Source organism: Lissotriton vulgaris, chromosome 2_1 (assembly GCF_964263255.1).
Source record: "Lissotriton vulgaris chromosome 2_1, aLisVul1.2, whole genome shotgun sequence".
In the NCBI taxonomy this organism is placed as follows: domain Eukaryota; kingdom Metazoa; phylum Chordata; class Amphibia; order Caudata; family Salamandridae; genus Lissotriton; species Lissotriton vulgaris.
The window spans coordinates 309,316,768-310,192,976 of NC_141687.1; the positions used below are offsets into that span (position 1 = coordinate 309,316,768).

An 876,209-nucleotide genomic window follows, 5' to 3' on the forward strand; every position below is an offset into this window, starting at 1 on the left:
ATGTAGGACGGTCCTGCATATGCCTGCTTCTCTTCTATCTTGTAATCCTGCTATCTTGTAGTGGGACCTGTCACGAAGTAGATTAGTACTATTGGCTTTGACATGGCCTCATGTCATCTTGTTTTCTGACTTTGCCTTGCTTCTGTGTGCACAGCAGTGCTTGCAAGTTGTTTGAGTTATGAGAATTATAAGTGCTTACTATTGGCTTTAAGATGGCCTCATGTCATCTTGTTTTCTGGCTTTGTCTTGCTGCTCGCACGTAGCTTCAAAGTGGGAAAGGCAGGTTTCTGCTCTTCACTTGTTTTTTCGCTCCTCAGTGACCAGAGTGAACTGAATATTATCTTTGGAATGTGCAACTCTGCCTCGAAGTCAAAATACGGGAGCTTGGCCAGCCTCCGTCTTGGCCTTGACGTAGACTGGTACAGTCAGCTCGGTTCTCTCTCATGAGAAGGGGGCGAGATTTTCTAGAAGCTTTGCCTCACATTGAGTAATGGTATTAAAGCTGGGAGCCTTCGGGGGCCAGATGAAAGTTCACCACAGAATAGACGTTTTGCTGTGGAGGTGACTGAACTTAAGTCTTGATTGAACCCCTTACTGGGCTGTTGAAGGGCTTCCCCAGCTTGAGTTGGTATGAATGATGCAAATTCAATTGGTGAGGTGTTCCTAACCATTTTATATATATATTTTCTAGTCTTTGCTATTTGTATATACTGCATTTTATTTCAATTGTCCATTTAATTGTTCACTTGATATTTGGGAGTCTGCATTTACTGATATATTTGGCCTACCGTTTTAAACATTGCGTTAATAAACTTGTGTGTGTTGTTTTAAATGCACCAGAATTTGTTTTCTTGCCTCGCCTAAAGGGAGTGCTGTGATTTTTCTATGTCTGTAGGGGGTGATGCTCAAAGTGTATTATTTAAAGGTGCAGTGGTAACTTTGCCTTCCAGGTGGGAGTGCAGGGTTTGGGTGTGTCCTTTTAGTGAAAAGCCTATTCATTATATCTTGGCATCATTCTCACAGGATTTGAACTTTGAATTAAAAGGGGAAAAACATGTTTTCTAGGAAATTAAAAGCAGATTCCCAGATACCAATTGATATACCTGGATGGGAGGTAGTCCAATATAGCGCATTAGCTCATGAGTGGGCTAATTGTGCTGGGCTGAGTGAGAATTGGAGTGTGTGTTTAGCTGATGCTGAGCCAGCACAATTGGGTGCGTGTTTGCAAAAATTGTCTGTGAAGGAAGGAGAGTAGCTTGCTACGTTAGGAAGAAGGGGCTGGATCCTCTTAAGTGCTTATCGTAAAATGCATGAAAAATATGTTCAGCTGCAGTGTGGATTTGAAAAATTAGAGAAACAGTTTGTTGGAGCCAAAAATGCCTCTACGATGTAAACCTGTCAGAATAAGTTATTGAAAGATAAGTTGATAACCTACCAGACTGTGGCAGAAAGGGCTGCAGTTTGTATAGTGCAATACAAGTATAGGAAAAGGGGAGGAAGGGTTAAAAAGAGAAAGGTACGTTTAGGTATTGCAAAGTTGGAGTTGACTGGGACCCTGAAACGTGGGATGGAAATATTTGGGATTCCTCTGAGTTTTCAGACTCTGGAGGAGAGTGTGATAAGACTGGCGTGCACGATCAGGCTGGCAGACAGGGTGAGTCAATGGAACACAAGTGATTCAGGTGCAACCCATATATCGTCAGAAGATACAGGGTGGTCCAAATTACCCACAGGGGGTTTCGATGGACTGTATGGAGGATTTTACTCAGTAGGAGATTAATGACATTTCAGACAGATTCTGACAGAGACCCGGAGAATCTCTGCTTACGTGGATGGTGCAGTTGTTTGATCTAGGCGCTGCTGGAGTAATTTTAGATCATGGAGATGCAGTGAAATTCTGTACACTTAGTTCTGATTCTACAGTGCGGGAGCAGTTTCGGAATTACATTGACAGTAATCAAATCAGCTTATTGCAGTTGGCTGTGATTGGATGTAGTCATAAATACCCCACAGAGTCAGACTGGCCAGTGAATGACAAACCTTGGTATACATTGAGAGAGGCTATACAGAGGCTTAAGGAGGAGGTGATGAAAACTGCATTTTTTCTGGATAGTGCTCATAGGTTGATGGCTGGGCTGTTGATTGCGTCTGTGTGAAATAGAATAATTCGTACAGCTCCCCCGCATACAAACATGTGATAATAACTTTGCTAATCAATCAGACTGGTAATACCTTGGCACAGGTGGTTGAGGCAGTCCGTGAGTTAGGAGAGTTGGGAGACTGGATAAAGACTGAAAGAGCTGACAGGTCTGAGACTCGTACAGATAACAGGCTAGAAGAGACATTTCTATGGCTTTGTTGAATGATCGAGTGAGAAAGGAGACGATAGATGGAATAGAGACTAAAAGTCTGAGGGAGAAGTACCGGAAAAGAGGTTTGGATAAGAAGGAAGGAAGCAGGAGAGTGAATAAACATAATTAAACGCAAAGACAGTCAGACGAGAGCGAGGATCAGGAAAAGGAGGGGGAGAAACCTGTCCGCTCGAGCAGGCAGGAAGGGAGAGATTTAGAAAGCTACTGGCTCACTGAGAACCCGAGTGAGGACAATTTTCTCCCTTGAGGATATGAAAAATTGTACCCGGATTTGACTTGGGAAAAGGTTCACAGATACAAAGCAGATTAGGAAACAGGTCAAGCTCCGGTACAGAGATGGACTTGAAAAGACAATAGACCTTATGTTGACATAGAAATTAATTGGAAACATCTTAATGTTCAGAAGGCTCGAGCCCTAGTAGATACCGGAGCGGAGGCCACTTTGATATACGGAAATACCAGAAAGTTTAAAGGACAGTATTTCTCAATTACAAGCTTAGGTGGTAAAGAGAAACGAGCAGTGCAGGCCAAGGTCCAAATGAAAATAGGGAGAATACCAAAAAGAGAATACACTGTATTGATTGTGCCCCTCTCTGAATATATTATTGGAATGTATAGTTTGAAGGGAATGACTCTGTATTTGGGGGATGGGTACTATCAGTTTGGATCAAAGAAGTACATTTCAGTTGGTGCTGTAAGGGTGGGTCACATGAAGATTCCCCCAGTGAAGGTGCCCCAGGTTACAAAGGTATTTTGTTTGAAACAATATAGAATTCTGGGAGGGCGTGAAGAGATCAGTGCAACCATATAGGACTTGATAGAGGCAAGGGTGGTGACCCCAATCACTACTGCTTGGAATAGCCCTGTGCGGCCTGTGCGCAAAAGTGACAATACTTGGTGCATGACTGTTGATTATCGTGAATTGAACAAGCATACACCTCCTTTGACTGCTGCTGTCCCAGACACTGTTACTTTAATTGAGAAAATACAGAAGCACCCTGGGACTTGGTATGTGCCTGTTGACATTGCCAATGCTTTCTTTTCGATTAACCCTGGGCATAGTGCGCGTAGTCGCGCTACACAAAGCTACGTGAAGATGTTCTTGCACTACGCGAGTTACGCGTAGCTCTGCGAGCGTGCATAGCTGCTTGTCGCGCCCATTCGCGATGCGTTTTTCTTGTTTGGGAGCGCGTGGTGCGTGTTTGGGGCGTTGTTTGCGTGTTCATGGGATAGTATCTCATGAACTTACCCATGCAGTCACCTATGGGTGCGGCCATCTTGTTTTTCAACTGTCCCACCCACTCGCAATGCCTTATTTCCTGTTCCGGGTCGCCTATAGCGTGTTCGCGATGTGCATGTCATGTTCGGGAACGCGATTTACTTGTATGCTCACTAGAAATATCAGGTGAACTTACCCACGCAGTCGCGACGGGCGCGGCCAACTTGTTTTTCACTCTATGCTATGGTTCTGGGCCTAGTTTTTAATCCTCCCTCAATCCTTGCAATTCTTACTTTTTTACACTGTTTTTCTGACTTTTTTTTATTTATCATCTATCTCTCTCTGTGCCTAAGTCTATATTTTGCATTTTATTTCTACTTTTACAGTGTTTTTTTTACTTTCCTACTGTTTTATATTACTTCTTTCTTTAAGCTCCTACTTCTTCCTCCTAACTTTATTTTTTCCTTCTAACTTTTCATTTTCGCCTCCACATCCCAGAACTATGGCCATGGGCAGCAGTACTGGCTCCAATGGCAAGGCGCCAGCGCCCAAGAGCTGGCTGCCTTGCGGCAGAATGCGCCCTGCAGGGGTGCAGGCCCGGCAGTTTTTCGTCAGGCCAAGGTGGCCGCCCTTGTTTTTTTTATCCACCGCCACCTCCCCTTGACCTTGGGAGCAGGCGTCAGGCCAGGCTCCAGGTATCCTACCCAGGAGCGTCACCGCCGGTGTACGAAGGTGCGCTGGGCAGTGTTTCTCTGCTCAGAGATACGGGGCACCCACAACCAGCTGACCCACCGGTGGTCAGACATCCTGGACCGGGAGCAGGACCTGTTGGACCTGCTAGGTGTTGAGGTTATGGGGCTTGGTGAGTAGCTAATATATAGTAGTATAAGTATTGTGTATAATTTTTTGAAGAATAACACGATTTCTGGTGCTTACATTGCAGGTAAATTACCTTTCAAAATCTTCTGTGATTGTAGGACACAGGTGCTCTGCGCTACTCTTACTTGTTTGCAACTTTGCGCTTGCTTGGGCTGATTAATGTAAGAGTTTACTTAAGAGAACTAAAGTTAGGTAAAGCTATTGCTAGAGAGGGTCTAGTCCTTCCATTGTCTTCCTGTGAAATAGTGGTAGATGGATACTAGGTTTAGTTAGTATTAGTTCATATTTTTTTTACTGTCTGCATGACGCCTCCTCTGTCACTGAGTGCTGCTTACCCCAGTCCTCCGTAGAACCTTTTGTAGTTTGTTTAGTGAGTGGTAGGCTTAGCAGTGTCAGTCAGTTGCAGAACAACATCAGACGTAACCAACCAACAATTTGTTGTATGCACAAATTTATGCATGTGTCCTCCATCTCATCTATGCATTTTTTAAGGCAAAAATAAAGTTGAAATTCTGACTTACTGAACAATTGGCCCATCTGGAATAGGTGGTCTAGGTCAGGTGGTACTTAGGCTTCATTAGTATTCTGGAATCAGAATGATTATGGAACATTTGATTAGTGTTCATAAATAAGTAGACCGTCCGTGAATCCTGCAAGCCAGTAGTCGATCTGATTAGATAGGTAAATTTTATTGCAATTGTTGTTTCCTAAAATGTTTTTGGATTGTTTTTTTAAATCATTTATTTGTTTCACAGTACTCATTAATGTGTGTCTCTTTCTTTATTATATCTTACATGATCAGCACCACCCAGGGGCAAGAAGACTGGGTCTGAGTCGGCGGGAGAACCACCAGCGGACCGCTCCTTTACCAAGGGCCCTGCTGCTGGCCCCAGTAAGTCCTCCAGTGGTTAATATTGACAATTATATTTCCCTAACTTTTACTGCATCTTATTTTTCCGGAACTATTAATTAAGGTTCCACTTCCTAATTACATTTTTTACAAAAGCTTCTTTGACCTTGACTATTTGTTTCCAAATTCTGGTTATCCCTGCTTCTAAGTTCCTTCTAACTGCCTCTGCTATGACTCTCTTTACTACTACTATTACTCTGTCTGTATCTAAGCTTGCCCAGTTGGCCACTCTTTATTTAAGGTTCTCTTTTGAATAAAACTCAGATTGACAATAGCTCTAGCCACTGGGTCCATTCCTTTGGGTTGTCCTCTTTAATCTTGAGGCTTTGACAATTCCTACCAACAAAATGCCCAACCAGATATTTGACTAGTATTTTTGTTAGGAAAGTAGTACAAACTACTACTGTTGTGGGACTCTGCACATCAACATACAGAACTTTGCACAAGAAAATAGGATGTCGGTGATGGGAGGTTTGACCTTACTCACACCTCAGTCAGAACCCACAATCCCCTGACCGACTGTCTATAGTGTCTAATTAGGTCCCAAACCCCACACGAAGATACCCAATGATTACACAACCCAGAACATAACACCCTTTCGCTCACTCACTCGTGTAAGTCCACAACCCCAAACCAAATACCACAGAGTCTATGTGTAAGTTCAAAAGGTTTCTTTATTTTCAAATAACAAGCTTTGTACATTGTTCTATGAAATTACTACAGCCAGCTCCAACAGCAAAATGCATAAGATCAAAACAGTAAACATTTGTTACAAGTGCATGATAGAAGACAAAAGATGTGTGAATTCTGGCAGACCCCTCACTGTAGAAAGCAGAAATACTGGTTACATGCATTGTAAGCTCTGCAAATCTCTGGTTTGTAGAAGGGAATCTTCTGCCTATTATGAGAAAAATGGTGAACGTTAGACAGTATAATGCAATTATGCAAGTATTTTGCAGTCATGCCAAAAAGTGTAACATTATGGCTAAGCAATAGGGACTAACTGAACTCGATAAAAAAAAGTGGCTTGTTTTTCGACCTCTTTACTTGTAAGCAAAACACTAATGTGGCCTGAAAGGCGTCTTACTGCACAACAAGCTTCGAGGTAACATGTGCAAAAGAGTAGACATGAATCTAAAATGGTTACATGGCTCAGGCTAACTTTCCAAAGAATAGAGTAGGAGTAGAGATGACCCCAGGGACCATAATACTACTAATGTCTGTCGACTGACTCTATGCTAGTACTCAATTTGGACTAGTGATGATGTATGTTGAACACGTTGTACTATTAGCTGTTTTTTCAATCTTCTTAGTGAAAACAAATAAAATAGGGGGAGGTGTACAGGCATCTAAAAATGTGTAATTTTTTTTCTAGGCTTACTACCAGTACTAACCACCAGTGCTGGCGGGGCCAGCGGCGATGGCGATGGCAATGCTGCCATTCCAGAGGGGGCAGGAGATGTGACACCTGAAGGAGCTCCAGGGGGGGAGCAGCAGTAGTGGTGGGCGGTGGTAGGTTATATTCATTACTCACTGTACTGTGAGACTTATTAGGTATGAACTTGAAGTTTTAGTGAACAATATACAACAGTTGAAGAAGACACCTTTACTTAGCATTACCAATACGTTAGCAATAGCATTACCAGCGTGAGTTGAGTAACTAATGGCCTCTTCTATCTGACTTCAACTCAGCTGTGAAAGTTGTATGGAGAAGACTAAAAGTCAGATCAGATGACCTTGATGGATGTGTTGAACAAAAAGGGAAAGAAGGGTGGAAGGAGGAAGGACGGGCGAGATGTAATACGACTAGCAGAGAAGGATACTTTGGAAGCAGCATGCAGGTAGCGGGGAACATCCTTTTCAACGCGGATGTTACCCCGCAGTGCTTTTACGACGCGTCCTTTACGACGCAAGTCGTAACCACGACTTGCGCTGGAGGGCGCTAAAGGATAAAGAATAGTATATTTACTATTCCAACACCTTCCCTACTATCCACGGGGACTGGTGTTAGAATAGTAAATTATACCATTTACTATCCGCGCCCAACAACGCAAGTCATTGTACCGACTTGCGTTGTTAAAGACGCGTTGTAAAGGCACGCATTGAAACAGTACGCGTTGTACCGACATACATCCGCAGGTAGCTGATAGGAATCAGATGCATGGGTTGTTGAAGGATGGGTGGAAGGTGAAAGATGATGCCTGCCTGGGTGGACGTCACAGTATGGGTGGATACTGGATAGCAAGATTCATCAGCGGTGTTTGGGTGAAACTCAAAGCCAAGGCAAGGAAGGAAGGAGTGGATGCATGGGTGGTTGTTGGTGAAACCAGCTAAGGTTTGTTAAGTGATATATAAATAAGAATGATAGACATTTATTTTAATGGATGGATGCCTGTATGTATTCATCATAGACAGCATAGGTGGAGACTGTCACTGGATGCAGAGTCTTACTTTGAAGAGAATGTAAAAGAAACGGTGCCAGAGTAGCATAGTGGAGGGGAATATATAAGTAGTATTTTCAGAATACAGTTGACTCAGTAGTTTGCAATCACATCATATATATATTATCAAGCGCCTTCCTCTGAGTCCGAGGACCACTCCCTACCTATGTTAATTTATTTTCAATTGTGTCAGCCAGCCTGCAAAGGGTGGCCTATCTGTTGGTTACAAAATCAATGAACAAAGTACCTTATGCAGTAGCGGTCGGTGGTGGGAGTGCTGGCGGGCTGTGATGTGGGGAGGGAGAGGGGCAGGGTGGGGGGTAGTAAACTATGGATTATTAATGGAGTGCGCGCAACAACATTTGTTTTATTTATTTATTTGTGTACCTACCAGTAATTGTCCACAATCCATAGTTTACTACCCCCCACCCTGTCCCTCCCCCTCCCCACGTCACCGCCCGTGAGCACTCCCACCACTGACCGCATAAATGAATAAATAAATACTGTACTGACCTTATGTCGTTGTTCCATATATAAGCAATGATCATTGGATCAGATATATAATATTAAGCAGAGTGAAAGTGAAATTGAGCAATTGCCCTTCATCTAATAGAGAGAGTATGGCCAGTGCCACCCGTAATAGAAAAATACGAGCTTTCCCACCAGCAGACAGTAGTAAATAAAAGTAACGGGAGTCTGCATCATGACTCGTATGTTTGTCTTGGGTGCAAGCTTAGCTGACTGAGCTGGCATGCCGGCTACAACAAGGTTATGTAATTTAGCTAAACTAGAGATAAGAAAAAGACTGGTGTTCTGTGGAATGGAGTCCATAGTAGTAGGGCACGTATAATGGCTGAAAAAAACTCCAACAAATGTTAGAGGCCGAGGAAGTGGGAGGATAGATACTTACCACAAATGTTATGTGCTGCGCTTGCTAGTGCTACTGTGCATGTGTTGAATTAATTCCGGAGCCGGAAACTGGAGGCCATCTGCCAAGAGTACCGTCGGCTGGTGGCTTAGGCAGAGGTGGAGGAGGCAGAGGCGACAGCAGCTGCAGCCTCCTCCAATGTCCTGGGCCCCTGCCAGGCCCCGCCTCCAGTGGTACGGTGCCGCGGTCAGGCAGCCACCCACTGCTGCACATTTGCAAGCACTGCTGGCCCCCATCCCTGATGCAAGTGCAAATTTCGCCGAAAAATTCTTCTCCGGGTGGCACAGCTAGAGGACCAGCTAGAGGAGCGAGTAAAGATCATGTTGGACAAACACCTAAACGCCCGCCGAATCTAGAAGGACCCTGTTGCATTGCCCCTTTTTATTACTTTTGTTGGTGGGTGATAATTGGGTGTTGTAGTTTATGGACATTGTTTGGACTTTTTTTCGTTTTGGACATTGGTTGGGGTTAGGGAGAGGGGTGGGTCAGGTGTGGGATAGTTTCTTTTTGTTAAGGAAATACATTTTATTTATTTATACTTACACATACAATGTTAATGTTTTGTGGAAGGGGTTACTGTTTTACAAATTTATTTACGTCACATGGTTTCCTTGCTGCTGCAGGGGAGCAGCCAGTGTTGGATTTAAATAATCTGCCAATTTTGTAACACACAAACAGATAGATGCAGTACCCCTCACTGAGTTATATTTGTCCTACTAGTACTGTCAGTCGCACCTCCTAGTCATTATACCTCCCAGGAAACTAATCTTACCTGTGATTGATGATGATTAAGTTTCCCAAGAGAATGGAGAAGATGCCATGGTTGTGGTGGTAGCAGTAGACACTGGCACTAGCATTTGCAAAGAAAAAAAAGAGACAGTCACTTGCTTGAGAGAGACTGTGGGAGGAGTAGGAGAACGAAGTAAAGTACAGTACAGAATAAGACTGCCAAACAAACAATATTACAACTGCTAAAGTAAAATAAAACATAATGGTGGCGGGGACAGCCTAGTACAAAAATGTAAGAAGTTATAATAAACTGTAATTGTGTCGAGTGAGTGACTTAACACAATCGTAATTTGTAAACTTTACTGCTGTGTGGTAGGATGTGGAATTTGAATGTGAATCCAAATCAATGCCGGCAATTATTTATGATGTCTTAGGTGGGTCCCTTTGGAAAAAAAATTGGCTTGTACATAGACTGAGCATGGGTGGGCAAGCAGAAGAAGATCCTCGCCTTGCCTTGAAATTGAATTAGTGTTGCTTTTACCACATCTGCACCAGCAAGCGTGTGATCAATTGTTAGTGTACATTTAATGTAGTCACATCACACCTCAATATAAATCACACAACAAGGGGGAAGAGGGTTAGGGTTTGATGAATGGATGGGAAGGGTGGTTTGGAGAAAGGTTTGACAAAGAAAAACAGTAAGCATGGACACAACAAAAGTAAAACACAATCTTTGAAGACGACCATGATCCACTATCCAATAAATCTATAAAGGGAGAAAAAGGAAATGCATGCATGATGAAGATAACTTGGTGGTTAATGAGTAGTACTTACTAACTAGAACTACATAATTAGACAGTACAGGGCAGCAGCATTATATGAAATTTGCTTGCCTGTATGCCCTCAGAGAGACCCAAATTAAATCCTGTACCGGGCTTATCTTTAAAGCTAGCAAAGAAATTTAAAAAATAGTTGGAGGGATCAATTAGCAAACAAACAACAACACAACAATACACTGTCATAATGATTGAGGAGAAAAAGGAATCAAATTATTTAAAAGATGAATTATGAATATGATACTAAAGTTACTGTATTATCCAGGTCCAATTTTGGAGTTGCATCTCGTCATTCATCTTGGTCCTCCCTTCCATGGACACTCTGCACATCATTCTTGGGTGCCACTGCCTGCCTGATGCGGATTGGTAAGGTAAGTGTGAGTTGTTGCTCCCAGTATAATAGCACTGGATAAAGGCTGGTCTGTAAGTGTAGATGGAAAAACAAAAGGGGTATTGAAAAATAAATGAATTAAAAAAAGCATCAATTACGGTGTAGTGCAAGAAGACAAGACTCTTGAGAGAGAACACTTTCAGACTGAGGTGGCTTGAATACATCATATCTACTCTATTTACACAGCATTAAGCTACAACAACAATAGGACAGGAGCTAGCACATAACAGGCTCACGGCACCGGGCCGTGACCCAGCCTGCATTTACCTTACATTTTGACAGAGTCAGACAAAAGGCATATACAGCAACCTAGCATCTTCCAAATCAAGTGACTAAATCAATGCACCACTGCAAGTCATAACACTATTCGACTTCACCACTACACGGACATGTAGCCTAGGTATGCTGTGGTTCTTGTTGAATTGTTGCGTTTAACTTTTATGCCAGTTCATGAAACGCAGTTATTCTATCAATCATCTCTGATCCAACTGACTGACTGCGTGCAAAAATAGTATGGTAATCATCATCATGGTGTGGTACGTGTACGTGTTGTCCAACACCAACTCAGTCTGTAGTGAGTCACTCCGATTAAGTCCAGACTGCACCTGCAGTAGTAGGAGTACAATGTGGTTATTAACCAACAAGGAAACTTTGACTGTCACTTGAGTCACTTTTAATTTGTAGATTAACTAGTATAGTACGACTTTATGCACATTCGCTCAGAGTCAGCAAACATCTAATGCAATGCATGGCATCATTCATTAATCATACCTGTCTTGCTCTTCTCTTTGGCTGTCAGATCAGATGCCTAGCCTTCTGACAGTGATGAGTTTACTTTTGGATGCCTGCTCAAGTTCTGACAGTGAAGAGTTGTGGATGCCTGCAGACAGAGGCAGTAGCCTTAGGACAGTGATGAGTTTCGGCTCGGAAACAAAAGAGAAGATAGCTATAGCCACGTATGTTTCACTTCTTATGGAGGGACTGTTAGAGGCAACATTTACTGTACTATTCTCCATCTCCATCCAATGTCTGGTTGATGGAAATGTATTTAGGGTGAGTCAGGAAGATGGAGCAGGACTCTGAGGAGTGGAGTGGACAGTTAAATGCACAGACGTGCAACTCCAATAGAGGAAATAAAAAAAAGGAGATGGTGGTGATGGATTTGTTGGGATTTGATTTGAACCAGAAAGACAGATACACACACAAATAAAGGAAGGAAGAAAGTAACAATTTGAAAGCCTAGTTGTCAGGGAAGAGGAGCTCGTCCTCAAACTCTGGTGATTCAGACAGAAGTAGGTCATGTAACCCATTACTTATGTTTTCGAAGTCGCTCTCCTCTTCCTGCTGTGATTCACGTATTTTGTACTCCGGTGATATGAAGTGCTGATTCATTTTGATCATGGTTAACTCTCCACGGTTTTGGGTGAGAGACTGGTTCTTTTCACAGTTACAATTGCACGAGCAGCACTAAAAACACTCTCAGAAGAGACACTTGGGACAGGGCAAGCCAGATACTTTATCGCCAGCCTGCTGAGCACTGGCCATTGGCTTCTTTTCCCATACCAATACACCAATGGGCTTTTCTCCATGAAGACCTCTGTTGTGTCATCCAGATAGGCCTGACGCTCCGCTCAATGTTCAGGGGTTCTCAGGTATCCTTGGCCTCTTTTGACTTTGCATCAGCAATGGACTTACCAAACCCTTTCCGTAGAAACCAATCAGTTACCATTTTATTTGATGTGGCTGATGATCCTGTTGGTGCTGTTGGTGATGTTACTAATAGTGTTGGTGACTGCTGAAAGGCAAACACACTGCTCTCAGGCTCTGAAGTAGAACTTGACTCTGGATGCCCTGTAGTACTTGCTCTGTCCTGGGGTAGCAGGCCTCTAATTAAGAGCTGTTCATTTTTTAAATTAGTGGCTTCCTCAGCTATCAAAGTTTTGAACTTGGCAACATCCACTTCTGAAAAAGGAATTACTGCATTACTGTTCAGAAATAATTTGTACTGTGGATCCAGAATCGTGGCAGTAATGTAATGTCGATGTGACACAATGTTATTATGAATCCTTGTATTTTCAGATAAGCGAACGGCTAAGGCGTCCGCCAAATAATATGCGTCTACTTTGTCATCCACACCTACGTACGTTTCAGACACTTCCTTCAGCTGTTGCTTTAGCATGTACAACAATGGCATAGGTTGGCCCATAGTACAGTCCTCCCTTCTGACTTGTGTGAAGACCTCAAAAGGAAGTAGCATCTCTGTCAGGCATTTAACGAGGTCCGACTGGCCCATCTCAACTGTCATGGCTTTCATTAGGATCCCCTAATCTTCTTTTCATGACATAAGCATTAAGTGGTATGTGCTGCTTAAACAGACGATCAAGCATGTAATAAGTTGAGTTCCAACGTGTTGGCACCTCCTGGATGAGTGCTTTGACTGGCATTTTATGCTCACATTGAATGACCCTAAGCTGCTTCATGACTTTAAAAGAATGGTTGAAATGTGTGCATATTCTTCTGCAGGTGGTCAGTAAGTTGCTGACTTTGCTTTTATTTTTCAGAAAGTCTTGAACAACAATGTTAATGCAGTGTGCCAAACACGGGACCCTGAAAAAGCCACCATCTTTCATGGCCTTAACTACATTACTGCCATTGTCCGTGGAAACAAAACCAATGTTAAGCCCTCTTGGTCCCAGCCACTGAAAGACCTTGCTGTTAAACTCCTCCAAAATGTTTGCAGCAGTATGAGATTTCTCCATAGCAAACATGGCTACAGTTGCATGTTTGCAAGTGCCATTAAAAATCTCAGCAGTGTCAACAACTGCAGATATCTTTTCTAAGGATGGGCGGAAAATCTGTTCCGCTCGCGGATTTTGTGGATTTTCGGTAAATTCGCAATCCGCGAGATTCGCGAATTTCCCGCAAAATCCGCGAGCGGAACGGATTGGGTCAAAAGTTCAAGCTGACTTTTTGTAACTCTTTTAGAATGGCGCCGGCAAGCTGCCAGAGCCATTCTAAAATAGTTACAAAAGTCAGCTTCAACAGGAAGCTCTAATAGATAAAGGAAAGCAGGTGCTGCTCAAATTCAGTTACACAATCATTAATCACCCCAAACTTGGGGTGATTAATGATTGTGTAACTTAATTTGACCTTCAACTCGAGCACCTGCTTTACTTTATCTATTAGTGCTTCCTGTTGAAGCTATTTGTTGCTATTTTAGAATGGCGCTGGCAGCTTGCCGGCGCCATTCTAAGTGGGGCTGAGGGCAGAAGGGCACAAAAGATGTGACAGAGGGCAGAAGGGAACAAAAATGAGTGGGGCAGAGGGCAGAAGGGCACAGAAACGAGTGGTACAGAGGGCAGATGGGCATAAAAAACGAGAGGGTGGCTGTGATTAACCAGGCAAAAAAATAACCAGCGAAAACGCAAAGCGCCTTGCGAACACCCGTGAATACGCAAAGTGCCCCGCGAACTCGCAAAAATAAAAAAATCCGCAAATTCGCACGAATTCGTGAATTTTGCGGATTGCGAATTCGCAAATTTGCAGATTGCAAATTCGCAAAATTCGCCCATGCTTAATCTTTTCTCTAACACCAGAAAAAGAGATCCAGTGTGCAGTGATGCACATGTAATCAGTGGCTTGGCAACTGGTCCACATGTCTGTTGTCAGGTGGATACTCTGAACAGCACTCTATTTTAGGGCTTTTCCAAGCAATTCCAGCACGTTGTGATGTAGTGCTAGATCAGGGAGAAGGTCCAGTGCTAACATTTTAGCCAGCTTCGGATTGTACAAACGTGCTATTGGGTGGTTGCGTTCTTACTATCCCTCCTGCCTAGTAAACATGCTAAGAATGGTCGGCTGAGTGGTATTCCTTTCTGTTTGGCTCGACGCAGCACTTTTTTGCATTGCAGTACTCCTTGCTGTCTCAGGCTGACTCTTACTCTTTTTTCACTGAGATGTTGCTGATGCTGAGGATGTGGGCGGTAAAACTGCAGTGCTGGGGACAGGGCAACTTTGTGTACCACTACCAGAGAGAATGTCTCCCTCTTCTTCTTCCTGTTCCACCGTGAGCGGATCTTCTACTCGTTTATCCCGACCAACAGCAATGGTTCCAGTTTTTATGCGACAAAGGTGGTCCTCCCAGTTGATTGCGTGGTGTTTTTTCAGATGGGTCATTTGGCTTCCGGTACCATAGTTTGTACCAAGCTTACCACGACTAACATAGGTATGACAAATAGAGCATATAGCAATGTTCTCCTCCTTTTCGCTAACCGTAAAGAAGTCCCACACTGGGGAGCTTAACTTTTGTCTCCTACTGGAGGTGCCACTTCCAATGCCGGATGAACTGGAGGGTGTGTGTTGAATTTGACTTTGTGGCTGTAAAGCACCACTACCTACTTTTGCTGAGGTGGTGTTTGTGCTGGATGTAGGACGCTGCCAAGGCTTTGCTAATGTAAATATGGAAGCTGGAGGTCGTATTGGTATTACCTGTGTTGGAGGTATGTGTGCTACATCCCTAGTCGCAGCCATTCTGGATAGGGTAATAATGTTGGTCTCCATGTCCTAGGGCCAGGAGTGATGTTTGTGATGACTGGGTCATCATCATCATTATCCTGCTGTTCTACATCGACCTCCATAAGTCTAAGGCTTTCTGGAACCTTCCTTTTCCCTAGCCTGGTCTTGGGATGTGTCTCCCTCTCATGCTCAGGTTGTTGTGGCTCCCAAGTGAGATCTAGATCATCACAAGGGATGCTTGGTGAAGAACTCAATGGACTAACCCTCCTTTTCCTTGCTTGGGATTTGGAAGACAATGGATCACCTGATTGAGTGGCTTCCTTTTCTTCTTCCTCTGCATGAGGCTCAATTTCCTGAACTGCCCCTACTTCGGGAGGAACAACAACTACTATTGCATGCGGTGGTTGCGGCTGTTGTTGTTGACCACTTATCTGCTGTGTTCCCTCCTGCATTGATTGTGTACTACTTAGAGATAGGTCAGGCTCAGCATCACTGCTTTCCACCATGAGGCTGGCTACCTCTGCCACACTCATCTGCTTGGGCCTGGGTTGGTGGGTTGGGCCCACTGATGCAGAGGTGCTGCCCCCAGCTTGCCCCTCCGGACACCGCTGCTGCAGGTGTAATTTTTAGTTTCCCCCAAAAGGTATTGGGGGAACACCAGACTTAAGTGTCACTTTCTTCTTCTGTTCTTCCTTCTTCTCAGCAACTTTCTTGGTCTTGGAGGACCTGGTACCTGCTTTCTTTGGGCCCATCTTCTTCAGATGTCAGCAGCACTCAGTTGCACAAGTTGCAGAGATGTCTGATCAGGTCACACTACACGTCACGTCACTTACAACAGCAGGACGTCTGTCTGGCAGTCAACGGGCGATGATGACAGACACATCCTACTCAGTCTTTTGTGCACCTAAAAGCAAAAAAGCCAGAAGAACATCAGTCAAATGTGGAATTTGTTGTGCTTTAATTTAAATTACTACTGGTGTTCTGTGTACACTCAGGAAGAGTAGGAATAGCAAAGAACAAAAATGCAAATGTAGTGGAACCTGTTAGGCCTTAATTTGTGGATCATGTGGGATGGATGCAGCATCAGGGACCTGCAGCTGGCAATGGGGATGGAAGCAATAAGCCAAGAGGAACAATGGAAAGACACACAGAGCTATGTGGCAAAAACAACACACCTCTACTAACACCACAAAATGTCCCCCAGCCACATGGTCACTCATTACAGGCACAAGGGCAAGGCCCGGAAAACAATGAACTTAAGCAGGCCTATATCCCTATATGGCCAGACAAAGAATGCCTGTTACACAACACAGCTTTAATGCAAAAAAGAAAATCCGCATGGCTAAAAAGGTTGGAAAGTTACATAACAACACATACACATGCAACAAAGGCATTTATATAACACACATCCAAAAAGTTAACTACACCCCAAAAAACACATTTTGGAATTCAATCGAATGCCATCCATGCCCTAAAAATGATGTTTAAATTCAACAGACAACATAGAAACAGTTGCTTCAAGCACCCCTGATGAGTACCTCTGGGAGTCTGGGCTTACTGGCAGACTAGGCCACAAGTTTAGAGGCCTATGGCAAAAGCACAGTGGATGGTCCCACAAAATGGCCGCCACCACAAGGCCTGGCCACCCACAACAATATGAAAAGAAAGAGATGACAGACAATGCAGGCCTATGGCAAAAGCACAATGCTTGGCTTCACAAAATGGCCACCACCCACATGGTCAGCCCACCCACATTAACAAGAAAATACATACAAAGGACAAGAACAGGAAGTTGGAGTCTCTGGTTCACTTCCTTCCTCTTTTAAAAAAATTAAATAAAACAAAAATGACTCCATGCTCCAAAAACTACAACCAAATGACAACCTGAGGTGTTTTTTTTAGCAAAATGAACAAAATCATAATTTTTTAGAAGGTTTTATTCAGCTCGAGAGATAATGGTTGCCATATTGCAAATTCGACGTGTACGGCATCGCCAACTGTACAAAAAGTCGTTATCGCGTATGCGAACACGTAGATTGAGCGTGCGAAGAAGACACAAACTGTAAGTCTGCATTGTCGCGCTGTGCAGAGTTACCAAAACTACGCAAGCTTAACTCCTAGGGTTACCTACTGGCTGAAAAGCCCTATTTATTTAACACACATCCAAAAACTGAAATTCCACCCCAAAAACCACATTTTGCAATTCAATCCAAAGCCATCCATGCCATACATGATGTTAAAAATTCAACAGACAACACAAAAACAGTTGTTTAACTTTCATGCACCCATGATGACTGATGATGAGTAGTACCTCTGGGCCTACTGGCAGAGTAGGCCACAAGCTTGGAGGCCTACGCCAAAAGCACAGTGGCTGGTCCCACAAAATGACCGCCACCACATGTCCAGGCCACTCACAAAAAAAAGAAAAGGAATAAAATACAGACAATGCAGGCCTATGGGAAAAGCACAATGCCTGGCTTCACAAAATGGTCATCACCCACATGGTCAGCCCACCAAGAATAACAAGAAAGTACATACAATGAACTCAAGCAAGCCTTTATCCCTATATGGCCAGGCAAAGGATGCCTGTTACACAACACAGCTTTAATGCAAAAAATAAAATCTGCATGGCTAAAAAGGTTGGAAAGTTACACAACAACACATACACATGCAACAAAGGCATTTATTCAACACACATCTAAAAAGTTAACTACACCCCAAAAACCACATTTTGGAATTAAATCCAATGCCATCCATGCCCTAAATGACGTTTAAATTCAACAGACAACATAGAAATAGTTGCTTCAAGCACCCCTGATGAGTACCTCTGGGAGTCTGGGCTTACTGGCAGACTAGGTCACAAGTTTGGAGGCCTATGGCAAAAGCACAGTGGATGGTCCCACAAAATGGCCGCCACCACATGGCCTGGCCACCCACAACAACATGAAAAGAAAGAGAAGACAGACAATGCAGGCCTATGGCAAAAGCACAATGCTTGTCTTCACAAAATGGCCACTACCCACATGGTCAGCTCACCCACAATAACAAGAAAATACATACAAAGGACTGGAACAGGAAGTTGGAGTCTCTGGCGAACTTCCTTCCTCTTTTAAAAAAAAATCAATAAAAGAAAAATGACTCCATGCTCCAAAAACTACAACCAAATGACAACCTGAGGAGTTTTTTTAGCAAAATGAACAAAATCATAATTTTTTAGAATGTTTTATGGAGCTCGAGAGATATTGGTTGCCAGATTGCAAATTCGATGTGTTCGGCATTGCCAACTGAGCAAAAAGTCGTTATCGCGTACTTGAACACGCAGATTGAGTGCGCGAAGAAGACAAAAACTGTAAGTACGCGTTGTCGCGCTGTGCAGAGTTACCAAAACTACGCAAGCTTAACTCCTAGGGCTACCTACTGGCTGAAAAGCCCTTTTTGTTTACCATACATCCAAAAACTCAAATTCCACCCCAAAAAACACATTTTGCAATTCAAACCAAAGCCATCCATTCCATACATGATGTTAAAAATTCAACAGACAACACAAAAACAGCTGTTTAACTTTCATGCACCCATGATGACTGATGATGAGTAGTACCTCTGGGCCTACTGGCAGAGTAGGCCACAAGCTTGGAGGCCGACGGCAAAAGCACAGTGGCTGGTCCCACAAAATGACCGCCACCACATGGCCAGGCCACTCACCAAAAAAAGAAAAGGAATAAAATACAGACAATGCAGGCCTATGGGAAAAGCACAATGCCTGGCTTCACAAAATGGCCATCACCCACATGGTCAGCCCACCAAGAATAACAAGAAAGTACATACAATGAACTCAAGCAGGCCTATATCCCTATATGGCCAGACAAAGGATGCCTGTTACACAACACAGCTTTAATGCAAAAAAGAAAATCTGCATGTCTAAAAAGGTTGGAAAGTTACACAACAACACATACACAAGCAACAAAGGCATTTATTAACACACATCCAAAAAGTTAACTACACCCCAAAAAACACATTTTGGAATTCAATCCAATGCCATCCATGCCCTAAATGATGTTTAAATTCATCAGACAACATAGAAACAGTTGCTTCAAGCACCCCTGATGAGTACCTCTGGGAGTGTGGGCCTACTGGCAGACTAGGCCACAAGTTTGGAGGCCTATGACAAAAGCACTGTGGATGGTCTCATAAAATGGCCGGCACCACATGGCCTGGCCACCCACAACAACATGAAAAGAAAACGAAGACAGACAATGCAGGCCTATGGCTAAAGCACAATGCTTGGCTTCACAAAATGGCAGCCACCCCTGTGGTCAGCCCACTCACAATAACAAGAAAGTACATACAAAGGACAGGAACAGGAAGTTGGAGTCTCTGGGGAACTTTCTTCTCCAAAAACTACAACCAAATGACAACCTGAGTATTTTTATTAGCAAAATGAACAAAATCATAATTTTCGAGAAGATGTTATGCAGCTCGAGAGATATTGGAGGGTGAGGAATACTCCACTTCCTGCCTACTCAGCGCTCGGGTTAGCGCTCTAGTCTCTACAAGGCTGATTTGATTTAGGGAGGAACGGGAGAGCCCTCGCTGTGGGTGCGAACGCTGTCAGTGGCAGTGACAGTTACCTCCACTCGATCCTCAAAGACAACCACGGTGTGGGGGGTGTAGGGGAGGTTCACGCGGTGAACTGGACTTGCATTTTTAACGAATGACAACCTCGTTTTTAAAAACAATGCTGCTATAACCTGTTGAGTTATTTTAAAATTGTTATTCATTGCTTATTTAGCTTCTCACTTATCTGTGTATTTCTTCTTGGTCCCGCCCCGGTCCGCTACATCCATTGTGGCTGTTTGCGCGGAGGGTGAGGAATACTCCACTTCCTGCCTATTCAGCGCTTGAGTTAGCACTCTAGTCTTTCCTTTCTGGACCCCTTATAATGACGTCAGGTCCACGACCGCGCAGCGGACGTGCGCAGCGGGCGCGCCGAGTGCGCGCCAAAGGCGCGCACATTGCAAACCCATCTGCGCCCATCCGCGACCGAACGCGGCCAGGGGCCAGGAATCCTGTTACCATCTCTGGGAAAACGGTAAATAACATAAAGTAGACGGGTGACCAACTGATGCGTCTCCGCCCTATTGTTAATGCTGTCTGTATGCACAGCATTTTACCGGAAAATGGGGCGCAGATGTGCAGGGTGTGTCATATTAATCCTGCCCTAGCCCTGATGAACACCAATAGTGGGGACCAACTAATGGGGTTCTTAGTCAACTGCCGCTCACTTAAAAAACATAGCTTATACATCTATGATGTCCTCATCGACTACCAGGTAGATTTGATGTTTTTAACAGAGACGTGGTTAGATGAATCATCGGCACCTGAGATTTTGGAGGCCCTTCCACCAGCATACAGTCTGCTGAGAATCGACAGAGGGGTCCAAAGAGGGGGAGGTATTGCAATGGTGTACAATACTAAGTTTGAGTGCTCATTGGAGCAAGTAAAAATTAGTAATTGTGAAGCTGGCCTTTTTTCCATCAAAATCTCCCCTGAGTGTACTATCATGGGCTATCTCATATATCGCCCCCCTGGGGGCTCTACACAGTTTGCCGATAGCCTACTAGAATTGGCGACCCAACCGGCCTTACGCTACAATAAATTCTTCATATTAGGTGATCTCAACCTACATTTAGAGGATGCGAAATGTGTAGAGGCCCAATCTATGATTTCCTCTTTGAAATCCCTGATGCTCACTCTTTCGGGTAAGATGCCTACGCATCAGGCGGGTCATCTTCTGGATCCCATATTCTCTAACTGGAACGGAATTGGGGTGCCTCCCCCCATCAGGATTCCGTGGTCTGACCATCATCTTATTCCATTTACAATAACAGGCAGATCCCGAAGGGATATTTTTAAGCGACCTATCTTACCTAAACGCAGGAAGTAGAACAATTTTAGTCAGGAGACATTTGAATCCATGCTTATGCAGGGGAAACCTCCTCTCAGTAAAACCTTTAAGGAAGCACGGAAGGAGTATGATGATTGGGTTTCAAAGGCTTTAGATAAGGTGGCCCCATGGACCCTTAAAGCCCCATTACGCAGGACTAGGTCCGCCCCTTGGTACAATGAAGAACTGTGTGCAGCTAAATCCAGATGTAAAAAACTGGAACACCTGTGGCGCAAAGACTATGATGATGTTCTGAAAGAGCTATATAAGAATAGTCTAAAGGAGTACCATGGGTGGATTAATAAGGCGAAAAGACTATTTTTCAAAGAGATGATTGAAACTGCTGAAAACTCCTCTAAGGAGCTCTTTTCCATCTATAAGGAGCTCACGGCACTCACTAGGATAGAGACCAAAGACCTTGTCTCCACTGAAATATGCGAATCTATCGCTGATCACTTTGTCAACAAAGTGGAGCGGATATACGTGTCTTTTCAGCAGGGGACAGCTGAAGAAGTATCGGCTAGGGACTTTGGTCAAGGACCTCCTATGAAGGCATGCCTTAAAGAATTCATGGTGCCTCCGAGGGAGGAATTGATAAAGATAATCATGAGCATTCAGTCAGGTTCCCCTACGGATGTTGCTCCCCCTAAAATCCTTAGGAACCATGTCCACCTCCTATGGAACTATATAGGCAATCTGGCTTTTCTTTCCTTCCAAGATAGACATGTGCCGGAGGAATGGAAACTTGCACAGGCACTTCCCCATTAAAAAGAAGGCTAACCTGAGTATTTCTCAGTTGGACAATCTTAGGCCCATTTCTCTCCTACCGTTCTGTGCCAAAGTGGTGGAAAAACTGGTCACTAATCAGTTGGTTAAATTTGTGGAAGATAACCAGCTTCTACACCTCTCCCAATCAGGTTTTAGGGCGAAGCATTCGACTGAAACTGCCCTTCTTTTCTCCACTGAATTGCTTAGCCAGAAAGTGGATGAAGGACAGACTGCCGCCCTGATATTGCTGGACTTAAGTGCGGCATTTGATACCGTCTCGCACTCTAGACTGCTTGCCCGCCTGAGCGAGATGGGAGTTGTCGGTCCAGTGCATGAATGGATGGTCTCCTTCCCGGCGGGTAGAAAATTTCAAATACACCGTCCTCCCTTTAGATCTATGCCTCGAACTTTACATCAAGGGGTCCCGCAGGGTTCCATTCTCATCCCTGTGCTGTTTAACCTATATATAGAACCCCTGGCCAGGATGGTGGAATCTTATGGGGTGGATATTGTTTCATATGCGGATGATACGCAACTGGTGGTTACTCTATCCCACAACCCTGTTGAGTTGGCAGATAATTTTTCTGAATGTCTTGTGGCACTGGCAAATTGGATGAAGTGTAACTGCCTTCGCCTCAATGGTAACAAGTCTGAACTTCTTGTGGTTGGCTCCTCTCCTTCTATCTGGTCAGCAGCCTGGTGGCCTACTGACTTGGGTCCTACACCGACCCCCTCGGATACTGTGAAGAACTTGGGGGTTCTTTTGGACTCCAATCTCACATACTCCCAACAAGTAGGCAAGATGGCGGGGAAATGTTATGGCATATTAAAGGTCCTGCGTAAAATCTTGGATCTTCTACCTATTAGAGATAGGAAAACCTTGGTCCATGCACTGGTTACGTCCCATCTTGATTATGGGAATGCCTTGTTCTGTGGCCTCAGTAAAAGGGGATTGAACCAGTTGCAATGTGCCCAAAATGCCGCGGCCAGGCTTGTTCTAAAGCTGCCGAGGAGGTCTTCAGGAAAACGTGCACTACAGATCCTGCACTGGCTCCCTATGCGGGAACGCATTCGGTTCAAGACCATGTGCATTAGTCACCGCATTGCACATGGCAGGGGCCCGGCCTACCTTCACAAGATGCTAACTATTTACCGTCCTAGGCGTCTTTTGAGATCCATGGGCAGTATGCAGTCTTCGATACCCCGCATTTATAAAGCACGGATGGCAGGGAGATCATTCAGGTTCCTGGCCAGCAAACAATGGAATGAACTTCCTGTGGAGCTGCGGATGGAGTCATCAGAAACCAGGTTCCGGCAGAAACTGAAGACTTATCTATTTCCTGAGGATTAGTATATACTTAGGGTCTCACTTACCCTGCCTCCTCTCCTCTCCGTGGATTGACTTTGATTTTTAGCTGTGTTGGAACGCATCCTAGCGCGGAGATGCACTGTCTTTAGTGTATTCAGGCGCTTAATAAATGTTTTTATTATTATTATTATTAATATTGTTCGCCAGATTGCAAATTTGGTGTGTTCGGCATCGCACACTGTATAAAAAGTCGTTATCAGGTGCGCGAACGCGCAGATTGAGTGCTCGAAGAAGACAAAAACTGTAAGTCTGCGTTGTCGTGCTGTGCAGAGTTATCAAAACTACGCAACCTTAACTCCTAGGGTTACCTACTGGCTGAAAAGCCCTATTTATTTAACACACATCCAAAATCTGAAATTCCACCCCAAGAACCACATTTTGCAATTCAATCCAAAGCCATCCATGCCATACATGATGTTAAAATTCAACAGACAACACAAAAGACATGTGTTTAACTTTCATGCACCCATGATGACTGATGATGAGTAGTACCCCTGGGCCTACTAGCAAAGTAGAAGCTTGGAGACCTATGGCAAAAGCACAGTGGCTGGTCCCACAAAATGTCCACCACCACATGGCCATGCCGTCCACAATAAGAAGAAAGTACATACAATGAACTCAAGCAGGCCTATATCACTATATGAACTCCTAGGGTTACCTTTTGGCTGAGAGCCCTGTCTAATTAACAGACACCCAAAAACTGAAATTCCACTCCAAAAACCACATTTTGCAATTCAATCCAATACCATTGATGATGTTAAAAACCTGAAATTCAACACACACCACAGAAACATGGTTGGACCCATGGGTACCTCTGGGCCTACCGGCTGAAAATTTCAAAGAAATACAACTTAGCCCCCACTGAAAGTACAGGCCACCCACAACAAAAAAAATTTTAAACGATGTAAAGCCCAGAAAACTGTAGGTAAAAAAAAGCCCCAATCAAACAAACATGCACACCAATTCTCCAACTTACTTGTAAAATAAAATCTCAAATCCCAAACTCCTCAAATAAATCTAATCCAATGGTATGGTGTAGCAGACTTACACAAAACGTGATCCTTCCAGCTCCAAATCCAAATGAAAGTGAACAGCACATGGACAGATCACTGAGAGGAGCCTGCTGGACAGGAACAGGAAGTTGGAGACTCAGGCGCACTTCCTTCCTCTTGAAAAAAAGAGTAGAAAAAAGGACTCCTTGTACAAAAGACTACAGCCAAATCATAATCTGAGGAGTTTTTCTGAGCAAAATGAACATTTTTTAGAAGGTTTTTTCTGAAATCTTAGCTTTTTCATCTGTGAGAGAATTAAACCAGAGGTCGAAGGAGCAATGAGCATTTACATGATACACATGAAGTTCATTTATTATCTAAATCTGAACATATTAGTTTAGCTGCTTCAATAGTGGGAATTCCAGGCCTAATCATTTATAATTTCAGGGCTATTAGTAAATTGCCATGTTTAATGGTGAAAAATATTAATCATAGATCAATTGCTTTAGCAGAATTATTACTAGATGTACGGGGGCTAGAAGAACTGTATTGCAGAACAGAGCCACTATCGATTATTTGCTCCTGAAGCATGATCATGGATGCTCAAACTTTGAGGGAATGTGTTGCTTTAATCTTTTCAGATCATTCTAAGTAAATTCAATCCCACATTGATGCTTTACAGAAGTTAGCTAAAGATGTCAAGCAGGATGTAGAAAAGGGATGGTGGGATTGGTTGTTTGGGTGTTTTCCAGATGTTGGTAAACTTCGCTCTGTTCTAGGTGGGATAGCATTTACAATATGTATCCTGGTATCTTTATGTTGTTGCATTCAGTGTGCGACTAATCTCTTGTCAATGCTTCGTCCCCAAGTAATTGATTTTAGACCGATATGTTATAGGAGTCATTGACCAAGGAAGGAAATGTTATAAGTGAAGGAAAGATGTATTGACCAGTAACTCCGTTTTACATAACTGACTCCATTTTGAGCTATTTCTACATGCTTTGAAATGAGTATTACATGCTTTTATGATTTCACAGTATTATACTTGTGCTTTCAGGTCAGTTTTGATATATGTAAAGGGTGATAGTTGAGGGTCATGGGGTGGAATGCAGTGAAAGAGCCAGTCTTCTGGTTTGGCACCATATGATGACCTGCGACTACCACCATTTTAATGGATTTTAGTGTGTTATTTTATCCTAGCCTTAATGTAGGACGGTCCTTCATATGCCTGCTTCTGGTCTGTCTTGTAATCTTTCTGTCTTTTAGTGGGAGCTGTCACAGAGTAGAACAGTACTATTGTCTTTGACATGGCCTCATGCCATCTTCTTTTCTGACTTTGCCTTGCTTCTCTGTGCACAGCAGTGCTTGCAAGTTGTTTGGGTTATGAGGATTATAAGTGTTTACTATTGGCTTTGACATGGCCTCATGTCATATTGTTTCCTGGCTTTGCCTTGCTGCTCGCACGTAGCTGCAAAGTGGAGAGGGCAGGTTTCTACTCTTCACTTGTTTTTTGCTCCTCACTGACCAGAGTGAACTGAATATTATCTGTGGAATGTGCAACTCTCCCTCGAAGTCAAAATACAGGAGCTTGGCCAACCTCCGTCTTGGCCTTGACACAGACTAGTACAGCCAGCTCGGTTCTTTCTCATGAGAAGGAGCGAGGTTTTCTAAAAGTTTCGCCTCACGTTGAGTAATGGTATTAAAGCTGGGAGCCTTCGGCGTCTTCAGCCCGGCTTGCTTTTAACCAGTGGTGTGGAGTGCATGGGACTCACGTCTGAGCATACCCATCCCACTCGGGTGACAAATGCAAAAACCACAGTTGATGGACAGAATGCAGAACAATGTCATACATTCACCCCAGTACAGAGATCTGGGCCTAAATCTATCGTGTTTTTGCACTCCACAACACCCCAGTTCAGACATGGCCATATGCAAATCAGTCTGACCCTGTGCCTCATGGGAACAGTCCAGGCCGAACTGCCAAGCCATGCCTTCCCTGGACCGGAAACAAGCTTCCGAGGACTGGTTTCTGGCATTCCAGCCGTCTTCAGTCCGACTTGCTTGAATCCAGTGGTGTGGAGTGCATGGGACTCACGTCTGAGCATACCCGTCCCACTCGGGGTGACAAATGCAAAAACCACAGTTAATGGACAGAATGCAGTACAATGTCATACATTCACCCCAGTACAGAGAGCTGGGCCTAAATCCATCATTTTTTTGCACTCCATACCACCCCAGTTCAGACATGGCCATATGCAAATCAGTCTGACCCTGTGCCTCATGGGAACAGTCCAGCCCGAACTGCCAAGCCATGCCTTCCCTGGACCGGAAACAAGCTTCCGATGACCAGTTTCTGGCATTCCAGCCGTCTTCAGCCCGGCTTGCTGGAATCCAGAGGTGTGGAGTGCATGGGACTCACGTCTGAGCATACCCATCCCACTCAGGGTGACAAATGCAAAAACCACAGTTGATGGACAGAATGCAGAACAATGTCATACATTCACCCCAGTACAGAGATCTGGGCCTAAATCCATCGTTTTTTGCACTCCACACCACCCCAGTTCAGACATGGCCATATGCAAATCAGTCTGACCCTGTGCTTCATATGAACAGTCCAGCCCGAACTGCCAAGCCATGCCTTCCCTGGACTGGAAACAAGCTTCCGAGGACCAGTTTCTGGCATTCTAGCCGTCTTCAGCCAGGCTTGCTTGAATCCAGTGGTGTGGAGTGCATGGGACTCACGTCTGAGCATACCCATCAAACTCGGGGTGACAAATGCAAAAACCACAGTTGATGGACAGAATGCAGAACAATGTCATACATTCACCCCAGTACAGAGATCTGGGCCTAAATCCATTGTTTTTTTGCACTCCACACCACCCCAGTTCAGACATGGCCATATGCAAATCCGTCTGACCCTGTGCCTCATGGGAACAGTCCAGCCTGAACTGCCAAGCCATGCCTTCCCTGGACCGTAAACAAGCTTCCGAGGACCGTTTTCTGGCATTCTAGCCATCTTCAGCCCGGCTTGCTTGTATCCAGTGGTGTGGAGTGCATGGGACTCACGTCTGAGCATACCCATCCCACTCGGGGTGACAAATGAAAAAACCACAGTTGATGGACAGAATGGAGAACAATGTCATACATTCACCCCAGTACAGAGATCTGGGCCTAAATCCATTGTTTTTTTGCACTCCACACCACCCCAGTTCAGACATGGCCATATGCAAATCAGTCTGACCCTGTGCCTCATGGGAACAGTCCAGCCCGAACTGCCCAGCCATGCCTTTCCTGTGACCGGAAACAAGCTTCCGAGGACCAGTTTCTGGCATTTCAGCCGTCTTCAGCCCGGCTTGCTTGAATCCAGTGGTGTGGAGTGCATGGGACTCACGTCTGAGCATACCCATCCCACTCGGGGTGACAAATGCAACAAGCTTTTACAATGCAATGGTCTCGGCATTATTAAAGGTAGAGCTATTGGCATTGCTCATGATTTTTTAAAAAAAATCATAAATAAATGGCATTGTCATTTACATTGCCAATAGCTTACTCGTTAAATAAATGGCACTGTCATTTACATTGCCAATAGCTTAATCGTTAAATAAATGGCATTGTCATTTACAATGCCAATAGGTTAATCGCTCGCAAATGCCTGACCTATTGCATTTACACCCACACAGAGCCACACACACAAAGCCACCCACACGCACATACAGAGCCACCCATCAGAGCCACCCACACAGAGTCATTCACATAGAGCCACCTACACAGAGCCACCCTCACAAAGACAGAGCCACCCGCACATAGAGCCACCTACAAAAAAAGCTATCCACACAGAGCCACACACACACAGCCACACATATCATATATTATATATCTCATTGATGTCAGTGCTCAAGATATTTCTGGATTCATTAGTAGCATTTGACATTGCCCATCATGAGATTATTCTGATTACGTTCCAAGCTATTGGCATTGTAAATGACACATTTTTTATGTATGTATTGGTTTTGAAAACAGATAAATGGCATTGTCATTTACAATGCCAATAGCTTAATCTCTCGCAAATGTGAGACCTATTGCAGTGTTTGTGCAATGGTATTGTCCTTGGTGCATCACTGGTTCACTATTCTAAGCTGGCTGAGATATTGCTTCTAAACGAGTCGCCATGTTGGAACCTTAAAACAATGATAAACTATACACTATACCATTCCAAGATGGCCACCCACAGTTATGTTTACCTTATTCTTTAATGCAAAGCATTTTTTAAAACCTTTTTCTGCTTTTGTATAAATGTATCTTGCATATGTTTACTTACATTGAGTGTGTGTTTTACTAATCATGAGTGCAATAATGAATTCGGGTGAGTGGGTGAATGCAATAACGAGTCAGAGAATGGAAGGATGCATGTGTGGAAGAAAGAGCTGCTGGGCACATGTGTGATGAGTTAGTGAATGAGTGCATAAACTCACCAGAGATTGAACAAACAGAGGGGAGGTCCTTGGTTGTTGGTCTAGATGCCAGCCGGCATATATGGTGACACACACAGTGAATGTGTACTGGCACTACCTTAGTTTGCAGAGTGTTGACACAATGTACCAGGTCACTAACAGGACGATTACTGTGCCCGGCCAAGATCTGGATCATGAGTAGCTGTTTGATTCAGAATCTAACTGAATACCACTTTATTTTAGCAATGCGATCACCACATAACTGTGAACTACCCTCATTGCGCCTCATGGAGGTACACTTCAGAGAGTGTGGAACCTCAACTTCATGTATGTAATGATGCATTTTAAGTTAGGTTTATGCATATTCAAATGCTCTTCCACCTAGCCTCCACCCTGACCCACTTCCCGCTTACACCATGGCAATTGCAAATTTCTTACCTGGTCCAGGTCATTGCGCAGAGCGATATTGCTGGTGACCAGTTCATGAGCCAGGTCGTCCTTCTCCTGCTCGAGACGCATGCTGGCCTCCTGCAGTCGCTGCTAATGACATGGATCTGCGACCCCGAACAGCAATTTGATTCTAGTGTGTGGGAAGGAGGGGGGGGGGAGAATAGTCCTCTCTCTATTGTAATATATAACAAAAACACCACTAAAATGAAACACGCAGACACTTCATTACAAGTTAATGCGTCACTCTGCGTGTCTCCCAGTGCATTGTCACTGCGCAGGAAATGCATTTCTGTCAGAAAGAAACACATGATGCATTGTGTCAAGTTTTAAACATGGCATTTTTTTTAAGAGTTGCACATTTACAAATAAGACCGCATGCACGTGCAAATTAGCTGAAATGCAACTACTTATGGGACGAGAGACAGCATTTGAGGCTTTGTTGCGCAGGTATATGCTATTTTTCACCAGGATATCAGATATAATTGAACCATTACTGCATATTTACAGGGCGAGCAGTGGTCATCAGTGCAGCGGGTGCAGTGGCACTGGAGCACAGTGGTGAGAGGGGCCCACTGCACCATAACTATGGATGTATTTTAGTACCAAACAGGTTAACGGGGGTGGTACCTTATTTGCATTAGAAACCATGACACCCTTCAACGTCACGCATTGTTTACAATTCAAACGTTTTTAATAAAAAAATGTTTCATCTTTTGCTCCACCAAAGTAGGGCTAGGTCCAAGTTTTAAAGCCGGGCCACCGCATTAAAAGATCCGAATGCAGAAAAGCATTGTAGGGAGAAAGTATTGTGGGCTGTCAAAACCTCAGCGATACAAAACGCATGCCAGCTTTTCTATGTGGTCAGCTGTCGCACTGTGGGTGCAGAGACAGGTGCGGGCACGAAAGCGTGATCTGGCACAGAGTGGCCATGAGGACACGTGGGGCGCCAGGGTAGGGGTTACTCACACGTGTCCGCAGCGGGTCCTCATGGGTCGGCACAGCACCTCCAGGCACACGGAGCAGTAGAAGGCGGAGAGCTCGGGCTCCCTGGAGTCCCCCAGCGACGGGTAGGAGAGGACCGGGGGCTCGGCCTCCTCTTTCCCCCGGGCCACGCTGCCGATCATGGAGCCCATCACTCGGCGGGCGCGGGTCGGCCTCTGCCCTCCTTCCGGTGACTTTGCACGGCGCAGACCTGAACGGCGCTCACCTGCGCAATTTTTGCCTCGTAGCAGCTCAACTGCCGATCAGAGCCCAGCCAGAGGATTAGGAGGGAGCAGCGCGAGGCGGCTGGAGTGCGGCGCCGACAGGGGGCGTGGGGGGAGGAGCGCTCTGCGCATCTCGGACTCAAGCGCTGTTTGCAACAGCCGGGGTAGGTAGGAAAACGGCTCACCTTCACTGTGGTGCTGCCTTCAGGCTCGTGGGCGACGCGAGGAGGAGGCTCTCTGCTCTTCAATCTCGGCGGTGGACAGGCAACAATGGCGGCGAACAGCTCCTGCAAATTTTCGGATTGGGGGCGTGGTTTTGCTGTCCTGAGTGACGGACAACGTCACTGTCTAAAGAACAGCAAAATCTCCGCCCCCAAATCCGAAAAAGACGGAGCTTGTTTGGAGTGACGCATCTCTCCTCCAATGGCTGGCCTCTGTTTAGGAAGCCAGCCAATGGAGGAGAGACGGGGCAGGCAGGCGGGACCTACAGCGCTACTAAGACTCATTAAATCTCACGCCTAAGACTGCGCAAGCGCAGCCTTTTAGGCCTTCGACCTAAAAACCACAGTTGATGGACAGAACTGAGAACAATGTCATACATTCACCCCAGTACAGAGATCTGGGCCTAAATCCATCGTTTTTTTGCACTCCACACCACCCCAGTTCAGACATGGCCATCTGCAAATCAGTCTGACCCTGTGCCTCATGGGAACAGTCCAGCCCGAACTGCCAAGCCATGCCTTTCCTGTGACCGGAAACAAGCTTCCGAGGACCGGTTTCTGGCATTCCAGCAGTCTTCAGCCTGGCTTGCTGGAATCCAGTGGTGTGGAGTGCATGGGACTCACGTCTGAGCATACCCATCCCACTCGGGGGGACAAATGCAAAAACCACAGTTGATGGACAGAATGCAGAACAATCTCATACATTCACCCCAGTACAGAGACCTGGGCCTAAATCCTTCGTTTTTTTGCACTCCACACCACCCCACTTCAGACATGGCCATATGCAAATCAGTCTGACCCTGTGCCTCATGGGAACAGTCCAGCCCGAACTGCCAAGCCATGCCTTCCCTGGACCGGAAACAAGATTCCGAGGATCGGTTTCTGTCATTCCAGCCGTCTTCAGCCCGGCTTGCTTGAATCCAGTGGTGTGGAGTGCATGGGACTCACATCTGAGCATACCCATCCTACTCGGGGTGACAAATGCAAAAACCACAGTTGATGGACCGAATGCAGCACAATGTCATACATTCACCCCAGTACAGAGATCTGGGCCTAAATCCATCGTTTTTTGCACTCCACACCACCCAAATTTAGACATGGCCATGTGCAAATCAGTCTGACCCTGTGCCTCATGGGAACATTCCGGCCCGAACTGCCAAGCCATGCCTTCCCTGGACCGCAAACAAGCTTCCGAGGACCGGTTTCTGGCATTCTAGCCGTCTTCAGCCCGCCTTGCTTGAATCCAGTGGTGTGGAGTGCATGGGACTCACGTCTGAGCATACCCATCCCACTCGGGGTGACAAATGCAAAAACCACAGTTGATGGAGAGCATGCAGAACAATGTCATACATTCACCCCTGTACATAGATCTGGGCCTAAATCCATCGTTTTTTTGCACTCCACACCACCCCAGTTCAGACATGGCCATATGCAAATCAGTCTGACCCTGTGCTTCATGGGAACAGTCCAGCCCGAACTGCCAAGCCATGCCTTCCCTGGACCGGAAACAAGCTTCCGAGGACTGGTTTCTGGCATTCCAGCCGTCTTCAGCTCGGCTTGCTTGAATCCAGTGGTGTGGAGTGCATGGGACTCACGTCTGAGCATACCCATCCCACTCGGGCTGACAAATGCAAAAACCACAGTTGATGGACAGAATGCAGAACAATGTCATACATTCACCCCGGTACAGAGATCTGGGCCTAAATCCATCGTTTTTTTGCACTCCACACCACCCCAGTTCAGACTTGGCCATATGCAAATCAGTCTGACCCTGTGTCTCATGGGAACAGTCCAGCCCGAACTGCCAAGCCATGCCTTCCCTGGACCGGAAAGAAGCTTCCGAGGACCGGTTTCTGGCATTCCAGCCGTCTTCAGCCCGGCTTGCTTGAATCCAGTGGTGAGGAGTGCATGGGACTCACGTATGAGCATACCCATCCCACTCGGTGTGACAAATGCAAAAACCACAGTTGATGGACAGAATGCACAACAATGTCATACATTCACCCCGGTACAGAGATCTGGGCCTAAATCCATCGTTTTTTTGCACTCCACACCACCCCAGTTCAGACCTGGCCATATGCAAATCAGTCTGACCCTGTGCCTCAAGGGAACAGTCCAGCCTGAACTGCCAAGCCATGCCTTCCCTGGACCGGAAACAAGCTTCCGAGGACCGGTTTCTGGCATTCCAGCCGTCTTCAGCCCGGCTTGCTTGAATCCAGTGGTGTGGAGTGCATGGGACTCACGTCTGAGCATACCCATCAAACTCGGGGTGACAAATGCAAAAACCACAGTTGATGGACAGAATGCAGAAAAATGTCATACATTCACCCCAGTACAGAGATCTGGGCCTAAATCCATCGTTTTTTTGCACTCCACACCACCCCAGTTCAGACATGGCCATATGCAAATCAGTCTGACCCTGTGCCTCATGGGAACAGTCCAGCCTGAACTGCCAAGCCATGCCTTCCCTGGACCGGAAACAAGCTTCCAAGGACTAGTTTCTGGCATTCCAGCCGTCTTCAGCCCGGCTTGCTTGTAACCAGTGGTGTGGAGTGCATGGGACTCACGTCTGAGCATACCCATCCCACTCGGGGTGACAAATGCAAAAACCACAGTTGATGGACAGAATGCCGGAACAATGTCATACATTCACCCCAGTACAGAGATCTGGGCCTAAATCCATTGTTTTTTTGCACTCCACACCACCCCAGTTCAGACATGGCCATATGCAAATCAGTCTGACCCTGTGCCTCTTGGGAACAGTCCAGCCCGAACTGCCAAGCCATGCCTTCCCTGGACCGGAAACAAGCTTCCGAGGACCGGTTTCTGGCATTCCAGCCGTCTTCAGCCCGGCTTGCTCGAATCCAGTGGTGTGGAGTGCATGGGACTCACGTCTGAGCATACCCATCCCACTCGGCGTGACAAATGCAAAAAACACAGTTGTTTTTGCTCTTGCTATGTAACAGCAGAAGCAGTGTCTGGATTGGCTTACTGGAGACTGGTTAGGTTACTCGGGGCCTCTGGTGCAGTGTGTACATGCCATGTGAGGCAGTGCAGGGTTGGGAGGAGGCTGTCTATTCTCGCTCTCCCCTTCCGGCATGTTGAGAGACAGGCATTTAGCATTCGTAAGGCAAGCATTTGAAACATGCTGAGTTTCAGCCTTCCACTGGTAAGTTAAAGTTTAGAAGTGAGTTTGAGTTGGTGTTAATTATCGTTATTACCATTTGCATTGAAAAGACTCACTCCTGAGGCGGAAGCCGGGAGCAGTAGCTATCGCGCTTTATTTTTAAAATTGAATTGTCACTTGATTTTCTGTCTTTTTAAAACAACTCACACCATTCAAAGCACTTTTGGGGCAGAAGCCCGAACTTCACTCACCCGCACAGCCGATATAAACGCTGTTGCGACTTGAAGGAAAACAAACCCGAGCTGCCGCCATCGCAGGCGTGCACCCTGGCCACGCCCCTTCGAGGCCACGCCCCCTCCCGCCCAGTTAAAAGGCTGCTGACAACGAGCGCCTAATCGGAAAAGACTCACTCCTGAGGCGGAAGCCGGGAGCAGTAGCTATTGCGCTTTATTTTTAAAATTGAATTGTCACTTGATTTTCTGTCTTTTTAAAACAACTCACACCATTCAAAGCACTTTTGGGGCAGAAGCCCGAACTTCACTCACCCGCACAGCCGATATAAACGGTGTTGCGACTTGAAGGAAAACAAACCCGAGCTGCCGCCATCGCAGGCGTGCACCCTGGCCACGCCCCTTCAAGGCCACGCCCCTCCCCTTTGCAATAAAATGTGCATCTACCGGAAGCGCAGCGGACGAGCGCAGCAAGAGCGCCTAAGGCAAGCCCGTCTGCGCCCGTCCGCATCCGGCCGGGGACAGGGGCCACCCCCGCTGATCCTCCTCACAGGACGCAATATAACTCTGCCACCCTTCTCACATTGAGACCCCCCCTGAAGGATAATTGCCTCCACCAATATCACCCCATTAACCTTCCCACCTTCTGCCAACATTGCAACGCGGACCTAAAAACGACTCATCCCAAGCAGTCACAGAAAAACTTCACCTTGTTGCTTTTAAATTGCAGGTCTATGCCGAAACACAAAACAGAAATCTCACTCCTTTTAGACGAACTACCCCCTGATGTCCTCTTTCTAACCAAAACCTGGTTAACCCCAGACTGTGACTCAGATATAATTCAAACCTTGCCATCGGACTATCACATCGAACGCCGGGACCGCCCATGCGGCAAAGGAGGAGGCCTCGCCATAATCTATAAGTCCATCTATCAATGCCATTGCACCAGCGACCCTATCCCGGACTGTGAAAGCCTATCCTTCTGCCTCAAGCTCACTCCTAACGATTCCCTAACAGGTGCGTTAATTTACCGCCCTCCAGGCTCGTTGCACAATTTTCCCTCCTCCTTACCTTCGCTCGCTGCAGAAACCGCCGTGTCCTCCTCGAACTACACGCTGTTGGGCGACCTCAATATTCATTTTGATGTCAGCACAGACTGCACCGCCAGCGAGCTCACCTCCAGTTTAGCTGCAATCCAATTACTACAATTGGTAAAGGCGCCCACCCACGACAAAGGTCACCTACTCGACCCAGTCTTTACCAACTGCCCCACACTATCAGTCGGCTCCATTACTCCCCTACCCTGGACGGATCACCATCTAATCCAACTAAACTGGTCTATAGAAAATGCCACCCGCCCCCCCCTCCCATAACTCGGAAGATGAGAAATTGGTCGAAACTTCCGCTAGAGGCTTGGTCTGGCCTTCTCTCAAACTCCAAACCTATCCTCTCCAATAACCCGGAATAAAATAGCATAACTTTTAATAAATGGCTAGAGGACTCCATCGACACCATCCTCCCCGCAAGAAAAACCAAACTAAAAAGAACCCGAGAAACCGCCCCTTGGTACACGGACAAACTCAGGGAGTTAAAACGACAGTGCAGAAAAATGGAGAGGAAGTGGCGCCTGGGATACGCCCTACCCGACAAAGACAGGTATAGAGAAAATATTAGAGCCTACAAAATGGAAATAAACGCAGCTCTATCTACTACAATGAGAAAATCATGGCAGCCAGGTCAAAACCCAAAGAAATGTATCAGGTAGTTAAAACCCTTTCCAAAATTCCCCCTCCTACAATCACAACCCTTGATCCCATCTCCCGCTGCAATGAATTAGCCGAATTCTTCTTTCAAAAAATAAATAAAACATACTCCTCATTTACTAACCCCAACCCAGAAACTGTTTCACCACAATCTATATGCGCGATTGAACACCCTGCGCAAATCCACCTGAATGATTTCCCATTATTAGACCTGGAATCACTCAAATCACTGACACTTCAGGTAAAATCTGTCTCCCCCCTCGACCCCGCACCCCCTAAGATGATGAATATGGTCAACCCAATCATTCTTCCTGCTCTCCTGGATCTACTCAACAGTTCAATCTCTTCAGGGGTGGTCCCCCCCGCCAGGAAACAAGCAATGGTGAAAGCACTACTAAAAAAGCCTAATCTCAACCCAGCAGATCCTAATAACTACCGCCCAATCTCCCTGCTACCATGGGCAAGCAAAATCCTGGAGAAGCATGTCAACCTCCATCTCACTAACTACCTCGAGGAGAACCTCCTACTGGACACCTCCCAAACAGGGTTCCGCCCCAGACACGGCACTGAGACGGCGCTGTTAGCCGTCACAGAAGAAGCTAGGAAGATCTTGGATGGAGGAGGGACAGTGGCAGTGGTCCTCCTCGATCTAAGCGCAGCATTCGACACGGTATGCCACAAAACTCTACTAGCTCGACTCTCTGATCTCGGCATATCAGGAATCGCCCTAGACTGGCTGAGTTCGTTTCTCAGCAACAGAACCTTCCAGGTCTTTGACGGTGACTCCTACTCTAAAAACCGACCCTTGGACTGCAGTGTGCCTCAGGGTTCCTCACTGAGCCCCATGCTGTTTAACGTGTACATGAGGCCACTGGCGGGTGTCGTCCAAAAATACGGTATCAAACACCCAGCTGGTGGTCTCCCTGACACAGAAAGGCAGCGTGTCCCCCCAACCCAATCTGGCAGCATGCATGGAGGAAGTCAAAAGATGGATAACAATGTCATCCTTAAAACTCAACGGTGATAAGACCGAGATTATGATCCTCGGTCCTCCCCCCCCCACCACCTATCACCAGCTGTGGCCCTCAAGCTTGGGACCAATGCCAACTCCCAAGGAAAATATCAAAAGCCTAGGAGTTTGGCTAGATAACAAACTCACATTAAACACTCAAGCAACAAAAACAGCTGCAACCTGCTTCGGAATTATCCGAATGTTGAAAAAAATCCTTCCACTACTACCTTTCGAAGCCAGGCAAGTGGTCATTTAGGGCCTTGTACAATCTAGGCTGGACTTCAATAATGCTCTATACCTAGGAGACCCAGAGTATGTGTTGGAAAAACTGCAAAGAACACAGAATTGTGCCGCCCGCACTCTCTTACAGATTCCTCGCAGAGAGTCAGTCAAGGCAGGGATCAGAGCTCTTCACTGGCTCCCAGTCAGAGAGAGAATAAAATTCAAGGCGCTCTGCATATCGCATCAAGCATTTCACAGAGCAAGCCCGGAAATCAACCATTCACTTCTCTCCCCCTACTGCCCTGGAAAAATCCTGCGCTCCACGAATGCACTTCTCGCCGTAGTCCCTAGAATCAAAAAAGCTAGAGCAGGAGGCAGGTCCTTTTCTCTGAACGCTGCCAACTCTGGAACTCGCTCCCCTTCCCACTTAGAGCCAACCCTACCCTTCTACACTTCTGCAAAGAACTCAAAACACTCTTATTTAGAAACTAATCCCCCCTGCTCCCTCCCACCTTCAGAATTTTTTTCTTTACCATTTTTAGCGCTTGGACGCCTTCGGGCAGCAGTCGTGATCTACAAAACCCCTTCGCTTCACTTCACCTTGAATAATATTTTTAAGCACCTATTTGCATTACCAGTTCACCGGCCTTCTCTCTCCATTGGAGGATCATGCTAGCAGCCTCACTGCTCAATTGCTTATTGTAATGTAAACACATTTTCAAAATGGACTCTGGGTGTCGTCAATTTCCTTAGTCCACCAACAATAGTTTAGCCCATCTGACATTCAGGAAAGGACATGTGGTGTTCAACAATAGAGTGTATGAGCATTGATTGCAAATCATTTTTATTTAAGCACCCAATTGCAGCACCAAGTCAGGTGGCTCTTTCTCTCCGTGAATATTATGAGAACATGGACGACTTAGTGACCCCTCATCACGCTCTTCAGGAAGGGGGGGGGTATTATTTTGAATTACACCACTACTGCCAGCTTAAGAGGTAAGGGGAAATGATTTGTTTACAGTGCAACTTTGGGGAGAGGATGTGGCAATAACGGCCTAAGCTGCCGACTTCGGAGCTTGTGGGAACCAGGTTCAAGTCTCAGCATCAACATCCTGTGATTCTGGGCAAATCACCTAGGGGCATATTATCAAGCCTGTGCGCTAAAATTATCGCCGCTTTATCGGCCGAAAACGGCCGATAAAGCGGCGATAATGGGCTTGATAAATGCTCTGTGGAATTCCAATCGAAGCCCATGTTAGATGTCTTCACATCTAACATGTGCTTCGATTGGAATTCCATAGAGCATATTATCAAGCCCATTATCGCCGCTTTATCGGCCGTTTTCGGCCGATAAAGCGGCGATAATTTTAGCGCACAGGCTTGATAATATGCCCCTTAATCTCCCTGTGCCTACAATTCAGTGCCTTGAGATCCTCATGGGTGATCTGCAGCACTTTACAAATCTTGGATTTGAACTTATTTATTTAATTACATTGAAATGTTATTTAAGTACAGGTATTACAATTTGAAAGCTGCCACGTAGCCCCATTTCATGTGCCTATGTTTGGTTTTTGCTTATGTGCAGCTCACACATTGCATAATTTAATTGATCCTTGGCACTGCTGCTCTTCCGCAGACATCATGGTGCAAGACGTAGGTTGGTGGTTTCAATGGCCCCAAATTTTAACATTGTTTTTAACTTTTGAAACTAATATTCTTAGATCAGACAGCTGTTCTGCAATTATACGAGGCCATTTGGGGTTGCTTTGTTTCAGTCTTGCAGAGGTTCCATAGAGGGTGGGGGATTAATTAAGAACAGTGGTTCCAGGAATAAGATGGCGAAACAGTGCTTGCATATCATTTTTATTTAAGCACCCAATTGCAGCAACGGGTTATGCAACTCTCTCTCTGTGGGACGATAATGACAGCAGGCTCGCTTCTCACTTACATGATGTAATGGGAAACACGGATATATGATGTTACAACGCGGACTTTTACTCCGCATACCGTTACAACGCGGATTTTACAACGCGGATACTGTAACAACGCATGTATTTACAACGCATTTTTTTACAACGCAGGTACCTTTACAACGCATACCATTACAACGTAAGTATTGGTAAGTATATATTAAAATTAATATTATAATCGTAAATTAAATTTAAAAAATATAATTTAAGGTAATGTTATTTAATTTAATTTCCGTTAATTAATTTAATTTAAAAATAATAATAGATTATTTTTACACTGTACCCCTGTACCCCAGAAACTCAAAACTGACCCTCAACACCCAAAATAAATTTAAGTAAATTAATTTAAATTAATTTAAATTAATTATTGTAATTTTTTTAAAAAAGTAATTTATTTTTACCCTGTACCCCTGTACCCCAAAAACTCAAAACTGACCCTAAACCCCAAAAATAATGTAATGTAATTTAAATTAATTTATTTACTATTAAATAATTTAATTAAAAATTAATTTTAATTTACCCTGTACCCCAAAAACTGAAAACTGACCCTGAACCCTAAAAATACCCCTTTACCCAAAAACTAAAAACTGACCCTGAACCCTAAAAATACCCCTTTACCCAAAAACTGAAAACTGACCCTGAACTAGGCGTGGGCGGAAAATCCGTTCCGCTCGCGGATTTTGCGGATTTTCGGGAAATCCGCAATCCGCGAGATTTGCGAATTTCCCGCAAAATCCGCAAATCCGCGAGCAGCGGATTTTGCTCGCACTGCTCGCACTGTTAGCGTGAGTTCGCGCCCCGCGAATAAGTGCGAAATTGCAGAAATACGATCTTGGCAAAACTGAAAGTAACTACTTACCAGGTTCAAAAGTTCAGGCACATCATTAGTAGCCATTTCCTGTAGGGCTTCCTGAGGGGCCCCTCCAGAGTTCAGTTGCCAGTTGAAACTATTATGTGACCCTGCTCTGAACCTCAGAATAGTTACACATATGCCACAAAGGTCCTGAATTACAGCTAAGGGAGACAAGCAGGAGCCAGGCTGGAAGTTAAAATCCATTAATCAGCCCCTAATTCATTATTGTCAGTTGGGGCAGGGCAGGTGTTGTAACTAATTTTGCAACAATGAAAGCACTTAGCAAGTGCAAAAGATCACTAATCAGGGCGCACTAAGGAAGCAGGTGCCAGCTAAAAAAATATTCTGTGACACATTAATCAGCCCCAAATTAATTCAGGTCACTTGAGGCAGGGAAGGTGTGCTTTGCTTTGCCGAAAATAATGTACACTGGACAACCAGAGGGTGTAGTGATGAAACAGAGGGTGGCATGGGTGGGCCAGAGGGTGGCATGAGTAGTCAGAGAGTGGCAGTGGTGACAGAGAGTGGCAGTGATGAAGAAGAGTGTCCCAAACAGGCTGGACACGTAGAAACAACAAGTTCGCAAAACTTGCGACCCGACAGGTAAGTTCGCAAATTGCGAAATTGTAAAAACCCTCGCGAACTGGCAGAAACACGGGCGAACACAAAAAAAAAAAAAATCCGCAAATTCGCGGGAATTCGCGGATTTTGCGGATTGCGAATCCGCAAATCCGCAAAATTCGCGGATTGCCAATCCGCAAAATCCGCTCATGCCTGCCCTGAACCCTAAAAATACCCCTTTACCCAAAAACTAAAAACTGACCCTGAACCCTAAAAATACCCCTTTACCCAAAAACTAAAAACTGACCCTGAACCCTAAAAATACCCCTTTACCCAAAAACTGAAAACTGACCCTGAACCCTAAAAATACCCCTTTACCCAAAAACTGAAAACTGACCCTGAACCCTAAAAATACCCCTTTACCCAAAAACTAAAAACTGACCCTGAACCCTAAAAATACCCCTTTACCCAAAAACTGAAAACTGACACTGAACCCTAAAAATACCCCTTTACCCAAAAACTGAAAACTGACCCTGAACCCTAAAAATACCCCTTTACCCAAAAACTAAAAACTGACCCTGAACCCTAAAAATACCCCTTTACCCAAAAACTGAAAACTGACCCTGAACCCTAAAAATACCCCTTTACCCAAAAACTGAAAACTGACCCTGAACCCTAAAAATACCCCTTTACCCAAAAACTGAAAACTGACCCTGAACCCTAAAAATACCCCTTTACCCTAAAACTGAAAACTGACCCTGAACCCTAAAAATACCCCTTTACCCCAAAACCCAAAACTGACCCTAACCCCTAAAAATACCCCTTTACCCCAAAAATATAACATTTAAAAAATAATTATATACTTACCAATACTTACGTTGTAATGGTATGCGTTGTAAAGGTACCTGCGTTGTAAAAAAATGCGTTGTAAAAACATGAGTTGTAACAGTACCTGCGTTGTAATAGATGCGTTGTAACGGTAGTGCGTTGTAAAAAATGCGTTGTAACAGGTGCACACCGGGAAACACATTTTGAAAATGAACGCAGGCTGCTGCTGATTTTCTTAGTTCTCAAACAACAGTTTGCCCATCTGACTACTGAGCCCTCGGATATTTGTGTGTCTTTATGGAATAGTGACAAATGGCTTGCAGTCAACTTATGTACGGGAATGGCGTGATACCCTACCCCAACTGGGACAGGACATGTGGTATTTGTTTATGCAGTTTAGTGCACGCAGTCACTGTGTTGATTACCCCCTCAGAGTCCGGCTTGTGTGTAGACTGTTATTCTAATTGTGTTTATTTAAGTTTACCTATGTTAAGTTATGTGTGCACATAATAAATACATAGGGCATTTTTTCACTAGTCTATTTTGGGATAATGCTGCCCTTATACGTGAGATGCAAATGAGATATCATGTTAATGAGCATTAATTGTGCCAGGATTTTGCAACTTTTGATCTTTACACCCAGCAATAACTAGAAAATGAGCGTCCTGCATCTGCATCAGACTTCCTAGTACATACGGGTCCCAATGCTTTCTCTTACTGCATAACTTGGTGACTCTGTTAAATAGACTTTTATTTAAGTATAATTACATGTATTTACCAATTCTTACTTACTTTGTGTAGCATTTCTTGTGGAAATTTGAGAAAGAGAAATAGTATGTACTAGCACCGAGTTGGTACATGAGGGCATTCAGCTGCCCTTCCCATGAGCTATGTAATCACAAAAGGAGCATTATATATGAACTGTATTCAGCCACAAAAAGAGCAGTCTGCGTAGAGACAGGAAGACCAGCAACTGCATAAGCTGCATGTAAATACAAAAAGTCCAGTACAGTCGGGACTCTGGAAGTCTTTTTTTCCAGTCCCTGTGCCCTATGTCTAGAGGGAAAAGTGCAATTTGTATGTGCTGTCTGCTGTGACAAAAATGTCATCTTCTTAATTATTGGGAGACACAGATGCAAGCCAAGTACACTGTGTATTGTCAACAAGTGCACTCCATATGCACAGCCTGTTGAGAGTACTGAAGTTCAGCGACATCCTAGGTGTAGTGTATGTAATGACAGCAACTGCTATTGTTTGAAGTGACAGGAAGTCTTTCAGCTGCACTCCATGTGCACTATATGTATTTAGAAAAAAAGTGCACTGCATGGTAATGTTGATGGTTATAATTAAAAACCGAAGTTTGAGTTGCATTAGCCGCTCTAGAAGATATCCTTATTTTATTCAAAATGTTATTCCTAAAAGGAGTGGAAAAAGTCGTTTGCAAATCGAGTTCCCAAAGGTGCTCCACCTCTGTTTTATCTCTATCTTCAGGAATAAGTGTTAGATGCTTATATAATTGGGATGCAGACAGCAATACTTCTAATAACTTATGAATATGAGGAGGTGAGGAAAAAGATACATAATGAAGAGAGATTTTTTTATAAGAGCATTGAGTTACTGAGGCGAGTAACCAGTATTTGTCCTCATATGAATCTGGGAAGGAAAAAAGCGACTGTACTACTGAAAAAGGCAGGCAAATACTGCTTAGACAAAACTGATGAATCCATTTAAAACATCCAGAGTACCAATCCTTCCAAAAAATTACTCTAATATATATTTTAATAGAAGTGTTGTACCAAACTGATGAGTGTAAAAATTGATCCTTAGGAGTTTTATAAGAAATAAAAATGGGTGAAAGAATCTTGCATGTGTTCCTAAAAATTGGAAGGGACACGGATGAGGGTCTAGAAGTAAAAGACAAACATTCCATCAGAGAAAAAGGGTGCAAAAAGGATTTCTCCCCCGTTGTGGGACTCCCAGCGGTTTGGGGATCTGTGGAAATCGAAGGGGTTTGACAAGTGGGAGCTCATAGGGATTTCTCGTATCCAAGACCTCTGGGATAAGAACAACATAAAATCGTTTGCCACACTACAGCACCAATATGAACTAGCGGACTCGGAACGCTTTCAGTACATACAGGTGCGTCACGCGCATAGACCGCTCCTTCCTGCAGGGTCCTCCCCTCCTGACGCGCCTCCCTTAGAGGACAGAATACTCAACAGACATTTGCCAGAGAAGACCATCTCGCTAATATATAAAAAATAATAAATATTATGGAGGACCCCCTCCGCACATTACGAGAAAAATGGGTGAATGAACATATGATAATTGACGATGAGGAGTGGTAGGAGGTGGTGTCCTCCCCTAGAATAGTCGCAATCTCTGCGCGCCTGCGGGTGATACAGCTCAAAATTCTCCACAGAGCCTACTTGATGGGGCCGCAACTACTAAACATGGGGGTGGCCGGGGTAGGGGACTGTAAGAGGGGTTGCACTCAAGCAGGTACATTCATTCCTATTATATGGGACTGCACTCACATACAAACCTACTGGGAAAAACTACATGAGGTAATCAGCGAGGTAATCGTAGTTCCTCTCCGCCCAGAAGCCTTTTCAACATTTGGGAACCCACAGATTTAAACAGCCATCAAACCCTCTGGGTCACTCTGGCGCTCACAATAGCAAAAAGGAAAATAGCACAGCTTTGGGGGGCGGCTCACGCACCCACGCTTTCAGACTGGAAGACAGACCTCAAGTGGTGCATGTTTAGGGAGAAGATAGTCTATATCACTCGGGGCAGCCCCCGTAAATGGTCCAAAATCTGGGCCCATGGAACACCTACAGGGGAAATGTGTGTAGCCAACCCCTTGGAACTGACCTTGATACTGTCCCTTCCCCATAGATTCTGATAAGTAATACTGTTACTCCAATGAATGCTGTATGTCACTACTGTTAGCGTAATTGCCTAATCCTTCGTACTGTATGTAAATGTCAATGACTGTTAATAAAACGATCTATAAATAAAAGAATTTCACACTTATCTGCATTTAAATTATAGCCTGAGACAGACGCAAAGTTATCTACTTCTAATAAAAAAGCTTGTTAAAGATGTCTGTGGATGAGAGATAAAAAGCAAAATATCGTCAGCATAAACAAAAATTTTAAGCTGAGTGACCCCATATGAAAAACCTGTAATTTGTGGATTAGCTCGAATCTTTATTAAAAAAGATTCCAAAGCAAGTATAAAAATAAAGGAGAGAGTAGACAACCTTGTTGAACGCCTCTATAAAGAGGGAAAAAAGAGGGCCATTAACTAAAATAGAGGACTTGGGAGAAGAGTATAACAGAGAAACATAGTTAATACATTTAGAACCACAACCAAATCAGCAAACCGCAGAGAAAATAAAATACCAACGAACTCTGTCAAATACTTTTTCTGCGTACAAAGAAACAGCTGCCAAAGAAGAATTATAAGATTTGGATTTGCTAATAACATTAAAAAATAATGTAATATTATCTGAAAGATGCCTATCTTTAATAAACCCACATTGTTCTCTCCCAATTAAATTGGGTAGTAATGTATCCAAACAGAGAGCTAACATTTCTGTTAATTAGAGAAATTAGGCGATAATTCTAACACAATCTCTGATCCCCATAATATTTTGCACTGGATTTGCGGAGATAATAGTTGCCATTTTCTGTAGAAAGTGTATTAAATCAAAATGTAGCAGTCACCAGATCATTTAAAATGTGTTTAGAGTGAGAAAGTGTTCTAGATGTTTGATACATGAGTTAAGTACTTTTAATTTATTAGAGGCCAATTTCCGCTTCTGGGAAACAAAATTGATAATTACATCTCTGGAAGCAGCCTTGAAAGCATCCCAAATAATCTGAGGAGACATATCAGGAGATTAATTGTCTTTAAAAATATGTTAGCAAATTGTTCAAAAGTGCGTGTAAACTGCAGATCTAACAGAAGAGAATTAGTAAATCTCCACCGTCTAGTTCCTCGAATAGGTGGAAGGAGCTCTTAATCCAAGGTGACTTGTGCGTGATCAGAAAGAGTGAGAGCATTAGAAATAAACACATAAGCTATCAAAGTTTGGGAAAAATTAATAGGGTAAAAGAAAGTGTACTCTTGAAGTGCAGGATTGCACATTCTCCATACATCAACAAGAGAGCGTTGAAATATTATCGATTTAAACGGGGAATGTATTTGTGAAGGTATAAATCTAGTTTTGGAGTGCCTATCTATAATGGGATCAAATAACATGTTACACTCACCACCAACAATCAAATAATCCTAAGTATAAGTCATCAATTTAGATAATACTGCTGGCCAAAAGGAACGATCCGGTTAGTAGGTGCATAAAGATTTACAATAGTTAAAGGAATGTTATCAACGAGTAAAGAAACTGAAACCCATCTGCTTTCACAATCAACATCTTGGGCAAGTGTTTGTATAGTAAGATGTTTATAACATAAAATAGCTACCCTATTACGTTTTCTTGAGCCCGGAGAAGCAAAAACATGAGCAACCCTTTGTCTTTTAGTTTAGACACTTCTTTGTCTGAAAGATGTATTTCCTGCAGTAAAACAATATAACCCTTTAAGTTGGAAATATGGGACAAAACCCTTTGACGCTTTATCGGAGATTCTAAACCTTCAACATTCCATGAGATAAGTCTCAAAGTTATTTAATAATGTAAAACATAACCCTGAAAGTGTAGTAACATATCAAAATAGATTGCATTTAAAGCAAAAATTTAAGTCAGAGAATAAGAAAGAGAGGAAGAGAGACTAGAAGACAAAGAGACAGAAATAGAAGAGTTGAAAAACAGAAGGAGGGTGGAGAGTATGAAGAAAGAGAGATAAGTACCTGATAAAAACCTTCCACAGAGAGAAAATAGAAGGAGAAGAAATAAAGAAACAAGGCAAAAAAGAAAGAAAAAAACAAAAACCATATACAAAATACAAAAAATGACATGCCAGAAAAAGCACACAAAATTTGAGGGTGCTGCAGCCACATAAGTGAAACAGTACAACAACTGGAGCTGTTGGAACGGACACGGGAGGAAGGAGGTACACCATCAGACGTACAGAGAATCACATGCACGACTTATGAACAGGGCAGTACATAATAAAAGAAGGAAAACAAGTTATACAGATGTTAACAAAGTCAATGCATGAAACACATAACCAGGACTGTATTAAACACTGACAAGAGTTACTAAAATACGTTAAACAGCAGATCTAATAATTTCCATATCTTCCAGTCTACAATTGCCCAAAGATTGCTGAAGAAGATAAAGATCCTCATGAAAAGTGGTCTTATTTTTATTTAAGTAACCTTAAAAAAGGCAGGGCTTACCGCTGTTGCCTTAGCACAGTCTTGGCAAAAGAAAAGAGTAGAGTCATGCCAAGAGATTCTACCTTTGACGTTGACTGCTTGTAAGACTTTTAACAGATCTGTGTATTAAAAAAAATACAAAATAACTCCTCTGGGTTTACTCGATGTAGACACAGATTGTGAAACGTGACCTAAGCGATGAGCCCTCTGAATGTTCAGTGGTGGAGTTTCAGGAAGATCCAGAAAATTTGGAAGAAAGGATTAAAAAAGGAGAGAGGATTAGGGCCCTCAAGTACCTCTACTGAACCATAAATGTCTACATTATTGTGCCTGTTACTATTTTCAAGGTGTTCAACATGCTTTTGGAGATGTGAGATCTGAGTCTGCATAGAGGAAACCTGACTGGCGACAGAATGAAAAGACTCCACTTTATTCTCTAATTAAACAACCCTGCCCGGCATGTGTGAGCATTTGTCATCCAACTGTTGAAGATGAATATTAGTCTCTTCTATGTATGGCTTCAGTGCTCGAAATTCCTCAAGAATTAGTTCCATGGTAATTGGAGTAGGAGATAAAGTTGGTAAAGGCGGGTCTTTTTTTATTCTTTTCCCAGATGAAAGCACTGATGTGCCTGATAGCTTGGACGCAATTTTGGAGATAGCAAGTGGTATACTTGAAGCTGGGACACCTGTTATTATAACTTCCTCCAATCCACCATGCTATCTTGAAGAATGCAAAAAGGATTCAAGTCAACCACAGATGGAGAGGAGGTTTTGACAGAACGACGAGCAGGCGTTGTTCTCCCCATACACAGATAGCACAAAAGCAGCACACAGCCAGAATAAGAAGAGAAACTCAACTCACAGGGGGAACAGCAATGCAGCTTAAATGATAGTATTCACTTTGTGTTCAAGAAATTTCAGTCACAAGGAAGACTGAGTAAGGCATTATCTGAAAGTGCAAGGAGGACCCCAGAAATATTATAAGATACCTCGAGACCACTGAGGAGGTGTAGAACTTGCAAATTCTAGTGTAAGAGTTGCACTTATCCACTAAAACATACAGGAACACAACAAAACATTAGTGCCTCGTGATAAAAGAGGTAATAAACAAAATGGCAGATGAGAGCCCTGAGGAAATCGCAATGGCTTAAAGAAATGTAAATTACGGTTTCCCGCTTACAGCGAAAGATGCTTTAACCGAGGAAAACTAATGCCGACAGTTTCATCTTCCATGCAGTTCCTTTCCGCACAATATGAAAAGGTCCTTCCGTAGGAGGAGGTTAAAACCTCCCATGCCGCCTCACAGCTCACAGACAAGCGACCATTCCTGCCGGCCTCCTTGCCACGCCCCCTCCAGCCCGTCTGACTCCCTCAGCCTTGTGTGCTCTGACCTGTCTTTATGACCTGATAAATGGCTTGCAGCCTACATAAACTGGTTTGTTGCAGGTGCTTTCAGGAATGCAACCAATACAAATGCTATCCCTTGCTGTCTCACTGTGTCCAGTCCGACAAATCACTATGAGGTGTATTTCCCCATTAGGTTTCGCTGGTAAAGATATACCAATAAATAAATTATCTGTGGGGCACTCAGCATTGTTATCTCAAAGTCTATAAGGAAGGTCTGGGGTTATACTGTATCTGCAGCTACCTACGTCAATATTATATGAAATGTATTTACTGATGTCATAACGACATGTTCATAATTGCTTTATTAACCTCCTTTCTTTCTCAAATTTGCTAGAAAATGCACCATTTCCTACTCTTTTATCAAAATGTTCTTGGGGGGAGAACATCCCCTGGGTCACCCTTATCGCTGTCAGACTCGCTCGCTAGCCGCGCTCGCCACCGGGCACTCATCCAGAACTTTTACCCTCACAACTTTCAAATGTCACCAGCCGCCACTGTGGATGACAAGTTTGAATAGTAGTGCTTCTTTTTTGTCTCACTTTAAGAGGTATTTGTTCAACCTAATCTTAAATATTCTACTGAAGAAGCGTTGTATGATCTTTGTAGGGTCCAATGGGCACCCGTGGCGCATATCACTCAATTCAAGTTGTTGGCTAGAGACATTCGATGTCAGAACTCTCCCAGCACTTTCTTGTACGCTTCATTGAACAATGATATTTCAGCATGTGTATCTGGATAAAAAAGCTGAAGAAAAACAATAGATCTAAAATCAGCCTTTACATTCTTACATTTATTCACTGAACACCTGCTACTGAAATTCAGCAAATATCATCTTAAAACATGAAACTTCAGCTCCTCAAAGTGATAAAACGCTCTCAAGTTTATTAAAGCGTTCAATCTCTGTCACTTTTTTTCAGATCTAACAGCCCTTCTCTTCCAACTTTTAGTCAATACTTAAAAAAACAGTTAAAGTTGTCTGCTTTGATAGTAGAGACTAATTCTGATTGTACCGTTAACTCTTCATTCTCCTCCATTTGCCTCTACATGGGCCTAGCTCACAACAGACGAAATTAGAGATATGTGATGAAGATAACTTCCTCTTTATCAAAGTACAGAGACCTGCACATTTGACCTAATTCATAGTTGATGTTTAAAAAAACATGTAACTCATTTAACAGCTGAACTTTAACGAACATGTAAATAACTTTTTCTCCGGTTTGCCTTTGGCATGCACAACAAGTCAGAGTCACTCTTTGCTGACACGAGGACGGGTCCTGTCATGCACACTTTAGACTCGCCTGTGACCAGTAGGAAATCAGTTTTGGACATTTCTGACGCCAGAAAGGTAAGGCCATGTTTGATTCAGGGGTGGACCTCACCTCCCCTCAAAGCCACGTCACTGACAGGCAACTGATTTTTCCCCATCTTTCCTTTCAGTAGTTCTGATGTCTCTATTGCGAAGTTCGCGTCCGTTCAGTAGCTCGCAAGTTCTCAGTCTGACGGTGCTATTTCCCTTACGTTGTAATACTTGCAATTGCAGATTTGTTATGGAAAAAAATAAATTAAAAGTATCAGAATTCAAAGAAAAAACTGAATTGTCTAAGCTGCACATATTTGAGAGTAACAGAAAGGTTCTGAAAAGGCAGAATTTATAATTGGTGACTGATATTCACTGTGTTGCAGGTTCCAGTCCCCTTTGGTCAGACCTCGAGGTAACTTTCTACAGGAAGAGGGTATTTTGGTCGATGTCCAAGAAAGACTTCACCCAAAGAACCTCACAATGGCGCCAGCTGATGGTGTGGGGAAAGAGGATAACCCAGTCAGGTGCAGTAACACCCTACCTACCCTGCAAGGACCGTCTTCCTCCTATTGGGGAAAATACTTTTGGAAATATTATCAACTTGTTCCAGCGAACTTCTCAGAAGAAGCTAAGCAGCTGGTAATCTTGGGAGCACCAATGGTAAGGATGAAATATTCAAAAGTTATTTTATGGGCAGGTACTGACGGCATGTGATAACAACTTTACAGGCCTAGTTTAGAGTTTGGCGCGAACATAAATTTCTAAAGCAGTCCTGCATGCACATTTTGTTTGCCTTAAGGAGAATAAGTTACTATGGCATTGTGCTTGGCAACCAAATTATACTTGTACTTGTATATCGGCCTGTGAGCTGGAAGGATGGGATAAGAGATTGGTCACTTGAGCATCTGTTAAGAATTAGGTATGTGAGTAGTTTTAGGGGACGGGGTTTTAGGGGTCCTATGCCAGAGATTTCCTAATGTCGGGGTAGCGCAGTGAACAGCGCATCGTGTTGCAGTAGCAGCGCTGGGGGGCGGGGGATATGGGTGGGGGAGACATAGACTGTGCCACAGCTCTTTTTGACCTGGACCCCACCTCCGCAGCTGTGAAATGTGTTAAATGTGTTAACAGGCAACACAGAAAAAAGCACACATTGCACCTTGCCTGGCACAATATACAAACACGTGCACACCACACACTCTTTACACTTGTCCTTTACAGGTGGCTCCACCAGTTTTATCTGTGGCTCAGTGTGTGCCCCTCCTAGAAATTACTTCTAGAAACACTACTGGTTTGTTTGGGTAATAGAAAGCAATGGGAGGTTCCCCCATCAAGGCTGCTGGCCAAGAATGTGGCCTGGCTCATGTGGGAACCCGTGTAAGTAACAGTTAACTGGGTTGTTAAGGCTGTCCACCCAATATGTTACCCAAAGAAAGGAGGAAGGTACTCAACTACTTAACACTACTATGCTCATATACATTGTGTATGAAGTCAGAACAGGTCTCGAGTACCCCAGATCATACACTGTGGGGAAGAAGGACCAATGGGGATTTTGTTCATGTTCTGAAGTTTTGGAAACATAATGCATTTGAAAACAAATTGATGCAATACCTCTGGTTAGAACCTGGTAGGATTAAAATCCTACTTTACTGGAATCAATGCATGCAATAAGCAAACATATAATGCAATGTAATGAAAATTAGTTGTGCATAATCAGGGTATTTCTACGTCATCCTGCTTCATCCTCATAGTCCAAAAAAGTAGAGCAACACCATTTTACCGCAAGGCTGACTTCGGCGGCCCATGTTGTGACCCATTACACGGATCAATGTGTTGGACTTGGCACTTTTAGCAGGTTCACCCCTAAACCTTTTGCTTTTACATGTGACCTGGTGTTAGTTGTTTTTGGCTTCTGTGCACTTTAACACTGTGTCCCAGTGTAAAGTGCGTGGTCAGTCTGAGTGTGTGTGGTGAGATTGGCCTGCCCTCCCATAGGAATGCATGGGGGATATGTGTGTCCATGGTAGTTCCTGATGTGAGAGGAGTGCAGGGGCGAGTTTGGTATGTGCAAACTTGTGAGATTAAATGCTGCGCGATGGTGTGCGCAGATTTAATGTGACTAGTGTTGAAGTGCCACTTCTAGAAGTTGGCATGTCAGTGTGCAGTGAATGTGGATTGCCTGTCTGGCTTGTGAGTGACAGGAGCTGGCTGGTGTGCTTGGCTCCAGGAGTCAGGATGGGTCTGCCCGGGGGTGAATGCGGAGATCTGCATGTAGATGGGAGGGAGGAGTTGCACCTGGGACCTGAATAGGGGTGTGCCTTCCCTTCACAATGCTGGCTACACCCCCTGTGGTACGTCTGATGTCCCTAGCCTGTCCTGTGAATAGGGAGAGGGGCTGAGCAAAACAAAGTGCTCAAGAACCAGTTGTAACCGGTTCTCCCCCTGCCCTACAGCCTTAGACAAAGGAAATGTATGTAGAAAAAGGGGCTGTGACCCCATGCAAATTGTTCTCTCTGTTCCTGACTTAAGGTGGGACTGCTGCTGCTGCTGGGCACCAGGAGGACCACTACTGGGGACTGCCTCCCTGCTGAAGGGCCCTATGAGCTGGCCCCTGGACCCAGCCTTTGCCCCCCACATTCTACAAGACTTTCCCTGAACTTTGCCATACTGCGCTCCCTTCTTCTCCCTGGATTTGGGGACGCCTGGGAAGTGCTTCATTTTAATTCCTAAAGAAGTGCTGCATTCTAATTTCCCCCAGGAAGAAGAGCTGGAGCTGTGCAGCATCGCTCTGTGAGGGAGATAGAGGGAATCCCTAGATTAGGCATTCCCTCGTGATGCCAGCCGCACGGGTGCCCACTCCGCTTATTTTAATATTTACAAGCAGGTGCCCACTCTGCATTCTGGCCTCTGAGTTAATTATTTCGATGCGTAGGTGCCCCGGTGAGTGGGGCAGGGCTGGGGGGCGCTGCAAGTTCAAGTGTTGTGCCTGATCGAGGCACCAGTCAATTTGCCCCTCAGAGCGACCCGTCTTGCAGCGGGCTGCTCCAACGGTGGGCAGAGTTAGTTCCTGGGTGCCAGTCCGCTCCCCCGTTCTGGGCATCGTTGTTTCTAGAGCCTGAGGTCTACAACAAAGCCCCATTTTTTTTCAGAGCCTGGACGGCTCCCAGGGGCACATTATTTATTTCAGAGCCCTCGTGTGGCTCCACCAGGGGCACATTGTAGTAACAGTACCAGAGGGGCTTCGGGGCACAGTGGTGCCTGAGTTTGAATTGTTTTGGGGGCCATTTGCTTGACAGTCCCAGAGTGAAGGCTCAGAGGCACGGTAGTGTCAGTGCTTGTTTGTGGCCCTAATTCCCCCAGCTGTCCCGCGTGACAGAGGGCAGCTGCAACGTTACGCAGTTCTTCTAAAGGGCGCATTTAGAGCCCGTGCCCATCATTTGGATCCTACAGCTGCCCAGTAAGTAGTGGGCAGCTGCCATGTTTAGGCCCTAAACTCTTGCACACTCTTCTTTTGCTGCCTGCGCAGCCTGCCCTGACACTGTTGGACAAAGCGCTTTTGGGCCCCACGGAAGGCCAGTTGGCCTGGGGTCAGTATCTAATGTGCTTCTTGCGCAAGGTGATTGCCTACTGTGTTTATGATGATAAGTGCCTAATGTGATTTTGTGTGTAATGTGCAATGTCTTTATGCCTGTGATACCTATAACTGTGTTTTCATGCTTAGGAGGTTGTTTTGCCTAGTATGGTCTATGCTAGCGAGTTTATGTTTACCTGCATGATCTATGCCTAAGGTGATTAGTATTGCGTAGTGTTTTCCTACCTTTTATCAGTGGTTACTGGTTGTGTTCTACAATTATTATTTTGTGCTAAAGTGCTATTTCTACTAAGTGCTGATTCTGACAGTGGCCCAAGTGGCCCTGTCATGTGTATATAATCCCCTGTAAATACTGCCCACTGCCAGTTGGCACAGTGTAATGGTGTGATTATGATCTAATGTGTTTATGGTAATACAAAGGCTATTTTTATATATAACCTTGTGTGGAGTTCCTTTTTGTGGTGTGCCTAGTGTGTTGCTGCTGTGTGTGTGTTGCGCAAACGCTTTACCAAACTGGGACTAGTTCCCAATGATGGATGAGCCCAAGGGAAACATAGAACTACCCAAGGTGAGTTGCCAGGGCCCCAAGGCGCCTGGGTGTAGAGTGCTTTCAACGGGTGTAACGTCCATATGATAATACAGGGTAAGTTGCGGTTGGAATTTTACAGTTCTACCACCCTGCCCAAAAGACCCAGAAGGAACCACTTGGTTCAAGGAAGGTTGGAGAGCCACCCCACCAGTAGATACCCCAGGAACCAGGATACCAATACCAGCGAGTCTGATGCCAGTTGAGTGCAGGAAGGACAGTGGTCGGCAGGGCCACCATCAAGCCTTGGCAATTGCAAACAATGGTTAGCGGGAGAAGACGCTGTGTTGCAGAGCCGCAAGGTCTGTGGGGCTTACCCAGAAAGGATAAGTGAGGACCGGCTCTCAGCGTGCAGAACAGCCAGCAGGAATCGATGGAGCTCCCTTGAGGACTCTCTGGCAGCAGGCGCCTAGAGTTGCTGGGAAGCTTCAAGAGCACACAGGTAATGACGCTGCCCGTGATGCAGAGGTTGCAGGAAGGATGCCATTCTTGGAGCTGTGCAATGCTGGAGGCGGGGGTTCCTTGGAGCTTGAATATCTTTCATGAGGAGAGCCAACCAGCCTTTGTAACAACAAAGAGATGCGGTGCACAGATAAGAGGTTCATGTCAACTGGAGAGGGATTACACTCACCCAAGTGGTATGGAAGACTGGTCAGGCCACCACCTGTGTTGCAGAGCCAGGCGATTTCAATGGGACAACAGGATTAGCAAACTGGTCGTCGACGTAGAGGTGCCTAGGAATGCAGGGAAGTTACTCCTTCACTTTAAGGGACTTCTGACTAGGATGCAAGCTGAGTATTTGGTGACTGAGAGAATGCATGGCCATGGAGTATGCAGAACTTGGAGAAGCACAGGGATGAAGATGCAGAAGGAATCTTCCCACCGGAGAAGTCTTCTCTTTGGTCCTGGCTCGAAGAACAGAAGAATCTTTGGACAGTCTTTAGACAACAGGCAATTGGATTCAGAAGTTGTTGTTGGGATGAATCTAAGGACCCACCGTCAGGAAGGACCTCTTCTCTGGTGACCAGACCTATCAGAGGGTGCCAGGGACGCTACTCCTAGCCAGTCAGATACTCCTAGGGGCCAAGATTCAACCTTGCAGAATCAAGTGGCCACCTGGAGGAGCTCTGGGAACCCCCTGACCTTTTTTGTGGTTTTACTCCAGAACAAGAACTGGGCAAAACTGGATTATGCATGTAGGGCACCAAATAATCCTTTTAAAGCAGTCTGTTGGTGCTCAGAAGCACCCCCACCCTACCTAATGCTAAAGAAGAGGTGGTCACACCACTCCTTCGCAAAACGCAGAAAATCCTTTGTTCAGCTTCTCCTGCCCGGCTTAAGCTCATCAGCAGGAGGGTCAGAACAATGTCTAGGGTGGCAGCTACACGGGCTGGCAGTCAGACCCTGTAAGGCTACACAGATAGGCATTGGGGAGTCCACTAAAGAGCCCCCAGTACATGGTATCATGCAACTAACACTGGAACTGGTGTAGTTGCATGATTCCAACATGTTTGATATAAAACATGACCAGGGTCAAGGCAGCCATTATGTAGGTGGACATTTCGACTTGCCAGTGTCCACTACATACCTTATAATGGCTGTCCTGCACTTACAAAGCCCAGAAAATGGAGACTGGGGTTTTCTAGGGGTACCTTTGATCATGCAGAAATACCCATACACTTAGAACAATGCACTCAGCCCTTGGACGTAAGAGCCTACCTTAGAGGTGACTTATAGGTTAAAAGTGCAGTAACATTTCACATAGACTGCAATGGTCAGTTCTGCAGACACAGGGCTACTATGGGTGGCATAATACATGCTGAAGTCCATCGGAAACCCCTGGTGTACCAATGCCCTGGGTATCTCAGTACCATATACTAGGAACATATAATGGTACCCTAGTATGCCAATTTTGGGGTGTAAAAAGTATTTACCAGCACATTTAGATCAAAGAGCACTGCCACTGGGGTCCTGATTAGTAGGATCTCAGTGAACTACAGTCAAAACACACTGATACCAGGCAAAAAGTGGGGTATCTATGCCAGAAAGTTCCTACTTTCCTATGACGCAGTAATCATGTTTTCAGCTAGACAGCAGTCACTTTAACCGGCAGCTCCTGTCTCTCCATTGAGATTATCCTCTCCTGTGTGTGCTCATATTTTTATGACATGACTCCCTATTCCAGTACCAGCTATGGGGCCTTTCTTCACTGTGTACCCGGATGGGTCCTATGTGAGCATTCCCTTCCTTTTCACTTATTTTTTGTACATGTCACCAGATTTGGCATTCGTTTTCCATTGTTTCATCATGCATCCCTCATTCCTATTGTCCTGATCAGACCCCCTATTGTTTTAAGGGGTCATAAAGTTGTGGACTTTAATTCATAACAGACCATTCATTTGCCTACCTAATTGAAGGAGGAATTTGAAGTGTCTATGGTCGTTGTCATCTGCTAAGGAAGGAACCTAATTTTATGTAAGGATTTGTCACTTTTGTTTGTTGGTTCTTTTTTACTTGGGACACTGAGCACAGTCCGCATGATTTTCAATAAAGACATTATTTTTGCATTTTATATCAGTGTTTAATTTGCCATTGCGCCTGCAAAAGTATTATTTATTATTCATTGTCCACAAGAACCTTTGTTTTCCTAATATATTGTATGCTCTAGTCCCATGTAAATAGCGGTGCCCTTATTTTCTGGATATAATCCTCAAATACTCAGGCATATATGATGGGGGCAATGGGATGATGTCAGGGGTAAGCGTAGTTAATGTAAATGTAAATGTAAATGTATTGGCATTTATATAGCGCACTACTTACCCGTAGGGTCCCAAGGCGCTTCGACCGCTGCGAAACCCTTCCTGGCTTCCCTGAGAGATGGTCCCTTAATGGGTATCTCCAGGGTGAGACCAGGCATCCCCGGCGGTCTGGTGGGGCCGTTAGTGAAGATGAGGCAAGCTAATGCCCAGAGTTGCCGAGTGTGATCGCTGATCAGAGTGGGCACCGAGGCGAGAGAATTATCGAGTCTGCTGACCCTGGTCCAGAAACCTGCCGCGCCGGGAATCGAACCCTGGTCCCGGGCCGTCCTCTGCTCTCGGGTCTGCCGCCTCTAACCAGTGAGCCACACTACACAGGAAGTTAAAGCACTGCAGCCCTGTGTTTGGATGGCAGCAAGAACTAGCTTTACAGCACTCTGAGGAGGTGTGCTACATGGCAAGTCATTACATTCACAGTTACCCACTACAGGGTGTGAGAAGTTGGGCTGGTATATAATGCTCACTAATTCTAGTGATCACTTTGTACCATGCCAAGCAACCCTTATGATGATTGGTTGTAATTCAACCTTGTAGACCAGTTATCCTAGTGGTAACGTGGACAAAGCAGTCATAGGCTAAACTCTGAAAGGCATGTGAAGCCAGCTGTATTACCATACACAACCCCCTTGAATACCAAATGAAAGGGACACCACACAGATATATATTGAAAATATATATTGATTTATTAACTATAAAATCCCCTGGACTCTTTATGAGCACAGAAGCACAAGCGTTAAATCACAAGACAGTTTAAAATACACAAAAGTTGCACAATATGGATGAGCCCTAGGGGCCACCTAAACCATATACTAAGAAAGTGGTATAAGAGATACCAATCAGGAAGGGAACAGGCCTAGGGCCTTGGGAATCGCTGGAGCTATTCGAGACTAGCAGTGACTAAGTCGGGAAAGGCCCGCGGGACTCGGGTGCAGTGTTCAAAGTGCACGCACTTTCCAATGTAAAGTCTATGGTGCGTAAAAAGTACAAAGTTAGATAGTTAGGAACCTTCCGAGTGACCTAGAACGTTGAAACTTAAGACACAGGCCCTTGAGATGTGTACCAGTGTAGGAACACTGGCGGAGCTGAGTTACCTCACCCACAGGAAGCGGGTGCACAGGGTCGAAGTAGTGTCGGGTTTCGTCACGCTGGTCGATGTTGCTTGGAGCTGAAGATGCTGCAGGCGGCTCGATGTGAAGAGTTCCGGTGGATCCAAGGGTGGATCTGAAGTTCTGAAGACCTGAAAGCAGAGGGGACAATGTTCAAAGTGACTAGCCAGTGACTACCGTGGAACCAGATTGGAACCAGGCGATGTCGGGTGCAAACAGGCGTTGTCGTGTAGCTTCTCTCTGCAGCCACGTGGACACCGGGGGTCGAGGACGTCCAGGAGTCGGTCACGAGCTGTCCCACACTGGTTTCTCGCTGTTGGCGGTGTCGGCGACCTGATCGGAGCAAACAGGCCTTGGCTAATGCAAGCCACGCAGGAATCGAAAGATGCTTAACACTCAGACCAGCAAGGTCAGAGCAAGTGCTCCTTTTCACAGGAGCTTGGGCAAGTCTGGAGCAACCAGACCCGCTGTGTAGTTCGTCGGTTTCGTCGCCAAGATGGCCGCTGACCACGTGGCTAGTGGCCGGGATGGCGCGTCGAGTGGCACAATGCAAAAGGGCCCCACGCAGATCGTGGAGATGCTGGGGGGCTGATCTTCGGTGCAAGGGCTGCTCGGTGGTGGGGGTTCTCAGTCCCCAAAGCACAACATTGAGGATGCCTCAGATGCTGCGCAGTCAGCTTTTTGAGTGTCTTCCAAGAGGTCCGGTCCCATGTCACTCGGTGCCTCCACGGGTCCCTTCTTTGCAGGGACTGTGGATCGGGCTGTGAGAGGTCTAGGAGTCTGGTTCTTGTTGGGCTCTGGGCTCAGACGTCGAGTTGCTGGTTGGTGCCTGTGTTCACAGGGTGGCCACTCCTAGGCCACAAGGGAGATTCTCTTCAGTCTTCTGAGCAGCAGAATGTCGAAGTCCAGTCTTCTTCTTTGTTTAAAGTTGATTCAGGATGATCTGCTGTGCAATGGCACTGCTCCCACTCTTATTCCCAATCTGAGGGGTGGATAACCTACTAGGTCCCTCCTCTGGGAGGAACCAGGAAGGGGGGTGGTTACACCCCCTTTCCTTTGTCCAGCTCCTCGCCAGGCCTGGGTCTGGAAAGTCCCAGGACCGGTTTGGACTGGCTTATGCACGGGGACACCGTGTGTGCCCCGGGCATGTCTGATTCTATTCAGCCCTGTCCTACCCAATACACAAAACCCTGTCTGGGGTGGTGCTCGCACCTCCCAAGGCATGAAACCCTTTGTCCAGGCCACCATCTGCCGAGTTTCGGTCAGCAGCAGGAGGCCAGACTCGTGTCTGTGGTGGCAGCATCCATTTTGTGATGCTGAGGCTCTGGTTAACTTTAACCGGGGTTAAGGCTACACACATGTCGTGTCCCTCTAGAAGGGTGGAATGCTATCCCCGTCGACAGAACTGTCGAGGGGATAGTATTCCAATTCGTATGACACCTTACTCGACATGTTTTGATAAAGCCAAACCAAAGATAGCATTTAACCGCGAGGATTATAATGCACTTAAGAGTATATGGTATGGCAATATCCCGGAACAGCTTAGGGAGTGGTTCCCGACAGCTGCAGACAGGCTCAGCTCATGCTAGAGCACCATCTCACATATTTCCAAGCACTCTGCCTCCAGGATTGATGAGGCCTTCCATAGGAGTGGCTGATAGGAACATATGTGTCCAGTTTAGGGTTAGGCACAGGCATACTGTACCTAAGTAAGAGGCGATTACACCAACTTACCCCAGCTGAGTGATCAGCCAGTTGTGTCAAATATGGAGGCCAGGCCAGGGGTGGCACAATACATGCTGCAGCCCCTGGTAGGCCTTGGAAACACCTATGCCCTGGGTACCTAGGGTACACTGTTACAGGGCCCAATAAGGTGAACCAGTTCCAATTCGTAATGCACCTAAAGTGCATTGGCAGTAATTTAGAGAGAGAACAGCAGGCTGTGGGTCTGATTAGCAGGCCCACAGTCACATTAAGTCATAAACCAGTGAAGCAAAAAGCAAAAATTTGGGGTGACCATAGGATAGCAGACCCTACTCTCCTACATAACCCCCCCCCAAACGCAGGGACATTAGACTAACCTTGACCAGTTGTGTCTTCATGTTCTAAGTGGAAGTACCTGGAGAGACCATCTGCGTTGCCATGGTCAGTCCCTGGGCGGTGCTCCACTGTAAAGTCCATCTCCTGTAGGGAAATGGACCACCTGAGTAGTTTGGGGTTTTCACCCTTCATCTGATTAAGCCATAAGAGGGGCTTATGGTCGGTCTGAATCTTGAAGTGAGTGCCAAATAAGTATGGTCTCAACTTCTTCAGGGCCCATGCCACAGCAAAGGCCTCCCTCTCAATAGCTGACCAACGTTTCTCTCTGGGGGTCAGCCTTCTGCTAATAAAAGCAATGGGCTGGTCCTGGCCATCTACATTAAGCTGCGACAGCACTGCTCCCACTCCCAACTCAGAAGCATCTGTTTGGACAATGAACTCTCTTGAGTAGTCAGGACTCTTCAGGATAGGTGCAGAGCACATGGCCTTCTTCAGGTCATCAAATGCCTTTTGACAGTTTTCTGTCCACTGAACCTTTTTGGGCATCTTCTTGGATGTCAGATCATTAAGAGGAGTCACAATGGACCCATAGTTCTTAACAAACTTCCTGTAGTACCCAGTCAGGCCCAAGAAAGCTCTGACCTGAGTCTGGGTAGTTGGAGGGGACCAGTCCTTGATGGTCTGGATCTTACTCTCCAGTGGTTGAACTTGGCCTCCACCTACAAGGTGGCCCAGGTATACAACCTTGCTCTGCCCTATCTGGCACTTTGTTGCCTTGATAGTGAGGCCTGCCTTTTGCAGAGCCTCAAGCACTTCCTTCAGGTGGACCAGGTGATCCTCCCAGGTGGAGCTAAAGACAGCAATATCATCTAGATAAGCTGCACAAAAGTCATCCAACCCAGTGAGGACTTGATTCACCAACCTTTGGAAGGTGGCAGGTGCATTTTTCAGACCAAAGGGCATCACCACAAATTGATAATGCCCACTAGGGGTAGAAAATGCTGTCTTGGCTTTAGACTCCTCAGCTAACCTGATTTGCCAGTAGCCAGCTGTTAAGTCAAATGTGCTCAAATATTTGGCAGAAGCCAACTTGTCAATGAGCTCATCTGCCCTTGGAATAGGGTGTGCATCTGTCCTGGTGACAGCATTGAGTCCTCTGTAATCCACACAGAACCTCATCTCTCTCTTGCCGTCTTTGGTGTGAGGTTTGGGGACCAGAACCCCTGGGCTAGCCCAGGGGCTCTCTGAAGGCTCAATAACACCTAATTCCAGCATCTTTTGCACCTCAGTCTTTATACAGTCCCTGACGTGGTCAGGTTGCCTGTAAATCTTGCTCTTTACAGGAAGACTGTCACCAGTGTCCACCACATGGGTACACCAGTTAGTCTGACTGGGTGTCAATGAGAACATATGCCTGTATGCCTGCAGAACTTGTCTACAGTCATTTTGCTGATGTTCAGTGAGGCTGCCATCTAAGGCCACACCATCGACTGAGCCATCCTCAGGGTTCTGAGTGAGCAGGTCTTGGAGAGGGTCACTCTCTTCCTCCTGTCCCTCATCTGTAGCCATGAGCAAGCCCATGTCTTCCCTGCTGACATATGCCTTCAATCTGTTGACATGGAGCACCCTGTGGGGGCTCCTGGGAGTTCCTAGGTCCACCAAGTAGGTAACCTCTCCCTTCTTTTCCAGAATTGTATGGGGTCCAGACCATTTGTCTTGGAGTGCTGCTGGGGCCACTGGCTCCAACACCCATACCTTCTGTCCAGGCTGAAACTCAACAAGGACAGCCTTTTGGTCATGCCAAGCTTTCTGTAATTCTTGGCTAGCCTCAAGGTTTTTGGATGCCTTTTCCATGTACTCTGCCATCCTGGAGCGGAGACCAAGTACATAGTCCACTATGTCTTGCTTAGGCTTTTTGAGAGGTAACTCCCATCCTTCCTTCACCAGACACAGGGGTCCTCTTACAGGGTGCCCAAACAACAATTCAAAGGGGCTGAAGCCAACCCCCTTTTCAGGGACCTCTCTGTAAGCAAACAAAAGGCAGGGCAGTAGGATGTCCCATCTTCGCCTGAGCTTTTCAGGTAATCCTTTGATCATGCCCTTTAGGGTCTTGTTAAATCTCTGAAATATCCTGACATGAAGTTGGCACCTCTATCAGATATTACCTCCTTAGGAAACCCCACTCTGGAGAAAACTCCAAGTAAGGCCCTGGCCACAACAGGAACTGTTGTGGTCCTAAGTGGAATTGCCTCTGGGTACCTGGTGGCATGGTCCACCACCACCAGTATGAATCTGTGCCCAGATGCTGTAGGGGGATCCATTGGACCTACAATATCAATCCCCACTCTTTCAAAGGGAACCCCCACCACAGGTAGTGGTATCAGGGGGGCCTTTGTTGTTCCACCTGCTTTACCACTGGCTTGGCAGGTTTCACAGGAGCGACAAAACTCCTTGGTGTCTTCAGACATGTGAGGCCAGTGAAATTGAGGGACAAGCCTGTCCTAGGTCTTATTCTGGCCTAAGTGTCCTGCTAAAGGAATATCATGGGCTAAGGTGAGAAGGAAACCCCTAAATTGCAGAGGTATAACCAACCTCCTGGTTGCACCAGGCTTGGGGTCTCTACCCTCTGTGTAAAGGAGTCCTTCACCCCAATAAACTTTATGGGCACCTTGAGCATTCCCAGCAGCCTCAGCAGCAGCCTGCTGTCTGAGGGGTTCAAGAGAAGGACAGGTTAACTGAGCCTGCCCCAAGTCTGCCCTAGAAGGTCCCCCTGTCCCCAGAAACTCAACCTGATCAGGTTCAAGTTCTTCAGAGACAGTTCCCTCAGGGGTCCCAAGACCAGCTTCCTGTGAAGCTGGATCCTCACTTGCAGGCAGTTGGGAAGGCACAGCCTTAACCCTCCTGTTCTTCTTCTTGGAAGGTGCTTGGTCCATTGTTCCAGGATCCAACACCTGAGGTTCAGAGAGGCACTTGTTGGCCTGTGACCTGGTCACAGCAAGGACATGTAATGATATCCCTAACATCTCTGCATGAGTCCTGTACTCAACTTCTGACCATAGAGAGTTCTCCAGGTCATTGCCCAACAAACATTCAACTGGGAGGTCAGCACTAACCACAACTCTTTTTAGGCCAGTTACCCCTCCCCAGGAAAAGTTAACAAGTGCCACACTATGGGTAGTAGTGACATTGCTGGCATTGGTCACCAGGTAATTATCACCTGGCATGTATTGTCCAGGGTCCACAAAGTTAGGTGTCACCATTGTGACACTGGCACATGTGTCCCTGTAAGCTTGAGCCACTTTGTTATTAATCAAAGGCGTCTGTCTGTATTTGCCCATGTTACTGGGACTTATGTCAGGGGTCAAATCTATGTCCCCTTCACAAATCAGAACAGCCTGTGTAAGGGTTCTGACTAGGTCAGAATCTCCTTCAGTTCCCAAGGTGATACCCACTACCCCCTTGGTTTGTAGACCAGCACTGCTAGCTGTACTAGTGGGTGCAGTTGCCTTAGGGGCTGCAGTGCTGGGGGCTCCACCCTTTTTACACTCACTTGTCCAGTGAGAGGTGTTTTTACAAGTTTTACACCAGGGTTTCTTCTGACCTTCTTTCTTCTTCTTCTTGGAAGTTTGGGACCCACTCTCTGTATCATTTTGGGGCCCTGTTGAAGACTTCTGGTCTTTAGCTTTCTGCTCCCCACCCTTCTGGTCTGTTTTCTTCTGGTCACCACCCTGGTTCTGGTTCTGGTTCTTTTGCTTAACTCTGGTTCTTACCCATTTATCTGCCCTCTTTCCCAATTCTTGGGAGAGGTCAAATCTGAGTCAACCAAATGTTGATGTAACTGCTGGTTCTGACAATTATTTAAAATGTGTTCTCTCATCAGCAAATTATACAATCCTTCATAGTCTGTAACCTTGCTTCCCAGCAACCATCCCTCCAGAGCCTTAGTGGCACACTCAACAAATTCAGACCAGTCCTGAGTCTGTGTCTTCTGGGTATCTCTGAACATTAACCTGTACTGTTCAGTGGTTAAGCCTAACCCATCAATCAGAGCACTCTTCAGGACCAGGTACTTTCTAGAATCCCCATCACTAACTGCGAGGAGTCTGTCTCGGCCTCTACCTTCAAAGGAGAGCCACAAGATTGCTGCCCACTGCTCCTGAGGGATCTGCTGTACTCTGCAGGCTCTCTCCATTGCAGTTATCCATTTATGGATGTCATCCCCAGCTTTGTAGGGGGGCACAATCTTACTCAGGTTTCTGTTATCAAAAGACCTGTCTTTATCCTTGTGGATATTGCTGCCACCAGTGGGTTCTATTACCCCACTCTCTCTAGGCTGTCTTGCTCTAGCAAGTTTCTCTTGGGCCAGGGCAACTTCTAATTCTTGTCTCTGGATCCTAAGCTCAGCCTCTCTCATCTTGGCCTCATGTTCCCGTCTCTGAGGGCTAGTCATCTCCCTTCTGGAGTGACCATGAGAACCTCTAGAAGCATGGGAGTTGTTAGAGTCACCTGAGTGAGTCCTTCTCCTCCTAGGCTTCTGGTTAAGTCCACCTGGGGGTCTGAGTGGGTTGTTACCAGATTCAGTCCCACATAGGCTTAAGGTAGCCTGGTTCAGTCTACTGACCAGCACCTGACTATTTCTGTCATCATCTGACTCACTGCTCCCCCCCTCTTCTGTCTCTTCTTCCTCTTCCTCTTCCTCATCTACCTGAGGAGCTCCAGTGATGAGGGCTTCCTCATCTACCAGGATGATAGGGACAGGGGTGTCTACAGTGTCATCCTCAGAAGGATGGCCTCCTTCAGCATCCCCTGTGGGGTTTGCCTTAGAGGGCTTTAGAGTCTCAGACTGGTCTAAGAGCTCTCTTAGGTGGTCTGTAGTAGGGGAAGGCCCTGTCTTCAGACCCCTTAAGACACAAAGCTGTCTTAATTCCTTAAAGGAAAAAATAGCAAATTTGGATGGTGCCCTTGGAGGGTCACTCTCAACAGGGACATTCCCAGTGGAACCCTCTGCTCCAGACATTGCTCTAGTGTGGGTGGATGTGTTGCAATCTACCTACACTGGTGTTTACCTACTAAACCTATCTAGTAGTTGTAGTCAGGGTGTGCTACTCCCTTTGCTCTACAACAACTAAGTTCAGTAGAACTTAAGTATACTAGTCTTGTTTTATATGTACCTAGCAGGTACCTGTATGATCTTTCAAATGATAATCTCAAAGATTGTAATGGTAAAACAACAGCAAGCTCAGATCCCAATCCGCTGCCCACCAATGTGAGAAGTTGGCCTGGTATATAATGCTCACTAATTCTAGTGATCACTTTGTACCATGCCAAGCAACCCTTATGATGATTGGTTGTAATTCAACCTTGTAGACCAGTTATCCTAGTGGTAACGTGGACAAAGCAGTCTTAGGCTAAACTCTGAAAGGCATGTGAAGCCAGCTGTATTACCATACACAACCCCCTTGAATACCAAATGAAAGGGACACCACACAGATATATATTGAAAATATATATTGATTTATTAACTATAAAATACCCTGGACTCTTTATGAGCACAGAAGCACACGCGTTAAATCACAAGACTGTTTAAAATACACAAAAGTTGCACAATATGGATGAGCCCTAGGGGCCACCTAAACCATATACTAAGAAAGTGGTATAAGAGATACCAATCAGGAAGGGAACAGGCCTAGGGCCATGGGAATCGCTGGAGCTATTCGAGACTAGCAGTGACTAAGTCGGGAAAGGCCCGCGGGACTCGGGTGCAGTGTTCAAAGTGCACGCACTTTCCAATGTAAAGTCTATGGTGCGTAAAAAGTACAAAGTTAGTTAGTTAGGAACCTTCCGAGTGACCTAGAACGTTGAAACTTAAGACACAGGCCCTTGAGATGTGTACCAGTGTAGGAACACCGGCGGAGCTGAGTTACCTCACCCACAGGAAGCGGGTGCACAGGGTCCAAGTAGTGTCGGGTTTCGTCACGCTGGTCGATGGTGCTTGGAGCTGAAGATGCTGCAGGCGGCTCGATGTGAAGAGTTCCGGTGGATCCAAGGGTGGATCTGAAGTTGTGAAGACCTGAAAGCAGAGGGGACAATGTTCAAAGTCACTAGCCAGTGACTACCGTGGAACCAGATTGGAACCAGGCGATGTTGGGTGCAAACAGGCGTTGTCGTATAGCTTCTCTCTGCAGCCACGTGGACACCGGGGGTTGAGGATGTTCAGGAGTCGGTCACGAGCTGTCCCATGCAGGCTTCTCGCTGTTGGTGGTGTCGGCGACCTGATCGGAGCAAACAGGCCTTGGCTAATGCAAGCCACGCAGGAATAGAAAGATGCTTAACACTCAGACCAGCAAGGTCAGAGCGAGTGATCCTTTTCACAGGAGCTTGGGCAAGTCTGGAGCAACCAGACCCGCTGTGTAGTTCGTCGGTTTCGTCGCCAAGATGGCCGCTGACCACGTGGCTAGTGGTCGGGATGGCGTGTCGAGTGGCACAATGCAAAAGGGCCCCACGCAGATCGTGGAGATGCTGCGGGGCTGATCTTCGGTGCAAGGCCTGCTTGGTGGTGGGGGTTCTTAGTCCCCAAAGCACAACGTCGAGGATGCCTCAGATGCTGCGCAGTCAGCTTTTTGAGTGTCTTCCAAGAGGTCCGGTCCCACGTCACTCGGTGCCTCCACGGGTCCCTTCTTTGCAGGGACTGTGGATCGAGCTGTGAGAGGTCTGGGAGTCTGGTTCTTGTCGGGCTCTGGGCTCGGGCTCCGGCGGGAGGCGGCGGCAAAGCAGACGTCGAGTTGCTGGTTGGTGCCTGTGTTCACAGGGTGGCCACTCCTAGGCCACAAGGGAGATTCTCTTCAGTCTTCTGAGCAGCAGAATGTCGAAGTCCAGTCTTCTTCTTTGTTTAAAGTTGATTCAGGATGATCTGCTGTGCAATGGCACTGCTCCCACTCTTATTCCCAATCTGAGGGGTGGATCACCTACTAGGTCCCTCCTCTGGGAGGAACCAGGAAGGGGGGCGGTTACACCCCCTTTCCTTTGTCCAGCTCCTCGCCAGGCCTGGGTCTGGAAAGTCCCAGGACCGGTTTGGACTGGCTTATGCACGGGGACACCTCGTGTGCCCCGGACATGTCTGATTCTATTCAGCCCTGTCCTACCCAATACACAAAACCCTGTCTGGGGTGGTGCTCGCACCTCCCAAGGCAGGAAACCCTTTGTCCAGGCCACCATATGCCGAGTTTCGGTCAGCAGCAGGAGGCCAGACTGGTGTCTGTGGTGGCAGCATCCATTTTGTGATGCTGAGGCTCTGGTTAACTTTAACCGGGGTTAAGGCTACACACATGTCGTGTCCCTCTAGAAGGGTGGAATGCTATCCCCGTCGACAGAACTGTTGAGGGGATAGTATTCCAATTCGTATGACACCTTACTCGACATGTTTTGATAAAGCCAAACCAAAGATAGCATTTAACCGCGAGGATTATAATGCACTTAAGAGTATATGGTATGGCAATATCCCGGAACAGCTTAGGGAGTGGTTCCCGACAGCTGCAGACAGGCTCAGCTCATGCTAGAGCACCATCTCACATATTTCCAAGCACTCTGCCTCCAGGATTGATGAGGCCTTCCATAGGAGTGGCTGATAGGAACATATGTGTCCAGTTTAGGGTTAGGCACAGGCATACTGTACCTAAGTAAGAGGTGATTACACCAACTTACCCCAGCTGAGTGATCAGCCAGTTGTGTCAAATATGGAGGCCAGGCCAGGGGTGGCACAATACATGCTGCAGCCCCTGGTAGGCCTTGGAAACACCTATGCCCTGGGTACCTAGGGTACACTGTTACAGGGCCCAATAAGGTGAACCAGTTCCAATTCGTAATGCACCTAAAGTGCATTGGCAGTAATTTAGAGAGAGAACAGCAGGCTGTGGGTCTGATTAGCAGGCCCACAGTCACATTAAGTCATAAACCAGTGAAGCAAAAAGCAAAAATTTGGGGTGACCATAGGATAGCAGACCCTACTCTCCTACACAGGGTTGCTGCTGCTTGCAACGAGATGCTTCCTTTACCATTACACACTTGCCGTAGTACTTGAATTCTGTCTCCACCCACAGCGAGGGCTGGGAGAGGGCACTGTAGGGGATGTTGTACATCACTACTGAGATTCATAATTGAGATTACAACTGTCGAATTCATTTCTATTTGAACTGTGGAGTATTTAAATTTGCTATGAAAATAACATGCTCTCGTTTTACAAGGATAAGCACAGGTCTGAGCAATACTCAGAGAGTTGTGCCTAAAAAATAGGGCAGATGTATAATACATATCAAATAAATAAAGAATATAATTGGAAATAGGTTTTCTTTATAATCTTGTAAACTGGATTTGCCCAAGACATTTGTGTTAGTAATTATAGTAATAATAATCACAATAAAAGATAAATATCTTTAAAAGTGTTGCTCCCTGACAGCTAACGACACATGTCACTGCTGGATGTTGAGGCCATGCACTTTGTGTCGCGCCAGCTGGAAGATCTAGAAGAATGGGCAGCAACAACCAATATGCTGCCTTTCAATCAAACTGGCTTCAGAATAATGTGTGGCACTGTTGATAACCTCGTGGCCCTAAGGATGCTTGCAGCAAAACAAATAAAGGAGAAGGAACAGCTTTACTGCTGTTTTATAGATTACAGTAAGGCCTTCGACCATGTTAATTGCCACCTACTGTGGTCCAAGCTTATTGCCTGGCAAATTCCGGAACTGCTGCTACAAGGCATTCTGCTGCTTTATTCTAACACATGAGCCAGAGTAAAACTGGGATGCCATACAGCAGAATTTGATTTAAAAAAAACGGGTATGCCATACAGCAGGCTCTGATAAAATAAGCATTGAACAAGACTTCAAACAGGGGTGCGTATTAGCACCAGCACTTTTTAATTTGTTTAGAAACTACCTGGTACCCACATTAAATCTAGTAATCAGTCATGCTTCAAAATTAGCCGATTAACATCTCACTTCGCTCCTCTACGCAGACGATGTTGTTCTCTTAAGCCAAACCCCGATTGGTCTTCAAAGACTGCTAGATGTCCTATATAATCACTGTTGTTCAAACGGTATTACAATTAACTATGAAAAAACAAACATTGTGATCTTTGGTCGAAAAAGATGAAGGGGTATATTCACTAGAACGTGTGATAACTACCGCAAGAGTAGCGTAATGCAGCTTTCAGCATCGCAGCCCATCGCAGGAAAAAAAACGTGTGACAATGTGGAATTCACAACACGGCGATAGCATGCGATAATTTGCCAACACCGCGGACAATGTCCATGAAACAACCACCGCTACGGAGATAAAAACACAATTCCCAACGCGACAAAACCTGTGATGGTCAAAAGCGCGATAAGAAAACTGTGACAACCAGCGTGAGGGCAGCAATACTCACACGCAATGCAGGAAAATAGTACAAGACCAGCACACGCAAAATGCCACTGAACAAAAATTATCAACAGCTGAGTACGACGAATGCACCCTGGCCAACTGCAGAGGACAATAAGTACACTACAACAACCAAGCAACATGGATGAACAGAACCCACATGCACACCACACCAAAGAGACCAGTGGCAGACAGAGCTGAGCTGCAGGAGCGACACACCCACTGTGCAGCATACGCACACAATTAGGAGTGCACCCCGACAGTGACAACATCCTGGCTCAAGCAGCACCCCCACCACAACTGAACACAGGACACAACTAGTTCAGCAAATGTGCACAACCTACCAAATCACATCTGGAACACATGGAAACGTCACATCAAAATGTACAAGTACAAGCTGAGACCTGCAAAAATGTTTTATTCACACATGCAGTGCGTTTGGACATTTTCTACTGTTGCTTGATTGCCATGGAAGGTCACAATATGACGTGCTCATGAGAAGTAAGTGTCAATGATGGTATCCCTACGGGCCATTTCTGCCGCTGCTGCAGTGGGATGTGGGCCACCTGCCCCATCACCACCATCATCGGCCGGTACCTCTGGAACTGGGATCCATGGGGTCCAGGTGCGAACACAGATGTTGTGCAACACACAACATGCAATGATCAGCTTGCACACGATGTCCAGGCTGTACAGGAGCTTCCCACCTGTGCCGTCCAGGCACATGAAACGTGACTTCAACACCCCAAATGTGCGTTCAATGATGCCCCTGGTACGTATGTGGGCCGCATTGTACTGCCTCTGGGTGGGTGTGTTCGGGTCTCTGAGCGGTGTCATCATTCAAGGGCAGTGTGTGGGGTGAGGGTTCACCAGCCCGCAGGGATTAGCTGATGCTGGCAACTACACCACCAGTCTGTATAGGGTGCAGGTGTAGGCCAGGATGACCATGGAGTGTTGTGGTCATGTCTGGTAGGTGTACGTGCAGTTTGACATGTTGAATACGGTTTGGTTACATGTGCATCCCCACAGTTGTGCATTGTGCTGTTGAGGCATTGGGATGTGTGGTGTGTTGACTTGGAACTTACCAATGAGCAGTCCCGTTCCATATGTGCCATCCTGGAAGGGCTGGTTGATGATGGACTGTCGGAAGATGAAGGAATCATGCACACTGCCTGGGTAGTTGGCGACGACATTGGTGAAGAGTCCCTGGTGGTCCACTATTGCCTGCACATTGATGGAATGCATGTGCTTTATGTTGCGGTAGTGGTGTGCAGTATCTTCAGGGGGAAGAAATGGTACATGTGTGCAGTCGATTACCCCCAACACGGACGGGAATCCGGCTATGGCGTTGAAGCCTTGCTTGGTCTCGAACTGTTCCTGCGCAGGGTTGGGAAAGTGAAGGTACTGGGGTATGAAGCTGAGGATGGCATCCAGGACAGGTGTGATGAACTTTGATAGAGCTGGTTGTGAGACCCCTCCGACTCTGGCTGTTGTTGTTGGTATGTACCAGAGGCCAACAGCCGGAACCCTGCCAGCAGCTTTGTCTGCAGAGGGATGTTGGTTCTGTGTTGGGACTGTCAGCCTGCGGGTGATGTGGATCAGGGTGCGATGAATGGTTGTCCTTTTGAGCCTGTAGTGGACAATGACTTCCTCGGGCGTAAGGTCTGTGAGAGTTTTGCGTTTTTGGTAGGTCCACTTTCTTACACTGCGCTGCCTCTGGGGTGGGGAGGGGGGCGGGTCCGGGTCCTGGGGGTGGTGGTGGTGGGTGTTATGGCCCTGTTGGGGTGCCGAGTTGCATGATGAGTAGCACTATGGTGTCATTCTGGTGTGACTGTGTGCGGGGCTCCATTGCCTACTGCATGTAGTCGTCCAGATTTATACCTGCTAGAGGCAGGTGTTAAATACCTGCAGCTAACGCGGCTTATCGCGTGTTTTCGGTTCTCTTCGTGGATCTGTCAGTTCGCTGTGAAAGTGGTATTGCGTTTTTTTTTTTTTTAAAATTTTTGAAACCTTTATTGCACATGAAAAGCAGAACAAATACGGGCCTACAACCATCCGGCCGGCCACGACAGTTATAAGGCAAGGTAGCAAGCAATACGATAACTTGATAGCGTCTGCATACAGGATATCAAGCCGCCAAGGTACACTGGGTATATACACACTACCGAGAAAAAGGAGGAGTGAAGGTTAATTTTAAATTTTAATATGTCCGAAATATAAGCCATAAAAGGATCAGTGTTCCAACAATCCACCCATGACCTAAGAGGGCAACGTAATCAGGTGAAATCCAAGCAACAAAAAACGTAGTCAGGCTAGCGGCATGAAGAATATGCCAGGATAGTGAACTCAAACATGTTGCATGCCAGTCGCCGCACCCCTCGCACCGAGCCACCCCACTGACCCAAGAAAGAAAGAGAAAAGAAAAAGAAACCAAAAGTAAGAAAAAGAAGGCCCCTAGGAACTAAAACGGACAAAAGAAAAACCCCACCCCCCAACCCCCAGGACGGCTCACCAGCCATAGCTTAAAACCCCCGTCCTCAGGCCGCTGCTCCGCCAGGTCAATCCGCGCCGGAACGCCACCAGGCTCTCTCACCCCCAATTCCTCTGAACACATCTGGGTAGGCTCCCCACTGTAGTCGGGGACAGGATGTGGCGTAGTGTCCTGCAGTCGGGCGCTACCATGTCCCATCGAAGGCACATAGGGAGAAGTAGCATCCAGGCGATCTTTTAAGTCCCGGGCATTATCTTGCATTTCAGATCTTAAGGCGCTCAATGCACGCAGGATGTCTCCAACTTTCAGTGGTGCAGCAGAAGTGTATGGGGCAGCGGGTCTCTGCACGCAGGGCTCGCAATAGGGTTGCAATCCTCGAGGCTGGTCGCCATTCTCTCTCCCACCTAGATGGGCGTCCAGTCCGGGTACCGCAGGATATGTGTTAGCGGGGAGCACAGAAGCAACACAAGCCATACTGACACCATGCACGGCGCTGATGCAGCAGAGACAATCGGACCTCTCACTGGCAGCAGCCCGGAGGAAGCGCAGGAGCAGGGAGCACAGCCAGCAATATGGCTTCCACCGCTTCGCCGGCGGAGACAAGCGAGCCAGCAGCGCCGAGCACGGACCAGGGCGCAGATACAATGTTGCACTGCCAGACTCAGTAGTCCCGTAGCGTGAGGATGATCAAGGCTGAGCTGAGCCCCGCAGCGATAAACACATCGCAGCGACTGTTCCCCGCCGGTCAGATCTTCTCCGCTTCAGGATCCGGGAAGAGTACAAACATGGCCGGCCATGCCGAGGACAAAGAACCGTCCCGCTGCAGCCAGCGCCGAGGAGGAGACAAGGGCGTCCAGGCACTTCCACTTCAGGGATCGTTCAGGGAAGCACACCGCTGGATGCAGGATCGTCTCCCGGTCCCGAGGATGTAGTGCAAAATCAGGATTGGCAGTAGGAGAAGTCGCGGACCGGGAGAAAAGCGGAAGGATCGGCGGAGCCGAGGGATCAGGCGGCCATCTCGGATGTAGGCTAGGCTCCTCCGGTATTGCGGTTTTTTGATGTGTTTCTGCACGGGAACGCCTACTCTGCATCTCATTAGCGTTGGTTGGTGGTGTCCGCTGTGGTGTTAGGTCTTGGGGCTGTTATCGCGGGAATTCTGGCGATGTCCACTGTTTGCACTAGCTTGTGAATGGGGTGTTAGTTCTATCTCCACTTTTGATTCGTTAAGGTGGTGATAAATCGGAGGTAACTTCTTCTGAATATGCCCCAAAATGAAGCCATTGGTACCTCAATACCAACATCTGAATATTTTGAATAAATACAAATAACTAGGTTGCTAGCTAAACTCACTAAAACCAAACCTGCCGTCATTACAATTTGCCTTCCCAACAATCTTCAAAAGTACAAAACTGTACTTTTTTGAAACACTGCCATACTGATTCCAACACTTGCATATGGGCTGCAAAGTGATTGGCTATGTCTTGGGGGTCTGTTATGGGAGACATGCCAGTGTCTCTAAGTTCTGGAACGAGCCTGCTGGCATGCTCCTTTTTACCCAGCCAGGCAAATATTTTGCCAGCCTTGTTTCCCCAGTCATATATCCGGCCCAGCCTGTCTTGACCCATTATTTTGGCACGGTTGGTAACCAGTGCTCGGTATTCGTCCTGGTGTAAACGGAGTGAGTGAAGGGCTTCAGGGGTGGCATCAGAGTTCATGTCTTGTTCAAGATGGTAAATCTCTTGTTCTATGTCAGAGATGTCTTTTATCCTGTATGTTTTTGATCCAGCTATTAGGGAAAGGGCTTGGCAAGTCCGGCCCGCAGATTTCAGACAGCAGGCCGGAACACGGGACTGTAGCGGCACAGTGCTTGGGGCGCTATTTAGTGGCAGTGTGCTTCACTTCTGTGTTTTTCAGCCTCCCTGGGGTTGGGGGGGGGGGGAGCCGCAGCTCACTCTGCGATTAGAGGCGCTCCCACGCAAGGCCCCGGCTTCTTCTCTAAGAAGGCCACAAGCGCCGGTGGGTGGAAAGACATTGTGAAATGCCCAATGCGCAGACAGTCAACAGTAACATTTTGTGGAATTCCCAGTGTTGTTGAATGCTAAATGCCAGACAGGCAACAGTAACACTTTGGTTGCTAAATGAAATGTCACCTAGGCTCCGGTGACCATGAACACGGTGGCTGCTAAGTGAGAGCTCGCCTCCATTCAGTTCCCACATAGTAACACCGAAATATCACCACGTCGGGTAATATATATCTCTCCTTTGTCCACAGTATCAGCAGAGAGGCCAAGACCTGACGGAGCATGGTACCATAACTCACCCCCCCCCTCCCCTTCTGGGGTAGTGGTCATTGCACTGGCAGGAGTGCAAAGGTAGCTTTCGCCTCTTTTGAGGAATTAATTCTCTAGTGAATGGTAGGCGCTGTACAGAAGATTAATTTACCTGTTCATATAAAAATAAAAGCCATTTCTTTTTAACGTCAGCTGGGCCTCTCTGAGGTGTCATGCGGTGTAAAAAAGCCCCTGTGCCAAGCCACCTGCCAGCACTGTACACCACATGAAAAGGAAAAGATTTCTAAAATTGTGCCACTGCCGAACCTGGAAATGCGAGTATGATTTAACCGGGGGCAGGAGTCTCATGCTGAGGTGTATAAATTGTCTCTCCGGCGAGGAAGTGTAATCTTTAGCGCAGCATTAAGGACAAATCCTCTCGCCTTGGCCTAAGCCACTCTGTCTCCCGGCATGCACCGCTCTGACTCCCCTCTCGCTGCCGCGCGCGAGGCCGACTATTTCCTTGACCGAGGTGATAGCCTGCTCCTTGCTGAAAGACATTAATCTGGGGCTGTAATTTCTTTCCTAATCCTCCTGATACTGGTGCCATTGAGCTGCACCCCATCACTCCACCCTCTCCTCCCGTACTGCTTAGGTGCCGGTGGAAGGGCTGTGGGGGCGGAAAGCAGGCCATAGCTAGGTTTGGGGAGGCCGTGCAGTGAGGCTTTCACTCAATGCCTCCGTCCCTGCACATGAGATGCGCTTCCATCTCTTGCATTCTGCCGAGGAGTTTGAATGATTTGTTTTTCAGGTCTGGCGTTAGCCAATACCTTTTGATCTTGCTAACACTATAGTTACATAAACCTTTAGGAGCATAGAGCAGTCCTCTTTATCAATTGGTCTGTTGTTGGATGGCTCACATTTTTCTTCCGCCCACTACAGTGTTGGACCGTGGGTCAGCCCACTATAATCACTGGCCAACTTCACTGCGAGTGAGGACATTCTGCCCTATCACAAGGAGGGAACACACATACACTCACTCACTCACTTCCTCCCTCCCACACTCACTCACTTCCAAACTCCCTTAAGAGCTAGTCACTATTATGGTAATACGTGCTTTCTGAGTCCCCAAAATATTTTCTGATTTTAGCCAATTTCTTTTAGATTGGCTTCCCAATTATCACAAACCATGACACAGCAAACATTACCAAAACCAAAAGGCTGGCGGACAATGCCAGACCTATTGTGTTTGCCAATGCCTGTTATTGTTTTTGAGGCTGGCAACCTTCTTCACTTCAGTGGCCTCCAGCGTCTCCCTCCCTAGACTGCATGGTCTGAATGAAGTGGAATAGCTATACAGACTCCTCATTGGCCTGCCATCCTTCTTCTTCACTGCCCGTTTGTAGGAAAGTAGTATCAGCTTCTTATGGTTACCCCCACTTTTTAGGTCTTGCTGAGTCAACGTGCATGCCCTGGCCGGAGAGACTTTAGTAGGTGAGTTTTCAAAGTGCTGCTAGCTGGCGACAAGCTTGCGTTCGCGCGAGCATGCACGCGCGAACCGCCAGCCTTCAGAGCCATCTGTCTTTCCTCTTGCTTGCTCCCTGCCTCCACCCCTCCCCCGCCTTCGCGCTCACAAGTGATTGGTATTCTCCCAGTGGGTGCATCTCTGTCAGGCAATATCACGCCCACCTTAAATTTCTCTTCCATCGCTGCCTCAACGTGCTTTCTCTTTCCACAAACTCGACGTTTGTGTTCATTTATTTTGAGATGCTTTTAGTATTACTGTTTTGTGACTTATTTCTGATTGCAGCTCCTGCTTCATGTCCGTTGCACCATTCAGGGAGTCCTTTGTTGGCGCTTTCATGAGGACATGATGAGGAAGCTGGAAACTTATGGCACATTCTCTTTAAAAGCACAGCATGTTGGCGACTGGTTAGTCGATTATACCTTTGTAGCATATTAGATCTTAAAGCGCTATGGTGGGTGCAGCAGTTATAACTCATGAAACATGGGGTGCAACTCACAAGGAGGGGGCAGGTTTAAGTGCACATTGTTTGCAATCAAACTTTTAAGATGATGGGCTGTGTATCCATTATCAGCACTCAGTCTTCGCTATGTGATCTTGTTTTGTTGTTGTGTCAATGCTTTGCTGCGCCCGTTTGACTTACAATGTTCTTTCTCTTTCTCCAAACTCAATGTTTGTGTTTCTTTATTTTGAGATGCTTTTAGTATTACTGTCACACACACAACCACAACCACACACAGAACCACAACCACACACACAACCACACACACACATCCACTCACATGCAATCACACACACAACCCCACACACACACACACAACCACACCCACAACCATACACACACACAATCACAACCACACACAACCACAACCAGACACACAACCACACAGACAACCACACAGACAACCACACACACAACCACACACACAGCCGCACACACAACCACACACACAACCACAGCCACACACACAACCACAACCACACACACAACTAGAAACACAACCACACAGACAACCACACACAACCAAACACACAGCTGCAAACACAACCACACACACAACCACAACCACACACACACAACCACACACAAAACTACGCACAACCACACAACCACACACACACCACACCCACAACCACACATACAACCACACACACAACCGCACACACACAACTGCAAACACACAACCACACACACAAACACACACAACCACAACCACACACACACACAACTACACACACACACAGAACCACACACACACACACACGCACAACCACACACAACCACAAACACAACCTCACACACAAAACACACACACAACTACACACACAACCACACACACAACCACGCACACACACCCACAACCACACACAACCACAGCCACACCCACAACCACACATACAACCACACACACACAACCACACACAAACAACCACATACACAACCACACAAACACACACAACCACACACACACAACCACAACCACACACAACCACACACACACAACCAAACACACAACCACGCACACAGATACAACCACGCACCCACAACCCAAAAAACACACACAACCACAACCACATACAACAACACACACAACCACACACGCAACCACACAACCACACAAACAACCACACACACAACCACACACACAACCACACACAACCACACCCACAACCACACCCACAACAACAACCACACACAACCTCACATACAACCTCACATACACACACAACCACACACACACTCACACACAACCACACATGCAAACACACACAACCACACACACAACCACACACCCTTCATCCACCTGACCTGGCACTCAACCTTCACCTCCGTGGCACTCACCCTTGACCCTCCTGGCACTAGCCCGGTTTCCCTCAAGAACAAAAAATAGCAAGCATTGGCATAGCCAATAGGTCTCGCCTGAGGGACCTTATAAGAGTTTAGCAACGGAATAGTTGATATTGTTGCACCAAGGATATTGTGCTGCATAACTAAATACTTAGAAGGTCCCAAAAGCGAGACATATTGGCTATGCCAATGCTTGTTAATATCAGTTAAAAGACGTTTGGTAGTGGAAATGGCATTTATCTTTTGCAGGATACTGTCCAGATACCAATTTTAATGAGCAGAGATATATTGTTGGACTGTGCACCAAATACAACATCATGGTTTTCCAGTACAGAGTCAACAAGCAGTTGCAAAGATTGTTGGAAAATGTAGCCTTCCTTTTTAGGTCGAGCATTCGAGACCTATTGTAACTTATCTTGTGGGGTAAAAACCATGCCTCTGCTTGCCATTTGTTTGCTTCAGTGTCATTTAAAAATTCTCTCTTAGTAGTGGTCAATCCTTCTCTTTGTCCCTCCTGTTTGTCTTTCTGTTCCTCCCACACAGCAGGGACCTGGGGCCATATGTATCATCAAGCTGATTTGCGATTCTGAAATAGCGATTTTTTAGAAATCGCTATTTCAGAATCGCAAATGGGGATGTATGTACAAATTCGCATTTTTTTTGCGAATTCTTAGTATTCCTTAATTCCGATTAGTAAATTGTGAATCGCAATTAAGGAATACTTTCCCATTCATTTCTATGGGCCAGGAGTCCCATAGGAATGAATGTGAAGCAATTCCTCAATTTGCGATTCGCCATTTGAGAATCGCAAATTGAGAATAATTTCAAGGGTGTAGGGGTGTCCAAAGGACACCCTGTTGCACCCCTGAAAAAAGCATGGATTCACATGTGGCGCACATACATGCCCTAAGGGCATGTATGTCACATGGCACTTTTAAAAATGCAAAAATTTGCATTTTTCAAGGAATTCGCAACTTACCACCAACTTGAATTTGGAGGTAATTTGCGATTCCTTAAGGACAATTTGCAATTGTTTTTTTTTGCTTTATACATTGCATTTAAGGAATCGCAAAATTTGCGATTCCATAAATGCAATTGCAAAATAAGGAACCGCTAATTTTGAGATTTCTTGTTTTGCACCAGATTTTTCTTCATACATACCATTTAGCAAATTCGCATTCGCAAAGGCCGAAAATCAGCGAATTTCGGCCTTTGCGAATGCGAATTTGCTTGATACTTATGGCCCTAAGTACTGTATTATTACGCTTTAGTTGTTTATTTGTAGTTTGGGAATTTTTTTTCTTTCCTTTATTGCTCCTGTTAGTGTTTGCCTGTGTTCAGCTCGGCACCCGTAACTGCTCACATTTTAATGGGGCTGTCCTCCCTTTCATGTGGCTGCATGCCCGTGCCACTCCCCCTTGTCTGTTTCACAGTTAGTTCGCTTGTTTAAATTAACATACTAAATAATGAAACCACCCCTCCCACCTCCAAACCGCATCCATCAGTGATCGCCACAGACTGATATTTATTTGTTTAGTACGTCGCCCAAGTGCTTGCCACAAAGAACACCCCTTCCTCCTCCAAAACATCATCCAGCAGGGATGCTATGTAAGCATGGGCGAATTTTGCAAATTCGCGATTCGCGAATTTGCGGATTTGCAAATTCGCAATTCTCAAAATTCGCAAATTTGCGCGAATTTGCAGATTTTTCTATTTTTGCGAGTTCGGGGGGCGCTTGGCGTGTTCGCGGGGCGCTTTGCGCGTTCGCGGGGCGCTTTGCGTGTTCGCAGGTTTTTTTTGTGCAAGCCCGCAATGCACCCTCTGGTTCATTACTGCCACCCTCTCTTTTTTTGTGCCCTTCTGCCCTTTGCCCCACTCATTTTTTGTGCCCTTCTACCCTCTGCCCCACTCGTTGTTGTGACCTTGTGCCCCTTGCCCCACTCGTTTTTTGTGCCCTTCTGCCCTCTGCCCCACTCGTTGCTGTGCCCTTATGCCCTCTGCCCCACTCTGTGACCTTCTGCCCTCTGCCCCACTCCTGTTTTATTTTAGAATGGCGCCGGCAAGCTGCCAGCGCCATCCTAAAATAGTTACTAAATTAGCTTCAACAGGAAGCACTAATAGATAAAATAAAGCAGGTGCTCGAGTACCTGCTTTATTTTATCTATTAGTGCTTCCTGTTATCCTAAAATAGTTGCAACAACTTCAAGCTTGAAGGCTTGAACTTTTGCCCCCCGGATCCGCCGCTCGCGAATTTGCGGATTTTCGGTAAATTCGCGGGAGTTCGCGGATCGCGAATTTACCGAAAATTCGCAAAATCCGCGAGTGGAACGGATTTTGTGCTCATGCTTAATGCCATGGTCTTTTGTTTATTTATTTAGTACGGCGCCAATGTGCTTGCTGCAAAGAACACGCCTCCCTCCTCCCAAACCTCATCCAACAGTGATGCGGTGGCCTTTCATTTATTTATTTATTTAACAAGGCGCTTGTATGCTTTTTTTTCTTGTTTTTTTTTATATTGCATCCTGTGAAGATACCTGTGCCTTTTTCTATGGTACAGTGAGATTTGTTGTGTGGTTCCTATATAACGGCAGCATTTTCCTTTTAAATCTTGTGAATAATATGGTCCAATTTTGTCGGCAAGCTTTTGTCAGCTACACTCCATGGCGCTGCTGGCAGGGGTGCTTCAAGGGCAATTTGGGGGGCATCCTTGTTTGAGCGCAGAAAATGCATCAACCATTCTTGACACGCCCAACTCCAATAATACTGCGACTCCGAGAAACTGCTGCAACCACAACTTAATCTCCTGCAAAGATTAACTTTCTCACCCAGCTTCATGTATATCAGGGGTCTCCAACCTTTTCTGTATTGAGAGCTAATTCTGCTCAAGGAAAGTCCTGCCGAGCTACTAGCCTATTTTATCACTGTAAAATGCTGATGATATGTATTAACATTACACTATGACCACCCTAAGAACGATTTATCAGTAGTCACCACCCACACATTCCAGATGAAGTTATCAGCAGAATGACAGGAAAACGTTTTTCAATATTAAATGCTTGTAATCAAGTACAATTCAAATCATCACATGCTGTGTGCCACAAAGGGTACTACCACAGCAGTAAGTCTCCCCAACTCAAATTGAATTATCATTCAGCTAACAACTTTAAATGTGTTATAGAATTGTAATATTTTGTCTTCATTAGCATATTAGTTTTTAAAAATACATATATTTTTATATAAATCACTTTCCAATTTGAGCAATCAAACTCAATTTTCGAAAAGAAAAACCTTTTCAGAAAAAGCAGTTTTTTTTCTTTAAAAATCAATTACGTTTTCATTGTTAGAAAATACAGTCCCTAAACATCAGCTTTTCGTTTTCAGCCAGTACTGCCATGTAAAAATGCCTCTGATGTACAAATTCCGCTTCAAATACCCAGGAATTGGAATCATAGGCCATGCTTGCTTACCATAACACTATTAATGCATCTGTTATGCTAATAATACCCACCATTAAACGGGGGCTACCGCTGTGCCACAGCTGGATGCACAACATATATCAGTGATGGACATTATTATGGGAGAATCGGTTGCCACTTTGTCAGGAATGGCTAAAAGCAAGCCAGTCATGCTCTAAATATGTCAGTGATGGCAGAAAGTATGTAATTACTGGACTTGTATGCCCAAAATAGTCAAGGATGAAAATATTATGGCAATGGCACAATTAAACCACGAACTGACACCATTGCATCAGAGATAATACTCTTATGAGGGGGACCAGCATACATATTTGGCAGCCCTTGAAACTATGAGTAGCTTTAAGGAACCAACAGTATTTATTAGGGAAGGACACAATGTCACACACCCACACAAAAATGAATGTGATGCTTCTAATTTTCTCTGCCCTGGATGCATAATCTCTTCCCTCAGCTCTTTGGTTGATCATGATCCCAACCAACACATTTTCACTCTAGTTCTTGCAGTCACACACAGCCCTGGTTACTGCTGCCACTATTCTTTGACGTCATACACAGTGTGAATGATAGATCAGGGCATATAACATGGCCAATCTCCTTCTTAGGTAGATTTAAAGTGGATAAGGATGGTTCATGTGACAAACCCATAGGCCAACACCGTAGCCTCCACATGCTGCAACACCTTCTGCATACTTCGCAAGACCTTTAAATGGATCCCCCTCGAATCCAGAAAGACCGTCACCCATGCACTCACTACAAGAATGCCCTCTATGCTGGAATCAACAAATCTCTGCTCCACAAACTCCAGACCGTCCAGAACGCTGCAGCCAGACTCATCCACAGCATCCCACGACAAGACCACATCACATCACATCACCCAGAACCAACAAGACCTCCAGTGGCTCCCCTTCAAAAAAAGATGACCTTCAAGCTGGTCACACACACTTACAAAGCCCTCCACAACACCGGACCCCAATACCTCAATGAAAGAATCTTCTTCTACACCTCCAAGAGAAACCTCCGCTCTGCTGACCAGGCCTTGGCCGAAATCATCTGCATCCACAGAGCCAGAACAGGAGGCAGATCCTTCTCCTACATCGGAGTCAAGACCTGGAACAAACTCCCCCACAGCATCAGACTTAGCCCCACACAGAAAGCATTCAGCAAGAGCCACAAGACCTGGCTATTCGAATGACCGGAGCTGCCCAAATGCCCCCCCTCCAGCACTTTGAGACCCTCATGGGTGAGTAGTGCTCTCTATAAATCCCTGATTGATTGATAGGCTAACAGAGTGTGCGTTTGAGTGTTATCAAGAGGACCTGCCATTGGTTTGGCTGTCTGTAACTCTTACGGGTAATGAAACGGGCAGTGCTGCCTTCTTTAATATACACAGAATCCCTGAGATCAGATTGGTTTGGCTTCACCTCTGAGAGCTACTTTGAGGGTGCTGGTGAGCTACCAGTAGCTCCCGAGCTACTGGTTGGAGACAACTGATGTATATCATGTTGTTCTCTGTGGGTAACCGGCATGCCATCTTTCACAAGTCGTAACAAAACGTGAACATTCAAGACTTTTCAAACCGAATGGCGTTTCAGGAGTTATACTGGACAGTTTCCCAAAACAACTGTTTTTCAACAAGATAATGCAATTGAAAATTCCCTCGCAAAATCCCTGCTAGTGCCTGGATAAGTGCAAGTTCCTTAAAAACAAGAGCTACGGAAAAATCTGAGAAAAACCTGAGATGACTTGATGTTGCTAATTGCCAGTCATTTTACACAAATGAACACCCATTCAAGACTAATTTACAAACGCTAGCATAGCCATTCCATTATGGTTTACATATGTAATTGAAAAAAGCCCAGTCTGGGGCAACATTCCAAGATTGCCTTCACACTGCAATAAGTGAAATGGTGGCGGCGTGTAGTGAATGACGCTATTCTCTCCCTATAATGCTTCCACCTGTTTATTATCATGCACGTTGCCCTAGCAGGGAGCAAACGTCACCCAGAAGCCCCCCAGACCAGAAATATTAATTTTGAATAAACCCATCTGAGAGCTGTCCAAAGGAATCTGCACCCGGAGCAGAGAACCTCTGATAGCGGTGCAAAAACAGATGCGTTTCTTTGGAAGACAAGTCCAGCACGTCACCCTAGGGCAAAGATAACTCTTTAAACGCATGTCTGCGACAGAGTAGCCCGTGAGGCCGTACCTCGGGCACCAGAGCCATACAAAGATGTGTCAGAGAAAGTGGAAGTACGGAATGAAAAGAAGAAGAAAGCAAGTCACTACCATAGCAGTCAGATATTTGATTTTTACTATACTATAGTACAACCTTAAGTGTACAAGAGCGTCTGGGTTCTAAGAATAAGCACCGCCTTTCATCAGTGTGCTTGTTCTCTTTTATTTGCGGCACCATGCGTTAATAGCAGGAGTGGATTGGTCCCCGTGATGTATCCCATGGCAATACAATGTAGCGCCTCGACCCAGCCAGCATGGTCCATCTCGGCGTCGATTTAATTTTCACAGTATTTGCATCGCATGACCATTTGGTGGCTAGTTAGGGAAAAATCAATAGGCAAAATATGGAAGTTCATTCGAATTTGTAAAAGCTGCAATGGAAATAGACAAAATACATGCAAATATAGCGTGCCGATATATAATTAAATCATGTGCAGAGATCACAAGTTGGCCCTTGTGAAGTGCAATAGTGTATTTAGTTTTACTTTTTCCTTCTCATTTTAGGACTTGTGTTCCTCCATGTGTAACATTAAATACAATACTTCAATTACCAGAATGAAAAACAATTTTTACTGAGGCGCTCTTCTCTGGACTCTTGAGAAGTTTTGAATGTGTGAGAACATTCCCTGTTTGTTCCATTTGCAGGGCACATCTTTGGGTTCTCGCTCTAAACCAGCAAAACCAAAGCAATTTGCCCTGCGTGCAAGATCCAGCCAAAGCGTTGGGAACACAAACAAGCATTTGCAATGCATTAGGTCTCGCATTTGCCAGAGGTGGAGCTATTCGCAATGTAAATGAAAATGCCTTTTAGCTATGTGTTTTGAGAACCTGCAAGCAGTGCGTAAACACAAACTTTTACTGCCAGCCTTGCTTCTCGTAAGCAAGTGCTATAAGTGCAAAGAGGCGCAGTTTATGCCAGCTTTGCTTCTTGTAAGCAACAGCTATAATTACAAAGTGCGTGTTTAAGCACCGCTTGCAGGTTTCAAAACACATAAAAAATAGTGCCATTGTTATTTACAATGGCAATAGCTTAAACTCTCGCAAATGCAAGACCTATTGCATTGAAAATGCTTGTTCTTCATAGATTTGCATTGGCCATGTGCAAATAGATTACCTTCAGCAGAGTAGCCTTTATTATGATAACTGATCTACCAAACACTCCTCTGAAGGAAAAATGTTTCTGTTATCTTCCTGATCCAGGCTTTTCCAGCAGCAGCAAATTTTAAGAATGCTTTATTGGCAGCAAAGTTCACAGGCCAGATTATCTATCAGCATACAAAGATGTAAACACCTGTGACACCCTTTGCTTTTAAAGCCACAAATCTGACTCTGACACATTTCAGACCATTTCTAATGGTTACTATGCAAGCCCTTCACAGAACACCAACTCCCTTATTTGGAACCTTTAAAATTGTTTCATCAATTAATTTACACTTTAGCTGTTAAACTGTTGAAGGAGAAATGGAGATAATTAATTGCACTTCTGTTTGAACAAAATCACACCTAAGTGTGTTTACATAATCCCAAACACCAAGGGCAAAGTTCAGCTCAAATCTATGTGCTGCTCAAGTTCGAAGTTCAATTGCAGTCACCAGTCATGCAAACAAGATTCTATGATAACCGGAATATACATCACAAGGCTGTCATTACCCAGTTAATAGGGAAAATATAGCCAAGCTCCTAAAAAGCTTGGCACATTCAACTAGTTTTTATAGTCAATCCATTGTGTTTCTTCCACCTGCAGTACTCAAATAAATGAACCAACATTAATAACTAGGTCTACATCTGAACAAGCCCACTTCATGTAGAAGGAAAAAGAAGCATTTAGGAACTGGGACATAAAACGAACAAGATTTCCAACTGAAGCTTACCCAGCACTGCTTTGTGATGCGCCCATGTCAAAGAGTTTGAATAGTCGCTGATCGAATGTGACATTTTTAATACTTAGATTTTAATTTATTTATTTAAAGAGTTTTGTATAGCGCAAACATGACCCTTGGGTATCAGAGAGCTTCACATTACATGAGGTAAGTTAGAGATACATCTTGTATAGTAGAACGTTTCACAATGATATGAGGTAGGTAAGCATACAGCCATAAGTATTAACGTAAATATATACAGATATTTGAGTTAAATTTAGGATACAACTTGATATCAGGGAGTACTGGAACTTCCGCTACTAAATAGTTCTGGAATGTATTTTCCCTGTGCAATCTCCCTTCCTGAGTCAGGCGTTGTATAGTACTGTCAGAAGTTATCCCCAGTATCGCTGGTGACATTCTCTTTGCTTACATTGCTGTTCTGTCTGGTAACATCTATGTCATGGTGCTAGTGATGAACTGTCTTGTCTATAGTAGGAACTTACTCATTAGGAAGATCTTAGCTTCCCTCTTAAATGTTGCTGTGTTTGTTTGGAATTTTCCTAATGTTTTGTGGGAGTGAGTTCCAGATCCTAGGGGCTGCTGCTGAGAAAGCTCTATCATATGTTTTCTTCTTCTGGAAGATGGGTGGTCTCAGCAGCAGCTCCATGGCACACTCCTGGCGGGTCTGCTTCTTCCTGATAACTCAATTTTCTGGGTCAGAAATCTTGGTGTATTGTAGTGGAGCGTTTTGTGGGTAATACATGCAATTTTTAGTTGAATCCTGGCTTCGTGAGGTAGCCATTTGAACGCTTTCAGGTGGGGGAGATATGGTTGAATTTCCTCGATCGGGAGATGAGTCTTGCAGCTGCATTGAGGCATACTTTTAGTGGTGCTGTGGAACATTTTGGTAGACTTGCTATGGTTGTACATCCATATTCAATCCTGGAGATAACCAAGGATTGGACTGCCAGTTTGAGATCTGCCGTAGAAATGAATGGTTTCACTTTTCTAATGTAGTTCAAATAAAAACGGGCACTTTTAGCCATTAGTTTGACGTGGACTTTCATGCCAAGGTTCTCATCCAGCGTGATTCCTAGTGATTTTGCTGAGTCCACTAGAGTAGGGGTGCAATTTAATGCTGTGATCAGTTTGGTCCATTCCTTCACTTCTGTGTGGTTCTTTGGTGGGGAGATTAATAGGAATTCCGTTTTTTTTGCATTTAGCTTCAGATGATTGCTAGTTAACCATTGTAATGACATTTTTAATGCCTCATTCATTAACTTGATGTCTTCCAGAGACGCAATTCTGATGTATATCTGCGTGTCGTCCAGGTAGATGTGATAGGAAATCTTTGAGTTTCGGAGAATTTCTCTAAAAGGTTCGACATACAAGTTGAAAAGTGATGGAGATAGTGTAGATCCTTGGGTGACTCCAATTGAGTTAGGGCATGACGGTGAAAGTGTCTGGTTGACCAGGAATCTTTGCGTTCTATTCTGAAGAAAGGATTCAAACCATTTCAGCACATTTCCAGACATTTCCAGCCTGTCATGTAGCCTGGTTAGAAGTTTTTCATAGTTTACCGTGTCAAAGTCAAAAAGTCTTTTATTCGATTAAGCATTTTGTTAATCATAAAAAGTACATCATAATTTTTAAAACATAACCTCATAAAAAACACATTATTATTATTACAATGTTACAGTACGATTAAGAAGCATAAAAAACGGGGAAATACACTTTACATCATCTACATAGTTAATACAGATTTTCAAGGATTTAGGTCTTCATTTCTTATTACTTTACGAATTGTTAAACATGATTTCAAAAACATGGCTAAATTCTTTGCCACGTATTGTGATTCAAGCTGTTGCAATGCTAGAAACGCCGGTCGACAGGTCCTCAGCCCCATCTGACGCAGCACTGGAAGGACCCAGCGTTTGCGTGTTATGGCATAGAAATGGCAGAAGAAGACTACATGCATGGTTGTTTGGGACGAGACCTTGTCACATGGGCATTTCTCCAAGTCATGAGACCAATTTAATGGGTTTGGAAAAGTCACCAATCGAAAAAACAAATTAAAACGAAACCTGGTTAATAGGTATTTTTCGTGGTTGGATAAATGGTACGTGAGATAAGGCTGTATACCTGGTGACACTTGGACCATCAAGATGTGAGCATTAGTTTGCTTGGGTACTTCGCCGCACAAACGAAGTTCCCTAAGATGATTAAGACAGTGACACTTAAGGGTTTTTCTGCTTAACTCACTGATTAGTGATGGCTCTATGACATATTGGTTAAGATCCAGATCTTTCAAAAAGTTGACAACATATGCCAACCATGGAATATTTTTCCAGGATGTCAACCCTAAGCAATCTAAGATCAAGGCACGAGTGAGATGGCATTCTGGCTTAGACCAGATACGGTGCCATAGGAGCATTGGTTGACATTTGATGTAATCAGCTAGGTAGTCAATCCCAAGCTCAATATGGCAACCGTATGTGGGGGCGCTCTGTGGGAGGGCCAACAGATATTTGGCAAAGCCATTTTGGATTTTTTGGAGTTCAGTCGTGTTTACGTAGCCCCATACACCGGCTCCGTAAGTAGCAATGCTCTGACATTTGGCTTGGTGGATTTTAAGTAATACGGGGGGGGTTGGTTTACCCATTTTTCTGGAAAATGAAACAAGGGCAAAGGTGGCACGTTGCTAAAGCAATTTTCTGGTTACCAGTGCCCTTTTCCATGTTAGCTGTTCGTCTATTAAGATACCCAAATAGGGGTATTCCCTAACACGTTCCAGTTTGGAATGCTCGATGCAGAGATGTTTAGAGCTTTTCACCTTGGGCCCTGTTTGCATGACAAAGGTCTTGGTCTTGTTCACCTTTAACCCAAGTGAGAGCATATAGTTACAGTATTTATCCAACTGTTTCTGTAGCTGTACTAGGGACCTGGCGAAGATTACAGAATCATCAGCATAGAGTAATGCTGGGATAGGGTGATGATTAATAGTAGGTAAATCCTGACTCCCTTCAAGCATGGCTGCTTCCAAACCATTGGTGTATAGATTAAACAGAAAGGGAGCCAGGACACAGCCCTGTCTAACTCCGCGAGTTATTGGGAAAGAAGATGTTAATTCGCCACCCGTTCCAAATCTTACGCAAGCAGAAGCTTCAGAATAAAGCTCGCGCAAAAATTTGATGAGCGGCGGATCGACTCCCAAGTCCTCCAGAATAGACCACAGCTTAGCGTGGATTACACAGTCAAACGCCGCGCTAAGATCGACGTAGACCATGAATAGGTTGCCCCGTTTAACTCCCACATACTTTCCTATTAGAAGTGTCAAGTTTAAAGCCTGTTCAACAGTACCCAGTCCCTCCCGGAATCCATACTGGAGGTCGGTAAGGATGTTCTTTTCTGCCGCCCAATCCTGTAAACGATCAAGAATTAGGCGGCCCGCGACTTTACCCAGTGAATCCAGGAGGGAGATGGGCCTGTAGCAGGCAGGGTTATTTCTATCCCCTTTTTTAAAAATTGGGAGAAGTATGGAGGAGGACCACGAGTCCAAAAGGCCAGTGCTTAGCACTGCCGCCATTAGCTGGGTAATGATTGGGGACCATAAATCGATGTTAGAGACAAATATGTCGAGTGGGACACCATCCTGGCCGGGAGCTTTTCCAGTTTTTGAGGAGGATAGTGCACTTATAACCTCCCCCAGGGTGAAAGATAAATCAATTGGATACACCCCTTTTCTTGGACACACAGTTGCTTGGTTGTGTAGCGCCGCGCTAACCAGGGGGAGATCACTAAAGATCTTAGAAAAGTGTATCACCCACTCGTCTGCAGTCACTGCTACATCTAGGTGTTGATGCGTGTTGGCCTCAAGCATAAATGGAGATTTAACTACCTGCCAGAACTGAGAGCTGTCCTTTGTATGGCAGCTCTCGTGTAGTTGGGCCCACAGTTTTTTCTTGTGCTCTTTTTTACATCTGGTTTGGGCCTGCTTGTATTCAGATCTCAATTTGGCTACTTTGTCCTTGTCTCTAATTGGGTTATGGAGTTCTTTCTTTAGGGCGGTTAGTGATTTCCGACATGCTGTGTCGAACCATCCTGGATTAGGGTGAGTCCCTGGTTTATGGGTTCGAACCAACTCATTCTGAATGGTTTTAAGGATTTCCCCAAAACTGGAAATAATTTGCTCGGGGTAGAATCCTCTTTAAGGCAGGTGTTTATCCAAGGAAATGCCTTAATTATGATCTTACTTGATGTTACTAGTGGATCTACCCGTGACCATTTCACAGAATAACCATTGGTTCTATCCATACTTAATGCTTTTTGGGTCAGTAAGCTCTTCCTTGAAAAATGAGGAACATTCATGGATAGCTTTAGTACAATGCTGTTAGGGAAGTGATCGCCTGATACTTCTGTTCCTGTAGTAAACTGATAAAGTGTACCCTTTAAAGAATAAGAACACAAAATAAAATCTATGGTGCTAAAAGAACCCCTACCGTGAAAAGTAGGTTTGAAGTCCACGGGAGGGTCTACAAGTTCGTTGGCATACAACATTTCTAGAGACATTAAGCTATCATTAAGGGAGTCTCCTACCGGGAAGTGGGTAAAATGCGTCAACGGGCAGTCATTTTCGTCTAAAAGGCCACAATCAGTTTTCTTATAGTTTGGACACACTTGTACATTAAAATCACCTCCCCATATTACATTACACAATGTAGGTGAATGTTTAGCACGTTGTTCATTTATAGACATGGTGATTGCAGACACAGTTTTCATACATTCTGCCTGGGATAAACTGTTGTAAAAATTAATAATACTATATGACGTACCATTTTTAAAAGTAACCAAAAGAATTTGGTAATTCAGGGTAGTACATAATATGGAGATTTTTCTTACTGCAAGGTTGTTTGAGAAGTATATGACGAGGCCCCCCATTGGTCTGCCGTGTATTGATGGGCGGGCCGGAGAGTGAAATGTTAAGTAGCCTTGTATGTGCAATGGGTCAATTGTCCAGGTCTCTTGCAAGCAGATTATCTGATGTGTGGTAACAAAGTCCAACCAGGATGTCAGTAGAATCTTGGTTCGAAGACCTGCCACATTCCAAAACAATATTGATACTAAGTGGAACAACGAGGTTTCATTAATAGGTACAGATCTTCCTTTTTGTGCTGGAGTTTTTGGGGATGCACAGGGATCAGTATTAAGAGGGGAAGGCAGAGTTACACATTGATGGGAATTAGTAGCAATAGGGCAAGACAGGGTGAGATCACATAGATAAGAATCTTCAACCTCTGTGTCAATTGTAACTGTTGTAGTTGATGGAGACATCACTTTGGCCTGTGGACTTGAGAGTTGAGAGAAGCTTGATGGCATTGAAGGTGATAAGCCAGGTAGGGGTGAGATCCCGTTATCCAGTCCCAGGACTGATGATGGTCAATCCACCATCTCCAGGCAGTCAAACCTGTTGTAGGTGGAAACACCCCTCCAATCCGGAAATGGCATGGTTTCTCTGCCACCTTGTCCTGACCAAGTTGACCAATTCATTTTACTGTTCCAGTTGCCCACCTGGGTCCAGTTCCATTCAGGGCCTGGTGGTAGGGATTTAGCTGGGGGGTAGAAAAAGGCTAATCTTTTTGTAGAGATTCCTTCAGGAGAAGTTTGAGGCCCCCATGAGGAAATGAGTTCCACAGTTTGGGGATCTTCAAAGTTTATTATTATACAGTCCCCTGGGATCAGTTTTGGCTCCTTCCCTACCCAGGGAACTCTGCGAACTGAAACGACTCTGTTGTTAGCATAAGGCGGAAGTGGCCGGTTCATTGACAGCCAGTGTAGTACCTTGTTTTTTAGAGACCATCCAGGCTCATCAGAGTTAATGTGCAGCTCTGGAACCCCAGTCATAATGATGACATATGGTGTAGCTTCTGGGGGGAGGTGAGCAGGGCGCGCTCCATTGCGTCTCGTGTTATAGGCTGCGTTTTTAAGGGCTGGTGTCTTTTTAGGAGCTGAAGTCTTTTTTGGAGCTGGTGTCTTTGCTGTAGTTGGAGTAGCTGGTAAATTAGTGGATTGACCCACTGATACAGGTGGAACGGGAAGGGAAGGAGTAGCAGACTTTTTTGCAGCAATATTAGCTGCTGTATGCTGCGCGGTTGTGGAAGTTGTATTAGCTGGTTTTTGTTGGGCCGCCACTGCGGTAGTCACCACTTTGGGGGCTTTAATTGTTTGTGGAGGATTTATTCCCCCTGGGTTTTTTTGTTTTGGGTTATGTATTTGGGCCACAGAAAGTAAGGGCGTAGGGATCAAGCTTTTCTTAGCTTTTAAATCAGATGTTAGTATAGATAGAGATTTTTCGATTTTTAATAATGATACCTCTAAAGGTTGGAGATGATGTTTTATTAAAGCCTCTATGGAGGCCAGTATGTGAGTATCATGTATATTTGGATCCCGCCCATTACATGTATTGCCACTCAAAATAAGATTATGCGTGTCAGATGAAAGGTTTATTATTTCTGACGTTGTGGTAGTGGTCGGCTGTTGGAACTTAGCCGATTGAGTTGAAGATTGGGCTAAAGAAGGAGAATTTTCAACAAGTTGTGACGAGAAATCCTGTCGAATGTTAGTATTATTTTGTAAAGATTTCTTGTTTCCTTTTTTGCCCTTCCTCTTTTTCGGGATGGCACCTTCTCTCTTGCCCCTCATGGTGGGAGAGGAAAGGTCCTCATCAGGAGGGTTTATAAAGAGAATCGGAGTTCTCTCGATTGATGGGGGAGATGAGATACAGAGGATTGGGATATTTGTGTTGTAGAGAGATCAATAGACACCGACAAATCTACAGTCCCAGGAACCATTGGGGTGTCTTGTTGTGTACCAGGGACTAAGATGCGTTGCGGTGTTACAGCGGAGGCCAATAGTCCCAAGGAGGAATGCCTGGCTGCAGCTAGGTCCTGCAAGACCCTCCTTTCTAGTAAGAGGACACCTTGATTGATAGCATCATTCGCCTTGGCGATAAATTGATCTATTGGCCCTATGACCTGGGCAGTGTGTGTAAGTTTGCTGTTTCTGGTAATTCTGGGTGACATGGTAACAGAATCTAGGGACTCAATACCAGAGTACAGAGCAACAAAACCCGGATATTAAATTACGATAGGAACACAATAAAAGAAATGTCAGTGGGGTGGCCAGTCCAGTCTTACCCGGGCTTGAACGGGATTAAACGGGCCCGCCCTTGGCCCGGGCTTCGCCCGGCGTCCCGCTCGCGTCCCGCGAGACGGGGGTGACTGGTAATTTATGCGCCTCCTGGCGCGCAATTGACGCGGGTTGCGTCCCGAAGGCTCTTGGGAGTTGTAGTTTGAGCCACCCCGCACTCCGCTCAGCGGCCTCACCCCGAGGTGGAACAGGGCTCGGGCGGCGGGAGGCGGGTGGACAAGAAGCACAGCAGGTTGCAGAGTCAAAGACAGGCTTTAAGTTCAGCCTAAGGGTCCAGGCAGCAGCGGATCGCCTCACAATAAGTCCCCCACTCGACCGGGGTGACTGGTAATTTATGCGCCTCCTGGCGCGCAATTGACGCGGGTTGCGTCCCAAAGGCTCTTGGGAGTTGTAGTTTTAGCCACCCCGCACTCTGCTCGGCGGCCTCACCCCGAGGTGGAACAGAGGTCGGGCGGCGGGAGGCGGGTGGACAAGAAGCACAGCAGGTTGCAGAGTCAAAGACAGGCTTTAAGTTCAGCCTAAGGGTCCAGGCAGCAGCGGATCGCCTCACCCCACCTGTCATGTAGCCTGGTTAGATGTTTTTCATAGTTTACCGTGTCAAATGCAGGAGACAGGTCAAGAAGGACTAGTAGACATGTTCGATTATGGTCTAGGGCCTGAACCAACCTAAGACTGTAAATGTAAATGTAAATGTATTGGCATTTATATAGCGCACTACTTACCCGTAGGGTCCCAAGGCACTTCGACCGCTGCGAAACCCTTCCTGGCTTCCCTGAGAGATGGTCCCTTAATGGGTATCTCCAGGGTGAGACCAGGCATCCCCGGCAGTCTGGTGGGGCTGTTAGTGAAGATGAGGCAAGCTAATGCCCAGAGTTGCCGAGTGTGATCGCTGATCAGAGTGGGCACCGAGGCGAGAGAATTATCGAGTCCGCTGACCCTGGTCCAGAAACCTGCCACGCCGGGAATCGAACCCTGGTCCCGGGCCGTCCTCTGCTCTCGGGTCTGCCGCCTCTAACCAGTGAGCCACAGACTCAAGTATTAAGGCTGCAAGACCCACCAGGGAAGCCTTCCAGGTTTTTCAGTATCGCTGCAGGGAATCAGATTGGTCTTGGTTGGCAGCAGCATTAGTCCTAAATAGAAAACTGACTATTCGGCAAGTACTCAGGTAGCCCCACCAATGGCCTGTAAGGTCTGCTTGTGGAACGTAAGAGGCCTGAGTAATGCGGTTGAAGATACAGAAGTGGTATCATGCTGGAAACAATATAACATAATTATACTGCAGGAAACATGGACTACGGCATCAACACCACTGATTGAGCACTTGGAATTTCCAACTGCAGCACTACAAAAGAAGTTTGACCCAAAGGCGTTTTAGCGTTTCATATTTCCTCTGACTTGGTGGTTAAAGCAGAGGAAGTCGTAATACAAGAACCCTGGATCATGGATGTGTCAATAGCAAATTGGGATTGCGATCTTAATGTTCTGATTAAAGTAATGAATATCTACATCCATCCTTGTCACCATACAACATGACATCATATCTAAACTGGTATTAATAATAACAGACCTAAAAAAAAAGTATGCTGGGGCATCCATGAGCTTAAAGGGGGCTTTAATTAGAAACTTTATTCCAGTGGTCCAGTACAGAACCTGGTGCTATTGCATGATGAACTCTGGAATATACTCCCTCAATGACACCTCTAACAAAAAGGGGTGACCCTCTTAGTAGCATTGAAAGTAGTTTCCGTGAAGCGATGGTAACTTCAAGAATAGGTTTATTGCAGTAACAGAAGGCATGCAAAGCATGCAATACACATGTATCACTCTTGAATAGCAGATAATGGTCATATGCACTTATGCCTGTCTCAGGCTAGTTAATGGAAGAGCAAGAGCAGACCAGCCCCAGCTCCTATGTTCACCTTATCAAAATCGTCCTCTTCTTTAGACTATACCTTTTAGAGTTTTCGTCTGTTCAGATATTTGAACTCATTCAAGATAGGAATTCTCACAGAAAGTGATCATAACCAGCAGGTTTTTGGGTTATACAATAACTTTCAGCTTGTGTGGCTCACCGGTTAGAGGAGGCAGTCCCTGATGCAGAGGTCAGACCCGGGACCAGGGTTCAATCCCCGATGTGGCAGGGACTTGAGCTCAAAATGTCCACAGACTTGATAATTCTCGCCTCGGTGCCTACTCGAATCGTGGGTTCACACTCTGCAACTCTGGGCACTAGCTTGCTTAATCTCCACTACGGCCCCACTGCGATATGATGCCTGGTCTTCACCTTGGGGATGCCCAGTAGGGGTAATCTTGCAGGGAAAGGCCAGGATGGGTTCCCAAAGCAAGCGCCTTGAGACCTTAAGGTGAAAAGGTGCTATATAAGAACGTATGATTTACGATTTATTTATTTATTGGTCTAAAGTCATGACACAGGCTTGGTACTACCATCACCCAGCCTAAAGAGACTTAACTGAAAAGGAGTCCTCGAGAAGGGCGTGGAGATGTGTTGGTGCCTGATAACATAATCTCCATCCAAAAATGCCTGATCAAGTCTTGACAAGAGGGAATCAAGAACCTGCTTGTATGTGGCCCTTCAAACATATGGAAAGCCCATGCCTTGATGGAACACAGAGGATTATGTTCCAAGTTTCTACCACATATAAGGACCACCTAAAAGGTGCTCCCCTAACAATTTGGAATCCACAAATGTAACCCATTTGAGGCTGACCTAGGGCAGAAGATCACAGGCTTCCTTATGGTTTACAAAAAGGAATTATGGGCCTTCAGAAGAAACAGATATGACAACTTCTGGCCAACTTTTTTACTTGCTTGCAAGTCAAAAAATATAAAACAATTATTGGGCGTTGTTAATAAATGTGACCCAGGTTGTCCTGCTGCAATTAATGTGCACCAATGGGAAGATCATATCATTACAGTTAAACATGGTAATACAACCGCACAACCAATACCTAAAGCTGAGTCTGAAAGGGATGCAGGAATTTCCATGTTGAAATTGTCACTCGACACATTGATTCTAAGCCAATGCACTTCGGAATTACTCACACATCCAGTACGGAGATTGCCAGGTTCACCAGCAGGCAGGATCTCAAAATAATAAACTATGGAAGAAAAGATGGGGCTTCGGCCCCAAATGGCCTTCCTCAACAACTTTTTAAACCCAATCCCGAATATTAGGCAACGGTTTTAACCTCATTATTCTCTAACTGAGTCTTCAACAAACAGATCTCGGGTACTCGGAGAGGTGAAATAATTCACCTGCTATAAAAAGGTGGAAAATCATGAATTCGGGATATTACTGACAAATGTCCTTACTTGATGACCAGGCCACATTCTATGCTAGCTTTCTGCTTGGGTACCCTGAGGCCTTGGCAAATGATCATAGCAATGTACCCCCTCCTCAAGCAAGGTTAAGAGAAGGGATTGGCACCAGTACACATTTGCTGGCCATTCCTGCGAGATAGAAATTTGGACAGGATTAAAACAACGCTGCATACTAACTCCATCACTTTTTGACAACTTTTTGGCTGACCACTTGACAAAACTAGGTAACATGATAGCTTGGAGGGAAACCAATTAGCTGCCTTCCCTACGCCGATGATGACTTTTGGATATATGGTATTTTGATACAAAGTGCCAGGTTTCCATTACCCTTGAAAACACAGAATAATGATTATGGGAAGAAAGATGAAGAAGCCAGAACGGTGGTATCTGAATAGTTTTGAAATCAAAACTGCAGAGGAATATACTTATCAGGGAGTGAACTTGGACAGCTGGGGAACCTTCCTTCACCACAAGTACATAAAATTAAAAGCAGGTTCTTTACTACATGGGTTCTTCAAGCTCTCAAAAAATCGTTTAGGCCCCTCCCTCAAACCGCTACCAAAAGTGATCTGTTCCAAATGGTGCCTACTATAGCCTAGGGAACAGAGGCCAAGACCGGAAGAGCTTCTAACCAACTCGAGACTGTGGATTGAAATAACAACAAATACAGACAGTACGTCCAGAGCTTAGACTTTCAACACGGAAGTTTAGGACGTCGCTCTGGGCAGCAACTGTCCCCTTCTCAACTTTCGAAAAAGATAATCAATAAAGTAGTTCACACGACCTCGCAACAAGCAGACAAACAAAAGTTAGCCTTTCGTATGCACGATTGTAAACAATTAAGACAAATTGGGTCCACAATCAATTTTAAGAGTTTGTGTATCAAAGCAAGGTAAACAATAACTCATCCAATATAGGTTGGGGGGCTGCCAAAACTGGACTGAAGACTGCATTTCCGTCAGGATAAGGAAAAGCAGGACACACTTTGCAGGCTGTGTCATTCGTATAGAGAAACAATTATTCATACAGTCTGAATCTGCCCAGTGTTGTTGCCAGCACAACGAGTACTCTCAAAACCACACCTCTCTGTACGCTCTTGTATGCAAGCTATAATTGGCTGCTATAAAGCAGAGGGCCCCATACTGGCTACGAAATTTGTGGATTGTATACAGCCTGTTGAGAAACTTCTGAGCACCGCAACTTCTTGTGGATGAGTGCAAACTCCAGAGGTTTTTAATCACGTCTTATCTTTCCTGTTATTTTGCTATGATTTACGATGGAACTTACCCAATCGACCATCCTACCAGCCAGCACTATTCACTTTACGTCTTCTTAACACTATCTACGTTGCAGGACAATAAATTGCAGGACTACTGTATCGTTTGCATGGCGTTACTTAAAAATTAGTAAGGAATCCTATTCCTTTTGAATGTAGAACTGGAGAAATATTTTTTGCCCGATTTTGAAGTTTTGAGATAACTATTTATACTTTTTAAATATTTTTTTTTAATGAATTGCATTTGAAGAATGTCTGATCATTTTGCATGAATGAGTGGAATTAACTATGACCTGAATACATATGACCTTTAACCACTGCTAACCGTTCTTCAGTTATAATTAAACAGTAACTCTATTAATCAGTAACTAGCAGAGTCAGGCTGGCACAGAATATAGGCCCGGGCACCAAAGTAAGAGTGGCCCTATTAGCGAATTAGAAAGCTATACAAAGTGGGCCATGTTTACAAATTGGTGCAGTTTGGAACTTGTAAAGATGCGCTGGTAAGGGTTGTGCAAGGTATGGGAGACTACATGCATTTAGACCTGCTGCAGGCAATGTGCAATTGGCAAAGTAAAAACTGGCCCAGCAGACCATAAAACAGGCATAAGCAGCTAAAGTACCAGCCCATACAATGACCTAGGAGCCCAGTCCGTCATGCACTGCCTGATTGCCCTGTACTCTGACCCTTGGTAACTAGTCATGTTAGATATCAAGGAGTCGTAATAACTCCAACACACCAGACCGAGGCACTAAAAATGGGATCATGTGTATGCATTTAGCATAGAGCATTTAACAGCCAACAACGATTGCAGCCATACTATCTATGTGAACCCTGAGGGGGTGGGGCATGGCCAGCAAGATGGCCGACTAGCAGTGTTTTCCACAAGCTCTCTCACCTCCATCACAATCCTTGACAAATCCTGTCTTCCACCTGCCACCCAACTCAGAGACTGGCCTCCATGACTTCAAGTGGTCCTAGGGAAGGCTTTGTAATCCTGTACTTACTCCTCCAGGGGTGCATGAAGCCTCCATAAGAGTGGCAACGACGACATTGGCATGAAATAAATGGCAACGGCCGAGGAGCGATAATGAGCGCCGGCCGCACCAGAGATCCCATGGGACGACTGCGGCTGCCGAGGTACCTGCTGGCTTAGACTGGTGCCACGCTGTGCTCCCCTTTCTGTTACTCCAGCCGCTCCCGTTGTCTGTTGTGTTGCCCAAAGACTGGGGCACAGCTCTGGGTGAGCATGGCGAGGTGTCGGCTGTGTTGGCCGGGGCCCTGACTGAGGCCCCGCAAGTGAGCAGTGCCTCAGGGTAGCCGGCCTATGCAAGCTAGAGGGCACTGCCTGATTGCCTTGTAGTCTGATAATGGTAACTAGTCATCTCAGACATCAAGGAGTAGTAATAACTCCAACACACCAGACCGAGGGCAGTAAAAATGGTGTCAAGTGTATGAATTTATCATAAAGCATTTACCTGCCAACCACGGTTACAGCCATACCAACTTTGTGAACTCAGCTGGGAGGGGGAGGCATGGACAGCAAGATGGCCGACTGGCAGTATTTTCTGCGAGCTCTGTCACCTCCATCACAACACTGGACAAATCCTGTCTTCCACCTGCCACCCAGCTCAGAGACTGGCCTCCATGACTTCAAGGGGCCCTAGGGAAGGCATTGTAATTCTGTACTTACCCTCCAGAGGTGCATGAAACCTCCATAAGAGTGGCAACGACGTCATCGCATAAAATTAAATGGCAGCGGCCGAGGGGCGATAATGAGTGCCGGCTGCACCAGAGTTCAGATGGGATGACTGCGGCTGCCAAGGTACCCGCTGGCTTACACTGGTGCCACCCTGTGCTTCCCTTCTGTTGCTCCCGCCACCAGCTGTGTTACCCAAGGAGTGGGGCATGGTTGGGGCTGAGCAGGGAGAGGTGTCGGCTGTGTAGGCCAGGCAATGACTGAGGCTACACGAGTGAGCGCTGTCTCAGGGCAGCCGACCTATTAGAGATGAGGTGCATGTTAGTACACCTGTGTTAGTGGTTTATCCACCCACACACGCAAGATTGGCGGAGCTGGCAGCAACAGTGTGGGCCTTATTTTCCCTCCTGTGCTTGCCCCAGAAGTGAAGTGAAACCGTGAAACGTTGCCCTGGACATGGCCCACGAGTTGCAGAGGAGGCAAAGAAGCAGCCCTGGTGTCCACTCATCTCTGGAATCATCTGGTTTAGGCGGACTGTCGACTTGTGGGCTTCACTGCCGTATCTAAGTTCTTCCAAGTGTACCATAGAATGTTATTTTAAATCTTTCCTGGAGATATTATTCGACTTAGCTGGGTTATTAAAAAATTCAGGTTGTCCTAAAATCTTTGATGCACTTCAGCCATCTAATGTCTAGGGCTTGCTCTAATTTAAGGGAATCTCTTATGACTCTTTGTTTAAATGTTGTTTTTGTTGAGGTCCAAATACGATGCTACAACAAAACTGTCTGGACCCTTACTTTATCCGTTATATATTGAAGTCCCAGCTCTGAGTGACAAACAAAGGTTGAGGTAGATCAAGGAACCGCTAATATGTAGCAGATAAAAGCGTTTTCTACTTTCTGTATCTCTGATACATTACAGTATCCCCAATTCCCAAATTTCCCAAATTCTCCCCCAGTCAAAAGATCTGGGTTAAATCCATTGTTCTTTTACCCACTACATCACCCCAGTTTGGACCTAGCCATATGCAAATCAGTCTTGACCCTGTGCCTCATCGGAACAGTCCCGACCGAAGTGCCAGGCCAGGTCCTCCTGGACCGGAAGCAATCAATCAATCAATCACAAGCTTTGTGTGCGTGGGTGAGGAGTCTGAACGTGATCCTCTTGTTGACGGGGATCCAATGAAGGTCTTTCAGGTGGGCAGAGATGTGGCTGCGGCGAGGGATGTCCAGGATGAGTTGTACTGAGGCGTTCTGAATGTGCTGGAGTCTTTTCTGGAGTTTGGCTGTGGTTTCAGCGTAGAGGGTGTTCTCGTAGTCCAGACGGCTGGTGACGAGGGCCTGGGTGACCGTCTTCCTGGTATTGGTGGGGATCCATCGGAAGATCTTTCGGAGCATGCGCAGGGTGTTTAAACAGGAAGATGAGACGGCGTTCACTTGCTTGGTCAAAGTGAGGGAGGAGTCCAGGATGAAGCCCAGGTTGCATGCGTGGTCCGTTGGTTTGGGTGCGCTGCCCAGGGCAGGGGGCCACCAGGAGTCATCCCAGGCAGAGGGAGAAGGTCCGAGGATGAGGACTTCCGTCTTGTCTGAGTTCAGTTTGAGACGGCTGATCTTCATCCATTGTGCGACGTATCTCATTCCTTCCTGGAGGTTGGCTTTGGCGGTGGTGGGGTTGTTGGTGAAGGAGAGGATCAGCTGGGTGTCGTCGGCGTAAGAGATGATGTTGAGGTTGTGTTGGCAGGCGATGGCTGCGAGAGGGCTCATGTAGATGTTGAAGAGGGTGGGGGTGAGTGAGGATCCTTGCGGAACGCCGCAGATGAATTCAGTGGCCGGGGATCGGAACGAGGGGAGGCGGACTCTCTGGGTTCTTCCGGCGAGGAACGAGATGATCCACTCCAGGGCCGCTCCTTGGTTTCCGGTGTTGCTGAGGCGTTGTATTAGGGTGCGGTGGCATACGGTGTCGAAGGCTGCTGAGAGTGCCAGGAGGATGAGGGCAGCCGTTTCCCCAGGGACCTGATTCATTGGTGGCTGCGATGAGGGTAGTCTCGGTGCTGTGGTTTGCTCGGAAGCCGGACTGTGAGCGGTCGAGGGAGCTGTTGGTTTCGAGGAAGGCAGAGAGTTGTCTGGTGACGGTCTTCTCGATAAACTTTGGCTGGAAAGGGGAGGAGCGAGATGGGACGGAAGTTCTTGAGGTCCGTGGGGTCCGCGGTGGGTTTCTTCAGGAGGGCGCTCAGCTCGGCATGTTTCCAGCTCTCCGGGAAGGTGGCGGATGCGAAGGAGTTGTTGAGGATGTTCCGGAGTTGGGGTGCAATGACGGCGTCGGCTTTGTTGAAGATGTGGTGTGGGCAGGGGTCCGTAGGGGAGCCGGAGTGGATGGTGTTCATCATGCGGGTGGTGTCTTCGGTGCTGACAGGGGTCCAGGTGCGGAGGGTGGTAGTGGGGGGCGCTGGTTCGGTGGTTGGGTGCGTGGTTGGTGCGCCAAAGCTGTTGTGTATGTCGGCGATCTTGCGGTGGTAGAACGAGGCGAGAGAGTCGTAGAGGTCTTGCGAGGGGGTGGTGTCGGTGTTGCAGGCGCTGGGGTTGGAGAGCTCTTTGACGATGCTGAAAAGCTCCTTGCTGTTGTGGGTGTTGTTGTCCAGTCATTCTTTGAATGCTGTCTTCTTGGTGGTGCGAATCAGCTGGTGGTGTGTGCGGGTGGCGTTCTTGAGGGCGGTCATGCGTTCTGCTGTCTGGTCGTGGCGGCAGGCTTTCTCGAGGGTGCGGCAGGTTTTCTTGGAGTTTTTGAGGTCGTTGGTAAACCACGAGGCTTTCTTGCTGCCGGGTCTGTTGGGAGGGTTCTTCAGTGGTGCGAGTTCGTCAGCGCATTCGGTGAGCCACTGTGTGAGGTTGCGGGCTGCTTCGTCGGGGTCTGTTGTGTTGGTGGGTGGGTTCTGGCTGAGGGAGGTGGTGAGCTGGTAGGCGGTGATCCTGCTCCAGCTTCTGCGGGGAATCTGTTGCGGGTGGTGGTGGGTTGTGGTTCTCCTGAAGGTGAAGTGGACGCAGCTGTGGTCTGTCCAGTGTAGTCCGGTGGAGTGGCTGAAGGAGATGTGCTTGCTGGAGGAGAAGACGGGGTCAAGCGTGTGGCCGGCGTAGTGTGTGCGAGTGTTTACCAGTTGCTTGAGTCCGAGGTTAGCGAGGCTGTCCAGAAGGGTGGCGGTGTTGCGGTCCTTGTTGTTCTCCAGGTGAAAGTTGAGGTCTCCTAGGAGGATGTAGTTTGTGGAGGTGAGGGCGTGTGGACTGACTAAGTCTGCGATGGCTTCGCTGAATTGTGTGCGCGGTCCCGGGGGTCTGTAGATGAGGGTGCCTCTGAGGGTGGTCCTTGGGGTCGGTGTGTATCTGGAAGTGAAGGTGTTCGGCGGCGGTAAGGGTGTCGTCGGAGTTGGTCGTGATGCTGATGGTCTTCTTGTGGACGATGGCGATGCCTCCACCGGTTTGGTTGATGCGGTCTCTCCGGCTGATCTTGTAGCCATCGGGGAGGGCTATGGCGATGTCGGGGGCCGAGGAGGCGTTCATCCAGGTTTCTGTGAGGAAGGCGACGTCTGGTGATGTTGATTCGAGGAAGTTCCAGAGTTCGACGGCGTGCCTGTGAATGGAGCGGGTGTTAAACAGGTTGCACTTGAGGTGGTTGTTGCTGGGGCTTGGCTTGGCGGGTGCGGTGCAAGTTCGGAGGCAGGTAAATCGGCAGTCTTGGCAGGTGAAGGGTCCGTGGGTGCGTCTTGGGGTGGCTCGGCAGCAGGCGGGGTTCCGGCCGGCATTGAGTGAGTGGAGGGTTGCGGCGTCGTACGTTCGACGGGTGCGCTGGCAACGGCGTGGACCAGGGGTTCTGGCACTGGGCGTGGGCCAGGCACGGACGGGCGCAGACAGGCTTGCCTTTGGCACGCCTTCGGCGCACAATTGGCACCCCGCTGCACGTACACCGTGTGGCCTCCATATGAGGAGCTGAGGGAGGGAGGAGCAGCTGGGAGGCGGGAGCGGGGTGGCGAATGGGAGCGGCGGGGGCGGGGCCACAGGGAGCAGCGGCGGGAATACGAGGGCGAGGCAGGAAGGCACAGAGGCAAGCAGGAGCGAGGGGAAAAACCAAAAAACAATAGACAATTAAAACGAAACACAAATGGGTAACAGAAGGCAAAAGGGGAACGAGGGGAACCTAATGAAAAAAACAGAGGGGTAAACACGAAGAAAAGCACAGCGGGGTAAACGGCGAACTCACAGGCACAGGAAACCAGCGGGCAGAGTGCAGCACACAGCACGAGGAGGACCATGCGGTGGCTAGGTGGGCGACCTACCTGGTGACAGGGTCAACGGTCGCTCCCTCTACCACCGTGCGGCCTCCATATGAGGGGCTGAGGGAGGGAGGAGCAGCTGGGAGGCGGGAGCGGGGTGGCGAATGGGAGCGGCGGGGGCGGGGCCACAGGAAGCAGCGGCGGGAATACGAGGGCGAGGCGGGAGGGCACAGAGGCAAGCAGGAGCGAGGGGAAAAACCAAAAAACAATAGACAATTAAAACGAAACACAAATGGGTAACAGAAGGCAAAAGGGGAACGAGGGGAACCTAATGAACAAAACAGAGGGGTAAAAATGGCAAACTCACAGCGGGGTAAACGACGAACTCACAGGCACAGAAAACTAGCGGGCAGAGCGCAGCACACAGCACGAGGGACCCACGCGGTGGCTAGGGGTGCGACCTACCTGGTGACAGGGTCAACGGTCGCTCGCAAGCATCCTGGGACCGGTTTCAGGGTATGTCACCCTTCTTCAGTCAGGCTAGCTTGAATCCAGTGGCACAGTGAGCAAGGGAACTAGGCATACTTGTTTCCAGTCCAGTCCAGGGAGGACGTGGTCAGGCAGTTCGGGCTGGACTGTTCCCATTGGGCTCAGGGTAAAGACTGATTTGCATATGGCTGGGTCCAAACTGGAATGGCATGGTGAGCAAAAAAACAATAGATTTAGGCCCAGATCTCTGTACCGGGTTGAATGTATGACATTGTTCTGCATTCTGTCCATCAATTGTTTTTGCAACACAGGACAAGGGCATGTCTAGATGCACTGACAACAGGGGCTGTTCCCCCAATCATGCAAAATAAGAGGCAAACAGGGCAGTTTGGCAGGATCCTTGGAGACCGCATGCTTCTATCCGTACCAGCTCTAACAATGGAGCCTCAAAAAGAGGCTTAGCAGCGGTCTATTAACATTGCTTGGGATACCCCTGCACCCGATGACCTTGAGCTGCAGCCTAAAGGCTATAAAGGCCTGGGGAAGCTACCGAAGAGTCCCCAGAATGCCACACCACACAAAAGTGCAGAGAATGTGAACTGTGTATGAACATGCCTATTGATAAAACCATAAGTGGCTTGGGGAAAAGTGGGTGCCCAGTTGGGTTTCCTTTCCAATAGCACAGCTAAAGATAATGTGAAAAAGATACTGATGGTGTGGGGCTTGCGAACAGCTGGTTAGGAGTCATACGAGCCACAGATGGAGAAATCAGCATGTATGTGATCTCACATGGGACACTGAAGCAGTGGCAGAGCAGAAACCTGCCCTTGAGATGGTGGCACATGCCTGGAGGAACCCATTTTACCCTGCTTCCCCTCTCTTTTAGGTGTATATGGTGCCTAAGGCATGGCTAAGGACAAAGACCCCAAACCCCCAGAAAAGGGGAAAATGGACTGCTACACGAAGGTGTTGACCTATCAGCCGGAGGGGGTGACAAGCGCTCCGAGTATGCCGGACAACGCAGCTCTTCTAATGGCATTCCATTCTCCTGGAAGGGAGGATCAGGGAAGAACCTTCCGATAGCTCCCTGAGACATGGGGAATGTATTTGAGAGGGTCACAATAGCAGAGAACAGAATCTCGGGTGGAGTTTACATGACAAGGGCTTCGAAAAGAAGTGACAGAGCTCAGCGCCACACTGAAAGAGATGGTCTGGCGAGTGGAGGATGCAGATAGCCACGCAAGTAAAAATACTTTACATTTGGTGGGCTTTCGAGAGGGGCTCGAAGGGTGCCTTTCTGGACAAATGGCTGAGACCCTCCCTCCCACCAGAAACATTTTCACTGTGTTTTGTCATAGAATGGGCCCACAAGGCGCTAAGTGCAAAAACCCTCTGGGAACACCTGCACGGACTGTGATTGCATGTTTCTTGAATTTCGAGGACAGGGATATGATACTGAGAGAAGTTCGCCAAATGGGTGAGATCTGTCATGAAAACTCCAAAATGATGGGGTTTCCAGACAACACCCGCGAGGTTCAGAGACACCAACGCACTTTTGATTCTCAAAATTAAGGTATGGGCCCTCCAAGTACAATTCATGTTGTTATTTCTGGCATGAAAGTAAGGCACTCTTCTTTCAGTCGCTTGAGGAGGCCAGGACCTGGCTGGAGGAGCGCCCACCTCAGAGGATGGATGGAGGGACACATGCGGGCCCGAGTGCCTCATATGTGGAAGGGATGAGGCACAAGACCCAAAGATCCAGGAAGAGTAGATGGTGCACAGGGACCCCACTTCCAGCCCTGAGATAGGGATGAAGACTTGAGGCTCCTCTGACACCAAGGGTGAGTTAAATCTGGTACCTAAAAAGACAAAGCACGACCAAATGCAGAGGAACGCAACGCTGGACAGTTCAGAGAGTGACCTTCTGTCAGACTCTGACGGGACCCACCCACTGGACATAGAAATTGCCAACCTGTAACACATCTGTCTGGGCAGGGTCTCCGCTGAGAAAGGTTTGAACTTCAGGACGGACCTGGCAGCTGAATCTCGATATTCAGCCTAAGACTTAAGTTGAGAATCGCGATATTCAATGTAAAACGGAGTTGCAGGAAATAACCTAATTTTCATCACCCCCCGGAGACTCTCAGAGACAACTGGTAGTGTGTTTCTTTCTTTCAAATTTTTGTCATTATTTGGTTATTCTCGCTATTTGGGGTTTGTGAGTTAAGGAGGGTGACGGGCTACAGATCTCTCATACTCTCTTCATGCATGGTTTTGATCCGGTAATGTGGTTCGTTACTGTGGGAAGACACTGGGGTGTGAGGTAATTGGGACAGTTGCAGTTGTAGGGCAAATTGTGTTTTATAATTGCCTATGTTATTGATTATGAAGGTACATGGACACAATTTCAGTCTGAATGCCATATACATAGACAGACTCTCAGAAACACAATTACCACATCTTATAGGATGGCTCAGTCCAGTCAGCTAGACAATCCACCTCTTACGATACTAATTTGGAATGGCAAAAGTCTTGGTAATGAAATCAAGCGAGGCTTTGCTGCGGAATACATCAAAAGGTTACAGCCCGATATCGTTCCCTGCGAAGAGACAAACCTACAGGTGGTCTACTGCAGATTCCTAGGAAAAGGGAAGTGGGACCCACAGGATTCACCAATGGGGCACAAGGGGTTGATATATTGGTGAGGAAAAGTCCCCCCTTTTGGGTAACTAAAAGCTGGATAGATCCCAATGATATGTGGGTGTACAGGGCCATCGGGGACAAACCCTGATTACCCATTTGAGCATATATAACCCTACCCGACTACAAGCACCAACTTTGGCCAAAGTAACATATATCTTTCTACCTTCAAATTAAATTTTGTAGGTGGGGACTTTGGCGATTAATCAATCATAGGTTTGTTAAGCGCAACCCGAAAGGGTCTCAAGGCGCTTGGTGGGAGGGAAGGGGAAGCGCAGATCTTGGAAGTTCATGGCGTCCCATCAGAGAGCCAGATCTTAAGGTCCTATGTGAACTTGGAGAGTGTTGGTGCTGTCTGAGGTGGCGTAAGAGGGTGTTCCATGCCTTGGCCGCAAGGAAAGTGAAGGAGCGACCTCCTGTTCTGATACTCTTTTTTGGGGGGGGGAAATCTTTTTATTAACTTTGCTCAATGACTCAAAGAATACATAGCAGTGTTCAATTAGCATGAAGTAAATTAGCAATTCATTGAACATTCAAGGGCATACAATATCGGAATACCAAAACCAATGTCACTCCTTTCCTGCACCCCTCCCATTACTCAGTACTTCCACCAGGGACCCCAGATCCTTCTCCATTTCTTCATACACCCCCTGGCCTTGTAGATCATTTCCTCCGCCCTCTGGAACCACTCTAAATCCCGCTGCCACTGGGTCCATTGTGGGGCCTCCTGTGCCCCCCAACCCCTGGCTATATATTTCTTTTGGCCAACTTGGCTGCCAAGGCCAGACAGATCTAATCGTGCCTTGACCAGTCTTTTGGTCCTTTGATCATTATAGAAGCCACTGGGACTGGCGACCCCACTACGGTCTCCATAGTGCGGGCAAAACCTGGTCCAGAAAGGTACCATGTTCAGACAATCCCTCCTCTTGGCAACCCCTCGCACACAAGTGAGACTGGCTCCTACCCCACGGAAACAAATGAGTTTGCGTGTAACACACCCCATGCAAGATTTTAAATTCAACCAAACGGAACCGGATCTGTACCGCGATTTTGCTGGCGCTCTGCAGGGCATCCTGCCAATCATCATCTTCTAGGCTGCCGATATCTTCTTCCCATTTTGCCCACAGAGACAGCAGGGTGTTAGGCATATTGTTTATAAGTTTGCGATAGATAGTGGCCGTAGGCTTCTCTAAAATGGGGTAAAGCAGCAGCCTGTCCTCCATTGGCGAGTACTCAGGGACTGAAGTATCTATGTGGATATGGGTGCGTAGGGCGTGTGTTAGACGCAAGTAGTGGTAGTGTTGGGAGTCGTGCATTTGATACTCTTTTTTGAGGTAGCCGAAGGACCTAGGGGTGCCCCCCCTTCCAAACATCACCCAGGTATTCAATCCCAATCAGCTTCCCGCCCCTGAAGCCGGTTAGCCTCTTCACCTCCATCAACTGATCTCCAAACCAGAGCAGGGTCCTACCTGTTATAGTGCTTGCCCACCCCAGGAATTTATTGGCCTCTCTCCAGCACTGCAGTACCACTCCTGTGTGCAAAGGAAAGTCCCTCTGATTCTTCCGCGAGTATAAAAGAGGTTCACAATTGCCTCCCGGCATGGAGTATCTATCCACCCTACAAGCCGGTTCCGACCCCGCCACGTACACCCATTCGTTGATCACCTGTAGCTGAGGCGCCCAATAGTACAACTGGACGTCCGGTAGGGCCAGCCCTCTGTCATACACCCCCCTCGTGAGTTTACGCAGCAAGATCCTCGGGCTACCCCCATCCCAGAGCAGCATTCGCAGAGCCTGGGATATGCGCTGGAACACCCAGTCTGGGACCGGATATGGCGTATTCTGTAGGAGGCGCTGCAACGCTAACATTTTGAAGAGTGTGGCCCGTCCCATCAGGGTGAGAGGCAAGGACCGCTAGTGAGCGACATCTGACGCTAGCCGCGCCAAGTGAGGCTCTTGGTTTTTGGTAAAAAACTCTGCCCTGTCCCTTGTGACATATAACCGAGGTACTTGAATTCCTCAGTGGCTATCAAGGCTGGACATTATGAAGGGACCCGCGGGTGGCCCCCGGGAGTGGATAAATCAAGGATTGGCTCAATTAATCTGGTAGCAGGAGTAACTACCAAATAATCCTGCACCATGGAGTGGTAGGGTCTGGCCATGTACAGAACAATATTGTCAGCGTATAAAGATATACGCTCTTCCCACTCTTTCATGAGAGTCAGGCCCCAGAAAGACTGGTCTCTTCGAATTCAGTGGGCTAACATCTCTAGGGCCAGGGTGCAGAGGAGAGAGAAAAAGGGGCACCACTGCCTTGTACCCCGCCGCAGGGAAAACTCACGAGACATAACTCCGTTCCCCCTCACCCTTGCCACCGGCTTCTCACACGACAGACGCACTAGCTACAGAAGATCGGCCCAAAGCCCAAACGTTGCAGGACCATGTATAAGTACGGCCATTCAATGCTATCAAAGGCCATTGAGGTGTCCAGCGCCATCAATGCCGTTTGGGTGTTGCCCACATCCTTAGTCATATACAGCACCCCAGAAAGCCATCATAAATTATGCTGCGTACTCCTGCGGGGCATGAATCCTGACCGGTCTACATGTATCAAATCAGGCAGGACTGCGAGCAGACACGTCGCCAAGGCTTTAGCCAAGACCTTGGCTTCCATGCTGATGAGTGAGATGGGTCGATAAGATGAACATTGGTCTGCCGGTTTAGCCGCCTTCTGGATGACCACAATCGTGGGCTCACGTTGGTCAGGCGGGAGTCTCCCCACTTGTCTCGCTTCAAGGAACATTCGCCTCAGGGGTTCAGTCACAACATTGGCCTGCCTCTTATAAATTTTAAGTGGGAGCCCGCTGGGTCCCTGTGCTTTCCCGGCCTGAAGAGCGTTAAAGGCTTCACCCAGTTCCAGGACCGTGAGGTCCGCCTCTAGGCTATCAGTCTGCTCTTGAGACAGCATGGGGAGGGGGAAATCCTCTATGAACTGCTCACAATCAGATTACGATCTAGTGCACACCGGGGTGTACACCTTCTCAAAATAAGACGCGAAGGCCTCCGCTACGTCGACCCCCACCGATACCAAGGATCCCGACTTGTTTCTCACTTCCACGACCCAGGAACGGTCCCGGTCCCTATGCTTGAGCCATGTTAAGAGCTTCATGCTTTTATCCCCGGCATTATAAATCCGATGTTGCAAGGCAAGGGAATAGGCACGCGCCTCACCCTCCGCCAATGAGCGGAGTTCTTGTTGTTTGAGGGCAAGCTCGTGACTGTGCTCTGCCGATGGGGCCCCATTCCCCCCCCCGTTCCAGCACCTCTACTTCCCGCTCCAACTGCGTAATCTGAAGTGTTTCCTCCTTCTTTTGCATGCCAATAAGCGCCTGGAACTGCTCCCTCAAGACGGCCTTAAATGCTTCCCACAAGGTTAACTGGGAGTCACCCGAGCCCTGGTTTTCACCGAAGTACAGTTTGGAGCCCTCTCGCAGCTTATCAACTATAGAATAGTCTTTGAGGCACCATGGGTCTATCCGCGGGAAGGTTGCCCTTGCCGTTACCGCCCCTTTCAGAGTGACACCCACTGGTGAGAGGTCTGAGATTCTCTGGGCCATAATGCAGGAGTCCACGAAGTCGCCTAATTGGTCCACCCTGGCCAAGATGTGATCTATTCTGGAAAAGGACCCATGCCGAGCAGAGTAAAAAGTGTAGTGTCTGTGTGTGGGGTGATGTACGCGCCATATATCGCTGAGGCCCATTGCTGTAGTAAGGCTTCGTAAGCCAGCTTCCCCCCTATTGACCTGCGTCTCCCCCGAGCGATCCAGGTCCGCGTCCATGGCCGCGTTAGTGTTCCCTCCCAGTACCAGAGTATGAATGAATGAATGAATGAATAACTTTATTTGTGTGGTTACTCAAAACAACAAAGTAGAAAAAGAACACTCCATTTTAAAAGTTGAACAATTTAAAACAATAAACATTGTGATAAAATCTAAGGGTCTAAAATTCAATGATCATTAAGTCCAAGAAAGCTTTTTTAAACTCGGCCAACAGGTGTACATGCTCCCATTAAGCTAAGCAGATAGCTAAAGATGGTATATGGCCTCAGAGCAGGTGCTTGCCTGATTACTTAGCTGGGAGAGTCCATCAGCTTCATACAAGTCTGTTGTACAAATTTACCAAACATAGCCATATGCGTCACTGTGTCCACTGTGAACAGTTGATGGACTGCCTACTTTGCAGTTTTAGTCCCCCGTTGTATCAAGATGGGCCTAAGGTTAAGTCTGCGGTCTAGGTGCAAGGCCGGGCAGCAAAGTAGGATATGGGCCAAGGACTCACGTTTGTATTGCAGAGCCGAAACTCCCTGATCGCCAATTTTATTGACCTGGAGGGGTATCATTCTTTAAGGGGGAGAGGATGTAATCTAAACGCTACGATCCCATGTAGAGCTTGTCTCCCCACAGCCTGCGTGAGATGAAGTTTGAGGTTGTACTCTGTATGTGGGAGGCTTTGGGACTCATAAAAGCCTCTTGATTCCTATGATTCCGTGTCTGAGGTGCAAGAGCAAATAATAATAATAATAATAGGGGGTTTTGTAGAGCGCATGGTGACGCCAGACGGCGTGTCCCCGCGCTGTGATGCGAGCGCTAGCAGAAGAGGTGCTAAGGTGGAACCACTACTGGGCGTAAAGAAATGTTTTTAGCTTAGCTCTAAAAATGGTCTCTGAGGATTCCAGGCGTAACGCCACAGGGAGTTTATTCCAGCTAGATGCCGCCAGATACCTGAAGGACCTACCGCCCATCCTTGCTTTGGACACCTTAGGAATGGACAGGCGTCCTGTGCCAGATGATCTAAGGGAACGCGAAGGCTTGTATTGTGTCAAGAGATCTTGTAGGGGGAGAGGTGCCCTGCCATTGATGATCCGGTGACACGTGCAGAGTGCTTTAAATTCCACCCTGCTTCTCACCGGAAAGGCAAACTTGTTTTTTTATTGTACTTTTGATAGCAGAATACTTGATTATCTTGGGGTCCCAGTTCTCTATTGCAAGTTTCAAAACGTCTTTGGCTGCGGAAAGGCTGGCTAACCAGGGATTGCTGGATTCCAGAAAAATACTTTTTATGGTAGACTTCATTGTGTTCTCTGGTACCGTCATGGTAAGATAGAAGTATTTGCTCAGGGAGGCCATCTCTTTCAGCTTTTGTTGGTTCAGGTTAAATTCTAATGGCACTAGATTATTCCTGGTGCATGTGGGTAGGTGAAATAACTTTTTATAGGCTGAGCAGTGGATTTTTTCTAAGTCTCTCTCTAGTTTCCCTGGGAATGCCTGTTGTGCGTAATTAAGTGATGGTATTAATTTCACCCTCAAGACTCTTTGAATAGCCGTTGGTGTGGGGCTATGTAGAGTGGCATATAGCTTGCAGAGGGCGTAAATGATACTTTTCCCTTTCATACGCATTTTATGGAGATGGACTCCTGGGCAAAATGTTTCGCTGAACCAAACCCCCAAGTAGTTGTAGTGTTGTGTGCAATCCAGATTCAGCTGACCTAGCCTCCATTTTGCAATTTTTTTCTTAGGGTATTGCCCAAAAATTATTGTGTTTGATTTGGATGGGTTGGCAACCAGCTTGTTTTTGGCATTGTAGGTTGCCAGGGCCATAAGTGCTTTTTGTAGGCCTATTTTAGTATGGTCTAGCAGTACCAGGCCATCGGCGTATTGCATTAGTTGGATTTTAGTGTGCCCAATCCTAGGTGTTGCTTATGTGGCTCCAATCAAGGCTTGACCCATATCTGCAGTGTATAAATTAAAAAGCATTGGAGCTAATACGTACCCTTGCTTTAAGCCGCGATCCGTGTCGATTTTCTCTGTAGCAGATACCCTCCAAAGTTTGATTCTTACCCAGGTTCAGGACCAGAGTACCCCACGGAAGATTGCCAGGTGGGACCCAAGCTTTATATATGTCGGGGCATGCAATCCGGGTGGAATATAGGAGGAGCTAAACACTAGCGTGCGACCCTCCCATTTGGCCGCAACCGCCACCAAACAACCAGAGTCCTCCTCCCACTTGCCTGTAACAATCAATGGAAGAGCTTTGTGGACGAGAATCCCCCCCCCCCTGGAACCAGACGTGAACCCGAATGGGCCACCATCTTGTAGCCAAACCGGTCCAGTGCCCTGAAAGTATTGCCTCGTAGATGAGTATCCTGTAGGAGAACTATGTCCGGGGCTTGGCGTTTCACATGCTGCAGGACCAACGTACGCTTTATTTTATTGCCCAAGCCATTAACGTTCCACGACCAGACCCTTAACAGTGACTGGTCAGCCATTGAAGTACAACAACCTAGAATGTTTCGGAGCTCCCACATGCCACTGCTTGTTGCTGTAAGCAAATCTACGTACATTTGAGTTTGAGATGCCAAGAGCCAAACATAAACCTTCCCACAACAACCTGCCCCTAACCCACGCACCCCTCCCTGCTAAGTGGGCCCCCTACCACCCACCACTTGAACACGCAGAGTGCCTGTAGCCCTGTCAACCCCATACCAACCGAATGAGGGAACATAAACCTGCATCCGGAATGTGGGCCCAAACCTTCCAGCTGGTAAAGAGTTCACAGCCCCGGAGTCTCTCATCGCCCACCTGCAATAAACCAAGACCCAGGAGGCACACCGTCTCTCTCACTTCCCTTAACCACCTTGCCCCGTGTCCACATTACCAAGACAGTCACTTGATCGATGCCTGCTCCATCTGTTGGGGCTCTCGAGATTGGCTGACGCTGATCTGGGTCCCCTGACCAGCACGACTGTGTGGGCAGCGTTGCAACCCGTTTTGGCGGCCCACAGTACGCCAGCCCTCCATCCAGTTGCTTGCCTCCATCGGTGAGTCAAAGAAGAATGCTTTTTCACCGTCCAGGATCTTGAGACGTGCAGGGTATAGCATCATGTACTTTATACCTTGCTCCCTGGGCTCTCTTGACCCCTTCAAATGATCGCGCTGGCGCTGTACATTAAGCGTAAAATGTGGGGGAAAAAACACCCTTGATGCCTGCAGGAGGGCATCCCGGTCTCTATAGTTCAGGATACAGGTGATAATGGTGCACGGAGGGACCCCAGGCTCGGGCCTTTCCCCCAGCGCACAGTGAGCTCTTTCCACTGAGAAACAGTTGGATAGGCGTTTTGGCTTGAGGTGCTTGAGTATAGGATCCTCCACAGACCAGTCCATGGATGGGCCCTCCATGCCCTCCGGCACGCCCACAATACGGATATTATAGCGCAGCGCCCGGCCTTCCTGATCCTCCAGGTGGGTGGCCATGTCAGCTTAGTTCTTCGTGAGCGTGGCTACATGCTCCTCGAGCCTCTTTGTTTTAGACTGCAAACTGCTGATGCCACTTTCAGCCTCCGCAACCTTATCCGACATCTTCCCCAACTCTGCGCATAGCAAATTGACTTCTTCAGTCACAGAGTCAAGCTTGGGTCCATGGTGCCCGGCATCTCCTTTATGGCGCCCGCATCTCATAATACTCAACATAATGTCCTTTAATGAAGGGTCAGGCCCGTCGTTCTTCACCTCGCTGCGCTGGCTCCCTCCAGAGATGCCAGGGGGAAACTCTTATGTTCAGCAGTAAGGCCTCCCTTCGTCCCAGGGATCAGCCGCCAAATGCCAAATGGAATGCGAGCCAGTGCCTTTCCTAACATGTCGCAATCTCTCCAGCCGCCACACTTAGGGACCCGTGGGCGCTCTTGCGCCACCCTGTTGCGGCGGCCTCCACCTCTTCACCCGCAGGGGGTCAAATAATGCTAGCCTGTCCGCACGGTCCAAATCACACCGCCAGCTCAGCTACATTCAGGCCTTGACAGACCCTCCTAACACCATGGACCGCACTGCGGCAGTCTACAGTTCTGAGTTAGGCCTGCCCCCTACTCCACGGCCCCTACCTAGGCCGCATTGCTGCTCCCCGTGCTCCTCAGGCATGTCCGTCCCCAGGCCCACCAGGCCTCACACTGACCTTCGCTCTCTTGGGTGCAGCTGTTCTCTCCACAGGCACGGCAGACCGCTGCCGCCAAATTCTTCACCTGGGTCCAGCCGCGGCGCTCCCGGCCCAACCCTTCACAATGCTTCTCTATGGCTTCGATGTCTCCCACCTCACAGATCGGGACAGGCCGCCCGGCTGGCAACTGCGGTTTTTGGCCTGCCGCCATCAGGGCCGCACTACCAGGCAGGGCGGAGCGCCCAACAGGGTAAGTCCCACGCGATGCACACAGCGCCCGCCACCGCCGCCCACCAGCGGCCTCACCAGGTCCCCTTCAGTCAGAGAGCTTCAATGACAGCACCCGGAAGCGGTGGGTGCCATTTTATCACGGCCCAACTCACAGCCTGGGCTCTGGATCAGAAGTCTGGGGGAATTGCCGCGTGCCGCCTGGCAGGGCCAGGAAGCCGTCCCCAGAGTGTCCGCGAGCCGTAGGTGCCGCTCGGATGCTCAGATGATGTCCGAAGGTTTAATGACAGGTCTCAGCGGCGGTGGGCGCCATTTTCTTCCTGCCCGACTCACAGCCCGGGTCCCGGATCAGCAGCCTGGGAATACCACAATACATATCTTGGCAGGGTCAAAAAGCCGTCCGCAGTCTCCCCGCAGTGTCCGCAGGCGGTAGGTGCCGCTCGATGCTCGGATGGTGCCGGATGATGGGTGTAATTGATGTTTCTGCTAGTGCAGCTCTCTAATGTGCAGCCATCTTCTTTGGCTGCAGGCCACGCCTCGCTGTTCTGGTACTCTTGATGCAGAGCACATTAGTGTGGGAGAGCTGAGCTGATCGGAGGGATCTTTGAGGTGTATGGAACGAGAGGCGGTGGTTCAAGTAGGTGGGTCCGGTGTTGTACAGGGCTTTGTGGGCGTGTATGGAAGCCTGAAGGTGATTATTGCCTCGATGGGGAGCCAATGAAGTGTACCCAGGTGTTGTGGCAGTGCCATGGTAGGTTGAGGGCTAGTCTGGCGGAGGCATTCTGGACGTTCTGGACATTCTGGAGTTTATGTGTAAGGTTCTTGTTGACTTCGGCATAGAGAGCGTTGCCGTAGTCGAATCTGCTGCTGATGAGGACGTGGGTGATGGTTTTCCTGTGTTTAAGCGAGAACGAATTGAAGGTCTTTCTATGTAGTTGGAGGGTGTGGAAGCAGGAGAATGAGACAGCGTTGATATGGTGGCCCATTTTGAGATCGGAGTCCAGGATGATTCTGAGGTTGCGTGCGTAGTCAGTGGGGGAGGGCGTCTTCCCGAGGGCGGGGGCCACCAGGTGTCATTCCAGGCGTCGGGGTGTGGGTCCATGATGAGTACTTGTTTTGCCTGTGTTGAATTGTAAGCAGCTATTTTTCATCCACCTGACTCCATAACAACATCATGGCTATGGACCTCAATCATTGTGGGACCCAGATAGCACCCCTTCAGGCAACGACACTGGTGCAGTTCGCTGATAGAGAGGGCCTGATTGACCTATGGTGAAGTTTGCATCCTTTTGACAAGAATTACTCTTACTTCTAGTGAGCCGACTGGATCTATTTGAGGTTTGATTACGTCTTTGTGCCCATGGGAGAAGGAGAAGCGGTAGCCAAAGCAGACTATAAAGCAAGGGGTTTTTCGGACCACTGGCCCTTATTAGTCCATGACTCAGGAGGAGGAGGGCCTGTAGGAATCGGAAGGTAGCACGGAGTCTATGGATAAACACTAAACTATACTTTACCAAAAATGAAGGGTCAGTGGCTTCTAAGATTGTGCTGTGGAAGGTGTTTAAGACCATGCCTTATGATAGGGCCCAGAATTTAATTGCACAGAAAAAGAGAAAGGAAGCGGCTGAGCTCAAGGAGCTGATAAACCAGACACTACAATGGGAAGGGTCACCGGGATCGGTGTCTGAACCCCTTGTTCTTATACAGATTGCAACGCTGCAAACGCAGGAGTAGGATTTAGCACAAGAAGGCAGTGGTGGCTGGTACAGAACGGTGGCGGGGGGCAGGGTAAGAAAACTTACCTTCAGGTCACCGTTGCCACCGCTGCCTCTCCTCCGATGCAGGAACCAGGAAGCACCCAGGCTTCCAGACTACCCTGACCAATCCTGCAACTGCCTTACAGCAGCGTTGTGATTGCTCTGCGCTCAGAGAGGTACTGGGAGCCTGTGTATGTTCCCCACCATGCTGTACAATACAGCTGGTGGAAAACATACAAAGTGCGCATGAGAGTTTGGTAGGCCTAAGACCGTCATGTGCACCTAAGGTGCAGCAACCACTCCTCCTCCTTCTATGTCACAGGAAGCTAGCCCGTCAGCCCTAACCTAACTTGACTAAACTGCAATACTAAAAATAAAATGAGGATATCACCATTTTATTTTACCTTTACTCTGCCTTAAATCATTGGGATGACACTCATCCGCCTTAGCGGAGGAGCCGCTGCTGCAAGAAGGGGCCAGATAGTAGATAATGGGCACACTGCACCATTTATGCAAAACAGGGGACAAGGCCGGAAGACTCCTGGCGTGACTGAGTTGATGGGAACAGGAAGCTCGCTGGGGGCATCATATTATCAAGTAGGGGTCAACAGCAAAACTGACGCCTTAATTGTGGATGAGTTTGCTCATTATTATGAACAGTTCTATAGGGCCAGACCGCGCCATGACTCAGACACCACAGTGCAATACTTAGCCTTGGTTCCTATTCTGATGCTTGAGTGGGAAGCTGTTGGAGGATTATCTAACGCTGATTGAGTTACAGGCCACCATAGCCAAACTGAAGCCAGGGAAAACTCCCGGGCCCAACAGCAGTCCTGCCAAGTTTTACAAGCGCTATGCAAACCTGCTGCGACCCCACCTGTTGAACTTCATCTGAGAAGTTCGGGAAGTGGGGGAACACCCCCCAGATCTTCAGAAGGCTACCATTATGGTACTCCCCAAATTAGGGAAACCCAGAGACCGGTGCGACTCTTATCGTCAGATATCATTGCCTAATATTGAGACAAAGCTACTGGCTATTCTTTTGGCCATGTGGCTCCTGCAGATTATTACACCTGTTATGCACCGCAACCAGTCAGGATTTATGCCAGTCAGGTGAACTCACCTCAACCTGAGACACATGCATAATTGACTGACAACAATTAAGGGCCGTCGGTGCCCCCTGTTTTCCTCTCCCTAGACACTGGACAACAGTTTGATGCTGATCATTTTCCTTTTCTCAAGCAGAAGCTGCTGAAATTTGGCTTTGGCCCTCAATTTAGAAAATGGGTGGTGGTGCTGTACAGAAACCATATTGCAATGGTAAGGGTGAACTGAAAGATGTCCACTGAATTACGGATAGGAAGAGAAACCAGTTAGGGATGCCCACTCTTCCCACTTTTGTTTGCCCTCATGGTAGAATCTCCTACCTGCATGGTGAGGTTACACCCGGGAGTGGGATGGTTAAGAATCAAGCCGGCTAGCGCAGCAGAGGTGGGTGAGCCACTGAAAGCTTGACCCAGTATTGAGCCTGAAGCCTGGCTCTGGCTCATATCAAGGTCCTATTGGAACCTTGAGCCCATAACGAGCTGAGCTTTCATGTGGCTTCTAGCTGCCTCCTTTCAGCAGGATGTGGTAATACACCAGTCCTGTCGACTTAAGAACTGGGTAACCAGGTTTGAGTCTTGGTGTCAGCTTAACATCCTGTCATTCTGGGCACATAACTCATGCCTAAAAGCAATGAATGTGACTTTGTGTACCTGGTGCTCATGTAATGTGCTTCACTGCCTTGGGCTCGAGTTTACATGATGTAAAAACTGCAGACAAATGCACAGAGTAAAAACAAAGCCTTAACATAAGCAAAGACAGATAGATACTCATTTCCTGGTGGATTTGTACAAAGCAAAACCAGAAAACATAGATAAATCGCAGCTTACCCTCTTACATTGCGTGTTCTTAGGCAAATATTGTATTTCACCAAAACTCCTTTTCTTCATTATCATGTATGAAATTACTTTCAAGTATGTGTGTTCAGAATACCATGTGCACAAAAACCTATTGTGCTCAATTAATTTATTAGACTATAATGTTGCTCTTTAATAATCTGGGCCACATAGAAAGTTTACATGGCCATTGTCTTGCTTCTTAGTTGTTGAACGTAAACCATTAGTGCATTTTTAGTTTTAATAAGTGCATTAAGGTAGCATTTTGATTTCCAGGCGTTCGGCTCGTGCACGGGTCCGATATTCGAGCCAGACACTTGGCTTGGCTCTGGCTCAGCTCTTGCTGTAAATTTGTTGGCTCGCCCAACTCTATAGCCCAGTTGCCATTTCATATTTCCCCTTAACATAACATAATATCAAAAAGAACAGTTACTTAAATAAATAGAAGTATTCTAAACCATAATTATAAAATAAAATATATTTTGTTAAAATATAAATAGTGAACAATTTTTCAAGATTATAAACCGTTGAGGAGGTCTGACTGTTGTGGAGGAGTTTTGGATTCTCCGCAATAAGAATTTTCATTGCCGATATTCAGCCCACGTGTGGAGACTCTCCTATGACTGTGGGGCCTCCATCATGAGTGTGGAGGCTCTTTGTGGACTCAGCCCAATTTATTTAAGTACACTATAAACAAAGATATTAAATTAAGATTCCCCAAATTACATTTTCCAGTCCTACTCAATACAGAAGGATATGACTTCACATAGGTAAAAGGTTTCTTTTCCCCCTCCAGTCTTACCAAATGTAGAGAAGCTATTGACTTTGGAGGAGTTATATATACTGTTCCTACTCCATTCTAAATAACAGTTGGGAAGGTGTTGGAATTCTGAGGGCTTAGATTCACTATTTCCATTCAAGTATAAGCAAAAGAAGGGAAGGTGTTGGACTCGGAGGGTTTACATTTTCTATTTTTACTCCAGTCTAAGAAAAAGTAGGGACAGTTTTGGACTTTGAAGGATCTAGATTTACTATTTCCACTTCAGTCTAAACAGCTGTAAGGAAAGTGTTTGACTTTGGAGGGGTAATACTGTTCCCACTCTAGTTTAAGCAACAGTAAGGAAGTGTTGGACTTTGAAGGGTCTACATTTACAGTAGACAAATTGTTGCACTTCGTAAGCAACAATAGGGCAGGTGTTGGACTATAGAGGAGTGAGATTTACAATTCCAAATCCAACAGTTGGAAAAGTATAGAGCACCAGTCCATTTACATCAAGCCAACCCATAATTATTATTTATTTACAGAAATAAATACAAAACAGTAAAAATATATATATATTTAAAAACTAAAATGGAAATAGTTTAAAAGTTAAAAAATAAAAAGCTAGATAAGGAAATAAAAGTCAAACACATAGAAATAATGCATAACTTTCAATACAAACAACTTCGCTCCATCATACCCAAAAAAATATGAAATAAAGAAAACACAATAAAATATATTAACATGAAATTGATACTTAAATAAAACAATATCTAAGAAAACAATAATACTTTCAAATATTTCTGGCTGGCTCAGAAGCGGTCGCTCCCCTGGCATTGGTATCGTAGAGGTGACTCTGCTTGTGCTCTAAATTGGTGACTGTACTCGGCTTAGATCGTAGCGCTTCACTGCTCCAGGCTGCCCACTCTGCATACTGTGATTAAATTGCTCACAGCGCTGACTCTGCTTGTAATTTAAATTTGGTGACTGTACTCGGCTAAGATCGTAGCGCTTCACTGCTCCAGGCTGCCCACTCTGCATACTGTGATTAAATTGCTCACAGCGCTGACTCTGCTTGTAATTTAAATTTGGTGACTGTACTCGGCTAAGATCGTAGCGCTTCACTGCTCCAGGCTGCCCACTCTGCATATTGCGATCTGGAATCAAATCGCTCGTAGCGCTGACTGCTAAGCTAGCATTGTGTACATTAGTATAGCCCTGCTTGTGTTGTTTTTGTCCTCGCTTCCTGCTGCCACCATTTTGTTGTTCTGCCTCACAGCCCCTCTCTCCACCCCGCTCCCGCCTCCCAGCTGACCCCACCTCGTCCCTCCCCCTCCACTATCCACATATGACAGATGCATTTGCGGGCAGCGGATGCGCCCGATACGTGCCGAAGGTGCGCCAAAGGTAAGCCCGTCTACGCCCGTCCGTGCCTGGACCGCGCCCAGCGCCAGACCCCCTGGCCCCCGCCGTACCCAGGCCACTAGATTCACATATGATGCCGCAACTCTCCTCGCCCTCAACCCCGGACGCACACCACAATGCTGAGAAGCCACTCCAGGACGTACCCACGGCCCATTCGCCTGCCACTCCTGCAAGTTCACCTGCTTCAGGACCCACGCCAAATCCACTTCCTCCAAACACAGCTCCGACTCTAACCACCTGAAGTGCACCCTGCTGAACACCCGCTCGGTCCACAGACACGCAACTGAACTCTGGGACCTACTCGACACTGCGTCACCGGACATCGCCTTCCTTACAGAAACATGGATGAACACATCATCAGCACCCGACATCGCCATAGCCATACCGGACGCCTACAAGATAATCCGAAAAGACCGCACCAATCAAACAGGAGGAGGCATCGCCATCATCCATAGGAACACCATCAAAATCACGACCAGCTCCGACGATAATCTTGCAACCGCCGAACATCTCCACTTCCAGATCCACACCGACCCTAGGACCACACTTAGAGGCACCCTCATCTACAGGCCTCCAGGAACCCGCACTCATTTCAGCGATGACATCACTGACTTCGTCAGCCCACATGCCCTCGCCTCCGAGAACTACATTCTTTTAGGAGACCTCAACTTCCACCTTGAAAACAAACACGACAGCAACACCAACTCCCTTCTGGACAACCTGGCCAATCTCAGACTCAAACAACTTGTTGACACCCCCACCCATGTAGCCGGACACACGCTCGACCCTATCTTCACCTCCAGCAAGCACATTTCCTTCGATCGCACCACAGCTCTCCATTAAACGGACCACAGCCGTGTTCACTTCAGCTACAAAACCACCTTGACCCACAACCGCCCACAACCTATTCCTCGGAGAAACTGGAACAAAATCACCTCCGAGCAACTCCTCACATCACTCAACCAAAACCCTCCCACCCTCTCATTGAACCCAAACCAAGCGGCCACCAAACTCAAGCAATGGATCACCCACAGTGCTGACGAATTAGCACCCCTGAAAAAGCACCAGATCAAATGAGGCAGCAAAAAGGCTCCCTGGTTCAATGATGACCTTAAAAAATCCAAGAAGCTATGCCGCACCATAGAGAAAACATGGAGAAAAAACCCATCCACCGACAACATGGCCACCCTCAAGGCAGCCACCCGCAAACACCACCAACTGATTCGATCCACCAAGAAATCAGCATTTAAGGATCGTCTCGACAACAACGCCCACAACAGCAAGGAACTTTTCAACATCTTCAAAGAACTCACCAACCCCACCGCAGCATCTAACGACATCACTCCCTCCCAAGACCTCTGCGATGCGTTATCCTCCTTCTTCTACAACAAAATTGCCGACATTCACAACAGCTTCGAGAACACTCCCAGCGAACAACCCTCCCCACCCCCCTCAGATCTTACACCGCCAACTAACAACCTCAGCGCCTTGAACCCATTCACCACTGAAGACACCATCCGCCTAATGAACTCAACCCACTCTGGCTCGCCAACCGACCCCTGCCCCCACCACATCTTCAACAAAGCCGACTCCATCATCGTACCCCATCTCCGTGATGTCATCAACTGCTCGTTCAACTCTGCCACCTTCCCAGAAAGCTGGAAACACGCTGAACTCAGCGCCCTCTTGAAGAAACCCACAGCAGACCCCTCTGAACTTAAAAACTACCGACCCATATCCCTCCTCCCTTTCCCAGTCATTGAGAAAGCCGTCAACAGCCAGCTCGCCGCCTTCCTTGAATCCAACAACTCCCTCGATCCCTCTCAATCCGGATTTCGAGCAAAACACAGCACCGAAACCGCCCTCATTGCAGCGAAAGACGACATCCGAACACTACTGGATAAAGGAGAAACAGCGGCCCTCATTCTACTCGACCTCTCTGCCGCTTTTGACACAGTCTGCCACAGCACCCTTATACAACGCCTCAGCAACATCGACATACAAGGAAAAGCCTTGGACTGGATCATCTCATTCCTCGCCGGGAGAACTCAAAGAGTCTGACTTCCCCCATTCAACTCAGAGACCACTGAAGTCATCTGTGGTGTACCACAAGGATCATCACTCAGTCCCACCCTCTTCAACGTTTACATGAGCCCACTTGCATCCATCGCGCGCCAACACAACCTTAACATCATGTCTTATGCCGACGACACCCAGTTAATCCTTTCCCTCACCAAAGACCCTAACACCGCCAAAACCAATCTTCACGAAGTCATGAAAGAAGTAGCCGAATGGATGAAACATAGCCGCCTAAAACTCAACTCAGACAAAACGGAGGTGCTCATCCTAGGATCTTCCCCCTCTGCCTGGGATGACTCTTGGTGGCCTTCCGCTCTGGGCACAGCACCCACACCCACAGACCACGCACGTAACCTCGGCTTCATCCTAGACTCCTCTCTCTCGATGTCCAGACAAGTCAACGCAGTCTCATCCTCCTGCTTCAACGTACTTCGTATTCTCAAAAAGATCTTCCGCTGGATCCCCCTCGAGACAAGAAAGACTGTCACCCACGCACTGGTCACGAGTCGACTGGATTATGGTAACACACTATACGCTGGAATCACAGCAAAATTACAGAAAAAACTCCAATGCATCCAAAACGCATCAGCGAGACTCATATTGGACATCCCTCGCCAAGATCACATCACCGGACACCTAAAAGACCTCCACTGGCTTCCCGTCAACAAGAGAATTACCTTCCGTCTTCTCACCCACGCACACAAAGCCCTCTACAATCTAGGACCCGAATGCCTCAACACTCGACTGTCCTTCTACACACCCACCTGCCAACTAAGATCGTCCAATCAAGCCCTCGCCGCAGTCCCGCGCATCTGAAAATCCACCATGGGGGCAGATCCTTCTCCTTCCTGGCGGCCAAGACCTGGAACTCACTCCCCACTCACCTCCGCCTTACTCAAAACCACATCTCCTTCAGAAAAGAACTTAAAACCTGGCTATTCGACAAAAAATGAACCCCCTTCCCCAAGCGCCTTGAGACCCTCTAGGTGAGTAGTGCGCTATATAAATCCCCGAACTTGAACTTGAACTTATGAATGTTTTTTTCACCCTATTCACCTACAAACCAATCACCCATAATTAAAATCTTAAAAAAGAAAAAAGTAAAGTATACTTAATTAATTTGATTGTAATACACTCAGTTAATAAATGAACATATTTATTAACCAAATAAATAAATAAACGACATTAACAAAACGATGAAGAATACAAAAACATATTCCCATTGATTTAACTACCCACCCCATTCCCCTAATGACCCAGGAACCTGCTACTAATATTTGAATTACTAATTAAGCTTCCACAAAACCCCAAAATTATACCTAAATTAAAAAAAAAGTAATGAGTTAATACATCTACATAATTAAACACCATTGAAACATTTAAATTCAAATAAAAAAATGACTTTGATGAAAAAAACCAACAATTGGCAAATAGTTTATTAATTTAAATTCAAAAAGTACAATTATGGACACTTAAACCGTTTGCGGATATTGCAAACGTCATGGCCATCTGAAAATGGAGTGAGAGTGGTTGTGATGTCTTGGGTGACTTATACCTAGGTGGAAAATTTATTACGAGTGATGATGCAGTGGATTCCTTTGGGTCATTGCCAATTCCTAGTACAATAAAATCTTATCCACAGCACGGGAGATATGGCCCGGCTTCTCAGATGAACTCACCCCCTCCGAGATACTGAACAGGTTATTGGATATGGTCTGTGGCTGGCAGCTCACAACACACCTATACAAGGCTCTCTAAGAAGACTCCATGGAGGTCACACTGAGAGCAAACTCCAGATGAGAGGAGGGGCTGGGGAAAGAACTCAAAGCGCGAAAATGGTGTGGATCCACACAGAGACACATGCAGTGAGTTCAAACACTTGTATTAAACGTATTCAATATAACTTTGTACTCGAGTTGTATGTCATCCTGCATGTCATTTACCCTGCCCAATCGGATAGATGCCCGCGGTGTTCAGTGTCCAAGGCAGACTTCAATCATGTGGTGTGGAAATGTTCGCTTGTAGAGCCCTTCTGGAGGGAGGTGATACAAACGTTGTGGGTTGCCACTGGTTGGGACATCAAACTTACCCCCCGACAGTACTGCTGGGCCTACTCCCCTCTCCTGCACAAATGCAACGAAGCTGTACGTTTCTGGTATTGGGTCTGGTACTGGCTAGAAGGCGGTTAGCCATTAAATGGTTGAATACCCAACCACCCATACATAAAGGCTGCCTGCTTGACATGTCAGTTTTGGCAGTGGCTGAAAAGGTCCGAATGAAGCATGTGAGACCCGATGAACGATTGGAGGATAATTTGGCTGAGTGGAGGCATATTCTCTTTAATCTACGTGGAGATGAGTCTCAAACAGTTTTGTCACTGGGAGATTCATAAGAGGTGGTGCACTAATACGCTTGTCATCTTGAACAGTCTATAAGTGTGTGGCCCTATGAATGAACATGACAATGGCGCCTTACGGACTTCGCATGGCCTATTCCTCAGATTCGATGTAACCCTACCACAACTGCATTACTGTTTACTGTTACGTCAAATACTGTGCATCTGTATGCTACCTGAGGTACCTGGGGGCGGGGGTATCTTGGATTATTTACATTGTACATTGTTATCCTATCTAGGTGCATCTCTTGTGAGGTGTTGTGCAATTAATCACTGTAAATTGCACTATATTGGAAATCTAATGAGAATGTTTTTGGAAAAAAAGTTCAATTATACACTATTCATTTTTTTGGGTCAAATAAAATAATAATTCTAACACCTAAAATAAAAAATAATAGCTAATATATAATAACTTAATAAGAAAATATGTACACCACTATCTTAAAGTAAACAATATTTAGTGAAACAATATTCTGTAAAGTGATATTAAATACAAATAAAATGATATTCTTAAATATGATACTCTACTGCCCAAAGTTTTTGTATTCACAATATTCTTTACACATTATTCATGTCACGTGATATTTAGGGAACAATAATGATGTCATATATCTGTTACACAGATTCAGGTGTAAACTTCAGGCTTTTATGGCAACAGTCCCAAGAATCAAAAGGACAAGGTCGGGTGGAAGGATATTTGCCTACAATGCCGCCAAGATCTGGAACTCCCTCCCTCCTCACCTGAGATCCAACCCTAACCTCTCCTCCTTCCGCAAACAACTAAAAACACCTGTTCAATTCTTTTCAATAAAACTCAGTTCTCCTTCCTTTTTTCTTGGTCTGCAACCTCACTCATCCTAACCAACAGGTTCCTCTAGCGCTTGGACGCCTCAGGGCAGCAATTCGCGCTGTTATAAATCCACTTTCATTCATTCATTCATTCAACTATAAGTTGCACTCACCATCTATTGGGAGGGAACTACTTGTCCTGCACTTGTCTAAACAGCTAAAATTATAAATAAAATATCTGAAAAGAGAGCTGGGAGAAAGACAAACTCATCCCAACTCAATAATGGCAAGCAGGCAGGAGGGAGCAAACCAAAGGTACTCCAAGCAATAGACTATAAAAAAGTTCACAAGGAGGACAGGCCAGATGATAACTCATCCAAAAAGCAGCCATTAAAACAAACACTTCCCAGACACCATTCTGCCAGTTCAGCCTATGTTATTGCTATTGCTGGTGACCTAGAAATGATGCTTCTAATGTCTAAGCTATTTGAGGGTCAAGAGTGTGGTGCCATGACCTTGGGTGGGAAAGAAGACTATCAACTCTAACCCGGAGACATCAATGCTGACATGACACCCACCAGAGCCAGCATTGTGATGATCACCGTCCGGTCCTTCCAGATAGCTGCCCAGGACCCTGACTGTAACATAAGCCAACTGTACACAGTGTGGGTTTTGGGGGAGTTAAGTTGGCTTGTTGGCTTGTACTTGCTGCTGCACCTGACGGTGCTTAACATGATGTGATCTGATGTGAGTACATCGACACCTGTACCACAAGCTTCACCTGCTACATGTCATCAAATAACAAACCTGTTTGCATGTAGGTCAGTAGCCTAAGACAGCCAGCCAGAGGCATAACAACTTTTTCCACAATGTCAGCATTGTTGTTTGTCAATTTTCTTGAGGAATAGCAACTTTATTATCACTCTGTTTGGTATTTCTGAAGAAAAGGTAGTCAGGAGATAACCTCGTCAACTGAGTCTGAACATGGGTGCAGAATGGGAGTAGGTATTCACTTGACCAAGAGTCTACTCTCATGCCATTACTGTGAAGGAAGTGCCCCGTTTATGGTCACCCGTGTCACTGACGACCACCTAACCTCTCAGCCATCCATACCAAATGAAGAGTCGGTCAGACAGTAGAGAATACAAACCAATATGTGTTTATTCAAATACACTCAAGCAGAGCCTGGTCTGTCCAGCCTCTTAGGAGTGCTGCAGAGAGGGGCTGACATCAGCAAACATGGAAATACATTATGCGCAATTCACAACCAATGAAGGCACACCCATAATGGAATATTCCGAACAGACGCAGATAAAACAAAGAAGAACAGAAGGATTGGTTTCAATTGTGAGGCCGGGCACACACTATCTCCAATCCAAGGCCACTCTGTCCGTGCCTGCCACTAGACTAGCGGGAGAAGGAGTCTATCTAGTGGGAAAGGTATGCGCTAATAAGAACAGTGTTCATTGGCAAAGCAAGGCCAAACCTTGGAGAAATGTGACTTTTCACAACCCGTTTTCTCTAAAAGACAAGAAGCAGTTTCGAGCTTGGTTCAAGATGGCGACTAAATATAAAATAGTGCCACGAATGCTAACTTACATAGAACAATGTACAGGCCAAATAACGAAAACATTTTCATTCCAACACATGCCCATGTCAAGGTGTTTGCTGCACTTCACTTCCTGGCACTGGTTGATTCCAGAGGACTAGAGGGACCATTTCTGCAATCTCATAGGCAAACCAATACTGGTGCATGCCTCAGGTATTGATATTTATTAACATTTGAGTGCAGCAGTACATCACAGGCCAGTCACAGCTGGAAGTCAATACGTGACATGCCCTTTCCTCCACATGCTTGGAGCATGTGACTACAACCCTGTCCCTTCAAACACCCCAAATGGGCACACCACTATTGCATTTGATACGACTGGAAAATAAAGCAAAGTCCAAGCTGCCTTCCTTGCCAGTTGCTGCTTCATATCTATGTGCGTTGCCTTTACTTTCGTGATACAATACAAGATAGTTTCATTGTCCATGAGTCTAGTCCATAGATTTTGTTTCTTAAGATTTATGTTAAAAGGTGGCTGCTATGTGAGTGCATCAAACACACTCAGTGACTGCATTTTCGTTGGAGGTGGAACATAACAGTGGGTGCTACATCACACAGCACTCTCCTCTACGTGACCCACAATGGTAGTTTGTTAATGAATACATTAGTGAAATGTGAATAAATGTGACTGGAGAGCAATTGTAATACACATATCCATGACTTTCTGTACAGCTAATGGTGCACATGAACTCCATCCCTATCCACTCAAATCCTTCAGATGTCCATCCACTGTGCATTAACAGACCATTGGAGTCATATATAATACATACAGCATCCTCAAGTTCCAGTGCAGAGCTTTTGCTTGCATGGGGGTGGGGTGGGTGCTACTATACTTCCCTGTGAAGTAGTGTGCAAGCTCATCCTTGCCTGTTGCACAAGACCATCTGACATACACCTACACAGTCCCCAGAACTCCAGTTTTATCCATGTCTGTACGCTTTTACAATGCCTAAAGGCCAAGGCCAACCAACGTGTGGATTCAAAGTTGAGCTGCTTGTGTGGTTGTTGCATCACAGTGATAGTACAATGTTATGTCAAGGATTAAATGTGGTTTCTTTCTCTGTCCATACATAACATTCTGAGATACCACTGTTGAATGCACTCTGATGCAGTAGCTACACATGGCCGTGAACACCCACAACTAATACTTGCATGTGACACAGTATAACATGCTTCATGTTGTACCTAGATACGTGTCATGAATACCAGTAAAATGCTTTTTCATCCACATTTGTTGAGTGCGGAACAATTCATCTATTGCATATATAGATACACTTATTTGCATTTAAATTTGTGCTAGGCAAACATGTAAAACAAGTGGCAGATGCAGACAATTCCTCTGTATGGCAGTCATTGGGACCCCTCAATGAATTGTGGGCCATCCTATCACTCTGTCCAATTCTGGCACAGCTATCTACCCTTTTCATATCCTACCCTGCATATGCATACATGGCATTTGTGAAATAATCAGGCAGTACCCAGAAGTAAGTGAAGCAGATATGCAAAAATCAACATTTTTTGAGTCAATCACCAAACTTAACAACATCCATCTCCATCCTTCTGGTAAATCTTCAGTCACTGCCCAAAAAGGCTGAAGAGAGGCCCTCAACTTTGTCCAGCAGGAAGTTGACATTGTTGGGGAGAGAGAGTGCTCGAAAGATTCCCCTAATAAGTGGGGTGCAGAGAGTGGAGCTAGCCTGAATACATCGAGGTGATCTTGCAAGACATAGCTGGGAATTCCACTGCAGTGGGGATGGAATAAGAACAGCCAGGTACACACAGATGCTCTGGGAGGATCTCTATGGCTGGTCCAGGATCAAGACCCTGGACATCCTGGTAAGGTCACCTTGACACTAAACAAAATCCCAAATCCTGGATCAGCCCACTTCAGCACCGGATCCTGTAAAGGCCTGGCAGAACCACCATAGCCAGCTGAATCCACCTTAGTAGCATCGTGGCACTGAGAACATTTCTTCCATTAAAGAGTATACCAATTTACATGTCATAAATTGTAATGCCCATCCGATCCCCCTTCCACTTCCAAATAGGTGATTCCTCTCTCGTCTCAGGCAGACATTTTGAGAGATTCTTAAAGAATATACGTTTTTGTACTTACCATGTACCATCTTCACCTCAAAGCCCCAAATTCCATGCCCACACTCCTACCACCTCTTGATTTTTTTATACAACTTCCTTGCCCTGTGCAGTGCTGTGTGCTACTGTGATGACAGTCAGCAAAAAAGTGGGTTCCCTTCCTGAATTGCATATTTACCTCTTCTTGTGGATGGAGCATTATCCTTTAGATCTTTTCCCCCCTGAGCTGTGAATGAGAAGGAGCGAGACACTCACTGATCCTTTGATTTGGGGTAGGGGGAGAATGTGAACAAAATCATACTAACGTACACATTGTGGTATGACATTAGTGAAGAGACAGTGACTACATTTCCAACTTCAATCTGATGAGAAAGACACCAATGACCTTCAGGGAAGATACAAGAAATGTAAATTTCTAGATGCTGAGCTGACAACGTTGGAATTCTTAATTAGAGCTAACAGTCATGAAAGTGAAGTTAAAAATGTCTAAAGAGCATGCCCTTGACAGAGCGCTATGTTATCCTGAAATTTGTAGGGGTGCATCATAATCACCGTTAGTCCGCACCCATATGTATCCTGTTTTGAACTAAGCATTTAATCATTAGAAAATGTGGATTTAATAATGAATAATGTATGCGTATGTTAGAAAATTAGTTTGAAAATTAGTTTGTTAGTAGAAGAGTGTTAACGACATTTAAATATAACTGCTTATTGCGAGTGTTCCATGACTCATTCTGTATAATGTAATAAATTAGATTTAAACGTGCGCTATAAAGTCTGCTCGTGTAGACATAATTGTGCTTTAAAGTTAAGAAATGTAGCAGTAATAATTGCAACATTATTAATTGTGTAGGTTTGTTAGGTAAAGGCCTGAAATGAGAATTCACGTTTGTCATGGAAGGCCTGTGCGTGGTTTCTTATGTTAGCAGAATCGAGAAGGCCTGAAATATATTTTCCTTGAGACATGTTACAAAGTTGCAGCGGAATTTGATAATTGGAAGCTCGCTGGAGAACCAAGGACCCTAGGACAACTCAAGCGTTCTTGGACGAAGAGCAAGTTGTGGAAAATCACCTGCCGAAGATGTCCATCCAGAGGAGGTGTTTCGGGCCGTGTTTTGAGTTGTTCGTTTTGTATTAGGGGCAGTGCCCCGGAGAGAGAGAGGCAGACAAGGCAGATAGGGCTGATGAGAGCAGAGAGCTGTTAGGATGGTAAGAGAAGGGATCAATTCTTAGGCTGAAGACTTACTTAGTCTCTTACTCTTTCCAAAGTGAATGTACTTCTTAGGAAGTCTTCACAAGCTGACACCTATTTCTCGAATTTGTCTGAAGGATGCTATGTAGGGATGTCACCTTATCGCTAGAGTAAGGGCAGAATTAACCTATTCATTTTCCTTTTTCTGTAAACTGATGAAGACCAATTCGGATATTGGAGCAGTTGTTGCTTGTTTAATCTTTTTGGAGTTGATTATCCTTTTCACGTTTCACCGAATTAGATTGGTCCGTAGAATGAATTTTGTTTTAATGCCCATGTACTTTTCAATCTCATTATGAGGTGCTTGTATGTTCAATCATTTTTGGCTTTGTAATAATACCCTTAAATTGTACGTTGGAGTTCAGTGATCTTTCCCGAGACTAAATTGACAAGTCTTATAGATGAAGGTGATTGTATTGGTTTTCTCCCATTTACACTTCTTAGCAGATAAAAAGGTCCAGTTGACTGAAGATCCTTATAAATGGTAAGATCTGATAAAATGAGATAAGGATCTGACATAATCACCCTGTACGACAATGGTTAACATGGACAAAATAAATTATGTCAGCTCTCACAGAAATGTGAAAAGTGCATGTGCGCAGTCACTCATGGTCTCGGATGAGTAAAGGAGAAGACTATCAACTTGTGCATTTGTTGCCTTTGTGTGGACATGTATTCACTGTAAATGTTTTCTACTAAGGGTGTTTGATTAGGCCCTGTGTCTTGTGACAGGCTCTATGCTGTTGCCATTGTACATTTTACAAGGAGTGTGATGTGTTGCCAGCAGTGAATATTTGCCTTTTCTAACTGGGCTGACAATGGTGGTCTCTACAGCTTGTATGCTAAGCAGCTAAGAATACATGTTGGAGAGGATATGTTGGTCCAGAGGTTGAGACAAAACCATGATTCGTGTTCCCCACGAGATATAGGATGCTTCCTCTGATCCCACCATTTTTTAGCTTGTAATGGATATCGCCCCAGATAATTTCACCATATAGGTGATGTCTTGCCACAACGCCTGCTTCACCACTACCCTCAGGATATGTGGAGGCACATCATCAAGGTTGTAATAGTGGTCAGCTACAAAGCTTCACCACAAGCTCTGCCTCTGTCTCAGTGAAGTTCCTCTTCCTTTTGAGTGGGATGGGCAGCATCAGTTCTTGTTCACACAGCACTCTGGCTCTAATGCGATGCGCAGCAGAAAAGGAAGAGGGTATGGCTTTGAGTGTTAAATATATTTAAGTGCTACTGTTTGCAATTGTTTTTTGATGTGCATTTGAATGTGGCCAGGTGTGTCTGGTTACCTATTTTCACCCATTTAGAATGATACACAGCATTAATGTATGCTGTATATGGCTCCCCCTATGCATATTTAGCAGGGACATGGATGTATAGGTTTTATTTTTAGTTGTACGTCTATACTACCTCTTGTGTGTATCAAGCAATGAGACAGAGGGGTGATAGGTATTCTAGACTTTTTTAGAAGCACAGGGTTCGTTCGTTTTTTAGACCCACTGGCTACAAGGACTCAGTGAATGAGCCAGCCTGAATCAGGAGGAAAGTTAAACTTCAATAACCCCAAATCTACTTTAGCATACTTGAGCGAGATGTTTTTCAGTTAATGATCAATCAATAAGACACACAAGTTTTGTTAGTGGAACCATAAGACCTCTTTCTTTAAAGAATTACACACTAAAGATCACTAGAACATGAGGGATACATTTTAAATAATTATTTAAAATCAGAATCCTGTCTAGTACACACAGAATGATTTGTAACCACAATAAAGACAAAGACAATGGTAGCTGTAACGTTTACTAAAAGGAACCACTCCAACAACTATGCTTTGATAAATTTATAGCAATCCTACCCTAAATTTTGCTAATTGAAGTGCTAATCTAATTTTAGCCAGGCGAGTGAAAGCTAAGTGCCTTCCATCATGATAGCCTTCGGTGAGAACCGGAGATATGATTATTTACGGCCTGCTACAGTGTCATCTGGTGTGAAGATTTCTCTCTAGCCTGCACTCTCTGTGCTCAGTTTTTATAACCTTATTTCATTGTTGTTAAAAACTCTTACTGTAAACAATCAACAGAAAGTGGTCTTAAGTGCTTGTCAGGACAAGTCTGGGTTCTTTTGAATACCTACAATTGACAAGAAGCATAGTTGACATCCTTCTGGAAAATCTTCGAAATCAATAAAAAGCTAATGCAATACACAGCAGTCAGCAATTAGATTAAATGCTGCAACTATATTCTCCTAAGCATGGTTATAACATTGTAGAACATAATAATATAAAGTCAATATGCGTCATAATAATCACACATATTCCTTTTTGATTAATTGACTAGCACATGCAACTCAAGCAAGGAAACACCCACAATAGAAAAGATGTAATATTCATAACAAAGGCTTAAGACTACTGATGTTGGGTGATCAATTGAAAGACTTCGGGTACTTAAAGCATGTGTCTGGAACTGTTGCAAATGTCTCCAATGTAATCCTGTTCCCCACAATGTTTAAGAGGCGCACTGGTTTCCTGGGGATACCACTCTGCCTAATTTGTAACCAGGCCATAGATGGAGTGTGACTTGATACTGACCTTCACATACCCTTGAACTTCCAGGAGTAAGTTTCATCTGGGCATAGAAGGACATTTTATAAAGCAGGCCTCAGTCTGATACCGTAGCCAGGCATATAAGGCAGGTGTAAAAAAAAAACTTTTTCTTTCAAACGCTGACAATTCTTGGCTGGAGGGCAGTATTTAGGGAAGGATTCTAAAAATGATGAGTCCTCAGAACCAAGGCAAAGACCATGAAACCGATTTCCATGGTCTGGAAGCTAATCCTAATGGTTGAATGTAAAAATAATATGTATTTTATCTTTATATTTTTCTAACTTTCTTCATGGTGTTTCATTTTCTATCTTGACAGATCGTTTCTGTTTTATTGACATACACAATCGGCATTGTCAGTAGCATATTCTGTGGTCATCTTGGAAAAGTGGAGCTGGATGCCGTCACGCTTGCCAATGCTGTACGTATAATGTACATGGTTTTATCAATAAATACATCAATACTAATAATCCTGAGAATATTACCATTAAATGTTAGTGTTATTTTTGAATTATTTAGCATACTAAATCCGAATAAAAGATGCAGCTCTTTTCTGAACTGCCGCCCATTGTATTGTTTTCTAAATATAAGGGGGTATTTTGCTTTTATTTCATAGGGCCTGCAGATGCGCAGCCCGTGTGACTTCAATGTATGGTGTACAGGGTTCTGTGGGGCTTCACTTTACTGTGTACCCTCTGATGGCTGTGAGGTCTTTTGAGGATGTCTCTAAAGGCATTTCTAGCTTCTTATGGGTGTACATTTTTCAATGTGCGTGCAGTATTTAGTAGTGTGTGTGATAAAGTTATTTCTCTTTTACAAGAAAAAGAAGGGACGTGACATCAATTTATTAAGTGTTGCCTTTTGCATTCCTAAGGACTTCCCAGGAATTCCTATCTTTCGGAATCCTCACTATAACTACAGAGTGGCGGATACTGCTGCTCTGTAATTATCCATACTAATATAATAAAGAGAGAGCCCAAACCTTTGAGGCGGGTAATCTCAGGAACCACAGCACCAATTACAACACCCAATACAGCGTTGGAAAGGGCAGTTGCAGCAGAAGACATAGTCTATGCAGACGCCCACCATATACATTTAAAAGGTAAAAGAACCGTGCCAGCAAAGTAGTCCCTTGTGGGCGTGCCTGCGTTGTGCTGTGGGTGTGTGTTGTGGGCGTGACAAACACTGGGGGCGTGTGGTACATTCCGCCCTTCATGCCATATCTCATATCGCGTGCTAAGCCCACCCTGCTCCCTTTAAATACCCCTGCACTCCATTATCATAACCCACCCTTACTCCTTAAAATGCCCAAACACCCTTAGACACTAACCCATCTTAACCCTATAAATATACCCTGTACCCCAAAACCCAAACCTATCACTAAACCCTAAAAATACCCCTGTACTCCAAAACCCAAACCTAGCCCTGAACCCTATAAATACCCCTGTACCCCAAAACCCAAACCTAGCCCTGAACCCTTAAAATACCCCTGTACCCCAAAACCCATACCTATCCCTAAGCCCTAAAACTACCCCTGTACCCCATAACCCAAAACTATTTCCGAACCCTTAAAATACCCAAACACCCCAAAACATAGACCTCAGTACCCCAAAACATATACCCATACTTACCTTATCCAATTATTTTAAAATAAAACATGCTTTTACCATTCATGCATTTACAACGAATTTTGTTGTAAATGTTTGTGTGGTAAAAGCATATAAAATGTAATGCCATGCGTTATAATGGCATTGCGGAGTCATGGTTCTTTCGTAATGAAAGTATGGGAAGTGATGGTATGCGGAAAGAAAGTTGCGGAATAATAGTTGTTTACCCCTCCCCGGTAAGTACATTGGTGGCACGGGGGCCCACATCTCCAGCAACATACTCATATTTTTTCACCACCCATTTGAAAAATGATCAGGTCTCTCTCATTGATGGCCAGCACCGACATAAGCTTTTAGACACACCTCCCGCCACAAGTTCTAGAATTGCGAACTTTAGAGCTGGGGAGCTATGTTTGAATCTTGGCTTCAGCTCAACATCCTGTGATTCCAGCCAAATCGCTTTGTCTCCCTGTGCCTACCACAAATGAATGTGTTCTTCTGTAAGGTAAATCGTGCTCATGCCATGTTGTCGAGTTCGCGTTATTTAATATTGCAAGGAAAAATAAAGTAGGGAAACTCGAGTTCACACCCTACTGAACGTGCACTCTTAAGTGCATCAGCAGTGCACTTGGATTCGGAGCATTTCACAGGCCTGTCACAGATAAGAAATGCTATCCAAACGAAATCCTACAAAACAATATACTACTGGCCGGCAGCAATTCATACCCGGACAATGTCGGGACGGGCTGCTAGTATATATATATATATATATATATATATATATTTATATATATTGCACTCGAACTTTTCACGGCTCAGAGAAAAGATACAGCACTCAAGGAGGGTTGTGAGTCATGGAAGGGTTTATTGTGGGGGGAAAACGCACAGATGCGTTTCGGCGTAAGCCTTCGTCAGTGTATCAATCGTGACTCAGAGACAGCATGTTAATAAACTTTCTTAACAATCATTGACAACAACATAGGACTGAACCCTCAGACATCAATATGGACGCCATCTTGGAATGATGTTGTTTCTCACATTCATCTATATACGAATAGCGGTTTAACATGTGCTAAGATTGTTCGTATGTATGTAGAGAGGGTATACTAAGTATATTGGTGTTCATAATGAATTTGATAGAAATAAAGCCGTGGACCGGCTAATGTCCTATGTACAAGTTGTATCATCATGATTAAAGTGTTTTGTATATACTGAAAAGATAATAAATAAACACTGCAGTTCATCAAAGAATGATAACATCATCACAATTCATCGAGATCAATCGACTTAAATCAAAATACGGAATGTACGGAAATATATTATTGTTAAATTTGGTAACATCCATAAAATCTATGCATTCTTTCTGTACAGTTAGAAAAGTCCTATTTCCTCGATTTCCTCAATAAGGGTTGTTTTCAAGTTATTGTACACCAAGTTCAATTCAAATCACAGCAACCAGGTTTTTCAATGGTGTACTTCTAGCCCTACCTTAACTGCATAGATGGTGGATGAATGTAGGGTAGATTGCAATGAAAACCAAAAATACAGAACAACAGGGCTGAATGAAGTTCATAAAGGGCAGCAGAATGAAGGATTATTAAATTAAAACAGAGAGTCAAGAGAGAAAATCACTATCTCTATTCTATCTGTATGTTTATATATGACCGTGGAGATTCCCATCCTATTCCTTTCCCAAGTATGACTCTCAGACTACAGATGATACAAGTCAAAGAATGGCATGCTGATGGAGGTCCCCCTGTTCTAACTCTAAAGGAGGCTAATTCCACAGGGTATACTAATAGTATGGTGTTACTTCCCTAGATGGAATGCCATTTCTTCTCCACTATTGAGTCCTCCTGGATGTTTGGTGGAAAGCTCAATAATGTACCATGATTCTAACCTGCGCAGTCTCCTCAAGCGTTCACCTCCTCTAGCATTGGGTGGGACAATATCCAACCCAAAGAATTGGAGTTTATTGCAATCTTTCCCATGTTCTTCATCCAAATGCCGTGCAACCGGGTATGCGGGATCCGCTTTTTCGATTGCATGTAGATGTTCCAATATTCTCAGTTTGAGTTCCTTGATTGTACTGCCAATGTAGCGGAAGCCACACGGGCAGAGCAGACAGTACACTACAAACTGAGAAGTGCAGGTTATGAATTTCTTGATGGGAAGTGTTCTCGCTGTGTCGGGTATGGTATACGAAAGCACTCTTCTGCTGCCGACACAGGCTTTACACCGCCCGCAAGGGAAGAAACCTTTCATCTGTTTTTAGGTGTTGGTTTTAGGTATGGGTTTCTCTAAGTGACTGGAGACCAGTATATCGCCCAATGATCTTGCTCTACTAAAAGTTAGTAAAGGATGGGCAGGTAAATCCTCCTTATGTATGCTGTCCGTTTGTAATATATGCCAGTTCTTGTTAAGCATTGCTCTCACCTGATGAATAGGGGGTGATCAATCGGAACTTCCCTTCGTTGGCAGCACCATTTTTGACTCGACCAACACCTTGATTTCTAGTGGTCAATAGTGTTGCCCTCTGAATCCCTCTAACCTTCTTCAATGTTTTGTTGAGGAGTTTCTCACCATAGCCTCTGACAGAAAAGCGCACTAAACATTCCGAGGCAGCCGCCTCAAAATCTGAATCCCTGGAGCAATTTCTTCAGAGCCTTAGGAATTCTCCGTGAGGAATGCTCTTTATAAGCTGGGGAGGATGGCTACTGCTGGCAAAGAGTGTAGAATTGCCAGCAGTTTCTTTTCTATAGGGGGCAGTATGCAGCTGGTCCCCCTCGACAAACATCTTCAGATCCAAGTAGTCCGCTGCCACCAGACTAATTGAGCCTGAGAAATGGAGATTTAGGTCATTGGTGTTAAGTACCTTGAGGTATTCTTCAGCTGTGTCTGTCTCACCATTCCAGACGATGAATAGAATGTCGATGTAACGATGCCAGCATACTACCTCCCCTGTATCTTGTCCAACTGTGCAGCTCCTGGGCACCTGCTCCTCCCACCTGCCTACGAACAAGTTTGCGTAGCTGGGAGCGAAGCAGGTGCCCATCACCGTACCAGACCTTTGGATATATAGCTGGTCCTCAAAAAGAAAGATATTGTGTGTTAGACAAAATTCTGTGAATTCAACAATCATTTCATTGTGTTTAGCAAATCTCATCTGGCGCTGTTCTAAAGAATGTCTGATTGCCTCCAGGCCATGCCCATGTTCTATGCAAGTGTATAAGCTGGTAATGTCCAGCACCATCAACAGATATCGTGGGCTCCATTCTAGTTCCTGTATTTTGAATAAAAAGTCTTTGGTGTCCTGTATATACGATTCCAGTTTTACCACCAGAGGGAACAGAATATTGTCCATGAAACGTGACATGTTCTCCGTCAAGCTGCCAATGGATGAGATTATAGGGCGGCCTGGGGGACAGTCAATATTTTTATGTAGCTTAGGGAGGTGATAGAAGGTGGGTATCATCGGGTTATTGCTCCTTAGGAAGAGATGCTCGTCTTTCCCCAGCATCTGAAGACTGTACCACTTCTGGATTAGTGTCTCATATTCTGTGATACTTTGTTGGTATATAGCAGTTTACATTTCTTGTAAAAATTTTCATCTGCAAGTTGCCTCTGTGCTTCTTTTTTATATTGCTACCCATTATGACCACATTCCCCCCTTTGTCGGAGGGCTTGATCACAAGGGTTTTATCGTTCGTCAGGTTTGTCAACGCCAATCGCTGGCGATCAGTGATATTGTGCTTTGCAGCTGAGTGGTCCGCTTTCCTGTATTGCATGAGATCGTTCTTCATGGCTTCAGTAAAAACATCCACAGCGTCCGGGGTAATTGTGGCACAAAAGTTGAGGTAGGTTTAAACGCGCTCTCGTCCCTCTCTTGTCCAATTCCTTGTAGGATTGTTCGTTGTGCTATATTCAGATGACTGATGTCATGATCCTGTTCTGATTGCAAATCCTCAAGGGCCTCAATTGCTGGCAGATCTCTGCTGCTGAGGGTGTCTGTTGCCGTCACCCCATGCCCTTATTGTTATGTTCTTTCAAGTGAGGACGTAGTTTGAAGTGTTTGTGGAGTTTAAGCTTCCTGGTAAAGCGGAACAGGTCTGTTCTAGTTTGCGTGTACTCCAGATCGTTGGTGGGGCAGAATGTGAGGCCCAGGCTTAGTACTTCCGTTTCCGCATCGGTCAATTCCCTTTCAGTCAAATTAATCACTGTTAAATTGGCCGAGGGTTTAGGGTCATCATCGCCGCTCATTATTGTTTTTTGTCCGTATTGCGGTTGGACCAGCGGGAGGTTCTTGCACTTCCTCTGCCTCCTCTTCCCGCCGCCTGCCCGCCTCGTCCTCCTTGTCCTCCTGATCCCCCTGTGGTTGCATCTGCATCCAGCGGTTTGTTCTTCCCGTCGCGCAGCCAGGACTTTCTGATGACCTCGAATTCCTCCTGAAAAGGGGTTCTTTTGGGTCGAGCATGTTGAGTAATGTGGGCAGCGTTTTGTTTTTCTGAGCCACCTGGTGTAGGTTGTTCGTCCCCGGATTCGTTTTCGGTGACATCAGACTCCGAGGTAATAGTCTCTGTCTCTGGTGTAATGCTGGTACCATAGCTAGCCCCGGTTCCCTTTTGAAGAGCCTTGCGTGGAGCATCATACTTTTTAGCGCAGGTAAGTACCCAGCCCGTCAAGTAGTCATTGGCATCACGCTCGTATTTTTCTTGTTTGCGCAGACATATCTTCTGCTCATATTTAGTGATCCTTGCCTTCATTTGATCCCTCATCTGGGATATCAATGCTTTTTGACCCTGGTCCATCTCCTTCTCCAGCTCTTCATCTACTTGCTTGATTTCACCCATCGCCTTCTCCCTGTCACTCCAGGCGTATTTGACTAAAATCTTGAGGGTGCCTTCACAGTACGATGCTGGGTGCTCGAACCAATCTGTCAGGAGTTGAGGATCTGGGTGTTAATAAGATGGTACAGTGTGGACCCTTAAGCCTCTTGGAACTCTCTACTCCTCCACATAGTTTGTTAAACTCGTAGCTTCCCACCACTTGCGCACTTCACGTTCATGGAGCCTCACCAGCTTTGTGAACATTTCCTTCAGCTTGTTGTTCTGTGGTGTTATTGTTGGTGTAGTTACTGTTTCAGAGGGCGTAGTACGCCGTTTGAACATATCCTTGGCTGCAGTGTTTCGTTCAGTGTCCGAAAACATGCTGTTCCTTTAAAAGTGTTGCACTGTTATCCCTTCGACTCACAGTGCGGTTCCCCTGCTTCCGAGTACTCGTCCCCCTCCTTTGCCGGCCTATCGCTATCGCCCGCTGTCTTTTACATAAATGTGTAAACATGGAGGCTCATCGGATAAGACGTCTCCCGTCAGGGGCCCCAGATAACTCCAGCGCTCTCCTTGCAGTGTAGTCCTAATCCGGAAGAGTTGGATCTCTGCCTCAGCGGTCGCGATGGTGCACAGCGTGGCTCCTGTCGGAAAATGCTCGTCTCCCACGTAAAGCTGCTCACTCTCGAACGGGTGCTGCTAACGGCTCGTGGGACGCCGTATTACATTGCGCTCGAACTTTTCACGGCTCAGAGAAAAGATACAACACTCAAGGAGGGTAATGAGTCATGGAAGGGTTTATTGTGAGGGAAAAACGCACAGACGCGTTTCGGCGTAAGCCTTCGTCAGTGTATCAATCGTGACTCAGAGACAGCATGTTAATAAAGTTTCTTAACAATCATTGACAACAGCATAGGACTGAACCCTCAGACATCAATATGGACGCCATCTTGGAATGATGTTGTTTCTCACAATCATCTATATACGAATAGCGGTTTAACATGTGCTAAGATTGTTCGTATGTATGCAGAGAGGGTATACTAAGTATATTGGTGTTTATAATGAATTTGACAGATAATATATATATATCCACTCCACTTCCCAAGTGCTTCGCTGCACAAACCAGGGTCACAGACACGAAAATAGTTGTAACTGAGGATGTGTCCTTGCTCACTGACAAACAAACAGGCAGTAAGGCATATATTTAAAAACTCACATTTGGCGCCAAAACAGTTACGTCACTGTTGTGCATAGACACTGAAAACATACTGCATGTCAAATTTCAAACATAATGTTTTGTCCCTTTCCTTTCCATTATAATACCTCTACACATCTTCATTTTAATAATGCTTCATTTGAAACCACAAGCAGGCCATAGTTTCGTATTTGTACATGTACACATACATTTATAATATATTTTTAATGTGCGTACTGCGGAATCATATTTAAAGCGTGGCGCTGTAAAAGTCGTGTATCGGAAAAAAAATGCAAATCACTAATTCATAATAGGTACCTATTCAACCATGTCACATTACAGACAGCCTACCGTCTAGATACCTTAAATTCAATCGATGTCATCAATCAATGTCAGTGTGGTTATGCAGTATTATTAGCACTACGTATAGATGTAAGCTTATGGTTAGCCGTGATTGTAAAAAAAGAGAAGAGGTTGTGCAACTGATTACATATGCTTAGTGTGGTGTAGAAAAGGGATATTGGGAATGCACACAATGCAGTGTTGACATGACAATATATATATATATATATATATATATATATATATATATATATATATATATATATATATATATATATATATACATATATATATATATACATATATATATATATATATATAATATTATATATTTGTAAGTACTTCCGGAAGTTAGGAAGGAAGTTGTCAAGTAAGTGAACCAAATCCAAATGTAACTTGAGACTCAAGCGAAAGGTGTGTACAATATGGTGTTGTAAACGTGATTGTATTATTTTCTGAGTTTGGACAAAGGATGCTTTTCTACTCACTGGAACAGGAGTTTGTGTGTGTGAGAGATCGAACTGTGACTGACATGTATTGCAATGTAAACCTAATCCATATTGCGTTGACTGAATATTTGCAGGTTGTTTCTGTGACTGGTGTTTCTGTGGGAACTGGATTTTCTTCTGCTTGTGACACGCTGATTTCACAGGTAATTAATGGAATACCCCAGGCATTACCTCCTCTTTTTTCACTGCACTCTTCTAAGTCTCAGGTTGTCTGTGAGGGTTGTCAATATATTCTGCAAACAATTTCATAACTTCTTCCTCATCCGCAACTTACGTTTATACTAATACAGCACATCTCAGACAGCAAGTTGCATGAAGAGAGAGCATAAAATATTTTTCAGCAAGGCCGGGCTTCGACCCCAAAACAATGATTCGTAATAGCCCCAGATTGTTGGATCTGCAGAAGCTTCCTAATTAGAACAGAATTTGATATAAGGTCTTAGATCTAATTTATTCATCCATACATAAATCTGGACTGTGCAGCATGCAGAAGCTGTTTAAGATCTTTTCCCTCCTTAAGTCGTTGGGATCTTCTAATTCTTACCTTTTACTCCCCTCTAAACCTCATCTAACTCGTAGAGTAGGAGGACAATCTGCCATAGTTCTGGGAGCGAAGCTTATGGAACTACTTCCATTTGTACTGCGAGCCTCATCAGATTATTTGGGATTTTTGAAAGATCTTAAAACCTGGTTCCTTTCAGCTCCTTAATGATTTGTAATCTCTGTGTTACTACTGAGAGCCGCTTAGCTCCTACAATTCATTCTGTGAGCATTAGTGCTCTTTTTAAACCCATTACATTATATTACAGAGCGAATTATGGTAGGGAGGGAGAGTAATCCTCTGAATTTCACAACATACCTTTCCAGATATAATGGGAAAAGTCTCATAGTAAGTTCTTAAGCTGGATGTAAAGATTTATTCCAATACTTACATCTTCCACAGTATACAGAGGCTCTCAAGCAGTACAATGGGTGTATGCCACTAAGCTGTCAGCTAATATAACTCCTTTACCAACATTGTTCCCTGGGTCTGCACCATAAAAGTGATGCAAATCATCTCATGGTATAGAATTGAATATCAGGAAGACAATGTATATATTTTCAGAATTCATAAGCCAATGTTTTTAGAAAAATGACAACATTTCCAAAATATATTTAAAGCTGATATATGAGTGACAACTCATGCTTCATTAGGGAGACTTATTACTTATAGTTTGACCTGATTGCCAGGGATTGCAGCTGTGACTGTTATGTTTTATGTACAGAGAAGCTTTCCACATTGACAAAGCATTTTTAGGTCGAGCTAGATAGCGCATCTGTCTCTTCGATACCTGCTGTAATCAGTCTGTGTGCATCAAGTCCATCCCCTATTTTGCAATTGCTTTTTATTAATCTATGTCAGTGTTCTTTAAAAATCCTTGCTTGCTAGTGGTCAGTCCTGCCTCTTTGTCGCTCCTTTCTCTCTTCTGTTTCTCCCACAGAGCAGGAGCTTAGTAGTGTCTCATTCCACTATGGTTCTTTATCTGTTCTCTAGGGGACTCTTTTTTTTTTGGGTTTCCTGCTCTGTTACTGTTTGTCTGTGTTCAGCTTCAGTACCCTAACTTCTTCTATTTAAATATAGCATTGTTACTCCCACCCATCTTAAAACCGCAGTTGTGTTACTGCTGCCTCCCCTCCCCAGCCTTTCCTGGGTTGTTTGTTAATAATTGTCAACTTTATCTATCAGCACTGCGCCCCTTTCAGGAGCTGGTTACGTTTTTATTGTGTATTTCCTGGCTCCTCAGTCTCACTTTCTTTGCCCCTCCTCCCTCCTCCCAATCAGTCAGCAGGCTCCAGCCTGACCTGCCGCACAGCAGAGCATGGGAGCCCGACAAATTGTCAGAGCAGGGAGCACTGCTCTATGTGCCTGCCCCTCAAAGCTATCCAGGCCTGCACTTGCTAACATGCATTCTTTTTTTTTTAAGTTCAAGAAAATTTTATTAATCATGAAATAAGGTAACAGTACATAATAAAGCAAGAGAAATGAAGGAGAGAAGGGGGGGATGGGGAACAAAGAAAGAAACTGTATCATGGGCAATAAGAATAAAAATTAAGAAGTACAATAATTATGCATCAAAAACAGGAGCAAATAAGGACAAAGCAGATAATAATGCAGAGAAATACAGGAAATGAAGAGGGTATCAGGGGGGTTTAGGAACCTACTGCTGAGCAAGCCACGGACAAAAAGAACGGGTTACACAATTACCCAAATACATAGTAACAGGGAGCCACAGGTCTGCACGCTTGGTTGCCAATTGGGCAGGAAAAACAAAAGCAGTATCAAGTCTATGGTTATGGCAAACATTATACCACCATGCTTTAAAAGAAATGGCAGAGAAGTTCTTCCAATTGATAGTAATCTGTTGGACTGCAACAGCCAGGAGCAAATCAACAATACGAACATGTAATTCAGTCTTCTCCCAACAGGGAGAGAGGCTCCCTAGAAATATATGTGTGTGAGAAAAGGGAATATACGTATGGAAAATCACGCTAATTTGTGCCCAAACCTGCAACCAAAAATCATGCACATGTTTACAAAGAAAGAGCATATGAAACAGAGTAGCGTGAGTGGAGGAGCAGGACCAGCAAACGTCAGAGACAGTGGAGAACCTTTTGTTAAGGGTGAAAGGCGTATGGAGCAACCTGTTGTAGATGAAAAATAAGGATTGCGTCAAGGACGCTGCTCTAGACGTTTTACGAACCTTTGTCCATATCTTGTCCCACAAGGATATTGGCCAAGATTCAGCAAGGTCCTGTTCCCACTGCTCCTCAACTTTAGACTTAGGTCTAACAGATGCGTGAGCATGAAGATGCTTGTAAATAATGGAAGCTTTAGGAGTGGTATGCAAGAGAGAATGAAGTCGGAGGGCATGGTCAGGGGAAGTAGAAGAAGGCGATGCCTGTATGAGCCGTGTGTAGACCTCCATTACAGCTGTTTTAAGAAGAAGGTATTTGGGGGCAAAGGAGGAGGGCAAATCAAAGGAGGAACAAAGAGTGTGGAAAGGTAGAAAGGTAGAATGTGAGAACAACTGCGAAATCCAGAGCAACCCTCTGGCCCTCCAGGATTTCCAGTAAAAGGGTTTGTCATGGATTAAAAGATATTTGTTATGCCAAATAGTGGATGAGAGGAATCCAGCTACAGTCATAGGGGAAGGAGGGTTGGAGGATAAAAGGAGCTTGACAGTGAACTTATGAATAGTAGTAGGAATCAAGGAGGGCTTACGTGAGAAGGAAATATATTCAGCAAAGGAGAATGGGGAAAGGAGAAGACGATCAAGTTTAATCCACAAAGGGCAGGGTAAGGCGGGATCTTGGAGCCAGAAGGAAGCTTGACGTAGCAAAAATGCTTTTTGATACGCTAAAAAGTCCGGAAAATTGACTCCACCTTCAAGAGCGAGGCGTATTAGTCTGACAAGGGACATTCTTGGTTTCTTATTATGCCATAAGAAAGAGGAAAGGATCGAATTAATCTTTTTAAAGAATTTGGCTGGGATAGAAACAGGGATATTGGAAATTGTGTAAAGAATTATAGGAGATAACATCATCTTGATGGTGTCAAGGCGACCCCACCAAGACAAATATAGGGGATGCCATCTAGCTGTAAGGTTGGATATTTTCTGAGAGCACAACATGCATTCTTTTATTGTGGCTTGAGGAAATGGGACTTGGTCATTGCGTTGCTCTATTACCACTCTCTGTGGCACAAACCAATGCACACTGGGGCTTATCGCAATACATGGCGATGGAGGCCTGTGAACGCAGCACATACTTTACAAAGACAGAATCATCAAAGACGCCTATTTTACTGCTGTGTCCTCTACAGTGACTCCGGCACCCAGGGCTTAATTTTTATTATTTCCAGTGTCTTGTGAGTGATTTCACTTTGGCAGTGGTGGCCATGCCCCGTTTTTTCTACATGGCTCGGCTCGCTATATTCAACGTTTGAATTCAGTAGTTTGTAATTACTTTGTGTGCTGGTGGTTTACCTTCCTAGTGCAGGTATCTGCTTAGGTTTCACCCTCGGCCTCCTGCTTCCGGTACCGAACGCTCAACTTCTGTTATGCATCTGCAACTTTTGCCAGCTCCGCAGGCATTGCTTGATCCGAGTCCTCTGGGACTCAAGAGCTACCCCTCCCAACCTGTCTGGACTTGGGAACACGCTGCAGCAATAGTGTTATCATTGCAATGCTCATCTACCTATGAACCCTGCACCGAAAAGGGGCTACCAGCGGCAATGGCACCCATATGCCTATTGAGCACATTATTTTTGTTTATCACTAACATGTCTTGCCATGAATTCACTTTAACAATGCGCCCTGTATTCCCTTTAACAATGCGCCCTGAATTCATTTCAGGCCGTGTGCCTAGTCGGATAATTTTTTCCCCTTAGACAAAGGATCAGCGGGCCACGCCCCAGTTCCTTTCGGCCTCTCATCACAGCAGGTTGCACTTTAATTAATCTCCCCGGCTTGTCACAATACTTCCCACCCCAGACTCTCTATCTAGATAGGTGTGTTTACAATTATGCAGCCCGAGTTGGCCCCAGCAGGGAATTAGTTTGGCCAATTCTGTTTAAAATAAAACAAATGCAGCAGCCATGCGAGCAGAGCAGGAGATGTAATCTGGTGAGTGTTTATTTACTCTCTATGTGGCATTCAATCCCCTGCAGTTTAGGAGTAAAAGTGTGTGTCCGAGAAGGGCGTGGAAGGGAGGAATGGATCTACTCCACTGCTCACTGTACAAATTATTGTATGTTACATACTACATGGCAGTAGAATTGGTATTTGTGTCTGCAGATTGCTCACAGTATATTTTTTTTCATTTTGTGGAAACTGACTCCATACCACATATCTGTTTTAAATAGAATGCAAATAAGCATTGACATCAATGTTCAAAGTGGGCGGGATCAGCAGGGCTCGTTGTGCGCCTACTTCTTTAATTTAATGAAAACCATCCTTCTACTGTTTTATTTTTAAACATGCATCCCAGGGTTACAGAAATAGACAGGGCCCATGGATAAGGCTCGGAGGGCGGGTAGGGTAGAAAAGGAAAATTACCTGGTCTCCTCCTTCTTGCCTGGCCAGACAAGACAAGGACAGTGTCTACTTCTCCTGCTCTGCCTCTGTCAGCCTCCCCCTCTCATTTTCCTTCTTCCATCTTCCTCTGTCCTGCTCCTCCTCACTTGCTGAAAACCATGACTTCGAGACACGGTTCTTACCCCCCCTCTTTCCTCACCTTTCCTTCATTTGTTCCCCTGTGAAATGGAACTAAATTAAAAACTCTTTTGCTGGAAATATATTTTTTCTGACATTTTTCTATTCCAAAGTGCAACCTCGGGACAGAGAGAAATAAAAGGTTAAAAATATGAAAATAAATAAAGCAAGACTGAGTGGTTGAAAAGTGGTATGGTTGTTTTTTTTCACCCCCAAACACATTACTGCCACTTTATAGTTTTGCCAGTGAAGTGCTACTTTTGATTTCTCTTCTTTCTTTGAACAGCATTGTTTTCCCTGGGTGGGAAAGTACACCATCCTGGAGGTACTGCAATACCTCCTTGATGAGTGGATTGGAAAACAAAATGTAATGGTTGGATTGGAAAACAAAATGTGTACTGAGGCTCTGTTCCTGACTGTGGTCTTCTTAAACCATACTAGTTATGTTTTGTAAGGAAATAAGCAATAGACATTAAAACTGGCCCCTTCCAGGTCCTATAGTCATGTCCCTAACGTGTCAGACAAAAGCACTCACTGATTTCTGAATAATGAGTGTTAAAGTGTTAAGATAACTATGTTGTTACTGCTTACATTTCACATGCTTTACTTAATCTTGCATTCACAATGATTTTTTTTGCTTTTCCAAGATGTTTTTGCTATTTTCTTTCAGGCAGCATATTGCTCTTTTGTAGTAAATAATTTTGAATTAAATCACATCCATGTGTGTATAGTGGGGTACAATCGGGTTGTAGCTGAAGGCAGTTGTAGTATGATCCAAGAATAAATATCCAAAGTACAAACATATAGGAGTCGAGTTGAAGATTAACTGTAGAAGATTCATTCTCAGCGAAGACGCACAACTGTTCACATACTGACACACTCTAGAATACATCTGTGTCATCAGGAACTTCGAAGATTTAACATTCCTTAAAGATGCAATACAAACAAATATAAAAGGGAACCAACTTGCATACTATACATCCCTTTTTTTTACAGGAGAAAAGAAAACTAATCTAAGAAGCATAAATATAAATCATTAGAATTAAATAAATGCAATGCATATTAAAATAAGATAGGAAAAAATACAAATCAATACATTAGTTCATTACATAGTCTCGAAAATGTAGTGGTACAGATCTTACTCTCCCACTTCCATTTATTCTACTACTATCCCCCTCTCCTTCATGAGAAGTTAAAGGAATAGAAGTAGAATGAGCAACAATCTTTGTTGAATCCCCTTCACCAAAAGATTAAGTGGACCCTGATGAAAAATCAGAGCAGCAATTTGGAAACAGGCTATTTGTTATACCAATATCGTCACACACACCAAACCAATCTGAATTGGAATCATTAATTACATTTGAATCACGTTTATCATCATAAATGATATAGCTTGTTTGGAGGTTATTTTAATGAGGGCATTTTTATTCCACCAACCTCTGTCCTGGAGAAATACTGCCATACATGAAACCTTCAAGACTTGAAGAGGAGCTGAGAGCTTAGATTGACCTTTAGAAATGTTCATGTTTTTTTTTAATAATATTCCAAACACCAGGAAATAAAGGTTTGTCAGTGACATGCATACGTTTATCATAATTCTGTTTGTAACACTCTTGTTTTCTTTTAACATAATCACAAACTCTACCTAAATCAACAGAAGTGTGAGATGAGTTCTTAATAACCATGCAGGATTAAGTTTTGAAGTTGGTGTGCGACCTCTGAGTAAAATAAAAGGTGACACACCTGTGGTGCTATGAGCTGTACAATTATAGTTCCAAACTTTGTGAAATAAAAATGTAGGAATGTTCAAACCATTAGCGCAAGCTGTTTGTACAGCATCTTTTAACAAACGATTTGCACACTCAACTAGACCATTAGAAGATGGACTATAAAGAGGAACCAAAATATGTTTGACATCTGATTTGTTTAAAAACACATCTACATCTTTAGCAGTGAAATGTGATCCGTTATCGGTTACAATTTCCTGTGGTATACCTTCAGTGTCAACCAATCTTTGTAGGAATAGAATAACGGTATTGGCATCTGGACTCTTTACAAAGGCAAAATAGATCCACTTTGAAAAATAATCAATAGCAACAATTAGATATTTCATTTCTGAATTGAAAACAAAAAAAGTACCAGAGAAATCCAAGCCAATTTTTTTTCAAGCACCACTTGGCCAAAGTGGTGAGTTAGATGACTTCCAATGTTTGTCTGAACAAAGACATTGGGAACACTGATTGATATAAGTTTTAACTTTATTTTCTGTACCAGGCCACCAATAGGTTTGTTTAATTTAACTCACAGTAGCTGTGGTACCTGGGTGACTTTCATGTGCCAAAAAAAGTATGCAATCCTTGATACTCCTAGGTGGAACAAACTTATCTTGCTGTAGTAAAATATCATTAGAAAATGAGAGTTCAGAGGCTAGTTGAGTTTATTTTTTTTTTTTCCATTGATAGACTTCTATCCATAGGCCATCCAGCAACCAAATATTTTTAAAGATTTTGTAAACATTCATATTGTTCAAAGTTTTGCAACCAATCCTCTTTTCTAATTTTAAAGTTTTGTATCACACCTTCAATTGAGTACACACATTCAACATCTGAACTGACAAATTCTTGAATGGGAAGGGGAATATGTGAAAGGCAATCTGCCCTAATGTTTTTCCCAGCAGGAAGATACTTAATCTCAAAATTGAATTCTTGGAGTCTAGCTAACGAGAAGATGCTTTATTAGAAGAACTCTCACCAAACATGCACATTAAAGGTTTATGATCAGTATATAACTGAAACCTTCTCCCCCAAATGTACATCCGAAACTTTTCAACAGGCCAAGTGCAAGCCAAAGCTTCGTGCTCAATGGTGCTATAGTTGAGTTTGGCAGATGTCAATGTGCGTGAAGCAAATGCAATTGTGCATTCTTGCCCATTGACCATCTGGCTAAGGACATCACCTAGACCTTTAGCACTAGCATCAACCGTTATTATGCTTTGAATTCCATGTGTGAAAGGTTAAATTGCTGGAGCAATCATGTTTTTTATAGCATTGAAAGCATCTTGTGTTTCAAGAGCCCATTCAAATTTAGCATGTTTTTTAAAAAGATTCCAGAGAGGTTGAACCACTAAAGCATAACCTTTAACAAAACAAGCATAATATTTGCTCAAGCCAAGAAACGCTCTTAAAGAATCTATGTCTAATGGACAAGGAGCATTTTTAATGGCATCGAGTAATGACGTTTTTGGTTTAATACCAACGCTCGATAAGTTGTGACCCAAATAGTCCACATCTTGAACTGGAAAATAGCATTTTTTAATGTTGACTATCAGACCATGAGTTTGCAAGATACTTAAAACTTTCTCAACTAAAACATAATGCTGTTCTAAAGATTACGAGTGAACAAGAATGTCATCCTGGAAAGCTTGGATACCAGGACAATTATCAAACATTTTGTCCATCAACCTTTGAAAAATACTGGCAACCGAAGCTAAGCCAAAAGGAAGTCTTTTGTACATGTACACTCCAAATGGTGTTACAAAAGTAGTGAAAAGTTGTGATTTCTCAGCCAAAGGGATTCGGTGATAGGCCGATCGTAAGTCAATGGTAGAAAAAACATTTGCTACAACCTATATTAGCCAACATCTCGTGAATTTTGAGCAGAGGATGTGCATCTATTATTATATTACGATTTAAAACTCGTAAATCTGCACACAAACGAATCTCGCCTGATTGTTTGCGTGCAACTACTGAATTCAGATAATTCCACTGGACAAATTATATCTTGAGCACACAATTGGTCAATGTCTTTCTTGAGATCCTCCTTGACAGAAAGGGGTACAGGACGGACTTTTTGAACTCCAGGAAATACTTTCTCTTTTAATTTTATAGTGTGTTCAACATTTTTGACCAAACCAATATCCTCACTAAGAACAGATTTGTATTTGTCAAATAATTTACATAAAGTTGAGTCTTGTGTTATGTTATCATTAATAGCAATCACCAAGAACAACAGGTTCAGGATGACCAGATTTCAGAACTATGCCTAAACGAGCTTGATCACGCCAACCTAGGATATCTCTTCTATTAAGTGCTACATAAATCTTGGTGTGAATGACTCTGCCTTTAAAATCAATTGTATCTGTAAAATATCCACGCATAATTATGTTGTATTCCCCAAAAGCTTTGGGGTTAACATCTGTGGAAGTAATTTTTTGTTGTGCCACAAATTATAGAAGGTTTTCTCATCCAGAATAGTGATTGGCGAACCAGAGTCTGCCATATTATCCATATCAATTATGCCAATCAAAATTTTACAATTGGGCCCTATTGTTATCAAGAATATATGGGCTCCATTAGGATGACGAGCGGACTTTGCCCGCCCGTCTTCCCATCGTAAATCAGGACCGCCCGCCATAAGGGCGGGGGTCCCGGGGGTGCCATTAGGATGTGCCCGCCACACTGGCGGGCACATTCTGTATTTTCAGCAATGTGGCGGGCGGTGCTCTCTGCACCGCCCGCCACAATGCTGAATATGCACTTTAACATTGTCATATGCAAAGCGGCAGGCACCGTGCGGTGCCTGCTGCTTTGCAAATGACAATGAAGGGGGGTACCCCTCCACATGCACCCCCCACCTGTACTTCACTCTGGGGGCCCGCAGGGGGCCCCCAGAGGAAAGACCTCATGCCTTTCCATGGTGGCATCGCCGCCGCGGAAAGGCACTGCACACCACTCATCATAATATGTCTGGCGGTGACTATTAGACACCGCCACCATATTATTACTTTTCCGCCCAGGCCGTAAGGTGACCGGGGCAGAAAAGTGGCGGGCGTTGTTTCCCTCCATTGCGGTCCCCCCCGCCATTGTAATGTGGCGGGGGGGAAAGGGTGGCGGGCATTTCTGTCGGGCGGATCGCCACCATGGCAGTGGCGATCCGCCCGACATCGTAATGGAACCCTTAATGTGTATAGACAAGGACGCAACATTGAGAGCATCACAAATCTCATCTTCAGTGTAAATTAGATTAACCTTACTCTTTTATTTTGGTATTCTACACATAGAAAATAAATGGCCAATTCTTTTACAATTATTACATCTTTTACCTTGTGCTGGACAATTTGGACTGTTACCAACATGGAACCTGGAGCCACACCTGTAACAAAGAATTTTAGGTTTTCGTTCAAACGTTTTTTCATCTTTAGTACATGAAGAAACTGCATTAACATTACATTCATCACTATTATCTTGAGAAATATTCATAAAAATAGAATTTGGATTAGTAGTGATAACATTTCGATGAAGTAACTGAGCACTCAATGCTTTTCGCTATTACCATAACTTCATCTAAAGTAGGATTTTTACAAGTCAAAATTCGTTCTTGAATCTTTTTGCTAAAGCAATCAAACACCAATTGATTGCGAAGAGCAGTGTCAAGATAAGATCCAAATTCACACTTTGAAGCAAGAACACGTAAAGTTGGCAAGTAATTTTTAATATACTCTTCTTGTAATTGTTTTCTTTTTAAAAAAACATGACTTTCGACCATTATGGAAGGTTCATCTTTGTACTGTTTGCCTAGACGAGCCAAATCTTCTGTATTAACATTTCAAGAGTCATAAGATGTAGTGTTTTGCACATCTGGTAAACTATCAAAAAGTTGTAGTCCCGCATCACCCAAGTGAATAAACAAAATTGCCTTTTTCCTGGAAGGTGAGTACTCTAGAGCATCAAACGCTTCTTAATAATTAATAAAAACCCTTAACCAATTGTGCCATGAAGTTGGTGGTTTACCAGGAATCTTCAAGAATGAAGGAGGAGATACAATGATGTTGTTTGAATTAGCCATGTTGAACTGAACTTATAACTGAACTTATAAATATATCGAAAGAGAAATGAAAAGTATAATGTAATTCTTACTTAGTTCTCCGTTGTTTTAAATACCATAAAATTTTATCCAGGATGATAAACTTTAATATACTCTTGCTGGAAATATGAAGAAAATGCTGTGAAATTTGAATAAATGACTCCGTGTTTGAAGTGATGAGGCAATTTGATAAATCTGTGTTGTTAAAACTCCATAACTCCAATGCAAACCAATGTAAGTCTTACCAACCACCTTAAATGGCCACTAAACGTGATGACGTAATAACGTGTTTGACGCTACTTCTTTTTAAAAAAAAAAGATTTTTTTATTAAAAAGTTTTTTTTGTGATACAGCACAGCAGAAAGAATATTAACAAAGAGAATGAACACAAACAATCAATCCCTTGCGGGCAATCCCCTCACCCATCCGGCACAACATAAGTAATTCAAGATTGATACCCAAAGAAACCACATATACGTTCAATCCATTCACTAACCCTCCATTCACAGACCCTCCTTCCACCTCTGTATAGGTTCCCAGATTCTTCTCTCAAGCAATCTACCCCGTTATCCTTTCCTAGTGTATATTCCCTTTTCCAGATTATAGACAGCCAATAGACTTGCGAGCCATTGCTGTAGCGTAGGGGGTGCTTTGTCTAACCATCACCTATCTATACAGAGTCAGAGAACCGCCATGGCTATTAATAAAAACTCCTCATGAGATCCATCAGACTCTGGATTAACCCCAAGTAATATCAAAACTGGTGAAAGAATAGTTGTAATCCCTAAAGATCTATCAATAAATGATTAAATAGCTCTATTAAGTGTATAGAGCTGCGGACAAGTAACAAATATGTGGATTACATCCACCTCAAAAGAGTCACAGCGTGGGCAGGTAATACCAGAAGTGCCCCCACCCCCCATAGCTATTCTTGCAGGCGTGAAGTATAAGGAATATATTGTCTTATAATGCTGGGCCTGGAGCGCAGCTGAGCAAAGGATCGTCCGGCCAAGTTCCAATGAGTCCTGAATCCAATTCTGCTTGATACCCAATTTCTCAGACCATTTAGTTCCATACTTCTCTAAGTCGTCAGACTTAGTTGCTACTAATTCTGCATAAAATCTACGAATTGTAAAATCCCCTCCATTTTCAATATTATCCATGATTCTGATATTTCCGTACTCTGCGGACCCCCATGTTTGTTACAAATAAAGCTCCGTACCTGCACGTATTTGAAGAAACTCTTCCTATCAATGCCGAATACAGCCTGTAGTTCCATAAACTGCAATACCTCACCAGGGCCAGTAATGTCTCCTATTTTTAGAATTCCCTTTTTCGCCCATTCAGCCATGACAGCGTCCGTAAATATCTCCCCTGGAAGGGATATATTTCTAAACATGCGAGTTAAATCTATCTGTTCAATCTTCCCAGACCAATTTTTTTTTAAAAGGCTGCCCAAATATATATTATAAGCCGCGTCTACTGTCTTGAACCTCGTTCTTTTGTAATACCTAACATCTGTACAATTAAGAAAACAGTTCCCTGCATCTGCCCCCAGCCCCATTGCATAAACCTTGGTAGAGGTAGAAATGACTTTGGGATCCCTCCCCCCCCTAATAACCCTTGCATGTACTGTAGAGCCGCCGCCCAATAATACATTCTGAAGTCCGGGGCGCCCCATTACACTCTGTCCCTAGGGAGAGTAATGTATCGATATGCCCTTCTTGTTTTGCCGTGTGCCCATATAAATCTATTCAAAATTAGTTTTAGTGCAGAAAACCATTTAGCCTAAAAGAAAAGCGGTATTGCCCTAAAATAATAAAGAAATCTGGGCAAAATTATCATTTTAATAATGTTAGTGTGTCCCACTAATGATAGCTGAAGATTAAGCATCCTCTCGAGATCCGATTTTACTTTAGTAATCAAAAGCTCGATATTCCGTTCTACAGTGCCGTCCAGATCTGCTGAAATGTTGATCCCTAAGTAAACAGCAAAGCTGACTACGCGAGAATCATCGCAATCTGTGCTAGCATTTTTAACTATCTTGGTTTTAACCTTGTTAAGTCTGTACCCTGAAACCTGACCAAATAGCTGGGCTTCCACTTCAACCTCTTTAATAGCGAGAACGGGGTCTGGGGTGACGATTGCCACTTTGTTAGCATAAGCCAGCATCTTAAACTCCTGGCCGTTTTTTATTACTGAGGGAATCCTCAAATTGCAGTCTAATCTGCTTATAGTGGGGCCATGTACAGCGCAAACAAGAGCATTGAGGAAGTCCCTCTCTTGATCTGCAGTGAGGCAGAATACCCTTTGTTCATTCTGAGCCGAGCTGTAGGGTCTCAATAGAGAGCCTGTATGGCTTTAATATATCCCTCAACTATACCACTCCACCTCACGACCATCCACAGGTAGTCCCAAAAGACCCTGTCAAACGCCTTTTCTGTGTCGAGTAGCAGGACAGCCATAGGGTTCCCTGGGACTTCTGCAGCATCAAATAGAGTAAAAACTTGCCTTATATGTTGTGTTGTGCCCTTCCCTGGTATAAAGCTGTGCTGCTTAGTACTAACAATACCCTCGATCACTCTAGATAACCTCATTGCAAGAATTTTAGAGAAAATCTTTGCATCAGCGTTCATCAGCGTTCATCAAAGTTATAGGCCTGTAAGATCCTGGTTCTGTTGGTGGCTTACCCTTTTTCAAAATTACTACGATGTCACCCCCCCCCCCCACCCCACAGGAAGTTGGAATAGAGTCTCCCTGTTGTGCCTGCAGTATTGAATCATGCATATCCTTATTAAGAACCATTTGGAAAACCTTATAAAACTCAGCAGGTATCCGGTCCGAGCCAGCCGCCTTGACCGAAGGAAGATTCTCCAATGCCGAGGCAACCTAATCAAGTTTTAGAGGGGAATCTAAAACTAACTTCTCTTCCTCAGGAAGAATTAAGGTAGTATATCCTTTAGGTATCCCTGTATAGCTGCAGCATCACTTTCATGTTCTTGCCCATATAATTCAGCATTAAATCATCTGAAAATCTCCCTTATAGCCCCAGAATCTGATATAACATCTTTATCATATGAAGGCTCCTTTATTTCTGTCTAGTATGAATTGCTAGTATGTGCCCACCCTTTCGCTAAGCTCATAGCACCTTTCTTTCTTAACCATGTAGCTAGCTGCTGCTTTGCTTGCAATGCCCTCTATTGCTTTGCTTTATCAGCAATGATTTTAAGAAGGAATGGTTCCAAGGGTACTTTCTGCTGAATTACTACATTTAAATCTCCCTCTGCCTCAGCTAATTCTTTAACAAGGTTATCAACTCTATCCTTCTCCTGTTTTTGCTTATGAAGCGTGTAGCTCAGCGTCTCCCCTCGGACTCCAGCCTTAAATGCATCCCATGCTATTCCCGAAGAAGTACTTCCTTTATTAATCTCCCAGAATACTCTAATCCATTCATTCATATGTTTAACATATTCCTCATCCTTAAGTAATGCCCTCTCAAAGGTCCAATTATTTTCCCTGCTGCCAACCCTCCTAAATTTTATAGTAACTACCAGAGGGTTATGGTCAGAAATTATCCGTGGGTGTTTTTCTATCTAGGATCTAATAATAAGGGAATTTGACACCAAAAAGTAAACCAATCTCACTGATATCTTATGTGGTGCTGAGCAAAATGTGCTGCCAATATCCTGAGGATACAACTTTGCCCAGAGGTCCGTTAATGAGTTGTGATGTGCATAGCAGCTATTGCGCGAGACGTCTTTTTTTTTTAGTATAGCTGACCCGCCTGAGTCCTCAAACCAGAGAGCCCATCAATATTCAAGTCCCCACAGCAGATGATGGGTTCAGGCCAGAGGGCTAATTCTAGGTCCAAAAACTCAAAAATGTCTGGGTCGTCGTCTGTAGACCCATATACTGACACTATAGTGAACGTTTCACCCCTAGTGGTTATTTCTAGAAGAACCCATCTATCCCACTGATCCTCCTTCTTTCTATTAACTACTATATCCCTTACTTTAGCTAAAACGGCCACACCTCGGGTCTTGGAGCCTTGCCTTGTGTGTGTTAGCAACAAAAAAACAAGCTTTTCCTAGAGATACCCCTTTGTCCCCTCTATATGTGTCTCCTGTAAGCAAACAAGATCTAGCCGCATTGACCTCAGAGGTGCGGCCACCCGCTGCCTTTTTGTGCCATCATTGAGCCCACAAACGTTAATTGAGGCGATCCGAGACTCATTAAAACACATCGAAAAGCTGTCCTGCCTTACCTGTCAATACATTAAGAAAAACCAAAAAAGCTATGCTGTGCTGTGCGTGCCCCCTTCCCCCCTCCCCGACCAGTGTCCCTCCCCCAGAGCCCCCCTTACAGACAAATAGGTCAAACATGACCTATGTGTGGTCGCTTAGGTCGCAGCTATTGCATCCTTCTCCCTCCCCTATATTTACCAAGGCCCCCCTCGTTGTGCAGGACCCCAATTCCCAGACCGCCCTCTTTTTTTCATTTTCAACATGCTTTGACGTGCGACTTCAGCCTACCTCTTCATACCTAGAAGCCCCAACCCGTTCCTTATCAGTGCCTTATCAAGTATATCTCACCCCCCCTTCTGCTTCCGTAATTCCTCCATATATTCACATGCTTTTACTTCTGAGAAAAACATTTTATTCTGCCCTCTAGTAACCACTTTAAGTTTGGCGGGATAAAGAAGGTATGCCTCTGAGCCCAGGGCTTGGATAGGAGCTATTAGCTGTCTCAGCCTCCACCTTCTCTCGACAGTGGCATGGCAGAAGTAGGGTCTGGCAAAGAAAGTAACGTTATTGAATGAGCGCTTAGACTCTGGCTTCACTTTGTCCAGGATTTCCTGCCTAAGCCAATAATTGCCCACAAAAATCAAGATTGCCCTGGGCCTGTCCTCCTGCCTCTCACCCTGCCCTTTCCTTAGTGTAAGCGGAAACTGAGGCACCCTCTGTATTTCATTCTCCCACTGCCAAAAAGGTGACTCGGGGAAGGGACCCTTTAGTAAATTCACTGCAAATAGTCTCGAGTCCTCCCCTTCAAGCCCCTCCGCCACCCCTAGCAGTCTTATGTTATTTCGCCACTGCCGATTTTCGAAGTCCTCGAGCTTCCACTGGACATCCTCGGCCATCATCCTCCAGCTTCCCTGTCCTTTCTTCCACATGGGCCACTCTATCCGCCACCTCTTCGTAGAGTTAATTCATTTTTCTCAGTGAGTTTTGTATCTTTTTTGTAGCCTGTCTAGCCCTGCGACTCTCAGCCCTTGCTTCACTCTGCATACGTTTTAAAGTGCTAAACAGTAAATCCAATGAGGTAGACTGAAGCTGTGGGGAGGTGTGTGAAGCCAGTTCCCCTTCTTGCATAACTGGGTTACATCCATCCTGGTATATCTGAGACGTGGTAAACAGACAAAATATCGACTACAAAATATCGAATGGACGGAATATAGACATCAAAAATACTGTTTTGAAGGTAAGTAATGTAATATCGAATTTTAAAATATAGATAGTCAAAATATCGAAGTACATAATATAGGGTAGTAAAAATATCGAACATTTAATAATATCGAATTTTTTATAGTGTATTTTATATGTTAAAAGTGTTTATTTATGTTATAATGTAATTTCATTATTGAATTTAATGTTATTTAAATTTTGCGTAATTTAATTCTGTAGCAGGTTGTGGGTTTATAGGGGAATAGGGTGGGAAGTAATTTAATTATAATTAATTAAATATGTACATTTATTTATTGGTATTTGTTTATAATTAATTGTTAATTAATTTTTATTTTGTAATTAATTATATTTTAATTGCCAATTCATTTTATTTAATTGATTAATTGATAATTATGTTAATTTAACTAATTTAATTTCCGTAGCAGGTTGTGGATTTATAGGGGAATAGAGTGGGAAGTAATTTAATTATAATTAATTAAATATGTTAATTTATGCAGTGTTATTTTATTTATAATTAATTGTTAAATAATTGTTATTTGGTAATTAATTAAATTTTAATTGAGAATTAATTTTATTAAATTGATTAATTGATAATTATGTTAATTTTACTCATTTATTTTCTGTTGTGGGTTGAGGGTTTATAGGGGAATAGGGTGGAAAGTAATTCAATTATAATTAATTAAATATGTAAATGTATTTATTGGTATTTGTTCATAAATAATTGTTAATTCATTTTTATTTTGTAATTAATAAAATTGCATTTGCCAATTAATTTTATTTAATTGATTAATTGATAATTATGTTAATTTAACTAATTTAATTTCTGTAGCGGGTTGTGGGTTTATAGGGGAGTAGTGTGGGAAGTAATTTAATTATAATTAAATAAATATGTTAATTTATGTAGTGTTATTTATTTATAATTAATTACATATGTTAATTTTTTGGGGTATTTATTAGATTTTAATTGTTAAGTAACTTTTTAATTACTACTTAATTAATTGTTAATTTGTAATTAATTAGTATTAATAGATAACTAATTGTAATGATTAAATTAAATTAGTATTTGTAATTAATTCATTATTATATTATATTGAATTGGTAATTACTTTTGATGATTTTTTTTATAGATATTAATATATATATATATATTTTTAAATAATATATGAAGTATCTACTTTCCCTAGTGTTGCACTCACTGGAGTGGGAATAGTAATTTTTACCCCTACGCTATCCAACACTTTCCCTACTGTTGCACTCTCTGGAGTGGGAATAGTAATTTTTACCCCTACGCTATCCAACGCTTTCCCTACTGTTGCACTCTCTGGAGTGGGAATAGTAATTTTTACCCCTACGCTATCCAACCCTTTCCCTACTGTTGCACTCTCTGGAGTGGGAATAGTAATTTTTACCTCTACGCTATCCAACGCTTTCCCTACTGTTGCTCTCTTTGGAGTGGGAATAGTAATTTTTACCCCTACGCTATCCAACGCTTTCCCTACTGTTTCACTCTCCGGAGTGGGAATAGTAATTTTTACCCCTCCGCTATCCAACGCTTTCCCTACTGTTGCACTCTCTGGAGTTGGAATAGTAATCTTTAACCCTACGCTATCCAATGGTTTCCTTACTGTTGCACTCTCTGGAGTGGGAATAGTAATTTTTACCCCTACGCTATCCAACGCTTTCAGTACTGTTGCACTCTCTGGAGTGGGAAGAGTAATTGTTACCCCTGCGCTATCCAACGCTTTCCCTACTGTTGCACTCTCTGGAGTGGGAATAGTAATTTTTACCCCTACGCTATTAAACCCTTTCTCTACTGTTGCACTCTCTGGAGTGGGAATAGTGATTTTTACCCCTATGCTATCAAACCCTTTCTCTACTGTTGACCTCTCTGGAGTGGGAATATTAATTTGTACCCCTACGCTATCCAATGGTTTCCTTACTGTTGCACTCTCTGGAGTGGGAATAGTAATTTTTACCCCTACGCTATCCAACCCTTTCCCTACTATTGCACTCTCTGGAGTGGGAATAGTAATTTTTACCCCTACGCTATCCAACCCTTTCTCTACTGTTGCACTCTCTGGAGTGGAATAGTAATTTATACCCCTACGCTATCCAACCCTTTCTCTACTGCTGCACTCTCTGGAGTGGGAAAATTAATTTGTACCCCTATGCTATCCAAAGCTTTCCCTACTGTTGCACTCTCTGGAGTGGGAATAGTAATTTTTACCTCTACGCTATCCAATGCCTTATCTACTGTTGCACTCTCTGGAGTGGGAATAATAATTTTTACACTTCTGCTATCCTACGGTAATAATATTGGATATGTTTTAATTATAATATGTTACTATATATATATGTTTCAACAAATATGATTGTACATTTTTTTATAACTTTAATTAATTATTTAATTATTATAAGGTAATTTAAGTATTTTTAAGTATATTTTAGTAATTAATTTTTAATATTAATTTAATTTAACATTGTTTTTAATAAAGTCGATATTTTTACAAACTATATTTTTGTAAACGATATTTTTTACTCAATATTTTTGTACTTACCTGTTTGTAGATACAAAGTCGATATTCTCTCTGTCGATATTTTTTCGGCCATACTTTTGCTTGTCGATATTATGTCCCTCGATATTATGTCACTGATTCCGGAGACGTAGCTGAGTAACCCAAGGTCAGTTTTTTGGTGGGATCTGAGGGGCTCCCAGATGGGTTGGCTTTCCTTTTAGACCTATGTTTCTTCTGCGTGCTTTTCTGTGGCATAGAACTGCTCCCAGAGTCAGTATCTTCTTCTGAGCTTGCTTTGTTCGTTATCATTGACTCTGAATCCTCATTCACAGAGAAGAAGCGATCCCCCTCTGGTGAGCCAATCCCCCCTCTCCCCTGGGCCCCTAACTGCTGAATATCATTAGTGTTATTATGGTATGCCAAGAGAGGGTCACTCGCCCAGGTGCTCAAAGCTCTGCCTGCATCGTGTAAGTTTTTCTTTTTGATTGCCTCCGTCCGATCCAGCAGTAGCACTCTCAGTCCCTGGGGTCCTGCCCATCTGCTCTCAACCCGGAGGAGCTTAGGCCTCGATCTCACGGCGTTGCTTAGCGACCGGAGTTTCAGCGTCCTCGAGGACCGCGTTGCTCCCACTTTCCCCCCTCATCGCGCTGGCGTCTGATGGCTCTGGAACTTTGACAGAAAAAGCTTTTGATAAGGTGGGTTGCCGCATTACTGAATCCTTGTTCTTGCCCTTCTCTTTTAGGGATTTCTGTGCAGACATATTCCGAGTGTCCACCGGTGCAGGGACCTTGCTTGTGTTTCCGTGTTGCTCCCCGGGTTCCTTTAGTTGAGTCCTTCTCGTCACGCTAGCGGAGCGTTGCGCTGTGCTCGGGCTTTCACATCCTTGCCCTCATCTTTCTTTCTTGGTGCCGCCGAATCCTTTTGGTTCTTGACCTGCTTTGTGGAGCGCGGAGGCATTCTGCGCACACCTCTGAGAAGCAGAGCTGCGATCCTCACAAGCCCACTTTGCACCCTTGTCAGAATGCTCGCTATTGGGTTCCTTGTTGATCGCAGAGCCGTGAGATCCCTTGGGCCTGTGATGATTAGATATCCCAGGTCAGACCATCATACTATGTCGAGGAGGGAGGAGGAATAGTGCAACTTAGCACTACGAACTGACCGCGGCCATCTTGCCCCCTGACGCTACTTCCTTAGCGAGCAAAACACAACGTCATGCTTCGTAGCGGACAATCGTAGCTGGGAAGCTGAGATGGAATGCGCAAGGAAGGGAGGCAGATGTTAAACGTAAGCTTTCACAACTAACGGTGAGTGCGACCGTTATATATGCAATGATGACCCTAAGTAACCTCAAATACAAACACACGGATAAAAATAACTTACAGATGCAGGAACACTTGGTTACAAAGTCTGACTCTTTTAAATAAGCTTAAATTCCAGTTTTAAGGGTAGGTGGGTCAATTCTTCAAAATCGCTTCGGAATTAAGTTCGCCGAGTAGTCCATCCAACACTAAATATCGTTGCCAAATAATGTAGTATGATCCAAGAGTAAATATCCAAAGTGCAAACATATAGGATTCGAGTTCAAGATTAAATGTAGAAGATTTATTCTTAGCGAAGACCCATGACTGTTCACATTGAAGTCCTATGACAATCTGAGGATCCCGACACACTCCAGAATACATCTGTGTCATCAGGAACTTCTAAGGTTTAACATTCCTTAAAGATACAATACAAACAAATATAAAAGGGAACCAACTTCCATACTACAGCAGTGCTATCTTCTCTCAGCAGGGCATTATGATGTTCAGTGGGGGAGAGGACGTGGTGCTATGGTCAGAGCTGCCTTCATGACCAGTCCACCACACCACTTTCCTTAGGGAGCACATTCCGAAGCTACACCTAAGAAGGCCTGTTAGACCTTTGAAGCCCTGGTGTCTTAGCACCAGCAGGTGGACCATAGCGATGGCAAGTCTGGGTTAATATTGAAGTCCTGTCCACCACTAACCATACTGTAGTTCACCTCCACTCTTGCAGGCAGGCCTACAAAGCAGCACACCGTAGAGCTACAGTGACTTTATCTCTGAGGTCACAGAACCCTTGAGCCCAGTCTGACTCACCCATTGATACCATCATGGGCCTTGTTCCAGCAGTAGTAGCCGCAACTCACCTGGGATCGCCAATGCAGGATTTGCACACACACCAAACTAAGTTCACAAACTTCACAGTCTCTCTGTTTCAAGCACAAGCACTTTTAACATGTGCTGCTTGATTTGGAGCCACTGGAAATATGCCACAATGGAGGACAAAATTATGATGCAGTGTTGACTAAATTATACAGAAAAAAAGGCTGCATCATAATACAGTATAATTTCTGATGCGTTAATATTTTGAAATTTTTACACATACTAACAGTTTCTCCAAAGAATTTGCCTTATTAGTACCAGTGTAACATACAAATGCAGCAGTGAGAAAGATGACCAGTCAACCTTTGCAAAGGGCCATCACTTTGCAGCAACACATGTCACATTTTTTAGCAAATTTTAATCCATTTAACCAGCAAACAATGTATTAGTTAATCATCAGATTAAGCAGCAGACGATGTATTATGTGGCAAATATGGCGGAGCCATAATTATGCGGAAAACATTTGCAAACTAGGATATTTTTCATTCATGTTTGTACTGCTTTTGTGGGATGAGAAGTTCTAATGACAGAAACTGCATGGCTCAGAGACAAATGGCTTGTGATTCCACTTTTAAGCGTATTTGGCACATTCTGTGATTGGAAACATATCCCACTTTGTGAATGTATTTTAATGTCAATAACTCATATTAAACCTTAAATAAACATGTGTATTAATTGATTTCATTAAATCATGTAATAAACTGTAACTGGTCGAATGTTTTGCTCTTTCTTGCCACACCAATGACTCTGCCCACTGACCCAATCCTCTGGTTATTCCCTCTCTCTGATTCTCCCCCCACAGTTCCCCTACCCCCCCCCCCCCCACACTTCGATCACTGATTGACGCCCATATTCTTTATGTACCAACACTTACTTCACGTGTATACATTTGGTGAATCCCCTATAGTTGCACCAGCAAACCTGTGTTAATTCTTTGTATCAGTCTGTATTCTTTTCATTTTTTCACACACTTTTAGTGTAAAATGTCGTGCCCAATATACTTGTTTTCAGTCGGAGGGCATGCAGTGCTTCACAAATAATTCAAGCAGGTTAGCACCTCCTGAGAGGGTTGAAGACACACCATTCTTAAGAGAAGGGAGGCTTAATGAGATGTTTAAAACCTCATGTTTTAAATTTACGAATTACATTTGACAACTTTTAAACCTGTCACATTCCTGCCCTCCAGGCATCCCTCACGTCGGTGCACAATGATACCTACGTGGAGCCCTAAAAAAATTGCTTCCTCTCACAGATTTTCTTTTTGTTTTTAAACATAACTCCAAGGAATTAAGAGATTGTTTTTTGTCAAAATTATCAATTGTTTTCTTCATCAACTATCTGCCATTAGGAGTGAGTAAAGGGGACTGTTTACCTTTCATAAATGGGTTTACCTTTCATAAATGGTTCAGATATTAATAGCAGGTCTTTATTATGCATTAATTAATCTATAGTTTGAGAGGTAAGGTAGGCCCACCCGAAAGAATAAACAACATTACAATTTTGTGTTTGCATGTATCTTCGGAAGTGAAATCTGCATATTTCGGTATACATGTATATAAAACTTTTCAGAACTTTGTACTTACACCTTTGATCTCATTTACCTTTACTCAGTACACAATTTGACCATGTTCACAAACCATTTTGTATGCAATGAAGTATATAATCGTGAAGAATAGGAATAAGGTAAGGGAGGAGCAAGAGAAGAACAAGCATTTGCAATGCAATAGGTCTCGCATTGGAGAGTGTTTGAGCAATTAGCATTGTAAATGGCAGTACCTTTTATTTATGTGTGTTGAAAATATGCAAGCGATGCATAAACATGCACTTTGTACTTATACTTGTTGCTTACGAGAAGCACGGCTGGCAGTAACTTTGTCTCTTTTACTGACAGCCATGCATCTCATAAGCATGGACTATAAGTACAAAGTGCGTGTTTACGCACCACTTGTAGGTTTTAAAAACACATAAATAAAAGGCTTTGTAATTACATGCCACTAGCTCAAACTTTCGCAAATGCGAGACCTATTGCATTGCAAATGCTTGTTTACATTAGTGTTGACAACTATGCCTGATGAGCTGAGGTGATCACTGCTGGTACTGTTGCATATGGTACCTACTAATTTAATTTGTCTGATGTGGTCGCTTTTACAACATTAATAATATTAGTAACTCAGGATGATTTTCATTGAATGAAGTAACTCCTATTAAAGAAATGTTTGGATACACCAGCTCTAAAGTAACACAAAGTAACACTGTTTGCTCCTTCTCATTTAGAGGTGTACCGAATTTGTGGAATTTAAATGCGGCAAAATTATGAGAAAAATATACGGAATTACTTTTAATATATTCCATCATTTAGTAGTACAATTTAGTCTTAAATTTGTCGTCATGTCAATGTTGAAGCTCGAATGGATTTTGCACTAAAATATAGTATGAAAAAAGCACTGTAGACAATAGCCGCACCCGTTCTGTTGTTTGTGTGCATTTGCAATAAATATTATCATGTATGGTATATTTGTTGTACATTTTTACAATGAATGGCGCATAATTACACAAAGTGGTTTCGTGGTGTAATTTCTGGAATTTTGGGTGAAATTTTAAAGCAAAGTTCCTAAAATTACATAAATAATGCCTGCTTGCTTTATGTTTTCTGGTTGTTGCAATACAGTCACCCATATATTTTGATGGAAAGCCCTGTCGACCAAAAACAATCACTGGCAAATGCAACAGGTTTCGACTATGTGATTACTAATACTTTTTGTTGTTATTTTAAGTTTTAGCTTTGAGGGCAATTGTGCAATATAAGTTATTGAAACTCCGTAAAAGTGTTATGACTTATTTATTGAGAAAGGTAATATATTGTGCAGTTACTGGTGGTAATAAAAAGCGGGAGATTAGGTAAAGGTCGGGGGATAATGAAAAAAACATGCAGCTGTAAAGCACTTTTATTTTCTTTACTTTCATCCATGTTGAAAGTAAGTAAAACAAAAGGGCAGAGAGGCGGCCTAAGCACTTTTTGTTGTGGCGGGCGAAGAGGAAGACAGAAACGGGGTGGTGGGGTTGCATAAGCAAAGACTGGGAGGGCTGTGGGGTACGGTTAAAGGTACAATGGAGGAAGCACATTAAGGATGAACAGCTGAATTAGCCTCCAACACCATCAAGAACCTGCCGTATCTCACTGAAATAGATGCAATTACAGTATGGCTTATGGGAGCATGTGGAAAGTCCAAATGAAAGAAGCAACCTTTTGGTGAGAGTTTTTTGGTACCCTCGTGGACACTCGATGCATGCCTTCGTCCCCCCTTCCAACCCTCTCAGAGTGGGACTAGAGTTAATGTTTTAAGCCACGCTTTGAGACAAAATGGCCTTTAAATTTTTTTTTTTAATTAGTGGAATGCATCTCAGGGTAATGCACTCCTTTCAGCGATATTAGTGATATAAACACTCAGGCGAACAGACACACACAATGTACACTCACACACAGATATTTATGTGTGGACACACATGTACAGAGATACACAGATGAATGAACAGACATACATATTTGAAAAATAATTTGAAAATACTTCACAATGGGAGGTGTTTTGTATTATATAAGCCTGGGCGGAATTTGTGAATTCGCAAAACGCAAATTCGCGCAAATTCGCGCAAATTCGTAATTGTGATTCGCAAAAATCCGCCAAATTCCGCAAGCTTTTGAAATTTTTTTTTGCGAGTACGCAAGATTTTTTTACCAGTTCAGGAATGAGAACTTGCGCATGCTAATGCAACGGTCGCGAACATGTTGTTTCCACTTAACCAGCCTTCTTGCGATGCCTTTTTCCTGTTTCGGGTCGCAATGACGTGTTTGCGTTTGCAATTTCCTGTTTTGGGTCGCAGTGACGTGTTTGCATTCGTAATTTCCTGTTTCGGGTCGCAATGACGTGTTCGCGATCGAGGCGTCGCTCGGCCAGCTACCAAAATCACGCAGCACACGAGAACAGGGAGGAAAATTCATCAGCGAATGCAGAATCATGGTAAGTCAATGCAGAGCGCCCAAAATAGTATTTTTGAAGCGCGAACAAGAAAAATAAATCCGCCAACTTGCGAATTGCAGAGTTTTGGGCAATTTCGCGCGATTCGCGGATAGCGAAATTGCCAAAAATTCGCAAATTTGGCGAGCAGAACGAATTTTCCACCCATACTTTGAAAAAGTAAAAGTGCTGTTGACATCTGTGGGAATGTGCAGGCCACTGGTACCCATCAGATGAAATAGCTCACTGGGGTGAAGAGAATGCATTTTTTGTGGAGATGCATGCAGGCTACAAATCCATCTCAACAAAATAGCTCAATGAGCTTAATGCTTAAATATAACCTGCATTCACCTATATGTACCTTGTACTCCAATCACAGAAGGGTTAATAAGAGAACTAGAGCATCTTCTGCAGCAATAAAAATTTATGATACTGAGGTGAAATCTTTCCATGTGTTAAAGTAACACATTTTAAATGGTTACCTTTACTTTTTTCACATGTTTGTTGCACGATATACATACCAAGACATTTATGAACTGCTGCTAAAATATTAAGAGGTGTCAAAATAATAAATGACAGCAGGCTATTTATGTTTAGTGATTACGGGGAGAGATGAGGTCTAGTAGTTTCACAGCCAACCTTGAAACATGGGACAGCAGGTTCGGCCTTGCCTCAGCATCCTAAGACTTTGAGCTGTAATGCCCCTCTGCCAGAATCACGGTACACAAACGTTGTGTATTTTTTCAGAGACACCACAGGCCAAGAGTGGACCTATAGGGGTAGAATAGAATCAAGAAGGTGATAGGACGTTCCTGATTAGTAACATGGAGGGCTCTAAACCCCACAGATCAGTGTCAATTGTGCGATATTTTAGAGCATTTACATTTTCTATGTGTCATTTTCATAAACAACACTCAGGTGCAACAGAATACTGAGGTGGAAGTCATGTGGATATGCGAATAACTGGGTGTTGAAATAGAGAGACTAAAAGAGAGAAGACTGATTAATAAGGAAAAAGGCACACGTAAGAGAGACAGATGTGAAGAGAGAAAGAAAGAGAGGAGAGAGACGCAGCGAAAGAGGGAGAGACAGAACTAGTGAATTGGAGAGAAAAGCAGACAAAATAGGAGAAAGTAACACGTGCATAGAGTTGAAAGGCGGGCACGGACTCAGGCATGCCATCAGAATGGCGGTCGCGCCTGTCCCCCGCTTCCGTGGGAGGCAGGGCGCACCGTGCCGAATGATGACGTGGCGCCCCCGGCCTCACCTAGCCCCAGCATGATTGGTGGTTGGCCCGCCTAAACCAGAAGCAATTATAGTGCTTCCGGTTTCCGCGTACGGCCATCACAGACCAAGCCGGTCCAAATTGGTTCGCCCGAGATTGAGGTTTAAAAGGCTGGGGAGCGGAGCAGATGATCTCTCTTTTCGTCACTCCCCAGCCCCTGTAGGCTAGACGACGGGTTGGGGCCCACAGCGGATGGGGCAGATACGCCGGCCACGAAGGCCTTCATGACCTCCCTCTTCTCTGCAGTTACGGAGGATCTTCAGCAACTCAAGGACCAGCTGGTAGAGGATCTCCGTGAGGTCCGCAGTGATGTCTCAGTGATAGGAGACCGAGGTGCGACACTGGAGGAGCATGAACATGGGCGTGACAAAGAACTCGAAATGATGTAGTAGGAAATCCTCCTTCTCAAGGAACAACATGTTGAACCTCAGGGGCAGGCGGAGGTCTTAGAGAACCGCTCCTGCCGCAACAACGTGCGTATCCGAGGAGTGAAACAGGGAGCGGAGGAAGGTGATATAGGTGAATTTGTCCAAGCCCTTTTTTGACATATTCTAGGCGAGGAACACACAACTGAGATCCAAATCGATAGAGTACACTGGGTAGGCTTGCCCCGTCGGAATAATGCGCCTCCACCGGATATCCTATCGTGCGTTCACAATTTTCGACTGAAAGAACTTATCCTACGCAAAGCCAGAGACTCACACCCTCAAAAATTCCATGGATGTACTCCAACACTTTACCAAAACCTCTCTACGGTCACACTGTTCAAACAACGGAAATTACGCCCATTACTCAACACCTGAGGGAAAAAGGGATCCCCTATGCCTGCTGGGGCCATCCCTTCCACATCACCTTTATATTTGATGGGAAGCTACGTCAACTGAGATCATTGCAATAAGCCTCCGACCCTCTGGGTCTCCCGCCTCCAGTTCAGTTGCGCCACCAGAAGGCGTTTGCGCTGCCAACCCCAGACCAGACCACTGACACACTGTGGGCAAGCCCTCCTTGCCGTCCCTTGGCCCGGATACAGCGGCTCAAGCAAAAGAGAGGGAAAGTGTCCTAGCCTCACTAGCCAGTAGCCCTGCCAATTCAGCCCCAGCCTAATCCTCTTCTCTAGCCCGCACCTGGAATCCTCCACTCGAGCGGGCCGGAGGGCCGACGACTTTATCCTGTCGTGGACTTGATTTGTCACCTCAATCCTGAACTATGTTTCTATGATGGACTTGTGTCATTCCCGCACTGCTGCGGATTTTCCTTTTTTGATATAGTGACAGGTCGGCACAGGATCGGTCTAATAACGCCTCTGCTATTCATGTTGTTTTGTATTGGGGGCTGTTTTTTCACGTTCTCCTCAGTGAGTCCTTTTGTCAGCTACGTATTCAGTGATTGCATACACTTAGGCACTCTCCTCCATCATGTCCTTTCTCCCATTTCTCCACTTTGGGGTAGCGCACCCTCTCAAAGAGCCCACTTAATTCCTCCCTTCCCACCTGGACCTTAAAATAGTCAGTCTCAACACCCGAGGTCTTAACAATCGTTAAGCGGAGGGCGGTGTCATCACTGTTGGAAAACTCGGGGAGAGATGTATATCTCATCCAAGAAACCCACTTACTACTAATTGATACCCATAGATTGTGCCACAGTCATTTCCCTCATCAGTATTGGTCCTCTACAAACAGCAAGCGAGGAGGGGTGGCCATTCTAGTGGCTAAACACTTTAGGGGTACAGTAATCGGGACCGTCTCCGAGATTAAAGGACGTCTTCTAGCCCTGCGCCTCGAACTAGGTTCCTCCTCCTGCACTATTGCTTCCATCTATTCCCCTAATGAACGCCCAGAGAAATTCCTGCTAGAGGCCTGCGCTGAGGTGTTGCATTCTCCTGACCCCGTGTTGGTGGTCGGGGGCAACCTCAATCTTGTGATGAACGGGGAGCTGGATCAGTCTGGGTTTCGCACCGGGGGCGTGGGCGCCCTCTCAGCAAAAGGTGGGGATTGGCAGCGTGATGTGGGGATTAGGGATGACTGACGATGTCTGCACCCGAACAAAAAGGATTTTTTATGTTATTAGTTTGCACACAAGACATATGCTCGTCTTCACCATTTCCGAGTCACTCCAGCTGCTTGGACCTTGGTTACAGGGTCTACTATTGAGGCTCGGGCCCTCTCTGATCACGCACACATTACCCTGTCCTTACGCTTCCCCCCTGAGCATTTTGCTTCTGCTTTGCGATGGCGCCTGTGGGACTCCCTGCTTAGGTCCCCAGAGGTAGTTGTGGATATCAGGCACTGCATCACTGATTATGTAGCAGCTAATGATGGGAGGGACACCACTCTCCTTGGTAAGGGAGGCTCTTAAGATGGTTGGCTAGGTGCTCTCATAGCTAAGGCTGCCTATGACAACAAGACCACGGACGAAACGTGCGGATGTGGAGGCTACAGTTAAAGGATTAGAGGCCATACATAAGCGCACGAGCGCTCCCTGAATATGGCGGCAACTGGAGAAAGAGCACCTTCAGCTATGCCAAATCGATCTAGACTGCGCGGATCACGCAGTGCTTTGTCTGAAACATAAGTACTTTGTTGGCTCCAACAGAGGAGGCCGTATGTTAGCGCATTGCTTACACAGCCAACAGGAGGCCCACGATGAGTCTGGTAATCCCTCTCTGGCGATGCTCACATAGTGTCGGCCTTTGGTTTATTTTATAGCTCACTTTATGCGGTGGATATCTCCCTGTGCCCTGATCCCTCTTACTACCTCGGAGAGGCCGCGGTGACAACCTTGCCTGCAGGGGAAGCAGACGCTTTGGAGGCGCCTATCCACATAGAAGAAGTGATTGCGATTGCACGGCTGAAGTTGCAGAAGGCCACAGACCCGACTGCTTCAGTGCCCTTTTTTATAAAATGTATATCGGTGAACGCGCCCCCTTGCAAAACCGTTTGTTTAACTCCTTTGCAGACACCGGGTCCCCCAGTACCACCATGCTGCTGCCTTTATTTCGGTTATCCTCAAACTGGGTAAAGATCCAGAGCTTTGCCGTTCCTACCGACCGATCTCTTTACTGAATATACACACCAAACTATCCTCTAGTATACTTGCACACAGAATAAACCCCTATATGCTGGGTCTTGTTGACCTGGATCAGTCTGGTTTCATCCCAGGAAGGCAATGTGTGGACAATACCAAACGCAAATTTCATTGACAAGGTGCACCGGTCAAAGGAGGAAGCCCTTCTAGTAGCGATTGACGCGGAGAAGGCATTTGACCGTGTGCATTGGCCGTACCTCTTTGCGACTCTCGAGCGCTTTGGCCTGGGACCATGGTTCTGACGCTGGATTGCGAGCATTTACAGCGTGCCTCAGGTGGCTGTTCCGGTCAATAACGTCTCTCTGATTATTTTGCAGTAGGTCGAGGAACACGGCAGGGCTACACCCTTTCTCCCTTGCTTTTCGCCCTACATATGGAGCCACTGGCCCAGCGACTCCGAGACAACACCCTAACGCATGGTATCCCATTTGGCTTAGATCAGCACCTTATTAGTTTGTATGCGGACAACCTTATTTTTTCGGTGGCACACCCTCTGTCCTCTCTGCTGGCTTTTGTGGACGACCGCCATATGTTTAGTCAGTTTCCTGGCTTCAAAATTAACATGCAGAAGTCACAAGTACTCAATCTCACCGCTAATCATTTGATGGTGGAGACGCTCCAAAATCGCGTTGCCTTTGACTGGGTGTTGGAAGGAATTACATACCTTGAGCTGGTACTCCACATAAGCCTCGCGCAAACTGCAGCGGTTAACTACTCGACCATACTAAAACAGATCCGCGCAGAAATGCACTGGAGGCGTCGCCTTCCTCTGACTTGGTTTGGGAGCTTGTCCGCGGTTAAAATGAAGGTACTGCCGCATGCACTATATTTATTCCAGACGCTACCACTAGAACCCCCACCACACACGCTGCAACAGAAAGAATCAGCGATTGAAGGGTTTGTCCAGGGCACGACTGCACCGCGGTTACGGAATACACAGCTTCAACGACCTAAGAAATTTGGGGGTCTAGCTTTCCCTAATGTCACTCGATACTTCCATGCCTCCCATCTATGTTATTTGGTGGAGTGGAATCGCCCCATGCCTGGGAAATACTGGGTATTCATGGACCAGACTGTGGCGGGCCATCACATTTGGCGCGATGCCTGGATGCCGTGACTGGCTCGAGCTTGGGGCCTATTTTCCTCTCCTGTCACGCGTCCCACAATGCTTGCATGGGGTAGGGTCTCCCGGAGAGCCAAGCTAACCACTTTTCCCTCTCCCATGAACCCACTTTTCATGAACCCTTTCAGCCAGGAATGAATAATGGGGCAGCAACACTCTGAATTGAAGGTGGTTGTAAACGCTTAGGGCATCTATTCGATCTTTGGGGGCTGATCCCTTTTAAAGATCTCCAATCGGACTATAATCTGTCTCCGACCAATTTTTATTTGCACTCCCAGATAATGCACTGGGTATCTGGGTCCGAAACGCGATCCCTTGCATTCCGCCAGATGTTGCCATTTGAGAAATGGATCATTAGCAAAAAAGACGACAAACGCCTTATTTCAGAAATGTACTCCTTCCTTACTGTGGCCCTCCCTAAGGTACGTACTGCTGGACAGAAGCGTTGGGAGACAGAACTAGGGCGCACACTATCCGGCATGGAGTGGGAGGATGTTTTTTATCGGGCAGACCATACTATGTACTCCTCGAGCCACACTGAAACGGCCTTTAAGATCGCAACATATTCATACTATACTCCTGATAGGGTCTCCAAATGGCAAACCCAGTACGACTGCCTATGTTGGAAGGGATGTGGTAGTCCTGGAACTCTTCTCCACCTACTCTGGCACTGCCCCAAAATAACCCTTTACTGGGTACAGATACTAGACGACATTGATAGGGCCTTTCCTCTGCGCTCGCTATGGAGAAGGCAAATGACGCTTGCATTGAACGCTGCACTCAGGGTTATATTGGCAAGTGGGAAATCAGACAGAATACCGGAGCATATACATTGGATACATCATCTATGGAACCTTTCAGGGATGGAGAAACTCTCTATGGCGGCAGTGGGGAAGAATGCAGACTATGCCAAAACCTGGGCTCCTTTCTTAGCTATTCTCTCCACAGAATTTTGAGAACTGACCTGCCCCCAATACCTTTGCATCCTCAAATTGGTCCCTGACGATGCCTCTGTTATCCCATAAGTATACATATTACTAGTCCCCTTTCACTTCCTGCTGTGGTGGTTTTGCTGTAGCATACGGGGTACCTGGATTGATATCCTCCTTTTTTCATGTTTTTTGAGTGGCTCACTGAGTATAAGGGGTGGTGGAGGGTTAGGGTTTTGCTTTGATTTCGTTATTGTTTCACTTCATTCTGGTTCCGTTCAGTGTTTAAATTTGAATACTACACAGGGACTACCTGCTCCATGGGTCGCCATGCGGCCCCGTGGCCTCTTGCTTCTCAATTAACTTGGGCATAAGTCCACAGCACTGTCTATCGATTATCATCTTTCTTAAGATGCCGCCAGCCCTGTTGGGTTGTAGGTGACTTGCTGTGTTTAACATTGGCTATTATCATTGCCTTGCTTGCACCGCTGGATTTTAACTTGCCAGGCCGTTGGGTTGTAGGCGACTCTGTTCTCTGCTCTGTAATCTGTCAATAAAACAGATGTAATACTAAAAATCACAGGGATGGTGGCCTGCTGGGGTCAGCAGACTACAATGTCCGTGATTGCTATTAAATAAAGCAATCTTTTTTTTTTGTAAAGCAGACCGTTTTCCTTAAAGGAAAAGTGGATGCTTTACAAAAGAGAAAATTAAAACTTTTCCTTTCATTTCCAGACATTCAGAAAGGGGAAGGGGTCCCTTGCGGACCCCTTCCCATTTGCAAATTGGTTACCTACTACTTGAAGTAGATGGTAAAATGCAAATGTTTTGCGACTGCATTCACCGTCACAAAACATTCATGCATACCGATGCCATTCGGTATTAGGAAAGAACGCCCTAAACACGCCCTTTCCTAATAGCGAATTGCAAAGCCATTTTTCGATTCGGTAACAATTTACCGAATCACAAAATAGGGTTTGCTGCAGCAGAAGAGCATTTTTTTGCGTTCGGAAATGGTCTATTCTGCGAATTGGCCATTTGCAAAGGCAAAAAATGCTTGATGCATCTGGCCCAAAATTCTCTATCTATTAAAAGGTAATTTACCACTTAAATAAAGTAGTGAACTTCAATAAAACCTAGTACTTACTTTATTTATATCTAAGACTCTAACCCAGAACGCAGCAAAAAGCAAACCTCAGAACACAGCAACAGTGTGATAAAAACTACATGGCTGCCTTTTACCTTCTGTAAATGCAGCCATTAGCCAATCACATACTGACTTCTCATCTCCATGTACCAGTATACCATGGCACAATATATACCGACGTTTAAAAAAATGATAACTTTAATACAACTTGTACTAGTTACAAATACTGCCCAAAATTTACATTTACACTTCAGAATGTATGTCCTTCCAACATTTCATTTACATCTGATCACACGCTTTCATGCTACGTTTGTTTAAATAAGCACACTCCACCCTATGACACTCCACTCAATGCCACTCAACATTACGCCACTCCACTCTACCCTATTTCACTCTGTGCCACTCCACTTTACATTACTCAACTATATGCACCTACACTCTACGCTAATCGACTGTACACCACTTTCTTCAACTCCAATACACTCTATGCCACTCCACTCTTCACATTCTACTCTACAATACTGTTCGCAACTCTATTCTAGGACACTTCAGTCTATGCCACTTCACTGTTTGCCCTTCCACTGTATGCTACTCCACTGTACAGAACTTCACTCTACAACACTACAATATATGCTATTCTACTCTATTGCAGTCCACTCTGCGTGACTTCAGAGTACACCACTGCACTATACGCTATTCCACTGTATGCCCTTGCACTCTATGCCACTCAACTGGAGTCTTCACCACTCTCCTGTACCACAATCCAATATATGGTATTACACTGTACAAAACTACATTCTAAGCCACTCCACTACACAAAAATCCACTCTACCTCACTACACTCTATGCTTCTACACTCTATGATATTCCACCACCCGACACTGTACTGTATACTACTGTACACCACTCCACTTTATGACACTCCCCTATATGTTACTAGACTGAACTCGACTAAACTCAATGCTATTCTACTCATCACTAGTCCTCTGTACCCTACTCAAGTACACGCCACTCCATGTATGCTACTCTACTGTATGCCACTACACTCTACGCTAGTTCACTCTACATCACTCCACTTTACACCACTCCATTCTACCAGACTCCAATCTATGCAAGTTCACTTGCTATTCAACTTAACCACACTGCACTGTACCTCACATCACTCTACTCCACACTACTCCGATATATACCACTCCTATGTATGCCACTCCACTCTATACTATTCTACTGTTCGCCACTCCACTCATTCCACTCTATGCCACTCCATTCTATGCCACTCCAGTCCACGCCACTCTCGTTGAACTCTGCAGACCTCTCGTTCCTAGATAATTTTGAAATTTCTGCCACATCTAAGGGGCGTTCTGCTATACATAAAAGTGCAGATAATAATGAAGTGTAGCATCATTCGTTAAATACAATGAATGCAATAACAACAGCATTACATTTCCATTCAATAAAGCTTGATATTCAGGTGGAACTTCTAAACACTTTAGCAGTTTATGTGGGGGGCATTGACACAAAATTACAAAACTTGACTCAGACTGAGGTCAATAATCAATTAATTAGATGCACGTGTTCACACATTTTAGATAAGGTATCGACCTCCCAACAATAGTAGGATCACTTGTTGATGAAGTTAAAAAAACAGTTGGGAAATCGTATCCGGAATGATCCCCTGGTTGTCATAACAAATTGGGAGTTGGTGTACCTAGTGTGAGCATGAAGCAGCAACAACCATGGGAAGATGTGACCCCAAGTAATACTGTGGCGCCAGAGGAGTCTGTTGGGGAGCCAGAGGTCTGTCTGGGTTTAGGCAACCGAATCAATGAATGTCAAGGAAATGAGAAAACCGAGATAGACCAGGTTGTTAACTCCCTATTTTCAACCTCAGGACTTAACTTCAGTGATGTTCCTCCACTATTTAAAAGGATTAGGAAAAGGCTGCGGAACGTTTGGTATATATTCCAAGAAGTCAGTCGCTCCAGTAGCCTCGGAAGTGAAATCTATGGGCTGTTATCCTATTTTAACCTAGTTAATCGGAAATGCCAAGACAAGGACTGCTCTCAAGAGTGTACAGAATCTCCTTCCAAGTTATTGAGGCACCTGAACCCCGAATTGAGGAGTGAGATTCAGGCCTCTGTAAATGGAAGTAAAAAAGAAGTCCTTGCCACCTCAGGTACAATGATGCCTGATACAGTCAGCATTAATAATGGAGAAGTGATTAGGTGTGACTGCAAGCCCCAGTTTTTGAGTAAGAGCAGACTCAAGGATCTGCATGTAAAATTATAAACTGTCATCCTCCATGGGAAACTAAATTACAAGTATATAAAGAGACTATGCCCCGTCTCAAGATCAAACAGTCCACATACAGCAAAGGTTAATCCCAGTATCCCTCAGAGTCTAAGGCCCATAAAATAATCAAAAAATATCAAGCCAGGGAGAGCATACTAGGCCCATCAAGATCTCTATGAACAATACAGGATAATAATTCCCATAATAGGGGAAAATTAGTACTGCAGCCCTTAAATGAATCTCAGTGTAAATGTAAATGTAGGTGTACTTATATAGCGCAACCTGTCACCCAAAGGGCATCCTGGCGCTTGCTTAGGGAACCCGTCCTGGTATTCCCCTGTGAGAGGCCCCGGCCGGGTCCACAAGGTGAAAGCCAGGCATCCCGCCGCGAGGGGCTGTTGTGGAGATTAAGCAAGCTATTGCCCAGAGTTGCCGCCTCTAACCACTGAGCCACACAACTCACGACAGTCTTAATCGGAGTTTAATCTTGAAAATAATCTCAACCATTCCAGATTTTTTTTCAATGAAACCACTGATCTGTTGTCTGTGCAGTTCAAACAACTACAACCAAACTCTCTTTTAATGAGTCCACTGTAACAACTTGGATGTCAGGGCTAGGGTGGCTTGTGGTCTAGGGCCCGCCCCACTCAGCATTCGGGGTTACCCATGTGGCAAAGTGCATCGATCTTCCTTGGGAGGGCGTTGGTGGTTGATGTGCTTTAAACCTGCTTGTGCCTCTCATTTGCATCCATGTTAGTAGGTCTGCGCAGTTCGCCACCCCTTTAGCTGCTGTCTGCTGTTGTTCCGCCTAATGCGTGAGGTTTGGCATGCTCACGCCTAATGCGTGAGGTTCGGCATGCTCACGCCTAATGCGTGAGGATTAGTAGACTAGTCGCATGCGTAAGCGCCGGAAGCACGCTGACTTACGCGACCGCGCCCTGTCTCCTGTGCTCACTATTCTGGACGATTCCTAGGGTGTGGCTGTGGTTTCTTCCTGCTCCCTTTCCTGTTTCCCACAGCTCCAGTGTTTTGGATCAGGATTTCATCGGAGGCTTTCGGTGTTCGTTGCAGGGGGCGTGGCAGGTTCCAGCTTGCTCCATTTTCAGCTATCCTGTACAGAAGAATCGAGTTGCAGCATTTCAAGGGGATGTTTAATTCATCAAAGTGGTAGAGTAGGTCGTACTCTACAGGTAGGGAATAGGAATTCCTACTTCATGGCAAAAATGCTTGAGATTGCTTTCTTCTTTTAAAAGGTGATAAGTAAAGCTGTTAATTCATTTTTGATGATTTCTTCAACACAGACAGTTCGTATCTTTCATGTTTTATTCCTCAAGTAGTGAATTGCAATCCATTGCTGGCAAGGGTTGTTTAAAGTATTTCTGGGGACCGCAAAGCTTGTTTTGAATGCGCGTAAATTCTGTTTCAATTGCAAATTGTCTAGGCGCATTTCTTTCCTTAGAATTCAGACGAAGTGGCCATATTCTTTGCTGATGATGTTTATGTGATATTCATTTAGTTATTCCTTCAAGACTTCGGTAAAGGAGTTTATTTGCTGAAGGGTGGTTTTTATTCTTTGATGGAGAATCTGTCGCTATTCACAAGTGATTGAAAATTCGCAATTCACAAGTATTGAAATTATCTCTTTGCAAGTGATTGAAAATTAACAACATAATTAATAAAGAGTTTGGTTCTTTAATACAACTGTGCAGGAAGCTTTTCAGAATTTTAGAGAGGTTGTTTTAAAGGCTTGTGTTTTAGTATATTATCAATCTAGGAACAAGATCATAGTCATTTTGCAGAATATTTTGTTACTAACTTTTCCTTTTCAGATCTCCTTCCCCGCAGTTCCCTTCCTAATTCCCTTTTCCCCTCGCTTGATCACTCCAAGATTCTGTGTAGTAATTACATTCGGAATTGGAGGTATCGAGAGGTGGGCCCTTATTACTTCACGACAGACCCTGAGGAAGACGTCGCCTGACAGAATAGTGAGCCCACGAATTATTTTCCTCCTGGTCTGTACGTGAAGTCATAATGACCACCATCAACGACATAATGTCGGCAATCATGCGTATGCAAGCTGATTTAAAGGAAACCATGAGTGCAACTGCTTTGTTAGCAGCTAAGGTAGATAATATTCAATTGCAGAGTACTCCTCTACCTGATGAGATTCATGAAACTGGGGCTAGTAGGGGATCTACGAATATAGCTGTTACAGTGCCACCCCAGATTCCTTTGGCAGCTCCTGAACGTTTTTCTGGGGACTCCTCCAAGGTGCAGATCTTTTTGACCCAGATTGAACTGCATTTCGCTTGTAGACCAGCGGCCTTTCCAACCCCACAGTCTAAAATTGCATTTCTAATTTCTTATTTGACTGGAGATGCCGCGAACTGGGCTGTTCCTTTGGTCAGACAAGATGACACTCTGTTATATAATTGGAAAAGGTTTGTGGAAGAATTTGAAAAGGTTTTCGATCGACGTACTGTGACTTTATCTGCAGATCGAGAACTACTTCAGTTAAAACAAGGTAGTAGGGATCTGGTTTCATATCTGTCTCACTTTAATAGATTGATCGCCGAAACTTCTTGGCCAGAGGAAAAAAGAGCAGCTCTCTTTTACCAAGGATTAAAAGATGATCTAAAGGATGTTTTGGCGCAAATTGATCCTCAACCAACTATTTGTTCTGAACTTATTAATCTAACTCTGCGTTTAGATCACAGGCTCTCAGAACGAAGATCTGATAAAAAGAGGACAGACAAACCTAATTGGAGATCAGAAGTCAAACCAAGAACTCAATTCGGAAACTCAGAGACTAGTTCAGAACCAATGGAAATTGGAACTTTAAGACAACCTTTGTCAAAAGAAGAAAAAGACAATCGTAGAAAGAATGGACAATGCCTTTATTGTGGTCGGAAAGGTCATTTTGTGAAAGACTGTTTGACTAAGCCTAAAGGGAGGTTTCCTAATCCTAGTAAGTCAGCGGCTTTGGAAAAAACAGATCAAAAGTCGGAAAACTAACTGGCCCAAGATGTTTGAAGGGAGATCTCTTGGGAACCATTGCCTTCCCTTCTGTGAACTCATGTGTCTCTAACTACAAAGCACATTTCAGATTAGCAGTACAAATCAGGTTAATTCAGGAAATATGCCAGATGGAGGTTTTAGTTGATTCTGGAGCTACAGGTAATTTTGTAGACTTAGAAACTGCCCAACGCCTTGGAATTATCTGTGAACAAAAAGAAACTCCAGAAATTGTCCAAGCAGTGGACGGCAAAGTACTAGCTGGAGGACCAGTAACCATGCAAACTTCCAAGGTTGTTATGTTCTGTGAAGATGCTAAGCAACAAACTCATAAGGAAGAGCTTCAATTTGATGTGATCCAAGCACCACAATATGGTTTTATTCTGGGAATGCCTTGGCTGTGTTTACATAACCCAACCATAGATTGGCGGAAGAGAGAATTGGTTTTCCTGTCTGACTTTTGCCATACTTCATGTTTAAACACTTCTAAACCAACTCCAAGTCAAGTAGCCACAGCAGAAGAAAAGGAAACACTTTTGCCTGAAAAGTACAAGGATTACACAGAGGTCTTTAGTGAGGTCAAGGCAGCTCTCCTTCCCCCTCATCGTAGCTATGACTGTCAAATTGATCTCGTACCAGGTTCTAGTGTCCCAAATTGCCGCATCTACGCTCTGTCTGAAAAAGAAAACCAACATTTAAGACAATATCTTGATCAATATTTAGAGAATGGATTCATCCGCCCCTCCAAGTCACCAGCAGCTTCTCCATTGTTTTTCATTCCAAAAGCTAATGGGGAACTAAGGACTTGCATCGACTATAGGGCCTTGAATAAAATCACTGTCAAAAATAAATATCCATTGCCACTCATCCCTGTTCTATTGGACCAAGTCAAAAAGGCAGAAATCTACACTAAATTGGATCTTAGAGGGGCCTACCATTTGGTTCGTATTAGGCAAGGTGATGAATGGAAGACTGCTTTCAAAACTAGATATGGACTATTTGAGTATTTGGTCATGCCATTCGGGCTGTGCAACGCACCAGCAGCTTTCCAGTTTTTTCTGAATGATGCCTTGAAGGAATTTTTGGATCTTTTCGTCATTGTTTACATAGACGATATTTTGATATATTCCAATTCCGAAGTTGAACATGAAGGCCACGTCAAAAAGGTTTTGAGTACTCTTCAGTCTCATAACTTGTACTGTAAACTATCTAAGTGTGATTTTCATGTCCGAGAAGTTGAATTTTTGGGAGTTCTCCTTACTCCAACTGGAATGAAAATGACCGACAGAAAGATTAAAGCTGTTGCTGATTGGCCCACTCCAACATCAGTTCGAGATATTCAATGTTTTTTGGGCTTTGCGAATTTCTACCGTCGCTTCATTGATCACTTCTCTGCTGTGGTAGCTCCCATCACACGATTGTTGAGAAAGAAGGTAAAATTTGAATGGTCCTCAGAAGCTGAAAACGCATTCCAGAAATTAAAAAAGGCCTTTACTGAAGCACCTGTTCTCATGCATCCCAATGTAGAAAAACCTTTCATCATAGAAGCTGATGCCTCAGATGTAGCCATTGCAGCCATTCTTTCTCAAAGGCATCACACTACTGGTCAAATGCATCCGGTGGCCTACATGTCTCGAAAACTAAATCCTGCGGAGCAAAACTATGTTATAGCTGAAAAAGAACTACTTGCTATACTAGAAGCTTTCAAAGAATGGAGACATTACATTATGGGAGCAAAATTTACAGTGACCGTTTACACTGATCATAGAAATCTACAGTTCATGAGTTCAGCCAGAATGTTAACCCCGCGACAACTCAGATGGATGATGTTCTTTGCTGAGTATGATTTCATAATAACTTTTCGTCCAGGTCAAGACAATAAGAAAGCTGATGCTTTGTCCAGAAAAGACTCTTCTTTGACTCGCTTTGAAGGAACTCCTCAACCTATTATCGATCCTGGCAAAGTAATCAGTGTACTCTCGGCGGATCAATTCCTGGAGAATATTCATGAAAGTTTTCCTCTTTCTCAGTGGAAATCATGGCTGAAAACCAACGTTGACCAAACAATCAAAGAAGGGATACCTTTCCACGGAAAACAAGTTTATCTGCCCTCTTTGCAATTACAGGAAACTGTGTTCAACTGGTTACACTCGCATCCTATGGCTGGACATCCAGGCCCTAGAAAAACTGTGGAGAAAATTCAAAAAATGTTTTGGTGGCCAACGCTACAAAAAGACGTAACAAAGATGGCTAATGATTGCGAAGTCTGCGCAAGATGTAAATCCGATCACACTAAACCAAAAGGTTTGCTTCAGGTTCTTCCAACTCCAACTGAACCCTGGAAACACATCTCATTGGATTTCATTACTGACTTGCCATCAATCAATCAGCATACTGTGATTCTAGTAGTTGTGGACAGTTTAACCAAATATGCACATTTCATTGCGTGTAAGCAATTACCTTCTGCTAGTCAATTAGCACAATTATTCTTGCAACATGTGGTTCGCTTACATGGACTGCCTTCGATTTTACTTTCAGATCGTGGTTCTCAGTTCTCCTCCAAGTTCTGGCAACAATGGTGTAAAAATCTAATGATCACTTCCAATATGTCCACCAGTTATCACCCTCAAACTGATGGGCAAACTGAAAGACTGAATCAAACTTTGAAACAATACTTAAGATGTTATGTTACAGACTCTAGGAAATCTTGGTTGGATTTACTTTGGATTGCTGAATTTGCGTACAATACTTCACCTCATTCCTCAACCGGATCATCTCCCTTTGAGGCACTTTATGGTTATGTACCGAACACCATTCCACTGACTCTGCCCAGTGATGGGGATGGTGTGCCGGCAGTTAGGGACTCTGTACAACTTATGCAAACTATTCATCGTCGTATTCAAGATCGTTTGTTACAAAGCAAAAAGAAATATAAGGAGCAGTATGATAAAAGACATCGTTCAGGTCCAGGGTATGCCCCTGGGGACAAAGTTTGGTTGTCAACAAAAAACTTGAACTTTAAGCACAAGAGTATGTTTCACCCTAAGTTCATTGGTCCTTACCCAGTTCTACGCCAGGTGAACCCTGTGACATTCAAACTTTTGCTGCCCAGGTCTCTACGCATCCATCCGGTGTTTCATACTTCCCTTCTTAAACCTGCTAATCAGAACCTGGCCCCCCGTCCAGCACCGATTTTGGTTCATGGTAGTTGGGAATATGAAGTGCAGAACATTTTGGATTCTAAGCGACGAGGCTCCAAGTTGTGGTACCTTGTTTCCTGGAAGGGGTACGGTGCTGAGAATGACTCCTGGGAGCCGGCTGACAATGTCCATGCCCCGCGCTTGTTGCGCCGCTTCCACCTCCTTCACCCTCTGAAGCCGGGCCCTAGACCACTCTTGGGAGGGGGGAGTACTGTCAGGGCTAGGGTGGCTTGTGGTCTAGGGCCCGCCCCACTCAGCATTCGGGGTTACCCATGTGGCAAAGTGCATCGATCTTCCTTGGGAGGGCGTTGGTGGTTGATGTGCTTTAAACCTGCTTGTGCCTCTCATTTGCATCCATGTTAGTAGGTCTGCGCAGTTCGCCACCCCTTTAGCTGCTGTCTGCTGTTGTTCCGCCTAATGCGTGAGGTTTGGCATGCTCACGCCTAATGCGTGAGGTTCGGCATGCTCACGCCTAATGCGTGAGGATTAGTAGACTAGTCGCATGCGTAAGCGCCGGAAGCACGCTGACTTACGCGACCGCACCCTGTCTCCTGTGCTCACTATTCTGGACGATTCCTAGGGTGTGGCTGTGGTTTCTTCCTGCTCCCTTTCCTGTTTCCCACAGCTCCAGTGTTTTGGATCAGGATTTCATCGGAGGCTTTCGGTGTTCGTTGCAGGGGGCGTGGCAGGTTCCAGCTTGCTCCATTTTCAGCTATCCTGTACAGAAGAATCGAGTTGCAGCATTTCAAGGGGATGTTTAATTCATCAAAGTGGTAGAGTAGGTCGTACTCTACAGGTAGGGAATAGGAATTCCTACTTCATGGCAAAAATGCTTGAGATTGCTTTCTTCTTTTAAAAGGTGATAAGTAAAGCTGTTAATTCATTTTTGATGATTTCTTCAACACAGACAGTTCGTATCTTTCATGTTTTATTCCTCAAGTAGTGAATTGCAATCCATTGCTGGCAAGGGTTGTTTAAAGTATTTCTGGGGACCGCAAAGCTTGTTTTGAATGCGCGTAAATTCTGTTTCAATTGCAAATTGTCTAGGCGCATTTCTTTCCTTAGAATTCAGACGAAGTGGCCATATTCTTTGCTGATGATGTTTATGTGATATTCATTTAGTTATTCCTTCAAGACTTCGGTAAAGGAGTTTATTTGCTGAAGGGTGGTTTTTATTCTTTGATGGAGAATCTGTCGCTATTCACAAGTGATTGAAAATTCGCAATTCACAAGTATTGAAATTATCTCTTTGCAAGTGATTGAAAATTAACAACATAATTAATAAAGAGTTTGGTTCTTTAATACAACTGTGCAGGAAGCTTTTCAGAATTTTAGAGAGGTTGTTTTAAAGGCTTGTGTTTTAGTATATTATCAATCTAGGAACAAGATCATAGTCATTTTGCAGAATATTTTGTTACTAACTTTTCCTTTTCAGATCTCCTTCCCCGCAGTTCCCTTCCTAATTCCCTTTTCCCCTCGCTTGATCACTCCAAGATTCTGTGTAGTAATTACATTCGGAATTGGAGGTATCGAGAGGTGGGCCCTTATTACTTCACGACAGACCCTGAGGAAGACGTCGCCTGACATTGGATCACTAATGAAATTGTGACCAAAATCTTAGATGCAAGTGTATACTTTATGGAATGTGGTATTGAAGTGGAGATTTGAGCAACTTTAAAATACCCCGCAATCTTAGAGGTACTGGCCCTAAGGTGGAAAAAGAAAGAATAAAGGTCGGAAGAAATAAGTTAAATCCAGTATTTAGAGGTGCAACTGGCCTAACAGATAAACAATCTTGCAGTTCAGGCCTGCTGATTACGAATACTCAAACAGGTGGGCTTATCTGCGAATGGTTACCTAAAAAAAAGCATGCGTGTGGAGGATTTGTCTTGGCTCCCAGATACTCTTGCAAATGTGCATTGAGTAGATGAGAACTGAATGCCATTAGCTTCAGATGATAAAGATGTGTAATTAAAATTATGCTCATGGAATGTGCATGGGCTGTCCAATTTTCTGTCTGACCCAGATATAATTTCATTTTTAAATTCTTTTACAATTTTATTATTTCAAGAAACATGGAAAGCACAAGCATCACCCCTTCTTGAGTTTAACCTCTTGGCTGCTAATGACAAGGGTAACTTGTCATGGACTTTCCATTGATTTCAATGGAAATTATATGGAAATAAGAATAATGCCTTAGCAGTAAAGGGGTTAATGAGTATAATTGTGATTCTCCTATTAGCATGACCAGAGAATCTGAATTTCATAAAAGACGCGGATGCTAACATTATGCATTAATCTTTTAATGCAGTCACAAGCAACCGCACTACATCATAAAGAAAACAACTCTAGAATGCAGTGAACACATGGCATAAAAAGCATAAGGAGCAAGTAGACTGCCTCTTTTAAATGAATCGAAGCAACAAAAGTTCCACAAAGGTGAGATCCAACTTGATCTTGAGAGCGAAGAAAACAGGAGTTCGAAGGTAGGAAACGAAGTGAGTAGGAGTTGAAGATGATGAGAGTAATCCATCAGGAGGAGTTATCTGGAAAGAAGGAGGAAGAAGTTAAAAGGGTCATAAACTTGAGCGGTAAAGGCAGTATAATCAAATGCATACAATAATCAAAACAGCAATAAATATACCGTCCAAGGGAGGGATGGGTGCGATAATGTTAGCCTCCGTGTCTTTAATGAAATTCAGATTCACTGGTCATGCTAATCGGAGAATCGCAATTTTAATACAAGACAGGAGGCTACATTATGCATGTTGGGAGGTGCTAGAACCTCCCATAGTGCTTCCAGAAAGAGGCTCAGAGTGTTTTGACTTTTCGGTGCTCTTGCCATGAGTCACACATTGAGGATCACAAGAAGGGGGGTCATAAGGGAGATTGTCGTGATCAAAGGCGAGGGGTCTTTTAGAGGACATCACCTCTTGAAGGGTGTCTAGCATGCAAGACCTCATTTCTATTTGTAGGGAGTTTTTAAAAGATTCATAGCATGATTAGGGGAGCTAGCGGTGGCATTGTAAGAGTCAAGGTCAGACATAATATTGCTTTGTTTTGGCAGTAGTATAGGTTTATGAAGTGCCTTTTTGCTTGTTTTGGCAACAGTATGGATTGAAAATATGCCTTTCCCTTTTGGTGAAGGTAAGGGTTAATAGTCTGCCCTTTCCCTTCAATTGGCAATAGTAGGTGTATAGTTCTGCCTTTCCCCCTTTTTTTAAAATGGGATATAAGATAAAATGTATCAAGTTTGTAGGCACGATCAAAGAGTGTCCGGCAGCAGCTGAGGAGAGAGATGTAACTGACACACAATCGCTTGAGCCCAGCCACTGCTGGAGGAATGAATTAGAGGAAAGAGCCTAGGCAACGGGGCACGCAACGCCACCGTTGCCAAGGTGCAGTCCTCAGTTGTAAGACGCGCTCGCGAAAATGGAGCGAGCGCATAGAGGAGCAAACAATTTAAAACGAAGTTATGCGCATAGTTGAATTATGGAAAAATCAACTCCCCTATGGACAGGAACAAAGATAGAAGAAAGTGAGAGGGCGTTTCGCGAAGGCGAGGCGCCCCTAGAGATGCGAGTGCGAGTCAGCCAAAACAAAGCACTTCGGTGAGGAAGGGGAGGGGAAGGGCATGCAAAACTCGACAACCATAGGTTGGAAGTCGAGGGGGGGAGAGGCAAAGGGGAAACCCAGGTAGAAGCGCAAACTTGAAGGTTCAAGTTGAGGAAACAAAGAGTACAGTGAATAAATAGTATATGAACAGCACAGAGTATAAGTAGTACAGTCAATAATATTAAGTCAAAAAAGGCGTAATACATGAAAAAGCAAAAGCATAAGAGAGAATAACAAAATGTAATGAACTTATCTCAAAAGTGATCATAATCCTCAGATAGTAATATTGAATTCTTGAGTGAAGTGTAATCCTAGATTTAACGAGCTTCTCAACATGTCCCACTCTTCATATAATCTGAAGAGGTAAGTCTGGCATATGGGCAAACAAGAGGAGGTAATATCAGCTGCTAAATCATTAATAAAGGATGATGACAAGGGTTTTCAACATGATTAATAAATGGACCTACATAACATCATCTCTTGTGGGGAAATTTGCAGTTCAACAGCATACAACATCAAATAATTCTTTAAGATCTAAAAATAAATGGTTTATTTCTAAGATGTTTAAGCTAAAGAAAGTCACTGAATAGAGCTGTATGGGTTGCTTACTCCCACATATCCCATCAGGGGAACGTTGTTTACGACGCAGCTTTTAGCACGCAGTGCTATTACAACGCGGTTTTTAAATCGCATTCAATTACAACGCATGACTCTGGGGGGTGCTCAAGGATAGGGAATACTTTTAATTTACTTTCCAACACCTTCCCTAGTGTCAACGGGGACTGGTGTTGGAATAGTAAATTAAAATATTCACTATCCAACACCCCTTTCTGTTATGCGTTGTAAAAGAATGCGGTATAAAAACTGCGTTGTTACAGCATGCGTGCTAAAAGCATGCGTTGTAACAACATACATCCATCCCATCAATCCTATTCTGTTTCTAAGAATAACATGAAGGCCCTTAGAAACATTTATAAACAAGACGTTTGGAAGGCTAAATCTAACTATCAAAAAGGGCTTTAGAACAGCTTATTATCTGCCTCCAAACAAAACAATGCAAAAAGGTTGTGGGCAGTAATTAAGGAGCTCAAAAGGGGAGGCAGCAGGGAATTTTGTGTAAACATATCGGAAAATGGTTGGGTACATTTTATTACTAATCTGTATGGCATGGTGGATAAACCAGGTATGTATTTTTGTGATGGGAAAAATAATGCACCAAATACTGATGTGGAGAGCAGTATGTGCCAGGTAATGAATAATATTGTGAAAGTTAGTGATGCCAGTTTTAAGCTGAGTATTAACTTAGAATGCATAAGTTGTAATGGTGTGGTCTTCGTACAAATGGTGCTCCCAGTCCCAATGGTTGGCCTAATGCCTTGTTCTGTGCCAATATTGACATGTGGGCTGAAATTTTAACCGAATTGTTTAACGAAGTAGTGACATTGGACACTGTGCCAGCATCATGGCAAGGTAGTATACTCCAGCCTATTTACAAAAGCGGTCCAAGTGATAATCCAGCTAACTATCTGTTAATTTTGTTAACTGATGTTGATGCTAAGGTGTTTGCCTCAAGTTTGTTGGGAGAATTGGAAAAATGGGCATCGTAGCAAGGCATAATTTCACTCAATCAAACTGGTTTTCGGAAGGACCAATCTACAACTACCAACATGTTGGCACTTACTTTGCTTGCGGAGCTGGTTGTCTTGAAAAAACAAAATTTAGATATTGCCTCTATAGATTTAAATGCATCTTTTGATTCAGTGCCTTAAAATTTATTATGGGAAAAACTGGTTGGCTGGGATATTCCAAGGAAACTGTTAAAGGCTATAATTCTTTTGTATACGAATACCTGGGATCAAGTCAGGCTGGGTGATGGTGGTTCTTTATCAAAGAAAATGAGAACATATTATTCTTATCAGATCTTTTGCAGCACTTGGACTCTGTTAACATCCACCCTACAAGGCTGGGTGAGGTGCAGATTAGCTATCTTCAGTATGGTAATAATACTATCCTTCTGAGGCAAACCCCTATTGGCCTACAAATACTCGTATATGCTGTTGATGATTATATTCAACTAAATGGCCTGGAACTGAATGTCAAAAAAACAGAAATTATGAAAATTGGACGAGTAAAACGGAAGTTTAATTCATGGGGGGCCAGCTGCGGGGCCAGCTGGGCCAATTGAAATTGTTAAATCATACAGATATTTAGAAGGGGCCTCTTTTAGGTATCATTTTAAAAAAAACTACTTTAAATCACTCCTTTAAGTGTTTGCAAAAATCATTGAAAACAAAGCTACAACCAACCCTTTTATATGGCTCACCCATTACCAGAGGGAAAGCTACTGGGTTTATTAGTAGTTAAGGCTTATAAAGCAACTTTTGGGATTCCGAGGTCAGAGGGTCAAGCTGAACTAAGACTGGAGTTTGGTCTCCAAAGACAGTGCCGGGTGTCACAAGGAGCTTTTCTGAAATATATGTATTCTATTTTTCCGCTGCTCCTGCTTCTCTAGTGAACAAATGCTGGCTAGAAATAACAAAATCATTATATGCTGCTAATTGGAGATCTCATATTTCAACCTGCCTAAAGGATATTGGCCTGCAAATTGGGCTTCACGAATTAATAATGCCCAATTACAAAATAATCCTAAGAAAACAAATTAAAACATATTCATATTTCAAAACCTTTATTTCGGTAAAAGTTTACCATAAAAGACAATCGTATAAAACAGTACATTTAAATGATTTGTACAATAAAATGTAAAATACATAAAAACAATACTAGAGAGGAATCCTCATATAGTAAAAACAGATCCGTACTTAGTCTATGTTTTGAGGCATTTCCTTCTGATGGACCAAAGGGCGCCCAGGTACTTGGCCATAGTGAACACAATATGGTCTGACAAGTCAGTTTTTAGGACTCTGTAAGCGGGCAGACACTTCTTAAATCCCAGATTTCTGCATAGAGGGAGAATCCAGTGCCTACGGATCCCATGATAAACTGGACAGAAAAAAAGGATGTGGAGCTCACTTTCATCCGAGTTTCTACAAGCAGGACATGTACTGCTAGGATCATGGCTCCATTTGGTTGTAAAAGTTTTGATGGGGAGAGAGCCATGTCTCCACTGGAGATATAATTTTCTCAGTACAGTGGGATAAATTTTGTCTAGAGTAGGTTCCATGTTGTAGTTCACCTTGTGAGAGAAAAAGGACGCTGTCAGGGTCCCGGGGTGTTGGTGGTTGAGAATCAGGGAAAGTTTGGATTCTCGGTATGACCTGGCTAGATCCTTTTTAGAGAGGATATGGCACACGTTCTGTGGGTCAGACCACATATTTGAGAGGCCTGCAACCTCCAGTTCAAGCTTAATAGAGTAGAGCCATTTGATTTTTCCGGCACCAGGAGTGGCAAGGATCTCACGGAGTCCTTCCCTGTAACTGGCCAATTCTGGGGTTGTCCATATTCTACGCCAGAAGGCCAGTGGGCGTAGAGCCAGGTCCTCATCAAGCGGGCATAAGCCAAGGTCCATCCTCAAAGGGACAAGGGGGGTACTCGGTGGTAGCCCTACAAGATTGCGAATAAATTTATTTTCCACCTTCAACAGTTTAGATGTATTTTCGTGGCCCCAGAGTTCTGATCCATAGATGACAGCCCCCTTGGCCTGGGATTTATAGATCTGTAATGGGGGGCCAATCGGCCTGACCGAGGATTTGTTGTTTGCCAAGAGCTTCATTATGCCTCCCGACTGCTGGGTCAATTTCAGTGCAGCTTTTTCCAAGTGAGAGCTCCAGGTAAATTTATCATTCAAAACAATTCCCAGGTATTCGAAGGTATGTACCCTTTCCAGCTTGGTGTGTGAAATGCTTGGAAAGAAGTGGAATTTCTGTGGAGGGTTGAGGACCATGAATTTAGTCTTGGTGGCATTGATTTCTAATCCATGGGCCTCACAGAAGTCCACAAAGCCATCAAGGGTACGCTGGATACCTTTTGCCGACTTGGATAAAAGCAGTGTGTCGTCGGCGAACATGATGGCTGATACCCTTTCTGCGGCCAGTTTCGGGGCGTCAGAGTTGGATACGCCCGCTAGGTGGGAGATTACCCCGTTGACATAGAGGCAAAACAGGGTTGGTGCGAGCACACAACCCTGCCTTACCCCCCTGCCAACTGGGAACTTCTCAGACAATTCTCCCATCCTGCCGCATCTAACCTGGGCGTAATTACTAGTGTGGAGGCGTATTATCATATTCAAGAGACCTTCAGGGACCCCCAGATTATCAAGGACCTCCCACAGCTTATTCCTCGGGACCAGGTCGAACGCTGCCCTCAGGTCCACAAATACGGTGTAGAGGCTGCCACCCTCCAGTTGTACTGTTTTCCAGTGTATCATGGCAAGACGAAAGACCTGGTCCACTGTGGAGACCTTCTCCCTAAAGCCTGCTTGAAAAGGGCTCAGGATGTTGTAGTCCCTAATCCACTCATGTAGGCGATTTAGCAAGAGTTTCTGGGAAACATCGATTAGGCTTATAGGCCTGTAGTTTACGGGAAGGAGGGGAGACCCCTTTTTGAAAATTGGCACAATTTCGGCCCCTGGCCAGGTGGGAGGGATTGGCAAACCTTTCAGAATAGAATTGAATAGTACCCCTAAATAGGGAGCCCAGACGTTGGGTTCATGCTTGTAAAGGTCGCCTGGGAGCCTGTCTAGGCCCGGCACCTTACCAGCAGACAAGGAGGAAATTGCCGGGGTGACTTCTTCTATGGTAAAGCCCTCGATGTCAGTTAGCCTGTTTTTGATGTTGGGGTACACTCCACCATGTTCACTTCTTCCATTATCGCTGCTATGTGGAAGGTATAAGTTTTTAAAGTGTTCCTCCCAAACAGATGGTGCTATACAGGCCTCGACTGCTGCAAGTGGTTCAGCCGAGCCGTGCCTGACAATTTGCCAAAAGGTCCGTGAATCTTGGCAAGCGAGGGTGGCTATTATTTTTGTCCAATTCTCCTCATCCCATTCTATTTTTGCAGTGTGTAGGGCAGCTTTATAGGCTACTCGTCTCTCCCTGATTGTGATTGGGGTATCTCGGGCTTTCAATGATTCCAACAGAAGGGTTTTTGCTTCCCTGCAAGAGGCGTTAAACCAGGTCGCTCTTCTCTTTTTGGACTTGCGAGTCCTGGCAGCTGGGTTCAGTATTTCTGCAAGATTGGTACATAGCTCCGAGTGACTGAGTGTGAGGGACATTATCTGAATAGCGAGGGGGGAACATGCCTTGGTCACTGGATCTGTCAAGGTAGGAATGTCCCATAGGTCATCCTCCTCGGCAGATATACCTTCCATGTAGGCAGGGAGTGGTTCGTATTGTTGGTTAAAGTCACCACCTATGATTAAAGGGGAAGAAAAATTATGTGTATCAAGAAAGTGTGCTAAATCTTCCACTGGGCCCGATGTTGCAGCAACCCCGACTGGCCTTGAATAAAAGTTAATCACAACGAGCTTCCCTCCACATGGCCATTCTAGAGAGACACACTGGAAGTCACAAGAATTAGTTTCCATAGGTGTGGCCCTGCAGGCCAGGTGGGACCCAACCCAGGTCGAAAGGCCTCCTGAAGGACGGCCCTTTCCCCCCCATTTCGCTTCAGTGCTAAAGATCGCGAATCCCTGGCGGCTAGGTTGTTCTCTAGCCCATGTCTCTTGTAAGAGACAAATGTCATAGCCCTCTACTAAATCTGTCCAGTCAGGGGTATCTACTTTGTTAGCTAACCCTGCCACATTCCAGGATAAAATGGAAATTATGCCATGAGCCTCTGATGTGCTTCTGGTGTCTAATGTTCCGAGGCGCCCTAGAGCTGCAGATTTCCCACGCTGATTGGGTGGGGGGGTGTCCATTGGAGCACAATTTGATATGAGGCTCTGTGGAGTGAGGAGATTGTGTTTTAGCCTCTGGTCAGGATCAGTAATTGCACCCTTGGGTGAGCATGTGGTTTGTCTATCTGCCCCTGCACTAGGATCATTTGGCACTGTGAGGGCTGGTATTGCTGGGAGAGATGTACCAACCGTATGTGTGTTTGGAATACTGGTTATTGGTGCGATGCCCGTAAACTGAGTGCGGGCACAAATTGGGGTGGGTGAGGGGGGTACAGTGTTTATTGAGTGTGGAAGTCAGTCCACTTCCTCGAGACATCCATATCTATTGGAAGTCGGGACCCCGTTCCATCCTCCGGGTGTGTCCGCCCACCAGTTACTTTGTACTCTCCAGGTGTGTTTCCTCGCCTGCATCCTACTCCAGTTCCCCCCCTGAGCTGGGGGGGCACGTGGTGGGTAGAAAAAGGAGAGTGGTCTTGCTATTATTGTTGCAGTTGAGCTATGGTTGGTCCATGAGTAAATGGCGTGAGCAGTGTTAGAATCCTCAAAGGAGATTATCACACAGTCTCCACAGGTAGACTTTTGTGTGGTCCCTACCCAAGGTACCCTCCGTACCATAAGGATTTTGCTCCTTAAGTGGTTGGGTATTGGTTTATTAGCGTCCAACCAGTGGATCACCTTATTCTTAAGAGAGGCAAAGTTTTCATGCTGATCATATATCAGTTCGGTTACCCCAGTCAGCACCACTACATAGGGGCTAACCTCAGGGGGAAGATCTACAAATCCCCTTGTTCGTATAAAACTGGTGCTGGCTCTCTGCGATGTTGGAGGATTTGAGTTCTGGCCATTAGGCCTCATGTTGGGAATTTCAGTCGGGACAGGTGATCTTTGGGCGGGTATAGCTAGGGGGGGTGGCAGAAGAGATGCAACCCCCAGTTGCATGGCGTTAGGCATTACCCCACTAGGAGGATTATGGATATCTACCTTGGTTCGGGGTTTGGCTGTTGGTTTGACCTTGGGTGTGACATTGGAAGTAGTGAGGGAAGAGGGTGCAGCAGGTGGAAGTGTGTTAGTAGTTCCTGGTTTCTTGGCCTTAGGAGGGGGCCGCGAGTTCGCTGCTGCTTGGATGGTAGGATCCGGGAGTGCTACTGGGGGCAAGGGTCCATTTGTGCATGTATGTTTGGGGTTCTGCATAGTGATGGTTGCCAGGTTTAGTATACTTTTTTCTATTTCTAGTAACTGAGTCTCTATATGTGAGAATCTCTTTTCTATTGGGGAAAGTAGTTTTTTTAGTGTCTCCCAAACAATGGTGAGTAATTCAACATCCTTCCCTTTAATTGAGCCTAGAGGGGTTCCTGCAGTGTCACTTTCTATAGTAAGATCGTTGTTTTCTTGAATGACTACTGTGTGAGGGGGGATGTTTTCTGTGCATGTTACTAGGGTAGAAAGTTTCGGTGTTGGCAAGTTGTCAAGGGGAGGTGCCTTTGTTGGTAGCTGTGCCTTCGCCACTTTGGCCTTTTTTCTTGAGTATGCCGAGGTAGGGTTACGCTTCCTTTTGTTGTGTGGGTGCTTTTGTGCTGTAGGTAGGCTACCACCTTTTTCTTGTAAAGCAGGGGTGGGTTCAGCTGTAGAGAATAAGCCCTCGTCGCAACCCTTTTTTTGGTCTACATTCGCACCCAGATGGGAATTTGGGGGGGGAATGGAATTTTGTAAAAGTTTCCCCTGTGGGGAGGGTAAACTAACTACTTGTGTAGCGTGAATATCGGCGTTTGTAAAAATCAGGCTGGGTGTGGAGCCTAACGGCCGTTCTGGAGTTTTCGCCCAGGCAATAGGACCAAGAGAGGATTTTTTGGCGGCAGTTAACTCGACTGACAGTCTTCTGGCAGCTTCGAGTTCTAGTGAAACCCTGTGTTGCATCTTGGTTATTTCGTTATCAATGGCAGTGTGGGTCCTGGTGATGAAATCGTCCAGGGTGCCATTTTTTAGTTTGGATTTAGCTGCTCTATCTCTAAACTCACGGGTTGCCATACTCGGTTCAAGTTGAGATGTGTAGTTGAACTTCAAATAGAGTGGCCCAGCCCAGTCTCTAACTGCCTCTAACGGCCTCAAACGGCCCGCTCTTAGCCCGGTCTTCGCCCCGTGCTGCGTCCCGCGCTGCGGGAGTGTAGTGCTTTGATATAGTGGGCGTGATAGGCGGGGGGGCGGGCCGGCGGGGAGAGCGGACCGGATGGTATGTCCGTGGTCTCGCAGGGACTCCTGGTTGTTGGAGTCCCTGCACACTCGCAGCCCACGCCTAGCCTCACGCCCTTACCTCCGCCTAAGCTGCCCAGGTGCCGGTTGTTGGAAGATAACGCACTCCCGTGCGAAGCGGCACCGGCGAAGCGGGTGCGGCGAGCTGTGAGGCTGGTTCTGCCCTTGAAGTCCTCGACGGGTGTCTGGTGTGCCTCTATCTCAAGGATTGATTGTCCCAACAGGTAATGCGAGGAGGCGCCTTTTTCTGCCACAGGCGGGCGGGGGGGCGGGCCGGCGGGGAGAGCGGACCGGATGGTATGTCCGTGGTCTCGCAGGGACTCCTGGTTGTTGGAGTCCCTGCACACTCGCAGCCCACGCATAGCCTCACGCCCTTACCTCCGCCTAAGCTGCCCAGGTGCCGGTTGTTGGAAGATAACGCACTCCCGTGCGAAGCGGCACCCGCGAAGCGAGTGCGGCGAGATGTGAGGCTGGTTCTGCCCTTGAAGTCCTCGACGGGTGTCTGGTGTGCCTCTATCTCAAGGATTGATTGTCCCAACAGGTAATGCGAGGAGGCGCCTTTTTCTGCCACAGGCGGGCGGGGGGGCGGGCCGGCGGGGAGAGTGGACCGGATGGTATGTCCGTGGTCTCGCAGGGACTCCTGGTTGTTGGAGTCCCTGCACACTCGCAGCCCACGCCTAGCCTCACGCCCTTACCTCCGCCTAAGCTGCCCAGGTGCCGGTTGTTGGAAGATAACGCACTCCCGTGCGAAGCGGCACCCGCGAAGCGGCTGCGGCGAGCTGTGAGGCTGGTTCTGCCCTTGAAGTCCTCGACGGGTGTCTGGTGTGCCTCTATCTCAAGGATTGATTGTCCCAACAGGTAATGCGAGGAGGCGCCTTTTTCTGCCACAGGCGGGCGGGGGGGCGGGCCGGCGGGGAGAGCGGACCGGATGGTATGTCCGTGGTCTCGCAGGGACTCCTGGTTGTTGGAGTCCCTGCACACTCGCAGCCCACGCCTAGCCTCACGCCCTTACCTCCGCCTAAGCTGCCCAGGTGCCGGTTGTTGGAAGATAACGCACTCCCGTGCGAAGCGGCACCCGCGAAGCGGGTGCGGCGAGCTGTGAGGCTGGTTCTGCCCTTGAAGTCCTCGACGGGTGTCTGGTGTGCCTCTATCTCAAGGATTGATTGTCCCAACAGGTAATGCGAGGAGGCGCCTTTTTCTGCCACAGGCGGGCGGGGGGGCGGGCCGGCGGGGAGAGCGGACCGGATGGTATGTCTGTGGTCTCGCAGGGACTCCTGGTTGTTGGAGTCCCTGCACACTCGCAGCCCACGCCTAGCCTCACACCCTTACCTCCGCCTAAGCTGCCCAGGTGCCGGTTGTTGGAAAATAACGCACTCCCTTGCGAAGCGGCACCCGCGAAGCGGGTGCGGCGAGCTGTGAGGCTGGTTCTGCCCTTGAAGTCCTCGACGGGTGTCTGGTGTGCCTCTATCCCAAGGATTGAAACAAAATCCTTTCATGAGGATAAAAATGTGTTTGTAGTAAAAAATCATGCATGGTATGTGAATAATTTACACCAGTCTTTACGCATTCAGCCATACCTGACTGCTCATTTTTAGGCAAAAATAAAAAATACATTTTTAAACTTACAAATGGGAATGAATCCAACAAAGGAGGGCACACCGCCTTGGATTCAGCAGTGGCCTGATACCAATGGCAGACTTTGTGGATGGCCACATAAACCTTTATTGCATATAGTGTGTGTGTGTCCCAAATAGCCTAAAATTCAGCGTATTTTCTTGAATCCCCTAATTTTGAAGATTGGGGTTAGATCAGCTTGCCAGGCCCTTATTATTTCCCGATTGGGCAAGTCGATTCTGTTGCTATGCTAATTGAAACATTTTTTAGTTGCTACTGAAAAATGTTTGGTATTGAATTTCTAAGATGTATTATAATTATATCCCTTGGCTTCAAGAGTAATCTTAAATGTATTTTTATCCTGCTAATTTATACTGTACTGTGTTTTGTAGGATTTAGTGTTCATGCTGCTAGTGAAAACATTAGTACTGTAACAACTGTTATAGTAATTATTGTTACACTTTCAAAATAGGTTTGCACAATGGAACTGCTGTTTACTGTCTGCTTGCACTACAATATGCAATGATCTAGCCCATGTCTGAAAGATTGTAAAATTTCTATTTATGATGCTTGATCAATTTTGATCGGCTCTATTGTTTAATTATGAATATAGGTATACATTAATAATAATATTTGTGGTACCGTTTTAGAAACAAAAAAGCTAGCAATCAATGTTAGTATTGGCGGCTTTTTACATGTGTCCATTTTTTTATATATTGTCCAATGGTTAAGATGTTTCAACTGGAATGAATTGTTTTAATCAAGCGATGAAGACATTATTATTATTATCAACTTAATTCAGTTGTGTTCCATGTCGAGGCAACCAGGCCACGGCTTGCCCATGAAGGCTTTCTAGCAGGGACGCTTTAAGGGGTGTGTAATTGCCCAGGACACCCTCCTTACAAAGAAACCCCTTGGTAGGACACCTCTGTCAATTTCCAGACTGCAGCCTCGCTTTTCTCTGCCTCTGAGTCTTTCTTGCTTTTCTCAGTGGCATCCTAAGGACTTTTGCGGGTTCCGGAAATATATATATTTCAACAGTTTTTCTGTGCACCTCATTTCTGAAAGTTTATTTGCCATCAAGCAGGTTTCAATCAGCAAAAAATAGGAAGCAAATTTATTAATGGGTGCCCCAAACTATGTCTTATTCGTGGCCCTAAATATACTTAACACTACACTACTTTCTAGCTCTCTTCGTCTTTTCAACATGGCGCACAAGTCAACAATCTTTTCCATCATCTTAGTCGATGGTTCAGATTTGACTAATAGAAACTAAGGCTTCTTCCAGGCGTGTGTATCTTCATAGGCACTAGCCTATCTGGGGCAGCCTTCTTGCAATAGTTTCCTACTCTGGAAAGTGGGACTATCTGCCTATTCCTTTCTGTGGTAACTCTTGCAATACCTTCTCTCCTCTTGTAAGTGACACCTTTTGCCTCTGTTGCTACTCCATCCTGCCCATAAACATGACGACAAGGAGCCCCACAAATGCTCCAGTTAGGTGTCCTGACATCAGTCTTTTTTTTGTTTTTTGTCATCAAAAAGGCAAAGTTATCCACACAGTTCCATGCCCCACAACTCAACTCCACACAATTCCAATCCTCATCACATAATTCAACACAAAACCACATAGTTCAACTCAACAACACAATTACACAACACACCACATACATCCAATCCACACCACATAATTCCACATCATGACACAAAATTCGACACACCACATAATTAAAAGCCCCTACATACCAAGCCACAATAAAAATACTATTCCACATAATTACACTCTATGACACACAATCCCACTCCACATAATTTCCAGTGCACTCAGTATCACATAATTACTAGCCTCATATTTTCACTGAACACAATTCCACAACTAACATTCCAATCCAAATCACATATTTCCACTCCACACCACATACATCCACTCCACTCCAAACAAAAACACTGGGTAAAAGACATTGTCTTTTACAAAGCCAATAGCTCAAACTCCCACAAATGCAAGACCTATTGCATTGCTAGAGCACCCTGGAAGATGGTTGAATCCACCCTGACCTTTCAGAGTCAGGGTGAACTTGATGATGAAGCATGACACTACAAGAGTGTGTCAGGGTTATTCAAAGGAAAGGAATTATTTCCTTTCTCGCATCTAGTTACGTGGAGTCAGTTAGGGCTAGCACTAACCATCACACCACGTTGCTGTGACATTAGATGGGATACCTGTGAGTTTGAAGATTTTTATTAACCATTTATAAAAAGCTGGGGTTTTTACAGTGCAGGCCAACCTTTTATTTTGTTTGCATAGTAGCAGATGCTACAGAGTATTCTGTGGAGGGAGCCTTTCGTAATTTTGTACCTTTTTCATATTTAACATTTTTATGATTCTGCTTCTACCTTCTACTTTTCTACTGTTATTTTTGTTGTTCTTTTAAGGTTATCTTTTAAATACCTGAATAAAGATATTTTAATTGAATGTGCATACACTCCATATGACTGTTCACAATGAACTATGGCACTCTAAATATTTTTTTCTGAGGACTGCACCATGTGCACAGACACTTTTTTTGTAACATGAATTTCACAGGCCAATAATGATACATTCTTTATTGAGTCTAAATATGAGAGGGTCAATTGATCCCAAGGAGGCTAATTTTTTCTATGGACATTACTTATCCCAGTTTCCGGTGGGTTTTGCAGGTTGCCATATATCTCTCAAAAGTGAAATAAGAGCTGCAAGTGCAGTGAGGCCTGCAGTAAGTACAAAAAATCCTTGGAGAGCAGCAGGCCGTACAGTGTTTTGAGGAGAAGTGGGGCCCTCATGGCACCAGCATGCTTACTGAGGGCAGAATAGGAAAATCGCTGCATGGATCCGATACCTATGCAACTTCTGTATGGGTCAGAAATTGAGATGGGGCGGACCGAATATCTGTTGAGCTAATGGGCTTCTGCACACACTTTGGTGACCTACAATGGACTTTACTTGTACCGCATTAATGTGGCCTACACGCTTGGAGAGAGCGTCTTAATGAGAGGATGTTATTGGTGAGGTGACCGATCAGAGGTGGTGGGTGGCTGCTTATGCTTTGGCTGCTCTCTCACAGCACCTTCAGTGAATCCCGAACTGGACAGTGCGATAGGTACCAGTGAAAGATATAGCATCCTGAGGGGGTTGGGTGAAATTAAACTTATGGAATACTCTATAGAGTGAGTAGGCCTGCACAAGTGGAGTTGACAGAGGCAGCTGGAATTGGGCCACAGCTTCACAAGGCCCCAGTGTGACACACGTGCAGTGCTTAAAATTGGCAGTTACTGTCCAGTACTGAGTACCTGCACTTCTTTAATTTGAAAGGGAGGGTACCAGCACTTCTCACCACTGCTACCATACATTTAATGGGAGAGTGCCAGCACTTCTCAGGAGCACACATGTAAATTAAGAACCTGCACTTCTATATTTCCATTAAAGTATTGCGCACAGGGACTGAAGAATGCAGAATCAAGCTCCTCAAAAGGCTACTCTAAGCTGAACAGATCTTAATGCTCATATAAAAATAACAGTAGATAATATGTTGGATGCACCAACTTTGCCCATTAATAAGTACTGCACAGTGACCCCATTTTTCAGTTGCTATCTACATGAGCTATGTCTCCGACTGAAGGGCTTCTGCACGCACTTTAGTGACCTACAATTGACTTTACTCATACCGCATTAAGGTGGCCCACACGCCTGGAGAGAGCATCTTAATGAGAGGTTGTTATTGATGAGGTGACCGATCAGAGGTGGTGGGTGGTTGCTTATGCTTTGGCTGCTGTCCATCCACCTTCCTTGGTTTGGGCCCCACGTCTTATGTGGAAGAACCGAAAACGGGTCAACACTGTGAAAGACACCACCCTGAAGTAGTAAGGTGGGTTTGACCTTTTATACCTTCAATGGTCTTCCCATCTTGTACTAAATGCAGGTATCGTGAAAGCACAGCAGAGTTTTATCACCACAGCTGGTGAGACCTCACACAAAACAGAACTCAGTTGGGAAAGTCAGAAACAAGAATGTAGGTCCCAACCCCAAATGTCAAGCAGAGGCAACAATCAAATTAGACATGATCCTGAAAGACCAGCAACTTCCTTGAAACCAGGATTATGCAGTTGCTGTGGACCTGGGCTTTCTGTGGTAGAACTAGCATAAGCTGGCAGAGCCAGTAATCCGTATTGAAAACACTCCATAAGCTTAGCCGCCTAGCTGTAGACATGTATTGTAAACACACTCCAAATCCTTACCTCCCAAGCTGCAGACATGATACAGACAATTAAGGACCTCATGGAAAGGGTGTGGGTTCTGGAGGGGGGCAGAAGAAGTGGAAGGTTGTACCAGACAGAGCAATATCTACATAGATGGCTTCCCTGAAGGAGTGGCAAACAACATGCTGTTCTTCCTAGATATATGCCTCTCCACTGAGTTTTTCTCCCAAGGCTTGTCAACAGTCTTCAAACTGGAGATGGCACATAGGATTGCAGTGCAACGGCCATCCCCTGGAGAGGCCCCAAGACCCATTGAGGCTTAGCTTCTACACTATTGTGACCATGATGGCAATCTGCAGGCAGTAAGGAAAGCAAGCCACTATGTAATAAATGACAGGGAAGTGTTTAATTTCCCTGACTTTACTCTTGCGGTCCAAAGCCAAAGAGCTTCCTTTATATAGATGAAGAGGAGGTTAAGGGAGATGGGCAGAATTATTCACTGGTTTTCCTGGCTAAGTTTAAAATTAACAAAGATCAGAAGTCCTTCTTCTTCACAGAACCTCAGGTGGCTTGGATTTGGAAAGAGCAACAGGCTTCCACAGAACATACAAGACCCCAGACTGAATTGGAGCACCTGCGGTGAAGCAGAAACAGCAAGGAGCAAAAGACTAGATACATTGGTGAATGAATGCGTGAACTGGTGCCTATGGAACAGCTGGCACAGGAGACTCACCACGCAGCCTTCATGATGGCAGCATCACTAAGAATGTCAGAGTCAGAGACAGCATTGGAGTCAGGAGATTCAAGTAGAGACAACTCATCAATGCCCTACTCCATGAGATCCTATGCTGGTGGCATACTGGTTGTGACCTGATATAGTGGATGCAGCAATGTCACACATGTTCAGCCTGGTAACTCTCAAATGGAATGGGTGGGGAAACTCAGGTGTTTAAGGCATAAAGAGAGATACAGTGGGCCTCATTTATGAGAAGTGATGCATCGCTGCGTGAAAGCAGTGATGCGTCATTTCTCAGTGCACCTTCCTTGTGACATGATTGATGCATCATATTTACTGTATGACGCATCTTGTCGCAAGGAGTTACAGATACGTCAGTATTTGTGACGTATCTGTATGGCGCAAAAGTGACACATTGCTGGAGTGTGTCACAAAAATGACGCAACTCCAGCAATGTGTCCTTTCACATGGGGCTTGCCCCATGTGAAAGGGCTTGCATCAGTCTCTTACACCTACTGTGAGCCAGGCATAAGATATTAACGCATTTGCACTCTAGAAGTGGCGCAGTGAAATCTCGTAGATTTCACTGTGTCACTTCTGCGAGGCTTACTTACGCGGGAGCGCCCACCGTGCATACATTATACCTAACGCAGGTATAATGGAGCGCAGGGGGTTACAAAGTGACACATCTGCTTAGATGCATCACTTTGAAAATAGAGTGTAACAGGAGGCATGTTTCTTGCCGCCGATGAGTCACAAAAACTGTTGTAAGTCCTCATAAATAGGGCCCAGTGTTGGATGTTCTTGTTACAGGCAACAAGCGGCAGATGAGGAGATTTTTGATAATCAATTTTATTGATTTTCAATGAATACATATTAATCAATGGAAACATAACCAGCTTTTCACTCAGTAAACAGTACACAATAGTGACAAATAAAACAGAGGGGAAGAAGCCAGTCAGCCAGAAGTAATTTAGTGTTCTACCACCCCAACCCATTTACCCCAAACTCTTCGGAATTTTTTGGAAAACCGCAGGCAGCATACATGGAACGTTCCTGCGCTGCACACCAATCTACCCCTGTGCACAACCGGGTCATGGAAGGGGCCCCCGGATTGAACCAAAGGGCTGCAATATCGCGTTTAGCCACCATCAGGGCCGTGGTGAGACAAAGCTTCTCAGCCCTGTTTCCACCCAGACCACCAGTCACCCCCAAGAGTATGTTCATTGGGTTCAACGGGACCTCCCAGCCCAGGATCGCCGTAAGATCAGTGGTCACTAACTCCCAGTAATGCATAATATGGGAAACATCCTTTACAACGGAAGTCCGCTGGAGCCCCGCTGGAAAGCGCCGAAGACCGTCCTTCTTACTACGAGGACCGCAGTGAAGGTGGAGGGCAGAAAGGGGTGGGTCCACACGAGTCATATTAAACAATGCAACGAACTGAAACCAGACCCTGACTCGTCCACCCCCACCAAAGACTGTATTAAACCTAGTGACTTTAAAGTACCCGAACGAGAGAAAACTCCCCAAGAGGAGTATAAACAGAAACTTCGATCTAGCAAGTCAGACAGTTTAATTGTTTAAGTCCTCCCCTAGGTGAATCGGTTAAATAGTTTCTGACATGTATCCCCTAGATCAAGATAGAGAGAGAGAGAGACAATTCAAGAAACGTACCTATTGCAAATCACTGCGTAGTCACTGTATAGTGACATTATTAATTATGTTTTTTCTAAGTCTTCTGATTATTGTTGCAAGTATACTGCTTCCTATCTATTACCCTATTTTCAAGCGTGAACAATCTGCTTACAATGTTTCTGCTGAACATTCTTTTAGTACATTACCCCCTCACGAATTATCTTACAGACTTGTGCTGCGCAACAACACATTCATTAGCATGTTACATCACTCCCATCAGACAAGCAATGCTACAAACTGTTGGATATGTGGCCGACTCCCTCCCCACCAGAAATACAAGGGAGTTCTGCCCCTCTTTCCGTATCCGTTCACTCACAATGGCTCCTGTGGTGCATGGAGTAGATTGATTAATTCTTTAGATTCTGATATTGCTGTTACCCGCGAAGGGGGCTGGGTTTGGGGAAACCTGAATTCAGTTCTGTTCGACGTCTGTTACCCTGATAAAAGTGGACGATCCGTTAGAATAGGAACTGATCTAGAAAACGAAGTATATGGATTAGGAAATTACACAGTTAACCTTATGATCCTTACTATTGAGTCCGAAGCTGCACCCATTCTTCCCGGTATGTCAGTATTACCAGTCACAGGTCATCTTTGTGTTAGAAAGAAAGGTTCAGTACACTTAGGTCATAGTAAATGTACTACTGTGGTCGAATTCACTGATGAGGGTAGGTCCTCATTTCGAGCTACACGTCATTCCTACTTTGTTTGTGGCCATACCGCATACATACGTTTACCTCCAGATTGGGATGGTACCTGTTACATTGCTTTTCTCCTGCCCCCTGTTTTCCTAGCTCCTCCTGATTATCATAGAAATACAAATCTAGTAAAAGATAGATTCCGAAGAGATCTCCCGATTGTCGACTATACTGAAACGGCATGGGAGCAATACACAGATTTTAATAAAGGATTCTTTTTCTTCACAGGTCCCGTCCAAAACAGTAAATTAATACGTAGACTAACTAGAACCCTTGAAGCAGTAGTACATGAAACTGCCTCCGCCCTAGGTAACTTAACAGAGGAGCAGTCTGCTATGCGGATTGTTGTCCTTCAAAATCGTCTCGTTATTGACGTCATCTTGGCAGATAGAGGTGGAGCTTCTAAGGTCATCGGGTCAAGTTGCTGTGTTTTCATTCCAGAAAACGCGCCATCTGTATACAAAGCTATTACACGTCTTCACAAAATTGCAAGTTTAATACATCAGAATCCAGGCACCTGGACTTGGTCCGGTTGGTTCTGGACAACGTTGTCCGCTTGGGGATGAAAGATCCTATCCTTCCTAGGCATTGGCCTTGTCATAGTATTCAGTTGCTGCCTGTGCCTACAGTGTGGGCCGGCGATATGTGGACTGTGCGCCACATCGTGCATTGAACATTCCAGTTTTCTCTCAAACCGACAACGGAAGAGAGACGAGCAAATTATGTTACAAGAACAGACTGATCAATTCATGATGATCGAGATATCATGAAGGGTCCGTAGGGAACAAGGAGGGAATGAGGAAATATAAATTTTTGGTCAAGTTATGTTCCATATCGTGTACCCCACCGTCTCCATGTACGAGTTTAAAGTGCATGTAACTTCCCTCCTGTGCCAGCTATGAAGACGCAAATACATTTGCGTCCAACGTTAACATGTCCTCTTTCCGACCCACCCTGAATGGGTTGAATAGTCCATTCCTAAGTATGCCATGCCAACGTCTTTTTGTGGTGTACTTTACACGTTTCTCAGCTCTGGCAAAGTAGGCCCTGAATTTCTGCCATCGAGCTTTTTCTGCCTTCTGACTCTGAAAGCCTCTGCCCAGGCTGCCCCCGTACCTGTGAACTCTGCCTTACTTCCAGCGCGGCCCACCGCGCTTAGCTCAGCCTGCTGCCTGCCAAGAATGAATTCAACCTTCGAGTTATCTGTTTCCTCTCCGAAGATGCATTCCTGCCTACTAGTTTAAGTAAACATTCCCCCAGCTGTAGAGCAAAAGGGCCTGGCCTTACTGTCTCTGTGCAAGTAATTCATAGCCTCTGTTACCACGCTACCATGGAAGGCCCATGCCCCCACGCTTCTCATGCAGACACTTAGGCGCTTATACACGCACTCACAGTCAGTATAGAATAGCTTCTGCCCCAGAGACCTTTCCGCCCAGATAGCTCAGTTCCTAAACATCAGATATCAGATATGATAGAAGCACAAGTTGATCTGACATGCCAGACTCCTGTCTCTTTCCGCTAGTTGAAATGTCAAGTCCCCTGCACCCTTCAGCTTCACGTCAGTTACACGTCATGCAGCTGCGCGCGCATCCAGGCCTCAGATTTCTGCTGACATTGCAAGATTCTGCTTATTGTTGCCACCCACTTATGGCACCTACCTGTGACGTTTCTAGCACACACTTCTATGTTCACGCCTAGTTCACGCCTCCTAATTACGTATCATGACCACGTGTGTGTTTTATCTTGTTTCTCTCAGCTGTTACGCCTTCTGCATTGACTTCTATTATGTATATTAAGTATAAAAGTAATGTAATGTCAATAAAGTATGCTCTATCCCTTCTTACACCCCTGTGGTGGTAAGAATCCGATATCCGGTCATGACCATTCCTTTTTAAGGAATAAAACCCCTAAGAACTCTAACACCACGGACTCTGTTTCTTTCTTTCCGATTGAGTTATTATTGATTAGGTACTTACCTGCATAGAAATTAAGACGGTAAATTAAATATTTACGACATTTTGGCGCCCGAATAGGGACCCCTCCCCCACCTCACGCGCCGGTTGGTGCGTTGCAAACTCTGTCCCCTGCCATCAGTTAGACGGAACCTACGCATACCGGCAGGATTTCCTGTATCTCCCTCTGGCCCACGGAGGTGACGAAGACTGCAATTAGCACCCAGACGAGGCGGTGAGGAGCGCGGAGGATCCCGACCAGAGCCTAGCCGAAAGAAGCAAGGTCCGAGGTGTCAAGAGGCCCACCAGTTTTCCGAAGTATCCACGTGCCGAGTCGAGTCGAGTCCGGTCCTGTCCAGTCGAGTTTTCCGAGGTCTTCTGTTTCCGTGCTTCCCGGTGAGTACCATTGCTGGGACGTATCTAGACGGGTTTGGGTACACAAGTCCGGTCTGCACTGTTTTAGACAGTGTATCTGTACTGTTTAGCAGTATATCCGATGATTCAAGTTCTTGCACTGTTCTCAGCAGTGTATCTGTGCTGTTTAGCAGTACATCCGGTATAGGGGGTAGTAATAAGTGTTTTTAAATGTCTTTCTTCATGTGATCAATGTCGTTGTACGAGTGACTGTTTTTAATGTGCATTATTGTGTTCTTGTGTAACTAGCTGTGTCTAGATTTAAGTAGCAAGGATTGAGCATTCAGTGCTAAGTAAACAAGATGCCGTTTTTCAACAAGTTAAAGCAAATAGGAACTAGGAAAGGGATGTTAGAGGAAGAAATTCCTATCCCCCCTAGGGACACTCCTGGAAATTTCATGTACCAGAAACATGGCATAGATGCCATATTGTATCTAGAATTATGGGCCGATTATACTAAGCATCTAGACGAAAGACACAGATGGCCCGTTACCGGAACATGGGATGCTGAGTGCATCATGAAGGTAGAAGAAGCATTATGGAAAAAGAAAGCCAGACAATCTCAGAAAGACGCCATAGAATTCTGGCGTAAGGAATCACATAAGCGTACAGAAAAAGCACTCCGTAGAGAAGACAGACTTAAAGAATCAGATAAAGCTCAAGAAAACGAATTAGTTACTGAAGGGATCCGAGTAAAATCAGAGCAAATAGACCGCGCACGAAACAATCTTGTAAATGGTATGTATCTTGTGGCCGAAGGTTCGCCTGAAGCCACTTCAGAAATACCGAAAAATCTGCCGCCACCATTAGTTCCAACTAAAGTAACTCACAGGACCACTAAAGACATATTCCTGAATTCCTATCTAGAGGATGTAGCTCCCGCTTACACCAATCTGCCTGTCCGGGCCCTGCCTAACGACGGGGACGGGGGTGGTAACCCGCCCCAAGATCATATTCCGCCAGTACCACAACAAGGTTCCCCCGCCCGACAGATTCCCCCTGTCCCACCACCTCCGCCACTTCCCGCACCTAAAATTAATCTACCGAAACAGCTTCTACCTGATCCTACTAAAAGACAAATTCAAGTGCCGATACAGACTCCACAAAGAGATAACGCTCAAGCTTCAGCCTCAGGAGGCGCGTCCGGGGGTCCCCAGACCCCGCCGCCAACACATAGATTACACCTTAAGGATATGAAGAATCCTTTTATACTCCAATCACCCCGTCTCGACTTACTCAAAGAACCGCTTCAAGTTTGCAGATACGACCCAGTACCCGGTAAAGATAATAGGATGTTTTTAGCATCACTACGCTTATGACAAGCTACCGATTACCTACTGTACTTCCCAGGAATGAAAGAGTACCTAGATAGAATATACAATTTTGTCCGGACTGGGGAAGACCCTGACAGTATTAAGGAAGCCATGGCATATCAGAAAGTCGACACCCAAGCGTCTCTACTACGTTTTTTCATAAATTGCTTAATAAGAGAACGAGACAGGCCTGAGACAGATCAGGATGAATTAGATGGACTCAACAAGTGGGGTCAAAATATATCTGAAGGAAAACATGATAAAGGGGGTTGCATAGCCAGTATGTACAAGAAAATAAGAAAAGAAGTAATAGAGATTCACAAAAAAGAAAAAGAAAAAGAGAATGCCTCCTCCGGGGAGGAGGAAGAACCTGAAGAACCAGAAAAAACTACAGATACGATAGCGTATGTAGGTAAGGGAGCTTACCTTAGGAAAGGCATCCGTCCAGAAAGCAAGAGAGTTTTTCTCTCTGGCTTAACAAATCCGAATTCTACTGAACATCAGTTCCAGGAGACTGATAAAAGGCTTCGAGACCGAATGGGGTACCATGTACTCAATTCTATGGATGAACAAGAACTAGCTCGGTCAGCAGTATTATGGGCTAATAATCCGGATATATATAATGATGACACAGTAGCGCAGACATTCCTGAACCTTTCCCCAGACGAACAGAAATTAGCAGGTGTTTACATGATTCAGCACCTCCTCACGTTATACAGAAAGCAACATTCTGATCCAGGTCCCTTACACGATACATTAGAAGAACTACTCATGGATAGATGGAGGGGTTTAAGCACCAAATTAATTCAAATAATTCTAGAACAACGCCACAGATATAACACTTTCATAAGCTCCGAATATGTTCCCGCTCCACCCCCAGAAAGAAAAATGTACCATATGGAACGTCTGCATGGCATTGAAAGTCAGAACCCCTTACGAGAAGTGCATCCAGTTATGGGTGAGGATCATAACTTGAAACGTGTGTATGTACACACGCCTCTGACTAAGTTAGAACTGTTAGAAATGAAGAAACTAGTACCGTGTCATGATAAAGACCCTGCAGGTTTTCATAGAGAACTTAAAGACATGTTATTGATGGGGGATTACACATATGAAGATATCATGAAAATGTTAAAGGTACTGCTGCCCACGGGCATCTACGAGAAACTCAAGGAAAAAGAATGGGAGGTGGGAGAGAAAAAGATTGTATGGGCAGAAATAGAAGACGAAGAGAACAAACGTGTCCCAGGGGTAGGCCTTGGGGAGAAAACTAAAGCTTTACCAGGTTTGATAGTACAGGTTCTGCCAAGATTATTGACAACTAGAAAGGAAGATTGGGACGCCATCTCGTCCTGTAAACAGAAACACGATGAAGATACTAGTGACTTCTATTCAAGATTCGAGAAATGTTTCATTATTAATAGTGGCCTTAAACCAAGTAGCGAGTCATATACGCATCTTTTTGTATCAAAATTAGTCGAGAATTCCCTGCCATTAGTTAAGAACCGCGTGTATAAAGTTGAAAGTACTTGGCAGGCAAATACGCCATCCCAGATGTTACAGATGTTACAATACCATCAGAACAGAATTAGAGAAGAACAAGATCAGGAACAGAAACGCATGAAAGACACGAAAATGAAAATGTTAGTGGCCCAATCGGTTCCAGCCGACGGTCAGAGAAAGGGTGCGACCCAGACAGGTCATTCCGCAGCTCCCGTTAAAGGGACATGCAACTATTGCAAGCAGCCAGGTCACTACGTACACGAATGCCCAGTTCTGAAACATAACATAGCGACAGGTAAAACTAAAGAAAGACCGCATCCGCCTAGACAAGACCATAACCAGCATCAGTCTTCACAGAATATACAGCCCATGCAGAATACACAGCCTATGCATGCTTCATCACATACAGCACAGACAGTAGCGGTATCACAGCCACAGCCCATTGCCGCGACCCAGCAAGTTTCACAACAAATGTACCAGTATGCCCAGTCCGCTTACCCCGATTATCCACGATATACATGAAACAGCCTAGAGAGGGAGGGTGGCTTGCCTCTTATTGAGATTCCTGTAGATCAAGAGGGTCCTTATGTACATAGTCAAGTATTGGGAAAAGACAGAAAGTTTTTAATTGACACAGGGGCAAGTCGTACCACAATCAGTCATGATGAAGTTCCAGGGGCACCCCTCTCAGGCTCACAGAATGTTTCCCTTGGTTTTTCAGGACAGCCTATTGTAAATGAGGTATCGAAACCAGTTCCCCTGGCTGTGGGTCCATTATCACGTGTTACAGACCTGTTACTCACGAAATCATGTCCAGAAAATCTGTTAGGAATAAAAACATTGAAGGCTCTAGGAGCCGTGATCTGCTGTTCCCCAGAGGGAGTTAGACTCTTTCTGCGGGATTTCAAGGGTCATTATGTGTTACGTGAGTTTGATGTCAGATTGAAAAATGTACCAGATCACTTGTGGGCAAAAGGCCCAACTGATGTAGGTTGTATGCACATTACACCATACCGTGTTACACTCAAACAAGGTGTAGTTTTACCCAGAATCAGACAATACAAGCTACCACCCGATGCTGTAGTGGCTTTACTGGAAATCATTGAAGAGCTCATTGCCCAAGGAGTGGTCGTAGAAACCGACTCCAATATCTGTAATTCACCCATCATTCCGATTCTTAAACGTACTGATCCCAATGCACCGCCAGTATATCGGCTGGTGATTGATTTAAGAGAACTGAATAAATGCATTATTCCACAGTACCCTGTGGTTCCCGACATCTCATCCTTATTAACTGCTATTGATTCAGAAGCAGCGTTCTTTACTGTAATTGACCTCAAGAACGCCTTCTTCAGTGTACCTATTGATCCAGAGAGCCAATATCTCTTCGGATTCAGTTTAAATGGACGAAGTTTCAAATTTTCACGCGCACCTCAAGGATTCACAGAAAGCCCCAGCATCTATAGCCAAGCACTGAAAAGACAACTTGATTGTATCACAATGCCAGTTAACACCGCTTTACTGCAATACGTCGATGATCTGCTGATCACCGCACGAAGTGAGCCCGAATGTGAACAAGCATCACTGACAGTTTTACATTTTTTGGCTGACAAGGGACACAAGGTGTCTCCTTCGAAGCTACAATTCTGTGTTCAGCAAGTTGTGTACTTGGGTCACTTGCTGTCCAAAGTGGGGAGACAGCTCACTCCCGATCGCATTCAGTTAATTGTAAATATGCCACAACCCCAGACACAAAAGGAAGTGCGGGCCTTTATAGGCCTCACCTCGTACTGCAGACAATGGATTCCCCAGTATGCATTTCTAGCCAAACCACTCATTCAGTTAACAACACAGGAGGCAGCAACTTCGACTGTCCTCCCTTGGACTTAGGAACATACACAGGCTTTTGAAGAATTAAAGAAAGCTTTATGCCAAGCACCAGTTCTAGCGACACCATGTTACAGCAAACCTTTTACACTTTTTGTTACAGAACGTGAGGGTACAGCATTGTCTGTCCTCACTCAAGATCAAGCAGGTTCACATAAGCCTTGCGCTTATTTTTCAAGTACACTGGATTCAGTAGCTCAGGCACTCCCTGCGTGCTTGAAGTCAGTAGCAGCAACAGCATTAGCAATCAGACAGAGTGACTCAATTGTTTTAGGACATCCATTAACAGTTCAAGTTCCACATTCTGTAGAGGTTCTTTTAAACAGAACCCAGACTCAACACTTGACTATAGCACGACTGACAGGTTATGAATTGACACTATTCCAGCCACACATAGAAATCAGACGCTGTAGCATTCTGAACCCCGCAACATTGTTACCTACAATTATGACAGATCCAACCCCGCATGATTGCATAGAAATAATTAATACAGTAACAAAACCTCGACGAGACCTAACAGATGTTCCATTGACAAATCCAGACCTGACACTTTATGTGGACGGTTCATGCATGAGAACAAGTACAGGAGAATTAGTGGCCGCGTATGCAGTGACCACTGACACTGAAGTTAAAGAAACACACCGTATTGACACACTGTCTGCTCAAGCGGCGGAGCTCATCGCTCTGACCCGAGCTTGTATTCTAGCCAAGAACAGAAATGTTAATATATACACTGATTCCCGCTATGCGTTCGGAGTCGTACACAACTTCGGAATGTTATGGCAAGAAAGAGGTTTCTTGACCTCTCATGGTGCCAAGATCCAACACGGTCCCCTCATTCAAGCACTATTAGAAGCAATACATTTGCCCTCGGGCATATCAGTCATGAAGTGTAAAGCACATACTAAGGTTACAGATTCTGTTTCCCAGGGTAACGACCTGGCAGACCAGACAGCAAAACATACAGCATTGACTCACACCCAGACTACTGATGTGACAAAGACAATAGTACCAACTCAGTGTATGTCAGTCAGGGATCCCACCCTAGACGTAATCGATATTCAGACACATGCCACTCCAGATGAAATAAAGAAATGGACTGAACTAGGAGGGATCCAGACAGATCAAGGATGGGTCACAAAGGGAAAATCTACATGGTTCCTCCCCGACTCAATGGTCCAAATCATGATAAACACAGCACATAGTCCTGCACATCTAGGAGAAAAAGCTATGTTAGACAGTTTACAGAATCTCTGGTACAACAAACACTTACGAGCAGCAGCAAAACAGAAAGTGCGTACTTGCATGATCTGTTGTCAGTTCAATCCAGGTAAAAGCGTTCCTGTAGAGCAAGGTGGATTTCATCCTCCCGATCACCCTTTTGAAGTCCTCCAGATGGATTATATCCAGATGGACCGTTGTCGAGGATTCAAATATGTCCTCGTAGTTGTTTGTGCACTTTCTCGTTGGACCGAAGCATACCCAGTCTCAGATTACACTGCCCCGGCCACTGCCAAGCAGCTGGTTCGAGAATTCTTCCCACGATACGGCTTGCCTCGTGTCGTGTACTCAGATAACGGACAGCCGTTCTCATCCGAACTCATGAAGCATGTCTCCCTTTTGCTAGGATATCAGTGGAGATTCCATTGTGTCCGACATCCAGAAGCCGCAGGCCTTGTAGAGAGGCATAACCAGACACTTAAGACCCGCCTTGCCAAAATATGCCAGGAGAAAGGGGTCGACTGGATAGTCGCCCTGCCAGTTGCACTGTTCTATATGAGAATGGTTGCCCATTCGAGATCAGGACTATCCCCGTACGAAGTGGTCTTTGGCAGACCACCGAATATGTGGGGGACGCCCATTCCTAAGAAAATTACTGATGTTGATTGTAACATGTTGACAGATTACCTTGCCTCCTTGATGTCTGCACTCCAATCATGTCGTTCACAGGTTGCCGCAGCCTTTCCTGACAACACTGATGTAAAGCCGCATGATGTCCGTCCTGGCGATCTGGTCTTAATTAGGAACTTCGACAGGAAAAGTCCGCTGGAGCCCCGCTGGAAAGCGCCGAAGACCGTCCTTCTTACTACGAGGACCGCAGTGAAGGTGGAGGGCAGAAAGGGGTGGGTCCACACGAGTCATATTAAACAATGCAACGAACTGAAACCAGACCCTGACTCGTCCACCCCCACCAAAGACTGTATTAAACCTAGTGACTTTAAAGTACCCGAACGAGAGAAAACTTCCCAAGAGGAGTATAAACAGAAACTTCGATCTAGCAAGTCAGACAGTTTAATTGTTTAAGTCCTCCCCTAGGTGAATCGGTTAAATAGTTTCTGACATGTATCCCCTAGATCGAGATAGAGAGAGAGAGAGACAATTCAAGAAACGTACCTATTGCAAATCACTGCGTAGTCACTGTATAGTGACATTATTAATTATGTTTTTTCTAAGTCTTCTGATTATTGTTGCAAGTATACTGCTTCCTATCTATTACCCTATTTTCAAGCGTGAACAATCTGCTTACAATGTTTCTGCTGAACATTCTTTTAGTACATTACCCCCTCACAAATTATCTTACAGACTTGCGCTGCGCAACAACACATTCATTAGCATGTTACATCACTCCCATCAGACAAGCAATGCTACAAACTGTTGGATATGTGGCCGACTCCCTCCCCACCAGAAATACAAGGGAGTTCTGCCCCTCTTTCCGTATCCGTTCACTCACAATGGCTCCTGTGGTGCATGGAGTAGATTGATTAATTCTTTAGATTCTGATATTGCTGTTACCCGCGAAGGGGGCTGGGTTTGGGGAAACCTGAATTCAGTTCTGTTCGACGTCTGTTACCCTGATAAAAGTGGACGATCCGTTAGAATAGGAACTGATCTAGAAAACGAAGTATATGGATTAGGAAATTACACAGTTAACCTTATGATCCTTACTATTGAGTCCGAAGCTGCACCCATTCTTCCCGCTATGTCAGTATTACCAGTCACAGGTCATCTTTGTGTTAGAAAGAAAGGTTCAGTACACTTAGGTCATAGTAAATGTACTACTGTGGTCGAATTCACTGATGAGGGTAGGTCCTCATTTCGAGCTACACGTCATTCCTACTTTGTTTGTGGCCATACCGCATACATACGTTTACCTCCAGATTGGGATGGTACCTGTTACATTGCTTTTCTCCTGCCCCCTGTTTTCCTAGCTCCTCCTGATTATCATAGAAATACAAATCTAGTAAAAGATAGATTCCGAAGAGATCTCCCGATTGTCGACTATACTGAAACGGCATGGGAGCAATACACAGATTTTAATAAAGGATTCTTTTTCTTCACAGGTCCCGTCCAAAACAGTAAATTAATACGTAGACTAACTAGAACCCTTGAAGCAGTAGTACATGAAACTGCCTCCGCCCTAGGTAACTTAACAGAGGAGCAGTCTGCTATGCGGATTGTTGTCCTTCAAAATCGTCTCGTTATTGACGTCATCTTGGCAGATAGAGGTGGAGCTTGTAAGGTCATCGGGTCAAGTTGCTGTGTTTTCATTCCAGAAAACGCGCCATCTGTATACAAAGCTATTACACGTCTTCACAAAATTGCAAGTTTAATACATCAGAATCCAGGCACCTGGACTTGGTCCGGTTGGTTCTGGACAACGTTGTCCGCTTGGGGATGGAAGATCCTATCCTTCCTAGGCATTGGCCTTGTCATAGTATTCAGTTGCTGCCTGTGCCTACAGTGTGGGCCGGCGATATGTGGACTGTGCGCCACATCGTGCATTGAACATTCCAGTTTTCTCTCAAACCGACAACGGAAGAGAGACGAGCAAATTATGTTACAAGAACAGACTGATCAATTCATGATGATCGAGATATCATGAAGGGTCCGTAGGGTACAAGGAGGGAATGAGGAAATATAAATTTTTGGTCAAGTTATGTTCCCTATCGTGTACCCCACCGTCTCCATGTACGAGTTTAAAGTGCATGTAACTTCCCTCCTGTGCCAGCTATGAAGACGCAAATACATTTGCGTCCAACGTTAACATGTCCTCTTTCCGACCCACCCTGAATGGGTTGAATAGTCCGTTCCTAAGTATGCCATGCCAACGTCTTTTTGTGGTGTACTTTACACGTTTCTCAGCTCTGGCAAAGTAGGCCCTGAATTTCTGCCATCGAGCTTTTTCTGCCTTCTGACTCTGAAAGCCTCTGCCCAGGCTGCCCCCGTACCTGTGAACTCTGCCTTACTTCCAGCGCGGCCCACCGCGCTTAGCTCAGCCTGCTGCCTGCCAAGAATGAATTCAACCTTCGAGTTATCTGTTTCCTCTCCGAAGATGCATTCCTGCCTACTAGTTTAAGTAAACATTCCCCCAGCTGTAGAGCAAAAGGGCCTGGCCTTACTGTCTCTGTGCAAGTAATTCATAGCCTCTGTTACCACGCTACCATGGAAGGCCCATGCCCCCACGCTTCTCATGCAGACACTTAGGCGCTTATACACGCACTCACAGTCAGTATAGAATAGCTTCTGCCCCAGAGACCTTTCCGCCCAGATAGCTCAGTTCCTAAACATCAGATATCAGATATGATAGAAGCACAAGTTGATCTGACATGCCAGACTCCTGTCTCTTTCCGCTAGTTGAAATGTCAAGTCCCCTGCACCCTTCAGCTTCACGTCAGTTACACGTCATGCAGCTGCGCGCGCATCCAGGCCTCAGATTTCTGCTGACATTGCAAGATTCTGCTTATTGTTGCCACCCACTTATGGCACCTACCTGTGACGTTTCTAGCACACACTTCTATGTTCACGCCTAGTTCACGCCTCCTAATTACGTATCATGACCACGTGTGTGTTTTATCTTGTTTCTCTCAGCTGTTACGCCTTCTGCATTGACTTCTATTATGTATATTAAGTATAAAAGTAATGTAATGTCAATAAAGTATGCTCTATCCCTTCTTACACCCCTGTGGTGGTAAGAATCCGATATCCGGTCATGACCATTCCTTTTTAAGGAATAAAACCCCTAAGAACTCTAACACCACGGACTCTGTTTCTTTCTTTCCGATTGAGTTATTATTGATTAAGTACTTACCTGCATAGAAATTAAGACGGTAAATTAAATATTTACGACATTTTGGCGCCCGAATAGGGACCCCTCCCCCACCTCACGCGCCGGTTGGTGCGTTGCAAACTCTGTCCCCTGCCATCAGTTAGACGGAACCTACGCGTACCGGCAGGATTTCCTGTATCTCCCTCTGGCCCACGGAGGTGACGAAGACTGCAATTAGCACCCAGACGAGGCGGTGAGGAGCGCGGAGGATCCCGACCAGAGCCTAGCCGAAAGAAGCAAGGTCCGAGGTGTCAAGAGGCCCACCAGTTTTCCGAAGTATCCACGTGCCGAGTCGAGTCGAGTCCGGTCCTGTCCAGTCGAGTTTTCCGAGGTCTTCTGTTTCCGTGCTTCCCGGTGAGTACCATTGCTGGGACGTATCTAGACGGGTTTGGGTACACAAGTCCGGTCTGCACTGTTTTAGACAGTGTATCTGTACTGTTTAGCAGTATATCCGATGATTCAAGTTCTTGCACTGTTCTCAGCAGTGTATCTGTGCTGTTTAGCAGTACATCCGGTATAGGGGGTAGTAATAAGTGTTTTTAAATGTCTTTCTTCATGTGATCAATGTCGTTGTACGAGTGACTGTTTTTAATGTGCATTATTGTGTTCTTGTGTAACTAGCTGTGTCTAGATTTAAGTAGCAAGGATTGAGCATTCAGTGCTAAGTAAACAAGATGCCGTTTTTCAACAAGTTAAAGCAAATAGGAACTAGGAAAGGGATGTTAGAGGAAGAAATTCCTATCCCCCCTAGGGACACTCCTGGAAATTTCATGTACCAGAAACATGGCATAGATGCCATATTGTATCTAGAATTATGGGCCGATTATACTAAGCATCTAGACGAAAGACACAGATGGCCCGTTACCGGAACATGGGATGCTGAGTGCATCATGAAGGTAGAAGAAGCATTATGGAAAAAGAAAGCCAGACAATCTCAGAAAGACGCCATAGAATTCTGGCGTAAGGAATCACATAAGCGTACAGAAAAAGCACTCCGTAGAGAAGACAGACTTAAAGAATCAGATAAAGCTCAAGAAAACGAATTAGTTACTGAAGGGATCCGAGTAAAATCAGAGCAAATAGACCGCGCACGAAACAATCTTGTAAATGGTATGTATCTTGTGGCCGAAGGTTCGCCTGAAGCCACTTCAGAAATACCGAAAAATCTGCCGCCACCATTAGTTCCAACTAAAGTAACTCACAGGACCACTAAAGACATATTCCTGAATTCCTATCTAGAGGATGTAGCTCCCGCTTACACCAATCTGCCTGGCCGCGCCCTGCCTAACGACGGGGACGGGGGTGGTAACCCGCCCCAAGATCATATTCCGCCAGTACCACAACAAGGTTCCCCCGCCCGACAGATTCCCCCTGTCCCACCACCTCCGCCACTTCCCGCACCTAAAATTAATCTACCGAAACAGCTTCTACCTGATCCTACTAAAAGACAAATTCAAGTGCCGATACAGACTCCACAAAGAGATAACGCTCAAGCTTCAGCCTCAGGAGGCGCGTCCGGGGGTCCCCAGACCCCGCCGCCAACACATAGATTACACCTTAAGGATATGAAGAATCCTTTTATACTCCAATCACCCCGTCTCGACTTACTCAAAGAACCGCTTCAAGTTTGCAGATACGACCCAGTACCCGGTAAAGATAATAGGATGTTTTTAGCATCACTACGCTTACGACAAGCTACCGATTACCTACTGTACTTCCCAGGAATGAAAGAGTACCTAGATAGAATATACAATTTTGTCCGGACTGGGGAAGACCCTGACAGTATTAAGGAAGCCATGGCATATCAGAAAGTCGACACCCAAGCGTCTCTACTACGTTTTTTCATAAATTGCTTAATAAGAGAACGAGACAGGCCTGAGACAGATCAGGATGAATTAGATGGACTCAACAAGTGGGGTCAAAATATATCTGAAGGAAAACATGATAAAGGGGGTTGCATAGCCAGTATGTACAAGAAAATAAGAAAAGAAGTAATAGAGATTCACAAAAAAGAAAAAGAAAAAGAGAATGCCTCCTCCGGGGAGGAGGAAGAACCTGAAGAACCAGAAAAGACTACAGATACGATAGCGTATGTAGGTAAGGGAGCTTACCTTAGGAAAGGCATCCGTCCAGAAAGCAAGAGAGTTTTTCTCTCTGGCTTAACAAATCCGAATTCTACTGAACATCAGTTCCAGGAGACTGATAAAAGGCTTCGAGACCGAATGGGGTACCATGTACTCAATTCTATGGATGAACAAGAACTAGCTCGGTCAGCAGTATTATGGGCTAATAACCCGGATATATATAATGATGACACAGTAGCGCAGACATTCCTGAACCTTTCCCCAGACGAACAGAAATTAGCAGGTGTTTACATGATTCAGCACCTCCTCACGTTATACAGAAAGCAACATTCTGATCCAGGTCCCTTACACGATACATTAGAAGAACTACTCATGGATAGATGGAGGGGTTTAAGCACCAAATTAATTCAAATAATTCTAGAACAACGCCACAGATATAACACTTTCATAAGCTCCGAATATGTTCCCGCTCCACCCCCAGAAAGAAAAATGTACCATATGGAACGTCTGCATGGCATTGAAAGTCAGAACCCCTTACGAGAAGTGCATCCAGTTATGGGTGAGGATCATAACTTGAAACGTGTGTATGTACACACGCCTCTGACTAAGTTAGAACTGTTAGAAATGAAGAAACTAGTACCGTGTCATGATAAAGACCCTGCAGGTTTTCATAGAGAACTTAAAGACATGTTATTGATGGGGGATTACACATATGAAGATATCATGAAAATGTTAAAGGTACTGCTGCCCACGGGCATCTACGAGAAACTCAAGGAAAAAGAATGGGAGGTGGGAGAGAAAAAGATTGTATGGGCAGAAATAGAAGACGAAGAGAACAAACGTGTCCCAGGGGTAGGCCCTGGGGAGAAAACTAAAGCTTTACCAGGTTTGATAGTACAGGTTCTGCCAAGATTATTGACAACTAGAAAGGAAGATTGGGACGCCATCTCGTCCTGTAAACAGAAACACGATGAAGATACTAGTGACTTCTATTCAAGATTCGAGAAATGTTTCATTATTAATAGTGGCCTTAAACCAAGTAGCGAGTCATATACGCATCTTTTTGTATCAAAATTAGTCGAGAATTCCCTGCCATTAGTTAAGAACCGCGTGTATAAAGTTGAAAGTACTTGGCAGGCAAATACGCCATCCCAGATGTTACAGATGTTACAATACCATCAGAACAGAATTAGAGAAGAACAAGATCAGGAACAGAAACGCATGAAAGACACGAAAATGAAAATGTTAGTGGCCCAATCGGTTCCAGCCGACGGTCAGAGAAAGGGTGCGACCCAGACAGGTCATTCCGCAGCTCCCGTTAAAGGGACATGCAACTATTGCAAGCAGCCAGGTCACTACGTACACGAATGCCCAGTTCTGAAACATAACATAGCGACAGGTAAAACTAAAGAAAGACCGCATCCGCCTAGACAAGACCATAACCAGCATCAGTCTTCACAGAATATACAGCCCATGCAGAATACACAGCCTATGCATGCTTCATCACATACAGCACAGACAGTAGCGGTATCACAGCCACAGCCCATTGCCGCGACCCAGCAAGTTTCACAACAAATGTACCAGTATGCCCAGTCCGCTTACCCCGATTATCCACGATATACATGAAACAGCCTAGAGAGGGAGGGTGGCTTGCCTCTTATTGAGATTCCTGTAGATCAAGAGGGTCCTTATGTACATAGTCAAGTATTGGGAAAAGACAGAAAGTTTTTAATTGACACAGGGGCAAGTCGTACCACAATCAGTCATGATGAAGTTCCAGGGGCACCCCTCTCAGGCTCACAGAATGTTTCCCTTGGTTTTTCAGGACAGCCTATTGTAAATGAGGTATCGAAACCAGTTCCCCTGGCTGTGGGTCCATTATCACGTGTTACAGACCTGTTACTCACGAAATCATGTCCAGAAAATCTGTTAGGAATAAAAACATTGAAGGCTCTAGGAGCCGTGATCTGCTGTTCCCCGGAGGGAGTTAGACTCTTTCTGCGGGATTTCAAGGGTCATTATGTGTTACGTGAGTTTGATGTCAGATTGAAAAATGTACCAGATCACTTGTGGGCAAAAGGCCCAACTGATGTAGGTTGTATGCACATTACACCATACCGTGTTACACTCAAACAAGGTGTAGTTTTACCCAGAATCAGACAATACAAGCTACCACCCGATGCTGTAGTGGCTTTACTGGAAATCATTGAAGAGCTCATTGCCCAAGGAGTGGTCGTAGAAACCGACTCCAATATCTGTAATTCACCCATCATTCCGATTCTTAAACGTACTGATCCCAATGCACCGCAAGTATATCGGCTGGTGATTGATTTAAGAGAACTGAATAAATGCATTATTCCACAGTACCCTGTGGTTCCCGACATCTCATCCTTATTAACTGCTATTGATTCAGAAGCAGCGTTCTTTACTGTAATTGACCTCAAGAACGCCTTCTTCAGTGTACCTATTGATCCAGAGAGCCAATATCTCTTCGGATTCCGTTTAAATGGACGAAGTTTCAAATTTTCACGCGCACCTCAAGGATTCACAGAAAGCCCCAGCATCTATAGCCAAGCACTGAAAAGACAACTTGATTGTATCACAATGCCAGTTAACACCGCTTTACTGCAATACGTCGATGATCTGCTGATCACCGCACGAAGTGAGCCCGAATGTGAACAAGCATCACTGACAGTTTTACATTTTTTGGCTGACAAGGGACACAAGGTGTCTCCTTCGAAGCTACAATTCTGTGTTCAGCAAGTTGTGTACTTGGGTCACTTGCTGTCCAAAGTGGGGAGACAGCTCACTCCCGATCGCATTCAGTTAATTGTAAATATGCCACAACCCCAGACACAAAAGGAAGTGCGGGCCTTTATAGGCCTCACCTCGTACTGCAGACAATGGATTCCCCAGTATGCATTTCTAGCCAAACCACTCATTCAGTTAACAACACAGGAGGCAGCAACTTCGACTGTCCTCCCTTGGACTCAGGAACATACACAGGCTTTTGAAGAATTAAAGAAAGCTTTATGCCAAGCACCAGTTCTAGCGACACCATGTTACAGCAAACCTTTTACACTTTTTGTTACAGAACGTGAGGGTACAGCATTGTCTGTCCTCACTCAAGATCAAGCAGGTTCACATAAGCCTTGCGCTTATTTTTCAAGTACACTGGATTCAGTAGCTCAGGCACTCCCTGCGTGCTTGAAGTCAGTAGCAGCAACAGCATTAGCAATCAGACAGAGTGACTCAATTGTTTTAGGACATCCATTAACAGTTCAAGTTCCACATTCTGTAGAGGTTCTTTTAAACAGAACCCAGACTCAACACTTGACTATAGCACGACTGACAGGTTATGAATTGACACTATTCCAGCCACACATAGAAATCAGACGCTGTAGCATTCTGAACCCCGCAACATTGTTACCTACAATTATGACAGATCCAACCCCGCATGATTGCATAGAAATAATTAATACAGTAACAAAACCTCGACGAGACCTAACAGATGTTCCATTGACAAATCCAGACCTGACACTTTATGTGGACGGTTCATGCATGAGAACAAGTACAGGAGAATTAGTGGCCGCGTATGCAGTGACCACTGACACTGAAGTTAAAGAAACACACCGTATTGACACACTGTCTGCTCAAGCGGCGGAGCTCATCGCTCTGACCCGAGCTTGTATTCTAGCCAAGAACAGAAATGTTAATATATACACTGATTCCCGCTATGCGTTCGGAGTCGTACACGACTTCGGAATGTTATGGCAAGAAAGAGGTTTCTTGACCTCTCATGGTGCCAAGATCCAACACGGTCCCCTCATTCAAGCACTATTAGAAGCAATACATTTGCCCTCGGGCATATCAGTCATGAAGTGTAAAGCACATACTAAGGTTACAGATTCTGTTTCCCAGGGTAACGACCTGGCAGACCAGACAGCAAAACATACAGCATTGACTCACACCCAGACTACTGATGTGACAAAGACAATAGTACCAACTCAGTGTATGTCAGTCAGGGATCCCACCCTAGACGTAATCGATATTCAGACACATGCCACTCCAGATGAAATAAAGAAATGGACTGAACTAGGAGGGATCCAGACAGATCAAGGATGGGTCACAAAGGGAAAATCTACATGGTTCCTCCCCGACTCAATGGTCCAAATCATGATAAACACAGCACATAGTCCTGCACATCTAGGAGAAAAAGCTATGTTAGACAGTTTACAGAATCTCTGGTACAACAAACACTTACGAGCAGCAGCAAAACAGAAAGTGCGTACTTGCATGATCTGTTGTCAGTTCAATCCAGGTAAAAGCGTTCCTGTAGAGCAAGGTGGATTTCATCCTCCCGATCACCCTTTTGAAGTCCTCCAGATGGATTATATCCAGATGGACCGTTGTCGAGGATTCAAATATGTCCTCGTAGTTGTTTGTGCACTTTCTCGTTGGACCGAAGCATACCCAGTCTCAGATTACACTGCCCCGACCACTGCCAAGCAGCTGGTTCGAGAATTCTTCCCACGATACGGCTTGCCTCGTGTCGTGTACTCAGATAACGGACAGCCGTTCTCATCCGAACTCATGAAGCATGTCTCCCTTTTGCTAGGATATCAGTGGAGATTCCATTGTGTCCGACATCCAGAAGCCGCAGGGCTTGTAGAGAGGCATAACCAGACACTTAAGACCCGCCTTGCCAAAATATGCCAGGAGAAAGGGGTCGACTGGATAGTCGCCCTGCCAGTTGCACTGTTCTATATGAGAATGGTTGCCCATTCGAGATCAGGACTATCCCCGTACGAAGTGGTCTTTGGCAGACCACCGAATATGTGGGGGACGCCCATTCCTAAGAAAATTACTGATGTTGATTGTAACATGTTGACAGATTACCTTGCCTCCTTGATGTCTGCACTCCAATCATGTTGTTCACAGGTTGCCGCAGCCTTTCCTGACAACACTGATGTAAAGCCGCATGATGTCCGTCCTGGCGATCTGGTCTTAATTAGGAACTTCGACAGGAAAAGTCTGCTGGAGCCCCGCTGGAAAGCGCCGAAGACCGTCCTTCTTACTACGAGGACCGCAGTGAAGGTGGAGGGCAGAAAGGGGTGGGTCCACACGAGTCATATTAAACAATGCAACAAACTGAAACCAGACCCTGACTCGTCCACCCCCACCAAAGACTGTATTAAACCTAGTGACTTTAAAGTACCCGAACGAGAGAAAACTCCCCAAGAGGAGTATAAACAGAAACTTCGATCTAGCAAGTCAGACAGTTTAATTGTTTAAGTCCTCCCCTAGGTGAATCGGTTAAATAGTTTCTGACATGTATCCCCTAGATCGAGATAGAGAGAGAGACAATTCAAGAAACGTACCTATTGCAAATCACTGCGTAGTCACTGTATAGTGACATTATTAATTATGTTTTTTCTAAGTCTTCTGATTATTGTTGCAAGTATACTGCTTCCTATCTATTACCCTATTTTCAAGCGTGAACAATCCGCTTACAATGTTTCTGCTGAACATTCTTTTAGTACATTACCCCCTCACGAATTATCTTACAGACTTGCGCTGCGCAACAACACATTCATTAGCATGTTACATCACTCCCATCAGACAAGCAATGCTACAAACTGTTGGATATGTGGCCGACTCCCTCCCCACCAGAAATACAAGGGAGTTCTGCCCCTCTTTCCGTATCCGTTCACTCACAATGGCTCCTGTGGTGCATGGAGTAGATTGATTAATTCTTTAGATTCTGATATTGCTGTTACCCGCGAAGGGGGCTGGGTTTGGGGAAACCTGAATTCAGTTCTGTTCGACGTCTGTTACCCTGATAAAAGTGGACGATCCGTTAGAATAGGAACTGATCTAGAAAACGAAGTATATGGATTAGGAAATTACACAGTTAACCTTATGATCCTTACTATTGAGTCCGAAGCTGCACCCATTCTTCCCGCTATGTCAGTATTACCAGTCACAGGTCATCTTTGTGTTAGAAAGAAAGGTTCAGTACACTTAGGTCATAGTAAATGTACTACTGTGGTCGAATTCACTGATGAGGGTAGGTCCTCATTTCGAGCTACACGTCATTCCTACTTTGTTTGTGGCCATACCGCATACATACGTTTACCTCCAGATTGGGATGGTACCTGTTACATTGCTTTTCTCCTGCCCCCTGTTTTCCTAGCTCCTCCTGATTATCATAGAAATACAAATCTAGTAAAAGATAGATTCCGAAGAGATCTCCCGATTGTCGACTATACTGAAACGGCATGGGAGCAATACACAGATTTTAATAAAGGATTCTTTTTCTTCACAGGTCCCGTCCAAAACAGTAAATTAATACGTAGACTAACTAGAACCCTTGAAGCAGTAGTACATGAAACTGCCTCCGCCCTAGGTAACTTAACAGAGGAGCAGTCTGCTATGCGGATTGTTGTCCTTCAAAATCGTCTCGTTATTGACGTCATCTTGGCAGATAGAGGTGGAGCTTGTAAGGTCATCGGGTCAAGTTGCTGTGTTTTCATTCCAGAAAACGCGCCATCTGTATACAAAGCTATTGCACCTCTTCACAAAATTGCAAGTTTAATACATCAGAATCCAGGCACCTGGACTTGGTCCTGTTGGTTCTGGACAACGTTGTCCGCTTGGGGATGGAAGATCCTATCCTTCCTAGGCATTGGCCTTGTCATAGTATTCAGTTGCTGCCTGTGCCTACAGTGTGGGCCGGCGATATGTGGACTGTGCGCCACATCGTGCATTGAACATTCCAGTTTTCTCTCAAACCGACAACGGAAGAGAGACGAGCAAATTATGTTACAAGAACAGACTGATCAATTCATGATGATCGAGATATCATGAAGGGTCCGTAGGGAACAAGGAGGGAATGAGGAAATATAAATTTTTGGTCAAGTTATGTTCCCTATCGTGTACCCCATCGTCTCCATGTACGAGTTTAAAGTGCATGTAACTTCCCTCCTGTGCCAGCTATGAAGACGCAAATACATTTGCGTCCAACGTTAACATGTCCTCTTTCCGACCCACCCTGAATGGGTTGAATAGTCCGTTCCTAAGTATGCCATGCCAACGTCTTTTTGTGGTGTACTTTACACGTTTCTCAGCTCTGGCAAAGTAGGCCCTGAATTTCTGCCATCAAGCTTTTTCTGCCTTCTGACTCTGAAAGCCTCTGCCCAGGCTGCCCCCGTACCTGTGAACTCTGCCTTACTTCCAGCGCGGCCCACCGCGCTTAGCTCAGCCTGCTGCCTGCCAAGAATGAATTCAACCTTCGAGTTATCTGTTTCCTCTCCGAAGATGCATTCCTGCCTACTAGTTTAAGTAAACATTCCCCCAGCTGTAGAGCAAAAGGGCCTGGCCTTACTGTCTCTGTGCAAGTAATTCATAGCCTCTGTTACCACGCTACCATGGAAGGCCCATGCCCCCACGCTTCTCATGCAGACACTTAGGCGCTTATACACGCACTCACAGTCAGTATAGAATAGCTTCTGCCCCAGAGACCTTTCCGCCCAGATAGCTCAGTTCCTAAACATCAGATATCAGATATGATAGAAGCACAAGTTGATCTGACATGCCAGACTCCTGTCTCTTTCCGCTAGTTGAAATGTCAAGTCCCCTGCACCCTTCAGCTTCACGTCAGTTACACGTCATGCAGCTGCGCGCGCATCCAGGCCTCAGATTTCTGCTGACATTGCAAGATTCTGCTTATTGTTGCCACCCACTTATGGCACCTACCTGTGACGTTTCTAGCACACACTTCTATGTTCACGCCTAGTTCACGCCTCCTAATTACGTATCATGACCACGTGTGTGTTTTATCTTGTTTCTCTCAGCTGTTACGCCTTCTGCATTGACTTCTATTATGTATATTAAGTATAAAAGTAATGTAATGTCAATAAAGTATGCTCTATCCCTTTTTACACCCCTGTGGTGGTAAGAATCCGATATCCGGTCATGACCATTCCTTTTTAAGGAATAAAACCCCTAAGAACTCTAACACCACGGACTCTGTTTCTTTCTTTCCGATTGAGTTATTATTGATTAAGTACTTACCTGCATAGAAATTAAGACGGTAAATTAAATATTTACGACAATGTAATAAATGACAGGGAAGTGTTTAATTTCCCTGACTTTACTCTTGCGGTCCAAAGCCAAAGAGCTTCCTTTATATAGATGAAGAGGAGGTTAAGGGAGATGGGCAGAATTATTCACTGGTTTTCCTGGCTAAGTTTAAAATTAACAAAGATCAGAAGTCCTTCTTCTTCACAGAACCTCAGGTGGCTTGGATTTGGAAAGAGCAACAGGCTTCCACAGAACATACAAGACCCCAGACTGAATTGGAGCACCTGCGGTGAAGCAGAAACAGCAAGAAGCAAAAGACTAGATACATTGGTGAATGAATGCGTGAACTGGTGCCTATGGAACAGCTGGCACAGGAGACTCACCACGCAGCCTTCATGATGGCAGCATCACTAAGAATGTCAGAGTCAGAGACAGCATTGGAGTCAGGAGATTCAAGTAGAGACAACTCATCAATGCCCTACTCCATGAGATCCTATGCTGGTGGCATACTGGTTGTGACCTGATATAGTGGATGCAGCAATGTCACACATGTTCAGCCTGGTAACTCTCAAATGGAATGGGTGGGGAAACTCAGGTGTTTAAGGCATAAAGAGAGATACAGTGGGCCTCATTTATGAGAAGTGATGCATCGCTGCGTGAAAGCAGTGATGCATCATTTCTCAGTGCACCTTCCTTGTGACATGATTGATGCATCATATTTACTGTACGGAGTTACAGATACGTCAGTATTTGTGACGTATCTGTATGGCGCAAAAGTGACACATTGCTGGAGTGTGTCACAAAAATGACGCAACTCCAGCAATGTGTCCTTTCACATGGGGCTTGCCCCATGTGAAAGGGCTTGCATCAGTCTCTTACACCTACTGTGAGCCAGGCATAAGATATTGACGCATTTGCACTCTAGAAGTGGCGCAGTGAAATCTCGTAGATTTCACTGTGTCACTTCTGCGAGGCTTACTTACGCGGGAGCGCCCACCGTGCATACATTATACCTAACGCAGGTATAATGGAGCGCAGGGGGTTACAAAGTGACACATCTGCTTAGATGCATCACTTTGAAAATAGAGTGTAACAGGAGGCATGTTTCTTGCCGCCGATGAGTCACAAAAACTGTTGTAAGTCCTCATAAATAGGGCCCAGTGTTGGATGTTCTTGTTACAGGCAACAAGCGGCAGATGAGGAGATTTTTGATAATCAATTTTATTGATTTTCAATGAATACATATTAATCAATGGAAACATAACCAGCTTTTCACTCAGTAAACAGTACACAATAGTGACAAATAAAACAGAGGGGAAGAAGCCAGTCAGCCAGAAGTAATTTAGTGTTCTACCACCCCAACCCATTTACCCCAAACTCTTCGGAATTTTTTGGAAAACCGCAGGCAGCATACATGGGACGTTCCTGCGCTGCACACCAATCTACCCCTGTGCACAACCGCGTCATGGAAGGGGCCCCCGGATTGAACCAAAGGGCTGCAATATCGCGTTTAGCCACCATCAGGGCCGTGGTGAGACAAAGCTTCTCAGCCCTGTTTCCACCCAGACCACCAGTCACCCCCAAGAGTATGTTCATTGGGTTCAACGGGACCTCCCAGCCCAGGATCGCCGTAAGATCAGTGGTCACTAACTCCCAGTAATGCATAATATGGGGAACATCCTTTACAACGGAACGTTTACAACGCGGTACCGTTACCACGCAGGTTTTACAGCGAAAGTCGTAACAACGACTTGCGCTGGAGGGCCCTGTAGAATAGGCAATAATGTAATTTACTATCCAAAACCTTCCCTACTATCCACGGGGACTGGAGTTGGAATAGTAAATTAAACTATTCCACTATCCAGCGCCCCCCAACGCAAGTCGTTGTAACGACTTGCGTTGTAAAACCTGCGTGGTAATGGTACGCGTGGTAATACCACGCGTTGTACCGTCATACATCCCATAATATCGGGACAGAGCCATACCATGTGATAAAAATCTGCTTGAGTGCACCTGAAGCGGGGATATGAAGCATCAGGCCGGAGCCCGAAGCGATGAAGGCGCAATGGCGCGAGATGGGCTCTGACAAATAGTATATTTGAACCAACTGGAGCCGCGCAGAAGCTGTAACTATTTTAGGGGCCATCAGCGCATCCCTCCAATCAGCATCATCTAATGGACCAATCCAACCCTCTCATTTGTCCAGGAGAGAGGAAAGGGAATTGGGGGTGTTATTTATGAGGGTATGGTAAATGCGAGAAATCCCCCCTTCCCCAAATTACCAGTCATAACCTGTGCTTCAGGCGGGCTATAATCGGGCAAGGAGCTCCCCTCCAAGACGTGCAAGTGGAGTCATGGTGTAACTGAAGATAGAGGTAAAACTGAGAGGTGTGGAGGGAAAACCGGGTCTGTAGATCTGAGAATTTGCTACTGTGGCTACCGCTTCAAACATCCCCCAGCTGAGAAATCCCAATGAGGTCCTAGGTTCTAAAGCCGGAGGGTGGCAACTTCCTTGAGCTGTGTTCCGCACCACAAAGGGGTGTATTGGGTTAACCTACCCGACCAGCAGTTGTGGCGCAGGGCAGCTCACCAGGCCAGAAACACCCCACAAGTAACTTCCGGCAAAGTGTGGGGGATAGATGAAGAGTTTAACATGGAGCGGACGCCATAGCTATGTCATTGGGTTTTGGGGCTGGTTGGAAGACTGGTATGCTCGCAGCTGATTGCTGTTACCGTGACTCTGCTTGGCTTTTCGTGCATATCGTACTTTGAGGAAAGGAGAAATCTACCGCCAGGTTCGAGTGAGGCTGTCCACACAGGGGCCGGGACTGCGAGACCCAGGGTTCCGCGCAGGATCTTTGAAGCGCACCTGGAGTCTCTTCCCGCCCCCTGCTCCTCCCTGATTGCCTGCCTGATAAAACAGCTCGCGGCCCCCGCTTCGTGGGAGCCGCTCGCATCTGATTGCTGTTACCGTGACTCTGCATGGATTTTCGTGCATATCGTACTTTGAGGAAAGGAGAAATCTACCGCCTGGTTCGAGTGAGGCTGTCCACACAGGGGCCGGGACTGCAAGACCCAGGGTTCCGCGCAGGATCATCGAATCGCACCTGGAGGCTCTTCCCGCCCCCTGCTCCTCCCTGATTGCCTGCCTGATAAAACAGCTCGCGGCCCCCGCTTCGCGGGAGCCGCTTGCAGCTGATTGCTGTTACCGTGACTCTGCTTGGCTTTTCGTGCATATCGTACTTTGAGGAAAGGAGAAATCTACCGCCAGGTTCGAGTGAGGCTGTCCACACAGGGGCCGGGACTGCGAGACACAGGGTTCCGCGCAGGATCATCGAAGCGCACCTGGAGTCTCTTCCCGCCCCCTGCTCCTCCCTGATTGCCTGCCTGATAAAACAGCTTGCGGCCCCCGCTTTGCGGGAGCCGCTCGCAGCTGATTGCTGTTACCGTGACTCTGCTTGGCTTTTCGTGCATATCGTACTTTGAGGAAAGGAGAAATCTACCGCCAGGTTCGAGTAAGGCTGTCCACACAGAGGCCGGGACTGCGAGACCCAGGGTTCCGCGCAGGATCATCGAAGCGCACCTGGAGTCTCTTCCCGCCCCCTGCTCCTCCCTGATTGCCTGCCTGATAAAACAGCTCGCGACCCCGGCTTCGCGGGAGCGGCTCGCAGCTGATTGCTGTTACTGTGACTCTGCTTGGCTTTTCGTGCATATCGTACTTTGAGGAAAGGAGAAATCTACCGCCAGGTTGAGTGAGGCTGTCCACACAGGGGCCGGGACTGCGAGACCCAGGGTTCCGCGCAGGATCATCGAAGCGCACCTGGAGTCTCTTCCCGCCCCCTGCTCCTCCTTCTAGAAAGACACTCCCCCGACGCTAAGCGGGACGTGTGCGGGACGCCGGACTAAGCCCGGACAAAGGGCGGACAGTCTTAGACAGTCCGAGACAGGCCGTGACTGGACTGGGCACGTTATGCTGTCCTTGCTGAACAAGACTCATCTGGCTGCAGTAAGACTATTTGTTCTTGAATATACTCTTTTTGTGACTTACTTGTACAGCACTTCTGATATATATATTGCCAAACCCACCTACACGAAAAAACTCAAGCATTGCTACTAACATTATTGAGGATGCCAAAAAAGATTCCAGTCGCTGTGGGAAATACCATGGACAATTATATGGTACATGTAGTATCCAAGATTAATAATGAAAGGAGACAGTCATTAGGCTTAAGTCAATCCCCTAATCTTTCCCCCCTGAGCCCACCACCAAACTCACCGTGGGTAGATATACCATCTCAGGATGTGGGAAATGAAATCCCAGACAAAGAGACACATGATAGTGGGCCACCTAACCAGAGTGTACTCATAGAATCCGACCAGGATTTAGCCCATGAAAATGATACCGAGTCCCAGATAGATGATACAGAACAAGATCCCCCTGTGCAGGAGGGTGCACAGGTGAACACTGTAGATGAAGACCCCCCTGTTCTTGTACCGGCTACACGGGCGTTTAGAAAGTGCTGAAAACCACAAATACATCGGGGTGGGTCTCATTTAGGGAGGAAGAGGGTTGCGTCGCCACCAAAAATTAAGGATAAAAATAGGGGGAAAGGAGATGAAACTGTGAAACAAAATGTGGATGAAGAGTTTCTAACTAGGATAGCTGACATGATTGATTGTAAATTTAAGGCACTCATTAAACCTGTAGTGGCTAAACTAGATAAGCTCTCTTCTGATGTAAAGAAATTAGGTGCGGTCCAGAAAAAGATAGCAGAAGAGGTGACAAATATATCAACCATAGTTACAAATCTAGCCATTACTACAAAAGAGCTTACCGCGAGAGGAATGGAGGGAGGTACAAATGAATTACATGCCAACCCCACTGGTCAGGCTCCAGTAACAGTGCATAATCAATCAATGATAAGAGAGGATCAGCCCCCAATACCATCTGTATCGACCACATCAGGTACAGAAGAAGACTCACTACAATTCATAGAAGATGCATCACCCCTAGTGTTGGTACTGGCAAATGTCCCCCCATTGGCTACAGGTCAACTAGAATCCCCCACAGCACTGACAAGTAAGGCCCTGCATTGGCTGTCTGGTAATATGCAGTTGGCCCCCTGGGGGAAACAACAGCTAGCAGGTGACCTTAAATCAGCCAGAAGGGTACCCTGGATAGGGCAAAATCCCAACAAATTCAAAGGTGACTATAGTTTAAAACTTTACAAACTCCGCTGTATTACCAAATATTCTATCAAACATTCTCCCTCCGCAGCGCAGGAGAGGCACCATTGTTCTACTTAGCTTAGAATTTTTCGGTAAAAAACAGCGAAGGATGACATACCCCAAGTCAACTTATACCTACACTAGGCCAGTGTGGCCTGGAACAACAAATGGCTGGGGCCAAGGTGCCCCAACTAATAATTGGGGGTAAAGTTCAGATAGATGGGATGGTCCGCAACAGATACACAAACAAGAATATCAATACCCTATCCATTTTAATAACCAGTACAACATTCCCATTTCTAATAGGTTTGATGCCTTCTATGGCCAGGGAGGGTTGGAAGGGGTGGAATGACTACTTGATATACCATTCACTCCTGCCCATAATGATCGTACACAACGAGATGTAGGACTAGGAAAAGAGGACCATGTACCTGTGTCGCATGGACTTAAAATTGAGGTGATGGGTCCATCGGCTCAGATAAATGGACCAACAAGTTTACCTAATGTAACAAATCCTGTCTCTATCCTAGTTTCCACTATATATAATTCTTAGAAGTACGGGTAGGCAGTAGTACAGGCCTAATGCCCCCTATCCCAGATGAAAAGGAAAATGTAGATACATCTCTGTGTTCATCACTAACATGTAATGAAAGTTTAATATCTTGGTACATAGCCGGGCTCTATGACAAATCCAGTGATAAAGGTTGGCTGTCTTTTGTCAAGGAACATGCGGTAATATGTCTCCAAGAAACATGGTTGGTGGATAAAAACGTACACATTGAGGGTTATCAAAGTTTCTTTATTCCAGCAGTTCCCTCAGCTAGTGGTAGAGCTAAAGGGGGTTGGCAATATATGTCAATCTGGCTCTTACATGTCTCAAAGTTGAACATTACACTGGAAACAGAAATATCCAGGTTTTAGAGCTAAAGAGGGGAAAAACTAAGCTCATACTGATTAATTTTTATAATGCAGTGAATCAGACTGGCGATTGTAACATACAGCCTTTATGTGAATTCTTAAGGGAAAATGTTGGATATTTGCCTCGCCAAATAATAATTGCAGGTGATTTTAACACACATCCATGTGGGAACCCAGGAGAGACCACTGTTGGCCAACTAGGTTGTAATAGCCTGGAAGGTTTTCATTTTGACCACTCGCGGCGTGGAACAGAACTAAACGCGCTAATGAATGAAAACAACCTTATCACAGCAATGTCCACAGTGGCGGACCAAGCTCTCTTCCCTATTCCCACATTTAAAGGCCATGCAACAGGATCATATATAGACCATATTTTATTGTCTGCTGACCTTGTTAACGTTGTTCTGGACTACTGCATTCAAATGAGCATTTATAGTGATCATAACCCTATATGCATTAAAATGGGTGGGAACATTTTTGAAAAACGAAATCCACGTGTGGATCGTGGATCCACAAAATATATAAATGGAAAGCGTCGCTTAAAATGGTCATTGGTGGACTGTGAAAACTTTTACACTTCTATTAATAATATGTGTAGCCCTGAACTTTCAGTATGTATTTCACCTGTATCCGCACCGCAACAAATTCTAGCATCATTTGAGGATGTTGCCTTAAAAGTAGAATCACTGTTAACGGTGCCAGTCAAAGGGAATGTAAATAGTAATCCAAAGTGGTTTGATAAAGACTGCTCCAAGGCTAGCCGCGAGCTCAAGATAGCACTGAAAACAAAACCTAGAGATCCGGTGCTTATCAAGGATATGCGGGTTAGGTATAAAAAGTCCCTCGCTAATCGCAAGAGAGAGGTAAAGAAAAGCGTTTGAGAGTCCCTGCTAGATCCCAAAACATTGAAAAACAGCTCTAAGTTTTGGGATATTATAAACAAACCCCTATTTGATCAACCTAGAAATTCCACTGTGGGTACTAATATCCCAGAGGAAATGTGGGTCAATCATTTTAGTTCTATTTTTAAAAATAATGAGTTGCAGGCTGAACACATTCCGGTTAAATCTAAAGAAAATGTTTTGCTCTTCTCAACTAACGAGGTTGCAAAGGGAATCGAAGGGCTGTCAAATAACAAGGCCCCAGGACCGGATGGTCTTCCACTGGACCTTTTTAAATCCTGTATAGCACTCTGGGCACCAGTTCTCACAGCCGTACTCAATGCGGCTGTGACTTGTGGTTGCCCAAAGTCATGGGGGGTATCTACCATCGTGCCCGTGTTAAAAAAAGGTGACCGTAATAGCCCCCTCTGCTATAGACCAATATCGTTAATTAACTCTGTTGCCAAAGTAGTGGGGGGAGTAATTTTAAATAGACTGGTCACATGGTCAGATGAAAATAACATAATATCCCCAATCCAATATGGATTTAGGCCCGGTCATTCTACGATTACCCAATGCCTAAATTTATACCTAATCATAGGGAAGTATACCAAGGCCCGACAAGTCAAGTCAAAAAATGTATATAGCGCGCTACATACCCAGAGGGTCTCAAGGCGCTTGAAGAAGGATGGGGGATTACTTGTCAAATAACCACGTTTTAAGTTGCTTTCTGAATGCTAGGTGGTTCTGAGTCAGGCGAAGGTGAGTGGGAAGTGAGTTCCAGGTTTTGGCTGCCAGGAAGGAGAAGGATCTACCACCCATGGTGGTTTTGTTGATGCGAGGTACAGTGGCAAGGGCTTGGTTGGAGGATCGTAGCTGGCGGGGGGGATTAGAAGGATAGTCGTGTGTTGAGGCATTCTGGTCCGATTTCGTAGAGTGCTTTGTGTGCGTGGGTGAGGAGCCGGAAAGTAATCCTCTTATTTACGGGGAGCCAGTGGAGGTTTTTCAGGTGACCAGAGATGTGTTCTTTGCGCGGGATGTCTAATATGAGCCTGGCTGAGGCGTTGGAGTTTTTTCTGGAGTTTTGCGGTGGTACCGGCGTAGAGGGTGTTTCCGTAGTCCAGTCGGCTCGTGACCAGAGCGTGGGTGACTGTTTTTCTGGTTTCGGTGGGGATCCAGTGAAATGTTTTTTTGAGCATGCGAAGAATGTCGAAGCAAGATGACGAAACGGCGTTGACTTGTCTGTTCATCGAGAGTGAGGAATCCAGGATGACGCCCAGGTTCCGTGCGTGGTCCGTCGGGATGGGTGCTTTTCCAAGGGCCTCTGGCCACCAGGAGTCATCCCAGGCGGAGGGGGAGGTGCCTAGGATGAGGACTTCTGTTTTGTCTGAGTTCAGTTTCAGACGGCTGTGCTTCATCCATTCTGCTACTTCTTTCATTCCTTCATGTAGGTTGGTTTTGGCAGTGTTAGGGTCTCTGGTGAGTGATAGGATCAGTTGAGTGTCGTCGGCGTAGGAGATGATGTTGAGGTTGTGTTGGCGTGCGATGGTCGTGAGGGGGCTCATGTATACGTTGAAGAGGGTGGGGCTGAGTGAAGATCCTTGTGGGACGCCGCAGATGACCTCAGTGGCCTCTGACTTGAATGGTGGAAGGCGGACTCTCTGGGTTCTTCCGGTGAGGAACGAGGTGATCCATTCCAGTGCTTTTCCTTGGATTCCGACGTTTCTGAGGCGTTGTAAAAGAGTGCTATGGCACACCGTGTCGAAGGCAGCGGAGAGGTCGAGGAGGATGAGGGCGACAGTGTCTCCATTGTCCATTAGAGTTCGAATGTCGTCTGTTGCTGCGATGAGGGCGGTTTCAGTGCTGTGCTTGGCTCGAAAGCCGGATTGTGAGGAGTCGAGGGATTTGTTGGTTTCGAGGAATGCAGCGAGCTGGTTGTTGACCGCTTTCTCGATGACTTTGGCCGGGAAAGGAAGGAGTGAGATAGGGCGGTAGTTTTTGAGTTCGGTGGGGTCAGCTGTGGGTTTTTTCAGGAGGGCGCTGAGTTCGGCATGTTTACAGCTTTCCGGGAAGGTTGCGGAGTTGAGGGAGCAGTTGATGACGTCTCGGAGGTGCGGTGCTATGATGGAGTCTGCTTTGTTAAAGATGTGGTGAGGGCATGGGTCTGTTGGGGATCCTGAGTGGATGGAGTTCATCAGACGGATGGTGTCCTCGGTGGAGATTGGCTTCCAGTTATTGAGGATGTTCAGGGGGGGAGTTGGTCCTGCGGGGGGTTGGGTGGGTTGGTCTTTGGGTCGGTTGTCGAAGCTGTTGTGGATGTCTGCAATTTTGTTGTGGAAGAATGAGGCTAGGGAGTCGCAGAGGGCTTGAGAGGGGGTGATGTCGTTGGAGTTGGCTGAGGGGTTGGTAGGAACAATTCACATGGCGTTCATGGATCTTTTGTCGGCTTTCGACTGTGTAAGCCGTAGAAAGCTCTGGGACGCCATGGCAAAAATGGGCGTGGAGCAGAATTTAATTAATCTGTTAGAAGATATGCACTCCGATACGAAAGCAAATGTCAGGAACACACAAGATTTAAACGTGAAAAAAGATTTTGGAGTGTACCGGGGAGTCCGTCAAGGATGCATTCTGGCCCCGTTCCTTTTTAATTTATATATAAATGAATTGGAGGAGCACCTTTTAAGTACAAACGCAGACTATCCGTACAGTGGACGAAAGGGACTGCCGGTTCTGCTTTATGCGGATGACGCAGTCCTTTTATCCAGAACTGCTAATGGTCTTCAAACTTTACTAAACTCTTTCTTCACTTTTATGAAATCCAGAGACCTGAGTATAAACAACTCTAAATCCTTCGTAATGAAGGTTGGCCAGGGAAACAAAAAGCCAAATCGTTTAAATGTTAATGGAGTACCAATCCCTGTAACAAATACATTCTCCTACCTTGGAGTCCTGTTCGACCATCGATTGAACTGGGGACCCGTAATACAAAAAAAAAAGGGAGAGGTAATCAGGGCAAATGCGTCAATATTTGATTTCTCAAGAAAAATGGGAAATAGTCCAGTTGCTGCATTACTCCAACTTTACCAGGCCAAGAGTGTTACTACTGCATGTTATGGTAGTGAGATATGGGGATACGTCCCACTAGGAGCCCTAGAGATAGTTGAAAACAACTTCCTCAAGCAGTTACTAAGAGTCCCCAGGGGAACTGCAAATTTTTCTGTACATGAAGAACTGGGTATCCCTTTTTTATGCGACAAAATGGCAGTAAATCCCCTAGTATGTTGGCTAAACTGTTGGTTAAATGACAACATACCACTTACTCAGCTCATACTGAGAGAAGCGCAAACATGGGAAAATAGGCTGAAGGTTCCTTGGATAAAGTATCTGAGTAATTGCTTTACTGATATAGGGCGACCTGAACTTTTCTTAGCTCCTGAATCCATTACCAAACTAGATGTTATTTTTGTGACGAAGGCTTTTATTTCTTCCAAATACCTAGACAGGGAGACTGGTGAAATGAGGAAAGACAGTGTACGAAATCATGTATTAATAAAAACAACCCTGTTCATGGAACCGTACCTAACATGGCCAATGTCTAGTTATGACCGCTTTTTATTGTAAAGGTTCAGGCTGGATTTATTTCATTTACTTCTGGCTGTGCCCAAAGGATCTCATCGTGGACAAGTGTTGCCGGCTTGCGGCTGCGACGAAAAGTCTCCGCAAGATCTGGCACACTTTTTATTTTTTTGTCCTTTTTACAATATACCAAGGAGGTTATATTTAAAACCCTGCCTAAAAAAACTGAACTTTTCTCAATTCAGACCAGCACTTTATTATCTTCAGCTGCTAAGTTGTGACTGTACCCTGTATGTATGCAGTTTTTTAAAACAGGCAATGAAATTTAGGAAAAGTATGGAAGGATAATAGTATTGTTAATTGAAAAGATCTATTTTATGTCCTCTGAACACGTTTATTTATCAATCTGAATGTTTAATATGCCTGCAACTTTTTGTGAGAATCTCTTTCTTGTTAAGTCATTCTTTTAACTGTTTTTTTAATGCTAATATGAGCTAATATGTGTATAATGTAAAATGCTTTTATGGTTGTCATCTTAAACAACCGAATAAAGTTTTCTTGACTTGACTTGACTTGACTTGGTCTGCTACTAAGACCATTGCCAGAGCATTCCCCACAGAATTCGAACTAGATGAGGTTTTTGGGTACAGGAGTTCAGTTTGGGGATGTTTTTGGTGCATGCATGTTCATCTAGGCAGATATACCGATTTGTTGCACACTCAGCCCAATATGTGCTTACAGTTCTCAACACCAGGGTTTCCTTGCAAGCTAGAAGTGCATATCTTTAACCCAGAATCAAGGTATGTACATGCAGGAGGTAGATCAGATGGAAAGGTGCTCCGCCTGGTGGGAGTTTAGTTCCCGGATTCCAAGCAGGGAATGTTCTTGGAGAGCCTCACTAAAGTCCCTTACAAACCTCTCTTCATAGCAGGAGACTTTAATTAGGTCTTCGATGTGACTCTGGACAGATATCATCCCCTGCTACCAGGTTCACTTGTGTGCACTCAGGCTGAGAAGTTGCATGCCTGTTCAGCAAAATTGGACCTAACAAACATAAGTAGGGCTACACACCCAAGGAACAGGGAATACTCCCACTACTCATCCATTCATGCCTGGCATACCAGAATTGACCTAGGTTTTGGGTCTGCACACCTTCTGGAATACCCACATGGCAGTTAGACCAGCGACCTTGGAGGATGAGGCATAAAGAGCAATGACAGAGGATGAAATACAGCAATTGTTTTAGGTTAATGCCAGTTTTAGCAGAGATACTTTGAGTGAGTGGAAACTCGTCATGGTTTCTATTCAGGGCATGTGCATCAAGAACACAGTAGAGATACAGAAAACATGAACATCTGCCAGGCTCAAAGGCGTATGTTGGAAACCTGAGACCAAAGGGAAGAACTGCCAATGATAAACTGGTAAAAAAGAGGAGATGCCACCTCAGGCAAATACTAACGTCTCATATTTAGAAGGAATATATGGCCTTGTCACATTCAGAAGGGAACAAACCAGGTCACCAATTACACACCTGGTCAAAGCAGAAACTTCACACAATGTGATCACAACTATTCATCAGCAATTGGGCCTTTTAGCGTGCACAAAAATGCACATAATTGACATATTCACCACATACTGCTCACACCTGTGCAATATCAGTACAACAGAAGGCACACCTACCAAAAAGCATGGATCAGGAAGGCAGGTACAACTTGTCTTACAAGGGACCGGACTGGGGATCTAGATGTACCATTATCACTGGCCACAATTAGCTTAACCACTCATCAGCTGCTGTCTGGGAAGGTCCCAGAGAGTGTCAGTCTCCCCCTAGTGTTCTAAAAAAAATTCAAAGATCGCTTGGCATCTTGTTTGTTGAGTATTTATGGGGCAGCAGGAGAATGGGGCATGCTGTCTCCCTCATGCCCACAGACGTTGACCACCATGCTACCAAAAGCTAGATAGAAACTTTTGTTATACTGCTTGTCTTTCCATCCTTTATCATTACTACGCCTAAACAGTAGGATTTTGGGTAAGGTACTCCCCAACCTGATCCCAGCATTTGTTCCCTTTCTGGCACATCCAGAACAGAGTGTGTGAAAAGAAGATGCAGATTCGTGTTTATTCAGGTAGGAGCACCAGCATTTGCAGGCTGTCATGGATGGAGACACTAAGGACGACAAACATGCAGCAGTGGTTTCCAGGGACATGAAAAAAGTGTTTGACACAAATAGCTGAGATTACTTTAAGACACTCGAGGCTGTGATATTGGCTAAAATGATCCTAACATGTAACTGTGTGCTTCATGGAGGCTCTACGGTATGGGTCAAGGTAGGATGGGTGGTGTTTACCCCCTTCCAGATAAATAGAGTTACAAGACAGGGCTGCCCCTTTTCTATGCTCTTATTTGCATTAGCAATAGAACCCTTTGCTCAAAATGTAAGGCATTTGAGAGAGAAGCATGGGATTGAGCTGCAGGATTATATCCACATACTATCAATGTACACAGATTGTGTGCCATTATATACCAGTAAAGTTTTGAGGAGCCTGTATGTGTTTCTTTCTGAAGTTGAGGAGTAAACTAGAGTCTCTGGGCATCAGATTGAAAGACCAGAATCCTGTAGTTACCCAGTGGGCCACAAAGGCAATCTCTTTATTTATTTCAGCCTAGGGCTAGAGGTATCTAGGAGTGATCATTTACAGGCACAAACACATGGTCTGAAAGGGGAACTGGCAGAAAGCCTTAATGGCCGCCAGTGGTGCAATGCACTTCTGAAAAAAATCTGTTGTGCTTACCAACATTCCGATCTTTTTCACTCCCCCTTTTTCAAGGAACCAAACTCATTCCTCACAGAGTTAACTTGTGGGTCGGGAAGGTGTAGGGTGATATTGTTCAATCTTTATCTCCCAAACGAAGAATGGGGACTTGGCGCCCCAGGCCTGAAGTAAATCTGTTTTGCTGCACGGTTTCAATGGGTCATCCCGTGGCTGGATTCCAATGCTACCAGGAGGCCCAAATTTTACAGGAGGCTCTGAGTGGTGTCAACATTGCTGAGCATCTGTTACATAAGGTAAACCTCATTTGCTCGCAGACACTGAAAAATAGTGCTGGTGCAGATACTTATGAACAAATGCACAGTAGAGGTCGTATGCACTGGAAATTACACTGTGGTCTTTGCCTCTGTCTAGGAGGGTAAGAAGCATGGCAAGCCATTTACAATGGTGGACGGTAGGTATCACACAGGTAGGGCATATATTTGCCTCAGGCCTTCTAACAACATTCACAGATATGAGAGAAGAGTATGGGCTCCCTCACATACAAGTGACAGAGCTCTAGAAATGCTCAAGTCAAACTGCTACAATTTAATTTTCTTCACTAGATTGATCCGGCATCAACTAGGCTGTACTCCATGTTCCTGATGGTAGACCATAAATGCCCCAGATGTGCAGCAGTGGATGCAACATTTTATCATTTCACATGCTCATGGCTTCTGTTGCAGCCTTTCTGGTGGAATTTCTGCATGTCACAAGATGTCTTCTTGGCTTACTAAAAAGGCCTAAGGTAGATAGAGACACCTGTTGGCTCATTTATTAACATTAGCTGTGGCCACGAGAGACATTGCTATTCATTGGAAGTGAAACCTTGCTCCCTGGTCCTCAAATATTGCAGAGAATTAGGGGTCCGGGTTGAAGCAGAAGATTTGGTGAGGCAAAAGCTAAACTATAGATACGGAGAGGGGCAAGAGTATCATGGTGGGACATTGTCGTATTAGAACTAACTTTAAAATCTTTTTTTAAATTATGTTTTTATTCATTTTTTAAATTACAGTGTAGAACAGTGAACACTGGAGCCCTTCCCAGGTTTGGCACATAGATTAATGTAGCATATTTCATGTTAGGCGTTGTAAGTCACAGTGTGTACATATTAAATCAACAAGACACATTATGAGCATTACAAGGATAGCCAACGCATTTTGCAAATTGTAAAAATTGCAGTAGGATAAAGCAAGTGGACTCCCACTGTTCAGGGAACAAGGAAAGAGAGGAGGCAATAAGGGCAAGTTCAGAAAGTGAGAGTGGGAAAAAAACAACAATCCAACAAGATGAGAGCTCTTCAGTCCATATCATATTATTTTTAGCATGTTAAGGCCGTTCATGTACAAAACATCTTCATATCGTTAAACAGTGCCACAAAACAATACAAGGGTGTGTCCTTACCAGTTGGGGACAGACATGCAGCCCCATTGGATCTCAGATACGCTGCAGAGCGAAAACTATCAGGCGATGAGAGTAAACCGGTAGGAGTGTTCACGTGCGAGCATGTGCGGGGAGGAAGGAGGTCCAGGGAAGGATGTATGCTTAGTAAGTCTATGAACGGCTAGCGGTAAGTATAGTGATAATCACTGTAGTATTGCTTATTAGTGCAGCTAGAGTGCCTGCTTTTGATATTCAGTACTTTCAGGGTGGGCGTTCATCAGTTTTGGCTTCAACCACAATTAAGTATGTTTCCCATTTCTCACCATCCGGGCGAGAGTCACACTTCATGCGTAGTGTTCTTTGGGGCAGATTTATGAGGCCCTTGCGCCACGTTTACGCCGCTGTTGCGTCACGCAAGGCGGCGTAAACGTGGCGCATCCCTACGAACGATTTACAACGTGACGCATCTAGGCAGATGCGTCACGTTGTAAAGCCCTGCGCCGCTTGTGGGCGTTCCGGCGCAGGGTGGGCGTTCCGGGGCAGGTGCGCCTCGCAAAAGTGGCTGAGTGAAATCTATGAGATTTCACTCAGTCACTTTTAAGCCAATGCTGCGTCAAAAGCCTGCGCCTGCTTGAAGCAGGCGTAGGTCTTGACGCAGCATTGTTAAAATGGGGCACCCCCGAGCCTTGCTGGAGCTGCGTCGCGTTGCGACGCAACTCCAGCAATGCGCCACATTTCCGGCACAGATGCGTCACGCATCTGTGCCGTTTTTGCACCATGGTGCGCCGCATTAAAAATGCGGCGCACCATGGCTGGCGGAGCTGTGGCGCACTGTGGCGCATGTTAACTGGCGCATCCCTGGGGATGCGCCAGTTAACATAAATCTGCCCCTGAGAGTTTTTGTTTCCGCTCTAGTCCAGAACGAACTTTGCAATCTGATGCAAAATTTCTTTGAGCCCCTCAATCTCTTAACATCAAAAGGAACAGACTGATGTGTGTTTCACTTATAACTTTGAAATTGTACGTTTTTTAACTTATGGGTATTGTGTCTATAAACTACGTTTTTTGTATCAGTGTTAGCCGTATAGTCCCAATGTAATGTACATTATTTCTCCCACAGTCCAAGTTTTTTTTTATTGATATGTCCAATTTTTGTATATTTATTAAACAAAACAATAAAATATATATTTAAGAAAAAAAAAGAATAATGTAGAATGCAAAATGTGCCCCCCTACCAAATAACCAGCCAGAAATAAAAAAAATGTATAGGCCACAGCAAATCAGATCAGAGGTACCATAAAATTCTGAGCTAATGACTGAAGTAATTAAATCAGGAGATATTAGAATATTGTGTATGCTGGTTAATCGTAACAGTAGCGAGACCCCTTCACTGGCTCGCACAGTTCAAAAAGATTGCATTAAAGAGCAACCATGTTCCCAGAAGTATATAATAAACACCTCCATCCTCAGTATTCAAAATATATAGCATGCAATTTTTAGGTCTGACTTTAGCCAAGACCTTTTGATTTTTTTCTAAAATTATATGTCTAATATACTTACTTAAAGGACTTTCAGACACTTCTCTTCATCCATTGGTCTGTTGTTTTGTCATTCTCAAAAGGTAGTTCCCTTTAGTGCCAGTGCTTTTGTTTTTACTTTCTATTTATTTAATGTTGCCTTTCTGTTTAGCAGGTAGCAGGACCCTTTTGATGTACAGGGTACATTACAGTTTTTTAAGTCCTTACTCCTGCCAATGCTGTTGTAATTCCTTTTGGTGTGACATTTATTTATTTGACTGCTGTTATTTCACAAGTCTCAAAAAGTTGTGGAGAACAAATCATTTTGAAAGACAACAGTAACACAAACAGCAACTCAACAGACCTCTGAATATAAACGCATGAGTTTGCTGTATCTTTGCAAATTAGTTTGTCTGTTGTTTTTTCTTTCTTTCTTTCTTTCCTCATTCTTTTCTTTCGTTCCTTTTTGCTTACTTTCTTTCTTGCTTTTTGCTTTCCTTCTTTCCTTCTATTTTCTTTCTTTCTTTCTTTCTTTCATCCATTCTTTCATTCTTTTTTCCTTCCTTCCCTCGTGTTTCCCTTCTTTCTTTCTCTCCTTGCCTTCTTTCCGTGCATCTTTCTTGCCTTCACTCTTACTTTCCTTTTTCCTTCCTTCTTTCTAACGTCATGTCTCCCTTTTATGCCTACTATCTTCCTTTTCTTGACTTGTTCTTGCATTTTCTTCTTTCCTTCCTATTTTCTTCCTTGTTTCGTTTTTCATTTTCTTCCCTTCCTTGCATTTTTTTTCCTTTTTCTTTCTTTCTTTCTTTACCTTTTTTCTTTCCTTTCTTCACTATTTTCGTCCATTCTTACTCTTTTTCTTTAAATACTTCTTACTTACTCTTATTCTTTCTTAAAGGTTAGCGGCAATGCCAGACTAATTGGCTTTTTAGGTGTGTGTTGGCTAAGACCATTTGAGTTTACTAAAATTATGTCTATAACACAGTTCCTTATAGGGAGGTTCCAGACAGACTTCATCCATTAGTCTGTGGTTGTATTATTAACATTTTTATTTCAGCACACTTCAGCCATTAGTTGACTTCACCATGAGTTACATCATGCTGCCCTTTCCCATGTTGAAAGAGGCTTGTAAATCTGCCCCTGAGTTATTGAAAAGTTGAGTAGTGGAAACCCACAGAGCTGTGAAAGGGCATTTTTGTTCGCCTTCCACGAAAACCTTTTAAATGTAATTCCTGCCTCCAAGAGACATTTCGAAAATGTCTCTTGGAGGCAGGAATTAGATTTAAAATAATTGGCGTTAGCGCTTGCTTCTGTAGGTTGGAAAAACGCATCGCACTTGCCACCCAATTTTTCACATGTTCGAGAAAGATTTGACTTGTGACAGATTTTATTTAAAATTCCAGTATTTTGGTGCCCAAGCAAGGTTTACCGTAATTACTTGTTTTATTAATTTTTTTTCTGTTCATTTTGGGAGTCTATTCCTTCATGAAGTTCTAAATGTATAACCCTTTTTGTGCCTTTATTAAAGTACCTCTCTTGGAACCCTAGGTAAGGGAGCAGCTAATATCCGTTTGCCATGTTTGTTAAGGAGGACATTTCGTTCAGTCGGATAATTAATCAGTTACCATAAATCCCTGCCATGTGAGCAGCAGATTAAAACCTCAGCCTTAGGACACCTCACCCTGGAGGAAGTGATTTTCAATACTTTGAGTTTCTCATAACTCTGGCTATTATAATAGCTGATATTTCACGGAGGTTGTTTGCCGGGTTCCCATATGTATTTACGGCCAGATTCATGAAAGACCCGTTTTGCGAGTCTGAAATAGCGATTCATAAGGAATTGCTATTACAGACTCGCAAAACGGGATTCATGTAGGAATCGCAAAATTAAATGCGATTCCTACAGATTCCTTATTTGCGATTAGGAAATTGCTAATCGCAAATAAGGAATAACTCCCCATTCATTCCTATGGGCCAAAAGGCCCATAGGAATGAATGGGGAGTATTCCTTATTTGCGATTGGCAATTTGCTAATCGCAAATAAGATAGCGATTTGAAGGGTGCCAGGGGTGTCCAAAGGACACCCTGTAGCACCGCTTAAATGCACATTTCAACAGGTGTTGCGCACACACATGTCCAAAGGACATGTGTGTGTGTAACATGCAACTTAGAAAAATGCTTTTAAAAGCATTTTTCTAAGTTTTCGCTATTTACCACAAGGTTTGACCTCGCGGTAAATAGCGGCCGAAAATTGCGAATTCGCAATTTTAAAATGTTTCAAGAATAGCATTTAAGGAATCTCTAATAGAGATTCCTTAAATGCTATTCCTCGCAAATTTGCGAGTTTCTAAATAGCGAATTTTGCATTTGGGATGATGAATCCCAAATGCAAAAAATGCACTCGCAAAGGGCCAGATTCTCAGAATCTGGCCCTTTGCGAGCGCAAATATGATTGATGAATCAGGCTGATGGTGCTGGATAGATGGTGTATTCTGCGATTTTCTGTGCGTGAATTTGGGTTACCAGACTGACTCTATTGCACGTCTCTGTTTATGTCTTCAAGATCTATGGAAGCAGTAACCTGAAGCGTGTTGGTGTCATACTGCAGAGGGGAATCCTCCTCCTGCTGCTCATCTGCTTCCCCTGCTGGGCTCTCTTCATCAACACCGAGAACATTTTGTTACTGGTGCGACAGGACCCAGAAGTAGCGAGGTCAGCCATGATTATAATTAACAGATTCTCTTGTGAAGTTATGTATGAGTCTGAAAGATGCTGCTACAAAGCTCTCTGTTTACCAATAACTTCCCGTAATAATCAGGCATAAGTTATCTTCCTAAAACAGCATTTTCAGTTCCAAGTGGTGGGTCATGGTGAGGCTTTGCCTCACTTTCAGTTAGTGGCTAAAAAGGCAATTTCCGTTTGGCTTCTAAATTAAATAGACTACATACTATACAATCAGATGCCGACTGCAATGATGAGCATATCCCGGGCATTCCGCCCTTGATTCATGAGAAGTACGACACGACAACCAGACCAAATGGGACAACAGCCTGTCCTGATCCAAAATAACCACGCCCTGAGAACGACCCAGGCCGGATGGCCATGTAAAGGGAGCGAAACACGTGTTGGCTGTCACTATTCTCTATTTACCTGAGAAAAAGTCTCAGACAAAAGCCACCGCATAAAAATATCACAAATGAGCAACTGCATATTGGAATTCTCTGTGTGCTGAACTACGATATTACTTTGTCCTGACACTTTCCTGATACTATACAATCAGGTCTGATTTTGCGCTTGCTAATGATGGGAAAGGATGCAGCATGCAGTTGCTTTTTAAAAATATTTTTTATTAGGAAGGGGAGGCAATGTGGGCTATGGGCTAGTAGAGTTGCTGACTTTGGAACTAAGGAACCAGGAACCAGGAACCATATTTACAACGAAGTGACGAAGTGTGACGTTAGCCTTCCTGGCTTAACTCCGCACTCAGCCACTTCAGAAACTCACGGCTGCACTATACTTACAGCAATGTCATGCAGCCCTGCATTTCGCCCTGTGCTGGTGCTAAACTTAGCAGCTTAGCGCCAACAAAAGCACCCTTCCACCATAATGCAACGGTGTTTGTGTTCAGGGGAACGATGTTTTGTACCTTTATGCTTAATGCAGCGCAGCACACATAGAAGTTGCAAAACACAATTTGTTTCATTATTTAAGTGCACATAAACAACCTATGGCACTTTGCTATTTCTGTTTGTGCTGCACAATACAGCACACATGGAACAGCTACAACCAGGAGAATTAAAGCATTTCTCTTTTCTCGCCTGTTTAAGACCAGGGGGTATATTCACAAGCCCCTATCGTCACCACAATGTCACTTTCAGTGACGTTATGATGGCTATGGCGCCTCACATTATTTACAAAGCAGCGTTAAGCCACTTAACGTGGCTTAACTTTGCCTTGTAAATAAGGCCCCCTTTCACGCTATGCTTAGCATGAAAGGGAAGGGTAATGGATGTTGCTGTCAGGGTTCCACTGCAGCACCCATTGATTTTGACTTTGCCTCCTACTTACAAAGGAGGCGTAAATAGGAAGCAATGTCAGAATTAAGACCAGGAAAAACCTGGTCTTACCCTTTTCATGTGTGCTGCGTTATGCAGCACACATAAAACCAGCAAAAGACCAATGATTGTTTATGTACAGGTAGGTCCCCCTTCCTGCACACAAACAATATATTTTTAAAATGCCGTTTTGCAACTTCTGTGCGTGCTGCTGTTGTATAATGTTTTAGGACCGTAGTGTAATTTTCCCGATTCATGCCCTTATATAGGTATAAATCACCTTGTCCTTATATAGGCATAGAAATCATAACCATATGTAGACATAGCCCATGCAGTCCAAATACGGCATGGCTACTTCCACTAGTTCTGAAAAGCCACAACGATTTCTTGGAAAACTCGGTTTCAGCGGTTAGGGACTTCCCCTTGCTTGAATATGGATTTGTCCAAGAACTCATGGAGCTTTTAAAGAACTACGATTCTTTGATGACGTTATTATGTCAAACTCTGCACCTTCAATGTATAAATATGCCCACACTTGCCCTAGCAAAGACACAGTGGTTTAGAGCAGTTCGACTTTCTACTTGCCCGACGCATCTCGCTACAGCAAGTGCCGAAGGAAGCCGACCCTCCAGCTGACGCACTGAGAGAGACGCTGTCTTTTCTCTTGCCAAGAAATCCAGCTCCAGTGTTTCCAAGCTCCCCCGTTTTTTCGTTTTTTTTTGCAGAGTTTTATATAGCGCGAACTTGACCCGAACCGAATCGGGTATCAGAGCGCTTTACATAGCACCAGTTACATTACATGAGGTGTTACGGGGTGTTGGGAAATTGAGTCCCGAGACAGAGAGATACCAGACCTCCTTTACTCTAAACCAAGATACGGAGCTGATTAAACCCTAAGGGAAATCTTGGATAGATTCTTGGCAAAAGAATACTAAACTTATGCTACACCACACTTACTTCTTCCCTCATACTAGACTTAGGTTAGGTACATCGGGGTAGGCGTATTTTGGAATTGGAAGCACCAGTTGAGTACTTTTAGTCTTTATTTATTTATATATGTATTTTATTGCTTAGAAACCATACCATGCTTTTACAGTATTATTTTATAAAATTTTTCTTGCTGTACGCATTATACTTTACAGCCAGTATTACGATTGTGGCAGTTCATTTCTTCTGCAAGAGAAAGAAGACTGTTCAATAAATACTTTTATTGAAAATGCCCATCTCTATATTTAGCGCCAGGAAGCTTCGGCGACAGTGCGCTTTACAAATGGCACCTAAGATAAGATAAGATATATTTCTCTGTACCTCTGGTGAAACGAAGCATGCACAAATGACTGAGTGAAATATCTATCTATTGTTTCCACGACTCTGAAGATACGTTTTTATCTTGGGGAAACAAAGTTGTCATGTTTATGCGGTTGTCAGAAACTAATCCCTTCTTGTGAATTCGAGAACGTTTCTAGTGACCTCTGAGCTAGCTGGCACTCATAATTAAGTTTAATATATTCGATAGCGACCTAGTAGACATAAGTCCTACGTCACATCTATAGGATATATTATTCAAATGCCCAGAGCCTATTGGGAATATAGGAACTACAATACACTGCATTAAGCAGCACACATAGAAGTTACAAAGCAGCATTTAAAGATTGTTTATGAGCAGAAAGGAGGACATTGATGGAATTTTTTATTTGACCAGTTGGTTGAGCGGTTTCTGTAAACCAGACCCCCAAGTATTTGTGTTATGGGGCTGAAATGATGGTCATAGCGCCTGTATGGCAAGTGATTTGCTTTTCGTGTTTTTGTCTTCCAAGTACCAGAATCTTTGTTTTTTCCGAATTAATGATTAAGTGGTTAGAGATACAATACATATGCAGGCTGGTCAGTGCACTTTGCAGTCCTACTTTGGTGTGATCCATGATGGCAATGTCATCCGCTTATTGAAGTACATGTAAGGAGTGGTGGCCTAGTCGAGGAGGGACAAGACAGCTGTTGCAGAGAGCTTTGCCCTGATCCAATGTATAGAGATTAAAAAGTAAAGGGGTGAGGACACAACCTTGCTTCAGACCACCGGACTTGCGGATTTTAGCCGACAGAGATAGGGCGCCTGTTTTCACGTGTACTCATGTGTCCGAGTACAGAGATACTATAGCCGTTAGGAGTGTGGATGGAATGCCCTAGTTTGCCAATTTCCTCCAAAGGGTATGTCTATACACTTTGTCGAAAGCTGCTGTTAGGTCAAGAAAACAGCAAAAGAGAGGAGGTTGGGTAGTCTGTGTGGCTTGGTGGCTAAGAGCTGATAGGGCTCTTATATTGTCAGAGGTAGCTGCTCCTCTCCGGAGGCCTGTTTGAAAAAAAGGTACCCGCTCGTTTTCTTCTGCTCAGGTTTCCAGTTTTTCCAATAAAATTCGAGCATATGCTTTTGCCTCCAGGTCTAACATGGCAATTAAACAATAATTATTTGGATTCAGGAGGTTACCTTTTTTGTGGATTGGGCATAATATTGAACCTCTCCAGGATTCAGGTGTCTGCCCAGGGTGTATGCAATATTAAATAACTGGGTTAGAAGCTCGGCCCACCTATCTATGGCGGATTGGCAAATCCCAGCAGGGAGCCCATTTGGGCCAGGTGCTCTGCTAGCCTTCATAGATTTAATACATTTTACTATTTCCGTAGAAGAATTTGGGGCTTGGTGTTCTTCTGCTTATGGCCTGGCGGGTTCCAGGGCAGGCGCGGCTGGTGACATTTGAAAGTGGCGGGGCGTAAAAGTTGTGGATGGCGCACTGTGGCGAGCAAGCTGAAGGAGTCCAAAATTTCAGAATGTAACGTCTCTAGAAGCAACCCGAACAACAATATATTGTTCATCAGACATCATCTAAAGAGATATCCGCCGCTAACTAAACGAATATACTTTGTATTCGATTCGTCGTCAGACAACACTTCCTGTTTTAATGTGTGCTATCAGGCCAGCTATACGAACATCCCAAACCCTAAACAATAAGCATTGGTTTCTAGGCGCGGTTCTCCTCGACCTCGACTCAAAGACAAGAGTTTAGAGAAATTTGACCAATGGGAGCCTCTCGGTTTAAGGGCCCGGTGGGGAGCAAGCGTTTAGCGTAGAAAATGCTCTGTGTCCATAGGGAATCTGGCTCTTTCAAGGCTAGGACTGTATGAAATGTTTGTAAACCCGCAAAGTTGTTCAGTGTTCCTGATTTTCACCCTCAGCAAAGTTTACAATTCCTAACAGGAACAGAAGCTCACACCGGCTGCAGACTTCGCAATCAGGGGCGTTACGTAGGCATAGTCCTTTCAAAGGCAGGGGTAAAGTCAATAAACTTAACTTACCTTCCTTCCCGCCTTCAAGTTCCGACTCCAGACTCCCGAGTTCCGACTCCCGCCGCCATCCTGTTCTTGAATTTCCCATGGTGCTCGTCGTCACGCTCTCGCAGGCACCCTCCCTCCCCATCACCACCACACACAGCACAGCGCTGTGATTGGTTCGGCCGGCTGCCCCAACCACGTCATTTCTCTCTGTATGCTGCAGCATACAGAGAGCAGGGAGAGTAGGAGGGGTTACTCGAGGGCAGGGGGGAGCGGCTTGCCCACTGTTCTTAATACAGTTAATACTGTCTGTTTGGACAGCCTCTCAGGCTGCCCAAACAGACAGTATTAACAACAGTGGGAAAGCCACTCCCCCTGCCCTCGAGTAACGTCGCCCACTCTCCCAACCAGGAACTTCTGCTTTCTCGCCGTGCGAGAAGGCAGAAACAAATGGTAGTTATCTATAATTTGTTTCTGCCTTCTCGCACGGCGAGAAAGCAGTGGGCGGCGCCCAAACGCCCCCATGGAGGATCCGCCACTGTTCCAGGGTAGCTGAAGGATTGTGAGCTAGAAACTGACACCTCACATGGTTCCCCCACACTATTGCTGATATTGCGTTTACCCTTGGTGGCCCAGGAGATTTTAGCCTATTGACATACTGCTAAAACCGGTCTAGGGATCCTTCCTTAAGCATTACAAATATATTTTTCCATTCCTCCTTCTGGTTTGCATGTTTTAAGGCCAAGATTTTTGTGTGTGCTTTCTTTCGCTCCTTTGCTGCTGCTAAGTTTCCAGATGTTAAATTGGATTTAGGCAAACAGGTTCTCTGCCTCAAGTTCTTTCACTTGTGGTTAATGCTCCATTGCTGTTGAGAGTTGTTGTACTGGCTAGGATGTTGCTGATTTTGCTTTTGAGGTCCTTTATGTACCTGGAGAAATACGACCAGTGTTCTAAACTTAAGATCCCAAGGTAATAGGATTTGGACCCCTGTTTGGTCCTTCGCCCAAAGTGTCCTATCCTCGAGCCATTTTGCCACCTGGGGCAATTGCTGAGGAAGCCACTTGATTTTCCTGACTAAGTTGTTTAGTTCATCTCCTGTTGAAAGACCTAGCACCTGACCAGTATCAGTTTTCTGGAGGTTTAGGTTCGGACTTATGACCAGAGGATTGTGGTCACTTTCTCCATGAGTTACTATGTGGAAACTGTGGAGATTGCTTATTTAGCAGCTTGACATGAAAATGTAATCAATTGTAGAATGTTTTTTAAACGTATGGCGGGTCTCATTCCCCGTCTTCGGCTGTGTCTGGTCTGATGATGTTAGCCTGAATATGGATAGCGGGCCGTTAAATTGAATTTGTTCTTTTGACTTTTGCGCAGCGTGATTATGATGACCCAGGTATTTGGTTTTGAAGTCCACTGCTAATGCGATTTCATGGGTTGGATAGTTTTCAATAATTTCTTTTATACTCGTGCACAGGGACCCCAAACAAACTTTGCACCAAGTCCTCAAACCACACACATAACCCAGAATTCCACAAATAGGTCAAACTACATCCACCTCACTTTGATACACGGTCACCATAGAGCATCCAGAAGTCTGAGTAAAATTTGAACTCTTCAAAGTCTTGCTAGAAAAATTTGGCACTATGGAAATTATACAAATGGAGTAGCTACTTACTCAACCACGTAATGCTCATAATATCTCCAATGACTCAACACAGCTGCAATGATCTGTATTTTTCATCTCTGTTTATGCCACCTTGCACTTCGTCCTTGTTCAGGTGTGAACTGGCAGCCCTATTCCAGAGGAGATCCAGCTCTATGGAGCATGAAGCTGAATATTCTCATCCTGCTTTCTAGTCCCTCTCAAAGCACAGCTTTTTAGATTATTGGACCAGCTTGTATCCACTGCGTTGCTGTGTAATGCTCCTCTGTTTCTACTGGCTGGACTCCAAAGAGCTTATACCCTGGTTGCCCAAACCCAGTGCATTCCTGCGAAGAAACTAATTGCCAAAATAACTAGGTAGGGCATATAACTAAAAAACTCTCTTCATTGATTCGTTCAAGCTTTCATCTGCCTACTGATTCACTCTGGTATTCACCAACTCGTACATCTATAATATCACACAAACTTACCAATAAATTAAGAGGCACTTTCAGTTCTAAGCCATGCGTATTTGCTTTGAAATGCTTGTTTTCCATCAGATTAGCACTAAGGGCCTTATTATGAGTTTGATGATCTTCATCTGGGACCCCACCTCAGCAGTCCCAGGAAGACACCAACGTTATGGTCCACCCTCCCGCCGGATTCCTAGTTGAATCCAAGGGTGGGCAGTGCAGCTGTAGTGTCATGGCAGCAGTCTTTTAGGTTTATAGGAGAGCCTAACAAGCAGGCTGCGCCCCCAAAAAGCCTACTTCACATTCCTGCATGAAGTCATGCATGCCACACCATGCACGAATGAAGGTGCAATTCCAGGGTGGCACAACATGTGCCCCTTCACACACACCCCCATGGACAGATGCGCCCGGTACCTGCATTTCCACCAATCTTATCATGTCTGGCTCCCCACCACCAAATGGGTGGTGGAAAAGCAGGTCATAATATGCTCTCTGGTGCCAGCATTGGCACCACCAGCATGTACTGCCCTACTGGGTTTTGTGAATTGTCATTTTTAAATGTATTATTTCTATATTTTCCGATCTCAATGAACTAAAATGTATGCTTTGCCTGTTTTTTATCTTTCTGTGCCAGCTTTAAGTGTAATGCTTTCTTTGTGAATGTTGGTAGACTAGCTCAAACAATTTCTGCAACCAATGCCATGCTCCTCCTCTTTTGACTCTTTGCAAGAAAGTGTTTTTTCAATACATTGTTTTCCTTTTACAGACTGGCACAGACCTACGTCTTGATTTTCATCCCTGCTCTACCTGTGAGTTTATGTCAGAGGTATTCTTTTATTGTGAATCATTATGCAATGCTGTGCTACAGAATGTCCTGCGTTCATCCTTCTTTCTTTTTATTCTGCTTTCCTTCATTTTACTTTCCTCTCCTTCCTTTACTTGTTTTGGCTTACATTCCTTTTTGTGTCCCTACCTCCTTCCCTGCTTCTGACCTCCCTCCTTCCATTGTTCCTTTCATACAACCCCCAAAGCAACCTCTCCTCCCTCACTCCCTCACTCCCTTCTTCTGTTCCTTCTTCTCTTTAATTCTGCTTTAGTTCCATTATGCCCTCTTAAGCGCTAAATCATGGTACCTCAAGAAGCGCTCTTAAATTGGTGATTTTGCTGCGACGGATAGAAGGAGAGGGAGGCTTCACTTCCTCTTAGAAGTGCGGCCATGGATCTAAGTTAGTCAGGATTGTGTGACAGCGATAGTGACTATCCGAAATCTCAGGTTAAATATCTGTACTACACTTTGCTCCATCAGAAAAATAACCCAGTTTACCATATTGCCAGTTTCTTTAAAGTGCCTCCAACTGGGTGATTCTCTAACATTTTGTGCTGGGGTAACATCACAAAAGTGATGCTTACCAGCACAAAATGTTTGCTTTCTAGTCACTTTCCAGAGCAAAACTTGTTTTTGCACAGGAAAGTATCCAAAAGTAACGCAAAGCGTGGTGGTGGAAGTGGGCGATTACCCTCACTAGACTCTAGGGATTGCATTCAGGCAATTTTCTTTGAGCGGAGCGCCCATCCCCGACCCCGCTTGTGCATGGTCCTGAGTGGGCCCAATAGAGTTTCTGTGACTCTTGGAGGGTGAATAAGGTATTTACCCCCAATCTACCTTCCTGGGTAGCAGAGGCCCACTAGACACCAGAGATTTAAAAAAAAAAGAAATATAGGGGTGGGGGCTGCCCACCATGGACATGGCTGTGTGCGTCGGCAGGGGATGGTTAACCCCAATCTGTCCAAGGGGGGCAGAGAGCCCACTAGTCACCAGGGCATTTTCTTTATTAAATATAGGGTCGGCAATGGTGTAACATAGGCACCCGCAGCCTCCGAGCTCCAGGGGGCCTCCTCAGCTCAGAACTTTGGCCCGGGAGCTCCTGACTGACTCTGGACTTTGCCCAGGGGGCACTCAACTTTCATTATGCCACTGTGGGACGGGGCTGCCCACAATGGCCTTGGCCATGCCCCAAATAAATGTGCCAATAGTCTTTCTGCCACCCCTGGGGAGGACTGATAGGGTGATTATCACCAATCTACCCCCTGGGGGCAGAAAGTCCAATAGACATCAGATATTTCAAAATAACACCAATGCAAACAAAAGAATGGGGGGCCTACCCTAGCATCAAGCCATACTCTGCCCCAGTGGTGTTAATAGTTTCTTTCAACCCCCTTAAGGGAAGATAGAAAGCCGGTCTTAAATGTGGCGGTTGCCCCAAACCTGCCCCCGGGGGGGGGTACAAAATCAACCTAACACCAGGGATTTTGCCAATGGGGCAAAACAAAGTGTTGTGAAAGTTGCACTGTGGCATTGGGGCAGAAACTATATAGCAGAAATATATATTTTTTAATAAATTAATGTGGTGGGTCTGGTCTAGTGATGGACCCCTTGCAATGGCTCTCCTTGGCCTTGGTTTGATCCATTCCTATTTTGGGCACTTGGCCCATCCACTAATGTTGTGCAGTGTTTTTATTGGCATAAGTGGGGTAACACTGGCTCATAGGATGTTTGTGAATTTCTGCTAATTCCCAAGCTTTCATCACAAAAATATAAGGAAAAGGCGAAAGGATTTTAGGCAACGTTTGAGGTTTGCAGGGCATTGTGGGTAAGAAGACCTCATAGGATCCATGCAAGGCACACCACCCTGAAATCCTCTGGCTGTCTAGCTTTCAAAAATATCTGTAGTTTGTAGGTTTGCTTGGTTGGTGCCATATCGCAGCTACCACCCCAATTGCTTATCTATCAAAGTAGCTTGGAATAAATCCTTTTTTTTGTTTTAGATATGGATGTTCCTGAAAGCTGGCAGGATGGTGACTTTAGGCCAGCAAGCCATTTTTAGGTGAAAAAAATAGACACTTTTATACTGAGCACTTTTTTCCTATTTTTCCCCCAAAAACTAAAAATATAGCTATATTTTGCCAATTTTCTCAAGAAACCCTGGGCACCTTTAGAATCCCAAGGATGTTGGAAGAAACGGGTGCAAATTTTGTGTGGACACCTTTAGTGGAAAATGTTATGGGAGCAGTAACTACCCCAAACAAATAGCCCAATAATGGCTCAGCACTGAGGGGGAAAGGCCCAACTGTTAAGGGGCTACGTTATTGAGTGTTTACATAACATACAAGTTCTATGTGTAGTTTACCTTTGGTGTAAACAATTTGCATAACTGTAGTAGTACTTTATAGTATTTAAAAAACTGCTCTAGTAGGTATACAATAGGGGTCTATCTGGAATTTGAAAGTATTGCTTGCATTTCATTCTGCGGGTTAGTGGTGATGTTGTAAAGCTGTAATTACAGGTACTAGGATGTTCTTCAATGTTGCACTGCTTGACAGTTGCTCGCAAAGGGGTCTCAACAAGCAATGGGCTTGCTTTTTGCACTCGAAGAAGTATCTGCCATGTCTTTAAAAGTGTCTCTAGAAAGACTGTTAAAAGCCACATTCCTTTAGAGCTGTGTTTATGATTGTTTATTTTTCACAGGGTACATACAGATATATCATGCTATCGGAAAAAATGGCCACCTGCTATATTCCTTAAAACCTTGCATGAAAAATTGACCATTAATTAAACTTTAACTTTTTTCCTCCCTTATTTATTTTGAATGCACCTCTGCTTCCCTTCTATATGCCTCTTCTGTGTGTAAACTACTCTAACTGCTTCTCACATAGTCCCCTCCGATGATCATACCAAAGTCACTAACATACCACAAAGGACCTTTGAGTAGATGCATGGAATGGTTTCCTTTACATTCTAGGATAACAAAAATTACCACTGGACTGATCACTAAATCTCAGCTTCTGGCTAGCATGCTACTCGCCGCAAAGCATTTCAACATCTTGTCTGGCTCAGTACGTGCGATCTAATTTCAATTTCAATATGGTTACATGTTTCTCCACTAACGTTTCTACAAGAATAATTGACCTTGTCTCAAGTATCATTGTGGCAGGGATTCTGCAGATACACAGAACTATGTGCAGGATTATGGGTCCTCTGTGTATAGGGGCTAAGCCTTCCCACCACCTTAGTGCCCACGAGCCCATGACTGACTAGCTATAGTGTCTCACTCACTCTCCTACACACTCATGAAGAAGCAAATGATTAGACACCACACGACACAGCACTCCTGGATCTCTCAGGAATCGTGGTAACAAGACACACCTTTTTGCTCACACTCTCGTACCTGTCCACAATAAGATCTGACCGAGACACAAATGTAGTTTAAAATTTGTATTTGAACTATTGTGCTATAGCATGCAGTATACAGGCCATAACACATAAATTCATAAAAGTAATATAGTTAGCATTGCAGCTAGTCCATACATCATAAAGGGAGATTTCATCATATAAAGACAATGGAGAAAGACTATAGCTTCTAACCTTCCTCCCCTTGGTAAGAAGAAGTATTATTATATAATAGAAGGTCTCTGGGCTTTGTCAGTGGACCCCATACCTTAGACTATAGATGGTGTTTCTACATCATAGGTGTGTGTTGCTCTTCTCCCTGGAAAGTTGGAAAGGTCCCTCTTCAAGTGTGTGTCACTTAAACATGTATCCCCATAATATCAAGGTACGAGTCACCAGCAGCAGTTGCATTAGTATGTTTTGTCGAGGTGCTAGGCCCTGACCAGAACAGAGAACAAGGCATGTTGTTTATCAACCTTGCTCATAATGTTCAGACTAAACTCCAGGAACAAGCAAAGCTGAGTACAGCAGACAGTTCTCATGTGAAAGGCATAAATAGAGTAGTGCAAAAATAAAGCCATGTATTAACGTGCGCAAAAGCTGCATCATGGCTGCAGGGCTCATGCTAACTTAGCGAAGTCGATCATGTCCCTATCTGTCACATGCACCCTCCCCTTCGGGGAGAAACAGAATGCAACTGTAAGCAGAGTCAAAAATGTGTGCAAAAAAAGGCCGAATTTTAATCATACAAAAATTATAGTTTAAAACGATTTTAAGGCAAGTCCGCAAAATTCACCACAGTATGTGTACCGGGGAATACAAGCTGTTCCAAAAGGTAAACCCTGTGTTCCTAGCAAAGAGGGACACTATCCAGTTTAGCAAATCAAAAGAACATCCATGCTCCTCATAAACCAGTGTCTCTAGGAGCATACCCAGGCAACTTGTGTGATATTCGATGAAACTCCGTTGCAAGAGGCGCTGTGCAGCCTTACAGGTATTCCAGCCTGCCAACACTCCAAGTGCAGCCGCACACATCAGAAGGCCGCCCCAGAACAGGCCTGGTCATGGGCCAGTAATGGACCCATTAACAGATCATAATCCAGGTCAGCACAGTATGTATTAGAGAGGCAGATATCCAAGGCCCAACTGAAAGGGCACCGTCTGCAATAAAACACAGGTTCGATGCAGGTGAAATAGGGGAAGAAAAAGGTAAGTCCATAACTCACACCAAGCGTTGCCAATGGCAAGCATCCAAAAAGCTGTTGCATACGTTCACGGTACAGCCGCAGGCCATGTCTGTTGATTACCACATGATGCAAAAACAACAGTTGATGTACTGAATGCAGAACAATGTCATACATTCACCCCAGTACAGAGATCTGTGCCTAAATCCATCGTTTTTTTGCTCACCACACTAACCCAGTTCAGACATGGCCATATGCAAATCAGCTTTGACCCTGTGCCTCATGGGTACAGTCCAGCCCAAACTGCCAAGCCATGTCTTCCCTGGACCGGAATCAAGCATCCTAAAACCGGTTTCTGGCTATCATCCGTCATCAGCCAGAATAACTTGACTCCAGTGGCGTAGTGAGCACGGGACCCATGACTGGGCATACCCTTCCCACATAGGGTGAACAGCAAAACACACAAGATGATGGACGGAATGTTGCACAATGGCAAAACATTCACCCCCAGTTACAGATATGGAAATTGAGGAGGAGAACCTGAACTGTAAGATCTTAAGTTGAAATGTAGCAGGACTTAGAACAAAAAGTGCGGAACCCAGATGGATTAATTTTCTTAAAACTCATGATATAGTGGGACAACAAGAGACGTGGGATAGAGAAAATAATTTTGGGTTGGATGGTTCTACACCATATTTTGAGCCAGCATGGCCCTCGGCCTCAGGGAGAGCAAAGGGGTGTCTTTTAATTTTAATATCACTAAAGTTGACTGGAAATCATTGCTCTGTGAATACAGGCTCCACTAATGGTTTAGCTGTAGAAATTAACAATGTCAATTCTATGAAACTGTTGATTTTAAATTTCCATAATTCACCTGAGATCAGATCTCTAAATGAGCATTTGTGCATTTTAAAAGGATTTTTAAATTATTACAGACTCAAGCAAACCACTTCTTATTACTGGTATTATTATTTTGGGAGATTTTAATGTTCCTTTGTTATGAAGGATTACCATGTTGTAGATTATCTTGGCCCAGAGGAATCCCTTACCTGTCATTTTGAGCACAGCCCGCAAGGAGAATCCCTGGAGGATCTCCTGGCTGTATTGATTTATGTCAGCCTAACACAAACATTGTGGAGAGGAGGATCCCTACTTTCAAGGCAAGAGGTCAGGATTCTATAATTGATTATATATTTTTTTCCCCGGTATTACTTCCTCAAGTAATCTATTTTGGTGCCCTATGGTCCGATTATAGCGACCATAATCGTGTTACACTTGAGTTAAGTAGGGCAACTGGCCTTAAAGAGAGTCAGGGACAACCCCCAACTTGTAAAGACCACAGACCAGGGACATAGGCAGTGTAATTTCTGAGCTTTCCTTTCAAGATTTGATGTATAAAGTGGAAGAGAGTTTTAATATATGTCTTAGTCCTGCAAGTGTGGGCGCACAGGTCTTATTGGCATTTGAAGAGATTTGTGTGCAGGTGGCATCTGGTTTCACATTGCCTAGTGGAAGTCATACTAATCTGGGTGAGAAATGGTTTGATAAGGATTGCTCGAAAGCGGACCCAAGAGATCGTGCTCTTATAGACCAATTGAGGGAGTCCTATAAGCGTACGATTAATTACCGTAAACAAGAAATCAAAGATGAGGCCTGGAAAGACCTGCTTTTGGTCGAGGTTCATAGGAATAGTGCTAGATTTTGGCCTATAGGTAATAAACCCTTCTTTACAGGACTAAATAATATGCCGTTACAATGTAATATTAGGGAGTATCAGTGGTACTCCAATTTTAATACTATTTATGGAGAATCCCAGTTCGGGAGGGGCTCTCCAGTTCTTACTGACAGAAATTGGGGCAAATCACCATTACATTTTAGAGAAATTGAAGTGGATACAGCTATCACTCAAATGACTAGTAACAAAGCCCCCGGCTCTGATTGTGTTACGGCTGATCCATACAAACAAACTCTGATCTGGGCAAACATTATAACAAACTTTTTAAATGAGGCTAGTAAGTATGGCTATCCACCATCCTGGTCTCTCTCTACCATCATTCCAGTTTTTTAAAAGGGGCAGAGAGGTGATCCAGTTTGTTATAGACCTATATCCCTGATTGATTCCGTGGTTAAGGTTTTAGGTAGAGTTATTTTAAATAAACTTTCTGAATGATTTGACGAAACTGGAATTTTAACAGACTGTCAATACGGTTTTAGAAAAGGTAGAACCACTATAGATCAGTGTCTAAATTTGCACCTTTTGGGCGAGAAATATACTGTGTCAAAACAAGGTATGTTGCAGGTGTCTCTCATGGACTTATCCTCGGCCTTTGATCTAGTAAATAGATCAGGGTTATGGACAATATTGATAGGTATAGGGATGGACCTCTGCTTAGTATATTTTCTAGTAGATATTCACAAGGATCTTTATGCCAGGGTTAGAGTCAGCCAAGATGGCAAATGCACTAAGCACTTTAAAATTGACAAAGGGATATGACAGGGCTGTATTTTAGACACTTTGCTTTTTACACTTATATAAATAATTTAAACACCTCCTTTAGCACTGCCACTTTAGATATCCCTCATATAGGAGACAGGGGTTTTCCTGCACCCCTATACGCTGATGATGCGGTTCTTATGGCCACACTGCAGTTGGCCTGCAGAGACTTTTGGATTCTTTTGGGTCCTTTATGCAATCTTTGGACCTTATTGTTAATAAAACCAAATCACACAGAATGACAATGGGGCTGAAGCCATAAAAATTCAAATTCTTTTATTGGGAAGGGGTTGAGTTGTCAAGGGTTTCCTCTTTCTCCTCTGGACTACCCAGTTAAGGGCAAGCAAACTTCCAATGTCTAGGTCCATAGCTGCTATACAAGGTTTTGTATCCCGACTAGGAGCGAATCCCCTTGAAGCTTTGCTCAAAATTTATAGATTTAAAAGTGTTGCTATAGCAAGGTATGGGTCTGCGATTTGGGGATACAAAGCTGTACTAGAACTTCAGCAAGTTGAAAATACATTTATGAGATATCTCCTGGCAGTTCCCCAATCTACCCCTACCTATGCTATTCATCAAGAGTTTGGTAGTGGTTTTGTTGAGGACCAAATTGGGCTGGGTCCTGTGGTATGTTGGCTAAAGACATGGATTAATACAGAACTGGCACTGAATAGAGAAATTGTCAGGGACTGTATAGCGCTGGACATTGTAAGAAAAATCAAATGGATACAATATGTCAAGTCAATGCTAGGTAAATTGGGACGACTTGTACTTTTTGCCACCCCAGAAAAGATAGTGAAAGAGGACCTGGCAAGGGTTAAAGTACAGTTTTTAAACATGTTGTCTGCAGAGAGAGAGGCATTGGAGATTGTGAAACCTAAGGTAAAAGCCCATTTCCTGTTAAAGACAGTACCACGGATAGAACGGTATCTGACATTTGTCATAAAACCTTTTCACTGATTTCTTCTAACCAGGTTCTGTTTCAATCTCATTCATTGTCTTTCAGCAGATGTACAGGGGTGGAGTAGGGTAAATGATTTAGGCCCCTGTACATGTGATAATTTTTCAACATAGGATACCATACATTTTATAATGTTTTGTGAGCATTTTAGCTCCATGAGGAGAAGGTTTTTAAGTCCTATTTTAACGGGGAGGAGTTTTGTGCAAGTTAGACCTGCCTTCCTATATTTGCAGTTGTTAAATAACCCTTGTGAGATTTTTTATGTTGCAAATGTTTTGGTTGGCAGCAGTTAGACATAGGAAGAAAGGGTGCTAGAAATTTTAAATTGTTGATTGATTTATATATTGATATAACTGTTTTAATTCCCTGATTAATGAATTACAATTCACCTATTTTTACTAGTATTCTTTTATTGTCTGTATGTGGCATATTTTATTGAATTCAATGTATTAATATGCTTTTATGTACTCTTTTTATGAAACTTGTTGTCTGTGGTGTACTTTTATGGCTTATGTTAGCCGAATAAAGTGGTTTGACTTTGACTTTGAATAAATCAATTTAGTATGCGTCAATATGAATTTAGATTGAGATGGCAATTTTAACTTATAGAAATAGGATTCTGCATTGGAAATATTATAATCAGAAAAGTAGGTGAACTTACTCCTTTGAGTATTAGAACTCCCCTGTAAAGGAGTTAGATAATGTTCTCACTGTTCGTTTTGTGCAAGAAATGATGGCCATAATGTTGATAACAGAATAAATCTGCATAATTGGTCAAATTCAAATATAAATCCTCAGCATCAAATGCAGCATAATATTTTAAATCAGAAAACAATGAATGAACTGCCTGAACATAGAATTCTGAAGGCTTTTAATCAGTTGCGCTATGGGTGCACTGCCTGTTTATACGCACACCAGTAAGGAATAGTATTTTGGACAGGTGCAAAACGGCAAGTGGAGAAACCTTGAACCACTCAATAGAGTAGACAGAACTACCCCTACATGAACAAACTCGGCTGCCGATGCACTCAAGACGGTGTATACACTGTTAAGTAACAATATACAGAAAAGGAAGATAGTGAACAAAATGACAGAAGTATCATAACAAAGGCTCTCATGAAGAGTAAATCTTGGAGTCTTTAATGTAGCAAACAGCCAGCCGACACATGTTTCATCGCACTCGCGATTCCTCAGGGCTAGATGGCTGTGTTCCAATCAGGAAGGTAATTGCTGATTGGTTTTCAAAGTTTCAGGCTGGAGATCAACAGTGTGGTATTTTCCAATTATTGCCCACGGCGAACAAGGTATTCTATTTGCTGCCGAAATCTTACTGACGCCGTGTATGGCTCAGAAGTAAATGGTACTTCAATCTTGATACAGCATAGACGCGGCGTGTAGCGCGTCCGGACCCCAGGCAGTGTTCCTGTTTGGACCTAACAGGAACACAGCCATCTAGCCCTGAGGAATCGCGAGTGCGATGAAACACGTGTCGGCTGGCTGTTTGCTACATTAAAGACTCCAAGAAATGCCTGAACATCCCAGTTGTCTGAGTTGTCTGAGTGTATATCCGGTGATACCACATCTCCTAATGAAACACAGAACACATAAGGAATGTTCAGGACCTCAGTCGGACCATGAATATCGAACGCAGCTTTATCCCAAATGATGCCATTAGCAACAGGGAAGGCCGAAATGTTCACGGGGGCTTGATCTCTTTTCCTTATAATGGGATAATGCATGGGTAGTGAGAACTTCTTCAACAAATTTAACAGCATCGAATTCCATTACAACTAATCCTACTCTCCTCAATATACATCCAACTAGCTTTAACAGTTTCAATCCTTTAACCAATGACCACGTAAGAACCATTGTCACCACAATTAAATCAGGATCGGCATTGGATCCTTGCCTTCTCTCGGCGCTTCGTCCGGTGATGGATGCCATAATACCCATCATCACTCATGTATGCAACTCCATCCTGAGTTCAGGCATATATCCCACTGTTTTAAAAAAGACACTACTGAAACCTCTCTTAAATAAGCCAGGTCTTGATAAAAGCGAACTAAAAAACTATAGGCCCATAGCCAGTCTCCCTTTTATAGCAAAAGTGATCGAGAAGGCTATGAACTTACAACTGTCGGAGTATATCGAGAACCACAGTTTGCTGGATGACACACAATTCGGATTCCGAAAATACCATGGGACCGAAACAGCCTTAATTAAAGCGGCACACGATGTGCGAGCAATCCGAGACCAGGGTGGGACAGCAGTCTTGGTGTTGCTGGATCTGTCTGCGGCTTTCGACACGGTCGACCATAAGATCTTGGTCGACCGTGTCGGTAAAATGGGTGTTGGACAAACAGCAATAAAACTGTTGGCTTCGTTTCTCAAGGACAGAACCCAGGCTGTCGCCTTGGGGACATACCAATCTGCCCAGTTGTCTCTGCCATGTGGAGTACCTCAAGGCTCATCCCTAAGTCCGACACTATTTAACATCTATGTGTCGGACCTTGCTAGTGTCATCAAAAGCCACGGGATGAGCCTAACTTCGTATGCAGATGACACGCAATTGGTACTGGCCATTAAAGGCGACGGTCTGGAGGTTGCCCAACGCTTTCAGAAGGGAATGCTGGACATAGGAGAGTGGATGGCAATAAACTGCTCAAAACTCAACTTGGAAAAAACTGAGGTGGTCATTTTTGGACCACTTCTAAAATGTAAATCCGTATTTGTAAAGCGCAAACTACTCACCCTTACGGGTCTCAAGGCGCTGGGGGCCGTTGTGGAAATTAAGGGGGTCATTAGGATCGCGGACGGACTTGCGTCCGTCCGCGACCCCAGAGCAGGAGGGAACCTCTGCATGGCATGCGGAGTTCCCTCCTGTGCAATTAGGATGTGACCGCAAGGGTTGCGGTCACATCCTCTATTTTTAACATTGCGGCGGGTGGAGCTTCAAGCTGCACCCGCCGCAATGTTAAAAATGCACGCATTGCATTTGCATGCAGTAAGAGGCAGGCACCGCGTGGTGCCTGCCGCTTTCTGCATGCAAATGCAGGGGGCTACCATAGGTACCCCCCATGTGCACCCTCCACTCCCCCTTCACCCGCAACGGGCCCCGCAGTGAAGTTCCGTATGCTTTTCCACGGCGGAAAACCCGCCGCGGAAAAGCATAATTTACAGGCCATCCTAATATGGTGGACGGTGTCTGGAAGACACCGTCACCATATTAGAGCTTTTCCGCCGCGGTTGTAAGCCGACCGCGGCGGAAAAGCTGCGGACGGAAACCCGGACCCACCAGCCATCCTAATGTGGCGGTGGGTCTTTGGTCAGTCCGTTGAAGTTTTTCCGCATCCTCTGAGTCGGCGGTGCCTTCCGCCGGCCCCGAGGATGCGGAAAATCTGCAATCATAATGACCCCCTAAGTGAGCTATTGCCCAGAGTCACATGGTGCTGAGCTGAGCTGCCGCTGGAGTCGGGGATCGAACCGTGAACCCTGTGCTCCGAAGACATCTGCCCTGGCCGCTGCACCACACCTTCTACCACCTTGGTCGTTAGTCTGGTGGCCTTCTACATTTGGTGCACCTCCTACACCAGTGGCCAAGGTCAGAAACCTAGGAGTCACCTTTGATGAGGGCCTCACTTTTATGGACCATGCGAATAAAGTGGCATCAACAGCTCACTACAAATTGCGCATTATCAGAAAAATAAGTCTGTTCCTACCAGCAGCTGCCACTAAAACGCTGGTTAGTTCCATGGTACTCTCGGCACTTGATTACTGTAATGGTTTATTTCTAAACACCCAGGTCAGGGTTTTAAAAAAGTTGCAGTCGATTCAAAATGCGGCAGCACGTCTACTCTCAGGAATTCCAAAATTAGCAGCCATATCTGGAACAATAAAACAACTACAATTTCTAAAGGACCAGATGGTTCGATATCTCCCACCTAGACAGCTGCGGTCATCTAACCTTAACCAGCTAGTGATCCCCCGGTCCAAAACAGTATCTTGGGGCGATCGTCGCTTCTTAACCGCAGCACCCAAACTATGGAACACTCTGCCGCAGGACATTAGGCTAAGCCCATCTCTCCTGCAGTTTCGTAAGAAACTAAAAACCTGGTTGTTTAACCAATAGTTTCCGTCCTGAATGTTCCTGAACGCTGTTAGCCGCAATGAGCAACACTTATGCAAATTTTCATTAGCGCCGAGACGCCCGCGGGTATTTGTCGCGCTTTACAAATGGCAATAAATAAATAAACAGCAGAGGGTTCAGACAAATAGTGACCATTGATGAGCAAGCAGAACAGTGTCACAAACCCAATCCATGTGAAAAGGAAAATAAGTGTACCATGCAGATGTATGTCCAGGGTGGGACCTGGTAAGTCTTTTTAAACCAGGCAATCAAAAGACGGGTACGTATCAGAGGGGATGCCACAGATGAGGACGAAGAAGATGAGTCTGATGAAAAACTTGTATGATCCATATAATAACTACTGGCTCCCAAACTAAACAATGGAGGCTGTGCAGCATCAGATGGAGTATGGTACTGTCAGGAATGTCAATGACAACCTCAACTGGAGAAAAATCATACCCAATGTCTGCATTAGTGGAAGTAGAAGGTACAAAAGGCAAGAAATCAATAGAAGTTTCTAACTCCCCCTCCATTACACGGGGAGTAGTTGAAGAAGCTGAAGCCATCGGATTCAGTGAAAGGTCTTGGCTTAGAATACTGGAAGTCATACTATTCAGTATTGGCCTTATGGTGTAGCTTGACATTGTCAATAGAAATAAATCTGTTTTCCATGCGGCCAGGCAAAGGAGGCAAAATCACTGTAAAGTACCCTTCAATCCAAGAAGGGTACGAGTACCCTTCAATCCAAGAACTGGGACAGGTGGACGATAAGAAGGACCAAATTCTTTTTTGTTTTCCAGTTTTTCTCTTACCAGATTACCAACTTTAGGAAGCCAGCCAGTTACAGGAATCAGCACTGCTGCATCTGTGGGCGAGGGCAAATGATCCTTTGCAAGAACATCTTGAATCTGTCTTTTGTAGATTCTGCAACATAGCATAATGGTTATCTATGTCAAAAGTTGAGGCAGCCGCCACAATGTCTAGACCATCAAGGTCTGGCTCAAACATTTTAATGCCAAAGAGCATTTCTTATGGGGTCCACCCCCCAGGGATGTTCTTGGGAGATTTTTAAGTGCACTTTGAACCCCATAGAAATGAGTCAGTCAACCCCTGTCTGTACCTAAGACACTAGCTGTCAAAGATTGATTTAAGTCACAGTTCATTTGTTCCACTATAGAATTTCCCTCAGGCCTGTATGGAGACGGAAACTGCACCAGCACCCCCAGAGACTTCATTGCATCCTTGTAAACCTTAGAGGCAAATGCAGGACCTTGGTCAGAATGGAAGGTGCCACAGGCAAAGGTCCTGATAAAGACATGCAAATCTCTAATGACATTTCAAGCGTAAGCACTGCGTTGAGGCCAAACACAAAGAAATCGACTACACAAATCCACTGCAACTAAAATATATTTATATGCAGTCTCAGATGTCAAAGGACTGCAGTGATCAAGGTAAATACAACTAAACGGTTGATTGCTGTGAATGTGGTTTACGTGCAACCGTAGAGGGTTTAATCTGTTGGCAAATGTCACATGAGAGTACATAATTACAGGTTTGCTTATATAAATTTGCCACCAATAACGTTCCTGTAAAATAGAAACATTTGCAGAAATACCGGCATGTGCAGACGCCATGCCTTCATGTGCAGCTATGATCAAAGGAAGTCTACGGTCCTCGTTGGGAATCAGCTGATCCTCAACAGATGGTATTGAAGCAAATTGGACTTGCTCAGGTGATAAATCATAAGAATACTTCAAAGGGAAACCTTGTGGGAACTCCCTCCCACCCTCCGTAGCAGCTATAGCCACAAGAATATCATTATCAATTTTACTCATGGACCTAGTAACTGCTGGGTTTTCAATACTTCCCTGGAGTTGGACGTGTGACGCCTTTCGATTTCTTTGAGGTTTACTGTATCGGGAAACCGTGAGAAGGAATAAATACGCTTAATATAACACTTGGCATATTGATGACGGTATACAGCTTTAAATGTCCGAACCTAGACGGATGAATAACACGTCACAACTATACATCATGTTGCAGATTTACACTAATAAGGACCATTGCACTACAATAGCGGGGGTGCGAACCACCATCATTGATACCCGTAGTTTGAAGAAACAGAGACCCACATCAGTGGAGCACTGATCTTGAATAATCAGGCCGAAATAGTTTTTAATAAATACAGCAATTGAAGATATCTGCAAGTGAAGTTTAAGAAGCTAATGATGTACCATACCGGATAACAGATAAATGAATCGATGATTGGAAAATATCTTTTTTAATGTGCAAAAAGAAAAGAGACATTCAACTATTGTGGTCTTGATAAAGGTGGTGCATAGCAAGCAATTCACCGAAACGCGTCAACGCTTCTGTTACATTAAATTCAAGGGATTATATGTTTAGGACAGCGATTATATTAACCCAAAAGTGATTATAGTTCATAATGAATTAACAATTTAGGATGTTTTCGCATTGAATCACCGATTATTGTCTCGTTTGTGTTTTTTAAAATTGTTTTTATGAAATTTTGGGGATTGTTAAGATGATTTATGCCTTTGATCAAGTTTTTATATTTTATTTTTTTGTTTTTTTTGTCAAAATTGTTTTATTTGCATTTTGGTGTTATTGGTTACATATTACATCAGAAGCAACATCAAATCAAGCTTAGTTACAAAGGCACATCAGGCATATAAGTATGAGCACATCAACATGGCGTGCAATATTTACGGCATTCAAACTGTGCAACTAATACTACATGCAATGATTGCCCCAAATTGTCGGAACCCTGATGCTTCTGCCCGGGTACAAGCTCCGGGGTTGTCCATGAGAACCAGCACTCTGGACTAACTCCCATACAGACAGTTCAGGGTGGGCCCTCGGTTTGGACTTACAAACAGATGATGTATTGGAGAACAAAAAGGGAAACCCTGAACTGCAGCGGCAAAACCACATTCGTACTTCAACCCTCATCCTACCCCCCTCCAAGGCTCCCCCCGGACCTTCCCACCCTGCCCCAAAGAACGCCCACACCCCTGGCCACGACTGCATTTGCTCGGTCGCCTTCACGTCCGGTGACAACAGGGACCAAATATAAATGACCATCACGGCAGAAGAACGGCCTGTGGTATGCTCCCATCCTCATGCATGACCCTGGATTCCTCCACACCACCCGTGTAACCTTCCCCGTCTAATTGGTGCAGCGTAGTAAGCATTAGCTCCCAGCGGTCCGCTATGGGTTCCTTCCGGAGCCCCAATGTTTCCTTCCTGTGGATGGCCGTCCGCTCTGCCCGGGCCCGCGCCAGGACGGAGGAAGTCCACGCCCGCACGCATGGCGGGTCACTCGCTTTCCATCTCCTCATGAGGAGGCGCTTCGCCACTACCAGCCCCAGGCCCAGGAAGCGGGACGTCACCTTTGGGGGTCTCCTAAAACGTGTAAAATCTACTCGGGAGATTCAAAGACTATGCTACGGCCTGTGCATTTACTTAACAGCTCACTAATTGCAGCCCAGTAAGTGACGATACCGGGACAGCTCCACAGCACATGCAAGAATCCCGCCCCCAACTCCTTGCATCTAGGGCAGAACGCATCAGTGTGGCAGAAATATCTGTTGATCAGCTCAGGCGTGAGGTAGGCCCTGTGAACAATGAAGAGTTGAATCTGTCAGAATCGCATGTTCCTAGGGATGCGCCTCAGACTTTTAAGGACCCTTTCCCACTCCTTGTCTGTTAGAGGCCGTCCCAGGTCGAGCTCCCACTTGCCTCTAAGGGGGGCCTAAACTGGTTGCTGCATGGGCCCGTAGCGATGCCGCAAACCACTGAATCCGGTGTTTGCCCCTTCCCATGACATGAAGGTACTGTATAGTTAGATGCTGCTCAGGTACTGTCTCTACATCCCCCCCATCTGGCGGGCAGGTTTGCTATCAGTGAGCGGTGCATTAAAAAAACCCAAGGGGGGAGCCCCTCCTCCGCTACCAACGTCTCGTACGCCACTAGTACCCCATCCCTATAGAGATTGCCCAATGTCTGGATGTCAGCCTCCCGCCACTCCGTGAGCATGGAGGATGTGAGCACCCCCTTGCCGCCAGGGGAACCCTCCAATTGTATAGCCGGCGCGTAGGGGATCATACTGCGTGTGAGGTGCAAGGCCCTGCTGTAGCACTTATATGCCACTGCCAGCAGGAGCGGGGCAGGGCGCTCAATCGCTGCTATCGGGTGGAACAGCTTAGTAATACGTTCCAAGGAGTATGGTGGTGCTACCGTGGCTGTATCCTCCCTGCCTCTGTCCGCCAACCAGCGGGCGACCCACTGTAGCTGTGCAGCTAGATAGTATTGCTCAAAACAGGGGGCAGCCAGTCCCCCCCTGTCTGCCGGCAAGAATAGTCAGCCAATGCCAGCCTGTGCCTAGAGGCTCCCCAGATAAAGTCCCGCAGTATCTTCTTGAGCATGGAGAAGAAGGAAGCCGGTATGAACAGAAGCAGGTTGGCGAAGTAATACAGGAGGCAGGGGAGCATGACCATTTTAGCAAGAGCCACCTTGTCTGTGATTGTCAGTGGGAGCGTGGTCCAAAAGCGGATCTGGGATCTGAGCGCTGCAACCACCCTCCCAAGGTTCCCGTCAAATAGATAAACCGGGCGACGGTATATCTGGATCCCCATATACCGAAAGGTGTCTGTTTTCTACTGGACTGGCGTGCCCTCAAGATGGTATCCCGGGTCGGCAGACCCTTCCCTAAATGTGTAGAGACAGGATTTGCCCGCATTTACTCAAAGACCCGAAAAATCCATGAACATATGCAGTAGCGGGGCCAGCTGTTCCGGAATGCACTCCACATCCCTCACAAACACTAAGAGATCGTCCGCATAGAGTGATACCTGATGGACTGCCTCTCTCATCGGAATACCATCCCCAAGAGTCTGCCGTATTTCCCGCTGCATGTACACCATCTCTCCCCATGCCGTCCGAAGACCTCCTAACGGAGCCCCGCGCTCCTCGCGCTGTACCAGCCAGGCCAATAGCCGCCCGCTCTACCCGCTCCAGCGTGGTTTCTGGCCGTGTGTGCTGCATAATTAGAACATCTTAACCGCTCCAGAAGCACTGCATGTCTGGCACGAAGGTCTCCTAGCCTACCCGAATGCACACCCACACCCTCGCCCTCCTGCTCATATTGTAGAAGCTCAGGTTCCGGGCGCGCCAAGGAGGAGGAAAGCTCCTTGCGTATATTCCACATGACCCCCAGGCAGTGCCCCCGGATAGCCACCTTATGGGCGTCCCACTCCACCATGTTATTGTTCGCAGTTCCTTCATTGGCATCGAAGTATGTGAGGATGGCCGTGCCCAGTGAGGAGCGGAACTCCGCATCCTCCAGCGCAGCAGGCTGTAGCCTTCACGTAGGTACAGGTGGGCGGTCAGCCTCCCAGCTAACCTAGATCCACAGGGGATTATGATCGGAGTGTGTTCTACCCAAATATTCAGATTTTACAATGAGGGGGAGCAGGGACCGGGTGCCCACCATCCTATCTAGCAGGACATGAAGATCATGGACTGCTGAATAATAGGAATAAACCTTATCTGATGGGTGCGGTACGCGCCATAGGTCGTGATCTCCCTGTAAGATAGCCAATTCTGGAATGCTTGCGATTTGGACGCTACCACTGCAGCACAGAGGGGGGAAAGGACCGGTGCACGTCCAGCACCATATTGAAATCCCCGCCAAGCAGCCAAGGTAGGCCAGCATACGGATGGAGGACCTGAGTCAGCTGCGCCAGGAAGGAATGTTGGTCTGCGTTTGGGGCATAAAGTGAACCCATGAGGACCTCCTGACCGTTCAGCCTCCCCTGCACTAGGGAATACCTGCCTGCCGGATCCCCCCTCGTTTCATTGCAAATGAAGGGGATGCCCGCCCGTACCCAGATCAGGGTGCCGCGCGCATGTGCAGAGAAGACCGTGCCATAGAATTGCCCCCTCCAGCGCCTACGGAGTTTATCCAGTTCCACCTGGGTCATGTGGGTCTCTTGCAGGAGGGCAATCCTAACCACGTGCCGCCACAGGTAGGAGAAGATAGAGTAGCGCTTCAATGGTGTGTGCATACCACGGATGTTCCAAGTCACTATACTGGTGTGCGTCATGAGTCCATCCGCGTTGCGCCAGCGCGGGGCAGAGGGGTCTGCCCGAGGAGGGGTCCCAAGGCATCATTCTGGGGGGAGTATCAGTGTGCCGCATCTGAAACATAACAACAACCATAAACAGTGCAACAAATGGGGCGAATCCCCAACGAGGCATGCGTCCAAACCTTAAAATAAACCACTAATGGTGAAGGGTCAATCCAGCGTGGTAGCTAGTGGGGTGCGTGTAACGTCAGTAACTAAACTGCATTGCGCCCCTATCTTAAGCCTCCCATGTGTCCCAGAGATGTGTAGTGGAGCACAGGCCGGACTATCATGTAGATTCAGTGTGGACCATAACCACTGGAGCCCCTGAGTGCAGCATCTTCGCAACGCATCCCGGTCTTTGGCCAGCAAGACAAGGCACAGCAGTTCACAAGCGCTACATCAGATAACAACCAACGCACGTAGCGCATAACACATTTCAAAATCGTGCCCGCAAGCCTGCCAGAGAGGGGTAAGTACTTAACAGCAGAAGCCCTGAGGGGGCGCAACACTGCACCAGTGAGTCACATGAGCTGATCAGCCATTTGAGGCGTCACTTCTGGCATGTTCAGGTCCTCGGAAAACACAGAGGATGGGGACGACAAGCCACTTGTCCCCAGGTCACTGTGCACCTGGGCTTCAGACCGGGCAGTATTGTTCACTGCACCTAGGGTCGCCAGGGCTTCAAGAGCCTCCTGCCTTTCCATTCTCATCTTCTCTGGGCTGGGTGCAACCGGGCCAAGACCGGTGCCTCGGCGAGCCCCCCTTCGCCTGCGTTTTCTCGACCTCCTCCCCTGCCAGCCGCCGTTTTCCGGGCTCGTGGGCCTTGTTCCGTTCCACTGCCCCGTCTCCTCCAGCCAGTCCCAGATATCCGATGCGGCATCGAAAAAGCAGGTACCCTCCTTTGAGATCACGCGGAGGCGAGAGGGGAACAGGAGGGAGTACGGCAGCCCTAGCTCCCGTAGTTGCCTTTTCACCGCTAAGTAGGTGCTCTGTCATCTCTGGACCACTGCTGTATAGTCCGGGAAGAACATCACTCGACTATTCCCCACCGTGAGGTCACTCAGGTTCCTGGTTTCACGGAGCACCACGTCTCGGTCCCGGTAGCTAAGTAGTTTGAAGAGGAATGGGCGAGGCCGGGCCACCGGTCGGGGCCTCTGCGCTGGCACTCTGTGCGCCCGTTCCACAGCAAAATGCGGAGATAGCGCCCACCGGGGAAGGAGCTCACGCAACCAGTTCTCAATGTACTGCTCTGGGTTTTTGCCTTCCTCTCCCTTCGGAAGGCGTACTACCCGGATAATATTGCGTCGGGAGCACCCTTCCGCATCCTCTATGCGATCCTCAAGCACGTGCACCTTGTCGCTAAAGTCTTGGAGCACTATGGTGTGGTTTTGCATTGCGGGATGGACCTCTTGGAGCGTCTGATTCTGGGTGGCAACCGAGTCCGCTAACTTACGATGGTCGGCGTGCAGGAGAGTGAAGTCTGACATGACCTTTTCGATCTGGGCCTCCAGCGACACCTCCAGGGTGGGGCCGATCCGCTCCACCGCCGCCAGCACAGAGTCCATCTTGGCAGCAAGAGCCAATGCCTGGGGCTCCATGTTGCCGCTCTGGTGTCCTGAGAGAGCACCAGGGCTATCGGTCTTCTGCTGCCTGTTTTGCGATTTGTCCCTGAGCCGGCCCATCACTAGCCGCTGCGCCGTAGGCATCCGCAGAATTACTCGAGGCAGGCGCGCATTGTCAGCCACCAGCCATCTAGTACCAGGCCTCCTCCTGAGAACTAGAGGGGAAGTCGCTTCACCAGTCCAGTGGTGGCACCTGCAGCAATGTGGGAAGCTTCCTATCCATGTTGGGCGCCGTCACTGCCAGGGGTTATGCCAATAGGTGGGCGATGTCAACTCTGGGGGTGTGCTTAGGTGACTGCCCGTCTGCACCGCGCAGCTCAGGGGGGTTTTCACAGTCTTCACCTTCTCCAGGGGCCCCTTACTGATGCCTCCTCATAAGCAACCTACACCTACTCCTCACCAGTGCCCCAAGCAGCAGGGGCCTCAATGTCACAGGGGGATGAGTCCAACTTGTCCAGCACAGTCCCGAACTCCTGGTGCCTCCTCTATACGTGGCACAGATCTCGCACTAGGAGTGGGTCGCTCGAACTACAATAGCATCCAAAATGGCGCCGACTCTGAAATGGCACCCAGGTCCCAAAGTGCCAGGCCTTAACCACTCAGCCCACGCCAATGAGTCTTGCCTCTAAGCAGTGGCTACACAGTACAGTCTCAGATGCTGTCATTAACAGACTGCCCCCTCAGTTGCCACACCCGACACAATACAACGGGCCGCTGTCTTGGAAACCATGAGGCCCCCGAGTCGTGTCCAGGTTGTAAGGGCAGCCACCTCAGATTGTCTCAGCCACCTGTTTAGCTGCTCCCCGCAGTCCCCGCCATGTCAGCCCCCATTGCCAGCAACACTCACCGGTCACCACTCCGCTGTAATGTAGTCCAGAGTCTGGGCCCCAGGCCCGGGCTTCTCTCCAGCCGGCCAGTGCAGGGACAGCAGCCAAGCCTCACGACCTCCAACTCACTGCTGCTGCCCAACGCTGATTGCACTCCAGGCCTCAGCAGCACATCCTCTGGCCCACCCCACAAGGCCTCTGGGCTCTGCCGCAACTGCTCCAGGTGCCGGGAGGCAATGGTCGGGGCACCACCCCTGTATGGCAGCGCCTCCGTGGGTCTTTCTCTGTCCGCCCTGGGTCCCACTCCTCACCGTACAAGGGCCGTGTTGTATAATTACTCTTATGTATTTAATTGTGTGGCATTCATGCATCCCCAGCAGGCTGGCAGCGCCGTAGGCGGGCGGGTCCGCGGGTCTCCACAGGCCCCAGGCCCCGACTTCGTTAGATCTCGGGGGCCGCCGCGCCCTCCACCAGCACTGTCTCGCACTCAGGCACTCAGGCGCAGGTCCTCCGGTCTCCGCCACTCCAAGCGCAGCAGTTCGCCCAGGCCACAGGCTCCGGCCTCGTCCGGGGAGCTCAGCTGCCGCCCACTGTCCGCCAGCTTCTCCGGGCCTCACTCCGACTCTCACCGCCCAGCAGCGACCAACCAGCAGCACGGGACCCCAGAGCCTACCAATCCTCCGGGGGGTACCGCTCAGCTAAGTCCACACGGCGCCCAGGCCCAAAGCAATGCATGGCGCCTCTCAACAGCGCTTCAGCAGCAGCGCGGGGCTCATCAGCGGCCGCCTGATCCCGAGGTACTTTTTGCGCCTTTCCCCTGCAGGGCTGCGCTACTTCAGTCAGTCTGTGATCTTCGCCACCGCGGCTCTAATCTGAAATCTGCCTAGCCCCACGGGCTCCTCGCCATGTCCCCACACCTACTCCACGCAACGTGGACATGGAAGACACCTCTGGAGAACTTACAGGAGAAATAGGGGTCTAAGGACGGACCTCTAACAGATCACGTCCGCCATGTTGGCTGGCTGGCCACGCCCCCCATGTTTTTATATTTGTTTGATAAGAATTTACATAAATAAATCAATATATTTTCTTATATTTGGGAATTTTGGTTTTTGTGCTTATATCCACAGCTGACAGAGGGACGATATTTTGACATTGTGCTGTATGTATGGTGAGAATGGTAGTATGAGTGAAATTTAACCCAAGGGAAAGTTTTGATATTACAACCTAGTTACTGCTGCTACAGAACATGTGTCTACTGCAGATTTGGCTGCTTCATCAGCCAAAGAATTACCAACTGCATGTGCTCCCACATGCTGATGGCCAAGAGTATGGATAACATGTATGAGTAGCAAACCATCCTTAAGTTCGGCCACTCGGACCCAAAGTGTTTTGTCCTTTATTGTGCAACCTTTAGAGTCTTGATAATCATTCTGAGACCCAAAAAAAAATTCTCATTGAAAGCTTGCACACAGTAGTAGGAATCGCACACTGTAAGAGTGTTCACATCAGGGTAAGCGAATTCTAGAGCTATAATCAAAGCATGCAGCTCCACTAATTGAGCACTACAGTGCCCAAGCATCTGTGTATGAACTATGGAAGACTTAAATTCACCATTCACAACGGAGCCTGCCACTATAGCACGAGCTGCTGGATAAGCATGCTTTGACCCTAAGGCTGGCTGATCAGAACCGTTGGTATAGATGATACATTTGTATTGATCTAGAGTAAGAAAAGATAACAGTGGAGATGAACATGTTCATATTGTAAAAACTCCTGTGTCTGCAAAGAGGGACCAAAGATAAAAGTGACATCAGCCATTGCCAATGAACTCACCCATTGAATCCAATGCGGATGTAAAGCTTTAGAATTCGGAACACTTGCCTTTGTCACTGCTTCTAAACAGGAACCGGCAAGACCATAAGAATGCATTTCTCTGCACCAGAGTGATTTCTTACAGACTCACCATCTGGACATCTGTCAACATTTTCTCAACTGTGGAACAGCGTATTTCTGCTGATGTGTACAAATGCAATTTATAAGTTATAGGTACCGTTTCCCTGAATGGCAAAAAAGTGAACGTACAGTCCCTGGCACAATTATTTTAACCAAGTTTGTAGAATTGTCATATGCTAGCAAGAAGTTGGTCTCAAGCAGATCAGACTGCACAGACTGAAGCATCGTGGTATGTTCCGGAAGCCAGCTCGAAGACAAAAAAGAGGGTTGTATCAACGCGTAAAGAGGTATGATACGCTGGGCATAATCGCAGCACCATTACAACGCAAGTCATTATAACAACTTGCTGTAGGGGGCGCTCTGGACCAATTTACTATTCTAACTCCAGTGTGTGCAACAGTAGGGAAGGTGTTGAAATAGTAAATTATACTATTCCCTAATTTAGAGCGCCCCCCTACAGCAAGTCGTTGTATCGACTTGCATTGTAATGGTACTGTGATGTAACAACGTGGTTGTTGTAACAAATTCATTGTAATTACATGCGTTGTAACGCATGCAATGTGATTGCTGTTTCCTGACACGTGCAGCAAATGCCCCTGGACTGTTCTTATAGCCCATAGGCAACAGCATTAAACATTTCTGATTGCTGACCGCGGTACATGCGGTCAAGTCACGGCTATTAGGAGCCATATTGTGACAATAAAAATTCATTGGAAATATCCAGTGTCGTTTTATTTTTTTTGCAAACAATGTTAGTCACCAACGCAAAGCTGTGTGTGCAAATGTACGTACATGACTGTTTAAATGTCTATAACCTAAAACTGTATGTTCGGTTTCAATATCGGAAAAAGAGGATTATTCATAGATGAAATACAGGGTTCAATGACACCCTGATATTCCAATTGGGTGAAAATATCACTAGCTGATGATTTTTCCTCACGCTTGATCGGATATAGTGCTTGAGGCTGTGGCCTAGATCTTAAAGGAATTTCAAGTATGGGTGAATCTTTATCCCAGCCCACCTGATTACGATACACAGATGGCGCTAGGGCTAATGGCCATTCCGATGCGTAAACTTGTTTAGCTTCTTCAGGGGCGTAACAGGAAAAACTCAGAGTTTCACGTCCTCCCTCTGAAAGAAGCCAAAACAAATGGAGGAGGCCAATCTGCCTCCGACAACAGAATGTCTTAAGAGGAGGAAAGGTTGTCCCAAAAGACTGCCTTAATCGTCCGTTTTATATCACCATCAATTTGTAGGACTATGCTATAAAGCCTATCAGGGGGTGCAACTCGTGTATCTCCTGTTTCCACTCTGATGAAATTATCAGTTGCTCTTGCTCTAGACAAGGACGGAGTGCCTCCTGCACTACGGTAACTTCCGCCGTGCTGTCGAGGAGTGTAACCGCACATCTCCAATCGAGGAGCAGGGTTCTCACTGTCTGAGGCATATTTTACTGTTAAAGCAGCAACTTTCTTCTTCTGAAACAGGGCAGGATACGGAGGTGGTCCCTCCGGTTCGGCTTTTATGTCAAACTGTTGTGGCGGGTCACATCATTGTTGAGTCATCTCGCCTTGTCTGCGATCCTGTCGCTCTCCGCCACTGAACTGTGGATTCGATGTTTCTATAAAGGAATGAGTAGAGCTTGGATCAGGAACCTGAAAATTCTCTGGTGTCTTAATTTTTGAGCGGTCACGAAAATCATATCTTCGTTTAGAAGCATCAGGTGTTGGTGAACCCACACGCAAATCTTGCTTCTGCTGTTGCTGCCGCTGATTTCTATTTCAAGCCTTTGTAGTTTGCTTTCGGGCCTTTGGATATACCCTTAAAGGATAAAAACAGCTGGACTCTGAAAAGGGATTATAAAGGAATTAACAATGAGACCTTTAGCTCCTTTTTTGTAAACTTCATGTCCTCTTCCAAACTTAATACGGACACTGCCGCTCAGGAGCTTGTTGATATCATCTCGGAGGCAGTTGATACTCTCGCCCCTGCCAAACCCCACTACTGTGCTAGGAAACGTCCGTCAGCCCCATGGTTCTCTGACGCTCTTAGACTACGCAGGCAGGAATGCAGGAGGCAGGAAAGACTCTGGAGAGCTCATCTTGAACCTGATGAAAGGACCAAACATAAGAACCTTATCATAGGATATAAGGCCGCAATTCTAGCTGCCAAACAGTTATACTTCACCAGTCTGACTACCTCCCTTCGCTCTCCCAGAGATCTTTTTAATATTGTGGATTCCTTGTCTGTTATTCCATCTCCTGACCCCGTTGTTGCATCACAAAAACTTTGTGATGAGATCTCCTTGTTTTTTCATACTAAAATTGGAGACATCTACTCCGATTTAGAAGCCCTTAATTCCACTCAGGACTCCCTTTTATCATCCGACCTTTCCTCAGGACCCAGCATGTCCTTGACCCCGCGAGTTCATTTGTCCGATTTCCCCCTACTGTCCCATGAAGAACTTAATGGCCTGCTTGACAACCTTAAATCGGGATCTCCCCTAGACCCATGTCCTCTAAAAGTTTTGAAAAACTGTAGAGAGGTCCTACTTCCCCCTTATCTTCATGTTATGAACTTGGCTATCTCGAAGGGCGTCTTCCCTGCAGCCTGGAAGTTGGCCATTGTCAAACCTCTATTAAAGAAACCCACCTTGGATCCTGGGACTCTAAAAAATTTCCGTCCCATATCCCTCCTCCCAGCTCCTGCAAAGATGCTTGAGGCCCACCTGAATCACCACCTCAATGCCTTCCTGGATGCAGCCAGCCTGCTAGATCCCTCTCATTATGGCTTCAGGAAGGCTCACAGCACCGAGTCGGCCCTGACAGTGGTAGTCAACAACATCCGTGCTAAGGTCGACAGAGGTCAATTTACCATTCTGATCCTGCTCAACCTTACAGCCTCATTTGACACTCTGTCCCCCTCCATCCTGGCCACGCGACTTGGTGAGATGGGAGTGGAAGGATCAGCTCTGGGTCTCCTGACATCTTTCCTTAACCACCGTGCCCAAAAGGTCAAACTGGGTGACTTCCTTTCTCCGGCCAAGTCCTTGAGCCCCACGCTTTTCAACATATATGTGGCCCCACTTGCAAGACTGGTTAGATCTTATGGCTTGGAAGTCCTGTCGTATGCCGACAACACCCAGATAATGGTCTCCTTATCCCATTCTGTGGAGTCCACGGCCTTAAATTTTAAGAACTGCATGGTAGCCGTGGCAGGCTGGATGACCTCGAATTTCCTCAAACTCAACGGGGAAAAAACTGAGGTCCTTGTCTTTGGGGGAAAACCGGATCTTTGGTCAGAGCAATGGTGGCCTCCTGCTCTTGGTACCCGCCCCAAGCCTTTCCTCTTTGCTCGAAACTTGGGGGTAACCATTGACACCTCTCTTGCTTTTGACAAGCAAGTAGGCAGGACCGTCTCCACATGTGGGGTTTTAAGGAACCTCAGGAAACTCGCTCATTACCTCTCCCCAGATGCTCAGAAACAGATCTCAGTGGCCCTCATATCCCCTCGCCTGGACTACTGTAATGCCCTCTACCTTGGCATAAGCACAAAATTGATTCATTGCCTCCAAACTGTCCAAAATGCAGCAGCCAGGTTTGTTGTGGAAGCCCCCAGACGGGTTTCCGTCTCGGAGATTAAAAAAGATCTCCACTGGCTGCCAGTGCAGGCAAGGATCAATTTCAAGGTTCTTGTCCTCACTTACCGTGCCCTTCACGGTCTGGGTGCTGAGGACATTGGATCCCTTGTATCCTTTTACACTCCCGGCAGGGACCTGCGGTCAGCTCACAAAAATCTTTTGACTACACCTCGAATCTCCAAGGCAAGATGGGGAGGGAGAGCTTTTTTCTCCCTTGCCCCCAAATTGTGGAACACGCTTCCCGCCAATCTTAAGGCCCAGCCGTCTCTTGTTCTTTTTCAAAAAAATCTTAAGACCTGGCTTTTCTCAGAATCTTACCTGTAAGCTGTTTCTCTTTTGGGTTGCGTTTTTGACCTTTCAGCTTGTTTCCACCATCTGCGCCTTGATGCCCCCGGGTTAACCACCACCATGCTCTGGTGGCTGAGCGGCACCACCTGGAGCCGCGATAATATTTCGAGGCAAATATTGAATGACACTCCTGTGTATGTGAATTAACGATGTGTGTAAAATGCATAGCTCTGCGTGTAAAACACCAAGATCATTTGGATGTTGTGTAAATCCCGCCAAAACGGGCCATGTGGCCCCGTCGACCGATAAGGGCCGAGACGATCCACTGAAACAGAGTGAGGAAGGGCGCCATTAAACCATATGGTATGCTCCCAAGCTTACAATGGAACTTCAAGTAAACGATATTCATGAAAGAAGTTATCCTTTCCATCAACAGCAGGAAACCTAACCCAGGAGTAAAAAACTTTGAAGCAGAAAGCTGCATCCCCCTCTGCCACAAATATAAAATCTGCTCCCGCAACTGGGACTCCGGCGGTTAAGAACACCAATATCATTTGCCATTACAGAAACAATAGCGCAACACTGGGTCAAATATGAAACAAAACTAAACCTTTTAAAATTCAAGCTTGAAAAATCTATTAAAATTCTAATATAGGAGGTGAACTCCACGCACCACGGATGTCTCTGAAACTGGTGAGGTGGATTGTGGACAAGCACAAGCACTACTCAGGGTTCTCGCAAATAAGTGCCAGACCAAACATTAATGGTGCATTGTTGAAGGGATTCTGCACATACAAAGAACTATGCGCAGGAATATGGGACCTCGGTGTATAGGGGCTAAGCCTTCCCACCAACTTAGTGCCCATGAGCCCACTGTTGTGTCGCGATTTAGATTCTGTATGCATTTTCCCGATTCATGGCCTTATATAGGTACAATTCACATTGCCCTTATATAGGCATAGAAATCAAGCCCTTATTTAAGCATAGCCTATGCTACCCAAATACAGGCATGGCTACTTCCATCCGTTAATCTACATCACAAGGATTTCTTGGAAAACCAGACTCTTAAGAGGAAGGGACTACCCCTAGCCTGGATATTGATTTCTCCAAGAAACTAATTATTATGCATGAAAAACTATTCCTTAAGGGTTCATCCATTATGTTCATATGCCCGACTTTAAGTCACAGCTGGCATTCCTAAACACCTTCAAGGTATAAATATGCCATCACTTTATATAGCAAAGCACGGTGTGGTTCGGTGCAGTTCGACTACCTACTTGCACGACGCAGCTCGCTACAGCAAGTGCCGAAGGAAGCCAACTCTCCAGCTGACACACTGATCAGAGGCTGTCATCCTCTGCCGAGAAATCCAGCTCTAGTGTTTCTGATTCCCCTTGTGGGGTGTTGGGAAATTGAGTTAGTGAAAGAGATACCAACCTCTCTCCTTCTAAGGTATGGAGCTGATTAGAACCTAGAGAAACCTTTGGCAATTCTTGGCAAAAACTAAACCTATGCTAAAGACCACACTTACTCCTTCTCTCGTACTAGACCTAGGTTAGGTATGCGGATTTTAGAAGCACCAGTTGAGTATTTTAGCCTCTAGTATTGATGGAGCAGGTATTCGCACATTACGCAACCTGTTTGTACTCATGAACCTCGAATAACGTTAACGTCATAACCAACATGTTAGTCCTATTAATATTTCACTTTTACACTACACGGGGGTGTCCTAGTGATGCTTGCCTATGTGTCTATTAATCATAATGAAGCTTGCTTATAACATGGTTGCTGCTTTGCGGGATTCTAGTCTGTGCATGCGTTGGTCATTTATGTAGTTATGTTTACATGTCATAGCAACAGACCATGCTATTACAGTATTATTTTATATTATGGTTTACGCTGTACACATTATACTTTCCGTTCTGTCTAACAATTAGGACAGCTCACCTCTTTTGCATGAGAAAGAAGACTGTTCAATAAACCCCTTTTATTGAAACGCCTGTCTCTCTATTTTCTCTGCAACTCTGTAGAAAGGAAGCATGCACAATTGACTGAGTAAAATAGTTATCTATTGTTTGCACGACTCTGAAGATACGTTTTATTCTTGGGAAACAAAGATTTCATGTTTCTGCGGTTGTCAGAAACTAATTCCCTTCTTGTGTATTCAAGAAAGTTTCTAGTGACCTCTGAGCTAGCTGGCATTCACAATTAAGTTTAGTATACTCAATAGAGACATACTGACCTCAGTCCTATGTCATATCTATAAGGTATATTATTCCAATGCGCTGAGCCTATTGGGAATATAGGAACTACAGTACATGGCGCCCAACGTTTGATAAGGCACTAATTTAACGCTAGATACAAAAGTAACTCAGTCGTGCTTTTCAGAGACCCCTTTTTTCCGTAAATACTCCAATAGACGTCTGGAGTGGGTAAAAAGGATAATATCCACCATAGCTGAGTAGGACGAAAAATCCTATGTATTAGCATTTTGGTTTGTTCAACGTTGAAGGATACCTTGTTCCAAAATATTGTGCACCTTATCTTTGTTTCCTTGAAACTTGCTATGCAATTTTCATTAAACAATGTTGAATAACAACAACAACACAGAGAACGGTAGAGCTGCGACTGATCCAACAGTTTTTAAGTTCACATGTTTTCAAGAAACTGACGAGGATGTTATAAGCATTCCTGTAAATTTAAGGAAAGCCATCACTATAAAACTTAGAAAAAATGGCCTAACATGGAGAGGTGGTAGGATAGTTTTTGGGATAGAGGCAGATAAATATCACCAAACAGAGGTATTCTATTCTTGGATAGTCATCCCTGAAGCAAATCTAGTAACACATGTATTTCACTTCTACAAAGAAGATGATCCACCAGAGGAATACATTCCTTTCGAGGATATAGAAATTCCACTAACATACCAGGAGCATGAGCTCTGGTTTAAAGGCACCCTAAAACATTTAAATCACATTACCAGGATCGGTCCACTAGGTAGACCAGGAGCAACATGGCCGGTTTTAGCCAGCTATACACCAGATCCTGAAATTGATGAAATGTCAGATGTGAACTTACTAGCTCAACTCAAAGAGTTAATCAAAATCTATAGCCAATTGGTTCAATATGTCATGCAGACTATCACAGTACAACCTGCAATAATGATTCCACAACATACCCCTTACCAGGGGAATACACAAAAAATTACACCGCAGACTTTACCCTCAGTCATTGGTAAGTTACTTGCAAAGCGGGAACAAATTCCATTCGGGATAGCTAAATAAATTACTCAAATCAAAGCAGTATTTCCCAATACTAGCCCTCATGAGAAACACAGAATTTTAACAATCAGTTTACCAATGGGAATCACACCACATCTGGAAGACTACACCACCTGGGGTACAGTCTTTGCTGTAATCTACACCAAAACACACAGTGTTCCGTCCATGGCAGTATTACCTGATGTCCTGAAACAGATTCAAAATGAATATGGGGCAGAGCCTGCTTTAAATTTGTGTGTGCAACAACTGAAAGATTTCAAACATGTCTCAACAATAATATTAGCTAATATTAAAGGTGAAGCAGCATCCGTGGCAATCCGGAAAAAATGAAGGGAATTTGATGTAACTGAGCAACCACAAGAATTAGCCTGAATAATTGTAAAATCCTATAAAGAATTAGTCAGAGAAGGCCTGGGTGGGAAACCAGTGAAACCCCAACTGTCTAAAAGTCCTGAAAAGGTCTTTACTAAAAACACTACTACTCCTTCTAAAAAGAAGTGGGAAACACTTAACAAATTTTTGAAGAGAAGTGTTCTCATTACAGATGTAGGTCTCCTCAAAAGGAGCCATCTGAAAGGAAGTATAACCTCAGGAATAGGAATAATTTGAGAAAACCTGATAGATATCAAGATACTGATACACGTTCCTCTCGTACCTTTCAGACTTTGTCACAGAAATCCAGAAGAAGAGGACGGTCAAAACACAAGGAAGAAGTCCAAAGACGATCAACACAATCAGAAAAACAAGAAACCTCAATTCACCAAAGAGAAGGTAGCAGGTCTGAAAAGCAGACATGCCGAGGATCTTGAGGACGCAACTCAAGAACGGAGAATGGGCTCAGACAATCTTGGACAGCGCAGCAGAAGTCACCATAGCTCGCCAGAACCTGAAGGGTCTTCTGGAGACAGTGGACTTGAATGAATTCATTCAAGTTGAAACTGCAGATACCAGGGTTAGTTCTCCACATAGGTTATATGAAATAGCACTCCTGATGGAGGGAGACATACTAATAAAAGTGAGAGCACTCTTTTGGGAACGACTTTCTAAGGGTTATGACATTCTTCTAGCTGAACAAGACTGGCCACCAGAATTTGTCAGGAAGTGCCCACATGGCAAGGACATCATTATGCCAGCATCGTCAATGAACAATCCTTTGTTTCCTGTCTCCAAACCATACATATTGTCTAGTATTAGATTACAGACATCTAAACTCTTGTTGCAAAACATTTGCAGTGCAAAACGCACACAGTACAGCATTAGTGAATAACATTGTGCGTAAAAATTATATAACAACATTAGTTATTTCTAATGGTTTCTTCTGTCAAAACATTGCACCAGCAAGTAGGTATTTGACCGCCTGCTCAATTATGGGGACACAGCGTCACTTCTGTCGTCTCCCTCAGGGATTCAAGGATAGTCCTGGGTTATTCTCAGCGAGGGTAACAGAGTTACTACAAACGTATGATGACAAAGCATTGTCGATGACATTTATCTAACAGATGATGACTTGGATAGGCACTTGAACAGGGTGAATACCATTATACTTAATTTGCCTCTGAAGGGCATAAATTCAACTTAAAAAAATCTAGCATTGCCCATCTCAACATCCTTTTTCTAGGATATGAACTTTCAAGTGAAGGCAAAAGGCTGGCAGCAAACTTTCTATAGAAATGTGCTCCAACCTCCAAAAACGCTGAAAAACTTACAGTCGATTCTAGGTTTCCTAAATTTCTGAAGAACTTACATTCTAAATTACACTGAAAGGGTTAAACCTCTCTGCGAATTAATCAGACCTGATTTTAAATCAGTAAATTGGACACAAAACACACAGAAAATTTGTGTTAATTGCAAACAGATATGTTAGCAACAATACATTTGAAAACACGTGTAAACGTATGCAACTTAGTGATCCGAATCATTCCAGGGCAAAGCGGATTCACGTACTCAACTTTTAACGAAGGTGAAAAAGTACCAGTAGCTTACAAATCACACTTGTACACACAAGCAGAAATGAAATTCACTTCTACAGAAAAAATTCTGAAAGCTGTTCAAACTGCGGTAGCAAAAGAGAGAGCCCTCGCACAGGGTAAGCGCATTATGGTCATTACACCTGCACCAGCCTTAGAGGCAGTGACAAAAGCGAGCATTCCAAATGCTAAAGCTTTACATTTGAGATGGATACAAGGGGTAATTCTCTTGCTGCAACAGACGTAGAATACGTTTTTGATCCTTGTTTGAAAACACAAGCATTTCTACAATACGAACAAGAATTTCCTCTGCCTACTGAAATTCTGCCTCTAGAGCAGTATGAATGTATTATTTATACTGACGAATTAGCTCAACCCACTACGGGGGGTAAACGACCCTATAGTGCGGCGTGCGCGATTGTTAATGGTTGTTTGCGTGATGGCAAATTCCGACCAATGGTCACTAAAACGCAATCTCTAGGAGATAGTACAGCTCAGCGAGCTGAACTACAAGCATTCAAGATAGCACTAGAGAATACGGACCGTGAATTCACCACACTCAGTGTGCGATTCGTATTATTGTGTTCAATCTTACAATGAATACTTGCAAAACTGGCTTCAAAGCGGTTACAAAGATGCAAAAGGTGGCACAATCAAGCATAAACTGCTTTGGGAACAAATAGTTCAGTAACGACAAGGACTACAAAACACGCATGTGATACATACGCACAGTCATCAACGTGATAACGTTCACGTTGCAGGGAATTCATTGGCTGATGAAGCCACGAAGGCAGCTGTGCAAATGGCTTCCGTAGCTGCAATCACTCGTTCAAAAACGAAAATAGACAGTGAAATATTGCTAGCTGTCAATGCTTCAAGCAAAGATAGTGGTAAAACATTACCTAAAGGGTTTCCACTTAAATACTCATACACAACTGATGCAAATATTGTTCAGTTTGCTTGAATACATGGAGTGGGGAGTAGAGTAATTCCAAACATGGAACATAGATTAGGACTAATCTTAGCAGCACATGAAGGACTTGCCTCTACACATGCAAGTGTTTCTGCCACAGTATCATTATTAAAACAGAGTTACTGGTGACCGTGCATGAGGAAACAAACCAGAAACTATGTTTTGGAATGTGAAATATAGAAAAAGATGAAGGTCTCTACAGTGAAACATCCTGCGCAGACGCCCCTATTAATTTCAGATAAACCATTTGCTTGCGTTTACCTGGACCACTGCTCTCCCTCACAGAGGGATGGTAACTATAAATATATCATGGTCGCAGTGGACTTGTGTTCAAGGTTCATTTGGATGTGGCCTCAGCGCTCAGCTGACGCTCGAACTGTTATAAAAGATTTGCAAGTCTTTATCGGTAAATACGCAGTCGGCACGCTACATTCTTACCAGGGTCCTGCATTTAGCTCTCGAGCTTACAAAGAGGCCATGGCCAATTTGGGCGTTGCATTGCGGTACTCTAGTCCATTCCATCCTGAGGGAAATTCTGTAGTGAAGAGAAAAAAACTGGACATATAGCAATCTATATCAGCTAGGGTATTAGGTTTGGTGCGAGTGGGTAAAACATCTTATAAGTGTCCAACATAGTCTTAACCACTTGCCAAGAAGTTCTCAAGGGGTATCACTCCATATGAGGTCCTTTTTGGAACTAGAATGCTGGTTGCGGACCTTGATTGTCAGACATCAGTGGTGGACCAAAAAGATTTTGATATCAAAGATTGTTTGGCTGTTTTACAAGACTTAAAAGAAATAAGAACAAAGTAACGTGATCCTGAAATCCACCACCACTGAGGAAAAATAGACTGTCCCAGCAAGGCCTGTCTGGATCCCTAAAAAGGATCATGGACAAGAAGGAATTTGGGCCTTCTTACAGACAACCAGTACCTGTCCTAGCAATCCACGGATCAAGAATAGTATTACTGCCGCCCCTTGCTGGTAAAAAAGTGAACAGGTTTGTGTCCATCGACCTGGTGAAACCACATCATGTGGTCGATAATAAGTAGTAGGTCAAGTGGACTCCTCCAATGTAGCAGACGCACTAATCTGGCTACAATCCAATAGGTTCAAACTGAGGGACTCATCACCTTTGAAGAATCTGCAGTGCGAAATGAAGGACTAAGTAACAAAGCTATGGAACTTATACCTCTTGAGACCCAAATAACAGTACGTCAACAAACGCCTGTCTACAATGAAGTAGCATCTGACTACACAAATGTAACAAGTGATCAAGTGGTTCCAGTGATTTCAACGAATCCTGATGCAATCCCAACAATTGACAGAAATGCCTCTGGCTATTTCATTAAATTTGATACGTTTTCTGAGGATCCCAGCGAACCTGAAACAACACCAGTAAAAAGAACTTTGAAAGAACAAGCTACAGACCTTTTTCATCTCCTGGAAAAGACGTATATGGTTTCACCATGGATTGAACTTTGGATTGTGTTGGGTGTACTTTTTCTTCTACTATGGTTGACTTTGCTATTAACTTTTGAAATGCTGATAAATGGAAGATATATAAAAATGGACAGAGCAAGTAAGAACATCAACTTACTCCTCAAGCCATCGTGAACAGAGAGACTTGTCATCAGTGAACATCACAGCCGTTCCTATACCTGGTGGTATAGCTTGGGACAAAAATGATTATGAAATTTTTGGCCTGTCGGAGCTGTTGAAGATTCCACACTTATTCAAGATCTCATTAAGTGACTTTGTTTCATCTAGTACCTTTTCTGATGATTGGGACTTTGAGACTGTTAATAATATGATGTCAGACCTAGAAATGACTGCAGTGTTCACTAATCATGAATACTTAGAATACTTAGAATGGTCATCAGACTATGAACAAATGTATTGTTATAATCACTATGGTCATCATTTCTTGCACATATCTGCAAATCCTAGAAATGCATTAATGTATAACTAATGAGAACATTGTCCTACGCCACCAAAGGGTAGCTCAAAAACATTTTCAATGAAATTTCCGAACTTTTCAGAGTTCAATGTATCAAATGCTGAATCATTTTACTTTAAAAATGTAAACAAATCAGGCATGAAAAGTATGTTGACAAATACCAAACAAATTTATTCTGCAGCCTTTTATGCTCAAATGTCTATACTAGGTTTCGACATTTGGAAAGACAACATTGAGACGAAAACTGTCTGGGGCACAAAAGATTGGCAGGTCCAAAGTGTAGAAGCTATGTTTAGAGCCTGTATCATCCCTGAGCAAATTATGTTTTTGAATGACACTGTCCAACAGACATCTTGTCTTGGGTTAGTCAAGATAAAATAACTGAACAATCTGTTCATACCTGCACCTACACCTGATAGCAGTAACACTTCAGAGGGAGAGGTCAACGTACATACTATTTTGCATCACAACAGAAGAGATCCAGATTGGAATAAATGGTTAATCTGGCCCACAGACACAAACAACTGTCAAGATAAGTTCCTGAACAAAACACACGGTTTCACATTCACTAGGCCAGACCCAGGATATGTTCAAAGACAGTATCCAGGAATAGTAACAACATACAGTGTAGGGATGGTCTGCCTCAATTGGCTACATAGATCAACACTTAAGGATGTAAAGCAATAATTATCTTTACTTAAAGATGGCGCTGATCTTAGGGAATTCTTGCTAGGACCAAGAACACTGTGTCATAAACGTTTTATATATGCCGGTATCTATGCTGCTTATAATGAAGCATGGAAGATTATGCAAGCACAGACTGCAGAAAGAATACGAGAAATTGATCATATTCATTTAGAGAAAACTCTCTCTGTGGTTGACAATGGGTTAACGACTCTGTTGTCTAGGATATATTCATTGGACAGCATAGTGTCTTCTGCCATAGACATCATGGATCAGGACTTGGTCATGTTGCAACATGGTCAGTCGCAATAAGGTTCTATCATACTATTAGGCTGGACGTTGCAAAACCTTCGTTCAGGCTATGTGCCAAGTTTTATCAATACTACGTCACTGTTTTCAGAATTCAATCTCACTGATAAACAGATCAAATTGGCACAAAGGGGAGCAGACTATATGGTGCTGAGCATTGAAAAACAGGAAAGATTGGCATTTTCAAAAGCAGAATAAACAGTTAATAAATGGATAATACATGGAACAACCACTCTGCCTGTTTTCCATTTTCAATATTGCCTAAAACATATACCAGCTGGCACATATGAAAGGTTGGGTGAAGAATACATCAAGACATCCTGGGAATTACCGTACACACCTAGATATTGGGTTGTTGGACAGGAAGTGTTTCTTAGCAGGAAAAACTGTGAAAATGTACTAAGCAGAACGGGGAAAAGACCGATAGGATCCCGGTGAACAGGGGTGTCCGACAGGGTTGCGTATTAGCTCCCACACTATTTTCCCTGTACGTGAATGGTGTGGTAGAGCACCTGCTTGAAGAACCAGCAGACGCCCCCTCCTTGGGGGGGGGGCGTGAGGATCCCAACCCTATTGTTTGCGTGAGGTAATATAAATTTTATGGTCAAGTTGTGTTCCCTAGCGAGTACCCCACCGACTCCATGTACGAGTTAAAGTGCATGTAACTTCCCTCCTGTGTCAGCTATGAAGACGCAAATACATTTGCGTCCACCGTTAACATGTCCTCTTTCAGACCCACCATGAATGGGTTGAATGATCCGTTCCTAAATATGCTATGCCAACGTCTTTTTGTAGTGTACTCCTACGTTTTTCAGCCCTGGCTGAAGTAGGCCCTGAATCCCTGCCACCGAGCCTCTCTTCTGGCTTCTGACTCCGAGGAATCTCTGCCCAGGCAGCCCCCGTACCCGTGAACTCTGACTTACTTCTAGCGCGGCCCTCCGTGCTCAGCTCAGCCTGCTGCCTGCCAAGATTGACTATAACCTTCGAGTTATCTGTTTCCCTCCCCGAAAATACATTCCAGCCTGCTAGCTTCAGTAAACATCCTTCCTCAGCTACGAGGCTAAAGGGCCGACCTGTCTCTATGCAAGTAATTCATAGCTTCTGTTGCCATGCTTTCCATGGAAGGCCCCATGCCCCACGCTTCTCATACAGACACTCAGGCGCTTATACACACACTCACAGTAAGTATAGAATAGCTTCTGCCCTAGAGACCTTTCTGCCCCGATAGCTTAGTTCCTAAACATCAGATATCAGATATGATAGAAGCACAAGTTGATCTGACATGCCAGACTTCTGTCTCTTTCCGTCAGTGTAAATGTCAAGTCCCCTGCACCCCTCCAGTTACACGTCATCCAGCTGCGCACGCATCCAAGCTTTCGATTTCTGCTGACATTGCCACATTTTCTGTTAGTGCCACCCCTTTGTGACACCTATCAGTGACGTTTCCAGAACACACCTCTAGTTCACGCCTCTTGATTACGTACATGTACCACGTGTAATACTGTTATCTTGTCTTCTCTCAGCTGTTACGCCTCTTGCACTGTTACTTATGGAATGAAATAAGTATATAAGCTATGTACTGTTAATAAAGGGTAGCGCTCTATCCCTTCTGACACCCTGTGTGGTGGTCAGAACATGATATCTTGGCCATGACCATTCCTTGTTAAGGAATAAAACCCCTTAGAACTCTCACACCACGGACTCTGTCTTTTTTCATCCGATCTGAGTTATTATTGATTAAGTACTTACCTGCATAGAAATTCAGAGAGTAAATTAATTATTTACGTCATTTTGGCGCCCGAACAGGGACCCCTCCCCCACCTCACGCGCCTGTTGGCGCATTGCAAGCTCTGTCCCCTGCCATCAGTTAGAAGGAACATACGCGTACCGGCAGGATTTCCTGCATCTCCCTCTGACCCACGGAGGTGACGAAGACTGCGATCAGTGCCCAGACGAGGCGGTGAGGAGTGCGGAGGATCCCGACCAGAGCCTAGCCGAAAGAAGCAAGGTCCGAGGTGTCAAGAGGCCCACCAGGTTTCCGAAGTTTCTTGAAAATTCCCGAAGTTTTCCGAAGTTTTCCGAAGTATCGAGTCGAGTCCAGTCGAGTTTTTTCCGAGGCCTTCTGTTTCCGTGCTTCCCGGTGAGTACCATTGCTGGGTCGTATCTAGACGGGTTTGGGTACGCAAGTCCGGTCTGCACTGTTTTTAGGCAGTGTATCTGTACTGTTTAGCAGTATATCTAGTATTCCGAATTTCTGAATCTTTGCACTGTTACAACAATGTATCTGTACTGTTTAGCAGTACATCTAGTATAGTGGGGTAATCATCTATGTTTTCAATGTCTCTGTGATTAATGTCGTGGTATGAATGTGATTGTTTTCCTTGTGCATTATTGTGTTTTTTTGTATAAATAGTTACATTCAGAATTAAGTATCAAGGATCGAGCATTTCAGTATCAAGTAGGCACAATGCCGTTTTTCAGCAAGTTAAAGCAGATAGGAACTAGGAAAGGGATGTTAGGGGAAGAAATTCCAATCCCCCCTAGGGACACTCCAGGTAATTTCATGTATAACAAACATGGCATAGACGCCATATTGTATCTAGAGTTATGGACCGATTATACCAAGCACCTAGAGGAAAGATACCGATGGCCAGTTAACGGAACATGGGATGCCGAGTGCATCATAAAGGTAGAAGAAGCATTACGGAAAAAGAAAGCCAGACAATCTCAGAAAGACGCCATAGAATTTTGGCGTAAGGAATCACATAAACGTGCTGAAAGGGCACTCCGTAGAGAAGACAGACTTAAAGAATCAGAAAAGGCCCAAGAAAACGAATTAGTTATTGAAGGAATTCGAGTAAAATCAGAACAAATAGATCGCATCCGAAATAACCAAGTGAACAACATGTATCTTTTGGCCGAGGGTACACCTGACGCCATTTCAGAAATACCGAAAAATCTGCCGTCACCATTAGTTCCAACTAAAGTAATGCACAAGACTACTAAAGACATATTCCTAAATTCATACTTAGACGATGTAGCACCAGCTTACACCAATCTGCCTGTTCGTGCCCTGCCTATTGACAGGGACGGGGGTGGCACTCCACCCCCAGGTCACGTTCCGCCGGTACCGCAACAAACCTCCCCCGTTATGCCAGCCCCGCCACTTCCCGTACTCAAAACAGACCTGCCGAAACCACGTTTGCCTGATCCACCTAAGCGACAAGTTCAAGCTCAGATACAGACTCCACAGGGAGGTAATGTACAAGCGTCCGCTTCAGGAGGTGCGACCGCGGGTCCTCAGACCCCGCCACCAACTCACAGATTCAATCTCAGAGATATGCAGAGTCCTCTCACGTACAGGTCTCCCCACTCCTCTAATTCATCCCGCCTAGACGCATTAAAAGAAAACATGTCAGTTTGCAGATATGATCCAGTACCCGGAAAAGACGATTTAATGATATTGGCATCATTACGGTTAAGATCCGCTACTGATAGCTTGTTATGCTATGCAGGAATGAAGGATCGTCTAGTCAGAATATATGAGTTCGTTCAGACAGGAAAGGACTCTGACAGTATTAAGGATGCCATGGAGAAACAGAAAGTTGGCATGCAAGCACTGATACTACGATTTTTCATAAATTGTCTAATAAGAGAACGAGACAGGCCCGGAACAGATCAGAGTGAATTAGACGCATTGAACAAGTGGGGTCAAAATATAGCTGATGGAAGACATGACAGACAGAATTGCATAGACTCTATGTACAAGAAGATTAAGAAAGCAGTGATAGCAGTACACCAGAAAGAGAAAGAAAAGGCTTCCTCCGAGGAGGAAGAAGTACAGGAAGAATCCGAAAGAAATGTAGGAACAATAGCATATGTAGGTAAGGGAACTTACCTTAAGAAGGGTATCCGTCCGGAGAGCAAGAGAGTTTTCTTCTCTGCCTTAACAAATCCGAATTCTTCTGAGCATCAGTTCCAGGAAACTGATAAAAGGCTTCGAGATCGAGTTGGGTACCATGTACTCAATTCTATGGATGAACAAGAACTCGCCCGATCAGCTGTATCATGGGCCGAAAATGCAGACATATATAATGATGACACAGTAGCGCAGACATTTCTGAACCTCTCCCCCGACGAACAGAAATTAGCAGGTGTATACATGATTCAGCACCTTCTCATTAAATACAGAAAACATTATTCCGATCCAGGTCCCTTACACGAGACACTAGAAGCACTACTGATGGATAGATGGAGAGGTCTAAGCACTAAATTAATTCAAATAATTCTAGAACAACGACACAGATATGATACCTTTGTAAGCTCTGAATATGTTCCCGCCCCACCTCCAGAAAGGAAAATGTACCACATGCAATGCGGGGGTGGTCTTGAAAGTCAGAACCCCTTACGAGAAGTGCACCCCGTTATGGGTGAGGATAAAACTCTGAAACGCGTGTATGTTCACACGCCTCTGACTAAATTAGAACTGTTAGAAATGAAGAAACTAGTACCATGCCATGATAAAGACCCTGCAGGTTTCCATAGAGAGCTTAAAGACATGTTATTAATGGGGGACTACACGTATGATGATATCATGAAAATGTTGAAAGTATTATTGCCTACGGGTATATTCGAGAAATTAAAGGAAAAGGAATGGGAGGTGGGAGACACAAAGATTGCCTGGGCAGAAATAGAGGAAGAAGAAAAGAAACGGGTCCCAGGGTTAGGCCTTGGGGACAAAACTAAAGCATTACCAGGTTTGATAGTACAGGTCCTGCCCAGATTATTGACAACTAGAAAAGAGGATTGGGATGCAATCTCGTCCTGTAAACAGAAACATGATGAAGATACTAGTGACTTCTATTCAAGATTCGAGAAATGTTTTATTATTAATAGTGGCCTCCAGCCAAGTAGCGAGTCGTACCCACATCTTTTTGTATCAAAGTTAGTCGAGAATTCCCTACCGTTAGTTAAAGATCGAGTGTACAAGGTCGAGAGTGCATGGCAAGCAAATACGCCATCCCAGATGTTACAAATGTTACAATATCATCAGAACAGAATTAGAGAAGAACAAGATCAGGAACAAAAACGCATGAAAGACACAAAGATGAAAATGTTAGTAGCTCAGACGATTCCATCCGACGGTCACAGAAAAGGTACGACCCAGACAAGTCACACTGCAGCTCCCGTTAAAGGGACATGCAATTATTGCAAGCAGCCAGGTCACTACGTACATGAATGCCCAGTTCTGAAACATAACATAGCGACAGGTAAAACTAAAGAAAGACCGCATCCGCCTAGACAAGACCATAACCAGCATCAGTCTACACAGAATACACAGCCTATGCATGCTTCCTCGACTCCAGCACAGACCGTAGCAGTACCACAGCCACAGCCCATTGCCGCAACGCAGCAAGTTTCACAGCAGATGTATCAGTATGCCCAGTCCGCTTACCCCGAATATTCCCGATATACATGAAACAGCCTAGAGAGGGAAGGTGGCTTGCCTCTTATTGAGATTCCTGTAGATCAAGAAGGTCCTTATGTACACAGTCAAGTATTGGGAAAAGACAGAAAGTTTTTAATTGACACAGGGGCAAGTCGCACTACAATAAGTCATGATGAAGTTCCAGGGGCACCCCTCTCAGGCTCACAGAATGTTTCCCTGGGTTTTTCAGGACAGCCTATTGTAAATGAAGTATCCGAACCAGTCCCCCTGGCTGTGGGTCCATTATCACGCGTTACAGACCTGTTACTCACGAAATCATGTCCAGAAAATCTGTTAGGAATTAAAACATTGAAGGCTCTAGGAGCTATAATCTGCTGTTCCCCGGAGGGAGTTAGACTCTTTCTGCGGGATTTCAAGGGTCATTATGTTCTGCGTGAGTTTGATGTCAGATTGAAAAATGTACCTGATTACTTGTGGGCAAAAGGCCCAACTGATGTAGGATGTATGCACATTACACCATACCGCGTTACACTCAAGGCAGGTGTTGTATTACCCAGAATCAGACAATATAAGTTACCACCCGATGCTGTAGTGGCTTTACTGAAAATCATTGAAGAGCTCATTGCCCAAGGAGTGGTCGTCGAGACCGACTCCAATATCTGTAATTCACCCATCATTCCGATTCTTAAACGTACTGATCCCAATGCACCGCCAGTATATCGGCTGGTGATTGATCTTCGAGAATTAAATAAATGCATTATTCCACAGTATCCTGTGGTCCCCGATATCTCCTCTCTATTGACTGCTATTGATTCAGAAGCAACGTTCTTTACTGTAATTGATCTCAAGAACGCCTTCTTCAGCGTGCCTATTGATCCGGAGAGCCAATATCTCTTCGGATTCAGTTTAAATGGACGCAGTTTCAAATTTTCGCGCGCACCTCAAGGATTCACAGAAAGCCCCAGCATCTATAGTCAAGCACTGAAAAAACAACTAGATTGTATTCAAATGCCAATTAACACCACTTTACTGCAATACGTCGATGATCTGCTGATCACCGCACGAAGTGAGCCCGAATGTGAAAAAGCATCACTGACAGTTCTACACTTTCTGGCCGACAAGGGACACAAGGTGTCTCCTTCGAAGCTACAATTCTGTGTTCAGCAAGTTGTGTACTTGGGTCACTTGCTGTCCAAAGTGGGGAGACAGCTCACTCCCGATCGCATTCAGTTAATTGCAAATATGCCACAACCCCAGACACAAAAGGAAGTGCGGGCCTTCATAGGCCTCACCTCGTACTGCAGACAATGGATTCCCCAGTATGCATTTCTAGCAAAGCCACTCATCCAGTTAACGACACAGGAGGCAGCGACTTCGACTGCCCTCCCTTGGACTCAGGAACACACACAAGCTTTTGAAGACTTAAAGAAAGCCTTATGTCAAGCACCAGTTTTAGCAACACCATGTTACAGCAAACCGTTTACACTTTTTGTTACAGAACGTGACGGTACAGCGTTGTCTGTCCTCACTCAAGATCAAGCAGGTTCACATAAGCCTTGTGCTTATTTTTCTAGTACATTGGATTCAGTAGCCCAAGCACTCCCTGCGTGCTTAAAGTCAGTAGCAGCAACAGCACTAGCAATAAGACAAAGTGACTCAATTGTTTTAGGTCATCAGTTAACAGTTCAAGTACCACATTCTGTAGAGGTTTTGTTAAACAGAACCCAGACTCAACACTTGACTATAGCACGACTGACAGGTTATGAATTAACACTATTCCAGCCACACATAGAAATCAGACGCTGCAGTATCCTGAACCCCGCAACACTATTACCAACAGTTATGACAGATCCAGCCCCACATGATTGTATAGAGATCATTAATGCAGTAACAAAGCCTAGACAGGATTTAACAGATGTTCCATTGACAAATCCAGACCTGACACTTTATGTGGACGGTTCATGCATGAGAACAAGTACAGGAGAATTAGTGGCCGCGTATGCCGTGACCACTGAAACTGAAGTTAAAGAAACACATCGTATTGACACGCTGTCTGCTCAAGCAGCAGAGCTCATCGCTCTGACCCGAGCTTGTATTCTAGCCAAAAACAGAAATGTTAACATATACACTGATTCCCGTTATGCCTTCGGAGTTGTACACGACTTCGGAGTCCTCTGGCAAGAACGAGGTTTCCTGACCTCTCATGGGGCCAAGATTCAACACGGTCCCCTCATTCAAGCACTGTTAGAAGCAATACATTTGCCCTCGGGCATATCAGTCATGAAGTGTAAGGCACATACTAAAGTTACAGATTCTGTTTCCCAGGGTAACGACCTGGCAGACCAAACAGCAAAACATACAGCACTGACTCACATCCAGATTACTGATGTGACAAAGACAATAGTACCGACAAAGTGTATGACAGTTAGAGACCCCGCCCTAGACGTAATTGACATTCAGACACATGCTACGCCAGATGAAATAAAGAAATGGACTGAACTAGGAGGGATTCAGACAGATCAAGGTTGGGTAACGAAGGGAAAATCTATATGGTTTCTCCCTGACTCAATGGTTCAAGTCATGATAAATACAGCACATAGCCCGGCACATCTAGGAGAGAAGGCGATGTTAGACAGTTTACAGAATCTCTGGTACAACAAACACTTACGAGCAGCAGCAAAACAGAAAGTGCGTACTTGCATGATCTGTTGTCAGTTCAATCCAGGTAAAAGCGTCCCTGTAGAGCAAGGAGGATTTCATCCTCCCGATCACCCTTTTGAAGTCCTCCAGATGGATTATATCCAGATGAACAGTTGTCGAGGTTTTAAATATGTCCTTGTAATTGTTTGTGCTCTGTCCCGCTGGACCGAAGCATACCCAGTCCCAGACTACACTGCTCCGACCACTGCCAGACAGTTGGTTCGTGAATTCTTCCCACGGTACGGTTTGCCCCGTGTCGTGTATTCAGATAACGGACAGCCGTTCTCGTCCGAGTTAATGAAACAGGTTTCCCTTTTGCTAGGATATCAGTGGAGGTTCCACTGTGTCCGACACCCCGAAGCAGCAGGCCTTGTAGAAAGGCATAATCAGACACTAAAAATCCGCCTTGCAAAGATCTGTCAGGAAAAGGGGGTCGACTGGATAGTCGCCCTGCCCGTGGCACTATTCTACATGAGAATGGTCGCCCATTCAAGATCAGGGCTATCCCCGTACGAAGTGGTCTTTGGCAGACCACCGAATATGTGGGGGACGCCCATTCCGAAGAAAATAACTGATGTTGATTGCAATATGTTGACAGATTACCTTGCCTCCTTGATGTCTGCACTCCAATCATGTCGTTCACAGGTTGCCGCAGCCTTCCCTGACAACACCGATGTAAAGGCGCATGAGGTCCGTCCTGGGGACCTGGTACTCGTCCGGAATTTCGACCGGAAAAGTCCGCTGGAACCCCGTTGGAAGTCTCCGAAGACCGTCCTCCTTACAACCAGGACCGCCGTGAAGATAGAGGGGAGAAAGGGGTGGGTCCATACGAGTCACATCAAACTTTGCAATGAACTAAAAAACGGACTAAAACAGGACTCTGACTCGTCCACCCCCACCAAAGACTGTGTTGAGGAAAAAGACTTTACCGTTACCGAACGAGAAAAGACTCCCCAAGAACTGTACCGTATGAAGCTCCGATCTAGCAAGTCAGACAGTTTAATTGTTTAAGTCCTCCCCTAGGTGAATCGGTTAAATAGTTTCTGACATGTATCCCCTAGATCGAGATAGAGAGAGAGAGAGAGAAGCAAAGAAACGTACATACTGCAAATCACTGCGTAGTCACTGTATAGTGACGTTGTTAATAATGTTTTTTCTAAGTATTCTAATTATTATTGCCAGCATTCTGCTACCTATATATTGGCCTATTTTCAGGCGTGAACAATCTGTTTACAATGTCTCTGCTGAACACACTTTTAGTGAACTTCCTGCACATGAACTCTCTTACAGACTTGCGCTGCGCAACAATACATTCATTAGTATGTTACACCACTCCCATCAGACAAATAATGCTACAGACTGCTGGATATGTGGCCGACTCCCTCCCTACCAGAATTACAAGGGAGCTCTGCCCCTCTTTCCGTACCCGTTCACTCACAATGGCTCCTGTGGGGCATGGTTTAAAATAATTAATTCCTTAGATCCTGATATTGCTGTTTTCGATGGGGGCTGGGTTTGGGGAAACTTGAACTTAGTCCTGCTCAACGTCTGTTATCCTGATAAAGAGGGACTTCCCACTCGAATAGGAACTGATCTAGAAAATGAAGTATATGGATTAGGTAATTACACAATTAGCCTTATGATCCTTACTGTTGAATCCGAGACTGCTCCAGTTCTGCCCCATATGTTAGTATTACCAGTCACAGGTGAACTATGTGTTAGCAAGAAAGGTTCAGTACACGTAGGTCATAGTAAATGCACTACTGTGGTCGAGTTCAGTGACCATGGTAAATCGTCCTTTAAAGCTACCAGTCACTCCTATTTTGTTTGTGGTCATACCGCATACATACGTTTGCCTCCAGATTGGGATGGTACCTGTTATATTGCATTCCTTCTGCCACCTGTTTTTCTAGCTCCCCCAGATTACCATAGAAATACGAATCTAGTACAGAATAGACCCAAAAGAGATATTCCACTTGTCGACTACACAGAAACGGCATGGGAACAGTACACTGATTTCAATAAAGGATTCTTCTTCTTTCTAGGACCTGTCCAAAACAGTAAATTAATACGCAGATTAACCAGAACACTCGAAGCTGTAGTACATGAAACTGCCTCCGCCTTAGGTAACTTAACAGAGGAGCAATCTGCTATACGGGTTGTTGTCCTTCAAAATCGTCTTGTAATTGACGTCATCTTGGCAGATAGAGGTGGAGCCTGTAAGGTCATCGGGTCAAGTTGCTGCGTTTTCATCCCACAAAATGCACCATCTGTCTATCAAGCTATTACCCGTCTGCATAAAATTGCAAATCAGATACATCAGAATCCAGGCACCTGGACTTGGTCCGGTTGGTTCTGGACTACGTTAACAGCTTGGGGATGGAAGATCTTATCATTCCTAGGCATTGGCCTGGTTATAGTATTCAGCTGCTGCCTGTGCCTACAGTGTGGGCCAGCGATATGTGGACTGTGTGCCACATCGTGCATTGAACATTCCAGTTGTCTCTCGAACAGTCAAAGAAAGAAAGATGAACATATAATGTTACAAGAACAAACCGATCGATTTATGAGGATCGATATATCATGAAGGGTCCGTAGGGAACAAGGAGGGAATGAGGTAATATAAATTTTATGGTCAAGTTGTGTTCCCTAGCGAGTACCCCACCGACTCCATGTACGAGTTAAAGTGCATGTAACTTCCCTCCTGTGTCAGCTATGAAGACGCAAATACATTTGCGTCCACCGTTAACATGTCCTCTTTCAGACCCACCATGAATGGGTTGAATGATCCGTTCCTAAATATGCTATGCCAACGTCTTTTTGTAGTGTACTCCTACGTTTTTCAGCCCTGGCTGAAGTAGGCCCTGAATCCCTGCCACCGAGCCTCTCTTCTGGCTTCTGACTCCGAGGAATCTCTGCCCAGGCAGCCCCCGTACCCGTGAACTCTGACTTACTTCTAGCGCGGCCCTCCGTGCTCAGCTCAGCCTGCTGCCTGCCAAGATTGACTATAACCTTCGAGTTATCTGTTTCCCTCCCCGAAAATACATTCCAGCCTGCTAGCTTCAGTAAACATCCTTCCTCAGCTACGAGGCTAAAGGGCCGACCTGTCTCTATGCAAGTAATTCATAGCTTCTGTTGCCATGCTTTCCATGGAAGGCCCCATGCCCCACGCTTCTCATACAGACACTCAGGCGCTTATACACACACTCACAGTAAGTATAGAATAGCTTCTGCCCTAGAGACCTTTCTGCCCCGATAGCTTAGTTCCTAAACATCAGATATCAGATATGATAGAAGCACAAGTTGATCTGACATGCCAGACTTCTGTCTCTTTCCGTCAGTGTAAATGTCAAGTCCCCTGCACCCCTCCAGTTACACGTCATCCAGCTGCGCACGCATCCAAGCTTTCGATTTCTGCTGACATTGCCACATTTTCTGTTAGTGCCACCCCTTTGTGACACCTATCAGTGACGTTTCCAGAACACACCTCTAGTTCACGCCTCTTGATTACGTACATGTACCACGTGTAATACTGTTATCTTGTCTTCTCTCAGCTGTTACGCCTCTTGCACTGTTACTTATGGAATGAAATAAGTATATAAGCTATGTACTGTTAATAAAGGGTAGCGCTCTATCCCTTCTGACACCCTGTGTGGTGGTCAGAACATGATATCTTGGCCATGACCATTCCTTGTTAAGGAATAAAACCCCTTAGAACTCTCACACCACGGACTCTGTCTTTTTTCATCCGATCTGAGTTATTATTGATTAAGTACTTACCTGCATAGAAATTCAGAGAGTAAATTAATTATTTACGTCATGCGGACAACACCTTCCTCATCTCAAAGACTCCCCAGGGCCTTCAGAAGCTTTTGAACCGCTTTCAAGACTTTTGCTCAAAAAGAGGGCTGGTCATTAACGTGGACAAAACTAAATACTTGATCATGCACCCTCCACGCAATCTTGGTTGTCCTCCAGTACTGAATTCTGTTCCACTTAAGAGAGTCTCAGAATTTGATTAATTAGGGATTCGATGAGTGATGTCATGAGCTGGTCACCCCACATCAACAAAATGACCCTTAGCCACAAAAGGGTGGGGGGAGCATTGTTGAGTGAGTACCGTAACTCGTCGAAACAATGTGTAGCTCCAGTAATTGACATTTACAAAGCCAGAGCTGTCACAGCATCTCTTTACGGGGCTGAGTTATGGGGCCATGGCAATTCGGAGGCTCTATCCAAGGCTGAGAATAAATTTCTGAAGGACCTTCTGGCCATCCCGCTGACAACTCCAACAGTCAGTTCCGGTGCTTTTGGATGTGGGTTGTAAATCAATTAAGGACCAGGTTCGCCTCGGGCCGCTTCTTTTATGGGCTCGTCTGTGGAGAGTCCCCGAATTGAAAACATATGCGGACGGGCTGTCAGAGGTGTTGGGAATGGGTGGCTGGCATAAGATCAAGTGGCTCAGGACATCAAAAATCTCCTGGGAAACCTAGGTCTGGGGTCTTGTTGGACTACACAATCTGCCCCGCCGAAGGCGACCCTGAAAAAATTATATTGGGAGTGGGTCTCTGCACAGCTCATCAGCAACCCACGTCACTGCAACTCCACCGCAGCCTACCTGAAAATAAAAGACGTTGTTGACTTTGAGCCTTACTTGGACCTAATTACAATTTCTGCTGACCGGGCACTCTACATTAAATTTAGAGTAGGCACCTTACCTTTAGGATACCTGCTCTCAAGATGGAATATGCCTGCGCAGGCATCACCACACTGCGCACTATGCACTACTAGGCCTGAAACTGTGGCTCATTTCTTTTTTGAGTGTCCTGATTACACCCGCCCAAGAAGTCATTGGCTCAAACCTCTCTGTAGACAATTGGGAACTCGCCAGTACATGGTGGCTTTACGGATTTTATTAACTGACACATCCTCCCCCATAGTTTGTGGCGTGTCTAAATTTTTATAATGGGCATGGTTGATCCGCTTAAAAAGACTGTCTAGATCAATTTAATTCCTTTTTAAATAATTTATTTGTTGTACAATTAGAAATCTTTTATTCGACTTGGTTTTTAACTTGTACAGTTTTTTACGATGTGCTATTTTATATACCTTTTTGTAATGCTTTTATGATATTTGCATATCGAAATAAAGCTATCAACCAACCAACCAACCAACTAAACGGTTCTCTCCTTTGTCAGGGTATAAATTTACTCTGGGCCTGTGATGGTTCCTCTAACAATTTATCCTGCCACCTGCAAGGTTCACCAGCTGCAGTGATTTATCCAATTTTTGGACAGCTCTCGAATGGGAGTTACCTCATGTTGAATGATCACAGCGGCTGCCAGGCATACCATATCTAGTAACTGTGTCAGCCAGGGTCACTTGCTGTATGCAAGTATTGTTTCCTAAAACCAAGACAGACAGGTAGTCGCCTTTATGGCCTCCACTGAACATCTCTTCTATACAAATTGATACTTTAAGCAGGATGAAAGCCATTCTTTTGCAAAAAACTGTGTAACTGACCTCGGCCAAAGAGACCTATGATCTACAAGTCGCAAGGACTTCTGCCGAGATACATGCCCTCTTAACTACAAACTGCCCTGTACATTTTCTCCGAAATATTAAGTCGTATCTTAAACATGTCTGATACAAGCGGTATTGTACATGTATTTAAGACCGTATTTTCTGGACTGTTTGCACCTTTTGAAGCAGTCCTAGGAATATTTCCAAACTTCGTACATTCTGAGTTTGGCGGACTGCCTCTCATTTTGGGACTCACTGCAGGGATACTATTTTTGATCCTACTGCTGCGATATGGCAAGGCAATTCACCAGCGACACCCAGTTCTCCATAGAGACAACTCTACAGGCGATGAAGTGTTGTGAGAGCATTGTCCAAATTTTGGAACTACCTCATCTACGAGAATTAAATACCACATGGTTTCTGTCATTCAGACCAATCTGGCAAGATTGCATCTTACCTGTCCTATGCTGCTGCTATGCGGAGATGAATGCATGTTATACACATGTCTCACACTCCCATCAGTCATGCCAACGGATGTTGACACTTTACTTGAACCAGTAACGACCCATGCACTGTGTTGTCCCCAGCGGCTACCAATACTGATGACGCCATTCATTGAGATCTCACAGACGCAAAATGCTGATGCTGAGGAACGAGAGGAAATAGGCGCGCCGGTACCATCCATTACGAACATTGCTAACGAGACCAATGCTGACGGTGATGCTCCGCATCTATGTGCGGTTAATCTTCTAAACTAGGTAATCCAACATTCACCTAAAATGGTAGACTACTTTTTTACAGACTTAGAGGATTTGATGTTTTTCCAAACCCTAACACTGACTTTTGATTTTGGCACACAGTGTTCTGAGAGTCTTTCAATTCAACCTTCATTTTTTTCAAAGCAAAGTTCTAACTTTGGTGCTCTTTTATTCTATGATGGATTTTTTTTTTCCAAATTAGTTTTTTCATTTTTTGGCACAAGTAATCTGCCTATAGTAGAACTATTCATAGAGAATAAGAATTCTTTGAAAACACTTCCAGAGACAATATTTGACCATGTCCACATACAAACAGTTTTATGAAATGGTTTCGGCCTTTTTTCTTCTGTATTTATGAGCCATTTCATAAATGTATATTTTCATGATTCATTCAGACAGCATTTTCAAATGCCAACTATATGCTTAGAATGAAACATTGCTTTAAATGCGTACAGCATCAATGCTCTTTTGTGTACAACCAGTACCTTTGCATTTTTATGTATTTTGGTTGGGTTTTAACACTTCATGTTTAGATATGTTTAATGTGTTTATAACTTAGTAATGTCATACATTAGAAAGTGGAGTGGGTGTTGTGTGGTGATTTAGATTCCGTATGCATTGTCCTTATTTATTCCTTTATATAGGTAAAATTCACGTTGCCCTTATATAGGCATAGAAATCAAGCCCTTATTTAGGCATAGCCCATGCTACCCAAATACAGGCATGGCTACTTCCATCCGTTCATCTACGTCACAACGATTTCTTGGAAAACCAAACTCTTAAGCTGAAGAGACTTCCCCTAGCCTGGATATTGAATTCCCCTAGAAACTCAATATTATGCATGAACAACTATTCCTTAGTGGTTCATCCATAACGTTCATATGCCCGACGTCACATCAAAGCTGGCATTCCTAAACACCTTCAAGGTATAAATATATCTTCACTTGCTATGGCAAAGCACAGTGTGGTTTGGTGCTGTTCCACTACCTACTTGCACAACACAGCTCGCTACAGCAAGTGCCAGTTGGAAGCCAACTCTCCAGCTGACGCACTGATCAGAAGCTGTCATTCTCTGCTGAGAAATCCAACTCCAGTGTTTCTGACTCTCCTTGCGGGGTGTTAGGAAATCGAGTCTGTGAAAGAGATACCAACCTCTCTCATTCTTAGGTATGGAGCTGATTAGAACCTAGAGAAACCATTCGCAATTCTTGGCAAAAACGAAACCTATGCTAAAGACCACACTTACTTCTTCCCTCATACTAGACCTAGGTTAGGTGGGTAGGCGTATTTTAATAGCACCAGTTGAGTATTTTAGCCTGTGATATTTATGTATGTATTTTTACATGCCATAGCAACAGACCATGCTATTACATTATATTACTGTTTACGCTGTACGCATTACACTTTGCATTCTGTATAACAATTGTAGCAGTTCACCTCTCTTGCATGAGAAAGAAGACTGTTCAATAAACCACTTTTATTGAAACGCCAGTGTCTCTATTTTCTCTGCAACTCTGTAGAAACGAAGCATGCACGATTGAGTAAAATCGTTATCTATTATTTCCACGACTCTGAAGATATGTTTTATTCTTGAGAAACAAAGTTGTCATGTTTATGCGGTTGTCAGAAACTAATCTCTTCTTGTGTATTCGAGAAAGTTTCTAGTGACCTCTGAGCTAACTGGCACTCACAATTAAGTTTAGTATACTCGATAAAGACATACTGACCTCAGTCCTATGTCATATCTATAGGGTATATTATTCAAATGCGCAGAGCCTACTGGGAATATAGGAACTGCACTACATGGCACAGGACCGACTAGCTGTAGTGTCTCACTCGCTCTCCTGCACACTCATGAAGAAGCAAATTATTAGAAACCCCTGAATACAGCACTCCCGGATCTCTCAGGAAATGCAGTTAAAAGACACACCTTTTTGCTCACACTCTCGTACCTGTCCACAATAAGATCTGACCGAGACACAAATAAAGTTTAAAATGTTTATTTTAACTATCGTGCTCTAACATGCAGTACACAGAGCACTACAAGCAGAAAAATGCATAAAACTCACTTAGTTAGCATTGCAGCTAAGCCATACATCATAAAGGGAGATGTCATCATATAAAGACAATGGAGAAAGGACTATAGTGCCTAACCTCCCTCCCCTTGGTAAGAAGAAGTATTATTATATAACTGGTATTTCTACATCATAGGTGTGTGTTGCTCTTCTCCCTGGAAAGGTCCCTCTCCAAGTGTGTGTCACCTAAACATGTATCCCCATAATATCTAAGTAGGAGTCTCCAGCAGCAGCTGCATCAATATGTTTTGTCTAGGTGCTGTGGCCTGACCGGAACCGAATAGCAAGGGGCATTGTTTATCGAACCTGCTCATAATGTTCAGACTGAACTCCAGGAACAAGCAGAGAACGAGCACAGCAGACAGTTCTCATGTGAAAGGCATAAACAGAGTCGTACAAAAATAAAGCCATGTAGTAACGTGTGCAAAAGCTGCATCATGGCTGCAGAGCTCATACTAACTTAGTAAAGCCGATCATGTCCCTATCGGCCCGTGACATCATACTTCCTCTCAGGCATGACTTATTTCTATATTACTCCTAAGAACAATCACGTAGTAATGCAGGTATAGCATTCATCATCTCAGGTATCATACCTCCTCTCAGGCATGATCTAGTACACATAAAAACAAGGGAGGCAGTGCTTTATAAAAGCATATTTTGTGCATTTACTACTTATCACCTCTCTGCACTGTCTTCCAACTTCACACAGCGATATGAGTTAAATTGATCTTACTACGGGATGTTTTTACTACATGTCAATTTGTCTTTTATTTCTCGTTCATTCCTTTGTTTTCTAGCAGTGACCCGCAGTAATTTATTTCGGGCTCCCCACAAGCAGTTTATATATCGAAGCAGAAGCAGTGGGCAATATCCCCTCGGCTACCCCAAGCGTCCTGCTGCATGCCTACCCACTGTGACTCCTCTGGGTGGGTCTGCACAGTGGCAGGTGCTTTAAGACACGAGCCAGCAATACAATCCAGTAAGAAATGCCCTTTAGACTCTTGGGCTTCCAAAACCAACAAAGCTCCTCAAATCAGGAGTCAAACTACTGAGAGATCGCCTCTCTGCCAGCACCAGACCATCCGCCAATCTCTAGTGTCTGACCAGGGTCTTATCTGGGCCCCGCCAAAGAGTGCAGGTGGCTGAAGCCCCAACGTTCAACAAACAGAGAGGAGGAACTGCCAAACAAGATTACATGTGGAGCACACATTTGTAAATTGGTGAAGAAAGGCAACGTGCACATGTGCACCATCATCACCACAGCAACAAGTCAACAAGCGAGTGTATGGGACCCGGGCACAGATTCCTTCCGTGAGTTCATAAGTTATTGTGAGCTGCCGCAGATTCTAATGTTGAAGTTGTGATGGTGTGAGGGCTCAAGCATGAGGAACAGAGCAACAGCAGAGAGGGTTGTGTTGATAAAGCAATTTAGCAGAAATTGCTCTTGCCATAGGAACCTCTGAGAGCAATCTATCACTGTTCTGCTACCATGAGACAAGCACACCTTTAACACTATCTCCTTCTGTTTGCATGAACATAACACAGACCCATCACTCTCCCTCCTCACAAGTAGAATATCCTTGTGCAGATACAGAATCCCCAGAACACTTTTTATAGTCTATTTTTCCATATGAAAAAATATTGAAAACCATGAATTGATGCCTAAAAGAGGCAACATTTCTAACCATATCTTCTTTACTGTAACTAGATAGGCGTAACCCCCACTCCTGTACACAAAATAACATTTTAAGAATTCTAAAAGGGCCTAATTTACAAGGAATTAATGCAGTGCTGTGCCGCAAGCCATTTGGCTGCACCGGGCTGCATTAATTACGAAGCACAGGGATGCAGTGGCGTAACAAAACTTGAGGGGGCCCCCCTGCAAAGCACAATGAGGGGGCCCCCCCATTGGCCCGGCCCACCACCTACCACTTTGCCCCACCGACAAAATAAGCAGCCACTTAAAGCTGTATTCTCAGCACTTATCTGTGTATACTTCGAACAGGAAATACAAATAGAATGCACTTTAATTGTGTTCTAGGGCTGCCTGAATGATGAGATCCATGACTGATAATTAAAGGGAACAAAGACAGAAAAGTCACATTACAAGTGAATACATACTTTTTTATTTATAACCCAATTTATTGCCAAGACGAGGTCTTTCCAAGCTCTTTAAACACATGGCTGGCATTTTTCATTTGGCAACCCTACTTTATATTCCTTTTCATGAAATGCATTCTCACACTATAGCAGTAAATGTAAATTTCAAATGCAAGAAATAGGCAGAGTGGGGGCCCAAGGGGTACTAGAACCAGAAAAAAACTAAGCTTCCGTAACCAGTTTACAAAGGTATGTTGACTGTGCACCTCCGATAGAGCGTACAGCTGACTGTTGTGGTGCACTGTAGCACCCAACAACACTTTTAAATAATGTACATCACACGCCGACATGTAATAGCGCTCACTGGGTAGAGCATATATAGCACATAGCTGAGAAATACCATATAGATGGATGGCATGCAGCTCCCAAGAGCATTGTAAGTAGCTTAAAACACACGCAAGCATCGAACAGAATACTCTGGACAGACTTTTCATACACCCCACATAGCGTAGACACACTATACAGCTGGCTGCAATGTGGCCCCGAAGAGCACTTTTCAATAGCATGGAACACACACAAACTTCCAACACAACACATTGAATAGCCCATTTTGCTTACATCTAATTAAGCACAGACATGGTATTTGGGCAGTGGGCCATATTTTCCATAGAATGCATTATATAAACATAAATAACGTACCATAACATGTTATTGCTGCCCCTATAGTTGTGTAGCTCTATCTATAACTTGGTCATCAGAATGTGCTACAACAGAGACGATTATGCTGGGCTGGTAAACAGGAGTGAGGGCCAACCAATCTTCACTATTAAGAGGCTCAGAAGCGCATCATTTAATTTATGAGGCAGGCCGCTTGGCCGCAGTACTGAAATAAGGCAACTGGTGCACCCATGCTGCAGCTGCGAGCTACAACTACTGCGCTGATGGCCCAAACTCTATGCCACTCTACTCTATGCCACTGCACTTTTGGGTAGAGGTGCAGTACTGGGCTAGAAGTGCCAGCTGCAGTTCAGAAATGATTGGGCACATATGCAACTCTGAGTGGATCTCTGTTCTGGAATTGCAGAAGGGGGCAATCCTACAGGCTAGACACATGCTGGGAGAGTGGCCAACTAGACGGTGAGCACAGGGGTCATACCCAGAGTGTAAGTGCCACGGCCCACTCTAAACATATACTAGAGTGCTGTGCAAAGCTGAGACTCCCCCACCATACCCTGGGTGCTTGCCCTCTGCTGGCCCCATGTTTGCGACAGGGGTCAGGCACACTAGGGCTCCTCTACAACACAAGACCCAAGGGAATGCTGGAAATTAACCCAAACTAACAAAAACGCCTGTGGAAATCTTCCTGCTCAGTCGGAGGCTCTGTACATATTTCACAACATCCATTTACAGGCCTCAAAGCAGGCCGAGCAAACAACTGGCAGGCTCAATTTACAGCCTCGGAGGAACCTGTGCACACATCCAACTACATCCACTTACAAGCCTCAAAGCAAGCTGCATAAACAGCTGGCAGGATCCATTTACAGTCTTAGAGGAGGCTGTGCACACATCTGGCAGAATCCATTTACAAGCCTCAAATGAGGCTGCTTAAACACCTGGCAGGATCCATTTACTCCCTTAGAGGAGGCTGTGCACACATCTGGCAGCATTCATGTAAAGGCCTTAAAGGATGCTGCGTACGCAGCTAGTAGGGCCCATTAGGAACTCAGAGGAGGCTGTGCACACAGCCATCAGCATCCATTTACTGGTCTCAGAAGAGGCTAACTACAGCTAGCAGGATCAATTTACATGCTTCATACAAGACTGTGCACAGCTACCTTGCAGGACCCACTATGACCTCTGAACAGCCGGTGCACACAGCTGGCAGGATCCATTTGCAGCCCTCAGATGACACTATGTACAGCTGGCAAGGCCTGTTAAATCCTTAGAGGAGGCTGTGAACACATCTAGCAGGGACCACTCCAGGCCTCAGAGGATGCTGTGAGCAGAGCATTGCAGAATCCAAGTTCATGCCTCAGTGGAGGCTGTGCACAGCTGGTTGGACCTCTTTACAGGCTACAGGGGAGGCGCCGTTTTGGCACCCGTATAAGTGACCATAAAACAACACACTGTCTGTTGTAGGTATTTAGCATGGGGTGTGATTAAGATTTTGAAACAGACCAAAAAGGGGTCCATTCACAAACTGCATTTTGTAGTACATAAAGTAGTATTAGGTTGTACTTCTCACGTACTATAAAATGCTATTCACAAGCCTACAAGCAGAGCCCTCCATACCTCCTATCTTTTCTATGTCGAGCTTTCTGTAAAAGTATCAGAGGTCTCCACACACATAAACCTACTATTTAGCTGTAAATGTCAGAGGGACTATTAAAAGCTGCTGGGAAATGAGCAATTGGTGCCACTAAATAGGAAGGGTTCGAGGAGCAGTAGAGAGAAGCTTATGGGCGTAAAGATGGGCTAAGGGTGGGGTTTATTAACACATACACACCCATTGCTATTCACAAACTACACTTCTAAAGTTACTATAACTCAAAAGGTCACAAATCACTAATAAATGCACTCCAGCCCAGTTTTGTAGTGAGTATAGCACCACACATGGCCACTCACTGGTACAGACACCCACTCCCAAGGAAAGTAATGGATGAGGGACTTAACACTTGATAGGGAATCATGTTAAATAAATTAAATTATTTTGACTTTAAAATTAAATATACATAAACATAGTTTGGTGTAAAAGTTATATTAAATTCAACATAAAATATTTAATAATTTTTAAAATGAATAATTAACCAATTAAAAAAAGTAATTCAATTAAACTTGTAAGCTTTTCATACAAAACGTCTAATGATTTTAAATAATAAAAAAAAAACTTTTGATCAGATTGAGTAATTAATTATCAAATATTAAAATGCTAGCTGCAGTTGTGTTATGTTAGAGGCTGCAAATAGGCTGAGAGGCTAACTTTGAAACTGCCCCAAAAAACGATTTCAAGGTTTTATCACAGAAGCGTGTGCTGTATGTGCCATGCCTAGAGGTGGATTCAAAAATTAGTGGAGGGAAGGTGGACGGGACCTCAAGACGGTGTAGCAAGTGGTGGAGCATTGACTTTTGAAACTGCCAGTAATAATTTAATTCAGAAAAGATTCCTCTGTTAAACACTGCATGGATGGTCGGGCTATGACGGTCACGTGTCCCAGCCCATGCTGATGGCAGTGGAGGAAATGGGTTCCATTGAAGATATGGAGATTGAAAATGATGCTGTGTGAGACTATCAACTTTTCAAACTTGAGAATGTGTAGGCGACAGACTGTCTCACCTGAGGCCTGGCCTGCAGCTTCAGTGGCAGGCGAGAGCGGGCGGCAGAAGACCGGGCAAGGTTAGCATTGGCAATAATTAAAATAAGACCGCACCAGTCTGTCCTGTGCCACACAGTCCATCTCAGGCGCCTCGCCTCATGTGCACTTTAAATTGTGCAAAGTGGCATGCGCATGAGAATGACCAGCCCAACCATAGTATGCTCCACCCTGAGGGGGAAGGCCGCACACCATTTAATTTATTATGTGGTGGCCGCGCTTGCAACTGCGGCGAGCGGTAACGTAAGTTACGTAACTCCCAGCATCTGAGAAGGTTCAGATGTGTGGAGTGCTAAATGGTTGCTGGCTGCGCCGCAGAGTGGGGCCCTGGAGTGCGGGGGCTGCAGGGGCCTGTGTAACGCCCCCTACGGGCAGTGGAACAGGAGAGCAGTGCAGATTGTTAGGGATAATCAAAGCACAATATGTTGCACAGTAAAAAAAATTTAAGAACTTCAAAACAGAGAGGAGAGAGAGAGTGTGCGTGTATTTTTTGTCTGTGTGCCATAGTAAAAAATCCTAGGTGAAATTCGACAGACACCTCACCATACCCAACTGAAAGTACCTGTACCCAAATATTTAATATAGAATACATTTATTGGGGCGTAACACCCCCCACCCCGAAGCTGCGCCCTGGTGGGTTATGCGTGCGCCTGTAGCCAATACTGGGTTGTAGCGTTTAAGAGGCATGTTTTATTTGAATTCTAGCAGGATCAACTCGGCTGTTTAACATTCGAAGTGAATGTGATGGGTAACAATGTCACCTAATATTGAAGCAACATGATACGGTTTGTGTGATACGCTGCATAATCGTTCAATATTTCCATTAATAGTGACAATGGACAGTCCTTACCCATGGTGTCGAAAGCCACAACCTGTGAGCTCCACAAACTCCCTTCTCTCAGTTTATGACCGACCGCCAAAGCAGCTCCGGCAGTGCCAATAGGTATCTTCCTTCTGCGGGCCGCTTCCTGGTTGCGGACCTTCTGCTACAAAGTTTTCAAATACTGAGGCTTTAAGTGGAAGGAGGGTGAGGAGCAGGCGGGCACGCCAGTCATGACATGATGATGGGACAGGCCCGCCTGGGGAAAACAGTTGAGGCGGAATTCCTGGAGCGTAGGTACGCCAGGGGCGCCCAGAGCGGGGAGAGGGAAGTGGCAGTCACGGGCCAGGGTCAGAACGTCACCAAACTTCGATCTGGCTGAGCCCAACCGTAGTATGCTACACCCTAAGGGTGAAGGCCGCACACCATTTAATTTATGATGAGGCTGCTGCGCTTGCAACTATGGCGAGCGTAACGTAAGTTACGTAACTCCCAGCATCCGAGAAGGTTTGTATATGTTCGCTTTCGTACAAATCTCTTTGGCTGCCTGTCTTTCTGCTTTCAGAATTGGAAACCCATAAAGTTTCCCACTAGTATCTTACTTCAAGTATTGGCTTCCAATTCTAATTTGTCATGGGATGTAGTCACTGCTTGCCAAATTGCATGCGTGGAAGAATTAGATGTGCAATAAAGTGAAATGACATCCCATACTTGAGACACGTGCTGTGAGTTAAGTGAAGCTAGGCCCCCACACCCCTGCTCGCTGTTACCTGGCTCCCGGGTAGTTGGAGATGCCGGTGTCCAGGGGTACCCCGATGAAAGCAGCGTCCAAGCCCTTCGGGGACTCCTGAATGGCCATCTTCAGCATTGTGCAGATCCCTGCAGGGCGGGCCACGGTCTTAGCATTTGGGCACATTGAGGGGAGTGCCCGAAGCGGTGCGATAGGGGGCAAGAGGCCGGAGCCCCCTTGGGCTCAGGAGGCCCAGTCTGTCAGAAGAGGAGAGTGCAGTCTGAGGAACGGGGTCCCCTGCAGCACGTGCTGGTCCTCTGCCATGACACATAGCTGCCAAGGTTTCAGATTGCTTATGTGTGACATTTGTATAATTTCAGTGTAATTATGAGTGACATTCAATGCCTATGAGTGACACTTTCTCGTGAGCTAAATCAAGCAATAAAGAGCCAAAAATGGCCTCTGCACTCGCCTCTCTCAACCATGCACACCTCTGTCTCAGACCTTGCAAGGCTCCCATTTTTACCTGCGTCAGACTTGCAATGTACATATTCTAGTGGTTTGAGTCGCAGATAGGACATGGGAACAGTAGAATACAGAGGTCACTATCCACCACTGCGCCAAAAAGGTCAACATTTAGAGATTGTATTAATCAATCAAAAATGTTATGAGATTAATGTCAAAGAATGCTTATCTGATTTATTTTGCTTGAGCTGTGTGTTCTTTGGCCAGGCTGGGATGAAAGGTCACGGGCTGCAGAAGCAAGCAGAAATTGAAAGATGTGTCTTTACCGCCCCATATCCCTGATAGATTCTGCGGTTAAGGTCATAGGGAGAGTGGTCCTCAGTAAACTCACCGAATGGTTAGAGGAGACTAATACCCTTTCCCCTATCCAGTATGGTTTTAGAAAAGGAAGGAGCACCATTGATCAGAGCTTAAACCTACAATTGCTGATCGGAAAATATACTAAAGCAAAGCCTGGATCCCTATTCATTGCTTTTATGGATCTGTCCTCGGCTTTTGACCGAGTGAACAGGTCCAAGTTGTGGGGCCAGCTCCTCAGCATAGGGATCGACCCAAACATCGTGTACTTCCTAGCAGACCTTCATAAGGACCTTACCGCTACTGTTCGTTATGACAGAAAAGGGAACTGCACAGGGAAAATTCATATTACTAATGGTGTCAGGCAGGGCTGCATTCTCGCTCCCCTGTTGTTCACCTTATACATTAATAACCTGGGTGGAGCACTGGGCTTAGCCTGTAAAGATATACCTAGAGCAGGGAAATATACATTGCCCGCATTACTGTACGCAGACGATGCGGCTCTCATAGCTAGAACCGCTGTGGGTTTGCAAAGTCTGCTGAATTCTTTTTATAATTTTATGATAAATCTGGACCTCAGTATCAACTTTGGTAAATCCCATGTAATGGTGGTTGGGCCCCATGTTAAGGCCAAAAAGCGTGCTTTGTCTCTACACTGCAATGGCCACAAATTATCTAGAGTCTCTAGATTCCCTTATCTGGGTGTAATGTTTGATGATCGCTCTACTTGGCTTCCCCAAATGTTGGAGAAAAAAAAGGTCTTGGCACGCTCCACATCCGCAGTCCTTGGTTTCTCACGCAAAATTGGAGTGAAGCCTATAGAGGCTGTCCTAAAAGTGTACACCGCCAAATGCATAGCCATTGCCATGTATGGCGCGGACCTGTGGGGTTTCATGTCTGCAAAATCTCTTCAAGTGATTGAAGATAACTTTTTGAAGTCCATTCTCTCTTTACCAAAATCCACAGCAAACTTCATTGTACATCAGGAATGCGGGGTGGATTTTCTGGAGGATCGAGTTGCCATGGCTCCCCTCCTGAAATGGATATCTGTGTGGCTCAACCCAGAGCTTGATGTTAATCATGAAATCTTGAAGGATTGCCTTAAACTAGATCATTGGAACAAGATCCCCTGGCTAAAATATGTTGAACAATCTTGTGTTAAGCTGGGCAGGCCTGAGTTGTTTCACAATCCTTCTGCCCTTGTTAAGGCTGATCTGAAGTGGGCAAAGAATACCTTTTTGCTACATAGTGGAATGGACAGAGAAAGCAAGGAGTTGATAAAACCTTCTGTCAGGTCGCATCAACTGATTGTTTCCTCAGATCACGAACCGGAACTTTACTTGAAAGCTGTAAATAACCCAAGCCACAGGTACCTTCTTACCAAGTTCCGCTTGAACAAGGTTCACTTGCTAATTTGTGGTCGCCCTGGCTGGACCAGGGACTCGGAACTGAGTATATGCAATTGTGATGGTTATTCAATTAAGGACACTGCCCATTTCCTGTTTTTTTGTACCCATTTTAAAACCGTTAGGGAAAAATTCATTATTCCCCTGTTGAAGGGGAAAGGATTCAGACAGGTTAAACCAGCGGTATTATATCTCCAGATGCTAACCAATATCTGGGAAATCTATAATGTGGCCAAGTTTTTAACTATTGCACTGAGAATGGGCAAAAAGATCAATTGGGGGTAGCACATGTACCAACCACTTTGTGATCTGTAAAACTGAACCTGGTTTGTTATTCTGTAACGTTTTTTAACATTGCTGTATTACTAATCGTAACTTTTTTCTTAAATGATGTATTTTGATCTTTGGACCATTTTTTATATATGTCTGTACTTTTATGGTTTTGAAAATTCGAACCGAATAAAGTATTTCTTGATGATGATGAAAGATGTGTCTGAGCCAAGGTCGGAATGGCCTACAGGGGTAGTTAGGCAGTGCTGAAGGGCTGATCTGCCAGGTCAGTGTTGATGCTGGTTTTTTGTCTGTTTGTGGCCTGTTTTGTGGTCTGCTGTCCCGGTTTCACTGTTGATTTGCCTTTTATTAAAACAAACATAGCAATGCTCAAATTCATTACATTTTCTATTCTTGCAAAACACTTGTGTGACGTGTATGAGTGAAACCCTGGCACAATTTGGAAGCATGGGTCTGGTCACTTAGTGGGGCACTTTTCTTTGTGCCTGGGCCTAATGTCTGTCCCAGTCTGACTCTGGTAGAAATGGACAGAGAACCACTGGCAGTGTTATCTCTCCTCGCTGGTTAGTGTGAATTTGTATTAATTATCTGGTTTCTGCAGGCCTAGACAGACAGTAATAAAATAGTGACATTCGCAAGCCTACTTGTGCCCCCTCCAAAAAACACCTATCCACAGCAGCACGACCTTTTGAATAGCGGAAGAAGCAAGACGCCTTTTAATCCGACCCCTAATAGGAGAAGCTCCACAGTAGCACATTCTTGAAAATGCAGGAGGCCTGAGCCTGCAATGGGAGGGGGTTATTGTTAAACAAATAGGCATGTTCATTAAAAAATAATCATATCTACCAACTACATGGGGTACAATGAGGTCAGCACACATGCTGCCGGTAGCCCTGTGAGTTGAGATGGGGAGGGGGCAGACTCACCCAGCTCGTCCTCATAGCTGCCAAGGTTTGAGATTGCCATGCATGACATTTTCATAATTTCAGTGTAATTATGAGTGACATTTCAATGACTATGAGTGACACTTTCTTGCGGGCAAAATTAAGCAATGAAGACGATCAACACATGTAAATATCAGAAATAACACCACAAAGAGCGTTTCAATCTAAACACGTCAGTCTTTTGAAAAAACCTTTGAATGAACTACTACGGCAACTATGTCTCACAATGCAAGCTTTCCTCTGTGTGTGACCACGACGCTCTCTCTATACCTCTCCTCTCTATCCTTTTATCCCTCTCCCCTCTCTGTCTCTTTTTATCCCTCTCCTCTCTCACGTGCTTGCTCTCTATCCCTCTCCTCTGTCAATATACCTTTCCCCCTCTCACAAGCTCTCTCTATCCCTCTCCTCTCTATTATTTTATCCCTCTCCTCTCTATCCTTTTATCCCTCTCCTGTCTCTGTCTCTTTTTATCCCTCTCCCACGCGCTCACTCTAGCCCTCTCCTCTCTATCCTTTTATCCCTGTCTCCTTTTATCCCTCTCCTCTCTATCCTTTTATCCCTCTATCTCTCTATCCCTCTCCTCTCTATTCTTTTATCTCTCATGTCTCTGTCTCATTTTATCCCTCTCCTCTCTAACGCGCTCTCTCTCTAGCCCTCTCCTCTCTGTCTTTATCCCTCTCCCCCCTCTCGCACGCTCTCTCTCTATCCCTCTCCTCTCTATCCTTTTATCCCTCACCCTCTGTCTCTTTTTATCCCTCTCCTCTCTCACACGCTTGCTCTCTAGCCCTCTCCTCTCTGTCTTTATCCCTCCCCCTCTTGTCTATCATTCCTTTTATCCCTCTCCTGTCTCTTTTTATCCCTCTCCCCTCTGTCTCTTTTTATCCTTCTCCTCTCTCTCATGCGCTCGCTCCTTATACCTCTCCTCTGTCATTATCCCTCTCTCCACTCTCGCACGCTCTCTCTCTATCCCTCTCCTCTCTACCCTCTCTATCCTTTTATCCCTCTCCTCTCTATCCTTTTATCCCTCTCCCCTCTCTGTCTCTTTTTATACCTCTCCTCTCTCACGGGCTCAATCTCTAGCCCTCTCCTCTCTGTCATTATCCCTCTCCCCCTCTTGCACCAGGCTGCACTGTTTGTTTTCATATGAAAACATTAATTTTGAGTCATGTGTTCTCGATAAAGGCCATATCCGTCATGAAAAATGAAAATCTTTTGGCAAACAGCTACTCATCTGCTCTCACTCAGCCTTACCTTGCGCAGTCTTAGTTGCTGCTCCAAAAATCCCAGCAACACCCTGTACTAGCCGCTTCTCTTGGGCCTACCTTCCTTCCACAGAGGCACCTGCTCCGGTCTTTTTTTTACTGGTCACGACTTACTGCGCACTTTTAATTGTTGCGCTGCAAATGCGCATGACTGACATTAGTGGTCCTGCTCTTTGCTTCTCTGAGGGAGTTGTCTCGACTTTACTCCATTTTTTTTAAGGCTCATCTGTATACATGACAGAAAATAGGGCCCATTATTACTGCAGAGACCTGTACAGCTGCGATGAGAAGCAGCCTCACTCTGCCTGTACCTCCCGCTCTCGTCACAGTCAGACACAGGCTCCAGCACTCCCCCTCGACCGGCCCTCCACCTCGGAAACAATTATTTACTGGCAGGGGCAGCCATAGATATTTTTGCCCCACTGCAACAGGCGGCCCGGCATAAGGTGCGATCCGATCTGTAGTGCTGCCAGCCAGCCGAGCACTATGATTCCGGTGGCACTGATGCCCGCAAACCAGTGAGTTCTGCAGCCAGCCTCTACCTCCCAGTTGGTTCCCTACAAAATGTAACTCTCCGGGCCCTGGCAGCAGGATGTGACCTTACGTCCCCACTCCCCCCTTCCGGCGCCATGGCCAAGTTGTAACACGCAGCTCCTCCCCATGCCGTGCCTCCCCTCCCCAGTACCGAACTTCATGGCACTTTGTCTCTCCTTATAGTGCCTGTGGGTGTCCCTAGGTTTTGCTCAGCCATTAACCCCCTTTTAAACTTTCGGCCTTTCTAGCTGCTCCACGGCCGCGGAGGGGCCCTCTGGAGCGCGGGGCCCCCCCGCACTGCGTGGACTGCGGGGGCCTGTGTTATGCCCCTGCAGGGATGCGTCATATCAACAAAGGAATGATGGATCCTTTTGCTCTCCAATGGAGCACAATTTGCTTCCATCCGCCGATGCAAGCACCCTTGCACCACAGTGCAAGGGTGCCTGCATTGAGGGGAATGATTTTTTGGGCCTCATTCATGAAAACTGTCCCATCTCTGCGATAAAACAGCAATGCAACAGTTTTCACAGTGCCCTCTTTGCGACACGATGAATGCAATGTATTTATTGTATTGCTCTCCATGTCACAAGGAATGACAGATACATCAGGAATTCTGACGTTTCTGTCAGTGGAAACATCACGCATTGCTCAAGTTGTGTCACAAGCATGATGCAACTCCAGCAATGCATGTGGTAGGCCTGTGCCTATGGTTTTGACAAGTGGCGTCCTGGAAGTGTTACAGTGAATTCTCATAGATTTCACTACAACTTCTACGAGGCTTTCTTGCAGGGGAACACCCACCCTGCATACATTATGCCCGACGCAGGTATAATGTAGCGCAGGGCTTTACAAAGTGATGCATCTGCTTAGATGTATCACTTTGTAAATAGAGTGCAACATAGCACATTGTTTAAGTCATCACTGCGTCACGAAAAGTCACGCAACCTTCATAAATAAGGGCCTTTATGTGCAGGAAGTTGTCCCTTCCTGCACATAAAGAATAATACAATGTCCTTGTAAATATGGGGCAGCAGGTTGCACTGCCAGTGTGTCACTTTAAGTGACGCACCAGTGACGCAAGGGACTTGTAAATAAGCCCCTCAGTTTTTATGAGTTTGGCAAGATGCTGCAGGGTTGAGCATGGTTCTCAGGGGATCCTTTCTTTTCACTCTCTTTTCCCTGGCTAATTAACTGATGATTGATGTGTAAGATGCCAACATAGAAGACACTGCCACATAGTTCCTTGAATGGATTATTTATAGACCTGCTCTACCCACTTGGTTATGTGTGCCCTTACCTGGATCTTTATTGAATGCTTGGAATCCACCTTGGCTCTATGATTTGTTCAAGGACGCTGTGCGCTGTATTCTTTGCCCAGTTGATGGGATAACAGGTTCACTGGAAGATGTACAATCACTGTAGGTCATCCCAAGTAGTGCTAGTCCTAGCGCGTAGCCTGCTCGTACTGTCAAATTCTTTGAGGAAGACTGATCATGCAGCAAAAAATTGGAGTCAGATCCCATGCAAGAGCCAAAGCTACAGAAAACATTCTCCTCTAACTTGGCTGATTTAATGGGCTACCAGGGTTAAACACAGATGATTCTGGAACCTTAGGAAACTCTGGAGGCCCAATCACTGTACTACAGAGCCAGTTTTACTAGGATTTGAAGACTAAAATATTAGACCTAACCACTCCAAGGTGCATAAAAACAGTACTAATGGCGGAATTGGCAACAAAGCCACTGGACACCCACTGTTACTCCAGAGAAAAGTTCAAGGTGGTCAGGCAGAACTTTCAGTCAGAGATATTAGCTGGTTTCTCTCAGTAACCCTACTCAAGATGGCACCTGGCAGAACTGAGAGAAAGATGAGAAGATTGGCACTTTAGTTCCTAACCCACTCTCTGTGCTGGTTCTTGCTGCTGTCATTAAGGGCCTGATTTAGAGTTTGGCACACTCTGTCAAAAATGCAAGCCTCATTTAGAGACAGGTGGATCCTAATTATTCTGACAGAGCCCCACTTGAGTCCATTGACAGAATAATTCGTCAAACCGAGTAGGGGTTGTTGGAATAAGGATGTTACACTTATGCAGTGATATAAATGTTTGCTACTGGGCTAGCTGCAAGTGCTGGAAAAGGTATTTGAATGGAAACATCGCAAAAGAGGAAGAAAAAGCAGCTAGATAGGCATGTACTGTTAGACCTGGCATGATTGGCGTGGGTTTTGCTGGCCTCAAGATTGTGCACACTTTACCGCTGCTGACCAGTGCTGAAATGCTTGCGCTCTTTCCCTAGAACGTGGTAACATTAGCTTATCCAGAATTGGTATATTTAATTTACTTATAAGTCCCTTGTACAGTGCACTACATGTGGCCACGGCCTATAAATTGAATAATATGAGTAGGCCTTCAGCACTGGTTGTGCCACCCATTTAACCCCTTCGCTGCTGATGACGAGCTCAGCTCGTCATCAGCCACGGTGGTCGTGTGCGGATGACGAGCTGAGCTCGTCATGTAACGCAGCTTTTTTAAATTTGCCGCACACAGCAGGAAAAGCCGCTGCAGCGATGCGGTTAAGTAACCTTTTAAATATCTCTCAGAATGGCCACTGCAGAGGCTGAGTGTGTCGTTTACTCTGCCGTGTTGACCAGGCAAGTTAAACCTTTCGGGGTCCACCAGCTCTAGCTTGACAAGGAAATCTTTACCCTCTTCATCTTCGCTTGTGTGACCAAGTTGTATCTATTTATTTATTTATAAAATGTTATTTTCCCTTTAAGGCTCTGGTTATCCCTCAGTGTTACCAGTGATTTTAAAGGGTTCAGTTTGGAGGCATTCCACTTCTGGGCAATTAAATTTGAGTGATTCAACATCAAGGGTTGCTGAGACCGCTCCCTTGATATAGAGGTACTTTGTCGGTCGAGTATTCAAGACTTCTTGTATATACTTTAGTATATACTTATATGTGTGTGTACTTTGTGGGCTCTGGAGATCAGCCCTAGGACTTGTCTGCTTCCGCTTAGGGACTTTTGTTTCTATACAACTGCCTCTATTTAACTGTCTTGATAGACAACTACCAGTAGAGGTCAGTAAAATACCAAATTTGCTTTCTGCTGAGGGACTTTCTTTTTAAAAATAAATTCTGGCAGCTGCCTCTATTTAACTTTCTTGATAGAAAATGACCAGCAGAGGCCGGTAAAATAACAAAATCACTTTAGCATTCTCTAGATTCCAGTCCATAGAAATTGTCTTTTACCAGCACCCATAGACAAGAATATTTTCAGTGATATGACCACCGAAGACCCTGGTTTTATATTAAAAACAGAGATTTGGACTATACCGTATCCCACTGAAAGTCAATATTTCTCTCCATGTGTTCCCATACCTGGCATGTCACGCATTTTGGTGCTTCCTTTCCCACCATGTTAAAGAACAGTAGATGTTTCAGCACTCAGGCAAATGTTCTGCATAGATAAATAAATATAAGGTCCCAAAGGCGAGACTGATTGCATTGCAAATGGTTGTTTCTATGTAGTCATTCTCAACATTCAGGTGCTGAGGTTAGACGGTCTCACCCAGACATTAAATGAAAATTTAAGGTCATTGAGGTGCATTGTGAGTATAACTTTTTCATAGCAAAATGAAACCTTTATTGCTGCTCATCCCTGTTGTGAAGGATAACTCTGAGCAATCTCCTGGTAATGCTCAGCTACAATGGAAGTAACATTACCTGCCTGCAATACGTAATCTCCAGGTCACAGAAACAATCCATGTACCCACTCTTACAGTCATGGGGATAGCCCTGATGCTCTCGCCACCTCCTTTTGAAACTACACAACCATGATGAATTTCATAAACAATTAGGGATACTTCAAATGCAGAGCCCTGGTAAGAGAAATTGAGGATCTGTCATGGGTTCTTAGTGAGACATATCTCTATTCGCAGTACAGCACCCAGTACTTCACCCAGGCTCAGCAGGCATCTCTTAGATGACCACGAGAGTGGGCTAAATGGCAAAATTCTGGAAGACACGTTCTAATTGTGTGGCTCTCTTCAGATTGACATATTCTCTACAGAAAGAAACACATAATGCCAAGTATTATCCTCCATATTCCAAGAACCCTGGTTTGGATAGGGACTGGTTGAGAACATTCACTTATGCTTCAGGCTGCCAGAGACAATGGTGATATGCACACTTGCTCCATTTGTCCTTGCAACAACACAGGATTCTCCCGTACTGGCAGACTCCAAGCACTTTGAGCATGAGCAATTGAGTAGACAGATGATTGCATGACTATCATGAAGGAGTCCAAGCTTCCCTCTACTTGTTCATCATATGCTTTCAAGTGGAAGTTCAACTGGTGTCTTTATAAACATGTGTACCGGAGAATATGTCAGTGTAAGAAACTGGGGGGCATATTACCAAGCAATAGCGATAATTATCGCTATTGCTTGGTTAGAGACAAAAATTTACCGCAGCGCTGCGGCGATTTGTACCGCAAATAAACCTTGGTATTACCAAGGTTTAACGCAAATGCGGTAAAAATCGCCGCAAAGCATGAATATCGCTGAAAAGTCAGCGATATTCATGCATTAGCGAGCTAATGCTCTTAGCCATGTTATCCACCTCCCATTGGATAACATGGCTAAGAACTGCTCAGGGCAGGTGTTAGCTTTTGGAGATATTCCCGCTTAGCGCGAATATCTCCAAAAGTTGATAATAGGAGATAGCGATGTTAGCGACTGTTTTCAGTCGCTAACATCTTGGCACGCCCACTTTGCATCTCATTAGTGATAAATATCACTGACATGCAAAGTGGGGCCCAAGATGGTCGCTATCTCCTACTAGCTGTTGCTAACTGGTGTTAGCGGCAGCTAGGTAATAGGGAGATAATTTTATCTCCGCTTTCTTGGCTTTTAAAGCCAAAAAAGCGGAGATAAACCCCCTTGATAATATGCCCCTGGGTTATTTGTTGAGAGGGGTGAAACTCCAATCAAGCGGGAACCACAATCCTTGTCCGGGTGAAGTCACAAGCACCTGTGCTCAATCCTTGGGTAGCTTGGCACAGATATGTCAGGCTTAACTCAGAGGCAATGTGTAAATTATTTGTGCAACACTTCCATCAGTAAAACAGTGAAAACACACCAAAAACAGATTGCACTCAATAGAGCATTTTTTAATGAATACAACGAGACCAAAATGACAAAAATCCAATCAGTAGAACCAGAGATGTTAAAGATTTCAGTAAAAATAGCACTCAAAGGCATACAGCCCCTGCTGTGGATATTTGGTTGCAACAGACAGGGACAAAGTCACAAGTTCAGGCGGGCAGTGATGGAGCGTAGACCTGCTACAGGGTCCCAGTTAGACCTGTTAAACAAAGTACTTTAAATCCTGGTTTGTGGAGCGCTGTGAGGTTCCATGTAAAAGATGCATTGCGCAGCTGAAGCAATGCATCAATTCTGACATACGGTGAGGCTGCGGTGCGAGATCTTGTGTCGCCATCGAGGCTCCTGTTGATGACGGCTTGCAATGCGAAGTCTGGTATCTAGGATGTGTCGCATAGTCAGGGCATTGTGTCACTTTCCAAGGAGATGCAAGGCTGTGATGCAGAGTCTAGTGGCTGTTGTTGATGAGGGATGTTAGGGCCTGCACCAAGGATGCATCATGCAGCGGCGAATCCAATGAGACAACGGGCTGCGAGTTGATGCGGAGTCCTTTGCGTATGGAGAACCCTTACAGCAGAGGCGATGTGCCAGTACTGCTTGGGATTGTGCTGCAGAGCAGGGGAGATGCGTCGGTTCTGCTGGATCCACAAGTGGGCTGGTAGAGCGCCTTAGGCCTGCTTCTAAGGATCCAGGACTAGTGCCGCACCACTTGGCAGTGTAGACTTACAGATGGCAAATTCCAGGGGCTAGGTTCAAGGTTGTTGGAGCCTTCTGTCCCTTAGGCTCAAGTCAGGAGACCAACTAACTAGCCCTTGGAGTCAATTTGGGGTCCTTGGTTCAGTCCTTCTCCCCCGGGTAAGAGGGCAGCAGGGCAACACTTCCTTCAGATCAGGAGTCCAGCAAAGTGGCAGTCCATTCAGCAGCACAGCGGTCCTTCTTGCTGGCAGAGTATCCACTAGTCCAGAAGTGTACTAAAGAGGTGCTGTCTGAGGTTCAATATTTATTCCAGATATCTTTCCTCTGGAAGGTGGGAAAAGCGTCTAGAAATTTCCCCTTGATATGACCTGGAATCTTGCCTTCCCGGTCCTAGCGCAAGACTAACTACAGGTGATATGTAGCCCTTTGTGTGGAGGCAAGACACAGACAGGCACACCTAAACATCCGATTGTGCATGAATGTCTAGAGGGCTACACAAAGCCCAAACCTAACCTACACCCAATCATGGGCACAGGTACAGGCTACAGGCACTAAATGGCTAAGGCAGGAAAAATCTGACTTAATAAAAGTGGCGTTTTCAAATTTGTAATTTAAAATCCAGCTTTACAATAAAAGAGGATTTTTCATTATAATTTCAAAGACACCAACATGAACTGGTCACCAGCAGCCATTTGGAAATGGAAGCATATTAAATGTAATAAAGTAACTGCAATAATGTCCTATGGGAGAGATAGGCCCTGAAGTAGTGAAAAAAGAATGTAAAGGATATGTAAAACTGTCAAGGGCTTACTCCAGGGGTGACTTAGATGTATAGAAAAGAAAGGTTTGGAGATGATAAATGGTTTATTTGGCATGTCGAAATGGCGGTTTAAAACTGCACACACAGGCTGCAATGGAAGGCCTGAGGCATGTTTAAAGGACTACTTTAGTGTGTGGCACAATAAGTGCTGCAGGCCCACTAGTACCTTTTAATTTACAGGCCCTGGGCACACACAAGGGACTTATAAATAAACTGAATATGCCTATAGGGGATAAGAAAATGTTACCATGTTTTAAAGAGTGAGCACATGCACTTCAGTACTGGTTAACAGAGGTAAAGTGCACAGAGTCTTAAGGCCAGCAAAAATGATATCAGCTAAAATGAAAGAGAAAGGCAAAAAGTTTGGGGGAAGGCCACCCTAAGGCTGACAGGTCTAACATGTATTCCTCTGCTGAAAGTGGGGATAACTACCCAACCTGTTGGAGTGCTTATCACTAAGGCAGAAGAACTTGGATAGACCATCAGCACTGGCATGGTCTGACACAGGACAGTGTTCCACCGTACAGTACCTTCCCTGTAGAAGATAGACAGCCTCAACAGTTTAGGATTTTCACCCCTCATTTGCATGAGCCACTTGAGAGACTCGTGGTTTGTCTGATCCCGGAAGTGAGTACCAAACAAGTATTGTCTTAGCTTCCTCAGTGCAGAGACCACAGCAAAGGCCCTCCTTTCAATTGCACACCACCTCTGTTCCTAGGGAAGTAACCTCCTGATAATGAAGTATATTAGTTGGTCTAGACCCTGATTATTCAACTGTGCTAAGGTAGCTCCTATGTCATGCGCTGAAGCATCTGTCTGCATTATAAACTCCTTAGAGAAGTTGAGAGCTTTGGGTACAGGTGCTGTACACGTGGCCTCCTTGAGGTTATCTAAGGCATTCTGTCTCTCTCTCCAGATCACCTTTCTGGACTGCTTCTTTGAAGTCAGCTCTGTTAAGGGGATGACAATGGTGCCTTTGCCTTTAGCAAACCTCATATAATATCCTTAGAAGCTCAAGAAGGCCCTCACCTCAGACTGTGTTTCAATCTTGGCCTGGACGAAATTGCACTTTGCCCTCGCCCACCATGTGGCCCAGATATACTCCTGAACCATGCCTTATCTGGCACTTACTGTCCTTGTTAGTCAGGCCCACCTTCTACAAGGTCTGAAGCACCTCTTGGAGGTGGAACAGGTGTTCCTCCCAGCTGGAGCTGGAGACAGCTATGTCATCCAGGTAGGTGCACAGAATGCCTCCTTCTCAGTTAGGACCTTGTTGACTAACCTTGATATCTTTACAGAAGCATCGGGGGCACAGCAAGGGTGCAGCAAGCCTGGGACCCGAGCCTGGGACCCGGACGGAACTCGGACGGAAGCAGGAGGAGCGGTCAGTGCGAGCTGGGGTTGTTGGGCAGGAGCTGCGGTCGGTGCCACGGTCAGTGAACCAGCAGCCTGCCCCTCCTCCCCCTCTGATCACCACGGGAGTACGGCGGCAGCGGGGGGCAGTATCAGAGTCCAGAGCGCTCGCTTTCAGAGGTACTGCCAGCGTTGTCCTGCTTGACCTGCCATTCGCTACTGGAGTAGCAGACTTTCCATCAAGTTTACTGTGCCACAGAAGAAGGAGTTTAATCACCGCGAGGCCGCAGAGGAGGTGAGAGGCGCGGCCCCGGGACTGCGAGGTACAGCGCTCCTAACATCAGCTGTTTCCTCTTCCCGAGGGTGCCGCGCCCCCTCCCAGTGCCCCGCCCCCTAAGGCGTACATAACCTCTCGCGGCCCCCGCTTCGCGGGAGCCGCTCGCTTTCAGAGGTACTGCCAGCGTTGTCCTGCTTGACCTGCCATTCGCTACTGGAGTAGCAGACTTTCCATCAAGTTTACTGTGCCACAGAAGAAGGAGTTTAATCACCGCGAGGCCGCAGAGGAGGTGAGAGGCACGGCCCCGGGACTGCGAGGTACAGCGCTCCTAACATCAGCTGTTTCCTCTTCCCGAGGGTGCCGCGCCCCCTCCCAGTGCCCCGCCCCCTAAGGCGTACATAACCTCTCGCGGCCCCCGCTTCACGGGTGCCGCTCGCTTTCAGAGGTACTGCCAGCGTTGTCCTGCTTGACCTGCCATTCGCTACTGGAGTAGCAGACTTTCCATCAAGTTTACTGTGCCACAGAAGAAGGAGTTTAATCACCGCGAGGCCGCAGAGGAGGTGAGAGGCGCGGCCCCGGGACTGCGAGGTACAGCGCTCCTAACATCAGCTGTTTCCTCTTCCCGAGGGTGCCGCGCCCCCTCCCAGTGCCCCGCCCTCACCTCGCACACTAATAAGCAAGGGCTATAACGCGCATCGCGGGACGCGCGCGGGTCGCAGCCAGGAGCGAAGCCCGGGCCAAGGGCGGGCCCGTTAGTGCCCGGTAGAGACCGGACCGGGCCACCCCCCTTACTTCTTATACCTTTTGCAAACTACAAATATGCCTCCGAAAACCAGGAGCACTACCAAAAGCAAATCAAAAAATGCTCAGGAGGTAGCACAAATAACCGGCCCCATTGACCTGTTTATCACCCGTACCCACGAGGTAATAAACCAGAGCATCTCCCTTCTCGAAAAGAGAGTGTCACTGGACCTTATGAACGCAAAGCGATCATCCTTAGGAACTATAGCAACTGCTACGTCCCCGATTCATCTCACCTCCCAAAATTGTTCCTTACCTGTGACTTTGTCAGCCTCTGAAACTATTACAGTACCATCTATAGTTGACCTTTCAGTCACGCAGACAGACTCAGATCTTTCACTAACCTTGGACAATCTCGAGGCAACTCCCGACCTAGCGGCCTGCCAAACCCAATCCCAGATAGAATCCCAGTGTAACCTTAACTCACTTTCCCAAGGAGAAAGGGAAGGAGCCATCTCAAAAAAAGGCAGTACAAAACCTACTGATAATGCACCAGAAATAGTTCCTATTCCAGCTCATGCCACAGATTTCCCAAATTTTGAATTACAATCCCTCCAACAAAGCATACCACTACTTCCGGCAGTCACCACTCCCCACCAAACAACCTTGAAAGAGGCAACTCCAAACCTCTGCAGAACATGCAATGTCACCTCACAAGTCCTGACAACGGTAAAAGATTTACTGTATCAGTACTTAAAACCCATCCAACTTAGCATCAGAAATCTGGAAGCCCAGATGACCATTCTCTCGGCATCACTACTCGATACAAATACACGTATAGAAATAAAAGGTCAGCGGAAAGCCCCCCAGTCCTCTAAAAATCATCCGCATCCACAACCAGCCAAAGCTATAAAACGACCTAACCTGACAATTCCACCCCCAAAAAACCACACACAAAGTACCACAAATCACAATTCACATACTGTAGAGCTCCAAACACATCAGAGTAAAATCGCTGTGGTACCAGATCAGCCAACGTCTAGCACAAGTCTAACAAACCAAGACACCCCAGGACCGGTGACTACTAAATCCTGCAAACCCCACTCAACAAAAAAGCCAGTACCCCTTCAGCCAAACTCAGTGGTCCCCCAGCCTTCTCCCAAAAACAATCCTAACAAAACACCAGCTGCCAGACGACCAGTCCATCTGCCCCCAGAAGCCACTCCATATACGCTAGTACTTACCGGTGTACCAGAGCTAACCGATGATACACCTGAAACTGCATGGTCTCTTAAAAACAAAGTCATGCAGTGGTTAAGCATCAACAGGCCCTTAGAACCCCATCATTCGGGAGGAATATCTACAGTCCACAGGGTAGTATGGGTAGGCAAAACAACAAAAACGACCCGCGGAGACTGCATAATAGTAACCTGCAGAGACCCCTCCGTAGTGGATCACATTTGTGCCTGGCCCGCACTGGAAAAAAAGGGGGGTATTGACGCACGTCGCCTTTCCTTTTTTTACCCTCCTGCGCGACAACACCGACAACACCGCTATACTCCATCCTGGAACTGGCACCAGACTCCTAGGAATTCCTGGCGCCAGCCCCCAAGAGAGCCTTGGTTCCAGCCGGAGTACACTTATGATCAGGGAGGTAGAAACCCTCCGAGAGAATGGCCAAGGCAACACTGGCAAGATAGGCCCTTACAATTTTATGAAGGCTGGCAGGGCTTCCCTACGCAAAACCGCTTTGACTGTCTGGAGATGGTCGATTGACCACCCAGGGCTGATCCCAGGAACACAAACACCTCCATCTTACCACAACAAACAAACCTCATCCAGCATCAAGTCCCCCTGGCGCCAGACTTTTGTAATACTGGGAACTTAGTTCCAGAAACATCAACCGCTCCTTCCAGCTACTCCATTATTGTCACTTCTGACAACTCATCCCTGGAAACTACAACTGTTTCTACAAGTAACCTCAATAAAGCTATCGATAAAACCTCCGCAGTCTTAGTTAGAAACAACACTGGCTCACATTATCATCGTATCACAGCTCCAAGAGTTCCTGCAAACTCCCCGCAGATTGATCATTGCCTACTTCAGGACACTTTAACCGTAAATATCTTGCCAGACTCACCCCATGTCCCCGTAGACTCCACTAACCTGACTTTTTCCATTGCGTATTGGAACATCGCAGGCTTGCTATCAAAAATAACACTAGAGCCATGGCTAGAAACAGCTAGAGAACATCAGATATTGTGCCTGCAAGAAACTTGGTGCACAATTCCACTCCACCTTGCGGGCTACAAAACCTTTTTCACCACAGCAGTGCAGGGAAATATGGGCAGATCTAAAGGGGGGCTCACGACATACGTAGCAAATACTCTCGCCCTTAGAATGAAACCAATAAAGGAGTCACCAACAGTTCAAATCTTTGAATTTACTCAGTCGACAGCTTCAAGAGAGAACCATAAATATATACTCATAAACTATTACAACAATCTAGGTACCTTGGATAGCTGGTCTAACCTAGAGGAGATCGCCTTAGCCTTAACAGCGCTTCAAACTGTCAATACTAAGACTACAAATCACTTCATTTGGGGTGGTGACTTCAACCTCCCTTTGTGTCCAAATCATAAGAACGGAAATTGCGGCCTCCAAAACGAACTTGGGAACCCCACACCTCACTTCGCACATTCACTATGCGGTAATAAACTCAATGAAATCCTATTCTCCCTAGACTTCGATTACGCGAACGAACTGGTCAACCCACAGCAGGATTTTCAGCCCACTTTCCATGGGCGAGGCCACTGTACAATCATAGACTATATAATAGCCTCAACTTCTCTTAAAGGGCAATTAGCGAACTTTGAAACTGGGTCAAACCCAACAAGTGATCATTACCCGCTCAGTATAAAAATCAACATCAAACAGAAAGAGTCCATACCACAAAATTGAGTTCCCTTACACAACAAACTCTTGCCATGAACAAACTGAACGGGTATACAGTAAAATGGGCTAAGATCGACCCTGAGGAGGTGACACAGAGGGTCCTTGAAAAAGCAGGCCAGTGGATATCTAAATGCACGTCTCTGAACGCATCGCCGCAGACGATTGTCAGCAGTTTCCGAAACATTCAGGAAACAATAAGGGATGAGTTATTTGTCAAAACAAAAAACAAGATCAAACACCCTACTGCGAGATGGTTCGACACCGCATGCCGAAAGGCCCTCTCATCACTCAAAGACGCCCTGCATAAACCTACAAGGGATCCTAAGGAAATCTCCCATTTGAGGAAGATCTACAACTCAGCAAGGCAAGATCGTAGAAAACAAATTAAAAAAGATCTCTGGCTGCGCCTGCACGACAGTGCCCAAAGAAAAGACAGTACTGCATTTTGGCAAATCATTAGATCGCCCTTCCTGGCCAACAACGCAGATATTGAACACCTTGATGTGGCTATTTCAGAGGAAAACTGGGTCTCCCACTTCGCCAAAATTTTTGGAACAGCCCCAGTCCCTGCAACAGAAAACACAACATACGAGGTTCAGCCAAGGAGAAGTAACATCTACCCAATTAAGATTCATTTTCATCTAAATGAAATCATAAAGGCAATCAGGGCTTCCAAACCCGGCAAAGCCCCAGGCCCTGACGGAGTTCCAATGGACCTGTTTCTCCATGACGTGGATTTCTGGTCGCAGCTAATCACCCGGGTCATGTCAGCAGTAACTAAGATCGGCCTGTACCACTCGTGGTCTACTTCCATTCTTCTGCCCATTTTCAAAAAAGGTGACCGCAATGACCCCGCTTGTTACAGACCAATCTCCCTTCTGGACTCAATGGGCAAGATTGCAGGTCGGGTACTCCTGGACCGTTTACAATCCTGGGCCCGGGAGAATAACATCTTAACCGATCTGCAATATGGTTTCCAGAAGGGACTTGGGACTGTGGAGCAGGCCCTGAATCTCGTCTTACTGGCTGGTAAATATGTACACGCCAAAGGAGGTAACATCTTCCTCGTCTATGTCGACCTAAGTGCGGCATTTGACTGCGTCCAGCACGCGAAACTCTGGCAGATACTAAGCCACCTGGGCGTGGATCCCCCGATAACAACATTCCTGCGAGAACTCTATTCAAATGCTGAAGGCAGAGTTCGATATGGCATTAGAGGCGAGCTGTCACGTTCATTTCAGATAACGAAGGGAGTAAGACAGGGCTGTGTCCTGGCTCCCTTCCTGTTCAATCTTTACACGAACGGACTCGAACAGGCTATGCTGGAAGGGGCCCAGGATCTCCCCCAGATAAATCATCGCCCGATACCTACGCTGTTGTATGCTGATGACTCAGTGATCCTAGCACGGACCCTAAACCAACTCCAGATCCAAACCAACAAGTACACAGCATTTATGGAGTCACTTGGCCTCAAAGTAAACATTAAGAAAACCTTTACAATGCACCTCGGTCCCAGGACCAAAACCACAAAACCAATAGTGGTAGATAACATCAAATTGGAAAAAACCCAGGTCTATCCATACCTGGGTATCCTAGTGGACGATGCATTGAATTGGCGGAAGGCAATTGAGGCCAGGAATCTTCACTTTCGTCGAGCTACATCAGCCTTAACATCTTTTTCACGGAAACTGGGGAAACCAGCCCCATCTGAACTTTTGACTATATACTACGCAAAATGTCATAGCGTGGCTACTTATGGTGCTGGAATCTGGGGCTACGGACGTATTGACCAATTACAGGTCACCGAAAACTCCTTTGTAAAGTACATCCTGTCCCTCCCTCAAAGCTCGCCGACATTAGCCTCACATCGGGAGCTTGGCATGGAGTATATTGTTGACACCATTCGATGTCAGCCCATTCTCTTGTGGCATCGAATATGGTGCAAGCCTGAATGTCATTTAACCCGCTCCCTCATCGCTGACTGCCTAGCTCTGGCAAACTGGCGTAAAATCCCATGGTTAACCTACGTATTCAACTTCTTTAAAGACTTGGACCGCGTTTCCTACTTTGAAGAACCACCCTCAGTAGAAGATATCTCCAGGAAGCAGTTAAAGGTAATGTGTCTGGACCACCTAAGGGAATTACGGAACCAGACAGAGATTATCAAACCATTAAACGAAAAAATCGGCGCCCAACAAACTGGAAAATGCAAACAGCCTTATTTGACGTATTTTTTATCTAATTATGAAAGGTATCTATTAACAAGACTTCGATTTAACATTTTCTTTCGTCTAGTTACATTCCCTGAAACAAATAACTGGTCGCCAAAGTTGCTGAACTGTCCCTGTGACGGAATTTCTAAACAAACTACGATCCATGTAGTCCTCTTCTGCAAATATTATAAAACATCAAGGAAAAAATGGATTATTCCGATTCTCCGAATCAGTGGTTACAGACAAACGCATGCAGCATATCTTTATTTGCAATCTTTAAAGTCAATGCATGAAGCCAAATTTATAGCGACCTTCCTTAAAGAAGTCTTAACATTACGTCGCAGCATTTCTAGTTAAATGAGAACTGAACAGTATTTTAAACCCTAGTTCTTTATTTCCACTCAAAAATGTTATTAATACTGTGTTTTCTATATCATGTGTTAAAATTCTTCTCTTTTTAAACTATGTACTTTTTATGATTATTGAAATGATAATCGAATAAAAGTCAATGAAACTGAAACTGACTAACCTCGGAAAGGTGGCAGGGGCATTGTTTAAGTCAAAGGGCATCATTCTAAATTGGAAGTGGCCCTCTGGGGTTCAGAATGCAGATCTCTGTTTTGCCACCTCAGCCAGAACAATCTGCCACTACCCTGATGTAAGATCAAAGGTACTGAAGAACTTGGCAGTGCCCAGCCTGTCGATGATTTAATCAGCTCGGGGGATAGCATGTGCATCATTCCTTATAGTCCCCTGTACTCCACATGACACCTAAGTTCTAGAGTGATGCCCAGTGGAGTTATCCTTCTTGATACTGGCCCTTACATTGTCTGACAGCCTGTAAAATGTATTTTAAACAGGCTGATTGTCTCCAGTGTCAATGTCATGGGTACACAAATGTGTGAGCCCAGGGGGAGGGAGAACAGGGGGGAAAACTATCCCGGAACTGGCAATAGCCACTCTACTTCTGTGTGGTCAGGGGAGATGTTGACACCCTACAGTGACCCATCGGGGTCAGGGAGAGGGCTACTTTCCTTTTCCATCATTTCATTGGTCACCTGGAGCATGTTGACCTCTAACCTCTCAAAATGTGGTTGGGGTGGTTCATGTGGAGTACCCTTTAAGGATTTCTGGGAGTCTTCAGAACCACCAGGTAGGGGGCTCTCCCATCCACTCCTTCACCTCATATGGGCTTGTCCAGTGATCCTGGAGAGCTCTGGGCTCTACAAGCTCCATAATCTACGCCTACTGGCCAGGTTGAAACTCTACCAGAGTATCATGACTTCTTCACTTAAGATTGCTTTTGACATTTTTCCAGAAGTGATGAAACTTCTTTGCAGAGTGCCAGCATGTAGCTAACGACATCCTGAGGGGGGTTCCTGAGGCTTGCTCCTACCCCTCGCTGTCAGGGCTGAGAGGTCCGCTAACAGGGTAGCCAAATAGAAGTTTGCAGGGGCTAATCCCAACCCATTCTGGGGTACCTCCCTACAGACAAACAGAATGTATGGTATGAGGATGCCCCACTTGTGCATCATGGGCTCAGGTAGGCCCATTATCATTCCTTTGAATCTCTCCACAAGCCCATTTGTTTGAGTGTGTTATGGTGTGGAGAACCTATAAGTCACACCACACTCATACCACATGCACTTCATGTATGCTGACATGAATCTAGTGCCTCTGTCATACACTACCTTTTGGGGAACCCCACAGGAGTAGAAATACTCATCAGGGCCCTGCCCACTTCAGGTGCAGTCACCGACCTCAGAGGAATGTCAGTGTAATACTGGGGAAACAGCCGCACATGGCTGCTCCTAGTCCATGAGCCTTAGGCTCACTGTCTAGGATGCCACTCTCCCAGTAGATAAGTTGATCACCTGCTGCCTGGGCCTCAGCTTGCCACCCCAAGCCATCTAGAGCAGAGTACTCCTCCTGCGCCTTGCTGAATCCTCTCTGTTGGTCCCACCCTCAACTTGCCATCCTGCAAGCTCAGGCAGGTCACCCAGGGTGACAATGTCCTCACTGGTAGGATGAATGAATGAATATACAACTTTTAAAGCGCTAACTCTTCCCATGGGCATCAAGGCGCTAAATACAGAACAATATGCAGACGGACAAAGTCGCACTCAAACCAGCATCTCGGGGAACAGCCAGGTCTTTAAAGTCTTTGGAAAGAGTGTCTGTGATCGTTGCCCTTAAATTTCGTCAGGGAGAGAATTCCAGAGGTTTGCAGCTGCAGTTGAAAAGGCTCTCCCGCTCCATCTTATCCTTTTAAACCTAGGATCAATGAGGAGATTTTTGCTTGCTGACCTGAGATTCCTCGTGAGAGCATAATGTTGAAATAAAGCCTCAATGCCCACCGGGCCCAGGCCACAGTAGGCTTTGTGAGTGAGACAGAGGGTTTTAAATATAATTCTGCAATCCATGGGAAGCCAGTGCAGTGAGAGAAGAGAAGCCGAGACTGGGTGGTGTTTAGGAAGGTCCATCACCAGCCTTGTCGCGGCGTTCTGCACCAGCTACAGGCGTAGCAGCTGTCCTTTTTTTATGCTCAGATAAAGGGCATTACAATAGTCCAATCTGGACAATATTAGTGCAACAACAACTTTCTTTCGTGCAGCAAATGAAAGGAACTGTGAAATTTTCCTTATGAGTCTAATTATCCCAAAGCAAGGAGCCACTGTCCTGGAAACCTGCAGATTCAGACAAAGGTAGTTGTTTACTACAACTCCCAAGTTTTTGCCATGGGAGACGGGTATTGGGCAAGTGCCCAGGGAGTCGGGCCACCACTCCCCTGACCAGGTATCTAGCTTGTCTCGAAAAATCAGAAGCAGTTTTTAAGGTTTCGAGTGGATCAGGAGGTTACTCCTCAGGTGCCCCTAAACCTGACCTGTGGGAACTTAAGGGACTGGTTTCCCATGCTCTTTGTCTTTACTCTTTTTGGCAGATGCCTGGGCCATTGTTCCAGGTTCCAGACACCCTTGACTCCCTTTTTGGGCAAGCATGGACCTTGGGGTCATAGTGACCCATTCAGGCAATCCCAACATCTCCAAGTGTTACCTTAGCTGTACATCCCTCCAGATAATGTGCTCCAGGTTGTTGCCTAAAATACAATCTACAGGCATGGCATGACACGGCTCACAGCTACTTTTAGAGAACCTGACATGTACCCCCCACCAAGAGCACCAGTGGATGACTCTCACGGCTGTCTGCAGCTATGACTTGGTGGAATATGTTAGGTAGGACCTGCTCTTAGGACACTAGCTGACATCTTAACGTCGTCATACAGGCTCTGGTGTACCTCAGAGCCTCCACCCAATGCCCATTGATAGTGACCCACTCCATATACTAAAGGTATTTGCAGGCATATGAGCTTTTGGTACCATCTCCTTATCCTCCAAAGCCACTAGGGTCACCTATGTCTGTTCCCCAAATCTACAGGGCATCATCTCCTCCCCAAGTGCTACACCCAGATGTTTGCCCACCAGGGGGGTGCTGTGCCCTCTTGGTACCATTGGTGTCTCCCTTGGAGTGCACATATTTATAACACTGTGCATTGGGGCACAAATCTTCCTGTCTATTTATTAGAGAATTTATTAGAGAATCCCTTCTTCTTTGGTTCCGATTGGGACTGGTTGCCATTCTTCCCTCGGGAATTATTTTGGGGGCCTTTTGAGAACTTCTGACCTTTAAGTTTTTCTCCCCCTTCTTTCTTCTGGTGAGACTTGTGAACAACCTTTTGGGAGTTCCCCCAGATGCCTATATGAACACTCTAGTGCTGACCCAGTGGTCCGCCTCCTCATAAAGCTTCCTTGGGGTCAGTCAGCTTGCTGTCCAATAGTTCCTGGCACAGTTCCATAAAGAAGGCATTGTGAATGTGCTCCCTGACAATCAAGTTGAACATTTCATTGTAATCATAACTTTGCTACCCCTCACCAAGTCATTGAGTGCATTGTTAGAACAGCCCAGGAAATCTATCCAAGACTGATTGGGGAGTTTTACTTTTCAGGGGTCAGCCCAAATTTAGCGAGAAGGATGACTTTCATGGGGGTGTTTCTGATTTGGGCCTCTACTTCTAGGGTCAGAATCTTGTATCTTGTCCCTACCCACTGGAGGCATATGCTTCTACAGATCACTCCCCCAAGTGCTCCTCTGGTGTCTTATGCACTCTCAGGTTCACCTCATAAGCTGAAAACCGGTTATCAATGTCATATCCCACCACTAAGTTGGGCACCAGATCTTTGTGTGCGTGTCCCTTCTTGTCCCCTTCAGGCACTGAGTGTATGCTGCCACTGTTGCTGCTAGCATCTGCCTGCTTGACTTTGAGTTCCAACTGATTAAGGCTCCTCTCATGGAGAAGTGTGGCTCACTGGTTAGAGGAGGCAGACCTGGAAGCAGAGGTCAGCCTGGGACCAGGGTTCAATTCCCGGCTCGGCGGGGTCTTGAGTCCTAAAAAAAATGTCCATGGACTCGACAATTCTCGCTCCGGTGCCTACTCGATTCACGGTTCACACTCTGCGACTCTGGGCAATAGCTTGCTTAATCTCCACAACGGCCCCTCGCGGCGGGATGCCTGGCTTTCACCTTGCGGATACCCTGCCGGGGTTATTTCACAGGGGAATACCAGGACGGGTTCCCTAAGCAAGCGCTTAGAAACCGCTCGGTGATTTGCGCCATATAAATTCCTGTACATTTACATCAGTGTAAGGAATTGGGTGACTGGTTGAGGGGGCAAACCCCTTCTCAAGAAGCAACCACAATTCTTCTCAGGGTGAAGTCACAAGCAACCCTAAATTAACATGTGCTCAACCTTCGGGTAACTTGGTTCGATTTTAGCAGGTGAGACAATTTAGGGAATAATATGCAGATTTTGGTGCATAACAGACTAAGGGCCATATGTATCAAGCACTAATGCATTCGCAAACGCCGAAATTCGCCAAATTTCGGCATTTGCGAACGCATTAGTGCTAAATGGTATGTATCAAGGAAATCTGCGTGCTAAATAGAGAATCACAAAATTTGCGATTTCTTATTTTGCGATTGCATTTAAGGATTCGCAAATTTTGCGATTCCTTAAATGCAATGCAAGAAGCATAAAAAAAGGCAAATTGGCCTTTGGAATCGCAAATTGCTGGTGGTAATTTGCGAATTCCTTGAAAAATTCACTTTTTCGCATTTTTCAAAGTGCAACGTGAAGCACATACATGTCCTTAGGGCATGTATGTGCGCCACATGTGCACCGATGATTATTTTAGGGGTGCAACAGGATGTCCTTTGGACACCCCTGCACCCTTGAAATTATTCTCAATTTGTGATTCTCAAACTGCGAATCACAAATTGAGAATAACTTCCCATTCATTCCTATGAGCCTCCTGGCCCATAGAAATGAATGGGAAAGTATTCCTTAATTGCGATACACAATTTGCTAATCACAATTAAGGAATACTAAGAAATCGCTAAAAAAATGCGATTTTGTACATACACCCCTATTTGCGATTCTCAAATAGCGATTTCTAAAAAATCGCTATTTGAGAATCGCATCCTAGTAAATACTGTATACTTTTCGCCTTTTAAATTTAGGCATGCTTGGATTGCCAAACTTTCACAAAGGGTGAGGACTTATCATAACTGGTAATTTCAGGGTGCAGTAGATTCCACACCACTCGGAATTCTGACCCCTCTGCACTGGGGTCAGGAAACTCTGACCCAACCATAAACAGGCCCTTAGTCTCAAAATGCAATTGGATACAGATTATGTTTTTCAATCATACTTATTACTAAAGGCACATTGTTTTAAATGATCAAATATGAATTGCTTACCTTTTTGTAGAGTGTCTGGGTGTATTCTGAAGATGTCCAACACTTAATGATTCAAAATAGCTCCTCCTTGGGATCACTCTAAATATGGAGAAAACACCATGATTACATGACATTACAAGATGTTTGAAACAGGACTGCGTAATATTTAAGTGATTATTGCCACTTTGCACTTAAATACCAGGCATCATTATTCCCCAAGTCAATGGTCAACATGTTGTTAACTGCAAGCGAGTAGGTGCTGCCAGAATCCAAAACTGCCTTGAGGCTATCCACACACCTCATTCTCTACTTCGGGTGAACTACCGAATAAACTAATGTAAGAAATTGGGCAACTAGTTTGGGGGGGGGGGGGGGGGGGGGGGGTAGAAACCCTTCTCAAGCAGCAACCACAGTTCTTCTCAGGGTGAAGTCACAACCAACCCTAAATCAACATGTGCTCAATCCTCAGACAGCTTGGCACACAGCAGAGAGGCTTACCTCAGAGGCAAAGTGTGAAGTGTTTGTACAACATTTCAAATAGTAACACAGTGAAAACATATCACCAAAGGATCCCAAACTAGTTTAGAAAAACAGAGTAATGTTTAATAAATAAACCAAGACCAAAAAGGCAAAAATCCAATCAGTAGAACTGGATATATGTAGGTTTGGTTGACATATTTTAATGACAATAACGCCAAAAAGCAAAAGCGTGAACTGGGGAATATGTGGTCATGCCGGACTGGGAGAAAGTCAAAAGTTAAGGTCAGCCACGATGGAGGGCAGACTGGCTACAGGGTCCCAGTTAGGCCTGCTGAACAAGTATACCTTAAATTCTGATTTGCTGAGTATTGGGAGGCCCCCGCTCCGAGGATACTTTGCTCAGCCAAGGCAATGTGTCGGTTCTGAGGAGCAGTGAAGCTGTGCTGCGAGATGCTGCATTGTTGTTGAGCGAGCTGTGAGGGCCTGCCTCGGGTAAGCTTCATGCAAGCGGCATTTCCAATGCTCGCTGTGAGGTTGATGCGGAGTCCTTTATGTCAGGAGAACACTCGCTGCAGAGGTGATGTATCGGTTCTGCTCTGGATTGCACTGCGGAGCAGGAGAGATATATTGGTTCTGCTGGATCCACAGATGGGCTTGCGGAACAACTTCCGTCCACTTCCAAGGGTCCAGGACTGGGGTGGCACCACTTGCAGGGTAGCGATTGTAGGTGGGAGAGCCCAGGTGCTGGGTTGAAGGTCGTTTGAGTCTTCTGTCCCTGAGCCTCCAGTTCGGAGGCCAGCCAACTATCCCTTGGAGTCACATTGGAGTTCTGGGTCTAACAGATGCAGGCCCAGTCCTTCTCACTCAGGCAAGAGGACAGCAGGCAGCAGGTCAACAGTTCCTTCAGATCAGCAGCACAGCAGTCCTTCTTCCTGGCAGAGTATCCACAGGTCTAGAAATGTTCTGATGAGGTGGTGTCTGGGGTCCAGTATTTATACTTGATGTCCTTCCTCTGGAAGGTGGGAGTAGCTTCTAGAAGTTTTCCTTGAAAGTCCGCAGGCATCATGCCTTCCCTGTACTGGCCCTGTGTTAACTACAGGAGATATGCTGCCCTTTGTATGGCGACAGTACACAGCCTATTAAAGTGTAAGTCAGACTGAGTCCAGTTCTGCTCTCCCATCCTTCCAGTGGTGGCTCATCCAGACACACGTAAACTCTATTGTGTGTGGCTTCCTAGAAGAAATACACAAAGCCCAACTGTCAGCTACATTCATTCTTGTGACCCAGGGACCGGCTACAGGTAGTAAATGGCTAAGGCATGAAAATGGCAAATTTCTGAAAATGGCACAATCTGACTTTACCATGAATGAGGATTGTTCATTACAATTCCAAAGACACCAAATATGAACTGGATACCTACTTCCATTTGGAAATTATAGCTTATTAATAAGGTACCTCCTATGTTATTCTAAGGGAGAGGCATGCCTTGCATTAGTGAAAAACTAAGTTAAGAGTTTTCCACTACCAAGACATGTAAAATTTAAAACTACATGTCCTCCTTTTTAAATACACTGTTCCCTGCGATCTGGGCTGTCCAGGGCCCACCCTAGGGGAGGCTTATGTGTATTAAAAAGGAAGGTTTGGACCTGGCAAAATGGTTTTTTTGTCAGGTCGAAATGGTAGTGTAAAACTGCATATACAGGCTTCAATGGCAGGCCTGAGACATGCTTAAAGGGCTACTTTAGTGGGTGGCACAATAAGTGCTTCAGGCCCACTAATAGCATTCAATGCTCTTAAGATATTGAGATGAACTCTGGCATGGTACTATCAACCTAGAAAAAAGCTATTCTCTCCCCTATTTTGAAAAAATCCTATCTGGACCCGTAGGTTCTTAGCAAATACAGGTCTATTTCACTCTTGCTCTTCTCAATAAAAATACTGGAATGCCATGTTAGTAAAAATTAACTTTTATGATACCCTCCTTGAGAAGGAGCAATATGGTTTCAGTCCTGACCTTGGTACAGAATCTGGTCTACTTACTGCCATGGATGAGCTCCAGATGGTAGTCGATACCAGCCAGTCGGCGATAGTGATCCTACTCAATCCTTCTGCCACTTTCGACACAGTAAATCATAAAAATCTCCTGCACAGACTCTCTGCGGCCGGAGTAAGTGGCACAGCACTGAACTCGGTGCCCTCCTATATACTGCAGCATTGCCAAACCATTGCTCTCCCTCCGTTTCACTCTGCTTTCAAAGAAATTAAAGATGGAGTCCTCCAAGGGTCAGCTCTCAGTCCAGTTTTGTTTAATCTATACATGAGGCCTTTACTGACTCTCTTTAAGTCTCATAATCTTAGATTAGTACTTTATGATCATGACACTCAGCTTATTTTGTCACTGGATAGTGACCATCACATAGTGGTAAATGTCTTTCATAAATGCATAAATTGCATTGTTGCTTGGTTGAATATCAGTTTCCTCAAATTAAATGGAGACAACATTGATCTTTTCTGTTGTTCAGCTAATAAAATAACATTTCTGGTCACTGTCAGCTAAGGATGAGTTACTTCCCTCGGACTCCCTTCGTAACTTCGAGGTTACATTCAACAACAAATTGTCTCTTGAAGGTCATGTTAATAAAATAGCGGAACCTGTTTTTCCCATCTTCAGGTCTTATGACAACATCTTCCCATGCTACTGGCAAATGCTAAAACCCTGAATGTCTGCAGTGTGATTTTGAATAGGCTAGATTATTGCAATGGCCTCCTACTCGGAGCCCCAGAATTTTTGATAAATTGACTATACAAAGTTTAAACTGCAGCAGCTGGCTCGGGATAAGCCTAGAAGGTAGTCTGCATCAGATGCAATAAAGGAGCTTCAGTGGTTGCCAGTAAAACAGAGAATAGCTTTTAAATCTCTATGTATTGTTTCTAATGCTCTGTAACGTCATGGACCCTAGGCCCACATACCACAGAAATAACAGACACAGTGGTCATGCTTATTAACTGGCAACGAGTACTCTGGCCCTTTTCTTAACAGGCCCACGTCACTTGGGATGCCTGTGGTGGATGGGTTTGGGGTGTGTGTGTGGGGCCAGCCCTTAAAGGAGTGGCTGGTAAAACAAGGACCTGTTGAGACACTAAAACTTGTCCAGCAGGACACTACAATGCTCTTCATGTTCTGGGCCCTATCGCCCTCCAAAATCGGTTTCAAAGACGTTTCCTGGGGAGATGCCTTTATTCTTCTTCTGCTAATCTCATCTGTATCACCAAATATATGAAGATAATACTGGGTAGATGCACCTTTACTGTAAGAGTAGCCCACCTTTGGAACCAGCTTCCTCCTTTTCTTAGGGCCTTATTATGAGTTAGGCGGTGCTGGACAGCTCCCATCCCATACTGCCAAACCCATGCTTGAACCACCCGTGACATTAGTAGGTTTTCCCTGTCTCGCTGGCTGTTCTTTGGCGTTCCCAAGGCAGTGCCTATGAAATAGTCACCGCAATGGGAATGTCAAAATCAGTAAAGGCTCGGCATGGGCTGCTGCAGTCCATGCTGTGCAGCTACTGGTGCGCATGCACACACAGGGGCAAATGTTGTGTCCCCCTGTGTGCATCCATATGGGGTGAGGCACCAGTGGGCCCTGTAAGGCCCTTCATTTCCTCACCACCACACTTTTCATGGCGTATGTACCACAATGAAAAGTGTGGCGGTGAGGAAACTCGTAATATACTTGGTGTGGTCACAGCAGCACGCCAAGCATATTGCGGTCTCAACACCGCTGCGTCACCGCCAGGGATCTCTGATGGTTGTGGTGGGTCATATTAACACGTTTGGAAGACATCCACAGCAAGGGCCCGGAGAGTCTGGGGGTCCCTGGCCCGCCAGACTCGTAATAACCCCCTTAGAGTCTCACCCAATCTCTTGCACTTTAGAAGAGCTCTAAAAACCGGGGGGCATATTACCAAGCAATAGCGATAATTATCGCTATTGCTTGGTTAGAGACAAAAATTTACCGCTGAGCTGCGGCGATTTTTACCGCAAATAAACCTTGGTATTACCAAGGTTTAACGCAAATGCGATTAAAATCGCCGCAAAGCATGAATATCGCTGAAAAGTCAGCGATATTCATGCATTACCGAGCTAATGCTCTTAGCCATGTTATCCACCTCCCGTTGGATAACATGGCTAAGAACTATCTCCAAAAGTTGGTAATAGGAGATAGCGATGTTAGCGACTGTTTTCAGTCGCTAACATCTTGGCACGCCCACTTTGCATGTCATTAGTGATAAATATCACTGACATGCAAAGTGGGGCCCAAGATGGTCGCTATCTCCTACTAGCTGTCGCTAACTGGTGTTAGCGACAGCTAGGTAATAGGGAGATAATTTTATCTCTGCTTTTTTGGCTTTTAAAGCCAAAAAGCGGAGATAAACCCCCTTGATAATATGCCCCCTGGCTTTTCTCTTGTTAATTTTTGGTATTTACTTCTTTCTCGCACAGCTTTTTCCCCAGTTTGAGGCTATTAGCACCTTGATGCCAAATTTTGGTAATGATGTGTTTTATAATTATTTTAAATAAATAAATGAATTTACAGACCCTGGGTACATGTAGTACCACTTTACCAGTGACATAAGTAAATTAAATATGCCAGCTGGAGATAAGCCAATATTACCATGTTTTAAGGCATGAGCACATGCTCTTTAGCACCTTTTAGCAGTGGTAACGAGAACAGAGTCCCAACGCCAGCAAAAATTGAGGAGAAAGGCTGGGGGAAGACTACGCTAAGGCCGGCAGGTCTAATGGCTAACTACTTCTGTCCTTTGTAATACCCGCCGGTTGACTTTTTTGTCAAATTCAGCTTCACACAATTTTACTAAATATTAGTTAGTAAACATGTATAGACTTAAATCGTGAATGCAATCACCTGTAGAAGTGCTTGAACAATTCATTAGTATGTAATTAAGAAACCTGCTCGAAAACCTTACAGTATTAATCATTCTATGGCATTACATTTTCTAATTGTCGGAAGCCACATCTGGGCGCCTCCTTTGCAGAGCTTGAAACCAAACAAGTTAACATTTGCACTCTTTTCTTTCTACAGGCAAACTTTTTGTTCGCGCTGCAAACAAAGTATTTACAAAATCAGGTATGTTTAAAAATCTTTGTGACGCTCCAAGTGACCAAAATGTGATATTTTGCAAAACATAAGCCTCATAGACGGCAGACTGTCCTCATTTGCAGTAGGCACATTGGAGGGAGGGAGACGAGCAGAGGTGTATTTATGGCCCTTTTGCTATGTACAGTATGGAACAGTGAAGTTGGGGGTGGGGTGCTGGAACATTGTGTGGAACCCTTACCACATATGCTCAGTGTGACTAAAAATGAAGAACTCGGAAAAAAATAGTTAATTCAACCTACCCCCAAATGAGGTCTCAGGTAGCCCTTGGAAGATATAGTGAACCCACACAGCAGCACATCTTAGCGATGTCTTTTAATTTTAGAACTTTTGCATGGGACTATCAGACTGAGTAAACAGTGTATGAATGGTATGAAAGAGTTAAATACACATAAGAAAAAATCCATAATATCACACGTTTTGTATGTGTGGATGAGGGAGTTTGAATGTGACAAGTTAATAGTTTGATGAATGAATGAAAAAGAGCGTATGGATGCGTGAATCGGTAGGTGGATGTGGAAAAGAAGAAGTCTCCAGACGGTAAGTCGTTAATAATGAAATGTGATTGGTAGTAAGCATAAGCGGCACCCGAGACATCAACCTTCATCGCTCTACCCAACCGTCTACTCCCGAATCCCACCCTCAACATTTTACCCACACGATTCCACATGCCTCACGTGACACACATCGAATAACCCAATACCACAGTAGACAAGTGATTAGATGGTTGGGTGAGTGAGTCAGTGCAGAAAGGGATAACTGAAAAAGTAATACCTTCCCTTTGGAGCTTCTTGTCATTGTTAGATAATTGAGATGGTCATATGGCAGTATATCATCAAAACGTTATGCTCCATAAATTGCAGTAGTACATAATCAGTCAGTGGCTGATTGCTACAGTGTAAACCGGGCCCATAGGATCTGAAAGGACAATTGTAGAGTGAACCATCAATGGGATTTATGCTTTAATATTGATGCACCAATTCTCAGGTCATCGCTGGGGCTAGCAGCGTCATTGTGGTGACACCCATTGGCATAGGACCGGAGTTGTGCCGCACTGCGCAGCACCGACTCTGCCATAATGGTGGCATTGGATTTTGGAGATTTGCAGGAGGAAGAGGGGTCTGAAATCTTGGCTTCACCATGGGAGGTTGCTGTGTGATTGCGCTTTCGTCTAGTGCACCTCAAAATACTGCATTGGGTCTAGATGTCCTGTACCACACTGGTAAAAATGGTTAAAAGGTTGGATGCAGTGCGTCTTAGACAATGTCGGCAAGTGTGTATGTTTGTTCAAATCATGTGGGGAAGCCCAAATGTCCAAACCTATTGGGAAGCAGTGGTTTTGTGTCTGAGTGAGGTCACAGGGGTGACCATGTCCATATCGACCGAATGGTGCCTCCTTAATTTCTGGGAAGCCACTGATCTGTCCTGAGCTGAGCAAACATGGGTCACATTAGGCATGATAGTAGCTAAGTGCAATAACACACAACTGTGGGGGGCAGAACCCGCCCGTCTCTTTGAGACTGGAAGAGAGACATGAATAGATCCATGGTGTAGTGATGGGTGCACACACATGGGGCACTAGGACCTGCCCGAGGGAGGACGAGGGCGGGCGGATAGGGAGGAGCCAATGACGGCAGTTAGCCAATGTACCAGGACGATGAAGGAGGTACAATAAAGAAGCTCCAACCTACACTGTGTGTCCGTGTCTCTATATGCCAGGCAGGACATTACATCTGGCAACGAAGGTGCAAGGAACCTGTGCGTGAGGAGGACGGCTAACTCGGTGCACGTCCCTGGAAGTGGGGAGGCATCTAGCATTGTGGGGCCGGTGACCGCGTGGCGGCCGAGTCACGGCGCGAGCGTCCTCGTGCGCTGGGAGCCCACCCCAGCCATCCGGCGGTGTGTTCACCTGCCCGGAGTTCGCCCCGCCGCACCGCGTGTGCGTGTGGCACGTCCTGTGGGCTAGAGCCTGCTGCCTTCCTGCTGGACGGGAGCCCACCCCGGCGGTGAAATCACGAAGAAAAGCTGCCTCACCTGGTGCTCCTGCGAAGAGAGTGCTGGCTGACACCGACGATCGGTGAGTGAGAGAGAGCGGCAATAAATGCATTCGTGTCTCCAGTAGAAGACCTAATCTCGTTGTACACGAGATTCTTGCTGTGGCCATTTTGAAGTCAGGCGGTTTTGTCCAATCCCCTGTCAGGGATCTTCGGCGGCCATCTTGAAGTCAGGTAGAGAGCCTGAAAGCCATCAAGCACTGATAAATGCACGGTGCTCAAGAATAAACAAGCACTGGTAAGTGCAATGAACAAGCAAACAAGCACTGGCGAGTGCAAGAAGTAAAGTAAACAAGCACTGGCGAGTGCAACGAAACAAATAAACAAGCACTGGTGAGTGCAAGGAGCAAAGTAAACAAGCACTGGCGAGTGCAATGAACAAGCAAACAAGCACTTGCGAGTGCAAGAAGCAAAGTAAACAAGCACTGGCGAGTGCAAGAAACAAATAAACAAGCACTGGCGAGTGCAAGAAACATAATAAACAAGCACTAGAGAGTGCAATGAACAAGTAAACAAGCACTGGCGAGTGCAAGCAGTAACAAATACAATCAAAGAATTGACAGAAATGATTTTGTCAGCACGTTTCGATATAACGGGATCACGCGATGGCTGACCCCGTCCCCATGGGTGTGTTGGGAGTCTCATTCCTGCGCCCTCCAGAGCCCCTCACTCTTGAATCTGGCGGGGGTATGGGCTTGCGGTGGCAAGAATAGCTAGAAGTTTTCACGGACTTCATGAAAGGGTCACAGGTAACTGATGTTGGACAGCAATTGATTGCGCTCAAGAATCTTGTAGGCAAAGTAGTTGGACAGATCATAAAAGAGTTGCCTGCTGAGTCCGCTGGTTCATATGATAAAGTCTGTGAAGCACTCAACCGCAAGTTCCTGCACAAAAAGAATGTCGATTATGAGCGATATACATTCAACCTGGCCTCACAAGAGAAACATGAGCAAATGGGTGTATTGGTCACACGTCTGAGATGCTTAGCAAGATACTGTGACTTTGATCATTTCTCCACCGAGGATGCCCTCCGATTGAGAATTATAGAAGGCTGTCTTTCAGAGCCCTTGAGATGCAAACTGCTCAAGAAAAGTTACCCGCTAGAGGAGATTGAGGAAATGACAAGAGTCGATGAGCAAGCCGATGAGCATGCAAAGAAGATGGAAGCCGGGAGAAGCGAGAAACGTGAACAGGCATTCAGGATGCAGCCTCAACAAGCGCACGGACGATCCCCACCTCAAGCGCGCTTCTCTGGATCTAAGAAGCAATACCACCCTTCAAGTCGTCGACGCAGAAGCGCAAGTCGCACCAAGAAAAGATCAGAAAGACAACTGAAGTGCTACAGATGCGGCTACGATTTCCCACATGCAGATGCATGCCCAGCACTAGGCCAACAATGTCGGAAGTGTGGTTGAGACAACCATTTCGAAAGCATGTGTGGGACGTCGCACAAGAAGGATCAACGAGAACATGCCCGGCAATATCGTCCCTCAAGCAGTCGTCACCATGTCAGAGCAGTACAGGATAGACAAGACTCATCCACAGGGTCGTCACAATCCAGCTGTCACTCCTGCCGAACATATCGATCTCGACGAACGTCATCAAGATAGTCAAGATCCCTATCAACCATCTCATAAGACCGTGACGAATATATATGTTTTGTAGCGGATCCTGATCGTCTAAAAGAGTATCCATGGCTAGACATCAGAATTGGTTCTCATCACACCAAGTTTGTGCTGGACAGTGGGGCGTCACTAAACTACCTACCTGTGGCGGAATATCAAAGAATGAGGCCACCTCCCAAATTTGTCAACGCCCACGTGCGAGTATATACGTGGATGTCAAAGAAACCACTCCCCTGTCTTGGGAAGTTCACGACCGATCTATCATATCAAGATCGCACGATACAAGCCTACATTCACGTCATCAATGGGCCTGAGGCAGACTGCTTACTAAGCCTGCCCACCGCAGAACGACTAAAGTGGGTGGACATACTGTACAAATTGGATAACAAACCAGACATCACTCAGAAGTTCCCTAAGCTCTCCCAAGGTCTCGGGAAGATGAGAAACTGCCAAATCAGACTGCACATCAACGAGCAAATCACACCAGTTGCACAACATCACTGAAAAATCCTGTTTCATCTGCAGGAAGCCGTGGAGAAGGAGCTCCAAGACTTACTCGAGGCTGACATCATGGAGAGAACTGATGGACCAAACCATGGGTCTCCCCGGTCGTAGTGGTTCCAAAGAAAGGAGAGACAGACCGAGTCCGTCTATGCGTGGACATGAGAGCACCCAACACACGATAGAGAGGGAGAGGCACCCAGGCCTCCACATCAGTGACATGATCACGTCACTCAATGGAGCAAAATATTTTCAAAATTGGACCTTAACAAAGGATATCACCAACTGGAGTTGCATGAGCGGTCCCAATATATCACGACATTCTCAACACATCTAGGGCTGTTCAGGTACAAAAGACTCAGTTTTGGGGTGTCCTCAGCAGCGGAAATCTTTCAAGAAGCAATCAGGAGAACAATTTATCATGTTCCCCATGAACTGAACTATAGTGATGACATCCTGGTATATGGAGCAACTACTCAAGAACATGACACAGCGCTAGATCGGGTCTGTCATGCACTGACCGAAGCCAACCTCATGCTCAATCAGGACAAGTGTGAATTTCATAAGCCAAAGCTGAAATTCTTCGGCCACGTCTTCTCTGGAAATGGCATGAAACCGGACCCCGAAAAGGTAGCAGCGCTAAATGACACACCAAGCCCAGGTGATGTTGGTGACGTGCGCTCGTTACTGGGCATGGCCAGCTACTGCTCCAGATACATACAAGACTACGCCACAATAAGTCACCCCTTGAGAGCGCTCACCAAACAGGGGCAGCCGTTTCAGTGGTCCACTCAATGTGAACGGGCGTTCAGAGAGATCAAGGAAGCTGTGGAGTCTGCTGAAAACATGGCTTACTTCAATCCAAAAAAGAAGACAGAAATAACAGTGGATGCCAGCCCCGTAGGGCTAGGGGCCATTTTAGCACAGTATGACAGAGATGAAGATCAACGGCACATTGTAGCATATGCCAGTAGGAGTCTAACAGACACGGAGAGTGCATACTCCCAGCCAGAAAAGGAAAGTTTCGCCGTCGTATGGGCCTGTGAACATTTCCACATCTTCATCTTCGGAAAGCATTTCACCTTGGTCACTGATCATCAAGCTCTGATCACAATTTTCGGAAACCCTTGAGCCAAAATGCTGCCACGAATAGAGAGATGGGGCCTCAGGCTACAAGAATACACGTACACCATTATACACAAGCCAGGGAAAGCTGCAAACCCTGTCGACTACATGTCCAGACAGCCCACCAGGACCAGCAAATCCGAACAGTCGATTGCGGACGAATACATCCACTTCGTGGTAGATCAAGCAAGACCTCCTGCTGTTCCGCTGGAAGCAATCTGTGAGGCGACACAGTCAGACGTCACCCTACAAGAAGTGAAACTCCGGATACAGGCCAATAGCTGGCGACATTCAGAAACCAAGGGACAAGACGACCAAGAGATGTTAGCGTTCAAACACGTCCCTGATGAACTGTCAATAGCCACAAATGGTCTCGTCCTAAGAAACACTCGAATTGTGATCCCACAACAGCTAAGACAAGGGGTCATAAATCTAGCACATGAAGAACACTGGGGCATAGTAGCCACGAAAAGAGCACTCCGTGAGAGAGTCTGGTTTCCAACACTGGATCTAATGGTGGAAACAACACTGAAAGATTGCCCACAATGTCAGCTAGTGAGCCGTCCAGATCCCCCTGCACCACTGCAAATGTCTCCACTGCCGGAGGGTGTCTGGAAACATATTGCCATTGATTTCTTTGGGCCATTCAAGTCGGGCAAATTTGTCCTGGTCATCATGGACGAATTTTCCAGATTCCCCATTGCACAACTGTGCACATCCACAAAAGCCTCCAGCGCCATACCAATTCTGGATGAAGTCTTTGCTGCGTGGGGCATTCCTCAAGTGGTAAAATCTGACAATGGGCTCCCATTCAATAGCCACGACTTCGCCGAGTTTGCTCAACACCTAAACTTTAAACACCGGAAAATCACACCACTATGGCCGCAGGTGAACGGAATGGTTGAACGCTTCATGGCTACGGTCAAGAAAGCCATTCAGCAGGCATAGCTCACTCGAAAGAGCATCCAGACAGCGCTAAATGAAGTACTACGGGCCTAGCGAAAGACGCCCCACTCCACCACAAGCAAATGTCCGGCCACCGTCATGCTAGGCTGATCAGTGCGCACCAGATTACCAATGATGAGTGTCTCAGTGAGTGAACAGTATCCCGATTATGACCATGAGGAGATTGCGGCCGTGGACAAGCTGAAGAAAGAAAAAATGAAGGGCTATGTGGATGAACGTCGACATGCCTCTCATGCTGATATTCGGGAAGGAGACTGGGTGTTGGCACGGCAAGAGCAACACCGAAAGACTGACTGCAAATATCATGAGACTCCACTGAAAGTGATGCAACAGAAAGGAACTATGATCACCGCGGAAACCGACAGAAGACGAGTCACCAGGAATGTGGCGCACTTTAAGAAGTGCAGCCCTAATGTCAAAGAACTACTGACTGAACCGCGAGTTGAGAAAAGGGAACCAGAGACACTGCTCAGCCGCAGTCAGGCATTGATGGAGACTACCGATGAGCACAAGCGAGACATCCCTGATCCTCAGTCGCTCCCCAGACGGACCATTAGAAAACCGTCTCGCCTCATTGAAGAACTTTAAGCGGCGATCTTCAGCGACGTGAAAGCAAAGGGTGTAGATAGATTGCTGTGTTTTTCTGTTTGTTTACAGAGGGGGGAGATGTAATGTTGGGTGACACTAGGACCTGCCCGAGGGAGGGTGAGGGCGGGCGGATAGGGAGGAGCCAGGGACCAGGGACAGCAGTTAGTCGATGTACCAGGACGACAAAGGAGGTACAATAAAGAAGCTCCCACCTACACAGTGTGTCCGTGTCTCTATATGCCAGGCAGGACATTACACATGGTAGCAGAGAAGACAGTATATGAGAGCAGGCGCTGCCCCCGAAAGTGGGAAACGATTTGCGGAAAATGTAATATATATAGGGGAAGCCCATGTGTCGCCCTGAGAACTAATGCTCATCCTTCCCTGTCGCTTCAGGACACGACACGATTCAGGTTTTGGGTATAGAAAGTGCTGTATCACCCGCTGTATCTTTTTATGGAATATGAATCTTGTTGGTTCTCTGAGCCATGCCTACCAACTGTATGATAGTGTGGTAAATGTAATGTGGTGTACAACTTTTTGTTAATAAATGGGAGAGAGGGGTGAGCTTCTCTATCTCTAGTACTCCATCATCCTCAATCACGCATATGAGCAGGGCCGCTGAAATTATATGATTGTGTGACCGCAGAGTTTTTGGCATGGCTATGGATTTGTTGCATTTACCACATAATGTGTGTAAGAAAAGGAGGTATCCCCGACTAAAGTTCCTAAATCGGGAAAAACAGGGATTTAGGAACATGGATTTCAAATGGAGACAAATTGACAACAAGGAATATTGACTGTGGATTGACAATACACATTAGAGCATATAGTAAAAAAGATGCTTTATTTAATATTATTATTATTGAGGATCTGACTTTTTAACATTCATTGGTTTAGATCCAACAATGATTCTCATGTTGTGCACTTTATACTTTTTATGCGTCACAATACATTTCAATATAAATATGCAATTCATAAATAGATCCAAAAGGTACAAGAAATATATACAGGAATACTTAGTATCAATCAGAAAACATGGCTAGAAATAATTTATAATTGCTACGCGCGTTTAGGCTATGAGCCTTCATCAGGAAGCCATGGTATATGTTCCAAGTGTACCTATACAAAATACATGAAAAATCCATATCAGTGTCAGTGTAAAGTCCCAATACTAAAGTTACATGAGCATTCAGTACATTTGATCTATTATTTACAAAGCTATGGTTAAAAACAGTGGGGAAAAGGAATCTTAATATATACATATATACATTGTTACATACACTATCTTAAACACATCATGCATTTGATGACCATTCAAGAGCTTTACCCTTATCTCTGATTTTGCGTAAAATGAAGTGTTCTTATACCATGAAACAGTGGTTAGCGGGAGGTCCATGGTAACTGCTGGTAGATGACTATATATGTGCTCTAGCTTAATTGATATCTAAACTATCTAGAGGGAAAGTACAGAGGGGGAACAAGAACAGAGGGTGGGAGCTGAGAGGGAAGGACAAGGAAGAAGAAGAGGATGAAGACAAGAGAGAGGGAGAAAGAAGAGGAGATGGACAAATGGTTGGTGTACCCTGCTTAGATCAGTTAGAATAGTAGCAGGGTGTGGAAAGAGGAAGGAAAGAAGGAAAGAAGGGGTATTATGTTTGAAAAAGGGGGGTAGAAAGTAGTGAATACTACTTGCATGCTTGGATCTTGCCTTACCATTATAATATTGCAGCCGCAATATGAAGGGGTGGACTCTAGATGCACATTTAGAGTTGCACTAAGGCCAAGGTATGGCACAGTTTGGGGTGCAGAGGTTGACTCTTCACTGTGGAAAAAACAGAACGTTGGTATATGTCAGGTGGCAATGATGGTAATAAAGTAAGTTGGAGCCATCACAAAAGGAGTTGGTTACCTGCTGGTAAGGTGTGTTGAATGTGTATACACGATGCTACCCTGTGGTCTTGTGTGTTCATGGAGCTGTAAGGGAGCCACAGGGAAACAGGAAGGTATTTAAAGATTGACTGTTGGCAGTGAAGGGGTGGTGCTTCTCTTAGTTATAAGGGGTACGGCATTAAGGGGTAGGTAATAATAATCAAGGCTAGACAAGGCTAATGATGTTGGCCTAATAGGTAAAGCTGGGTGTGAATGATGAAAAAAGTCTGTGTTACCTGAGCAATGTGGCGACATGGCGTAACGTGGAATAATCCGGGAGGTATCACGAGGAGCGGGACATCTTGGTTCAAACTACGCGGGGGCGGGGGAAAAAAGGGGAGAAAAAAGGATAAAAAACAAGTAAGGGGTTTGGTTCGATGAGCCCTTGGGGATAACGGAATCTAGTTGCCCCTACAGAGCCCTTACCAGGTTAGATTACCTTGTTTTGTGTCGGTTCACAATTTTATAGTTCCTCGCTCCGGGTGAAGAAAGGAAACAAGGCGTTTCTGCAGGGAATAATCGAAAATACGAAACGCTTATAAAGAGCGGTTCAAGGAAATGTTTATCGTAGTGCTCGGTAGGATCTGTATAGTCTGACGAGGGTAGATATTTACCTTGAATTGAAGTTGATACCATCCTCCAATGGTGGGGGTCTGGCTCTCTGGCGTCTCGACCACAGTCGGAAGCTGGAGGCACCAATGGGGGGGATCCTATTTATAAATCGGACTCGCGCGCGTTTTTCCGTATCGATGGACCGGACGTGGAAACGCTGAACCCGGAAGCCTCTCTGTATCCGCGAAGGCTCACTGAGTAATACAGGCTTGTTTGGCGGCCATATTTGAATGATACATGGGTATGGAATTGCAAGGGGATCTTACCTTTTCCTAGCGTGAGAAGCACCAGTTACGTTTTTGGATGGGTCCTACCTGAGGTTCTGTGATGTGCCTTAGATTATAAGTTAACATGTAGGAATCTAACCTTTTCCTTGTGCAGTTACCTATTTATAGTGGTCCTACTTGAAATGCAATAGTATGTCTGTAAGGAGGATAAATGATGTGGATGTCTAAACTACGGAGGGGGATATAAGAGTATCTCAATTTTCAGCATAGAATCTCGTTGCGATATTAGATTAATCAGTTAATGAAAACGTATATATTGATTAGCCATAGTTGTATTTTAGGACCTGCTCCCAAGGCAATTCATTATTCATTCCTGTGGCATAGGTGTTGAGAGTGAAAATCCAGTAGACCTCTCTACATTTACGTATTTGGCTGCTTAGTGTGCCTGATGATTTTCAGATTTTTTCAAGGATGAGCCAGCGAATCTCATTGGCATTATGCTTTGCTTCCAAATAATGTCTGACTAATGGTGCTTGGGCTTTACCCGTTCGGATAGTAGACCTATGTTCAGACAGTCGAGTGGACATCATCCGTGCGGTTTCGCCTACATACCCAAGGTTGCATGGGCATAGTAATAGGTATACCACATTGGTGGTTTTGCAATTCATCAGAGTTTTCGGTTGTATGGGTATATTATTGAAGGACCAATTTTTAGTCTCCATGGCAAATTCACATGCAGCACAGGAAAGGCATTTGTAATTGCCTATAACAGGTGTGTTTCCAGTTAAGGATGTTTGTATTGAGTCAGTATTTTTAGTTTGCATTCTGGACCGCACTATTAGGTCTTTGAGATTTTTATTCTTCCTGTAGGCAAAGACAGGTTTGGATAGATGTTGTTCTTTAGGTCTCGTAGCATTCAAAATATGCCAATTGGCATTAACTATTTGTTGTAGTTTGGCATTCATGGTGGAGTGTCTTATTACGAATACCATTTTAGAATTTGACTCTTTTACTTGGGGTGTGAGCAGATGTTGTCTATCAAAGAATCTGGCTCTTTTATAAGATTCACGAACCAAACATTTTGGATAGCCCGAGTTATGAATTTAGTTTTCATGTCTTTTGCTCTTTTGTCGAAGTCTGCTACCGTGGAGCAGTTCCTTCGAACTCGTAAGAACTGGCCAAAAGGAATGCTAGATGTTTGTGTCTTCGGGTGGTAACTTGTATAATGTAGAAGTGTATTGCGAGCTGTGGGTTTAACATACAGATCTACATTTAGACTGTGGTCCTTGCTTAATATGCTGATATCTAGGAATTCAACTTTGGTTTGGCTTGATGTTGCAGTAAAGAAGATGTTTTTGTCACATAAGTTTAACCCTGATACAAAGGTGGAAAGGGCTTCTGTTTCTGACCTCCATATAAAGAATATGTCGTCTATGAAGCGAGACCATGATGAAATGGACTCACGAAAAGGGGCGATGTCATTGTAGATGTACTTGGACTCATATTCAGTCATGTAAATATTAGCCACAGTTGAGGCACAGGAAGCCCCCATGCTTACACCTTTGGTCTGTTGATACGGTGAGCCATTGAAGTCAAAGGTGTTTTCAGATAACACTATTCTTAGACAATCCAATATGAAAGTTTTTGAGCAGTCTATATCAAAGGTTTCAATGAACTACAATACTGCTGTTATAGCTCCGATTGGGGTATATTAGAGTACAACGCCTCTATATCCATAGTTACCATCCATTGAGACTCGGGGTTGAAGGTTAAAGTTTCAACTACATTGATGATATCTCTGGTGTCTTTGATGTGCGAAGGAATTTTAGGTATGTGTGGCCTTAAGATCGTGTCAATGTACTTGAACAGAGGTTCTGTTATGGACCCAATCGTGGTAACTATGGGTCTGTAGGGAGGATCCTTGCTGTTTTTATGGATCTTGGGGACTCCATATATAGCTGCCATTTTGGGTTGGTGGACATTGAGGTATTGCCACTCTTTCTCACAGATGGTATTGTCATTAAGTGCCTTTGTAGTAAGAGCTAAAATGGTAGACTGTACTCTTTTGGTGGGATCTTTTTTGATTGGAATGTAGTGGGTTTCATCATGGAGCAGTTTTTCCATATTCTGTACATATTGTTTAGTATCTAAGACCACAATGCCACCACCTTTGTCGCAACACTTGATGGTTATATCATTGTTGCTCTTTAGGGCTTGCAATGCCTGGTGTTCGTCATGAGTGATGTTAAAATTGGGAGATGGAATTTATTTTGTTGCGGCTGTTAATTTATTAAACACCACATGCTCAAATATGGCTATCTCAGGAGAGACTTGTTCTAATGAGGGTAAAAAGGTGGACATGGGTTTTAATCCTGATCGATTGGTGGCTTGCTCTGGCTCTTGGTCAGTACCTGCAAAGAAATTCTGAAGCCTAATCTTTCCAAAAAAACTCATTAGATCTTTGAAGAGCTCAAATTTATTGATGGTACAATGCGGGAACCCATCATCTGCTGCATAATCTGTAGATTTTGCCCAAGAATTGTTTTTAGCTCAAAAGGGCCAAAAGTTGAAATAAATGCAGCATGTTGCCATACAGTTGAAGACCCTTGGCAAAAATTAACTGGACACCTATCTGTTGCATATTGCTATATTTGTTTGTTAAACTGGTGCTGCTGAGATGCACTCTATGCCCAGGCAGTGTTAACAAGTGTAAAAATGTCAAAATAATGAAGTAATACTATTACAAAATGTGCCATATTATGCCACATAATTTGCCTTTTCCTGCTGCATAATTTTGTCACCCCTTAAACACAATTTGGTCCTCTCCTGCCACATAATTCCATTGGCCCTGCATATGAGTCACGAGTAACAGCCACTTTTGGGCGCCTAGACTCACTACAGACTTAAAATAAATAATTCAATGATTTCCGTGTTGTATTTGAACCTCATTCCCTAGGTCAAAATATGTGCTAAAAAATGAGTGACTAAAATGAACAGCGGCAAACACCTGCATGTATTAAGCACTGCTCAACGCTTCCGTTCATAAGCTTCCTCGCTCCCCTTACCAATGTTACCACAATTAAAATCAAATAACCATCCAATGAGATCACGTAGACGAATAATACTTAACGTGTATTTTGGGGAAAGACGTAAAGGTGCCAGCCAACATTCAGGTTTTTAATTTGTTAGGCTCTTGTAAATAGTCCACTGTGCTCTTTTCCTGCATGGGGAACGTATATGTGCTTTGAGTGTTCCTAAATGTCTCCAGTGCAGCTTTCTTTCAGTTTTTGTCTTGGCTTTATACGCAGCCTTTGCCAGAAGTTATTCAATTTGCACAACTCATTAAATTAATATGTCTGTAAGCAGATGCTTTAAATGTGAACTAGTCTGACAATAGAGAGAACAAGCATTTGCAATGCAATAGGTCTTGCAGTGACATTGTTTAGAGCTATTAGCATTGTAAATGACATTGTTTTTTATATTGTTTTTCTTTTCTAAAAAGTATACAGTATATATTATCAATCATGCACCATCAGACTGGATATGAACACTGTGACCCCTAATTTATGGGTTCCTAGGGTCATTTTTTTCCATTTGCCGCACTGATATAAATGCTTTACAAAATAACAAACCTTTGTTCTCTACGAATGAATGGGATCTGAACACTTACTGAACAAACCTAATTTCACCTCATCTCATACATGGAAAATTGCATTAAGTACAGCTTTGATACATGTGTGTCAACAGCCGGCCGTGGGCTAACAGACAAGGAGGTCTTTAAAGATAAATAAAGCGAGTACCGACTGAGAGCTGACACCAGAGTGAAGGCAGTCACCTGTCCCAGACGCCTGCAGTTCAATGCTTCTGGTTAACGCAAGTCTCCACATCCAGAGGCGAACAGGCACCGGCCTCTGGGTGGACTATGAAAGGTTATACATGGGCAGCAAGTCAAACCAGTCTGATGGGTCTTAAGGCCAGGGACCAAGGCATATATTGTAAGTGACCTCACACAATGGATCACTCACAGCGCAGACGAATTAGCACCCTTGAAAAACCATCTAACCAAGCAAGGTAGCAAAAAAGCCCCCTGGTTCAATGAGGACCTTAAGAAATCCAAAAAGATCTGCCACACCCTCGAGAAAGCCTGGCGAAAAAACCCAACCACTGACAACATGATCACCTTCAAGAACGCCACCTGCAAACACCACCAGCTGATCCGATCCACCAAGAAATCAGCATTTAAGGATCGACTCGACAACAACGCCCACAACAGCAAGGAACTATTCAACATCGTCAAAGATTTTACCAACCCCAACCACACCGCCGACACCAACGACATCACTCCCTCTCAAGACCTCTGCGACTCTCTAGCCTCGTTCTTCCACAATAACAGCTTTGGCGACTAGTCCACCCCCCTCACCTCCGAACCAAAGCCCCCCTCCGACATCCTTTGCGCCTGGAACCCAATCAGCACTGAAGACACCATCTGCTTGATGAACTCCATCCACTCCGGATCGCCAACCGACCCATGTCCCCACCACATCTTCAACAAAGCAGACTCCATCATCGCACCCCATCTCCGAGATGTCATCAACTGCTCCCTCAACACTGCTACCTTCCCGGAAAGCTGGAAACATGCCAAACTCAGCGCTCTCCTGAAGAAACCCACAGCAGACCCCACGGAACTTAAGAACTACCGTCCCATTTCTCTCCTCCCATTCCCTGCCAAGTCATTGAGAAAACCATCAACAGTCAGCTCGCCGCCTTCCTCGAATCTAACGGCTCCCTCGACCCATCATAGTCCGGCTTCCGAGCCAAACACAGCACCGAGACCGCCCTCATCACAGCCACAGACGACATTCGAACACTACTTGACAACGGAGAAACAGCTGCCCTCATCCTACTGGACCTCTCCGCAGCCTTCGACACAGTCTGCCATAGCACCCTGATACAACGCCTCAGCAACGTTGGGATACAAGAAAAAGCACTGGACTGGATCATCTCGTTCCTCGCAGGAAGAACCCAGAAAGTCTGCCTCCCCTCTTTCAGATCGGAGGCCACTGAAGTCATCTGCGGCGTACCACAAGGATCTTCACTCAGTCCCACCCTCTTCAACGTATATATGAGTCCCCTCGCATCCATCGCGCGCCAACACAACCTCAACATCATCTCCTACGCAGACGACACCCAGCTGATCCTCTCCCTCACCAAAGACCCAAACACCGCCAAAACCAACCTACACGAAGGGATGCAAGAAGTAGCCGAGTGGATGAAGAACAGAACAGCTGTTTAAAACGGAATTCAGACAAAACGGAAGTCCTCATCCCCTCCGCTTGGGACGACTCATGGGGGCCACCGGCCCTGGGCATCGCACCCAAACCAACGAACCATGCACGTAACCTGGGCTTCATCGTGGACTCCTCCCTCTCGATGACCAGACAAGTCAACGCCATCTCATCATCATGCTTTAACATCCTACGTATGCTCAAAAAAATCTTCCGCTGGATCCCCACCGAAACAAGAAAGACGGTCACCCAAGCACTTGTCACAAGCCGACTGGACTACGGAAATACCCTCTACGCCGGAACAACAGCCAAATTACAGAAAAAACTCCAATGCATTCAGAACGCCTCAGCCAGACTTATCCTAGACATCCCCCGCCAAGCTCACATATCCGGTCACCTGAGAGACCTCCACTGGCTCCCTGTCAACAAGAGAATAACATTCCGTCTACTCACCCACGCACACAAAGCCCTCTACGACTTAGGACCCAAATACCTCAACACGCGCCTGACCTTCTACACCCCCACCCGCCAACTACGATCGTCCAATCAAGCACTCGCCGCGATTCCACGCATCCAAAGATCCACCATGGGAGAAAGATCCTTCTCCTACTTAGTGGCCAAGACCTGGAACTCTCTCCCCACCCACCTCCGCCTTACACAGAACCACCTCTCCTTCAGAAAACAACTCAAAACTTGGATATTTGATAAGTAACGTTACCCCCCTCCCTCAAGCGCCTTGAGACCCTCTGGGTGAGTAGTGCGCTATACAAATTCTAACTTGACTTGACTAACTTGAGTGAAGAGAGGGACTCGGGAAATAAAATGACGTCTCTTGTTATTTTTTATTTGATGAGAAATATTTTAACATTTGAAACGTTCAACTCTGTTAAACGTTTCAGAAATACTGGTGGAGAGGTTAAACTAACACCAGCCATTTTTGTCACATTGCCCTCTGGATATCCCCTCAGGTGCTCCAGTTTGAAGCAAACTGCCCTAACACTTAGTGGTTTACAAACCCACCCTCATACACAGCTTTTTTCCTAGACCCATAGAGCCCCACCCCCACATCCAAGTTGCACTCAGGTACTACTCATCTATGATCACAAAACTCATGACAGTGTCCGCCTGACGGATGACGGGTGGGATGGGTGCTGAGGCTGGTCAGCACTGGGTGGGAGACCCCCTGCGGCCCCTTGTTGTCGTCCTTGCTGGCCATGGCATGGTCCAGGTCCAGTATGAAGAGGGGGCGGAGGACGGAAGCTTGGACCCAGCCCCGGGTCGAGGCCTCCCAGGTAGGCCCAATATGGAGAGGATCTCTTGCTGCATCTTGCGTCGCCCACGCCCACTTATGCGCCCCTGGATGAAGCTCAAGTGGATGTGGTTCTTCCAGAAGCTTCCAGCAGCAGCGTCCCACCAGAAGACCTGGAGCCAGGCCCAGAGCAGGCAGCCAGAGCCACGCGGCCTGCCCATGATAAAAGGTCTCTAAAACTGCTTGGCTGCACACCTCCAGTTTAACGGAAGGCCCCAAAATTAGGCCGGGCACTGCCCATCGCACCCGCAAACCAAAAGCTTGGACTTTTCCTGCCACCAGTCATCTATGTATGCCAAACAACCACAAAATCGGCAAACTGCTTGGAAATCAATATTGAGCAGATTTAAGTGTTTGATCAAAAAATAAACTCAGGTCTAAAGACTTGAGAGAAGTCTTTTATTGGGAAAATGGCAACGTGTTTGTGGGTGAAAAGGACTGGGGCAGTGGGCAGTCACCATGGGAGCACTTCCAGGAAATGCCCAGCTGGCAAAAGCTGCATATCCCACTTATTGCAAAATCCAGTTGTTAAATTCCACCCAAAAACTCAGCACACTTTTCACCCAGTGTTGACCCAGGCCTTGATATTTAGTGGTAATAGTGATAGCTGAAGTGTGAAAAAAACACCGCCGGTTAGTTCTGCATTTAGATATTCCAGCCTTCAAATTCCGGGGAAGTTTGGTAACATCTGCATCACCCCAAAATGCAATAAATCTTGGGCAGGACAGGGGCCGAACCGGACCGTCACCAAGTACCAGCTGTGGCAGGACTGTGAGCAGAGGAAATTCACACGGGAATCACACGGGTGAATTATGGGGTATTGGTAGGGGCTAGTTGGGGGCAGAGTAAAGGGCCGAGGGCCGATGGCAGGTCTGTGGCCAGAGAGTGGGCAAGAGAGAGGAAAGGCATAAAGGCAGGAGAGTGTTCGGGGCAGCGTAAAGGGCTGTCCAGGACTGTGGTCAGAGCCAAGGGCGGGCCAGGATGAAAGGGAGGGGCAGCTTGCTTGGGGGCAGAGTAAAGTGCTGACGTTGGAGGGGAGATCTGGGGCAGCACTGTGGGCAGACAGACTGCGAAAAGGTGAATGATGGGAAAGGGTGAATGAGTATGAGGACAGAGCAAGGCTAGGGAAGAGGCGAGGGAAGACACCGGGGGCAGTGTGGGGGAAGTGGGGCAGATCCCAGGTAGGGGGTAGAGTGGAGGATGGGATGCTTTCTGCTCTATCTTGGTTTCACAGCACCAGGAGACTCGTGCCTTGCACTTCAGCTGAAGCATTTTAACTGGGACAGTCGTGCCTTTCAGATTCCCCACACCAATTCAACCATTGGATCACACAACGTGACAACAAGAGAGAGGCACGATGCACGCACGGCACACAGAAGCAGAAACACACAGGCATACAGCTGTGGGTAGACAGAGCAATCAAATGCGCTCATAAGGTTCACGTACTCTCAGCCCACGCACACACTCTGCATATAGTTTGAAAGCACATCTCTTTGAACTCTGAGCATTGCAGTGACTTAAATGTGTTTCACAAGAGTGACAAGACTCACCCTCAAAAGGTTTACAGCCATTTGCTGCAATGACAATCCTACAGGAAACAAAGGGCCTCTGAAGCCTTTGGACCAATAAGGAAATACTTTGGAATTTCAGCAGATGGTTCACCTCTCTGGTTCACATACAGTTTTGAACGTGCTTTTAAATGGGCATAACAACCAATAGCAATGACGTTGATTTTAATTTACCGCAGAGATGCCGAAGTCTAATGTACACTGTATTTTTTAATTAACAAGAGAACAGTAATATAAAATAAGCATTTACAATGCAACGGTATCGCCTTTACAAAAGTTAGAGCTATTGGCATTGTAAATGAAAACATTTTTATTTATGTGTTGGTTTTGAAAACAGATAAATAAATGGCATTGTCATTTACATTGCCAACAGCTTAATCTCTTGCAAATGTAAGACCTATTGTACCCTACTGGATTTCACTGAAGAAATTCAGAGTCCGGTCTGCAGGTGTTACGTGACAGACGGCCAATTGACTGTTGAGGGGGTGAAACCGTGCTGGGGTGGCACATTAAGGCGACGCTTGCTGAAAGCACTACACTACCCTACTGGAGTGTCAGTCTTTTTGGACATGGTCCACTCACTCATCTTGTAACAGGAAGCTCGCCACCAGTTCCACAAAAAATACCGTCATTAAATCTTTCCTTTTTAAGGGTTGGACATTTCAGTTGGCGTCTGCCCTCAGTCACGCTCGTCTTGCCGCCCATTGTCAAACATAATAGTGTTATTAAAAAAGGACAAATCCCCCTTGGAGCCAGGATCATACAGGCCAATAACACTTCTCAACGCGGATACTAAAATATACTCAAAATCTTTAGCACAAAGGCTGAGTAAGGTTATCGAGGGGTTAGTCATTACACCACAGCATGGATTTATTCCAGGGAAAGGTACAACCCAGCACACAAGGCAAATGATAACCATTTTAGATGGTAAACATCGTTTACAACAATGTTTTCACAACGGGGTACCTTTACACCGCGGCTGTGACAACGCAAGTCGTTACCACGACTTGCGCTGGAGGGCGCTCAAGGTCTAAAAATAGATAATTTACTATCCTAACACCTTCCCTAGGGTCCACGGGGACTGGTGTTTGAATAGTAAATTAAACTATTCGAAATCCGCGCCCCCCCAACGCAAGTCGTGGTAACGACTTGCGTTGTCACGCCGCGTTGTAAAGGTATGCGTTGTGACGGTACGCGTTGTACCGTCATATATCCATTTTAGATGCCGCGGAAGTTGCAGGAGACCCAGTCGCAGCTATCTTCCTGGACGCTGAAAAGGCGTTTGACAGGGTCTCCTGGGACTATCTCTGGAGGGCCCTGGAATGGTCAGGGTTAGGCATGGGGTTTATAAAAGCAATACAGGCTCTATTTAAACAGCCGACAGCAAGGATAAGAATTAATAAAACTTATACAAAGACAGTGCAGATTAAACGAGGGATCCAGGCAGGCTGTCCAGCCTCGCCACTGTTATTTGCCTTATATTTGAACCCGCTGCTGAAGAAACTTGCTAGTAATCGCAATATTCCCCCAGTTAGGCTGCACGATGAGGAATATAAATTGTTTGCTTATGCGGACGATGTGGCCATTATAACTCCGGAGCCAGGGATAGCAATAGGTGAAATAGAGCAAGAAGCAAGGAACTTCGGTTTAATATCAGGATATCTTATAAATCAGGGGAAAACTCAGATAGTGCAGAACAGATTTACAACATTTCAGGAAGTCAGGGTGGTTCAGGAAGCGGTATACTTGGGTATTAGAGTCACCGCGGATTTGGAGAGACTAGTAGGGATAAATATGGAACCCTTGTTAGGGAAAGTAAAAACTAATACTGAGAGGATTAATAACTTACACTTGACTCTAGTGGGGCGTATTAACGTGATCAAAATGGTTACATTCCCTAAATTTTTGTATTTCTTTAGAGCTATACCTTTATTTTTTGATTGTATGTGGTTTAATAGATTAGAAGCAATATTAAATAGATTGATATGGGCGCAAGGAAAAACAAGGAGAGCCTATTGTTTTATGACACTCACTAGGGACAAGGGGGCCTGGGGGGCACCTGATTTTAGATTTTATTATTGGGCGACGGCACTGCAATACTCACAGGGGCTGATTGGAGGGGGAAGTGCCAGGCTAAGAGGGGACAGACCTGGTTTTGTGAATGTGTATAAAGCTGTGGTGGGCAAAGAGGCGGAGAATACAATACTAAATACGGTAGATTATACTTACTTCAAACACACTAGGTTCAAGACCTTAAGAGCAATATTTAAAATTTGGAAGACCGTTGCGAAAAAATTGGGAATAGGTAGATATAACAGATATATAAGACTGTACACAAATCACTCACTCACATGGGAGATCTTCAGGGATGCAGTTATGAAAGAATGGGATAATAAGGGGATTAAGAAATTAGGTGATATCATGGATTCGGATGGAGGGATTCTACAATTCCAGAAGATCCAAAGTAAATTTGAGATATTGGGAAGTAATTTTTTTAAGTACCTGCAAGTAAGGAGTTATTTTCATAATAAAAAAGGGGGCACCTTAGGGTTTTGTCACTGCAGGATAATGGACTATATAGAACGCAGCAGATATTGTACAATAAGACAACTATATGCAGAACTTTGTGCACTAAAAGGGGATGACAGGGACAAATATGCTAGGAAATGGATGGATCAAGTGGCTTCGCATCCGGAGAGCTTACAGGCTTCTTTAGATTTAGGTCGGACAGTTTTGTGCTCTGCGACACTACAAGCATAGCACTACAAAACAGTATTTTCATTATACCATACCCCAGCCAGAATCGCACAGTGGGGGGGGGGACTACTGGAATAACCTGTGCCCGTTGTGATTCGAGTAATGCAGATATTGTACATATGTTCGCGCAATGTCCACAACTATTTACATTGAAGGTGACAATTGAGGAATTTTTGGAAGGGTCATTGGGGATTAAGATCAAATTGTCTGATGAATTGATAATGCTTGGGGTGAGTGTAGGTGTAGAAGGCCTTCCCACAGAATTTGTATTCATGGCAATGGCAGTATATAGGATTGGCATAGCAAGAACATGGCTTGCCAGGATACCCCGCACGTTTCAGATGTGGGTAGCAAGACTGTTATCTATATACAATATGGAGAAAGCTATATATGAGAGGAAGGGTAGTAGGGCAAGAGCACTGGGTGAGAGAATATGGTTGCCCATAGAGAGCTGGAAGACTAGGGCAGGTTAGCTCTACCTTATTGAAATTTAGATTTTATTCAATATAAAAGTAGAAAGAGTGGATAAAATAGGATCATTTGTTTTTTCTGCCAACTTTGTTAGATTTACTTTGGATTTTTTTGTTTGTATACTAATGTGTATTTTGTAATATGTGTACTGTAACATGTATTGGAATTCTTGGAAAAATTTAAAAAAATGCAATAAATAAAAAAAAAAAAAAAAAGAAATTCAGAGTCCGGTCTGCAGGTGTCACGTGACAGACGGCCAATTGACAGCTGAGGGGGTGAAACCGTGCTGGGGTGGCACATTAAGGCGACGCTTGCTGAAAGCACTACACTACCCTACTGGAGTGTCAGTCTTTTTGGACATGGTCCACTCACTCATCTTGTAACAGGAAGCTCGCCACCAGTTCCACAAAAAATACCGTCATTAAGTCTTTCCTTTTTAAGGGTTGGACATTTCAGTTGGCGTCTGCCCTCAGTCACGCTCGTCTTGCCGCCCATTGTCAATCACGCGCGTCTTTGTGCCTGGCTGTCAAGTGCCGGCGCCATCCGAGTGTGCATCTTCAGTCAGCCACGGCGTGCTAGCCAACCGAACTGCATTATGGGACTGGTATAATGATTCATGGGAGGGGAGGCTGGTAAATAATTTGCATGAGTAAAACAATGCACACGTTCCCTGGTAACACATGTTTTGCTACTTTCTGTATTAACCAACTGTGACTGCCAACCCATTCAAAGCCAAATCGTAGGATGTCACCAATATTTTGTGTACAACTACATGTGTCAGTTTCATTAGGGGTGGTACGTGCTATATAAATGCAATTACAATACATGAGATATGCACATGTCACAACACAGAAACACCATGCATATGCAGAATGTTATCTTGGCAGACATGCTACGGCCAGTAGCTGTCATGCTTACTGTGTCCTCGCTGCTGTAGGAAACCATGTGCTTCACTTTGATCTCAGGCATCTTGTCTTTACTCCAGTTGTGCCCTCAAGGGCTCCTCCAATCACAGTAGTTTTTACAGCTGGTCAGGGGCCTCTCCCAATCACTGCGTACACCTCCTGTCACGAGCAGAGCCCATTAAAAGTCTCACTGCCCCAAGGGCTCCTCTTTTGTGTTCCTTAACAACAGCACCTGTGTCTGCAGGCACCTAATGAGCCCCTGCAAGCACCACTGGAGTATCCCTCGGGGACCTCCGATGCTTAGCCGGAAGCAACGGTACCCCCAAAATACACCAGGGTGGGCCCCAAAACAGTCCTTTCAAGGACACCCCCTCTTCGATAAACCCAATCCCCACAGCCCTTATGTTGTGTCCCTCCGACTCCCTTGTCCCTCAATGACCCCTTCAATGTGTGCTTCTGAGGTGCCCCAGGCCCCCTCCACAGCCTCGTTCATAGACCCCGGCTTTTGAGGCCCCTCCCTCCGTGCCCTCCCCTCTAAGACCGCCTGGGTTTCCCTCTGAGCACAGAGCCTCTGCCTTTAGCACCCAAACAACGCGCTCCGGAAGCACAGACCATAGAGTGCAAGACCAGACAGACCGCCCCGGACCATAGAGAGCAACGCGCACGAGCAGAGAGGACGAGAGCGGCCAATCAGAAGAGGGAGGGTGGTACGTTCTCCGAACTCGGAAGTCAAGCTACGTTTGCCAAGCCCAAGATGGGCGCCCGTGCTGCTGCAAAGTGAATGCGCGAAGTCTGGTTAATGTAGTTTATTAGCCTTACGTTTCCCAGCCTCTACCGTCGCTATAGCAGCCCTGCCAAATACCACGGCTCAGGGGTTAGAGTCGTTAGACTAACGCATGAAAGTGCTTGTAGCCGCATCACAGCAATATAATGCATTAATCCCGCATACTTACAGCTCCCCTATACTTCAGTGAGCCATAAGACGCTACAAGTAAACAAAAGCATCCAGCCTGTTATCCGCTGCTATGCTGCCTTCCCCTGAGTGCTCCTTTCTATGGTTACACACAGACATAGTGTGGCTCACACTGATATTTCGTAGTTGATTGTTTTTCTTTCCCGATGGGTGCAGTGCGGCTTCTTTAAGAAACAAGCTAAGGACGTCAAACACCGAGGCTTACAGTAAGCAGCACCCATACCAGCAACAAAGATGCTGCTGTCCTGTCACACATTTTAACAAGGGCTGCCAATAAATAACAAGCACTCGATTCTGCCCCACAACGGCGAAGGCACGGACAACGGGAGGGAGGGCGGGGGATAAAGAAGGCACAACAACGGCACAATAACTCCTTGTGGGCGTGTTTTTTGCCCTCTCCCCTTCCCATTGGCTGGAAGGTAAAATTCCAGCCAATGGGAAGAGGAGAGGGAGGGACTTAAAAAAAGACAGAGAAACGCCCGAATCGCGTTCCGACAGGGAAAGAATGATTAACAGCCACTCTCTTCCAATGGCTAGCCTCCATTTATGGAGCTAGCCAATGGAAGAAGGGGCGGATTCAAGTCCCCCATACTGTAAACAAAAGTTTTCGCCTGGGCGGAGCACTGCTTCGCAGTGCTACGGCCAGGCGAAACCTAAAAACAGATTGGATTTTTCATATTTTTATTGTGCGACCAGCAATCCTATCATTCACATATGAACAGTGATTAGCGTTTGTTTTATATTTTATCCATTCTACTTATGCAAATGCAGTGTCAAACTAGCTTGCTCCTTGTGTTGCCATTTAAAAGAAATCTGATTTGGAGCAAATATAATGTGTGGCCATTTCTATTAGTCATGGCGTGTGTACTTCTAGAAACTCAAACTCGTATACCAAATTCAAATTATACTTACAATCCTGCATCCACAGAAACCTGTACACCAAATAAATTCAAAGGTGTATGCACCGTGCCAGCCCGAAACTCATACACTTAAAAACACATCGCTGACAACCCGGCTGAAGGCTGCATGCAAATGAAATAAAATGCTATTAGTCAGTGTTTTTTAAATTAAAATTTGAATGTATATGCACATAAAAGGTGCTTAATCTGCCATTATAATACGACTCACACTTCAGTAATTTATAATTGTATGAGAGCTACAAAGGTTCTTTGTGAATACAATCACAATCCTAGAAATCATTCAAACGCGCTGGCGTCATTTAACAGAGCTATGCTGTTATTGTGATTTTAACGGTCAGACACTTTTATATGAAGGATCCCTTGCCATTATCACCACAGGGTAGTCACGTGTTTCTGTCACTGGTTGAAGTGCATGCAGCACAGGTTTCCGCGTGCGGCCGGTGACTGGCAGACTTTTCAATATGATGTTATGTCTGCGCGTGATTCAGGATGAACCAACTCTGTGCGCATATCGGAATCAAACATTAATGTTATTACAGTGCAGAATCAATGATTTATTGATCGGGAAAGCGGCTCCCGTGAAACACCTCGTCACGCTGCGCAAGCCCCCTCTGAAAACAAATCTAGATCCCGAGTTCCGAAGCTGCCAGAGGTGAACGTTAAATGCCATCAAATAACGCAGGCCTACAATCTAAGTGGCCTGTTGATCCTATCTAAAGGAGAAGCGACGGCTGCTTTGTACATCTCGGACTGAGGCAATTGGCACTGCAGACATCTTGGCGAATCATCCTTGATTAATGAACCCAGAAGGCGCTATGTTCTCCACACCGAAGCCTAGGTGAAGGACTCAAGGTGCACTGTGCAATAATGAAATGTGCGAGCGGCAGAAGTTGTCTCACAGTCACTAATACACCAGCTGCTCTGTCCGTGGATAGAGCAATAAAGCTAAAAAAAGCCTACTGCGTCCCAAGTGCTCGTGGTCCTGTCCGAGTGTAAGCGGAGGCACCAGGCAACAACAAAGTAGTCCCTACAATTGAAAGACACTGGCCTGCAGCGTCAGGGAACTGTAGTTGGTCGATGCTGCTTCCTCTGAAAACAGAAGAAAACGGAAGTGACGCATTGCCCCACCAGCCAATAATGAGAGAGTTCAAAAGAGCAATGCCAGATTTTAACCAATTGCAAGGGACAAAACAAAAAAAATGCAATGGGTGGAGTTTCACCCTTAATACTAATTACTTCATGCCTCGTAGAGGCAGCACATGCGCTGCCCTATACGAGACCTAAAAAGGAAAAATTACTTTGATGGTGCAGGCCCCCTACAATATAGAGATACTTCCTGCCAACTTCTCAGTATCTGTTCAGTTTCAGGGGAAGTTTCAAAGCCTGCACGGAGGGGAGACAAAATAGACTGATGGACGTTCTAAGGAAAGACTCGCTCTTCAATTTCATTCGTCATTTGAGTGACCTTCAGTTTGGAACACTCCCAAGGGGCCTTCTGCATTGATTAACGGAGTAACTATAAGTGTCTGCCAATGAGACAATGGTGATATGAACTTGTTGGTCGATACAGAGCAAAGTGCACAGCAGTGTGACGATCTTCTGCTGGTCATAAGGGCATATTATGTGGCTTACTGTAGCTGAAGTAGGTCATAGTGGCAACATCCATCCCAGAAAAGAGTTTAAAGGTAGGTGCTGCACCTGTTTTGCTTTAATTCCAGAGGGCACCAAAGAGATAAAGGTGCAGCAAAATCTAGTATTTTCCTGGTTTCTGCTGAAAAGCTAATGTTTCCTTAGGTGGTGTTTTATTGGTTTGAATAAGTTTTAATTGAAGACCAGAAACCGATATATGAATCATAATGACTTTTATCAAAACATTTCTCTATCATTTTTTTTGATTCAGGGAATTATCCTGCCTCAGATCTTCACAGCATTAGCAGCGAACATTGTCAACATTGTCATAAACTACATTTTTCTGTTTAACCTACACCTAGGAGTTATGTAAGTAGAACATATTTATTCTGGTTGGGTTATCAAATGTCCTTACCTGGAAACTTCTGCGTTTGACTGGCGTTCACAATGGTTTGTGAACTATGCATCCCCTCCATTGAAACTGGAGGAACCTGCATTCTCAATTGGATTTTTTGTCTCTATGCTTTATGGGATTTGTTTTAACTTTAAAAGTGTATCTCTTTCTTTCCTACCTATTATTGTGTTTGAACTTAATTAGAATTTTGAGAAAATAGAGGCTTTTAACCCCGACATATGAAAATATTGTGGAAGCTTCCATCTTGAATTCTATGTCAGGACTGGAGGCGAGGATTACGCCTTCTCTCTTTGCTTTATTTAAATAACAGCTTATTTAAAAGATTAACAAAGACCACATTTCCCATGAACAATAGGGAAAGGTAGCATAGAAAAACACATGGTCACAGCCAATCATGTTAGGGTAACAATGTCCAATCAGGGGCTTCCTAGCCCAACATAGTCCTCTGTTAGTGTCCCCCAGTATTTGGCCTGAATGCCTGTTGGGGACATTACTTGGGTCAGTTCCCTTGTCATAAGGTTGATTTCCCTCTTATTTATAACTTGGTAGTCAAAATATCAATTCCCATGGGGCTAGAACCCCCTTAAATTGAGGTGCATCTGCCCCTATTTCAGGCTGCCACCCAGCCCTCACAGACTTTGGTCCTTGACTGACAGCCTGGTGGATTACCACCCTGTCATTTTCTTTAGACTCCATTTTTTCTACCTAGTGTTATTCAGTATTATGACGATTACCAGGAAGAGGATGACCCTCTAGCTGATTTGCCTTGGGGGATGCATTCTATGAGGCGGTTGACACCTCAATTTACCGGGCGGTTGTCGAGGGCATAACTCCTTTAGAGGAGAGGCTGTCCCGCCAGATCGTGTAAGCATTTGAGAGGCTTGCACCCAATCTACAGCTGTTAAGGATACAGTCTGACTACTAATTGACATTACAGTTGTTATCCAAATATTCCTTGTGGTATTGTATCTCTTGAAATACCCTGGTAAAAGAACTCAAAAAACACCCTACTGTGTTAGTATTAAAGTATTCATAACATAAAATACTTTTGTAATGCCCTTTAAAACTTGCAGCTATCAATGTTTATTTGTTCACTCCCAAGCCCATAACTGTTAAAGGCATGAACGTGGTCCCGGGCTCAGACTTGAAGCGCTCACATGTGGCTTTGACACATCAACCGAAACCAAAGGAAAACGTGTGTAGCGTTAGGCTTAATTGAAGGCTCTCACCCTGCTGCCTATATAAACCCCACATAGCTGCTTGGCGGTGCTTCGCTTCTTCGCGTGCACCACAAGAAGTCCCAAACCCGTTTAGAGAACCCGACTCACTGCCTTGGAAGGACAGCCTGCAGTGCGCTCCTGTTTTCATTTGTTTCCTGGCTGCGTCATGAGACTCCACTGCTCCTGGACCTCCCGGATGTTCCTTGAACTCCTTCCTGGTTGTCGCCCCTCCCGACAGCTTTCATCTAAAACCTGCAAGAGAAGAAAACAACACTCGATTAGTAAACGCTGCAATCAGTAACACAATTTAAAGCTGATTCTTGTCAAAGAAAATACCGGTAAGAGTTTTGAATCATTCTGAAGCACATTTGTGTGTGAAATATTATCGCATAAAGAAACCAAAGATCAAGAGACATCTACAAACTCATGTTATAGAAAGACAATAATTCAGAGCTCTAAAAAAATATTTAAAGGACAATAAGAGAATTATATCAAGACTATATATATATTGTTCTGCATTGTCTTCTGTTCTTTTTTTTATTCTAATTTCAGAACCCCTTTTTGAAAAGTTGTCCCTGAGAAATAAGGTATGACTTAGGAAATCATTAACCCTGAAATACCACTACTAACCAAATTAATCTCAAGAAAGCAGTAATATTTATGTTGACTAATGTTTTCACTATTTGCTTTGTAGCACATGTAGAGTCATTGTAAAAGGGACGTAAACGATTTCAATCCTTTGAAGTGTGCGCATGAGTTCTCTGAAAATAGGTAGGCTTACATCTGAAACTCTAATTACTTATTTACATAATTTGCATATGCATTGTAGTGATATTAATGTTCCCTTTTACAGATTAAAAATTAAAAGAAAGAGAATTCAGAGTCGCTTCCTGTTGAGAGAACATCGCCCAAGAAGACATGGTCCAGTGTTTGCCTTGTTTTCTCATTCCACTTCCACTTCCACTTTCCCCCAGGGACCATTCACACTGACAGGAATTATAACAATTTTGTTGGTTTGGTTGGTTCATAGGGGAATTGGGAACTTGCAGCACCAAGAAGGAAACTATCGGAGATTCAGGAGATTCTGGTGAGTGACATCGTGACAGAAAGCGAAGCCACAAATTCTACCTTGTTTCCTTTTTTTGGTCCTGCACCTGAAATAATGGATAAAGAACAATTAGCGCAGTTAATTCACAAATTAAATGAGTAAATGCAGTAATTACGGGTAGAGAATCAGAGCTTACGACAGGAATTAGATAGAACTAGAGCAGGTTTTACTAACTGGAGAGATCCATTAGGTAAGACTGAAAAGCCTATTCTCTCTCCCCCAACGTTTGGCACAGCAGCCTTTTCTTCTAGAAATGCTTTGGGCCAAAACATGGAACAACAATTGCAGGTTAATGACATTGCCCCCAGTCCGGTCCCTCTCACCAACCCTGAAGATTTACTCGTGACAGCAGCCACTATTCAACTTTCATGAGCCAGTGCCATTTACATTTTATGTGTAAACCTCAGGTGTTTACTACAGACACATCTAAAGTAGCCTTTATAATTTCATACTTAGGAGGTGTTACAGCCAATTGGGCTGTACCCCTGGTTGATTCTAATAATCCCCTATTGCATAATTTAGTCAACATTAAGGCAACCATGTCCAGTCTATTTTCTAAGCATGTGTTTATTCAAGCATCTGACAATTAACTTCTTAATCTTCGTCAAGGAACCAAGGATTTGCTTACTTATGTAACAACCTTTAATAGGTTGTTAGCCGAGACTCATTGGCCAGAAGAAAAACGAATATCATTATTTTATAGAGGCCTTAGAGAGGATCTGGATTCTTTAGCACATATAGTTAATTTGCATGAAGAGTATGGTGAGTGTTTAGACTTGATAGTTAAACTAGATCACAGACTGGGAGAACAGAAGACGGAAAAACCCAGAGGAGACATTAGACACTTGAGTTTTAAGTCATATAAGAAGGAAATCGAGGAGAAGGAAAATAATTCTAATGTTGAACCTATGCAATTAGGTGGACTATGAGGGCCATTATCCTTAGAAGAAAAGGAACGAAGATGTAAAGGAAATCTTTGCTTATACTGCGGAAAATCAGGTCATTTTGCAAGAGAGTGCCCGATAAGATCTGCTAAAAAGAAAATATTTGCCATAGACAGTGACTCTTCTGAAAAAGAGGAAAACTAACTTTCTCGAGGAAAGTAGAGATCATCTCCTCGAGAGATAACAACTCAAAGATCTCCAATTATGCAACCAATGTGATTAACCGTGCCCCCAGACACTTTACTGTATGACTAACTTTAATTCTAACTGATCACCAAAGACACAGTATACCTGTTCTTCTAGATTCAGGAGCTACCGGTAACTTTTTTGACTTAGAATTTGCCAAACGCTTGCATATCACTCTGGTTCCTACAAAAGAACTGGAGCCAGTTCGGGCTGTTGATGGGTCAGACACACGGTGAATGTTGTATTTGATCTCTTTGACATTGCAACTTTTGGGGTAATCCTAGGGGTTCCATGGTTGGAGTTACATAATCCAAAAATTGACTGGATTAAGCATACAGTGACTTTGGATTCATTTTATTGTCGAGTTCACTGTTATCAAGAGACCAAAGACCCAGTGATGCTTCTCTATTGTGCCACTTTAAATCAAAAACCCTCCTGTATTTCCGAAGAATACCAGGAATATTCTGATGTTTTCGATCCAGTTAAGGCAACAAGTTTACCACCACACAGGGTCTACGATTGTAGAATAGACTTAATTCCTGGAGCTACTTTACCCTGTAGCAGGATTTATGCTCTTACTGAGCCAGACAATCAGTATTTAAGATCCTACCTGGATGAATGACTGGAAATAGGGTTCATTCGTCATTTAATCTCACCAGTTTCCACGCCACTTTTCTTCGTGGCGAAGAAGACTGGCGATTTGAGAGTGTGTATCGATTATCGTGCTGTGAACAAAGCTACTATTAAAAATAGTTATCCTCTACCTTTGATTTCGGTTTTATTAAACCAAGTGAAAGGTTCAAGTGTCTATACAAAATTGGACTTATGGGGGGCTTATCACCTTGTCGGAATAAAGGAAGGTGATGAATGGAAAACAGCCTTCCTTACAAAATATGGCCTATTCGAGTATACTGTGATGCCCTTTGGTCTTTGCAATGCTCCAGCAGCATTTCAGAATTTCATCAATGAAGTCTTGCATGACCTATTGGACATCTGCGTCATAGTATACATTGATGATATCCTGATATACTCTAAAAACCCTGAAGAACATGCACAACATGTTCGTTCAGTTTTGAAAAGTTTGCAAGACAATTCCCTATTTGTAAAATTAGAGAAATGTGTTTTCAACACTTCAAAGGTAGAGTTCCTAGGCTATTGGCTTTCTCCCGATGGGATAACCATGGATCCAAAAAAGGTGGAGGCAATGCTGAACTGGCCAACCCCGGAGTCAGTAAAAGACACACAGAGAGTTCTTAGTTTTGCGAACTTCTATAGGCAATTTATCTCAAACTTTTCTGAGACAGTGACACCAATTACACAATTACTAAAGAAGGGGAAAAAGTTGCAATGGAACCCAGAAGCTGCTCAAGCTTTTGATTAACTAAAAAAGGCATTTACATCAGCTCCTATCTTAATCCACCCAGATAGCCGTTCTTTGTAGAGGCAGATGCCTCTCAAACCGCTTTGGGTGGTGTTTTAATGCAAAAAGATGCAAAATCAGGACATTCACACCCAATCGCTGTTTTTTCACGGAAATTATTGTCAGCAGAACAAAATTACACCATAGCTGAACGCGAGTTGCATGCTATTAAGGTCGTTTTTCAAGAAAGGAGACACCCCTTATTGGGTGCGAAACACACCATCACTATATTCTCTGATCACAAGAATTTACAGTTCTTTTCCACAGTTAAAGCTCTTACCCCAAGATAGATGCAATGGTTACAGTTTTTTAGTGAATTTGATTTTCTGATGACGTACCGCCCTGGTCCTAAACAACTTGTATCTGATATTCTGTCTCGTTTGGTTTGTAATAAACAGAATGATCAAGACATAAAGACACAAAGTATTATCCCACTGATAAAATTATCACAGTCACTCATTCAAATAAATTCTTTGAAGACACAAAAAAGGTATTAGAAACAATGGATAGAAATCAATGGCTATCGGAGAAACAGAATTCCATACAAGAGGGTTTTTTCTTTCACAAGATGAAGCTGTTTGTCCCAAATAAAGAGCTTTGTTTACAAGTATTGGAATGGAATCCTGATTTTGGTATTGCTAGTCATCCAGGAATTAACAAGACCCTTGAGTTATGCCAAAGAAAGTTCTGGTGGAATGGTATGAAGTCTGATGTTCAGGATTATATAAGAAGTTGTCCAGTATGTGAATGACAAAAATCCCTTCATTCATTACCAGCAGGGCTTTTACAACCAAAGACTATTCCCCCTCAACCTTGGCATACAATTAGCCTAGATTTCATCACAGACATACCAGACTCTCATGGATTGACCACTATCTTAGTAGAGGTCGATCTATTATCAAAAATGGGACATTTTATTCCATTAAAGAAAATACCATCAGCATCAGAATTCAGTTCTATATTTTTGAAAAATATAGTCAAACTCCATGGCCTTCCAAACAAAATTATTTCAGACAGGGGCGTTAAATTCATTTCAAGGTTTTGGAAAAGATTGAGTCATCAATTAGGGAACGAGTTAGCATTTTCATCAGCTTTCCATCCTCAGACAGATGGCCAGACTGAAAAGTTAAACCAATTCTTAGAACAGAGTTTGAGTTTGTCTACCTACTACTCTAGCAACACAATGGGATGAAGTGTTACCTTTAGCTGAATTCTCCTACAATAATACTGTTCATTCAGCATTAGGTTGTTCATCATTATGTTTTCTAACTGGTCTACATCCACGATCTTTACCAATCACGTTTCCAGCTTCTGAGCAATCCATGCCTATCAGTCCACCTTCTGGTTGTCTCGCCCTACTGAAATCTGGCTGTCTAGGCAATACTGCCAGAAACTCGCTTCTAGGTCCGAGAGGTCCTTGGATCTGGTGCCCCCAGATGGTTCACAAATCGGACCGCTGAAGTGTTGTCCATCTTGAGAAGGACACATGACTGCAATGAGTCTCGTTCAGCAGCGGACGGCAAAGGACCCCACCAGAAGTTCCAGGCAATTGATATGCAACTTCTATTCTTCAGGTGACCCCAATCTTCCTGTAGAGAGGTCTCCGCACCTGGCACCCAAGCCGAGCCTGTTGGCGTCTGATTCTACAACAAGGTCCGGAGTGGAACCGAAAATTGCGCGCCTGTTTCAGGCTTCCATATGATCCAGCCACCACTGAATCTCCCCCCGGGCTTTGCTTGACAAGGAAACCTTGTGGGAGTAAGGGAAACCCTTGTGGCGGAAATACGCCTTGAGGTGCTCTAGAGCTCTGTAGTGAAGCGGGCCTGGGATAATGGCCTGGATGGATGCAGACAAGAGGCCCACCACCTGGGCCAATTGACGGAGGGATACCTGTTGTCTGGAAAGGACACGCCTCAGTTTGTGATGGATCTTGGTCACCTTCCTAGAGGGAAGACTGAGAGTAGATGCAGTGGAGTCTGTTACGAACCCCAAAAAGATCATGGACTGAGCAGGTTAAAACAGAGATTTCTGTTTCGTTGACTACAAAGCCTAAGCTTTGAAGCAGGTCCACTGCCATATGAAGATGGGCGGCTAGTTGAGGGGGGCAAGAGCCCATGAGAAGGAGATCGTCCAGATACACGATACCTAGGGCCCTCAGGAATTCCACCACCAGTTTCAGCACCTTGCTGGAGCACCAAGATGCTGAGGAGAACTCAAAAGGAAGAGCTGTGAACTCGTAGGTTTGATGTCTCCAGACAAACTGTAGGAAGCGCCTGTAGGGAGGAAAGATCGGATTTGTGAACCATCTGGGGGCACCAGATCCAAAGCCCTCTCGGACGTAGAAGCGAGTTTCTGACAGTATTGCCTAGACAGCCAGATTTCAGTCATGGCAGAGTGAGACAACCAGAAGGCGGATTTCTAATCCCACCACTTCAGGGATTCCAGCCTTTGGATTCTCAACCAGAGTTTTTTTGCTATGTTGAATGACCACTGGGGCCCCTTCTCCGTGGATCTGTTCACGCCCAGGTTGGATCATCAAACTCCTTGGTTTTTCCGCTGGAGACCGGACCCCTTAGCGGTGACCACAGATGCATTTCTCCAGACTCGAGCTTGGAGAAGGGGTACGCATTTCCCCCCTTCGCGATGATCACAAGGCAACGGCGCAAGTCGTCAGGCAGTCAGCGGACCTGATCATAGTCACCCCCTTTGGAGGTAGCAAGTTTAGTTTCCAGTTCTACTGGAATTTTCCTGGGATTTTCCAATCCTACTCCCCCAATTTTTGACTCTTCTCCTGAGTCCCGACAGAACACCACATCCTCTGGTGCTGACAAATTTGCTATGGCTCATGGCGTCGCGGAATTCCGCGACCAATGGGAAGCCCCAGGACTTTTGCAGGAAGCTGAAACATTCATCTCAAGGCTTGGGCGGACATTACCATCTAGAGGTACAGATCTGAGTGGGGCAGACGGTCCGGTTGGTATTTGCAACAGGGTTTTGATCCACTGGTCACGGACGTAGCACATGTCGTGATTTTCTTTGCGCAATTAACTTCCAGCGGTATGGTATACAGGTACATCAACACTTTCTGCTCTGCCATCTCATCTGGCCATGTACCAGTTAATGGCATGGCAATGGGTGAACACCAACTGGTCTGCAGGTTGTTGTGTGTCATTCGGCTCTCGTTACCCCCGGAGCCTTGTTACTCAGCCCTTTGGGATGTCAACCAGGTTCTCAACCTGTTCCTGTCCTGGCAGCCAAATCGTTTTCTCTCCAGGAAAGGTCTTTCTGCCAAATCGGCCATGCTCCTCTGCCTGATTACTTGCAGACGCTTTTATAATGTTAGAGTCTGGACATCCCCAGCTGGATGTTTTTCTCCCGATGGGGTAACGTTCACTCTGCTCAGATGAATGAAATGCCATACCAGGGTAATTTCTTACCCAGATCTTTTGACTAGGTGTGAGTGTTTGATTGATTCAGATGCTCCGTCCATCACCACCCCCTTTTGTACCGCTTTTGGCTGCCATAAGTGTGGCCGGGTATGCTCAGAAGTGAGTCCCTTGCTCACTTTGCCACTGGATTCAGGCAGGCCGGGCTGGGGAAGGCTGGAATGCCAGAAACCAGTCCTTGGAAGCTTGTTTCTGGTCCAGAGAAGACATGGCTTGGCAGTTCGGGCTGGACTGTTCCCATGAGGCACAGGGTCAGACTGATTTGCATATAGCCATGTCTGAACTGGGGTGGCAGAGTGGGCTAAAGAACGGTGATGGATTAAACTCGGATCTTTTGACTGGGTGTGAGTGTTTGATTGATTCAGATGCTCCGTCCATCACCACCCCCTTTTGTACCGCTTTTGGCTGCCATAAGTGTGGCAGGGTATGCTCAGACGTGAGTCCCTTGCTCACTTTGCCACTGGATTCAGGCAGGCCGGGCAGGGGAAGGCTGGAATGCCAGACACCGGTCCTCGGAATCTTGTTTCCGGTCCAGGGAAGACATGGCTTGGCAGTTCGGGCTGGACTGTTCCCATGAGGCACAGGGTCAGACTGATTTGCATATAGCCATGTCTGAACTGGGGTGGCAGAGTGGGCTAAAGAACGGTAATGGATTAAACCCAGATCCTTTGACTGGATGTGAGTGTTTGATTGATTCAGATGCTCCGTCCATCACCACCCCCTTTTGTACCGCTTTTGGCTGCCATAAGTGTGGCAGGGTATGCTCAGACGTGAGTCCCTTGCTCACTTTGCCACTGGATTCAGGCAGGCCGGGCTGGGGAAGGCTGGAATGCCAGAAACCGGTCCTCGGAAGCTTGTTTCCGGTCCAGGGAAGACATGGCTTGGCAGTTCGGGCTGGACTGTTCCCATGAGGCACAGGGTCAGACTGATTTGCATATAGCCATGTCTGAACTGGGGTGGCAGAGTGTTTGATTGATTCAGATGCTCCGTCCATCACCACCCCCTTTTGTACCGATTTCCATAAACTGGCTGTAATACAGGCTCTTATAGAGAAATGGGTGTGTTTAAAATCCTGCACCCCATGGTGCCTGCCACATAGTGCAGGGTTTTACAGGGAGGTACCTCCTCGACCACAGACTGCAGACCACAAAGGCAAGGGGCCCAGCGAGGGCCCCCCAAAGTCCCTTTCCAATAGCCTGTCCATGTCGGAAAGGCCAGCACGGAAAGGCTGTGAGAAACCAACATCGTAATCCCATCCATAGGGGATTACGGTGCCATTGCGGCCGACAAGAAGACTCCGACAGCCGATCGGAATTGAGTTGGAATGACCAACTGGTTTACATTCCAACTGCCAACTGAGTCAGTCAGACCGAGTTGGTTGGAAAGCCTCTGACTGCGGTCAGAAAGCTCCAGACTAGCGGTCGGAGGCTTTCCGACCGACACTGTAATCGGCCTCTATATGTTAACAGTGCTTGGTCTAGAGAAACACAGACTCAGAATTTAAAATGTAACACAGTGGTTGGGATTGTCTATACTAATAATAATGTATTACTACCCAAAGGAACCCTTTGTTAGCAACCTTAGAATAACAAAAGATTGAGATTAAAAAAAAACTTCTAAACCTGTGCCTTACAGTTTGCATGCAGCGCGTTGATGGATTGTAACTTATGAACTGCAAGTGACAAAAGGATTTCTGTGGCAAACGTAGTAATCTGTTGAGTTATCCAAATTAAATATAAACCTGTTATCTTCATGTTATAAGTTGTGCTTTACAGTAGGCACATTAAGCCTCTGCAGTACTTTATCATAAGGCAAAACTGTGACTAGATAAAACACAAATCTCTCCAGAAAATACTTCAGCCAGCACAGGAATCTTGCTGTTATTCTTATCCCCTAAACATTGGGGCGACACAAAAATATCTGCCAGCTGCTCTTGTCTCCTTTTTTCATGCCTGTCTGCTCTCTACTTCCTCATGGCAGAGCACAAAAAGTACCTCAGCCCTATATCTGAGCGTTGGCGTCCAGTGTGGCTGCCACTGATTGCATGTAAAGCCAACAATTACACCATATGATCCAAGTACACAGACAAGCCCTGAAAGCTCAGTGGATGTGGAACCACACACTTTGCCATCAGATATTTTGCTACAAATTCCAGATGATAAAGCAAGGGATGTTGTGGATGGGTTTCTGTACACTCCAGATTTGGTGGCATTAAGGATGGTAGAAGATATCCAGTCTGATATGGTCAACTGTGTAAAAAGGCTGACTTTAGACAGGTAGGGTGGAAGGTAGCAGGGTGAACATAACACCTCTGAACCCATCCAAGAAGAAAAGAAAAAAAAAACATTTTTGGGAAAAAGGCACATAGACAGATATTCATATACAGTATAGATGCAGTATACTTATGCTCCAGTGCCTGTGGCACGCTCATCCTTTACTCTGGAGGATCTGGTAGCATCGAGTTGAACATTTTTGGCTTCAGTTTTGCAGAATGATCAGATCCACTCTACGGTACTGCCTGAGATCCCTGCCCATTGATTGCTGCTCCAGTAAGATATCACAGTGAGATATCTTGGCCGGCAGTGTCCCAGGCTGCAGAGATGCTCATGAATGACACTGCAGAGTGGTCTCCTTCGTCCAGCTCGATGAAGGCAACTCGTCTACAATTTGCTAGAGCAGTTTCCGTAATGATGCATAATTTCAGTCGAGGATCGTTCATCTACTCCTGGGGCTGTCTCTTGTTTCTACCTTGCTCATAGGAGTGGGAGGTATGCGAGGCGAGGAGACTAAAAAAGACAGGTTCCCATTTCGTGTAGTCTAAAGAGAGAGACGTTCGTCTCTGAAGGTTGTTTTTAGAAGGGGTTCTATGGTGAGCCAAAACACGTATTAAAGCTGTTCAGAGGTCAACAAATTTACAGTCAATTAAAACTTCATTTAGTACACAACATTTTGCCTCTCTTAGATTACACATAAATTAATAAGGATGTAAACACTATTATTTATTAAAAGCAATTCTTTATTGTTCTCTATTCATACCACAGTATTTAGAATAATATCAAAAATTAAAAAGTTTTTTAAAAACAGTTACTGTTGCATTATTATGTTCCAACGACATGAAAACAATTTTCACAGTTAAAAAATAGTAATCCTTTTCAAGAAACACATTTATCAAATAAAACAAACACTTTATCAAATTTATTACAAAACACAAAATGTGGACGCGGCGTTTCGGTGATTCTATGTCTTCACCTTCTTCAGGACAGTGTGTAAGTTAAAAATTCTAAAAAGTTAAAACACAGAGAAAAACAATTACTGTACTTGGTCTGTGGTAGAACAGAGTTTACCTTTAAACTATACAGGCTTTACATCATATCTCCTATGTTTACACCAACAGTTAAAATTCAAGCATTTTAAGCGGTCTAAATGCCACCCTTTCTATAGTAAATGATTAACAAAAAGAACAGGCCTCAATGTTATTTGTAGATCCCACAACTTTAGTTTGGTCACACCTTATAGTTTACATCCCTATACTATGTGTTTTAACTTTTTAGAATTTTTAACTTACACACTGTCCTGAAGAAGGTGAAGACATAGAATCACCGAAACGCTGCGTCGACATTTTGTGTTTTGTAATAAATTTGATAAAGTGTTTGTTTTATTTGATAAATGTGTTTCTTGAAAAGGATTACTATTTTTTAACTGTGAAAATTGTTTTCATGTCGTTGGAACATAATAATGCAACAGTAACTGTTTTTAAAAAACTTTTTAATTTTTGATATTATTCTAAATAATGTGGTATGAATAGAGAACAATAAAGAATTGCTTTCAATAAATAATAGTGTTTACATCCTTATTAATTTATGTTATAATCTAAGAGAGGCAAAATGTTGTGTACTAAATGAAGTTTTAATTGACTGTAAATTTGTTGACCTCTGAACAGCTTTAATACGTGTTTTGGCTCACCATAGAACCCCTTCTAAAAACAACCTTCAGAGACGAACGTCTCTCTCTCTAGACTACACGAAAAGGGAACCTGTCTTTTTTTGTCTGTTCTAAGAAAACCCCTTCCCTTTTCGATAAAGGGTTTCTCCTTCTAAGATTTGATGCGAGGCGAGGAGTCCTCTGTATTTTATATTTGAAATGTTTACATCATTTTACCTAGTTTGATGATAAAATGCTCAAATTGAAATGAATGATGAATTGTTTATTGAATGGCATGTATACACTTTGGAGTTTTATCTAATTGTATAGTATTGTTATCATGTTTGTATAGTGCTTCTTACCGCTGATGAACTGTAGTGTGGGAAGCCTGACAGTCCGCCCTGTTTGCCATCATGGGTCCCGGTAAGGAGGGGAATCGGGAGCCTCTTTGAGGAAGCGTGAAAGACTGCAGCTGTCGCAGGGTGGACCCGGCAAGCAACTGGCAACACAAAAAGAGAAGTGCTGGTGTGAAAGCAGGCCACACCGCCCAAGAGACTCCAGCCGGCACAGTGAACAAAGTGTGCTTGTGTCGCATGTAAGATTTTACCAGCTGGGGTGGATTGGCAATGCGGGCATTCAGGCATTGGCCGAAGGGCCGGTGTCTCTGTGCCCTCTGTGGGCCTTTTTGTTTCTCCCCTTTCCCTGCCGCACAGTGAAGCTGCATTAATTTCTCTGTCTCTGTCTCCGTGCCCTCTGTGGACTAGGAAAGGGGAGGAAAAGTAAACGGCCCACAAAGGGCACGGAGACAGAGACAGAGGAATTAATGCAACTGCACTGTGCGGCCGCAGTGATTATCCGCTGTGGCCTCTCCTTCGCCCCCTGCCCTGCAAAGCAATCACACTGAGAGTGGCTGGGGAGGGGGTGATTGTTTGAAAAAATCGGCCTCCCTGGGGGCCAAGTGTTGCGCAGGCCTTTGAGCCATTTTCACCTCGGCCCCCCTGGGGCCCACGCAGCACATAAGCAGTGCTAGTTTTAACAACTCACCCACAGCCCTTCACATTCAGGGCATAGTGGGCGAGGAAAAATGGGTCTCGCTGTGGGGGCCAGGCGATTCTTGCAACTTGCACCATCTTCACCTCAGCCTCCCCCTGGCTACCATGGATGACCCAGCAGCTGTGTTTTGTGCTCCCCTGCCAGGACATTGGCCTGAGGCCTGGAGGGCTGGGGAGGGCTGATTAATTTACTAATTGCAGGGGCCTTACTGCTATTCATGTGCTCCTGAGATGAAGGTCCGGGGAGGGCTGAGTAGGTTAGTAATAGCAGGGGCTTCGCTGCTTATTAGGTGCTCCTTCCCTGGAGGGATCGAATAATTTTGTGACAGAAAGGGGCCTTGCTGTTTTTTTAGTTGCTCAGCATGGCGCCATTGTCACCTTGGCCCTATGTCCTGTGCAAAAACAGTATCCTCTCACTTTCATTCCTTGTCTGTGCCAAACAACTTAAGGATTTTGGGGGCCCTGGGCCAAACATATTTTTGGGCCCCTGTTTGGAACAGATTTGAATTTATAATCCAATTTCTCCTCTTTGATGCCCTCTTTCAGCGGGTCACTGGACAGTGCACTATCATACTTGTCCAAATTCTTAATGTATTTACATCTAATATTCAAGGACATTGACGTGTACCTGGGTCGAGGCCCAAACCATAGAGAAAATTCCCTTGAAGCCTCCACTTGGGTCGCCCATGTAAAATCACTTTATACTAATGATGGCCCGGCTCACATGCGAAATGAAACATCTATTGCTGGAGACAACCTAGATCCATTCATCGAGAAGATGGCGCCACCAGGAAAATTGCTTGTTGCCAACATCATAAAAAACATCAGACAAAACGCCGCTCCAGGTCCTAATGGTCTCCTATTCAAGGCAAACATCGACTTTTGGTCCAAAAATCTGACCCACCTGTACTCTGAATGCTGGCTCCAGGGGGACGTACCAGATTCATGGAGAGGCTCGCTTTTACAGCCTATCCATAAAAAAGGTCCAAAAACTGAACCTTCCAACTACCGCATGATTGCCTTGTTGGATATTGAGGAAAAAGCTTACGCTAGTGCCATCTTGAGGGACCTCGCAGACTGGTCGAGTGCTGAAGGCATCCTTCCACTCTGCCAAACCAGATTTAGACCTGGGTCTGCCACATCGCTCTCTCTTTCTTGGCGCACGGCGCACCGACACGCAAAAGTCTTCCCCTCTTCGCCTGCTTTATTGACTATTCGGCGGTGTTTGATGGGGTAGACAGCGCAATTCTGTGGCAAAAGTTGGCCCAATGGAACATCAATCCGGTTCTGTTAAGAGTGATACAGTCCCTTTACCAAAAAACATGGGTGCAAATTAAACTTTCTAGGGACCAGCATCTGCCATGATCAATACAGACAGAGGTCTAAAACAAAGGTGTGTGCTAGCCCCATTATTATTCAACCTATACACAGCGGATATGGAGAAGGCCTTGACTGGGGCTGCCTTGCCTACTCCAAAGATTGGTGGGTTCAAAATTCACTTTATGCAATATGCTGATGACTTGGTCCTTTTGGACCACACGAGAATGGGGCTACAAAAGGCGTTGACGGCACTCGCCGTATACAACGATAAAAACAGGCTCGTAGAAAACCCAACCAAGTCTAAAGTAATTTTTTGGGACATTAGCCAAGGAAAACATCTCTAAAATGGAGGCTAGGCAATCTCCCGCTGGAAAGCAGGCAGCGGTACACCTATTTGGGCATTTGTTTTCAGGAATCAGGGCGCGCAAGCGCCCATCTTAAGTCAATCCAGGCTAAAGGCAAATCCATCACCTATGCCATTTGCAAGCTGCAAGCCTCTTTATACAGCCCGTCCACCATGGCCATCAACAGAGTACTTAAAGCCAAGCTAATGCCGGCACTCAACTATGCTCTACAGGCATTTCCGGGCAAACTGACTAATGAATTAGAAACACTTTTCCATCTTCCAAGGTGGACCAGAAACACCCTCGTTCGCCTGGAGTTCTCACTAAACCGGCAAAGCCTGGAAGAGCTGGACGCCTTAAGTAAATATTACTTTTTAACAACGGCGGCACAGGAGAACACATTAAAGACAGTCTTGAAAGGTATCTTCAGAGAGCCAGGGAACCCCTGGTCGGCCATCCTCGAAGTGGCTAAGGTCCAACTCAATCTTGCCATGGATTCATGGAACCCTGACTACGTCAAATACTCCGCCATTAAAAATGCGATTAATAAACAAGTGCGTGCGAGGTCACGGGAACTGGATCTGGAGTCGCTGGAAAGAAAAGACTTGCATGAGACCCTGTGTTTTCCGCATACCCTGCATACCTCTAAATATCATCTCACGCAGGCCGTGGGCCGTGCTGCCCTCCACAAGATCTTGGCTTATAGACTACACCCATTGCCCCTCAAAGAACTATATCCTTGCGATCAGGACAGCTCTGGAGCACGGGAATGCAGGCTTTGCCTGTATAAACGCGAGTCTTTGGCCCACCTCCTCTTCTGCTGCCCAGCCCTGCGTTTGGCCCGCAGTCTTTATCTTAGGCCATTACTAAGACAATCGGGGTTCTGTACTGCAAAGGAGGGGATTACCCATCTTTATACCCTGTCCACGGTAAAGCATATGGCGGCCTTTGGAATGTTCATTTTTCAAGCACGGGCAATGCTGATGACTTCTACTGGTCTGATTACAGAGGCTCCTGCCGGCCCATGATCCTTTTCCGATGTATCACCAGGGCCCATGGAGCAATTAGATAAACTGAACCTTTGTAATTTTTTTGATTTTAACCTTTGTAATGTTGTTATTTTTGTATTTTGGTTTTATGTAATGGTTTTCAGTAACCAAACAATAAATATCATTCATTCATTCATTCATTCCGACATTCACGTGTGTAACCAAATGGTGTTTCATGAAAGGGCACACCCCTTGAACGTGGGCCAAGTTCCTTAATTGTGGGCCACGCCGCTTGAATGTGGGCCACTTTTTTCGTCAGTGCCCGGGCCAAATTGTGATCCCAATCCGACCCTGCTTACCAGAGTAAAAGTGACAAGCATAAGCCTTTGTCCCCAAATAGGCCGATAGGCCTCATTAAAGCAGCCTCAACACTCACATGAGTAACTCCTCGCACCGGCCTCCTCGTATCCCTTGGTGCCCGAAGGAAGGTAGCTGCTGAAACCTTGCAAGCACTGCAGTGCCACCTGGTGGGGGTTCAAAGCACTGCGCATAGCCACTGAGCAGCTCCTAAACACTGTAGTCCAACCGCGCGACATTCAAAAGCCCTGCTGCCCAGCGTGGAGCTCACAGTGCTCGCACATGCCTCTGCTAAAAGCCCACAGCCAATGAGCTCCAATCTTGCACATGAAAGCTGCAGGCCTGTGGCCTCACAAAGCTGTTGGGGCCTGTGAATGGTAGATGCAGCGCCACCTGCTGGTGGTTCACTACACAGAGCCCGGTATTTCCAGCCACCGCCTGAAGCATTCCCTATACCACAGAGAAAGCATACGAGGCACCACAGACATTACCTGGAAAAAAGGCCACTAGACTCCTGCCTGCAAAAGGGTATGTGGTGAATGAAGGAAGGGGAGGTCTTTTCCCATGGGAGACACACATCTAAAAGCTAGGTGTGCCAACAAGGAAAGGCAGCACTCCCGGCAGGACCTCTGATCTGCCTGATGAAGATGTCAGCTGCACGAGACCTGCACCCACTGAAATAGAATAAAGTGCAACAGAACTGGGGGCACAGAAAAGATTGCCTGAAGCACACAGATGACGCCCAGCCAGATAAACACCTAACAGCAGCAGTTCAAAGCAGCAGTGCATACAAAGGATCTAAAGCCACAGGAATTAACTGCTCAAGATAGTGCTACGTGGCCCCATGGACTGCATGTCAGTTTGACATAGAGAGACTGTTCACTCTACAGAAAGCCTGAAAAAGAAAGGGGGTTGCAGTGGTAGTCAGCCACCAGCACTCCACCACAGAAGCAAGCCTAGGTAGAGGTATAGCACTGCATGCATGCTGGCCAGAGAGAAGAGGCCGCAGGTGGACAAGCGACATTCTTGGAAAAGAAGACAGCGCAGCACGTCCCCATTATGCAAACGTCCACCACTACTAGAGGCAAGTCTAGAAGGGTGAGACTGTTAAACCCCAAAAGGAGCCTCAGGAAAGACTGATGGAAAGTGCAACCTCAGCGCCTTTCTTACGCCTCAACTAGTGCGAATGGTGCACCACATGCCCCTGGCAGTGGACGACCATCACCGCAAGGAGAAAGAGCAGGCATGACCGGTGCCAGAAGAGGCCGCCCTAGCAAAGAAGAACGCGCAGTCCGAGGTGCGTGCCGCCTGCACCCAGAAGGGCGCCAGCGCAGAGATGAATGCCCAGAAGGGAAAACAGACCTCTCCAAAGGAAAGAAGCACTGCTGGAACCAGCAGTAAGATCTCATACATCTCCACAGCAGCAACGGAGCCCGGAAGGGGCCAAACGCAGCACAGTGTCCTCCCACACACTGCCTCAAGCAGGAGTCGTCAGAGACCCAAGGCTGACGAGAGGAGTCGTACACCACCAGTGGCCAACCACCAACACAGCTCACCACTGCCCATGGAAGCCATTCCCTGGAGAGGGAACACCCGGAGTACGAGCGTTGAGAAGCTGCCTGAAGAAGGAGCACCCGAGATGAGTGGCTGCCCGCCATGCAGCCGAGAAGAGCGACTGAAGGTTCGCCTGAATGGTCCAGAGACCATTGAAGTTAATAGGCCCGTTGGCCTTGTTAGAACATGGTGCATGTCACTGCACCGGAAGAAGAAGAGTGTAAATCGTGTCACAAAGAAGAGCTGGAAACACGCAGGTGCGTCAAAGACAACGAGAGGAGAAGCACAAGGACTCGTAGCAACACAAGCCAAGAACACCTCCAAAGACACCTGGTAGCCACCAAGGCGGACCGAAGGCCCTGGTGACAGCACCAAGGGAGAACCACACGTAAGCCGCAGCAAGCGCAAACTGCTTTGCTTCCATCGCTTCACAGTGAGATCGTCCAGCCCCAAGTGTCGGCAGTTGGAGTCGAACGGTATCCCTGCCCCTGACCGCAAATGCAGAGGTGCAAGAGAAGATTCTGAAGAGGCAGTCAAGTGGCTACGACGTTCATCCAGAAACCTCCTCTCCTAGTTCATCATTGAAACCCGATGTCCAGGCCCAATGGCAGCTAAGTCACCAGTGCCATGTGCATGACACCGCACTCAGCAAGAAACGTGGAAGTGTAACCGGGGCTCTACACCAAGAATCGGATAACAAGCTGAGGTCAGAAGGGGAAGTCGTGAGTGGCAGGGCCGGACAATGAAGGAAACCCAAGCTACAACAGGAGTGAGTCCTGACACAGCAATAGCAAAGGAAGAGGGGGATAACCCGGGAAGGAACTGGCAACCGCACAGCGGGAGTCCGAGAGTAAGCTGCACAGCCTGCGTGAACTGAGTCTCCAGTCGTACGTTCCTCAGCGCGTTCATCACTCCTCTGTCATCAAAGTCCCAACAGCCCAAGAAGTCCATGTACACGAATGAAAGTACCTCCCCAGAGAACATGGAATTACCTGGCCAATCCCTGCCTAAGGTGATCGACTCCAGACTAGGCGCCTACACCCATTAAGGCAAGTCGTCACTCACAGTCGTCCCGATTCACCACATGGCTGGCAATGCTACCACGCCAGTCCTCATCAAGTGCATCTACTGACACCATCTCGAATACCCATAGGTTGGAGTCCCACGCTATTGCCACGTTAGCCAACAAGAAGACTCAGAGGCCACCTGCTAACCTGATCTGCACCTGAACTGCGGCAGCAAGAGCATGTCCTGTGCAAAACCCATACATCCTTGAGGCTTGTGCGAGAGACTGGCTACTGGCTCCTCAGTGGTTTGCAGCTAAGCTGGCACATACGCAGCCCCAATCGCAGCCTTTCAGCAGTCCTGTGGCAAGCGCGACAAAGGGCCTCCCCAGAGGGGAGAGCTGGAAGAGACATTGCCCCACGAGAAGTCACCGGACACAGCAAGACAGCCTAATAGAGACTTCAGGCAATCCAGAAAAACCCAGTGAACCTTCACTATGGACTCCCACCATGATCTTGACGCACCCAATTAATGAACTGTTAATCACCACATACCATCCACAATGTCAGCGAAAGGAAGCCACCTGGGACCAAAGGGCATGCTTCCACCGGCATGTTACTAGAGTGGAGTGGACATCTCCAAGCAAGCGTTCGTGTCTTGAATCACACAGGTTAAATGATGAGGGGCCCGCCGAGATCGTCCTGCTACTGTCGTAGTCACCAGTCCTGATCTGCTATCTTCTGGATGCCTGACCCGAGAAGCTGATGGACCCTGTGTTGTACATTTCATTGTAATTTCTCCCTACAGGTTGGACTAGAGACCAAAATATGGGAGGAATGTTGTGTCCTGCGAGACATGTACTAGTGTCTCGACAGGCACAGAGTTAGTAGCCACTTCCCATGGGAGTGGGCACACTTGCACCCCCACACGCATCCCTCACAGGTGTCACGAGTTTCGTGAGCCTATTAATAAAAGGGCCCAGGTGCACGTGCTCATGGCTAGTTTCAGTAACTTACTTTGGCATCCGTGTGGTCATTCAGTCCAGCATGTGGGCCTAGGGCCCAGAACATTATTTAGTGCAGTGGCGAAAAGAAGGGTGATTGATAGTGCAGTTGTGGTATATATTAATCGGTTGTCGTGCAACCGTTCTCCAGATCTTTATTGAATGGGTATATGCAGAGGAAAAAAACTTTCTCATTGAATAGAAGTTAAATTGATTTCTGTTTTTCCCTTTCAGGGGGTCTGCTTTGGCCAACACCATTTCCCAGATCTCTTTGTCGACTTTCCTTTTTCTATACATCCGCACACGAAAACTCCATGTCCTGACCTGGGGAGGTATGTTGCCTTTTGTTCTTAATATCTCATCTCTCAACACTCTTCATATTCTGGGAGCAGCAAGACTGTTTACAAACAAGGTGCACTCACAAGCTCATTGAAAGTCCTACAGTTGAGGTAGAAATGTGTCATAAGCGAAATAATATAAACGTCTTCCATTTCTGGGGTACAGGGCCGGATTTAGAGGAGGGCATTAAAACAGAATCCACCATGAAACTAACAGATACACCTTTTGTGCCTCTGTCGATATATCTGCTCTATTTAGTGTTAAATGGAAGGCAGATATTCCACCGGCGTCCACTCCTTCAGCTCCAAATTATTTTACTTTAATGCTCAAAGGTAATTCTGCCACTTATGCTAAATCACAAATGGCCTCCCTGCCCCTATTTCAAGTGGAGTTACCTCTGTGAAAGAGTGCATCGTAAAGAGCGACAGACTATCAGGGAATGGTGATTTGGGGGTCCATAACTTGTGTGTTAAGGAGGCCAAATATATGGACAACCTCAATTGACCTCTTTCAGTTGCCCACTGATCCTAGTTGAAATTCAGCCAGTAGTGATGGGCATTGGTAGATTTTATGCTGCAGTGTTTCTCCATATGACTCTTTTGATGGCCAAAGTTGTCTCTTTGGTGGATAAACCTTTGCTTATCTAGTGGATGACTGATTTCCGTCTGCCGCATTGGAAAGCGATACAAATCTGGCAACATGGAGTTATGTGGGCACCTCGGAAATACTGCGATTGATATTCACCGCCAAAGGCTTCTGATAACACACCACATGACAATGCAGTAAAACACTCTGTCCCACATGGTTTACCACATTTTTTCTTTTAAACATGTTTTTATTTATTGAGGATTCAAACCTTCTGGCTCTACAGAAACCGCAATCCCTCACTTCAGATCAATCGTATAAAATAACAATAAATGTACTACAAACATTTTTGACATGTAGCCAAGATTGGAACGGAAAAAATATACAAGAAGGAATAATACCTCTTAAACTAGGAATGCATACTAATCGTAAGCATCTGCATCTCCATTCTGTACAATGCATATAGCCAGTTTAGATTTCTCAATAAACAAATCCCAAAAAACAAAATATCTTAAACAATCCCCCGGGCACACATATAAAGAATCTCTGGTCATGCCATAGGTCACTTCACCCCATCGCTCTATACAACTGAGTGATTACTCTACGTTTATTACGGGAGCATCCGTATGTTGCTCCTCTGAGCCATCCTCGGTGTGGACTACCTGTATGCCCTCTGATCGCTGCGTATCAGAGGCAATCTCCAAGGGGACCTCCAACATCAAAGCATACCAGGTCCTAGCATCCTCTTCCAGCTTATCATCCCCCCTGCAGTCACCTTCCTGGATGGGGCATAGGGGGCCCTGCAGGCCCCTTTGTTTCCCCACTGCCTGCTTTTACATGCCATGTAAGGCTGGCAATCTGGAAACTCAAAATATACACGGCAGAGCTACAGCAGCAGCACCAGCATATTCTGAGTCCCTAACCGTCACGCCACCACCAGGGAACATGACTCCCTAGCATTTGCGACAGTCAAATGGTGGTCTGACCACCAAACGTATAATACAGTGCTCGGACCGCCTGTGTGGCGGTGGCTGGACATCCATCACCATGCCCCCGGGAGTCTGGCAGTCCATGGACATAATAAGGCCCTTAAACGAATTGGCAAAGCTAGTAGCTTTCGGCTTTGCCAATGCTTACCTTCGAGTTTATATATTATTTATAAATTAACATTTGATGGGTATGCATGTCCTGCATCTTCTCTCTCCTTTTGTTTCCTTTCTCCTTCTCCCTGCTGTCAATTATCTTTCCTTCTCCCCCCCCTGTCTCTCCCTCACTCCATCCTCACTCCTCCTCTGTCCCTCCACTGGCTTTGTAATACTGTTGAAAGGTGGTTTATTAGTAAGGACATGTAGGTACCAGCACTTAGTAATAACACCACAATCATAAATAAGGCCCAGTCAGTTCTCAAAAAATAATCCTTGTTCAACCCTTGGTAGCTTGGCTGTGAGCAGACAAGCTTAACTTACGAGACAGGTGTGTAAAGCATTTAAAAATACCAATACAGTAAATAAGTAAGACACAACACACAGTAAAACACCAATTTATAAAACTATGAAATATTTGTGTTAATAAAAAGACACCAAAATGACAAGCATCAAATGTAGGGAACTGGAGATATGAATTTTTAAAGATTAAAGGTAAAACTAGCGCTTAGGAGCAAATAGCGCTCAAAGGGTTAAAAAAGGTCACGTTGGAATGGGACAAAGTGAAGGGTTCGGACTGTTGCAATGTAACACTTTTACTCATACTTTCAGAAGCATTTCTTGATGCAGAAAAGTGGTCCACAGCACAAGTCAAGTGTTCAGAAGCTCTTGTTTGCATCTTGGGGTCTGGGACTACAACTCCCACACCGCACCTGGTCAATCCAAGTAAAATCCAGGTGGAGCTTGACAGCTGGATTTGTCCTTATTGTTGATGTTGCAAGTAGCGCTTCCAGCACTTTTCTACCTGTTGCTGATCAGGGAGTCCACTCCTTATCCTTTAAGACAGGCAAAATTATCTATCATTGTGTTTTGAAGCCTTGTGAGCATAGCAGGTGCTGTCCTTATGAGTCCAGTCCCCTTTCGTGCAGTCCAAGGGTACAGCAGGGCTGTCCGTCTTCTACAGAAGTTTCTTTTGTGTCTTTGTGGGTCCACAACAACAGCCAATGGTCCAGAAGCTCTGATTTTCCTCTTGGAGGTTTGGGACTAGAATTCTCACAATGTAGCTGGTCAAATCCTTTAAACTCCAGTTGAAGCTGGCCAGGTGGGCTTATCTTGATGTAGCTGATGCAGGTGACTTCTTAAAGATATTCTGTACCTGTTAGTTTCATGGAGTCAACTCCTTAAACTTTTGAAGCAAGGCAAAGTGCTCTTTTGTGAAGCCCAAAGTGTGCAGCAGGTGGGTCCTTATAGGTGCAGTTCTCTTGTAGTGCAGACCAGGGATTCAGTAGGACAGTCCTTCTTCTCTTGATATTACCAGGCAGGAATATGAGTTGCTGGGCAACTCCCCATATTTATCCAAGTTTCTGGGCTGGCGAGCAGGGGGACACCCATGACCAATGGGGTAAAGAGTATATTCTTGTCCTAGAAAGCACTGTTCCACAAAATTCAAAATGGAGAAAATCTGTCCTGGACGTTCAGGTTTGACTAACCCAACCCACAGGTGTGGCAAACTTTTCCCTACACTTCTCTTCCAGACCCTCATCTAATTGAATTACAAGGGCTCCCATGTGGTTGGGGGTGCAGGAAGCAGGGGTGGGCCTAGTTCCTGTCCCAACTGTCAATCTTCTTTTCAAGTCAAGTTTGCCTACACAGGCCCCTTCCTGTCCAGGACTGGGAGGCACAGGGTCAAAACTGATTTGCATATGGCTGGGTCTAAAATGGGGTGGCATGGTGAGTAAAAGAACAATGGATTTAACCCAGATCTCATGACTGGGGGTAAATGTTTGATTTACTCTGCATTCCATCCATCATCTGTGTATTTTGCTTTCTCACCCTAAGTTCGACGGGTATGCCCAGATATGGGCTCACTGTGCCACTGGATTCAAGCTAGCCTGGCTGATGAGGGGTGAAACCCAGAAACCGGTCCTAGGATGCTTGTTTCCAGTCCAGGGAGGACCTGGCTTGGCAGTTCGGGCTGGACTGTTCCCATGAGACACAGGGGCAAGACTGATTTGCATATGGCTGGGTCTAAACTGGGGTGGTATGGTGAGCAAAAGAACACTGGATTTAGGCCCAGATCTCTGTACTGGGGTGAACATATGACATTGTTCTGCATTCTGGCCATCAATTGTTCTTCTTGCATTTGTCACTTCGAGTGGGATGGGCATATCCAGATGTGGGTCACATGCTCTCCATGTCAATGAAATCAAGCTAGCCTGGCTGATGAGAGGTGAAACCCCGAAACCAGTCCTAGGATGCTTGTTTCCAGTCCAAGGAGGACCTGGCCTGGCAGTTTGGGCTGGACTGTTCCCATAGGGAGCAGGGTCAAGACTGATTTGCATATGGCTAGGTTCAAACTGGAATGGCATGGGGAGCAAAAAAACAATGGATTTAGCCCAGATCTCTGTACTCGGGTGAATGTATGACATTGTTCTGCATTCTTTCCATCGCTTGTTCTTTTTGGAAATTATTTCTTTCACTCGTTCTTTTTGGAAATTATTTCTTTAGCGGCAGTTACTTTTTATGGATATAAGAAAAAGTTTGTATTTTGCTTATCCGTCATCCTTATTCTGAGCTTTTTTCTGCTAAATTCATTCTAAGACAGAACCCAGGGTTTGTCCTCAAGATACAGTACGCTTTCAAATGATTACATTTTTCTGCTTGTTTTAACTTTCAATACATGGTCTATGCTTTTTCCCATCTTCAATGATCTATACTTTGAAGAGTAAGTAAGGATGTTTGATGGTCTATGCTTGATCCTGGGCAAAGTCCCTGAGGATTTCTAGCATGTGACATATCGGGGCTCATGCTTGATAGAAGGTGCTGTACAGTAATTAATAGCGTGGTATAGTGGTGGCAACTACAGCGCAGCCACTTCAAAGGAGAAAAATTGTAGTTAATGCTATAAAACCAGCAAAGAGACCTTCGCCTTATCATTCTTAACCTGTACTAATAGTTTGCATCATGTTTTGTCACTGCAGGCTGGTCTTGGGAGTGCCTCCAGGAGTGGGGTCCCTTTACATCGTTGGCTGTACCTAGCATGTTGATTCTGTGTTTCGAATGGTGGATCTATGAAATTGGGAGCTTAATTGCAGGTGCTTATAAAATATTTCCATTGCATTAATTCGATTACAATTTTTTCCCTTAATATTCCATTTTAAAATGCACTCATGTTTTTTTTTTTCCAGGTCTTATCAGTGTGACAGAGCTTGGGGCACAATCTGTAATGTACCAAATTTGTACTGTTGCGTACATGGTAAGAGGTTTGGGACCGACAACTGGTAAAGAAGAGTGTCATGACAGCTGCCTTCACAATGCTGTTGCTTAACGTTTTCTTTAGCTCTGGCTACAGTCAGATTTTTCTGCTGGTTGAAAGTGTCACCACACAACACACAAACTACAAATAGACAAACATAAGGTGCCAAAAGTGGCTTTGGGCCTGCTCTCTTCGGCCACTGGCTTTTTTTTTGGGCGGGCCCCCTACAGATGTTGTCTGATTTCATTGTTCTTCACGTTTTGGGACCAGCACACGTTATTTTTCGGATGTACATTTTCCATTCACAGTCTCTATAGGTGAGCACTAATGGAAGTAATGTATGCCGGTTGTAACAGTTCCTTGCGTTTCATGCTGTCTTTGCATTACTACAAAGACAATGATAATAATCACTGGTTCTGTTCCTCATAGGCTCATTCTTGTTGTAGCTCTTGGGGATAATGACTGATATTGGTGTCTGTATGTGCTGTCACTCTTTGTTGCTGCATCAGCATCACCGACACAGCACGAAGGCAGGAGCAGCTCTGAGTTCAGTTGGTTGCAGCTAGTGTCTTTCTTATTGCCTTTAGAAACAACCCCGCTCATCATCTATCTGGAGGTGCATCTCAACCACCAGCATTGGAGCACTGACTCCTGCTGCCCTCGTTTACCCCAGAAACCGGAGGCGAGGCCCCATCCGCACAGAGTATGCTTCGGAGGTGCATGCCTGCAGGACAGCCATGTGCTGCACCCCCAGGCAACCCTGGTGTCTTTCATTTACAAATGTATGTAGAATGCATTCCAGGATCATTTAACACCATTTGGCACGCAGAAAGAGTGCTGTCAGCTCATAGTTCTGAGTCCAATTCAGCTTTGGATCAAGGGTCATTATTTCAAACTCAGAAATGGTTTAAATTAGGCTAAATGTATTTCAGGGGCTATTGGTCCATGGGTGCATGTGGCGCACTGCCCCGCCTGACTTGAAGGAGGGAGGAGAGTGACAGATTGGGCTGTTTCTTTTCCCCATGGCATAGTGTAGCAGCACGACAGAAGCAGGATTGTACATATAAAATCCATCTAAGCAAGGGACAGCAGTTTCAATGTCGCTTGAATCTTGAATGCCCACAGTTTGTCTCAGAGGCCACAATGTGGCAGGCAGGAAATGACGAAAACATCAATTGATGTCATTTCTCATACAAAAGCGGCAGAGTCCAAGGACATAACATTGTGTTAATAGATGTCACTGAGAGGATATGTTTATTAACAACAAAAGAGAGCCTACTCTTGTGAATTTCTAAACGACAATATGCCTTAGTGAGGAAAAACACAGTGATTAAACTAAATTGTGTGGTCAAAAAACAAAGAAGAAGAAGAAGAAAAAACTATTTTCTAAAAGAACCCTCACTCACCCTAGTGGTGACATGCTTCATCATGGGGTTCATTCACAGGAGGGGCCGACTATCCCCTCCTGTGTGCTTCAACGCCTGTAAATGCAGCGGAGCGGGTATGTGTGATGAAACGTGATGTGTGTGATCTGTGACTAAAGGATAGTGTAATAAAAGATCACAACTGTGCCCCAACAGACTTTATTAAAGGGCCAGTTGTTCACAATAAAAACAGTGAAGTCACTTAGAGATTTATATTAGAACTCTAGTGGCCTGGTGTGGGTGGTCACTGAGAGGATATGTAACACAAATGGAGGTTAAAACTGAAATCCCAAAAGGAAACAATCCTTTTACTTCAACCAAACTTAAAATAGAAAAAAAGTGAAATGGAAGCAATAAGATAGTGTATTGTCTTCTCTTCCCTGCTCTTTTTTCCCTTTAAAAAATGAACCCCATCCTATTTGAGGGATTATAAAAGAGCATGTTCAACTAGTAATGTACTATTGCGCTTGTCTCTGCTTGGAGCCCAGTTCTGTACAGGAATTAAGGAGCTCTCCATGGAATTAAGGGTATAAATTCAAGCTAAGAGCCAGATTAACTATAGTACTGGTTGCAACATTTTTTTTGTTGCAAATTGTTGCAAATTAAAGAACAACTTTTTCCCTCCTGAAATTTCTTTGCATGCAAACCTATGTACTAATACTTGCACTGTTGGTTCGCAAAAGAAGAAATTCGAGGAGGTCGCAGAATGGCCAGTCTAATTAATATTTGGTTGAAACACGGCCTACTCCCCCTGAAGCTGGCACCGCTATTCCCAAAGGGAAGGGCTCCAAAGAGACCCCTTCCCCTTTCCGAATTAATCACCTCTTTATATGACCGGAATCTCGTTCACAAACAATTGATACATAGTTTCTGATTTGCTATCTGGAGAGGATGCCCAGAACATGACACTTTAAAATAGCAAATGAGTAATCATTTCCAAGTGGTTTTAGTACATTCGTAAAAGAGTTTTACTAGTTTATGGCCAGATAAAACACTTTGTACATTTAGCTCTAAATCTGTAAAGTGTGATCACCCTGTATTCACTAAAAGTGACTTTTTATTTATATTTAGTAGCACTAAGTAGTGGTAGTAATGCTTCTTTTGGAAGTTTCATTCTAAAATACGGAGTAATTAAACATTTCTGTTAAAGCAATCATTTGAGCAAATATAAAGACATTTAAAATCTGGCAGCAATGTAAGAAATCATGATGTACGAAGTAACAACAGATAAAGCATCATACATAAGTAAACTGTGGCAACCCTTCAGAGAGAATTATGCTAAATAATGTACAATTGTTCAATAGTACAATTACTATAGAATATCCATGCTTAGGGATTAATCATGCATCCTAAAAATCAAGTAAAAAGATTAAGATACTACATACAGAGTGCTGAAAAATAAGATGTGCAAAGTTGTACAATTCTTTCGATGAACTAGCCAGCAGAAAGGAGCTGATGTGTTTAGGATAAACTGAGATACTAACCATTCAACCAACTTGTCTGAGGTCACGCTACTATGTTGATATGCAGGTTAAAAACTTTCTAAATTAGATTGAAAGGAAAGCATGGTTTCCTCTTTCCTGGGGAATATTCACAACTAATATGTAAGGACTGTAACAAGAAAGAGTAGGACCTGACATACTGAAAGCTACAGCAATCAATCCCGGCATTTTTTTAGGTCGTGCCTTGGCAGTGCCCATGCGCTGTCTGCAAGACCTGCTGTAATCACTTTACAAAGGGGAAATTCCGTATGCTGCTGACCATTGGTTGATCCTGCATCGGTCTTCTTTGGTGGCTCCTCATTGGTTGTCATTGCTATTCAGGAGCACCAGTGAACTACAGTTTTCTAACGCTGTACCTGCTTAATTGTTCCATTGTGGACTACTTCAGTAAAGCAGAAGCTTCCAAACAGCACTGCTGGAAGATGCAGGCTGTCTATACTCCCCTTCCCTGCGCTGCCTGACAGCAGCTGTGCTGGCGACGCTACCTTATACAACTCCCTCACCCCCACCGCTTTTCCATTGTCACCCCATATCATTTGATTTAACTTTTCACAGCACGTGATGCCATGCTTTTACTTTTATACAGACGGCACGCGCCTTGCCTTATAATCCAGTAAGAATGGGCAGTCAATGCAGACGTGCTGAACAATAGGGCTACCCTGCATGTCTGATTATTAATAATAGTTGCAGTCTTTTTATTTTTCCCCTTCATCGAAGACATACTGTTTATGAAGTTCACTTAGCAAACAAAGTGGACATCTTGTAGTGTGCATTACCAAATAGAACTTCGTAGAGGAGTTTAGGGGGAAAATTCAATATAAAAACATTCATAGTAACCATATTTCAATACGAAAAATCAATTAGAGTATGTGTGCTATTACTTTTATCAAAATGACATTATTAATAAATATATAACATTAAAGATATTTTAAGAAGTGTACTGACTATGATTTACAAAACACTATGTAGGAAGATATGGTCTTGCTAACTAACACCCAAATCACATGCAAATAACCTATTGAGAAATGTTTCGGTACGCAAATATTTTGAATATGTCAGGTGAGGAGGACTGTCCCTTTTCTCAGTATACAAATATTGGAACTGGGCTCGGCTACGCATTACTTTCGCTTCTGCGCAGTGTGTCTTCGTATTCTTGCTCGTCTCCGTGGTTACGGATAGTCAGCATGCTACTGCGCGAGGATAAACCCAAGCGGTTTTTGCAGCACTATTTTCCCACCAAGTCAGTGCCATTCCAGTGATTCCAGCAGCTTCACGTTACACTCTTGTATGTTTGAGTGCAATAACCTGGACAGCTTGCATTTTGGAATTATGTTAATGGCCAGGATAACTTTACCCATAAATGGATCTAGTACATGAGCATTATCTTAGGTTCTGGGGAGGTAAAAAAGAAGGCAGCTTTCTCTATATACGCTAATAGGAACGGGTCAGACACAAATCGCTGAGCTAGCTACAGACTGTTGACCTTACAGAGGACCTTGTAAATTGCTCACTGACATCAAAAACGAGTCTGTATTTGGAAGTAATGGAGCACTTACGCTTCATCTTAATGCCCTGGTGGTATAGGGTTCAAATCAACATTTATGTTGGTGAAACATCATCATTTTGTACAGATTGTATATCAGCAGGTAATCATTTGCCCTCGGTTAGGCGGTGAGGGCCGAGCATCTCTCTTACTTTGCATATTGTGCTTCAGAGCGTGCTTCTGTTGTGGTGTTATGCTTTCAAGATAGTACATGGAGGTGTTGCTTCCTTACAGGGTGAAGGGGCACTGTGTATAGCAATACCTTATTATTTAAAAACATAGAGATCAGAGCTTTGTCTCGTGGCAGTTTTAAGTAGTGCAGAGGGTTAATATTCCTGCTGCAAAGAACAGATCTTAATTTTATGCGGATAGCTAAGTGGATTAGTAAAGCTAGCCTTTAACAGCGCTTTAAAAACATGGAATGTATTTGAGAGAGGGGCTATAGAGCAGCGCAGGATTGGCAGAGTGGGTAATCGGCCGTTGCCCCAGGGGTGTGAGGCCAAAGCCAGCTGGTTGGCCGTTGTTTAGGTCGAGCCTTGACAGAGCAACACTCCACTTTACTACATTCCACGCCACAACACAAAATACAAACCACATAATTACACTTCATGGCACACAATCCCATTCTACATAATTTCAGTACTATACATACCACATAATTACCATCCACATATTTCCACAACACACTTCACCACATAATTCCACTACACGAATCAACACCACACCCCACTAGCCTACAACAAACAATTCCACAATTAACAATTTCAATCCAACCCACCTATTTCCACTGCACAACACATATATCCACTCTTTAAACATAAGTAGAATACATTGTGATTTACATCGCAATGGCTCTAACTTTCACCAATGTGAGACTTATTACATTGCAAATGCTTGCCTATTTAAGAGTCTGGCACCAGCAATGTATGCTTATGGAATAACCTGCTATCCAACCCACTCTGTCTCAATCACAGTCAAGGGATCTAGGTTGCATATAACCATACCATTTCAAGTCTTTAGAGCCGAGACGAGTTAAGGGATGCCATGATCGTAATGAATTTTGGGCCCTAGCCATTAATATTGCACAGCAAGAGCTCTGCGCCTCACAAGGGGCTACCATTACCCCCCCTCAACCTTCCTCTAAGAGACCCAGGATTAATGTTGTGTTCTCCCACCCTCTTATTCTCCTCTTCTTGGCTTCCATCCCAATTAGGACTCTTCTTCACAATAGAAATAAGTCCGACCCCAATGGTTCCAACTCCTTCATCATTAATTCCCCACCTGACATCTCCAAGAATGCGGCAAAGAAATACAAACATTGCATACTCAAAGCTAGATCAGAAACCCTAATCTCAGACCACTACTTCTGCACCAGCAAAGGTTCTCTGGTAAATGACCTCATCGTCTATACTAGAAAACGGGCTTGCTGGCGAACTGTGCTCTACGAAATGCTTCGTATAACCGGATCTAAGAACTCCACACATGGCCTCAAACTAACAAGGTCTCCCTCGTCCACTCTCAAAGTCACCACCACTATCACCCTCTACAATAATGGTATGATCCTAATCCAAGCCTCTAACATCAACCTAGCTAGAATGGCCAATATTTACCCAACTCTCAGAAAAGCGGTTAACAGCAAAGCCACTGACCCCAATTCAACCAGTACTCCCCCTAAACCCCACACCTCCTCTTGCTGATCCCATAGCCACCTTATCCCGATTCGGATTATGTCAACTCACTAGAACACCTTCTCAGCTGGTTGACGGTTCTATGGGATCAATCTCCTCACCGACTGTGAGTCCGATACAGGATGACTCTAGAATGGAGAGGCTCCCTCAAGTCCTACAGTCTTCCCTTTTAACAGATGACGTCCCCTTCCCCATTCCTATAACTTTGCCACATACCAGACTAGAGTCTGGGCATCGATCCCCCTCACAGGGCCCAACAGGCTTACACCGAGGCCCCCTGATGCCGCTCGCTTCTCCCCCTCCCCTTCCTCTTCCTGCCCTCGCCCAACACTCAAACTTGGCTGCACGCCTTGATGATATATATCTACAATTACACCTTCTCACCTCTGAGCTACATGAACTGAAAGCCCTCTCAAATGATCTTTTCCCCATGATCACCTCTCTCCTCACCTCTGCGATTTGACCTAGAGCGTCCACTAGGGATACCGACCACATGGATCATCCTCTAGCTCATTTTACCCCGAAATCCATTCCACTACCCAACGCCCCCGCCAGCCACAGAGGATCTGAGTCCCACCCTGCGACCATTGATCCACATGACTTTCTCAACTCTGGCTCTACTTTGTTCAAATCTACCATCTACCCCTGAGATAAATACTTTACATCCTTTCTAACCCGAACAGAGAACCTCCTCGCAATCTTAGATGCAGCAATACTGACAACCTCATCCATGTGAACGTCACCCAGACTCCTCCACCCAATTCCACCTCAAATTAAATGTGTACTACTTAATTGCAGATCAACCAGTAAACACGCCTCCGATATCTTCGACCTCATCCAACAAAATGATTTAGACATTATCATCCTCACTGAAACTTGGCTAAATTCGGCGTCCACTCCTATCTTAGACCTCCTAGTAGAACCCACTCATGACATAATTAGATTAGACAGAGCTCTGAAGTAGGGTGGTGGCCTAGCCTGTATTAACAGGAACTCACTCTCCATTTCTCACTTAGATTCTGCGACACCCTTCTCCTGTGAACACCTCTGTCTCCTCATATCAAGTATGAACCTACCGGTTTGCAAACTTTACACCTTTTACCACCCCCCGGGAGCCAATCTCCCTTTCATTAAGCAGCTTATGGAAATCATCTCTAGTAATGTTGACTCAACGGTGTCCCAAATCTTCCTTGGTGATTTCAACCTTCATTGGTCTAACCCCAATGACCCCGCTGTATCTTGCATTCAATCTTTTTTTTATGATCAAGAACAGATTCAGCACTGTGACCTACCAACTCATATTAAAGGAGAAACCTTAGACCTCATCATCTCTAAAGGGCAGACTATCACCATTGATTCCATTACTCCATGTGACTGGTTCGATCACCACAGTATCCTCTTTAATATTAACAGGAAAGTGTTGATGAGGAAGGCACAATCTTTGAAATCAAAGATATGGAAAAGGGACCTAAGAGTAATAAACTCTGACGAACTAGCTGTCCACTGTAAATCAGCCCTCTCCTCCCAAGTTGACATGGTTGAGGAGCAATCCCTCACCGACGCATACAATTCGACTGTCTCCAACATCATGGATAATATTCCTCCACTCCAACAATAAAATGCTTTATCAAAAATATCCAAACCATGGTATAACGCCGCAACAGGCAGTTGAACGTTCCTGGTAAGCCAATCCCTCCTCGGACCAACTAAAACTCCTTAGAGATTCCAGGAGCCTCTACAACAAACAAATCAAGAGTGCTAAGGTGGCTTACGTCAGACACCAACTGGATTAAATGGCAAACCGCACCAAGAAACTCTTCAAATTGGTTAAACATCAATCAGTCTCTGCTCATAACCACTCTGATCCTGGCGGCAACCCTCCCTCTTGCGATGAACTTTCCTCTTTCTTCACTGAGAAATCACAACTCATCTCCATTGACCTCGCTTCTAAGCAGGCTCTACAATCTTCTTCCAGTGTTACCTCCCCCATTGACTCCTCTGAAAAGCGTAAATTGACATCCATGAACTCCAAGAACAATGCATCTTGGGGCACCTTTACCCCATTTAGTGAAAATAACATCATCAAGATTCTTCAGAACATCAACCCTTCCAACCACTTCAGTGACCCGTTGCCCCCCTCCATCTTCAAAGAAATCAAGAATTCACTCATCCCCACCTGGACAAGGATTGTTAACGCTTCTCTATCATAAGGCACAATCCCAGACTGCCTAAAAGCAGCCCAGGTAACACCTATACTAAAAAAACCTAACACTAACAAATCTGATATCAATAACTTTCGCCCCATTTCCAACATCCCCCCGTTAGACAAACTCCTAGAAAAATATGTGCAATCCCAACTTTGTGCTCATGTAGAGAATTACCAACTCCTGGACCAGCATCAATCCGGCTTTAGGAAGGGGCACATCACCGAATCGGCTCTCACTCACGTTATGGATGACATTTTAAAAATTCTTGACCAAAACGAATCCTGCCTCCTGATCCTCCTTGACCTTTCCTCCACATTCAACACAGTTAATCATGACAACCTCCTATCCATCCAGCATAACAGAATGGATTTTTCTGATCAGGTGTTACAATGGTTTTCATCCTTCCTACATAACAGAACACAAAGAATCAAGGCAAATCACTCTCTCTCCCAGCCCTCTCATGTTCTCATGGGGGTCCCGCAAGGGTACGCTCTATCTCCTATCCTCTACAACCTTTTCTCTGAACCTCTTTCAAGCTCTCTAAATTCCTTGGACATTCTTTTCCACATGTATGCGGACGACACGCAACTATACCTGAAAATGTCATCCCCGTAAAACATTATCTTACTCAATACTACCCTAATGTTTACTCAAAACTCGTTAACAGAGAACCTGCTCATCTCCCCTCCGAACCTCATCCCCAAGCTAGACCTCTGGCTGAGTCACCTCACTGCCTTCAACTGCACTCCTCTCATCGTAGACTCAGCCAAGTCTCTCGGAATCACAATGGACAAGCACCTGAACATGAAAAACCATATTAGCAATGTATGTAAAGGAGCAAACCACCTGATGAGGTCACTCAGAAATATCAAACCTTTCCTTCCTCTAAATGATTTCAAGCAGGCTACCTTCTGTGGCCTTCTCAAATACGCCCTGACTCTACTAAGGCTTCACTGAATGCTGCAGCTAGACTGGTTACAGACACCAAACGAAAATAACTTGTATCTCCAGTCCTAAAATCCCTCAAATTGCTGCCCTACGAAGCAAGAATTCATTTAAAGATTGTTGTTCTTACGCACAAAGCCCTTCACTTCAACACTCCTACATACCTTGCGCAAAGCTCAAACTATCCTGTGGTGCTAGAGCCTCAAGAAGCGCCTCCACCTTCCTCCTGAAATCACTCATCCTTCACAAAAAGAGAAGTTGTCACTGAGCCTTCTCCGGCGTTGCCCCTAATATATGGAACTCTCTTCCACCAGAAGTACATAGAATCTCCTCATCAATGGCGTTCAAAGCGGAAGCCAAGAGATTCCTAATGAACACATTCTTACCCTAATAGGGATAGACTCACATGCCCGTTGACATTGCCCCTATTACCATTGTACTTTCATCTGTTACGGCTCCCCCTTACTGCATATTGTGACTCCCCCTTGCTGCCCGCACACATTTGTGCATTGCATTACCCTCCTGGGTGTAACTGTACTGTATTATGCGACCATTCCTGTTTTTTTCCCGTTTTTATTCTCCCTCCTACTTGAAATGGTTATTGCTTTTTCTCTTTCCTCCCATCATATTGTAAAGCGCTCTGATATCCCTCAGGATCTAGTTTGCGCTATATAAAACTTTATAAATAAATAAATAAAATAAAATACCATGTACCAAAGGTGGCCTTGAGACTAGCACAGCTCATGAAGAATCCTAGAACAGGAATGCAAAGAAAAACTTGTCCAAGTGGAGTAGTAATACCTTTTCTTTCACACTTCTTCATCTTGGTGTGTTCGAACTGCTCTGGGACACTTGGCACCCACTGTTTTCAGTTTCCCTCTCTTCAAAATGTTCTTTTCTGAATCTCGCGTATATCTGCGTTTTCTTTTTCCTAATTTGTTTAATTTAATTTCTTCCTGATTTTGTCACATCTAGATGATGGGCTACTCATCTCTTTCTGTCTGTGTTTCTCAGTATCGATAATTCTGAGGGACAGGTAATTCCCAGCCAAATTAATTCTTGTTTAAAAAACTCAACACCTCGCATGCTCATGTCTTGTATTGGTCTTCATAATTTCAGACTAACAGTGTTTTGTATTTTTGTTTTCCAGCTTCCATATGGCTTTAGTGTAGCTGCCAGTGTCCGAGTTGGGAATGCCTTGGGGGCTGGAAATGAAGAGCAGGCAAAACGCTCTGCGTTGGTGGCTCTATACTGTACTGGTGTGTATAATGAAAAATCATCATAGTGTCACATGATGTTTAGGTTGGTCCACGTTCTCGCCTTTGAGCATTAAAAAAGCAATCATTAGTAAATGCAACCCGCCTGGTTTGCATTCTTCATGAATGTCTTTAATGTAAACATTATGTATCATGGTGGTGTTATTAATCAATGTATCCCAAATTATAGACACAGCTTTATGTCACAGCAAAAACAAATGTGGATTCAATAGCACAGTTGGTAAACTTGTAACTATCCTTGATATGTCAGTGCCCAGTGCGGTGATCAGTGACTGTGTCTGTAGCCTGATGCTAAAAACAATTTGAATGGTGGATATGTTTGGCTAGAATGAACTATAAGCTCTTGACGAATGTCTATATGCGATATCTAAGTATAATTTCCACCTCTATCTTATTGGGTTGTTTAAATAGCGCCATGCTAAACCGAAGAAGCAGCAATGTAGCAGCAATGTGCTTTACAAGGAAATAGGGATATTTTCTGATGTATCCAGCTTACACAAACACAGACTAATGTTTACAAAGATTTAAGGAAGGTACCGTGAGTGAAGGTGAAAACTAATACAGTTACAAACGTGGTAGATAACCAGTAGTGTACAGAGAAGGTGGTCACAGGAAAAAAGGAGGTATTTAATTATTTCTTGAAGGCCAGAACTGATTGGCAGTATAAGGTTGTGGGAACATTTGATGAAGAAGCTAGGGCAGAGGAGGAGAAGGCTTGTTTTCTTTGTGATGTAATTATTTTAGTCTCATAGGCATTGGTGACCAATAACCTATGCCCATTTAACATACCATTGACATTTATAGAAAGGCATTTTGTTTGGAGAGGTACTTGTAGTCCATCAAATAAGGACGTGAACAGCATCTCCTTGCTTGAAGCCGTGGAAGGATGCCAGAGGGCAAGTGCCTCTACTGTGGAGGGAAATGTGTACATTGAAAGGAAGCATTATCTCTTGCTCAGGAACCTTAGGTGATATCAGGACCCCTGGTCTTTCTTTTTCATATGTTTTTAATGAGAGTCAGGGATAATTGTAGAAGCCCCAAGGAGAGGGCGGGGGAGAAATATTCAAGGCGCATATTGTCGATCCAGTCTACGATAAAGGTCTGAGCTTGGGGTACTAATGATAAGAGTGGACTTTGTTTTGATGGTGTTGATTGTGGGAAAAACTGTGATTGTATGATGTGTAGTTAATACCTTAAGTGGAATATCTCAGGGGTGATACTTTGAGATATAGCTGTGTGTCATTGGCATGATAGTGAAGGATGCTTGCTCAGTCAGTAGATCACCTCCAGATTTTCCTTTTGAGGTTGAAAATATTAAGAACAAGAATAACATATTGGGGACCCAATACTTGATTAGAAAATAAATAAATTATTCATCTAGTTTTGAGAGAAGGTGGGAGGTGCCAATCATGAGTGTGGTGTTGATTATGCCTACAATCAAAATACGAAATTTAATAAAGGATAATAGAAGTATGCCATTGACATACAAGGGTGTTTTGAGGGATTCTTTTGATAAGGTCATTTACTGGGAGGAGCCCGAAGTTGTGCCATGTAGGAATGCGATTTCGATAGGATGATGCCAGGGATCTGAGGAGCTAAGGAGCTGAGGAGGTGTTTCGAAAGGTTGGCCTTCTGTTGCTATTGATTTGCCAATGAAGTAGTAGCGGATGTGTTTGGATATGTTTACGTAACGTGCGGCGATGAAGACTGGAAGTGAGTTTGCATAATAATTGACTGCACTAAACAGAATTGTCTGTGTCAGTGATAGTCTTGATATAGTAAATGGATTTGTAGATGACACTGTGAGTTCTCAATGTTAGAAATAAATTGCTAGTTGTCAGGTTTTCTTGTTAAGCACTTGCTGGTGTTCTTATTTTATGGTTAATGCACTTACAAAGGCAAACACAAGGAGATGATGGACTTAGCACTGACACTTTTCAGTCACTCACCCCCAGTCACAGATCTGGGTTAAATCCATCATCATTCTTGCAATGACTGTAAGGCCAATGGAGTGCGGGGCATGAGAACTGTGTCGTCAGCGTAGAGGAGGGCCGGGACAGGGCACATACCTATTTTTGGAAGATCTTTAGAAGCTGCCACAAGATCCTCCTCTACACTGCTTATGTACAATGAAAACAGGAAGGGGGCCAGAACGCACCCCTGTCTCACCCCTCTCTCTAAGCCGAAAACTTCAGGGCACTCTCCACCAGCACCGTATTTAACCTTGGCTCTACACCCCGAATATAAGTCTCACAGAAATCTAATGATTGGCAACTCCACTCCCATATTTTTCAGTTTTGACCAAAGTATGCCATGTATTACACAGTCAAAAGTTAATGAAAGATCGACAAAGCGAGGTAGAGCTTCCCCTTTTTAATCTTAACATATTTCCCGATTAACACATTTAGATTGAGGCTCTGTTCTATCATCCCAATCCCAAGACGGAATCCGTATTGCAGGTCTCACAGTTTGCCAAGTGATTCAGCCCAATACTGTAATCTTTCCAAGATTATGCATCCCACTATCTATACTTGTGAGTCAATCAAGGAGATTGGCCTGTAACACCCTGGATTTTAGCAATCTCCTTTTTTATGTATGGGTACAATGATTGATTCTCCCCACAATGTCAGAAAACCTTCTACACAACTGGCCCTCAGTACTTGAGTCAGCAAAGGTCCCCACAAGTCGATGTTATCCTTAAACAAGTCAGCTGGGACAGCATCTGGTCCTGGGGCTTTGCTGTTTTTACATGCTTGGATCGTGTTGCTAACTTCCTCCAAAGAAAAAGGAGGAATGGAGGAAGTTTGAAAAGCGATTAAACTCTCATATTTAGTTTGTCTCTGCATAAAGCGTCAAACCACCCATTTCCCCCCTTTTTACCTTCCCTCTACTGACAAAGAAGCTCTACTTTACACCCTCTGAAATAGCCAGAAAGGCCGCAATGATTTCATTGTGGAGAGTGGTGTCCTTAAAAGATAGAGCAAACTCTTCTTTATCCTTGTATATTAACTGTTTAAGAAAATCTTCCGGGATGATCTGTGTCCAACGCAAGGTGTAACCATTGCACAGGGCCAGTTCAATGCCCTCTGCCTAGGGAATGATTTTATCTTGCCCTTGTTTAAAAAAAAAGGCATGGACTATATTTGCAGGCTCAGTGGAAATTGGTCACTTAATGAGATTGAGTGTGTACAAAAGTATAACGTAAAACCAGCCCAACGGTTTGAGAGTAGGACATGGCCGATAATACTGTAGTTAGTTCCTCCATTAAAGGTTTCCTTACCAATAGCATAAGGTGTAGAAATTTAATTTACAAATGTCAAATTTAATTTATGCATCAATTCATTATTCTTATCACCATATATGCTATGTATGAAATGAGCCTGTTCTTCATCCTCTAGTCTGTATATATCATTCTGCACATTTTACCAGACTGAGCATTACACTGATGCTTATTAAAATCATCCCCCCATAATATCATTGTGTGTTTTATGTTGCCAGCTAAATCACTATTTATTTCCTGTACAACCTTAGTAATTACTCTCATGGTAGCATTATTATAGAAGTTGATTATTACTAAACTGACAGAGCCTGTTGAGTTACATACCATTAATTGATAGTGTGGGTTGTCTGTAACATAGACAATGTTATTAAATTGTAAAGTATTCAATACATAGGTGCACTGGCCCCCCTTTGCCCTCCTGTGCCGTGATGGAATAGCTGAACCTGTACCCGTTTATATGAATAGCCTCTGACATGTCTCTTGTAGACGAATAGTTTGATAGTTGCCTATGAAATCTAGCCATTTTGTGGCATGGATCTTGCTGCGTAAGCCTGCCACATTCCAAAACAGGCAACCAAGAAGTTCAGTTTTGTGTGTGGGTACATATCGGCGGGACAGGCATGTTACTATTAGCTAGTTAGGGGACTCTTTCTTGTCTCCGAGAGGTCACTTCATGTGTTGTCGTGGAATAATGCCGTCAGGAGGGCTTTCAGTGACAAGACTTTTTTGAGCGTTCTCCTCTCCACTTAAGGAAGCCCCACCCCTTGAGTCAATCCAATCCATCCAGCGAGGATAGACATTGAAACCTATTATGAATTGGGATTGTAAAATTTGGAAACCTCTATCTGTGCTCAAAGCTGGATTGTGGAGCGTAAACTATTTCTTGGGTATCTGGGGTGGTAAAGGTAACCCAGAGGGCGGGAGGATATTCCACTCCTGTAAATATTAGTCGACCCTGTCCTATTCAGGACTGCCTTTACCAACTGGGGTGCTCTAAAGGTCAATACCACACAGTCGCCACTCTGGTTTTTATTCCCTCTCCCTACCCATTTGACTCTCCTTACCATCTTGAAGTCATTAAATAGATGGTCAATTAAACCTGTTCTGGCGCCCAGCCAATTTAAAGACTTATTTCTCAGGCAATGCATTTCTCCTTACTATTTATAGGCAAAGGGGGAGCATTGGTCAAACTACCATGTATGTTGCTGTTGCTTGAGGGAGGTCAAAGCGGTCAGATATGTGTTCTGCTGCTCTTCAACTTCAACTTGATTGCTAATGACTAGAGTGGCTGCTACCATTCTGGTGTCACTTTTATTCCAGACACTGTTTCCTATATTTACCCTCTCCCCCCGACCCTCTCTTATTTCTGGTACCTGCATTACTAGGGGGGCATATGGTGGATTCTATTGATGCAGCGTTATTAGTTTATGCTCTCGATTGGAGTTTCAGTTGGGGCTTCAGATACAGGGAAGGGATCTGTGTTATGTGGAGCATTAGCCTTTTGCCCTGTAGAGAAAATAGTCAAAGATTCCAGGCAAGAATTTGTTCTTATTTCTACTTTCCTTAATCTGGATTGTATTGTCCCTATAATGCTATTCACAGATCAAGAGTGTTAAATGCCTCTGCAAAGGCATCTAATTTTCCAAGAATTATGTTATAATTGGGGTCTGGGTGAGTTTTTTTTGCCTATTTCTGTTTTGGCTGATCCCTGTATTTGAGTATTTTCTTTTTTATTCCATGTTAAATCTCTGCTGGAAAGCGTACACAGTGGGGCCAAGGTTTTTTAACCCATTTAGGTGGCGGTGAATTGGATTTAAATGAGGACACACAGTCAGATTGATATTGTGTGCAACCAATTACCTTATTAGCCCTTCCACTTTGATCTCCCTCCTAGAGTTCTGCACTGTGCCTCCAAAAGTATCAGAGTCATTGACATGTATACCACCATTTGCCTTGTTATACCCTTCAATCTCCCTTCTAGGATCCTTCCCTAATGTTGTACCTCCAAGGGTATTGGAGACGTTAACAAGGACGTGGGCTGTTGTTACCGCTGCCGTTTCACTTTCCCCATTTATTAACAAAGATTCCTCAACTGTTAAAATCGGTTTCTCAATGGCTCCCATCGCTCCCGTGATATACTTTAATAGTGACGTTTGCAACTTATCTGGGGAAGGTATTTTCCCAACTGTGGCTCAACACTTTGTTTTACCCATATTTAAAAACAACTTTAAAGAAATATGGCTAATGTACAGTTATTTCAAGAATAAGTTCAGGATAATACACTCAATAATGGTTAAGACGTATGGGGGGTAAAATACAATTTTAATATAATCACAATATTGCTCAGATGTTAAACCACCTGCCTGTCCACCTGTAGGATATTCACCCAGGCATTGCTGCCCTTATCTCCCCTTCACTTCACATACAGTATCTGGATGAACAATAGCTATCTGCTGTGAGACTGTATTAAATATTGGCTATTGAGATAGCACAACGTGCCTCCCATACGTGTTACTTCCACCAAAAAGAAAAAACACTTTGTTTAAAGTGAAAGTCAATCAAAGTACCTTGATGCTAAAAGGGTCCAATGTCGTAGGTTACTTATATGTCCATACAAAACTTACTTTACTTCTTTCAGTTTGATTGCACCAACTGGCGCTCATCCCCTCAGCCGATTAGGAGCTGTCGGGGAACTCAGGTAGGAACGCTTGGCTCATTCCTCGAGCCTAAGCTGCTCCCTGCTATGCTAGAAGGCCATGCAGCCTGCAGAATATGCAGGTTTCACTGTACTCCAGGCATGGTTCGGTCAAGGGAACCTCTAAATGACCTAATCCAAGTCTATAACAGCCCTAATTATATTTTATGTAATGCCCGATCTCTAGCGAAACATCCTATTGAGATCTGGGACATGATCTCTTCCTACTCCCCAGATCTGTGTTTCATGACTGAAACCTGACTTACCACCACTAATCACCCTTTGATCAATCTAGCAAAACCTGAGGACTATAAATGTAACCATCTAGACAGTGCAGGGAAGATAGAAGGAGGCATTGGGATCGCCTTTAAGAGTCATCTTAAAGTACAATGGATGTCCAGTATCTGTAACGACACCATGGAACTGGGAATCTTTAAAATCACCATGTCCCCCTCGGAGCCATGGAACGGAGCCTTACTCTATCGGCCACCCGGACCTAAAACAAATTTTGTCAACCATCTGACGGAATTTATCACTATGCAGGCTTTGGCTTCCAGTACATTTATTTTACTGGGAGACTTTAACTTTTATGGAGAGGACCCGCTGAATCCGGAAGTAATGAAGCTTACCTTCAGTCTGAAGGACATTGGTTTATCACAAAGGGTGCTCGGTCCCACCCACAGTACTGGCCATATGTTAGATCTCATTATTACAAACATGGAGCAGGTAAAGATCCATCCCCCGCTTTCCCTTACATGGACAGATCACTGTATGATTTTATTTACTCTCTCACCCCAAATCGGCTCAACTCACATGAATCACCTAAAGCCAACAAAGAGAGAACGGCGTAGACCTTGGCAGAAATTCACCCTGGAAGCCAGTAATGAGACATTTTCCCTTCATAAAAAGGATCTGGTCAAAAAAATCAGGGCACATCTGATTTGCTGGTCAGTTTTAATTCAGTCTTGGTAAAGACATTAGATGTAGTCATTAGATGCAGTCATTCCGTAATGTAAGAAGAACCCAGTTACCCGGCGGCATTCTACCCCCTGGTACTCAGGTGATTTGAAAATTAAAAAATCACTGTGCAAAACATTGGAGAGACGATGGAGAAGCAAAAAAAACTCTGCTGATAAGCAAAGTTATAAACTAGCTTTATCCCACTACCACCAAAATATTAAAAGTGCTAGACGTTCGTACATTCTGAATCAAATAGAACAATCCAGCAACTCCTCCAAAGCTTTGTTTAACATTTTTAGGGACTTTGCATCACCTCAAGTATGCAAACAGGCGCCACCAGAATTTAAGGAACTCTGAGACTCAATAGCGAATTTTTTCCAAGACAAAATCTCTTTGATCTATGCCAACTTTCCTACCAAGATCACAAAAAACATCGGTTCCACTAAGGAATTGGACGTTCCTATGACATCTCCTGCTCAACATCTTAATCAGTTTGAGACTATTTCGCTGGAGGAAACAATCATTTTAATATCGTCCGCTAAATCTGGCTCACCTGGCGACACATGTTCCCCCCAAAATTATGGCTCTTCTTTCCCCTGTGTGTGCTCCGGAATTACGATTTTTTTTAATTCCTCTATTTTATCTGGTTCAATTCCTGTTGTATTGAAAGAAGCCTATGTCCGGCCTATCCTTAAGAAACCGACGGCCGACCCTCAAGTTCTCAGCAATTACAGACCTAAATCCCTGCTGCCCTTGCTGGGTAAAACACTGTAAACTGTAATAAATAAGCAACTTAGCCATTATTTAGAATCAAATGGCATCCTTGACCCTTCACAGTCGGGATTTCAACCGGCTTTTAGTACAGAGACGGCCATTTTGGCTGCCACCGACTCACTAAGACGAACTCTTGATGCCGGATGATCCACGATACTGATCCTCTTGGATCTCTCCGCAGCTTTCAATACCATTTCTCATCGACTGCTTGTGGAGAGACTATATGAGGGCGGTATTAGGGTCCTAGCCTTGGAATGGCTTAAGAACTTTCTATCACATAGATGGCAAACCATAACTCTGGGTCTGTTTATGTCCCGAAAATTCTTGCTGGATAAGGGAGTACCTCAGGGCTCATGTCTTAGCCCCACACTTTTCAACGTGTATATATCTCCCCTGGCCAAGATTGTCAAACCATACGGGTTCGAGATAGTATCGTATGCTGACGATACTCAGCTGATATTTCCAACTGGCTCCACCGAAGAGAAACTCAATTTCTCGGAAGGAAAGCTTGCCATCTCAAAGTGGATGACCGAATGCTGCCTCTAACTCAATCCCGGAAAAACCGAGATCATGCTCCTTGGCAAAGCCTATAACATCTGGACGGCTGACTGGTGGTCATCTCAGCTGGGAGAGGCCCCCAGTCCCTCCAACTCAGTAAAAAGCCTGGTAATACAACTGGATCACAAGCTTACCATGAAGGACAATATCAAGAACATTACAGGTTCTTGTTATTTTAGCCTTCGCCTTCTTCATAGGATACTCCCCTACCTGCCATTAGAACATTGCAGAATGGTGGTCCTGGTGATGGTTATGAGTCGCCTCGACTACGGAAACGGGCTACTGGCAGAAGTGGGTGAGACCCTACTAGCTAAACTCCAAGTGATCCAGAACACCGCGGAGAGTATGGTCTTAAACTGCCCTCCGGGGTCTCCATCTGCTTCATTGCTTAGAGAGCTACACTGGCTTCCAGTGAAAAAAAGATTTTTTTCAAGATCTGTTGCCACACTTTTAAAGCAATGAACGGAACGGGTCCCTGTTACCTGCAAAAAAAGCTTTGTAAGCTGCTATCTGGGCACAATCTAAGGTCAAATTCATTAGCCCTTCTAAAGACCCCCCGTATCCATCTCACCCGTATGGGAGGCAGAGCTTTTTCATACATTGCTCCCAAATATTGGAACTTCTTATCTGATCTTTAGAAAACAACTCAAAGCCTTTTTGTATTAATTCCCTCTCCTCTTCAAGTCAGTTTCTATCCGGTTCTCATTGTTATCTTCTTGGTAAGTGCTGAGATGCCCCCGGGTGAGTCGTGCGCTATACAAGAGCTCCTTAACCTCTTCGAGGCTCATGACGAGCTGAGCTCGTCATGAGCCACGGCGCTCCGGTTCTCATGATGAGCCGTGGAACGCTCGCATGCGGGGATAATTCCCCTGCTGTGCTGAGCATTCCACGGGAATGGGTGTGGCCGTGACGAGCTGAGCTCATCATGAGCACAGGAGCGCCGTGCCTCATGACGAGCTCAGCTCGTCATGAGCATGGGGCGCTGTGCGCGCCCCTCCCCCCCAGCACAGCGGGGGATTAACCCCCGCAGCGAAGGGGTTAACAATAACAATAACAATAACAATAACATACCTGGGCTCCGCAACTTGAGCAGAGCAAACAACTCCCAGCTACTGTTATATTCGAATATTGCTACTAAAGAGTAACTACAAAACCTCTTTTACTCACTTGGAGACAGGGAAACAGAAAGGGTGGGCAGTTCTTGATGGTGACGTTAGTTTTCAGGAAATCAAGGGGGGTGGCCTGCTCCGCCTCCTCCTGTCACAGACGGGAGCAGGCCGGGCCTGCCCTTGGCCCGGGCTACTCGCAGGCGTGGCCCGCGTGTGTCCCATGCTGTGGGCGCCCCAAATTTGCTTTATGCACCTCCTGGTGCTCTCTGAACTTCCTCATTGGTGGCGTAGGCCGCAAGGCTTGCTGGGGACTGTGGTACTAGTCCCTCCTCTGACACAGGCACAGAGTTTGGAGGTAACGGGCTCCTGCACTGTGGACGCCCAAGGTTAGCTTTATACGCCTCCTGGCACTCTCTGCACTTCCTCGTTGGCGGCGTAGGCTACAAGGCTGGCTGGGGACTGTAGAGTTAGTCCCTCCTCCGACACAGGCACAGAGGTTGGCAGTAACTGGCTCCCGTTCCGTGAGTTCCCCAAGTTAGCTTTTTGTGCCTCCTGGCTCTCTCCGCACTTCCTCGTTGGCGGTGTAGGCAGCAATGCTTGCTAGGGACTGTGGTCCTAGTCCCTCAACTGTCACAGGCATAGAGTTTGGCAGTAACAGGCTCCCATATGTAAATCAGTCTTGACCCTGTCCCTCATGAGAACCATCTAGCCCGAACTGCCAAGCCAGTTCTGAACGGCGGCGGTGAAGTGACCTAAAGAACGATGATTGATTCATGATTGTGCAGGAAGGGGCACGTTCCTGCACAAAAAACATGGAAAGAGGAAAAACCGAGGAGAAATAAGCTTATTTCTCCTCGTTGCACTTCCCCTGGGAGGCATATGATTTTGGTGAAGCCCCAATTGTACATGGTTTTGTAAATCTATGGAAGCGTCAAAATTTATGGGTGTTGCATGGGAACACCCACCACAATGCTTATGGAATGCCTCCCTAGCACAGAGTAAGGCAATGCAGCGATTTGTGCTGCCTTACTTTACTCCATATCTATGAAGTCATTCATAGTCATGCAAAGTGGCTTTGCATGACCTCATAAATATGATCTTGTAGTTTGTGTTGCCAGAGCATCACAAAAAGTGATGTTCCGGCGGCGCAAGAGGGTCATAAATATGCCATCAAGTATTTATTGTGATTTATAGAGATATTTACACGTTTTTCTTCCTATTGAGGTTTGTGGGATAGTTGGGTGAATGTAGGTAGCTGTAGTGTATGCAGAAAGATGTCATATACATAGGGTTACTCTGCCTATCTGCAATTCCATTGTATTCCCTATAATGCACAATATCTACATTCAGACCATCTGTCAGGATTCCTGCATAAGATGTGTTACAGATGCAACACACATCCAGGGAAGCCCAGAGGCAGGCTGATACAGCCAGTCTACAGTGTATATGACAGCCAGCTTACAGATTTACTGGTTGAATATGATAGTTATGGTGTAAGACCAATATGGCACCTGTCACTATCGGCAGACATTTATTTGCACACTTAACTAGGTACTTACCCCCATGTAATGTGGTGGGACAGACCCATCTGCAGTCAGGGGTATATGTGTGAAACACTGTGTGTTATGCATGCACAATACAACATGCAATTGTGTTTTTCAAACCTGTTTGCCTGTTGTTTGAGCTTAACAAGGCCAGCTTGAGTAGGGAAGACAAGTGTCATTATTCACGAGTGCCACAATATATTGAAATTCGCTGCATTGACTTACTCTGCACAAGAGAGAGGTCCCTTGACCTTTGAATGTCAGTAGTCAGATGGTAATACATGCATTTACAAACAGATGATACTAGGCAGACCTGCATGTATGGTGCAGTACGCAAGTCATCTCTTTTCCCTCCAACCCTTTCATCTAGGTTGGGTGAGCACCAAGATACTCCCTGGAGTGAAAGAAGCGCTATAGAAGTGTACTTTACATTACATTACATTACATTACAAATGCGTCAGTAAGTAGTACCTTCTCAGGAGTGACATTACATGGAGTTAGACCTTAACATCTCCTTGTTACTTCATTTTTCTTTGTGTCATGTGTACATAAGCCCACGTAGATGGAGCACTATAGCTCACAACATATATTGTTAGCAGTAATATACATCTTCATGTTAACATACATTCCTACATGTAATAGTTGCATCCTTGCCCCACGGTGCAAGGGTGCCTGCGTTGGGCCTAGGCAGCCAATACTGCACTAGCACTGTGGAAAAGGCAAGATTTTAAAGTGTTTTGTTAGATAAGTGCCCATTATATGCCCCTCTGTTTACAGTCACAGGACATTATAGGGACTATACTGTGATCCACATATGTAACACAGAAACAAAAATCAGTCATCACACACTGTTTGGAAATACACTCTCTTGGACTGTGCTAGAGGGTCTGAAGGTGAACATACGTTAGCATAACACACAGTCTCAGCGGGAGACATTGTTTACATTGAATGCGATACAACGCATTCCATTACAACTCGGTCATTACAACAGCTGCGTTGGTACATCACAAGCCATTACAATGCAAGTCGTTAAAACAATTTGCTGTAGGTTGCAGAAAATATTGGATTTAAAAGCCAACACCTTGCCTACTATTGCACAGACTGGAGTTGGAATAGTAAATTATACTATTCCAACATCCAGCGCCCCTACAGCAAGTCGTTGTAACAACTTGCGTTGTACTGGTATGCGATGGAACAACGCAGTCATTGTAACAACCACGTTGTAATGGCATGCAATGTATCGCATGCATTGTAACATCCCATATTAATTTCTTTTGTGTAGGTCTCACACAGGCACGTGCATTCTGCACATGTTGTTAACATGCACAAATGTTTAAAATAGACATGATGTTGGGCTGGGGTGAGTTTGACACATAACATACCTTTGAAATAGGTGAGTGAGCCATTAGGCCTCACTGCAGTGAACCAGGGACACTTGGTCAGGTACCTCACTGTTGTTCAATGTACATAATTCTGTCAATCACACTTGATGTCTGTATAACTCCTGCCATATACATTTCCAGCACATCTACTCTGAGGGCTAGTCTTTGTGTGGGCCTCCTGGACCAAGCAGACAGAATTCCCTGCCACAGGCCTATGTAATAGCACACACTCAAATGCCATTTCCTGATTAGGATGAAAAAAGATTAATGAACTCCCCAACTATGCACTTGTACACTCAGGGCAGTTTAAACTGTTTGTGTGTGTGTTAACACATGATTTTCCCTGATGTTTCACATGGACATATCACACTCTTGACAAATCTGTATTCTTCAGGTGTTGTGTTGCTTGCAAAACACATCTCCGTCATACACCTCTGGGTAATTACTAGCAATGCAAAGTAATCTGCTCATATTGTTGTGGTACAGGACTTTGAGTCTTGTCACATGACTGTGCAAGGCCTGTGAGTCGTGTATACCGAGAACTGTGGCCTTAAGAGTTATGTATGACAAATAGGCCATAACATGAGTCACATCTGTAGTGTTTTGAGGTTCCCCAGACATGCATGTATGCATCCTGTAACAAGAAGATGTTATTTGGTACACATCATACTTTGCCTTTTCCCATGACTTCTGCCAATCATGATCTCTGTAGGTATGGTGTACTACATTTGCTCCTATAAAAGTGCTGTCATTGTGCATGGTACCACATTGTTGGGAAACACTACACTGAGTTGATTATCTCAGGTATAGACATGTTTGGTGGTTTGTTTTTCAACACTCACTGAGTGCCATCGAAACACACTTTGCTGCAGCAGAATACAGCACGACTGCTAGCTGTGCAGCACTGCACTGCGCAAGTACATGTGGATTTGGGATGTGGATAAGTGGCATGCCGGGCCTGTTACCTAAATTCAGTGCACTGCATCACCATGCTTTTCTGTATAGTTTATGTTTTCTGTTTAGTTTTCTGTATAGTTTTTCTGTATAGTTTATGTATAGTGTATTCAGTCTATCCGTCAGCGCCAGGACACCTCCGGGTATTAGAGCGCTCTATAAATTTGCAAAATAAAATAAAAATAAATAAATGAGTTGAATAATGGGAGACGGGCCCCATGTTGCTGAGAGGATTTTGTTATGTATTATTTTAGAACCCTATTGTAAGTTTCCCAATTCATGCCCTCATATAGGTATAAATCACCATATCCTTATATAGGCATAGAAATCATAACCATATTTAGGCATAGCTCATGCAGTTCAAATACGGCAGGGCTACTTCCACTAGTTCCGAAAAATTCACAACGATTTCTTGGAAAAACCCACCTTCAGCAGTCAGGGACTTCCCCTTGCTTGAGTATTGATTTATTCAAGAACTCATGGAGTTTTCAAAGAACTGAGACTCTTTGATGACATTATTATGTCCAACCATACGTCAAACCCGTCACCTTCAAGGTATAAATATGCCCACATTTGCCCAAGCAAACACACGGTGGTTTGGAGAAGTTCGACTATCTACTTGCCCGACGCGCCCTGCTACAGCAAGTGCCGAAGGAAGCCGACCCTCCAGCAGACGCACTGAGAGAGACACTGTCTTTTCTCCTGCAGAGAAATCCAGCTCCAGTGTTTCCAAGCTACCCTTGCGGGTTGTTGGGAAATCGAGTCCCGAGACGGACCTTCTTCATTCTAAACTAAGGTACAGAGCTGATTAGACCCTTAGAGAAATCTTGAACAGATTCTTGGCAAAAGAATACTACATTTATGCTACACTTACTCCCTCCCTTGTACTAAGCTTAGGTTAGGTACACCGGGGTAGGCGTATTTTAGAAGCACCAGTTGAGTACTTTTTGCCTCTTTTATTTATGTATGTATTTATCTATGGTTTAAGAACCTTACAATGCTCTTACAGTATTATTTTATTCTACTATTTGTACTGTATGCATTATATTTTACAAACAGTGTTACGATTGTAGCAGTTCATTTCTTATGCTTGAGAAAGAAGACTGTTCAATAAATCCTTTTATTGAAAGCACCCGTCTTTCTGCTTTCTCTGCACCTCTGGTGAAACGAAGCATGCATGATTGACGGATTGAAATATCTATCTATTGCTTCCACGACTCTGATGATACGTTTTATCTTGGGGAAACAAAGTTGTCATGTTTATGCAGTTGTCAGATACTAATCTCTTCTTGTGAATTTGGGAAAGTTTCTAGTAACCTCTGAGCCAGCTGGCACACACAATTAAGTTTAGTATATTCGATAGAGACCTAGTCGACCTCAGTCCTACGTCTAAGCTATAGGATATACTATTCCAATGCACAGAGCCTATTGGGAATATAGGAACTACACTACAGTCTGACAACATGATTGTTACATTTTGAGGCCTAATTCAAGTTGAGGAAATGTGAGGGAGCTGATGTTTACAGTGACTGTGACATATAACATCCAACACATAGGAAGTGTACAAACATTTATTTACATTTTTGCACAATTAATTTCATAACCAAAATTTTGTCCATCCAATAAATGGAAATTTACAGAAAGAAATCGGCATACTTTTGTTGCATCGTCTCCTGCCAGCCATTTGTCCGTACACATATGTTGTGTAGGATGGCATATACAAGGATGATCTTGCATACCATTGGGGGTGAGTACAGGAGTCTCCCCAGACGTATTCAGACATTGGAAGCAGGCCATCACCACACCAAATGCACATTCCACAATGTTCCTGGTCTTGGCCAGTGCCTGGTTGTACTGCTGTTCTGGCTCAGTCTGGGGATGTGCAATTAGAGTCATGATCCCTGGCTGCTGACCATATCCTTGATCAGCTGACATGAGAAAATATTAATATTGTCAATGATAATGCTGATTTTAACAGCCACATTCTTGTCCATGTCTGGTATGTGTAATGAATGACTTGTACACATTTCTTACAGTATTTGACATGATATGTTACATATACATTTGGCCATTGTATTACACGTCTCTTCCTGTTGTCTGTGTCTTAACAAAAGGTGAGCAGGCCCTGATACTTTGGGCACTTCTACATGCAGACATTCATGTCTAGCCAGTAGCTTACTGTTATAGCTCTTTTGAGAGGTTCCTTACCACTCTGTATTATGTGCACTCGCTGCATGTGCAAAGTGATAGAATATTGAACCGAAGTTTGGACTTTCAGTTATCCCTTGGTAGGCTGTGACAGAGCCAACATGTTTGTCACTCACACATACATATGTCGCTGTGGAACCACTAATGTTGTTTCTGCCCGACCTGACAATGGCGCAGCCTTTCAATTGCTCACTGCCTTTGCCATCTGAATTTGGTGTATACATGTGGTGCGTTTCAAACATGTTACATAGATAGTTGTACAATTTATTGAAAGCCTACAGCTGTTGCTTTTCATCAGACTATTTGACATGGTGCACTTGGATTGACACATAGGTTATTGTGACATGGGGCATCTCTATTTAAGACACACTCATGCTCTTACTAGTATTTGTCTGCCACAAACCTGGACACAATACTTTGATTTCCACATATATGTGTATGACTGTAACTTGTAGGGGACTGTGTCCTTCTACGCCTTGATTCTTTCCTCATGAATTTTGGGATTTGTATCCTGAGTACACTGTACCGCCTTGTCTAGGTTTTATTTTACTCTGTGTTGATGACCGATGGTTGGCATCTTTGCCAGCATTGTGTTAGACTTTGTGGGTTTCACATTGCTGTATTCAAATGCTTTTCATTTGGGCAACTTACAACATAGAATAGGTGAACCATCAGATTGGTTACATCTCTCAGTACGGCTGTAAACCTATGTGTATGCGTGTACATAGACTGTCAGTATAGCTGAGGCATATGTGTGTTTTGTACTGTTGGTGTCATTATGTTATCCAGTATTGACATTTACACATATCCAGGACCTACACTGCCATAGCATGCCACACATGGCCTACCCAAATACTTATTTTTGTCTTGCTCTTGAAACTTTGGTTTACATACATGTATAACGCCATGGGTGACACACTTACTTGTTTCCACAGTACTTGTTCTCACACGTTGACCTTTGACTGATACCTAGAGTAGGTTCGCCATTGAGGAGACACTCATCTGACACTTATCTCTTATGTTGTCTGGGTATGCCTATTGGCTTGTCTTGTATACCACATGGTTTTAATCGTGAATCTTTACCCAGAGCAGATGATGTGGTTCCCTTCATTCACACAGAGAGAAATGACACATTACTAATCACAGACGTTGACATATTAGTGACAGATTAGTGAGGTCATAGCAATGTGGGAAATAATTTGCTACATGTTGCAGTGCATTTTTCTCACTATGTGCACATGACAAAAGGGCCCACATATTTCGGAACGTGGGACTGTACAGTGCAGCAAGTAACCTATCTGCACTGCACTGCACTGCGTTGTGGGGGCAAGCGTTTTGAGGGGCGAGATTCCAAACCTTCGTCGAGACCACTCCTTCGGGCATCTGAGTCGCCTATGAGCCCACGTAAGGGGCGTCAATTTGTGGGGGGCGAGACTTTTCAGGGGCCCACGGGTGCAGGGGTTCGCCCTTCTTTGCGCATTGGTCCTTTAGACTAACAAAATAGAGATTGGCATTGAAGCTGTAATATTACAGAGATAGTTTATTTGGACTCATGAGTGGAGCTAAATCGATACATAACCCTCAGGCAATGTATGAGGCAGCACATGGAGTGCAGAAACCATGGGCTTTATATACTGTGATAGTTGCAGTGTAAGCATGGAAGTTCAAAAAGAGGCAGTACAAGTGTACACACAAATAGCTAGTTACATTTAAGGATACATGAGAATCACTTAGTCCACAGAGTGGGAGGAGTTACAGAACTGCTGACATCAGTTAAATTAGCCTCACAGTTAAATCTGTAACAGGTTCATTTTAGCAGCTACAGGCCTTTCTGAGCAAGTGCAGTGCTCCGGCTCAGTGCTGAAGGAGTTAACTATAGAAGATGACTCAGACAAAGTAGAGAAGTAGGCAATAGCAAAGACAGGGAAGCACATGGCAAACACATAGCTAACTAAAATGGATGCCACAAAAAAAATGGCTTCAGCTCATGCTAACAGTGATCTCTGTCAAGTTTACACAGATGACCCTTTTAGCATCAGCTGAACACATCTATGATTTAGAAGGAACAAAGAAAACATCTTGCACAATAATTTGCATCATCTCATTAACTTCTTGGTCTAATGCATATTGGGCCTTTACATTCTTAACGTTGCGTTTGGTAAGTATACAAGCAACGATACAAAGGGAGCAAAGCATTGGACCACATTGGAGACATAAGCAACATAATAGTAGGATCGCAAGGAATATATATAGTACTGTCAACAGTTTTCAGCCCCAAGTAACAAATAGTTTCCACAGACAACCGGCTAAAGTCCATGTTCCAGTATCAGGGTGAATCTCAGCATCGATTTTAAGCAGTTTAGAGATTGCATCAAAAACTGAAGGGGCATGATCAGGGATGTAAACACTGCAACTGCTCCCAATGATGCAATATGCACCACCTCAATCAGCCAACACGACGTTGAGGACCATTCGATTTTGGAGCGCCACTATCCTCGCAATTTGCAGTTCTTCTGTGATGTTTCCAAGTGCCATAGCTGTCTCGTTGGTCACAACCTCTACAACTCGTGTCAAGCGTCTGATTTTCCAACTGTTTAAGGTGGCACCAACAAAGAAGAACAATCCCCAATTAAAGTCGACATATTGCTGCAGTGCAGTGTCAGTCTGATCCACTTCATCATAATTTATTGTCCTCTTATATCGGTTCTTGGAAATGTCATTATACAGTTTATAGTCTTTATGGTAGGATGCAGGAGCCAAAAACATAGGTGGCAACAAAAAGGACACATAGCAAGTTCCTGACCAACCAATGGGTAGATGGTAGTATTCTTTATTTCCACATATGAAGAAGGAATTGTGGGATGACATAAAACTGCTGTTATTCACCCCAGTAATATTTAACACCAAAGTACAGTCACTCTTGCCCACGGGAATACTTCCAATACTGTTCTCACATAAGTCTGCTATTGCTCTAGTAACAGCTATAATAGGAGGTCCATTTCCTTTGGTTGTTCGAGTATTTGGGAAAGCATAGCTCATAGAGAAGTTTCCTTGGAGACACTCTTCCATTTCCCATACAGTTCCTTTAGCCTGTGGATCTCCTGCCTCATCAGGATAGCACACTTTATTAAGATAAAAATTCAGTCTCCCTACACAAACATCAGTGATATTAGCAACCTCAGACGCCCACAGCAATGCGAACCAGGCTTGACAAGAACCATTGTGTGAAAACGTCAAAGGAATGAAAGGTGTTCCTCCCTTTTTCTGATGAGCTGGCATCATTCCACACACCCAACAGTTGGTGATGTTCGTTGCATTATGGGTGTGGTGCAACATCTGAATGAGCGTAGTATTGAGGTAGGATATTCTGTGCTACTGCTCATGATAGGGAAGGGAGAAATAATGGTGCTCTATGGGGGCTGGAGTAGTGGCATTCAGCGTTTGTCGAGCAGGAACCACTTCCTCTACAACACAGGTTATTATTGCTATAATAATCACAATGAATGTAAACCCAGCAATAAACATAGTATTCTTGTCGCAGATTCTAGCAGCGGTCGATGTCTTTTGCATAGAAATGTTTATCTTGACGTTGAAATACCAAAGCAGATGGAGCTCTAAAGTCCTGGACAGCCGTTGGTTTCTTCACTGAGAGTTAAGACGGGTGTCACTGAGAAAAAGATCCCCCCCTCGTTGGCTCAGTCTCTCACTAACTCAGGATGGTTGCTCAACCGGTCTTTTTCAGCAATGCAGTTTCTCTCCAGGGTCGCAGCTGATATCGAAATGCACCAGGGTTCGTGTAGTCTGCGAAGTCTTCCTCAGGTTCTTCAGGTGATATGGCTTGGCCTCGCTCTGTGTCCAGGATTTCTCGATGGTCGGCAAGTGCTGCGGACTCCACCAGGGCATATGGCAATTTCTTAAAGTGCGTGGAGTGAACCCAGGCCATCCTACTAGTCACTCGGACTGCAGTTCTGGTCGCCAGAAGCACCCACTCCGGGCTGCGCCACCTCGGTTCCAGGCTATTCGACCTCTGGAAGACTTTGACCAATCTGTTGATGAATAGAAAGCAAGTTCCCAGTCAACTGTGACAGGTAGTCACTCATCAAAACACAAGGTACATCATGTATAGGATGTGGCTTAGGAATCCCCCAAATATTCATGGGCCTTCCAAATACCACCTCATGCGGTGTGAGGCCAGATCGTGTACGTGGCACCGATCTAATGGATAGCAATGCCAAGGGTAGTGCATCAGGCCGTTTCAGAGATGTGGAAGCCTGGATTTTTGCCAACTTAAGTTTGAGGGTGGAATTGTATCATTCCACTAGCCCCGCTGATTGTGGATGGAAGGCAGCATGAAACTTCTGCTTGATTCCCAATCCTTTCAAGACATACTCAACAACTTGCCCAATGAAATGGGGTCCGTTGTCACTCCACAAAAGTCAGCAAATGCCGAATCTAGGAAAAAACTCCTTTAGAAGCACATTTGCTGTAGTAAGAGCTGTATTATCTTTTGTAGGGTACATTTCTGTCCACTTACTGAAGGCACATACCACTACTAGGACATACTTTAAGTTATTACAGCATTCAAGCTGGATGTAATCCATTTGCAGAACCTCAAAAGGTGCAGTTGGTATGGCAAAACCTCCTTTTGGAGTTTGTGTTCCCTTTCCAGGATCATACTTGAGACAAATCAGACAAGACTGGACTATCTTTTTAGCTGTGCCAGCAACTTCAGGATGATCCCAAACTTGCGTAAGTAACTTCTCTATTGAGGATGCTCCAACATGTGCCGACCCATGTGCCATGTGAATCATAGGGTGTAAATAGGCTGCGGGCGATCTCCATTTGGTCATCTCTTTATTTCTCCAACAGCCCTCATCATCCAATGTTTCCTCCTTACACCATTGCTCTAATTCTTCAGCAGGGGCAGATTGTTGTATGTCCTGCACTACTTGCCTAGCATCATGCCAACGTTCAGCTTGTGACTTAACTACGTACATAGATGTTGTGCATCTTTGTACTGCAGTCTCACAGGCCATGTGATCTACGCAGGCATTGCCCTGTCCTATTTTATCAGTTACTTTCTCGTGTGCACTGCATTTAATTATCGCTATTTTCTTAGGATATGTCAAAGCAGTAAGGAGATTATGCACTAATTCTCCATGCACTATTTTGTGTCTCATGTGATGTAAGAAAACCTCTTTCCTTCCAAAGTAGCCCAAAATTGTGAGCCACTCCAAAGGCATATCGGCTATCGGTGTAGATGTTAACAGACAAGTCATTGCTAAGCTCACAGGCCCTTGTTAATGCTATCAACTCAGCTGCCTGAGCTGACTTCTGTGTAATGCGAGCTGTCTCAACTACCGTCTGAAGTTTTGTAATTGCATATGCGGCTGATGTCGTGCCATCCGGCAGTTTTAAACAGGATCTATCAACCCATAATTCCCCATCAACATTTGAAAGGGGCGTATCTTGCAGGTCAACGCAAACCTTTGTCTGTTCCTCAGTAAGGAACATACAGTCATGGGACTTCTGGGACTGAGTAGCTGGGAATGGCAATAGAGTAGCCGGATTAAGAGTCGAACATCTTTTCAAGGTGATATGAGGGTCAAAAAGTGTCAATTCATATCCTGTCAAATGGGCACTAGTTAAGTGATGCGTTTTGGTTTGGTTCAAAAGGGCATCAACTGCATGGGGTACTAACACAAGCAATCTATGTGACAAAACTATTCCCTCACTCTGACATATGGACACAGCTGCAGGTGCCACAGAGCGAGAACACACAGGTAACGCACGAGCAACTGGATCAAGGACAGCTGAAAAATATGCACAGTGGTGTTGCTTATCACCATATGTCTGTACTAAAACCGTGAGAGCACAACCATCCCTCTCGTGTACATAGAATGTGAAGGCCTTGGTGTAGTCTGGAGTGCCTAATACTGGTGCAGAACATAAAGCTTAACGCAACTGTTGGAAAGCACTCTGTCATTCAGTAGTCCATGGGAGGGGCATTGGAGTGTCTTTAGTCAAAAGGGCCAACAAAGGTTTAACAATATGTGAAAAGCTAGGAATCCAATGCCTACAGAAAGAAGTAAGGCCAATCAACGCACAAACCTCCTTCTGAGTGCAGGGCAGAGGCGTGTCTGAAATAGCTTGAATGCGATCTGGTGAGAGTGCACGTCCCTCCTTTGACAGGAGGTGACCCAAATAGGTAACCTGCTGTCTACAATATTGCAGTTTCTTTCGGAAAACCTTGTGATGGTGAGATGCAAGAAAGGAAAGCAAGGACAGGAAAGCAAGGACAGTGTTCCTTCTTCGCACTCTTCAGGGTTATCGGCTGTCAACAAGATGCCATCAACATATTGTATAAGAGCAACCCCTTTTGGCACAGAGAAAGAATCAAGCTGTCTTTGTAATGCCTGGCTATAAATGCTCGGACATTATGTATACCCCTGTGGAGCTCTACAAAATCTGAATGATTGATTAATCAAAGTGAAGCTGAACAAATAACAGCTGTCAGGATGAATAGGTATTGAGAAGAAAGCGTTCTTCAAGTCGATCACACTGAATGTAGTTGCAGTCGGAGGAACCATAGTAAGAAGTGTCGTAATGTCGGAGCCTAATGGATATTGGGGCACTATGATCTTATTAACCTCTTGCAAATCAATGATAAACCTGTATATTCTAGTATCAGTATCTTTCTTCAAAATGGGAAGGATATGACTATTACAAACTTTGTAAGGGACTTCTTCCACAACTCCTATTGCAATAAAATCTTGAACAATACATATCAGTGCCTCCTCGCCTTCTTAAGATATTTTATATTGAGGCAGTCGAGGCAATGAAGCGCCCTCCTTTACTTGAATATGAACTGTGGAAATAACCATTTTCCCCACGTCAGTATGTGATGTAGCCCGCAAAGTACTAGGTAGTGAAGCCAAAGCAGTATCTTCTTTAAGAAGACAAGATCTCTCAGCCATAGGACAATTGTCATTTAAAATAACACGCACACCTTCTGGGCAACAGCGTATCGAGGCAGGAAAATGTTTGAGCATATCGTGACCCACAATATTATCCGGTGTATTAGGAGAAAGCAAAAATGGACATGCAGCAAAAACTTATCAACATGAAATGCAAGTGGTTGCGACAGTGGGCTAAGGGAAGGTGTCCCATCGATTCCTATAGATGTTATTGTTAAGCCAGACAGGGGAGCCCTAGGAACCAACTGTTTAGACAGGGCACTACGAGTAGCTCCTGTGTCAACCAAAAACCAGTAGAACCTAAAACTTTTGCATTAACATAGGGACTCTTCTGATCTACTGGGATTTCAACTGATTCCTTACCCCATCCCAGGCATTCTTACGCATAATTAGAATCCTTCAAATCATGGGCAAACAATCAGACATCTGATACTGATTTCATTTGTCAAAAGTATTAGAAGAATTTTGAGTATGTTCTACTGCCTCAAACCTAGTGCGATTATCCATACCTCCCCTATTTCCTAAGGTCCCCGGGCAGCTTAGCTTCTCATTTGTCCTCTACCACGCTGATACTGCTGACCTCGCAAAAGTGGGCAGTCAAAGCACCACTGTCCCATCTCCTTACAATAAGCACATTGATCAGAAGACAAAGCAGCTCGAGGGAAAGAGGGTGCACCAGGACCAAGTATCGCATGTCCACCTTTTCAACCCCCTCTATAAGATGGACCATAAACCCGAGCGAACATCACCTTTGTTTTTAAATCCTTAGCCTTTTTATCCTCCTTGCCTTTTTCTTCCAATTCCTGAAGTTCATAATACTGGTCCATAGTCAAAAGGGGAACTGGGAAAGATGTAGTCCATGAACTCTCGCTGGCTGTTAGGTGACTAGCTATTCCTGGCAACATGTTTGCGACAAATTTGTCGACAAACAGATGCTTGCCCGTGTCATCTGTCAATGACTGCCCATTAAAGTCATGGAATGTCTCCTCAAAACGTGTAAAGAAATCAGAAACTGACTCATCCGCCTTTTGCTTACAGGATGCTAACATAGTCCAATCTATCTTTTTAGGAGGTATAAGGGTTTTCAATTCAGTTATGATAGCCTTTGGAAGGTCTAATATTTCTTGTAGCGGTTTCTGCGCAGGCTCTCTTTCTGCATCTTTTCTCTCTATTTCCGAACAAATATCTCCAAAAGCGGTATGATCGTCTATTCTACGGATAGATCTCCACACATCAGGGGGTATGATAAGCCTAAAAAACATGTCAATATCAGTTAAAGTCATATTGCAAGAACTAATAGTTCCTTCAACTTCTTCATAAAAAGCAGCCAGATTTTTCCACTGGTCAGGCAAAGCAGCTTTAAGCGCCATAACATCCACTCTACTCCAAGGATTATAAACCCAATTGTAAACAAAATTTTCCTTTGCATTAGTGGAATCTTTACTATCATCCGTTCCCGCACCTATAGTGGGGACATATAAAGGCGCAGCTTCACGCATTGGTTTTCCATGAACCACATTATCCTTATCTGTGCCTGGGTCTGCCTCCTGCGACACGGGGGTCTGAATTGTTTGTTCAGGCGTAGCAGTTGCCTTTTTCTCCACTCGCAAATGTAACACATCAGTTCGTAGTTTAACCACACGTCTAAATAAATTGGTCACTCAATTGTTTATGATCACGTTTTATATCAGCAGGCTCTAATTTGTCAGAATGTTTCCTAAAACTCCCAATTATTTCTCCAGTAAATGACTCTGTGAAATAATACTTCTCTGACTCTGCCCATTGCTGAACCTCTACTATAATGTCTGGAGCAGAAGCGTCACCACAAGCTGCTTTACGAGCAGCAGATCTAAGAGCTACTGCACGCTCAGCAGACAAAATTGACCAAGGGTCTAATTCTGTCTCTTTCTGACCTGGGGAAGATTTGTCATCATCAGAATCATCCTTGGGGGCAGAGGGAGAAGTATATGGTGGCAGTGATCGATCTAATAGGATTGAATCATCCTGAGGTTGATTAAGTAGAGGATAAAGGGGGTGCCTGACAGGGATTTGGCCATTTGCCTGTAGATGGCACTCCCTATCCTCTTTCTCCTTTATTTCCTTCATTTCTTCATTTTTCATCTCTAGCGCTTTCACATGAATACTTCTGTGCTGTTCTTTTCTGATAGTGCTTGTTCTCTCTTCACTCTCTCATGCGCTTCTTTCTCCCACATTCGTACACAGACAAACATATCTTGTCTACTTTTGCGCTTAAACACACACTGTTCCACATACTGAATTTTTTTAATATTGAATGACCCATGTATTGGCCATCGTAAATCCTAGTATATTTATTCCATAGTGCACTATACATTATGGATGAAATACCGTGTTTAATGTACATATCTCTATTTGGTGTTCCCTCTGGAGGAGCCAGCTGATTTTGTTCTAAATCCATATTGGTACCTCCAAGAAAGCAACACATCTATTGGAGCGTGCTTAAAACAGGTATGCCAAAATTAATATAGTATATATAATATTATAGCAAAGTAGTACTTAACGGAAATATTGTACCGTTCAAGAATTAAAAAAAATTGAGAAAAATCTCCTCATTGCCTGCCTATATAAACTGCAATTTATATATACCCAAATCAAACCAGAATCTTTGGCCAAACAAATCAGAAATGTCGCATCCAACAACCTTACTAAACAAAAGTCTCTAGCCTCCAACTGCCAAGTTCTGATTCGACCAAATGGCCACTGGAAGATGAAAGCCAAAAGGGATCTCAGTCAGAGAAAGGCACCACCTGGAGGGTGAAATCGGGAAAATCGGAAAAGCACTGCGGCCTGCAAAGACAAGGGCCTCCTCATGCAGTGTACATCCTTAGCGAGATTCCAAACCTTCATCGAGACCCCTCCTTCGGGCATCTGAGTCACCGATGAGCCCACATAAGGGGCGTCAATTTGTGGGGGTGAGACTTTTCAGGGGCCCATCGGTGCAGGGGTTCGCCCTTCTTTGCACACTGGTCCTTTAGACTGCCAAAATAGAGATTGGCATGGAAGCTGTAATATTACAGAGATAGTTTATTAAGACTCATGAGTGGAGCTACATCAATACATAACTCTCAGGCAATGTATGAGGCAGCACATGGAGTACAGAAACCATGGTCCTTATATACTGTCATAGTTGCAGTGTAAGCATGGAAGTTCAAAAAGAGGCAGTACACGTGTACACACAAATAGCTAGTTACATATAGGGATACAGGAGAATCACTTAGTCAACAGAGTAGGAGGAGTTACAGAACTGCTGACATCAGTTAAAATAGCCTGACAGATAAATCTGTAACAGGTGCATTCTAGCAGCTACAGGCGTTTCTGAGCATGTGCAGTGCTCTGGCTCAGTGCTAAAGGAGTTAACTATAGATGATGACTCAAACAAAATAGAGAAGCAGGCAACAGTGAAGACAGGGAAGCACATGGCACACACACGGATAACTAAAATGGATGCCACAAACAAAATGGCTTCAGCTAATGCTAACAGTGATCTCTGCCAAGTGTCCACAGTGTCACTGAGAGAGAGTAGTAATGCACATTATTTAGGCCATACAGCACATTCCTGTCTTTTCACCCTGCACTGGCACACCATGGTGCTAGGGTGCCTGCTTTGCATGCCGGATTGCGCTTGTGCAGGAAGGGGTATCTCCCTGCACATAATGAACCCTTAAAGGCCTGATTGTCTACGTATATGTGCAACAGTATGCAGCACACATAGGAAGCAGGAGTGACTTTGATGACTTAAGTTATTTATCCTTGTTACACCTCGCCTGGGGAGACCAAATGATTTAACACTTTTACAAGTTTACATGGTGTTGTATAAATGACATGCCTCATGAACCATGGGAGTTGCATTGAGACACCCACACAATACCCATGGAATCCCTCCCTTGCACACAGTAATGGAACACTGCATTTTGTACAGCATTACATTGCTCTGGATCTTTAGGTCATTCAAAGGCCCCCAAAGTGGATATGCATGTCTTAACATGTCTTACTTAGGGGTCTGCATTACACATGTAACATGATGCATGGTGCAAGTATGAGACATATCCCTCTTATTTATGGCCCTAGCTCTGTTGACAAAATCAATGATGCTATTATGGCAGACATATCTTAATTTTAGTAGGTGTGTTACGTACTTCAGCTTTACCTACGAACAAGTAGGCCATTCCCATATCACCCACTTTGGAAGCGATCATTGATGATGCTGTGCCTGAAGATATAGGCATCGTGCCCACTCAACAGGAATTTTGTTAGCAAATTGGTGAACATCACCAGATGGCCCAAGCTGGCCCGGACGTTGATGGAGTAGGTGTGCTTCTGGTTTCAGTGAAGGTCTGATGTTTCTCTAGGGGAAACCAGTTGCCCATGTGTACGATCCATGGCACCCAGCACATAGGGAAATCCCACAATGGCATATAAACGGTGATTGGACTTCAGCTGCTGATGTTTGGTGTTGGGTAAGAGGAGGTACTGGGGTGTGAGGCATATGATGGCATCCAGGACAGAGAGTAGGAAGGCATAAAATGATGGTTGTGATACTCTGACTGTTGTGATCGGGTAGGAACCAGATGCCTTCCTATGGAGGACTGCCATGAACTTGACTGGTGGAGGGATGTTAGTGGGCCTGGCATTTGTTGGCTGGATCATCAGTGCTATCTTGTTTAGCAGTTCTATGATAGAGCCCCCCTGAGTCTATAATATTTGATGACCTCATCCTACCTGAAGCCAATAAGGGTAATATGCTGGAGAAAAACATGCTCCCTTCTCCTGCGCTGCCTATGTGGTGGTGGTCTTCTTGCAACTCCCACCTGCAGAATGAGAACCTCCATGGCGTAGTTGAACTTGCCAAATATATTTTGTGTGGCTTGTCTTTATGTACCACAGCCACTAGGTCATTTCCTACACCTGGGTTACCGATGCACAGAAATGTTGACACATTTCAGGCTTTGCGTGCTGCTTGCCAATGATGTGCAACATATTGTAAAAACCATAAATATCACTGCATGAGTTTTATGTTAGAATTTATAGATGAACTCCTACCTTGCATATTTTACTCTGTGTGTGGTGCAGCCAGTTTTGGTGCAGGTATTTGTCTATGCAGGCCTTCAAATACTGATGCATTTGACCACAAGCCTTGACTTGTAAATGTGGCATACTGGCTGTGCTGCCGTTGTGTCAAAATTAGTGACGCAACAGTGGTGCAAGCCTCTTACAAATATGCCCCTAGGTTCACAGAGAGGCCAGCTAGTTAACCTCAGTAAAATCTCTGTTGTTTTCACTTTCAGTTTTAGAAAGTTTCCTCCAGCAGTTAGCACAGAGCCCAGGTTGGAGTTAGGCTCCCTTCCTGGTTCCTAAGGTTGATAACATATTCGTTTGCGTCTGAATACATGGAAATTACACTAGTATTTCTGTTGCTTGATGGCAAGTGGCCTCCGATAATATATGAATATTACAGTGAAAGTGTCGGGCTCAGTGGTTTTGATGATGTATCAAAGATAGTTAGGGCCACAGCGTGTTGCTGACCAGAAAGTAAAGAGTCAACCCAGGTTAGGATGGAGCCTGGAATCCCCACTTCCAACAGCCAGGAGAGCAAAAGGGGATGGTCAATGATATGAAGGGTGACTGATAGTTTTACGAGAATCAAGGCTTAACACTGATGCTATTCACTTCCATTCCCAAGGCAGCCTTCTCTCAGAGTGAAACACTTTAGTGCACCTACTCAGCCTGACGTTAGCCGAAAAGTGCAGAGCAAGTCATACCTTTCCTCATATAGGTCGAGGTGTTCCTATCATTAATGGAGTGGATGTCAACAGAATCGTTGTGGACCTCTTTATGTGCATCATCACCACTAAGTTGTAATAAGCAGATGGGTACTCTCAGAACCCAATGTGATATTGAACTACCTTCTAGAGCCCAAAGATAAAAACAATGTGGTAGGACATGGGATAGTTTTGATTGGAGCTTTCAAACTCTGCTTCATAGAGAAATCAGAAACGAAGGCCAGGACAGCAGTAGGACATGCAGCAGAATGAATGAATGTATGAGGGCATTTGTAGAGCGCAGCTTTCAATACAAAGGAGCATCTTGGAGCTAAGTGGCAGGTAGACGAAGTGTAAAGGAGAATGGTCTCACTTTCTACCATAATCATATGAGGGATGGAGCTAGGCTATATGGGACTGCAAAGATCCAAGTTTTCAGTCTTTTCTTAAAGATGGCTCCTGACTACGTGAATCTCTGAAGACTGGGCAAGTAGTTCCATGCTTTTGTTCCCAGGACCGCCATTGACTTTCCTCCTCTGGACGTCAGGCAGAACTGGGGAGGTACTAACACATTTTTCTTGGAGGATCTTAAGGAACGTTGCGGTACATAAGGTTTAATTCATGACCTGGGATATTTGGGTCCAGTTTGCTTAACTGATCTAAAGATTATAACAAGGATCTTAAAAACTACCCTTTTGTGTATAGACAACCAGTGAAGGGTGTGGAGGGCTGCCGAAGTTGAGGCCCCCCCGGCAGTTTCAGTACAAGTCAGGATGCTGTATTTTTCACAGTCTGTAACTTTTTCAGAATGGTCTTATTTATTCCTGCGTAAAGACTGTTGCAGTAGTCCAAGTGCGATAAGATGAATGCTACTGCCACAGTCTTTCGCTGTATTCTCCGAAATTGCTCCGACTCTATGCCCACTCATCACCAAACTATTCAATCAGTCCCTCACCTCCGCGTCCTTCCCAAATTGCTGGAAGCACGCATCTGTAACCCCCCTCTTGAAGAAAGCTGGTTCCGATATTCTCAATCCTGAGAATTATAGGCCTATTTCACAACTCCCCTATCTCTCCAAAGCACTGGAAAAAATGGTTAACTCACAGTTATCCAAATATTTGGAGGACAACGCACTTTTGGACCCCACCCAGACCGGATTCAGATCCAACAACAGCACCGAGGCTACGCTGCTGGCAGTGTCGGACAGTGTCAGATGCATCACCGACCAAGGGGGCTCGGTGGCTCTGATACTGCTAGACCTGTCGGCAGCGTTCGACACGGTGTCGCACAAATGCCTACTGAACATTCTCCGGAGCAAAGGAATACAAGACACTGCGTTGCAATGGATTGAATCCTTCTTGAGCAACCGCACCCAAGCAGTGCACATGGGCCAATTCCATTCTAAACCCCGTCCCATTGGCTGTGGAGTCCCACAGGGGGCCTCCCTAAGCCCCACTCTCTTTAATGCCTACGTATCATCTCTGGCCAACATCGGAAGAAAGTGGGGCATCGGCATCTGCTCATATGCCGGCGATACGCAGCTGATGGTGACCATGGATGAAAGAGCTGAAAAATCTGAAACAACCAAAAATAAACTCCACAGCTGCCTCTCTGAAATGGCGGATTGGATGCGTAACCACTGCCTCAAGCTCAACGCCGGAAAATCAGAAATCTTGCTGTTCGGAGGAGCCAAACTATCGTGGAACACTTCATGGTGGCCACCGTCACTGGGAACAGCCCCGACCCCGAAACAATACGCCAGAAACCTAGGCATTATGATGGATGACGCACTATCCATGAAAGATCATGTGCGCATACTGTGGGGCAAGGGATTTGCAATCCTGAAACTCCTCGCTAAGATTTTCACCTGGATCCCACTCGACTGTCGTCGTACGATTACCCAGGCCCTCCTAGTCAGCCGCCTGGACTATGGCAATGCTCTATTCGAGGGAATGAACGAGCAGCTATTCTCCCGCCTACAAGTTCTGCAAAACCAGGCTGCCAAACTGGTATGCAACAAAGGCAAACGTGACTCGGCATCAGCATGCCTAAAACAACTCCATTGGCTGCCGATGCGTCAGCGGGCCACGTTCAAACTGCTCTGTCATGCGCACAAAGCCCTTCACAAAACAGGCCCCACAATCCTACAGGGGAAAATTGAATTTTATGCCCCAAACAGGAACTTGCGATCCACTAACTCAGCCCTGGCAAAACCTAAGCGCATCTACAAAACAAGGACAGGAGGACGGGCCTTCTCCCACCTGGCGGCCAAACGATGGAATGAATTACCGATTGACCTGAGACATACCGTAAACCTTCTTTCATTCCGGAAAAAACTTAAAACGCACCTCTTCCCCAAAGACTAACCCCTCCTGAATAAACCTCAGCAGCCTTCTCTTTTTTCAGCGCCTTGATATCCCTTGGGATGAATGTTGCGCTCTAAAAATACCAGAAATAAAATAAATAAGGAGATCAAAGATTTTTTAAAATGTTTTGATCCAATGAAAGATGTTGACTGGGTACGAGTGTTCTGTTTAATTCAGATACTCTGTCCATCACCACCCCCCTTTTATGTATCGTTTTGTCCACCACAAGCGTGGAAGGGTATGCTCAGATGTGAGTCCCTTGCTCACTGCACCATCAGGATTCAAGCAAGCCGGGCCGGAGATGGCTGTAATGCCAGAAACCGGCCCCCGGAAGCTTGTTTCCTTTCCAGTAAAAGAATTGGCTTGGTAGTTTGGTCTGCCCTGTTCCCATGATGCACTGGGCCAGGGAAAGACTAATTTGCATGTAGCCAGGTTCTGAGCTGGGATGGTGCAGTGAGCTAAAAAACGGCGATGGATCAAGCCCTGATCTGTTGACTGGGTACGAGTGTTCTGTTTAATTCAGATACTCTGTCCATCACACCCCCCTTTTCTGAACCAATGAAAGAAGGAGACTGCCACCGACAGCGCCTGCTGATGAAAGGACAGTGAAGTGTTGAATCTAATCCCTAGATTCATGACGGTGTCCGCTGTATTTGGGGGAAGGGTTGTGTCAGTTGGCCACCACCATTTGGGGGTAAAGATGTTTTGTTTTCCTAGCGTCTTTTGGCTGTTGCACTTAAGGTGATTGGATTTCATCCAATCAAAGAAAGCTGTGAGGCAGTGTTGGAAATGTTCTTCTACTGCCGTGGACTCTTTATCCAAAGTTAAAATAAGCTGTGTATCACTATAGTCTCAATGCCAAAAGATGAAACCAGGTCTAATAGGGGCACCATATATATGTTAAAGAATGTTGGGCTCAATGCTGAGCCCTGGGGGACCCCTCATGGAAGTTGTTTCACTTAAGATGTGTAGTTACCTAGGGATACTGTTTGTCTCCTGTTCTCAAGAAATGGTAACAGCCAGGCCAGGCCTTTATGCAAGATACCAGTTCTTCTTAACTGTTCTCCCAGGATGGTATGGGAGAGCATATCGAAAGCGGCTAAATAGGAATAAAATCTTCAACTTCAGAATCGCATAAATGAAATGATATACAAAAATAACAGTAGTCCCTACTTCTATAGTAGTATTCTTGCTGATTGCTCTAATTAGGTCCTTTGAGCAAAGAACATGAGCACAGAGTAGAGCCTATTTGTGTTGGCTTTAACCAATTATCTGTTTGCCCTGAACTGGTTCTGGTAGATGGTAGAATCAATATAAGTAATATGTCTGGTGCCAGTCCAATTCACTTTCCTGGGTGTTTTGACACAATATCGGAAAAAAAAAAATTGTGATACAAAAATATTGTGTCAAGAATGTCAGGATATCAAAAATATCGTTGATAGGAATTTCAAAGGTAAATTTTCATTTTTAGTGTTATTTGTACATTTTTATAAAGATAGATGTAGAAAATATGGTTGTATGTAATATCGTTTTTAAGTGTTAATTAGTATATCATTTATTCTAGTGTGTTTAATGTATATGTTTATTATTTTATATTTATTTGTTTTTAATAATATATCTTCTAGCTATGAAATTGTTGACATTTTAATTTTCATTGCATTGATGCATATAAATAATTGTTTAATATTTTTTTTAGTAGAAAGAAATTAGGTGTTTTTAGTGGATAAGGGTGGGGAGATATTTAAAAAATATATATTTTAAAATACATTTTAAGTTGATAATTTTAAAGATATGAATATTATAATTTGGAAGTTTCAAATGTATTTTTATATATAGATATTTATAATACATTTTAATTTCACAATAGTGAAAAAATATATTAATGACATTAAATAAATGTAAAAAAATAGCATAAAATGTGAAAATATATAGCTAAACTATTAAAGCTAAATATTTATAAAAAAGTATGCAAAATGTTTAGATTCAAAATACTGTGTCACAATTAACAAAAAATAGAAACATTTTTAATGTTTTTGCTTTTAAAATGTAAGAATCTTAGTTTTAAAGTATTTAAAAAAAATTGAAATTCTAAAATGTATTTAAATATTTTTTCTTTTATGATTCTTAATTTTGTAATATGAATGTATTTGTCATTTTATGGCTTAAACTGTGTGAGAGTATGGAGTATTGATTGTGTATTTTAAACATTTAATTAGTTTTATCTTGTGTAAAATGTTATATTTTGAAGTCGATATTGTAAATTTCATTCCAACATCTTCCCCAAATATGGTTTACCATGTAGTAGAAAGGTTGTATAATAGAGGCACGCATGGCTAAACCACACATGCCTCTACCACACAGCTAGAACCACAAATACGTCTTACCCATGCATTCCTTTACCATGCATGTCTTTACCATACAATTTCATGGTAAAGGCATGAATGGTTAAGGGGTATGTTTGGCTAAGGTTGCCTCTACTCTGACCCTCCTCCCCCTGCCCTAAGATACAAACCCCCTATCTGTCGCCCCAAAACTGAGGCCCAAAACCTGCAAACTACCCATTCTCCTCCCCCTGCCGTAGGGCCTTAAACCCTGCCCCTTAGCATACAATGCCCTGACCTCCACCCATCCCCCACTCAGTCCCTAACCCTTGACATACACATTACCCTGACCCCCTCCCACCGCGCGCTATCCCTAAACCTACCCCATCCTCTTCTACTGTCCTTAGGCCTAAAATCCTAGCCCCTAATTAAAAAAAACTACCCCTACCCCTCAGAACCCTTAGAAACAACTCTGCCATCTCCTAAACCCTAAAAACGACCTCAACTACCCATTCCCATCCCCTGCCCAGAGGCCTAAAAACCTGCCCCTTAACATACTCTACCTCACCCTCCTCCCATCCCCGCACTGTCCCTAAAACTACCCCAATGCCTTCAATTGCAATTACCTCACCACGTCCTCTGGTTCTCTTCCCGGTGAGGTCTTCCTGCTTCCGCCCAGCAGCAGCCAGCAGCTAGACTGCGCACTAACTTAATCACGCATATGCATGGTTAAGGCATATATACGTGGTTATGGCAAGCGTGGTTAGGCCTGCGATGTTGTAGCACCCGTGGCTGAGGTCGCGGTGTTCCGACTGTTTCCAGAGTAGAAATAGTAAATGTCATCTCTTTAGTGCCCAACACCTTCCCCATATAGACTTTGGTTGGCATGGGAATAGTAAATGTCACCCCATCAGTGTCCATTACCTTCCTCAAATTGGTTTAGATTGGAGTGGGAATAGTAAATGTCAACCCTTTCCCCAAATGATTATGATTGGATTGGAATTAGCAAATTTCACCTCTTCAGTATCCAACATATTCCCAAAATTTATTTAGATTGCAGTGCAAATGGTAAATGTCACCCCTTTAGTGTCCGAAACCTTCTCCAAATTAGTTTAGATTGGGTTGGGAATAGTAAATGTAAACCCTTTAATATACAATGCCTTCCCCTAATTGGTTTATATTGGCTTGCAAAGAGGAAATGTCATTCCTTTGGTGTACAAAATCTTCCTTAAATTGGTTTCAATTGCAGTGGGAATAGTAAATGTCATCGATTTAGGGTCCAACAGCTACTTCAAGTTTGTGTAGATTGGAGTGGAAATAATACATTTTAATCCTTTAGTGTCCAATGCCTTCCCCAAATTGGTTTAGATTGGAGTGGAAATAGTAAGTGTCAATCCTTTAGTGTCCAACACCTTCCTCAAATTGGTTTAGATTGGAGTGGGAATGGTAAATGTTAACCCTTCAGTATCCAACCCTAAATTTGTTTAGATTGGAGTGGAGACTTTCCTGACAGCTTTAAAGTTAGGACTCCTAACTTTAGGACTCCTAAATGCCTTCTTTGAATACCCAAAGTCTTAAAATTAGGACTTTTCTCAGTTTAGGAGTCCTAAAGTTAGGAGTTCTAACTTTACTACTATTAAATTAAGAAAAATCCCAATTTTAAGACTTTCGGTATTCACAGAGGGCATTTAGGAGTCCTAAAGTTAGGAGTCCTAACTTTACTACTACTAAATTGAGAAAAATCCCAATTTTAAGACTTTCGGTATTCACAGAAGGCATTTAGGCGTCCTAAAGTTAGGAGTCCTAACTTTACTACCACTAAATTGAGAAAAATCCGAATTTTAAGACTTTCGGTATTCACAGAAGGCATTTAGGAGTTCTAAAGTTAGGAGTCCTAACTTCTGTGAATACCGAAATGAGTAAGTGTCTTCTGTGAATACCAAAATGAGTAAGTGCCTTCTGTGAATACGAAAATGGTAGTAAATTTAGGATTTTGTCTTAAGTTAGTTCTGTGAATTGGGCCCTATGTACACAACAGGTGAGGTACTCGAGAAGCTGCGAAAATACAAACTAGCAGGAAACCAGTCCGGCAGAGGATTTTATTTTCTGTGTTTATCGATTTATCACTAGAGACAAAATTGATGTTCCTTATCAAGGCATGTATACATTCATGAATAATAAATAATCCTGCCCACGTGCGCGATCCCAGGACATTTACCACAGAGAATATAATGATCATTTTAGAGCAGCAGTCGTTTGCGAAAGAGTTTACACCAGTAAAATCGATGAAAATAGCAGCACAACATGCCAACAAAAGTGACTTGAGCTCAGTTGGCAGCTATGCATTTAATTTATTCTTTCAGTCCTTTGGAAACAGTACTTCAATTCATTTCTCAAATCTTGTAGTTTTGAAATGCCTAATACTTTGTTTTTCAGTTTTTTTCATCGTAGTGGATATCATCGCATTGGCAGGATTGAGAAACATTGTGGCCCGTCTATTCACAAATGACGAGTAGGTAATCACGTCTTATCATTTTTGTAGCATACGGAAGCACCTGCTGTTCAGAGCAATACACCTTCCACTGATAGACTGTATTATCTCACTGTTTTGACTGTTGTTTAAGTAGTTGATTAAGAGTTAGAAATTGCTAATTTTTCTTTCTCCCAGGGACTGATCGCACAAGCAAAGCCAATATGTCTGGCCTGACAAGCTTGAAACTGTTATTTACTTCTTTCTAACTCCTGGGTAATGGGGGCCATCTTGAGGAACTTTTTGGTTCAGCCAGGAAATGAGTTCTGTCAGAGAAGAGTGGTATCTCAAGAGTAAAGACTACATCCAGAAAGACGGATGAGGTAATGGTCCTGGACAGAGCCAGAGAAGGGCCTTTGAATTCGAAGCTATCCGTTTCGGTGATATGGATTCAAGCAGAGAGGGGACAGAGAGGGAACTAGGATGAAGAGAGAAGAAAAAAGTCCCTCCACAATTGCAATAAAAGTCTGATGATAGCAGTGGAAGGATACATGAAACAATGAAAACAATCTGTGACCGACAAATGCAAGAATAGGAAGGAAAGTAAGTCATTGATTCAGGAGCAGGGAAGTGATAGGCAAAAAAGCTATCCAGTTAGCGAGCATGGGGCTGCTCTAAATCCTACTCTAAATATAAGTAATTAATTGGGAACACTAGGTCTGCCTAGAAATAGCTAAAGCTGTGCATAGGTGAAACCTAACAAGCTTGGAACAGTTGCAAGCTTCTAATCCTGACAGGATTGCAGTTGTTGATATTAACTTCTTTTTCTTTGCAACATATACAATAGGCATTACAAATGAAAAGGTAATAAAGTAAACATGCTGCCAAATATACTATCCTGCATGTTGTAAAATAAGTAAGCAAAAAAATGGAGGCAGACGCATTAGGAGCTTGACTGACATTCAAACAATAGGGCTGCATAACTATACCAGAGGACTGCATGCCTATACCTGGCATCACAAATGCAGCTTGGCAGATGTAGTTCGTAGTTCCTAGCAATCTGTTATCTGGAACATTTTGCAGTATTACTTACCAATTCAAGAACAGATTGTGCTGCACACCTCCCGACACATATACATGTCCATCATAAGAGAGCAGTTTTAGATCAGGGGCACGCATTGTCATCTTACATTCCTATGGTCAAAGACTCAACGTGTAGGTGCTTAACATTGGCCCGGATAATCACTACCAGCTTCTCCTATCAATTGCTTTGCATTTTGTTCTGTTTACTCTCCATTCATTGTAAATAAATGTTTCCTTTATCTATGACTACATACAAGTAGGTCGTATTGTTTTGATAGCACAACAAATAGTTCAGATCGGTGGTTTGATTTATGCACATATTAAGTTAACAGTAGGGTGCAAGGCAGTTCATTTGCTAATTTGTGCATTTTAAATCACAAATCACTCGGTCTTTTTAATGTGAACGTTTATTACAATCAACGCACATCCATTTCATTGAATGGGACATCTTCAAATTTCTAGGGAGAGAAGGGCTCATGATGTGGTAACAAATCAGCACTGAAGGCCGTAGCCAACTGCTTTAGTCTTATCTGGTCTCTTGCAGTACAGAATACCATAACAGAGCTACAACATGAACTTGTATAGGAAGACAAGTACAGTAGAACACTAGACTGGAAAACATTCTTGTAAGAATGAGTGTCAGTAGCCATTGGAGAAACTCAAATAGGAGCTTTTGGTGCTAAACTGGTTCAGCTCTTCTAGAGCCTAGAAAGAGATGGATGCCCACATCAATTTATTAAATCCCAAACTATCTAACACCCTGCCATTCTTTTTAACATACTGATGTATTGCCTATTTTATCATGACGTGTCTGCTTATTCTGGTTACAACATGTATTCACATATTCTGCACTAGGGTAGGGCATTCATTATCATTAAAGCCTTTGAAATATACAGTGTGGCTCTCTTGGGTGTCTACATCCATGGGGATTAGAGTTCTTGAACTTACTAATACAGCAATCCTCCAGTTTCACGAGACTTATCATTGCCCCACATCCATTATCCTAAAGCAGGTGGTTGGGCCTGATTCACAGGCTCATAGCTGAAGGATTCGTGAAGCCTGTGTCTTTCACAGGGTAAAGGATTTCTAAACACTAGCCCCACTTTGCTGTTGGATCAGCAAAAACGTAGCATGACCTCCAACTATTGGGCTTGAGTTTTGAATACCTCGGGTGAACATACACAATACCCTAAGATTTATTACTAATGCTGAAAAATCCTTTCTAATATTGGTTACCTCCTTCTCCTTACGAGCTCCCTATTAATTGGAGGATGAGGGTACCCTTAGATGGGGGTTTGAGAATAGCAATTCTTGTAGTCTAAGGAAACACAGCATGCCACTTTGAAATATTTTGCCAATGGGTGCATTTTGATCCTGTACATCTAGAAGATCCTGCAACACCATAATGACCGACCTACAGAGGTGTTGCAATTACAGAAAGTTCTGACCCCATTTTTTATCTGGTTTTAATGGGGGGTTTGGTGCAAAAAAGACGGCATTGCGAATCCTTCATGAGATTCGGAAACAATATACAACCACATCTCAATGAACCGCAAAGCAGTAGCATGCAAGCTAGGCAATGAATTGAGACAGCCACAAATACATTTTGATGATGAGTAGGAAGTAAAAGAACACTATGCAGCTACGTGTGTATGTGTCTACTTGACTAACTTGAATGCTACCCCTGAACAAGTGGGGGGAAATGACAATTCAGACCCAAAGGTATGCAAGATCTACCAAGAACAATTGTGTAAGACCAGGGTGAGGTTCCTTCTGTTGTGTGGTTGTCAGTACGACCTGAACTAGGGTTTGGGCCAGCAGGTACAGAAGGTGGCCCGGGAGGTTGAGCGACAACAGATATGGAAAATTGAGGGTGCTACTGAGCACACACACAAATACCTAATTGAATTAACTGGTTTTAACCTAGTGCCACCTGGGTTTGAGGGGGAAGATGAGAGGAGCGTAAGGGAGAGAGAGGGTAGGTATTTGTATTGCTGTAGGCCTTATCGGGATCACTGGGGTAAATCGTTGTTTCGAGTATTCAAGGAGGGTGTCCCAAACAGCGGAAACCGGTTGCTTACGAAGGGGCAGAAACTTCTTCATAGCACAGGGCTTCTTTCCTCTACCCTCCCCCATTTCCACAGTAACCTATGACAGGTAGCCACCGTTGTTTGTGCAATTACTCTCCTAAATCCTGAAACACTAATAAGGGTTATGATTCAGTCCACAGGTCTTGCAGTATCAGCATTTTATTAATTATTCAATTAATTCAATCACTGGTTAATTGTTCTCAATTGTATTATGTACTCTTCAATTTCTTTTCACAGTTACACACCTTGTAGCTAACTCAGCGCTGACAGCTGTTTGTCTTCTCTCGAACAGAGCAATACGTGACTTGACTGCGCGAGCTTTGTCAGTATATATCGTCTTTCACCTCTTTGAGTCCATGGCTGTAAGTATTGCAATTTACTCTAATTTAGTGAATAATTTTTCGGGAACGATTGACACCTAAGTGACACCCAGGTGACATGCATACGTAGAATTATATACAAGAATGCTTGCTATTGATGCATAGATTGAATTAGTGCTCCTAATTTCAGCATCTGTTGAATCAATACACTTGAATCTTTGAGTTCCAGATTGTAGTAGACAAGCTTATTTATTTTTCTTATATATGTATCTCCAGGACATAACCATTACTTTTATTTAAAAAGATTTCACAGTTACTATTTGTTTTAAATCTCAACTTTTTAATAGCGTTTACCAAACCACCAGTGCTATGTAGTGATCAGATCTTGCATCATCAGCACCAACCACATCCTTTACCCATCACTTATCACAACTACCATTCCCTGCTCCTCACTGCTGATCACTCTCATCTCAAAACTAACATCCAGTGGCAAATTTACCAAAGGGTTGTGTCGCCCTTGTGCCATGTCCACAGGTCTTGCAGTATCAGCAAGAGTAAGGCAACTCTTAAGTCAGATTTATGAATTCATGCTTAAAGCAGTAAAATCCCAGTTTATAAACAGGTTGGATGTAAAGAGGGAAGAGGAGGAATTGGCTAAACCTTCGGTTAGAAAATGTATTATGTTAAGTGCAGGGAGAGATGTCCAGCCATACCTGACATACATAAATAAGCCATTCCACCTGTTTTTACTTGTAAGGTTCAAACATGGTATCCTCCCTTGGCTGCTATCTTTTCCCGGGGTGGTTGTTAAATGTGGGACGCTGGGGCCGTGTCCATGTGATAATAAATCGGAGCAAAATGTCATCCACATGATTTTCTTTTGTAAATTTTATGTACCACAGCAAAAGAAATGAATTCTCCTACTATTAAGAGGTTGTAATTTTGAACAGGTTAGACCAGCCCTGGTTTATTTACAAATGTTAGGATCCGCTGTGATATGTTTTGGGGTGGCGAGCTACATTACAGGGGCAGTGAGATGCCGAAAGAAAATGCTGCTACCTTAATCGCTGCCTTTTTGTGCCCGTACTATCTTGATAGTTTTAAATGTAAAGAAATATTGTATATTATGGAAATTGGAATTTTTAGAAACTATTAACTTTCAATTTGGTGACAAACTTTTTATTGTGTCTCGGCATTCACCAAACTATTTTATTTCTGCACATTGTAATTTGTTTAGTTTTGTAATCATGATCCAAAAATGTGATTAATTATGAAAGAAATTTACTGTGTGTGCTTTGATGGTTTTAAATTTTTTAACCGAATAAAGCTATTGTGAAACTGAATTCATGCATAGTCACCTTGCGTGGTCCGAGTGGCTTGATACATCTAGAGTAATGAAATGATGTGCAAATTGCTGTGTTGCGTTACTCTACCTCAGGAAGGTGATCCATGGGTGGAACATGAGCATTCCCACGCACCACCCATGAATTTTTCCACAATTCCAAACTTACCATACTAGTAGACCTGGGGATGTGGCAAAATGCTACACATTTCCAGAGGAGGAGTAACACCTAATTTGTTCCTCTTTCTATGTTTGCTGCACTCCGCAGCAGACATAGAAAGAGGAAAACGTCTCAGGGGATTTGTTGTAGTGCAGGAAGGTGTCCTTTCCTGCACAAAGACAATCCTGCTTACAATGCAGGCACCCTTGCACCACTATGCAAGGGTGCCTACATTGGTGCTAGGCATCACAGTTTGCAGCAGTACTGGGAAAGAACAGGAATGCTCTGTGTATTGCTAAGTGTGGTGTCTTTTCTCTATCACGCTGCAAAGTGGCTTGTGGCACTGCACTGTGTGATTTTTCAATACATTTGCTCCCCAGTTCATATCCCACCTACAGGCTACTTCACACTTCCACCTTTCCCAAGACCAGAAACTCCATTTACTTTGAAGGCATTTTGGGCACCCGGAATCATGCATGTGCATCTTTTTCCACATGGTTCTTCTCGACCACCATACCAACAGTTCTGTTTTTATCTGCTTCTCAATAAGGAGGGCATAAAACTTTTGTATCTGTTCCAAGTTGGACGGCGTCTACACATAGGGGTAGATATACCAAAGTTTTACTTGAGGGTTGTGTTATTTTTGTGGTGCAACCCGATGCAAAACCCTTGTTGGCATTTACTAAGCCATGCAAAGCCACTTTGTGTGGTATAGTAAATACAAAGTAAAGTGAGGCAGCACTGCAATGGAAAGGTGTTCCATGATGGGCCAGAGGAGTTGCCTTGCATCCACACATGGATTTTGGCACATTCCAATATTTACTAAAGCTAGTAAACCTGGGAATATGTAAAAATGTTTTGCCTTCCTCAGTGAAGCATAGCACGGAGAAATATGTTTATTTTTTCCTGTTACATTGAAGTACTATAAAAATGACATGCAAGGCTATACCTACCAATAGCCCCAATCCCATTACCAAATAATTAGTCAGTTGGCAGTGAAGAAAGTTCTATCATTTATTAAGCAAAATACTCTATAGAGGAGCCTCTTCAACCCTCACCCATCAGGTCCGCGGAGAAGACTGTTGGCTCGTATTCAAACATGTGGTTATATACTTTTCGGTACAACACATATAATCACTGTAAAAGGAAAAACACCAGTTGGCCCTCGAGCTCCAGGGAAGGACAATATATGGCACACATGATTAGTTCAAAGCTTAACTATTTATTACTGGCAAGGTCAGGAGCGGTGACTCCCTTTCGCCTTGGTGCCTGGAAGTGTAGGTACGGTGCCTCCAGGAATGCGCTTATCACACCCAAAGCCAGATGCGACCTTGAGTCTCAGGACAGTAGAGAAGGCAGGCTACGTTCAGCTGCTCCCAGTAACTCAGATGAACTGGGGCTTGAAAACTGCCAGAGATTAACACGTGATCACAGCCCCTGTTCGAGCATAAGTTCGAAAATGGCGTCTGTATGGTTCTCGGCCTACTGTGTTAGCAGTGGATACGCAAGGAGTGAATAAATGTTGTCCTCCTTGCAAAAGCATATATATATATATATATATATATATATATATATATATATATATATATATAAAACATAGGATCTGTGCACACGTCAGCTATCTCACTGTACAGTATTGACAGGCAAATCATGCACAATATAGCACAGAGTCAATGAAGTTGATATGATCTTGATGGGTGTTAGACTTCAGTTCAGAGTTTATTTGCAACGCCCAGCCAACACGTGTTTCGTCAGGGTGGTACACCCAGGACTTCGTCAGGGCTCTAAAATGTACAATGGCCGCAGGGTTTTATAAATAAGTATGACCTAAAGTACAATGGTAAAGGGTTTAGCACAGCTGTGCTTCTTACCCAATGGGCAGTGGTATCTCAGCTTTTGTTGCGAAATCTCAACGCTGTAGGGGATGTCAATAAATTGGCTAAATCAGTGTTCAATCTATGCATATCTTATTGTACATGGCGCTATAATTATGCCTGAGTGCCTATGGAGGAAGGGCAGACAGAGGAGGACGTGAAGACTTCACGGGGAAGGGCAGACAGAGGAGCTGTTTATTGAGCGCTAAGTACAGGATTTTACAGGATGAGAGTTTGCCGATTTTGGGCTTGACGGGACACTTGGCATACCGATGTCCTCATGGTAGCGCATTGAGGAATTGGGCTAGGCTATGGCTGAATTGTTGCACTAGATTGAATAAGTTGGGACAGAGCAGTCTTTCACTTTTTATTGACCTTGGCCATGATACAAGTTTGGAGTTCAAACAAGAATGGCGGCCAATAGACATTTGTGTAAATATCGTTAGAGTAGCATATGTGTTAACCTAATTTTACTATATAAAAAGAGGCTTATACAGATTAGCTGTGTCGAAGGGATAACGCTAATGTATGGTACCTGGTTTTGACGTGTTTAAAAGCATGACAAAAGCTTGATAGTAGCTAACAGGGACATATAAGCTTAATATAGGAAGTACGTTAGAAGTGTTTTAAGTGATTTTTATTGGTTTTATCAATTGCCATAATTAGGCAAAAGGATAACAGTGGTCACGTCCTTCTCCTTTCCCCAATGTTCCACAACAGAAGGACACCATACTGAGCACAAGCTGCTGATTACACGCAGTGTCGAATTTTACTCTGTTTTAACCTGGCAGCCGGGACGGAAGTACAACCAGCGGAGAGGTGAGGTACTCTCCATAGGCACTTGGGCATAATTATAGTGCCATGCACAATAAGATATGCATAGATTGAATACTGATTTAGCCAATTTATTGACATGAGATTTCGCAACATAAGCTGAGATACCACTGCCCATTGGGTAAGAAGCACAGCTGTGTTAAGCCCTTTACCATTGTACTTTACGTCATACTTATTTATATTTTACTTTCCTTTCTACTTGGTTTCGCCGTTTTTCTTCTTACTCGGGTGTCCATGGGGTCACGGACGAGCCTGGGTGACCGTTTAAAGTGCACATTTGTTCAATCACTAGGAAGAATTATAATGACTAAAATGGAAAGTGCATGTTTGCGACACTAAGATATAGTGGGCGCACATAACTCACAGTGATAATAACAGGCCTGTCTAGGGGCCGGGTCTATCTCTTGTAATACCCCTTTCTTCAAGTCTGATTTGTAAACTCACACTAACCCTTAAGCACCTTAATGTGATACAAAGGAGTTTATGAAGTATGTGGTGCAAGCACATGTATGTAACATGCGGCCATTGTACATTTTAGAGCCCTGACGAAGTCCTGGGTGTACCACCCTGACGAAACACGTGTTGGCTGCGCTTTGCAAATAAACTCTGAACTGCGCACCGGGGAGCGCACCGGGGAGCGAAGCATGGGGAAAATCCAGGGCCTTATTTATGAAGGCCTTGCGACAGTTTTGCGCCGCCTGTGCGTCATTTTTGTGATGCACCAGCGGTGTAAAAAATGCGCCTTGTTGCGCTATATTTGAAAAGTGACGCATCTAGGTAGATGGGTCACTTTTTAAAACCCTGCGCCACATTATACCTGCGTCAGGTATAATGTATGCAGAGGGGGCGTTCCCCCGCAAAAAGCCTCGTAATAGTGACGCAGTGAAATCTATGAGATTTCACTGCGTCACTTTTAGGACGCTGTTGCGTCAAAATCTGCCTCACAGCAGGCGTAAGACTGACGCAAGACCTTTCACATGGGGCTTTCCCCATGTGAAAGGACGCATTACTGGAGTTGCGTCACTTTTGTGACACACTCCAGCAATGCGTCACTTTTGCGCTTAAAGATACGTCAGATATACTGACGTATCTGTAACTCCTTGCGACATGATTCGTCATACATTAAATATGACACATCAGGAATGTCGTAAGGAGTGCGCACAGAAAAGTGACGCATCGCTGTTTTCACGCAGCGATGCGTCACTTTTCAGAAATGAGGCCCCCAGTTTATTCACTGTGTCACCTCTACGACCCTTTCTTGCGTCAATACGTCCCTTTTGCATACATTACACCTGACGTAGGAATAATGTGGCGCAGGGTCTTACAAAGTGACGTAACTACCTAGATGCGTCACTTCGTAAATATGACTGATTAAGGTGCATTTTTTACAGCACCGGTGCGTCACAAAAAGTGACGCTCCGGTGACGTTAAAGTGACGCATGGCCTCATAAATGAGTCCTTCGGTCTTCTACTCATGCGTCATATTAAATTTATGACGTATTATGTTGGAAGTTCTTTTAGATACGTTAGTATTTCAGACGTATCTGTAAGCGCAAAAGTGAAGCATTGCTGGAGAGTGTCACAAAAATGACGCTACTCCAGCAATGCATCCTTTCACATGGGGCCAAGCCCCATGTGAAAGGGCCTGCACGCCTGCTGCGAAACAGGCGTAATATTTGGAAGCAACAGCGTCATAAAAGTGACGCGGTGATATGTCATAGATTTCACTGCGTCACTTCTACGACCCTTTCTTGCGTCAATACGTCCCTTTTGCATACATTACACCTGACGTAGGAATAATGTGGCGCAGGGGCTTACAAAGTGACGCAACTACCTAGATGCGTCACTTTGTAAATATGACTGAATAAGGTGCATTTTTTACAGCACTGGTGCGTCACAAAAAGTGACGCTCTGGTGGTGTTAAAGTGACGCATGGCCTCATAAATGAGTCCTTCAGTCTTCTACTCATGCGTCATATTAATTTTATGACGTATTATGTTGGAAGTTCTTACAAATACGTCAGTATTTTAGACGTATCTGTTAGCGCAAAAGTGATGCATTACTGGAGTGTGTCTCAAAAATGAAGCAACTCCAGCAATGTATCCTTTCACATGGGGCCAAGCCACATGTGAAAGGGCCTGCACGCCTGCTGTGAAACAGGCGTAAGATTTGGACGCAACAGCGTCATAAAAGTGACGCAGTGATATCTCATAGATTTCACTGCGTCACCTCTACGACCATTTCTTGCGTCAATACGTCCCTTTTGCATGCATTACACCTGACGTAGGAATAATGTGGCGCAGGGGTTTACAAAGTGACGCATCTACTAGATGCGTCACTTTGTAAATATGACTAAATAAGGTGCATTTTTTACTGGACTGATGCGTCACAAAAAGTGACGCTCTGGTGGCGTTAAAGTGACGCATGGCTTCATAAATGAGGCCTTCAGCCTTCAACTCCAGCAATGAATCTTTACTTACCCTTCCACACCCCCGTTCCTTTTCAACACTTTCTTTGAATATCAACATTCCCCATATTCACTCTTCTTCTCCTTACTTTCCTTCCCAACACTCACCTTCTTTCAGTCCCCCTACTTCACTTCCTTTCTCCTCTCATACCTTTCTGTTCTTTCTTACTCATTTTCCCTTCCATTATCAATGCACTCCATTTCACTTACTCTTTTTCATTTTTTTAAGAATATAGCTCTTTGATGAGAATTGGAGGTAGTTCTGAAAAGAACTTTTTGTTTTCTTCTTTTTTCAAAACAGGAACAAAAACAGGGAATGGAAACTGCTCAACAGGAGCAAAAAAAACAAAATAATTAGGGGTGGGAAGGGCAGTGATGGTTCTCCAATGCTCGAACCATGAGCTGGACACTTTGCTCCCCATAGGTAAGGAGTTGATTGCAGTATCTGCATCTCAGGACACCATTGTTAAAAGCAGGTTGAATATTTGGCACGAGCTCCTGCGATTGCCCCCTCGCAGAAGTAGTTGCTCCTCCTGTGGATGTAGAGGCCCCATCACTGGGAACCTCTTGTGCCAGAGCCCTGACACTTTCCCGGGCAAAATTCTGGGGGTGCCTCCTCTCCACATGCCGGATCATCGTAAAGTTCCCAAATGAGTATTTTTTTTTGGGGTCACCCCGTGACAGGACTTGTTTGCAGATCCTGCACTCCACTTTTGGAGCATTCACCTTTTTCTGGTTAGGTGGTTTTTAAAAAAAATTCCAAATAAAATGCTCCTTCACCTTTGGCTGAGGAGGCTCTTCATTGATGAATTCAGGGTCTTCATCACTGCTGGATTCTCTGGCAGCCATGGTAAACCAAGAAAGATCCAGGAGCAAAAAACAGGTCTTTCAGTTACAAAAGTGAAAGAAGAAGTGAAGGAAATGGGTGGGGATTTCATTCTTTGTAAAAAAAAACTGTTAGCAACCAATGAAAAGTGTTATTTTCAGGTCACATGACTTGACGCGCTGACGCTGCGCACACCGGAGCGCTTCCGGGTGCACACACGCGGCGCGAACGTAGGCGCTTCCGGGGCGCACACGCGGCGCGAACGTAGGCGCTTCCGGGTGCGCACACGCGGCGCGAACGTAGGCGCTTCCGGGGCGCACACGCGGCGCGAACGTAGGTGCTTCCGGGGGCGCTTAAGCTGCGCGCCGAAGTGACGTCTTCATAGTTTTACGAAAATGCAAAATCATTTTCATTTCCTTATTAAAAAAACTGCTTTTATTTGTATGGTACGAAATGTTTTGCGTTATTATTAACTTTTTATTCATATTTTTTTCACAAACGAAAGTAGCGCTCTGGGTGCTCTTTCCGGAGAGCTTACCGGAGCGCGCACCCAGAGCCCCCCAGGAAAAAATGATAAAAAAAAAAAAACTTACAAATTAATACTTACACAAAACAGCAAATTGTAAAAAAAACATAGGTTAGAAACTCGATATAGAAAGGAATTAGCATTTAAAAAACCAATGAAATTCACTGAAAAAACCATAGGTTTCACACCAGTTATAGTTAGCTGGAAATTTTACTGACATAAAACCATTGAAATTCCCACGTTATAGTTAGTTGGACTCACTATAACTTGCGCGTGTAATGCACTGCTGATGACATCACATATTACATCACTCATGACATGGTCAGTGACATCACTCATGACATTAATATTATTATAATATATAAACAAAAAAAAGGTAAATATAGATGCATCATGCTAACATAATACAGGTCCGATACTCCTTATGTATATGTATGGGAAATCTATTTTTGATCCCTCAGAACAGCGCTTTTAGCATGATGTAGGTAACTAAAACAGCTCAATCTTCAAATATTCCCTCATCAATCTGCATTAAATCTTTGAGCTCCTGCTGAACTAACTGAGCCTTTACTGCTGTTGGGGATGGACCGGTCACAGAGGAGGTGAGTTTAGTTGCGCAATAAGAGCAACATGCAGGTTCTCATTGTACACAAAGGCAACACGTGAATATGATACCGGCTATACCTGTCAGCACTATCAGAATTTTCCATCCCCAAGTAGACAGCAAACCCCAGAACCAACCAGGGAGGGACCAGGTACCAGTCTCTACATGTATTTCGGAAGCCAAACGATGTGGCTTCTGGATAGCCAAATGAACGAAGGGGGCGTAGTCAGGAATATAAACACAGCAAGAACTGCCGATCACACGGCATGCTCCTCCTGGATCTGCCAAGATAACGTCTAAAACCATACGATTTTGAAGCGAAACGAGTCTGTTCGCTTGTAGCTCTACGGTTATATTAGTCAATATTCCTGCAGTAGTGTTAATTACCCCTTCAACTACTCTGGACAAACTGCGTACTTCTTTGCTGGTTATTATGGGCCCCATGATGGTAAAAACACTCCTTTTACAATGTCGGTAAAATGCTACAGTGAAGTATCTGTCTGATCTATATAGGTAGTATCTATCTCTCTTTTATTTCTCTTAACAGGCATACTTTGTTTATCTAGGCTATGATCCTTGTGATAATTAGAAGGGGCAATATAGACTGGAGGATACTGGAAGGACAGGTAGCAACGTCCAGCCCAACCTCGTGGAAGCCAAGTATAGGCATTTTCTCCACAAACAAAATATACATTAGGAGGGTTTAACAATGGAGGGCTGCTAAAAGTACGCAACTGATAAGTGTAATTACATTGGCTTTCTCCTACTGATATGTACCCTACTCCCTCAACACAGAACGCAGAGATACTATTTAGTATAGGCACTGGAATAGCCCTATCTTCAGTATCATTACGGTCTTGAAAATGTCGAAAATACTGAGTGAAATTAAACTCAACAAATTGGGTGGGCCGCGGCCATTATGACGAGCTCAGCTCGTCATGAGCACAGCTCCACTGTGACTCATGACGAGCTGAGATTGTCAGGGAAGGGGTTAAACCATGCCTCACAACTCCCCAGATGAGACAAGGGTAGGGATATGAATAAGTCGTGCCTGTGCATAACAGATGGTGTAGTGTAGTTCCTATTTTCCCTATAGGCCCTGCGCATTGGAATAACATAAACAGCAGTGTAGACGTAGAAGTGCGATCTTCCAGGTCTCTACTGACTATGCTAAACTTAATTGGGTTTGTTACCAACTAGCTCAGAGGTCACTGGAAACTTTCTTGACTGAATAGGAAGTGATTAGCTTTCCTGGCTCAGACAAGAAGGGATTCAGTTTTCCAACAACCGCATAAACATGACAACTTTGCTCCTTAGAATAAGAGTCAATCTCTAGAGTCGTGTGAAACAATAGACAGTTATTTTACTCAGTCAGTTGTGCAGATTACTTTCACGAAGATGCAGAGAATAGAGAGACAGGCGTTTTCAATAAAAGGTATTATTTATTGAACAGTCTTTCTTCTCATGCAAGAGAAATGAATTGCCACAATTGCAAAACTTGTTATTATAAAAAGAGCGTACAGTAAAAGGAGGATTGCAAAATAATACTGTAAAAGCATTGATATGGTTTCTTAGCCATACAATGGTTAAAATGAATAAAATATATACATTCATATATACATTTAGCTAACGTACTCAACTGGTGCTTCTAACTACGCCTACCCCAGTGTACCTGACCTAAGCCTAATACTTGGGAGGGAGTAAGTAAGTAGCAGTTTAAGTTAAGTTGGTTTTGCCAAGGTTTGCTTCAGGAATTCTCTCCAAGGGTTTAGTCAACACCATACCTCTGGAATAGAATGTTGGAGGTCTTGTATCTCCTTTCAGGACTCGATATCCCAGTCACTCGCAAGAGTAGGCTGGAAACGCCGGAGCTGGATTTTCTCGGCAGGAGAAAAGACAGCGTCTCTCTCAGCGCGTCAAGGAGGAGGAGTCCGTGGGCTGCTTGCATCTGCTGGGCTCTGCAAGGGACAGCTGTTCTGCTCCTGTGTTCACCACACCATCGCTATCATCAATGTCATCGCATTTGCTTAAGGCAACGTTGGTAATATTTATACCTGAAAGGTGCCTGGTTTGACGTAAGTTTTTGGACATAAGACGTCAATAAAGATGTCACTAGGAAGTGATCGTCCTTTCAGTGCTCATTAGAGTTCTATTACTAACCAAAACATAGCAAGCGGGGCTTTCCCAGGTTGCTGGGTTTTATCTTGTTGAAGAACTCGGAGTGTAATCTAGGAATCTAGATAGTGGCTTCTGCTGTGTCATCTACTGTAATGAGCTGCAGAGGCGAGTTTCAGAAATGTGGCTGAAATATGGCTCTGATCGTTTATGCCATTATAGGGGTATGAATGGATTATAGCCGTATAGGAGCATAAGGTCACAGTATAGATCGGGGTCCTAGATTAGAACACGACACCCACTCCACAAATTTATGTCCATCAAATTACCAAAAACGAAAGCAATAAGATGCATGTGTAACATTACCCACCCCAAAATACATATTGCATTTGAAATGGCGTATTTGAAAAATACATGGAAATATAGGTAATGTACGTCTTTAAGCATAGAAATCATTCAAAATTATAGCATATGTAATCAGTTGAACGATTTTGCGAAAAAAATTACACATGAAATATCTCTGTATACAGAAAAGAAGGGCGAGATTATTTCATCACATATAAATGCATTTGCTGTAACATGTGCTAGAGGCTGATGTAAAGTCATTATGTCTCTAGATCTACCTAAAAATAGAAGTTCTGTTCTTTATGAATAGTTCTACTTTAAGCAAAGAATTTGTGCCATAAAAAAGGTAAATATTTTGAAAAATTGTTTAATCCAAAAAAAAAACTGTTCATGGTGAATGGGGGAATAGAGTTCCAACGCTTTTCAGTAGTTTTGTTGATCAAAACTGAAGGCCGAATTCAGAGTTCATGGGAACGCTGTGTGTCGGAATGCTTTTCAAAAATTATTGTTTCTGTTCAGGGGAGAACATCATATCAGACAGGCTCTCAAATTATTGGTCTACAAAATCAGGTGACAGTTCGACCAAATTTGATAGTGCTGTAACTTGGCAGGTGTGAGAATGATTGCTATCATCAAAGTCTGGATCAGCAATGCTCACAGAAGGTCGTACCTGGGTGATGTTGCTTTTATTTCTCGCTCCACTGTCACCACCTAGTCGTAGCACAGGAGTCTCAACGAATGCCGTCATCAGGATTGGTAGCCGCTGGGGACAACACAATGCGTGAGCCGTTACAGGACTTAGCAAAGTATCGATGTCCATTGGTATTGCTGATGGAAGTGCAAGACAGGTGTCCAGCACGCATTCATCTCCGCATAGCATACATCGACACACAGGTAAGATGCAGGTCTGCCATATAGGTCTGAATGAAAGAAACCAGGTCATGTTCAGATCTCTCAGCCTGGCCAATCCAAGGACTCTAGTTATTCGGTCCCGGTAGCGTATTGATACGATCGTTTCTTCCATCCCTGCCGGAGTCATGTCTGTGTTTTGGCTTGCCATATCAGAGCAGGAGGGTCAAAAATAAAATACCTGCTACAAGTCCCAAAATCAGGGGTATGCCGCCAAAGACTGAATGGACAAAATTGGGAATGATTCCCAGAATTGCTTTGAATGGTATTAACAGTCCCGAAAAAATGGTCTTAAATACGCCTGGGATGCCTATGGCATGACATATTTAGAATTTGGCTAAGCATTTCTTGAAATGCACGGGGCAATTTGTTGATAAAAGGTCATGAATCTCCGATGCTGTCCTTGCAACTTGGAGATCATACATCTCTTTTGATGACGTGATGGGCACTGTTGTCTGCAAAAGCACAGACTTCATTCTTCTTAAAGAATCAATTTGTATAGAAGAGACATTCAAACGAGGCCATATGGGAGTCTCGGAGTCTCCAGGGCCGTTTGGAAACAATGCTTGCATACAGCATTTGACCATGGATGTTACGCTTACGAGATAGGCTTTCCCTGGCCAAGGGCCACACAGCTGTGATCCGTTATTAGAATGTATCTCCCGTTCGAGAGCTGCTTAAAGAAAGGCTCTATCTGCGTTGCAGGTGTGACATGTTGGTGGCATGAAAGGTTGTTCGAATTTCCTTCACAGGCCCTTTGTAAATTAATACCCTGGCACAAAAGTATACCGCTTAGTGAATGTTTGCAGTTATCACCACTAAGAAGTACATTTTTGTTGCTGTCACTATAGCATGTGTGTGTGTATAGTAATTTCCATGCTGACTTAATGTACCCATTACCCAATAGTCCATACTGGCCAGTCGGTATGTATTCAAGGCAATTTTTAAATTGGAAAGTTGTTATCGGAATTGTGATAATCCCGTGTATTATCCATTCAATGACAGGACTTTCTGACATTGTCAATGGTAATCTCTCAAGTTTTTCGATGCTCAGGATTGTATAGTCTGCTCCTTTCTGTGCCAAGCTGATTTGTTTATCAGTAAGGTTAAAGATGGAAAACAATGACGTTGTGTTGATTAAACACCATGGCACGTAGCCTGAACGAACATTTTGCAGCGTCCAGCCTAACTGTACAATAGAACGCAATTGTGACTGGCCATGCTGTAACATTAGCAAGTCTTTGTCTATTATATCTATGGCAGATGATACAATACTGTCCAGTGAATATATTCTGGAAGACAGAGTCATTAACTCATTGTCCACAACAGAAAGTGATTTTTCCAAATTAATACGATCAATTTCTCGTATTTTTTCAGCTGTTTCAATTTGTGTTACTTTCCAAGCCTCATTGTAAGCCGCATATATACTGGTCGCTATGAAACGTTTTTGACGCTGTTTGCGAGGTCCCAAAATGAAATCGCGCAAATCAGCACCATCTTTAAGTAAAGATAAATGTTGCTTAATTTCTGCCAGTGTGGATGATTCTAGCCATTCAAGGCACAGCTTCCCTACACTGTATGTTGTTACTATCCCTGGATGTTGTCTCTGGGAGTATCTAGGGCCTGGTCTGGACATTGTTAACCCCTGTGTTTTGTTCAGGAATCTATCTTGACAGTTATTCGTGTCAGTAGGCCAGATTAACCACTTTTTCCAATCAGGATGTGTTCTGTTTAGATGTAAAATGTTAGATACGTCTATCTCAATATCTGTAGGTGCATTATCAGGTATTGGCTTTGGAATAGACGGTTTGTTAAGGTCTTTAATCTTAGCTAGGCCAAGACAGGATGTTTGGTGAATTGTGTCATTTAAGAACATTATTTGTTCTGGGATCATGCAGGCTCGAAATAATGCTTCTAGGCCTTGTACCTGCCAATCTTTTGTACCCCAGATGGTTTTTGTTTCAATGTTATTTTTCCAAAAATCAAAACCAAATGTCTTCATTTTTTCATAAAATGCTTCTGAATATATCAATTTAGTATTTGTCAGCATTGTTTTCAATCCTGTTTTATCCAACAGTTTATAATAAAACGTTTCTGCATTACTTGTGTTAAACCCTGAGAAGTACTGGAACTTCTCATAGAATGTTTTCGAACTGCTTTTAGATGGAGTAGCACAATGTTACCATAGGTTATATTTAAAAACATTTCTAGGTTGTGCAGATTTATGCAAGTAATGGTCACCGTAATGTGAGAAGCAATACATCTGTTCATAATTAGACGAACCTTGTAAATAATCATGTTCTGTAAATCTTGCTGACAACACTAAATCAGACATCATATTATTATTACTTTCAAAATCCCAATCATCAGAAAATGTACTTGGTTTTACAAAGTCACTTAAGGAAACCTTGAACTGGTGAGAATATTTCAGGATTTCGACCGGACCATATATTTCATAGTCAGTTTTGTCCCATACTACCCCCCCCCCCCCCGGGTATTGGAATGGCTGTGACATTTACTGTTGATAGTTCTCTTTTCTTCACGTGGGATGATCTGTGTGGTTTGAGGACTAAGTTGATGTTCTGACTTGCTGTGTCCATTGAACTGTAATAAACTTTCCTAAAATTAAAACTAAAATTAGGCATAGTAGGAATATAAGTACCCCTGAGATTATCCAATGCTCAATCAATGGTGCATCCAGATATACTTCTTTGATTTGATGAAAGAGTTCAGTTGCTTTTTCTTTAAAAGTCTTTGTTTCTGGCGTCACTTCAGAGTCGTTTTGATCTTCAGAAAAGTTATCGAAGTTGATGAAGTAGCCAGAGGCAGTTCTGTCAATTGTTGGAATTGTTCTTTCAATTTCTCTTTCGGTAGCACATTGTGATGCCACATCATTGTAGACTGGTGTTTCTTGACGAACTGATTCAATCTGTGTTTCAAGTGGCACGAGTTCCATGGCATTATTGCATAGTCCCTCTCTGTGCACTGTAGGCTTATCGAATGTGATTAGTCTTTCAGTTTGAACCTCTTGGATTGTTGCAAATTTGGGTATTCTGTTGTTTCTCGGGAGTCCACTGGGCCTACTGTTGATTATAGGCCACATGCTTGTGGTTTTACCAGGTCGATTGATACAACTCTGTTCTCCTTTTTACCAGCAAGGGGCGGTAGTACTACTGATCTTGTTCCGTTGATTGCCAAGACAGGTACTGCTTTTCTGAAAGAAGGCCCAAATTCCTTCTTCACCGCTATTTTTTCTCTGACTAGATCCCCAATCTTTGGAATCCAGACAGCCTTGCTGGGGCTGGTGGTGCCTCTTCAGTGGTAGTTGTCTGTTGCTTTAACTTTATGTTGCTTAAGGATTTTCTTGTTTCATTCAAGTCCTGTAAAACAGCCAAACGATCTTTGATGTCAAAGTCTTTATTCTTATCTTCTACCACTGATACCTGACTATCTAAGTCCTGAATGTGCATTCTAGTTCCGAACAATAGTTCGTATGGGCTGAAACCTTTTAGAGAATTTCTTGGCAAATTGTCAAGACTGAGCTGGACACTTATTAAATGTTTGACCCACCCATCACCCGAACCTAATACCTTCGCTGTTATAGATTGCTTTATGTCCCGGTTTTTTCTTTCCGCTACACTGTTCCCTTCGGGGTGTGATGGATAAGAGTATCGCAACCCAACGCCCATACTGGCCATGGCCTCCCTATAAGCTCGAGAGCTGAAAGCAGGACCCTGGTCAGAATGGAACATGGCAATTGCGTATGTGCCGATAAAGACTCGCAGATCTTTTATAACAGTTTTGGCGTCAGCCGAGCGCTGGGGCCACATCCATATGAATCTCGTACAGGAATCCACTGCGACCATGATATATTTATAGTTGCCGTCCCTTTCTAGGGGACCACAGTGGTCCAGGTAAACACATGCTAATGGTTTATCTGAGATGAGAAGGGGAGTCTGCGCTGGTCGTTTTACTGTTGATACTTTCATTCTTTGGCATATTTCGCATTCTAATACATATTTCTTAGTTTGTATTCTCATGCGAGGCCACCAATATCTCTGTTTTAATAGTGATACTGTTGCGGAAACGCCAGCGTGTGCAGAAGCAAGCCCTTCGTGTGCCGCTGTAATTAGTCCTAACCTGTGTTCCATGTTTGGAATTACTCTATCCCCCACTCCAGGGATTCGAGCAAAAGGAACACTATTCGTATCAGTTAAATATAAGTACTTTTCTGGAAAGCCTTTTGGAAGTGTTTTTCTATCATCTTTTACTGACGCACTGACAGCTTGTAGTATGTCGCTGTCTATTTTTGTTTTTGACCGGGTGATAGCAGCTACGGAAGCCGTTTGCACAGCTGCCTTCGCGGCTTCATCAGCCAATGAATTCCCTGCAACGTGAACACCATCACGTTGATGACTCAGAGTGTGTATCACGTGAGTCTTTTGTAGTTCCTTCTGTAAAAGAACTTCTTGTTCCCAAAGCATTTTATGCTTGATTGTGCCACCTTTTGCATCTTTGAAACCATTTTCCACCCAATTCTGCAAGTATTCATTATAAGATTGTATGCAATAGTATGAATCGCACACTATGAGTGTGGGGAATTCGCGATCAGTATTTTCTAGCGCCATCTTAAATGCTAGTAATTCAGCTCGCTGAGCTGTACAATCTCCTAGAGATTGCGTCTTAGTGACCAGTGGTCTAAATTTTCCTTTGTGCCAACAACCTTTAACAATCGTGCACGCAGCACTGTAGGCTTGTTTACCCCCAACTGTGGGTTGTGCTGATCCGTCTGTATATATGATACTTCCGTATTCTTCCAGAGGCAGGATTTCAATTGGCAGAGGACATTCATATTCATATTGTAAAAATTCCTGTGTCTTTAGGTTAGGATCAAATTCATACACTACGTCTGTTGCAGCAAGAGAATTAACCCATTGGTAAGCATGGGCGGAAAATCCGTTTCGCTCGCGGATTTTGCGGATTTTTGGTAAATTCGCAATCCGCGAGATTCGCGAATCTCCCGCAAAATCCGCAAATCCGCGAGCAGCGGATTTTGCTCGCACTGTTCGCACTGTTCGCGTGAGTTCGCGGCTTCCCAGTACAACTTCGCGCCCCGCGAATAAGTGCAAAATTGCAGAAATACGATCTTAGCAAAACTGAAACTACTTACCAGGTTCAAAAGTTCAGGCTCATCATTAGTAGCCATTTCCTTTAGTGCTTCCTGAGGGGCCCCTCCAGAGTTCAGTTGCCAGTTGCAACTATTATGTGACCCTGCTCTGAACCTCAGAATAGTTACACATATGCCACAAAGGTCCTGAATTACAGCTAAGGGAGACAAGCAGGAGCCAGGCTGGAAGTTCAAATCCATTAATCAGCCCCTAATTCATTATTGTCAGTTGGGGCAGGGCAGGTGTTGTAACTAATTTTGCAACAATGAAAGCACTTAGCAAGTGCAAAAGATCACTAATCAGGAAGCACTAAGGAAGCAGGTGCCAGCTAAAAAAATATTCTGTGACACATTAATCAGCCCCAAATTAATTCAGGTCACTTGAGGCAGGGAAGGTGTGCTTGCGTTGCCACAATAATGTACACTGACTGGACAACCAAAGGGTGCTGTGATGAAACAGAGGGTGGCATGGGTGGGCCAGAGGGTGGCATGAGTAGTCAGAGAGTGGCAGTGGTGACAGAGAGTGGCAGTGATGAAGAAGAGTGTCCCAAACAGGCTGGACACGTAGAAACAACAAGTTCGCGAAACTTGCGACCCGACAGGTAAGTTCGCAATTTGCGACATTGTACAAAACCCTCGCGAACTGGCAGAAACCCGCGCAAACACAAAAAAAAAAAATCCGCAAATTCGCGAGAATTCGCGGATTTTGCGGATTGCGAGTTCGCAAATCCGCAAAATTCGCGAACGCGAGATTCGCAAAATTCGCCCATGCTTACCCATTGGATCCATCTTGGATGCAGAGCTTTAGCATTTGGAATGCTCGCTTTAGTTACCGCTTCTAAAGCAGGTATAGTATTATTATTATTATTATTATTATTTATTTTTATAAAGCGCATAGTCACCCGGAAGTATCCCAGCGCTGAGGAACCTAAGAGACATGACTGAGGACTGAGTTAACGGGAGGAGCATAAGGGCTAGGGGAAAAGATGTGTTTTTAATCGTTTCCTGAAACGGAGGTAGTGGGGTTCCAGACGAAGATCTCGTGGGAGGGAGTTCCAAAGACGGGCCGCATGAACCGCGAACCGTCTTCCTCCTGATCGTGCTTTCCTAAACCTTGGGGCATTGATAAGGTTTTCTGCATTAGAGCGAAGGGTTCTTGTGGCTATGTAAGGGGTAATGAAGTTTCGGAGAATTGGAGGGCCTTGGTTATTCAGGGTTTTGTGCACCAAACACAGGGCTTTAAATTTAATTCTCTCCCTTATGGGGAGCCAATGCAGGAGTTTGAGGGCAGGCTTGGCCGAAGATCTGGCCGGGGTGTTGGTAATGATCCGAGCAGCGGTGTTCTGGATCCTCTGCAATTTAGTCAATGTTGCTTCCGGTGCACCCAAATAGATCGCATTACTATAGTCCAGTCTAGATATAATAAGACCCTGGACTAAAAGTTTTTGCGATTTCGGAGGAAGAAGGGGCAGGACTTTCCTCAAGGATTTAAGCAGACCGAAACAGGTCCCTACGACCTTTTTTGCTTGTGGGGCGAAAGAGAGCTCCGAGTCGATCCAGACACCCAAGCTTTTTACCTCTGTCTTTGGGTCTGGGGGGGGACCTAGACATGTTGGCCACATGTCCAACGGAAATGAGGTTCCTTTTGGGCCGAGTACAAGGACCTCGGTTTTTGCCCCGTTTGATTTTAGCGCTGATGTATTCATCCAGTGATGGACCTGCGTGAGGCAGTTAAGGAGATCGGCTTTCTGTTGTTGAGGGTGGGACAACGACACCACTAATTGGGTGTCATCAGCGTAGTTGATGACACTCACTCCGAAAGGGGTAATGACTTCCTCCAATGTGGACATATATATGTTAAATAATGTAGGGCTCAGGGAGGAGCCCTGAGGCACACCACATTGGAGGGGCATTTCGGAGGAGCGGGCGTCTTTCTCCCAGATCTGATAGGATCGTTGTGTCAAGAAGGATGAGAGCCAGGATATGGCTGTGCCTTCTAGACCAACTTTTGCCAGCCTTTCGATGAGGAGCTGGTGGTCCACGGTGTCGAACGCTGCACTAAGGTCGAGGAGGATCACTGCCACTGATCCTCCACCATCTAGCAGCGTTCTGGCTTCCTCTACCGCCGCCAGGAGGGCGATGTCCGTGCCCTGTCCTGGTCGAAAGCCCGTCTGGGAGTTTTTTAGCTTGTTGTTGGCTTCTAAATACTCTGAGAGTTTCTTATTGATGAGTTTTTCCGCAATTTTGCTTACTCCTGGGAGTAAGGAAATGGGCCGATAATTTGCCAGGTTATCAGGGTCCAGAGTGGGTTTCTTTAATAAGGCCTTTACCACTGCCTTCTTCCAACTCTGGGGCACAACTCCCTGTTGAAGTGACGTATTGATCAACTGGGTGAGGGCGGGGATGATGGAAGGGGCTACCTCTTTAAGCATCCGAAGAGGAGCAGGGTCTCTAGGGGAGCCACTTTTCATAGAGTTAAGCGTTGTTTGCACTTCATCTGAGGTGACCTGGCCCCATGTGGATAGGCCGGTGAGAGAAGTCGAATGAGGAGAAACGGTTTCTTCCCTCGGGTGCAAGGGGGGAATTGAATCCAGGATTAATTGTATTTTGTCCTGAAAAAAGTTAGCCAGTTGTTGGCATCTCTCTTGATCGGCTATAGGGTCAGAGGGGGGTCCATGATCTTGTACTGGTGGTTTTGAAAGTTCTTTCAGGATAGCGAATGATTCCTTCCCGGAGCCACCTGCTCTCTCTATTCTCTCCTGGAAGAACACGCTTTTGGTAATCCGGATAGCGGTTTTATAATTGAGAAGAGAAATGGAGTAGATTTTTTTATTCGCTCCTGTTTTCTCACGTCTCCATGAACGTTCGGTCTTTTTACATTCTTGCCGTAAGATTTTAAGTTCCGGAGTGTACCACGGAGCAGGGGATATCTTTTTTGGTTGCTTGAAAGTGGTGATTTTTGGAAGCAGAGTGTCCAGAGACGACGTAATCCAGTCACTGAATTGTTTATCTGCCAAATTTGGGTCCGAGGAAAGCTTAGGAGTGGACTCGGTCAGAGAACGGGCCCAAATATCCAGTGGCAATTTATGCCATTGGCGATCAGTAACCTGGGTTTTAGGCATAGAGTAATTAGACCTGGGGGTTTCCCAGAAAAAGGGGACGAGGAAATGGTCAGTCCATGGAAGGGTCACCGGAGGCTCGGTGGTCATCGTTGGAATATTGGAGAAGATAGGATCCAATAAATGGCCCTTCTCGTGGGTGGGCTCGTTGTTCATCAGACCTACCTCTAAGGCTGTGAGGTCATGTCTAATGTCCGCGGCCACACGATCCGTTGGGTCAAGGAAGTGGAAATTGAGATCACCTAATAACAGGAAGTTGGAAGTGGAGGAGGCTAGTTGAGAGATGGCTTCAACTAAGGAGTTGGGGAAATTGCCTGGGGCCCCCGGGGGGCGATAGGTCAAAAGTCCCGCTACAGTGAGGGCTGGAGTGATTTGAATGGAAAACTGGCCGCACTCACAATCTTCAATGTCAGCGTTCGTCATCCTGCAAACGTATCGTTGCCTGTGGATTATGGCTATCCCGCCTCCCCTCCCTTTAGGTCTATTTAACGTTTGGCAGAGATAGCCTGTGGGGAGAGCTGCGACAACATCCGGATCAGTGCAATCCGAGAGCCATGTCTCTGTGAGGAACATTAGGTCGTAGTCGTGGTCCTGGATTAGGAGGTTTATTTCGGTGGCGTGTTTCGGGAGGGAACGGCAGTTGAGGAGCCCGGCTTTCAGGGCCGGTGTAATGCTTTTGGGGGGAGGGACCGGATTGCAGTATGGACAGGTCAGAAAGATTTTACCTTCTGTAACCGTGTGGTGGCAGGGCAGGGTGGTTTTAGGACGCAGGGCTCGTAATGTGTCAGCTGTATACACCACTCGCTCCTGAAGGATGCCTGGCAGAGTAACGGGGCCAAGGGCCGTCCGGGTCCGGACGGGCCCAGACGGGCTTGCCTTTGGCGCGCCTTCGGCGCGCTGACGGCGCGCCCGCTGCGCCCGTCCGCTGCGCGTCCGGTGATTGCACATTGTTTTAAAGGGTTAAGGAGGGGGGTGGGCGTGGCCTCAGGTGGGCGTGGCCTTGCTTCCTCGCCGTAAATGGCGGCGGGAAATTGTTTGTCAGGGGTTTGCTCGTTGCAGCGAAGGAGTCGCTGTTTCAGCGTGTCTCTAGCCCGCTAAGCCTGTTTGCCGGGTGAGTGCGCTTTTTAAAAGGTACAATTTTAACGTGACACAGAAAATACAAAGGTGATTGTTTTTAAAATCAAGTTTTTCAGCGTGCTCCCGGCTTCCGCCTCAGGAGTGTTTCAGGTTATGGTCAGTATAGGTGTAACGATTATTATTCGTTTACCTTGTGCTAGGGCCCTTTCTTTTGCTACAGCAGTCTGAACCGCAGTTAGAATTTTTTCCGTCGAACTGAATTTTATTTCAGCTTTTGTGTATAAATGAGATTTGTAAGCTATTGGTACCGTTTCTCCCTCATTAGAGGTCAGGTACGTGAATTCGCATCTTCCTGGAAAGACTCGGATTACAAGGTTGCGTGTATTGTCACGTGTATCTAATTTTGTTTTTGCTAACATGTCTGTTTGCAGTGATCTCAAAATTTCTATGTGTTTTTGAGTCCAGTTGATTGGTTTAAAATCAGGTTTAATTAGTTCGTAGAGAGGTTTAACCCTCTCAGCATAATTTAGAATGTAAGTTCTTCCGAAATTCAGGAAACCTAGAATCGATTGTAAGTTCTTCAGCGTTTTAGGTGCTTGGAGTACAGCGCACTTCTCTAAGAAGTTGTCCGCTAGGCTTTTTCCTTCACTTGATAATTCGTATCCTAAAAATATTACTGTCAGATGGGCAATTCTTGACTTTTTAAAGTTGAATTTGTAACCCTCTGCAGCGAACCCAAGTATTATGGTGTTCACTCTTTTCAAGTGAGTATCCAAGTCGTCATCTGTGAGATAGATATCATCTACATAAGATAATGCCTCATCATCATACATTTGTAGTAACTCTGTTACTCTAGCTGAGAATAGTCCTGGGCTGTTCTTGAATCCCTGTGGGAGCCTACAGAAATTTTTCTGAGACCCCATTACTGAGAAAGCGGTCAAGTATCTGCTTTCTGGTGCAATGTTTTGACAAAAGAATCCATTAGATATGTCTAATGTCGTTTTATATTTTTTCCGAACTATGTTATTCATTAGTGCAGCACTATGCGAATTTTGTACAGCAAATGTTTTGCAACATGAGTTAAGGTGTCTGTAGTCTAAGACTAGATGATAGGAATCGTCCGGTTTGGAGACAGGAAACAAAGGATTGTTCATTTGAGAGGTGCATGTTTCAATCACCCCCTGGTATTCAAGTTGATCTAAAATCTCCCTGACTTGTTTTTTAGCTTCTTGCTTAATTGGATACTGCCTTTGTGCAGTCGGTTGACTTTTTAACTGGATTTTGTGAGGAGGAGAGTCCTCATCCCATCCTACATGATTCTTGTATGATGCTGGTGCCTGGGCTACTGCCCATTTCCTTGCATATATATATTTAGTGTGAATCGGAATGTGATTCGTGAAGGCAGGCATAATCATTTCTTCGCCATGAGGGCACTCCCTGACAAACTCTGGGGGCCAATCTTTTTCAGCTAACAGGATGTCAGAGCCTTTTGAGAGTTTATCCCAAAATAGACCCCTTATTTTCCTAGTCTTATCACCCTCTATACGCAATGTTATTACGTATATCTTATGAGGTTCGCTAACTCTGGTGTCGGCAGTTTCCACTTGAATGTATTCATTCGTGTCCACTGTCTCCAGATGACTCATCAGGATCTTGCGAGCTATGCTGATTTCTGCTGCACTGTCTAGCATTGTCTGTGCCCACTCCCCGTTTTTCAACTGTGTCCTCAGTATTCTCTGCATGGTTGATTACTCTAATACTGGCTACCTTCTTTCTTGGAAATTGTGATTTTTTACTTTGAGCAGGTTCCTTGTCTTTGGACTTGGTGTGCTCTCCTGGGTCTGACCGTCCTCTTCTTTCCGATTTCTGCGAAAAAGATCGAGAGGGACGTGTATCAATACTTTGATATCTATCAGGCTTCTTTAAATTATCCCTATTTCTAAGGTTATATCTTTTCTCAGAGGGCTCCCTCTGGGGAGACTGGTGTTCTCGAGTTGGAGTTCTTTCCCTCCGTCGAGGAGACCTTCCTCTGGACTGGAAAACTTTTTCTTTGGGAGTGGATTGTTTATTTCCATCCCAGCTCTTTTTAGGAGTGTTTGAATTATTTTTAATAAATAATTTTTCAGGATTTTCGAGTAGTTGGGGTTTTACAGGTTTCCCACCCAAGCTGTCTCTACCTAATTCTTCATAACATTTTTCTATAATTCTGGCAAGCTCAATTGGTTGATCTGTTATATCTGTTTCCTTCAACTTTTGGTGGATCGCCACAGATGCTGCTTCTCCTTTTATATTGGCTAGCAATATAGCTGAGACCTGTTTGAAGTCTTTCAGTAATTTCATACCAAGAGTTAAAGCAGGTTCTGGACCGTATTCATTCTGAATCTGTTTTAGGACGTCTGGTATTACCGTCATTGACGGAACACCATGCGTTTTTGTGTAAATGGAAGCAAAGACTGTACCCCAAGTGTCACAGTCCTCCACGTGTGGTGCGACCCCCATTGGAAGGCAGATGGTCAGGATTCTGTGTTTCTCAATAGGGGTAGTATTCGGAAATACTGCCTCTATTTGAGTAATTTTCTGCACTAACCAGAAAGGAATTTGTTCCCGTTTTATAGGTGTTTTACCAAGACATGCTTGTATGTTCTGTGGTGTAATTTTATTCGTGTTCCCCTGATGAGGGGTCAGCTGTGGAACATTATTAGCTGTTTGGACTGTTGCAGTCCGCATTACATATTGGACTAATTGTCTATGTATTTTAATTAATGTTTTTAGCTGTACTAACAGCTCTTCTTTTGACATTTTTGCAATGTCCGGATGTGGTGTGTAGCTGGCTAGAACCGGCCACGTTGCTCCTGGTCTACCTAGTGGACCGAGCCTGGTAATATGATCATTATGTTTTAGGGCGCCTTTAAACCAGAGCAGATGCTCTTGGTATTTTAATGGGATTTCAATCTCCTCGAAAGGAGCGTACTCTTCTGGTGGTTCGCCTATTTTGTAATAGTGGAACTTGTTTGTTGCAGCGTTTGCCGCTGGAAATTTCATCCATGAGTAGAATACCTCTGTCTGCCGATATTCGTGTGCCTCTATCACGAAGACGACTGTGCCACCTTGTGTGGTCAGTCCATTTTCTATAAGTTTTAACGTTATAGTTTCTCTTATGTTGACCGGGATGATTATCACACCCGGTTCATTAAATCCATCGGGACCCTGCTGAGTCGCATTTACTGCGGCATCAACTGTTCCGTTTTCAGTGTCTGCCATTTTATTGTCAGAAATGTTTTGCAGAGCAGGTCTCCAAGGAGACAAAGATTAGGTGCACAATATTTTGGAACACTGTATCCTTCAACGTTGAATAAACCAGAGCTTTACATAGGAATCTCTTCCTACTGGGTTCGGGCGGATTTTAACCTTTTACCCACTCCAGGCGTCTATTGGAGTATTTACGGGAGAAAGGGTCTGTGTGAAAAATGCACGACTGAGTTACTCTAACGTCTTGCGTTAGTTTTATCGCCTTACCAAACGTTGGGCGCCATGTAGTGCAGTTCCTATTTTCCCTATAGGCCCTGCGCATTGGAATAACATAAACAGCAGTGTAGACGTAGAAGTGCGGTCTTCCAGGTCTCTACTAACTATGCTAAACTTAATTGGGTTTGTTACCAACTAGCTCAGAGGTCACTGGAAACTTTCTTGACTGAATAGGAAGTGATCAGCTTCCCTGGCTCAGACAAGAAGGGATTCAGTTTTCCAACAACCGCATAAACATGACAATTTTGCTCCTTAGAATAAGAGTCAATCTCTAGAGTCGTGTGAAACAATAGACAGTTATTTTACTCAGTCAGTTGTGCAGATTACTTTTACCAAGATGCAGAGAATAGAGAGACGGGCGTTTTCAATAAAAGGTATTATTTATTGAACAGTCTTTCTTCTCATGCAAGAGAAATGAATTGCCACAATTGCAAGACTTGTTATTATAAAAAGAGCGTACAGTAAAAGGAGGATTGCGAAATAATACTGTAAAAGCATTGATATGGTTTCTTAGCCATACAATGGTTAAAATGAATAAAATATATACATTCATATATACATTTAGCTAACGTTCTCAACTGGTGCTTCTAACTACGCCTACCCCAGTGTACCTGACCTAAGCCTAATACTTGGGAGGGAGTAAGTAAGTAGCAGTTTAAGTTAAGTTGGTTTTGCCAAGGTTTGCTTCAAGAATTCTCTCTAGGGGTTTAGTCAACACCATACCTCTGGAATAGAATGTTGGAGGTCTTGTATCTCCTTTCAGGACTCGATATCCCAGTCACTCGCAAGAGTAGGCTGGAAACGCCGGAGCTGGATTTTCTCGGCAAGAGAAAAGACAGGGTCTCCCCCAGCGCGTCAAGGAGGAGGAGGGGCAGCGTCCGTGGGCTGCTTGCATCTGCTGGGCTCTGCAAGGGACAGCTGTTCTGCTCCTGTGTTCACCACACCATCGCTATCATCGATGTCATTGCATTTGCTTAAGGCAACGTTGTTAATATTTATACCTGAAAGGTGCCTGGTTTGACGTAAGTTTTTGGACATAAGACGTCAATAAAGATGTCACTAGTAAGGGATCGTCCTTTCAGTGCTCATTAAGGTTCTATTACTAATCAAAACATAGCAAGCGGGGCTTTCCCAGGTTGCTGGGTTTTATCTTGTTGAAGAACTCGGAGTGTAATCTAGGAATCTAGATAGTGGCTTCTGCTGTGTCATCTACTGTAATGAGCTGCAGAGGCGAGTTTCAGAAATGTGGCTGAAATATGGCTCTGATCGTTTATGCCATTATAGGGGTATGAATGGATTATAGCCGTATAGGGGCATAAGGTCACAGTATAGATCGGGGTCCTAGATTAGAACACGACAATGGTAAAAGACCACAAACCCAACAATTTGTAGTATTGGGGGCACTGTGTGCTTGATTAAGCATTTCAACAAATACATTTTTCACATCAGTCTGACGATGCCTTTCCTTATGTGGGGCTAATGTATGAAACACATGTTCTGGAGGTGGGGCAGTTGTTCCTAAAACAGTATGCATAGGATGGCGAAATTCTGAATAGATGAATACTCCCATTAATGTGATTAGCAATATTGCTATAATAACTATAAATGCAATTTTAACTCGTTGAATCCAACTAGGAAAGACAGGCATATATGCAGGGAAATAAGGCGGTACAAAAGGATGTTCCTCTACAGGAACGAAACGAGCAAAGGGATACATACTAACTAAAAGTCCAAAAATAGACTTGGACGATGCAGTCCAACCTGCCAGAGGGTGCTTCTTTCTTGTGTCCGTTTAGAGCCTCATTTGCAGGCCCCTATCGTTCATCACAAATAATACAAAAGCAAGCTTCTCACGTTGGAGTTATGTTCTCACACAACCCTTGAAGAAAACACAACCTGGGCCTCTTTAAACAAATAATTCAGTCTTTCTTTCTGAACAGAGCAAGCAAATGTTCAAGGCTCTCAGCGCGTTCAGTCCAGTGTCTCGCTCAGTACCCCAGAAGCGCATCTAACAGACATTCGTGGAACAGGTCTGTACCCTATCACTCAAGTCTCTCCCTATCTCCTACCATATTCACCTGGGGTACCGCGTTGTTTTCTGGGCCACAGGTTGTATCGAGCATGGCCAGGTACTTCATGATCAGAGAACAAAACAGAAGATGATGAATCCGGTGAAACAGGGGTACTGCGAGCCTCTCGTTCAACTGTAGTGGCAACAGAATCTGGGGCAATCACTTGTGCTGATGACAGAGCCCCTTACGAGCCTCGAACACCTTCTCCTTGCCCTTCTCCAATTAACTGGGCATCAGAAAGAGGGACAAAACGAGGAACTCACTCACTTTCCTGGGATCCAGTGTTGTTTGCTGTTCACCTTTACCGCCATCCGCGTGGCCAACAAGACTTGAAACGGTTCAGACCAATAGGGATCCAAGCTGGATTTTTGCTGATAATTACGGACCACAACCCACTGTCCTGGCTCCAAGAGATGTCTGGGACCCTCCGGCAGGGGCTGCAGAACTGCTGAGACCTGTTGATGAATGGAACGAAGATCTTTAGTCAAAGCATACAGATAGCCTGTAAACATAGGATACTCTATCACGAAAAGTTCTGGGTCTCGGGACGCCCCAAACATTAGCAGGGCGCCCAAAAATGACCTCATATGGAGATAAGCCAGAACGAGAATGTGGATAACCCGTATTGACATTAATGCCAGCGGTAGAGCATCTGGCCACTTCAATCCAGTACTTTCTTGAATTTTTGCTAATTTGAGCTTCAGTATCCCATTATACTTCTCGACCAACCCAGCGGACTGAGGGTGTCGAGCCGCATGGAATTTCTGTTTAATTTGTAGTCCATTACAAATGTGACTGAGGAATTCTGCATTAAAATGTCCCCCCTTATCACTCCAGATCACCCGAGGCAATCCGTAGCGTGGGAAGTATTCCTTTACCAACCCTTTTGCCGTTGCCAAAGCAGTATTTTCTTTGGTCGGATAGGCTTCCACCCATTTACTGAAAGCGCACATCACGACCAAGACATACTTCAAATTATTTACGTGCTCCAGCTGGATATAATCCATTTGGAGCACCTCAAAAGGTAAAGATGGTTGTGCAAAGTTTCCACTCAGAACAGGCTCCCTGCCCCCAGGACTATGTTGTAAGCAAACCATGCATTATTGCACCAAAGGAGCAGCGGTCCTTGGAATATTGGGATTGTACCATACAGGATCTAATAATGCACAAATACCCTTTGCCCCAATATGAGCTGAACCATGTGCCATTGTCACCACTGCATTCACTAATGCATTGGGCAACAACCACCGCTGTTTTTCTGTCAAATCAATCCAACAATCGTCTGCATCTCATTTCCCAACTTTCACTTTCCAATGAGCCAGCTCAATAGGGGTAGCTTCTTTCTGTATTTCTTGGACACTCTCCATGATGGTATTAAACATCTCTGTTTAAGTCACTTACCTAGCAGAGCTAGTCACAAACATTGAGGTCAATTTGGATTTTGAAGTTTCCTTAGCTACTTGATCAGCAAAGGCATTACCTTCACCCACTTTATCAACCACTGCCTTGTGTGCACTGCCATTTAACTAAGCATGTGCGCAAAATCCGTTCCGCTCGCGGATTTCGTGGATTTTCGGTAAATCCGCGATTCGCGAACTCCCGCGAATTTACTGAAAATCCGCAAAATCCACGAGCGGCGGATTTGGGGGGCAAAAGTTCAAGCCTGTTGAACTTGTAACTATTTTAGGATGGCGCCGGCAAGCTGCCAGCGCCATCCTAAAATAGTTACTAAGTTAGCTTCAACAGGAAGCACTAATAGATAAAATAAAGCAGGTGCTCGAGCACCTGCTTTATTTTATCTATTAGTGCTTACTGATGAAGCTAATTTAGTAACTATTTTAGGATGGCGCGGACAGCTTGCCGGCGCCATCCTAAAATAGTTACAGCCCAAAAATGTCAGTTTTGTCGAGGCTGGGCAGGTGTGCGTTCTCCCCATATCTATCGTCGAAAATTAGCTATGATGCTTCATGGAGGCCTTTGCATTATTGACTTTCACAAGCTCAATCCCTGTGCAGTTCCTGTGACCACGAGCTTCTCTGATCCGTGCCTGTCCTTTTATGCACGCAAGAGGTATGTGAACTCGCATATAAGGCACGCCCGTTTGGCCCTGCCCCTCACACTAGCGATGTGCACCGTTTTCCAGCCCTTTACCCACTATGAAGGACAGCTCACTCGAGGGACCCCGGTGCTCTTCGGTGTGATGGCAAAGTTATTCAGCCCCCCCAAAAATGTGAGTTTTTTCGAGGCTGGGCAGGTGTGCGTTCTCCCCATATCTATCGTCAAAAATTAGCTATGATGCTTGATGGAGGCCTTTGCATTATTGACTTTCACGAGCTCAATCCTTGTGCAGTTCCTGTGACCACGAGCTTCTCTGATCCGTGCCTGTCCTTTTATGCACACAAGAGGCATGTGAACTCGCATATAAGCCTCGCCCGTTTGGCCCTGCCCCTCACACTAGCGATGTGCACCGTTTTCCCGCCCGGCCTTTACCCACACAATCCGCAAAATCCACGAATCCGCAAATTCGCGGATTTTGCGGATTGCGAATTCGCAAATTCGCAAATTGCGAATTCGCAAAATTAGCCCATGCTTACATTTAACTACAGCCACCATCTCTGGTAACGTCAATGCGGTCAGCTATCGCAAAATCATGGGGCCATGCTGTATTCGCTGACCATGGGAAGTGAGAAAATCTCTTTCGCCCCAAAGTCAGCCAAAACTATGAGTCAGTACTGGCTGTCGGTGTAAATATTTACTCTGAATCCTTCACTTAACTCACAAGCCCGAAGCAATGCCACTAACTCAGCTGCCTATGCTGATTGATAGGGTACTCGAGAAGCCTCAACTATAGTGTGAAGAGTAGTTATCGCATATGCAGCAGTTGTCGTGCCATCTGGTAATTTGAAACAAGAGCCATCGACATACAACTCCCTTGAGGGTCATATAGAGGATTGTCTGTCAGGTCTACCCGTCCATTCGTCTCTTCCTCCGTCCGAAATATACAATCATGAACATCATTGTTCTTTTCGTTCGAAGGGAGGGGTAGTAACGTAACAGGGTTCAGAGGGGCACATTGTTTAATCGTAATGTGGGGAGCAAACAAAGTCAATTCGTAACCTGTAAGACGCGCACTCGTAAGGTGCTGGGTCTTCGTTTTGTTCAATAATGTATCCACAGCGTGTGGTACCATCACTGTGAGATCAGTGGTCAGAACGAGCCCTTCCGACTGTCGTATAGCCACTGCGACTGCAGCAGTAGTTCTTAAACATCTAGGGAGTGCTCTGGCGACGTTATCCAACACCGCAGAGAAATAGGCACAAGGTCTCTGGTTACCACCAAATCCTTGTGTTAACACAGAAAGCGAGCAACTGTCCACCTCATGTACATAAAGCACAACATTTTTTTGGTAGTCAGGGGTACCCAGAACGGGTAGATGACCTAGGTAGGTCACCTCCTGTCGACAATATTGGAATTTAAAAAGAGATACTTTATTGCCATTAGCCGCAAAATGAGACAATAATTGTACAGTGGCATCCTTAAAACCCTCCTCAGTATCAGAGGCCACTAACAGATCATCAACATATTGCAAAAGCACATTACCAGGGGGCAGGACCAAATCATCCAACAATGTTTTCAAAGCTTGACTATAAATACTAGGACTCTCTGTGTACCCCTGGGGGGCGCGACAAAACCGGAAGCTGCAACCAGATATTGAGAAGCCAAAAATTTGACGGCTATCGGGATGGATCAGAATGCTAAAGAAAGCATTTTCTAAATCGATCACGTAGAAATATTTAGCAGTGGGAGGAATCATAGTGAGAATAGTAGTGATGTCAGAAACCACAGGGTATTGGGGCACCACTATTTTATTAATTTCACACAAATCAATCACAAAACTATAAGTATCTACATAGTCAGGATCACTTCCAACAGGGGCCTTTTTCAAGATCAGTAAAATGGGGCTGTTACATATATTAGCAGCTGTCTCCTCCACCACACCCTTTTTTATTAAATCCTGTATGATGGAGAGCAAAGCTTTCTCGCCTGCCAGAGACATTTTGTACTGAGGTATATGTGGAAGCTGAGCATTCTGCTTTAAAGTATTGGAAATGGGTGGAATCCTTAATAATCCTACATCTGTGTCTCCAGTGGCCAACAGCGTCGCTGGTATAGCAGCAAACTCAGGAGGGAGGAGTTCATTTTTGGTGAAACACTGTAAAGTATGCTTGCCAAGGGGATTGATAGTCAAATAAACACCATCAGGTGAACAATGAATTTTTGCATGTAATTTCTTCAACAAATCCAAGCCCAATATATTTCCACCACAATGGGAAGTCAAAAGAAACGGGGAGTCTATCGTAACTGGACCAATTTTAAATGGAATAGGTTTGGAAATGGGGCTCACCACCGGAATTCCCGAGAATCCCACCAAACCATTATTTTGCCCGGACAGAGCAGCCCCTGGGACCAGAGAATGAGAAATAGAACTATTGATTGCACCCGTATCAACTAAAAACTTTTCAGATGTCCCCATCAAATGCGCCTTTACATAAGGACCTTGCTGATCAACGGGTACTGAGACCTGGCCCCCACTCTGTCCTTGGCTGTCCTATGTATAGGCATACCCTTTGGTTGCATCCATCGCACAGTCCTCATTATAATACTACGTACCACTCGGATTATCGAAATAATTATTTTCTGATCCGACGTGCGTCGCCTCCTCTCGTCGCATATCACTGCGATCCACACCCCCTCGACCTCTTCCTCCTCCTCTCATTGCCCCATTCCGAGCCAGCAATTGATACACTCTGGGGACTGCCAAGACTCACTGGACATGTCAGATGTGGTAACTGTTCCATGTGTGAAAGCACTATAGAAGGCAAAGAGTTCATGTACAAAGATATTAAATATGAACGTAGAGAATTCACTAATTGTAACAGCTCAAATGCGATCTATGCAATTTTTTGTCCTTGCTCTATGATTTATATAGGACAAACAATACAAAAGGCACGAACAAGGATGTGCCAACATCGGAGCAGGATACGTTGCAGAACTGCGAATGCTCCCCTTGTACAGCATTTCACTGAACAGGCCCACACAGAAATGGATTTCAAATGGACTATCATCTGCCTTGTCAAACTCCCTAGTCGTGGTGGCAACCTGCAACAACTTCTGAATAAGGAGGAACTACGATGGATTTTGAAGACAAATAGTCTTCACACTGGGCTCAATCGGACTGAGGATTGGACCTCTTTGATCTAATGAACTGACTCTATGGTCTCAAACTGATTCCTTCTACTGATTTTAACTGGCCCCTACAAACACAATTCTATTCCCTTTTTGGTATATATGCAAATAATTCAAAATGTTATTTCCAAAAATCGTGAACATGTGTTATAAATTTATTATTCATGCTGGCATTCTGTGACTGTATGCCTAGAGTGAGTTGCACGTACCGGCATGCATTCCCCGTCCTTCACTCGGTTAAAAATCAATGCACTATAAGTTCGTCTCATTGTTTATAGTATCACAGCCCGTTCTATGGGTTTGTTCCCATTCCAAAATGGCCGACGGCCCTTGCCGTATGCCGATTGGTTCACATCCCCCACGTGACTCCCCTGCTCACCATATCGCGCCCTGCCTTTCAGTGCGCGCCGCGCAGATTCCCGTGCCAGCAAGAACCCCCATCGTGGACTTGCACACTGTATTATCAGGTGAGACCCGTCTTGGCTCTCTGTTTACCTCTAATTCATATGGCCAAAGAGTTAACCGGCACTCACGCCGCCCGCTTGTCTGTTCATCTTATTCCTCCAGACCCGGATACCAAGAGCGACCCGCTTCGGGTAAGCCGTTTTTCTTTGCAAACGTCACCTTTAACGCTATCACTTTGTCGTTACCCAAATCCTAAATTCGTCCTCTCAATTCACAGATCCGACTTTTCGAGGGCACTCTCAAAGGTAATATTCGTTCTAACAGACCTGCAACCTTGGCAGCAGTCCCAGTCAATTCATGGTTTCCCCTTTCCCTTTTCTTCCCCCAATTAGATCGATTACTTTTTTGCCTTGGAGCAAAACAAATGTACCAAATATAACAAGTTATCCCGATCTGAGTGCTACACAATTGGTAAGCCACTCGTCCTTGAGCCCACACCACACCCCACCCCCTTTCATCCCAGTGTTTGCACTCACCAGCACTCCTGGTTTCTGACGAATCGCTTCGTAATCTACTTTATTCACCATTGCACCCCCGCTCTCACCAACCAGAGTCACCTCGAGCACTGTGGTTACGTTGCGCCACTAGCCTTGCTCCTTTCGTTGTTTACACTGCCTGCACCTACCATGTACCACACCCCGCTGCCGTCAGCACTTTGGCATGGTATGAGTCATGCAATTTATGCCTGCAGTTTTAACAAGGTTTTAATGACATGTCTTTATCTTTTTATGTCTCCCTTCTCTTCCCATGGTACGGCATACTTATATTTACATTAGTGATATCTTTACAAATGTGTATTCCTAAGGCAATTACCCTCTGTCCTGAGGATGAACCTTTATTGATTGTGGTTTGAAACGTCGTCGACACCATTACACTAAATGCATAAATTGTTTTATACTTTTCTTTGCATATGTGTATGTTACAGATTATCTGGTTTATGATTTATCCTAATCAGATGTCCTGTTATTGCCTGCTATTTTTTCATGTTGTATGTTTTCTTAGTGTGTTAGTCCGACACCGGCTGGTGTCCCGCTTCTATCACACTCAGTGTTCTATTGCTGCATAATTATTCGTGTATCAGGGTAATAAACTGTCCGGCTGGACTTCCCCCAAAAAATATAGTTCCATTTGGTCTATGTTAATTATTTTTTTGTATAGTTTATTTTACTAAGGACCCCTGTTCTTTATAATATAGTACCTACCCATGGTCCTTAGCCTACTGCACCTTGGGTTCCCTTGTCTTGTTCAAATTGTAAGTAATAATATGGCCATGTAACGCCAATAGTTCGGGTTTTGGTTTATCACCAGGCTTACGTTCCTTATCCCATGTTCTGCCTAACTCCTGAACATGGTCCTGATCATGCTCTTGATGCCATACATCAACAGGGACTAACAACGCAAAAAATAGCTCTATGTCAGCTAGGGTCATAACGGCTGAGGAAGCCGCTTCTGTGAGTTCTTTATAATAAGCCGTGGGATTCTTACGGGGATCAGGTAGTTGTGATTTTAGCGAGAGGACTTCACTCCTCTTCCAGGGGGTGTAAACCCATTGTTCCAGCACTCATGCCTCTACACGAGGTCTAGTCACCTCATCCTGATCATTTTTTAACTTCGTTATTTCAGGATGAAAGATAGGATGGACTTCTCGCATAGGGTGCCTGTGTTTCCAATGAGGAACATTTTTGGTGCATCCGCCCACGATAACTTAATAAAACCTCAACATTTTTGTGCACTTCCTCTGGTCTAAGTTCAGACTTATGAGCCCTGTCCCGAATATCATACATCACTTGGGGGACCATCCCTCCTGCAAAACACTGTTCCCATAAAGTAAGAAGACATGTGGCCATGTGTTTCAGGGCATGTTGCTGCATAACAGGCTCAAAGTCTCGAAGCGTGCTCCATATATCAGTTATAGTATAAATAGGCTGTTGCATCCACTGGGATGACTGATTTTCAATCATCTGTTTCTCATTTAGTCCTACAGTCAAACAAGTAAACACCTTTCGTGTGTCGAAATCCCCCGGAGCACGAGGTGGAGTTCAAACAGCTAGGGATGGGGTTGTGCTCGCGGAATGGGAAGCCCACGCTAGGGTAGGGTGAGACAAAATAACTGTCGACATAACAGAAGATGGCAATGTAACAGGCCATAAAGTAGCCATCTCAGACATAGAGGTGATACAACAGCGGACGTTCCCGGAGAGACAGGGGAAGAGGAAACAACAGGGGCAGAGGCTTAAGGGACCTGTACTGGAGTCGGGGTAACAACGGGATATATATGTTGTGGAGCGTAAGGTTGAGGTGGATGAGTATCCAATAATTCCTCCATCTCATCCTCTGCTTCAGTCCTAGCCACATAGGTCTTTCCACTTGCAAGCTAAATTGCCTATCTGCACAATCAATTCCCTGTTCGGTTTGAGCTTTATCATAAGTAATGGCTATTTGCGTAATCGTCTGACTCCCTTCATTCTGCATACTTTCTCCTCCCGTATACGTCTACGCTTTGCCTCCTTCTGCCATAGGTTTAGGGAATCAAACATTGACTGTTGACTACGTTTAGAAAACAACCGATCCTGCAGAAAATGTATCTTTTTCTCATCAAAAGACCTGGTTAAGGGCCATTGCAACTCTACATTATCCTTAGTATATTTATGCCATAGCGTCTTAAACAAAAGAGGTGTAATACCACGCTTTACATACATATCATAACTCGGGCTGCCCTCAGGTGGGGCAGGTTGACTTTCAGCCAAGCGCGTATTATTAGGGCGGCAACAACATCCAAAACAACTCAATTTGCTAACACACGGCATAGTGATTGTTGTCACGTATTCCTCATTCAATCATAAAAACATACTTCCAAACATGGCCATGTTCAAACATTCACAACATATTCAACCTCACTCTTATTCAAACATACACAGAGCAATAATATATGTAGATACAAAGATTTTCAAAACGACATGTCTCTTTTTTTTTCTTTCCAAACAAAGAACAGAGCCCGTTGACTCCTGTTCATGGAGAATCAATCAATTCAGATTCCAGACCAACAGATACCAAAATCAAGCAGTCCAAAGACTACCAAGAGACCGTCGGACAGGTATAACCACAGACTGTCCTGCAGTCTTCCTGGTTCACCCCTGGGACTATTCTGATTAAGCCCGCTTCCTTAGCACCGCTTCAGATATGTCCCCAAGGCTACCCAGGTACAACCACAGGCCTTTCCGAGACCAGTCCGGCCGGGTGCGCACCACACGAGCCACACCTGGGCTTCCGATCGGCGTCTCCATTGTTCACAAAACAAGTCAGTGGAGCATCTACCCGTGCAGCCACAACGCTGCCTCATCAGACCCCCAAGATTCTCCGTGGTACACCGACCACCAAATCCTACACAGTTAACTGCTTCAAAAGTACTGCTCAACTGCGCGTTCCAAAAGACACCAAAACAATCCACTCACCTGGTGCATTCAGGTACAATTGTGTATTCTCCAATGCCAACTCCTGAAGACCAACACGGTCAGCTCCTGGGTTACGCCTGTAGGACTCCGGCGGAGGGTCACTAGCAGCTGGGGCACTCTGATCGTGAGAGCGGAGTAAGTCAAAAAATTTTGGTCCGTCCACCCGCTTGGCCAGAGCTCCCTTTCTTTGTCCTTTCTACCCGGTTACGGGGAGGATGACCCTATCACGCAGTCCCACCAGAGTCGCCAACTGAAGTACTATAAAAATAACATAAAAGGCTATACCCACCAATATCCCCAATCCCATTACCAAATAATCAGTCAGTTGGCAGTGATGAAAGTTCAATCATTTATTAAGCAAAATACTCTATAGAGGAGCCTCTCCAACCCTCTCCCATCAGGTGCGCGGAGAAGGCTGTTGGCTCGTATTCAAACATGTGGCTATATACTTTTCGGTTCAACACATAATCACTGTAAAAGGAAAAACACCAGTTGGCCCTCGAGCTCCAGGGAAGGACCATATATGGCACACATGATTAGTTCAAAGCTTAACTATTTATTACTGGCAAGGTCAGGAGAGGTGACTCCCTATCGTCTTAGTGCCCGGGAGTGTAGGCACAGCGCCTCCAGGAATGCGCTTATCGCACCCAAAGCCAGATGCGACCTTGAGTCTCAGGAGAGTCGTGTAGACAGCCTACGTTCAGCTGCTCCCAGTAACTCAGATGAACTGGGGCTTGAAAACTGCCGGATATTAAACCGAGTGACCTGGTCAGGGCCGGTCGCTCCACGCACCGCACGAATCCCCGCAGGTGTACCCCGCCTTTCACCGCTACTGCCGCGAGTTCGCCACTGCCGCGAGTTCGCCACTGCCCCCTGCTGATAAGTATGCCAGTGCTTAACTGTATTTGTGCCCTGTAATTTTTATCCTGTGCCCGCTATTTCTGACTGTGTTTTTATTCTGTGCCACTGCTTATTGACTGTGTTTTTGTCCTTCGCCGCTCGTCCTCGGGACCGTTTTTCCTGCTCTTCGCTCCCCCCGCCTCCCGCTCCCTGCCGTTGCTCCCCTGCGGCCCGCCCCTTTTCTCTTCTGTACCCTCTCCCCTTCCCACTTGCTGCCCCGCTCCCGCCTCCCAGCTGCTCCTCCCTCCCTCTTGGATACTTAGTGAGTGACCGCGTGGTGGTGAGCAGTGACCTCTGACCCTGGTCAGGGCAGGTCTCTCCACGCACCGCACGGCTCCCCGCAGGTGTGCCCAGTCTTTCATCGCTGCTGCCGCGAGTTTGCCACTACCCCCTGCTGATAAGTATTCCAGTGCTTAACTGTATTTGTGCCCTGTAATTTTTATCCTGTGCCTGCTATTTCTGACTGTTTTTATTCTGTGCCACTGCTTATTGACTGTGTTTTTGTCCATCGCCGCCCGTCTTCTGGACCGTTTTTCCCGCTCTTCGCTCCCCCCTGCTCCCCACTCCTCGCCGCTGCTCCCCTGCAGCCCGCCCCTTTTCTCTTCTGTACCCTCTCCACTTCCCACTTGCCGCCCCGCTCGTGTCTCCCAGCTGCTCCTCCCTCCCTCTTGGATACTTAGTGAGTGACCGCGCGGTGGTGAGCAGTGACCTCTGACCCTGGTCAGGGCCGGTCGCTCCACGAACCGCACAGCTCCCCACAGGTGTGCTCAGCCTTTCACCGCTGCTGCCGCGAGTTCGCCACTGCCCCCTGCTGATAAGTATTCCAGTGCTTAACTGTGTTTGTGCCCTGTAATTGTTATCCTGTGCCTACTATTTCGGACTGTTTTTATTCTGTGCCACTGCTTATTGACTGTGTTTTTGTCATTCGCCGCCAGTCCTCGGGACCGTTTTTCCCGCTCTTCGCTCCCCCCGTTCCCCGACGGTGCTCCCCTGCGGCCCGCCCCTTTTCTCTTCTGTACCCTCTCCCCTTCCCACTTGCCACCCCGCTCCCGCCTCCCAGCTGCTCCTCCCTCCCTCTTCGCCATTTATGACGGAGTCCACAAGAACGCGCAGTGATCACGCACAGCGATCACGCACAGCGATCGCGCGCAGCGGGCGCGCCGATTGCACGCCGGAGGCAAGCCCGTCCATGCCTGGACCGCGTCCAGAGCCAGAATCCCTGGACCTCGCCGGACCCAGACCAACCGACTGAGATACGACACTGCCACCCTCACCGCTCTCAACACCGGACAACCGCCCGCCTGCTATCAAGCGCACCCACGGACCCTTCACCTGTCAAGCCTGCAGATTCACCTGCCTCCATAACCTCTCTTCGCCCACCAAACCAAGCAGCAAAAACCACTTCAAGTGCATCCTCCTCAACACCCGCTCCGTGCACAAGTACGCCATCCACCTCTGGGACCACCTCGACACAACGACAACTGACGTCGCCTTCCTCATGGAAACCTGGATGAACACCTCCTCAGCCCCCGACATCGCGATAGCTATCCCGGACGGCTACAAAATCACCCGGAGGGATCGCATCAACAAAACAGGAGGAGGAATCGCCATCATCTACAAGAACACCATCAACGTCACGACCAACACCGAAGACACCATACCCACCGCCGAACACCTACACTTCCAGATCCACACCGACCCCCAGACCACCCTCAGAGGAACACTCATCTACAGTCCCCCGGGCCCACGCGCACAATTCAGCAAAACCATCACCGACCTCATCAGCCCGCACGCCCTAACCTCACCAGACTACATCCTCCTCGGAGACCTGAACTTTCACCTAGTAAACAACAACAACAACACCACCACCACACTGCTCGACAACCTCGCCAGCCTCGGACTCAAGCAACTAGTGGACTCCCCCCACTCACCTCGCCGGCCACACCCTTGACGCCATCTTCTCAGCCAGCAATCTCATTGCTTTCGACCACGCCACAGGACTGCACTGGACCGACCACAGCTGCGTACATTTCACATTCAAGAGAACCACATGTCACCACCACACACATCGGATCTCCCACAGACGATGGAGCAAAATCACCACGGAGCAGCTTACCACATCACTGAGCCAGATCACACCCGCCGCCACCAACACACCCGACGCCAACATCGCAGCACTCAACCTCGCACACTGGATCACCAACTGCGCCGACGACCACTAAAAAACATCCACGTCAAGACCACCACCAGAAAACTTTAAATGGTTCACAGACGCCCTCAAAGCCGCAAAGAAATCCTGCCGCACCCTCGAAAAGACCTGGCGCAAGGAACGGACATCGGAGAACATGACAGCCATCAAAACCGCCACCCGCGAATACCACCAGCAGATCCGGAACACCAAGAGGAACTCGCTCAAGGAACGACTAGACAACAACACCCACAACAGCAAGGAACTCTTCAACATCATCAAAGAGTTTTCGAACCCTGACGCCAGCAACAACGACATCACCCCTTCACAAGACCTCTGAAACTCCCTCACCACGTTCTTCCACCGCAAGATCACAGACATACATGACAGCTTCGGACCCCAATCTCCACCCCCGGACACCAGCCCAACGACCCCCACCACCACCATCAACTCCTGGACCCCCATCAGCAGTGAAGACACCATCCACATCATGAACACCATCCACTCCGGCTCCCCCGCAGACCTGTGCCCTCATCACATCTTCAACAAGGCTGACACCACCATCGCACCGCACCTACGGAACATCATTAACAGCTACTTCATGTCAGCCACCTTCCCAAAAAGCTGGAAGCACGCTGAGTTCAACGCCCTTCTGAAAAAACCCACCGCAGACCCCGGGGACCTCAAGAACTTCCGACCCATCTCGCTTCTCCCCTTCCCGGCCAAAGTCATCGAGAAGACCGTCAACAAACAACTGACCGCCTTCCTCTAGGACAACAACTTGCTCGGCCCCTCCCAGTCCGGATTCCGAGCAAATCACAGCACCGAGACCGCCCTCATCGCAGCCACTGAAGAAATCAGAACCTTGATGGACAACGGAGAAACAGCCACCCTCATCCTCCTGGACCTCTCTGCAGCCTTCGATACCGTATGCCACCGCACCCTAGTACACCGCCTCAACAACTAGGGCATCTAGGGGAAGGCTCTGGAATGGATCACCTCGTTCCTCACCGGCAGAACCCAGAGAGTCTGCCTCCCCCCTTCCGATCCTCGGCAACCGAAATCATTTGCAGCGTACCCCAAGGATCCTCTCTCAGCCCAACACTCTTCAACATCTACATGAGCCCCCTCCCCACCATCGCAAGAAAACACAACATCAACATCATCTCCTACGCCGACGACACCCAGCTGATACTCTCCCTTACCAAGGACCCAACCATCACCAAATCTAAATTCCAGGAAGGAATGAAGGAGGTAGCTGACTGGATGAAGCAGAGCCGCCTCAAACTCAACTCGGACAAGACTGAGGTCCTCATCCTCCGACAAAACCCCCCTCAGCATGGGACAACTCCTGGTGGCCCTCGGCACTGGGTACCGCACAGACACCCACAGACCATGCACGCAACCTGGGTTTCATCCTGGACTCGTCGCTCACAAACAAGTCAACGCCGTCTCTTCCTCATACTTCAACACCCTGAGCATGCTCCGGAAGATCTTCCGATGGATCCCCACCGAAACCAGAAGAACAGTCACCCAGGCCCTCGTCACCAGCCGACTGGACTAGGGGAACGCCCTCTATGCTGGAATAACCACCAAACTCCAGAACCGTCTCCAGCGAATACAAAACGCCTCCGCACGACTCATCCTTAACATCCCCTGCCACAGCCACATCTCAACCCACCTGAGAGATCTCCACTGGCTCCCAGTCAGCAAAAGGATCATGTTCAGACTGCTCACTCACGCACACAAAGCACTCCACAACCTCGACCCGGAATACCTCAACAGCTGACTCACGTTCTACACCTCCGCCCGCCAGCTCCGCTCAGCCAACCTCGCTCTCGCCACCATCCCACGGATACGCAGAACCACCACCGGAGAAAGATCGTTCTCCTACCTGGCAGCAAAAACTGGAATTCCCTCCCCACCCACCTACGACTGACCCAGGACCACCTCAGCTTCAGGAGGCGCCTCAAGACCTGGCTCTTCAAGCAGTAGCAGCACTCCGCACCCCCAGCGCCTTGAGACCCTAACGGGTGAGTAGCGCGCTTTACAAATTTTATGATTGATTGATTGATTGATTGATTGATTGATTGATTGATTGATCACAGCCCCTATTCGAGCATAAGTTTGAAAATGGCATCTGTATGCTCCTTGGCCTACTCTGTTAGCAGTGGATACACAAGGAGTGCATAAATGCTGTCCTCCCTGCAAAAGAATATATATATATATATTAAACAAAAAAAGGAACATATAGATGCATCATGCTAACATAATATAGGTCCGATACTCCTTATGCATGGGAAATCTGTTTTTTATCCCTCAACATCCTCTATCTCTGTGTGCTATATTACGTAGCATACATAGAAAGAGAAATATGCATATCAGGATTGTTTTTGTGCAGGAAAGTAACCCCTACTGCATAAAGCAATCCAGCCCGTAACACAGGCACCCTTGCATACAGAAGAGTTTGAAATGTATATAACAATGTTTGATGGAGTTTCTTCTTGCTCGCTGTGATCCACTCAAACCTATGTAATAAATGAGGAGGTTGTCAGGACTCTCATGTAGTTTAACCATCTCTTAAGAGAGTGGCAAGACAAAAATTGTCCTGGAGAAAAAGTTCGACTCAGTGGCCCTGGATCTTGGACTCTTTTGAACGGCCCATAAGAAACTTGCAGAGAGAGTGGATGAGACGGAGCGAGTCATGGGGGATCTGGGGCCCCAGGTGAAAGGGGGTGACAAATAAATCCATGCTCTCTCACAATCGGTAACCCAACTGTGGGAAAAGGAATGGAATTGTTCCTGAACGACTGGCTCATTAAGGAAGTATTTAAGGGCAAGACGTCAAAGTTGTTCATGATTGAACGCGCACATGGAATAGGGTCAGACCGCAACCACCGCCTCTCCTTACACAATCCCACCAGACATCTCCGCTCCACCCACTGGAGGAAGATCCTTCTCCCACCTTGATGCAAAGACCTGGAACTCCCTGCCTCTGCACCTCAAGCAATCAACATCACTGCCTCAAATCAGAAAGGACCTTAAGACTTGGCTCTTTGACTGAACCACAGAACCCCACTTCCCAGCGCCTTGAGACCTTTACGGGTGAGTAGTCACGCTGTACAAGAACACTGATTGATTGAGACCCACCAGCCCCTTTACCATTTTGGACACTGCTTCCCGAGCAGAGACTTGTAAGTGAAATATGCAAGGTTGTTATTGTAGATGTTGTGGAGGCAGCTAAAGACACCTCAAGCATTGGAGGGGTGGGTAGTTTTGAATCTGCCCACCCCTCCAACCACCCCTCATCCTGAGGAGGTTGGGTGGGGGAGTTAGAAGGTCCAGAGAACTGTTAGAGGCCCAATGAGGCACCTCAAAGACAAACAGATATGAGTCCAAACTGGACAATGGCCACACATCACCTAGCAAACCCTGGCCTCACCCATAAGGTATTAACCTTGAACATGAATGGCCTTGGATGCAAACTGATGAGGGGGTAATGTGGAAGTACCTGGCATGACAGAACCCAGATAATATTCTCCTTCAGGAGACCCATCTAGCCGGGTGTACTTGTAGAATAGTGCACCACAGTAGGTACAGTACCTGCGGGCTACTCGCTGGGTTCAAGATAGCTGGACATACTGGCTAGCTGCTTGCTCCCCCTAAGGATGACCCACACATGGGTGGACAAGATGAGTTGTCAGGCCATGGTAAGTGGTCAGTGGAATGGGCTGAACCTGATTCTTCCCACTAGGTACTCTATCACACAGCCTACAGATGATGGGGTTAGACAAAATGGGAGAGTGGCTAGCGGAAGTGCCAGAATCACTCCTGCTGATCAGGGGGATCTCAGTCTGACACATCATCATGACAGAGACAGAATGACGAAATTGGGGGAAAGACTGATGCAGGATTTACGCCTAGCTTCCTTTCTGGACACAATTGGACTAGTCGACATCTGGCAAGAGTAACACTCGGGAATCCAACAGTGCACTGCTGACAGTACACCTACAGACAGATATTCAGGGGTCAAGGTAGGAGCGGAAGTTAGACCCCTGGGATCCAATGTCCTGAGAAACTAGAAAACTGGTGGTAGACGGTAGAGGCCATGAACAAATATTTTCAGGAACACTCAGGAACTATAGACTTGGAAGTCAAACTATTGGAAGCCTACAAGACTGTCATGAGGCGTTGCCTTATTACATTTATCTATGGTAAATGTAAATGGACGCATATAGAGAGGGCAGTGCTTGAGTCGCAGTTGGCTTGGTGGGAGGCCAATTATGTGAACAATCCCACCCCAGATATAGCAGGCCAGATTGTGATGGGGAGGGAAGAACACTGACACCTGCTCCATTAGGAAGCAAGGGAGATTATAGCTGAGTTTTAAAAATATTGAAATTTGTCACCATTGTTTTCATCTGTGTCACGCTGCTCCCTGGGCACTTCCCCCCCTGCATACCTACTGAAACATCCTCGCGCAGCTCCTGATCATGCTGCCGCGGGTGGGAAAAAGATACAGCCGCCATCAGCCTCGCTAACTAGGCCGCGCCCACTGCCGAGAGGCCACGCCCCCTCTCTATAAGACGCACTGATTCGACGAGCGCGCTACAGAGAATAGACTCCTGAGGCGGAAGCCGGGAGATTGTAGCTGAGTTTTAAAAATATTGAAATTTGTCACCATTGTTTTCATCTGTGTCACGCTGTTCCCTGGGCACTTCCCCCCCTGCATACCTGCTGAAACATCCTCACGCAGCTCCTGATCACGCTGCCGCGGAAGGGAAAAAGATACAGCCGCCATCAGCCTTGCTAACTAGGCCACGCCCACTGCCGGGAGGCCACGCCCTCCTCCTCACTACAAAGATGTGCATTTGTAGAACGCGCAGCGGGCGCGCCGTCAGCGCGCCGAAGGCGTGCCAAAGGTAAGCCCGTCTGCGCCCGTCCGCGCCAAGGTAGCACCATGGGCCAGTCACGCTGCCTGCCCTGGCCCTTATCCTGATCGGCTTCCCTTTGGGGGCTCCTACTCCAGGTAGGCGCTCATCCGAATAGGCGAGCTCCATGCGGATAAAGGAACTCTCTCCCTGTCACTAACATCGCACCCACAAGCCGATTTTCTGTGTGACGATCTTTTAAAGTGTGGGCTTCTTAATGTTAGGTCCCTGCCTAAACATAGTATTGAGATCCAACTCTTAATTGAGACTCATGAATTGGACATTCTTTTTATGACGGAAACTTGGACCCGTCCTGACTGTTTGGTTGACCCTGGATTTGCGTGTCCTCCTGAGTTTAAATTCCTTCACACCCCCAGGCCTACTGGTAGAGGCGGGGGAGTGGGAGTTATTTTTAGAGCATCTTGTTGCATCAAGACCCTTACTTCAGACCTTACTCTGGGCACTGAGCTGCTAGGACTATTAATACAGACCCACGCCGGGACTAATGTCACGGCGATAGTTTGCTATCGCCCGCCAGGGTCATTTAGCGTTCAGCAGCAACAAGCATTACTAACTACCCTAACTAATATCGCTTTCTCCCATCATAAGCTTCTCATCCTTGGTGATTTCAATCTCTGGTGCAACGGGACCCTTGATTCGGGTCTCGGGAACCTAGCCCAAGCCTGTGATAGTTTTGGTCTTTCTCTACTTGTCACTAAAGCCACCCATACAGCTGGTCATCTCTTAGATTTGGTCTTCGCGGCTCGACCTGGTGGCGATGGGGGAAACCTTACCTATGGATTGGACTGACCACTCACTCGTTAAATTCTTTATTCATACGAGCAGCGGTCCTTACAAAGCCCCCGTGTTGTCTAAGGAAATTAAGTGCAGAGACTGGAGGGCCCTCATACGGCGGCACCTTACCGGTGAGGTGTTCCATCTGGAACAGCCCTTCGATGAGAAGTTGAACATAGATGAAAATTACATCTCTCTCTGCACCAGAATTACTACGGTCCTCGATGCCCTTGCCCCGGTAAAAACACGTAGCTGCAAGGGCAAAGACTCTGCCCCCTGGTTCAATGTCGAACTAAAAAATTTAAAGCAAGGATGTAAACAAGCAGAGAGAAGGTGGAGACGCGATTATAATAACACCTCGAAAGAGCTCTGGAAAACTAAGGTCTCTACCTATAAGAATCTGATTAAAAAATCTAAAGCTGAATACTATTCCTCGCTGATCTGCAACACCACCAACAACTCCAGGAGTATTTTTAACATACTAAACAGCGTCACTAACCCGGAGTGTTCCAAGAATACGATTGTCCCGTCCCAAGACCTTTGCGACAACCTTGCCACATTCTTTAAAGAAAAAATCGAACTCATCCTTAAAGACCTGGACATGCCTCCGGAGTCTGTCCCCCCATCTGTCCTGAGCCCTGTTTCTCTGGTAGAACGATCGTCTGGCCTTGCCTTAGCTACGAGTGAAATGCTACTCGAGTTCCCTCCACTTACCTATGAGGCTTTCACTAAATTAGCTAGAGGGATCGTCTCCGGCTCTCCTTTGGATCCGGTGCCTCCCAAAATTTGGAAGGAATTTGAGGATGAACTATTCCCCCCTCTTCACCAAATCTGTAACCAATCTCTGGTGACTGGCACTGTTCCAGCTCATTGGAAACGGGCGTTAGTTTCTCCTCTGTTAAAGAAGTCCTCCTTAGACCCTGACTGTTCTAAGAACTATCGGCCCATCTCCCTGCTGCCTTTCCCCGCCAAGATAGTTGAGCGTTTGGTCAGTAACACTCTTTCCAACTATCTCGAACGCCATCTATTATTAGATGGGGACCAAATCGGTTTTCGGCCTGCTCATGGGACCGAAACAGCCCTCATCACCGCTATGGACGAGCTTCAAAGGCGTGCAGACAGAAGACAGGCAGCGTTCTTGATCCTGCTCGACATGTCTGCCGCCTTTGATACGGTGAACCATAAGATCCTAATGCGGCGGCTGTGGGAGGCGGGAGTGAGAGACACCACGCTGCATTGGTTCCATTCATTTTTGCTGGATAGGCAGCAGGCAGTATCCATGCCACCTTTCCAGTCAGCCTTTTCCCTGGTAACACATGGAGTCCCTCAGGGCTCGGCAATCAGCCCAATTCTCTTTAATATATACCTTAGACCTCTGATCTCTCTCATTAAAAGCTTCGGCATCAGGATTGTGAACTACGCTGACGACACGCAGATGATTCTCTCCCTGGAAGGTGAGGACTCCACTTCCGTGGAGGTTCTACACAATTGTCTGCGTGAAACGTCTAGTTGGCTGAAGGATAACTCCCTTCAGTTTAACGCAGGAAAGACGGAGGTGCTCTTCAGTGCAGGTACTAGGATTCCCCAACCTTTCCCAATTAATTTTTGGCCCTCGGAAACTAGGTCCAATGTACGGCCGGTGGAATCTGTCCGCAACCTTGGGGTCATGTTGGATCAGAGGCTCAGCATGGAGACGCATGTTCAAAAAACGTGTGCCTGTTGTTTTGCCATCCTTCACTCCTTAAGGAAAGTCTTGCCCCTCTTACCTACCTATGCCCGCGCCCAAGTGGTCAGATGTACCATCCTTAGCAGGTTGGACTATTGTAATGCCCTCCTGCTCGGGGCCCCTGGGTTCCTGCTGGACAGGCTCCAGAGGGTCCAATCAGCTGCTGCTAAACTGGCTTTGGGGCTGCCGAGAAGTTCTCATGGAGCGTCCGCATTGGCAAAACTGCATTGGCTTCCCATAAGGCAGAGAATTCATTTTAAGGCCCTCTGTGTAGTTTTTAGGGCTCTCCATGGAGCTGGCCCAGCTCCCCTGCAATCTAAATTTGCCTGGTGTAACCCATCCAGACAGCTTCGATCCTTTGATGCTAAACTGGTAATTGTTCCTAGATTCAGGAAGGTCAGAGCCGGTGGCAGATCCTTCGAAGTGACTGCCGCCAGACTGTGGAATACTCTCCCTATCGAGATTAGGCACATCAGTGAACTTCTCCCGTTCAGAAGGAAGATGAAATATTCTCCCTTGCTAGCCCGCTCTCATTCCTGTCTCTTTTTTCTCTCAGCGCCAGGATGCCTGCAATGGTGATAGTCGCGCTTTACAAATGTCTAAAATAAATAAATAAATAAATAAGGGCATCCACAGGGAATGCAAGGTAAGCTGTATACAGTAGGGAAGAAGTCTGGCAGGCTACTACTGTGGCTTGCCAGAAAGGAAGAAGGCCAACAATTCATAGCAGAAATCATGGGGTAATCAAGGACCACAGTAGTGACCCCAGGGAAATAGCACAAGGCTTTGTGGCACATCTGGAGAACTTATACTGGGTTAGAGGGTGGGGTAACCTACCGGCTCATTAAGACTTTGTGACTGTGATGCAGGTGCCCATGATTCAGGGACCACACTTGGAAAGATGTTGTGTATTTATACTCGGACGGCATACTCCTTTATCTTGCTGACCCAGATCAATCAGTCCAAAGGGTATTAGAATTCCTGGATGTTTTTGGTTCCTTCTCAGGGCTATGAACCAACTGGAATAAATCTAGCGTGTTCCCGCAATCAGAGACACTGACAGACACAGTCTGGCAATGTTCTCTGATGTGGCAACCTTGGGGGTTTAAGTTCCTGGTTATATTTATAACAAAAGATCGAGACCTATTCTTGGTGGAAAACCTGGGGAGAACCGTGTACAGATATAAAAGCTAGACAAGCCTTTGAAAGAAGCTACCCCTCTTACTTATGGGAAGAGCTTACGAGGATACTGTTCAATAGAGGGGCAGATTATTGTTAGAAAACCCCCCTATGGGCCTCTGACCGGATGCAGGGGTTATATGCTATGGACGGCCATGCAAAATGGGACATGATAGGGATATCCTAGGTAGGGTACATTTGGAGGGGGCAATAGATGATACCATACCCAGAGCTTCAAGATCAAAACATATTCTCCTGGGAGCAACAACTGCGGTATGATCACCTACGTCACATTCTCCAACCACATATAGAGTCCCTGAGGGAGGGCCCGAATTAATCACCCCTGAAGTACAGAGTGCTGGGGTCCCCTTGCCCAGCCACGCCGTGTATTGAATGTTCTCGGCCCTTCTACAGAATAGCAATCCCCCCACTAGATTGCCTTCAGAAGAAATGGGAGTGAGAGCTTGGTAAGTTGAAAGATAGTGATTTGAGGGAGTAGGTACCTCCGAGAGGCAGCTATTTGGGCCGGATTTCCTTGACACAACTGAAACTCCTCATTAGGGACTACTATACCTGATCAAGACTGCACCAAATGGGCAAGACAAACTCAGACAGATGCTTGCAAGACTGATGAGAAAGGGACACCCTACTCAACACCATATGGGAAAGCCTCCTCCTCCGAAGGTATTGGTGGGGAATAGGAAAGCGACTTTTGGGGGTACTAGACTGTGCAATCGAACTGACCCGCCAAATGAAAGCTGTGGGCAAATGGAGCGACGAGTCCCTAGACAGATATGCCCTACTCTACATAATACGGCATTGATGATGGCCAAGTGGGATGTCATCAGAATGTGGGTGAATAGTGAGGTCCCAAAGCAGAGGCGCTGGAAGCTCAATGTACACTGGTGCATGCACTTTGAAAAAGGGTGTACAAGGCACATGGCTGTCCAAAGAAATTTGATAAAGTATGGGGCCCTTGGCGACCAGACAGGGAGGGCATGTACCAAGGGAGAGGTGTGGTCAGTGGCATCCAAGATATATAGTGAATACCATATGCAGGGGGTCTCTGGGAAGTCTGTTCCTATGCACTGAACTTTGCACAGTAAGATTGGTACGTCGGTCGGGTGATTCTGCATTATGTTATGTTTTATTGCCACAAATTCTTTGGGCTTGTTTGTGGCAGGTTGGTTGCTCGCCACCCATTTGAAAAATGAAAATCAATAAAGAGATTTTTTTTAAAAGAGAGAGCGGCAAGATTTCCTATCACAAAAAATGTGAGGTTTGAGGAAAGAAGGATATACAAGGAGTGTATGCTTTCTGTGGTCCACTTGACGGGATCATGGACTTTAGTTAGGGGGCTAAATGATTGACCACTCACCAGGATTAAGCCCTGTGATTGGTTAAAATTTATCTGGATCCTCACGTTTTCCTATTATTTTTCTAAGACTCAAACAAGATTGTTTCAGCTCTTCTAGAGACAATAAGTTATCATCTGCAAATACCCTAAGTTTGTAGGTATCAATGATCAACAATGGTGAGAAAGGACTCCCATGACAGGTTCCTTGGTGTATGCTAGTGAGGTTTCAGTCCCATCCTTTTACACTGAACCTAGCTTGGGAGTGTCATAATTGGTTGATGTACACTCAAAAAGTGATCCCCAACTTCAATGATCTCATAGTGTCCCTTATATAGACCCAGTACTCTCTATCAAACATTTACCCAGCATACAGGGTCGGTAATACGGCATCTTTTCCATCACCTAGCTATGCATATCAGGTGGATGGCTGTCTCGTCTAGTTGGATCATGTAGGGCATTATTTCTTGATAGTCAGCTAGCTAAGATTGTTGTACAAATGTTAACATCAGTATTCCATAATGATATTGGGAGATAGGTAGCAGACTGCTGGTTATCAGCAATATTGTTGCTTCTGTTATTGAGTGAGTAACCTTTAAGAACGTATTGAAGACATTAAAGGCGTCCATCTTTACTGGTAGTAGCTGGGGTATGAATGTTTCATAAAAGTGGGGAGAATCCATCTGGTTCTGGAACATTGGATAGTTCCAGGCTGATGATTGCCCTTAATACTTCCTCTTTTGTTATTGGCTCATCCTGGTGCTCCACTTCCTGTTCAAGAAACTGTCAACACCAGCTAGGGTGTTATTAGAATTGTGTATCTACAGCTCCATGTGGAAGGCATGAAACTTCTGCTCTTGTGATGTCTGTCTAATTCCTGGATGTGTCCACCATACCAACAGGCCTGCCGTACTCAAGTATGTTCAACAGAAGTGTGGCAACCACTCATTGATGTGCGCCTTTGTCTAAATAACTCACAGTTGGTCCTGCCATTCTTTTAGGGGCATGTCTGTTCTCTCACCACAGTAAATATTCTCCAGCGTGTCTTGAAGGGATTGGATTTATATTTCCCTTCCAATTCTCTGAGTGCTTGTATTAGTTATTCAAGTCCCAGATACCTCATACACTTAAGTTGTAATAGGTGTCTGTAGCAAGAGGTAGTCTATTATCGCATATGTCTGGTGTGCAGCTGAATGAGAAAAATCTATAGCAATTGGGTGATGATGCTACTAAAAGTTCACCAGCCCCAGCGCTTTGATCAAAGCCTTACGCACTATTAAACTTCAAGATCCCCATCTATTCGCTACTGAGACCTAACCGATGTGGAGATCATCACCCGGTAAATCCTCCCACATCAGGATGGGGCTCAATAAGAACTGTGTGTGATTTATTTTATGGTTTGCTTCTGAAACCTCTCCTGTTCCCTGATTTATATTGGGGCCAGCCATCTACTACCACCCAATGCCTCCCATGTCAGCTTTGGTAGAAAGTTCCACAAATGGTTGCCACACGTTCATAAGGATACCCACTCCAGCTGTTTTGGGGGTGCAGAGTCATGGTACCGTCTGAATTAGAACTGGGATCCCTTTCCGTGCTCGCTTTCCTAGAGGAGATGCATCTCCTGAAGGAAACATTCACCTCCTTGTTGTGCAGCTTTCAAAGAAGTATGCTTATAATCTTGGTTGGATTGTTTAGACAGCAAATATTGTGGCAGTGATTAGGAGGGTGGCGGGGGGGAGCAAGAGGTGCAAAAAAAGATGAAAGAAAAACTTACCACCTTGCTGCTTCTCTCCTCTGTTGTAGCTGTGTCTCTCTGTCTTCTTGCCGCGTCTCTGCCAGCCAGAGACGGGAAGCACATCTAGGCTACCTTGACCAATCACAATGCAGCAATGCAGCGTGGTGATTGGTCTGAGTGCCGTATTTGGTGCTCAGCTAGGGAATGGCAGCCTGGGCATGTTCGCCACCCAAGCTGTAATGCGGCCTGGGTGGAGAATATGCAAAGTATGCATGAATGTTTGGCAGACCCGAGAGGTCCAGCTAATCAGTCATTGCACACTCACAGAGTGCCCGCCACTCCTCCCCCGCTCTAAGAGCAGAACAACCCCCCAACAAGCCCCACAAAGACGCTGCAGCAGGAACAAATTAAATTATAATGAGTTATTATCATTCTATTTTGTCTTTATTTCCACTTCTGAAAGCAGTGGCGTGACTTTCCTCTGCAATGTGGGCTATATTTATCATTGGATTACATTGTCCTTGCAGTACGCATTGTGTTGCAAGGGCAACACAATGCCCAAATTTATCTAGCAAAGCAAGGCCACCGTGCATGGACCGGCATTGCTTGGTAAATCTGGAGTAACGCATGGTTGCACAAGTCGCAGGCCTTGCCTTACTCTGCCCTGGGAAGGCGTTCCTTTGTGGAACGTTGGGTGTTCCCACACATCCAGCCATGGATTTTGGACCATTCCCAGATATACCAAAACTGGTAAACCTGGGAAAGGCGTCATAATGCTTCTCCTTTCCAGAGGAGGTGAAATGAGGAGGAATATCTATATTTCTCCTCATTGTTTCCTCTGCCTAAGTTTTGTAGCATACTTATAAAGAGGAAAAAGCCACTAAGAATTTTTCTGTGCAGGAAGGTGTCCTTCCCTTCCCAAAAACAATCCTACCTGGAAAACAGGCACCTTTTTAGCATGGTGGAAGGGTTTCTGCGCTGGCACTAGGCATCACATAGTGCACCAGCGCAAGGAGAGAGCACAAATGTGCCATATTATGGTAAGTATGGCACATTCAGCCCTCTCCATTTTACGCAGCACAGCAAGTTGTCTTGCTGCATTTCAATGTGTTGCAATGCATCAAAGTATGATAAATCTGGCCCTGTATGTAGTAGCCCTCATTTGGAATCTCAGGTGTCATGTAAAGATGAGTGTGTTCTGTTTTAGCCAGGACTATCGCTAGTGCCTTTATAGGAGACAATTGGATGTGTCATCTAAATCATGTTTTCATCTCTCCTTCCCAAAATCCTAAATATGTATAATCAGAACAAAAGTCAAATGTCAACTCAATTAGTGGGCTGTTAATCAATGGTAAAATATCCTAAGCCCTACAACTCAATTACCCAATCTCCCAATTTCTTCCTGATCTGCTGGATCAACCTGCAGTAGACCAAATGAAGTTTAGGGGAAACGATCCTGTTGACTCCAATCAACACACCTCTCATCTGAATCCCAGCAGACCTCAGCCCACCAGCTTGTCCATAAAGTTATTATGAACCCTGCGTGGAAATTTTGCAATATGAAATGAAATGAAATTTGATTTATAAAGCGCATGGCTGCCTGGGAGCGTCCCAGCGCTATAGAACAGAGGACAACTGAGAAAGGGCCTAGGTCTTACACATCCTGAGGAAAGAGAAACGTTTTAAGGAGCTTGTTATCTCTCTCGGTTAGTCGGGTTGGCCTCTTTGGAGTCCTGAATGACCCTGCAAAGGTGCTGGATCACTTTTTCTTTGCTAGCTACAGTTTCTGCTGCGTTGGGGCAATTTATCTTGTTGCACCGCTAGATTCTCTGCCTTCACAGTGCCGGACTAAGTGTAGTGAGCATCAGGCATTTTCTGAGGAGGCTTGAAGGGTGGGGGTTGGTTTGACAAAAGTGGGGGATGGTTTTTTGTTATTGGGGGCCGATTTGCAGCATATCTAGCAGCCGCGTTGAGGCAGGCTTTTAATAGAGCCAGGGAGATCTTGGGTAAACCCGAAAGGTTAGAGCATCCATATTCCAGTCTACAGATGGCTAGTGCCAGGACTGCCATTTTTAGGTTGGAGTGTCAAGAAAGGGTTTCAGTTTTCTTAGGTAGCCCAGGTGAAATCTGGCTGATTTGGCCATCGAGTTGATGTGGTCACGTATGTTCAAGCTGCAGTCTAGGGTTATTCCAAGGGATTTAGTGAAGTCCACTATGGTCGGTGGGCAGTTTAAAGCTGTGATCGCCTTAATCCATTCCTGAATGTCAGGGTTGGTGTTTGGTGGAGAGATTGAGAGAATGTTATTTTTTTTTGCGTTGAGTTTGAGCTGGTTAGCGGTGAACCATTGCACAATCAACTTCAAGGCCTCATTCAGGGAAAGAATCTCCTGAGGAGCAGATATTTTGAGGTAGATCTGAGTGTCCTTGGCATACATGTGGTAGGAGATATTTGCATTGCATAGTACTTCGGCTTGTTGTTCAAGGTAAAGATTTAAGAGGGAGACAGGTTTTGCCTTGGTCAAGGGCTTGGTGGGTATCATCCACGATGTGGAGAAGGGTGGTTTCAGTGCTATGCCCAGGTCTGAATTCCGATTGGAAGTCATCTAGTAGGTTGAAGTTGGTGATGTGTTGGCTCAACTGCTTTTGCACACATTTTTGTAGAACATTGGCTAGGAGTGGGATATTAGATATAGGTCTAAAGATGTCAGGGGAAGCAGGATCCAGTGTAGGTTTTTTTAAGGTGGGGAGGACTTGGTAGGCTTTCAGAGAGTTGGGTATTGACCTGTGTAGAAGGGAGGCATTGATTATTGCAGCCCAACTAGGATTGATAGATTGAGAGGTGGCGTCTAAGCAGTTAGAGGGGAGTGAGTCATTAAAGTGGTTGTTCGGGTTTAGGGAAGAAAGAATTTTCAAGACTGAATGCTCATCATAAACTTTGAAATTTGTCCACTGCGCTTGGTTTTTGGGTGATATCTGGGGGGGCAGCACGGAGAGCAGAGGCAGATCCGGAAGGTGTTGGTAGCAGGTGGCGGATCTAAGTTCATTTCCTAGGGCAGTAATTTTGTTGGAGAAAAAGGAGGAGCATTCCTTGTATGATATTAGGGATTTCTTTAGAAGTTTTAGCCAGTTTGTAGGATTGGTGTTTGACCATTTCGAAAAGCTTGCGAGGTCTGTTCTTGGCGTTCCCCAGTTCGGGTCTGAAGATTTTTTTTCCTGTTATAGGCATTTCTGGTCTGGCAGAGAAGTTTTAAATGTGCGGCTGAGGGGTGCTGTCTTCAAATTCTTTCTGCCTGCCAGAGGGAGCTCTTCTGGACCTATTGAACCAGGTTATTTTGTCTTTGATTTGGGTTCTTTTTATTTTCAGAGGAGCAAGATCATTAAGAATGTTAGATAGAATCGCTAAGTAATATTCATTGAGGTCATTGATCGTTGTGATATGAGAGGGGGAGGTCATACTTGCAGCAAGCAGCAAGTTCCCCATGATCAAGGTTCTTGGTGTATCTGACCCAACGTTTCTGAATCACAGGTTGCGGTGCCCAAACCCATGTCTTGTGGATGCCAGGTAGTAAGAAAGTGATAGCGTGGTGGTCAGACCGTTAACATGGGTCTATAGAGATAAGCTCAATCGTTGACTCCTTAGCGATGATCTAGCCTAGAGCAGCGCCTTTCGAGTGTGTTGAGGGTGAGCGGACTTGGGGTAAGAGCTTTGTCGGCCAGGAGGCCTTTGATGGCGTTGACCTGAGGGTCCTTGAGGTCGTTCCAGTGCAGATTGAAATCACCAAGGAAAATGTCTTTGGCATTGGGGAAAACTTGGCTGTGATGATTTCCATGAGGTGGTCAGTGAGGGTGTCATTCTGAACCAAAAGTTGGGAAGATTTGCTACACCTCTCATCATGGAAGGAGAGTTACTCCAGTACTTGGCTGGAATATGACTATTTTGAGGGTAGGAAAGGGTCATATCTGAATTTCGGAACTCCCAAAAACATATGTGTTTGTGAGCATTCCTAAACTCCACAGCAAACTAGGTTTAGAACACACATTTCACACCCATTGAGTGATTTACAAACTCAGGTATCTCTTCACTCGAGGCAGAGATGTCCAAGCCAAATGATAGTCTTTTGGGAATCTCTTTTTGGATTTCCGGCAGATATAGAAAAGGTAAATTTGGTCATTAACTTACATTCATGACCAAGTTTACTGTTGTCAATCGTGCCTATTGTGTACAGTATCATATTTGCACACAGGCCTTAAACATTGCAACCCCAAGTCTACGGATCTCTGATAATATTGATTGCACAAATATCCCCATACACCAGTATCGAAACATAAATATCAATGTCAAAAATATATACATCCTATCTTTATAATGAAAAGATCAAAAATATAAAAAAAAATACTTTTTAATATATATAGAAAATAATGTTAAATACATTAATTAATAAAATAAACTTCAAACAAATTATTTAGATGTAATATACAGTTCAACAAATATAATAAATAAATGTAATTACATTTTTTTAACATACATATGTAAAATGTAATATATATGTATATTTACTTTAAAACAATGAATAACCTTATAATTTATAACAATTTACTAATATATATATATACTGCCGAGACACGGAGAGAAACGGCTTCTGAAGAAGCTATTCTAGCGAAACGCGTCAGGCTGCTACTTTTGCGCTGTGGAGTCTATGAGGCATTACTGACCCCTGTGTGCACCTTCGCCAGCTGGGCGAACTTTGGAGCTTGAATATTTACGTGGCAGGCCCTGCCACAGAAGGTGCACCACCGCGAGACAAGAGCGGGTCGTGAGCTGGGAATCAAGCCCGGCTGGGCTCGAGGGTGTCAGTACCGGAATGAAGACCCCCCCAGTGTATTGGGCCCATCCAGGGCAGGCATTGGTGGACATCTGCTATCGGCACCCATCCAGGGAGGATAGCGTAGCACTACATATCCCACAATACCGTGGGGAACTGCATTAAAGGCTCCTTCGAGCACAGCCTATCAGGAGGCGGCAAAAAACTGTATATGTGGAGCTGCGCACACTGCCGAGACACAGAGAGAAACAGCCTCTGAAGAAGCTATTCTAGCGAAACGCGCCAGGCTGCTACTTTTGTGCTGTGGAGTCTATGAGGCATTACTGACCCCTGTGTGCACCTTCGCCAGCTGGGCGAACTTTGGAGCTTGAATATATATATATATATATATATATATATATATATATATATATATATATATATATATATATATATATATATATATATTACCTACTGGCGGTCGCCAGTAGGTAGTTATAGTTAGGATCTACTTTCCATAGGAAATCCGCAACATTCTATTGGGAATAACTTTGGCGCCGGTGGACGAATCTTCGCAAATTTCTCAAAGTAGGTGGCCCGCTCCGCTCCTTCCCTGAAAATGTGGGGGGGATTTGTCAAGCGGGGGGCCGAGATAAAAGGGGTGTCCCAAAATGTGTTTTCCCCATGTTAATTTCCATAGGGCGGTCAAACTCACTTTTAGCCCGAACGGCTGAATGGATTTCCACCAAACTTGGCAAAATTGTAGGGACTGGTAGCCCGATGTGCCTTTGCTATGTCTCAAGATATGTGCTCCAGTGGTTTTTGAGTAATTTAGGTTAAAAAAAATATATATATCTATGGCAGCGCCCCGGTACGCGCACCGGGGAGCGAACCGGGCGCGCCACGCGACTTGCGCACGGAAAGCTGATTAGCTATCGGGTGTCTGTAAACATTCGAAACAGTCCGGAGCGGCCGCCATCTTGTGTCTCGGTAGAATCGAGACACAAGAGGTGGGAAAAACAAAGGGGGAAATGACCATAAGGGGGAAGAGAAGACCCCCCGTGACCCCCTAGGCTTGATGTGGGGTCTATAAAAGGGCCCCGTGGGTGATAAAAAAAAAAAATTGATTGGCGCGGGGGGAGCGCCCGGTACGCGCACCCGGGAGCGCACCGGGGAGCGTCCCATGGGGAAAAAAGAATGATAGAGTTTTTAAAAAATGTAGCCATTTTTTTTAGAAATTGGAGGTAGTTCTAAAAAGAACTGTATTTTTTCTTCTTTTTGATGTTTTATATTTTTTTAATGTTTTTTGAACATTTTGTAATTTTTTGGGCTTTTATGAACTATTTTGTATTTTTTTTGGTATTTTTTTATGGGGATAAACAAAAAACAGGGAATTCAAAATGGCTAAACAGGAGCAAAAAAAAATCGAAAAAAATTAGGGTTTTTTGGGACAATTGTGGTTGTTACCAGAAAGGAGGATCAGCTTAATGCTCTGTTCACCATATGAGATGGTCTTTCCACAAAAATACAGGTCACCCTAAATTCTCCAAACCGTGGTTGAATGCAAGGGATCGTCTCCCTTGTTTCTGGTCCCGATGGAGTGGGTTGTTTTTGTTTGGAGGTGCTGGGTGTAGATTGGGGAAGGTTGCTGGCCAGTTCTCTCATTTTTGTGGCAGAATAGTTGATAGGATGCTTGCGCTGCATGTGTCTTATCATGGTATTGTTCCCAAATGAATATTTTTTATTTCGGTTACCCCTTGAGAGTTCCATGCCACAGATAAGGCAAGTCACCTTTGCTGCATTGACTTTATTTTTTCCCTCAGGGATGGAAAAAAACCTCCCATACAATATGTGGCTTGGGTTGGTATGGGGTATTGGTTTCTGGCAGTCACCTCCTCCTCCTCCTCCCATCCTCTTCTTCCTCCTCCTCCTCCTCTTCTTCATTTCCACCACTGTAGTGTTGTGGTGGGCCTCTTGGTGGTGGTGGTGGCTGAGATGCTCCTGCTGCTGCTGCTACTGAAGCCATTTTATATTTCAAAAAGGTACAGAGAGGTACAAACAGCTCTTCCTCAGTCAAAGGACACAGTCAGAATAAGGAAAAAAGGTGGGGGCTTTCATCATTTGGAAAAAAAAACTGTCCTGAACCCATGAAATGTGTTATTTTCACGTCACAAGACCAGGGGCTACATCATTATGAAACCAAAACTGTTATGAACCAATGAAAAGTGTTATTTTCAGGTCACATGACCCGACGCGCTTACGCTACGCGCCCCAGGGCGCATCCCAGGGCACGCCCAGGGGCGCGTCGTGTAAGCGCGCCGGATGCTTAGGTAGCGCGATCGTATGCGCTCGAGTGCTTCCGGGTGCGTTTACACAGTGCGTATCACGCGGACGCAGCTACGCGGTACGTCACAAGATGTTTTCGGCCGCGGCATTGGCGCTAACGGGACGCTCCCCGGTATGCGCACCGGGGCGCTTCAAAAGACTGCGCTTTCCGGGGCGCTAACTGGGGCGCGCACCGGGAGCGCTCCGGGGCAAAAAATAAATAAAATAAAAAAACAATAAACATAAAAAAAATTGTTTAACATAAATATATAATATAGGATTCATTTTTAAAAATATTACATTTCATAGCTATAGAAATTTGCTATGAAAAAACCTTTGAAATTCACTTAAAAAACCATAGGTTTCACACCAGTTATAGTTAGGAATTAGCATTTAAAAAACCTATTAAATTCACAGAAAAAACCATAGGTTTCACACCAGTTATAGTTAGCTGGAAATTTTACTGACATAAAACCATTGAAATTCCAACGTTATAGTTAGTTGGACTCACTATAACTTGCACGCCTGCAATGCACTGCTGATGACGTCACATATTACATCACTCATAACATGGTCAGTGACATCACTCATGACATCACTGATGACACCATCCTTGTGACAGAGTGACAGACCTCCTTTCAGTGTAATGTAACCCTTGAAACACATATTAAAAAATAGAAACTAACATTTTCAAAAAAATTGAGATACCCATACCAGTTACAACAACCAATTCAGTAATTCCACCATCTATATATACATCCACTCATTCACCAACACTTCTATATAGTCACTCATACATATACTCACTCATCATATGTAGTGATACACCTATACATCCTGTTACACACCGACAGTCATCCAAAAGTTACTCACACACATAGTCACACATGCAAAAAAACGAATGAACATCCATTTATTTGCATATACAGCTATAGACACACTACCACCTTACTTCTGAGGAAATTTATACATACTTACTCTCTTAAACAATCACTTATAGAAAACATACGTATTTAAACAAGAACTCTTTCAATCTCTCACTCTCACATATACTCACTTATATACATCAATACTCACATATACTAGTTTAAAACGTATGTCGTTACTGATAAAGACACTAGTGAGACAGTCATTCACTCACTAACACACACATATACACACTCTTCCACCCATACAGTCCTGCACATCTGCTGTCTTCAAAACACATACAAACAGTGAGTTAGTCATTGATGCATCTATGTGCTAAGTAACACCCCCACCAAACCATACAGACACTCATAGTGATACTAAAAAAAACATCTAATAACACATATACACACACATGTAGCTACTCACCAACCCATGCAGTCACTTATACACAAAGTGAAACACTGTTACAAACATTTAAATATTTAAACAATACTCGTTAATATATGTATTCACTAAGATACACTTAATAAGCCAGTTAACCAATCAATTTTTTTTTTAAAAAAAACATCCATTAAGACACTTATTTAAACATTTATTTTTCCATCGACCTTTACATATACATATATAAAACATATTTATTTTTCATAAAGACACACATTCACTGGATCGTGTCATCAGTGATGTCATGAGTGATGTCACTGACCACGTCATGAGTGATGTAATATGTGACGTCATCAGCAGTGCATTGCAGGCGCGCAAGTTATAGTGAGTCCAACTAACTATAACGTTGGAATTTCAATGGTTTTATGTCAGTAAAATTTCCAGCTAACTATAACTGGTGTGAAACCTATGGTTTTTTCTGTGAATATATATATATATATATATATATATATATATATTCACAAACTGCTTGAAAATTTCATTTGCCACTGCGGATGACGCAAAGCAGGCACAGACCACGGTTCTGCGCTTCAGATAGTTTTATTTTTCAAGGCCATGACGCGTTTCGGTCCCTCCTAGACCTTGATCACATGACAGCGCTCATAGGCGTATTTTCCCTTATTAAAGTGCTAGTGCTTAGTGCAAAGCTCCGGTGACCCCACCATATACAGGGAAGACATACTTTTGGTTATGAACATTGAAACGCTAATACGGTCACTGTTTGTGTATGTTTGATTGTCTGATCTTACAATGGATCATATTGTACCTCATTTTGACTAATGTACGCCGATATATTAAATTCGATATTGTATTAGCATTGATACAAATAAATACGCATATAAATATAGTCACAATAAATAGAAAATCATAAGTTGTTCATACACATATAATCTGTGGAATAGATGCATGAAGGTACAATTATAATAACAAACTGGTTAAAAACAATCCTGGGTTCAATCCAATTACATAAAAAACGGAATGTAAAATCTGCTAAAATTGTGTAAAATCCCATTTCTGAGTTAATAGGCTAAAAATGCTGTTTTGTTTTGATGTTCCTGCGCACAATGTTGGCAAAAAATGTGGTCTTTCTTGTCCTTAATTCTACACCCAACATTAAAAAAGACCTAGGAGCCCATTAGGCTGTAGGGCGGATCGCCACCGCCCGCATGGCGGTGGTTATCCGCCCTACACCCTAGCCCATCCCCCACCTATTTTCCCCCGACACATTAGTATAGCGGGAGGGACCGCAGCGGACGGGAAGACCGTCCGCCGCTTTTCCTCCCGGTCAATGAGTTGACCGGGCAGCAAAGGGTTTCATATGGTGGCTGTGTTTGCTAGACACCGCCATCCATTTCAGGATGCAGGAGGGAGGGTTCCTTTCCGTGCATTGCTGCCACAGAAAGGCATGCAGTGTTTGTGTGTGTGGGGCCTGTTGCGGGCCCCCAGGATGTTGGGGGGTGGAGGGTGGCACATGGGGGGTACCTATGGTACCCCCCAGCAGTTCCATGCACAACATGGCAGGCACCGCGCGGTGTCTGCCATGTTGTGCATGGAAGTGCACAACATGCCTTCCTGGCATTGTGGGGGGCGGTGCTGAGTGCACCGCCCGCCACAATGCCAGGAAAGCAGGATGCGCCCGCCAATGACGTGAGTCCCTCCCTCATTGCACCATCAGGATTCAAGCGTTTCAAAGCTTTATTCGACTTTTAGTCATAAAAGCAACCTCCTAAACATCATACAATAAATACTTAAAATACTACATTAAAAAACATATTAAACAGCAAAAATCGAAAAGCTAGTAATACTATAAAATGTATACATACAATTTTATAAAATTCCATATAAAAATGTTAAAAATAAACAAGGAAGGTTAAACCAGCAGTTAATAAATCATATTATTCAATAGGCCGTGAAGCACGAGATCTTATTACCCACGCCCATGCAAGGAATTTTGCTACGCCTATTACCAGTGGTATTGAGGTGTCAGACATTAAAATTCTTAGGGCCTGTGAGCAACAACGAGTACCAAATTCCTACAGGTTGGTTTTAACCACTTTTGGCGCGGGGTCACATAGAGGGGGCAGATGAAAAACAAGTGTGCAATGTCCTCTATTTCATTTTTACAATGGTTGCAATAAGCGTCCTTTAGTGGAGACCATTTTTGTGTAAAAGCGTTCACTGGGAGAGTTCCCACCCGAAATTGGAAATATAGTTTCCTATCCAATGGACGTTCAACTACATCCCAGTATTTTTCGTATGATGGAATTAGTTTTGTATCCAAAAAGCGTAAGGTCAGGGAAGATTGCAAACCTTTGCAGTACAGTGTTGCATATACTGACTTCCAGTAAATATCCTTGAGTTGTTTTTTTGAAGGAAATAGGGCAACATCCTTATTACCCCACAAATGGTCCAGACCCAATTTCACCAGTGTGCTCCGCAGTTCATTTAGCCATACAATGAAATGAAAGCAATCAAACTTCACAACATCAAAAAAAGCAGATGCATAGTGACTTAACTCTGGGGTTACCATTAACCGCCTCCAGTATAGCAAGGGACGTAGGCGGGCAATTCAGGATTCAAGCAAGCCGGGCCGACGATGGCTGAAATGCCAGAAACCGGTCCCCGGAAGCTTGTTTCCTTCCCAGTATAAGAATTGGCCTGGTAGTTTGGTTTGCCCTGTTCCCATCATGCACTGGGACAGGAACAGACTAATTTGCATATAGCCAGGTTCTGAGCTGGGATGGTGCAGTGAGCTAAAAAACGGTGATGGATCATGCCCTGATCTCTTGACCGGGTAAGAGTATTCTGCATCATTCAGAAACTCTGTCCATCACCACCCCCTTTTCCAAAATCTGTTTGTCCACACTATGTGTGGGAGGGTATACTCAGACGTGAGTCCCTTGCTCATTGCACCATCAGGATTCAAGCAAGCCGGACCGACGACGGCTGAAATGCCAGAAACCGGTCCCCTGAAGCTTGTTTCCTTCTCAGTATAAGAATTGGCTTGGTAGTTTGGTTTGCCCTGTTCCCATCATGCACTGGGACAGGAACAGACTAATTTGCATATAGCCAGGTTCTGAGCTGGGATGGTGCAGTGAGCTAAAAAACGGTGATCGATCATGCCCTGATCTCTTGACCGGGTAAGAGTATTCTGCATCATTCAGAAACTCTGTCCATCACCACCCCCTTTTCCAAAATCTGTTTGTCCACACTATGTGTGGGAGGGTATACTCAGACGTGAGTCCCTTGCTCATTGCACCATCAGGATTCAAGCAAGCCAGGCCGACGACGGCTGAAATGCCAGAAACCGGTCCCCGGAAGCTTGTTTCCTTCCCAGTATAAGAATTGGCTTGGTAGTTTGGTTTGCCCTGTTCCCATCATGCACTGGGACAGGAACAGACTAATTTGCATATATCCAGGTTCTGAGCTGGGATGGTGCAGTGAGCTAAAAAACGGTGATGGATCATGCCCTGATCTCTTGACCGGGTAAGAGTATTCTGCATCATTCAGAAACTCTGTCCATCACCACCCCCTTTTCCAAAATCTGCGCCCGCCAATGTGGCAGGCGCATCCTAAATGCCCACACGGGACCCCCGCCCCTATGTCGGGCGGTCCCAGTCCCCGAAAGGACATCCTAATGACCCCCCTAATGTGTAAAGTGCAAGTGCTAAATATATTCCACTTCGTTAACATTATGAAAATGGACCTTACGAGTGGCCCATGAATGTTAAATGAATAAATATCCCTAAATGTGCAAATTACTAATGTTAAAAAACCTATATTCTTTAGGTTGAGGTCAGGGGGCAGCCTATTCTTGTATTATCAAATTCTTAAACTATCTTGTCCTGTTCCTATCCTTATACAACCTCACTGGCTTATGGCTCAATTAGCCTTGTATATATCTCTTTGATAGAGTAGAGCCCATGTCAACACTTCCCATTCAGAGATGGATTTTGGTTATTCGTGGGCGGAGCTTCTATTGTACGACGCACTTGTGTATGAGTTGGGCTGTATCTAAATACATGTATAGAGATCTTCGGTAGTATTTAGGCCTCCGGGAGATTTGCCGTCGAGATTAAGAATATATCTTGTTGGGGGAGGAGCTTCACGGGCAACTAAGATGGCCGCGTGAGCTCGGAGCTCCGAAGACCCTCCGATCCTCCTCATTAATCCGGTCGTCTATCCTAATCCACGATAGTGGAAAATAGTGGGTGAACTGCTGCTGGTGCGGGACTCGTCCGACTGAAATTTCGACGTCCCTAGGTGAAGTTACACCGTGTGCAAGTTTGGAGACGACGACGTGACCAGCGCCCGTGCCTGAGCCGGCGAGGGCGACATAGCCGTACGGAGGTGGCATGAAAAGAGATTGATTGCTCCGCCTCAAAGCGGAGCTTGCGGAGTTCCGGAGTGTGTTGGTGCTGAACGGACGGCAGGGACAGCTGCGACCGCTTGTCCCGTTGGTGAGCCGGCGAGGCCCCGGGGTACACTCGATTGTGGTGGTTGTTCACTTGTCATGGCGGGCAAAGGTGAACCCGACAGAGGGAAGCCCCGAGCCAGTAGAAAATCAACCTACTCCCAATCCAACATCATGGAACGATACGCCCACTCTAAGAGCTCGCCTGGTGCCGCCGCGAGACCTAAGGACATGCATCGAGAGGAGTCGCCAGACGACTCGGCCTCAACCCTCCGGTACGTTATGGGCGCCATTGCGGGCATAAAAGCCAAGATGCACAAACAGCACGAGGTCCTGGCACACAAGGTCGACACATTGGCCATTGAAGTCAACGTGATCAGAGCCAACTTGGGCAAGACCAATGATCGAGTCAAGTCACTTGATATAAAAACCTCGAGCCTGACCACAGACGTCTCGGACCTGCAATCAGATGTTCGAGACCTGAAGTCTGCGAACTCGCTCTTTGCCCGTAGGCTTGAGGACTTTGAAGGACGTGCTAGGCGACAGAATGTTCGAATAGCCGGTGTTCCGGAGGGGGCCGAGGATGCTGCCACCGACCTCTTTGTCGAGGACTTGATCCAGAATCATCTAGCCCCTGGGGGCCTCAGCAAGTTTTTCTTGTTTGAACGGGCTCATCGACTGCCCGGAGGCCGCCCGAAGTTGGGGGCCCTTCCACGTCCCATCATTGCCCGTGTGTTCAACTTTAGGGATCGGGACGCTATCTTACAGGCATCGAGGAGAGGTGGGCCGGTGAAATACCAAAATGCGGATATTAACTTTTTCCTGGACTTCACCCAATCGGTTCAGAAACGGAGGCAAAGCTTCACGGGCGTGAAACGGAGACTACGTGAGCTGGGGATGAAGTACTCTATGCTGTTCCCCGCGAAACTGCGTATCGAGCATGATGGCCGTGCATTGTTCTTCGACTTGCCTGAAGTTGCGGGGGACTGGCTGGACACTTTGCCACAGCGGCGTGAGGAACCTGAGGAACAGTCGGAAGGAGCAGAGGGTGGCCCTGAACGTCAGGAGTAGAAAGATCCTTCGGACCTTTTTCGGACAGTGGGACTGCCCAGGCAGTCGGTATCACAGTACTGTACTTTTCGTTACTATCCTCGATTTTTGAACGGGGGAAGCGGGGGGGATAGGATAGACTCCTTCCTCCTCAAGGGGCTTTTCGTAGAGTAGTTTTCTAGGGGCGACAGGCACACTGCTAGTTGGGGGGGCTCTTTAGTCTAATGCAGGGGTGCAGGGTGGGGGGTGGATGGGTTGTTTGTTCTTTACTTGTTCCTTTTTTCCATTTTTCTATTTCACGGCAAGGTAAATGTTGTGTTACTGATTGTGTTGTAGCGACGCCACCCGACAGGGCTGGCATGGGCCTGCATTTTGATGATGGGGGGTAAGAAATTAAATGTTCTGTGTTGGAATGTTAATGGGCTGGGGGATCGGATTAAGAGAGGTGTAGTACTGCAAATGTTCAAGAGATGTATGCCTGATATCATTCTGTTGCAGGAAATCCATTTGGTAGGAAACACGTGTCACGCGCTTAATAGAAAGGGTTTCAAGATGGTGGCACATTCGGGGTTCTCTTCGGGGTACCGCGGGGCGGGGATCATGGTGCGGGTGTCACTCCCATTCGAGATAGAATCCAGCGTAACTGATGAGAGGGGGCGCTACGTCGCCGTCACGGGCAGATGGGAGGGGTGTACCCTAGTTTTGGTTTCTGTTTATGTCCCTCCTGGTTTGCAAACGACCACGTTTCAGGATCTCGGGGGCGCCATCTTGGGTTTGCCTGAAGGCCTGCTTATTGTGGGTGGTGACTTCAATGCGGTTGGTTCGGGGACCTTAGACAGGCATCCATCCAGAGATCTTCGAGGTGCGCAGTCCTGGCTTCCCGACTTCTTGGATCTGGAGCTTATTGACTGCTGGAGGCTTCTCCATCCCACCCAGCGTCAATACTCATTTCACTCTGGGGCGCATGGCAGCCTCTCCAGAATTGATTACGTCCTGGCTCTAGCGGCCCACGCGTCGGCGGTCTCTGAGGCCCGACTGATGGCTAGGGGTATCTCGGACCACTCCCCGGTCTGGGTGTCCTTTGACTTTGACATCGCTGTGACCAAGAGGGTGGCGCTGGTTAACTCGTGGTACTTTCGTAACCCTAAGACGCGTGGACTCCTGGCCAAGGCCATTGAGCTTTACTTTTCTGAAAACACGGGCTCGGTCACATCAGCTGTCTCCCTATGGGAGGCCTTTAAGACTGTTTTGAGAGGAGAGGCCTTCTCCTTAATAGCCGAGGTGCGGAGACGTAGAGACGCGGACGTGGTGCGGATTGAATCAGAGATCGAGGTTCTTGACTCCCAATTGGAGAATGCTCCGACACCGGCCCTGCTTCACGCTCTCTCGCTTAAGCAATCAGAATACCGGGCCACTGTTACTGACGCTGCCAAGGCTATGGGCAGAGAACAGCAGGGGAGGATCTATGATGTCGGGGACAAGGCCGGGACAAGGCCGGCAAGCTTATTGCGTGGCTTGATAAAAAGGAAATGGCCTCCCGGGTGGTCCCGGAGGTGCTGGGGGAGGACGGCTTGGCTGTTACCGATCCCAGCGCTATAGTCATGGTCTTCGCCGAATATTTCGAGTCAGTTTACACCTCGGTCTCTGAGATGACTGAGGCGGACTCCAATGCCCTACTGAGAGAGGTGGACCTTCCGTGCCTGTCGGATACTGAACGCGACGACATGGATAGGAGAATAACTGCTGACGAGATCGCGCTTGCGATACGCTCCCTGAGGTCCGGCAAGGCGCCCGGCCCCAACGGTATCCCGGTGGAGCTTTATAAGATAAAGCCTGACGCAGTCGCCCCGCCCTTACGGGACATGTTCCTGGAGGCGCGGGTGGTGGGCGCGCTCCCCCCGGACCAGAGACTGGCCACCATCGTGGTCATTCATAAGGAAGGGAAGCCCAGAGACCGTGTAGATCGTACCGCCCCATTTCTTTGCTGAATGCCGAGCCTAAGATCTTGGCTAAATTGCTGGCCAACCGACTGGTTGGCGCGATTAGCGACTTGGTCCATCCGGATCAGTCGGGCTTTATTCCTCATTGCAACACCGCCCTTAACCTTAGGAGACTCCACGGGGCTCTGGCGAGGATCCGTACGCTCCGGGAGCCGGCCTTTTTGGCTTCCTTGGATGCCACGATGGCCTTTGACTCCCTTGAGTGGAACTACCTGTGGGCGGTGCTGATGAAGTTCGGGTTTGGTCCGGAATTTATAGGATGAGTCAAACTTCTGTATGCCAGTCCACTTGCCAACGTTACGGTCAACGGCCGCGTATCTGCATCCTTCGCTCTCCGCAGGGGCACCAGGCAGGGTTGCCCCCTGTCCCCCTTGTTGTTTGCGTTGGCACTTGAGCCTTTGGCTGCGTGGCTTCGATTTCATCCGGACATCAACGGGATACGGTGGTCTCCCGGATTTGAGGACCGTGTGTCTTTATACGCGGATGACAACTTGCTTTACCTCACCTCTCCCTACAAGTCCCTTATCGTGGTGTGCGACGTGCTACACTCCTTAGGTAGGTACTCAGGCCTGGTCATCAACTGGTCGAAATCACATTTATATGTTTTGAGAGGTGAGGTTCCGCGGCTCCCGAGGGGTTGCAACATACAGATCGCGAGGCAGGGGTTCAAATACTTGGGCATCTATATTTCAGCCGATGCCAGGACACGTTACGCGAACAACTTGTTTCCCCCTCTTGCACGCCTACGTCGGGATGTAGAGGGGTGGCGAAAGCTGCCGCTTTCCCTGCTTGGACGTGCGGCGTTGTTCAAAATGATGTCCCTGCCCAGATTCCTGTATGCGCTTCAGAATACCCAGGACCCGGTCCCAACCGGATATTTTAGAGAGGTTGAGGGATTGCAGCGGGCCCTTCTCTGGGATGGCAGACCGCGCATTGCTATCACTAAACTCACGCTTCCATGGTACGACGGGGTATTGCATTGCCTGACATCCGGAGGTATTATTGGGCTTCCCAACTAGCCGCCCTCAATCATGGTCTCTACGGTCCAGCTGAAAGTCCGGGGTACGCCATGGATCGGTGGCTCCTTGACGATGGTAAATACTACAGGGCGCTGTACTCGAGATCTCTGGATGGCAGAATGACAGGTCCGACTAGGACGGCGGTACACATATGGAGGGCTGTCACAAAGGCACAGGGATGAAAAGGAAGACTCACGATGGCCACCCCACTCTATGACTCGGACCTACTGGGCAAATTGTGGCATACCAAGGGGTTTGATCGATGGGACCTGATTGGTATTTCCAAAGTTGAAGACATGATGGTAAAGGGTGAAATAAAATCTTTCGCTGCCCTGCGAACAGAGTTTCAGTTGGGAGCGACAGAATTCTTTAGGTACGCCCAATTGCGACACGCCCTTTTGGCAGTGATGCCTGAGGGTGAGAAGGTCCCTGAGTCATCCCCGTTGGAAGATAGGGTGCTGGACGGCCATATGCCGGATAGTGCCATTTCGTTGGTCTATAAAAAACTGATCAATGTCCGCACAGACCTCCTTCTGAGTGTGAGAGAGCAATGGGTCCGGGATGGTATTGAGCTTGATGACGAAGATTGGCAGTATGCGGTGTCATCCCCTAAGGAGGTAGCGATCCCGGCCAGACTACGCCTGGTCCAGCTGAAAATCTTACATAGGGTGTATGTGACCGGTCCTCGGCTGATACATATGGGCCACTCGGTCGACGGACTCTGTAGGCGTGGTTGTGGCGCACTGGCCACCTTCATGCACATCATTTGGGAGTGTCATGCGGTCGCTTCCTATTGGAGGCGTATCCACGAGGTGATGAGTGAGGTGACTGGAGTTGACTTGCCGGCTGAGGCTCGGCGCTGCCTATTGAATGTGTGGGGCCCCATGGACTACAACAGTGCGCAAACCCAATAGGTCACCTTGGGAAACATGGTGGCAAAGCGGGACATCGCTCAGAAGTGGGGCACGACGTCGCCTCCCTCTGTGGAATTGTGGAAGACCAATATGGATTGGTGTATGGTTCGCGAGAAAACTGTGTATGTGGCCCGGGGTAAACCCAAGAAGTGGCATAAGGTCTGGGGGGCCTGGTATGAATATACGGGCGATATCTGTCTCCCGCCCGACACTGCCCCCTTGGAGGAACGACTATCCCCGTAGCCTGTAGTTCCAACCTAAATGCTAATACATTGCACATCCTGCACTCTTTCCCTCCCGATATCGTCCAGTCTGCACTGTTCATACATGTACTTTTCGGGTTCCTTGGCCCAGCCTTCCCCTGACCTGGGTATTGTCGCAACTATATTCTTTTGCCTTGCCATTTAGCACTGGTTTTGGTGCTCTTTTATTGTGTTCTATTTCATGTTTTCCTTTTTTTTTATAACATAAAATTAAACCTGGTACGATGTACTGTGTGCACCGGCCATCCTACCTTTACTATGCTGCCTAACCTCTGGGATGTAAGGCTAAATAGCTGTGTACTTTGATTTATAAATAAAGGTTTTTCCCCCCCAAAAAATAAAATAAAATATATCTTGTTTCTAGCCTTCGCAGGGCCCCCTCTCTGTCTCCTCCCCTTCTATTCCTTGGCACAGAATCTATGAGGTAATATGATAGATGTTTCAAATCATTATTGTGAACCTCCTGAAAATGTCTGGCCACGGGGTAGGTAGGGTCTCTATTTGATATAGAGGTGTTGTAGAATTTGTTTACTCGCTGGGAGCTTGGTGCTCCCGACATATCTCAGATTGCATGAGCATTCCAAGATGTAAATGGCAAAATCGGTTTGGCAATGCAAAGCCTGGGTGATTTCCCGCTCTCGTTCACAGAATGGTGTTTTATATGTTTTCTTGCTGACAAGTTTTGCAATTGGTACATTTGATGAATCCTTTTCTTTGCGTAAGCCAATTTGATTGTTCTACAACCTCCGGGCTGCTCTTGACTAAACTCCCACTCATGGACGGGGCCTTTCTATATACGATACCGAGGATTTTGGTAGGGTATTGCCTAAAATTTGGTCATTGAGTACTATTGACCTATTGCGTTGAACAATATTTTTGATAGTGTTGTTCTGCCTGCTGTACGTTGTAATAAGTCACAATTGGAATAGTTCCTGATCTTTGTCTGCTTCTGTTGATTTAGGTTTGAGTAACACATCCCTCTCTAAGCTCTTGGTTTTATTTATAGCTGCATTTATGATAGCATTGCTGTATCCCCTAGCTAGAAATCTGTTTTTACTTTCTTGCTGCAATCTTTGCAGGTCTGTGGGGTTGCTGCAGATTCTTTTAATTCTCAGCATTTCCCCATAGGGAATACTGTTAATCAGGTGTCGTGGGTGGAAACTCGTAGAATGTAGAACTGAGTTCCCAGCCGTTTCCTTTCAGAATAGCCTTGTTTCCAGTTTGTTGTGCTCTATAAGCACTTCTACGTCCAGGAAATTAATGCTCTGATCGCTAATGGTCGATGTAAAGCTTCGGTTGATGTCATTGTCATTTATGTTATTTACAAATTCATTTGCTTCTGTTGTAGACCCATCCCAAACAATAAAAATGTCACTGATGTAAAGAGGCATAGCTGGGGGAGAAGCTGGCCCCCATCGCCACTCTGTGCATCTGCTGATAGATAGTTTTATCGAATAAAAATACATTGTTATTCAAACAGAATTGTGTCAAATTGCTTAGCATGTTACAATGTGCTGTCAGTCTTGTGTTTCCTTGTCCCAGAAAATTTTCTAGTGCTCTTATACCGTCGCAATGTCTGATGCTGGTATATAGGGACAATACGTCCAGAGAGATCAATTGATAGCCCTCCTTCAATTCAAAATTCTGCACTTTTGCTAACAAATCACTTCTCTGATAAACGTAGGGAGCGATTGAACCAGTTGTTGTAAAACATAGTCTATATATTGGCTCACATTTTCAAGTAGACTGTTTTGCACAGCAATAATAGGACTTCCAGGTGGATTTTTGGCGTCCTTGTGTATCTTTGGGATAAAGTATATGTTGGGAATGGTCAGATTTTCCTTCCTGATAAATTTGTATTCATCCAAGGTTATGAATCCAGCGCTTTTCCATGCTACGGGTTTCCCATAGAAATCATCTTGGATTGCTTTCAGTGCCCACACATTGCTGATTTTATAGCATGACCTATCATTGAGCTGCAAAGCTGCTTTGTCCATATAATGCTTCCTATCCCACAAGACAATGTTGCCTTCCTTGTCTGAGTTTCTCACAACAATGTTTTTATTGCTTTGTATTTTAGCGATAAGTTGTTTATATTACCTATCTTTTGGATTCCATTTTTGTTTGGTGTTTTGGATTTTATGATTACGTTTCTTTATTTCGTTGACCACCTGCTCATTGAAAATGTCTATGCTATCTCTAGGCATTATTGGATTGAATGTTGATTTGTTTTTGAATGGTGTAGCTCTTCTTGTGGGCGAATATGCAACTGTTGGTGAAATGCAGCTTGTGTACATTCCGCGATACTTTGAAAATTCCCTTCCAAACTGGTATTGTTGATCAATGGCGAGGTAGATTCCATTCTCAGTTCCATTAGTGTTTCATTTGTGGCTCTATTTTCTCCTGCCGGTTTATATCTTTTTCTTGGTATTTTTCTTTGTTCAGCGCATGATGTTTTTTGAGCTTTAGTTTCCTCACAAAGCGATAAACATCCATTCTGGTGTTTGCATAGTTAAAGTTGGATTCTGGGCAGAAGGAGAGTCCCAGTGCCAAGATTTGTTGTTCTGATTTCGTAAGCGTTACATCAGTGAGGTTAATTATGGTTTTGGTTTCAGTCTCACCTGTTTTTACTTGCGATTCCACCAGCCTCTCCCTCTCGTCTTTCTGTTGTATGGCTGTTCTGTTTGCCCATCTCCTCTGCCTCAGCTTATGGTTGCACCTCTTCCTTTGGCATTCTGTTGTGTCCTCGGGTGGAGTGTCGCCCTCCTTTCCTCTACTAAAAAATTAATTTCTTCTGCTGGGGAGAGTTTAGTTAATGTCGCCCTTATAGCTGCTTGCTGTCCATCCAATTCTGCTTCACTTTCTAAGTTAGAGCTCAAATCTGAGTTTGAAGTGTACGCGGATTTATCTTTGCTTGTGGATGCCTGGGTTCCTGGATCATTTTGCCTTTTCATTTTGTTTGATTTCATTGCATCATATTTTTTTGAAAAAGTAAAGATGCCCCTGGTTTCACAGTCCACCTTATCTCTATGAAACTTGAACGCCTTGCGTTCCTTGATTATCTTCTTCTTATTTTAGGCGCGCCAGCATTTCTTCTCTCAGTTTGTGCTCTTCCTCTCCTTTATTAAGTGAGGTGATTTCTTCATTTAATTTGTCAATTTTTGCCTGGAGTGCCACCCGTTCTATTTCGGCATATTTGACCAAAATTTTGACACGTCTTTTTGAATATTCTAGATTGCTTTGCGCCCAATCGCGCATCATGTTGGGATTCGGTTGGTCATAACTTGGGGCTATTAATATCCTTAAACCCCTTGGAATTCTCCCTACATCTAAATAGCGCTGCAGTTATTTATGCTCCCTCCATTTGCCTTGTTATGTTATGTTATGTTAAGTATATTTCTATAGCACAGGACTCACCCGGGGGCATCTCAGCACTTACCTAGTGAAGAGAGGAAGAAACCAAAACCATTTGGTGAATTTATTAAAACAGAAAGGTTTTTAGTTGTTTCCTAAAAACAATGTATGAAGTGCATTTTCGCAGGGCCAAGGGGAGCTGATTCCAGTACTGCGGGTCAAGGTATGCGAAGGCTCTATCCCCTGTGCGGCTTAGACGTATTCGGGGAACCTTTAGAAGAGCTAACAAGTTAGATCTGAGGTTGGAGTGGGAGCTGTTCCCAGCTGACCAGGCCACCAATCTTCTGTCCAAATAGTTGAAGCTTTGCCCATAAGCATGATCTTGGTTTTGCTGGGATTCAGCTGGAGGCAGTTCTCCATCATCCATTTAGAGATGGCGAGCTTACCTGCCGAAAATTGGATTTTCTCCTTTTCTGGATTAGAACCGATTGGGAACAACAGCTGACTATAGTCAGCATAAGAGATTATGTCGAACCCAAACGGTACGACAATTCTTGCCAGAGGGACCATGTCAACATTAAATAATGCAGGACTTAGGCAAGAGCCCTGAGGTACCCCTTTGTCCAGACAAGATTTCTGGGAAAGATATGGTCCTAAAATTATCATTTGCCATCTGTCTGCCAAAACATTTTCCAGCCATTTCAGGGCTGTGCCTCGGATGCCACATGAATATAGTGTCTCCACGAGCAATAGGTGTGAGGTGGTATCAAATGCCGTGGAGAGATCTAGGAGGATCAGGACCACTGATCCCTCGGCATCCATTACCTGCCTCACGGAGTCAGTTACTGCCAAGATAGCGGTCTCAGTACTGAAACTTTTACAAAATCCAGATTGTTAGGGGTCTAAGATTTTAGTGGACTTGAGATATGAGCTTAGTTGCTGATTTATAATGATTTCCAATTGCTTTCCCAACAGGGGTAGCAAAGATATTGGTCGGTAGTTACTAAGCACCTTAGGGTCGGCTGTAGGTTTTTTCAGGATAGGTCATACATATGCTTCTTTCCAAAGGGAAGGAATAATACCTGACTGGATCAAACAGTTAAAAATTTGGAGAATTTCTGGGGCACAACTGGAAGCTAGAAGGGCCATAGTTTTAGGAGGACATAGATCGCTAGGTGAACCAGATTTAGCCGACAAAAATAAGTTAGAGATCTTGTCGAATGTGGTTGTTTCAAACTGGTCAAGAGCACTAGCTGATGGTATCTCCAGTTCATCTAGTCCAGTTGAAATTGCCAGCTTCTGAGATTTAATAGTTGGGAAATTAGCATAAATCTGCGTGATTTTTTCCTGAAAATAGCTTGCTAATGAATCACAGAGGTCTTGACAGGCTGGAGGTGATACAAAGCCTTTAACTATATTGAATAGGGCTTTGGATGAGTTGCTAGACTGATCAATTTGATTCATAATGTAAGTTTGCCTGGCTGTTTTTTTTGTTCAGACTTCATAAATATTTCAAGTGCTTGTATTTTGTCTTTTAAGTTGCCCTCAGTGTTTACTGGATTGCCTCCCACTTCCGATGTCATGAGGTTGATAGGTAGTGTGTTACTAAACATTTCAGAGGCTGCCGCCTCACGGTCCCTGAGCGTGTCCGCCGGCATTGAAAATATTGTTCAGTAATAACTGCAGGCAAGAAATGGGTAAACTTGAAATCAATCCCGCCGCTTCTGCCGCATGCACACCACTCTGCCCACAATGTTTTGTGCCTTCTACCTTCTGCGAAAACCTCGTCCGACGCGGCCTCCGACACGGCTCCAGAGGAATCCCGTTTCAGCGGTTGCCTTTCTTTGAATGCGGGGGGGGGGGGGCAACGACTCGTATCCTTGCAGGGAAACAACTCCAATTACTTCCGGCAGGTTGCTCAGTAGTATTCAGCTTCCTGTAGTCATCTCCCATATATATATATATATATACATACACCTATAACATAAATTCTAATAAAAAAAATTATATTATAAATTAAAACATTACAATATAGAATAATTTTTAAACTTACATTTTGCACCCTAAATACTACAACAGTAGGGAACGTGTTGGATAGCGGAGGTATACAAATTACTATTCCCACTCCAATGAGTGCAACAGTAGGGAAAGTGTTGGATAGCAGAGGGGTGAAAACTACTATTCCCATTCCAATGACTGCAACAGTAGGGAAAGTGTTGGATAGCGGAAGAGTAAAAATTACGATTCCCACTCCAGTGAGTGCAACAGTAGGGAAAGTGTTGGATAGCAAAGAGGTAAACCTTACTATTCCCACTCCAGTCGTGCAACATTAGGGAATGTGTTGGATAGAGGAGGGGTAAAGATTATTATACCCACTCCAGTGAGTGTAGCAGTAGAGAAAGTGTTGAATAGCGGAGAGATAAAAATTTATATTCCCACTCAAATCACTGCAACAGTAGGGAAAGTGTTGGATAGCGGAGGGGTAAAAATTACTATTCCTACTCCAATGAGTGCAACAGTAGGGAAAGTGTTGGATAGCGGCAGGGTAAAAATTACTATACCCACTCCAGTGAGTGCAACAGTAGGGACAGTGTTGGATAGCGGAGAGATAAGAAATTAATATTCCCACTCCAATCACTGCAACAGTAGGGAGTGTTTTGGATAGCGGAGGGGTAACAATTACTGTTCCCACTCCAATTGCTACAACAGTAGGGAAAGTGTTGGATAGCAGAGGGGTAAAAATTACTATTCCCACTCCAATTACTGCAACAGTAGGGAAAGGTTCGGAAAGTGGAGGGGTAAAAAATGACTATTCTCACTCCAGTGAGTGCAACAGTAGGGAAAGTGTTGGTTAGAGGAGGGGAAAAAATTACGATTCCCACTCCAGTGAGTGCAACATTAGGGAAAGTGTTGGATAGCGGAGGGGTACAAATTACTATTCACACTGAAGTCAATTCAAAATTAAAAACAAGCAAAATATCAACTTCAATCAATCAATCAGGTCATTTGTAGAGCGCGCTACTCACCCGAGAGGGTCTCAAGGCGCTGGAGGAGGGGGGGGGCTACTGCTGCTCGAAGAGCCAGGTCTTGAGGCGTTTCCTGAAGGCGAGATGTTCCTGGGTAGTTCTGAGGCGTGTGGGGAGGGAGTTCCACTTCAATACAAAAGATGTTCAAAAATCAAAAAAGAAACATATATAAAAATATTTAAAATGACAAAAGATAGAAACATATTGTAATGTAAAAAAATAAATACCTATCAACAATACTTTAGAAAAATTAAAAAAAAGAACTATATTTAATAGAAATTAATTATAAACAAAAACAATAATTGTTACATAAATTTAGTATTTTTATTTAACATCACACAATTCACAACACACTTCTAAAATTCTAAAATATTGTACCTCTATAAATAACTTAATTAATTATCAAATAAACAAATATTATTGATTAAAAAACAAATTAAAACTAGTAAAGATTAATTTACTCACCAAACGTTACCCTTATAAATCCAAAATCCACATTCAAACTAAGAATAAACAATTACCATAAATATTGATCAATTAATGAATGAATATTAATGAGCAACTAATTATTAAATAATGAAACCTAAAATACTTTCAACCCTCTACCCCAATGAACACTGCAACACACAACTAAAAATCATTACATTATTTCCATAACTCATTTTACATTATTCAATTAATATCAATTAACAACGTATTAATTAATTTAAAAAAATCTACTTCCCAACCTTTACCACTATAAACCCTACAACTCACATCTCAATTAATTACACAATTGCCATATCTAATTTTTAATTAATTGCCATTAATTAACAATTAATTATAAATACATTTCTTCCCACCCTATTCCCCTATAAACCCGCATTCTACTCCGACAAAAATGACACAATTAACATAATTACCAATTAATAATGATAAACCAATGAATGAATATTTAATTAAAAAAAAATTCCCACAATTAACATGATAACATATACATATTAATACATAAAAAATATTAATAATTTGATTATAATTAACTTACTTCCCACCCTATTCCCCTGTAGACCCACAATGTGCTCCTAAAAAAAACCAATTAACATAATTATCAATTAATTAATTAATACAATTAACAACCAATTAATAATTAACTAATAATAAATGTATTGCCACACTTGACACTATAAAATCGAAATTGAATAAATAGTAATAAATAAAATATATTAATTCATTTTGTGTAATTAAATTACTTCTCACCCTATCCCTCTATAACCCCACAACCCGCTCCCAAAAAATAAAATAACACAATTAATATAATTACCAATTAATTAATAAAAAATAACAACCAATGAATAATTACCTAATAATAAATGTATTTCCACAATTAACACTATAAAATCTAAATTAAATAAATACTAATACAGACAAAATATTAATGAAAGTATTCTAATTAAATTACTTCCCACCCTATTCCCCGATAAACCCACAACCCACTACAGAACTAAAAAACACAAAATTTAATTAACATAAAATTATTAACTACTAAAACTGTAACACATATTAAAAGAAAATCAATACTTATACAAATTAATAAATCACAAACTTTTAAAATACATAATAAAATACATAACACTATCGATATTTAAACAACTATATTCTTGCAAATGATATTACTAACTTCGACATTTTGTAAAATTATATTTCTTACCTTAAAGTCGATATTCTTCACCCTGATATTCTTGCTGTCGATTTTTCTGTATCACGATATTTCCAACTCGATATTTGGGTATGTTTTTATTTAAAAGTCGATATTCAGTCTATACACCCAAGTCTACAAAAGATGGGTTAATTAGCATGATATGGATGTCAATGTCATGAATAAGTATCCCTATTCTTCAGGATCATTCCATTGGCAAGTAGCCACCGGTAATTTCTCATTTACATAATCATAAGGTATAAAGGACCAATAAAGGACCTGATGTATGAAATTTCCCAAAGTGGTTCAAATTGTCAAACAAATTCTTGTGAAGAGAAAGGAATTGTGCAAGCTGACCTTTGTATCAATAGGTCAGTTCAAAAAGAATTGCAGTGAACTGCAATCTGACCTATCTCATCAATATTCATGAGCTAGATTGTAAATTGCGACTTAACACAATTGGGTTCAGTAGACCACCATTTCTTTGTTTATATGTATATATATATATTACTGCTCCATTTCTTTCCTATTACAAAGAATTGCCGCACTCATAAAGGAGAAATCAGGCTGGCAGCAAGAAAGACCGTTTATTTGTGCGCAAACGGGCAAACAAACGTTTCAGGACAAGGCTTTCCTCTGTGTTTACACAGCATCACACAGAGCATGTTTATAAAGCATTATCAGTTCAAAAAACAGGAGCACACGTTTTTCTGGCATTGAGATCGAGAAAGGACACCTAGACTCCCAGCAACCATGAGCGCCATCTTGGAGTGTCGAACCCTACGTATTTACTATAGATATTCAACATCATACTTCAAGGTGCAATAAACGGCTGGTGATATTTATAAATGTGTCTCAATTCACACGAATGTTCCAATATTTTACATCTGCATGTACAGATACATTTACTACTTGATATCGCAATTGTTATGTTTCTAAAACCACCATGACTTCTATTTGTTGTCTCGCCGTGGATCGGCAAAAGTCCCTTCATAAATCCCATACATAATCCCACCTTCGTGTGACTCGCTTTCATTGAGTTTACATTAAAAAATCTTTCCTCGCTAGTACAACTTAGGCATATTATTTCATTTATCTATGTGAGTTCATTCTTACATTGGCTACATATTTACTCCCCCCTGCATCTTAATATCCTTTTGGATAGTTTTGTGGAATATAAAACATGAAAACATGATTTCCACCGTCTAATCTACAGCTCCCAATTAATTTACTACCTTTCCAGGATTCACATCATCACAAGCTTGGGTTCTAAACCTATTTATTTACCAAAATGTACCCCTAGTTCTTCACCGCAGTTCAGGCCTCTTGGGGACTTTCTAAGGAGATTTATGATATATCTTGATTCTAAGCGTCTAAGACTTCGCAGTCTATTGCCTCCCCGTGGACGTAACAGTATCTAGGCCATAGTACCGTATTTTATTCCTGTCGTGGCAAAATGACGGGCGACAGGATACGCTTGATCAGCTTTGTCTATGGCTCTAAGATGTTCCAGGATTCGTATTTTCAATTGATGGATAGTACTCCCTATATATTGTAACCCGCAAGGGCAAACCAAACAGTATACTGCGTATGTAATACTGCAGGTTAAACATTTCTTAATCTCCTTTACCTCGCCTGTATCCAGTAATGTGTAGGTGAGAACCCTTTTACTTTTTATGCAAGCTTTGCATTTGCTGCAAGGAAAAAATACTCTCATATCTTTTAGCGTGTTAAATCATGGTTGCACCTTGTCTAGATGGCTCTTGACCAGCATGTTTCTCAGAGATCTCGCTTTGCTGAATGTAACCAGGGGCTGATTCGGAATGTCGTCCTTAATGATATTATCTGTTTTAAGGATATACCAGTTTTTTCTGAACAATTTCTTTAGATAATTTGCTTCAGAAGAATATGGAGTGATCTTCTGAATTTTCCTTTGTTTCCATTCTGTTCCCTGGTTCTCATGTTATCCTCAAGCAAGAGAGAATCTCTTGGAATATGCCTTAACTTGCATAAGGCTTTATCGAGTGTGGTGTGGTCATACCCTCTGACACTAAACCTCGCCTTACTCTCTGAGGCAGCCACCTCGAAGTCTTGGTCTTTAGTGCAGTTACGCTTTAGCTTCAGGAACTCCCCATAGGGGATACTCTGTATGAGGGTTTTAGGGTGGTTGCTACTGGCAAATAGGCATAGAAGGCATGGTGGTTTTAGAAACATAACAATTGTGATATCAAGTAGTAAATGTATCTGTACATGCAGATGTAAAATATTGGAACATCTGTGTGAATTGAGACACATTTATACATATTAAAAGCCATTTATTGTACCTTGAAGTATGATGTTGAATATCTATAGTAAATACGTAGGGTTCGACACTTCAAGATGGTGATGAGTACAGGCCTCAGCAAGGCCTGCGAGTGCGAAAGGGTCCCCCCTTCTGTACACAGAGTCCTCAGACTACACAAGAAGTTGGCACGGAGACTGGAAATACAAAGACATAGTTTAATAAACCTTTAAAGGTGGTACTACAGCCCACACAACACTCTTCAGTATTGTACGAGGTAGCACCCCGAACTCGGACATGTGGTCCCCTTTTATACACAAAGAAGGGGCTCATAAGTAGGCGGTTACAGCTCAAAACATGATTTACGACCATATATGGATATTTCTTGAACATGATCGATACATGGGTGGAGTTAACGGTTCTTGAGACCCGCCGAAATGCACATTCCAATCTTCGCTAATCAGAAACAGATGTGACTCCTACTGAGCATGCGCTAGATACACAAAGAACCATTTATAGCCTGTTGCTGGGCAAACTCCAGAGGTGACAATCAGTGAGGTAGGACTCGCCTTGTGGCGAGCACATGGTAATGTATAGCGTACAAGATGGACGCCAGAAAACAAAATGGAGTCTGGCCGTATTTAGAATACGAGCGGGAAAACTAGAATAAAGACATGATAGCATGTCTTCAACGAATGCTTAACACTATCGCTGTTTTATTTACAACAGACGACCCTTTCAGCATTTGCTGAGGACATTCGGTTTCCTTGGATAATCTAAATACTCATCGTTTATGTCGATGTTCATCATCTCAGCTACCTCTCTAGTTATGGTTTTCTTATGGGTAGCTTCTGCAATAGATTGTTTATTAGGCACACAAAATGAAACGCATAAAGAACATATCATTGGACTACATTGGATACATACACAACACGTGAATAATATGGCAAAAATTATGCATAGCCCAGTAAGAACCTTCCAACCCCATGTAGAAATCAAGGTCCAAAACCACCCAGAAAAGGTCCAGGATCCATTCTCAACATGTATATCAGCTGCAATCTTATGTAATTTGTTAATAGCTTTATACACAGAAGGAGTATGATCGGGGATGAAGACACAACAGCTGCTTCCAATAATTCTACAAGCTTCGCCTCTATCTGCTAACACCACATCGAGAACCATTCGGTTCTGTAAAGCAACAATCCTAGTAATTTGTAACTCTTCAGTAAGATTCCCAAGAGCCTCAGCAGTTTGATTGGTAACAGCTTCCACCACTCGCGTTAATCGTCGTATCTTTCTACTATTCAGAGCAGCTCCCACAAAGAAAAACAATCCTAAGTTGAAATCTATATATTGTTGCAGACTAGTATCAGTCTGGTCAACGTCATCTACAGTTAAAGTTCGTTTGAATCTATTTACAGTCACATTATCCAATAATTTCAAATCTTTGTGGTATGATGCAGGTGCCAGAAATACAGGTGGCAATAAAAACGATACATAACACACTCCAGACCATCCGGCTGGTAATCGATAATAACCTCTTTTCCCGCATACAAAATAGGTGTTATGAGAGGCAAGGAAAGTACTATTATTAAGGCCATAAATATTCAATACAACAATACAATCACTAACACCCACAGGAATATGGCCTAAACTCTGTACACACAAATCAGCTTGTGCTTGAGCCACTGAAATCACAAACTTCTCTTGTCCAACAATGTCTCTAGTGTTCGTGAAAATATAAGGTGTCGATTCATTGTCCGGTCGATACTCTTCCCACTCCCATATAGTTCCACTGGCTTGTGGATAACCTTCTTTATTTTGATGACATTCTTTATTCAGTTTGAAAAGCAATCTTCCAACTGTAGGCTTTCTCGTAGCAAAAAGCAAAGTGTACCATGCTCTACAAGAGCCATTATGAGAGAAAGAAAGAGGTATGAACGGCGTTCCCCCTTTCTTTTTGTTGCGCTGGCATCATCCCACATATCCAACAGTCTGTAGCATTTGTAGCAACGTGGGTATGATGCAACATCTGAATGAAAGTGTTATTCAGATATGACTGTCGATGTTTCAACTCTTGATATGGAAGAGTATAGAAAAAGTGCTCATCAGGGACTGGAGTGGACACAACATATAGCTCACGGGCAGGAGCTTTATCCTCCACAAACCACATGACTGTAGCAACGACGGACGGCTAAGATGATAATGAACCCTACAGAACCAAAAATCTTCTTCTTATCCATTTAAACAAATGTACACAGTATCTTCCTGAAACTAAAGTGTTGTCAGAACTCTTACCCCGTAGGTAGCCCTTGTTTTCTTCACCAGCAGGCCAAGACGGGTATCACTACTCTAATGCATGGCTGATCCCCCCCCTTGCCTCATTGGCTCTCCGTTTCACTGACCTAGGGACCGTTCTGACAACTTCTCACACAATTGCAGATTCTTTTCTTGGTCGTAGATTGTATCTTCTTGATGCAGAGATTGTCTGGTCCGGGAAGAACTCCTCAGATTCGTCAGGTACCACAGCACGGCCTCTTTCCGTAGTCAGGATATCTCGATGGTCGGTCAATACCGCAGGCTCCACCAGGTCAGGTTATACTTTTCGGCAGTGAATAGAATGGATCCAATTTCTGCGATTGGTCACCCGCACTGCTGTTCTAGTAGCCAGGAGGACCTGCTCAGGACTGCACCACCTCGGCTCCAGACTACTCGACCTCTCGAAGGACTTTACCAGAACGAAATCGCGAGGTCGGAGGTGATGGCCTTCTCCTGTGGACCGGTCAGGGAGTGCTTCTCGAACCTGCTGATTAATAGAAACCAAGCTATCAGTTAATTGTGCCAAATAGTCATTCATTAAAACACAAGGTACATCGTACACTGAGCTCGGTTTGGGCACTCCCCATATGTTCATGGGGCGCCCGAATACAACTCATAGGGCGTCAGGCCCATCCGAGAATGCGGTACTGATCTAATTGACAATAATGCCTAAGGCAAAGCATCTGGCCAAGTCAGAGAGGTAGAAGCCTGTATTTTCGCGATCCTTAACTTAAGAGTGCCATTGTACTTTTCCACCAATCCTGCTGACTGAGGGTGGAACACTGCATGACATTTTTGTACAATACCTAATCCCTTCAGGACATATTTAATAACGTCCGCCACAAAATGGGGCCCTTTGTCACTCCACAACAATCTGCAAACACAGAATCGAGGGAAGAATTCCTTCAACAACACCTTAGCAGTAGTCATTGCAGTATTGTCCTTCGTAGGATATGCTTCAATCCATTTGCTAAATGCACAAACCACAACCAGGACATACTTCAGATTATTACAGCGTTCCAGCTGAATATAATCCATTTGCAATACTTCAAAAGGTGCAGTGGGTGTTGCAAATCCTCCTGCTGGAGTTCGTGTCCCTTTACCTGGATTGTATTTAAGGCAAATCATGCAGGTCTGTACTACTCTCTTAGCCGTGCTAGCAATTTCTGGATGCTCCCAAACTTGCGTAATCAATTTCACAATTGCCGAAGCTCCAACATGTGCTAGCCCATGTGCCATCTGAACCATAGGTTGTACGAAAGCTGTAGGTAACTTCCACCTATCCATCTGCTTATTCCTCCAATAGCCTTTGTCATCCAATTCTCCATCTTTGGACCATTGCTCTCATTCTTTCTCAGTAGCAGTCTTTTGTATCTCTAGTACCTTTTCTCTAGGATCGTGCCACCGCTCGGCTTGTGACTTCACAACATACATTGGAGTGGAGCCAGGCTGCATCGCAGTTTACCGTGCTACTCGATCTACAAAAGCATTTCCTTGTCCCACTTTGTCTGTCACTTTCTTGTGCGCACTGCATTTCACTATAGCTATCCTCTTAGGATAGGTCAATGCAGTCAGGAGATTTTGTACTAATTCTCCATTCATTATCTGCGCTCCATGTGATGTCAAAAAGCCCCTTTCCTTCCATAGCAGGCCGAAATCATGCTCTACTCCGAAAGCATAGCGGCTGTCGGTGTAGACATTCACACATAATCCTGCTGTAAGCTCGCAAGCTCGTGTCAATGCTATTAGTTCTGCTGCTTGAGCTGATTTCTGCGGTATGCGTGCTGTCTCCACTATTGTGTGTAACGTAGTGATTGCATATGCTGCGGAGGTGGTCCCATCTTGTAGCTTTAAACAAGACACATCCACCCACAGCTCTCCATCCACATCTGTAAAGGGCGTATCTTGCAAATCGATACGACCCTTTGTCTGTTCCTCAGTCACAAAGACACAGTCATGTGTCTCTTGCGCCTCCGGCTGAGTCGCTGGGAAGGGCAACAACATGGCTGGATTCAGTGTTGCACATCTCTTCAAAGTAATGTGAGGAGCCAACAGCGTTAGCTTGTATCCTGTCAGACAAGCACTAGTTAGATGCTGTGTCTTTGTCTGATTCAAAAGGGCATCAATGGCATGGGGGGCCAATACTAACTACTTATGAGATAACACAATCCCTTCACTCTGGCGTATTGACACAGCTGTTGCTGCAACTGAACGAAGACAACCAGGCAGTGCTCGAGCGACAGGATCAAGCATTGCCGAGAAGTATGCACAAGGGCGCTGTTTATCGCCGTGCATCTGCACTAACACTGATAACGCACATCCATCTCTCTCATGCACATACAATGTAAAGAGCTTCGTGTAATCAGGGGTGCCTAACACTGTTGCTGAACAGAGGGCCTGACGTAATTGCTGAAAAGCATTCTCACATTCATCTGCCCATGGAAGGGGAACTGGAGTATCCTTTGTCAAAAGGGCTAACAGTGGTTGAACTATGTATGAAAACCCTAATATCCATTGTCTACAAAAGGAGGTAAGACCCAGAAAAGCTCGAACATCTTTCTGCGTGGAGGGTGCTGGTGTGTCTAAAATGGCTTGAATACGATCTGGTGTAAGTGCACGCCCCTCCTTAGACAAAAGGTGACCTAAGTAGGTTACCATTGGTCTACAATATTGCAGTTTCTTTTTCGATACTTTGTGATTATGGGATGCCAAAAAGGTAAGAAAAGACAACGTACACTCCTCACATTGTTGAGGGGTACCGGCTGCCAACAAGATGTCATCGACATATTGTATAAGCGCCACACCTTCAGGTAGTATGAAAGAATCCAATTGTCTTTTCAACGCTTGACTATAAATGCTAGGGCTCTCAGTATAGCCTTGGGGAACTCTACAAAATCTGTATGATCTATTCTGCAACGTAAATCCGAAAAGATATCGGCTGTCAGGATGAATAGGGATCAAAAAGAAAGCGTTCTTCAAATCTATAACAGAGAACTTTGTTGCAGTTGGCGGGACCATTGTAAGAAGTGTCGTAATATCAGAAACCACTGGGCATTGAGGTATCACTATCTTGTTGACCTCCCTCAAATCGATAATAAATCGATAAATCCTAGTGTCAGTGTCTTTCTTCAAAATCGGTAGTATAGGACTGTTACACACATTGTATGGAACTTCTTCAACCACCCCTACTTGAATCAGATTCTGTATCATGTGTACAAGCGCCTCTTCCCCCTCCTGTGAGATCCGATACTGAGGTAGGCGTGGCAATACAGCTCCTTCCTTTACACGAATGTGCACTGGAGGAACGATCATCTGTCCCACATCAGTATCTGAGGTGGCCCATAAAGTATGAGGTAAAGAGGCCAGTGCAGCAGCTTCCTTAATCATACACACCCTCTCCATTGTTGGATAATTGTCATTCAGGATAACACGTACCCCCTCAGGGGAGCACCGGATCATAGCCCGAAAATGCTTGAGCATATCCAGGCCCACAATGTTATCAGGCGTGTTCGGGGAAAGCAAAAATGGACATGGTGCAACAAACTGATCTACATAAAGTGCAAGAGGTTGTGATAGTGGGCTAACAGAAGGCGTTTCATCGAACCCTATTGACGTAATCATTGAGCCAGACAGGGGAGCCCTCGGAACCAATTTTTTAGACAAAGCGCTACGAGTAGCTCCTGTATCAACCAGGAACTGATCAGTAGAACCCAAAACACGTGCTGCAACATAAGGACCCCTCTGATCTACTGGCACTTCAACTGATTCCTTACCCCATCCTACGCAATCCTATGCATACTGTGAATCATGCTGTTCAGGAGGTGCATAATCAGACATCTGATATTGGTTTTGTCGATCAAAAACATTAGACCCATCTCGTGGTCGCATATTTGATTCAAACCTAGCTCGATCATTCGCATTTCCCTTAGGGTCTGAAAAACCTCCTCTACCCCTCATAAATCCCTGCCCACGCTCTTGCCTCTGTGCACGCAACAATGGACATTCATTCGCCCAATGGCCTTTCTGCCTACAATACGCACATTGATCCCGGGCCAAATCAGTACGGCCCGAGATGGAACTAGAAAAATTCCGACCGCCCCTTTCATTAGCTCTACGAGGCGGCCCATACACTTGCGCTAACATAACCTTCGTTTTGAGATCTTTAGATTTCTTTTCCTCACTACCCTTAACTTCTAATTCCTGACGCACATAATGCTGAGCCATCGTCAGGAGGGATGCTGGCGTCGAAGTCGTCCAGGAGCTTTCACTCGCTTTCAATCGAGCTGCTACTCCCGCTAATAAATTCGAAACATATTTATCTACAAAAAGATGTCGGCCCGTGTCGTCCGTAAGCAACTGGCCGCTAAAATCATGAAAGGTTTCCTCAAATCGTGTAAAGAAATCTGAGACTGATTCATCTGTTTTCTGTTTACATGACCCTAACATGGTCCAATCAATCTTTTTAGGGGGGATAAGCGTTTTTAATTTGGTCAAAATAGCAGCGGGCAAATCTAAAATGGACTGGGGCGGTTTCTGTGCAGGTTTCCTCTCCCTATCCTCATCCTCAAGATCCGCCCACTTAAATTTGAATGTCTGAAAGGCATCTACCTTTCGTATAGATCTCCACATATCTGGGGGTAATATAAGTCTGAAAAAAAATCAATATCGGCCAAGGTCATAGTACAGGAATTCAAAGCCCCTTCTACTTCCTCATAGAAGGCTGCGGGATTCTTTCGTGGATCAGGTAATGCCGCCTTCAATGCCATAACATCTGCTCTATTCCACGGAGTGTAAACCCAGTTATAAATGGAATACCCTTGAGCATCAGGTGACCCTCTATTCGAACTAGTACCCGCTCCTTTAGGGGGAACATACAAAGGCGCCGCCTCCTGCATCGGTTTAACATGCACTGCATCAATCTTATCTGAATAAAAGATGGATGAATGCTTCCCCCCACCACTCGGATTATATTTCTGCTCGTCAGCTTTCCTTCTCCACGCTCCATCCCGTAACCGAAGCATCTCATCCCGCAACGCAAATAACCGTCGAATCGCATCAGGCACCTTAGAAGGACGAAAAAGACCTTTACGCAATTCCTTTGAATCAGCTATCACATCATCTGGTTCAAGAACCTCTGAATATTTCCGAAAAGCTGTTATTACTTCATTGGAAACAAATTCAGTAAAATATAGTTTCTCCCTATCCCCCCACGCCTCAAGCTCGGCCAATAAATCTGTCAGGGAGACAGCATCTTTGTTAACCCGGTAGGCAATCTTACGGAGATCAGCCATACGCTCGGTCAACAACATAGACCGCGTATCCACTTTCGGTCCGGGCGGTCTAGAATCTTGATCTCCTCCTCTCGGGGCAGACGGGCCGGCTTAAGGGGGCGGAGAGCGATCTAATAACAAAAAATCATCATCTGATTTATTAAGGACAGGATAAAGAGGCTGTCGAACAGGATACTGGCCAGATATTTGCAACCGACGTTCTTTCTCCTGTTTGTCTTCTAATTCCTTTGCTTCACTTTTTTTGCCTCATGCGCTTTCTCACGCTCACTCTTTCGCTGCTCTTTCTCAATCAGTGTTTGCTCACGCTTCTCACGCTCCCGCACCTCTTTCAACCACATACGTAGACACTCAAACATATCTTGTCTCACTCGCCGCTTACACATACACTGCTTCACATACTCAATTTTCCTCAAATCAAATGACCCGTACATAGGCCATCGCAATTCAGGATCCTTTTTGGTATATTTCCGCCACAACGTGCTGTACATTATGTGGAAAGCCCAAATTTTATGTACATGTCCCTATTCGGCGCCCCCTCCGGGGGGGCCGGCTGTGATTCTTCAAGCATCAACTGGTCATTTCCAAAACAGCAGCACCACTTACGAAGTGCGCTAAAACAGGCATGTCTAAATTTACTGCAAACTATGCAATATTATAATTAAAATGGCACTTAAAACGTTGCGCCGCTCAAATCCAAAGATCAGGAGAAATATCTCCACATTGCCTGCCTATATGAGTTGCAACACATATATGAATATCACCAAACAAACAATATGACTAGTCACCTCAAACAAACAAACAAAATAGTCGGGGCAAGCGTATTCTAAAACTGCCTTGCCAGTCAAGACTACCAAAGGCTCGCAGAAAGTACCGTACAACGATTCTTACCAATCAAGAGCGGCCAGATTCCAACTGCAAAGTTTTAAATTCGCCCAAATGGCCACTATACGGCAAACCAACAGAAGAGGTCTCAGTCGATGACCGGCGCCACCCAGATGGTCAGATCAGAAGGGAAGGAAGAATACCTTGGGATGCCAGGACTAAAGGCACCGCTGACAGTGATCACGTCCCCGGCAAGGTTCCAATCCTTCGTCACGACTAATCCTTCGAGCATCCGAGTCGTCGATGAGCCCCACACGTTGGGCGCCAATCTGATGAGTACAGGCCTCAGCAAGGCCTGCGAGTGGGAAAGGGTCCGCCCTTCTGTACACAGAGTCCTCAGACTACACAAGAAGTTGGCACGGAGACTGGAAATACAAAGACATAGTTTAATAAACCTTTAAAGGTGGTACTACAGCCCACACAACACTCTTCAGTATTGTATGAGGTAGCACCCCGAACTCGGACATGTGGTCCCCTTTTATACACAAAGAAGGGGCTCATAAGTAGGCGGTTACAGCTCAAAACAAGATTTACGACCATATATGGACATTTCTTGAACATGATCGATACATGGGTGGAGTTAACGGTTCTTGAGACCCGCCGAAATGCACATTCCAATCTTCGCTAATCAGAAACAGATGTGACTCCTACAGAGCATGCGCTAGATGCACAAAGAACTATTTATAGCCTGTTGCTGGGCAAACTCCAGGGGTGACAATCAGTGAGGTAGGACTCGCCTCGTGGCGAGCACATGGTAATGTATAGCCTACAAGATGGACAACAAAATGGAGTCTGGCCGTATTTAGAATACGAGCGGGAAAACTAGAATAAAGACATGATAGCATGTCTTCAGAGAATGCTTAACACTATCGCTGTTTTATTTACAACAATGGGGCTCATGGTTGCTGGGAGACTAGGGATCCTTTCTCGATCTCAATGCCCGAAAAACGTGTGCTCCTGTTTTTTGTACTGATAATGCTTCATAAACATGCTCTGTGTGATGCTGTGTAAACACTGAGGAAAGCCTTGTGCTGAAACGTTTGTTTGCCCGTTTGCACACAAATAAACAGTCTTTCTTGCTGCCAGCCTGATTTCTCCTTTATGAGTGCGGCAATTCTTTGTAATAGGAAAGAAATGGAGCAGTAATTGAAGCGGTTTGCCACAACCGCAACCGGCACCCGCCTGCGAGTGCACTGTAAGTGTTACGTGGCACAGAGAGCGTGGATATATATATATATAAATATATATATCTTCAACAACACGTGCAACTTCTGTCACGTAATCCAGGCCACACCAGCAATACCGTAAGAAAAGTTCTTTATTAAAAAGGTTTTCTGGGCATGACGCGTTTCGAGTCCAAGACTCTTTATCAAATGCCACTTGCTACATAAAGGTGGGTTCGTTAGATTTAAATAACGGAACTGTTTAGACATTGAAAAGGGACCAAGTCCATTACTTCCCAGATTTTAAAGGAGCAGTTAATTTTCAAGTTTTTCTTTCTTTCATGGCAACTTGTTTTTTCAAACCTAATGGCAAAGTCTTTAGTACCAATTCTTAATGAATTCTTTAGTCCCATAGTGGTTGACTTACTGGTTACCTTGCCACTTAGTTCAGGTTCATGTTCGATTTTCAATGCTGGGACTTCAATACCCACAATGCTCCACCACTGCTCCAAATTCTTTGCTGGTTTCCAATGTTGATCGCGGTGAAACCTCACTTAGTGCATCTTGATCTGGGTGCAATTCATGCTTTTAAAAGGAATTTTCCGTATCCCAGTCATGGTGCGCCGGTAATTATTTCACTACCACCTGGGCAGCTTAAAATCTTGCAAGGCTCCTGCCTTCAGTACGCCGTGCTTTGGTCAATCCCTCTGCACATCCTGGCTGCTGGAAAAAGTTCAGTCATTTCGTTTTCGAGGCGGGCCATCCGTAGTAGCCTCTTCCATCATGCACTCCATTTCTGTGCCTTTCGCAGCCGGGGGGCTCCCCTTCACAAGCTTCTCGCTTCCGTCCCTTGTACCTGACAAGGGGGTGCCTCTCCCAAGTGGATCGGGGCCGGGTCTCGAAGTGTGTCAGACACTTCAGTTAAATTTTCAACAACACGTGCAACTTCTGTCACGTAATCCAGGCCACACCAGCAATACCGTAAGAAAAGTTCTTTATTAAAAAGGTTTTCTGGGCATGACGCGTTTCGAGTCCAAGACTCTTTATCAAATGCCACTTGCTACACAAAGGTGGGTTCGTTAGATTTAAATAACGGAACTGTTTAGACATTGAAAAGGGACCAAGTCCATTACTTCCCAGATTTTAAAGGAGCAGTTAATTTTCAAGTTTTTCTTTCTTTCATGGCAACTTGTTTTTTCAAACCTAATGGCAAAGTCTTTAGTACCAATTCTTAATGAATTCTTTAGTCCCATAGTGGTTGACTTACTGGTTACCTTGCCACTTAGTTCAGGTTCATTTTCGATTTTCAATGCTGGGACTTCAATACCCACAATGCTCCACAACTGCTCCAAATTCTTTGCTGGTTTCCAATGTTGATTGCGGTGAAACCTCACTTAGTGCATCTTGATCTGGGTGCAATTCATGCTTTTAAAAGGAATTTTCCGTATCCCAGTCATGGTGCGCCGGTAATTATTTCACTACCACCTGGGCAGCTTAAAATCTTGCAAGGCTCCTGCCGTCAGTACGCCGTGCTTCGGTCAATCCCTCTGCACATCCTGGCTGCTGGAAAAAGTTCAGTCATTTCGTTTTCGAGGCGGGCCATCCGTAGTAGCCTCTTCCATCTTGCACTCCATTTCTGTGCCTTTCGCAGCTGGGGGGCTCCCCTTCACAAGCTTCTCGCTTCCGTCCCATGTACCTGACAAGGGGGTGCCTCTCCCAAGTGGATCGGGGCCGGGTCTCGAAGTGTGTCAGACACTTCAGTTAAATCTTCAACAACACGTGCAACTTCTGTCACGTTATCCAGGCCACACCAGCAATACCGTAAGAAAAGTTCTTTATTAAAAAGGTTTTCTGGGCATGACGCGTTTCGAGTCCAAGACTCTTTATCAAATGCCACTTGCTACACAAAGGTGGGTTCGTTAGATTTAAATAACGGAACTGTTTAGACATTGAAAAGGGACCAAGTCCATTACTTCCCAGATTTTAAAGGAGCAGTTAATTTTCAAGTTTTTCTTTCTTTCATGGCAACTTGTTTTTTCAAACCTAATGGCAAAGTCTTTAGTACCAATTCTTAATGAATTCTTTAGTCCCATAGTGGTTGACTTACTGGTTACCTTGCCACTTAGTTCAGGTTCATGTTCGATTTTCAATGCTGGGACTTCAATACCCACAATGCTCCACCACTGCTCCAAATTCTTTGCTGGTTTCCAATGTTGATCGCGGTGAAACCTCACTTAGTGCATCTTGATCTGGGTGCAATTCATGCTTTTAAAAGGAATTTTCCGTATCCCAGTCATGGTGCGCCGGTAATTATTTCACTACCACCTGGGCAGCTTAAAATCTTGCAAGGCTCCTGCCTTCAGTACGCCGTGCTTTGGTCAATCCCTCTGCACATCCTGGCTGCTGGAAAAAGTTCAGTCATTTCGTTTTCGAGGCGGGCCATCCGTAGTAGCCTCTTCCATCATGCACTCCATTTCTGTGCCTTTCGCAGCCGGGGGGCTCCCCTTCACAAGCTTCTCGCTTCCGTCCCTTGTACCTGACAAGGGGGTGCCTCTCCCAAGTGGATCGGGGCCGGGTCTCGAAGTGTGTCAGACACTTCAGTTAAATCTTCAACAACACGTGCAACTTCTGTCACGTAATCCAGGCCACACCAGCAATACCGTAAGAAAAGTTCTTTATTAAAAAGGTTTTCTGGGCATGACGCGTTTCGAGTCCAAGACTCTTTATCAAATGCCACTTGCTACACAAAGGTGGGTTCGTTAGATTTAAATAACGGAACTGTTTAGACATTGAAAAGGGACCAAGTCCATTACTTCCCAGATTTTAAAGGAGCAGTTAATTTTCAAGTTTTTCATTCTTTCATGGCAACTTGTTTTTTCAAACCTAATGGCAAAGTCTTTAGTACCAATTCTTAATGAATTCTTTAGTCCCATAGTGGTTGACTTACTGGTTACCTTGCCACTTAGTTCAGGTTAATGTTCGATTTTCAATGCTGGGACTTCAATACCCACAATGCTCCACAACTGCTCCAAATTCTTTGCTGGTTTCCAATGTTGATCGCGGTGAAACCTCACTTAGTGCATCTTGATCTGGGTGCAATTCATGCTTTTAAAAGGAATTTTCCGTATCCCAGTCATGGTGCGCCGGTAATTATTTCACTACCACCTGGGCAGCTTAAAATCTTGCAAGGCTCCTGCCTTCAGTACGCCGTGCTTCGGTCAATCCCTCTGCACATCCTGGCTGCTGGAAAAAGTTCAGTCATTTCGTTTTCGAGGCGGGCCATCCGTAGTAGCCTCTTCCATCATGCACTCCATTTCTGTGCCTTTCGCAGCTGGGGGGCTCCCCTTCACAAGCTTCTCGCTTACGTCCCATGTACCTGACAAGGGGGTGCCTCTCCCAAGTGGATCGGGGCCGGGTCTCGAAGTGTGTCAGACACTTCAGTTAAATCTTCAACAACACGTGCAACTTCTGTCACGTAATCCAGGCCACACCAGCAATACCGTAAGAAAAGTTCTTTATTAAAAAGGTTTTCTGGGCATGACGCGTTTCGAGTCCAAGACTCTTTATCAAATGCCACTTGCTACACAAAGGTGGGTTCGTTAGATTTAAATAACGGAACTGTTTAGACATTGAAAAGGGACCAAGTCCATTACTTCCCAGATTTTAAAGGAGCAGTTAATTTTCAAGTTTTTCTTTCTTTCATGGCAACTTGTTTTTTCAAACCTAATGGCAAAGTCTTTAGTACCAATTCTTAATGAATTCTTTAGTCCCATAGTGGTTGACTTACTGGTTACCTTGCCACTTAGTTCAGGTTAATGTTCGATTTTCAATGCTGGGACTTCAATACCCACAATGCTCCACAACTGCTCCAAATTCTTTGCTGGTTTCCAATGTTGATCGCGGTGAAACCTCACTTAGTGCATCTTGATCTGGGTGCAATTCATGCTTTTAAAAGGAATTTTCCGTATCCCAGTCATGGTGCGCCGGTAATTATTTCACTACCACCTGGGCAGCTTAAAATCTTGCAAGGCTCCTGCCTTCAGTACGCCGTGCTTCGGTCAATCCCTCTGCCAATCCTGGCTGCTGGAAAAAGTTCAGTCATTTCGTTTTTGAGGCGGGCCATCCGTAGTAGCCTCTTCCATCATGCACTCCATTTCTGTGCCTTTCGCAGACGGGGGGCTCCCCTTCACAAGCTTCTCGCTTCCGTCCCATGTACCTGACAAGGGGGTGCCTCTCCCAAGTGGATCGGGGCCGGGTCTCGAAGTGTGTCAGACACTTCAGTTAAATCTTCAACAACACGTGCAACTTCTGTCACGTAATCCAGGCCACACAAGCAATACCGTAAGAAAAGTTCTTTATTAAAAAGGTTTTCTGGGCATGACGCGTTTCGAGTCCAAGACTCTTTATCAAATGCCACTTGCTACACAAAGGTGGGTTCGCTAGATTTAAATAACGGAACTGTTTAGACATTGAAAAGGGACCAAGTTTGTTTTTGTTTCATTTGAAGCCCATTTTCTTTACAAGAAAGAGGGTTACATTCAAAAAGAAAAGTTTTTTTTGTGTGTGTTTTTGTTTGTTTGTGAGTTAGAACTGGTCCCGAGGACCACTAACTGCTCCCCGCCAAATTTTATTTTAACATTCACAAAAGGGAAAGGGTACCAAAGGCGCCTATTTCTCATTTGCCAAATGGTTCACATCTCCGTTGAGGTTTCAGTAAGATTTAAAATTTTTGTGACCAGATTTTGCGATTTGGAAGAAACACCCTAAATATGCCCCATTCAAATTGCAATTCGCAATGTTTTTCTAAATCTATTATGCGATTTGGTAACATGTTACCCAATCTGAAAATGACCTTAGTACATAACAAAAAGCTATTTTGCAATCATAAACCCTGTTATTTTGTGAATTGCTGACTTTGCGACTGCAAAATGGCTTTGTACGTCAACCCTAAAGTGATCAGAATATTATTCAAGTTTCAATTGAGTCTTCAAGGTACTCTTTTCTTTCGTCACTGATAAAATGAACACTCAGTATAATATTTTCCAATAACAAATTTAATGTTATCAATATAAACCAGGTTTAATTGTAACTTTCTTTTTTGTTAACACGGATGTTAACTGTTTTAACCAATGTCTACAAAACACACATTGGTCGTTTAATAGTCTTTCAATATTTTCAGCCTAACCATTTTTAAATCATCTGTCAAAGTCAGAAATATAGGAAATTCATGCTGGGCATCAATGAGCACAGTAAGAAACGTAGTAATGTGGATATTTAATGCTGGGCATTGCTAGTTCATGAACGCATTATAAAGTACATAATGTATGCCAGATCAAATATACACAATTCATGCTGACCATACTCTTGTATCTCCGAATATGAACCGCAAACATGTTGTGAAGAAAATGTTATATAGGTAAGTGAAGGTTTTACTATTCTCACATCCATAGCTGTGTTGCTTGAGATACACAAAGGGGCAAAGCAATATATGTGAAGTTAAATTGTTGTCAATATTCTTGCCACTGTGTTTTTGTAGCAACACATTTGGAGTCGCTATACTAAACATACCTCAACATACCTAATGAGGAACATAAAGAATGGTGGCAAAAGTATTGTCTTTGAGGGAAAAAGGAAGAAGAAGTGGAGGGGCATTTAAGAGCAGTTTTCCTAATTGAGGTTTTCTTTCCAAATCGTACTCCTCCTGTAGGGTCCGTAGGAAGTACCACTTTGTTCAGAAGATGACCAAGCAGTGACTTCTCATCTCCTCCTCTGCAGTACCGACATTCTTCTAGGGGCATAAAGTCAAGCGAGGAAGGAATTCTGAGCTTTCGCTATCTTCTCTTCTAGATGTAGGCCCCCTTGTTTATCCTGCCTACAGCGGAGCCTTCATGATGTGCCCGTATAATTTTTTACATTCATTAATCAGAGTGCTGCCCTCGTAATATGCCCATATTATAGGGCTCTTGAATTTCTCACATCATTTCTTTCAATAATATTCCAAATTATTGTCTTCTGAATTACAATGTGTTTCCATCTTAAACTGCTTATGTTAATGTCCTCTTCAGTTTTACACAGTGCCTGCTATGCCACTACCCATTGGGTCCTAGTCGGACTCTGCAGACTCCCTCCTATTCTTATTCATTCATTGTACAGGAGCTGAGCTGGAATCTCTAAATACATCATTGCACTTATTAGAAATGTGACTTACTGATTGTGTTGCATGTTTGCTACAGTGTGCAGCCAATGGAGTGCTCAGAGGGTCTGGAAAACAACTCATGGGTGCTGTGGTGTTTGCAGTGGGATATTATCTCATTGGGCTACCAATAGGAGCTGCTCTCATGTTCTCCGCAAAGCTGGGCATAGTAGGTAAGATTTCTCATTTGAATACAATCTGCTGACTTATTTTCGCACTGCAGTAAGGCAACCTGCGGATTAGATGATGAAAACTAGACATATTGTTTAACTTGCTTTTAACTTTGTCCATTCCTTAAAAGTGTTGTTTCGCTAGGCCTGGAGTCTCAGCCAGCAGCACTAAGGATGCTGAGACTGCCAAGCTCAAACCTTAACATACAACTCCAAGTTGTAATATACACAATGGCCCTGAAGTATTGTAAACTATAACTTTTGCAAAAAAAATTACAAAACAAAACACGAATTGCCAAGAGACAAGCAGCCAATGCCATACCTATTATTTGCTTTGCTAATGCTTGTTGATTTCATTTGGGTATTTGCACCCATAAAATGGTTAAGTCACAACAATTGTTCATGTGAGTAAATCTACTCGTGGGTCAAACGATAGATGTTGCAGTGCTGGCTGTCCTATGAACTTGTGCACACCCACAAACTTTAATATTCAGAAAATCCTCTCTGACGCCTTCCAAACCAGGAAAAGATCAGAAATGTACTTCTGACAATGGCAGGTGTACATCGTTTTTCAGAGTGGGAAGAGTATTGGAAAATTCCCAGAATTAGTTCAAGTGAAGGGAATGAGAGATGTCCAATGAAAGTTACCTGTATAAATATTAATCAAGAGATGAAGCTGAATGACATAAGAAACATGGGAAAACTCAGGACAGAGGATGCCGCGGATGGGCAGTCACAAAGACTGCATTATGTAAGGAGTTGCTAGTCTTACAGGTATCATATAGGTGGTATAATAAGGTAATAACTTGAAAGGCACTGTAAATTATTGAACTACAGAGTTTCATTTGACATATTTCGATTTTAGGTAGAGGGAGAGTAAATGCTTTATCCAAAATCACATGATTCTCACTGAAGTGCCAAAGCCGGGATTCTGTCCAAGGTTTCCAAGTTTGCAATCAGCAGCTTTGCCACTAGACCAGATCTACTCAATTGAGAAGCATCACTCACCTCTGCCTTTTTTATGCGTGGGGTTGCATGTTGGATTTTTTTCTTGCAGATGTTTTAGCGCAGTGACTTTAGCTTACGAGTTTTTTTTATTTAATTAGCAGTTCTATATAGTTCCTACAATCCCTCCAGAGCGCCAGAGTGTTTTAGGGAGAACAGAAACATCGTAGAAGACAGGCATTTCTAATCAAACAAATACACAATCTAAGCAGGAGAAAATAAGCATGAATCCATATCGACTAACATTATGAAAGTGGAATTAAGCATAGGGGAAAATATTTGCAAAACTTTAGCGCAGCAAAACAGAGCAACCAAGTTACGGTGCTGTGGCGCTTTGGGAGCGAAAGCAGTGCAAAGCCATATTTACTAACAAGCATTGAAAAGCCAATAGGCCTTGCCTACGAGAGTTGTTTACTTTGACAATGATTTGCAATCATATTGTACAGCAGTGTGGTTGTACCCTGACAACGTAGGGTGGTGGGAAAAGTTAATGGGGAAGGAACCCAGAGGGGAAAGAAGTACACAAGATAGACAGCTGGAAAACACACATACACTGTAGAATTGCTTAAACCAACAAAACATAGTGCCTTAAAAAGTAAGCAGTGGAAGGACACAGTAATGCGCCCATGCTCCAAGTGAGGGATAAACACAAAAAGAGGAAGGAAAGCCCTTGAAAGCTGCCAAATAAGAAGTAAGCAAATGAGAGTGACAATGAAGCCAACCAATTGTAATGGCCTCTAAGCTCACTGTAAAATTACAAAAGGTAATTCAAGAGACAGCCAAGTGCTGTCTCAGAGGGGACCTAAAATAACTGCTGTTGCTTTCTTTCCCTGTTCTGGCACTACACGAATTTTAATTTATGATTATTAACAAACTTTGAAATCAACCATAAAAATATAAAACAAACAACTTAGGGGTCTATTAGGATGGGGGTCGCCACCCTATCGGTGCTGGGACCGGCCGCCAGTGGTGCAGCGGTCCCGCACGGCCAATTAGGATGCCACTGCCATGGTGGCGGTGGCATCCCGCATATATCACATTGTGGTGGGTGTGCTGTAAGCAGCACCCCCCACAATTCAATATATGCATGTTGCACAACGTGACAGGCACAGTGCCAATGTTGGGGTGGTACCATGGGTCCCCCGAAGTGCTGCCTCCTACCTCCACCTCTCTGGGGGCCCGCAATGGTCCCCCAAAGGAAACTCTACATGCCTTTCCATGGAGGAGTCTTCGCCATGGAAAGGCATTAAAAATGCCACTTCATATTATGGATGGTGGTGCTTGCAAGACACCGCCACCATGTTATTGGCCTTTTCCGCCCCCGATTGCCTACTGGCAGAAAAGCGGCAGACGGTCTTTCCGTCCACCGCGGTACCCCCCTTGCCATGCTAATGTGTCGGGGGTAAAAGGCCGTCCGGCGGGGTGATTTGGTGAGCGGATCGCCACTGCAGGTAGGGCGGTGGCGATCCGCCTGCAATCCTGAGAGACCCCTTAATGCCGCCTTAAGTGAAAAAACAGACTCATAATAAAATCCTATGAAATGTCTATGTGCTAATATATATAAAACGGTATAAAAATATATGTTTAAATAAAAAAGGCATATATTAAAACCCGTGGCGGCTGGTGAAGTTTGAGAGTGGTGAGGCTGGGCTGGGTTGGGGTGGGGCATTATTGGGAGTTAGTTAGGGGGGAATAGAGGGTTGCATCGGGGGTTCATTTTAGCGGGGCACATTGTTTTTTGTGGGGTCAGTCGTCATTTCCTCACCTCATTCTATTGCAAAGCCACATTGCTGGCCTGGACTTACAATGCCTGAAAAATCACGTCTCTAGCTAAGGATGCACATACTTTCATTGCCTCCGTCTTTGTGAGGCCTCTCTCAGCCATGCCAAAAGATTCTGTTTCATTGCACTTTAATGTTACTCCCACCCAGAATGCCAACCCACCCAGGCTGAAGACAGGCTGGAGCCCGCAAGCACACCTCAATTAGTCACATTTCAGCATCTCGAACAGAAACATAACTTGCATTAATATGAAGATAGTCCCTTTTGCTCCTCGTTATTGTGTTTTTGCAGTTGCTACAGAACAGGGTTACCCAACGTAGATGCACGATGGCTAAATAAAATATATATGTCAGATTTTTAGGATAATCACTAGTGATATGGATAAGCTTCATTTATATTAATTGTATGCACATTTATTTAATGAGGCTATCCTAAAATGCTGGCAGGGGTGTGGCCCACCATGGCCTCTGCTGGACGTGCCTGATCAAGGACAAGTATTGCAGGGAGACAGTGAATACCTAATTAGCTAATTGTGGATCAGTACTGTGAAGGCTACTCACACTATCTTTTCTTCATTCCTTCACCCTCTTTGAGGCTGAGACACAGATGCCCTAAACTGCTCCCAACAGTTCAGCCTTGCCTTCAAGTCCACCAAAACGGACCCGGTCCCAAGCCTAGTGTGTCCGTCTAAGTAGTGCTTACAAACCTTTGCTCCTCAGTTTGTGTTTATAGTTAACAATAATGGCCATTCCAGGGAATCGTACACTTTAGTAGCGTCGAGGAAGGCAGCGATTTCCTGGCAGTTGAGGGTCAATCTAGTGAACATCAGCAAAGAAGGTGCAGAAATTATGGGCTGTGGATCTGCCAGGGATAAATTCGGATTGGTCTGGTCAGGATATAAACGGTAGGAGCTGCTGTAATCTGTTGGTGATTAACTTGACTAGGATTTTGACATCTATATTAATTCATCTATCTCTACATCAGACCACCATTCCCAGGCCAACAGCAGATGATTACAAATTTGTCTCACTGGTAGTGAATCAGTCAACAAGCATGTACCTTGTCTATAGCCTACTTTAGTTTTTGAATGGTAATGAACAACTGATTAGTGCTTCGGTGCTCCCCCCGGCACTTGATTCAGAACCACACTCCCTTTTGGGTGCTGCTGTAAAATGAGTAAAAAATGAAAGCAGTGAATGCATTAATTAGTATCAGATGCAGTGCACGTATTTTACATTCATTAAGTCATTCAATAATTGCATTTCCTCCTACAGGCTTCTGGACTGGCATGGCTGTATGTGGAGTGTTTCTAGCTGTCACCCTTGTAGCTTACGTTTCAAGACTCAATTGGAAACAAATTTCGCTGGAGGTATTGTTTGCTTTCTCTCTGTCACATTAGACAGCACACTCATGTTATTTGCAAAGGAAGCCACTTATGCTATTCTGTCATATGAACTGCAAATCAGAATAACCGTTAATTGTGGCAAGAGTCAAAAGCCCTAAGACATATTTTGCATGGCAGTTAATTTCAAGTGACACCTACAGACTCATCTGAAAGAAAATTGATGTAGTTTGTAGTTGGATTAGGGTTTGCACACAGAAACCAAAATATGTTCTATAGTTGGGGTGGGTGGGTGGAAGAGGGGAAGGGTTAGACTAGAATAAATATATCACCAGGCTTATTGTTATATAAAACATTTACATTCTTTAACTTGCAATCCATTGGGAACATTTGAAATCATTTTTACATAATCAACTTTTTTCCATAATATAGTTTAAATAAAAACATAGCCTCTCCCATAATGTAATTGAAATCCAGAGTTTATTTACCCCTTAACTACTTAACCCCTTAACTGGGGCTTTTCTACGCCGAATGCTAAGTCCTTTTCTGCTATTTGGGCTGCATTGTGATGACACGCTCATACACTATTTTTCCGCTTGAGGTATCCATGTCAGGTTTACATCCTTATTTCTAACAACTTGGGGATTCTAAAGATACCCAGGATTTGTAGATTATCCTAAAGGAAACCGAGAACATAGCTAAAATATGTTTTTTTCGAAAAATTACATGAAGAAAAGTTTTCATGTGCTAAGATCCCCATCTTATCGACTTTCAGAAACAAGCTGATATGTACCATTGTATACTTTTCCTAATTGTTGTGGTTTCAACCTACTTGCAGTTGTTGGTGGAAACAGGTGTGAAAGCCATGGGTGATCCCACAAAGCTAAACATTTCTGGGGAGTAGATAAAATTATGAAATCAGCGAGGAGTCATTTATGTAGATCCCTTGAGATTTTTCCTAAGAAGCTAACTGTTTAAATAAAAAATAATGAACAGTAAGCAAGTCACACAATCCTAGGCTTCCCTTGGTGTCTAATTTTCAGAAATTTCTGATCTGGTAGATGTCTCTGGGTGACAGCCGAGCACAGGCCCAAAATCCACAGCTGCCCCCATTGAAAATGTCTCCACTTACGTTTTGGGACCGGTTGTGTCATGGCTGAACGACAAAAGTAGGACATAATTTTTGTGAGTAAAAGTGTGGAAACATTGAGTTGTACAAATTGTGTGGATACCCATAAATATAAGTCGTTTCTGTCACAGAAAGGTGAGTTAAATGATTGATTCTAGCCATTTTGGCAAAGCTTGAACTTTTCAGGGCATAGGGAATAGGATCACCTCCGATTGTTCAGTTTTGAAAAATGTGAGGGGCTCTGATTGTTCCTTTGGAGTTCAGCCACTGTTGAAGTACACACTTATACTAGTTGGTATTTGCATTACAAGTAGTAATAGAGCCAAAAAGTAAATGCTAATAACTTTATCAGTAGATTGAACTCATCACTTAGTGGTAGGGAGCCGTAAAGCCACATAAAGGTACCAACCACTTTATGGTGCATTCAAGCACCTTTCATGGAAGCCACACAAAGCCATTCACATAGCTGGCAATGGACCCAACACACACAACAACCACAACAACAAACCACCACTGTTGGACCTAACCCTGTCTGTTGGGTCACCCCGAAATTTTTGCCTGTTTCCCTTAATTGTTGTTGAAATTAGGTTTTGTTGGCCTTGGGATTCTGTACATTTTACCATAAATAACTAGTGCTGACGTACCTGTGCTTACTCCCCTAAACATGTCCAAATTGGTTTACAAATGATTGGCACATTTAATTTACTTGTAAGCCCCTTGTAGAGGGGTAAACTATATACCCGGGGCCTGTAAAATAAATGTTGCCAGAGTGCCTGCAGATCACTTACTGTGTCACCCACTTAAGTAGCCCTATGTCCCAGGTATGCTATTGTAGCCTGAATGCATTTTTAAACTGCAAATGTGACCCTCTTCATAAGCCTTAAACTCCCTTTCTATTGCATATAAGTCAGCCCGAAGGTAGGCCCTAGATAGCCCATAGGGCAGTATGCATTGTAATTAAATGTCTGGGCATGTATTTTTAGATTTAACATGCCCTGGTAATGAAAAACTCCTAAATAAATAATTCCGCTAATGTGAGGCCTACTTGTCCCATAGAATAACATAGGGCTGCCTCATTGCATATAATAAGTGCTAACTTTTGATTGGGGACAGATATGCATTTCATGTTTGATATAGGAGTTGGCGGAGCTTGCAGAGTTTCACTCCACGGAATTCCGTATAGTGATAAAAAAACTCCTTAGAATGTCACAGGGTTCCGCAGGTGGGAGGATTTGACATGTAGGACCATCCCTGTGGCTTCATGAATAAGGGTGAGCATTCAGGCCTCTTTCTCAACACTAAGCGTGCCATGACTGCATTGCAAACATTTCAGGCATGCAGCTCAACACAGATGTTCATACTACCTTCCCTGCTGGCACTGTCTATTGCTTAGGGATGAGCGCAGTGCTGCAAGTCGTAACTTGTCCTTGTGACTACTGTGCCTCTGCAGTGCTCTACCATGTGAGCCTCTTATATGGGGCAGTAAGGGAAACTCTAGCTGAAGTGAGCACATTATCCCACTATGCTGTCTCTGTGACTACAGTGCCTCTGCAGAGCTCTACTTTTTTGAGGGGGCAGTGAGAGATGTTCTGGCTGCAATGAGCGCATTATCCCACTGTGCTCTCTTGTGAAAATAGCGCCTTTCCAAAGGTCTATATTTTGGTGGTCTCGTTTGGGGCAGTAGCAGATACTCTGTGCAGGAGCTGAGATGGAAGCTGCAGTATCTGCTGGTCCACCTTCCATGCTGTCCACCCTCCGTTATGGTCCATCTTCCCTACCGGGCCATCCTCCCTGCTGGTCGACCCTTGCCTGCAGGTCCACCCTCCGTGATGGTCCACCTTTCCTGGTGGTCCATCCTCTGTGCTGGTCCACCCTCCCAGTCGATTCTCCCTCCCTTTGGACCAGGCTCTCTGCTGGGCCAAAGCAGACAGACCCTCCCTGCTGAGCATTTTTTCAGGAGGGGGCTGGTGTCTGAAGGGGGAGCATGTTCCAGCCCAGGTTGGCCCCTTTGGAAATAAGAAAGCTCAGGAGACGGAGCTCTGCTCCTGGTCAGGTTAGGTGATGCCAGCCAGATGAGGTTAATGGTTAGCTCAGTGGGCTTGTACTGAATATCTAGCAGAAGTGCAGGGTTGGCTCTGGCTGGCCAGGTGAAGCTTGTGGCTGCTTCAGCTGGACTGCAGTTGAGCAAAGGGAGAGAGCCAGGACCCAGACTAGGAGGCTTTCAGCCCGAGAGTTCCTGGTGAATGTAGAGTATCGTGCTTTCATTCCTCAGCCACAGTATCTATGTGGAGCGGGGCACCTCCTCTGGGTAGGCTCTGTGGCACTGGACTTCTCAGGAGCAGAGAGCTAGTGAATCTCCACCAGTCTGTCTTGGCCCCAACTGCACAGGGCCCTAGGGCATTACACCTGTCTATGGTTGAGAGCGTGCAGACAGGGCACAGAGCATCGTACCACTGCAGGGCTGGGGACATGTGCACTATTCCCAGTTGCACAAGCACCACACTGCATAAGTGACCAAGGTACTGCATTATTCAGGGGTGATTACTTGAACAAAGGAGCCAGGCTGTAGCAAATGTTGCAAGTGGACACTCATGCACCAGAGCCACGGTGCTGTACAGCTCTGGAGTAGGCACACGAGCACTGATTCATGTTGCTGCACTGTCCTTATGGTTAAACTAGTGTACAAGAGTCAGAGTGTTCCACCAATCTCGAGTAGACGCCGGTGGGCCGGTGCCAGGGTGAAAAAATGTCTGAGGTGGACATTACTGCACTTAAGCCACATGCAGCATTACTTTGGGGTGCACACTAGCGCACAGAGTGAGGGTGCTGCACTGCTCTGAAGTTGACATTAGTGCACTAAACCAGGGTGCCAGACTGTTTTGGGGTTGATACTTGTGTACGGGGGCTAGGGTACTAAATCTGATTCATATCTGGTAGGAATCAGTGCACAGGAGGCAGGTTCTGAAGATCCTTGTGGTTGACACTAGTGCACCAGAGCCAGGGTGCTTAACTGCTTTGAATTTGACAGCTGTGCACTGAAGCCATGGTGCTATACTGCTTTGGGGTGGACAGTTGTACACGGGGAGCAGCCTGGTATGGGTGAGCACGTAAATTCCGCTGTGCCAGCTGTCAGCAGAGTTTTTTTAAAGAACTCCACACTCTAAGCTTAACGCTGAGTGCCAAAAACTCTATGAACTCCACTGGTGAAGTGGAGTTTACCACCCACCCCAGGTTTGATACAGATGAAACCGTAAATAAAAAAAAGTCAGATTTTAAATTGCCACACTTAGAAAGTAGATATTTTTCTGCCATTAGCAATTTGGTGCCTGCTGCCTGTCATGGGTCACATGTCTGAGTGTAGTTGGCATTTGAGACTTTGTGAATTCCTCCCAAACATTCACACAATAGAGGGATTAGGTGTGCTTGAATGGGCCAGCTGCTGGCAAGATGGGAGTGGCAGAACTAGATGCAACCCCACTTGCAACTGAACAGGCTGTGCACTGCCTTTGCACACAGGGCTTGTCATTGCTGCATTGCCTCTGCAGCCAACTTGGAGCCAGGGTAGGGAAGTCAGGAAATTTTAAGTACTTCAAAGAGAAACCTCTAGAAAGTTCACTTACTTTCAGGACCTGCATATGGACTCTCAAAGGCCTGCCCTGCTTCATCACTTTAACCCAGGACTACCAGAGTGACTCCAAGGGCTACTTTGCTGGCATCCTGTTCAGAGCCACAGGGACATAACAGGCTGCCACCATCTTGAACCATGACTCAGCCTGAGTGAGTCCTACCCCCTCCCCCAAGTGGTGCCCCTTCAGTCCTGGACCCTTGGTTGTGGTGCTAAATATGCCCAGATAGCCAAAATCCATAACTTGGGACATAGAACTGTTTTGGCTAAAAACTTGTCTTCAACCCGAGAGAAGACTCGGACCAACCTGCTCCTCTATACGCCTGAGGTGCATCTCTGAATAGCCTGCTTCTGCTACTTTTTTATCCGCAGCAGCAAATCCTGTTGAGCGGTGCTGTGCGAAAGGGGTATCCGGCCTCCTGGAACTCCCATTGGCTACAGTGACCTGCTTCGTCCTGCTGGAGATTTTCGACTTCCATAAAAGTGACTGAGTCCAAACATATCATTGAGACTTTGGTCAGCAGCTCCCCGATGATGACTCTCCTTCCTCTTACACAATCTGCAGTCTTGTCCTGCTGAACTTTACCTTCTCAGAAAAATTTTCTTGAAAATTCTTCTAAGTGAGAAGGTAAGCACTGACAGGGCCCAATCCACTTTTTGTATCCGACCCACACTTCATTGCAGTTGACCATATTTTTCAACTTTTACTGGTTTGATGTGACTAGATGTCAGCGATTGGCTCTTTTAGGCACTAGTTTTTAGTAAAATCTTTAAAAATGAATAGCTCTGGCTATAGATTGGATTTTTGTTGTTTGGGTATGATGTTATTTAATAAAGTATGCTCTATTTTTTAAATTGTGCATGATTTTTCTTGTGTTCTGTTTTTCTTTGTCGCTGTTTGTGTGCTGCATAAATACTTTACACAGTGCCTATAAGTTAAGCCTGGCTGCTTTTGTGCACAGTTACCCAGGGTTAAGCACAATTTAATTTAGTGACTTTTTATGGTTCACCCTCTATGGATTGTGGCTGTTGATCGAATAGGGGTCAAATACCTTCAACAAACAACCCAATTTATCACAGCCTTCATTCAATGGAGCAACACATTCGTATGCCCACATGCCCAAAACACCAACCACACTGCCAATGAACCGGTCACCAGCTAACTTAGTATACAAACACACCTCTAAACAACCAATACACACCTTTTACCATCCAAATGACACACATACTGCTATGAACAGCCACATTTACTGCCACCGTTCTACCAGTCAACAGCCACACACTCTACCCGACAACATGCGTACATTCCCCCAGCCAACATCCACACATAGTGGCAGCCAAGAGCCACACCATTGCCCCAGCACACATACTACCAGCCACTGTTTAGAGTTAGTGCCTTGACCAGAGTTTCACGTCGATCTTGATCACCTTCCTTCTATCTACTTGATTTCCCTACGAAAACAAAGCTTTGGCTAAGGCTTTGGCCACCCATTCATGTCTGTCTCACCCGGATTTCTAATACCACAGGGGGTGGCAGGTGCACATTTACTAATGCCTCACCATGGCAGTATGATTAGGCTCAGAAATACTTTTCTTTCAGGGACCTTGAGAGATCTCACTGCACTAAATTCGACTTCTTTCAGTGTGTGGAAATATGTAGGGTGTGACTGAGGATGCACTTGTAAGCATTGGAGGTTCTCCCATATACACACACATGTAGCTACTCACCAACCCATGCAGCCACTTATACACAAAGTGAAACACTGATACAAACATTTAAATATTTAAACAATACTCGCTAATATATGTATTCACTAAAATACACTTAATAAGCCAGTTAACCAATCAACTTTTTTTTAAAAAAAACATCCATTTAGACACTTATTTAAACATTTATTCTTCCATCGACCTTTACATATACATATATAAAACATATTTATTTTTCAGAAAGACACACATTCACTGGATGGTGTCATCAGTGATGTCATGAGTGATGTCACTGACCATGTCATGAGTGATGTAATATGTGACGTCATCAGCAGTGCATTGCAGGCGCACAAGTTATAGTGAATCCAACTAACTATAACGTTGGAAGTTCAATGGTTTTATGCGAGTAAAATTTCCAGCTAACTATAACTGGTGTGAAACCTATGGTTTTTTCAGTGAATCTCATAGGTTTTTTAAATGCTAATTCCTAACTATAACTGGTGTAAAACCTATGTTTTTTTCAGTGAATTTCATAGGTTTTTTAATAGCAAATCTCTATAGGTATGAAATGTAATATTTTTTATGATGAATTTTATATTTTATAATTATCTAATACTACTTTTTTATGTTTTTTAAAAATTTTTATTTGTTTGCCCAGGAGCGCTCCCGGTGCGCGTACCGATGCGCTCACCGGTGAGCGCATTTCTGCGGCGTGCCCGGTGTGCGTACCGGGGAGCGTCCCGTTAGCGCTAATGCCGCGAACTAAAACATCATCGTGACGTTTCGCGTAGCCGCATCCGCGTGATACGCGCGGTGTAAGCGCACCCAGAAGCATCCACGTGCATACGAACGCGCTACATAAGTGCTACTGGGCGCGCCCCGGTGCGCGCCCCCGGGCGCGCACCGGGGCGCGTAGCGTAAGCGCGTCGGGTCATGTGACCTGAAAATAACACTTTTCATTGGTTCAAAACAGTTTTGGTTTCCAAATGATGAAAGCCCGGCTCATGTGACCTGAAAATAACACTTTTCATTGGTTCACAACAGTTTTGTTTTCCAAATGATGAAAGCCCCCTCCTTTTTTCCTCATTCTCACTTTATTCTTTGAGTGAGGAAGACCTGCTTTTTTCTTACAGATATGGCTACAGTACTATCAGCAGCTGGAGCATCTGCCCCACCACCACCACCACAAGGACCACTAGAAGATCACATTGGTGGTCAAGAAGAAGAGGAGGAGGAGGAGGAAGAGCAGGAAGGGACAGGGCAGTTCCTGCACGAAGACAATCCCCCATACAAACCAAGAGAGCACTTCATGTGGGAGTTTTTCAAAGTCCCAAGGGGTTTCAAAAAAGTAAACGCTGCAAAGGTGACTTGTCTCATCTGTAAAGCTGTGCTATCCAGGGGGAACCATGCTAAAAAATATTCCTTTGGGAATCATACTATGATATGACACATGCAGCGTTTACACCCTATTAACTATTCTGCAGCAGAGGTGAGGGAAATCTGCAGTAACCTACCCCAATCATCATCCAGAACCTCTACAACTAAAGAACCCACTCCATCGGGTCCAGAGGCAAGTGAGGTGATTCCAAATATACAAACAAAGTTTGGGGAATACAAAATTGTTTGTATTTGTTGTAAGAAAAACCATTAGTTATGGTGAAAAAAGCATTACACTAATCACTGTTGGTATGGATCACCACAAATGCCCGAGGAAACCATACTTTTTCCTGTTTTTTTTGTGCTCCAGTTGAGCGATTTTCAATGCCCTTTTTTGTTTCTCCCCATAAAAAATACAAAAAATATAAAACTGTTCAGAAAAGCCAAAAGAAGAAACAAATGTTCAAAAAAACAATAAAAAAATATACAACAAAAAGAATAAAAAAACAGTTCTTTTTAGAACTACCTCCAATTTATAAAAAAAGGCTTCATTTTTAAAAAACTCTGTCATTCTTTTTTCCTCATGGTACGCTCCCCGGTGCGCGTACCGGGCGCTCCCCCCGCAAAAATCAAAAAAAAAATTTCAAAAATGTTTTGCCCCGCGGGGCCCTTTTATAGCCTCCACATCAAACCTATGGGGTCAGGGGGGGGTCTACTCTTCCCCCTTATGGTCAATTCCCCCTTTGTTTTTGCCACCTCTTGTGTCTCGATCCTACCGAGACACAAGATGGCGGCCGCTCCGGACTGTTTGGAATGTTTACAGACACCCGAGAGCCAATCAACTGTCTGCGCGCAAGTCACGTAGCGCACCCAGAGCGCTCCCCAGTGCGCGTACCGGGGCGCGGCCATAGATATATATATTTTTTTGAACCTAAATTACTCAAAATCCACTGGAGCACATATCTTGAGACATAGCAAAGGCACATCGGGCTACCAGTCCCTACAATTTTGCCAAGTTTGGTGGAAATCCATTCAGCCGTTCGGGCTAAAAGTGAGGTCGACCGCCCTATGGAAATTAACATGGGGAAAACACGTTTTGGGACCCCCCTTTTATCTCGCCCCCGCTTGACGAGTCCCCCCCAAATTTTCAGGGAAGGACCGGTGCGCCGCGAGGCAAATTTGAGGGAATTTCCAGGCAGATTCATCAACCGGTGCCAAAGTTATTCACAATAGAATGTTGAGATTTTGCATTGAAAATAATCCTAACTATAACTACCTACTGGCGACCACCAGTAGGTAATATGTGTATATATATATATATATATATATATATATATATATATATATATATATATATATATATATATATATATATATATATATACATATATATATATATATATATATATATATATATACATATATATATATATATATATATATATATATATATATATATATATATATATATATATATATATATATATATATATACATATATATATATATATATATATATATATATATATATATATATATATATATATATATATATATATATATATATATATATATATGAGACAGAACTCGTTCTGGCACAAGCCTGTGCCGCCAATTATATCCGACAATCAGCCAAAAAAGAACGAAGAGTTGAACCCAATTTTTGTGCAATTACAGGGTGTTTATTCAAGTGTCTTGCTGAGCCTGTCCGCCATAACGCGTTTCGACTGTTCCTACAGTCTTGATCACATATATATATACAGTTCCACAATGCTCCAAGCTTTAGGATGCACTCCCCATCTGCAAACCTCCAGTATATTGGGCTGCAACAAAGACCAACATTGCATGAGTTCAAATATTATGCCTTACGCGTTTCAGACAATCATTCTGTCCTTGGTCACAGGCTGAGTGGCAGCAAATAAATGGCAGAGACTAAGCATCACATCACCAGTTTCTTTTATTGCCCACAGCTGGGAGGCTCACATGATCAAAAAGTTGCCTTCTGGGATACGAGTCTCTATAGCACCAGAGTTCGTAATAAGGACTCACGCTGTCATCTCAAAATTACAAAAAACAATATCGCCATTAGTGGGCTTCTCATGTGTTGAAGCCTCCGTTGTACAAAGTAAACGCCCAGCAGAAAGGCCGATGTCAAGGGTCCTCATTTAGGGCCCACCGGGCCGCTGTAACTCCATGCGGTGGTGCAATCCCCCCGGCAGAGCAGCCGGGTTTTTAATAAAGTCCCACAATGCTCCAAGCTTTAGGATGCACTCCCCATCTGCAATATGGGCTGCAACAAAGACCAACATTGCATGAGTTCAAATATTATACCTTATGTGTTTCAGACAATCATTCTGTCCTTGGTCACAGGCTGAGTGGCAGCAAATAAATGGCAGACGTTAGTGGGCTTATCATGTGTTGAAGCCTCCGTTGCACAAAGTAAACGCCCAGCACTCTGGTGCTATAGAGACTACGTATCCCAGAAGGCAACTTTTTGATCATGTGAGCCCCCCAGCTGTGGGGGACTCACATGAATGCTCAAGCGGCAGGTTTTTTATTGCTAGCTCAAGTCTCTTTCCATACCCTAACTATGACCTCACTGTAACCCTTGTGTGTAGTTATAGTTAGCTCACAGTTTTGATTTCGCTAATAATTTTGGTGCCGTTTGATTAATTTCCATGAAACTTTCTAAAACAAGAAGATCTATCTTGGCTCCTTCATAAATAGCTTTTCTCTAATCTGTTGAGCGTGGGCAAAGAAAAAAGAAGAGTCCCTAAATGTTGATTTCTCAGATGAATTGCTATAGAAAACGTTGCTCTCTGATCCAGAAAAGCTACTTGAATGAAATTATACTAAATATACCAAAAGGTTAGAACTTTGTTCAGAAATCCTACATTTTCTGATGCAGTGTAAATCTGTCAAGCAGTTTTTAAGGAGGTATTGTTCAAGGAGGGCTTTAGGGTGAGTTTGATGGGGTTAAAAAGTTAGGTATATCTGGAAGGTTGGTCCTTGTGAGTCTCATGGAAGTCCTGCATTACTGGAAATGATAAAAAAACGGGCCATCTGATTGGCTGAGGAAGCTTTTTCTCCCATCAGTCATTTGGATACCACAGGTCCGGTCTAGCTCTTTAAATACTGAGTTATCTGATTGGTAGGACACAACTCTGAAGAAAATATTGTGGCTATCATTACAGCACTTGTAGATTGTGGGGCATATTATCTAGATGTATAACGCACATCGCACATTTCCATATCGCCGGCTATCGCCGGATTTTTTCGCCATGTTAGCGCGTAATTATCAATGCGCAACACATAGGCGAAATTAAATCCGGCGATAGTCGGTGATATGGAACATTAGCGCATGAAAACAGACGTTTTCACGCGCTAATGTGTGCCTTGATAATATGGGGGGGGGTGGATTCAGCGTTATGATCCACACCCCTATGTTATCAATGCCTTAACACCTGGTCAGAGCAGGCGTTGGGAGACCTGCGATAAACGAGTTTATCGCAGGTCTTCTTCTCCCAACCCCTGCCTTGGTAATAGGGTGTTCCCACCTCCAACCACATTTTACATGTGGTTGGATGTGGGTACGCCCACTTTGCATGTCATTAGCAATGTTTCTCGCTGACATGCAAAGTGGGCTTGAGGCAGGGGTTAGCATGCCCTTGTTAACATGGCGCTGGAAGTATCGCCGTAAGTCCCCGTATTCTGAAAAAGAGCATAAAAGGACAGGGAAGGGACATCCTAATTCCCAGGCTCCTGTGGGTGTGAACTCAGAGGGACCACCCCATATATATAAAAAAATATTCAGGCAATAGAAAGACTTTCACAATACTGTGGTACCATGTGGTGGAAACTTGCTTGAAGGGTACTGTAGGAGTAGACTAGTACTTGAATTTTTTCTTTTAAAGGAGAAGATAATGTAGGTTGATTGCCCATGGGGGGTGGTTGGCTGACTGTAGCGGGGTTGCATGTCCTCCAGCTAGGCCCTTAGCCAACTCCCCACTCTAAAATGAGCATTGCGGGGTTGAATGACTTGGCTGGATTCCCTGCACAGACACCCAACTAACTTTGTTGTCCTTTTATTAATTTTATCACGCCAGCCACAGTCATTCAACCCGGCAATGTTCATTTTACAGTGGGGGTTTGGCTACACGCCATAAGTGATGAAATATGTGAGGTCATAAGAGGTTCATGACAGGGCTCAGGTTATAGTTTTTGTGAAATCTGTAACTGGTGTATATCATTATTTTTTGGGTTTTCTAACTTGAGCTAATTTCTAATTTTAACACCCAGCTATGTCATGTTAACCTTTTGTTTTCTTTTAGTAAACTACTTAATGTAAAAATGTGGAGGCCCCACTCCAATAATAAACACAATCCTTGATAGAGTAAACTACAAATGTCACTAAACAAAGCAGTCAGGCTTAACTTAGAATGTGTAAATTATTCATGCAGCGCTAAAAAATTTATTAAAGTCAAAACACACCACACAAGAAAAATGCCAAACCAATTTAGAAAAAAGAGTTTAAAAAGTTGAATAAATTAAATTACAGCAATACAATCAGTAGTGCCAGAAGAATTAATTTTTAAAGCTTCTAGCCATTGTCGGAGTGAGGAGCCATTGTTTGGTGCGAAGAGTCAGTTGTCTCTGGAGCTTTATGTTGGTGGTTGACACGGTTTGTCACTGTTGGCATGGGTTCTCGGAGCAGATGCAACAAGCTGATTGTCGCTGGAGATTTATATGATCAGGCGCCTTGGATGGTCATTGGGTGATGCAAGGGGTCCGTTCGCAGTTGCAAAGAGTCCAAAATATTCTTGATCTTCACCTGGAGCTCAGGACTTGTGGGTTTGGGACAGGAGTACCTGCTGATGCCAGCCAAGTATCCAGGACCTGGAGGGGCCTCTCTTGGGTATCAGGATTCTCTCCAGCAGCAAGGTTCAGGCAAGTCCAATTGTTGCCGGTCTGATGGGCAGGTACAGGAGAGGCCTCTGAAAGCTTGTTGTGTTCCTGCCGCCAGTTCAAACAGGAGGTCAGCCAACGGACCCATGGAGTTACTTGGACCTGAATCGAGGCAAGCAGGTCCTCGCTTTCCTCAGACAGCAAGTCAGTCCTTCTTCTAAATCTTACACAGAAGAGGTTCTGAAAGTACTATTCTTATACCTTGTGCCAGCCTGTGACTGCCCACTTTGTCTATTGCATCCCCCTTCCTGAGTTTGTCTGCAAACTGTCTAGAGTAACAAATGGCAGGCAGGCTGTTCTATATGAAGTCCACAGTCGGCCAAAAGTAGTAGTTCCAGCAAGTAACTTTATTCAAGTTGTAGTTACAAAGATGATAGGTTAGGTAGCCAAGATAGTAGGTAGGCCAGTAAGTAAGTTGGTAAGAAGGCCCCACCAGCAGCAGCTTACTTCTGCTCAGCCTGAAGTCTACAGACTAACATGAGTCACTCCACATTCTGTGACATCATACAACATTCTAAATATGCTCAGGCTGAACAAAGAGGAAAGATAGCATGAATAGGGGGAAGACAAGAAATGACCTTACAACATATCCTCTTTCTTTACATGGAAAAGGAAAAGAAGAAGTTGTAAGATCAGAATACAAGATAAAAAGAGGTACTATGTTAAACGTAATAATACCTATCATGTTGCATGTAGAAATGCAATGGTGAAAGAACATTACACAAAGAAATATGCGACAACAGAGCAATAATGCAATATCATAAAAATGGAATAGGATGACATGACAGGACAAAATGTAAAATGACATGGAGGAAAACAAGTGTTGCATAAGGACAAAGCAAAACAATAAAATTTAGAGAACCACACCATCCCCTATTCTCACAAGGCGAGAAAAGAGAAGTAAAGCATATGCCACCGAAAAGACATATGACGCAAATCCTGCAAATCACAAGAAACAGTAAGAACACAGGATCACAATGAAAATAAGTAGTGTAAATAAGAAAAATATGCACAAGACCAGAACGCCTGACGTCACGGCAACCTTACGTTTTTGTGAAAAGGGGGAAACAGCGAACCTGGCTGCAAACAGAGAAATACCAGAACACAAAACGTATGAAAGAAAATGTAAGTGCATGTAAAGTAGCAAGTAGGCAACCCTCAAGAACATTGTAAAAGTGAAATTGAACGCCTACACACACCTCGAAATATAGGGTAAGAAATAAAATGTAGAACCTGCGCAGTAAGTCTGTAAGGACTGAAATAAGTTGAAGAAGTAGGCCTAAAACAGTAAATTGTAAAACATTATACACCAAGAAAGAACATACTTATGAATTCATGGAAGTAAAACCCATATAAACAGAAGCTAAAGAAAGATAGCTGGGAACACATAAAAGAATAGGAGATTAAAGTAATATGAATCTTTGAACAGGTAAAACTTTGCGTAACCTCCCACTAAGAATTGTATAAATATTAACACCAGAGTATAAATCCAATAGAACAGCAGAATAAAACAGACCTCTCAAAATTGAGAAGAAAAGTTTGGCAATGTAAATGTATGCAGGTGATGCTACTCATATAAAAATACAGGAAATATTATTTTAAATAAATCACATTTCAAATCCAGCAAGAATTGATAACACCTGTACTCGACCTAGTACCCGGCATTCTAAATATGCTCAGGCTGAACAAAGAGGAAATACAGGGTGAAAAGGAGGAAGACAAGAAATGACTTTACAACACAGGCCTAAGTGTGAGCTATATTTGTCAGAGGGAGGGCAGGCAGCCCTGAGAAGGCAGAAAAGAGGTGGACATTGCCCTGAGGTTATACCTTGAAGTTTAAGAAGTCTGAGTACAACCCACCAGGACATCTTGCTCAGGAGAGGAAAAGTCTGCTCCACACCCAATGCAGTTTTGCCCCTGTGTCTGGAATGAATACACAAATCACTGAAGCAGAGCGATTCACCGTCATGTGACCTTAACACTGGCAAATTGGCACATTTGGTTTAGGTTTCTAAAAGTGACATTTTTAGAGTAGTGACTTAAAATCTGACTTTACCATTACGGAGGGTTTAAAATCACAATTCAAATGCGCAGAAGAAGCATTTCTGTACCTGTTCCTAAGCTGAAGTTATCACCTATGAAGTGTAATAAGTAACCCAGTCTTTTGGAGAAATAGCCTTGCAACAGTGAAAAACGACTTTAGGAGTTTTCCACTGCAAGGTCATGTAAAACCTAAGTACACATTTCCTACTTTTTGAATACCATGCACCCTGCTCTATGAGCTAGCAGGGCCTACCTTAGGGTGATTTATCGGTATTGAAATGTAAGGATTAGACCTCGCAGAAGGATTATTTTGTCAGGTCAAAATGATAGTTTAAAACTGCACAACAGGCTGCAGTGCAAAGCCTGAAACAGGCTTTGGTGTGCGACTTTAGTGGGTGGCACAATGAGTGCTACTGCCCACTAGTAGCATTTAATTTACAGGCTCTGGTTATCTGTAGTACCATTTATTAGGGGCTTTTAAGTAAATGAAATGGGCCAATTTTACCATGCTTAAGGGAGACAGTACAAACACTTGATCGGTGCTTAGCAGGGGTAATGTGCACAGAGTTCCAATGCAAACAAAAATGACTTCAGCAAAAACAAGTGAGTGAAGGCAAGAAGTCTGGGGGAATACCATGCCCGGAATGTTGGGCATAATACTTACCTGCCTGTAACATCATTTTAATTTTTTTTTTACTGAATTTCTTTTCTATATCATGTTTTAAATTGGACCAACAGCCAACTGTTTGTATGCAGTGAACCAATACTCCACATGTTTAAAGGCTGTGTGGGTGGGGATTGGCTGCAGGGCATGGCCTTAGGCATACCCTTCGCGCCCAAGCTTCGGCACCCAAACCCATGTGCTTAAACCCCTGCTAAAGGTCAAATGCCTCTGCCCCCAAAGCCTTGTGCCCAGCTCCCTACCAAAGGTCATGTGCAACGGGCTGGCCGTAGGGCATGGCCTTTGGCCAAAAGCTCCACCCATCCCCCATGTGCAGCCAATTCTAATGCGAATGGCCAAAATCTCTGCACAGCAGGGATTGGCTGCAGGCCCTGGACTTCAGTGATGCACTGCACTCAACTCCTTGGGTGTAGCCAGCCCACATTGTCTTTTACAATATTTGTTTTAGAAACACAGTATTCTAGCTCTACCTGTCTAGTACCTTTCCACCTCATAGTACAGAGGCACTGTGCAAGTCTCCCACAGTAGGTCTGCACTAGTTCCCTTGAGAATTTTTCTACCTTAGCCCCCACTTTCTGGAACTCCCTCCCCGACCACCTTCGTGCGGCTACACATTATGTATCCTTCCGCAAGGAACTAAAAACGTTTCTTTTTAAACAGGCCTTCCCTGTGTAACCTCCCTTCCCGGCTCTACCTCAGGTTCTTACTTTGTCTCTGTTGCCAATACCCTCCACTAGCACCAAGAAACCGTTCGGTGCACGTTGCGCTTTATAAATGTTTTAAATTAGAAATTAAATTAGAAATTAGTACTGGGGTACCCGCTTCCTGAATTTGTTTTTTAATTTTAACCAATCCCTCTAGGTGCTCTTGACAAGTGCCATAGCATCAGGGTGTCCATACCCTGCCCTGTTATGCCTTTTTCAAAAAATATTTTAGGACACAGGGACATAGTCCCTAAGTCCTGTAATGGCCACCACACCATGTTCTTGAGCGGTTGAAGCTGGTCAATCCGATTGTGTGGGATTGAGGTAGCTTCCGGGTACCACAGTACCCCATTGGCTGTCGGGAGGAAAGGCTCCCTCAGCCAATAGGATTCAAGTAGTTTTTTAATTTTCAGTACCACAGGAGTCCAGCGGGAGATAACATTCCAGATATCACAGACTTTACCAGGAGAGTAACCCCTTCATGACCACACTGAGCACGTCTTTCAACAAAACTACTGAATGTAGTTATACCAAAAGCACCCTTTCTGAGTACAGTTCTAACTTTCTGACAAAAATTGGTGTAATTCTGTTCAGCCATCTTTTCTGTATCGCAGAGCAACGATTCTCGTATGAATTAAAATGGGAACCCTGCCTTTTACTTGGCCCCCACTTGGTGTATCAGCAAAAATAAATCCATTAAGTAGTCAAAGTGAGTAAACATTTTTGGGGAAAGTTTTGTGCAGATTCGTCGAACAGCGGCATCATTATTGAAGAAATACAAAATGCCTTTCCCAAGGAAAGTCAAACCTCATTCTAACTACACTGGTGCCGGGTGCCGGTCTAGCCAGTGTTGTGTCTGTTCATTTTTTTTAATACATGAGGGTGGCAAGATAGCTTAAGCTGTCTCTATGCCATATCTAAAAATGCCTCAGAGAGCCCGCTCCTTTGTTATAATAGCCTTCTTCATAGACCCAGATATTAAGGGTTGCAAGAGAAGTGGTGGTGCAAGACTAGCCAGAGGTACGCGCGCCTGCCCTTTTCTACCTCTAATTGACATCCATTGTCAAGTCTACTTGGGTCAGGGTCAGAAGCTCAATGAAAACACTTGGTATATACCTAGAAAGGGATTTGATGTAGGCTAAGGAAGTACAGAAGTCGGTCATAGCTATAAAGATTGTGAGCATTGATCTGGGCACTGGTGTTGGCAACACATTTGATCATAAACCTGGGAAACACTTGAGGGTTCAAATAATACAGCATTATGATCTTGATATGTAGGATGAGTGAGTTGGATAAAGTACATGCTTCATGACAAAAATAATGCAGATCTCATGCTGGCTGTCAGTACTCAAATTACAAGGATAGTAGGTTGCAGGCAACAACAGAATTAATGAATGTTTTATACACTTCACACTGAATCCAAAGTGCAATGCATTATTCTAATGATGAGGTGTCATGTGACTAGTACATTTTCCAGTATTCTTTTCATGTTTATTGAAACTTTATCCACGCATTAGGAAATATGACAGTATTCTAGAAATGATGGGAGGTATATTATTTGTTGATTAATTATCTTTAACTCTGCAACTTTTTGGTGGCAGACGCATATTTTAACCTTCGGGCTATATTTGACCATGAGGTTTATAAGGCCTTAATACAATTATTGGTTGTTCAACTTTTAAGTCTGTTTCAGTTAAAGTGTTGTATAGTGGTATCACTATTGAAAGCATTACGAGGAGGTAAATACAGACAATTTATAAAGGCAACTCATAAGTAAAATGTATGGAAATATTAAAGAATGGGAAAATTAAAGCAAGGATTTGATGAAAGCCTCAAATAAACAATCACCTTGCTCATCTCAGTGCCTCCAAGACCACATGGTCACAAGACTGGACAAAACCAACAAACCCGGAGTAGGATTTGCCATCATCTACATTGATACACTCGGCTGCTCCATTATTTCACAAGCTACTGCCTAGTACGCATGCCTTCAAACTATGTGCAACAAACAGGAGTAGAAACCCGTCAACCTGGTTAGGATTGGGGTAATAAGCTATATAAAGGAAACAATATCCCAACTGGTATAATTGAATGACAAATAATAAGGATATGAAAACATTATCCAAAAGGGCACAAGGAGACTCTATTTACTCATGATATGTGCTAAAAGCATCAATTTTAATCAACATATAAATAGTAGGGCAAAGAAATGATTCACAATTAATAACAGCACTGCAATTGTAAATACTCAAAATTCATTGAGACCCAAGTGTGTACTATGTAGGTAGCGCCTAAATATTGGCAGGGAAGTCGACGGCGTTTCGATCCGTACAATTTAGGATCATCTTCAGGACTAGCTGGGTGAAGTGCAGTGCCGGGTTATAAATCAACCGGTAGTGATGGTCGGGCTCCTGCGAGTGTGCCCAGGAGTAAATCTCTGGTCGTCAGCTAGAGCGAGTGAGTGGGGCAGCAACGCCGGCACCGCGATTCACTCGCTCTACCTGACGACCAGAGATTTACTCCTGGGCATCGTGATCAACCCTTGATCAGCTCCCGTACCTGCCGCCCCTTTCCCAGCGGCTTGATCCCAAGGTCTTCGGTGACCGTAATCCTCCTGAGACGCCTCATGGATGTACGAATGATTCCACGCCTAAGTTGAAACCTTTCCTCCATAATCCAGGATTGCCCCGTGTGGCTTTGAGCGTACTCTAGCACACTCGCAGGAGCCCGACCATCACTACCGGTTGATTTAGAACCCGGCACTGCACTTCACCCAGCTAGTCCTGAAGATGATCCTAAATTGTACAGATCGAAACACCGTCGACTTTCCATCCAATATTTAGGCACTTCCTACATAGTGGTTCTCTGTATAAATAACAACCAAGTTAATTATGGAATGTGCTTTGAAACCTCTATGTTTATAGTCACTGTAAATATCCTTGCACAGAACACTTTGCGCCGTTTACGCTGTTTCTTTTGTCACTTGCGTCGACGTAGTGTCACTCACTTGTCACTCGTGCACCTTGTACACACTTGGGTCTCAATGAATTTTGAGTATTTACAATTGCAGTGCTGTTATTAATTGTGAATCATTTATTTGCCCTACTATTTATATGTTGATTAACATTGATGCTTTTAGCACATATCATGAGTAAATAGAGTCTCCTTGTGCCCTTTTGGATAATGTTTTCATATCCTTATTATTTGTCATTCAATTATACCAGTTGGGATATTGTTTCCTTTATATATGCCTTCAAATTAAGCACCTTGAGCACCACCACCCAGTGAGGGGCACTTACCTATCCGAATGCCAGAATCAACGTTCAACGTCTGCACCACTCTCATGGACCTCATTACCCTGCTAGCACTTGCCTCCATCTCTTCATTTTTCTCAGTGACCTCAATTTTCATCTTGAGGATTAAACCAACCTCAAAACCATCAACCGCTCCAAAGACCTGAGCATATTAGGACTCACCCAACAAGTGATGTACCTCACACACGTAGCTGGGCACGCCCTTGCCCATGTTTTCTCCAACTTCTATGACACCATGGTGGACAAAAACCAACCTCAGGCCTAGAGTTACCATTCCCTGGTATGATTCAGCATGCACCTTCCCAACCATTAGAGAGCTAAACTTACCAAGACCTTTGGGTGAAATTGGAGCAAGATACCCAAAGATATCTGGACCACAGAACTTCAATCTTGACACACTCCCAACTACCATCTATCATTTGCCATCATGTACTTCAACACATGGATCACATCCCGCACACGCTCCCTGGTGCCACTAAAAACACCTTATCATTGAAGAGTGAGACATAGGCAAGCTGGTACTTGTAAAACCTCAGTCTCACCAAGCTCACCTGCAAACAGCTGGATACCCGATGGAACACCGATAGCGCCACATCCATAACAACAACGACAGCGACATCTACAAATCGGCCCTCTGGATCTATCACCAGAGACTCAGTGCCACCAAGCATTCAGTACTCAAAGAACCAATTAAAACCAGCTCTTACTCCTCAAAGTAAAATTTCACCACAATAAAGGAATTCACGTACCCTGCTACCAGCTCTACAATTGTGATCCCCTTGCAGAAACTCTGCACCCAGCCTTTCCACTACTTCCCCCAAAAAATTAGCTCCATCTACAACAACTTTGCACCTAACCAGACCTAATTTTCCTCCAATCTGATGCCAGGATTATCCAGGAAACTGTCCAGTCCTGTTGGCCAGCTATCACCCCTCTGGATACTGCCAACACAATGTGCTCTGTGCACTCAGAAGTCCCCTTGGATCCATGCTACTCAAAATGCATTTTTGAAATAGTAAAATAATTCATGTCACCTGTTGACAGTTCATGACCATCACCCAATTAGAGGAACTGTGCACCCAGCTCTGTCAGTACTTACCCAACAAAATCAACAGCATCTAGATGAACTGAGCACACCAACAAGACCTGAGTTCCCTCCCTTTCGTCCATCCTGATAAAAGAAACTTCCCTGTCCTGCTGGCCAGCCATTACTTCTCTGAATACCGCCAACATGGTTTCCATATACTCGAGAGCCCCTCAGAACCATGCTCTCACCACATCATCAATCAATCAATCAACCAATCAATCAATCAATCAATCAATCATATCCTTTGTAAAGCGCACTACTCACCCGTGAGGGTGTCAAGGCACTGGGGTGGGGAATGCTGCTACTGCTCGAAAAGCAAGGTCTTGAGGAGTTTTCTGAAGGTCAGCAGGTCTTGGGTCTGCTGTAGGTGGATAGGGAGGGTGTTTCAGGTCTTGGCGGCGAGGTAGGAGAATGATCTGCCGCTGAAGGTCGCTCTTCGGAAGCGGGGGACTGTGGCGAGGGCGAAGTCGGCGGAGCGGAGCTGGCGGGTGGGGGTGTAGAAACTGAGTCGTCTGTTGAGGTACGTAGGTCCGGTGTTGTGGAGTGCCTTGTATACGTAGGTGAGGAGCTTGAAGGTTATCCTCTTGTTGACCAGAAGCCAGTGCAGGTCTCTCAGGTGGGGTGTGATGTGGCTGCGGTGAGGGATGTCGAGGATGAGGCGTGCAGAGGCGTCCTGAATGCATTAGAACCGTCTCAGGAGTTTGGATGAGGCTCCTGCATAGAGGGCGTTTCCATAGTCCAACCTGCTGCTGACGAGGACCTGGGTGACCGTTCTTCTCGTTTCAGTGGGGATCCACTTGTAGATCCTGCGGAGCATGCAAAGGGTATTGAAGCAGGAGGAGGAGACAGCGTTGACCTGTTTAGTCATGGAGAGGGTGGAGCCGATGATGACCCCCTAGGTTGCTTGTGTGGTCGGTGGGTGTTGGGGCGGTTCCCAGTGTGGTCGGCCACCAGGAGTCGTCCCAGGCCGAAGGGGTAGATCTGACGATGAGGACCTTCGTCTTGTCCGAGTTGAGCTTCAGTCGGCTGTTCCTCATCCATTCAGCAACGGCCTTCATTCCTTGGTGAAGGTTGGTTTTAGCGGTGTGGGGGTCCTTGGTGAGGGAGAAGATCAGCTGGGTGTCATCGGCATAGGAGATTATGTTAAGCTCGTGCCAACTGGCGACGTGGGCGAGCGGTGCCATGTAGATGTTAAACAGAGTTGGGCTGAGTGATGAGCCCTGGGGTACGCCGCAGATGATCTCAGTTGTTTCGGAGCGGAAGGGGGGAAGGCGTGCGCTCTGTGTTCTGCCGGAGAGGAAGGAGATGGTCCCCTCCAGGGCCTTCTTTTGGATCCCGGCGTTGTGGAGGCGTGTTCGTAGTGTGTGGTGGCAGACCGCGTCGAAGGCGGCTGACAGGTCCAGGAGGATGAGGGCCGCCGTTTCTCCATTGTCCAGCAGGGACTTGATGTCATCAGTGGCGGCGATGAGGGCAGTCTCGGTGCTGTGGTTGCTGCGGAACCCGGACTGGGAAGGGTCCAGGATGTTGTTCTCCTCAAGGTAGCTGGTCAGTTGTTCGTTGACGGTCTTCTCGATGACCTGTGCCGGGAACGGGAGCAGGGAGATGGGCCGGAAGTTCTTGAGGTCCTTGGGGTCTGCCTTGGGTTTCTTGAGTAATGCGTTGATCTCTGCATGCTTCCAGCTCTCCGGGAAGGTTGCTGTCTTGAAGGAGGTGTTTATGACTTTCCGGAGATGGGGTGCGAAGGCTGTGCTGGCTTTGTTGAAGATGTGGTGTGGGCATGGGTCTGACAGAGATCTGGAGTGGATGGTGTTCATGATCTTGATGGTGTTGTCGTTGTTGATGTTGGTCCAGGAGAGCAGGCGGTTGGTGCTGAAGGTGGTCATGGGGGCGGAGGTCTCAGTCGTTGTCGGGGCAGTTGTGGCATTGAAGCTGTTGTGGATGTCAGCGATCTTGCGATGGAAGAAGGTGGCCAGCGAGTCACACAGGTCTTGCGAGGGTGGGACGTTGTTGGTGTAGGAGCTGGGATTGGAAAGTTCCTTCATGATGTTGAAGAGCTCTTTGCTGTTGTGCGCGTTGTTGTCTAGGCGGTCTATAAAGGAGGCCCTTTTGGCAGATCTGATGAGGTGATGGTGTCTGCGGGTGGCGTTCTTATGGGCTGCGTGGCTGTCCGGTGTAAGTTCACGGAGTCAGACCTTCTCCAGCTTTCGGCAGGTTTGCTTGGAGGCCGGGAGTTCTTCAGTAAACAAGCTGGCTTTCTTGTTGGTGTGACTGTTGGAGGGTTTCTTGATCGGGCGAGGGTGTTGGCATAGTCATTGATCCACTGTCTGAGGTTGCGGGCGGTGGTGTCGTGGTCGGTGGGGTCAGTGGGTGGGCTCTGGGTGAGGCTGGTGGTTAGCTGGTCTTCAGTGACTTTGCTGCGGCGAGGCATCTGGTGGGTGCGGTGGTGCATGGTAGGTTTCTTGAAGGTGAAGTGGATGCAGCGATGGTCGGTCAGTGGAGTTCGGTGGTGCGGTTAATGGACGTGAGGGCTTGCGGAAAAGATGGGGTCAAGCCTGTGACCGGAGGAGTGGGTGGGTGTTGTGACAAGTTGTCTGAGTCCAAGGTTGGCTAGGTTGTCAATCAGGTTGGTGGAGTTGGTGTCGTTGTTGTTCTCAAGGTGGAAGTTCAGGTCCCGAGGAGGATGTAATATGTGGAGGCGAGGGCATGTGTGCTGACGAGGTCGGCGATGGAGTCGCTGAACTGTGGTCAGGGTCCGGGGGGTCTGTAGATGAGGGTTCCTCTGAGGGTGGTGTTAGGGTTGGTGTGGATCTGAAAGTGCAGGTGTTCAGCGGTGCTGAGGGTGTCGTCGGTGTTGGTCGAGACTCTGAGAGTGTTCCTGTGGACGATGGCGATTCCTCCTCCTGCTCCGTTGGTGCGGTCGCTGTGGGTGATATTGTAGCCTTCTGGGACGGCTATGGCTATGTTGGGTGCCGAGGCAGGGTTCAGTCAGGTCTCGGTCAGGAAGGCGATGTCTGGGGAGGTTGAGTCGAGTAGGTCTCAGAGTTCAACGGCGTGTTTGTGGGCGGAGCGGGTGTTGAGAAGGATGCATCTGAAGTGCAGTTCCGGCAGGTGAAAGCTCAGTGGGTGCGCTTCGGACGGCCAGGAAGCAGGTGTGTGATCGACCGGTGTTGAGTGCATGGAGGGTTCTGGCATCGTAGGGGTGTCAGACGTTGTGGCGTTCGCGGGTCATTGGGCGCGGTCCAGGCGCGGACAGGTGTAGACGGGCTTGCCATAGGCGCGCCTTTGGAGCGCCAGCGGCGTGCCACCTGCGCGACCTTTATATGAGGGGATGTGGGAGGAAGGAGCAGCTGGGCGGCGAGGCGGCGAACGGGATTGCAGGGGGGCTGGGCTGCTGGGACGCAGCTGCGGAAATAATGGGCAGGGGCCGCAGGAGAACTTAGCACAGGAAGGAAAAACAAGTTTAGGCAAGAAAACAAGTACAGGCACAGAGGAATAAAAACAAGTCTGGGCAAGAAAGCAAGTACAGGCGCAGAGGAATAAAAACAACTCTGGGCAAGAAAGCAAGTACAGGCACAAAGGAATAAAAACAAGTCTGGGCAAGAAAACAAGTACAGGCACAGAGGAATAAAAACAAGTCTGGGCAAGAAAGCAAGTACAGGCACAGAGGAATAAAAACAAGTCTGGGCAAGAAAGCAGGTTATGCACAGGAGAAAAATAAATTATTAGGCAAAAACAATGCAGGCAGAGCCGTGCAGCAGTGTGGGGAGCGACCTGCCTGCGAGCAGAGGACTACACAACATATTCGAGCCATCACGCCTATCATCAATGACTCTCTCACCACCGTCACCTTCTCAGACCCCTGTAAATGTGCAACCATCCTACCTCTTCTGAGGAAACCCTTGATGGACCCAAAGACTCTAGCTAACTACAGACCCATCTTGCTCCTCTCCTACCATGCCAAAGTATTTTAAAAGCTTGTCAACAACTGCCCGATTACTTTAATGCCAACCACCTCCTTAAACCCCAGTCAAACAGGATTCAGACCAAGCAACAGCACAGACTCCGCCCTCATCACTGCCACCTACGACATCCACCTAATAATGTATAGGAGGGACACAGTAGCACTCATCCTTTTCGACCTCTCGGTCAATATCAACGCACGCCCCCACCCCATCCTCATCCAACATCTCCACGAGACTGGGATCTGTGGACAAGCATTCAGATGGACAACCTCCTCCCTCTCAGGGTGCACCCAGTCAGCTTCGCCCTGGATTTTTCTACTGCCTTCTACCTGAACTGTGGAGTCACTCAAGCCTGCCCACTTAGCCCTACACGTTTCAACATCTACATGATTCCACTCACCAACATCAGTTACACGCACTGAATCAGCACCAGCTACTAAATGGATGATAGCCAGACCATCCTCTCCCTCTCTGAAGACACTTCAAAAACCCAAGGGAACTTCATCAGCTGCGTGTCGAAGGTTGAAAACTGGATAAAAACAACTGCCTGAAACTCAATACTGACAAAAACAGAAGTGGCACTACTTGGAAAAGACTCCTCACAATGGTCCGTGGCCTGGTAGTCTCCTAGAGCTAGGCCCAAAACGTAGGCCGTCCATCTCCGACAGGAATCTAGGTATTGTGATTGACAATCAAATCTCAAAGTCCAATCAGATTGGCACGATCCTCTCTAACTGTTTACTCACCCTCAACCTTCTTAAAAAAGTGGTTGTATGGCTCATGCTGAACACTAGCAGATTGGTCACACAAGCTTTTATCACTAACAGACTGGACTATGATAACATCCGTAGGTCCTCCTCACCTCTCAACTCACCAAAAGACTCAAAATCATACAGAATGCAACAGCTAGACTTACCCACGAAACTCCCACTCTGCACAGAAACTTCAAGGAACTCTATTGGCTCCAATCCACAAGCTCTTCACACAAATCTGCAAGGCACTGCACAAGCCAAGCCCTACCTACATCAACAGCTGCATCCAGCTCCACACACCTCCCAGGCTCTTCTGCTCATTAAATCTTCTCCTCACGGGTTCCCCACATTTGGTGAGACATAGCATTTTCCTACCTATCACCGAAAGCCTAGAACGACCTCTACTTCTACATCCAAGCCGCCAGCTTCATCACTAATTCCACAAGGAGCTGAAAACCTGGCTCTTCCAATAAGCTCCAGGCTCTTTCATTAGGCCCCTCTTTGCATACACCAGGATACCCAACCGGGTGATATGCGTGTCATACAAATAGATATAACATATTAGTAATATTAAGAATAGATTAGTGCATTAGTGTGTGAATTCATTAGCATCTGCGTGTACCATTTAAAAGAATATCAGTACTTGCATCTCATCAGGGTATTGACGCAAACAATTTAAGTGTGTACTAATAGGGGATACAATTTATTGTTTTAACTTGCAACATACTATTTTCTGGTAAATTAAAGGCATTTAGTTAATAAAAAAGGAATGTCTTAAAAATAGTCCCATGGCTTTATTTTAGTTATAATAGGCTAACATATTAAGTTATATATATTGAAATGTAGAATGTTATTTTTTTATTAAATAAATAACATATTTAAAGAAAAGAATAATGAAGTAAGAACAAATGTAAAGCAATTGTGACCTTAACTGAAACATTATTTACAAAGTGAGTAACTACAGTAGTAACCCACAACTGTATTTTAAAATTTTCATTCTGTAATAAATCACAAAATAATAATATAATAATTTGTACCGATTTTTTTATGTACATTATTCTACCCAATATTAATAATCATAAATGTCCGACTAAAAGTCTCGAATACAGTTCACAGATCATCCATAAATATAAAATTACACATCATTGAATTCAACGTTTTAACCGATGAATTACGTTTTATTACATTATTTATTACATTATTACAATAATTTATTAAGATATCAACAGGTAAAAAAATTATATTACTTAACATATATTTCAAATAAAAACATTTCCCACCCAATTCCACAAAAAAACCACAACTCAAGATTCTCCAACATTATAAAAATGTTTTCATTAATAATTTTAATATTTTATAAATTAAATAAAACAGTTCAACTTTTATAATACACTTGCTAACATTGTATAGAATAATGTATAAATGTGCAATAAAAACACTACCTACCCAATCTCCCAGTCAACTACACAAAAAAATAATAAAAAACATTAACATCAAATATTTAAAATATAGTAATTTACACAATTATAACTAATAAGAAATAAAACACACAAAAATTAAAGCAATATTATAAACAATGAAATATATTTCAATGTTCACAGTTGATTTGATTGATCGAACGCACGATTTCATCATCAAACATCACAAAATACATACCAATTAAAAACACTTCCAAAATTTGATAATTTAAACTTCAGAATACACATATACTTATAGATAGTACAATAAAAGCTTAAATTCCTTTAATTTAAATTGCATTTAAAGTGCATGGCATATTGTTCATTAAGACTGGGTTACCTGTTTTTGACTAATAAACCAAGCTGCGTACAAAAACTTAAATACCACAACCGCTACTATTGTTCATGGATCGCCTTTCCAGATTCTAAATACATATTTTCCCTCAGACTCAGGCAGTGGCAAAGAGGAGCCACCTACATCTAGATTTAGCATAGAACGAGAATAAAAAAAACAACGGATGCTCCTCTGATTTGTCAACAGAAGCAGAGAAAGGGTATCTCTGTGCCCGGACCTGGCATTATCCCATGATGCTATATAAGCTGCAATTGTGAGAGTCACATATCTAAACTGTAAAAACAGTAAATGGGCATGTTGTGGACAAATTAAATTTTTTAATTCCTTTGGCTGAATGGTAGATTTATACAATAGAAAACATCTTTTAAGGCTGCCCATAGAATTTTGCCGCTCATCATGGGCAGCAACATTTACTAGGAATCGCTGTTTCACCATTGGAGCAGTATTGGCGTGTAATGAAAAAGGATCTTTCCGAAAATTGGCAAACCTGAAACCAAAGCCCCCTTTTGTCTTCATTTTTCAGCTATTTGATTTTAGCTGATGATTGCAACTTTAAAGTCTCCACAAGCCCCTCTCTGTAACGATGAGGGTCGCTAGTAGCTCAGATGCAGACCCAGTATAGTAATGGTCTCAAAGAAGCTAATTCTGTTATTTGGGTGATACCCAGACCCATGCATAATGGTACAAAAGGTATGCCCCTTACCAAACCAGTAAGGGTTCTAATAAAATTAGTTACAGTGACACGCACCCGGCTGGTATTACAATGTACCCATACCTTGGCACCATACAGCTGCGCCCCTAACTTGAGTCTTGTAGATCCCCAGGGCAAGGAGGCTTGGGTGACAAGAGGCCCTTTTGGCGAATCTACAATGTTTGTAAGTAAACTGTGAGTTTCAAAAACATTTTTATAATGTAAACATTGATACCATTAACAAACATAAAAAATGATATGATATTCTTGCTTGTAGTATTATGCCCATTGAGATTTTAGCACTCTCAACATTTTGACCACAATGTTATAGTCAACCGATATTTTAGAGTCGATATTCAGATCTCACACCAAGAAAATCACAAACCCAACTCTCTTTGAAAAAGACCACTGATTTAGTTTCAAAGGTAGTACTTTTCCTGCAGATGTCAAGGACTGGACAGTGAGGTCTGCAGAATTGCCTATTTGATTGCCAGAAGAAAGGACAACTCCTGCCAGTATTCGCGTTGCTGTCCTGACCTTAATAGCACTTGTGAACAGTTGCAAGTGTCTCTTTAAGAGGCTCCCAAATAAGTTGAAAAACCACAAGAGGTAAAGAAAACCTCCTTAGCAATCTTGTAGTTGTTCAATGTAGAGGAGGACTTTAGCGGATATTAATAGCAAGGCACCAAGCTCTCGCTGATAGCAGGTAGGTCGAAGAACCCAGGAAAGAATAATCTAGAAAAAATCCAGCAGAGTCCCCAGCTCTGAAGGATCAACAATGACAGCCATTGATAGCATGAAAATGACAATGAATGCATTGAGAAAGTAAACAAATGCTTTTCAACGCATCCATCATTTGTAGATGCAGCTTTATGTAATATTTACAAATGCTCTGACATCACAAGAAAATCAGTACTTCAATCTTGTATTTGGAATCTCAGATAGGTTTCAAGATACACCACTGTCTTGGAAATGGCGATTCTAAGGCTTTTCTACCTCTCCCTCCTGGAACTCATGGTGTCAGACATACAGAGAAGAAGTCAAAGTTTGACATCCTGCTTTCCACTTTGTATTCGACTTCTACATTTTATAGCCTACATTTGATAAAACATGTGAAACTCCCCTCCATATGACTGTGAATTCGAAAATGGCAGTGTGGTTTGCACAGCAGGCGTGCCTGAATGTGTGCTGAGTGCAGCATTTAACTAAGTTTCGCCCACCCATGCATGTAGCATGAAGCATACAGACCTATAATATCTGATAAGCTGTTAACGCTTTCTGAATTCATGTTACATTAGTATGTGTTAGAAATTGGGTTGTTGGTTGACTAGGGTATGAACACAAGTCAGGCAGCAACCACAATCCTAGTTAGGGTAAGTGTAAGACATTAATCTTTTCCCACCCCTTTGTAGCTTTGCACAGAGCAGTCAGGCTTAAACAGGCAATGCGTAATGCATTTGTGCAACACATGAACAGTAAAACAGTGACAACACCACAAAATAATTAAGAACAGTTTATTAAAATAGAACTCAATTTAATAACTAAATCAAGACCAAAACTACAAAAATCCAATAAGTGGAACTTAAGATATGAATTTTTAAAGAATAAACTGTAAAATATTACTCAGAAACAATAAGCGATTTTTGGGGACAGCTTGTCGCGCCAGGTGGGACAAAGTCAAAAGTTCCGGTCAACCGCAATGGAGTGTCGGCTGGATACAGCTACCCAGTCAGGCACAGTGAATAAAAGTATCTTGATTCACGCTGCATCAACTTCGAAGAAGATGCGGAGAAATTCCGAAGCAATGCTTCGGTGGCGCTCCTCGCCAAGACGATGATGTGCTGGTCCTGGACTGTGAAACAGCGGTGAGGCGTTGGCTCTGGTGGGTGATGCAGAGTACTTGTTGTCATCAAGGCTGTCATAAATAGAGTTGTGAAGACCTGAAGTACAGAGTCTCACAGTGCTGGTTTTAAAGGCAATGTGTTGGGTCGATTCACACAGCAGAGGCGATGCGCCAATTCTGGTCATGCAACAAGGGTGATGACCAGTTCCAATCCATGCAACTGCACTATTGCGCCGGTTCTTGAGAGTGTGCAAGGGTTTCATTCTTTTTTTTAAAGAGTTTTATATAGCTCAAACTTGACCTGAAGATATCAGGTATCAGAGTGCTTTTCATGAACACTGTTGTAATGAAGGTTCCCCGGGATCAGGTACCAAGTTTATTTAATCCATCCCCACAGGGAGTACGCTTCAGTTAGGATCAGGAGAAAATCAGGACAGTTGGGAACAGGGGCAGAGGAGAGTAGACATTGGAATGTTGGGAGAGCCAATGGGAGGGGGGATGCCAATGGGAGGGGGGATACACAAAGGAAGCTCTCGCGCAGGAGAGTAAAGGCAGTTACTGTCACGCGCTGGTAGAAGCGCTTGACATGAATACAAGTTAATTACAACACATCTTCCTTTCTTGTATGTTTAACATTTATTCACAAACAAAGTCATCTAAACGTTTGGGTCTGTTGATAATCCTACCAAGCCTTCCTATGGGACAGTGGTGATCTGATGCGACCTCAGTGTCTGAATGGGGATCGCTATTGGTCCTACAAAACCTGCCCCTAAGGTGCTGACGGTCACATGCAACATCGGAGTCAGAATGTGAATCACCCTCGCCACTCCGATCAAGCTCAGGAGCGCGCAAGTTGATATCCTCAAACTGATCCGATGAGCGACACTCTGTGGAGTCAGTGGTAAATGGTGGAGTGTGATTTGGTACATCTTCACTAGTGGAACAGCCTATATTGCTACTTGGCATGTAACTATGGGCGTCAACATTATCACCGTAATCCACCCACTGATCTTTACCTGTACTGTTGGATTGGCTCACGCCTGAATCATCTCTGGTGGTTCTGAAGGACTGATAATGGTTGAGCTCACTCCTAGTAGAATGACATTTAGCTAATCTGTTCAAGTGTCAGACTTTCCCATCGCTGAGTCTGGCAGCGTTGTTGTATAATTTGCTGATGTGCAGGGGGGAAGTGAATCTACTTTCTCCCTTCCTAGTTTTCCTTTTCAGTCGAACTTTGACAAGGTCACTGTAACAAGCTGGACATTAACGACCAAGATACCGAGTAGAAGTCCAAACGATAGTTTAATACAAGTAAAAGTGGATGCAAATACAAGCGACCCCAGCCACAGCGGGTGGCAAATTCGTTCTTCACAGGCGCTCGACTTAGAACGCAGGCCACGGTGACATTCAGAATGACGTCACCACGAGCCGCTCTAATGTCAGCTGAGCTGCCGGGGGTGCGCGTTGTGTGGAAGATACCACACATCCCCCTCCCCTGCGGAAAGAAACAACAGAGAAGAAAGTAACACAAACGGGAAAACATTTGGGGTGGATTATATCCTAACGTACTGCTCAAAATGTCTGGGTGGCCTGGTCATCCTCTGACTAACCCTACCACCAGGTTGGGGGTTCGACCACTGTTTTTTGAGAAGGGGACCCTGGTTATACTCGGAGTCGTCCTCCCTCACACTGCCTCTATTAGAATCATGACCGGGTGGGCAAAACTTCACTACTCTTCCCAGGTTCCAAATCTTTCCCTCCTGGGTCTTTACAGCATTCCTGAATAATTTGGTGATCTTGGTGGGCCTACTGTATCCTGACCAACTTGCCCTGCCAGTGGGTGTCCTGATCTTTATGTCATCCCCCACTTTGAAACCAGCCTCCCGTGTGGAGTTAAGCCTGTCAAATCTTTCTTTCCTCTCCCCCATAGCTTTTTCCTGCCTCACTAACCCTTTCGCTTCTTTGGAGTGGTCTGACCAACCCTTACGCCACCCCATCCATCCTGGAGACAGTATGGTGTTGGGAATCCTTCCTCTTAGCATTTCGAATGAGGTGACCCCCGTCGTCTTGTGTGGGGTAAACCTGTATGCTTCTATGCGCCTCCATACCTCTTCCTTCCAATTCGTGCCACCGGCCTTGGCTAACTGGATGCTCTCTTTGAGGGTCTTATTAAAACGCTCTACCATGCCGTTCGTCTCTGGGTGGTACAGGGCACAACACTTGTGTGTGATTCCTCTCTCCCCAAGGAACTCCTCCATTTCCTTCGAGCACAATTGCACTCCGTTGTCTGTGAGTAGACTGCTGGGTAGTCCTTCCTTTTCGAACAGCCCTTGAAGGAACTCGATGACGATCTTGGTCGTGATTTCACTCACCAACTTCACTTCTGGCCATCTGGAGTACAGATCCATGAGCACCAGAATGTACGGAGTGCGCACCTCTCCTGTCAACGGACCAACGATATCCAATGCCAACTCCTCCCAGGGCCCTGATGGTGGTGGTCTGCACACCATTGGAGGTGTCAGTTGCTTCAGCACTTTGTCGCTGATGCTGCATGGGATGCAGTCCCTCACTTTCCTTTCAATCGCCAGGTCCATGCTCGGCCACCAATAGTCTTCTCTCAGCCTTTGTTTGGTCTTGGTGATGCCCAGGTGGCCATCGTGAGCCATGTCAATAAGACTCTCTCTCACTGTCACGGGAGGTACCAACCTCGTTCCTCTGAACAGACAATCGTCAACTATCGACAACTCGTCCTTTATGATCCAGTATGGCCGAAGAGCCTCAACACGTTTATCTTCGTGTTTCCATCTGCCCATTACTCTCTTGCAAACCTCATCTAAGACTCCGTCCTCTTTTAGAGCACACTTCCATGTCTCCTCGCCTATAGCTTTCTGGATGGTACAAACATTTTCCCTTTGGAGATCATCCAGATCTTCCTCTGTCCAGTCTTGTGTCTCCTTCTCATCACTTTCTTTCACCAGCCTAGATAGGCAGTCTGCCACCAGATTCCGGGCACCAGGGACGTATTCGACCTTGAAGGTCTACGCCTGGAGGCCAACCACCCAACGCCTGATCCTACTAGAGACTAAGGGTGGGCGTAAAATCCGTTTCGCGGGCGAATTTGCGGATTTTCCGCGATTTCGCGATCCGCGAATCTCGCGAAATCGGGGTAAAATCCGCGATTCAGCGGGGACGAATTTTCAGCCAAGCAAGAGTTACAGCAGCAGGTGCAAAAGTTGAACCTAATTTCTTTGTAACCTTTTACAAAAGGGTTACAAACAAATTAACTTCAACTTGGACACCTGCTGCTAATTGCATCCTGGCGCCTCGTTGCCTACTTGCAACTATTCTCTGACCCTGCTCTGACCCTTGAAGCAGGGTCAGAGAATAGTTACAAGTAGGCAACGAGGCACCTGTCCAAGGAATTAAACCTCATCAGGAAGCACTTACAGATATAAATAACAGGAAGAAGGGAGAGGATGGCAAATACACCCATTTTGAGTTGTCAGGAGGGGTTAAACTAAAAGAGACTTTTACAGCACAATTTTCATATGCATTTTGCTAAAAATAAACAGCTGTATGTTCTGTAGGGGCAACTCAGGAATCTGGCCCTTCAGAGATCCGGCCTCTCTTTCTTACTCTCGTTCTTTCTCTCCCTCTCTCTTTCCCTCTCTTTCTCTCTCTTTCTATCTATCTATCTATCTCTCTCTCCCTCTCCCATAAACGACTGCATGGGTAACTTCGCTATGCAAGCAGCTCGAGAAGACGCAAAAAGCCCTGCGAACACGCAAAAAACCCCGCGAACACGCAAAAAAACAAAAATCCCCAAATTTGCTCAAATTCGCGAATTTTGCGGATCGCGAATTCGAAAATCCGCAAATTCGCGGATCGCGAATTTGCAAAATTCGCCCATGCTTACTAGAGACCGCATCCAGCCCCTTCTTACTGAAGACCTCCACCAAAGGCTTGTGGTCTGTACGAAGGACGAAAGTTGTGCCCCACAGAAAGTCTCTGAATTTGCTCAATGCCCAGAATACCGCTAAGGCTTCTTTTTCGATCACGGAGTAGTTGTCTTCTGACTTTTGCAGGGATCTTGAGGCGAAGGCTATCGTCTCTTCTCCGTCTTCACTTGTTTGCGTGAGCACCGCCCCTAGCCCTTTGGCGCTTGCGTCTGTAGTGACTACTGTTTCGCGATTAGGCATGTAAGACTTCAGACTGGGAGCTTCAGCAAGAGCATTCTTCACGTCCTTGAACTCCCTTTGACACTCTTGACTCCAATCAAACGCAGCCTCCTTCTTCAACAAAAGTCTGATGGCATGCGTTCTCCCTGCGAGGTTCCGTATGAATTTTCCGTAGAACTCTAACATTCCCATGAAAGACCTGATCTCTTCCTTGCTCTTCGGGGCTGCTAGATTTACAATGGTGTTCTGGAGTTCTGCCTTGGGACGGATTCCTTCTGCCGTTACTTTGTGCCCCAAGAAGTCAAGTTCCGCGCATCTGAACACGTATTTCTCCCTCTTCACAGTAAGTCCTTGTGACCGGAATCTTGATAGTACCTGTCTCAGTCTCTTATCATGCTCCTCATTATCTCTGGCAAATACTAGGACGTCGTCCTGATAGCATACAACCCCCGGGATCTCCTTCAGGATGTTTCCCATCAGCCTCTGGAAGACGGCTGCCGCAGAGACCAACCCGAACGGCATCCTTTTGAACTTGTATGCCCCCATGGGTGTTACAAACGTTAGAACTGGCTATTTCTGGTAGGCTAAGGCGGACGCCGAAGCCAGGCAGAAACCACCAATCTAGTCAGGGCAAGGAAGTCACACGCCAAGATAACCCCTGCTCACCCCCTTGGTAGCTTGGCACGAGCAGTCTAGGCTAAACTCGGAGGCAATGTGTAAAACATTTGCGTCAGCGCACAACAGCAACAACATACTAGGCACACCACAAAAGAGACTCCACACAAAAGAGACTCCTAATAAATCCTCGCTAGTACCTTTGATGTCCACGAGGCTCCACAGCTCTAACTCCCCCACTTTTCCTCACCAGCAAGCTATGAGCATTGCCTGCCTGAATAGAAAGTGAAATGGTCCTGCTCTGAGCCCAAAGTAACAACAACAGACCAATATTTCCATCTCCCCCATCGGTTCGGCCATCTTAGCTTGTCTATCTGGGGGAGACCATCATGGCCTAGTCATTTCTACCATCGACCTTAAAGACCTAAGACCTCTTAGACTTTCAGACTACTTCTTATTAGCGGTTGCACAATTTACACAGCTGGACATTTTTCACGGCGGATTTAGATAGTTTGCTTCTTCACAGTGATATGTATTATTTTATTCCTGATTGTATCCAGCACACTTCACTTTTTTCTGCACCAATTGCAATTGCTACCCATATATTAATGCCTCGTACAGTAGCATTATATTCTATATATTCCTAACTGTATCTTGCACGTCCCACTTTATAGTCACCGGTAATGCACCGTTTGCTACCTCATATATTCTTCTTCTTCTTTTGCTGCTCGCTAATGCCACTTGCTGTGCCATTTAATCTGTGTCTTAATCTATGTGTGCAACTGTATTCCATCACTGTACCTTACATATTTGTGACTACTCACTATTGGCACCTTTGATCTAGATACTTGTGTGGTCTGCACAGTTATTTTATTTTATCTTATTCAAGTTTTTCTTTCTCAGGGCTATATTCCATATGTTATACCTCATATATATTTCATATGTTATACCTCATATATTTTTCGTGGCCGTTCACTAATGTCACTTGTTGATTCATATAAGTTATGTGTGCAATGGTATTCTGTCACAGACTCCGTATCCTACCTATTTACATAGATATTATTACGGCTTGCTCAGGGTTTATTCCAGTATTTGTCAGTATTATACTGTTACTTGTTCAGCACTTGTTTATAACCTACATCGAACTCACCCCTATTCCTAATTGTACTGTCGGTTTTCTCTCACATAGTCTTGTCACTGATGTAACTTGCAACCACATTGTCCCTTCCCATATACGCTGATTACTATCGCATATATGTTAACTGCTCACTTTATTCTGCTCCCTCATATCCTTAGTGCGCACCCTATACTTGTGCAACTCGCACCCATATCAAGTGTTAATCTCGTATGCACCGAGTACTACCTCAATTACCATGGCAACTCACTAGTGTCAGTTGTTCTTGCACGCACCATCTACTACCTCTCCCAATTATCTCACTATTTTCGTCGGCTGTACTCTGCACATAGCATTACTGTGAATGCACTTGTATCACTTTAGGCCCTTGCAACTGTCTAGGACAGTGCACCCTCCCTACTACACCCTCCTTCCTACACTCCCCCTACACCTATCTAGACTGTTCTCCCATTATGGAACCCGTCGGCAAACACACATATAAAATCAACTACCCACCAGCACTCACTAAAAAAGCCGCTAAACGCTTTAAACACAACTTCCTGAGGTCCCACCCTGAAACTCCGTGTGCAGACACCTACTTCTCACCAGTCAATGGTTCACTGAACATTGATATTATCTTCCACACCACACGCAGAGCCCAATGGAGAAACACGTTCTGCACTCTACTCTCCGTCTCCACCTCCAGGAATTTCGCGCATGGCCTAAAACTTACCATCACTCCATCACAACTCTTCCCTGGCAGAACAACCATCACTATATACAATAACGGGATTATCCTAATTCAATCCACAGACAAGAACCTGGAACTACTAGACAATCTGTTCCCCACGTTCAAACAGCACCTCACCAGTCATCGGACACCCACTCATAGCATCCGCAGGCCCATCACTCCTGAACTCACAGCCCCCAACCACAACCCTCCTAACCTAGCTCAAACAGACATAGATCCCTCACCCACACATTCCAGCGATACCCCCTCCCCCCCCTACAACCTCACCCTGTCACCCTCCCATACCACACCCATTCCCGTCACCCCTGACACCACAGCCTCAAACCACACCCATTCTAATCCACCCCAACCCCTAAACTACATGCACCTCTCCTTTACTCCCGACACCCCAGTCACTCATCCACCTACCATACCTACCTCACTCCCGTCGAGCACAGACATAGAGTACTTACCCTCTTACACCAACCTCACCCCTTCCCCCCCACACACCAGCCCTCATCCACTTACCCACCCCTGATACCACAGCTCCCACCCAAAAAGACATGCACCACCCCTCTACTCCCGGCACCTTAGTCATTCCCCCACCTACCATAGCTATCCCACATCCCTCAAGCACAGACATAGATCTCTCTCCCTCTTACAACAACAACCCCACTCCTTCCACCTACACACCAGCCCTCATCCCCGTTCCTCTCACCCCTGATACCACAGCTCCCACCCGCATCCCGACTATCCTAGATCAACATCAGACCGACACACACAAAGGCAAACCCCACCCTTTATCCCCACCCATTCTCAGCCCCCACTTCCTCCCACTAACTAATCACACAGAACACTCCACCTCCATCAGCTCAACTCGACCCTCTCTAAATAGAACCATCTACAATCCCACTACCCCCCCAGTCTTACCCCCATCACCCAACCTCCACCCACTTCACCACTAATAAACGACCATCCTCCACCATGCACTCTACGCTCTCTACCATGCACTCTACGCCCACAACCAATACTCTCATCCACACCACCAACCTCCCCCCTATGTCATCCACGCCTGACCCTCCCACCCCCACCTCCAATACATGTCCCTCAGTGGACCACATTACGGCCTCCCTCCTCCAACTCAAAGAAGACATGTACAGCATCAAACAACAACTACTCTGTCTATCACACTCCAGCCACCCCCCACCCAACACTCTTCAACAGATCAAACAAGACATTCACATCATCAAACATTTACTCAGCACACACCCCAGACACCACTCACGCGTCTCCACCATCACCTCCCCTCCCAACTGGTCCTCCACCCGGGCGGCGAACTCATGCACTCGACTTCCACCACACTGGACCTCAATCCTCAATCCCTGTTCACAATCGTGAAAACCGCCCCCTTCGCTCCTGCAACCCTCTTTCGGACCTAGACACAATCACCCTCCTCCGCTCCTATGACCCAGCTCCCCTTAGCAACACACCCGACACACTCACTGCCATACCTACGATTCACTCCAATCCCCTTAGACCCCCCACACTGAACAACAGAGTCGCTATCCATAGTAACCTGAGTAAAGTCCCCCTCGCCCTAGAGCACCCTTCCACCCTCGACACACCCCGTCTCAAATGCACTCTCCTAAACTGCAGATCAGCCGCTAGACACTCCGCCGCTATCGCCGATCTCATCCAAAAATTGGATCTGGACTTAATCATCATGACTGAAACATGGCTAACAGAGTCTTCTACACCTATAATGGACATTCTAGTTCCCCCCAACTACCTCATCACTAGACTTGACAGGTCTGGCAATAAAAAAGGTGGCGGAATCGCATGTATATACAGGAGCAACCTCTCTGTACTGAAAGTATCTTCACCTTCCCCGCCCTCCCCATCGTCCTGTGAATACATCAGCCTAGATATTATCAGTGAGGGCAAACCGATCTGCACTCTTCACGGCGTTTACCACCCACCCGGTGACAACCTCACCTTCTCCCAACAAATCATGGACATGATCTCAACCAACGCCGGGCGGCAACTCACACAAATATACCTTGGGGATTTCAACCTCCACTGGAATGATCATAATGATGCTGTGGTAAAGGGTCTGAAGAATTTCCTCAACGCCCTTGACCTTACACAAATTTGCAACAGTCCAACACACAAGAAAGGCTCTATCCTCGACCTCATCATCTCCAAAGAGGCCGCTATCCAACTCGAATCTATCCAACCCTGTGACTGGTCGGACCATCATATCATCACGTTCTTCATCAATGAAAAAGTTAAATTTAACCCTATCCAATCCGCCAGGCCCAAAGTCTGGAAAAGAGACATGAAAAAACTAAACTCAAACTCTCTGCCCTCCAACAGCTACAACTTACTACTTCCTCCGGCTGGCGTGAACGACGTCCAATCCTTGACTGATCACTATCTTAACAATATGACCGCAATAATTAATGAAGTCGCGCCCTTGCAACTAAAAAAAGACACCACAAAAATCTCCAATCCCTGGTATGACGGGAGTCTCAATGACGATAGACGTGCCATGAGATTGGCAGAGCGCTCCTGGAGATCAGCCCCCTCTGCACTGAACCTAAAAAACCTGAAGAAAAAGAGAAATGCCTACTTCAGGAAAATAAAACGATCTAAATCAGACTTCTTCAGCCGTCAGCTAGACCAAGCCAAAAACCGTCCGAGAAAGCTGTTTGAGCTTATCCGATCACAAACCAAAGAACAACCCCAACCTCTCAACACTATGTGCAATGCCCCTTCCTGCGAAGACTTCGCCTCTTTCTTTAACCTAAAAACGGATAACATAAAGAATGATCTCCTCATGGACGCAAGCCTCTATCCCAAACCACACTGCATAACACCCACTAAACCAAAAAACAATGCAACCTGGTCAACCTTTGTCACCTACACGGAAGAAGAAATTGGCAAACTGCTCAGCACTCTGAAACCATCCAATCACCTCACGGACCCCCTTCCTGCTAACGCTGTAAAAGCCCTTACCCCGTCGCTCCTTCCACTCTGGACCAAAATCATTAACAGCTCACTTCAACAAGGAATCTTTCCCGACTCCCTCAAAGTTGGACAAGTAACACCTTTGCTAAAGAAACCTACAGCCGACCCTTCTGACCTAAACAACTACCGTCCCATTACCAACACTCCGACTCTTGCCAAACTGCTGGAAAAATGCGCACAAATACAATTGACTAAACATATTAATCAATTTGATCTCCTCAACTCTCACCAATCAGGCTTCCGAGCCAATCACAGTACGGAAACTGCCATGATTCACATAATCGATGACGCCCTCCAAATCCTAGATCATAACAATACCTGCCTCCTCATCCTCCTTGATCTCTCCTCCGCATTTGACACCGTCAAACATGAGAACCTACTCGAACTATTAAACACAAGAATGGGCCTATCTGGAACTGTGCTCAAATGGTTCACTTCTTTTCTGCATAACAGGTCGCAGAAATTCAAGAGCAACAACTTGATGTCCGCACCAAGACCTGTATCGCTAGGCGTACCACAAGGATCCTCCTTATCCCCAACTTTGTTCAACCTAGTTATGGAACTTCTCACCACCTTGCTGCAAGAATCCAATGTACATTTCCACATGTATGCTGATGACACCCAACTCTATCTCAAACTACAATCACCCAAAGACATCACGCTTTTGAACTCAACAATCAGAAGCACCCAATCTTGGTTGGCCGCTAATCTTCTCAAACTCAATGCCCTTAAAACAGAGTTCCTCCTGATCGCACCTCCCGCGAAGATCACTACCGCGCAAATGTGGCTTAAAGACCTAACGGCACTCAATGTCCAACCCACCATCGTGGACTCAGCGAAATCCTTGGGCATAACACTTGACACCAATCTCAGCATGCAGGAACACATCAACAAAGCAACTAAGGGAGCAAACTACCAAATCAACACCCTGAGGAAACTTAAACCTTTCCTTCCAGCCAAAGACTTCCAAACTGCGGTACAATCACTAGTCATACCTCGAATAGAATATGGCAGCACCGCCCTCTGCGGTCTCCCCCTAGCTACTACGGCACCCATAAGAGCCTCTCTAAATGCCGCAGCGAGACTTATCACTGGATCAAAAAAACACTCTCACATTTCCCCTGACTTCAAATCCCTGAACTGGCTGCCGTTTGAAGCCAGAATACACCTGAAAATCGCTTGTTTGACCCACAAGGCTGTACACCTGAGCTCACCTAGATACCTCGCTCAGAAGCTGACGATTTCTGGAGGCTCCAGGAACACTAGAGGCACAAACAATCTTTTGCTAAAGCCTAAAAGATTCCGCAAGGAAAAAACCTATAAACGCTCTTTCTCAGGAATGGCCCCCAGGATTTGGAACTCTCTCCCCCCTGAAACAAGGCTCATCACCTCTACCATACTGTTCAAGAGAGAAGTAAAAGCAATCCTCATGGCTAAATACACTTGAACGACTATTGGGGAAAAACTACAAAGACTCGATACTCATCTGTACTACTTGTTCGAACCCTTGTATCTTATGTATCTTATATCCAACATATCTTATGTTGACTCTGAAATTGATTTACTTGATTGTGTTATGATATCACTTCGATGTACTTCTAACATGATTGATGTATCTGCGTATACATGCTCCCCTCCTCTGTAAAGCGCTCTGATATCTGCGAAGATCTTGTTCGCGCTATATAAAACTTTCAAAATAAATAAAACAAAGGCCGTGAGTTCTTGCGACTCTTCATGAAGTTTGATTTGAAAGTAGGCTGAGGTAAGGTCAAGCGTGGAGAATACCCTTGCGCCCTCTAGCATGCTCATCATCTGGGTAATATTGGGCAGCGGGAACCGGTCGACTACAACCTCCTTGTTCAAAGCTCTAAGGTCGATGCACAGCCGAACTGATCCATCCTTTTTCTGTGCGGCCACGATGGGTGCCAACCACTCTGAGCTTCCACCGGTTCTATGACCCCTGCCTTGCACAATTTCCCGAGTTCTGTCTTCACTGCTTCTTGGATGGCAATGGGTAGTTTCCTGACTTTGGCTACTACCGGCTTTGCATTCTCCTTCAATTTGATCTTGTGGCAGTAGTTCTTCAGACACCCCAGCTCCTCTTTGAACACTTCTTTGAACTCCGTCACTAGCCTCTCTTCCTGTTCTTGTACCTCTTGTATCAAAATTTGGGGGTTGTTGTTGGGGTTTAGGTATACCCCCAACTCCTTCTGTGCTTGCCAGCCCAAGATGTTGTCACCGACAGTGGACACGTATACCTTGGACATAGTTGTTCTGTCTTTGTATTCGATTATGTCCCGAAAGTATCCTTTCATAGAGATCGGACGGCCTGCATATCCTCCGGGTCTCAGATCCATTTTCTTTAAGATTATCTTCCCCTTGGATACGTGTGAAAACTCTTTTGCATTAATAATAGTTATCCTTGAACATGAATCGAACAGTGCTTCCAACTCGGTGCCTTTTACTTTCATAGTGTCTTTAGGGCTGCAGACCTGACCTTCCTCCACTTGCACAACAATTTCATCACAGACTGTGTTTGTCCTGTCCTTGCTCTGTCTACTGAATCCCTGTCCGCTTTTGCAGTACTGCCTAAAATGGCCTCTCTTCCCGCACTTGTTGCATGTGAACTTGAGGGCAAGGCACTCCTTGTCATTGGCCATGTGTCCTTGCTTCCCGCACCTGTAGCAGGCACCCTTGAATGACCATCCCGATTTGTCTTCATTCTGGGCCATATGTAGGTGGCAAAATACCGATCGGTAACGGCCGATTTCGGCCGTTACCGACTGGTATTCGTAATTCCAGATGTAGGGGGCCTGAAAATTACCGATTCAGTATATTTACCGAATCGGTAATTTTACAGAATCGGTAAAGTACCGATTCGGTAAATGTACAGAATCGGAAATTTGGGATGTAGGTGGCACTGGAAACAGTGCCACAGGCCCTTAGAAATTCGTTATTTACCATGAAATACAATGGCATGGTAAATAACGAATTTCTGTGTACATGCACATCTGTGCATGTACACCTGTGCCATGTGGCACACATACATGCCCTAAGGGCATGTATGTGTGTCACATTGCACACAAGCCAAAATCAGGGGTGCAACAGGGTGTCAAAGTGACACCCTGTCCCCCTTGACAAATCGGTAAAATTACCGAATCGGTATTTACCGATTCGGTAATTGCCATTGATTCCTATGGGCCTCAAGGCCCATAGGAATCAATGGCAATTACCGAATCGGTAAATACCGATTCGGTAATTACCGCATATTACCGATTCGGTAATATTTACAGAATAATTACCTACATGGCATTTACCGAATTGTAAATACCGAATCGGTAAAATTCGGTATTTATGATTCGGTAAATGCCATTTACCTACATATGGCCCTCTGTCCTTTATTCGCCATCTTCTGTCCCTTGATCGCAGACACCACCTCTGACTCAGTTGCCACCTCGTTTACTTTAGGTTTGTCTTCGTTTCTCTTCTCCCCACTATCCTGTTTTATTTCACTGACACACTGTAACATGTGTTCTACCTGCTTGGCTATTATTAGGACCTCTCTTAGGGGTGGGTCATCCTTAAGCCACAATTCTTCTCGTACCCGTTCCATCCTGCATGCTAATACGAACTGATCCCTGATCCTTTCCTCACTTGCTCCCCCAAATTTGCATGTCGCAGCTAGTTTCCTAAGGTCTGAGACAAAGTCTTCTATAGATTCCCCTTCTTTCTGTACTCTTTTCCCAAAATGATATCGCTCCATTATGGTGCTAGTCTTTGGGAGATAGTGCAGATCTAGTTTCTTAAGACTTACCTCTAGCTCATTTAGCCCCCTCGCTTCTTGCGCCCCTAGGTCAGGGAGGTGATCAAGGACCTCTTCCCCCTCTGCTCCCAGGTAGTACGCTAATAGTGCCACCTTCCTCTCCAACCCCAGATTTGGGCCACACACGGTGGCGTAATTTAAAAACACTTGGCACATAAAGCCCTGCACGCCTCCGGAGCGAAATACCTACAAAAAAGGCTGACCTTTTACCATCCAGCCAGGTCGCTGAGGTCAGAAGCCTTGTTTCTTGCCATAGTGCCCCGTGTTAAGAGGGCACGCATTGGAGGCCGCTCCTTTAGACGGTTGGCGCCCCAGTTGTGGAATAAGCTACCAGTGACCCTGCGCAGCACTTCTAACTTGTTGGCTTTTAGGAAGGGGCTCAAAACCTGGCTTTTTACTTCTTAGTTTCCCGGGCTCTGTTGGTTCCTTTTCTGTCTTTTTCTGTTTTTTTCTTGTTATGTTATAAGTTTGGTGTGCAAATCAAAGCGTCGGGACACTCTCTGAGTAGCCGTACGCTATACAAAATATAGTATAACATAACATAACATAACATTTTTTCCACTTTTTCCACTGAATAGCGGATTCCCCTGGGTTGGTCAAGAAGAAGGGTGGAGGTGTCACACTCTGCATGTTTACAGTTCCAAATTGTAAATGGGAACAAACTATTGCACAAGCGGTGAATAGCTACCATACATCAGCATAGGCGAGTAAAGGACCAGAATGTTCCACAGAACAGGATAAACTACCATACATCAGCATAGGCGAGTAAAGGATAAGAATGTTCCACTGAACAGGATAAATTTGCTGCCCTTGCACAAATTATTTAATAGATCCCAAAGTTAACCACGGGGTGGCACTGTGGTTCGACAGAGAGTTCTCCTCTTGGTGAAAAAGACCTTGAAGATAATCCCCAGTCGTCGTTCAAAACCCGGATGTTCCCAGTCTGAGAAGAATACCCGGCTGATAACCTCCTCACACCCCAGGAGCAACAGGCGAGGATCACACAATGGGACAAAGGTCAGTCAAGCGCTGTGCAGTGGGCAGGATCTTCTCGCTGGCGCTAGGATAAACTCTTACTTCAATGGGGGAGAACGGAGAAACAGGGGAGCTGGCAATACTCGACAGCCGATGAACACTGAGGGCTGATGTTCGTGCGCTGTGCAGGGCTGCTGGCGTGCTCACCGGAGGGTCATGCAAGATCTAGGGAAAACTATTCAACCTCCGGAGAGTTCTTAGGCTGCTTCCCACCTCACGCAGCCAGCACTCACGATGCCGGCAGGACGAGACGCTCAGACAGGTGCTTCAGGCGCACAAGCCCAGCTCCCTCTTTCGACGCGCATGCCCTTATTGATGAGACGGGACACCAGCGCTGTCCCCTTGTAACCCAGTCGTCTCTGCGGGGTCCGCCACCTGGACATACGATCTCCCCCTTCAGGCACTAGCGACGACCTGATTCCCACTCGAGCAGTCGGCTCGACTCACAGTGCGAGTGTTCACTGTACAGGTGTTCAAGACGTGGCGACACTCGTAGCCTCAGTAAACTCTGTCGCCCGTCCCTCTGCGACTCGCAGCCCTTCTGTCTGCTTACTTCATCTCGCGGAATTAATTCGATACCCACACCTATTCTTTCATGCGTGTTGGGGTCCCTGGTAAGGAAGCCCTTGTCGCCAGTGTAACAAGCTGGACATTAACTACCAAGATTCAGAGTAGAAGTCCAAACGATAGTTTAATACAAGTAAAAGTGGATGCAAATACAAGCGACCCCAGCCACAGCGGGTGGCAAATTCGTTCTTCTAAGGCGCTCGACTTAGAACGCGGGTCGCGGTGACATTCGTAATGACGTCACCACGAGCCGCTCTAATGTCAGCTGAGCTGCCGGGGGTGTGCGTTGTGTGGAAGATACCACAGTGAATGTTCTTTGACAACATGTCCGGAGTCATACCAGTCTTTGTAGCTCATCTGTGCTTTTTCTATGCTATTCCTGATGGTTTCAGGTGAGGTGGCCATTCGATTTGTTTGGAGGCTGGCATCCAGCCTAAATCTTTGCTCAAGAGTTGTCTGCTTCTCATCAGGACAAAGGGTGCCAAGTTGGTGCTGGCACATGGGAAAATTCTAAATGCCCATATGAGTTTGAAGATTTCTTCTTCCCAGTTGAGATTTGCATTCCGGGATAGTTGTATATGTCCTTTAATGACTCGGATGAAACTTTCAACAAGGCCATTACCTTCAGGATGATAGAGTGAAGTGGTAAGGTGGGTAATACAATTTCTTTCTAAGAACGATTTAAATGTTTCAGATGAGAACTGAGAGCCGTTATCAGTGAGCAAGAATTTGGGTAATCCCTCACTCTGAAATAGCTTGTCCAGAAATGAAATGACTGAGGAACTGTTGGTACAAGATACACTTATGATTACAGGCCATTTTGAAAAATGATCCATGACAACCAGGATATACTTGATAACTCCATCATGACCTTCAACGGGTCTGGTGATGTCCAAGCCAATCCTTTCCCATGGCATTGTTGGTGGCTTGATGGGAGACAGAGACACTCTTGAGGTTTTCAGACTCTTGTCTGAGTCATTGCAATCCACACAATCTCTGATTAGGATTTCTTCCTGATTATCGATTCCAGGCCACCAATAGTTGCATCTGACTCTTTGTTAGGTCTTTGAGATACCTAAATGACCTGAGTATTTTGTTTCTGAGTGTGAATGGGGCTATAGCTTTACCAACTCTGTACAACCCCCCACTTTCCAGACTAAGTTCATTCCTTATTTCCCAATAGGCTTTGGTATTTTCATCCTGACGCTTTTTCTCAGGCCAGGAAATCTTGATATATTCGCACACTGTAAGTAGAGTGGGGTCTCTTGACATGTGTCCTTTCCAATCTTCTGACAATATTCCATCAAGATCTGAGTCGAATAGCAAGGGGTAGGGGTAACCTGCTTAGGAAATCAGCTACCTTGTTCCTGACCACAAGCCAGTAGACCGTATAGTTGAAGTCCAGTAGTTTGACTAACATTTTGCTGAGTCTGGGGGAGGCATTCTGCAGCCCGGATGCCGAGAGGATCTTGATCAATGGTTTATGGTCAGAACCCAGACGTATGTTGAACCCCCAAATGTACGCTCTGAAATAATTTAGAGCCCAGGAACAGGCAAGCATCTCGCGTTTAATCACCGGGTACCTTTCTTCAAGTGAGGTGAGTGATCTTGACGCGAATACTACAACCAATTCCTTGTACGCAGCGTCCTTTTGAGCTAGTACAGCTCCTTGTCCCTTGTAGCTGGCATTGGTTGTTATGATAATTCCTGCTTTGGAGTCAAAACCTTTGAGAAAAAGTGCATTACTTATTTCCTTTTTAATGGAACAGAAGGTGTTCTGACAATCATGAGACCATTCAAATTTACTTTTGTTCTTGAGTAGTTGCCTTAAATTGAACGTCTTCTCAGAGAAGTTACGAATGAATTTGGAATAGCATTCGATTAGACCCAGAAAGGCCCTAAAATCCTCTTTGCTAGAGGGGCATGGAGCTTTGAGAATGGCATCAACTAAACCTTGGTTCAGTTTGATACCCTCTTGACTAATCGTGTGACCCAGGTACACAACTTTATTTTGAGAAATTTTGCATTTGTCTAATTCAACTGTTAAACCATACATTTTCAGGTTTTCTAGAATTTGCTTGAGTCGTGTGCCATGTTCCATTTAGCTGCTGCCTATGACCCAGATATCATCTTGGAAGAGCCTTACCCCAGCAATTCCCTCAAAGATGGATGCCATAACTCTTTGGAAAAGTGCTGCGGCTGAGGCCAGTGCAAATGGTACTTTTGTGAAGCGATAACAGCCGAATAGGGTAATGAAAGTGGTGTACTTTCTGCTATCTTTGTGTAAAGGTACATGGTGGTACGCTGATTTTAAGTCAATTATGGAAAATACATGCATGTTTTTAGTGTCATTAAACATTTTACAAATACGAGGCAAAGGGTACTGATCAACAATTATATTCTTTAAAAAAAAACAATTATATTCTTATTTAAATTCAAAATTTGCTGCACTGTACATAAGTGCCTATTTGGAAATGGCCCCAAATACCTAGCCAAACTACTCCAGCCATACAAACCAGAACGAGAATTACGGTCAAGTAACCTACTCCTGCTCAAACCACCTTTCATTAAAAAAGCCAGACAAGGCGGCCGAGCCCTGTCATCAGTGGGGCCGGCCTTGTGGAACAAACTGCCCCTTAGCCTAAGACAGATCCCCAATCACCTCACTTTTAGGAAAATGCTAAAAACGAATCTGTTTATGGAGAAATAATTTTAGGACTGCTGCCTATACAGTACCTTCGTAACCTGTTGTTGTCAAAGCGCGGAGATAACCCTTTCGGGCTCGATTCTGGCGCTATAAAAGCATATAAATAAATAAAATAAATAAGTCTCGGAGATCAATACAGAGTCAAATTTTTCCGTTGGGGTGTTTTACGACCACCAAGGGAGTAACCCACTCTGCAGATTCTACCTTTTCAATAATGCCTTCGCTGACCAGTCTGTTAAGCTCAATTTGTACATCGTTTCTGACAGAAACCGGAATATGTCTGACTTTGCGTATGCAAGGCTTAGGAGAGTCTTTTAGCTTTTATGTTGGAAACTGTTGAGAAAACCAACTTTGCCAAGGCAGACTTCAGGGTAGACTTTATGAAGAGAACTTTTGCATGGACATAATGGGGTCATCACTATTGGGATTGAGGATGATCCCTAGGTCAGCCTGATCACACCAACCCAGGACAGAAGGACCTTTTTTAGCCACAAAGAGTTTGCAGTACGATGTCCTGTTCTTCAATTCGAAATCTAGTTTGCGAGTTCCTAAAAATTATATGTTATCACCTGTGTAACTCCTAGCAATTACATTGGACTTCTCAAGTGAAGCACCAACTGCTTCTTCCATACACTTTCGTTGACAATGGTGAACGGAGAGCCAGAGTCGGCCATTATGTTCAAAGGCACCCCACCTAATCTTATCTCGCACATGGGTTTTTTGATTTTGGTGGGAACTAGTTCTAGAATGTCATATTCAATGGAGAGCACGTAATTGATGTCATCAGATTTAGAAGTGTCAGAGTCTTCCGATTTGGAGTCATCTTCTTCTTGGATGTGTTTTACAGGTTTGCTCCGTCGCAAGGATTTTTCTGTTGCCTACTTTGGCGAAATGCCCTATGAATCCACAAGACGTGCACCTCTGAGATTTGCCCGGGCACTTTTTGAAATCTGAAAAATGGGAGGAAGACCCACATCAATAGCATCTATGGTCAGTGTTCTCACTGTGCTTTTTGACCTGTTCAAATTTCTTCTTGTTGGTTTCACTTTTCTTGTGAAATCATTAGTATTCTGTCTGGAACTTTCCTTGGATCTCAATTTGTTAGCATTGGATGTATTGACAAACTTCACAACATTTAGTTTGTCAAGAACAGCTTTGGGACATCTGCCAGTCAGTTCCGCCTTTTTTACTAAGGCAACCACTTATTTCAGAGGAGATTCGCCATTTACCCTCAGTTTTCTTGGATGTTGGGGTTGCTAGCGTGCATAATTATTTGGTCACATATGAATTCTTCTTCTAATTGCCCAAATCTGCATGTTAAGGCTAAGTTGTTCAAGGTGGAAAGATATTCATCAATGCTTTCCTCTTTGCCCTGTTTCCTTCTTGAAAATTTATAGCGGTTGACAGCAACAAGGGACTCAGAGCTGTACTAACTGTACTGTACTTACACTTTAGTCTTGAAGTCTGTACTTCGCACTGCAGCCTATGTATATTTTTTACTTTGACACAGAGTAGTGTTATTTTATTTAACGAACACCACACAGCTCAACTCAATTGCGAGATGCACAACAAAGTATACTGACAATAGAATTCCTCTTGGCAAGATGGCGCTGAGCGTGTGCGTCTGTGTGACGTTACGCACTATTGTGAGGAGATTTTATTTGTTTGATGCCGGTAAGAGGCTCTGACAGGAATGTCAGGAGCACGAAATCAGATGGAGGCAGCAGCTCTTAAGCATTCAGCGCTCTCCGGAAACAGCAGATGGAGAGCTCAGCACACCAAGGACTCTCCACGTACAACAAACTGTACATCTCACTGTGATGCAGGTGATGACTCCGCACAGCAGAAAAGCGCCAATCTCAACGCATACATTGAAGCACCATCTGAGTACCCAGCCGCTCGGGAAACAGTAATGCGCAGGACCAGGTGAATCTGCTTTCAAAGGGCACTCCACAGGATCCACGGCCAAGATCGCTGAACTGCAGCCGGCATTGTCAGACCTCATAGGTGGTTGAGCCAAGGAATACATCACAGTGGGGCTGTGGAAGAGAACTCCGCTCGTCGCCACTTGTTGTAATGAAGGTACGCAGTGATCAGGTTCCAAGTTTATTTGATACCGCCCCACAGGAAAATGGAGAAAATCAGGACAGTTGGGAACACGGGCAAAGGAGAGGAGGCATTGGAATGTTGAGGGAGCCAATGGGAGGGGTGATACACAAAGGATGCTCCCACGCAGGAGAGTAAAGGCAGTTACTGTCACGCGCTGGCAGAAGCGCTTGACATGAATACAAGTTAATTACAACAAGCACCAGTTACGTTACAGAGTTACACATTCATTTTTTGTTAGGCATGGGGAGATTAAGTGATGTTCCCAAAATCACAGGATGTTGAGTGTCATTGCTGGGACTCATACCTGATTTCGAAGTCAACCGCTCTTGCCATAAGGCTACATCCTCTCCCCAAACTCAGCTTCATTGAAGCAAGCACCTTAGGCCTCACTTTCAAGGGTTCACGACTGGGGTGGCACTCACAAATGGTGATGGTCCAGGAGCAGTTCAGAAGAGTTGGAAGTGTTTTTATGTCTCTGAGACTTCAGATCAGGAGGCAAGCCAGCAAGCCTCTGGAGTCACTCTGGGTTCCAGTGATGCTGGTCCAGTCCTTCTTTCCCAGGCAGGTCAGCAGCAGGCAGGAGGGCAGCCCAGCAAGGCAGGAGACTAATATACTGCAGACCTAGCACGATGGCAGAGGGATAACGGCTTGAATAATGAGATACTATTCAGGATTATTTACAATGAGTCAAAATGGTTGTTTGTGGTGCTTCTTATTTTGCAGTGGTGTTGTGTTCTCTCTACAGGTGAGTTGTCGGATCTGGTCAAAAATAAAAAGGATTTGGAAAGTTTGCCTTCTTTTTCATCTACATTGCTTTATTGTTTCTATTCTGATAATGTTCTTGCTTCTTATGTTTACCTTTCTCATTCTGTTAGTGGGGGTTCCATTTCTGATGGCAGTGTAGGTCATGCATTTGGTTCTGGAAAAAGTCCACCTGGAGGCATTTTATGCTGTTTTTTTGAGTAGTGCCATATGTTCAGACCACCAGATTTTATATGGGTTGTGCTGCAGAATCTAGGTTTTCAGATGAGCGAAAGTAGTGCCATGGAGACCATATAGCTGGGTGTTGCTTCTGTTCAGATGTGAGAGGGCAAAGGCTTGGACTGGTATTCTGAATCTGGATTCAGGTAGGAAAGGTTTCACTTTCTTCAGAAGGGAGCAGTTGATACCATGCTCTGTTAATTTGCTTAGCAATGTATTCTGTGAAAGAGAAACCCGCATTAAGGGTGAATCCAACTTATGTTGCTTTGCTTATTTGCTAAGAGGTGAAGATATCCAGGTTAGTTTTGGAAAACATGACTTGAATTCATAATTGTTGTTGTTGGAAAAAAAGATTTCTGTCTCGTTGAGATAGAGGCTAGTTTTGATTCACTGAATGCCATGTGCCATAAAGATTTCCAGGTAGATCTGCATGCCAAAGGTGCATTGATCAATTGTGATTCTGCTGTTGGTGAGAATGGACCCAGTAAATTACATGAAGAAATTGAAAATGATAGAGGCCAGTAAGAATCCACAGGGTACTCTGCTAGAGAAGGTTTTTTTTGGAATAAGGGCATTCCCCGTTGGAGGAACTGGTGGTTGTTAGTGAGGTAGAAGGTCAGTTACTGCAGTATGCTGTCAGGAAAGTTTATACATTTTCTCAGTATGTGGATCACTGCTTGGGGTTGTCTGTGTCAATGAATGCAGAGAGGTTGAGTTGTATCAGGAAGCAGGGTTTATTCCTGTCAGGGATCAGTAACGCATCATTGACAATAAGGGTAGTATCAGTGCTGCTGTGTGCTCTGGTGCTAAAATGGTTGCCTTTGGAGTAGGTAGTGTAGCGTCCTCCCTAGCCTGAGCACCTGTCAATGACTACCCCACACACAGAGCTTGGTATTACACGTCTTTATTCGTCTGCATGTAACCGCAAACTCAACATTCTAAACCTGCATTTACTTCACTATTCTTTGACACTCATGTCACAGTTCTACGCAGTCCATCAGGAGCCAGAAAAGCTCTGTTATTGCAAACTCAAACAATACTACAGGTAGTAGAGTGATATGTTGCTTGATGCCCAGTGGCGCAGCTAGAGCTTTTGCCACCCGGGGGGATCCCTGAGTTTGCAGCCCAGTGCAGGTAAGAGCGGGTGTGCTGGCGACAGTCGACGACAGAGGGGGGAAATAGACGGATGACAATGAGAGAGAATACAATAAGAAAAAAGAAAATTTACCTTGCGCTTGCAGCCGCCCCCAAAAAAAGTGCCGCCTGGGCCAGACCGCCCCTCCAACTCCCATTGCTACACTACTGTTGATGCCCAGACTGTTTACTGAATGCTTGACAATGGGGGAGGTTAAATTATCCAAGAATTGTGGTGTGGGTATGTTTAATGGAGGTAGTGGTGATGAAATTGACAATTTTATGTTAAACACTTTTTGGGTCCAAGTGGTCTGTCTATCAAGTTGAAGGGATTGTATGGGGTGAAGAGCATGAGAAGTGTCATTGTAGGAGGTTAAATACCTCGAGTTTTGCTTGGTCGCCCTTTCATTCTCCACCCAACAAGATAATATATGACCACCAAAGAACAGGTACATCCTGCTAACTTAGCAACCTATCATTTTGTTGTTATTGTTGTTAACTTCGGTTTATATAGCGCCAACTCACCTACAGGTCTCTAGGCGCTCAAGACCGATGACAGACAGCAATGATTCAAAGCGTAAGAGAGGCAGAGAGAGACCTACAATGCAACTATTTAAATGGGCCAAACGCCTCCCCAAATAGAAACGTTTTTAGCAGCTTCCTAAAACGCAGGAGATTTACTTCTCTCCAAGGCGGTTCTGGTAGTTTGTTCCATATCTGTGGAGCCAAAACCGAAAAGGATCTCCCTCCCTTGGTTGCTAACTTATATCGAGGGCAGACCAACAACTGGGAATCAGAAGGCCTAAGAATTCGTTTGGGGTTATAGACCTCCGAGCGTTGCCCATCAATTGCCTTGTGGGCCGTGCATAAGCTCTTGAACTCCACCCTCTGCTCAATAGGGAGCCAATGTAGCTTAAGCAGTAGAGGAGAGGCATGGGTTCTTCTAGGTAGCCTAAAAATTAGTCGTGCCGCATCATTTAGGACAACCTGCAATCTATTGGTCAAAATTTTAGGCAGACCTAGATAGAGAGTGTTCCCATAATCCACCATCGAAATGATTGTAGCAGAGACAACCATGCTGAGCTTGGAAAAAGAAAGAAGGGGAGCTAACTTACGCAGCTGTCTGATCAAGCCAGTACACATCCCTACAACGGAAGAAATCTGACTGGCCATTGACAACTCATTGTCAATCTTGATACCAAGACTTTTTACTTTATCACACGGTATAGGGGCGGGACCTAATTCCTGGGGCCAATTTAGGTCACTCCAGGGTGAGGCTACGGTCGAAACCACCAAAACCTCAGTTTTTTCCGGGTTTATTTTCAGCAGGTTTGCAGTCATCCAGCCAACCGTTTGTCTAAGGATGTTTTGGGCATTGGTCTGCGCCAAAGCTGTGTTATCAATACTCAGTAGCAACTGGGTGTCATTGGTGTTATTAAACACACGACAACCCATGTTCACTAGAGAGTCAATCAACGGTTGCAGATAGAGGTTAAACAATAGTGGGGATAATGCAGAGCCCTGAGGGACTCCGCACTCCAGGGTACCTACATCAGAGATGCAATCCCCCAGTTGAATCCTCTGCATCCTGCCCCTCAAAAAGGATTGAAGCCATTGATGGACCAAGCCCCTTATCCCAAAAGTGGCCAGTCTGTCCAGTAGCAGGGAATGGCTGACAGTATCGAATGCCGCCGATAGGTCTAAAAGTATCAGGGCGCTCGGTTTCTTACTGTCAGCCATACCTCTAAGCTCATCCAGCACTAAGAGCATCATCAACTCGGTGATGTGATGTGCACGAAACCCTGCCTGACGCTCCTGGAGTAGATGGTGTGACTCCAGGAATAAGGAAAGGGACTTCAGCACATGTTGCTCCAGAACCTTGGACAAAAAAGGCAGTTGGGATATCGGCCTATAGTTTTTTAAAATAGCTGGTTCGGCTTCTGGCTTCTTTATCAAAGGCTTAACTCGTGCCTCCTTGAAACTCAATGGTAAATGGCCAGTCTCCATTGAGCTATTAAGAAGGGAGATAATATGATCTTCTAGAATAGGACGCGCCAGACGAAAAACCCTGGGGGGACACGGGTCCGCCGGGGAACCTGACTTGGTTCTACTCATGAGCTGCTCAAGATTTAGAGAGTCTATCTCAGGGAACCTTGAAATAGAGGCTTCCAAGGAAATTTGGACTTTCTGTGACGGAAGAGGGCCATTCAACGTACTATTCTTAATCTCAGAAAGAATAGTCTCCACCTTCTCAAGAAAAAAACGTTGAAAGGTATTAACGTTTATTATTGTTTCAGTCGTTTCTGGTTTTTTACTCAACTCTGTTAAGATTTTTAACGTTTCTTTCTGAATATTCTCAGCCTGATTTATGCGGGTTTCGTAAAATTCTGCTTTTGTTGCCAAAATCAGCTTTTTATATGAGTTGAGTGAGATTTTATACTGTTCCCGGTCTATAGCGCCTTTTGTTCTCCTCCAACTCCTTTCTAGATGGCGGAGCTTCTTTTTGTGATCCCTCTGAAGCCAGGTGAACCATGGAGCCCCTTTTCCTACTCCTTTTGCTTTTTGTAGTTTCTCGGTTGCTATCTGGTCAATCGCCTGACTCAAATTCCGCATTATGTCCCAATAGTCCTGATCTAAATCCCCACTAGAGGCCAATGATTGGACATGATCAGGAAGAATATTGGTCAAAGATTGTGAATCAACTTTTATCCACTGACAAACTTTTTTCAATTTTGGAGGTTTTTGTGCCAGATAACCATCAGTGGGGATCTCACAATTCACCAAATTATGATCCGACCAAATACAAGGTAAAATGTCCACAAGGTTTACCATTGGGTCTGAGGTCCAAATAAGATCAAGGGTATGCCCCTTAATATGTGTGGGGGCATCTACAAGCTGTTTAATGCCAAGTGAGGACATAATATTCTCCAAATGTTGAGTTGCCGGGTCTTTATGGGCTTTATCCCAATGCATGTTAAAGTCCCCGGTTACCACAATTTTTTGGTATCTTGTGCAAAAGTCAGACATAATAGGGGCAAATAAATCGTTAAAGGCTGGGGTGGAATTTGGAGGACGGTAAACTGTAAGAATCACAAGGCATGAATTATTCAGAGTAATCTTCACTCCAAGTATGTCAGCTAGATCTACGGTCTCAGCCGCTATTTTAACAACCTGTAGATATTTTTTAATCAGAATTGCAGCTATAATGTCAGGCAAAGAATTGTCACCAACCTTGTCTCAGTAAGAGTTAAAACATCGATGTCCTCATCCTGAAGAAAAGTGAAGATTTCAAGATGATGCTTATGAAGCGACCTTGTGTTCAGGCTGGTTAGCTTCAGAGAAGGCGGGTCAGTCCCAAACCTCCCGCTGAGAGGTCGTAGGATATTCCTATCCTCTAGCTTAGTCATGATAGTGGGATCTAGCATCTGCCTTCCGATATCTAAATAATGTAGCTCTCTAGAAGAGAATACCTGTCGCTGACCAGGAGTCCAAGCCCCTGAGCCCGGCCAAGCGCGGACGGGCGCAGACGGGCTGAACTCAGCCGTAACTCCGGCGGAAATCCGGCGAGCCCGCTGCACGTACCCGCTGCGCGTCAGCATGACCGTTTTAAATAGAGGTCCAGCGTCCTTCTGACGACTAGAGTGTCAACAAAGATGGCGCCGCCAGGCGTCCTTCTCTCCCCCCAATATGTCCGCCGTAGTAGTCTAGATGGAAAAGGGACCTGCAAAAGAAGCATGGAGTGTTCCAATATTATAGTGCAAGTAAGAGGGCCAGCAATTAAAACCAGGGGAACAAGAAAGGAAATAAAATGAAATGCCAAAAATGGGAATTGTTAAAAATACAAGCCGACTGTGGCCTCTCAGCTAGCTCTCCAGCCTCTCTTTTCAGAAGAAATTTGAGTGTGACGCTATGCTAACACTGTACCCATCTATCTCTAAAAACCTGGAAAAGGGAGACAGTCTTCTGTACTGAGTAACAGGACTACTCTTCCAAATCCCTCCTCCTACTGCCCGCACAGCGTCATCAGAATAAAGTAAATAACAATAAACAGGGCAGCCCTCTGTTGATGACTGATGGATAGGCATGTTCAGCCACAACAAAATAGAAGGTTGAGGGGGGTAAAATAAAAGGACATTCGGTCAATCAATCAATCAATCATTATATTTGTGAAGCGTGCTACATACCCATGAGGGTCTCAAGGCGCTAGGGGGCGGTAGGGGGGCTGCTACTGATCGAAGAACCAGGTCTTGAGAAGTTTTCTGAAGGCCAGCAGGTCCTGGGTCTGTTGTAGGTCATTGTAGAGGGTGTTCCAGGTATTGGCGGCGAGGTAGGAAAAGGATCTGCTGCCGGCGGTGGTTTTCCGGATGCGTGGAACTGTGGCTAGGTTGGCAGAACGGAGGCTGCAGGTGGGGGTGTAGAAGCTGAGAGGGCCATTGAGGTATGCTGGTCCAGTGTTGTGTAGGGCTTTGTGTGCAAGGATGAGGAGTTTGAAGGTGATCCTCTTGTTGACGGGGAGCCAATGCAGGCTTCTAAGGTGGGGTGTGATGTGGCTGCGTCGGGGGATGTCGAGGATCAGGCGTGCCGAGGCATTCTGGATGCGTTGCAGCCATCTTAGGAGCTTGGTTGTTGTTCCTGCGTAGAGGGCGTTCCCGTAGTCCAGTCTGCTGGAGACGAGGGCCTGACTGACGGTTTTTCCAGTGTCGGAAGGGATTCATTTGAAGATCCTGCGGAGCATACGGTGGGTGTTGAAGCAGGACGCGGAGACGACGTTGACTTGCTTGGTCATGGAAAGAGCGTGGTCGAGGATGACCCCCAGGTTGCGTGCGTGGTCGGTGGGTTCTGGGGCTGTTCCTAGTGATGTTGGCCACCAGGAGTCGTCCCAGGCTGATGGGGTGGGGCCGAGGATAAGGACCTCCATCTTGTCTGAGTTCAGCTTCAGCCTGCTGTCCTTCATCCATTCGGCGACGGCTCTCATTCCTCTGTGGAGGTTGGCTTTGGCGGTGTGGGGGTTTTCGGTGAGGGAGATGATCAGCTGGGTGTCGTCGGCATAGGAGATGATGTTGAGGTTATGTTGTCGTGCGACGTGGGCGAGTGGTGCCATGTAGATATTGAACCGTGTCGGGTTGAGGGAAGATCCCTGTGGAACACCGCAGATGATCTCGGTGGTCTTGGAGCGGAAGGGTGGGAGGTGGACGCTCTGGGTTCTGCCGAAGAGGAAGGATGTGGTCCAGGCCAGGGTCTTCTCTTGGATTCCGGCGTCATGGAGGCGTGCTGATAAGTCCAGGAGGATGAGGGCGGCTGTTTCTCCTTTGTCCATAAGGATCCTGAGGTCGTCGGTGGCGGCGTTGAGGGTGGTCTCGGTGCTGTGGTTGCTGCGGAAGCCGGACTGAGATGGGTCCAGGATGTTGTTGTCTTCGAGGTAGCGGGTCAGCTGTCTGTTGACGATCTTCTCCGTGACTTTCGCGGGGAAAGGGAGCAAGGAGATAGTCCCAAAGTTCTTGAGGTCCTTGGGGTCCGCCTTGGGTTTCTTCAGTAGGGCGTTGATCTCGGCGTGAAATCTTTGGAAAGGTTGATGTCTCGAAGGAGACGTTGATTGTTTTCCGGAGATGGGGTACGATGGCTGTGCTGGCTTTGTTGAAAACGTGGTGAGGGTAGGGGTCAAATGGGGATCCGGAGTGGATGGTGTTTATGCTCTTGATGGTGTCTTCGTCGCTGACCTTGGACCAGGCGGTCAGGCGACTGGTGTGGCTGGAGGTTGTAGGGGTGGTTGTCTCGGCGGTGAATGTGGGGGTGTCGGTGTTGAAGCTGTTGTGGATGTCGGTGATCTTGTGGTGGAAGAAGGTGGCCAGTGAGTCGCACAGGTCTTGTGATGGTGGAGTGTCGTTGGTGTTGGACTCGGAGCTGGGGTTGGAGAGTTCTTTCACGATGTTGAAGAGCTCTTTGCTGTTGTGTGCATTGTTGTCTAGGCGAACCTTGAAGGCGGTCCTCTTGGCGGTCCTTATGAGTTGGGGGGACTGACCATTTAATCTGCTGATACTTGCACACCCCTGGGAGCATTTTGAGACTGCCTGCTCATCCCAGCTCATCCCGTACTGCCGCATACGGTCTCCTCCTGCGGCCGCAGCCTAACTACATCTGAGCGCGGCCGCAGTGGGGAGGAGACCGAGGGGGGACCACAAGCACCACAAGCCTCCGCGGCCGGAAGCCGCCAGAACACGCGCCAGGAGGCGCTTAAAGCATCGGACAGCCCCGGTGGAGCGGGGGACTGACCATTTAATCTGCTGATACTTTCACACCCCTGGGAGCATTTTGAGACTGCCTGCTCATCCCAGCTCATCCCGTACTGCTGCATACGGTCTCCTCCTGCCACCGCAGCCGAACTACATCTGAGCGCAGCCGCAGTGGGGGGGGGGGGGACTGAGGGGGGACCACAAGCACCACAAGCCTCCGCGGCCGGAAGCCGCCAGAACACGCGCCAGGAGGCGCTTAAAGCATCGGACAGCCCCGGTGGAGCGGGGGACTGACCATTTAATCTGCTGATACTTGCACACCCCTGGGAGCATTTTGAGACTGCCTGCTCATCCCAGCTCATCCCATACCGCCGCATACGGTCTCCTCCTGCCGCCGCAGCCTAACTACATCAGTGGGGGGGAAGACCGAGGGGGGACCACACGCACCACAAGCCTCTGCGGCCGGAAGCCGCCAGAACACGCGCCAGGAGGCGCTTAAAGCATCGGACAGCCTCCGCATCGTGGGACCGCGCGCGGGCCAAGCCGGGCTAAGCCCGGGCAAAGGGCGGGCCATTTTGTGGCCGTTCGGGGGCCAAAGGAGGCCAGGCTCGGCCACCCCTCATGGCCCTCGACTGTTTCTTCTTTGCTGGACCTCACCACAATATAAAGTAAGAACTGACCACATTGTTTTGCGGGTTTACTGTCTCTCAATAATCCTATGCCAGCCATCATGCCTCCCTCTAAAACAGTTAAACCACCCAAAACCAACATACAAACCCTGACAGCCATAGATCGCATGTTACAAAGGACTATTGGAGTAGTGACAACCGCTATCGAGCATACCGAAAGACGCTTGTCGCTACCCTTAGGCTCATTGCCTCCACTCTCTATAATTAATCTGTCGGATGCCACTAACATGTCCCAGGATTCTTATTTACTACCATCATTTGTATCCCTTCCACAAGCACAACTCCTCCAAAAGGATACCAGTATCATGGTACTCCCTTCCCTGCACTCCACGGTGTCTTCTCCATCACTGGATAATGCTATCAGTTTTACTGCAGGGGTAGACAACAAGGTTACATCTCCCCCACGCCAACCTGTTATCCAAGATGAGGAGGGAGATATCAGCATGCCCCTCCAGTTACGTGAACAGATTGCATTACCCAATCCTATTATAGATCTATTAGAAAACGAGGCTCCACTAGAAGGCGTCTCGCCATTATTGTCACAACAACTTACTCTTTCACCTATATTGACTAAGAACCATTCTGCCCCCAGAAAGAGGAAACGAGGGGTGGAACCATTCCAAGGTAGAAGTGCCAAGTCCAGGAAGAAAATAGATACCAAATACGGAAATCCTAAGAATATCCAAAAAAATTCCATTTCAAATGAGACAAACACCTTAAATAAACCCAAAGTACAACCCCCTGTAATTAAAGAACTGGTAGGGAACATCGAGCACATGTTTAAATCTTTAATTCTACCGATAGTACATAGGTTAAAAATCGTCTCCGAAAAGCTAGGTGAACTGGAGAGTACAACTCAAACTAATGTAGAACTCACTAGAGAATTCATCAAACAGACATCCAAGAACATAGTATCTAGGAACCTACTGTCCCTCCAGCTCCCCAGGTTAAAGCTATTAGACCAGAGAGTAAAACAACGAAAGGACAAAATAACCCTAAATCTACCTGTGACAAATTTTTTATGACACAACCCTCACAGTCAGGCCTGGCCCAAAAAAATCTTACACCTGTATCTCAAATCCAACAACGCTTAAGAAACACAGGAGATAAAAGCACTAGGGTAGATGCCGCATACAAACACCCTAAAAAAAATAAAACACACGCTAATGGGGTCAAAAATAACCCTGATCCCACAACAGGTAAAAACAATTCTATGGCCCAAAACAGGCCTGAAACCAGAATTTGGCGCGAGATTCAAATCACCCTCCCTCCTGAATCAGTTCCATTTGTCGCTGTGCTGACAGGGGTCCCCGAGTTACTCCAAACCCAATGCGAAGACTACGGGAGCCTCAAAAACAAAACAATATTCTGGCTAAAAAGAAATAGACCCCTTCCCCCAAATATCAATGGAGAGATTTTACATGTAAAAAGGGCCAAATGGCTGGGTGTCAGACCACAGGACATCAGTGGAGATGTTATAATCATCAATTTCAGAGATTATAGAGTAATGAACCATCTAAATGAGTGGTACCAGGAAAGGGAGAACTTGGGTATACAGCTACAGCAATTAAACTACTTCTACCCCAGGACACTGAGACTTCCCAAACATCAACAGGAGTCACAACATCAGAGACACCATGAGGTCTATCACTATTCACCCACCTTAACAAATAGATATCATGCTCTCCTGGGCTTAGAAGGTGTAGATTGACGTACCCAAGGACTCTCTCCTAAGGTAACCTGCCACTCCCAATTACATTGTCTAGGTGACCAACCAACAGTTCACCCTAAATTGGGAGTCTCCAAGAGAAATGTAATTGAGCCACTCAGTCAAACCACCAATACTGACCTACCTCAAATCCTCCCAAACAGCTTGACATTCCCGCCAAAGACAGAGACCCCGGGCTCTGTCATTACATGGAATGTGGCGGGTCTAGCTCGTAAAATTGAAGATACCCACTGGCAGTCAATAACAACAACCTATTCTATCATTGCTGTCCAGGAAACATGGGCAATTGAAGCACTCCATCTATTGGGTTACAAAACATTTTCCACGCCAGCTATACCTAGCAGGAGAGGCAGACCGAAGGCAGGATTATCCCTATACATATCAATCATTACTGGTCCAACTATCATAAAAAGCTACCTGGATAATAATTATTATCAAATTTTAATCTCTACTTGGGGTCTTCAAAAAAACTTAATCATAATAAACTATTATAACAACTTCCCACCACCAGAAGTAGAAAAGGTAATTAAAAAATTGTCTAATACTCTTAACTCTATCGAGGAATCCCTAACTGGGGACATGACAATTATTAGGGTAGGCGATTTCAATTGCTCCATATGCCCCATGAGTTTAAAGGGGGTGTGTGGCATAGAGGGAGAAGACCATGGGGCAACACACCATCACTTCTGCCATACAAAGATTAGTGACTTAATGAATTATATAATGGGAGATTACTCCCTGGCTTTCATTATTGAGCTCTGTAACCCGCCGAAAACATTCACCACAACCTTCAATGGCAGAGGAGCAAAATCAATCATAGATTTTGCACTATTTTCAACCCGGTATGCTGCCCAGGTAACCAATTGGCTGACCCTTAATACAGCTATGAGTGACCATTATCCTATTTCGGTGACCTACAACTTTGACCTTAATAGTCGTCCTCAATCTCTTTGCACACACTATGACCTTAATCCGATCTTTGGGCAAAACAATGGATTTACAATCAAATGGGAGAAAGTAATCCCAGAAAATTTTATAAAAAGACTGGTGAGTTCTACCCTTAAGGATATCAATGTTTGCCTATCTTTTGAGGAAGATCCAACCTCTGTTCTTGGATCCTTTGGTAACATTTGCTCTAGTATTAAAAAACTTTTAACAAGGACCCCTCGTAATACCATCAAGGGCTCTCCGGGCTGGTTTGATAGAAATTGCACAAGGGCACTTTCTGCACTTAAAAACATCCTGCACGCCAGTTCGGCCACTAGAGCACAGATTAGAACTGCTAGACGGAGTTATCGCTATGCTTTAACTTCCAGGAAAAAAGATCTTAAACTTAAAGCCTGGGCCACTTTGCATGCGGCGAGTGAAAAAAAGGACAACGTTGCCTTCTGGAATGCCGTAAACGCACCATTTTATCAAGAGCGTCTGGGCCCTTCCATAGACAATGCAATTTCAGCAGAGGAATGGGTGCAACATTTTCAGGCACTTTATAGCATTTTTGCTCCCCTAGAAGATTCCATTCATTTAGGACCTACAACTGAAAATCCGGGAAGCATATTTCCGATAGACATTCATTTTGAATTAGAAGAGGTTCAAAAAGCTTTAAAGGAAAGTTCAGCGGCTAAAGCCCCTGGACCTGATAGTGTGCTAATTGATGTTTTTAAACATCTTCCTGACCTATGGGCCCCAATACTTACAAATGTACTTAATCCCTCTAATAAAATTGGTTTTATTAAGACCTGGCAAGAGGATGTCCTGGTCCCGATATACAAAAAGGGCAATAGAAATTATCCTGCCTGCTACCGCCCTATCTCGCTTTTAGATGGCTTAATGAAAACGGCAGGCAGGATCATTCTTACCCGGATACAGGAATGGCTCGACGATAATGATATCCTATCCCCATTACAATATGGATTCAGGCAAGGGAAGGGAACAATAGAACAAGGTCTAAATCTTACCCTTATTACTTCAAAATATATACATGCTAAAAAAAACAATTTATATGTAACCTACGTAGACCTTAGTTCTGCGTTTGATTGCGTTAGGCATGATATTTTGTGGCAAATTTTAGGGGATATTGGACTAGTCTAGGATTCTTAATTTTATTATAGAACTTTATTTTGGGGCAGGTGCCCGTTTGAGATACGGTAAAAAAGGAGAATGTTCAGATTTCTTCCCTATTCATGGAGGAGTAAGACAGGGGTGCATTCTTGCACCCCTGCTTTTTAATTTGTATATAAATGATGTGGGTTCTTTCCTAGTACAACACTATAATAACTACCCAGTAATTAAGGGAATACCGATACCCATACTCCTCTATGCCGATGATGCGGCAATTTTATCACAGACTAAGAGGGGATTACAAAATGCTGTAGATACATTCTCACACTACATGAGTAAAAAGGGGCTTCACATAAACGTTTCCAAGACCTTTACTATGTCTTGTGGTCCAAGGAAAGTAAGAGCACCTTGTAACATAATTTTAGAAAATAGACGTGTTGACTTAGCAGACACTTTTTGTTATTTAGGTGTACATTTTGACAGACGAGGCACCTGGAAACCTGCAGTTAAAGCGAGAGCCCTAGCATTCACTAAAGCAACAGGAGCACTTTTAAACTTTGCAAAAAAGATAGGATCAAGGCCACCTAGGGAGCTCCTTCAAATTTATAAATCAAAATGCGTCTCCATAGGCTCTTATGGAGCAGGTCTATGGGGGTTGCATCCTCTGGAAACAATCCAACGAATAGAGAACAAATTCCTACGATATCTGCTGGCAATGCCCAATAGCACATCTACCTACATGCTCCATGCTGAGCTTGCTATACAACATATCTCGGATATCATAAGGGTGGCACCAATCTTACTTTGGCATAACATCTGGACCAGCCCTTCCACAACACTAAACAGAACTGTAATAGAGGATTGCTTGTTGTGTGATGGGGTAAAAAACATTACAAGGTTCACCTATATTAAGAAGACTGTATCCGAAATCGGTCACCCGGAATACTTCTCAAACCCAACTACAATGGATTTTGTTTCCCGATCCAGTCTAAAAAAAACTTTTATGGATCACCTTGAAATGAGTAGATGGAACAAAGAGAGGTCCAAGATATCAGTTATTAATCATGATGATGTCACACTGCACAGAAACATCCAGCTGTATCTTGTTGTAGACCAACCCTTTTTTTTATCGTAGGTTATTAACATGTTTTCGACTTGAAACCTTTTTTAGATTATTAACGCTCCCAAGGTGTAACGATTGGTCCAAAGATAAAATTATCTGTCCCTGTGATGAGATATCAACCCAATCTAATATCCATTGTACTCTTTACTGCACTTTATATTCATACCCAAGGCGACAAATATTAAGACCTCTTTTGTTATCATGGGGAATAAGAAAATCACGAGAGGCTTATAACAAATTAAGGACTTTGGAAGATCATTACACTATTAATACTGTAATGATGTATCTAAGAGCTATAATGAGACTAAGACGAACCATCACATTTGAATAATCGTTGTTTTCTTGATGAACTGATCCTATCAATTGCTGTTTTTAATTTATGTGCCCCTACTGAAATCCTATGTTAATTTTTAAGACACTAGTTAATATGGCTTTTATTATCGGTCCTGTGTTTTTAATCTATAATTGTAATCATAATGAATTTTAATGACTGTGATTGTTGTGTATGCTTTTATGAACTGTTTTTACACTTCGAAAAAAGCTTTTTGAACTTGAACTTGAACTTGAGTTGGTGGTGTCTGCGGGTGGCGTTCTTGTGGGCTGTGTAGCTGTCTGGTGTTTGTCCCGGAGACAGTTCTTCTCCAGCTTCCGACAGGTGCGTTTGGAGGTCCGGAGGTCTTCAGTGAACCATGCAGCTTTCTTGTTGGTGTGATTGGTTGCGGTGGTCTTGAGTGGGGGGAGGGTGTTGGCACAGTCGTTTATCCATTGTTTGAGGTTGATGGCGGTGGTGTCGGGGTCGGTGGGGTCCCAGGGCGAGGGTGGTAGTCAGTTGGTCTTTGGTGAACTTGCCCCAACAGCGGCGTGGCAATTGTTGGGTGCGGTGGTGAGTGGTGGGTTTCCTGAAGGTGAAGTGGACGCATCTGTGGTCAGTCCAGTTGGGTTTGTGGTGTGGTTGAAGGAGACGTGGGGACTTGAGGAGTAGATGGGGTCCAGTGTGTGTCCAGCGGCATGGGTGGGCATCGTCACGAGCTGTTTGAGTCTGAGGTTGGCGATCAGGGTGGTGGAGTTTGCGTTGTTGTTGTTCGCGAGGTGGCAGTTCAGGTCCCCTAGGAGGATGTAGTCCGCGGAGGCGAGGGCGTGGGTGCTGATGAGGTTGGCGATGGTGTCGCTGAACAGTGGTCGGGGTCCGGGTGGTCTATAGACAAGTGTTCCTCTGACGGTGGTGTTGGGGTCGGTGTGGATCTGGAAGTGCATGTGCTCGGCGGCAGTGAGGGTGTCGTTGGTGTTGGTTGAGACTCTAAGGGTGTCCTTGTGGATGATGGCGATTCCCCCTCCCACTCCGTTGGTGCGGTCTCTGCGGGAGGTCTTGTAGCCCTCAGGGATGGCTATGGCGATGTCTGGTGCCGAGGTGGCCTTCAGCCAGGTCTCCGTCAGGAAGGCAACGTCGGGGGTAGTTGAATCTAGGAGGTCCCAGAGTTCGATGATGGGCTTGCGAGCGGAGCACGTGTTGAGGAGGATGCATCGGAGGTGGTTGGGTTCTCTGATTGATAGTTTGGCAGGCCGGATGCTGGTGAAGCTGCAGTTCCGGCAGGTGAAGGGCCCTTCGGTGCGCTTCGGAATGGCCCGGTAGCAGGAGTGATCTCGTCCGGGGTTGAGTGTGTGTAGGGTGCTGGAGTCGTAGTGCAGTCTGGTGTTGTGGCGGCTTCGGGGTCCAGGGATTCTGGCGCTGGGCGCGGTTCAGGCACGGATGGGCGCAGACGGGCTTGCCTATGGTGCGCCTTCGGCGTGCAATCGGCGCGTCCTGGTGGTGGTCGCCATTTGAGGCGGAGAGGGAGGGTGGAGCAGCTGGGAGGCAGGAGCTGGGCGGCGATGGGGCGTGGCCACAGGGAGCAGCGGCGGAAACAACCGGGGATACAGAAGGCAAAAAAGGGGGGTGGGGTCAGATGTACAACATATTTTTGCACGCACATACGGGTCTGCGACCTGTTTGCGCATGTAAAAATACCTAAGGGCCATGTATAAACCCGAATAAGCAAGTAGCAATTTATTAGTGACTCGCTAATCAAGATTTGCGACTCGCTATTAGGAAGGGGCGTTTCAAGGAGGTCCCTTCCTAATAGTGAGTCTGAGCCCTACGTGTGACTGTTTTGTGACCACAATTGAGGAAGCAAAACAGTTGTAATTTACCACCTACTTCAAGTAGGTGGCAAAGCATTCGCAAACGGGCAGAGGTCCCCAGGGGACCTCTTCCCCTTTGGGAATGCATTGGAAAATATTTTTTTAGGGAAGGCAGTGGTCCCAAGGACCACTGCCTGCCCTTGAAAAATGAAACAAAAACGTTTATTTTTTTTAATGCATCCTGTATTTTTTTAAGAAATACGGGATGCATTTTTTTTTAAAAACCTGCTTTTTTGAAAAGCAGTCCCAGGCATGAAGGTCTGCTGATCCCAGCATGCCACCATACCTGGGAGGGCCTGCGATTCCTAATGGGGTCGTAAATTGCAACTTGCGACCCCATTAGGAATCGCTATCATTGTCTCAGACACTACTGTACATTTGCATTAGGGACTCGCAAATTGCGACTCGCAATTGTTCGCAATTTGCGATTCGCTAATGCAAATGGTTGTTCATCTGGCCCATTATCTCTTAATAGCCCCCATCCCTGAAAGAAGACAATTTGCCAGAAGCCCAATATCAGACTTGATAGCTGAGTTTACTAAACCAGAAGGGGCTTTTCTAATATGAAAGCTCACCCAATATTAGTAAAGGCTGGTGCAAGGAAGTGGAAGAGTAGGTAAAAGAGATTTGTATTAGTAAAACATTTCATTATGCATACATATTGGTAATAAACAACTCTTCTCGAAAGGTGAATGGGTACTGAATGTTTGTTTATTTTCAAGTACACAACTGAACACATTTCATTTTAGGCTCAAGAACGCACTGGTGTGAAACATATGACAACCAAACCTCATTTGGACGCAGAATGGTCCCTGAATGTTGGAGGTAAGTTATGAAACTCCATTTTGTATGCACTGTCAATAATAATATGTTCTCTATTTATATATCCTTAAAATAATGTTTTTCTACAGAATCACAGTTCCAGTTTAGATAAACCATGAATGTATTTGGCCAGAAAGAGCCCATGCAGTATAAGCCCTGTTGTTGCAAGTAAAGCTCTGGTCATTAATGGTGGCCAGTTCTAAATCTGAGCCAGTCTTTGTTGGTGGTGAACACCAGCTCTCATTTTAGAGGACTGGGTCCTTGGCACATTAATTACTTGCAGGTTGCATGTAGGACGGCATTTCAGACTCAGTCTAAAGATTTAGTAAAACACAAACAAACACAAGCTTCTCTTGAGAGACAGTGGGTGGACCGCTTGAAAGATCCTAGGGACAGAGAATCTCCAGCATGTCTCAGACGACCTATGCTGGCCTTGCCTGAGCTTCTCTAAGGCTCCTGGCATTTTCCATCTGTGATCTCAGCAATTATGCCAGAGTGGTGAATATTTTCCTGTGTAGTGACTTGAGACCCTCAGAACCGTGCCCTGAAGTTGAGAGGGGCACCCTTTAGAGTGCTGATACATACTGACTTTTCTACCGAAGCTTTATGTAATTCGCGATGGACCAAAACATGAGGGTAGGCCACTTCCAATATTTTAATGTGTATGGATGAAAAACTCAGGGCGGAAGCTCCAGCACAATCTAGCCAGCTACCCAACTCTCAACTGTTCCTCACAGATAGGTCTTCTGAGGTGATAGAGATACATTTCAGGTTACCTGCTTACTAAGTGGTTGGTGAACAGGGCAAGCAAGGGTCTGAAGCTGGATAGCTCTAACCCAACTGGAGAACAGTGCCTAGCAGCGTGACCAGAAAGCTGATGAAAGGGGACGAGGCAATTCCCATGACTTCCTGCAAGAAGAGAATCTCAAGGGGAATAGGTCCTCTCTGGAGGGCCAGAGCCCAGACATGGGCAAGGATGCCAAGCATAAGTCAGCATATGACTATTTATCTTGTGGTTTGCCCGGCCACACGAGGAGAAATTATCCAGAGTTAAACACCGCACTATCCACAGTCATGTTCCACATGGAAGAGAAGCCCACTGAGGCTCATTTATATCCAGTTGAAAGTGGAGCTCCGCAGATCCACTGAACAGCCGACCATTCCAAAAAACTGCATTTTGAGCAACCACTGCTTGACAACAGAGGCAAGGGAGCCAACGATACAATGGTTGTCCTGCAGTTCGTGGCTCCTGAGAACTATCTTAAAGTTGTCACAGTCCTTGCATACCATAGCTTGGGTGAACTTGCAGAAAGGGGGAAAGTGGTGAAGGTTTTGGTGGGATTTCAAAGGGTCTTCTCATAGAGTGCCTTGTGTTGTGACTACTTTCGTTCTGTGATGTCACCATCATAGACCAGTCTTAGTAATGACTCATTAAGTTCCATGCTTGCCAGTTGGTCATTGCCAGGCTGCACGATATGCTCCAATAAACTCCTCTGCTGTACAGAAGACATGAGATTGGTGATCAGTTATATCAGTCTGGGGACGAGCATCCACTTATAAAGTCACAGAGGTACAGTGGAGTGATTGCATTGGCCATGGAAGAGGGAGCCAAGGAGTGGTACGATGATGCTAATCAGGAGTGTTTCCAAAGGGAAACCCTTAGAAGAGAGGCTCAGAAGGTGCACGTAATTGTGCAATTTGGCATGATAGCGTAATTTTTGTAATATCTCCTAGCAAGCATAATGCAAAAGTACGGAAATTATACAAAATTATGACGGCATAACTGAATTCTTTTCAGGGCCTACCTCAGAGGTAGACCCCCGAGAGGTATGAGATGTGATCTGATGTTAATGAACTGGAGCTGCCTGGTCAGGATTCCATTCCAATGTTCACTGGGTGGCCAGGGCCTCGGGCGAGTCTTCAGGTTAATCACCTTGGGACACAGAATCCCCATTGGAGTGATGGATCTCTAGAGTTACCTCAACGCCTTCACTAAAATTTCTCATTCATGTCCTTTAAGTCACAGGACCCCAGGAGAGATGTGAAGTAGGTCTTCAAGGGTGGACCCTTCTGAAAAGAACATCCCACTGGGAGAGGCTAGCAATTTCTCCAATGGGATAACAAAGAAACAGGACACTATTTGATCTAAGGTGAACCAATGCCTTTTGGGCCACGGTGGAGGGCAGCAATGTCGAATGTAATTCCCTGGTGGAGGCATTTTTAAGGGCAACCAGGGAAAGAGCTGTCATTGGGTTCAGACATGGCTTGGAGGGTCCCCCAACCCTCTGGAATTATGTGTTCTTAGAATTCAGGAAGGCCATAGACTTCATCACGCACCACAGTTTGAGAGGACAGTGTTGTGACTGACTGTGAGAAGTTGGCCTGGTATATAATGCTCACTAGTTCTAGTGATCACTTTGTACCATGCCAAGCAACCCTTATGATGATGGTTGTAATTCAACCTTGTAGACCAGTTATCCTAGTGGTAACGTGGACAAAGCAGTCTTAGGCTAAACTCTGAAAGGCATGTGAAGCCAGCTGTTATACCATACACAACCCCCTTGAATACCAAATGAAAGGGACACCACACAGATATATATTGAAAATATATATTGATTTATTAACTATAAAATCCCCTGGACTCTTTATGAGCACAGAAGCACAAGCGTTAAATCACAAGACAGTTTAAAATACACAAAAGTTGCACAATATGGATGAGCCCTAGGGGCCACCTAAACCATATACTAAATAAGTGGTATAAGGGATACCAGGAGGAAAGTGAAGAGGCCTAGGGCCTTGGGAATCGCTGGAGCTATTCAAGACTGGAGTTAGCTAAGTCGGGAAAGGCCCACGGGACTCGGGTGCAGTGTCCAAAGTGCACGCACTTCTCAATACAAAGTCTATGGTGCGTAAAAAGCACAAAGTTAGAAAGTTAGGAACCTTCCGAGTGACCTACGGAGCTGAAACTTAAAACACAGGCCCTTGGGATGTGTACCAGTGCAGGAGCACCGGCGGAGCTGAGTTACCTCACCCACAGGAAGCGGGTGCACAGGGTCGAAGATGTGTCGGGTTTCGTCACGCTGGTCGATGGTGCTTGGAGCAGGAGATGCTGCAGGCGGCTCGATGAGAAGAGTTCCGGTGGATCCAAGGGTGGATCTGTAGATGTGAAGACCTGAAAGCAGAGGGGACAGTGTTCAAAGTCACTAGCCAGTGACTGCCGTGGAACCAGAGTGGAACCAGGCGATGTCGGGTGCAAACAGGCGTTGTCAGGTAGCTTCTTTCTGCAGCCACGTGGATACCCGGGGTCGAGGACGTCCAGGAGTCGGTCACGAACTGTCCCACGTAGGCTTCTCGCTGTTGGCGGTGTCGGCGACCTGATCGGAGCAAACAGGCCTTGGCAAATGCAAGCCACGCAGAAGTTGAAAGATGCTGTTCACTCGGACCAGCAAGGTCAGAGCGGGTGCTCCTTTTCACAGGAGCTAGGGCAGGAGCAACCAGACCCACAGTGTAAATTGTAGGTTTCGTCGCCAAGATGGCCGCTGACCACGTGACAAGCGGCCGGGATGGCGAGTCGAGTGGCAAAAAGCAAAAGGGCCCCACGCAGATCGTGGAGATGCTGGAGGGCTGATCTTTGGTGCAAATGCTGCTCGGTTGTGGGGCTTCTCAAACCCCAAAGCACAGAGTCGAGGGAGCCTCGGGTGCTGCGCAGTCAGCGTCTCGGGGGTCTTTCAAGATGGCCGCTCCCACGTCTCTCGGTGCCTCCACGGGTCCCTTCTTTGCAGGGACTGTGGATTGGGCTGGGAGAAGTCTGGGAAGCTGTGTCTTGTCAGGCTCTGCACTCGGGCTCCGGCGGGAGGCGGCGGCAAAGCAGACGTCGAGGTGCTGGGTGATGCCTGTGTTCACAGGGTGGCCCCTCCTAGGCCACTAGGGAGATTCTCTTCAGTCTTCTGTGCAGCAGAATGTCGAAGTCCAGTCTTCTTCTTGTTTAAAGTTGATTTCAGGATGATCTGCTGTGCAATGGCACTGCTCCCTCTCTTATTCCAATCTGAGGGGTGGATCTCCTGCTAGGTCCCTCCCCTATGGGTGGGACCAGGAAGGGGGGTGGTTACACCCCCTCTCCTTTGTCCAGCTCCTCGCCAGGACTGGGGCTGGAAAGCCCCAGAACCGGTTTGGGCTGGCTTATGCACAGGGACACCTTGTGTGCCCCAGGCATGTCTCAATCTATTCAGCCCTGTCCTACCCAATACACAAAACCCTGTCTGGGGTGGTGCTCGCACCTCCCCAGGCAGGAAACCCTTTGTCCAGGCCACCATCTGCCGAGTTTCGGTCAGCAGCAGGAGGCCAGACTTGTGTCTGTGGTGGCAGCATCCATTTTGTGATGCTGAGGCTCTGGTTAACTTTAACCGGGGTTAAGGCTACACACATGTCGTGTCCCTCTAGAAGGGTGGAATGCTATCCCCATCGCCAGAACTGGCGAGGGGATAGTATTCCAATTCGTATGACACCTTACTCGACATGTTTTGATAAAGCCAAACCAAAGATAGCATATAACCGCGAGGATTATAATGCACTTAAGAGTATATGGTATTGCAATATCCCAGAACAGCTTAGGGATTGGTTCCCGACAGCTGCAGACAGGCTCAGCTCATGCTAGAGCACCATCTCACATGTAACCATGCACTCTGCCCCCAGGATTGCAGGGGCCTTCCATAGGAATGGCTTACAGGTTAACATGTGTCCAGTTTAAGGTTAGATATAGGGATACTATATCTAAGTAAGAGGTGATTACACCAACTTACCCCAGCTGAGTGATCAGCCAGTTGTGTCAAATCTGGAGGCCAGGCCAGGGGTGGCACAAGACGTGCTGCAGCCCCTGGTAGGCCTTGGATGCACCTATGCCCTGGGTACCTAGGGTACACTGTTACAGGGGCCTATAAGGTGAACCAGTTCCAATTATGTTATGCACCTAGGGTACATGGAGTCCATTTTAAGGAGAGAGCAATCAGCCTGGGGCCCTGAATAGCAGGATCCCAGGCCAACTAAGTCAAAAACCAGCTAAACACCAGGCAAAAAGTTTGGGGGTAACCATAGTCAGATATCCACCTTCCTACATAACCCCCCCCAAACGAAAGGAGATAAGGCTATCCTTGACCAGGTAAGCCTATATTGCCTAAGTGGCCATATAAGGAAGTACCAGCTCTGGCTTGGTAACCCCCTGTTTCATGGTCCACTAAGCAATCCCTCACCCTAAGGGTATCTGAGGGTCTCCACCATAGGGAATCTCTACCTGTGGTGTGTCTTTGCAAAGTCAAAGGTTGGTGTTGGGATGGAGTACTGAAGTGAGTTTCCTCTGTAGGGCTCAGCTTCCTCCAATCACTCTCCACCATGTGTGCCTTTCTTTCTTTGACTGAGTTGCACTGTGCTCTCAGGGTCAACCTCTGGCTACCTAAAGCTGGAGGCTGAGTCCCTCTGTTTGGCTTACTGGAGGGACAGTTCAGGTTTGGGCCCTTAGGGTCCCAGGTTTGGCTGTGCCCAACAATATCCATCTGGGGGAGGTCCCTAACTACTTTTAAGGGGGATCCCTCAGGAGTTTTTAAAGTTTGCACCTCACTAGGGCTACTAGTTTCGGTGCCCCTAATCTGTTGATGGGGGTGCTTTATTTGACAGGGGGCCCTTTGGGTCTCACTGTCCTTCTTGTCCTCTGCAGCCCCGGGCTGAGTAAGGCAAGGTAGAGAGGGGCAGGTTACCTGCTTCAGACTGGGTCCCACCTGAGAAGGGTCCACTGCCATCAGAGGCTCTGTTAGGCCAGGCCTAACAACCTCTGGGACAGTTCCTTCATCAGGGGTAAGATCAGTTCCCTGAGGAGGCTGATCCTTTCCTAAAGTCTGGTGGGAGGGAGATTTCTCTTCCTCCTCAATGCTCTCTGTTTGGGTGGAGTGATCCATCATTTCAGGCTTCACTACCCATGTATCAGTTTGAGTTTGGGCTGTGGCCATCACAGCCCCACCAACCTTTTCAGGAGGAGACTCAGTTTGGGTATGGGCTGTTACTAGTACAGCCCTGCTACTCTTTCCAGGAGGGAAGTTATCTAAAGATGGGGCTGAGGTTTGCTCAGCCCTCCCAACCTTTTCAGGAAGGACATCTTGAATTGGGGCTGTAGCCATTACAGCCCCACTAACCTTTCCATGGAGATTTACCATTCTAGAATGGGTTTGCTGTTCAACCTCAGCCCAGGCTGAGATTTCCAAATCATTACCCAGTAGGCAATCTACAGGCAAGTTTGCTGACACTGCCACTCTCTTTGGGCCAGTGACACCTCCCCAGCTAAGATTGACTACTGCCATGGGATGATTGGTTTCTATGCCATCAATGTTTGTCACCTGATATCTGGCATCAGGTAAAAGTTGCCTTGAGGGGACTAGACATTCAGCCACCATGGTGATGCTAGCCCCTGTGTCTCTGAAGGCCTCAACTTTCAAGCCATTGATGAGGGGCTCCTGTCTATACTTGCTCAAAGTGTTTGGGCAAGCAGTGAAATTGGCAAACCCCATGCCAGTCTCATAGACAAGAGTATCTGAGTTAGGGGACCTGGATAGGCCAGAGTCCACCTGTCCTCCAAAAGTAAACCCACCCAAATTCTTGGGGGTGCTCCCACCACCTGGGGGACCACTGCTAACAGTGACAGGAGGTGTTGGAGCCTTACCTGGAGGTATATTCTCCTTATTGCCATTCTTGGGACAACAGCTATCTGTTTTGTAATGCCCCACCTGTTTACAGGTATGACAATAAGGCTTTTTCTGGGTTGTAGAAGTGTCTTGGGACCCACCCCCATCCCTGGAGTTTTGGGGCCCTGGGGAAGTCTTTTCCTTACTTTTATCCCCACCCTTCTCTTGAGGCTTGGTAGTCTCTTTCTTTTGGTCACCACCCTGGTTCTTAGGTCTGATCCTGGTTCTGACCCATTTGTCTGCCCTCCTACCCAATTCTTGTGGGGAGGTCAGATCAGAGTCAACCAGGTGCTGATGTAGAAGCTGATTTTGACAATTACTTAAGATTTGCTCTCTCATAATTAAATTATACAATCCTGTATAGTCAGTAACCTTACTTCCCAGCAACCAGCCCTCCAGAGCCTTAGTGGCACATTCAACAAATTCAGACCAGTCCTGAGTCTGTGTCTTCTGGGTATCTCTGAACATTAACCTGTACTGTTCAGTGGTTAAGCCTAACCCATCAATCAGAGCACTCTTCAGGACCATGTAGTTTCTAGAATCCCCATCACTAACTGTGAGGAGTCTGTCTCTGCCTCTACCTTCAAAGGAGAGCCACAAGATTGCTGCCCACTGCTCCTGAGGGATCTGCTGTACTCTGCAGGCTCTCTCCATTGCAGTAATCCATTTATGGATATCATCCCCAGCTTTGTAGGGGGGCACAATCTTACTCAGGTTTCTTGTATCAAAGGACCTGTCTTTATCCTTCTGGATATTGCTGCCACCAGTGGATCCTAATCCACTCTCTCTAGGCTGTCTTGCTCTAGCAAGTTTCTCTTGGGCCAGGGCAATTTCTAACTCTTGTCTCTGGACTCTCAATTCAGCCTCTCTAATTTGAGATTCTCTCAATTTGGCCTCATGTTCCCTTCTCTGAGGGCTAGTCATCCTCTTTCTAGAGTGACCATGAGAACCTCTAGAAGCATGGGAGTTGTCAGAGTCACCTGAGTGAGTCCTTCTCCTCCTAGGCTTCTGGTTAAGTCCACCTGGGGGTCTGAATGGGTTGTTACCTGATTCATTCCCAAGTAAGCTTAAGTTAGCCTGGTTCAGTCTACTGACCAGCACCTGACTATTTCTGTCATCATCTGACTCACTGCTTTCCACCTCCTCCTCTTCCTCTTCCTCTTCCTCTACATCTACCTGAGGAGCTCCAGTGGTGGAGGCATCCTCATCTACCAGGATGATAGGGGCAGGGGTGTCTACAGTATCATCCTCTGAAGGATGGCCTCCTTCAGCATCCCCTGTGGGGTTTGCTTTAGAGGTCTTTAGAGCCTCAGACTGATCCAAGAGCTCTCTTAGGTGGTCTGTAGTAGGGGAAGGCCCTGTCTTCAGACCCCTTAAGACACAAAGCTGTCTTAATTCCTTAAAGGGAAAAATAGCAAACTGGGATGGTGCCCTTGGAGGGTCACTCTCAACAGGAGTAAGTCCACTGGACCCCTCTGTTCCAGACATTGCTCTAGTGTGGGTGGATGTGTTGCAATCTACCTACACTGGTGTTTACCTACTAAACCTATCTAGTAGTTGTAGCTAGGGTGTGCTACTCCCTTTGCTCTACAACAACTAAGTTCAGTAGAACTTAAGTATACTAGTCTTGTTTTATATGTACCTAGCAGGTACCTGTATGATCTTTCAAATGATAATCTCAAAGATTGTAATGGTAAAACAACAGCAAGCTCAGATCCCAATCCGCTGCTCACCAATGTGAGAAGTTGGCCTGGTATATAATGCTCACTAGTTCTAGTGATCACTTTGTACCATGCCAAGCAACCCTTATGATGATGGTTGTAATTCAACCTTGTAGACCAGTTATCCTAGTGGTAACGTGGACAAAGCAGTCTTAGGCTAAACTCTGAAAGGCATGTGAAGCCAGCTGTTATACCATACACAACCCCCTTGAATACCAAATGAAAGGGACACCACACAGATATATATTGAAAATATATATTGATTTATTAACTATAAAATCCCCTGGACTCTTTATGAGCACAGAAGCACAAGCGTTAAATCACAAGACAGTTTAAAATACACAAAAGTTGCACAATATGGATGAGCCCTAGGGGCCACCTAAACCATATACTAAATAAGTGGTATAAGGGATACCAGGAGGAAAGTGAAGAGGCCTAGGGCCTTGGGAATCGCTGGAGCTATTCGAGACTGGAGTTAGCTAAGTCGGGAAAGGCCCACGGGACTCGGGTGCAGTGTCCAAAGTGCACGCACTTCTCAATACAAAGTCTATGGTGCGTAAAAAGCACAAAGTTAGAAAGTTAGGAACCTTCCGAGTGACCTACGGAGCTGAAACTTAAAACACAGGCCCTTGGGATGTGTACCAGTGCAGGAGCACCGGCGGAGCTGAGTTACCTCACCCACAGGAAGCGGGTGCACAGGGTCGAAGATGTGTCGGGTTTCGTCACGCTGGTCGATGGTGCTTGGAGCAGGAGATGCTGCAGGCGGCTCGATGAGAAGAGTTCCGGTGGATCCAAGGGTGGATCTGTAGATGTGAAGACCTGAAAGCAGAGGGGACAGTGTTCAAAGTCACTAGCCAGTGACTGCCGTGGAACCAGAGTGGAACCAGGCGATGTCGGGTGCAAACAGGCGTTGTCAGGTAGCTTCTTTCTGCAGCCACGTGGATACCCGGGGTCGAGGACGTCCAGGAGTCGGTCACGAACTGTCCCACGTAGGCTTCTCGCTGTTGGCGGTGTCGGCGACCTGATCGGAGCAAACAGGCCTTGGCAAATGCAAGCCACGCAGAAGTTGAAAGATGCTGTTCACTCGGACCAGCAAGGTCAGAGCGGGTGCTCCTTTTCACAGGAGCTAGGGCAGGTCTGGAGCAACCAGACCCACAGTGTAAATTGTAGGTTTCGTCGCCAAGATGGCCGCTGACCACGTGACAAGCGGCCGGGATGGCGAGTCGAGTGGCAAAAAGCAAAAGGGCCCCACGCAGATCGTGGAGATGCTGGAGGGCTGATCTTTGGTGCAAATGCTGCTCGGTTGTGGGGCTTCTCAAACCCCAAAGCACAGAGTCGAGGGAGCCTCGGGTGCTGCGCAGTCAGCGTCTCGGGGGTCTTTCAAGATGGCCGCTCCCACGTCTCTCGGTGCCTCCACGGGTCCCTTCTTTGCAGGGACTGTGGATTGGGCTGGGAGAAGTCTGGGAAACTGTGTCTTGTCAGGCTCTGCACTCGGGCTCCGGCGGGAGGCGGCGGCAAAGCAGACGTCGAGGTGCTGGGTGATGCCTGTGTTCACAGGGTGGCCCCTCCTAGGCCACTAGGGAGATTCTCTTCAGTCTTCTGTGCAGCAGAATGTCGAAGTCCAGTCTTCTTCTTGTTTAAAGTTGATTTCAGGATGATCTGCTGTGCAATGGCACTGCTCCCTCTCTTATTCCAATCTGAGGGGTGGATCTCCTGCTAGGTCCCTCCCCTATGGGTGGGACCAGGAAGGGGGGTGGTTACACCCCCTCTCCTTTGTCCAGCTCCTCGCCAGGACTGGGGCTGGAAAGCCCCAGAACCGGTTTGGGCTGGCTTATGCACAGGGACACCTTGTGTGCCCCAGGCATGTCTCAATCTATTCAGCCCTGTCCTACCCAATACACAAAACCCTGTCTGGGGTGGTGCTCGCACCTCCCCAGGCAGGAAACCCTTTGTCCAGGCCACCATCTGCCGAGTTTCGGTCAGCAGCAGGAGGCCAGACTTGTGTCTGTGGTGGCAGCATCCATTTTGTGATGCTGAGGCTCTGGTTAACTTTAACCGGGGTTAAGGCTACACACATGTCGTGTCCCTCTAGAAGGGTGGAATGCTATCCCCATCGCCAGAACTGGCGAGGGGATAGTATTCCAATTCGTATGACACCTTACTCGACATGTTTTGATAAAGCCAAACCAAAGATAGCATATAACCGCGAGGATTATAATGCACTTAAGAGTATATGGTATTGCAATATCCCAGAACAGCTTAGGGATTGGTTCCCGACAGCTGCAGACAGGCTCAGCTCATGCTAGAGCACCATCTCACATGTAACCATGCACTCTGCCCCCAGGATTGCAGGGGCCTTCCATAGGAATGGCTTACAGGTTAACATGTGTCCAGTTTAAGGTTAGATATAGGGATACTATATCTAAGTAAGAGGTGATTACACCAACTTACCCCAGCTGAGTGATCAGCCAGTTGTGTCAAATCTGGAGGCCAGGCCAGGGGTGGCACAAGACGTGCTGCAGCCCCTGGTAGGCCTTGGATGCACCTATGCCCTGGGTACCTAGGGTACACTGTTACAGGGGCCTATAAGGTGAACCAGTTCCAATTATGTTATGCACCTAGGGTACATGGAGTCCATTTTAAGGAGAGAGCAATCAGCCTGGGGCCCTGAATAGCAGGATCCCAGGCCAACTAAGTCAAAAACCAGCTAAACACCAGGCAAAAAGTTTGGGGGTAACCATAGTCAGATATCCACCTTCCTACACTGACTATTTTGTGAGTAAGAAAACTAGGGTATTTTCTGAAGGGCTGAGTGATTTGGCCAGTGGGGCTGCTCCTAATGGAGTTTGGCTGTCTTGTTCCAGGGCTCTACGCCCTCACCTAGGTAAGCTCATCGATGATCTCCGAGACAATGTCCTGCCTGTAGTACCTTCAGTGCTGTGCCTTAAAGTAGGATGCAGCCAGCATCCTAACAGACCCAACACATTAGCAAGACAAACATTGCACAACATCTCCTATGCTTCACCTAGACATGAAGCGGTGGTAATCAGTGGGCAGTGAGCTGTGACCGACAAGCACAGTGAAGGTAGCATATTTACCTACACTTTTTGACAAAAAAAGATTGTTTTTAGGTTTGACAACCACTAATTAAAAATTAGCACCAGAAATTACAGCAAACCGTCGTTGGCCAGATGATGATATCAGAGGAAATAAAACCACAGGGAACTCAGATCAGACGACATTCTATGTAGCTATTGACCCAGATGATATAATGAAAAGTAATTGATCCGAGCAGGGTTTTGATCGTTTTGGCCAAATGAGATAATGTAAAGATTTAGGGCGTGATGCAAGAGTTTGGCAGGCAGAGTCATCCCCCACAAACGTGGACGAAGACCCTGTTTGCCAAGCTGATCGTCTTTTCGCTCTATATTCATTCGATTGAACTGTCATGTTTCCAGTGGCAATGCCTGTGCTGGCCCAGCTGTTGGAAACCCTAAATCGACAGAGCAGCGGAGTTAGGGGCATCTGTGTAGGCGCATCAGTTTATTTTAGAGTGGACGGTGTGATGTATTTTTTTTCTATTTGGGACTGCCAGTACAACCCTTTTGGCGGAAAAGTAGAGGATGTCCTGTCCGCCTTACATATGGTGCATACACATCAAACACTCTGAAAATGGTGGAAGTAGTACTCTGGACGCAGCGGCTTGTTCAAATCTTCCTTTAGTCCACCAGCAAGTGCGGCACAGCCCTGTTGGCTCCTCACACTCCAACAGCCAGTCTCCAAGTCCCTACCATTCTAACCTGTTACCATGGCAGCACCAGACATCAAGCAAAACACTTGAGCTGCTGTGGTCCCACCAGCAGTGACCAAGTTACAGCACCTCTCCTCGATTATTTGTTGTTGTGTGAAATAATTGCACACGAATAGATCCTCTAAGCTAAAAGTGAAAGCACAAATCAATCCCTCACACAACAGCCTTTGAAGTTCCTTCAAACCACATACCTTACGGGCAGGGGTGGTTTAGTATTGGGGCACTGGGCAGTGCCCTTGCTGGCAGTGGGTGGTGCCAGTAGTAGTGGGTAGTGGCGCTGCAATAAAAAAAAATGTTTAGCTCCAGCAAGCAATTTTTTATGCATAAGTTAAGGACAGATTATTGAAGCCTTTGGCACTGCCATGGTTTGTGCGTTTTGAACTGAGCCCTCTCCGGTTTCAGTATGAAGGCAATTCTGCGATTGCAAAGCAGCAGTGTCATGTATGACACAAAAGTAACCCTCGCAAGATAAGGAATCGCAAATTTTGCGATTTCCTATTTTGCGATTGCATTTAAGGAATCACAAATTGCGAGTCCTTAAATGGAATGTCAGAAGCACAGAAAAAGTACAATTTGGACTTAAGGAATCTCAAATTACCACCAACTTCAAGTTGGCGGTAATTTGCGATTTCCTTGTAAAATGCATGTAATTGCATTTTTCAAGGTGCCATGTGACTCACATACATGCCCTTAGGGCATGTATGTGCGCCACATCTGCACCCATGCTCATTTCAGGGGTGTAACAGGGTGTCTTTTTGACACCCTGGCACCCTTGAAATTGCATTTGCAATTTGTGATTCTCTAATTAGGAATCGCTAATTGAGAAGGTGTTTCCATTTATTCCTATAGGCGAATAAATGGGGAGGTATTCCTTAATTGCGATTCACAATTTGCGATTCACAATTAAGGAATATGTAGGATTAGCAAAATTATTTGCAAACCCTACATACATAGGGTTTTGCGATTCTCAATTAGCGATTCGCAAAAAATCTCTTTTTGAGAATCGCAAATGGTACTTTTCATACAAAAGGCCCCAAACCTTCACAATTTTTTTGCGTCATCAACCGTTACTCAGTAGAGGTAGATATTATCGCGTAACTTACTCTTTGGCGAGGAGGGAAGCTGCAGGCTTGTATTGTGAACTTTTCAAAAGGCTTACTTTAGCTAGTCACCAGCACTGACCCAGCACCCGCACATCTGCACATCTACCCACGAGCAGCCTCTCAATTACAGGCTTAGAGTGCATATCAACCTAGGCACTTGCCTTTGAAGAGTGCAGGTTTTAAAGAAGCTAAACACTGATCAATACAAGTTATTTGATTGGGAATTGCAGTGTGTGTTAATGTAAGAATTAACAGTACGTCACTTTGTTCATGTTTTGCAGTGGAACCAGAGTTGCAGAATGGTATAGCCATGGCTGACATCCACCAAGCCAAGACACAAGCAGACCAGCCAGGGCCCCTAGGTGATCATCCAGCTGGGTCGCGGCCCACACCAGAGCTGTTCTTCCGTCGTGGACTTGCCCTTGTTGCAGCTGTTGTTTCTTTATTAATCGGAATCTTGATTAAGCTTTGGCTTGCCTGAGACGTGACCTCGGCTTGTCTGGGACGTGACTAATTGCACCTCAGAGGGACACAAATCAAATGTAATGTCGAAGAAGAAGCAGCGTGTGAGTGGACCCACCAGGCACAGGGCTGTGAGTTGTGACTCCTGTCAGTGATAGCAGCCCTTCTATTTTCATTACTTCTTGGAAGAAAAAATGACAACTAGACTTTTCCAAAGATCTTCCATGATCGATGTCAGCATGACTATGAAAGATGAGTTGTGAATTATGGAAATAGTAATGCGAGACTGGAGACCCTTCGGAAACGGAGCTGATCTCAGGAAGATATAGACTTTAAAAAAGATCTGGATTTATTTACATGTGTGATTTTCTGTGCTTTTTTCAAGCTATACATTCAAACACATACATGTGCATTTTAACAGTGCTTCACTTCAGGGATGTTGTAGGTTAGGATAATTATAGTATTAACAGTATTACACAAATATTTCCCTTTTGGGTCAACTGAATACCGCACCAATCTCATCAATATTATTCAATCATGCAGCCACTTATCTCACTTTCGTACTACATGCATTCATAATCCCAAGCTTGAGTAAGTAAAGTACCACAAAATTATACACAATAGCAACAAATTTTAATAAACACATCTCATCACATTACATCATAAATGCTCCATCGGCATTAAAGCCTAAGTTATCTTTTGTTTAAATATGAGTGCATATTTCATACATAAGAATAAAATTGACTGAATATGTTAATAAAAAGCAACAGAGAGAGCACAACAGACAATACACTCTGTCTTCATTACATGCTAATTTATGGAAATGAGCAACAAGGACACATGGTTATAAAAGTCAACATCTACTCTATCCATATGTGGCACAGATTCAGCAATATATATGACATCAACGCGTTTCGGTGGTATAATGCTGGTTTTGACCACCTTCTTCAAGACAAAAAAATATCTTTCACATATGCAAAACCATGATTAAAACCTGTATATAATTCACATAAATATTACTTTTATTATCAACATCTATGATATTCACATCTTCATTTGTTATAATTGTCTGACAGTACATAATGATCATTTTTAAAACCAAAGAGATCAGGTACTTATCAATGGGAACAGAATATTACAGTTTTGTATAACATCAGAATTTTAAATATGGCATCACCACAAAGGGACTTGCCAATTTATAGCACTAGCCCACTCAGTAGGCCGGGGGTTCACCAAAATGCAAACTTGGGTAACTCTTCAATTGTTCTTACCACCCACTCAGGCACATTGTCTTTCATACTGATGCTTAATACTTTCTCACTCTTTTCCACTCATATCTTTCAATCACAGACTGCAAGCTTAACAACATTTACATATCTCTAACTGGACTCATCACATCAAAGCAAACGCTTTTCAAGTAGAAATGATTAGACTGCTTTCAAAATCCAATCCAAAGATTAATTGTCCAAAGGTCACAATTGTTTTGCATGGACTCTTTCGTCATCCACTTAGCCAATCTCTATAAAAATAAAATAAAAGCGTGATTTTAACCCATCCTTCTTAACCTCTTGTCATAAAGGTAGGGTAAATTACGCTTTTGATTACCATGTACGAAACCTTTGCCTTCCTACCTTTTGTTTTTTGAATGGATACTTCTGCACTGTCAAGGTCAGATCCCCAATATTATAGCTGGCCACCAATGTTTATGGGTCAGTTATTGCACAGCAGGGGGCTAGCACTTCATTGATCGAACCTCCTACTGCCTAGAAGTAGATATCGATATAACCTTCCGTCGTTATTCCTATGGCATAATCTTTTTATCATACAGAAGTGACACAACTTTGCCTTCTTCTATCCCTCTGTATCGAGCACCCCTCCCTGGCGGACCCTTTCACATGCAACGCGTCTCGGTCCTCTCTAAGCCCTTTTGCAGCCTAGTGCCAGTGCAGGCATGGTGCAAGGGTGCCTGTGCTGTCGTTAGGATTGTTTCTGTGCAGGAAGGGGTCCCTTCCTACACCAAAGCAATCCTATTAGGCGTTTTTCTCTTTCTATGTGTGCTGCATTATGCAGAACACATGGAACGAGGAGTAAACGAGGAGAAATAAAGGAATTCCTCTTGTTACGCCTCACCTCAAGAAGCGTAAGGTGTTGGTGCTTCTCCAGGTTTACATGCTCTTCTTGTACATCACGGAAGCATAAAAATCCATGGGATTGCGTGGGAACACCTACTGCAAAGCCCATTAAACACCTCCGAGCAGAGAGTATGCCGACACACTGATTTGCGCTCCCTTGCCTTACTCCACATCTATGAGGCCATTCAAAGCCATGCAGTGGTTTTGTGTGGCCTCACAGATATGATTTCAAAGTTTGTGTCATTAAAAGTGACGCTCTGGTGGCGACAGCAGCTCATAAATATGCCCCGTAATGTGCAGGTTACAAACATCCATTGTTTAGCAGAAGGAACAATCTGTATAGGCGATGTGCAGGCAGTGGAAGGCATTTTGTAACATTAGATGGAGAACACGAGTACTTCCGAAACTTTTTAGAACCACAACCCAACTTTTGCAAACCACCCACCTTAACAGACATGAGGCGATGAGGATTTTTAAGTGTAACTAAGCATAATGCAGTAGCGCATTTCTCATTTACAGACAGCACATTTTCCGTTTAAATAGGCACTAAATTTCCACAAACATTTTACTAATAATGTTATATAGCTCTCAAATGAAAATGTGCAAAAATCAGGTTTCTGTCAATATTTATAATTTTTTAATCCCAAAATAAAGTGTCCTGTTTTATTTTGATCCTATTAAAATCTCTGTTTTCTGCTCACTTCAGAATTACAAAAAATGTGCTTCATTTTTGCTTTCCTAACTGCTGAATACATACACTTCAGGGCATCTTTACCAGTTGTGCGGTGCAGGGCAGCACAGCAAGTCACCGTGATGCACTGCCCTGTGTCACAGGAAAAGAGCAGTACAGTTTATCCAATACAGCACATTCCTGCTGCTCTGGCAAGGTTTTGGCAGCCTAGCACCAACTCAGGCACATTTGCATCATGGCGCAAGGGTGTCTGTGTTGTAGGTGGGGTTGTTTTACTGAGAGGCATTTTCCTCTTCCTATGTGTGCTGCAGAATGCCTGTCTTGGGGAGCATTATCTTTGTGGCTCATTCCCAGGTTTTCAAGTTCTTGTAAATCTGGGAATGTACCAAAACATGGGAGCTGCTTGGGAACACCCACTGCAGCGCCCATGGAATACCTCTCTTGCACACAGTTAGATAAGGCAGGGATTTGTACTGCTTTGCCTTACTCCAGATGTTTTAAGTCATTCAGAGCCATGCAAAGTAGCTTTGTGTAGCTACTTAAATCTGACGCAGAGGTTTGAGTCATGCATGACACAAAGCACTCATAAATATGCCCCTTCATTTCCAGGTATTTACATTTTGTTGTGTGATGCTAAATAATGACATGCTAGAGCCTTTCATTTCACACTGCTTGTACTCAGCATGATTGTCACATAATTAATAAATGAAAAGAAAGAAAAATAAACACCAATCCATATGTTAATAGATTATGTTAAAATGTGTCAGAAGTCATAGCCTGACAATTGACCACTGTCTTTGAAGCACCTGCAAATGTGCCAAGATAAACACAAAATTCAAAGGCATCTTTAGCTATTGTTCAGACTTTCTAACCCACCGATAACTGGTTTACAACCCCAGTGGTGGCTGCTACGTTTTAAAAGTGGTGACACACATACAAATTACATTAAACATTAAAATAAATGTACCTTGCTTGATGATCTTCTACAGCACACGTATACCCGAAGTTCCTCCTGCCTTGGGCAACTTGCCGGACAATAGCCTCCGAGGCAATTCAAGTTCTGCTCTGTTGCTGCTTACAATGCTAATCAGCATAACAGCAGCGCTAGGATTGGCTGGAGGAGGCAAACACAGTGCTCCATCAGACATCTATCGCGCTGTGCCTCTGTTTCTCAGCTGGCATTTAGCTGTTGTTTGCAGAAGCCTGAACTGAGCATGTCAGGTGGCCACAGTGAAAACACGAGCTAGTCTGACATGCGCAGTTCAGTTCACACAGCCTCAGGACCTTTCTCTGAATTGCTGTGATGTAGTGGGGAGGTCAGGGGATCAACGCATCCACGTCCCTGTGGACAAGCGGTTCTTGTACAACCCACCAATGGGTCGTGACCTACAGTTTGGGAAATTATGTTGAATGTATACTGAGCTTGTTCGGACCACATAACTAAACCTCCAAAGACGTTAACGGAGGGTATAGTAGCAGTCTCTTCAAAGGTGAACATACTGCTCAGCAAATAAGAAACTTCAGATATAACCTACACATCTCCTTCAGCACACACAACTCGTGTAACAGAATAGACATAAGACATGATAAGTACAAAAAATATGGAGACCTCAAAAGGAACGAAGTAGATCACCTACCTGACTGTAGGCATCATTACAAATATTGTAAACATAGACGTTCTGTCAATGCTCTCCACACGGAAACACGTTAGTATGTCTTATGTCTCCAGTCACACATTGGTTTTTCCATAGTTCCAAGTTTACTGAAATCTTCCTGCTAATATTAAATTTTAGATTTACATGTCGAATTTTACTTTTTTAAGATAACACCACACAGACTCATCTTAGTAGAAGATTGCTATTAAGGGGAATACTTTCAAAATACCTTCATTTGAGCCTTTGAAGCAGCATCAGGAGAGAATCTAGCCTTAGATTAAAATCAAAGGTTAAGATCTCCCTTCACACCATTTTAGAAATACAAATACATTCTGAGTGAAAATGACTGACACTGAAACTGATAAATTCTGGCAAAAAATGCACAACCAAAGCAAGGTTTGAAGCAGAAATCATAACGCTCACAAACAGAATTTGTAGCGGAACGTCCACTGAAGAACGTATGCTCTGAAAAAACCTCTAACACAACATAGTAGTGGCACTGCTGTAGTAGCCTTGCTTCATGTATGTTACCTGTATATTCACAGATCATCACAAACTGTTGATCTCCAGTACGACTCGTCCATCTCCTCAAGGGCAAAGTGTCTCTCTCAACATTCCATGGAACATATCAAGAAGATAAGTGCATAATAGAAGACAACATAAAGTCTCTCCACTGCCATTGTTTCCCACAGTTTGTTATACCACGTCCTCAGTGTAGGTTTCTGTTACATTCTCCACTACTGTGCACATGCTTTCTCTTTCTCACCTTTTCCTTTACCTCTATGACATCATCCTGCCCCATGCTTCCCTTGGCATGCGACCTGTTTACCTTCATCAGGGATTCTGCATTAGGTTCTCTACTGTTGCTCAGTTGCCTCTGGAGCTTGGCTTGAATGGACCTATTTTGCAGTGCTGAAATAAATCTGCTTTTAATTCATTATTGGAGACTGGACAATTTTAATACTGGCGACGAGCTGAAGAATCACTCCTGATACTACTACTATTATAAGGAGAGAACACAAACCTTTGAGCCAGGTAAACTACAAAAGTAATGCACCAATCACTACACCCAATCCACCATTTGAAAGGGGAGATGTGGCAGAAGGACATAGGCTATAGATATGTACACCATAAATATTAAAAAGCAAAAGCGCCAAAAGTGGTAAAGTAGTCCCTTGGGGGCGTGGTCGTGGCCGTGGGCGTCTCATACAACAAATGTGGGCGTTTACAGGGCCGTGCCAAGTGCAAATAACAAACATAGGCCAAGCGACTTCATAACACACTTACATATGCACACATAGAGCGGAAATGCGCTTTCACTGAATTTAGAACGCACAATATGCAGACATAGAGCGGAAATGCGCTTTCAATGAATTTCTAACAAACATTTGCAAATCCCAACACATACAGCGGAAATGCGCTTTCAATAAATTTAAATTCACACATACAGCGTGGTAAAACCAATAAACAAAAACAGCAGAGGTGCGCGCTATGAGAAATATACACACATTTGTTGCAGTTACCCAGACAACATTGACGCCTTCGCATTAATAACCGGGCGGGCCTTCCATCGACGAGGATTGTCAAATGAAGCCACACAGGGGATAGGATGAATCACATACTACACCAATCACAGCGCACCGTAGAAAACACACACACAACTTCAGCTTACCAAAATAAAAAGTCTTTAACCATTGGCCATTGACCAACGACGTCACAGGGGGGTAAACACAAACAAAAAAAGCTGACGTTTCTTAACGGAGAAACTCAATCGACTGCGCATTCACAAGACTTTCCTCACATCTTGCGGACAAGATAAAACGCTTACAATAAGACATACGAATAACGAAAATAACACAACTGCCCATAATCACTCGAGCACTGCCAGGACTTCACCACACAATTGACAAAACGAAAGGGAAACTTCTTTGAAGGGATACAAAAACGAACACACGGAAAGAGCCTTCGAAAGAAAAAAAAACATTAAACAGGTGACACAGCACTTTCCTCACATCTTGCGGACAACATAAAACGCGGAAAACAATACATACGAATTAAAAAAATAACACAGGTGGGCCAAAGCAGTTGAACAGGGCCAGGACTTGCACAGACAACTCTTCTGCGGGGCGGGCGGGGGCCCTGAAGCAGCCTTTTGCTCCCGGACAACGTCGGGACGGGTCGTCCATCTCCTCAAGGGCAAAGTGTCTCTTTCAACATTCTATGAAGCGGCCTTTTGCTCCCGGACAACGTCGGGACGTCTCGTCCATCTCCTCAAGGGCAAAGTGTCTCTCTCAACATTCTATGGAACATATCAATAAGATAAGTGCATAATAAAAGACAACATACAGTCTCTCCACTGCCATTGTTTCCCACATTTTGTTATACCACGTCCTCAATGTAGGTTTCTGTTACATTCTCCCCTACTGTGCACATGCTTTCTCTTTCTCACCTTTTCCTTTACCTCTATGATGATGATATATATATATATATATATACTATCAAACACACTCCAGAACCCAACATTGGACAGGCCACTCAGAAGCTGCATACCAAACACCATCTTTATTGCAGCATGCTAGTGAAACTGCGATCAGGGAGACACCTCCAGTATTCCATAAATGCCAAACGCGTTTCGAGAGTCAGCAGGCTCTCTTCTTCAGTGGCTGTGTGAGTTAAAATGAAGCAGCAGCATAATGCGTATTTTATTGATTAGCACCTGCCCTCCTTGGGCGTGGCCGCACTCGGCCTTCTGGGCGCTGTAGTTTCCAAGTTGCTTTATCCATGTGGATGCGCTGTTCATTAAAATTGTACAAGTTAGTATCCCAAGTGGGTGAAAGCGAAACATCCAGACCTCGTCTCACTCTGCTTTGTTGTTGCAACAATGTGCGGGAACGCACGCACGCCTGGATAGCGTGAGCCCCCCTTCTGCCTTTAAACGCTGTAATCTTGATGGGAAACAGCGAGGTTGAAAAGTTCTCAAAGGGCCGAGTCCGCGACCTGGGAGGCCGCTTAATATCAAACACAGTCCAGAACCCAACATTGGACAGGCCACTCAGAAGCTTTATACCAAACACCATCTTTATTGCAGCATGCTAGTGAAACTGCGATCAGGGAGACACCTCCAGTATTCCATAAATGCCAAACGCGTTTCGAGAGTCAGCAGGCTCTCTTCTTCAGTGGCTGTTTGAGTTAAAATGAAGCAGCAGCATAATGCGTATTTTATTGATTAGCACCTGCCCTCCTTGGGCATGGCCGCACTCGGCCTTCTGGGCGCAGTAGTTTCCCAGTTGCTTTATCCATGTGGATGCGCTGTTCATTAAAATTGTACAAGTTAGTATCCCAAGTGGGTGAAAGCGAAACATCCAGACCTTGTCTCACTCTGCTTTGTTGTTGCAACAAGGTGCGGGAACGCACGCACGCCTGGATAGCGTGAGCCCCCCTTCTGCCTTTAAATGCTGTAATCTTGATGGGAAACAGCGAGGTTGAAAAGTTCTCAAAGGGCTGAGTCCGCGACCTGGGAGGCCGCTTAATATCAAACACAGTCCAGAACCCAACATTGGACAGGCCACTCAGAAGCTGTATACCAAACACCATCTTTATTGCAGCATGCTAGTGAAACTGCGATCAGGGAGACACCTCCAGTATTCCATAAATGCCAAACGCGTTTCGAGAGTCAGCAGGCTCTCTTCTTCAGTGGCTGTGTGAGTTAAAACGAAGCAGCAGCATAATGCGTATTTTATTGATTAGCACCTGCCCTCCTTGGACGTGGCCGCACTCGGCCTTCTGGGCGCTGTAGTTTCCAAGTTGCTTTATCCATGTGGATGCGCTGTTCATTAAAATTTTACAAATTAGTATCCCAAGTGGGTGAAAGCGAAACATCCAGACCTCGTCTCACTCTGCTTTGTTGTTGCAACAAGGTGCGGGAACGCACGCACGCCTGGATAGCGTGAGCCCCCCTTCTGCCTTTAAACGCTGTAATCTTGATGGGAAACAGCGAGGTTGAAAAGTTCTCAAAGGGCCGAGTCCGCGACCTGGGAGGCCGCTTAATATCAAACACAGTCCAGAACCCAACATTGGACAGGCCACTCAGAAGCTGTATACCAAACACCATCTTTATTGCAGCATGCCAGTGAAACTGCGATCAGGGAGACACCTCCAGTATTCCATAAATGCCAAACGCGTTTTGAGAGTCAGCAGGCTCTCTTCTTCAGTGGCTGTGTGAGTTAAAATGAAGCAGCAGCATAATGCGTATTTTATTGATTAGCACCTGCCCTCCTTGGGCGTGGCCGCACTCGGCCTTCTGGGCGCTGTAGTTTCCAAGTTGCTTTATCCATGTGGATGCGCTGTTCATTAAAATTGTACAAGTTAGTATCCCAAGTGGGTGAAAGTGGCCTCTGAATGTTTCGCTTTTCTATTGGGAATCTGCGTGTAATTTTCCTTAAATTTGCTCATCTACACTCCGCTCCTTCCCTGAAAGTTTCGGGGGGATTCATCAAGTGGGGGCCGAGAAAAAAGGGAGGTCCCAAAACGTGTTTTTCCCATGTTAATTAGCATAGGGACCTTTAGACACGGCTACAGCCCGAACGGCTGAATGGAACTATACCAAACTTGGCAAAATGGTAGGGACAGGTATGCAGTAGTGTCTTTTCTATATTTGGTGAAAATCCTTCCAGTAGTTGTTGAGAGCAAATTATATTTCTATATGCTCTCACCGTACGCGCACCGTACGTGTACCGTACGCGTACGTGCGCGTACCCTTACGTGCGCGAGCGAGTTTCTGATTGGCTACCAGTCGACTGTCAACATTCCAAACTGTCCAAACCAGGAAGTGTTGGCCACCATCTTATTTTTCAGGAGAACTGAGGCACAAGAGTGCCCAAAACAAGAGTGGAAAGCACGAAAAGGGGGCAGGGTAGAGACCCCCACAACCCTCTAGCCCTTCTCAGGGGTTCCCGGAAGGACCCCCAAGGGCAAAAAAATAAATAAATAAATTTGAAAACATCGAGGGGTACGCACACCGTACGCGTAGGGTACGCGTACCGTGCGCGTACCGCCGCGATTTAAAAAAAAGTTTTAAAAAATGTGCACTTGGTGGTACTTCTGGGACCCCCTGAGAAGGGCTAGGGGGTCAGGGGGTCTCTACCCTGCCCCTTTTTCGCATTTTCCACTCTTGTTTTGTGCTCTCTTGTGCCTCACTTCTCCTGAGAAACAAGATGGCTGCTCAGGTGGTCCCAGAAGGATAATAACATATATAAACGTTATCTGCTAATAGAATTAGCATTTAAAAAACCTTGCAAATTCACTTAAAAAACCATAGGTTTCAGGCCTTATATAGTTAGGAATTAGCATTTTAAAAACCTTGAAAATTCACTTAAAAAACCATAGGTTTCAGGCCTTATATAGTTAGGAATTAGCATTTAAAAAACCATTGAAATTGCTCCTATATAGTTAGTTGTACTAACTATATTTCGCGCACCCGCAATCCACTGCTGATGATGTCACATATTACATCATTCATGTCATCGTCAGTGACATCACTGATGACATCACTGATGACATCTCAAATGGCATCACTAATGACATCACTGATGACATCACTGATGACATCACTGATTACATCATCCAGTGACTGTGTGTTTCTGTAAAGTTTAAATATGTTTTACATATTGAAGAATGAGTGGATGTATAAGTGTCTGGATGAAGGATTTAGTAGGTGCGTGACTGACGGTATGAGTGAGTGATTAATATCCTAATATCCTTATCTTTACACTGTAACTTTGGCGCAATGACAGATGAGATAATATGTGATCAAATAATTGTACATGTTAAAAGTAAAAAAATGGAAGTAAAACTATGGGTCATGGGAGATCTCAATGTGGTCGAAGGTATAACAACAGCTAAGGCTTTGGAACAATCCGAGAAGTGGATGGAGACTGTGAGACAGAACTCTTGTAAAACTGTTACGGAGGAAGATATGTAGTATGAAACCTAAAAATTAGCTCAAAAATGAACTTTCACAACAACAAGGAAGATACAATGTTAACAAATGCAATCCCACGTATCCTCACACAAGAAAGGATTCTTTTACTAACCATAATACATTTTATAGATGTTGTAATAGATCTCATGTTGCTTCCTTTCCAGGTTGTCCAGCCATAAATAGAGAATGCAAAAATTGTGGTAGGATAGGACATTTTAATGTTGTTTGTAGATATATCAAGGGTCACCCCAACCAGGCGTGGGGTGCAGTGTCTTGTTTGTTTGATGGGAACTCAACTACACAATCCAGAAAAGTGCAAAGAATTAACAAGGGTTTTGTGGTGTTCATCATTAATGGTGAACCCGATAGCCAGATGAGATCTCCAGAATGTTCTTTTCAAATCCTAGGAGTCAAATTAATGCTCATGGTAGATTCTGGTTCACCGTGGACAATCATCACTCATCAATACTATAAAGAAAAATTAATTCAAGCTATTCAATATGACAACCTACAAGTTTCTGACATAGTTGCAGAGAGCTTTGACGGTTGAAAATTGAAATTAAAGGGTTCTATCAAGTAGGATTGCATTTCAAAAGTAGGTGCTGCGGAAGTGAAATTATACATCACTAAAATGGGAGTTAATGTTCTAGGCTGGCGAGACAAGTGGAAGTTGGGAATGGTTTTGAATCCATGGTCTATTGAGCCAGTATCATTGTGTGATGAACGTTTGATAAAAAAAATGCAGTTGTTAATGCAGACGTCACATTAAGTTGTAGAGAAACAAAATTAATTAACACATATGACAAGGCTTTCTGTGATGAGTTAGGAAAATTGAGTAATTTTTGTCACAAAATAGTTTTAAAAGAAAACGCTTCACCTATCAAACAGAAATTGAGGGGTGTGCCTATCAACATTAGGGAAGAATTGAAGGAAATGATAAAAGAGTTATCGGATGAGGGCATTATTGAAGCCATTGAATCCTCCGAGTGGGTTTCATCCATTGTTCATAACTGAGAGTCTGGGTGGACTTGAGGGCGTTAAATTCCAACATAGTAGTTGGCTGTCACCCTTTACCAAATATAAATGAAGTAGTTTCTGTGTTAGAGAGTACACAAGTTTTTTCCACGCTAGACTTGTGGATAGAAATAACGGAAGAATCTAAAAAATACATTGCATTCATTACCCCACAAGGTCTTTATCAATATACAAGGATGCCTATTGGAATGGCGTCAGCCACGTCAGTCTTCTAAAGAGTTATTTTCCAAATCTTTGGGAACATAGATAACTATGTCAAGTGCTTCAAAGATGATATTCAAATTTTTTCAAGAAATTAGTCTGAGCATGAAGCACACTTAAATGAAGTCTGAAAAAGATTAGGGAGCCATGGGGTCACACTTAAGTCGCACAAATGTAGACTATTTAAACACTCCGTAGAGTACCTAGGACACACTTTGTCAGGGGAAGGGGTAGTCCCCAAAAACGTCAATGTTAATGCAATCCTTAAAGCTCCTTCACCGAGTAACAAGGAGCCACTGTTGTCCTTCACAGGAATGTGTATTATAGTAAAATTGTGGAAAATTTCGCAACCAAAATGGAACCATTAAGGAAGCTGTTAAAACAGAATGTTAAGTATGAATGGACAGAGGAACAGCAAAAAGATTCTGAAGCCATAAAAAATTGATTGTCAATGCTCCCACATCGAAGCCTTTCCACATGAAGAAGGAATGCATCATCACTGTGGATGCAAGTCTGTATGGTCTTGGGGGAGTTCTTTCGCAAAGAGAAGGTAATGAGGAAGGGAATGTCTCGTACCTTAAACGAATGTGAGCGTAAGTATGCTGTGATAGAAAAATAACTCCTTGCGTGCGTCTGGGCTGTTGAGTATCACAGACTATATGTGTGGGGCAGTAAATTTACCCTTACAACGGATCACAAGCCGTTAGTGAACATTTTATCCACTGGAGGGGGTTGGAACTCCACAGCCAGAATTGCGAGGCTGGCATCTAAATTGCAAGAATATAATTTTAAAACAGAATATGTGCCAGGTAAGAGGAACGTTACAGCGGATTTCCTTTCTCATTTACCATGTGACCAAGGCAGTGTGAGTGGTACACAAGATTGTGATTTTGTGGTGACAATTAAGGATGTTGTCCCATTACAATTTCAAGACATCACAGAAGAATTTTGGCATGAGTGTAAACAAGTTGATGACAGGTGGAGTGACTTTAAGAAATTTGTGCTAAGATGTTGGCCCAAAAAGAGTTTGGTGAGACCAGATCCGCTACGTTTCTTTAATGTTTCAGGAGAATTAGATATGGAAGGAGATTTAATTTTCAAATCAGGAAAGAGTATTCCTCCCAAAGGTATGCAGGAAGTCATCCTTACCATTGCCCACAAAACTCACCCTGGAATCTCCTCTTTGAAACGCCTTGTTAGGAGATTTTTTCTGGTGGCAGGTATGGATAATTTCATAGATTGCATTCTTGTGAGAAAATGTTAAAGGTACACCCTCACCCATTAAAAGTTGTCAAGTGGCCTGAGGAACATGGCAAAAGGTTGCCTTTGATATCTCGGGTCCCTTCAACATTTTACCTAAATCTTCATGATTTGCTTTAATCATTATAGATTATCATTCCAAATGGCCAGAGGTAAAGTTTGTCCCTTAAGCCACTATGAGTGCTGTCATCAACATCTTTAAAGAAGTATTTGCTCTTGTGGGTTGTCCCTCCACTTTGGTTTCTGATAACGGAGTGCAGTTAACATCAGTGGAGATGGAGAATTTCCTTAAGACCTGTGGAATTAAACATAGGTTCACCTCACTCTATGAACCACTCGAAAATGGTCAAGTGGAACGCTTCAATAGGGTTCTCAAATGCTTTGTCACAGACTCTTTGAAGTTAGGCGGTGGTTAGTTAAGTGCTCTAAGAGAACGTTTGTGGGTGTATCGCATCACACCACATTCTACCACTGAGGTCAGCCCTTTTAAATTACTCAAGGGGAGAGACCCCGCCTCCAGTGTGTGTCCATGGTGGTTTAGGGATAAATGTCAAGTTATATTCCATAACAAAGAGTGTGTACATGACACAGCCAAGAGGGTAGAATTGAAACAAAACAAAACTACAAAATGGTACAATGATAAATGGAGGACAAGGGCACATATGTTTCATATTGGTATCCAAATTAAGAAAGTTTTCAGCAACAGTGTCATTACCCAGGACGGGAAAGTCTGGAATGTTAAAAGATTTGTGAAATGACCTCCTAAGGCTATTCCCCAGACCAAGGTTGGTTATGGAATAAACCAGTTCACAGCAAATTATCATTGTGGGGAAAACTATGAGACTGTTGTTTACAGAGTCAAAATTTCAGACCGCCTGAGACAAGCTCCTAAAAAATGTGATGACTTTGTATAGTCAGCTATTTTCCCTCACCTATGTTCTGTTTAATTAATGAGGGGGATGTGTTACATTATCCACTTCTGTGCACATGCTTTCTCTTTCTCACCTTTTCCTTTACCTCTATTACATCAGCCTGCCACATGCTTCACTTGGCATGCCACCTGTTTACTTTCATCAGGCATTCTGCATGGTTGCTGACTGTTAGGTTCTCTATTGTTGCCCAGTTGCATCTGGAGCTTGACTTGGATGGACCTATTTTGCAGTGCTGACATAAATCTTCATTATTGGAGTCTGGACAATTGTAATAGTTCTGTTGTCTTTTTCGAGTTCCTGGCTATTACGACCTTTAGTATGACCACGTTTTGGATTATCAGTTTCCAGTGTAGTTTATGTGATTGTACCCATGCCCCCATTGTAAGAGCAGTATTATTATCTTTGTATCACCAGGTAATAGGAAGTTTACCGTTCCACTGATGGCAACCAGTATGTCTTTCATCCTGCCCAACCACCAGGGGCAGCCCCCCCCCGACAGGAAGTGGTGACTCTTCCCCATGCCCCTTCCAACAATAGGCTTATATGTTAGGGAACAGGCTTAGTTTACTATGGGTGATGCATTAACGCATCATAGCTTATGTAGATGCTGTTCAACACAGATTTGTTATGTGATACAATGTTCCACCACAACCCTTCCCACTCCTTTCTTGTAATTTATCTGCCAAAATATTTTCCAATTTCTCTATGTATTTCCACTTCACTATAACCTTCCCTGGTGTCCCCAATGGGAATCTCAATTTTTCCAAAGCTTGTTAGATCTCTGGTCCATGGTAATCAAAGGACTTGTTGTGTTGTCCAATGACAGAGCTGTTGTTATCTGAATGTCTGTGCCTCAAAGAGCCTAAAACCATTGAAACATTCTTCAAAAGGTTTTACCTGCCCTCTTTTACATAGATCCTTGTGTATTTTATAATTTCCATCCTTCCATCCACCAAATGTTATGCTTTCACTGGCTGGAGTGAAAGCCTTGTGTATGAGTATGGACATGAGCACGGTTAATATATAGTGAAATTTCAAAAGCTGACCTTGTATCTGAAAGACTAGATAGAGTTCTTCAAAAATTCAACTAAGGATGGCATGTGGTTTTTTGGGTCTGCTTCATGACACTAAAATGTCATCTATGATAAGTGACATTTTGTGAGTCACCCCTCCAAATTCAAGACCTTCTATTTTTAAAACCTGCTTCGTGGCTGTTGCTAATTTTACTCCATTGTAGTGGTGGTAAGAATATGTGACATGGAGCAACCCAGTATCATTTATTTCTGTTTTGCAAAGGTACTAAATATCATTATCCAATACCTTAGGTTTTCAACTAACACATGTGGCCATGATCATTTTTCTCTTAACTCAAATTCCTGCATTACTTGGCTCAGAAAGGTCCAGGCCAGACAGTGAAAGGGCTTATTTGCTTTTTTTTGGCAAGGTGGACTGTCTTTCTTTTGTTATTAAATAGCTGGTCGCCTTTAATGAAGCCTGATTGATCTTCAAGAATTGTATCCTGCAAAAATGTGCGAATAGCATAATTGCTACTATCTTCATTTATATTTTACTATCTATATTGAACAATGAAAATAAGTCTGTATAAAGCACATTTCTGTTTGTCATTTTCTGGCATGGAGAGAATGATTAAATCTACCCCAAACAAAGGAGCATATTCATGAGAGGCTTTTGTGCTGTTGTGCCACTAATTAAATCGCGGTGGCGCAAGCAGTACATGTCTTCAAGCTGATGCTTGTGGCCAAATGTGTCAGTTTTGAAACTTCTGACTCTCTAAATGGCTGCCCCATAACCGGCTGTGGCATGAACACAGTAAAATATGTATGGCAGGTGTTCCTCTGCAAATTCTAATGTAAAAGACTTTCAGTGATATTTATGGTTTTGTCAATGTGTTGAGCATCGTCGTCAAACAGTGCACAAAGCCTGTAATATGTCAAACTCCCTGCGCATTGGCAACCCAGGAGTAGGATGGCGGCTCTGTACGGTATAGAGTCAAAATATCGAGTTTTTATTATTGACTAGACATAATATCGAGTAAAAAATATAGAATGGACATAATATCGACTAGACATAATATAGACTACCAAAATATCGACTAGAAAAGTTTAATATCGAATAGAATGGACATAATATCGAATCAAAAATATAGAATGGACATAATATCGACTAGACATAATATAGACAACAAAAATATCGAATTTAAGGTAAGTTAATATTAATTTTTGTGTAATATAATTCTGTAGCGGGTTGTGGGTTTATAGGGGAATAGGGTGGGAAGTAATTTAATTATAATTAATAAAATATGTTATTTTATTTATTGGTATTTATTTAGAATTAATTGTTAATTAATTATTAATTGGTAATTAATTAAAATATAATTGGTAATTAATTTTATTTGATTAATTGATAAATATGTTAATTCTAGTAATTTATTTTCTGTAGCGGGTTGTGGGTTTATAGGGGAATAGGGTGGGAAGTAAATTCATTATAATTAATTAAATATGTTATTTTATTTATTGGTATTTATTTAGAATTATTTGTTAATTAATTATTAATTGGTAATTAATTAAAATATAATTAGTAATAAATTTTAATTGATTAATTGATAAATATGTTAATTTTAGTAATTTATTTGCTATAGCGGGTTGTGGGTTTATAGGGGAATAGGGTGGGAAGTAATTTAATTATAATTAATTAAATATGGTATTTTATTTATTGTTATTTATTTAGAATTAATTGTTAATTAATTTTTATTTGGTAATTAATTAAAATATAATTTGTAATTTATTGTAATTGATAAATATGTTACTTTTATTACATTATTTTCTGTAGTGGGTTGTGTGTTTATAGGGGAATAGCTTGGAAAGTAATTTAATTGTAAGTAATTATATTTTTTTAATACTTTTTTGTGTCTAATTTTTATTTATTTTTATATTGTAAATTAATTTATTGGTAATTGGTAAATATTTAGTATTAGTAGGTAATTTTTATATTAGTTAATTTTTATTTGTAATTTTAATTGATTAATAATATATTTTATAAAATTGTAAAATATTTTAATTATTTTGTAATTGGTATTACTATTTATGTCATTCATATTTATATATGAAGTATTTACTTTCCCTACTATTGCACTCACTGGAGTGCGAATAGTAATGTTTACCCCTACGCTATCCAACGCTTTCCCTACTGTTGCACTCACTGGAGTGGGAATAGTAATTTTTATCTCTACGCTATCCAACGCTTTCCCTACTGTTGCACTCTCTGGAGTAGAAATAGTAATTTTTATCCCTACGCTATCCAACGCTTTCTCTACTGTTGCACTCACTGGAGTGGGAATAGGATTTTTTACTCCTATGCTATCCAACACTTTCCCTACTGTTGCACTCACTAGAGTGAGAATCGTAATTTTTACCCCTACGCTATCCAACTCTTTCCCTACTAATGCACTCTCTGGAGTTGGAATAGTAATTTTTACCCCTACGCTATCCAACGCTTTCCCTACTGTTGCACTCACAGGAGTGGGAATAGTAATTTTTATCCTTACGCTATCCAACGGTTTCCCTACTGTTGCACTCTCTGGAGTTGAATAGTAATTTTTATCCCTACGCTACCCAACGCTTTCCCTACTGTTGCACTCACTGGAGTGGGAATAGTAATGTTTACCCCTACGCTAGCCAACGCTCTACCTACTGATGCACTCTCTGGAGTTGAATAGTAATTTCTGCCCCTACACTATACAAAGTTTTCCCTACTGTTGCACTCACTGGAGTGGGAATAGTAATCTTTATCCCTACGCTATCCAACGCTTTCCCTACCGTTGTACTCTCTGGAGTAGGAATAGTAATTTTTATCCCTACGCTATCCAATGCTTTCCCTACTGTTGCACTCACTGGAGTGAGAATAGTAATTTTTATTCCTACGCTATCCAACACTTTCCCTACCGTTGCACTCTCTGGAGTGTGAATAGTTATTTTTACCCCTATGCTATCCAATGCTTTCCCTACTGTTGCACTCTCTGGAGTGGTAATAGTAATTGTTACCCCTACGCTATCCAACCTTTCCCTACTGTTTCTCTCTCTGGAGTGGTAATAGTAATTTTTACCCTCTCACTATCCAACACTTGCCCTACTATTGCACTCTCTGGAGTTGGAATAGTAATTTTTACCCCTACGCTATCCAACGCTTTCCATACTGTTGCACTCACTGGAGTGGGAAAAGTAATTTTTACCCCTACGCTATCCAACGCTTTCCCTACTGTTGCGCTCCCTGGAGTGGGAATAGTAATTTTTAACTTTACGCTATCCAACGCTTTCCCTACTATTGCGCTCTCTGGAGTGGGAACAGTAATTTTCATCCCTACGCTATCCAACGCTTTCCCTACTGTTGCACTCTCTGGAGTGTGAATAGTAAATTTAACCCTCTCGCTATCCTACGGAAAAAATATTGTATATGTTTTGTTAATAATATGTATATATATATATATATGTGTTTTAAAATATATTTATTTAAAGTTACATTAATTATTTATTAATTTTAAGTTTATTTAAGTATTTTAAGTATGTTTAAATTAATTATATTTATTATTATATTACTTTTAAATTACTTTTAAGATATTTAAAAAATTCGATATTTTGACTGTCTATATTTTTTCCTATCGATATTTTGGAGTCGATATTTTTGTACTTACCTGTTTGTAGATAGGAAGTCAATATTCTGGCATTCTATATTTTTACCTCAATATTTTGGCAAGTCGATATTTTGACTGTCGATATTCTGTCAGTGATCCGCTCTGTACATGCTACACCAAATAATGGCAGAGTGTGCATAGAGTCCAGTGAGTTCCCAAAGGTATGGCAGAGGTTAAAGTAGATGATACCTTACTCTCAATTTAGTGGTAGCTGGGCTGAGCAAAGGGTAGTGTGAATGCATTTATTGTACACACTCAATGACTAACTTAAGACCAATGCTTTGCAAAAATATTGCTTTCGTTACCTTTATTTTAGGAACCAATTTGAACTCAGTTACAGGTAATTAGACTTGTCAAGCAGTGGAAACACTTTATGGTCTTGGAAATGTTTGTGGTATTGTCAAACCCAAACAGTAACACTTAATACTTGAAAAGATAGACAGCTGTATGCAATGGATAAAATGCAATGCAATCCTATGGAAAGAAAAAGGGGTTATGCATCAGCAGGTTAGTACACAACTTACTTTTTCAGTCTTCAGGGGTTTTAGACCAGCCCTGGCAAGCGTCAGTTTAAGGCAGGCACTGCACCGCCAGTGGCACTGGGGCAGCTGGGTGCAGAGTTCGCCGAGCCCAAGGCTTGTCAGCGGAGACTGGGCGCACCCAAAGAGGTGCCGAGATAAGTATCTACGCTGTAGCAGTTTGTTAGACCCGTGAGCCTTAGGGTGGTCTCCCCTACATTTTTGCCCTTTTTGCCACCCATTTTTACCTTACATTTTGTTGGACTTAGGACTCTGGGCGCCTCACCACTGCTAAACAGTGCTGAGGTGCGGGTGCTCTCCCCTAAAACATTGTGAGGCTGGCATATCTGCCACCAGCCACTGCTACTGCAGTAAGGCTAATCCTCCATAGGCTAATATTGGGAACCTCCCCTTATGGGATGACTTCCGACAGGAACCTAATAAGTCTGTCATGTTTGGTCTTGTTTGACTCGGGGCGGGGAACCCTTTCCAATGATATATAGGGTTTGGGCATTACTATGCTAGGGATCCAACTTTTATAAAGTGGACCTTTTCCTACCTACACTTAGATTAGGCTCTGCAGACTCCCCCCTCCCCTCTGCATACTGATAGCCTGCCTGGGTTGGGAGGTGGGAGTGGTGATTCACACCTTCTTCCCTTGGATGAGCTGTGATGGGCAGCCCACTGTAGCCTTAACGGCCTGTCTCTCGTCACTGTGACAGCTAGGTCAGGGAAGGCAGGGAACATACCAGCACTCCCTGGACTCTTCCAGAAGCCCCTGCCCCAGACCCTTCCAGAGACTTCCACCACTTTCTAGCCCCTGGACTGTAGAATATATAAGGGAGGGTCCTGGCCTCACATTCTTGTTACACTGCTGGACCTGGAAGAATCCCTGCTGGAGTGAGGACTGCTGCGCAAGAGGATTGCCACTGGGAAGGAGGCTGACTGCTCCAAGGAACTGCTGCCCCACAACCTCACCTTAAAAGACCTCGCAGTTCCTCCACTACGTTGGCGCTAAGAGATCTACATTGGCTGCCAATCGGGAGTAGAGTTGTTTTTAAATCCCTATGTATTGTGTACAGAGCCCTGCACAACACGGGACCTATCCCTCTACAGGAAAGGCTCTCCTGGTATAGGCCCTCCAGATCCCTGCGCTCCTCTAGCCAGAGTCTGGCAGCTACTACCAGGATCAGGAGGTCGAGGATGGGAGGCAGAGCCTTTTGCATCTCTGCCTCAAGGCTGTGGAATGAGCTTCCCCAGAACATCAGACAAATTGGCACCCTACTGGGTTTCAGAAAGAGCCTGAAAACATGGCTATTCGCCAAAGTCTAATCCCCGTGACTTTATTTAATAGATCCGGTGGCTGTTCTATATGTCTTGACAGCTAGTGTATTGTAGTACCATCTGACTACTTCCTGTTGGGCGCCAGGATACCCGTAGGGTGACAGTTGCGCGTTACAAGTAATAAATACAATACAATACAATACAATACAACCTGCTGAGCTGCCCTACTGTCTGCTGATCCTGCCCTGCATGGGAGACTGCAACATCACCACCAGAGTGTCTCCACAACATCCCAAAGGAACTACTTTTCTTTGAACCACATTTTAAAGAGTCTTCAACCTTTTAAAGATTGCCTTTTTGGGGCTCCACCCTTTTTAAGCTAAAGGAAACTACTTGTCCTTGGACCACAGCATTTTAAAGACTGCCCTTTGGAACAGCAACAACACTCTCAAGATTTGCCCTGCAACGCTGTGCCTGCCCCCAGCACTGCTTTCCCCGTGATCCTCCTGAGGGCTCTGTGATTGCCTCTGCTTCTGGTGCAAGCCGACTGAACCTGGCCTTGAGGTCATGGCCACTGGGACCGGAGCGCGCTGTGTAGCACTGAGAAGCGAAGCGCTGCGTGGCAGAAGGCTCCGTCATTGCCCCGGACTTGGAGGCACTGTTAAGCGCTGGGCTAAAGGAACACTGCGTGGCCGTGACCCCCACCTGTGCAGCGCCTGCTGAGCCCAAGGCCCCAGAGGGAGAGGAGCCTTGCACCCGCGCCCGCAACCACCACCCCTGGTGATGCCTCAGTGCAACCAGGCTGCTGCGAGGGGGCGGGGTGCGGGTTGGCCGGGTACCTGGAGTGTAAGCTTTGTGCTTGGCTGGGAACTGTCCTTCACTGACCGGCATACGGGGGCATAATTACTTGGTAATTGACAATGGGGCATTTTTTAGCATTACCAGTAGCGCCTGGGCAGCCCCACTTCCTACGCTGGGAGCATCATTTCTATGAGAGGCCCACTTATTACGCTACAAGGGAACTTTTGCCTAAGAACCTTCCCCCAGTGAATTTTGACCATAAGAACCTACCTCAAGTGAACTTTTGCCATCCAAGGACATTGTGAGAAAGACATTACCAGCAGGAGCCCTTGGCACACCTGAGCTTTTGGTGATTTGATCAGGCCTGAGAACTGGATTAATTCTTATTGGTTATTGATCTTGCTTGGAAACTGGAATCCTTTTTATTATTGATCAGGCCTGGGAACTGGATTCATTCTTATTGATTATTGATCTTGCTTGGAAACTGAAATCCTTTTTATTATTGATCTTGCCTGGAGCTGGATTTACCTGCTTTTGGTTCTCGCATATCTTTTAGAGAAATAAATTCTTATTCTTCTACAAAAATGGTGTGGTGTTCCTTTTGTGAGTGTTTTTACTGTGCCATCGCCGTTGTGTGTTGCACAAATACCTTACACATTGGCTCTGAGGTTACGCCTTTGCTGCTCTGCGCCAAGCTAACAGGTCGGAAGCGGTGGTCCCTACTTGGACTAGGGTGCATACCCCTGCCAACTAGAGACCCCGGTTCTAACACAGTTAATACAGTCAATGAGACTGGGGGAACCCACAGAAGTGCAGAGTTCAGTACTTATGCTGCAGTAGTCGATATCAGCAATGATGTTTGCTTTCACGGTCAGCGGAGAGCAAAGAGATTGAATGGGAGTCAGTAGGCTGCCAATGCCGGTTCCATTGCAGTCGTTGTCAATGAGTCACTAAGTCGAAGGGAGGCACCACCAGCCTAGCAGTTGTGGTAGGGGGATGGAGATGCACAGGGGAAGGAGGAGTTCTGCCAATGCTGGGCCATCTTGGAGAGGCTGCTGTCCAGCTGCAGGGCTATCTTCTGGCAGATCAGAGTCGTGTTGGTCCTCTACCGCCGTGGTCTTGGGATTCTTTTGGTAGTGGTAAATTGCGTCGACAAAAGTGTTGGTCCTCATCCACTGCGGTTCTTGTTCCGGGTGACACTAGGGCCTAGAGCCTCTATCTCAATGGGAGGGTCTTGGGGATTGGGAGTAGGCTGGAAAGTCTCTGGGTTTTCTTGGAGGCCTAGCAGGGTTTCTGGAAGGACAGCAGGTCCAGTTGTCGCACCAGCTACAGGTGGCGGGGTTCTTGACGGGTTCTGTCTGCAGCAGTTTACTTCTGTCCCGGCACTGGTCTTCTTCCATCTTCTTTTTTGGTCCATTGAATCTGAGGAACAAGGTCCAGGGGAACCCTTAAATACTACATTTAAGGGTAGTACTAAGGTCAGAAGGTAGTAGCCAATGACTATTGTCCCCTTGTGTGTCTACACCCTTTAGGTTCCCCCTCTCTTTGGGGAGAGGGGCACATCCCTCTTCCAATTTGGCCCAATTCGCCTATTCAAGATGTAAAATTCATATGAGAGGAGTTCACCCCTAGGGGTGGATCTGGCCGAGGTGGACACTCCCACTCTGCTTACTAATTTTCTTACCTGTCCTGCCACCAGAAGCGGGTCCTGGACAGGAGCGGTGGGCACCTCTACTAGTTGGAGCTGGCCAAATCTATACATCACTAGGTGAGAGCTGTTGAGGCTTACTGCCAAGTGTTACTATTCGTGCCAGGGGGAGGTGTGAAGCACCTCTAGCCAGAGCAGGCTTTGTTCCTGACCTTCGAGAGAACAAAAGCTCTGACCCTATGAGATCCGAAGCCTGTCTGGTGGTGGGTGGCTGGCGGGGACCGTTTTTTTGAGGTCATCACTAACATGCCTCCTGAGTGAATTTTGAAAAAAATCCAATATTGGCATCAGTATGGTTTATTATGCTGAGAAACTTGCTACCAAACTTACCAGTTTTCAGAAAACTATCATGCAGCTGTGGAGTTCGTCATAACAAACTTCGAGCCTATGTACTCAAAATAGCTTCACTGCACTTACAATGTCTATGAATGGCACTAATGCTGTAGGGGCATATTGCTCATGCAACTATGCCCCCACCTGTGGTATGGTGCACCCTCCCTTAGGGCTGTAAGGCCTGCTAGAGGCAGAGTCAGCTCCTCCACTATGGCAGAGGATTGTTGCCCCACTGCTCTCTGAGCCGTGGAAAAATAAAATGATAATAACGTAAAGTTATTATTTTATTTTTTCTACTGCACTTGCTCGGTTGTTTCCTGCGGGCGGGGCTGGTCTCCGTGATGGCAGAGCAGTAGTAGGAGTAGTAACACTCTCCAAGTACACATGACAGTTTGGCCAGCTGGTTCGGGCCAGCCAAACTGTCATGCCACTTGGCATGTTCTCCAACCAGCGTTGCAGCGTTGTTTTTGGCTTAGAGGAGCCTGGGAGCCCGAGTGGTTACTGCTGCTGCAAACTCAAAGAAGAAGAACATGAAGAGGGCCTCACCACCCCTGTCCTGTAGCAGCCGCTGCTGGCTAGAGGGCTGACTTGCCAATACCACAGGAAGTATTGGGGGCATGGCACACATGTTTTCTTTTCAATTTGATCTGCACCAAAACATGCAGTCGTCAGTGGCAGTGTGTGAGTATTAAGGCGTGGGTCTATGAGGATGGCATAAAACATGCTGCAGTCGTCATAGGCCCTTTCTGATCACAAGGCCCTTTTACAAGGGACCTACATGTGGTCAAGTATTGTGCCAATTGTCGTAACAAAGGTACCGTTTTGGCAAAGAACACATGTGCTGGGGCCTGGTTAGTAGGGTCCCAGCACACACTCACTCAACTTGGCATCAGGTATCTGGCGAAGACTTAGTGGTAACTATGCAAAAAGGGCACTTTCCTACACAACCCCTCCAAATGACAAAGGATGAGATTAACCTTTACCTAGAGAGTCTTCATTGTCTAGGTGTAAGAACCTGGGACGTCCATCTGTATTGGCATGGGCAGTCCCAGGTGTATGTTTTCCACTGTAAAGTCCATTGCCTGGAAGGATATAGACCACCTCAACCATTTTGGATGCTTACCTTTCATTTGCATTTGCCACTTGAGAGGTCTATGGTTTTTTTGGATTAGGAACTGAGTCCCAAATAGGTAGGGTCTCAGCTCTTTCAGGGACCAAACCACAGGTGTACCTCTCAATGGCACTCCAATGTTGTTCCCTGGGAACTAGCCTCCAGATTAGAAAAGCAACAGGTTGGTCCTGGCCATCATCATTGGTCTGCGATAGAACTGTTTATATCCCTTGCTCAGAAGTAACATTCTGCACAATTAACTGCTTGGAGCAGTCTGGAACTTTGAAAACTGGTGCGGAGAAAATTGCCTCTTTCAGGGTATCAAAAGCCTTTTGACAACTAACTGTCCAGTTCACTTTCCTTGGCATTTTCTTGAAGGTAAGTTCTGTGAGGGGTGCCCTGATGGACCCATTCCCCTTCACAAACCTCCTGTATTACCCAGTCAAGCCAAGGACTTTCCTGACTTGTGTCTGGATTGTTCCCAGTCCAGAATTGTCTGGATCTTGGGTTGTAAGGGTTGCACTTGGCCTCCACCTACAAGGTGGCCCAAGTATACAACAGTTTTCTTCCCTATCTGGCACTTGGATACCTTCATAGTTAGGCCTGAAGATTGCAGGGCCTGTACAACTTTCCCCAGGTAGACCGGGTTACCTTGCCAGGAGGAGCTAAAGACAGCGATTTCATCAAGCTAAGCTGCACTAAAGACCTTCAACCCAGCAAGGACTTGATTCACCAACCTCTGGAAAGTGGAAGGGGCATTCTTTGAACCGAAGGGCATAACAGTAAACTGATAATACCTAACTGATGTGGAGAATGCTGTTTTCTCTTTGGCTCCTCGTGTCTACCAGCTCATGAGCCCTGGGTTTGGGGTGAGCATCTGTCTTAGTTACAGCATTGAGCCTTCTATAGTCCAAACAGAACCTCATCTCTCTTTATCCACCCTAGGTGTGAGGTTTGGGGACTAAGACAATTAGGCTGGCTCAGGGACTTTCTGAGGGCTCATAACCCCTAACTCCAGCATCTTGCTTACTTCAGATTTGATGCTAACCTTCACTTGGTCAGACTGCCAATAGATCTTTGTTTTGACAGGCAAGCTGTCCCCAGTGTCAAAGTCAAGGGTACACCAGTGTGTCTGACCAGGTAATAAGGAGAAGAGCCCAGCATACTTTCTTTTCAGGACATGTCTACAGCCAGTCTGCTGTTGGGCAGTGAGGGCTTCTGAATAGATAACTCCATCAACTGACCCATCTTTGGAGGAGGAGGTCAGGGAGAGGTTCACTCTCTATCTCCTAATCCTCATCAGTGACCAACAGCATGGACACATTCACCCTGTCACAGAAACTTTTCAGGCTGTTCACATAGAGCACCTTCTTGGAGTGCCAGCTACTGCCCAGGCCTATCAAGCAGGTGACCTCACTTTTCTTGTCAAGGATACGGTAAGGGCCACTCCATCTGTCCTAGAGGGCCCTTGGTGCCACAAGCTCCAAAACCCATACCTTTTGCTGTGGTTGGAACTCCACCAGTGCAGCTTTTTGGCCATAGCACAGCTTCTGAATCTGTTATCTGGCCTCGCGATCTTTGGATGCCTTCTCCATGTAGTCTACCATCCTGGAACGTAGACTAGTACATAGTCCACAACATCTTGTTTAGGTTCATGGAGAGGCCTCTCCCGACCTTCTTTTACAAGCGCAAGCGTCCCCTGACAGGATGGGCAAACAGAAGTTCAAAAGGGGTAAAACCTTCTCCCTTCTGAGGCACTATTCTGTAAGTGAAAAGCAGGCATGGCAAGAGGATATCACATCTCCTTTTGAGTTTTTCAGGGAGCCCTACGATCCTGTTTTTCATGGTATTGTTGAATCTCTCAACAAGGCCATTGGTTTACTGGTGGTAAGGGGTAGTGAATTCTAAGTTCACGCCACACTCATCCCACACTTGTTTCAGGTATGCAGACAAGAAGTTAGTACTCTGTCCGACACCACCTCCTCGGGAAACCCTACCCTGATAAAGATAGCAATGAAGACTTTTGCTACTGCAGGGGCTCTAGTAGATCTAAGGGGAATCACCTCTGGATACCTAGGAGCATGATCCACTATTACCAGTATGAAATTGGTTTCATGATGCTGATGTCCACCATGTCCACACCAACCCTTTCAAAGGGAACCCCAACCACTGGTAGTGGAATTAAGAGAGCCTTTGGATGTCCCCCTATTTTGCCAGTGGTCTAACAGGCAACACAGGAACTGACAAACTCTTTCACTTTCTGGGACATCTGGGCCCAGTAGAAATGGCTTACATGCCTTTCCCAAGTCTTAGTCTGGTCCAGATGCCCAGCTAAGGGGATGTCAAGTGCCAATGTGAGTAGAAACTCTGTATACAACTGAGGCACTACCACTCTCCTAGTGGTACTAGATTTGGGGGTCTCTGGCCTCAATATACAGGAGTCACTCCTCCTAATAGGTCTTGTGGGAGCTCCTGACAACTCCCATTTCCTGCACAGCAGCTTGCTGTTGCAGACCTTCAAGAGTAGGACAAACATGCTGTCAAAAGCACAGCTGTTCCCTAGAGGATCCCCCTTGCCCTGGAGCTGAAACTGGTAGTTCCTAGTCCCATGGGTTCTATCCCTCTTGGTGTGACAAGCCCTCACCCTGAGGAGAGGGGTCCTGAATTTTTTGCTGTTCAGAAGCTGGTCCCCCAGTCTTCTTAAGTTTCCTCTTGGAAGTTTTGGCCATTCTTCCAGGCTCCAACACTCCTTTTTAGGTTGAGGGTGAGTGTACAACCTCTTGTATACTTTAGGGCACATGTCTGTGGTCTTAAAGCCATCTCTCTGCTTCCCATTTGATTTTTTCAATGTTCTTTAAAAATCCTTGCTTGCTAGAGGTCAGTCCTGCCTCTTTGTCTGTCCTTGTTCTTCCCAGGAGCAGGAACTAAGTACAATCTCATTACGCTTCATTGTGTATATCACATTATGGGAGGATTATTTTATATTTTTTTCCACCTGGTGGAGGAGTGTGGCTCACTGATTAGAGCGGCAGACCCTGATGCAGAGGTCTGGCCCGGGACCAGGGTTCAATTCCGACGCGGCAGGGTCTGAGCCCAAAAATGTCCACGGACTCGATAATTCTCGCCTCGGTGCCTACTCTAATCATGGGGTCCCACGCTGCAACTCTGGGCAATAGCTTGCTTAATCTCCACTACGGCGGCCCACCCGCTACGGGATGCCTGGCTTTCAACTTGGGGATGCCCAGTAGGGGTTATCTCACAGGGAAAAGCCAGGACGGGTTCCCAAGGCAAGCGCCTTGATGCCTTCGGGTGATACGTGCGCTATATAAGTCGCAATACATTTACATTTGCATTTACCTGGTGATACACTGTGGGTGCTTAGACCCGTTATTTGCTTACATTCTATTGCAGCATTTGTCCCTCCCACTTCTTCCCATGTGACTGACATTCTTTTGTATAACTATTTCATAAAATCCTCCTGTTCCAATTTAAAAAGCAACAGCACGTCATTATGATATATTCATGTAACAAGTCACTGGCATTGTTGCCAATGGATATTGCAGTATAAAACTGAGCAGCACTTTATGCCTTGCAAGATGTAAGAACTCGCTATACAAATAGCAATACCATAAAATCACAAATAATGTTTTTGATCATATGATGATCCTTTCTTTTAGAAGACTGATGTTCTTTGTGCCACTGTACAACTGTGCACTGCTTTAAAACTTAAAATGCTCTTCATAATGTAATTCACAGCATGTAAACTTGACAGCCATCTTGGGATGGCAACTGATTTGGTCTGTTCAACAAATGTTAAAGAAAAACTAATAGACACATACATATGCCAATGTTTTTGCAATAATTATAATTGTGCAAATGTTTTAAAATGTTATTCTTATTCCTCATTCTTATTCAAGATTCTAATTATTAGTGTAATAATTTGTCATTGCATCAGTTCCCTTTTAATATTGAACTATACATATACACAAGCTTTATTTGTCCTTAATTTGAGGAGCATAAGAAAACATTTATTGGTTTTATTCCAATTCTAATATGACACTTGAAATACATTTGAGTACCGTCATACTCGTCCTTTAATGTCTATGGCCACAGATGCTGTTCTTATGTGCTGCTGATTGAGCAACTCACTTAGACAACATTTTAAAGTCTATCTGGGAACAGAAACCTGTCTGAAATTGTCTTTTCCTGGAACAACAAAACACCCACCCCATAACACTAGGAGCATGGCAGAGAAAGGCTGGGCAGAGGACCTTAATGGAGCCAAGCAGAATACAGGGATGTGTCTCCTTAAGGTAAAAAGACCAAAAGAAGCATAATTGGTCTTATACCGAAAATTAGGAGGCAGAGGAAAGCACAAGTATCAGAACCAGGAGTATTCTGATGCTAATCATGGATACCACATGAAGACTAGTAGTCTTGGCATTGACATTGATAAAAGGACCTGGAGAATGGATAGGAAGACACGGGGCAAACCATGGGAAGAGGAGCGATAAGCAGTTGTAGGACACTTGTTCTCAGTAGCAGGAATGGCCAACCTTCCTTTGCCACTTTGAATGGCAAGTTACTCCCAGGAAACACGTTGTTCGTACAGAGACAGCCAAAGCATTTTTTGGGGAGCAGTGAAATTACCTGATACACATTTTTAGAGTTTAATTGTATAACGCACCTATTTAAATCAGCCCTATATTATTTTTATGAACTATTGCTCTGATATTAAGTTTATCATGTATGATTAATGGGTCATTCTGTATTTGAGTTCAGTCCCTCTATCTCCTGGACTAATCTTTGACTGCTCGCGAGCAGCCATTGCTGTTGATTATAAGTATGAGTAAAAAGAGAAAATAATGGGGCACCCTCCACCCAGGAGACAAGTGTACAAAATGAATAACTTGTTTATTCCGTTGGAATAAAATTGTATCTTCGGGCATGGGACACTACTGGTAAACAATATCCACCATGGCCACAGTAGTGTATCCAGCTACTGCCCAGGACTCCAGAAAATATCATATACATTTGTGTTTTTATTTTGCTTTATCTGCAGGCATTTGAAGTGCTTAGAAACGGGTCATTTCAGGTTGTGAGTGCCTAAAAAACATTGGCAGTTCCCAAACAACGTGGGCAGTTCATTGCCAGCCCCTATATGGTTGGAATAATAGATATGTTTTTGCTATAGAGCTCATAGAAATGATATCTAAGCTTGGCTGCACCTGTTTTACACTATGTCCATGTGATAAACATTTTATTAAGAGTATGTGTAGACCTCCCTCCCCCTCCCCAATAGAGCAATACTTCCCTTTAAGGGGCAATATCACGGATTTGCCATTATTACCACACTAGCCCATTTTGTGGTCTATTAAGCACGTTGGAAACTGGAATCCGAAGATATGTAATCCCGGCCTCTCCAAGCAGTCACACTTTGTACTCTTGTGCCTTACCTTTTGGACTTTTTCATCTGCTGCCATTTTTGTCAAGTTTGTGACTACTTGGAATCAGGCATAACCATTGCTAGTAATTGTGTATTAAAAAGTCGGACTGCAACTCAAATTTTCCTTTAGGGAGACAGTGCTCAGTCTCACAATCCAGTTGCTGAAATGTGCAATTCTAAGAAAGTTGCAGTATTTGAAGCAACCAGTGCTGCTTTTCAATCTTGGCTTTCCTACTTTGAGCTAATCATACTCTCCCTCAACACCAAAGGCGTACTAAAAGCAGGGCCAGACTGGAAACTTGAAACAGCCCTGGCAAAAATTAAAAATTCAGCCCACATGGGCAGATGTACTAAAGTGCGCTAGAATAAAAGCTACTCTTTCAGGTTGCGGCCGGGATCGGTAATAAGCCCCACCATTCCTAGAGGCTAAACCCGGCCTCCAAGTATACCAGCCTTCTGGGGCTCCAGCCTACCATGGAATTGCCTGCATGCCCGGCTGGCCAGTCCGGCCTTGACTAAAAGGACTGGCCCCAGAGAGGATTTCTTTCACCTATCATTATAACTTTATAACATTTACATAGCCCAGTATCTGTAGTAGACAGATAATGCCCACCTGACTCCCAACTAAACCAACTAAAAAAACAAAAGTAAAAAACATCGTCATTTTCACTGCCAAAAGCTCGAAGGTTCACAAATGTGAGACCTCTTGCATTGCAAATTATTGCTCACCCTATGCTCAAGTTTGTGCTCTTGTCTTCCCACACACTATCTTAAGGATTTGCAACATGTCTGCATGGGTTTCCAGCTCTACCTCGGCTAATGCTGAGGTATCCAAGTTATTTCCAAGCAAACCGGCAGCTGGAAATTTGAAGAGTCTACTACCGGTTTCAGGCCAGTAACTCCCCTCCCCCAGTATAATGTCTCCATAGGCATGGAATGCTCTGTAGTGATGCTGTCAGCGTTGGTGACTGGATAGGTTTTTCCACTCAGGTATTGTCCTGGGTAAACCAGTGTATCTTTCACCATAGTGACACTAGCACCTGTATCCCTCAGGCTTCTTCTCTAGTCCCATTCACTAAGGGGTACTGTAAGTACTTTTTTAAGTTAGGGGGCCAGAAAGCTAAAGTGGCCAACTCTCCTTTCCCATCAGAACTTAGAACAGCTTTAGTGTGAACCCACATTTGCTCTGGGCACACTGTTGATCCCATCTGGAGATTTGTCACTCCAGTGCTAACTGAAGGCAGGCTAGGGGCATTCTTGTTAGGACAAGCAGAATATCCGGTTTGTTGTCCTACCTTATTGCAGGTGTGACATCAGGTCTTTAGGGGAGCAACTATTTTTACCCTTGTACCCACCAGTGGACTAGGAAGATGTCTAGGGCCCAACCTTCTGAGCAGGTTTTTGGGGCCTTTAGAAGACTCTTGGTTCAGCTTTTATCTTTAGGGGGAAGCCCCTCCTTTCCACTGGGAAGGTTTTGTAACCTCTTTCTTTTGGTCACTCCCAGTGGAGGTTTTGGTCAACCTAGTCTTGACCTAGTGGTCTGACTTCTTTCATAATTCTCGGGAAGAAATTAGACCTAGGTTCACCAGCTACTGATGCAACTTTTAGTTTGTGCAGTTACTTAACATGTGTTCTTTCATCAACAGATTATAAAGCCAGGCATAGTAATGCACGTCACACTTCCAGTTACTGAGTAGTCTATTAAGTCAACCAAGGACTGGCTTGGGTTTTGTGAGCCCCCTGAATCTATGTCTATGCTCTCAATCAGGGTGCCCTTCATGAAGTCATAGGACTCAGCATCTGCCCCACTAAGGGTCAGGTGTCTGTCCCTGCAGTTATCAGTGAACAGTTCCAAAAGTAGCGCTAACATCTTCATCTCCTGGGTTGGGATCTCCCCACTAGAAGGGTAGCTCCCTGTATATTCTGCAAAGAGCTCTTGGATCTTGACCTTGGAGTCATGGGACCCCATGGAAATCTTTTAAAGTCTAAACGGGGTTCTTAGCTCACTCATCTCTAGATGAATGCTGGGGGTGGAGTTGAGCTCCTCAGATCTGTCCTGTGTATCAGCCATTAATTCACTATTAGTGGGGGTCTTTTTTTGAAGGGGTAAAAAACTTTTTAAATAATGTTACTGCCAACTATAGTAAGTTGTTATTTTAAAAATCCTAGAGGGACTTAATCAAGGCCCTAACATGCTTTTAAAAATGTAGAAAAAAGGGGGCGTGGCCGACAGCCGAGCATGGGCGGCTGCTTGAAACGGGAGCTCCTTGAGGCATTACGGCCCGTACCAACATCCGCACACATATCCGTAGTATCGCCCGCTTGAAGGAGCGGCATCGGCTCGAGGACTCAAGCGGCGTTCACTGATCCGCCCCCGGTGAAGATCGGGCGCTAGGAGGTGCTCCGTTCAGCGACGGACTTCTGGGGCCTCTGCCTACGCGGCAGCACCGACCTGGCGTGACTGAAGGATCCGGGCGGAAGTCCGACCTGATCGGCTGAGAGGCACCAACCGGCCCCTACCATACTCCGGTGAGGGAAAGTCCACGTAACCAATGTGAGCCCCTGCAAAAGAGGAAAAAAAACTGCCGCTTGAGGAACAGGCTGCATACTCGCTCGAGTGCGGAGTAAACACCATCGAAGGCGGGGACGTCCCTGTACATCGGCGACGCCATACTGGGTTGCGCAGAGGATCAGGCGTGTAGCCCCCGCTGCGGGGTAAGATTGAGTGCGCTGGGGATCCTGCCTCCCACCCGCAGCACCATAAATCGGACTCGCTCCCAAGACAACCATACAGGTGAACATAGACCCCTGATTTAAAGCGCTCTGAAGCTGTCCTGCTGGGACGTCCGTGGTGGGGGATGCCCTGCTGGAGGGAACCGCGACTGACCGAGTGATTCCTACGCAGGGGGAATCGGACCCTTACTGCAGGGTGCTTCCTACCCGGGGACCACTGGGGACACGACATAGCGGCGCAGCGAGGCACATTTCAACGATAACAAGGGGGCACAACCTTGGCACTGAGACTGGTCTCCTGACAATTGCGGCCCCCGAGTATTACTGGGGCCATATAAGTAGCAGATCCAGCCCTTGAAGTCAGTAGGGCACCTACCTGATCACGTACAACCTGAAGACGAGGAGACCACGTGGCCCGTTGCTGAATAGCGCCAGAATCGCCGCGGAAGGAGGACTGCACAATCACAAGCACATCGTCATGGCCGGCAAAGGCGCAAAAAACACGGCGACGCAATCGAAGCTTGAAAAATTTGCTTATAATCAACGTGGACAATCCCAGGGGAGCGGACGCCAATCCGCTGGTGCAACTCCAGATGTAGAAGGGGCCGGAAAGGTAACCCTGGAAGACATAATGAAAACCCTCACCGAGGTTCAAGCGACAGTTGGTACTATTTCCTCCGAAGTAAACCTGCTAAGAGCGGACTTTAAAAAGATGTCAGAGAGGGTGTCGCAAGTGGAGGTGGTTACAAAATCGCTCATCGAGGACACTTCGGACCTCCAGGTAGCGATGGAGCGAATGGAAAAAGTCACAAAGCAACTGCAGGACAAGCTGGATGATCAGGAAGGACGCTCCCGGAGGAACAACGTCCGCATCCTAGGTATTCCGGAGACGGAGGGGAAAGGTGCCATGGATTTATACATTGAAGACCTTATTAAGACCAAGCTACATCCTAAAGGCCTGTCCAACTTTTTCTCTGTTGAAAGGGCACACCGGGTCCCTGGAGGGGCAGCCAAACCGCGTGCCACGCCACGGCCTGTGCTGGCTAGATTATTTAACTTTAGAGATCGAGACGCCATTTTGCAAGCAGCAAGGGTTGCACGGCCTGTAAAAATTCAGAACTCGACTCTGGCATTCTTTCCGGACTACACGGCAGAGGTGGCCAGGCGCCGGAAATCCTTCACTGAAGTGAAAAAGTCACTACGCGACAAGGGCCTGCCTTACTCGATGCTTTTCCCCGCCAAATTGCGGATTGTGACCGAGGGAAAAACGTGGTTTTTTGATTCACCGGAAGTGGCACGAGAATGGCTTGATGGATGGCGACAGGTGGGCCAACCCCAACGCCAGCACAGGGACCGCAGGAACCAACGCGACGGAGGGCCAACGGAACATCGGTCTACTAGCCCCACAGTCGAAGAAGAAGCCACGGGACTGGACTCTGATCTTGAAAGGGATCCACTCGATTCGGGTCAGCCTGTGAGGGTCTGATTAGTCTTGCTACATATGAGCAGCCGCTGGGACTTCGAAGCTAGTAAAGCTGAGTAGGGCGGGCATTGGCCGGTGCCTGTAGGGGACTCACCAACCCCACGAGCAAGTAAGAAAGATAGGGATGGGTGTAAGCACTCTGCCAAGTTGGGGATGCGGGCGGGACCTCGTCCGTGGAGCAGGGGAGCAGGGAGGGGGTGGGGGGGACAAGTTGGAATGTTACTGTTATTTTTACTAGTCATCACTACTTTTATGCGAGACACAGTCGCACTGCTAGCCATCCACTCATGGTCCACCGGCGCACGCCATTGCCTAAAGGGTACACCACACTGCCACATTTCAGTCTTACTGGTCATGACTCCAGATGGCGCAGCAAGAGCGTATTGCACCCACTGAGGGCGCCACTGCGATGGCACCGGTACCCCCATTAAAACTGCTTACGTGGAACGTCAGAGGATTGGGAGATAAAATTAAAAGGGGTTTAGTAATGCAAACCATCAAACGCCATAAGCCTGAGCTGGTCCTGCTTCAGGAAACACACCTAGTGGGGGCTACATGCAAGGCTCTGGATAGACGCGGGTACTCCATGGCAGTACACGCTGAATTCACTACGGGGTCCAGAGGCACTGGGATACTCATTAAGAAACACTCATCCTTTCTAGTCAACAAACACAAAGTGGACGACCAGGGCCGCTTCGCGGCGCTATCTGGCCAGTGGGAGGGAAGAACCCTCAATGTGGTGTCTGTGTACATCCCCCCGGCGTTACACACTACAGCATTGCCGGCACTTGGACAATTTCTCATTGATCTCCCGGAGGGTGATGTAATCATTGGGGGGGACTTCAACGCTATAACAGACCCCTTGCTAGATGCCTTTCCCGTACGAGACCGCCCGAGGGGGGCGGCTGTCCTTCCTGGCTTCCTGAACGCTCTGGGCCTCACAGATGTCTGGCGCCAACTGAATCCCGCGGCAACTCAATACACGCACTACTCCTCCACTCATAACAGCCTCTCACGTATTGATTTCTTCTTCTTTATAGGGGTGGGGTGGGCTCTGTAGATAAGCTGGAAATTTTACCCCGTGGCATATCTGATCACTCCCCAATATCCCTCCATCTTACCACCAGGGAGAAGAAGCGCGCCAGACTATACCCAATATATCCCAATTATTTACAGATCCCGGGTGTCCGAAAGAAACTCAAACTGGCCACAACACACTACTTTAATGAAAATGTGGGAACGGTCTCCTCGCCGTCGGTGCTCTGGGAGGCATACAAAACAGTCCTACGCGGCGCGGCCATAGCGGAGATCACAGGGCACAAAAGAGACTCCAGGAAAGAACTCGCAGACTTAGAATTGGCACTTCATACTGCAAACACCGCCCACATGTCAGACCCCACCCCGGAAACCACACATGCGCTACACCTCCGACAGCAGCAACATCAGGCTCATCTCACAACGATTACTAAGGGGCACTTAGCGAACACCGCACACAGAATATATGACGTGGGAGATAAGGCCGGGAGAATGCTGGCCTGGTTGGACAAACGGGGCGGTAGTAGCAAAGGGATACAGAGATTATACGATCATGAGGGCCAAATGCAGACACACCCTGACCGCATAGTACGCACCCTAGCACGCCACTATCAGGGGATATATACCCCAGTACGAACTGTCACGGAACAGGAAGCACTGGCCTCTCTAGAACACATTAATATCCCCGTGCTTTCACAAGAATCACAGCAGGAACTAGAAACAGACTTAACAAGGGAAGAAATCCAGTTGGCGATACAGGCGTTACAATCCGGCAAAGCACTGGGGCCCAATGGGATACTAGTAGAATGGTACAAAGCGACAGCCACCGTGCTATCCAAACCACTGTTGGATATGTACACAGAGAGTGTGGAGAGAGCAATGCTCCCGCTCGACCAGCGCACGGCCACGATCGTGGCCATCCCTAAACCAGCCAAGCCACCGACTGAATGCACCTCCTACCGACCCATTTCCTTACTCAACATAGAAGCGAAGATTTTGGTGAAACTCCTGGCCAGTCGCCTGACCAAACACCTACACACCCTGATACACCCCGATCAGTCGGGTTTCATGCCCCACAGGAGCACAGCAATGAACCTAAGGAGGGTACATGGGGTGATGGCACGGGCACACCTACTTTCGAACCAAACTGTGATTCTATCCCTAGACGCCAAAATGGCGTTCGACCTGGTAGAATGGGAATATCTGTTCGCTGTCCTGACCCGGATGGGCTTCGGCCCAAACTATCTTGCATGGGTGCGATTGCTTTACACATCACCGGTGGCCCAGGTGGTTGCAAATGGTCACATTTCGCCGACTTTCCAACTGGGACGCGGTACTAGACAAGGGTGCCCGCTATCGCCCCTCCTCTTTGCATTGGTGCTTGAACCGTTGGCCATCCTGCTCAGGGCAACACCACTGTTTCGAGGCATCACCTGGGAGGACGGTTGGGAAGATAAGGTCTCCTTATATGCAGACGACATGCTGATGTACATGGTCGACCCAAACGAGGGGATCCCTGCCCTATTGGCTCTGTGCGACGGGCATGGCAAGGCGTCAGGGTACACCCTGAATTGGTCCAAATCAATAATATACGTGCTCAGGGGCCCGGACCCACTATTGCAGGACGACTGTCCCCTACAGATAGTGACCACCTCCTTTAAATATCTGGGAATATACATTACTACTGATGCCACGGAGTTCTATACCAAAAACTTGCTGCCGCCTCTGGCACGCCTACGTGCTGACGTTAAATACTGGGCTACACTGCCGCTAACCCTGCTTGGACGGGCAGCGCTATTCAAAATGATGGCTCTCCCGAGGTTTCTGTATGTGCTTGAGAATTCCCCATATTTGGTAAGTCCGCGATACTTTAAACAAGTCGCTGCATTACTATCCAGCCTGCTGTGGAGCAACGGCCCGGCCCGAATAGCACATGATAAATTAGTAAAAAGCTGGTATGAAGGCGGGATTGCATTACCCAATCTCCAATTATATTACTGGGCGTCCCAACTTAAAATAATTAATCACTGGATTCACATCCCACGGGAAGACCCCGCATACTAGGCGGACTGGTCACAGCTGGGGACGGATGGAATGCTCTCAGTGCTGTATAACTACCCACAAGTTAAGACCCTACTTGGTCCGACGTTTCACACGGCGTCGCTATGGCACACTGCACAGTCTCGGATGGGCTGAAAGGGGAAACTCACCAGGTTAACGCCATTATGGGACGCTAGAGCACTGGGCAACTTACGGTCCTGTAAAGGATTCGCACAATGGGACGCCATAGGAATTTCGGTGGTGGGAGACCTTTGGAACAATGACACAGTAGTTGCATTTTCACAACTCCAACAACAATATGGTTTGGGCCCCACTGAAACATTCAGATATGTGCTAATCCGACATGCTCTGCTGAAGGCAATTCCACCTGACACCACACTCCCAGACTCGTCCCCACTGGAGCCTCTGGAGGACAGATTACTGACAGAATTTATGGAGCAAAAGGCAACCTCTCTCACGTATAAAAAACTGGTGAACAACCTGCCAGACCCCACACAGAAACTTAAAGGGAAATGGGTTGGGGAACTAGGCGACATGGATGATACAGAGTGGAATGAGGCGCTGGCATCCCCGAGGGAGGTAGGCATATCGGCCAGGTTCCGATTAGTGCAGCTCAAGATTTTACACCGCACTTATTACACCAGGACACTGCTTCATAAAATACAGAGGGCACCACATCCATACTGCCTCAGGGGATGCGGGGAGGAAGGAACTCTGCTACACACGCTATGGGACTGCCCCCAAATCCAGGACATTTGGAAACAAATTATGCGCACAGTCTCCCAGGCCCTTGAAATGTCAGTCCTGCCTGAACCCCGTAAATGCCTATTGAACATTTGGGAACCTACTGACCTGGTCAGGTATGGCCAGCTATGGGTCACGTTGGCTGTGACGGTGGCCAAGCGAGACATTGCACAAAAGTGGGGTGCCCCGGACCTACCTACAGTGGCTGGGTGGATCAGGAATATGGACCTCCTAATGGTAAAGGAGAGGGCGGTGTACGTGCTACGGGCATGCCCCAGTAAATGGAATAAGGTATGGACACCATGGAACAAGTACAGGGGAGAACCGTGTGATCCCTTACCGGAAGGCGAGGGCTCGGACTCAGAGGAGGACGAGGACTACTAAATGTGGGGTTGCTTGTTGAAATCTGGCGTGTACCGAAGGGATGTAGGAATGCAAAACTTCTTTAGTGTAGTGCTGAAGGTGTGCAATGGCTGGCAAATGACTGTAAAAAGGGTATAATCCGATGCTACGTGATGACACTAGTTGGGTTTTAGGTTTACATGTTACTGAAACTTACTTTTGTCCAGGAGTACTAGATATACCATAAAGGAGCTGTCACGAGGTAACGAGTGGGACTGTTATGAGAAGGCGACACAGTCTATGCATGATATTTGCTCCTAACTGTTACATGTCTAAATTGAGGAAACGAGTGCCATAGGTAGAAACGCAAAATGTTTTATCCATTTATATCGATGCCGAATACTAATGGTACGCAAACGTGTTTTACATGTGTCTATGTACTTCTATACCTTGCCATCCTGACAATAAAGATTTTTCACAAAAAAAATGTAGAAAAAATCGTCAATTCAAAAAATCAGAATCTAAACCCAATTTAGGAGTTTTGTTGTGCGCTCAAGTGTTAGCTAAGTAGTCCAACAAATGCAAAGTCGTAGACACCACCACTGATCCACCAATGAAGGAAGCAGGCTCTGTATGTATTATATCAAAAAGAGGTAGCGTGTGCACAGAGTCCATTTAGGCCCCAAAGGTATGGAAGAGGTTAAAGTAGATAAAACCATACTCTCAATTTAGTGGTATCTGGGCTGAGCTGTTAGGCTTATCAGAGGGTAGTGTGAACGCATTTGTTGTACCCACCCATACAAGGCAGGAACACACACTCAATGACTAACTCCATTGTAATGTTTTGCAAAAATACTACTTTAGTTACTTCTATTTTAGGAATCAAGTTGAACTCAGTTACAGGTAATTTGACTTTTTTAGCAGTGGAAATACTTCCTGGTCTTGGAAATGCTTTGGTATTGTCAATCTGAAACAGCAACACTTAATGCTTGAAAAAGACAGACCATTGTATGCAATCGATAAAATGCAATGCAATGCTAAGGAAGAAAAATGGGATTATTCGTCATCAGGTAAGTACACGACTTACTTTTCTAGTCTTAAGGGGTTTTAGATTGGTCCTTGTGGAGGGTTCAGTTTAAGGTAGGCATTGCGCCGCCAGTGGCACTGGGGTGGCCGAGTGCAGAGTTCGCAAAGCCCAAGGCTAGTCAATAGAGACTGGGGGCACCTGAAGAGGTGCTGAGTTCAGTATCTATGCTGCAGCAGTTGACACCAGCAATGATGTTAGCTCTCGCTGTCAGTGGAGTGCACTGAGGATGAATGAGAGTCAGTAGGCTGCCAACGCTGGTACAGATACAGTTGTCATAAGCGAGTCACAGTAGGTTGAAGGGAGGTACCACCAGCCCAGCAACTGTGGTTGGAGGGATGGAGATGCACAGGAGATGGAGGAGGTCTGCCGATGTTGGGCTGTCTCTGAGCGTCCGTCGTCCAGCTGTTGTACTTTCTTCTGGCAGGGCAGAGTCGCGTCAACACAAATGTTGGTCCTCTACCGTTGCTGTCTTATGGTTCTTTTGGTAGTGGTGAGCTACGTCAACACAAGTGTTGGTACTCGTCAACTGCAGTTCTTGTACCTGCGGATGCTGGGGACTACAGACTTTAGCCCAATGGGAGGTTATTGGACATTGGGTGAAGGCTAGAAGGTCTCTGATGTTCCTTGGAGGCTTAGCAGGGTTTCTGGATGGACAGCAGGTCTAGTTGTCACACCAGCTACAGGTGGGTGCATTCTTGTCCGGTTCTGTCTGCAGCGGTTCAGTTCCTGATCCGACAGTGAACTTCTTCTGACTTTTTCTTTGGTCCGTCAAATCTGAGGCACATGGTTAAGGGAAGCCCTAGAATACTAAATGTAAGGTTGTTACTGAGGTTGTGGGCAGTAACCAATGGCTACAGTCCTATTGGGTGTCCACACCCTTTAGGTGCCCTCTCCCTTTGTGGAGAGGAGCACATCCCTGTTCCTATTGGGCCTAATTCTCCAATTCAAGATGTAGAATTCCTAAGAGATTGGTTTACCTCAGCTCCTTGCAACCCAAGCAGTGGGCCAGGCCAAAGGGGACACTCCCACTCTGCATACTAATCTTACCACCTGTCCTGGTGCCAAAAGTGGGGCCTGGACAGGGGGAGGGGGACGTATCACCACTAGTTGGAGCTGCCTAAATCAACACATCACAAGGTGAGAGCCTTTAAGGCTCACCATCAAGTATTGCTGTTCCTGCCAGAGGGAGATGTGTAGCACTTCCACCCAGAGCAGGCTTTGTTCCTGACCCCTGAGAGCACAAAGGCTCTTACCCCATGAGGTCAGAAACCTGTATGGTGTTGGCTGGCTGGGACCAGTCAGCCAATACACTAGAAGTTGGTGGTTTTTCAGGGGGGCATCTTTAAGATGCCCTTTGAGTGCATTGTGTAATGAATCTAACACTGGCATGGGTTTGATGTGATGTGGGTTTATTATGCTGAGATGTTTGGTACCAAACTTCTTAGTTTTCAGTAAAACCATCATGGAGCTGTGGAGTTCATCATGACAAACTCCGAGCCCATGTACTCAAAATGGCTTCACTTCATTTACAATGTTTGTGAATGGCACAGATGCTGTAGGGGCATATTGCTCATGCAGCTATGCCTTCATCTGTGGTGTGGGACCTGCTAATGAGGTGACTTACCCATGCCACAGACAGTGTTGGGGGTATGGCACACAGGGAGTTGTGCCATTTCCACTCTTTAATTTAGTCTGCACTAAAAGACACAGCCAACAGTGGCAGTGTGTGGGTGTTACGGTGAGGGGTCTCTGAGGGTGGCATAATACATGCTGCATCCTTCAGATGCCATTTCAGGTTACAAGTCCCTTGATAACAGGGGTTACTTTTATACCCTTGCGGGATTTCCCCATGTGCTAAGTGCCAGGTGCTAGATGTCAAGTATTGCACACATTGCACAGGAACTGGAAGCACACTCATTCAATCAACAGCTATTGTAGCCCATCTTCATTCACCAGTGCGTAGCAAAATATCTAGGAAGCGCGTCTGATGCCTACTTCTTTTAGGCACAGCATCATCAACAAGCGCTTTCAGAATGGCCAATATGAGAATGGGCTACTTATTGGTAAGGAAATCTGAAGTAAACAACAGACCAACTGAAAGTTAGAAAGGTATGGCTTAATAGCAATCTCTGTTTATGGAGCCATGGGCATAGGTATGAGAGGTGTGCCTCATACTTTCAATATATTAAGACACCCAAAGCTATTATGCGTGGCTTAGAATGGTGTAAAAATGTACACTAATGCAAAGGTGTGCAAAATACTGTTACATCACTGTGTGCAAGGGAGGGGCTCCATGGGTGTCGTGTGGGTGTTTCCATGCAATTTCCATGCTTTAAGATGCATGCCATGTATATCACATCACGAAAACCTGGGAATGTGCCACATTATTAGGCCTCCCCAGGTAACAAGTCATTGAAGTCTCTCCTGCTTCTTATGTGTGCTGTATTCTGTGGCACACATAAATAATCGCCTATGCCTATAAGGGTGCATTATGTGCAGGAAGGTGCCCCTTACTGCACAGAGAGTCCTGCATGCAATGCAGGCACCCTTGAACCTATATGGCAGAAAGTAGCATTAATCAGCATTTCCTCCTTGACACTGGGCCCCAACCGTAAGTGCATGCATTCCTGCCATGCTGACATCCAAGGTATTGGATTGGCTTTATGCAAACATGTGTCGCACAGGTATGATGCTAATTCAGAAGGAGTATGGGCTTGAATGTACATATGATATTTCATGTACAGTAGGATCTCTTCAGTGTGAACAGTGAGGTTTTTATATGTGTTTGATCAAGTTGTCATGTTCAATAAGCCAGAAATATGTGCAGGAGTGCAACTGTGTTATTGGCTCACATGGCTCTCGGACCCCATTTTAAGAGGATAGGCATGTATGTGTTTAATTTGAGGTTTTTACTGTGTATCAGTCAAGTATCTGAAGTTTATCGTCACAGCCTGGCTTACCGTTAGGAAGCAGCACTTTCCTCATTAGGTTATCGCAGTAGATGTACTTGTTCTTGGTACATATCCAAAGAGGCCAGGTGCTAGTGACTTTGGCTCACTCTCCTTGAGATGCTAAGAAGTAGATGCTGAAGATACACATCAACAATGGTCTAGTTAGTGCTTTCTACAACAGACATACAACACGCTGGTTCATAGGACTGCATATATTTACTAGGTTGTGGATCAGCATGAACATATTTGCAGTTTTTGGGGCAACAACACCAACATTGATCATGACCAAAGGATGTCAAGACAGAGTCCATATGGTATACATGTAATTTGACATGTAGTGGTGTGGAAAATTCCAGTAAGGAGGTCCAAATTACCATTAGGAAATGTAGGCCTCGGATAAACAAGTAAGTAAACAAAAAGGGACAATACCAGGTGACAAAACGGGGGCGTGATGAAAATCACAGGATCACTGAGAAACTGGCCAGGAGGCAGAGGTAAATGTTACCGGGCCCTCCACTGATGGAAATGGTGAAGTCCACATCTTCCTCATCTGATGGGTGTTGTGTCTCCAGTGATGGTGATGGTGTTTGTGTCAGCGACATCTGAGGAACACGCACATCAGGGGCAGAAGATCAGGCTCCCTGTCACTGGCACATTCTGTCTGTGCCAGCAATGAAGAAAGCACAGCACTGACAAGATTCTGATTGCTTGTCAACAAGGCAACAATGTCGCTATGGGAAACCCCCATAGTTGCTATATAGGAGTCCTGCTTGCGCTCCATAGATTGCAAGATGACACAGATGGCTCCCAGCTGGGTGGCAGCCTTACTGGTGTCATAGTTGCAGAGCTGTTGTTCTTGCCTCTGCCTCATGACACCAGCAATGTCAGACAGGGACCATTATATGGAGTGATGGACAGGTGCCTTTAATAGCCTCAGAGGTATCCTTATTAGGACTTAGGCATCTACGGACTCGTCTAGGGTACCCGCTAAGGTCTCCATCCCCGCTCTCAACTCATCAATTAACAGCTGCTGGACTTCTACTACTCACCATTGGAAAGAAACTTGAGAGTCGTCAGAGTCCACAGTAACCCTGGGCGTAGTACTACATTACGCTCGTGGAGCATGCGTAGTTTGCGCTACTACGCGCTATGTGAATTGCACATAGCACAGTGCAAAAGCGCATACCATAGTGGGCATTTTTTGCTAGCTCGCAGTCCTCAACGTGAAGTTGGCGACTGCGAGTGAACAAAATCAACATCCCGGCGAGACTTTTCCCTCATTCGCGAACAGCAACATCAAGTTGCCGATCGCGAGCGTGGAAAATAAACCTTTCGCGAGATACTCAACGCAGGGAGGTCAGGTTTCTCATTGCGAGTGGTTGCATGTGCTCGCGACCGTTCGCGATGAGAAACTACCAGTCCTAATCTACTCGAGCAGCAGAAAGCGACGGCTCGCACTGTGCAAGATGCACAGTGCAGACAATCATCCAGCACTATGCAATCAGTGTGAACAGCATTTCCCTACGGCACAACACAGTTCGTCTAGCTACGTGTAACGCGCGTAGTGCGAAATGTACTTCGCGTAGCTACGCGTATCGCTACTACACAAACTACACCCAGGGTAAGTCCACAGCTGGGCTTGGGCTGGCAGATAGAGGAGGTCCCATGGTAGGCGGTTCCTCTAGAGACCCAGCAACACTGTCATCCCTTGACCTGACCGGAGAAGGAGTTCCAAAGGAGTCCAGGAGTTGCTGGAAGGTGTCATTGTTCACAAGCGGCAGGATGTCATCACCAACAGTTTGGTCATCCAGCACAGGCTGCTTGTCAGGAGATGTTGATCGTCTTTCTGCAATGAAACTGCAGTCTGTTAAAGATAATCGATGATAGATGTTGATATGAGTTTTTAGCCTGACATACAGGCTTTATTTTTATTTACGTTTATGTTGATGTGTACAACATATGTTACTGAAAGAAAATGAGGGCAAGTTGCACTGTAGTTGCCTTTCACATGGCAATATCTTTACATTGTTCACACAACCACTGTGTGACAAGGATGCCTTTTCATGTCATACCACCCATCGCAAGGCAGTCACACAGCTTGCTGGCCTGCTCTGCCTATTAGGGTCAGTGCAGGAAAGGGGCACATTTACCATGTTGATTAGCTTTATGTTTTCATGATGGCCATAATGATTTGAGATTGGCTTATTAACACCACTACCATGCACATTGTACCAAGTCACCATGGTACCTGCATTCCCTCTAGCCACGACTTAGCCCACAGTTCCTGGAAAAGTGATGTAGGCTTTGTAATGTATTAGATTTGGTCTTACACTCTGCCTTTCACACAGTACACCATGCCAGTCTGCCTTGTAGAGCTGTCTTTAAAGTAGTTTGTCCATTCATGTGGCCAAGGTCTCTTATTTGACACACACCAACACAACTCTACACAACAAGCATCATTGCTACACTGCAAGAATTTGTACGGGCATTTACTTACTGATTGGTGTGTAATCATGTAATTTCTTTACACACACAGTCATCTCCATAGTCCAGAACAGTTGGCACTGAGTACCAGCTCTTTGGGGTATAGGCCCTGTCAAACTTGTAAAACTGCAATCATTGAAGCTCAAACAATGTTGTCATTGCCAAAGCTGGTAATCTGCACAGTTTCACCCATCTCTTCAGTCAGACCCGCTCACTTGTACCTGTACATGACTCCTCTGGGAATCATCATTTAGACCCAGGGAATCAACTTACTGTCACACACAGATGACACCCAGATCATACATTGACTCTCATGTGACATCAACATCACCAATACACATTGCCATATGCAATTGTTCGACTTGCCTACCTGTATGTGAGAGCTATGGCTCAAGCTGTACCCCACATGATAGTAGAAATTATATTTTGTAAAATGTACCCACCCTGGTAGGCCACCAACTTGGCCCAAACACCTCACCCTCCAACCATCCCCTAAACCTGCCCATCATTCTGGACAGCTAGCTCATCTGATCCATATTCCCCGTTTCAAATCCTCCTGCTTTGACATATGGGGCATAGTAAGACATTTCTTTTTGCTGCTCCCTCCTGACAGCTGCTACACCTTTACCCAGGCCCACATTATATGTAGGATGTAGTACACCAATGCAATCTTCTACACCATCCATTCACAGCTCCTACGTAACTGTGACACTATTAGTCACAGCGGTGAGTGACTGTCGCTAAGGCTACCTTGCAGTATACACATCGCAACTCACTCCCCATTCAGACACACTGCCAGTTCAATGTGCTCAGCCACATCGAATCTGCTCTACACTACCTAGGGCTGACCAACCTCACACTAAGCATGGGCTGAAAATTCGTTCCGCTCGCGGAATTTGCTGATTTTCCGCGATTTCGCGATCGGGGAATCTCGCAAAATCGCGGTAAAATCCGCGAATCAGCGGGGACACATTTTCAGCCAAGCACTTACAGGGTTACAGCAGCAGGTGCAAAAGTTGAAGCTAATTTTTTGTAACCTTTTACAAAAGGGTTACAAAGAAATTAACTTCAACTTGGGCACCTGCTGCTGTAAGCCTGTAAGTGCTTCCTGGCGCCTCGTTGCCTACTTGCAACTATTCTCTGACCCTGCTCTGACCCTTGAAGCAGGGTCAGAGAATAGTTACAAGTAGGCAATGAGGCACCTGTCACGAAAATTAAACCTCAATAGGAAGCACTGACAGATATAAAAACAAGCATTTGCAATGCAATAGGTCTCGTATTAGGAAAGTTTGAGCTATTGGTCTTGTAAATGACAATTTTTTGTATTTATGTGTTGGTTTTGAAAATAGCTAAATTAATAGCTTTGTCATTTACAATGCCAAAAGTTATAACTTTCGCAAATGTGACACCTATAGCATTTGTAATGCAACATGTTTTGTATTTACGTGACTTAGATGTATTGATATTACAAATTACAATGGCTTTTAATGTTTTTAAATAATTAATACTTACATAAAAGTGATTATAATTTATAATGGCAATAGCTTAAACTTTTGTAAATAACTTTTGTGAAGATTATGTTCAGTGTATTTTATTATGACGAAAATCCAAGAACAGAAGTGAAATATTAACATCTTTTTGTGACATTTGTAATAAAGCTTGAAACATTGAGAGAACTTATTTGAACCAGTAGTTGTTAAATGGTTGCGCAGATTGATGCTGGGGTGGCTCTGAGTGGTGCTGTGGTGGTGCTGAGTGATGCTGTGGTGGTGCTGAGTGATGCTGTGGTGGTGCTGAGTGGTGCTGTAGTGGCGCTAAGTGGTGCTGTGGTGGTGCTGAGTGATGCTGTGGTGGTGCTGAGTGGTGCTGTGGTGGTGCTGAGTGATGCTGTGGTGGTGCTGAGTGATGCTGTAGTGGTGCTGAGTGGTGCTGTGGTGGTGCTGAGTGATAATGTGGTGGTGCTGAGTGATGCTGTGGTGGTGCTGAGTGGTGCTGTGGTGCTGCAGAGTGATAATGTGGTGGTGCTGAGTGATAATGTGGTGGTGCTGAGTGATGCTGGGGTAGCGCTGAGTGATGATGTGGTGATGCAAAGGGCAGAAAGGCACAAAAAGCAGTCTAACAAAGGGCAGAAGGGCAGATAAACAAGGGAAAAACGAGTCTAACAGAGGGCAGAAGGGCACAAAAAACAGTCTAACAGAGGACAGAAGGGCAGAAAAACAAGGGGAAAACGAGTCTAACAGAGGGCAGAAGGGCACAAAAAACGAGTCTAACAGAGGGCAGAAGGGCAGAAAAACAACGGAATAACAGAGGGCAGAAGGGCACAAAAACAAGTCTAACAGAGGACAGAATGGCAGAAAAATAAGGGAAAAATTAGTCTAACAGAGGGCAGAAGGGCACAAAAACGAGTCTAACACGGGGCAGAAGGGCAGAAGGGCAGAAAAACAAGGGAAAAACGAGTCTAACAGAGGGCAGAAGGGCACAAAAACAAGGGAAAAACGAGTCTAACAGAGGGCAGAAGGGCACAAAAAACGAATCTAACAGGGGGCAGAATGAATCCCGACCTGCGTGTTTGTCCACGAAGATGCCACCGCTTTGGGCAATACCTCAACTCAACTGGAGTACTTTCTACTGTCTAATCAGTAAGTGCTCCCTCGTTGGCTAAATGTATAGGGGCAGATTTACAATAACTGGCGCATCCCCTGGGATGCGCCAGTTATTGTGCACCGCAGCTCCGCCACCCATGGTCCGCCGCATTTACAATGCGGCGCGCCATGTGGCATTTTGCAATTGCCGCCCTAAGTGCGCTGGGGATGCCCAGACGTGGGTCCCAGGCACTCCACACCACTTGGAGTCAAGCTAGCCGGGCTGATGAGAGGTGTTACCTCGAAACCGGTCCGGTCCTTGGATGCTTGATTCCGTTCTGGGAAGGACATGGCTTTTGTAGTTCGGACTGGACTGTTCCCATGGGGCAACAGGGTCGGAGCTGATTTGCATATCGCCATTGTCTAACCCAGGGTGGTGTGGAGTGCAAAAAAACGATGGATTTGGGCCCAGATCTTTTGACTGGGGGAATGTGTGACATTGATCCACATTCGGTCCATCACTTGTTGTTTTTGCAATTGCCGCCCTAAGTGCGCTGGGGATGCCCAGACGTGGGTCCCAGGCACTCCACACCACTTGGAGTCAAACTAGCCGGGCTGATGAGAGGTGTTACCTCGAAACCGGTCCGGTCCTCGGATGCTTGATTCCGTTCTGGGAAGGACATGGCTTTTGTAGTTCGGACTGGACTGTTCCCATGGGGCAACAGGGTCGGAGCTGATTTGCATATCGCCATTGTCTAACCCAGGGTGGTGTGGAGTGCAAAAAAACGATGGATTTGGGCCCAGATCTTTTGACTGGGGGAATGTGTGACATTGATCCACATTCGGTCCATCACTTGTTGTTTTTGCAATTGCCGCCCTAAGTGCGCTGGGGATGCCCAGACGTGGGTCCCAGGCACTCCACACCACTTGGAGTCAAGCTAGCCGGGCTGATGAGAGGTGTTACCTCGAAACCGGTCCGGTCCTCGGATGCTTGATTCCGTTCTGGGAAGGACATGGCTTTTGTAGTTCGGACTGGACTGTTCCCATGGGGCAACAGGGTCGGAGCTGATTTGCATATCGCCATTGTCTAACCCAGGGTGGTGTGGAGTGCAAAAAAACGATGGATTTGGGCCCAGATCTTTTGACTGGGGGAATGTGTGACATTGATCCACATTCGGTCCATCACTTGTTGTTTTTGCAATTGCCGCCCTAAGTGCGCTGGGGATGCCCAGACGTGGGTCCCAGGCACTCCACACCACTTGGAGTCAAGCTAGCCGGGCTGATGAGAGGTGTTACCTCGAAACCGGTCCGGTCCTCAGATGCTTGATTCCGTTCTGGGAAGGACATGGCTTTTGTAGTTCGGACTGGACTGTTCCCATGGGGCAACAGGGTCGGAGCTGATTTGCATATCGCCATTGTCTAACCCAGGGTGGTGTGGAGTGCAAAAAAACGATGGATTTGGGCCCAGATCTTTTGACTGGGGGAATGTGTGACATTGATCCACATTCGGTCCATCACTTGTTGTTTTTGCAATTGCCGCCCTAAGTGCGCTGGGGATGCCCAGACGTGGGTCCCAGGCACTCCACACCACTTGGAGTCAAGCTAGCTGGGCTGATGAGAGGTGTTACCTCGAAACCGGTCCGGTCCTCGGATGCTTGATTCCGTTCTGGGAAGGACATGGCTTTTGTAGTTCGGACTGGACTGTTCCCATGGGGCAACAGGGTCGGAGCTGATTTGCATATCGCCATTGTCTAACCCAGGGTGGTGTGGAGTGCAAAAAAACGATGGATTTGGGCCCAGATCTTTTGACTGGGGGAATGTGTGACATTGATCCACATTCGGTCCATCACTTGTTGTTTTTGCAATTGCCGCCCTAAGTGCGCTGGGGATGCCCAGACGTGGGTCCCAGGCACTCCACACCACTTGGAGTCAAGCTAGCCGGGCTGATGAGAGGTGTTACCTCGAAACCGGTCCGGTCCTCGGATGCTTGATTCCGTTCTGGGAAGGACATGGCTTTTGTAGTTCGGACTGGACTGTTCCCATGGGGCAACAGGGTCGGAGCTGATTTGCATATCGCCATTGTCTAACCCAGGGTGGTGTGGAGTGCAAAAAAACGATGGATTTGGGCCCAGATCTTTTGACTGGGGGAATGTGTGACATTGATCCACATTCGGTCCATCACTTGTTGTTTTTGCAATTGCCGCCCTAAGTGCGCTGGGGATGCCCAGACGTGGGTCCCAGGCACTCCACACCACTTGGAGTCAAGCTAGCCGGGCTGATGAGAGGTGTTACCTCGAAACCGGTCCGGTCCTCGGATGCTTGATTCCGTTCTGGGAAGGACATGGCTTTTGTAGTTCGGACTGGACTGTTCCCATGGGGCAACAGGGTCGGAGCTGATTTGCATATCGCCATTGTCTAACCCAGGGTGGTGTGGAGTGCAAAAAAACGATGGATTTGGGCCCAGATCTTTTGACTGGGGGAATGTGTGACATTGATCCACATTCGGTCCATCACTTGTTGTTTTTGCAATTGCCGCCCTAAGTGCACTGGGGATGCCCAGACGTGGGTCCCAGGCACTCCACACCACTTGGAGTCAAGCTAGCCGGGCTGATGAGAGGTGTTACCTCGAAACCGGTCCGGTCCTCGGATGCTTGATTCCGTTCTGGGAAGGACATGGCTTTTGTAGTTCGGACTGGACTGTTCCCATGGGGCAACAGGGTCGGAGCTGATTTGCATATCGCCATTGTCTAACCCAGGGTGGTGTGGAGTGCAAAAAAACGATGGATTTGGGCCCAGATCTTTTGACTGGGGGAATGTGTGACATTGATCCACATTCGGTCCATCACTTGTTGTTTTTGCAATTGCCGCCCTAAGTGCGCTGGGGATGCCCAGACGTGGGTCCCAGGCACTCCACACCACTTGGAGTCAAGCTAGCCGGGCTGATGAGAGGTGTTACCTCGAAACCGGTCCGGTCCTCGGATGCTTGATTCCGTTCTGGGAAGGACATGGCTTTTGTAGTTCGGACTGGACTGTTCCCATGGGGCAACAGGGTCGGAGCTGATTTGCATATCGCCATTGTCTAACCCAGGGTGGTGTGGAGTGCAAAAAAACGATGGATTTGGGCCCAGATCTTTTGACTGGGGGAATGTGTGACATTGATCCACATTCGGTCCATCACTTGTTGTTTTTGCAATTGCCGCCCTAAGTGCGCTGGGGATGCCCAGACGTGGGTCCCAGGCACTCCACACCACTTGGAGTCAAGCTAGCCGGGCTGATGAGAGGTGTTACCTCGAAACCGGTCCGGTCCTCGGATGCTTGATTCCGTTCTGGGAAGGACATGGCTTTTGTAGTTCGGACTGGACTGTTCCCACGGGGCAACAGGGTCGGAGCTGATTTGCATATCGCCATTGTCTAACCCAGGGTGGTGTGGAGTGCAAAAAAACGATGGATTTGGGCCCAGATCTTTTGACTGGGGGAATGTGTGACATTGATCCACATTCGGTCCATCACTTGTTGTTTTTGCAATTGCCGCCCTAAGTGCGCTGGGGATGCCCAGACGTGGGTCCCAGGCACTCCACACCACTTGGAGTCAAGCTAGTCGGGCTGATGAGAGGTGTTACCTCGAAACCGGTCCGGTCCTCGGATGCTTGATTCCGTTCTGGGAAGGACATGGCTTTTGTAGTTCGGACTGGACTGTTCCCATGGGGCAACAGGGTCGGAGCTGATTTGCATATCGCCATTGTCTAACCCAGGGTGGTGTGGAGTGCAGAAAAACGATGGATTTGGGCCCAGATCTTTTGACTGGGGGAATGTGTGACATTGATCCACATTCGGTCCATCACTTGTTGTTTTTGCATGTGGCAAAAACGGCACAGATGCGTCACACATCTGTGCCGTAAAAGCAGCGCATTGCTGGAGATGCAGCGCAACCGCGACACAGCTCCAGCAATGCTCTGGGGGAGCCTATCTCCCCAATGCTGCTTCAAGCATTGCGCCTGCTTCAAGCAGGCGCAGGGTTTTGACGCAGCATTGGCCTAAAAGTGACTGAGTGAAATCTTGTAGATTTCACTCAGCTACTTTTAGGAGGCGTTCCTGTGCAGGAACGGCCTCCCCTGCGCCGGAACGCCTCCTGATGGCGCAGGGCTTTACACCGTGACGCATGTCTCAGCATTGCTGGATGCAGCTCCAGCAATGCTCTGGGGGGCCTATCCCCCCAATGCTGCGTCAAGCCTTGCGCCTGCTTCAAGCAGGCGCAGGGTTTTGAAGCAGCATTGGCCTAAAAGTGACTGAGTGAAATCTTGTAGATTTCACTCAGCCACTTTTAGGAGGCGTTCCTGAGCAGGAACGACCTCCCCTGTGCCGGAACGCCTCCTGATGGCGCAGGGCTATACAACGCAACTCTCAGATGCGTCACGTTGTTAATACCCAGCACCATGGCGCATCTTTTGTGCTGCCGCTGCGTCACAAAAGTGACGCAACTGCGGTGCAAAAGAGGCGCAAGTGGCTTGTAAATCAGCCCCATAGTGCTTTTACTACACTGTAGCTGCGTAAAGGGCCAGAAGATGTGTCTCCAGTAAGTGTGAGCGGGAAATCCGTTACGCTCGCGGATTTTGCGGATTTTTGGGAAATCCGCAATCCGCGAATTTTGCGGATTTCCCGCAAAATCCGCAAAAAAAAATCCGCGAACGTAACGGTTTCAAAAGTTGAACCCCCACTCATGCAACTATTTTACAATGGCGCCAGCAAGCTGCCAGCGCCGTTGTAAAATAGTTACAAAGTTAGCTTGCACAGGAACCACTAGATAAAACGAAGCAGGTGCTGCTTTATTTTATCTAAGTGCTTCCTGTGCAAGCTAACTTTGTAACTATTTTACAACGGCGCTGGCAGCTTGCTGGCGCCATTGTAAAATAGTTGCATGGCTGGGCACAGGTCTGCAGCTCACTCAAGGGACCCCTGCGCCCTTCGGGGTGATTGCATAGTAACACACACATGGTCGCTCGAACTAGTTGATGCTCAAATTCAGTGACTCATTCATTAGCCCAAAAACAATCGCGAGCGTCGTCGAGGCTGGACAGGTGTGCCTTCTTCCCAAATCTATCGTGGAAAATCAGCTGTGATGCTGGATAGGCTTTGCATCCTTGACTTTCACGAGCACAATACCCGTGCTGTTCCTGTGACCAGGAGCTTCTTTCTCTTCATCTGCTGAACTGATCTTTCTCTGACCTTTTATTCACACAAGAGGCACATACCCTACTGGGCACATTGTGTTCGCATGGGTTTCTGCAAGTTCGCACGCGTTTTGTACAATTTCGCAATTTGCGAAATTGTACAAAACCCTCGCGAACTTGCAGAAACCCGTGCGAACATAAAAAAAAAATCCGCAAATTTGCGGGAATTCGCGGATTTTGCGGATTGCGAGTTCGCAAATCCGCAAAATTCGCGAACGCGAGATTCGCAAAATTCGCCCATACTTAGTCTCCAGTGACCATGTGTGCCTGTGCCTGTGTTACAGGCACACATGGTCACTGGAGACACGTCTTCTGGCCCTTTACGCAGCTGCAGTGTAGTAAAAGCACTATACATTTACCCAATGAGGGAGCATTTACTGGATTAGCCAGTAGAAAGTACTCCAGGGCAAATCGCAAAAAAATCCGCGATTTCGTGGGAAAATTTGCGAATTCGTGGATTTCTTTGCGATTTCGCGGGGAAATCCGCGAATTCGCGGGAACGCGAATTCGCAAATTTTGCCCATGCTTACCTCACACACCATCTATGCTTCAGACAAACACTCATGATCCTCTGGTGTGCATCACTTGCATTCACCATCACTCCCATCCCAACCCCTAGTATTCCTTTGTGCAAGACTGGAGGTAGGATTGCCTCTAACATGGCATCCAACACCTGTATTGTCTCACCCCACACATCAGGACAGCTGTGTGCAATGGCTTTTCATGCTAGTGACTGTACGTGTGGCTCTTCACATTATCCTATTTTGAGATACTTCCCTTACTCCACACATGGATACTCTCTCAGGTAAGGAGTTAATCCTTTGGCAACCCCATTCAATTCCATTAGTTGACACTCCATTTTGGCAGCAAAGGCCAAAGACAGACACAATCGCCTCATGGTGCCAGTGGGTCTGCATTGTCACAGTCAGGTTGGGCACAGTTAAAATGTCCATGCATGATGTGCTGCTCCAGTCCAGGTTTTTTGCTTTGTATTGTGGGACTTGTCACTCATGTTGTACATTCCACTACAAGTTCCTATATACAAAGGAGAACCTGGAATGGGGAAGCAAACTAATGCATGGACCAGACAAACTGTACAGATCTGTACTGGGCTGTACAAATGTGACTGGGCAGTAGGACTTACATTTATGCAAATAATGAATTTACATGTGAGAGACTCCTGCCCTTTCCTTTGCACACAGCGCAGTGTAATGCATGAACACAGCTTACTGTGCTGCACTGCCTGACATTTTTAAACATATTGTCTCTTGTGTCCACTTACCTTGTAGATCTGCCTGGTTTTTCAACCCAGCACTGTCCTGTACGTCAACTCCTTCAACACTTTTGGGCCATTGACATAGGATTTCCAGTGGCAAAGCTAGCAGGGGCACTGCAGTTGGAAGCATGATAGCCCATTCAACTCAAATTAGAGTGGGCATACTGTCGGTTGGTGGATAGGGTAATGTGTCACATTTGTGGCAGCATACATATTCCACCCAACGCTAAATCAGCTATCTTTCAGGGACTTAAGCTTAGCTGAGCCTGAAGTTTGGGAATATTTTCTGCATTCGTTTGCACCATCAACCAGATGTCATTTTTGTAAGGATTATAAAAAGGCTTTCCAATGTGAAGGTGCTGGGAATGGAAATGTGTGCTTAACTAGGTGTTTGTGATATAGCATGGAAATGTGTATTAAACATTGGCTTCAGGAGCCTTGTGATACTAGCTTCGAAATGTGTATCTAAATGGGCTACTCAGAGAATGGCGTGTATAAACTTGACATGTTGTTGACCCATTAATTCACTCCCTGCTCTTCCTGATCAACAGCACTGGCAGCAATTATGTTGAGCATCACATTAATAGCAGCCCCAAGCAGTGTAGGAGTTAACACCATACTGGCATTATTCAAACACCCAAGAACGTTTATACATCATCCCTTTCTGGGCATGTGTACAGAATACGTTTTTGACAATGGTACCAGTGTGGAATAAGTTGGCTTTTTTCAAAATATCGTATCTGCTTTGAGATGTTTGAAGTGTTTTTCAGCGTTTGTTCCTGTCACATGTTTAAAAACGCACAGTCAACACTGCCCGAGTCTTCAGCACGGCGGGGCATGATCGACTACAGTCCCTATGACCCTCGGCTGTGGTGACGTTGACGTCGAAGGAGACCGGAGGAGACCGGAAAGCTTTACCTTCGCTTCCGTCTCCATCGGCATTGCCGATTATTCTGCACCCAAAGTTCTCTGCGCGGAGAGGCGCCTATTTCATTCCTTGGTCCAGGTCTGGTAAGGGTGCATTTGCACCAACTTTTGCTCTGATGTATTCCAGTTTGGAGGCCATTCAAGATTCTCTAGGAGCCTAAGAGAATTTATTTATTTTGAAAGGTTTATAGAGCGCGAACAAGATGCAGGTAAATCAAGTATACATAACTTCTTGTGCAACGTAAAGCAATAAGGTGCAAAACAGGAAAGTTCTGTTAAGTCATGTATAATGGCAAATATAAAGACTAGGTTGTCTATTTGGAGCCTTGTCGTAGTAAGGAATCCTATTGAGGGTATGAATGATCTTAGACTTTCCTTAGTCTATGTTCAGGTGAATTTTGCCATGAGAATCGATTTTACTACCTTTTTGAAAGATGCAGTGGAGGAATTCAGTCTGGTTTCTGGGGGTAGAGCATTCCATATCCTGGGTGCCATTCATGAGAAGGAGCGATTATATGTTTTCTTCTTGTGGAATCTTTGTGGCTTCAGTAGAAGGTTTTTCAAACTTCTTGTGGATCTTAGACCACGTCATGCACGCTATTTTCAGGTGAATTCTGGCCTCAAATGGTAGCCAATTCAAGGGTTTTCAGTCTGGAGATATGTGGGGCCTTCTTTTCGAGCCAGTGATGAGTCTCGCTGCAGCATTATTAGAGGCTCTTAGAGGTGCTGTTGTAGCTTTCGGAAGGCCGCAGAGAGAGACACTTCCATAATCCACAAGAGGGAGAACTAGAGCTTGAACTGCCAACTTGAAGTCATTGCTTGGCAGGAAGGGTTTCAACTTCCTCAGAGTATTTATCTGGAAATTTGCTCCCTTTGTTGCTTTGCTAATGTGTTTCTGCATATTGAGGTTGCAGTCAAGGGATATACCCAATGATTGTGCTGAGTCCACAATGGTTGGTTGAACGTTGAATGCAGTAATATGTTTGAACCAGTCATGCATTATGGGGACTTTGGCGGGTGGCGATATTAGGAGGAATTCAGTTTTTAGAGCGTTCAATTTGAGATGGTTCTCTGCCAGCCATGTCTGTGTGTTCCTAAGTGTTTTTTAAGCAATTTAATGTCTTCTAGGGTGTGGATCTTAAGGTAAAGTTGGGTATCGTCTGCGTACATGTGATATTGCATGGTGGACGCTTGTAGCAATTCAGTGAGTGGTTTCATGAATAAATTAAACAGTGTCAGGGATAGAGGGGACCCTTGCGGGACTCCCAACATTACTGGAATGGGTTTGGACAAGGTGTTGTTGACCTTTAATTTTTGAGTCCGGTTTTGGAGAAAAGAGGTGAACCAATTAAGCACTGACCCAGATAGACCCATTCTGTGATTCAGCAGATCTATCAAGTTCTCATGTTTGACCGTATCAAATGCTGAGGAGAGGTCGAGAAGGATGAGAAGGCATATACCGTTCTGATCTGATTTGTAGTGCCTCGTCAATTATGTGTGTCATGACTGATTCTGTGCTATGACCTGCTTGGAAGCCTGATAGGTGTTTCTTAAGAAGGTCGAAGTGATCAATATGTTTTGTCAATTGGTGTGCACACATTTTTCCAATATTTTGGCCAAGGTGGGAATATTGGAAATCGGGCAATAGTTGTTTAGGTTCATAGGGTCAGCTGTGTTTTTTTTTATTATGGGTGATACCTGTCCCACTTTGAGGGTGTCTGGGATGCAACCTTGTTGAAGTGAACAGTTAATGATTTTGGTCCAGAGAGGCAGAAGCAATGGGGGTTAAGTCTTTGACTGTGTTTGTGGGGTGAGGGTTGGTGTGGTGATTGGCAGGCTTCAGAGAACTGAGAATCTTGCCTATAGCTTCTTCAGTGTAAGTATCAAAGGATGACCAGGCTACATCATCTTTTAGGTCAAACTTTGAAGGGATTTGTTGTGACGCCATTGAGAGTAGTGGTGAGGTTTTGGTGTGAGGACTGGAGTGTAGGATTAGGTCATTGAGGAGATCTTTCTTGATGTTGTCAGTCTTCAAATTAAAGAAAGTTGAAAATTCTTCACAAGTGGGTTGTGGACAAGCTATGTCTTGTAGCCATTAAGGTGCATCCTTAGATTGGGTTTTGATCAATTCAAAAAGTTTTTTGGGACGATTTCTTGCTTGGTCTAGTTGATGGTTGACGAAGTCTGTTTTAGTGTGCTTAATATTTCTATAGTATGCATTTCTCTTTTTTCTTAGAATCCTAAGGTGCTTGGCAGATTGGAGTGATCTCCAGTTGCGTTCCGAAGTTCTACGAGAGCGTCTATCCTCGTTAAGTAGACCATTGTACCAGGGTTGCGAGTCTTTCGTGGAGACTCTCTTTAGTTGAAGGGGAGCTACCTTGTTGATTATCGAGGTCACAGAATTGAGGTAGTGGTTGGTGAGATCATGTATGTTGGAAAAACCAGCAGGGGAAGAAGTAGATTGTAGCTGGAAGAAGGTAAAGTGTTAGGGTTGAGTTTTTTCACGTCTCTTTTCCATACCTTTGGTTTTGTGGATTGAACCAAATTAAGTTTCACTGTTTCCTTGATGAAGAAGGTGATGATATGGTGGTCTGACCAGTCACAGGATTGGATCGCCTCAAGTTGAGTGGTATCACTTTTGGAGATTATTAAATCCCAGATTGAGCCTTTTTTTTGTGTAGGGCTGTTGCAAATTTGGGTGAGGTCTAGGGTGTCGAGCAAGTTTTTGAGACTATTGACCATTGTATAGCTGTGGTCGTTCCAATGGAGATTCAAGTCACCAAGGAATATTGGGTGTTTTGCCGTCCGGTGTTCGTTGTGACCATTTCCATGAAGTGTTCGGTGAAGATGAGGTTGTCACCAGGTGGGTGATAGATGATGTGTAACGAGCATAATGGTTTGCCATTACTGTTGATGTTGAGGCATATGTATTCGCAAGAGGGGAATACAGGGGATATGGCTCTGTTTACTGCAATGTTACTATCGTGTATGCATGCAACTCCTCCCCCTGTCTTACCACTCCTGTCCAATCTGATGATGTCGTAATTTGGGGGTTCTAGAAGGTCGATGAGTGGAATGCAGGATTCTGTTAGCCAGGTTTTGGTTAATATTATCAGGTCTAGATGATGTGAGAATATTATGTCAGCTATGTCAGCAGCGTGTCTATAGGCCAATCTACAATTTAGGAGTGTGCATTTAAGACGGGGTGTGATGAGGGAAAGAATGGGATCCTGACTGAGTGGGATTCTTCTTGAATTACTGTCAATGATGCCTCAATTGTTGTACATTGTGGAACTATATCCTTGATTAACGTTGCTGGCATTTGTTTCATTTCTGCTGACAAGTGTCCCTAAGTTGATTTTACTACAAATGAGTTCCTTCGTGTTGGAAAGATACATGTTTGTAGTCTATTGCAGGTTGCAGGGACTTCGTTGTAAGTTTAACCTTAACCGTTTCATTTCCTCATTTTGTAGAGCATGATCATATGCTCATGTTAGTTGAAGGAACAAAACCTTGACTATTATATACTCATTCATGAAACTTTATTGTTCACTCTATCATTCTATTGGAGAAATGGTACAGTGGTGAAGTGGTGTGTGTTATGGTTACAATACCACCATGTGATTTCCATGTCTGATGTTAACATGGGGTATTACTTTTATTTGCCGTACTAACAGGGCACTGAGGTTGAGATGTCACTGATTCCCTCATACAGTTCATGTGGAGGTGGTCAGGCATTCTATTGGGTAGGTAGAAACTGTATGAGATTCAGGCATAGTGGGTTCTAAGAGTTGTTAGTGATTGTGGAGGTGTAAATTTCGATGTTGGATTTACATATATATATATATATATATATATATATATATATATATATATATATATATATATATATATATATATATATATATATATATATTTATGTTTATGTTATTTGTGCTACAACAAATGCTACTCAGTGGCATCTACTCCATGGGTCATATCCTTATGCTGCAGCGACAGAGCGAGTGTGCGTTTCTGATGTGCTCCGCTGTCACGTTATTTTATTCATTGTGTTTATCCTCAATACTAGTTATAGGAGAGAGAGAGAGATAGTTGAAACACCTTTCAGAGTACTGTATTGATGTTGTGTTTCTTTTTTTCCTCCTGTTTAGGGCTCCCTCCCTGCTGTCCCTATCCTTCCCTTCCCTCGCTTGATCGTTTCACTGATCTGTGCTATTACAGCAGACAGACTTGATTCTATCAAGAGGTGGACATACTTGAGCATCGATACGACCCCAGGGAGTATTGATCTGACAGAATAATCGGCCCACAGGTTGTTCTCCTCCTGATTGGAGTCTTTGCCGCATATGGCTACGTTAGAGGATGTGTTGGGCGCATTACATGTGGTAAATAAGAATTTTTTGCATCTAGAGCAGAGACGGCTGCATTACAGGTTAAAGTTGAACGAATGCAGAGAAACCCATTTGATGTAGGGAGTAGATCTCCATTGTATACTCATCCGATTACAGTGGAAATGCCCAATCCAGTGCAGTTAGCACCTCCCAAAAGGTTTAATGGGGATGCCCACAAGATACATGTGTTTATAACACATGTTACTGAATTTCACATGCAAACCTAAAGTATTTGCCACCAATCAGGCGAAGGTGGCTTTTCTTATTTCATATCTTGCAGGAGATACTGCCCGTTGGGCAGTGCACCTAGTGCAACATGATGTTCCCTTACTTTATGACTGGGAGGTGTTTAGAGTAGAGTTTGAGAATATATTCGATCGAAGAGTTTATACTCTAACTGCAGATCATGAATTGTTAGAAATAAGACAAGGAAGTAAGGAAGTGTTAGTGTATGTAACAGCGTTCAGAAGATTATTAGCAGAGACAAAGTGGCCAGAAGAGAAACAGTATGCTCTATTTTATCAGGATTTAAGAGATGACCTAAAAGACATCTTAGCCCAAATTGAATCTGAGACTGCTTCTTGTGCAGATCTCATTAATCTGACCTTGAGATTGGAACATTGAATGAATGACAGGAAAGGCGATACTAAACGTAAAGAGAAAACATTTGCCAGGTTTTAACGTTCATGAAACAATGGCACATCACCCAGAAATACTCATGAGCCAATGGTAATAGGTACTGTTTGATCTTCACTAACAATAGATGAGAAGGAATTATGTAGAAAAATGAGCTCTGCTTATATTGTGTCAAAAAAGGACATTATGTACGTGATTGCATGCTTGAACTATCCATGAACCAACTTGGGGGGAAAAGGCACGAAGGACTCGATGTTAAGAAGGAGACGGAAAACTAGAATGCTCGGGAAAAACAGAAGGGGTATCCTCGAGCAAGTATTTTGTCCCTTCCTTAGATGCCAGTGAAGGTATGGATCAGAAAAGGTTCTTTATTAGCAGCATTGAGATTAAGATTAACGAGGAATGGCAAAGAACTCAAGCTTTAGTGGATTCTTGAGCCACAGGAGCTTTTATGGATGAGGCAGTAGCCACTACATTGGCTGTTGAACTCACAGAAGAAGACCTCCTGCAAGCTGGTATTGCGGTTGATGGGAGAGTGGTAGACTTAGGGCCCATACGTTATGTGTGCAGAGTGTTGGATATGCGCTCTGATATGTTTCATCAGGAAAGGATCAAGTTCAACATCATTAAGGTCCCTCAGTATGGAATAATTCTTGGGTTGCCAGGGTTGGAAAAACATGATCCTAGCATACATTGGTCAGACAGAACGATCAGCATGGAGTCTGAATATTGTGCTAAGAACTGTATAGTATCTCCTAGTATGCCCACCCAAGCATTGTCATTGAAACATTGGATAGCTACAGCGGCGGAGAAGGATACTGCGCTGCTGGATCTGTACAAGGAATACCACGAGATGTTCAACAAAATACAGGCAGAAGAAATGCCTCTGCATCGATCATTTGATTGTCAAATAGACTTAATCCCAGGAGCCGTGGTGCTGTGCTGAAGAATTTCTGCACTAACAGAGAAAGAGAATGAACACTAAAGATTCTACCTGGAGAAATACCTTGCATTGGGGTTTATACGCCCATCTAAATTGCCAGCGGCGTCGCCTTTGTTCTTCATACCCAAGGCGAATGGAGAGTTGCAGACTTGTATTGACTTTCGAGCATTGAATAATATCCTGATTAAGAACAGACCACCCCTTGCCTCTCAGTCTGGTCCTTTTAGAGCAAGTCAAAAAGGCGGTGATCTTCACCAAGCTGGATTTGAAAGGGGCTTATCATCTTGTACGTATGAGGGCTGGAGATGAATTGAAGACTGCATTTAAAACACAATACGGATTATATGAGTACATTATTATGCCATTTGGCTTATGTAATGCCCCTGCAGACTTTTTTTTCGAAACGAGGTATTGAGGGAATTTAGGATCATTTTGTTGTAGTATACATAGACGACATATTGTTATATTCCTCCAAGACAGAACAACACGTACATTATGTTCAATCAGTTCTTGAAAAAAAAGTGGGAATTTCATGTCACTACCGTGGAGTTTTTGGGTGTAATTCTCAGACTCGTGGGACAGGATATGGCCGAAAGAAAAGTTGTGGCTGTAAGGAATGGCCCGAAACCCAAAATATCAAGGATATTCAATGCTTCTTGGGGTTCGCAAACTTCTTTTGTCGATTTATACACCAGTTCTCCCACTTGGTAGCCCCCATCACCAAGTTATTAAGGAAGAAAACACCATTCTTGTGGACCCAGGAGGTACAGTCAGCTTTCAACGACTTGAAGTTAGCGTTCATATTTGCACCGGTTTTCACTTATCCCGACCCAGAACGACCATTCACAGTAGAAGCGGATGATTCTGAAATTGCTATAGGAGCAGTGCTATCTCAACGCAGTGTATCTACCGGTCAGCTACACCCCACTGCAATCATGACACAGAAGCCAAATGAGGCTGAAAGAAACTATACGATTGCCGAAAAGGAGTTGTTGGCTATCAAGGCGGCCTTCTCTGAGTGGAGACATTTTTCTATAGGAGCAAGAAACCAAATTACTGTGTATACGGATCATCTTAATCTTCAATTTATGAAGTCTGCCAGACATCTGACACCCTGGCAACTATGTTAGACACTTTTCTTTTAGGAATAAGATTTCATAATTACCTTCAGACCAGGAAAAGACAACAAGAAAGCAAACGCTTTGATACAACAAGTATCCGGAATAGAAGAGGAAGAAAAACAAATACATTCTATTGTGGAACCCCACAAGGTTTTTGTGCGACTCAAACCGATACCTTCTTCAGAGAAGTGGCTCGAGGAATACAAACCTTTAGCTGGAGAACTTGGTTAAAGCACCATGCGAAATAGACAATTTTAAAAGGGATTCATGTGAAAAGTAAATAGGTGTTGATCCCCAGTAAAAAATTGCAGGAACAAGTGTTCCGCTAGTATCATGAGATCCCCAGTGCTGGACATAATGGGGCTGATAAAACCATTGGCAGAATTCTCAGACAATTCTGGTGGCCATCAGTAAGGCGAGTCATTGTAACTTGGATAAAGGAATGTGACATATGTATGCAAATGAAAGCTACTCATACAAAACAGCAAGGGATGTTGCAGCCTCTACGCATCCCAGAGATGACTTGGAAACACATCTACATCGATTTTATAGTAGGTCTACACAAAGATAAAGGATGTACTACAGTGGTTGTGATCATAGACTATCTCACTAAGATGGGGCATTTCATTGCATGCGAACAAGTACCTACAACCGGCCAATTAGCAACATTACTCTTGATACATATTGTTCAATTACATGGCCTTCCAAAAAAGATCACATCTGACAGAGGTACTAAGTTTACCACTCAATTCTGGAGGGTGTGATGTGCCGCCTTAAAAATCTCTGGGGCTTTGTCAATAAGCTTCCATTTTTCAAACTGATGGACTGACTGAAAGGTTAAATCAAACCTTGAAACAATACTTACTTTGTTATGTAGACAGTAACACTAATGCTTGGGTCAATCCGTTATGGTTGGCGGAAATTGCCTACAACAGCGCTAAACGCTGTTCTACTCAACTCACACCCTACTACAGCACATATGGGTTCCATCCAAGGTTTCTCCCATTTCTACACCCTGATCATACTGATGCCATGCCGGAAGTACATAACCGTGTGGCTCATATGAAGGAAACCTTCCGCGAAACGCAAAGAAAGCTAATTAAGGCAAAGGATCAATATTAAGCATGGGCGAATTTTGCGAATTCGTGATCTGCGAATTTGCGGAGTTGTGAACTTGCAATTCGCAACGGTCGTGACCATGTTGTTTCTACGTGTCCAGCCTGTTTGTGACCCTGTGGCTCATCCCTACCACCCTCTGGATCATCACTGTCCCCCTCTGGTTTATCACAGCACCCTCTGGTTGATCACTGCCACCCTCTGGTTGATCACTGCCACCCTCTGGTTCATCAATGCCACCCTCTGGTTGATCGTTGCCATCCTCTGGTTCATCCCTGCCACCCTTTAGTTCATCACTGCCACCCTCTGGTTTGCCACTGCCACCCTCTGGATCATCACTGTCCCCCTCTGGTTCAAGGCTGTCACCCTCTGGTTCATCACTGCCATCCTCTGGTTCATCACTGCCACAGCTAGAACCTCAACAGTACCCGGTAGCCGGGTCGGAATTAGAACCGGCTGAGAGCACCTAGCCATTGTGGCAATAGCTTTGGAACCGCTGCTCGCGGGAGCCCTGATGAAGTCGCGGGCTACTAGCCCTGACGAAACACGTGTTGGCTGGGCGTGGTAGATAAAATCTGAATTGAAGAAAAACTTCTATCAAGACTACTTCCACATTGTTTGTCTATTGGTTGTGTTGTTTGATTACCAACAGCATTTACTCTGTAAAAGGCGACGTGTGCACAGATACCTGCTGTATCAATTATGTTTGGATCTTGGTCCTAATTGGAGGTTTAGGTTCTTCCTCCTATCTGGGGCACCCTCAAAATAGTGGTTAGAAATTATAAATAACGTCACATACGGGAGGCGCCAGTTGTGGATCGACAATCAAAAAAAACCTGGTCCGTTATCTTAAAAATGTTTTACTGTGTTTGCTACTTGCTGGTGTTACTGATGCTGGTGTTACTGAGTGTCAACTTTCTGTTGAATTATTTTGACTTTATGTTAAAGACTATTGGCTACAGTATTTTTCTTTCTTTTTCATAGATGCTACTCCCAAGAAGCTCACCCGTAAGGAGATGGCTGTCCGATCCAGGGCCCGTAAGCTGGAGGCTATTTGTGTCGAGTATCGACGGTTGTGGGCTCGGGAGCATGATGAGGAAACTACAACAACCTCCACATCCTCCTCCACTGCCCCCGGGTCCACCAGCCACAAGCCTCCAGCCAAACGGAGCCATGGCCCGACAGCCTCCCGCCGCCGTCGCACATCAGCAAAAACAACAGCTGCCACCCCAGAGCCTGGATGGTACGTCAGCGCCGCCTCTGAAAGCGAGTGGACTACCTGGAGCGGTTGGCCGAAAAACATCAGCGCCAGCTCCGGGACCTCCGCTAAGAGCTGCGGGACGTGCAGCACCAGCTGTCCAAACGCCACCGGAGGAAGTGGCTGTCCCTTGTCCCTTTTTTAAAGACTGTTGGCGGGGTGGGAATTGGGTTTTTGGGAAAGGGTACCTTTTGATTTTTGGACATTGGTTTGGTTAGGGAGGGGGGTGAGTTGGGGTAATTCTATTTTTGTGACGACAACAACATCCATAATTTATATTTCTCAATAATTATATTTTTCATTCAAAAACACAGTATACGCACTCATATTATTTTGTGTTGGTGTTGGCGGTGGTTACTGGACGTTTGGTTTTTCAAACTTACCAGCATGAATGAAACATCTTGTCCTGAAATGTACCAAAATGCAAGTACCGAGTTAGTCAATTCAGTAGCCCTACTACTGTACTTTTTTAGTAGTACTGTTAGTCTCTGCTCTCCTCCAAACTTAGTCCTAGCCCATTATTCTACTACGTCCCCAATATGCTTATCTTACCTGTGATTTGCGAATCACGGTTGGTGAATAAGGTTGGTTGTTGACTTGAATCCTCGACGGATGCAATATCATTGTTGTGCTGGTAGCAGTAGTGGTACACACTGGCAGTATCACCATATGAAAAAAAGAGGAAATTAAACATTGAGTGGCCTGAGCGTAGCATTAGAAACAGTACAATAGATAGTACGGTACAGAACAGTGCCCTAGCCTAAGCAGTCCCAACGTAAGGTAAGCATTAATGATTTCATTGTTGTTAACGTCGTGTAGGAGGAGGATGTTCTTATCAATCCACGATGGCGCACATGAACTTCTGGTTGCTTTGACCTTATCCTCCCCAGCAAGTGTGTGGAATTTATTGTTGTTGTCAGTCACACCTCAATGAAATACCACACAGCCCGGAGGAAGAGGGTTAGGGTTTGAAAATTGGATGGGAATGGGGGGTTTTGGGAAAGTTTGGTAGAGAGGAAAAAAAACACAGCATGGACAGTCAAACAACAAATGAAGAGAAACAAATCTTGGATTAGAAGATATTGATAAATCTTGAAAGGGACATAAAGGAAGTGCACTACTGCATTCCATAAGTATTAAATGGATGGTTAGGTTACTGAAAAGTAGTACTACTACTTACTGCAACTTACTAGTAACTACGAAGAAACAAGTTGACAGTACAGGGATGCAGTCATTACGCAATTTCACTTGCCTCTCTGCCCTCAGAGAGAATAAACACTTAGAACATTAAATTAGTGTTAAACATAGCAAAGATGTATCTAATTGCTGGAGGGAGGGATGAATTTGAAGCAGAGATCAAACAAACGCACAGAGTCACACTCGTAGAAGTAAGTTCAAGTTCACAACAATATCATTTAAAAGATAAGGAGAATTGTGGATACTGTTACTGTTTTTTGTAGTTGTCCCGTTGAATTTGTGAAGTCGATGCATCCAGCCATTCCTCTTATTTGCGGTACTCCTTTATTCCATCGATCAATCTTGGTGACCAGACACACTGTCCACTGCCTGCCTGATGCGGATTTGCAGATCGCTAATTGTAACCCTGAGTAGTACATCAATGGCACAGGGTAAAAGCCTGCCTGTAATTGATGATGGAAAAATACAACAGTAAGTGTTAAAGACACCTCGGAGAAAAAAATATGTAAGGCACGCTGTGTAGTGCAAAAATTATACTGTCACTTTCAGAGATGACAATCCCCAAAATCTAGAACACCCCACATTACCCTCCCAAAAACGTGCAGAATACTGCTGCTACCTCACAGAGGCCTAATTTCAAATTGTGTCAAAACGCACTCAGAAAGTATGCCCAAAACCCACCTTTCCCACCATGGATTATGTTCAAACGACTTGCAATCAAATTAGACATTACAACAAGTTTTCCAAGACCCCACCCAGTCGTAAAAATCTATAACCCCCGCCCAAACACATGCAATACTGCTAACCCTAACGAGCCCTAAGTTAAGAATAGTGGCAAACGCTTTCTTTAACTAGGCCAAATCCACCCCTTCCCACCATGGATTTTCTTCAAACCACTTGCAACCAAGATTACACATTCCCACGAGTGCTGTAAGACCCCAGAACCAAGTTGCAAAAATCTAGATCACCCCCAAACACATGGAATACTGCTGCTAGTGCTAACCCTAACGAACCCTAAGTTACAAAAAATGCCAAAAGGCTTTTCAGCATGGATTTTGTCCAAACCACTTTTATCCGGTATTAGACCTTCCTAGCAATGCCCCAAGACCCACCAACCCACTCGCAAAAAAGCACAACATCCCCAAACAGCCAAAAAGCAAAAATGGAAAATCTCATATTTATAATATTTTTCGGCCTTCTTTCAATTCTGTCCAAACGCGCTGTGCAGCTAGGCCATAACTCCCGTTTTCCACCATGGATTTCCTGAAAAACAAATGCAATCAAAATTAGACTGTGCCAGCAGTGCTCCCAGACCCCAAAACCCACCCACAAACACCCAGAACCCCCCCAAAGAGCACCTCAAAGACAAGCAAGTCAGCAAAAACGTAAAAAAAATTAGCCTCCGATTTGGTCCAAACCACTTTTATCCTGTATTAGACATTCCCAGCAATGGCCCCAGAGCCGTCAACCCAGGTGAAAACAAGTAGAAGACCCCCAAACAGACAAAAAGCAAAACTACAAAAATGGTGACTTAGTCGTTGTCAAGCCAATTTCCAAAATCACGTGCGCGCTCTGCAGCTAGGCCCTAACTCCCCTCTGCCACCATGGATTTGCTTCAAACCTCTTGCAATCCAAGCCCGACAGCCAAAGTCAGGAATTTGTGAATCATCTTCGACGAAGGTCTAAACTTCATGGACCATGCAAATAAAACAGTATCTACTGCTCATCTAAAGTTGAAGATGATTAGAAAAATTCGCCCCTTCCTCCCGGAGTCAGCAATCAAAACTTTGGTCAGCTCCTTAGTGCTATCAACTCTGGATTACTGCAACGGTCTTTTCCTCAATGCACAATCCAGAGTCATAAGTAAACTACAATCTATTCAGAACGCAGCAGCACGTCTGCTCTCTGGTAAAACAAAATATGAGCCAATATCAAAAAGTATAAAGGAATACCACTGGCTTACTATTCGCAACAGAATACACTTCAAGTCCTTATGCATTGTATATAAAGCACTCAAAAACCAAGGACCACACTTCCTGAAAGAGCAGTTGCAACTGTACAAACCAAGCAGATTGTTACGTTCAGCTACCCTCAACCAACTGGTTATTCCTCGCACCAAGACGGTGTCATGGGACGATCAACGCTTTTTGGTAGCAGCCCCGAAGCTTTGGAATACTCTTCCCCAAAATATTAGGCAGAGCCCCTCCCTCCTTCACTTCCGCAAACTCCTGAAAACATGGTTGTTTGATCAGTGACCCCCCCTCCTTCCCCCACTTTCCTTTCTACAAGTAACTGTTTTTATCAGCGCCAAGACGCCTGAGGGTATTTGTCGCGCTTTAGAAATGTCAAAAATAAAATAAATAAATAAATAAATAAAATAAATGATGACTTCTTCGACCCAGTTACGCTCGGTGATGATGAACTTTTTCGCATTGGTGTCTCACTCTCTCCCACACTCTTAGTGTGGCTCACAGGGGGTGTGCTGCTGACAGGGTACTGGGTGTAAGTGAAGAAATGTTTGACGCTTCTTCCTCCTCATCATCATCAGATGAAACATCAACGGATAGAGTTTGTTGACTTGCAATTCGGGCTTCCTTGATCTCCTTTAGGTTCGCATGCCAGACAGTGTGCTGTCTCTCAAGATGACCTCTCTGGCCTCCAGTACCATAGTTGGTACCAAGCTTACCACGACTAACTGGAAGCTTACAAATGGTACAAATGGCTATGTTTTCCCTCGTTGAGCTAATACTAAAGAAGTCCCAAACTGCGGACTTCAAATGTCTGTGGGGGGCGGAGGAGGCGATACTGGTTATGCTAATGCCAGATGAAGTGGAGGGGGTGTGTTGCCGCACTTTACTACATTGTGCACTTGCAGCACCACTAATTGAGGAAATGGAGGTCGAGGTGGATGGAGGTCCCTTCTGGCGAGACAATATGGAAGCGGTGTGTGGTGGTGTACTATTTAACTGCAATGGTGGTGGTCCTCCCATTGCCTCGTCGACAACATCACGCTCAGCAGCTTTTCGGGCTCGGGTAAAAATGTCTGTTTGCTGCATGCCCGCTGAGCCTGGAGTGACGTTTATGATGACTGCGTCGTCGTCGTGAGAGTCTTCATCAGCAGGATAATCCCCCACTTCTTGTTCAGCGTCATCATCACACTCCATAAGTACGAGACTTTCGGGGACCTTAATTTTACGCTTAGCTACCTTTGTCAGATCATGGTGTGCCTCACTCTCAGATGGCTGTGGCGGTTCCCAATTTAGATCCATATCATCAGAAGGAAGGGGGCTTGAAGAAGATGTAGACACCATCCTTGATCTTTTCCTTGCTAGGGATCTGGAAGACAATGAATGATCAGGAGGAGTGGCTTCCTCAAATTATACCTCGGCTTGAATGTTGATTTCCTGGTGTGCCCCTAATCCGGGAGGAACAACTATTGTGGGCACTTGTGCCGCTCCATGCACCTATGCTTGCGCATCTCGTTGCGCTGCCTCTCCTTCCACATGTACTTGGGCTTGTACTTGCACATGTGGTTGTTGTTGCGGCTGTGGTGGTTCAACACTCGTCAGATGAGTTACAACAACCTGTGTTCATTGAGGGATGCTGCTACTTTCTTGCTATGAGCCAACATCACTGGTCGATGGTGATTGAACAACTAGACTGGCTGCCTCTGCAGCCCTCAGGGCTTGGACTTAAGATGGCGTGGTGGTGGTGGCACTGAGCCCAATGGAGCGGGGGTGCTGCTCCCAGCTTGGTCCCCAGCAGACCCTGATGCTGCTGAAGGCGTACTTTTATTTTTATTCCCAAAAAATGCGGCGGTCGGCACACCAGTCTCCTTGGTAAATGGCTCCACTTGCTTCTTCTGCTCCTTACTGGCAACTTTCTTGCTAGAGGAGCTACGCTGAACTTTTTTTGGGGCCATCTTCTCCAGATGTCAGAACAGCAGGCCGCAGTTGCACGAGTTGCAGAGTCGTCTTGTCTGTGGCCACGCGTGACGTTATGCTGCACACACCGCTGTAGGACTTCTTCCTGGCACTGGTGGTTCTCTTGTGCACCTAAAAGCAATGGAAGACAGAGTAACATCAGTTATGCAGCCACAAAAATCGAAAAACACAAAAATCTGCACAATCCCATGCCATCCATGCCCTCAATGATGTTTAAATTCAAGACACCCCACAGAAAGACTAGGCCCATGCACCACTCACTACCCCTGGGCATAATGGATGAAAGCAAGGCAAAATGGGTGCAGGCCTGAGAACACTGCCTGCATTCAAAATGGCCCCTTGCCCCCCAGCACATGGCCAGGGCCTGCCTGTACCAGCACTCAAAATGGCCCCCACCTATATGGCCAGTCCCCATCAACACCCAAAAAAATCGAAAAACACACAAAAATCACCACAATATAATGCCATCCATGCCCTCCATGATGTTTACATTAAAGAGACCCCACAGAAAGACTCAGTCCATGCACCACTCACTAGCCCTGGGCAGAAGGCCCCAACAGCAGCCAAAAAAATCAAAAAACACACAAAAATCTGCACAATCCCATGCCATCCATGCCTTCAATGATGTTGAAATTCAAGACACCCCACAGAAAGACTAGGCCCATGCACCACTCACTACCCCTGGGCATAATGGATGAAAGCTAGGCATAATGGGTGCAGGCCTGAGAACACTGCCTGCATTCAAAATGGCCCCTTGCCCCCTAGCACAAGGCCAGGGCCTGCCTGTACCAGCACTAAAAATGGCCCCCACCCACATGGCCAGTCCCCATCAACACCCTAAAAAATCGAAAAACACACAGAAATCACCACAATCCCATGCCATCCATGCCCTCCATGATATTTACATTAAAGAGACCCCACAGAAAGACTCAGTCCATGCACCACTCACTAGCCCTGGGCAAAAGGCCCCAACAGCAGCCAAAAAAAACCACACAAAAATCTGCACAATCCCATTCCATCCATGCCCTCAATGATGTTTAAATTCAAGACACCCCACAGAAAGACTAGGCCCATGCACCACTCACTACCCCTGGGCATAATGGATGAAAGCTAGGCAAAATGGGTGCAGGCCTGAGAACACTGCCTGCACTCAAAATGGCCCCTTGCACCCCAGCACATAGCCAGGGCCTGCCTGTACCAGCACTCAAAATGGCCCCCAGCCACATGGTCAGTCCCCATCAACACCCTAAAAAATAGAAAAACACACAAAAATCACCACAATCCCATGCCATCCATGCCCTCCATGATGTTTACATTAAAGAGACCCCACAGAAAGATACAGTCCATGCACCACTCACTAGCCCTGGGCAAAAGGCCCCAACAGCAGCCAAAAAAAACCACACAAAAATCTGCACAATCCCATTCCATCCATGCCCTCAATGATGTTTAAATTCAAGACACCCCACAGAAAGACTAGGCCCATGCACCACTCACTACCCCTGGGCATAATGGATGAAAGCTAGGCAAAATGGGTGCAGGCCTGAGAACACTGCCTGCACTCAAAATGGCCCCTTGCACCCCAGCACATAGCCAGGGCCTGCCTGTACCAGCACTCAAAATGGCCCCCAGCCACATGGTCAGTCCCCATCAACACCCTAAAAAATAGAAAAACACACAAAAATCACCACAATCCCATGCCATCCATGCCCTCCATGATGTTTACATTAAAGAGACCCCACAGAAAGATACAGTCCATGCACCACTCACTAGCCCTGGGCAAAAGGCCCCAACAGCAGCCAAAAAAAACGAAAAACACACAAAAATCTGCACAATCCCATGCCATCCATGCCCTCAATGATGTTTAAATTCAAGACACCCCACAGAAAGACTAGGCCCATGCACCACTCACTACTCCTGGGCATAATGGATGAAAGCTAGGCAAAATGGGTGCAGGCCTGAGAACACTGCCTGCACTCAAAATGGCCCCTTGCACCCCAGCAAATGGCCAGGGCCTGCCTGTACCAGCACTCAAAATGGCCCCCACCCACATGGTCAGTCCCCATCAACAGCCTAAAAAATCGAAAAACACACAAGAATCACCACAATCCCATGCCATCCATGCCCTCCATGATGTTTACATTAAAGAGACCCCACAGAAAGACACAGTCCATGCACCACTCACTAGCCCTGGGCAGAAGGCCCCAACAGCAGCCAAAAAAATCGAAAAACACACAAAAATCTGCACAATCCCATGCCATCCATGCCTTCAATGATGTTTAAATTCAAGACACCCCACAGAAAGACTAGGCCCATGCACCCCTCACTGCACCTGGGCATAATGGATGAAAGCTAGGCATAATGGGTGCAGGCCTGAGAACACTGCCTGCATTCAAAATGGCCCCTTGCCCCCCAGCACAAGGCCAGGGCCTGCCTGTACCAGCACTCCAAATGGCCCCCACCCACATGGCCAGTCCCCATCAACATCCCAAAAAATTGAAAAACACACAAAAATCACCACAATCCCATGCCATCCATGCCCTCCATGATGTTTACATTAAAGAGACCCCACAGAAAGACACAGTCCATGCACCACTCACTAGCCCTGGGCAGAAGGCCCCAACAGCAGCCAAAAGAATCGAACAACACACAAAAATCTGCACAATCCCATGCCATCCATGCCTTCAATGATGTTTAAATTCAAGACACCCCACAGAAAGACTAGGCCCATGCACCACTCACTACCCCTCGGCATAATGGATGAAAGCTAGGCATAATGGGTGCAGGCCTGAGAACACTGCCTGCATTCAAAATGGCCCCTTGCCCCCCAGCACAAGTCCAGGGCCTGCCTGTACCAGCACTCAAAATGGCCTCCACCCACATGGCGAGTCCCCATCAACACCCTAAAAAATTGAAAAACACACATAAATCACCACAATCCCATGCCATCCATGCCCTCCATGATATTTACATTAAAGAGACCCCACAGAAAGACTCAGTCCATGCACCACTCACTAGCCCTGGGAAAAAGGCCCCAACAGCAGCCAAAAAAAACGAAAAACACACAAAAATCTGCACAATCCTATGCCATCCATGCCCTCAATGATGTTTAAATTCAAGACACCCCACAGAAAGACTAGGCCCATGCACCACTCACTACCCTTGGGCATAATGGATGAAAGCTAGGCAAAATGGGTGCAGGCCTGAGAACACTGCCTGCACTCAAAATGGCCCCTTGCACCCCAGCACATGGCCAGGGCCTGCCTGTACCAGCACTCAAAATGGCCCCCACCCACATGGCCAGTCCCCATCAACACCCTAAAAAATTGAAAAACACACAAAAATCACCACAATCCCATGCCATCTATGCCCTCCATGATGTTTACATTAAAGAGACCCCACAGAAAGACTCAGTCCATGCACCACTCACTAGCCCTGGGCAGAAGGCCCCAACAGCAGCCAAAAAAAACAAAAAACACACAAAAATCTGCACAATCCCATGCCATCCATGCCTTCAATGATGTTTACATTAAAGAGACCCCACAGAAAGACTCAGTCCATGCACCACTCACTAGCCCAGGGCAAAAGGCCCCAACAGCAGCCAAAAAAATCGAAAAACCCACAAAAATCAGCAAAATCCCATGCCATCCATGCCCTCCATGATGTTTACATTAAAGAGACCCCACAGAAAGACTCAGTTCATCCACCACTGAGTACCCCTGGGCAAAAGGCCCCAACAACAGCCCAAAAATTGAAAATTCCAAAATTGTAGTTGCAGCAACTGTAATGCCCCAAACAAACTTACTTGTGAAATTTCTAATCCAAAAGTGATCCAAAGACAGTCAAAAAGGCCGCAAATCTAAATATCCAGCAGCATCCACAAAAAGTAATCCTTCCAGGTCAAGATCCAAATGAAAGTGACCAGCACATGAAGAAAGCACTGGGATGAGTATGCTGGACAGGAACAGGAAGTTGGAGACTGTGGGGCACTTCGATCCTCCCACCCCCCCCCATCCCCCAAATGGACTCCTTGCAAAAAAAAGTGCAGGCAAATGTCAACCTGAGGAGTTATTCTGATAAAAATCATCATTTTCAGAAGGTTTATGCTGCTTGCTGGTGGATTTATTGTGCAGAATTGCAAATTTTGCAATTTCGCAAGTGCAAGATTGTTGCTGCCTGCCGCATCTACGTGTTCGCAATTGTTTACTCCCGCGATGCGTGATCACGAGCCTTTATGACGTACTCGCGTTGACAAACTCTCGCTGTGCAAGATGGCTGGAGCAATGATGTAATCGCGGTCGACAAACTCTCGCGGGATCACGCAGCAAGATCCAAAATGGCGCAGCACACACAAACATGGAGAAAAACAACTCTTCAAACGCTGAATGACTGTAAGTGAACGCCACGTGCCGCAATATTTTATTTGTCAAGCGCGACCAAGCAAAAAAATCCGCTGCGTGCGAATTTGCGGATTTTTCGGCAAATTCGCGAGAGTTCGCGGATTGCGAATTTGCAGAAAATCCGCAAATTCCGCGAGCGGAACGGATTTTACGCCCATGCTTAATCAATATAAAAAGATGGCATTTTGTGTTTGTGGAGGTGTAAATTTCGCTGTTGGATTTGCAGAGATATATATATATATATATATATATATATATATATATATATATATATATATATATATATATATATATATATATATATCAATCCACAATTTGCTTCAAAGCATGATGCGCACTCAGGAAGTTACAGCCAAAAAAGAGTTTATTCTTAGTTACACGCTACGCGTTTCGACACCACTTGTGTCTTGATCACACATTAAACCACACTGTCTGGGGAACCATGTTAAATACAAAATTAAACATAGATGAGGTAATAGGTAAAGTCATGTGACTTTGTTTGTAAACGAAACCGCCATCTTTGAATGTGGTAATTATGTACAACAATTGAAGGTTTTTAACAATTTCATACAAACTTGTCATTTCTGTTGACTCTGTTCAACATCCTTTATAACATTAGTTGCCATAGTTTTATTGTCATATGAACAGAATCGATCGTGGTGGCATAATGGATCAAGGAGACTTCGTATATGTAAGGTTCCGTCATCTTAAACGGAGTCAGTTATTAAGATACGAGTCGGTGTACAGCTTGTTCATTCCCCATGTTTATCACCATGTACTGCGAAGAACGGCTCTACCCATTCTTCACATATTTCATCTATTGTCTTAGTAAAAGGTCTAGTGCCCGTTACTTGTCAGAACAATAAAATTAATCATGATTTACATGAGTCTATAATATCGGTATGTATAGACTTCAGCTGGTGCGTTCTCTGAGTATAATTTATCCTCGGTCTAGTGCCAGAGTTACCCAGGAAGGACAAGTCCTCTTTCCCTGCTTATGGGGTTCCCCATTCCAACAGCCAAATTCCCATGTTACTAACCTGGCAGTATTAAAGACCAGGTACCTCACAATTTACGATCAACATGTCCCCATAGACAGATACAAGTGCACAAATACCAAGTGAAAATCTATTTACATGAAGAGTGAAAGTCTCTTTCATCCAAGTGACAAGGATTTGATAGGGAAACCATGAAGTAACTGTGATAGAAGTGACTTCTCCCTTTCATTTCTCCTACAAAAAGACATATAAACATACATTTAAAAACGATTTAGTTGCATTTGTAAGCTTAAAAAGACTTAAAAAACTTTAAGAGGGGGGTGTCTCTATACACAAGTTTTTACAGTACATAATCTTCATTTAAATTGATCCTAATCAACCACATATGTCTGAAATGGACGTGTTATTACACAAGATTTAATTAGTTTTCGTGTAAGTGTGTTGCGAGTTCCTCATCTAGATTGTGCCCCCCAGGATATTTCACCTCTAGCTCCATTATCCACCTTGATTCTTTCTTTCTGAGGGCCAATTCTCGATTTCCACCTCTTCTCCCTATGTTCACTTGTTCTACAGCGAAGTATTTGAGGAGGGAGTTATTAGATTGATGGTGTTCGTGGAAGTGTCTCGCAATCGGATATCTGTTATCCACATGTGTGATTGCTCTCAAATGTTCTTGAATTCGCTTTTTAACCATACATGTGGTACTGCCAACATACCTCTTTTAACAGGGACATTCTAACACGTAGATGACGTAATTAGTGTTACATGTCAGAAACTGTTTGATGACTTTACGTTCTTCTCTTCCAGGAATTTTCACCTCTTTCACCATGACACTAGCTTTACAGGCCTTACAGTGGCCACAGGGGTAAAAGCCTTTAAGGCCTTGTACATGTTGTTGGTTTCCGTGATGTCTCCCTTTATCAACATGTCTCTTAGATTTTTGCCCCTTCTATACGTGATTTGAGGTCTTTCCTTTATTAGTGGGCCCACTATGCTATCAGCTTTGAGAATTTTCCAGTTATTGGCAAGGATCTTTTGGACTTTCCTTGATTTTTGATTATAAGTAGTGATGATGCGTGTCACCTTACTGTCATCAGGGGTTGTAGATTTTGGTATAAGGGTATCTTTTCTTTTAACTGCTGCAACCTTTTTGACTGCTTTCCTAAGAACCCCCTCGGGGTACCCCCTTTCCCTAAATCTACAAAGAATAGTCTCCTGTTCAGCAGGAAATCCTTCCTCGCTGCTGCAGTTTCTCCTTGCCCTCAGTAGCTCTCCATATGGAATGCTCCACTTGAGAGGGTCGGGATGAGCACTGAGGGCATGGAGCAAACTGTTACCAGATGTATCCTTCCTATGTAATTTAGAGACCAGCTTGTTGTTGACTACCTCTATTTCTGTATCAAGAAATTCTACACACTTTGAGCTAATGTTATAAGTTAGATGTATATTATAATCATTAGCATTTATTTTTTCAATGAATCTAGTTGCTTCCTCTTCTGTACCGTGCCAAATTAGGAAAAGATCATCTATGTATCTCATCCAAGCTGTCACCTTCTTAAGATCTTCTGTGAGATTGGCATCATTTCTGATCTCTTCTTCCCACTTTCCTAGAAACAGGTTAGCAAAGCTTGGAGCAAATGCTGAAACCATACGTACCTGTGTATACATGGTACCATCGAATATGAAGATATTATTTCTCAAACATATCTTCATCATTTCGATGATCATGCGTGTATGATAAGTGTCTAAATTGATGTTTTTTTTGTAAAATTGATTGTATAACTAACTTATTAGGTATACCTCAGTGAATACATGTATTAGCGAGTAATGTTTAAATATGTAAATAACTGTATCAGTGCCTCACTTTGTATATAAGTGACTGCATGGGTTGGTGAGTACCTACATGAGTGTCTATATGGGTTATTAGTTGGTTTTTTGAGTATCAGAATGAGTGTCTGTATGGCTTGGTTGGGGGTATTACTTAGCGCACAGATACATGAATGACTGACTCACTGTTTGTATGTGTTTTAAAGACAGAATGTGTGCAGGAATGTATGGGTGGATGAGTGTGTGTATGGGTGTGTTAGTGAGTGAATCACTGTCTCAGTAGTATCTTTATGACTAACTACATATGTTTTAAACAAGTATATGTGAGTATTGCTGTATATAAGTGAGTATATGTGAGAGTGACAGATTGGAGGAGTTCCTGTATAAATAAGTGTTTCTATAAGTGATTGTTTAAGAGAGTAAGTATGTGTACGTTTCTGTAGAAGTAAGTGTAGTAGTATGTGTATAGCTGTATATGCAATTAAATGGATGTTTAGTAGTTTATGTGCATGTGTGAGTATGTGTGTGAGTAACTCTATGAATGAGTATTGGCATGTAACAGGATGTATAGGTGTATGAGTACATATGATGAGTGAGTACATGTATGAGTGACTATATAGAACTGTTGCTGAATGAATGGATGTGTATGTAGATGTCGGAATTACCTAATAGGTTGTTGTAACTGGTATTGGTATCTCCATTTTTTTGGAAATAGTTTCTATTTTTGAATGTATGTATCAAAGGTTATATTAGGGTGAGAGGAGGTCTGCCACTCTTTCACAAGGATGATGTCATCAGTGAGGTCATCAGTGATGTCATTTGAGATGTCATCAGTGATGTGATGAGTGATGTCACTGACCATATCATGAATGATGTAATATGTGACGTCATCAGCAGTGCATTGCTGGCGTGCGAGTTATAGTTAGCTGAACTAACTTAAACGGGGGAATTTCAATGGTTTTGTATGAGAGAAATGCCCAGCTAACTATAACATGGGTGAAACCTTTGTTTTTTCAGTAAATTTCTAAGGTTTTTTAAATGCTAATTCCTAACTATAACGTGGCTGAAACCTATGGTTTTTTCAGTGAATTTCTAAGGTTTTCTTAAATGCAAATTCCTAACTATAACGTGCCTGAAACCTATGTTTTTTTCAGTGAATATATATATGCACTGGAAAACTAAACACCCACTTCCTTTACTAAGAAATGGAAAGTTTTCATCTCTGCAACCTCTCTAATTTTTCACCTTAGTCATCTTCCACTCAATCAACACAACAACCACAAATAAACACACCTACTTGCTACCATTCTTGCCTAAGCTTATCAATTATTATTCTTTAATTCAAATTCAAAGTGAAGGCCCTTTATTCAGCCTTCTTGGTAACTACCATCCGTGAATAGCAGTGGGTAATTTGCACACTTCTGTCCTTTCTTGCGTCTTTTCTACCACACACTGCGGCAGGTTTACAAGCCCCTTGTGCCACTTTTGCATCATTTTTCCCACGACCTTGCAAATCTGCCCAACTGTGGGTACTTTATGCACTAGCTTTCTTCCTTAGTTGTCTTACAAGTTTCTCTTGCTCCCACTGCGGAATCCAACACCCTATCTGTGTAATGACCTGGAAATCCAAAGATCCACGTCACTGACAATGCAGTGGGTAGTTTGCATCTCTCCTACCTTTCTTATTTGTCACGTTTTTCATCTTCTACTCAATCTACACATCATCCACACATACAAACATCTAATTGCTGCATTCCTTAGCTGTGATTATCAACTATTCTTTTATTTTATATTCATATTCAAAGTGCAAGGCCTTTATCAAGCCTTTTTGTTGTAACTACTATTCCAGGAATTCTGCTCATACACAAAACTGTGCATAAAGACTTAGGCCCTCAGTGAATTACAGTGTACCAAAGCCCACCTTATTACACAAACTCCCTACAAAACTAGCAATCAGTGACTCATTGGTTCTTCACCTTAGAGCAAAAACACCAATGACTAGTCAACCCAGAACATGCGACTTAGATTACATGAAGTAAGTAATAATAATCTTTATTCGGAATTTCAAAGTTAGAAATCCATAAAAGCAATGATGATACATAATAAAACATTTGTGCAAAAGTTTCACAGGGGCATAGGGGTGGAGTCGAATCCCAAACGTTTGCTATTGGGAAAGCTACCAGTCTGTGAAACATATTTAATCTGAATCTTGTCAAAAGAAAACGGTCAAAAATACCAATTTTAAGATTTAGATAGGACTGAAATGAGAGAGTAGAATTGGACCATTACCGCATGTTGAACGGACGGCTTGCCTGCTTCAGATTGTAATCTCAAGTTTTCCAGATGTCCCAGGGCTAGTGTTTTTAATTGTTTTTTTGAAAGTTCACTGATTTTTTCAGGAGTTGAATAGTATTGCTCTGCCCCAAGGTCAATAAAAAAGTTCCTGATGTAGGCTAGCCATTTTATTTTTAGGGCATGGTCTAATGTCATAGCATCTGCCACTATCATCTTGGTAAGGGCATTTTTTTCCGAGGTCCAGATGCGGCACCATAAGAGTAGTGGTTGTATTTTTGCCAGGTCCTCAATATATGGGACGGCTAGTTCAACGTGGCATGCGTAAGTTGAAGATCGCTTTGGGGCCATCAGAAGGAACCTTAAGAAATTGTTTTCTGCAATTTGCAAGGAAGAAACATCCATATGACCCCATACACTAGCTCCATATAGTGCTGTTGATTGGCATTTGGCTCTATATATCGCAAGCAGTTCCACGGGCGGTCGTTTTCCCAATTTTTGTGAAAAAGACACCAAAGCCGCCAACGCTCTCTTAAAGCAGTGTTTCCTCGCTTCCACTGCCATTTTCCAGGACAGTTTGTCGTCTATTGTGATGCCCAAATAGCAGTATTCGGTTGCAAAATCTATTTTTTGATTACTGAGGGTAATGTTTTTCAGATGTTTTCTCCCAGCACCTGCCGTCATCACAAAGGTCTTTTTCACGTTTATGTGGAGATCTAAAGTGCCCATAAACTGAGAGTATCTATTAAGTGTCTTTTGGAGTTCACAGGGGGTCCGTGCCAGGAGGACAGCGTCGTCCGCGTAGAGTAGAGCGGGAATCGGGCGTTGTTTTGCCTGTGGGAGGTTCCGGGCGCCTTTCAAAAGCTCAACCTCCAGGTTGTTGGTATAGAGGGAGAAAAGGAAAGGCGCCAGGACACATCCTTGTCTGACTCCAAGCTCCACTCTGAAGGACGTTGTCAGCTCTCCCTTAGTGCCAAAGCGGACTCTAGCAGAGGGCTTGGAGTACATTTCCCTTAAAAAGTTCAGGAGTGGCGGATCTACCCCCATTTGTGCCAAGAGGGACCATAATTTGGTATGAGAAACACAGTCAAACGCGGCGGACAAGTCCACGTAGATCATATAGAGTTTGTCCTTTTTTGCGTGTATGTATTTTCCGATGATAATGGAAAGGTTTAGGGCTTGTTCCACGGTTCCAAAACCCTCCCGGAAACCAAATTGTAACTTGGACAGTATGCCTCTCTCCTCCACCCAGTCCTGAAGTTGCTCCAGGATCACCCTGCCTGCTATCTTTCCCAATGAGTCCAGCAAAGATATTGGGCGGTAGCAGGCGGGGTCCTGGCGGTTGCCCTTTTTAAAAATCGGAACCATCACGGACCTTGTCCAGGACTCCGGAATTCCTTTCTTTGCCGCTGCCGTGCATACCCTGGTGATGATAGGGGCCCAGAGATCTGTATTGTGCTTGAAGAAGTCAACCGGGACTCCATCCGGTCCTGGAGCTTTTCCATTTTTACTTGATTTCAGGGCCAGAAGAATCTCGGAGATTTCAAAATCTATTTGGATGGGGTAGGGCGGAACTCCTAGATTTCTGTCTTTGGTTTCTTGTTCTGTTGATTGTTTTTGGAAGATTTTTGAGAAGTGTAATACCCATTCTGATTCGTCTATAGCAACCTCGATTTTTGGATTTGTATCGTCCGCCATAAATGGAGCTCTTACTACTCTCCAGAAAGCCTGGCTATTTTTTTCTTGAGCACTAGCGTGGAGTTCATCCCATACGGCTTGCTTTAGCTCCGCCTTTCTCTTTTTTCTAATGGTAAGGTATTCCTTTCTTAGAGCGGATATGGTATGGGGATCCCTTTCGTCTTTATTTAGTGCTGCTTTGAGTTTTGAGTGAGCCTGGGTACATTCTTGATTAAACCATCCTTTTATTCGGTGTGGGCCAGCTTTGTGTTTTGCTGTGAGTAGGGACTTGATTTTTGTCATGATTTGAGCGAAATTGCTAAGGAGTTCCTCATCTTCTATTTGTATATCTAGACATTTCTTGATTTGAGGGTATGCCGATTTTATCAATTCTTTGGTGAGTTCCCCTGGGTTTATCTTCGCCCACTTTATTGTGTACCCATTTAGTTGGCCCAGGTTTATATTATCCTGGGTCAGTGCACTAGCTATCGTCACAGGTAGGGATTGTTGGTAGTTTAGAATCATTTCCATTTTAAGGATAGAATGGTCACTTTGGGTGTTGGGCAGGACTTCAAAACGGTTAACTCTAGCTTGTAGGCTGGCTGATATTATAATATAGTCAACCGTTGTACTAAAGCCTCTTCCTATGTAAGTCGGTTCTAGTGCATTGGTTCTATCATCTGGAATATTTGCTATTTGGAGGTCCAGGTCTGATAGAAGATCGTTCATTATTCCGCACATATTATTGTGAGAAAAATGGATAAGAGGATTACCTTCCTCTGTCACCATACCTGGACATTTTTGCTCTGGTTGGGTACAATGATGTAGGTTGAAATCTCCTGCCCATATTATAGATAGTGCGCCCTTTGCTCCGTGTTTCTGCCTAAGGGATGTTAATTTCTCATGCAGGTGGGCCAAAACTCTCTGGAGCTGTGATTCCTCGAGATTATTATAGAAATTGACGAGGACGACAGACTCATTTTTGGGTAAGGAGAGACAAATGATCTGGAAATTAGAATCAAGTTCAATGATGTTTATTTTTATGTTTTGGATGGTGTTAGCTATGTAAATATTTAGTCCTCCCTTTGGTCTACCCTTTTGTCCCACCAGCGCAGGAGAAAAATATGTCTTATACCCCAGCAGGTGGAGTTCTGTTGGCGACCATGTCTCCTGTAGGCAGACTATTTGATGTCTGTGTACATGGTGCATGATACTCCCTCCCTCAACTTTTGGCCGTAATCCCGCGATGTTCCAGGAGATCATGGCCAAAGATGGAGGTTCATTTTTGGGGCTGTTATCGGTTTGTGGGTTACTGGGAGTGACTGGGTCATCAAGGATTAAAGGATTATCTGGGTTTGGGGGGTTGTCTGGGATTTTGGAGGCCTGTTCTTCTGGCTGTGGTGGTCAATCGACACACTCTAAGCCACTATACATGTTTGTTAGTGGTAATCCGTTCCAACCCTCCCAACGTGGAGGTTCTCTATAGTTTCTCCACTGTTCTTGCCCTCTCCATTCTTCCCTTTCTCTTCCTCGATAACGAGGGCCCACTGTATACCAGGGTCCATCAGTTTGCGAGGGACCATCCGAAATCTGGGTGGATAAAAGAGAGACGCTTTATTCCTATCCCCCCATTTAAATTTAGGTCCTCTCCTGAGCAGATATATTCCACTATTCTAGGGTCCTCAAAGGTGATTAGGATGCAGTCCCCCAGTATTATTTTTTTACCATGACCAACCAGGGGGCTCTTCTAACCATTAAAATTCTAGTGGAGCAGTAGGGGGGTGGTGGTCGATTTATACTAAGCCAGTGTTGTATCTTGTTTTTTAAGGACCAGTTTGGTTCATATTTTTGGTCCGTCAGCTCTGGAACACCGGTCAGTATAGCAACAAAAGGGCTCGCTTCTGGTGGAAGCGTTACTGGTCGTGTTTCGCCCTGTTGTTGTCTTTCCCTCTCTCGATATGTTTGCGGTTGTTTGGTTTGAGGTTGTTTGTTTTTCATGACTGTGGTAGTGGTGTTGCAGGGGGTACTATTTTTTTCAGGTAAGATATTTGAGGGTAGAGTATCTGCTACTTTTTTCTTAGACGCTATCGTGACTGTGGGCTTTGGTGCTACAGTGGGTACAGAGGTCGAGCTTTTAGGTTGTGCCACGGGGATTGAGTTTGTCGGCTTTGCTGCCCCGGGTTTTTGTGCTTTTTGTGACTCTTGTATACGGTTTGAGTTAAGGTTAGTTTTCATCAAAGCTGAAAGTTCGACTACAGCTTTTTCTAATTTTGTCAGTGTATCTTGTATGGGTGTAAGGGATTTCTGTAGGAGGTTTCCAATTTTTTCTAGCAAGTCTACATTGTAGTTATGATCTGTTTCATTTGTTCGGGAGTCCTCAGATACTATCGCTAGATTCGTGGGAAGTGAAGCGTCATGGTGTATACTCACGGTATGCCTACTCTGATTTTCCAGCAGAGGGGAACTAAATGTATTTCCTATTTCTTCTGTTGTGGCTGGAGTTTGTTTACTCATTGGTGCTTTGTTTGTCGCTACGTAGTTCTTCTTCTTCTTTATAGCTCCCTCCCTCCTCCCTCTTGCCTGTCTTACCTCTTCTGGGGTGGGATGTGGGACTAGGTCTGGGGTTTTTTCTAGGTCAAAATCGGTTGTTAATTGAGATTCTGAGAGTTGTGACACCGATAGATCAACTATATTTGGGAGGCTCTGTCTCTTGTTGGTCCCACCCTCGCTCTGTCTTTGATCCTTGGTGGGGACCGGCGTTCTGGCGGTTGCCAGGTGACCCATAGAGGATCGTCGAGCCTCCAAGAGGTCTTGGGATACTCTGATCTATGAAGGTATTAGCCTTTGTTATGAAACTGTCTATAGGGCCAGTTAGTTGTCCTTTTTTGCCGCAGTCTTACTTCTGCTTCCCCTTGGAGACATGTTTATACAAAAGGGGATATTGTGTGGTATGTTTTTAAGCTAGGAGTTAGGGGGGTGGCCCAGCCCGGCTCTATCCGGCCTCTAACGGCCTAAAACGGCCCGCTCTTTGCCCGGTCTTCGCCCCGGGCTACAACCCGCGCGCGTCCCGCGATGCGCGTTGCTGGGCTTAACTAAGTTGGATTTACCAGAGAGGGGGCGTGGCACTGGAAGGGGGCGCGGCTCAGACGGGAAGAGGACCCAGCTGTTGGTGGTGAATGCTGGTCATCGCAGTCCCAGGGGCCGCGCCTCTCACCTCCTCTGCGGCCAGGCAGTTGTTCTTCTCCTCACTCTCGGGTCAGTGGCAGATGAACTGGCTGGAAAGCTACTCCTGTAGCGACGGGCAACGGTCAGTAAGTCAGAAGACCTCAATGCGAGCGGCTCCCGCGAAGCGGGGGCCGCGAGAGGTTATCAGCAGACCAGGTGGGGGCGTGGCACTGGAAGGGGGCGCGGCTCAGGCGGGAAGAGGACCCAGCTGTTGGTAGTGAATGCTGGTCCTCGCAGTCCCGGGGCCACGCCTCTCACCTCCTCTGCGGCCAGGCAGTTGTTCTTCTCCTCACTCTCGGGTCAGTGGCAGATGAACTGGCTGGAAAGCTACTCCTGTAGCGACGGGCAACGGTCAGTAAGCCAGAAGACCTCAATGCGAGCGGCATTACATGATTACATGAAGTAAAGTGGATAACAAAAACACTCTTTCAATATACTCTTGCACCAGTCAAAAACAAGATGTAAATAAAGACACGTGCAACTTTGAAATGTTTATTTCTAACGCCATAATCTCATGCACAGTACCTTAGAAAATACAACCAAACATATCATCATAAACAAGGTTGTCCGCATTTTTACTATTCTATGAAATACAAACGGAAAAAGCATCCAATAATGCTAAAGGTAAACAAATTTTAAATATACCTACATTTCACCCTCCCTACCTAGCAGATTAGTTTATAACTACAGAAAGTCTCATAGGATTACATGTGCACACCCATACCTCTGGTACTCAGCAGTAGTGGATCACATTCAGTGCTCCACAAACTGTCAAGATACGAATGTTCTCCAACTGTGTGTAACTTTGCCTCCACAATGGATTATGAAACGTGCAAGTATCAGAGGTGCCCACAGCTCAATACGTATTATGGCTTGAACATGCTAGGATCATTCTGAATAACAGACACAGTATTCAAGATAACCTTGATATTCCATGCTCTTACTATACACACAAAACTAGCGAGGCAGTTTACAAATCTAGCATACCAAATTATTCTCATGTAAAGCAAAATACTCAGCCTTCTCTAAACAATACCACAAGTACGTGCCGTGTGCAAAGCAGAGCAGGAAAGCAAAAATAGCGTGTAAGCTTCTAATAAACCCATGCTAACTTAACAGGCTGTGAGTGCAATGCTCAGCCCCACGGCACCCTTTCTTGATCATAGCACGTGATATAAACGTGGGCAAATTAGGAATTCACAGTCCAAGCCTAAAAAGCAGAGTCAAGTTCACATTTCCCAAAAAAAGTTATTCGCTCTTTAATAGAAAACAGTAACTAAATAATAAATAATGCATAGAAAAATCAAACAGTCTTAATCCAACAGCGTGTAAGCATAGTGTGTAGCAACAGCCTCCAAGAGGAAGTCATTGTTTCATCTGAAAACATTTCAGCCATCCAATTCAATAGTGAGAATGAACATACATGTTCCTCAACAACCGGAGCCTCTACCACCATCGGAGGAAAACTCGGGTCATCTTCAATGTAACTGCGTGCCAAGAACTCAAGCGCTGCTGCAAAAACATTCCAACGTCCCATTATTCCATATGTCACTGCTAAGGCCATAATCCCGCCGCCAGAACAGAGCAAGTCATGAACCACTAAGGGGCTCATCAACTGGTCATAATCCGCGTTGGGAGACACCGTACTGCAGAGACACAAATCCAGGGCCCAGTCAAAATCGCAGCTCAGGCAATGGAACACAGGTTGAACGCAAGTGAAAAAGGAACATCGAAACAATAATCCATAAGCTGCACTCAACGTTGCAAGAGGCAGCGCTCCATAGTAACTAAGCATTCGGTTGCGGAGCAGCAACAGCCGGGACATATTATCGTCTGCTGCAGGATGTGCATCCATATTTATGTAAACCAATTAATAAAAGCGCACCGGCTCTTAATACGAGTATTAAGCGCAATCCACCAAAGATGCTGGAAAAAATCGAATGAAAAAATCCCCAAAAGACACCAAATATACTTTCTACAGAAGTCACAAGGCCACTGCTTCTAACTTTAAAAAAGTAAGGTAACCCCGTAGTCAAGGACACATTAAAGATACTCTAAATCAACTCCCCAAAATTCAAGTGCACTTCTGTATTTAATAAATCATGCACTTCTTTGTTTGCTAAATAAAGGACAAATGTTTCTGTACCAGATATAAGAGCGACCTCTTTTTGAGACAATAGCGCTCTTATAAGACTCATTTGGTTGACTAAGCTTTCAAGGTCGAAATCGACCGCCAGATGGAAACATCCAGCTTCCCAAGCAGAGGAGTTAACACAACTTTTTTTTAATCAAACCACACGCTCAGTTACCATAATCATGTAAGCGATGCCTGCTAACATTGCACAACAATCTCCATTATTTCAAAGTAAATAACTCCTGTTTTCAGTAAACTGAACGTTGTTATGATAGCAGGTGTTGGACTACCTTTCAAAACTCAGTCCAAATCAGGCGCATCTTGTATACAAGAGCCATGCAATTGTATGTGTCTACAAATTAAGGAGTGATCTGGTACTATTGTGCAATCCTCGCCATTCACATAGACTTCTTTTCCCTCCCTCAGGCACCTATATGTAAATGGTAATACCCAAGCTTCATGGACATAAGCGCTGCCAAAACATCCATATCTGCCTATAGCATAGTATTTCATGCAAACCTCAAACTTAACCAGGTTAAAAAATAACGTTATGATACTGTGGATAAGCCACACACCTGAATTGGATCTCCAATGAGTGACCACTTCTAACCATTCTCATAGCGCGCCCTGTGCTCTGATTTGATAGTGAGAGAGTGATTGCACCATAGTTTACACTGCTAATCATTCTCAGCATATGCTACGAATACGCTTCGAGGTTACGCGTCGCATCAAAGCCTCCATGTGACGTCATGTACGGCTTCCCGAACAAAAAAGACGCAAATGTTTCTAATTTTTTTAAAAACATATATTCATGTATTTAATAAACATACTAACAGAAGACTTAATCTAGGATAATTATGGAACATTTTTTTTTAAAGTTTTTAAAATCCTATATTACTTCTATATTGTATGAGTGCAGCTGCGTGCCCCTCCGCCTGGTACCCTAGACTCCACCACGCCCAGACCCGGTTCATAAGCATGCGTGATCGTCACCACAAAACCATTAGCACGCATATCGATTTTCCACACATGCTTTTACAACTAGTATGCATTTACCACACATGATAAATGCATAATCTTAATAATGTTTTTTTGTTGACCAACACGTGTTGTAATGCCTGTGCCTTACGTCCTTCAAATTAGTTTCTAGGTATACCTGTGACCAACTCTGATAAGATCGGAGGCCAAGGACAAACACCGTGGTATCTGTGACACCAAATCTTATCGATCACAGAGAAAATATACACAGGGTAAAATGAAAGTAAGAGGTGTAATATAAATAACGAAGAAAAACTACTAAAATGGCGGTTGGATGGAGTATGTAATCAACGTTTGGCACCTCGACACTACATTTCAAATAAATATACATACAATATGTTTATTAATATATTACAAATGTATAGCACCGGATAACGCACATGACCCGGGAAAACAAAGCGGCAAATTTAATACCTAAAATCAGGAGAGGTTTGCTTGGCGAATAAAAAAAGTGCACTTGCAAAGAAGGCTGCGCATGCATAGACAGTACAACTAATGCAGCAAAAAGGAAAGTTTTACATACTGTCATAGAAATATAGCTCTAAAAATTGCCCCCGTAATTTGCACCCCCGGGAACTAATAAACAAAACGGACTTCTATTTTTTTTTCACCTTTTCCACCGTGTACTAGTACTGCACGAGTACCCCGCCATTTTTTATTTTTTTTAAAATAAAAATTGAGCCTAAAGATCCATGTACCACCCCCCTGACCAAGACTATAGGGTCAGAATGTTTCTACCCTGCCCCCTTTCCTCATACCTCAAATTTGTTTTACTGTTTTCTTGTGACTCGGCTCACGCAACAAACAAGATGGCTGCCAACATTTCCTGTTTTGGAATATTGACAACCAATCAGCATGCAGCTCTTGCTTGTACGTCTTTCCAAACGCGTACGCCTCGATTTTCGTTAAAAAAATAAAAATAAAAAATAGAGCCTAAACATCCATGTATGACCCCCTGAGCAAGGCTAGAGCGTCAGAATGTTTCTAGCCTACCCCTTCCCTTATTTCTCAACTTTGCTTTACTGTTTTCTTGTGACTCGGTTATAGCGAGGCACAAGATGGCCGCTAACACTTCCTGGTTTCGAGTGTTGACAGACAGTTCACAGCCAATCAGCATGCAGCTCGTATTTGAACAGATTTTTGTACGCGTGCTGAACTCCGTCTCTAAATATCGCTATGATTTTACTTGCGATTTTCTCAGAAAGAACTGAACGGATTTACACCATTTAACAAAAAGCACAATCTGTGAACAGAACTCTACCTCTCTGCAAAATTTCGTGTAATTCCGTTCAGCTGTTCGGGCTGTAGCCCTGGCTAAAGGTCCCTATGGAAAATAGTATAGGGAAAACATGTTTTGGGACCCCCCTTTTTTCCCAGCCCCCGCTTGACAAATCACCCCCAAACTTTCAGGGAAGGAGCGGAACCGAGCAGGCCATTTTCTTGGAGAAATTCACAAAGATTTGTCCACCAGCGCCAAAGTTATTCCAAAAAGAATGTTGTGGATTTCCTATGGAAAGTAGGTCCTAACTATAACTACCTACTGGCGACCGCCAGTAGGTAATATATATATATATCTTACCTACTGGCAGTTGCCAGGAGGTAGTTATAGTTAGGACCAAGTTTCAATAGGAAGAACATTTTGTATTTTGCTTATAGCTACTTTGGCGTCGTTTGATGAATCTTCATGAAATTTTCCAGACTAATTATTTGTTTATATCAGCTCCTATGTTGAATGTGTGGGGGTAATACGTCAAGGGGGGGCCGAGAAAAACATCCCAAAACTTCTTTTCTGCATGCAATTTCCATAGGAAACTTTAGACAAGGAATTACCCAAAATTTGGCAGGGAGAAGCGTCTTGCTCTAGAAAGCACGCTTTTGTTTATTTGGTGTGAATCCGTTCACTAGTTTTGGAGAAATTTAGAAATTTACAGATATCAATATTTGGGAATTCTGCCATCTGATTGGCTGAGTCGTTACAAGCACAAGCTTGCTGCTTATTGGCTGCAAGCTGTTGCAACTAGGAAGTGTTGGCAGCCATTTTTATGATTCAGTTGAAACGAGTAAGGGGGAAAAAGGGTGAAAAGAGTAGGAAACAGGAGGAAACAGGAGGATAGGAGCACTGTAACCTCTGTGGAGGAGTGCTAAGCGAAGTAGTCACTCCTACCGGTCTGAAAGTGCGGTGTTGCTCAGAGTGACATGGTGCTGAGATACGATGCTGCTAAACTCAGGTAGGACACAGAGAGCCTAAACCGTGAGCTCATTGCTATAAAGTGATGTGCTCTGATCTTTGTAGCATACGTGTGCAAGTATTGTCAGTAGGCGTTTATACCATACAGGGAGTGGGAAGCGAACTACTGACCCCTACCATGGGTTTATACTATACCGGAAGTGGGAAGCGAAGTACTCACGCCTACCGGTGTGAAGACTCAGGGATCAAACCAAGCTGATTGCTGTAAAGTGATGGACTCTGGGCGCTGTAGCATACTGGCCCCTGTAGTATAACTGTGTAAGTAGTGTTAGTATGCTTTTATACAGGGAGTGGGAAGCTAAGTACTCACCCCTAATGGTCTGAAGACTCAGGGATTAAACCGTGAGCCTAAACCGTGAGCTCATTGCTGTAAAGTGATGTGCTCTGAGCGCTGTAGTATACCTGTGGAAGTAGTGTTAGTTTGCGTTTATACAATACAGGGAGTGTTATGTTATTTTATGTTATTTTTATTTGTACAGCGCACAGCTGCCCCAGCAAAGGGGCGTCCTGGCGCTCTGAGAAGGTAAGCACAACACAACATCACTAAAAGAAAAGGGGACGATCAGGAATTAGACAAACAGAAAAGTTTTAATGGCCCGCCTGAACTGAAGTAGGTCATCAATTGCCCGAATCTCAGCCGGAAGAGAGTTCCACCACTTCGCAGCCAACACTCGAAAAGAGCGGCCGCCAATCCTACTCAGCCTGAAACGCGGGACCACCGTCAGATTCTGGCCCAGAGGTCTCAAAGTTCGCGAGGGGACATAGGGGGTCAGAAGGTTAGCCAGAATTTGTGGGGACATACCCTTGAGGATTTTAAATGCAAGGCAGAGCACCGTGAATTTAATCCTCTGGCTTACAGGAAGCCAGTGAAGCGAATGCAGCGTTTTCGAAACCGGACATCGCCTGGGCAGACCTACTACTACTCTAGCTGCCGCATTTTGTACTCGCTGCAGTCGAGTGAGTTTGGCCTGATTCATCCCCGCCAAAAGCGAGCTGGCATAATCCAGCCGTGACAGGACTGATGCCTGAACCACCAGCTGTCTGGTGGGGGCATCGAAAAATTTAAGTATAGGCCTGAGTCCTCTGATTATGCAATAGCAAGAGGCAGCCACCCTCTTGGTGTGGCAGGTAAAACTAAGTACCGGGTGAAGCCAGACTCCAAGGTTTTTTATCTCCGATACTGGAGCGGGGGTAATGCCTAGTTCAGGAGGCCACCAATTGTCATTCCACAACCCCATCTGTTTTCCGACCACCATGACCTCTGTTTTCTTAGTGTTTAATTGGAGACCGTTCAAATTCATCCAATTAGCTACCGCCCGTACACCGTCACGGAACCTGAGGGCCTCCACATCCGAGTCCCCACTCAACGTGACTGCCAGCTGCGTGTCGTCGGCATACGAGACCATCGTAAGGCCCCAATGCTTGACGACTGCAGCCAGCGGTCTAACGTAAAGATTAAATAAAGTGGGACTCAATGATGACCCCTCTGGGACCCCTAGAGCCAACGGGTAAGATTTAGATTTGCCGGGAGGGATAGCAACCTGGAACGATCTATCCGTGAGAAAAGACCGAAACCAGCACAGAGCAGACCCCTTGACTCCCACTTCCTAGAGGCACTGGAGCAAGATCCCGTGATAGAGACCGTGTCAAACGCGGCACTAAGATCTAATAACAGGAGTGCTGCAGTCCGACCAGCATCCAGCACAGAGCGCAGGTGTTCAGCCATGGAAAGTAGGGTAGTCTCCGTGCTGTGGGACCCACGTCCATCACCTGTTTTGTTTGCAATTGCCGCCATAAGTGCACTGGGGATGCTCAGACGTGGGTCCCAGGCACTCCACACCACTGGAGTCAAGCTAGCCGGGCTGATGAGAGGTGTTACCTTGAAACCGGTCCGGCCCTCGGATGCTTGATTCCGTTCTGGGAAGGACATGGCTTTTGTAGTTCGGACTGGACTGTTCCCTTGGGGCACAGGGTCAGAGCTGATTTGCATATCGCCATTGTCTAACCCAGGGCGGTGTGGAGTGCAAAAAAACGATGGATTTGGGCCCAGATCTTCGGACTGGGGTGAATGTGTGACATTGATCCACATTCTGTCCATCACCTGTTTTGTTTGCAATTGCCGCCATAAGTGCGCTGGGGATGCTCAGACGTGGGTCCCAGGCACTCCACACCACTGGAGTCAAGCTAGCCGGGCTGATGGGAGGTGTTACCTCGAAACCGGTCCGGTCCTCGGATGCTTGATTCCGTTCTGGGAAGGACATGGCTTTTGTAGTTCGGACTGGACTGTTCCCATGGGGCACAGGGTCAGAGCTGATTTGCATATCGCCATTGTCTAACCCAGGGTGGTGTGGAGTGCAAAAAAACGATGGATTTGGGCCCAGATCTTCGGACTGGGGTGAATGTGTGACATTGATCCACATTCTGTCCATCACCTGTTTTGTTTGCAATTGCCGCCATAAGTGCGCTGGGGATGCTCAGACGTGGGTCCCAGGCACTCCACACCACTGGAGTCAAGCTAGCCGGGCTGATGAGAGGTGTTACCTCGAAACCGGTCCGGTCCTCGGATGCTTGATTCCGTTCTGGGAAGGACATGGGTTTTGTAGTTCGGACTGGACTGTTCCCATGGGGCACAGGGTCAGAGCTGGTTTACATATCGCCATTGTCTAACCCAGGGTGGTGTTGAGTGCAAAAAAACGATGTATTTGGGCCCAGATCTTCGGACTGGGGTGAATGTGTGACATTGATCCACATTCTGTATATATATTATTCACGGTATATATATATATATATATATATATATATATATATATATATATATATATATATATATATATATATATATATATATATATACCGTGAACAAGCCGCAAGGCGAAACACGTTGATGTACAAGATAACCTTGCCATTAAATTTTATTAAATACATATATATATATATATATATATATATATATATATATATATATATGTATATATATATATATATATATATATATATATATATGTTATATGTATTACAGCATATACTACTCAGTGGCATCTCCTCCATGGGTCACATCCTTATGCTGCAGTTAGAGAGAGAGTGGGTGTTTCTGATGTGCTCCGCTGTAACATTATTTTTCTTTACAGATAAATTATACGTTGTGTTTTTCCTCAATACTAGTAAAGTGATAGGAGAGAGAGAGATAGTTGAAACACTTTCAGAGTACTGTATTGATATTGTGTTTTTTTTTCTCTTGTTTAGTTCTCTCTCCCCACTGTCCCCATCCTTCACTTCCTGTGCTTGATTGCTTCACTGATCTGTGCTATTACAGCAGACAGACTTGATGCTATCAAAAGGTGGACATACTTGAGCATCGATCCGACCCTGAGGAGTATTGATCTGACAGTTTCAAATTTCTCATCTACTTTTAAGGTCTTTAGGGCAATTTCCTTATATTTTTTTTAATTTTATTTGTCAAATTAGAAAAATACAAAACATACAGAGCCGCTTGCCTACATCCCATCTCGGGCCGGCATTATTTCAAATTGTCTTGTGTGGTAATTATGCCAAAATTGAGAAGGCTAAGGATCACATAAAGCATATATCCAACTATAGACGGAACCTCCCAGGCAAAATGTCTCTGTTGGCAGACGTGTTTTCCCTCTGTGCTTGCGTGAACAGATCAGTAAATTTTTAACATTTTCTCCCGCCACGCCCTCTCCCCAAAACTTCCATCCCGCCACCCCAACTCCCCAAATGCTGCTCCTTGCGTGTGATGGTGTGTAAACTATGAGTTGATGTGGCCTGTGCTGCGTGACCCGTCCAATAGCCTCAGGGAACACCTCATATATCCTCGCCCTCAAGCATGCTGTGACCCCCCGGTTCAGTGTCGCGCGGCAGTGTAGTTGCTACCCTGGCTGCCTCCACTAGTGTCTGTGTCCGGGGCGTGCCCTGACCTCGCCGCATCCCCCTGCACAGTCTATGTGCCCGGCTCAGGCAGCTCCGGTTGTTCCTCCCCCTCCCTTGCTGTGAGTTCGTCTTCCACTTCCCTGGAGGTTAAGTAGGTCTGATACAGTCCCCAGAAGTTCCTGGGCCGACTCCGGGGTGGGAGCAGCTCACTATAGAGCTCCGCTTGTGTATTGCAGAACAGCAAGTCGTTGGACCACCGTTTCAGCGTCGGCAATGGGCCCCTCATCCAACACATCGCCACTACTCGTTTGGCGAGGAGCATGCCCATGCTTACCATTTTTCTCACAGGTATAGGAACCTTTCTCGCATAGCCTAGCAGGGCCAGGGCCGGGTCCATAGCCAATTCCATTTCCACGATAATGATCATTTCAGCGAACACCTTGCACCAGAATCGCTGCACCCCCGGACACGTCCAGGCCACATGCAAGAAATCCGTAACTGGGGCCTGGCATCTTTCACAGTGCGGCGTGTCGCGAAGTCCATCCCTGTGTAGCCTCTCCGGCGTGTGATAAACGCGTTGCAAGAATTTAAAGTGGACCAAGCGATGTCGTCCGTTCAGCGAGATTCTTCTGGAGGCCGCACAGCAGTATGTCCACATGCTGTCATCTATCTGGGCATTCAGGTCTGTCTGCCAGGCCAAGTGCGCCCTCGTGTAGTGTAGCGCAGTATGTTCGTGTCCTATCTTATAGAGCTTAGAAATTAGCTTTTGCGGCGTCTCGGTGGCTATAACATATGTTAGTTCCGGAATCCCGGGGGGTTCCTCCAGGTCAGGGCCTAGCAGCTCAAGAAGTGCACTCCGTACCCTATGATACTGGAAGCGCTGGAGCAACGAGGGCCTCTCTCTCCCCCGAGTCAACTGCTCCCATGTCTTGACTTTCCCATGTTCGAACAGGTCCCCCAGAGTGTGGGCGCCTAGTTCGCGGAGGGCCCTGCAGACTCCTGGTTCCGCCAATGTAGGGAGCCACAGCGCCCAATGCATCGGCATATTCGGTGAGTACATCAGCTCTTTGCCTTGCCTCTGTAGTATGGAGTGCCGAGCATGGTTAGTAGCCAGGAGAGAGTCTAAGGTCCCCACTCTACGGTCCCTTGGGCCACAGATTGTCGCTGGGAGTGGGGTCGGGTCCGCAAACAGCCTCTCCAGAATTACATGCGGGACGTCCTGGTTACCATGAATCCAAGTGTGGAGGTGGGAGGCCTGCGCAATTCTATAATAGCGCTCCATATCGGGCGCTGCCAGACCCCCTTGTTCATACGGTAGCTTAAGGACCTCCCACTTCACTCTAGGTTGCTTTCCGGCCCAGGCCAGTCGTACGAGAAGTTTTTCAATAGTGGCGAAGAAGGCCCTAGATAGGACAATCGGAATGTTATTAAAGAGGAACAGAAACCTCGGAAGAACTACCATTTTCATCATGGCAATGCGTCCCATCAATGACAATGGCAGCTTAATCCAGAGTTCAATATCATCTGCTAGTTTGTTATAGGCAACTCCGTAGTTTTCTCTGATCATAATTTCGGGGTCCGTGTGGAGCATTATGTAACCCTGGGCGTAGTGGGCGTAGTGGGGCTTCGCGGAGCTACGTGAAGTGGGCGAGAAACTACGCCCACCTCCGCACTCCGCGTAGCCCCACTACGCACCGCAGGCCTCCCTCCCGCCCTCCCTAAATACTTTAAATTACATCTGTAAAAGAATTAAAAGGCACTTACCTTGCCCGCCGCTGCCCGCCGCTGCCCGCCGCGTCTGCGGGGCACCCTCTCTTCATCGCCGCCGTCTTGGGTAATAATGCGCATGCGCGGGCGGCCGCGCATGCGCAATTCTCGTGAGAAATGCGAATGCGCGGCCGCCCGCGCATGCGCATTATTACCCAAGACGGAAGCGACGAAGAGAGCGAGCCCCGGGGACGCGGCGGGCAGCGGCGGGCAAGGTAAGTGCCTTTTAATTCTTTTACAGATTTAATTTAAAGTATTTAGGGAGGGCGGGAGGGAGGCGGGTGGCGGCCAGTTACGCTCCGTCTGCAGAGCGCGCGTAGTGCCGAATTCTACGCCTGCTACGCAAAATGCGTAGAAGCCGGCACTACGCACACTCCGTGCACGGAGCGTAGCTGCCCGCCCACCCTTAGCATTATGCCCAGGTAACGAATCGGTTCCGTGGACCATTGGAGTGGGTATTCCATCTCGAAAGGTTCAGTGACGGGGGTCAGGGGGAACGCCACTGATTTGGGCCAGTTAACTTTCAGCCCCGAGAGTGCTCCAAAACGGACTACTTCCCTCAGGACCGAGGAGAGATTATTTGCCGGGTCCCTGATGTACAGCAAGGTGTCTTCTGCGTAAGTGGATATTCCAATCTTGTAGGTGGGGTAATTGATGGCTTCATAGGAGTGATACTCTCGAATCGCGCAGGCCAATGGTTCCGCCACCAAGGCATAAAGTAGCGGCGAGAGGGGGCACCCCTGTCTCGTGCCTCTGCTGATGACAAACGGGTCCGAGACTGCATCGCCCAGCCGGACTCGCGCCGTGGGCTTGTAATAGAGCGCGCCTAAGAGTTGGAGGAAGAGGTCTCCCAGGCCCAACTTCTTAAGGACTCTGCGCATGAACGGCCACTCCACTGAATCGAACGCCTTCTCCATGTCCAAGAAGACTGCAATGGCTTTGGCGTCCTGTCTCGTATGCTGTATGGTCCCCATCACAGTACGTATATTGTATGTGAGATTGCGTGCCGGTATAAAGCCTGCCTGTTCGGGGGCAACTAACTCAAGGGCCACAAGTGCCAGCCTGGCCGCCAGTACCTTAGCGTAGAGCTTGGCGTCCACGTTTAGAAGGGACAGCGGGCGGTACGAGCCTGGAAGGTCATGGGGCTTACCTGGTTTCAATATTGTCACAATTATCGCCTCTCTCATAGAGGGCGGCATGGCGCCTTCCTCGCAAATTTCATCAAAGAGGGTGGAGAGGTACGGCAATAGCTTATCCTTGTACGTCTTGTAAAAAGTTACAGTTAAACCGTCCGCCCCGAGGGCACTCTCAGACCTCATGCCATCCAACGAGTCTGAGATCTCCTCCTGCAGTATAGGGGACATCAGGAAGTCCCTCTGCCAGTTCTCGAGGAATGGCATGTTGATATAGCTTAGGTAGTTATCAATTTGGTCCTCCACCCCGGAAATCTTGTTTGTGTATAGCTCCGCGTAAAAGTTCCTGAATTTGGTTAGAATGTCCCCCTCCGCTGTTAGCTAGGCTCCCCTGTTCTATTGCAGTTCTGTGACTACCTGCCTTCTCCTGGCGCCTTTCATTATCCTAGCAAGGAGTGAGCCAGGTCGTTCCCCCTCACCATACATGCGCGCCGTTGCATATTTGCCCAGGTGACGGACCTCCCTGTCCGCCTCCTCGTGGAACTCTTTCAGGAGCTCCTGTAGGGTCCCATCCTCTGTAGTGGTCATGCCCGCTATGCGTTGCCTTTCCTGCTCTGCTATTTGCCCTTCAAGGTGAGTCAGTCTGGGTCTGATGGCCTTCAGGACGCTGGAATGTTTAGCCATGGCTACCCCCCTGATGTAGACCTTGAAGGCCTCCCACACCGTCCCGAAGCTGTCCACTGAGCCAACATTAGTTGCGAAGAACATGTCTATCTCCTCGCCTAGTTCGGCCCTGAATGTCTCATCCAGTAGTGAGTATGGTGGAAAGCGCCATGTGAATGGGGGTATCCTCTGCCTGGGTGTGTTAAGTACCAACAGTATAGGGGAGTGGTCCAACAGTGTGTGGGGGAGCACTCTACAGCCTTTCACAGTCGCCAGGAGAGGGAGCGTGGACAACCAATAGTCTATTCTGGTGTGAATATTGTGATACGCAGAGTAATGTATGTATCCCCCCCTGTCCCGGTGTTTCTCCCTCCAAACATCCACCAGCCCCAGTCTCACCATTTCAGCTTGCATTTGTTGCGCCGCTGCCGCCGGGCGTCTGGGCGGACCTGCCGATCTATCCAGCTCTGTGTCAAAAATAAAGTTAAAGCCCCCCCCCCCACAGCATCCTATCTGAGGACCACTCCATGCAGTGCCCTGCCATTGCCGCATAAAAGTCGGGAGAGTCATAATTCGGTCCGTACACGTTCATGACCATGAAGTTCTGCCCCTTGTCCGTACATCTACTTGACCCATGTAAGAACGCCCCTAGCATGAGTGGTGAAGCCCGCGTATGTGGAGTTCCCCTGGAGTCCCCTGTGTGAGAGCATCTTACTAGTGTTGGGTAGGTGCGTTTCTTGGAGCAGGGCCAAGTTTATCTGATGTCTTTGTAGGTAGTGTAAGACCTTGCGGAGCTTACGATAATCATTTAGTCCCCTCACGTTCCATGTTAAAGCTTTGAGAGTCTCAGTGTCTCCTATCAGGTCCCCATGTGGTAGGTCAGCCATTCTCAGTGTAGCAATGTATCGTGTGTGGTCCCATTTTTGCACTTCGCAATCCAAACAACTGTGAACATTCCCTGGAGCCAGAAAAGGCTCGCATCTTGGACAGTGAGCAGCAAGTCATAGAGACAGTCATATGGTACATGCAGCAGCAGCCAAACACCCATTTGTAATGCAGCAATTCGGAGCACGCTAAGAACCCCCCCCCCCAAACACACCCCATCTCAAAACTTCCAATCCCCCCCGCCTCCCACAGCCAATCAACCCCAACCTGGGCTGACCGAGTTCCCCGTGTCCCTTCCCTCCTCCCCCTGCAAAAACCCCACAACAAATCCCCAAACCGGGCCCAATCTGAGCCATAACTGCTGACAGCGCTGGGGCAGAGGTAGTCTGTCCCCTCTCCTACTGGGACCTCTGTGCAATGTCTTTTGTCTGCCCCTCCGCCATCGCCCTGCTAGTAGGAATCAGCAGTGGCTGTTAAGTGAGTCATTTTGCTGTCAGTCCAGGGTCCTCCCCCCTTCCCCCCCCGGGACCCCCGGAGCCACATACCCCCTTCCGTGCTTAGCGCCTGGACTCTAAGTCCAACTTAAGGCAGGCACAACAGCAAAAGTGCAACCTCACAGTGGCACCAACACACAGTGCATCAACCTCACCCACTGTCCATCGTGCTGTGATCCAGCGACTGCATCTAACTGCTCGGTGAGGGCATCGTCCGCTTTCCCATGGGCAGGCCGCGGGGGTTCTCAGGCTGTAGACTCTCTGCAATACCCCGAGAATTCCCCCCCCTTCTCAGTCTTGCTCCTCGAGGTCGTTATTACCGCTCGGTTCCGTCGATCGGGTCTCTGGACTCCCTCGGCGCTCCCTCGCCCGGACCTTCAGGGATTTTTGTAGTTCTTTAGGGTCGGTGAAAAAATGCGAGTGTCCCTGTCTGTTGATACGGAGCTTCGCAGGGTATAACATGGCGTAATCCAGGCCAAGTTCTCTGAGTTGCTGTTTGTACGGGGCGAATCTTCGTCTCTCCTCCTGAACTTTCGCCGTGAAATCAGGGTACAGTGATATGTCCATTCCCTCATATTGTAGTTTCCCTTTCTCACGGGCTGCCCGGAGGGCTACGTCCCTGTCCCTGTAATTTAGTAATTTCGCAATGATCGGCCTGGGGTTAGCGCCTGGAGGAGGCCGTGGTCCGAGAGTGCGGTGGGCGCGCTCAACTATGAACATTGGCGAAAAGGTGTCCTCTCCCAGGAGCGTTTTCAGGAGCTTTTCGACAAACAGTTCCATTTTGCCCGTTTGGGTCGTCTCTGCCACTCCCGTAACGCGAATGTTGGAGCGCCGAGAGCGCTCTTCCAAGTCCTCGGATTTTTCTTGGATGACCTGCAACAGTCGTCCGAATTGCTTGCGGTCGGTGTCCCACTCCGTTTGTGCTTCCTCTGCCTCAGTCAATCGGCGCTCCGCCATGTCCAGCCTTTCCGCATGCTTGTCTATCCTTTCAGTCATACGGTCCATCCGGTAGGACAGCGCATCGATCTTGTTGCCAATGGCAGACATGCCTTCCTGTAAACCCTTTTCAATCGTCGTGAGCATCCCTTTTATCTCCGCACATAGCGAGGCGCCTGGGTCACCAGCGGCACCTGGAGACTGGGTAACCTGCTGATCCGGCTCCTTATGACGCCGCTGATCGAACGTCAGTTTCGTTTGTGTTCTGTCCCCCTTGCCCATAGCTGTTCCTGGGGGGGTCTATGATCTCGCAGGCTGTGTCCGTTCCTTGGGCAAGTCGCTGCTCGCCTCCACCGCCGGTCCCCGGGGGGGGGCAGCACTCCATGTGGAAGTGCGCCCTTCTGGTTCCCAGTATCCCTTGCGAACTTTCCCGCTTTCGGCGGGCACTTTTTAGGGGTCCAGTAGCTCAGGCGCGGTATTATGAGCGCCCGCCCGGTCAAAGTTCTGACCGCGTGTGCCTCCAGGCTAGGATAGTAGCAGCAACCCCTTCACCTTCCAGCGCAGCCGGGGTGGCCTAGGGCGGTTTTGTACACCAGAGTGTGGGGGGTTCCTCAATCCTCAGATGGCGCAAAGCTCCCCAGCCTGTGTGCTGCACACCGGTGCTGTGGTATTCACGGTCGTCAAGGGGCCGGGGGCAAGGGTACAACCAGGTGGGCTATGGCGGCAGCTATGCAGTCCCCTCCCGGCGCTTCAGCTGTTCCGCCGCTGCCACTGAGGTACTCGTCGCTCCCAGCGTTCTGCGGTGTACCTCTGGTGTCCGTTCCAGTGTTCGGTGGCTCAAATTAGTAGGCTCTCCACGGGGCACCGCCAGCCCCCGAGGTGTGTGGTTCGCCGCGGCCGCACGTCGGGTGACGCAGTGCGGCCGTTTGCTCAGGAAAGACCGGGGTTTCAGGCCTGGTCCGGCGCTCACCGGAAAGGTTCCCAGAGCGAGGGTTTTCGGTGTTGGCTCATGTCCGGTGGCACACCGGAGCTCAGCCGGGGTGAGGGGCAGCGATTCCCACCGTTCTTGCACGGCGTCCACAGCTGGGAAAGGATTATAATAGGATAATGTCAGGCGATGGCGAGGAGCTTCGCTCTTACGCGTCCGCCATTGACGCCGGCTAGCTCCGCCCCTCCAATTTCCTTATATTGTTTCTCCCCAAAGGTTTGTCAGCAATAAGCAAGTGCTAGTCCAGGCCCCAGCATGAATGTTTGCACTACCACTGCTCTCTGCAATCATGGTGAGGTGAGGAATTGGTGCATTGTTGCTGACTCTGCTCTGCTTGTTCCATAAATATGTTTGAAGCCTGCAGTGCAATACCCAGTGCTACTCTTGATGTCTCAGCTCAGGTGAACCTTCCAACCATAGTTGTTCCCTTTCATGTGGGTCTGGCTGGGTCTGCCAATAAAGGCTGCAATTGGACGTTTTGAGTCTGCCATTAAGCAGCATAGCACAGCTATCTGGCAAATGATGGTTGCCCCTGCGTATTTATGCAGCCCTGTTGGTGTATGTCTAATAACTAAAATAGACTTGTACTACTTTTTGTATTTTATTTTACAACTTTTTGTTAATTGATCCTGAACTTATTAATGTAGCACTTATTGTACTAATTTTTTACTTTGGTGATGTCGTTTCTTGTGATGTCATCAGGGGGCAATGATCATGTGACATCACTGGAATTTTGTTGATTTGATGACCATGAGTGTGAGTTATTCTGTAGTGTAAAAACGTACTCATTGTGGAAGGGCATAGAAAATCATCATACAGGCTCGGAATGTTAGCTAAACATGAATGCATGGAACAAGAGTTTTCAAATAGTAGAGGATGATGATATGTTATCTACAGAGATAAGAGTCAGCTGGATCTAAAAGAAGCAGAGTTTGACTACATTTACTTCTACTGGTCTGCCAATGACCTTTTACTCTTGTTTATACTGTTCTTTCTACTGTTCTTTTTTTGTGTCCGCAGCGAGCTTAGAGCGATCTAAACTTTACGTTCCTTTCACCAACAACACTTTCACCCCAGCATCATCCCATTCCCAATCCAAGAAGTTCCCCGATTCAGAGATTCTATGCCAGGTAGAGATCTATGTCCCACTTTCCATAATCCTTGTTGGATTTATAATGTGAATCTTGGGCTCCATTTTATTGCCTGAATTACATATTAAAAATCCAGTTCTCTCTTCCGTGTCCCAATACTTACTCTTTTTGGTGGATAGCCAGCCTTCTCTGGACGGGTACTCCGAGTAAATGCATTACTTCGTTATCCCTTTCTTTGCAGCTTGGCGTTGTCTCAATCTATCAAATCAAGAGCAACACACATTGCCAAACCAAAGCAACTATACACTGATATACCACCAGAATATTAACTACGGGGCCAAAATATCATGGCAGAAATATCAAGGACAAAAATAAAGTGAAGATAAATTTATATAAGTAAGCATAGGTTTACTAGACTTAACTCCTCGTTTATGTACCATGACAATATATATCTTCAAGGGACGTTTATGTGGAGTTAAGAATAGTAATTCTATGTAATGTAATGTAATGATGTCTTGTAAAGCACATGAATCAGCCCACATGGGGTATCTCCGCGCTGTAGACCGCTGGGGAACCCATCTTGGCTTTCCCTGTGAGATGGCCCCTACTGGGTATCTCCAAGGTGAAACCAGGCATCCCCGGCGTATGTGGGGGGCCGTTGTGGAGATGAGGCAAGCTAATGCCCAGAGTTGCCGAGTGTGATCTCTGGTTAGAGTAGGCACTGAGGCGAGATTTATCGAGTCCGTTGACCCTGGTCCACGACCCTGCCACGTCGGGAATTGAACCCTGGTCCCGGGCCGTCCTCTGCTTCCGGGTCTGCCGCCTCTTACCAGTGAGCCACACCACTCCACATATATATACTACCCATATGCACTTACCTTCACAAAAGTTTGCTCTTCGATCTTTTTGCTACAATATTTTGTCTCCACAATATTTTTGTCACCAAACCTGATCATAAATATAGCAATAAGAAAATCCATAACAATATGACACTAACACCAACAGCCACTTAATTTAGTTATAAGGGGAAACTAAAGGAAAATCTGCCCAGACAACCACCCAGCAGGACAGCATTGAAACAATGACCTTGACGGTGGCAGGGGGAAATGAAAAACAGTAGTTCCCACGAATGAATTAAAATCAATTGTTTGTAGGTTCATAGACTAAAGGTCACCTGTGCCAGGAGAAGTCAAATATAAATCAATGGCAGTGTTGAAGTAAATTCAAAAGAAAGAACAATATGTTAAGTTATTTAAACAAACAACAACGTATGAAAATAACAAGTGATATAAACTTTGCATACTGCATAGAAATGGTAAAAAAGTCTTATTTATTTTCGTAGATTTTCTGCAGTATAGTTAATCATAGTAATGCTGACTGCAGTGCAAAGCAGAGGAACTGCTGTAGTGACCCCTATAAAACAACATAAAACAAGCAGAAGACAGGTTTCAGTTATAAAGTCCATAGTGCTATATTCTGTTGCTCATCATGCAAAGGGAATTCTACAAAGAAAATCGTTTTAAGTTCAAGTACTGACAACATTTTTTGCAGTGAAGAAAGCTGTAGCAGGGTAAGGTCCCACAATGCCTCACACTATCACTGCACATTCCTGCCTTTCCAATGTGGCAAAATGCTCAGAGTGAGACAAACTTGTTTCTCCTACATCGTGACCTCTCTAGGCAAGCCCCAACACCATGTCTCAGTCATACGAAGCTGGAAAAGAAAAATAAGTCCCACAATTTCTCCAAATGCTGAGACAATATTTCTAGGTCACTCTTGATACCCTCATGTCCTCAAAGCATGCTTCTAGACATCAGCTTTCTTTCAGGGCTCATGCAGGGTTCAGTCTTTTTGTCAGATGGTCCTTCTTCCAGTCAGGCGTCCTTCTGCTTTTTTGTGTCCCTGGAGTAGGCAAATAGGAGGTCAGTCATCTGACTCTTAAAGAACAGTTCCAGTCCCAATGTGCTATCATTGCCAGGAGTCATTCAGTGCTATTCTCCAACCTGGATCTTCTTTGTTCAGGGGTTGTGATCCTATCTCTGATGTGGTGTTGGTGAGGTGCCAGTCTTACTCTGTTTAGTGGCCAGTGATTGGTGGATTTTTCCCATCCAAGTATGTGTCAGATGTCACCAAGCACTCTTACCTGAGTTGATCACCAACCTTACCTGTAAGGTGCTTGATCGGTTTTGCAGAGACGCTATGGACCAATCTCCCAGAACCCTACCTTACAACCTGTGGTTCTTGTACATACACTAGGGTGATGGATAGAAATCAGGGAGAGAGGCCGGATCTGACGCTACTTGTGTTCCTGTAGTCGACCTGCGAAAATACAAGAAGTCCCTTAGACAAGTGTTCCTACCCTTGTCCTTTACTCCCACCTTCCAACTCCTTTCACTATTACTTTACTTTTGTTTTATGCGCTCTCCTACCTGCGATCTACCAGTCTGGGCTTCGCGTCCTGGAAGTCGTCGTCTTAGATGTGTCTAGTGAAGGATTGTTGCTTTCTGTCGAAGGTGGTTGGTTTGTCCGCCCTCAGACTTGTTAGAGAATTCTAAAAAGTAAACAACACTTTATTTGCACTTTCCTTAGACTTCGCTTTTTCCCTGCAAATAATCTAAGAGTTGACTTACTCACATCCTTTACTCTCTTGTAGATCTAGACGACTTCTCTGTGAAGATTCTTGGGTTTAATTCACTTCCAAAACCTTTCTTTGTATCCTTTTGCTAAAACATCTTAGATTATACAACACGCTCTAAACATCATCATTGATCTATGCAACCTGCACTAAAACATCATAATGGTTCATTAAATGTTCTAAAGTTAGTAACAAGAAATTATCAGGAATAAGTCCGAGATTTCTATCAATAGAATTGTCCAAAAATTGTCCAAAAAGCTAGCGTTGGGCGTCTTGGTAAAGTAAGTACTTAGCTCTTCATTTTCTCTGTTCAGCAGATCAGTTCCTGTAGATTGCTTGCAAACCGGCACCTTCAACGTTGAACCAGAAGAGCTCCGATGCTTGCGATGTCCCCGGAATGCTCTGAAGACTAAGCAGCTTCTGGAACCCTGGGTGTGGCTTTTATAGACCAGCCACACCCCAGGACTTTCAGAACCGCTGCGTTCCACGCCCTGAGCCTCCGTATGCTCCGTGAGAGGAGCGCTGAGTCAGACCTTCGCTGCGCACCAAAAAAATGCGTGTCATTTTAAACGTGCGTCTTTTTGTCTCTTAAACTGTAATTGCAGAACAGGCTGCACAAACGTTCCTCTAGGCATTCTGTTGATTACCTTTCTTACAACATCAATATTACCACTGACAAGTGACATGTAAGCAAATGAAAAAGACCCTAAGTGAATCATAACACTACATACATATTAACTCTTTATTTTCCAGGTTTATTGGAGTGCTGGTTGCACGGGACAGGGGTGGGTTTCCTTGTGGGGTATTCTAAGTACTTCTAAGTACTTGTGGAAAGGTGGTTTCGTGACAGTATGTCTACTTTCTTATTTTACACACATCTCCTTTTGCAGCTCTTCTTCTTTTCTTTCCTGTTAAAATTCTCAGAAGCTACAAATCTATACACCTAGCCCCTTCATCATTAGAGCTTTGGTTCCCACCTAAACCACGAACCAATTGAAATGAGGTCTCCACCGTCTGTCGAGGCCCAAGTCCGTTTCCATACTGCTGAGTCTGGAGGCCGAAAGTCTAGGAAGCCCTGGTAGTGAAGGTGGTTAGTGTACAGAGCCATAAAACCAGAACATATAGGAGAATAGGAAAAGGGGCAAATATAGGGTGGCCAATCAGAAAAGGTGACTTTGCTACCGAACCCAACGATAAAGAGGAACATAGAAAACTCTAAATTCCATCCAGTGATACCAAATCTGGAAAAGTCGTTCAGTCCTGACCAGAACCTGCCAAGGATCATATAGTTCTATATGGGTCCTATGGATTTAGTAAGGATGTGCATTAGATAAACAAAACTTCATAATATAGGGACTAAGCTTTCTTATATCATCAGTAAATGTTGGTTCGGCTAACTCACAGTACCACATTTAAACTCCTAAACCTCCAGAGTTACAGATACTCAGCAACCTCAAGCATGAACACTATTATTCTCAAGCAATTTACAGAAAGTGATCTAACCCTTTCTTTTGTCACTTTTGCATGCCCACAAAGAGAAGAGGCAATAAACATTTACAAAGGATTATTGAAAAGATATAGGGCCAGATGTAGGTAGCCCAATACCGGTCGGTATCGGCCGGTATTACCGAATTTCGTCTGTTACCGACCAATATTTAGGGTTTGAGATGTAGGAGGCAGGTTTAAGGATTCAGTAATTTACCGAATGGTAATTTAAATACCGATTCGATAAATTACCTAATCCTTAATGTAGGCAGCACTCAAGTGAGTGCATTTTTCATTTAAGGATTTGTTACTACAAGTTGGTGGTAAATACCGAATAACTTTCAAAAAGCAATTATTTGCTTTTTAAAAAGTACCATGTGGCAGACATACATGCCCTTTGGGCATGTATGTGTGCCACATGTGCATCCATGCACTATTCAGGGGTGCAACAGGGTGTCAATGTGACACCCTGTCACCCTTGAAAATGTTCCCCCTATTACCGATAAGGTATTTACGAATCGGTAATAGTGAATGGCTTCCCATTCATTCCTATGGGCCTTCAGGCCCATAGGAATGAATGGGAATTACGGAATCTGTAAATACCGAATATTTCCGAATCGGTAATATTTACCGAATTTTTATCTACATACCATTTACCGATTTTGAAATACCGAATCGGTAGTATTTGGTTTTTTTAAATCGGTAAATGTAGATTACCTACATATGGCCCTTAATCCTTATAAGTAAACATGAACTACGATAATTAGATAGATGAGAAACATCATTGGTATAAGCATTATTAGAATGGTGAAACACACAAACAATTCAAATATGTTAATTGTTCCAAATGTTACTCCTATCTATCACTAATATTCCTACTCTAGTGACAGCATGATTGTAGTACCCTTCTGCCAGACCCAGTTGGAATGATCTTACCCCATACCTTGTTATAATGTCTCAGGAAGCCGACATCAATGCATTAACAAATGCATTCGATTTCAGTCTGGAAGCCTGCATACAACTCTGCTTGTGCAGTTATCGTCCTTCTTAGGATGAATGTCGGGCCTATGGAGCCGCATCTCAGTCACAGCTCTCAGCAGCTTCCATTATAACTCCCAGGAAGAGCCTTTCACAGAATTTAAAATGGACTCTGTTTAAATAATAAAACACCAGCCTTAATACATTCTGCAACGGACAGAGAATACCATCTTTACTGGGTGTGCCCAGGGATCCCCCAGTCCATGCATGCAGTGTGGCGGGCACCATGAAGTGTCCACCACAGGGTGTACACTTTTCCCCACCCACCCCTTTTTGCTATGGGAGCCTGTGTATGCGTCTATACACAGGCCCCCATAGAGTTCAATGGGAGTCTGAGCAAACTGACTCTATAATCATACATACTTGCTTGCATCGTACTCGCTCGTTCGGACCTCCGGAGCAGTTTTATGCATTGAAAGCCCTCCAGATCTGAGTCGTACGGAGGGCTTTCCTTGCAAGATCAGAATCGGCCACTAAGAATCTATTCCACATATAAGGATTTTTGGCAATTTCGCGATCCGCAAATCGCGCGAATTTGCCCAAAAATCCGCAAATTTGCAAGCTACGAATTATTTTGCTTGGTCGCGCTTGAAAAATACAATAACGCGCGCGGGGCGTTCACTTACCGTGATTCTGAGTCCGCCGAGTTGTTTCTCTCCCGGTTTGCGTGTGCTGACCATTTTCGATCTTGCTGCGTGATCGCGCGTGAGTTTTTCGAACACGATTACGTTATCGCGGCTTGCCATCTTGCACAGAGAGAGTTTGGCAACGCGAGTACGTCATAAAGGCCCGCGATCACGCAATGCGGAACACGTAGATGCGACGCGCAGCTGACTTCCGGCGGGAGATTTGAACAGCTCGCGTTCCCGAAATTGCAAAAATTGCAATTCTGCACAAGAAATCCACCGCATGAAACATAAACCTTGTGAAAATTATGATTTTGATCAGAATAACTCCTCCGATTGACATTTGACTGCACTTTTTGGTGCAGGAGTCCATTTTTTGGGGTGGGGTGGGAGGAAGGAAGTGCCCCAGAGTCTCGAACTTCCTGTTCCTGTCCAGCAGGCTCCTCCCAATGCTTTGTCCATGTCCTGATCACTTTTGATTTGGATGTGGAGCTGGAAGGATTACTTTTTGTGGCTGCTAGATATTTGTATTTGAGAACTTGTTGGACTTTGGAGTTTGGATCACTTTTGGACTTGAGATTTTACAAGTAAGTTGGTGTTGTTTGTTTGGGGCATTGCAGTTGAGGCAACTACAGTTCTAAAACTTTTTCACAATTTTAATAAAATATACTTTGTGGGTAGCCACAGTATACAGTAGGGCAAGGGTTAGTCATGGGTGCATGATACAAATGTTTCTATGATTTTTTTTAACTTAATTCTCATTTATGTCATGGAATTTTAGGTCACTGTTATATGTAGATTTTTCTTTTTATTTTGGGGTTCCTGTAAAGCCTCACTAGCCAGTAGGCCCAGGGGTAGTGAGTGGTGCATGGGCCTAGTCTTTTAGTGGGGTGTCTTGAATTTAAACATCATTTAGGGCATGGATGGCATTGGATTGTGGTGATTTTTGAGTGTTTTTCGACTTTTTGGGCGTTGTTGGCGCCTGGCCATGTGGGTGGGGGCCATTTTGAGGCCTGGGACAGGCAGGGCCTGGCCATGTGGTGGGGGTCAAGGGGCCATTTTGAAGCCAGGCAGTGTGCTCAGGCCTGCACCCAGTTTGCCTTGCTTTTACCCATTAAGCCCAGGGGTACTCAGTGGTGCATGGGCCTAGTCTTTCTGTGGTGTGTCTTGAATTTAAACATCATTGAGGACATGGAGGGCATGGATGGCATTGGATTGTGGTGATTTTTGTGTGTTTTTTGACTTTTTGGGGCGTTGTTGGGGCCTGGCCATGTGGGTGGGGGCCATTTTGAGGCCTGGGACAGGCAGGGCCTGGCCATGTGGTGGGGGTCAAGGGGCCATTTTGAAGCCAGGCAGTGTGCTCAGGCCTGCACCCAGTTTGCATTGCTTTCTTTCATTAGGCCCAGGGGTACTCAGTTTTGAATGGACCAAGTCTTTCTGTGGGGTGTCTTGAATTTAAACATCATTGAGGGCATGGATGGCATCGGATTGTGGTGATTTGTGTGTGTTTTTCGACTTTTTGGGGGTGTTGGGGCCTGGCCATGTGGGTGGGGGCCATTTTGAGGCCTGGGACAGGCAGGGCCTGGCCATGTGGTGGGGGTCAAGGGGCCATTTTGAAGCCAGGCAGTGTGCTCAGGCCTGCACCCAGTTTGCCTTGCTTTCTTCCATTAGGCCCAGGGGTATTCAGTGGTGCATGGACCAAGTCTTTCTGTGGGGTGTCTTGAATTTAAACATCATTGAGTGCATGGATGGCATCGGATTGTGGTGATTTTTGTGTGTTTTTCGACTTTTTGGGGTGTTGGGGCCTGGCCATGTGTGTGGGGGCCATTTTGAGGCCTGGGACAGGCAGGGCCTGGTGATGTGGTGGGGGTCAAGGGGCCATTTTGAAGCCAGGCAGTGTGCTCAGGCCTGCACCCAGTTTGCCTTGCTTTCAACCATTATGCCCAGGGGTACTCAGTGGTGCATGGGCCTAGTCTTTCTGTGGGGTGTCTTGAACGTAAACATCAATGAGGGCATGGATGGCATTGGATTGTGGTGATTTTCTGAGTGTTTTTCGACTTGACTTTTTGGGGTGTTTAACCCTTTACATGCGGCCGCGATTCCCCTCGTGTGCTGTAAACAACACGAACAGGGGCGGGCCGTGACGAACCCCAGCCGTCATCAGCACAGGAGCACCGTAGTGCATGACGGCTGGGGTTCGTCATAAGCATGGAAGGGGATAACTGATGTTCCTCTGGCTTCCATTGCTTTTAGGTGCACAAGAGAACCACCAGTGCCAGGAAAAAGTCCTGCAGTGGTGTGTGCAGCACAACGTCACGTGACGTCACCTGTGGCCACAGACAAGACAACTCTGCAACTCGTGCAACTGCGGCCTGCTGTTCTGACATCTCAAGAAGATGGCCCCAAAGAAAGTTGGCCACAGCGCCTCAGCGAACGAATAAAGTTGCCAGTGCCACTGCCAGTAAGAAGGAGCAGAAGAAGCAAGTGGCACCACCTACCAAGGAGACTGGTGTGAACACCGACATCTTTTTTGGGGAAAAAAAACTATGCCTGCAGCAGCAGCGGTGTCCGCTGGGGACCAAGCTGGAAGCAGCACCTCCGCTTCATTGGGCTCAGTGCCACCGCGCCAAGTTAGGTCCAAGAACATGAGTGCTGCTGCGGCAGCCGCTTTGGTTGTTCAATCACCATCGACCAGTGATCTTGGCTCATCACAAGAAAGTACCATCCAATCAACACCGGGTGTAACTCAGCTGACGAGTGTTCAACAACCACAGCCGCAACGACAACCACATGTGCAACTAGTACAAGTGCAAGTACATGGGCAAGGAGAGGCGCAAGTAGAGCCACAAGGAGAGGCGCAAGTAGAGCCGCAAGGAGAGGCGCAAGTAGAGGCGCAAGGAGAGGCCCATGGACAGGTGCATGGAGAGGTGCAATTAGAGGTTCATGGAGTGGCACAACTGCCTACAACGCTTGTTCCTCCAGAAGTAGGGGCACATCAGGAAATTGATATTCAAGAGGAGGTATCATCCGAGGAAGCCACGCCTCCTGATGATGATCCATTGTCTTCCAGATCCCCAGCAAGAAAAAGGTCAAGGAGGGATAATACTACTACTACAAGTTCTTCTTCAAGCCCCCTTCATTCTGATGACCTTGATAGTGATTGGAACCCAGGAATGCAGTCTGAGAGTGAGTCATGCCATGAGCCGACAAAGGTAGCTAAGCCTAAAAGGAAGGCTCCCGCAAGGCTTCGACTTATGGGTGATGACGACGAACAAGAAGTGGTGTCTTCTGCTGCTGATGAACAGTCTGACGATGACCCAGCCATCACAGTCATCACTCCAGCCCCAGCGGGCATGCAGCAGACAATTTTGACCCTATTCCGAATGGCTGCTGAGCGGGATATGGGCGGCGTGGCACTGGTACCACCACCTACCACTGTTAACTACAACACCAACACGACCTACAGCTTCTATATTTTTTAGTCAGAAGGGCCGGCATGGACCTCCATCCAGCTCGACCTCAAGTAGTGGTGCTGTAAGTGAACAACAGAAATGAATTCATCCATGCCCATCCTCCACTTCATCTGGCATTGAAAGTCAAAGTAGCACCTCCACCATTAGCAGACATCACCAGTCCCCAGTTTGGGACTTCTTTACTGTTAGCGCAAAGGCGGAAAATATGGTCGTTTGTTCGATTTGTAAAGTATCCGTTAGTCGGGGTAAGCTTGGTACCAACTATGGTACTGGACGCCAGAGAGGTCATCTAAAAAACACCACCCTATCCAGTGGTATACGCACCTAAGTAAGATTGAGGAAGCCCAACAAAGTAGAACTGATCCAAATGTATCCATTCACATTGCATCTGATGCTGATGAGGGGCTTATTGTGCAGGGGGGAAGTCAAGAATCGAGCAACATTTTTTCTGGTACACCCAGTACCCCTGGCAGCAGCACTGCAGTGGTAGCGCCCACACCCTCTACCCCTGCAACATGTATGAGGCACACTAAGAGTCTGGGAGAGACACTAATGCGAAAAACTACATCACTGGGCCTAACTGGTTTGAAGACGTCATCATCATCATCACGTAAAATGATCCAGCCCACCATTCGCGAAATGTTGTGGTCGGAGGCGCCATTTGAAAGCAACCACCCAACGGTACGTCTGTATAACACAAAGCTGGCTAAAATGCAAGCGCTGGATCTTCTCCCTTTTTCTTTCGTGGAAGGGGTGGGGTTTCTAGAATTAGTGGCAACAGTCTGCCCTAAATGGAAGGTTGCTTGCCGGTCCTATTTTGCCAGAGTTGCGGTTCCATCAGATGGGGGATTGGTTGCACTCCGCGTGTTTTCATGAGTTTTCCAAAATTCATCAAGTTCAGTTTTCTTCCAAGTTTAACTCTGCGTGCTCAAAGGAACGTGCTCAGCCCAAACGTCACGTATTAAACTCAACAACATTCAAAATGGAACACATCTTTGTGTCCCAAACAAGTGGCACTGCAAAATACCGCTTTTAGCAGTCTGTTTTATCTTCATTTTTATTAATTTCGAGCATTTTACTCTTATTCTTTCCCTCTTTTTGATTCTTTGTTTGTCCAAGTCAACATTTACTCTGTCGCAATCCACATGAAAGGAAAAAGCAATTTCCCAGGTTTCTTATGAGTTGCGGTTCCAGCACTACATCAAGATGTGCTGTAGGCGATTGGGGCCGCTTTGCAGAAGAGTGCTGTTCACACTATCCATTTTACAACAGACATGTGGACCAGTTGCCAAGCACTTGATTACATGTGTATCACTGCACACTGGGTCTCTTTTGCAGGGTCTTTTGCAGGGTTTAGAGACAAGTCAAGTGCAGTTGTTGACCTGGACACAGTTTTTCAAGCTACTCGGAAACATGCAACATTAGCCATGTTTGCCATGGAGAAAACTCATACTGCAAAAAACATTTTGGAGGAGTTTAACAGTAAGGTCTCTGAGTAGCTGCAACCAAGAAATCGCATAGTTGGTTAAGTTTCCACAGATAATGGCAGTAATATAGTTAAGGCCATGCAGCAAGGTGACTATTTCAGAGTGCCGTGTTTGGCGCACTGTATAAACATGGTTGTGCAAGATTTCTTGAAAAATGAAAACACAGTCAGGAAGTTACTGACCACCTGCCGAAGAATCTGCACACATTTCAGCCATTCTTTTAAGGCCCGGAAGGAGCTGAGGAGCATTCAACATGAAAGTAAAGTGCCATTCAAAGGACTCATCAGGAGGTGGCAACACGTTGGAACTCAACCTTTTACATGCTTGAGCGTCTGTCTGAGCAGTGCATGGTAATCAATGAGTATATCTTTCAACTAGGTTCTACTATGAAAGACATGAGGCTAGAGTTGGAGGAATGGAAGCTAGTTAAAAGCCTGACAGACATGCTTCGTCCTTTTGAGGTCTTCACGCGTGAAGTCAGCAGGAAGGACTGTTCTTTGGGCAAAGCTATCCCATTGTTGGTCATGCTAGAGCACCAACTAAAGGCGGTGTCTTCAATGTTCAGAGATGATGTTGAAAAGCGAGACGCATATCTGTTGGCGGAGACGTTATTAAGCTGCCTAGTTGCCAATGAAAGGCTTAAAAACATACATACAGAACAACATTACATTTGTGCCACTATTCTGGATCCACGGTACAAAATGGCAGTGGCCAGCAAAGCATTCATTCCTTTTGATGAAGCAGATGTTTCAAAGTACAAACATTGGCTAGCTGTGTCAGCCACTCGGTTTGAAAAAGATCGGCAGAAAATTCAAGGAGCCGGCAGAAGTCCAACTGAATCAGCAGGCCATCCAGCGTCAAGTTCCACTTCTGAATCTGTGGGCGAAGGGAGTCACTTTCCCTCATAGCCGTTAACAACACCAGCAGCAACCGTATCATCATCCTCACCTGCACCAGGCCCAGCCATAATATTGTTGGAAGCGGATTGGCTAACTCATCAAGGGTTTGCTTGTTCCAGTGCTGCAAAGGCCACAGACGGTACGCAAAGTGGAGCAACCGTGGAGAACCTTGAGTCGATGGTGCAGGCCTATCTGGATGACCCAACAGAGGTCTTTGTTAATAAGAACCCATTGCTGTATTGGTACAGGAAAATGGCTCTATGGCCACTGATCACCAACCTGGCTCTAAATTATTTGTCTTGCCCACTCTCAAGCGTGTCTTCTGAACGTGTTTTCAGGGCTGCTGGTGCCATTGTAACTTCAAAAAGGACCCGCCTCTCGGCCAAAAATGTGGAGAGGTTAACACTGATCAAGATGAATCAGCACCAGATTACAAATTACGTGAATGCACGCAGGAAGAAGATGACACCGACTTAGGTGATGGAAGTTCTTCTCTGTTACCTGACCTACTCCTGTCTCAATTCATGGAGTTTTTTTGAGGACGAGCTCTACTTCCCTGACACCGAGCCCTGAAAATGACTTCCTTTTTTTCGTCCTTATTCACTTTTATTCCTGTGTGTCTTTCTTTGTTTTGCAAGTTTTACCACAACAAAACTCTAATCACCTAATCACAAGTCCATCAGCAGCACTGTCTTCATCTTATATTCCTTAATGATTTGAAGGTGCCGCAGTCTTCATTCCTGAGGTTCGCAAGTTCACAACTCAATCATGCTCCTTTATACTCCTCCTCCAGACTCCCCCTATCCATTTCCCTCAAGGCAGATGGATGGATTACGACGAGTCCCCTAAAGTGGGACTGAAATTACTGACTGACTACATGCTTGCTGATTGCTGACAGAGTTACTTCTGATATTGACAGGAGAGGCTGCCCTGTGGGCCCTCACTTTCCGAAGAAGATGCGGACAAAAAGTAAAACAGGTAATGAATAATTGAGAAGATGGCATGCACTGGACAGCAATGGCTGTCTGGCTCTGATGAAACCAATTGCTGTTTGTTTTTTGTGCATGAAATGATGATTCATACGTCTTCTTGTCTTAGTTAATATCTAATCTTTCACACAGTAATTGTAACTCATGTCAGCAACTCTTTTTTTTTACCTTGTTTAATTAAAATTGTACTTCAAATTCAGGGGCCACTATATTGCATTTCCCAAAATATGCAAAATGTCCTTGGAGTGGACTCACTTGCCAATATACCATGATGATTGATTAAATAATATATCTTTTTTCTTTACAGTCACTCACTGGGTTCGATGGATCATCAGCGTCGATTTACGGAAGAAATATGGCCAATTCGTGAGTGGCAAACAGGTAAACTAGTCTACAACAACTACTACAGCAGGACAACATGTCTGTCTATTCGTGGTATGTATTGGTCGAGGGCGAGGCAGTGTACTGTTGTTGTTATGCCAGGCAGAGTCCACTCCAGACAGCAGTTCATGTAAAATTGGGGCTATGTGGCTTGCTGCATACAATTAGATATTCTTTGTCTGCCTGACAAAGAGCCTAGGTATGCTACATCAGGTTGCTTCACTCAGTGGTGCCTGCCTTGACCCTCTGCATGGCACTGCCTTAAGCTTGGGCCAAACATCCGTTATGTTTGCAAAATTTGCTGTTTTTCGGTATTTCGCAAATCTCGCGAAAGTACTGAAAAATCGCAAATTCTTGAGCGGAAGGGATTTTTGCCCCATGCTTGCGGCAGGGCCATGCAGACGGTCAAGGCAGGCACTACTGAGTGAAGCATCCTCCTGATGTAGCATACCTAGGCTCTTTGACACAGGCAGACAAAGCATATCTACGGTTTAGGGTTCAGTGCGTTTTACTAGGGTTTTTGGGTTTAAGTTGGTATGGTTCACGCAGATTCTAGGGCTCGGGCACAATGCTGGCTCGTTCATAATGATGTTGGCAATGTTTTAGGGGGGTTTGGTGTTCTTTGGTCCAGAATTGGCAGAATTTTGGCCTTTTCGGGTGTTTTGCGGCCGCATGTGTTTGGGTGAAAACTAAGTGAAAACTAGTCGTAGACCTTCTTCTTCTTCTTCCTCAAAGAGCGCAGTGGTTCGATTTTGTTCTGCCTTGCTGAGATTTTTGTGAATCGCTGGAACAAGTGACTGTCCAGGTGAGTTTCAAGAGGATCAAAGTAGTGGATGAGCTGAAAACAGCAATTTTTTGTGAACAGCGCAATTTGCCATGTTTTGAATATACCAGTATTGCATGTTTTGGGGGGGCTGTTTGGGGGTGTTCTAGATTTGTGGGGGAGGGTGTGGGGGTCTAGGAGCACTGCTGGGATAGCATAATTTTCATTGGAAGTGATTTGAAGAAGATCTATGGTGGGAAAGAGGAGTTAGGGCCTAGCTGCAAAGCGCGTTTGGACCGATGTTGACTGGTTGGCTGAAAACTTTCTAAGTATGAGTTATTGCATTTTTGCTTTTTGCCTGTTTAGGGGTGTTCTGCTTTTTTGCGGGTGGCTGCAGGAGTCTGGGGGCATAGCTCGGAAGGTCTAATATTGGAATCAAGTGTTTTGGACCAAATCCATGGTGAAAAAGTTTTTGCGTTTTTGCTCACTTGCCTGTCTTTGGGGTGCTGTTTGGGGGGCTTCCAGGTTTTTGTGGGTGGGTTTTGGGGTCTGGGAGCACTGCTGGTACAGTCTAATGTTGATTGCATTTGTTTTTCAGGAAATCCATGGTGGAAAAGGGGAGTTAGGGCATAGCTGCACAGCGTATTTGGACTGAATTGAAGTTCGGCCCATTTTTGCTTTTTGCCTGTTTGGGGGTGTTCTGCTTTTTTGCGGGTGGCTGCAGGGGTCTGGGGGCATAGCTCTAAAGGTCTAATATCTGAATCAAGTGTTTTGGACCAAATCCATGGTGAAAAAGTGTTTCCGTTTTTGCTCACTTGCCTGTCTTTGGGGTGCTGTTTGGGGGGCTTCCAGGTTTTTGTGGGTGGGGTTTGGGGTCTGGGAGCACTGCTGGCACAGTCTAATGTTGAATGCATTTTATTTTTCAGGAAATCCATGGTGGAAAAGGGGAGTTAGGGCCTAGCTGCACAGCGCCTTTGGACTGAATTCCAGGTATGCCCGAAATTTGCTAAGTCTCATGTTTTGCTTTTTGGCTGTTTGGGGGTGTTAAACTTGTTTCCGCCTGGGTTGATCGGTATGGGTGCATTGCTGTGAAGGTCTAATACCGGAAAAAGTGGTTTGGAGAAAATCGGAGGTGAAAAAGTTTTTCATTTTCAGGCATTTCGCTCACTTTAGCATTTTTTGGGGGCTGTTTGGGGGGGTCCCTGGTGTTTGTGGGAAGGTTTGGGGTCTTGGAGCAATGCTGGGTATGGATACTTTTGATTGCAAGTAGTTTGGAGAAAATCCATGGTGGCAAATGGGAGTTAGGGCCTAGCTGCAGCGCGGGCATGGAGTGATTTTGGAACTAGGGCAAAATATTTCTAAGTCCCCGTGTTTGTATTTTTGCTTTTTGCCTGTTTGGGGGTGTAAAACTTGTTTCCGCCTGTGTTGACGGGTCTCGGGGCATTGCTGTGAAGGTCTAATACCGGATAAAAGTGTTTTGGATAAAATCCATGGTGAAAATGTTTTTCACTTTTCAGAGTTATCGCTCACTTTTGTGTTTTCGGGGGCCTGCTTGGGGGGGTTCCTGGTATTTGGGGGAGGGTTGAGGGGTCTTGGAGCAACGCTGGGTATGGATAGTTTTGATTACAAGTGGTTTGGAGAAAATCTATGGTGGCAAAGGGGAGGTAGGGCCTACCTGAAGAAAGCGTTTGACACTATTTTTAACTTAGGGCTCGTTAGGGTTAGCAGTATTGCACGTGTTTGGGTGGTGTTTGAGATTTTTGGCAACTGGGTTCTGGGGTCTACTCTTGGAGCACTTGTCGAGAAATGTCTAATTTTGGTTGCAAGTGGTTTGAAGAAAATCAATGGTGGGAAAGGGGGGATTTGGGCCTACTTTACTTTCAAAGTACGTCTTGTCACCATTTTCCACTAGACCTCAGACAGGTAGCAGTATTGCATGTTTTTTGGGGTCTGATTGGGGTATTCTACATTTTAGCAACTGGGTTTAAGGGTCTGGGAGCACTGCTGGGAAGGTCTAATTTTGTTCTAAAATCGTAGTTTACAGTACACCTAGCTTGAGGGGAAAGATCCGCAAAATTCGCCCATACTTATTTATCCTTCAAAAGGAGACTCAGAGTACGCCCTTTCGAAACTATTGTACTGTCGATTCTGAAACTGAAAGTGTGACTTTTTGCACTACACAGCGTACGTACTTTATATTTTTTTCTCAGTGGTGTTTTAATATCACTTCCTGTTTTTCCATCAACATTTACAGGGCGGCTTTCACCCTATGCATTGGAAAAAAGGATGCAGTCAGGCTTCACATTCGCAAGCCGCAATTCAGCATCCGCCAGGCAGGCAGTGGACAGGGTGTCTTCTGGTAACCAACATTGATCGACGGAGCATCAGATGGAACGGAGGAGTACCGCAAATAAGAGGAATGGCTGGATGCATGCAACTTCCCAAATTCAACTTGTCAAGTACAACAACATACCGTAACAGTATCCATTCATTTCTACTTATCTTTTAAGTAATGTTATTGCTGTGAACGTCTATGAGTGTGACTCTGCATTTCTTTGCTCTCTGCTTCTAAATTCATCCCTCCAGCCATTGTATAGTTTTACTTTGCTATTTTTTAAACTAATTTAATGAATGAAGTGTTTCTCTGAGTGCAGAGATAGGCAAGTCAAAACGCATAATTACTGCAGCCCTGTACTGTCGCATTCTTTCATTCATTAGAAAGTACTACTTAGTTTAAGTAACCTAACCATCCATTTAGCAATCAACTTCATGCCTGCAGTAGTGCATGCACTTCCTTTATGTCCCTTAAAAGATTTATGGATATTTTCGTATCGAAAGATTTGTTTATCTTCATTTGTTGTTTGTCCATGCTGTGTTTTTTTTTCCTCTCTCAACAAAACTTTCCCAAAAAACTCCATTCCCATCCAATTTCCAAACCCTAACCCTCTTCCCCCGGGCTGTGTGGTTTTCATTGATGTGTGAGTAAATGACAGCAATAATACCACACACTTGCTGGGGAGGATGAGGTCATAGCAACTCAAAATGAATTACATTTCAAGGCTGGTGAAGGAATCTGAGGATATATTCTTACTCAGCTTGACACAGACCCATGACTATTGGCAAATCAAAGCAAATTTTCATGGGCGCCATCAACTGGATTGATCATGAAGAACATCCTCCTCCTACACGTGACAAATGATTACGCTGCTGTGTCCTTCACCTTCAGTACTATTTCTTGTGGTAGTAGCCAATGTCAAATTCCACGCAAGTAGTAGTTATACTTTCAATACTTTAGCATTTGTAAGACTACATTATGGCACTGTTCTAGTGTACTGTCACGTGCTATAGTATCTATCGTACCGTTCTAATGCTCCGCTCAGGCCAATAAAGGTTTCATTTTCTTTTTTTCATATGCTGCAACTGCCACTGTGTACCACCACTAGTACCACCGTAATGATGCCATTTCATCCGCCCAGGATTGCAAACCTTAATCGCCATTTGCCATGCAGCCAGCCCCGCGCCTAGCCCTATTTTCAAACACGAATTACAGGTAAGATAAGGGTTTGGGGGGGAGGAAGAATAATGGAGTAGTAGGAGAGACGAGAGACTGACGGTAGTACTAGTAAAGTCCTAGGACAAATGAATTCACTAACTCTGTGAGAGGCACTTACTTTTGTAAACATTTGGGCAATTACTTACACAATTTGAATCAAGAAGCCACTTAAGTTTCAGGAAAACAAACCCCCCCACCTCCAGCCTCAATATCCCTAACAAAAATAAACTATCCCGCAAGACCCGACCCATCCCCCTACCTAACCCCAAAGAATGTCCGTGAAATAAAAAGTCCCCAAAGTCCAAAAAACCCAACTCCCAATTCCCACCCCCCAAAAGTCTTTAAAAAAGGGGCAAGGTACAGTCTCTCCTCCTCTAATGCCGCCAGGTGGTCATGCTCCTTGCGGAGGTTCTTGAGCAGGATTCTCATTTTCTTCTGCTCCTGCTCAAGGTAGGACACCCTGAGGGTTAGGCGGTGCACGCGTGTCTTGCACCTGCTGTGGGGGGCAGCTGATTTTTTGGCTGCTTGGCGGTGGCGGGTGGCTGCGGTACCACGGCTCCGTACCGCTGGAGACCTGCACTGACTGGCTGACCCAGGGAGCGTGGAGGAGGATGCAGCTGTCGCTGTGGATGTTGTGGAGGTCGACTGCGTGTCCTCCTCCTCCTGGGCCAGCAGCCACCGATATTCAGCGACAGTCGCCTCCAGTTTCCGTTGCCGGGCCCGTCTAGCCAGCTCCTTCAGTGACAGTTTTGAAGGAGCATCTATATAAAGAAAGAAAAACATAGTCTGTAACCAATGCTCTTTAAGATTAACACAAAATAATTCAGCAGCAAGTTGTGTCACAGTAGAACTAGCAACTTGCAAGCACAGTACGTAACATTTGTGGCCTGTATCTATCTAACCTCCCACTTCTTCAGCCTTGCTCTAACATTAGTGGGAGTTTCAGGAATCAATTCTACGAGCACTATGGACTCACTACATTAGAGTCAATTATGACAGTACACCAGTCTTATTCTTCTTCTTCTCTCTTGTTTTTTGAAATTGGTACGTAAACTTCTGGAAGCCGGCATAATGCCAGCGCAGTCAACTTGCACCTGAGAAAAATAGACGCACGCCATGATGACACAGGCTTGCGTTACTGTACCAGTCCAGTACATGCAGGTGGTGAAGCTCTTACTTTTCTATTATGGGTGGCACTGAGAATACTCTGTTACAAGGGCTACTGCTTATTTAATTTAACTTTCACCCTACAGTGCCAATGACTACTAAAAAGGAAAATGAAGAAGATAAATAATATGATTATCCAACCCTTCACAGGATATGTATTTGATTACATATGGGATGACTTTAGGCGCTTTGTTTTTTATTGAGGGAACACTGATAGGCCACACATGAATGACAGAGTTGTACTAAAATTATTATCAGAGGTAGTGAGTGGCCCCCGTAATTGCCAGATATATGCTGTGCTTGCAAAACAAACTACTGCTACTATTCATGGTAGTATTCGGAAAAAATTACAACTTCTTTTCCTTGCCTTTCCTACACTGGAATGGACGTGCGGGTGCAGTGTTACATGCTCTTCAAAGTAACAGTGACCGTCTACTCTCTCTACATACACATATGCTATCTATGAGTCAAATAGTAACATTATCCAGGCATCCATCCATTCAAAGTAATCATTCTTCTTAATGTCTCAACTGGACAAACCTTACTTTTTCTCACAGGAAAACAACATTTTCATTTTATTTTGGAAACCGCAAGCCATGCATCCGTGCTTGACTTGCATTTGAATTTGAACCAAAAGATATATTGCGCACACATACAGTTTTGGTTTCACCCACCCAGGCAGTCCTCTTCCCTTTCTCCTTCCACCCATCCTTGCTTCAACCTTCAACCGGCCATGCATCATATTTCCAGCCACCTCGGGCACCATTCAAAAACACGTATCATTCTTTGCCAGTCATCATTACTTTTAACTCGCTCGTCCTTCCACACTTACTTACACCCTTCTTTCCTTTTTCGTTCATCCCATCCATCAAGTTCATCTCTGACCTGACTTGGATTCTCGAAAAAACGTTCACAGCTGAGTTGAAGTCAATTTAGAGGAGGCTACTACCTGGTTGATAAAAACTTCTAATATTTGTAAGTATAGTATATTTGTACTGTACAACATATACACCTGTGCAGAGAGCACACTCTGCAGTCTGCAATCTCAATAAGTAAGGAATATAATAGCTTACCACTGTCCGCCACTACCGTGGCATCCCCCATAGCAGTTTCAGCTGGCTGTTGCACCGCCTCCGCCCCAGGAGTGCCCACCTCCGCGCTGGCCCCCGCACCAATGGATGGTTGTGCCGATGTGCCGCCTAGAAAATACATTTCAGATTCTTAGATGCCATATACACCACTCCCTAGTATTTTGTGTAGGAATGAAAAAATTTCACTACGACTACAAAAAACAAATTTACTAATTTGTGACTGTCTAGTCAAAACTAAAAATTGCCCTTTTTTTAGGGAAGGGTGTTGTCTTGCTACCCTTTTTGGCACAACTGATGAATGCCTGCTTTTTAACACGCACAATTTTTCTCATAACAGACAGAAGCTTCCCTTCTAAGAACAAGAGCAAGATCAGATCATCATCACTAGGACGGAGTCAGCAACGATTCAGCACCACAAAGAAGATTTCAAGTTGCAACCAGGTGAGGGCTCGCCCACAATTAATGTATGAAATCACTAAGCACTTTTCCGTTTTCAATCCACCCTTTATGTTGTATGATGAACTAGGGCCCGATTCACAGAATGAACTTAAGACTCAATCCTAAACTTACTACTATTTTGGTATTCACAGAATGCCCTTACTACTTTTGGCATTCACAAAATGAACTTACTACTTTTGGTATTCACAGCAGTTAGGATTTTGTCTTAAGTCTGTCTTAAGTCTGTCTTAAGTCTGTCTTAAGTTTGTCTTAAGTCTGTCTTAAGACTAACTTAAGACAAAATCCTAACTTCTGTGAATACCAAAAGTAGTAAGTTCATTCTGTGAATGCCAAAAGTAGTAAGTGCATTCTGTGAATACCAAAATAGTAGTAAGTTTTGGATTGAGTCTTAAGTTCATTCTGTGAATCGGGCCCCTTGATTTTAATCAATGTTTTTACTTTTAATAAAGCTTTAAAACGTACATAGACTCTGTGGTTTTTGGTCATGAGTGAGTGAGCGAAAGGGTTTGCAATTTGCAAGCATGAGTCCATGGCTCTGACAGTTCTGGACTCTGACTCCGTAGTCCTATGTCCTGGGTTGGATAATCATCATTGGGGATCAATCATTGATGAATTAGGGAGCTAAATGACTCTGCCACACTAGCTAGTCAGTAAGGAGATTGGGGGTTCAAATTCTGTTATGACTGAGGTATGTGGAAAGTCTAGCTGCGCCTATTATAATTGATAAACAATGCACTATTTAGTGTCCATAGTTCTTTTTGTGCAGAATTGTCCCTGCAACAATAGTAGTATGGATTTTCCTTCTATCTAATCAAAAAGTAAACTAGTATCTTATTCTTTCTTGCTGGTGATTGACATTTCATTGTTGGGAATTGTCAAAGCATAAACATTTTGAAGACTTCAAAAGACATTATGGACAACCCAGAGGACTGCACTCCGTGCATAGAGCTATTGCTGAATAGAATGGGAGTTTTGTTTAACACCTTTTGCCAACTGTGCAAATTTAGTTAGCTACACAGAGAGACTAATAATAATAATCTAGTAGTACCACATGGAGTCTTAGTAGAGGCAGGATAAGAATTTAGAAACAGTCCACAAGATGATCAAAGACGATTTAGAAAAAATCGAATGAGGAACGTTAGTAAAAAATAGGTACTCTAAAAGATAGGGAAGTATAATTATTAATATTAACATGAAAACTTACTGGGGCCAGCAGAGGAGCCCTCACCGGACCGATCCTGGCCTTCATGTACCTGCTCCGCCGGCGCCGCTACCGCCTCCTCAGTCCTCTTGCCCCTGGGGGGACCTGATGTACAACATGAAAGAAAGACCCAAACATGGATGATTGTTGTCAACCAAATCAAACATTTCAAAAGAACAATAACAAATTAGTTTGGGGAAATAGGAAATAGACAACAATAGCACTACATTTATTGACCTATCTGATGTGGTCTATTAGGATATTAGTATTGCTGAATTCGTGGACGTCGACTTGGAAAGTTATGTAACTCACTAAACCAACTACAAAAAGGTTCGACTAGGACTGGCAGGCAGCACTCCGCAGCACGCGAAGTGACAGACAAAGTCCATCGTGATTGCAGACCAGTGAGAACACTAAAAAGTATGTTTCCTACTACATAACCAGTCATTAAAATACTCAAACTATCAATCCACCACCACTATCTCTTCTTAGTGGGTGGTGTACAAAGGAAGGCCTGGACTTGAGTCTCTAGGGACAGATTTACAAGTCCCTTGCGGCTCTTTTGCTCCGTCGTTGCATGACTTTTGTGACGCAGCGGCAGCGCAAAAGAGGCACCATGGTGCGGGGTATATTAACAACGTGACGCATCTGGGAGATGCATCATGTTGTAAAGCCCTGCACCATCAGGGGGCGTTCCGGTGCAAGGGAGGGCATTCCTGCGCAAGAACGCATCCTAAAAGTGGCTGAGTGAAATCTACAAGATTTCACTCAGTCACTTTTAGGCCAATGCTGCGTCACTCAAAACCCTGTGGCTGCTTGAAGCAGACATACGGCTTGACGCAGCTTTGGGGAGATAGGGCACCCCAGAGCATTGCTGGAGGTGCGTCGTGGTTGCGACGCAACTCCAGCAATGCGCTGCCCTTAGGGCACAGATGCGTGACGCTTCTGTGTCGTTTTTGCCCCATGGAGCGCAGCATTGTAAATGCGGCGCACCGTGGGTGGTGGAGGCGTGGCGCACAATTACTGTCGCATCCCTGCTAATTTGCAGGGATGCACCAGTAATTGTAAATCTGCCCCTTAGTGTCTAGCATTAAGCAGTTCTGTAAAGTACACTCATACATAATTACTCAGGCTAATGAAATGAGCACAAAAAATCGAAAACAAATAAGCATAGTAGCACCGCCACTGAGCAGGAGAGCAGTACACCTGAAATGCAATCACAGAACATTTTGAAACATAATTTACCTACAATCTAATCGGCAGCATATTGCTCTTCAAAAAAAAAAATTGCAATATGATAACACATAGAGCAGGAGAAAACAGAGTAGTTATAAAAGTAACCAAAAGTAGAAGTAAACACAAAATATAGATCTAGAAAAATAGAGGGATAGATAATAAGGAAAAAAGATAAAAAAAACTTCAAACAAACAAAGGATGGCAAAGATTGAAGCTGGATAGGAAAAGCATGCCCAGAACCATAGCAATGAATGAAAAACAAGATGGCCGCGCCCATTGAGGACTGCGTGGGTAAGTTCGCGTGATATTTTCCCTGCGAGTACGCAAAAACACACGTGAACTCGTAATACCGCGCCGCACACAACGCGAGATTGCCAATAGCGCCCGGAAACGGAAATACGCAACGCGCACAAGATGGCCGCGCCCATGTATGACCGCATGGGTAACTTCGCGGTCGGTGCGCAGCAAGCGGCCCGCGAATACGCAAAAAACCCAGCGAATATGCAAAAAATAAAAATCCGCAAATTCACACGAATTCGCGAATTTTGCGGATCGTGAATTCACTTTCGCACGAACTCGCGGATTGCGAATTCACAAATTTCGCCCAAACTTAACAAGGTACACATTACAACAGACTCTCCTTTTAGTTCACTAATGGCATTGTTGTCAGGGTGGGGTGTATGTTTATGCATTGATATGTTAAAAACATGCGAGGTGAGGCGGCCTCGTGGCTACAGCTGCCAACCTTGAAAAATGGGGAAGCAGAAAATCTCCATGTGCCACAAAAATAAATAAATCATGTAGTCTCTGTCTTTTGTGAAGCACCCTTATGTCCTTCTGCAAAATTCTATGTAATCTCTATGTAAAACTGTCATAAATAAAATGTGAATTCTGCCTGTCTCCAAGAATTGAGGACAGAGCATTAATTTTTGGGATACCCTTCTAGGGCCACATAGAAGAATGCTCCATTTTGCAAGTTCCTAATTGTGACGTAATGCGACTCGTAAATTGGAAAGATGAAATTTGATATGTACTAATGTGTCACAGACACATTTAGGGTTACCTAATGAGGCCGCAATTGACCTACCTCATCAATATTCATGAGGCAGGTCAAAATAAGCAATCCTTGGTAAATCATTAAAAACACATGATGGTGGCCTGCTGGGGACTGCATATGGTAATTGTGTAACCTCAGGGGTTATTCGGATTGTGGAAGGATTGCGGTGGCAACTGCCGGTCAGCGGTGGTGGTCCTTCTGCCGTCAAAAGGAATTTTCCCGCCACGTGATTATGATGGCGGTGGGAACATGACAGCGTCGGCAGCGGACGCAAAAAACGTTGGCCGCCAGCAATCGTACTGATTCATGCCTCCTGGGGAAATGGATATAGCCGTCCTTGTAGATCATCATAGTGGACAGGACATCACGTAGCACCATGCTGAGCATAAGCTGCGACATCCGACCTGCGCTGTACACCGTGTACTGGAAAGATCCTGAAGCAAAAAAATGCAGGACCGCCATCACCTTAGACGTTGGTGTGAAAGCACCCGGACATGTCCTGCGAGGCTGCAGGTGGGGCTCCAACATAGCATATAGGTCTTGTAGGGTTGCTTGATCCAGACAGAATTTACATATGTCTTCCTCATCCTCCATGTCTGCCAGCACTGTGAAGGGACGATGCACATTTGTCCTCCTCCTAGATGAGATTAAAGTAGACAATAGTCAATGCAATCCACCAGATGTGTCCAACATCTTACGTTTTGACAGACACAACGCAAACAATGACTATCATCACAGTTCAGCTTACGGCACAATTTACATGTTGGTACACCCTTAGCGACACCATCCGTACACCTGCCCACTTTTCACACAGCTAGCACCTCACAAACAATATCCAACTATGTGAATGCACAACGGGATATGGCCACATCTTGCATGGGCAAGCCTGAGAGTAGTACCAACTGCATATGTGTGAAACTGCCACACTACTGTCTGCTACCTAGCTGCTGTGCGTACAACACCTTCCTGCGTAAGTCGAACCGTGCACACATCAACAACAAAATGTGCCCAGTCTGTTGCAGACAGTCAAATATGCACAATGGCTAGTCAGATATTCATCACTGTGAGTTGCTCAGCTTTTTCACATATTAACATGTGTACCCATTGTAGAGTCCATCACAACACTGTACTGTGCATATGCCCAGCACTATCACTAGTGACATGTGAGGGAGTTCATCCCAATGTTTAACATTATTTAAACAAACATGGCATGTGTAGTCAGCAGTGGGGTAAATGTTACATTGGCATTGTGTGCACAATCATGTGCCATTAATCATGTGGCTACAGTGCACTGTTGAGAACTGGCCATTGGCCGTTGACACAGCATGATGTGTCCACAGGTGCTGTCAAAGTGCTCCGCCACCCAAATCACGGTCATTCTTAGCAACGTATGGCATGTATGGCACCCATATTGCGGTTGCGACCACCGGGCCCCGGAGGTGTGTCACTACCAATGCCCAAGCCACAATGGCAGGGATGATAGTGATATGTGAACTGCCAAATAGTGGTTGGCATTCTCCGCCACCCAAATCATGGTCATTCTTAGCAATGTATGGCACCCATATAGCGGTTGCGACTGCCTGGCCCCTGTGATGTGTCACCGCCAATGCCGAAGCCACAATCACGGTAGTGCTAGTGATATGTGTATTGCCAAATAGCGATTGGCATGCTCCACCACCCAAATCGCAGTCATTCTTAGCAATGTTGCGACCACCTGGCCCCTGCGGTGTGTCACCACCAATGCCCAAGCCACAATCACAGTAGTATACTGATATGTGTATTGCCAAATGGCGGTTGGCATGCTCCACCACTCAAATCACTGTCACTCTTAGCGTTGTATGGAACACTTATCACAGAAGCTACTGCCTAGCCCCAGCGGTGGGTCACTGCCAATGCCCATGCCCTTACAGCCAATGGGAACCGCAATCGCGGTAGACTAATGACATTTTGAAAATCATGGTAGGTGTGCTCCGCCATCGCGGAGCCGGTCATTGGATTTAATTGAAAAATGCATGATGGCGGTAGCGACTGCCTGGCTCCTGCGGTGTGTCACCGCCATGGCCCATGCCCTACAGCCAATGGGAACAGCAATCGCGGCAGACTAATGCAATTTTGAAAATCGCGGTAGGCGTGCTCTGCCACCGCGGAGCAGGTCGTTGGATGCATTTGAAAAAGGCTGACCTGGAACACCAATCACAGCAGCTTAGAAACACTGAAACTACCCAGGGGGCTATATATGTGTGGAGAGAGCCTCACATTTCCACAGCTTCCAGAGCCTGCTGCCTGACACCCCTCACCACCATCTGCTGCTGCTGCTGGTGCTCCTGTCTTCAGAGCCTGCTGCCTGACACCCCTCACCACCACCTGCTGCTGCTCCTGTCTCCAGAGCCTGCTGCCCGACACCCTTCACCACCACCTGCTGCTCCCAGAGCCTGCTGCCTGACACTCCTCACCACCACCTGCTGCTGCTGCTGCTCCTGTCTCCAGAGCCTGCTGCCTGACACCCCTCACCACCACCTGCTGCTGCTCCTGTCTCTGGGACCGAATGATGTTGAGGACTGAGAAGATCCGTGCCAATCCCTTCACCACCGAGGAGCTGGAGGTTCTGGTGGACAAGGTGCTCACACAGTATGGAAGGCTATATGGTGCTCCAAATGTCATGGTAAGTGTTTCAGAATTGAAGTGAGAGTGCATGGAGTGCACAGATGACATTGCTCTGCTGCAGTATGTGCCTGTGAGTGTGGGGTTGTGTGATGCACTGCCTAGCATGCTGTCTCCAGGGGAAAGGGGTGTGTAGCCTTTTTGACACATTTCCCTGCCTGCACATCAGAATGGGAGGGACATGTATTGTTTATTCAGCCATACAGTGACACAGCCAGTTGTTAATACAGGAGTCAGAACAGAAATTGCCTGTGTGAATGGATGCGTGGGTCCCTGATGTTCTTCACAGGCTCCTCTGGGGCCTTAGCAAGGGTCTCGTCCGTAGGGTACTGATGGAATTGTGCCTCAGTCAAAATATGCATCATGTATAGGTGAGCATTATGCTCAGGACTTTGATACCAGAGAGTGACACTCGTGGTGGTAAATCAACTATGACACAGCAGATTGCAGTACTTTGGTGCACAACCACTTCCATTTCCCCCAGCATGTGTACTGACTCGCATGTGTAGGCACTGTTTGCGCTATCAATTTCTGCCTTCATGTGACATTTCTGATGCCCCACATTGGACCTCAGTGTGAGCCCCCTGGCCTGCACAGTCACTGCCCAATCTGACAAGGACACATCACTGAATGTACAGAGAGAAACATGTGTGTTGTTTGCTAGACTATCCATCAAAGAGCCACCTCAGCCCGGTAGGTTGCACACGACAAGCCTTGTGAGAGGGTGTGAGTTTGTAAGATCATGTCCCTCAATGTGACCTCCATGAGACAGTGAGCCATTCACAGGGCAAGGACATTGATGGCTGCGCAGTGTTGGGCACAGTGAAGTTACCCATACACACGAATACCAATGTGATGTATGTCTTGCTCACCCACAAACTGGATAGTAGATATGGGCAGCCTACACATTGCTTTCTGTGCTGGCATCCTGCATGTGTATATAATGGGCAGGTACTGTGTCCCCCCTCCTACCTGCATGCATTTTCTAATTATCCTCCCATGCTAATGTACTATGTAAGATACTGTATTGTCTCTGCTAAACATATCCGTGAAGTGGTGCTGAGTTAGTATCATGTTACTGTTCTGATAGATAGTGGTACATAAACCGGTGTCACTGATTCCCTCCCTCTTGTCTCCCATGTCTGCAGCTAAAAGTACACCAGCATAAGGGTGTGTGGAGGGCTATTGAAGGCAAGGTGGGGGCTCTGGGTGTCTCCAACCGACAGCGCACACATCATCACAAGAGGTGGGATGACATCTGCTGGCTAAGCTAAAACGTGACAGAGATGACGCTGGGGCTGCTCCCTGGGACTGGCAGGTTGGGGCGCAGGAGCATGACACTAATAATGGCACGCATCTTGGCTATGACTCAGTCTGAGCTGGATGCATCTTTTAAGGAACATCAGCAGCAAGTTGGGGGTGGGTATTCTGGGACAGGTGACTTTGGTTGTGAGTGACTGCATGTGTTCCATGCCTGGACCAGTGCTGAGCTTTGTGATGTTGCTAATGTGATGCAATGGCTTGTGAGTGGCCTCTGTGTTGGGCGCAGCTGACATGCATGTTCACTACCTGTATTTTCTCATGTCATTGGAGTAATGTCCCTTATATTGCATTCTGAGTCATGGCCTTCTGGCATCGTCATCGTGTGGCGAGTCAGGGACATCCCATGGGAGGAGAGTGCGTCATCTGAGTGCACTTTCATTAATGTGTGCATTGCCTGACTTCTGAATTGAGAGGACTACACATCTGGCACCAATGTGCAACAGTAGCTGTGGTCCAAAGAACGACATGGTGGTTGGCATGGGCTCATGGCCATTGTGGACTGTTATGTTTGAGTCTGCATCTGTGTTGTCCACTTCTGCTGTCTCAAGATGTGACAGTGGCAACATGTTTGGAGGGACATCTTACCACCCTCAGGGCCCTAGGTGTGCTCAGAGTGATCTGTGTGTCTCGTTACATGGAGCCACTGGCAGGCTATTTGCTGTGTGGTCATCACATGGGTCACTTATGCCACGTTTCCATTATAGCAAGCAAAATTCAACTTTTGAATTGAGATTGCAAAATGTTACTGCAAAGGGTGGTGTGCAACTTGGGGATATCATCGTCCTGTTTTCTGCTTTGTTTGTATATGATGTTTGTGTTAATGCCACTGAACCAATCCTACATCTCTGTCTCAGCAGCTTCTTTTGTGGGATCTGAAGGACAGGGGATGGACACCCGTGGTGAGGCATTAAGCACAACTGCTACACATGTTCACAGTGCCACTGATGTGACCAGCGCCTCGGAGGGGGAAAGGTGTCTGCTTGAGGAATCACAGCCAGAGACACCAACCTCAACATCATCTGACGCCAGCAGTCATGCATCTATGTTGACTAACACAGAGAGCGGGGACTCTGCCTCCTCTTCCACCACACAGTGTCCAGTGCCCACCCTCCCACCAACTACCATTAGTGCTGCCAGTGTCCGCACCAGTAAGAAGGGAAGAGTGTCCTTCACTCCAGGCACCACTGACCCTGCCCCTGTCTCCCCTGTTGCCATCAGCGCCAGCTGTGTGTGGGCCAGACGACTCGCATCAATGCCTTCATAGACCACGACAAAAAGTTGGCAAAGGTTGTTGCTTTCATGGAGGGCATTCATTCAGACTTGGGTGGACTGTCCAGTGTTTGTCCTCTGAAGTGATGGCAGCCATTCAACTGTCACAATCTCAGAGTCCAGCTCCAGTCCCTTTGGCCACCCCCCTGGCAGTGGCCGCATCTGACGATAGTGACCACACACCACAGGCCTCAAGCTCAAGATACAGCGCACGCAGCACACAACTGCAGCAGACCAAGTGGTCCAGAGTACATACACCGTCCCCCCAAACATCCACAGCCACCCCAGAACGCAAAGGCAAAAGCCCTTCAGGCGACACTCAGGGGCATAAAGCCAAGAAGCAGGCCTCAGGCTCACATGCCTCAGAAGCATCCCCTGCCAAGGACTTTCCTATCCCAAAAGCGTCTCGCAAAGATAAGCAGAGAGTTGCCGTGCCTGCTGAGAAGCTGGTGCCTGCTAAGAGTCCACATAAAAAGAGCTCCAAGGCAGGTTCACCCACAACCACAACTGCCATCCACACCCCTGTGAAGCAGGTAAAGGAGGGCACTGTATGTGGGTACACCTGGTAAACATAGAATGGAGAAACAAAGGCAAGGCCAGGCCAACCGTCCTGCTGGATCCAGCAAGTCTCCAGAGGGAGGGCCACCGGCTGCAGCTTTGGTGGTGTGTGTGCCTGTTGTGTTCTCCCCAGCTCCCACTCCTACCAAGATTGTAAAGGCATTTTGACTCCCCAAGAAGTGGAAAGGCATCCCTCCACATTCTACCACCCTCACTGTATCTCAGGGCAGCATGACTCCACCTCATCATGCCACTACACCACTCGGTACAAGCAGCCCTCTGACTTCCACAGGCACTGATACCTCTACTTCAGCTGTGCCTCTCTCTCCCCGGGCCAGTTCTCCAGCTGGCCTCGACACTCAGCCACCTCCCATTCCGACTGACAGCCAAGTCTGAGTCAAAGCTTTCCTCACTCACCTGTCTCTCCCACTGTGGTGCCTAGACTGCCCATTGTCACCCCCCTAACTGGTTTTCTGACCATGGCAGGGTAAAGTCTCACCCCGTCCTCGTGCAGGACCCCATGTACTTACTCTGCACCTTAGACTGGCCACTGCCCTTGATGTTCACTGCTGTTTTCCCCTTCCCTCTGCAGGATCTCATGTACCTCACTGTAACTTATACTGGCCACTGGCCTTGATGTTCACTGCTATTTGCCCCTTCCCTGTGCAGGATCTCATGTACCTCACTGTACCTTGTACTGGCCACTGGCCTTGATGTTCACTGCTGTTTGCCCCTTCCCTGTGCAGGATCGCATGTACCTATTCTGCACCTTGGACTGGCCACTGGCCTTGTGTTCACTGCTGTTTTCCCATTCCCTGTGCAGGATCGCATGTACCTATTCTGCACCTTGGACTGGCCACTGGCCTTGATGTTCAATGCTGTTTGCCCCTTCCCTGTGCAGCTTCTCATGTACCTCACTTTACCATGCACTGGCCACTGGCCTTGCTCTTGTCTACTTTTGGTGCCTAACTGTGTAATATGTGAATAAAGACAGTTACTCTTGTTGTCTGCTTTGTCAGAGTCTTGCTAAATAAAGGGGTTTGTTGTGGGTATGGTTTACTTTGACACATGCACTGTATGCTGCTTCAACATTACCAATGGCTTGTTCCACTTTTTCAGGGTTTTGCAGGGGTGACAGACACTTCAGTTCTTATTGACTCTGAGGCTTGTGGGTGTGTTTTCTCCTGCATTGCTGACACTTGAGGCTTTTTTGACTCCAGTATGGCATGTGGGTTGTGGAGTCATAACATCCCCATCTGTGATTCTGATGACTACCCATTGTGAGTGTGCAATCCATTTATTTGTGTATGGGGCACTCTAGACCTGTCCATTACTGACGTACACAACACTTCACTCTCATGCCAGCTGTCCCCTTGGTTTGCCAGTGTGTGTGCCTCCCATCTACTTTATTTGTTACACTTTGATTTGTGGTGCTGATCTGTTCACAGGACCTATGTGCCACTCAGAACTGTTTCCCAATTGGTTGTATGTGATTTTCTTGTAATGTTTTGCAGTCATGGTTGCTCATATGCAGTTCAACTGTTTGTGCTGCACAGTCATCTGGTCCTGGTGTTTTTACCTGGGTTTTTACCTGGGTGTGTCAGACTTGTGCATCTGTGGGTGATGGGCGAGCTGTATGTGTGTTTGCTGAGCTACTACTTCCCTTCCTGAGTGTGATAGCCTTTCCACAGTTTTACTGCACAGGTCCGTGACTGTAATACTTCTGTGTATGTTGTTTGTGAGTTTTGTGTTTGGCTGTTGTTTTTGTGCCAGCACTGGTTCAGGCATCCCTGAGAGTGTGATGTTTGTAGATGCCCCCCAGGGAGTGTAATTGTTTGTCAGGATATTGACTGGACATTCTTGGCAACATTCTGTGTGTTTGATACTGGTGTTGAGTGCTGCAGATGTGAGGTTGCTGAGAGGGTATGTGTGAAGGATCCAACTGGTATTTGACAGTCATGGTGTGTTACAATGGGCCCTGTGTGTTGTGCTGCTGACATACACCTGTCCAGTAGTTGGATACAGATGTGTGGCTGTACACCGTTTGACTGCCGCCGAGACTTCCTTTCATCCCTGTGCCTATGCATGAGTTGTCTTACTGTCTTCCTGTATTGTTGCACAGAGGTGACTGTGGTTTCATTTCACTCACTGTGCCAGCCATGTGTGATTTGATGGGCTAAGGGGGTTGTTATATGTTCCTTCTCTTGCATGTGATGTACACATGCTTAGTGGCTAGCTCCTAGGGCCTTTCATTTGTGTCCACCTCACTTTAGCTTTCCCATTTCTTGTCCTCCATTGCTGCTGACATCTAGCCTGTGTAAGGGGCAGTGTGTCAGTGCGAGGTGTGTCTAGTTGTATGATTGTTCCTGTTCACTGTGAGTGTTTATTTTGTGATTGTACTCAGGTTGCTTGCCATGAGTATAGTGTGGGTGTGGTGTGGGGTTGCCCTGGCCCCGATCTTATGTGCTGTGTGTTCCTGTGCAGCACCACCTGCTGTGCCTGTCTCCCTGGTTGTTCGGTGCGTGGTGCTTGGTGTGGGTCTACCTGGCTGGTTGTTGTGCATGGGTGTGCACAGGAGGGGCACATAGCATGTCCCATAATGAGGGCTTGGTGTGTGGAGGGTGGAGGGGTGTCCCTGTGATCTTTGTGTGCTGCCCATGCCTGGCGCAAGCCCTGCCTTCTCCATTGTGCGCAGGTTTTTCTGCGACTTCACAGCTGCAGTGTTGTGACCAGGACATTGCAATTATATTGCGGTTGATGGGTGACATGGATGCGGAGGGGTGGTTTTGTGGACAGGTAGGACATGTGTGGGTACACTTGTGGATATACACTTATACACACAAGGGTTGAGGCAATATACTGCACCTGTTACAGTCTGTGACTTTGAAATGTTGCGATGGTGCTCAAGAAACCAAGGAACACAACCCTGTCTGTTCCTTTCAGTGCAAAACCCAAAATACAAAGCAAAATGTGGAATCAGCACCCATCAAAAAGTATCTTCAATAGTCTCTAACATTCTTCAGTCAAGGATAAAGTTGTTTCCAAATGAACTTTCTTGACAAACCTGGGTGTTCGTTTTAAAAAAAAAATACGATTTAGATACGATTTGCAGAATACCACGCCACACAGTTATCATTATATTTTTTTAGCATAAAAATCTGTTTACATTTTATCCAGTTTCACTGTTTATTTAATCTACTTCTATATATAGTATTTCTACTTGACATTTTGAACTAAGAGACATTTCTGTCCACAAAATTGTATTTGTGCAATGTAATAAGGAAAGTAAAAGATGGCGGCCAAATTAGCGTGTTTACTTTACTTTTTGGTCCAAGGACCCACTTTCGGTTTATGTGATCGTAGTTAATTCAAGCGCTCAGGTTCTACCAATTATTCAATTAAGACTGGAAAATAAAGCAATAGCCTTGCAGCCTATTTGTTAGTTACTGCTTCACGTTGGATGATCGAGTTTCTTAGGCTATCCGTTCGACCGCAGGCTTTGCTCTAATACCGTTAGGATAGACTTTGATGCTATGTCTCACGATTATGTGGGTTCTGCTAGGTAGATCATGTAATTCGAGTAACCTCTTATTAGATGTTGTCGCTCTTTTTATACCCTTTACTTAGTGTTACTTTTCTTGTAATTATAACAATCAGTGTATAGTGTGTAGTGTGTCACTTTCAAAGACACTATAATGGGTTAAGATGTCCGACAGTGTTGTCAGGCTTCCTGACGGATATATACAATCGTGATTCCGCGACATCTGGATCTGTTTTGTTTAGATAGAGATTGAGTTTTCTTACATCATGTAATTTAAGGACCTCTAACTAGTCTTTCTTGCTCATATTTGTACCCCTTTAAGTAGTGGCACATTGCATGCAGTCTAAATAATTTGATTGGAGTGGGTTATTTTTAAAGACATTACAAGATGTCCGACAGTTTGGCCATGATTTCATTCAGATATATATGATCGTTATCCTTGAATGATATTTTGGCTTCTTATATTTTCTTGTGTTCTCAAGATATTTTTATAGTAATAGCTAACAATATTTAGGTGCATTTCTAATTCAATGAGCACATATTAAAAACAGTATATTATATATTTTTTCTTTTTTCTATTAGTCTGTTCAGGATACAAATCTAAACTCGACAGGTATTTTTCTTCAATACATTGTGTTTATAACATTGGTGTGTTCACAGCAATACAACAAGTTATCAATCATGATATTTTATTTGCCAAGTTAATCATATTATTTATTATGTGATTGACTTTTTATAAATAGTTACGCGACCCCCAGCTCTATGTGATTGTTTATTAAATGGAATGTTAACTTTTTAAACACACTAATATAATCAAATCTTTATCAACTCGAGAGTTTTTCTAAAATACTAAATAGACTTACTGGTCATGTTCGCGACAAACGGTTCATAAGAAGTTTTTATCTGTGCAGCAATTGATATATTACGCTATTTTTCTTGAAGATTTTGAAATGCACTGACTCTTTTCTTGAAATTGAATTTTTTCCCAATGTCCTAACAATACATCAATTCTTGATTTTGTTTTAAACTGGTACATCAAATTTGCAAGCCTTATGTGTGACAGTATCAATTGTCTAACAAAATCCATGTATATTTTCAGATCCTCTAAATTTTGTTTGAACCGAGGGACCTTCCATTTATATTTAATTCCATTAAGACAATTTTATAAGGTATGGCGATATGCATGTTCTTGTTCAGTATTATTTCCAATTGTTTGGTTTTGCTTGAATACATTTTTTCACTATTTTATATGGAATCTTCTTATCTGATGCCCATCATCACCCTGTTAATGAAGTTTAGTGTAGAAACTTTATAAACTGGGGGCCTTATTTATGAAGGCCTTGCGTCAGTTTTGCCCCGCTGGTGCGTCACTTTTTGTGACGCACCAGCGGTGTAAAAAATGCGCCTCGTTGCGCCATATTTAAAAAGTGATGCATCTAGGTAGATGCGTCACTTTTTAAACCCCTGCGCCACATTATACCTGCGTCAGGTATAATGTATGCAGAGGGGGCGTTTACCCGTAAAAAGCCTCGTAATAGTGACGCAGTGAAATCTATGAGATTTCACTGCGTCACTTTTAGGACGCTGTTGCGTCAAAATCCTGCGCCTGCCTCACAGCAGGCGTAAGACTGACGCAAGCCCTTTCACATGGGGCTTTCCCCATGTGAAAGGACGCATTGCTGGAGTTGCGTCACTTTTGTGACACACTCCAGCAATGCGTCACATTTGCGCTTACAGATACGTCAGAAATACTGACGTATCTGTAACTCCTTGCGACATGATGCGTCATACATTAAAAATGACGCATCAGGAATGTCGTAAGGAGTGCGCAGTGAAAAGTGACGCATCGCTGTTTTCATGCAGCGATGCGTCACTTTTCATAAATGAGGCCCTTGGAATGTTGGAACACAAACATATGAATATTGAATTTGTTTTTAGTGAAATATAATGCAATCACTTCTTCATGGTGGAAGAACTCGGACTGATGTAATTTCCTTTTTTTAAAACCTGTACATATAAAAACAGTAATTCTCTTTTGTAAATAGTCAATGTTTGTATGTATATATGAATTTATAAATATCTTTGTGTGTTTTATCTTTAGCCCTGAAGAAGTCTCATTCATGAGATAAACGCGTTGGCTAAAAAAGAGAAAAACTTGCTGTAATACTGGATCTTTTTTATCTATTGTTGAACACCACAATAAAGAATTGAAAATAAACCTCATTCAAGTACGGACCTGTTCATTTGGAAACAACTTTATCCTTGACTGAAGAATATTAGAGACTATGGAAGATACTTTTTGATGGGGGCTGATTCCACATTTTACACTTGTGGATATGTTTACGCGTGGGCGTAAAATCCGTTTCGTTCCTGAAATTTGTGGATTTTTGGCTAATTCGCGGTCCGTGAATCGCGTGAATTTTGCCAAAAATCCGCAAATTCGCAAGCTGCAGATTTTTTTGCTTGGTCGCGCTTGAAAAATACAAAATCGCGAGCGAGTTGTTTTTCTCCCGGTTTGCGTGTGCTGCGCCATTTTGGAACTTGCTGTGTGATCACGCGAGAGTTTTTCGACCGCGATTACGTCATCGGGGCCCGCCATCTTGCACAGCGAGAGTTTGACAATGCGAGTACGTCATAAGGGCCCACGATCACGCATCGCGGGAGTAAACAATGCCGAACACGTAGATGCAGCGCGCAGCTGACTTCCGGCGGGAGATTTGAACAACTCACTTTCCCGAAATTGCAAAAATTGCAATTCTGCACAAGAAATCCACCGCAGGCAGCATAAACCTTCTGAAAATGATGATTTTGATCAGAATAACTCCTCAGATTGACATTTGGCTGCACTTTTTGGTGCAAGGAGTCCATTTTGGGGGGGTGGGAGGAAGGAAGTGCCCCAAAGTCTCCAACTTCCTGTTCCTGTCCAGCAGGCTCCTCCCAGTGCTTTGTCCATGTCCTGGTTACTTTTGATTTGGATCTGGAGCTGGTCCCTCTGGGCCGGTCACCCCATGCACCGTGCACACTCCTCGTGTGTGAGCCCAGGCTACCCCCCGTTCCCGCCAAGTGCCGCCACTGCCCGCAGCTGTGCTCCTGGTTCCCGCCGAGTGCCGCCGCTGCCCGCAGCTGTGATCCTGGTCCTCCGCTGTTGCTGTTCTTGCCCCGCTTGCGCTGCGATTGTATTTTCATTTGTATTTTCCCTGTGTAAATTGCTCCTTGTTTAGTTTTCTGTATTTGTCCCTCTGCCCCGTGCTGTTTTAATTTTGTTATTGTTGTACTCTCCCTCTGTTCTCCCCTTGTCGCGCCCAGCCCCTGCCGCACTTCCCGCCACCTCCCCGCTCCCCGCCACTGCCCCCTGTGCCCCGCCCCCTTCCCTTGGTCGCCCTTCCCATTCGTCACCCCGCTCTGGCCTCCCATCTGCTCCTCCCTCGCTCCGCCCCCCCACTCTCCACATATGGCAGAGTGGCAAACGCGCAGCGTTGACGCGCAGCGGGCGCGCCAAAGGTAAGCCCTTCCGCGCCCGTCCGCGCCAGGCCCGCGCCCAGCGCCCGGGTCCTGGCCCCCGCAGACACCACCCCACCCGCGGGACCTACAACGCCACCGAACTCAACGCACTCAACCTTCAGCTGCCTCTCCTGCAAGTTCTCCTGCATCCGGACCTGCACGGCACCCACACCCACCAAGCCGAGAACCAGCATCAACCATCTGAAGTGCATTCTGCTCAACACCCGCTCCGTCCACAGACACGCCGTGGAGCTCTGGAACCTGCTCGACACAACATCGCCTTCCTCACGGAAACCTGGATGAACGCCTCCTCAGCACCCGACATCGCCATCGCCTTCCCGGACGGATACAAGATCACCCGGAGGGACCGCAGCAACCAGACCGGAGGAGGCATCGCCATCGTACACAAGAACACCATCTGCATCACGACCAACACCGACGACACCCTCACAACCGCCGAACACCTGCACTTCCAGATCCACACCGACCCCAAGACCACCCTCAGAGGCACCCTCATCTACAGACCCCCCCGGACCCCGCACACAATTCAGCGAAGACATCGCCGACTTCATCAGCCCGCACGCCCTCCCCTCCTCTGACTACATCCTCCTCGGGGACCTCAACTTCCACCTGGAGAACAACAATGACCGCAACACCACCACCCTGCTGGACAACCTCGCCAACCTCGGTCTCAAGCAGCTGGTGACCACCCCACCAACCATGCCGGACACACACTCGTCCCCGTCTTCTCCTCCAGCAAGGACATCGCCTTCAGCCACACCACCGGACTCCACGGGACGGATCACAGCTGCGTCCACTTCAGCTTCAGAAAGAACACGATCCACCACCACCAGCAACAGGTTGTACGCAGAAGCTGGAACAACATTACCACCGACCAGCTTGCCGCATCCCTGAGCCAGGACCCCCCCGCCAGCTCAGCGAACCCCACCCAGGCCACCAACAACCTCACGAAGTGGATCAGCAATTGCGCAGACGACCTCGCCCCACTGAGGACCCCGCCCAGCAGACCCAGCAGTAAGAAAGCACCATGGTTCATTGACGAACTCAAGAGCTCCAAGAAGAACTGCTGAGCCCTCGAGAGAGCCTGGCGCAGAGACCCAACACCAGACAACATGACCACCCTCAAGATCGCCACTCGAAAACTCCACCAACTGATCCACGCCACCAAGAAAACCGCATTCAAGGAATGACTGGACAACAACGCCCACAACAGCAAGGAACTCTTCAACATCGTTAAAGAGCTCTCCAACCCCACCGCCGAAAACAACGACATCACCCCATCACAAGACCTCTGCAACTCCCTCACCTCCTACTTCCACAACAAGATCGCTGACATACACAACAGCTTCAGCACACAGCCGACGCACCCCATGACCGCACCTGCACCCCCCACAACCACCCTCCGCGCCTGGACCCCGATCAACACCGAAGAAACCCTACGCACGATGAACTCCATACACTCCGGATCGCCAACCGACCCCTGCCCTCACCACGTCTTCAACAAGGCAGACACTGTCATCGCGCCCCACCTGCGGGACATCATCAACATCTCCTTCGACACCGCTACCTTCCCAGAGAGCTGGAAGCACGCCAAACTCAGCGCTCTACTGAAGAAACCATCAGCGGACCCCACCGAACTCAAAAACTACCGCCCCATCTTGCTCCTCCGGTTTCCAGCCAAAGGCATCGACCGTCAACAAGCAGCTGGCTGCCTTCCTCGAGACGAATGGATCCCTCGACCTCTCGCAGTCTGGCTTCCGGGCCAACCACAGCACCGAGACCGCCCTCATTGCAGCCACTGACGACATCCGAGCCCTCCTCGACAATGGGGAAACAGCGGCCCTCATCCTCCTGGACCTCTCCGCGGCATTCGACACTGTCTGCCACTGAACCCTAGTGCAGCGCCTCAGCAACGTCGGAATCCAAGAGAAGGCACTAGAATGGATCATCTCCTTCCTCGCCGGAAGGACACAGAGAGTCCGCCTCCCCCATTCAGATCAGAAGCCACCGAAGTCATCTGCGGCGTTCCTCAGGGCTCCTCGCTCAGCCCCACCCTCTTCAATGTCTACATGAGCCCCCTTGTGGCCATCGCACGCCAACACAACCTCAACATCATCTCTTACGCCGACGACACCCAGCTGATCCTCTCCCTCACCAACGACCCCACCACCGCCAGAGCCAACCTACACGAAGGGATGAAAGACGTAGCCGAGTGGATGATGACCAGCCGCCTGAAACTGAACTCAGACAAGACGGAAGTCCTCATCCTGGGATCTTCGCCCTCTGCCTGGGACGACTCTTGGTGGCCCCCTGCCCTGGGCAGCGCACCCAAACCAACAGACCACGCACGCAACCTGGGCTTCATCCTGGACTCCTGCATCTCCATGACCAGACAAGTCAACGCAGTCTCCTCGTCATGCTTCAACATCCTGCGCATGCTACGTAAGATCTTCCGGTGGATCCCCACCGAGACCAGGAAGACGGTCACCCAGGCCCTCGTCACCAGCCGACTGGACTACGGCAACTCCCTCTACGCCGGAACCACTGCCAAACTCCAGAAGAGACTCCAGCGGATCCAGAACGCCTCAGCAAGACTCATCCTGGACATCCCCCGACACAGCCACATCTCCGGACACCTGAGAGACCTGGACTGGCTCCCGGTCAACAAGAGAATCACGTTCCGACTCCTCACCCACGCACACAAAGCCCTACACAACCAAGGACCAAGATACCTCAACAGCCGCATTCAACTTCTACACTCCCACACGCCAGCTTCGATCGACCAACCACGCCCTCGCCGCCGTCCCCCGCATCTGAAGAGCCACCACAGGAGGAAGGTCCTTCTCCTACCTGGCCACCAAGACGTGGAACTCCCTCCCGACCCACCTCTGCCTGACTCAAGACCACCTCGCCTTCAGGAAGCAGCTCAAGACCTGGCTGTTCGAGCAGTAGCGGACCCCCCCTCCCCAAGCGCCTTGAGACCCTCCAGGTGAGTAGCGTGCTATATAAATGCTTTGATTGATTGAAGGATTACTTTTTTGTGGCTGCTGCTGGATATTTGTATTTGAGGACTTTTTGGACTTTGGAGTTTGGATCACTTTTGGACTTGAGATTTTACAAGTAAGTTGGTGTTGTTTGTTTGGGGCATTGCAGTTGCTGCAACTACAGTTGTATAACTTTTTTCACAACTTAAAACATATATATATATTGTGGGTAGCCACAGTATCCAGTAGGCCCAGGGTTAGTCATGGGTGCATGATACAACTGTTTCTGTGATTTTTTGAAAACTTAATTCTCATTTATGTCATGGAATTTTGGCTCACTGTTATATGTGGTTTTTTTTGGGGTGCCTGTAAAGCCTCACTAGCCAGTAGGCCCAGGAGTAGTGAGTGGTACATGGACCAAGTCTTTCTGTGGGGTGTCTTTAATTTAGACATCATTAAGGCTATGGATGGCATTGGATTGTGGTGATTTTTGTGTGTTTTTTTGCTTTTTCGGGTGTTGTTGGGGCCTGGCCATGTGTGTGGGGGCCATTTTGAGGCCTGGTCCAGGTAGGGCCTGGCCATGTGGCTGGGGGTCAAGGGGCCATTTTGAAGCCAGGCAGTGTGCTCAGGCCTGCACCCAGTTTGCCTTGCTTTCTTCCATTAGGCCCAGGGGTAGTGAGTGGTGCATGGACCAAGTCTTTCTGTGGGGTGTCTTGAATTTAAACATCATTAAGGGCATGGATGGCATTGTATTGTGGTGAATTTTTGTGTGTTTTTCGACTTTTTTGGGGTGTTGTTGGGGCCTGGCTATGTGGGTGGGGGCCATTTTGAGGCCTGGTCCAGGCAGGCCCTGGCCATGTGGCTGGGGGTCAGGGGGCCATTTTGAAACCAGGCAGTGTGCTCCGGCCTGCACCCAGTTTGCCTTGCTTTCTTCCAATAGGCCCAGGGGTAATGAGTGGCGCATGGACCAAGTCTTTCTGGTGGTGTCTTGAATTTAAACATCATTGAGGGCATGGATGGCATTGGATTGTGGTGATTTGTGTGTGTTTTATGACTTTTTGGGGAGGTGTTGGGGCCTGGCCATGTGGGTGGGGGCCATTTTGAGGTCTGGTCCAGGTAGGGCCTGGCCATGTGGCTGGGAGTCAAGGGGCCATTTTGAAGCTAGGCAGTGTGCTCAGGCCTGTACCCAGTTTGCCTTGCTTTCTTCCATTAGGCCCAGGGGTAGTGAGTGTTGCATGGACCAAGTCTTTCTGTGGGGTTTCTTGAATTTAAACATCATTGAGGGCATGGATGGCATTGGATTGCAGTGATTTTTGTGTGTTTTTCGACTTTTTGGGGTGGTGTTGGGGCCTCGCCATGTGGGTGGGGGACATTTTGAGGCCTGGTCGAGGCAGGACCTGGCCATGCGGCTGGGGGTCAAGGGGCCATTTTGAAGCCAGGCAGTGTGCTCAGGCATACACCCAGTTTGCCTTGCTTTCTTCCATTAGGCCCAGGGGTAGTGAGTGGTGCATGGACCAAATCTTTCTGTGGGGTGTCTTGAATTTAAACATCATTGAGGGCATGGATGGCATTGGATTGTGGTGATTTTTGTGTGTTTTTCGACTTTTTGGGGTGTTGTTGCGGCCTGGCCATGTGGGTGGGGGCCATTTTGAGGCCTGGTCCAGGCAGGGCCTGGCCATGTGGCTGTGGGTCAAGGGGCTATTTTGAAGCCAGGCAGTGTGTCAAGCCTGCACCCAGTTTGCCTTGCTTTCATCCATTAGGCCCAGGGGTAGTGAGTAGTGCATGGAAAGTCTTTCTGTGGGGTGTCTTGAATTTAAACATCAATGAGGGCATGGATGGCATTGGATTGTGGTGATTTATGTGTGTTTTTCGACTTTTTGGGGTGTTTAACTGATGTTCCTCTGGCTTCCATTGCTTTTTGGTGCACAAGAGAACCACCAGTGCCAGGAAGAAGTCCTGCAGTGGTGTGTGCAGCACAACGTAACGTGAGGTCACGTGTGGCCACAGACAAGACAACTCTGCAACTCGTGCAACTGCGGCCTGCTGTTCTGACATCTGAAGAAGATGGGCCCAAAGAAAGGTGGCCGTAGCGCATTAGCGAAAAAATCTGCCAGTGCCAGTGCCAGTAAGAAGGAGCAGAAGAAGCAAGTGGCACCACCTACCAAGGAGACTGGTGGGCCCACAGACACCTTTTTTGGTAAAAAAAAAAACTATGCCTGAAGCAGCAGCGGTGTCCGCCGGGGACCAAGCTGGAAGCAGCACCTCCGCTTCATTGGGCTCAGTGCCACCACACCAAGTTAGGTCCAAGACCATGAGTGCTGCTGAGGCAGCTACTTCAGTTTCTCAAACACCATTGACAAGTGATGTTGGCACATCACAAGAAAGTACCATCCAATCAATGCCGGGTGTAACTCAGCTGACGAGTGTTCAACAGCCACAGCCACAACAACAACCACAGGTGCAAATAGTACAAGCGCAAGTACATGGGCAAGGAGAGGCGCAAGTAGAGGCGAAAGTAGAGGCATATGGAGAGGTGCATGGAGAGGTGCAACTAGAGGTTCATGGGGCGGCACACCTGCCTACAACGCTTGTTCCTCCAGAAGTAGGGGCACATCAGGAAATTGATATTCAAGCGGAGGTATCATTTGAGGATGCCACTCCTCCTGATGATGAAACACATAATATCCTACATTTCCACCAATCAGGCTTTCGACCAAAGCACTCCACGGAAACGGCCCTCATGGAACTAACGGATGCCATCAAAAATGTACATGATGAAGGGAAGAACGCCGTCTTGATTCTACTTGACTTATCAGCGGCGTTCGATACCATCTCCCATAAAATCCTTATTGATAGGCTGAGACTAAATGGAATAACAGATGGGGCCCTTAGCTGGATAAGATCTTTCCTCTCAGAGGGAACTCAAACCATTTCTTTGGGGACGTTTTTCTCGAAGGAGAAGAGTGTCACCTCAGGAGTTCCCCAGGGCTCCATCCTGAGTCCCTTGCTCTTTGATATTTATATGGCGCCCCTTATCTATTCAATTGAATCCTATGGGATAATGGTAACATCATATGCTGATGATATCTAACTGATTGTATCAATCGACAAAAATTCCACAATGGCCGAACAAAACTTTCAGAATTGCCTTACCGATTTCTTCCAATGGATGAATGACAATTGTCTTAAATGCAATTGTAGTAAAACAGAAATATTGCCCATTGGGAAAAATGTAAATTTTAGCCCCAAAAAATGGTGGCCTAAGGGAGCCACCCCGCCACCCAGTTCAGTGGAAACGGCCAGGAATTTGGGCATTCCTCTTGATTCGTCACTATCCTTTGACCATCAACTCAGGAGTTTAGCAGGTAGCTGGTTTAACATTTTCAAATTATTGAAAAAATTCTTTGATTTTCTTCCCACTGAATCAAGAAAGTCTGTGGCTGTTGTCCTTATACTCTCCCGCCTCAATTATTGCAATGGCCTGATGGCTGGAGTAAAAAAGTTGAAACTAAAAAAACGACAAAGTGTCCAACACGCAGCTGCACGTCTGGTATTGAAACTGCCCAGAAAATCTTCGGCATCTGCGGCCCTAAGGAAATTGCATTGGCTTCCTCTCCACAAAAGGATTCTTTTCAAAATAGTATTGACCTCTTTCAGAGCACTAAAAACCATTGGCCCTAAGTATCTCTCAAAAAGATACTCATGCTACAATCCCACCAGAGTTCTGGGGTCAGCAGGTTGTAACCTAATTAACACCCCCACTTTTCACTATAAAACCAAGGGGGGGAAAACCCTCAGCGTCCTGGCTTCCAAGACTTGGAATGTGATGCCAAAAGAGCTAAGGCTACTAGATCGAGAAGCCCCTTTCCGTAAACAACTTAAATCTGGCTATTTAACTTGTCAGATGCCTATGTATTAGCTGCCATCTAGTTCTCACTTCTGTTGACTCTCTCGCTCTGTAGCGCCAGGATGCTCCTTTCGGAGCGGCAGTTCGCGCTCTATAAATTCCAAAAGCGAGCAAGCATTGATCCATTGTCTTCCAGATCCCCAGCAAGAAAAAGGTCAAGGAGGGTTACTACTACTACTAATACAAGTTCTTCTTCAAGCCCCCTTCATTCTGATGACCTTGATCTTGATTGGAACCCACCAATGCACTCTGAGAGTGAGGCACGCCATGAGCCGACAAAGGTAGCTAAGCCTAAAAGGAAGGGTCCCGCAAGTCTTCCACTTATGGGTGATGACAACGAACAAGAAGTGGTGTCTTCTGCTGCTGATGAACAGTCTGACGACGACCCAGTCGTCACTCCAGCCCCAGCGGGCATACCGCAGACAGACATTTTCACCCTATCCCTATCACCAACACAACCTACAGCTTCCATATTTTTTAGGCAGAAGGGCCGGCAGGGACCTCCATCCAGCTTGACCTCTATTACCTCAAGTAGTGGTGCTGTAAGTGAACAACAGAAACAAATTCAGCCACGCCCATCCTCCACTTCATCTGGCATTGAAACTCAAAGTAGCACCTCCACCACCAGCAGACATCTCCAGTCCCCAGTTTGGGACTTCTTTACTGTTAGTCAAAAGGCGGAAAACATGGTCGTTTGTTCGATTTGTAAAACATTAGTTAGTCGGGGTAAGCTTGGTACCAATTATGGTACCGGAGGCAAGAGAGGTCATCTCAAAAAACACCACACTATCGAGTGGGAGGTGCACCTAAGTAAGATCCAGAAAGCCAAAACAAAAACAAATCCAAATGTATCCATTGATATTGCATCTGATGATGACGATGGGCTGATCGTGCAGGGGGAAGTGAAGAAGCGACAGACATTTTTTCCGGTACACCCAGTACCCCTGGCAGCAGCACTGCAGTGGTAGCGCCCACACCCTCTACCCCTGCAACATGTATGAGGCACACTAAGAATCTGGGAGAGACACCAATGCGGAAAAGTACATCACTGGGAATAACTGGTTTGAAGAAGTCATCATCATCATCACGTAAAACGGTCCAGCCCACCATTAGCAGAATGTTTTGGTCGGAGGCGCCTTTTGAACGCAACCACCCAACGGCACGTCTGTATAACGCAAAGCTGGCTAAAATGTTAACACTGGACCTTCTCCCTTTTTCTTTTGTGGAAGGGGTGGGTTTTCTAGAATTTGTGGCAACAGTCTGCCCTAAATGGAAGGTTCCTAGCCGGTCCTATTTTGCCACAGTTGCGGTTCCAGCACTACATCAAGATGTGCTGGAGGTGATTGGGGCAGCTTTGCAGAAGAGTGCTGTTCACACTATCCACCTGACAACAGACATGTGGACCAGTTGCCAAGCCCTTGATTACATGTGCATCACTGCACACTGGGTCTCTTTTGCAGGGGTTAAAGAAAAGTTAAAAGTAGGTGTTGACACAGACACAGTTATTCAAGCTACTCGGAAACATGCAACAGTAGCCATGTTTGCCATGGAGAAACTCATACTGCACCTAACCTTTTGGGGGAGTTTAATAGGAAGGTCTATGAATGGCTGCATCCAAGAAATTTTAAAACAACAAATTTCCTTTTCCAAAGTTTTTTTCGAGGATGGAAAAAATCTTGGCAAGTTGCTAAACTGTATAGCGACCTACCCTTCAGTTTGAAGAAAGTCTTTGCGCAGGTTACCACATTTACAAATCTATTTGCAACAATTATTCAGCAGGGGCACATTATCACACATGAGCTTAAAATTTCAATTATTTATTAAATGTCTTGTTAAAATATCAGTGCAGTACTGGAATCATATTATGCATCATTTAAAAACAATTAGTCACAATTATATAAACATCTTTAGTGAAAAAACATTCAAATTCACCCCCAAAAAAATTTCCAGTTAATAGTAAACAAACAAATTGTTGGCGCGGCGTTTCGGTGATCTACACAATCTTGCACCTTCTTCAGGACATTGTTCATTGCAAGCACATCTATTGGGTCTCCGCAGGACCTCCAATAGTCTGTGCGATTAAAAACTCAGCAGATCTCAAATAAATCAAGCTAGGGATTATTTCCTTCCTGGCAAGTTATTTGGATGTCCAAATGCGTTATCTTCCTGTCATTGGTTGCTTAAGAGAAGGTCTTGAAAACTTCTTCTCTGTTATTTATGAAGAAGCGGTCTACTTTCCGCTGATAGTTTTGTCAAGGGTGTAGGGAGGACGTCTTTCTATTAAAAGATCCTGATTTGGAACTTTTAAATTGTTCCAAATTGTAAAATGGGTGATTCCAGCTCGACGTGTGGTAAATATAATTTACTGTACAAGTTTTTCCATATAATTACTGACAATAGCTCAATCAATGAGAGGCAGAGTCCGTGGTGTCTGAGTCATACGGGCTTTAATCGGGATGGCTCGAGCCATGGAAATCAATTCCATCAATACAAGGGTTCGGGGGAATATGCAATGATGGCAAAAAGATGTCAACGGTTTATTAACATTACATGACATATATAGTAAAACTGTACAATGGCGATGGATACAGTAGGCGTGACAAGTGAAAAGAATATGATAAGAACACATGTGCGTAGCAAAAAGGCGTGTACAAGGGTGTGCACGGAGGTGTGTGCTGGAAACGTCACAGAAACGTGTCATAAGTGGGTGGGTGCATAGAGGATTCTGCAGAGTCAGCTGAAACATTTCACCTGGATGCGCACGCAACTTAGTATGACGTGGGACTAAGGAAAACTGGGGGCTTTGACTTTAGCACTAGTAGGGGAGACAGAAGTCTGGCATGTCAGATCGACCTGTTCCTATAATATGTCTGATATCTTGTATTTGGGGGATGTTTAATCTGAAGTAAAAGGTCTCTCGGGCAGAGGCTATTCTATACTAAATGCATATGTGTCTAAGTGCAATGCGCGGGGCCATGGGCCTACCATGGTAACGGGAGCAATGAATTACATGAAGGAGACAGGAAGGCTTGGCCCTTTGCTCTGCAGCCGGGAAGCTGTTTACCTATTTCACTAGACTGGAATGTATTTTCGAGGAGGCTGAACTGGCTATGCTGATAAATTGAAGGCAAAATACTGTTTTGGCAGGCAGGCCAGGCCGAGCCAGGCACCGCTTCGCTTGGCAGGAAGTAAGGCAGAGGTCAGGGATGCATCTCCATGCTGCAGCTTTCAGAGACAGAGACAGAAGTGGTTCGAGGGCAGAAATCAGGGCCTAGCTCGGCAGAGCCAGGAAAAACGTGAAGGTGCATCATGTAAAGACGTTGGCATGGCATGGTTAGGAACTGAATTATCAATCCATTCATGGTGGATCTGATAGAGGACATGTTAACGTTGGACGCAAATGTATTTGCGTCTTCAGATTCGGTTGCGGAGGGAAGTTACATGCACTTTAAACTCGTACATGGAGACGTTGGGGTACACGTTAGGGGACATACCTGACCATAAAAATTTCAATTACCTCATTCCCTCCTTGTCCCCTACGGACCCATCAGGATATATCTATTTTCATGAGACCATCTATTTGTTCATATAACATCATCTGTTCTTCTTTCTTTATTCGGGAATGGGAACGTGAACTTGAGTGGGGAATACAAGCTGTGGCGCACAAGCCGCAAATCGCTGGCCCACATTGAAGACATAGACAACAACTGAATACTATGGCCAATATAATCCCTAGGAATGACAGTAGCTTCCATCCCCAGGCTGATATTACACTCCAGAGCCAACCGGACCAAGTCCAGGAGCCTGGGTTCTGATGTATCTGATGGGCAATTTCGTGAAGTCTGGTGATGGCCTTATAGACCGATGGCGCGTTATTAGGAATAAACACGCAACAACTGGATCCGATGACTCTACAAGCTCCGCCCCTATCGGCCAGGATGACGTCAAGGACAAGGCGGTTCTGAAGAACAACAAGTCTCATAGCAGACTGCTCCTCTGTTAAGTTGCCCAAAGCGGAAGTAGTCTCATTCACTACTGCTTCGAGGATTCTGGTTAATTTGCGTATCAGTTTACTATTTGAGACAGTGCCTAAATAAGGAAAGAATCCTTTATTGAAATCTGTATATTGTTCCCATGTAGTTTCAGTTTGATCAACAATTGGGAGATCTCTCTTTTGTCTAACGTGAGTGAGGCGGGAATTCCTGTGATAGTCAGATGGGGCTAGAAAAACTGGTGGCAATAGGAATGCAATGAAACAAGTACCATCCCAATCTAGAGGTAATCGTACATAAGCTGTCTGACCACAAATGAAATAGGAATGTCGGGAAGCTTTGAATGTAGACTTGCCCTCATCACTGAATTCGACCACAGTAGTACAGTCACTATGGCCTAGATGTACTGAACCATTCTTTCTGACGCATAATACACCTTTTGCTGGTAGAACTGATATAGATGGCAGGTCTGGACTAGTTTCTGACTGAACATTTAGAATCATGAGGTTAAGTGTAAAATTACCTAATCCATACCCTTCATTTTCTAGATCGGTCCCTGTCATTTGTGGAAGACCTTCTTCGTCTGGGAAACATGCTTTGTTCATGACTGTGTTCAGGTTTCCCCATATCCATTTGCCTTGGGAAACACGGGATTCAGTGTCTAAAGAGGATATTAAACTAAACCATGCACCACAGGAACCATTATGTGTAAACGGGTAAGGAAAGAGGGGCAGAGCTCCCTTATACTTCTGATAGGGAGGGAGTCGGCCACATATCCAACAATTAGTAGCATTGTTGATCTGGTGAGAATGGTATAACATACGGATGAATGTATTGTTGCGCAGCGCAAGGCGATAAGATAATTCATGGGGGGGGTAGTTCACTAAACGTGTGCTCTGTAGTATCATTAGAAGAAGAATGTGCAATAGGAAAGTACATATATAACATCCAACTAACGCAGATTAACGTAAGACTCAGAAAAAACATAATAAGTAACGTGCAGATACAACCGCTTCGGAGATTTTTACAATAATTTCGTTTCTTGATCTCCTGTCTATCTCTCTCTCTATTGGGGTCTATCTTATACATGTCAAGAACCTGTCTAACCGCTTCACCCAGGAGGGGACTTAAACAATTAAACTGTCTGACTTACTAGACCTCAATTTCAAACGGTACTCCTGTTGAGGAGTTTTCTCTACCAGGGGGAGTTTAGTATCAGTGTCTGGAATGCGGTAATCCTGGGAAACAGTCTTTGGCGGAAGTCCATAAAATTTTTTGACGTGGCTCGAGTGGAGCCAGCCTTTTCTTCCCTCGATCTTGACTGCAGTCCTTGTAGTCAACAAAACGATCTTCGGCTCTTTCCAGCGGGGCTCCAGAGGGCTTGACCTATCGAAGTTACGGACTACGACGACATCTCCTGGGACCAGCTCATGCGGTTTCACCTCGGTGTTGTCTGGGAAGGCTGCCGCGACCTGTGAACGACATGATAGTAGTGCAGACATCAAGGAAGCAAGGTAATCTGTCAGCATAGTACTGCCAACATCGGTTATTTTACGTGGCATAGGCGTCCCCCACATATTAGGAGGCCTACCAAAGACCACCTCATACGGGGATAGCCCTGTCCTAGAATGAGCTACCATTCGCATATAAAAGAGGGCAACTGGTAAAGCTACTATCCAATCTACGCCTTTCTCTTTACACACTTTGGCAAGACGGGTTTTCAGAGTCTCATTGTGTCTCTCCACGAGACCTGCTGCCTCGGGATGTCGGACACAGTGAAACTTCCATTGATAACCTAACAGAAGTGAAACCTGCTTCATGAGTTCGGACGAGAATGGCTGACCATTATCTGAATACACGACACGGGGCAACCCGTACCGTGGGAAGAATTCACGAACCAACTGTTTGGCAGGGGTCGGGGCAGTGTAATCTGGAACGGGATATGATTCTGTCCATCGGGATAGGGCACATACAACTACGAGGACATACTTGAATCCTCGGCATCTGTCCATCTGGATGTAATCCATCTGGAGAACTTCAAAAGGATGGTCGGGAGGATGAAATCCACCTCGTTCCACGGGAATACCTTTTCCTGGAATGAACTGGCAACAGATCATGCAGGTACGCACTTTCTGTTTTGCTGCTGCTCGTAAATGTTTGTTAAACCAGAGGTTCTGTAAACTGTCTAACATGGCTTTCTCTCCCAAATGTGCTGGACTGTGTGCTGTGTTGATAATAACTTGAACCATAGAGTCGGGGAGAAACCATGTGGTCTTTCCCTTCGTCATCCATCCCTGTTCAGTCTGGACCCCTCCTTGTTCAGTCCATTTCTTTATTTCGTCTGGAGTAGCATGTGTCTGTATGTCGATGACATCTTGTGTGGGGTCCCTAACTGTCATGCAATGTGTCAGTGAAAATACGTCAGTCTTTGTCATATCAGTCGCATGAGTATGAGTCTGGGCTGTATGTTTCGCTGTTCGATCTGCCACGTCGTTACCCTGGGAAATAGTGTCTGTGACTTTGGTATGTGCTTTGCACTTCATGATGGCTATGGCGGTAGGCAAATGTATTGCTTCCAACAGAGCTTGGATGAGGGGACAATGCTGGATTTTGGCTCCGTGAGAGGTCAGGAAACCCCTCTCTTGCCAGAGGACACCGAAGTCGTGTACGACTCCAAATGCATAACGTGAATCCGTGTATATGTTTACTTTAAGGTTCTTGGCTCGTATACAGGCTTGGGTCAGAGCAATGAGCTCTGCTGCTTGAGCTGACAGGGTGTCAATGCGATGTGTTTCTATGACTTCAGTTTCAGTGGTCACTGCATATGCTGCCACTAACTCTCCTGTACTTGTTCTCATACATGAACCATCCACATAAAGTGTCAGGTCTGGATCGGGTAGTGCAACATCTGTCAAGTCTTGTCTGGGCTTCGTGATTGTGTTAATGACATCCACGCAGTCATGTGGAGTAGGATCTGTTGTGCTCGATGGTAAAAGTGTAGCAGGGTTTAGTGTATTGCAGCGTCTGATTTCTATGTGTGGTTGGAACAATGTCAATTCATAACCTGTCAGTCGTGCTATAGTCAAGTGCTGGGTCTGTGTTCTGTTTAGGAGAACTTCCACAGAGTGTGGAACCTGTACTATCAATTGATGTCCCAATACAATGGAGTCACTTTGTTTGATTGCTAGAGCTGTTGCTGCAACTGATTTTAAGCACGCAGGCAAGGCCTGGGCTACTGGATCCAATGTACTCGAAAAATAGGCACACGGTCTGTGTTTGTCTGCTTGAACCTGAGTGAGAACCGATAACGCTGTGCCATCGCGTTCTGTGACAAATAGTGTAAAAGGTTTGCTGTAACATGGTGTTGCTAAAACAGGTGCTTGACATAAGGCTTTCTTTAATTCGTGAAAAGCTTGTGTATGTTCCTGAGTCCAAGGGAGGACAGCCGAAGACGCTGCCTCCTGTGTTGTCAACTGTATAAGTGGTTTAGCTAGAAATGCATATTGGGGAATCCATTGTCTGCAATAAGAAGTGAGTCCAATAAAGGCTCGTACTTCCTTCTGTGTCTTGGGTTGTGGAAGATGTGCAATTAACTGGATGCGATCAGGCGTCAGCTGTCTACCCCACTTGGACAGCAAGTGCCCAAGGTACACCACTTGCTGGGCACAGAATTGTAACTTCGAAGGAGACACCTTGTGTCCCTTGTCCGCCAGGAAATACAAAACTGTCAGTGATGCATGTTCACATTCTTGTTCACTTCGGGCGGTGATTAATAGATCATCGACGTACTGGAGTAGGGCAGTGTTAGGAGGCATGTGAATACTGTCAAGTTGTCTTTTCAATGCTTGGCTGTAGATGCTGGGGCTTTCTGTGAATCCTTGAGGGGCGCGTGCAAATTTGAAGCTACGGCCATTTAAACAGAATCCGAAAAGGTACTGGCTTTCCGGATCAATGGGGACACTAAAAAAGGCGTTCTTGAGATCGATTACAGTAAAGAACTTCGCCTCCGAATCAATAGCTGTCAATAATGAAGAGATGTCTGGGACCACTGGATACTGTGGTACAATACATTTATTCAATTCTCGTAAATCGATCACCAATCGATAAACTAGAGGTGCATTCGGATCAGTGCGTTTAAGAATCGGAATGATAGGGGAATTACAAACATTGGAGTCGGTTTCTACAACCACTCCTTGTGCAATGAGCTTGTCAATGATTTTCAGTAAAGCCACTACAGCATCAGGTGGTAACTTGTATTGTCGGATTCGGGGCAGTACAACTCCTGGCTTGAGTGTAACACGGTATGGTGTAATGTGCATACAACCTACATCAGTGGGGCCTTATGCCCATAAATGTGCACGAACATTCTGTAACCTGGGATCAAAATCTCTCAACACATAATGACCCTTAAAATCACGAAGGAACAGCCTTACTCCTTCTGGAGAACAACAAATTACAGCTCCTAGAGCTTTCAGTGTTTTGATACCAAGCAAATTTTCTGGACACGATTTCGTGAGCAATAAATCTGTAGTACGGGATAATGGACCAACTGCAAGAGGAACTGGTTTCGATACCTCATTAACAATAGGCTTTCCTGAAAATCCAAGGGAAACATTCTGTGAGCCTGAGAGGGGTGCCCCTGGAACCTCGTCATGACTAATGGTAGTTCTGCTTGCCCCTGTGTCAATCAAAAACTTTCTATCCTTTCCTAATACCTGACTATGTACATAAGGACCCTCTTGATCTTCAGGAACCTCAATAAGAGGCAAGCCAACCTCCCTCTCTAGGCTGTTTCATGTGTACTGCTGATAATCAGGGTAATCGGACTGTGCATACTGGTACATCTGCTGTGTGACATGTTGTGTCGCGGCAATGGGCTGGGGCGGTGGTACCGCTACGGTCTGTTGTGGAACCTGCATAGGCGGCACATTCTGCGGAATATGTTGTTGGACCTGGTCCTGTCTAGGTGGACGTGGTCTCTCTTTAGTTTTACCTGTGGCTATATTGTGTTTCAGAACTGCACAATCGTTTACATAGTGACCTGGCTGTTTACAATAGTTGCATGTCCCTTTAACAGGAGCTGCCGAATTATTGGACTGTGTCGTACCCCTTTTCTGACCATCAGCTGGAACTGACTATGCAACTAGCACTTTCATTTCCGTGTCTTTCATACGTCTCTGTTCGTGATCATGTTCTTCCTTAATTCTGTTCTGGTGGTACTGTAACATTTGTAACATTTGGGAAGGCGTATTTGCTTGCCATGTGCTCTCGACTTTCAATACACGGTTCTTAACCTGGGGTAAAGAATTCTCGACTAATTTGGTCACAAATAGGTGTGGGTAAGACTCGCTACTTGTTTTCAGGCCACTATTAATAATAAAACATTTCTCGAATCTAGAATAAAAATCACTAATGTCTTCGTCGTGTTTCTGTTTGCAGGCTGAGATTGCATCCCAGTCCTCCTTTTTAGTTGTCAACAATCTTGGCAAAACCTGTACTAATAATCCTGGTAATGCTTTAGTTTTCTCCCCAAGACCTAGACCTGGGGTTCGTCCGGTTTCTTCGTTTTCCAATTCAGTCCAATTAATCTTTTTATCTCCCACCTCCCATTCTTTTTCCTTGAGTTTCTCGTAAATACCGGCAGGCAATAGCACTTTTAATATTTTCATAATATCGGGATATGTATAATCTCCCATGAGTAACATGTCTTTTATTTCACGGTGAAACCCTGCTGGATCTTTATCATGACTAGGCACTATTTTCTTCATTTCCAATAATTCCATTTTAGTTATGGGCGTGTATACAAATACGAGTTGGAGCTCACCCCCTGGATTTGCCTGGACGGGATGGACTTCTCGTAAAGGGTTCTGTCTGTCTAGGTGAAAAGGATAGCTTACTGGGGGTGGAACCGGAACGAAATGTGGAGTCAAAAATGTTCTATATCTATGACGTTGTTCGAGAATAACATTAATCAAATCAGTACCCAGGCCTCTCCATCTATTCAGGAGTAATTCGTCTAATACATTGTATAGGGGACCTGGATCAGAATGCTGACTTTCATATAGCATAATAATGTGTTGGATCATGTACATACCAACTAAACGTTGTTCAGTCGGAGTAAGACTCAAAAATGTTTGTGCTACTGAATCGTCTCTATACACGCTGTCATTATCGGCCCACTGTACTGCGGACCGTGCTAGTTCTTGTTCACGCATTGTACTAAGTTCATTGTAACCTATTCTATCTTTCAGGATTTTATCAGTGGCTTGGAATAACTGTTCAAGAGAACATATTTCTGGTATGGGGGGAAGAAAACGTCTTTTATTTTCTAGAGGTATCGGTCTGTCAAAAGGTCTATCAGAAGAGTACTTTTTAGGGAGTTTCGCCCTACCTACGTATGCTATCATGTCTTGAGTCGCTGCTGGATTCTCTGGTTCTTCCTCCTCGGAGGAGTCCTTTTCGTCCCCTGATTCGGTTGTCCTGTCAGCTTTGCGTCGGGCATGTATGGCCACTATTTCTTTACGGATGTTTCTGGACATGACATCTATACAATTCTGCTTATCATGTTTACACTCTGCAATATTCTGACTCCATTTTGTCAATCCTTCCATTTCTTTTTGAGAATAACCTGGCTGATCTTGTTCTCTTATCAAACAATTAATCAAAAATCGCAATATTAACCCTTGAGTCTCGACTTTCTGATATCCCATGGCTTCACAAACACATTCTGGACCCTCCCCCGATCGAATAAAGTGATATATTTTGTCTAGATGGTCTGGCATTTCTGGTAATGTCATCAAATAATCTGTGACACGTCTTAGACGTAACAATGCTAACATCAGGTCCCCTTGTTTACCAGGGACAGGATCGTATCTACAATCTCCAATTGCTTGTTTGAGCTTTTCAGCTGTGCTTGCTTTAGGTGTACGCTGCATTGCTAATTCTCTCATTGTCAATCAATGTAATTGTGGCGGAGTGTGGGGGAGGCCACCTGTGGCACCTCCTGAAACGGAAGCATGAGCATAGCCTGACTGTGTGGCAGGTATATGTAATGGGATTGAACCCTGGGTTGCATCTGTCGAAAAAGGATTAGCAATGGGAACTGTAGTAGGGGGAACAGTAGCAGGAAGGCCAGTAGGGGAAGTGGCAACATGTGCGGGAAATTGGTGACGTGGAGGGGTCGTGGCTTGATCGGCCGGTGCAGGGTGCTGAGCATGTTATCAGGGGGTACGGGTAGCACGGGCATATTAGTATAAGCTGGAGCTACACCATCTAAATAGGAAGAAAGGAATATATCTGCTGCGGTCTGTTTGTGACGGATTTTAGTCGGAACTAATGGTGGCGGCAGATCACTTGGCATATCCGGGGTTGCCTTGGGCCGGCCCTCGGCTAGAACTGGATACAGTCCTGTAAAAAGGGCATTTCTCTGTCGGTCTTGTTGTTCTATTCTGACTCGTTCTCCTTCTTCTAGTAGTTCCTTTTCTCTAGCTTTTTCGGAATCCTCTCTACTTTTCTCTGCTTTTCTGAGTTCTTTCTCTGTCCGTCTATGCGATTCTTTGCGCCACAATTCTATGGCATCTCTCTGTGATTGTCTTGCTTTCTTTTTCCATAACGCTTCTTCTACTCTCATGATGCACTCGGCATCCCATGTCCCTGTAACGGGCCATCTCTGATTCTCTTCCAAGTCCTTCGTATAGTCCACCCATAAGTCTAAGTACAGTATGGCATCTAAGCCATGCTTGTGGTACATAAAATGACCTGGAGTGTCCCTAGGTGGGACGGGAACTGCTTCTTCGAGTATCCCTTTTAGTTCCTATCTGTCGTAATTTAGAAAACAGAGGCATTTTTTACCTCTTACCTGGACGCAAACACGATGACCACAATAAAAATGCAAACAGTCATTCATACCACGACATCAAACACATTGAAACATTTCAAACAGATACTGTCTAATACATTCTAAAACAAAAAATACTGAAACACTGACTCACTGTATTACTAGATGTACTGCTAAACAGTACAGATGTACTGCTAAAACAGTACAGACCGGATCTGTCTACCCAAACCCGTCTTGACCGGATACAAATTAATGCACCCGTCTTGATGCGTCCCCAGCAACGGTACTCACCGGGAAGCACGGAACAGAAGGCCTCGGAAACTCGACTGGACTGGACTGCTACGACGTCACTGCTGCTGCGCACTACGCATGCGCCTCGACGCTTCGGACAGGTGGGCCTCTGGACACCTCGGACACTCTCTCTCGGCTGGGCTCTGGTCGGGATCCTCCGCACTCCTCACCGCCTCGTCTGGATGCCGTCCCGCAGTCTCCGTCTCCACCGTAGGCCTGAGGGAGATACAGGAAAACCTGCAGATGCGCATAGGAGTCCATCACGGCTGTGGTAGGGGGCAAGGCCTGCGACGCATCGCCGGCGCGTGGGGTGGGGGAGGGGTCCCTATTCGGGCGCCAAATTTGGTGGTAAATATAATTTACCGTACAAGTTTTTCCATATAATTACTGACAATAGCTCAATCAATGAGAGGCAGAGTCCGTGGTGTCTGAGTCATACGGGCTTTAATCGGGATGGCTCGAGCCATGGAAATCAATTCCATCAATACAAGGGTTCGGAGGTATATGCAATGATGGCAAAAAGATGTCAACGGTTTATTAACATTACATGACATATATAGTAAAACTGTACAATGGCGATGGATACAGTAGGCGTGACAAGTGAAAAGAATATGATAAGAAAACATGTGCGTAGCAAAAAGGCGTGTACAAGGGTGTGCACGGAGGTGTGCGCTGGAAACGTCACAGAAACGTGTCATAAGTGGGTGGGTGCATAGAGGATTCTGCAGAGTCAGCTGAAACATTTCACCTGGATGCGCACGCAACTTAGTATGACATGGGACTAAGGAAAACTGGGGGCTTTGACTTTAGCACTAGTAGGGGAGACAGAAGTCTGGCATGTCAGATCGACCTGTTCCTATAATATGTCTGATATCTTGTATTTGGGGGATGTTTAATCTGAAGTAAAAGGTCTCTCGGGCAGAGGCTATTCTATACTAAATGCATATGTGTCTAAGTGCAATGCGCGGGGCCATGGGCCTACCATGGTAACGCGAGCAATGAATTACATGAAGGAGACAGGAAGGCTTGGCCCTTTGCTCTGCAGCCGGGAAGCTGTTTACCTATTTCACTAGACTGGAATGTATTTTCGAGGAGGCTGAACTGGCTATGCTGATAACTTGAAGGCAAAATACTGTTTTGGCAGGCAGGCCAGGCCGAGCCAGGCACCGCTTCGCTTGGCAGGAAGTAAGGCAGAGGTCAGGGATGCATCTCCATGCTGCAGCTTTCAGAGACAGAGACAGAAGTGGTTTGAGGGCAGAAATCAGGGCCTAGCTCGGCAGAGCCAGGAAAAACGTGAAGGTGCATCATGTAAAGACGTTGGCATGGCATGGTTAGGAACTGAATTATCAATCCATTCATGGTGGATCTGATAGAGGACATGTTAACGTTGGACGCAAATGTATTTGCGTCTTCAGATTCGGTTGCGGAGGGAAGTTACATGCACTTTAAACTCGTACATGGAGACGTTGGGGTACACGTTAGGGGACATACCTGACCATAAAAATTTCAATTACCTCATTCGTCCTCCCTTCTCAGCTTCCTTTCTGCAAGTCAGCTGGGAAGGGAGGACGTCAAGCTGAAATCACCCATTTTACAATTTGGAACAATATAAAAATTCCAAATCAGTGGTTCTGCCAAAGCATAAAAAAGAGGAACCCAGGGAGAAGGACCAATAAGGGCAAATAAAACCTTTTGGGTTATAGCCAAGATTCACAAGTGGTAGTCCAGGATCTTTTATGGTTTACATTTCTTTATTAAAGGTTGCAACATGACATATGCATACAAGCAAAAAGGGAAGAACATACAGTCAGAGCTCGATCATAGAGATGTTATGGCGGTAATTCACAAATTGCTAATCGGGAGAGAGATACTCCACTGACATCACATCCTTTGCTAGTATCCTCAACCCCTTACTTACTTTTTTTATTTTTTTTTATTTTCAAAGACCTTTATTGGATATGGCACGTGTCCTACACAGCACATGGCCTACAACCCTGGGGCCGGCTGCTCAAAATGTTAAGGAGGGATAACTAAAATATCTTGTACAACACAGCCATAAGGCCGAAAACCTGGAGGTCCGGCGGCAAAATGTTTTCATAGAGTGAAACAGAAGCAAAAAAGAAGGGGGGGACATCTGAAGGAGAAGGCCATCTTACAACCCTAGTTGCACCCTATTGTGCCCAATAGTATGCGCAGTCTCCAAGCCCTGCTCCACAGCGCCAGCCATCCATGGTCTGAAGAAGGTCAAAACACAACCAAGAAACTCAAAAGAAACCCCACCACATCCCCCCTCCCACCATGTGCATCTGTCTCCATTCTGAACTACAATGTCTGCCACTACCTGCATCTAAATGTAGACTTCTCTGCTGCCTCATAAATATTGTGATGGTCAAAGCACACCATCCCACGTCCAGCCACCTACTGTGGGGAGGTCTAGTTCCAGCCCCACGCCCCCTATCAACCGGGTATTGCACTGAGGTGTCAAACAAGGGCCACCCCGAGCATATCCACCAAGCACACAGACTCCCATCCCCTTGGGCCAGCACTCAGAACTGCTCCGACAAGTCAGAAACTATTCCACTCCAGCAATTTGCATTCCTCCAGGTGTTCCCCCCTCCCCAGCCGCCTCCTCATCCTCCACAACATCTAGCTCCCTCGCTTGTAGGCACGCCTGGTAGAGACCCCAGAAGTTCTTTGGACGACTAGTTGGCGGCAATAGCTCACTGTAATGCTCCGACTGGGTGCAGCAATACAACATGTCATGCGACCATCTTTTCACCGTGGGCAGAGGCCCTCTCATCCAGCACAATGCAAGCGCGCGCCTGGCAATCAGCATTCCCATGTCCACAAGGCGCCTAACACCCACCGGCAAAGGCATGGAGTATCCCAATAGCGCCAGCGTCGGATCGGGGGACAAGTCTGTTCCAAGGATCTCATTCAATTCCATGTAGACTCCTTTCCAATATTTGCTGACCCCCGGACAAGTCCACGCCAGATGCAAAAAATCCGCACACGGCAGCGATCACATTCCGTCGAGTGCCGGAGACCATATCTATGCAATCGCTCTGGGGTATAATAGACCCTCTGGAGAAATTTAAAGTGAATCAACCTGTGTCTGCTATTTAGCGATATCCTCTTCGTGCTCGTGCAGCAATATTTCCACATGTCGTCGTCGATAGTGGTCCGCAAGTCCTGTTGCCAGGCAGCCCTGGCTTTCATGTACTGGTGCTTCCTATGTGTCATTGCAGTCTTGTACAGCACTGTCACGAGCTTGCGGGGTGACTCTGCCTTGATTACATAGGTAAGCTCCGGAACCTCCGGCGGCTCTGCCAAATGAGGGCCCAACAATTCCAGAAACGCTCTGCGGACCTTATGATATTGGAACTTCAGTAACATTGAGCTACGGGCGATGTCCGTCACCAACTGGTCCCACCTCTTAACCGTGCCATCTAAGAACAAGTCTACCATCTTGAAGATGGCTATGCTGTGCAACTCTGGGATAGCGCCTCGCTCTGTAAGCTGTGAAAGCCAGAGGGCCCATTCTATTGGCATGGTGGGCGAGTACATGAGAGCTCCCCCCTGCTCCTGCAGGAGGGAGTGCCAAGCATGATTTGTGGCTGTAATGGAGTCTAATATGTCAGTCCTGTGGTCCGGCAGCCGGCATATCGTGGCCTGTATTGGCAGTGGGTCTGCAAAAACCCGTTCCATCTGAACATGAGGAATGTGCTCATCTCCAGGTATCGAAGTGTGGAGATGTGCTGCCTGTGCCACTCTATAGTATAGCTCAAGATCTGGGGCTGCCAGGCCGCCCATGTTATACGGCAGCATCAAAAGAGACCACCGTACTCTGGGCTGTTTGCCCGCCCAGGAGAGCCTAACCATTAGCTGTTTCAGAGTCTGAAAGAAAGCCTTCGAAAGTACCATCGGAATTGCACTGAATAGAAAGAGGAATCTTGGGAGAACTACCATTTTCATAATAGCAATGCGCCCCATGAGTGAAAGGGGGAGTCTGCACCAAGGTTCAATATCATCTTCCAGCTTACTGCAAGCTACCCCATAATTTTCTCGAAGTAATATCTCAGGATCAGCGTGGATCTGGACCCCCAGGTACCTAACTGGGTCGCTGGACCACTGAAGGGGAAACTCCATGTCAAATTGTCTCGTTACCGGGGTGAGCGGGAACGTGACAGATTTCGACCAATTGACCATCAAACCAGAGAGTGCCCCGAAGTGAACAACCTCTCTAAGCATGGAGGACAGGTTATGGTCAGGGTCACAAACATACAGCAGAGTGTGATCCGCATATGTCGAGACGACATTCTTGTAAGACGGAAAGCTGACTCCCTCGTGCCCATGGTATTCCCACAATGCACAGGCCAGTGGCTCAGCCACCAGGGCATATAGCAGCAGAGAAAGGGGGCATCCCTGTGTTGCTCCTCTGCCGATCTGGATAGGGTCGGTGACCAAATCTCCCAGACGAAGCCTCACAGTCGGCTTATGGTATAGTGCCCCTATCATCTGAAGAAACGGCTCACCCACACCAAACCGACGCAATACCAGAGTCATGAATGGCCACTCGACGGAGTCAAAGGCCTTTTTCATGTCCAGGAAGACTGCAAATGCCTTTGTGTCCTGCCGAACATGCTGTATGGTTCCCAATACCGACCGTATATTATACGTCAAGTTTCTACTGGGGATGAAACCAGCCTGCTCTGGCGCAACTATTTCATGGGCCAGGAGGGCGACGCAAGATGGCAACACTTTGGCAAAGATCTTGGTATCCACGTTCAACAAGGAGAGAAGCCTGTATGAGCCACACTCACTGGGATCCTTCCCTGGTTTTAGTATGGTAACTATAAGAGCCTCTCTCATCGAGGGCGGCATAGCGCTGTCCACCCAAATGTCATCAAAAAGCGACGCTAAATGGGGAAGTAATTTGTCTTGGAAGGCTTTCTAAAAGGCAACAGTCAGGCCGTCAGCCCCCAACGCGCCACCTGGTCGCACCATGGAGAAACTAATTTGGGCCATCATGGAGGAGGAGGTCAACCAGTAGTCTATTCTGGTATGGATATTATGGAAAGCAGAATAATGGGTATACTCTCCGGGTTGCGGTGCTGATACCTCCAGACGTCTTCCAGATCTAACGTGGTAATTGCCCACTGTATAGCTTGCACCGCAGCCGAGGGCCTGCGCGGTGGGCCTGCAGACCTATCCAGTGCAGGGTCCAGAACTAAATTCAGATCTCCCCTCCACAAAAGTCGCACAGCAGGGTAAGTGCGTGCTACAGCTGTCACTTTGTGAAAAAACTCGGAGGAGTCGTAATTCAGGCCATAAACATTGAATATCAGCAGGTCCAGTCCCATCCCTGCACATCGGGACGGCACAAAACGTCCCTCTGGGTCAGCAGACAATAAAGTCTGGGTAAGCTTAGATCTAGGGTTGACCCAAGTCAGCACTCCCCTGGCGTGGGATGTAAAGCCTGCAGCAGCTATGTTACCCGCCCAGCCCTTACTAAGCAGCATTCTACTTGTGAGGGGTAGATGCGTCTCCTGTAGGAGAGCAAGGTCTACATGTTGTCTCTGCAAGTAGCTCATCACCTTCCTGAGCTTTCTGTGGTCATTATGGCTGCGTACATTCCACGTGAGGGCTCTGAGTAAAGTTTGTGGGGCGCTGTTATTCAGTGTAGGCGTGGTAGACATAAGAAAGGTACAAGAACCGCGCGTGCAGCAGGCAGTGTCTTAAAGGGCAAACAGGCGATGTGCATAAGCAGAGAAACCACAACATACTTCTCAATCCACCATCTGTCAACAAACAGTCATCAAACAGACCCACCCCCCACCCACAGCAGACCCCCCTAACCTGGTCTCGCCGTCCCCAAATCCACCCCACCTACCTACATTCCCTCCCCTTGAATTCGACGTCTCAACAGCGTCAATTGGGAGCACAGTGCACTGGAGCCGAGGTTGCCATGCCACCATCCACTAATGCCTAAATACACAATATCTCAGCAGCCTCGTACGGCTTTCGCCGTGGCTCCATAATCACACCAACCAGTAAGCAAGGAATCTGGAGCGGCCCGAGACGGCGCCCGCTATGAAGGACAGTGTAGAGAGCAATGTATTCCCATCATCTAGGGGGGATAGCACCGCGAAGGTGTCTTCTCATAGAATCACCGACACCGGAACGATCTTAAACACTATTAGTACAAGCAATTCGCAGTGAACAACCAGAATGTAGGGTCCCACAACTGTGCACGCCCCCCCCACCCCCCCAGCGGGACTGTACAGCAAATATGACAATGTCTATGTTCCAGGTCTGAAGGATAGCCATCTCAGGAGAAGGCCCCACCTCCATCTTACCGCATCTCATGACCTGCTTCAGTAGGGCCACTATTCTTGCTCGTCCAGATGACTATCCGCTTCCACCTCAGTGCGCTGCTCGGTGGCGTCTCCAGGGCGCTCCTTCGCTCATTTCTTCAGGGCATGCTGCAGGGCCTGAGGATCCGTGAACAAGTGGGAGTGGTCCTGCCTGTTAACCCTCAGTTTGGCTGGGTAAAGAATTGCATAGTCCAGCCCCTGTTCTCTGAGTTGTTTCTTATAGGGAGCAAAGTGCTTACGGGCCTCCTGTACCCTGGTAGTGAAATCTGGATATAGTGATATTTCTATTACAGGACGAGGCGGCGCACCCGGGCGAGGGCCCAGAGGGCGGTGTGCTCTTTCGACGATGAATACCTGTGACCTGACCTGACCAACAGCTTTTCAACGAAGCGTTCCATATTTCCTGTCTGCGTTGTCTCGGGAAGGCCCGTTATCCTGAGGTTACACCGACGTGAACGTGCCTCCAAGTCTTCGGTTTTATCCAGCAGCGCTTGCATCAGTTTTTCCACCTTCTTATGGTCCGTGCCAAGTTCCATCTGCGGCTCTTCCACCTCTGCGAGCCTTCTCTCAGACATGTCCAACCGCTCAGCATGCTTATCTATACTCTCTGCCATTCTATTCATCCTGTAGGTCAAGGCATCAATTTTGGAGCCAAAGGCAGTTATACTGGTCTGCAGGCCTTTCTCCATAGCTAGCAGGATCGTCTTTATATCTGTAGCATCAGCAGCTTCCTCGTCTGGATGCATGGCTCCCGTCTCTGCGTCTGCCGCCTCAAGCATCATAGTCCGCCGCTGACCAAAGGTGAGCTTAGGCTGAGTTTTATCACCTTTACCTATTTCCATGGGGGTTCTAAATTGGGCTCAACTACGAGTATTGCTCCGGGTTCCGTAGTACTCTTGTTCTCCAATACGTAGGCCATTCGGATCTTCAAGTTGAACACTTTTCTTGGCTCTGGGGCTTACACAGGCCTCTCCGCCCTCGACCACCTTCCAGTAGTTACAGTTCACAGCAGGAAATCGTGGGACCGACCAGGGTCACAATCCAAGAGCCACAATCCAACCACTTCCGACAATCGCGTCAGTATCCCGACGCGGCTCCCCTGGTCTTGTACTGTTGCGGTGGTATGCAGCTACTCACAGGCTCTACAGTCACTAGGCCATTCCTCCCGGCTTCTCATGCAGCCGCCTCAGACACTTCCCTCACAGAGCCTTGTTCCCAGAGCAGTGTGCGGTCTCAAGGGCGTCCGCAGCCATGCCATGAATTGTCTCTGCCACCGGCTGGCCAAGCAGCGTCACCGCCGCCCGGCGTTATATGTACTATGTAGGTCCACTTGCTTCTAGCCCACAGCACGATATCCAGGCCCAACCTCCAGTTGCTAGTGTCGCAGTTTGCGGCTAGTGTACTTGAGATGGGGCAGTCTGCATCCCACTAGCTCCCCCATTGTCTGATGTACACCCCGTGAACCTGGGGTCTCCCACAGTGGCAATGCAGCACACTAGACGCTCAAAGGTGAAATTGGTATGTGATGTCTTCCCCCCAATCCCGCAAGAATGTCTGAAGCACTGGATTACTGTAGATGCCCTTCATGTCCCACAACTAGTGTTCTCCCGTCTGTTCAAAGAGTTCACAGCGACACATGTGCAATCCCCATACCTCAGGCAAGTGAGTCAGTCCTCTTGCTGTGTGTCTAGTCAAGTTATTAGAAGAGTAGAGAGTTCTTTATGTGGGCCTTTTCTTCGGGGCGCTCCTCATTTAAAGCGATCCTCTCTCACCAGCAGCGGGCCTCATCGAGTATAGGAGGCAGCTGCTCTCACCGTTCTGGGCTGCCTGTAACCGCTTCTCCTTTTAATGGCCACCGTCTCCTCGCGTTTCTCTCCCACTAGGGAAATAGGCGATTTTAGTGCTGCGGGGGGGATTTCCAGGAGTCCTACCAGTGTGCTGAGGTGTCCCTCCGTAGGGCCAGTCTCCGTTTCGGCCCCTGCACGGCCGCCAGGACTCCCTCCGCAATCGGCAATCTGCCTGCTCCGCTCCCGGGTGGGCAGGGCCCATCGGCCGCATGCAGCAGCACGCCAGTTGCCTTCCTGTGGCAGGCTAGGTTGCGGCTCACGGCCCAGTACGGCCGGACCGCGTCACTCACTCTCCCAGGGCGTAGCGACTCAAGAAAAGCAGCCGCGGGCGCCCTTTCTTTTCAGCAGCGCAATTAGCGGATTATCAGCTGTTCTGCCCTCCGTTGGTGTAGGATAATTAAGGATATTTACGAACAACCTAGCGGAGCCCGAGGCTCACCCGGCCATATTAGTTGCCGGCAAGCTCCGCCCCATCCCTTACATACTTAACTACAAAAATAACCCCTATAAACCCTCCCTCCGCCTGTCTACCCCCCCTCCCCTGTTCCACAGAGGTCCTCAAAGATTTCTGCCTGTCCTAGCAATTCTCCATCCCCTTCAATCTGTCTCCTGTATACTTGTGAGAAGCAGTAGCCTCAGGTATCTGGGTCATGTTATTTCCGTAAATTCTGTGGAGAGAAGTGATAAGAAGGGCTGCCATCAATCATTGTATTTAGATCCATCTCCAGCTAAAGTGAGCAACAGTTTTTCCATTCCCAAGACGTGCCATAAATGGTGTAGCCATCCGGTGGCTGTGGTGGGTCCTGGAGGTACGCCAATGTGTGAGTATATTTTGTGTTGCCGATCCTAATGCTATGGCAATCTGTCTACCTCTGCGGGAGCATAGTGGGTACGTTAATGGATTGGGAAGTCCGAGTAAGATGTACGCTGGGAAGCGCAGGAGTTCTATCTCAAAGTGTTTGTCCACCTCATCTATGATTTGGGTCCAATACGTTTTCACATGTTCGCATTCCCACAATATGTGTACCAGTGTACCTGTCTCACCACAACCCTTCCAACACGATGCCTCTTGTGTCTTATGCATTGTATGTAGACACTCGGGCGTATAGTACCAATAAGTGGCCACCTTCGTTAGTGTGTCGGTGAGTCCCATATGGTAGGCCGAGTGTCCAGCCCGGTAATAGATGTCATCCCACTCTTTCTGACTGAGAGTTCTACCAATCTCCGTCTCCCATCTTGCCTTGCTAGGGTTGTAGGTGTGCGTTAGCCGTTCCACCAGTGTCTTGTACAAAAATGAGATACTTTTTTTTGTCCGACGTACGGGTAATAAGCCATCTCTCATAGGGCAGAAGGAGTCTATTTGCGGAAGAACGGACACTAGGTTGCAATGCCCAGTGCCTTACTTGTAGATACTGGAATCTATCAGCTTCAGAAAGTCCGTACTCCTATTTTAATTGTGGAAATGGCACGGCTTTGTCAGCACTATATATTTGATGTAGAACGCGGCAGCCAGCCGGCCACCATCGCGCAAAAGCCGCTTGGTCTGTGCCAGGGGTAAAATCCGGATTATCTTGTATCGGTGAGAGCGGGGATAGGAAGGACGTAAACCCGTGTGTAAGATTGGTAGCATCCCATACCTCAAGGGGGACCTGTGTGATATAGGAGGCATATAGATTTGGGGGCCTATGTGTTTCACAGAGGAATGGGATGCCCTGTAAGGGTCGCCCCGCTACCGCTTAGTCTTGGAAGAGCCAATGTTTTTCAGACTCCCATCTGCTCCATTCTACCTAGTATCGTAGCTGGGCAGCTTGGAAATAAAGGTGAAGATTTGGGATCCCTAGACCGCCTTTGCCTGGAGCCAGCATCTATAATTCCCATCGCATCCTAGGTTTCCGCCCGTTCCAAATAAATTGTGCCAGTTCGGCCTGCGTCTGGCGTATCCAGCCCGCCGGGGGGCGGAGAGGGTTCTTTTGGAAAAGATATAGAATCTGAGGCAATATGGTCATTTTGACCGCAGCGATTTTCCCTAGCCACGACGGGTTATAATGCCTCCATCTGCCGATTTCCTGCCTGATCTTCTAGCTCAGAAGGGAGTATTTGACACTAGATATATCTGTGAGTGACGGAGCTAGCTGGATCCCAAGGTATGGGGTCGTAGTTGTAGCCCATTGCAGTGGGAACAAGTCCTGTACGCGTTTCCTGGTGGATTTCGATAGCGAGAGATCAATCGCAATGGATTTATCCGCATTAACTTTGAAACCTGCTGCCCGGCCAAACGCCGTCAAGTCACAGGCAGGTAGCGCTGTTTCAGGGTCTGTAAGGGAGATCAGCACATTATCTGCGTAGAGGCATATAGTGTGTACATAGCCACCAAACTTTATGCCTGTAACGGCCGGATTCTCCCCTATTCTCGCGGCTAATGGCTCCATGTAGAGGGCGAAGAGAAGGGGGAACAGTGGGCACCCCTGTCTCATACCTCTTTCAATTGGAAACCGGGTGGAAGTATACCCGTTCACGCGGACTACTGCTGTGGGGAACTTGTAGCAGTTGAGAATATGGGTTCTAAACTTCTCGTTCATACCTGACCGCTCCAACACCCAGGCTAGATAGGGCCAATGGACGCGGTCAAACGCTTTCTCTGCGTCAATAGTGAGCATCATATGTTCGCATGGGTGTCGTGTGGCCTTCTCGATAAGATGAATGACCCGCTTAGTGTTGTCCGCTGTCTGGCGTTCGGCAATAAATCCTGCCTGGTCCGGCTCTATAAGCCCCGGCATGAGCGGGCTAAGTCGTGCCGCTAAAATGCTGGTGTACAGCTTCATGTCTACATTGAGAAGGAATATCGGCCAGTAGGCTCCGCAATCTGATGTATCCTTCCCCGGCTTGGGAATGCCAGTGATCGAGGCTTCTAGGAGGTCTCTCGGAATCGCCCCAGGTTGTGTAAATGAGTTAAATAGTTTAGTAAGGAGCGGGGCCAATTGTGCGCAAAACGTCTTATAGTACAGAACGGAAAAGCCGTCCGACCCCGGTGCCTTAGCCGGCCTAAGACGTGAGATGGCCTAGATGACCTCCTCTGTGCGGATATCTCGATCTAGGTGGTCCACTTGCGCCTGAGTAAGCGCTGGTAAGGTGACAGAGTCTAGAAAGGAAGCCCCATATGTGCCATCTAGTGGGTCTTCAGTGTAAAGGGTGGCATAGTAACCTCAAAAGGCATCGGCTATCGCTTCGTTGTCGCCTACGCGTTGACCGTCCGCCCTACGAATTTCTCGAACCCCCTCTTTCTGTCGTGCCTCCCTCAAGCTGTGTGCTAACAGCCGTCCATATCTATTCCCACCCATGTAGAAGGAGTGTTTCAGGCGTAGCGCAGCAAATTCCGCCCTGTCCTGGTTGAGGGCGAATAGCTGACTGCGTGCAGCCTTCAATTGTTTCCACACCATAGGTGCGCCCGTCCTTTGGTGGATCTTTACTAGTTCCTTAGTTTGCTGCGTTAGTTCCTCCCTCTTACGGTGACGCTCAGTGTTATCTGCCACTGCAATGGCTATAAACTCTCCCCTGAGCACTGCTTTAAGTGCGGCCCACTGGGTTGCCAGAGTGGTGTCCGAATTGGCGTTATGTGAAAGGTAATCATTAATAGATTTCTGTATATGCTTAATTACATCTGATCGGTGGAGGAGTGTGTCTCGGAGACACCATACCCTCGGCAGTAGAGTTCTGGGAGGGAGGGATATGGTGGCGCTAACTGGCGCGTGATCTGACAGGGAAGCTGAGCCTATCTCCACCCCAACCGTGAGCGCGCAAACTGCTGTGGATGCTAAAAAGTGGTCTAGGCGTGCGTACGTCTTGTGTACATTAGAGTAATATGTATACTCCCGCACTTGTGGGTGCAACTTGCGCCACAGATCACATAAGCCTGCTTCTCTAAAACTTGTGGTCCCTTCTCCAGAGATAGCACCAGTTTGGTGTGAGCGTTGGCTCGATCTGTCCCTAAGGTTGTCAAAGACGAGGTTCAAGTCCCCTCCTACAATGATATGTCTATCTGTAGTGTCTGTGTCCTTCGCAAGGGCGTCATGTAGGAATCTTTCCTGGCCTTCATTGGGAGCGTATATTGTGCCAATGGTAAATGTGCTGTTGTTAATGGCAAATCGATAGACCAATAGCCTCCCCTTAACCTCCGCAACTTTCTGCAAGACTTCCCCTCTAAATCGCCTTGCTACTAAAATCGCTACCCCTGCTACTTTCGTGGGCCCAGAGGAGAAAAACTGTGTAGGGAACTTCAGGGAGCGCATTCGCTGACAATCCTTTGTTAACAAGTGGGTTTCTAGTAATAAGCAAACATCCGCCGGCGAGCTTTCCAAGCAGGACAGTACTGCCCTGCCCTTAATCGAGTTGTTAAGACCCCGAATATTCAGGGTCACTATCTTAAGTGATGGGGGTGGCATAGTCAGTAGTCAATCGGGCCCCGGCTGTTGTTACACCACGTTGCGACCATTGGGAGAGGTAGCTTCAGGACGAAAGCCGTCAGGATGGGACATGCAGCGCCGCTGAAAACTGTGGAACAGACCCCCCTCCCACCCCTCCCCACCCACCCTACCTCCAGGACCCCCCTCCCCAACCCAAAATTCCCCAACATCCAAAAAGTCAAAGTAAACTGAACATAGTCCATCACCTTCCTAGGTGAACGGCAAGAATGAAGAAATGGGGAATGCGATTGAACTATTATCCTCTCCCCTCCCGCCGCCAGCCTTGTCAGAACATTAAACAACCCCTAGTCTCGAGGGGTGTGTGCGTAGCGTTCAGCCTGGTTGCGATGAAGGGCAATCCGAAGCCACTGCCGCCACAGCTGCTCTTCGACCATCCTCGATGTCTGCTTTCGGGGGCTTTCTGATCCGGCGTCGTCTGCCCTGCTGACGACATTGCAATGACGTATTCTCGGGGCCTCTCAGGCGGCTGCTAATGCCTCCTCCTCCGCCGGTGGGTCGATACCCAAAACGTGACATGCTTCTGTCAGGGAGCGGAGTTGGCACAGCTTGTTATTGAACTTGAACACAATGTGGAAGGGGTGACCCCAGCTGTAGGGAATGCCCTGTTGTTGGAGGTAGTTCATGACGGGTTTGAAAACCCGGCGTTTCTGCAACGTAAGAGCAGACAAGTCCTGAAACAGGGTCGGCGCTTGATTTTTAAAGGAGATCGGATGCATCTGCCTCGCCCTCTGCAGGATTTCCTCTTTGGTCCTGTAGTCTTGCACACTGACTAGTATGCCCGACGGGGGGCCGGTGCCGCTCACTGAAAGCCCACTCTGTGCGCCCTGTCTAGCCTCAGCTCCGACTCAAGAGGCCATCCAAGGATATGATTGTATTTGTATTTGTATTTGTAAGTAGATTTATAGAGCGCGAATTGCTGCCCGGGGGCGTCCAAGCGCTAGGAACCAACAGAGGGGAGAGATGGAACACGGGGAACTGGCAAAGCATTACTGTGGGGAGTTGAAGAGGAATGTTTTGAGCTGTTTCCCGAATGAGGAGAGGTTGGGGTTGGCTCTCAGATAAAGGGGCAAAGTGTTCCACGGCTTGGAGGCATTATGGGTGAAGGTCCTACCACCAGATCTGGCCTTCTTTATTCTGGGTGCTGTGGCCATGAAGGCCTGGTTTGATCGGAGGTTTCTGCTTGGTTGGTAATGGGAGACTAGGTTACGGGTGATTAGGGGACCTGTGTTCCAGAAGGCCTGGTGCGCGATACACATGGTTTTGAAGTGGATTCTTTGGCGAACTGGTAACCAGTGTAGTTTGATCACACCGGCTCTGACGGATTGTCGATGAGGTAGCTGAAGTAGTGTGCGGGCTGCACAATTCTACACAGTTTGAAGTCTCCGCAGTGTATATTCTGGGGCAGCAAGATAGAAGGCGTTGTTGAAGTCCAGGCGGGACTGAATCAGACCCTGGATGGCTACCTGTTTGGCTTCCATGGGTAAAACATGGAGAACCTTCTTTAGCATCCTAAGAAGTCCAAAACAGGTAGCCTAGAGTTTGGTGGCTTGAGTGCCAAAAGAAAGGGATCTGTCCAGCCATACCCCGAGGCTCTTGATGTTGTCCTTGGGGGCCGGGGGGGTACCCAGACAGGGTGGCCATAGAGCATTGAATGAGCTAGGGTCAGCAGGGCCCAGAAGCATTAACTCTGTCTTGTCCCCGTTCATTTTGAGTAATTAGGAGGACATCCAGCTCTTTACCTCCTCTAGACATTTTCTGAGCCCTCCTCCCTTTGGCATGTTGGCTTCCTGCGCCAATGAGACCACCAGCTGAGTGTCGTCAGCGTAGGAAATGATCTTAACTCCAAACGGACGGACAACCTCAGCCAGTGGCCTCATATAAATGTTAAAGAGCGCAGGGCTTAAGGAAGAGCCTTGTGGTACTCCGCATCTTAATGGTCTGCTAGTGGATATTAACTCGCCGTCGAATACCCGAAAGGATCTGTCCTTCAAGAAGGACTTGAACCATAGCCACGCCTTGTCTTTTATACCTATATTAGTCATACGGTCCAGCAAGATGTCATGGCTGACCGTGTCAAAGGCCGCGCTTAGGTCAAGGAGGATCACTGCCACTGATCCTCCTTGGTCCAGGATGATTCTGGATTCCTCGGTGACCATGAGGAGCGCGGTTTCGGTTCCATGCTTGGGTCTGAAGCCTGTCTGGGTGGGGTCCAATAAGTGATGGTTTTCTAGGTAGGCGACCAGTTGGCCGTTGATATGTCTCTCTAAGATTTTGCTCAGCCAAGGCAGTAGAGAGATTGGCCGGTAGTTGCTGAGGTCTGAGGGGTCCAGGCTAGGTTTCTTTAGCAGGGCTCGGACCATGGCTCGTTTCCATTCCGGCGGGACTGTGCCGGCGGTGATGGAAGAGTTTAGGAGGTCCATTATGATGGGCAGAGTGACTTGGGATGCTGACATAACAATGTCTGGCGGGGCTGGGTCGTCAGGGGAGCCTGATTTGACTTTCCGAGCCACGGATTCCAGGGATGCAAGATTGAGGGAGGGAAAGTGGTCCAGTGTGGGAGGTGGCTGTGATTAAGGGGGTGTCAGGGTAGAATTGGTCTGAGTTGGGGGGCGGTGGGCAGGGAGGGGAAGGATTCGTAGATTTTATTGATTTTTTGGAGGAAGAAGTCTGCCATCTTGTTGCAGTGTTCAGTGGATTTGGTCTCAAGCAGGCTAGGTTGCAATTTAGTAAGATTTTTCACAATTTGGAAAATTTCTCTTGGTTTTGATTTGGCTGAAATAATTTTATTAGATAAGTGTGCTGCTTGGCTGGCTATGATTTCTTCTTTGTACTCTTTGATTAAATTTCGGTATTGAGTTTTATTTCCTGGTGAGAAGTCCAGATGCCATTTCCTTTTGGCTTCCCTACACTGGCGTTTCTTTGCTCTAAGGGCCTCTGAATACCAGGGAGCGGATTTATGGGAACGTTTAATTGTGGTTTTTCTTTTGGGTAGGGAGTGATCGAGTGATTGAGGGATCCATTCTTCGTATGTCTGGTTTGCTAGGCAGGGGTCCTCATTATGAAGAGGTAGGTTGCTAGCCAGTTTGGTGGTCCATTTTTCAGTTGAAAGGCGAGATCAGGGTCTGGCTATTCTTACTGTGGGTCTGATGGCTGAGGGCCTAGGTGTGGTCCATGAAAAGGGGACCAATAGGTGGTCAGTCCATGGGAGGGGGATTGGTAGACCAGTTTCCAGATCTACGCAGTTGCTAAATACTGGATCCAGCAAGTGACCCTTAACGTGGGTTGGAGAGCTGACAGATTGGTTTAGTTGCAGCGCTGCTAGGTCATCTGTAAGTGTAGTTGCCGTGTGGTCTGCTACAGAGTCAAAGTGAAAGTTAAAATCACCTAGCAGGGTGAAGTTAGAAGAGGTGCTGACTCGTTCGGCCACAATTGAAGCAAGATGGTTGTGGAATTGCTTGGGGGGACCTGGGGGCGGTAAATTAAAGTACCTGAGAAGCAGTTGTTAGGGGAGAGTTCGAGGCTGAAGGCTAAGCTCTCGCAGTCCGGGATGGTTTCTGGGATGACTCGGCAGAGGAACTGCTCTTTGTAGATGATTGCTAAGCCTCTTCCTCTACCCTCAGGCCGGTCCTGATGAGTGATTTGGAAGCCGGGTGGAAGGGCTGTGACCAGGGCCGGGTCGGAGTCTGGGGTAAGCCAAGTTTCAGTCAGGAAGACAATGTCAGGCATACGTTCTTCCATCAGGAGTGCAAATTCCTCCCTATGTTTAGGTAGGGATCTACAATTTAGCATAAACATGCGGTACTCGTGGGACTGGTCTAAGGCTGGCTTGGGTTTGAGGGTCGATTTGCAGATAGGGCAGGTTTGTGGGAGTTTTTCTACGTGAAGCGGATGCTGGCTGCACTTCTTTTGATGGAGCCTTAGTTCCAGGAGAGTTGCGGCACTGTACTGCCTGGGTTTTGTGGCTTGGGGTGTAGGGGGGGTGGCCCTAGGCCCAGTCTCGGCGCGGACGAGCGCAGACAAGCTTGCTTAAGCGCGCCTTTGGCGCGCATTCGTCGCGCCCGCTGCGCTTCCTCCACACACACATGATTTATTGAAGGTGGTGAGGTGAAGGGGTGTGTGGCCTCGAGGGGGGCGTGGCATGTGTGCACGCCGGTGATGGCGGCAGCTGAGGGGCTTTGCAGGAGGGCCGCGGCTGCGATAAGATCCGCAGCGCGGTATACCAGCGTGACAGACTCAGTCCCTATCTGAGCGACAGAGAGGCTGGTAAGTTTTGAAAATACAACAACAACAATTTTGTGACTCGCAAGTGAAAGTATTTTAAAGATTAGCTAAGCAGTTACAAAGCTCCCGGCTTCCGCCTCAGGAGTGGTAGTTCTAACTGGATGCTCGCATTCAGCGCCAGTTATAGTAGCAAGGGGGCGTGGCCTCGAGGGGGCGTGGCCTGTGTGCACGCCGGTGATGGCGGCAGCTGAGGGGTTTTGCAGGAGGGCCGCGGCTGCAATAAGATCCGCAGCGCGGTATACCAGAGTATCAGACTTAGTCCCTATCTGAGCGATAGAGCGGCTGGTAAGTTTTAAAAATACAACAACAATTTTGTGACTCGCAAGTGAAAGTATTTTAAAGATTAGCTAAGCAGTTAAAAAGCTCCCGGCGTCCGCCTCAGGAGTGGTAATTCTAACTGGACGCTCGCATTCAGCACCAGTTATAGTAGCAAGGGGGCGTGGCCTCGAGGGGGCGTGGCCTGTGTGCACGCCAGTGATGGCGGCAGCTGAGGGGCTTTGCAGGAGGGCCGCGGCTGCGATAAGATCCGCAGCGCGGTATACCAGCGTGACAGACTCAGTCCCTATCTGAGCGACAGAGAGGCTGGTAAGTTTTAAAAATACAACAACAACAATTTTGTGACTCGCAAGTGGAAGTATTTTAAAGATTAGCTAAGCAGTTAAAAAGCTCCCGGCTTCCGCCTCAGGAGTGGTAGTTCTCTAGCAAATTGAAACAGATCTCTGGTTTTGTCCGTCATTGTCACCCCCGGATCCAAACAATATGCCACCGAGAGCGGTTCTCCAGGTCTTCTAGATGGGTTTGCAGGTCCACCTGCTGGTCGTGTATCCAAATTATCTCCTGCTGGAGTGCCTCCCGTTCAGTGTCCCTACTCTCCTGTTTAGTTTCCAGGTCTGCCACTCGCTCCTTTATGCCGTCCACGTCTCTTCGTACTTCCCGCATCTCCTCCGAGAATTCCTTTTTAAGGGTATGTATGTCATCTCTCAGAGATGTAAACAACGATTCCAGAAACGCCTTTGTGATAGGTTCCGCACTAGCCGTCTCTGGCTCAGCTTGTCTGGGCTCACCTGTCGGCCTCCCTTTGGGAGGTGGAGACGGTTGTGCTTTGGCAAACATTTCTTTTACCGTCTTTTCCTTGCGGACTCTTGCGGCCGACATAATGCTGCTCTAGCCAATTTACAGGTACTCTCCGAGCGTGCACCTTGTGTCCCCGTGGCTCCCCCGGCCCCGCGATCTCTTAGCCAGCCTGTTGTGGAGGGGCTAACGGAGTTAGGCCTCTGAGCCCAGTCCTGTCGTACTGGGGGTGCCCTTGCGTCTGCTTCTCTCCTCACTGGTGGGATGGATCCTGCGTCTAGCGGACGCCGCCACGGAGCTGCTTGCTGCTAAATCCTCGGGCATCGCTCACTGTGGAGGGCAAATCCCCCTCATGCACCCTGTCTCTTTGTGGCGCTCCCAGGCCTCACGGATCCGCTCAATGCCAATATGGCCCCCTCAGCTCACTGCCATGTCTGTTTGCTGCCCAGACCTTCAGCTCAGCATTGCTCCCCTCTGGCCTGCTGCACTGTCCACCGCCCGTGCCCGCCTGGCCCCGGGCGCAATCGCGCGCTGTGCTGAATTCTAAATCGCCGGCTCCCCCCGTAGGTTCCACCGAGCCCTGGCTGCACTGCGTTGTCTGGGGGGCCTGCGCTGAGGTGTCTGTTCTTCCACTCAAGGGTCCCTGCCCGGCTCACGGGCCGGGGCTGCACCGCAATTATTTGCCCCCTCTTACCGCCTAGATGCTGTAGAGCTCTGGCCTGCACACCTCGACTCGGGGCACCCGCCTTTGCTGTTTTCGGCGGCCTCCTGCATGGCCGGTGAGATGCACCCTGACTGTCTCTGTGCCACCGGGCGGTAGCGGGAACTGCCGCTGTGTAGCCCGCCCAGTGGGTGGTGGTCCGCAGCAGCTAGCGGGCACTGCCAAGCCCGAAGCCTCGCGTCTTTCTCTCACGCGGGCCGGACTACCACCTCCACCCCGGGTGTCACGTAGATCGCTGCCGAGCACGCGCTCACCTCCTCAGCCGCCCCACTGCTCAGCTCCGGCTCCTCCCCCTCATAGCGCAGCGTCTGTAGGCACCGCGGCAGGCCGCAGGTGGCTCGCCTTCTAGGGGCTTCAGCGTCTCCTCGGCGACGTTGCTCACACCCGGGAGCTCCCCGCAGCTCCAACCGGGTTGATAAGGGTGCTGTGACGGGGCTTCCAATCCACAAAGGCCCGTGTTAAAGTCAGCCGGCGGCGGGAGCGCAGAGAGACACGTCTGCTCACGCCGCCATCTTGGTCCAGGATCTTTTAATAGAAAGACGTCTTCCCTACACTCTTGAAAACACTATCAGCGGAAAGTAGACCGCTTCTTCATAAATAACAGAGAAGAAGTTTTCAAGACCTTCTCTTAAGCAACCAAAAACAGGAAGATAACACCAATCTTAACATGCAGCAACACATCAGCAAGGCAACTAAGGGAGCGAACTACTAAATCAATACCCTGAAACTTAAACCCTTCCTCCCAGCCAAAGACTTCCAAACTGCAGTACAAGCACTAGTCATCCCTCGAATAGAATACAGCAGCATCGCCCTCTGCGGTCTCCCTCTAACTATTACTGCACCCCTCAGAGCTTCTCTAAACGCTGCAGCGAGACTCATCACTGGGTCAAAAAAACACTCGCATATCTCCCCTGACTTGAAATCCCTGAACTGGCTGCCTTTTGAAGCCAGAATAGATCTGAAAATCGCCTGCATGACACACAAGGCTGTACACCTGAGCTCACCCGGTTACCTCACCCAGAAGCTGACAATCTCTGGCGGCTCTCGAAACACTAGAGGCACAAACAATCTTCTGCTAAAACCGCGAAGATTCCGGAAGGAAAAAACTTATAAACGCTCCTTCTCAGGAATGTCACCCAGGATCTGGAACTCACTCCCTCCTGAAACCAGACTCATCTCCTCCATCACACTTTTTAAGAAAGAAGTAAAAGCTATCCTCATGGCTAAATACACTTGATTTATTAACGTGGATTTTTAAAGTCTCTGCACCGATCTGTATTATCTGTTCGATCCCTTTGATTATTCGTATTACTTGTATTATTGACTTACCAGACTGTCTATGCTCACACCTATTTGTACTATTTGCATTATTGATGTACCTGTTTTACTATGCTCCCTCATGTACATACCCCACCCCACTTTTACCTACAACTACGCTATACCTAATGGCCTGTTATTCATTCTCCTGTTGTTATTCTATGCTTTGTAAAGCGCTCTGATATCTGCAAAGATCTTGTTCGCGCTATATAAAACTTTCAAAATAAATAAATAAATAAATACATTTGGACATCCAAATAACTTGCCAGGAAGGAAATAGTCCCTAGCTTGATTTATTTGAGAACTGCAGAGGTTTTAATCGCACAGACTATTGGAGGTCTTGCGGAGACCCAATAGATGTGCTTGTAATGAACAATGTCCTGAAGAAGGTGCAAGATTGTGTAGATCAGCGAAATGCCGCGTCGACAATTTGTTTGTTTACTATTAACTGTAGTGTGACCAAGAAAAAAACATTTTTGTTTTTTTTAGCAATAAATTGTGAATTTGAATGTTTTTTCACTAAAGATGTTTTTATAATTGTGACTAATTGTTTTTAAATGATGCATAATATGATTCCAGTACTGCACTGATATTTTAACAAGACCTTTAATAAATAATTGAAATTTTAAGCTCATGTGTGATAATGTGCCCCTGTTGAATAATTGTTACAAAGAGTTTTGTAAATTTGGTAACCTGCGCAAAGACTTCCTTCACACTAGGTCACTATACAGTTTAGCGACTTGCCAGGATTTTTTCCATCCTCGAAAAGGAATGGGTCACAATATTAAAACAACACATTTCCTTTTCCAGCAAAAGGGTACCTCACTCCATACTTGGTGCATCCAAGAAATCGCATAGTTGGTTATGTTTCCACGGATAATGGCAGTAATATAGTTAAGGCCTTGCAGCAAGGTGACTATTTCAGAGTGCCATTTTTTGGCGCACAGTATTAACATCGTGGTGAAAGATTTCTCGAAAAAAGAAAACACAGTCAGTAAGTTACTGACCACCTGCCGAAGAATCTGCACACATTTCAGCCTTTCTTTTAAGGCCCGGAAGGAGCTGAGGAGCATTCAACTTGAACATAGACTGCCAGTCAAAGGACTCATCCAGGAGGTGGCAACACGTTGGAACTCAACCTTTCAAATGCGTGAGCGTCTGTCTGAGCAGTGGGGGATAATAAATAATTATGTCTATAAACTGGGTTCTACTATGAAAGACATGAGGCTAGAGTTGGATGAATGGAAGCTAGTTGCAATCCTGACAGACATGCTTCGTCCTTTTGAGGTCTTCACGCGTGAAGTCAGCAGGGAGGACTGTTCTTTGAGCAAAGTTATCCCATTGTTGGTCATGCTAGAGCACCAACTGAAGGCTGTGTCTTCAACATTCAGAGATGATGCTGAAAAGCAAGACGCATATCAGTTGGCGGAGAGGTTATTAAGCCGCCTAGTTGCCAATGAAAGGCTTAAAAACATACATACAGAACAACATAACATTTGTGCCACTATTCTGGATCCATGGTACAAAAAGGCAGTGGCCAGCAAAGCATTCATTCCTTTTGATGAAGCAGATATTTCAAACATTGGCTAGCTATGTCAGCCACTCGGTTCGAAAAAGAGCGGCAGAAAATGCAAGGAGCCGGCAGAAGTACAACTGAATCAGCAGACCATCCGGCGTCAAGTTCCACTTCTGAATCTGTGGCCGAAGGGAGTCACTTTCCCTCACAGCCGTTACCGACACCAGCAACCGTATCATCATCCTCACCTGCACCAGGCCCAGCCATAATATTGTCGGAAGGGGATTAGCTAACTCATCAAGGGTTTGCTCGTTCCAGTGCTGCAAAGGCCACAGATGGTACGCAAGGTGGAGCAACCGTGGAGAACCTTGAGTCGATGGTGCAGGCCTATCTGGATGACCCAACAGAGGTCTTTGTTAATCAGAACCCATTGCTGTATTGGTATTGGAAAAGGGCTCTATGGCCACTGATCACCAACCTGGCTCTAAATTATTTGTCTTGCCCACTCGCAAGTGTGTCTTCTGAACGTGTTTTCAGTGCTGCTGGTACCATTGTAACTTCAAAAAGGACCCGCCTCTCGCCCAAAAATGTGGAGAGGTTAACACTGATAAAGATGAATCAGCACTTCATACCACCAGATTACAAAAAACATTAATGCACGCAGGAAAAAGAGGACACCGACTTGGGTGACGGAAGTTCTTCTCTGTTAGCTGACCTACTCCCGTCTCAATTCATAGAGTTTGAGGACGAGCTCTACTTCCCTGACACTGAGGCCTGAAAATGACTTCCTTTTTTTTGTCCTTATTCACTTTTATTCCTGTGTGTCTTTATTTGTTTTGCAACTTTTACCACAACACAACTCTAATCACCTAATCACAACAAGTCCATCAGCAGCACTGTCTTCATCTTATTTTCCCTATTAAGTTCACAACTCAATCATGCTTCTCTATCCTCCTCCTCCAGAATCCCCCTATCCATTTACCTCAAGGCAGATGGATGGATTACGAAGAATAAAGAAACTTTGTCTTCGTAGACGAGTCCCCTCAAGTGGGACTGAAATTACTGACTGACTACATGCTTGCTGATTGCTGACAGAGTTCTGAAATTGACAGGAAAGGCTGCCCTGTGGGCCCTCATTTTCTGAAGAAGATGCGGACAAAAAGTAGAACAGGTAATGAATAATGAGAAGATGGCATGCAGTGGACAGCAATGGCTGCCTGGCTCTGATGAAACCAATTGCTGTTTGTTTTTTGTGCATGAAATGAATCATATGTCTTGTCTTAGTTATTATTTAATCTTTTACACAGTAATTGTAACTCATGTCTACTACTCTGTTTTTTTTTTACTTTGTTTAATTCAAATTTTACTTCAACTTCAGGGGCCACTATGTTGCATTTTACAATATGCAAAATGTCCTTGGAGTGGACTCACTTACCAATATACCATGATGATTGATTAAATAATATATCTTTTTTCTTTACAGTCACTCACTGGGATGGATGGATCTTCAGCGTCGGTTTACGGAAGAACTATGGCCAATTCGTGAGTGGCAAACAGGTAAACCAGTCTACAACAACTACTACAGCAGAACTACATGTCTGTCTATTCGTGGTATGTAGTCGTCGAGGGTGAGGCAGTGTACTGTTGTTGTTATGCCAGGCAGAGTGTACTCCACTCCAGAGAGCAGTTCATGTTAAATTGGGGTTATGTGGCTTTCTGCATGCAGTTGGATATGCTTTGTCTGTCTGACAAAGAGCCTAGGTATGCTAAATCAGGTTGCTTCACTCAGTGGTGCCTGCCTTGACCGTCTGCATGGCCCTGTCTCAAGCTTGGGCCAACATCCGTTATGTTTGAGAAATTTGCTGTTTTTCGCAAATCTAGCGAAATTACCAAAAATTCACAAATTCTTGAGCGGAACGGATTTTTGGCCAATGCTTGCGGCAGGGCTATGCAAACGGTCAAGGCAGGCACCACTGAGTGAAGCATCCTGATGTAGCATACCTAGGCTCTTTGACACAGACAGACAAATCATATCTAGGGTTTAGGGTTCAGTGCGATGTACTAGGGTTTTTGGGTTTAAGTTGGTAGGGTTCCCGCTGAGTCTAGGGCTCAGGGCCCAATGCAGGCTCATTCATAATGATGTTGGCAAGGTTTTAGTGGGGTATGGCATTCTTAGGTCCAGAATTGGCAGAATTTTGGCCTTTTTTTGTGTTTTGTGGGCGCGTGTGTTTGGGTGAAAAGTGAAAACTAGTCGTAGTAGACCTTTTTCTTCTTCTTCTTCTTCTTCTTCTTCTTCTTCTTCTTCTTCAAAGAGCGCAGTGGTTCGATTTTGTTCTGCCTTGCTGAGATTCTTGGGAATCGCTGGAACAAGTGTCCAGGTAAGTTTCAAGAGGATCGAAGTAGTGGAAGTGCTGAAAACAGCAATTTTTTGTGAACAGCGCAATTTGCCATGTTTTGGATATACCAGTATTGCATGTTTTTTGGGGGCTGTTTGGGGGTGTTTTAGATTTGTGGGGGTGGGTTAGGGGGGTCTTGGAGCCATGCTGGGAAGGTCTAATTTTGATTGCAAGTGGTTTCAAGAAAATCCATGGTGGAAAAGGGGGGTTGGGCCTAGTTGCAGACAGCGTTTTGGCACTATTTAAACTGAGGCCTAGCTGTATTGCGTGTTTTTGGGGGGCTATTTGGGGGGGTTCTAGGTTTTTGGAGGTAGGTTTGGTGGTCTGGGAGCACTGCTGGGAAAGTCTAATTTTGATTGCAAGTGGTTTGAAGGAAATCCATGGTGAAAAAGTTTTTCCTTTTTAGCTCGCTTGCATGTTTTGGGGGTGTTGAGGGGATTCTAGGTTTTTGGGGGTGGGGTTGGGGGGTTGGGAGCACTGCTGGGATAGTCTAATTTTGATTGCTTTTGGACTCTGCTATAAAGATCTTGGGTAGAGTCCTTCTGGCTAGGCTAAGGGATAGTCTGGAAGGGTGTGGTCGTTTGGCCGATATCCAGTATGGGTTCAGGGAGAAAAGAGGCACGATTGAGCAGTGCTCTAACTTGCACCTGCTGATCTCGAAATACACGGTGGCCAAGGAGGGGTCACTGTACCTAGCGTTCATGGGCCTCTCCTCTGCCTTCGATTTGGTCAATAGGTCCAAGTTATGGGACACTCTCTTGAGGATAGGGATTGATGAGGCTCTGGTCAGGTTTATGGCCTCACTCCATCAAATGCTTTTCGCTGTGGTGAGGGTCACTAAAGAAGGCAGATGTACGTCTTGCTTTAATTCGAAGCGGGGTGTTAGGCAGGGTTGAATATTAGCACCCCTGCTATTCACAATTTACATCAACGGCCTAGGTAATCATTTAGAGGGGGCAGCGAGAGACGTTCCGCGTGAAGGAGAAGTTAAGATCCCTGCTCTCCTATACGCGGACGACGCAGTACTTATAGCTCGTACTGGCATCTGTCTTCAACAGCTGTTAGATGCATTCGGTACCTGAATGGACCAACTTGACCTGAAGGTTAACTCAACTAAATCTAAACCGGTGTTAAATCACAGCTACCCTTGAGGCGGAAGCCGCTGGTGTTGCTCTTAACTTTTTTTAAAATAGTTCAATTCCACACTCTGTTGACTTTACTAACACAGTGTGTTTCGTTTTTAAATGCTTTGGATGACATTTTACCTCACAGCGCTGCTGTAGAAGGACGCTCTCTTAGCCGCCATCACCTCCCTCGAGACCCGAGGCCACGCCCCCTGAACTAGCCACGCCCCCTCCCTGCCGCATATAACGCCGTGCTGAATGACTAACCGGTGTTAAATCACAGCTACCCTTGAGGCGGAAGCCGGGGGTGTTGCTCTTAACTTTTTTAAAAATAGTTCAATTCCACACTCTGTTGACTTTACTAACACAGTGTGTTTCGTTTTTAAATGCTTTGGATGACATTTTACCTCACAGCGCTGCTGTAGAAGGACGCTCTCTTAGCCGCCATCACCTCCCTCGAGACCCGAGGCCACGCCCCCTGAACTAGCCACGCCCCCTCCTCCTCCCATAACTGTGATCACTCCTCGGAGGCGCAGTGGACGAGCGCAGCGGTCGAGCCCTCAGCGCGCCGAAGACGCGCCAAAGACTAGCCCGTCTGTGCCCGTCCGTGCCAGTACGGGACACGGGGCTAGTGATCATACTCCTCTACCCAGGCTCTCAAAGGTAATGTCATCTGACCTATTAACATCTTTGCGCCCTGCCCAACATGACAATTGCACGTTGCTTGAAATCCCTCGTCTGGGCACTGCTTCCTGCCCATTTTGTAGCTACACAATTACATCATATCAGCCCTACCCCCCTCGTAGAACTAGACGTAGTAAGCAGATGAAGCCAGCACACCCTACTAACGAAAACCATCTATTCTACAGTTTAAATTGTCGTTCCCTACCTATGCATAAGGTTGAGATTTTCGACCTGCTAATGGACGACAAACCTAGCGCCCTGTTTCTCACTGAGACCTGGCACCATGAAGGTTCAGGGCCCGATATAGCTATGGCCCTTCCTTCCAACTATGCGATCGCCAGATTGGATAGAACCCTTAAAACCGGAGGTGGAATCGCGATTGTTTACAATAAACAATTTACTTGCACATTTGAATCGATAGTTATACCTGACAGTGAGGCTGCATCTTTTAAATTAATTAATTAATTAATTAATTTAATTAATTAGTTAAAGCTTATCTTACTATACCCAGCACCTCAACAGACCAAAACAGGTCACTGAGGAAAAACTGGAAAGCTCTAGACATCTCTAATCTCAACGCGAACCTAAACTCAAATCCCCCAAATAAAAATCACAATATGGAAAGCATTGCCATAGCTACTCAACTATGGCTTACCAATGCGGCAGATGCCTGTTTAACCCAGACTAAGACCAAGGGGAACCTACATCGTCCCCCGGCCCCCTGGTTTACTGACTCTCTTAAGGAAGAAAAAACTAAATGCAAGGCACTTGAGAGAGATTGGCGCAGAGATTTCGATCCTGAGAAAAAAACCAGGTATCATATAGCTAGAAATCTCTACCATACTGCTTGTAGAAAAGCTCGCACTACATATGTAGCCACGTCCATAATGGAAACTGCGAATAAATCAAAAACGCTGTTTAATACAGTTAAAGACCTCGCAGGGGCTCAAACTACTGCTCCAACGCGACCCCTAAAGATGAAGCAATGCCAGGACTTAGCTCAATTTTTCTCTGACAAAATTGACAATTTGATTGTCGAGATAGGTAAAAACACTTCTACAACCGCCCCTAAGGAAGATTGGGAGTACACTCCGATCATAAATCAGACCCTTCATAATTGGCCCCCTATCACAACGGATGCTCTCATCTCAATTATGAAGACGATAAAATCTGGTTCCCCTCAGGATCCCATTCCTATCAAGGTAATAAAATTACTTGACACGCCTGCCCTCAAAATCATTGCGGACACCCTAAATTCATCTTTGGAGCTTTCCACAGTGCCAAAGATATGGAAACATGCTATAGTGACACCCTTGTTGAAAAAACCTACAGCCGATCTGGATAAATTAGCCAATTATAGGCCTATTTCACTCCTTCCCGCTTTTTCCAAATGTTTGGAAAGACATGTGCATTCAGCACTGACGCTTTTTTCAGAGGAAAATGCCTTACTTCACTCCACCCAGTCAGGTTTCCGAGCGGGCTTCTCTACAGAAACTGCCCTACTGGGTGTTTCTGAAACCATGAGGAAACTCCTCGATGACGGTCAAATGGTTGCGCTTATTTTACTTGACTTAAGCGCAGCCTTTGACACCGTATCGCATAAAAGGCTAATTGCTCTACTAGGAAAAAATGCAATAGGCGGAAACGCACTCCAATGGATTAGACCATTCCTGAGTCACCGGACCTTTCAAATATCATCGTCAGCGGCATGCTCGGAAACCTTCAATTCCCCTCATGGAGTACCGCAGGGCTCCATCCTTAGCCCGCTTTTTTTCAATTTATATCTTAGACCCCTAGCGGACCTAGTGGAAAAAGCGGGTCTAACCTTCATGTCGTATGCCGATGACTCTCAGATTGTGTTCTCACTATCTGAACCCCAAACTTCTTCTCCATCTCTCCTTAAGGCTGGCCTGCTATCCATTTTCAACTGAATGTCAACTAACCAGTTGAAATTAAATGGAGATAAGACGGAGATTCTCCTTCTGGGCAGGAAACCAGAACTTTGGAACTCATTGCATTGGCCTGCCCAGATGGGAAATCTCCCGACTCCAGTGCCGCAGGCTAGAAATCTGGGGATAATCCTGGACAATTCCCTGTCCATGATACAGCAAGTCAACAAAGTAGTGAGCATCTGCTTTACCATCTTGAGATGGCTCAGAAAGATCCTGTGGATGCTGCCCAGCCCTATGCAGAAAACGGTGGTCAACGCCTTAATTACATCTCGGCTTGACTACGGGAACATCCTGTATCTAGGTGCAAATAAAGCAGTCACAAAAAGACTGCAGCTTGTACAAAATGCGGCAGCTCGTCTTCTTTGTGACATACCTAAAAACAGCAGCGTGTCCGCTTACCTGCGTGAACTGCACTGGCTGAGGGTGGAGAATCGCATTAGGTTTAAAGCACTAAACTACATGTTTAAAATTAAAGCAGGTACCGCTCCTAAATATTTGCAGGCACTAGCTTCCCCCTACATCCCTAATAGGAATTTACGATCCAAAGCAGCTGATAAATTCTGTGTCCCCAGATTTAAGCTGGCCAGGATGGGAGGCAAATCTTTTGCCTACCTGGGTCCCGTCATTTGGAATACACTCCCAATTCAAATACGCAAAGAGCAAAACCCTCTCAGGTTTCGAAAGGAGATAAAAACCTGGTTGTTTAACCAGTAATCCGATCACCTATGCTGTCTACACTCAATACCAGGCTGTGTGTTTGGCGCCGGGAAACCCTTTTTGGGTAGCTGTTGCGCCATATAAGTTGATAAAATAAATAAATAAATAAATAAATCTCATACTATGGTTGTTGGCCCGCAAAAGAAAAGAGCCATGGTAAAAACATTTAGATGTAAAGGTGAGGTAGTCTCTAGAGTACCCGTTTTTCCCTACCTGGGTGTGCTTTTTGATATTAAGAGCACCTGGGGACCCCAGGTAAGAGCCAAAAGCCTAGCGGTGATAAGGACATCAACGGCTCTCCTGGGCTTTGCCAAAAGGTTAGGCCACAGACTGATGGAAGCCATCTTAAAGGTATATAATAGTAAATGCTTCTCTGTGGCACTATATGGCGCGCCTTTATGGGGCTATGTACGTTTGGAAAATATCCAGAAGGCAGAAAATAGATTTTTACGTTCTCTTTTATGCCTGCCCCAATCGACTCCGACCTTTTCCATCCATGCAGAGGTAGGAATGGACTATGTCCAAGATAGGTTAAAACTGGTGCCTCTAATATATTGGCTCTAGACATGATTAAACACTGAATTAACCCTTAACCATCTGATCATGAAAGATGTTATGTGTTTGGAGCATAGTAGTGCAATCCCATGGTTGGCCTATCTAAAAAAAACCTTTTTGGACCTGGGACGGCCAGATTTATATACTGACCCTTCTGGCATAACAAACCTAGATGTGGATACCATAAAAAAACAATTTATGTTAAGGGCAAGAATGAGCCGAGAAGAAACTGAATTGATAAAACCTACAGTTGGACGCCATTATATGTTAGTTCACTCACCTACACTTGAACCTTATTTATGTTTTGTCACTAATTCATTTCACAGGTTTCTTTTAACGAAATTTAGGTTCAATCTGATTCATTTTTATTTGGGCAGTTTTAATACTTGGATAAAACCAGAGTTAGCTCCACCTTGCTCTTGTGATAATTTTTCTGTACAAGACACCATGCACTTTATTATGTTTTGCGATTTATTTTTTGAACAGAGAAAAAAACATTTGTTACCTGTTCTAAGGGAAGCTGGTTTCTCCCAGGTGAGACCAGCCATGTTTTATTTACAATCATTGAATAAATATCCGCATTACATTTTGCATGGCAAATTTCTTAGTGGCGGCAGCTAGATCAAGTACACGCAAGAATTTAGTAAACTTCCATGTATAAATTGCCTTTATAGATTTTTAAATTCTGTTTTTTACTGTAACACCCTGTCACATTGAATTCGATGAAATGAAATTGTTTAATTGTATTTTACTTGTAAATAATATGTTTTTATGCTCTTTGTATGATTTTTAACTAAATCGAATAAAGATAATTTGACTGACTGACTGACTAATTTTGATTGCAAGTGTTTTGAAGAAAATCCATAGTGGAAAAGGGGAGTTAGGGCCTAGCTGCAGAGCGCTTTGGGGGTGATTTTTGAGGTAGGCCTCACATTTTCTAAGTGTCAGATTTTCCATTTTTGCTTTTGGCCTGTTTGGGGGTGTTCTACTTTTTTGCGGGTGGGTTGAGGAGTCTGGGGGCATTGCCGGGAAGGTCTAATATCGGATGCAAGTGGTTTGGAGAAACTCCATGGTCGAAAAGGGGGGTTTGGGCCTAGCCCTAGTTGCAGAGAGCGTTTTGGCACGGTTGAAAGTTAGGCCTAGTAGTAGTAGTATTGCATGTTTTTGGGAGGCTGCTTGGGGTGGTTCTAGATGTTTGGGGTGGGTTGAGGTGTCTGGGGGCACTTCTGGGAAGGTCTAATATCGGATGCAAGAGGTTTGAAGAAAATCCATGGTGGAAAAGGGGGGTTTTGGCCTAGCCCTAGTTGCAGAGAGCGTTTTGGCACGGTTGAAAGTTAGGCCTAGTAGTATTGCATGTTTTTGGGGGGGGGTTCTAGATGTTTGAGGGTGGGTTGAGGGGTCTGGGAGCACTGCTCGGAAGGTCTAATTTTGTTCTAAAGTCGCAGTTTACACTTTACACCTAGCTTGAGGGGAAAGATCCGCAAATTTTGCCCACACTTATTTGTCCTTGAAAAGGAGACTCAGAGTACACACTTTCGAAATGATGCTTGTATGTATTGTAATACTGTCGACTCTGAAACTGAAAGTGTTTTTTTGCACTACACAGCGTACCTTATATTTTTTTCTCTGTGGTGTTTTAATATCACTTCCTATTTTTCCATCAACAATTACAGGCCGGCTTTTATCCTGTGCAATGGCAAAAAGGATGAACTCAGGCTTACAATTAGCGACCCGCTATTCAGCATCCGCCAGGCAGGCAGTGGACAAGGTGTCTTCTGGTCCCCAACATTGATCAACGGAGCGTCAGATGGAATGGAGGAGTACCGCGAAAAAGAGGAATGCCTGGATGCATGCAACTTCCAAAATTCAACAAGACAACTACAACAACATACAGTTACAGTATCCATCTTCATTTCTACTTATCTTTTAAGTAATGCTATTGCTCTGAACTTCTATGAGTGTGACTCTGTGTATTTGTTTGCTCTCTGCTTCAATTAATCCCTCCAGCCATTGTATACTTCTGTCTTTGCTATTTTTTAAACTAATTTAATGTACTAAGTGGTTCTTCTCTCTGAGGGCAGATAGGCAAGTGAAATTGCGTAATTACTGCAGCCCTATACTGTCACATTGTTTCTTCATAGTTAGTACATTGTAGAAAGTACTACTTACTTTTCAGTAACCTATCCATTTAGCAAACAACTTCATGCATGCAGTAGTGCATGCACTTCTTTTATGTCCCTTAAAAGATTGATGGATAGCTTTGTATCCAAAGATTTGTTTATCTTCATTTGTTGTTTGTCCATGCTGTTTTTTTTTTCTCTCTCCACAAAACTTTCCCCACAAGTCCCATTCCCATCCAAGTTTCAAACCCTAACCCTTTCGCTCCGGGCTGTGTGGTTTTTATTGAGGTGTGAGTAAATTACAACAATAATTCCACACACTTGCTGGGGAGGATAAGGTGCAAGCAACCTCCTCAAATCAATTTTAGGGCAGCTAGATTAATCCTAGAATATTGTAATTCAGGTGAAAAAAACAACAATGAGTATTTTAAAATAAATTCTGAATTTCATGCCCACCATCGATTGGATCCATTGTCAACATCATCCTCCTACATGTCAAGAAGACTTGTTGTTACGCTGCTGTGTCACTGTTCTTGTTGTAGCCATAATCATTCATGCAATTCTTTTTTCCCCATTCTTATCTTCAGCATTGCTTAGGCTACTGTTCCTTCTAATACTACTCTCAGGCCACTCAATGTCTCATTGGTTTACTTTGTTTTTCATATACTGCTACTGCTAGTGTGGTACCACTCCTACTAACACCACAACAATGGAATTTCGGTCCGGGATGGCGTAATAACCATTTGCCATGCAGCCCGCGCTGTGCCTAGCTCTATTCTCAAGCACGAATCACAGGTAAGATAAGCATTTTGGGGAGGTAGAATAATGGGCTAGGACTCGGAGGAGAGACTGACAGAAGTACTAGTAAAGTACTAGTAGGCCAATTGAAATCACTAACTCTGTTAGTGGCACTTTTGAACATTTTTGGACGTTTTAGATAATTCATGCTAGTAAGTTTGAGGAAACCAAACGTGCCGTAACCCCCACCCACCACCCCAAAAAATAAGATTAACGCGTATACTATGTTGAAGTATGTAAAATGAATAATGATATATTTCCCCTAACAAAAATAAACTAGTCCCACCACTCCCTACCCCAAACAATTGTTCATTTCAAATAGTCCAGTAGTCCCAAATAATCCCCAACTCCCGATTCGCACCCCCCCAACAGTCTTTAAAAAAGGGGCAAGGGACACAGTCACTTCCGGCGGTGTCTGGACAGGCGGTCCCGCGCTCCTTGCGGAGGTCCCGGAGCTGTTTTTCAAGGTCGTCCACCTTGCGCTCCAGGTAGTCCACTCTTAGGCTTAGGTGGGGCATGCATGCCTTCCAGGCTCTGGGGGGGCCAGCTGCTGGTGTTCTTGCAGCTGAGCGGCGGCGGGGGCTGTCGGAGCACGGTGCCGTAATGGAGGCTGCTGGCTGTTGGACACGGGGGCAGTGCTGGAGGGGAGGGGTTGTTGATACCCCCTCCTCCTGTTCCCGAGCCCACAGCAGGGAATATTCCACCCGAATGGAATCCATCTTCCGGGCCCTGGCCCGGACAGCCATCTCCCTTCTGGTGAGCTTTTTGGGAGCATCTATATGAAGAAAGAAAGAAAAATAATGCAACCAATACTCTTTAAAATAAGACAAAATAATTCAACAGAAAGTTGTCTCACAGTAACACTAGCAATTTGCAAGCACAGTATAACATTTTGGCATGTATCTATCCGCCGTCCTTGTAGGCCTGTAACAGTGGGAGTTTCAGGAATTCTACTACCAAGCAGAACTATGGACTCAATGCATAGTCAGAGAGTCAGATTGTACACCAGTATTCTTCTTTTTTTCTCTAGTTTTGCGAAAGAAATTACTTGTACGTGAACTTGTGGTAGCCAGCATAATGCCGGCTCAGTCAGCTTGCACCCAAGAAAAAGAGACACAAGCCATGATGACACAGACTTGCATGCATTACTTTAAGCAGTACATGCAGGTACATGCTAGGGAAGCTCTTACTTTTGTATAGGGGTGGCACTGGCCATACTCGGTTACATCAAGGGCTACTGCTCAGTGTAATTTATATTTCGCACTGCCCCCTCTGGGCCTTCAGTACTACAAAAGGAAAATGAAGATTATTCATTTCTGATCATGTATCCAGCCGATCACATGATCTCTTTGCTTATATGATGGATGACTTTAGGTGCTTTGTTGTGATAGATTGAGTGAACAACAGCGATTGTCCACCCATGATTAACACAGCAGAAAGAAAATTATGTACATAGGGAGTGAGTGCGGTAACCATAATTGCCGGAGGAAGGGAATTACTTGACTTGATATAATTGTCAACTATACAATACATACACAATATATGTTGTGCTTGCAAAGTAAACTACTGTACTGTTACTTTGGGAAAGGGAGGGTTTCTGAACAATCACAACTTGTAGTATTTGGATTTCCTCTGCTTTGCTACTCTGGCACGGACATGCTGTTCGAACAAAGTAACACTCTTCATGCACTGAGCGTCTGCTCTACATACACCTCTGCTATGTATGAGGAAGAAGATACCATCCAGGCTTCCAAAGTAAACGTCTATCATTCTTCTTAATGTCTCAACTGTAACAACTTTACTTTTTCTCAACAACCAAATAACACCCTTTTCATTTTATTTGGTAAACCACCGTCTTGACTTGCATTTGAGTTTCACCAAAATAATATATTGCAATGCACATCACGCATGAATTTTCTGATTGATCCACACAGGCAGTCATTTTTTCTTTCTCCTCCAACCATCCTTGCTTCAAGCAGCCATGCATCTCATTCCTTCATATCAGCCACCTCTGCCTGCATTCAAAAACACGTATCATTCTTTAGTCATAAATGTTACGACTCGCTCGTCCTTCCATTGACCCTAAGTTCTTTCTCTTTTCGTTCATCAAATCCCTCAAGTTCATCTGGAATGACTAGGCTTCACGATAAAAGTTTCCCAGCTGATTTGAAGTCAAATAGATGGGGCCATTGCTTACTCGAGAACTACTATTGCTAAGTCAAGGGTGACTGTCTTCTCCGTGATTGGCTAAAAAAAATGTAGTTCTAAATCAGTAACTGTTCTTAACAGTACAGTGTACTTGTAGTAGTGTACTGCCTATTGTACAGTACATTATACACTCCTTTGCGAGCCTACTCTAAAATGTCAATAAGTAAGGAGTATAATAATAACTTACCACCATCCGCCGCTGCTGAGCCATCCCCCTCAGCTCCTCCTGGTGGCGCCGCCACATCCGCCGCTTGAGTGGACCCCCTGCGCTTCTGGCCCCAGCGCTGGTGGTGGCAAGTGATGCCTAGTAAAAACATGTCATATTTTTAGATGCCATACACCACCCCCTACTTCGTCTCATAATGGAAGAGAAAATGTTAAACAATTTTTGAATTATGGGGACTGAACAGAAGTCACGGTTTTGGGGAGGGTGTTAACTTATATGCTTAGCCAAAACATGCAACTCTTTTTGGTACAACTGATGAATGCTTGCTCTTTAACGTGCAACATTTTTATAATTACAGAGAGAACCAACTACTCCTCATCAACACCAGGAGGACTTGAAGTTCCAACAAGGTGAGGGCTCCCGAGTCCCGCACAGTTACTTCTGACTGAGGTATGTGGAAAATCGAACTGCATCTATCATCAACAATGTCCTATTTCTCTTGTCCATACTTCTGTATGTGCAGAATAGTCCCTGAAACACTAGCGGTATGGTATGTGCTACTATCAAATCAAAAAGCCAACTTCTAGCTTATTCTTGGTGGACATTGACATTTTGTTGTTGGAAATTGTCAAAGCACTAACATTAAGAAGACTGGAATAGACAGCAAGGGCAACCCAGAGGACTGCACTGAGTGCCTCTAGAGCTATTGCTGGATCAGAGTTTTGTTTATGTCAGAGTCGTGATTATTAGGTTCACCTGAATTCCCCAGGAACAGTTCCTTAGTAATATCACTTAACCTAATGAACCCCGCTAGAAAGGACAGATATGAAAGGTCTCCTCAAAGGAAATAATCAGAAACAATACCTTCTGTTATTGAAGCCAAACAAGGATTAGGTTACCAATAAGAAATGTTTATATTCACATAAGATATTCACATAAGATATTTAAGATTCATATTCCGATTAACATGATGTTGCAGGCATGTAAAAATAGCAAGAGCTACACTTCAGATTCAGTGAGAGATCAAAAAGTCAAACACGCATTCATAATCGTTACTTAGAGCACAAGAAACATTCTCAGAAAGGTTACACTGTTATCATCACAGTAAACACTATATTCTCATCAGGATTAACGTGGCTAAACATTCAAGCGATATGAAATAACTTGCTAGTTTCCAATGTTCAAACAAATGAAGTCCCACCAAGGTTTGGAACCAAATCTAGGTCCTTTCGCCTTAAAATACTGTTCGTTTCAAGTTTTGTAAACACGGAGAAAGAAACCAAAAGGCAGGTCATTTAAGTGTCAATGTTCGGAAATACGAGGATTCAAAGTTGCAGAAGAAACGCCCCTCGAGTCTCAAAGGAATCGCGAGCCGGCAGCTTAGAAGAACAAAGGATCAATCCTACCTGCATCTCAGATAAGCGGATGTTCGTGGTAGTTTACTACCATTTAGCAAGCAGCGGGAACAGGTGCAGAAGTGAAGACCTCTCAGGCGCGGAGACCGGAGCGAAGGCAGGAGACATCCATACTCGGGAAATCAGGAAGGATAATCCGCACGGTGTTCAGGGCGTGGTCCCCTTTTATAGTCCTTAGCCGAGATACAGGAGCTGTCGAGGGAAAAAAGACCTCGGCAGCAAATCCAAAATCGGGACCAAGGAAACAAGCATTGGCAAATGTGGTGTAAAAGCGGTAACACGTAAAAGGTAGCTTGCCTAGCGAAACAGAAACAAGCATTGGCAAACAGTACACGGAGACACATAACACATTGGGCATAGCCAAAGATAATGCAACAAGCATTGGCAAGAGGCTGAGACTGGCAAATAGAGTCAATGAAGCACGTGGCCGAAAACAAGGAAAGGTGCTTAAGAGCCCACACCAAATATACAAAGGAAGAGTCATGGGCATTAAAGTTAGCAGCAGGAAACAAGAAGTGTGGAATGTCATAGCAAGAGGCCATGGATCCTGACAGTGCCCCCCAACAAAAATAGTAACACTCCCCCCAAAGGCAGCTAAAACTGAGAAACAGGGCGCCTGGCATGAAACTTCCGTACCAAGCGAGGAGCATGAACATTCGCTTCAGATACCCAAGAATCCTCCTCGGGTCCATAGCCCTTCCAGGAAAGCAGATACCACAGTTTCCCTTTCACACGTTTGCAGTCTTTAATACAACGCACCTCGAATTCATCCTGACCTTGCACAAGTAAAGCTGGAGGACGAGTTCTCTTCTTGGAGATTGCCTTCTTCAGTAGAGAAACGTGAAATACAGGGTAAATTTTCATGCTCGCTGGAAGAAGTAGTTTATAGGTAACAGGATTCACACATTGAACAATCTTATAAGGACCTATGAACTTGGGGTGGAATTTGTAACGTTTTCTGAACTGAAAGTTTCTAGTGGAAAGCCAAACCATGTCTCCCACGTGCAGATCTGGTCCTTTTTGTCGCCTCCTGTCCGCGAATTTCTTGTATGAGTCCTTGGCTCTAGACACATTACTTCGCAGGAGTTTAGTGATTCGCCTCATTTCTCTGAAATGAGAGTCCAACGAAGGTATGTTAGTCGGTTGGTGAGCTAACAGCAAAGGGGAGAAATGGGGATGTCGGCCATAGACAGCAAAAAATGGCGACAGACCCGTAGAAGCATTCTGTAAATTGTTATATGCGAACTCAGCTTCCCATAGCATAGTTAACCAAGAACCTTGCCTTTTAAACAAAAAACATCTCAAATACTGTTTCAGGACTTGGTTAACTCGCTCAGTCTGTCCATCCGACTCAGGATGGAAACTTGTAGATGTGTTACAAGAAATGTGAAGGGTTTTGCACCAGGCCTTCCAGAATTGCGAGATGAACTGTGAACCACGGTCTGATGTAATGGACCTGGGAAGACCGTGCAGACGCACTACATGTTCCAACAACAACTGGACTAGTTGAGCAGAGGTAGGGAGCTTTGTGCAGGCAATAAAGTGGGCCATCTTAGATAGACGATCCACTACCACAAGAATGGTAGTCATGCCCTTGTCTTCTGGTAAATCTGTTATGAAATCCATGGCGATGTCCTCCCAGACCTGAGTTGGGGTGGGGAGCGGAAGTAGAAGACCCTTTTTTCGACCATGCTCTCCTTTGGCTTGGGCACAAACATCACAGGCTTGAACGAAAGAGGTTACGTCCTTGCTCCAACTTGGCCACCAGAAATTTCTCTGCAGTAGTTCCTTGGTTTTGGTGATCCCAGGATGACCAGCTAGTTGACTAACATGACACCACTGTAAGACCTGTGCTTGCAATTTTTTGGTTGGAATGAATAATAGATTGGAGAAAAAGGGTAGATTCTGATGAATTGTTCGATTGGCTCCTGCTTGAACCCAAGATAACAGTTTTGGCATAGGCATTGCTTGTCTGATTTGTTGAAAAAAGAGATCAGACATTGTGGCACCTATAATTTGGTTTTCGGAAAGCATACTTGTAGGTTTAGAGCTCAGAGGGATTTCATCAGTCTTGTGATCATATCGTGACAAGGAATCTGCTTTATTGTTTTTTGTGCCAGGTCTGAATGTAATGATGAAGTCGAACTCTGTAAAGAACAATGTCCAACGGAGTTGTCTGGGTGTTAAGGCTTTTGCACATCTTAGAAATTGTAAGTTCCGATGGTCAGTATATACAGTTACAGTGTGTTTGGCTCCTAAGAGGTAGTGACGCCATTCTTTGAAGGCATAGCGAATGGCCAGGAGCTCCTTTTCTGCAATGGTATAATTGGTTTCAGCAGGCAAAAACTTTCTAGACAAAAAGGCTATGGGGTGAAGTTCGTTGGTTTCTTGATCTTTCTGAGATAAAATTGCTCCAACTGCGAAGTCAGAAGCATCGGCTTCTACGATGAAGGGCATGTTCGAGTCTGGATGTCGTAGAACAGGTGCTTGAGTAAAAGTTCTTTTAAGTGATTGGAAGGAAGAGTTAGTGTCGGCAGTCCAAATGAATTTTACATTCTTCCTCAGTAGTTGGGTTAACGGTGTGGCCAAGGTGGAAAAATTCTTGATAAAACGGCGGTAAAAATTTGCGAAACCCAAGAAGCGTTGGATATCTTTTACTGAGGTTGGAATTGGCCAATCGAGGATTGCTTGGATTTTTCTGGGAGCCATAGTAATTCCAGAAGGAGAGAGGATGAACCCCAGGAATTCAACCTTTGTAGTATGAAACTCACATTTGGATAGTTTACAGAATAACCCATGGGTTCTTAAGGTTTTTAAAATGATCTTGACATGTCGTACGTGTTCTTCTGTAGAAGAAGAAAAAATTAGAAGGTCGTCGATATACGCTATGACGAACCTGTCAAGGAAGTCACGTAGGACATCATTGATGAAAAATTGAAAGGCCGCCGGAGCATTGCATAAGCCGAACGGCATTACGCAATACTCGAACAAGCCAAAGCGAGTCCGGAAGGCTGTCTTCCATTCATCACCTGGTCGAATACGAACCAAGTGATAGGCGCCACGCAAGTCGAGCTTAGTAAAAAGTGAGGCAGAGCGCACTTGATCAAGGAGTACTGGGATTAGAGGCAAAGGGTATCGGTTCTTGATGGTGATGTTATTGAGAGCTCTGTAGTCTATACAGGTGCGCAATTCCCCACTGCTCTTAGGCACAAAAAAGAGTGGAGAGGCTGCCGGGGACTTGGAGGGCCGAATAAAACCATTCTTTAAAAATTTGTCTAGGTATTCGCGAAGATGAGTGTTCTCATGTTCGGTTAGGGCGTAGATTCTGCTGCAAGGTATCTTGGCACCAGGCACTAGATCGATGGCACAATCGTAGTCTCTGTGGGGAGGAAGAGTTTCGGCTCTTTGTTCACAGAAAACGTCCTTGAACTCTTCGTATATGGTTGGTAAGTCTATGTCTTGTTCTGCAGCTGTGGAGACATAAAGAGCAGATGCAGAATGCAGGAATGAACTTGGAGAGTACTGTAGATCTGCTTCTGAGGAGCCGCAACATTCCTGTGCACACCAGTGAGAAGGAAAATCAATGGTACGTTCTACCCAGTTGATACTTGGGTTGTGCAGAGTTAGCCAGGGGATACCCAAGATAACTCCAAATTGCGGTGCATCTATAATATCAAAAGATATAGTCTCTTGGTGTTTTCTTGAGCCTATGTTACAAACCATAGTGATGGGGATGGTACAGTGGGTGATCATTCCTGAAGTTAGTTGGGTTCCGTCAACTGCATAGACAATTTCGGGCTTTTCTTTAACCATTGTAGGTATATTGGTTTTGGAAATAAACTTGGCATCGATGAAATTTCCGGTAGCACCAGAGTCTATCATTACTGCTACCAAGATTTTTCTCAGATTGGGTAAACTGAAATAAACGTTTAAGGTGAGATGAGGTACAGTTAACTGCAAGGTGTTAGCGGCAGATTGTTCAGGAGGGGATAACCAACTCGAAAAAGTCTCCTGGTCCAAATTCGAGTTTTCTAGTTTTCCGACTTGACTTCTTTCTTGTCTCTAGACCAAGAGTTCTTAGGTTTAAGGGAGCACTCTCTAACGAAGTGTCCCTTTTTTCCACAGTAAAGGCAAAGACCATTTTTTCTTCGAATTTCTTTTTCCTCTGGGGTTAGGGGCTTCCTCAGGCTTCCAATCTCCATGGGTTCAGTAGCTTCTTGAGAATTTGGATGCGATCTGTCCCTTGCCCTAGAAAAGATTCGAACATCTGTTCTCTTCTTATCCCCTTTGCGATCGGCTACTCGATGATCCAGACGAAGACTAAGAGCAATAAGGTCTGCACAAGTTCGGGGTTGAGGGTCAATTGGTGCTATGAGGTCTTTTAGCTCTTCCTTTAGCCCTTGATAGTATAGCGCTGCCCTTTTAGCTTCAGGCCAATCAGTCTCGGCTAAAGACGATTGAATTGTGTGAGATAGTGAACTAGCTCCTTGTTCCCTTGTCGTAGTTCTAGTAGCTCTCTGTCGGCAGATCCTGTTATTGTCCGTCTATCAAAGATTCTTTCAAATTCACGCTTAAATTGCACCCAGTTGTACAAGAGAGGATCATCAGATTGTACCAAGGGAACTGCCCACATAGCTGCGTCACCACTCAGAAAGGAAATCAAGAAGGCTATTCGAGATTGAGCATCAGGGAATGCAGCTGGTTTGACCATGAAATGCAATTGAACTTGTGTTAAAAAGGTTTGAAATTTGTTAGGTTCCCCTGCGAACCTCTCTGGTTGAGCCAAAGGAACGGTAGTAGGAACTGTGACAGACACTGAAGGTGGTGAACTAGATAGGTTTACTTGACGTTGACTTAAGGATGGTACTGAATCCAGACGTGATTGTAAGTGGGTAACCTTATTAGCTAAAGCTGCTGTTTCAGTTCTACTGGCAGTTAGTTCTGTCTGCAAATTGCCAATCATAGCACACAGATCATTCATGGTGGCATTCATCTGGATACTGTTCGGGAGGAATAAAAGTCGTGGGCGGATTATTCTGTCAGAGTCGTGATTATTAGGTTCACCTGAATTCCCCAGGAACAGTTCCTTAGTAATATCACTTAACCTAATGAACCCCGCTAGAAAGGACAGATATGAAAGGTCTCCTCAAAGGAAATAATCAGAAACAATACCTTCTGTTATTGAAGCCAAACAAGGATTAGGTTACCAATAAGAAATGTTTATATTCACATAAGATATTCACATAAGATATTTAAGATTCATATTCCGATTAACATGATGTTGCAGGCATGTAAAAATAGCAAGAGCTACACTTCAGATTCAGTGAGAGATCAAAAAGTCAAACACGCATTCATAATCGTTACTTAGAGCACAAGAAACATTCTCAGAAAGGTTACACTGTTATCATCACAGTAAACACTATATTCTCATCAGGATTAACGTGGCTAAACATTCAAGCGATATGAAATAACTTGCTAGTTTCCAATGTTCAAACAAATGAAGTCCCACCAAGGTTTGGAACCAAATCTAGGTCCTTTCGCCTTAAAATACTGTTCGTTTCAAGTTTTGTAAACACGGAGAAAGAAACCAAAAGGCAGGTCATTTAAGTGTCAATGTTCGGAAATACGAGGATTCAAAGTTGCAGAAGAAACGCCCCTCGAGTCTCAAAGGAATCGCGAGCCGGCAGCTTAGAAGAACAAAGGATCAATCCTACCTGCATCTCAGATAAGCGGATGTTCGTGGTAGTTTACTACCATTTAGCAAGCAGCGGGAACAGGTGCAGAAGTGAAGACCTCTCAGGCGCGGAGACCGGAGCGAAGGCAGGAGACATCCATACTCGGGAAATCAGGAAGGATAATCCGCACGGTGTTCAGGGCGTGGTCCCCTTTTATAGTCCTTAGCCGAGATACAGGAGCTGTCGAGGGAAAAAAGACCTCGGCAGCAAATCCAAAATCGGGACCAAGGAAACAAGCATTGGCAAATGTGGTGTAAAAGCGGTAACACGTAAAAGGTAGCTTGCCTAGCGAAACAGAAACAAGCATTGGCAAACAGTACACGGAGACACATAACACATTGGGCATAGCCAAAGATAATGCAACAAGCATTGGCAAGAGGCTGAGACTGGCAAATAGAGTCAATGAAGCACGTGGCCGAAAACAAGGAAAGGTGCTTAAGAGCCCACACCAAATATACAAAGGAAGAGTCATGGGCATTAAAGTTAGCAGCAGGAAACAAGAAGTGTGGAATGTCATAGCAAGAGGCCATGGATCCTGACAGTTTAACACTGTTTGCCTACTGGGCAAGCTTAGCTACCTTCACAGACCGACTCATAAATAATAGTAAATAGAAGTAGCACAGAGAGTGATGGTAGAGAGGCAGGATAAGAAAGTAGAAACAGTCTACAAGAAGATCAAAGACTATTCTGTAAGAAATAGAATTAGGAAACAGTTTGGAATGAATAGGAGCTGTAAAAGTTAGGGAAGTATAATTACATTAACAACAGAACAACTTACTGGGGCCAGCAGAAGAGCCTGCAGAGGACCGTTCCTGCCCACTCTGTTCTGCCAGAGTCTGGGATGTTGGTGCCTTGCTGCCTTGCCCCTGGGAGGTGCTGATGATAATGAAATAAACACAAACATGGATGATTGTTTTTTGGAAATATTTCTTTGAGCACAATCTAAAATTATCTTGGGGAAACAAATTAGCAACAATTGCACTCCTTATATTAAATAAGGAGGCTCAAGCCTCCTTATTTAATATTAAATAAGATATTAAATAAGGAGGCTTAAGCCTCCTTATTTAATATTTAAGATGAGCGGCATAGGTAATGCTCACAACACGTTTGTTAGAAAGTTGGTAATGGAATCGTCATTTTTAATTAAAAATAAAGAAAACTAGGTTTTGTGATCAAATAGCTCAAGCCTCCTTATTTAATATTTAATATAGTATGGGATTAGCAAACTGTTGCTATGCAGCGTTCTGCCTACTTTTGCTCGTGCATGTTTCTGTATAAAATATATTTACGAATACAGGAAGGGTACCAGAGAAACACGCGTTTATTATGGTCGAGGAATTTTTTGTTTATTAATTTGAACTCTTTCGAATAAACCCCTCATACAATTATAATATGACATGGGCGATGAGACCATTACAAATGTTCATGATAGACAGATAATTATGACACAGAGGCCTTTTAAACTCATAGAACATTTATATCATTTACAGGCGGTCGCATCAAAAGACCCCTTTCAGGAGGTTACTCCCTGAACATCACGCATGTTGACAAGATATTATTTTATCCATTTGTATGTGACCAAGTTACTTGCTACTGGTAAGGTACCATCTTGCAAATATTTTGGCATAATATTGAGACAAATTTCATTAATGTGCCGCTAATTTATGGCCTTTTTTTGAAAAAATTATTTTTAGAACCTGTTTTTATCCGAAAAGAACGGTGGCTCCAACACAGACTAACCCATTCAGGCTCCTTAAATTTACAAAGGTATTCTATGCAATTATACAATTATATAGAAGTTACGAAACAGAAATGCGTATCATGCATAAAAAACCTAACAATGACATTCTTTATTTTTAAGGAAGTCATCCAGATAAGAAAATGTACTTCCTCTTATCCTCATGCACAGTAGATGTCATTAGAGAAATATAGGACAACCTTTTCTTGCCCTCCCTGTCTATGATACAGAGGTATGTGTTGTTTTCCCAGAAAGGAATATTGCATAGACTATATAAATAATGTATAGACATATTGATACTATACAACATTTTGTAATTAGGGATTGTAGTGTGGTTGTCATTTAAATCATGTATAGAGTTCTCAAATATGTACACTGTATCTTGTTAAAAATATGTAAACCTGACAAAATGTTAGAATAATTATGCCTTTGGTATTAGAATCTCCTGTGGAGAAATGCACATATTATGTACAATATTATGAATTGTCAACTCATTGTATGTTCCTTATATTTAGAATATTGGTCCTGATGAAGGTGTTTTAAAGCATAAAACCGAAACTCTGCGTCGACAACTGTTCTCTTTGTGAATCCAATGATTTTATTATGATTGTGTTTTTATAAGGATGAAATGAAGATGGAATTGCTATGTTTGGAATAAATGAGATATATTCTTTTTTAAAAGATTCTTTCTCTTATTTGGTTTTTAACTTGTGCTCCGAAATTGTTTTTATGTATTGTTTTTATATAATGTTTCTCTGACATTGTTGGCTTAATTGTATGTTTTGGTATGAGCTATTGACAACCACAATATCCCCACCTTTTGTATAAACTTTATGCTAGGGACTTTGTGACTTTTTGAATTTCCCCCTGTCCCAGATTGGATAGTTAGGGGACCTCCTTTATTTTCTCTCCATTGGCTCCGACAGCCGCAGTGGCGGGATTTGTGGACTACGAGACAGCAAAATGGGCCTCCCAAGTTGCTGTATATTTGCCTTCACCATTATAGAGTGGTATGCTATGCCATGTCTTCCAAATTATTTTAGAAACACTCAAACATTCTCTTTGATATCTAATGAGATTTAGAAATGTGAGTTACTGCTCTTCGGGTACAATTTGCATTCAAACCAGTTTTGGCATTAACTTGCAGGAGCAGTGGGTGCTAGTTGTTTTTACTCCTTGTTTGTATTTTTACCAGATGCGAAGCACTCATTGAAATCTACCTACAGTGAAGTTTCTCTGTTATTTGCATGGCTGCTGGGCAAATTCATCATACCGATTGTTGTTGAATCAACCCCCATGTGAATAATGAAGTTTCTTTGTTATGTGTAAGGTTGCTGGGAAAAAGTACTTTCTGCTATTTAATCAGCTGACAAGTACATAATGAAGTTGATTTGTTCCTTTGCAAGACTGTGATGAATACAGCATATAATTTCTGTTATTTCTTGGCCATGTCAATAATGAAGTTTATTTACTATTTCTATTTGCATGACTAGTGATCATGTGGTGCATAATGTATGCTATTTTGTCAGCAGTTGGGCAAAGAGTGAATGTTTAATATTTAGCCACTGGCAATGGCCTGATATATATATATATATATATATATATATATATATATATATATATATATATATATATATATATATATATATATATATATATATATATATATATATATATATATATATATATATATATATATATATATATATTACCTACTGGCGGTCGCCAGTAGGTATATATAGTTAGGATTTTTTCTCTATGGAACTTTTGAATATTCTATGTCTAATAACTTTGGCGTTTGTGGACGGAATCTCTGAGCAGCCCCTGAAAATTTGGGGGGGTTTCGTCAGGGGGGGCCGAGAAAAAAGGGGGGTCCCAAAACACGTTTTTCCCATTCATTTTTCCATAGGGCGTTTGGCCTCACTTTTAGCTCGAACGGCTGAATGGATTTGCACGAAACTTGGCAAAATTGTAGGGACTGTTAGCCCGATGTGCCTTTGCTGGGTCTCAATATATGTGCTCCAGTGGATTTTGAGAAATTAATGTTTAAAAAAACAGATATATCTGTGACAGCGTCCCGGATAGCGCTCCAGATCGTGTACTTTTCGCGTAACGGAGCTTTACGAAGCGAAGCTGATTGGCTCTCCGGCGTCTGTCAACATTCTAAACAGTTCGGTGCGGCCGACATCTTGTCTCTCGGTAGGATCGAGAGATAAGAGGAGGAGAAAAACGAAGGGGGAATTTAATGAAAGGGGGCAAGGTAGACCCCTCTTGACCCCCTAGGAATGATGTTGGGGTTATTAAAGGGTCCCGTGGGGCACATAAAATTTTTTTTATTTTTCGCGGTAGAAGCGCTTCCCGGTTCGCGAACCGGGTCACGATCTGGTAGCGAAACGGGAATTCGCCATTTTGTGTTTCGATTTAATTAAATTACAAGATGGAGGAAAAATAATGTGTGAAATGGGTATAAGGGGGTACGGGAGACGTATCCTGACCTCCTATGTTTTCTGAGGGTGGTTGAGGAGGCTCATATATGTTGATATATGTCTTCCAGCGGCTGCGCGTGAGCGTTTTTTGTTTTTTTTGCTGCGTGACGTCTGTTAACGTTCGATTCGAAGGAAATCAGGAAGTGTTGACCATTTTGACACTGCGAGTAAATATATTGTTAAAAATAATTGTTATAAATTAATCCATATTGATAAACCTTGTCTGCGCCATCTTGCTTTTTTTCCAATGCCACACTTTTATCGTGCACGGCAGTCATTTTAGATGCCTTGACCAGAACCACTCTCTGCACGCCGCCGATCCTTAGCATGGCTCCCCACCCTCGCAAGCATCTCCCCCATGCACTGGTCACCCCCGCTCTCTGTCTTATACATGGGCCATAAACCTCCCCCCATCTGCGCTGCTCTTCCCTGAGAATCACACCCTGTGCCCGCCCGACACCACCCTTTCACCCTATTCACTACCGCACCCTCTGACACTCCTCTTCCTCTGTGTCCGATTGTCCAGGCCGGTCTCAGGCTATCACCTAGCCCTGCGGATGTAGTTTATGGCCCCAACTGTAAAGAATCACCCCTCTTCAAAGGAGTTACAGTAGATCAAGGACCCCACCTCATGAGATCCGTCACACCACATGCGTTCCTACTATCTGATAGCGATCCTGTATTGTGATGGGGAGGGGATTCTCACTGTAGGGGTGTGTGGGACCGAGCCTGAAGCGGAAGATTCCAGGGATGTCATTTTGTACATCAAAGTCTTCACAATTATGGGTCACATTAAAAATATATAGCACTCCAACAAAGTAGTAGGTTTATAACACTTTAATAACTTATAAATATATACATCGCAACAAAAACAGTAAACACCTTAACATTTTTTTATTAAAACAGAAGCAACAATGGTCAGTAGCGATCTGTTGTGCGAATAGTTCCAAGGCAGCACAACGTGCTGAGTTGTGGACGGCACCCAGGTGAAGAACCATCCCTTCTTTAAACCCCATGATGACCAACTATAGTTTATTCTCTATTTCGTTCCCTTGCCATAACAAAATAAAAGTCTTAGGTTATTTATGGAAGGGAAGACTTTTTGTTTCTTCCAATTTTTTTTTTAAAACAAAGGTTTAAGGAAAGGCAACCCTTAATGTGCATGTTTTCCACAGAAATTTGCCTTTGAAAACTAGAGGCAATATTTAAGGCCGAAATCTGTATTTTGTTTTTGGATACACATGTTATTTGTGTCTGTGTGTTCATTTTTATGGATGACTTTATATGGAATGGTTAAAATAACTTATGATGCAACTTAACAGGAAAGATCACAAACATTTCAATGAGTGCTATGTCCCAGGTTTTACAAAAAGTAGTGTTTACGTAGAGTGGTGCTGTGTAGGACACTCTGAATGGAAATTAACCAGAACTATAACCATAACAACAACAACAACAATAATATAACTTTTATGCCCAAATTACGTAAAGATTTAGCTAATCTGCTAAAGGGGGGAGTCGCCATTTTTTTGGATAATTTATTCACCTATCCGTAGCCTCTCTAATCTCCATTACAATGTCTTTGTTGCTGTCGCTAGCTGATGAAAAAACTAAAGTGATAACTTCGTCATCCTTAATTTGTGTTTCTTTGTTCCTTAAGATGTTATATGTGTCAACCTCTTTCGATAATGCTGATGCGTTAGGGATTTCCTTGTGTTTCTTAATAGCATTGGTGTCTGCACACTTCTTTGTCAATTCTGTGAACATGACTGCTGCTTCATAGACAGACGATATCTTTGTTAAGTCATTAGTGTTAAGTGTGTTTGAAACTACAGTGCCCTTCTGTTTTACTTTCCTCAGACACTACAGAGTTTTGTGTGTTGTTCTTCTGAGCGACAATCATTCCAGAGATTTCAGGTTCACTTGTTTTGTCCTGCAGTGAGTTAACAGCTTCAGAGACTACATGTTTATTTGCTATGTCCTGCTGTGCGTCAACTGCTTCACAGACGTCAGCCTCATTTGTTATGTTTGACTATATCCTGGACCTGTACTATTGAAAGATCGAATTAACGTCACTCATGGTACTTGCCATGGGGGACCGGTAATGTGGGAGAGATAATTATAGGAGGCCTGTGGATAGCATAGGTCGCCCAAGTGTGGCTTTACGGATCGTGTGCAGGGGAGGGTCAAAACAAAGGGCAGTCTGTGTAAAGTGGGGGAGAGCTCGTGCTCTCCTTTGAGGAAGAGAGATAATCTACAGTGGTACGGGGTCGTTTTCGTTCGTACTAGGGGGGCCAGGTGACATTCCTTCGGGGTCGCTTAGGGGCATTTAAAACAACTTCCCTGATACAGGTAGCATATAAAGTAGAGGCTAAATACCAGGATCTTTATCGATTGCTTTATGCGGTACAAAAATGAAAAACACATACAACAAACCTGGCCCATTCATATTTGCAATGTTTCTGCGTACTATACTTTTTAACCCTTAACTAATCGAGCTGCTTCATTTCACCTGCTTTTTTTTTTTATATCGGAAAGAGTGGCCATTTATTCGAAACTTACCAATCTACGCGTTAAAACTACGTTTGCTTTTTCAAAAATCTTTAATAAAAATGTTGGTGCACAAATACGGGCCTACAACCCCGTGGGCCGGCCACGGAGCAGGCTGGAACTGTAAATGGAGGGTGGGGGGGGAGTATTTATTTGTGGAAAACATAACAGAGTGAGTGGTCTTTTATTTCATAGTAAAAAGTGCGACAAGTGCAACAAAATCATATCGATAATTCATTGTGAGCAAGTACCAAAAGTGTCGAGAATTCGAACCTTCAATAAATACAGTAATCAATGATGCATTAGAACTTAATATCAATTCATTGTTCGAACGTGTAATCAGTACCCGTCCCATGTCAATTCATTGTTCGAACGTATAATCAATACCCATCCCGGATCAATTCATTGTCCGAACATATAATCAGTCTTATCCCATATCAATTCATGTGTTAAAAACTGCATACATATCTCATGATATCAAGGCTGAGCAATCGGGGCACAACAAGGAGTTGAGGGTTTCATTTGTACCGGCGCCATTTTGGGTGAGGTCAGGAAGGTCCAAGTATAGTCAAAATGTCTCCATCAACTCGTGGTTGGACCGGGACCTCTTTCGGCAGTCCAAAAGTTTTCGTTGAAGGGTAGCAGAGGGGACTGGCGACATGAACCATCAGTGAAAGTGGGGGGGGAGGCAACAATCTCTCCTACCGGGTCATACTGGTGTCCCACCGGAACTGATCAAGTTGGTAGTCTTGCAGGATTTTGGTCATTTCAAGACTGAGGCCGGCGCCGGCATGAGCGCGCCGATGTCCTGCGGCTACGTCGTGGTCGTTCCGTGGGTGATTATGGCAGTCATTCCCCATCGGGGGTGTCTGCGGGGGTCGGGGGCCCCCGTGGCTCTTATAGAATCTTCAAAGTCGAGGAGAACGTTTTTGGACGCAGGACTCATTTTCTAGCTGAACTCAGAAGCGCTGTTGCACCGCAAAAGTAAACGAGACCCACGCTGGGTGAGCGGAGCATCATTGCCTCCCAATAGTGGACAAGACCTTTTGTTGGGTGAGTGGAGCGTTGGGGGTGCAGCTGAGGGGGGGTGGGAGAGGCTCGTTCGTGCCGCCTCTCCCTCCCAGCGCACCCCACGCCGACACCTGGCGTTGATATCCGTGATGTCCGGACCAGGCGATAAGAGGGGGGGGGTCGTTGTCGCAGCCATTAGTGAAGAAAGAAGAAGAGGGGGGGGGTCGGAGGCAGAGGCAAGACATCCCCCCCCGTGGCCTGCAGGGCGCCGCTTCAGGGCCGAACGGGGAGCTCATACCAAGCCGGGCCAGACCAGGAGATACGAGGGGGGGGTCGGTGGCATGTGCAAGACATCCCCCCCCATTGTCGCAGCCATTATTGAAGAAAGAAGAGGGGGGGGTCGGAGGCAGAGGCAAGACATCCCCCCCCGTGGCCTGTAGGGCGCCAGAAGAGAAAGGGAGGACCAGTACATTCCGGGCCGACCATCCCACGACTTCTGCGGCTGATGGCGGCTAGTCGGGCCCCGCCCTACACGTGTTGAGGCCTCATCTTCCGGATGGGCGTAACCGTGGACCTGTTGCACTTCGGGAGTTTCCAGAATGGGGGTAGGTATCTGCTGATTTGTATCTATTTCATGTTACCGTTATTGGGCGTGGCGGGCGGTGGGACAGACATGCTTGGAGCAGTGGGGGGTGGCGGAGCCTAGCTATCTCGTGGCTGCCGTAACGTCAAGCTTGGCTTCTCTCACCACTTTCATGTTTCTTATTTCTAGCGAAGTCAAAAACTCATCAGTGGCCCACTGATTTTGTTCGATTTCTTTCCCTTCCTTTTCAAGTGTGTTTCATGCTAACGTTTCTGTTTAACAGGATACAGTGATTACTTCGTATTTTACATATGTCTTCTTTATTAGGGGTACCCTCTGGTTGAGCTTGCTAGATCACCCTTTAAAGTTACAACTACGAAAACATACTTACTTAAGCTGTTGAATTCGGCTTCAAATGTAAAGCATAAGTTCAAGCTAGCACATCATATGTCTAAAAGGTTTAACATAATTGATATGCAAATTTAAATACTACCCTTTCTTAATGGTGACACCTTATCTCTCCTATATCCCACAATTTCCATGAGCAAAGCAAAAGAAATTCTGAGGCCCTGAAGAAATAAGGCTTACTGTGGGGTTCAACTCAATCTGGTGTTTGGGAGATTCCATGTTTTAGGGTGATATTCTGTGACAGGGTGCAGGCACCAGAAGAATTTTAGCCTAGTTCATCACATTGGAGAATGAGGGTCTGCGTAAATATCTAATCTGGTGAAGAACCATCCCTTCTTTAAACCCCATGGTGACCAACTATAGTTTATTCTCTATTTCGTTCCCTTGCCATAACAAAATAAAAGTCTTGGGTTATTTATGGAAGGGAATACTTTTTGTTTCTTCCAATTTTTAAAAGAAAAGAGGAGGGGGGGTGGCAGCGTTCAAAGCACATCAGCGTGCATAAATACGAAAATGTTTTTACCTACCACGTACTTGACATTTTACAGCTTTTCATATTTTGCTATTAAAAAACCATTGAAATTCACTGAAAAAACCATAGGTTATAGACCATATATAGTTAGGAATTAGCATTTACAAAACCTTAATTTACTCGCACAAAACCATAGAAATTAGCATATATAGTTAGTTGCAATAACTATATATCGCGCACCCGCAATCCACTGCTGATGATGTCACATATTACATCATTCATGACATGGTCAGTGACATCACTGATGACATCACTGATGACATCTCAAATGACATCACTGATTACATCACCTATGACATCTCAAATGACATCACTGATGACATATATATATATATATATATATATATATATATATATATATATATATATATATATATATATATATATATATATCCACACCACCACGTACTTCCAAAGTACAGTTTGCACTCCAACAATGATCTCCGCCACACTGATCACACTGTAAGTTTAAGGCAGAGTAGAAAATTCCCAAGTGGGTAAAGAAATTCTTATCAAATTCTTAACAAAAACCGTCCGGGCTGATGGTCATGCAATGATAAACTTATCATTGCATGACCATCAGCCCGGACGACCACACTTGGATGAACTGTCACCTGTGGAGTAGCTATTTGGAAAACTATTGATGTTTATCAAGACTTTTTGTTCTATACATGAGTTGTATAGAAATTAGATGATGTGCCCGAGTAGAGTATGCCATCACCGACCTGAGTATGTACGTTGCATATATTTTATGGACATAATATATGTGGATATGCCATCACCCACTTGGGCATGTACTGTGTATATACTATTTGTTGGCATAACGGTTTTTGTTAAGAATTTGATAAGAATTTCTTTACCCACTTGGGAATTTTCTACTCTGCCTTAAACTTACACCGTATACATGCGGTGTGTATTGATAGGTGACGTTTTACCCACTTGGGATGCTCCTACGTAATATGGATGTGGTTGGCTGATATAAATGTGTAACGCAATATCATGCACGCCGCTTTGAGTACCAGATTTATGACGAATAAGGTGGTATAATTTGGATTTCACATACTATCAAATATGAATCCATGAATTGTGGTATGTAAACTTATTTATGTTACCAGTATTCTTACCAACTACCTGCAATATATGATACAAAATGTGGTTATATTTCACCATGTTAAGATGGCCGACGAGGTTGCCGTGTAAATACAGCAGTCCTATGTTTATGTTTGCACTTCCTGACACTTTTTTGCACTTTTTTCTTTATTTAAATGTCGGCTGTTAAACAAACCAATTAACCCGTGACCAAGGCGAGTGTGTCGCCGAAACGCGTTGGGTTTCTTGTCCTAAGTTTGGCTGAATATGGAATAAAGACTTTCTAAACCACTTACCAGTGTGGCGGAGATCATTGTTGGAGTGCAAACTGTACTTTGGAAGTACGTGGTGGTGTGGATTTGACAGGGTTACCTTGAGCCCTGACTTGTTGCACCGACGCGCAGAGTGTCCCGGTTTCCAGTCAAGGAAAGTGCGAAAGAATATATATATATATATGTATATATGTATATATGTATATATATGTATATGTATATATATATATATATATATATATATATATATATATATACACTTCACAGTCCTGTTCCGCTGCCTCAAACAAGGACCAAGATCCAATCTGCAACAACAAAATCACCAGGTACAGACCACTCCACAGCGCAATGGTAGGATTAAAGTGGTTTATTCACACGAACTCGCCAGCATGACGCGTTTCGGTCACTACACGGTGACCTTGATCACATATATATATATATACACATATGATTGCAGACTCCCTCTTTCAATAGGAATGTCCGACCCGTTTTGGGGCCAAAAACCCGCCCCTTATTCATGGACTGTAGTAAGGATTCCACTAAGCCTGACTCGCGCTTTTCAAATGCCATTTATTTGAGAAGAGGGCTTCGTTCGCCCTCAGTGGGCGGGGTTACGACCCCACGACTTCTGGTCCTAGTAGTCCTGCGAGTTAGGGTGTTTGTTCGGCCCTTGAGTAGGGTGGTGTTTCCTTGCCTTCATTAATGTCCTTTAACTTCCTTGAGTAGGAGGGGAGGGTAAGACTGCAATCATCGCTCAAAATTTCAAAGATGCCGTGCTGTCTGGCGATTGTGTTTGTTGTCACCTCAGGCTCCGTTTGCATGGATACAAGTTCCGCCTCTGGAGCGGAGCACCTTACCTCGACCAAGGCAGGCCGACGAACATATGTAGAAAGCAAAAGCGCAAGCTTGGTGGAATCCTTACTACAGTCCATGAATAAGGGGCAGGTAATTGGCCCCCGAAACACGTCGGACATTCCTATTGAAAGAGGGAGTCTGCAATCATTGCTAGGGCACCATAAACAGACCGGAGGTCCAGATGCTGCGGTGAGCCCTTACCAAAGTGCTTGAGCTTTTTGCTTTCTACATATATATATATATATATATATAAATATATATATATATATAAATACATATATATATATATATATATATATATATATATATATATATATATATATATACATATACATATGGAGTGTTTGTGTGTGATTAAAGCTTCATAAAGTATCCAGTTGTGCCGCCCTCTTTGTTCGAAAAATATATATATATATATATATATAAGTCTGTTTGGAAATCAGCATGGAAAAACGAGGTAATAAGTGTTTTCGTCTATGGACTGAGCTGTCTTCACGAATATTGTGATCACATTTATATGTAGCAGGTTGCATTTTTTCACCATTCATAGATAGAAAATGCTGGTGGCACGATTTTTAAGAACAATCGGTGGATAACAGTAAATGTGGTTGGACCACGAAGATGAACACAGTGAGCTTTTGAACATTATGTGGAAAGTTTTTTGCTATTTCACGGAACCAATTAAAACACAATTGTTGGTGTCCGGCTCTGTCGTGTCTCTGGTTTGTATTTTAGAGCCACAATAATGGAGACAAGCATCATTCAGCTGCCGAATCAATGTATCCATTTATGATTCGATGCAATGTATCAATCTGAACAACAGGTTTCAGATTCGGTCCAGGTACTGGAATATCTAGGCTCAGCATAATAGAAGTTATCTACACGATGGTTAGCAAAGGTGAAACATCCTTACAAGGCAAAACTGTCTCTCAGAAATTCAAATTTAGTTGTAAGTGCCAGATTATGTGTAATAGTAACGATTCCTGCTATCACCCTGTAACAACGCATTTTGTTATCCCACAGAGATCAGTCCTAAACCTTATCCTTTTCAGTTTTCACCACTACTTTTTTTGGCATCTACTACCATCAATATGCAGACGAGAAGTGGATCTATGTCACAATCTACGGGGATACTATGGCCAACCATTAAGACTAACCCTGGGCGTAGGATGCGCAGTGGGGCTACGCGAAGCTACGCAAAGTGGGTGAGAATCTACGCCCACCTACGCACTTCACGTAGCCCCAATACGCGCCTCCTGCCCCCCTCCCCTTCATACCTAATTTTTGAAAATATTAAAAGAAAAGTAAATAAAAAGGCACTTACCTTGTGCGCTGCGTCCCGGGGCTCCCTCTGCTCGTTCGCGCCGTCGCCGCCATCTTGGATACCAATGCGCATGCGCGCCCGCCCGCGCATGTGCCGCGCATGTCCCCAGCATCCAGGTTAGTGAGTAGTTGATGTATAGGGGAGAAGTAGGAATATTCTCTATTTACCGCATGCTGCATCCTCTAAATATCCTCCAGGTCCCAATGTTTCCTCCACTCATGGAACCCTACTGCTGTATGAAGGGCTTGCGCACCAGAAAGGGGTGGGTGAGAACGGTCCTCACCCATGTTGGCAATACAGTTAAAGTCTCCCCCCCAGCACTGCATGCTTTCCCATGAATTCAGCTATCTGGGCCCACAGATCAGTGAGGAAAGCAAACTGCTCCTAGCTGGGTGCATATATACTACTTATCATTACCTCCTGCCCAAATAGCCACTATGAACACATGCCTACCCTCTCCATCTACCAGGGTGCGCACAGGCTCTAACGGGACTCCTGCGCGCACCCTTATCAGCGCTCCTCCGGCGTAAGCTGAGTAGGTTGTTGCAAATATCAGCCCACTCCAGCGCCTGCGCAATTCCCCCACTTCACCCCTAATCAACTGTGTCTCCTGGAGGAGGGCTATGTTGACACCTCGACACTTCAAATATGTGTACATGTTCTGTCGTTTGGCCATGGATCCCATTCCTTTTATGTTCCATGTTAAGAACTTTACCATGGTTCGGATGGGCGGCATAGTGACTGAGTGCATAACTTATGTTGGTTCTTCCAACCTTCCCACCCGGCAGGTCCACCATGTGTAAATCTCCACCCTCCCCTGCAAACAAAAAAACACAAACCAGTAAAAAAACTCCCACATTGAACAACTCCCAGACCCCAGGGCAGTATGGCAACGGTCATCCGCCCAAATCTTATGCAAATCATCAATGCCTAGTATAGGCCCTATGCAAAACAAAGGAAGAGTGTCATATGCAATGGTATCTGTGTAGACACACAGAGGCAAAGACTGTGAAAAAGGACTATAGAAAGATACCCTCTTGTAGACACATTGGAAACCTTCAAGGGTTTTGTGGGAAGCCCTCACTCACCAACCTGGTTGGTGACATGCTTCATCATCGGGCCCACCAGGAGAAGCCGAGTGCCTCCCTGGTGTGCTACAACACCAGATTACAGCACAATTTTTAACTTTCACGTCCTTTGGTTAGGGTGGGCCTTAGCGCACCCATACCGCCAAGGTACACGCTACACGGTCCTGACGAATGCCCACGTAATTCTTACACTTATAAAGGGCATAAACATGTTGACCCCACTTTAAGTGGAAACTCCCATCATAATCAGTGGTAGTTCTTCCACACATACCTTTTTAACCATGTCTAAACTGACCAGTAAATAAATCATTTTGGTTGGTACAGTATTAGACATTTTCAACATCACTTTTCACATCACTGTCACAAAATCCAGCTCCGCAGTAATCTGGCGTTGTAGCACACCAGGGAGGCACTCAGCTTCTCCTGGTGGGCCCGATAATGAAGCATGTCACCAACCAGGTTGGTGAGTGAGGGCTTCCCACAAAACCCTTGAAGGTTTCCAATGTGTCTACAAGAGGGTATCTTTCTATAGTCCTTTTTCACAGTCTTTGCCTCTGTGTGTCTACACAGATACCGTTGCATATGACACTCTTCCTTTGTTTTGCATACTTAACCCAGGGGACTAAGAGTGCCTCTTACCCTCTCTCTATCCAATTGTTTCATGATAGTATAGGCCCTAACCAACCACAGAGAGGACCATAAGGTGGTGATGACTGAGAGAGATTGCTAATGGAGGTCTGATGTCGGCATAGACCGGACCTGCCAATATTAGGTCTAGTTCAGGCTGGTCTCCAGGTAGTCAGCAGGGCACCCCCCACTTAGCAGCTTTAGGGCTGAGAGTGTGGGTTCATAATGAAATAATCTCATCCGCTGTCCATGGGGTCTCCACTGGGAGGACTGTGCTATCTCCTCGAGAAGAGTCAAATTCCCATCTTTCAGTCTCCTTACTGATGGAGACCCTGCCTCTGATGGTGAATGCCGGTCTTGTAGGATCTCAGCCACCCCCGGCAATACCGCAGCCCTCTCCTCTGTTTGCAACAAACTCGGCTTCTTTGAAATGTCTCGCCGGCGACGTCTCCTGGTTCTTTTCCTGGGCTCCTGGCCTGGATGTGCAGCTTTTTAGTGCTGCCTAAGGTCCTTTCATTTTATAGGTTCCAATCCATTCCCATGCCATCTTGGGGTCTTCACAGAAGTGGCCCTTCCCATCTAAGAGTATGCACAATCCTGCTGGAAATATGAGAGAGTATTGCAGTCCCTCATCTTTTCATGCTTTCTTACCTTCGAGGAGCGAGGCGCGGTGTCTTTGGACCTTTAGCATGTAATCAGGGAACAGGGAGACTTTATTTTTATCTACTACGTATGGGCAATTAGTGCACGCCTGCTACAGCAGGGTATCCCTGTCCTTAAAGTGGAACAATTTGGCCACCGCCAGTCAAGGGGGTCGGCCTGGAGCTGGCGGCCTGGCCGGGAAACGATGAGCTCTTTGATGTGTATATAATGTTGATAACCCCTCCGGTGCCACCACTTAATGGAGCTAAGGTTCCAAGTAGGCGATCATATCATTGCCTTCCACCCCCTCTGGTAGGCCCAGGACTCTGACGTTGTTCCTTCTGTTCCGGCCCTCTGTATCCTTGACCCTGCGCTCAAGCTCGCGGACCCTCTCAGAGATTTACCCTACCTGCAGCGTCAAGGCTTTATGTGCCGGCGTGAGGTCAGCTATCTATGATTCTGTCAGTTTTACTCTTTCAGCTAGCTTTCTATGTTCTGTTCTAAGATGTCCCAGCCCCACAGACACATTGCTTATGTTTTGATGCAAGGTGGCTTTAATGTCAGCTATAGCCGCTAATATTTGAGCCATTTGTTGTTGCACTAGGTCCTCGGGGCTGTGTGTCTGAAGTCACTCTGTCCTTGTTCATGCTGTTCCTCCTCCTGGTCTTGAGCAGCCCCTGTCTATCTTGCACTAGGTTTGCCCATCTTGCCTCACGTTTCGTTCAAAGGGAATAGGGGCAAAGGTAATGGGATGCAAATCCACCTGCAAAGCTCTTTGTCCCCTATGATAACGTGCAACTGGTTAGGATCCTGTGGCCTCCGAGGCCCTAGTACTCAAAAAAATATAGTTGGCACAATACGCTTGCCCCGGACCCCAAAAAGCCTACCAGTCCCCTCTGTTCAAGCACTCAGGGGGGAGTTGTCACTACTCTGACTCACCATTGTACCCTCTTCAGGCCAAACAATGTCTCTAATCCCAGGGGAACGGCCCCACATACACTCCCGTTCAAGGCTATATAGTGTAAGGAGACCTCAGGTGGCCTCAGTTATGTGCTCTCTGCAATGTCAGGCTTCAATATCCTCAGCCTACCTCCAACTTTGGACCCCAGCCAGCAGGGAGTAGCCTCCAGAGCCCTCACCTATCCTTCAACCAGTCCCTGACCCGTTATTTCCAGCCAGGGTCCTAAGGAGCAAACCCAGGCCACCACACGCGAGCACACAGCCCAGTCGTCGTCTTCCTGGCCGAGTAGGCGTTTTCACTCCATGACCACTCAGTGCTGGGCCCCGACTTAGGCCACGTGCATTTGCTGTCACCACTCACCGCCGATCTTGTTCCGCAGCCACAGCCTCTTCATTCGGGTGGGTAGCACCACTCTATGCCCTGCAGCTCTCACCTTTCCACCGGGGAGTCACCACCGCAGCTCTGCACTTCACCACACAGCACAGCTTGCATCCGTCTTTTGCAATCGTGGGTTGAACCTGTCACTGTCCCTGTCTGTGCTGACCCTAGTCAGCAGGTCACTGTTTTAGGGGTGTGGGGGTCAGATTGAGCTCCTTTTTCTTGGTTCTCAAGCACCTCCAGGCCTCATACGGGATCGAGCAGCCTCCGGGTGCTCCTTCCCTGGCCCGTAGCACTCAGGTTCATTTACGGCAGGGCAGCTCCGTTCCCACGGGTGTCTCGCTCTTGTCCAGAGCAACACCCACTGTCTTTGACTCCACTATGCAGCTCCCAGCCTGTCCTCAGACGCCGCTGACCGATCGGGTCCTTCCCAGATGCCGGGCCGCCTCTATCCCACAGAGGATCAAGGGCAGGCCACCATTTTATGTATGTATGTGTGTTCTTATATAGCGCTCGACTTACCCTTGGGCATCTCGGCGCTTGCATTGGGAACCCGTCCTGGCTTTTCCCTGTGAGATACCCGTACTGGGCATCCCCAAGGTGAAAGCCAGGCATCCCGCCACGGGGGGACCGTAGTGGAGATTAAGCAAGCTATTGCCCAGAGTTGCAGAGTGTGAACCCATGATTCGAGTAGGCACCGAAGTGAGAATTGTCGAGTCCGTGGACACTTGGGCTCAGACCCTGCAGCGTCGGGAATTGAACCCTGGTCCCGGGTCTGACCTCTGCTTCAGGGTATGCCTCCTCTAACCAGTGAGCTACACTTCTCCACACCAGTGAGCCACACTTCTCCACATTTTAGATGGTGTAGGTCTGCCCTTCACCTCTAGATTTCGGCACTCAGGATTCCTCAGACAACACACTTTCCCAGATCGTCCTCAGCGGCCCTTGCCTAGCAGGGGGTGCTGCTCCGCAAAGTGGCTGGATCCCTGCCATGTAGGATATAGGAGTATAATTGCCAGGCCGGTGCAGAGCTACAGGCTCACATGTCCGACATCTTAGGCTCGCAGGCCACGCCCTGAGTCAAAATACTTGTGTATATTTACTTTTGTGACTTCCACCCCTAGAGTTTGCACCTCTGATTTAACACATATTCTTTACCTTCATTTTGATTGAATAACTTGTACAATGCCACTGCTCACATTCAGGGAACTATTTTTTTACTTTTTCATTCAGCACTCCATGAGAGTGCATGTGCTATTCTACTCTCTCCTTTGTTTGTTTCTGTCCCGTCAAAACCCCATGCCCGCGCTGCTCCGTGCTGCGACATTCTCCTCTAACACCAGCTCATACATTACTGCCCCTTCCCTCCAAATTTTCTTGGGGATTCTTTTATTGATTTTTTATTTCTACCCCCTTCTCTACCGAAAGGTCTTTCATTTCTTCCATGCCATACATGGACAAGTCATTGTGCTTTTTTGTTTGTTCTTTTTTTGTGATGCTTCAGAGCATCTGGAAAAACGGATTTCCTTTTGCCAATGCTGTCCTGCCTCTGCAAAAAGCATTGACAAAACAAAATAGTCAAAAAGACAAGACCTACTGGCGTTTCCAATGCTTATTAGTTCCACAGATGTGTTATATTCATGACTTCCAAAAGAGATACACTATAACTTCCACACCTTAACTTGATCCCCGTGGATGAAGATGTTGGCACATGTCTACAAACCTCCCAATTACAATTAAAACAGTTACAGGCAGTTACAGGCGTTACAAACCATACGATTTGCAAAATCACAGGGTTGGCAACTTCAGATGGTACTTTCATTTGCATTATACCTCTTTTCCAGCAGTAATAGCCACCCCATAGGCATTTGCATATCGTGCACAAAGGATAGTCCAGTAAGAACACTATCACATTTCCTACTCGACAGCCACCACCACATCAGACTATCTCTGTTCATTTAGAAAAAGGGTCCTTTTATCAACCTGAGACAGATTTAAGACAACTGTAACGTTCTGTGGCCACACCTGTCACTAGAATCCTACACCAAGAGCTCAATGAATAGAAAAAGTGTTTCCCAAAGTAGTGCACTGTTAAAACAAATAGTTCTGCAGAGTACATCCTATCAACTACACTTTTTATTAACTTCTAGATGCCACCATTACCAAATCACCTAGCAACGGAGACATGCCATACAATCTCTACTCTGACGATAAACTGCTTCATAAAAACTCTCTACTCCAAATGATATCTTGAACATCGCTCAAACTCTTAAAGAAATTCAGTCATGGATAGCAACTCACGAAATGAAAATTAATTGAACGGAATTTCTACTGATAGCTCTAAGAAACGGTTCCACTTGAACTATAGCTTAGCTTTCTAGTCAGAGTCGAGCACAGTACGGAGATCCTAAACTGCCCAAAACTACTGGGTTCCTACTGGATAGAAGCCCCAATCTCGACTGCCACATACATGTGTGACTTAAAAGGACATAATATCAGTTGAGACTATTGTGAGGAATCAAGCACTAAAACTATTGGTAGACTTTAAACCAGGCTAGGTTAGTGAGTTTTGGCAAAATTCCAAGGGCCTCATTTATGAAAAGTGACGCATCGCTGCGTGAAAACAGCGATGCATCACTTTTCACTGCGCACTCCTTGCGACACCGATGATGCGTCATATTTAATGTATGACGCATCATGTCGCAAGGACTTACAGATACGTCAGTATTTCTGACATATCTGTAAGCGCAAAAGTGACGCATTGCTGGAGTGTGTCACAAAAGTGACGCAACTCCAGCAATGCGTCCTTTCACATGGGGAATGCCCGATGTGAAAGGGCTTGCGTCAGTCTTACGCCTGCTGTGAGGCAGGCGCAAGATTTTGACGCAACAGCATCCTAAAAGTGACGCAGTGAAATCTCATAGATTTCACTGCGTCACTATTACGAGGCTTTTTGCGGGGGAATGCCCCCTCTGCATACATTATACCTGACGCAGGTATAATGTGGCGCAGGGGTTTAAAAAGTGACGCATCTACCTAGATGCGTCACTTTTAAAATATGGTGCAACAAGGCGCATTTTTTACGCCGCTGGTGCGTCACAAAAAGTGACGCACCGGCGGCGCAAAACTGATGCAAGGGCTCATAAATGAGGCCCCAAGTCCTGAGGTATCCCCGAGATCTACCTGACATCTTTGAAGGCACTGCTTGAGGTATCTGCCGGACTCATCACAGGGGCAAAGCAATGTGATCATTTAACTCCACTGATATGCAGCATCAAATGAATACTGACTGATGCTAGAGGCAAGTACCAAATAGAGTGTATCATTTTCAACGCTGCCAATACAGTCCCTTTAAGCTACTTAGCCTGAACACTAGTAATCCCAGACATTTAGCACTGTCTTCTAGAAGGCCCAGTATTTAAGAAAGAAAATACCGTGGAACTCTTCTTTTCAGGAAGTGCAGTCAGATACTCGTACAGCACCTCTCCCACAATCCGGACCATCATCTCTTAAGATGTCAAGAAGGAACTGAAGAAATGACTAGTCCAGTATCATTTGGAAAAAAAGTTCCTAAGGCTATTTTAACTGAGGTGATCCTCTCACTATTGTTAGTATAAGGTTAATATTTATTGCCCCATTCTGTCCTGCCAATCAACCGCAGAACTGCTCAAATGAGAGGTACAGTTTTATTAGCGATATTTTATTTTAATACAGAAATAAAGAGGTTAGGCAAGTTATGCATCAACCTAATGTTGACCTGCGGGAAGCCCTCTTTCACCACTGTAAATGTGCTGCTAGGTTACAAAATGTCTAATCGTTAATTAAATAAATTGGCAGACCAGAGCACTACACTCTAAACACCTCACCCCAGAACGCCCCTCACTCCAGTGTATGAAGGAAGCCTTGGGGGCCCTCTGAGGCTTTATGAACGGAGCTCTGGCTGGCACAGCCGTCTGTGTGCACAGACTCAGGTGCCCTGAAAGCAGAAAGCTAATTCAAACATATTTACCACCTAAAGGGAAAGTGGGGGGTAAACCACATATCCAATGTCATGTGCGGCTCCCATGATTGCAACTCAGGCCACTACTGAGTGTGAACCGGAACTGCCCGATGGCATCTTCCTTGTCTGCGATGGTGTAAAAGCAAACGCAGGGCTGGTAAAACAAACATCGACAGTGCCAACCGTTTTGCCTGGAAACATTTTCATTAAGCCTCACTAGCACACAAAAGAGGGGCAGCATGGGATGCTAAGGAATGAGCATTTATATTAAATTTATTACCCTTGATAAAGTGGACGGGTCGAACGTCCTCTCCCAAAAGATCAAACTTTCCTATCATTCAGTAGATGTTCAGGTTACAGCAGCTGCAGTACACACGTCCTAACACATGCAGCAAGCTTCACTCATATACATAACTACAACTGTATAAATGGCACTAACATTGCAGGATCCTTCACATCAAGCAGTGCAGCTATCCCTCTTACATACTAGGGATGGATCAAGCTGCAGTAATGCAAGCTATCCTTACTACAGGGCTGGCCCAACAAGACAAACAAACGTAGTGGAAGGTTCCCTCCTATACAGAACAGGTATACAGAGTTGCCCGCAGTGCAAGATTTCTTCCCTACAGAACGCATACTGAAAGTGCGGTGGTAGTGCAAGCTTCCCTTCCTCCCAGAAAAGGTATACAGCACCAACAACAGTGCAAGATCTCCTCCCTATAGAATAGCTACAGAGAGTGCAGCAGGCAGTGCAAGCTTCCCATTCTCACAGAATCGGTATACAGAGTACAACAGAAGTGCAAGATCTACGCCCTTCAGAACAGATGCAGAGAGTGCAGTGGCAGAGCAAGCTTCCCTTCCTCACAGGTGTACAGTTTCAACAGCATTGCCAGATCTGCTCACTACAGAACAGATACAGAGAAGACAGCAGCAGTGCAAGCTTACTCTCACTAGAGAACAGGAATACAGATTCAACAGCAGAGCAAGATCTCCTCCCTACAGAACAGATACAGAGAGTGCAGTGGCAGTGCAAGCTTCCTTTCCTCAAAGAACAGGTATACAGCATCAACAACATTGCGAGATCTCCCCCTTCTGCAGAGAAACAGAGAAGGTGGCAGCAGTGTGTGCTTCCCTTCCTCACAGAGCAGGTGTACAGCTTCAAAAACAGTACAGGTAGTGTGGCTCACTGGTTAGAGGCGGCAGACCCGAGAGCAGAGGACGGCCCGGGACCAGGGTTTGATTCCCGGCGCGGCAGGTTTCTGGACCAGGGTCAGCGGACTCGATAATTCTCTCGCCTCGGTGCCCACTCTGATCAGCGATCACACTCGGCAACTCTGGGCATTAGCTTGCCTCATCTTCACTAACGGCCCCACCAGACCGCCGGGGATGCCTGGTCTCACCCTGGAGATACCCATTAAGGGACCATCTCTCAGGGAAGCCAGGAAGGGTTTCGCAGCGGTCGAAGCGCCTTGGGACCCTCCGGGTAAGTAGTGCGCTATATAAATGCCTATACATTTACATTTACATTTACAAGATCTCCTCCCTACAGAATAGATACAGAGAGTGCAGCAGCAGTGCAAGCTTCCCTTTTTCACAGAACCGGTATACAGCTTTAACAGAAGTGCAAGATCTCCTCCCTTCAGAACAAATACAGAGAGGGTGGCAGCAGTGTGTGCTTCCCTTCCACACAGAGCAGTTGTACAGCTTCAACAACAGTTCAAGATCTCCTCCCTAGAGAACAGATACAGAGATTGTGACAACAGTGCAAGCTTCCTCTCATGACTAAGCATGGGCGATTTTGCGAATCTGGTGTTCGCGAATTTGCGTATTCGTGAATTCGCAATCTGCAAAATCCGCAAACTCTCGCGAATTTGCGGATTTTTTTTGTGTTCGCAAGGTTTTCTACCAGTTCGTGAGGGTTTTGTACCAGTTCGCAATTGCGAACTTACTTGTCAGCTCGCAACGGTCGCGACTATGTTGTTTCTACGTCTGGTTCATTATCACAGGTTCACAGCACCCTCTGTTTCACCACTGCCACCCTCTAGTTCACCCATGCCACCCTCTGGTACATCACTGCCACCCTCTGGTTCATCACTGTAGATAATGGGGGGGGAAAGCAAGCACACCTGCCTTGCTTCAACTGACATGAATTAATTTGGGGTTGATTTATTAATGTGTCACTGAATTCAAACTTCCAGTCTGGCATCTGCTTCCTTATCTGTAATTTGCTTTCTGTTGCAGTGCAATTTTTTTTCCCAGGACCTTTGTGGCCTACTTGTAGCTATTCAATGAGCCTGCTGTGAGGGTCAGAGCAGGGTCATAGAATAGTTGCAAGTAGGCAACTGAACTCTGGAGGGGCCCCTCAGGAAGCACTACAGGGAATGGTTACTAATGATGAGTTTGAACTTTTGCACCTGCTGAGTGCTTTCAGTTTAGCAAAACTCGTTTTTCTGCAATTTCGCGGGATTCGCGGGCGCAAATTTGCACGAGATCGAATTTGGAAGCCGCAAATTTGTGCAAATATGCGATTTGTTTTTTTGCGGCATGTTAGTTCGCAAGGTTTTGTGCGTTTTAGCGAGCCGCTTGTAGCACAACGGCGCAAAGTTACCCTCACGGTCGTTCATGGGCGCGGCCATCTTGTTTGCATGACATATTTCCGTTTCCGGGCACGATGTGTAATCTCGCAAAGTGTGCGGCTCGCTAGTACAATTTCGTGTGTGATCGCGAGGAAAATCTCGCGCGAACTTACCCACATGGTCGTGAACGGGCACGGCCATCTTGTTTCTCATTCATTGCTATGGTTCTGGGCATGCTTTCTGTATCCTCTCCGAATCTCTGCCATCCTTTGCTTGTTTGAAGTTTTTTTTGATCTATTTTACTTATTATCTATCCCTCTATTTTTCTAGCTCTATATTTTTGTGTTTTCTGCATACTTTTGGTTAATTTTAAACTACTTTTTTAAACTCTTTTCTTTTCTTCTTCCCTATTCTATTTCTTCTTTATTATTTAGCTTCCTTTCTGCCCAGACCATGGTAAAGGGAGCCGGGAAGCATCCTGAGAAGGGGAAGGGTCCCGCACCCAGTGCCCGGCTCCCGTGCGGGCGTTTGAGGGGGGAGACAGTCACAGCCCGGGAGATCTTCAGCGTGGAGGAGGTGGCCGCACTAGTTTTTTATGTTCAGCGCCGCCTTCCCAGGACCATCATGGCAGGCGGCAAGATCGCTAGCGGGTACGGGATCCGGGAGCGCCGGAAGCGGTGGGAGAAGGTGTGCCGGGCCATGTACCAACACTCTCGGGTCCGGTGCACCTACAACCAGGCCACCCACTGAAGGACTGGGTTTTTCTAAGACCCAGCGGTGCCAGGGATAACACCTGAAACCTTTGTGGGTTATCTGTTCCGGCGTACAAATGACAGAGACACGGGACACTTCCTTCGGCGTCAAAGATTTGAGGTTTATTTACTGCAGGGAACACAGAAGTCACGAGAAGTACATAGCATGTAGGTTCGCGGAGTCTGATTCGAATTGTATCTGTGGATCGCTCTTTTTATACAGTTTTTCGTCATAGGATAACATGACAGACAAAAGGTTACAACCCGGTTCCCACAGTAAATGTCATAGGGGGTCGCTTTCATGTATTCAAGGCCCGGAACATAATTACAGTAACATTTGGCAGTTCCCAACTGTAAAAGTACATCTTCCCACCTTTAGTGCATTCCGTTCGGCTGTAAACAAATCAAGGAAGAAACAGAAACAGGTGCAGAGGAAGAGGAGGATAGCGAACAGATCGAAGAGAGTGTAAAAGGGGTGGTATCAGGAAACACGATTGCAGGGATCAAAGGAGGCGTGCCTAATGAATGCACAACTGAGACAATAGACCAACACGGCAAGATGAGCCTCGAGCAGGGCCATCTGCCTTACAGTGTCATCCCCCTCATCATAAAGACACCCTCAAAGGAACACGTGTCTTCCGCAAGAGTTTGGGAATCCCAGGGTCACGAAGCGGACAGCGTCCGTTCGCTGGCTACTTGAGGGCAAGAAACAAAATGGATGCCACATCTAAAATGGAACCCGTGGGTTCAGATGAAGAAACCCACGAACGGTTTAGGCTAGCACAGCGAAGACGCGTACACCCACTAAACTCGTCATTTGCGGTTCATAGATACCAGACTCAACCATATTCGGGCGAGTCGAAAACACCACTTATAATTGTCACGGAACCTCAGACGCTCCTTTTGCCCTCATGTAGGCAAGCACTAGTCGGAATCAGAATCGATTTCGATATTCATCAGACCATCCAGATGTTGCTGCAACATTATTCTATCCATCAGTGCTTCCTTGGTAACAGGCGGCCGCCTTATACACGTCGTAGCACAGAGGCCACATAAGGCAGGACCACACTGCACGCAAAGACAACACGTGAACAGAAATGCTACAACAACCCCAATGATCATCAGAATCTTCCAACCCCATGTCGACATCAGGCCCCAAAACCACCCTAGTAGCGTCCAATCCCCTACGTCCAAGTGTATGGAATCGGAGATCTTATGCAACTTCGAGATGGCTTGATAGACAGTTGGAGCGTTGTCAGGAATGAAAATACAGCAACTCGAATGGATCACCTTACATACTCCACCTCTATCTGCTAAGACGACGTCTAAAACCATACGATTTTGTAACGTCATAAGCCTTTCCGCCTGAAGCTCTGCTGTGATGTTGCCAAGGGCACTCGCAGTGATATTAGCAGTCGATTCCACCACTCGAGTCAACTGTCTCAGGTTCCTACTATTGATCATAGGTCCCCAAAACGGCAAGAAACCCTTAAAGAAGTCTCCTGCTTCTTGACCGGCAGTGTCCTCTTCGCTAATTACGCCTCTCACAACTCTGGTCTTGTGATAATCCGACCCAACAGTAAAAGTCGGCGGCAACAAATTCGCAATATAACATGTGCCTGAGAAGTCACGAGGCAGCCATGTATATGCGCGATCGTAACAAACAAAGTAAGTACCCTTAGCAGTCAAAAGAACAGGGGAAGAGGCTGACGGAAAAACATAAGTTTCGGTACAGGCACTCCTCCCGAGCTGAGCTCGCGGGCTTCGGCCTAGGCCTTTCAGACAGAAATTACCGAGATGGGGTACGATCCAGATCGAAGACGAGCTTTTAAGCTGCCGATCACCCACTGACATGCTATACTCAGCCTCACTCAGATCTCGGTATGCTCGCACCTCTTCCTCTGGGATAAGCGATGCGTCAAAGATATCCCTATCTAAATCGGCAATCGCCCTTGCCAAAGGTTTGTGGTACGGGCCAGGACCATGATCTGCAGTGCGTGGCTCTCGATGGGGGTAGGAATCTAGTGCGCTACGAAACATTGTTTGGAATGCTCGAGCTGAACCCTGGGAACTGTAAGGAAGGACCAGGTACGGAATTCCCTTATCGGTGGTATGTGGCATTAACCCACACACCCAACAATTGGTAGTGTTCATCACCAACTGATGCTGATGAAGGAGCTGAACGAAGGAATTGTTCATAAATTCCGCACGTCTAACCTGCTCATGTTGGGGTAGAATATGAAAAGAATGAGGAGAAACAGTGGAGGTAGGTTTAGGTTCAGAAGAAGGGGTAGGTGAGGCAGAAGGCAACAATGACTGTATCATGTAATACACCCCACCTACCAATAACGAAGAAACAGTTAGGAACAGAAGGAACACCTGAAACATGAAGCATTTAGTACGTGCAATTCTATTCAGTTCGAATCTTTGAGATTAAGCCTTTTCCAATTCCGACAGCTTCGAGAAAGCCATCCTCTAAAACCGTCCGCAATGTTCTTGACGCACTTCGTTCTGTGTAGCAATAGTCAATCCCCAGGAGTTCCTAGGAATCGACGGTCTCCAACCTAGTGTCAGGACCTACTAAACAGAAGGAAGTACCCGCACGGCCTTACGGTCCACCCGGATGTAAGGTACTTTTAATTAAACAATATATACAAAATCTCCTAGCTGTGGAAACAAATACACATATGTAGAAAAGGACTCAGAATTTACAAAAATTACAGTTATTCAAAAATGTTCAGAGCGATAATGGGGTAACGTGAATGTCAGGGGAGAAAGCAAAAATATATTTTTTTATTAGTCTCTGGTGTTGGAACGGAGAAAATATCTGCTTCTCCCAGGACGAGTCTGATCTTCAAACAGTTGGTCAGATAGCGAAACAGAATCCTGTCGACCAGACAATGGTTCAGATCTTAAGTTCTCCGATGACAAATGTTCGACAGTATCGTCCGGCTGCACTGAGGTATCTCCCACAGGCTGAGCGTCGCTAAATGGAACAAAGTTCGGCAAAACCTCAGCTTCAGACGAGGCGATGCCCTTCCTCACCCACGAGTCCCCTGGCAAAGGTATAGGTACCTTTTTGGTGTGGGTGGCATGCACCCAGTGTTTGCGGCCATCCAAACGAACAGCAGTTCTCGTGGCAAGGAGCACCTGGTAGGGTCCGATGAACCTCGGCTCAAGATTTCGTTTTCGGCCAAAGTTCCTCGTAACCACCCAGTCTCCGGGCTGGATCTGGTGGCCTGGACCCTCCGTCTGCGCCGGCAGTGCTTTAAAAACCTGTTGGTGAATTAACCTCAGTTTAGCAGTCAGATCATGAAGATAATCGATCAACATTGGGTATTCAAGATCAGCGAACACACTGGGTCTAGGGACCCCCCAAACATTGGCAGGACGGCCGAACACAATCTCATATGGGCTGAGCCCTACTCGAGAGTGTACAGTCGCCCTAGTTGACAGAAGAGCCAGGGGCAAAGCGTCAGGCCACGAGAGACCAGTCGTAGCCTGAATCTTTGCGAGTTTTAATTTGAGAGTTCCATTGTATCCCTCAACCAAACCTGCTGACTGGGGATGGTTGGCGCTGTGGAATTTTTGTGTAATTCCAAGGCCCTTACACACACTCTTCATCACACTCCCCACAAACTCACTTCCGTTATCAGACCATACGATCCATGGCATTCCATACCGAGGAAAGTATTCCTTCAGTAGGACTTTTGCGGTGGACAGGGCAGTATTGTCTTTAAGAGGGTAGGCTTCGATCCATCGGGAGAACGCGCAAACCACAACCAACACATATTTTAGGTTATTGCATCGCTCCATATGGATGAAGTCCAACTGAATCACCTCAAAGGGACCTGAAGGAGGAGCAAAATGGCCAGGGGGTGTAGGAGTTCCCTTGCCAGGATTGTACATCATACATATCATGCAATTCTTAACCAATCTCTCAGCACACTTAGCAATACCATCGTTCTTCCATACAGGGGACAACAACTTACAAATACCTTTCGCACTAATATGTGACAAGCCGTGTGCCATAGTCACAACAGCTAGCACATATGCATCCGGCAACATCCACCTTTTATTCTCCGACAAATCAATCCAACAGCCATTCGCATCCAGCTTTCCCGACTCTCCTTCCACTTGGTCTTTTCAGTCTCGTCTCGGTGGCCTCATTCTGAATCGCTTTCACACTCTCGATAGTGTCTTCACACATACCAGCTTCTACAGGCCACCTTACCGAACTCGTCACATACATTCTAGTTGTGAGGTTTCGCGCAGTCTCCTTAGCAATCTCATCAGCAAACGCATTGCCACGACCAACATCATCCGTCACCTTACGGTGTGCACTACATTTAATAATCACCACCTGCTTGGGCAATGTAAGTGCATCCAAAAGATCATTCACAAGCTGTCCATGCTGAATCTTCGTACCATGGGATGTCATAAAACCTCTCTCTCTCCACAACCGTCCAAAACTATGCGCAACACCAAACGCATACTGACTATCCGTAAACACATTCACCCGTTTCCCTTTCGACAACACACACGGTCTGGTTAAGGCAATCAGCTCTGCTGCCTGTGCAGAGTTCTGATTCAATCTCGCAGTCTCCACAACCGTACTCAACGTCACCACAGCATACGCAGTCGTCACATCACCATTCGGCAACTTAAAACACGAGCCATCCACATACCGAGTACCATCGGGTTCTTCCAATGGAGTGTTTTTTAGGTCAACACGACCCTTTGTTTCCTCCTCAGTTCGTAAGTAACAATCGTGCGGTGCTACCGCATCTGATTCCATATTGGTTGGCAACAAAGTCGCCGGGTTTAGGACATTGCAGCGCTTTATTTGAATGTGACTTGCCAGAAGCGTCAACTCATAACCAGACAACCTTGCACTCGTACGATTCAAGAGAGTGTCAACTGCATGCGGAACCATCACCGTAAGCATATTATCCATGACCAATCCTGCAGATTGTCGGATGGACACCGCAGCTGCCGCTGTTGCTCTCAAACACTCGGCAATGCTCTAGCTACAGGGTCCAAGGTCGAGGAAAAATATGCACATGGACGCTGCTTACCACCGAATTGTTGCGTCAAAACACTCAACGCGCAACCTTCCCTCTCGTGAACGTATAGTGTGAACGGCTTACTGTAGTCAGGAGTACCTAACACAGGGGCCGAACACAACGCATCACGCAATTCAGAAAAACTTTTCTGACATTCTTCCGTCCATGGCAAAGGAGTTGTAACATCCTTGCACGTAAGAGCTACCAATGGTTTCGCTAGCAATGAAAAATTTGGAATCCATTGCCTGAAGTATGACGTGATACCTAAAAAGGCACGCACATCTCTCTGAGTTGTTGGCACAGTCATTCGAGCAATTGCTGCAATCCTCTCTGGGGTCAACCTTCTTCCCTCCTTTGACAATAAGTGACCTAGATAGGTTACTTCTTGACAACAATATTGCAGTTTAGAAGGTGACACCTTGTGATGTAAGTCACAAAGATGTTGTAACAAAGACACCGTAGCAGTCTTGCAAATGTCCTGTGTGTCCGCAGCCACCAATAAGTCATCGACATATTGGATCAAGGCCGCACCAGCCGGCAACACAAACGCGTCAAGTTGGCTCTTCAAGGCTTGGCTATATATCGATGGGCTCTCACAGTAGCCCTGAGGAGCGCGTTTAAACCTGAAGCTGCGGCCACCTAGAGAGAAACCGAAAAGGTCCCTGCTATCCTCAGCAATCGGAATGCTAAAGAAAGCATTCTTCAGATCGATCACTGAGAACCAGGACGCAGATGCTGGAATCAGAGTCAGTAGAGCCGTAATGTCAGGCACCACAGGGAACTGAGGAACCACAATTTTATTCACCTCCCGTAAATCGATGACAAAACGATAAACAGGAGGCTTAGATGGATCAGTGCATTTCAAAATGGGCAACACAGGGCTATTACACATGTTTCCCCGAGTCTCCTCGATAACATCTTTCTCGATCAAATCATAGATGATCGCTAACAACGCTCGCTCACCATCAAAAGAGATACGATACTGGGGAATACGTGGTAATCACACATTTGATTTCAATTGAACAACATAAGGGGAGATGTCAAGCAGGCCCACGTCATTGGGACCTGTTGCCCACAAAGATGCAGGAAGAGAACACAATTCCGGTGGGAGCTTATCGATGGACAAGTACATAGGAGAGATAACTCTCTCACCCAATGTAAGCTTTACTCCCGCAGGAGAACAATACAAAGTCGCATACAGACGTTTCAGCAAATCCAGGCCCAAAAGATTTTCACCACAACCAGTAGTCAAAATCAAAGGAGCTTGAAGCTCACGAGGCCCAATTGTAAGGGGCAAAGGGCGAGAAACCGGATTGCTAACAGGGGCGCCGGAGAATCCAACGGAAACATTTGTTAAGCCAGACAAAGGTGCGCCAGGGAGTTTCGAATGCATGATGGAACTTTTCGCTGCACCAGTGTCCAACAGAAAAGGCTTAACTACGCCCGAGGTGGCAACTGCGACGTAAGGCCCTCTCTGATCAACCGGAACTGATACTACTCCCTCTCCTTGTCTATGGCTGTCCTAGTAATTACCGTCGTCAGCACCCTGATCGACGTAATAATCATCCACGTTGTACTGTGCGGATCTACCTGATGATGATCCACGCTGATCGAAACAATAATTTGAATCAGAAGAATTATTAGAACGATCATGTTGATTTTGCGTAACACCACGACCTCGACCTCGTGAAGCCTGCTGAGGACCACTACGACCTCCTCTAGATGAATTACCACTATTCCGATCACGCAAAACCGGACAGTCGAATTTCAAATGACCCTCGTTTCTACAGTAGGCACACTGATTGTACCCAAGCATAGATCTCTGCGAAGAAGAGTCATTTCGCGATTGTGACCTAGATGACTGTGATTGCGATCTATTCCGCTGCTGGGAATCGTTCTGATTCGAGCGCGGAGGATACGCTTGTTGCAACAACACTTTAGTTTTGAGCTCTTTCGTCTTTTTATCTGCACGATAATTTTCCTCTTTCTCTCTATTCTCATAATATTGGGCCGTAGCCAATATCTGAGCATAAGTGGAAACAGCCCACGCACTCTCTGAATTCTTTAATTTGTTGCTTAGGTCCGACAACAAATTCGACACAAATTTGTCTACAAACAGTCTCTGACCTCCCTCAGTGCCCATATCTTGACCACTGTGATCGATAAATGCCTCCTCAAATCTCGTAAAGAAATCGGAGACACTCTCGTCCTTCTTTTGCTTGCAAGCGGACAATTTGTCCCAGTTAACTTTCATAGCTGGCATAAGCGTTTTCATAAGGGTAATTATTCTCTGAGGCAAAGCCGTAATTAACTGTTCAGGCTTAGCCCCACCGACTTGCAAACCGTCCGCGGCTGTAAGAGCAGCCCAATCACCACCTAATTCAGCTGCATGATCTTCCTGACGAATCTTTGCCCATACCGGTTGCGGTACGACATTGCCGAACAGCATAATGATGTCGGCAAGATTCATTATTGTAGCATCCACTAGCTGAGACAATTCTTTATAGTACCCTGTAGGATTTTTGCGAGGGTCAGGCAAAGATTGCTTCACCTGCAAAAACTTCCGATCGTTTCCATGGAAGGTGTATCCACACTCACTGGAAATGTGGCAGGATCGGCGGGGCAGCACCAGGGTTACCTGGCATATACACTGGTGGAACTTCACGCATGGGATACTGACCAGTCGTCGACATCCATTCTTCATGTTCGTCCTTAAACAGTGCACGAGGCGTCATAGTGGGACGAAAAGACAGTAGCTGCTCGACTGCACGTCGAACATTGCTACCCACAAGTATACCACTCGCGAACTGAAGCTGAAGGTCAGTCAGAGCAGCCAATACATCATCAGCCGCATCAACTGATATTTCATCGCGTAAGAGCTTGCACATTTCTTCAAACACGAACCTTTGAGTTGGCTCATTGAATTGAGAGAAAGTGTCAACAACTATACGTGGAGGATTCTTAAGGGGGTATCTAATCCAATATTTCGCCATGTTATATAGCGTGTCACGTTCCCTACCACCAGGAAGCTGACTTCGTCTTTGGGGTGCATCAGAACCCGTGGACCCAAGAATCGGTCCAAGAGAAGAAAAAAAGTTGGCCGCAATATTAGGAATACGTCGCCCAACAGACGAGGAAGAAGAGAGAAGCAAAGGGGTAACAATAGAAGAGTCAGAAACAGAAGAAATAGCAGGAGTAGCCACAAGAGTGGAAGTAGCGGGAACAGTAGTATGAGAAGGTATAGACGGAGGAGCAGTAGGAACAGGAGCAGGTAGGGGAACAGGAACAAGAGGAGCAGCTGCCGGAACAGCAGGTTGAGGAACAGGAGGAACCACAGGAGCTGTCTATTCCTGTGCATATGGAGGTGGCGACTTCAGTAGATAGGACAACAAAGGATCCTCTACTGCTTCCTCTCCCTTCTTTTCCGTACCCGTCGGTAAAGCGGGATAGCATTTATCCACTGTCATACGTTGTAATCTATCAAACATTTCCTTTTCCTTCTCTTCTTTGTCTCGCTGAAACTGCTCTGCATTTCTCATCGTTGTAACGATACCTTCTCTCTTATTACGTTTAAGCTGCTTGATTTCTTTCTGCTTGGCTTCTTTACGCCATAACCGAAAGGAATCAAACATGGCCGGCCTTGCTTTTCTTTGGAACAATTTAGCTTCCAGATTATCTAAAATCGGGGCCTCAAAACTACCATGAGGTGGCCAACTAAGGACACCGTCATCTTTGGTATAGCGAACCCAGCAATCATTGAATGTGATAGGACCCACACCATGTCGACTATATAATTCGTAAATTGGAGTTCCGACCGGAGGTAGCGGACACGAGTCCTCCAACCGGGAATCCGTACCACAACCTCTAAAGCAACTGAACAAAGTACTACGGCCAGGCATCGTGCACACTAACCGAGGTTCACAAACGTCAAGGGTTATAGGATTACAATGTCCCTGCAAAAGTGCAAAAACCCTCGGTTTTTGGCGACTGCAGACGTCAAATAGCACAACGAAGAACAAAATACCAAGAACCACAAATGCAATGGAACCATGCAACGACTAAGCACCCACAACAACAAAGGACTTCGGGAGCGACCCACAAATACTTAACTCAAAGATCAATGGCGTCACCAGGAAGGCCCGTCAATCGTCTCGCTGTACCAAGGTCTACGCCAGGCGCCAAAACAGGTCTACAGTCAGGGCAGCAGTCCGTTGCAGCCGTCAGGAGGCGGGGATCTTCGCGGGAAAAGTCTTCGGGCCACTTATTTCGACAACAGGATCGATGAAGCGGGGTGCACCTTCCCTCGGAGATTTCACACGAAGTTCCTCACGATCGTCGGGCTTTGGACCGGTACCACTGATGCAGCCCCACTTTGGGCGCCAACTGAAGGACTGGGTTTTTCTAACACCCAGCGGTGCCAGGGATAACACCTGAAACCTTCGTGGGTTACCTGTTCCGGCGTACAAATGACAGAGACACGGGACACTTCCTTCGGCGTCAAAGATTCGAGGTTTATTTACTGCAGGGAACACAGAAGTCACGAGAAGTACATAGCATGTAGGTTCGCGGAGTCTGATTCGAATTGTATCTGTGGATCGCTCTTTTTATACAGTTTTTCGTCATAGCATAACATGACAGACAAAAGGTTACAACCCGGTTCCCACAGTAAATGTCATAGGGGGTCGCTTTCATGTATTCAAGGCCCGGAACATAATTACAGTAACATTTGGCAGTTCCCAACTGTAAAAGTACATCTTCCCACCTTTAGTGCATTCCGTTCGGCTGTAAACAAATCAAGGAAGAAACCGAAACAGGTGCAGAGGAAGACGAGGATAGCGAACAGATCGAAGAGAGTGTAAAAGGGGTGGTATCAGGAAACACGATTGCAGGGATCAAAGGAGGCGTGCCTAATGAATGCACAACTGAGACAATAGACCAACACGGCAAGATGAGCCTCGAGCGGGCCATCTGCCTTACAGTGTCATCCCCCTCATTATAAAGACACCCTCAAAGGAACACATGTCTTCCGCAAGAGTTTGGGAATCCCAGGGTCACGAAGCGGACAGCGTCCGTTCGCTGGCTACTTGAGGGCAAGAAACAAAATGGATGCCACATCTAAAATGGAACCCGTGGGTTCAGATGAAGAAACCCACGAATGGTTTAGGCTAGCACAGCGAAGACGCGTACACCCACTAAACTCGTCATTTGCGGTTCATAGATACCAGACTCGACCATATTCGGGCGAGTCGAAAACACCACTTATAATTGTCACGGAACCTCACCACCGTTGGACGGATCTCCTGGACTGGGAACGCGATCTGCTCGACCTGCTCGGCCTAGAGATCCCCGGGCTTGGTGAGTAGTTGTAGCTATTTCTTTACTACTCTGTTTTCTCCTGCTCTGTGTGTTATTATCTTGCAAATTTTTGTTTTTTTACCAAGAGCAATAATGCTGCTGATTACATTGTAGGTAAATTATATTTCAAAATCTTCTGTGCATTTCAGGTGCACTGCTCTCCTTCTCAGTAGCGCTGCTACTATGCTTATTTGTTTTCGATTTTGTGTTCATTTCATTGGCCTGTGAAATTATGCATGAGTGTAGTTTAAAGAACTGCGTAATGCTAGACACTAAGGGTCAGATTTTTATTTACCGGCGCATCCCTGCAAAGTAGCAGGGATGCACCAGTAATTGTGCGCCACGCTACCACCACCCATGGTGTGCCGTATTTACAATGCCAAAAAGCTACAAAGGGGTGGCTCTAATCAGTATGGCTGAGCCAATAACTAGAAAAACAAAATAGAAATGCCAGTACTGATCCAAACAATTAATTGACAAATGTTAGAACACAAGACCTGAAGCAATGATTCAAGGCTGGAAGCTGATTAGTAGCTTTTATTATTTTGTTCAATTTTATCAAAAAGCAGCTATATTTTTAAGAAAAGTAAACAGTATTACATGCTAGGTACAACAAATAATAAGGGAAGAGGGAATCTTTCATTATGTCAAGCATGTCACAAGCATACAACATTCAACCATTCAGGGACTATGGGGGGAATATGACGTGTGTAATATATTACAGTGAACAATATTTACAGTGGGCAAACAAGCACAAGGATGCTGGAACAGGCCACAGTCTGCGAAGTATTTTAGAGAATATTACTACTAAAGAAATTATTTATACGAACAGTACATTCCTTACACAAATTCAAATATTCACAGTTTTTGTTAGGTGAAGAAAAAATGGACAAAGTAATGTACAGGAAGCGGTGATAAGCAACGAGGCAATTCAGATAGACTTATCACCCATGCAGACTTGAGAGTGGTAATGGGCCTACGCGTTTCGAATCCTGCTGGTCTAAAAGGATTCTCATCAGGGCCTTTAGTTATATCTGGAAAAGGAAAGAAAACATTTTTTAAGGAGAAAATTATACAAAGTGTGCATTCAGTGGATCAACATCAGAATCCTCACTCAGGTTACACCCCCTCCTCCACAGCTTACCAAAAAGGTGGAGTTACATCCATATATTGGTTTTCACAGCATCATGGCTGGGGGAACAAATTGTACCTAAAAATGATCAAGGCAGACTTAGGTTACCTACAGGACTAGATCAGGGTGGCTGAAAGATGGAAGAATTGGAAAACTCTTAATCTTACCTGCCTTGGTAAAAAGAGAATGCTATATCAAAGGCGGAATCAATTGGAAGAACGGTGGAAGTACCTGTAAGGCAGTGGACACATGTAAAATTAGGGCAGACTTCTTATAAATGAAGCGCGAAGAAGTTCTAAGGAGGCAGCAACAATCCTTACCTACTATTCTTACGTCTTTGTCTTAAGGTGCGGCCGCCGTTGGAATAAAAGTAAAACTTAGCGCGAGGTCTATAAAAGAAAAATGGAACAGTAGCTTCAGTTAAATGCGACAGCCGCAAGGTACTGACGTCACGGAGTGTAACTGCTGGAATTTCTTACCAGGAGGACTGGACATACAGTGTGGCAATTGAAGTAACCGACACTTTAACTCAAAGATAGTTTGGCGAACCTACGAGAAGACCAACAAGGCGCTCGTCAGTACATTCGAGATATAGCCCGCTACTGATTGCACAACGCTCGGTGGACGCTACGCTGCTTACCGTAGTTTCATTGCGAAGGGCGCGGTCCGCTGAACGCGGCTTGCAGATTACAAACAATTCAAAGGCCCTGCAACAGTGTAACATGACAAATGTCAGGGAACCATTGAGACAGATAAAAACCAAATTTTCAAACAAAGATTATGAATGTATTACCGTCAACGCGGCGCTGCACGCTGGGGGTATGTTGAAGATAATTACTACGATAAAGGCGGAGAGGTAGGAGTTAGCTATACAGAAATAAAATGTGACCGACTAACACTGCGGGGCAAGCGTTTTAGTAATACTCACATTTGAAGCTTTAATCAAGGACCTCGGGCGGCGGCGTGGCGAAAAGACTGCACTATGGCGGAGGAGAGCACAATGGACACTGCGTGAGACCACCTTAGAACGCAAGACTAAACCTGAATTAAAGCGACAGGTCTGCGTCACGACATATTGCCCCAATGCCAATCATCTGAAAAAAGTCATAAAGCAGAATTGGCATTTAGTGAAAGATTTGGATGACAGTCTTGTAGACATCCCCCTATTTGCCTTTAAAAAGGAAAATAACATCGCTAACCATATAGTTCGGGCTGCCATGCCAGCACCTAAACCTGCTACGCTACGCCAAATGATGGGGATGCCGCCCATCCTTGGACACCATAAATGTGGTACTTGCCTCTGTTGCGAGTCCTCGATTGAGGGTTCACTGTTCCAGCACAATGGAATTTTCTGGAAGCATGAATCCTTCAGTAACTGCAAGAGTAAGTTTGTTGTTTATGGCATCATATGCCCTTGTCGCCTACTGTACATAGGCAAAACCAATCAAGAGATCCGGCAACGGATCTCGCAGCATAAATCGAGAATCAAAAGGAGGGTCGAAAACGCCCCTTTGGTGCTCCACTGGACGCGGATGCCACACACTGTAAGTGACCTCAAATGGACTGTAATTTCCAAAGTGGAAAAAAATCCACGCGGTGGCGATCAGAATCTGGCCTTGTCGAAACGGGAAGCTCTATTAATAGTTAAATTTGACACTGCGGTGTCTGGGCTGAATGAACTAAGCGAAATATTTAAGTTATAAGTAGTTTCGCTTGGCTTCCATCCTCCCCTTCTATGCCTGTAAATTCCTTGGTTAGAATAGACCATTGTAAGCCTTTACGGACCCACCAATCCGGTCCGGGTTTTCCTTTTCCAAACCGAATACTGGGAAACTTCGTGGGCGTGGACTAATTATCAACCTGTATATATGGGCGTTCTCATGGCAGCTCAGCTAGCTAAGGCGCCTCCGCCATAGTGCAGTCTTTTCGCCACGCCGCCGCCCGAGGTCCTTGATTAAAGCTTCAAATGTGAGTATTACTAAAACGCTTGCCCCGCAGTGTTAGTCGGTCACATTTTATTTCTGTATAGCTAACTCCTACCTCTCCGCCTTTATCGTAGTAATTATCTTCAACATACCCCCAGCGTGCAGCGCCGCGTTGACGGTAATACATTCATAATCTTTGTTTGAAAATTTGGTTTTTATCTGTCTCAATGGTTCCCTGACATTTGTCATGTTACACTGTTGCAGGGCCTTTGAATTGTTTGTAATCTGCAAGCCGCGTTCAGTGGACCGCGCCCTTCGCAATTAAACTACGGTAAGCAGCGTAGCGTCCACCGAGCGTTGTGCAATCAGTAGCGGGCTATATCTCGAATGTACTGACGAGCGCCTTGTTGGTCTTCTCGTAGGTTCGCCAAACTATCTTTGAGTTAAAGTGTCGGTTACTTCAATTGCCACACTGTATGTCCAGTCCTCCTGGTAAGAAATTCCAGCAGTTACACTCCGTGACGTCAGTACCTTGCGGCTGTCGCATTTAACTGAAGCTACTGTTCCATTTTTCTTTTATAGACCTCGCGCTAAGTTTTACTTTTATTCCAACGGCGGCCGCACCTTAAGACAAAGACGTAAGAATAGTAGGTAAGGATTGTTGCTGCCTCCTTAGAACTTCTTCGCGCTTCATTTATAAGAAGTCTGCCCTAATTTTACATGTGTCCACTGCCTTACAGGTACTTCCACCGTTCTTCCAATTGATTCCGCCTTTGATATAGCATTCTCTTTTTACCAAGGCAGGTAAGATTAAGAGTTTTCCAATTCTTCCATCTTTCAGCCACCCTGATCTAGTCCTGTAGGTAACCTAAGTCTGCCTTGATCATTTTTAGGTACAATTTGTTCCCCCAGCCATGATGCTGTGAAAACCAATATATGGATGTAACTCCACCTTTTTGGTAAGCTGTGGAGGAGGGGGTGTAACCTGAGTGAGGATTCTGATGTTGATCCACTGAATGCACACTTTGTATAATTTTCTCCTTAAAAAATGTTTTCTTTCCTTTTCCAGATATAACTAAAGGCCCTGATGAGAATCCTTTTAGACCAGCAGGATTCGAAACGCGTAGGCCCATTACCACTCTCAAGTCTGCATGGGTGATAAGTCCATCTGAATTGCCTCGTTGCTTATCATCGCTTCCTGTACATTACTTTGTCCATTTTTTCTTCACCTAACAAAAACTGTGAATATTTGAATTTGTGTAAGGAATGTACTGTTCGTATAAATAATTTCTTTAGTAGTAATATTCTCTAAAATACTTCGCAGACTGTGGCCTGTTCCAGCATCCTTGTGCTTGTTGGCCCACTGTAAATATTGTTCACTGTAATATATTACACACGTCATATTCCCCCCATAGTCCCTGAATGGTTGAATGTTGTATGCTTGTGACATGCTTGACATAATGAAAGATTCCCTCTTCCCTTATTATTTTTTGTACCTAGCATGTAATACTGTTTACTTTTCTTAAAAATATAGCTGCTTTTTGATAAAATTGAACAAAATAATAAAAGCTACTAATCAGCTTCCAGCCTTGAATCATTGCTTCAGGTCTTGTGTTCTAACATTTGTCAATTAATTGTTTGGATCAGTACTGGCATTTCTATTTTGTTTTTCTAGTATTTACAATGCGGCGCACCATGGGCCCAAAACAAAGCGTTACGCATCTGTGCCGTAAAGGCGGCGCATTGCTGGAGTTGCGTCGCAACGATGGCGCAGCTCGAGCAATGCTCTGGGGTGCCCTATCTCCCCAATGCTGCGTCAAGCCGTACGTCTTCTTCAAGCAGGCGCAGGGTTTGAGTCATGCATCATTGTCCTCAAAGTGACTGATTGAAATCTTGTAGATTTCCCTCAGCCACTTTTAGGATGCGTTCCTGCGCAGGAACGCCCTCCCTTGCGCCGGAACGCCTTCTGATGGCCCAGGGCTTTACAACGTGATGCATCTCCCATATGCGTCACGTTGTTAATATACGCCGCACCATGGCGCCTCTTTTGTTCTGCCGCTGCGTCACAAAAGTCCCGCAACAATGGAGCAAAAGAGCTGCAAGGGGATCTAAATCAGCCCCTACAGACTCAAGTCCAGTCCTTCCTTTGTACACCTGGCAATAAGAAGAAATAGTGGTGGTGGATTGATAGTTTGAGTATTTTAATGACTGGTTAATGTAGTAGGAAACTTTTTAGTGTTGTCGCTGATCTGCAATCACAATGGACTTTGTCTGTCACTTCGCGTGCTGCGGACTGCTGCCTGCCAGTCCTAGGTGAGTTACATAACTTTCCAAGTCGACGGTCCGCAAATCAAGCAATACTAATATCGTAGTAGACCACATGAGATAGGTCAATATATCCTGTGGAATAGTTGTCTATTTGCTAAAATATTTTGTTATTGTTCTTTGGAAATGTTTGATTTGGTTGACAAATATCATCCATGTTTTCTGGTCTTTCTTTCTTTCATGTTGTACATCAGCTCCCCCAAGGGGCAAGAGGGCATTGGAGGAGGCTGCTGCTGCTGCTGAATAGGATCGGTCAGGCGAGGACTCCTTTGCTGGCCCCGGTAAGTTTTAATTTTAATATAGAGTACCTATTTTTTCTAAATTGTCTTTGATCTTCTTGTAGACTGTATCTAAATTCTTATCCTGCTTCGACTATGACTCCCTGTGTATTACTAGATTATTCTTATTAGTCTGTCTGTGTAGCTAACTAAGATTGCACATTTGGCAATTCCATTGGACTCCCATTCTAGTCAGCAATAGCTCTATGCACTGAGTGCAGTCCTCTAGGATTGTCCATAATGTCTTTTCAAGTCTTCTAAATGTTTATGCTTTGACAATTGCCATCAATAAAAAGGTGAACGACCACCAAGAAAGAATAAGATACTACTTTACTTTTGGTTTGGATAGGAGGACAATCCATTCTACTACTGTTGCAGGGACAAATCTGCACACACAGAACTATGGACACTAAATAGTGCATAGTTTATCAATTATAATAGACGCAGGTAGACTTTCCACATACCTCAGTGCTATCAGACTTTGAAGAACCCCCAATCTCCTTACTGACTAGATAGTGTGGCAGAGTCATTTAGCTCCCGAATTCATCGATGATTGATCCCCAATGATGATTATCCAACGCAGGACAAGAGTACGGAGTCAGAGTCCAGAAGTGTCAGAGGCACGGACTCATGCTTGCAAATTGCAAAACCTTTTGCTCATTTGCTCATGACCAAAAATCAGGTGTACAGACAAAATATCGACTCCAAAATATCGACTGGACATAATATCGAGTTTTAAATATAGACTGGACAAAATATCGACTGGACATAATATCGACTACAAAAATATCGTTTTTTAGGTAAGTGAAGTAATATCGACTGTATAAAATATAGATAGCAAAAATATCGAATTTTTAATAATATATAATATTTTATAGTGTATTTTTATGTAATAATATGTGTGAATAGTGTGTATTAATGTTATAAAATATTTTATTAAATGAATTTTGGTTTTATAATAATTGCGTAATGTAATTCTGTAGCGGGTTGTGGGTTTATAGGGGAATAGGGTGGGAAGTAATTTAATAATAATTAATTAATTAATATATGTTTGTTAATATTTTTAATTAATAATTAATTGATAATTAATTAATATTAATTAGTTAATTAATTAATATAATTCTGAACATATTTTGTATTAGTAATTAATTGTTAATTAATTAATTGTAATTAGTTAATTACATTAATTAGAGTAAATTTTTAATATATATAATTTTGTGTTATTTTTAAGTAATTAATTTGGAAAAAATAATATTAATTATTAAAATAATTACAGCTAATGTTCTAATATATTTACTTTATTGTTATTGTTAATTAATAATTAATTGGTAATTAAATAATATTGATAAATTTTGGGTAAAGGAGCTTTTTTAGGGTTCAGAGTCAGTTTTCAGTTTTAGGGTAAAGGGGTATTTTTGGGGTTCAGGGTCAGTTTTCAGTTTTTGGGTAAAGGGGCATTTTTAGGGTTCAGGGTCAGTTTTCAGTTTTAGGGTAAAGGGGTATTTTTAGGGTTCAGGGTCAGTTTTCAGTTCATGGGTAAAGGGGTATTTTTAGGGTTCAGGGTCAGTTTTTAGTTCATGGGTAAAGGGCTATTTTTAGGGTTCAGGGTCAGTTTTCAGTTCTTGGGTAAAGGGGTATTTTTAGGGTTCAGGGTCAGTTTTCAGTTTTTGGGTAAAGGGGCATTTTTAGGGTTCAGGGTCAGTTTTCAGTTTTTGGGTAAAGGGGTATTTTTAGGGTTCAGGGTCAGTTTTGGGTTTTTGGGTAAAGGGGTATTTTTAGGGTTCAGGGTCAGTTTTGGGTTTTTGGGTAAAGGGGTATTTTTAGGGTTCAGGGTCAACAAATAAGATTGTAAAAAATTATTTTTATTATTTTCATTTATTATTTAATTATTATAATTTAATTTAAGTAGTTTTAAGTATATTTTAGTAATTAAAATTTAATATTAATTTAATTTAACACTGTTTTTAATAAAGTCGATATTTTTTACATCTATATTATTGTTAACGATATTTTGTACTCGATATTTTTGTACTTACCTGTTTGTAGATACAAACTCGATATTTTGACTGTCGATATTTTGTCCACGATATTTTGGCAAGTCGATATTTTGTCCCTCGATATTATTTCAGTGATCCCAAAAATCACAGAGTCTATTTAAGTTTGAAAGCTTTATTAAAAGTAAAAATATTTATTAAAATCAAGCTTGTCATAAAACATAAACGGTTGATTACCCCTTCCATGCTGATGACGAACCCCAGCCGTCATGCACTACGGTGCTTGTGTGCTGATGACGGCTGGGGTTCGTCACGGCCCGCCCCTGTTCGTGCTGTTTACAGCACACCAGGGGAATCGTGGCCGCATGGAACGGGTTAAAAATGGAAAAACGCTTATACTCATTTTTTATTTCACACATTTATTGTGGGCGAGACGAGCCCTCACCTGGTTTGAACTTTCATTTTTCTTTTTGGTGCTGAATCATTGGTCCCTCCGTCCTAATGATTTGTTCTTCGAAGTGAAGCTTCTGTCTGTTATGAGGAAAATGGTGCGTGTTAAAAAGCAAGCATTCATCAGTTGTGCCAAATAATGCTGCAAGACAACACCCTTCCCTGGAAAAAGGGACATTTTTACTATAGAGTAGACAGTCACAAATTATTAGATTGGTTTCTGTATTCACATTTCTTCATTCCTAGACAAAATACTAGTGAGTGGTGTGTGTCTATGACATCTAACATTCTTAAATGTACTTTGTAGGTGGAACATCTGGTGCTGGGCCCAGCGCGGAAGTGGAGGGAAGCTCTGGGGAGGAGGCGGAGCAATTGCGGGACCAAAATGCTGTGCGGGTTGCCACAGTAGTGGCGGGCAGTGGTAAGCTCTTATATTCCTTACTTATTGAGATTGCAGACTGCGCAGTATGCTGCTCCCCGTTAGCAAACTTAAGGTTTGTCCAGATGAGAGACATGAATAAGAATGATTGACATTTAGGGGCCTATTATGATGGCGGACGGACCTGAGTCCGTCCACCACCATAGAGTAGGAGGAACCGTTCGCAGGGGCAGCGGTGGTCCCTCTGTGGTAATTAGGATGTGACCGCCACCCTGGCAGTCACATCCTGTATTTTTATCATTGCGGCGGGTGCTGCTTGAAGCAGCACCCGCCGCAATGATAAAAATGTAAGTTGTGCATTTGCATGCACAAAGCGGCAGGCACAGCGCGGTGCCTGCCGCTTTGTGCAGGCAAATGCTGGGGGGTACCATAGGTACCCCCCATGTGCATCCCCCACCCCCCCTTCACCTCTGGGGGCCTGCAACGGGCCCCCAAACAAAAATCTGTATGCCTTTGCACGTCAGAAATGCCGCAGTGTAAAGGCATGTTCCTCCAGACACCGCCAGCCATGTTAGTGCTTTTCCGCCCCGGATGAGAGGCGGAAAAGCTGCGGACTGAAAAACGATCCCCCAGCCATCCTAATCTGGCGGGGGGTCTTTTTCAGTCCGCTGCGGATTTCCCGCATCCTCCAGGCCGGCGGTGGATTCCGCCGGCCCGGAGGATGCGGGAAATCCGCAATCCTAATCTGCCCCATAGTTTGAATGGAATGATGCCTGGATCATGGTACTATCTGACTCTTAGATAGTATATGTGTATCTAGAGAAAGTAGACGGTCACTGGATGAACTAAGTGTTACTTTGAAGAGCATGTAACACCGCACCCGCACGCCCGTCCCAGTGTAGGAAAGGCAAGGAAAAGAAGTTGTAATTTTGTCCGAATACTACCATGAATAGTAGCAGTAGTTTGTATTGCAAGCACAGCATATATCCGGCTATTACGATGGCCACTCACTCCCTCTGTTAATAAGTTTAGTAGAACTCGGTCATTGATGTGTGAATGCATCACTGTTCACTCAATAAAAAGCAAAGCACCTAAAGTCATCCCATATGTAAGTAAATACATACCATGTGCAGTGATAGATAATCAGATTATTTATCTTCTTCATTTTCCTTTTCTAGTATTCATTGGCACTGTAGGGTAAAAGTTAAATTAATTAAGCAGTATACCTTGTAACAGAGTATTCTCAGTGCCACCCGTAATAGAAAAGTAAGAGCATCACCACCTGCATGTACTGGACTGGTTCAGTAACGCAAGTCTGTCTCACTCATCATGGCGGGCGTCTGTTTTTCTCGGGTGCAAGTTGACTGCGCTGGCATTATGCCGGCTTGCAGAAGTTAACGTACCAATTTTGCTAAACAAGAGAGAAGAAGAAGAATAAGACTGGTGTACTGTTATAGTCGACTCTAATGGAGTGAGTCCATAGTGCTCGTAGAATTGATTCCTTAAACTCCCACTAATGTTAGAGCAAGGGTGAAGTGGGAGGTTAGATAGATACTGGCCACAATAGTTATGTACTGCACTTGCAAGTTGCTAGTTCTACTGTGACACAACTTTCTGCTCAATCATTTTTTGTTAATCTTAAAGAGCATTGGTTACAGACAATGTCTTTCTTTCTTCATATAGATGCTCCTTCCAAACCAATCCGGAAAGAGCTGGCTAGACGGGCCAGGCAACGGAGGCTGGAGGCCACTGTCGCTGAATATCGCCGGCTGGTGGCCCAGGAGGAGGGGGACACGCAGTCTACCACAACATCTACTGGGACAGCTGCATCCTCCTCCTGGGTCACCCAGTCAGCGCAGGTCTCCAGCGGTACGGAGCCGGGGTACCGCAGCCACCCGCCACCGCCGAGCAAATAAATCAGCTGCCCCCCACAGCAGTTGCAGGAAACGCATGCACCGCCTTTCCCTGAGGGTTTCCTACCTCGAGCAGGAGCTGCTCAACACGAAAACCCTGCTCGAGACCTCGCCCAGAAATTCAATAGCAGCAGCCAGCAGTAGGAGGAGACTGTCCCTTGCCCCTTTTTTAAAGACTTCTGGGGGATGGGAATTGGGAGTTGGGTTTTTTCACTTTTTTGGACTTTTCACGGACATTCGTTGGGGTTAGGTAGTGGGGGTGGGTTGGGTCTTGTGGGAGATTATTTTTGTCAGGGATATAAATATACTTTAAACTTTATCTTAGCATACGTGTTTTTTTTACTGCTTTTGAGGCTGGTGGGTGGGGGTTTAACAGTAACTTTGTTTAGGTGAAACTTAAGTGGCATCTTGATTCAAGTTGTGTAATTAATTGCCCAAATGTTTTCAAAACTAAGTGCCTCTCACAGAGTAAGTAAATTCAATAGTCCTAGGACTCTACTAGTACCAGCGTCAGTCTCTTGTCTCTCCTAATACTCCATTATACTTCCTCCCCCCAAACGCTTATCTTACCTGTAATTTGTGTTTGGAAATAGGGCTAGGCATAGGGCTGGCTGCACGGCAAATGGCAATTAAGGTTGGCAATCCTGGGCGGATGAAATGTCATCATTGCGTTGGTACTAGTGGTGTTACACAGTGGCAGTTGCAGCATCTGAAAAAAAAGAAAATGAAAACTTGTTTGTCCTTACCGTAGCATTAGAACAGTACGATAGAGAATATAGCAGGTGACAGTACACTAGAACAGTGCCACAATGTAGCCTAACAAATGGTAAAGTATTGAAAGTATAACTAGTACTTGCCTTGAATTTCTTTGACATTGGGTACTACTACAAGAAATAGTACTGAAGGTGAAGGACACAGCATCGTAATAATGTGCCACTTCTAGGAGGAGGATGTTCTTGATGACCTATCAAGTTGATGGCATACATGAAAATCTGCTTTCATTTGCCAATAGTGACTGAGTGAGAAGCTGAGTAAGAATATAATATATCCTCGGATTCCTTCACCAACCTGTTGCTATGACCTTATCCTCCCAAGCAAGTGTGTGGAATTATTGTTGTCATTTAGTCACACATCAAGCAAAACCACACAGCCCAGGGGAAGAGAGTTAGGGTTTGGAAAATGGATGGGAATGGGGGATTTTGGGAAAGTTCTTTTGAGAGAAGAAAAAAAAAGCACAGCATGGACAAACAATAATTGAAGATGAAGAAATCTTTGGGTACAAAGCTAACCATACATCTTTTAAGTGACATAAAGGAAGTGCATGCACTACTGCATGCATGGTTACTGAAAAGTAAGTAGTACTTACGACAACCGTGAATGACAGAATGCGACAGTACAGGGCTGCAGCGTTTTCTTTTGCCTATCTCTGCACTCAGAGAAACACTTCTTATATTAAATTAGGTTTAAAAAATAGCCGAAGTAAAACCTATAGAATGGCTTTAGGGATCAATTTAGAAGCAGAGAGAGATCCAAGAAATGCAGAGTCACACTCATAGAAGTTCACCGCAGTAACATTACTTAAAAGATAATTAGAAAACAATGGATACTGTATCTGTATGTTGTTGTAGTTGTCCTGTTGAATTTGGTAAGTTGCACGCATCAAACCATTCCTCTTATTAGCGGGACTCCTCCATTCCAGCTGACGTTCCGTCCATCAATGTTGGTGACCAGAAGACACCCTGTCCACTGCCTGCCTGGCTGATGCTGAATTGCGGCTCGCTAATGTGAAGCCTGACTTCATCCTTTTTTTCCCATTGCACAGACTGAAACCCGGCCTGTAATTATTGATGGAAAAACAGGAAGTGATATTAGAACACCACTGACAAATACATATAAGGTATGTACGCTGTGTAGATTAAAAAGTCACACTTTGAGTTTCCTAATAGACAGTACAATATTTTTGAAAGTGCGTACTCTGTCTGAGTCTCCTTTTGAAGGATAAATAAGTATGGGCAAATTAATTTAGCGGATCTTTCCCCTCAAGCTAGGTGTACTGTAAACTGTGTTTTAGAACAAAATTAGACCTTCCCAGCAGTGCTCCCACCCAGACCCTTACTAAAGCCAGTCGCAAAAATGTAGAAGACCCCCAATCAGATTTCAAAAAATGAGGCCTAGTAGAAAACTGATGACAAAACGTACTCTCAAAGTAAAAGTAGGCCCAAATCCCCCCTTACCCACCGTGAATTGTACTCAAACCACTTGCAAGCAAGCAAAAGTATCCATACCCAGCATCGCTCCAAGACTCGCAAACCCCCCCACAAACAGCCCCCCACCCAAACACATGCAATACAAATACTGCTAACCCGAACGAGCCCTAAGTTAAGAATAGTGGCAAACGCTTTCTTTAACTATGCCAAATCCCCCCTTTCCCAACATAGATTTTCTTCAAATCACTTGCAACCAAAATTACACACTCCCACAAGTGCTCTAAGACCCCAGAACTCAGTTGCAAAAATCTAGAACACCCCGAAACACATGCAATCCTGCTGCTAGGGCTAACCCTAATGAACCGTAAGGTACAAAAAGTGCCAAAAGGCTTTTCCGCATGGATTTTCTCCAAACCAGTTTTATCCGGTATTAGACCTTCCCAGCAATGCCCCAAGACCCGCCAACCCACCCGCAAATAAGCACAACACCCCCAAACAGCCAAAAAGCCAAAATGGAAAATCTCACACTTACAATATTTTTCGGCCTTCTGTCCAAACGCGCTGTGCATCTAGGTCATAACTCCTGTTTTCCACCATGGATTTCCTGAAAAGCAAATGCAATCAAAATTAGACTGTGCCAGCAGTGCTCCCAGACCCCAAAACCCACCCACAAACACCCGGAACCCCCCCAAAGAGCACCTCAAAGACAAGCAAGTCAGCAAAAACGCAAAATAAATTTGCCTCCGAATTGTTCCAAACCACTTAAATCCAGTATTAGAGCTTCCCAGCAATGGCCCCAGAGCCGTCAACCCAGGTGAAAACAAGTAGAAGACCCCCAAACAGCCAAAAAGCTAAAGTACAAAAATGGGGACTTAGTCATTTTCATGGCAATTTCCAAAATCACTCCGTGTGCGCTCTGCAGCTAGGCCCTAACTCCACTCTGCCACCATGGATTTGCTTCAAACCTCTTGCAATCAAAAGTATCCATACCCAGCAGTGCTCCCAGACCCCGAACCCCACCCACAAACACCAGGAAGCCCCCCCAAACAGGCCCCTGAAAACGCTACATTGAGCGAAATGTCAGAAATAGCAAAAACTTTTTCCTCATGGATTTTGTCCAAACCCCTTCTATCCAGTATTAGACCTTCCCAGCAATTCCCCAAGACCCGCCAACCCACCCGCATAAAAGCACAACACCCCCAAACAGCCAAAAAGGAAAATCTCATACTTACAATATTTTTCAGCCTTCTGTCCAAACGTGCTGTGCAGCTAGGTCATAACTCCCGTTTTCCTGAAAAGCAAATGCAATCAAAATAAGACTGTGCCAGCAGTGCTCCCAGACCCCAAAACCCACCCACAAACACCTGGAACCCCCCCAAAGAGCACCTAAAAAAAAAGCAAGTCAGCAAAAACGCAAACAAAAATTTGCCTCCGATTTGGTCCAAACCACTTTTATCCGGCATTAGAGCTTCCCAGCAATGGCCCCAGAGCCATCAACCCAGGTGAAAACAAGTAGAAGACCCCCAAACAGCCAAAAAGCAAAAGTACAAAAATGGGGACTTAGTCATTTTCATGGCAATTTCCAAAATCACTCCGTGTGCGCTCTGCAGCTAGGCCCTAACTCCCCTCTGCCACCATGGATTTGCTTCAAACCTCTTGCAGTCAAAAGTATCTATACCCAGCAGTGCTCCCAGACCCCGAAACCCACCCACAAACACCAGGAAGCCCCACAAACAGGCCCCTGAAAACGCTACATTGAGCGAAAAGTTTCAGAAACAGCAAAAAATGTTCCTCATGGATTTTGTCCAAACCACTTCTATCCAGTATTAGACTTCCCAGCAATGCCCCAAGACCCGCCAACCCACCGCAAAAAGCACAACACCCCCAAACAGCCAAAAAGCCAAAATGGAAAATCTCATACTTACAATATTTTTCGGCCTTCTTTCCAAACGCGCTGTGCAGCTAGGTCATAACTCCCGTTTTCCACCATGGATTTCCTTAAAAGCAAATGCAATCAAAATTAGGCTATGCCAGCAGTGCTCACAGACCCCAAAACACACCCACAAACACCCGGAACCCCCCCAAAGAGCACCTCAAAGACAAGCAAGTCAGTAAAAACGCAAAAAAAAATTTGCCTCCGATTTGGTCCAAACCACTTTTATCCGGTATTAGAGCTTCCCAGCAATGGCCCCAGAGCCGTCAACCCAGGCAAAAACAAGTAGAAGACCCCCAAACAGCCAAAAGGCAAAAGTACAAAAATGGGGACGTAGTCATTTTCATGGCAATTTCCAAAATCACTCCGCGCGCGCTCTGCAGCTAGGCCCTAACTCCCCTCTGCCACCATGGATTTGCTTCAAACCTCTTGCAATCAAAAGTATCCATACCCAGCAGTGCCTCCAGACCCCGAAACCCACCCACAAACACCAGGAAGCCCCCCAAACAGGCCCCCGAAAACATGATAGTAAGCAAAAAGTCAAAAATGTTTTCAAGTCTGATTTGGTCAAAACCAGTTTTATCCGGTATTAGACCTTCCCAGCAATGCCCCAAGACCAGGGCCGGACTGGGAACTGAAAGCAGCCCTGGCACATTTTGCAAGACCAGCCCCCGTCCGGCGCGTAGCAGACCAGCCCCCGTCCGGCGCGTAGCAGATCAGCCCCCGTCCAGCGCGTAGCGAGCGAGTGCACCGAGCGAGCCGACGGCCACTAGGGGATTTTGGGGGGGTTCTCCCCCCAAGAAAATTTTGAAAAACGACAGACCAAAATGGTGAATTTTACAGCATATTTTCCATTACATATTCAAATTGTATCAACTTTCAAAGCACAGTAAACAGTAGATGATGACCTTAAAGAACATCAGGTTACCCACCCAGTCATATGTATTCATAGGCATTCTTTCAGAGAGCACCAAATATAGACACAAGTAGTGAATCAGAGAGAACAAAGTAAAAGTGAGACCAACCCCCACATGGTGTGTAGGGAGCAAGCGCTGTGAGCAACGACCAGGGGGAATTTGGGGGGTTGAACTTCTACCCCCCAAGAAAATTTGGGAGACAGAAAGGCCAAAACAAACTATTGTTCAAGACATTTTTCATTACATATTAGATTGTATTAACTTTTAAAGCATAGTAAATGATTACCTTATAGAGCACCAGGATACCCAATCATAAATCACAGACATTGTTACAGTGAACACTAAAAAATGAAATGTCAAGCATTGAACATGAATTTAAATATAACCAATTATATTTATCATATAAAATAGCATAAAGACATTTAAAAACACACTGAACTTCAAACAAGTGTGCAAAGGTTCAGAGTAAAAAGTGTACAAGACAATGTGCAAACATTAAATGATTTTTATATCCTGAGTTTTGTAAACAGTGCTTAAATAAAGGCTCTCATGTAAAGTGAAACAGTGCACAACATTATGACTAGGTATATTGACATTGTAAACAGCTAACATGACCTGCTTGTAGTAGCAAATCCTTAATATGATTTTATATACTATAAAACATAACAACATACTTCTTCTCAAACAAGGGTTATATTCAATTGCACTTTGCATTCATTTGTGTCAAGAGGGTGTTTCGCAGATGAGATGTCGGAGCAAGTCCCCAAGCAACCACCCATGGGATTTTGATGTAAAGTCCTACCTACTAACAAAGGTAGAACTGGATTTAAAACAAAAGCTGACGCCTTCTTGAGGTTTTCCAAGAATGCATTTATGCTGTAAAGTACTGCATAAATACAGTTCAGTAAGCATTTTAAAGTGTTCCTAAGCATATGATTTTGTATTGGATGGATATTACTTGTTGTTTCAGTGCAAAGCCTGTGCTAGACAGTAGACATAATGCTCACAGGCTTTCACTATGGTACAAAGGTGTGTGCGTGGTGTAAAGCAGGCTCAAAGAGAGCCAACGCAAAGAGGTCAACTCTGGTTATTGCACTGCATTGTTTGATATTTATAAATGGCCCTCAAAATGTTGACGGTAACGTGCAAAAGTCAAATGCTTTTCATGTCAAGAGTGCAACCATCAAAGAAAATATTGTATTAGAAGTGCTCAGCTTAGAAATGTGGTAACTTGAGCTCACATTTTAAAGTGTTAACATCCCTTGCATCAATTTGCTTTTGGAGGCAAAAAGATCAATGATTTTCTCATTGCTTATTCGCATTAAAGCATCTTTTTCCACAGACATAAGCATAAAGGCTTCCAAACGTGACTGAGAGAGAGAATTACGCAGCCTATTCAAGATGTACTTGAGCTTAGAAAAAGATCTTTCACAAGCCACCTGAGAGGAGGAAAGAGTCAATGCCAACTTATAGGCATTAAAAAGAGAAGTGTAGGCTTTACTGTACAGGTTATAACGCAATAATAAACTATAGCAGCAAGCAATACAGTCCCTGCAAGTCTTACACTTATACTTTTTTTGCCCAACATTTGCGGACTGTACTATCTCATCATCAAAGTTGAGATAATGTGTGTCTAAGTCTTGCTCATCTTCAACTTCTTGGATGATACTGTACTCTTCTTCAAGACTGAGTTTTAGTCTGCTCCACTTAGATGCAAAATCAAGCAACTCATGCTGCAGTTTTTCAACAGATGCTTCTGGATCAAATCTAGTTAACAAGCCACTTAGTCGTTGAAGAGCATTTTGTGAAAAGTTCTGGAGGATGTCTCTAAAGTTTCTGGGGTCCAGGCATGCCAAATCTGCAAACAACTGGCCATGAGTTGTGAATCGACTTTGAAGGCTGGTAACTACTTTGTCCATTGCAGCATTATAAACTTCTATCCTGTATTTATCAGTAGCTGACCTGATGGGTTCATCAGTCGCAGTTTCACCGGGCATCATATTCTTCCTGCGTACCCGAACCTCTGGGAAGTCAACTTGAATCAAAATTTCGCTGTCACACTGAACCAATTTTTCTTGTGCCCAATTGATGAATGTATTTGTAGCATCCATTATGCTGCTGAAATCCCGATCATGTTGCTGTAGGGAGTCAATGGTTTCAGTCACCATTCGATATGCCTGCAGTACGTCCAGACCTTGTGTTTGCAAGTACAGCGATAAAGGAGTGGTGTTATGAAAAATAAATAGATACATCTGTGCAGTCAAAATGGTATCAAATGTAACTAGTGACTTTAGAAATGAAATGGATTTGTATCTGATCTCATCATTGAAGTTATGTGATGTGGATATCTCTTCCATAGTTTGAAGAACCTCAATGTACACAGATTTGCTTGGGTCATTGTATAGACCAAAGATTTTTTTGAGTGCTACATCTTTTGCCCACCATCTTGTTTCTCCAATTATAGAGATGGAGCGAAACCGTGATTCAATATTTTTGTCTCGTCACACATTCATTCGAAGGTATGAATCTCTGAGAAATATGGCACAAGAATTTAACAGCCCAAACAATGAAATTGCAGATACTGAGGTTTTAGTGACATCACTTATAACAAGGTTAAGTACATGCGCGTAGCACCAGACATGAATCTGACCAGGTGCTTCTTTATTCAGCCATGCTGTGAACCCATTATACTGTCCTTGCATATTGGAGGCTCCATCTGTTGAGTTACCAACACAATTTGCAACGCTAATGTTCATGGATTCAAGTACAGTGCAAACTAGCTGACACAATGCCTTTCCAGTTGTCGTTGTGCAATTAACAACAGCCACAAGACGTTCGTGGACAACATCGGTGGCATATCTGACTATAATAGAGCACTGGTCTACAACATTTATGTCCTGTGTTGTATCCAGCTGTATTGAGAACATTTCTGCTTCTCTTATTTCTTCAGCAATACCCTCTTTTATTAATGAGGAAATAATATCTATTAGAGAGTTTACTGTTGTTTTTGAAATCGGGGTAACCAAACTGCCACGTCCTTTACCACTCTTTGCAACCTCATGATGTTTTTTACTCTTTTTAATGACATCCTCAAGATGGCTTTTCAATAATGGATCAAATTTTTTGAGATACTGAAGAAGTTCCAAAAAATTCCCATGATCCAATGTTTCATCTTCCAAGGTGTAGCTAGCTTCTGTAGTTGCTCGATAGCTCAGGCCTCTTTTGCCAATCAGTTTTATTGTTTCTACTACTCTTTCCAAAATGGCACGTTTTCGCTTGACTTCCTCTTGTTTTGCAGTTGTGTGTTTTTTTAAAAGATGACTACATATATCTATGTTTTTGGTTCGCATCATGAAGGATTCCGAAGTACTGTGATGAAGGATGCTGTCTTCGTGCTCATCGATTCTTTGATACATATGCCTTTCATCAGAACAGCCATCAATGAAAGCACTTCTATCTGTCTTTTTGCTAAAAGCTAGACATACCACACAGAAAAAGGTTTTGGCTTTGCGTGAATAAGTCAACCACTGCCTTGGTTTCCCATTTTTTTGCTGATATAATCTTTTAGCATTCCAACATAGACCATCAGGTTGACAGGGATGAAACGTAAAAAACGCATTCAAATTTTCAGATGTTGGTCTAAAAAACCATTGGTCCTCCTCCGCTGGATCAATCAAAGTCACATCAGCATATGCTGATTTCTCAACGATGGGGTCTTCTTGACACTTTTCTTTGGAATCTTCCCCACTTTCTATTTCAATGTCACCTTCTAAACACTTGGGAGCTGCCTCCTTTACTGTGGAATCACTACTCATTTCAGTCCTTTGGCCTTCAGCAGTTTGTTCAACAGCTTCACTTCTGAAGCTGGTAGACGTGCTGTCACCTTCTAAAGAAATCAAATCTTTTTTGGTAGTAAAACTATCAGTCATTTTTTTGTAGCGGCTTGCTTCTTCCTCTTGCATTTTTTTCTTCTTTTCACGTTCTTTCTCAGCTCCTCCTTTCTGGTGCACTTTCCTCTTTCCACGAGCTGCATGAGTTAACGTCACATCAGCACATGCTGATTTCTCAACTACAGGGTCCTCTTCATACTTGTCTTCGGAAACTACATCAATTTCTAAGTCAATGTAATCTTCTATATGCTTAGAAGCGGCCTGTGTTACAGTGCCTTCACTGCTTATTTCAATTCTTTGGCCTTCAGCAGTTTGTTCAGCACCTTCAGTACTGAGGCTGGTAGACGTGCTGCCGCCTTCGAAAGAAATGAAATCTTGTTTGGGAGTAAACATATCAGTCATTTTTTTGTAGCGGCTTGCTTCTTACTCTTGCATTTTTTTCTTATGTTCACGTTCTTTCTCAGCTCCTCTTTTCTGGTGCACTTTCCTCTTTCCAAGAGCTGCATGAGTTAAAGTCACATCAGCACATGCCGATTTCTCAACTACAGGGTCCTCTTCACACTTCTCTTCGGAATCTACATCACTTTCTACTTCAATGTAACCTTCTATATGCGTGGAAGTGGTCTGAGTTACAGTGCCTTCACTGCTTATTTCAATTCTTTGGTCTTCAGCAGTTTGTTCAGCACCTTCAATCCTGAGGCTGGTAGACGTGCTGCCGCCTTCGAAAGAAATTAAATCTTTTTTGGGAGTAAACATATCAGTCACTTTTTGGTATTGGCTTGCTTCTTTCTCTTGCATTCTTTTCTTCTTTTCACGTTCTTTCTCAGCTCATCCTTTCTTGTGTGATTTTCTCTTCCCAGCACCTTTCATATCCATGTTGAAAATCTAAAAATGATAGAAAGAGGGGTTTCAAGAGGGGTTTCAAGGTGGATGCAAACTGATAAATTTGAAACAAGACATCCCACACCTAATGCATGGGGCTTGGTTATATGTACACAGAAAGTATTGTGTCACGTCGTGTGCGTAGAGCTTGCTTTGCACAATTTCATTTCCTAACAGGGAATCCTACAGATTCAGGCAGCTATAATGTGGTAAAGGATGGGAGTGGTGTTGTCCAAGACCGAGTAAGAGGCTTCTCTCCAGTGCACTTTAAAAGATAGCATACTATGGTGCGGGAACATGTTTCAAGAGTAGACTGCACAATGTTGAGTGAACATATCTCTTGAAGAGAGTGTTTCCCAGGACATACTCTGAGAAACTCTATAGAAGCTAAAACCGCAACAGAAGGAGAAACTGCGTCATTGAACAGAGTCAGACTGAGGCATGGTGTGAAACCAACATACTCCCTGGGTAGGTGTAAAAGAGAGTGACATTGCATACAATGCTGCCCAGGACTCTTTAAGGGGCACTACAGTGATGATTCATCACTGTAGTGCCCTTGATGATCACAACACCCTTCGGGCGAATCGTGCCACTCTTGTCTTTTCAACAAAGTGCTATGCGTTTTAGGCATTTTTTTAACACTGTTTCAACGTCATAACTTTACAGCATAAAAACTACAGTCTGATAATCTTTATTGTACTTTCAATTAATTGCCACTCACGTTGTCACACATTAAGCACTGAGATGTCATGTCACACAGGCCACCGAGGTCAGAAACTGAGGAAATGTCACTCATAAACACCTAGGCACTGAGGGTAGAGACTCTGGAAATGTCACACATAAGCATCTGATAACTAGCAGTAGCACCTAGGGCACAGAGGCCAGAAACTATTGAAACATCACACCCATTCAGTGTAACTCTTAATAATGATTACAATTATTCCTCTGAATTTAAGCAGTTTGTGCAAGATCAGTTGTTCAGGGTACACATTTTCTGAATAGTGATGAGGCTCCAGTCCCTGCCCCAACTAACCCAACCCCCAGGCGGATCCGCCAAGAGGTCTGAACACTCATGAAAAACAAATGAAGACATCTGCATAATACATT

General features: G+C 45.1%; 1 protein-coding gene across 1 annotated transcript; it reads left to right on the forward strand.

Annotated features, from left to right (window-relative positions):
• The first annotated feature begins 49,207 nt into the window (after window positions 1-49,207).
• LOC147730243 (multidrug and toxin extrusion protein 1-like) lies at window positions 49,208-624,178 on the forward strand. The gene is made up of 18 exons (XM_086955004.1): window positions 49,208-49,289; window positions 49,628-49,904; window positions 132,728-132,829; window positions 140,962-141,030; window positions 244,169-244,317; window positions 251,869-251,911; window positions 342,137-342,181; window positions 367,930-368,027; window positions 388,177-388,274; window positions 392,990-393,103; window positions 393,197-393,264; window positions 403,724-403,832; window positions 439,213-439,288; window positions 442,712-442,781; window positions 538,035-538,167; window positions 542,226-542,320; window positions 608,769-608,844; window positions 622,483-624,178. Exons 2-18 carry the CDS (start codon window positions 49,725-49,727, stop codon window positions 622,680-622,682), a joined length of 1,725 nt encoding a protein of 574 aa, XP_086811130.1. The 5' UTR covers window positions 49,208-49,289; window positions 49,628-49,724; the 3' UTR covers window positions 622,683-624,178.
• The last annotated feature ends 252,031 nt before the right edge of the window (window positions 624,179-876,209 follow it).

Coding starts and splice junctions, on each gene's coding strand:
- LOC147730243 (XM_086955004.1), top strand. CDS start 49,725: ATGGCGCCAGCTGATGGTGTGGGGAAAGAGGATAACCCAGTCAGGTGC. Junction 251,912..342,136: donor TTTTCATCCCTGCTCTACCT/GTGAGTTTATGT, acceptor TTCTTTCTACAG/GCAAACTTTTTGTTCGCGCT. Junction 442,782..538,034: donor ACCTCTTTGAGTCCATGGCT/GTAAGTATTGCA, acceptor TGTTTGCTACAG/TGTGCAGCCAATGGAGTGCT.